Genomic DNA, 1153433 nt, shown 5'->3' with positions numbered 1-1153433 from the left:
TTTTGTCTACCTCTCTCCTCCCTACTAAATGTTCTCAGCCTAATTAGTTCTCAAGCAACATTGTTAGTATACAGACACCTCATCAATCTGATTACCCTCCTCCAGCTTGTTAAAATGTTCCATAAAATATAGCAATTAGTATGAACTGCAATAATCCAGACTGATTCTAAATCAAGTAAAATACAATGGAACCATTACTTTTTATCCTCCATAATGCTATGCCTCACTCCTTCTCTAAACTTGCCTCTTTGCAACTCCTACACACTGTTCCTAGTTCTGCTCTCAGAAGCCAAAAGGAACAAGTCTATACCATTTCCCACAAGACTGACTTTAAAATAATAAGAGCTATCATGTCCCTCAGGCAAAATTTACTTTCTGCAAGTTAAACATCCTCAATTCTTTTAGGTGATCATCATATGGCATGAACTCAAGACCCTTCACAATCCCAACTGTGTTCCTCTGGATATTCTCCAACAAAACAATATTCTTCTGAAACGGTGCAACTAAGATCTGCTTATTTATGTCTGTGCAAGTGAGATCAGAAAATGCTTCATGGAGATGATGCCTAAAATGAACCTAAAAGAAATGAAGATTCACCTCAAAAGATTACAGAAAAATTCCATGTGAGTCAAGAAGGAAACCATATGCTAGGAATTAGTACTGGGGTGCTTTGACTATTTCTAAATCTGATAATCAAAATTTTGACAATCAAGTATATAACTGTAACACAGGCTCTTAGTTAACAGATGTCTTAGGGTACATTATAATGAGCACTGGATTCAGAGCCGAATTTTGACCCTTACTATGGGATGTGCAAATCATTTTAGCCTGATAATCTTCAGTCTATAAAATGGGAGTAATGCACTACCTACACAGAAATTTGCAGAAAACACCTTGTTAAACCTTAAGGTGCTACATAAATATGAATTATCATAATGTTTTATTCTCTTTCAATCCAATTATTGACTTCTTTATTGAAAAATAAATAAAAGAAATAAGTCAAAATATCAGTAATAACTTTTAAAATCAGCACTTATCTAACTCTTATTCTACAAAGATAGCATTCATTCATCCAAATCAGGGAAGCAGTGAAATGAATAATCTGAAAATTAATGATAGCTACCTATATGTTTCATATTTTGGGAATATTCGGTAACATAAATCAAATAATGAAGATTTAACTCAAGGACAGGTGCCCAGTTTTTCCAACTTTACTCTGGATATTTCTTTCATGTCCATTCCTTGCAAAAAGGATGGTGGAGCATACCATCTCTCACCATGATGAAAAGCACAATTGTCTTCTCTCTCTCTAAACATACAGCCTCTATGGTTTGAAGAGAATTAAAGGTATAACTCTGATTGTTTTGTTTAAAAGACTTTCCCTTTCAGCTCTTGCTGGACTGCAGACTGAATTTTGGCAATGTCAGTGAACATAAACGTTGCCTCTTGCTCACTTTTTTTTTTATTAAATTACTGAAAGACTAAAGCGCTAACTGTTCAAATATTCAAATTAAGCTTCGAGTATTAGTCATTTGATGTTTTGCTTGGATTCACATGCATAACCGATATACCGCTTGCCTTCCCAATAGGTGGGGGAAGATAGATAGAGGGAGGGAGGGGATTTGGAAATGAAAATTTCTAAATGAATGCTAAAGTCAAATGTAATTATATTATCATTGATCTTAGGAAGGATTCTATTTGAAATGTTTTAATTAATCGTCATAGTCTCGCAACTATTTTCTAAGAAATGATGACTGATCACAGTCCACAAAAAAATGTCCCGCGAAAGTTAAGGCGTGTTTTCTCTGGGTGCCTGGCGAATGTTGGGGGGCGTCCAGACAGAGCAGGAGGCGGGCGGCGGCGGCGGGGAGGCTCCACACTGACCTGTTCCAGGACATCCAGCTTTAACTCGAGCTTGCTGAGAACCACGTCTCCTCCCCAGAGCGAGAGCTGCAGGTCCGAGGGCTTCAGGTTCTTGATGTAGCGGTTCACGTAGCTCATTAGGATGGGGGTCACGTACGACTCCAGCATCGTGGCAGGCCCCGCGCGGCCCGGCCGCGGCCGAGGGGCAGAAGCGGAGGGGCCGCCGCCAGCGGGCCCGGCCCCGAGGCCTCCGCGCTCGGCTCCCCGCGCCGGGTCGGCTGAGCCGGACCTCGGAGCCGGAACCAGGCCCGCTCGCCGCGGCCTCTCCCCCCGAGGCTCCGCCCCCCGGCTGACACTCACGCACGTGGGGCGACGCGACACGAACTTGAACTCCGCCGCCTGGCACCTCCCGCGGGCCCCCGGCGGCGGCGGCGGCGGTTTCCACTTTAGCCTCCTTTCACCACCCCCCCACTTCCGGGTCTGCTCCGACCGGTGTTGCACCAGAACCCTTCCGCCCGGCCCCGCTCCTCCCTCTGGGCTTCCGGCCGCGCCAAGCCGGCGCGCGTGCGCGAGGCGCGTCCCCGTACCTTCGCGGCCGGAGGAGAACGCCGGGACGGCTCCCAGGCCGGGGGTCGGACGGGCTTCCCGGAGGCACCTCGGGGCCGGAAGTGGGGCCGCTCTTTGGCAGGGCCGGGGGCGGGGAGGGCGGCCAGGCCTCTGGCGGCCGCTTGGGTTGGACCCTCACGGGGCGCCGCCGAGAAGGAGGAGAGGGCCCGAGGGCGAATGCGGCCCGGGGGCCTGGCACGCATCGCTCCCCCAAGCAGACCCAGGACGGCTTGGAAGAGTCCAGGACCCCCCGAGGAGGAGGACGTGCTCAGGGCTGGGGATGACAGGGGCCCTTCTTGGCATGTGCGTTTCTTGACTATATGCCTTTATCTCTTTTCTTTCCATTCAGTTCAGTTGGAAGAAGGGCGATTGAGAAAAAAAATAATGGTTGCTCATTAAAATAAAAAAAAATTACCTCAGACACTTCATATACCCAGATGTGTGGCCTTGTGTGGCCACTTAACCCCATTGCCTTGCAAAAACCTAAAATAAAGAGTTGAGGAAACAGACAAGTCTCTTCATATCTTTGTGCTTAAATGAGAAGTAGGCCAAATTAAATATAGCTCAACAGGCATTGGATTCCACCAGAAATTGTGTGGTGTACTTAACTTTTTTTATATTTACTATTTGACCCTGACATTTTCGAAAAATTGAAATAATGGCTTATAAATGTATTGGGAAACTACTCAACAATGCTGTTACAATAAACTTTTGAAAGTGTATGATGAGGGGCAGCTGGGTGGTGTAGTGGATAAAGCACCGGCCCTGGAGTCAGGAGTACCTGGGTTCAAATCCAGTCCAAGATACTTAATAATTGCCTAGCTGTGTGGCCTTGGGCAAGCCACTTAACCCCGTTTGCCTTGCAAAAAAAAAAGTGCATGATGAAGAATAAATGAAGAAGACTATAGGTTCTATGGGAGATAACAAACAGTATGGAAAGTGCCCTGAATCTGAAATCAAAGGATTCGAATGCTGTTATCTGCTTACTGAGGGAGGTAACATAACCTCTAGATCTCAATTTCCTTGTCATGTGACCTCTTGAGATCCTTCCCACCTCTCCAACCATGATCTTTACAGGAATTCTGCTTCTGATCTCCTAAAAATCTTGAATCACTACAGGAGATATGAAAAAGTATCCAGGGTGGCTAGGTAGCGCAGTGGATAGAACACCAGCCCTGGAGTCAGGAGTACCTGAGTTCAGATCCCACCTCAGACAATTTCTAATTACCTAGCTATGTGGCCTTGGGCAAGCCACTTAACCCCATTGCATTACAAAAACCTTAAAAAAATGTAAAAAAAAAATGTATCCTCATAAGATGCAAAAAAAAATTAGATTTCTGTTGCTGGCAAAAAAGTGAAAAGACAAAATGAAGAATCATAGTAGTATTTATTGGTGCAATTAAGACATCTTCCACCTCTCCCCAAAGGACCTGCAAAATCCAAGTTTAAACCTAATAAGGTTAATGTTAAGTATGTGTTTCTAGCTTTCCTGTAGCTGTAGAGACCAAAAATTGATATTACTGAAATGTTTTATATTTTTTGGGAAAAAATGGCTTTACTAAATTGTAGAACTATGTCATCCAAAACAGGAGTCTAGGGGTATTTAAAAAAAAAGGTTCATTGCTTTGCTCCTGTGACAATCTAATAGATGGAAACTAGTGTATTAGGATAAATTAGCCAGCCATTTAAAATAAATAGGAGTAGACACATGGCCAAGGTGTATAAACAGAACAACATGTGGTGTACTGACCACCTTTTGTTCCACAAAGCCATTTTCTTTTCAGAGCCCGCAAGATCTTGCCAAATACCTTGCTTTGGGAAAATTTCTGTTCACACCAGTCTGAAGGAAAAAAAAAGAAAAAGGATCATAAATCAATGGTTTTCAACTTGTATACCATGACACCCTTGGGTTCTACAAGCAGTGACCAAAGGTTACATGGAAAAAAGTGGTAATGGCAGGTTTTACTTTTTGAACACTTTTAATTCCTTTGGCTATGCATATTTCATTGAACATATTTTTTGAATCACCTCAAAAATGTCAAATGTGCAACCTTGCCCAAGGTGTTTTTTTTATTATATTTTTTTAAACTGCATGGTTTTTTCCCAAATCACTGTTAATTTTTTTAATATCCTAAATAGCCATTTGGGATATATATGTTAAACAAGTAAAGGTTCAGCAGTCAGGTGGAGGTTTGAAAGATTTGACCAGATTTTTTAAAAGATTAAAAAGCCAGACAGTTCTTCATAAGAAACTTGTTAGCTAAATAAATATCAGAATATACTTAGAACTACAGAAAGCTACCCTTGATTATGGTGTATAATTTTCTCCTTTATTCCTATAAATATTTTTTCTTTTCAATACATAGTTTTATCTAATTTAGAATGTCAATTATCTGAATATTCAATCTGCATATTTAAATATTCACTGTTTGGTCTGGACTTAGAGGTCAGCAAACTTTCTGTAACTTATTTTCAGAGTTACTTAGGACACTAAGAGGTTAAATGACTTGCCATCCATAATCACCGTCATTGTATATCAGAAGCTAGATTTGAACCCCTGGTTTTTTTTGTAGTTTTTGCAAGGCAAATGAGGTTAAGTGGCTTGCCCAAGGCCACACAAGCTAGGTAATTATTAAGTGTCTGAGGACGAATTTGAACTCAGGTACTCCTGACTCCAGGAAGGATGCTCTATCCACTGCACCACCGAGCTGCCCCTGAACCCATTCTCAACTTCAAGGCCAGCTATGTATTCATTATGCCACACTTCCTGTCTTAGACTAAATGCTTGAAATAAATTTGAAATAAAATGTAACAGTGGGTTTTATTTTTGCTAGCTTTTAGTATTACCGAAATCTTTTTGAATTGTCAAGAGAATGGAAAATGCTGCTCAAAGACCATTTAAAAAGTTTTGTTGAATACCTGAAGGCAAATCTTGCATCTAGATTCCAAAATCTAGGCTGCTCCAGTTTAACTAGCTCATTTTACTTTCCATCAGATTGGTATATCCTGGTCCTGTGTATGAGATGCTGTGGGTATTAAAGATCATTTCCCCTTCTATTCCTATGATATTCATGTAATTCCTTGAACCCTAGGATGATTAGCTGCCAAATTATATGAATCTAAAATGGATGCTTTCTCAACGAATCTTTAAAAGGGGGAAAAAACCTACAGGCAAAGCAGTTGCTTTTTAGAGTGCCTGTTTTAATAAAATCATAACATTATGGGTCAGAAGATCAATCTGCATGTACTCTTCCATCTACTTTTTTATAGATACTCTCTTGGGAACTTACCCGAACCCCTCTCCCATATGACCATTCTCATGGCTGTCTACTACTAAGACTTTAGACTTCTAGGCACATGATTATGTAATTTGTTTCTAACATTGTTGACCTAGCTTGGCTAGGTTAAATCCCCATGCTCACAACTTTAACAATTATTTTTAATTTGAACTCCTTTTCTCTTCTGGGAACTCTGTCTTCAGTTTTATCTAGCTAATAGCTGGTACAAGTCTACTATCATCCATGAAGCACCTGCCAGTCTCTCAGCTGCCCTCCAGTGGCCGTTTTCTGTGCAATGCCACCTGTGCCACACATTAACTCTTAATGTCCTGGAGACAGCTTATCAAAAAGAACATATTGCTCAAATGACCCACATAATTATGAGATGTGGAGGAAGAAATTATCCCCCTGCATAAAACAGTAAAAAGAAACTATCACTGTGGTTCTAAGTTGAGCATATGGTAAAGGAGACTATTTCTGCTCACAGTGTTGCAGATACAGCAGGGTGGGGTTGGGGCCAGTTTGCTGGATAAAGATGTTTTGAGAAACCTACTATTTTTTTCAACAATGCCTAATGTTGATCCCTAATGTGCTAAAAACCTTCTTCTAACCTTCACAGCCAGCTTTGGATTGTGTCTTCCCCAACTTCTTAACCCCTTATATTTGTTGCCCTATGAAGTTTGGGTTGACCAAAAACAGCATTCTGTCTTCTCAGGTAACAACTTGAACATATTGTTCTCCCTGCCCCCCCCCCAAGATTCTCTCTTTTATACCCTGTTGATTGTTTCCTTGGGCAGCAAGGTGGTATAGTGAATAGAGTTCTAAGTATTGAAGTCAGAAAGTCATCTTGCATTCAAGTCTGGCTTCACACTTATTAGTTGTGTGACCCTGGACAAGTCACCTAACCCTGTTTGTCTCAATTCCTCATCTGTAAAATGAGCTGGAAAAGGAAATGTCAAACCACTTAAGTATCATTGCCAAGAAAACCCTAAACGGCTTTGAGGAGAGTCAGAAATGACTGACCAACAATGTCCTATAATTAAAAGCATATGTCTGCTCTAGCCTCATGGGAGAAAGAATATGAAGACAGGGAGCCTTCATTACTTATTGACAACCAGCAGTCATGAATCCAGGCCTCCTTGACAACTGGAAAGCCAATGGCAGCTCTAATTCACTGCCTCCTAGGGTGTTTTTTTTTTCATTTTACCCTTTACTCCTTCCTCTTCCCCAATTCTCACCATTATGTTGAAAGTTTAAGGCAGTCACAAAAACCTTGACCTTATTTCTTCCATAATTAGAGTTATTTCTAGATCTTTTGTACGTGGACTTTTTCATAGTGAATTATTAAAATCTAGAATCAGGAGACTTTAAAGACAGAAAACTATATAAAAGATGAAAGATGATTGCCACTACCCATCAGTGTTAATTACTCCTCAGGCTACACAAAAGTATCAAGATGTTCCCTCACCCTTACTGATCATTGTTTATGCTGGCAATCAGAGATTGAATCCCTTGATGTGCAAAGTAGATGGTAGGAGTGACTGTATGTGCAAGTATGTACAAGAGGTAGAGAGAGAATCAGGGAGGTCAATGCACATCAGTAAGGGTGTGTTTTATTTTGGAATTGAGGGGAAGGGGGTTTGACTAATCTGAGATGAGTAAAAACGGAGAACTGGAGTTGGGGAAGGATTCGAGCATTGGAGTCTAATATATATATATTTTTTTTTAGTTTTCAGTTAATATTTTATTTTTTTGAATTACTTGTAAAAATGTTTTTCAACATTCATTTTTATAAGATTTTAAGTTCCAAATTTTTCTCCCTCCCTTCCTTTCCTCCCCTTTCCTAAGCAAGTAATATGATATAGTTTATACATGTACAATCATGTTAAAAATATTTCTACATTAGTCACACTGTGAAAGAAGAATCAGAACAAAAAAGGAAAAACCACAAGAAAGAAAAAACAAATTTTAAAAAGTTTTAATGCTTGAAAAGCATTCAGACTCCATAGTTCTTTCTCTGGATGTGGATGGCATTTTCCATCACAAATCTTTTAGGATTATTATCTTTGATCACTGTATTGCTCAGAATGGCTAAGTCTTTCATAGTTGATCACACAATTTTGCTGTTAATGTGTACAATGTTCTTCCAGTTCTGCTCATTTCACTCAGCATCAGTTCATGTACCTCTTCCCAGGTTTTTCTGAAATCTACCTGTTCATGCTTTCTTATAGAACAGTAATAGTATTCCCATGTGTATGCCACAACTTGTTTAGCCATTCCTTCAATTTCCAATTCTTTGCCACCACAAAAAGAGTTACTATAAATATTTTTGTATATAGTAGGTCTTTTCCCCTTTTTTATGTTCTCTTTGGGATACAGACCTAGTAGAGGTATTGCTGTAATAAAGGGTATTCACAGTTTTATAGATCTTTGAACATTTTTCCAAATTGTTCTCTAAAATGGTAGGATCAATTCACAACTCCACCAACAATGCATTAGTGTCCCAGTTTTCCCACATCCTTTCCAGAGTTTATCACTTTCCTTTTCTGTCATATTAGCCAATCTGACAAATACCCCATAGTCTCTTCATGGGAAGAATACTCAAATACAAGTGGACCTGGAGATTAAGAGTGATTTGAAAAAAAACTTAAATGGGATGGGATCTATAACACTTTAGTGGCAAAGAGTCATTTACTTGGCCAATGCCAAGAGTTTAATGTGTAGTCCAAAAGAGCTCTGAAACTCCCCAGAGGAAAAAGTCTGCTAAATGACAGATATAGAGACTTCAACAGAAACTGTAATGTCAGATTGTTCTGTATGGTGTGTTACTGGCATTGTAGTTGTGTGATATCTATGCATAATTGTCTTGATGCTTGACATACCTTTGGGTTGTAATTACTGTGCTGCATTGTGACAACAATGCTTGTTTCTCTTATATTTGGTATGTAACTGGTATGAGGATTGTGTGGTATTGACATGTGGTTGTTTGCATGATTTTACCTGTAATTAGCTAGGATTGGCGTGCACTTGATGTAGTGTTTGATATTGGTGTGATGCTTGCAGGATATTGGCATGTAATTTCATAATTATTATTTGTAATTGCCATACATCAGAGTGCCATTGTTGGGTGCATTGGCATGTAACTGGGTGGGCCATTAGCATGATGTTTAATATGGCATTGATATGATATTAGTGTAGAATTAATTGATGTGGGCATATAATTGTTTATGTGGTATTAGCCTGTGTAATTGTGTGATTAATGCCTGTGTTTGGCATAATGTTGATGTGACACTGTCCTGCAATTAGCCTGAGGTGTGAGGCTATTTGTAGGTATTTGTATGTTTTGGTGCAACACTGATGAGTAATTGGCATGATGTTGATATGATGGTTTCATTATGTCAATGTGTCATTGGCATGCAATTGGTATGTTTGTGTGATATTGTCATGTGATTAGCATATGTTTTGTGATGTTTTGGATGTCATTTAATATTAAGATATTTTGTGGTTTGGGTGTGTAATGATTTTAATATTTGGCATGTGGTTGACATGATATTGGCATGTAATTGGTGTGGTGTGGTGTGACACTGATATATAATTGATACAACATTGACATGATGTCTAATATTAGGGTGACATTGGTATGCAATTGGTGCAATGCTTGCATTATATTGGAGTATAATCTTTTCATGTTATTGGAAAGGTCATTGGTGTGAGGTTCCTGTGGCTTTGGCATGTAATCTTGTGAGGTTTGCATGACACTGGCATGAGGTTTGATGTTGTCATGTATTTGGTATGATGTTTTGCGATGTTGGGATGACTGTTAATATTGGAGTGATAGTGGGGTGATGTTGGTGCAACAATGGAGTGGTTTTTCCATGACACTGGCATGATGATAATAAGGCAATGTCATGATATTGGCATATTCATAGTATATTCATGGTGTTATCATGTTATTGTCATGAACATGGCATCCTATCTCTGACATTGGTGTTCATATGACAATTACATGAGGTTAGTATGCTGGGTTTTGTGTAACAATCACAAGACATTATCCAGAAAGCAATAAAAAGTCGCTGAAGGATTTTGAATTGAGTTCATAACAGTTTGTTAAGCAGTAGTGTGGAGGATGAATCAGAGAACATTGGGGAGGTGGGGGTGCTATACTATTATGGTATCAGTTAAAGGACCTGGAAATGTTTGATAGAAAGAAAATTCTAGGCATCTAATTTGTGCAATGGATAGAGCTCTGGGCCTGGAATCGGGAAGACTCCTCTTCCCAAGAATAAATCCTGACCTCAGATACTTACTAGCTCTATGATCCTGGACAAGTGACTTAGTCCTATTTTTCTCAGTACCCCATCTGTAAAATGAGCTAGTGAAGAAAATGGCAAACCACTTAATTATCTTTGCTAAGAAATCCCCAGATAGGGTCATAAAGAGTCAAACACAACTGAAAGGATCAAGCAACCACTGGAGACTCTCTTTTATTAGGAAAGAAAGGATGAAAGAAGGAAGGAAGGAAGGAAGGAAGGAAGGAAGGAAGGAAGGAAGGAAGGAAGGAAGGAAGGAAAGAGAGAAAGAAAGAAAGAAAATGAAAGAAAGAGGAAAAAAGGATTTTCTTTTGAGCCCCCAGAATTAAAAGTAATGGGGTGCAATTTCAAAAAAGGAAAACTGAGGCTTGAAGTCACAAAAAATTCACTAATAATTCAAGTTATCCCAAAGTGGGATGAGCTGCTTTGAAAAGTAGTATATTCTACTTCATTGAAGGTCTTTAAAAAAAAAATTATACACTGAATATGTTGTCCAAGAATTCTCAGATGCCCACTGACCTTCTTGAAATTTTGTGATTTTACAAGGCAGAATAACTTAAATGGATCCAGAAACATCTCAGTCCTACCCAAAGAGACTACTAGTTCCAGTTCCAGATTACTTAAAATAATTAATTTTACCCATGGGGTCTTTAAAAATTGGTTTGACCAATCCTTGTTAAAAGAAAAGTTTTCTTCAATAGTACTTTCTATATCTAATAGTCCTTTCTTCAGAAACCTGAAAATCCTACCCTAAGGGTTAATCTCACAGCATAGATAAGCATACAATTTCCTTGAGCAAGAGACTTTGAGAAATGGTAGAGTTTTTTGTGAGAACTTGGGAAACAAATTCCAGTGGTTCGGGTGTGTGTGTGTGTGTGTGTGTGTGTGTGTGTGTGTGTGTCTGTGTCTGTGTGTCTGTGTGTGTGTGTGTGTGTCTGTGTGTCTGTGTGTGTGTTTTAAAGTCTAGATGTGTTTCATCTCTTTTCCCTCCTCTTTCCCAACATCTGACCTGCCGCCTGCCTTTAGACTTCGGGTGGATAGTGTACATTAGATAAAAATGTTTGTTTTCTTATTCATTTCTAGTGTTAATAGGCTCTAAAAGAACTCCCTTGTGTCTATTTTTGCCTCAAAGGTCAAGGTTATGATAACCTTACAATCTGAATTGTATGAGAGTATTCTTCAACTTGTTGGTCATTTGATGTGAGGGTGAGCCATACTAAGTTTTCTTTCAAGTCTAAGCTAGTTACTAGGTACACAAAATCTTTATAACTACTTAAGACCTAGTAATATAATTAAACTTTTACAAAGTCTACATATACAATTATAATAGTTTCTTCTTTTAATCAGTTTCTTTAACATGATGAATTCCAAATAAATTAGATTAGGTAATAAAAATTAGTATTTATATAAGCACTTTAAGATTTGCAAAGAACTTTTCTTGTTATCTCATTTTATCCTTATAATCCACTAAAAGAGGTACTATTATTATTATTCCCATCTTACAGATGAAGAAACTGAGACTGAGACTGACTTAGATAACTCAGCTAATAAGTGTCTGAGGTAGAAGTTGATATCAAATTTTCCTGATTCCAAGTACTACTTAATTGCTTCTAATATCAATTTACCCTTGGAGAAAAAGTGAAAATTTGCTAAAATATTTCATTTAAACTAGAAATTAAATACTCTTCCTTCTTTAGTTCTAATAAAGTGAATTAGAAAGTCCAACTTAATTCTCACCTCTACAAAAAGGAAATTAAATTATACTATTTTATCTCTTAAAAGGTGGCATTTATGTATTTAGTTTGTAAAACCCTTCTATTCTGGAAAAGTTCACTAAAATTCATTCCTAGTATGATCACTAAATATTTTTCTGAAAACTTAGACTATTATTATCTTTCAAATAATTGGTAGTAATTTATTCACTTGTCTTCCACCATATTTTCATCCCTATAGCATATTTGTTTTCTCCTCCATCCTCTAGTAGAATATAAATATCTTGAAGAAGAAGCTGATTTTTGTTTAGTCTTAATAACTGCAATGTGAACATGATAGCTGCTTAATAAATGATTCTTGATTTAAAATTTAATGTAATGAGCAATATTTTGCTGATCTAAAGAGATTCTGGAGTTACTTTTTGTTGTTAAAGCTTGCAGACTTTTTGATACTTTTGTCTATACAAATCCTAGCTAGCTATTACCCTGTGGGAAACTGTGTGGATTGAATAGGGGACTGAAAGACCTGAATTTAATATTTTCTCAGAGACTAGCTTCTAAGCGAGTATTCTCATCTGTAAAATGGGGGTAGAAATAGCATCAATCTCACAGAATTTACTCCTGTGAGTAATAAGAAATAAGGTTATATTTGTAAATGCTGGGGGTGGGGGGTGGGGGGGGAGACAGTTTTAGTAAGGTGTAGAGTTCAAGTCCTGCCTGTGACACCTACTGGTCATGTGAACCAAGGTAAGTCACCTCACCTGTCAGGGCTCCAAGGCTTAAGTTGTAGAGTAGGTAACCATTGGTAAGAAATAGTTTCCTCACTAGAAGATACCTATATTGTTGAAATCATAGGTCCAGTCTAAAAGAAAAGAAAGCATTTTTCCCTTAGATCATGTTTAAATTTTTTTCTCTTAGGGGAAGAAAGAAAAGAAGGAAGGGAGAGAGGAAAGGAACAAAATGAGGGAGGAAAAAAGGAGATGAGAAAGGAAGGAGGGGAGGGAGAAAAGGCTAGAGAAAGGAAAGAATCAAGGAGAAAAAGAAAGGAAGGAAGGGGGAAAACAGATGAAGAGAAGGAAGGAAGCAAAGAGGGAAAGAAAGAGGGAAGGAAGGAAGGAAGAGAGAGAGAGAGGGAGAGGAAGGAAATAAAAGAAATAAATCTATGTGATACTATATTTTTTGACTATCTATTTCCTTAATCTACTTAAGCAAACTTTTGTCATGACAATTATCTAAAATGCAGGTTTACTTAGGGGAAAAAATAGTTGTAAATCAACAGTATCTGACACCCCGCAAATGTACTTTGTACTTTGTTGGTTTAGTGTCAGTTATTGACAGCTTGAGGTAGAGAAAACATTGACCCTATCAGCCAAAACAGCTTAGAACTCTATCACACCTTTAACATAAAAAACCAGTGCCAAGAAGGCTATCACTGTATGATGATGGGAGAGTAGATTACGTGAAGGGATGATGTCCTTCAAGAAGGGGTTTGGCTGATGGAAGGATAATAAAAATTCCAAACACAAATCAATAGCAAAGCTAAAAGCAGTATCTTTCCAAATGATGTTCCCAACTTTCAAAACCCATCATTACAAAATTTGCTCTTCCAAAGTTCAAAAAAACTTCCCTTTTTATTTTTACCTTGAGACAGTAGCCCAACCTGGCTTATTTAAAATGGTTTCATTACCTGTTTCTAGATTTAATATGTCACCTGTATTTGTTTGTTTTGTTTTTTCTTTTAAGATGCACATTCAGCCTCTGGAGTAAAATTCTACCTTTCTCTTTCTGGCACACTAGTGGTAAATAATATAACCCAATAAATTTTAGTATTTTCCCAAATGTATAAGATACAAAAAAAAAAAGTGTTCATTCGTGTGAGATATAAAAATGTACACTCACACTTCTGAAATCAGCAGCCAATCATTTCACACTTGTGCCAAAGGCAAACAAACATAATTCTCCCTGGCAGACGGACAACATTCCAGGCGGCCACCACATTAATTAACTCACCTCAGTCAGATTCCATTTTGACTTGCACAGCTTGCTGTCAGGAAGCCGAGCAATAAATTGTGAGGTGAAATCCTGAACAAGGTAGGGAGGTACCATCTGGTGTGCTGGGAAAGAAGGTGAGATAGTTGTGTTTAACACTAGTAGCAAAGGCTTGTCCAATTTCTTTTTTATTGTTTTCTCTGTTTTCTGATTTGAGAAGATGGTGTGCTATTCCTATGAACAAAGTATCTCACTGTGAAAGTTCACATTTTCATATTGAGGAAAAAGTCCCATGGTAGGTTTCCTTTGCGAATGGTTTCTGGAGTTAATGTTGCCTACATTTCAGAAAGAACAAAACTTAAAACAGCAGTGAATCTAATTTGTGTGAGAGCTCAATAAATTGTAAAAAACTGGTTTTGCCCCATCAGGGGATGATGGGGAACACAGATCACAGAAAGGTTCACCATTTTATTAAATTCTGCTGTGCTTTAACAGATGAATACTAACTATTTACTAACCCACAAACACATGGGATATGAGGATTAGGAAAAGTAAGGAAATAAGCATTGTATATCACCTACTATGTATCATACAGTGAACTAAGTACTTTTTTACATATATATGTATGTATGTGTATCTCTCTATATATGTGTGTAAATATACATTATATATATGTACATACACACACACACACACACACACACACACACACACACACACACACATATATATATATGTAAGACAATAAGTGTTAAATGATTAACAGGAACTCAGGTCCTCCTAACTCCAGTGCCTGTGCTCTATCTACTGCACCACATCTAATGGCTCTTAAATTTCTAAATGTGTTGACTTTGATAGAATATGTTTGTGTATACATACATACATACATACATACATACATACATACACATACAGAATAATACCTAAACTACCTACTTCAGAGGATTGTTATGACATTCAAAAGGATAATTAAAGAAAGTACTACATAATTTTCATTTATTATGAAAGGAGGGGGTAGTTAAAAAAAATAAGACTGAAAAGGTAAACTTGGATCAGATATTAATGGCCTTTTAAAAGTAGTTTATTCTTCAAGCCACTGCAGACTTTTGAGCATAGCAGTGGGTAGAATGATCAAATATGTCCTTTTGGACATGTATGGTAGTAGTACATACCATACATTGAAGGGGAAAGGATTGATGGTTGACATACCAGTTAACTGACTAATTTAATAGGCCAGATAAAAGCAACTAGGGGTCTGATTTAGAGTGCTGGCAGTAGGAATGGGAAAGGAAAAGAACTTGACAAGACTTTTGGTGACTGATTATATTTGCAGAAGCAAAGGAGAGGAAAGAATCAAAAATGACTTTAAGATTTCTAACCCATATGACAAAGAATAGCGATGCTACAAACAGAGGGAAGTCATGAGGAAGGAAAGCTAGTTTAGAGAAAATGACCATCTAATAATTCTTCTTGACTTCTAGGACCTCTGCTCTTCTCCTTTGACCCCTCTGAAGCATTTAGCACTTCTGACCACCCCCTTGAATATTCTCTCTTCCCTATATTTTTGTGATACTATTTCTTTTTTTCTCAACTTTTTTTTTTAAGGCAATGGGGTTAAGTAACTTGCCCAAGGTCAGTCACATAGCTAGACAATTAGTAAGTGTCTGAGACCAGATTTTAACTCAGGTACTCCTGACTCCAGAGCCGGTGCTCTATCCATTGTGCCACCTAGCCACCTGATACAGTTATTTCTTGATTCTCTTCCTACCTATCTAACTAGACTGTCTTTTTTGGATCATTTACCATCATGTCTAGGTGTCCCCCAGATACTTTCTGGGTCTCTCCTATTCTCCTTTATCTTTTGTCTCTGATTCTTGGCACTTGGCAGTTAGAATGCATCCCTACCTCATATCCACCTCTTGGAATCTTATTTCTTTAAAAAATTTGTTCAATTCTTCTACCAAAGAACTTTTACCAAACTTCTACCAAAAACGCAATCCTAATTCCACCCACCCACTCCATGGCAAGTGCCTTCCCTTCCAAATATTACCATGTGCTTATTTTGTATATATTTACTGATTTAAATTTTTGTCTACCCCAAATAAATGTAAACTCTTTCAGGTCTTAGGCTGTTTCATTTTTTCCCCTATATCATCACTGTCTATTGCAATGCATGGCAAGTAGGAAGGATTTAATAAATACTTGGTATTTGCTGTTTTTTGGATAAAAAACATATTACTAATATTACATATTACTATCATTTGGATAAAAAAACATATTACTATCACTGGTATTATTATAACTTTGTTGCTGTTCAATTGTTTCAGTCGTGTCTGACTTTTCTTGACCCCCTTTGGGGTTTTTTTTGGCAAAGATACTGGAGTGGTTTTCCAGTTCCTTTCATTTTAGAGATGAGGGAATTGAGGCAAGTAAGGATAAGTGACTGCCCAAGGTCACACAGCAAATACATGTCTGAATCAAACTTGAACTCAGGTCTTCCTGATTCCAGTATTCTCCCCATTGTGCCACTCAGTTGCCCCTATTATTTCAGTATTCTTTTTATATTATCATCAATATAGGAGCCTTGGAGTCAGGAAGACTTGAATTAAAATCTTGTCTCAGACTTTAGCTGTGTGACCTTGAGTCACTAAACCTCTCTCAGACTCAATTTCCTTTTCTATAAAATAGGAATAATAACAATTACCTCACATGTTGTGAGGATCCAATAAGACAACATGAGTAAAGAGCTTTATAACCACAGTGGAGAGAGCATGGTGGCTTGGACTCAGGAAGACTCATCTTCATGAGTTCAAATCTAGCCTCAGTTACTTACTAGCCATGTGAACCTGGGCAAGCCACTTCATCCTGTTTGTCTCCATTTTTTTTCCAAAGGAAAGGGCAAATCATCCCAGTATCTTTGCCAAGAAAATTCCAAAAGGAGTCACAAAGAGTTGAATACAACTCAACAACAATTTTTAAGAAGTCCCCTAAAACACACCATGTAAATACTAATACAAATAATAATAAATTTATATTATTTTATTTCATAACAAAGTATCCAATAATAAATTATTTTTCATTATTGTTATACTCTTTATATTGTGTTCATTACTTTAATGTCATTCCTTTTATGACAAGCATTTATCCATGGGATTTCTGACTCTGGGTAGTCCATCATTGCGGAACAGAACAAAGTTTTTTGACCTTTTCAGAAAACTAGGATTCAACTGGATCACAAGTCTAAGTATCTTCAGACTATTATTCCACTTTTCTGAATGATACGAAATTATCTTTGTTCTTAATGTCTAAACTTGAGGTATTCCAGTGTTATTCTACTGGTCCAGTTGCTCAAGAGTCCTATTCCTCCTCTTATTCAAAAATATAGGGTGATCAGGCATCAGTTTCTTGCTAAGAGACAAACCCGAAAGCCAATGATCACTCTCACTATTTCACAACTTGAATTTATTAAGCATCTATTATGTGTTAGGAAGGAAGCACCCAAAGGGCTCAGTAGCTGGAGCACTAAGACCTCTATTAAGGAAGAGCTGAGTTCAAATTTGACTTCAGATACTAACTAGTTGTGTGATCCTGGACAAATCCCTTAACCCCTGTTTACCTACACTGTGAAATCACCTTTCTTTTTAGTATCTAAAATTGGAAAATCCAGTGTTTAATAGATTATTCTACTTATCCAGTTGCTCAAAAGAACCCTAATTCTCCTCTTGTCCCTAAATCCACTGGAGAAAGAAATGGCAAACTACTCCCAGTATTTTTGCCAAAAAAAATCCATAGACAGTAATGATCTAGATGATAATAAAGAGTCAGATATGACTGAATAATAACAACATATAACAAGAACCTTGCTGGGCGGTGGTCGAGATAAAGACAAAAAGGAAGCAAAGCCCCACTCTCAAGCAACTTACTACCTTCCAGAGAGACAGAGACAGCATATATACATCCTTAAATATGTAAATGTTCATATTCAAATATAGTTAAACCTTAAATAAAATATCTTTCTTGAGGAGAAGGTACTACTGTCTGGGAGATCAAGCAATAACTCATGGTGGGGGGTGCTATTTGAAGTGAGATTTGAAAAATTTGGTATTGTGAGAGGTAGAGTCCAGACATGAAGGTGACAACCTATATGAAGGCATGGAGACAAGAGATGGAAGGCTGTGTGTGAAGAACCACAGGAAGGGGGTGTGGACATGTTGGGGCACAGAAAAAAAATCCCTGAATCTTTGTGCAGACTTCTTCCTCCCCTGCAGGTGGTGCTGAGAGACAGTTTCCTTATTTACACACTCCTTTTTTATATATTTGTTTAGACATTATGTATGAGGGTGTAAGAATGTATATACAATACTTGGGTTAATATTGGAGTGATCTTCTGATTATTTCTCCTTTGTACCCTGAGAACTGAGACAAGAGTAAATAAAAAAAGCTCATGAAAAGATCTAAGAAGAAAAGATCTAAGTCAAGGGGGTCTAAGCCAAGAAGGAGAGTGTGACAGGGAAATGCTATAGTAGGCATAAAAAGGCCAGTGGGTTCAGCTAGTCCATGACTTTGGTTGCCTTGCATCCCTTTTAAGAACAGTCATTTAAGGTAGCAGGGAAAAGAATCCTTAAAAACCTTCACTTTCCTGAAGAAAAGGAAGTCTAGGCAAAATCCCTATGATATTCCCCACCCATCTCCATCCATATTTCCCAACCATCATAAAAGCCAAGTATCTAATAATATGCCCTTCCTTACTACTGTGGTTGTTGAGTGGAGGGTCATAGTGGTGGATTCAAGGCTGAGGGCAGTCACTGAGGGTCTAAGCAAAAGTAGAGGAAGTAGAGTCACAGAGGGCCATGGGGTTGCCCTGGGGCTAAGTATGGACTTTCCTCCTCTAAAGATCCTATTCTCATCACTTAGTAAATATAGAAATGAGTTTTTTAAGACCAGTCATATGGAAGGATATCAAAAATCTATCTCAGGAGCACAAATTTAGCAGCAGTTGGACCCTGGTCTACCTTTCCAGTCTTTCTCCCCACAGTTTCTCCCTTTGCTTCTTGTTTGGTTCTTTTACCAATCCCTCCACATATATCTCCATTGCTCTTCTAGTCTCTTCCATTTATACTGTTATAGTTATTTACATATTGTCTTTCTCCATTGAATTGTGAATCCTAAGCAGTTCGCTACAAATAACATTTTCTAGTGTCTTTTTATATCATTTAACAAGTGAACTGCTCAATTAATTACCTATTAAATACTATAAAAAGAGACACCAGAAAATAAGTTATTTGTGGTGAACTGCAAGCAGTCTCAGCACCTTTGCTGAACCTTGATGATAGGCTTATAGATTTGAAAGGAGGGGGGTTATTGTTTTGTTGATTTGAGGTTTTCTTGAGAAAGATAATGAAATGGTTTGTTTTCTCCTCCAGCTCATTCTACAAATGAGGAAACAGAGGCAAACAAAGGCAAAGGGATTTGTCCAGGATCACACAGCTAATAAGATTTGACCTCAGGTTTTCCTGACTTCAGACCCAGTTCTGTAACCACTTCACCACCTAGCTAAGAGGGAAAATATCTTTTAAAGTTTCATAGCTATGCTTTTAAAAATGAAATTGCCTTGTGGTGTTCTTTATTTTTTCTCAAAAATTAAAAAAATTACAGATAAATGCGATAAAATGGAGAGTGAAAGACACATTTGCAGTCACAGATATTGGCATCTAGAGTTGGAAAGTATGAGAAGAAAGGTGGCATAGTGTAATACAAAGAACACCTGGTCTGTGAGTCAGGGGGGACCTGCTTCAAATCCTGGCTCTACTACAGAATGAAAAGTATTTAGGGGGAGTGGAATTAGATCTAGGAATAGAAGAAGAAGAATGAAATTAGAAATAATGACCAGAGTGGGTAAAGCAGAGTTTTTTTAAAAAAATTGAATTATGGTTGTGGGACAGCAGAATTTAAAGTTGAATTTTAAAAAAAAGAATTCACTTCATAGATTGATGTTACTAAATAAAGGTATGATGTAACCCAAATGAAGGTGTAGTAATATGGACTGAGGAGAGAAAACAGCCTTACACAAGTCTGGGATGGAACCAGATGCAACTATGTTTCTTGTCAGGAAGATGAAATTCAGGTCATGGGAGGAGAAAGGTAGATTAGGAGAGGCTGAGGTGTGGAGACATAGAGGAGCCTAGTCCTAAATAGAGGGTGTTGAGCATGTCAGTCTAAATATTTGTTTAGGATTTTTTTTCCTTTCTTTCTTTCTTTCTTTCTTTTTTTTTTGATTCAGTATTTCTGCCTGGCCAGATCCTTGAAGTTTGTAAACAAAAGGAACAAGAGAGATGCTCCCTCAGCAACTGTTGAGTAGAAAGAAAAGGTTCTACCAGAAGCTAGGTAGCTTTTTAAAAATTTTCTCTTTAAAACTTTTATTTTTAAAAAGAGAGGGTTAATTTAAGACACTAGGGAAAATTAATACCAACTAATATTGAATACTTATGATTTTGAAGTCTGTCCTGGAGCTAGCCCTCACAGGGCCCCTTCTCCCTCATCCTTTCTATTTCTGGTCTTTTTTTTTTAAAGTTACATTACTGAAGTAAAGACAGAGGTGACATCATCCCTCTCACTGCTTTGCTTTCAGTAACTCACTTAACCTCTGGCCTTGAGTTTCTCTTCTATGTAATAAGGACAATACCAAGAGTTTGATTCTCCTCTAACTTTCTTGAATTTCCATAGCTGGACCAGAAACCTTGAGAAAACAGGTTTTCTTTTTCTCATGAAGATTTTTGGCATTTTATGCCTGCAGCTTTGCCAAGAATGTCTTGAGAACAACCTAGCTCTCAGTATTTTATTTGGCATTTCCACTTGCAATTCCAAACAGAACCTGCATGCCCAGAGGTGCACATCACTGCAAACCTAACATGATTAAGGGAAAAAGTTAATCAAATCTTCAATTGATTTGATTTGAATTTAGGGTGAAGACTTGGGTCAGTTTTTATTTGTTTTTAGATAATTTGTATGTTCCTACTGGCTTTTTTTTTTGGTTCCTACCTTTTTTTTTAAGTCTAAATTTGTTGGGCTATCATCTCTAATAGCAAAGAAAATTCACTATGATTAGCTTGGTAATTGATTCCTCTAAACTTTTGGGGGTTGAAGAAGAGAGGGTTGATAGCAGTTTATGAGCCTAGATTCTTGGAGAACCAATGAAGTGATAGAGAAAATTCTGTAGTACAAACTTTGTGTGGTATGCTTTAACTGGAAACAAAAAGATTTTACACCCATAGAGTGATGAAGAACTGGTTAAAATAGAAAGCAGGTGGTGCTTGGAAGAAACTTTTTTAACTTCACTCTGGCAGAAGCTCTATATGTGGGCTTTGACCACACTCCTGATTTATCCTAGATTCCTCGGACTACCCATTAATCTCACCTTCTTCCCCCAGGTAACAATGACTTCTGGGCGATATTTCATCCTTCACCACTGTTGCCCATCTTCTCTGAACTCTGCCTTGGTGGGATTGTGGTAGAAGCTGGAAACGATTCAGCACACATTGTCTTTAGCTCCACATTTCACAAATTGAATTATCTTGATTTGCCTCAACTCTCCCAGTGCTTTTTTTTTTAACAAATTTTCCTTTTCTTTCCTTCCCTCTAACCCAAATACATATACACTTGTATTTAACAAGGCTGCATGATTTTTGTTTGAAAGCTTCCATAGAACTTATAACTTGGTGGCAATAAGTTGTGGTCTTTATAGAGCCAAAACACTTGGAGATGTTAACTCATTTAGTCAGTACAAAGGAATATACTCTTTTAAAGAATTTGATATTTAACATGACCCACTTCCCAATCTTCCAAAAATTACAACCAGATCCTAGAAATTCTGGATAATTATGCAGGCAGGATAAAAATCTGAACACTTAGAGACAGTGCCAGGTTGTCTGTAATAAAATCATAATACAGGTCAAATACCACTATCTCTTCCCTACCCTGAATTGTAGATTCCTTGGAGAACAAGGGTCATATCTTTTTAAGAAGCCCAAGTTATTCCCTAGTAGTAAGTTAGTCACTGAATGTATTGACTCAGGTTATTAAGGGACTATTTGGTGTGAGAGGCTTAGTCTGGCTTAATGAAGGCAACAAGGACAATGGTGCCCATTATGTATTAACTGCCTGAACCTTGTATACTGCTTTTCTCGTATGTATTAAGTAATTCATTAAAACAGATTTGATGATCCTGATGATACCTTATAGACCTACTGTTTTAGGTCTTAGTCTGAATTAAGATTCAACAAACATTTAACTCAATTCAACAATAATCAATATAATAATTAACCAGCTAGTAATCCATTTGAATGATAACTGAAAAGTAATAATTTATTTCCACTTTGTGATGAAAGTACTAAGAAGCCCATTTTTTTTATTCATTCAACGAAATAGCTGAAGAAGTAGGGCAAAGACAACAATTTAACAAATTAAAATAGAATAAAGGTAATGATCTGGGGTTTCATATGCCTAATGTCTGTAAAATCTAGTTCATTAAATGCTCTTTAAATTCACATACACTATAAGACATTCCTTACTTTCACCCTTGCTCTTAAAAAAATATAATTGACAACTGCATCTGGGCCTGTCAGAGCCCATCTGGGTCTGATTACTGATTAAATAATTTACTCCCTACCATTATTTTAGAGAAATTCTTCCCTAGAATTAAGTGGGGAAAAAAAATTCAACCCTAGGAGAGTGAGTGGGAGTGGATAGTTAACATTCATGTGCTCAACTAAAATGCTTTGAGATTTTTATTATTATCCTCTTGATTTTGCTGGAGGTTAAAAATCTATGTCCCAGAAATGTAAAAATTTGATTTGGTGGGAACAACTTTTTCTCCCACAGTTTCCTTCCTTTTCAAAAATCTATGAACAGTTAATCTACTGCTTGCCAAAATCTTTTGGAGAAAGCATTGGGGCTACTAGGGAACAAGTCATAGGCCACTCTTTTCTTAATATCATTAGCAAAATTTGAAAAATATACTTGAGATATATAGTTCTGATGATTTCTAAAATGACTTGTGAATTTATAATTTAAATACTGTTAGATATAGAAATAGGTATGTATATATTATATATATATATATATAGCCAGATATATAGGTGTATATCTATATGTATATATATTTATATGTACTTTTGCATATATATCTTTGTGTGTTATGTATACATATATACATAAACATGCATGAATACAAGTGTTAAATTATGACTAGAAAGCAAATGAAATTTCATCTATGAAGAGTCATTAGGCAGGGATTTTAGGAGAGTAAGATTGGTAGAACCATAACTGGAAATTCCAACACCTGGGACAAAATAATTTGGGGTTGGGGGGGGAGGGAAACAGAAACTACAAGACAGATCTAGGCCATCATGTGATGCCATCACTGCTAATCTACATCATGATGCATAGCACAGGTTCCCAGGCTGGAGGCCCTACAGTCAATTCACACTGATGAGATGGAAAAAGTTATTTTGGGAAATGGTATGAAAGCTCATAAGGAGTCTTACTCTGTTGCCTCAACACCATTCACTGTCCACCGTGCCTGGAAGATATTTCCTCCTCACCTTTGCCCTTATTAGAATCCATATCTTTTTTTTTGTTTCTTTGTTTTTGCAAGGCAATGAGGTTAAGTGACTTGCCCAAGGTCACACAGCTAGGTAATTATTAAGTGTCTGAAGTCAAATTTGAACTCAGTCTGGTCTCTATCCACCGTGACACCTAGCTGCCCCAGAATCCCTATCTTCTTTCAAATCTCAGCACAGGTCTTTTCTGATCACCCCTAGCTTCTAGCACCTGCCTAGAAATTACTTTGCATTTTCTTACAAATGTATAAATTGTTTCCCCTGATCAAATATAAGTCCTTTGAGGGCAGGAGCTATTTCATGCTAATTTTTTGTCTCTAACATCTAGCACAATTCCTGAGACATAGCATGCACTTAATAAATGCTTGATGCTTGATACCTTGGTTGATAGGATTATGAGGCTAGAAGTGGGGGGCATCTTCCTTCCTTAGGATACCAGGAACAGGGGTAGGAGTATACCTCTTTCACATCTTCTGCTAGCCTTGCATATTGCATCCTGATTGTGCCAGATGAGCAATCAGGGTACCCCTTCCAGATCTGGGTTGATTGTATTTTTGCTAGTGGATCAGTGCTAATGATTTTGGCTGCTGATGTCCTTATTGTGAGTGTGCAAAATGGAGAAATATTTTTTTAAAAAAACTCTATCAGGTAAATGCCCAGCTATCCTCTGAAGCAGACTAACCTATTAAGCTATTATTCAATCTTGTGATCTAAAACTACAAGCATATACAGGGATACTAGAAGTCTTAGCACAGTTTTAAGTTTTAACAGCTTAAAATTGTGCTAAGACTTTTGGCATATCATGTTTTGGCTTTAGTCTTTCTTTGCTCCATCCCACTTCTTGATTGTCTGAAGCTTCTGGACTTTTCCCTTAACTGATCCAGAGAATAGCTTGGCCATAACAGCAACTGCATTATTCTGTGCTGAGAAAAGTCCTCAGCTATGCACAAATGACTCCTGAGGGGTAAAAAGGAATGACCTAGCTAAGCTTCCATTGGATGCTTTTGCTATCTCCACCCTATCTTGAGGAAGGTCCTCACATGGAGTTGGGAAGCTCAGAATGGACTTGGGTAGAGCACAGACTTTCTGGACCAATACAATGGGAACTATTTCCTCTTCAGCAGAAATACATATACATCATGATAATATTTATACCAGCCTTCCAGTCTGTACATAGACATGAAAGTGAGACTTTTTTTCACATTTGTGTTCAGTTGTTTTTAAGAAATGTATGACTGAGATCTTTTTTAGAGTTTTCTTAGTAAAGATTCTCGTGTGGTTTACCATTTCCTTCTCCAACTCATTTTACAAATGAGGAAACTGAGGTAAGCAGTCTCATACCTAGAATCACACAACTAGTAATGTCTGAAGCCAGATTTGAACTAGGGAAGAGGAATCATCCTGACTCCCAGGTCTAGTACTCTATCCACTGGGCCACCTAGCTGTCCTTAGTCATATGGATGAATATAATTGATTCACAATGAATGTGATTTTCTTTCATCTGTGAAATTTTCTCAAAAAGTTTAATTACCAGAAAACTCTGTCAAATCTTGGTCAGGCTACACTACCCAAGCAAAGTTAAATTTATCTGAAAAAACCTGGAATGGGGAATCTAGATGTGTACAAACAGTATACAGTAATTCACTTCCCCAAAATCATGGTGGTAGTGTCTTTCACTTGAATCATCTGGCCTACAACTGCCAACATGATTCTAATTCAATGGATAACTTCTAACTTTCCATTTTCATCTTTCTTATATAGATTTATCCTTAAGAAGTACAAGGGGGGGAATACAAGAAAGGTTTTTTAAAAACAAGAGTTGATAGTAGGCAAAGTTAAAGTTGAGGAACCAGAAGCTACTGATAATAACAGTAACTTAGTAAACAAAAGAAAGGATAGGAGGAAAGGGTGAAATAGAAAGGTCAAAAGTATCAGAAGACAATAAGGTTATTTAAAGAATTCAATCTGTGAAAGTTAAAATGGCAAGAGAAAGGAAAGGAAAACTTAGAAAAGGAAAAAAATCAGGCAAAAAAAAAAGACGAGTATTACCTTCACAATTAGTCTGAACAATCCAGGCATCATGTACCAACCTGTACCAGGGGTACCCTACATACTGTCAAAGATCATCTTTGGTGATACAGAGCTGAGAGCTGTCATGAAATTCTTCTAGCTGAGAAGCACAATGTCAGATGACATAGCAACATAAGGAAGTATAAAAGCAGATTGACTCATTCATTTATTCCACAAACACTCACTATGGGTGTATTAGATGCAAGACACTATGTTGGGGACTGGGGGAATGGCAGAGATAAAGGAGGCAAGGTCTTCTTACAGGAACCCATTTATTCTAGTAGATAGATAGTACAAGAGGAATCTAATGGGAAATGATAAGACTTGTACAGACAAGTAAAATACAAATTAGAATAAGATAAGGGCATAGGAGAAGTATCAAGTGCTAGGAGATAGAATGAAAAAAATGAGTTCTTTAGAAGTTTAGGAAACAGAGGGGCATCTCTGTTTCTCAACCTCAAGGGTCTACTGAAAGTCTGCATTAGCAATAATGTCAAACCTTCTATCAAGCTAAGAAATATTGTGCACCTCAGATCCAGTAAATGATAAAATATAAATCCTCATAAAAAGTCTCCTGTTGGTCAGATTTTTCTTTTTCTTTTCTTAATGAGTAAGTTTGTTTAAACATTCTACAAATTACAACAAACTCAGTCCCCTAGAATATACAATCCCCCTTTATGGTAAAGGAGGAAAGGCAGCTAATAATTTATGCAACCTTAAATTTTAGTAGTTAACCATTTCTTTAAAATGGGAGATGGGTATATGCCTTAGCATTAATGTTAGTATATTAATGGAGTGTAGGGTATGTTGAGGAAGGATTAGCTTCTCTGTTGCAAGGTCTTGTGGAGACCTTTTCAGGGTCTTTCATCCTCCTTTGGGGTCTACCTGTCACCCAATTCTCAACTGTGGTTCCAAGAAGCTATAACATAAGCAGTAACCTTACCCTAGTAAAATACTCTTGGCAAAAGGGCTAAACCAGGTAGAGGGTAAACAGTAGGGAATTAGGGAGATGTCTCCCCAAAGTTAAGTGAAAACTTAACCCAGCAGGCTGTGGAGTTAGACATCTAAGACACCAAGGTCATCCTCTATAGACTGGGCCATAGCCAGTTTCCTGATTTTTTTCTTGCTGTAGAATTTTGATGACTGGAAGAGAGTGAGGCAACTCTACCTTATTTAAAAAACCAATTCACAAGCAAGTTGAGACATTATCCCATGATGTCATTGATCCTCTTTGAAAATGTAAGACAGGGGTGGCTAGGTGGTGCAGTGGATAGAGCACTGGTCCTGGGGTCAGGAGTACCTGGGTTCAAATCTGGCCTCAGACACTTAATAATTACCTAGCTGTGTGGCCTTGGGCAAGCCACTTAACCCCATTTGCCTTGCAAAAACCTTAAAAAAAAGAAAAGAAAATGTAAGACAAACAACTACAGTAAAAACAAGAGTATACTAATGTCTTTAATATTAGTTTTCCTTATTAAATTGTTGAAATTCATAAAACTACAATCATTACATATATGAATTTATATATATATATATATATATATTTGGGTCTTGTATTCTTTTCATTCTGATAGGTAATGGGGGTGGTAGTTTATTGGCTTCAAAAAAACTGAGTTTTTAAAAGTATGATTGTTTTGCTTTCTGAGCTTCAAAACATTCATGATGCCTTCTTCATTGTTGGCTTGGATAGACATTTTCATTGGTTTTGTAGGCATTCCAATGAAATAGCACAACTAAAATTTGTAAGAATTGTTTTAATCAGTTGCTTATCCATCCAAAATGAACAGATTAATGACCAAAAGAATGAAAAGGAAGTGGTGTTGAATGGGAAATCCAACCAACCAATAAAAAGTAATGAGTTAAGAGTTGGAAGCAGGGATGCTTTCCCTCTCCTGCAAAAGCATAGCCAAGAAAACTCAAGTTGTTGTTGGATTGTTATGCACAAACAGTTCCTGAATCAATCACCAAGTCCAACAAAAGTTACAAATGTTTGCCTACCCTTTTTCTAACATTTTACTCCCAAAAAAGCCTCTTAATTAAATCACAAAAACAGGCAATTTTTTCTTATTTCTAAACATGGAAATGTCAATCTTATTTTCAATATTCATAGCTTTCATTTTTAAAAGCATAAATTCTATTTACTAGTAAAAGAAACTGGAATTCAGTCAAAGAAATGGAATTGTTCCAAGTGATAGTTGACTTTTTTTAGTTAGACATGGTAACACTTAATAATAGCTTAAGATAAAATAAAATAAAATAAAATAAAGATTACTGTACCCCACTGGAACTACAGGGAGAATTTAGGCAAGTAAAATGTAATTCCTTTGATCCTCTTTGAAAATGAAGAAAAAACAACTACAATAAAAAACAAGTATATACAACATGTTTAATCTGAGTTTTATTTCTTTCTAATGTAAAATTAAATTTCATCAAAGCAACTGTCATTTCATGGATGATAAATATTAAATAATCCATCAAGACTAACAAGAGATATTCTGAGAAGTCTCTAAAACCCATGATATAATTTAATTCAACAAATGTTCATTACAATGCTCATTATATGTAAGACACTCTACTAGTATGCAGATTTTTTTTAAATTAGTAATTTCTTTCAAGGAGTTTGTGTTCTTTTTAAGTAGATAATATGATACTTATGTGCACATATATTATGTGTATGTTAAATATATATAAATATATATGTTAAATATATATGTATGTTAAATATATATAAATATATATAAATATAATATATTTCTTGCTCTCAAGGAGCTTATATTCTATTTAGGGAAATGGTAATAAAACATGTATACAAATAAATATAACTCTAGGTAGGATGAAATGAGATGAGAGCAAGGATGAGAACTGCATAATGTTCTCTAGGAAAATTTCAATTGGAGAATCAAAGTTTTATGGGAGAGTTTGCTCTTGAGCAGAGTCCCAAAATGATGTACTCAAAATGTATAAGATATATTTTGAGATGGAGTGAAGTCTGTCTATAGTAGGAGATACTGGGGAGAGAGAGTTCCTCTGCAACAGGCTGACCCCCAAGACATTCAATGATTAACATTCTTCAGTACAATCACTAGTGACAGGGACACATGGAAATAAATTAGGAGTTACTATGTCATCTCATCAAAATGAAGGATGTATATATCCTTAGCAAGAAGCTAATATACATGACCAGATTCAGAGCACATGCTCCATTGATGCTTGTCCTTCCTTCATTATGGAAGAAGATCATGATATCAGGGAGGTGATGCCATGGCAAACACATGAATTAATATGAGTGAGGGGTGCTGTGCTAAGTCAGCCTCATTTTCTCCTCTAGATCCATCTGGATCCAGTGGCCAGATATGAATCAAGACTAAAGATAGCCTTGAAGTCAAGGCAATCAGGGTTAATTAAGTGACTTGCCCAAGGTCACATAGCTAGTAAGTGTTCAGGGTCTGAAGTTGGATTGGAACTCCCATCCTCCTGACTCCAAGGTCAGTGTTCTATCCATTCATACACACACACACACACACACACACACACACACACACACACAAATGCATTTAGCCTTTTTTTAAACAGGAACAATTAATTATTTGACTTAGACATACAGAATCTCTAAATAACTTGTAAGAGCAACCAATATCTAGAATTTTAAGGGTAAAGAACATTTTACCAAGAAAAAACAAAATTTGAACTGTGAACTATTCAATGTCATTATTGATAAGAACATCAAACACATGCACCCCAGAGAGGTAGATTGAATGGTCCAAGCAAGCATCTTTAGATTGCCAGAAAAATCAGAAGACAGTGGGAAACTTTAGAGCATACAAAACAAGGTAACTGCAAAAGGTAGAAGTCTTTAGAAAGCATTGTTGGGGTTATGGAAAGTCTTGTTTCATGTCCATACTATCTGAGAAAGTTGGTGATTCCCTTATACTTAAGTTGTGGGAGCCATCAAGCAGTCTAAATTGGTTTCTAGGGTCTAGAGCAAGAGTTAAGCCAAGTCAAGAGTTCTTCTGGATCTGACAGAGATGGAACTATCTGCCTTCTTCTTGTTTATTATTTTAACAATTTCTACAGTTATTTTTTAATATACATTTCTTTTTGGTTTGTATTAAACAAAAAATTAAAATAGCACATAGAAAAAGCAAGAAAGCATATAAAAAATGGCCAAAGATAGCCTTGGAATATACAACTCCAATGGGGTGGGGGGAGAAAGGTAAAGAGAAAATGATTTGGAGAGTATTATATTGCAAGATTAAACAGTGACATTAAAAAAAAAGAAAAAGAAACAGTGACACTATAACCTAAATTTCAATATCTGCAAGTATTAAGTATTTTCACTTCTTCCCAGTTGCTTTTCTTGCTAATTTCTGAGCTCCAACATTACCTTCATCTTTTGAATAAGCAGGTACATAATTCCACTCACCATTCATGTCCTGAGTCATATTATCCAGTTTAGTGAATTGCTCTCTGTGGACAACATCTTTATTTTCACTTGTTTTCCAGTCATTTCCTTTCCAGTTGTCAATACACTCATTCATACCCTTGGTGACAAGTTGGCTATCTGTGCACACTATGATGTTGTCCTTATTTTGGACCTTTGCTTGCTCAACCACTTTGATTGTTGCTTCTAATGATGCACTTTGGTTTGTCTGTCGTCCAGAATACCTATCACTTATGTTTAGATCATGCCCTGATCTCCAGGGGACACCAATACCTCCTTGTGCCCCTTCTCTTCCATTATTTTTGCAGGTACCCTTGACACAGACAATGTTAGAGCCTGACCCTGGATGTGATTGCCCACTATGGCTTCCATGGAAGCTAGTCTGCCAACCATAGTCACAGCTCCAGTGATTGGGTTTCCGACTCATGTCTAATCTCAAGTGATCACCTTCAGAAAAAGTGCCATTTAGCCTTTTCAAAGGAATTTCATATTTAGCATTCCATTTAATCATCAAAATATTATAATAATAATAATAATAATAATAATAATTCACTCTCACTCTCAATATCTTGAAAATGGATGTCCTGAAGACACCTCAAACTTAAGATATCCACTACAGAATTTATCTTTTCCCACAAGCCCATCTCTCTCAAACTTCTCTTTTTCTGTCCAAAATACTATGATCTCAGTTTTGCCAAATCTTGCCATTTCTAACTCTAAAACATTTCTCCCATTTAACCATTTTTTTTCTATTCACATAATCTACATCTTAGTTACAGGACCTAACTACCTTTTGTTTACATTATCACAATAGCCTCATTGGTTTTAGTGTCTCAAGTTGCTTCAGTCCAGCTTATATACATCTGTGGAAATGATTTGCCTTAAGTATAGATCTGAATACCAACCAACCAACCAACTTCGGTAGTATCCCGTTACTTCTAGGACAAATTATAAATTTTTTTGTTTAACATTGAAAATCCTTCACAGTCTGACCCCTTCACAGTCCACCCTTATTACTACCCTATCTGTACTCTACAATTCAGTCAAAATGGCCTTCATCTTTTTTCTACTTTACATTGTCTGAAATGTATCCATTTTTCAACTCTGCCTCATACAATTCCTTTCTACCTTCAAGTCTCAGTTAAAGCAACTCCTTCTATGGGAAAACTTGCTATAATTGCTAATGTCCTTCCTCCCAAACTAGCTTGTATTTAATAATATTATTATATGTATTTATATTTATCCTCTTTATGTCTAGTCAGCATGCACAAAAAGAGAAGTAAAATAGACCCAGCCTTCAAAGTTCCCCACCAATGACGGAAATCCCATGCACACAAGTAAGAAAAGACAAAGCATGTTGTAAGTTATAAAACACAAAATAATTTTATGATAGTGCCAATTAATGGGGGATTTAGGCAAGGTCTTGAATTTGGAGTTGGCCTAGGATCTGTGCTTTGAAAGAACCAAGGGATTCTGCAAGGTGGAAGTGAGGAGGGAGTGCATTCCAGACATGGATTATTTGTGCAAAAACAGAGACAGGAGATGGAATGTTGTCCACAGGGAATAGCTAGCTAGCCAGTTTGACCTGAATGGAGAGTGTTGGTAAAAACATGAAAGATCTGCTGGAGCCAGAATGTGGAAGAATTTAAATGTCAGGCTGAGTATTTATTTTATCCAAAAGAAAATAGGAGGCCTCTAAAGACTGCTAAGTAGGAGAGTAATGTGCTCAAACTAATGCTTTAAGAAGATTGTTTTGGCAACTCTGTGGTGAATGGATTGGAGAGAGAGACTGAGTGAAAATAGATTAATTAAGAGGATCTTGCATAAGTCTAGGTAAGAGGTGATGAGAGGCTGACCTAGCATGATGGCTGTGTGAATGGAGAAAAGGGAATGGATTCTGGAGAGCTAGAAATAGAATTAGCAAGACTTGGGGAAATACAAAGAAAGGACTAAGGATGCTTTCAAAGGCATGAATCTGGATGTCTTTGAAGCATCAGCAAGTCCAAAGTGGAAATCGTTAGCTTCCTCCCCGCCCCCAAACTACACCTCCTCTGAATTGTGATATTAAAGTTGAAGGCAGTGCCATCCTTCCTATCATCCAAGATCACACATTCGGTGTCATACTTGCCTCCCTCATTCTTTTTTTTTTTAATTTTATTTATTTATGGCAATGGGGATAAGAGTGGCTTGCCCAAGGTCATATAGCTAGGCAATTGTTAAGTTTCTGAGGTTGGAGTTGAACTCAGGTCCTCCTAACTCCAAGGTCAGTGCTCTATTCACTGTGCCACCTAACTGCCCCCTCCCTCATTCTTCCTCATTCCATATATTCAATCAGTTGTCAAATCTAGTTGTTTCTATCTCTAAAACATCTCTCACATCTATCTGCTTTTCTCTATCCACACAGCTACCCTTCCATCCACCCCAGTTGGACCCAGTTGAGGTCCTCATCATCTCTTGCCTTTATGTATTATAAGAGATTCCTAACTAACCTCCTTATCTCCTTTTTCCCACTCCAATCCATCTTTCACCTTATTGCCAAAGTGATTTTCCTAAAGAATAAATTTGATCATGTTGCTCCTCTATTCAATAAAGTTCAGTGGTTCCCTATTATCATCAGTATTAAATATAAAGCCCTTTCCCACCTGTCCCAAATTGCTTTTCTAGTCTTGCTGTACTTTCCCTCCAAGAACATTGTCAAATGTCTGACCAAACTGACCTTCTTAGTATTCCTCATATGTGGCATTCCATCTCCTAACTCCATGTCTTTTCATGGACTGATACCTGGCTTCCTTCAAGACTCAGTTCAAACACCACATTCTACATGATGACTTTCCAGATTCCCCCCATCTACTAGTGCTCAACCCCAACTAAAGTTCACTGAAATCCAGAGGAAAAATAACTATATCAGAATTCTAGGAATAATATAAAGTTGTTGGGATTTCTAATAGCATCACTCACAAACCTCCCATCTGATGTGCTTTACAATAACAACCAATTGGCATGAATTAGCTTTTACTAAAGGACATTTATTAAGAAGGTAAATCAAGGACAGAAGTTTTAAAAACATCTGCTGAATTGGAGATGTATTCTACTTTTGAATGCATAAAGTCCCTAGGGAAATATGAATCTTAAGGACATCAATTTAAATCTGGAAGGGATCTGAGAAGCCATCAAGTCCTACAACACATTTAAGGAAACTAAGGCACAAAGGAGTTATGACTTTTCCAGAGTCACATTGCTGATAAGTATTTCAGTTAAGATTTGAACTGAGGTCTTCACTATTTATTCCATACTGCCTTTCTGTAAGTAGGTTCAATTTAAATTATTAAGTACCAAATATTTCCTTAATCACAAGAGAGTTCTCTTCCCTCTGCACACAGAAGAGTAGGGGTCAAACTTAAAGGATAAGATACACATGAGGTTGAGAGACCCTGTACATCTTGGTCCTGAGAGTCCCTTTCATCTCTATGGATTCATCACCAAATTTACTTCTGGTGAATAGTACTGGGCCAAATTGACTGCTCTTCTCAATGGACTCAGACACTGTGGCTACTGGTTCTAGTTGTCAATGGGACCTCTGATAGATTTTCTGGTCTCACTAGAATCCTCGATATTTTTGTGTCCAGATTCTCATTCACCTAATATCAAGAAAGAATACATTTCTTTTCTCTTCTTATTTTGAGTTTTACAAGGCAATAGAGTTAAAGTGTCTTGCTCAAGGTCACACAGCTAAATATACATTAAATGTCTGAGGTTGGACTTGAACTCAGATTCTTCTGATTCCAGGGCTGGTGCTCTATCCACTATACCACCTAGCTACCCCAGGGAAGAATAAATTTCAAAGAAACAAAGGCTGAAAGGAAAGTATCCTCCTGGAAGTTTTAAGCAACTTTCATCCTGAAAATCTACCATCTCAAGTCATCTGATCTTCCAGTTCTTCAGGCAATAATCAAAAGGCTTTGTTATACCAAAATACCAACTCTTCAGTCATTCATAGCTAAAAAGTGCCTTATTGAGCATATTACACATACACTAGAGAAGTCTACCAGGAAGGACAAATCTGAGCGTGCTCTAAGAATGGACCCTCACTAATTTGTCCCTCCTTTCATTGAATATAGTTGGTCTATATTTCTATATGTACCATCTGTTTCCCTTCATAGAACATAAGCTTGTTAAGGGCAAGAATTGTTTCTGTTATGTTTTCCTAGTGTCTAGCGCTTTGCCAACAAGCTTAATGTATTATTTTGGAATAATTAATACTCTCAACAGAAGTAAGGAAATTTGGAAGAACATTGAGTTGAGAGAACCAGATCATGAGTTTCCTCCTGGGCATGTCAAAGATTTCTAAGCTGGAAGATGACATGGTCAGAAATTTGGATTAACTTGTCATTTTGATAGTTGTGTGGAGGTTGGATTGGATAGACAGGGAGCTCAATTTGGAGATAATTTCAATAGACTAGGTGAGAGGTGATGAGAACTTGAACTGAAGGATATGTGGGTGGAAAGAAAAGGACAAATGCAAGAGATGTTGTGGAGGGAAGAGCAACAAGATTTGATAAGAGAATTGGCCTGTTATTCCCAGTCTACAGATAACAAATTTAGGTGTAGAGAAATTAAGTGACTGCCCTAAGATAACACTGTTAGTTACTGATATAATCCAGTTCTTTCTGAGTTCTAGGACCAAGAATTATCAATGGAATCTTATAAGAAAACTAATGAATCTAAATAATTTTAGGGTATTTAAGAAATAACTTAGATTAGAAATAGCTTTGAAAGCATTGAATGTAGAGCACAGTAGTAGTCCTATAGGGGTTACAAAAGAAATAAAGGATCAAGTCATCCTCAAAGAATGAACAACTGGAAAGACACTATTTCAAAATCTAGAATACTCTAATAGGGACAGCTAGGTGGCGCAATCGATAGAGCTCTGGACTTGGAAACAGAATCATCTTTCTGATTTCAAATCTGGCCACAGATACTAAGATGTAAGACCCTGGACAATTCACTTAAAATTGTTTGCCTCAGCTCTTCTACCTGTAAAATGAACTGGAGGAGGAAATGACAATCTATTCTACTATCTCTGCCAAGAAATCCTCAAATGGGGTCACAAAGAGTCGGATACTACTGAACAACTATTTGAGTTACTCTTTCCAAAGATGTGAATGATAGGCCACCTACACTTTCTCATCCCATGAAATTCTTGTCCATATTTTCCAACAAATCTTCTAGGGGTAGTGTTGAATATGGTGGGATCCTTCCTTTAAATCTTTCAACTTTTTAAGACTACCAGTTTAGAACTCAAACTTGATATCTTTTGCATTAAAGAAATTTTTGTTAATATCTTTTGTTTTATCACCTACATTTTCTCCTGTTTTTCTTTTTCCCTTCTCCCTCTCCATTCCAGAAAGCAATCTTTTATGATAAATAAATAAATAAGCTTTTTAGAAGAGAGGAAGAACAAAAGTTCAATCATATCAATATTTTGAAAAAAATCTGATATTATATGCAATGTTTCACATTAGCAAACACTACTTTTCCAAATTCTCTTCTTTGGAGCTAAACTTATATGAACATTTTATGCATATATATGTATATATACATATATATTATATTGTATTATAAACATTAATTTTCAAGTATTTTATAGTTATTATTTTTTCCATTTACATTGCTATAGTAATTCTATGTTGTTTTCTTCTATCTGTATATTTCATTTTTCATCAGTTCATGTATTTCCATGTTTCTCTCTATCATATTCACTATTTCTTTTAGCACAATAATATCCCATTATCTTTACATACCACAATTTGTTTAAGTCATTTTCTAATTGATGGGCATCTACTTTGTTCTTTTGCTATCATAAATGTGTTACCTTAAATATTTTGGTTAAGTGGAACCTTTCTCTTTGTTACTTAATCAGCCAATAAGCATTCTTTAAGCACATAATATTAAATGCCAGATAACTTTATTAAGAGATAGGGATACAAAGAAAGATAAAAGAGATTCCTTGCACTTAAGGAATTTACAGTCTAATGGAGGACCCAACATACAAACAAATATGTACAAAACAGGTTACATATAGGATAAAGTGGAGATAACCAATAAAGGAAAAATCACTATATAAGGATATAAGGATATATATAAGGATAAGGTCAAATTTTTGTTGGGGCTTGAAGGAAGCCAGGGCAGAGCCAAGATGGCAGTGCAAAGTTAGGAAGCTCCCAGAGCTTTTCCCCAAACAACTATACTTTAAATCTTAAAGAACCTACAAAAAAAAAGAGTGAAACAAATTCTCAACTCAAGATATGATGGAGGAACTTCCTTTCTGAGGAAAAGAAAAATATAGCTCAGCATAGGTGGGAGGACTGGAAAGTCAATGGGAGGCTTTTAGCTACAGTGCAGCTCAGGTCAAGGCTGAGCAAGTCAATGTGACAGAAGGCCAGGACTTAGAATCCCAAACCCAGCTCAGGAGACAAAGTTCAAGCCCTGGAAACACTGATACAACAGACAGGACTGGGTTGGGCTACCCTAACACAAGGACAAAGCGCTAAAAACCATGGCATAAAGGAGAGACCAAACTTTTGCAAAGAAAACACCTTGACAAGAGATAACTCAAGGACCAGAACCCGGCCCCAGCACAAAAACCTTGGCACTATACTCCCAGGAATAGAACTCAACTATCAAAATGAGCAAAAAACAAAAAAAGCAGTAATCATCCCTATTCTGATAGGGATGATAAAAATGCCATCTTAGAAGAGGAAAGCAGTGAGCAAATGACTATATGTGAAACCTCAAAGGAGTTTATGAATTGACCTCAAATCCAAAGAGACCACTTAGAAGAACTTGAAAAGAATTTTAAAAATCAAAGAAAAGAAGAAGAAGAAAACTGCAGAACATAAAGAGCCATGCAGGAGAATTAGGAAAAATTGACCAAAGAAATCAATTCCTTAAGAAATAAAAATGATCAATTGAAGAAAAGAATATAACTCGTCAAAAAGTAAAATCAATCAACTGGAAAAGGAATACAACCCATCAAAAAGTAAAATTTACCAACTGGAAAAGGAAATACAAAAACTAACTAAAGATTAGAGTTAGACAAATGGAAATTAAAGATTTTTGTCACACCAAGATTCCATCAATCAAAATCAAAAGACTGAAAAAAATAGAAGAAAATGTAAAGTACCTCTTAGGGAAAATGACCAATCTGGAAAATAAATCCAAGAGAGATAATTTACAAATTATTGGCCTATCTGAAATCCTCATTAAAAAAGGAGCCAGGAAATTATCATAAAAATTGTCTTAATATCCTAGAACAAAAATATAAACTAGTACTTGATAGAATCCATCAATCACAATCAGAAAGATATCTCAGAATAAAACCTTCAAATAATATTATAGTCAAATTTCAAAATTCTCAGCTAAAGGAGCAAATACTGTAAGCAACCAAAAAAGAAGCAATTGAAATATCAGGACTTATCAGCTTCACCATTAAGGGTTTGGAGGACCTGAAATATTCCAGAGGACAAAGGACCTTGGATTACAACCAAGCAAAATTTAATATATACTTACAGGATAAAAGATGGATTTTCATTGAAATAGAGGATTTTCAAAATTTTCCAATAAAAAGACTAGAACTAAACAGAAAATTTGATCTCAATTGATGCATGAAAAGATTAACAGAAAAGGAAAAAAATGCTAGTTGATAACAATAAACTACATACACTCCTTTCCAGTAAGACAATACTAGTAACTCTTGATAATTATATTTCCCTTAGGATAATTGAATGAAGCATATTTAGAGAGAAGGTATGGCTATAGATTGATCATGAAAGTGGTAATGCTTTAGCTGATACTTAAGCTCTTGAAGGTTGAATATGGTTGGAGGGAATTATACTTAGAGGATGTGGGTATGCATGGATCATGAAGTGATAACTTGTGAGGTTTGTATTTCTGTTGGAACAGAGGGAGGGCATGTACTTAGAAGGTCTGGACATATATATAGATCATGAAGAGATTTTGATTTACTTTATATTTTAGCTACAATTACAGGGAGTATATTTAGAGGAGGAAGGTATAATTGGATCATGAAGTAATTTTGTTTTACATAATACTTTAGCTCAGAGGGATTATATTTCTATTGAGGGTGCTTGGGAAAAGGATGTGGTATAAATTGATTATAATTTGATATTGTTTATGACTCTTGAGAAGTATATTTCTAATAGGGCAGATGAAAGGAGTACACTTGAACAGAGACTGTGAGTATGAAGTGTTTATAAATCAGTCAATTAACCCTTGAGACATACTTCTATCAGGACAGATAAAAGGAATATGTTTTGACAGAGGAGTTATGGGTACACGATAGGGTTAAGCAATCAAGATATGAAAAGAAGAATTATACTTGGAGAAGGCTAGGCATTAGATGATAAATAACACTATGAAAAGAGGCACAAAGACTTATTATAGTAGAGGGAAAGAAGGGGGGAGGGAGCACTGAGTAAATTTTACTCTCAATTGGGTTTAAAAATTTATCTTACCCTATAGGAAAGTAGGGGGGGAGGAGGCATCATGGAGAAGGGAAAAGAAAGGGGAAGATGGGACTAATTAAAGGGAGGGTGAAAGTAAAAATAAAAACTAAAGTTAAAGTTAAAAAGAAAAATTAAAGGGGAAAAGGAAAAGGAAAAGAAAAGGGCTGATTGAGAGACAACAGTCAGAAGCAAGAAAGGTGAGGAGAGATAAGAGGAAAGAAAAAAGAAAAGTATTAATGGGGGAAAATAGCATGGAGGAAAATACAGAGTTGATTACTATCATAACTGTAAATGTGAATGGGATAAACTCTTCCATAAAAAGAAAGCAGATAGCAGAGTAGATTAAAAAAACCAGAATCCTACAATTTGTTTTTAACAAGAAAAACATTTGAAGCAAATATATTCACATAGGATAAAGATAAAAAGTTGGAGCAGAATATATTATGCTTCAGAAGAAGTTAGGGGAAAAAAGGATGAGAAGCAATCCTGATCTCAGATAAGGCAAAAGCAAAAATAAATCTCATTAAAAGGAATAAGAAAGGAAATTATATTTTCTTAAAAGGTAACATAGGGAGGCGGCTAGGTGGCATAGTGGATAAAGCACTGACCTTGGAGTCAGGAGTACCTGGGTTCAAATCCTGTCTCAGACACTTCATAATTACCTAGCTGTGTGGCCTTGGGCAAGCCACTTAACCCCATTTGCCTTGCAAAAAACCTAAAATAAAAACACAAAAAGGTAACATAGGCAATGAGGTAATATCATTATCAAACATATGCACCAAGAGGTATAGCATGCAAATTCTTAGAGGAGAAGTTAAATGAATTATTGGGAGACATAGAAAGAAAAACTATAATAGTAAGGAACTTAAACCTCCCCTTCTCAGAATTAGATGAATCTAACACAAAATAAACAAGAAGAAAGTTTAAAAGATGAATAGAATTTTAGAAAACTTAGATATAATAGATAACTGGGGAAATTGAATGGGGATAGAAAGTAATATATCTTTTTCTCTGCAATACTTGGCACCAAACAAAAATTGATCATATCCTAGAGCACAAATCCTCACAGTCAAATGCAGAAAGGCAGAAATATTAAATACCTGCTTTTCTGGTCATGATGTAGTAAAAAATACGTGTAATTAAGGGCTATGGAAAGATAAACTAAAAATTTGTTGGAAATTAAATAACTTCATTTTAAAGAATGAATAGATCAAACCACAAATCATAGAAATAATCATCAATTTCATCCAAGACAATGACAACAATAAGACATCAAATGCATTATGGGGAGAAATTTTATATCTCTAAATGCTTATATGAATAAAATAGAGAAAGGGGAAATCAAATGAATTGGGCATGCAGCTGAAAAAAAAAGTAGAAAAAGAACAAATTAAAAATGTCCAATTAAATACCAAAAATCAAAAGAGAAATTAATAAAACTGAAAGTAAGAAAATCAATGAACTAATAAAACTTAGAGTTGATTTTATGAAAAAAAATCTAATAAAATAGATAAATCTTTAGTTGAGTTAAAAAAAGAAAGAAGAAAACCTAATTACCAGTATCAGAAATCAAAAGGGTGAACTTACCACTAATGAGAAGGAAATTAAAGAAGGAAGCCTGGGAAAGCCAGGAGGTAGCGATAGGAATGGGAGACAAGTGAAAATACCTTGAGTCAGAATAATAGAGCCTTCTGTGAACAATTGTCATTAGATTTCAGGTTGGTATAAGAAGATATAGAGATATCAAAAAACCAGACTAGAAAATGGGGGTATGAAGAGCTCTGAATTCCAGAGTTTATATTTGATCCTGGAGATGATAGAGAACAACTGGAGTATTTTGAAAATGGAGATGCCATGGTCAGACGTGTACTTTAGGAATATCACTCAGACAGCTGAGTAGAGGATAGACTAGAGTAAGGAGAGATTTAATGGGAGATCAATCATCAGGCTATTTCAATATCCCAGATCTGAGGTGATAAAGGCTTGATCCAAGGTGGTAGCAGTCTCAGAGAAGAGGAAGAAGTATATGAGGAAATGTTTTAAAAGTAGAAGTAACAGAATTTGAAAACAAATTTAATATGATAGATAAAAGAGACTGACTGAGAGGGTAGTATAATTTTTTTTTCTCTTACCTTCTTATAGTTTGACCTAGCTTTGGAATATCTAGATCAAAGGCTATGGACTTTTGACTACTTTATTTGCATAATTCTAAGTTACTTTCCAGAATAGTTGTAATACTTCACAATTACATCAATTATGTATTGATATGCCTGCCTTGCCACAATCCTTCCAGCATTGCTTATTCTCATCTTTTGGCATCTTTGATATCTTTTACAATAGTGCTTAAAAGTAAGTTGCTATTAATTGTATCCCGGAAACCTATTTATACTCACCATGCATCTCTCCATTACTCTTTTGGTGACTTACGATTTTGATTTTTCAGATACTATATTGTTCTACTGATGGGGGTCAGGGGGGTAGAGGTAAGGATGAGATTTTGTTTTAGGGGAAGCTTAGAGTCATTAAAAATATTTCACAAGTTCCAAAATCTAAAGTAACCTACTCTCTTCCTTCTATTTATGTCTTAGTCCCTCTCATTGACTATCTATAATTTCTTTAAAGGGCAGCTAGTGGCCTTAGAGTCAGGAGGATGGAAGTTCAAAACTCATCCCAGGTACTTGATATTTACTAACTGTGTGACCTTGGGCAAGTCACTAAATCTTGATTGCCTACCATCCAGGGCCATCTCCAGTATCCTGATTCATATCTGACCTCTAGAACCAGATGACTTTGGAGGAGAAAATGAGGCTGGTGACTTAGTACAGCACCCCCCCCACTCAAATCCAATTTACATGCTTGTCATGGCATATGTTGTCATGGCATATGTTGTCATGGTCTTCTTCAAGAAGGAAGAACAAAACATGATTATTATAGTGTCATTATGAAGATGCACTGATGAATCAGTTCAATGAACTTTTTAATTGCATAACTTAGCCTGAATATGGGCATTTTCATCCATTTGACTTATTTTACAGAGGATAATGATGGAAACTGTTCTCTTAAAATTATCTGCAAATCTCATTTAGAAGGTTTTGTTATGCTTGGCTTTTAATGCAATCAGCAAAATATCATACACATAGGAATCCATTTGAATTTGAACTCTGTACTCCATATCCTCTATGGTAGTGGTGAACACCCGTGGAGAACATATGTTTTCTTGTTTTACACTTCAACTAATATTAATAAATCAGAAGTTTATGTTATTGTTAACTTTGTTGTTACAGCTAACATGGACTCTTGTATAATCCTAACATATGAGTAGGAGATAATTTCTTGTAATAAGGTTTTAAGACATTTTATATTACTGCATCAATAAACACATATATCCTTTATAACTTTCAGTCAGTTATATGACTAGAAATGTACTCTGCTATACAATATCATTTGTGAATGCTTATTGGTTCTCTTCTCATATTTTCATTAAGATACCTTCAATCCACTTGCAGATCATTCTTATAAATGTACGTAGAGATGAGAAAGTAGACATATAATTTAGTAGTTACTCATATCCTTTTAGATGCCTTTTTTAGATTTATAGGTCAATCAATCAACTAGCACTTTTTTAATATAGTTTGACTTTCCAGTAGTAGTCTTGTAAGTTTTTTGTATCATTTGGTACTCTTTCAGTCTTCAGAATCATACCCTTGATATCCTGAAAATTGTGTTGGCTTTAGCATGAAACTCTTTTGTATATAATACTACTTATCCAGCTAGTCTGTAAAATTTTTATTTTCCTTAGGGCTATTTCCACATCCTTATCTTCCTCGGGGACCATTCTATTAGAGTCCAAATATAACAATACCACTGTCATTAAGGAATAAAATAGTTTGTCAAGTGTAATCTTAACAGATTTTTCCCATCTTTCCTCTGTATATTGCCTTTTCAGTTTCATTCTTCAGTTCTCCTTGTGGATTCATTGATACTCACCTATATTCCTGCAAATGTTTTTCCTTTCATTATTTCATCAATACATAAACAACTAATCCTCATAATTTTCCATCATTGTCCAAAACATTTTGCAAATAAATGTATATTCTAAGCTACTGTTGACCTCTGTTTTGATATCTCTCTATGTGACAAGATCAAGTGTTTGCCAGCTATGATAGTTTATAGTATGCTTTTGCACTCCCTACCCCCTTAAGGCAATTGTTTACCAATTATTCAACAACTGTAGGAAATGGTGATAATGTGTGTCAATATCTTCCCTGTTTTTTCCCATCAATAGCTCTCTTGACTATATTTTAATTGTATATCATATCTTTTTGTCTTTATCATTCTGATTTGCTGTTGATTTTTATTTTGGTGCTAACAAGTGATGGTCTGACTATATTCAGAGAGCTGTAAGAAATGATTTTCATAGTATTAACTTGTTTTCCTCTCTGTTAAAATATAACTGATTTCTTTTTTTGTTATATTGTTCAGTGTTTGCCATATCTTACACCTTCTGACTGTTTTTGAGTAAAATATTCATGTTGTATTAGCATGAAGCTTCTATGTAACCTACAAGTCTTTGAACTCTTTTGTTTCTTGATCCTGAGCCATTTTTTCAATGTTTTTTCATTATGCTCCCCTAACATCACCTTTGCATTGAATTAATATACATTGATTTCATTTGAAGAACATTATCAGATACTTTTTAAAACATTCTCTGCAACAGATATTGGCATATAATCTATAATTATCATCATGGTGGCCTATTTGCTTATCTTATTCAATGCAAGGCAAGATGACCAAATGTGCCATGAAATGATCTTTTTCTTAGTTTTAGAAAAAAAATGAAACCAACTACATGAACTCAGTTATTTGTCTCTTCAAGGATAAATCTGTGATTCATCCTTCAATTTAGCTGCAATTTCTTTATATCTTTTGCTTTTATTACAAGAATGTCAATACTGATGTGATCTCACATTTAAAGTATTTATAGTTAATATTTATAAAATGCCTTAAAATAGAGGCAGCTAGATATCTCAGTGGTTAAAGCACTGGGCTGGAGTCAGGCAAACCTGAATTCAGATCTGGTCTCTGATACCCACTAACTGAGGGGCTTTGGACAAAGCCTCTATTTGCCTTAATCTACTGGAGAAGGAAATGGCAAACCACTTCACTCTCTTTGCAAAGGAAGATCCATATAGGGTTACAAAGAATCAGACATGACTGAATAGCAACACCTTAAAAATGTGATACTTAGAGACCTCCTTTCCTTTATGTGCCTCAATCACTATCATTGAGGAAGTCACATAGAACTAAAAGGTATTTATATATATTTATTAATGGATTGTGAGGTAGAAAGCATTCATTTTCTAGGACCACCCTATTGGTGATGAGGCTCTCTATCCTTAGCAAAGATGTCATCTTGACAAATTTTTGTGGAGATTACACTTAAAACCCTTACCATAGTGGTAAAACCTTCCAATGTGCATTCTTTGCTAAAAGGGCCTTTGAGAACCCAGAGTTCCCTCTATGTTATAATGGAACATCTGAGTAAGATTTTTTTTTTGGAAGGGAAATAAAAACATATATGAAATTATTTTAGAACAATTATGCTCAAATACTGTAATGATTCTGTGGTCTCATTAGTGGGAGTACTCCTTCCAATCACAGAGTACAACCTATCCAGGCTTACTCTTCCTGAATGACTTTAGTTCATGCTATTCCACACCACAAAGTGTCTATCCAATATGCTGGAGGCCTTCCATGATTGCACTTGACATTGTAAATATACTAACAGGCACACAAACTATCCCTTACCATTCAATCTCAAACACAGCCAGTCCATTGTTTTTGCTCATACCATATATTTCTTTGATGGTATCTTTTATACCACTTCTCCTTCATAATTCCTTGTTTGCAAAATTTTGTGGACTGCTCAAACCCACCATGAACTTCTGTATTCCCCTTTAGTTGAACCTTTATTTCAATTCTTTGGAGACTGTAGTGACTCACAACCATACAATAATACTGGAAGAATATTGGAATTGAAAAGATGTCTTTGTTTCAGAGAGGTTTGGGTTCATTAAAAAAATTCTGAGATTTTTCTTTTTATATTTATTTTTCCAACTAAATGTAAAGATAATTTTCAACACTCATTTTTGTAAAGTTTTCTCCCACCCATCCCTTCCCTCCCCCTCCCCCCAGGATAGCAAGCAATCTGATATAGGTTATACATGTACAATCCTGTTACATATATTTCCATATTAGTCACACTGTGAAAGAAAAGTCAGAATAAAAAGGGGAAAAACCACAAGAAGGAAAAAAAAAGCAAAAAATTAAATTTAAAAGGTGAAAATAGTGTGCTTTGAGGTACATTCAAATTCCATAGTTCTTCATCTGGATGTGGATGACATTTTCCATCCCAAGTCTTTTAGAATTATCTTTGATCACTGTATTACTGAGAAGAGCTAAGTCTATCATGGCTGATCTGATTATCACACAGTGTCGTTGCTCACTTCACTAAGTATCAGTTCATGTAAGTCTAAGAATCCTATAACTTTTTTGATTTTTTTTGCAAGACAAAATCACTTTCCCAAGGTCACATGACTAATAAATATCAGGTGTCTGAGACTAGATTTGAATTCAGTTCTTCCTGACTACAGAATTGGTGCTCTATCCACTGCATCACCAAGTTGCACCTTCCCTGGAATTTAAATCCTCCCCCTATCCAGTTTTAGGTACAAATCATTGTTCATTTATAGTCTCCCAAATAAATAAATATATGTGTATATTATATAAATATGTATTTATTGCATAAATACATGTATGCATATTTCTGAGCTCTGTAAATTGCCTTTTTTTACTACTACTATTGTCTAGAGACAATAGGTTTTCTTCATTCACAGTTTGTGTGTGTGTATGTGTGTAGATAAGTAGGAAAAATTCTTTAGAGTAAGAATGGCTGTTACTCAGGAAGACCTCAAAGCTCTGTGACCTGATGCAATCAGAACAATATCATTCCAAAAGAGGAACATCTAAGCAACTTTTCCATCCCTGGATTTCCTTTATGAGAGAGGGGAACATATTTGGCGAACAATTATCAAACAAGTTTCTTTCTTTTGTTTTATTTTTCAAGGAAATTTGTATATGCTGCCTGCAACCTGAATGATGGGGGGGGTACTTCTCATTGACAGGTCCCTTCTTTGGGTTGAGGAAGGTGAGGTTCAATCTTGGAGAAGTCTGATCTCACAACAAGGTAGCTTAAGTTTTTTCACATTTCCTGACTAATTAGGAACCCATTCAAGACTTCTTAGAAACAATCTTTTAAATAAAGCTCCAAGAGGAATTAAAAGAATTTCCCTTATAGGAAAAAGTATTCAATGTAGAAAATGGTAGATATTAGGTATATAACAACTATTTTTTCTTCTACCTCAAAATAAATGATTAAAACATAAAGGTCATAAGCACACATTGACAAATATTTATTTGGCAAATACTAATTATATCACTTAAACTCTCCCAGGAGGTGAAGGCTTCCAGGAGACTTATGGAATCGCAGAATAGATATTTCACATTCACCTTAGATGAGTACTATCTGAGCAAATCATAAAGTATGAACTTGCTATCAAGCTAGGGAATGACTTGGATTCTAGCTTTTGGCTAGTGGGTCCTCCTAGTGGTAGAGCTTGTTTCTTCCTAGAAGTGATGTAGTTGTAGGAATCACTTTCTTTGCAGATGTATAGAATTCATGAAGTAGCTGCAAAGCCTGGAAATATCTGAGAGACGAAATTCTCCCCATCCCTTGCTGGAAGTCTAAGGGGAAGTTAGCATTAGTTTTTCAAAAAATGGGCTGCCTAGAAAGAGGATGGAAGCCTTTTAATCTTACTTCTCATGATCCATAGAGGGAGCCACTCTTCCTGGCCTAATAGCCTATTCTTAACCTAGCCCCTGCCATAACAGGAATCAAGAGATCAATCAGGAGCCTTTGGTTATATTTGGTTCTTCAGTAAACGGCCAGAGCATATATCTCTCTCTCCTCATGGAGTCAGCATACTTTACTTAGCATTTTCATGAGAACTATAATCCATATAAGTTACATTCCATATATATGACATATACATTGGGGGGGAAAAATCTTCCTGGAGGAGAACCTTGAAAATGGCATTTTGCTGATCCAACTATTTTGGAGAGCAATCTGGAATTATAACCAAAGAGTTATAAAACTGTATATACTCTTTGACCCATCATTACCAATACTAGGTTTAGTTCTAAAGATGATTAGGGGAAAAAGGAAAAGAATTTATATGTTCTGAGATATTTTTAACAACTCTGTGGTGACAAAAAAAATGGAAATTGAAGGGATACCCATCAACTGGAGAATGACTAAAATAAGTTGTAGTGTATTATTATTATGAAATACTATTGTGCTTTAAGAAATGATGAGCTGATTGATTTTAGAAAAAATATAGAAAGACACATGAATTAATGAAGAGTAAAATGAGAAGAACAGCAATATTGTTCTAAGAGCAATGTGAATGCCTAAGGTGTTTTGAGGATTAGAAATACTCAGATCAACTAAAAAGGATCTTTGAAGATGCTATCTACATGCAGAGAAAGAATTGATAAATAGAAGTACATATATATATATATATATATATATATATATATATATATAGCATGGTTTTATATGTATAGAGAATACATTTATTCCCTAGGGGAGGGTGCAGAGGGAAGGAAGGGGAAAAGTAAAGAGCAGAGAACAAAAGAAAATTTTGAAGCACAGAAAAACAGGGTGGCTTTTCAAATGATGTGCAGTGTTTATTATATAATTTTAAAATTATATTTTAAAATATTTAATTTTAAATTTAATTTTTAATAATTTTGTTTAATTTAAATTTTAATAAAATTTAATATTTAAATATTTAAAAAGTAAAAACAGTGAAATAGATGTTCATGATTTTGTATTGAATCTTTTTATAATGTGTTGAATGCATAAGAATGTACTTTTTTAGTCTTTTTGAATTGAAGTTCAAAATTAATAAAAAAAATTTAAATTACATTTTGCTCTACTGAAGCAAATGCTTTTTCGGCAACAAACAATAAACAAAACCATCTTATATACTTTACATATTTCAGTCAATTCTAAAATAATAAATATGTTCTCTACTGGAAAGTGTCACTAAGAAACATTTTCCTCTTCTTCACTGATTTATCAAGGAGACTTCTAGTCTTTGTAGATTATTCACATAAAAGATTTTTTGTAAATTCTTACCTAGATTAAAAGGTAGGAATGGTTTTATAGAATGTGATGGCCAATGTACTATTCAAAGAAAAACACTAATCTAATTCTATTTCCAGTTATTCTATAGTCTTACTAATGTATTAATCATACAGAGTAATTAGTAAATTTAGTTCTAAATTCTGGGGTTTAACAACTACTCCTGGAGTAGTATACAATTATCAGAAATTTGGGGGAGCTGGCCACATTATGTGTCCACCTTTACCGGTGTTCTGATGTCATTCAAGATTTCCTTTATCCCAGAGCATCCCATCTCTCATAATTTCTATTTTTTAGTGTTCTACCAAGCAGAGGAAATTTAAACCTCACTTACTCTATTAACAGTTAATGATTTTTTTTGCCTCATTTAAGCAAATCAAATCCTTTAGCAATGAGCTCAAAAGTTCTTTCCTCTATTGAAATTGTTTTGTATTACTTGAAAAGGCAATCAAGTATGACTTGTTTAGAATCTTTTTATTATACAGCTAGGTTTGTTTTATTAGGATTTAATATGAATAAAATTTCTAAAATTATACTGAGTTCTCAAAGATAAGAATTGGGTTAGTAAATCAGATAAAAATTAAAATGAGTCAGTGTTTTCAAGATTATTACTAGATCAAAGGTTAATTTCAGTTCATTTCCTTGTCTCTAAAATAACCAGATAATCCAAAAGGACTCTTCCCACTATAACATTCTAGGATCATATGATTATAAAATTATAAACACTCTTGCACCCTGAGGAGATAAAACAGAAAATTCAGTATTATATGATTTTTTTAATGTAATTTTTTTCTTTTGCTAAGTGTTTCTTTTTTCTTCTTCCCATTATACCACCATTGAACTAAAAAAGGAAAAAACTTTTATAAAAATATTTACAGTCAAACCAAGCAACTTCTTTAGTTAAGCCCATTAAAAAAATCATTCTACATTTTGAATCTATCATCTCTCTGTCAGGAGAAGAACAACATGGTTCACCTCTTTATCTTCTGAAACTATGATTTGTCTTGTCATTGATCAGATTTCTTGAATCTTCCAAAACTATTTTTTTTATTAATGTTATATAACTTGTGTTCTTCTTTTCTTGGTTCTGCTCATTTCACAGTGCATCAGTTCACATAGGTCTTGCAAGTCTTCTCTGAAACCATCCATTTTGTCATGTTTGATGATGCACTAATATTCCATTGTTTGTATTTGTGTATATATGTGTGTGTGTGTGGTGTGTTTATACTATGTATCTATATTCATTCCTTAACTGATTGGTACCACCTTAATTTCAGGGTTTGTGGTTTTTTTTTCCTACAAAGAGAGTTTCTATAAATACTTTTGTACATATGGATCCTTTTTCTTTTTCTTTGATCTCTTTGGGGTTTAGGTCTACTTGTGATATAGATAGGTCAAAGATTATGCACGGTCTAGCGACTTTTGGGGGATGGTTGTAAATTGCTTTCCAGAATGACTGAACCAATAAGCTTTAATGTATCTGTTTCCCTGCATGCACTCCAACAATCATCATTATTCCCTTTTTGTCACCATTCTCATTCTTATAGGCATAACATGAAATTACAAAGCTGTTTTAATCTCTAGTTTTATAATTTATTAGTGATTTGGAACATTTTTCAAATAGTTGTTGATAGTTTGAATTTTTTCTTTTCAAAACTGGATGATCATATCTTATGATCATTTATTGTTGGAAGAATAACTCTTATTTTTTTAAATTTGAATGTTTTCATTTATCTTAGACATCGGACTTTTATCAAATAAATGTATTATAATTTTTTCCTGTTTCCCTTCTAATTTAACTGAATTGATTTTATTTGTATAAAAATTCTACAATTTTGTATAATTGTCCATTTTTATCTTCTGTGAGACTCTCCAATCTTTTTTTAATTATAAACTCTTCCCTTTTCCATAGATCTGAAAGGTAATTTTTCCTTTGCTCCTCTAATTTTCTTATTATGATAACTTTTATATCAAAATCATGGAAAGCATCCATTTAGAATTTTTCTTGATATACATTGGGAAATGTTGGTCTTTTCCTAATTTCTGTCAGACTATTTTTCAGTTTTTCCAGTAATTTTTGTCTAATAGTGAGTATTTAATCTAGTAGCTGAAGTTCTTTGTAATTTCTACACACATACTTTTTAACTTAGAATAATGCATTCACATGTAAGTAAAATTATGAAATCTTACTTAAGTAAGCAAGCCTTAAGAATGTAAATTTATTTTGTACAATAACGCAAAATATAATCAAACCTCACAGAAGTCCAAAACTAAAGTACATCTATAACTCTCAAACATACATATACACACACACACACACACAAATACATTCTGAAACAAAATCATTATAGAGTAGTAGGGTGATGCTTCTAGATATACTAACAGAGGAGCTGGTTTTGAGTTTAGAATTCATAAAAAATATTTTTATTTTTTTTCAGCATACAAGTTAATTCTGAGTATATACTACCTTCCATTCAATAATATATTATGTTATTCCTCAACAATAAACTAACTTTTGTCTTATCCGATATATATGTATTTATATATTATTGTTTTTAATCCAATATTATTATATTGCTGATCAGTCATTTTTCAGATGTGTCAGACACTTCATGATTCCATATGTGGGGTTTTTTTGGGCAATAATACTGGAGTGGTTTGCCATTTCCATCTACAATTCATTTTATAGACTGGGGAAACTGAGGCAAATTAAAATGACTTACCTGGGGTCACCCAGCTAATAAATATTTGAGGCCAGATTTGAACTCTCAAAGAGGAAGGAGTCTTCCTGACTCTAGGCCCAGCACTCTATCTACTGTGCCACCTAACAGCCCTGAATATCATATTAATGTATTACAAACAATAATAACTGAAACTTGCAAAACTCTTCAAAGTTTGCAAAACAATCTATATAAATTATCTTGTTTGAACCTCAGGACAATCCTGTGACTACTATTGTTATCATCATCATCATTATTATTATTATTATTGTCATTGTCATCATCATCTTCATCATCATCATCATCATCACATCTTACAGATAAAGAAACTAAGGTTCAGAGAAGGTAAATAATTTGCCCATCGATGTACTAGTAAATATGAGAGACAGAATTAAACCCAGGTTTCTCTGACTCAAAGTCCTGCGTTTTTTCAGTTTGGTAGAGTGTATGAAGGATGTTAATATAAAATAATGTTGGAGATGTGTGTAGAAATAATGCAGGTGCTTTTAAATGCAAAGCAGAGGAGTTTGCAATTTACCCTAGAGAGACAAGGGAGAGTCACTGAGTGGGTTAGGAATGGGGAGTTTTTATTTTGTTTGGTTTAAAGTAAATATGGTCAGACAAGAGCTTCAAGAAAATTATTTTGACTCCTCCCAGGAGGAAGGTCAATTAGTTGGTTTCTTTTCCAATTATCTCTCTCTATTGTCTCTATTAGTCTTTCTAGAAAATTTCATGGATGCAGTAGAATAGAATCTCTGAGATTGGATTAAGGGCAGTCAAAAGACCATGACTTCAAGAAAAGGGTTAAGATAAATAAGGTCTAACAAAGAAAGGATTCTCACCAATTCACTCTTCCTATAGTGAGGGACACACACTGGCAACTTCAAATACTCCCTTCTACGGTAACTGACAAGTCTGAATAAATGCCTCACCGAACAGGTAATCAAGCACCAGCAGCGTCTTTCTTTTTTTTTTTTAATGTTATCTCTATTTGGATCTCCTTTATTAGAATGTTCACCAGTCAATCATAATGCTGAGCTGTTCCAACCAAATACTTTTGCCATTAGTCAATATGACATAAAGTAAAATAGATGTGAGACCGTTGGCATACTTAGGGACTCAAGGGAAGAGGGACTTGAGGGTGATGGACAAGGGCTGGTCTGGGAAACACCATTCCATCATTCCTGGTAACATGGTCTTAAATTCTATACTCAGCTTTGCTCTGGAAAGTTCCAGATCCCCTCCCACCATGTGAATCACTCTCGGACTAGGTGGTAAGTACACCTGAAATGTTACAAATGTTTATATTATGAAACACTAAGAGATTTAGCTGCCCCAACAAGATGTTGAATAGCCAGTCATACCATGCTTTTAGAAGCTGATTCATGCCAGTGAAACATAACTGAGCTTTCTGGATCTAAACATTAATGTGTGAAGCAATGTTCATGTTGTTGAAACACATATGCATTCATACACATGGATATTCACATGTATACACATATACTCATATATTTTTATGCATGATTTTTATATAAAGACTTTTATTTTGTTTGTGTATATATTCATATATACACAAATACAAATATATACACACATATATAATATATATGATGAAATGAAGTGGAAACTGTATAGTATGCAATTTATCCCTTAAAATCAATAATTGAAGTGACCTACATCATATCTATCTATCTATCTATCTATCTATCTATCTATCTATCTATCTGTCTGTCTGTCTATCTATCTATATTAGTTTTATAGAGCAAGATAAGACTTTGGAAATTATCTGTTCCAGTTGCCTTCTTTTTTTGTCATGCATCTCTATCACAAATTTATATATACAGAAATAGGTGCTATATGTTATCTATAGATAGAGCTTATGCCCCAATATTTGAATATCTTTTGATTGTAAATTATATATTCTATGGTGCTAATAATAATGTACATTGCAAATCTTGCACCAAAAAAATAGAAATGAAAAGGATTAAAGTCTAAGAATGCCTACAACCCCAACTATCTAGAAGGCTGAACCTGGCTGAACCTCTTGAGTTTAGGAATTCTAAGCTTTGGTTCTCTAATATTTGTACTAAGTGCAAATAGTGATTCTTAGAAGCTTGGGGACAACAGGTTGCCTAAGGGGGGAATGCTCAGAAAATAGAGTAGATCAAAGGTTCTATGTCAGTAATGAAATCAGGAACATCTATTTACAGTCTGGCCTAGAGAGAGATCTAGGTTTTTGTTTATTTTTAAGGATAAGAGAAAGATGAAATAATATTTGATCCTAGAGTTAATGGGTGCCACTAGAGTTTAGTGAATAAAGTATTTATATGTTCAGATCTGAGCTTAAGGAAAATCATTTTCAAAGTTATGTGGAAAATAGATTGAAAAGGAGAGAACATGGGGGGGAAGGAGACCAGTGAGGAAGCTATTATTATATTCCAGGTGAGAGAGGGAAAAAGGAATAAATTGAGGTGGTGACTGTAAATACAAAAGAGACAAAATGATTATAGCTAGCTCCCAAACTGGTAGCATACCCTCCTCTACTACCATTGAGTCCTTGGTGATTGATAGTGGGCTCAAAATTAAAGGGGTAATTACTGGACATCCCCTCTAACAGATGCATTTCTGGGTGTGGCACAGCTGATGAAGGCTTTCAGGATGGAGAGCCTATGCTGTTGAGTCAGTCTATTGATAGACTAGGTCAAACAGATTGGTCCTCAAGGCAGGCTCCTTGTAGAGTGTTGTTGCTACAACCAACAGCTTTTCCTCTGGACTCTCATTGCTGGCTTCTCCAACCTTTCAAAGCTTGCAGATCAGGATCTGATCTATTCTGTCTCTGAAACTCATTCCCTCAAATTATGAAAGAATAAATATAGAGGCTTATAAGTTTCCTTCCTCATTACTCAAAAGTCTCCTGAGAATTTTTGACTGAACCTTTTTTCACGCACAGTCAATACTGCCTCAGCAGACAATTGAAAAGTTTTTCATCACCAACTGGTAGGTTAACAGGAAACAGTATTTTGCATACTCTGAATCATGTGCCCATTTTGATCTTATCTGATGTGTGCAGTGTGAGACATTGTTCTACACCTAGTTTCTGTCATACTATTTTCTACTTTTCCTAGTAGTTTTTGTCAAATAGTGAGTTCTTGTCCCCAAAACTTGGATCTTTGGTTTTATCAAACACTAAATTACTAAGGACATTTGCTGCTAAGCACTATGTACTTAATCTATTCCACTGATCCACTACTCTATTTTTTAGCCAATACTAGATACATTTGATGATTATCACTTTATATTACAGTTTGAGATCTATATGGCTAAGTCACATTCCTTCACTTTTTTTTCATCGATTTCCTTGATCCTTGATTTAGGTAAAGCTATCACTTTCTTATATTAGCTTGGCCTATCCATGAATAATTAACATTTTCCTAATCATTTAGACCTAACTTTATTTGTGTGAAAAGTGTTTTATAATTGTATTCAGAGTTCCTGCGTTTGTTTAGGTAGAAAAATTTCTATATTGTCTGAAGTTATTGTAAATAGAATTTCTCTCTCTCTTGCTGCTGAACTTTGTTGGTATTCTATAGAAATGCTGATGATTTATTTGGGTTTATTTTATTTTCTCCAACTCAACTAGTACTTTAGTTGATTCTTGGGGATTCTCTGAGTCTACCATCTTCATAGTCTTTGGAGTCTTTTTAGCAGGATATAGTTTCTTTCCCTTAATATTAGGTCTATTTTTGCTTTTATTTTGTTTAAGTTCATAACTGTTACCCAAGCTTTTTTTTTCTTCAGTTGAAGCATAATAAATTCTATTTTAACCCCTTACCTTTACTCTATGGTGTATTTCTTGTAAATATATATTATAGAATATATATATATATATATATATATAGAGAGAGAGAGAGAGAGAGAGAGAGAGAGAGAGAGAGAGAATATATATTATAGAATTCTAGTTTTTAATCCATTCTGGTATCCCTATTTTATGTTTCAGTTCATCCCATTCACATATAGAGTTATAATTACTAATTGTATATTTCTCTCAATCCTATTTTCCCGTTTATCCTATTTCTCTCTTTCCCCTTTCCCCTTGTCCCTCCTCACAATTATTTTGTTTTTAACTGCTGCCTCCCCTAATCTTCCCTCCCTTCTGTCAGTCCCCCCCCCCCTTCTTTTATTCCCCTTCTCTCCAACTTCCCCATAGTATTCCCAAAATTCTTAATGATACCTAAGAGTTTTTGTTTACATTTTGGTAAAATCTCAACATTATTTTTCTTATTACTCTTGCTCTGTTCAGGAGTAATAAGGGCATGTTGCTCCTAACAGTCTTCTAGTATATTCTCCTGCTATTATTCTGCTTTCTATGTATGGTCTCTGTTTTATTTTGTTTTGGAGTTTTATCCAGGCATTTTTCCTCTACTTGCCCTCTAATTTCAGTTTAAAATCCTACTGATCAGATTGGTGAGCCTTTAGTCAAACACATTCTTCCCAGTCCTAGGGAGACATACTCCATCCCTAGCCAGGACCCCTTCATTTCAGTATCATAAACTATGTTCCATAAAAGAATATTGTCCTTTACACTATCAGTGTAGACAGATGTTCCCTCCTTATAGTTTCTTTCTTTTCCAAAGTCTCAAGTTTCAGTTGGAAGAAGAGATTAAAAACATCACCTGTGGCTCAATTCCAACAGTTCCTTATTCTGAACTGGAGATATTTTCCAGGTGTTTTGGTGTTACTATTATTTCCACATGATTTTGAAATAGTGGGTAGAAGTGACCAGGTCTAATGAGTCTTGGTACTCTCTCCATATTATCCTAGAAACACTTTCTATGTCAGATCTACACAGAACTGTCTCTGTGTCTCCTCAGCAGAGAATCACTGATTATTAAGACGTATCCTTTCCTCCTAGGCCAATATGATTTTCCCTATACCATTTGCTATCTTTGGATCTTTTTTACCATTCCTTTGAGCATGGGATGTTCTTTGTTTGTGAGAAGGTCCAGACCCAATGCTCATACCTAGTAAGTTGCTCCATTGTTTCTTCTCCCATGTGCCATTTTTAGTATTTGTCAACCTGTTGACTCAGGTTTTTGATTTTCCTTCACTTTGTCAAAATACTTTTCTTCCTAGATTTTTTCTTAGAGGGTTTCTTCCATTCTGGGCAAGAATTTTTCATGTTTTCTAATAAACTGAAATAAACACATTCCTCTTGTCCTCATGAGTAAAATATACATACATAAAAGTTATGCAATTATGTAAATTATGATTAAATAACAAAATGAATGAGACAAATAACAAAGGAGATCAGAATAGTGGGTTATCAACGTAAGTGGGAAAAGTGACCTTGTAAGAATATCTTGGAATTGCCCGAAATAACATAGTAATGTGTAACTTGGATAGGAATTAGTGTATAATTTGTTACCTGGATCCTAATAGGAATAATAGATTGCATTGCACAACTCTGATAACTGTTTCTGTTGACTCTTATATATAACTTTCTAGTTATAACAACTGAGAGTTCTAGTTCTGTAGCCTACCAAAGTCTCAGATTCATTAATATTTAATGGAAACTCCTGGATTTAGCAAATCTATAGAAGTTCCACTGCTTCTGTCTCTGTACTACAAATACATTTTTGTAACTTGCCTTACTATCATATTGCACTTCAGGAACACCCAAGAATTCCTGAATTCACTTACCTTTGCATTCTACCACATCTCTTATCATTCCCCCTTTCAGCTTCTTCATCTTTCATCTTTCTTTTCCAAGTGTACTCCTAAAAGAACAAAATCAAAAAACAACCCATGTATTCCTCTTGATACAATCTAAGTCACCTCATCCTAATCTCAGTCCCAATCACTATGATTGTTTCTATCAAGTGACTTAGGCCTTTTTTTGACTGATTTAAGCAGTAAAGTGAATTTTAAAAAACTCACCCTGATTTGTACTTAATAATAATAATAAAGTAGGGATTTTTATAGCCATTGAAGTTTTTTCAAAGTATTTTATATGTTAATTTATTTGATCCTTACAACAGACTGTGAAATGGATGCTATTTTAAATTCTTTTTTTATACATGAGGAATTAGAGATAAGTTCCTTTACCCAAAATCACATAGCCTGTAAGTATGTCTGAGGCAGAATTTGAACTCAGAGCTTACTGACTTCCTATACAGTATTCAATTCCCAGAGTCGTGTAGCTAAGGCATGTAGACTTTATCATAAGTGTGATTGCCAGGTCTCAAATTCCCTTGCAACAGGGACTAAGAACATAAAATGTGATTTCAAATTATAAGGCAGAGGGGAAAATCCATTCTGGTTTTCTTTGTCTCATTTTCCTAAGCATTAATGTTTTCTCCTGATTTCACTGGCTAAAAATTATCATTAGTTTTGACAAGATCCTTGATTATGCTTCTGCAAGATGATCTTTGCAATTTGATGCCTCTGAAGAGGCTGCAGTACAGCCCCAGATGTAGTGTGGGTTGACAGGCATTGTCAGAAGAATTATTTTATTACCTTATATCAGAAATGGAAGACTTTTTTAATCAGTTGAGTTCTTTTTTTTAAAAAAAGGCAGGGGTGGAGTGTGGGGGGTATAGCACAGCTGTTTAAAGGGGAAGAACAACCTGGCAAAAACTATTACTGCAAGAGATGAAAGGAAACATGTAAGTGATATCAGATGATGTCTACTCTAAGGGTAACTTGATGAATATGGTCTGCAATGTGTGAGTGTGAAGTTTTCTTAATAAGAGGATGAAGAAGTTGTGCTGAAGGAGACTTACATATAATATTGTTGTCTAAAGAGCATATGGATGAAGAGAAACTAGAGAAATGTAAGTATTACTCTTAAATTACTAAATGAAGGTTAAACATAAGCAGCTGGTTCCGAGGACAATGAGAAAGAAACAACAGTACACTATATATATTTCAGTCTAAAAAGAAACCTTATCCCTTTTTCTTTTTTCTCAATTGAACAAATTATTAAGTATTCCAATGATCAAGAAAATCAGCTTTAAAAATTTATTTCATTTAATTTGATAGTCATTAAGTGGGCAAATATTTAATTAGCACCTCCTATGGGCCAGTTACTGTGTTAATTGCTGTGTTTCTAAGGAAAGACAAAAACACTCTCTACCTAGAGGAGCTCACATTCTAATGTTATATGCAACTAAACCGTGTGCTTTTAAGATAATACAGAATAGATGGAAGATAGTTTCAAAGAAAAGTCACTGTCATGGAGGACTAAGAAACCAGGAAAGCAGAAAGTGGGGTTTGATCTGAGTCTTGAAGGGAACCAAGAGGCTGAGGTCAGGATGGAAAGCATTCTGTTCATGGGAAATAGCCATTGAAAAGGTATGAAGTTGGGAAATGAAGAATCATCTAGCTAAGGTATGGCCAGGAAAAGCAAGAAGGCTGATGTTGATAGATCTTAATGCATGTAGAAGGGAATAAAATATAAAAAGACAGGAAAGATTGGAAGGGACAAGGTTGTGAACAGTTATGAATGTCAAACCGAGCAGTTCATATTTGATCCTGGAGATTACAAGAAGCCACTGAAGTTATTTAGTATTCTGGATGTAGTATGCAAGCAGAATTATTTAAGCCATATTTCAATTGTAACAATGCTTTTTAATCAACCATGTTTGTTCTTTGTCATACAAAACCTTTCACTAAAATTGTACCTCAACCTAAGCACCTGCTTATTCCTTCCCCTCCCAAACCTTGAACTTTGCCTTATTAGTCACTAAATCAAAATCCATAATCTATTGGTTCAGGGACAGGGAGTACTTTAGGGAATTTGAGAAATGTGTGACCATCCCCATTTACTAAATTTTGAAGTTGTATGCCTGAATTAATAGCAAGATAGCATTGGATAAACTCATAGTCAATTTACTATTGAGAGTGCCACTGGAAAGTCTTATATCCAGTAGAAGTATGGAATAAATTTCTGTTGATAGATTTATCCCTTCTTCCCTTCTCCCAAATGATTGTACTGTATACTATATAAATGACTAAAGAAGACAAAAAATTCCTACTGGGTAAGAGCAAACCATGCTCAACTTTGGGACTTTTAAGAATATATGAAATAAAGGGCTCTGAGGTGACTAGGTGGCACAGTGGATAGAGCACCAGCCCTGGAGTCAGGAGTACCTGAGTTCAAATCTGGTCTCAGACACTTAATAATTACCTAGCTTGTGTGGCTTTGGGCAAACCACTTAACCCTGTTGCCTTGCAAAAAAACTTTTAAAAAAAAAGAGATAAAGGGGCTTTTTTTTTGTTTTTTCCAGATTTCCTTAGTCCTTAGTAGGGACCCCTTCCTAAAAATTACTTTGAAAATATTGTATATGTATTCGTAGGATGTTGATATTGGTCAGTTGTATCTAGCACTTCATGAACTCATTTTGGATATTCTAGGCAAAGTTAGTGGCCATTTCCTTCTCCAGTTAATTTTACAGATAATAAAATTGAGGCAAATAGGGTTAAATGATTGCCCAGAGTCACATGGTTAGAAAGTGTTTAAATTCAAAGTTGAACTCAGGAAAAATGAATCTTCCTGGCTCCAAGCCCAGTGCTCTATCCACTGTTATGCTAGAAGTAAAGTGTAAACTCCATAACGGAAAGAACCACCTCACTTTTGTAGTTTTGGACTTATATTGCCAGTACCTAGAGCAGTACCTGGAATTTGAGGTCCATAATAAATGCTTCTGAAATGGGATTGAAATTTTTTGATGAGGGGGTGGCTAGGTGGCACAGTGGATAAAGCACTGGCCCTGGAGTCAGGAGTACCTGGGTTCAAATCCAATCTCAGACACTTAATAATTACCTTGGGCCTTGGGCAAGCCACTTAACCCCATTTGCCTTGCAAAAACCTAAAAAAAAATTTTATGATGATTAATCATTTTTCCCAAAAGCATCACCAAAGATCTCTGCCCTTGAGCAAGCCATTGACCTTTTATCTTCTTGTTTCTGATCTGAAAAATAGGTATAATTCTCCCACCTTTACAATTTTGTGAAAATTAGTTCTTTTAAAAGATTATCATAAAATTAGGTTTTTGGGGCAGTGGATAGAGCACCAGTCCTGGAGTCAGGAGTACCTGAGTTCAAATTTGGCCTCAGACACTTAATAATTACCTAGCTGTGTGGCCTTGGGAAAGCCACTTAACCCCATTGCCTTGCAAAAACCATCAGACTATAAACTGACAAGTTTCAATTCACAACACAATCAAGAGTTCAATTTTAGTATAATTTTTCCTCTTTGTACCACATACCAAAAAATGTATTGAGTTAAATAAAAAGACATTTTACATATGAAAATGTGTATATCTATGGATATATATATATATACATATATAGATATATATATAGATATAGATATAGATATAGATATAGATATAGATATATATAATATGCATGTTCAGGTAAGTGGTGCAGTGGATAGGGTACTGTTCCTGGAGTCAAGAAGATCAGTCTTGGTCTCTTACTAGCTATGCTGACCTTGAGCAAGCTACTTAATCCTATGTCTCGGTTCTTTATCTATAAAATGACCCAGATAAGGAGATGACAACTGGCCACTCCAGTATCTTTGATAAGAAAACCCCACATAGGGTCATGAAGAGTCAAATATGACTAAAATGACTGAATAATATATGTGTAATGTATATGTATATAAAAGTATAAGACATACTTCTAAGTCATAGATATCTTTTCTTTTGAACTAAAGAACTGTGAATCTTGCCATTCTAGGATTGTTAGTAACAATGTTAGAAAACAAATTCCTCAACATGATTGCTAATTTCCCCAGTCCAACCACCAAACTGTCACCCACATGTTGTTGCAGGGAGGCAGTATGTTTTTTTTGTCAATTAAAATATTGTCAATTAAATTGTCAATTAATTGTCAATTAAAATATTGACTAAATGGTTGGTTCTCAAAGAAGATCAATATGGCATCACTATACTTAAGACAAATCACAGTGACTGCAGCTGATAAGACCAATACAAGCTTGGAATGCTCTACCACAGGTCAGGCACAAATAGTCCATGTGAGCATCTGGAGTGGGTACTCTAAGCCCACAAATGTCATATTTCTTTTGAGCTTCTTCATTTCTGCCTTTCTCATAGAGTATCAGGGCACTCCATGCTGGGTGATCCTGTGCCAGTGTCTCCCAAGCTATACAGTCAATTCTAAAGTTCTTAAGAGATACCTTCAGGGTGTCCTGGTATCCTTCTGGCCCCTCATGAGTGCTTACTCTGTCTGAATTCTTCATAAAATAGTCTTTTTTAGCAAGTATATTTCTGACATTTTAACAATGTGCTCAGCCCATCGTAGTTGCCTCTCTGTTGGAATGTTGGAATGTTTGGCAGTTTAGGTTGAGTGTCTGGTATTTTCTCCTGACAGGTGATCTTCAGAATCTTCTTAAGACAAAATAAATGGAATATTGGCTAAATATTGAGCATCATTACAACTGATTAAGCTAAATTATCCTTCAATATAGATGAGTTCATTTCAGTGCATAATATTTTATAATTTTCCTGTCCCTGTAAGTCTCTATCAAGACAAGGTAGGTGGCACAGTGAATAGAGTCAGGAAAATCTGAGTTTAAATATGGCCTCAGATAATACTGATCCTTGGCAAATCATTTTTAACTCCATCTCAGTTTATTGTTGGTTTTTCTAGTGTATCAGTTTCCTCATGTATAATGGGTTGGACAAGGAAGTGGCAAACCACTCCCCATCTCTGCCAAAAAACCCAAAAAAATCTCAAATGGAGTGATGAAAAGTAGAATGTGACTAAAACAACTGAACAACCAAATTCTCTATAAAAGAGCTTTGTCTATTACTGCTCATTGAATCTTTTCATTAATGTGGATATAATTAGTGTATTCTATGTTTTTCTGTTTTGACTTCTGTGATTTCAGAATATTTCATATATGGATTCTAAATTTCTTTATATTCTTCATAGTGGTCTGCCTTAACTGAGGCAACTAGGCGGCAAAATGGATAGAGCACAATGTCTGGAGTCAGGAAGAACTGAGTTCAAATCTAGTCTCAGACACTAGTTTGGTGATCCTGTGCAAATCACTTAGCCTCTGTTAATCTCAGTTTTCTTACCTTAAAATGGAGAAAAAAGCCCCTGCCTCTCAGGATTGTTGTGAGGATCAAATGAGATCATATTTGCAAATTTCTTAATATACTACCTGGTGATAATATAAATACTTATTTCCTTCTCCTCCTTTCCCTTAATTGAATCCCATCAATCAATTTGTCAAAATTTATTTATAGGTTGCTTATATTTTTATTCATTGGTACATCAAATATTATTAAATACCTTCTTTGTGCAAGACTGAGTTTGGTGCTTTTGGTACTGAAAATAATAAATAAAACACTGTCCTCAAGGAACTTGCAGTAATTCTACATGCATTTATTAATTTTTTTATTTTTAGATTTTTCAAGGCAATGGAGTTAAATGGCTTGCCCAAGGTCATATGGCTAGGTAATTATTAAGTGTCTGAGGTCAGATTTGAACCCAGGTACTCCTGACTCCAAGGCCGGTGCTCTATCCCCTGTGCCACCTAGCTGCCCTTCTACATGCAGTTATATAACATTTTAAGGTTTGTAAAGAGCTTTTATCACCCCCCCCAAGAAAATCTCTATGACATAAGTAGTAAAAATGTCATATTACAGATAAAGAAACTGAAGCTAGCACCTATTTTTAAAAAAATTTATTTAAGGCAATGAGGTTAAGTGACTTGCCCAAGATCACACAGCTAGGCAATTATTAAGCGTCTGAGACCAAATTTGAACTCAGGTCCTCTTGACTCCAAGGCAAGTGCTCTAACCACTGCACTACCTAGCTGCTCCATAACATCTATTTTCACAAAGCTAATAAGTGGCACAGGCTTTTTTCCAACAAACCAGGCCACCTTTCTATCTAGTAAGTCTTGTACAAAATTAATGCAAATTAGATAGAACATGTTAGGTGCAATAAAATAAAGGTAAACAGTGAGTCAAGGCAACTCAGAGAAAATAGAGAAAAGCACAGGATGGCAAAGGCACTAGCTTTGCTTCCAAAGGACCTACCTTCAAAACTTAATAATGCTACTTTTTATTCAGTTGCCCTGAGGCAAATCATTTAACCTCTCTGAGTCCTGTAGACTTTTTTTGTAAAATGAGGGGGTTTCCAAAGAGATAACAAAAAATTAATTGAAATAATAATCTCAGCAAATGTGTAAATGATAGAATAAACCCACATAAGTCATCAGTATTTCTCTATATCACCAACAAAACCCAGCAGGAAAAAGTAGAGAAACTTGATTCAAAAGAACTACAAAATATTTAGGAGTCTATCCAACAAGATACACAGGAACTTTATGAAAACAACTATAAACAGTCTTTACAGAAATAAGGGCACAGCTAAATAATTGGATAAATATTAGTTGTCCATGGTTCCTCCATTTCAGAATAACAAAAATGGCAATATTACTGAAATTAATTGACTTATATGTAGTAATAAAACTATCCAGGGATTACTTTATTGTGATAGAAAGGACACTAGCAAAACTAATCTGAGTAGCAAAAGGTCAAGAATCTAAAGGAAAATAATTTTTTTTAAAGAAGGAAGGAACATGTCCTAGCAATACTAAATTTCAAAGTATTACTTCAAAGCAGTAATCATCAAAACTATTTGGCACTGGTTAAAAAAAATAGAAAAGTCAACCAATAGAATGATTACGCATACAGCATACCAAAGCAAACCCTGATACTCTATAAATGCAAAGACTCGGTTACTTCAATAAGGGCTTACTATTCAACAAAAATTACTGGAAAAGTTGGGTGTATGGGATGTACAAGGAAGACACGTACCTGTGGTATTAGGGGCTTGCTAAACCCTTTTCAGGGCTGCCCACCCATTTTTGATGTCCACCTTCCACCCAACTCTTACTTGTGGCTCCAAGAAACTGTTGTATGTGTAGTAGTCACAGTCTGCTAAAACCATTTTGGTAGATGGGCTAAACAAATTTGAGAGTAGCCAAGAGGCTTTAAACAAGTTGGTGAGTAGGTGGCAGAAGCAAACACTATGGAACACTTAGAGCTTGGTAAGCTATCCAAGACACCAAAATCATCCATTGATTCCAGCCTTTGCCATTGGATTTTGATGACTGGGAGAAAGAGAAATGCTGACAACTTATGCAACTTTATCTCACTTAAATTCAATTTATATACAAGTCAAGATGTCATTCAAACTTTATGTAATTAGGAAGCTAGGTTGCACAGTGGTTAGAGAACTGGCCTTGTAATCAGGAAGACAGGAATTCAAATTTGATCTTAGACCCTTGACATTTACTAGTTGTGTGAACCTGGGCAAGTCACTTAACCCTGATTGTCTTATATCCAGGGTCATTTCCAGTCTTCCTGATTCTGAACCCAGACAGTTCTAAGGAGAAAGTGAGGCTGGTGACATAGCATAGCACCCCCTCACTCAAATCCAATTCCTGTGCTTGTCATGGCATCACTTCCCTGATGTCATGGTCTTCTTTGATAACAAAGGGCAAACATTATTATTAATTAGTCTTCTTCAAAAATGAAGTATGAACAAGAAGTAGGGAAAACTGGAAAGTAATTTGGTATAAATGCTGATACTTACCAAGTAAATTCCAAATGAATACATAAGTTTGAAATAAAAAGTTATATCACAAACAAATCAGAGAAGCAAGAAAAAAATGTCTTTAACAATTATGAAAATAGGAAGAATTTGACTAAGTGACCAAAAAGTGCTAGAAAGGATCAAAAGACATAAAATGAAAAACTTCAATTAGCTAAAAATTCAAAAGCTATCACTAAAAACAAACTTAATATAGTTAAAATTAGAAGCAAAGTAGTTAATCAGGTGGAAAAACCTATGCAAGAAGTTTCTCTCACATATCCAAAATATAAAGAATTGATTCAAATACATAAAAACAAGAGTCATTCCCTAAAAGATAAATGCTCAGAGGGTAAGACTGATGGCTGTGCATTTTACACTAATAATTAGAGAAATTAAAATTAAAATCTGAAGTTTTATTTCATGAGTTTGGCAAAGATGACAAAAATGGAAAATAATAGTTGTTGAAAGGGTTGTAAGAAAAGACAGGCTAAGGGGCGGCTAGGTGGCATAGTGGATAAAGACTGGCCCTGGAGTCAGGAGTACCTGGGTTCAAATCCGGTCTCAGACATTTAATAATTACCTAGCTGTGTGGCCTTGGGCAAGCCACTTAACCCCGTTTGCCTTGCAAAAACCTAAAACAGAAAGAAAGAAAGAAAGAAAGAAAGAAAGAAAGAAAGAAAGAAAGAAAGAAAGAAAGAAAGAAAGAAAGAAAGAAAAAGAAAGAAAGAAAGAAAGAAAAGACAGGCTAATACACTGTTGGCAAAAAATAAAAACAAAAACAAACCGAACCTGTAGGGGCAGCTAGGTGGCACAGTGGATAAAGCACCAGCCCTGGAGTCAGGAGTACCTGGGTTCAAATCCGATCTCAAACACTTAATAATTATCTAGCCGTGTGGCCTTGGGCAAGTCACTTAACTCCATTTGCCTTGCAAAAACCTAAAAAAAAACCCCAAACCTGTGAATTGGTCCAAACATTCTGGAAAGTAGTTTGGAAACTATGACCAAAACAACAAAAAAAAATCATCATATTTTCCATAACCTTTGACCAGCTACTATTAAATGGTAATACCACAAAGAGAGGGAAAAAATTAGAGGAAATATTTGTACAAAAAAGTGTTGTACAGTTGTACAAAAATGTTTTTAATACATTTTTAATTTTTTGTTTTTTACCCAAAAAGAGGTGGATTGGGGGTTGTGCAAAAATATTTATAGCAATAAGAAGAAGGATTAGCAATAAGATTGTCAAGAAAAAGAAAACAGGATCTTTGAAGGATTTTTTTTATTATACAGAAGAGAATAGAAGAAAGGCCAGAAACACAAAAAAGCATGACAGTTTTGAAAGTTACATGATAAATTTATTTCATATTTCAAAGATAAAGCAAGTTGAACATAAAATGCTTATTTTTCTGGTATTTGTTAAGTTCAAGTGTTTTTAATTAAAAATAAGTAAATAAAAGGAGGGGTTTCCATTCATTGACCTTTAAGATCCCTTACCAGCTCTAAATCTTATATCTCTATAACTTCCAGCAGGGAAGATCAGGGTAGGTTTCTAGGAAAAGTCAGGATTTGAGTTAAGTCCCCCAAAATGGATAGTATATCCTATATACTTGATCCCCAGAAAATGTCATTCTTACTGAAACAAGGTCAAGACCCCTTAAAATCCATGAGGGAAACATATGTAGCATTAGGAGAGAATTAGATATTTTATCTAAGTCTCCCTTAAATGAAAGAGTGAATGAAAATCATTTATTAAGCTTTCATTATACTTCATACACTGATTTAAGCATTGAGATCCAAATACTAAACCAAGACAGTATGTGCTCTTGAAGAGACTGTATTTTATTGGGAGGGAGATTACATGTAATAGAGAATGGTGTTTTCCACACTTGGAATGCTCTTCCTTCTCTGCTCTGAGTGCTGACCTTCCATAAGTTTCAACTAAAATCCCACTTTCTAAAGGAAGTTTTCCCAACCCCTCCTAATTCTAGTACTTTCTCCCTTTTAATTATTCCCTATTTATTCTGCATATTATTGACTTTGTATATTATATATATAATATATATATATATTTATATATTTGTGTGTTGTCACCTCACATTGAACTGTGAGACTCTCATTGGGGCAGAGACTGTCTTTTACCTCTTTTTGAATTCCCAGGGCTTAGTACAGTACCTCAGCTTTAGTGGGTGCTGAAATATCTATTGAATTGAATTGGATTTAAGGGAATGAAGGTCTATGAAGTCATCAAGAGAGATGAAACAAGGGCAGACCATTCATTAACATGCCCTTTCCAGAGGTGCAATGACTGAATTTGATCAGTTGACAGAGAAAGAAGCAGAAGAGAGGAGAGCTTGTGGAGATTGGATGAAAATGGCCAGAATGGAGATGAACTATGTATGCAAAGTCCCTCCAAAGCAGAGTTCAGTGGCTTCCAGTTTAAAAGATGCAGGATTGGAAATAGCATGGAGAAAACAAATGACAGCTTTATTGAGTTACAATAAAGGATTCTTAATCTAGGGTCTGTGATTTCAAGGGGTCTCTGAACTTGGATGGGAAAAATAATTACATCTTTATTTCAATTTAATGTTTCCTTTGTAGTCCTATGCATTATACTGTGTGCATCTAAAATATTTTGAGAAGACAGCTATGATACAAGAAGATTAAAAACTCCTGGGGACAGCTAGATGGTGCAGGGGATAGAGCACTGGACCTGAAGTCAGGAGTACCTGAGTTCAAATGCAGTCTCAGACACTTAATAATTGCCTAGCTGTGTGACTTTGGGTAAGTCACTTAACTCCCTTGCCTTAAATAAATAAAAAAAATTTAAAAAGATTAAGAATGCCTATAGATATTGCAAACCCCCCCCAAAAAACATCCTAAAACTCATTAAATATTTCATACATTGCTTTTCATAGACAATGCTCCTCAGTTTGAATATGTCCAGAGGAGGAAAAAGGTAGATATTACAAATCAGATAATTAAAAAAGAACTCTGAAATTGAAATTCCAAAACATATAAGACCATGGCAAGCACTATTTAAAAGACAAATGTAAAAATTTAGATTTTTACCCATACTTGTCATTTTACTCATAGCTCTGTTCAGCAAAACAGTAGTTTGTCCGTGAGAAAAAAGTGCCCTGCCTTCTAACCCAATCGTTTAAACTCCTACTTAAGGAAGTGTATTGTATTTGAAAGAATGTCTTTAGCTTGGCCAGGATATAATACACACCTGCATTTGGAGTTCAATGCTTTTCAAAGAAAGGGCAGTATAGTGCTGTCAGAAACTTCTAACCCTGCAGAACATGTCATTCTGATGCTTTGTACTTGAAAACAATTGAGAAGGAATGTCCAATCCAGTGCACATCCAAGCACAAACTCTCCATTATCCTCAGTTGATTCAAGTCTAAGAAATAATCACTAACAACCCTAAATATAATTGTTGGATACATGGAAATGGCATCATTGCAGGCTCTCCATAGACTGAAGAAAAAATTTGCTTTGAGATACAAGCTTATGTTGCTTTAAAAAATTTTAATCCTATATTATTTTAGGTAGAATATTAATATAACATAAAATATTTCTTTAAGAATTGAAAATTTCTATATAACACTGTCTATTCTACATTTATAATGGGTTCCATGTGATTTTTTTTTTCCCTAAGTGATGCATAGTTCATCTGGAAAGAAAAAAACCCACCCCAAACCCAAGAATGCCAACCTTTACCACAATCCTAATCTCTGAGGCTAGTGATTGGTGACTGACAGACCACAGATAGAGTTCAGATCTAGCTAACCCCTCAGAACGACAGTCATTGATGCCAAACTCAAAAGTTCCATTGTCCAATTGAATAGCAAATTCAGCCCAACTCAGAGATTTTCCCCTGATTTTTGAACAGCATTTTCAGCAGAATCTTCATTGGTATGATTTAGTACCCACTTAAGCATACAAATACTGTAAATGATAACTTTCATTTCTGCATGGCTCCTTTATTCCCAGTGGATCCTGCAGTGATTCTTAGGCTGCCACAGATTCACAAATTATAGGATGGTTTCTCCCCCACTAAGCACAATGAGGTAGTCTGATAAAAACTGTCATAAAGGCAATATTATCCTGATTATATCCTGGAATCATAGCATACACTGAAATCACTTCACCCTAATTCTGTCAGTGAAATGTAGTCTTCACCAAAATGATATAAAGCAGAAGTAGCTCTATGTAGAACTCATTTCCATAAAGGAATCTGAACCCTAAACCTTAGTAATGATGCCTTGGGAAGTCAGTATGGGGGGGGGGGTTAGGGGAAAGGAGAGAGAGAACAGAGACATAGGATCTTTAATAAATGACAGTGATAGGTGCTTTATACTGAAGATTCAGAATTTCTACCATCTTCATTCAAATTCAAGGAAAGATATATTTATGAAAAGGAAATTGTTTTACACTGTTTGCTACAGGGAGGATTTCTAAGAGGAAAAGGAGCTAAGTTAATGAATATAGATAGAAATGCAAAAAAAGAAAGAAAGAAAAAAAGGAAATGAATATCCATAAAGCTTTAAATTAACAAAGCATTAAAGCAAATAAAGCATAAGCATTAAAAATTCACAGAAGAAAATGAAAAACTTAGAAGGTGACTCAAGTGGGAGAAATTTGTTATTACCTTATTAAATTTAATTTTAAAAAGCAAACCATATGTAGGTAGTAATACTCTTTTTTCTGCTTTGTATATTGAAATGTTTATTTATTGGTGATTGTTAAATTCACAATAAAAAATTTTTAATAAATAGTTTTTATATAGAGCTTTAAGGTTTGTAAAATATCATAATAAAAAGTAATAGCTAACATTTATATAGCCCTTATTATGTGTTAGGCACTATGCTGAGGACTTTAAAATTATTGTGTTATTTGCCTGGGAGATAGGTGCTACTATTTTAAGGGAAAGAAAACTTAGTCAAGATGGATGTAAAGTGACTTGTGCAGGGTCACATAGTAAATTAAGTGCCTAGGGCTAGATTTGAACTCAGGTCTTCCTGCCTCCCAGTTCATTGCTCTTATCTACCGTTGTATAAAACATTTATGTAAATTAAAGCTGTTGCTATCATTGTTGTTTCTTAGATTGCCTTCAACATTGGATAGTTCATGTGCAGAGGATTCATAGCTGAGATGGGATGAGAATCATACAGGATGAGGAAATAGTTTGCAGTCTATATAGCACTGAAGAGTACCCATCTTAATGAGATGATGAACCCTTCAAAAATATCATTTTAGCTGCATTTCCTACAAAACACAAAATTGTAAAAAGTCATATATGAAAATGATTTAAAAATCTCTTTGAGGACTAGTGAGTTTTAATATATTCAACCAAGAGAGCAATTTGATGAGATCTACAGATGGAAGTGACCTGTTGGTCATTTAGAGTCCAGATTCTTCTAGACCTAGCATCTAGTTGTAGTGGCTAGAATGCCACAATTGGATTCAAAAAGGCCTTAGTTTAAATTTGGCCTGAGATATTTAACTAGCTGTATAACCCTGGGCAAACAACTTATCTCAGTTTACCTCAGTTTCCTCCATTATAAAATGAGCTGGAGAATGAAATGATAACTACTCTAGTATCTTTATTCAGAAAACCCCCAAAATAGGGCCACAAAGAGCTTAAATGAAGTTGTGAGTTTTGATAGCTTAAAACTTCACTAAGAACCTATACATGTTCAAACAAGTAAATACAAGATATATATATATATATATATATATATATATATGTATATATATATATATATATTGAATAGTATTTCTATAGGGAGGGCAACTGCAACTTGGTTAATCAAAATAAGATAATTTGGAGGAAGAGTAACAGAAATCAAGTTCCTTCTTGAGCAGGAAATGTGGTAGCAAAGATAAAGATATATGAATGCCCATCCCCCATCCCCATCCCAATTTAAGTAACTGGATCAACCTAAATGTGTTTCAGCCTTGGTTTTCAATTTCAAAAGGGGAACTTCTCCAAGGGGCTCCAAGAGGGACACCAGCTACACTCCTTGGGCTGGACTCCACCATACTATCTGCCCATTTTTAAAATCCCCAGTGTTAATTATATAGTAGGGACTTAATAAATGTTTATTAACTGAATATAGGAGCAAAAGTTGCAACATTCTTGAATCTCTGCCCACCCTCTGTAGAATTGTCTCTCCTTGCTTCAGTTTTTCCTTCAAATGAGATTTCCTTCTTTCCTCTATAGTAGTGTCTGCAGATTGAACATTTAGAAGCCCTGAAAAAGGTTTTGAGGAAGACTGGTAAAGAGACCTTTTTGTAAACTGTGAAGCATTACAAGTATGAAGGTATTCTTTTATTATTCAGGGTATCAACTCCACTACAAAAGAGAATGAGCAGATGGTCCCTGTGCAATCCAAAGACCAAATCTATTTTACAGATTCTAAACATACCCTGTTAATAACTTTGCACTATAAGTTTAGTTTACTAGTTTCAGTAGTAAATTTGTAGATATTGTTGTTCAAAAGTGTCTGACTCTTTATGACCACATTTGGAGTTTTCTTGCAAATATGCAGTGCTTTGCCATTTCCTTCTCCAGCTCGAGTTTACAGATAAGAAAACTGGGACAAATAGAGTTAAGAGACTTGCCCAAGGTCACATAGCCAGTAAGTGTCCAAGACTGGATCTGAGCCCCAGGTCTTCCTGACTCCAAGCCTGGCATTCTATCCATTGTGCCATTTAGCTGCCCATCTCTAGGAAACTGTACTAATTTACTAGCAAATCACTACTACCAATTTACTGGTAAATTTCTAGTTTAGTTAAGCTAAATTAAATTTACTAATCTAAATTAGTTTACTGACATTTTAATTTATATTAATTACAATTACATTTTATTACATATTTATTTATATATTATATATAAATTACAATTAGTTTACATTAATTACAATAACATCATATAGAAGCTGAGATTAATTCTCAGGCTTTGCAGATTATCAGAAGACAAATTGTAACTCAGACCGCTCTTATATATCTGGAATAGAGAGAATCTAAAGGACCAGAAAGTCATTCTACCTTCTCAGTCTGCTGCTGGAGCAGCTGTGGTGGGGAAATCTGAGAGGGATACCTGTAATTCATTTTGGGTGATGAAATCACCAAACTTTATGACTTTGGGAGGTAAGAAAGTTATAGATTTTAATTCACAGGTTGCACAAAAGATATACTTACTACAAGTTACTACAAAAATTTCACAAGTACGATTATTTGGAGAAGCAGAAAGATGTTTCAGTATTCAGTGAGGCTAAAGTGAAGACAGGAAAACACTGATCCCTAATGAAAGAGAATAATGATGTAGATCACAACTTGGTTCTTTAACAAAATAAAGCAGGTGAGTTTCTTAGAAGACAGTAACGTTAAGCAAAAAGAAACAGTTATAAGCTAGGCTGGAGCAGAATAGCATAGTTAAGAAAGGGGAAAAGGGGAAAGAGGAAAAGGAAGGGGAAAAGGAAACAGTCACAAGATAGTGAATGTGTTTAGACCAACAAGAATCCAAGTGCCTTGGGCTGGGACCACATGGGTCCAGCAGCATGGGGCTGGGATCATATGGATCCAGCTTGGAGAAAGGAAGGAGAAAGGGAACAGGACAGCCAGCTGCCTGGGAGTCATGTAGGAAGATAAAAAAAGGGCCAGAGGCCTGGGCCCTCTTTTAAATACACTAAGGTGGTGGGAGTAATGGGGCGGTCCTTGAGGTGCGGCTAATATTTGAAGCAAGGTAATATCCACTACACATTAGCAGCATCTACCCTGTGTTGTGAATGTCATTGCCCCAAGGGTGTGACCAAGGTCAAACATGTGAGCAACCACCAAGTCCAGATATAGGGATTCCCAGAGGGGTGTCTGCTGCTGGATTCCCTGCCAAATAGTATTTCTAAAGGCCAATACAGAATTGAGAACACTTTAATGGTACCAAAATTACAAGATTTGTTTCCAGTACAAAAAGGGAATTACAATATTTCTCTATGACCCGAACTTCCTTACCTTAAGTCCAGTGAAGACCCTGACACTTTCAACTTATTTATATGGGGAAAAGGAAAGCAGCATTTTCCAGTGGTTTCAAATCCAGTAGGATGATATGGTTATAGGATGATATTTAAAAAATAAAAAGATAGTCTTTCTAATGCAGTTGGGCTGAATGTCTCCATTTAATATTAATATCCTTATGTTTTTGTCAGAGAAGGTTCTGCCACATTTATTCAACAATTATTTACTAAGTAAAGGCACCAAAATATTGTTTTCTCTCCAATTGCAACTATAAGAGGAGCTAATATGCTTTGTAAATCTGTAGACTTTAATTTTTAGCTTTTAAAAAATAGGAATTTAATCAATTGATAAACACTCATTAAGTGCTATGTGCTAGGCCCTATGCTAGATGCTAGAGATTCAAAGACAAAGATGACACAATCCCTGCCTTCAAGAAGTTATCATTCTATCAGAGGAGACAACATGTACACAAATAAATGCAGAATTCCCTCTGGCTTAAATTCCCAGCTCCTAGTTGCATCAGTGGTCATGTTCTCCAGAAAGTAACTGAATTTGTCTCCCTTCAAATCTTTAGGTGTGGTCCTAAAATGTTGGAATTTCAAGTACTACTTCTCCAGAGCCTCTATCAGGGTTCTTCCCATTCATTATCAGGTAGTATATTCATTTAGCTTTTTAGCAACTGTATTTACTAAGATGATATAGCTTGAACAACAGTTATAAAAACATTTCTCCCAAATTGTGAGGAGTACATTCTTCTTGAATATATACTTCCTAGTAAGATTGGGCTCAAACCTTAAAAGTAGAATGATACTGAGGCACATCAGAGAGAAACTATGTGACAAAAGGACACCTTAGAGCTTCTTGGAAATTCTTTTATTTCTTCATAGAGTCAGTAGTTTCCCCTTAAGTGGAGTTCTCTGTTGAACTGCAAAGGTCAGTGCCTCTATAGAGTCCTCAGATGGCACTTTTCTAGTGTAAGGAGTTGGACTCACTGAAGCTGCTTCTTCTCTCAGGGGAACTATTTCTGTACCCATTTGTATCTATCTTTTTTCCTCTTTGTGTTTTTCTCTTCTTCCAGGGATATTCAGCTCTCAGACACTTGCCACTTACTGTATGACCTTGGGCAAGTCACTTAAGCCTAATTGCCTCACATCCAAAGCCATCTCCAGTCATCCTGATTCATATCTAGTCACTGAATCCAGACTTTGGAGGAGAAAGTGAGGTTGGTGACTTAGCACAGAACCCGCCCCCCCCCCCACACACACACTAAAATCCAATTCATGTGCTTGTCATGACATTACCTCCCTGATTTCATGGTAGTCTTCGAGAATTAAGGACTAACATCATCATTATCTGCTACTGGTTTAGTCCCTCCCATAAAAGAAATCTCCTTGGTCAATGAGATTGAGGAGGGAGAGTAACGTTCTGAGATAAATCTTCCCTTGTCCCCTTTGCTGCCGTCTAGGATAGACACAATTCTGTCTGTGTGAGGAGACACATCTCAAAGTGAGTCTCACACTTCTACTGCTTGACTGATTCACAGCTGTAGCTGCCTTTTCCAGCCTTTTCTATCTACCCCAGAGGTGTATTTAAGCAATCATCATCCAATCAAAGAGGTTCACATCTTATAACAAAGTCACCAGGAAAGAATATGCCTAAAATTTTATTTATTCTTACGCTAATTACATTATATTAATTAAAGTAGGGATATGTAGAACATCCCTTTACATTGTTTAGATTTTGATGGCTTAGAATGAATGTAAATAGCAATTATTTTCTGTTTTGGCCAGAAACTTTGAGGATCTTCACCTCCAAGATTTATATTTTTGTGCGTAAATTATCTCAATTCTAGTTTCTAGTTATTGAATGGATATTTTCTCAGATAAATTAAAACCTGGGAAAGATCTTAATTCAGAAAGACCAAGGTCACCTACTATACCTTGAAACATTGCCAGTCATACTGTCCCTGAACTTGAATGACACTGAAGGAGAGAGCAAGACTGATGACTTTTCATAGCTCTAACTGATTTAAATCAAGTTCACTCAAAAGTCAAGATCTCATCCTCACAGTATCATTGATCTTCAAGACTGAAAGATAAACAACAATAGCACAATAGTATTTCGTTGTACTCCTACATAGGTACATATTGTTTTACTTCACTTCACCTTTTTTCGGACTGAAGGTTTGTGGCAACTCTGAGTCAAGTAAATCTATTGTCACCATTTTTTCAATGACATTGCTCACATCATGTCTGAGTCATATTTTAGTAATTCTTGTTATATTTCAAACTTTTTCATTATTATTATTATTATACCATTATTGTGATTTATGATCATGATCTTTGATGTCACTTTTGTAATTGTTTTGGGGTGCCCCAAACCACACCCATATAAGGTGAAAAATTTAATTGATAAATGGTGTGTTTCCTGACTCTACTAGCCAGTCATTCCATTTCCATTCCCTGAGACCAAACAGTATTGAAATCTGGTCAATTAATAACCCTGCAATGACCTCTAAGCGTTCAAGTGAAAGGAAGAGTTAATCCATGAATTAACTTTTGGTGTTGTCTTATTTTAAGAAATTTCCACAGCCACCCCAACTTTCTGCACTTACCATTCTAATCAGATAGCAACCATTAAAATTGAGGCAGGATCTTCCACCAGCAAAAAGATGCCAACTCACTGAAGGCTCAGATGAAAGCATTTTTAGCAATAAAATATTTTTAAATTAAGGTATTGCCTTGGGGATATTTTAGACATAATACTAGGGTCATTTAATGGACATAGTATAGTATAAACACAACTTTTATATGCACTGGGAAACCAAAAAAAATGTATGACTCTATTGATATTTATTTTATTGCAGTGGTCTGGAACTAAACCCTCAATATTACTGCAGTATGCCTGTATCATAATTTATTTATCCATTACTAAATTGATGGGAACACCTTTAGTTTCAAGTTCTTTACCACCACAAAAAGAACTGTCCTAAATATTTTTGTATATAAAGAAGCTTTTTCTCTTTCTTCCCATTCCTTTGGTTTAGTGGTGGTAATTGGCTCAACTTTACAAGTAAGAAAGCTAAAGCACAGAACAGTTAAATGACTTGTTAAAAGTTCCTAGTAAAACTTTTAAGTACAACTAATAAGAGCTGGGATTCAGACTTAGCTTTTCAAAATACGAATAAGGAATGATACGTGTTAGGTGCTGAGAATATAAAGACTAAGATGAAGCTACACCTGCTCTTGTGAAGTTTATTTCTTACCAGGGGAAGCAATGAATAATTAACTGCAAGATCTTTTGCTTTTTTTCTATTGTGGTATCACAAGATAGTTTTATACATTTACTCTGTACCTGATTGATCCTGAGCAAATTACTTCACCTCTTTGGAATTTTCCCATCTGCAAAATGAAAATTTCATACTGAATTGATCCCAGGATCCTGTCTAACCCTAGATTCTACAAGTAATTAAGAGAAAGTGGGGAAAGGAAGGAGAAGAATGGAATGGTAGCCATGTTGTAGCTTCTTTTGAGGGAGCTGGGTATGGCCTTGGCATTTTATATTCAAGTGAACTATATTTGGTATCTCCCCAAATCCAAATAACCATAGACCCTGGGAATAGAGAGGACAGAGCAGTGTGATATGAAAAGAGAGAGCACACAGTTTTCAGACATCAGAAAGCATTAACTTTGCAAGTTAACACAGGGAAATGGGAAGGGAGTGTATTTTTTGTTTTGTTTTGTTTTGTTTTCCTTAAGAGAAAACTGTCTAGTGATGAGTCTGATGAAGCTGATGAAGCTGACAGAGGTGATGAAAACCTGGCTGTCACAAATTAGGTTTGGAGAAGAAATAAGGAAAATTTTTTACAACCCTTGAAAGAAAAGAAAATAGAGTCTTTCCAGAACTAATAGACTTCCCTGTCTCCATTTTAAAAAGGTGATTAATCACTCTTCATGTAAGAGGAAAGAATTCTGGATTTAGAGAGAGGAGTCCTATATATTTGAATCTCAATTCTATCACTTAAAGCTGTTGTGATCTTGGGCAAGTTATTTAAACTCTATAAGCTTCTGTTTCCTTACCTGTAAATTTTGAGGATTGAGCTAGATTCTCTAGGGTTCTTTCTGATTCTAAATCTATTATCCATTAATCACTGGATTGATACATAAGGAACAAAAAGAAACACAAAGCATATACCCAAGAGATAAAAAGTGGGGAATGGAATAGGAAAAAAAACTAAATCACCCTTTTTCCCCCCAAGGGTTTTTCTTATTTTAACTGCCTCTTCAGCCTCCAAAGTTTTATTCTCTTCAAGGTCCTCCACAATCTGGTTGCAATCTACCTGATAAGGATATTACTCTTCCACCATTTGAATGTACTATTAGTCTCCAACTCCCTTCTAACTCATGATCATTTCTTTGCTCCTTTCATTCTTCAAGTTTAGAATAGATTCCCCTTCTTCTTTACCCATCTCTGTTGAAGTCCTTGGCTCCCTTCAAGGCTTGTCTCAGAGGCCACGGTCTCCTGGAAGATTTTCCTGCCTTCCTTCCCTCAAATTCCTATTCCCCTTAAGCTGAGTAGTGCCTTCCATTTACAAGCTCTTTACCAAAGTTTGTGGAATTGAATTTGATTGATGTATTAACTGTGTCACAGTATCCATGTGATCTTAGATTACAAGCTCTTTGAGCCTCAATTTCTCCATCTGAAAGATAGGGAAAGTGTTATTTCCAATGTCTACTTCACAGTATGATGGGAAAAGAAAATAAGATATTGTATGTCATGCACTTATAAAATCATAAATCATAACAATAAACAAGAATAATTTCTCATTTGTTTAGTACTTTAAGGCTTACAGAGTACTTTGCCCACAACATTGCTATGAAAGAAAGTAATATAAGTGTTAATATTCCAAATTTGCAGATGAAACAAATTGAATCCCAAAGAGATTAAATGATTTGCCTTTGTGGTCAAACAGCTTGTTAAGTCTCAGAGCTGAGACTAGAATCCAGATCCTCCTTCTAACTCCAGTTTTAGCTTTCTACTTTTACACTATTAAACCTTAGGACAGAGTGTTTGTAACACCCACAAGACATAGCATTTAAGCAGAACTTCCCATTCATTTTCTGGTAGAAAAAAAAAAAGGAAAAGAAATATCTAGAAACATTGAGGATCTAAGAAACTCCAAAGGACCTTCTAAGTAGAAGCATGCATGCCACCCAGATAATTATAATTCTTTTTTGCTCCAGATCTTGTCCTAATTTTCTTAATGGATAGCTTTGACTGTGGTTACTCTTAAATCCCTTCAATGGCTCCCTGTTATGTCCAGGATAAACTACAAACTCTTCAATCCCATCTCAGTCTGTCTTGCTAGTCACAATACTATGTGTTCAGGATAACAAGGTAACTGAGGTGTTGGCTAGATAAAATATTATCAATTATCTTTTTGGGGGTTGGGGAGAGTACACTATTATATTAAATATAATACATTGTATCCTCCCTCAAGGAGAATATAAGCAGGGCCCTCCATGCTGTTGATATTTGATGAATATTTGTCAAATTAAATTTAGTTGATATTTCCCATCAATTATGGAGCAGGATAGAATAAATTGTTAATGGTGAACTGTGGTGATTCTTCTCAGTTTTTTTAAAATAGTTTCATGGTTTGAGCTTGTACAGATAAAATTGTATAAGACAAAATTAAAGACCTGAAGTTTTCTCAGAAGCAAAGCAACTCTTGATTTAGGTACCTGTTTCTTTTTCCTTGACAAACAAAATAAAGAAAAAATTTATTAGGAAATGCAATTCTTTTACCGTTGACTTCCAACCTGCCTCTTCTTCCTTCCTCTCCTCTTCTTTTCTCTCTCCCCTCTTTTCCCATTCCCTTCTTCTCTCCCTTCCTATCCTCCTCAATCTCTCTTTTTTCCCCTCTCCTCTCTTTTTCTTTTTTCTTTCTTCCCCTCTCTTCTCCCTTCTTTTCTCTCCCCAAGAAAAAAAGGAAAAGAAAGTCAGAAGTGGAGAAATAGGAAAGAATATGGGAATTCAGTAGTTCAATTAAACACTGTTGTTAATCCTTTTCAAAAAGGACCAAAGATACAAAAAGGATGGTGAATTGAATATGAGTGGGGCAGAGCCTTGAAAATCCAAAGACATTGGCTTCACTCTCTTTTCCAAAGTATTCTAAGTCCAACAGCAAGATAAAGATCAAGATCACTGGTGATGGCCCAAGATGCCACAATTCAATGTACTTTTATTTCAGGGTCTATTGTGTTCTGGAGATTGTTGGGGGTGGGGGCTGGGGGTTGGAGGTAGTGATTAGCCCCATATGGGAGATACAAACTTTAGTTTATAGCAGGGAAATATGATACTATCAAATATAGCTATGATACTCTATTTTACACTGCAAATGAATTAGAGAAATGTAAAACTGATTGTTAATGTGACTGTTAAAAGGTGAGGTTGTTACCATAGGGAAAATTGTAGAGTGGGGGTGGGTAGCAGATAGAGAAGAATTCTTAAAATCAGCAGCTTTTAAATCAGAATTTTAAGGAATTTCAATGTCAGAATTCAATGGTGAAGAGTAAAGGAAAATACATCCAGGCACAAGGAACATTTTAAACAAAGGCATAGAAGCAAGAAAGCACAGGAGAAATCTGGGGACTGAGGTATTCTAGTTTGAAAAGAGCATAGAATACAAGGAGAGGAATGATAGGTAATAAATAAGATTAGAAAGGTAGGGGGATTTCAGATTATAGAAAGTCTTGGATGATAGCCAAAGGAATTTGACCTTTGTTGGCTAGGCAGCAGTTCGCCACTGAAGATTTTTGAGTAGAGGAACAATATGACCAGATCTGTGGATAAGGAAGATTTGTTTTGACAAGGGTGTGAAGGTTATATTAGAGGGTGGAGCAACTGGAGGTAGGAAGACCTGCTAGGAACCTATTTCTATAGTGCAGATGAATAGTATAATCAAGGGTTGTACTAAGTGGTGGATGTGGGAATAAAAGAGTAGATGCAAGAGATGTTGTAGAAGCAGAATAAATATAATTTAATAACAGTGGATGTGAGAAACCAAGCAGAAGGAAGTGTAATAGATAACACAAGATTTCTAACATGGGAGACTGGATAAATAGTGGTACCACTGACAGAAACAGTGAAGACAGAGGGAGGAACAGATTTAAGAAGAAAGATAACAGACTCAGGTTTTGACATGTCAAGGCTGAGATGCCTGCCAATGATACATTTGAGTAGCCTTGTCCATGGGCAGTTGGGAATTTGGGTCTGAAGCTTTGAAGAGAGGGAAATTAAAATTTGGAGTCATCAGTAGATTTGAGAGTTGTTTAACACCCCCACCCCAGCATGTATGAAAAACTTATATATCTGACTCTGTTGAACTCTAGGATCTCTAATACAAAAAAAAAGTAGTTCCTACTTTCTAGGAGCTTACCTTTTCTTTTTTTTAAGGAGCTTGCCTTCTAATAAGGAAACTATATCTCTAGGGAAGTGGTGGCCAGAGAAAGGAGTTCTAGTCTGGGGAGTCACAGAAAAGTTGAATTGATTAATAAAACAACCAATTGACATATTTTCTTAAGAAGCAATAGTTGTTTTTATTTGATTATTATGCTCTTAGCAATATTAGAAAGTTGAAGACAGGGTATATAAGCATCATGACTAGGAGATATCAGTGAGGTATAGTAAGTGACTGGGTCCAGCTAGATATGATGAACTCCCATTAATAAGGACCTTATAGTCCCTAGTAGGAGCTGCAGTAGGAACTAGAAGAACGCAGAGTCTACAGTGTCAGAGTGACTTGGCACAAAGACAGTGGTAAAGTAAGGGTAATAAGGGTAGAGATGAGAAAAGATCCAAGCATAGAGCCTTGGGGAACACTTCTTAAGGAATCAAGAAGAGGATAAGGAGCTAGTAGCTAGTTAAAGAATTAGGAAGACCAGGAGAACAAGATCTAAAAACCAAAGGTTTTAGTATGCAATAATAAGAATGATTTTTAGCAAATATTGTAAAAAGTTCAAGGAAGATGAGAAATGAAAGAAAGGTCACTAGATAGACCAACCAAGAGGTCATTAATGATGTTTGAGAGAACGGTTCAACTAAAATGATGAGGGAGAAGCCAGATTACAAGAGTTTTAGGAGAGGGGAAGGAAGGTGAGGGAATAAAGTCATTTGGTATAGTCATCCACTTAAAGAAATTTAGTAGTGGGGGGCGGCTAGGGGGCGCAGTGGATAAAGCACCAGCCCTGGAGTCAGTAGTACCTGGGTTCAATTTTGGTCTCAGATACTTAATAATCACCTAGCTGTGTGGACTTGGGCAAGCCACTTAACCCCACTGCCTAGCAAAAAACTAAAAAAAAAAAAAAAAAAAAAAAAAAAAAAGAAAAAAAAAAGAAATTCAGTAGTGAAAGAAGAAAGATGAAATAGACATTGAATTGGATAGAAAGTTGAGGGAAGTTTTTGTTAGGAACTGAGCCTATGTATTAGGAAAGATCTTGAGTAGGAGAGATTGAATAAAATTTAAACTCATATAATTATTAGAGCAAAAGTGCAGAAGATATGAGGGAACTCAATCAAGAGTTTGAGTACAGATGTTTAGTAGCAGTTCCTTCACTTCTGTAAAAGGAAGGAAGAAAGGAGGGAAAGATGCTGATAATCTTTTAGAAATGGAGGAGGAGATTCAAAGGCACTTTATGCTGAATGACCTCAACCTTTCCAGTGAAGTATGAGGCTAATTAACAGTCATCTGCTGTAAGTGTGAGTGGGGGGGGGGGGGGGAGCGGGAATCAGGCAGTATGGGGGAAGACAGAAAAGTTTTGACATTATAGTGAGAAGTAAGATAGATTGTGAAAAAGATTTAAGCAGAAGGCTGGCCAAGGAGCTGAGGTTATGTATTGTGAGAAAGTAGCAACTGATGAAGAAGAGATGAGAAAGTAAAAACAAAAATTAGATTCCTCCAGAGGGAATAAATTTGGACCAAATGATGACCCAAATGTGCTACTAGCATTGACCTAAATATGTAACTAGAACCCTATCATTGGAATTTTAAAAAGATGGGGTAGGTGTCCTTGATGTTAAGTCCTAATCACTCCCATTTCATCTCCTACTGCCAGATGGAACTCACTCCTTGTCTATTGCTTATTCTTCTGGGTGTGCCCCAAAGCTGTTCTATCTTAATGCTTCTAGGGTGTTGTAACTTAGCAATAGAACTGTGAAAGAGGGAGTGGGTAAGAGAAAACTGAGGTTTAAGGAGGCTTCCAACCCCTAGCAACGTACTATGGCCCCTTTGGCAAAACTCCTCCCTGTCCTGTAGTTTATCATTTCCATTTATAGATAGGCGGACTAGTGTGTGATCTTCTGAGATCAACCTATAAGCCAACTTTCCCACTCCCTCATTTTTCCAGCTCTTAACATAGTGTTTGGCATGTAGTAGGAGCTTAATAGATGCTAGTTGACTGATATGGATAGAAAATGCAGAGATAAGGATTCTTTGAATTCTATCTGTGACTGCTAACAGTCTCAGGAATGCAGAACAGTTGAGCTGTAGGGATGAGAAGGCAGCAATTGCTGCAAATAGCCCAGACAACAACACTAATCTCTCTTATGATTCTGGAATAACTTTCAAGCAAGTACCCAGAATTTGGAAGAAGCAGGATTTCTTTATTCTGATTTAAAGGTCAGTCAATTATACTGCTGTGTCCAAGTTGTATTCCATAGAAGGATGGAGGATAGATACCAGATAATCACTTTGAGGTAGAGTAATCTGGTTGCAGAAGTTTGTTGCTCTTAACATATTCATGTTACTGGTTTTAAGCATATTCCAGGGAAAGTCAGGTATGCTGGCTGGACTGCAAGCTGCCTGAAGGTCTTGGACACAAACATCATCATAGTGTTTAATAATGATGAATCTGTGTCAAAAGGTCAGTGATAACAATGTCCTTGAGGTTTTCTGAGCCCTTCCCCACTCTTTCAGTCAATGTCAGAAATAAAGTTTCTCTGAAATATTATATTATTTATACATTTAAAAGAACAAAACATTACTATAAATTATGACAGCAATAGGAGGTAGTATAGATGTCACCCTGGAATCTCCAGGCAAAGCTAGTGTAGTGGAGGTCTTGGCAGGTCAGGACCAAATGAAACAAGGAATTCCTGACAAAAGCTTATGTTGCCTATTCTATTTCCTTTAATTGTTTCCCCTAAATTTTAGTATGTAGTCTAATTATTATAATTTATTTTGATATAATTATTTATTTTCCTTCAAGATGTTCTTTGGTCACTCATTCTTTAGTTATATATTATTTAGTTTCCATTTAAGTAAATTCTTTCTTCAAATTTATCTTGTTGATTATTATTTCTATTGTGTTATCTAGAAAGTATGTTTAATAGATTTTTCTTCCTTTCTTCCTTTATTTATGAATTCTTCATATTCTTCTCATTGAGCAATTTTTATAAAGATACTTGAAAAGCTAAAAGATATGCATATTCTTTATGATTCCCATTCAATAATTGCCAATGGTCTATCTAATTTTTCTAAAATTGCATTCAGGTCTAATTTTTTTTGTATATCTTTGTCAGATTTGTCTAGTTTTTAAAATTATTGTCTCCAAAATTATTGCTTTACTCTATATTCTCATAGTAGTACAATTTTCCCTTTAAGTACTAAGTCCTTAATTACTTAATTGATAAGTCATTTAGTATATATTTCATATTTATTTTAAATTTATTTTTGTATAATATTTTATTTTCTACCAATTACATGTTAAAACAATTTTAAACATTTTTATAAGTTTAACATTCCAAATTCTATGTATCCATCCTCTCTTCTCTTCCACCCTCCCTGAAATGGTAAGCAATCTGATATAATTTATACTTGTTCAATCATGTAAAACATTTCCATATTAGTCATTTCATACAAAAAGACTCAAAGAAAAAAAGAATGAAAGTGAAAAATGGCATTATCCTGGTTCTGCTCATTTCACTTTGTATCTGTTCATATAAGTTTTCCAGGTTAGCAAAATACTTTCTTTTAGAATGTCACTTTATTTTATGCAAAGATAGTTTTCAAAATTCATCTTTTTCCCAAGTTTTGAGTTCCACATTTTCCATAGTTCCATCCATAGTTTCCATAGTTCATCCATAGATGATATTTTCTATCACCTTTAGAATTGTCTTCAATTATAGTTGATCATCACACAATATTACTATTAATGTGTACAGTGTTCTGTTTCTGTTCACCTCATTCAAGCTTTAATTTATGCAAGTCTTTCGAAGTTTTTGTGAAGTCCTGCCCCTCATGATTTTTTACCGAACAATAGTACTTCATCATATTCATATACCATAATTTGTTCATCCATCCCTCAAATGATGGTCAACCCTTCAATTTCTAATTCTTTACCACCTCAGAAAGAGTTGCTATAAATATTTTTGTACAAGTGGGTGTTTTTCTGTTTTTATGAACTCTTTGGGATACAAACTTAGTAGTGATATTGCTGGATCAGAGTATGCACAATGTGATTACTAATTCCAAATTGCTCTCCAGAATGGTGAGATCAGTTCACAGCTCCACCAATTGTACTTTAGTGTTGCAGTTTTCCCACATCCCTTTCAACATTGACCACTTTTCTTTTGTTATGTATTTAGCAGTTTTATTGTTTCACTATCTTAAGTGTCTGTAGGTACCATGTAGTTTCTTTATTTATTTTTCTTAAATATAATTATTTTTAATTTTGTATTGTCTAAGATTCTCAATACCTTCCCTGCTTTTTATCTTTGTGTTTCTTGTAGCACCTTGCTGTGTTTTCCTCTCTGAGCTATTCTATCTTCTCTCTCTCTCTCTCTCTCTCTCTCTCTCTCTCTCTCTCTCTCTCTCTGTCTTTGTGTTTGTGTGTGTGTCTGTGTCTCTCTGTCTCTGTCTCTGTCTCTGTCTCTGTCTCTGTCTCTCTCTCTCTCTCTCTCTCTCCCCCCTTCTTTCTCTCTGTTTCTCATCTCTGTCTCTCTGTCTGTCTCTGTCTATGTCTCCTGAGCATGATATCTTAGCACATAGTGGGCATTTGGGGTAAGTACCTTCCAGCTCCAGATAAGGAAAAATGTTCTAACATTTAAGGACTGTTCAAAAATAGAATGAGCTGCCTTGTTTAAACAGAGATTGAATAACCACTTATCAGGAATATTGTAGATGAAATTCATACTTTGGGCAAAGCTTGAGCTTTAGAAGTATTTTGAGGACCCAGGCTTACCATTTTATGTTTCTAGACTCTCCTTACTCTTTGACTCAGAAATCATCTTTGTTTATCCTTTGTCCATATGAAACATTTCAAATTTCGTAACCTAGTACTCAAGAGGTACAATCTGATTTTGGTGTTCTTTATGGCACAATACTCCCCTTTTTATTTCAATATTCCTACCAAACTAAATTCCCCATTTCATGAATATATTCTGCCCTTTGCCTATACCATTCTCTATATCTGAAATGGTCTACCATATACAAACTCCTTATTGAAAATCTGCAGTTAGACTTTGAAATGTAATGGCAAAAGCCTGACCCTTGGATCAAGTTCTCTTACTATTTGACTATGAGCATCATTCATTTCAGACTCAGTTTCCTAATTTGTAAAAATAAAATTATATATCTTCTTTATAGAGTTTTTGTAAGGAAAATCATTTATAAGCACAAATGTGTAGAGAAACATTTTAATATTATTACCCATTCTTAAATCCTACTTCAAAATCTAATTTCTTTCATGAAACCTCTGATTCAGCTAGGTAACATAGTGCTACTCCTGGAGTCAGGAAGACCCAAGTTCAAATTTGACCTCAGATACTTATTAGCTGTGTGACCCTGGGGCAAGTTATTCAATCTGTTTGCTTCATTTTCCACAACTGTAAAATGGTGAGAATAATAACATTAACCTTCCAGAGTTATTGTGAGGATAAAATGAGAAAATAATCACACAAGATGTGACATAGTACCTGGCTCATAGTTGGTTGTTGACCTTTATTCTTAAAGAAAACCAAATAGAGTACCTTAATCTCAAATAATGATGTCATTTTAATGCTATATTATTATTATTGTATTATTTATTGCTATTATTATCCCCATTTTACTGAGGAAGCTGAGGCAGGCAGAAAATAATTTATTTATCCAGGGTCACATAGCTAGTAAGTGTCTCAGTCTGGATTTGAGTTCTTCCTGAATTTTGCAGTGTTCTCTCACTGAACTATTTAGGCTAGCTATCTCTACTTCCTATTTGTATAGTAATTTACATACACATATGTGTTTGGGTGAGTATGTGTTTGTGTATGTGTGAGTAAAGCATAGAAAAAGCAAATGAATCCTCTTGGAAATTAAAATGCATTATGAGGACCCATAAATATATAATTTATGCTTGAAATCAGTTTATTTCTTTTTCCAATTGAATTTAATTTTTGTTACTTTGCAAATAATTTTTCTCTTTTTCTCACCTCTGCCACCATCAAGGGGGGAAAAATTCCTTGTAACAAATTCCAGGATTGTCCATGTCATATGTAAATATAATACACATATACCACACACACACACACACACACACACACACACACACACACACACACAAAGTCTCATTCTATATCCTGATTACATCACATCTCTTTCAGGAAGTGAATATCATGTTTCATTGTCAGCCCTCTAGAACTGTAGTTGGTTATTACATTGATCAAAACTCTTAAATCTTTTTAAAGTTGACAAATATATTTCTAACTTGAAGAAATTCAATGACATATACCACTTCAATTTGTCACCACGAAGAAAATCTATCTTCTCCCTCTTCTATCTCTACATCATCTCTCTTACTCCCTACTCCCAACCCCTTAATAACAAGGGATGGTGTTGAATGGAAATCACCAGGTTGTAGTGGAGGGGGAAAAAAAAGAAATGACCAGGGACAGCTAGGTGGCATAGTGGATAAAGCACCAGCCCAGGAGTCAGGAGTACCTGGGTTCAAATCCGGTCTCAGACACTTAATAATTACCTAGCTGTGTGGCCTTGGGCAAGCCACTTAACCCCATTTGCCTTGCAAAAAAAAAAAAATCTAAAAAAAAAAAAAAGAAATGACCAAGGAGCCTTCTCCATTTAAAAAAAAAATTATTGTCTTAGACAACGTCCAGTCAAACTTTATCATTACAAAGAGCTTTAGTGAGTGGAACAGTAACTGTATAATTCTTTTGAATTGTTTCCATTAGGTTTTAGTTCAAAATATCAGGGGAAAAGGAATACTTAATTAAATCATCACATTATGATCTAAAGTAACATTTTAGTAAAGTGTTTTCCAGGAAGAAATGAATATGACACGTGGTATAAAAATAAATTTTTCTATATCTCACTATATTTGATCAAAGCTATTATGTGTTATCTAGGGTACGGTTTCAGAATTTTTTTGTTTCAAATATTTTAATTTATTTTTTATCATGATTATTTGAAGAAGTTAATATGGAGATGAGAAAGCCTCAAAGGAAGAGTGCAGAAAGGGTTCATTTGTCAGATCAAGAGATAGATGGATGTAGACAGTCTTTGTATATGAACTATGACCATTTTCATTCTTTTTATTTTTTGTTTATTTTGGGGTTTTTTTAAAATTACATCCAATCCAGAGAATACCATCTGTATCCAGAGAAACAACTGTGGAGTTTGAACAAAGACCAAGGACTATTATCTTAAATTTGGGGGGGAAAACTGATATCTTATTGTCTGATCTTGCTATCTCTTATACTTTATGTTTCTTCCTTAAGGATGTGATTTCTCTCTCATCACACTCAATTTGGATCAATGTATGCCATGGAAACAATGTAAAGACTGACAAATTGCCTTCTGTGGGGGAGGGAAGTAAGAATGGGGGGAAAATTGTAAAACTCAAAATAAATAAAGTCTTTAATAAAAAAAAAAGCACGTTTTGTTCTGTGGGCACTCAAAGTCCTAATATGTGACACATGGCTTTCTAATCAAGATGGGAGCATTGTATGTTGGGACCTGAGGGAAGAGAACTCCATATGAAAAGTAGAGGAAACTGCAAACATAATCCCTTCTCATTATGCAAAGAGCATGATAGCTAGCTATACTTTGTGGACACAGAATTAGATTCAATTGATCTGGCTGGATATGCAAGGGACCAGTAGTCAACAAAACCTTCACCTCTATACCCTGTGAATCCTCCTTGTTACCACATCACTAGATCAGGAAATAGAACTGTGAAAACTCAAGCTTTTAATTCCTTCTTCAAGGTGTGTGATCAATGATTCATTGGTAGTACTTGGCAGAACTTTGGGAAAACTGAACTTAAGCCAAACTCACTTGCAAATTACACAGCAGTTGAAATCTTCCTGGAGATTGGAGTGGATAAAGTGCAAGGTGTGTATTTCTTTGAGACTGTGTCAAATTCCACCACTAAAGGGAATACTTAATTTAAAAGCTGCAGCTTAACTTAATTTGCAGTATTTTACCTATCTCCCCTTTGTTTTTTGAAGAAGAAAGTTCCTCTCTTCGCCTCCCCCATCATAAAGATGAGAAAAGGAGAGAGTAGAATCAGTGGAAATTATAGGGGGTCTGATTTTGGTTCAATAGAAGAGATAATTATCTAATACTTGGTACTACAAATGCTTTGAAACAGTCTTAGAAAGTGGTAGTAGTAGTAATAGTATCAGTAGTAGTAATAACTTTTAGTGGTAGTGAAGATAATAGTAGTAGTACTGGTAATAATGATAGTGGTAGTAGTAATGGTAGTAGTGGTTGTTGTAGTAATGATAATGATGATGGTGATAATTGACATTTATACAGAGTTTTAAGGTTTGCAAAGCACTGTTCATGCATTTTCATTCATTCATTAATTTGATTCTCATAACCCTGTGAAATTAGTACTTTTATTATCTTCATTTTACAAATCAAATAACTGCAGCCAAGCACTTAACTGACTTGTTCAAGGAGACACATCCAATAGAAATGGGCATGGAGGGGGTGGGATCTGAGCCACATTCTTCCTGATCTGATGCTGTCTAGCAAGCTATATCTTATTGGACACTACCTCTTCCTATGGCTTTAAGTGCTATAGCAGACTTTATGACCATTTACCAGGAATGCTCTAGAAGAGAACCTCCATTGGGTTGGAGGTTGAACTAGATCATGTCTCTGGACCTTTCTAACTCTGTGATTCTGTAACTGAAGTAATCCAAAGAAGAAGCAGCTTGCTCACAGTTAAACAAGTCTGGGGTAGAGTCAGAAAGAAAACCTAGATCTCTTGATTAGTAATCAATCCAGTGCTCTATCAGCCTTATCAGGTATCCACTCTGAGCCTCACCTTTTTTTCAACTGGCCCCAAGAAGCTGGGAGGGAGGGAGGGTAGAGGACTAGAAAAAAACAAACAAACAAACTTTTACTGAAATGAAACCTCTTCAGAAACTAAAGCATATCTTGGAGATTCATCTCCCAGAATTATAGCCACATTTTTACTCTAGTCTATTTTTATCAAAAATAGAAAGCTATCTCTTATCTTGTGTGGAAAATGCACTAGAACATTTCTCTGTAACATGCCATGGTTTGCTCGTCAAGGCTAAAAGGCCATTGTGGCAGGAGTTGGTAATGAATCAGTGTAAGCACAACAGTTTTACATTCCTATTCCTTAAAGTTCCTCTTAGAACAGCTACAAAGAAAGAAGTTTTTTTTCTCATCAATCTGATCAGTTTCCTTCTTGAAAAATTTTCATCTGCCTTCTCACATTTACCAATGCCAAAACATTATTACATCTTATGTCAAAGAGTAAATATAGTACCAACATCCTGTATATTTAAAATCATTACTTAGCCTGCTCCAATTTATTTTAAGCCTAGACTATTTTCTTTGAGACATCTGGGCCACTCTAATTCATGTACATCTCCTTCTAAGCCACCTGTATTAGATCTTAATAATGCATTACCTAAACAGTTTATTACAGTGAGGCTAGTCAATAATGTAATGTAAATAATGTAATTTCCAACAGTGTAATTAATAATAATAATAATATAAATAATGAGATTCAATCTTTAAAGCAGAAAGGTTCACTCTACAAGTAATAATAAACACTTGTACAGTACTATATAGTTTACATACACACAAACACACACATCATATTTTAAAAATATGTAGATATATGTAAATATATATATAAACCCCATATAGTTGTGTGTGTGTGTATAAATACACATAATGTGCATGTATATTTTTTCTCATTTGTTCCCCCAAAGCAATCTTGCTTCAGGATGATAAAAATGAAAATAATAATAATATCCATCATTTATATCAGTTTTAATGTTTGCAGAATATTCTATATACATTATCATATTTAATTTTAGAAACAACCCTGTGAGGTTGACACCTATCTCATTACCCTCATTTTACAAGTGGGAAAACTGAAGTGGAGAGAGGTTAAGTTGACTTGCCCAAGGTCATACAGACAGTAAATATCAGAGACAGGACTGCAAGAAAGAGATTTGGTTGAAGCTTGGGAGATAATGGGACCTTGAACAAGTTCCCCAGAGAAATGATCTACTTTTTACTGGTATAGTCCTCTGAGAAAGTTTTTGAGAGTTAGATGTGGGGGGAGGGGGAAGAAAGAAATCAGTGTGAGAGTTAGCAAGGAGTCCAAATACCAGAGGGGTTTGAGAAGATGGTAGCTTTAAAGCATAATGAAGAGCACAAAAGAGAAAGGTTGGTGATATGTCAGAAGACAGTAAAAACAAAATGGAAATTATTTGTTCAAGTTTGGTGAACATCAAGAGTTTAGGTGATCTGGAAGTGGATGGGGAAGACAGGGAAAATAGCCAAAAATCAGATGGATAAGAGTACAGAGGAAAGATGGAAGGAGCTGCCTATGAGCAAAAGCAACTGGAAGAGGACAATGGAAAAAGCAAGGCCAAATTAAAGTTTGAAGTTTAACTCAAAGAATAACCCGAACATATTACAAAGGTGAATGGCAGATAAACCTATTAATGAAAGATTCATGGTAGGTTTCTGGATTTTATGTTTTGATGCTAATCTTAAGTTGATGATTCACCAAAAAACTTCAATGAATATATATTTACTCAACATATAGAAAATTAATCTTTTTGAACTCAATGAAAACATTTTCCTTTTCAAAGTTGACTTTTCATCATTTGCAGCAGGTAAATTGCTATTTCCTATAGCTATTTTTGATTTGATATATGATATTTTAAGTTTTGCAAAATGGTCCTAATGCAGGGTGAGCAAGGAAAATGAATAAGCATTTAAATAATGCTTACTATGTGCACTTACTGTGCAAAACATTATTTCATTTGATCCTCACAACAATCTTGTGAGGTAGGTGTTATTATTATCACCATTTTACAGTGACTTATCTAGGGTCACACAGCTAGCTAGAGACCGAGACCAAGTTTGAACTCAGGTGTTTTTGGACTTCAGGGCTGGCTCTTTATCCATTATACCTCCTAGCTACCTATAGTGATATTTAATGTCATAATGATTACCTTGAATTATTTCATTGAATTGTTTAAATTCTTTCAATTTTATTTCTCATTCTTTTCTAATAAATTGCATTCAAATCAAGGTGGATTTGAAAGACTAAACAAACTAATCCATACTAGTATACCATAGTTACACCATAATTATTTAACTGAATAAATAAAGCATTTCCCATTGTTAACTAAAATGCAATACAAAATTCTCAACACCTCCTCACCCTTCATCTCTCAGGACATTATGTCATTATAACTTCAAAGTTACACTTTTTTTCCAACAAGATAGCTATTTTAAAAATATTATCCCCCCCCTTCTGAATTGATTTTTTAAAAAATTGTTGAACAGCTTAAAACTGTCAAAAATCCCTCCTCATTTGTTCCCATTAAAAGATACATAGTCTATGTAATTATGTTTTAAACTATGTTTCCATGTTTTAAAAAGTCATATTCTGAACTGATTTTTAAATTCTAGATCCTAAGCAATTTTTTGTGATAACTGAGCAAGTAAGAAATTGAACTCAAATGTTCTTCTCCCCACCCCAGCTGACTATATGAAAAAATTGTACCTGTCATTTGAAATTTCTAGTATTTAAGTTCATTCTTCTTGGGTGGATCTCCCAAAGGATCTTGGCTCAGGTGCTTCTCCTGAAATGAAGACCCTGATGTAACATCAATTCCTTTGGGTCAAACTCCCAAATTTTGGTGTTCTGACTTTCTTTGCTTGATAGCAATGGACACTTTAATGAAATCCAACTGGATGAAATTCCACAGTCCAATTTGATGACTCTTTCCAGGTGTTCTTAATAAGGATAGTGAAGAAGGCGCTGGAAACCTACTTCTACATATCAACTGGGTGAGGGAAGAAAGAATCTCCTGGAAGGCAACAAAAACAAGAACCTTTCAGTGTCCTTACTCTAACTGTATGATTTTTGTGATTCCCAATTAGGGGTAGAGTTGACTAGTTAAGGTCTTTTGAACACTATAACATAGACTCCTGATTAAGCTTACTAAACAGAGGGATGAGGATTAACTGCTTCTGAGGTCCTAGATAGGACCACTACTAAAACAATTATTTTGTTGTTATTGTTCTGTCCAGGATTGTACCCACATCCAATCCCAATAGAGCTTTTCTCTCACATCTTATAACATTTATTTGACATTCAGGTTTTCTTTTGTCTTGATGGTACCAGAGAGAAGGACCCACTTCATCTAGCATGTTGTCAGTGTGTCAAAAACTGAATAACCTTAATAGAGGGTCTATGAAGTAGCATAGATGTGATTGCTATGAGTGACCACTATGGAGTGTATTTGGTCACTGGAATCATTTATTCTCCCTTTTCCCCAGATAAAATTAGATTCTATTTTGCTAGACTCTACTCTCCAATCTCTCTCTCTCTCTCTCTCTCTTTTTTTTTAAGGTTTTTGCAAGGCAAATGGGGTTAAGTGGCTTGCCCAAGGCCACACAGCTAGGTAATTATTAAGTGTCTGAGACCATATTTGAACCCAGGTACTCCTGACTCCAAGGCCGGTGCTTTATCCACTACACCACCTAGCCGCCCCTCTTTCTTTTTTTTTTGCATCTCAAAAAAATTTTTAATGAGTCCAAATATATGCAAGGATAGTTACCAGTAATTATCCTTTTGCAAACTTTTGAATTCCACATTTTTCTACCTCCTTCCCTTCCCTCCCCCCTTCCCATGGCAGCAAACAATCTGTTATAGGTTATACATATACAATTGTGTTTAACATATTTCTATATTAGTCATGTTGTAAAAAAAAAGAATTAGAGGTAAGAGGAAAAACTTGAGAAAGAAAGAAAAATTATAAAAGAAAATTTTAAAAAGTGAACACAGTATGCTTTGCTTGGTATTCAGAACCCATAGTTTTTTCTCTGGATGTGGATAGCATTTTCCATAATAGGTCTCAGGATTGTCCTTGATCACTGAACTGCTGAGATGAGCTTCATCCATCATAGTGGCATAGTGGATCATTTCACAGTGTTGTTGTTAATATGAGTAGTGTTCTCCTGGTTCTGCTCACTTTACTCATCATTAATTCATGCAAGTCCAAGTCTTTCTAGGCTTTTCTGAATTCTGGTTGCTCATTATTTCTTTCTCTCTCTCTCTCTCTCTCTCTCTCTCTCTCTCTCTCTCTCTCTCTCTCTTTTTAGGTTTTTGCAGGGCAAATGGGGTTAAGTGGCTTGCCCAAGGCCACACAGCTAGGAGATTATTAAGTGTCTGAGACCGGATTTGAACCCAGGTACTCCTGACTCCAGGGCCAGTGCTTTATCCACTGTGTCACCTAGCTGCCCCTGCTCATTATCTCTTACAGAAAAATAGTACTCTATCATATCAATATACCAAAAATTGTTCAGCCATTTTGCAATTGATAGGCATTACCTTAATTTCCAAATCTTAGCCACTACAAAAAAAGTTACTATAAATATTTTTGTACTTGGGGGGGGTGGCTTTTCTCCTTTTTTATGATCTCTTTCCTCTAATCTCTTTCGATGGACATCATTTCTTCTCATCTGGATTTAAGAGCTGCTTCATGAAATCTTCCTTGATTCCCTAGCTTGAAACGACTTTACCCTTCTCATATTTCTTAGTACTTTGGACCTTTCTTTTAACTTTTTTTTTTGTTTTTTTGGTTTTTGCAAGGCAAATGGGGTTAAGTGATTGGCCCAAGATCACACAGCTAGGTAATTATTACCTAGGCTGGATTTGAACTCAGGTCCTCCTGACTCAGGGGCCTGTGCTCTCTCTACTGCACCATCTAGCTGTCTTCCCTTTTAACTTATTCTAATTGGAATTATATTCATTGTATTAAATTGTAGACTTTTTAAGAGAATGTTTTGTCTTTTTATCTCCAGTGCCAGGTCAGTGCAGTAGACATAAGTGGTGATTAATAAATGCTTCTAGCAATCTATTGAATTGAATTCTGTTCTAAACTTAACATTTACCTTCAGGCTGTATTTAGACCAGGGAGCTATCTTTGTTTAAACTCTGGGAAGGAATATAACCTCCCTCTAACCTGCAGTAATGCTTAATTTCAATAGGGCATCCTTTGCACACTTAAATGGGCACATCTGCTTACATCAAACATTTATCAATGTATTTACAACTTTGAAGCTCAAAGCATACTGGGCTTGCTTGACAGGATATCAATGCCCAGAGGCCCCCTCTGCCATAATTTTCAAGGGAAAAGAGGGTGTTAGATTCTAGGAATGTGCAGAAGAGGAACACACTAAACTGAGAGGAAAGATCTGTGAGAAGGTAATCAAGATTCTCCATTAGATTAGTCAAAAGTTCTGAATTCTGACCCAAGTCCTGTCACTCTTACTCCTGAAGTACCCTTGGGCGGTTTACTTGATCTATGTGTCTCTTTCTTCTCTTATAGAATTAAAATAATATTGATCTCCCTTACTAGGAGGTTATGTAGATTGGATAAATCATATTTAGAAATTGTCTCAGGGGTTCAAAAATACATTTGTTTATTCTTAAAGGATTTGAACCTCACATATCAGACCACTGTCACTCATCATATATCATAAGAAACTCATTGAACTAGTTTGTATAAATGTTTGTATATGAATCTAAATGTAGATTCTAGTTCATGCCTAGGTTCTATAACATGAACTAGATGTGAAATCTCAAGCAAGTCATTCAACCTCTCTGTTTCCTAATCTATAAAATGAGGGGGCTGGATTAAAGGATCAAAAAAGTCCCTTCCAGCTCTAACATTCACCAAGTCTTTGAGTTCTTTTACTTATACTCATAGTTAACGAAATGACAGGGTAAAGATCATTCCCTTCCCCTTTACTACTTAGGAAGAAGAGATGTTGAATAAATTGGCTATAGGTTCAGAGAATGTAGAGCCCAAAGGAACTTTAGAGATCCTCTTTTCAACTCCATTTTACAACTAAAAAGATGGGGACCAAAAGAGTTTAGGATACTTGTCCAGGTCATGTAGCTAGGAAGTGGCAGAGTTGGTTTCAAAATTTAGGCTTCTTTCCACCACCCATATCATTAAATTTCCACTTCTAAGTAGAAAAAGGTAGGACAAGGATGGATAAAAAGTCTATATTTCCTTTTAATGTTAATAAAAATTCTTAAGTAACTTTAAGGAGAAGAGGTTTTAAATGACTCCCCAAAGGACAAACATAAAATATGGCAGATTGGTCATTTCATCATCCTATTGCATCAATATGGGTTGTTTCAAAAACAGGGCCACATGGCATATATCACAGAGGCATGTGAGAATGTCCTTCTGTGATCTTATGACTCTTTGTGACTCCATCTATAATGAATGAGCTTTCAAGATTGAGGACTACTGACCTTTGGGTCACAGTGAAAGAATGAGAAATGTACAATTCTTAACAGTAATCCCAACTGAACTACTGTTTCACAGAGGTCTTTGTAGAGGTAAAATGCCTATTAATTCATTTAGTATTTGGATATCACACAAAACTTGTAGGGTTAGGGACTCATTGTGTACAAGCTTGAGAAATTCATTTGTTTTCATATCTCGAGCAATCCATTTGGAAAGCTAATTTAAGGGAAAAGTTTTTCAGTCTTAGTGAAAACTCAAGTATCATATTCCAAAGGAGTATTTCCTACTTGAATAAATGACAAAAGAATAGCTAAATGAAATAACTTTGAATTATCTATTAAATATAAATTCTTTTTCATACATTTATAGTTTTGTTCAGGTAAAAAAAGAAATGTAGGAGAAAATAGAATTTTGTGGACAAGTTCACTGTGGTTAAAAAAAAAGACAAGCATGATTGCATTCTATCATGTCAGTGATCCATGCATAATGGGTCACTGGGGGATTTAAGAACTGTATCTTTCAGTTCATGCCAGAGAGGTATATCAGTGTGCAATGATGTGAGTTAGGTTATGACACACCTTGAAGCACCCTCCAAACCTTCAGGCAATCTACAGACAGATGGTTTTGAGACTAAAGGTTGTCAGTTGACAATGATAGCATCTTGTAAACAATTTTAGTAACAGAATTATTTCCCGATTTTTCTCATCAATTAATCCTTAGAGACATTAAATTAATATTTTTCTTTTTTATTTTAGTAATACACATGGCGGTGAGTGAGAATAGGGGTGAGTGAAGGCTGGAAATATATTGGTCTTTTATGATGAGAACAATAGTTAACTCACATTCTTCTAGAGATTCCTTAAAATTTCAATTATCTTTGAACCACAGATGATTTGGATGGTTATTAATTTGTTATTAATTTGCATTGAGTTAACGTATCTTTATTTTATAAGAAATAAGAAAAGAGATACCTAACTTCTAATTTATTAATTAAATCAGATATTATTAAAAGCATAAATATGATACCAAAGGAAAAAGTTATACTTGCTTATATTCTCTGCTATATTTACAATAAAAAGCAAAAGTAAAATTATAGTAGAAATACCCTATTTAAAAAGTCATAGTATACTTACATTCTTTAAACCAAATAACATTGTGCATACATTCTTCCTTATTCTTTCTGAATACTCTTGCCGCAGAATTCTACTTAAAGAATCTCTTGTTGACAAACATTTCAAATAACAAACAGCTATGAGATTTTTTTAAGCTTCTGGTGATTTTCTTACCTTAAATCTTCACATTCCTATTCTCTTGCTGCTTTAAATTAATGAATGGTGTGGTATCAATATAGGAACAAAGAAAGAAGTTTAAAGATATTTGCAGTTAGTGTGAGAAAAATTAAAATTCAGGAGAATGTACTGCCAGAAAGAGAATTTTCTTGGGAGAAATAAAGGAAAGAAAGTAGGGACAGAATTGAGATCAGTTTCACAGTTTCAAAAAGAGTGAGTATTTGTACATAAAAACATATATATATATATATATATATATATATATATATACACACACACACACACATAAATAGATGATTGAGGTAAAGTGGATCTAGACTTCTTTTGGATACATAATGGTGCATAATATGTGATAAATAGTGAATGAACAAATAAATAGAAAAATGGCAAAGGCTAGAGACTTATTGAAACATGGAAGGAAGAGAAAAATAGAATCAGAATAATATTGATGGTATGAATTTAGAAAATGACAAGAAAACACAACTTGAGGAGAGAGAGAATTTAAATGAAGACTAAGACAAAAAAGGACACTTAGACAAGATGAAAATAAAGGACATATATGCAAAGAAGCAGGGGAAAAGAGAAGAAATAGAATAAGAGAAGACTAGATGTAGAAGACTAGGAAATAAAAAGAGTAGAGCAAGCCTGGGTATTGTATATTTTAAAAAAAATGGTTTGGGAGGGGCAGCTAGGTGGCATAGTGGATAGGGCCCCGGCCTTGGAGTCAGGAGTACCTGGGTTCAAATCCAGTCTCAGATGCTTAGTAATTGCCTAGCTGTGTGGCCTTGGGCAAGCCACTTAACCCCATTTGCCTTACAAAAAAAAAACCTAGAAAAAAATGGTTTGGGAGAATAAGTCTTTTTAAGTAGGGTAAAAGATAAATAATCAAATGATCAATAAGGAGAAGCAGAAAAAAAAATTAGAGAGGTGTCAGATCACCAAAGTTGCATCACTCTGATTCTCCACATCCTTCATTATTTCCCAATGTTTGCAGATATGACAATAAGAAACAAGAAACACTTCTGAAGGGAAAGTTAGAAAATACACTGAACTCTCCTTCATACCCACCAATTAATAATATAAATAGTGGTATAAAAATGCTAAATACAAAATAATAAAAACACTATTCATGTACTTGCATTATATAATTTTGTCAATTAATCTCTTCTTCCCCAATTATGCTTTGTTAATGCTGACGGTAAAACTAGTTTCTATTCCTGACCCTTAGTAACTTAATATGTTTAAAAGTTTGTAGATGTATGGCCTAGAAACAGGACATAAGTCAAATGCAGCTAGCTTAGAGCTGATTTTATTCAGTAACAAGCAATTTGAGGAGTTTGCTGCAGCTCAAGACAAAGTTTGGTCTTTCTTAATTGTGTGTCCATTAAGGAAGGAAGAGATTTTCCACAAGTTTATGATAATATTCATCAGAGGAATTACAAAAGGCACTCTTAATAAGTGCCCTGGATTTTTGTCCACGATGAGAGTTTAGTCATTCATCAACTGTGCTGGGTTTTAGTTTAGGTAGGGTTGTTCAGTTGGTTGACTGGTTGTTTCTATTTTTTCTAGAATGAAATATTTGCTACTTGTACTTTAGTATTCCTAAAATCATTAATTCTCCTTAATTCTGGGTGTCAGATTTTGCAAAATGTTTCTGCAAACCAGTCAATTATTGAGCATGAATTAATGCTTACTATCTGCCAGGCAATAGGATATATATATATAGATAGATAGATAGATAGATAGATAGATAGATAGATAGATAGATAGATAGATATAAAGAATGGGACAATCTACTTGCATGGTACTTACATTCAAATGGGAGAAACAGAATGCACATATAAGCTTATAAAGAATAAAAATAAAAGAGAGTAATTACTGATAAATACAAGGTAGTTAGGGGGAAGGAGTCAAGAAAGGTTTCATGTAGAAAGTAGTACTTGAGCTACATCCTGAAAGAAGGATTTGTATCCCATTAGTTATAATGTATAATCTTTGTAATATATTGTTATAATCTTTTAGTTAGTACATTATTTAGGATTTTATATCCATATTCATTAATGAAATTGATCTCTTACTCTTCCTGATTTAAGTATCAGTTTAATATCATTTTTGTTTCATAAAAGGAATTTGTTAGGATCCCTTCTTTGCCTATTATCTAAATAATTTATTTACAATCATCTCCCCCCCCCATATTCTACTCTTTCATGAAATGCCTTTTTTGGTTCTTAAATTCAGAATAAAAGAAATTAAATTAAATTGACAAAAAAAAGAGGGGGATTATATGAGGTAGGGATGAGGAGGGAATTGCAGGCAAGATACAGAGATGGGAGATGGAGAACCCTGTATGAGCAATAGAAAGAAAGCCATTTTGGTTGGATAATTTATAATAGAAGTAATTATTGCATTCACCACAAGGAGGCAAAACAGCATGTTGACCAGAAAATTGGCCTTGAAATCAGGAAGATATGAGTTCAAGTCCTGTTGCTAGTATACATTGATGATGTGACCCCTTGACCAATTACTTAATTGTCCATCATCAGGCAAATCTGTAAATTGGAAAGATGATACTCCACCTTGATAAAAGGATTTTTTTTAATTTAGAAATCTCTAGGGCAAAGAAATCATAGGTAAGACCCAAAAGGGGCCTGAAAGATATCCCATTAACTCTTCTTTTAAAAGTGGTACCTAATAAATGCATTTAAGTATATTAAAATGACATATTAGCAGCATTTGTGTAATCAAGTAAGTAGCATCTTTTGAAATGACATCATTTGCAATCACATCAAATAAAATTTGAATTCACAGGGCAGGAATGTCAACATACCTCTTGAACACTGTGATGTAAATAGAGTATAACCCGTTGACAATTACCACAATGGCAAAAGAATTGATTCATAACTTGACAATAAAACAATCCAATCTGCACAAATTCAAAATTTGGAGTTATCTATAGCTCTTCCTTTTCTTCCACATTTTATCAATTACCTAGTTTCGTTGATTCTATTTCCACAGCAATTTTCTCATTAGTCCTCTACTCTCCTTTCACCTTAGTTCAAGTCTTCATATATTCTTGCTTGGACAATTGTGAAAATTTCCTAATCAATCTCTTTGTTTCCAAATTCTCTTTTTTTCCAACACCCAGATAAGAAAATAATCTTCTTAAGGCATAGTTGCTTTAAAAAAAGATAGTGTAAAATGGATTATTTTTATTATTTTCAATTAAAATGTTCTGGCATAAATAAAACCAATGTAGCTAAAAATAGAAAGAATGAAGAAATTGGTGGAAAACTTTCATAGATAGGACATGATTGGGTTGAAATATTGCTTTGGTTTGGGAGTGGCTAGGTGGCATAGTGGATAAAGCACTGGCCTTGGAGTCAGGAGTACCTGGGTTCAAATCCTGTCTCAGACACTTAATAATTACCTAGCTGTGTGGCCTTGGGCAAGCCACTTAACCCCACTTGCCTTGCAAAAACCTAAAAAAAATATTTCTTTGGTTTACAAAATGATGAACTGGTTGGTTTAGAAAAACATGGAAAGACTAGAACTTATGAAGGAAGATGCTATCCATCTTCAGAGAAAGACAAATGGAAAAATGCTTAGTACAGTTTATATGTATAAATGAGTATATATATATATATATATATATATATATATATATATATACACACATATACATATATAATGTATATTTTCCTTCAAGACTTGACAGGTGTCATCCTTTCCATGAAACCTACCTTGACCTTCCTCTTTGCTTCCTCCAGTTACTTCCTTCTCTCCTTCTTCCTCTCCCTCCTCAATTTCCCCTGTGAAATTCTTTCTGTAGATACAAATCCTATAAAAAAAATTATCTCCTTCAGGGTAAGGCTTGTTTCAGTTTTGTCTTAGCCTAGCCCTAGCTATCCATGTAGTGCATACTGAATAAATTTGACTTTTCATTGAATTGAACTGTATTAAGTTGTATATTAGTCTAATGACTTTTTTTTCTATTGAGCTCTGCAAAAAAAAGGCAGGAAGCTTTTTTCTCTTCATTGAAAGAAGAAAGTCAATAATTTCATTTTCCATAGATGAAACCTATAGGAAAGGATTTCAGAGTACATTTATCTCAAACTCCTTATTCAGCAAAGGAAACAGGATCAGAAATGTTTCTTTTTAAGATTTTTCTCAAGGCCAAGGACATAGTAGGAGAACTGGGACTAGAAATTGGATTACTTATCTCCCTATCCATTGTGATTTTCTCTATAATATTTTACTATCCCTATGCTATATTATTTCAAGGGTCTTATGAAGTATTATTTTTCCATACTCTTGATGATTAAGGAAGAAGATCATTAAAATAATAACTAGAATTGGGGAGGGAATCTATGGTAGAAAGGCCATGGAATACTCAGGTATATTTATAAGACCAAACACAGGGTACAGCAGAGGTGGGCTTGAATATCAGCCAACATAAAAAATTTATTTTAAAATACAATTTTTAGAGAGAGATTTTCTGAGATGCTAGGAGATGGATGGAGCTTGAGATGTTGAGAACTGTGACTGTCAGAGGAATTCAATCTGTCTCAGGAATATTTAACTAGATGCTCCCCAAGTCCCCATGAAATATCACTGGACCTAGAAAGGCAGGAAAAAAGTCATGGAAAGGGAAATTGGTTTTTGCTGGAAATGTTCACCTTAAACTAAGGGTTATAGGACTATTTATTTCCTTAACTTTTCTTGCTGGTTTCCCTTCTCCTTTCACTTCCACTTCCTGTCTCTACTGTTGTGCTGAATGAAAAGGAAGGGCTCTTTTGACTATCTACATATCCTTGAGCTGGGACAGAGACTTAGGGAATCTGCCTGTTGTTGATAAAGGTCAAGGGACATTCTCTGCTAATCAGTCAGGATCCTGTGCAGTGGAGTTGTGCACCCGGGGCCAGAGTCAGGGATGGGTGGGGCAGTGGACCCTGGGAGAAGAGTAGAAGAGGAGTGCAACAGTCGTGTTCCCAGCATTCCTTAAACTTTGTTCTTCTGTTCACCAAGGGGGAGCAGTTTTTATATTCAGGAGAGCACAAACAAAACCAACCAAACTTCTGTTCCACTAAATGGTTTCAAACACAAATGGCAGAGACTGTCTAAATAATGGAACTTTTTATGCATGCCCTATACTAGAATTTGTATATCTTGTGTGTGAGTATATCTATGCATTCTATGGAATAGAGGTGGAATTAATATTCAATAAATAGTATAGCTTTTCTGCAGAAGAAAGGGTCAGCTCCAATTCCATTATCTTCCAGTCCCACAAAACAAAACAAAAAGAATGACCTAGCATTTAGGGCACCCACTATCTCATCTACTGTGCACAGTCCTTATTCTCACCAAAAGAATACCATCAGATGGAAGAGAAAGTAGAGAATGTTTATTTCGCCATCTCTCTTAAGCAGCTGCTCATTTCTCAGATTTAAGAACTACATCAAATCCAGCCCCTGAAGCCAGAATATAACTGCCATATACCTCTGGTGTTTCCTCTCATAGATGCTAGTCATTTCCCTATGGCACCTTCTTCTCTCTCCACCTGATGCTCTCCACCCAAAGTCATACCTTGTGCTTCAGGGTTGTCATCATCCTAATATCTCCTCAAGAACCCTAGAGGAAGGAATGAACTAGAAGAATGAACAGGAGACAATCAGGCAAGTTGCTTGTGGTTTATATGGTGTAACCCCAGTAATGTTCAGTATTTTTCCAGTTGTTTAGGAGGAAACAAGAACAGCTTGCCACTCTTAGAGTCTCTATCTACTGACTTGGCACCTTGTATATGTACCCAGTTTTCTTTGTGGAGACAGGCCAAACTTATATTGGAGACAAGGTTGTACCCAATTTGGAAAGGACTGTTAAAAGTTTGGCTAAGTCATTTCTTTTCCTCCTTGACCTTCCTCACCTTTCTAGAGGCTGCATGCCATTTCTTTGGCAGTTGATTTGAGAGGAAGGACTTCTTCATTAAGGGCAGAATAAAGTCCCTGTCTGTGGTGATAAATGTCAGCAAGCGTTCAAAGTCTAGTCTTTCAGAGAGGCTGCCCCATCAGAGGCTTTGACTTTGGGCCAAGGACTTTTGGAAGAGCTTGGTACTCACCTCCTGTTTTATTTTTTCCCCCTTCTCTGCTCTCCTCCCCTGCAAATCTCAAAACAAAAGACTTGCTGGGAAAGGTAGAAGAGTTGGTTCTTGTGGAAGGAGCCTCAGCTGAAAAGTGTCTCTTTTCCTGGGGCTTAGGGCCAGGCCCCAGAATCAACTGCCTGTCATCATTAACAAGAATAACAATATTGCCATGGGAAAAAAAAAACATGCTAAGTGCAGTTAGGTCCAAAATGTGCATATATTTGGAGGGAAGGGAAGGGAAGGGAAACCCAGGGCCTTTTTCCTTTTAATATCTTCAAATAAACAAAATCAAAATACAATACATTCACATTCTTTCCCAAAGCCAAAGTCTAGGTAAAAAGAGAAGATCTGCTTCCAATAGGGGATGGAGAGGGTTAATCTATCCAAGAGTTAGAGCGGCAATGGGTTCATTCTCTTCTTTATGGAAACACTTGGGTTGTGACCATCACTAACACTAACAACATCCCTAGCTCACAAGGAAGCATAAGAGAAATAACAAGGCATACTACAGAATTGGAAAAAAAAGGTTGTTTTATTTTGAAATACACTTCTTAAAGATAAATTTGACTTCTATTTTCCTTGTCCAGGTGCATTTGACAAGATACCACCAATAAAAACAAAACAAAACCAAAAACACAACTGCACAAACAAAAACCCCACAAAACAACAAAACAGCCCCCCTCACAACATTATGTACAGAGCTCTAAAATGAGCTGTGAATATCTACAAGAGACTAGCATACGCTCTTTGTGTGTGTGTGTGTGTGTTGTGTGTGTGTGTATGTGTGTATGTGTGTGTGTGTGTGTGTGTGTGTGTGTGTGTGTGGCTTTCTAATGTTTGAGTCCGCCAAAAGAATTATTAGCTCCTTGGAGCTGCAGGTGCAGCTGCAGGGGGCAAGTTGGGGTCGGTCTGGGACAGGTCGGCCCGAGGAGGAGGGCCAGGCGGGGGAAGGCAGGCAAGGGTGGGGAGGTGAGGGGGGTGGGCAGATGCTTGGCTTCTCTAGAAGTCTTGCCGCGGGGTGTGGGTCAGACTGTGCCGCCGCAGATCACAGTTTCGCCTGAACACTTTGCCGCACTGCTCGCAGTTGTAGGGCTTGATGTCTGTATGGGTGAGAAGGTGAGTTTTCAGATTACTTCTCTGATTAAAGGTTCTTCCACATGTGGGGCATTTGTGTGGAGATTCCTGTTCAGATGTGAAGCAAGCAAAGGATTAATCCTTCACACCACCATTGTGCCCTTCTCTTATCTGTAGTACTAACATTACCCAACCCCACACAGCAAAAATGCCCTCCCATTCACCCCCTCCCGGTTCTACCTCCCACCTTCCGGCAATTGTGGTGGCTTAGGGGGAGCCTGCATAGACAGATCTGCTCTAACCCATGCTCCAGCGGACCCCCCACAAGCGCCCTCCCAATACACTGTTGATACACTGGCAGCGGTGATAAGTGCACCGGCACATCCCTGAAAGTTCGACTTCGTGATTTCCAACTCCTTTTGTGTCATCGCTGTGTCAAACCCAGAAAGAAAAGGGCTAGGGTGGGGCTGTATGTGTGTGTCTGTGTGTGTGTGTGTGTGTGTGTGTGTGTGTGTGTTCTAATGTTCCATTGAGATATTCCCCTCTTGGAGCTAGCAAGGATCCGTTGTGCTACACAGATCAATCACTACTGGTGGTCGGGGCAAGAGGTTCTTCAAGAGAAATGGGGACAGGGAGAGCTTAGTGTAGACAATTTTTCTGCTGCTGCTTTATCAGAAATTACTTTGCCTTATTTTTTAAAAATAAAAGTCTTAAATTCAAAATAGAGATGGAAAAGGGATGTGGAGAATGAATAGTGAGTGGGGTTTACTGTGATAATTGGGAGGAATTAAATTATGAACAGGACTTCTACGGCTGTTTCCTAGAACCACAAAATATTTCGAATATAAAAAGAGGAAAGACAATCATTCTCCTTATTGAAAACCAGATGAGAAAAATATAGCACCTCTCCAGTCAAACAGAGAACAAATGTAAATTCAGGTTTTAAGAGCAGGCAGACCCTTGGCTACTTTTTGGGAAATGGGCATGAGAAAATGAAATAAAAGTTTCTTAGATTGGGAAACGAGCTTACCTGCATGTGTAAAGTTTTGTGAACCGCCAGAGTTCTAGACTGACAAAATCCTTTCCCACATTCCTGACATTTGAAGGGTTTTTCTTTGGAATGGATATACCTGAAAATTGATAGAAGGATTCAGTTAAATGTCATGGATGAATGTTATCACCTCCCAGAAGCATTTGTGGATAATTACTTAAAGGAAAGCAGGGAGAGGACAAAAGGAAATTGGCTCTTCTTTCTTGCTTTAGATTTTTTTTCTCCCCTTGTGTAATTCTGTTTATGGTTAACCTCATGTAACAGACTCTTCAAATCAGGCACAGCCTCGGCTTATCTACCCTTGATCGCCCTCTCTGGTGGTGCTTTGGTTCAAGATCTCGAAGAAACCAGAGTAAGCACTTCTCTGATCTCTACTATTCGGGTTTCCCCCCCTTTTACCAAGAACTCAAACCGGTCAAATCAGAATGTAAGGCAAGGCTGTGTTAGCGAGGAACAGACCTCCCAGCTGTGGGTTTGGAGAATCCTCAAGGAATTCTGATCTTTATTCCGGGGGACGATGGAGGCAAGGAGGTAGGGCAAGAACCTTGAGCCGGGCTCACACCCGGCAGAGTCTATTATGAGGTAGACCCATAAAAGTTGTAATGCGGGATTTGATGCTGGGGTGCAGGGTGACCAGCTCTTTCTATCCTCGCTGGCCTCATTCCTTGAATAGAAAGGTCCGGGAAACAAAGGCTACTGCCTACAGCAGCCAGGGAGGTGTTGGGGCCCCGGCATGAAAACTTCTTTGCCTCCGGAACGGGTGATGAGTGGGAGTAGTGAGGAATTTAGGGACCCTGGGGCTGACAAGCAGAGATGCCCTGGAAGCCCGGGTTCAGAGTCTAAGGAAAGAGAAAGGTAGCTCTGGGAAGACGAGACTCGGGCAGCTGAGCATAGGAAAAGGTGCCCAAGTCCCTCCACCCAGACCGGAGTTGAAAACCGGAGAGCAGGGAAAAACCTCAGAACACCTGGCTCTCCGTACACTGGGATGAGGAACTTGCTTTGGTTTTCCCCGAGGAATAATGCTGTACTTCTTTAGACCGTAGAGGTTTAAATTTGAGGGGAATTGTTTGTAATTTCTTCAGCCTTCTTTGGTTGGGGGCAAGCCTACAGTCACACGGTCTCCTACAACAACATTTGGAGCAAGGAATCCAGTCTGGGTTGGTGAAGGGGGCACAGAGGTTTCAGGCATTTCCTCTGTCTTTTCCTGGGTCACTTTCCTGCCCACCCTCTAACCTACCCAAGACGGGTTAGGAAGCTCACCTGTGATCCCTCAGGTGATCTTGCCTTCGGAAGGCCTTGTGGCAGATATCGCAAGTGTAAGGCCTCTCGTCTGTGTGGGTTCTCTCGTGAATGAGCAAATTGTAGGATTTGGTAAAGTGCCTGCCACAGAACTTGCAGATAAACTCTTTTTTCGTTTTGGAAGGCAACCTTCCTCGAGAGGGTTTTCTGTCCGGAGTCAATTTGCTGATGCCTGAGATGGGGCTGCCCAGGCCCGGGCTCAGCTTGGTCAAGTCCATTTTGGGGGGGTCCTCCTGCGTGGCGGCCACGGCCAGGTTGGCAAAGTCAAATCGGGGCCGGTCCTTGTGCAGAGCCGGGAGGACGTGGGCAATGGCCCCCTGCTTGGGGTGGAAGAGGTGGGTGGCGAAGGGCAGGGCCGGAAAGGGGAAACGAGCGTCCACCAGACCCTGCGCCGCAGCCATCTCCGTGATGGTGGAACGGGTGATCTCGTGCATATTGGGGTAACCCAGCGTCCAGTGGTTCATGTGCATTGTCTGCACTGCGCTGAGCCCGTACAGGCCCTGTAAGTGGTCCACGGCGGCCGGAAAGGTGTTCACAGCCTGGAGGAAGGAGTAGTTGGTGAGCTGCAGCGAGGGGTGGAGAGGGATGGGCGCGGGCAGAGCCTTGCTCCCCATCTTCCGGACTCGGTGGGTGCAGAGGGTTCTGCCCCTTTCTTCCAGGACTGGGGGCTCAGGGGAATGAATACTCGCAGGCAAATCCAGAGGCTGACCTCTAAGGAGGTAAGACCCTACAAGGGGAGGGAGAAGAGAAGGAAGGGAATAGAGAGAACTCATGAATGTTCAACCGGACGGGTTTGGGGCGCACGTGAAGCTCGGTGCTGGCTCTGTCTAGAGTCTAGATCCTTCCCTCGGTTCACTGTTCCCCACTAACCTCCCAAGGAGTGAGCCCTGGGGAAATGTGCACAACCCAAGCTCAGTTACTGAGTTCGATTCCCAAACCAATTCGTCTGGGAAAAACAAAAACAAAGACACCATCAAGAAAATGAGGAAGGGGGAGAGGGATCCAAGCAACCTAGAAAAAGGATAGACCTTCGTTCTGGGAGGCAAAAGCACACCAACCCAGAGAAAAAAAGAGCCCTTACCCAAACTGCCCCCGCCCACCGACCCCCTTGGATTAGCAAAGCCCTGCAGGTCAAACGATATTTTCTTGTCAACAAAACCCATCACTTTGTGAACCAGGGTGCTTGCCCTTATGAGCTCTGGACCCGGGTTCCTCACAGCGCGAGGTGGGGGAAGTCTTTGCCCACCGTTGCGGTATCTTCTGTGGGCCCAGGTCAAGACTGGGGTCCAGCAGATGAGGTCGCTGGACCGATAGTGCCTTAGGGTCTTCCTCTTCCCTCCCCCCCAACTCGCACCCACCTCAGTGAATTCCTCGGCCCCAGGAGGAGGCCACCACCGCTTTCCAGCCAGCCCCAGAGAGCACTGCTACAAGTGGGAAGGGCGGGTGGAGCAAGGTGTGGCAAATATGGGAGCAACAATCCAGATTTTTCGGGTAGGTGGTGGGGCCTTTTCTCCTTTTCCCTCTGTCAGAAGCTTAGGACACTTCCCCTCTGATCTCGGAGCCTTTTCCCTTCACCTTAACCCGGTTCATCAGGGGTGTGAGGTGTTGAACGAAGGAAGAGTGACACCTCGCCCCGAGCTTCTGAATTTGGCCCCCAACTTTTCCCCTTCCCCCGCTGCCATCTTCCACAACTCATTTCTCCCTCCCCCACCTAAGATCCCTTCCAGATGGTCGAGTAGTAACCGGGAAGAGAAGAGAGTAGTCTAACAGTCTTCTGCCTTCCCCCAGATGGGACAGCCGACCTCCCAGCTTTCCTTAAGGCTTGAGGGATTCCCTCATCTAACATCTATGCTTCCTAGTCCTTCGGAAGAAACCTCATTCTAGGTGGCCTTAGAGCTCGACACTTGGGAAGAAGACTCTTTTCATATCTTCCCCTTCCGAGTCCCCATCTTTTTTGACCACCTCCAGGAGAGAAAAAGTCTGTTCACAGGGGAGGAAAACTAGAAAATAGTTGTAGAAGATATCTCAAAAGCACAGAGGATGCATTGAACAGGTAGGGAAAGAGGTTTAATGTATTTATTCGCTTCAAGCCTGGTTGCCTTAAGACTAAAACAAGAAAGTGTCTATCAGCTGTCCAGGTCTGAAGACTGCCAAGATGGGGGGTTCAGAGAATTTTATCTCTTCCTTTCTCCGAACTGCCACACTTTCCCCTCACTCCACTAACTTTCTCTTCGGTTTTTCAAAAAAGGTTAGTGAAGGTCAAATGGCTTTTTTAGACTCATTCTCCCAAGGGCATCTCTCAAAGTCTCATTTGTCATTTGTGTGATATATATCCTTTTATACCATTTGTATCCAGCAAGGATTTTCTAATTCCAATAACTAAATCACTAGCCCGCGTTAGAATCAGAGATGAGGTTGTTCTCTCTCTCTCTCTCTCTCTCTCTCTCTCTCTCTCTCTCTCTCTCTCTCTCTCTGTGTGTGTGTGTGTGTGTGTGGTCATAAGCAGCTGGGAGATTTTCTTCATTAGAAATAGGCCTGAAAAATCAACACCCATAATACTCTCCACTTCACTTTGAGTTTCTACTTTCCCCAAGAAACTAGGAATATTCTCCTATTATGTTGCCTTTTCCTCCTCCCTCTTATTGGGGGTTTGATTTTTCATCCTTCCAATCTGTGAACAGTTACCCTTTGGCATGTATTTGAGTGCAAAGTGTGTAGGGGTGGGGGGAGAGTTAATATATAAAAATAAAACCCTCTCAGGGGAGGAGGATTTGGCTCCCTCATCTAGGCCCACACTTTCTCTGCCCCCTTTCCCTTCCCTGAGACAGGGATTTATTAATGAACCAGCGTCTGCCTAGTGGTATGTGAACTGGGAGTGCAGGCAGGGAGTTAATGAGAGGTGTGTGACAGTCAGAGGATTTCACTCAGACCATTCAACCGAAACTATAAACCTCCCTTTATAATAAACTTTCCCACCACTAATCACTCTCCATTTTTGATCAGGGACAATCCTTGAGCCCACCCCCATAGCTCTAGGAGTATTTCTCCTGCAAAATCTATTCCTTATGTAGTCCCTGTGCGTGGTTTATTTTTTTGTCTTTCGGTCATCGAAAATTTTACACTTCAATCCCTTTAATAACTGAGGATTTCATTGCTTGAAGATTAATTAAAGTGATTTCCTCTCTATTATTAGGGAATCACTGACATTTTTATCCGAAGAGAGGGAACAGAAATTGGGTCTTTCAGTTAATTTCCTGACTTCTTTTCTTAGAAATAAACACAGGAGGCAAAGTACAACCACCACTATATCCCAGGATTGGGGGCGAAGGGCGAGGAAGAGAAATTCAGGACCCAGGATCTCATTTCCTAAAGCGAGAAACTAACGTCTGCCTTAAAGGTTAAATGTTAATTCTCCAGTCAAAAAGCTAAGTGTTCCGTTCCTCCCGGTTCTCCTAAGGGCTTAGAATGCAGAAATTCCCGATAGTGAAGTTACAGTTAAACCTAAAATTCACACAAAAGGATCTGCCTTTTCCGAATCATGTATATGCTCTCGACTGCATCAAAGAGCCGCTTTCTTTACAGGGGAAAAGCCATAGTCGATACCTTGTGGAAGACCTTTTGGGAAACACAAAACAAAATCCTTCCAAATATCTAACCAACTCTTGTCTCCATAAATAGCTGGAGAATTTGGGCTTCCCCTAGCCAGCAGAGCTTCTGGATATTTTGTTTTCGTTCAATACCCAGATCTGAAGGTGGTTTCGTTTTGTCTTGTCTCTTTCACGGTATTTACAGCTATTTACCCCTGCCTTGGTCAAGACCACCAGCTAGCCAAGTCATCCTGTTGTCTGCTCCACCCAGCTCTGGATAAAGCTGCTACTTGAGTATTTACAGTTGTAGTGAAAAATTATGGAAGAGAGGGGAAACATAGTCCTGACAACTTTAGTGACAAGGGGACCATTCCTCTCTCACCAGCCTACTTTACAGGAATTTCCAGTTATGTCTAGAAGTTTTTAAAACTTCGTTCTGTGTCTGTCACCAAGTGAAATGTTTACTTATTAATTGAAGTTTCAGTGAAGCTTTCGCAACATTTGAGTAAGCCCCTCTCCCCAACCACAACAAACATCTCAACAAAACAAAGCAAAAAAAAAAAAAAAAGCTAAAGTAACCAGAGGTAACTTGAAGAGTTTGTGTTCTCTAAGATCGATAATCTTAAATCGGATATACAGGCAGCCCCCATTTCCACCTAAAAAAGGCAGCATTTCCATCAGAGGCTGAAATTCAGCCCAACGGGGTCAGTTGGCTGTTGTCGAATTGCACCTGATAACGGTTGTTTTGTTTGAAATTAAAAACAGCCTGAGCAGACCCGGTGAAAAGCAGACTAAATCAGATGAAAGTTGGATTTTTGTTTGTAAAGTCGCCTCCTCCCAAGCAGGTGGGAATCACGGGCCAGCCACGCTGTAGCTCCCGCTGCCACTTCTAACCGCCTCTCCTTCCCGAGGAGTTAATTAAATTAAGATGCTTGCCGCATACTCCGTGTTCTGTTACTCCCTGCTCTCACTCGCTGGCCCTGTTCCTGAACGAGAAGAGTAACTTTCTTGTTCATGTTCGGGTGGCAGTTACTTTCGTGGGGTTGGGGGGTGGGGGGGGTGGAGGATAAGAGAAAGAGAACTAGGTAGTTGCCAGTGATCTTTCACATGGGTAAGTGGCAGTTGTCTTCTGATCTCCGAAAAACAGGTAGGAAGACTCATCCTATCTTGAACTTTCTGCACTGACATTCCCCCCCCCCCCACCTCCCATCCTTCCTCTGGAAACTCATTTCACGTCCTTCGCGGTGGCGGTTTATTGCTTATCCAGACACTTTACAACACTCTGGGTTTCTTTCCTCCTTTCCCCCACCCCCACCACGGGCACTTGCAGGCATCAAGCACATGGTTGTAGATTTGACTAAGGTTTGACTAACATCATTATTACATCCTTAAAACATTCCTCGCCGGTAGGCAAAGAGAGCGGCTATTTTGTATCAAAACCTCTACTCCGCGCTCTATTACTGGCTCTGGAAGTGGAAGATGATTTAGCATTTCACAACCCTGGGGCAAAAAGCACTTGGGCATTTAGGATGAAGAGAAACAGACAGCGGAAAGTAAAGAACAAGAAAGGGAGAGATAGAGGAAGAGAAAAAAGAAGAAAACAAGGAAGGAGAAAAGAGAATGGGACACAACCCCCCCCCCCCCCCAAGGAGAACGCCAGAGAGAGAGGGAGAGGAAGAAGCAAGAGAAAAACAGAGGAAGAAGAAAAACGAAAGAGATGAGAGAAACGGAAAGAAAGAGAGAAAATAGAGGAAAGGCATCATTGAAGGGCACAAGAGAGCCTCTCCTCACTGCTCAAGTTACTGAACCCGTTTAAGAAACTACAATGCTGAGACCTTGGGTACCTCGTGGTTGAGATAAAATGCCCGGAAACAAATTTCAAAAACATTTCAAAGTGAGGGAGTGAGTGAGGTGTGTGTGTGTGTGTGTGTGTGTGTGTGTGTGTGTGTGTGTGTGTGTGTGTGTAACTAGGGTTTGGGGGAAAGGGTGTCCTAGGGAGCAGAGCATGCAAGAAACCCACCATCCGGTCACAGAAAATACTTCTAATTCATCGATTTTCATTTCTTTTCAAAGGAGGTACGCTCCTGAGAGGATAATTCAAGGTATTAAACAGTGGCACGCTGGACAGAGAATCGCTCCTTTTATTACCACCCCGGCCGACCCCCTGGAATCGAGACTATTTTATGAAGGCGGCGGCTGCAACCTATCCCCAGGCTAGACACTTACCTCGGCCTAAAGGGTCTCTCCAGAAAGGGCCGCCCCTCCTAATACAGAGTTCCAGCCGCGATCCGCGCGTCTCTTTGCGTTGTCATTAGATCCACACCGGACTGGCCGAGCAGTTCGACCGTCAAAAGTTCAGCAAGCTCTTTCCCAGCCGAGTCCCGGTAGCCTCGGACATGATCTGGGGGAAGAAGAGCCGCGCCGAGGGGTGGCCGGGCAAGGAAGAGCTTTGTCTCTGGGTCTCCCGAAGCGAAAGCGTAAAAAAAAGGGGGGGAGAGGAAAAAAAAAGTGCTGGTTGGCTTTGGTCACTCGGAGGAGATCTTGCTTCAATCAGGCTCCTCTTCGGAGCCTCTGCGCCTTCAACTCTGGCGAAGTGGGATGAAGTCTGAGCCTTCCCCTCCCAGGTCCATCACATTTCAGCAGTTAAGTGGCGTAGAACTCGCAGTCCCCGCCCGCTGTCCCACCCAGAGCTGCACACACTCGAATGTTCACTGCCTGGTCCCTCCGCCCCGCCTCCCCCCGAAACGTTCTGGGGTTGTCAAGTTCGGAGTCCGCCTCCAGCTCCTCCTCCTCCTCCCTTTTCTCGCTAATGGTCCGCTCTGTTTACTTGTGTTTGGATAGCAACTGCATCTTAAAGGCACAGGTCTTCTTGACGTTTTCCTAGTTTCATTACCTAAGGTGACTCGGTTAAAAAAAAAATAAACATAACCTTCCTTCCTTCCTTCCTTCCCACCCCTCACCCTCCTCTTTTGTGCCACTGACTCCTTTGATTGTAAGAAATTCAAAAACTGCTTCCGTACCACGCCAATGACCCTATATAGCACTAAAAAGGGCACGGGTACTAGTTCCAACGTAGGGCTTAAGTCTACTTTATTTTCAGTCCCTAACTCAGAAGCCTTTCCTTTGTGATAGACAGATGGCAGAAACTACCGATTCTGGTCATTTCGAAGATATATAATCAAACCTACCAACAATGACTGTCTCATCTACTCCTCCTCCCCCACCTCCCTAATTAAAAATACAACATTTGTACCTTAAGGTTGCCAAATCTATAAATGTCTGCAGCTAAATGTGTGTTCCCTCTTCGGCTACCATTTCCCCCTAAATGTTACTTGCTTGTGGATGTTTGCTATAGTGGTGATATTGTGGACGGTTCTTTGGTTATGACGAAATTATGTTTAGAAAATGGCATTAAATGTTTTCTTTCCCACATTTACAGCTGCACTTTCCACCTTCAGAAGAGTTTGCTTAAGTTAGCAGAGTCACTGGATCAAAGGTATGGCAATCTGTAATCGCCCCCACAAACTTCCAACCGACCCTTCAGGAGTAATCCCATAATTTGGGGAGAAACACTATTAAGAAAGTTTTATTTCGCAAACGCCTTCACCTCCCTACCGGGCCGAGCATGGATTTCATTTGTCCGCTGCAGTCGTCAGTAACTGAATCGAATTCAAGATGTAGTGATAAATTTGAAAAATGTTTTTCTCCTCCCCACAGTTTTTGGGGCTCTTTTAGTGTAATTACTGGATAGAATTTTGAAGTCGATAATGAAGAAGCCGGGGTTGATAATGAAGAAGCCAGTGACAATGTTTTAGTGTCCATCTTTTTGGACTGACAGCATCAGTGAGAAAATAATAGAGCCAAAACATTCAGTCTGAAACGACCCTAATGAAGAGGAGCTGCTTTTTGCCAGGTTCTATTTCTCCAACTAAAGGCTGAATGATTCTTCCATCCCACCCACCCCTAAAAAGTTGCTTTGAAATGAACAATGCTAGCAACACTGAAAATAATCTGTACCGAGCTACTGGCCGTGAAAATGCAAGCAGGACTGACAGGAGTAGACGTTTGGAAAGGTCAAGGTTAGGGTGGAGGGTCAGGCAAAGCTTTTTTTCCCTTCCTAGATTTGTATAAGATGAACTATCTCTTACTTTGGCCGAGAGAAAGCGAAGTTTTCGTTTTCTTTTGGAAGGTATAGCAGATTACTTTTCCATTTCCATTTTATATTCAGGATGATACTAAATGATCTTAGAACAGAATAGAACTTTTGCTAATTCTGTATTTAGTGCTACATATAAAAGGCGTATTGAATTGCTACTGCACAATTTTGCAGCAACTTGGGAGAGAAAGGATGCTTGTAGGCTGAAGGGTTTCGAGGGAAAAATACTTCCAAATGTTGAGTTAAATAAGATGCTTTTTTTTTCGTGCTGCTCGGAGTGCTCGGAGATCATTATGTCCCGCTTATTTGCCTCCTTTTTCACAGCAAGTTTTTCAGATGCTCTTCTCCCCACTACCTCTGCTCCCTGACTGACCGGTAATTATCCATCCCTAAGGATATATCTGGATCATCTAGTCATTTCTGTCCGCAGTAAGGTAAACTCCTTCCCCGTGCTGCTTTAGATTGTTCTATGGGGTGAATGGGTATAGGTGTTTCCCTACATCCTCCTCGAATGTTTTTCCCCACTGTAGTGGCAGGTCTGAGAACAATTCCAGGAGATGAGCTTTCTCTCTGCAAGCAAATTGAACACTGGGTGTTTTATATTTAACGGAATTAAACGTTGTGAGAAATTAAGCATCCCCTTCCCCCGCATCATGCACGTTCCTCATGCATTGCTGCGGCCCGAAAAGTAGGAACAAGTTTCGTATTTTGGGGGTGGCGGGCAGCCTGGGGTCGTTTGTCCATTCTTCCGGAGACTTGAGGCATTCAAATGTTGCAGGTGTTTGAGATCCGCTAGGAGGTGTGGAAAGAGCTGAGAAGAGCTCTGAACCAGCAACCACGGTTCAGGGGTCGCTGCTCTCTCTCAGGTCCTCGGTGGGCTCTTTGAATTCACACTACAGCTCAACTTCACAGTGTTGTTGCGGAAATGTGATTTTGGGTGCTTGGCGGGGGGCACCAAGGTCGTATGTACAAGCACTCTCACACCCTCCAACACACACACACACACACACACACACACACACCACACACACACACACACCCCAGAGCAGCCAAGTCCACTCAGTGTCCCCCCCCCCCCCACCTCAGGGATATATGGTGCAAGAGATTGTCAGCATGGTGCAGAAAAGCATCTGGAACCTCTGGGTGGGTGGCAGGGAGCCCTGGGGGTGCAGAGAGAGGGAGGTCTGGCAGGGCTCAGAGACCCTTAATGGTCCTCTAACTCAGGCAGCTGGGAACTGAACCCCTTCCCTCCCTCGTTTCCTTTTCACTACTTCTGGTCTTTGGGGAACATCGAAGTGCAATTCAGTCTGACACTTCCGCCGAGGGGGTTTATCTGCTGTCCTCGCCAGCTTTAGGTTTTCGACACCAAGGACACTTCCAACGAAATTCCGAACAGGAGAAAAGGAGGGACGGTTACAGCTTTAAGCACTCAAAGCTCCGTCAAGGTGAGGGAGGAAGGAAACAGGGAAGGAGGAAAGAGGGGAGAGCAGCTTGGGTGGAAGGCCCCCTTTCCCCGGGGCCCACCCAGGCTGCTGCTTCTGCAGGTCTAAGCGCCGATCGGGTGTCAGGCTGGGGGGCCTCCCCTCTCCCACCCCCCTCTCAGGATGGAAATTGGCTTTTTGTCTTGAAAATTACCACTCAAATAAATCATGAAAATTCCACCTGTCTCCAGGGATTCGGGGATTTCTCCCCCTCGCCTCTCAACCTTGGCCCTCCTCTGTCTCCAGTCCCTTTCCCAGCCCATCTCCGGGCTTGAGTTTTCCTGGAAACACCACGCTTGGGTTCACGGCTTTACTTTTGAGCTCCAAGGCTGACCTCGGGGGTGGGGGTGGGGGCTGCCCTTCAGCCCTCCGAGCCCCCCCTCAGAGTTAACCCAGTTAACCCAGCAGCATTACGGGGGAAGATGGGGGGGGGGTTGTTACACCGAGGGGAAGGCACCGAGGTCCGGAATGAGACTCCCATATTTCAAAGAGGGGCGCGCGGGGGAGGAAGGTGGGAGGAAACGAGCGAGGCTCCTCTCGGTCCGGGGATGGCCCAGAGCCGGGGTGAGGAGAAGCGGAGCGCGGGACCCCGAGACGCAGCGGGCGGGCCGGCCGCTGGAAGAGCTGCAGCGCCCCCTGGAGGCCCGGGCCGGCCACGGCAGGCGGCGGGGCGCGTCTCCCTGGCTCGCGGCTCCGGGACGCCAAAACCACCCGCAAACGGGTTTCTGGGGTTTGGCGTTCGCGAGTTCGTGGAGCAACGTACGCGTGCTCTCCGAGTCTGCGCGTGCGGGCGGTGGCAGAGAGAGTGCCGCTTCACCCCCTCCCCTTTCCCCTTCCCCAACCCATCCCCAACAGCCATGAGCCAAGATGGCCAAGGAGCATCTCTCCTCCGTGTCCTAATTTTCCAGCTTTCTCGGTGTCAGTGTGTATCTTCGAGGTGAAGGCGTTTGCATCCTCTCCCCTTTCCCTTCTCCTTCCCCAACCCGTCCCCAATAGAAATGACCCAAGAGTGGCCAAGGCGCATCTCTCCCCCGTGTGTCCTGGTTCTCAAACTCTTGTCGGAGGAGAACCGTTGTCTACAAAGTTCTGGCCTAGCAGGTTTTTTCCTCTCTCCATTCTGGGCTTCTCCTAGGCTATCTGGACCGACCCCAGGCCTGGCTTTTGGAGTTCTCTCGGAGCCGAGCTCGGGGAGCCAGGTGGCAGGCGCAGTTCGGGGGAAGGCGAATGACCCCAGTTGGCATCAACTGGCACCTGCGCAGCAGGACCCGAGGGAGTCACGTTTAGAAAGAACCGTCCCAGACCCTCGGCCCCGCATTGTCTTTTCCCGCTCTCCTCCACTTCATTTGAGGACAGACGACCGCTTGTAAGAAGAGGGGGTTTGCGCCCAGGTGCGACCCTCTGAAAGTCCAGAGTCAGAGCTTAGCGTCCCGGCCTGGAACCCACACAGAATACTTGGCGACACTGGCTTCTCGAAGGCGTGAGGGTGCACGGACCGCTGGCCCCCTTAGCCCAGGACCCCATGGGAACAGAAGCTAAAATACCCTGCCCTTCAACCTCGAACGCCTTAGTCTTCCTTGTTCCAGTAGAGAACTTCGTTTTGACCTCTCTAAAGCCCAGGTCCGCCTCTCCCAGTGTTCAGAGTGAAGACCAAGAAAGGAAGTATTTGGAAGTTTCCTCATCCCTTCCCTCCCGGTCACTGGCTGCTCGTCACTTGAGCTACTTCAGCTTTCCCAAGCACCCTAGCCGAACTCAGTCCCTTTCCCACCCGGGAGGTTTCACTGCGAGGAGCACAGGGAGACGACTACTTCTGGGAAGAGCTAGTGTTGTCTGGCCTTCTGGGAGCATTAACTGCCACGAGGCACAGAAGGCTCGAGAATACTAGATTCTTTCTCTAGGGAGGCTTGACCCTTATGAAAAACAGGCAGGAATGAGCCACATTCGGATTTTCCGGGGTGGGCGGGGGGGGGGGGGCTACTGGTGCTTGGGCAACCGTTGAAGCTCCAAGTGACCTAAAAGCAACCTCCAGACTAAGCACTTCGGCCTTGGGGACCAGTTGGCAATCAGCTGGAGGACTCGGGCTGTTTCCTGGTCAGAGAAGTTCAGCCACTGCTCGGTCCTGGCTTGGGAGTAGCCCTGCGACCCCGGCAGTGCGGGTCAGCTCCGGCTGCAGCTGCCCGGCACTGAACGAAAGAAGGGACTGGCCCCAAGGGTGAAGAGAGGTGGCAAGTGGGCCGAGGGTGGGGTGCTGAGCCGAGGACAGGCCCCAGGCAGCTCCTCGGGCTTATTTCATCTGCTCGGCGCCCGGCGGCCCGCGTGAGGGTGTGGGGTGCGTGCATGCAGAGGCAGCAAGTCTCTGTCCTCAGATACACCCAGACACACATCCGTACACCAACACACATGTGCACAGTTTGTACAATGTGCCCCCGCGGCAAGCCCTGAGGAGAACTTTCTGGCTTTCAATCAAGTCGAAGAGGAGTGCTGCTTCAGATGTTCCCCAAGAGAGGAACAGCTTCGACTTCTTGGTGACTTTCTTCTTTTTCCTTCCTAGAGCCTGATTCTGGGAAGACAAGAAGGGGACAGAAAAGGAGCAGATCTCAAGCTAGCACAGTTAGAAAAAGAAATGAGGAACGCCCCCCCACACACACACACTCATACACACTCATACACGCGGTACCAGGTGTGGAGAGAGAGAGACTTGTGAAGATCCTTCCCTGTACACCCCCCCCACACACACACACAAACACACACACACACACACCCTCAGCTGATAATACTGTAAAACAAATGCACCCACCAAGTCTTCCAGATGACAAAATACTAGTGGAAAGAAAGTTTTTACTCAGCACCTTGCTCGCACGGTTTGGGGCTAGGTGCTGGGGGAGGGGGTTGTTTAAAGAAAAAGATAAATAAGACAAGGTCTTCGGTCTACAGACTTACTTTCATGGCGGAGATAAGACATGTACATTAGTGGGGCATGGATAAGACAAAGTAGAATGTTCTAAGGTCCCCAACAGGGGCGCAAGCAAAGATCTCGGGTATGCTAGTCCCATCATCTTCCATTAGATTTATGAGGTTGTGTGTGTATTGTGTACACACACACACACACACACACACACACACAACACGACAGCACCAGCACCAACCCTTGCAGCACCACAACGATCTTATTTTTTTCTCCTCCTAGTCTTCCATAGGGTAGTTGAATTTGTTTCTCCCGATTCCTGGTGAATTCCCTTAAAGCCCTCATTCATCCCCTGACTTGCTTTTTCCTTTTCCATGTGATCCTGGAAGTCTGCCCGGTGTGAATAGCCCTCCTCTCTCCCACCCCAGCCAATTAATATAACTCTGTTCCCCTGAGAGGACCTGAAGACTCTCTCTTTCACACCTCCAGTCTGCCCTACTCTTGTTTTTCGATACCTCCCTTCATTAACCCTTCATGCTCAACCACTCTGGCAATTTGGGGGGGGGGGGATAGAGGGGATAGAGGAAGAAAGGAAGAAAGAGAGGAAGAAGAATCCTCTCTCCTGGTAGAAGAGCTTTCCCTTCCTCACTGACTCCAGAGCCACATCTGAAGAAAGCTTTTGTCAGTTTGGAACAGCGGGATTTTGTTTAAAAATTATTTCAACTCTGGATTTGATTTAGCGAAATTCCCGGGTTAGGAACTGATACTTCCCGCGCCCCCCCCCCCCGTTTCCCCGTCTCATTCCCTTCACCCCAGCTAGTCCCCTGGCTTCTGAGGTGCTCTGTGTGCATATGTGTACGGGTCTATATCCTCCGAAGGACTGACCTGGCTAAGCCAACTCCGAAAACGGCCTCTTTTGTCTCTTCCGAGGACCAGCCTCTGCCTCTTCCAAGTCTAATGGAGTAGCTCCCTAAGCTCAAGATCTCGGGGAGCCGCTCTGCAGCCGGCCTTGGCTGCGGAGCATGGGGCTACCCGAAGCGCCCTGGGCTATTCCAGACCGGAATCGTTGCCTTCGGGGCTCCAGGTGGGAAGTTCACTTCCCACTTCTAACTCCCCTTCCCCCCTCCAGTTTCTGAACCGCAGATCCCCTTAACCCTGCCGTGCCTCGGGGCGTCATTCACATTGCGTTTCTGTCCCTCAGATGACACGTTTGCCTAGAAAATAGACCCAGGACCAAGTGTGGTCTCCAAAGGCTTTTGGTTCCGAGACTAAAGGACTATCGGGATCTAATGGCTTCCACCCAAGGGATTGCAGCTTCCCTTTTACATGTGTTTTCGCTTTAAGCCCTCGGCTAGAACTTGGGGCTGGGGGTTGGGGGGCTTTGGGCGGAGAGGTGCTCAGATCCTGTTGGATGAGCGCACCCCGGGGTCCTGGGGACAGTTGAGATAACAGTTGAGCAACATGAAGCGTCTGGAACAGACCGGCGGCTCTTCTGAGTTCGACGTTTGCTCAGCTTTGTAGTTAGAGTATTTCGGAGGCACTAAACTGTAGTTGGGGCCCACGCGTTAGCCGTGCCTTGCAGACAGTAGACCTTAGGTGTTTGTTCTTGAGATCACGTAGTTGAGATTGGGGAGGAATGAAATGAGCAGAACTGCCAGGTAACGTTGAAGGAAAACAGGAAGCAGAAGACGTCAGAACTCAGGTCCACGGAAAAAACCAATCTGGACTATGGAACTCTTGAGGTTGAAACCTAGTCTCCCGAGTAGACACGTGGGCTACTGGTGTAGATATCAATCAATATTAAGTTCCTACAAGGTGGCAGACCTCTACTGTTAGATAGAACGATAGAGCCGTTTGCTAAACCGTATTATTATTTTTATTATTAGAAGTGAGGATTTTGGTGGCAGGGATCAATCATTGAGAAGTGACAGCGACGAGTTTTTTTGTTTAGTGCGTCGACAGAATATTTTAAAAAATGTTTATTTTATGTGAAATTGAATTAATTCCATTTAGAATATACTCAATAAAAGAAAAACTATTGGAGGTGGGTGTTATGCACTCACCTAAATTGTTCCAAAGATTCATTCATTCATTCAGAAAACTTTTATTAAATCCCCAAATCTATCATTTCCATAGCCATTTAAGGTTTGTGAAGTATTCTTCATATGTTGTCTCCTTTGGTCAACAACCCTGTGAGATAGTTGTGGTTCTTTTCTCCATTTTACAAATGTAGAAACAGAATGAGGTAGGGAAAATGATTTGCTGTAAGGTCACAGAGCTAGATGGCTGAGCCCAGCTCTTCCTAACTCCAAGCCCAACATCATATTCATTGCACCATTTGCCTATTGTGTGCTTGGCTGTGGAGGATATACAGTGTTTAGAAAATACCTAATCACTGCCTTCATAGAACTGAAAGTCTAGTCGTGACAACTCTTTCCATCATAGGGACAGACAAGCCAGCTAAGCTAAAGCTGCAAGGTACCCTGAAGGCATGAATGGAAGCAGGATGGTGTTAAACAAGTCAAACTGCTTCTGTACTTCTACCCTTTATACCTTGACTGGGACATCCCAGGGACCCTGAACCCAAGAGTCTTGGGCCCATGGACCTTGCTTTCAACCACTAAGGGAACAAAACTGCTTCTACTGCTGCTTCCAATCAGTGCTGAGAAGAAATGAGAACTTTAGCTATTTTCAGAGACCTTTTCTTATGGAGATGTTCAAAATGTGCAACACTTGATAGACCTTAATCCTTTATGAACAATGATTACAGGTTGACCAGGCTGGTAAAATGGAAACTGGATGAGACTTCAAGAGAAGTGGATTCTTTTTCTGACCACAACACTTAACTGTGGGACTTTGTTCACTTTTCTGGGACTCATTTTCTCATTTATCAAAGGAGAAAGTTGGTCAAAATGATTTCTAAGGACTCTTCCAGTTCTGGCATTTTATGATCTGTAAACTAAATATTTACCTTTCCAGAACAGATAATTAATTTGACATAGTAGTATTCGAATTAGGCTGTGTATTAATAAAAAGATAGGCTCCAACATTTAGAGTCACAGGTTTCAATAGGGGAAATTGTGCCTCCCTGTTAACCTGTGAACATTCTACAGGTGATTCTCTATCCCTGAATCTAATCTAAATAAGTGAGTTTCTAAAAGTGTCATTCACTCATTTAACAAATATCTATGATCACCTATTGTAATGTTGAATCTGATTCCTCATGACCCTATTTTGGGTTTGTCTTATAGAAGGTACTGGAGTACATTGCCATTTCTTTCTTCAATGCATTTTATCTGCAAAATAAGGTGAACAGGGTTAAATGACAGGCCCAGGGTTTCACAGCTATTAAGTGTCTGAGGTCAGATTTGAACTCAAGAAGACCAATCTCCCTAGATCCGAGCCTAGTGTGACACCAGCTGTCCATATAAATAACTATTAGTATTATTTCTATATCTTTCAAAGAATACTTTCTTTTGAAAAATTTTAAAACATCTGTACCTATTTACTTTTTATTCTTGTAGGGGATGCAAGATTCCCATTAATGCAAGAACTGGACACAAAGAGACTGAAGTTTGACCTAATGTCTTTAATGTAATTTAAAGATCAAAACAGGAAGACAAGGGCTCAAAGGCTATCTCAGATGCTATCAACCCTAAGTAAGTTACTTAATCTTTCTGAGCCTCAGTTTTCCATGTGAAAAATGGGAATGAATACCCACTGTGAAAAGATGAAGTCTAAATACTTCATGAATACTACCTTATACATCTTAAAGCACTATACAAATATATTGTTGTAGTGCCCTCCCTATTCTGTATTGTGAAAATATTTCATATATTTTTGTAATTCCTTATTTGCAGATATATACAGACACACATATGGAATACATATATACATACCTACACAAATATATGTATGTTCACATATTTGTATACATATATTCATATATATACATCTATCTATCTATCTATCTATCTATCTATCTATCTATCTATCTATCTGTCTATCTATCTATCTATCAACCTTCTCCTACTGGAATATAAGTTCCTTGAAGGCAGAAAATGTCTCATTTTTATTTTTGTTTCACCAATGGCTAGTACAGTGCCTGGTAAATAGTACTTAAAAATGCTTGTTGAATGGGGGCTAATAATAATAATAAAGATCTGAGTTCCCTTAAATTACAAGTGGATTTACACTTAATGGTAATTATTAATTGAAGTTTCTAACTTTAAAAAAAATTTTTTTTACAACTTGAAAAGAGAAAACTGGCATTTGAACTAATTCATTTATTGGAAAATAAATGCCAGGATAGAACTTACATTTTCTGTTTCTACTTGGTATGCACTATTATCCTGACAACACACAAATGCTTCTCCTATCAAGCCAAGTGATAATTTGCAGTATTGGTGATGTATTGATGCCAATATGAGATTATTCCTCACTTAATCCAGTTCTATTTTTTTGACTGTAGGAGGCAGGATAGGGTAAGGAAGGGGAGAGAGAGAGAGAGAGAGAGAGAGAGAGAGAGAGAGAGAGAGAGAGAGAGAGAGAGAGAGAGAGAGAGAGAGAGAGAGAGAGAGAAACAGAGAGACAGAGAGACAGAGAGACAGAGATAGACAGACAGACAGACAGACAGGAGAGAGATGCCCCTTAGAACCTTGGAATCAGGGAGAAAAGACATTTCTCCTGGCATTCTGTCAACAGGGAAAGAGCCAAGGGAGTAAATAGAAGATAACAAGATTTAACCAGTCTAAAATAAAGACCCCTTAAAACTCTTCCTTGCCCGGTTTATAGAATTTAAGGTTGGAGGATTAGATTCAAGGGCATAATGGGATCAGTTCCTATCAGCTCCTCAAAATTCACAGTTCCTACAAATTTATTGTTTTGTTGATTCCTACTCTTAAGAAAGTCATAAAGAAAATGTTACTAATGCAGATTAAATTTAACAGCCCAAAGTTTTTAGGGATCTGGTTGTTAAATTTTCACTAAAATATTCTGGACTGGACTACATCATTTCACAAAGAACCAATGATCCTATGGAAGCCCCTTGGTCTACATTCGCAGTGCACAGAGATGACCCCTCTCTTCTCCAGTGTGATCAAACTGATGGCTGACTAGGTTAGTTGATGACTCAGCTACTTTCATCCACATTCCCCATCTTATAGATTTCAGTTCAGCCATTTTTCAGTCACGGCTGACTCTTCATGACTCCATTTGAGATTTTTTTTTTTTTTGGCAGAGATACTAGAGTGGTATGCTAGGTCACCCAACTGAGTTCAGATTTGAACTCAGGAACATGAATCTTCCTGACTCCAAACCCAGAACTCTAGGCACTGTGGTGCCACCTAGCTGATCCATCTTATACCTTTCACATTCACAAAAACACACATATTCCTGAAAAGTGTCTGCTTGTTTGGCAGGTCAGACTACTACCATAAAGCATTCTGTGAAAATTTCTAGGTTAATGGAATGGTAAGCTCTGTTTCTTTCACTTAGAAAAATTTAAAAAGTGCAGGTAATTCTACACAACACCAGAGAAATCCCTTAATATTCATTGGCCAAGTGTGTCACAGATATATAAATAAGGGATGAAGTGTCATGGCATCAATATATATCATATCACCATTACTTGAAGGTGTTCTTATGACACCTTATTCCATAGTTTCTTTTTAGTGGGTTTCTTGGTATCAAGTGGTGGAGGAGGAAATTGGGGAGGAAACTGGACTCAGTGACAAACATTTAATTGTGTGATGGACTTCAGCTGCAACTTTGATGGACTAAATAACCTCTACAAGAATTTATATAGGAGAAGATACACAGTGCCCCCCCACTTCTCACTAACTTCTCTTAACAGTTAGCCTCTTCTCTTTTCTTTCTTCTCTTCTCTCCTCTTCTCTTTTCTCCTCTCTTCCTCTTTTCTCCTCTCCCTTGTCTGCCCTTTCTTCTCACCCTTCTCTTCTCTTTTTTCCTATTCTCTCCCTTCCCCTCTTCTTCTCTTCCCTCTTTTCCCCTCTCCTTTCCTTTCCTTTCCTTTCCTTTCCTTTCCTTTCCTTTCCTTTCCTTTCCTTTCCTTTCCTTTCCTTTTCCTTTCCTTTCCTTTCCTTTCCTTTCCTTTCCTTTCCTTTTCCTTTCCTTTCCTTTCCCTTTCCTTTCCTTTCCTTTCCTTTTCCTTTCCTTTCCTTTTCCTTTCCTTTCCTTTCCTTTCCTTTTCCTTTCCTTCCTTTCCTTTCCTTTCCTTTCCTTTCCTTTCCTTTCCTTTCCTTTCCTTTCCTTTCCTTTCCTTTCCTTTCCTTTCCTTTCCTTTCCTTTCCTTTCCTTTCCTTTCTTCCTTTCCTTTCCTTTTCTCTGCTTTCTCTTCCTCTCTCTTCTCTTTTTTTTCTTTTTTTGGTTGGGGGAGGGAAGAGGAAAAAGATTAAGTATTGTTTCCATTGTCATAATCTACTGAAAAGTAGGGAACTTGTGTTGTGCATTACATTTCATTGTACTCAGTTAAAAAAAAAAAAAAAGAAAGCTTCTTTCCTCTCCCATTTTATAAGAATCAGGGAAAGGCATACAATGATCCTGCAATGCATGGATGTTGTAACAGCCAATTACCCTCCCAAGTGTTTACTTTGGGTGTTACTCTCTCACAAAGATGATGAATGGTGTCCATATGTCAGCTGCTCAGTTAATATTCACGAGAGGACTATAGATAGCTTCAGGGTGGGCAGTGCCTCTACTCACAGGGATTGGGCTCCTGCAGGTTTTAAGTAGTCCCTCTGCAGTTCTTAGTGGGAGTTAAGTATCACACAGGGTGGCAGGATTGGGCTTACTACTTGGAACCTGACTGCTACTAGAAAGGCAACTATTTTTAAAACAAAAGGCATAACAAGCCCTTTGCTTCTGGGGAAAAATGGGCTCTTCCAGACATACAGTGGGAAATCCTCTCTTCCTCTATTCTCATTCTCCATGAAGCTATCCTCTCTAGTGACTACTGTTTTTGTAGCTTCCTTACATAGTGTCTGAAAGAGGTTAAGGCAATGTCTGATTGTAAAAAGAGAAATAGGAATGGGAATATATTCAGGAGAATCCCAAATACATTCAGGAAAGTTGCCAGTTAGGGGCATAATCACCCTTCCCCCAAACCTAGGCTAGCTGCCATGCTGCTTCTCCTGATTTTAGATGTTCCAAAGAGATTAAGTAACTTGTCCAATCAGTAAGTGTCTGAGTATAAATTTGAAGTTTATGACTCTAAGCCCTGTTCTCTATCCACTGCACCACCTAGTTACCCCATGATTGGAAACCAAAGAACAGTCTTTGGAAAGGACTGCTATCTTTCTGTCAAAACTGCCATTGGTCAAGACCTTTCAAGATTGAAAGAGTCTAGAAAAGACCGAGCAGCACATTGTTCCTGGTTCCCTGTAGATATACAAGGAGAGGCTATAGTGGAAAAAGAACTGGACTGTGAGCAAGGGGACTTAGATTTGAATCTCAGTTGGGTTTTTTTGGTTAACATTTTATTTGTTTTCCAATTACATACAATAGTATCTACCTATCATTTTTTGAAAGGTTTTAAATTTTACAATTCCCCTCCCTTCCCTCTTCCCCTCAGAAGGCTATCTGATAAGTCTTTACATTGTTTCCATGCTATACCTTGATGTAAGTTGAATGTGTTATAACAGTAAACATAAGAGTAAACATAACCCGCCCCCCAGAAGATGAAAAACCTCAAGAACAGAGAGAGAAAAAATTACTTCAGTCTGTGTTCAGATTCCAATGACTCTGTCTCTGGAGTGAATTGTTTTCTTTATCATAAGTCCACCAGAGAAGTTGCTTTAATATTTTCCCCACAGTTGCTCTTACTAGCTGTACCTCTACTCTATTTCTTTCCACTCTCACTTATTCTATTCTCTTTCCTTTCATCCTGGCCATGTCCAAAAGTATGTTGAATCTGAGTACCCTCTCCCTCAATCTTCCTTCTCTTTTATCACCTATTCCCCCCCCCTTATCCCATCCCTTTCTTCTCATTTTTCTCTAGGGTAAGATAGATTTCCTTACTCTGTGTATGTTATTTCCTCTCTGAGCCATCTCTGATGTGAATGAAGCCTCACTCATCCCCCCTTGCCTTCCCCCTTTCCACTCCATTGAAAATGTTTTTTCTTGACTAAATTTCTTAGCTTCTTCATCATTTCTTTTCCCTTCCTCCCAGTACTTTCCTTTAAAAAGCCATTGACTCCATCTTTTTACTATATTATACCATTATATGCTGCTCTTTCCTATGTCCTGTCTATAAATGCTTCTTTTTTTCTTTTCTTTAGGATTTTGCAAGGCAAATGGGGTTAAGTGGCATGCCCAAGGCCACACAGCTAGGTAATTATTAAGTGTCTGAGGCTGGATTTGAACTCAGTTACTTCTGACTCCAGGGTCAGTGCTCTATCCACTGTGCCACCTAGCTGCCCCTATAAATACTCCTTCTAACAGCTCTTATAAATGAAAAAGTTCATATGAGTTATCAATATCATCTTCCCATGCAGGAATACAAACAGTTCAATATCATTAAGTTCCTCATAGTTAGTCCTTCTCTTCCACCCCCTTTATGGTGGAACGCCACCAGAGTCCTTTACTTGGAGATCAACTTTCTGCTCAGCTCTGGTTGTTTCAATAGGAAAGTTTGAAAGTCCCCTGTTTCATTGAAAGTCCATCTTTTTCCCTGAAAGAGGATGTTAAGTTTTGCTGGGTAGTTGATTCTTGGTTGTAAACCAAGATCTTTTGCCTTTCAGAATATCATATTCCAATCCCTATGAGCCCTTAATGTAGATGCTGCCAGATCCTGTGTAATCCTGACTATGGAGCCTCGACAGTTGAATTGTTTGTTTCTGGCAGCTTTTAGAATTTTCCCTTTGATTTGGGAGTTTTGGAATTTGGCTATAATATTCCTGGAAGTTTTTCTTATGGGATCTCTTTCAGGCATTGACTGGTGAATTCTCTCCATTTCTATTTTATCCTCTGCTTCTAGCATCTCAGGGCAATTTTATTGTATTATTGCTTGAAAAATGAAGTCTAGGATCTTCTCCTGATTGAGGCTTTCAGATAGCCCAATAATTTTTAAATTATTTCTTCTGGATCTGCTTTCGAGTTTGGTTGTCTTTCCCATGAGATATTTCACATTTTCTTCTAATTTTTGACTTTTATGGAAGAGTTTTATTTCTTCCTGATTTCTTGCAAAGTCATCTGCTTCCTTTAGTTCCATTCTGCATTTGAAGAAGTTATTTTCTTTTTGTTTTTTTTTTGCAAGGCAAATGGGGTTAAGTGGCTTGCCCAAGGCCACACAGCTAGGTAATTATTAAGTGTCTGAGACCGGATTTGAACCCAGGTACTCCTGACTCCAGGGCTGGTGCTTTTATCCACTTCGCCACCTAGCTGCCCCAGAAGTGATTTTCTTCAGAGAGCTTTTTTAATCTCCTTTTTCCAGCTGGTCAATTTTCCTTTTTAAGGCATTCTTCTCCTCATTTGCCTCTTGTTTTGCTTTTTCCATTAGGGCTGAACTGGATTTTAATGTATTATTTTCTTCAGTAGTTTTTTTGTATATCTTTCACCAAGCCATTGTTTGGTTTTCATGATTTTCCTGTATCTCTCATTTTTCCTCCCAATTTTTCCTCCATCTCCCTTAATTGTTTTTCAAAGTCTTTTCTGAGCTCATCCATAGTCTGAGTCCATTTTCTATTTCTGTTGGAGGTTTTGGATATGGAAGCTTTGATTTTGTAATCATCTGAATATGTGTTTTGATCTTCCATGGGACTAAAGTAATTCTCTATGGTCATATTCTTCTTTTTCTGTTGTTTACTCATTTCCTCAGCCTAAGACAGCACTTCCAAGGCTTTGGGGTTTTTTTGGGGGGGGGGGAATACCCCACTGGGATCTTTATTCCTCCAAGGTCTTATGCTCTCTTGTCTATGCTTTGATATGTAGATGGGCCCATACTTCCCTCTGTCCTGGAACTATAAGGAGGATCCTCCTATCTTAGTATGGAAGCCCAAACTGCAGCCTGGATCTGAGTGTAGGCAAACAGCAGAGTCCTACCCCAAGGGAGAGCAAAAAAATCTCTGCAGTCTTCCCTGACCCCTTACCATCTCTGGGGTCTGCTTTCTCCAGATTCTCACTGCAGATTCTATGGTGGGTGCTCCTCAGTCCACACTCACTCTGGTGTACCAGAGTTCTCCCCGACTCCTTTAAGTGTTGCAGGTAATCACTGGACTAGGCTGTAATGTGCTGCAACTGCGGCTTTTTTCCAACCTCTGGTCCTGGTGAAACACACCTTTCCTGTGGAACTTCTAAGTTATCTTGGACTGGGAAAATGTATCACTCAGTCTTTCTGTGGGTTCTGCCCCTCTATATTTTAGCTAGAGTCATAATTTTTTTTGGCTTTTGGAGTTTGGGGGGAGGGAGTTCCCAGGAAATGCTGTCTTTACACCTCCATCTTGCCTCCGCCCCTGAATCCTAGTTTTGACATTTTATTATCTATGTGAACTTAAGCAAGACACATAACCTTTCTGAGATTCAGGTTCCTTCTCTATATATAACATGGGTGTGATAATAATACTTATACTATAAATCTCATTGTCTTAGGAAAATGCCTTGGAAACTGTAGTAATTAAAGCTAGGTGATATGAACCATATGATCCAATGATACGGGCCATTCCTTAAACACAATTCTCCATCTCTCTTCTCCTCATATTTGCACTGACTATTTCTCATACCTATCCTCCTCACTTCTGTTTCATATTTTCTCTGGTTCCTTTAAGATTCAACTCAAATTTCATCATCTATAGGATGTTCCTCCAGCAGATTTCTACCCATCTATTCTCTAGGCTCTTATATATATGCCTAGTTATTTTCATGTAGTTACCTCTTTGGGAAGGAACACTCTTCTCCCATTCTTTGAGGGTAGAGACTGTGGGTTTTGACCTTTCTTTGTATCACAAGTCTATGGAACAGTAGTATGCAGAAAATGCCATAGGAAAGATAACTAGATATAATTAAAAGAGCATTAAATTTGGAGAGAACCTCAGTTTGAATCCTGACTCTGTAATTTAATAGTTGTGTAACCTTGGTTATGATACCTAAGTTTTTTTTTTACTCTATATAATGAAAAAGTTGGTTATAGATCAGTGGTTGTCAGAGATCATTCCCCATATGAATGTGCTTAAGTTCTCACTAGGACTTCTGGGAACTTTGTGGAATATCTATTTGCCATTCTATACTGTAATCTTTGAATTCTTCTTATAGCTTACTGGCATTTCTCACAGCAAAAGAAAAAAGAGTACCACTGGCTTCAGTGATCTTGAAGGTCTCCTCCAGCTATAAATCTATGATCCTAGCAGAGTTCTGGCAATAGATCTTTCTAAGGATGGAAAAGCTCACCTTTCCATTTTTTTTCTCTGTTATTCTCACCAAGGCCATGTTCTCTTGAAGATGTTTATTGTGTTAACATACAACTGAGAAATGATTACTCATGAGTAGAGTTATTCTCTCCTTGCATAGACTTAAATGACAAAGACATGGACTGTGTACATCCATACCAACCAGATCTGTTTTGCTGCCTAGGAAAGCAGGGGCCCATGAATCCTCTTATAAGTTTGTTTCCTAAAGGAGTGCTTGTATATTCTCCCATGTAACTTAATTCCTTTGGCTCTCCATTCTACAAAAAATGAAAAGAACATATAGTCCAAACAATTAAAAGAAAACAAACCATGTATCATCCAAACCTACTCTCACAGATTTCACACACATCTGTAAGCTATGATTTGTTTATACCAGCTCTTATGATATTTTCAAAAATCAGATATTGTTTTTCAATATGTGTACAATATAATTTCCTTTTATCAACCCCCCCCATGGTCCCTCTTCTTAGAGTGTGATTACATGTCTAAATATGAATACTCAATCTATGAATATCAGTTAAGTTTTGTAGCAAAAATTCTCACACTTATTCAAATAAAATAATATAAATAAAGCATTATTAAAGTGTTAGCTATTTTTAATGAATAAATTTGCTTCTCAGTATGCCAACACTTAGGCTCCAAGCATGTGAAATCATGAAGTATATTTAGTAGCAGCTTAACCCAGCTTTTTTTTTGTAAAGAAAGGAAATGGAAGTCTAGGAAAGCTAAATGATTGTATTCTAAATAGTGCAAGAGCTGAGATTAGAACCTGTCTCTTAATTCCTTGCTCAACACTCTGTCTACTATACTATACTGCCTAATATAGTCATATTAATCCAAGAATGCTGCTTCAGGACAGAACAGTGGGAAAATTAATTACTTAGATTTGAAGAGAATTTTCTATGGGGAAGTTGAATTCTATGTCCACCACCCAATGATTCCAATAAATTTCAAAGAGTGTAGAGCACTACGCCCGGAATTAAGGAGACCTATATTCAAATCCAACCTCAGTACTTACTAGCTGTGTGACCCTGGGAAAGTCACTTAACCTCTATCTGCCTCAGTTATCTCAACTGTAACATGTGGCACTTCTTTTCCAGAGTGATTATAAAACTCAATGAGGTATTTTAAAAGTACTTGGCCCATTATTGTTTGGTCCTTTTCAGTTGTGTATGACTCTTTTTGTCCCTATTTGGGATTTTCTTGGCAAAGATACTGGTTTGCCATTCCTTCTCCTGTTCACTTTACAGATGAGGAAACTGAGGCAAACAGGGTTAAGTGACTTGCCCAGAGTCATAAAGCTAGTGTCTGAGGTTACATGTGAACTCAGGAAAATGAACCTGATTCCATACCGGACACTCTATACTCTGTAACCACTACATACCAATTTACTCTGTGTGGCATGTAGTAGATGCTTTTAAAAATATTTATTCTCTTTCTTTCCCCTCTTTACAAAAACTGGAATCATGGTCTCAGAATAACTATTACTAATTTATAACTTTTCAAAAAACTGATTGCTGTTTTCTCATTTGTGATTTAAATTTTTTTTAATTTTAAAACTTTATTTTAATTTCAGTTTTCATTCTGCTTGTGATTTTTATTTGTTTGTTTGTTTTTACAAGGCAATGGGGTTAAGTGGCTTGCCCAACATCACACAGCTAGGTAATTATTAAGTATCTGAGGACAGATTTGAACTTAGGTCTTCCTGACTCCAGGGCCAGTACTCTATTCCCCCTAATAAAGCAAAATGCAATCTAAGATGCTAGAGACAACATGATGCAACAGAACAGTCTTGGAAAAGTATATGTGCTCTGTGATATCCCTCACAACTGCTGCAGTGTTTATTAACTCAATTGCTTTTGTTTTTCTTCATAATTTCTTGGTCAATTAACATATATTTATTAAGTACCTACTCTGTGCCAGATACTGTGATTGATGCTGGGGTTGCAAATACAAACAATTTCTACTTACAAGAAGGTTTGCAATCTTGTATTTCTCTTCTTTTCTATCCAGAATATAAAGAAGATTTCCTCTGCCTAATGTTCTTCTTTTGGGTTGGGAGAAAGAATGGGACATGGTGAAATTTGGTTAGCAACAAAAGTTCAACCTAAAGGCTTGACTAGAACATTTAAAGAGCTAACAACTCTTTTGAAAAATTGTGGGTTTTTTTAATCAATAAAAATCAACCTTCTCTCCCTCACACTCCAATGTTCTTCCATACCTGAACTGGAAAAGAGTGAAAATAAAATCTCTCTTTTATGGTCACTCAGAACAAATTTTCACATTGTTCAAATCAAAGGAAAAATCTCATTCTATAATTGTAGTCTTTCATCTTTCTATAAAGACTTGGTTAGCATGTTTCATCACTAGTTTTCTGAAATCCTACCTGATCATTATGGTAACCAGAAATCCCAAGTTTGATTTTATGCTGTTATTTTTATATACATTGTTCTTTTGGTACTGCTCACTTCACCCTGGATCAGTTCATACAAGTCTTCCAAAATTTCTCATAAACTATCATCTTCATCAATGTATTCCATCACATTTAATATATCATAAATTTTATAACATTCCCCACTTGAGAGGTACCCTTTCAGTTAATAATCCTTTATCACCTCAAAAAGAGCTATAAACTAATAGTTTTTTTTCATAGGGCTGATCCTTCTCTTAATCTACTCTCCACATAATTCACCCTTAATCCTTCTCTCTTTTCTTTCCTATTTCCTTGATGAGTGAAAAAGCATTTCTGTACCCAGTTCTGTTTGTGTGTGCTTATTTTTTTCCTTATTTAACCTGTTCAGATGGGAATGAGATTCAATTTCTCATGGTTCTCCCTACCACTTCCTCATTGCCTGTATAGGCTTTTACTTACACACTTCAAATATGTAAAATAATTCCCCCTTAGCTTTTTTTCCTTTCCTCCTAATATATTTCTTTCCATTGTATCTTTTAAGATCATCAAGAAATAACAAAACTATTATCAAAACTTCTGTCTTCCTCCATGACCCCTAATGATAATAACATTTGAGAGAACATATGGTTTATCTTCCCATATTAGAGTGTGAGTTGTTCAACTTTGTCAAATATCTTATGATTATTCATTCATTACCTTCTGTGTTGCATTTCAGAGTTTCTACATAGCTCTGATCTTCCCACTAGGAAAGTTTGAATGTCCTATTTCATTAAAAGCCTGTTTTTTATGTTTAAAATAGATTGTCATTTTTGAATTTTACAATTTTCCCCAAAATCTTGCTTCACTCCCCCATCCCCCACAGAAGGCAGTCTGTTAGTCTTTACATTGTTTCCATGCTAGACATTGATCTACACTGAATGTGTTGAGAGAGAAGTCATATCCTTAAGGAAAAAAAAATAAAATATAAGAGATAGCAGGATTACATAGTAAGATAATTTTTTTAAAAAATTAAAGGTAATAGTCTTTGGTCTTTGTTCAAATTCCCCACTTCTTTCTCTGAATACAGATGGTATTCTCCATTTGCTGATACCCCAAAATTGCCCCGATTATTGCACTTATGAACTGAGCAAGTCTATTAAGGTTGATCATCACCCCCTATGTTGCTGTTAGGGTGTATAATGTTATTCTGGTTCTGTTCATCTTGCTCAGCATCAGTTCATGCAAATCCCTCCAGGCTTCTCTGAATTTCCATCCCTCCTGGTTTCTAATAGAACAAAAGTGTTCCATAATGTACATACCACAATTTGTTCAGCTATTCTCCAATTGATGGATATTCACTCATTTTCCCATTCTTTGTTACCACGAATAGAGCTGCTATGAGTATTTTTGCACAAGTGATATAAATTTTTACCCTTTTTCATGATCTCTTCAGAGTATAGACCCAGTAGTGGTATTGCTGAATCAAAGGGTATGCACTTTTTTATTGCCCTTTGGGCATAATTCCATAAAGGTTGGATGAGTTCACAGTTCCATGAAGAATACATTAGTGTCCCAGATTTCCCACATCCCTTCCAACAATGATTATTGTCCTTTCTGGTCATATTGGTCAGTCTGAGAAGTGTGAGATGATACTCAGAGATGCTTTAATTTTCATTTCTCTAATAATTAATGATTTAGAGCAATTTTTCATATGAATATGGATAGCTTTGATTTCCTCATCTGTAAATTGTCTCTGCATATACTTTGACCATTTGTCAATTGGGGGATGGCTTTTTTTTAAATAAATTTGACTCAGTTCTCTCTATATTTTAGAAATGAGTCCTTTGTCAGAAATGCTAGTTGTAAAAATTGTTTTCCAATTTACTATATTTCTTTTGATTTTGGTTTCAGTGGTTTTGTCTGTGTAAAAGCTTTTTAATTTAATGTAATCAAAATTATCTAGTTTGTTTTTAATGATGTTCTCCATCTCTTCCTTGGTCATAAACTGCTTCCCTTTCCATAGATCTGATAGGTAAACTATTTCTTTATCTCCTAGTTTGCTTATTTTCTTTTTGTCTAAATTCTGTATTCATTTTGATCTTATCTTGGTATAAGGTGTGAGACATTGGTCTAATCAGAATTTCTGACATTCTAACTTTCAATTTTCCCAATAGGTTTTATCAAAGAGAGAGTTTTTATCCCCAAAATTGGACTCTTTGGGTCTATCAAACAGCAGATTATCATAATCATTTCCTGCTATTGCACCTAGTCTATTCCACGGATCCACCACTCTATTTCTTACCCAATACCAGACATAAAATCCTGTTCTCAATTTTTCTGGATAAATTAGTTTTGTTGCAAGTTTTTATCATTCACCTTCTGGAATACCATTCGAGGCTCTCCAGAACTTCCTAATGGTGGCTGCTAATTCTTGTGTGATGCTGACTAACTGTGACTTCTTGGTTCTTTCTTTCCTTCCTCCCTTCCTCCCTCCCTCCCTCCCTCCCTTCCTTCCTTCCTTCCTTCCTTCCTTCCTTCCTTCCTTCCTTCCTTCCTTCCTTCCTTCCTTCCTTCCTCCCTTTCTTTCTTTCTTTCTTTCTTTCTTTCTTTCTTTCTTTCTTTCTTTCTTTCTTTCTTTCTTGTTTGCAGTACTTTTTCCTTCAACTTGAAAGTTCTGGATTTTGGTTATAATATTTCCAGGAATTTTGAGGATTTCTTTCAGGAGGGGGCTAGTAGATTCTTTCTATTTTCATTATGCCCACTGGTTCTAAGAGGTCTATTCAGTTATTTTCTTTTTTAATGATTTCTTGAAATATGATGTCTTAGGTAGGGTCTTTCTCCTCACCCCCCCCCCCCAAAAAAAGGTCTGTTCGTTCAGAATAACAAAATTGTAAGCTTCCCTGTGGTCTGAGAATTTTGCCTTAGTAATTCCTCTACAGGTTTTAAACTGGGCTAGAGACCCTGCTTTAGTAACTGAGACCCTGCTCTATTTGGAGTTTGAGCCACATGGCTATTGCTGAATTTGCTCCTATCTCAGTTTCAGAATACACCTTACCCTGGAATATCACCCTTGGGCATGGGCTGCCTCCTCAGTCTGCCTTGGATCTATGACCTGCATCTGAGTGGTGAACAAAGAAAGATGCCAACTGGACCTTATTACATAACATTACATGAGTTCTTGGAGCCACACTTCTCTCCTCTCCCCTCAAACCCTCATTATGGTTCTGGGATCTCCTCTTGCTAGGGTGTTAATCCTTACAGGCACTATGTGCTTTGTGTTTGTATCCTTGTTTTCTGTTTTCTCCTAGCCTGCTATTGTTCTGTTTATTTGGCTCTCTTTGGTTTCATCCAAGCATTTGTTCCAACCAGAGCATTTGTTCTGCCAGATTCAGAGATTTCCAGACAAAATCCTGCCCAGGGACCCTTGTTTGAAGCAAAACCCCTCTATGGTCCCCTTGATGCTCTTTCCAAGGACAAGGAGGGACCTCTTGGGAGCTAACTGGATTCATCTCAAGCTTTGGCTCAGGTTTCTTTGAGCATCTCTTCTATCTCTGTAGCAAAGCAGGTCCAAAGGAAAAGGCTGGGAGGCACTCGGATCTAATCAACAACGGAAACATGGATGGAGCAGAAGGCCAGTGAGAGCCAAATGTAGGTTAAGAATCTTATCTGGGTGTTGAGGAAGGAAGTATAGACATGTGCCCATCAATTCCATTCTCATTGGGCTAGACTTGTTCCTCCAGGCACTATATGACCATATTCTCCCTAGCATGAAATTCCAATTCCACTAGGGTCTGACTTTTTCCATTTCCTGACAGTGGGTGAGTATAGAGGTCAGACAATTAAGTTTTAAAGTTAATCCTCAGGGTGGCTAGGTGGCGTGGTGGATAAAGCACTGGCCCTGGAGTCAGGAGTACCTGGGTTCAAATCTGGTCTCAGACACTTAATAATTACCTAGTTGTGTGGCCTTGGGCAAGCCACTTAACCCTGTTTGCCTTGGAAAAAACCTAGAAAAAATAAAGTTAATCCTCAAGTAAACAGGGCAAATCTACACTCCTTTGGTTTTTCTGGATTTTTATACTCAAAAGGCTATCCATTGATTAGCTCTTGTGAGCCAACCCTTCCAAGTTTCAGAAACTGGGCATTTGATTTGTCCTTTCTTAGGAAAAATTTTGTAAAGTCAGAAACAACTGAATCTACATAAAGGCCTTAACTCCACAGTTCATCTAAATCTTTAGAAAGACAGAGGATCATTGTTCCACTTGTAATCATGTAAGTAGTGGTTTCTTTCTGAACTGGAGTGATAAAGGGCTGTAATCTTTTCAATTCAGATGTGCCACAGAAATGTTGGGATTACTTGGTACACTATGATATTTAGTAACTTCCCCCTGCATTGAGCTATGAAAGTAAATATCTGAAATGTACAAATTATAATTACAACTAGGGGGAAAAAGGTGAAGTTGTAGCCCAAGAATGGAGTTCAGTGGTTTGGGGTCCCAGCTAGGAACGTCTAGCTGTGGCCTTTCAATATGATATCAAGGAGCTGCAAAGGGCAGATTGAACAGAGGTAGGTGGGGTAGTAGAGAAGGAACCATGTGGTAGTTTCCTTGTTCTTTATTCAGAGTTTTAAGTACGTATAAGACACCAGGAACAAGAAAAGCTTAGGGGGATCTGAAAACATGATCAAGGACCCTGAGCTAAATTTTGTATCAGTCCAGTAGAGTGATAGATATATAATAGCAAATACTTTAAAAATTATTTTATTTTTAATTTATGGAATAAAGCAGGCATTTCTACTACATAGAATAATAAAAAAGATGATTGCTTATGAAACCGTGAATCTACTGTGTATAACTTGCTGTTCTTTTAAGTATACAACAAAGTTATGTAACTTTTAAATTTTTTTCCTTTTCTCTCTCCCCCTCCTCCCCAGAGATGGCCACTATTAGACGCAAATAGGGATATATATGTAAAATTATTCTATACATATTTCTATTTATCATTTCTTTCTTGGGATGCAGGAAGTGTCTTTATTCATATGTCCTCTATAATTAATTTGCATATTTACAATACTCAAAATAACTTATTTGTTCAGTCATTTTAAAAACAATATTGCTGTTATAGCATATACTTTCAAATAACTAGCATTTCTATAGAAATTTAAGTTATGCAAAGGGCTTTATATATATATATTATCTTATTTGATTTTTACAACAACCCCATGGAGGAGGCTCTATTATTGTCTCTATTTATTTGTAAAAACTGAGACTGAGTCACAGTGTTAATTATCCGAGGTAGGATTTATACTCAAGTCTTTCTGAGTCCAACTACAGCACTCTATTTCCTATATCGCTTTTTATTATTTTTTCAGTCCTTTCCAGATCTTTATGGTCTCTTTTTTGGGGGGGTTTTCTTGGCAAAGACACTAGAATGGTTTTCTATTTTCTTCTTTAGTAGTTGAGAAAACTGAGGCATGCAGGGTTAAATGACTTGCCCAGGGTCACACAGCTAATAAATGTCAAGTTGGATTTAAACTTGGTTATTCCTAACTTCAGGTCTGGTGCTCTATCCACTAAGTCACTTAGCTGCCCCAAATCAAATCATTCTTGGAAAGAAATGAAAAATGATATCCCATTTTTATATGTTACTCAAAGTCTAAATAAATAATTGCTGTGTCATTTTATTAGGATTAGTTATCAGAAACATAAGTAGAATATAACTAGAATGGCTATGGACATTAGAGATTATTTTGCTGGGGATGGGGTGGGAGGGGGTTTATTAACTTTTTTCTTTTTTTTGCTTCATGGAATCCTTTGTCAGTCTGAGGAAGCCTATTCCATTCTCAGGAGAATATTTTTTAAGAATTTATTTATTTATTTTTTCATCCATATGCACATGTTTATTTTTAAGTTACAAAATTTCCTTCCATCCTCCCTTCCAACCCACCCCCTCCCCTCAGCAGCTAATAGTTAAGTTAGCATTGTACATATATTTTTTTGATAAACATATTTACAGATTAGTCATTTTCGGTATGAGGAATTAGGATTAAGGAAAGAGATACATAAGAGATGATTTTTATAAAGTGTTCATCAGATTCTGAAAATTGTTTTTTTTTGGTTTTGTTTTTCTTCCTCTGGATGGGGATAACATTGTCCATAGCCTACAGTTGTCCCAGCTCTCTGAACTGCTGAGAGAAGCTGCTTCCATCAAGGTTGATCATCTCACAGTGTTGTAAATGTTTGTTCTCTTGGCTTGGCTCCCTCTGCTCAGCACCAGTTCCTTAAAGTCATTCCTTGCTTCTCTAGAGTCCAACTTTTTATAGTTTCTTATAGGACAATAATATTCCATAGTATTCATGTACCATAACTTATTTATTCATTTCCCCAATTGATGGGCATCAGGAGAATATTTTTATAATAAAAACAAATCAGATTACAAAAAACTCATATACTGAAATACAATCATCAAAAATATATTTTTTAAAAAGTTTGTGGACCCTAGGTTAAACACTCCAATCTAGTCCTCCTCATATTATAGATGAGAAAATGAAGATTAGAGAGATTTAAATGACCTGTCTGAGGTCACACAGGTAGTTTGTATCAAAGCCCTGATTCAAAAATTGGTCTCCACTATACAATGCTGTCTCTTCACCATCATATCTTCCAGATGATTACATTGAGGTTCCTAGAAGAAAAGAAATTTGCTCAAAGTTACATAGATGATTAATGGCAGAACTGTCACTAAGACCCAGTTTCCTGACTCCTGGGTATATTTTACATCACAACACAACAGCACCAAACTGAAAAAGGTTAAAAAAAAAGTAAGAGGGTACAGTTCAATCTAATAAAATTCATGGGGTCACTACCATATACCAGGTACTATACTAGATAATGAGGATGCAAAGACAAATATGAAGCAAAGAATTTTATATAAATGATTCACGGAGGTGGCTAGGTGGCACAGTGGATAAAGCACCAGCCCTGGAGTCAGGAGTACCTGGGTTCAAATCAGGCCTCAGACACTTAATTCCCTAGCTGTGTGGCCTTGGGCAAGTCACTTAACCCAATTTGCCTTGCAAAAACCTAAAAAAAATATAAATGATTCACAAAACTAAAATCCTATATAAATACTACTTTTTGTTATCATTATACCATTATTGATATTTGCATTCTACAAAGGGCTGCTGGAGACTGAAATGAAACCTAACTCACAGGTTATTAGTTCCCTGTGCAGATAAAAGCACTTTGTATAAACTTATATAATAAAACATTATTCTTATTATTCCAATTCTTCAAGGATCTTTGATTTCATTGTTATGTTACTCCCTTCACAAATGCAGATTGTGACACTATTGTTGTTTAGGAGTGTCCATCTCTTCAAAAACACTTTTGGGATTTTCTTGGCAGAGATTCTGGATTGGTTTACCATTTCCTTCTCCAGTTCACCTTATAGAAGAGAAAACTGAGACAAATAGAGTTACTTGCTTAGGGTAACACTACACAACACAACTACTAAGTGTCTAGGGTCAGATTTGACTCAGGAAGATGAGTCAACTTGACCCTCTTCTCTATCCACTGTGCCATGTAACACATCTACCACTTATTAAGAGCTGGACATATGGTAAGCATTAAGAGGTGGTCATGAGTTACTCCAGAAAAATTATTCTCCCTTATACTCCAAAATTTTTCTCCATTATTGATCATCCTGGTGATGAATTTAGCTAGGCTTATACTATTATAGGTCCAACAGACATATTACAAGTCTAAAGTCTTTTTTGTTTCAAAAAATTACAAAAATAGTTCAAAGAAATGAATCTATAATGACAGAAAAAGTGCTGGGCAAGGATAGAAGGAAGATAAGCTTGTAAGTTAAGCCAATACCGTTCACGGAGCAAAAAAAAAAATAGGCACAAGGGGAAAGAGGGCACAAGAGGCTCAAGAGACAACTGAATGATAAGCCTCCATTACCCTAAACAGGACAGAGTTGGTAGAGAGTGCTTCAGAAAAGATAAAATCAACACTGGTTTGGATGAATGCTTTAGTTTCTCATCTTAGAAGAAGGTATTGGTTTCTGGCTAGATAACAGACATTTATTCCACAATATCTCAGAACCTCAGAGGCCATTCCAAACTCTCCCACAACACCTGATAACAACCTTTGCATGAAAACTACTGTTGTTCAGTCATGTCTGACTCTTTGTGACTCCATTTGGGGTTTTCTTGGCAAAAGTCATTTCTTGGAGTAGTTTGCCTTCAGTTCATTTTATAGATGAGGAAACTGAGGCAAAGAAGGTTAAGTGACTTACCTAAGGTCATATAGCAAATAAGTGACTGAGGCCAAATTTGAACACTGCTGATTCCTAGTCCAGTGCTCTATCCAGTCTGCCATCTAGTTGATCCATGAAGACCCTATGAAGACGGGCATATTTCTGAGTCAATCCATTCTAATATTGAATAGTTCTTTTTTTTTTAGGGATTTTTTCTTTCTTTCTGATTTCTTTTTTATTTCTCTTAGGAACTATGAAGAACTTCCTTCCCAGGGCATTTGAGGCTTGAAAATGCTTTCACTGAAAGAGATTTAGGAGGAGGGCAGGAGTGGGGAGGAGATCTATATAGTAGAAGCTCTTCCTCTGCCTGTGTGTTAAAACTATCCTTTTCTTCTTCCTTCTACCATTGTGAAAGTAAATCCATTTTGTCAAGTTTGTTAATAACTCATTGAAAATTTGATACAGGGTGAAAAAATTTAATAAAAAATAAATTTTAATGATTCACAAGAAGAGAAAAGAAAAGGTATAAATTTTCTTTAAAGAATTGAGGGGATTATGGGTGTGGAAGTCTATGTTGATATTTTGGTTAGTTCTGCTGAATTGTTTCCTTCCCCATGCTCCACCCCTCCCCCCTTCCTAGACCATTCTTTATTACAAGGAATTGTTCTCTGATCAGGGGCTGGGGAAAGATATATTTAGGAAGAAGGGTTATATAAAAACAAAGGATATAAAAAACATTTAAGATGCTAGAAAAGAAAGTTTAACCACTGCTCAGAATAACTGGTTCAGGATTCATTCCAAGGTAGTAGACAATTTTTTTTTAGTTTTTTTAGTTTTAGTTTTGGGTTTTTTTGGGTTTTTTTGCAAGGCAGTGGGGTTAAGTGGCTTGCCCAAGGCCACACAGCTAGGTAATTATTAAGTGTCTGAGACTCAGGTCCTCCTGACTCCAGGGCTTGTGCTCTATCCACTACACCACCTAGCCACCCCTGACAATTAATTTTAATCCTTACATTCCAAGGCTAAGAAATCCTTATGGCAACACAAGGTAAGACCTAAAGTGGACATTGTAAAAAGTCATAAGAGAGAGGAAGAAGAATGTAAAAGGAGGACAGAAAATACAGAAAGAGAAAAGAAAGGGAAAGCATTTTTCTTTTGGAGGATCCCCATGGGGAATATAGAACTCACTGACAATAGGTGATCTGTTGAAGGAACCTCATGCCATAGTTTTCCTTGTTCTGCCTTAGAGCAAGATCCAAATATCAGTGAAATGCTCTTTCATCTACAGTTGTGCTCACTGTCTCTGCATATTCTTTATTTTTTTTTTTAGTTTTTTGCAAGACAATGGAGTTAAGTGACTTGCCCAAGACCACAGATCTAAGTAATTGTTAAGTGTCAGAGGTCGGATTTGAACTCAGGTACTCCTGATTCCAGGGCTATGCTCTCTATCCACTGCACCACCTAGCAGCTCCATCTGCATATCCTTAAAGAGAGTCCTGATTGTTATTCTATAGACCCTTCTCTGATTCACTCAGTTACTTGTAATTTTGATGGAGAGAGACAGACAGACCAACAGAGAAAAATAGAAAGATATACAATCAGACAGATGGATCACCAGGCCCTAAGCTGAGAACTGGGGATATAAGTACAAGAAAGCAAGATGGCCTTTTGCCTTCATGGAGCTTACCTTCCTTCTAAAGGTAGAAAACAATACATGGAGAAAAAAAGGAAAAGGAACTAGAGATTGCATTGTGACATAGAGAAGGTGGTGGGCAAGATGGTGGCAAGACAATGGTTGTTCTGGGTAAGATAAGGTAAAAAAAAAACCACCTATCAAAACTCAGAATCCCGAGGTCAGAGTTCTGAGTACCAATGGAAGTGGAAAAAGAAGAACAGACATAGAGTCAACCTATCAATAAATCTTTTTAATCCCTTATTATTGCCAGGCCCTGTGCTAGGTCCTAGTGATATAAAGATTAAAAAAAAAGTTCTTGTCCTCAAGGAGATTAGATTCAGCCAGAGAACAGAACATGTACATGCATAAATTATAAATAGCTAAAGTTGTGCCAAAGAAATGGGAAAAAGAGTAAGTAACTTTGCTCCCTCTTCTAGGAAGAGGGTACTATTTCTGTAAGGGTTTTGTGAGAAGGGGGTTTTGAGACAATAGGTTTGTAGATAACCCAAATTAAAATAGAGCTGTAATGTCCAAACTTGGGTAGAGGGGATACTGAACTGTTCCCAAATCAAGACCTGCACATTAAGAGACATCTGGTGCAGCAACAGGCTAATAAACGACTTTTCTTGTCAGCAAGTAGGTATTTTATTTTACATTTAATGATTCACCTCTCCACCCTCCACCCCCAGCCCCCAACTATCCCCAGGAACTTCTAGAAGAGAGATAAAAGCAGCTGCAAATGTGATCTAGGAATAAACAACAAGCTTGGGCTCACGCAGCAACCCAAGTTCCAGCTGCTCTCCACTTAGCTCTTATCAGCATTCTTTGTAATCAAGCACATTCTGAAGTCAAAGGCATCCTTCCAACAGCTCTCATCCTTATGCATGTCCCTTGAAATATTGCAGAAGTTCTGTTTTGTATCAAAATAGTAGTCACGGTCACCAAAGCTATTAATTTCCTTCTCATCCCATTTTCTTTCTCCAGGCCCCTCGTTGGCCTCTAGCTTCCCGGTACTGGTTCCCAAGATGACAAATTCTGATAACCATGACATTGGGCCAGGACAGAGTCTGACACAGCAAAGCTGAGCCAAGGTTAGCCATTGATTTATGTGGTGCATTCTCTCCTAGGCGCAAACAGGCTTTTGTGAGCCCCTTACCTTTCATCCTTGCCTCCTCCAAACTAGTTGAATTTCCATCTTATTGTTGCAGCTGCAGTTTCCTTGAAATCAGACTGGAGTTTTCCAGCCGGGGTAACTCCATCTTCTTGAGTTGATTCAAAGATTAAACACTCAGAGTACTTTGGAGATTGCATTCTCAGCAAGTAGTGAGCACCACATAGCCCAAAGATCCGTCACTGAGCCAACAACAATACAAGATGTAGAGATTATACTGAAAAAAATTTAAAAAGTAGAGATTTTTAGAAGGGTTCAGCTTTTTAACATGAGAACTGTCTGTTGCCTCCTAGTCTGCAGTGGCTACAATTTTTAAAGAGGAGGGGATGTTAGAGGCAGCATGGTATAGTTGATAGAGAATTGACCTCAGACCAGAAAGACCTGGGTTCAAATTCTCCTTCTAACATACTGGCTATATGACCAAGCAACTCTATAAGGGGGAGTGGTTTTAAAATATTAGTCCTCATTTTCTTACACAGGAGTTCCCTATCTTTTGACAAATGGTTATTATATACTCATGTCAATGAAATAATGGGTTCATGTCCTATCCCCTTTTCTTAATATCTGGGTTCCTTTATTGACCTGAATTCAACTTCTTGTTCTGTCACTTATTAACTGTGTGATCTTAGGTAAGTCATTTAACTTCCTTGGATCTCATTCATACAATTATACCATTGGATTTCTAGACCTAAAGCTATGCTTCCATGACTGATCACTATATATAGCACTATATATGTATGTATATATATATATATATATATATACACACACACACATATATATATATACACATATTGTAGTGGATAGGAGATGAGCCTGTTGTTACTAAACTACCATATAGGAGAAAACTAGCTTCTATACAAACTTCTAGTGTCTCAGTGAAGATAAAGGTCCTTTCTAGGCTTAAGATACCCTAAGTTAGAATTCTTTCTCACATACTCTGTTTTCATAGTTCTTTTTCAGAATGAAAGACAACCACCATTAACCCCAACTTAGATTATTTTTGCCTGAGGAAGAATGACAAGTTTGTTTCATTCCAGACAGAGATCTTTTAAAACTGATGGGCTAAATTGTACTTTTTTTTTTAACACCCAAGAACTAGAAGCAAAATAGATGTCCATTTGTTAATAAATTACTAAACAAATGAATATAAAATTTTAGTATGCTGTAAGAAATGTTGAATGATTATAGAGAAGCAGGGGAAGATGTATATAATGGACTAAATTACATTAAAAGAAGTACAGCATGTCTTTGAGATCTTTTGATCTCATCTGATTCAGTCCAATTAAGTCTTTGCTTTCTGTAGCTATATTTCCAATTAGTAGCAGTGTGAGAGGGACCCAGCTCCAATAATCAATTAATAAGTCAGTATTTATTAAGTATTTTCTATGTTCCAGGCAATATGCTATAAGTTTAATGAAATATACTCTGTTCTCAAGGAACTTACTTTGGTGAGAAAGGGGACAGGGAGGATAAAATATGGTTAAAAGATATACATGTACAGGTTATGGGGTAGCTGGCCTTAGAGGCAGGAAACTCTGACTTCATAACCTGTCTCAGGTAAATACCTGATACAATTCACTTAACCTTTCTCAGCTTTAGTTTTCTCACAAGTGAAATGAGGATAATAGGACCTATCTTACAAGGATGTTATGAGAATGAAATGTGTGTGTTATGTATATGTAGTGAGTACCCTCTGACCTTCTTTCTCAGAATCAGGTCTGCTATATTACCCCATCTGGGTTCCAGAGTACCTTGAATGTTTTGGGTGGGCTTTCTTGTTTCTGCCATCGCTTGTGCCCCCATCAAATGTTCTCTCTATTACTGGAGAGCCAGTGACAATTTAACCACTAAACATGAGTTGGATTTTACAAAGCAATGTTTATTTCAAAGAAATAGCAGGGATAAATATTCAAACATTTTCCCCAGTACCAGTATAATCACCACCTTTGTCTCTGGAGGTTTAGAGTTAAAACTTAGCTCTGTTCCTATATAGTATTTAGTTCCACCAAATTCATGTTCATATTCAGTATGACTGCTAGACAAGTCCTCATTAAGTTTTTTTCCAGCATAGGTCCAAAAGGTGAAGATTGATTTAATGGGGCATGGATCCTGGGCTGGCTATAACATCTGGTCTAGATTCTGATTCCCAAATTCCTATGACACTCTCTTGTTCTTTGAAACTTTCTTCATCCAGAAAGGAAAATGATGGACCAAAAAAAACCCTAAGGATTTCCTGTTTTGGGGAGGTCATATGACCTCAGAGAAGGAAGATCCTAAGGTTCTTCTCCTTACTTCATGGTCTCTCTTACTTATGAGAGAAAAGTCCTCAATCTCCTCTAGTTGAATGGAACAAAGAGGAGGCCAAAGCTAAGTTAAACCTTTTTGAAGATGATGATAGTTCTAACTAAAATTCTATTGTCAAAGTCTCCTCCCAACCATATGTTTAACTAACTTGAATCAGTTATACAATGTCTGCTCATGCTCCACATTCTCTCTGGGGCACTTCTATTACATGTCAATATAACTATCCCAGAAGCAAGATCCTCAGGGAGTAGAAAGGAAGGGAACAAGAGTTACTAAGCACCTACTATGTGACAAGTACTCTGCTAAGCACTTTACAAATATATCTTCTAAGCAGAGAGATTGCTAATGGAACTTGAGCATGTACCAGATCCCCATATCATATGTATGTATATGAGCATATAAGTAGTGCTTTGCAAACTTTCAAGTTCTCTATGTTTTTATTATTATTACTATACAAAGTAAATGTGGTGAGATCCTAAAAATGGGAGGACTGAGAAAGGCTTCCTGAAGGAAGTTGTTTTGAGGTTGAAAGTTAAGAAAGCTAGAAGAATTCAAAAGGTAAAAGTGATGAGGGAAGGCAATGCAACCATGGTATCTACAGGTAGTCAGCAAAAGGAAGAGAATATATAATGAGCTCAGAAAGATAGGTGAAACCAGATTGATAAGGGCTATAAATGCCAACACAGGAGGAATTTTTATTATTCTCATATATTTTAGGTTGATATAACCTTTGTTATTTGTTCTAAGATGTCACAGGGAGGAAGAGTTCTGTCTGATTTTGCTTATACCTTTAAGTTAAGGGAATGGATGTATATCCTTTCCATCTTTTGGGATATCCACAGTTTATAGGCAGATTTCAATTGGATATAAGAAAGAACTTTTAAATTTTAAGATGTTCATAAATGGATGAGTTTTGGTAGATTTTCCATCACTTTGGTAGAGTTTTCCATCACTTGAGACCTTCTGACAAAGAATTGGGTAACCAATTCTCCTCGATGTTGGGAAGGGAGTTCATATTTCAGAGAAGTATTGAATTAAATAATTTTTTTTAAGTTTTTGCAAGGCAAATGGGGTTAAGTAGCTTGCCCAAGGCCACACAGCTAGGTAATTATTAGTTAAGGGTCTGAGGCTGGATTTGAACTTAGGTACTACTGACTCCAGGGCTGGTGCTCTATCCACTGCACCACCTAGCCCCCCAAATTAATTTGATATACTACTCACCTCTGAGATTCTATAACAGGTTTGTGGAACATCCAGATATGGCCTTTGAAGTCATTTGGTCTGCCACAACTATGGTGGGACTTGAAATTTAGTAAATCTAGGAACCACGGAACTAGGGAACATATAGGAAAGGTAGATGGTAAGACCTGTCTCTCACCAGAAAGATTGCAGATTCCCAGATCATCCAAATGATGTCAAGAATCATATCACTCTTCCTCATTTTTGTCTTATGAAGTCTGGAGGGGACCTTAAGGAGAAAGCTGACTCTCCTCAAGAGAGAATTGAAAGAAAGGAAAAGGGGAAAGGAACTTGGAGATCATTTTGTCCAACTTTCTCATATTAGAGACCAAAAAAACTGAGACCAAAAGAAGTAAGATGAATGATCCCAAGTCCTCCTGCCAGTTGGTGATAGGGCATTGATTTAGAACACAGGTTCTTAGATTTAATAGTTCAGGGCTGTTTTTTTCTATAGTGACTGGTAGCTATGAATTCATTTTATTCTTTGCTTAATACAAAGTAAAAAAAAAGAGTTGCAGCAAAATTCTAAGATGTGAGAAATGGTTTCTATAAGTCATAAATCTGTAAGTCTGACTTACAAGTCAGAAAACACAGGTCATAGTTTATTTAGCTTGCATTTAGAAAGGTTTTGATGTAATTCAATTTGTTGTTTTGTTGTTTCAGTTCTGTCCCATTCTTCACGATCCCATTTGGTATTTTGATTTGTCATATTTTCCCCTAATTTATTTTTACAGATGAGGAGCTGAGGTAAACAGGGTTAAGTGCCTTGTCCAAAGTCACACAACTAGTAAGTGGTCTGAGACCAGATTTGAACTCAGGAAGATGAATTTTTCTGACTACAGGTCAGATCTATCCACCATAACATCTAGCTACCTCCTAAAGGAGTTGGGGAGGGATGCATTTGGATACATTTCACATATAATCTTGCCTGAAATTTGTTATGATTAGCTCATTTGTGTTAATTTTCTAAGGAACTCTGAACCTAAGCAAGAAAAGCAGTCAAAGAAGAAAGGAAACAGTACCTCTTCCTATGTGCCAGGTATTTCACATACAGCATTAAGCACTTGACAATTATTTCATTTGATCCTTTCAACAACCCTGAGAGGTGGATACTATTATTATTATCTCCATTTTATAGTTGAACATTGAGGCAGACAGAGGTTTAGTAATTTGCCTAAGGTCACACAACTCATATTTGAGTTCAGTTTTTCTGACTCCTGGCCTAATGCTCTATCTATGGTGTCACCCAACTGCTTCTAGGCAAAGCATTGAATTTGGAGTCAAGATCAGGGAATTCAAATCCTGACTCTGCTGCTTAGTATGGAACTTACTCAGTTTACTTATTTAACCTCTGGGCAAGTCGCTTAAATTCCTCAGTTTTCTGATCTGTAAAATTTATGGATTGGACAATATGATTTCTAATGCTCTGTCTATTCTAAATCCCATAACTCCTGATTCATAGCAGTCAGGGAGTACATTAAATGAAAATGCCTGCAGATTCTGGATGCTACTGACATAGTAGAGAGAAGGCAAGGAGGTAAAAAGAGATTTGGCAGCAGACTGCATGGGAGTTGCATGTTGGCTGAGTTGGACTAATAGCACTGAAAATTTTTTTTATTTTTTTTTTTAATGCACAGGAGTAGCTCTTCTTTAATACCTTCTTATGGATAAATTTATCAGTTATTTTCCTTCGTATTAAAGTTTCGAGCTTCCAAAGAGCACTGGACTCTAGCAAAGGAAGGACTGAAGAGGAGAGTTAACATAGAGTAGTCCTTTATTTGGAGTCTAGGGAGACATGGGTTCAAAGCCCACCTTGCTGAGCCTTATTTTTCTCATCAGTGAAACGAGGACAATAATACTTAGAAACACCTTATTGAGTTGTAATAAAGCTCGAATGATATAATGTAACCAAAGAGTTCAGCAAACCCTGAAAGACTCTATAAATGTCATTATTATTATTATTATTATTATTATTGAGAATGTGAGGGATCTGGAAGGCAAGCTTATCTAATTGTCCCAATTTTGCCCTGGGCTGATCCTCGTGCATTGTTGATCCCTTCCCCATGTATGTGTAGTCTTTAAACCCCAGCTGTGGTCAATCGAAACAATGTACCAGAGGAACAGAAACAGTTTGTGTTTATCAACATGGGAAACCACCAGCTTTTGTTCACAAAATTAATAGTCAGGCTTTTCAGTTACTCTAAAGTACTGAACTAATTGTATCATAAAGCCTTCTTAGAGGAAAAGTAGAGAGAGCAGACTCACTGAAAGGGGTCAGGCTATCTGTAAAGCTTCCAGGGACAGAAGGTTATTTTTTCTCCTCCATGCCCCGTTGCCATCTGAGATGGGTCAATCTATCCTCAGATCTCCAAGACCTGGACTCTCTCCAGGGCTTGAGGATTTTAGGGGCTTAAGTCAGTATGTTAATTCTTCTCAAGGTTTTTCAAATAATCTTTCTGGAGAACCATAGAGTGGATGGAGGATTATTGGACTTCTGTGGAACTCTCTTTATTGAGGAAGAGATGAGACTTAATACATTTCACATGTATCCCCAAAATCTTTTAAGTGGAGTCAAACTTTAGGATTTGGGGGGGAAATAATAGACCTTTCCCAACCACTAATGAATTAGTTTACCAAAGTTCAATTGTAAATTTGTTGTTTGGAACTGGGAATGCATTCCCCCCATCCCCTTTAGAAACAGAGCTATAGATAGTATTTAGGTTCCTAAGCTGGTCCATGAAAACCTCTTAAAGCCAATGATAATAGTAATAATAATCATAATCATAAATGTCATTTATATAGTGCTCTAAGATTTGAAAATTGCTTTACATATGTATATTTTTGAGTTTCCCAACAACCCTGTGAAGTGGGTGTTATTATACTCATTTTAATAATATAACTAAAGATATTATTTTATTGATATACTAATATATTAATATGTTGGCAAAGCTGGATGGCATAGTGCACAGAACACTGGATTTGGAATCAGGAAGATTCATCTTTATGATTTCAAATCTTTCCTCAGACACTTATTAGTTATGTGACCCTGGACAAGTAACTTTTTTTCCCATTGTATTTTATTTTTAATTGAAATTTTATTTTAGTTTTCCAATTACATGCTATGGCAATTTTCAGCATTTTTCTATTTGCAAATTTATGAGTTACACATTTTGCTGCTACCCTCCCCCTCCCCATGGCAGCAAACAGTCTGATAAAAGTTGTACATGTACCTTTTTAAAAAAATATTTACATATTAGTCATTTTGTAAGAGGAATTAAGACAAGGGGGGGGGAAAGAAATAAAATCATGATGGAAGGAAAAACACAGGAAAAGTTTTTTAAAAAATGAAAGTAGAATGCATTCAGATTCTGCGGTTGTTTCCTCTGGTTGTGGATGACATTGTCCATAGCAGATCTCTCAGGATTATCCTTGATCTCTGAATTGTTGAGATTAGCTGCATCAGTCATAGTTGCTCATCTCATCCTGTTGCTCCTGGGCAAGTAACTTAACCCTGTTTGCCTCAGTTTGTTCATCTGAAAAATAAACTGGAGAAGGAAATAGAAAACCATTCCAGTATCTTTGCCAAGAAGATCCCAAATAGGATCACAAAAAAGTCAAACTCAATTGAAATGAATCAATAACAACAAAATATTAAGATATTAGTATAGTAATAGCCTGCTAGTGAGTCTGCCTTTCTCTCTTCCCAGTTTTCCCCACTCAAATCCATCTTCTATTTAGCCACTAAAGTCATAAAGTCTTTTTAAAATTTATTTTTATTAAAGATATTATTTGAGTTTTACAATTTTCCCACAATCTTGCTTCCCCCCCACCAAAGTACTCTGTCAGTCTTTACTTTGTTTCCATGTTGTACATTGATCCAAATTGGGTGTGATGAGAAATCATATCCTTAAAGAAGAGAAGAGAAGTCTGAGAGGTAACAAGATCAGACAATTAAAATCATAAAGTCTTAAAGTTAATTTCCAATCCTGTCATTTCCACCTACTCAATAAACTTCACCAGCTCCTTATTGCCTCTAAGAACAAATACAAAATGGTCTGTTTGGCATTCAAAGCCCTTTATAACCTCATTCCCTTCAGTCTTCTTATACATTACTTTCCAACATGTAGGGACATTATCTTCTGGCTATCATTCAAACAAGTCATTCCATCTTAGACCAGGGTACTTTCTCTGGATATCCCCCACCCCGGAACCTAATCTCTCCTCCACTTTTAAACCTGAAGTCTCAGACTTTCTTGAAGCCCTCCTCAAGTCCTCTTAATTTCACTGCTTTCCCTCTTTCAATTGTTTCCTATTTACTCACTATATACCTTGCTTTTTAAATTCATTTATTTATTGTCTCATTAGATTTTAAGCTCCTTATGGGCAGGAACTATCTTTCACCTCTTTTTGTATCTCAGCAATGCTTAGCACTTAGTAGGTACTTAATAAATGTTGATTGAGTTTGTTTTCTGTATACCAGTTTTGTGCTGCAGGCAGGACATGGCTTCAAGGGCTAAGATGAAACAAGAGAATATTGGGAAATTGATAATCAATTACCCTCATCTTCCCCAACTGTCTTGTTAATCTATTTCTCTTTGTCAAAAAACTCTAAGAGAGGTCAGAAAAATCCAGGACATCTACTACATTAGTATTACAAAATCTCACAGATGGAAAGATCTTAAGAAACTATCTAGTACAATTGGCATAATATCCAACCTAGGCCATGTCATTGATAGGTGGTTCTTCAATTTTTATTTGAAGACCAGAATTGAAGAAATTATCTCTATTTCCTTTTTTTCTCCTTTAGAAGTGTACACACACACACACACACACACACACACACACACACACACAGACAAATTTTGAATTTCAAATTCTCTCCCTCTCATTTCTTAACACCCCCCCAAAGCAAACAATTTGATATAGAGCATCCATGTACAATCAGGAAAAACATATTTACTTATTAGCCATACTGCAAAATAGAACACAGACCAAAAAATATACAGAAAAATAAGGTTTAAAAAAATGCTTCAATCGGCATTTAGTTTTCATCACTTTTTCTCTGGAGATGGATAGCATTTTTCCATCCATAAGTCCTTTAAAATTGACTTGGATCACTGTATCACTGCGAATAGCTAAATCCATCACAGTTGATCATCCTGACAATATTGCTGGTACTGTGCACATTCTTCTGTTCACTTTACTTTATACCAGTTCATATATGTCTCCTCAGATTTTTATGAAAGCATTCTGATCACAATTTCTTATAGCATATTAGTATTTATCTTAATCATATACCTCCAACTTGTTCAGTCACTATTTCCTGAGTAGGCTTGTTCTATTAGTATTACTACTAATTAGTATTATTAGTACTAATTAGTAGTAATACTAATAATAGTAGATCTGAGAATCAAAATTCCTGAAACATCTAAATAGTGAATCTCAGCCTCCCTGTGTCTCAGACCTGAGCACTGAGCCCTTTTCTGAGAGAGCTGGCAAATGGAGTAAGGGGAGTAGGTGCTGAATGACTTTAGCAATATGGGAGGAGGCAAAGAATTAAGGGTCAGGTGGCCTAGTGAATTGAGTGCTGGGTCTGGAGTCAGGAGAACTTGAGTTCAAAACTGACCTCAGATACTTACTAGACAAGTCACTTAACTCCCAGTTTCCCTCAGTTTCTTCATCTGTAAAATGAGCTGGAGAAGAAAATGGTAAATCACTCCAAGAGAACCCCAACTGGGAACACAAAGAACCAAACATGACTAGATTAATCACCAACAACAAAGAAATAGGGAGGGAAAAGTATTGAACTTCCAGCAATAAAAAAGATACTTCTAAGAAAAGTAAAGTTTTACTTCGGTAAATGAGAGGGGGGAGATCTTTTAGGGTAGAAGGGTGGATCTCTCAATCTCTCTCTCTCTCTCTCTCTCTCTCTCTCTCACACACACACACACACACACACACACACATACACACTTTTTTTCCTATAGATATATAGATAGGTCTTTATATGGAGATTTATTTATAGATAGCTATCTAGATATGATCACTATATATATATGTCTCATAAAGATAATATCACTTTATGTAGAGATTTTGTATAGAAATATTGTATATAACTATATAGATGAGGAAGTGGTTTTCCAGCCCCAGCTTAGTTATTCTAATCACAGAAAGAAAAGGGCAGATAGCAGAGGTAATTTAGTGTTAATATATTACTGGATCATAGACTCTATTCCCTGTTATCCTTTCAAAAAGTGTGGGAAAGTTTCTTGGATTGAATTTTATGAGGAATTTGGCACTGGTATTAGTGTTGATGTGTGATAGCTCCAATATCCTTGATGGAGAAAACATTTTCTTAAAATTTTTTATTTTTTCTACAAATTTTGCTGCTTAAACAAACCTTTACTTTTTCCTTAAAAAAGTAAAGATTTCATGACTTCAGAAAGTTTGAAACCCCTGATCTGGCATATAAATTGGATAATCCACTAAATGGTATACTTCTGAGCAGAAGTAATTAATATTTAACAGTTCTACAGTATAACTCACTTCAGCAATTGAAAAAAAAAGAGAAAGTAATCCTTTCCTCTATTGAATGCAAAAGACCTCATTAAGAAAAATCTGTGTTACAGTTTGTTCTTCAGGTTAAAGGACATAAGAGTATGAAGCCAGAACATCGATTATAGTTAACATGAAAATTATTTCTATTATTATGGGAAATGGTTTATACAAATCAATGAATAAATCTTTGAGAGCAGGGGTCAAGTTTTAAGTCATTAATACCTGCATAGTGGAAAAAGCACTGGATAGAGAATAATAGATCTTCAGTGTAATCTTGATTGTCTTGGCTCGTTAATTATTTTTTAGACTTCTAATATTGAAAGGAGCAAGTACCTTCCCAAGGTGCCTGGTATTCAGTAAGTACTTAATGAATGCTTGTTGACTGATTGATTGACATTCATTTATAAAATCCCCTAAATATTTATTTATTGGGAACTCAAAAGAATATGATATGTATGCATAAATATTCATATGTATGTATATGTATAAAATATATATATTTCTCAAACCCTAAAAGGGGATTCAATGTATTCTACTTTAAGGGCTAAATACTAGAGACTTGAGAATTATAAACATACATTCTCCAATAATATATGTATGTATTATATACATATGAGAATGCATGTATGGAGATGGACCTGTGATTACATTGGTTTAGGCAGAACTATGATTGTAAATGTTTAACAATTGATTCTGAGGGAGGGGATAGTCTCATAACACATTTTGAAGTTTAATCTGCATTATTAACATTTTCTCCATCGCTTTTTTAAGTCTAGGAAATCAACAAAACAACATTTCAGGTCTGATTTATAGAACTGATGATTCGTGAGGTGTAAATGTTCATACAGAAAATTTAATAATCTATTGCTAAGATCGTCCTGGGTGTTCAGTACTCTTAATGAGAAAACTACATACACCAATGCACTTCAGGAATTATATCTAACAAGCATTCTAACTTCACTCTCCCAGAGTGGTCTGCTATATTTATCCTTCAGGGTTCTACGGGCACCCCTGTGGGATTGGGATAGCTCTTCTCTAATGCTCTTGCAGTCTGAGAAAAGAGGCCGGTTTTATAATAGCAGCTGAGCTAATAGAAATAAGTGGAACAGGGCAGGGAACTATTAACAGGAGGTCATGTATGCTTGGCTACTTTGTGAGATGTGCACCAGGGGTAGAAGACTTTTCTGGAAAGGTAAATAATGGAAGAGTGTCTTTCTCCTCCCTATCTTTCTTCCCTCTCTTTTTCCATATGGAGATTTAACTTGATACTTTTTTACTCTGTCCATTGACTGTTAAAATGGTATTTTTAAAGCCTGTTTCATTTTTAGATAAAATATTTCCCCATTGCTCCCCCTCCCCCATTGCTGAGTATGTTTTTAATTTGGGGTGTGTGTGTGTGTGTGTGTGTGTGTGTGTGTGTGTGTGTATGTGTGTGTATTTGGGTGGATTGGGAGGGAGAGGTTGATGGGATGATATCTTATAGAATACAAAAATTGGAGCCCTTTTATTTTGGCCTGGCAAACAAGAAAATGCCTGGGAGCAAATTTGATTATAACTTTTATAACCCTTTAAACTCCCTAAAAGAAGAGAGGATTCCATTAAAATATGAAACCATTTCCTCCCCCTGTTACCAAAGAAATTAAAACTTCCATTATTGTAGCTGAGGGTAGAGATAATGAGCAGAGTTGGTAGTGTAGGATGGGTCAGTCCTGAGACTAAACTATCTTCAACTATTAAGGTTACAGAAAAAAAGGAAGATTTTAGGCTGACTTTGAAGAATAGCCTCACCCAAGATTTGCCCCACCCAACTGAGATGGCAGCCTAATAGCTATATGTTGCCTATTTGGTTTAGGAGAAAGGTAAGGTATACAAGACAATCTCTCCACATGCAAAATCACATACACACAAGCACACATTTTATATATATTTTTTTGTGTGTGGACCCATGATTTCACCAATATAGGGAAATCCTGATGAGGAAATCTCTCCATTTTGGCAGATTGGTAATTACAATCTTAAAGGATTGCTTAGGGGAATGAGAGGTTAAGTGATTTGTTCAAGATCACAATTATTTATCAAATGTATAAATTGAACCCAGTTCTTTCTATTTTGTACATCATTTCTCTTGCTTTTGGGAGACTGTCAGTAAAACAAGGTTTATTTATTATAGTAAAAAGACAAAAATATTATCCATGTGCAGTTGGAAAAGATATAGCTTGTGTAATTCTGTAAGTTGAGTGTTCTCAAGTCCATACTATTGTTGGTCCTCAAGCTGGAATTACTTAAGCCAACTTGGACTTCAATTTGCCTACCTCTGGAGGCACAGTCAGCTTCAGGACAATCAAGTCTCAAGCCAGGTGGTACAGAGTTTAGTTAGATCAGTAGTTGAATTTCCTCACTGGGTTATTAGGAAGTTCAGTTCTTACAGTTCTCCTGAAGGTCTTGAAAACACACAATTGGTCTTTTCAAATATATGCTTTACTCATTTGTTGTATTTTACCCCAGTTTTTTGTGGGGTGAGGTGGGAAAAAGGATCTTCCACAACCAAGACTATGTTGTTACTACTAATTCTAAGGACTTTAGGGATAACCCAAATATGGAGATATTCATCCAACTATTATCACCTATAGCTACTGAGCCCCCAGTGGTGTGTTTCCCATCCAAAGACTAGTCACAAAGACATCACTAACTCTAAAGTGAAAAACATTTACTGAAAAGGCAAAAGAAGGATAACAATGTTTATTTAGTAGAAGGCAAAAAAAGGTAATAATCAAAATGTAAGAGTTTATCTGTAAAACTGAGTCACACTCTTCCATTAATGCAAGCTAATGAGAAAGAGTAGATACAGATTAACAGAAATCTAGCAGTGAAACAAAATGAATAGGCCATGATGACCTTGGACATTTCACTGAACAATTGGCATCTTGAATCACCTTAGGCAGTTCCACTCCCTTTCTGGATCTGTGCACTTTCCTGGTTCTCTACTCCTTTTAAAATACTTAAATAGAATTAAACTCTTTTAAAAAAGAGTTTTAAGCATCATATTGTTAAGCAGTAGCCCCAAGCCAGGATCTATGGCTTCCATATATGTTCCCTTGGCTGGAGACTGAAGCAATGCTAAGCTTCAGGGACAAGCAGCTCCTTTAAGCTGGAGAACTACAAAGCTCAGATCTGTTTTTCTCATCTCTGAAGACCTTTCCCCTCTCAAACTGTAGATGGTGCCAAAGAGCAATACAGACAAGCCCAGCTAGCTCTTGCCATAGCCGGAGGATTTTGCTTAATCCAATGAGTTTCAGTAGTTATCAAAAGAAGTCCAGATTAGCCTCCACTGGTTTATTCTTAGTCTCAAGCTGTAGATAGTAACAAAGATTAATACAACAAGCCCAATCAACCCTTCATATAATAGGATTCTGCTTTCTCCAATCAGCTCCCAGCAACTATATAGCTCTCTTCATAACAACTCCCAGAGGCAACTCCCAGAGCCAGTTTGGTTTGAGTAACCTCTCTCATAGCTTAAGCAGCCAAAAGCAGTGACTCTTTTCTTCTGATTCTGCCTCATTCTGCTTCTCTCAAGAAGCAAAGTGTGAACTCTTTTTCTTTTGTCTCTCTTAAGTTTGAATGGACTCTTCTCTCCTGTACACTTCTGATTTGCCTCCAGGCTTGTGATGTGTCCTATCAGAATATCTTCATGAGTTGTGACCCATTTCTAACCTAGGGTGGGAAACCCCATTCACATTTCTACCATGTATAAAACAAATGGTTACTATAAATCATTCCTAAATAGTTCTTTGACTTATAATTTCTCAATTTTAACTTTCAAACTTCTTAAAATAATAAGAGTAGTACTTCTCCTTTGAGTATAGGATTTCACTCTGATTCTCACAAGCAGTCTGTCTCTCTTCAAACACATTTTTTCCCCAAGCTGATTTCTCAGGGGTCATATATGTTGAGTTTCCCATTTATATCTCTTTCCTTTTTAACCTGTTTTCAAAACTCATTAATCAACTGAAACTCTCCAAGGTTAGTACTGATCTCTTAATAGATATAGTCATTGTTCTTTTCTCAGCTCTCATTCTAATTGACTTTTTGTAGTTTTAGACACTGTTGACCAGCACTTATACCTGGATATTCTCTCTTCCTTTGGCTTATGTAATATTGCTCCTTTTTATTTTTCTTCCAACCAATCTTAGTTTTTCATTCTCCTTTTTGGGATCATCATTCTTTTGGCCACCAAGGATAAGTAGTATTCCTCTCCCCATATTTCTGGTTTGGACCTTCTTTTTTTTTCCCCTGTTCTCTGACACTTGGTAATCATATTCCTCTCCCAAACCTATCTATCCATCCTGAATCCACCCCAATGAGTCTGTTTTCTGTTACTATTTGTCTATCTAGCATCTACATCTGGATGTCCCATCAAATATCTAAAATCAAATTATGTCCAAAATAGAATTTGATATATTTCATTTCAAAAGGCACAAGTTTGAATCCTTGAAGTCATTTGAATCTTGACTCTCATCTATTGTCAACTCTTGCTGACCCTATCTTCCCTAGCCTCTTACATCTTTCACCTCCTTTCCACTCACACAACTTCTGCCCTAGTTCTGGCCCTTTTCATTTCACCCAGATTATTTCAATCACCATCTGATATGTCTCTGCATTTAGTCTTTCCCCTCTCCAACCTATACTCCACTTAGCTAGCAAACTGACAAAGTCATTTCATCAATTCAAAAAATTTCAGAAATTCAAGTTAGGATATAAGAAGTTCTATGGGATATAATACAAAACCCTGAACCTAGTATTTAAAACCCTCCAAAATCTGATTCCTCCCTAACTTTTTCTGTTATTTTTATTTTACTTCATACACCAATCTAACTGACTGGTTCCCTGGACTCTGCATTCTATCTTTTATTTCCATGTCTTAACACATTGTTTGCTCACCTCTGTTCTCCTTGAGAAGAAAATTCAGATGCTGCCTCCTACATGACATCCTTCAGTTTTCTTCCTAAAATTCTTTTATATTGCTTTGTGCAAATGAGGGTTAGATTTGATTGTTTGTAAGGTTCCTTTAAATGTAATATCCTACAAACAGAACCTGAACTTTTGGAGGGTAGGGGCTATAGTGATTTTCTATTTGTAACACTTAATGTGGTATCAATACTTAGTAATAGAGTTTCTTTGAATCCTAAGTTTTGGCCACTCAAGTTTAGAGGGATCTGTCCCAGTTAAATAGATCTTTGCAAAAGAAAATTTATTCAGTACATCAAGGCAGCTAGCAGTTGGAATACAGCCTACCCAATTCAAACCATGCCCTGTTGTTTTTTTTAATAATCAAGAAGAAACAATTTCCACGTAAGTGCAAAAGTACTTTGATTTTTGTTGTTGTTCAAACATTTTTAGTCATGTATGACTTTTTGTGATTCCATTTGAGGTTTTCCTGGCACAGATTCTGGAGTGCTTTGCCATTTCCTTCTCTAATTCATTTTATAGATGATAAACTGAAGCAAAGTTAAGTGACTTGTCTAGGGCTGCACACTAGTATCAGAGGCCAGATTTGAACTTATAAGATGAAACACCAGGCCTGGCACTCTATCCATTGTCCTACCTAGCTACCCACTTAGTTCTAAACATTCCCTTCTTTTTCTGCATTACTTTGTTCTCCCCTACAATCTCCTGACATAGATGTACTTCTGCCATTTCATATAATTTCTTTTTCTTTCTTTTCTTTCCTCCTTGCTGACCCCGGATCTGGCATTCTATCCATTGCATCACTTAACTGCCAAAAATATTTTGATTGGTACACCTAATTATGAGAATATTAGTGCCACCTTAGCTCTTCCCCATTACATTATAGGGAGGGAAGATTAACACTAGACACAATGAGTGCACATTTTTACATCCTTTCCTGAAAGTTGGCTACCTTTCATCCAAACATCAATCAAGGATAAAACCAAGGTCACTCAGAGTGATTCTGCAATCAGTAATTGACTTTACACATACTTCCTTCTTCAAGGGCAGGTTTACTCTGGGAGAGTTTAAAATGAAAGGCATCTCTGTTTACTCAGAGTAAGCCAGCCAATTCAATGAAAAGGAAGGTATATTCTTTGTATATAGTATGTGTTTAATAAAGGTTTGTTGAAGTATATCTTGGTGATCAAATTCCTTCATATTCTTCACTCCTGTTAGGAGCTAGGTGGTACCATCAGGAAGACTTTAGTTTCAATCTGACCCCAGACACTTACTGTTTGACCCTGGGCAAGTAACTTATCCCTGTTCATTTCCTCATCCCTAAAATGAGTTGGAGAAGGAAATGGCAAACCACCTAGTATCTTTGCCAAGAAAACCTCAAATGGGATTATGAAGAGTCTGACATAACTGAAACAAGTGAACAACAATAAAATTACTCTTGTGACTCCTGTTCATTGGAATATAGGATTTATAACTGAAAAGGGATTTTAGAGATCATTTCATTCAATCCTTTATTTTAGAAATGATAAAATTAAATTCAGGAGAAGTTAAGTGACTTGCCTGAGGTAATGAATATAAGAGGTGGCAGGACTAATAAACTATTAATAATTACAAACTCAGGTCATCTGACCTGAAGTATAGTCACTAAACTGTAAATGTATCTTGTGATACAATTTATCTTTCCTACTTACTACAGAATTCATGCTTTAAAAAGAATAGTATTTTATTTTCCCCAATTATGCATAAAAGCAATTTTTAAAATTGAGTGAGTTCCAAATTTTCCCCTCTTCTTCTTTCATCTCCCCCCACCTCTGATGGTAGGAAATTTGATATGTTAAATATGTGCTATTCATGTAAAACATTTCCTAATAGTCAAGCTGTGAAAGAAGAAACAGAGCAAAAGAAAAACATGCACACAAATAAAGCGAAAAATAGTATGCTTCCATCAATTCTTTCTCTGAGTGTGGATAAAATTTTTATCTCTTTGGGATACAGACCTAATAGTGATATTGCTAGATTCAGCTATGCTCAATTTGACTGCTCTTTGGGTATAGTTCCAAATTGCTCTCTAGAATGGTTCGATCAGTTCACAAGTCCACCAACAATATATTTTTGTCTCAATTTTCCCACATCCCCTCCAACATTATTTTTTGCCATGTTAGCCAATCTGATAGGTGTGAAGTGATACCTCAGAGTTGTTTTTATTTACATTTTCCCTAATCAATAGTGATTTAGAGCATTTTTCCCCATATAACTGTAGGTAGCTCTGATTTCTTTATCTGAAAACTTTTTGTTCATATCTTTTAACCATTTATCAATTAAGGAATAACCCGTATTCTGTATAATACTGTTATTCTAATCTATTCTCTATCCCACGGATATACCCTCAGGCTCTGCCTAGAGTGAAAAAGAAAGAAAGAGAAGAGGGAAAGAAGGAAAGAAAGAAGGAAGAGAAGGGGGAGTGAGAGAGTGGAGAGGGATGGAGAAAGGAGGAAGGAAAGAAAGAAAAAGGAAGTAAATGAGAAAAGGAGAGAGAGAGAGAGAGAGAGAGAGAGAGAGAGAGAGAGAGAGAGAGAGAGAGAGAGAGAGAGAGAGAGAGAGAAGAAAAAAGAAAAAGAGGGAGGAAGAAGAAAGGAAGAAAAAAGGAAGAAAGAACATTAAGTTCTCATTATATGTCAGACAGTGAATCTTTAACAATGATGAAACACATGTGGAATAGAGACAGTTTCTGCCCTCAAGGAATCCACATTATAAAAGGGAGGAAATAATAGAAGTAGGGTGACCAGAAAGCAGAACTTTGATTGGAGGTCACAGGAATAGTGAATAGAATAATAAGACAGTTATTACACCTTTTTTTCTTTTCTTTTTGAAATTATTGTAATGGTATTTGATGTGTGGGGTGGTTTTGTTGTACCTGCATAGGTTATGTGTGACCACTTGGGTCTGCTTAGATGTGACTCTTAGTGAGGTAAGAATAGATAACTCTAGAATCACCTCCCCCACCTTCTCCAAAGGAGACATTGATTACTGTTAGCAGGGAGAACAGGAAGTTTGGATCAGAGCTTGGCACTCTCCTCTCCTCAGAGAAAGGGGATATCAGACTAGAATTATATCTATCTATTCCCTGAATGTTGTTAGTCTAGGGAAAGTAATTTTTATTCTTCCTTAATAGGAAAGGACTTTAAATGTAACTCCCTTAAATGCCAGTTCCTCAATAACACATAGTAAATAGTATGGCTGCCTTGTATGTATTTTTGTGATTCTCATTCAATTACTACCAGAAAACTATCATATTTAACTTTTCCAAAAGCCTCCCAAAATTGGTAGGACCAATATCTACCAGATTGATCCCTTTTCCCCTTTCAAACATGAGTTAGGCAATAGTGTTTTTCTTTCTCCCTCCCTTTTGTTTCTTCTTTTAAAACAAAATGCAACAAAAACACTCCTAAACCCCATTTTCTTTACTCCTGTTATCCTCAGTGACACAGAGACACTGATCTGTATTTAAATGAAACCATCTCATTATCATTTGTTTCAATTTATTCCAATGTCTTCAAATTCAAATGACAAATTCTCCCAATAGTTCAAATGTACTTAACCTTTTAAGTTTTTCTTGTCTTTTATGTTTGCATTTCAAAAATTTTCCTGGCATGGCATTGGTATATTCCATTAGGAATGTTTGAAAGTCCTCTATTCTATCAAATATGCATTTCTTTCTCTTTAGGAATATGTCTTGCAGGGGAAATTGTTCTTGTTTTAGAATATTGCACTGGGAAATGCAAGATTATCTTGTATGGTCCTAACTATGGTTCTTGGCAATTGACCTCTTTATTTATGGGTACTTTTCATAACAAAGAGGCTATAAATTTTGACCATGATATTTCTTTTTTTTTTTTTGACCATGATATTTCTATTTGGGTTTTCCTTCAGGAGATAGATCCTTCCTTCCTTCCTTCCTTCCTTCCTTCCTTCCTTCCTTCCTTCCTTCCTTCCTTCCTTCCTTCCTTCCTTTGCCTCTAGTTATAGTATCTAGGAAACCTCCTTTTATGCTTTTTTGAGATGTGATGTCTAGTGTTTTTATGTAGTCATAGTTTTCAGAAAATCTTATGATTCTTAATTATCTCTCCCCAAGTCAGTTTTTTTAAAATTGTAGATAACTTGTATGTTCTTGTTTTTCAGTCTTTTGTCTAACGTAATATTTTTTGTCTCATGGTCACCTGCATGATGTCTACTTCTTTGAACTATTTTTTGACTTAGTACAGTGCCTGGAACCTGGGGTAGGTGCTTTTAAAATAAATGGCTATCAATTATTGTTGCATTTTCTTTTCTTTCTTTTTCTTTTTTTGGCAAGACCATGGGGTTAAATGATTTGCCCAAAGTCACACAGCTAGATAATTATTAAGTGTCTGAAGTCAAATTTGAACTCAGGTCCTCCTGATTCCAGGGCTGGTGCTCTATCCACTATGCCACTTAGCTGTCCCATTCATTTTTCAATTTATATTCTAAGCTATATTATTCTCCTAATATTTTTTTCTCACAAACTCCAATTTCATTTTTTAATCTCTTGCTTTATTTCTTCTGGCAACCTCTGGAATCCTAGTGATTGAGCCATTATTTTCTCTGAGTTTCTATTTGTAATTGTCATAGATTGACTCTCTTCTGGGTTTTCCTCAGAGTATATCTGGAGTATTTCTTCATTTTATTCAATTTCTTTCTTTCTTTCTTTCTTTCTTTCTTTCTTTCTTTCTTTCTTTCTTTCTTTCTTTCTTTCTTTCTTTCTTTCTTTCTTCCTTTCTTCCTTTCTTTTTTCTTCCTTCTTTTTCTTTCTTTCTTTCTTTCTTTCTTTCTTTCTTTCTTCCTTTCTTCCTTCTTTTTCTTTCTTTCTTTCTTTCTTTCTTTCTTTCTTTCTTTCTTTCTTTCTTTCTTTCTTTCTTTCTTTCTTTCAGGTTTTTGCAAGGCAAATGGGTTTAAGTGGCTTGCCCAAGGCCACACAGCTAGGTAATTAAGTGTCTGAGGCCTGATTTGAACTCAGGTACTCCTGACTCCAAGGCTGGTACCACTGCGCCACCTAGCCGCCCCCATTTTATTCAGTTTCTTCTGTTTACTCATTTCTACAATGAAGATACTCTTAACTGTAAACTTACTTGTTAGATTAGTATTTTGTTTCCAGGCCAGACCCTACCAATTCAACTTTCTTAGATGGAGTGGCAAGCTCCCTATGGTCCTATCTCCTCTGCGATCTGGATAATATTGCTATTGTAATGATGAATGGTGAGGCTGGTTCTAGACTCTATCCTCTCTCACTATCCTTAACTTCTACCTTTGTGTCCTGGTAGCCCAAATTAGGTACTGGTCTTGGTCCCATAACTGTCTCTTTTATTTTTGCAGAATTCCCAGTTGGGAGTTAATTCCTTCCCTTGCGACCTTGACAGGCCTCAATAAGTGCTCAGAAATTATACTAGTTTCATTTCTCCTAGAAGACCTCAGTATGTACATCTGATTGCTAATCTGTCTCTTTTTTCTGGTTTTCATCAGTGCACTGGCATCAGGACTCTTATGCTCTCCAGAAACAATGGAAGTATTGCTTTAATTATAGTTCCCAGAATAAGAAGTAGAAGAGCAAGAATAAGCATGTGTGGTGGTGGGTCAGAAAATGGGCAGTATGATATGGTTTGACTAGAGCGCCCTCCTCCTTTTCAGCTGTCTAATTCATACCTATCCTTTAAAGACTATCTCAGATGCCACCTTCTTTGGGGAATCTTCTTCTGACTTCACAGAGTTGGCTTATGACTCTATAGGCATTTATCATATTATGAAAGAATGGATTTAGAATTGGAGGAAACCTTGATAGTGTCCCATCTAACCTCTTCATTTTACCAATGAGGAACTGAAGTCAAAGAAGGGATGTGACTTGTCCAAATTCACCCAGGTATTGTGTGTATGTATGTGCGTGTGCGTGTGTGTTTGTGTGTATATGTATTTATTGTTTTATGCCCTTATTAGACAATAAGCTATATTAGAGCAGAGACTGTGCTGTGTTTTCCAAGTGCCTATACACAGTAAACAGTTAATAAAATAATGTCAGACACCTGATAAAATACATTTTCTGCTAATGAAGTCAAATTTTAACTGCTCTAAGTCCCTGGGAAGGTCTGAAGCAGCCAGCACCTGCTCTATTCTATATACAATGTCTTATCCTCAGTCTCCTTGGTTTGATGCCCTGCTGCTGGTTGCCTGGCTACTGACCAGATCATGGATCCTCAGATTCTCCAGTCTTGACTAATGGTAACGTAGGGATCTGTCAAACGTTGGAAAATCACCCTAGGGAACTGGAGGTCACTGAAAAGCTGTCAGTGGGCTCAGCAACACTCCCAAATAACGCCCCGGATGCTTGTGGCAACATAAAAGGCAAACTTTCTAGCTGTGAGTAATGTTCTATTGGCAGAGGTTGAAAGCACCCCAAACCCCCAGTGACTGCCTGTGACAGCAGTCAAGGCCAGGTGCTGTCTGACAGGAGGGCAGTGTTGATGCTAAAGGCCAGGGATGTTATTTTGAGGTTTGACTGTTTATGTCTCATTACTACTTATTTCCATGAGTTTAGAGGACTAATTCTATCAACCACATCTCCCTCCTCTCCCATCCCCACCCTCACCCCCACCCCCAAATGTCAATCTAAAGGCAAAGGAACTTTTTTCTTCTTTGTCAATTTTTGTTCCACAAGGTTTGTTTCTTTCTGGAAATACAAAAGTTTACATGGAACTCTTTTAAATGATGTTGGCTTCATTTTGTGAAGTTGTTCTGAAGTGTTTCATCTTGCCAAGAACAGAGCTGGCTCTGGACAAAATCGTTAAGCAAAGACATTTACTTTTAGTGCCCTTCCCCTGCTCTTGGCTTTGGCCCCCATCTAAAGAACCTGGTGCTTTCCCTCATGTTTCTTTCTGGTGCCAACTACCTCCCACCCCTACCATCTCCTCCATGGACTTGGCAGCAGTGGTTCGCTGAATCTGGAGGCAGAATACCAGGCCTGCTCCTTATTTTTTATTTTTATTTATTTTTTCAACCATATGCATGTGTATATTTTTAAGTTACAAAATTTCCTTCCATCCTCCCTTCCCACTTCCCTCCCCTCAGTGGCAAACAGTGAGTATAACATTTTGCATACATATTTTTGATAAACATGTTTACTAATCTTTTATTTTTGGTATGAGGAATTAGGAAAGGGGAAGAGATACATAAGAGATACTTTTTATAAAGTGTTCAGATTTTGACAGGCTTTTTTTTTGTTTGTTTTTCTACCTCTGGATGGAGATAGCATTGTCTATAGCCAGTCTAATAAGGTTGTCCTAGCTCTCTGAATTGCTGAAAGGAGCTGCTTCCATCAAGGTTGAACATCTCATAATGTTGTTGTTGATGTGTACATTGCTCTCTTGGTTCTACTCCCTTCACTCAGCATCAGATCCTGTAACTCATTCCATGCTTGTCTAGAGTTTGACCATTTATGGTTTCTTATAGAACAATAGTATTCCATAGTTTTCATCTACCATAACTTGTTCAGCCATTTTCCAACTGATGGGCAGTCCCTCAATTTCGAATTCTTTGCCTCTACTAAAAGAGCTGCTATGAATATTTTAGAACATGTGGGATTTTTTCCTATTTTTTATGATTTCTTCTGGATATAGGACTAGAATTGGAATTGCTGGTCAAAGGGAATGAACATTTTTATTGCTCTTTGGGCATAGTTCCATTTGGCTCTCTAGAATGGTTGGATTCATTCACAACACCACCAGCAATACATTAATAAATTTATCCCCTTTCCATAGATCTGATAGAGTATTTCATGGTCTATTGATTTATCTATGGTGTTGCCCTTTATGTCTAAATCCTGTACCCATTTTGACCTTATTTTGGTATAGGGTGTGAGAAGTGGGTCTATACCTAGTTTTTGCCATACTATTTTCCAGTTTCCCCAACAATTTTTGTCAAGTAGGGAGTTCTTATCCCAGAATCTGATGTCTTTGTGTTTGTTAAAAAGTAGATTGCTGTAGTCATTTACTCTATTTCTTACATTACTCTATTTCTTAACCAGTACCAGCCAATTTTGATGACTGCCACTTTATGGTATAGTTGTAGATCTGGTAGAGCTAGGTCACCTTTCTTTATATTTTTTTTTTTGTCAGGGCCTTACTATGCTTGATCTTTTGTTGGTCCAGATGAATTTTGTCACTATTTTTTCTAGCTTGGTAAAATAGTTATTTTGTAGTTTGATTGGTATGGCACTGAACAAGTAATTTAATTTGGGTAGATTGTCATTTTTATTATTAGCTTGAACTAACCATGAGCAATTGACATTTCCCCAATTATTTAGATCTGATTTTATTTGGGTGAGAAGTGCTTTATAATTGTGTTCATATAGTTTCTGGGTTTGTCTTGGGAATAGATTCCCAACCATTTAATGTTGTCCAGGAAATGGAATTTTCCTTTCTAACTCTTGCTCTTGGACTTTGTTGTTCATATATATAGAAATGCTAATAATTTGTAAGGGTTTATTTTATATCCTGCCAGTTTTTTAGACGATTTTTCTCAGGTTCTCTAAGTATACCATCATATCATCTGCAAAGAGTAAAAGCTTTGTTTCCTCATTGTCAATTCTGATTCCTTCAGTTTCTTTTTCTTCTCTTATTACTATAGCTCACATTTCTAATACTATATTGAATAGTAATGGTGATAACAGGCATCTTTGTTTCACCCCTGATTTTATTGGAAATGCTCTGAGTTTATTCCCATTACATATAATATTTGTTGATAGTTTTAGATAGATATCATTTATTACTTTACAGGAAAAATCCATTTATTCCTAAACTTTGTAATGTTTTTTAATAGAAATAGATGTATTTTATCAAAGATGTATTTTTTCAGCATTTATTGAGATAATCATATTATTTCTGTTGGTTTTGCTATTGATATGTTCAATTATGTTGAGTGTTTTCCTAATATTGAACCATCCCTGACTACCTGGTATAAGTTCTAACTGATCATGGTGTATTATCCTAGTAATAACTTGCTGTAGTCTCGTTGCTAAAATTTTATTTAAGATTTTTTTGCATGAATATTCATTAGGAAGATTGGTCTATAATTTTCTTTGTTTTAGTTCTTCCTGGTTTAGGTATCAGCACTATGTTGGTGTCATAAAAGGAGTTTGGCAGAACTCCTTCTTCTATTTTTAAAATAGTTTATGTAGAATAGTAATTAATTGTTCTTTAAATGTTTGGTAGGCTCTGCTCCTTATTCCTTGTGTGACCTCAGGCATTTCCCTCAGTTTCTTCTGCTATTAAGTTGAAGGGGATACCATTTTAATGTTCTATGCAGTCCTTCTTTCCCTGACTGATGTCCCATGCCTTAGATATTTCTTTTCACTGTTTTATGGCTGATAGGAAGTTAAAACAAAAATAATTAAGAAAATAAGAAAGAACCTAGCTGTCCTTTTCTGAATTTAAGTCATCTGGCCCAGAAGACAGTATCCTGGCAATAATGGAGGAACTTGCTGATGTGATACATTATGAGAAATTTTGGGAAGATTGTGGAAAATGGGAGAGTTATTATGGGCAATTGTATTAAGGGTAATTAAGAGTACATGTGCTGATTTTCAAAAAAGGGAAGCAAAAGTGTCTACAGATTGTAGATCATAGAGTTTGAGTTTAAGTTCTGACAAAAGCTGAAGTGTTATTAAGGAATATTAGTGAAGATTTAGGAAAGTAAGCATTGATTTTAAAGAGCTAATATAGCTTCATCAAAAACAGATCATGCAAGGCTAACCTTTTTTGGTCACTTGATTAAAGCATAGACTAGAGAATGCTAAAATTATGCTTTACTTAGACTTTAGCTAAGTATTTGACAAAGTTAGGGGCAACTAGATGGTTCAGTGGATAAAGCACTGGACCTGGTGTCAGGAAGATCTGAGTTCAAATCCAGCCTCAGACACTTAGAAGCTGTGTAATCCTGGGCAAATCACTTAACTCCTTTATGCCTCAGTTCTTCATCAATAAAACAGGAACAATATCACCTAACTCCCAGAGTTGTTGCAAGAATAAAATGAGATAATATGTGCAAAGCACTCAGCTTTATAGCACCTGGCACCTAATAAGCACTATGTAAATGTTAAACCAAACCAAACCAAAAAACAATACCACTAAAATCTTTTTGGCTATTCTTGTGGAAGAGATGGAGACATATGGATTAGATATCAATACAAATATGTGAATTATTTTACTGACTAGATCCAAGGAATTGTCATGAATAGCACAGATCATGGATTTAGAGTTGGAAGGATCTTAGAAATCATTTAATCCAATATGGAAATATGTTTAACAGGATTGTACATGTATAACCAATATCAGATTATTTATTGTCTTGGGGGAGTGAAATAAGGGAAAGAAAAGCTTGGAACACAAAAATCTTACAAAAATGAAAGTTGAAAACTATTTTCACAGGTAATTGGAAAAAATGCTATTAACTAAAATGAACAAATAAAAACTTTTAGAAAAGGATTAAAAAAAGATATCATTTAGTTCAATTGAAGGACCTGAAGTCTGGAGGTTAAGTGACTTACCCAGGATTACCCAGATAGTAAATGCCAAAGTTGGAATACAAAACCAGACAACTTTGATTTGTGGAATTCAAAACCACACTAACTCCTCTAGAGTGGTACCCTTGGAATCTATATCTATCACTTAGTTGTCAAATATTTTTATATGAAAACTTGAATAAAAGTACACAAAGCATGTTTATTAAATTTATAGATAAGATGAAGGTGAGAGGAGAGCTGACACAATGAATGACAGGATTTTAAAAGATCTCAGAAGCTTAGAAATTTGGGCCAGGACTAATGACATGGAATTTCTTAAGAGTTAAATGAAAAAATCTCAAAACTGGGCTAAAAATAAATGAACTTCTCATCTATAAGACAGGGAGAGATGTGGTTAAATAGAAATTCTTCTAAAATGATGGAACTTTTGCTGACCTGTAGTCTCAATAAGTGTTAATTTATTGAGAGCAGATAATAAAAACTTAAGGTAGTGATAGGCTGTATTCAGAAGCATAGTGTCCAGGATTGCAGAGGTCATAATCCCATTATACTCTGTCCTGATTAGATCATACTTAGAGTAATGTGTTTAATCCTAGGTGCCACACTTTAGGAAGAACATTAATAAAAATTAGTGTTCAGAGTTGGGTCACCAGAATGATGAAGTACCTTAAATTCATAACAATTAAAGATTAGAAGAAAGACTGGGGGGGGTGTTTAGCATATAGAAGAGAAAACTCAGGGGAGCTATAATAACTGTCTTTAAATATCAGAAGCATTGACATACTGAAAATTGATTTGATTTGTTCTTCTTTTCCTCAAAGAGCAGAACTAGAAGTAATGGGTTAAAATTGTCAAGAGAGAAATTTGGGGTTAATATCAGGAGAAACTTTCTAACTACTAGAGCTGTCCATTAGTGGAACAGGCTGTCTCTGTGAAGTAGAGGGATAAACCTCCTTTAAGAGCTTCAGGCAGAAGTTGGACGAACACTTGACATTTATGTTGTTGATAGACTTCTCATTCTGATGCAAGTGTATTAGAGGATCTCTGGGGTTTCTTCTTACTCTGCTGCTATTTTGTTTGACGTTCTTGTCACTAGCTGTCTGACTATTGTATGAGTGTGTGAATACACATGTTGTTTGTACACATTCATGTGCTTGAATATTCATACACAGATATGTGTGTATATATGTGTATATAAATATATGTGATTTTGTGGATTTTTGAAGGTATCCAATCATCTTTTATAACATTAGTTCTAATTATTTGGAGAATATTAATTGCAAACAAATTTGGTAGGATTAAGAAGGTGGTTATGGTCAGAAAGAACTGGGAAGAAATTCAGTCAACCCAGCAAACCTGCATTCCCATATGATGCCTTGTTCAAGAAAACTTGAAATTACTTGTATTTTATAATTAAATGTTAAGGTGACATTTTATATTGAGAAATCAATCAATCATCAAGCATTTATTAAATCTCTATTCTATGCCAGGTAGGATACTGGGTTGCAAATACAATGTTGAGACCATTCCTGCTCTCAAAAACTAAAATTCTCTTGAAGAAACACAATCCATTTTGGGGAGTTTTAGCCAGAGAAGGGAGTTTTGATTTAAGTAGTAATAGGAAATTGTGAATACATAGGACAATAGATTATGATTCCCTTTCCAGTAAGAATGATGGTATGGAAGGGGGGAAACCATTTATTTTGACTCAGTGAATAGAGCACTGGCCTTGGAGTCAGGAGGATGAGAATTTGAATACCATCTCAGGCACTTGACACTTATTAGGCTGTGTGACCCCGGGCAAGTCACTTAACCCTGATTGCCTCACATTCAGGATATCTCCAGTCATTCTGATTCACATCTGGCTACTGGATCCAGATGGCTCTGGAGGAGAAAGTGAGGCTGGTGACTTAGCACAATATCCTCTCACTTCAATTCCAATTCATGTGCTTGTTATGGCATTCCCTCCCTTCTTCAAAAATCAAGGACAAAAACACTATTTAAAAAAGTACCTACTAGGTGCTTGGTACTGTGCTAAGTACTTAACAATTACCAATTCATTTGAATATTACAAGAACCCTGTGAGCTAGGGGATATTATCACCCCCATTTTACATTTGAAGAAACTAAAGTTGATATTCTTTTAGATGAGTAAAGGGGAAGGACCAAGGCCTGTGGTCTAGCTAGCTAGAAAACTTCCTACAGATTAAACATGAATATGGAGACCATGACAAATGCAGAATCTAAAGGAAGAAAGGATTACAAAGAAAAATAAAAGATTCTGTGAAGAAAGACTTCAGAACTCAGTTTATTTTCATTTCTATAATATTTTAGTTATGTAGTATAAGCCACCCATGGAAATGACTCATTGTTCCATCCCAAAAGTGGTTTTTTTGATGGATAAATTTTGAGGGAATTGCTTTTTTCCATTTGCCTTTCATGTCACCTTCTAATACATTTATTCTTAACACCACTATATGAGACATAACTGGAAATATTAACTCTATTTATATGTCAATGGTTCCTAACTTATGGGTGGGGGATCCTATGATCTCAAGTAATTATTGCAAAGAGTCTTTACATATATATGACTACCAGTCATCTTTCCATTAAATGGTTCATCATAAGAAATAAGCAAACTTTTTTTGTAGATTGAATAAATAATAGCTATGCTATTATTATCCCATGTGTTTATTGTATTATCATTGAAGAAATAATACAAAATATATCATTTTTTTTTCCTTTGATGGGATCATAGATATAGGACTGGAAAGCTCATTATTCAACCACATTTTTTTTTATAAATGAGGAAATTAAGCCCCCGGAAATCAGCTGACTTGCCCTTAAGTCTGAGAGGATCACAGAGATAGCAAGCATCAGAATGAGATCTAGGGGCAGCTAGGTGGCACAGTGGATAGAGCACTGGCCCTGGAGTCAGGAGTACCTGAGTTCAAATCCAACCTCAGACACTTAATTACCTAGCTATGTGGCCTTGGGCAAGCCACTTAATCCTATTGCCCAGCAAAAAAAACTAAAAAAAAAAAAGGAATGAGATCTAAACCCATGTCTTTTTACTCCAGAGCCAGTTGCATCATACTTCAGATTATGTAGATGTTGTTAGTGTTAATCCAATACAAATTTACTTTAAAGTGTTTTGAAAATCATAGTAGAATTTTTTCCTCATATTTTCTACCTCTACTTGGCTTCAGAAGTTCAAAATTAGGAATAGTGGGCAGAAATTGTGGAGACAGACTTAGGTTTGATATTACAAAAAACTTCCTAACAATTAACCCTATCCATAAATGCAATGGAGGTGGTGAATGGGTTCCCTTTCTCTGGAGGTCTTTAAGCAGAGGCTGGATGAGCATTGTTCAGCAGTACTGCAAGGAGAATTTTGTTCGGAAATGGATTGAATGAATAGTCCCTGAGTACCCTTCCAATTCTGAAATTCTTTGTTTAATAATTAGATACTAATACTGTATGTGTGAAATCTATGAAATTTGTGAAAGTTAGGGTTCTCATACTCTAAAATGTTAGAAACTAACTTTTCTCAATCATATTTGATTACATACATCCCCCCCCAAGAAGTTTCAATATCATGACAAAGAAAACAACCTCTTGATGACATCTCAAAAGTAAATATGGACCTTCCAGGCTGTGATGAAGTTTTAGGATGTGCTCTGCTCAATGCTTGAAGTGCTTGGGATAGTAGAGTTGCTACTGTACTCAGTTAACTAGTTTGAAGGTTTTTCTTCTTGGCAGTTCAGGCAAGATTGGGGATTTCATGGTCTATCCCTAGATACTTGTGGCACTACTCTTAAGAGGAGATATGTAGCAGCTTTAAGGGAACAGAATCATTGTTCTACAGTGGTTCTTGATCATGGTACTGCAAATAAAAAAAAATCATTTACTAGATAACCTCCATGGTTCCTTCCAGCTCTATGATTCTACCAAGCCTACCCAGATGTTTTCTATAATCCTCTAAGAGGTGTCAGTCTTTGAGGATGTGTAGTTCACATTCTCTAGCAGATAAAGGGTCAAACAATAAAGAAAGCTTTCAAAGAAGAGATATTTTATCCACAACATTTGAAAACTGCTCTAAATGGTTAAAAATCACAACGTTCAGTTTTTTTTAACTGGATGCTCATAAATTGGCAATTATGGCAAAAGACAGAAAAATTCATTATGTTAGATATGTCAGAAACAGACATGCTAATCCATTGACTATGCCGCTTTGAATTGGTCCAAAAATTTTTGAAAAGTAAATTGAGGATTATACAAGAAAAGTTACAAAGTTGTCATACCTTTTGACTCAGTTTTCTCACTGCTAGATTTATAACCTAAGGAGGCAGGGTGGAAGTTCAACTGACAGTAGGAAAAGACTTCTTTATGAAAATGTTCATAGCAGCATTATTTGTAATTGCAAAACATTGAAGATAACCTATATATACCAATGAGCGGAGAACGACTGAACACATCATGGTAAAGTAATTCAATGGAATTCTTGGTAATTGATACCAATTGACTTGGTAAGGGACAAGTATGAAGAATTCCAAGAAATATGAGAAGTCTTGTATGAAGTAATGCAAAGTGAAGGGAGCAGAACCAAAAGAAAAATATGTGCCCCATGAATGAATATGTACATGAAAACGTCAAGTGGTTAAAAAAACACAAAGAAAAGAAACAATGAACTACAAAGGAGCTTTTGTATTTACATCACAGTATCTACCTATCCCTTCCTTTAACAAAATGAACAGCAAACTACCAAAGCACAATGGGAACATGTACAATCAGTCATAATCACACTTTGATTCTGCTTTGCTGAACTAATTTGGGGAGATTTCATTTTGGGGGGAGGTTGATTATGAATTTATTGGGGGTTAGGTGCCATATGCCAAAATATATCATCAATATTTTTTTGAAAGCTGTGCAGTCCAGTCCCTAAGGCTACCTCATTGATTCTCAGGGACTCAGTATTGGGTCAGATTAGATTAGTAGTTAAAGTAAACCTGAAAGGCTAAGTAAGTCAGATAGATAGGAGAGGGTGAAAATCTTCACGAATATGACTTCTGTACCCCATCTTGCTTTGCATCTTTTTCAAGTTTGCTTACGTTGTGTGAGTGATCCAAAAACCAATGTTTAAAATTCATCAGGAAGTTGACAGATAAGACCCCCTCTCCAAAGAGAAATACTCTATAAATATCACAATTTCTTACTTTATTGGCTAGGCTAACATAAGATACTCTTCCCCCTTCTCCAAAATTACTTTTTTTTTTTGAATTTGTATATGTGTGTAATTACTTATCTATCATATTCAAGAGCTCCTTGAGAATAACTAGTCTTTTGATTTTCTGTTTGCATTTCTAGTTTTTTCACATGCTCTTTAAAATTTTCAAAACATTTCCTTCATAATATCCTCTGACATAGGTTACAGAAGAATGATCTCCATTTTTCAGATGCAAAAACTGAGGCTTGATGAAATGATGAGACTTGCCCAAGCTGGTAGAACTGGCAGTCTGAGTTATAACTCAGGACTTCTGACTCTGTGCCCAGTTCCTTTATTACCACAACACTCCTACTATGTGTAAAAGCATGAAGTGGGTGCATAGAAATGTGAGCATTTAGGTAGGACTTTAAAAAATGGGTTTCAACATTGAATTAATTGTTTGCTAACAAGGTCATATTATTGATGCTAGTTTAAAAGATGAATACATCAAACTAGATGCCATAGAATTTTTAATAAGTATTTGAGAAAATATTTTCTGGTGTTGGCAAGTTTGTTTTATGTCTTGTGAAATATAAAGTCAGAGAAGGTCAACTGCAATAAAAACTTGAGTAGTATTTACTAATTTCACAGTCTGGTAGTACTTAACACAATGCCTGTACATAATTGATGCCTCACAATTGTTTATTGCCTCTCCTTTCCCTTTGCCACTGGAATGTGATTTTATCCTTTGGAAGGCTCTAGAGAAACTGAAATCTTACTAGAGTTGAACAGGTGTCTAGGATAAAATGCAAATCCTAGCATTTAAATCCCTGCAACCTACCTTTTCAACTTTTGGGACCTTTATGATCTAGAAAGACTGAACTCCAAGTTGCTCTGATCTGACATGCCATTCCTACCTCTGTGCATTTGAGAGAACTATCACTATCATCACTCTTTTTCTATCTCTGGTTCCTCTGAGAGTTCAGCTCAGATGTCACCTCTTGCTAATGCCCTTTCTTTCCTCAACTTACCACATATTTCCATATCTGTTTATAACATCCTCAAGTAGAAAGGAAGTTCTTTTATGACAAGAAGTATTTTATTTTGTTTTTATATCCCTTACACAACACCATAGTGCTTAGCAGTTTCTCAAAGGAAATGTGACATATGTAGGTTTAGAGTACCCACCCCAGGTGTTCATATGGACTATTTCTGCCCCACCTGTGGTAGAACATTCCAAATTCGTATTGGTCTAACCAGACACAGTTGGACACACTGTAATTTGTCTTGAGCATAGTGATGTCATTTTGGTCTTCTTTGATAACAAAGGACAAGAACCAAACCAGAACACAGTAGTAGCTTAATAATATTTACTAAATTGTTTAAATGATTTTTCCATTCTAAAATTAATTCAATATTGAATTCTTTTAACTTAAAACTTGTCTCATGCATTTAAAATAATTCCATTTACAATAATTTGATCTCTGCACAGATTCCAGGAATGCATCTATTGTTTTTTCTTTTTTTAATTCATATATTTATTTCTTCAACTTCATATAAAGAAAGTCTTCAACATTCATTTTTTTCTGTAAGGTTTAGAGTTCTATATTTTTCTCCTGCCTCCCTTTCCCTCCTCTTCTAGAATAATTAGATATGGGTTATACATGTACAACTAGGAATACATCTAATGTCCTGTGAAAAATTCAGAGCCTTATGTTGTATAAAGCCATTACTTTGGCTGAATAAAGCCATTATACTCTGTGCAAAGTATTAGCTGGTTTGATTCCAGCACAACTGACCTATATTCAAGATCTACGTTTGGAAACCTATTGCCCTTGAGAAGAGATAAGGATAGCTAGAAAGAATTTCAAAGAACAAGTGTGAATAGCTCATGCCAATATCAGCAAAGGGCAATGGACAGTTGAGCAATATGAGGCTGTGGAGACAAGTAGTAGGAATAATTCAAGCCCTAATTTGCTATGAGTGTGTGTGTGTGTGTGTGTGTGTGTGTGTGTGTGTGTGTGTGTGTGTGAATTCTCTGTATAAGTCTCACTTTTTACTTCACTGGATAGGACAGCAAAAGATGCTCTCCCATTTCCCAAAATTATGTTAGACTTTATATGTTTTGCATTTTCTTATCTGGGCATTATAGCTCCTTGAGATCATGGTCTCATAATTTTCTCTTTGTATTTCTGGGATGGCAAATAGAATAGGATAGAATAGAATAGTATAGCATAGCATAGCATAGCATAGCATAGGATATGAATGATATGCTATGCAACACTATATTATGAAATAGTATCATAATACATCCTAATCTAATAAAATAATGTGAAATAACATAGCAATATACTATATTTTAATATGTGTTTAATCATTGCTTTCTCATGAATCAATCAACTAATTAATGCATATTTATTATTTCTCCTCAGAAGAATGCAAACTTCTTGAGGGAAATTTTCATTTTACATCCTCATCACCCAACCTAATATCTGACCCATAATAGATGTTAAATAAATATTTATCAATTTAGATTGAGTGAGAGCCAGAGGCAGACAGTAGGTGGGTAACAATACAGAATAGAACAAAATAGAAGCAAACATAACATCATAGGCTGTCAGAGCTGGGAAACAATCTAGAGATCATCTAGACCGAGCCTCTCCTTTACAGGTTAGGAAACTGAGGCCAAATCAGGGAAATGATCTATCCAAGATCCCCCACTTAGGACTCCTGATTACAGGGTTCCTTCTTGATATTGATATTAATGAATTAGAGGATGAAGGCTAAAGATGTACTCTGCTCACTTTAGTGGAATTTCTCTAATCCTGAAGCAAGTCTTGGGTTTGAACCTTCAGAGGTTATTTTCCTGTAGGTGGAAGTGGGGTGCATTACCCCCACCTAAAGAAATGTGATGTGGTATCTGAGTGAAGAGATATACCACAAAGTTTCTTGAATTTTCCAGTCCTGAAATGCTTATTTAAAGGTACTCCTTTCTTGGCATCAAGTCTGAGAAGGAGAAGCATACATGGATGTGGGCACCATCTCCTAAGAAGTTGATCTGCAGCCAAGAGAGTCCTTCAAGCAAGTAGTGGGTGTTGAATCAACATTTCTGGTCAGGATTCTCTGATGATCCTCCCTTTGAAGATTATGCAATTCTCTTAAATTCCCTTCCCAGTTATGTGCTCAGGTTTAACTTACAAACAACAACAACCCTATGGTTTCTCTTTTCACTTACAGAAAAATTTTAATTTCTTAGATCATTCTGATGGTATTTAGGAAGAAGAGCAGATTCTCTAATTCTAATTTAACAAGCACCTACAATAAATCAGGCATTGGAGATACAAAGAGAAAAACCCTAAAACAGTTCCTGACCTCAAGGAGTTTATAATCTTATTTTTTACTAGATTAAAAAAAAACAGTTTAGATTTAAATTAGAAGCATGATTTTCTTTTGCAGGAAAGAATTATAATAAAGATAAAGTCAGGGTAAAATATAAGGATGAAGAGAAACATTAAAAAACTACATTTTTTTTCAAAAATAGAAATTTGATTACATTTTGATAATCCTTTGGCATTTATATAATTTAGGCTTCATCTATATGATACCAAGAAATTCAGCGAATTCAGTGGGAAAAGTTGACAAAACTCTTGTTTGGGATTTGGGCAGGATAACTGGATGATTGAATGCTTACCTATTTGTTTTGGCAATGATGTTTGTAGGATATTTGTATCTTGGACACAATCAGTCAGACAGTAAGCATTTAATGTGTACCTACTACATAACCAGCCTTTTTGCTAAGTGCTACGGTTACAAAGAAAGGCAAAAGACAGTCTTTGTCCTCAAGGAGCTCATAGACTAATGTGGGAAGAAAACATAAAAAGAAGCTGAAAGGGGAGAGAAAGGATAAGAAAGGGGACCCTATATAGGAGTATGCTGAAGACCAAAGGAGTGAAGGATGGATATGAAATGGATACTATGGGCTTTGTTATTGTTTAGTGGATGAGTTGCACTTGTGTCTTTGGGATTTTATTTGTAAATATTCTGGAGTAGTTTGTGATTTCCTTCTCTAGTTCATTTTACAAATAGGGAAAGTGAGGTAAATAGGGTTAAAAGACTTGCCCAGGAACACCCAGCTAATAAGTCTCTATGACTAGATTTGAAATCAGGTTTTACTGACTCCAGTGCCAGCACTCTATCTATTATTCTACCTAGCACCCTCTTTAAATGAAGGATCTAGGGGAAGCTCTCCAATGTCTACTTTCATCCTCTCCAACTAAATGAAGGGAAGAGTCCCAGAAATACTAAGAAGTTTTGCATTTCAGAGTTGATGTGGCCTTGTAGGAGGATGAATTTTTGAAGACTAACAATGAAGACCAGGAGGCCTTCAGAGCACATACTCTAGATGAACAAATGAACTAAGCCAAAAACTCAGCAGGAAGACATTGGGCTGAAATATATTTGAAAAATTGTGCAGTTCATTGTCCCTAAATTGTTCCCTGCTATGAGAGGCTATCTCTTGAATATTGAATGATGATCAAGGCAGAATCTAAATTGTGGACCAAGAAAAAGACACCAAAAAAACCCTGCAGGGTAAAAGTAGACTGAGATACCAAGAGAAATGTATTGCATAAAATGTGTTATGAAAGATAACCTCAAAAATAGCATGATTAGAAAAGGAAGTGGGTTGTATAGGTTATGTAGCAAGGATAAGAGATTGACTGATGGATAGGTTGAGTGCAACACTGAAGAATGGAAAAAACCCCAAAGAAGTCATCTCAGGTCAGACTGAATCTTAACAATTAATGGGAAACATAGGTAGTTATACTGCAAAATAAAATGTGATAGGAATGAGGAAGAGTAATTTGGCATATCAGTGGAGAAAGTATTCACACTGGTGAAAACACATATTAGTTGGTATATTGACATATTTGATATATTTCATGGATACATAAGGTTACCTATAGTGAGATAGAGAAATTTGGGATAGAAGATTCCTAAATCCATCTCTCCCAAATATTTTCTTTTTTAGAAATCTGAGAAGTCAGTTATTGTCTTTGATGGGAACTGTTATTTGCCCTCCTTTTTGAAGAAAACCCAAGACATTGCAGGGGTTTGACTTGTGAGTGAATGGGATTTAAGTGAAACAGAGATGCACAAAGTTATCATATTCACTTTTGCAGAGGAAGCAAAGTCCAGTGACAAGAAAAAAAGTCAAGATGACTGTCAATGGCCCAAGGAGCAGTGAATGACCTTGGTATCTATGGTATCTTAACAAGCTTCAAACCTTCATCAAAATTGTTTAAGCCACCTTTATGGCCATTGGGACAAATTATTCTCATCCTCCCATTCTGCCAAGGAAGACACTCTCCTAACTTTCCAGTGTTGGTTGCCTTCAGCCTGGGTTAGTCCATTTGCTGGCCATTGTACTTGTTACAACTTCTTGGAGTCACAGGTGAGAGTTAGGTTACAGGTGCCAAAAGCAGATGAGCCACTCAGAAAAGGGCTCTTATGTATAAGGTAATACTCCTCTCTGAACACCCCATGTGCCCTATGATAGGAACTAGTATATAATGAGGTATCCAGTCAGTCAATCAATAAGAATTTATTAAGTATCTGCTTTGCAAGCATTAGAACTAAGTGTTAGGGATACATAGAAAGGTAAAAGGCAATTCCTGACCTCAAGAAGCTCAGTTTAATGGAGGAAACAAAATTTGTAAAAGGAAGATATGTACTTGTAAATATGTGTGTATGTGGGCACATATATATGCATATATATTACATATATGTATAATAAATTGGAGTTAATTAAGTCATAGAAGCCACCAGTATTCAGAGTCATGATGGACAAGGTGGATACATTCATCTGTAACCAATTCTGCCTTTTGAAACCTGCAAGTTTCAGAAACAATCTGCTATTTTCAGTTACTCCAGGATCACAGATAGACAAATGAACACACACACACACACACACACACACACACACACACACACACACAAACACATACTTGTCTTAATATTGAAGGCATCTTGGAGTAATGGGTAGAATGCTGGTCTTGGAGTTAGAAAGATTTGGATTCAATCTCATTTCTAATGAGATTCTTATTTCTAACTGTGTGAACAGGAGTAGGTCACCTCATTTTCCTAATCTATAAAGGGAATCATAAATTCAGTGTTGAAAGGGAACTTAGAATCCATCTAGTATAGGGTACTCAACCTTTTTTGTGTTATCACAGTATATATACATATATATATATATCACAAAATATACTTTAGTGAAAGGTCCAGAGATGAAATCGTTGACTCAAGGTCATACAAAGTTTTCAAATTCAATGCTCTTTTCTACTCAGCCACAATTGTTTCCTTTTCTTGTTTTCCTACTTGACAATATTGTTGTGAGATTAAAACTGGAACATCTATATATAATCTTTGTAAAACCTTATAATGCTAAATAAATAGTAACTATCATTATTGTATTTACCTCATTCTATCTTCTTGACTGTTTTTCTTAGGAACATTATCTGTAAATATCATTTTGCTGAAAATATTGGAAAACTGAAATTTAAGGTAAGGAGGATTTGGATAGTGGAGAGTTTCCTGTAGAATACTTTGTGAATGTAGAGTTTTTGTCTCTAATGTTGAAATCATGGTTGAAAAACTATGTTTTTTTTCTATTTATAAAAGTGTCCTTTGCCAAGGGCCTTAGGCATATGGGCAACAAACAAGTATTTTGTATATATTCATGTGTTTATATGTGTAACTATAGATTCATGGATATATATACCCACACAAACTTTTCTGGAAGCATTATCCCCATAAGAATGGAGGATTTACTGATTGAGCCATCAAAATATGTCTGCAGTCCATCAGACACTGGAAAGTGGGGATGGGGAAGGAGGTAGAGAAGGTTTCAGGTTGCTGCTGGAAGCTGAGCATAAGGGCAAGAAGTTTTTTGTCCTTCAGTTCCAGGCTGTTGTTGAGCATAGCCCTGCAGGCCATGTTTGAATTATATGCTACTATGTCAAAATATTCTGAAATATTTTTGTCTACTGTTGCCTCTAAAGATTTTTTCTTTATTTACTGAGTGCAAACAGCATTATGCTTGTGATTTTCTATGTATCTACTCCTAGTCTGCTAGTTGTGTCTCTTTTACTGTGCAGAAAGATTAAATTACTATAATGTATCTGATATAACAATTTAATCTCCAATGCTTGTTAACAGCAATAACAACAATTGGCAGTACAGGCTTTTTATATCCACATTAAACAATGACATGGCATGTTGGGGAGCTGGCATAAATATATGAACATGTTTAGGAAAGGTGAAAGACCCAGAAGAAATAGACACAAGATCTACCCTTCAGAAGTTTATAATCTGAGGAGACTAGACAGAGTAGCAAGAAGAACATCAGACCTGGTGTTAAAGGACTAGAGTTCAGAATCTATTTGTTATCTGGACATAACCCCTCTGTTGATCAGTAATGGGTAATTTATCCTGAAGGGTAGCACAACTTACTGGGGTATGTCTGCTGTTCTGACTACTTCTTCCTTTTGGCCATTCAAAGATTGCACTTCCTTCAATCATTTGAGGAAGTCCCTCATCTACTCATGTAGAGTTCATGCTGAGTTCAACATTCTCTCAATCAGGAGCTTCATATTCTCTTTGCTAATCAGGAGTTACATTTCTCTCTGCTTCCCCCCTCTCCTAACCACACCACCCCAGCTAAAGTTTTCAGGACAAACTCCCCAATCCATTTGGATGAAGGTGATATGTCTCCATGTAGTTTCCCCATCTAGAATGCAAGCTATTTGAAGGCAGGGATACTTTTTATTTTTGTCTTTGTATTCCCATTCTTTAGAACTGTGTCTGCCATACATAAATTAAAAATAAATTTGTTGGATTGACATTCTAGACACTCTCATTCTATACATGATTACCTAAAGCCTGGAGTGAAGTGACTTATCTAAAGTCATACAGTCTATCGATAAGAATTCATTATGCTTACTAAGGGATAAAAAAGGGGCAGAAACTTTCTTTGCTCTAAGAGTCCTCTTTTTGTAGAATCTAAAGGAGACTCTAATGGAGGGAAAAATTTTTATAAATAAGAGTACATGATATATACAAAGTTCATGAAAGGCAACTTTAGAGTCAATGGTAACTTTAGAGGAATTGATAGAAGATAGCTTGCTTACATATAATTGTTTACATGTTGTCTCCCCCATTAGATTATAAGCTTCTTCAGGGAGGGAACAGTCTTTCACTTTTCTTTTTGAATCCACTCTGTCTGGCACAGAGTAGGCATTTAATTAAAGTTTACTGATAGAGTGATAGTAGCACCTGGGGTGATGCCTCTTGTGGGAAGCCACTTTAAGCTTAACAAGGCTTTGTTGCTTAATAAATGCTTGTTGATTGATTAATGTCCTTAGTTCAATTTGGGTTGGGAGGATGCTAATATGGTTCAATTGAGTGAGACAACCAAAAGGCCTCATGTAATAAGTAGGAGTAAAATTGAACCTTGAAATAAGGGTAGGATCTGGCTGGGCAGAGAGGAGAGGAAAAAAGCATTTCAGATAAGAAAAGCAGAGTAATTGTTATTCAAAGACAAGCAAGAAGGATGAATTGACAGAAATGTAAGAAATGTAGTGCGTCTCTTAGAGAACAGTTCCAGAAAATGTTGGATAGGTAGGATGGAGAGAGATTTCAGAAGATATTAAATAAGATCAAGATACTTGAACTTTATACAGCAGCAATCATTGGTAATGGAATCTTTTGAGCAAGGGATGAAATTAATATTTTTGAAGGATAAACTTAGTGCCAGTACATAAGATAGATTGAAGGAAAGAAAAGACTGGGAGAGCTTTTAGGAAGCTGTTGTAATTATCCACAAAAGGATCTAACCAAGAACTGATATAATCAAAATATATTTAAAGGATTGACTGGCTATGAAGGATGAAAGAAAGAGAGGCATTAAAGATGACTGAGATTTTAACTTGGGTAGTTCTGGAAATGATTCTAAACAAAGGTGGGGGGAATTGGGATGGGAGCAGTGCAGGGAGAAGACTATGATGGGTTCAGTTTTTAGTTTAATCTTGTTCACTGCAATAAACATTTGAGTACCTACTACACATAGTACTAATATAATCACTAGATAAAGGCACAAAGATATCAGTGACAGATCCTTTTCTTTCCTGGCTGGAGATGGGAAGAATTGTTCCTGCCTTTGAAGAAAATCAGCTAGCAGCACATCTGGGGATGAAACATTTCAGAAGGTTTCTAGAACTACAATATTCCAAATTCTATTTTTTTTTCCTAGAGTGGATTAACTTGGCATGTCTTTTTCTGATGGAATATGCCACAACATGTTCCTACTCTTAAGCTAACCTGATTAGTCCTGCTCCTGCCAACTCAGTTCATTCATCTCATGGCTCATTTCACTGTGTTTTCTGGAACACCTGCTCTGTCATCATCTAATGCCCTTATAGCCTTAATCTTCAACTGATATTCCTTCCACTTCCCTTTACTACCCTTACATCCCAGTAATAGGAAGGGGGGGGAGGCACAGCCAATAGCCCTGACACTTCATTATTTTATTTTTTGACCTCTCCATCACTCTGCCAACTTTTTAGTGACTTTGGTTTGCTCATGTTTTTTTTTTTTTCTGTTTCCTCTTTCCTACCATAACATGCAGGAGCTTTATGGCTCCTTTAATAACCTGATCTCAGAGTTTTTTAAAGTTCTTTAATTCCATAGGTCTCTATTCCTCATTAACCACACAATATCATGGTTACAGATCAGGCTTCATCAAATTTTGGAATCTACCACTTCCTGTCCCTGGAACTTTGAAATCCCATTCTCCATTCAGTTTCCTATCATCCCCATTCTCCCATTCCCTCACTCACACTAAACCTTCCTTTTGCTTTATTCCAGTTTCTAGTATTTGATCCTTCCTTATTCTTCAAATCCATCTCACATACTCTGCTTTCATTAGCCATGACCATATATTCAGCTACTTCAGTGTTTCCCCTAGATGACAACCCTAAATCTCTTGCTCTCTAACCTTTCCTTTTTCATCTCTCTGATCTATGAATTTTTATCTCAAGGTGACTCCAACTCTCCAGTTCCCATACTTCTTTCCCAGAGATTCTGACAAAAACTAAACAGCCCCTAATCTTTTTAAATTTTAAAATTCACAGAATTTTGTCTTGTAGGTGAACTCAGTGTTCTTTTAATCCAATCTAAACAGAAGAAGAATCCCCACTGGTGATTAGTCATTTCACCTTTACTCAAAGATCTCTATTGAGAAGGAATCTACTACTTCTCCATGTAGTCTATTCCACTTTTGAATAGAGCTAATTGTTAGAGAATTTACCTTAGAAGCTTAAATTTGCCTCTTCTCACCTTTAACTCTTTGTTCCTTCTTCTGCCCTCTGGAGCAAATCAGAAAATATTTAATCCCTCTTTTATGTGAGAGCCTTTCAAATACTTGAAGCCGGATTTCATGGAACTCCTGTTTTCCATTCTCCAGAAAAATATCTCTTCAGTTGTTCCTTATATAGCATCTTCATGTCTAGATTCTGTTCCATTCAAGTTGCTCTCTTCTGGATTTGTATAGCTATTCAACTTCCTTTTGATGATGTGATGCTCAGTTGGACTTTTCTTGATGCTTGAACATTTTCTATTATATTATTGATTCCTTTTCTCATTTTTTCTAGATAAAGTTCCAGGAATTCTCTTCTCTTATCTCCCCCAACACCAATACAATGGGGAGGGTGTTTGATTTAAAAGATCTGAGTTTAAATCCTGGCTCTATTACTTAGGACTTGTAGGCTTATCACTTAAATCTCTGCAGGGCTCAATTTCCTCATCTATAAATGAGGAGGTTGAATTTAGCAATTTCTAAGATTCCTTTCTGCACTATATCTGTTACAATGAGGGGATTGGCCAATGAAAATCTTATACTTAGTGGATACATAACATATTCTACCTGCTGCCAATTCCTCTTGTAGCTTGGTGAGCCAGCTTAAGAAAATTTTTCCTTTCTCAATTCAAAACAAACACAAGTATTTTTTGTCTCCTTGGCTTATTTTTTAAAAAGTTTTTAACTTTTGAGCAAGATTAAGTATGTATTTAAAAGGTTTGAAATGACAAAATTCCTACTCTTTCCTCCCTGATTATGGGGCAAAAGCTGCTATTGACATCTTGCTTTTGTGTACATTTTTCTTTGTTGTAGATGAATGAATATCTCTGAACCATTTCTGATGAAACAGGTCATGACTTATCAGCTTTGAAAAGGTAGAAGAGACATGAGAGGTCCAGTAATGATAGTTTATAACAGTCCATTGATAACCTCAGGAACCAAGTCTAGGAAGAAGCCAGAATGAAGGAGAAGCCTGCTTGACTGGATCCAACAGTAATCAACCCAGGGGCTGAGATACCATGGCTTACAAGCAAGGGAACAACAACTCATCCACTGTGTTATAATAGTCAAAGATGAATTTCGTGGGGATAATGCTATATTGTTGTCATTGTTCAATTATGTCTAACTCTTCATGGTTCTTTTTTAAAGCAAAATTGCTAGAGTGGTTTGCCATTTTCTTCTCCGGTTCATTTTATAGATGAGGAAATTGAGGCAAACAAGGTTAAGTATTGCCCAGGTCATACAACTAGTAAATGTCTGAAGTTGGATTTGAATTCAGGACAATGAGTCTTTTTGATTCGAAACCCAGTGCTCTATCCTCTGCACCACCTAATCACTTTGAGTTTGAGCCTACTCTCCCCAGGATTAAGGTAGTGGAAGAGAATGTCCTTTCAGTATGGGAAGTTATTATATCTCATTCCTTGCTATACTAAGTAAATATTCTGTTGTGAAAACTGATTGATGTTAATGGGTTAAATGATACCAAGGAGTTTATTAAATGATTAGAGATATCAGGAGGGAAAACATAGGATGGGAATTTATGATTAAGAGTATTAGAAAACCACCATCATTTCCTCATATTTACTCCTCTATTCTTAAGAATGCAGCAGCTGGAGCATTATTCTTCTCTAAGAAAACAGCCCAGTCTTTAGAAAAGCAAGGAAAGATTTACATGTACTGATGCTGAGTGAAGTGAGCAGAACCAGGAGAACATTGTACACATTAATGGTAGCATTGTGAGAAGGATCAACTATGATGGACACAGCTCCTCTCAGCAGTTCAGTGATCAAAGACAATCCTGAGAGACCTGCTATGGAACATGACATCCACATCCAGGAAAAAAAAAACAAAACTACACCAACAAACAAAAAACAAACAAACAAACAACCTTGGACCCTGACTGCAGAGCCAAAGCATACTATATTTACCTTAATTTCTTTCTTGTTTTTCCTTTCTTTCTCATCATTCCCCCCACTTACTTCTAATTCCTCTTTCACAATGTGATCAATATGGAAATATGTTAAATACAATTGTACACATACAACTTATACTAAATTGTTTGCTACCATGCTGGGAGAGGGGCAAAGGAGAGTGATAGAAAAATGTGGAACTCATAAACTTGCAAAAGGATGAAAGTTGAAAACTGTCTTTGCACATATTTTAAAAAAATCTTTAAAAAAAGAGTAGAGGTCCAACTTCTAGTTAGAGTGTGGATTGGGAAAATGAACCTAGATTCTATGAACTTACTCCATCATGATTTTGTGATTGTAAGAACCTAAACTCTTTCCTCATATACCAGATGACCTATAGTCTCACTTTAATGACTTTGAGAGGTCATTCTTCAGAATTTCCTTATCTTTCTTTCTCCATTCATCAAAATTTCTTAGCACCCTCATACAGCTTCTCTTCCTTTCCTCTGAGCTTAGAAAAAGAGGTATTCCCTGCTCCTCCTTAAGGCTAATCTTTTTCTGTCTGAAGCCTTGATGTAGTTCTCTCCTATCTATGCCAGTGTAAATGAATGATTGAATAAATAAATGAATGAAAAAAACAGTTATTAAGGCTTTACAATGTGTTGGTCTATGTGCTAAGTGTCAATGTATACAGTTTTAGACCAAGAGTCAAGAAGTCCTAACTTAAAATCTGACCTGATACTCACTTGCTATATGATCCTGTACAAGTCACTTAACCTCTGATTTCCTCAGTTTCTTCATCTATAAAATAGGGATAATAATAATAATAATAATAATAATAATAATAATAGCACTTGGGGAATGGTGGCTAGAAAAAATGAATTTTGATCTGGGGAGTAGCAAAAATGCTAAGTTTATGGGGCAGTGAATTGACAATATTTTTCCAGAAATAATGATACTATTTATTTGATAACTGTGCCCAGATGGCTCAGATAAATAGATGGCAAGATAGCCTGGAAGGAAGATGAGACATGAAGGGCTGAAGGCAGGGTTTGATGTTTGATGATAGTAGACTTCTTGGGTTAAATCACCTAATTTGACTTCTGTCACCAACTGTTTAGCCTAGACCCCCAAGTTGGATAGGGGAAACTCCAAAGATGGTTGTAATAATTTCCCCAATGACTGGGACTATGTATTCTGGAAATACAGGGTACTGAAGTCAAAGTTCTGAGGTGCATGAAGTGTGGAGAGTGCTGGTACAGGTATGGAGAAACAAGGCATTAGCATCAAAAAGATGGCAAGATAATGGGGATAAAGATAGATGAGAAGTGATGTAAAGACAAAGCATGGTAAGGTGTCTAGAGCCAGCTAGTAGATATATAGTGGAGTAAGTGGACCCATGCCCCAAGAGTCATCCCTTATTTCATGGATATTCAGCTTCTTTTTGTACCAGTTTCTTTTCATCTACCTATAAATACACTCAGGGGGTTACATTCCAATAAAATTCCTATTCCTATTTATTAATCTAGCTAGTTCTTCTCATCCCTTTTGTTAAATTTATTAAAAAATTTGACCACGCCTGATGCCCCGCACTTACTCTCCTCTCCTCGTATTCTGCCTTTTCATTCTCACCCATTTACTGAAGTTGCTTTCTCAAAGATCAGAAAGAACAGTGACCTTTTCTTCAAGTTTCCTCCTCCTCTGTGATCTCTACCATATACATTTGATTCCCTGTTCCTGTTCTCCTCTATCAACTTTAGAGACATTTTCTCATGCTGCTTTTTTTCTAAGGGTCCATCTCTTAATCCTTTCTTGGCTCTTTATTCTTTTCCTGATTCCATGATATGAGTGTCCCTGAAAGCTTTGTCATTCTGCCTCCTCTAATTTTATGCTTTCTCTTTCTTTGCAATCTTGTTCACTCTCTCTCTCTCTCATGGCTTAGGAGTACCAGCTCTAGGAAGCAACTTTCAAATCTCTATGTACATTCTGATTTCTCTTTTGAGTAGCAGACTCATATCTCTTGTTCCCTTCTGGAATCTCTCCCTGAGGTGTTCTGCCAGTACCTCAAATATAACAAGATCTTATTATTTTTCCTTGTAATCCAGCGGTGTCAAGTATTCTGTGGGCCAGTCACAATTGCAGCCAGGATTATTCTAAAAGTTCAAGTCCAAATCAGATTTAAATATAACTAGGAAGTATATAACAAAATAAATAAAAATTCAAGAGAACATGATGTTAATATGTGGTTTTCTAAGTCAGTATATCAACAACAATTTTATGACTTAGTGTCTCTCCTCCCCTTTTTTATTTCCACCCCACTACTGTAAAACTACTTCTTTTGACTTATACGTCTATGGATGGCATTCTTTCAGTCTCCCCTGTTGGAAACTTTGGGGTTCTCTTTGATTCTTCTTTCTCCTTTATCTCTAACATATAATCATTTATGAAGTCCTAATTTCTTATTTCCTCACATCCCATCCTCTGCACTACTTTGTTTTCATTGCTTCTTGTGAACATTGCTACAGCAGTTTCCTACAGCAGTGTTCTTTAGCAAAGCTCATGGCTCATATTTATTGTTATTTGTTCTTTATTCTTGAAGGAGACTATGAAATCAGGGAGGTTGATGCCTTGACTTGCAAATGAATTGGATTTAAATGAGGGAGGACTGAAAGTCACCAGCCTCACTCTCTCCTCCAGAGCCATCTGGGTCCACTGGCCAGATATGAATTGGGATAACTGAAGAAGTCCTCAGATGCAGTAGGAGATCTTGGTCTTTCTAACCTAAGGTCTTTCCTGGGTTTTAATATGACAGAATAGTAGTATGGAAACTGGAACTGGCTAGTTGGGCAACACATCAATATACTTGTACATGTCCTGTCCTTCCCTGTTGCATTACCTATGTTAAGAACATTTGCTAAGTTTATAATATCCTTCACTCATCTGTTGTAGAGCCCATTGTTTTTCAAATGAGCACATTTCACTTTTTTGAAAGTGTTAATTGTACGCAGTTTTTTTTAAGACAGAATTAAAATTGACCTTTCTTTGGTATCCACCCTTTGCCCCTGCTTCAGTCCTCTTAAGTCCAGAAGAACAAGTCAAATCATCTTCTTCATATCAGACTTTCAAATACTTGAAGACTCCCTCTGTACCTCTTCTATTCTTCAGGTTTAATATCCACAGTTCCTGCAGCCAATTCTCTTTAGGTCCTATTTATCTTGCTTCCTTCTGAGAAACCTATTTTACCATTTTTTCTATGTCTTTCCTAAAATGGTGCAACATGCAGCATTATACCCTCGAAAAAGTTCATTAAAAAATAGCAGCTTCATCTCATACTAAATTATAGGTACATTTTTTGAGAGTGGCAATCTGCTGTGAAATCCATTTTATTTCATATCTGTCTTCTTTGAGAAAATGCCAAATATAGTACTGCTCCTCCTCTCTACCCTGCCTCCCCTTGTTCAGAAAAAAAAAATAGCCCTAAGAAGATGCAACTAAAAGCTTGTTAATGTAAACTTAAACGGGTTTTGTTTATTGCTGCCCTTGTCAATAGACTTTCTATTGAACTGAGAATTCACATTAGGTATTTAGTAATTATTTTTCCCTCCCTGTGTCCCTTTCTCTATTTTATTCCCATCTGCCTTCATATACTGCAAGAATCATTCTTATGTACAAATGTCATCACATCATTCCTCTGCTCAATAATTTTTCAAGGTTTTCTGTCACCTCCTGAATAGAAAGAACTCCTCTGTCTGGGATTCAGATTCTTTCACAGTCTAAAGACTTTCCAGACTTCTCATATATATATCTAATCTTCACACATACTGCACTCTTGTTGAATCAGTCTACTTTGTCCCATGAACATGCCTCCTGTTTTTGTAGTTTTGTTCACATGTTTCTTGTTCATCCTTTAAAGCCGAATTCAAGTGACACCTTTCTAAAGAAGCATTCCATGATCAATACTAGTAGCTGGTCAGTAAAGACCTCTCCCTTTGGATAGACTTTTACTATGAAAGTCTTCAATACAATCTTCTGGAGATATAGCATGTCAATGTTCTGGGAGGTACGCTGATGTTGAGTTGACATAAAACATAGGTTCTCCAGAGATTATTAAACCCCATCAAGAGTTAATCTGTGGGGCAGCTAGGTGGCACAGTGGATAGAGCACCAGCCCTGGAGTCAGGAGAACCTGAGTTCAAATTTGACCTCAGTCACTTAATAATTACCTAGCTGTGGCCTTGGGTAAGCCACTTAACCCCATTGTCTTGCAAAAAACCTAAAAAAAAGAAAAAAAAGAGTTAATCTGTAAGAATTACAGAAGGACACAAAATGATTAGTGTGGTACATTATATATATATATATATTATATATATATATAATATATATATATATATATACATATAATATATATATATATAAACATTATCTGGGTCTGTGTCTTAACTGTAAGTGTGGATAGCAACCAAATCGTATATAAACAATTGTCCTTGAAGTCTAGCACAATGCTCTGAATACAAAAGAAACTTTAAAAATGTTTGTTGAATGAATGAATGAGGCACTGCCTTTGAACACATGAAACCTCTAATCAATAGGTATTTTGAGTTCAGATGACAGTGGGAAATATGAATGGATCAAACTAAGGTCTATTTCAGAGAATGTATATAGATTTGGCAAAGAAGGAACCATCTTAACCTGCTGGGAAAAAATTGTTAAACTTTCAGTCTATACATTTATATCTAAAAAATTGAGTAAATAGCATAAATCAGGACTGGACTATTTTATTAATTGTATCAACTAAAAAAAGTGATGAAAAAAATGTTAATGCAAATTAAGCTTAAAAGTATCTCCTGTGCATTTCACACCTCCTACAAAGCTAAATATTAAACATTTACCAGCACATCCCTTCATAGAGGTAATAATTGAAGCCATGAGACAATGTTAGTTTATGGGGGGAAAGAGTGTTCAGAAAACAGAGCAGAGGGCCAAGGACCAAGTCTTGGGTAATACAATTGGAGCTAGGAGGAGAAAGAGGAGCCAGAGAAATTATATTTCAAGGCTAGGACAATAAAGTAGAAGAGGTTGAAGAATTTATTTATTTTCCTTCCTGTAAAGAAAGTCTACTTCCATGTTGTGGAAAGAATCAAGAAAATGTAGGCTGGTAAGATTTTTGGGTTGAGGAGCTGATCAGTAGGATATTAGAAGGGGCAGCTAGGTGGCACAGTGGATAAAGCACTGGCCTTGGAGTCATGAGTACCTGGGTTCAAATCCGGTCTCAGACACTTAATAATTACCTAGCTGCGTGGCCTTGGGCAAGCCGCTTAACCCCATTTGCCTTGCAAAAAAAAAAAACCCTAAAAAAAAAGTAGGATATTAGAGATACTTCTCACTCTTTGGATGTGTCTATACAAGTTCAGTCAAATCAGACAGGACCAAAACAGTCCATCTATAAGGCTTGCAAGGGCAAGTGTCTCCATGTGGTATGGTTTGAAAATATCAGTCCTGTGGCTCTTAGCCACTATGACAACTTTAGGAAAATTGTATGGACTTGGATTTTTAAGTTCTATGACCAATTAGTTCAAGCTATCCAAATTTAAAGTTTCCATTAGGTGGATAGCAAACATAAGGGTTAAATACTAGCTAAAATTTCAAAATATGTTCATTTCTTTTTCTTTACCTGAATATTCCTCTCTCCTTATATTACCCCTTTTTTCATTCCTTCATAGTATCCTCACCCAAGTCAGTCTGACTGTTTTACCAAGGCAGTTCTGGACTCCATGGGCCAAAACTGTCTTCAATTCACAACTTAAAAGATGTTGATAAGTCAATCCTCAATAAGAAGAAAACTGATACTGCTTAATGGGTTATTTTAACAAGAAACCTCTTAATTTAGGATTGTAATTTCAGGCTGCAGTGAAAACTTGGTGAGAGAGATATTTGGGATGCTTACCTTGCTTCTTAAACATCTGCAAATGCTTATTCCTCCTATGTATTTCTGTAAGGATGACTTGGATTGTGGATAGAAGGAAAGGGTTATCCCATATCAACTTGGGAGGCTTTGTTTTTTGAGCCTTTAAGAGCCAATTGAGAAGGATCAGATTCAATTTCTATATATTTCACCATCAGTGAAAGTTATTGTAATATTTGAGTGATACAATGTGGTTCAGCCTTTCCCTGAGTTCCATTTCTTTCTTCCCTATGTAGTGTGACAACTCTGCCAACTAGAAGTCTTTTTAATAGTATAGCATATCATTCTGTCCCTGCTTACTTTTACTACTGTTTATGTTTAAAGCTCTTGGGGAATAGGGAAAAATACATTATGAATGCATATATATATATATATATATGTATATATCTCGCAACCTTTCATGAAAAACCAAGCAAGTCAAAAAACAGAGAGAAGAGTCACAATATTCCAATGCTCTGGCCAGAGTGTGTTAATGTTGAGCTGCACATAAAACATAGGCTCTCCAGAGACTATTAAACCTCATCAAGAGTTAATCTGTAAGAAATACAGAGGGACACAAAATGGTTTGTGTGGTACATGTGGAATATTATGGGTATAGACTAGAAGTTAGTGCCATAACATTTAAAAAAACCCAGCAAGTAAGGACACCTGGTTTTTCTTAAACCTTTTTTTTTCTTTTTCTTTTCTTTTCAAGGAATTCTTCTGACGTGAATTTGATCTCTGTTTCTCCTGAGGGCTTCATGTTTTCTGGCAGGGACAACTGCATTATGTGGTGATGAGTTGAAAAAAAGCTCCAGACAGCACGTGTATGTGATGGCTGTCCCAACTTTGGATGAGAGTCAGCAGCCATTCAAAGATGACACCTTTAAGAACAGACTTGATCCAAGTCTCAGACTTGATGCTTTATAAGCATCCCTTCGAGGAAACAAAACCACTATCAACTGGTTTCCTATCTTTATATATAGGTAAGATGATGCTGAAGACAATAATAATAATAATAATAATAATAATAATAATAATAATAATAATAAGCATTTATATAGTGCTTTAAGGTTTGCAAAAACTTTTACATGTAATCAGTTGATAAAATGAAAGGCCCTGGGTGAAATTACTTGCTAAATAAGCTGGGGGGAAGGCAAATTAGTAGAGTAAATAACTCAAAATCAAGGCTAAAACCATATAGCTAGATAATTTTGGGGTTCAAATACAAAATAAATACAGACTTGGCTTAAGTTGGAAAGACATTGAAGTATGACACATATTCACCAAGATGATGTCCTAAAAAAGTATTGTGAATCCTACTTTGTCCATATTGAAAAAGAGCACTGATCATATTATAAAGGGTACCCCCCCACCTTTTCCATTGATTCTAGCCACTGGTTTAGGGACTTCATTAGGAAAAGCCAAAGCCATAAGACAGGATCATTGTTTTAAAAGGTGGAGTAAGTGTATTGGAAAGGAGCCATTATAGTAAACATGGTATTCAAAGCTTACTTTCCCAAACCCCAACTGAGTAGATAGAATTCAATTCAATTCAATATTCAGTCTTTAAATCTCCAAATTTACATAGGGGAAAACGAGGCTTTGAGAGTCAATTAAGCTAACAGTATTTGTGAAATATCTACTATATGTCAGATATGGGGAATAAAATAGCAAACATGAAACAACCATGGTCCTCAAAGAGCTTTTATTCTTAAAGGGGCAAAATCCCCTTTGACAGAGAGAAGCTAGTGCTATTGCAGGAGCCCAGGCAACAGATGATAAGGACTTGGACCAAGTATATTAGTGGAAAGGAGAGAATAGAAGTAGAAATCACAATGAGGGGAATCCAGGATGACACTGAAGTGGCCACAATAAGTATAGGAGCTCAGGAAGGAGACAACATTTATTAACGGTCTCACATGCTATTTGCCTCAGGGACACACTGGAGAACAAAATGACAAACCACTCCAGTATCTTAGCCAAGAAAACCGAAGAACAAGGTCCAGGTGGTCATGTAGAGATAGACAAGACTGACCAACAGTACGACAACTTGTACTAGGAATTGTACCTACAGATTCTTAAAATAACTTTGATGCCATTATTGTCCCCTTTTTACAGTTGAGGAAACTGAGGCTGAGAAAAGTTAGGTGGCATGCTAGTAAGAACCTAAAGCAGTGTTTGAACTTAGATCTGTACTACAGGTCTAGCACCTTATTCATTATACCTCCTAATATTAGTAAAAATTTTATGAAAATGTTTTAAATAGAAAAGGAATATATAGATGCATCTGGGCATGGCTGGTGACTTTTGAACAGCAGAAGTTCATTTTGAGTATTTTGCAACAATCTGTCCTCACTTGCTGCTATATATATAAAATAACAGTAAAACATGTGGAACTATAGGTAACAAGTCAACCTGAGGCCTTTGGCCATCCTCCAGTCTTACAGGCTAATTTTCACCATCAGCTAAAGGAGGAAGCCAAGGGTGGTCAACCAAGGAGGTGAAAATCTGAGATTAAATTTGAAAAGAGGAAATGCAAAGGAAAGAGACAGGGAAATGAGCAAACATCATCTACATGAATCAAAAGTAAGTAGGAACTCCTGATTCTCTTCAGTTTAAATTCCTGAAAGAGGTAGTAGAATTTCAAAAGAACAGGGAGTCTGGGATTGGTGGAACAGAATACACATCCTCTCTACTACATATTAGCTGGATGACTTTAAGAAAGTTACTTTTCCTTTCTTAATCTCAGTGTCCTGATCTATAAAATTAGGGAGAGGGGGTGAATTCAAATCCCTTGTTTCCTTCAAAATGTAGTCTTTCCTGACCCTGACCTGGTGATGTGCCACTTTAATCTGTTGTTGTTGTTATTCAATCCTTCATGACCTCAAGGGCCCGTAACATGTCAGTATTGTCTATGGGGTTGTCTTGGCAAAGATACTGGAGTAGTTGGTCATTTCCTTCTTCAATGGATTAAGGCAAAAAGTGATTGCAGTTAGGAAGTGTCTAAGGTCATATATGAAGTCATCTAGTTGCTTAGCTGCTTCAATTACTATGTATTTATTTGGATATAATTAAAGCTGTACTTGTCTGCCCCTCTCCATTTTCCTAAAGAATGTTAACTCCTAAAAGGCAAGGATTGTTCGATTTTTTTTTCTTTGTATCCTCAGTGCCTAGCCCAGAGTTTGATGCAAAGAAGATAGCTAATCATTACTTGTTGATTAACTGATAAATACTCCTTAAGGTACCTTCAATTCAACAATCATCTACTATATAAGGCCCCTGCCAACCCCAAATAGTGATTGTTGTCACTTTGTTCTCCAACTATTTGGAGTCTAAACATCTTAAAGGTTTCTTTTGAGGTGGGTTAGGTGGAGAGAAAGAAAGGGTTGAGAGGAGGATACCAACTTAGATGAGAGGAAACTACCAATATAAATCAACAACTATTCCAAAATTTGAAGAGTTTTAGAGAGTTGTCTGGGAGTCCTATGTTTTATGTCAACTCAACATCAGCGTACCTCCCAGAACATTGACATGCTATGTCTCCAGAAGATTGTATTGAAGACTTTCATAGTAAAAGTCTATCCAAAGGGAGAGGTCTTTACTGACCAGCTACTAGTATTGATCATGGAATGCTTCTTTAGAAAGGTGTCACTTGAATTCGGCTTTAAAGGATGAACAAGAAACATGTGAACAAAACTACAAAAACAGGAGGCATGCTCATGGGACAAAGTAGACTGATTCAACAAGAGTGCAGTATGTGTGAAGATTAGATATATATATATATGAGAAGTCTGGAAAGTCTTTAGACTGTGAAAGAATCTGAATCCCAGACAGAGGAGTTCTTTCTATTCAGGAGGTGACAGAAAAACTTGAAAAATTATTGAGCAGAGGAATGATGTGATGACATTTGTACATAAGAATGATTCTTGGAGTATATGAAGGCAGATGGGAATAAAATAGAGAAAGGGATACAGGGAGAGAAAAAATAATTACTAAACACCTAATGTGAATTCTCAGTCCAATAGAAAGGTTATTGATAAGGGTAGCAGTAAACAAAACCCATTTAAGTTTACATTAACAAGCTTTTAGTTGCATCTTCCTGGGGCTCTTTTTTTCAAAGAAGGGGAGGCAAGGTAGAGAGAAGGAACAGTACTACATTTGGCATTTTCTCAAAGAAGATAGATATGAAACAAAATGAAGTTCACAGCAGATTGCCACTCTCAAAAAATGTACTTATAATTTAGTATGAGATAAAGCTGCTATTTTTTAAATGAACCTTTTCTAAGGGTATAATGCTGCATGTTGCACCATTTTAGGAAAGACATTGACAAAATAGGGGGCGGCTAGGTGGTACAGTAGATAGAACACTGGCCCTGGAGTCAGGAGTACCCAAGTTCAATTCTGGCCTCAGACACTTACTAATTACCTAGCTGTGTGGCCTTGGGCAAGCCACTTAACCCCATTTGTCTTGTAAAAACCTAAAAAGAAAAAAAAAGAATGAAGGACAAACAACAATGTGAGGCCAGATTTTGAACTTGGAAATATGTCTTCCTGACTTCAGATCCAGTACTCTATCCACTGTACCACTTGGTAGCCCACCTGTCATATAATCGATAGATACTGATTTCTTTCCTTTTCCTTTATCTTGCTGGAACAATGTAGTGGACTCTGAGTGTTTTATATGTTACTGAATTTAATCATGGGTTTGTCCTTTGCATTTTATGAACTTCCTGGGTGAGTAATATAAAGGCTGTTTCATATATGCTTTGAGGCTTGAGAATTGGGGATCCTCTTACCTATATCTGGAGAAATCTAGATACAAACTATACCTAAGTTTTAGTTTGGAGATTTGAAATCTGGGAAGAGCTAAAAAAGGGAAATAGACTCTTGCGGGATTCCCAAGACAGAATCTGGTCTCTCTGAATCAGTTGTTGGAAGTAAGGGAAAAATAGATTAGTTAGAAGCATAAACAAGACATTTTCTTCCTCTCAGTTTCATCAGGAGCCACAGAGATTGGTAATAAAAAATGTGAAAGACACTTTTTAAAAACTCGTTTTATGTTTTTCCTTCCTATCTCATAGTTTTCTTAGTTCTAATTCCTCTTACATGAAATGACTAGTATATAAATATATTAAACAGAAATATACATATACAACTTCTATCAGACTCTTCATTGCTAAGTAGAAGGGGAGGGAAGGGAGGGTGATAGAAAAATGTGTAACTTATAAATTTGCAAATGAATGATTATTAAAGACTACCAAAGCATAATTGGAAAAAATAAAATAAAAATATCAATTTAAAAAATATAAAATGTGAAAATGAACTTCATGTATGCCTTCCTGATACACATAATCATAACCCAAGAGTTTGGTGTAGATACCAAAGGCAATTCCAAACTCACTGATAATGGACATAGATGCAGGAATTTGAAATTAAGCTGAGGGTGTGTGTGGGAGGTGGGGAAGAGAGAAGGGAGGTTGTTGGTGGTGGTGGTAGGAGTGGTGATGGTAATCTTCATTTCTATCTCCAGCATTTATCCCAGTGCCTCTCACATAATAGGCATTTAATATTTATTGAGTGATTTATTTGTCAACATTTGTAAAACAGTGTTAAACTTCTAATTTCATTGAAAGCTTGATTTCATTTTAAAATTGTACTCCAATAAAGGGCATTTTGGGAAATGTAGTCGTCCCCCCCCCCCCCTTATAGAAATGCTTTAAGAGAGGAGGGCATTCTGGGAACTGTCTGCCCAGAGGGGGCTGAAGTTTTCCAGGGCTCCCTGTGTCTTGGCGTGACTGCTGAAAGGGAGCTGTTCATGCCATAGCCAGGAGCAGGGGCTCTGTCTGAACAGCTGAAGGCTGCTGCTGTTGTTGCTTCTGCGTTTTATCTCCGTTTGTTTGTTTGTTCTACTTGCTGAGCCCTGGCTTTCAAAGGCTCTTGTTCTCTAATTCGAGACTGACTTTATAATTAGACCTGAAAAGGAGCCATTCCCAGGCAATCAATCCCTTTATGTAACTGTGACAGATTATGCCGTGCTCACGTCCTGTTTGGGTGAATGCATCTGAGAGCGCCGCCACACTCAGGCTCTGTTTTCAGTTATGTGGGGCTGGTCTTTCTCAGGGTAGGGGTAAAGACAGACTGAATTCTGTCCTGGGAATCATGTGTAGATGAGCAGAAGATGCTGGCAGATCACTCTTCTCCAGCAGTAAAACTCCAGGCTGGTTTATGTGGTTAAACCCACCTGGCCCAAGTTTTCCTGGGAAAAGGTTTAAGCAGTGGCATAAGGCATATGGTGGACCCCAAAGGCTCTGTATGGTGATCACATTAAAAAAATTTGTTTTTTATTGTGTTAATGTATAATTCTCCCTTTTGGATTCTGTATAATGAATGTCTCTGAAATTCCAGCTCATATAGAAAAGTTAGCATCAGAAAAAAAAATTCATTTTAATTAGGAAGTTAATCACTTCATTTCCAACCTGCTTTAGTCAGAATGTTCCCAAGAGACTCTAGGGTTTAGAGATAAAAGAGACTATAGAGATTATGCTGAAACAGTCTAAAAATTGGAGTAAACATTTGAAATCAGATCCTCTGACTATAAGCCCAGTACATTTTCCCTCTATAATATTCTGTTGTTGAGTTGTTTGTTTGGTTTTTTTTTTTTTGATTCACTAATGGAGGAATCATGAAGGTGCTTAACAAGGATATTACTTAGAGGGACTCTGTAAAATCTTGCTTAGAGACCCAGTATGTGAACTAGTCAGGATAAACTGAGGTATTACCTTAGAATCTAATAATTAGAGCCAAAAGTAGAATAGGTTACCTCAAAATGTGATGGGTTCCTTGATCACTAGTTGGATATTTTATAGTGAGAATTCCTTTGAATTATGGCTAGATGGCCATTGAAGTCCCTTTTAATTTTCAGATGATCTAAAACTAAATGCAGGAAACAAGGGAGGATTAAATAGCTTATATAACTTTTGTTAACTCTTTGTTCCTTAGCAATAAAACTTGAGATAAAGAAATTCATTAAATTTGATATTTATTTAACATCTACTATATATACAAAATATAAAAATTATAACTGACAAGAGATTTAAGTTAACACTGTCTTGGAACTCAATGGTAAATGATGATTTTTGAATGTGAACTTTTGAATTTGTGGTTTATTTGGAAGAGGTGGTTGAGATTTCTGGAAAAGGAAAGCTAGAAGGAGAAAAATTCATGAACAGAATATTCCTTTACCTTGAGACTATGTATCTGGGTACATGCTAATTAATTACTCTTTCCCTCTGAGACTTTGACAGGCTATCATTGCTGATGTTGCTGTGCTAGATATGTCTAAGTGAGGCAGAGACTAGAATGATGACTGGTAACATGAAGCAAGTGCCTCTCCTGGATATCTTTCTTTTCTCTTGCTTCTTCATTGGGCAAGAAATTAATTAACTGACTTAGTCTTCTGACTTAGTCTCCCCTTCCTTCTGTAGATTATTTCCTATTTTGTCCCGAGCATAGTATCTGACTGAAAGTATCAGACAACCATACTAAAAATCATGGGAACAAGCAAACAGCCCTGCTTCACTCCATTGGTGCTTGGGAAAGTGAAAAAGTATCATCCTTATCTGGAGTCCATGAAAGCCTGCTATCATAAAACTGTGTGTGCAATACTGATGAACTCCAGGCAACCAAATTTTGCCATGGTCTTCCACAAGCCATCCTGACTGACTCTGTAAAATCCTGCTTAAAGCCTAGTTTTTGAATTAGTGACTTGTCCCACAAGACTATTACATTTTTGTTTTATAGCTCAGGCAAATTGAAGCATTATCTTAGAATCTAGTAACTAGAGCCTTAGTTAAAAAGCCTTGGTTAGATTGATGAACATTGTGTACAAACCTCTGTCTTGTTTCTGGCATTTCTCCTGCTATTGTCAGGCAGCAAATACCATATTGACTGTTCCTTGACCTCTCTGAATTGACTCTCAAGAAGATGACCATCTTTTTTGTCTACCCAATACTGATATTTGTGAATATTCTGGCCCAGATGAGTTAATGTGGTGCTGAATACCAAATCACTGAAGATTTCCTGCTCTTTTTCTGTTTCACTGTTATCAGCCAAATATTGCATCAGCTTTCCCTCCAAGGTAGCAACAAACTGCTTATGCATACCTATAGATAACTTGGTAGTAGTTAGTCGTGCATTGGGGCTGCTTCTTTTGTTGAATAGATATGTTGGAGAAGATTAGTCTATGATTGGTCCAGCACTCTGAGCCACACATCCTCCTCTCTCACTATCGCATTGTCTCTTCTTATAATGACATTGTTTGCCAATGTATGCTGGGAGAGTGCAATCATAAAGTTTTATTGTATCTAGTTAAATGGAAGACAGTTGATGATGAGAAGATCATGAGATACACTAATCAAGTGACCTTTGCTGTTACTATTTCTCACTCTATTCCTCTGAGAGAACTAATTCATTTGGACTCCCACTCTATTCCAATCAGTATCAATAAATCTGATATGATTCCATCAGGGTAGTGGTTATAAGCTCTGTATATTAGATCTCAGAGTTATGAACAGCAGATGTAAGATCACTTAAGTAATCATGGGAAGCTAGTAAGAGGCCCTCCACGCTTGTTTTTTCTTGTCTTGGTGACAAAGTCCAGTGCGGTAGAGGTGACTCAACTACATGGAAAGTCCTTCAATTCATTTGTACTTCCAGACATAGAATGTATGGTTCATATCATTTCTTCCTGCCTAACCTAAGAAGGAGCCCATCCATCTTATGACCATCTAGTAACAAAGATTTATGCATTACCCAAATAATGACATATTGTTTTGTCTGTTCTAGACTATGATCATGTCAATCAATGAAATGTTTCTGTATTTGAGATATCCTTTCTTGACTATTAAGATATCAGAACATATAAAAATAGGGTCCTGAAAGGAGAGGGCATCTCACATAATGAGGAAGATGTAAAATCACTTCAGTAGAGGGCACCATGGAGCCCTTAATAAAGTGCCATTGACTCGGAGCTCTGCCTCAGTCTCTTTTATTGTAGGTGGGACAGTTTTAGTTGCCACACCTCCCAAGGACTCCCTGCAATGTCTGAGAATCTATGCCTACTCTGGTGTTAAAGTCACTCAGATTTACAAACCTGTCCTTTTTCAGCATACTGATTTTGAGAATCCCCAGATATTCAATAATTTTTTCTTTGACCTCATCAAGGTTCATCATGGTGGGAGCATATACACTAATGATGGTGGCATTGTGCTTTTTTTGCAAATAGCAATTACATTGTCGTGAACATGTCCACCATTACTGCATCTACTCCAGAAAAATGTATATCCAACTCAGATTTCAATAATAATAAGCTGACCTTCATTTGCCAGCCTTGTTTCATTCAGGACTGCTATTTGTTTGTAATACTTGCTAAGTTCTTTTGCAACAAGAGCTCTTTGTTTCTCAGATCTACTAGGTTTCATATTTCCACATGTGTGCACACATTCCATTTACCAACGATGAGTAAATCTTCATAAAAGTTTTTGTACATTTTTTTTGTTTCAACTGTAAGCTCAGATTCTTGCCTGCCACTCTAAGCAGGCCAGGGGTGTGTGAAACACATAATTTTCAGGGCATTTTTTCTAACCTTCCTCATACCAGAAAATTTGTAGTGAAGTCCTTAAGAAGGCTCCCAGAGACCCAGGTTGCTACTAAATACCACTGTTGATTCAATCCAATGAGAAGATAACTATGGCCTGGGCTTCTTATACTGTGATTGTAGCCCCAGTGTATCTGCACCTGCTGCTTCATCACTTGCCACTGCTACAGGATTTTGAATTAGGTAAAAACAGTGAAATGGTAATGATATTTTTGACTGTGTATAAATTGAATTTAAGTGAGGTAGAGTTGTGGGAAGTGGTCAGTCACATTCTTTCTTGCAGTCATCAGAGTCTGACCAATGTCTGACCAATCTCTCCATAGTGTCTGCTTCAGGTGCCTTCATGACCAGTTGGAAGAAATTATTCACAACCACCTCTTCCCACTGAGGGAAGTCTTCACACACTTGGGGTAGATACTACCTCTAACACACCAACAACTTTGAGGTCCCTTGGTTACTCTTGACCTGGTGTAGCCCTTCTACCAAAAATGGTATACCTGGCCACTGCACATGCCACAGTTTCTTGGATTCACAAGTAAGAGTTGGGTGGCAGGTGGATACCAAAGGTAGATGAGCAACCCCAAAAGGGTTTTGCAAGTCCTCATACCACAGGTATTAGTTTTCTCCAAACACACCCTACACTCCAGATAACTAGGTACAGACAAGAGACATGGTTTGTTCTTGAAGAGGACCAAAATAACATCACCATGTTAGACTCAAGTTACAGTGTGTCTAACTGTGGTTGATCAGACCAATATGAGCTCAGAATGCTCACCACAGGCCAGACAAAAATAGTCCATGTGAACATTTGAGTGGATTCTCTAAATTTTTGCACTTTGAGTTTCTTTTGAGCAACTTCAATTTTATTTTCTTAATAGAGTATAGCACCTTTTCTGATAAGGGCATGTCATTCTGGATGAACCTATGCCAGTGTTTTCCAAGCTAAACAATAAATTCCAAATTTCTTAAGAAAGACTTTGAGAATATCCTTGCCCTATATAAGTTCTCCATAAAATAAGTCTTTTTTGCAAACATATATTTGACATTTAAACAATGTGGCCAACCCATCAGAATTATGCTTGCTATAGTAGAATTTGAAAACTTGGCAGATTAGTTCAAGAAAGAACATTGGTGTTTGATATCTTATCCTGCCAGGTGATCTTCAGAATTTTCCTAAGTCATTTCAAATGGAAGCAATTCATTTTCCTGTCATGGCATTGGTAGAGCCCCAGTTTCAGAGACATATGGCAGAGATCAGTAAAATGGCTCAGTAGACCTGGTGACTAGCAAAGCCGGAGAGCATCGTCTATCGTCCAGAACCTGGGCAAAGCTTCTTTTGTGAAATTGACTTGCAATACTGTTGAACTTCTCTGGATAAACAAATTTTGACACAATTTTCCAAAAGCCTTCACAACAGACAGTATCAAAGGCCAAGACCTATATCAGATGAACAGACCTCTTTGTCAGGCAGCAAACCCCATATTGACCCTTCCTTGGACCTTTCTGGGTTTTTTTTTTTGTTTTTTTTTGTTTTAGGTTTTTTTGCAAGGCAATGGGGTTAAGTGGCTTGCCAAAGGCCATACAGCTAGGCAATTATTAAGTGTCTGAGGCTGGATTTAAACTCAGGTACTCCTGACTCCAGGGCCAGTACTCTATCTACTGTGCCACCTAGATGCCCTCCTTGGCCCTTTCTGAAGCCATTCTAGTTTCAGGTAAATGATCATTTTCCAAGTGAAGGATCAGCCTATTAAGGAGAACTCTGAAAAGAATCCCATCATCAGTGACTAAGAGAAAGACCCCCTTGTGACTGTCACAGGACGATCTATTCCTTTTACCTTTATAGAGATGGATAATCCCCTACTTGAATTTCTAGGGGGAATACTCTTCTCTTGCCATTTAAGCTGGAAAATTTCAATCAGCTTTTGGATAAACAATGGAACTCCTACTTTGTTGTAAATCTCATTCGGAATAGAATCAGCACCAGGTGCTTTGCCACATTAAAGGAAACTCCTTTTCAATTGGAACTTCAACTAGGGAGGGATAGACTTCAGCTTGGTGTGAATGGTCAATGATTTCAGCATTAATTGATGATTGTCTGTTGAGAATACTAGGGAAGCATTCAGTCCAGCTCTCTAGGATCATGTCCTTATCACTAATCAATGTGGCTCCATCACCAATGGGTAGATGAGATGCCCCATATACCTTTGATTCTTAAATAGCCTTCAGGACATCATGAAAATATTTTGGATTATTACTATCAACATAAAACTGAATTTTAACTGTCTTCTTATTGAGCCAGGAATCTGCATCTCTCTTGCTTGTATTTTACTTTTGATGAAATTAAATGCTGCCTTCTTTGAAATAGTTGAACTACACTGCTGATAAACTTTGTGGAGTTCTTGTTTTTCATTTGGCAACTTCAGAATTTCCCTATCATTTTCATCAAACCAGTTTTACTGTTTGGGAATGCTTTGACCTGGATGAGCAAATGCAATTCTGTCCAAATCTCTGAAAGCTGACTACTCTTTTTTTGATGCACTATTGCCAAATGTGTTTTAGTTCAACTTTTTCTCCAAGTTAGTGACAAACTGTTCCTACTCAGAGAAGTGCTCTGATCTTTTGACATTAATTCTTCTGATAGTCATTTTTTTCTTTGGTTTGTTCTTTTGTTGAATGTGAATAATTAGCTTGGAGAGGAAAAGTCTGTGATCAGTTCAGCACTATGTACCATACATTGCCTTCATCACTGTTTGTCTTTTCCCCTTCCAATCCATTTCATACCTGCATTGACCAATTTGCATATTAAAGGATCAGAACTTAGAACTGACAATAACAATGGAACTACCCCCCCCCCCCCTTGGACAAAGACTCAGCTAACAACTGAGTTGCAGGGATTGAGACACATTGAAGAGAGGGCTGTACCAGAGTGCAGTGAATTATCATTGTTGCTGCTGCTATTACTGTCATTATCATCATCCTTGCTGTTGTTATATTTTTCAGCTCTTTGGAATATTTTAAAATATTACATGAAATCACAACATATTGTTCCTTGACTTCACTCATAATAAAAGTTTGAAGGCAGATTCCTCTTGCTTTTTCAAATTCTATGGCTATTTCCCTTTCTTTAAAAAAAAAACACATTTTTACAATGAAAATAGGAAAATGCTCCTCAAATTGGATTGAAAGAGTCTTGACTTGTTCTCTAAGCAGTTTCATTTCTTTTAACAACCTAGGGTTTTAAAAAGTATACTTTCTTGCCTCCAATTTGGGTCACCAATGTTATACAAAGTTTGGGTCTGACTCTACCCAGTGCATTATAATGCATTGCAGGGACCATCCTCAGTCTTTCTCACTGCAGGACTGCCTTTCAGCATTTGACCAAACAGTAAACTATTGCTTGATCTACTTATCTTTCATTTTTATTGATTTATGTAAAGTTATTTGCCCAGATCCAATAGGAAATAATCATCAGAAGAAAGGCATAAGAATTAAGAGCAATTGGGAATAGCTTCCTGTCAAGGTGAACTTTGAGGGAAGCCAGAGAAGGCAGTAGGTAGAGATGATGAACAACATTCCAAGTATGAAGGATAACCAGCAAAAATTTTTGCCTGGAGCCAAGAGATGAAGGGTCTTCATGGAATAATTACCTTAGTTTGCAGCAGAGAAAATTGTGTTACATTTGAACAACAATTGTTAAATACCTAGCTATGACTGAGTTCATGAAATTAATAATTGAGTAGGATACTCTTCCTGACCTTTTGGCAAAGATACCAGAGGGGTTTGCCATTTCCTTCTCCAGCTCATTTTATAGATAAGGAAATGGAGGTAAACAGGTTTAAGTGACCTGTTCATGGTCACACAGCTAGTAAATGCCTAAGGCCAGATTTATACTCAAAGAATCTTTCTGACCCCAGGCTGGCTCTCTATCCACTATTGTACCAATCTAGCTTCCCTATACATGTAAGTAGCTGTGATGCAAACTAGAACATAGTTTGTGTATACAAAATAGGAAGGTCATGGTTACATACCTTCTCAGTAGGGGACCCGCTTGGCAAGTTATTATTGAGCAACTTCAGTATACAAGATAAAGCTTTTTTGAACTTACTCCTCTTTCCATTTGGCTTTTCCATCTGGAAAATCTACAGTCTGGCAGACAGTGAGTAATCAAATGGTAATATCTTACTCTTATTCCCTGACAATTCTCATGCTCCTCCTCCCCCCGCCCCAACCTTCTTTCTCTATTGTTCATGTCTTAGGTCTCTGCTTGGCTTCCCTGTTTTTGGTTTTTGTTTTTACTTTGCCTTACACAACTGTGCTGGTAGTGTTAGGCCTATGCAATTTTATGCTAGAGGCAATTGCTATTGTCATAAAAATCTTTGAAAAATAACAGATCTTTTGGTAGCTGGTACCAATTCTGAATGTCAAGGAGAGGGGAAGGATGGGGGAAAAAAGACTAAAGGATTCAATGATGAAGAGCTATATTTTTGGGGGGGAAGCATCCTGATGGTAGCTAGAGCCCTGAACCTGGAGTGATAAGAGTTGAGTAGTGATTAGATATGTATTAACTGTGTGACCTTGGGCAAATCAGCTAACTTCTCTGTACCTAGAGTTCTACATTTGTTAAATGTGGGTAATAATGGCACTTACCTCAGGAACAAATGAGATAATATATGTAGAATACTTTGCAAATTGTAAAGTGTTATATAAAGGTAAGCTGTTATTATTCTTGGGTTTGCAGAGCTTGGGTAACAAAATGTTAATGATAAAACTGAGTGAGTCATCAATTAAGTTTTGAAGGACCCTTTTATTCACATCCTGTAGAACTCAGTCTTTGAAGTCTCTGGGAAGCTGCAGAGGGGCCTGGAGCAATGAGAAACTTGCCCAGGCCCTGAGCCATACACAGGGTGTTTTATGTCATGAGCCACTCAGAGGAAGTGGTAGTAGAATTGCAGAAAAATAGCTAATTATCTGTCTACCCAGGCCCCAGAGTTTGGATGACAGAGCTGAAATTTGCTAGGTTCTACCAACCAATCAGCCAATATTTCTAGGAATTGACTTTAGTTGAAGGTATTTAATTGGTTTTCAAAAAATCAATTTTAAACATCTGCTATTACTTGTTGTGCCCAAGATGGTGAAAGGCAGAAATGAAGAGATGACGTGGAGAAAGAAAGAGACAGAATGACCTATTTAATAGAGAACAGGTTTCAATACTAGGAAGACCCAGATTCAACTCCTGCTTCTGATGCAGCCTAGCTATATGACTCTAGGAGAGTCGGTTAACCTCTTGATGTTCTAGATAACTTTTTAAGATATTGGCTTGTATTGGTAGGGAGACGGTTCCCTCTACCAATGAAAGCACAAGATCGGTCCCTAGCTTCATCTGCTTCACAATAACTGATTAATGTTGTTGCTGTTGTACCAATGGCATCATAGAGATGATGTCTTTACTTTCAAATGAATTGGATTAAAGTGAGGCAAAGTTGCACAATCACAGTTTCTCTCTTTCAGGGTCATTGAAGTCCTGTGGCATGACACAAGTCAAGATGTTTGGGAATGGCTTGGGATGCATTGTCTTACCAAGCTCCTAAATGCTTCAGCTACCTCCATGATCAATGGAACATATTATTTTCATCCTTCCATTCTGGCAAGAGAGGTTGTCATAAAGTTGGGCTCGATATACCCCTAACTTACCAACAATTTTGAGATCTATCAGGACCTCCATCTGGTTTAACCCATCAGCCAAGGTGGTTTATTGGCATGTGATCACTGTATATGCTACTTGGAGTCACAGGTGAGAATTGGGTGAATCATTTGGACACCAAAGGTAGATGAGCTCTAAGAAGTCATTTAACCTCTCACCAGAAATGATAGTCCTCCTTAATACTCCATATATCCAGTTCACTCCAATTATACACCAAGTAAGTGATTAATAAATGCTTTTTGACTGATTAATAGCATCCACTCACAGAGTTGTTAGGATCAAATGAAGTGATCCATGTAAACTATATTTCAAAACTTATAGTGCTACATGAATGTTACCTATAATCATTATTTATTATCCTATGAATCTAACATTTCCAGGGAATAATATACCATTCCAAACACCGTATTTACTGCCCTTGGGTACTTAACACAGCTCACTCTCATTTACAGGTCTGGGAACATTAAGTGCTGGGAGCCACTGACCCCAAATAAATATGAGAATCAGAAAAGTAAAATGTTTCTAGGAACCAATGAACTCTGAAAGCTAATGTAGACATTGGTTTTAAGAATTTTAAAGCATGAGAAAATTTAAAACCATTTATTGCAAGAATTTTAGTAGTAGTCGTCACTCAAGCATGGTTCTAATGGTGGAAATTTTAGACAGTGTGTCAGACTGGTTAATCTCTACCTTTTATCTTAAGTCTTTTGTGTTGACATCACACAAATCAAACCATGTCGACTGTTGTCCTATGCATAAGAAGTAGCCCCATCTAGTTACTAGTCGATGCTGCTGTTTAGAAAGTCTAGAAGTCTTGAAACAAAGATTGGGTGACCACTTCTCTAGTATGTTGAAGGGAAAATTCTTTTTGGGCAGAAGTCTTTCACCCACCACAAGCATCAGAACAATGAATTATAACCCTTTACATGACTGCAAACTAATGTGAAAAATAGTTCTGATTTATGCAATTAGATTTGACAGTCAAATTTCCTAGACTATGTATATCCTCAGTGTTTTAAGGGAGAGTTGGATGTTTTCATCTATTGCATTCAAAATGAACTTACATTCTATGGGTACATTCAGTCATTTTGGAATAGAGACAAGAAAGAATCATTTTGAAGTGTTTTGAACACAGTGAATTGAAGTTCAAAATGAAATTGCTCTGATTTCCAATGATATTAACTTTGGAAAAAGTTAAAAAGATGTTCTGCATAATTATTAGCACTAATACAAGAGATAAATTAGTGTATATCTGTCATACTGTTATAAAAATAATTTATGTACATGCACAAGCAAATGTGTCCTTTTATGTATAGGAAATTCCTTGTATGGAAGGTCCACCTATCAATGCAAATTGCAATTCATCATTTATTTGCAATCTTAGAGAGTTGTGTTGAGGCCCTGAGAGATTAAACAATTTACCTTTTGCACACAACTAATATAGTAGAGTAGTATATGATACTATTAGGTTCTACAGACAGCAAAACAAAACCATAAATCTTATACAATCAAAATTATCTTTAAAAATCCTTTACATCACCCATAATATTATAATATCTTTAAATAATTGTAACTAACAAAGGACAGAGGCCTTTTTAAAGGAAGAGGGAAATCTATATTAGAGGATAGACAGATCTAAAATAGTTGCTGTGATAATAAATTGGGTTTGATTTTTTTTTCATTACACCCAGCTCAACTATTGATCAGAAGAAAGGGGGGAAATGAAAAAGAAAGCAAAAGCAAATCAGGACTTAACTAGCAGAAAAACTGATGATTAAGGAATTTAAACTAAAGGAATTCACAAAAAAATATGATTCTATTCAAACTTAGCTATTATGTCTTGTTTCACCATCAAAAAAGGACATAAAGAAATAAAAAGGAAAATTGCAGGACCCTTTGAGCTCACAGAAATGCTGGGAAGGCCAACTTTCTCATAAGCACTATAAGCTTGATGATGATGATGATATATAATCTGTACATAAAAAAAGTTACATAATAATTTTCAGATATTAGTTCATTTGAGACTTAAAACTACCCTATGAAGCACATGCTATCATTACCCTCATTTTAGAGATATTAGATGTTAGAGAGTTAAATAACTTACCTAGATTACACAGCTAATATTGAAGGTAGGATTTGAATCCAAGTCTTCCTGACTCCAAGTCACTTTCTATGTACTATGCCACATAGGTGCCTAGAATGAATAGGATATCTGTGGGTAGGATGAAGAGGAAAGGAAAAAAATACCATCCAGTGTGGTACTCAGAAATACACTGAGAAAACAGTAGATGCACATCTTTCAGCTCATGCTCACTATGGATCATCTTTGAATGAATTGGATGGAGTTTAGATGGTTATAATTTCTGTCTCTGTCTCTCAACAAACATAAATAGTTGAGTTCCAGTAAGATCTATGACGTGACTCCATTATATATTTCTGAATTTCTGGACTCAGAACCAGGTCTTCTAACTCTAGGTCCAGTGCTCTATTCTCTGTACTACTTAACTACATATAGGAGATTATTTCTGATGTTTTATGTTTGTCCACCTATTTATCTTTCTCCCTGTGGTTAGATATATATAAGCACATGGAATGTGTACTTCATAAAATATCTATGACTTTAAAAATGATTGAGAGATACTTGTATTGAAAGCATCCTGAGTAGTACAATTTGCCTTCTCATCTGTGCTTTAGGACAGCTTCAGTATGTTCTCAAATCAATCTCATTAGAAATGATAAAAGTAGAAGAGTTAGGTAGGAAAATTTCTTGGATTCCAACAGATAGGGAAAAGGTCTATGATAGAACACTTAAAATTTTTTTTTTTTTTAGGTTTTTTACAAGGCAATGGGGTTAAGTAGCTTGCCCAAGGTTACACAGCTAGGTAATTATTAAGTGTCTGAGTCTGGATATGAACTCAGGTCCTCCTGACTCCAGGGCCAGTGCTCTATCCACTGCGCCACCTAGCTGCCCTCAAATACTTAAAATTTTTTAAAACAATTTTATTTAAAGTTTTGAGTTCCAAATTCTATCCCTTTTCTCTTCTCCCCTCCTGCCCCTAGATGGTAAGCAATCAGATATGGGTTACAAATGTGCAATTATATTAAACATTTCCATATTAATCATTTTGAATCTTCAAATGAAAGAGAAAAGAATTAAAGAAAAATAGCATGCTTCAGTTTGTATTCAATCAGTATCTGTTCTTTCTCTGGAGGCAGATAGTATGTTTCAACATTAGTCCTTTGGGATTGATTGTCTTGCATCATTGTGTTGCTGAGAATGACTAAGTCATTCATAATTCTTTATCTAACAATATTGCTGTTGCTGTGTACACTTTACTCCTAATTCTGCTTACTTCACTATGCTTCCATTCATGTAAGTGATAAAATAGTTTTAAACAATATTTTTATTACACTCTTTATGGGAAGCAATGAAGGATAGTGGTAAGTATAGTTAATTGTTCATTTGTATAATATTGATTAATTCAACATTCTTTCAAGTATCCCATGCTGTTCCATTAATAATCAAACATGATTTCAGAGGACTGATAAAAAGGAACATTCCCTCCCTCATAACAGAGAGATGATTGACTAATATAAAGAATAAGAGATTTATTTTTGGACTTGACAAATATGGGAATTGTTTTGCTTGACTATGATAATGTGATACTGGGTTCCTTTCCTCTCCTCTTCTCCTCCCCTTCCTACCTCTCCCCTCCCCTCCCTTCTCCTCCCTTCCTTTCTCCTCTTCTCTCCTTCCTTTCCTCCCTCTCTCCTTCTTTCCTTCCTTCCTTCCTTCCTTCCTTCCTTCCTTCCTTCCTTCCTTCCTTCCTTCCTTATTTTTCTTTTCCCCTCTGTGGAAAGGAAGAGGAGTGGGAGAAAAAAAGAATGCTTGATATTAAAATTTTTTAAAGAAAACATACTGAACTTAATTTGAAATGCATTAGAATCAGACCTATCATTGTGTGACCTCAAGGGAGCAATCTTTACCATTCAAAATCACAGAATCTGTCAGTTGGAAAGAATCTCATCTATCAGCTATTCCAACTTCTACCTGAAAAAGTATCTCCACTAAGACATACCTGAGAAATTAGCCTTTGCTTGAAGATATCTAAGGGACCCATTTCCTCCTCAGGCAGCCCATTCCACTTTTGGACAGCTCTGCTTGTTAGGAAGTTTTTCCTGATTAGTCCAAATTGGTCTACTTAAAATGTTCTCTTTGCTTCTGGTTCTGTGCTGTGGAACTAAGATGGACTACTTAATGTCTGTTGGACTGATGGGCATCTGAGTGACCCTGAAAGGGATTGGACTTCAAGGAATGAAAGGAAATAGGCATTTATGAGCCAGACACAGTGGTATGTGTATTTGATCTTCATAATGTGAAGATTAAATGAGAGAATATTTGTTTAATATAAAAAGTGCTGGCCCATATTGGGAACTATATAAATGTTTATTTCCCCCTTCACAACAATCATGTGAAGTAGGAGCTATTATTATTATTATTATCTTTATTTTATAGATGAAGAAATTGGAGTAGACAAAGTGACTTGTTCAGAGTCCTATAGGTCTTTCTGTCTCTGGTTTTGGCATCGTATGCATTGTCACCTAACAATCTTCAGAGTTTTAGGTTTCTTTCACCCACTACCATCTTCCTTTCCTACTTAGATCTGTTTAAACACTCATTTTCACCCACAGGGAGGCAGGCACTCTCCCCAAAGAATATTACCATATATGATGAAACTATACCTCCAAGACATAATATTGAGGAAGGAGGAAGGGAGGATATTTTATAGACCTAGATTAGGCTGAAAATAGCATCATAGGAACTGTCAACATTTTCTTAGACACTGTCTCTCACCCAGATCATCCCTTTGAACTATCCAAAGGATCACAGGATCATAGATTTACAACTGGAAGTGACCTTAGAGGCCCTTTGAGTCCAATAATAGAGCATACTTTATCCTTTTTTCTATATTTTTCATATATTGTCTTATGAGCAAGCAACTAGTTAGTATAAAAGCTAGATACTGGTATTCTCTATTTAATGGACTTTTTCCAATTACATGTAAAAACAAATTTTAACACTGATTTTTAAAATTTTTGAGTTCCACATTCTCTCCCTCCTCTCCCTGAGACAACAAGCAATTTGATATGTTATACATGTGCAGTCATGCAAAACATATTTCCATATTAGTCATGTTGTGAGAGAAAACACAGACCAAAAAAATTCCTTGAACAAAATAGGAATGTAAAAAAAAAATTGTATGCTTTGATCTGCATTCAGACTCCATCAGTTTTTTCTCTGGAGGCAAATAACATTTTTGATCATGAATCATTTAGAATTTTCTTGGATCATTATATATCATAATATAATATTTCTGTTACTGTATACAATGTTCTGGTTCTGCTCATTTCATTTTGCATCAATCCATGTGAGTCTTTCTAGGTTTTTCGGAAAGCATTCATTTTGTTATTTCTTATACCACAATTGAATAGTTCGTTTTAGAGTCAGAAAGACCCAATTCTGTACCTTCCTCAGATTTTTACCAGCTAGGTTATTCTGCACAAATCACTTAACCTCCTTAAGACTCAATTTCCTTATCCATTAATCTACAAGAAGTCATCAAATGATGACTATGTGCTAGATAGGGTTTGAGGAGTTAGAGATACAGGTATAAAGAATAAAACTATTCCTATTTAAAATTAATCTTGAAGAATGGGGATGATAGGGGTGGCTAGGTGGTGCAGGGGATAGAGCACTGGCCCTGGAGTCAGGAGTACTTGAGTTCAAATCCAGCCTCAGACACTTAATAGTTACCTAGCTGTGTGGCCTTGGGCAAGCCTCTTAAACCCCATTGCCTTGCAAAAGCCTAAAAAAAACAACAACCCAAGAATGGGGATGATAATAGAGATAAAATCTCTTCATTAAAGTGTTTTTTGTTTATTTTTTTAGGATTTTTGCAAGGCAAATGGGGTTAAGTGGCTTGCCCAAGGCCACACAGCTAGGTAACTATTAAGTGTCTGAAGCAGGATTTGAACCCAGGTACTCCTGACTCCAGGGCCAGTGCTTTATCCACTATGCCACCTAGCCGCCCCCATTAAAGTGTTTTTGAAGCACAAATAATGCAGGTTATATAAAAGTTTTTTGCAAATCTTAAGGAACAACATGAATGTTTGCTATTATTATTATTAGGTTTATAATTATGTTTATTTGTATTCATGTCTCAATAGATTAAAAACTTCTTGGGGAGGGGATCTATTCTTCATTATCTATCCTCTTTAGTTCCTACTTTAAAACACATTCACTGAATGAATGAACGAGTCAGTTACTAAACTCTATTTTTGTGTGCCAACTCTATTTTTGTAATGACTCTGAAATTTGCCACTTTCCATTTCCTCGCCCTCATCTTAATCCAGGCCCTCATCATTTCACACCTGTTTTACTACAGCAGTTTCCTGGTTCCAGTCTCCCTTTGCTTCAATCCAAACTATCCAGTTGCCAGGATAGTTTCCTCAAATGTTATTTCCATCTTACCACTTCCTGTTCCAGATTTTACAGTAGTTTGTGTAGAGATTCAAGCACTTCCATAATAACAATAATAATCCTGACATGATTTTCATGTATATATATGTATAGTATTTTGAAATTTACAAAATTCTTTCCTCACAATCACTCCATGAATGAAACAAGAATAAAACTATATATCGAAGTGGATATCCAACAAAAGTAGAAAAATTATAAAGGAGCCCTGAGTTGCTCCTATTGAGTTAAAGTTACCAGGAAGATATGAGCTCTACAATATCATTTTATTATTTCATCTCTCTGAATGTTAATTTTCCTGTTTGTAAAATTTAAGGATTGAACTTGAAAACCTCTAAGCTTCCTGTTAAACCCATGGTTCTATGATGTGTTTGCTGAGATATGGTAGGTCATCTTTTGAAGATTGGGGTAAATGGTGGAAATCTTGAAAGAGTGGAGTTGGCAAAATTTGCCCCAGTTTTCAAAAAAAAAAAGAAAAGTAGATTCTACATCTTATCCATGTTGTTGTTTTTCCTTTGTTTTTGAAGACCAGTGACATCATGGGATGATATCTTGACTTTGAAATGAATTGGATTTAAGTGAAGCAGAATTGCACAAAGTTGTCAACCTCCTGTCTTCCAGAATGATTGAAATTCAAGATAAAAGTTAAGACCTCTGGTGATAACTGGGATGCAGTGGATGATTGGTGTCTTTGATGCCTGACCAAGTTCTGAGCACTTCACAGCACGAGTTTCAGCTGCCTTAATGACAGTTGGAGCAAATTGTCCTCATTCACCCATTCCACCAAGGAAATGCTTAGAACATGCTTAGAACAGACAGCCCCATAACTCACTGATGGTGTGAAGCCTGTTGATTATCTTCAACCAGGTTTAGTCCATTTGCTGATACAGTTTTACTGGAGTGGAGTCACTGAGCATGCCATAGTTTCTTTGAGGCACAGATGAGAGTTGGAGGGGAGGGGAATGCTAATGGTGAATGTCTTGAAAATGACTTATCAAGTCTAGAAGTGTTGGTCCTCCCTGAACATCCCACATACCCCACCTATATTAGAACAAAATCAAATGTAAAGTTTCTACCTATCCACATACAACAATCTTGACTTTGATTCCTGTAAAAATTCTACAGTAGAGGACAGCTAGGTGGTGCAGTGGATAGAGCACTGGCCTTGGAGTCTTGAGTACCTGAGTTCAAATCCGGCCTCGGACACTTAATAATTACCTAGCCGTGTGGCCTTGGGCAAGCCACTTAACCCCATTGCCTTGAAAAATCTAAAAAAAAAAAATTCTACAGTAGAAGGATGAATAGCTAGAAAAGGGAACAGTGATCACAAAATGCCATTAAGATTTTATCATGAGGGGCAGCTAGGTGGCACAGTGGATAGAGCACAGGCCCTGGAGTCAGGAGAACCTGAGTTCATATCCAGACTTGGACACTTAATATTTGCCTAGCTGTGTGACCCTGGGCAAGTTACTTAGCCCCATTGCCTTAAAGAAATAAAATTAAAAAAAAATTTCATCATGCACAAATCTTATCAGAGTAACCTCAATTGCATTTTTGACAAAGTTATCAGACTAGTAGATGTAGATTGTAGCAAAGCATTTAGCATGGTTGTTTATGTCATTCTTATTGATGAGATGGAGTGGTCAACTATATAATTAGCCTATTTTAGAACTAGTTGGATAGACAAATACCCAAAGAAGTCACTGATAGTTTAGTGTCACATGGGAAGAAGAGGATCTTCTCTCTCTGACTGGCAGCTTTGGTACAGTGGGAAGAATACTAGACTGGATTCAGTAATATCTGAGACTGAAATCCTGCCTCAGACATTCCTGGGTGCCCTTGAGTAAGTTCCTTTAAACTCTTTTAGGTAATATAGTAGAGTCCTGACTTCGGAGTTTGGAAGATCTTAGGCCAAATCCAAGCACTTATTAACTATATAGCCCTGGATAACTATCTAAATCTCCATTTGCTGCAATTTCCTCAATTGTAAAATGGGGATAATTATAACAGGGTTGTGGGGAGCATCAAGTGAGCGAATATTTGCAAAGCTCTTAACACAGTGCCTGTGTTCTTAATAAATGTAGTAGGTTCTTAATAAATGCTTGCTCCCTCTCCTCTCTCTTCCTCTCTCAGTCTCAATTTCCTCATATATAATACAAAAATAATAGCAGCTATTTCACAAGGTTGTTGTGAAGATCAAATGAGATGACATTTGGTCTGCTCAGCCACAGTTAGTCACACTCTTAACTCTAGCATAGTGAAGCCATTTTGATCCTCCCATTAGAATGAAAGTTAGATTTGAAGTTAGACTCTGTCTCCTTTTTGTCTTAATATTCCTATTGCCTAATACAGCGCATGGGAATAGAGTAGATATTTAATATGTTTTGTGTGAAATAAATTCAATTTTCAGAAAACGTCACTCGGAATCCCCAGGTTAATGGGCAACATGTAAATTACTTCCAAGGGGATCTGGCCTCTGGGCAATTCAAACTGAGCAGTTACCTGAAGGCTCACCAGGCTAGCCTTGTTTTAATTTTTAAAAGATTTATACCTGAAGTTCTAAAAATCTTACTTGAAGCTTTGATTCAGCTGTTAAAAACATTGGCCTCTGTGAGAATGATTTTAGTTCCTAGATTACTATCTCCATGACATGAGCATTCTCATTTCTGCCTTCTCCTTTCCTTAAATCTTTAATATCCATAAAAAGTGATTGAACCTGAACAACATTGTCTGTGACTAGCTATATTTGTTGGTTCTAATTCCCCCCAAGAGCCCAGTTCTGTTTGGCATCACTCCATCCCCAAATGGGAACCCAGGTTAAAGCCGATTTTCCTGGCAAGAAATGGTGAGTGTGAGCTTAGACAGAGACATTAAAGAGGCCTCTGAATTTGTACAGCTGAAGAATGTTTGCTATAATCTGAAGCCAGGCTGCATAAAAACTGGGTGAGTTTTTTTTTTTCCCCTCTTTGGCTGAGCTGAGGATTCGCCTGAGGTTAACTTAGTTTCAACTCTGGCAAATGGGGCTGGTGGTTCTTTTGTTTGGATTTTGTTACCAAAATCCCCACAATAAATGATTTTAAGTTCTCTCATGCTTTAACACCCTTAAAACCAATGTCTATATTAGCTCCCAGAGTTAGGGAAGAGAAACTTGTGTTAAGTTAGTGGTTCCAGTTTTTCTACCCAGAACCCCCTGAAGCTGAAGAAAAGATTTTGCTTTTTTTTTAAACCAATTTTTCCTTCATCCAGCACCAAAGAAAAAGTCTTACTTTTAAAGGGGATTCAGTTTGGTGCCATCCTACTTTCTCATTTAGGCCTCTCCTATTGTCTGGTAGCCCTATAATCCTGGTCTGCATTTTTCAGGGACCTCAGTAGAGTCTCCCACTTAAATATGCCTCTTATTCTGAATCTATTCCTTCACATTTCTTCTATCATTCTTAGGAGTCCTGTTTTATTCTCAGTTAGCTACTAGCTAACTGAAGTGCCAACAGGCAATAAAAAGTTCAATATAAGTGGATTTTTTATAGTAATTAAAAAAAAACTCTCAAAGCATTTTATCTACCTAAAGATAGAAGTTCTAATAAAAAGGATTTCCAGGTTGTCCTTAAGCAAACTTGTAAAATGGACAGTTTTTTTCAAAATGGACAGTTTTTGTTCAGTGTCTTACTAACTCTCATTTCAGTATCTTTTTTTTTCTGTTTTGATCTGATCTTCTTTCATCACTCAAATTGTCCTAATATTCTTTGTTGTTGTTGTTTCCAATATGAAACTATGAAATTTTATTATTGTTTTTAATATGAAACTTCAATTATATATATTTTGTTTTTTAAAAAATGTCATGTGTGTTATAGAATTAAGATCCCCTAGGACTCCCTTCCTCTTGTATTCCTTAGGCAAGGTATATTCAGCAGCTAGAGACAGGGCTCTGGGATTTTAAGAACCAAGATAATGAAAGTTGAGGTTCAGCTAATGGGGTTGGTAACAACAGAAATTTTAGGAACATTTGATGATGAACTTACATGCCTTAGGCAGAAATTGTCTCTGACCCAGAGGTTCTGCTGGTAATTATGCTGTATCCCAACTGAGATCAGGGTCATAAAATATAAGATGGAAAGATGACTCTTGGTAATGAATGATAAGAAAATCCCAGGCTTATCCTATTACTGTTTCCCTCCCCTTGGGGGATTTTCTTCACAGAGGGAGCACAGGGTGGGCGGGCTTTCATCACCAAGGAATTGGGGAAGTTTGCAAGACAAGTCTAAACAGCATCAGCCCGATGAGATACTAGTGTAATTGCTGCTGAGGACACAGTCCAATAGAGTCAATGCAGCAGAGATTTGTTGACTTGGGGAGCTCTGGGGGCCTTAGTTTCACAGAGTCAGTTGAATCAGATTCCACATGAATTCTTTTTCCCTTTTAAGGTGGCTATGATGAGGATCATTGTTTGCCTAGTCTCATAGAGATGAATTCCTTTTGCTGTTGGTTCCCAGTGGGGATTTGCAAGGGAAACAATGAGTCTGTTAGATTGGATCTATATATAGGGTAGGGTTGGGGTCTCCAAGGCCTGCCTCATCCAATGATCAGCCTGCACCACAGTAACCAGAGCCTGCCTTATAGTTGGAGCCTTGCCCAAATGGGTTCTGGTTTTAGACATGGATCTCCTTCCCTATTCCTTCAACTCCAGCAAAAAACAAGACAAAACAAAACAATTGTGGGCAATTGATTAGTAAAATTTAAGAGGAAGTTTGGAACTGTGTCTAGGGAACTGAAGTTAGTATACATATATATATATATATATATATATATATATATATATATATATATTCTGAAAATGGAGGAAGGAGGCATTTCAGGATGTTATCCCACTGAGAGTGAGACTTAGGCATGGTTCCTAAAACCCAGGAGTTATCAAACGTAACTGGGTCAACCTGTGTGGGTGCTGGTGGGAGAAATCCTCCATGGGGCAGTAAGGATCTTTTAGTTCTCACCCAAGGATAAGTCATTCCCTAAAGGACTTGTTCCATTTGGATATAAGGGGGTTGTTGGACAATGACAGCCAGCTGCTATCAGATTGGGTGACTTTCTTTTTTCCCCTTTTGTCTGTGTTGTGGATTGGGACCTACAAAGGTTCATGAGACATTCTAGTTTCCAGTGGGATGGTGTGGATATTGAGGGCAAACAAAGATGTCTTAGCTGCCATACTAGGAAACACTGAGGGGGAAGATGGTATGGAAAAATTTGGTTTTGGCACCGGATCCAGGTCAGGCTCTCTGCTGGCCATTGATTTGTGAAGTAGAATGTGCCAGAGATAGCATAGAATCTGTGCTATCTACCTGATGTTTCCAGTACTATTCCTACTTTCATCAGAAGATCCACTGTGAACTGGAAAGATTTGGCATCATTCATCACATGAACCAGATCACTGAGATCCTATATTTGGTCCCTCAAAAGTTAGTAAAAGTCTAGGATTTCTTGTCTCAGTTGATTGCAATCAAAACTAATCTAGTCAACAAACTAGTATGTCTACCAAAAGGAGTGGACAGACAGGCTCATGACAATGAGATTTCCATGTTCCATGAAAACATTGTGCTACCATTATCAGAGCCTATACTCCTACCATAATGAACCTTGATGAAGTTAAAGAAAAATTTTATGAAGACCTAGAGAGCCTTTTCAAAGAAGACAATTCTTGTTGACTTTAAAGCTAGAGTAAACTCAGATCTGAGTTTACCAGATATGGCAGGGAATCCTTGGGAGGAATGAAATTGGAAACAGAACAGCAATGGTCACCTACTACTGAAGACTTGTTCATCTCATGACCTCATGGTTTACCTAAATGCAATAAAACTTCCTGGATGCACCCTCATAGCAAACACTGGCATCTAAAAGACTATGTGATTGTAAGGAGAAGAGACAAGACAGGATGTGAGAGTGACAAAGGTAATGTATGGAGCTTGGGCAAACTTTGGTCTTACAATTAATACCAAGAAAACCCAGGTGCCCCAACAGCCAGCACCACACCATCCATATGTGGAACCATCGATTACAGTGAATGGAGAAGTTTTGTATACTGTGGATGAGTTCACTTTGGCAGTGTACTTTCCAGGGTGGTTCACATTGACAATGAGGTTGATACATGCATTACCAGAGCTAGCTCAGTATTTAGGTGGGTCTGAAAGAAATTGTAGGAGAGAAGAGGTTGACTATCAAACTGAAGTTCTACAAAGCTTTTGTGCTGTCCTCATTGTTGTATGCCCATGAAACCTGGACAGTCTACCAGAACCATGCTAGAAAACTGAATTGATTTCATTTAAATTGCCTTAGAAAAAGTGTGAAGATCACCTGGCAGAAGACGATATTAGACACTGAGATCCTCTCTTTTCTTTTTTTTATTGACATTTTATTTTTCCAGTTACATGTTATGAAAGTTTTTCAAAATACATTCACATATATATGCATATTTATAAATTACCTAATTTCCTTCCACCTTTCCTTTCCACCCTGCTCCCCTCAAAGGCAAATGAAGTCTTTGCTTGAACAAAAGTGCCAAGAATTTAAATGTTACTTCAGAGAGTGCAACTATGAAGAACTGATCATGTTAAAATGCCAAATATATACTTGCCAAAAAGACTTTTATGGAGAACTCGTATAAGGCAAACAGTGAAAAGGAGGTCTCTTAAGAACTTTAGAACTGAATGTACAGGGAAGCTAGGTGGCACAATGGATAGAGCACTGGCCCTGGAGTCAGGAGGATCTGAGTTCAAATGTGACCTCAGACACTTAATAGTTCCCTTGCTGTGTGACCTTAGGCAAGTCACTTAACCTCATTGTCTTGCAAAAACCAAAAAAAAATTGATTGTGTAGTAGTACAGGACCATCCAGCTTGACATGCCCTCATCAGAGAGGGTGCTGTGCTCTGTGAGCACAGAACTGAAGCAGCTCAAAGGAAAAAATGAGTTATATAAGTTTAGAGTAAACAACCCAGATGTTCACATAGACTATTTTTGCCCAACCTGTAGCAAAGCATGCCAAGCTCATATAGGTCTGATCAGCCACAGTCAGACATACTGAAATTTGTCTCTAACCTAGTGATATTATTTTCGTCTTCTTCGATAATGAAGGACAAGAACCACCACCAATACAATAGCATGTGAGCTCCCACTTGTGTGTTTCCTATTAGCAGTCAGCCAATCGATATAATCCATTCTTATTAAAGACATTTACTCAAATGGCACAGCAACACTAGTTATTACAAAACATTCCTCCCAAAAGCTAGGGCACCCAGGGTCTCTTACAGATATACACTGTATTCATGGGAAGAGTGGATAAAATGTAGAGTGCAAGGATAATAAGGGCACATGTAGGCTATGTAGGTGTCAAAAACAACACACAACTCCTGCTATTCCAGAGTCTGGAAGTCCCTTCTGTCTGTTGGGATCTTTTCCATAGCCTTTCCTCCCTTGGGTGACTATTTTACTGTATTTGCTTCCAAATGGAATATGTTCTGGTCCCCAGTGGATGATATTGCTCCCACTGAACCAGAAATTCCATGAGAGGAGAGTAAAATATCCTTTTCCTCCCTGCTTCCTATCCTTTGGTATAAACACAAAGGTCTCCTCCTCAAATGACTTCAATTCTTAAGTTCTGGGAATCATTCAGGTTCCAGAAGTTTAAAGCTCACAGAGGTCTGGGTAGCCTACTTGTTTAGAAAATGTCACTGTTCCCTTTTTGATTCAACCAGAGAAGTGTCCAAATGTCATAAAGTTATGAGGGAATAAAAGCAAATTGTTAATACATTAAAACCTCACAATGTATAATTACATTCTATAATTGTTTCAATTGAGAGAAGGAATGCTTTTCTTATAAGTGGAAAAGGTTCAACTGGGGAAGACTGCAGCTATTATTCTTCTTCCACAATATGCCTGTGTATTTGAGCTCTCCACTTTGATATCCTTTGAAAATGGATTTGCTATTTGTACTTCTGAAGCAAGTTTGACTATCACTGTGCATGACTGGAGTACTATTATTTATCTGCCTCTGTAGCAACCATATCCTATTGAATTTCCAAGTTTGATGAGATTGTCACTACCTTCGAGTGACCTATTTTATGTCTATGACTGAAGGACTTTCATCTTTCTCAGTTTAACCTGAATGTGTTACCACTCTCACAGATATTTGCACTTTAATAAAGTCAAAACCTTAAATAAGGAGAACAAAGGTCGAATAGTGCTATTTCAGGCATCAATTATGTTGAATGATTTGCTTTTATCCATGTAATTATTTACTTTTCAAAGAATACTAGTAGACTTGCTCTCCATAAATCATGTTGTCTTTCATCTTAGAGATTATGTTTGCTTATAGATTCAGGGACTTCATTCTTTATTACTATAATCCTTATTGCAGAGATTCCTATATAAAAAGATCCAGGACTAAGTTTTAGGAAAAGGTGTGTCAACTTTAGTTAGAAATCTCAGAAAATCTTTCCACTGGACAGCTCCCATAATTGGTACCAGTTACCTACTTGACCCCCAAGAGAAAGATTTTCTTAAAAGAAATGGAAACCAACAAGGACATTCTGCAATGATTTAATATACAGCAACCAAAAACTCCTTAGATTCCATAAGGTTCATTTCTCACTTTTACTTACGTATACTGGGGTATATGCCATCTGTTATCAGGCAATTGAAAGGTTTGCTGCTTTAGCTATTGTCTTCTTTCCAATGTTCTCTATCCACTGTTACCTTGCTACCCATAGTTCTTTTGGTGCACTATAGATACTAGAAGTGGAAGCCTAAAATTCTTAACTGGTGGCTGTAGCTGTAACAAAGTTAGACCCAGAGTAGAGATTTCTCTTATTTCTTTTTTTTCCCCTGTAGCTCACTGTTCTACATCCACAGAGCTGCTTACTCAGGAGCAGGATTTTTGTAGTGCTTCAGAATAAAACCTGTGGAGATACGATGCTCTCCTTTGCCACTGATGAGAATTGTATATTGTTAGGGATATTAGTAGCATATATGGGCTACACATTGGAAGAGGCAAATACTTCCCTTGTGAAGAATGTGAATCATAGATTTAGTTTGAATTTGAGGACTTCATAGGGTCTCAGAGGGATGCCAACTTGAAATTGAAATGGAAGAGAAATTTTGAGTGCTAGGCCAGAAAGAAGATTCTGGGTTTACTCCAGGGTAACATATTGGCAGGTCAAGTTATAGGACTAAAAGCATATGGTGGTATGATTAAGCAGAGTGATATGCTCCATTAGTTAAGAATCACTTCAATTCTTCCTCCTTCTCTCCCCATAACTCTTTGGATGACCATAAAGCTTATCCTATAGATTCTATTGTCTTTAGAAGTTCTCATTTTATTTTTGCTGTGATCTTCATAATATAGACAGGAATAGGATCAGTTACCTCTTAGAAGTTAATGCCAATCTCTTTGGCTAGATTAGGGCACATATAAAATTCCATTACTTAAAATAAATTGCAGAATATAGCATTGCAACTTTACCTCTTTCCCTTAAATGTTAATAAAAGTCTTTTGGAAAAACCCAACTTCTGTCTCTGATGAACTAAGGGAAAGAAAGGGAGTTTCCACATTTAGAGTAGGAGAAATCTAGAAAAACAAGAATATTCTGGGGGGACTTGACATTTATTGGGGGCAGTAATAGAGACACGCATAAGACAGTACCACTCCAGGAGCTTTGTAATCTTGTGAATGGCTAAAAGAATCAGACATACCTCTTGGCGTCAATTTTTGAGTGAGTTCATCAGTGGATGATTCCAAACTTTGGAACCGGAATCCTCGACACCAGAATTTGGAGTTCTCCACTTCTAGATTAATTCACCACTTAATGGATTGACTAATGAACTGACTGCTATTTTTATTTATTGTCTACTCTGGTCAGTATTTTTCTCTGCTGTGAATCATCATTTTCTCTGAGATTTGCTTTCCTCTAGTGATATGTTTTTTTTCTGTCCTTTGTTTCCATTACCATTGGAGTAGCTGCCAAAACCTCTATCACTTTGGTAGTCACTGCTATTACTGCTAATGGAAGTGGTTCTTTTTGATAGTGGAATCTCTGATTCTCCTGAATTCACAAGAGCTCATGTGTGTTTCCATCTTATTTGTCTATGAACAGAAAAGAACAAATGTAAGAGATCAAGGTGACCACATAGTTCCACATGCTGCTGTGGCTGGGTGGACTTTGTGGCTTTTGGCAGTAGCTCAAAGCAGTGCTATATCCTTCCAATGAAAAAGAAACAAAAGAGATGAGAAGATAGGTCACTGCATTTGTATACTCACAATTCAGGCTCAACAAACTTGAGTTATCAGTGCTTCTTGTAGTCTGCTTCCCTCAAATTTTCACATATTGGTTAAACTCCATAGACTCAGTTGGGAAATATCTCTACATGCTCAAGGACTTCCTCTACTCCAAGAGTCCATTCAACCTCCATTACACATAAGTGCACAAGAAAAGCAAACAACATAGGGATGTTGTAAATTTTGAGGAGCTGCTTCTAAGACTTTAATATGTAGCTTTCTCTTGTATGTTTGTTTTTTCTCTTTTAACAAATTACCACTGGTATTTAAAAGTTTTTCCAATGAAAAGCATGTTTTTTACTGAATTTTATTTCCTTTCTTTTGGTTATAAACATTATTAAAAATCCAAAGCAAAAAAAAAAATTCTCGATAATCCCAGTTTCCTCTTTCCATGACATCTGATTGGGCTCAGCATTTTCTGACACAGTTTGCTGGTTGAGAAGCATAAAAAAGTCCCACTGCTTGTAGTCTGGACCTCTCAGATTTACTGCTGTCTCAGACCATGTGCTGCTTTACTGTTGATTTCCTAACCAGATTTCTTTCCAGATGGAGATGAAAGGAGCCATATCCAGAGAAACTAAGTACCACTTTATCCTTGTTGCATACTCTTGCTATGTTAGGGCAAAGTAAACCTCCTTGGTTAATAAATGTTCAGTGACTTGTGAGTGCCTGACTTTATTCCAACACTGAAGTTGAACTAAGAAGGTGTTGGCTGGTGTTAGAACTGGGCCTCCAATGAGTGTCATAGCCTTTGTGCTAATGCAGGCCCTCATCACATCAAACTTCCATTATTATTGCTGGTTGGTTTCCCTGCCATAAACCTCTCCCCACTCCAATTGATTCTTTACTCAGTAGCTAAAGTGATCTTCCTTAAGCTTGGGGCTGACCACGCCACTGCTCCTTTCTCCTACCCTCACCCTTCAATAAATTCCAGAGACTTCCTATCACTTCCAGGATCAAATATAACTATTTTATGTTCAAATTCTTTCATAATCTGCATGCTCTGCCCCACCTTCTCCATCTTTTCAACCCTCACTGAGATTCAGCAGCATTGACCTCCTTGCTGATCCTCAAACACACTCCATCTTTAGAATATTGACACTTTCTCTGGCTTGTTCCTAATGCCTCCTTCTCCTTCTTCACCTCTACCTCTTGGATTCTTTCAAATCTCAACTAAAATGCTACCTCATACAAGAAGCCTTTCCCAATTCTCACTTCCAGTTTTTTCCTTCTATTGATTAGCTCCAATTTATCCAATATAGCTTGTTTGTACAATGATTGTTTGTGGTTTTATCCCCTCCTTGATTTTTGTCTTTCTTTGTATCCTTATTATTGACAATGTAGACACATAGACACTGTAGACACATTCAATAATTTTCTACTGACTGTCACAGTACTTATTATACCATACATTATACTCTACCCCCAGTTCTCCAAAGAATAAAACCTTCTTGAGGGCACAGACTGCTTCATTTTTCTATTTCTATCCCCTGGGCCTGGCACATATCAAACATTTACTGTTTGTTGAATTGATTATGCTAATTCCTGCCTTTGTGAATTTTATTAGAGGTTTTCCTCAAGAATGCCCTCTCTCTTCATTTCTGCCTTTTAGAATGCTTTTCTTTCTTCAAAACTCAGAAATATAGACAGCTTCTTCCTAAAGTCATCCCTAACTCTTAGACCCTTCAGAAAGTATGCTTTCAGACTATCCTAGAACACTTTTGGATTATGAGAGTTATCCTATAATACAATTATATCCTCCAGAAGACTGTAAGGTCCTTGAAGCCAGGGCCTCTTATTGTTTTTTATAACCCTGGAACTTAGCACTGTTGTTATCAAGTTTTTTCAATCATGTCCAACTCTTTGTAAACTCATTTGGGATTTTCTTGACAAAGATTTTCTTGGCATTTCCTTTTTTTAGCTCATTTTACAAATGAGAAAGTGAGGCAAACAGGGTTAAGTGGCTTGCCCAGGGTCACACAGCTATTAAGTGTCTAAGGTTCAATTTGAACTCAGGGAGATGAGTTCTCCTGACTCCAAACTAGGCAATATACCATCCAGCTTGGCACATTCATGCAATAAGTGATCAAAAATGTCACAGTAAAATTTCACTTACCATTAGGTAATAACTACATGTAAAATTTTTTAAGAGGTAAATTATTTAATCAACCAAAACATATTCTTCATTACCCATGACATATTCTTGTTTCCTTTCATCTAACTTCCAGTTTGGTCTCCTAATTAATCTTTGCTTCAGTTCTCCTTCCTAATATGTTTATAGACTCTCTTCCTTAGTCTTTTTAGTTCTTTTTTCCCCTTTCATTTCCCCCTTCCCCCAATTTAATTATACGAGATTCTGTTTCATTAAATTTTAACTTAGTTCATTTTAAACTGAAAAACTCAGACTCTACTTCAAGTATAACTATTGTAATGTCACTCCTATAAATTATAACTGGAATTAAAACACTCATGATTCCTTTTCTAAAGAACTTCAAATATTAATAATCTTCCAAGAAGCTTGAGTACATTCTATTATCCATTAGTATACTTAAGCAAACAGTCTGATCAAATAAAGTATTTAATTTTTTTACTTCATTGTTTAGAATTCTTTTCACCTCTGCCCTCCCTGGTAGAAACTCACCCCTCTTGATTTGCTAATAGTGTAAATCAATCCTACCTTAAAAGAAGGGGTGGAAGTTATATTCTGTTCCCAGAGGCATAGTTAGAAATTCTGGGCCAAAACTTCAGAAAGTGCCCCTTTATTCTTTGTTAATTACAAAATAAACATATCTGTAGCCTCTTTCAATATAGAGTTTGTGGAGGAGAGTAGCTTATGACTGGAAAAGAAAAAGGAAGCAATTAGTTGGGACTGGCATCCTTTCTTGGCTCTAGTATTCTATTGCCTTTTGCACATTCCTCATGCAGATGAGAGGCGGGAGAGAAGAGAAAGACAGAGACAGAGACAAAGAGACAGACAGATATACGAAGACAAAGAGACAGAGAGAGATTGAGTTATAAACTCAACTATTAATCTTTAGTTGGACAGGGGTGGGAAATCTCTGCCAAGGGCCCTTTGGATATTTATAACATCATTCGAGGGTCATACAAATTATCATCTTAAAATTCACCTGTTAAATTTGGTCATTTAATTAATTCACCCCTAAAAAGTTTCTAGACTTACTGAGTTTCAAGTCCTGTCTGCGATTGGCAGTGCCAGACCAAATGATTTCCCAGGTGTATGTAAGATTTATGGGCCCAAGGTTCTCCATCCCTGTGTTAGAGGGTACCCAAAGGGTTTAGTTACAATAACTACTATGTGTTATGGAAATAGCTGTCTTTGAGAACAGCATGCAAAATCTAAGGTTATTGACAATCTAGTTGGTCTCTTGGATCCCCAAATCTTGTAAGGGATCTTTGCAAGTAGCTATATCCAAGTTTATCCTTCATTTTCCTTAAAAGGAAAGTATTATGGGGCAGCTAGATGGCGCAGTGGATAGAGCACTGGCCCTGGAGTCAGGAGTACCTGAGTTCAAATCTGGCCTCAGACACTTAATAATTACCTAGCTGTGTGGCCCTGGGAAAGCCACTTAACCCCATTGCCTTGCCAAAAAAACCCAAAACAAAACCTAAAAGGAAAGTACTGGAATAAATGCAATTTGTGTTGTTAGTAAGTCATGTTTGATTCCTTGTGACTACATTTGGGATTTTCTTGGCAAGGAAACTGAGGTAATTTCCTTCTCCACTCATTTTTATAGATGAGGAAACTGAGGCAAATGGAATTAAGTAATTTGCCCAGGGTCATACAACTATTAAGTGTCTGAGGCCAAATTTGAACTCCTGAAGATGAGTCTTCTTGACTCCAAGACCAGTACTCTATGCATTGCACCACCTAGTTTCCCATGGACACATTTTTTGAAGGATAAAAAGTCATTAAAGATTTATTGGATATTTATGATGGACAGAGCTGTGAGGATGTTAGAATATTACCAGATGGGAGGCAAGAGAGGATACAAATACTCCTGAACCTGGCTTCTTCCAGAATTTTTCCTCCAATGATCCCAGGGAATCCCTGAAAAAAGGAATTGCACATACCTATATTTCCATCCAGTTGTTGAAAGCAGTGGTGGTCAAAGGCAAATAGAAATGTGGAATTCAAATAGAAATTGAACCAGACCTAAGGATCTCTGAGGGCCACATATTAACTTGGAAATGCACACGTTTATATATTTCATTTTGTATCAAAACATTAATACATTAAAATCACAGAGTAACTACTTTTAATCCAGCTACATTCAGGATTATTGTGGGTTGCATACAGCCTAGACAATTGTATGTTTGACACCACTGGTTTAGATATAACTTGGTATAAGAAGAAACCTGGTATGTGAGTTATTTGCAGAGATTGTTATTTCGTGATGTGGTCCAGATGGAGTAGACTCTTGGTTTGTAGCTGACTGTACTACTTTAGGACTTCTCTCTCATATCCCAGGAAGCTCATAATTAGGGGAACCTCATCACCTTGCAGATTCCATCAGCTTTGGTAGTTCTACCTCAACTTTCTGTTCCTATGGAGGGTAGATTCATGAAAAACAAAACTTCCATTTAAGGACGGAACTCAGCTTGAAATATTCCATTTCTCACCTGGCAGTTTAGGACTTCCATGTGCCCCAACATAGAATTTCCCGAGGCAGCCCCTGTTCTTGTTTTTCAGCTTCCCTTTGTGTGTTGCCTTTCCCCTTTAGATTGATGGCAAGGATTGTCTTTTTTATCCCCAGTGTTTAGCAACAGTGACTGGCACATTGTAAACTCTGAATAAATGTTTATTGACTGAACTGGTAAGAGTGTGGTTTGAGTTAGAAGGTTTCTGAGAGCAAAGGTGAGTCTGGGAGTCAAAGAGCAGCAACAATTATAATATTTTGTTCTGAGTCTCCTTTCTTTGTGCAGGCATTTGTAAAGACCCAACATAGGGATTTTGACACTTAGGACAAATTCACTTGAAAGAAGAAGAGAGGGGGCAGCTAGGTGGTGCAGTGGATAGAGAACTGGTCCTGGAGTCAGGAGTATCTGAGTTCAAATCTGGCCTCAGACACTTAATAATTACCTAGCTGTGTGGCCTTGGGCAAGCCATTTAACTCCATTTACCTTGCAAAAATCTTTAAAAGAAGAAGAAGAAGAAGAGATAGTCTAGAGAGTCTAAAGTGTGATTCTTCTTATATGAATGAAAAGAGTAGCGATCAAATCAAGTAAATTGAAATTAAATAACTGAGAGACTAGGGTATTTGGAGGGAGTAGGAGTTGGGGAATAGAAGATTATGAACACCAATGAACTTACTGGGGAGAAGGGAAAGTGAGAGTTTTCTTCCCTGTCATTCTTCATGATTCCATTTGAGAGTTTCTTGGCAAAGATACTGGAATAGGCTGCCCTTTCTTTTGCCAGTTCATTTTACATATGTGGAAACTGAGGTAAAAAGTATTAAATGACTTGCCCACAAGTCACATAGTTAGTCTGAGTCTTCTTGACTGCTGGCCTGGAGTTCTGTCCACCATGATGCCACCTAGTTGGTCTGGAATGCATTAGATGACAGTAACAAAGATTTATATAGACAGATTTTCCTATCAATTTCTTTCTTCCATTCTATACTTTTCTTCTCCCCATTTTCTTTAGTTTCATTCTCCACTCACTTCTACAAATCCTTTTGCTAACATAGCACAAGACTTATCCTTTTCTTTACACTAATAGCACTGTCATATACTGACTTGAATTGCACTTGATTGTGAAACAATGGCAATAGGTTGCTAAGGGAGACCATGGAGTCTCTCTCTCTCCCTGTGTTCTTTATAGTTAAAATAAACATCTGTCTGAGAGGAACAGTTTAAATTTCCATCTGCTCTGAGGTAAGAAATAGTTAATTATTTCAAAAGGACCTATTAACCTCATGGATTCTAGATTATTAAAATCAGATGCTCCTTCTAATAATTGTGGGGGGGGGGTCCATCCTTGAAATATTTCTAGTTTGCACAGTTTGGCAGAGAGTAGGCATAGACCAATACTTTACACCTTATATGAAAATAAGGTACAAATGGGCACATGATAGACATAAAGGGTAATATTATAAACACATTATGGGAGTGAGGAAAAACTTATTTGTAGGCTCTATGGATAAGGAAAGAATTTATGACCAAATAAAAGATAGAGAATATCATGTAAAACAAAATAAATAATCTTAATTACATGAAATTTAAGTTTTCTCTACAAACCCAATGCAGTCAAAATTTAGAAGATAAGTAAGAAACTGGGGAAAAATTTTACAAGTTTCACTGATAAAAGAATATTTGAATATGCTATGTATATGATTGTGATGAAACCCTAATAAAGGGGGGGAAAGGGGGACAGTTTTAGAAAAAGCTGAAAAGATTTATTTGAACTGATTCAAAGTAAACAGAATTAGGAGAACCCTATGCACAGAACAGCAATATTAAAATGATAATCAATTTGTCATTTTCTGTATTAATACTAGCCAATCTAATTGGCTAATAATATGGTTCTGAGGGGCTCATCAGCAGTTAGACTGCAGAATTTTGAAAATTTTGTTTTCTGGGGGTTTTTTTTAGCTATAACTCCACTCAAAGACGAGTTAGTGGTGGGGAGCTGTAATAGGAATCACAATAATAGATCCTTGAAGCATCAAAGCAAATATCCTAGTGTAAGAAGAGAGCAAGGTTTTTCCCTGGCCAAAATAGCAGCACCAAGACAAGTGAGTTTTTTGAGGAATTTTCATTCATTCAATCAATCATAGAATTTGACAGTTGGAAAGCACTTCAGTAGTCATGTAGTCCAATTAACACAGAAAAGGAATCCTGTTTGTCCTTCATTCTCATTCTTATTAATACATCTCAAAGTTGCATTAACTCTTTTAGCTTTTGCATCAGATTACTTATTCATATTTAATTTTCAGTTAAAATCACATCTTTTGACTCTCCCATTTTATTCAATGTTCTTGGTTTTGAAGATTGGAGGACAATGACTTAATCCCTAGTTCAATTAAGGTTTTGAGGGACTAAGGAAAACCAAGATGCTTCATACTCACACAACTTCATTTGAACTGATTCAAAGAGAAGTTCACAGAACCAGAACATTGTACACAGTAATAGCAATATTGTAATGATGATCAATTACGAAAGACTTAGTTACTCAAATCAGTTCAGTGATCTGAGATAATTCCAAAGGACTAATGAAGAAAAATACTATCTACATCCAGAGAAAGAACTGATCAGGGAGATCAAGCCATGACAAGCAAATGTATTGGATTTGAGTGGGGGAGTGCATTGTGCCAAGGTGCACCAACCTCACTTTCTCCTCCAGAGCCATTTGGATATAATGGACAGATATGAATCAGGATGACCAGAGATAGTCCTGAAAGTGAGGCAATCAGGGTTAAATGACGTGCCCAACATCATACAGCTAGTAAGTTTCAAGTATCTGAGGCTAGATTTGAACTCAGATTCTCCTGACTCAAAGGTTAGTCCTCTATCAACTGTACCATCTAGCTGCCTATGTATGTTATATCATTATAATAAACTTAACAAGTGGTCATCACGACTTTGCTGGAACCTCTTCAGTGATGGGAAACACCCCTCAAGGTAACCCATTTCACTTTTGTACCCTTCTCCTTATTAGGATATTTATCCTGACTTCATTTAACTTTGCATCTTTGCAACTTCCACTCATTGCTCCTGGTTCAAGCTCCCTCTGGGGACAATTAAAACAAGTCTAATCCCTGTGTGACTGTCCTTCAAATACTAGAAGACAATTACTATGTCTTCTTTTCTCCAGGCTAAATTTTCCAAATAACTTAAACCAATCCTTTCATTTTGTAAATTTAAGGTCTCTCATTACTCTGGTTACTCTCCTCTGGACACTCTTTCACTTATCATTTTCCTCCTTAAACTTTTGTAGCTAGAATTTAACACAATATTCTGGATGAGGTTTGACCAGGGCAGAGTATAGTGGAGCTATCATCTCTCTATTACTGAAAGCTAGGTTCTTATTAATACATCTCAAAGTTGCATTAACTTTTTTGACTTCTGTATCAGATTACTGATTTATATTTAATTTTCAGTTAAAATCACCAGATCTTTTGACTCCCCCATTTTATTCAATGTTTTTGGTTTTGAAGATTGGAGGACAATGACTTAATCTCTTTTGTTTAGTTTTTGCCCTAGTTCAATTAAGGTTTTGAGGGACTAAGGAAAACCAAGATGCTTCATACTCACACAACTTCATTTGGGGTTTCTTTGACTAAACCTATTATGGAATAGCATCTTCATAAAGGAATTGATGATGTTTGTTCTTGAATTGATAGTGTTTGCCCTTGGTTCTCAAAGAAGACCATGACATTAGGAGATGATACCTTGACAAGCAAGTGAATTGGATTTGAGTGAGGGTGGAGCTGTTCTAAGGCATCAACCTCACTTTGTCCTCCAGAGCCATCTGGGTCCAGTGGGATATCAATCAGGATGACTGGAGATGATTCTGGATGTGAGGCATTCAGGGTTAAGTGACTTACCCCCTCTAACACACCTAGTAACCCTCAACATAAAGGAATCAAAAGAGAGTTGTAAGGATTTCTAATTTTGATTCAGATAACTGAACTTCAATTCAAAACCACAAAACCTGAGGATATTATGACTGTCTTTTTCCTGGATTTTTATCTGGGTATGATGGTTTATAACCTCAGTACTGACTAAAGATCATAAAGGCATTGTGCTAAGAGGTAGAGGTACAAATGTTGACAAAAATAAGAAACTCTAAATTTAGTAGGATAGACATAAGGAGAAGTGTCCCATAATAGATAGGAGCCAAAAATGGTCATAGAACACCTTATGAAAGCTAGGTGGTACAGTATCTGGAGCATGAGCCCGGGACTCAAGAAGTTCTGAGTTCTGTTCTGACCTGAGACACTTGACATTTCCTAGCTGGGTGATCCTGGGAAGTCATTTAATCCCATTGTCTTGGGAAAAAAAAAGAACAGCCTGAAGAGATGAAGCTCAAAAGTTGGCAGCTAAAAAAATGTTTGATAATCACACAGCCAGGGAAGATGTGCAGCATTAGAGTAATATTCAGTAGAGAGCAACTTGAAGGCACAGTGGATAGAAGGCTGGACTTGGCATCAAGAACAACATAGTTCATGTGTCCTTGTGCAAGTCATTTAACTAGTTTACCTCAGTTTCTGCAGCAATAAAATGGAAATAATAAAGCACTTCCCTCCAAGGGCTATTGTGAACATCAAATGAGATAATATTTATAAGGTACTTTAGCATACTGCCTAATCTATACATATATAAATGTTGTTGTTACTATTATTATTAATGACTTTACCAAACGACATCAATATCTCTGCAGTGTCAGAAGTCTGAATAGGCTTGGCCAGATGTGTTCCCTCTCTGTGTGTCTGTGCATGCTTGGATCACATGGATTCCCGGTCTTTGTCTCTTCTTGCATGTTCCCTGTCCACAAATATTCCCTATGTGCATTCAACTTGTGTATACTCCATAGTCACACATAATTTTCTCGATAGGTGCCTTCCCTCTCTGATGGTGTGGTGTCTGATCCCCATGTGTCCATGTGGGGAATCTTCTATTGTCACTTTATTCCTTCTATTTGAATAAGTGTCTTTTGTTTGAACTAATGTGTTTGCTAGCTGGTTGATAAAAGAAATTGTGCTTTGGAGGATATGTGAACTATGGATTTAAGTGAGTTCTGATGCACAGAATGCCTTAAATTTGGGATCACTTTTTGGGAAGGATTGCTTCAGAGACTACACTTCTAATAAGGCCATCATCATTTCCTATTATTCATTAACAGAAATGTAGTTTTCTGTTCTCAAGTCCCAGGGATGATCACAGTTTCAATTAAGCATGATGAAATAATAATAATAATTAAAAATAAGGAAACATGTTTTCCAGCTCAAAGGAGACTCTGGTCAACTCTAAACCTGAAGGAGAATGCCTCTCTTAATGAGGGTTTTCTGATGAAAAGCAGAAGAGACCACAGTAAAGAGTTGCCAATTCCATTCTACATTTATTACAATAACTGGTGGAAACAGTGGTCACATCTATGCCAAAATCAATTTCTCTCCCAGTAATAGTGGGAGGAGAACCTTTTATCTTACACTGTTTCCAAACAATAAAGATGTAAATATGGGGAGAGCAATTAAAGGAGTTACGGAGTCTGACTGAAAGATTTTGGTTCTATAACAATGACTAGAGCAGGAAGAATTGATACTTATCCATATGAGCTTCTCCATAGCAGACTGGATTCCCATTGTCCAGAGATTGCAGGAGATCTCTGAGACTTACTAGTTGTGCATAATGTTGGGAAATTCACACTCTGAACCTTAGTTTTGTTATCTATAAAATGAGATTATAAGGGACACTAGGGACTCTAATCTTCTTTGTGTACTTTTTTTATTTTTAGATTTTTCAAGGCAATGGGGTTAAGTGACTTGCCCAAGGCCACACGGCTAGGTAATTTAAGTGTCTGAGGTCAGATTTGAACCCAGGTACTCCTTACTCCAAGGCTGGTGTTCTATTCACTGTGCCACCTAGCCGCCCCTTCTTTGTGTACTTTAAAAAAAATACTGTCTCATCCCTAAAGTTTTTCATCTAGAAAGGCATAAGTAACTTGCATTTGAGAAAGTGGGAAGGACTTCCTTTGATGGAGAAAAGAATCCCTGGCCAAGGTTCTATCAATATTTCGTAGTGGAACTCTTTATTATGCTGAGGTACTTGCATAGGATTTAGGATACTGCCGTTTCAAAATGAGTATTAGTCACAGGCTGAACTCTCTCTTGAATACATTTATGAATTCTGTTGCTTAAGATTCATTTTGAGGGGGAAGAGGGCATCCTCTTGAGATTTTTAAAAGAAACCTTAAAACAACTTTAACAGGGCAGCCTGAACAAGATGAGTTTGTGCTCTGACTCTATCAGGTATGTTCAGCCCATTAGCAAAGATCTGTCCTTTTGTATGAATGGGAACTATATTGAAGATGATTGGTGCCCCCTCGGTAGGATGTAAGTTATGAAAAGGCTCTTGCCTCAAACAGTATATTATGGAAATTCAAATATTCATAAATAATCCTCTTTTTAATTTAATTTTTTGGCTATTTTGCTGTTCTGTTGAAATACTATTTTATTTAAGTACAGAATAAAACTAATTTTTTAAAAAAGAGAAAGAAAAACTCTCCCCTTCCTTTTTTGGGAGAGACACATCTGAGTTAACTCTATATTTCCAGCAAGAGAAGGAATAAGCAGTGAGTGAGTGAGAATATAGCAATAGTGATCAACATACTGACAGTGTGGCAAAACTGTGGTGCTTAAGCCACTGGGTGCCACTAGTAATGGCAAGATTCTTAGGGAGATAAGAACGTATTTGTCAGTCACCCGACTTTTAGCCTATCCAACTGAACTACTGAACAGCCCACATTCCACCACCTTTTATACGTGAATAGTATGTGAGAGTTCATTAACTACTAAAATCTAGATAAACTATATAACATCACTCTCTTCTACCAGTTTAATAATCTTGACAAAAAAAGGAAGTGATGTTAGCCTGGCATAATATGTTCCAGATAAAGTTATCTTGATTCTTGTGATCTCTGTTTCCTGGACTTGATATTACTAATCATTCCTTTAATAATACATTTTAGAGTTTTTCTAAGAATTGAAGCTAAATCCACGGAACTGCAGATTTCCATTATGTTTTACACTCCCCCCCCCCCCGCCCATCTACACATTTGACCTTCTCTAGAGGACCTCTCTCATTTTCTAACATCTTTATAAGATCTCTGACACTGACTTGGGAAATGATAGCTTCCAGTTTCTTCAATACCTGCTGATTATTTGGGCCATGAATTCATCCAGGAAAGTAAAGTGCTGTCTTTCTAAGTCATTACTTGGTAGTATTATCAACTCCATGCTAGCCACTTTTATTTTGTCCTTTCTAGGACAAAGATCATTTTCAATGATAAGAGAAAATAGCTGAAAAAGAACAATGGAGCGGTTCTACCGTCTTTATGGCTAAGGGATTGTTTGGCCTGAGGAATTGTTAGCTGCAGTGATATTAGCAGTTAGTAGAGTTAACTGTTGGTCCCACTAAGACTGGTACCATATATATTGAGGTTCCAGAAATAGAGGGTCATCAAAATGCCTAAGGATTGGTGAACCAATTCAGATTGGCTGTGAGTATGTCAAAGATTTCATGTGAATCAACAGTGGGATTGAACCTATAAGTGACTTGTTAGTTACGCTTTCAGTCTGAGAGAGAGACTGAAGAAAAGAGAAAAGAAAAGAAAGGAGAAAAAAGAAGCAGATACAGAGAAAAGAGAAGAAAAGGAAAGAAACAGAAAGGAGGAAAAGAAATGGAAGGGAAAGAAATGGAAAGAAAAGAAGAAATTAAAAAAGTAAAATTAAATACTGAGACTACTTTTTTGCCTTATTCCATCAATTTTTATATGGCACTGTGGATAAAGCACTGGCCTTGGAGTCAGGAGAACAGGAGTTCGAATCTAGACTTAGTCACTTGATACGCACTAGTTGTGTTACCTTGGGTAAGTCATTTAACCCTGACTGCCTTGAATCCATGACCATCTCCAGTCATCCTGATTCATATCTGGCCATTGGATCCAGATGGCTCTGGAGGAGAAAGTGAGACTGGTGATTTAACACAGTACTCCCTCACTCAAATCCTATTCATATGCTTGTCACGACATCACTTCCCTAATGTCATGGTCTTATTCAAGAAGAAGGACATGTCATAGAACACTATTGTTCTATTAGAAACAGGAGGGACGGGAATTCAGGGAAGCTTGGAGGGATTTGCATGAACTGATGCTGAGTGAGATGAGCAGAAGCAGAAAAACACTGTACACCCTAACAGCAACATGGGGGTAATGATTAACTTTGATGGACTTGCTCGTTCCATCACTGTGACAATCAGGGACAATTTGGGGCTGTCTGCAATGAAGAATACCATATATATCCAGATAAAGAGCTGTGGAGTTTGAACAAAGTTTAATTTAGAAAAGAAAAAAACAGATATCTTATTGTCTGATCTTGTTATCTCTTATACTTTTTGTTTCTTCCTTAAGGATATGATTTCTCTCTCATCACACTCAATTTGGATCAATGTACAACGTGGAAACAAAGTAAAGACTGACAGATTGCTTTCTGTGGGGGTGTGGGGAGGGACATAAGATTGGGGGAAAAATTATAAAACTCAAATAAAATCTTTAATAAAAAATAAAAAAGAATGAAGGACAAATATCATTATATGTTCCTTGAAAAGGCAAGAGTCATTCCCTAAATTTTATTTCGCTTGGGCTTGTAAATGAAGATAAGTGAAAACACCTGGTTCTAGAAGGTCAATGGGAAGAACATTGTCTTTAGGGTCAAACACTGTCTTTAGAGTTCAGTTCCTATCTCTGAAGCTTATTTCCTATGTGACCTTCAGCAAGTTGTTTAATATGTTTGTGCCTTCATTTCCTCATCTGGAAAATGAAAAGATTGTTCTACAAGGCATGTAGGGTCTTTCAGTTCTCCCTATGATCCTATGAGAAACTAAACAATTTCTTCAAGATATAACTCAAAATCTTCTCAAAAGGAAAATCACAAAGAGGAAAGTTTACTTTAAGTATACTTTTAAAATAATCACATACTATTAAAAATTAGTTCTTGAGCTATAACCATGCCATATCCTGTATAAATAGATTAAAATTTCATAAGCCAGAAGACCAAGAAATTATTGTCTCATTTTTCATTGCCTTTACTTCAAATTTGTCTCCTTTCAGAAAAGACTGTGTAATATGAATCCATTAAATAAATAAAAGAACTGAAATGGAAAATATTTTTGATCACATATTTGATTAAAATATTTATTATGCAAAATACCATTATGTGTATATGGAAAAAGATTTCCTTGAGGAAATATAAATTCCAAGTAAGATGGGATTTATTTTAAAGGGAGAAAGCCACAACTATGTTAATAATCCCTTTTAAGATTCTGAGGATAACAAGCAATCCTCAATAGTATCTAGCATAAAAATGTAAGGAAATTTAAGCAGAACAACAAAAATAAACTCTAATTGAAATGCATTACTAATACTGTTTTTTTAAAAAATGTTTTTCTGAATCTTTAAACATCTAAGAGAAAAAAAAGGAGGGAAAAAAAGCCAAAGGAAATAGGAAAAGATAAGGAACCTAGGGAAGTGAACTCATTTTATAAACTATTTCCTTTAAGAAAGAAACGTTAGCAGAAATATTGAGAAGAAATTAAGTATCTGATTTGTTATTTTCTAGGCAACAGTAATAATCACCATGATTTTCACTGACTTTGCCCAATAAATTAATTCCTATCACCACTTTCCCCTCTCAGACATATGCTTTGTTGAGTGTACAGATAGCAAAATACTATTCTTCAAATGTCCTAATATGTTCATCTGCTTTGGTATTTTGTATGAATTTGATACATGTCAATTCTGACTGTGCTACTGTATAATCTTGGATAGAATACTTAAACTCCCTGAGCTTTAGCTTTTTTTAAATCTACAAAATGAAGGGGTTGAACTACATGGCTTTTGGGGTACAGACTCATCTTAATAGAGTACATTCTCAAGATTCACTAGACCAAAAAATAAAGTCAAGTTGAAAAGCAGACCACCTAGAAACATCCATTAAAGCTTAGCATGATGGGCAATTATTGGCATCAGTCTGTAGAGCTTCTGTGATTTATCTGTACAATTTAGAGGGGTTGAAGGGCAGCCTGCTTGTTGCAAAATATCTCCCCACCAGTTGCCATGATACCCCAAATTTCACCAATAGTTCTATTTTTTAAGATTAAGCATTGGTATCAATGTGCCAAACTTTGAAAACTCAAATCTCTCTATGAAGGATAATGTCTGGGCTTGTGACTTCAGTGGGATAAAGGAATTCCCCTAGCAATCAAATGCAACTTAATTGTCCTAGAGAGTTGTCCAGAGCAACTGACTTGCTCAGGATCAAATGTGTTTGTTGCAAAAGCAGGATTTAAACACCAGTCTTCCAGAATTGAAGACCAGCTCTCCACCCAATAGGTCATCTTGCTGCTTTCCATTAGCTTGTACTTCTTAAGAAGGAATACTTTTTGAGTGGGTATATTGGGAGAACTAGCACCTCTGATGTGGGCTACTGAGCCACTTTTGGTGTCCACTTACTATTCAACTTTTACCTGTGGCTCCAAGAAACTGTAGAATTCACATAGGTCACATACATAAACTATCCTGGAAAATAGGCTAAACCAAGTTGAGGATAACTGACAGGTCTTAAATCAGTCAATGAATTAGGGGGATGTTTACCCAAACATGTGAAGACTTCCCCATGGCAAATGGGCAGATGGGAACAATTTGTTCCAATGGCCATGAAGGTTGTTGAAGTAGGTTTTGTGGAATGCTTAGAGCTTGGTCAGATATTGAAGATGCCAGAGAACTGCATCCTGGACATCATCAGTTGTCTTGACATCTGTTTTATCTCTGGAATTCATTGAATCTGGAGCAAATAGTGAGGCTGATGACTTTGTGCAATTCTGCCTCATTTAAATTCAATTCATATATGAGCCAAGACATCACTCTGTGATGTCATTGGTCCTCTTTGAAAATGAGGAAATGGAACAACTTTATGGGTTTGTTTTTAGGTCAGCTTCCCTTCAACAGTGAGGATCTATAAAAACATAAGTGTACTGGGCACCTGGATAGGCTGGGGCACTAAAAGAAGAGAAAAATACAAATTTTGACTACTTTGAAAATTTCTCCTAAGACTATACCTGAGTCAAGATCCCAGGTAGTTTACCGATTTTCTTAAGTAGTTTTCTGTCTGAAGGGTAATGGTAATAATAATAATAATAATAATAATAATAATAATAAATAATTAATAATTAATAATAACAACAATAACAATAGTACTAATACTAGTTTGACACTCTGGGCAAATGACTTAATCTTTCTTTGCCTTAATTCTCTGAAGAAGGAAAAGGTAAAAAATTGCTCTGTCATTGCCAACAAAACTCCATGGACAGTATTGGCATATTATCGTCCACAAGGTCATGAAGAGTTAGATATGACTACACAACAATAACAACAGTGATGATGATGATGATGAGGGTGAGGGAGCTGATAATGATATTAGAACTGCATAGCTCCATAACATTTATGGAGAAACAACAATAGGAGTTAGAGTTTGAAATCAGGAAAATCTAGATTCTGGGTTCAAGCTCTCCTAATAGTTGCATGACATTGGACAATTTGAGTTAAGGAAGTTTTCTAAGACTAATTTTTGTGCAATTTCCAGCCAGAAGAGGATCCTTCCAGATGGAATCCATGATTCATACTCCTATATAGCACTTGAAGGTTTGTAAAATGTTTTCCTCACAGCAACTCTCTGAGGTAGGTAGTGTGAGAATAATTATTTCCTTTATCCAGACAAGAAAAATGAAGACCAAAGAGATGAAAAAACCTGTAGGGAGTCACATCATTTAAGTTAAGATTAAGAATTAAAATTTTCTTGGTTACAAAAAGAATACTTCTTGGTCCTGGTCTGCTTTTCCCATAATACCAAGATTCCAGGCCTTTATACCACCAAACTGGTAAAAATGACTAAAGGGAATATTTTATGCTCCAAAGGACATGACGAAATGCAAAGAAATCTAGGCTAAAGTGACATTATTAGGCTCCAAAATACAATTTTTCTTATTTCTTGGACTCCCTTCAGATACAGATTGGGCATTGGGTTTGTCCCTGGCAAAATTGAGAAGTGTGGCTATTTTATGATTGCCTTTTAACTTCCCTTTTCATTTTGCTTCTTCTGAAAACCACCCCAGTCCCTTTTCTTGAAGGTCTTGCTCTCAGCTATCTCTAGACCAGTAAACACTAAGGAGTTAGTTAATAATGCCCTAAGATATTATACCTCCAAAGGTCTTTTTTAATTTTACTACAGAATGTTTAAAAATTTATTTTTTTATTTTTTGAAAAATCAATAAATTAATAGCATTAGATAGATAGATAGGAAATTCTTGATAGTGGCCAAATAATAATTAGTATGTTTGTTCAATAGAGTTTTAGCCAAAGCAATTTTCTTTGTTATTTTAAAAATAAAATTTTTATTTATGCCTTTTGTTTCTTAAATCATTATAGTTTTCTCAAATATTCTTCTTTTCTCCACCTCCCAGAGAGTCATCTCATAAAAGAATATTTTTTGTTAAAGTGAGGGAAAAAATCAGCATAATTGGTAGATACATTGAAAACGTTTGAAAACTTGTGCAATGTGCAACATCTGTGGACCTTCCATCTTCACTAAAAGTAGTGGGGGGGGGAATATTTTTATATCTTATAGCTTCATTTGAATCTTTCTTGATCTTTATAATTTTATTATAATCAAACATTTTTGTGCATAGTTGATCACTTCATTTATATTTGTTACAGTAATTGCATGTGTTGTTTCCTTGTCTCTACTTCATTCTGATTTCATTTCATAGCAATCAATAAACATTTATTAAAGGGAGCAAGACTTTGGTGAGGAGAAATAAGAATAAAGGAAAGAGAAAAGTACAAATGGGGAAAGATAGTATGGAGGGAAATAAAAATTTAGTAGTCTTAACTGTAAATGTGAATGAGAGTAACTCTTCCATAAAATGGAAATGAATAGCAGAATGGATTAAAAACCAGAATTCTGCAATATGTTTTTTACAAGAAACACATTTGCAGCATAGATATACATACAGGATAGAGATCAAAGACTGAAGGAAAATATATTATGCTTCAGTGGAAGTAAAAAAAATCAGAAGTAGCTATTCTGACCTCAGATGAAGCAAAAGTAGATCTCATTGTAAGGAATAAGGAAGGAAACATCTTAAAAGGCACTGTAGGTCCTTGCTGGGGGAGCTCAAAGAATTTTATATATTCTAACTTTGTAATTTCCACAATAAGCTACACTTGGAGATTGGTTAGTGCAGCAAATGCAGTAGAAATCAAGAGCCCTGGGCTCTATCCCTACAGATTCATTAAATATTCCTTGTTTGCATGATTGAAAAGGGATATGGTTTTCTATTAGAATATTGAAAGAACAGTGCTATATAATATAAAACAAATACAAGTGATGTCATGTATATAATTCTAGTTTATTGAAATAAAGATAATTTTCTGTGAAACATGAAAAAAAAGGCACTGTAGGCAATGAAGTTATATCTTTATTAAACATACATGCACCTAGAGGTGTGTCCAAATTCTTAGAGAAGAAACTGAATGTATTACAAGGAGACATAGACAATGAAACTGTAATAGTGGGGGGAGCATAACCTCCCTCTCTCAGAACTAGATAAATCTAACCACAAAATAAACAAGAAGGCTGTTAAAAGCGTGAATAAAATGTTAGAAAACTTAGATACAATAGATGTCTGGAGAAGACTAAATGGGAATAGAAAAGAATATCCCTTTTTCTCTTCAATACATGGCATTTATACCAAAATTGACCTTGCAGTAGGTCATTAAAACATTACAATCAAATGAGGAAAGCAGAAACAATAAATGATACTTTTCAGATCATGATTTAATAAAAGTTCCATGTAATAAAGGGCCATGGAGGATAAAACAAAAATTAAATGGAAACTAATTAATTTGATTTTGAAGACTGAGTGGATCAAACAACAAATGATAGAAATAATCATTTCATCAAAGCAAATGATGAGACAGCATACCAAAGAAGTTTTTAGGGGAAATTTTATATCTCTAAATGCTTATATAAATAAAATAGAAAAAGAAGAGATCAATGAATTTAATATGCAACTAAAAAAAGCTAAGAATAATTAAAGATCCCCAAATAAATACCAAATTAGAAATTCTGAAAATCAAAAGTGAGATGAATAAAATTGAAATCAAGAAAACAATTGATTTAATAAATTAAGTTTTATGAAAATAAAATAGATAAATCTTTTAAATCAGTTTAACAAAAAAGAAAGAAAAATACCTATCAATATCATGTTTGAAAAGTGTGAACTCACCACCAATGGGGAAAAAATTAAAGAGATAATTCAGAACTATTTTGCCCATCTTTTGCTAATAAATTTGATAACCTCAGTAAAATGAATGAATACAAATATAAATATACAAATATAAAAATACAAACTACCCAGATTAGCAGAAGAGGAAATAAAATACTTAAATAACCACACTTTAGAAAAAATCTTCAGGTGCAGTTGTATTTACAAGTGAATTCTATCAAACATTTAAGGAACAATTGATTCTAATTCTATATAATATTTTTTAAAAAACAGAAGTTCTACCAAATTCCTTTTATGACAACAGTATAGTGCTGATAACTAAACCAGGAAGAGTAAAAACAAATAAAATTATAGACCAATATATCTAATGAATATTGATATAAAAATCTTAAATAAAATTTTAACAAAGAGATTACAGCAAATTATTACTAAGATAATACATGTTGATCAGGTCAGATTTATACCAGGTAGGCAGAGATGCTTCAATATTAGGAAAACACTAAACATCATAGAACATATCAATAGTAAACCAACAGAAACCATATGATTATCTCAATAGATGCTAAAAAAGCCTTTGACAAAATACAACATCAATTTCTATTAAAAACACGAGTATAGAAATAAATGGAATTTTATCTAAAGCCATCAACAAATATTATATGCAATGTGAATAAATTTGGCATATTTCCAATATGATCAGGGGTGAAACAAAGATACCCATTATCACTGTTACTATTCAATATAGTATTAGAAATGTTAGCTTTAGCAATAAGAGAAGAAAAAGAAATTGAAGGAATTAGAATTGGCAAAACTTCCACTCTTTGCAAATGATATGATGGTATATTTAGAGAATCCCAGAAAATATCTAAAAGAACCACTTGAAGCAATCAACATTCAGCAAAGTAGCAGGATATAAAATAAACCCATGTAAATCATCAACATTTTTATATATGAACAACAAAGTCCAAGAATAAGAGATAGAAAGAGAAATTCCATTTAAAATTAACTGCAGACAACATAAAATACTTGGGAATCTGCCTCCCAAAACATGAAACTAAGAACACAATTATAAAACATTTTTCACACAAAGTCAGATCTAAACAATTGGAAAATGTCAATTTCTCATGGTTAGGTCAAGGTAATATAATAAAAATGACAATTCTACCCAAATTACATTACTTATTTAGTGCCATACCAATCAAACTACCAAAAAACTATTTTACAGAGCTAGAAATTAATAACATAATTCACCGGGAGCAACAAAAGTCCAAGAATATCAAGGGACCTGATGAAAAAAAGTGTAAAGGAAGGTGACCTAGCTCTACCAGATCTAAAACTATATTATAAAGCATCAAAACTGTCTGGTACTAGTTCAGAAATAGAGTAATGAACCAGTGAATTCAGATAGATTCAAAAGAACCAGTAGTAAATGATTATAGTAATCTATTGTTTGACATACCCAAAGACATTAGCTTCTTGGATCAGAACTCACTATTTGACAAAAAATGTTGGGAAAACTGGACAATAGTATGGCAAAATGAGCATAGATCTACATAAAGTCAAAATGGGTACAGGATTTAGACATAAAGGGCTACACCATAAACCAATTAACATATTAAGGAACATTCTATCTATCAGATCTATGGAAAGGGGAGAAATTTATGACCAAACAAGAAATAGAGTATAAATTGCGAAATGGGTGATTTTGACTATATTAACTTAAAATTTTTTCCACTAATAAAACCAATGCTGCCAAGATTAGAAGGAAAACAGAAATCTGAGAAGCAATTTTTCCAGATAGGGAATCTGATAAAGATCTCATTTCTAAACTATAGAGAGAATTGCATCAAATTTATAAGGTTATAAGTCATTCCCCAATTGATAAATGGTCCAAGGATGTGAACAGGCAGTTTTCAAACAAAGAAATTAAAGCTATATATAATCATATGAAAAAATGCACCAAATCATTAGATTAGAGAAATGCAAATTAAAACAACTATGAGGTACCACCTCACACCTATCAGATTGGCTAAGATGACAAAAAAGGGAAAAATTATCAATGTTGGATAAGTTGTGGGAGGATTGGAACATTAATGTACTATTGGTGGAACTAATCTAAACATTCTGGAGAACAATTTGTATCTATGCCCAAAGAGCAATAAAAATGGATCTCATACCCTTTGACCTAGAAATTCCAATAAAAGACCTATATTCAGAAGCAATCATAAAAAATGGGAAAAGTCCCACATGTTCTAAAATATTCGTAACTACTCTTTTTGTAGAGTCAAAGAATTGGAAATTAAGGGGATGTCCATTAATTGGGGAATGTTATGGGAAACTTTTTTTTATAAAAACTAAGAATGGTCAGACTCTAAAGAAGCATGGAAAGAATTACATGACCTGATGCTGAGCAAAGGGAGCGAACCAAGAGAACATTGTACACATTAACAACAACATTATGAGTTGATCAACTTTGATGGAAGCAGCTCTTCTCAGCAGTTCAGAGAGCTAGGACAACCCTGGGAGACAGGGTCATTAATAGGTCTCTGAACGAACTGCTGAGTGGAGCTGTTTCCATCAAAGTTGTTGAAGAAAAAAGACAAAACAAAATAAAATAAAAACAAACTAGTGAATTTGGATGAATACTAGATTTACTTTAAAATTTTTTTTCTCTTATGTTTTCCTTCCTATCTCTGATTTTCTTTCTTTTCCTTTAGTCTTAATACCTTGTACAGAAAATGACCAATATATAAACACGTACAGTATTCACTAGATTGTTCACTGCAAAGGGAAGTGGGGTGGAAAGGGAAGGTAGAAGAAAATTGTGTAATGTATAAATATGCATGTGGATAAATATTGAAAAACTTTCCTAACATGTAATTGGAAGAATAAAATAAATTATCGATTAAAAAAAGAAAAAGAAAAATGCTGTTAATTAAATTTTGGTGGAATTAAAAAAAATTAAGCAGTTGTTACCATGTTTCCCTGAAAATAAGACCTTGCATGATTTTTCAGGATGCTTGCAACATAAGCCCCATCCCAAAATAAGCTCCAGTTAAAACTGTCAGCTAGATGGACATATTTAGTAGTATCTATTGCCACATGACAAATGTATTATAAAACAATATGAGTATATAATTAAATATGAATAAACAATGTTATTGACATTACTACTTAAAATAAATAACAAATTATAATTATTTGCAAATACCCAAAGCAGCACCTTTGAATCAGAACCCCTGAAAATAAACCTTAATACATCTTTTAGAGCAAAAATTAATATAATACCCTGCTTTATTTTTTGGGAACTATAGTATGGAGGCATTGTATTCTTGATTTACTTTTCTGTATTCATCATGTATATCATTTCCTATACCACAGTAATATTCCATTTAGTATTTGTTTAGTAATTCCTTAATTGATGGACATCTACTTTGTTTCTAATTCTTTGCTATCATAGTGTTACTATATTTTGATGTGTATGAGAATTTCTTACTGATAACTTTCATGAGGTCTAAGCCCCATCAGAAGTCTCTGGTTCAAAGGGTATGGACATTTTAGTCACTTTATGTGCCTAATTCCAAATTGCTTTCCAAAATGGTTATGCCATTTCATAACTCCATTAACAACATATTAGTGTGCCTATCATGCCAAAGCTCTTTCAATATTGATTATTGCCATTTTGGGGTTATTTTTGCCAATTTTTATAAAGGCCTGTTTTGATTTTCATTTCTCTTACTATTAGTAATTTGGAGTATTCTTTCAATTGATTGTGAATTTTGAGAACTGTTTGTTTACTTCCTTTGACCAATTATTTACAGGGGAATGGTTATTAGTTTTATATATACAGCCAATTCTCAACTTTCACTGGGGTAACATTACCAGCAAATGATGTAAAAGTCAAAAGCCAGAATGTTAATACATTAAACCTCTGGGAAATTGGAGGCTAGATTCCCATGAACATTTCCATGAACATTCCCAAAAACTAATCTTTCACTAGAAACTTTTGAAAACACACCTTTTACAATTTACAGATGAGGAGATCAAAGCAATCCATAGCCATATGAAAAAATGCTCTAAATCATTAATTATTAGAGTAATGCAAATTAAAATTTCTCTGAGGTACCACCTCATACCTCTCAGACTGGCCAACATGACCAGAAAGGATAATGATCATTGTTGGAAGGGTTGTGGGAAATCTGGGACACTATTACACTGTTGGTGGAGCTGTGAACTCATCCAACCTTTCTGGAGAGAAATTTGAAACTATGCCCAAAGGGCAACAAAAATGAGCATACCCTTTGATCCAGCAATACCACTACTAGGTCTATACCCTGAAGAGATGATGAAAAAGGGTAAAAACATCACTTGTACAAAAATATTCATAGCAGCCCTGTTTGTGGTGGCAAAGAATTGGAAATCAAGTAAATGTCCTTCAATTGGGGAATGGCTTAGCAAACTGTGGTATATGTATGTCATAGAACACTATTGTTCTATTAGAAACCAGGAGAGATGGGAATTCAGGGAAGCCTGGAGGGATTTGCATGAACTGATGCTGAGTGAGATGAGCAGAACCAGAAAAACACTGTACACACCAACAGCAACATGGGGGTGATGATCAACCTTGATGGACTTGCTCATTCCATCAGTGCAACAATCAGGGACAATTTTGGGCTGTCTGCAATGGAGAATACCATCTGTATCCAGATAAAGAGCCGTGGAGTTTGAACAAAGTTTGAGGACTATTCCCTTTAATTTAGGGAAAAAAAACCAGATATCTTATTGTCTGATCTTATTATCTCTTATACTTTTTGTTTCTTCCTTAAGTATATGATTTCTCTCTCATCACACTCAATTTGGATCAATGTACAACATGGAAACAAAGAAAAGACTGACAGATTGCTTTCCATGGTGGGGGGGAGGGAAGTAAGATTGGGGGAAAAATTGTAAAACTCAAATAAAATCTTTAATAAAAGAAAAAACCCTAAAAAAAGAAAATACACCTTTTTGTATACAAGTCTTTATAACAAAACATTAATTCTGATAATATTTGCTTTTCCTCATTTCCATGAAATGACCCATAAAATGCAGGGGAGAGGAAAGACAATGCAGAATGGCATGGGGAGTGGAGGAGGCAATATTGTTAGAAGAATTCTAAGGTAAAAAGGGAAAGGTCTCTCTTTCCATTTCATGGTTGAACTGTTCCCAGTTAAGATCACATGTCTCAGAGTGAGTCTTCCTGTCCCTGAATGGAAATTTAGAGCTTGGACAGGGGCTGATCCAAGCACACTGCTGGTCAGCCAGGCAGCCAGGAAGGATTCTCAACTTTCATCATAGCACTAGAGAGTGGGGAGGACCATCATCTCATTAACCACTTTTCCATTTTTTTCAAGTTCCTCATGGTACACTTGAGAGGTTACTTTAATACTCTGAAGCAGATTTCATGGCAAAGATACTGGAGTGGTTTGACATTTTCTCCTCTAGCTCATTTTACAGATGATGAAATTGAGGCAAACAGGGTTAAGTGAATTTTCCCAGGGTCACATAGATCCTAAGTGTCTGAGATCAGATTTGAACCCAGAAACATGTCTTCCTTACCCCAGCCATAGCACTTTATGCACTGCATCCCCCTAGATGCCCCTATTTCTTGGATACCAAACTTTTATCATCAGAACTGGATGGGATTTCCCCCCATTTGACCATTTCTTTTTTTGTCCTAGTTGCATCAATTTATCTCTGTCTAAACTTTTCTGTTTCATGTAAATAAAGTTATCCCTTTTATCTTCTGTAATTGTTTCAAACTCTTGTTTGGTTAAGAATACATCTCTGTGAGAGGTATAAGTTCTGCTTTCTCTTCTAATTAAGCTTTAGTATCATCTTTAATGTTTTTTAGTATTTTTTAAAATTTTATTTATTTGTTTTTGGCAAGGCAATGGGGTTAAGTGATTTGCCCAAGGTCAAAGAGCTAGATAATTATTGTGTTTGAGCATGGATTTGAACTCAAGTCCATCTGACTCCAGGGCCAGTGCTCTATCCATTGTACCACCTAGCTGCCCCCATATCATCTTTAATGTTAAAGGTCATATATCCACTTGAAATATTTTATGGAATATGCTGACTGTTACCAGACTGTTTTCCAGTTTTTTAGTAAGGAGTTTTCCCCTAGTTAACTTATCTACTTTATCAAATATTGAATTATTGGATTCTATTGTTTCTTATTCTCATTTGTCTGGCATATATCTATTTTTCAACCGAAGCCTGATAGTTCTGATGACTGCTGCTTTATAATATGATTTGAAGTCTGGAATTGCTATTCCCCCTTTATACCTACTCCCTTTCATCATTTCCCTTGATGTTCTAGATCTTTTGCTTTTCCAAGTGAATTTTATCATTCTATAAAGTCAACCTTTAAAATTGATTAGTATAGCTTTAAATGTAAACTAATTTTGATAGTATTATCATTCTTACACTATTGGCAGAGGCTACTCATGAGAACTAAATATTCCTTTGGTTATTTAAATTGTATCTTTTTTCTTTAAGGAGCCCTTAATATGACAGTCTTTTGTATTCTTACGCAGGACAAGATATTTTATGCATTTTGTAATTGTTTTGAATGGAATTTTCTTTCTATTATTTCTTCTTGGGTTTCATTGTTATTATAATAGAAATCTATTGATTTTTGAGGATTTATTTTGTAGTCTGCTATTTTGCTGAAGCTATTAATAGTCTGTACTTTACTGATTCCCCCAAGGTTTTTCAAGTTTGCTGATATGTCATCAGCAAACAGGGATCATTTTATTTCATCTTCGTCTGTCTTAATGCCTTTACCTTTGAATATCAGCGACCATTTGTCAATTGGGGAATGGCTTGTCTATTTTTTTTGAATTTGACTCAGTTCTCTGTATATTTTAGAAATGAATCCTTTTGTCAGAAATGCTAGTTGTAAAAATTGTTTCCTAATTTACTACATTTCTTTTAATTTTGGTTACAGTGGGGTTTGTCTGTGCAATTCTTAATTTAATGTAATCAAAATTATCTAGTTTATTTTTAATGGTATTCTTCATCTCTTCCTTGGTCATTAACTGCTTCCTTTTCCATAGATCTGTCAGGTAAACTTTTCTTTGATTTCCTAACTTGCTTATAATATTGTTTTTATGTCTAGATCCTTTATCCATTTTGATCTTATCTTGGTATAGGGGGTGAGAGGTATTGGTCTAATCTAAGTTTCTTCCATACTAACTTCCAATTTTCCCAACAATTTTTTATCAGAGAGAGAGTTTTTATCCCAATAGGTGGACTCTTTGGGTTTATCAAACAGCAGATTACTATTATCAATTCCTGTTGTTGCACCTAGTCTATTCCACTGATCCACCACTCTGTTTCTTAGCCAGTACCAGACAGTTTTGATGACTGATGCTTTATAATATGATTTTAGGTCTGGTAAGGCTAAGCCACCTTCTTTTGTACTTTTTTTTCATTTAATCCCTATTCTTGACTTTTTATTTCTCCATATGAATTTACTTACAATTTTTCTAACTTATTAAAGTAATTTTTTGGAAGTTTGATTGGTAGGGCACTAAACGAGTAGTTTAATTTTAGTAGAATTGTCATTTTTATTATATTTGCTTCATCTATCCATGAACAGTTGATAATTGCCCAGTTATTTAAATCTGATTTTATTTATGTAATTGCTTTCAAAAAGTTTCTGAGTCTGCCTTGGGAGGTAGATTCTCAAGTATTTTATATTGTCTGAAGTTACTTTGAATGGGATTTCTCTTTCTAGCTCTTTCTGCTGCAACTTGCTAGTCATATATAGAAATGTTGAGGATTTGTGAGAGTTTATTTTATATCCTGCAACCTTGATAAAGTTGCTAATTATTTCTAGTAGTTTTTTAGATTTTGGGGGGGATTCTCTTGTTATACCATCATGTCATCTGCAAAGAGTGAGAGTTTTGTCTCTTCTTTCCCTATTCTAATTCCTTTGATTTGTTTTTCTTCTCTTATTGCTGAAGCTAACATTTCTAATATGATATTGAATAGTAATGGTGATAATGGGTGATAATAATAATTCTTGTTTCACCCCTGATCTTATTGGGAATGCCTTTAGCTTTTCCTCATTGCATATGATGCTTGTTAGTGGTTTCAGATAGATATGGCTTATTATTCTAAGGAACAATCCATTCATTCCTATGCTCTCTAGTGTTTTTTAGTAGGAATGGGTGCTGTATTTTGTCAAAACCATTTTCAGCTATTGATTTAATCATGATTTCTGATAGGTTTCTTATGGATATAATTAATTATACTGACAGCTTTCCTAAAATTGAAACAACCCTGTATTCCTGGGATAACTCTTATTTGGTCATAAAGCATTATCTTAGTGATAACTTGTTGTAGTCATTTTGCTAAGATTTTATTTAGGATTTTTGTATCTATATTCTTCAAGGAGATGGGTCTATGGTTTTTTTTTCCTGTTTTAACTCTTCCTGGTTTAGGTATTGGCACCATATTGGTGTCATAGAAAGAATTAGGCAGAGTTATTTCTTCACCAATTTTTTCAAAGAGTTTATATAGAATTGGAACCAGTTGTTCCTTAAATGTTTGATAGAATTCACTTGTGAATCCTTCTGGCCCTGGAGACTTTTTTTTTCTGAGATAGAATTATTTAGGTATTTAATTTCCTCTTCATTCATTCATTCATTCATTCATTCATTTAATTTTTTAAATTTTTACTTAAGGCAATAGGGTTAAGTAATTTGCCCAAGTTCACACAGCAAGACGATTATTAAGTGTCTGAGGCTGGATTTGAACTCAGGTCCTCCTGTCTTCAGGGCCAGTGCTCTAAGCACTGCGCCACCTAGCTGCCCCAATTTCCTCTTCATTTAACCTGAGCAACTTACATTCCTGTAAATATTCATCCATTTCATTTAGATTATCAAATATATTCACATAGAGCTGGGCAAAATGATTCTGAATTATTACTTTAATTTTGTCCTCATTGGTGGTGAGCTCACCTTTTTCATTTATGATACTAGCAATTTGGTTTTCTTCTTTCTTTTTTTTAATCAAATTGACCAGTGGTTTATCAATTTTATTGGATTTTTTTGATAAGTCCAGCTCTTGGTTTTATTTATTAGTTTGTTTTCTGGCTTTTAATTTTATTAATTTCTCCTTTTAGTATTAGAATTTATAATTTGCATTTAACTGTGGGGTTTTAATTTGTTCTTTCTCTAATTTTTTAGTTGCATATTTAGTTCATTGATTTCCTCTTCCTCTAATTTATTCATATAAGCATTTGAAGATATAATACATCCCCAACAGCTGCCTTGAGTGTATCCCATAGATTTTGGTATGTTGTTTCATTATTGTCATTATCTAGGATAAAATCATTAATTCTTTCTATAATTTGTTGTTTGATTCACTCATTCTTTAAAATGAGGTTATGTAGTTTCCAATTAGTTTTGGGTCTATATCTCCCTGGCCCAATATTGAATGTGATTTTCATTGAATTATGATCTGAGAAAGATGTTTTCACTATTTCTGCCTTTCTGCAACTGATTATTAGGTTTTTAATGCCCTAGTACATGGTCATTTTTTTGTGTAAGCACCATGTACTCTAGAAAAGAAAGTATATTCCTTTCTATGCCTATTCAGTTTCCTCCACAAGTCTATCATGTCTAGGTTTTCTAATAATCTATTTACCTCCTTAACTTCCTTCTTGTTTATTTTATGGTTAGATTTATCTAAATCTGAGAGTGGGAGGTTCAGGTCTCCTAATTGTAGAGTTTTGCTCTCTATGTCTTCCTGTAACTCCTTCAACTTCTCCTCTAAGATTTTGGATACTATACCATTGAGTGCATACATATTTAGTATTGAAATTACTTTATTGTCTGTGGTACCTTTTAGGAGGATATAATTTCTTTCCTTATCTCCTTTAATGCTATCTATTTTTGCAGCTGCTTTGTCTGAGATAAGGATTGCTAGCCCTGTTTATTTTTCAGTTGAAGAAAAATGTATTTTGCTCCAACCTTTTACCTTGACTCTATATCTTTCTGCTTAAATGAATTTCTTGTAAGCAGTATATTGTAGGATTCTGATATTTAATCCACTCTGCTATACTCTTATATTTTAAGGGAGAATTCATCCCATTCATATTCAAAGTTATAATTACTAAATCATTATTGTTCTCCATATTATCTTCTCTCTGTTTGTATTTTCCCCGTTTTTCCCCTTTTCCCATATTCCCTGGTATTTTGCTTCCGAATATCACCATCTCAGTGTGTTTTCTCTCTTATATCCAGCCCTCCCCTTTTTCACCCCTTTCCCTTTGCCCCTCCTTCCTTCCCTTCCTTCTGTTGGTTCCCCCTTTCCTCCCCCTCCCCTTTTCCCATTTTAACACTTTAAAGGCAAGATAAGTTTCTTAACTGAGTGTATGTATCATATGTATGTTATCATATGTATGTTAATTTTAAGACACTCTAATGAGAGTAAGATTCAGGAAGTTCTCACCTCCTCCCTTCTTTCCCTCTATTGCAATAGGTCCTTTGTACCTCTTAATATAATGAGATTTACCCCATTCAATCTCCTCCATCCTACCATCTCTTTACTGTCCCCCCTTTTAAAGAGGCATTGTTTTTAAATCATTCTATCTGCATCACAGAAAGGTCATGAGTGTCCATCACTTATGGCTAAGTTCATTCTCTCTACTAGAATTACAATTATTTAGAGTTTACTAGAGTCTTTCTCCCAACTAAGGATATAGCTAGTTTCATTTTATTGCTTAGCAATTTCTTAAATAAGTCATGAATGTCCATCACTTCTGGTTAAATAAATTCTCTCTAATAGAGTAAAATTCTCAGGACTTAGAGTTTTTCTCCCAGGTAGGGATATAGCCAGTTTCATCTTATTGGCTAATAGTTTTTTTTTCCTTTTTCTTGCCCCCCTTTTTTATTTTTTATTTTAATTTTTCATGTGTCTCTTGAGTCTCCTATTTGAAGTCCCAATTTTCTATTAAGCTTTGGTCTTTGCATCAGGAAAAGCTGGAAATCTCCTGTTTCATTAAATGTCCATCTTTTGCCCTGGAAGAAAAGGCTCAGTTTTGCTGGATAATGGATTCTTGGCTGCATTCCAAGCTCCCTTACTTTTCATAATATCAAATTCCAGGCCCTTCTATCCCTTAATGTTGATGCAGCCAGGTCCTGTGTAATCCTTACTGTGGTTCCTTGGTATCTAAATTGTTTCTTTATGGCTGCTTGCAGGATTTTTTCTTTATCTGATAATTCTGGAATTTGGCTACAATATTCCTTGGTGTTTTCATTTTAGGATCCCTTTCTGGAGGGGATCTATGTATTCTTTCAATAACTATTTTGCCCTCTGGTTCCATGATATCAGGGCAGTTTCCCATCACTAAATCCTGTAATATAGAGTCCAGGCTTTCTTTCCCCTTCAATGTTTTCTGGAAGACCAATAATTTTTAGGTTATCTCTCTTCAGTCTGTTCTCAAGGTCAGTGGTTTTGCTGATGAGGTATTTTACATTTTCTTCTATTTTCTTCAATTTTTTGGTTTTGTTTAACAGATTCTTGTCTCATGAAGTCATTAATTTCCACAGACTCCATTCTTTTTTTTAGAGAAGAGTTTTCTTCATTTACCTTTTGCAACTCCTTTTCCAATCAATCAATTCTATTTTTTAAAGAGCTTTCCTTTTGACAATTGAAGTTTTGAGAGAATTATTTTCTTTTTTCATTTGCCCAATTGAGGATATTAGAGAATTATTCTCATTTTGCATTTTGTCCAATTGTATTTTCCAAGGATTTTTTCTTATTGCAAGTTGGTAACCTTCTCTTGGGTTTCTTTTCCCAAAGTTTCCAAATTTTCCAGTTGATTTATTTTAGGTTTTTGCAAGGAAAATGGGGTTAAGTGGCTTGCCCAAAGTCACACAGCTAGGTAATTATTAAGTGTCTGAGGCCAGATTTGAACCCAGGTACTCCTGACTCCAGGGTCAGTGCTCTTTCCACTGTGCCACTTAGTTGCCCCTCCAATTGATTTTTAAAATCCTTCCTGATTTCTTCAAAGAAGTCTTTTTGTGCTGGAGACCAAATCATGTTCTCCTCAGAGGTTCTATGTCTCTCTGAGTTAGGGTCTTTTCCTTCTAGGAATTTTTCTATGGACCCCCCTTTTCTGTTGGCCTTTCTTCATTTTCCTAAGATCTTGTGCTTGGGGAGGGGCTGGTTCACAGACCTTTGGTGTTGGGTTCCATAGAGGCTTTAATAACTTTACTTTGGGGAGCCAGTAGGGGGGGTGTGATAGAGCCTTTGCTCCCTGAGTGTAATATCTCCTCCTGGCCAGTAGGGGGTGCTAGAGACTGGAACTCACCTTCCAGCCCTTCTGGCAAAGTCCCAGATCACCAATCCCACCCACAGGCCTCCACTTTGTGGTTGTTTCCTCAGAGCCAATGTCCCTGAGGCTGATCTTAGGTTAGTCTGGCTCTCACCCTGCCCCCCACTGGCTATCTGCACTCTGTGCTCAGCACACCCACAATCTCCAAAGACAGACCTTGAGGTAAGTGTTCTTCTCCTAACTTTTCTTTCTTGGTTTTGTTGATTGGATTTCCATTAAGAGGTTTGTTTCATGTTATTTATAAGGGAAGATTAGGAGACCTTAGCACAGGACCTTCCTTCTCTCTGCCATCTTGGCCAGAAGACCCCATCTGACTTTCATATGAAAATCTCAAGTTAGGGTATTCTGTCAGATACTTGTTAGAATCCTGTGTTGTTTAATTTATTTTTTTACATCTACCTTTCAACTTTCAATCCATGGGTCCTAATTATTCTTCCAGGCTCGGTCAGAACAAGTCTAATAATCTTCAAACTGGTATTAAGAGTAGGGAGAATTTTGCAGTAACCTGTAGATGGCATGCAATGTTTATGTTTTTGCCAGTACCAAATAACACACTCACATGCATAAAATATGACCTGATCTCCTCTCCTAGATTAAAAAATAAAAATGTTTTAGGAAGGAACATGTCTCTATTCTCTAAGGAAAATTATTTGTTTTTGAAAGGAAAAAGTACTTCAAAGAGGAATAAAAGGAAGAAAAAAGATATGAAGATGTAGAAGAGACTATAACAGGAGGTTGTAGGAAGAAGAATATGGTGCAGAAAAAGAAGGGAATATTTGGAACTAAGTAGATAGCTATGTAGCACATTGGATAAGAGGGCTGAACCTGGAGTCAGGAAGACTAATCTTCTTGAATTCAAATATGACCTCAGACATTTACTAGCTGTGTGACTCTAGGCATATTATTCCACATTACCTCAGTTTCCTTATTTGTAAGATGAACTGGAGAAGGAAATGGCAAACTACTTTGGTATCTTTGCCAAGAAAACTCCAAAAGATGTCAAGGAGAGTGAGACATGACTGAAAAATGACTCAACAACAATAAATTGGAACTAAGTATAGTTATGAATCTGTTATCCTATGAAGTTGAATTATCTCAAGGGAGAGGTAGCTTCTTTTTTTTACCAAGAAATGATATTTTCCTCAGTTACCTGTAGATGAGAAGTCAATCATTAATGGGTTGAGGAAGAAGAGACATAGAATGTTGATGGGTAACTCCTTCTGCCTACTAAGACAATTAATTATTTATCCAACAAAAATAATGGAAAAATTTCCCTTCTTTGTAGAACATAAACCTGGGTCCTGAAAGAGAGCCTCCTGAGACTTGTGAAGCCTCAACCAAGCTTGACACCATCACAATTCTAGTTAAAAAAGAAATGCTAGAAAAAATTTAGTAAGACTGAGAATGATGAGAAGAAAGGTAGATTTAGGAAATAAGCTTGTTAAGAAGAAAGGAGCTAAGAATAGGAAATGGATTTTGGATCACAAGTTTGTGTTGTCCAAAAGGCACTTGGAGCTATAGAACTGGAGCTCAGGAGAAAGAGTGTGAGGTTGGATATATTGATGTGAGACTCATTAGCATAGATATTATAGTTGAACCTATGAGACCTATTGTTACCAAATAAGATGATATAGAGGCAGAATAGAAATGGACCAAGGACAGAACCTTGGGAGACACCCAAGGTTATTGACTGTGACCTTGAAGAATATCCAGAAAGGAAGCTGAAAAGGAACAGTCAGACAATTAGAGAAAGAATCAGGTGAGAACAGTTTCAAAAACATTCTAGAGAAGAGAATGTAGCTGGAAAAAGAGAATGACTGATAGATAGTTCCAAACGCTGCAGAGAGATCAAGAAGGATACAAGTTTAGAAGAAGCTTTTACATTTGGCAATTAAAAAGTAATTTTGGAGAGTGCAGTTCCAGTTGAATGATGAAGATGGAAGACAGATTCTAGAAGGTCTTGAAAGGGAGTAAGATGAGAAGAAATGTAGTTATCTCATATAGATGGCTTTCTCAAGGAATTTAGCTGATAGGAGAGATAAAACTATAGTTAATGGAGATAACTCAATTAAATGGAAACTTTTTTAAGGCTGGAAGAAATATGGGAATGTTTGTAGAAAGCATGAAAGCTTCTAGTAGACACATGGGGAGAAATTAAAGACCAATAATAGTAGGGTTGATATATTGGGTATAGTTTGACTGAGGTTTTCTGAACACTTTAAAATTTATTTTTCTTCTGAATATTAAAAAACACTTGATTAGAACAATTTCTTTAAAAATGTTTAACATTCATATTTTTACTTTGAGCTCCACATTCTTTCTCTTTCTCCATCTTCTTCCCCAACACATTGAGAAGGCAAATAATAGAATGTAAATTATCCATGTGAGGTCATGCAAAATATATTTTCCTATTAGCCTTTATTCTAAAAAGAAATAAAAGTAAAGAAAATGAAAAAAGTTTCCATATGCACTCAGAGTTCATCAGTTCTCTCTCTTTCTGGAGTCCTTTGTAATTGTCATGGATCAGGATCACTGAGTTGTTCATAGTTGCCCATCATACAATATTGCTGTTAAAATATTCTTTCAGTTCTATTCATTTTAGTTTGGGTCAGTTCATATAACTCTTTTCATGTTTTTCCAAAACCATCCCCTTGTCACTTCTTATAAAATAATCATAAATCATAACTTGTTAAATTATTCCTCAATTGATGGGCATCTCCTCAATTCCCAAATCCTTGCCATCACTGCAAGAGGTACATATAGTTCCTTTTCTTTTGATCTCTCTGGGATACAGACTTAGAAGCTGTATTGCTAGGTCAAACAGTATACACAGTTTTATTACCCTTTGGGCATAGTTCCAAATTGTTCTCTAGAATGGATGGACCAGTTTCACAACTTCACCAAAGTGCATTAGTGTACCTATTTTTTCCACATTCCCTTCAGCATTCTATCATATTAGCTAATCTCATAAGTATAAAATAACACCACAGAATTCTAAATTGCACATCTCTAATTATTAGTGACTTAGAGCATTTTTTCATGATTCTTGATAATTTTAATTTCTCCTGAAAATGGACTTGAACAGAACAATTCTAAATATATCTATTTCCTAAAACTATATATTTTCATTTTATAAACTTCAATTTTATCCATTTTGTCTTTCTCTTTTCAAAGTACAGCTTACCCAAATCTCTATATCACAAGCATAATTTTTATTCCACTTTTTAGACCTTTTCCATATTTTCTTTTAGGTTTTTGCAAAGCAATAGGGTTAAGTGACTTGCCCAAGGTTACACAGTTAGGTAATTATTAAGTGTCTGTGACTGGATTTGAACTTAGGTACTCCTGACTCTGTTGAGTCCCTATTCCGACTCCTATGTTGAGTCCCATTTCTGGACTCCCTCAGTCTTCCCAGGCGAGTGTTGGAGGGGTGAGAGACAAGGATGACAAAGGAGACAAGTACTCCATCAAGATCTCCAAGTGCTCCATTTATTCACCAAAACACCAATGCCTAAATACCTTTCCAGTCTCTAATCCACTCCCACTCCTGTGACACTTATTAGAACAAGGTTCTGATGTTCAAGGGCACCAAGTGAAGATAATTTCAATGTTCCCATACACAACAGTTCCCAACATGACTCCAGGGCTGGTGTTCTATCCACTGTGCCACCTAGTTGCCCTGTGTTTCAGTTATTTTCAAATGAATTAATATTTTTAATTTATAGTAAAGTTTGATAGCTGTAACAGATACAAGTTCTCTGGACCTTTCAATAATTGATTTTTAAAAGAAAATTACTATTGTTTCATCATAATTTTGGTAAAACATAAAAGCAACCTAAATGTTCCGTCCAGAATAAATTACATTACTGAATTGAAACTTACTCATTTATTACACCTTCTTGCTGAGAAAAATAAATTGATGGTAGAGAAAGGTATGAGGGAGAAATTTTATAACAAGGTCAAGACAGCAAAAATGAATTGTTGAAATTCTTGCTTTCCTCATGTCACTTTGTAGCCTAAAATTTAATCTACTATCCTATGTGAAAGTTGTGGCATGTTTACCGGTATCAATCACATTTATTAATGACTGATCAGTCAATAACCACTGAACAGACACTTTACAGGCTAAGTTAGGTACTGTGCTAAGTATCTTCTCAAAGAGTTCAGTGCCTGTAAAATTAGGGGATTTTAAAAGGCAGGAGAAGTGAGCATGGGAGGATAGCCTGCCCAAAGACATGGGGATGGGAGGTACAAAATAGAGAGCTGTATATGGAGGACAGGAAGCAGGCCAGTTTGCCGGGGACGTGTGAAGCCTTCCAAAGGGAAGGATTCAGTTTGGGTAGGGAGGGATGGAGTGGGCAAAGTCCACTAAGATTATAAACTATAGAGCAGTTGTTGATCTGCTTTGGTTGGAGATTCCTTAATGGAAGCTCCTTACATAATGAAAGCAGAGATCCAGGCTTAAAGAAAATGCATTTACTTATAAGTATGTATGCATATTGTTTCTTTCCCTAAAGGACACAAGATGTTTCCTGAAGGAACTTCGTGGTTTTGGTCTCATCCCTCCTGATTCTGCTTTTGACTTTCTGGATTTTGTCACCATGCCTCATCTTAATTTCGACACTGACACTTCCCTCCGTGCTTGGGGCCTTATTACTCTAGAAGATTATTCTACCATGCCATTTCCCTTATTCCAATGGTGAGTTTCTCCAGGGGTCTTCTTTTTGGGGAAGGGACTAGACCTTTTATCCTTTATTACCCTCTGGGCTCTGATTTTTCAGATTTCCAAATCACTTTCCTGTCTGATCCACCTCCCACTTTCTCCCTATTGTATGCTGTTTCACCCAATTAGAAGATAAGCCCCTTGAGGGCAAAGACTATCTTCTTAACTACTATTTGTAAGCACTTTGAAAATTGCCTTGCCTTTGTAGCCCAGCTGTAATAATGAACTTGATACATTGTTATCAATGCTTTTTGAATAACTGACTTCATAGCTAGACTCCTAGAAAAAATCTCTCTGTGCCCCTTACTTCCACATCACTGTAAGCTGGCATCTGTTCCCACCCCTGAACCGAAACTGCTTTCTCTAAGGTTATTTCTGATCTCTTGCTGACTCCTATGACCATTTCTCAGTTCTTATTCTAAGTCTCTTTACTAGTACTCCATCAACCAGAAATTTTTTTTGAATTATAAAGATTTTATTTATTTTGAGTTTTACAATTTTCCCCCAATCTTACTTCCCTCCCTCCACAGAAGGCAATTTGTCAGTCTTTACATTGTTTCTATTGGATACATCGATCCAAATAGAATGTGATGAGAGAGAAATCATATCCTTAAGGAAGAAACATAAAGTATAAGAGATAGCAAGATCAGACAATAAGATATCAGGTTTTTTCCTAAATTAAAGGTAATAGTCCTTGGTCTTTGTTCAAACTCCACAGTTCTTTCTCTGGATACAGAAGGTATTCTCCATTGCAGAGCCCCAAATTGTCCCTGATTGTTGCACTGATGGAATGAGCAAGTCCATCAAGGTTGATCATCGCCCCCATGTTGCTATTAGGGTGTACAATATTTTTCTTCAACCAGAAATATTTTGCATAAATCAAGCATCTCCTTATCTGTTTTAATGTTGTTTCTGTAGAAAATAAGCTCCTTAATGTTGGATTTTGCTTTTAATCTTTGTACATTTCAGATTTAAGCACAAGGCCTGGCAGGAGTTGTTCAATCATGTCCTGCTCTTCATGACCCTATGGACCTTATCAGACCAAAAGTGTCCATGGGGTTTTCTAGGTTTGCCATTTCATTCTTCAGTTGGATTAAAGAAAAACAGAGGTTAAGTGACTTGACAGAACCACACAGCTAGAAAATGTCTCAGGTCAGATTTGAACTAATTTTCCTGATTTCAATTTCACTGTATCCATTGGGTCACCTAGCTCACAAAGGGTCAGTAGCTCTCTATTGTCTCTAAGAAAAAACATAAGCTTCTAAATTTGGCGTTTAAGGACCTTATCAATGTACCTCCACCCTTCTGTTCCAGATTAACTTCATGTTAGTTCCCCTCCATGATTTCCTGACTTATTAGCTTACTTGCTGTCTCTTAAAAATGACAATATTCCATTGCCCACTTGTATGCTTTTGAATAGTCTATTTTTCTATGTCCCTCTCTTCCTGACTCTTCTTGCTTCCTGCAAGGTTTAGCCCATGTGCCAAATTCTATTCTCTATGAGGCTTTTTCCTGACTTCCCCCCTGCCCCGCCCCCCCAGCCACCAAGTTGTTAATACTCATCATGTGCTTGGGAAGGAAATTTCTATATCTGGACATCTTACATTTCTTAAATAGATTGTAAGCTCCTTAACCACAGGAACTGACTCTAGGTCTATATGGTCTAGTACAAGGCCTTGCACCTAGCAGCTGCTTAATGAATGCATATTGAGTTGACTCTCACAGGATCTATATATATATTTTTTTACCACATTTTCTTTGTCTGGTAGGAAATAGAGCCTCACTGATTTGTTGAATTGTCTTTGAGACTCACAAAATCTCTTTTAGAGGTTTTTAACTGAGTAGAAGCAGGGATATACTAGTAAATGTTTACTGGCTCTCTAGGAAAAAATATGTTTGACACAATTTAATCTGCATTATTCACATTTCTCTAAGAGAGCCTATCACTTCGTTAAAACTCAACAATCACCAGAATAGCATATCAAGCCCTGATTTATAGCATCTATTGATTTCCAAAGTATAAATACTCCTACTGAAAATGACATTGTTTCACGGAGCTGGTTTGAGCTCAAAGTTTGACTACAAGTCAACTTAGTCATCCACTATTATTTTGGCAGTAGCCATTTATAATAAGTGATTATATAGTTGGCTAGCTGTTCCACAATTTCACCCTTGAATTCTTCCAGTACTCTTGGGTGGTTGCCATTGAATTGTAGTGATTTATTAACGTTTAGTTTTTCAAAAAGGTATAAAAACATTCCATGTCCTTATTACAACTTGATCTAATGTTTTTGACTCATCTGTTTAAAAAGAAAACTTAGAAAAATCTCGTTATAATTTTTAAGGAAAGATAAAAACAAGGGATCATTAATAGTTACATTCATATAATATAAATATTAATTAAATCTTACTGAAAATTTATCTCTTTATATTAATCTTGTTTTCTGAGTTTGTTGAGAGGCATGATTTTTTTGGTCATGGTGCATTTTACTTTCTAAGATGTATGTATATGCCAGGATAAGAAAAAATTGTCCACATGAGTTATTGAAATATATAGACTAAAATTGAAGACAGCATAGATAGATATTGTCAGAGCAATGACTTGTCTTTTGCATAGAAGAGAGCACTGGGTAATGCTTGCACCAACCACTAGCACACTAGTTGGTAAACAGCCCCTAGGAATACCTTTAAGCTTGGCACTGTTTTTTTTCCAGATTATGTCTAATTAGACTATGATTATGTCTATCTGCCTCCTCAAAATCTTTCTGGTTTGAGGGTATGATTTTTAGGAATTCAAAATTAAAATGTTTCCCTGGTTACTTGTGAGGAGGAAGATAGCCCTAAGCTTATATTGTTGCCCTAAGTTTATATTATCCATTAAGCTCTTCCTACCAAAGGTTGATTATACAACATCCCATCACAAATAGTGAATAGTGATTAAATCTATTTTTCCAAGCAAACAGAGATTGGAGATGTTATAGATTAGACTGTCAGAAAATACATATGAGATTGAGCTTTTTTAGTTAGGAATGATAAGATCTTAAACAGTTTAAGTAGGAGAAAAGCTCAATCTTAGCCAAGGAAAGTTCAGAGTCAGGGATTTGAGGAACTAGCTTTCTCTATCTATTTGCAGTTTCCAAAGTCTTTCCATGTATTTTTCTCAAAGAGTATCTGGAACTATGCATGGAACTATCCCCAAACATCTCTGTACCAGTTCTATATATGTAGTCACATAACACTTACATTCTTTCTGTCCATGAGGCACTATCTCTTCTTCCATGTTTGGCACCCAGCAAGAACTGCCTCCCTGCCCCCTTCACCCCACCCCCTCCCCCTCCAACCTATTTTGGTGAGATCCAGGGCTACAACTTTGAAATATAATTTGGATTTGGCGTCTTAAATTCTCTGAGTTTTTCTCATATGGATCAAGAGATTTTAAAGGATAAAAAATTAAATTATGATGTGCTAAACAAGATAAAAAATTCTAGTTAAATAGTTATATGTAAACTGCTCTGAGAGGACAGAGAAAGAGAAAAGGGGAGACTGCTTTTAACAGTCATATTTTAAAAACACCATATTTTCTCTGTTAATGCAGTGTGTTTGATCATGGCTTGCCACCTGCCAATAGCTTTGCTTAGAAACAGTAGAGAGAGCAAAGATTAACCAACACCTGTTGGAAAAAAAAATAAAAAAACAAATATAAAAATAACTTTAAATGCTAGCTACATTATTCAAGAAAAATGTAGCAAGTGCATTATGTATTTCTTTTTTCTTCTTCTTACAGTCAAACAATAGTAATTTCTTACAGTGGCAAATATACCACCCGTTTTTGTTACCTAAAGAAGTAGGCCCCAAATTACAAGATTCTTTCATATTTGTGTGTGTCTATTTTAAGCTATGGTTGAGCTGGGAATGCTAGTCAGCTGACTGTCAGCATAACTGAAGTTAAACTGAAGTTTAACCTTAACCCCAAATGGAACAATTGGAAGCAGATTATCTTCTTACTGTTTACATGCATAAATGAAACTGAATGAACCCTATCTCAGTCTCATACTTTCCTTTGGGTTTCATCTTGCTTCTTACTTGGAGGTCAAATGCTATATTTCCATGTTCTCTATTGTAGAACTACTTTCAGTCCAGTTTTTCCACAGTCAAAGAGATACAGAGAATTGAGGCATTCAAAAAAATAATTTAGGCATAAGCACAGGCACAAAACAAATACCCCGTATTTTTGTTTTAACTGAGGGATGGCCTCTTGTTATTCCCAAATAATTCCAAAGTTTCCAAGAATTCTGAGTATGACCATGTCAAGGTCCATATTCAGAAAGAAGTCCATTTGGAAATGGACTTGTCCAACTGCTGATTCAGGGTTTCAAAAATGAAGTGAATATGAAACATAAAACCACACTCTTTCATTCAAGAACACGGAAGTCAAAAAAGGTCTTGGCTTGAGATTAAAAAAAGTAAAAATATTTCAAGGAGTTAAAAAAATTCTCTCTTTCCAATACAGTAAGTTTTACTTTTATATTACTTTCAATTTAAAAAAAAATGAGTTCTCACAATTAAAGTCAAAAGACCAATGGCTTTTGGTAATGGTACTGGTAATGATGATCTTTGTACTTTGTACATATTCTCCAATCTATACTTTAGCCAAACTGGCCTCCTTGTGGTTTTTCATTACACAAGACTCCATTTCCTACTTTCACACCTTGGCACTGGCTATCCCCCATTCCTGGAATACACTCCTCTTTTCCACCACTTCTTAGAATCCTTAGCTTCCTTCAAAGCTCAGCTTGTCTTACCTCCTAGGAAGTCTCTCTTCTGATGCCTGAGTTGCTAGTGCTATTCCCCTGGAAATGACTACTTACTCCTCAAACCAGTAAATTTTCAAAAGAAGTTCAAAATTAAATGGTCTAAAGGGAAAAACATGGTTATGAAGGGAAGCCCCACACCATTCATGTGAAGAGTTATGCTGGGCAGTTAGTAGCTATTCTGAATAGTCATTTCGAAGTATTGTAAATCTAGAAGGAAAAAAATAAGTGGATTGGATAAGATGCTGTCAGCTCTTGAAATCTTTCATTCTATTCAATGTCAAAAGTTCTTATTTAACTCTACATAATCTCTAGAATATTCTATGTCTTCTGTGCAATTTCTGAAATGTAGATTAAGGAACAAGATATTTTCTATAAATAGGATATACAACTTAAAAGTCTAATGTTCAAATTTCATGTTCTCTAGACCCATCTTCATATAACTTCCAGCAACAGCAACATTTATAAAAGGTTTTCATTTAATCTTCACATTGAGATGTGGCAGACAGGGAAATCCAGCTAAGTATCTGGGGCTGGATTTGAATTCTGGTCTTCCTGACTCCAGGTCTAGTGTTTTTGTCTACTGCTCCACCTAGCTGAGCAAATAACACATTAAAAACTCATAGGCTGCCCAAGAAGAAAGTTTTAAACCATTAAGTTGAAGGAAAAAGTCACAGTCTGAAAACAAATTTTATATCATTAAACAAGTTCCTAATTAACATGGAAGAGCAAAATTGGAAATGAAACTGAAAATATCTATATATGAATTTGTTAGTTTTCTATATGAATCTATGTTAATTTTCTTTTGACTTTAATCTGTTTAGTTCATAAGTCCTTCAGATTCAATTCTACCCCAAACCTATATAAATATATATATTTCGTATCCAACACAAACCAGGAAACTTAGTTCCATGAGAGGCATTGTGGTGCTGTGGCTAGAAAGTCCAGGAAGCTTGTGATGATGGACAAGACATGGATGTAAACTCTTCTATTTTCTCTGATGCCAAAACTAGAAACTCAGAGAAAGTATGCAGATTTGCCTTGAAGTTTTCTAAATCAGTGAAATCACAGGTGGGTTCTCCCAATTGCAATACAAATCAGGAAATTTGGTTACATTTTCCAAGGTAACTGTAACCTGGTAACAAGAATAATACCTATAAATTGAGAACTTGATGTTAAAATATTGTACACATAGAATCACAGAACCTCTACAAGGAATGGGAAAGGCCAAATGACTCTGAAATAAATCTTGTATGTTAGAGGCTTCTTATTTTAGTTCTCTGCTCTGACAAGCTCTCCCAATACTAAATTAATGATTCTCCCAAAAGCAAAAAGAGTTGTCATTAAGAATCACAAGACCCATGTGGTGGCTCAGTGGATAAAGCACTGGCCCTGGAGTCAGGAGTACCTGGGTTTAAATCCCGTCTCAGACACTTAATAATTACCTAGCTGTGTGGCCTTGGGCAAGCCACTTAACCCCATTTGCCTTGCAAAAACCTAAAAAAAAAAGATCAACTAGTTTAAGCTGCCTCATTTTAGACAGAGTAACTGAAACCTTGAGAATTTAAATGATTTGCTCCAGTTTTTTTTTTGATGTTTGTCTTTCATTCTTTGTTTTAGACTTAAAGATTTTATTTATTTTGAGTTTACAATTTTTCCTTAATCTTACTCCCCCCCCCCCACAGAAGGCAATTTGCCAGTCTTTACATTGTTTCCATGGTATACATTGTTCCAAATTGAATGTGATGAGAGAGAAATCATAACCTTAAGGGAAGAAACATAAAGTATAAGAGATAACAAGATCAGACAATAAGGTATAAGTTTTTTTTCTAAATTAAAGTTAGTTAAAGTTATGGTCCTTAGTCTTTGTTGAAACTCCACAGTTGTTTCTCTGGATACAGATGGTATTCTCCATTGCAGAGAGCCCCAAATTATCCATGGTTGTTGCACTGATGGAATGAGTGAGTCCATCAAGGTTGATCATCGCCCCCATGTTGCTGTTAGGGTGTACAGTGTTTTTCTGGTTCTGCTCATCTGGCTCAGCATCAGTTGATGCAAATCCCTCCAGGCTTCCCTGAATTCCCATCCCTCCTGGTTTCTAATAGAATAACAGCATTCCATGACATACATGTACCACAGTTTGCTAAGCCATTCCCCAATTGAAGGTCTGGCCTTCATTCTTGAAGAAGACCGAGAAAGACATCAGGGAGCTGACACCGAGACAAGCATGTGAGCTGGATTTGAGAGAGGTGGGGTTGTGCAAAGTCACCAGTCTCACTTTCTCCTCCAGAGCCATCTGGGTCCAGTGGTCAGATGGGAATCAGGCCGCCTAGAGATGCGAAGCAGTTAGAGTGAAGGGACTGTAAGGCCACACCACTAAGTGTCAGTTGTCTGACGCTGGATTTGAACTGCCATCCTCCTGACTCCAAGGCCAGTGCTCTATGCACCGTGCTGCCCGCTGCCCGCTGCCCAGATCAAGCAGACGGTACGCTCCAGAATCGGATGAACCCCAATCAGGAGTTCTTTCTGGGACACCACTCTATTGGGAAGTCCAAGACAGTAAAAAACAAGAATTTCCGTGAAAGCATGAAAAGAGCATCAGATAACTAAGGCTAGAAGCCCAAGTGTGGATCCTCACCCGCTCTTCCCAGCTCCACTGGCCGGCCGCAGGGCCCCCACAGGTGGGTGTCCCCTCTGAGGCCGCCCGCCTGGCCCAGGCTCGAGTCTGAGCCTTTGGAGCCGGGATGGCTTCACTCTGTACCGCTGCCCCGCCTGAAGCTGGAGGAAGCCTCCCGGGCGCGCAGCGCTGCGGGGCGCTGCGGCGTGCCAGCCCCGGCGTGCCAGCCCCGGCCCACCCGGGCCCGGCAGCCCCCCGCGAGCGCCGCGCCCGGCGGCCGCAGCCTGGCCTCTCCGTCCTGCCATCGGCCCATCTGCGGACCGGGAGACTGAGGCCGCCCGGCGCGGCTGCGGACTCGCGGGCCCGGCCTCCCCGCGTCCCGAGCCCCGCCGCCGCCGGGCCCGGCTCTGCGCGTCCCGGGCCTGGGCCTGGGCCGGGGCGGCCCCGGGGGCGGGGCGGGGGGCGGGGCGGGGGCCGGAGCCGCCCGCGGGGCAGGAGGAGGCGGAGGATCGGCCGCGGAGCCACGGCAAAGTTGGGCCGAGTTTCCCGGAGTTTCCCCGCAGAGGTTCCCGGAGCCCCGGGACGGCCAGCGGCCCCGCGCGCCCCGCGCCCCCCGCGCCCCCGCGCCCCGGGCCATGGAGCAGCCGCCGGCGCCCAGGAGGTGAGGAGCGGCGCGGCCGGGAGGGAGGGCCGGGGCCGGCTAGGCCTGGCGCCGGGGCCCGGCCGGAGCGCGCGACCCCGGAGTGTGTGTGAGTGCGTGCGCGCGCGCGGGGGGCAGGGCGGGCCCCGGGGCCGCGCGCCTGGCCGCGTGCGCGCGCGCTGACTCAGTTTCCCCGCCTTCCCGCCAGCTGCCGCTCCCCTCTCCGCGCCGCCGACGCGCGGGATGGTGGGCGCCCCGGGCCGGGGGCTGATGGCCCGGGCTGCGGGGAAAGGTCCCCTGAGCCAGGGGAGGCTTCTCCTGCCTGGCGCTTACTCCAGGCACGACACATTAATAGCGCCGGCCCTCCGGAGGCCCTCCTGGGGAAGGCTTCATTGACAGGTGTTCCCGGCCAGCTCCCGGGCTGTCCTGGCTTCAAGACAGAAACACTCCAAAATTAGAAGCAACATTTTTCCCCCCTCTAATCTCCCTCTCTTTCTAGGTTTTGCCTTTTCCTTTGAGCCTGTCCAATCAACTGCCTTTTATTTATGGCCAGTTCTTGGAATATACTCTGGTACTTGTATTGCACCTATAGAGATGTATATTGTAAGTGGTTTTTGAATTGGTGTGTGATCAAAGCAGATCCACTGCTGCAAAGTATCGATTTCAAAGGAGAATAAAGGAAACTTGTTAGTGGGGTTAGATAAAACTTGTAACCCAAGGTCTTCATTTTGGGGGGAAAAGTGTAAAATAATAAAGATTCCAATCTCCCTCAGGTCAGAAGAGTTCATTTCTTTAGATACTCAAGAGATCTTTGAGATAAGAAAAGGTGTTTAATTCAAGAGCATGTGCTAATTAAAAAAGGTTGAAGTTTTAGAAGCTGTTATGACTTGTTTACATTAAGACAAGTGAGCCTTGAGGCCTGGAAACCATCTGTTCAGGTAAAAAAAAAAAGTGGTCCCCAAAAGGGAGTTAATGTCATCAGTTCACTTGAAACAGAAGCCTTTAGATAGGTTTCCTTCTAGCATTTTGAAAAGCGCAAGCTTTATAGTTCTTTATGCAGTTGGATTTTAATATTAACTGGAGAGAAATAATCTTTAAAATTTGGGATATATTTCACACTTAGGAAATAATCTGATGAGCTCATCCTGAAAAACTGAATAGAAGGAGAGATTTTCTATTTCTGGTTTCCTTTTCTTAAATAAAGGCTGTTATTCCAGATAACAGTAGACTATGATATCAGAAGCACACAGATGTTAATAGGCAGTGAGAAAGATGAAGCACCCTGTCTGGTGGATTTTTATACTAAATTACAGAAAGACTCCCAGGAGGAAACAGTTTATTTTGGGGAAATGGGGGAATAGAGATAGTATAAATGTGGTGATTTTTATCATGGTTTCTACTTTTCATAGTAGTCTTTGCATTTGTTTAACAATCTCTGTATTTATCTTTCGACAAACTGGTCTGAAAGAACTTCTTGAGGGAAAAAATGATAATAATGCACATTTTCCCCATCATGATATCCGTTGTAAAGCAATCTTTCATTATCTCATTTGGATGTTATACAAGTCTTTTGAGGAAAGGAAGATAAGTGGTACATTTTTCATTTGACAGAAGAGGACATTGAGGCTGAGAGACTATCATTTAGGATTATGCAGAATTGCAACTGGAACCCAAATCCATAGACCTTTAAATTAAAATTTCTGTTAGACCTTGTCAACAATGTCTGATTGTACTGAGGAAATTCTTGGTTATCTATAGGTTGGGCTGTATGGCTGGCTATTAGATCACTTTCCGACGCCTGGATTCCATGATGGCAGGTGTATAGGGGCAGACTGTGACTAATAAAGGAACAAATGCACATTCTCTCACATGAATCAGAATAGGAAGAAACAAATGTTTAGAATGAAGAGCAAGTGAAGGATGATGGAAAGGAGAGAAATAACTAGAGCACAAATGTACTTAATTTGAAGTTGATTTTGGAAGAACAAAATAACTTTTGAGTTCTTTGAAGGTGAGTGGTAGTAACATAACTAATAATAGTTTGCAAAAATAATATTGACAAGAAGTATCAGTGACTATGAAGAAATGGAAAGTGCTGTGGAAACAAGTATTGGTCCTGGATTTAAGTGACTGTGATATCAGGAAATACTTCCTGTTCCACTGATATAGAGCTCATCCTCTCTGAGTCAAAATCTACATCACCAGGTATCCAGCATTTTTGGGATAAGGTCCAAATTTAACTAAGCTATCTAAAAAGGCCCATATTTCTGAAAATTTTCTAATTTGGTAAGACCTGCCAAAGTTTACCCTGCACTGGCATAACTTTTGAGACCCTGTTGTCACTTTTACATCAGAGTTTGGTACCTGAATGAGATTTTAGTTTTTGCTGATTTTTATTTGCTGTTTTTGAATGATTTTTTTTTATACTTAAAGAGCATCTTGAAGAGAAGTATTGTGGACAGAGATGAAGTTTTCACCCTGTATATGACAGGTAAAGATGTATAGAATTATGTGGAAAGAAGTCAAGATGTAGAGCTGGAAGAGGACTTTGATGAGCTTGTTTTACAGATGTCGCAACTGAGGCTCATAATTGCAAGTTAAACATAGGTAGTATATGAAATCTTGGATAACTATTAAATGGTTATAAAGTAAGCAAGGCCGTGGAATTAGGAATGGAAAACCCTAAACTAATGTTGATGAGGGAGTGTGAAGACACTGGATTTTACCAGATACGGTTTGTCAGTTTTATGTTTTACAGTGTTAGGTTATTATATCTCGATATATTTGGCATTGTTGTTCACTTCTTTGAAATTCTTCTTTTCAATTTATTTTAGTTCGTGACATTGTGATTTCATGATTCTCCTTAGTATTTTCAGCTCCTTTGATTTCTTATCTTTCAGATTCCTAATTGTCATAGCAGTCATCCCCTCATATACAAGTCAGTGATTTGCTCATGATTTCTAAAACTACAACTCTAGTCTTGGTCTGGTATTTAGTATATGTGGACCCTTGAATCTTTCATTCTCTGTGGCCACAGCATCACCAAGTTCTTCTTTAAAGATCTACTAAGCACGAGATGGTGGTGCTTGAAATGGATTTCTTTCTTTCCATCCAGATCATCCTACTCCAGCCCAGTTATCCTTATAAAGTTTACTTCAGTGGCTTCCCTGTCAAATGTACCAACTTAGAGAAGGAAACCAGGTACTAGTCCTGGTTATAGACCTTGTCAGCACTTCCATTCTCTGGACTAGTTTCCTCATCTGTAAAACTGAAGAGGTTAGATTAGCTATTCTCTAATCTAAGGGTCTTTCTTGTTTTCACATTCTGTGATTTTATTCACTTCCTCTTCTAATACAGTAAAATTAAATGAACATTTATTAAGTGTCTCCTACTTGTAAGGCACTGTGTTAGACTCTGGATATGCAAAGACAAAGGTGAAATAGTCCTGCCTTTAAGGAACTTAGGTTTTATAACCCTGGAAGACCTGTTACGGACCATGCTATCCACATCCAGAGGAAGAAAAACAAAACAAAACAAAACCACAGAATCTGAATGAAGAGTATGTTCACTTTTTAAAAATTTCTCTTATGTTTTTCCTTCCTATCTCATGGTTCTTTCTTTCGCCTTAGTTCTAATTCCTCATAACAAATAACTAATCTGTAAACATGTTAAATACAAATGTACATGTACAACATTCACCAGACTGTTTGGGAGAGGGAGGTAGGAAGGGAGGGTAAACAAGAAATTATGTACCTTAGAAATATGCATATGCATGTGGATGAATGTTGAAAAATTTTTATAACATGTAATTGGAAAAATAAATTATCAATTTGGGGGGGGGACTTTAAATTTTATTGAAAGCCTCCAATAAGTCAGATGTAGGGTGAAAAGATGATGGAGAGCAGGAGATAGCAGGAAAGGCTTCACATAGGAAGTAATACCTGAACTAAGTCCTCTGATTCAGCTTCTTCAAGTTGTTTTCCTCCAAAACTAGTTTTTAATCAGCTTGAATTCCATTTCTGACTCTGCTCTGATATACTTGTAGTAACTTCTTGAAATAATTGCTTTTTGCTTGTTCTTTAGTTTAGGTTGCTTAATGAAGTAGTAGATTATTTTTTGATTTCCCTTACAGCTCTAGCATTCTGAGATTTGGAACATACTGTAGGAACATACTCTGTTACTTTATGGCCTTTGATAATTTTTTTCTCACAGGTCTTTGTGAATAAAAAATTTCTCACTGTATTGCCAAGTGGCAGTGAGCTCCATTGAAATTATCAGGGTTGGTTCTAGAACACAAATCTTCAGAACATGAATCACAGAGCCTGTTCTTGAAGATTTTGCAGCTCAATAGAACCTACCAGAGCTGATACAATTTTTGAAAACTCAAGTTAACTTCTGTGGTATTCAAATAAGAGGCAGACTGACAAGCAGATTATTACAATAGTTCAGGCATAGGGGGATGAGGGCCTGCACTAGAGTGGAGGCAATTTCAGGGGAGAAAAGAAGGTATATATGAGAGATATCGCACAGGTGGAACTAACAGACCTTGGCAACAGACTAGATATAGGGGTGGTAAGAGAAAATGAGGAATCTTTAGGATGCCAGCATTGCCCTCAACAGCAATAATGAAGTTAGGAGGGGACAGGGATTAGAGGGAAAGGTAATGACTTCAGTTCTGAGGTTTAAAATTTCTTTTGAATAACTAGTTTGAGGTACGAAAAGGAGAAAAGCAGCTAGAGATGTGAGATTGGCTATCTATAGAGAGGTAAGATGGGATAGGTAAGTTTTGAGATCATCAGCATGAGAGACCATAGAGATCACCAAGTGAAGTTGTATAGCGGGAGAAGAGTGTCTAAAACAGAACCTTGAGAACCTTTGATTAGAGGGCATGATCTGGATTTGAATCCAGCAGTGGTAACTGAGAAGTCATTGGATAGCTAGGAGGAGAACCAAGAGAGAATGGTCCCTGAAAATCTAGAAAGGAGAGTAATCAAAAAAGGAAGTAGTGACCAACAGTGTTAAAGGTTACAGAGACATGGAGGAGAATGAGAATTGAGAAAAGACTATTGAAAATGGCAATCTATCCCAAAAGTAATTGATTCATCTATTTTTCACGAGGTGATTGAGATTTTTAAGTGGTAAATGTTGAATGGTTGAATATTATAATTATCTGTTAAATTATTTTCCCATCACTCATTTTAGATAGTCATATGAACTACTAGTAAAAGTTAAATTATTAAGGCTTAAATCAATGATTCATAAATGGGAGCCAGGGGGGGAAGCAAACAATAAAAAAGCTGACTATAATTATGAAGACTAGTATTTCCTAGTTCTCTATTAGTTGTTTGGACTGCAAATTTAAGTAATGGTTCTTTTACTTCATGTCACCAGATTTAATATTTTCTTGTGCATGGAGTATTGAGAATCAGGAAACTTAGGCTTTCTGTTTTGAGGTTCTTTTTCAGCTGTTATTATTTGAATTAAAGCAATTCATTTAAACTTTTCTACTCTAAATATCACCTTAAATACCTGTATTTTATAGTTAAATTTATTATAAAAAAAGTAATAACAGAACTAACTGCTGAAAGAGCCAGTGTTGCTACTCTAAAATTTGCATTTGATGTGGGCCTGGATTGCCTCCTAGAAGGGAGCAGAACAAATTTATTCGTTGACAGGGTAGAGTTTATAAGTCAAAATATATTAAGTGCAGATTATTTTGTGGGTTACTAGGCAAATTCGCTTCCCAGGACAGTCTGACCTTGGAGTTCTGGAAGCAACTAAGGGATTAGCTTCATCTTCTGCTGCCTCCTTGCTTGGTCTATTCTACCTTTTAACCATGGAAGATGAAAATTGACAGTAGTTTGATAGGAACTCCCTTATTAATTTTTTTTCTCTTCTAAAAATCCATTGTTTCTCCTTTTTCTTTTGAACTATTTTTTTGTATAGTTCACCTTTTCGTTAAGGGATTGAAGGCAGAATCAGTGAAATCACATCTTTGGAAAGAATATTGAATCTTAAGGGCAGATACATACAGATGGTTTGCTTTCCTCTTAGAATCAGCATGATGCCAGGAAGACTGCATCCATTTTTGTGTATTATGTGTGTCTATAATAATAATAATAATAATAATAATAATAATAATAATAATAATACAAACAAACAAAAAGTTTACTGTATCCATTCTATGAATATTCAAGTCTGTATTATGTCCATCTTTTCTAAATTGTATCAAAGAAAAGAGCAGTTTATCAGACTACTTTGCAGAATGGAAGTTAACAGAGAGTACTTTACAATAATGGTTTTTATTTTTTAGGGTGCAAACATCAAAGAGGGAAGGCTTCAGGTAAATTGTTTGAGTTTATGATATCAAATATGTGAATGAAGGGTGAAAGACTGAATTGATCATCTAGATTTTATTTTTTTTTGCTACAGAAACGTGTGCAGTTACATAGAAACAAATTATTTTCCCCTTAGGCAGCAGTGCAGCACATATTTATCACTAAAATTTGGGAAATTGATAGTCTACCATTTCTGTGGATTTTTTAAATCTCAGACTAGAGCATTTGCTATGTTTGGGATACAATTTCCCATTCCCTACCCTAATATTTAATTTTTTTTTTTGCAGGCTTGGGGAAGAGCTCTAGGGATGATAGGGCTGGTATTTTAGCTTCACATCAACCCATATCATTTTATCATCATCTTGCCACTTCAGAGTTCTTCCTTTTCCCATTTGGATCAGCATCCCAAAACTGAATCTGAGTCTTGAACCCTCATATCTCAGTCTTCCTGAATTCATGTCCCCTAGTCCTTGGGAAAGTTAATCCATTCACCCTTGGAGAGCTTACCCTAGGATTCCATTTTGAGCACACTTGCATTGAATCTAGCTATCTCACCAACTGCCTACCAACTTTCTTGTAACCCACTCCTGCTTCTGTTTTTCCCAGAGCAAAATTTCTTTTCCTGGTCTTTCCCTCTCTTTTATAATGCAAATTCCTTGAAGGTAGGCATTTCTCTCTTTGATTGGTATTGTGCTTGGCACTTGATAAGGTATCTCTCTTTATTACTTACTTTTTCTGTGTGTTATTTTGTATATATTTACTTATTGTTGCCCCTTTAGATTATAAACTACTTGAGGGGAGGAATTGTTTTTGATCTTTCTGTATCCTCAGTATCAGAAAAGTACCTGACACCTAGTGGGTGCTTAATAAATGTTTATTGACTGATTGAAATTCATTCATTTACACACACACACACACACACATATATATATACATACATACACACACAAATATATATATGTGTATATTTGGTAGTTTAACCATATATTTTTGTGCTTGAAAACATTTAAACTTAATGTAGCAAGTGGTTATTCATTTAGTATAGTGGGAAGAGAACTGGTTCTGGAGTCTGAACATTTGGGTTCAAATTCTGGCTTTGCTACTTAGTACAGTATAATCTTGGATAAACCACTCGCTTTTACTGGGCTTTTCTTTTCTTAATTTGCAGAATGAGGGAGTGGACTAGATCAGGGATTCTCAACAACAATTTTCTTTTTAAAAATACTTTGATAATTATATTCCAATAGAATTTGTTTTCTTTATTATCCCATGTATTTTATTTTATGAATTTAAAAACAGTGTTCTGAGAAGGGGTTCATAAGCTTTATCAGGATTCTATGGCACCAAAAATGGTTAAGAATCCCTGGAGTAGATGAGGTTCTTTCTAGCTCTAAATTTAGGATCCCAAACTAATTTTCTTTGAGATGATCTTTTTTGTTATAAAATTTAGGCATTTGAATTTTTTGGAAGTCATCATCTGAAAAGAAAAGGATTGACAAAAGAAAGAACAATCAGGAATTCAGGCTGTGAGTTATTAGGGGGATTTGATGTTCACAGAATAATTTATATTGTTAATTTGACACCTACAAAATAATTTATAATGGTAAACATTGTTAGAAAGTATTTTGGTCTCTCCCTTTTCATCTGTCAGGGACAGTATACTTAATTTCATGGCAAAATTCTTCTTGTGAAGCTTAAATTTTGTGTTGTGATATGGCTGACTGTCTATCCTGCACCTCATCTTGGGGGAGGGGGAGATGAGGCAGGAAGAATGGACATTGTTCTCCATTTGTGTTCTTAATGTAAAGGAGAATGAAGAGTATTTATTGGTTTACAAAGCTGTATATTTTAAAAATGCTTTATTCGTGCCTTCCAAGTAAGTTTTACAAATTTGTCTGTTGGGCCTCTGATATAGAGATTTCCAGGTAGTGATCTTTATATATTCTTCCAATATTGAGGGAGGCCAAGCAATACTGGTTTATGGTAGCTGAAGTTGAGATGGGTTTACCTAGTGAAGAATGCTCATGGGTTACAGAAGCTGAAATGTTTTTCTGGTTTATTTTCCAACATAGATGGCTGCAAGTTGGTAGTGGGTTGGTTGGTAGGGGAAGGAAGGGCAAAATAAGCTAGTCTGTACATCTGCAGGGGACTGTTTTCAGAAATTGCCAATGGATTTATGTAGACAGATGTCTTATTTTCAGTCTTTATTTATAAATGGAAAAGTCAATGAAATCCTTGGGATTGTATCACTTTTTTATGGCTAACACAACACAAAGGAAGATAACTACCTTAAAATTTTGAACTTCTTGTAGTAACCTTTTTTTCCCCCTTTATAATAAATGTTCCTTGCTTCCCATATCTTTTGCTCTTTTCTCACACTACATTTCCAGTTTTAGGCCAGAGTTTGAATATGAATAACTTACGAATTGGGTAATAGAACTAATTAAGCATTCACTGGAATGGCTTTTGTTTCAACAGGAACTTATTCTTGATGTCCTTTGACAACCCTCTAGTTAACCTGTCATTCTTTTTGTTTTCCTTTCTCTTTAAATTTCTGAATTAACCTGGTTTCTGGTTTCATTAAACTAGAAAGATATAAGAAAGGAAAGAATCTGGGATAGGTAACACTACAGTGACAAAATGTTGAGCTATTAGATTTCAGACCTTTTTTCCTCTCTCATTTACCTTTTGCCTGTCTTGTCTTACATACTTAAAAACAACTGATTTAAAAGATCAAATTCTTAGTACTGACATAATTCTATTTGCTGAAGGTTTCTTTATAGCACTTACTCCAGATAACCATAGAATGATGTACTCGTGTACTCATGTATTTTAAATGTACTTATGTATTTTAGATGAAGTAATGGTTTTCTAAAAAGTTCTATATTCAAACAGTGACTGCCTTGGACTTGAATATAAGTTGCATCTTTCATTTATTTCCTTTGTCAATATAAAAAAAAAAGGAAACATAGGATCCATCTCATATTCCATTTGGTCCAAAGGAAGAGAAATTGGGGAAAAAAAATGAAAGACTTTAAGTGTGAGAAAAGATGAGAAAAATTCCAGTTTCCTTTCTGTGAAGGCATTTTGCCAGGAAATTACAATCTTAGTGAATTTCTGGGCAAAAGGCCCATCCTTAGAAAAAAGGATTATGACAGAATGGAAAAGACAAGACTTTCATTATTTCTGAAAGAACCCTTAGTGTTTGTTTTCTTAGATGGATTCTCTGCATATTGCTGTACTAACAATTAAATGGATCTGGCAAATTTTGAAGTTAACTGATTACAGCAAATGAAAGATAGGGTGATCAGGTTATTTTTCTATTTACCACTTGAGACTTGACAGGAGATAAAAATAGCAGAAGGACAAAGAGAGCAATAAAAGACATGGTTGGAGGAGACAGTTTACTTGGTGATTTGGATAGAGATAGTGGTATGGAGAAAAATTTTCATTTTCTTTTATCTTTTAACATTCAGAATAAAAATTTCTTTTTCATTTTCTAAGTTTTTATCATGACGGTGAATAAAATGAGTGGGCAATTCATTTTGTGCTTTTATTTATTCATTTACCAGTAATTTGTTGGATAAGTGGCAGGAAGGTCCAGTTTTTTGTCACACTTAGATTGGCTTGAATTCCCATTTAGAAACTCAAGAATTGCATAGGGATCAGAGGATTAGGAGATTGAAGGGTAATTCATTTTGTCAAAAGCAACAACAGTAACAACTAAGACCTACATAAAATGAGAAAATTTTTCCAAGATTATCTATGTCATATGTAGCAGAGCTGGGATTGGAATGCATGACTTCAGGATTTCAAATTCTGTACTTAATGTTATTGTAAAGTCCAGAACTTTTCCTCTTGGCTCCCAAATATCAGAAAGGAAGTTAACTATATGTTAGGTGGACAATGTTTAATTTCAGACAAAATTAGTAGGACAAGTATCAAAAAAAAGGCGCCAAAAGCATAATAAATGCTTTCAGAGTTTATTATGTAGCAGGTTTTGAGCTTGGCTGTATAGAGATGACCAAATAAAATAGACCCTTATCTAAAGTAGCTAATGTTTTTTTTTTTTTGAAATCTATTTTTTTCCCCCAATTGGCTGGGAAAGATAGTTTTCAACATCCATCTTTTTGTAAGCTTTTGAGTTAAACATTTTACTATCTCCTTCACTTGTATCCTCTTCTCCATGGCAGTGAGTAATCTGATATAGGTTCTATATGTACAGTGGTGTTTAATATATTTCCATATTAGTCATATTGTGAAAATAGAATCAGAACTAAAGGGGAAAAACTCATCAGAAAGAAAAAACCATAAAAAATTGATTTTTTGGTTTATTTTATATTATTACAATAATCTTGTTGTGAGAGTGAACATAACCCCCCCCCCCAAAAAAAAAGATAGAGAAACCGCAAGAATATTGAAGGAGAAAGAAAAGTATACTTCAGTCTGTGTTCAGATTCCAATGGCTGTCTCTAGGATGAGTCCACTAGAGAAATTGCTTCACTATTTTTTCCACAGTTGCTATTACTAGCTGTATTTCCCTCCACTCATTACTTTCCACTCTCATTTATTCCATTCTCTCTCTCCTTTCACTCTGTTCCTGCTCAGAAGTGTGTTTTGAGTACCCTCTCTCATGGTATTCCCTCTCTTCTATTAGCTACTCCCCCCCCCCTTTTCCCTTTCCCCTTCTCATTTTTCTCTATGGTAAGATAGATTTTGATACACTATTAAGTGTGTTTGTTATTTCCTCTCTCAACCATTTCTGATGAGAATGAAGGCTCACTCTTTCCCCCTCACCTTCCCCTGTTCCACTGCATTGCAAAAGCTTTATCTTGACTCTTATGTGAAATATCTTAGCCCCCTTCTTCCTCTTCTATCTCTTCCTCCTGGTACTTTCCTTTATCACCCATTGACAACATCTTTTTATTGTATTATACCATTATATTCAGCTCCTTCCTGTGCCTTGTCTGTATATGTATCTTCTAATGGCTCTTATGAATGAGCAAGTTCATATGAGTTATCAGTATCTTCTTCCCATGTAGGAATGCAAACAATTGAACATCATTAAGTTCCTCATAATTAGTCCTTCTCGTTCTCCCCCTCTATAGTTTATTTGAGTCCTGTACTTGGAAATCAGATAACCAGAGATCAGCTCTAGGTGTTTTAATAGGAAAGTTTGAAAGTCCCCTGTTTCATTGAAAGTCCATTCTTTTCCCCTGAAAGAGGATGTTCAGTTTTCCTGGGTAGTTGATTCCTGGTTGTAAACCAAAATCTTTTGCTTTCCAGAATATCATATTCCAAGCCCTATGAGCCCTCAATGTAGACACTGCCAAATCCTGTGTAATCCTGACTATAGAGCCACAGTAGTTGAATTGTTTGTTTTTTGGCAGTTTTTAGTATTTTATTTTTTTTAATGTTTTTGCAAGGCAAATAGGGTTAAGTGACTTGCCTAAGGCCACACAGCTAGGTAATTATTAAGTGTCTGAGGTTGGATTTGAACTCAGGTACTCCTGACTCCAGGGCTGGTGCTCTATCCATTGTGCCACCTAGATGCCCCATATTTTTAGTATTTTCTCTTTGACTTGGGAGTTTTGGAATTTGGCTATAATGTTCCTGGGAATTTTTTCTTTTGGGATCTCTTTCAGGAGGTGACCAATGAATTCCCTCAATTTCTATTTTACCCTCTGCTTCTAAGATCTCAGGGCAATTTTTCTGTATTATTTCTTTTAGATTTTTGCAAGGCAAATGGGGTTAAGTGGCTTGCCCAAGGCCACACAGCTAGGTAATTATTAACTGTCTGAGACCGGATTTGAACCCAGGTACTCCTGACTCCAAGGCCGGTGCTTTATCCACTACACCACCTAGCCTCCCCAACGCCACCTAGCTGCCCCTGTATTTATTTCTTGAAAAATGAAGTCTAGACTCTTTTCCTGGTTGTGATTTTCAGGTAGCTAATAATTCTTAAATTATCTCTCCTGGAGATCTCTTTTTGAGGTCAGTTGTTTTTCCTATGAGATATTTCATATTTTCTTCTAATTTTTGGTTCTTTTGGTTTAGTTTTATTTCTTCCTGATTTCTCACAAAGTCATCAGCTTCCTTTAGTTCTATTCTACATTTGAAGGAGTTATTTTCTTCAGACAGCTTTGTTAGCTCCTTTTCCAGCTGGCCAATTCTGCTTTTTAAGGCATTCTTCTCCTCTTTTACCTTTTGTGTTGCTTTTTCCATTTGGCCTAAACTGGTTTTTAACATTTTATTTTCTTCAGTATTTCTTTCACCAAGCTTTTGACTTGGTTCTCATGATTTATCTGCATTGCTCTCATTTCTCCTCCCTACTTTTCCTCTACCTCCCTTAATTCCTTTTCAAAGTCTTTTTTGAGCTTATCCATAGCCTGAACCCATTTTCTATTTCTCTTGGAGGTTTTGGATACAGGAAGCTTTGACTTTGATATCTTCTGAGTATTTATTTTGATCCTCCACAGGACTAAAGTAATTTTCTATGGTCAGATTCTTCTTTTTCTGTTGTTTATTCATTTTCTCAGCCTATGACTGATTTAACGCACTTCCATGTCTTTGGGATTTTTTTTTTGGGACACCCTACTGAGATCTTAATTCCTTCCAAGGTCTTGCCTGTGCTCTGGTATGTGGATGACCATAGGCCCTCCCCCTGCCATGGAACTGTGAGGAGGGTCCCTGCTCGGATATGGTGGTATGGAAGCCCAAACTGCAACCTGGATCTGAGAGTGGACATACAGCAGAGTTCTGCCCCAGGGAGAGCAGAGAGACCTCTGCAGTCTCTCTTGACCCCCTTACATCTGTGGGCTGGGAGCTCTGGAAGTGCTGGGTGGCTTCCCCATTCCCACTGCAAGTTCTCACCATGGGGCTGTTCTGAGGCCAGCACTCCCCTCCACACTCATTCTGGTGCAGCAGAGTTCTCTTACTACCCTTCAGGCTGTCCTCGGTGATCCCTGGGCCAAGAGGTCTGGAAACTGCCTCCTTTGCCACAGACTCGGGTTCCTTAGGCTCCGCATAGGGCTGTTCCTGGAAGGCTGGAGCTGGGATGCTCTGTGTTTGCACTGCGGTTCTTTCCAACTCCCAGTCCCGGTGAAACAGACCTTTCCTGCAGAACTTCTATGTTGTCTTGGACTGGGAAATTGTATCACTCAGTCTTTCTGTGGGTTCTTCCCCTCTAAATTTTGGTAGAGCCATAATTTGATGGCTTTTGGAGATTTTGGGGGAATGAGTTTCCTGGTATTCTTGCCTTCATGCTGCCATCTTGGCTTGCCCACCTCCCCCAATTTTTTTTAAAGTGAATATAGTGGGGCAGCTAGGTGGCGCAGTGGATAAAGCACTGGCCCTGGAGTCAGGAGTACCGGGGTTCAAATCTGGTCTCAGACACTTAATAATTACCTAGCTGTGTGTCCTTGGGCAAGCCACTTAACCTCATTTGCCTTGCAAAAACCCTAAAAAAAAAAAGTGAATATAGCATGCTTTGGTCTGCATTCAGACTACATAATTTTTTTCCTCTGGATGTGGATAGCATTTTCCATCACAAATCTTTTAGAATTGTCTTTGATAATATTTTCTCCTTGTGTGTTGTTAATGTGTACAATGTTCTCCTGGTTCTGCTCACTTCACTTAGCATCAATTCATGCAAGTCTGAAGTCTACTGAATTATGATTTCTTATAGAACAATAGCACTCTATAACATTCATATACCATACTTGTTCAGCCATTCCCCAAATGATGGGCATTCCTTCAATTTCCAATTTGTTGCCAAGACAAAAAGAGCTGCTATAAATATTTTTGTTCATAAGGATTTTTTCTCTTTGGAATATAGACCTAGTAATAGTATTGGTGGATCAAAGGGAATGCACAGTTTTATAGCCATTTGGGTATAGCTCTAAATTGTTCTCCAAAAATGGTTGGATGGGTTCACAACTTCACCAACCATGCATTAGAGTCCAAGTTTTCCTGCATTCCCTCCAACATTGATCATTTCCCTTTTCTGTCAATTTTAACCGATTTGACAGATATGAGGGGAGATATGAGTTGTTTTTAGTTTGCATTTCTATAATCAATAATGATTTGAAGTATTTTTTCATATGACTATATGTAATTTTAGTTTCTTCATCTGAAAGCTCCCTGTTCTTCTCTTTTGGCCATTTATCAATTGGACAATGACTTGTATTCTTATAAATTTGACTCAGTTTTCTACATATTTTAGAAATGAGTCCTTCATCAGAAACCATAGCTCTAAAAATTGTTTCCTAGTTTTCTGTGTTCTTTCTAATCTTGGTTGGTTCCATTGGTTTTATTTGTGCAAAAACTTTTTAATTTAATGTATTCAAAATCATCCATTTTGCAGTGTGTAATGTTCTTTATTTCTTGTTTGATCATAAGCTCCTCCTCTCTATAGTTCTGACAGATTTACTATTCCTTGTTGTCCTAATTATCTTATGGTATCACCCTTTAAGTCTCAGTCCTGTACTTTTTCTACCATATATTGGTTATAGGGTGTGAGATGTTGGTCTGTGCCTAGTTTTTGCCAGTCTTTTCTGGTTTTTTTTTTTTAGAAGTTTTCCAGTGAATTCTTATCCCAGAATCTAGAGTCTTTGGGTTTATCAAGGAGTAGATTACAATAGTCATTTACTACTATTTCCTTTATGTCTAATATGCCAAATCTATTCCACAGATCCACAACTTTATTTCTTAGGCAGTATCAGGCAGTTTTGATGACTGCTGCTTTTTAATATAGTTTTAGATCTGGTATTGCTAGATCGCTTTCTTTGCATTTTTTTTGTATATGTACAATATACTAATTAATTCCCTTGATATTCTTATTCCTCCAGATGAATTTTTTTTACTATTTTTTCTAGCTATATAAAACAATATTTTGGTAGTTTGATAAGACAACTGAATTTAATTTAGGTAGAATTGTCATTTTTATTATTTTATTGTATTATATTTTTCATTATATTATCTGGGACTACCCATGAACAATTGACATTTTTCCTGTTGTTTAGATCTGACTTTATGAAAATGTGAATAATGTTTGTCTTGGCAGGTAGAGTCCCAAGTATTTTATATTGTCTATAGTTGCTTTAAATGGAATTTCTCTTTCTATCTCTTGCTGCTGATTATTGTTGATAAAAATAAAAATTCTCAGGATTTATGTTGATTTAGTTTATATCCTGTAGCTTTGCTAAAATTGTTAATTGTTTAAAGTAGTTTTTTAGTTGATTTTCTAATATTCTCTAAGTATATATGATATCATCTGCAAAAAGTGTAAGTTTGTTTCCTCTTTGTCTAGTCTAATTATTTCAATTCTTTTTATCCTCTTTCTGCTCAAGTTAACATTTCTAATACAATATTGAAAAACAATAGCGCTAATGGCCCTGGTTTCACCCCTGATCTTATTGGAAATATTTCTGGCTTATCTAGATAAACAATATTTACTGATGGTTTTAGATATGTAGTGCTTATCATTTTAAGGAAAACTCCATTTCTATGCTCTCTAGTGCATAGAAATGGGTACTATATTTTGTCAAAGGCTTTTTTTAGCATCGATTGAGATAATCATATGATTTCTCTTAGTTTTCTTATTGATTATGGTCAATTATGCTGATTACTGAACCATCTCTGAATTCCTGATACAAATCCTACCTGATTATAATATGTTATCCTAATGATAACTTGCTGTAATCTCTTTGCTAATATTAAAAAATTTTGCATCAATATTCATTAGGGAAATTAATCTATAATTTTCTTTGTCTATTTTAGATTTTTCTAGTTTAGTTATCAGCATTTTTGTGGTGTCATAAAAGAAATTTAGCAGAGCTTCTTTGTTTATTTTTTCAAATAGTCTATATAGAATTTGAATGAATTGTTCTTTAAATCTTTGGTAAAATTCAATTGTAAATCTATTTGGCTTTAGAGATTTTTCCTTAGGAAGTTCATTGATGGCTTGATCAGTTTCTTTTTCTGAAATGGGGTTATCTAAGTATTTTATTTCACCTTCTGTTAATCTGGGTGATAGGAATACAGTTGGGCAAAATAGCTTCAAATCATTGTTTTATTTTCCTCCTCATTGGTGGTGTGTTCACCCTTTATGTTTTTGATAATAGTAATTTAGTTTTTGTCTTTCTTTCTTTTTTAAATCAAATTAAGCAAAGTTAATTTATTGCTTTTTTTTCATAAAACCAACCATTAGTTTTATTTATTAGTTCAATAGTTTTCTTACTTTCACTTTTATTAATTTCTCCTTTGATTTTCAGACTATGTAATTGGTATTTAATTGAGGATTTTAAATTTGTTCTTTTCATAGCTTTTTTAGTTTCTCAATTTATTCATTAAGTCTTTAGAATAAAATTTCCCATAATAATTGCTTTTCTTGCATCCTATAGATTTTGGTATGATGTCTCATTATTGTCATTGTCTTGGATGAAGCTATTCATTATTTCTATATTTTTTGATTCACTCATTCTTTAAAATTAGGTTACTTAGTTTTCAATTAATTTTTATTCTGTCTTTCCATGACCCTTTACTGAATGTAATTTTTCTTGCATCATTCTTCAGTTAGCTTTTGTGTCTCCTTTTCCATTTGGTCAATTTAACTTTTAAAGGAGTTATTTTCCTTTTGTAGTAGGTCAGTTTTATATTAAATGGTTTTTTTCTTTTTCCATTTGGCCTATTCTACTTTTAAAGGTTTAGTTTTCTTCAGTCAATTTTTGTGTTTACTTTTCCAATTTTTCTTAATTCTCTTGCATGACTCAATTCTTTTCTTAATTTTTCTTCTTCCTCCTTTTGGTTTTTAAAATCCTTTTTGAGCTTTTCCAAAAGGACTTTTTGGATTTTAGACATATTTATAATTACCTTTGAGGTTTTACATGTAGGCATTTTGTCACTTTCTTCTTCTGAGATGGTGTTTTATCTTCTCTGTCATCATAGTAGCTTTCTATGATTAACATTCTTTTTGGTAATTTTTTTGCTCATTTTGAAAATTGAGTTCTGTTCTTAGGACACAGGTGGCAGTGTCCCAAGTTTCTTGTGCTGGAAGTCTAGTTCCTGGCTTTCTGCACTGGAGTCTCCGATGCTCTGGCTTACTCCCTGTATTTGGATAGCCAGACCCATTCTCATTTGTTGCACCTACCTTCAGGGTTCTTGGAGTATGCCTTCCACTCTGGGGCTGGGGCCTTCACTACTGGCTTGCTTTACAGCTGGGCTGCTGATCAGGACCCTGGTGATTTGGTTCCTAAGTAGGCTGTGGCTAGGAACCTTCTGCTGACCTTCTAGTTCCCCTGTCTACTCTTGGCTTCATTCCCCTTTTAACCTGAATTTCCTTCAAGCTTTCTCAAGCTAAAAAAAGTTATGTCACTGCCTTTTTGGGGGTTCTGCCACTTTAGGGTCTGTTCAGAGGCTTCACTTAAAGTTGTTTCAGGTGAAGTTTGGGAAAAGCTCCGGGAACTTTCTAACTTCTTTTCACCCTCTTGGCTCTGCCCAGAAAGTCAGTAACTTATATTCTATTGGAGAAAATATGGTGTCTGCCTATGTGAGTAGTCAGTAGTCAGTAGAAAATTAAATATAAACTATGTACAAAGACAGTATAAAGTATTTTTTGGTGGGGGGGAGTGGTAGAGGCACTACAATAAGGGAAGTGGATTATTTCTAGACTTTCTGTAGGAGTTAGTATTGGCAATAACCTTTGAAGGAAACTAGGAATTAACTGAAATATGAAAGTGAAGAAAGGGGGACATTTCAGGAACATGGGGAAGCATGTCAAAGGCAGAGAAAATTGAGAATATATTCTGTCAGGTACATAGAGAGGGTCATTTTGGTAAGTAGAATAATGTACACATTATAGCATTTATTAGAGTCAGACTGTGAAGGGCATTAAATAACAAGGAAATTTTTATCTTGGAGTCAAGAGGAAGCCCTTGGAATACAAGACCACTGAAGTCTCTTCTTTCTTTTTCCTTCCTTCCTTATTATTTTCTTCTTCTTCTTCTTCTTCTTCTTCTTCTTCTTCTTCTTCTGTTTTTTTTAACAAAGCAGGCACATAGTTTATTTATTGACAACAAAAAATAGCAAAGATAAACAACATGGTGACTACAGTAAGTAGTATTTACAACATTTTGCACCCATAGTCTACTACCTCTCAAAGGAAAGGAGGAAGGTATATTTTGTCTCTCATCTCTTCCCTAGTGCCAGTATTACTCATTACAATTGCCTGGACTTAGACTTCACTATAGTGCCTTCTTTTATATTGTAAGTCATTGTGGATCTTTGTTCTTGGTTCCATTAGCTTCACTACCCATTAATTCTTATGAATCTTCCTATACCTCCCTGAATGCCTAATAATCATTACATTTTTTAAAGGTGTAATAATATATAGTCACATATATATATATATATATATATATATATATATGGTGCAGTAATATAGTCATATTTACATCTTTGTCAACGTAACACTTGTTCAATCATTTCCAAAGGTTACTCACTTTTTTGTTGTCTAGCACTAAAAATGCTTCTCTCAAGCCTTCATTCCATTAAAATTTTTTTTTATTTATTTAAGGCAAGGGGGTTAAGTGACTTGCCCAAGGTCACACAGCTAAGCAATTATTGTCTGAGGCTGGATTTGAACTTGGGTTCTCCTGACTCTAGGTGCTCTATCTATCCATTGTGCCACCTAGCTGCCCCGCTCATTCCATTTTTACTCAGTTAACTTTCTTGAGAGGTAGAATGACTTGGTGGATAGAGCTGGCAATATATTCAGAAAGACCTGAGTACAAGTCCCTCTTCTGACATAGAAGATATGACCCTGGCTAAGTCACCTTACCTGTCTTGAGTAGCTTTCTACATCAGAGAAAAAGTGCTAAGCTGCATTGGGAGAGATTAGTTCTTCATCTGGAAGGTCTCTTTGCTAATAAAATCACAGCTCCTATCCATATGCTTTTTTTTCTTTTTGATGGATAAAAACATTTAATACACTTATTCAAACCAAGAGGAGCAAGGAGAATGTGATGAAAAGGTGGAAGGGGAGCAAGTATTTACTGAGCACCCACTATGTGCAAGTGATTTGCAGATATTTCATTTGATGCCAAGCACAAAGGAAAAGAGGTAGTGTGGGGGTAGTAGAAAGAACATGAGGGGCAGCTTGGTGATGCAGTCGATAGAGCATGGGCCTTGGAGTCAGGAGGAGTTTGAATCCAACCTCAGAGACTTGCTACTTACTAGCTGTGTGACCTTGGGCAAGTCACTTAACCCCAATTGAACTCATATCCAGGGCTATCTCCTCGTGTCCTGATTCATATCTGGCTACTGGACCCAGATGGCTCTGGAAGAGAAAGTGAAACTGCTGCTGTAACACAGCACCACCTCACTCAAATCCAATTCATGCGCTTGGCATCACCTCTCTGATGCTGTAGTCTTCTTTGAAAATGAAGGACAAACATTAGAAAGAGCATGTACCTGAGAGGCAAGAGAATAGGATTTGAGTTTCAGCTCTACCACTAGCTCTGTGTAATCTCTGGCTTATCATCTAAATCTTTACTGGTATAGGTTTCTGCATCAATTAAAAACAATGAGGGAGTTGAACTAGATGTTTTTGAAGGTTACTTATTGAGCTAGTAGCATGTAGGTCTATGGATGAGTTGTACAAGGTAGAATTTCAGCGAAGGGGGAGACAGATGGATATTGGAATAGATGAAGGAAGTGAAAGCATGGAAAGAAAACTTCTATTGATCTCTAAAATTTCATTACCTACTCCAGAAGCCTTTTCCAGAAATATAGAAAGAATGGTTCCTCTTCAAATAGAAGGAGGTTAAACCAGAGGTATGCAGGTAAATGTTTACTAGTCAATTCTCTGGTCCCCATGATACACTTTCAAATTTAATCTGAATTATAGCATTTTCTTCACTAAGTAAATTTAGGCAATCCACAAAATATTAGATCAAATCCTGGTTTGCTGATTTCAGTGGTAAATATTTTTATATTGAAAGTTTGACAAGCTCTTAGGTTAGTTCAAGATAACTCAGGTAACACCCTTGAGCAAGACCCATTATTGAGATGAAAAAAATTTTTTTTCCCTCTCCATTACCAGGGCTATATCAAGGATGCAGAGAACAGCAGAGAGGACCTGCTCAAAGTGAGTCCTCTCAATTCCTTTTGGATGAATTGTGTGTGTGTGTGTGTGTGTGTGTGTGTGTTTGGAGAGCAAGATGTCTTTTAAGGTTCCTTTCTTGAAGGATTATCTTTAAACATCTTCAAGTTTATGTTGGAAAATACCTTAAGGCATTGGGGCTTCTCAAATAGGAGAGTGATAAGGGGAGACCTCTGCTTTAGAAATATTAATTTGACAACTGGAGGAGGATTTGGGGAGAGAGAGACTTTAGGGAGATGTGTGGGGAAGGAAGGAAGGAAACCCTCCTTTCTTGGAGAAAGTGAAGAAAACTGAGGCAGAGAAAAGTACAGTGACTTGCCCAGACTTAGACAAAAAGTAAGTGGCTAAGGCCAGATCTGAACTCAGGTCTACATCTTTAGATCTAGAGCTATATACACTGGGCTACTCCATCTCAAGGCCTAAGAGGGTGTTTTCTTCAACTATGTGAAGTGTGATAATTATCTGAATGAAGGTGGGGCCTTGTGAGTGGAGAGAAAAGGATCATTTGCAAAGGATGTGGTGATAGAATCTACAATATTTTGACTTTGAGATTGTGAATCTAGTGTTTGAAAGAATTGTACTACTTTTAGCAGAAACAATTTAGGAAGAGGAGTTGTTTAAGGGGGAAAGATACTGAGTTTTGTATGTTTTGAGTATGAGATGCCTATGGAATATCCTGATGGACTAGACAGTTGGTGAGGGTGCAATTGTCCTTCCCAGACAAGACTGGCACTAGATGTTACATAGTTGTTAATTTAAAGTTTTACCCATGGGAGCTGCTGAGATCACTGATTTAGCTCAGAGAGAGAATAGGAAAGAAGTTCTAAGGCACATCTACCTCTGCTGTGGGATGTGCATGATGCAAGGTTTCTCTTGGCACCAGCCTCAACTGACCCTACAACTCTGGTATTTGCGCAGTTCTTTTGTTTATCCAGTTGCAGTGTAGCTCCACTTCAGGGTCCTTAGGGAGTAAGCCCCATGGTATGTGTATGTGTATGGGTGGGAAGAGAGAGAGAAAGAGAGAGAGCGAGAGCGAGAGCGAGAGCGAGAGCGAGAGAGAGAGAGAGAGAGAGAGAGAGAACGAGAACAGGAGAGAGAGAGAGAAAGATTGGGGTAGTATTAGAGTGGTTCACTCAGTAGAGTGAAGTAGGAGAAACTAGAAGAGAGAAAAAAGAAATAGAATATGTTGAGGTCAAGATAAGAAGATTTAAGATTTCTATCACATTGACTCAGTCTTTTTTGTAAAGCATATGATCCTTCTTCTGAAAGTAAGAATATGGATGTGAGTTATGATAAAGAATTAGTGTTTAGAAGAAACTGCATCTATAGAAAGAGAGCTACTATTAGACAAAACTGACAAAACGGAGGCTTGCACTTCCCGAGCTCACTGTGGCTACCTGATTATAGACTATTAACTTCTGGAGCTGTTAAATTTCTCTCTTCTTTTTTACAATTAAAATGCACCTCCTGGAAAATATCTTAGTATTTGAACCTTTGCCCCTGGTGCGAAGATGTCTTTCTTAGTCTATGTTTTGATCCTCATTGTCAGTGTAGTGTGAACATTAGGGAACTATAGGATGCAGCAATGAAAAGGACATAGTCTAGTAGATCTTGTGTTGCATGTTTTCCTGATGAAGTCTATATTATGAGAAAACTGCCTGTTTTAAAGGTATTTCATGCCATCAGAATTTCTGACTAAAAATTTAAGGGAACCAAGTGTTAGAAAACACTGATTAAATATCTGTTTGTATAAGGTATTTTTCTAGGCTTTGGGGATAGGTGTCTTTGTTATGGTGTGGGGAGGGTTATGACTCTTGCTGCTTCTGTATCTCCACATACAGCACATAGCAGAACTGCTTTGTTTCTGATGAAGTTGAATGCTCATTTTCTGGATTATATAAATTGATTTTCTTTTTCCCAAGGTAGGTTTTCCATCTCTAGAGAATGATGTCTCATGATATATTTTGGGCTTCATGTTTGACACCTATGTAAAGAGATTAAGGCTGGATTCAGGTTTCCAGTGACCTTTCAATATTCCTGATATGTGGTTGAACTTTCTTAAGAAATTATAACTGTCTAGTTGCTGCCTTCCTAATTACGTTCTAGTTTACTACTCCCATTCTTGTTGATATTCTGCTTAAGAATGCATGTTCTGAGTTTTATTACTATCACTTTTTTTATTTCCTGGGGTTCTCATCTTACACGTGGGGAAACTCAATTACACAGACTGTCGAATGTGATTTACCTAAAAATTATATGGTTACACAAGAACCTAGCACTTATCTGACTTTCCCAATCCTTATCTCCCAGTTAAGGGCCACTACTTATACATAAATAAAACTCTGCTATAAATATTTTTGTTATATATATATATATATATATATATATATATATATATATATATATATATATTTGCTATAAATATTTCCTCTTTGATCTTTTTTATTGATTATACATACAATCATATTAAACATATTTTCATATTATGTTATGAAAAGAAGAATCAGAACAAAAGGGAAAAATCAAGAGAATGAAAAACAAAAGAAATTTAAAAAAAATCAAAAATACTATGCTTTGATCTGCATTTATATCCCATAGTTTTTCCTCTGGATTTGGATGGCATTTTCCATCACAAGACATTTAGAATTGTCTTTAGCATTTTTTTTTGTATGGCTATTGATAGCTTGAATTTCTGCCTGAAAACTGAAAACTGCCTATTTATATCCTTTGATTATTTATTAATTGGGGAATGTTTCTCCCAAAATATTTGATTCTACTAAATACTGATCTCAGTATTGCTGAGAAGAGTGAAGTCTATCATAGCTTAATATTGTTGTTACTAGTTTTCTATATGAATATAATGAAATATTATTGTTCCATTAAGAAATGATAAGCTGATTTCAGAAAAACTTGGAAAGACTTAACTTAGTCCACAATTGATGGGTATCCTGTCCATTTCCAATTCTTTGATCTCTTTGGGATATAGATCTAGCAGTGATATTGTTGGATCACAGTTTGGGCATAGTTCCAAATTGCTTTCTAGTTTATAATTCCAGTTTATAATCCAACCATAGTGCATTAATGTTTGTTTTCCCACACCCTTTCAACATTTACCAATTTCCTTTTCTTTAATATTAGCCAGTTTGAAAGTTGTGAGCTGTGTTGTTTTAATTTGCATTTCTCTAATCAATAGTGATTTAGAGCATTTTTCATATAAGTATAGATAGCTTTAATTTCTTCATCTGAAAATTGCCTGTTCATATCCTTTGACTGTTTATCATTTTGGGGAATGTCTGGAATTCTTATAAATTTGTCTCAATTTTCTATATGTTTTAGAAATGAGGCCTTTATCAGAAGCACTGACTCTAAAAATGATTTCTCAGCTTTCTGCCTTCCTTCTGAATATTGGTTGTATTAGTTTTATTTGTGCAAAAGCTTTTTAACTTAATGTAATAAAATATCCATTTTGCATTTTGTAATATCATTTCTCTCATGAAATCTATTCAAGATTTCTTGTTCTTCTAATGGATTTTTTGTATTAAGTATTATGTCTAAATCATGTACCATTTCTACCTTGTTTTGGAATAGGATGTGAGATGTTGTTCTGTCACTAGTTTCTGCATGCTATTTTCCAGTTTTCCCAGCAGATTTTGCCAAATAGTGAGTTCTTATCCCAGAAACAGGAGTCTTTAGGTTTGTCAAACAGTAAATTACTATAGTTATTTACTTCTGTTCCTTGTATACACCAACTTGTTCCACCACTCTTATTTCTTTGACAGTACCAAATAGTTTTAATCATTGCTACTTCATATTTTAGATCTAATATGGATAGACCACCTTCTCTTGTATTCATTTTTCATTCATACATTTTTCTTGCATTGAATTTTTATTCATTGATATGTTCTTCCAGATGAATTTTATTTTTTCCTAGCTCCAAAAGATAACTTGATAGTTTGATTGATACAACAATGAATAAATAGACTTATTTAGGTAGAATTGTTATTTTTACAGTTATTTAGAGCTGACTTTATTTGTGTTAAAAGTGTTTTGTAATTGTTTTCATATAATTACAGGGTTTGTCTTGGCAGGTAGACTCCCAAGTGTTTTATATTGTCTACAGTGATTTTAAATGGAATTTCTCTTTCTGTCTCTTGCTACTGGGCTTTGTTGGTACCAAAAAAAAGCAGATGATTTAGTCCCTTTGTTAAAGTTAATTTTTTCAAGTAGTTTTTTAGGTAATTATCTAGGAATCTCCAAGTATACAATCATTTCATCTGCAGAATGATGGTTTTGTTTGCTCATTGCCTATTCTAATGCCTTCAATTTCTTTTTCTTCTCTTATTACTAAAGCTAACATTTCTAGTGCAGTTTTGAATAATAGAGGTGATAATGGGCATCCTTCTTTCACCTATGATCTTATGGGGAAGTTATCATTTTGAGGAAAACTCCATTTATGTTCTTGTGTTTTTAACAGGAATGGGTTTAGTATTCTTTTCTAATTTTTTTGGGGGGTATTGCAGTATTGGTATTGCAGGGTCAAAGGGTATACACTATTTATTTATTAAATTTTATTTTATTTAAGGCAATGGGGTTAAGGTCACACAGCTAGCTAGACACAGCTCGGCCTAAGGTCACACAGCTAGGCAATTATTAATTGTCTGAGGCCAGATTTGAACTCAGGTTCTCCTGACTCCAGGGCTGGTGCTCTATCTACTGCATTACCTAGCTGCCCCCGGTTATACACAATTTAGTAGATTTACCTTTTTTTTTTTTTGAAGAGGCCCAAGTGCTAGAGTGAATAGAGCTCTGAATTTGGAATCAGGAAGACCAAGTTCAAATCCTGTTTGAAGCACTTATGTGTGTTACCTTGGGCAAGTCAGGAAACCTTTTTCTGCCTCAGTTTTTTCAAACATTTAATGGAGATCATAATAACACCTCTCTGCCAGGATGATTGTTAGGCACTTATCACTGTGCTTGGTCACTTCATAAATACTTGTTCCCTTCACGCTTTTCTTTTTGAACGTAGTTCTAAATTGCTTTTCCAAAATGGTTGGATAAGTTCACAGCTCTCATTGATGTTTTGATTTGTCTTCCTCTCAATTATTCTTATCCAGTTATTTCAGTCAGGTCCAACTCTTTGGGACTCCATGGGTTTTCTGTTTTTGGAGCCATTTGCCATTTCCTTCTCCAGTTCATTTTTTAGATGAGGAAACTCAGGCAAACAGAGTTAGATCATACAGCTAGTGCATGTCTGAAACTGGATTTGAGCTTCCTGACTCTAGACATGGTATTCTATTCATTGTGCCACCTAGAGATTTGGAATGTTTTTTATATGGATATTGATAGCTTGAATTTCTTCCTCTGAAAACTGCCTATTTATATCCTTTGATCATTTATTAATTGGGGAATGTTTCTTCCAAATATTTCTACCAAAATATTTGATTCTACTAAAGCATTTGATAGTGTCATTCCAGTCTTAGGGAAAAGATGAAGTCCTTTGGGGTAGGCAGAAACACAGGAAAGTACGGAAGTCCTTCTTTTTGCGTAGAGACCTCATGATACTTTAATGATAGGGCTTAGAGTGGTGGTTATTAGTGACCTGAAGTACCACAAGGATCTGTGTTTGATCCTTTTCTTTTAAAAAGTTTTTTTCAGTAACTGGTATGAATGCATAGATGTAAGAAAACTGGGAGGAGCAGTTAACTTAATAGGTAGCAGAAAGATGATCCAAGATCTTAGTAGAGACTATTGGATTGAATATTTGATTAAATAAGATATTTGTATAATAGACATTTGTATAATTTGTATAATATTAATAGATATTTGCATAAAATTGTATGCTTGGGTTAAAAAAGTTATAAGGTGGAGGAGACATGGCTAGGCATGGGTTTTAATTAACTACATGTTCAATATAAAATCAACAAACAGCTAATGTGATCTTTGATCATACTAAGAGCTTCCAGGAATAAAGAATAGTCCCATTGTACTCTTCACATAAACTATAACTTCAACATTATATTTGGTTCTGGGCACTGCATTTTAGGAAGGACATTGGTTAAGCCAGAGGGTATCAGGAGAATGACAATTGGATCATGCCATATGGGGATCAGTTGAGAAAATTTGGGAAGAGGAGATAGGATGTGATAGATTTCTAAAGGTGTGAAGGACAGTTATATGAAAGCAGGATTGGACTTTTTTCTGTTTTGCCTTAGAGGACTAGGAGTGCTGTGTGAAAGTTGTGAATTTGGTGCTCTAAATCATTACTTATTAGAGAAATGCAAATTAAAGCTTCTCTGAGGTTACCACCTCATACCTCTCAGACTGGCCAATATGACCAGAAAGGATAATGATCATTGTTGGAAGGGATGTGGGAAACCTGGGACACTATTACATTGTTGGTGGAGCTGTGAACTCATCCAACCTTTCTGGAGAGAAATTTGGAACTATGCCCAAAGGGCAACAAAAATGTGCATACCCTTTGATCCAGCATTACGGCTACTGGGTCTATACCCTGAAGAGATAATGAAAAAGGGTAAAAGCAGCACTTGTACAAAAATATTCATAGTAGCCTTGTTTGTAGTGGCAAAGAATTGGAAATCAAGTAAATGTCCTTCAATTGGGGAATGGCTTAGCAAACTGTGGTATATGTATGTATGTCATGGAAAACTATTGTTCTATTAGAAACCAGGAGGGATGGGAATTCAAGGAAGCCTGGAGGGATTTGCATGAACTGGTGCTGAGTGAGATGAGCAGAACCAGAAAAACACTGTATACCCTAACAGCAACATGGGAGTGATGATCAACCTTGATGGACTCGCTCATTTTATCAGTGCAACAATCGGGAACAATTTTGGGCTGTCTGCAAAATGGAGAATACCTTCTGTATCCAGAGAAAGACCAAGGACTATTAACTTTAATTTAGAAAAAAAAAAACTTATATCTTATTGTCTAATCTTGCTATCTCTTATACTTTATGTTTCTTCCTTAAGGATATGATTTCTCTCTCATCCCATTCAATTTGGATCAATGTATACCATGGAAACAATGTAAAGACTGGCAGATTGCCTTCTGTGGGAGGTGGGCGAGGGAGTAAGATTAGGGGGAAAAAGTTGTAAAACTCAAAAGAAATACAATCTTTAAAAAAAAAGAAAGCTGTAAATTTGGGCTGCATCAGAAGGTGGTGAGTTAACCTTCACTGAGGTCTTCAAGTAGAAATTGAATGATCACTTGCCAGATTTGTCATATGGGATGTTCCTTGGTTTATGTCGATGATTTCTAAGTATCCTTTCTTTGTGATATACTTTCTTTTATCTTATTTTTCCTCAGTTATATGTAACAGCAAGTTTTAACATTCATTTTTAAAACTTTTGAGTTCAAAATTCTTGTCCTTTTCCCCACCCTACTCCCCCTCATTAAGAAAGCAAGTTATTTGATATAGGTTAAAAAATGTGTGGTCATGTAAAACATTACTGTAATAGTCATTTTGCAAAAGAAAACAACCCCCCCCCCCCAAATAAAGAAGAAGCTTCAAGAAAAATAAAGTTTCTTTATCATAAATTTAGGAGTCTTTCAAATCTGGAATTGTATGCTTCTATGAAGCTGGTGGCTATATTAACTTTATTCTTAACTGTGAAATTACTTCAGCATAGTGAATTTGTTAGCTCAGCCTAGCCAGCTCACTGAAACTAGGGATTGTTTCATTCTTTGCCCTTGTGTCTTCAGAGAATAGCCTAGTGCCTGGTTAGTAGGTACTTAATAAATCAATGAATGTTGTTTGATTGTTTGATTGAAATGACTATTCTAGTCACTGTTCTTTTGCCTTGCTTGGGAGAATCAAGGGAAAGAGAAGTTTTGAACTTGAGGATGGCTCCTTTGCAGAAGGACTATTTTTAATAATGGTAGTGGGATGAAACTTTAATTTAAAATTCTTTTGTATCCCCAGGAACTGTCTCTAATTGTGGGACTCTCCACTTCCCTGAGGAGACTTTTTTTTTTTTTTTTAGGTCAAGAATTTGTCTGATCCTAGGGTAGCAAGTCTCTTTGGCAGTACTTTAAGGATCTACAGGAATGGAAGGAAAAGATAACTCCTTTGTTTGGGCAGTACTGGGCTTCCTTCCTCATGTTGCCATTTGGTGTTCTGCTTACATTGTTGAAAAGTTACAGTTTTTTTTTTTTTGTGTTGTGTTCCCCCGCACATTCAAATTTGGATTTCTTTCATTTTCTTGATCCATTTGCTTTCCTTGTAGGGAGGACTACTATGGCCACAGAACTGTGCCATCTAGATATATTCCATCTGACATCAGTGTCCCTGGAATGAAGGACTTGCTTTATGGGGAGGCAACTAGGACACAGTAGATGCCCATTCTTGCCAGTAGCAACTTAATCTGTACCTTTTCTAGACTCTCTGAATTAGATTGAATCTGAACTCTGTCCATTGATACCTGACCATGTCGTCATTCATTTACAATTACATATTTAATGCCATTCTTCCTTCTTTTTAATTACTGTAGTATTAACTTTATTTATATGCTGGGTTGCTCTTAGCACATAGTATTATTTACACTCAAGGTTAAACTCTTCTCTTCCCATGCTAAACTGTGATCACTAGTGTCAAAGTAATATTTTAATGCTATCCAAAGGGTCGAGAATTTTTGACCCATAGTGAGGAGAATTGTTGACCCACAATTTTTGACCCACACATAGAAGCATCTTTCTAATGTTATCTTACACAGGTATCTGCTTTTCCATTTCTTACCTTGCTAAGGTGTGAAATTGTGTAGTGTAGCCTCAAAAGATTTTCATATAGTGGCATTGGAATGCTTAAGTCATTGAAAACTATATATTTTTTGATGAACCTGACAGTCATTTCTGGAAAAAAAAATCCCCACCTCCCATTATAATAACATTATAGCCAACTATGCATACAGTATTCTGCTATACCTGAAAGATTTTAAAAGTAAACTTATTAAGAAATAGACCAGCAATGACTGGAGAATTTTCTGATTATTTATATTAATTTGATTGAATGTTTGCAGAACCATATATAAAAAAAATCACTTTTTTGTTTAAAACACTAAAAAAGAAAGTAAAAATACATACACATTTGTACCTATTTATAAATTTTGAATAGATCACTAGAATAAATTTATTTTTTTAGACAAGAAAAGATAGTAAAAATTAATTATTTGTAATCATTTTTAAAATTTTAATCATTTAATTAATCTTTTTTCTAGAACAGAAACTCAGAATATCAATTTTTTAAAATTGACTTTTTAAATGACTTTAAAAATTTTCCACAATTTCATGCACAGATAGATAGTTGCTAATATTTATTCTTTTGCAAACTTTTGAGTTCCATATTTTTCTACTACTATCCCTTCCAATCCCTCTCTCCATGGGTAGCAAACAGTCTGATACAGGTTATTAGTCATGTTGTGAAAGAAAAATTAGAACTGAGGAGGAAAAAAACATGAGAAAGAAAGGAAAAACATAAGCTTTAAAAAAGTGAAAGAAGTATGCTCTGCTCTACATTCGGACTCTAGTTTTTTTCTCTATGGGTGGCATTGTCTATAACATGTCTTTCAAAGTTATCTTTGATGTCTCTGTTATTGAGAAGGGGCTACATCCATTGTAGTTGTTCATTTCACAATATGGTTGTTAACATGTAAGATGTTCTCTTGGTTCTGCTCACTTCATTCAGCATCAGTTCATGCAAATCTTTCCATTTTCTCTAAAGTCTAACCACTTATAATTTTCTTCTTTTTTTTTTTTGGCAAGGCAGTGAGGTTAAGTGACTTGCCCAAGGTCACAAAGCTAGGTAATTATTAAGTGTCTGAGGCTGGATTTGAACTCAGGTCTTCCTGACTCCAGGGCTGATGCTCTATCCTCTTCGCCATCAAGCTGCCCCACACTTACAATTTTCTAATAGAACAGTAGTACTCCATACCATTCATATACCATAATTTGTTAGGCCAGCATCCCCTCAATTTCCAATTTTTTGCCATTACAAAAGGGGCTGCTATATTTTTGAACATGTGAGACTTTTCCCATTTTTTTTTTATGATTTCTCTGGGAAGTAGACCTAGTATTGGTATTGCTGGATCAAAGGGTATGATCAGATTATTGCTCTTTATTGAAATCCACAGTTTCAAATTGCTCTCCAAAATTGTTGGATCAGTTCTCAATTTCACCTTAGTGCCTCAGTGCCCTGGCTTTCCCACATCCTCTCCAACATTGTGCATTTTCCTTTTTTGTCATTTTTAACTAATCTAATAGGTATGGAGTGATACTTCAGAGTTGTTTTAATTTGTATTTGTTTAAGCAGTTATTATTTGGAGCATTTTTTTTTTTTTTAGTTTTTGCAAGGCAAATGGGGTGAAGTGGCTTGCCCAAGGCCACACAGCTAGGTAATTATTAAGTGTCTGAGACTCCTGACTCCAGGGCTGGTGCTTTATCCACTGCGCCACCTAGCTGCCCTATTTGGAGCATTTTTTTGATATGTCTATATATAGTTTTAATTACTTCATAAGAAAGTTCTTTTGACCATTGATAAATTAGAAAAATGACTTGTTCAGAATATTAATCTTTTTGCCTCAATTCAATTGGTTAAAGCAGTACCTTAGTTATTTAACCTGTTGGAGGCAGGGGGTATTTTGGCTTACAGAATTTTCCATTTAATTTGGAGTTGTCTTAGAGGTGATACACAGTTCTTTAAGGATTTCTCACTGTCTGTTAGTGTTGGAAAGCCAGAAAGGCTAAATGCAGACAAGGGGACAGATTATTTCTATTTCTACAGAACTACTTATCCTTATATAATTTTTAACTTTTAAATTTATTTATTTATTTATTTTGAAGTTTACAATTTTTCCCCTAATCTCATTTCACTCCTCCCACTCCCCACAGAAGGCAGTCTGTTAGTCTTTACATTTTTCCATGGTACACATTGATCTAAGTTGAATGTGATGAGAGAGAAATCATATCCTTATGGAAGAAAAATAAAGTTTAAGAGATAGTAAAATTACATAATAAGATAATGTTTTGTTTTTTCTTAAAAATTATATGTAACAGTCTTTGGTCTTTGTTCAAACTCCACAATTCTTTCTCTGGACACAGATGGTATTCTCCATTGCAAACAGCCCCCAAATTATGCCTGATTGTTGCACTGATAGAATGAGCAAGTCCATTAAGATTGATCATCACTCTCGCATAGCTGTTAGGGTACACAATGTTCTTCTGGTTCTGCTCATCTTGCTCAGCATCAGTTCATGTAGATCCTTCCAGGGTTCCCTGAATTCCCATCTCTCCTGGTTTCTAATAAAACAGTAGTGTTCTATGACATACATATACCACAGTTTGCTAAGCCATTCCCCAATTGAAGGATATTTACTTGATTTCCAATTCTTTGCCACCACAAACAGGGCTGCTATGAATATTTTTGTACACCTGATGCTTTTACACTTTTTTATAATCTCTTCAGAGTATGGACCCAGTAGTGGTATTGCTGGATCAAAGGGTATGCACATTTTTGTTGCCCTTCTGGCGAAATTCCAGATGGCTCTCCAGAAAGGTTGGATGAGTTCACAGCTCCACCAACAACGTGTTGTTGTCCCAGATTTCCCATATCCCATCCAACATTGATCCTTGTCCTTTCTGGTCATACTGGTCAGTCTGAGAGGTGTGAGGTGGTACTTCAGATATGCTTTAATTTGCATTTCTCTAATAAGCAATGATTTAGAGCAATTTTTCATATGACTGGATTGCTTTGATTTCCCCATCTGTACATTGCCTCTGCATATCCTTTGACCATTTGTCAATTGGGGAATAGCTTGTTTTTTTTTTTAATTTGACTCAGTTCTCTGTATATTTTAGAAATGGGTCCTTTGTCAGAAGTACTATTTGTAAAAATTGTTTCGCAATTTACTACATTTCTTTTGATCTTGGTTATAGTGGGTTTTATTTTTACAAAAGCTTTCTAATTTGATGTAATCGAAATTTAGTTTGTTTTTAATGATTTCTCCATCTCTTCCTTGGTCATAACTGCTTCCTTTTCCATAGATCTTACAGGTAAACTAGTCCTTGATCTCCTATTTATAATATTGTTTTTTTTATGTCTAAATTCTGTATCCATATTGATCTTATCTTGGTATAGGGTATAAGGTGATGGTCTAATCTGCCATACTAACTTCCAATTTTCCTCAACAGTTTTTATTGAAGAGAGAGTTTTTATCCCAATAGCTGAACTCTTTGGGTTTATCAAACAGCAGATTACTATAATCATTTCCTGCTATTGCATCTAGACTATTCCACTGATTCACCACTCTATTTCTTAGCCAATACCAGACAGTTTTGATGACTGATACTTTATAATATAACTTTAGATTTGGTAGGGCTAAGCTACCTTCTTTTGCACTTTTTTTTTCATTAAATCCCTGTAAATTCTCCACTTTTTGTTTTTCCATATGAATTTACTTATAATTTTTTTAACTCATTAAAGTAACTTTTTGGAGTTTTGATTGGTGAGGATCAAATGAGATAATATTTGTAAAGTGCTTAGCATGTGCTTGGCTTATAATAGGCACTTAATATTTTATCTTTTCTCTTTTCCCCTTCCTTTTGACTTAGTATTCAGTTCATTTAGAAACTCATAGAAATTGATTTTGGGGGGGATAATTTAAAAAAGCCTGGAGAGATTGTTTTTCAAGAAAAAAGAAAGAGGAAGAAACAAAAAAAAATGGAACAAGTAATGTATTATTACTAAAAAAAAAAGATTATTGGGCAAACTTCTTAGACCCAACTCATATTCTACTTTTTCACCAAATGTGAACTGATCTTGAAGATATATTGCTTTAATTTTATTTCACTCTATTGAAAATTTTTTTTGCTTTCCTATCATATATGATTTCATGATTCTTGCATTTTACACACTCTAATGTCTGACTTCAGGCTACCTTTCTAGTATATTCTTTTTTTTTTTTTAAGGTTTTTGAAAGGCAAATGGTGTTAAGTGGCTTGCCCAAAGCCACACAGCTAGGTAATTGTCAAGTATCTGAGACTAGATTTGAACCCAGGTACTCCTGACTCCAGAGCCAGTGCTTTATCCACTGCGCCACCTAGCTGCCCCTCTAGTATATTCTTATACTATTCTACATGCTCTATATTTTAGACAAATAGTACTATTCTGTACTATTTACTTTTGTGGGATATATTCCTCATCTTTTCAGCTGTTGAAGGGCCCAAGACAGATGTCAAATAGTCTTTCCTTTCCTGCTCAGGTTGAAAATTATATGACTGCTTCATAGCACATTTTCTGTTCTTCCTATGTCGTAATTGCTTTCTGTTTATATCTTTCATCCCATTATATTATAGACTCCTTAGGAAACACCATTTCTTGTAATCTGTATTTCCAACATTTAGCACAATGTGTCATATACTATAAATGTTGAACTGGCCCTGTGATTTTTCAAACAGGAAATCAGTATAAATTATACAATTTATAATCTCAGAAAATTTCCTGAGATGCTGAGGAACTCAGTGATTTGCCTTTGGTCACACAGATCCAGAACTTGAACCCTGGTCTTCTCATTCAAAAGTTGACTGTTTTATCAACTATGGCAAACTCCTTTTTTTCCTTGTACATAATGGATACTTGATAGATATTTGTTTTCAAGCACTGATTGTAAAGGCTTTCCTTTTCTTTAAATTTTCTTAGAATAGTTTGCCTGTACATTTTACTATTCATTGAAGACAGAGACTGTATTATCTTTATCTTTAGATCCCCAGTGCTTAGTACAGTGTATTATAGATACTTAATATTTTTTAATTCAATTTTTATTGAATTTTAAGGTACCATGGTGTTTAGGGATTGGATTAGAGGGAGTCATCCTTCAGTTTTCCTTCAATCCTTTGTCTACTTTTGTTCCTTTATCCCAAGAATCCTAAATGAGGAGGGCAAGATTAGGGAAGTGGAGCCTATAGTTCATTCTCAGTGTGCCTTTTCACCTTTCCTATGCGACCATTTCTAGTCTGATTCTCCCTCAAATTCTTCCAAAATGTAGTGATCATCTTTCTGTGTCCAGTCCCCCTAGATCCAAGATAGACTTTGAACCTTCATAGTTTGAAAGTTTAGCTTTTTGTAGTCCCTCTAGAACTCAGAGGAGTGATCTGCTTAGGCATAGCAAGATCCTCAAGTTATGATTAGGTTGTATATACCTGAAGACCAATTAGAATTGTAAAACTAAGATTTAATATAGGGAATCTTATTGGAGCATATGTAAGGAAAGTGGGTAATGGCTGATTTGTAAGTGAGCCCTAGCTATTGGAGACTCAAGTCAACTTTGTTATAACTTTTTGTTGATTAGAATAATAAACCATTTATATACAAAGTCATAGAGTTGCAGAGTTGAAAGAGACCTCAGAGGTTATGTATTTGAACTCATGCCTGAGATTGAAACCTTGTTGCCTATGGATACTGATTGCTCCTTAAAATAATAGCTGGAATGTAATTTTGTGTAAATGTTTTGGTCAAATATAAAAGAAAACACTAATAAACTTAAAATTTAAAAAAATTAGATTTGGTTTAAAATGAAAATTGTAATTTTCTCTCCTTGTTTTCTAACTACAGAGCACTTTGTAGGGTACATAGACTTACTTTTGGCATTCAAAATTTTTGCTTTTTTACTCACTAAATTACTTTCATTTGGCATTTAGAATAATATAAATTTTAAAAGTGATTTTAAATAAAATATTCTTTCTCATTTTATTAGCAAACTAAAAAAGCTGAGCGAAGACAGTTTGACTAAGCAGCCTGAAGAAGTCTTTGATGTCTTAGAGAAGCTTGGTGAGGGGTAAGTACACACAACTGTAAAAATTATTTTCAGGAAAAGAACAAGATGAGTATTGAGAAATAGGCATCCAATATTAATATTTATACAGTTGTACATTGCTTGAATTGAAAATGTATTAAAGTTAAGATATTATGTTAACACCCATGCAAATAGTGGATGGGGAATGACTAAATAGGCAAAAGATGGGGGGAAAAAACCTGTGGCAGGCAGAGGGGTGAGGTTAAATTTTACCACAACTTGAATATGAGTCAGCAATGTCCTGTTTTATGAAAATGCCAAGCAAAATAATCCTTCTACTCTACTCTGCTTCCACTAGACTTTTAACATCCTTAATAAAATTTTTCTAAATACATTTTAAATGGGATATGGAGAAAGTTAAGCAGGATATCAGAATAATGACAAAGATAATTAAAATGGAAAATAGGTCTTAAGAATATAGTTTAAAGAAACTGGTATTGTTTAAGTCTTGGGAAGAGAATGCTAAGATTTGGCATTGATCAAAGAATGTAAGGTTTTGTTGTTTCTAAAACATAGGAATGCTGATCTGGTGTTTTCTATGTCTTTGGAAAACAAAATTAAGTGGAAATTGACTTAAAATGACAAAGATTTTGACCATACATATAATAAGGAAACAAATAGATTATCAGGGTAGTAAAATCCTGGAATCTCTCTTGAAAGGTTGAGCTATCCTGGATATTCTAAAGGATGAAATATGAAAAAAAATATTTTTTTAATACTTGCTATTCATCTTTTTCATTTATGATACTGATAATTTGATTTTCTACTTTCTTTTTTTAATCAAATTAGCCAGAGGGTTTTCAGTTTTATTGCTTTTTTCATAAAACCAACTCTTGGTTTTATTTATTAGTTCAATAGTTTTCTTGCTTTGGATTTTATTAATTTCTCCTTTTATTTTTATAATTTCTATTTAGTATTTAATGGGGGTTTTTAAATTATTCTTTCTCTATTTTTTATTTGTATGTTTAGTTCATTGATTTTCTCTTTCTCTAATTTATTCATGGAAACATTTAAAGATATAATATATCCCCTGATAACCACCTTGGCTGTGTCCCATAAGTTTTGTTATGCTGTCTCATTATTGTCTTTATCTAGGATGAAATAATTAATTTTTTCTATAATTTGGTGTTTGATTCAGTCATTCATTAAAATGAAGTTATTTAGTTTCCAATCAGTTTTAGGTCTGCCTCTCCCTGGCCCATTATTGCATATGAATTTTATTGCATTATGATCTGAGAAGGATCACTATTTCTGCCTTTCTACATTTGATTATTAGGTTTTTATGCTCTAGTTCATGGTCAGTTTTTGTGTAAGTCCCATATACTGAAGAAAAAAGTATATTCCTTTCTATACCCATTCAACTTTCTCCAATTGTCTATCTTGTCTAGTTTTCTAACATTCTGTTTACTTCCTGGTCTACTACTGGTAGAGTTTTGCTGTCTATGTCTTCCTGTAACTCCTTCAACTTCTCCTCTAAAAATTTGGATGCTATCCCACTTGTTGCATACATATTTAGTATTGAAATTGCTTCATTGTCTATGGTACCTTTTAGAAGGATATAATTTCCTTCCTTTTCTCTTTTAATAAGATATATTTTTGAAGCTGCTTTGTCTGAGATAAGGATTGCTAGCCCTGCTTCTTTCACTTCAACTGAAGCAAAATATGTTTTCTCCAACCTTTTATTTTTATACTCTGCATGTATCTCTCAGATTCAACTTAGTTTCTTTTAAGCAGCATATTGTAGGATTCTGGTTTTTAATCCACTCTACTATTTGCTTACGCTTTAAGAGAGAGTTCATCCCATTCACATTCAAAGTTATAATTACTAACTCTTTATTGCCCTCTCTGATATCTTCCCTCTGTGCTGGGTTTTTATTTACAACGCCGGCTTCTTTATGCTAGTCCGTCCTCTTACTCACCAGTCCAACGCGTGATGAGTCTTCGGGGTACCCCCGGCCCCCACTCTTTGATGGGGGAAGAACCAGACAGAGCGCCTGAGGTGGGTAATCAGTCTTTATTCTTCTGTGATCACATTCCCGCCCCCCCCCCCACCTCTCAGCAGACCCTTTTATCCCCTCTGTCCTCCCTCCCATGAACTCTTACTCAATGAGGGGCCGAGTTCTGTAACATTCCCTTATAAGGTGATTATGTTTCCCCCTCTAAGCGACCGCCAAGCCTCTTCCCCCCGCCCCCAACATCTCCCCCTTTCTGTTTTACAAGGTTATCACTTGGTGTGACCTTAAGCGGTGCTGAGGTTAGCCTTAAGCGGTGTCATTTCTACTGGCCTCTGATAGCCGGGGGCGAGGAACCCTGTCTTAGGTCATCTCCTTCAACCCAGGACCTTGCCCGTCCTAGGCGCCCGACACCCTCAGGGCCTGTCTTAGGTGGCTGGGTGAGGAGAAGTTGCCCGTCTTGGGGTTTACCTCGTCTTACCCCTAGGTGTCACATGTCATGCATGGCGGCTAGCCAGACTTGGGGATCCTCCCCCGTCTCCATGGCCATGAAGGCTTTCTGAGTAAGAAGCATATAGCCCCTCTGTCGCCTAGCTAGGCGGCAGAAACAGACAACAAGTAGGGTGATTCCCAGAATCAGCGTCCTTGTTCACCCTCAAGGGGGTATCCTCCCGCCATCTGGCAATCCCTCCATGGTATGGGATCCTCGATGTCTTCCCCTGTGGCCACACATGAGGGGCCCCCACCGAGGCAGAAGGGAGCCCCATCGATGTATTGGTCACTAGCAGGCGAGGGTAGATCGGGGAGTTCCGTGCTACCGGAAGGGGAGAGGGAATAACTCGGAGTATTCCCCATGTCGGATTTCCTTCAGATGGAGCACCTCCAAGGATCCCTACGATGATCAGAAGGCCTGAAAAAGAAATTCCTCTCACCCCGTAGGGTTGGGCATTAATCAAGGTCTCTTATCTTGTAAACAGGGAGCCATCTTTCTGGCTCTTCTATCTTATCCTCGGGATGAAATGACAGGTGGCCCTGTCTTCTGTTCTTTACCGTTACAGGGCCATGCCAACCTCCCTCTTCATCTCTCCACATGACTTTAGAGCCTGGTAGGGCCTTGGTGGGAGAGGGCAGGAGCGTTGGTTCTTTCTTAGCATGTCCTTTTGGGGAGAAAAATCTCTGGGCGGCTGTAGTGCCGTCATCCCTGACTTGTAGGAAATTCATGGTAAATAGTACCTGAGACAGGTCTGAATGGGTCAGTGACCTGCCAACTCCCCCTTTCTGTTTAAAAGATAGGATGTAGCAGAGTATCCATGTAAAGCTGGCACAGGGTGGGGCTATTGGCCATTCCCTGCGGTAGGACGGTGAACTGATAACGTTTACTGGGGGCTTGGAAATTGATCGCGGGGAGGGAAAAGGCAAATTTTTCTTTGTCCTCCGGGTGGAGGGGAATGCTATAGAAGCAGTCTTTAACATCAATCACTATAATAGTCCACCCTTGCGGGACTGCAGTGGGCATAGGGAGACCAGGTTGGAGGGTACCCATGGGTACCATGTTGGCATTTACTGCCCGAAGATCAATCAACATTCTCCAACTCCCCCCTTTCTTTTTTATGACAAAGACGGGGGAGTTATACGGGCTAAGGGACGGTTCCACTTTGTTCTCGTGCAGGAGGGTCATTACTATGTCTGTGAGGGCGATGAGCTTTTCTTTTGTCAGGGGCCACTGCTCAACCCAAATAGGTTTCTTATTAATCCATGTTATTCTGGGGGAAAAGCTCATCTCTAGAGTGGCCCCAATTAATTTCCCCGCAGGCTATCAGGGGTGGCAAGTGTCAGGTTAAGCTGGCTCAAGATATCTCTACCCCATAATGCATAAGGGAGGTCGGGTAGGCACAGTGGGGTGAAGAGTCCAGATTCTTCCAAAGCTGACCACCGTAAGGCGTGTGCTGCTTTCATGGCAGATCTATTGCCCCCCACCCCGGTCACTGCTTGAGGGCTCTGTAGGAGTGGCCACTCGCGCCTCCACTGTCCCCTATTTATGACAGAGCAATCGGCTCCAGTGTCAATTATCCCTTCGAGCTTCTGATTTTCCACCGTGACGGTTAACAGTGGTCGCCCAGAGCTGACCGGGTGGACCCAGTTCACATGAGCGGGAGGGGCCCGCAAGGGCAGCGCCTTTCCTACCTCTTGGCCCTGTTTTACCAAGGTGGGAAAGGGGTGGGGGTTTGTGACCCTTACGGATGTGGGACTTCCGGGACCAAAAATGACCTGGGTATGGGTGACTAAGTCCACACATCTCTCAGCCCCTGTGATGAGCGCTGGGAAAATATTTAGCTCGATGGGAATCATCGAGGTTTCCCAAGGCCCGATCTCTCTCTGCTGTGTCCCTTCTCTATAGTCAACCCTCACGGGGATAGTCACAGTAATGGGGCCGCTGTCTTCGAGCACGGGGGGGGGGCCCCGCGGCCGGGCCCCTCCCTTTCCCTTTTCCCGACTTCCCTTTGGATCGGCAGAACCTGGCTATGTGACCTGGCTTTCCACAGGAATAACAGGTCGGAACTGAAGTGGAGGGGGGCCGCTGCCTGCACTGTGCTTTGAGGTGCCCTGGCTTTCCGCACCCAAAACAGGTGGGTCTCACCTGCATACCATGAAGGGCGGTCAGGAGGCTATCCTCCCGGTTCTCCATGGCAGTCACTAAGGCTTGAATTGAATCCTCGCTGGGCATGTCCAGCAATTTGTCAACAATTCCTTCTAATGGAGCGTCGGGGGGAAGGCTGCTAATGGCTGCGATCCCTTTGGGGCGAAGACCCTCTTTAATCAATTGTCTCATAAGTAGATCAGATCCCGGGGTGTCTCCCATTATACGAGTCACTGTCTCTTTAACCTCGTTCACAAATGAGAGGGGTGTCTGATCTGCTCTCTGCTTCAGCCCAACCAACTTCTGTGTGGCTCTCCCCCCTTTCATGGCTCCAATCTTATCCCAAGCTGCAACATGTGTTTCTTTAACAGTCTCTAGCTCAAACTGGCCATACTGGGCCTGAACAGCAGGGTCAGAATAGGCTCCAGTTCCACACAGGAGGTCAATGGCTAAATCCAGGGGGGTATAACCCCGGGATTTTGCCAGCTTAGAGGCCTCTCTGCGGGCCTGAGCCTTAAAAGCTAAATATAAGGAGGCATCTAGGCACGCGGCTGCAATTTCGTCAAAGTCAGCAGGGGTCCAAGGGTGCGTAGCAAAGAGGTTTTGCATCAGTCTTTTTACATAAGGGGAGCTTGGGGCCGTATTTAGTCACGGCCTCCTTAAGTTCCTTAAGCATCTTAAAAGGGACAGGGCGGTAGTCTCGGGCTCCGGTAAGGGGGTCCGTAAATACCGGGTAGAGGCCCCAGTCATCCCAGTCCACCTCCTCCCCTTTCTCTATTGCTATGGAGGCACTGGTGGCAAGTAGGCCGGATGGGCGGAGCCCTTGAGGGGGATCTCTGAAGGGCGGACAAGGAACACGGGGGATTTTTTGCCTCTGTTTCCTGGCTGGGCCGCCAAGCCTGGGGCGCGGCAGCTGTCCAATCAGCGCGGACTTCTCCCTCCTCGTCAGCAGCCTCCCGGTCCCACCTACTCACGCTCCCTCTTCCTGCCACCCCTGAGGGCTGTTTGCACCCCTCCCTTCCCGCGCTCGGAAAACTTCCGGCCCTGAATCTCTAAGTGTGCCACATTCATCGCCCTCCCCCTTTCCTTTCTGTCTCGGCAAGGAGGGGCATGCGGCATTTTCTTCTCCCTGGGGGCCCCTTGTTCCCCCATTGTTTCTTCTAAGTTCCTCCCACGGATACAGGGGAGGGGGTGGCCTTCCCTCTTCCTCTGAGCCCTCTGAATCCGATCCCGCCAACGAGCTACCCACCTGAGTGCTGATTGTTCGTGCCAAAGTCACCTTCTGGGGATGCAGGGCTGCATCCACTATCTTATACACTGTAAAATCCTTGGGGGTCAGTTTTCCCGGGCAGGTGTCATTATAGGAGGCCATCTGCTGCCCTACCACCTTCCATTTATCTGGTTGGATCCCACTATGTTGCACCCAAGGGCAGATGTTCCAGATATTCTCAACAAAAGCACGGCACGTCTTGATAGGTAATTTACGGCCATGCTTAGCGCAGAGTTTATAAAGCTGCACTGCAACGGCCTCTTTTTTCCTCCCGGCTCAAAGGCGGGAATACTATTCCGGCCCCCCATGCTGTCTACTAGCCGAGGGCTGCAATCCTAACAGGTGGCAGAACTGGAAAGTTCCCGTTCGGCAAAAGAGAAGGAGGCAGCAGGGCACAATCAGACAGGCCAGCACGGCAAGGAGCGTGATTAGAGCAGAAGGAGAAAGGGGAGAGAAAGAAAGCATAGTCAACACAATAGGGATATGTCCCTCAGGCAATATCTGAGAGTAAACGCCCTCTCCTTCCTCCCGGTCAGAAACGACCGAGGCTGTCTGGAGAATCCGACCAGCGGATTTCAGACGTTCCCTAGCAAAATCAGGTCCCTGTTCCGGGGGCCACTTGCCGGGTTTTTATTTACAACGCCGGCTTCTTTATGCTAGTCCGTCCTCTTACTCACCAGTCCAACGCGTGATGAGTCTTCGGGGTACCCCCGGCCCCCACTCTTTGATGGGGGAAGAACCAGACAGAGCGCCTGAGGTGGGTAATCAGTCTTTATTCTTCTGTGATCACATTCCCGCCCCCCCCCACCTCTCAGCAGACCCTTTTATCCCCTCTGTCCTCCCTCCCATGAACTCTTACTCAATGAGGGGCCCGAGTTCTGTAACATTCCCTTATAAGGTGATTATGTTTCCCCCTCTAAGCGACCGCCAAGCCTCTTCCCCCCGCCCCCAACACCTCTGTTTATATTTTTCCCCTTTTTTCACTTTATCCATATTTCCCAGTATTTTGTTTTTGAATATTACCCCCTTCAGTGTGTTCCCCCCCTTGTATCCAATCCTCTCCTGTTTCTTTCCCCTTTCCCTTTGTCCCTTTTTTCTTGTGTTAGTTCGTCTTTTCCTCCCCCTCCCCCTTTCCCTTTTTAGTACTTGAAAGGTAAGATAAGTTTCTCAACTTAACTAAGTGTGCATGTTAACTTTAAGCGTAATCTGATGAGAGTAAGATTCAGATAGTTCTCATCCTTTCTTCACCTTTATTGGAATAGGTCCTTTGTACATTTTTAAGTAAATGATTCACTCCATTCATCTCCTCAATCCTCCTGTCTCTTTACTGTCTAGCCCCCCTCCCCCTGCTTTTTAAGGAGATATGATTTTTAAATCATTTTATCTGAGTCAAGGATCAGTCATGAGTGTCCATCACTTATGGCTAAGTATATTCTCTTTAATACAGTTACAATTCTTGAGAGTTATGAGAATCTTTCTCCCAGGTGGGGATATAGTTAGTTTCATCTTACTGGATAGCAGTTTTTTCCTTTACCCTTTTTTTTTAACCTTTTTCATGTATCCCTTGGTCTCCTGTTTTATGTCCAGATTTTCTGTTTAGCTCTGGTCTTTTCATCAGTAAAAAGTTGAAAGTCTCCTATTTCATTAAATGTCCATCTTTTCTCCTACAATAGAAGTCTCAGTTTTTTCAGATAGTAGATTCTTGGCTGCATTCCAAGCTCCTTTGCTCTTCAGAATATTTCATTCCAAGTCCTTCAATCTCTTAATGTTGATGCAGCGAGGTCCTGTGTAATCTTTAATGTGGTTCTTTGGTATCTAAATCGTTTCTTTCTGGCTGCTTACAGAATTTTCTCTTTCATCTGTTAGTTCTGGATTGGTCGCAATATTCCTTGGTGTTTTCATTTTGGGATCCCTTTCTGGAGGGGATCAATGTATTCTTTCAATAACTATTTTGCCCTCTGTTCCATGATATCAGGGCAGTTTTCCATCACTGAATCCTGTAATGTTAATTACAGACTTTTTTTCCCTATTCAATGTTTTTAGGACACTCTATGATTCTTAGGTTGTCTCGCCTGGTTCTATTCTGAAGGTCATTGGTTTTGCTGATGAGATATTTTACATTTTCTTCTGTTTTTTTCAATTTTTTGTTTTTGTTGAACAGATTCTTGTTGTTTCTTGAAGTCATAAGTTTTCCACAGATTCCAGTCTATTTTTTAGAGAAGAATTTTCTTCATTTACCTTTTACAACTCCTTTTTCAATTGTTCAATTTTACTTTTGACTAATTGTGGGTTTGAGATAATTATTTTCTATTTGTATTTGTCCATTTTTATTTTCCAAGGATTTTTTTTCTTGTTTCGAGATGTTAATTTTTCTCTTGCAAGGTGTTAATTTTCTCTTGAGTTTATTTATTCATTTTTTGTTTTTGCAAGGCAATGGGGTTAAGTGGCTTGCCCAAGGCTGCACAGCTAGGTAATTATTAAGTGTTTGAGGCTGAGTTTGAACTCAGGTACTCCTGACTCCAGGACTGGTGCTCTATCCACTGCGTCACCTAATCGCCCCTATCTACTGTGCCACCTAGCTGCCCCCTCTTGAGTTTCTTTTCCCAATTTTTCCAATTGATTTTTAAACTCCTTCCTGATTTCTTCTACGAAGTCTTTCTGGACTTCAGACCACCAATTCAGATTCCCCTCAGATGTTTTAGATCTTTCTGAGTTAGGATCTGTTAGTTCAAAGTAATTTTCATTGGACCCCGTTTACACTGGCCTTCCTTCATTTCCCTAGGGTCTTGAGTTGGGGGAGGGGCTGACTCACAGAGGTTTGGTGTTGAAAACCCTAGAGGCTTTGCTCACTGGGTTTAGTAACTTCCAGTGGACTGGCCAGTAGTGAGCATTGGTTGCTTTCTTTGGAGTGTTTGAGGCCCTTTCCCTAGGCCTAGAGGAGGTGGGAGGAGCAGCAGGGTCTGAATTATCTTGGAACAAAGTGGGCTGGGCCCTGGGGCAAGTATGTTAATCTCCCCATTCAGTTGAGGGAGCTCTGCTGCCCACATCTGAACCTGGTGGGGCAAGGCTGTTACTGTATTTGTTCTGGGGAGTAGGCTCCACTGAAAGTATGGAGCTCAGGGCCAGCTAGGTGGCGCAGTGGATAGAACACCAGCCTTGGAGTCAGGAGTACCTGAGTTCAAATCCAGCCTCAGACATTTAATAATTACCTAGCAGTGTGGCCTTGGGCAAGTCACTTAACCCCATTGTCTTGAAAAAACCTAAAAAATCCCTCTCCCCCAAAAACAAACAATCAAAAGTATGGAGCTCAGGGCCTGGAGCTTAGGGCTCTGAGCCCAGGGATTGATGTCGAGTCATCCTCTGCAACTCTCTTTGCTCAAGCTTGTCTTATAGCCCCGTTAGGGCTCCCCAGACTGCTGCCTCTATGGCAGAAGCCTCTGTGGCTAAGGCCAGTCTTCTCTTTTCTCCCCATCACTGCCCCTGGGATGACTCTTCTCTCTGCTCCCACTTCACCCATGGTCCCCTGAAACAGTCCTTGTTTGTAGATGTTCTTCTGTCTTTTCTTTCTGGGTTTTGTCAATCAAATTTCTATTAAGAGGTTTCTTTCATATTATTTTTGAGGGGGAAACCAGTAGACCTTAGCACAGTGCCTGTTTTCTCTCCACCATCTTGGCTGGAAGTCATTTTGTGAATACTTTCAAGAAAATAATTGACAGGTCCTGGACAATGGACTCTCTGTAGAATACAAGCTGATTTGTAAAATTTTACATAAAGTAAGGTTGAAGAGTACTGTCTTATAAAACAGAGAAGCAGTGGAGAGAAATTTTAAAAAAGTATGGCAAAGCGACTCAAATAGGAAAGATCATTTCAAAGAGTAAAATATAAGATAAATATTGAAGGATGACAATATATGTGGAAATAGGAAGAGATCTGCTGAGATTTTTCTGAGTAGTCATTTTTATCATCAAAGATTGTACACCACACTTGTACTTTAACGTCTTGTTTTGAAATGATGTCAATAAAATATTTTAAAAGTAAGAGATAGGAATTTGGTAGTCAAATAAGGGAAAGGAAATAAGAAAATGTAGCTGGATTAAATCAAATGTAGGAAGATGTATTCTATGTTATAGGTGACTTTATTATGAGGGTATAGAGGGACTGATTGACAAGTCATTTGAAATAAGTGAGATATGAAAGTTTTTGGAAAATCCTCAGACTTCAGTATACTAGAATATGTGACTTAAGAGAACACCAACAACTTTTGACTCAAATACTTTTCATTTCTATAGAATTTTTATGGGAGTCATCTGCACATGCATTGAGGGTGTTAGGAAAAGGCAGATTTTCACAAATTATAGGCCACAGAAGATTGCTTCTTTACCATCACATAATCTACTGCACAATGGAGAGAGGGCAGAGTTCCACTGTTTATTGTTGATCATTGAAAAGCATCTGAGTCAGGAGAGCATAAAAAACGTAATTTTTTAAAAATGAATTTCCCATATAATCAAAACTTTTCAAGATTCTTTGAAAGATTAAGGCATAAAATAGGAATGTATATATTTATGTATATACACATCTATCTATCTATCTGTTAAAGGTATGAAAGCATAGATCTGGGGCCCCAAAAAAGAAGAAAAAAGAAATAAAAATCATTCTTTTAATTATTTTAAAGATAAAATTCCCTAAAGTCCTATTTGACACTATATTTAAAGATATTGAAAGAGCACTTAAACTGAAGCATTTTTACAACTTTCCAAATAAGTAGCACAATGATCTTTTAGATAATTAATAAATTTTAGTGAGATTTTTTTGAATATTCATGAATTAAAAGCTATGCTTTGACCAAGTTCAGTTAAATAGATTTAATGGAAGACCCCTGACCAAACTGACAGTCCTAAGAATTTCATAAATATATTCACTTGATTCATATTTATCAAATTTTTATTTCTAGACATTTCATATACATATTGGTATAATTATATTAGTATCTATTACACAGATAAAGACTAAAAAGAGGCAACTTTCCTGTTACTTTCAAGCAAAATTACCTCTAAATAGTTTTTAAAAATCTTGTTTATGAAACCTTAAAAAATTTATTTCCTGCATTTAACTTAGGGCACTAAAAAACTATTAATATGTTCACTTACATAATTTTTTGCTAGCATCTATTTTCCCTCCTCCCTAATTTTGAGGAAAATATAAACATTTTGTCTTCTCTACCATCTTTGTTTCCATATTTTCTCAACCCTCTGTACTTCATACATCATCAAGCTGCTATTGGACCAAATAAAGATTCCAAAGGAGATGACTACCACACCTGCTTTATTCTGTTACATCTATACTTCTTCCTTGGGCTTATACTCCCTTTCCTACAACTTCCACACTCATTTGTTTGTTTTTAATCACCAATTATTTCTGTCCCCCATGTTTATGGCTTTCCCCTTTACACTCCATTTTACAAATAGTCTTACTGGAATTCTTTGGCAAATGAAATTATTAGGCTATTCCATTGCACTGCAATCCCAAAAGGCCTTAATAGAATTCTTTGGCAAATAAAATTAGTAGGCAAATCAATTATTTCCTCTCTTAATAATTCCATTACAAATAGCCCTAGATCCTTGAAAAGAGAATCAAGTGTAAATTAGTTGCTATCCGTTTTTATATAGAGGTTTTTTTCTATACTCGCCAAATTTAAAGATCATTGAATTGAAGAAGTCCTTGTTGAACTCAGTTTTATATTTTAAATGTTTAATTCATGCCAGATCTTCTAATGAGACCATGTGTATTCCAATTCCTTGTTTTGAATGGATGTGAGAAATGCCTTCCTCAATAAAGCAGATAATGGTCAGGTTCTCACCATCCCAATCAATTATTTCAATACGATTTGCTTATTCAACAAACTTTCTCAGTAAACAATATTCAGAATTTGTACTAAGTACTGGAGAATATACTCAAATGGATTATCTCATCAACTTGAAAATTATGTTCAAGAATTCAGATGATGGGGGCAGCTAGGTGGCACAATGGATAGAGTACCAGTCCTGGAGTTAGGAGGGCATGTGTTCAAATCCAGCCTCGGACTCTTAATAATTGCCTAGCTGTGTGACCTTGAGCAAGTCACTTAACCTCATTGCCTTAAATAAAATTTTAAAAAAGAATTCAGATCATAATCTATCCATGTCTGCCCATATGGTATGACTCTTGTTCACTTAACCCCATTGCCTTAAATAAAATTTAAAAAACAAATTCAGATCATACACTATTCATGACAGCCCATACTTTCTAACTCTTATTCACATCCTCCATATATGATTAACCAATATGCAGGGAACCTTCTTCTCTATCTTCTGATTGTCAGGTGAACAGTTCAATGTCTTATGTTTTACATATAGTTTTTTCATTAACATTTTTAACTCATTCATCCTTTACTTTAGATCTTCTTTGAAGTTCCTTATTTTTTATATACAGCAACCTAATCCATGTATCTATTACTCTATTTGATACCTATCTTTAACTTTTTGAAGGATTTCATGACTTGCAGTACTAAAAGAATATTGCTATTAAAAAAGACAGACCTTTTAAATTTTTTGAGATCATTAAAGGATCTCTAAGATTTCTCTGTGGCAATCAAATTGGCCATCCTCTTCCTCCAGTATAATTCCAAGTCTAATATATATATATATATATATATATATGTATATATATATATATATATATATACATATATACATACATATATACATACACACACACACACTGATGAACATGCACTATGGGTTGTCTTTTGAATTGTATATAATAATGTCATAACAGATATGCTTAATGTACTTGTTTTTTCCAGTATAGATGGTTAAACTCTTTTGAATAGTCATGGATTTCTTCATGGTCTCATTATCAAGTTCAATCCTCTTTACAGATGGAGAAACTGAGGTCCAGAGAAGTGATATAGTCAGAGTTACAGAGCTAGTTAATATCAAACAACAGGTTATAAACTGAGACCTTCCTGACTCAAAGTCTAATTCTCTATCAGCTATACCATCTGCAATGTTCTGGAGTTCAGTGATACCAGCCTAAGATCTTTCCCAACCATAAACACCCAGGGGACCTCACTATACACAGGGAATTACTCTTCAGTATAGAATCTACACAAGATCTCCTCCACTATGACTAGTCCTTTTTCATGCCATATCTTCATTTGTTTTTACTATTGTTTTAATTACCTCAGATCTTTATTTCATGGAGTTTGATTTAAAAAGAAAAGAAACTTCTCAAACAGTCACCCAGTTGATATTAGTTTAATACAGTAGGAACAAAACCACTTCTTCCACATCTATCTTCTTGCTGGATTTTAGTTTGTTGAATTTTTAAAAGTTGACATGAGCTTATGTGGGCATAGACCAGGCATAGGAGCAATGGCAGAGATAGTTCCAGAAATCATATGAGCTGAGATTTTGATGATTAAAAGTTCTTGGAGAATGGATCCTTTGCTATATTTGATAGATAGTCCATATCTGATATCAGCAAGATAGGATGGGACCCTTTTTGCTATCATCTGACCAGAGTGTTTGCTAACAGGCCAGGGGAAGGGACCCAAGATTGGACGAATAAAAAATAACTGCAAACCGACATAGAGTTTAAGAAAACTTAAATCTTGATACTTCAAGTATAACAGCAACTGCTTTGGATATGTATATGTATGTATGTATGTATGTAATACTATATTTGTTTGAACTGAAATCTATGCTTCATAAAAATGTATGAGAAAGTGTCATTTTTAACTTGTTTATTCAATTTAACTTAAACTAATTAAAGCAGTAATACCAAGAAGGCATATACTTCATAGTCTTACAAATTCTCATTTTTATGAAGTTAATATAATTGTTTCCTGTTCTTTAAATTGTGTTCATCTGCTGAGCATAAACAATTGAAAAATTCCAATGAAATAAGCATACAGAAGATAGAAATTTTATTTCTGATAAATATAATTACTATAAGGGAGAAAGCATAATCTTGAAAACATTTTTATTTTCTTTTTAGATCTTATGGAAGTGTATTTAAAGCAATACATAAGGAATCTGGTCAAGTGGTGGCAATTAAACAAGTTCCTGTTGAATCAGATCTTCAGGAAATCATCAAAGAAATTTCTATAATGCAGCAATGTGACAGGTATGAATATTCTCCTGACTGATACCATACATGTATTATTGCACATATAAACATGTATGTATAATTTTCCTAGATTCCTTACTTTTTTATTGTTTAGAAATAGAAGTTAAAATCATCAAAGAAGACAGGTTTGCAAAACTGGTTTTGGAACATTGAGCTTCTTTTATATATATAAATGGTATATCACATAAAGGTCATCCTTAATAGCAAATTTTTTATTGTTTGCTAAGTTCATTTATTTTTGGGATCTGCATTTTATGTTACTTTTGTCTGTAAGGTTATGGAAATGAGAGACTTACTGGAAAGAGTGTTACATTTGACAGAAATAGGAAAGTTTGGAAGATGGATGGGTTTGGGAGGGGGAAAGATAATTTGTTCAGTTCTAAACATGTCAAAAATGTCTTTCGGACACCTAGTTTAAAATATCCAATAGGCAGGTGGTATGTCTGAAACTCAGAGGGAGTATTGGATATATTCACTCCTATTATTCCCTCAGACATTTAATGTAGCTCTGTGAATCACTTGCATAGAGATATCTAAACCCTTCTATCTGAAGAAAACCCCAATAGATGATAGCCCCAGGATAGATCTTTTGGGCTGTGAGGATCTATGAGCACATAGTTAGCAGCATGATACTGATGATGAGTTATCAAAGGAAACTTAGAAGGTGAGCCAGAAGAGAGCAAAATCATGATAATTCCAGAGGGAAGAATATACATAGGAAGAGAGAATGAGTTAGCAGTGTCAAATGTAGCAGGGAGATCATGTAGTATGAGGACTGAGAAAAAACCATTAGATTTGGCTATTAAGACATCATTGGTAACTGGCAAAAGCATTTCAGTTGATTGCACAGGATTAAGAAGTAATTAAGAGGGAAGTGGAGCTAATGAATGTATGAAATTTTTCCCTAGGATTTTAATGGAAAACGGAGGGGAGAGAGTGTTGGTTTGAGAGTTTTGTAGGTGAAAGTTTTTTTTTCCCTCTGGATGGAGAAAGACATGGACTTATTTAAAGGCAGAATAGAAAGAACCAGTAGAGATGAAAAAGTTGAAGATTAGAGAGCATGCCAGAGAATTTAGAAAAGAAAAACTGAAATTGAGGCTATATAAAGGAGTTGACCTTGGCAAAGAAAATGCTACTTTACTAACAAACACTGGGCAAAAGAGAAGAGAATGGGAGATGTCAAGATGTTTTGAAATGAAGAGAAGTGGAGAAGAGGGAACTTATTGCAAACTTTTATTCTGAAGAAAATAAGGAGGGAAGCTCCTTTCATTGTGGACCTGATTTTTCCTAGTAAGAAAAAACTGATTCTTAAATCAGAAATGGGGAGAACTTTTGGAGGAAGTGATAATTTCCTTTGGAGTTCATGACATTTAGGTTATATAATGATAAAGAGGGGAATCTTTATAGCCCTGATTATAGGAAAACAAATTTCAGTGAATTCAGAGAAAGGAGAAGCAGAAAATTGTAACTTTTGAAGTCAATAGAAAAAAAAAAGATTTGCTATCCTCCACATTAATAATTCTGGTGAAGAAGAAAATTCTGGGAAGTGGTGTATAGTACTACCAAGGTTAAAAACCATGTGCAGTAGTTGGAAGTTAGTATGACTAAAATAAATGCAAAAGATTGGGTAAATCCTATGTAAATAATCCTAAAAAGAATAAAAATACTGATGTATAGATGTTAGTGTTGAATGCAAAGGCCACAGAGGGCTTTTTAGAGCAGTGTTAAGAGGAAAATAAAAATTCATGACTATTGTTTAGGTTGGAGAGTAGTTCAGTAATGGACAATAGATAGTTTACTTCATTTTTCTTTGTTGAGCAGTAGTGTGGTATAGTGAGTAGAAATTTGTTCTTAGAAACAGAACACCTGGGTTCAGTTAATTTCATTTACTGGGTGAGTTTCAGGAAGGTACTTCACCTCAATCCTTCAGGCATCCCTCAAAGATTCTAAGGTGCAGATAAGATCCTGGTGTGTATTGATGGAGGAAGTTTCCTTATCAGATATTTTCTTATACTAGTTAAGCCATAGATAGGTCCCGACCCTTTTCTTATACATTCCTTCAGATAAGTAAGGAGAGAACAATATATAGTTAACATGAAGTCAAAATATTTGATAAATGAGGATTGTAGGATTTTGGATTTGGATCTGGCAGTGATCTTAGAGTCTATCAAGTTCAATTTCCTGATTTACTTTGAATGAGAAAATGAGGTATAGAGAATTTAAGTGACTTGTCTAGGATTACACATCTAGTAATGTCTTAAGACTCAGATCTTACTGATTCTTTGTTCAGCATTCTCTTATTCTTAACTACCCTTTATTATTCATTAATTCATTCATTCATTTGGTTTTTGCAAGGCAAATGGGGTTAAGTGGCTTGCCCAAGGCCACATAGCTAGGTAATTAATAAGTGTCTGAGGCCCGATTTGAACTCAGGTACTCCTGACTCCAGGGCCAGTGCTCCATCCACTACATCACCTAGCTGCTCCTCAACTGCCTTTTAAGAAAGAGGTAATAGCAACTTTAAAAAAGATTCTATGACCTATAGCAGGAATGCAGAATTGGTTTATTATTAGGAAAAGTAGGATGAAACCTATAAAAATCACCTTTTTATCAGGAGGTGCTGAAAATAATTCTAGCAAAATACAACACCCATTTAAAATATATAAATTAATGAGTATTTGATAACTGGCATCTACCTAACTTCAACAGTGAGGATAAGATTAAGGATACTGCTAAGGTTGTCCACTGTCATCACTATTATTTTGCTCTGGAAATGTTAGCTGTTGTAATAAGATTAAACAGTTAAATTGAAGGCATAAGAATAGGGTAAGAAGAAATAAAATTAAGTTTTTACAAATGATATAATGGTTTACTTAAAAAATCCTAGAAATTCAACTAAAATTAATTATAACAATTCATAAATTCAGTAAAGTGGCATGATTTAAAACAAATTCATAAAAGTATCATCTACAACAAATCCATGAAGAAAAAATAAATTCAATTCAAAATAATTATAGAATGTATATAATATCCAGGAGTGTTATCTACTAGGACACATGCAGAAATTATGTGACCATAACTATAAAATACTCTGATGATGAAGTTGACTGCCCTCAATGAGTTCAAGGTGGCACCATGCCTAGAAAGAATTGATGAATGTATTGCTAGTGTTAGATAAAATGTTTATTTAGCATTTATTATATACTGGGTACTGGGGATTCAAATGCTAATAAATAAGGCAATCTTTGTGGAAAAGGGAACAGTACTTATTTAGCAACCTGGTTAGAAGTAGACCAAAAATCACATAAAGAAACCTGAACTCTGGCAAGATATGGCAAAAGCTGACCTATTAGAACCAAAGAACCCAGTAACAGTCTAGATTATCATTGGGAAAGTGATGATCCAAGTAGAGATAAGAAACCGACCAAATGTGAATTGTTTATTTATTTTTTTATATTTTGAAGCAATAGGATTAAGAGTGACTTGCCCAAGGTCACACAGCTAGGCAATTATTAAGTGCCTGAGATTGGACTTGAACTCAGGTCTTCCTGACTCCAGGGCTGGTGCTGTATCCACTGCGCCACCTAACTGCCCTCCCCCCCATCCCCCAAATGTGATCTTTAAAAAACTTACCTGGTAACAGTTCCATAGGACTCATGAAAAATGCTATTCACTTTCAGAGAAAGAACAAATGAACTTTGAGTAAGAAGGAAACATATTTTCTTTCCCCTTTTTTTTTTCTGCCCCATTCTCAACATGACAAATGTGGAAATTTTTTTAAAGGTGACTTATGAAGTCCCTTCCAACTTTGAGATTCTATAATTATGGCTGTTCCAATTTGACATATAAATTGGACTAGATTGACCAAAGAAATATGTTAATCCACTTTATGAACCACATTAAAGCGTTTAAATATATTTTTAATATGGACTATAGGTATTTTTTGTCTTCCCAATGGATAGGGGAGGGAGGGAAGGAGGGAGGGTGGGAGGGGGAGAGAGAGAGAGAGAGAGAGAGAGAGAGAGAGAGAGAGAGAGAGAGAGAGAGAGAGAGAGAGAGAGAGAGAGAGAGAGAGAGAGAGAGAGAGAGAAAGAGAGAGAGAGAGAAAATCGAAAACTGAAAATAATTTTTTTTAAATTAAAAAAAAAATGATTGTAGGGAGGTGTAGTACCAAGACTGGAAAAAGACAAATATTTTCCTAATTTTATATCAAGGAAAGGGAGTAGAAACTTTAACCTTTAGACCAGTTCTCTTCACATTTAATATTCATCAAATTCTAGGACATCTTTTTAAAAGGGTGATCAGTTGTTACTTAGAAAGGGAAGCAGTAATCACTAAGGTTAAACATGAGTTAACCAGGAATAGGCTATGATAGACTGACATGGATTCCTTTATTTCTTTTTTTCTCTCTTTTTTTTTAATTTTTCAAATTGGTAGAGCATAGTATAATTAAAAGAATACTGCTCTTGGAATCAGAGAATTGATGCCATGTAATCCTTATGTGACTTTTGGCAAGTCTCTTTCCTCCTTTCCTGGCTGTTTCTGATTCTCTGGGCTTTGCTGCCCCCACATTCTATTGGCCAGTTCTTCCTGGGAACTTTATTTTGGGGAGAGATCCGTGTGAGCTATCTTCACTACTTTCTTGACTTTATTTCTAACTCTTTAAATTTTGCCAGCTTGCCCCAGTTTCGGCACAACTCCATCCCTTTTTTCATCTGCCTTCTATGGTTTGACTTCCTTTATTAGAATATAAGTTTCTTGGGGGCAGTAACTATCTTTTTCTTATATCAGTATCCTCAGTATTTAGTAATATACCTAGTTTATAGTAAGTTCTTAATAAATGAAAGTTAACTAATTGATTCTCTGGCCTACTTATTGTTCATGCTGTTGTAGGAATTCTTGTTCAAAAACTGGTTGGACCAGGTGACTTACGAGGTCCCTTCCAACTTTGAGATTCTATAATTATGATCTTCCAATCTGACCTGTAAATTGGACTAGATTGACCAAGGAGATATTTTAGTCTGCTTTATGAACCACCACGAAAAGGATTAGTTTGAAGTTAATCTAGATTTCAAAGACAGTATATCAATTTATAAAATAGGGATTGCAAGTTCTTTTCTATGGTTTATTATTGCTTTTAAAAGATTTTAAAGATAATTCCTTTTTTTTTTTTAGATTTCTTTTTCAAGGCAATGGGGTTAAGTGTCTTGCCCAAGGTCACACAGCTAGGTAATTATTAAGTATCTGAGGCCGTATTTGAACTCAGGTACTCCTGATTCCAAGGCCGGTGCTCTATCCACTGTGCCACCTAGCCGCTCCTAAACATAATTCTTAACTAGAATCTTGGAATCCTCTCTTAAGAAATTTTACGTTAGATCTGGAATTTTATTGCTAGTAGTTACTTGATAGTGATGATTAACTAGTCAGGAAATTCAAATCAGACACTGAACATTAGTAACAAATCATTATGAAGTGCTTTGTAAACAGCTTTAAAGGATGATACAAATGCAACCTGTTATTTATAATGAGTAAAAAATTTATATCAACTATGTAATAGTGAACAAACATTAAAATACATTTATAAAAATCTTTTGCCTAACTTTAATTTTATTTGCTTAATTAATGCTATTATATTAGGAATGTCTTTGATGATGATGATGATAATGATAGTAATTACTATATGTTCCAGGCACCTTGAAAAGTGCTTTACAATTATTATCTTATTTAATCCTCACTAAAAATCCTGGGAAATGGCCATTGTTAGCCCCGTTTTACAACTGAAGTATACAGAAGTTAAATAACTTGCCTAGGCTCCCCTAGCTAGGTAAGTATGACATTTGAACTTCTTCCTACTCCAAGCCCAGCATTCTATCCACAGTGTCACCTAGAGGCAAACGTGCATTTTGCTAGGTTAATCTATGATTTTTTACTCAGAACACTTCTATTGAGTTCTATTTATTATTTTCATCTATACTTTTTAATCTCTTGATTCTTGCTTTCATTAGCTTAGTTATATTTAGAGATAATCTAATGCAGGACTTTTAGCGGGAAAGCCTTTCTTGTATTCTCTTTCTGACTACTTTATCTTTCAGCTTTACCCAATTAATGGTTACACCAATTCCTTTTAAACTGGTAAGTTTTTATCAGGCTGTCTCAGGAATATCCCTTCCCTCTTGGAATTATCATTGTATAAATCAGCTGTTTTCATGAACAGTTTTTTTTAAAAGCTTAATTAGAGGTTCCTTTAGTATAATCCAAGATTAAAGGGAGTGTGTTATATGAAAAAAGAATGCAGAACTTAGATTTTAGTCAGGATTTAGCCACTACTTTTCTGCATGGCATTAAGCAAGTACTTTAATTCCTCTAAATCCTGGTGTCACATCTGTAAAATAAAAGGATTAGTCTAGATAATCTCCAAGGTTTCTTCAGGCTATGACTTTTGTGAATGAATCAACTATCTGTGTTTTGTCCATTCTATTGTGAGCTCTTGCAAGGCAGTTTGTCTTTTGTCTCCTTTTGCATTTCCAGTGAAGAGCATATTGCCTGACATGTAGTAAATGCTTAATAAATACTTAGTGATCAACATTTCCATTTTTTTGGGGAGTCAGGATATGTTATGCTTTAAAATGAAAAATCTTTTTTTTTTCTTTTTGCAGCATCTTCATTTCTGAATATGTTGCCTTCCTTTCCCCTACCCTATTAGCAAGTTTGGAACAAAAAATTTAAAAAGGAAGGGGAAAATTCTGTCAATATAAATCAACCTTTCAACTGAGCTAAATAATGTAGAATACTGATTTTTTTTAAAGAGAAGTTTGATTGATACCCAGTTACCATGACCAAAGACTTATTGAACTGCTTATAAACTTTGACCCAGCAATATCTCTTTTAGATCTATTTTCAGAGATGATTATAGAAAAAGGAAAATATATATTCTGAAACATTTGTAGCAACTCTCTTTATGGTGACAAAGTACTGGAAATTGAGGAAATTCTTGTTCAGGAATGATTGAACAAGTTGTAGTATATGATTGTGGTAGAATACTACTGTGCTATAAGAAATGAGGAGCTCAGTGAGAGTAGAAAAACATGGATAGACTTGGATAAATAATGAAGACTGAAATGAGCAGAACAAGAGAACATCTTATACAGTAACCACAATATTGTTTTAAGAGAACATGTTATACAGTAACTACAATATTGTTTTAAGAACACCTTTGAGTGAAAATTCATTTTGACTATTATAAATACCCTGATTACTTACAAAGGACATATGAAAGGAGATGCTATCTTCATCCAGAGAAAGAAATGATAAATAGAAGTATGTATATAATGATTTTGCATATATATATTTATTTTTGCATAAATGTGTATTTATATATATTATATATATATGTATATGTATATTTGTATCTGATGGTAACTATCTTTACCACAGAGGGTTGGGGAGGGAAGAAAAAAAAGAAACTTTATGTGATGACTCTATTATATGCTTAGAAGGAAGAACAAGCACATAATAGATTAGGAGTTTTGTGTGCAGTCGTTTTTCTAAAAATTATACTGTTATAGAAATGATTATTTTAGTCTATAAATTAAAAATAAAAGAAAGAATTATGATGCCATTAGATTACATTACTTGGATATTAATGTAGAAATACATTAAATAGCTGTGTCATTGTATTGGAAATCAATCTTTGCTGAATTCTGTTGATTTCTTTTATTATTGAATTTTATAATTTTCATATTTGTATAATTTATTGTTTACTTAATCCTGCTTCTTCATGGTACAGATGAGGGAAATTACTTTCAGCAAGGTAGTATCACTTGACTGCGCTCTTAGACCCTATTGATTCTAGCCAGCCCAGTGACTTTTACTGCTTCTTGATTTGGAGACAAAGGAGAATATTGGTAGTTCTTTGAGTTTCTTTCTTCCCTCAAGCACAGGAAGAGGCAGCTGAGGCAGCTGAGGCTGACAGCTTGTGACTTGACCACAGTGCAAAGATATTAGCCAAAATTTAAAACTCTTTGTGCTCTGCAATATTCTCCTGTTTCCTCGACATTCCCTTTTGGCTCAGGAACTGGTAGTCATGGTCATATTTCTTGCTACTTTAATTTGATTCTTTTTAATAAAGTAAGAGGTCAGTGACCTATTTGATTTTTAAAGGAGAACTAAACTTTTGCCAAAAAAATGATTGACTTCCTCTTACTATTCATGTGACTAAAGTGTTTGTTTTGGAGTCAGAACTGAGTTTAAATTTGGGGTTTTATGCACCTTGTGGGGCCATTTTGACCTCTTGGAACTTCAGTTTCAACTTTAAAATGGAGCTAAGATACTTATATTACTTAGTTGTGAATAAAGTATGAATAGTGTGAATAAAATGAATTATTATCCTCTATCTTCCATATCTCACTCAGATATTAAATGATTGTTGACTAGAATATTACCCAGAAAATTTTGACTTCTCATAATTTTCGACAGGAATTTGATATCTTACAAAATTATTTTTAAAACCTTTAATTTTCACAAAGTCATCATCAAAACTGTGAAGTAGAAATTTAGCTATAGATTATCTGAATAGTACCTGTCAACCAGGAAATTGAGTAATAAAATGCCTGAATCCGCAAATAGATATCTACAGAAAACTTTTGAAAATTAACTGAAATGTTAAATTTCTTCATATTTGTAGTTTTAATGATGTATAGCATCTTTTATTGCATTGTTTACTCAACCATTAAAAACTTCTTGGGTGTTACTGAAAAGCAAAAAAAATACTTGCGGAGAGTAGTATGAAAGTAAGTAATTTAATAGGTTACCTAATCACTGAATCACTGGAAATGAATAAATACTTTGAGAAAAATCCAAGATCAAGAAGTTGATCCATTAGAGTAGAAAAGTTTTAATCCTTCCTTTAGCTGTGAAAGTACTGTGAAGAATTTTGATAAGGAAAAAATTGTAATTGTCCTTAGGAGGCAAGGTTTCAGGAGTAGGTTATGCCAGTCCATCTCTTTAAGAGCTTTTAATTTTTTTATTGGCAACTGCCACCAGGTTATGTTTTATATATACATACATATATATATATATATATATACATACACATGTATATTATATAGAATAGGACATAGAAGAGTAGACAAACTGGGGAGACTTTCCCCAGGTTGTAAAGGACATAGCACGTGATTTGGTCGGTGATGATTTTTCTAAATAAAACAATTAGTATGACTATTCTACTGATCAGTAATTATAGACAGCATCATTGAATTTGAAAGTTAGAAGGGAACTCATCCTTCATCTAATATAACTTGTACATCAAAGGAATTCTTCCTATGATTCACTTGACAATTTGTCATCTAGCATCTCCTGGAAGACAAATTTATTTATTATTAAAGGATTATACTAGAGAGCATAATTTAAAGAAATGTAACAAGGTAACCATTTATGGTGTCTCAGTAAAGTTTTTATTAATTCAACTAACATTTATTTCTTACATAAAGTATAGAGAGAACACTGTGCTGGGTGATCAGGTAGATGCAGAGTCTTATTTTTTTTATTTTAGGTGTTTTTTTTTTCTTTTTGCAAGGCAAATGGGTTTAAGTGGCTTGCTCAAGGCCACACAGCTAGGTAATTATTAAGTGTCTGAGGCTGGATTTGAACTCAGGTACTCCTGACTCCAGGGCCAGTGCTCTATCCACTGTGCCACCTAGCCGCCCCAGATGCAGTTTTGACAAGTACTTTGTTTTCATAAAACAGTTCAGCAAATTCCTAGTGGTATTTGCTTAATCTGACTCACATTCTTATTAGATATGATGTTTAAAAAGTTAGACATAATTTCTGAGTAGTCATTAAATGTTATTATTTTAATAAAAGAGGTCAGTAACTCTCTCAAATAACAAAGACCCTTATGGAAGCAGGCTTAAGGCTTATATGTTCTTGGAAAAGTGGGTGTTCCAGAGTGTGGCAATCAATTCTGATTGGTTACCAAGTAAGAGAATGATTATTATAATGAGGGACTGGATCTATTCTAATGAACTTTGATTATATTATTTACTTATAACTTGCCCCCAGATTGGGATCAACTATTCAAAGAAGTTATCACCACTAAAATCTGAGTATAACACAGTGGGATTAAAGTCCTTATAAGATTGGGTGGAGTCTGACCAAAATTGAGGAGAGTGAATTCAATCTCATGTCCTTCAGAAGATTGATCTTTGAAATGGGGACTATAGAAAAAGGGGAAACTCTTGATTTCCCCAAATCATTAGTTACTAATGATTTTGTCTTCCATTTCTCCATTTGATTCTATTGAGAGATGCAATCTCCTTAATGAATCACTAATTTATATGAAACTTCATCTAACTGTGGGGCTTTTAAGGGGAAACAATGTGAGGAGAAAAGGGAAAAAATGACCAGCATTTTGACAAAATCAAAGCAGACAATCCCCTTTGATAAACAGACCTTACAGAGAAAAGGTGCAAAGGGAAAAGCAAATGGTAAAAATGATTAAATACTAACAACAATAATTAAATAAATAGAATTAACTATTTCTTAGAAGTTTCATCTCATATAGTCATCTTGTTCTCTGGAAATATTCCAATGTTGCCCTCTGGTTGGGTGTAGTTTTTTTTAAGCAGTTTTTCAATAGACTGACTTCTGTGCTTCAAATTTTTTGTTAAAAAGTCTTCTATAGAGTTGATCTAAACACAATTTTAATTTTACTTTGCCATAACCAGATCAAATAGTGAAAGTTAGCTCATATTGATACGTATATATGTACACACATATATACTTATATATGTACATATATTCATACATGCATATGCACATATATAAACATACACATTTATATCTATTATATATGAAACTCAGATACATATAGATTCTCCCCCTTTTTTTTCATAAGCTTCCTTCCCTTTATCTTTGGTTCCTTAGGGGACAGTAAAGCTGGTGACTTTGCACAGCCCTTCCTCCTGTAAATCCAATTCAATTGCAAGTCATGGTATCAACCTTCCTGATGTCATGATACTCTTTAAGAATAGGATAAACATCAACTCATATCACAATAACAGTTTACCAGGCCTTAAAAATTTATTTAATATTTTATTCTTTCTTTTGTCTTCTTCTCAAATATAATAAATTCATCCTGGTATAAAATTTATTGTTAGAAATCAAGAAAGTAATTATATTCTGGAATCTCACAGATAGTGAAGGTGTGTGATAGTCCGTATAAAGCCCTAGAAAATCAGCACTGGCCAATTGCTGAAAACTCCAGATTAACATATATATGTATATGTGTATATATATATATATATATACATATATATATATGTATATATATACACACATATGTATGTTATATATTTATGTATATGTATGTGTATATACACACATATATGAGTGTGTGTTTGTTCTTGTCCTTATCAAAAAAGCCCAAAATGACATCACTAAGTTAAGAGACAAGTGCCGTATATCGTACTGTGACGGATCAGACTTATACTTTACCACAGTTTGGGCACAAATTGTCCTTGTGAACACCTGAGGGGTTTACTCTAAACCTGAGTATCTACTTTTATTTTGAGCTGTGCCTGTGTCTCCCATTTTGAACAATCAATTCCAAAGCTTTTTAGAGACCTTGGTGTCATCCTTAGACTATTTTTCTGTGCCCCCCCCCCCCGCCTTCTGTGGTTTCTCCATAAAACAGTCTTTTGGCAAGCAAATGTCTGGCATTCTAACAATGTGTCCAGTCCATTGAAATTGTGTTCTCTGAGGTAATGTTTGAATTCTTGGCAATTTATCTTCTGTCAAATGATCTACAGAATCTTGCTGAAACAATTTAAATGGAAATGATTCATTTTCTTGGCATGGGACTGGTAGCCTGTCCAGGTTTCACAGGTATATACCAGTGAGGTCAGCACAATGGCTCTGTAGACCTTCAATTTGGTAGTCAGTCTAATACCTCTTCTTTTTCCACACATCCTTTTGGAACTTTACAAATACTGTGCTAACTCTGGCAATGTGTATGTCAACCTTATTATCAGTGTTTACATCCCTGGAAAGGTAAGTGAACTTGTCCACAGTACTCAGAACTTCTCCATTTGTTGTTATAATGTAGTGTTGGCTATTGGAGCACCTGTGTTTTTTTTTTTTTTTTTTGTTTTTGGTATTAATTGTTAGACCAAAGTTAGCACAAAGAGCAGAGAATGGATCCATACTTTGTTGTATCTCAGCTTCAGAGGTTGCATTGAGTGCACAATCATCTGCAACAGAATATCATACACCAACACTTCTTCACTTTGGTCTTGATTGTAGCCTTTCAAATTGAAGAATTAACCATCCAGTATTCATTCACTGTCCTGAACCTGGGCAAGCATGCCATCATGACATTGATATATACAATTCTGATGAACATCTCTGGGTAACCAAATTTTGACATAGTTTTCCATAAGCCCTCACAGGACTGATGATGTGAGAGGTCTTGTGTTGTATGCTCCTGGCATTTTTCTTCCAATTGTTGGGCAGCAAACACCTTATCCACTGTTTTTCACCCTTTTCTGAAGTCACACTAGCTCTTCCAGGTGAAGGATCAGCCTATTAAGGAGGACTCTGGCAAGAATCTTACCATCCATGACTGAGAGAATTCCTCCCTTCTCCCCACACTGATTGTCACAGAACAGTCTATTTTCTTTATCTTTATAGAGATGGACAATGGTGGCATCCTTGAATTCCTGGGAGATAATCTCATGCCATATAAACTGAGAAATTTCAGTCAACTTTTATATGAGCAGTGAAACTCCCATCTTGTAAATCCAACTGGAATAGAATCAGTACCCAGGTGTTTGCCACATTAGTGGAGCCTAGTGTCATTAAAAATTTCATCTTCAGTTGGAACATCAACTAGGAAGGTATTGATTTCAACATGAGGTAAATGGTCAGTGTCATCAACATTGATTGATGACTAATGTTAGAACACTATAGAAGTGATCAGTCTACTTCTCTAGGAACATGTCTCTGCCACTCATAAATTTAACTATATCAGCACTGAGTGGTTGAGATGCACCATAGAACTTTTAACCTTCAGGCCATCATAAAAGTTCTTTGGATTTATATATGTGTATACACATATTCTTAGATGAAAGTCACTCTTCCTCATAGACAGGCTTGAAAATAACACCACCATTTTTCATAAGATTTTCTTATCATTTACTCAGAATTCCATACACAGTAAGGTCTTGCACAGGATTGATAAGAATTTACGACTAGAGTTCCAGGTATCATTGTAAATTTTTACAAAGAAAATTTTTATAGAGTCTTTTTGTACCTTTTCCCATACATTAATCAATTATCAATTTTCCTTTTCAAAAATCCTAAGCAAATATTTTATAGAATTTAACATTTTGACAATAACTTCAAATAATTTAGTTAATGATCTCAAAGTTTTCCTAAAAGATAGCCAAATAATTTTTACATGAAATTGCCTCTTAAATTAACTCCAGTATGGGCGGCTAGGTGGCACAGTGGATAGAGCACCACCCCTGGAGTCAGGAGTACCTGAGTTCAAATCTGGCCTCAGACACTTAATAATTACTTAGCTATGTGGCCTTGGGAAAGTCACTTAACCCCATTGCCTTGCCAAAAAAAAAAAAACCTGAAAAAAATAAACTTCATTACATAGTATGGTATGTGGTCAGCAGGGTGATAAAATGACTTAATAGCTTTCTAACCCATTTTTTCCTTCTTTTAGCAGTATAATTCTTAATCTAACAGCTAGATTGTAAGAGACATTGTTTTTCAAACAATATAACTGATAGTTAACCAAATTATACAATATAAAAAATTTTGAAACTTAGCAATACTATAAATAGTATCATGTATTTGAAACTTGAAACAAAACTTTGAAAAAAATATCAAATAGCCTCAATTCAGGTGAATGAGTCTCCAAATGACCTTACATAGAAAATCATTCATCTCATTACTATTGACATTGTATACAGATCACCTCTGAAAACCTTTATAAAGTTAAGTATGAAGCAATTACATTTAATTAAAGAAATAATAAAAACAGTTAATAGAAGTTTGCCCTATGTCAAGCACTATATTAATCAATTTATTATAATGTGATGCTCAACAGTAATCTGAGAGATGGGTGCTAGCATTATCCCTTCGAACAGACATTAAGTAACTTTCTTGCAGTCATACAGCTAATAAATTTCCTAATGCCAAATAACAAATGTCTTTTATATTTGGTTCTAATTTATCATAATTTTCCTAATAGGAAAACACATTTAGATCACATTCTGACTTCCTTCAGGTCAGATTTTGACTTAAATTAAATCAAATTCAGATTTATAATCTCTAGTAGTAACACTTTAATTTTCATTGCCCAGTATTCTTAGTGCTTCAAAAGAAAAAAATTATCCATAAATTCATGTGTATATATATATATATATATATAAACATTTTAATTTCCAACACCAAGTACTTCTTTAATTTATATGTAATTTTTTACATCTGCATACAATAGATGGTAGTTTTTACCAATAAATATTTTGTTTTTCATTTACATACAACAGTAGTTTTTACTAATCATTGTTTTCCCAAGATTTTGAGTTTTGCAATTTTTCTCCCTTCCCCTCCCCCTTTTCCTCTAACAGAAAGCAATCCAATATTGATTCTACATTTTGTAACCATGCTAAACATAAATAAAAATCGAGAGTGTTATGAGAGAAGAATCAGATCCAAAAGGAAGGAAGAAAATAGTAGAGATAACAAAATGACATAGTACGTAGGACAACTTTTAAAAATTGAAGATAGTAAGCTTTGGTCTTCATTTAAAGTCCATTTAAACTAGATATGGATGGTATTTTCCATCACAAGTCCCTCAAAATTGTCTTTATTATTGTACTGCTGAAATGAACAAGTCCATCATATTGAAGATCATCCTGTATTGTGTTTAGTGTGTATAATGTTATTCTGGTTCTGCTAATTTCACTCCCCATCAAAGCATGCAAGTCTTTCCAGGCTTTTCTGAAATCCTGTCTCTCCTGATTTCTTATCAAACAGTAGTATGCCATCACACACACACACACACATACACACACACACACACACACACACACACACACATATACACCATAATCTGTTCAGCCATTTTCCAATTGATGTGTATCCCCTTGATTTACAATTCTTTGCCATTACAGAGCTACTATGAATATTTTTGTACATGTAGGATTTTTACCCCTTTTCATGATCTCTTCAGGATACAGACCCAGTAGTGATATTACTGTATCAAAGAATACCCAGTACACTTAGCACTTAAAGAAAAAAAATTATTTTCCATAAATTCATACATATGTTAAGGTAGGTGGTGATAATTCCCCACTCCATCCAACCTTGCCCCCTATTTCCTTAAAGGGATGGACCAATTCTCAATCCTTTGCCTCTTTTATCCATCATTGAGACTTATCAGATAAGGGGCTGACTTAAGTAGTCAGCTCCTAATTCCTAATATAGTTATATAATTAGGAATAAATATAAAGTTTAACAAACAGTTTAAATTCACATCTGTTATCATTAAGTTATCTTAAAGTATGCTTGACTATATATATATTTATTTATAAATATATATGTATATATGTTTTATTGTTTTTCCAACTCCATACAGTGGTAGTTTTTACCAGTCATTTTTTTTTTGCTAAAATTCTTTTTGGCTAAAACATTATATGATTCTAGGCTGATTTTGATCTAGGCATATAATTTTAGGGTTTTCTGGTGGGGTGTGACTAGTTTCCTGCAAAGAAGCCTTTGAGAACTTTCATAGAGGGATGTAATTAAATAATTCTCAGTTTGGCAGTACCAAGAACACCTGAGATTCTATTTAATAATAACAAATTACAGTAACCATTTTTTTTATTATATCCAGTATCTCTGTATGTTAGATTTAATATGACCTTTCTACAGATTTGTCCTGAAGAGTGAGTAGACATGATTAACTAGATATTTATCAGACCTTAATCTTAGATTGAAGCTAGTTAAACTCTTTATTTTTTTCTTTATACCATATTTACCTTAACCTTTTAACAATTAAATACATAACTCCAAGGACTTAAATAAGAGCAAAACTTTTCTAACATTTTTAAAATGGCAAATTATCAAATTAATATTAGGCCCTTTATCTTAATACATTACAAATCACATAACTGGGGTGACTCAAGTTTGCTAATAAACTTCTTGATTCATATAAATAATAATAATGATGATAATAATATAATAATAATAAAAAATTTCATTTAAAATGAGACCAGAACAAATTCTATCACATTTGGATCTATTTTCCTAATGGTACCATATAGAATCTTTAATTTAATTGCAGTTTTTTAGTATTTTGATTTTTTTAAACAAACATTGTCTTTTTTTCTTTTTAAATTTTATTTAAGACAATAGCTAGGCAATTATTAAGTGTATGAGATAGGATTTGAATTTAGGTCCTCCTAACTCCTGAACTCGTGCTCTATCCGCTGCACTACTCAGCTGACCCCTATTTTTAATTTTTTACATTGTATTTTTCACAAGAATTTTTTTATTTCTAGCATTTTGTGGTGTGAAATTTGCTATATCCAGCTAATCTAATGCACTGTCAAAGATTTTAGAAGTGGCAGTATAGAAAACATTTTAATTTTCATTCTTTAGAACATGTTGATTGTTAGATTTCTTCTAATTCCCTTCAATAGTTTGTATTATTTTTATTTTTTTAATTTTTTTCCTTTTTTCTTTAATATTTATTTATTCTCATTTTGTACAAATAATGTTTTTTATACATTAATAAAATATTCTTGTTTAAGAGTAAACAAAATACCCCCTCCTCCCAAAAAATATAGACTTGCTTGAGCAATAAAGTAAAGGGGAGAGAAAAAATTAAAATTAAAAAATAATAGTAATAATTATAGGTATGGCCAGGTGGTGCAGTGGTTGGAGTACTAGCTCTGGAGCCAGGAGCACCCAAGCCTATATCCGGCCCCGTCCACCCAACAATCACCCAGCTGTGTGGCATGCACACCACCCCAACCCCACTGCCCTGCAAAAACCTATAAAAGAAAAAAAAGACCCAAAATAAAATAAAATAGTAATAATAGTAGGGGTGGCTGGGTGGTGGACAAAGCACTGGCTCTTGACCCAGGAGCACCCAGGTCCAAATCCGGCTTCAGACACCTAATGATCACCCTGCTATACAGCCCTAGGCAGGCCACTCAGCCCCATTTGCCCTGCACCCCCTCCCAAAATAATAATAATAATGATGATAATAAAAAATGTGCTTCAGTTTGTGTTCCAATACCACCAACTCTGTCGCAGGTGGATCACATTCTTTATGATAAGTCCATCGCAAAAGTTACTTCCATATTATTCCACCACTGCCATTGCTGATCGCAACTCCCTCCTTTCGTATTTCTCCACTACCATGAACTATATTTTTTCTCTCCTTTCACTCTGACTCTGCTGTAGGGTAGCTAAGTGGTGCAGCAGACAGACCCCTGGTTCTGGGGCCAAGAGGCCCTTAGGCCCCTACCACCCCCTTAGGCCCAGAATCCACCTGGCCCTATGGTCCTAGACAGGCCTTCCAATCCCAGCCCCTTGCAAGAAGTAAAAAAGAAAATGTGTTATATATGACCATTCTCCCCCATGGTCCATCCTCTCCTCCATCACTCACATCCCCCCCCCTTCCCCCATCCCCCCTTCTCTCCTTCTTATTCCACATGTCTATACCCCATTGAGTATATATGCTGTTTCCTCTCCTAGCCACCTCTCATGAGAGCAAAAATTTTCTCATTCCCCCTTGCCTTCCCCCCTTCCATATCATTGCAATAGCTCATTGTAATAAAATAAATCTTTTTATATGAAATATCTTAGCCTATTACCCCTCTCCTTTTTCTTTCTCCCATTACATTTCCCTTTTTTCTATTGACTCTATTTTTACACCATATTTTATCTTCAGATTCAGCTTTCTCCTGTGCTTCATCTATAAAATCTCCTTTTACCTGTCTGTTAATTGAGAAGGTTCATATGAGTATTATCAGTGTCATTTTTCTATACAGAAATACATGCAGTTCATCCTCATTAAGTCCCTCATATTTCCCCCCTCTCCTCTAATCTCTATGCTTCACCTGAGTCCTGTATTTGAAGATCAAACCTTCTGTTCAGCTCTGGCTATTCCAACAGGAATATTTGAAATTCCTCTGGTTCATTGAAAGTCTATCTTTTTCCCTGGAAGAGGACATTCCATTTTTTGCTGGGTAGTTGATTCTCGGTTGCATTCCAAGCTCTTTTGCCTTCTGGTATATTATATTCCAAGCCCTATGAGCTTTTAATGTTGCTACTAAGTCCTGTGAGATCCTGATTGCAGCTCCACGGTATTTGAATTGTGTCCTTCTGGCTGCTTGTAATATTTTCTCTTTGACTTGGTAGTTCTGGAACTTGGATATAATATTCCTGGGGGTTGGGTTTTTGGGATCTCTTTCTTGGGGGGATTGGTGAATTCTCTCCATTTCTATTTTGCCCTCTGCTTCTAGGATATCAGGGCAATTTTCCTGTAGTAATTCTTTGAAAATGATATCAAGGCTCTTTTCTTGATCATGACTTTCAGGTTTTCCAATAATTTTTAAATTATCTTTCCTAAATCTGTTTTCCTTATCAATGAGATGTTTCACATTTTCTTCTAATTTTTCACTGTTTTGAAGTATTGAGTCCTGATTTCTTGTAAATTTAGCAATCTCCTTGAGTTCTGTTCTTTGTCTGAAGGATTTCTTTTCCTCAGAGAACTTTCCTTCTGACCAATTCTGCTTTTTAAAGCATTCTTCTGCTTAATAACTTTTTGAACTGTTTTATCCATTTGACCTAAGCTGGTTTTTAGCATGCTATTTTTCTTCAGCATTTTTTTTTATTTCCTTGACTAGGCTGCTGACTTAATTTTCATGTTTTTCCTGCATCTCTCTCCTTTCTTTTCCCAGTTTTTCTTCTAACTCCCTCATTTGATTTTCAAAGTCTTTTTTGAGCTCTGTCATAGCCTGAGCCCAATTTTCTGTTTTTCTTGGAGTCTTTAGATGCAGGATCTTGTGCTTCCTCACTTTCAGACTGAGCATTTTGATCCTTCTTGGGCTCACAGGCAAAATATTTCTCAATGGTGTTCCTCTTTTTTCTCTGCTTGCTCATTTTCCCAGACTAAGACTGTTTTGGGCATGCTTCCTTAGCTTTTGGGACACTCTCACAAGTATCTCAGTGTGTGAGACTCTGTCCTCCCTCCTGGTCTGTGAATGACCATAAGTGCCCCCCTCTGCCACGGGGCTGAGGTAGGGGGGGCCCCTGTTGTCCTATCGGGGGGCTAGACTGCGATCAGGATCTGATTGTGGTCAGAGCCCCAGAGTCCTGTTCCAGGGGCAGAGGACAGAGCTCTGCAGTCTCTCTCTCTTCACTCCCCTCCCTAGGTTCAATGGGCTCATGCCCTGGGGGCTCCTGCTTACAGGCTCTCCCTGCTTCTGTTTCCTGGATCTGGACTTCCTTGGCCATGATGCTCACTGTGTGCTCTGAGGGCTGGGCTTTGCGTGCTTGCCCTGGCAGAGGTCCCCCACTGTTTCCCCAAGCTGTGCCCGGTGCTCCCTGTGGCATATATCAGGAACCCCCCCCACCCCCACCCCGCTCCTGTGAGCCGGCTCCCAGCACCCTGGGGCTGCCTCCAGGAGGCTGAAGTTCTTTCGATCTGGTGGGCCACCCCTCTGGCTGGCCGCCCCTCCGACCCCAGGGAGCAGAGCCTTTCTGCTCTTTTCCAGGTTACCTTGAGTAGGAGACCTCTGTGGGTTATGTCTCTCAAAAATTTAGTTAGAGAGTCCTTAGTTTATAATTTTTATGAGAGAACACCTAAGAGAGGATCCTCTCTTGTTGCCATCTTGGCTCCGCCCTATATTATCTATAAAATCAAGTTAAAAAATTTTTCATTCTGTATCTACAATATAGATTGCCTCATCAATTGACTTCCTTTTCACTTGAGTACTTAGAGGTCATTGTAGGGTTATTGATTGACAGAAAACTGAACAAAAAAGGAAGATAAGATATGCAAACTTCTGGCTTCTAATCATAGTTTCCTTTGACCCTTAATTTAGATATCATTTTATTTTCCTCACAATAGCCAATATTAAAATAAAATAGGTATCCTTACTTCCCTATGTACTTTATGCCTGGTAATGTCCCTAAAACTCTGATTTTTAACATTGGCCTTCCACTTCCTTCTCTCTCCTTCTATGCCTTCACTAACATGTGAATATATGAGTTTTTTTTAAAAAAGCATTCCATTCTTTCCTTGTTTTATTGTTCTTTGCTTTATTGTATTTTACAGATATTGCTTTATTTTAAATGGAAAGTTTGTGGTAGGTTGAGCAAATCTATTGGTAACAATAGAACATGTGTTCACATTATTACTTTGTCACTTTTTGATAATTCTTGCAATATTTCATACTTTTCATTATTATCTTCATTATTTTAACTATTTTATCTATTCTGGTGATGTGAGATCAGTGAACTTTGATGTCACTACTATAGTAACTTTGAATATGATCTTAGCAAAAGATATATCAACCCATGAGACAAAGAGCAGTACAAATTGACTCTTAGTCCTTTGTGACCTGCTGCTTCTGTAGTGATGATGGGCAGAATGGGGAAAAAAGGGACAGAGAGTGAACAAGAATGTATTATGACCATAAGTATTTATTAAGTTCTTTACTTTGCAAAGTACCCGGGGGATATGCAAAAACAAAGTACCAGGGTTATATGCAGTCCTGCCTTTAAGGATTTTACATTCTCATGGCAGAAGACAATACTGTAAGTGAACTGAAGGGGGAGTTACCTACTTGGGGACATGATGGCTTGACTGGGATCTTCCTCAAAATGGAAATTCCCAGGGAATTCACCAATTGGAGAGAATAGGGTTGAGGTGGTAGAGGAGGGAGAAGACAATTGAAGCAAAATGACAGTCTGAAGAAGGAAGCTTGACTTGATTTGGGCCCTTTCTCAAAATTGAGTTTCTTGAATGAAGTCAGTGGAAGAACCCAGTGGGGGGAAGGGGATAGCAGGAACAAAGGGGAGAAGAAGCATGAAGATATTTTATAAGAAGCTAATTTTTTTATTATTTGTAGCTTTTTTTCAAGTATAGATTTTTATTGGTATGCTTTTTTTTACATTGCATTCCTTTCCCCTGTACCTTCCACTACTCTCAGCTCTCTTTCCTGAAAGCCATTATTTATTACATAGAGTATAAAAAAAATGAAGAAAGGAAAAAATTGGATCAGCACATTAAAAACATTTGATATATTCAATTGTGGGGAGGCCCCACATATTGCAGCCCAGTTGTAATGAGAACTGTCCCTGTCATTTAATATAGAGATCTCTCTGTGTCTTGAAGGGAGGCAAAATATATCTCTAGCCTTCTTCCCCACTCCCACCCCTTCCCAAAAGGGAAACAGGAAGCCTGGGAAGTAGGCCACTTTGCTCTCTCAAAGAGATGGAGTACTGGGCTAGAATTATATCCATCTTCTCCCTTAAATTAGTTTAAGGGATATGATCGAATAACTTCTGATTATTTTTTTTTTAACATTGGGTGGTGACTTTTCTCATCAAATACTAACTAGTTCAATGAATACACAGAGTATTTAGCCAAGAAAATCCATAAATCCAAATCAGTAGCAAAATAGCAACCAGAGAAAGAATACATAAGACAACAAATAATAGAAAATACAAAGTGAAGGAACATTGGGAGGTAACTCAGTTAAGCTAAAAGAGTATTGTAGCTCTTATTGAAGGAGCTGTGCCCTGAAGTCTCTGAGTGACATTGATCTTTTCTATCTTTTGTCTTGTAAAGAGGAAGCACTGGAAAAAACTAGGCAACTTGCAGAAAGCTCAAAGAAATTTGAAAGAGTGAAGTTCTCTGACTGTCTCTGTCCCTTTCTGTCCCCCCCGCTCTGAGCTGTGCTTTGCTTCTCTTGCAGAGCAGGGCATTTCAATTCCATCAATGAAGAGAGTCCCATACCAATGAGTTATGAGACTGGAATTGCAAGTTGTTCTATTTATGCAGACCTCCTCTTTCGAGAGCAAGAGATATAGTATCTTCTTATGTCTTCCTTTGGACCAAAGTTTGCTCTCTTTAACTTAGCAACACTAATTTAGATTGTTTGGTGGATATTTTTCTTTCCATTTAAATTTTTTGTAACTATTGCTTTCCTAGCTGTACTTATTTCATTTTGTATCAGTTAATGTAAGTCTTTCCATGTCTTTTCATATTCATCATGTTTGTTGTTTCCCTCTGCTCAAGTAATACTATTTCATTACATTCTTGTATCACATGGACAGTTTTCAGTTCTTTACCACTACAAATATCACTACTATAAATATTTATATAAATATATATGTATATGTATATATGTCTAGTGATGAGGAACTCTGGTTCAAAAGATCTACAGATATTTTAGTCAAGTTATTTGCATAATTCTAAATTGCATTCCAGTAAGGTTTTTGCATTTTACAATTTCAGCTGTACATCAGTGTTTCTGTCTTTCCATTATCCTTCCAACATTGACATCTTTTATCATCTTTGCCAACTTGATAGGTGAAACCTTTTTGAAAATCAAAATAAATTACACACAAAAGCACACATTGCAAGGAGTGAGTGTGACATATACAGAGATAAATGTAGCACAAAGGAAAGAGTAATGGGATCCCATTACTTTTTTGTTATTTAACTCTTCTGATGTATACCTATCAGCTTTGTTTTATTTTTCAAAATACATCGTAAATTCTTTGAGTACAGATGATCTCATTTAATATCTCTTTATTATTAGTGATTTGGAATATTCATGTGGTTGCTAATACTTTACAATTCATTTTCAGAATTTCATATTCACAGAATTCAGCACTGTTCATAACTTTTGATCACTATTCTGTTGGATGACTTTTGAGAAAATAACATTTTTATGTACATGATTATTGGTTCTAAAAACTAACTAGTGATGCATAGTGTAGTTTTTTGAAAGTACATTTCAAATGTGATTTGAGTTCATATAGTTGAATTTACTTGTAACTCTTTTAGCTAAATTAATCTATAGGTTATTCTCAAGGAGAATGCTTAGCAGTAAGTGATTTTCTTTGGAATGGAGAAGCTTTATCTTTTTTATATATACTAACTTTAATGAATGCTAGAGTTCTAGTTAAAAATATGATTATTCTGAAATATCTAGAAGCAGTTTGATATATAATAGGGAAACTTACAGGAAAAAAGACATCACGAATAAAGTAAAATATAATTTAATTTCATTTTAGAGTTTATTGTTTTAAGAGAGAGAAAAGTACTTCACTTCTCTAATTTTAAAATTAAAAATAAAGGAAGTAATCAGTAAATAAAATAAATAGAAAATACTTGATATAGATTTTTGCCATTTAAAGGTAATGAGAGGAGGACAAATAGAAGGATGTAGACAGCACTATGTAGAGACAGATGTGGGATTGGTATGTAGACTAAGGTTCTGAGATTACTATTGTAGTTAAACAACTGTTGTTGTACCCTACCATTCACTTGGGGTGTGGGCATGAAAGTTAAGTATCATGCTGTTATTGTTCTTTGAAATGAAATCATTAACTGTATAGTAGATTGAAACAGTTCCTTCTTTATGTGTCTGCTTTTATATTTAGACTTCAAAAGTTTAGTTTTGATGTAGAGTTGTATTTTCCCATGAATCATATGATCTTATTTAGAATTTGCAGGTCACTAAGTCCCTCTTATGTTATACATGAAGAAAATGAAAAATTCAGTGATTTGCCTCATGTAACATAAGAATCAGAACCGGGATTCTAGCCTAACTTCTTTGACTCAAAATCCATTGTTCTTTCCCATTTTGTTGAAGAGAAACCAATTTTTTGTGGACCCGCTACCCCAGAAATTTTTTTTTTGTCTTGGCAATCAAATTCATAAAGCACCCTATATTTTAAATCCTTCAGTTTAGGTTTTGCTTCCTCACAAACCTTGCTTCATTTCTTCCCTCAGCTAAAATAGTTCTCATACTCTTAATATACTTTGGATCTTTCTCTATTTTCATCCCATTACTCTTTACTTTGTGTTATACTTATATCTGTACATGTCATACTCTCTCCCTGCAGGACTGTTTTATTTTGATTTTCATATTCACAGAATTCAGCACTGTTCTTTGAACATAATAGGTGCTTACTAAATGTCTGTTGAATTGGTTGGATTCTTCTACCTACCTATTTATCTTGTCTTGTTTGCTCTCTTGGAGTCTGTCACTGTTGCATATTTCCTAGGAAATTAAAAGAATTAATTAATTTTAGAAAATTAATTTAGATTTTGTGTCTCATCTTCACATTTTTCTAAGTATATAAATTCTGTTTGCCCTTCTCTTTCCTCTTGAAATCACAAATATTTATTAATTACCTGCTCTGTGTGAGAGTTACATGACAATTCTATACAACTATTCAGTAGCAAGTTTTTTAATGATAGTTCTAAATGTCTGATCTCTGTAGTGATTATTATTTATGATCCTCTTGTCTACTTAAAAGCTGCATTTGCCTTTTTGTTTACTCATGATAATGAGAATTTCTTTACACCTGTAATGTGAAGGTTTCTAATATTTCTAGATGCAATTTAAATTTTTGACTTTAATCTGCAAAGTTGTTTTGTGGTTTGGATTATAGTCATCTCTGAGCTGGTGCCTGTCACAGCAGTTGAAATCAGATGATTGGTTTTTGCTGACAGTTTCAGAGACTTAATCTCAAGAGACTGTGGGCAGACTGTTCTCAAAAGGAAAGTCTTTTGTTCTGGAGTGTGCTTCTGTTCTGCTGAGATAGTAAAAATCTGTTTATTTTTAGGTTTTTTATATTAGGCCCATATGTTATAAGTATTGGGTAGCAAAGTGACTGAATAGTCTTAAGGTACCAAAGAACAAACTTGATTCTTGGTTTTGTCTAACTTGTGTTTGTCTTTGGAAGAGAATTCTGAGAAATTATAAAATTCTAAATTCTAAAAGTAGTTTTCCCTAAAACTTGCTTCATTTTATCCCCAAATAGTTGTTTATGATTAAAAAAACCCATGCAAAAGAAATTTCTTTTTCTCTTTATATTGATATTGAATATTGAAATATTCACATTTGCTGATGTTTAAATTCACAGTAAAAAAAATCAATAAATTCAGTGACATTTTACTTGTAATCAGATTTGGAAAACTACTCACTTTGTATTCTCCCAAGCAGTTATTAATTTTGTGCTATAATGAGAATTTAGTGTCAATATTATAATTAACTGAGGTCTTTCTTAATGGCTCTTTAAGATTTTACAAAATATTTTATTATATCATTTGATTTATATTGTTATTATAGGAGAAAACTAGACTTGATATAGGTTAAGATACTTAATTATGGTCAATATAGCTATGATATCAGGCACAGAAATTGAACCCTTGTCTTTTCTGGCTCTATATTGTAGCCATTACATTGTGGTGCATAATTTAAATAGTAGAAATTAAAGGAACAACATTTCTTTATTCAGTCAATGAAGACGTGTCAGATAATGAATGTCTGTGTGTGTGTGTGTGTGTGTGTGTGTGTGTGTGTAAATCAATCAAATACTTTTTCTTTGTAAAATACAAAAAGTTCTCTCTCTTTCTCTCTCTCTCTCTCTCTCTCTCTCTCTCTCTCTCACACACACACACACACACACACACACACACTTTCCCCCATTTGCTTATACATCTTTCTATTTCCCTACATTCTTAGTTTTTATATTGTTACTATTTTGATTTTTGGGCAGGGAGTATAGAGTTAAAGAAATATGACATGAAGGTGGGAACTAAAGAATGAGAATTGATATTAGGCTTGAGGTAAGAGGTAGAATTAGTATATAAATGGGATATAAAAGTGGGTAATGTAGATACAAATAATATATATATGTTTTGGATTAAGGGTGTTCTACAGGTGAGAGGAATTAGAAGGGAAAAGGAGGATGGAAGGAAGAGACTGGAGGAGTAGTGGGAAAAGGTAGTGTGATAAAACAGTAGAAGAAGAGATATTGGGAGAGAGAAAAATGAATGGCTAAAACAAGGTTTACCCTAGACAAACCTCAGGAAAACTTATCCACCTGTTTTCTAGGCCTAATTAACTAAGAGTAATTCATTGTAGATGGCAGTACATTAGAACCAGAAGCTCTCACCATGTACTAGTGTCTTTCTTCACCCATTCCTCTATGCAGTGGGAATTTTCAAAGTTGCTATCACTGCCTTCAGGACAAACTATGCAATGGAAATGAACGCCACTTCTCTGATCAACTTTGGGCTGTGTGTCCTTGGAATGACTTTGTGCACTCAACATTTTTAGGCACTGTGGGAAATCAGTGAAGAACATTTTTATGCAGATGCTTAAGATAGTATGAATAATCTAGGGCTACCACTTGTTGATATTTATCTTTTTTATAAAGAAAGAGTAGAAAGCAGATAAGAGGATAACTGACGTTTTAAAGATATTTGACTTGGGGACAACTAGGTGGCACAGTGGATAGAGTACCGGCCCTGGAGACAGGAGGACCTGAGTTCAAATGTGGCCTCAGTAACTTAATAATTACCTAACGGTATGACCTTGGGCAAGTCACTATTATTAACCCCATTGCTTTAAATAAATAAATAAATATTAAAAAAGATTAAAAAAATTGCTTCGATCATGTAACATTGGTTTTATTGGGTATTTCTATTTATCAAAAGCCCTGTGATACTCTTCTGCTTGAAATGCTCACTTCGTCTCTTTTTGTTATTCTAATGTTTCTTAAAGACCTATTTTAAGTACCATCTCCCTTAAAAAGTCTTTCTTCTCTTTATTCCAAAATGCAGTTTTGATGTTAAATAAATATTTGTTCAATGAATCAGTGACTTTTGGGTGAGAAGATCAAAAAAGGGTGACTTGTGTTTAACTTCAGGTGAATAAGGAAATTTACTTCATTAAGAATATATACTTATAAGAAAAACTCAAGGCTAGCATTTGAATCAGGTCTCTACCAACCTGCCACATCACTTTTTTGGTCCTTAGTTCTCTCATACATCATATGGAGTTAAAATACTTGTTCTTCCTGATCCATGGAATTATTCAGAGGATAATATAAGACTATAGAAAATTTTGAATCTGAAAATCTCTGCTACTTACTTAATTAACTATGTAACATTGAGCAAGTCATTTATTTTCTGTCTCAGGTTTCTTCCTTTATAAAAGGAGCAGAATCTATGGTCCTTTGTGGAAACAGTTTGAAAATTAAAAATACTTCACAGCTATGTTATAATTCAGTAAAGCAACAAAGTCTGCTGTCCTTTGAGTTAGGAATATCTGAATTCAAATCCTGCCTTGGAATAGACTAGCTATGTGAATCTTGACAAGTCGTTTAAACCTCAGGTAGCTCTCTGTGTCTAACTGAGGCTCTCATGATCTGAGTAGGTAGTGGGAGTTCCCATATGTAATCACAGATCCTTGAAGAATTTGACATAATTTACTGTCTCCTGGGTTGTACTGATCCTGATCCTTTTATAATGTTTTCCTAGTCGATTACCAAAAGAACTATAATAAAAATGCCTTGTGCATCAGAGAGGTATAAAGTCTAATCCAAGAAGCATTTGTTATATTCCAAATAATGAGCAGCAGCACTCTATACTATACTCTCATATGTTCTTGCATTATAACAAGAAAACCAGTTAAATAACCCAAATTACAGATGAATGCATCTGACTTTGCAATATTCTTCATATATAGTCTTAGCAACTTTACTGAAAGGACTTTGTATAGGGTATTTGGGCAGGACTAGTACCTCTGTTGTTACATGAGCTGCCAAGTCTTTCTCAGGGTTGCTCATCCACCTTTGGTGTCCACCTTCAATCAACTCTCACCTGTGATTTTGAGAAACTTTAACATGGTGAACTACCTTGAGCAGACAGGCTAAATTTGATTAAGGGTCACTGTTAGATCTTGAGCCTTTTGGGGGAATGTCTTTCCTAAGCATGTGAAGATTTTCCCCAGTGGAATGGATGGATGAGAACAATTTGTTCAAGTGGTTGTGAAGATAGCTGAAGTAGGTCATGTGGAGCACTTTGAGCTTGGTAAGACCTTGAAGTTGCCAAAATGCATTCTGGCCCATCACCAGTCATCCTTACCACTGGACTTTAGTGAAACTCTGCCTCATTTAAAAATCAGTTCAAGGCATTGACCTGTGATGTCATTTGACCTTTTAGAAAATAAAGAATGAAACAACAACAGCTGGGTGGAGGGGAACTGTGTTTCAGACATCATTATTCTGGAAGCAGGAGTGAGCATTGAATTTAGTTTTAGGTGTTTTGTGTTATTTTTGTAATGGAGGTCTGGACAATAAGCCCTGTCCTTGTTAGCTTGGGCAGAATGCATTAGCCTGCTTGCTGCCTAAAAAGAGCTGAGAAGCCTGCTTCTAAGTAGAGTTGGGATGATGTGTAATGAAAGTACCTTGGAGAGACCTTGGAGCTTGCAGAGACACTGTACTGGGTTCTCGTTTAGTATTTGTAGAATTCTATTCATACTATATATTGAATACCAGTCTCATCAGAAGTAGAGCTTGAGGCTTCTTCAAAAAACCTTCATCAGCTTTTTCCCCTCTCTCTTGGTTGGACCTCTGTTTTCTTTACTCCTTTGCTGATGGTGTCCTGTGAGACAGTGTAAGATGAGACCTCTCCCTTTGAGACTAATGTGTGACTGGTAAGTTTGGGTCTTATGTTTTTGGTCATCTTGGCATTCATTCTTTTTTTTTGAATGAAAGGACTAGAGGTACAGTCTTGTGAATTTTGAAATATCTGGAGAGAACCATCTGAGACCTGAAAGTCATAATAGTGTCATAGGAGCCTGGGATTGGAATATATGCCAGGTTTTGCAGGTAATTTAGCATTGATGCCCTGATTAACAACCAGAGAGAGAGAGGGAGGGAGGAAGGGAAGGAGGGAGGGAGAGAGGGAGAGAGAGAGAGAGAGAGAGAGAGAGAGAAATCTTGAAAGCTTCCTGCGGAACGTGGGATTTGAGTGGAGTCTTGAAGAAAATTAAGGAAGTCAGGTGGTAGGAAAGACATGGGGGAGCAGCCAGTGAAGAAGGCATAAAACAAAGGATGGAGATTATATTTGGAACTAGCTTTTTGTACCTCTCTATTGTTCCTCAAAAATCCTAGTTACTGTTTTTTTAGATGATAAAATCTATATTCCTAAGCCATTCATTTAAGGCTTTTTATAGTCTGGATTTATGTGTTTCTCCTATTTCATCTCCTACAACACCCATTTCAGCTTACTAGTTTACTACATAGCTTACTACATATCTTCCAACATATTTTATCTAGCACTCCATGTTTTTCCTTGTCTGAAAAGCCTTCTAATTTTCCACATTTAGAAATCTGGCCCTTCCTTTAGTTTTGATTTGATCCTAGCTACTCCATGTAGTCTTCCTAGGCTACTTTGCTATGATCATTTTCTTCCCTGAACTACTCTATATCATTTACTGGATATGTCACTCAACATCTTGTACCTTACTTTGTAATAATTGTTTCAGGTATACACAGTTTATTTGCTTAACCCATGGCTCAGGGCTCTAAGACTTTAGGCTTACTTGAACCATATACATTTCTGGGGCTTTCTGCAAGATAGTTTTTTCCTTTGGCTTGATAACCACACCCAAGGTTGTTCTAGGAAAATCTTCTAATAAACTTTTTGGCATAGCATAACTCCTCTTTAAAAAGTGGGTAAGAGTGTCTTGAGCTCTTTAAAAGCATTCAAGGTGCTAAAAAACTTTAGGTATGAGATAATCTTTATTACAAAAAAATCAGATTCACAAGAGCTCAGACACCTAAACCAAATAAGGCATTAAAATGTCTTTCAGTTTCTGAAAAGGGACTTAAGACTGTTTTTAGGGCAGCTTTTTAATATTCCAGTGCATCCCTCTTAGCCACTTAGCTGGCTAAGAGTCCTATACAACTTTTACTTTCTTTCCCCCCAAACTCATAGTATCACCTTTGATTTCTTTGTATCTTTCCAACCTTTTTACCCCTTATTCTCTTTCATGTACTCTTTAATTCAGTGACCCTGACCTCTTAATTATTTCTTGCATAAGAAATTTTATCTTCTGACTCCCAGCATTGTTGCTGGAATTCTGTGCCTTCTAACTTCTCTGGTTTCCTTCAAGTCCCTTATATAGTCTCACTTTTTCCAAGAAGTCTTTTCCTAACTGTAATCTTACCTCTGAGACAAATTCCAATTTACCCTTTATATATCTTCTTTGTACAATTGTTTTACATGTCTTTTCCCTAAGATTTGTGATCTCCTTGAGAGCAGGTATTTTTTTAATCCATTTCTTTGTATCTTAAGCTTCATTACTTGCTTCATACTACGTTCATAATCAATGCAAGTTACGTTGACTTTTGAGTACATTAATATAACAACTTAAAACATTTTGGAAGAGTTTATAATTTTGAATTTTGTTTGGAAATGTTTAGACATTTTTTGTACTTGATAACAGTTTGTGTTCAGTGAGTCTGATCACATTCATTTTATACCCTCTCATCCTGTACCACTGTTGTTCATTTTCTACCATAAAAATTCCATAAAACATATACACAGTTCACTTGAGTTTACAGTCCTTGTGATTTTTTCCCCATCTCCAGGGTACCAGGGCATTGTCCATCTCTTGCTGAGTTTTATCCTTGAAGCCTATTTTATCTCTCTCTCTCTCTCTCTCTCTCTCTCTCTCTCTCTCTCTCTCTCTCTCTCTCTTTTATTGGTAGCACATACTGTTTGTTCCTTTCATCATTGAAGACACTTTTGGTAACTGTTATAAGCTACTTTTGCATTCTATGTGCCTTTCTTATGTCTTGGGAATTGTTTATGACTTTAATTCTTTGGAAATTGTTCTATTCCATGAAGCTCATTCATGTGGCACCACTAGGAGAATGCTGGTGTTCAAGACGGATTTTTTTCCCAGTTCAGGATTATTGAAAATACTTGAAAGTACTGTGTAATTTCCCAAAATGCATTAAGACCCAGTATTTTCAAAGGATAAACCAGGAGAGAGTATTTTTTTTTTATTGGTAGCAATCTTGAAATAGCATCTTTTTTTATTTGAATGTTAATATTTCATTGAAACCATATGGTTTGTAGAGGGCCTATACTCCAGAGGTAGTGGTTATAAAATGTGTCTTTAGGTGCTTTATGTTAAATTATGTTAAATATTATCTGGAACACTATTGTCATAATGTGTATTTGATTAGTAGAATATAGAATTTATATAAATTAAGTCTATATTATCTTGGGAATGACGTAAACAACTGGAAATTTGTTCCTATGGTTTATGATCTTATTTAATTCCATTCATGGATTAAAGCCTAACTGTGCAGAATTGATGTAATTCAGATAATGACATTCACTTGTAACATCATGATGTGTTTAAAATACCATTTATTGGGGGAAATCTCTACTTCTGGAATTTATAAAGTTTTAATCGTTTTTTTGTTTCTCTTTAGCCCCTATGTTGTAAAGTACTATGGCAGTTACTTTAAGAACACTGACCTTTGGATTGTTATGGAATACTGTGGAGCTGGTTCTGTTTCAGACATAATTCGGTTACGGAATAAGACAGTAAGTGATTTTTCAATGCTGTATTTTAATTTAAAATTAATTTCCTAATCTTTTTTTCCTACAGAGAGATTGAGAATATGGCATAATGGATAGTGGGTTGTCTGAAGTTGGTGTTCCCTCTGTGATGGTGGCTAGAGCTGGCATTTATATATCACTTTAAGGTTTATAACTCACTCAACAAATAGCTCATTTGATCCTTCATAGGAACCCTAGGAAGTGGGTTCTGGTATATCCCCATTTTTTTTAAAAGATTGAGGCAAACAGCAGATAAGTGACTTGCCCAGGGTTACACAGATAGTTCATGTTTGAGGCAGGATTTGAGTACATAGTCCAGGTCCAATGCTCTCTACTGCACCACCTAGTGGCTGTGTCTCTGGACCCTAGAGAAATCAGAGGTCCATACTTTAAAAAAGAATTTTAAAGGATCTATATTCAGAAGCATTTTTGGGAAAGAAATATTTGGTGAAAAAGAACAATTGAATAAGTCAATGAATGAGGGAAAGAATGATGTGATGGAGCTAGGTTCAAATACTGCCCCAGACTAAATCAAATGATTAACTTCACTGTATATCATTTTCCTCATTAGTTAAATGAGTGTTCCTTTTAGTTCTAAATTTATGATCCTATGACCCTTGGAGGAGCTAAGTACTAGAGATATAAATATAATCTAGACATACAATTCTTGCTATCAAGGAACTTAGTTTAAGAGAAGGTAACAACCTATTTTGGGGAGTAGTGTGGAGAAGGAAAGAAGTTATGATGCAGGAAGTCATAAAGATGGTGATTTGATTATAGTTATTAGAAAAAAAAGATGGAAATTGGCATGATATGGGTTGAGGTGAGGGTGGCAAGGGAAGATGTATGGAAAATGGCCAAGATGAAGTTGAGGACATCAAGGTTCTAGGAGGTACTGAGCTAGAATTTTCTTAGAACCAGTCTAAATTCTCACCTTACAAGATATTTGCAGGCTAATTTATTAATGTAGAATGATGTTGGATATGTCTAATTATCTCATAAAGTATAGCATTTATTCTCTCATTTTTGCACATCAATGTAGTGTGGATTAATGTGTCTTCTGAAAAACACTCAAAAATTAGAAAATACACAGTGCTTAGTTTTAAAAATATATATAGTAAATTGGTTTGGATTTTACTTAATAATTTAATGTTATTTAATGGCTGAAAGGGCTGGGGAAAAAAGGCAAGTTTATTTTATATTTGGGGTATTCTAAATACTATAGCCATCCCAGGTAAAAAAAAATGTTAAAAACCTCAGTTAATCTAATATGCTTCTGAATTTTCAGAGTCTATTGAAAAGTATATTTTTTTGTTAATCATTTCAGGATGTTTAAAAGAAATGTTGGCAGGTTGTAACTTTATGGATTTATATGATGCAATTTAGTAAAATGTAATTAACAAAGTCTTTTTATGGTTGTGTTTTAGTCCTAAGTAAAAGATTTATTTACAGAATAGCTACTTTAAACTAAAAATATATCAAGTTAGTTTTGGATATAATTTATAGTGGGGAAAAGCTGCCCTATTTATCTGTGAAATGACTGTAAAGGCTAATCAGTGGAATAATTTATAATTCTATAGAACAGTTATATAATTACTATATGACATTATTATATATTTTTAGAAGTGTTCCAGTAAAATACATTCAGAAAAATGCTTAAATACTTGAATCAATTTGTGGTTAACCAAAATCATTTCAAAGTTTGATTAAGGAAGTAACTTGAAAGTTTACTATACTGATTTTTTTTCCCCTGTTAGGAAAAGTAAAGTAAATATAATTTTTTTTAAAAAAGGAAGTGAAGCAAGAGTTAAATGTTCTCTGTTTTGACAGAATAGGTTAAATGATCTGTGACATTTTAATTATGTATTTTAAAATTTCCATAGTTCTTTACTAGAAATTATGTAAATCAAATGACCCTGGCATGGTTGGAGGAAAATTACTTTATCATAAAGAAGTTAGAAAATGTTTACAAGCCATACCAGGGATGAAACCTTTATAAATTGATGGAAAGAATCATTTTGCTAAACTCTGATCTTATATTTAAAATTTAGGATGGTGATAGTGAGATTGTATGAAACTGACAAATGTAACTTTCCTTCTTACTCCTATTTATATATTTTAATGGTACCCTTTGTGGATTAAATGTAGCATAAATTTTTTTATGCTAACAAATAAAAACCACAGACCTTAAAAGATATTTTTATTTCTATTGTTTGAGAAAATAAATAATATTCTAAAAGACTTCTTGTCTCATTTGCCCATAAACAGGAGTAATTTATTCATTCAGTATACCATAATTAAGTACCTACTATGTACCAGGCTCTATTAGATGCTGGAGATTTTTGAGTTGTTTTTTTTTTGCAAGGCAGTGGGGTTAATTGACCTGCCAAAGGTCACACAGCTAGGTAATTATTAAGTGTCTGAGGCTGGATTTGAACACAGGTCCTCCAGACTCCAGGGCTGGTGCTCTATCCACTAAGCCACCTAGCTGCCTCTTTTCTGGGGATTTTCATTCAATATTCAAATGAGTTCCATCCACTGAGGCAGATTTCAACTCATCTGTGCCTAGTCATACTGTCCATATCCTCCCACAGATTTATTTGAAGAGCAATGGAATGACAATGGGTTGATCTGTACTACAGGAATATTGGTTTGGCAAATGTGTGAAGGATGGATTAGAGAGGGAAAGAAACTTATGATAAATAGAACTTTTGAGGGGTTTTTATAGTAGTCTTGGTGGAATATACTGAGGACTTGAACTTAGAGGTATCTGACAAACTTTTAAAACATTTATTCCATGTCATAATGGAAAAAAATGTACAAAGACAGGGTGTCCCAAAGTTCTTAATATAGTTTTAAGTTTTCGAATACCCTGTATAGCAGGATAATATTTTGTCACTAAAGGACACAGGCTAGCAATTTAAAGTAAAATAAATAGAAAAATATTGTGTTTTTCAGATTGAAGCACTATATATTATTATGAGATCAATTTTTTTCTTTGAAAAATATTATTGCTTCATACTTCTTTTAAAAATAAAAGTGATACACTCATTCATTAAACAAACATTTTTTAAATGCCTGCTTTATCCAAAGTACTGTTATAAGTATTAATGGAGATACAGAATTTAAATAAAACATCATCCAAATCTATTTTTCTTGAATCTGGAAAAATCAGATAACTATAGTGTATAATGTTACAAGATGATCATGGTTGCAAAACAATGTGTCATATGAGGTTTAAGGAAAAAGAGTGTTACTAGCAGAGTATCTGAGAAGGCTTCATGTAAGACAAGACATTTGGCTTGTAATTCAGTAAACAAAAAGGGAAAGAGATGGTACTTAGGCGTAAGGAAACATTTCAGAAAAATCATGGAGGCAGGAAAATGCTCGCTTTACTTGGGGACAGAAAATAGTCCAATTTACCTTTATATGGAAGGTAGAGAATATGAAATAAGATTGGAAAGGGTGAGTCTGGGTTTTGGAGACCTTTGAAAGCCAGGCAGTAGTTTTAAGATTTGACTCAATAGGCAATTAGAAGTCAATGAACATTTTTGAACCAAGAATTGACATGATTAGATCCAAGCATGGGAAAGATTAGAATGGTAGCACTATGAACAATCAAATAGAGTGAAGAGAATGGATGCTGGAAGACTTTCTAAAATAATCTTTTTTTTTTTTTTGGACTTTTTGCAAGGCATTGGGGTTAAGTGACTTGTCCAAGGACCCACAAGTAGGTAATTATTGAGTGTCTGAGACCAAATTTAAAGGTCCTCCTAACTCTAGGGCTGATGTTCTATTCACTGTGCCACCTAGCTGCCCCCTTCTACAATAATTTCAACAGGTATTAACTAATACTTTTTGAGTACCTCAAATAATTTTTTTGTATGGGTTATTTCTACTAGTATACATACCACATTAAAAATTAAAATTACTTTGAAAATAATTTAAATTTTGAAATCCCTGAAAGGGTCACTAGACTAGTTTTAGAATCAGTGATATAGATTCAATGTTAGAACAAGGAGTATTCCATATTCTATCATTGAAGGTCAAGGGGAATGAGAGGAGTAACCTTTCAAAGAGAGAATTGCAAGGAATGTGATCTCTCAGGGAAAGGCCACGATTCAGTTAAAGGGAGGAGGAGGGAGGAATGTTGGTTCAAAAGTTTGAGGATGTGAGAGAGTTTGTTTAGAACAGAGTGGGTGCTCCAAGGAGTGTAGTCATGATTTCAGTGGCAGGCTTAATTGAAGTAGTGCTAATCAGAAGAGGATTAAAAGTTTGTGAGAAGTATTATGGCTATGCAGTTTGCCACTAAGGATGAATTAATGGAATTGGGAAAACAATTTAATGGAATGTAGCTTGATATGACAATTTAAATGATAAAGGATTTTGAGATTTAATCTATTTCAGTTGGAAAATTTGCTTTTTAAAATTACTTTCTGAAAAATTAACAGATGTTTAGCATTTATATTCTCTTCCTCTATTCTCATCCCAAACTCCCATGGTTGGAATGAAGAAAAAAGAAAAGAAAACTAAATCCTTTATAAGCAATATGCATAATTAAGCAAAGCAAATTCTCATATTAATCATGTCTAAAAATGTATCTGTCTACAAATTTTGTCTGTCATCTCTCAGAAGTTGGGTAGCATACTTCATCAGCAATCCTTTGGCATTATTATTGATCATTGATTGATTACAGTTTTTATGCCTTTCATAATTATTCATTTTTACAATGTTGATGTATAAATTATTTTTCTAATTCTGTTCATTTCACTTTGCATTGAGGTCTTTCCATCTTTTGAACTATCAATTTTTCCTTTCTTATAGTTTAATAGTATTCTAATACATTCATATACCATAATTTGTTCAAACATTCCTCAGTTGAGGACATCCCCTTTATTTGAATTCTTTGTCACCACAAAAAAACTGCTATAAATATTTTTCTACATTTAAAACATTTTCTTCTTTCTTTGTTCTTTTTCAAAAGCCCTTGTTATGGTATCCCTGAGACAGAGATACAAATTTGTAACCTTTGGAGTTTACAGCCAAATTTCTTTCCAGAGACCTAAATAGTTCACATCTCCACCAATGGTTCATTGATGTGGAACTTTGGTGTTTTAGAATGTGCTAGTGTGAATTAACACCACTAAGCTGTTTCCCAATAGTGACAATAGGACTAATGGCAGTGGTGGATAGAATAGTAAGACTTTTATGAAGTCTTGTCCCTAGAGAGTATTCTGACCTTTAAAGATGATTATACAACTTCTAGACCTATTGAAAAAAACATTGATGGGATATAATAAGGATAGTGAAAAGATTACTTGATTAAAAATTAAGAGATCAAGATTCTGTTCCTAACTTTGTCACCAGCTTCAGGGCCATAACCATCTTATTTAAATCCTTTAGATCCTATTTCTTTATCTGTAAAATGAGTGGATGGGGCTAGATAATTTTTAGAACTCAAAGTTCATGATTCTAAGATAAACTTTGAATGAACACAGGAAATAAATAGATAAATAATACAGAGCTAAATTTTTCTTGGATATATAAAAATGATGAAGATTTGGTTATCAGTTTTTAGGTTTATAAAAAGTCAGAGGGAAGCAAAAATTGTTCTTGTACATTATGGGGAATTCATGACCTTTTTTAAAGATGAATGTCATGGTTATGATAAAGCAGGATCTGGATCATTTACCATCATAATCTGTCCAAAAATTAGAAAACATTGTGTAGTCTAGCTATTCAGGGAGCCAGCTTGAATTGATAGTAAAAATAGCAAAAAAAAATAGTAAATAGAAAATAGTAAAAATAGTAAATAGTAAAAAATTCTTTGATTTAGAGATCACATGTCTAAGCTTGCTTGTTTATATTACTTGTACCACTTTATTTGCTAATGAAAAGTAAGACTTTTAACTATTCTTGATTTCCTAGAAAATGCCATTTGTTCAAAGGCAATATTATCTCATCAGTTTCCAAACTACACTTAAAAATACTAGACAGAGTAAAGAATATAGTAGGAAAAAAATGCAGGACTTGTAGTCATAGAACCAGGGTTAAAAGCTCTCTTTCCTTCTTAGCATCTTATGCCTTAGGCAAGTCACTGAATTTCTCATCTGTAAAATGAGGAGGCTGGATTAGATGACCTCTCAAGACACTACTAGTTCTAAATCTCTGATTACTTCTGATTAATTTAGAAACTATCATGGTAAACTCTTCCTCCTTTCCTCAAATCAGACAATTGTTTTTGTTAAAATTTTTCTTGTAACAGATACTTTCTAAAGTGAAAGTTGACTTATTTTAACTTAATTTTTTCTTCATTTAAATTATCCTCTGAAGTTATGAACACATTTTTCAAAAGAAAAATTGTAAAGTATTTACAAGCACATGAAAAGTTGCTCCAAATTACTACTAATAAGAAAATCAAATCAAAACAGCCTTGAGATTTTATCTCACACCCTATAAATGTGCAAAAAATGATAAAAATGGCAATAATACATTGTTGCATCTATGAAGTGGTACAACTGTTTTGGAAAGCAATTGGAATTATGCAAATAAAGTGACTAAAATGTTCATCCTTTTGAATGAGAGACTATTTCTGGGCTTTTACTCCAAGGAAACCATCAGTAAGAAAAAAGTCCCCACATACTCCAAAAATGTGTATTGAAGCACTTTTTTTGTGTTAGCTAAGAATTGGAAATAAAATAATTTGCCATCATTTGGAGAAAGGATAAGCAAGTTTTCTGTATGAATTTATCACTACTGTATTATATGAAATGATGTGTGAGGAGATGAATACATAAAAAAGCAAGGTAAAGATCTATATATACTGATGCAGATTGAAGATAGAAAGATAGCACTATACACAGGGACTACAGCAATGTAAATGGAAAGAATGCCCACACACTCAAAAAAAATAGTAAATGTAACAAATTTAGAAAGATCAAGTGACACTCAAATTAAGAGATAGAACATTGTACATGTTACATTTTCCATGTTTTGATCAGTTGTATTGATTTTTGATTTTTTTCTTACCTAAAAAGTTAGTATTTGTCATAGGTGATTGCTTTGGGCTGGGAATAGATACTTGCAACACAGTAATTGAGGAAACAGAAAACATCAATAAAAACTTTTAAAAAATGATATCCTTTGAGACCATAGCTTTTTTTTTTCAACCTTTGTTTTACTTCATAGACCTTAGATTTTTCTGTATTTTTGCTTTTGCTTATGCCATTCAGGATCTTCACCTTCCCATCTATCAAAATCATATCTATTTTTCAAATTCCAGTTGAACTGATCAGTCAACAAACATTCAGTGACAAGCTGTTTTATGCCAATGAAGAGTGCTAGTCATACAAAGAAAGACAAAGCAACAGCTATCTTCAAGGAGCTTAAATCCTATGGAGGAGTCAATGTACCTAAATAAATAGGTATATACAGGAAACATACAGAGTAGTTGGAAGATGACCTTATAGGGAAAGGCTCTACTAACTGAGGACACTGGGAAAATATTCTGTGGAAGTTGCCATGTGAGCTGAGTACTGAAAGAAGCCAGGGGCTGTAAGAGACAGAAATGAGGAGGAGTGCATTCCAGGTGTGGGCCCCAAACAGTGCTGAAGGGAGCTGAATTTTAAATGTTTCTTTCATGAAACTCTCTTTGGCTGCCTCAGACAGAAGTATTTTCTCTCAAGTAAGGGATTATGATTCTATTATCCTTGGATATTATTATTTACATTTTAAGATTGAAATCCTAAGGCCATTAATACTGCCATTTTTCTTTTTTAAGAGCATGACGATTTGAAAAGTTGTAAGAAGTTGAAAAAATTTTCATATACAGTATGTATCAGCTTAAATGGTAATTATTGAAAATAGAGAATCCTAGAAAATAGCAAGTCATCTAAATACTTGTTGGCATTTTCTATGTAAAAAAACCAGAAAATGATACAAATATTTCCTTTTTGGTTTTTTGGATTAAGATCTCTTTAACTATATCACTAGTTATGATCAATATTTAGATCCACAGCGATTATTAAGCCCTAATCATGGTCAAAGTAGCTATTTACCATTCATGCATAGGTATGTGCCAACAAGATAAGATGAAGTTTAATTAAGGTATTCTATAAGCTTTTGGAAACAAATCCAGTATTAAGGGTTATAAGTGATTATACTGACTTCAGATCCATTAACAGAATAAATGAGCATGATTAGGAGAAGAATGCACTGTACTGAGGAATATATCACACAACATGCTCTGTTCCAGGTGCTGTGTTAAGTAATACACACACACACACACACACACACACACACACACACACATATACAAAGAGAGAAGTAAAACAAAGCATTCTCTTAAGGTGCTTATGTTCTATTGTGGAGAACTTAGGTCCATATATAGGTATACATGAAAATAAGTAGGAGATAATTAATTGTTTTGGGCGGGGACAAAGTATTAACAGTTAAATGGTGGAGAATCACAGAAGGCATCACAAGTTCTTCATAGTTTACTTGGCTTGTATCTGCCTAGGTTCATTTATTCTCCATAGTACTACTATGTTGGACTTTTGCATCTGAGGCCCTTCAAAATATGGGCTTTTGGAGTTGGAATTGGTGGTGGAAGACTCAAATATAATGACTGAGAAAACTACAAATTACCATTATTCTTGTTGAATATTTATTTATTTTGTTAAACAAATTATAGTTTTGGCCACATTGGGAATTTTTGCAGGCTGAGATAACCTCTGCTCTGGGACATGTCTACATATGATATATGTATAATAATGTACAAACAGCAATTTGAAACTTCCATTCAGGATGGGTGTAGTAGGTTGGTCATGTGCCTAACAAGCTATTTTTTTTTCTGTTTCTCCTTAACTTATAAAACTCATTTTTCCACTCTTGTGACATTTTTCTCATACTGACTTGTATTATATGCCTAATCCTTTTTCTTATATTGTAAGTTCTTATGAACTTTGTGTTAATGTATCTGAATCTCTGAGCTGTCTTCCACATGAAAATTACCCAATATGTATGATGAATAAACTTTAATATATGAATGGGTTCCCTTCATAAGGAATTGCAAAAAAAAATACAGTTCTATACTTAAATTCTTTTGCAGATTCCTGCTTTTAAATGCAATATAAAGAAATGCATGAAGGAGAATCATACACAACTTAAAAAATTATCTGTAGGAAAAACTTCCAAATCTTCAATCTCATTACTTCTGTTTTCAATGAGGAAATCTTTATCAAATATTTCTTTCAAAATTTATCTCTGTCAATTATGGATTCTGTTTTAGCATTTTATAAACATATTATCAATAACTGTTTAGATAAGTCAGATGTTTTTCCTTGTCATAGTTTTAACTTCACAATTGTTTGTAACTTGGAGGGAGGTAGAAACATAACGTTTTGTTTGTGGTAGTCTATATAATCCCAGTATTATATTGTTACTGTGTACATACTTTTCTGAGTACAGTTTAATGTAAACTCCACGTTGCCATTTTTATATTTAAAGTTCCCAAACGGCTTCAGTCCACATATGGTCTGTATTTTATTACCAACAATTCTTTTGAAGTAAGTTTTTTGTGCTGATGGAACTTCTTGTTTTAATTTTTCTGAGTAGAGTTTGACATTGGTATATAAAGTAATTGTAATTCTATTTAAAAAATAAATTTCATTTGAGTAACTAACTCAAGTTAGTTTCTGAAGTTATCTGTCCTGAATCCTTCTTTTATTTTCCCCAAAATTCAAGGAATCTTTTATTGGTTATTTTTTAAGTTATTTAAGCCATGAATTCATAGGGAATTGGTTCCAACAGCTCAGGTTCGTTGCCATTGGTTCTCACAAAGTGTGCTTCTCTGGGTGGAGCAGGCTGATGTTTTAGTTGAACCCAAGTGCCTTTTTCTTTGGCTTCTTTCTTCTTCTGATAATTTTCCTTTACCTGCTTCAGGAAGCTATCTCTGCTCTTAGAGTGCTTAATATGCTCAATACGCACATTAATTCTCTTGGCTAGAATCTTGCCCTTAACCTGTTTGTTTACAACACTGCCTACAGCATGCTGTGTAACATTATAGACTCGTCCAGTTTTGCCATGGTAGCATATGTGGGGCATTCCTTGCTGAACTGTGCCCATACCCTTGATATCTACATTATCACCTTTCTTGTATATGCGCGTATATGTAGCTAGAGGGATGATGCCATGTTTCCGAAAGGGCCTAGAAAACATGTATTGAGTCTCTCTCCTTTTTCCTTTTGTGTTTGTCATTTTGGCAGCTCACTGGAATATGGCGGAGCCGACGGAAAGGCCTTCTTTCTTTTTTGATGTCACTTAACACCCACCTGAAGTTTTAACTTTACCTCAGACTCTGAGATTGCTCTCTTGCCTATGTTAGTAGTTTAGTGACTTTACAGACAGAATGACATAGTGGGTAGTGTGCTGGACTTGTAGTTGGGAAGAAGTAGACTTAAGTTTCTATTTCAGAAACTTAGTTCTTAATGTATGTGATCTAGCCTATCAGTTTCAGCTTCTTCATCTATAAAATGAGAATAAGAAGCCTACCTGGGAGGATTGTTGTCAAATATCTATAAAATGTTGTACCAAACTACAAGTATATTATTAGTATCATATCTTATTATCATTGTTCTTATATTTGAAGTTCAAATAAAAACAATTTTGGATCAACTTTTGTTTTCTATTTAATGTCTTCTGGATTATTACACAAGTAGATGAAGTGAATGATTGCCTTTTATAATTCAGTAAAAGTGTTGGAATGTAAGCTCCTCTTTTTTAGATATGCTGACAGCATCTTTGGGATAATTTCAGTAGCAAACAGGATGGAAGACTAGAATATGTTTTTCATCTTATTCTCATATGGTTTTGACTTATTTCACTGTCTATAATTAGAGAGTTTATTAGTCAGTTGACAAGTTGAGAGATATAAAAGTAAAAGTGAAACATTTCTTGCCTTCAGTGAACTTATATCTTAAAGGATGAAATGATAGGCTTGTATGTCCACATATATTTATGTTGTATATATATATATCTGTATATATATATATATATATATATATATATATATAAGCATATTCATAATATATATGAAATGAATATAATGTGGTTTTGGGAAAGGAGTGTGCTAACAGTTGGAAGAATCAAGAAAAATTTGAAGTAAAAGATGTTTTAGCTTAACTTTGAAGTAAACCAGAAATTTCAAGAGGTGGAAGTGAGGAAGAGATTTTAGGAAAGGGGGATAACTAGTGGAAAGATGGAGTTTCTTTTCTTTGGACTTTGGACTAGGAAGTAGACAGCATACCTTGGTTGCAGGGTAACTGCAAGGAAACAAAGTATTAGAAGACTGGAAAGATAGGAGATGCTCTGGTTATGAAGAAATTTATATGCCTTTGGAACTTATATTTGATAACAAAAGTAATAAGGAATCACTTAGATTTATTGGATAAAAGAGTAATGTGACATTTTTTATGAAGATCACTTTGGTGGTTATATAGAGAATGGAATGGGATAGGAAGAGGCTTGAGGTAGAGATATCAAATAGGAGACCATTACAGTAGTCCAGGTAAGAGATAATGAAGGCTGAAACTAGTTAATAGTTCTTGTAGCCCTGAATTACTGTGGAAGAAGAGTGAAGGGGATGTATGTGAAAGATTTTGTACAGATAAAAATGAAAAGATTAAGCAGCAGATTGGGTATATAGATTGAGAGAGTGAAGAGCTTGAGGACAGCACTGAGTTGGGGAATCTGAGAAGACTTTGTGATACACTTGTTGATAACAGAAAAGTATAGAAGAGAAGTAGACTTTTGGGGAAAGCTAATGAATTCTGTTTGAGTTATGTTGAGTGCACATTCCATTTAGTTTGGAAGTTATGAGGAATATACTGAAGCCAGCTTGTATAGGTTTATTTGTTAAATTTTCAGTGTTGACACCTTGAAATTGGTAAGCATTACAAATCCACGCTTGATTTATTGTTTGTTGATTTTCTAGATTACATTGATGGAGAAAATGATAAAAATACAGATTAAACTTAAAAAATACTATACTTTTCATATTACTGGTTGTTAAGCATTACTAGTTATACTCCCCTGGTTATACATTGTCGATATAGCAATATTTATGAAAGTATTCTTAAAAGTTTGTGAATTGGTGTTTATGTCCAGGTATATTGTGAGCAATAATTGTGTTTGTGATGATGTTCCATTTCCAGCACAACTTATTTGTCAATTTTTTAATATTTTTTTCTTGCTTTTTTTTATCCTTTCTCTTTGATTGCTGTTTCTCTGATATTGGACTTCAAAGTCATCTCAAATTATTTCTGTGCTGACCAATTCATATTTCATCGACTTTAGCCTCTGTCCTAAGTGACTTCTGTGGCACATGACTGTCCCCAGCTGGATGTGGTCCTCTTTCCACAGAGTTCTGCATAGGTGCCTCCCACCCCCACCCTGGAATTTTCCCCATTTTTCAGTTCTCTGGCTGATATCTGGGGCAGTAGAAAGTGTTATTATACTGGTCTCCCAGTCAGAGTAAGTTTTTGCATTTTAATTTTAACTACACTGGAAAGAGGAGTGTTGAGTTGACTGTTAACTGAAGTCTCTTGAATATAGTGGGGAGGGGATGGAGGGAGATGCTAAGTGAATTTATTAAAAGTTAAGGGATTAGCCTTCTCTGCTTTGGTTCATGAGGTGTTTCTTTTAAATGCCTCATTTTAGGGTTCTTGGTGCCTGTCTTTTCTATATAATCCTCATGGGACGTTTGTAAGAATCAGAGAAAATATCTAGTCTTCCATCTTGTTGGTCATATGACCTGGAACAAATTGTGGAATTCTCAAGGATATTTTGAGGGAATTGAATCTGTAGTATGGGTATTTGACTATTTTTAATTTATTTAAAATGTTATGAACTTAACAAACATGAACATTTTAATAAAGAAAGAAGGTAACTAGGTAACATGGTGAGTAGATGCTGGACCTATAATCAGAAAGACTTAATTCGGTTGTGGCATTAAATTTCATCTTTTCCTGCTTCAAGTTTAATCAATTGTAAAATGATAGCACCTATTTTATGGGGTTGTTGTGAGGTTCAATTGAAATAATATTTGTAAAGCACAGTGCCTGGCACAGAGAAGACATTTCATAAATGCTTGCTCCCTAATTTTCTCTTTCCTTTCCTCTTACCATGAAAAACAGAAAAGAGGATTATATAGGAAATTTAGTATTTCACTAACATAGTTTCAAAATGTTGATTAAATTTAATATGATCTGTCAAAAATGTTCTGCTTATCTCTGTCCCCTTACGAACTTCCTTTTATTCTTTTCTCTGTATTTTAAAAAATATTTCATTAACTTTTCCCCCATCGTCATCATTATCCCCTTCCCAAAGAGTAAATCTAAACCTTTCCTATAAATATACTGTGGTAAAAAGAAATTGACACATTTTCTGGGTCTATAAATTTTTATTTTTCTTTACTTCCCTTTCACGGTTTCTCTGTTAAGATGTGGTAAACATATTTCTATATGTTATAGAGGATAGTGGACTGCTTATTATTCTGGTTACTTTTTCTAAGTAGTTAATTGGATAGGTGCTAATTTTTTTTTTTTGCAAGGCAATGGGGTTAAGTGGCTTGCCAAAGGCCACACAGCTAGCTAAGTATTACGTGTCTGAGACCGGATTTGAACCCAGGTACTCCCGACTCCAGGGCTGGTGCTCTATCCACTGTGCAACCTAGCCTCCCCAGTGCTAATTTTTTTAACCTGCAGTTAGATGTTGCATAGTTTTTCTGTTTCCTTGAAAAATCTGTATCAATCAATTATTTGAACTTCTTAAGAATAATCTTTGTGTAATTTAGTATATATCTATGATATATGGTTAACATATAGTCAATAGCAATATTTGGTCTTATTTGATAAAATCCTCCCTTTCTGTTGAACAGTTCCTAGTAAACCAAGCTTATTGTTTCCTTCTTGTTCTAATATTGTTGCTTTAGTTTATGCCAGCTATAGTTCTTGGAGAGACATTTGATTTAGTTCTTGGATTTTAGCTATTTCATTGACTTTGGTTAGTTAAATAGTTTTGTTCTCATTTGTGTTATCCAGTGGTATATAATAATTTACAATCCTTTAGTTTTATGTTTATAATCATAATAGTTAGCCTTTATGTACTACAAATGTTATCTCACTTTATCCTTATAATGTTGGGGTGTTGGTGCTATTATCACCATGTTTTTTTACAGTTGAGGGAATTGAGGCAGAGGTTAACTGACTTGTAAAAGAACATATAGCTAGTAAGAACCTGAGGCTGTAGTTGCATTCAGGTTTTTCTGACTCTAATTCCATCAGTCTATCCACAAACCTGTTTAATTGCTTTTGAGGTCCCATCTGTTTTTTTTCCTGCAATTTTTAATCTGTTCAGCAAGTGCTCTAAGAATATCAATCAATTTTCTTTCTTTTTGATGAAAAAGTGTTCCAGTAGTGACTGATTGTTAAGAATTGTATTGTAGGGGCAGCTTGGTGGCACAGTGGATAGAGCACCGGCCCTGGAGTCAGGAGTACCTGGGTTCAAATCCAGCTTCAGACACTTAATAATAACTAGCTGTGTGGCCTTGGGCAAGCCACTTAACTCCGTCTGCCTTGCAAAAAAAAAAACTCTAAAAAAAAAAAAAGAATTGTATTGTATAGTTGCTCTCTCTCTCTCTCTCTCTCTCTCTCTCTCTCTGTATATATATATATATATATATATATGTATATATATATATATATATATATATATATATATATATATATATACCATTCAGCTTAGTCTCAGGCTGTTTTAACTATTTTTTTTAGCTTCAACCATGTCAATGATAACTTTTTGCTTGATATGTCTTATCTGAAGGAAATCAATGTATTTGTAGATGTTGCCTTCTTCCATTGGTTTATTGTGATCTTCAAATTCAGGCTTGAAGCTTTCAGCCTCTATACTTGGCATACATTAAGAATTTTACACTTATAAAAACTAAATGACATATCAACATTCCTGAAGAAGATTCCATTAGAAGGAGTTAAATGTTGTGGGATTTTTTTTTTTTAGGTTTTTGCAAGGCAAACGGGGTTAAGTGGCTTGCCCAAGGCCACACAACTAGGCAATCATTAAGTGTCCGAGACCAGATTTAAACCCAGGTACTCCTGACTCCAGCACCGTTGCTCTATCCACTGTGCCACCTAGCCGCCCCAGGAGTTAAATGTTTTTTATGGAGTCAGATAGCATGATAAATTCCAGATATATTAAATGATCTATGAAAATGTTTTGATTTTACTCCTTTAATTTTGAAGCCATATTTAATTCTGATTATGCTTGATAATAGATTTAAGTCTAGACAGAACTATAATGGGCTTAAACTGTCTCTCTGAACAATGCTATATTTGATATCAGTTTTTCATGACATTATTGTTTTGGTAATATGTTCCAATGGACAGTTTTCTATGTGAACATTAAGTAATCTATCATTCTTGTGATTTCTTGGGTTAATTTTATTTATGTAAATAAGCCATAGCTATGGAATTGAACCAAAGATATTGCTGAAATCAATAAAGGCAGTATAAATGTTTGTACCAGCATTTCAATTATTGTCCAGTTGATAGTAAGTTGTTCTTTATACCCTTGGGACCTTCTGATTTATCCTTCTTGTCTCTCAGCCTATGTCTTTTAGCTGATTGTAAATTCTTTTTGTTGATTATTCATGCTTTGTTTTTAGAATATACATATATATATATATATATATATATATATATATATACACACACACACACACACACACACACACAGTATTTGGAAGGAACATCAGTGTTCTCATCTTGTGGTAATATCTTAGGATCTTTCATTAAAAAAGATGGAATTCATCAGGCTTAGATATGAGATAACTGGTAAGGCCCTTGCTACAAATTCATCCTTTACTGTCATGCTTTTAGCCAATAATCATAGTTTCTTTCACCTACCATGTCATTTTGCTGTCATTCATTATATTAAGAGTATGCAGGTTATTTGATCCAATTTGCCTTTTTATTATATTAGAATTTTTAGATGAATTTTTCATTGCCTTTTAAATTAAAACTTCTCTTGTCCTCTTGGATTTCTTTACTTTGCAAGCTTCTATATTAGTTTTTGATTGATGTTGAATTGCTTATTTTTTCCATTGTGCTACTTTTATTCCTAGTATATAACCTTAAATTTTTGACTTTGACTTAATCACTGATTAAAGGTATCTCTGTAATTTCAGAATCATTTATTTTATTGATTTGTTTTTGCATTTTTAAAAAATAAGCTTTTAATTTGATCAAATGGGTTTAAGTTTCCTACCATGCGTACACACTAGATATTCTAATTTCCTTTCTGAAGATCTTTAATATCTCTATCAAATTGCTTCTGTTATGATAGTGTTTGATTCTTGTCTTTAGTTATTTACTGATAGTTTCACCTTTCCTCTTATGGTTCTTATCATGCAGTGACCACTATATATATACTTCTGAGAACAGGACATGAAATATTGTTTTTACTATTCTGTCAAATATTGTGGGAGAAGACTTTGGTTTTATGGTAGCTATATCATATAACAACTTATAAAGATTACTCTCTTTTGGTATAATTGATCTCTGACCTGGATTACTGCAATAATTTTACAACTGGTCACCTTGTCTTAAAGCTCTTCTCATTCCAATCCATGCTCTGCTCAGCTGAAAAGATGATTTCTTTAAAGTGTACATTGGTCTAAGATGTCCTTATTTCTCTCACCCCTCAAGGGGCTCTTTATGACTTCTAGGATCAATTTTAGAGTCCTCTGGCATTTAATTTTTTTTATAACCTGACTTCTTCCTACCTTCCAGCTTTCTTACAAGAGCTAACATATATAAAATCCCTCTACAAACCTTAAAGATCTGTATTTGTTGTTGTTTATCATGTTTGACTCTTCGTCTTATTGGCAAGGATGTTAGATTGGTTTGCCATTTCCTTTAGCTCATTTTACAGATGAGGAAAACAAGGCAAACAGGGTTAAATGACTTGCCCAGGATCACACAGCTAGTAAGTGTCTGAGGCCAAATTTGAACTTGTGAAGATGAGTCTTGCTTGATTACAAGCCTATTGCTCTTTCCGCTGTTTCACCTAGATGCCCAGCTAACTGTTACGATTACCCTATTCCTACATATTCTGTGATTGGGAAGATTTGCCTTTTAGTTTCCCTGTCTTCCTTTAAGATTCAGCTCAAATTTGACTTTCTGCAGGAAACCTTTCTCAGTCTTTCCAGCTGTGCTAATATTTTCATTTTTCAGATTACTTGCATCTCTCTCTCTCTCTCTCTCTCTCTCTCTCTCTATATATATATATATATATATATATATGTATATATATATATATAATTTGTATTATGTAATGATTTGCATGCTGCTTCTCCATTAAAAAGGAACTGATCTTTTGTCTTTTTGTTTTTTCCCCTTACTTTGTATCCACAATACTTATTACAGTATCTGTATTTGTTGATTGCTAATGACCCCTACTGTCAAATTTAAAAAGACTTTTGGGTTTTCAGTTTGATTTTCCCCATCTCCCTTTTTCTTTGAGATATTTGTTATTTTTGCCATACATTTCATTATTAAGTATTATTTCAGGAAAACACCACAGGTTAGAATTTTCAGTGATCCTGGGTTCTTCAGCTTCCCCCCTTTTTAATTTATAGTGACTCCTTGTTTTCAACTTTTATTTCATCTAATCTAGGCTTAGGGATGAAGCTACAATTTTTTAAAATGATGGCCTCAGGGCTAGTCAGTACCATTGAAAAAGCAATTTTATTATGATATAATAATTTTTTCATGTAGAAAGGAAATTAATTTTCCAGTGCAGTTCATTCATACTTATAGTTACTTGCTTTAGTTGTCATTGCCATTTGCCCTGGAGGATTTTCATTAGGTAGGATATTTCTAATTTCTTCCAATATATTTTTGATTTTTGCACCAGCACATGAAGGGAGTGACATTTGCTCCTGTACTCCTTGTCAAGATGGTCATTATGATTTTGAGTTGGGCTGGCCTGCAACTTTATGTTGCCTTGTCTGTTTTTTGGGGGTTTTAGGACCAGTTACACCAGACTGATCCAGTTGTCCCAGACAGTGGGTATTCAGAACCCACTGGCCATTGTTTCCTAGTTCCCGCCAATCTTAATAGCTTTGTAAGTAGTTTCAAAGTGTACTAGAGTCCTGGCTATGTGTCATTCTGGCTGTATGTCATCCTGGCTGTCATTCTTCTCCTTTTCTTTCAATGCCTTCCCCTTCTTCCTCCATGACATGGATGATACGTTGGACTTTGAGGGGTTTGCTGTTAATAGTAAACTTCTGCTTCTAGTCCTTGTGATGTGGACCTCAACCGTATTCCCTGTGTTTAATCCCTTGTTCCAGTAATTAAGTGATTATTTTCAATTTAATTTAATAAACTTAACTGTCTTTTATGGGTTCAGTTGTGCTGAACAGCTAGGTTCGGTGGCTAGAGTGCCTGGACTCGGAGTCATGAAAACCTGGATTCAGATCCAGCTTCAGACACTATCTGTGTGGGTCACTCAGCCTCTGCTTCATTTTCCTCAGCTGTAAAATGAGGATAATTATAGCACCTATTTCACAAGCTTGTTTTGAGGATAAAATGAGACATTTTAAAAAAACTCAAGACAGTTTACTTAAGACAGTAGGTACTTAATAAATGTTTCCTTCCTTTCTGAGCACTGGGAATGGAATTCTTTGGTCCTTGAGTATGGGTTTTAGTCAGTTATTGCTGGGAAACTTTTTAGGTTAGGTTCTACTGACAGTAGTAGCATAGTGGATAGAGTGCCAGAACTGGAGTTTGGAAGACCTATGTTCAAATTTGACCTAAATAGTTGTGTGACCCTGGGAAAGTCACTTTATCTCTGTCAGTTTTCTTAAAATGAAGATAATAATAGCATTTACCTCTCAGGGTTGTGGTGACTATTCAGTGAGATATTTGTAAAGTGCTTAGGACAATGACTAGGATATAGTAAGTGCTATATAAGTATTAGTTATTATTATTATTATTATTATTATTATTAATTTATTTTCCCAATTTTCCAGATTAGGAACCTGAGGTTGGGAGATAAAGTGCTTTGCCTACTGTCACCTGGTTAGTAAGTTCAGGAAGTGGGTTTGAATCTTAGGTCTTTTTCTGTCTTCAAATCTAGCAGTCTTTCAACTGTGCTGCACTACCTCTCAAGTGTATCTACATCTAGTTTGCCAAAAAAAGAAAAGAAAAACAGAAAGAAAAATGACCTAAATGCTCATATAACTAATAATTTGGAGGTGGTTTTGGAAAGCTAAAATTCAAGCAAAAATTATTCTATTCCATGCTGTAAGTGCAAAAACTTATGGGCATACATGTGTAATGTGATGTTAGAAATGATGTTTGGGCTTGAACTGTCCTCAGTGTATTTCTCTGTGCTATTGAATTTCCCTAAGGCTTAATTCCCAGCGTTTTGAACCTAACCTATTAATTGCCTGCTATGACAATCTTGATTGGTATCATCCTGTCTTTTAGTAATATCTTTTAGTAAGATCAAATCTTTGTTTATTGATGGCTTTCACTTTTCCCTAAACAGTCTAACTGACCCTCTTCTTCACTACTATTTGTAGTTCTCCTGGCTTTCTGTTCTCTCCTTGTCCCTGTGGTTCTATTAATCTCTTAAACCATTAACTATGCTCCAGTTTTGACAGGTCCTGGGATTTTTACCCGAAATAAATCCAGGAACCACATAAAATGTGGTTAAGCATATATTTAACTGTGGTAAACCAATGTAATATTGTAAAAATAATCAATAAAAGCCTTTTTCTTTAAGGTTATATTTAATTTGATGATTAATACAAGCTATGAAAACCCTACATAAAGAAACTTGTTTGAAAAATGTTGTAGAAGGTAGAATCAATGGATGAGCCCTGGGTTTTTAAGTCTGTGGACCTGGATTCAAGTCTCATATTTTCTGCTTACAACCTTTGGAATCTTTGTCAAGACTCTTAATAAGGCACTACTTTTTTCATTTTTAAAATGATGGATTTGGCTAAGTAATTTCTCACATTCCTTACAGCTCTTAATTCTGATATCTTTCAGAATAGTCTTCCAGCATATGATAACCCCATAGGACTTAGGAATTCATATTACTGGTTTTTACATTTACATTGATCTGTACTTACGTACATTCCTTTTTTTTAATTAATGGATACAGATTGGACAAATCAGAATTATCTTATTACAAGCACTAAGTAGGTATTGATTATCTAGTTTATATAATATTTTATTCTCTATGAAAATTCATCCCTTTTTTAGTGATGTGTCTTAAAGGAAAGCATTATGTCAGAAAATCATATAAACAGCAGTTCTTTCTCAAGAATATCTTCCTGTTTGAAAACATGCCAACTATTGTCACGTTGTCTGGTCAATCATATGTTTCCTATGACATTCCTTTGTTGATGGCATAGGATATACTGTAATTTTAAAGTAACCATTCAAAAAAAATCACAGTTTTGAATGCTTGTTCAAGGATAATAGGACTATTAAGAGCACTAAATATTATGTTTTAATTTTTTTAATTCATAAAAGGGAAAAATGGGAGGTACTATATTTTTTGAGCATTTGTATAAATGTAGTCTGAGAAATATAAGATGCATTTCTTTATAGAGAAAGCATTAATTACATTAAACAAACACATTATTGATGATATCTTATTGTTGATTAAGAACCCATGATAGTCAACTTTGATTGCGAGTTCCTTGAGGACTGGAACCATGAATTATTTTACCTTTTTTTTTTTTTTAACTCTTTGAGCAGATGTTTGATACATGTTGATTGAATTGAACTTTTAAATTGAGTTCCTTCACAGAAACAGATAATGGGGGTCATTGCTTTCCAACTTCCTTTAAGTTTTCACTTTTGCTGTAACTAATAAGCACTAATAAGACTGAGAGAATGAAGTATATATATATATATATATATATATATATATATATATATATTAATAACTGAATTTTGAATAAGGCCAATTTATCTCTACTATTTTTTGCTATGATTTGTTTTTTTCAAGGCAAAGGGGTTAAGTGACTTTCCTAAAGTCACAAAGTTAGGTACTTTAAGTGTCTGAGGTTGAATTTGAACTCAGGTCCCACTGAACTCCAGGGCCAGATTTCTATCCACTGTGCCACCTAACTGCCCCCTAGCTGTATGATTTTGTCCATATCATTTAATCTCTGTGATCCTCATTTTTCTTATCTAAAATTTGAGAGTAAGGTATTTGAAAGTACTACCTACCTGCTAAAATTCTTGTGCCCATTCATTGAGGCATAAGGCATGTTAAGTACTTTTAAACTGAGCATTTTTATTAGTGATAACTTTTACTATAGTAAACAACATCCATTAAAGTATTCCACTGATTTCTCTTTCTAGAATGGACTTTGGAGGTTTACAATACCCAAGTCTGGTATAGGTAAAGGTATTATCTCCTTTATCTTTCAATTTTATTGCTGGGGGGAGGGGAGGAACAAGGAGACTTAGGGATTGAATCAGATTGCCCTAGTATAGACAAACCAACTTCAACCCTTTTTTGTCTACATTTCATAAGTCGAAGACTTAGAAATTAAGTAAGACTGAATTGTTAGTCATATCTTGTAGACAACTTATTCTTCTAAGATGAGAATTGACCAGCACCTGGGTCAAACTCAAAATGTAGCAAGTGAAGGGAATGGTCACAAAGTGTAACAAATCCATTTTATGAAGGAAGATACACAGTGCATGGGTGGTCATGGAGAATGAGTACACAAAGGCAACATCTAGGGTCTTAGAGTGTTATTAGGTGCCTGTTGTAGGGGAAATGAGGTGGGTTTTTATAGGGTTCTTATCTGGATCAAGCAGAACCCAGATTAAGGGCTGGGGTCAAGGGAGCTTGTACTTAGTCTGGAGGTCAAGGTTTAGCACTGGCCTTGACTCATGTTAGTGGCAAATTCCATGGGGAAAGTGGTGGTTCAAATTCTGCTCTCCCTGCTCCCCTTACTGCTGCTAGTTTCATTTTTGACATGACAGCAAGCCATGGAGGCCTTTTTTTTTTTTATCTTGTTAGGGAGGCTATTGTATTCCTTACAGAAAGAACTCTCTGCTAACCTGGAAAGTTTTGAATATGGATTTGGTAAAAGATTGTTTGTAGGGGCAGCTAGGTGGTGCAGTGGATAGAGCATCTGGCCCTGGAGTCAGGAGTACCTGAGTTCAAATCTGGCCTCAGACACTTAATAATTACCTAGCCACTTAATGCCATTTGCCTTGCAAAAGCTTAAAAAAAAGATTGTTTCTATTATCTGAAGACCATTCTAGCTAAGTTCAGAAAATTTGCTACTGAATTGGCTACAGGATAATACATTTTCCACAATTCAAAATCCATAAATTCACACAATTGTGTGACAATTTATGGAAACCAGTTCCTGAAGCATCGTGTTCTCTGTGTAGTTGGATAAAGGATCCACACCAATGAAATCTGAGATCCTTCAAATATAGAAGTGATGTACAGAGCCTAGAAAGAAAAGTCCTATTTCTGTTGACTATTTGCTTCAATCAGTTGATTCCCAGAAGAAATATGAGAAGGATGTAGGTGACATAATTTCTTTTTTTTAATCTTAATAGTAATTTATTTTTTTAATTACAGGTAATGATAATTTTCTACATTCATTGTAAAATTTTTGAGTTCCAAATTTTTCTCCCTCTTTTCTTTCCCTCCTCTCTCCCCAAGACAGTAGGCAATATGATATAGGTCATATGTGTACAATCATTGAACGCATTTCCACATTAGTCATATTGTGAAAGAAGAATCAGAACAGAGGAGGAAAACGAGAAAGAAAAAGTAAACTTAAAGAAGTGAAAATTGTGTGCTTTGATCTGCATTCAGACCCCATGGTTCTTTCTCTGGAGATGGATCGTATTTTCCATCACAAGTCTTTTAGAATTATCTTTGATCATGGTACTGTTGATAAGAGCTAAGCCTATTGTAGTTGATCATCACGTAATATTGCTGTTACTGTATACAATGTACTCTGATTCTGTTCACTTCATTCAGCATCAGTTCATGTGAGTCCAGGTTTTTCTGAAATCCATCAGCTCATCATTTCTGATGGAACAATACCATTACATTCATATGCTACAACTTGGTCATTCCTAATTGAAGGTCAACCCCTCAGTTTCCAATTCTTTGTATGACATGGACATGGGTTCATGAGGTTGTGAATGGGAGAGCATAAACTTTGGATTTGGTAAGAGAGAATACTACGATTTATAGAGCACCTATTTTATGCTAGGCACAGTTCTAAGTACTTTGAAAATACTCCATTTGATCCTCAGAACAATCCTGGAAGATAGGTACTATTATTACCCTCATTTTACAGGTAAGGAAACTGAGGCCTAGAGAGATGAAATGACCTGCCCAGAGTCAAAAGCTATTAAGTGTCTGAGGCCAAATTTGAACTATGATCTTCATGACTCCGGAGCACCTATTTTATGCTAGGCACAGTTCTAAGTACTTTGAAAATACTCCATTTGATCCTCAGAACAATCCTGGAAGATAGGTACTATTATTACCCTCATTTTACAGGTAAGGAAACTGAGGCCTAGAGAGATGAAATGACCTGCCCAGAGTCAACAGCTATTAAGTGTCTGAGGCCAAATTTGAACTATGATCTTCATGACTCCAGGCCCGGATTCCATCTGCTTTGCCACCTATTTGCCCTTGAATGTGTTTGTCTTTTTGAGAATCAGCCTAACCATGTTTGGAGACATTTCTCTCAAAAGCATGAGCCACCAGGCATGTTTTTCCTTTTCCTTTTTTTTTTCTAAATCACAGCAACTAATGGAGACCATTGTTTGAGATTACCTGCATTGGTGAAGTGTACTGATAAAATCAGTGATGCTTGAATTAGGTATTGAAGTATTCCTTGACATAGGAAATGTTAACAAAAATTGTCAAAAGAATGAAATTCTGTTTCTAAAAGTCTATTCAGGATTGGGGTCGTAGGTTTAGAGCTGCCATTTCCTATTATTTTCATTAAATATATGGTATAAGTGTTTTGTTTTGTTTTTGGCAAACTGGATTTGGACTACCTAGAATTAATTCTTTTCTCATTTTTTCTGTCCACTGATTTTTTTGACTATTTGCTTCAATCAGTTGATTTCAGAAGAAATATGAGAAGGCTGTGTTATGATTCTTTGGATTAAGTCTCATTTGGGAACTGAATATTTGGGAATATACATGGTACATTGTACATTCCTTCTCATTGAAAGTTGGAACATAAGAATTTCATGGAAGATTAGAGATTGAAAGGGACTTTGAGAGATCATCTGGTCTTAGATCTTTTTTTACACATGATAAAACTCTGAGGATTCCAGTGGTAGAGGGACTGATCAAGATTACACAGCAAATAAATGGAAGAGGTAGAAGGCTTTAGAAGCTGTTGATCATTTGTCCTTCCTTGTCTTTTATGTTGTTCCCTTCCAAGTATCAGGTCTTGTCACTTCTCTCATAGCAGCGCCTCTTATCTTCTTTTTGTTCACACTATCACTATCCTAATTCAGACCCCTCATTACCATATTGTTAGGTTACTATACATTTTTATAGCTTCCTACTGCACTTCCCACTTTTCTCCATTTTATACTTCATATCACTGACAGAATAATCTCTCTCTCTCTCTCTCTCTCTCTCTCTCTCTCTTAACATAGATCTGGTTATGTCAGTCTTCTGCTCAGAAATTTTCTGTAGTTCCCTCATGTACTCTTAGTAAAGTTTAAGCTCTTTTGCATAGATTGCAAGAGATCTTCATAGTCTGCCACCCTCTTACCTTTCCAATCCCATCTCATATTTCCTTTTGGATCCTCAATACTTGAACCAACCTGGGTGTTTTTTCTGCCCTGTGAACAGGCATTGAAATATAATGCTTCTGTGCCTTCAATGTGGAGGTTTCCTTGTTTTCCTTATGAACTCTTGTCTTTAAAGTCCAATGTGAATGCATCTTACTCTTAGAAATGTATTTCCTACTAATTTGAATGTATTTCCTAATAATTTTTTCCTACTAATTATTAGTGACCTTCCCCTTTAGACCAAATATAATAGTTTAGTTGGGAACTCCTTAATGGACTTATAATTATTGGTATTTTTTGTTAGTGTCTTATCCATGTACTTAATTTTAAGCTCTGTGAGGATAGGAAACTGTTGATTGGTTGAAATTTTGTATCTCCTAAATTCTATTAAAGAGTACTTTCCAAAGTATGGTCTGTGGACTCCTGGGAATCCTTAAGACCCTTTCTGGGAATCTGTAAAGTCCCAGCTAGTTTTCATAATTCTAAGATGTTTGGCTATTAAATCAACTACATATCTGTACAAGGCCAGATTTTTCCAATCACAGTGGATTTAATGCAGAAGCAAAAGTGAAAGAATTCAGCTATCTTCTCTTAAGCCACATTTACTTAAATATATAAGAGATATTTAATATATCTGTATAAAAATGTAAAACAATGCCATTCTCATTAAATTTTTTTTTTGGAAAAATGATGTTATTTTTAATAAAAGATATTATATGTAATGAGTTTACTATTTTTAAATTAGTACAAATTTAAAATTTGTTTTAACTTCTAATAGAGTAGATGTAGATAGATATAACCCACATAAATTCTTTTGGAGGTTTTCAATAACTTTTATTTGTTAGTGAAATTGTTAGGTTTAATCCATCCCTATGTATATTTGAGTTTGCAGCATAGAGGAATTGTTGCTTTTATTGTACTGATCTATGGATTCTTTTGGTTGGCATTTTGTTTTTTTATGTTCAGATGTCATCTGTTATTTCTTACATTATGGTGGCTAGATTTATTTTTTTTTGCCTTGTGTACCTTCTGAGAGACCTGTGATCCTTATAGTGTCTCTCTGTATTCTGTCTTCAAGATCAATATTTTCATTTAATGTTATTTCTATTTTGATTCTCTTCTTCCAAATTGTACTCCATTTGTATGTATTAATATACCTCAAAAGGTTCTTCTTTCTTTTGTTTCTTTGGTGAGACTTGACAGCATTCAAGTTTTTCTATTTTGCTAGTTATTTGTGCTATACAAGCCCTAAATTCTATTTTCTCAAATCTTAATTCTCTTTTAAACAATTCAAGAACATTCTGTTGTGGTTCCATGCCCTTCTGGGAAAACACAGGGTCCTCTAAACTCATCAGGTGTTGACTCATTTTCCTTTGTCTTTCAATATTTATTCAGATTTCTGTACTGACTGATCTGGAGGCCATATTTTTTGCTATTAATAACAAATGTTGGCTTAACTATGTGTGCTCAAGTTCTTTTAGAGTTTTTTTCTTATTGAGACCTTTGGTAATTTCAGTCTTTCTCCCCTCTTTATTTTTCCCTAGTGTCCACCTTCTTATTTCCTTCCTTTGGTGGTTTCCTTGAGGGCTGGATTTCAAAGCCTTCTCAGCTTCCTCTCATGATGGGTAATACATGGTTTAGCAGACTTAATATCTGCCCCAGATGACTTTTGTAGGGGCAGAATTGCTTCTGCCTGGAGGCTGAACTTTTCCTCTCAGGCTTAGTAGAGCACCCCATTATTTGCAGTTCTTTGGTAAGCTGTCTTGTAGCCAAGAGCATGGTGTGTTGTTTTTAAAGCCTGAGCAAGTTTCTACCCTGTGTTTCTACAACATTTGGGGGTATTTTATCCCCAATCTTGTGGGTTGTCTTGTGCAGTCCTACTGCAGTAGCAGTGTAGGCAATGGAGAGGGAAATGTAAAGTGAGTATATAAGGTTAGAGATAATTAGCTTTTTTATTGTTTGTTCATTGAATTTTTAACCTTCTTTGGGGTTTTTGGAGCCCTAGATCATGAAGATAGCTAAAATTACTCTATCTCTAGTACTGTGTTCCTATTTTGAAGAGTTTTTAGAGGTCAGTAGGATCAGATACAATGTCTAGTGCTCTTTCTTCTGGTCTCACCAAACTGAATGCATTCCTCAGTAATTTTTTTGGGGGGGGGGGATGGTGTTGTTTGTGAGGCAATGGAGTCAAGTGACTTGCCCAGGGTCACATAGCTAGTAAGTATCAAATGTTTAATGTCAAATTTGAACTCAGGTCTTGACTCCAGGGCCAGTGCTCTATCTACTGCACCACCTAGCTGCCAGTCTCCCAGTAATTTTTAAGAGTATAAGAGGTCCCTGAAACCAAGAAGTTTGAGAACCATTGCTCTAAAGCAAGACTGTCTCCAAAATAAATAGTGATATTTGTTGAAATGTTCATGGTTTCAACAAAAGGGATTTAGTTTTCTGGTCTGTGACTTGAGATGAGCTTCTGCCCAGGAATGATTTAGATCTCATGAATACTGACATATTTCTCCAGAGATGTATCAGTTTGATCAGGAGAAATTTTAACTTAAAACAGAGGAGAAAAAATATATCTATAACTTAAAATTTGGGTACTAAATGCTATATTAAAAAGAGAGAAACATTAGAAGAGGTGCACATTAATTCACAGGAGGAAATAACTGAGGAAAGAGTCAGGAATACTCCCCTATGTTAGGATGAACTTTGCTGTTTAACCTATAAAATATTCCTTACTCTTTCACCCTATCACCCCAGTCTTTTCTTCATCACAGTAAATGACCCAGTTCCTTCAACCTTTCTTCATATGACGTGATTTCAAGTCTTTTCCCCATACTCTTGACTTTCTTGGTTATGATCCAACTTGTCATTAACCCTTTTAAAATGTGGTGTCTTGACATGAACAAAGTACTCCAGATGTGCTCTGACCAGCCCAGAGCACCCTGGGACTATTACTTCTCTATTCTAGATAGTATACTTATCTAAATGCAGTTTAAGATCCAATTACCTTTTTTTGGCAGCCACATCACAGTATGGGCTCATATTGGATTTGTTACCAATGAAAAAAATCTGTAGAAATGATGGAAAGAAAACTTCCTTGCTGATGTAGAGCCAGTAAGGGTAAGAAATAATAGGACTTAGTCAGTACATGAAGACATGAGAGCTGTCTTTGAATATTTGAAGGGCTGTGTTATGCCAAAAAGTAAGAAAAATTAGTTTTTATTCTATGTGAATCCTGAGGGCAAAGCTAGGAGACTGAATTTAAAGAGAGACATATTTTAATTCAGCATAAGGAAGAACTTCCTAACAATTAGAGATATTTGATAATACTTTCCTTGTGAGCTAGTTCCCTGCCATGTGAGTGTTCATATAGAAGTTGGGTGATCACTTATTGGGAATGTTGAGAAAATTCTTCCATTGAAAAAGATGATTTTAAGGCCTGTTCACTCATAGATTATGATGTGATTCACTGATGTATGTGGAGATAACCACTCAAGAGGGACTCATATACCTTGATGACTTGCCTTTAATATAGTTTTATTTTCTCTCCTGTCTCTTCAGGATTGGAAAATAATTAAGATATCACTGTGAAGTTTCACAGATTTAGTCTGTGTATTGTTTGCAAGGAAATTTATAAAAATTTTCTCCTTTGAGTATTTACTGTTAATCACTAAACTGACTATTTTATGCACATTAATACCCGTTTGCTAGTAACTTACATGTAATATACAGATTCATTTGTAGGAACATTTATGTAATCTTCTACTGGCAACCTGTATAAATTGCATTACATGTGATCTAAATTTCTGAAAGATAACTCCTTTTGAAAATTTGAAGTGTACTTTAAAAACAATATAGTGACCCTACTCAGGTAGACTTATTACTGCTAATTGACTTTAATTGTAAACTCTTATATTATTGATAACCTCAGAGCTAATGTATATTTGATATAATATAACCCCTTGTTTGTAAACTTTGAATAAAAATTTGTGGATTTGTTTTGTCATGATATTTTAATAATAATATCTAGTATGTATGAGGGTTTGCAAAATGTTTTTTACCTGTGCTATCTCATTTAATCCCCACAACAATTGCATGAAGTAGATGCTGTTTTTCTCATTTTACAGATGAAGAAATTGAGATTCAGAGATTAAGTAACTTGTCCAGAATCATGTAGCTATTAAATATTTGAGATAAGATTTAAATTCAGTTCTTCATAATTCCAACTCCAGCACTTCTATACTTCTAGTTGCCTTAGACAGATAGAAGGAATCATAGACCTAGAATGGATTTGAGAGCTTATCTAGTTGCCTTTATTTTGCCAATTGTTCAATTGAGGCCAACATAGGAACACACAACACAGGTCTCTTGACAACAGCCAGTAAACTTTATCTGATAACCCCACAGTAATTACCTTTTACAGTAAAGATAAACCTTTTTTTCTTGTGCTCTACCTGAAGATTCCATTGGGATTTGTAAGTTTGGTATATATTTATTGTTTCTTTGATACTATGATACCTCTTTTGGTATGGGTGGATTCATAACTTCTATTTTAAGTACAGGAATTTTCAGGGTCTGTATTTTTTCTACATTTTTAGTCTAATTCACATTTGATTTTACCAATCACTGCATCGCATGTTTCTCCTTTGTGTAATGGATACTGGTTCATACAGAAGATTTTATGACTCCATATATATATTGAGTGTTTTTCTGTTGCCTTCTGATCTTTTGTAGAAATCTTTTAATGTGGGCAAAGATTTTAGATGTCGATCCATTGACCATTTTCACAGTATAGTATCAGTTCCCTTTCTTTTCAGATCAAGGGATTATAGTTAGTGTGTGTGTATATATTTCTCTTTCTCTATATTTACATATGGTTTAAGCAGTGGAAGCTTTCATTTTAAATCACTGAGTTGAGGGATTTTGTGATAGATTATTAATCTTATTTTTTTTTTTTTTAGCCAGACATGTGCAATCCAGATTTCACAAAACAGAACCTTCTTCTGCTGTCTTTCATATTATGGTGGTTAGACTACTCTGGTCAAGTTTCCTAATGTATGTACATTCTGTTGAAAAGAGGATTTGCATTTTTATGGAAAGTTCCCATAACTTTTTAAAAAAATTTGTTTGAAAAATTGTAAAACTCAAAACTCAAATAAAATCTTAAAAAAATTGTTTGAAAGCTAGAATATTTTCTAATTAATTTGGTTTTATGGGACAGAATGAAGTTTTTTCCACTTACAGAAAACATAACTAACTTCTTACACCCCAAATAATTGTGTGACTAGTTTTCTTAGGACAGTTTTTAAAGAGACAGCAAAACAAGCAAGCAAACCAAAAAAAAGCCCCACTGTACTTTAGCTTTTAAAATAAATGTAAAGGATAGCTGTTCAGTATTTCACTAATGTTTTTATTCAGTAAATGGAAATAGCACTTTCAGATACTTAATATTTCTTAATCTTACTCTTTGGGTCAGGTTTCCCTAGGTTGGGGATTCACAACAGACTTTTGGTCACCAAGGTACATATTTTTCCTAACTGAAGCTGCTCTCTTCCAAATTACCTGTGTCTTCATTTTGAAAAAAATATTTTTTCTTATTTTTAACATTCTTTTCTTTTTAAATTTTGAGTTCCAAAATTTCTCTCTCCCTTCCATCCTTTACTGCCCCTCCCCCATCTGAGAAGGCAAGCAGGATATTAGTTATGCATGTGAAATCCTGCAAAAGCTATTTCCATATTATATGTGTGTATACACACACACACACACACATATATTAAACAAAAAAAATAAAGTGAGAAAACTATACTTCAATTTTCATTCAGAGTTTATTAGGTGTTTCTCTGGAAGTGAATAGCATTTTTTTCTTCCTTAGTTCTTTAGAATTTTCTTAGATCATAATATTGATCACAGCTGCAAATCTTTCACAGTTGATTATCATTACAACATTGCTGCTAAGTGTACAGTGATACTCCAGTTCTTCTCATTCACTTTATTTCAGTTCTTATAATTTGCCACCCCCCTTCTCATGTCCCACAGCAAAATAGTTTTGCATCACCAATCATAAGCTACAACTTCTTCAACTATTTCCTAATTGATGAGTACCCCCTGATTTCCAATTCTTTGCTACTATAAAAAAGTGTCTCTCTGTGTGTGTATGTATATGGTCTTTTCTTTTTTTCTTTAATCTATTTGTGATAAGACCTACTAGGAGTATGCTTGGTCAGAGGGCCAGTACAATTTTAAAGCTCTTTAGGCCTACTTCCAAATTCCAGAATGTTTGGATAAATTCACTTCTTCAACAGACGCTCATTGGGTACCTATTTGTCCTTCATCTACTTCAGCAGTTGTCATTTCTAATGGATCGTACTCAGAGTTGTTTTAGTTTGTTTTACTCTAATCAGTAGTGATTTAGAGCATTTTTTTACATATGACTAGAGATAAATTTGATTTCTTCTTCTGTAAACTGCCCATTTATCTTTTGATCATTTATCAACTGGGGAATGGCTCTTATTTTTATAAATTTAACTCAGTTCTATTCTCATATATTTGAGAAATGAGGTCTTTAGCAGCAGGTTTAAAAATTTTTGATATTATTTCATTGTCTATGGTACCTTTTAGCAAAATGTTTTCCCCTAATTTTTCCTTTTAATTAGTTCTGTTTTTGATTTTGCTTGTGTAAGATCATGATTATTTCCCCATATTAGATTGTGCTCAAGCCCTTTATTTTAACTTTACTTTTCTGTTTCAAATGCATCTGCTGTGAATAACATGTTGTTGGATTGTGATTTCTAATCCATTCTGCTCTCTGCTTCCATTTTATGGTTTATCTCTTCATATTCATATTAACAGTTATGATTACTGTATTTTTCCCCATCCCATTTTCTTCTGTTTCTTTTTACTTGCTCTCTCTTTATCCTATCCCTCTTCAAAAGTCTGTTTTGACTTCTTACCATTGCCTCCTTTAATCTTTCTTCCCTTTTATCATCCCTAATCCTTTCTCTTAGCCCCCTTTCCTTCTATTTTCCTTATTGCACAAGTTATATTTCAGTAGCCAACTCTGTATGTATTTATTTCTCTGTCTGTTTCTCTTTTTCTCCTTCCTTGTATCCCTCCCTGCCTATCTATACATTCCCCTGTTTGAGGCAGTTCCAATGAAAGTAGTGTTCAAACCTTGCCCTTGCGTTCCCCTCTACTGCAAAAACCCTTCCTTGTATGCCTCTCTTTGGTGAGAAAATTTTCCTTATTCTATCTCTCTCTTCCTTTTTCATCTATTGCATTCCTCATGGCTATCCCTTCATATTTTTTAGTGTCCATTTTAGCATTATAGACTCACATCCATATCCTCTGTCTATGTAAATTTTAACTGTTCTAATAATGATAAAATTATTAGATATTAAATATTCCAATTTAGGAATAAGACAATTTAACTTTATCGAGACCCTTGATTACTTTCTCATGTTTACTTTTTTATAATTCTCTTGAGTCTTATGTTTGAATGTCAGATTTTTTTTTGTTCAGCTAATGTTCTTTTAATAACTAATGCCTAAAAGACTTCTACTTAATTATATATCAATTTCCCCCCTGAAGGATTATATACTTAGTATTGTTATTCTTGGTTGTAGTCCTAATTCCTTTGCCTTCTGGAAAATCATATTTTAAGTTCTCTGCTTCTTTAACATGGAAGCCACTAAATCTTGGGTGATACTGACTGGTTTTATAATATTTGAATCCTTTTTTCCTGGCCACTTGAAGGATTTACTCACTGACCTGGGAGTTTTGAAATTTGACTGTAATATTCCTTGTTGTTTTCATTTTTGGAATCTCTTTCAGGAGGTGATCAGTATATTTTTTTCAATTTCTATTTTATCCTCTGACTCTAGACTAGAAGAACAGTTTTTCTTGATAATATCTTGAAAGATAATGTCTAGACTTTTTCTTTGATCATGGATTTCACAGTGTTCCCATAATTCTTAAATTATCTTTCCAAGGTTTTGCCTTAGAATCTCTCCTTGTAGAATCATCAAATCCCATGGATTTAACTATCACCTTCCTGCAGATGACTCACATTTCTCTGTCTCCATCACATGTATATACATATACACACAACACATTTATACATAAATAAATACACACATACACATATGTGTACATGTATGTGGCAAATGGATAGAAAAACTTGGGAGACTAATAGAAGACTTCAATAGAAGTAGTGAGGTTTAGAAGAGGGAAGAGTTTGAAGGGAAAGATAAAAGTGGATTTATATTTTATGTCAGGATGAATTTGAGATGTCTAATATCTAATTTGAAATGTACAATAGACAATTGGTGACTAAGGACCAAAGCTTGTGGATAGATTTCTTTGTCTCTGTCATACACATATACTTATGTACACTTATATGTATATTCCTGTATATAAAACTTATCTTTCCCCTCAAATCTTCCTTTCTTCTTCACATCTACTTCTGTTGAAGGAACTACCATCCTTTCAGACTCTCAGGTTTGTATTTTCCTTGATTTCCTCACTCTTCTTAACCCTACATAGCTAATCAGATTGCTTGTTGTTTTTTCTTTTTTTAAAAAACAAAGCACTTTTGAATAAGGCCTATATTTATATGTGTAGAGTCAACTCTCCTTATTCTTAAGTCATCTTTTTTTTATTCCAGGTCTCTGGCTTCTATACTTCTGTAAGAATAAGACATGAAGAGTCATTTTCTGCCCCCTCAAGGGTCCTCTCTCCCCTCCACAATCTCTCCCCCACCCTCCAAGCTCATGAGGTTATTTGGAATTAATGATTCCCTCAGTCACTGTTGATGCTTTTATCTTCTTCCCACATAGAATAGACTTGATACAATTCTTCAACAAGGTTGGCAACATACACTCTTACATTGATTACTTTGTTTTTCAAAGAATGCACACAAGCTCTACTCAAAGAATTGCAATGTGCTACTTACATTATAGTTCAGGCTGATTGTGAGGAGTTTTAAATGCTGAACAGAGTTTATATTTGATTCTTGAAGTAATAAATAGTTTTTGAACTTTATTGAGTAAAAGGATGATATCTATCTATAAAGTCAGACATTTAACTTCAATTTCCTTGATTCATGGGATTCAGATAATATTAAAACTGTAGTAAGTGTCTTTATAATAATTTTCCATGAAGGCCTTAACAGAAGAAATTGAAAAGAGAAATATTATTTTTAAAGGTACTTATTATTCTGCCATAGTGGTATGGTAGAGAGCTAGACAGAATGTCAGGAAGATCTGGGTTTAGTTCCCATCTCTGAATCATGCTGACTCTGTGACTGGGGAAGTCATAAGACCTCATCAGCATTCTAGGCATCTCTCTGACTTTAAGGTGCAGATAGGTTGCTGACCTGCATTGTTAGAGGGAGTTTCTTTGGCCTCTGTATTACTTTTCCCTGTTCTGTTGAAATCACAAATATAGTCCCTAGTCTTATTTTTGTTCTCATTCAGTTGTTTTCAGTTGTATATGACTCTTTGTAACCCCCTTTGGGGTTTTCTTGGTGGAAATACTAGAGGGGTTTGCCATTTTCTTTTCTAGCTTATTTTACAGATGAGGAAACTAAGGCAAACAGGGTTAGCAACTTGCCCGGGTCATATAGCTAGTAAGTGTTTGAGGCCAGATTTGAACTCAGGAAGATGAACTTTCTGACTCCAGACCTAGCACTCTTATCTACTGGTGCTACCTAATTGTATGTAGGGTCAATTCTCCCTACTGAAGTTCTTTTCTTGTGGTATTCATTATTTTTATTAGGTTAGCTATGTAGTTTTCTTTAGATCTTCTTATATTTCTTTGAAACTGTTTAACACTTGGGCACAGTTGCATACATCCTTGACTAGTTTTTAGAGCCTGAATGTATGTTATAGGTAATCCATTGTATTCCTCTCCTTTTGTAGATGAGGAAATTAGAGGCAGGGATTGAATTTAAGTTATTCCCGTTATCTGTGTTCTTTCCATTATATTATGAGTTGGGATGTATGTATGTTTTTTTAATTGACAATTTAAAATGATTGTAAGTTTTCATTCTTTTTGACCTTGTTTAATTGGATTTTGTTTTTAAAGTAGATTTTTAAATGATAAGGTTTAAAATCATTTTTACATGAAATGGGGAAAGTATAAAGGTAATTTAGAATTTTAAATGGTTTTTATATTATCTTTGTAAATAGAACAACTTACTCCAGATACACTGAAATATTAATCAGTTGATTGCATCAAATTGGTGTGGTTTATTTAAACTGATCAAAGATTCATTTATAGAAAATTTTAAAATTTTAATGTTATGTGAATAAAAAGAACTGCATTTGAGCTCATTTTCTCTGACATTTTAAGTAATAAAAACATTAAAGTAGTATATGTATTTACAAAAACATTTTATACATGTGCCCCTGAGACAAGTTGGTGGGTGTGTTTTTATCAAAACCATGCATGCAGTGACATATTAAATGTATCATATTATTACAATAATCATATGACTCTAGAAACAAAAGTAACCAAAAGACCAAATCCTATCAAAACCATCTTTTTGTTTTTGAACAATGAGATCCTTTTTAAATTTGCCAATGCCTTCATACCAATATTGAAACCAGATGTAGACTTCCGTCTTTTAATATATCTTGCTTAGCTACAAGTCATTTCCATTCCTGATAGCTGTAGTATTTCATTCATAGTTCATTCTACTTTTTATAGACTATCAAATGTGATTCAAATGATTTTTAAAAGACATTGCCCTCCATATGTAATTATAGAAATAAAATTGAGTCTATTATAAAAATGAGAGTCTGAATTAAATCTATAGAGTATGAACATATTCATTACATTTTTGATTTGAAGGGATTCTTAAGTTCTTTACAAATATCTCTAAAAGAGCATTGTGGTTTGAGGAAAAAAGTAACAATCTGCTTCTTAAATTCTAAGTCATATGTGAATTCTTTCTTGGTTCTCTGTAAATACATAACTTGGCTTTTTACATTTTCCTTCTTAAAAAAATTGTAGTAAAGACAGAAAAATTTCAGAAAGTTGGTAGGGGAAGCCAATGTAAATTAGTGCAAAATCCAAAAGATAGAGGAAAACCAAAATAAAATAAAACAGTATATTTGTTAACTCATTTGATCCTCACAACAAACGTGTGAGATAGGGGCTATAATTATCTTCAGTTTATAGTTAAGGAAACTGAATCTGAGAGAGACTGACTTGCCCAGGATTACACAATTACTAATTGTCTGAGGCAGGATTCAAACTCAGGTTTTCTTGATTCCAAGGTGTTAAACTACAACTCCTAGAATATAATTACATTCTAATGACTTGATGTTAAAGTTTTTAAAAAGAGCTTATAATAAATAATTTTCTTTTTATTTTACATGTAAGTTGGTTTAAATTTTTTTCTTCAATTTTTAATCATGTTTCTCTTCACTTGAAACAAGAAAAATCTCATAGGACAAAAAAAGTCAGATTCCCACATTAGCCATATCTAAAAATTCATGTCTCATTTTGCCTCTTGTTTAAAATCATCTCTCCAATGGGAGTGGAGCATATTTGTAATATGTTGCTCTTTGTTAATATTTTGTTTACTGTTCTTATATATTTATTTGGGACTTTGTATTGTAGTTTTCCTCCCTCTGTTTTGATTTTCCTTGGTTGAGAGAACAAAATCTTATTTTATATTTGAAGGAATTTGGTAGGAAACCTTTTGTTACTTTTGCTAACAAGCTTGATTTTTCTGTGATTGATAAAATTTACTTGTAAGTCCATTTTGTTTCAGGATGTTTTGAAGGGGGCTGGTTTAAATTATGGTTTGTTCAGTTTCCTTTTTCTGAGAGTGGGTTGTTTAACATTTTTATTACTTATATTAATATGATATTTTATATTTTATGAAATTATTTTGTTTAAATTATTGAGTTTATTGCCATTTAGTTGGACAGCACAGTTGCAAATGATAATATAGCTTCATTTGATGTGAATCCTCAATTTTTTTTGTTTTTTAATGTCAGTAATTTAGTTTTCCAGTTTCTTCTTTTGAAATAAATTAGTGGTTTATCTTTTATGTATTTAAAAAAACTCCTAGTTTCCTTAATTCCATTTGTTGAAGTTAATTTCTGCCTTGATTTTCAGGATTTTCATCTTGGTGTTCAGTTTTCTTGGATTCCAAGTTAGGTAATCTCTCTCTCTCTCTCTCTCTCTCTCTCTCTCTCTCTCTCTCATAAAAGAGTTTAGTGTTAGACATCATTGCTTAGGGACTCCATTTCCACATCCCTCAAATTTTGGTTTGTTGTTTTTTTTCATTATTTTGAATGAAATTAGCTGTCATTTCTATATTTTAATATAGAATTTTTAAGACTTACTGTTTAATTTCTAATTAATTTCCTAATTTTTCATGGTCCTTTATCAAATAATTTTATTGCGTAGTAGAAAGTATTTAATATTGTTACTTTTTATATTTGTTTGTAAATTTTTATGCCCTATTGTGTCACCAGCTTTTGTAAATGTCATTCACAGCTAAGAAATAATTTGTATTTCTTTTTATTCCAATTCAGTCATTACCAGTGATCTGTTATATCTAACTTTTTTCTAAAATTCTTCTTTCTTGTTTACTTTTTGTTAGATTTGTCTTTTTTTGAAAGGAGTACATTGGGATCCTCCACTATTGCAATTTTATTATATTTCTCCCCATAACTCATTTAGCTTTTCTTTTAGATATTTAGATTCTATGCTATTCAATATATATATATATATATATATATATATAAAGTATAGAAATTAATTATTGTCTATAATTTTCAGCAAAATAGTTTCCTTATTTATTTCAGGTAAGTTTATTTTTGCCTTTCCCTTATCTGAATGATTGCTACCTTTTTTTTGTTTTCCTTAATTCTTCTGGGACAGGATAGATTTTGTTTTAATCCCTTCTTTAACTCTGTGAATTCTTTCAAGTGTGCTTCTTGTAAACAGCTTATTCTTGGATAGAACAATCCATTAGGCTTTGCTCTTTATTTATTGGTGACTTCATCTCATTCACCTTCCATTCTGTTTTTTTTTTTTTTTATCTTTTTGTTTCTTTGCTCCCTGCTTCCTAATAGATTCTTTCTTTTTCTTTCTTTCCTTTTAAACCCCTACTGGTTGATTATTTCTTTGAGCATAGGGTTTTTGTTTGTTTTTTTGTTTTTGCTTTTGATGACTTTCTCTGAATCTATCCTTCATATTCCCCTTTCTCCTCTCACTGTTCATTTCTGTGTTTCTCTGTTGAGTTTCCTTACCAAATTCTACTCTCCTTTTTCCTTTATCTCTCAATACTTTCTTTGTATGGGCTTCTACTAGTACACATTATTTTTTATTTTATTTTTTTTAGGATTTTCAAGGCAAATGGGGTTAAGTGACTTGCCCAAGGCCACACAGCTATGTAATTATTAAATGTCTGAGGTTGTATTTGAACTCAGGTACTCCTGACTCCACTGCTGCCACGTAGCCTTCCCCACACTATTATTTCCAACATCCTCTTTTGTTGTTTAGAGACCTTGTGGATCTTTTTTTTCTCCTGGGGGACTGGCTCAGAGATTCTGAGTCACTTCTATCCCACAGTTCCTGCTTTGGTCATTTGGTTGAATTTGAAATCTTGTGATGAAAAAAGACAGCCCACTGTGATTTCTTTTTTTATTTCTGTTGACTATTTGGTATGGCACTATGAGTTGTTGAGGGGTCAGAGTAGAGAAGGTGGGCTTCAAGGCATCTTTCTATTCTGCCATTTTAGCTTGTCTGTCCATTTTTTTGTTTTGTTTTGCTTTTTGCAAGGCAGTGGGGTTAAGTGACTTGCCCCCAAGGTCACATAGCTAGGCAATTATTAAGTGTCTGAGTCTAGATTTGAACTCAGGTACTCCTGACTCCAGGACCAGTGCTTTATCCACCATACCACTTAGCCACTCCCTATCTGTTTTCTTAAATAGGTCAAATATTACTAAAGGAAATCTTTTAAAATATTATTGGGCACCTATAGGTGTTTTCATCAAATCTTATTTTTATATAAATAAAAGTCATAAGGCAACTGCTTGCTCAGCCCTTGTGTACTTTTCTAAACCTTAATTTTTGTTGTTGTTGGTTAATTATATGGCATCTTTTCTATTTTGTGCCTTAAGTTGAGTGATTTAGAGAATTGGGAAGTTTAGCTTGTGGCAGGGAAGATTTGTGGTGATAAGTGTTGGAGAAGAGCAATTTGATAGTCATTTTTAAGCATTTGGAAGGTTGTCTCCTGGAAGAAGGATCAGCATTGTTCTGCAGGATGTTTCTCTCACTAGTTCTAGTTAAGTCACATTTCTATAAAGTTGTCCAGAAATGAACTGGGATCCTTTAGGAAGTAGTGAGTTTCCGTTATTAGAGGTATTCAAGCTTGATGGACATTTGTTTTGAGTGTTTTGTACAGGAAATTCTTTGAGGGAGGATTTATATTGGAGGGTGGCTGGTTCCCTTTAAATGATGAAATTGTGTGATTCCAGGACACAATACCTTGCACATTCTAAAAATTATTAACAAATATAGCCTCTCTGAGAAAATAAAGAAGCTAAAAAAGATATTTTGTTTTCCTTATTCTGATGTCTTTTAAAAGCTATTTTTAAAAATGGCCTTTATAAAGATTGTTTTGTATTAAAGGTGACTAATGCCTATTCATCTGGTGTAGGACCTCATAGCCTCATGCCTGGACTATCACGAAGCCTACTAGTTGATCTCCCTCCTTCAGATCTCTCTGTACTCCAATTCATCCTCCATTTAATTCCTAGTGTAGTCTCCCAGCACTAGTCTGCTTATGTCATGCTTGCTGCTTATTTAATCAACTTCTTATAACTGTTATGATCAAATATAAAATCTTTCAGTGGCTTTTGCAACTTGACATTTGTTGCATGGTCCTTTCCTGCCTTTCCAGTTGTCTTCTACTTTACTCTCCTCCATGTACTTTAGGATTCAGCTACCTACCCTACTCTTTGCACATGCTTCTCTCTCTTCTTATTCCTTGCCTTTTTTTTGTGGCTTCTCTGCTAGGAATATTCTCCCTCCTACCCTCTGCCCAATTGCTTCCTTTATTTTCTTTAAGAAGTGCATTACCTCAGAAATTAGCTTTCAGTTGCTATGTATATATATTTTGTATGGATATGATTGTTTACATGCCACCTTCTGCATTGGTAAGTGAGTTCATTGTTTGTGGGAATCGTATTTTTGCTTTTCTTTGTATCACCTAGCACTCAGCACAGGAACTCAATGCTTCTTGATTGTTGTTAGCTTTTTGTGTCTGTCCAACTTTGAGGATGACTTTCTCAATGAAAGTGCAGATTCAATTTGATCAGAACAGGACTAAGAGTGAATATGCCTGCCTCTCCCTTTACTTTTTTTTTTTTTGTCCTTATCACTTGTCAATTAACTGACCCTAAGAAGACTTCTTTGCGCCTATTGTGCATATTGTGTTCTCAGGTCATCTTTTATGGAAGTTGCAATTCCTTTTATTTCTTCTGGACTATTTCATCATTTTGAGATTGCTTGCTTTCTCTCTATATGGAATGTGCACAACTGTGAAGAAGATTGGAGGAGTATGTGAAAGGCACAGAAAAATATTGTAATCCTAAGAGATTAGTAACCGCAGAATGAGGGCAAGTTATCAGATAACTAGGGCTAGTATCAGAGTTCAAGATCAGTGAACTGAGTTTAATTGTTGCAATGAATCCAGTTGTCAGTAATAAGGCAGATATAAAAGCCAATATTAAAAGACAGAGTTAGGACTAAACAAGTAATCTGTGATGCTGGGGCAGCAGAGTAGAAAGGTGGTCAAGATGGGTAAAATCCAGAATTTAGGAAGTTTATTTATATCAACATAATTGATATAAATTGATAAGGGCATGAAAGCAAGCTATTTATAAAGCATCTATTTATAAACAGATGATCATTTATTTGATTTGTTGTAGGGAGTATTATTAATTTGGACATTGGTTTGGTTAGATAATAATAAGATGGCTAGCATTTCTATAGTGCTTACTTTGTGCTAAACTCTTTACACTTGAGCCTCATAACAATCCTGGTGAAGCAGGCGCTGTTACTTTCAAGCTTGATCTTTCAAGCTGAGTCAAGTTGCAGTTAAATGCCTTTCCTAAGGTCATATAGCTAGGAAGTAGATCCAGTGCTCTATCCATTATGTCACCTAGCTACCCTGTAGACAAACACATATAGTTGACTTTGTGTATGTAACTGTACAAGTTAATAATGGATTTTGGTTGTGAATTTTTCCTATTTTATTTATCTAGTGTTAAAGTACAACTTCAAATTGGCATGGTGGAGGGAAAACTATTAATTTTTGAATTGTCATCTTGTTTCTTTCCCTAAACTTGGTACAATAATTTTAAACTGACTACTTGCTGATTTGTTTTTTATTTGCCTTCATGTCATCACTCACTAAATCTTATTGCTTCTTTCTTCAAATTATCAGATGGGTTTATTGGCTCTCTCTGTTTTTCTCAGCAAATCCTTAATTCAAATATTGTCCATTTAGCAAACAAACTAGTTTTCTTTCTTAGCTTTTTTTTGTACTGAGCTACTTTGAATAAAGGAATGAATAAAAATTGCTTATTACATATGACATTGAATCTTTCTACACTTAATATCTCTTGTAGGATGATTCATAGTAGTTCTCTAAATATCAAAGAAAAAAACCCTAAAAAGCCATCTTCTACCAAATTATCTGCTTTTCTTTCTTTTTATTATCCATGCTTTCCATTTGAATTAACAAACATTTTATCCTATGAGGTCTCCTGAATTTCAAAGGTTTTGTTCCAGACATCTTATTTCATCTCTATTTTGTAGCTAGGGACAGAAGAAGCATAAAGTGGCATGCCTGCCTTCAAGGAGATTATAATCTCAGAGAAAAATTATACAAACATTAAATATTTAATCACTTACTACTATAAAAATAACAAATGATAAGACAACTGCTCTGAAGAGAAGTCTCCACAACTGTTTTGCTTTGAATGGAGCACCATGACTTGACCTCAAGAACTGGTGTGATTGAAAGATGGCAAGATAGAATAAATCCTACTACATTTGTGTGAGCCAGTCATAAGGACTTGTTTCCAACACAATTCCAAATACCTTTATCTTCTAGTATTCTCTCACCCTTTCTGCTTCCTTTGTGCAGATTCCCACTGTTTTGCTTCAGGTGGGCTAGGAAACACAGTACACTTGTTTGTGGAAATTTGTTGGGAGTGTTCAAAAATGTCTCAAAGTTCTGAGAATATGGGTGGGAAATCCAAGAGACATCTTTGGGAACCAGAAGGTCATAGTATTCTTATCAGAGATGTTCTAGAAAGACCTGAATATTGTAGTACTAGGTTAAAAAAAGAGTCGAGGTATTTTTTAAAAATTTTTAAAAATTTATTTAAGGCAATGGGGTTAACTTGCCCAAAGTCACACAGCTAGGCAAATATTAAGTGTCTGAGGTTGAATTTGAACTCTGGTCCTCCTGACTTCAGGGCTGGTACTCTATCTACTGTACCAGCTAGATGTTCCAGGAGTTGAAGTATTAAAGAATAAGAGACAACCAGATCATAAGACTTTGGCAGTAACTAACTACTTAATAGGGAAAAAATCTTAGAATATGATAAACCTAAAAGGTTACCCTTTAAGACTGAGTGTAATCTTACAGGGAAATAATAGTATTGAGGTATCTCTGATGAAAAGATTGGAGCAAGTAGAATTTTGAAATGCAAGTGTGATAGGAGGAAAAGAAAAATTAAGGAAACAGCTAAACAATGATAGTGTTAATATTTTAATGGGGGAGAAGAAACATATGTTTCTTTAGATTATACTATTTCCAAAGGTCATAGGGAAAGGTAAATAAGATAAAGAGGGACCCTTTATCTTTTGTTCTTTTTGATGATCTTGAGAGAAAAAAACCCACTAAGAAGAAAAGAGGAGAGTATAAAACTTCCTACTTCTAATAATGGATTGTAAAGAACTATATATATATATATATATATATATATATATATATAGAGAGAGAGAGAGAGAGAGAGAGCGAGAGAGAGAGAGAGAGAGCGAGAGAGAGAGAGAGAGAGAGAGAGAAGAATGAAGGGCACAGGAATCACATGAAACAATATCTAAACCAAAAAAGAGGGTTGAAAATATAAACATGTGAACACATGGAAATACACTCATTTTGTATGTTATCATTTCATGTTACATTCAAAGGCCCTGAACAGAATTTTAGAGTAGTTAGGTACCATAGATCACTGGTGATTTCTGAGTGGAATATCTTTATTTCCCAACTGTTCCTTTATAAAAAATTGATTCTCAACTAGGGCATAATGTTTGGCCTTCATTTTCTTTTTTTTTTTAAATTTTTTTTTTTTTTTGCAAGGCAAGGGGGTTAAGTGGCTTGCCCAAGGCCACACAGCTAGGTAATTATTAAGTGTCTGAGGCCGGATTTGAACTCAGGTACTCCTGACTCCAGGGCTGGTGCTCTATCCACTGCACCACCTAGCCTCCCTTTTTAAAAATTTTTGCAAGGCAATGGGGTTAAGTGACTTGCCCAAGGTCACACAGCTAGGTAATTGTTAAGTGTCTGAGGTCAGATTTGAATGCAAATCTTCCTGACCCCAGGGCCAGTGCTCCACTGTGCCACCTAGCTGCCCTCTTGTCCTTCATTTTCAAAGAAGACCACAACATCATGGAGGTGATGCTATGACTAGCACGTGAATTGAATTTGAGTGAGGGGAGGCTGTGCCAAATCACCAGGCTCACTTTCTCCTCCAGAATCACCTGGATCCAGTGGCCAGATATGAATCAGGACAACTGGAGATGATCTTGTATGTGAGACAATCAGGGTTAAGTGACTTGTCCAAAGTCACACACAACTAGTATGGGTCAAGTATCTGAGGCTGGATTTGAACCTCTGTCCTCCTGGGCCAAGAGAACAGCATATTGATCCCTTTGTATGAAAACTCACTTCTGCTTAGCTCCTCAGTTATGAACTTCTCTGGCCCCACAGCCAACCAGAAGGCTCCCTAAAATCAGAAAGCAGCAGTCTCCTAGTCACTCTTACCCAGAAGTAGGCTCACTAAGCCTCTCTATTTCATTAGAAGGGAAGCAGGTTGAGAATTAATTTCACATAAAAGATGAAATCTGACCATCTTGTAAGTATTAGACTTTCATTGGGCAAAGAGGAAGAATCACTCTTTGGATTGTGGAATTGCACATAGAAATTAAAAACTTCACACTCATACTAAAACTTAAAAAATGCACCAAGCTAAGCCTATATATATATATATATATATATATATATATATATATATACATATATATATATATATATATATGACCCCTACCCAAAGCAAGACTTTTTAGTCTTTCCCTTTTATCCCCATCAGCTTCTTGGAATAGAATATAGGAATTTTTTAAGTTATAGTTCACAGGTAGCAAGATCAACAGTTTCTGGATGAAATCTTCATTCTTCTTTCAGGAGTACAGTAATCTGATAATTCTGATTTGCTCCTTTTTATCAAAACTTAATTTTTTGCCCTTCCATTATGGCCTGCTGTCTACAGATAAGGAAGATGACAGATAGCAAAGGAAATAAAGAATATAAGTTCATTAAAAGCTATACTGTAAAATGAGGAAAGTTGCACTACAGCTACCTTTTGTATTTGATAACAGGTGAACAGTCTAAGAGAAATTTTGTAACTTATTAATATAATTGATAAGGCAAGTATTTGTTGTGCTTACTTTTCAAAACAAGGCAGATTAATCCATCTATTTGATGGAAAATTATGTTTTGATAATGGTGAAGAATAAGAGAATAGTGAGGGAAAGGGAAAGATTTGGGGATTATTTTTTTTCCTATAATCTTCATGATTAAAAGAAAAAAATTATAAATCAAGTTCTCTAATTAGAGTTTATCTGACTTTGTGGTTATATTAAAATTTTTCCAGCATTAAAAATTTAACCTATTTTTACTGCTTTCCAGTTAACTGAAGATGAAATTGCAACTATTCTTAAATCCACTTTGAAAGGACTTGAATATTTGCACTTCATGAGAAAAATACATCGAGATATAAAGGCAGGAAACATTCTCCTCAACACAGAAGGGCATGCAAAATTAGCAGATTTTGGAGTTGCTGGGCAATTAACAGTAAGTATAATAGGAACTGTTTGGGAGAAGGCATTTTATACTGCTATTATGACAATAACTCATTTCTTTAACTTTTTGAAGAGGAAAATGTAAGTATTGTCTCCATTTTATGGAGGAAGAAACAGTCTCAGCAAGACTAAGTCTTGGTCAGGCCAGTAGTAAATACCATAACTGAGATTTAAATCCAGGGTTTTTTGATCCCCAATTCAGCCTTCTTTTCATTATATCACTCACCCCTTAGTTTTTTTTCTTAAAGGATAAAAGAAAGTGTATCTTAGGAAGGGCTTGATATTTTTTTTTAAATTTTCAAAAACTACCATGTTAAAGAGTGATTAAACTTGATTTTGGAGACACCATGAAGCCATTTTACTTATAGGAGGAAGGCAGATGGAGATAGTTTTCAACTTAATTAAAAGAATAATTGCCTGAATTACCTACTACCTGAAGTTAGTTTGTTGTTCTTACAAATGTTCAAGGAGAGGCTTTCCTGACCAGTTATTGAGACTATTCTAGACATGATTCATGAATTGGATAGAGGTTTAAGTTAAATAACCTCTGAGTTTACTTGTAACTCTCTTTTTCATCCTGTTAATACAGGATTTTAGAATTTCTTAAATTAAACATTTTGTTTTAAATAGATATAAAATGATATTTACAGGAGTTAGAAACTAAAGTAATGATGACTTGCTTCAGTGCCTATAAATCTCAGGCAAAGAAATATTGACAAAGATTTATCATAACTTTTTATGAAACAAATGGACACTAAGTTTAATGTTTTCAAAGGGAAAAAACCCAGAATCTTGGTGTTGCTGCTGCTTTTATTTTGCTCTTTTTACTTTTTTCTTTCTTTTTCTTTTTTTCATGTATTTTTTTCCATATACTCCTCGATATGATATCATTATTTTGTCATTCAGATGCTAAATTGTCCAGAAAATAGACACATATAGTTATCATTTCCTTAGTCTTTATTACTGTTATATTATAATCATGTAGGGTTATAATGTAGCTTAACTTCTAAAACAATCACATGTATGGAGAGGTGCTTTATTTCAGGATTAACATTTTAGGTTATCATTAGAAGATGTGGAAGGAACACTGGCTTTAGAGTAGTGTTTGAATTCTGATTTTTACTCTAGTTATTTATTTGTCCTTGGGCAAGTGATTTTATCTCTGTAGGTCTTCATTTTTATTCATCAATAAATTGAGGGCTTGGCGAAGATGACTTCAGAAGTCTCTTCTAGCTCTAAATCTTATGTTTTGAAATAGTTGTAAAAATCAGTATGGTGATGTTTAACTTCAGGCATAAGCTATGGCACTTAAATGAATGTTCTCAGATCCTTATTGAAATGCTCCACTGTATAATTTCGAATTATTTTTATGTAATGCTCTTATAGGATACAATGGCAAAACGCAATACTGTTATTGGAACTCCATTTTGGATGGCTCCTGAAGTAATTCAAGAAATTGGTTATAATTGTGTAGCAGACATCTGGTCCCTTGGTATCACATCTATAGAAATGGCTGAAGGAAAACCACCTTATGCTGATATACATCCAATGAGGGTAAGATAATGGTTTGCTTCGTAAAATGTTAATGTTATGTGTTATCATTTTGTAATGTCTCTCTAAATATGTTTCAGAGAAGAAGAAGCTATAAATTACTCTTAAGTAGTTTGGGAAGAATTTTTAGGGGATTTTGATTCTAGTCAATTAAACTTATGTGTCTAAATTGCTATGATTATTCTTTAATCAGTGGTGAGCTTGATCATGGAGGGAGTAAGACTCTGCATATGCATAGGAGTTAATGTGAATAGTGGATCCAGGTCCTTGATAATTCTAGTAGATACTTCCAAAGTAAGGTAAGATTTTAAAGTGGAGAAAAAAAATGCTAAAATATTTTAAGTTTTTGATTTCTTCTTCTTTTAACCTGGGAAGCTTATATTTTTGTAAATTTTTATCCATTTCATGTAGATTGTAAAATTTATTTGTTTGCAAGTTGAGCAGAATAGTTCTGAAGTATTACTTTAATTTCCTCCTCATTTGTAGAGAATTTACCTTTGTGAATTTTTGAAACTGGTAATTTGGTTTTTTTTTTTTTAAGATCAAATTAACCAAAAGTTTATCTATTTTTTCATAAAACCAATTCTTATTTTTTATTTATTACTAAAATAGTTTTCTTATTTTTGATTTTATTAATTTCTCCTTTGATTTTCAGACTTTCTAATTTTGTATTTAATTGGGAGTTTATAATTTGTTCTGTCTCTAGTTTTTTTAGTTGCATGCTCAATTCCTTGATCTCCCCTTTCTCTTATTTTATTCTTGTAAGCATTGAGAGACATGAAATTTCCCCTAATAATTGCTTTTGCTGTATCCCACAAATTTTAGTGTGTTGTCTCCTTATTGTCATTGGCTTGGATGAAATTAATTATTTTTATGATTTGTGGTTTGATCCACTTGTTCTTTTAAATTATTTAGTTTCCAATTAATTTTAGATATCTTTCTCTAGGGCCCTTTATTTCATGTGATTTTTATTGCATCTTAATCTGAAAAGGATGCATTTAATATTTCTGCCTTTCTGTATTTTTATGCCCTAATACATAGTCAGTTTTTATGTAGGTGTCATGTACCATAGGAAAAATGTACGTTCCTTTCTGTCCCCATTCAGTTTTATCCAGAGGTCTATCATTTTTTCTAACATTCTATTCACTTTTAAATTTTCTTCTGGTTTATTTTATGGTTAGATTTATCTAATTCTGAGAAAGGGAGATTGAGGTCCCTTATCACTATAGTTTTGCTTTCTGTGTCTTCCTGTAACTCATTTAACTTCTCCAAGAATTTGGATACTCTGCTACTTGGTGCATACATGTTTAGTATTGAAATTACTTCATTGTCCTTGGTACCTTTTAAAAGAAAGTAGTTTTCTTGCTTATCCTTTTTAATGAGATCTATTTTTGCAATTACTTTGAGATGAAGATTGCTAAAGATTGCTATTTTTCACTGCAGCTGAAGTATAATATATTCTGCTCTAGTCTTTTATTTTTACTCTCTATATCTCTTAGCTTCAAAAGTGTTTCTTGTAAATAGCATATTGTAGGATTCTGGTTTTTAATTTATTCTGTTATCCACTTTCATTTTATGGGAGAATTTTTCCCATTCACACCTAACTTTATAATTACTCTCTGTTGCCCTTCATACTGTTTCCCTTCTGTTTACTTTTTTCTCTCTTTTACCCTATACCCTATTCAACAGTGTTTTGCTTCTGAATATTGTCTCCCTAATCTGTTCCTCCACTTCTATCAGCCCTCACTCCATTTTCTTTTCCATTTCCTTTTTCCCCTTTCTTTCCCTCCCTTCTATCAGTTCCTCCTCCTCCCTCCCCCCTTCTTTTCCCTCCCAATATCTAAAAGGGTAAGATAAGTTTTTAAACCCAATTAAGTCTATGTATTATTCTCTCTTTGAGCCAAATACGATGAGAGTAAGATTCAAGCAGTTCTCGCCACAAAATAGTTAAAAAAAAAAACCCTATCATAACTAAGCTACTACTAGTCTATGGCTACTGCTTATCAAGAAAACAAGAATTACTTTCTTTATTCTATAAGAAAGTTATATACCCTATTGTCTGAGATTAATTGTAGTATATATATGCCTTGTATTTTTAAGTATGATGAGTGTTACGAAAGTACTAAAACATAAGTGTTGAAATATTTCTTTCATGTATCTGGATATCTTAATTTATATTGAGAACATTTATCCTTGTGAGCTTGTTGCCCTCTAGTGGCTCTAGTTGCTTTAAAAAAAAAGAAAATAGGAAGAAGTTTATATGCTTGGGGTGGGGAGGGTGGCATCAGTTAAGAGGATTATAAGAGATTGGATGGATTAGAAGGAACTCTATGGGAATAGAACAGATAAATGGAATAAAAAAGGACAGAAAATTGTAGAAAAAAGACATGACAAATAGATTGACTTAACAAGAAATGGTTTTATGTGTTTAAATTCTTTCAAAAGTTAGATTTCATTGACTGTAGCCAAGAAAATAGCATAATACAAATCTCCAAGCCCTAGAACAGATGGCTTTATTATGGTCCTTTCATAATTTTACTGGAAATTTCATTTCTACTAATTACTTGGAACTAATTAAGTAACTACCTCAGCTGAGTTTTTTTTTTCAATGAGGTATAATGATGAAATTGTGAGTAGAGATTCTATCTTCTCTTTCCTCCTTCTCCTTCCAAATTCAATGCTACTTGAAGTCTTTCCTGTCTGGCAATCCCTGCAAGATATTTTCAGAAACTCAGAATTAGAAAGGACTATACAGACCATCTCATCCAACATTTTCTTGTTGGGTACGGGGAGAGGGAAACTAGACCTGTGACTTCATTGATGTAAGAAATACCCTGTTATTATAAGGAAACCTACATTTAGCAGATCAGATTGGTAGTCACTCTATGATTTGAAATTTTGGGGAATTGCCTGTGAGAAGCAGTGAGAAGCTCAGTCATATGCCTAGGGTCAGTCAGCTAGCATATATTGGAAATGGTACTTAAGCTCAGATCTTCCTAACTTTAAGACCACCTTTCTGTCTTTCTGTCTGCTATGCTATGATATATCTCAGTTCAACAAATCCCTTAATAAAATTGTCTACAAGTGGACAACTAGTCTCCACCTGACAGTTTAAAAATACTTAAGGTAGTATATTCTACTCTTGGATAGTTTTGATTTTTTTAGGAAATTGTAACTTACAAGTAGAAATCTACCTTTTGCAGCCTTTATCCTTTACTCTAGTTCTGTCTTCAGCAGAAGCAGCCAGTTCAATAAATATTTATTTAGGTACAAGGATACTGTGCTATATAATGGAGACATAAAAGTAAATACAAAATAGTTCCTGCCCTCAGGGAGCTTCTATTCTATTTAGGGATAATATAACATATACACAGATAAATAGAGCACCAGCCCTGGAGTCAGGAGGACCTGAGTTCAAATCTAGCCTCAAACATTTGAACACTTACTAGCTCTATGAGCCCCATCTTCAGTTGTCCTGATTCATATCTGGTCACTGGACTCAGATGGCTCTGGAGAAGAATGGGAGACTGGTAGCATAGCATACCATCCTCTCACTCAAGTCCAATTCATGTGCTTATCTTGGCAACACCTTCCTGATGTCATAGTCTTCTTCAAGAATGAAGGACAAAGATCATCATCATAATAATAAATATAAGACAATCTGAAGAAAAAGAGAGAGAGTAAAATTAACAGTAATAGCCGGAAAGACTGATCAGCAGGTGATATCTGAACTCCCCTGAAGCTAAGGACCTTCTAAGAAAGAGTTGGAAGTGAGAAGATAATATGTTGCAAGGCCTTTTACATATGTTAATAATAACTAGCATTTATATATGGTTTTGAGCATTTTGTAAAATGCTTTATCTCATTGATCCTCATAGCCAACCTGTGAGATAGAGCTTCTTATCATTCCCATTTTACAGGTAATGAACTGAACTTGAGAAAGGGTAAATGACTTGCCCAAGGTTACACTGCTAGGAAGAATCTGAGGTGTGGTTTAAAGTCAGGCCTTCCTGATTCCAAGCTCAGCACTTGAACTACTGTACCATTAGACTCTACCCATTAGACCAAGCTGCTTCATCTGATAGCTAACCTGCCAAATGTGAGAGATGAGTAATAGGCTAGATTGGCTAGAATGATTAAAGAGAGAATAATGTCAATTAAGTCTTGAAAGAAAGGTGTGAAAATAATTTAAAATGGTTTCTGGTAGGTAATTAGATGGTTGACTTAAGAGTTTCTATTTTATTCCAGAAGAAGTAGCAGGCTTTAAAGATTTTTTGAGCAGTGAAATAGTCAGACTTGAACCTTAATAGTGCTAATTTGACAACTCTGAAGACTTGATGGGAGATGAGAGACTAAAAACAGGGAGACTGATTAGAAGCTTATTGAAATAGTCTGCATAAGAGGTGATAATGGTCTCAGCCCTGATAACATTGTGAGTGAAAAGAATCTGAATGAATGGGGAATGTTTGTGGAAGGAGGATCTAATAAACTTTGGACTCTGATTGGGTGAGGGTGTAGAGGCAGGGATAACCAAGGATGCAAATTTGCCAATGAAGAGATGCTTGTACCCTCAACAGAAATAGGTAAGCTTGGAGAAAGAGGGAAGATTTGTGGGAGAAATGTGAAATGAAGCTGGAAGTAAATGGAAGTTGGAATCTGGTAATACTCATTTTCGATATGAACTTGAAAAATAGAATAATTAAACAAAAGTGGTTACATACAAAGCTGTTTGTAGTTCTTATAATATTGTCAGATGGTGACTTTTGGAAAGATCATTCATGCGGGAAGCAACCTTCCCCTGGTAAGTGTGTGCCACTTCCCTCCCCTGTCACATTTTCATGAGGAATTAATCATCAAATCATTTTACCATTGCTACTCTAAAAGGTATGCTGCTTATTGTTCAGTATCTTTACTCAGAATACCTGGTGGTATTTTGAGTATTGACTGCCTAAGCAAGCAGAAAGGTCTTCCCTTTGCCTCCCTATCCTCCTCCTACCCTCTTGTCTTTCCTGTCAACTCTGTCCCTCTCTCCTGCACTTTGCCTCATGAAGTCATACCTCTCTTTTTGTTGTGATCACTTTAAGCCCTATTCTGCTGTCAGCAAATTGCCCTCTGTATGAAACCTGAACCTTTCCTTCAGAAATAATTTTGTATATATTTGTATTTAATTTTATCTTGATATGTTATTTCCCCCAAATAGAATGTGATTTGAGGGCAGGAAGTGTTTCATTTATGATTTATATCCCCATCACATGTGCCTGGCACATAGTAGATACTTAATAAATATTTACTAAATAAATAAAGTAGATACTTAATAAATATTTATTGAAAATGGGACTTGCCTAACCTGGCTTCCCTGCAGTGAATAATTACATATTTTTTGTTCATCTTGGAGGGGTTTTGGGAATATCCAGAATCCTTCAAAACCTTTGACTCTAAAATATATTCAGTATTACATGATTTAGCCCTTAATTTCATGTATAATTTCACATTGTATACTTTGTATATTTTCAATTACTTTGTGAACATGTTTTCTCTGAATTAGAACAATAGTTAACTTTTTAGGACAGAGAAAATTTTTTTTTACTTTTATACTCCAAATATTTAAATGGCATCTTGTACATGATAATCAATAAATGATTGTTGAATGAGTCTGTCTAAAATGATCATCTAAAAGAGAGAAGAGAAAGGTCCTAGGACAGAATTTTAGAGAATATTCTTTGTGAGCAGAAGATAAAGATCCAGGAAAGGAGATTGAGAAGAAACAATCAGATGTGTGGATATACCATGGGAGCTGAGAAAGGGGATGGCCAACAGTATCAAAAGTTTTAAGGATGAACCTAGTAATTTTAACTTTTGAGATTAATTAGAAAGAATTAGAAAGAACAATTTCAGGTGACATAAGTGAGAAAGAATGTTTCAAGAGTTTGAGAACCCAGAAGGATGTGGAAAAATGGAGACAGTTTAAATGATTGTCTAGGTTGGCTGTGAAAGGAAGAAGGGATATATTTTGATGACTTGAGCCAGGATTCCCATGGTAATTACTTATTTGCGAGAAATCAATCAACAAGTATTTATTAAATACTTATTTTGTGCTACTATGCTGTTTGCTGGGGGAAAAGGTAATTTCTGCTCTCACAGAGTTCCCATTCTAATGGAAGAGAAAAAATGCAAACAACTGTGCAGAAATAATAATTTCAGAAGGAAATAACAGAACCTGTTACATATTTTTCTGATTTTAGAATAAGCCTCTTCAGTTCCTTTTAAGTTCCTTGTATGACATTATCTTTAAACTCTTCTCCATTCTAATTTTCTTGTTTTTAATGAGCTCCAGTTTGTCATTCTCTAACTAGAATATGATACCAATAATTGAGTAGAATTGTCAACTTTTAGAAACTTTTTGGGGCTCCTAGCTTTGTCATCCACCTTTATAGTTAACCCTTTTTTTACTTTGTTTTGTTTGCAGACTTGATGCACATTTATTTATGCCTTATGTCAATAATAATTTTGAACACTACCTTTATAAGGATAGATCCCTGAACCAGTTTACTAGACTTCTTTCTAAGGTGACATTGACTTACAAGTTATTACTTTTCAGTTTAGATCTTCCACCAATCCTGAATCCACATAACTGCTGTGACTTATTATACATCATTCTGACCTAACCATAAGGATGGTAGGAGGCACTTTATCAAATACTTTGCTCAAATATATTTGTGTTAATATTACAACATTCTCATGGCTTTACCTGCCAAGCAACTGTTAAAAAAGGAAGTGAAATTAATCTGATAAGATCAGCAATTATGACTCTTAGTGATGACCATTTACCTTTTTATAAACTTAAATATCATTCCTTTAATAATAACACATTCTAGAACTTTCCTAGAAACCAGTACAAGTATGTATTTATCTCTTATTGTTTGCCATGCACTGTGCTAAAGCAAAGTCAGGCATCTTGGTTTAATGATTTTGGATAGTATTTTTTCCCCATTTAAAAAAAAGGGAAACATTTGCATTCTCCATTCTTTTATCATCTCCATCTCTACCATTTTTCCAAATAAGGACTCAACAATCAACCTTGCAACACCCCCCCAGTATTTCAGTATGTAGTTCATTAAGTCATTATGCTCATTAAGTTTCATAGTTAATTAAGTCATAGCTAGGTGCTTTCTTACTATCTCCTTATTTATTTAGACTTTGTTAATCATTTCTAATCCAAAAAAGCATTTTTTTAAAGAAAATAAACAGAAACAGATATAACAATTGATTAGTTGTGCCTTCTGACATCCATTATTATTGTATTACCCATCATGATTAATAGGCTTCTCTTTTTTTGAAATTTGGTTTGCTACCAATAGCTAACACCTCCCCAACCTTCTCCCAGTTTGGTTATCTTTATCATTCATGACTTGCCTTAGCCTCTTCTAAACTAGTGTTTGGAGAATTCTTTTGTATTTGTCCTTGGTTACCTGTCCTAATTTGCTTTATCTTCTTTAATTGTATTTACAATTTGAATTCATTTTTTTTTCAATTTCCTATGGAGTCATATTTGTATACTGCTTTTATTTTCATATTGGAATGATTTTTTTTTCTTTTTCGGGATATTGTCCTTGGAATCTTTCAGCTTCTCTTGGGTCAAATTTCCATGTAGACTTTGGTTTCCCTGAAACCTTTGAAATTTGCTGTTCCCCAAATCAGGATTGTGCTAAGATAAAGTGATTTCTTGCCCCACAGAATTTTTACTTTATTTCAATAAATACTTGCTGCTTTCTCCACTCTTGTAAAAAATGAAATTTTACTCTATTGGACCAGCCTTTGAAAAGCAGCAGTCATGTCTACTTTTCAGTAGTTATCTTTGTTAATAATGTGATAATTATTCTGACACTTCTCAAAAATAGAATGGAAACCAATGATGTCATTCTATACTTTCTCTTAATTATCCATCATGGTTGGTTGGTTGGTAGGTTGACTCTTGTCCCTTCATTATAGAAGACAACCAAAATAACATCACTATGATTGAGACAAATTACATACAGTGTGTCCCATTATGGCTGATCAGATCAATATGAGCAAGCCCAAATAGTTCATGTGAACACCTGAGCTGCTTCAATCCTGCCTTCCTCATAGAGTGCAACACCCTCACTGATGAAAGCACACCATGCTCAGCAGTCATGTGCCAGTGTCTCTCATGCTGTACAATCAATTCTTTTTTAAAAAAAATTATTTAAGGCAATGGGGTTAAGTGACTTGCCCATGGTCACACAGTTAGGCAATTATTAAGTATCTGAGGTCAGATTTGAATTCAGGTCCTCCTGACTCCAGAATCAGTGCTCTATTCACCTGGCTTCCCCTTTACAATCAGTTCTAAAGTTCTTCATTGAGACCTTCAGGGTGTCTTGGTATTGCTTCTTCTGATCCCCTTGAAGTACTCGTCCTGTGTGAGTTCTCCAAAAAACTAGTGTTTTTTGGCATTTAACAAGTGTTCAGCCCATCATTGTTGCACTCTCTGGTAGTTAAGTTGAAATACTAGGCAGTTTTACTTGAGAAAAGGACCTCAGTAGCTGTTATCTTCTTTTGCTAGGTGATCTTCAGAATTATCTAGAATTATCCATAAAAATGAAGCATAGAATGGTAGCAAGTGTAGAGGAAATGTACAGAACCTCAGAATCTTAGAAAGATCAATAATTATCCTTAAGTACAGGTCTGACTCTATGGAACTTCCCTACTTTCCAAACTGAAAAAAACTCCAGTGACTCCCTATTATCTTTAGAATCAAATGCAATTTCCTTTTTGGAATGAAAAATCCTTTACAACCAGATCACAATTAATCTTTTCAGCCTTATTACATATTTAGTTTCCTTTAAACATACTGTGTTCAGACAAGTTAGCTTTCTTAATATTCCTCATTCATGGAACTCTTCTGTCATTGTACATTTATATTCTCTATCTTCCCTGTCTGTAGTATACTTCCTATGTGCCTCTCCTTCTGCCTCATAGATTTCTTGGTTTCCTTCAAGGTTCATCTCTCTTTTTTTTTTTAGGTCTTTTTGCAAGGCAGTGGGGTTAAGTGGCTTGCCCAAGGCCACACAAGTAGGTAATTATTATGTATCTGAGGCTGGATTTGAACTGGGTACTCCTGACTCCAGGGCCGGTGCTCTATCCATTGTGCCACCTAGCCACCCCTTATGAATCACTTTCTATGTGAAACTTTTCTTTATTCCTTCCTTACCCTCTTTCTCCCTTAAGCTAACTTGTATCTTCTCTCCCACTTCCCAAATTGTCTTATATGAACTTTGGATATATACCTATATGTGTATGTTTTGTGTTCTTGACAGTTTTGTAGAACTCCAGGACTTGGACTATTTCAGTTTCTTCTTTTGTTTTCCCTGAACTCACTACATGCTAGGCACATAGCAGATACTTAATAAAGATTGAAGATCTCCAGTTCAAGGAAACCTGTTACCTTGCCAAGGTTGCCCATTCCATTTTGAGAAAGGTGTAGTTGTTGGGAAATTTTTTTCTTTTTCTGTGCAACTTATGCGCATTGGTGCTAATTTTAATCTGTGGGTCAAATGTAAATCTATTCCTTTTTTCCATTTGACAAGTGTTTCAAAATCTTAGAAAGGACAGATTTGCCCTTCTATATCATCTTTTCTTATAAAATTAAAAAAAACTTAATATGTTGTAGGAATTTATTTTTAAAATTCTCTAATTTTACTATGAACTTTACAAAAGTCTACAGGCATGAACTTCTTCATATCCAAAGGAAAAAAAAGGATTACATATGAGTGTTTGAGATTCTCTTTTATAATTTTATTTTTAAGCATGCTATATTTATGTGATAATAACTGCCCTACTTTTTTCTTCTTTGTAAATTAGCTTATGTTCTCTTTTATGTACTTTGAAAGTAATTCATTGGCATTCTTTATATTTTCTTCCTTTGTTCTTGCACCATTCTCACAGCCTACCAATTCATCTTTAATTTACTCCTGTCAAAATTTTTTATCCACAAATATAAGCCTTCCCTATCAAATAAATATAGTAAACAACTAGTCCATCACACCTCTACCTTGAGATGGTGAATAAGTCTCCTGAAGTCATTACTATTGATTGCATTGATAAAAAGTTCTTGCCTTTTAAAGTTTTTTCAATTATTGTAGTCATTGAGTAAGTTCTCCTTGTTTTGCTCTCTTCACTCTGTATTAGTTTATACAAGTCTTTCTGTGTTTCTATGCATTTCTTCCTTTTGCCTTTTCTTAAGGTATGTAATATCTTCTATACTAACTTCCAATTATCCCAGCAGTTTTTATCAAAGAGGGAGTTTTTATCCCAATGGCTGGACTCTTTGGGTTTATCAAACAGCAGATAACTATAATCATCTCCTACTTTTACACCTAGTCTATTCCACTGGTCAACCACTCTATTTCTTAGCCAATACCAAATAGTTTTGATGACTGATGCTTTATAATATAATTTTAGATCAGGTAGGATTAAGCCACCTTCTTTGGCACTTTTTTTCATTAAGCTCCTGGCAATTCTTGACTTTTTATTTCTCCATATGCATTTACTTACAATTTTTTCTAACTCATTAAAGTAATTTTTTGGAATTTTGATTGGTAGGGCACTAAACAGATAGTTTAGTTTTGGTAGAATTGTCATTTTTATTGTTAGCTGTACCTATCCATGAGCAGTTGATATTTGCCCAGTTATTTAAATCTGATTTAATTTGTTTGAGAATTGTTTTATAATTATTTTCAAAAAGATTCTGAGCTGTCTTGGCAAATGGACTCCCAAGTATTTTATATTGTCCGAGGTTAATTTGAATAGGATTTCTCTTTCTAGCTCTTCCTGCTGTATCTTGCTAGATATATATAGAAAAGTTGAGGATTTATGAGGGTTTATTTTATAACCTGCAACTTTGCTAAAATTGCTAATTGTTTGCAGTAGTTTTTTGGATGATTTCTTGGGGTTCTGCAGGTAAACCATCATGTCATCTGCAAAGAGTGAGAGTTTTGTCTCTTCCTTCCCAATTCTAATTCCTTCAATTTATTTTTCTTCTCTAATTGCTGAAGCTAATGTTTCTAATACAATATTGAATAGTAGTGGTGATAAATGGGCACCCTTGTTTCACCCCTGATCTTATTGGGAATGCCTCTAGCCTCTCCCCATTGAATATAATGCTTGTTGATGGTTTCAGATAGATACTGCTAATTATTTTAAGGAACAGTCCATTTATTCCTACATTCTCTAGTGTTTTTAATAGGAATGGATGCTGTATTTTGTCAAAAGCTTTTTCAGCATCTATTAATATGATCATATGATTTCTGATAGGTTTGTTGTTGATATAATTGAGTATACTAACAGTTTTCCTAATATTCCTAATATTGAGCCAACCCTTCATTCCTGGAATAAATCCGACTTGGTCATAATGTATTATCCTGGTGATAACTTGTTGTAATCGTTTTGCTAAGATTTTATTTAAGATTTTTGCATCTATATTCATTAGGGAAATAGGTCTATAATTTTCTTTCTCTGTTTTAACTCTTCCTGGTTTAGGTAACAGCACCATATTGGTTTCATAGAAAGAGTTAGGCAGAGTTCCATCTTTCCCTATTTTTCCAAAGAATTTATATAGAATTGGAACCAATTGTTCCTTAAATGTTTGGTAGAATTCACTTGTGAATCCATCAGGCCCTGGAGATTTTTCTTTTAGGGAGTTCAATGATTGCTTGTTGAATTTATTTTTCTGAAATAGGGTTGTTTAGGTATTTAATCTCTTCTTCATTTAACCTGGGCAACTTATATTTTTGTAAATATTCATCCATTTCACTTAGATTATTAAATTTATTGGCATAGAGTTGGGCAAAATAATTTTGAATTATTACTTTAATTTCCTCCTCATTGGTGGTGAGTTCACCTTTTTCATTTATGATACTAGCAATTAGGTTTTCTTTATTTTTTTAATCAAATTGACCAGAGGTTTATCAATTTTATTAGTTTTTTCATAATACCAACTTTTTTGGTTTTATTTAACTAATCCAATATTTTTTTTTTGCTTTCAATTTGATTAATTTGTCCTTTAACTTTTAGTATTTCTAATTTGGTATTTAATTGGGGATTTTTAATTGTTATTTCTCTAATTTTTTTAGTTACATGTTTAGTTCAATGATTTCCTCTTTCTCCAATTTATTCATGTGAGCATTTAGAGCTATAATATATCCCCTGAGAGTCACTTTGAATGAATCCCATTAGGTTTTGGTATGTTGTTTCATTATTATCATTATCTAGGATAAAATGGTTAATTCTTTCTATAATTTGTTTTTTGGTCCACTCATTTTCAAAAATGAGGTTATTCAGTTTCCAATTTGTTCTGGGTCTATATCTCCTTGGCCCAATATTGCATATGACTTTTATTGCATTGTGATCTGAGAAAGATGCATTCACTATTTCTGCCTTTCTGCGGTTGATCATTAGGTTTTTATGTCCTAGTACACGGTCAATTTTTGTATAAGTTCCACGTACTGCAGAGAAAAAGGTATATTCCTTTCTATCCCCATTCATTTTCCTCCATAAGTTTACCATATCTAATTTTTCTAACAATCTATTTACCTTCTTAACTTCTTTCTTGTTTATTTTATGATTCGATTTATCTAGATCTGATAGCGGGATGTTGAGGTCTCCCACTAGTAGATTTTTGCTGTCTATGTCTTCCTGTAGTTCTTTCAGCTTCTCCTCTAAGAATTTGGGTGCTGTCCCACTGGGTGCATATATATTCAGTATTGAAATGACTTTATTGTCTATGGTACCTTTTAGTAGGATAAAGTTTCCTTCCTTATCTCTTTTAACACTATTTTTGCTGTTGCTTTGTCTGAGATAAGGATTGCTACCCCTACTTTTTTTTACTTCAGCTGAAGCAAAATATATTTTGCTCCAACCTTTTACCTTTACTCTATATGTATCTTTCTCTGCTTCAAATGAGTTTCTTGTAAGCAGCATATTGTAGGATTCTGGTTTTTAATCCACTTTGCTATTTGCTTACATTTTAAGGGAGAGCTCATCCCCTTTACATTCAAAGTTATGATTACTAATTCTTTATTGCCCTCTGTGCTATCTTCCCTCCGTTGGTATTTTTCCCCTTCCCCCCCTTATCTATATTTCCGAGTATTTTGTTTCTGAATACTACCCCCTTCAGTGTGTTTGCCCTCCTATATCACACCCTCCCCTTTCCCTTTTTCCCTTTTCCCTTCCCTTCCTTTTGTTATTTCCCCCCTTTTCCCCCCCACTCCCCTTCCCTTTCTCTGTCCCTCCCCTTTTCCCCTTTTAATACTTGAAAGGTTAGATGTTTTAAAAGTTAACTGAGTATGTGTAGGTTGACTTTAAGCCAAGTCTGTTGAGAAGAAAATTCAGGTGTTTCTCTTCTGCTCCCTTCATCCCCTGTATAACCATAGGGTTTTTGTACCTCTTAGTGTAATGATATTTACCCCATTCAATTCCCCTCCCTCCTCCTGTCTCTTTCCTGCCCCCCCCCTTTTTAAGGAGGTAGTGTTTTTTAGATCATTCTAAGTCATAGAAAATTCTAAATGTGTGTCCCTTCTAGTTCAGTTTATTCTATTGAATAGAGTCAAAATTCCTGAGAGTTATTAGAGTCTTTCTCCCAAGTGGGGTTAAGGCCAGTTACATCTCTTTAGATAACAGTCTAATGGATAGGTCATAAATGTCCATCATTTCTGGCTACGTATATTCTCTCTGGTAGAGTTACAATTCTCAAGATTTATGAGAATCTTTTCCCCCATGCTGGGGTATAGCCAGTTTCAACTTACTGGACAGCATTTTTTTTCCTTTTACCACCCCCCCCCATTTTTTTTAACCTTTTCATGTGTCCCTTGAACCTCCTGTTTGATGTCGAAATTTCTGTTTAGCTCTGGTCTTTTCATCAGAAATTTTTTGAATTCTTCCATTTCATTAAATGTCCATCTTCTTCCCTGGAAAAGAAAGCTTAGCTTTGCAGGAAGGTAGATTCTTGGCTGCATTTCAAGCTCCCCTGCTCTTCGAAATATCTCGTTCCAGGCCCTTCGATCCCTTAATGTTGATGCAGCCAGGTCCTGCGTGATCCTTACTGTGGCTCCTTAATATTTAAATTGTTTCTTTCTGGCTGCTTGCAGAATTTTCTCTTTTATCTGATAGTTCTGGAATTTGTCCACAACATTCCTTGATGTTTTCACTTTAGGATCTTTTTCTGGTGGGGATTGATGTACTCTTTCAATAACTACTTTGCCCTCCAATTCCATGATATCAGGGCAGTTTTCCATCACTAGATCCTGTAATATTAAGTCCAGGCTTTTTTCTCTTTGATATTTTCAGGAAGTCCTATAATTTTCAGGTTGCCCCTCCTCGATCTATTTTCAAGGTCAGTGGTTTTTTTGATGAAGTATTTTACATTTGCTTCTATTTTTTCTATTTTTTTGATTTTGTTTAACTGACTCTTGCTGTCTCATGGAGTCATAGTTTCTGTGGACTCTATTCTTTTTTTGGGGGGGAGGAGTTTTCTTCATTAACCTTTTGCAACTACTTTTCCAGTTGGTCAATTCTACTTTTGAAAGAGCTTTCCATTTGAACAATTGAGGTTTTGAGAGAATTATTTTCTTTTTTGCATTTGCCCATTTGAGGATCTGAGAGAATTACTCTCATTTTGTATTTGTCCAATTGATGATGTGAGAGATTTATTCTCCTTTTGTATTTGTCCAATTGTACTTTCTAAGGTTTTGTTTTCTTGTTGCAAGGTATTAATTGTCTATCCCAGATTTTTAAGCTCCATCCTTATTTCTTCAAGGAAGTCTTTCTGTGCTGAAGACCAGATTGTATTTTCCTCAGTGGTTCCAGGTCTCTCTGAGTTAGGGTCTTTCCCTTCCAAGAATTTTTCTGTGGATCCACCTGGATCCACCCTTCTTCATTTTGCTAAGATCTTGAGTTGGGGAGGGGCTGGTTCACAGGGGCTTGGGATTGCTAGAGGCTTTACTCACTGAGTGCAATTTCACTGGTTGGCCAGTAGGAGGTGTTGGTTGTTTTCTTTGGAATGTTTGTGACCTTGATTGAGGCCTTCTCCCTTTGCTTGAAGGGAGGAGTTGGAGCTATTCTTTTGCCTTCAATCAATGCTGGGCTTTACCCTGGCCTGAGGTTCTTCTGCTCACACACCTGGGCCTGAGGCAGAAGTAGTTTGCATTTGTTTGTTCTGGAAGAGGTCTGAGCTGTAATGGGACTCTGAGTTCCTCAGACCAGAGGAACCCAGGGATGGTGTCCACAGCTCTCCTGCTCCGGAACTCTCCCCCCAGCCCTATCCGCAAGCTCCCCGGGGGACAGCACCAACACCAGTGCCTCTACTCCCTAGTTGACTCAAGCCCCTGCTGTCTAGCCCCACTGCTGATCCAGCAGATCCAGCTCTCAGGCCCTCAGACTCCCAGCTCCAATTCAGTTGTTAATCTGGTTGATCTGGGGCTGATCCTCCCTCTGAGCCCAGACTCACCTGCCCGAATTCGGCCAATGCTGCTGACTGAGACAAATCCTAAGGTAGATGTTCTTTCTCCTGGCTTTTCTTTCTGGGTTTTGTGGATTGGATTTCTTTTAAGAGGTTTGTTTCATGTGATAGATGGGGAAAGATCAGGAGACTTTAGAACTGTGCCTGTCTTCTCTCCGCCATCTTGGCCGGAAGTCTGTAGGATTTCTTTAAAAATGAGGTCAAGGCTCTTTTCCTGATCATGACTTTCAGGTATCCTAATAATTTTAAAATTATCTTTCCTGAATCTGTTTTCCAGATCAGCTTTTTTCTTTTTTTTTAAAAATTTAAGGCAATGGGGTTAAATGGCTTGCCCAAGGTCATACAACTAGGCAATTATTAAGTGTCTGATTTTGGATTTGAACTCAGGTCCCCCTGACTCCAGGGGCAGTGTTCTTTCCACTGCACACCACCCAGCTGCCCCTTGATCAGTTGTCTTTTCAAAGAGATGTTTCACATTTTCTTCTAATTTTTCCTTCTTTTGGTGTTGAAGTATTGTATCTTGACTTCTCGTAAAATCATCAGTTTCCTTTAGCTCCATTCTACATCTGAAGGATGTGTTTTCCTCAAAGAGCTTTCTTATCTCCTTTTCTAGCTGGCCAATTCTGCTTTTTAAAGCATTCTTCTCAAACTTTTTAAACTGTTTTATCCTTTTGATCTATGGTAGTTTTTAACATGTTATTTTCTTCAGCATTTTTTTGGATCTCCTTGATTAAACTGCTGACTTCTTTTCATGTTTTTCCTTCATATCATTCATTTCTTTTCCCAATTTTTCTTCTATCTCCCTTACTTGATTTTCAAAATCTTTTTGAGTTCTGTTAATAGCCTGAGCTCAGCTTCTGTTTTTCATGGAGTCTTTAGATGCAGGAGCTTATACTTCCTCATCTTCAGATCTTAAGCTCATAGACAATGTATTTGTCAATGGTGTTCCTCTTTTTTTTCTCTTTTTTTTCTAATTTCTCCAACCTGTGTCTGGTTTTGGGGTGCTTCCTGAGCTTTTGAGTTTTATTGGAACACCAGTTTTGGGTTTTTTTTTTGTCTATCCCATTACAACCTTTATTCCTCCAAGGGCATATGCTCTCTTGCCTGTGCTTTGATATGTGGATGACCACAGGCACTCCCCTCTGCCCTGGAACTGTGAGGAGGATCCCTGCTATCTTAGCATGGAAGATCAAAGTGCAACCTGGATCTGAGTGTGGGCAAACAGCAGAGTCCTGCCCCAGGGAGAGCAGAGAGATTTCTGCAGTCTCTGGGCTGTGCTCTGGAGGTGCAGGCTGGTTTCCCCCAATTCTCACTCTAGGTTCTTCAGCTGGTGCTCCTCACTCCACACTCATCCTGATGCAGCAGAGTTCTCTCACAGCCCCTTCAAGCTGTTTCTAGTGACCCCTGGGCTGGACTGGGCTGCACTGTGGCCATGACTTTTCTCCAACCCCTGGTCCTGATGAAACACACCCTTCCCACAGAAACTTATAAGTTATCTTGGATTGGGAAAATGTATCACTCAGTCTTTCTGTTGATTTTGCCCCTCTAAATTTTGGCTAGAGTCATAATTTGTTGGCTTTTGGAATTTTGGGTAGAAGGAGTTTCAGGGAAATGCTGCCTTCATATTGCCATCTTGGTTCTGCCCCACCAGTTCCATTTTTAAAAAAAAATTTTTTGGAAAACCAAAATGGAAATCTTATTAGAAGATATGACAAGGAAGTTAAAGCATTTCATGATTACCAAAATGAATCGTACCCACTATATGTAAGTGTATAGAAATGGTCTGTTTTTAAACCTGAAAAATATTTCTAAAACTACACCACCACCACTAACTTTAATTTTTTTTTTTTTTTTTTGCTTAACGAAATTAGTTCTAAAAGTATTTCTTCTAGAAAAAGAAGAGCTTCAAGGGATGCCTGTATACTTCATATAAACACACAATTAACAATAAGGAAGCTGTTTTAATAAGAGTGAAAATCAATATGTCTTATGTTGGTATAGGTATCAATATAATTTTCAAAGCATTTTCAGGTTCTAGATCCCTCCAATATTTTGTCAGGTGGCAGAATAGATGATATAATCTTCTTTTCATGAATGAGCAAAGTATGATTGTAAGAGTTCTGAGAAATTGCCTTTAGAAGAGAGCCTTGGTAATAAAAGGAGTTTTTCTAAGAAGCCCATAACTAAGTAGCAATTAGTACCACAAGAAATTTTTATTCAATGCTGGTCTGAACCCCAGAGCTTCTGAGAAACCTGACAGGGATCTGCAATGGAATTTGCATGAAAATTAGCTTATGGGGATTTTGATGAAATTATTGCATATTTTTGTTTCCTCTGTTTCTTCCAAATGATAGTTCCGAAAAAGGTTTAAGTTTTTATAGAAGAAGTTTAAAAGGAAGAAGCCTGGTAACAATATTTTTTAGTACTAAGTATATAAAATTTAAGCTTTTAAGAGCCATGAGAGATGGAGTAGAATGGAAACAGTTCATATACTGCAGACAGCTTGAACTTTATCTTTTTTTATTCTTTTTTCTACTTTTGATATAAGAAAAGGAAGTATTTAATCAAGAAAAGAGGACAGTTGCTTCATTTGAATCTTTGCCTATGCATATATAGTGATCCTAATCATTTGAGGGAACATCCACATTGATAAAATCACAGTCCAGTGGAATGTTTCAGTATTTTGCATCTATCCTGGTCTCATGGTAGAAATCATCACTAAATTTGGTTTTTCTCTAGAGTTTTCTCTCTTGGGCTCCTTCTGGCTGTTCCATATTTGGGGTTATTCTGCAGTTCATTACTTTGTTTATTTTTGATATTAGAGTCCATTATTATCATTTGAATCTGAGTCCAGGTGTTGTGCATGAATACCTGACATTTATGATACTGCCTTTATTTTGATACTGATAAATTGCATTATTTTTGGAAATTCTTTATCTTTTTTAAAAAAGATTTGCCTTTCCCAAAGACACACTCTTGTATTCCCAGTACTAAATTCTGACAGTTCTTGGTTTCTTGATTAAAAGAAATGGCAAAAGGGAACATTGGGTGGTCAGCTAGTAATGATGATTTTTCTGCAGTAACTATAAATGGTGAAATATGGGAATCTTGGTTTTCAGTGAGTTTCATTGAAATGAAATGACTAAAAAGTTAAAAGTAATTCAGTGCTAATAGTGTATTGTGTTTAGATAATGAATATAATTATTACCTATAACATCTATCATTCCTTACAACCCTGTCTTTTACCCTTCTAGTTAGCATAATGTTTACTTAAATAGAAGCATATAATTTCTTCTCTATTGCCTCAGTCTATTCTCTAATTTAGTGGTCAGAAAGAAGATCAACAAGCATCTTTAGTTTTGACGTCTTAGTAGCAGCTTCAGTCTGCTAGTGGATTTCAAATATAATTTTAAATTCCTGTTGAGATTTATGTCTTTAAAACAAATTCAGAGATTAGCTGTCGATTGCAGTATGTTTTTTACTACCTATGATCACAAAATTAGAAATTAAATAAAATATCTAAATAAATATACTTGTGATTTCAATTACTAGAACATTAAAAGATTTTTTAACTTTTTTTTACCTTTGGACTTTAAAAATGAATGCTGGGCATAAATATTTAAAAAATGAAAATAGACATGACAGATCATGTTTCCCCCCCAAAAAAATAGTTTAATTTGTGCAGCTGTTCTGAAAGACCAAATTGATTAAAGATTAATTATCTTTGATTGTGTTGACTTAGTTTTCTATATAATTTTTTTCAACATCAATAGAATCATCTTCATTACATCTGGGATCATTTAAATAGTATAATTATATATAGTTGTACTAGGTAATTAAAGGTAAGGGATAAATGATCAGAAATGACTTTATAAGCATTGCAGTAACTGCTTATAAACCAAAGGTCACAGTTTTAATTTGAAGGCTTGTGAATCTTTTTAATTCTTGTAATCAAATGAATGATATCAAAGGGAAAAGTAATTTAACATAACAATTCTGGATTACACTGAACATATGTTCTTGTTACTAGGTTGCATTATGGTCTTTAAGGACTTGTATGTAGTTAGTAAATTTTTGTACATTTGATACCTACAGTTTTTCTTAATTTTTATTAGTGAGTTGTTACAGTGGTTAACAAGAAATACACAGATTTAAGTTGCAATAGTTTTCCCAGTGTTATATGATCTAACTTCACAAGGTTCTTGGACATATGTAGATGCTTTTCTATTTTGTTTTAGTTATGACATACAATTGATATAGGCAAGCATGAAAGCTTGGGCAAATTTTCATTGCTTTTTCTGGATCTTGCTCAGGTTCTGTGGTATTTATGTAAAGCACAATTTTGTTACTTGGGAATGCATGTTGAAATTATCATGTGCACTGTTTTGCTGTAGGCCGGTTGGCACTGCCACAAAGGTAATAGGCTGCCAGTAGGCCATTTCCTTGTCGGCTGCATTTACAATTTAATAGAAATATTACATGACTTTTTAAACAAGTGTTTTGGCAGGGAGGAAATGGCAGATTCCATACAAACAAGCATAGCTTCCTGTTCTTCACCGCACTCCAGCTACTCGCAGGATTGTGCTCAGTTTCAGTTTCAGGAGGTTAAGAGGGTGGAATGGAAAAGGCAGGTTGAAACATGAGTGGCATCAACATTTGCTATAGAAGACCTAAAAGTTCTTAAAACACTAACTTTTAGTCCTCTTGTAGCTGTACTGCATGATATTTCACCTACTCCTGTTGTGGATAGACTTAATTTGATACAAGTAATGCATTATTTTTGAAAGTGTCTGCCTTTGTTGATTATAAATGCCCATGCCTACCAGCTAAGACCAAGAAATCTACTTGTGATATTATTTTATAGGAACATGATATTATAGGTTATCATATCTTTTTGTCTTGCCTGCCATTTGATAAACACATCTTATTTGAGCAAGACCATTTCTTTTCAGAGAAGATGGTCCTTTTTCAGCTGACATGTAGTGCCTCCAAAATGAGATTGCAGAATTCATGGGGAGGAAATTTGGTAAGTTTTATTAGCAGTAACATAAAGCATTCAAGATACCCTTTGTATGATTATGTCCAAGCGCTTGAGACATGGGTCATGATATACTAACTTGAACTATTACTTCAATTCACTTTGGGGCATTTATCCAGCCTTCTTTGAAATAAACTGTTGTTTCAGTTAATCTCATGTGGTCCTAAAACTTTCTTAGTTGTCTGTGTTCTATTTTGACTTATCTTAGGAACTTTAGGTATTATTTTCAGAAAAATTTGGGCTTTTAATTAAATGGACTTTTTTAGCCTGAATTTTGTTCAGGTTATATTCACATATAAGAAGGCAGAACTTACTCTTTTCCAAGGAAAGAACATATTTTATGGTTACATTTTCCCCTTTTTTCCTTATTTTCTCTGGCATCTTAGCTCACTTACCTGGAATGTGCACTGAGTTATCCTCCTGTGATGTGGCAGAGACTGGCATGGGGTGTGTTCTTATAGCTAACACAGCAATGACTTTTGTTATTTTCCATGTTGTAGTTTGTTGGTAATGGACATATGGACATCATATGTTCCACAAAGTAATGTATGAAGCCAAATTGAACTGTTTCCATTTGCCTCAAGTCCAATCATGGTATTTATTTTTCCATGGCACTTACCCAGATTATCCATACCTCCTGTTGTACTTGTGTCATTGCCACCATCATCTATACTTCTTCTGATTGCCGTCTTTTTTCACAGTATCTTGTAATTGCCTTCCTCTTTTAGCTATATATAATGATACATGTTATATATATATAAAATCGATTGATATAAAGTCATGAGATTTCTAGATAGCAAACATGTTCATAATTGTATTTAAATCTGGTATGTTTTTGTTTATAAAGAAAGTTATTACATTTTTAGACTGAAGGTAAGAATTCATGTGGAAATTACTTTTGTCAGTGCTAGAAAAATGACAGTATAGTTTTGGGCATAATTACTTGGAGTAGGGAGTTCATTTTTTCAACATGATTAATCAAAGTTTCTTCTACAAACTGAAAGCAAGACTAAAGCTAGTTTCTTCTTCATATTATTTTATTTCACATGTTGAACAATCCTTACTTATATGATTTCATATTTTATCTTATAATAGTACCTGTAATAACCAGTAGATAGCATGTAGTACCATATATGCATAGCCTATATAACTCAGATTTTAAGTATTAATTGATATTGTTTCTTTTAAAAGTAACAGCTGTTAAATAATTATCTCAAGGTGCTTTACAAATAATACATTAAACAACTTTTGAAAAGTAGAATATAATAAACGTTATCCTTAAGGCATAATTTTTTAGGGTGTTTTTTTTTTTTTTTTTTTTTTTTTTTGCGAGGCAGATGGAGTTAAGTGGCTTGCCGAAGGCCACACAGCTAGGCAATTAGTAAGTGTCTGAGACAGGGTTTGAACCCAGGTACTTCTGACTCCAAGGCCCGTGCTTTATCCACTATGCCACCTAGCTGCCCCTGGTGTAATTTTTTAGATAGTTATTTAGGTTTTCAATTTTGTTGGCACATGGTTGAATAGAATAATTACTAACCATTTACTTTACTAGTTCTTTGTTACGATTTTTTCTTTCATTTTAGTTATTAATGCTTAATTTCTTCTTTCAAAAGTCAGTTAACTATTTATTAGTTTAAAGAAATCCCATTTTTATTCACTAGTTCAATTTGGGTTTTTTTTTCTTTTTCAATTTTGTCAATCTCTTCTTTGATTTTTAGAATTTCTTTTTTGTATTTAGTTGGGCTTTTGATTTGTTGCTTTTCACATTTTTAAAGTTTCATGTCCATTTTAGTGATCTGTTCTTTCTTTTGTTGAAGACTACCTTTTAGTGATATAAATTTTTCCAAGTTTGCTTTGGTATACTTTATCTACATAGCAAAAATTTTGGCATATTGTTTCCTTGTTGTCTTTTCTTTGATTAAACTATTTGTTTCTTTAATTTGTTTATTGGACTGTCAATTTTGTAGGATTATTTTATTTAGATTCCATTGAAGTTTGAATACTTTCTATAAAGTATATTTATTTCCTGTAATTTTTATTGTGATAGTGTTGGTAAAGGATGTATTTAATATTTTGCTTTTCTGAATTATGACATTTTAATACTCTAGCATATGATCAATTTTTGTAAAGATGCCATACAAAATTAAATTATATTTTGCTTTCTATTCCTATTAGCTAATTACCAGAAGTCTCTCTTAGCTAGCTTTTCTAAAGTTCTAGTCAGATCCCTATCCTTAATATAATTTTTTTGGTTTATTTTTTGATTAGATTTATCTAGGTCTGAAAGGATACATTGAAGCCCCCAGATAGTATAATTTTGAAATAGTTTGTCCATTTTCTTCTGTATTTCCATGAAATATTCCCTTAATTACTTACCATTTGGGTATGATATTAAATATTGTTATTGTTTCAATATTTATCACACCTTTAAGGGTAATGCAATTTCCCTATATATCTCTTTTAATCAAGAATATTGGTGTTTCAAGTTCATTTGAATGATAATGTTTTCTTTCAGCCACTCTTTATGTGTGTTTTTATGCTTCAAAAATGTCCTAACAAACAACATTTTATTGGATTCTAGTTTCTAATCCAATCTGTTAATTTCTTTCGTTTAATGTGAGATTTCATCTTTGATGTGTTTGTGACTATGATGATGAATTTTGTATTTACTTTCATATTTCTTATGCATTTTAATTTTTTGGATTTTTTTAATAATAAAATAAAGTGAAAAATATTTATTCTGCTCTTAGAGTTCATAAGTTTTCTCTGTCTTTAGAGACTGATATCACTTTTCATCATGAGTCCTTTCGAATTGTTGTAGATCATTGTATTGATCTGAATACTTTAGTCTTTTACAATTGATTATTGTTAAAATATTGCTGTTAACTGTCTATAATGTTCTCTTGACTCTGTTTACTTCACTTTGCATCAGTTCATATATGTCTTCCCTGTTTTTTCTAAAACCATCATCTTCATCATTTCTTATAGCATAATGACATTCCATTCCAATCATATTTTCATGATTTGTTTAGGCATTCCCCTATGAATATCCTTCAATTTTCAGATCTTTCCCACTACAAAAAAAGAATTTCTATAAATATTTTTGTATATCTGAGTCCTTTTCTGCCTTTTTTTTAATTCTCTTTGGGATACAGACCTAGTATGACTGGGTTAAATGGTAGCATAGTTTTATAATCCCTTTAGTGGTGGTGGTGGTGGTTTGGTCATTTTTCATGTCCTATTCTTCCTGATCCCATTTGTAGTTTTCTTGACAAAGATACTGAAGTGGTTTGCTATACTGAGGCAAAGTTTAGTGTTTTGCCCAGGGTCACATAGCTTGTAAATGTTTGAGACTAGAGTTGAACTCAGGAAGATGAATCTTCCTGATGCCAGACCTGATTCTCTATCCACTGTACCAACTATATGCCCTTTGGGAATCCTTCCAAGTTTTTCTTTGGATTAGTTTGACCACTTACCAGCTTCACCAACAGTGCATATTAGAGTATCTGTATTTCTCTATCCCTTCCAGCATTTTTTTATTTTCTTTTTTTTGTCATTTTAACCCATCTGATAGATATGAGGTGCTACCTCAGAATTGTTTTAATTTATATTTATCTGATTACTAATGATCTTTTTAAAGCTTAGATTTTTAAAAAATTCACATTACTGGGGGTGGCTAGGTGGCATAGTAGATAAAGCACCGGCCTTGGAGTCAGGAGTACCTGGGTTCAAATCCGGTCTCAGACACTTACTAATTACCTAGCTGTGTGGCCTTGGGCAAGCCACTTAACCCCATTTGCCTTGCAAAAAAAAAAAAAAAAACCTAAAAAAAATTCACATTACTGAAACGTTCATTACAGGCCTGCATAGCACAAGTAATTCTCAGATCAAACATTTCTGGAGAGACAGTGAGTAGGTTACCTGAAGACAGACTGAATAACAAAGATCTAGGTGAGAATGCTTTGAATGAGTGAGTCCAGCTCTGGGGCTAGGTGAGAAAGAAGTAGTTTCATGGGGGGGGGGGGGGGTGAGAGGGAGGGAGGGAGAGAGAGAGAGAGAGAGAGAGAGAGAGAGAGAGAGAGAGAGAGAGAGAGAGATTGATTAGAAGGTCCAGTAAAGAACTTAGTTGCAAGGTATATTGCTCCAGCAGCATAGGCCAAAGTATGTGGTTCTAGCTTAGAGAGGGAGAAAAATGTGGCCACCCTGCTGGAAATACCAAAAAAAAAACCTGATTATTAATGATTTAAACTTTTTTTTTTAACATTACTATCAATAACTTTGATTTCTTCTTAAAAAGTGCCTGTTCATATCCTTTTGCCATATATCAGTTGGGAAATGGCTCTCATATCTTACAAATGTGGTTCATTTCCCTGTATATTTGAGAAATGAAACTTTTTTCAGAGATACTTACAAGCTCTCACCTTTCTTCCTCCCCCCCCAGTTTCTTTCTTTCCTTCTAATTTTGGCCACATGTTTTTGTTTGTACAAAAGCTTTTAATTTTATGTAATCAAAATTAACCATTTTTGCCTCCTATGATCTTTATCTCTTGTTTGGCCATAACCTCTTCCCTTATCCATAGATCTGACAATAGTTTTTTCCCCATACTCCCCAATTTGCTTATGGCATCATCTTTTATATCTAAATTATGAATCCATTTTGAACTTACCTTGCTATTAATGTGAGTTGTTGATCTGTATCTCATTTTGTTTGGATTACTTTTCAGTTTTCTGTGCAGTTTTTGTCAAATACTGAGTTCTTGCACCAAAAACTTGGATCTTTGAATTTATCCAATGTTAGATTACTGTAGTCATTTACAGCTGTGTTTTGCATAACATATCTATTCTATTGATTCACCACTCTTATTTCTTAGTACCAGATTGTTCTGATGATTGCTACTTCATAGGTCGGTTTGCAATTTGGTGCTACTGATAGGCTTTCTTCCTTCACTTTTTCTGTTTCACTAATATGCTTCATAATCTTGACCTTTTGTTTATCCAGGTGAATTTTAATTTTTTTTCCTAGCTCAAAATAATTCTTTGGAATTTTGATTGGTAATGGCACCGAATAAGTAAATTAACTTGCTTCCCCCCCCCCCATGTATTTTAAACCTTTGTGGTCAAGTCATCCCCAATCTCAACAGTCCCTCCCCTTGGAGCCTCTTTGTAGTGTTGTTAAATTGCATTCTTTGTTTTGGTTTCCTTTTGAACTTTTCTTAATTCCTAATATTTTTATCTTGTTTATTGTCTTTGATATATTAATAATCATAGCTTCAGTTCTTGATATGACACCTAACTTTGTCTGAGAAACAGGTTCCCTTCACTTCTTTGCTATTTAATGGGCTGGTTAGACCTGTGTTGGACCTAATTCTGTTTTCCTGGGTTCTTGACATCAGCTTTATTTCATTAAATAATTAAATAATTAATTAAGGTTTTTGCAAAGCAATGGGGTTAAGTGGCTTACCCAAGGCCACACAGCTAGGTAATTATTAAGTGTCTGAGACCAAATTTGAACTCAGGTCCTCCTGACTCCAGGGCCGGTACTCTATCCACGGTGCCACCTAGCCATCCTTTATTTTATTTTTTTTTAAACTGTCTCTAGAAAGCTTTCAGTATTCCTGGTCAGAGTTCTGCTGTTAGCTGTTTCCATTTATGGAGCTACTGTGGTCTTCTGTCACCACCTAGAACTTTCCTGAATACTGTTGTGTTCTTCTGTCCTTTTATGACCTTTCATATCAAAACTGCTTTGTTCTTCCTTCCCTTAAGAAATATCTTGATTGGAGAACTGCTACAGTTTTCTTTTCTTGAGCTCATTCTGACTACTAACAGGACCTATTTTATAGTGTTAAGCCTTCAAGCTGTCTTTTGCATCGTCTGGGCTATATGAAGGAGCTTCATGCAGGAGTGATAAATTCCTTTGGATCCTTTCATGCTGTAATCTTACCTAGAATCACCCCATTTAACCTTTGGAAGGGCATAACTACGTAGTAATTAAAACCTTAAATATTAATTAAATTGAATTTAAATAATTAATCGATAGTATTTCTTTAAAATATATTCATATTAGGGAAAGCTAGGTGGCACCGTGGATAGAGTACCGGTTCTGGAGTCAGGAGGACCTGAGTTCAAATCCAACCTCAGTCACTTAATAATTGCCTAGATGTGTGACCTTGGGCAAGTTACTTAACCCCATTGTCTTGCAAAAAACACATGCAAAAAATAATCATATTAATTGATTAAAATCTTATATTTTATGACCTAGAAGTACCATATTTCAAACTAAATAACAAAGGAGTATTCATGAAAACAATTTGTACTGGCTAAGAAATAGAATGGTGGACCAGTGGAATAGATTAAATACATGATTGGTTAGTTCTTTTCCTTCATTATCGAAGAGGATCAAAATGATATCACTATGTTTGAGACAAATTACAATGTGTCTGACTATGGCTGATCAGACCAATATGAATTTGGAATTCTCTACCTCAGGTAGATGTCATGTTTCCTTTGAGCTGCTTCAATTCTGCCTTTCTCATATACAGCAGCCCCCTCACTGATGAGAGCACACCATGCTGGGTGGTCCTGTGCCAGTGTCTCCCATATTATACAGTCAGTTTTAAAGTTCTTCAGTGAGACCTTCAGGGTGTCCTGGTATGGCTTCTTCTGACCCCTTGTGAACTCTTGCCCTGTGTGAATTTTCCATAAAATAGTTTTTTTGGCAAGTGTATGTTTGGCATTCTAACAATGTGTCTAGCCCATCATAGTTGCGCTCTCTATAGTAATGTTGGAATGCTGGACAGTTTAGTTTGATAAAGGATCTCAGTGTCTGGTATCTTCTCTTTGTGATCTTCAGAATCTTCCTAAAACAGTTTAAATGGAAGTGATTCAGATTCCTGACATGGTGCTGATTAAGACTGTCCAGGTTTTACAGGCATGTAGCAATGAGGTCAGCATAATGGCTCTGTAGACTTTTAGTTGATGACCATAGCAATTTAGTGTTAAGTAAACCCAAGAATCCAAGCTGTTCAAACAAGTGCTCACTATTTAACAGAAATTGCTGGGAAAACTGGGAAGCAGTTTGACAGAAATCAGGTATAGACCAGCATCTCATATCGTGTACCAAGTAATGTCAAAAATGGGTACATGATTTAGACATAAAGGGAGATAATCACAAGCAAATTTGGGGAGCATGGGAAAAAAACAACTATTTGTCAGATCTCTGGCTAAGGGAAGACTTTATGACAAATAAAAGAGGGTATTATAATTATAGAAAATAAAGTGAATAATTTTGATTACATTAAATTAATTTTTTTTTGCATAAACAAAACCAGTGTGGTCAAGATTAGAAGGAAAGTGGACAAAAATGTTTGTAGCAGGTTTCTCTGATAAAGGTCTCAAATCTATCAAGTGTGTAGAGGACTGAGCCAAATCTATAGAATTAGTCATTCTCTATTTGATAAAGTGAAAGGTTTTGGACAGGAAAAGAAAAATGACAAATGTTGGAGATGTGCAAAAATAGGGATTCAAAGGAATTGTTAATGGGGTTGTGAACTGATCCAAGCATTATGCAGAGCAATTTGAAACTAAGTCCTATATCAGCCTATATCAAATTGCCTGCTTTTTACAGAGGGTTTGAGGAAGGAAGAGGAGAATTTAAATTTTTTTTTGGAAGTCTATTGGAATTAACTAACTTGCCCACTTTACACTGGTGCTCCATCCACTGCACCACGTAGTTGCTCTGGAATTTAAAAAATTTTAAAAAATGAATGTAATCCAGTCTCAGACACTTAATAATTACCTAGCTGTGTGGCCTTGGGCAAGCCACTTAACCCCATTTGCCTTGCAAAAATCCTAAAAAATCCTAAAAAAAAAGTATGTAAAATTATTTTTACATGTCATTGGGAGAAATATATTTAAAAAACCTTTCATCTTAAATTCATGCTCTTTAAGCATTAACTTTTTTAAAAAAAATTAAGATAAGTCAACTCAACATATGAAAAGATGACTTCCATGCCATGTACTAAATAACTAATTTCAGGCTTATCAACTTTGTATCTTTTGTTATGTTGTTTTGGCTTCAGTTATTTTTGATATCTTTGGTTATATGAAAATGTGTGTGTGTTTTTTTTTTTTTAGGTTTTGCAAGGCAAATGGAGTTAAGTGGCTTGCCCAAGGCCACACAGCTAGGTAAATTATTAAGCGTTTGAGACTGGATTTGAACCCAGGTACTCCTGACTGCAGGGTCAGTGCTTTATCCACTGCACCACCTAGCCTCCCCTATTTGAAAATGTTGAAAATAGTAGTTTTGCAAAGAAAAATTGAGAATAAATTAAGGAGATTACCTTTTTTCCACCACAAAGGACATGGTGGACTTAAAAGAGACAAAGTTTAATATGTCACTTTGTCTTTTAAGGAAAATAAATCATTTTCAAGAATTTGAACTTGTCTTAGAATACTGATTGTGAATCAGAATAAGCTTCTAATTCTTTCTCGTTTTATCACTAATTATTTGTCTGACCTCCAAAAATCTCTTAGTACTTTCAGACCTAAGTTTTTTAAAGGGGGGGGTGAGGAAGGAAGAATGGAATTTGAATTTTTTTTTTGCAAGACAATCAGAATTAACTAACTTGCACAGGTTTACACAGTTAATAAGTGTCAAGTGTCTGAGGCTGGAATTGAAATTGGATTCCTGTGATTCCAGGAGACTGGTGCTCTATTTACCGCATTTGTAAAATGAGAAATCTAGTTAATAAACTTTTAAAGTCATTTTGATTCAAAAGTTTGTGATTTTATTATTATACATAATTTCAAATGGGACTAAATTTTTTTCCTATCTTAGAAAAGGCCATACCCCCAAATTACAACCCTTGCCACCTTATTTATAATTGCATGAAGTCTCATTAATTAACACATTACTAATTTGGGAAATGTCAGCTCTATAACCAGCTTGGCCTGTAGTTAACTTTTGTTAATGCTATCATGAAAGATTTGTGAAACAAATGAATTGTCCAAACTTACATAGTTCAAACATAAACATGTAAAGATGCTTAATATCCTTTAAAGAAAATTTTTAAGACCTTTAGTATTTTTTTTTGGCAAGTCAATTTTGACAAGGGGTAAAGTGATTTGTCCAGGGTCACAGAGCTAGTTAGAGAATTAATTATAAAAAAAAGTTTGTTTATTAAGTATATTCAGTTTGAAAATACTTGGTTAGCAATTGTTAAAAAAAAAAAAAAAAGAAGCCAACAACTTATTACTTGTTTGGCTTATTAACTAGAGCTCGCCTTGTAATCAGGAGGACCTGAGTTCAAGTTCTACATCTACATTTAGATGGTATGACTCTTGAGTAAATCACTTAATTTCTCATCTTTTCAGGTAACTCTAAAATTATTAGTTCTAGAACAGGTACTTCTTGTATTTGTCAGAAACAGTTTCATTGTTGAGAATTTATGATATCAATGAAATACAAGTCTGATCCAAAATCCAAAACAAAATTGATATTTATAGTTGATTTTTTTGTACTTTGCATTTCTATTAGTATTCTCAAATCCAGATTACTGCCAGATAATGATGGCTATAAATAGCTTTATTAAATGTTATCATTTCCCTAAGTGTTAATTTGGAACTTTTTAATTTGAGATAATATATGATGACATTTTAAAGAAATTATTCTACTCGTCAGTAAATCAAATATGTATATACAATTTAGAAAAGAAAAAAGAGTTATATGGGAGACCATTAATCTGTTATATTTAGCCAACCTATTCTTTGATGTATATAATAAATTTAACTGTCCTTGTTTATATTTCTTTCTGATTTTCCTTCTGTCCATTTTCACAAAAGAAATGTCTTTAGCAATTCTCCTCCCTCTCTTCCCCTCTTCTTCCCGAATCTTTCTTTTGACAACCTGACTGCTAATCTCCTTTTTTCCCTTATTACTTACTCTTCCCAGTTGAAAAAATAATAATAAAACTTTGTATTTTATATACATATATATATATATATAAAATCAAGCACAAAACAAAATTCCCACAATTCTTTATATTGACTATCTACCTCTGTCAAGAGATGTGTAGTCTTTCATTATTAGTCTTCTTATATCCTGATTGTTCATTACATTGAACAAAGTCAAAAGCAAATTTTTATAGCATCATTGTTATTGTATAAAACTCTATATCAGTTTATACAAATCTCCTCAAGCTTCTCTGAAAGTTTCCCTTTTGTCATTTCATATTATGCAATAATATTCCATTATAGTCAATATTAACCATTTTCCAATAATGGGCACTTCTTTTATTTGCAATTCTTTGCTGTAACAAAAAAATGTACTCTAAGAATTCTTGTATATATGAGTCCCTTTCCCTTCATTTGTTATATTTTGGATATGTGCATAGTAGTGGTATTGTTGGAATAAATGGTATTAGCAATTTATTGATTTTTTGGGGAGGAGCACAGTTATTACTTTATGAAATACTATGCCCTAAAGAAATATTATTTTTTACCATCTTTGTCTATCTAATGGGTATGATGCCTTAAAATTATTTTCCTTTTCTCTAATTTTTAGTCATTTGAAGCATTTGTTTTTCTATGTGGTAACTGATAGTTTGGATATTTTCCCTTGAAATTTTCCTACTCACGTGCTTTGACCATTTATCTATTTAGGAATGACTTTTAATTTTGCATATTTGAATCAGTTCTTTATCCAGTGTGATTCTTAGACCTTTATCAGGGAAATTTGCCAATTTTTTCCTTTAGTTAGCACTCTCCTCCTCCTGTTTTTGCTTCATTGATTTAATTTGTGAAAGGTTTTAAAAAACTTTTATACAATTAAAAAAATTGGCCATTTTATCTCTGCTAGTCTTTTTCCAGCTTTGCATGTTGGTCTTTTGTCTTTTTATCTTTAAATATTTTTATTTAAAGTTTTAAGTTCTAAATTCTATCCTTTCCTCACTCCTTTCTTTCCTGAGATGATGAGCAATCAGATATAGGTTATGCATATTCAATTATATATGAAATTTCCATATTAGTTATTTTGTGTAAGACAACTCAAATAAAAAAAAGAAAGTGAAAAATAGCATTCTTTATTTTGTATTCAGGCAATATCAGTTCTTTTTCTAGAGGCAGGCAGTAAGCTTCATTATTAGTCCTTTGGGATTGTCTTGAATCTTATCTTGCTGAGAATAGCTAAGTCATTTCACAGTTTTTCATTGAACAATATTGATGTTACTGTGTACAACGTTCTCCTGGTTCTGTTCATTTCATCTAGCATCAGTCCATCTAAGTCTTTCTATGTTTCTATATTTTAAAAATCATCCTGCTTCTTATTTCTTGCGGCACAATAATATTCAATTTTAATCATATACTACAGTTTGTTTAGACATTCTCCAATTGATGGACATCACTTTAATTTCTTAGTTGAGTCTTTTCTGTCCCTTTTTTCATCTTCCCCTTTCCATAGTTGTGAAAAGTATTTCCTTCCTTACTCCCTTCTCAAATGTCTGTGATATGATCATTTAGGTTTATGTATCCATTTGGTGCCTATTTTGATATATAGTGTGAGATGTTCTAATTTTGTGCAGATTAATTTTCTCTTTTTCCAGATAATAAGTCATTGCCTCTTTAGTTGAAGCTTTGGTGTTTATTAAATACAGTTTTACTGTATTCATTTATGCTATATATCCAATCTACTCCACTCATTAAATTTTCTGGTTTTTTTAATTGGTCCCAAATAAATTTGATGAATATGTGAGATCCACTACTATTATGCTCTCTTCTTTTTTCAAAAAATTATCTTTCTGGAGATACTCTACTTTTTTTTGTATATCCATCTGATTAGAAAAAAATTAGCTCTTTAAAATGAGGTCATTTTAATAATCTTTTTAACTTTTTTAAAAAATTATTTATTTATTTACTTTGAATTTTATAATTTTTCTCCTAATCACACTTCTCTCCCTCACCCCCCACAGACAGCAGTCTGTTAGTCTTTACACTGATCTAAATTGAATGTAATGAGAGAGAAATAATATCCTTAAGGAAAAAAAATAAATTTATAATCTTCATTATATAATAATTAGTGAATATTTTAAATTGCAGTTTAATCTTTCATCACCATTAACATTCATTCAATATCTGTCACTAAAGTATGTTTTTTAATTTTTATTATAAATTATTTTCTTTGCTTAAAATATCTTAAGCTTCAGTCTCAAATAATTGATCAAATAATTTTGATCCCAGTTGCTAATCTCAAATAGCTAAAAGTATTCTGATGGAAAATTATAAGAATAAAATTAAACTATTGCTTTGATATGCCTACCAACAATTAATATAGAGCAGCATAAAATATTTTTGGAGGGAGAGGGAAATTTTTTAGTTTTAAAAATTTTATAATCCATATGTAGATTTCACAATAACTATATATATATTTTAAACTTTAGATTTCTAAAATATATGTCTATTGTTACATTACTGTTCATCAGATAGATTAGTAGTAGTCTTTTGTTTTATGATGAATTTCTGCAATGGTTTTTGTTATTTTTTTAATAGTTGTAAAAAAGTTTTTCTTGTATAGTAGTAGTAGAAACACTTTGAACTTAGACTCAGGAAATATTTCTCAGTCATTTATTTACCTTGTGATCTGAACATCAGGCATTTTGTTTTTTCTGAAATTTGGTTTCTTCATCTGTAAAATGGGATACTTCTTTTTTTCTACTGATCTCACAGAGTTATATAGATTGCACTTTGGAAATCTTAAAGTCTTTTGACAATAGCTTTGGAAAATTTAGTACCTTTCAATGATTCCAATTCACTTCCTAACAAAAAAGTCATCTTTAAAAAAGTTGTAAATACATAAATAGAGGAAACTATTATCATTTATTCATGACAAAGGAACACAATTATGAGGAGGAAATAATTGCTACTTAAAGTTAATAAAATTTCCATTTTTCTTAAACTAGCAGTCATTATCCACATAAATGTGAGCAGAAATATATTAGTTTTTAAAGAATTAAAATAATTCTGATAATTTTTTTAAACTATTCAATAAAGATAGATATTTATTCTCTGTGGAATTTTTAAATGTTATTTTGTGACAAAAATCATTTCTACACATGTAGCTACTTAGCTCTCTTTCTGAGGAAATGATGGAATTTTTTCTGAGACTTTATATTGTAATTTATATACTTTAGCTATAAGTTTGTATCAGCAAGCAGCCTAACCAGCTGAAAGATTTTATCAAAACTTGAATAATTAGCCATATCAGAAAACATACAATTAATAATGAACAGATTGTTAGGTACTTCCTTCTAGCAGTACAATCATTAAAAAAAGAAAACATTCCAAATGTTTTTTTCATTTAAAATGCATTGCACCTGCCAAGATACACAAATGTGGTTTTCTTAACCTTGAGCACTGATCTATACATGTGCAAGTAAAGGACCTCTTTGCCTGACTGCCTGCTACTTAGTTACTGAGAGAAGTGGAATTGCCTCTAGAGAAGTGAGATGATATATAGTCATGCTGCTTGTGTTCTTGGCTTTCCTCATTTATAAAAACTTCAGAAAAGTTGTTTAAGAGGACCTTCCTATTTAATGTAAAATTAACAGTTTTTCAGTGACGATGGTAGTAATTTCGAAGTAGGTACACGTAATGAGACAAATACGTAGTAAATATTTTCAAAATTAATACCCATGCAATAGACCTTTGTAAAATGACCTCTTAATAGAAACAAAGTTTTTGCCTGCTACTTCACAGTTGTAGTCCTTGGGGATCCATTTATTATTCTCAGGAATGAAATTTGTGTTTGTGATAATTGGATTTTCTTTATTTCTAATTTATTCTTGTTCTTATTGCAATATGAATATACTAGGAATGTCATATTCTAAAATATATGGTTTTCCATTACAAATTATGAAGTTAAGTGTGTTAGGAGGATCTGTGTGATAAGAATGGTTTTAAATCAGTTGTCTGTATTTATTGAGCTTCTCTTGTATACATAGCATTGTATAGGTGCTTGTAGGGAGATATGAGCAAAGTGTTCCTATTTTTATGGAATTTACAGTCTTATTGAGACTATATTGAGAGACTACACACATGATTTTACAAACTAAATATAAATTATGATGAGATAATAATTGGGTTAGATATAGGTGATCAGATAAGACTTCTTGGGGAAAATCAGTTTGGGGGACTTTTAGTTGGTGAGGGCCTTCACAGATTTTATGGCATTGGTGTGAAAATAACTTCACAACTTGAAAATATAACCCGTTTTAATATGTTCGGAAACTAAACATGAAGGACTGTCAGGAAGGATCTAAGAATACAGGACCAAGGGTAGCACAATGGAGTCAGTGAACAGAGATGTGTTTTCACTTGTCAGTGAATGGAGAAACACTTGCACTCAGTATAACCAGGAAGGTGCCTGATATAGAAAAGATGCTTAGTTTATGGAAACTGGATTGGCTTTACAAATAAAAATTACAACTTATTTTCCTGGAAATACAAAATCAGAGTAAAATGACTAAGTAAAAAAAATAGAGATTATGTATAAAAGATAAGCATTTACTTAATTCCTTTGAACCTTAGTTTTCACATCTATAAAAATGGAAATAATATTTCTTTCATTACCCACTTCAAAGGATTGTTGTGAGGAAAGCACTTATAAGTCTCAAAGTACTTTTGTTCAATTCATAATATTTTAATTTATGGCATCAAAAAAAAACATGGGACAAATGGGACCTTGTGATCTCATCTTTTTGTCTCTGGAGGGAATTGTAACTAGAGAGTGTGATGATGATAATGACTGAAGGAGAAGGAGGAGAAGGATGAGGATGAAGGAGGAGGAAGAAGAGGAAGAGAAGTGGGGGAAGAGAAAATAGTAATCATAGTAATCATAGCTAACATTTATATACCACCTGTTATGTGCCAGATACTGTGTTAAATACTTTACACTTGTTATCTCATTTGATCCACACAACAACCTGGAGAGGTAGATGCTAAATCCCCATTTTAAAGATGAGCAAACTGAGTCAAACAGCAGTTGTGCCTTGCCTAGGGCCACACAACTAGTAGGTATCTGAGGCCATATTTGAACTTAGGAAGATGAGTCTTCCTAACTCTAGACCAGATGTTCTATCTCCAGTACCACCTCACTGTCTACATTTACCTTCCATTTAATAGCAAGGACAGCTATTGTGAGACTCTTCAAAACCATAATTTCTTTTTGCTTGTTTTTCTCATTCCCTTCTACTTCCCTATTTTTGTTAGTGATAAAAACTCCTTAGGACATGTAAAGAAAAAAAGAATACTTTCAGAATGGAGACATATAACTAGGTCATGATTAATGCAAAATGAATGAATGTGCATTAATAATGTGAAATTCAAATGAATGAAAATTATAAAATTATAAAAAATACCAAAAATTAACTCAAACCAAAATCAAATTAATGTAACATATGTAAGCTAGTCGAGGGTTTTAACCTGCAATGTCATTAGGCTGCACTTTCTGTTCCTTTTCAAGTTGATGAAAGAATACTTCAAAGAGATACTACCACTGCAAAAAAGTAGAGTCTTGTTATTACATTAGAATGAAAATTTGATCATATTGTTTGTGATATTCAGCACAAACATGGTTGTAATAAAATAGGAGGACGTGTCAGAATATTGATATCTTTATTATGGAATATTATAAAACATGCAGGTGAAATAAGACAGTTGTAGTAACTTTTTGTAGTTTTCAAACAACTGTTAGAAATAGAAATAGAGATAGTGGCAATCAAAAGTGTATTTCTTTTAGAGCGGTCATTCACACAAAAACTTATAGTTTAAAGCAATGAAAAAAAGTGAAAATAAAATGGATTTTGAGGAAATTTTTACTGTAAGCATTGCTTGGTTGGTTTCATCATCAAGTTCAGTTACACAGAACTTCAATTATATTAAAAAACAACCATAGAGGTGGCCAGGGCACATTATGATATGTCAGGTAATGTCATGATATTATGAAGAAAATAATTGAATAATGTGATCTACCAAGTGGCAATTTTTAATGTGGATGAAACTGACTTTTTTTCTGGAAAAGAATGGCATCCAAAACTTATTTTTCTAAGAAAGAAAAAGGTAGACCCAGATTTAAAGCATGGCACTGCAGAAGGGAATTTTAAATTAAAACCAGTGCCCATTTATTGGTGTGGAAATCTTCCAACAATAGTTTGTTGTGAAATTAGAAAGCATGGGTCACTGAAACTAGTCACAAAGACTAGTTTTCAAATTATTTTAGTCTAGTTGCTGAAAAATGTTCCAAGGGCAAAAAAATTATATTTAAAGCATTACTGATTTTAGATAATGTCTATATCATAAAGCAATACTTAGTTTATTATAAGAATGTGAGCATGAAAATTAGCTGAGATATGAATAAAACTTTGAACAAAAACTATATCTCTGAAAATTAAATGAAAGAGAAGATAGTTCAGTTTGCTCTGCTAGGATATTTTAAACTTTCATGATATTTTTACTCTATTAATCAATATAGGTTTATTTTTTAACATGATATTTATTTATTTGTTCATTTATTCATTACTGTCTATTTATTTATATTCATTCATTCATTCATTTATTTATTTGTTTGTTGGTTGGTTGGTTTGGTTTTTGCAAGGATATAGGGTTAAGTGACTTGCCCAAAGTTAAACAGTTAGATAATTATTAAGTGTCTGAGGCTGGATTTGAACTCAGGTTCTACTGACTCCAGGACCAGTGCACTAACCATTGTACAACCTGGCTATTCCTTAGTTAGTAATTGAGTAAGTCAATTTCTCCTTTTAAAATTTTGCAGTCTGTATTATATGTTAAATAAACTTGAATTAGAAATACTTCTTATACTTCACTATCATATTAGTAAGCATTAAAATTCACTTAAAAATTTTTCATTACCTATTTCTGTTGGGCTAGAATAAGTTATCATATTTTATATATAATTATAACTTAAACTCAAAACAACTCCACTTCATGGAATTCAGTGGTGCCTAGTTGTATTCCTAAGGACATAATCACTCAGTTCCTTAACATTTTCACCTCTAGCTATCTAGTTTTATCCTACCTTCATTCACCCTTTGGCATGGTCCTCCTGTTACCAGTCTCATCCTGGCCTTTAGACTTTACCTTCTCAAAGAACTTTGTCACCTTTGAGATTTTTGAATGCCATCATTCCACTTTCGGACCAGAACCTTTTACTTCTCCCCTTTGCTTATCCTAAAAATTATTACTTTTTCTTATTGTTACTTTGAGCCCTTTGTATTCCCGTTATCTATCTTTCCCTCTCAGGCCCCACTTGCCTCTATGACCTTCCACTTGAATCTTTAACCCTAGATAAATCTCATTATTTTATTTTATAGTCTTACTGTGAGAATACTGAATCAGTTGGAGATGTTAATAAAATACAAGTGATTTAATTCATTGTTAATTTTTGGTATCATACTTCATCTGAAACCATATGGCTTCTCCATGATCTTTCCATATCTGTTCTTATTGCCTCCTTGTTTCAGCAGTCACATAGATAATTCTGAACTTTTTAAAAACTCCTCAGATTTTCATTACCTCCTTCTGGTTTGCAATAAATGCCTTAGCCCCCCTTTCAAGGCTATATAATGAGTTTTTTCAGTTCTCTTATTTCCCTTAAAATTGTTTCAGCATTATTACTCATTTTCTTCACCTTTACTCTTGCATCAAGGAAACTGGTATCCTTTTTCCTTGTTGAAGTTAAACTTTTTCTACATATGCTATGCTAAAACTTGAGGATAAAAAAAAAAATTTAAAAAAAAGTTATTTTCTTACTTCAGGTGGTATACAGTGGAAAAACATTACAATAGAAGTCTTAGAGTGGAACAAGTCCTTTATTTAGAGTTAGAGGATGTGGGTCCTAGTCCAATTTTTTTGGGCAAGTCACTTTACCTCTCTGCATCTCAGTTTTCTTCATTGGTCAAATGAGAGTTGAATTTAATGACTTCTAGAGTTTCTTCTAATTATAAGTCCATGATTCTACTATTTCTTGACTTTCTTAGATCCATTGTACACATGCAGTACAGGAGTTATGTTAATTGATTCACAAATTAGTTTTTTTATTCTCAATTTTTCATAAACATTTTGCATTTCTTCTACTATCTTCAGTTCCTATTACAAATTCTATAATATTATATTGGTTTTTAAATGGAAGAAAATGCTAAGTTTAAGATAAATTATATCAATGCTTTATATATTATTTAAAGCCTTAGTTTCACATTAATGCTTATATTTTATTTAATTTTTCCTAGTAAATATAGTTAGAGATTGAGGACATGTCACAGTGGAATAACAAATAGAGAACTGGCCTCAGAACTAGGAAGACTTGGGTTCAAGTTCTACTTCTGACTGTCTATTTAACCCTGGCCAAGTCATAAAACTTCTCAGTGCCATAGGCAAGCTAAGACTATAAGTTGCAGAGAATGAACTGCCCTGAGGGCATTTCTTCAAACCTATCCTAATGAAATTGCTGATCTCTTATTAATTTCTCCAGTTGAAAAAATTTATAGATTATGGGTTGAAAAAGAAAAGAGCTCTTCTTCTTCCCCAAAGTAATGAGAATTGTGCCCATTGTAGCAAATGTTACAGAAGCAAGCAAGTATGGAAAGATCAATATAGTAAGTATTCAACATGTTTTGGAATTTGATTTTTTTTGGTAGAAAAACATAAATTGCAAAATGTTGGTGTTTTTGCTTTCAAAATTTTTAGTAAGAATTATCTTCTCTCATTTATTGTAAAGTACTATAATGCTCTTTAAAGTTAGTCTTCATCAAGAAACTGTGATTCAATTCATTGTAAATCTATACGTATGTATATGTATAAAACTCTTGCTAGACACCTGTAAAGATAAACAAAATGGTTCCTGCTTTTAAAGTACAGCGTAAAGGTACAATGTGATAGTAAAAAAAAGAAAGAATCAGTATAAACTGCCATAGGGAAATCTGAGTAGGGAGAGATCACTTTCAATTAAGGATGATTAGGGCAAGCTTTATGGAAAAGGCAGTACCTGAAATGAACTTTGAAAGAAGAGGAGAATTTTAATAGATGGAGATCAGAAAGGGAATGTATTTCAGCCAGATATGATGGTCATAAAAGGAGAATGTCAAATGAGATGGGGAAATAGGCAGGAATCCTAAAATACAAATATGGCAAGGTCTTAGTAATCTGATATGCTAAAAATTGGCAATATCTCAAGATTCTGAGATGCCTGGACTTTATATTGCTTTCAGAGAAGACAGTCAACATATTTTGAAATTTGTTGATTTTTTTTTTTAGAAAAATAGTAAATTGTAAAAGTGGGTATCTATAAAGTGTTTCTTATGATTTATTAGGTATGTGATAGGTAAAATGCAAAAAATGTGCACCTTTGTCAAGGAGCTTGCACACTAAAAGAAAAGACAAAGCAGAACATAACATCTTAGAGAGCAAGGCTGAAGTGAATGAATAGTGTAGGGAGGAGATTGGGTCAGGCCTCCTGCAGTCCTGAAAGAAGCCAGGGATGCCAAGAATGAGGGAAAGAGTGACCCTTCCAGCCCTGGTGGGCAGGAAGGGCAAAAACATTCTTTTTTTTTTAATTAATTTTTTATTCTCATTTTGTACAAATGTTTTTCTTTACATTAATAAAATATACTTGTTTACAAGTAAACAAAATACCCCTCCCCCCATTGAATATAGATAGACTTGCTTGGGCAAAAAAGTAAAGTGGGAGAAAAAAATTAAAATTAAAAAATAATAGTAATAATTGTAGGTATGGCCAGGTGGTGCAATGGACGAAGCATCAGCCCTGGAGCCACGAGCACCCGAGTCCATATCCAGCCTCGTAAACCCAATAATCACCCAACCATGTGACATGCAAGCCACCCGATCCCCACTGCCCTGCAAAAATCAAAAAGAAGGAAAAAAAAGACCCAAAATAAAATAAAATAGTAATAATAGTACGGGTGGCTGGGTGGCAGACAGAGCATTGGCCCTTGAGCCAGGAGCACCTGGGTCTGAATCCATCCCCAGACACCCAATGATCACCCTGCTATGTGGACCCAGGCAGGCCACCCAGCCCCACTTGCCCTGTACCCTCCCCCAAATAATAATAACAAAAAATGTGTTTCAGTCTTTGTTCCCACACCATCAACTCTGTCGTGAGTGGATCTCATTCTTTATGATAAGTCCATCACAAAAGTTACTTCCATATTTTTCCAACGTTGCCATTGCTGATCGCAACTCCCTCCTTTCTTATTTTTCCACTACCATGTACTATATTTTCTCTCTCCTTTCACTCTGACTCTGTTGTAGGGTCGCTGAGTGGCACAGCAGACAGATCCCTGGCCCTGGGGCCAAGAAGCCCTGAGCCCCCATACCACCCCTTAGGCCCAGAATCCACCTGGCCCTATGGTCCTGGGCAGGCCTTCCAATCCCAGCCCCTTGCAAGAAGTAAAAAAAGAAAATGTTTTATATCTGACCACTGTCCCCCCATGGTCCATCCTCTCCTCCTTTATTCACATCCCCACCCCTTCCCCCTGCTCCCCCCCTCCTTCTTACTCCAGTTGTCTATACCCCATTGAGTATATTTGCCGTTTCCTCTCCTAGCCATCTCTGATGAGAGCAAAGGTTCCCTCATTCCCCTTTGCCTCCCCCCTTCCATATCATTGCAATAGCTCATTGTAATAAAAAAAAAAAATCTTATTATGTGAAATAGCTTGGACTATTCCCCCTCTCCTTTTTCTTTCTCCCATTCCATTTCCCTTTTTTTCTTATTGACTCCATTTTTACATCATATTTTATCTTCGAATTCAGCTTTCTCCTGTGCTTCAACTATAAAAGCTCCCTCTACTTGCTCTATTAACTGAGATGGTTCATATGAATATTATCAGTATCATTTTTCTATACATGCAGTTCATCCTCATTAAGTCCCTCATATTTTCCCCCCTCTCCTCCAATCTCCATGCTTCACCTGAGTCCTGTATCTGAAGATCAAACCTTCTGTTCAGCTCTGGCCATTCCAAAAGGAACATTTGAAATTCCCCTGTTTCATTGAAAGTCCTTCTTTTTCCCTGGAAGAGGACATTCAGCCTTGCTGGGTAGTTCATTCTTGGCTGCATTCTAAGCTCTTTTGCCTTCCGGTATATTGTATTCCAAGCCCTACAAGCTTCCAATGTAGCTGCTGCTAAGTTCTGTGTGATCCTGACTGCAGCTCCACGATATTTGAACTGTGTCCTTCTGGCTGCTTGTAATATTTTCTCTTTGACTTGGGAGTTCTGGAACTTGGCTATAATATTCCTGGGGGTTAGTTTTTTGGGATCTCTTTCTCGGGGGGGATCGGTGGATTCTCTCCATTTCTATTTTGCCCTCTGCTTCTAGAATATCAGGGCAATTTTCCTGTAGTAATTCTTTGAAAATGATGTCAAGGCTCTTCTCCTGATCATGACTTTGAGGTATTCCAATAATTTTTAAATTATCTTTCCTAAGTCTGTTTTCCATATCAGTTGTTTTTTCAATGAGATATTTCACATTTTCTTCTAATTTTTCATTTTTTTTTGGTTTTTAAGTATTGATTCCTGATTTCTGGTAAATTCATCAATCTCCCTGAATTCTATTCTTTGTCTGAAGGATTTATTCTCCTCAGAGTTTTCTTATCTCTTTTTCCATCTAGCCAATTTTGCTTTTTAAAGCATTCTTCTCCTCAATAACTTTTTGAACTGTTTTATCCATTTGACCTAAGCTGGTTTTTTGCATGCTATTTTCTTCAGCATTTTTTTGGATTTCCTTGACTAAGCTGCTGACTTCATTTTCATGTTTTTCCTGCATCTCTCTCCTTTCTTTTCCCAGTTTTTCTTCCAACTCCCTCATTTGATTTTCAAAATCTTTTTTGAGCTCTGTCATAGCCTGAGCCCAATTTCTGTTTTTCTTGGAGTCTTTAGATGCAGGAGCTTGTGCTTCCTCATCTTCAGACTGAGTATTTTGATCCTTCTTGGGCTCATTTGCAAAATATTTCTCAATGGTCTTCCTCTTGTTTCTTTGTTTGTTCATTTTCCCAGCCTAAGCCTGTTTTTGGGGGGTGCTTCCTGAGCTTTTGGGACACTCCCACAAGGGTCTCAGTGTGTGAGGTTCTGTCCTCCCTCCTGGTCTGTGAATGACCATAAGCGCCCCCCTCTGCCACGGGGCTGAGGTGGGCGGGGGCCCTGCTGTTCTATGGGGGGCCTAGACTGCGATCAGGATCTGAATGTGGTCAGAGCCCCAGAGTCCTGTTTCAGGGGCAGAGGACAGAGCTCTGCAGTCTCTCTCTTCACTCTCCTACCTCAGCTCCATGGGCTCATGCCCTGGGGGCTCCTGCTTACAGGCTCCACCTGCTTCTGTTTCCCGGTCTAGGCTGCTGAAAGACCAGGCTGCTGGCTGTGTGCCCTGAGGGCTGGGCTCCACATGTTTGCTCTGGCAGAGGTCCCCCCCCCCCCCCCCCGCTGTTCCCTCACTTTGTGCCGGTGCTCCCCAGGGTGCAGCTCAGGAGACTCCCCCGCTGCTGTGAGCTGAGGCTCCCAGCACCCTGGGGCTGCCTCTGGGAGGCTGAGGTTCTTTGGCTCTGGCGGGCCACCCCTCTGGTGGGCCGCCCCTCCGGCAGAGCCTTTCTGTTCTTTTCCAGGTTACCTTGAGTAGGAGAACTGCCTCACTGGGTCCCTTTGTGGGTTCTGTCTCTCGAAAGTTTAGTTAGAGTCCTTAGCTTATGAGTTTTTATCAGAGAGCTCCTAAGACTTGATCCCTTCATGTCGCCATCTTGACTCCGCCCCTTGGGCAAAAACATTCTTAAAAATGACTTAGATAGTCTTCTTTTTTTTTTTAAGGTTTTTGTAAGGCAAATGGGGTTAAGTGGCTTGCCCAAGGCCACACAGCTAGGTAATTATTAAGTGTCTGAGACCAGATTTGAACCCAGGTACTCCTGACTCCAGGGCCAGTGCTTTATCCACTGCACCACCTAGCGGCCCCTGACTTAGATAGTCTTACTTAGCCCTTCAATTTCAAATTGATTTAGTTAATAGAGAAAACAACCTGTATGTATTGCTTTGAAATTGCTGAGAATCTTTCAGGAATAAATTAAGATTGTAAAAAGCCTTTAACAAAGCCTAAGAGTAAGGAGGTACCCTCCAACCTTTTTCCTTTCTAACTTTTGCTGGGCTGCTATTTGATAAGATTAAAAAGTATGTGTTATGCTGTCGCCTAAGCCTTATGTTACTATAGATGTGTTCCTGAAGTTTTATAAAGAAAATATTTTGATATATTCCTTTTTATTTACTTTATAATTTCATTGATATGCTACTACAGGGGAAAAAAAAGTGTTTTTTACCAAAGTTATTTTTTAAAAATCATGCTTTGGAATTGCAGCATTAACTTTTAGTTGCTTTGGTATTGTCAATATGTGGTGCTACTTGAAAGAATCTAATCAAATAGATAATCAGTTCCCATGAATTTTGTACATTCATTTAAAAAATATGAAGATATAAATATGGAAAACATATAATTCCCTTCTCACATGTAATCTTCATTTATAGCATTTTGATTTTTAAGGATTTATATTAATTATCTCACTGTTTCAGGTATTTTAGTGGAATTTCATATCTTCAAGAGTTTTATATTGATATTTTCGTTTTTGTTTTTGTTTTTTTACAAGGCAGTGGGGTTAAGTGGCTTGCCCAAGGTCACACAGCTAGGTAATTATTAAGTGTCTGAGGTCAGATTTGAACTCAGGTACTCCTGATTCGAGGGCTGGTGCTCTGTCCACTATGCCACCTAGCTGTCCCATATTTTAATGCTATTTAAGACATGGTTCCAACCAGTGAGATTAATTAACCCTTCTTTCAATAAATGCTTTAATTTAATGACTAAATTGTCAACAGATATCTAGTATCTACTACAGAATCTAGTATCTACCTTGAAGAATATAATGTTAACTAAATTTGTTGAAGACTTCTGGAAATTGTTGTCATTTGCCCTTTTTTTTAAGTCGGACCAAAAGGACCTTGTCTAGCCTATTTAATTCAGTATTGTGATTTCTTTGAAAACTTTTATTTACTTGTTGATGTGGAATCTTAATAAAATATATTAAATATACATAATGCATAAATACTCTGAACAAAAAGTATGTTATTTGAGAAGCCCAGTCAAGTATCTATGCATATATATCTTTGCATTTTCACATAGATTTTTTTTTTTAGGTTTTTGCAAGGCAAATGGGGTTAAGTGGCTTGCCCAAGGCCACATAGCTAGGTAATTGTTAAGTGTCTGAGACCGGATTTGAACCCAGGTACTCCTGACTCCAAGGCCAGTGCTTTATCCACTGCACCACCTAGCCTCCCTGCACATAGATTTTTTGGGGGAGTGTAATTACAAATAAAAATTACTAAAATTAATATATTTAATTACATTTTTGAATCTCTTGAACAGCCTTTCTGGTATAGCCTGTGTGCAATTGATTATTGAGACATATAGATTTGGGATGAACTCACTTCTCTGTGGTTGCCTATTATTTTTTTGAATAGTTCTATTAAAAGGGTTTTTTTTTGTCTTTTACATTGAACCTGTATCTAATGCCCTGCAGCCTCCACTTGTTTGTTTTACTTCTGCCTCAAAAAGCTGAATATGAAATTCTGATTTTGTTGTTCAATCATGTACAACTCTTTGTGCCTCCATTTTGAGTTTTCTTGGCAAAGATAATGGAATGGTTTGCCAAATAGGGTAGTGACTTGCCCAGGGTTACACATCTTTGTAAGTGTCTGAGACTAGATTTGAACTCCAGAAGATAAGCCTTCATAACTCCAAGCCTAGTACTCTAACCATATCACCATCTAACAGTTCTACTCATGGGGATATTTTGATTAGGATTCCTATATGGTACTTTAAAAAAGCTGGTTAGATATCCTCTAAGGTCCTCTCCAATCATGAGATTTTGTGAAAACAAGGGGTTCATAAGAAGTTCCCTCAAGGGCTACAGGATATAAAGAATAAACCACAAAGCTAAATTGTCCAGTGGAATTTTACTGTCTCCTAACCATCCTTATAAAAGTGAGCTACCAAGAATTGAAGTCAATTATTTTTGTAATTTAATTCATATACTACATGTTAATAATTTAGACAAAGATCTAAAAAGTCAAGTCTTTTGGAGAGTTGCAGTTGGGGATTACTTCAAGTACAATGAATAGGTACTTATGAGTTGGCTATGTCACTTTACAGGTTAGTTATTCAAAAAAACTAGTTTAAAGGGATGTTATCAGAGAAATGTATAAATGGAAATAATGATTGGGTTGATTGTGTAGTAAGAGTAAGGGATAACCAATGGAAAACTCACTGTTCAATGGATAACCTGCAAGACTAACATAGTGATATTTTTTTGGTCCTTTTCAAGAATGAAGGACAGGAATCACCACCACTGGTAAGCACAGAATATGAAGAAGGTCGTAGTGCATTGAGTATACCCCTAGGATGAATTTTTGGGAGGACATGAAGAAAAGTCACTCATAAGAGAAAGCTGGTAGCTTAGTGAATAGAAGAGTTTGGAGTCAGGAAGACTAGTTTTCAAATCTGTCAGCATTCCACTTTCTTTCTGGCCTTTCTCACTTTCACTGGCCTCTAACACTTTATAGCTGGGATACTGAGCAAGTCACTTTACTTTTGTTTGCCTCATTTTCCTCATCTGCAAAATAGAGACAATAGCACTTACCTTGTAAGGTCCTTGTAAGAATCAAATGAGATAATTTTTGTAAATGTGCTTAACAGTGCCGGACACATATACTATATAGATGCATATTCCTTCCCTTCACACAGGATGGATAGATACACATACATTGTGTACTCACATGTTGAGTACTCACATTGATTAGATCACTGATCCTTTGGATTATTGGTGTAGGATGCAAAGTATTTTTATACCTACTAGAATAGAAAAGCATTTGACAGTCATTGGCTTTTAAGTTTGTTTATGTGAATCAGAAAGAAAGACCATGTATGTGTAATCAAGTAGCAGAAGTAGTGGATACTTGAAATTTGAAAGCTGGACACAATTGAAATGTAATTGGAATTAAATGGAAAACATTTACTTCATACTTCTAAATGAGGTTTTAATTAAAATAAAATTAGCTCATCTTTTTTTTTTAACCTCTCCCTGAGTAGGAAATTTGAAACACACTTCAGTTGATGGTTGGCTTTCTCTGACTTTGATTAATCACTTTCAAAGTAAGCAGAGGATCAGTACAGTAATTTCATAATTATTCACAAGTGAGTTAACTTGAAACTTTACAGTTATTTTAGTTAAAGGAGATTTTACATTGGTCTGTCTTATATAATGCTGTATTTTTTTTTTTTTGTTGTGTGATTCAAATACTTAAAAGTGCTAATCTGAAAAAAAATTACCTGGAGACATTTAAGTTGGAAATAGTTTCTATATATACATATACACATACATTTATTTAAAATCTTTAAGCATTGTTGAAGACTAACTGATGAAACTTTCATTGTGGTTAGCAATTGGAAACTATTCGATAAATGTAACTTTATGTAAATTATGATTCCATACTAATGAACCAGCCTGCCTGTCACAAGGGAAATGTTAAAAATAAAACTTTGAACTGCCTGAAAGAATCAAAAGGGCAACAGGACTTGATTATTTATGATGAAAATAAAAGAAATGTAGATTAAAAAACAAGCAAGCCTAGGTGCCTCTGCAATTTAAAAAAATCTTCCAAGTACCATTTAAAAATGAAATAAGATAAACAAAATGCTGTAGATGTACATCTTTTGATCTGCATAATAAAAATCCTCCATGGAAATGAGCTACATAACATATCCTGAAAAGGAATAAAGAAAGCGTGATATATATATATTATAATATAAAAGTCCTTATCATTTGAGATCTTTAAGCAGAGACCTGAGGACCTTTTTGTCATGAATGTTAAAAAAGAAGCTCTATCCCTTAAGTAGAGTTTGTATAAGATTACACTTTTAAGATCTTCCCTAGCTTTTAAGTTCTTGCTTCTATGAAGTACTTAATGTAGTGTAGTGACACAGTTCTTAGGATTTAAGTTCTAATATAAGTAGAGTTTTTTTATTTCCATTTTATGAAATAAAAGAAACATTTCCATAAGATGGTACAATAAAAAGATGATTTCACGTGAAACCACAAATCTACTATTTTTTAATTGATACTCGAGCAAGTAAAGGGCATTGTAATTTAGATAATGACACAAGATGGTTCAGTAATACTGAAGAACTGAGGTTGAATATTATCTAAAGGACAATGAAGTGGTCTTTTTAAGCAGCCTTTGATGTAATATAAAAAGGTTTTTTAAATTTTTAGATGAAATGACCCCTCTTTGTGTGTCTCTCTTTTTTTGGTAAGAAAATTGTTATTTGCTAATAGAAGTGGCGTACTTAGGTATTTGTATTACTATATTCATTGCTACAACCATTCTTTGTTATATTATTTGCCAACTGACAAAACTTTGTCTTACATGCATATTTCAGTTTTTTCTCACAAAATCAAGATTCTTTAATTGAGGACCTTTCTTCCATTTGAAAATATTTATTTGGGAAAATCTTATAAATACACACTATCCAGAAAATGAGATACATTTAGTAGATTTTGGTTTGAGGGAACATTATTCAATTTTTAATGATAGAAGAGAATACCACAAGGAAATTAATAAGGCAAAGTTAAGGTTTCATTATTATACTATATATATATATATATATTTTCTTTAAAGGTTCACACTAACCATATTTTTTGTTTTGTAATTAAAAATTGCATAAGCTTTTAAAAGGAAGATGAAATTCTTCAGAAAATTCTCTGTGTGCTCAAGTTTTCTAACTTTCAATTACCTTTTAACATACTTTCATTTCATTTTTAAAGATATGCTGCATATATAATATAAGAAATTTATTTTAAAAGGAAGTATTGCCAATCAGTCTAAATTTGTTACACTTAAAATTTGATGGTCTACAGACAATTTATAATCCTTTTCTTGTTATAAAATATTGTCAAATTTGTAGTAGTATCAGTTAGAAAGTTTATGGAAACATTGTTTAAGGTGGTTTAAAATAGAACTAAATCTTTAATTTGAATTTGATGGCACCTGTTTTCATTTTGTTCCCCCGGCAACACCACTGGTACCAAAATTGCCCATAGACCACCCTGGTTTTTGAGAAGAATGAAATCATTCTGGCTTTTACATTTCATCCTTTTACTGACTAAATATTTAAACAGAGTTATAAAACATCTGTCAGAGCTTGTGAACTCTCTGTAGAGTAAAAGAGTTTAGGACACACAATTTGAAGTTTTGCATAAAAAAAATCCCTGACTAATTTTAGTTTGTCTTGTTTACTTATGCTAAATTTTTTTAAAAGTAGAATAGAAAAATTACCAATGGTGACAAGAAATAAAAAAAAATCTGGGCCTTGAAAATTGTGGTTTGGAAAGCTTTGGCTTCTCTTAGTTCACTTACTGACAAGTTCAGTTGAAAGTTGACTTTTTCTTTTCTTTTTTCTTTCTTTTTTAAAAAGGCAGCATGATCTATTTTTTAAGGTCTGAGAAGCCAAGGTTAGTTCCAGATGTGAATTAAAGTTTACACTCTTGGGGCTCCTGTGGGAAAAGGGTAAAGCCAACACAAATGTTACCTTCAGATGTATGCCCTTAATGCCTTTCTAAAAAGATCTGCATGTTTTCACTGCCTGCATGTTGGTTGTTGTGTTTGAGAGTCTGAAACATGTTAAAGCATCATGATTCTATCTATTTTTGGAATGGGGGTAGTTAAGGATTAGAAGGTGTAGAATAAAATTTCTGGAAAATATTATGTTCATATCCAGAAATCAAAATAACACTTTCTAGTATCTCCTAATATGCAAACTGAGTCAGCCATGCTAGATTAAAAAATATTTTTAGTGGTTATTGCTTTCATAAGGAGAGATTTACTCCGGTCTTTTCTAAAAGAATATTCAGATTACAGAATTTTATTTTATGTTCAAAGATTGGGATTGTAGACAGGAAAAATCTTTGTCTTTTGTTTGTATCTAACTCTTTATGGCATTTTTTAGGTTTATATTCTTTTCACTATTTGTATTTGTAGGAGGGTGGGGTTCCTCAACTAGATTTGAATCAATGCAAACCTTTTTGGCTAGCAATAAATGTAACTCATATTTGATATCTGTTAAAAACAACCATTTGTTCTTTACTAAGATTAATTTTTTGTAGTAGATAATTTATATAATTTCCATATTGAGCATTTTCCCAAGTAAATTTGACATTTTCTCAAATAAATTTTTCTTTTTTATGGCCTTATTCTTTATATATTATACATTCACAGAAATAAAATCATAGCCTGAATAAGAATTTGTACCCATTTCATGAAATCCATTCATTACAGGAGAGGTAAATATTTATGTAAATAGTACTATTATTTGTATTTATTAGTTCTAATTATTTGTAAATAGTATAAATAAATAGGGGTGCTATATTATTAGACTTAATAGACTGCTAATCTATGGAAGGAGTCCCTCAGAACAAGAAAATTATAGATCTAAGAACTCTCTATTTTCTTTCTTAAAAAAGAGAGGATTTAAGTTTTTCATATTTCTTCTTCATAGGCTATTATTTTCTCAGGAGCTGTATTAACTATAAGAATCTGAGAATGCTTGCTTCTCTCCTGTGTCCTCTTCTTTTTTCATGAAACTAGGGTAAATGCTTTGTGAATGCCTCTGACTTTGCTGCCCCACAAATGTAGATATCTTTGTGAACTAGTAAACTTTGTAGTAAACAGAGTGTTACAAGTGTTAGTTATGATTCTTAGTTCTGAATTTTCATTATCCCATTTCTACCTATTTACATCTTCTTAGATATGATGCTCCCTTTCTTCTCTGAAGCCCTTATTCCTGCCTCTAGAATTTTGGAGCAGGGAAGAGAATAATAGGGAAAAAGGTAATTGTAAATTCTAGATTTCCACAAACTTTATTGATGTATTTTGATTTTGGTCTATTTGGACTATCGCACTATCACTCATACTTTGAAATTCCTAAGCCAGGAAATTATCTATTATTTATTCTCCTTTATTAATTTTATATGTCAGTAGTTCAAATTATATTTTTCTGTTTTTTTTTCCAGTGGAGTTAGAATGAATCTTCTTGATGGTTCTTTATATCATGAAAGATAAAACCTGTTCAAATATTGCATTTGACCAACTTCTTCAACTAGGCATTGATTCTAAATGAGATAAAGTAATTCCCCTCAAAGATTATAATGTGTCTTTCTGATTTTTTTTTCAGGGAAATTTAAGATATGCCCCTAGGGGAAAGATAAGTAGCATAATTTTAGTCTTTTATATGAAAAGTCATGGAAGAAAGTTAGTATATATAGTTAATAGGTGAAATGGGTGCATTAATAAATTTGTGTTGGACTTTTTCTCTTTGTGGATATCATATAGAGAGTATTGGCATTTTTTTTCTTGAACATTTGCAAAATCCAGTTAAAATCCCTTTGGAGAAGTTTGGGTGGGGAGAGGAAGAAGGGTTCTAAAAAATTCTGCTACCATTTTTTCCTAAGGAAAAAAATTAAATGAACAGAGCCACTGTAGTTATATTGGAAATTTTTTGTGGTTCTAAATGATTTTTGAACACCTTTACCAGTCTGTTGAAGATTAAGTGATGTCTGAACCTTTGCTTTTCAGACTAAGGTAATATCAGTTTCTTTCCTTAATATCCTTAATATTTTATTCAAGATTTTCTCTCTTATTCTATGAAGTGGGTAAGTGATAAGTGATACCAGAAGGTAAAGTAAACTTTATCATTCTTATTTCATACATTCAAGAAAATGATTTACAGACAGATTGTTTTTATATTCTCAAGGTCTCTGGCATTCTGAAGCAGAATGGAAAAGATGCCTCATCTTTTGACTTGTAGATCTTAGAGTCTCTAGTTTTTCACTGGATTATATTCTTTAGGAATCATAGAGAGAAACTTAAAATATGAATTAAGAAAAATAATAACCATACATAATTAAATGTTTTCAATACGCAGGAATTTCAGAGTTTTCATTTTTCATCTGTGAATATCTAATCCAAATTTAACAATAAAAGGCTGGAAAGGTATTGGTTAATGAAGAGTATTATGAAAAGTGAAATATTCCATCATATTGAAGCTAAGTTTAGAGACAGGAACAAGTGTCTGCGTCTGTTATTTTTCTTAATATAAGGAGCTCCCAGATGAAGAATATCCCTCCATCAATGAAGTTGATTTGTTATTTATAGTCTTAGAATTTAAATTAGTTGCCCTTGATCACATGACAAGTATGTGTCAGAAATGAGACTTGAACCCAAATTTTCTTGGCTTCAAGGCCATCTGTTGATCTACTCTTCAAAGAACATAGCTCATAGATAGAATATTTGACTCCAGTTCAGTTTGTTACTATTTTTTTTTTTTAGGTTTTTGCAAGGCAGTGGGGTTAAGTGGCTTGCCCAAGGCCACACAACTAGGTAATTATTAAGTGTCTGAGGCCGGATTTGAAATCAGGTACTCCTGACTCCAGGACCAGTGCTCTACCAGTTTGTTACTTTAAAAAATTTAAATATATATATTCATGGTTTCTCCTCTCCGAAGTTACAGATGATCAATTTCAGGTTATTCTTTAGCATTTTTTATGACTTTCAGAGGCGTATCTGCATTTATTTCATTTTCACTTGCCATTTGACATCTAGGATGGAGACATAGTAAACCTATAAGCCCATTTGTAAGCATTTGCAGTGATTAGATCAGTTTTTTTGATTTAAACTTTGTCCCCAAGGTGATGATATCCAAAATCATGATGTAGGCTGTCAAGCTGCCGAGGTCTTTGTTTGGGTCCACTTAAAAATGAGCATTAAAGCCATCAAAACCTTAATCATTAAATATTCTATGCTCAGTTCTATTTTAGTTGTTGTAAAATTATCTTTTCCCCTTAATTTTTCTTTTTTCAAATTCTGTCTTTTTTTTGAGGGAAACTATTTCTCTCAGTCCGGAAGTACAATGGCCCTCACTGTGCCAGATACCACTACTAATTGACTTGGGAGATTTGACTACTTCAATTTAGATGTAGGCTATTTTTGCCTTTCCTTAGGTATTTCTTGAGTATTTACCATATTTGGGCCAGACTTACTGTAGGTACCTGATCCAGCTTAATCAATTTTATCTCAGGACTCTAGAGTTCAAACAATGAATCCATCAGCCTCCCATCCCTTACCCTTACCCCCAGAGCAGGAATTAATGTTTGTTCCCAATGTGATTGGCATCTCTTAATTTTTCAAAAATGGAAAAAAAGTCTGGCCAAGAAGGCAGAGAGAAGACAGGCCCTGTGCTAAAGTCTCTTGATCTTCCCTCATATATAATATGAAACAAACCTCTTAACAGAAATCCAATTGACAAAACCCAGAAAGAAAAGCTAGGAGAACATCTACCTCAGGGTTTGTCTTCCTGGATCATGGGTGAGCTGAGCACAGAGGGCAGACTCTTCCAGGAACACAGGATGGGGTGAGAGCTTGGTAGTGGGACTGGGCTGATCGGCGGCAGTGGCATGGGCCGACTGGAGAGCAGAGGCATTGGCTGTGACCTGAGTCTGGAGCTTACTGATTGTGCTGAAGGGGAAGTTCCAGCATGGGAGAGATACAGATATTGATCCCTGGGCTCCTCTGGTCTGGAGGAACTCAGAATCCATACCTTCATTTCAGTTGAAGCCTCTTCCCAGGACAAACACAATTACAGGTCATCTCTGCCCCAGGCTCAGTTGTGAGCAGCAGAGATCCCTCAGCTGTGAATAGGGAGAGTGATTACCTTGCCCTAGGGCAAAGCCCACCATTGTTCAAAGATAAAAGTATTCAACAGCTTCAACAACTCCCTCCAGGCCAAGGGATAGGACCTCAAATTAAGGTCACAGAGACATCAATCAACACAGCCTACTGGCCAGCCCACTTGGAGTTACTAAACCCAGTGAGTAAAGCTTCTAGGGATCTCAATACCAAACCACTGTGAACCAGCCCCTCCCCAACACAATGTCTTAGAATAAAGAAGAAAGGCCAGCAGAAAGGAGGGTCCATAGAAAAATTCCTAGATGGAAAAGGCCCTAACTCAGACCTAGAAGCCCTTAGGACAATAGGATCTGGTCTCCAGCACAGAAAGAATTCCTTGAAGAAATCAAGAAGGAGTTTAAAAATCAATTGGAACATTTGGGAGAGAAAATGAACACCTTGCAACAAGAAAAAAATCCTTGGAACATAAAATTGGACAAATGCGAAAAGAAAATAATTCTCTCAAAACCTCAATTGGTCAAATAGATAACTCTTTCAAAAATTGAATTGACCAATTGGAAAAGGAGTTGCAAATGGTAAATGAAGAAAATTCTTCTCTAAAGAAAAATGGTGTCTGTGGAAATTAATGACTTCATGAGACAGCAAGAATCTGTTAAACAAAACCAAAAACATTAAAATAAAATAGAAGAAAATGTAAAATACCTCATCAGGAAAACCACTGACCCTGAGAATAGATTGAGAAGGGACAACTTGAGAATTATAAGCTTTCCTGAAAACATTGATGCGAAAAAAAGGCCTGGACTTAATATTGCAGGATTTAGTGATGGAAAACTGCTCTGATATCATGGAGCCAGAGGGCAAAGTAGTTATTGAAAGAAAACATTAATCCCCTCTGGTAAGAGATCCTAAAATGAAAACAACCAAGGAATGTCATGGCCAAATTCCAGAACGATCAAATAAAAGAGAAAATCCTGCAAGCAGCCAGAAAGAAAACTTTAGATGCCAAGGAGCCACAGTAAGGATTATACAGGACCTGGCTGCATCAACATCAAAGGATTGAAGGGTCTGGAATGAGATATTCCAAAGGGCAAGGGAGCTTGGAATATAGCCAAGAATCCCCTATCAAGCAAAGCTGAGCCTTCTCTTCTGGGGAAAAGATGGACATTTAATGAGATGGGAGACTTCAAACATTTCCTGATGAAAAGACCAGAGCTAAATAGAAAATCTGGACATCAAACAGGAGGCAAAAGAGATGCATGAAAAGGTTAAAAAAAGGGTAAAGAAAAAATAATTGCTATTCAATAAGATGAAACTGTCTATATCCCCACCTGGGAGAAAGATTCTCATAACTCTTGAGAAATGTAAATCTATTAGAGAGAATATATTTAGCCAGAAGTGATGGACACTCATGACTTATCTGTGAGACTGCTATCCAAGAAGATGAAACTGGCTATATCCCTACCTGGGAGAAAGACTCTAATAAATCTTGAGAATTGTAACCATTAGAGAGAATATACTTAGCCAGAAGTGATGGATACTCATGACTTTTCCGTGACTCATATAGAAAGATTTAAAAACAATACCTCTTTAAAAAGGGGGACAGCAAGGAGATGGAGGATGGTGGAGATTGAATGGGGTAAATCTCATTACATTATGAGTTACAAAAGACCTATTGTAATAGAGGGGAAGAAGGGAGGAGGTGAGAATCACCTGAATCTTCATGTCATTAGACTTGGCTTAAAGTTAATTTATACAAACTCAGTTAAGAAATTTATCTTACCTTTCAAATATTAAAAAGGGATAAGGGAAGGGAGATGGGGAGGGGGAGAAAAAGGGGAACTAAGAGAAGGATGGGAAGGAAGAAAGGGAAAAGGGAAAGGGAAAAGAAAGGGGAAGGGAGTTGATATAGGAGAGCAAACACACTAAAGGTGGTGGTATTCAGAAACAAAAGACTGGGGAATATAGATAAAGTGGAAAGGGGAAAATACAAACAGAGGGAAGATAGCATCTAGGGCAATAAAGAGTTAGTAATTATCACTTTGAATGTGAATGGGTTGAACTCTCCTTTAAAACATAGGTGAATACCAGAGTGGATTATAAACCAGAATACTACAATATCCTGCTTAAAAGAAACTCATTTGAAGTAGAGAGATACATATAGAGTAAAGGTAAAAGGTTGGAGCAAAGTATATTTTGCTTTGGTGAAGTCAAAAAAGCAGAGTATCAATCCTTATCTTAGACAAAGCAGCTGCAAAAATAGTGTTAAAAAAGTTACCATAGACAATAAAGAAGTTTCAATACTAAATATGTGTGCATCCAGTGGTTTAGTATCCAGATTCTTAGAGGAGAAGCTGAAAGAGCTACAGGAAGACATAGATAGCAAAACTCTACTAGTGGGAGACCTGAACCTCCCACTCTCAGATTTTAGATAAATCTAATCATAAAATAAACAAGAAAGAAGTTAAGGAGGTAAATAGATTGTTAGAAAACTGATATGATAGACTTATGGAGAAAATTGAATGGGGATAGAAAGGAATATACTTTTTTTTCGCTGTAGTACATGGCACTTACACAAAAATTGACCATGTACTAGGCCATAAAAACCTAATAATAAATTACAGAAAAGCAGAAATAGTGAGTACATCTTTCTCAGATCATAATGCAATAAAAATCATATACAATATTGGGCCAGGGAGATATAGACCTAAAACTAATTGGAAACTAAATAACCTCATTTTAAAGAATGAGTGCATCAAACAACAAATTATAGAAAGAATTATTTATTTCATCCTAGATAATGACAAACCTGTGGGATTCACTCAAAGTGGCTATCAGGGTATATATTTAAGTGCTGATATGAATAGATTAGAGAAAGAGGAAATCAGTGAACTAAATATGCAACTAAAAAATTAGAACAAATTAAAAAACCAATTAAATACCAAATTATAAATTATAAAATTAAAGGAGAAATCAATAGAAAAGCAAGAAAACTATTGAAGTAATAAGTAAAACTAAGAGTTTATTTTATGAAAAGCCAGCAAAATTGATAAACCTCTGGTCAATTTGATTAAAAAAAAGAAAGAAGAATACCAAATTGCTAGTATCATAAATGAAAAAAGTGAACTACAACCAATGAGGAAGGAATTAAGTAATAATTTGGGATTATTTTGCCCAACTCTGTGCCAATAAATTTGACATTCTAAGTGAAATGGACAAATATTTACAAAAATTTAAGTTCTCTAGGTTAAGTGGAGAGGAAATTAAATTCCTAAACAACCCTATCAGAAAAAGAAATTCCACAAGCCATTATTGAATGCCCTAAGAAAAAATCTCCAGGGCCTGATGGATTCACAAGTCAATTCTGTCAAACATTTAAGGAACAATTCTATATAAGCTCATTGGAAAAATAGATGAAGACAATTCTGCCTAAGTGTTTCTATGACATCAATATGGTGCTGATATCTAAACCAGGAAGAGTGAAAACAGAGAAAGAAAATTATAGACCTATGTCCCTGATGAACATAGATGCAAAAATCTTAAATAAAAATCTTAGCAAAATGACTATAACAAGTTATCACTAAGATAATACACTATGACCAAGTAGGATTTATCCCAGGAATGCAGGGTTGGTTCAATATTAGGAAAACTGTTAGGTTTGTTATTGATATAATTAATTATGCTATTAGAAATCATGATTATGTCAATAGATGCTGAAAAAGCTTTTGACAAAATAACAGCACCCATTCCTACTAAAAACCCTAGTGAGTGTAGGAATAAATTATTATTAGATTAATAAGCAGTATCTATCTGAAACCATCAACAAGCATTATAAGCAATGGTTATTGGCTAGAGGTATTCCTAATAAGATTGGGGTGCAACAAAGATGCCCATTATCATCACTACTGTTCAATATTGTATTAGAAATGTTAGCTTCAGTAATAAGAGATGAAAAATAATTGAAGGAATTAGAATTGGGAAGAAAGAGACAAAACTTTCACTCTTTGCAGATGACATAATGGTATACCTAGAGAATCCCCAAAAATCATCTAAAAAACTACTAGAAATAATTAGCAACTTTAGCCAAGTCGCAGGATATAAAATAAATTCTCATAAATCCTCAACATTTCTATTTATGACTAGCAAGGTACAGCAGAAAGAGTTAGAAAGAGCAATCCCATTCAAAGTAACCTCAGACAATATAAAATACCTGGGAATCTACTTGCCAAGGCCGACTCAGAAACTTTTTGAAAACAATTATAAAACACTTCTCACACAAATAAAATCATATTTAAATAACTGGGCAAACATCAACTGTTCATGGATAGGTTGAGCTAATAAAATGACAATTCTCCCAAAACTAAACTATCTGTTTAGTGCCCTTCCAATCAAAATTCCAAAAAATTACTGCTAGTTCATTCCCCCTTTATACTATATTATCTATGAATATAGCTGAAGCTGAAGTCAGATTTTTTATGTGTGTATAAATATATATATGAAAACTTGTGTATACACACACACTATATATATATATATATATATGTGTATATATATATATATACACATATATATATATATATAGTTATTTCTTCCATAGGACTGTTAGGTCCTTGAAAACAGGGACCATTTTGTTATTTTTAATTTCTTTTTTACCTAGTATTTATCACAATGTTTTGCACATAGTATGCATTTAATGCTTACTGATTACACTTTTCTTATCTCAATTATTAGATTGTAAGTTCTTTAAAAAAAGGTTGATGATTGTTTTGTTTTTTTATTCTTTGAATTTTGAACATTTTGTATACAGTGGGAGCTTATTTAATATTTATGGAATTAATGTATAGATAGACATCTTTACTGAGCATAATTACTGGGCATAAAAATTCTCCCATTGAACAAATTATTACCGAAGCAGATAAAACCTAATTTATTTTGACAAGTTTATCAAGATTAGTGTCTAAAAGAAATTCATTTACTACTTTAATGAGTATTTTATCCAGATTATATATACATATTACATATATATGTCTCTCAAAGAAAGTAAAAACTGTCTATGTCAACTACCATTGAAATAATCATTTGAAACCTGTAATCACACACAGTTCTTTCAAATTCTTATCATATTACCAAAATTTCATTAGAAACAGATGTCAGCTGCACAATTTCATTAGAATTATTGAACATTTCTTTCACTTTCATAACAAATTAAAGATTGCTTAGTTGATGTATCTGATAAAGGTTATAATGTCACAGGTCTTTAGGCAAAGTTGTAAGGCACTGTAATTTAAACCATCACAGGGTACAAATCAAATATTTTGGAAAACCAAATTATTATTCTCATTTATTTTGATCATCTTTATCTTCTATGTCAAGGTTATTTTAAAATTTTAAAACACCTAAATATCTAGTGAATCTGATTTAAGATTAGTTTAAAAGAATATTAAAAAAGCTGAGAAAATTTTAAAAAGGCCTTTAATAACATGTAAATGAATAATTATCAGATGCTTGTTTGATACATTTTTTTGAAAGTGCCTAACTCAGAAGACTCATAAATAAGAGAATGATTAAGCGTTAAGTGAACTTTAAAATAGTATCTTACTTTGGAATAAAAAAATCTGACCTTTCTCCTTGCTAAATCTTTGAATATAGGCAAACTACTTTATAATAATGAGCTTTCCCAGAATCACTCATTTATTAAATGTAGTATCTGGGATAGGATCTGAACTCAAAATTTCCAGATTCTAAACACCTAATATTTAATTTGCTGCACTACCTAGTTAACTTCTACTTTATATAGGATACACAAAAAGAGATGCACATCTAGTTGGAGACTTAATGATGACATCTTGATTAATAAATGGATTCTTTTTTTGTCCTTTGTTCTCAAAGAAGACTATGACAACAGGAAGGTGATGCTATGACATACACATGAATTGAATTTGAGTGAGGGGGTTGCTATGCTAAGTCACCAGTCTTTTTCCTCTGGAGCCATTTGGGTCCAGTGGCCAAATATGGATCAGACATGGAATGACCCTGGAAGGGAGGCAATTGGGGTTAAGTGACTTCCTGAGGATCACGTAACTAGTAAATGTATGAGTCTGGATTTGAACTCAGGTCCTCCTGTTTCTCAGAACTAGTGCTCTATCCACCGTACGACCCAGTTGCCCTGTAATAAATGGATTAAATAAAAGTTCATAGAACAATGAATTACTGTGAAAGAGAAACATAATTATTTATCATTTTTTGGGATGCCATGTGAAGCATTACTCAGAGGATAAATCCTATCTCGGAGAATATACATTAATAATAGGAAGAGATTACTTAATATTCAGTTAAAAACTAGAAAATCTATGAATAAACAAGACCAAAATAAGCAAAAAGACCATATAAATAAGAATCAGGGATAGCTAGGTGTCAGTGGCTAGAGCACCATTCCTGGAGTCAGGAGGATCCAACCTCAGACTCACAATATTTACTTAACCATATGACCTTGGGGAAATCACTTAATCCTTAACTTTGCCAAAAGAAAGAAATAAGAAATAAAACTAAAAGTTTGTTATTTGAAGAGTCTAGAACAATCAATAAACTCTTAGCCAATCTGATTCAGGGAAGAAAATCAGATGAAGAAGGTGAAATCACAACAGTTAAATAAGAAATAATAAAGATTATACAAAGGATAGGCCAGCAGAATGGAATATTTAAAAGAAATGGAGTTAGCACCATGAAAACATTCAATTTCCATATTAACAGAGCATTAAGATTGTTTGCCCAGGTATAAGAAATTCACCAAAAGAAAAAGGCCTGCTTCAGATGAACGTACAACTGAATCTTTTCAAATCGTTTTTTGTATTTTATTTTTTTCCAATTACATGTAAAGGTAGTTTTCGGCATTCAACTTTTGTTAGATTTTCTTCTATCTCTTCCTTTCCTCTTCCCTCCTTAAGAGAGCAAGTAATCTGATTTAGGTTGTACATGAGCAATTATGTTTAAAATATTTCCTTTTAAGTCAAGTTGTAAAGAAGAATCAGAGGACAATCAAGAAAACTCTTAAGAAAGAAGAAACAAAAGCAATTTTAAAAAGTGAAAAGAAGGGGCGGCTAGGTGGTGCAGTGGATAAAGCACCAGCCCTGGAGTCAGTAGTACCTGGGTTCAAATCCGGTCTCAGACACTTAATAATTACCTAGCTGTGTGGCCTTGGGCAAGCCACTTAACCCCATTTGCCTTGCAAAAAAAAAAACAACCTTAAAAAAAGTGAAAAGAAAAGTCTGCATCCATACTCCATAATTCTTTCTATATGTGGATGACATTTTTCATCACAAGTTTTTTGGAACTGTATTTGGCCGCTGTATTGTTGAGAAGAGGTAATCTGTTTTAGTTGATCAGCACATAGTGTTGCTCTTCTGGTTCTTCTCATTTCATTCAGCACTTCACTCAGAATCAGTTCATGGAAATTTTTCCAAGTTTTTCTGAAATCCACCTGCTTGTGATTGGTTATAGAACAGTAGAATTTCATTGCATTAATGTACCATGACTTGTTCAATCATTTCCTAGTTGATGGGCAAGGTCTGGTAGTGGTGTTGCTTCATCAAAGGGATCACAATTTTATAGCCCTTTGGGCATAATTTCAAATTGCTCTTCAAAATGACCAATTCACAACTCCATCAAAAATGCATTAGTGTCCCAGTTTTCCCATTTTCCCTCTAATTTTTATCATTTTTCCTAGTATATTAGTCACTCTGATAGGTGTGATGTGGTACCTCACGAGTTGTTTTAATTTGCATTTGTCTAATCAATATTGATTTAAAGTATTTTTTCATATTAATTCTTCCTCTGAAAACTACCTGTTCATGTTCTGTATCCTTTTTTTTTCTTCAGTTCACTCCAACAACTATATCCTGTAGCCATGATCTTAACACCCTTTCAAATTACAGTTGAATTTATTGAGTTAAAGATGGCAGCCTGGTTGTTTTTTATTATTAAATTAGGAGTCAAATATGAGTTCTAGAACTGGCTATACCATTGACTTTTGGAGTGACTTTGGACAAATTGATTCATCTCTTTAGACCTCAGTTTTTCTATCTATAAAAAGAGCAGATTGGACTTAATAACACTTAAAACTTCCAAATCCTATGCTTTTTGTCCAAAGGTGAATAATTTTTACAAGTAATTTACATACAAATTAAAGGTATGGGGCTTCAGCTGGGTATTTTTACAGTTATGATAATTGGGATTTGTATTGAAACAACATCTTAGATTAAATTGAAATCAAAGTGACTGAAAGTGAGTTGTACTCTGTCCTGTGGTAGGTCACCCTTTTATCCCACAGAGCAACTGATTCTCAGTCTTGTTCCCATTATTGTTATATTACTATAACCTTGTCAAAGAGATCCATGACCTGGTAGAATTGGAATCTTAGCTCTTAAATGCAACATAATAGATACACTGCCAGCTTCTATAGGTCAGGAATATTAATCCTAGAGTTCAGGTGTGATTGTAATACAGGCAGCTGCATTTCTGTTTGCTTGCTTTGATTTCTTATTCCCTTTCTTTTTAATAATTTTTTTATTTTTTAAATTTATTTCTTTTACAGTTATAGTAAGCTTGTTTTATATATAACATTATATATTATATTATGTATAAGATAATGTAATATTGTATATTTATGTTTATTTTACATGCAAAAACAAGTTTTCAATGTTCACTTTTAAAACTTTGAGTTCTGAATTTTCTCCCCTCCTCCCACTTCAGTCTGCCTCATTGAGAAATCAAGTTATTTGATGTAGGTTAGAAATGTGTAGAAATAACTTGTATTCTTATAAATTTGGCTCAGTTCTCTATATATTTTAGAAATGAGACCTTTAGTAGAAAAAGTGATAAAATTGTTTCTCAGGTTTTTGCTTTCCTTCTAATCTGGGTTGCATTGGTTTTGTTTGTGCAAAACCTTTTTAATTTAATCTATTAAGAATTATCCATTTTGCATTTTATAAAGTTCTCTACCTCTTGTTTGGTTATAACTATCAAATTCTTAAAGAGGAATAAATATTTAAGCTGAAGTGAGCTCTATATAGGATAAAAAGGAAATATTTAAGAGTGAAGACACTAGAATTAAGAAGGATTTGGAAGGTTTCCAGTAAAAAGAATTATTGTAATAGTTCAGTTTAGGTGATGAGTTGTTTGCATTAAAGTGGTAGCAGTGTCAGAGGAAAAGGGGGCTTATTTGAAAGACTGCAAATATGACATTGGTAGGCCTTAGTAACAGATTGACTATGGTGGGGTGAGAGATAGTGAGGAGTCAAGGATAACACCCAGATTATAAAACTGAAGGACTAGAAGGAGAGTATATAGCCCTTTACAATGATAAGAAAGGCAGGATTTTGGGGAGGGTTTATCCATGGGCAAAGGCAGTGAGTTCCATTCTAAACACAATGAGTTTAAGGATGTCTCCTGGATATCAAAATTTGAGATGTCCGAAAGGCAATTGAAGATACAGGATTAGAGATTAGCAGAGAATTTGGGGCAGGATAGATAGATTTGAGAATCATCAACATAAAGATCTCATTAAATGTAATAGAACTGATTAGATCACCAGTAAAATTGTATAGAGGGAGAAGAGGGTCCATGGTCCCTGAGGGACATCTAGAATTAGAAGGCATATTGTTGCTTAGTGTCCAGCAAAGGAGATAGAAAAGGAACAGTCAGGTGGGGGGAGGAAAACCAGGAAAGATTATTTCCCAAAAATCAAGAGAGAGGAATGTATCAAGGAAGAAAGTGATCAGTAGTGTCAAAGGCTGTAGAGAGATCAAGGAGATTGAGAATTGAGAAAATGCCATTGGAATTGACAGTTGAGAGACCATTAGTAATTTTGGAGAGAGTTGTTATTTTGGTGTAATGATAAAGGTTGGAAACAGATTGTAAGGAGCTAAGAAGATTGAGAGGAGAGCATATGGAAGACTTATTATAGAGGATATTTTTGAGACATTTAGTTACAGAAGAGAGATAAGATGTTAGTGAGGATGATGAGAAGGATCAAGTTGGTGTATGTAGGCAGCACGGAATTAGTTAGTAGACATATGAGATTCCTAAAAAGTGAGAGTGAGCATGACTGGGGAAAATTTCTTGGAGGAGATAGAATGGAATTGAACTTGAATAAATAGATGTTTTAGTCTTGGCAAGGAGTAAGCCCAGTTTCCTTAAGTCAGAATGAATTATTTCTTAACACAATAAGCACTATATTTTAAGTGCTTTATAAATGCTTGTGGATTGATTCCTGTCCTTCTTGAAAAGCCTTATGTATGTGTGAAAAGCCTTTATGTTTGTACTTCTTTACTCTTTTCTCCTTATTTCTGGTCCTATCTTCTGAAACTGGTCTTTTGAAGTTTAATAATAATCTTTTAATAATTAAACCCAGGGATCTTTTCCCCAACTTTATTATCCTTGACCTATGTTTAGTGGTTGTCACTGTTGACCAACCTTTCCTGAATATTCTTTTGATATTGAACTTTGGTCCTGGATACAAGGAGTGTTAGTCTCAAGCTCTTTGTGATGGGATCTGATTCCTGGCTTAATTGCTTGCCTAAGGTGTTGCCTATGTGATTCCAGGAATCCTTTGTCTGGGGTTGGGACCCTCCCCACTGACCTCTTGTCTTTCTGAGCCAGAAGTTGGGCTGCTAGCTGTATCCAGATCTGGGTTGCTATCTATCTGAGCTTGGACCTGGGCTGAACTGTGACTAAGAGCATCCCATTGGCTTTTTCACTCTCCCACCTTTGCTGGGCTAAACTTCCCCTTTATACTCTGGAAGAGACAGATGTTTACTGAAGATCCTCCATGATATCTTGAGTTGAGAACTTGTGTTGCTCTTTTTTTTGGTGGGATTTATAGCTTTTAGGTCTGTGTAGAGACTTCATTTAAAGTTGTGTAGGGAAAAGCTCTGGGAGCATCCTAGCTTCAAGCTGCCATCTTGGCTCTGCCCTGGAAGTCCACTCAGCAAAAATATTAAGCCAGTACAAAATTTAAGCTGGAAAGTGAGATTTATATATTATGTTTACATTAATGGTAGATTAAAAAAAAATTGAGACTGAAAAGAAGCCAGCTTTTTATCTTGTTAATCCCTGAAGAATGAAATAGGTGAGACAATTTGGGCCACCTAATGAAGAGGTCATAATAGAGAATGTCACTATTCCTGGAATTAAAAATTAAATCTATAGTTTAGCTTTTAATAGTTTAAGGTGAAGAAAAACATTAGAGGAAGTGAGGGAATAAAATTGTCTTTTTCTTCAAAGGCCTGTCTTTTTTTTAGTTGGCATATCATAGTACTGTCAGTAAAAGTTGTGGGATGGTTAAAATACTGCTAGAAAATCTGGAATCCTAATACAACATTGGGGGACCCTGAGACATTTAATTTGAAAGGAAAGAATTCATTTTTAATCATACAGAAAACTAGTTAAATGTTAACTCTTCCTAACAAACTTCTGTTGTGTTGAAAATTTATCAGTGCATTAGGTAAATTTTGTCCCTCTTTTGCTATGTAGTATGTGTTCTTTATTGTGTATTTAGAATTAGTACTATTTGGGTGAAAGAAAACTGCTTTTACCTTTTAGAAATCTTGTAAAAACTTTCAGCTTCCACCTTGTCATTTGTCTTTGTATGGAGTGAACACTCTTTTACTATGTATGCCATGAACAAATCAGAGATGGAAGTAAGATTTGGATTAAGTTGTTTTTACTTTATTATGTAAAACTGAATTGTCTGCATTCTAAACTTTGTTGCTATGCTTCATATAGATGGAATCCCTTTCCTTTTTCTTAAATAATTGCTGAGATTGATTGAAGTATTGTATTTACTTATTTTCCATCATAAAGACTTAATCAGGAGAAGTGATCTCATTTCCAAATTTATTGCTATTCTATATTTCATCTAGAAATTAAGAAGCCCTCACATAATTGGTAAATGTTTTAATAAGTGTCAAAAGACAGACTTTTTTGCTACTGAATCTTTAATGCATTAAAATTATTATTGATGGCTTCTAAGAATGTTGACAGGTCTTTGACATAGTAGTAAATCTTATTTAGGATTTAAATTCTTGGGCTAAGAAGTTTTCCCTGACACATTAAATTTTGTAGATTAAGACCCCATTGGGAACATGGTTGTCAAAACCAAGACAAGTTTTGCACTCACCAACTTGTTGGCCTTTGTTACTGTAAAATGACTCCTATCTCTTACATCTAACCACAAAGGAAATTCAGCAAAGTCCCCAAAGGTTTTTAAGAGTGTAATGAAAGATTTCAAGATGAAGTTATTCATTTTTCCAGAATTATTTTTTAAGAATTTTTTTAATAGAAGTTTCCTGTATAGTTGTGAACTTCCTCCAGTCATTCTAAAATGTCAACTTCAGAACTGGCAGTCTATGCCTACAACTGCAGCTTTATAAAATTCTTTTACTTTGTTTCTTATTTTCTATTTTTCTTTATCTTTCCTTGGTTGTTTCTAGTTCTGTTTCCTTTCTTAATGCCCAGTATTTATTTTCTGTTTTAATTCTTTTTCTCCCTGAGTTATTTTGCTTGTATTTCTTTTTTCTGAAACCTTTCCAGGTTCCTAGTTTTTAGTACTCTTTATTGCTCTAAATTTTCAGGATAAATATTTGTGTTCCTGTTATTTCTTTTCAGTAAATGTAAGTTCTTTCAGGGCATTAATTGTTTTGTTGTTGGTGTTTAAAAACTAAACTAAATTATCTTTTTTATTTGTTTGATTTGAGAGACATCAGTCTCTTGAGACTTCTGAGTAGTCTTTTGTTTAGGTTTTTTTTTTTTTTTTTTTTTTTTGGCAAGGCAATGGGGTTAAGTGGCTTGCCCAAGGCCAAACAGCTAGGTAATTAGAAAGCGTCTGAGGTCAGATTTGAACTCAGGTACTCCTGACTCCTAGCTGCTTTGACTTCTGAGTAGTCTTAAGGGATAAGACAATATGTTGGATCTTTGTGTGGATACAAAAAAAGCAGTAAGGTGGTATTAGCCCTCTAGCAACTTATTGTCCAAGAAAGGAAATTAGATAAATTAGCCTAATAGAAGGTATAAGGGTAGATTGTGATAAATGTGTAATCACACACTTATCATGTTAGAATAATTAGTTCATTTTGAGCCATTTGACTCTGCAGGGTCATTTGATTCTCTCCTCTGCTGCTTTAGAGTGTTTATATTAAATAAAAAGTTAGGAGTATTGTCAGGATCACTCTGAATATTCATTTAGGAAAATTCCTAACATTTAGGCAGAGGTTTAACTCTCTTACTTAATTTATATTTATATTTATCTCTACCTAGCTAACCCCTACCTTCTTTACGGTTAAAACAAAATTTAGGTTGCCAGAAATGTTTGGGTAAGCAGCAGAACACATTCTAGCTTTAGCTAGTGTACAGGCACTGGCAGGGGCGGTTGGGGAAAGAGTAGTCCTTTTTATGGAACTTCCCTTAGTCCTTGAAGAGATGGGATGATGATTCTTGGTATCAGTCTTCTGCTCAGAAATTCTTTTTCTTTTAAGTTTTTGCAAGGCAATGGGGTTAAGTGGCTTGCCCAAGGCCACACAGCTAGGTAATTTTTAAGTGTCTGAGGTCGGATTTGAACTCAGGTACTCTTGACTCCAGGACTGGTGCTCTATCCACTGCGCCACCTAGCTCTGCTCTGAAATTCTTAAAGGGCCAATCATAGCTTTTTGTCTCTTCCTTATTTGTATCATCTCAATCTTCTTCTTTGTCCTTTTAAATGTCACTTCTTTCCAGTTCTTTGGGACTCATATTTTGATGTATCTTTCCTTCCCAAAAGCTTGGGATCTAAACTAGGTCCTTCCTGGTTTTAACCAGATTGATTAGGGCATGACCAAGTCCCTTACCCAATAGGGTCAGACTTCCTGTCTCATTGAATTGAAATGTCTTTGTTTCCAGGAGATGTATACCTATTTAGGACTGATTAATTCACTCATATAGTTTTCTTATGCAACAAGTCAGGAAGATTCATCAGTGCGCACCTACTCTTACAAAGAGAAAGTGTGAGTAAAACATTGTTAAGAATTTGAGGATAGGGATTATGTTTGAAAGAATATTGGAAACCTTAATGGAATGCCATTTAAATTGGCTCCTCAAGAGTCAATGGGATTTTGAAGAGAATAAGGGAGGAACATTTATAGATGAAAAGAATAGTGTGAGCAAAAATTATTTAAGTGGGAAAGCATAGGCTGTATTTAGATGATAAATAGCAGCATTCATTCACTGGGAGAGAATGACCATTGAAGGGAAAGAATTGAGTTAAAAGATATTTGGTTCTGGATATTTGAAAGTCTTATTTAGTTTAGAAGGAGGAACTGCATTAATCATAGCTCAAAATAATAAGAGCTCACGTTTTTATAATACTATACTGTGAATTTTGCTTACAACCACCTTGTGTAATAGATAATGTAAGAATTATTTCCATTTTATAATTGTGGAAACTGAGGCTTATCCAGCTAGTATTTAGCAGAGTCATGATTTGTACCTGGTTCATTCTCTCTCAGTTCAAGGCTCTAGCCACTGCATGTCTCTGGATGTTTTATTCCAACCCTCTCATTTTATTGCTCCAGAGAAGCCAAATGATGGTGACCAAGAAGGTAGTATTTGGAAGTAGAATTTTAACTAGAACCAACTCTTATGATTTTTCATTCATGCCCTTTCCATGAACACATTTTGCTTTACAATTAAAGGTTGATTATTCTTGTCATTAAACTTGAATATTAAGAATCATGTAGTCCCATTATGTAAGAGACTGATCTAATTCAACTCCTCTCTGAAATATGAATAGCATCTATGACAAATGATTGAAAATTTCTAGTTCTTTGACATTAATAATCCATGAAACAGTGCATTCTGTTTCTGGAAAGAGGTAATTTTTTAGGAAGTTATTCTTTTTATTGAGCCAAAATATTCTTCTCTATAGCTTCCAGATCCTATTTTTGTTCTTTGGGGCCAGGAAAAATAGGTGAATATTTGCTAAACAGTTCACCCTTCAGATGTTTGGAAACAGTGATCCTATATCCTCCTTCATCCCCTAGTCTTCCTTCTCCTAGCTCAAGATTTTTATTCCTTTAGCTTATCCTTATGTGCATGGCTTAGGGAGTACTCAGTACTTTGGTTCCACTTTTGTGGTGTTTTGTAACTTAATCAATATGATGCCACCACATATGATCTGATTAATACAGAGGTGTCTGCAATGACAGTATTATCACCTCCTACTTTCTCAACCTCTCTACTGTATTAATGTAGCCTAAGAAGTCTTTAGCTCCCAAACCAAAGCATCACTTCACAGGGCTATTTGGAGGATCAAATGAAATCTAATTTTAAAGTCCTCACCACCTTGTAGGCACTTATTATCTAAATGTTTATTAGGTTTTGTTAATGAGCTGACTCTAAAAATTCTTTGTCTTATTACAGTGAACTTCTCACCTTCTACTCTGCTATTAATTCCTAGGTTGTCTCTTGAATTTTTCAGTGACGTAATCTATTTCTCTAATGATGACAGCATCTATAGATCTTTCTGTTGTGTTTCTTTTTTTTTCATTTTTAGTTTTTTTATTCCTTGTTAGGCATTAAACATGTATTGAGTGTCTCCTATATTCAGAACCTATATTCATTGTTTCCCATACTCAGAAAAAACTGCTTTTTCATGTTGCCATAAATGAAATTCAATGTAAACCCTTTGTATTTTCTAAATTAATCTTTCTAATAATTCCATCCTCCTTTCATGTTAGAAAACTCAAGAGTCTTCTTTTACACTCTTCTTTCATTTCACGTTTTGATCTCTCACCATGTTCTATCCTCATTTTCTTATTCAGCATTTGGACTACATTTTTTCTATTGCCTATATCCCTAGTAATTATGCCAGCCTAATTTAATTCAAAGAAACATTTATTAAGTGCTAGAAACACCAGGATATCACAAATAGACCTCACCATTAAGGAGCTTATATTCTAATTAGGTCATAAAATTTACATAAATAAATTTTATCAAAACAGGTGATAGACAAGTGAAAGGAGAGGTCCAAAGTGTCATTAGAAATTTGAGACAGAAAGACCCCAGGCAGAGCTAAATATGTCCTAAGTCCTTGACAGGATCCCAGCATGAAAGAGAAAAAAACTTAAGATGGAGACTAACACAGTGAAAATTCCCAGATACCTGTGGCAATATCAAGGATCCAAGACAGAATTCAAAAGTGGAACTATTATTCTTTTCAGGAGGGTCCTAATCTTGACCATCATACTCAGGATTAGACTTTTCCAGACCACTCAATTGAAGAACCTGGCCCAGTCATATTCAGCCCTCTAGAATTTATTAAGTTCTAGCTATGTGCCTGGTTAGTACTAAGTTTTGCTATTCAGTAAAAGGAAAAATAAAGCAGTTCACTCTCTGAGATCCTGGTCCAATGGGGAGATTACTTAAGACAACTATATACAAAACAAAATTTAAGTTGCTTACTTTGGGAAGGCACTAAGATTAAGGAAGGTTGGGAAAAGCTCTTGAAGAAAGTTTGTGTGTGTGTATGTATGTATATTATGTGTGTATATGTATATGGAAAAGAGAAGAGACCTAGTGTAGCACATTGGCCACTACTTTTAACAGTATGATCTGGATGAAGTTACAGCAAAGGAAAGAGAGAAAGAGTAATCAGATAAGGAAGAGAAGAACCTTTCCCAAGCATAGGTCTTTAAATCAGATACTGAGGTTGTTAGAGGAACAAATGAAAGAAAGTTCCAAATATCTCCCCTAGAATTGTCTTTTATCACAAATTCAGCTGAAGTCTCAAAGGAAAAAAAATGACTTGATTATAGGGATTACAAGCTTATCTGAAAAAAATGAAATCAGATGCAAAATGGAATAGCCTTGGAGGAAAGAATAGTTAAGAGAACTGATGATAGGAAAAATGGTAGAAAATCTCACTCATTCACTAAATGCCCTAAAAATTATAGTGGACCAAACAAAAAAATAATGATTCAAGACCACAAGAGATGCTAAAAGAAAGTCAAAAGATTGACAACGCAAACTGAAGGAAGTCTAAGAAATATATTAAAAAAGAAAATGCTTTGGAAAATAGGTCTAGGAGACATAATCTAAGAATTATTGGGTTATTTGAAAACTGGTCAAAACAGTCAGAATTCCATATTACAAGAAATTATGATTGAAACTGCACAGCACTTTCAGAACCAGAAGGCAAGGTAAAAAACAGAATCTATCAGTAATTTCCTGAAAAGTAAGAAAAAAAAATCAAAACCAAAAACTCCAGAATGTCATAGCCCAAATTCAGAGCTTTGATGTCTTAATCAAAGTAATAATGATAATAATAAAGGTAGTAATATTACTGAGATAATGATAACTAAAATGAAAGAATTCAAGCACTAAAAAGTAGGGATCAAACAAAAGCTGTCAGCTGTTATCAGAAGGATGGGGAGATCTTTTAGTAAAATATCTTAAAAGGCAAAAGATAAAGGCTTAAAAACAGGAATAACCTTTTAGGAAAGTATAATTCTTTTGGGAATACAAAAACCTTTAATATTTTCAAAGATTTCTAAGCATTCCTGTTGAAAAGACCAGAACTGAGTAGACATTTTGAAGTGGAAATACATTCCTGGCATAAGCTTAAACTTGAAATGATTGATAATCTTTTCAATATGTTTTTGTAACTTGCTAATACTTTATTAAAAATGTTACATGAGTGATCTTTTGGATATTGGTTTCTTGCAATAATAAAAAGATAACTTTTCTAATTGTTACTAAAGTTGATGTAATATTGTAATTGATCTTTGAATATTTGAGAGAATTCAGTGGTAATTCCATCTGTCATAGATTTTTTTTTTCCTTTGAGAGTTCGTTTATAATCTATTCATTTTTTTCTTTGGTCAGTCTATTTTTGTTTATGTTAATTTAGATTTTAATATTTTTGTAAATATCCATTTCCTTTTAATTTGTCTGTTTTGTAGTATATAACTAGGCAAAATAGTTTCTGATAATTTTTTCTTTCACCTTCAGTTATGAATTTTCTGCTTTTGTTTTTAGGTTGGAACAATTTGATTTTCCTCTCTCTTTTTAAAAGTTAGATTAGCTATTTATTAGTTTAAGAAAAACCCCTAACTCTCCAGCCTTATGAAAGCCTCTTTAAATCTTACCATTTTTGTAATATTTCTTATGCAAAAACTATCTACCTTTCTTCCCTTCACTTCTTTTCTTCCTCTTTTCTTAATCCTTTAGCTTCTGATTCTGATTTTATCATTTCAACTCTTTATCCAAAGTCATCCATGATCTTTTCATTGCCAATTTAATTTCTGCTCTGTGCTCATTCTACTTGATCTCTTTTTAGCAGGTCTTGAAGAAAGGTTAAAGGATTTATGTGTTAGCTACTAAGAAGGCACAGAAAGTTTCTGAGGAGAAAAAGCAATGTGCCCTGGGCAGTACATATGGAAAATTACTTTCGTGTGAAAGATGAATGAAATATAGAAATACTAATTTTTAGAAATCAATTCTAATAGTTTGACATTGGGGTCAGTTTAAACCAGAGAGATGTTAAGGAAGTAGAATGGACACAGTTTTGCCATTGGAAAAATTAAGAATTCTGTTTTTCCTATTAAAAATGGATGAAATACAGATATATTCATATGCACATGTGCTTTGCATTTGGAATCCGTATTTTCCTCTCTGTATATGAAACGCTCATTAAAAGATCTCTCAGGGTTGTCCTTGATCACAGCCTAAGAGGAGTTGCATGTATCATAGTTGATCATTACACAATGTTGACTTTAATGTATGTAAGTCTCTCCTCATTCTGTTTGCTTCATTCAGCATTAGTTCATGCAAATCTTTACTGAAGTAAGGCTGCTCATGATTTCTTACAGAAAACTAGAATTCTGTAACATTCCTATACTGTATAGCTTGTTCACCCATTCCTCAATTGATGGGCATTATAAGGAGTATTTGACAAAATTTCACAAATACACCTATATTAGTTAGACTTGGCTTTATAATGTCTTTCTCCTTGCTTATGCTTTTGTTTTATCTGAGATCAGAATTGCTGCTCCTGCTTTCTTTTATTTAAGCTGAAGTGTAATATATTCTACTACAGCCTTTTACCTTTATTCTGTGTATGTATGTCTCTACTTCAAATGTGTTTCTTGTTAACAACATATGGTAGGAATCTGGTTTTTAATCCACTCTGCTATCCACTTCTGTTTTATGGGAGAGTTCATCCCATTCACATTCACAGTTAAGGTGATTAATTCTGTATTTCTGTCCATTCTATCTTCTCCTCTTTGTACTTTTCTTTCTCCTTTCCCTTTATCCTTCTTTACCAGTGTTTTGTTTCTAATTGCTGCAGCCCTCAATCTTCCTTCCCTTCTATTAATACTCTGCCCTGTTCTTTCCCTTCCCCATTCTACTTACCTTACTTTAACTTTACCTTTGCCCTTCCCTTTTATTAGCCTCACCTTCTCCTTTTCCTTTCCCCTCATTTTCTTGTAGGGTAGGATTAACTTTTAAACCCATTTGGGGATTATTCCCTCTTTGAGCCAAATCTGTTGAGAGTAAGATTTGCTCAGTGCTCACACCTCCCTTCTTTCCTTTTACTATAATAGGTCCTTTGTGCCTCTTCAAGTGGTGCTATCCTCTCATGCCTCCTTTTCTCAATATAATCTTCTTTTTCATGTCTTCATTGTTTTATTACCTATCTTGTACCTACACCCTCTATCAAAGTATACACCTTTTATTTGTCCTGATAGAAGTACCATTCTCAAGGGTTGATCTTTTTTCTAGAGAAAATCATTGGATTCTTTCAAGGACTTTATCTTCTTATTATAGGATATTAGAGAAATTTTCCATGATAATTTCCTGCAAGATATTGTCCAAGCTCTTTTTATGATCGTGGCTTTTAAGAAGACCAATAATATGCAAATAGATCCAGTAGAGAAAATTTGTAAATTATTGGTCTGCCGAAAAGCCAGATCATTTTTCCTCAGAGGTACTTTATATTTTCTTCTATTTTTTCTAGTCTTTTTATTTTGTTTGATGGAATCTTGATGTCTCCCAGAGTCATTCGTTTCACTTTGTCCAGTTCTAGTTTTTAAGGTTTAATTTTCTTCAGTTAGCTTTTTTGTTTCCTTTTCCAGTTGGTTAATTTTATTTTCTGGCTGATCAGTTTTACTTTTAAAATTGTTTTCTTCAGTTAAGTTTTCATAATTCTCCTGCCTGTGATTCATTTATTTTCCCCATTTTTCTTCTTCCTCTCTTTTTTTGGTTTTTAAAATCCTTTTTGAGCTCTTCCAAGAGGTCTTTTTGGAATTAAGTCCAATTCATCAACCCCTTAAAGGCTTCATTTTTTTTTTAATCACCCTTTTCAGAATAGTTGCTGTCATTGGTTGGCATAACAATCATTTGCCACAATTTTCCTTTCAATTAGCCCATACAAAAAGAACTGCTATAAATATTTTTTTTTTACAAATAGATCTTGGACGGCTAGGTGGTGTAGTGGATAGAGCACTAGCCCTGGAATCAAGAGTACCTGAGTTCAAATCTGGCCTCAGACACTTAATAATTACCTAGCTGTGTGGCCTTGGGCAAGCCACTTAATCCCATTGCCTTGCAAACAAACAAACAAATAGATCTCTTTCCCTTTTTCTAAGATGTTTCTGGGACATAGACCTATTAGTGGTATTGCTGGATCAAGCATTGTTCCAAATTGTGCTCCAGATTGGTTGGATCAGTTCACAACTCCACAAACCATGCATTAATATCCCATTTTCCCACATCTCCAACATCCACCATTTTCCTTTTTTGTCATGTTAGCCAATTTGATAGGTATGGAGTGGTATGGTACCTCAGGGTTATTTTAATTTCCATTTCTCTGATCAGTAATGATTTAGAACATTTTCCCATGTGACTATAGATCCTTTGTTTTCTTTGTCTGAAAACTGCCTGTTTATATCTTTTGATTATTTATCAATTGGGGAATGACTTGTATTTTTATAGATTTGACTCACTTGTATATTTATTTGAGAAATGTCAGAGATATTTGTTGCAATCCCCACCCCACCCCACCCTGCTTTCCTTATTGGTTCCATTGGTTTTGTTTGTGCAAAATATTTTTAATTTTATATCATCAATATTATCTCTTTTTACATTTTTGTAATTCTCTCTATATTTTCTTTGGACTTACATCCTTATCCATAAATCTGACAGATAAACTTTTCTATGTTTTCCTAATTTTCTTATTACCCTTTATGTATAAATAATAAATAATTGATTGCATCTTGGTATTTGTTGTGGGGTGTTGATCTATACCTAGTTTCTACTATACTGTTTTCCAGTTTTCCCAGCAGTTTTTTTTGCCAGATAATGAGTTTATTCTAAATTGAATCTTTGGGTTTATCATATTCTAGATTACTGTGGTCATTTCCTATAATGTAAAGTAAACCTGGGGTAGCTAAGTGGAACAGTGGATAGAACACTGGCCTTGGAATCAGGAGGACAGTAATTCAAATCCACCCTCAGACACTTGACACTTAATTAACTGTGTGACCTTGGGCAAGTCACTTAACCTTGATTACCTCACATCCAGGGCCATCTCCAGTCATCCTGATTCATATCTGGTCACCAAACCCAGATGACTCTGGAGGAGAAAGGAAGACTGATGACTTAGTACAGCACCCCCCTCACTCAAATCCAATTCAAAGACTTGTCATGGCATCACCTCCCTGATGTCACAGTCTTCGAAAATGAAGAACAAAACATTAAGTAAATCTAACAGTACCTAATCTATTTCAGTGATCCACCAATCTTATTTTCTTGGCCAGTATCCAATTGTTTTGATTATTATCACTTCAGCTACAGCACTGATGGCAAATTCTTCAACTTGAAAAGAATAGAAGCCAAGACCAAAGTAGGAGTGATGATTTTCTTGTAGGTGATTGTGCACTTAGTACAGCTTCTGAAGCTGCAATGCAACACTGTATAGATCCATTCTCTGTTGTTGTGCTAATTTTGGCCTAATGTTAACACAAAAAAAGCACAGGCATTCCATCAACCAGCATCACATACTGTATATTCTGCATTTCCCCATGTATAAGACTCACCCTTTTTTGACAAATTTGGGGTCTAAAAACTGAGAGCATCTTATACAGTGGTTTTAGATTTTTTTTACTTGCATTTCCTGCTTTTTCGTGCTTGTCTTTGCACTCATTTTTTCGCATTTGTTACCAGTATATTAGGTTATGTTTTGCCACATTCTGCCGAGAAATGGCTCAGAAAAGATTTTTGTACAGTGTGGAATTCAAGTTCAAAGTGATCTAGTTTGCAAAAGTGAATGGAATGTGTACAACTGAACTTAGGTTTGGTCCTCTTCCAACTGAAAAAGCAATCTGAGACTGGCTACAGGAAGAAGAAACCCAACTGAAAATGCCACAGCAGAAGAAGGTCATGAGAGGCAAGTCAGCCAAATGGCCTGATTTAGAGAGGGAATTGAAGAGATGGATTGAAGAGCAAAGAGCAAGTGGAATTCCTGTGTCCACAAAGATGGTTCAGCGTGAGGTAAGAACTGCTGATGAAAAAGAAGCTCCTTATTTCAAAGGAGGACACATGTCATGCTTTAGGTTAATGAAATGGGGTGGACTGAGCATGCATCCACACACTAGACTTGCCCAGGGAGGCCTTGTGGTCAACCTGAGACCAGAGCACAGGCAGGAGAGCTTTCAGAGCCTCTCCTCAGACAGTGATTCATCATCCATATACAGATGAAGAAAAGCTAATGGATGGGAGTTTTGACAGTGATGAGGAGTTGTATGAATTTTATATTGGATAAAACTTGAGTTCATTAACTTTAATACATTTTTTTTCAAATTTCAGGCCCCCAGATTATGTGCGTTTTATACATGGGGATGTCTTAAACATGGGGAAATACTGTAGGTGGCACCATTGAGTACAGCAGTGTACTTTCCAGAAATATACGCATTGTAAATGAGGCTGACACAAGCATTGCCAGAGCTAGCTCTTTTTGAGAGGCTCCAAAGGAAAGTGTGGGAGAGAAGAGGTATTTGTGTTGACTTCATTGCTGTATGCCTGTGAAACCTGGACAGTCGACCAGTCCCATGCCAGGTAACCAAATTGCTTCCATTTGAACTTTCTTAGAAAGATGATTCTGAAGATCACCTGCAAAGTAAGATACCAGACTCTGAGATCCTTTCTTGAATGATACTGTCAAAAATTCAAACTCTACTACAGAGTTCAACTCTGATGACTGGTCACATTGTTCAAATGCCAAACGTCCACTTGCCAAAAAGATTATTTTATGAAGAACCTACTTGGGACAAGCCACTTACAAGGTGGTTGGAAAATGTGATACAAATATATTCTCAAGATCTCTCTTAAGAACTTTGGAATTGGTTGTAAGACAAGGGAGACCCTGGCACAGGACCACCCAGCATAGCATGCCCTCATCAAGGAAGATGCTATGCTCCGGAAGCAAAGCAGGGTTGTAATAGCTGAAAAGAAATATGAGATGTGCAAATTTAGAGAATTTACCCCAAATGTTCACATTGCTTATTTGTACCTGACCTGTGGTAGGGCATTCTGAGATCATATTGATCTGATCAGTCACCCTCTGACACACTATATCCTGACTGTAACATAGTAATGTCATTTTGGTCCTCTTCGAGAACAAAGGACAACTTTACCGAACCATCCACACTACACTCTACACTACACCACACCATACTGTTTTGAGAATTGTTTCACAATCCAGTTTGAGATCTGGTTCAGCCAAGCCACCTTTCATCACAATTTTTTCACTTGATTCCCTTGCTCTCCTTCACTTTTTGTTCTTCCAGATGAACTTTGTTAGCATTTTTTCCAGCTCTGTAAATTTTTTTTTGATAATTTGAGTGATAAGGCACTGAAGGAATTGATTAATTTAGATAGAATTGTCATTTTATTATCTTGGCTCATCTACCCATGAGTAATTAAATTTTTTCCAATTGTTTAGATTTCATTTTATTTGTGTGTGTTTTCTATTTGTGTTTATATAGTTCCTGGGTTTGTCTTGGCAGGTAGACTCTCTAGTATTTTATATTGTTTACCATCATTTCTATCTCTTGCTGCTGGACTTTGATAATATATAGAAATGCTAATGGTCATTTTTTTGTATCATGCAACTTTGGTAAAGTTATGAATTATTTCAAGTAGTTTTTTTAGTTGATTCCCTAGAATTCTCTAAATCCAAGATCATATCTGCAAAGAGAGATAATTTTATTTCCTTATTGCTTATTCTAATTCCTTTAATTTCTTTTTTCTTAATGCTATTCTATTTGCCTTATATTAAATGAATGCTTATATAACATTGAAGTTTTGACTTATTTCCCCTTCCTTATTATAAGAACTCAGATCCTTTTAAATGTAAGCTCTTTTAATTCACATATTTGACTAAATTTTTTTCTCCTACCCAACTCTTGCCCTATATTGAGGAACTTCAGTTTCTATATCTATTGATCTATAGATCTAGAAACTTTCTTAAATTCACTTCCTCAGTCCACTAATTTCACATGAATTACTCCTCCACTCTACCTCAGCTACATTCAGAAATGGTTATACTTTTGATCTTGCCATCATTCCAAAATGAACAACTTTCATGTTCAAGAACTCTGAAATTTCCTTACCTAATTACACCTATTGGATTTCTCCCTCCCTCTCTGTCTTCCAATACCAATACTTCTTTATCTATATTGTGGCCTCAAATCTGTTGACTTCATTTCTCTCCTATACCTCCAACCCTTCACTGACCATACTCTTCTCCTTTCCTCATTTTGACCCATTGATGAATCTGTCCAACTCTTCACTGAAGCTACACTCTCTTCCCTTGAGCTGTCCTAGGTAATCATTTAAAAAGTGAGGTACTCTCTTGATCCATAGAACCCCACAAAATTATGCAAGTCTCTGGATCGACTTCAAGAAATCTGTGAAGCAGCCCAAGCCATCTATGACATGCATATCTGAAAAGCTACCAAGTATTTGAAAGCTGTCATGTTGAACAAACAATGTGTTCCATTCCATCAATATAATGATGGCATTGGCAGGTATGCACAGGCTGAGCAGTGGGGTGAGACATAGGATGGTTGGCCCCAAAAGAATGCTGAATTTTTTTCTGCATATGCTTAAAAATGCAGAGAGTAATGCTGAACTGAAGGGTATAGATATGGATTCTCTTGTCATTGAGTATATCCAGGTTAACAAGGCTTCCAAAATGAGATGGCATATTTACAGGGCTCATGGTCGAAACAACCCATACGTGAGTTGTTCTTGCCATATTGGAATGATACTTGCTGAAAAGGAGCAAATTGTTCCTAATCCAGAAAAGCAAGTTTCTCAAAAGAAAATGTTATACCAGAAGAAACTGAAGAATCAAAAGTTTATGGTACAGGAGTAAATATGATATGAGAATGCAAATAAAAGTGAAACGAAAATACACAACTCTTCTCTTTAATTCTGTCTGTAATTCACATCACTGATTTTGCCTTGCCACGCCCCAACCTCGGATTACTCTTACTGCTGCCTTTGCTCCTACACATGGACTACTGAATAAAGGTAGATAAAATCATGAGTCATTCTGAATGGATCTGCTACAGATTTATGCTTCAATATATGCTTCAATGGGGTCCTCACTGCTGCTAAGCAATCATTTTATACCTTCCTGATTAACTCACCATTTCACTTATCATACTGTTCTAAACCTTGTCATCTCTTCTCAAACTTCTCATGGGTCTCCCTCCCCCATCTTCTCAAATGAGAAGCTTGGCATTCACTAAAACTTTCTTTTTCTCTTTTTCTTCTTGTGTTATTCAAATACCTTTTGCCACCATATTTTCCTTCACCTCCTTAATCACATAATAAGATAGTCCTTCTTCTTGTCAACACCATTCCCTCTACCAGCACAAGTAATTCCATTCCATCTTGTCTTTTCTAACAGATTGATCCATCTCTGTCATCCCCACTAACTTAGCTTCCATCCCTCTTAACTACTATCTGCTTTCCTACTGCCTACAAACATGATCATATGCCTTATTCCTCAAAAGCTCTTCAACGTGTTTCTTCTATCCCTACTAAATGTCATTCCATATCTCTTCTTCCTTTCATGATCTGCCTCCTAGAGAAGGTCATTTACAATAATTGTTTCCCCTTCCTGTCCTCGCACTATCTTCTAAACTTTCTATAGCCTGTTTTCTGAATTCCTCATTCAATCAAAGCTGCTCTTTCCAAAGTTACCAGTGATCTCTTAATGGCTGAATTCAGTGATCTTTTCTCTTCTTTTAGATATCTCTGAAGTTTTTGACATAGTTAATCACCCTCTCCTCCTTGATGAACTCATTTCTTGCAGGTGTATTATGAGGTTCTCCTTTTTTCCTAGTTCTCCTGACAGTCCTCAGTCTCTTCTGCTAGATCTTTATCCATGTCACCCCAAGTTAATTGTGGATGTCCCATAAGCCACTCTTCTGACTTGGTAATCTCATCATCTGATTTATTGATCATTTCTTTGCTTATGAATTTCAATCTGCTTATTCATCCCTACCCTCTCTGCTCACCTCCATTTCTCTTTTCCATCTGCCTGCTAGGCAACTGATAAGTCCCATTTTGTACAGGAAACTGTTTTAATCTCTCCTGACTCTAATGTATTTCCTCTGTTTATATTTCCTGTTTATCTTGTTTGTAACTTATTTATATGCAGCTGTTTGCATGTTGTTTCCCTTCTTAGTGTCCTTAGTACTTAGCTGAGGGTTTGGCAAATAGTACATGTGCTAATAGAATCCTTGATTTAAGCAATAAAGTTGATAATTTCATCTTTCTGGTAGTTTCTTTCAGCCAAAAGATCTGAGGCACTTGTCAAAACATGCAAATATGACAAAAATTAGAAATAGAAATTTGACATTGACATTAAATATGAATTTAAATTGCACACAAACATGTGTGTGTATGTGTCTCTCATGAGGAAGTTGTATATAATGGAGCCTTATACTTGTTTCTAGCTCATAATATCAAGTACACATTTATATAATTTTCATATTTATATAGAAAGAGCAAATTACTTTCATATCTTTATAAGCCTGCAAAGATAGAACTCTTCCCTAGTCTTGCTACAATCTAACCTACAAAAAACACAGATGCATATGCCTAAACCACAAACAAACAAAAAAGAACTTTTGTAATCAATTTTATGTGACTCAGCACCATTTAGATAGATGATGCATTTAAATTCAACATAGCTTGGTAAATAAATCCAATTTTCATTCTTTATAAAAGTAAAATTAAATTATGCCAAATTAACATAAGTCTCTCACCTATATATTCTGGTCTCAAAAAAAAAAAAAAGCCCTCCAGAAAGCATCAAAAGATGTGGTTGAATTCAAATAGAAATTTCCTCATAGAAGCCTGATAAACATTCTTTTGCCTATGATTTTGATTACATAAATAACCCAGTGCATTAGAGGTCCAACTTTTTTCTGGAAACCATATTTCGATTCTATAAACATGTATTTAGTGTGCTATGTGCTTGGGATTCACAGATAAAATAAAGCCTCTTTCCTTGAAGTTTAAAACCCTCTAAAAGAGGAGCTTGCTGACTAGTGAAGTCCATACATCCTTTCTCATAATAATGTTTTTAAAGCATAAAATAAAATGCTCAAGATTGTAAGGGGAACCAGTTATATTGAATTAAAGTTGTGATTCTTTCCCTCTCTCTCCCTTCCCCACTCATGAAAAAAAAAATGTGTCTTTGTTCATCCTAATTAAAAAAAAACCTTGTTCTAAAATGTATAACTGTGTTTGGATTTTTTTAAAGTCTTAATCTTTTGCCTTATGTTTGCAGCCAAAGATAATTGTAATTTTATTAGTTTTCTTCATTTTAACCTATAGAAGGCCCTACTTTGAGATAGGACAATGAAGGATCTTATTTGATATTGAAGTAATTTGCTTTTTTGTGGGAAAGGATCATCATTTTGTATTTTTTAGTATTTTGCTCTTACAGAGCTGTGTTGCATTTTTGCCCCTAAAAGCCAAAATGTTGTGGTGAACAATAATTTTTTTCTAATGCATATTTGACAAGCTGTTTTTCCTTATTCTTTACTCAGTTTAAGCTAAATATTTTATAAATTTCATTTCTAAAGACATAGTACCTCTCTCTCTCTCTCTCTCTCTCTCTCTCTCTCTCTCTATATATATATATATATATATATATAAAGAAAACTAGTATTTTAATGATAAATTAAGTATGAGATCAATCTTTCTAGGTTCTTCCTGATAGCTCTAGTTATAATGCTTTTTATATATTTAGGAAATATTCTCTATTACAAATATTTTGGTATAGCAGCTTTTTTTTAACTCCTCCCATAATGTTATTCTTGATAAAATATCTGGTACAATCTTATTCATCCAATATTCTTAATTATTTTTCCTGAAATGAATTCCATTTTGAAGTCTCTTTACTATGCACATCCACTACTATGATTTTGTTTTTCTGTCTCTGTGCTTTTTACTTTTGCTTTTATCCTTTCCTCAACTTATCTAGAATACCTTTGCTCTTTTTACTGTTTAGACAAATATTACCTATCTTTTCTCAATTCCTACCTCCTCCATTTATCTTTTTAAAATTAATTATTATTATTTTTTTTACTCTTGCAAGGAAATGGGATTAAGTGACTTGCCCAAGGTCATACAGCTAAGTATTAAGTGTCTGAGGTCAAATTTGGACTCAGGTCCTCTTGACTCCAGGACCAGTGCTCTATCCACTGTGTGACCTAGCCCCTCCTCATTTATCTTAACCATTTGTTTCATCCCAATGGTAATCTTTTCTATTTCTAAATTTTCATAGCATTTGATTTTACTGTAACATAATTTAGCACATTCAGTTTAAAATTTAGTACTTAAAATTTAAAAATAACAAATCCAGTCCCTTCTGCAGACTAGATTTGTTATTAAAAAAAATTAAATACTAAATTTTGTGCAGGATTATAAACTCCTTCAGATGTACTTTGCCAGATAACTTCTGTATCTGTCAAAGAGTCCAAGAAGGTAGTGTATACGCAAATACTTCTTAAACTAAAATATACTGTACTTAAATATATATTATAAATTATTTATCTCCTGACTGTAGAGTTGAAAATTCACCTCTTTTCCAATAATACCTAGTCTTTTAGTTAAAGGAGTTCATCATTTTTAGTGCAAATATGTAAATACTCTACCCAGATTAGTATGAGGGTGAGAACTGTTGAAAGCAGTGATATATAAACAGTGCCAGACCATTGACCCATTCACTTCAACAGTTTCTTTTTGAAAGTGATACCAGTTCATGGAAGGACTAGCATACTTGTCTCCAGGGAATACAGAAACTTTTACATATACATATATATATATATATATATATATATATATATATATATACACACACACACACAGATATAATGCATGTATGTATATATACACACATTATATATGTGTGTATGTATATATGTGTGTATTTGTATTTGTGTATACACACACACACACATATATTTATGAGCTTGTGCAAGTCAGTGTAATAAGAATCAAAGGGAATGCAAAATTGAAGGGGATTTGGCACTTGACCTCAAGGGGCTTATAATGTAGATGGTAGATGGAGAGCTATATACAATACACTGATTAACAATAATAATAATTTGAGATATATGACATATAAATAATATAAAAATTAGCATTATGAGGATTCAGTGATGTGATCACTGAACCGAATTTTGTCAAAGAAGAAAGATGAGAGTGAATTTTGAGCTGCATCTTGAAGGGTTGGTGAGTCAGAATAATAGTAACTATATGAAGTCAACTTTTAAGATTGTTGGGGAGAAGTACATGATATCAATAAGGAGATAGGGAAGTGTAAGACATGTTCCAGGAAAGTAAGGCATGTCCTCAGTAAGAAGAGGTCCAGAATGCCAGAGGGGTCAATGAGACTAAAAAAAAAAATTATACAATCCCACTCTTAAGAAATTTTGCCATGCTTAAAAAGTATACATCATAGTCCCGAAACAAATAAACATTTGTTCAGCCTAATTTTTTTTCCTTTTGTGATTTTATGGATTTCATATTATGTACACTATATTATTTTGACTTTTCAGACCAAAGAGCCCAATTTCTGCTTTGAACTCATTGTGTGACCCTGACAAATTCACTTTCCTTTTAATAGACTTCAATTTCCTCAACCCTGACAATGGGGTTGGATTAGATTCTTTAACCTCTGCAGTGGTAACTCATTGCAGCTTGATGGTATAGTGAATAGAGCATTCTATCTCGAGTCAAAAAGGCCTGAATTAAAATTTGGCCTTAGATACATAATAGCTTCCTCTGTTTCCTCTGTTTTTCTCTGCCTGTTTTCTCATCTATTAAGTGGTGATAATAGTAACACTTCCTTCTCAGGGTTGTTTTGAGGATCAAATGGGATAATATCTATAGATTACTTTGCAAACTTTGTCAAAAATTCTGGCTGTTAAGAAGGACATTTCACTGCCACATATTCCCTCTTTGCATATTGATACAGTATATTTCTGTAGAAGCATGTACAAGCAGTAAACAACCTTAGCAGCATCTATGCATATAAGCAAAAAGACAACATGGTCTTCAGGGTTTTTTTGACATAATTATTAGCATTCTAGAGTCTTATTTACCAATAATAGATTCTTAGAATTCTAATATATATAAAACTTGGATGAATTCCTTCTATAAGTATTTAAAATATAACCAGTCATTTCTTGATTACTTCCCATGATATGGATTTCATCATCTTATGAGACAATCTGTTCAATTTTTTTAAAAATAGTTCTTATTGTACAAATTTTATTTCTTTTGTTGAGTTGAAACCTGACTCTGTTTATTGGGCCCTTTAGTGTTCAGGCACAATCTTAGCCATTCATTAAAATGAATCCCTTAATCAGCAGTTCAAAGGAATATACTATTGGAACATTTTCAGTTGTAATAAAGACTTCATATTAATAAAATTATATTTAAAATATAGCAATATCTACTTTATGTTGGGAATGTTTTAATGATCAACATTATTGTCAGAAACTTTGGTACAAATTAAAAATAATGTTACTTCAGAGTTTTTCTTCCCTCCCTAGCTGTTCCCATCTCTTTTTTCTTGTCTTCTTCACTCCTTGATCTTCATACTCTTTGTGATGTGTTTTCCTGTCTTTATTTATTTATTGATTGACTGATTGCAAGGCAAATGGTGTTAAGTGGCTTGCCCAAGGCCACACAGCTAGGTAATTATTAAGTGTCTGTGGTTGGATTTGAACTCAGGTATTCCTAACTCCAGGATCAGTTCTCTATCCACTGTACCACCTAGCCGTCCTTCCTGTCTTTCTAAAGATAATCACTACCTAGTGTGGAGAGGTTGTGAGAAAGATTGAACCTCTGAAGTATCCAGATCATTTCCTCTGCCTATCAGTCATGGTAATGTGAATCTTCTCTCTGTCAAACTTGAGCTTTGGCCCAACTCTTTGAGTACTGTAACTCAGGCCTGTATCTTTGACTTCTCTTCCACCTCCTTTTTTGTGTTCAAGTTAAATTTGTTAAAAGAGACTTTATACTCAGATTTATCTAGATAATGAATTCTGTATTTCAGTGATCTTTGTCAAAATTAGTGCATAAAGAATTAATGCAGACATAAAAATTAAATTAAAAAGGTTAACATTTTCATTTTAATTGCACATCATTTTTAATAATAAGGTGATAATAATCTCTTGTTTTATGAAATAAGAAGTCACCTCTATTGACCAAATGCTTTCTAGTTCTATTCTGAGTAATGATTTGATTGTTATTGTCACCTCTGTAGTAGTTTACACAACTTCAGAACTTCTCTGCTTCCTTAGGATACAGATCATTTAACAGTGATTTAACAATGATGCAATCAGAGTTCCCAGAGTGAATGATTTCCATTTTCATTACTGTATTTTTTTTTCATAAACACTTCTTTCAGAAATTTTACTGTGGGCAAGACTTTAGGAAGTTTTTTTTTTTTGGTTGTTTTAATTATCAGTCTAGACTAAACATTTTGTGACTACACGTTATGTCTTAATATACTTAAAAGAAATCATCATTCTGGTTTCTTCTTAGATTTCATGTATCTTTCACCTTAGTTTTTAAAAAGTAGTTGTTTACTATCCTAACCATGAATTTAAAAATATAACATATATATATATATATACATTTTAAAATATGATTCTTTTATAATTTGATATGACTTAAAGAAAATGGCTATATCTTTTTTTTGATGATTGAATGTTGATAAAAGTATTGCTTCTTCGATTATGGCTATTTTTTCACTATGTACCTAGTCAGTTCTATGTTATCAGGAAAGCTTATTGTATGCATAATTACATGGTAGTTCAGGTTGATTTATGAGTACAAATGTTATTGTAGAAACTATAGAGGCTTAGATCATTATTATTTTTGGTGTTCACTAAATCACCAGTGTTGTGTTTTTCCTTTGCAAAGCAGTAAGTTCAAATCAACAAATTTTAAAAGGCTAGTTAGCCACTAGGGACATTTTTTTTAAATAGAGATTTCATCTTAGTAGCTTCAGATAATGTATTTGAGTCGAATAAGGAATAAACCAATACTTTACAGAGGTGCTGTCCACATCTATCATCAGAAAAAAAAAGGCATTTAAATTTGAATTTTCAAATGTGAGAAACCTAAAAGGAATGCAGCAGTACTCGTTATTAAATTCAGCCGTATGGTTGGTGTTAGCCAAAATGAAGTTCAGGCAATGATGTCCTGTAGCCACTGTATGACCTACCCAAAGGCAATCAGCTCTTTCTCTCTCTCTTTTTTTTAAAACTAATTGGCCCATGTTTAGTTTACTAAATGTCATCTGGACTCAGTAAAAAGCAAGTGACCTGCATTGAATTAGTGTAATTGTAATACAAACAGAACATCACATAGTTTTGGTCTTATACAGGAAAGGAGAAAGTTGGAAAGATTTTTCTGTTTGATAAATAGAAACTGAAGATATGGGGATCCAGACCTGGTTCATACTTCATTTTACCTTTTATGTCTGAAAAAAAAAATCAATACTTAGATTTTTAGGTATTTTTCTTTTGTAAAAAAAAATTGGTTTTACTCTGTTAAAAAGAAGCTTCTTTATCTTACAAAATGAGGTATACTAAATCATTGTTCTAATTCCTCTTTAATCACAAGAAAAGTTTTTGGGGTCCAAAACGGAAGTATTTTTCTGCAATACTAAAGTTGTCAGGAACTTGGCATATTATTTTACCTTTATCATGACTCTTAATTTTGCAAGGACATTTTTTAAAAGGCCATTATATTAGTTTTGGATGGTTTATATTTATTACATTCTGTTTCAGAGAGGTAATAACTATGTTTGCCAAGAGAACAAAGAGGTTGAAGAATTTAAGTGTCAGTTCCAATAATATGTTTGAATTCAAACCCTAGGACTTTGATCTTGTAATTAGATCATCTGATTTGACTTTGAAAGGGCATTGTTTTAAAATGGAGATTTTATTTGCCATTGTGTATGTAAGTCATACTTCAATTTATATCCTTCTTATTAGGTCGTTTAAAGTGCAGTGACTACATAGGAAAGAAATTATTTGAACTACCATTTAACTTCACCTAGTAACTAAACCTGAGACTAGTTTTAAGTCTTGTAAATGACTGCTAGGATAAAAGTTTCTTGAATACTATTTTTTTATTGTGTTGTTTCTATTCAAGAATTTGAAGTGGGTAGTTATTACCTTTTTTTCTTTTTCTTTTTTTTTTTTGAAACTGTACTTCCTTGTTTTGCCTACACTGGAAGTGCAAAGCCTTTCATGGGTCCATGCCCAGCACTGATTAAGTGAAAGCTTTAACTTGTTCTGTTTTTCTGATCTGGGCCCCTTCACCTTTTTGTAGGCCCTTTTGCCCTCAGGGCTCATTATACTGATATCAGTAATTACTAGACACATTTAATTGTTTTCAATCCCACTACAACTCTAAATTCTCAAATTCAAGTAATCTACCAGTTAGAAGTGGATATTAGAGACTTTTGTCATCTTGCTTGGCACTATTATCTGCTGAATCTAACTTCACTTTCTTAGTCTGACATAGAATGTCCAACGTCTTTGGACAGTATCAGTGACTCAAGATCAGAAATGGATATGTTGATGTGTAGAAATGAAATTAAACAAAAATGCTTTTTTCTTCCACTCTCCTACTATATATATACTCTGAGAACCACAGGACCTATCCATTCCACTTACTGCTGAAAACTGTACATTGTATCTTCCTTTAGACTTGAGTTTCTAGAGGGCCTGGACTGGCTGTCTTTATATTTTTATGCTCCATGATTAGCATAGTGTTTTGCTCATAATAAGTACTTGTAAATATTTTAATTTATTCATTCTCCTATGCATTTATCCAGTGGGTTATCTCAGTATTCTCTCCTGGTCCTGTGGCTCTAGGCAGAGCAGTTCTCTTGTAGCTCTTTTCATGACTTGTTCATTCCTTCTTTTATGATTTCTTGTCCAGGGCTAGAATGTTGTCCTGTCTTTTCTCATGCAATCTATGCATGACCTTGTTCAATACCTCCATGCTATGTTCTACAGCAGTCATTACTTGATTTTGTGCTGGAAGAATTGCAGCAAGTCAGAGTAGATGGAATCATGGAGAACCTCACCAGACTTCCTTACATGATGCCTGGATAAATAAATGAATTATTTGTAAAGTATTTTCAATGTTCACATAAGTACTCTCTGAAGTGTTGAGTGTCTGAATGTCAGCAAGTCTTGTAACCCCTTTTGACCTCAAAACAATGATATTTTAATGGAGGAGACAAACACAAAGGAGAATGCAGAGAGGTCATAGAGTATAGTAGTTGAACTTAGAATTCAAATTTCCTACTCTTACTACTAATTCACCTCCCTTTGGCATGCCCAAACATACACACATACATGCTCTCCCATACTCATTAGTTGGCTATTTCTTTGGGGATCAAGATATATTTTATTTTGTTTGTATTACCTTTAGTGTATTGCTCAATGTAATTAATATTCCTTGAAAGCACAATGTTTCATGGGATAGTATATTTTTTTAACCTTAGAAATAAATGTAATAAATGGGCAGTGAGTCTTAGTGGCCCAGAGGAGATTCATGACTTTACAATGGACATTAGTTATTATGTAATAATAATGTTATTCCATGCTTAAGTTACTGGGCCTATACTGTGCTTTGCACTCTGACTTCTAACTTCATCACTCAGTTGAAACTATTCTCTACAAAAAAAATTTAACTAATTCATTATTGCCAAATCTGATAGTATTCTTTGGGCTTCAGGCTTTGTTCTCTTAGACTTAGCTGCAGAATTTGAAATGATTGACTATTCTCTCTTCCTGGATATACCTTTTTCTCTGGGCTTTCGTGACATTACTCTGTTTTGCTTCCTGTCTGCTTCTTTTCAGTCTCTTTGGCTTATTCATCATCCAGCTTATTTCTTAGAACCGTAACCTCTCTCTCTCTCTCTCTCTCTCTCAGTTCCCATATAATCTCTATATTAATGACTCCTTTGCCTATATATCCATTCCCAATTTATCCCTAGAACTTCAGTCTACATTGCCAGTAGAATTTTGGACATTTCAAACTTGATCTTTTGGAGACATCTCAAATGTAGAATGTCATTAGTAGAACTCATTATCTTTCCCTCCAAATTCCTCTATTTCTTTGAAGGCACAGACTTTTGCTCAGTCTCCTAGTTTTATATCTTTGGCATTGTCTTCAACTTTTCCCTGTCATCCCACTTGTCTAACAATTTGCTTAATCTTGCCATTTATTTATATTTTTAGGTTTTTTGTTTGTTTGTTTTTTGTTTTTGCAAGGCAGTGGGGTTAAGTAGCTTGCCTAAGGCCACAAAGGTAATTATTAAGTGTCTGAGGCCAGATTTGAACTCAGGTACTCCTGACTCCAGGGCTGGTGCTCTATCCACTGTGCCACCTAGCTGCTCTTTGACATTTATTCTTCCAAAACATCTCTTCACTTGACATCTTTTCTTTACTCACAAAGCTGCTTTTCTATTCTTGCAATCCTGAATCAGACCCTCATCACCTCTTGTCTAGATTATTACAATAGCCTCCTAATTATTCTCCTTCCTTAAGTCTGTATCCTCTTCAATTATTCTCCATACTAGAATGCATTTTCTTTAACCTCAGATTTGATTCTCATTTCCCTACTCTGTCAAATTCAGTGGCTTCTTTATACGGCCTCTGGGGTCAAATCTAAACTCCTCTATTTAACTTTTAAAGCCCACTATCATCTAGCCCTAAAGTAAGTATCTTCATTGAACCATTACTCTTTCTTACACACTGAGACTAAATGTCTCCTTGTTTCTCATGTGTAACATTTCACCTCTCATCTCTGTGCTTTTGTATTAACTGTCCCTCATGTTTGCAATGTTTTCCTTCCTTACTTGATCTTATATGATACCTTTCTTCCTTCAAGATGGTGAGCCACACTTTATATTAATCTTTTCCTGATACCCTCAACAACTAGTTCCTTTCCTCTCATACTACCTTGTTTATGGTTGAATTCATTTTTTATATTTATTCCATATGTCCTTGTTTTTTCCTCTATTAGAATGCAAGCTCTAAATAAAACTAGTTATTTCACCTACTGTCTTTTTGTAGTGCTAACCATATCTAGCCCAGTGCCTGACATTCATAACAAGCTTTCAGTAAATACTTGTTAATTGATTTATGTGGATTGGAAACTCAGCAAGTGCTCAGTGAATTAATTAATTGAGTCCAATTGAAGGGGAGCTGAACTGACAGTTTTTGGAAGTCATTTCTTCAAGATGATGGAAATCATTTCTTGAAGTTGATAGAAACAAAAATTTAAACAGACAAGTTTTCAATTTAGAATGCAGCCATTTTCTCTTTATTATAAACAGAATTACTAGCTACTGGAGAAATATAATATTTATCTAGGAAACTTAAATAGTTTTTTATTTCACAATTTAGAAAAGGTCTTTTCCATGAAGTATGGAGGAAGCATTGTGTTACCTGGTAAGGACTAATGGGAGGACATGGATAAGAAATGCATATATTAAAAAGGTTTGAAATGATCAGTACCACACTAATTACATCATAGATCTATTGATAACCTTAACTGTACTCTTACTGCTACATGATAGTCCTTTTATTCATTTCTTATTCTGACATTTTAGTTCAGTCATCGTTTATTAAATGCTTATTTGTGTTCCACTCTCAGTGCTAACTACGTGGTACAAAATTGAAAATGAAACAGTCTCTGACCTAGAGAAACTTAATTTCTTTATGGGATAATCAAAATCTCCTCAAAATAAGATGGGGGAGTAGGGAGGGGGATGCCCTAGAAAGAGAGGAATTGGAAATCACCCTTGGATAGGCCTTATGTTGGAGAAAGCACAAGATATTTTGAGGAATGTCTTGAAGTAAGCTCAAAATTCTACTAGGTGGGGTAAAAATGTAATTCATTCTAGGTATGTGGAATAGCTTGTACAAAGATACTGGGTACAGGAAGTGTAGTGTCATATCCTGAGAATAGCAAGTGGACTGGATTGACGAGGAAGTAGAGTGGATAAAAGGAATTAGTGTGTAGTAAATCTAGAAAATAGTTGTGAACAACATTGACAGATGAGATTCTGTTTTATCCTAGACATAATCAAGAACCACCAGAGCTCCTGTAAGTAATCTATGCTTTAGGAATATTAATTTGGCAACTATGTAGAGAATGGGTTATAGGGGAAGAGACATGATACAAAGGTCAATTATGAATTTTTAACAATACAGGGGAATCACATTTTACACAAGAATTGAATTCAGCACCTAAGTCAAAATTCTCTTCTTTCACTATTCCCTAAAATTATCCATAAAGTGTTTGATCAAAGAGTATGTTTCAGATTTTTAATATAGAGTACTAGAGATGGGAACCATGAGACTTGCAGTGAATTGGGATAAAACAAGTTATTCTGTAGAAGTTATTGGAAGTTGAGGAAAATCTTTTCATTTCTTCCCCTTCTCCTTCCCCTTCTCCTTCCCCTTCCCTCCTTCCCTGACATGGCCTCTGTGGGATTGGTTTGCACCAATAGAATGAGAACCTTCTATTGTAAAAGCAGCATTTTTAAAATGAATAGCCTCTGGCATCTTGAAACAAAGTAGATAAGGAAAGTTTGCTAATTGGTAAGCTGGATCTGTAATTTAGGGATAAAGATTAGTAATATATATATATATGCACAAATGTATTTATGTGCTACATTAGGGAAACATAGTCTTTCCGAAATCCAACAGCTAAATTTTCTTCCAGGGTTAGGTTAGATTGTCTTTTCTTCATTGAGCAACAGGTAAGTAAGTAAGTAGTTGCCCTCTTAAGTTGGATAAAAGATACAAGAGAATTTTTGTCAGTAAGAGAAATTGCTCATTCTAAAAGAAACTCCAAGCGACTGAGGAAATATCTCCAATCTCATTCTTACCTTGAATATACTTATTCAAAGCTACACTATTTTAATGACTTCTTCTCTATTGAGAATGAAATATTTATGGAAACTGATTAGCTCTCCAAGAAGGAGCTAAGAAAAAAGAGAAGAGCCCAGTAGAACCTTGAGGGATATTTCTATGGTTATGGGGTAGAATGGAGCCACCATGATATCTGTGTTTAAGTATCTGGAGGACTGTTGAAGATGGATTAGATTTGTTTGATTTTTCTCTAGAAGGCAAGAATCCTGAGTGGAAGGTCCAAAGAGGCCAATTTAAGTTTGATGTCAGGGAAAAAATTCCCAATAATTTGTCTAATATTTAAATAGCTTTCATAGCTCTTCAAGTAGAGACTGAACAGTCATTTGTTGACCATGTTTTAGTGAGGATTCCTTTGTTGGGTCAAAATAAATGATTGGTGAGATCCCTTCCACTTCTCCCATTCTAATGCTGTTGGAGTCATATGCATAGAAATGATTATTAAATCCAGGGTAGCTGATTTTATCCCAAAGTGAGAGACTGTTATATAAATCTCTTCTTTGACATTCTTGATAATTGGTCATCCAGCCACTGCTCTAAGACCACCAGAGACAGAAACTCACTACTCTTGAGACAGCTCATTAGAACATTAGACAGCTGTAATAGTTTGAAGTTTTTTCTCATATTGAGCTAAGTTCCATTTGTTAGTACTAGTTTTCCCCTCTGGAGTTACACTTAAAAAATTTAATCTCTTTTCTGTGAGATATTCTAAATATTTGAAGACAATGATTACATTTCCCCCTAAGTCTTCACTTATCCAAAATAAACATATTTAATTCCTTCATCCAATTTTCAAATTAGGTGGTTTCAGTTCTCTTTATTATCTTGTAGTACCATCCTCTTGACTGATTTTAGCTTGTCCCAAATATAGTAATCCTGGAATACTTCAGATTTGATCTGATGAGAGGATGAACCTTGTCTAATGTATTAATATAGCTTAAGAATATATGATGTCATAAAAATGAGGTGTCATATTGGGACATGTTGATTAACTTAGCTTCTTAGAGGAAATACTTTGAAAGTTGTAAACTCTTTTTTACAGGGCCTACCTAGTAAGTTGAAAGAAAGATACAGACCTATTGATGGACCATTTGCTGTCCAAATCTCATCTGGTTATCTGAAGGGAGAGAGATTTTTTTTCTTTTGGTCAAAATAACTCTCAAAGACCATCTGCAAAGTTATAGAAGGGTTGTAGTATTTACATTGGTGAAGGTTGTACTGACATCAATGAAATCATAGATCCATAAAATTTTTTTAAAAACTTTTGAAAGGTTGTCAGAGGGAAAGAGATTGGAATCTAGTGTTTAACTTAGTGACAGGACTGGGTTGGAAGCAAAGCAAAAGAGTTTGTTTCTCAGATGGTAGTGGGTTTGAGGAAGAGTAAAATCTGTATTGTGGGGTTCTGAAAGATAGTATAGATATACGAGAACAATATAGAATGTTCAGCCTCTGCAAATTGAAGAATTTGGTCTAGATTTCTAACATCTTTTTTAGCTCCATATCCTAATTGTTCTGTGTTTGCAATCAGTAATTATATGGGACTTTAAAATTTGCAATATGCTATATCATGTAATCCATACAACTACGCTTTGTGGTAAGTGTAAAAACATTATTTTGTAAATGAGGGAACTATATATTACCCAGGGAGTTTAAAGGATTTATCCAGTAATTACACAATTAGTAAGTATTAGAATCAGAATTTATTTCATCTTTGTAACATCTTTTGTGTACATCTCTTTTTCTTTTCTGACCTAAACAGGTACTTAAAGACTGGACCTTTAGGAAACCTTTCCCTCAGAATTAATGGGCGTTTACTCTGTTGTACTTGCTAATTAGCTGTATGGCTCTCCTTTGTCCAGGTGTTTAGATTAGATTAGATTAGAAGTTTCTCAAGGGCTAGGACTCTTTTACCTCTTTTTGTATCCCCAGTGCTTAGCAAAATGCTTGGCATATAGTAGATGCATATTGAATCCTATTGGAATAATTTTTAGGAAATCTTAGAAGAAGGGGTTAGGTGCACCTGCATCTTTCCCATTCTTGGCTGCTTTGTGACTGTCTGGGGACAGGTGGTGCGACAATACAAGAGAGAAAATTCAGACAGGTTACCTTGTATTTTCTTGGGGCTTGTCTCTGCAACAACTCTGCAACACTTGGGACCTGTACTTACAGGAGATTGGCCAGCAGGTGTCACTTTTATAGTCCAGTGAGTATTTGGGTAGGGAGGAAAATGAGGCTCAACTGTCCCCCATTCTTCTTGTTCCTGTCTATGGAAATGCTCTCAAAGGGAGATGTCATTACGAATTGTATTATTCATATTCTTAAGTCTCTATAATACATTGTATTGGATTTGGTAGATCTGGGTTCAAATTTGGACTTAAATTTTGAGAAATCGTCAGGGAAGGAGTCAGGATATGCATAGTGTATAGAAAACAGACTTGTTCAAGAGTCTGTGGAAGTTTAGAGGTCTTGTGATGGAAGTGAGCTCCTAGTAGGCGTAGTAAGCCAGAAGCCATGGAGAATGCTGCTGACTTGGGGTGGGGGAGGGCAGCCCCTGGAAGTGGTAGAGGTGTGATTCTATTTAGCAGACTAGGCTTGAATTTGGAAGTACATCAGAGTTCCAATTGACTGATAGCAGACACTTTTTAGTAGAGTTCTAGGAATTGTTTTTAAATCTGTTTCGGGAGGCAGCCCCAGGGGCCGGGCCGGGCGCTATGGACCGGGCAGCAGTGGCGTGGGTAGATGCCATGACCGGCGCCAGCCTCTGCTCCCTGGTGGCCGGCCTGGTGCTGGCGCAGTACCTGCTCACGGCCAAGGGCCAGAAGACCAGGATCATCTAGATGATGCTGGAATTCCAGAAGAGCACTGTTCACATCAAGAACCCAGCCTAAGTGCAGGAGATTCTCTGTGGCCTGATTAAGGGAGGAGCCACCAAACTGCAGATATTTACAGACTTTGATATGAAATTAGGCAGATTTTCCTACAATGGAAAAAGGTGTCCAACATGCCATAATGTCATTGACAACTGTAAGCTGGTTTCAGATGAATGTCGACAAAAGTTATTCCAACTAAAGGAAAAATACTGTGCCATTGAAATCGATCCAGACCTCACCATAGAAGAGAAATTCCCTTACATGGTAGAATGGTATACAAAATCGCACACTTTGCTGGTGGAACAGGGGTTGCCAAAGAACAAGATTGGAGAAGTCATGGAAGAATCTGATGTGATGCTTAAGGAAGGCTATGAGCACTTTTTTGACAAGCTCAAGGAACACAGCATTCCCGTGTTCATATTTTCCGCTGGTATAGGAGATGTCCTGGAAGAGGTGATCCACCAGGCTGGGGTCTATCATAACAATGTCAAAGTCTTGTCCAACTAAATGGATTTTGATGAAAACGGGGTGAATAAAGGGTTCAAAGGGGAGCTCATCCACGTGTTCAACAAACACGATGCCGCCTTGAAGAGCACCCAGTACTTCAGGCAGCTGAAAGACAACAGCAACATCCTCCTCCTGGGAGACTCCCAGGGAGACTTGAGGATGGCGGACCGCGTGGCCGACATGGACACGTTCTGAAGATTGGCTACCTCAGTGACCTCGTGGAAGAAATCCTAGAAAAATACATGGACTCTTAAGACATTGTTCTGGTCAAAGAGGAGTCCCTGGAACTAGTCAGTTCCATCCTCCAAAAAATCCTCTGAGTGAGGGCTGGGGCGGACCCCCAGGACCCCGGGACTGGCCCTGGGCCCTCTCCCCCAGCGGGGAGGTGCGGGGCTGCCTCCCCTTGCAGGACTGGCTTCTGATCATATTCCAGATAAGAGAGTGACTCCATCAAGTGGATACTTTTTTTCCTACACTCCCCTGCCACAAAATAAAATAATGCCCCAAACCAAAAACCTGGCCCGGCTCAACTCCCAACCCTAACCTGACCCCACCCAGCCGGACTCAACCCGACCCAACCCGACCCAGCCCGCTCCATAGCCAGATGGTGGAAACGTGGCCTCCTCCCCTCCCCCTCCAGAAGCAGATTATATTTTTGTTTTATCATGAATATTTTAAGGAAAAAAATAAATCTGTTTCGATCATTGTATTTATGTATTATTCTTTTTCATAATGCAGTATATATAGTCACTAGGCTTCAGTAGATTGTTATAGAGAGGAGTCCAAAGCCACTTTTCTTTGATCTAGCAGACTTTGGCACCAAGGACAAGCATCTGAATTCACAAACTACATTCTATTCAAAATTTTAATCCTTAATTCCTTCATTAAAATTTGTTGGACAAATGGTTGTGCTGTTCATCTTTTTATTCCTGGACATGGAATCTGCCCTTGCTAGCAGACTGGCCACAAAAGATAAAATCAAAGTTGGAAATTACTACTACAAATTACTTCTAATAGTTTGGACTCACAGATTTGCTTTGGGAATCAGCAGTCTCTAGAGCTTTTCCTCTTGTTTTAAGAAAGCCCTTTCATTTGTCTCCATTCCTCTTCCTCTTTCCAAAATTGCCTTCTTGTCCTATCTGACCAGGTAGTGCAATGCTATGAGATTCTTTATGTACCCATGGGGAAAAGGAGAGAAATATCCAAGACTTGCATGATGTGTTAGAAACAAACAAAAAAAAAAAACAGGAAGTAGATGGTGGTAGAAGGGAGATGTACTTGGGAAAAGCATCTTGTTTTCTAATATGCTGTGAGTTCTGAGGAAAAGAACATAGCTTAATGCCTCCCGAGATGCTTTTGGGCCTTATTACAGATAAAGCTTGGGTCTTAGGTTTTTTTGTTCTGCTACCGTTTCACCCTCATTGTAGAAAAATAATAATAACAAGGGGGGGGGGTTAGAATTGACTGAAACTTTGTTTAAAGTTTATGGGGGGTAGCTAGGTGGCACAGTGGATGGAGCACTGGTCCTGGAGTTAGGAGGACCTGAGTTCAAATTCAACCTCAGATACTTAATGGCCTGTGTGACCTTGGGCAAATCACTTAACCCCATTGCCTTAATTTTTTAAAATGTTAATAGAATATGGATAACCAGATAAAACATCTTGGTAAAAAGATATATGACTTTTTGTTTTTAAGCAATTGGTTAGAGCCTTATGGGAAAATTTTTAGATATTGAAAAGATGTATTGTGTTTTGGGGGAGTTGTTTTGGTTTTGGTTTTTCCAAGGTAATAGAGTTAAGTGACTTGCCCTTGGTCACTCAGCTAGCAAGTATCAAGTATCTGAATCTATATTTGAACTTGGGTCCTCCTCTGTCTACCTGCCCTGATGCATTGTTTTTCAGGTAACTTTTGTAAAACTATTTTGAAGAAGTATCATTATTAGTTCTTGGATATTTTGTTTGTGTCTGATCAAATAAAATCAGTTCTATTGTTTTTTAGATAAGATATGAACATTTCTCAATGCTAAGTATATTCTAGTTCTTCAGTTATTCTTTTACAAACTTAAAAGAGAAATATGTGAAGTAGTTTTTTAAGGGAAAGTTCCTTAAGTTTGCTATTTTAAATTTATACCCATGAGAACATAACTATATTTTAAATAAATTTAGTTTAGCATACTTAGATAAATGAAAGATTGAAAAATGAAAGAACATTCAAGATTACAGTAAAAGACAGATAAATAGCAAGACCATATCTGATGCTGTCAAGAATGTTTTAAGAAAATTTAGAAAAATGCTAAGAAGAATCAGTCACCTTGGTTCCAGCTGCAGACTCATCATCTCAGTCCTGAATATTACCAAGGTTAACTGTGGTGTTAAGAAGAATGATTGGTGGCTAGGTGGCACAGTGGATAGAGCACCAGCCCTGGAGTCAGGAGTACCTGAGTTCAAATGCGTCCTCAGATGCCTAATAATTACCTTTCTGTGTGGCCTTGGGCAAGTCACTTAACCCTATTGCCTTGCAAAAAAAAAATGATTGGTACAGGTGAAAATGATAATACTGTTACTTAGTTTATAGAGTCCTAAAGAGAATGTTACTTTTTAAAAGTCTTTTTTCCCCATTCTATAAATAGTTTAATATTATTTCTTTTTGAATCAAGAAAGACTTAGTAGATAAATCCTAGGGAGGACCTATGGGCCCTAAGTTCAACCCAAGTAAGTGATTTGTTTAGGTCACATAGTTAATAAGTATTAAAAAGTGGATATTAATCCAGGTATTTCAGCATTCTATTTATTAGCTATCTTGCCTCCATTCAAAGTGACAGGAGGAATAAAATAGAGGTATGAGATTGTGTCCTCCCTCAAGAAAATGATTGATTATATAATATTCTTGTTCTGGTTAATACTTTAAAGAATCAGTTTCATATACTTAACCCAATATCTTTTACTCTTAGTCAAGCTTAGTGTTATGAAAAATTTATATAAATTTTTAGTGCATCATCCAAAATTCTGATACTGAACTCTGTCTGATGAGTAGAGTATGGCATGGGTCCAACAGAATCTGTTCAGAATTTTCCTTTGTGTTAAACTTCAGTTGGGGAAGATGAGGTAACTTTAATGTGGAGCCAGATTGTTTTTTAGCCTTTTTCTCCAAAGACTTGCCAGATTCAGAATTCTCTTTGTATTCTGGAATTGGGAAATTGCATTTAATATGGAGAAATGCCAATGAAAGCAATTCTTGGCAAAGTAATCTTGTTCCCTGTGCTTAATTATAAAGCTTTATTATAAACTTTTGTATATGTGCTGTATAGGTTCTTATTACTCTTTTAAGGTGAGTTTCACTTGCCACTCAGTATTTGACTTGAGCTGAAATTTTTCTTTGACAGTTATTGGAAACTCAAATATCTTTTATCAGTTCAGTTTTTAAGACCAACTTTTATATTTTTGTATCCCCCTAAGCAGTTGTCTCATTGCTATCTCTGTAGTTGACCTTAACTAAATATTTACAATGACAGAATTTTAGAGATGGAAAAGAACTAAAATATGGTGTGGCATAGTTGCCTCATTTTACAGATGAGGCCCAGAGAAGTAAGCTATTTTTCCAAGATCATGCTTAATAAATGAATGACTGTTTATCGTCATTGATCATAGATTAATCCTATCAGTAGCAATAGTTGACATTTACAAATACTTTTCAAAGTACTTTATTTTAGCCCTCACAACAATCTGAGGAGGAAAGCATTTACAAGATAAGTTATAACTTCTTTATACATGAGTAAAACCAGGACTCAGAAATTAAGTGATCTGTTCATATTCGAACAAACAATAAATGTTCTAGGTGGGATTTGAATCCATTTTCTTTAACCTCCAAGTCTAGAATTCTTTCAACCACAAAATGTATCTTAATAGTTGAGAAACACTATTATGAGATTAATGTTTAATAATTCCCCTTAAAATCATGAATAAATATTAACACTAGAGCACTTCACATTTTTCATCTATGTTTGTAGATACCTATTTACTTTCTTGTTTAATGCTCTCCCTTCAACCTGTCCTCATACTGAGTGACTCTTTCTGACCCAGTTAACTCAACTCTTTGTGATCTCATTTGGGGTTTTCTTGGCAAAGATACTGAAGCACTTTTTCATTCCCTTACAGTTCATTTTACAAATGAGACCACTAAGGCAAGCAATGTTAAGTGACTTGCCCAGGATCACACAGCTGTGGTCTGAGGTCAGACTTGAATTCCTGACTTCAGGCTATATACTCTATTTTCTGTACCATCCAGCTGCCCCTTTGTATTCATATTCATATTTTTTTTAAAAATGTATTTTTTCATGGGAACATTTGCATGTCATCCTAATTATATAGTCAGAGGAATCATTCAGACTCTTAATTTACAATCTATGGTACTGAGATTCTAACAGTTTTCTTTCTTAAATATTCTGTTATTAATGGGGATTCAGGAGATCTAGAGTTAACCATGAGTTACTCAAATTAGTGCAGGTTTGCTAGGAAGGGATTGCTTAGTCAACAGAGGGAACAAAGTGGTACAGTTGATATAGAACAAGGTCTGAGCTCAAATTTGGCTTCAGTCATTTGATTTGTGTGTCCCTGGGCAAGTCACCTAATCTCTTTTTGCCTCATTGTGTTCAGCTATAAAATGAGTTCAATAATAGCACCTACCTTGGGGGGGGATTGTTGAGATATTTGTGAAGGACTTAGCACAGTGCCTGGCATGAGTGGATGCTACATAAGTGCTAACTACTATAACCATTAATTGTTATAATTTAATTATTATTGTTATAGTTCTTTTTATTATCATCATGGACCTGGTTTATATTTACTTTCAAGGAAATCTAAACTACAGGCTTATTTATATGAGACTTGGATGGGAATGGGAGAAATGGAATTTGCAGGACTCTGGAAAAGAGAAGTTACTAGAATATTAAAACAAAGTCACTGATATGTAAATAGCAGCCACCCCAATGGTCTAATTGAGAGCTCATTGGATATGGGAACCGTGATGCTTTCCAATTGGGGAGGATGCATTCAAATGTGACCATGCCATTTTACAATGAAAAGAGACAGGTTGGCTTTACTCTAATGTCTAAAGTTGTCACCATAAATTAGACATTGTGAGACAGTTTAGCTTTAGCTTACTGTTGAAAGGGGATTGCCATAAAATTACCTTATTGATGATTAGAACTTTGAGAGATGATGCTGTATTGCTGGAGAGCCTTGGTGATATGGAAAAGTCTTGACTCTGAAAGGTCAAGGTTTCTCATTGACCACTAATCATCGTGATTTAACTATGTTAGGCCACTAGGCTTGCATAGGAGAAACATCCCCTCAGTAATAAATATTATCTGTGAGTCATGGCATCACTTCCCTGATATCATGGCCTTCTTGGATACTGAAAGACAGCTACTACTAGTAGTTTGCTAATTTAGTTACTTTTAAAGGAGAGACAATGGACTATTTGAGCACTTTTTTTTGTTTTCTCTATTTGTATATGGCTTCCTGTAAGTTCTTTGAATTTTCTGTAGAGTAAAATAAAGATGTCCCATACTTACATAACCATACTTTTAAGTTTATTTTATTATTATATGCAAGACCCTTCCTGTTATACTTTTCTAATTGTTTCATCAGATATGCTCTCAGTTAATTCTTTGACATTTTATGTAGATGAGAAAGTATTCATATGAGTTGATAGTTACTGATTTTCTTTCATTTGCCTTTTAATGACAAAAATAAGAATAAAATGATCTGCTTATCAATCAATCAACTTTCTGAGAATAGTATTTCTATCAGGTCAGATAAAAGAAGTATATTTTGACAAAGGGGATGTAAGTACATGACAGGGTTAAAACAATAAAAACTAAAAAGGACTATATTAGGAGAAGACTGGGGATAAATAACAACATGTATAATGGCATAAAAGACCTATTATAATAGAGAAAAATAAGGGAGTGTATGAACACTGAGTACAGAGAGAGAGAATAACATACATTCCCAACTGAGTTTGAAAATCTATCCTATCCTACAGGTAAGTGGGGGGGGGGGGTAAGGGAAAGAAAAGGGAAGAAGGAACTTATAAAAAGGGAAGGTGAAGGATTAAGTGAAAGTAAATTTGAAGTTTAAAAGAAAAGTTAAAGGGGGAAAGGGAGCAAAACCTTAGTGAGGAGGAATAAGAGGTAAGGAAAAAGTACAAATGGGGAAAGATAACATGGAGGGAAATACAGAATTAGTAATCTTAACTGTAAATATGAATGGGATGAATTCTGCCATAAAGCAGAAGTAGATAGCAATCGATTAAAAACCAGAATCCTATGATGTTGTTTACAAGAAATGTAATTGAAACAAAGAGATACACATAGGTTAAAGGTAAAAGGCTGGAGCAAAATATATTATGCTTCAACAGAAGTAAAAATATCAAGGGTAGCATTCCTGATCTCAGACAAAAAAAAGTGATAAGGAAGGAAATTGCATCTTCTTAAAAGATTCCATAGGCATTGAAGTTATATCATAATTAAGTATACCTAGTGTTATAGCATCCAAATTCTTAGAGGGGAAAGTGGATGAAATGCAAGGAGGCATAGACAGCAAAACTATTATAGTGGAGGAGCTCAACCTCCCACTCAAAGAACTAGATAAGGATGTTAAGGAGGTGAATAAAATCTTAGAAATAAAATCTTAGAAAAATTTGAAATAATGGACCTCTGGAGAAAACTGAATGGGGATAGGAAAAAAATAAACCTTTTTCTCTGCAGTACATGGCAACTATACCAAAAATGATCATATACTAGGGAATAAAAACCTTGTAAACAAATGCAAAAAGACATAAATAATGAACGCATACTTTTCAGGTCATGATACAATTAAAAATTTTATGTACTAAAGGCTATGAAATGATACACCAAAAATTAATTGGAAATTAACTTAGTTTTAAAGGAGTGGATCAAACAATAAATCATAGAAATAATTGATCATTTCATCCATGAAAATAAGTGAGCCAACATACCAAAATATATGGGATGCAGCCAAAGCAGTTTTAAGGGTTAATTCTGTCTTTTAATACTTATGTGAACAAAATAGAGAAAGCAGAGATCGATGAATTAGGTATGCATCTAAAAAAAGCTAGGAAAAAGAACAAGTTAAAGATCCCCAATTAAATAACAAATTAGAAATTCTGAAAATCAAAGGAGAGATTAATAAAATTGAAAACAAGAAAATCATTGATTTAATAAATAAAATTTGATTTGGTTTTTAAAAAAATAGTTAAACTTGTGGTTAATTTTATTTTAAAAAGAAAGAATAATACCATATTGTTAGTATCAAAAATGAAAATCTGAACTCACCACCAATGAGGAAGAAATTAAAGAAATAATTAAGATATGTTTTTCCCAACTATGTGCTAATTTGATAACCTGAGCAAAATGCATGTTTACAAAAATATAAACTACCCAGATTAACAGAAGAGGAAATAAAATACTTAAATAACCCCAAGAAATTGAATAAACCATCAATAAACTTGCCCAGAAAAGGCTCCAGGTCCAGATGGATTTACAAATGAATCTTTTTTTTTTGGTAAGGAATGGGGCTAAGTGACTTGCCCAAGGTCACACAGCTGGGTAATTATTAAGTGTCTGAGGTTGGATTTGAACTCAGGTTCTCCAGACTCCAGGACCAGTGCTCTATCCACTGCGTCACCTAGCTACTCCTTTTACAAGTGATTTCTACTAAACATTTAAGGATCAATTAATTCCAATTCTTCATAAACTATTACAGAAAAAGTAGCTCTGGTGCGGCTAGGTGGCATAGTGGATAAAGCACTGGCCTTGGAGTCAGGAGTACCTGGGTTCAAATCCGGTCTCAGACACTTAATAATTAGCCAGCTGTGTGGCCTTGGGCAAGCCACTTAACCCCATTTGCCTTGCAAAAAACCCACAAAAAACAAAAAAAAACAAAAAAAAAAGTAGCTCTGCCAAATTTCTTTTATGACACCAATATGGTACTGATTCCCAAACAAAGAAAAGACAAAGAAAATTATAAACCAATCTCCCTAATGAATATTGATGCAAAAATCTTAAATAAAATTTTAGCAAAGAGATTACAGCAAGATTATTATTAGGATAATATACTGTGATATATATATATATATATATATGTAGGATTCATACCAGATAGGGCGGTGTACACTTAGCATAATTGAGCATATCAATAACAAAACCAACAGAAATTAGAGTTAGGGTGCTAAAAATACCTTTGACATAATAATAACATCCATTACTGTTAAAAACACTAAAGATTACAGGAATAAATGGAATTTTCCTTAAAATAATTAATATCTATCTAAAACCATCAAAAATATTTATGTAATAGGAATATAAACTAGGAGCATTTCCAATAAGATCAGGGGTGAAACAAGGATGACCATTGTCACCATTACTATTCAATACAGTATTAGAAATGTTAGCTTTAGCAATGAGAAGAAAAAGAAATGGAAGGAATTAGAATTGGCAATGAAGAAGCAAAACTCACTTTTTACAGATGATATGATGGTATAACGCTAGAAAATCATCTAAAAAACTACTTGTAACAGTTAAAAAATTCAGCAAAGTAGCAGGATATAAAATAAACCCACATAAACATCAGCATTTCTATATATGAGCAACAAAGCCCAAGACAAGAGATAGAGAAATTCCATTTAAAGGAAGTCCAGACAGCATAATATACTTGGGAATCAGCTTCCCAAGACAACAGAAACTGTATGAACATAACTATAAAACAATTTTCACACAAAGTCAGATCAAAACACATGGAAAAATGTCAATTGCTCCTGGTTAGGTCGAACTAATATAGCAAAAATGAGAATTCTACTCAAATTAAATTGCTTATTTAGTGCCTTACCAATCAAACTACCAAAAATTATTTTATGGAGCTAGAAAAAATAGTAACAATTCATTTGGAGCAATAAAAGGTCAAGAATATCAAGGGAACTGATAGGGAAAAAAACTATAAAGGGAGGTGGCCTGTCTCTACTAGATCTAAAATTATACTTTAAGGCGGCAGTCATCAAAACTGCCTGATACTGGTTAAGAAATAGAATAATGGGGGCATCTAGGCAGTGCAGTGGATAGAGTACCAGCCCTAGAAACAGGAGTACCTGAGTTCAAATCTGGCTTCAGACATTTAATAATTACCTAGCTGTGTGGCCTTGGGCAAGTCTCTTAACCCTATTTGCCTTGCAAAAACCTAAAAAACAAAAATAGAATAATGAATTTATTGGATTAGGATAGGTACAAAAGAAACAGTAGCAAATGACTATAGTAATCTTTTGTTTGACTTCTGGGAAAAGAACTCATTATTTAACAAAAATTGTTGGGAAAATAGTGTGGCAAACACTGGGCATAGATCTACATCTCCCACCCTAGACTACAATAAGGTCAAAATGGGTATAGGATTTAGATAATAAGGGTTGATACCATAGACCAATTAACAGATCAAGAAATACTCTGTCAGATCTATGGAAAGGAGAGAAATTTATGACCAAACAAGAAATAGAATACATTATAAATTGCAAAATGGATGATTTTTAGCTATATTAAATTAGAAATGTTTTTGAACTTATAAAACCAATGCTGCTAAGATTAGAAGGAAAACTGAAAACTGAGAAACAATTTTCACAGCTAAGGTTTCTTATAAAGGTCTCATTTCTAAAATATATAGAGAATTGAATCAAATTCGTAAGGTTACAGGTCATTTCCCAGTTTATAAATGGTCAAAGGATTATGAACAGATTGTTTTCAAATAAAGAAATTAAAACAATATAATCATATGGAAAAATGTTCCAGTCATTACTGATTAGAGAAATGTAAATAAAAATAGCTACGAGGTACCACCTCACACCTATCATATTGCCTAAGATGACACAAAAGGAAAATGAACATTGTTGGAGAGGTTTGGGGAGAATTGGATCATTCATGTATTATTAGTGAAATTGTGATGTAATCTAGTGCTCTGGAGAACAATATGGAATTATGTCCAAAAAGCAGTAAGATACCCAGGCAATAACAACACTAGGCCATTATCTAGAAGAATTCATAAAAAATGGGGAAAATTCCTTATGTTCCAAAATATTCATAATAGCAGTCTGTAGTGGCAAAGAATTGGAAATTGAGGGGATGCCCATCATTTGGGGAATCACTGAACAAATTATGGTATATCAATGTTATGGAGCATTGTTGTTCTATAAAAAACCATGAATGGTCAGACTGTAGAGAAGCATAAAAAGAATTATACGCACTGATCCTGAACAAAGGGAGCAGAACCAAGAGAACACTGTACACATTAACAACAACATTTTGAGTTGATCAATATTGATGGATGCAGCCCCTCTCAGTAATTCAGAGAGGTAGGACAACCCTGGGAGACCTGTTATGGACAATGTCATCCACATTCAGATGAAGAAAACAAAACAAAACAAAACAAAAGCTCTACAGGATCTGAATGAGCACTTCATTCTTTTGTTTTTTTAATTTCTCTTATGTTTTTCATACCTATCCCAAAGTTCTCTGTCTTTTCCCTTAGTTCTAATTCCTCATCCAGAAAATGTCTAATTTGTAAATATGTTAAACATAAATGCATATATACAGTGTTCAGTAGACTATTAACTACTGAGGGAAGGTGGGGTGGGGAGGGTGGGGAGAAGAAAAATTGTGTAACTTATAAATATGCATGTTGATGAATGTTGAACATATAATTGGAAAAATAAAATATCAATCAAAAACAAAAAGACCTTCATTAAATAAGCATGCCCAGTGAAGATATTCGGTCATAGGGAATTCTCTGAGCCTCAAGACATCTTTGCATTTTTTAAGAAAGGTAACAATTTAAGGAAAATTTTACTTATGTCAAGCTGAAATCTACTTCTTTTATTTCTATCCATTGAATCCATGTTGCATTCTGCCTTATAATGCCAAGCAGGAAAATTCTAATTTGTCTTCCACATGAAAATTCATTCAGCAGCTGAAGACAGAGGTCATGGACATTCTAATTCTAATTTTCCCTGAGCCAAAATTGTTCAGTACTTTCAGGTGATCCTCAGAAGCCATGACTGATTCCCTTTGCCTTCTTTATTGTTTTTTTGATGTGCTTCATCTTGTCTCTTCACTATACATATTGTCTTATTTTTATTTATATCTAATGTTATGCAAATTTTCAGTATTTAAGAAAGGTTTGTTTCAGAAGGGATGAATGATTTCAAATCATCCATATAGAATGGATGGATAATCTATAATCTGTGTCTTCATATTTTTATTTTAATTTTTAAAATTTTGTTTTAAATTTTTTTATTTTGTTTTGGATTCAATTTTTAAGCAAAGCAAGAATTTTCTTGACATATCATTTGTCAAACTTATTTGTGTTTGTTTCTAGATAGCAACTTGTTACTTGCAATAAGGTTGACTAGGCTATACCAAAGTGTAACCAATACTTACTCAACTTATCTGAGACTAGTGTTTTTGCTTGAAAGGGTTCTGTTATTTTATAGTGATAATTTTGGTCAGTAATATAGTATTTGAATACCTTTGACAAGGTGCTTTCTCGATATTATTGTCCTGGTAAGGATGCAAAATTATATTTTAATCAATTTTTTATATTTTCAGAGGACTTTCATTTATAGTGTCTTAGTCAATAATCACTGCAATACTGTCAGCTGATAAAGATTGATCCTTATATAATAAATAAATTTTAAAATTGAGGCTAATAATCATAATCATATATAATATTTGTATTTAATTTTTCTTTGAAAAGTGTTTTCCCATTTAGTCTAATAAGGAAATTGTGCCTCAGAGAGGTTAAATGACTTGCTTAATATCTCATAGCTTGTAAATGAATATTAAATTTAGGATTAGAGCTGAGACAGGACTTCTTTAGTTCTTTTTCCTTCATATCCTAGAACTAAATTCTTGGTAGTGAACTTAAGTAGAAAAACCAAATCTAAATAATGAGTTTCTGAATGAATTATGTTCTAAAAGATTCTGTGTAGGTTGGTTGCCTAAAAATTAGAATGTCTCTTATAAAAATATATATAATAAAGGATATTTATATAGGTCTGTATGCATAAATTTATTTGTTTCTAAGGTTGATTTTATTATTATCCCCATTTAATGGATGAGAAAGATAAGGCACAAAAGAAAAAGGGTAAGGAACTTGCTCAAAGTGTTTATCATCAGATCTGGGTTTTGAACCAAGGTGTTCTAGTTAAATATAGCAAACATCTGTTCCATGCCTACTCTGGGATAGTGAAGTGAGCTCCAACCAGCTAGGGAGAAATTGTTATTCAATTTTCCATGTGAGCATTTATACTGCAGAAATCAGCAAGAAATATCCAAAAGGGTATAAGTGAAGAGACTGAAATAAATTGCTTCTGTGGTCCATTCTAGCCTTAGACTGGGGCAGATAGGTGACCCAGTGGATAGGGTACCAAGTCTGGAGTCGGAAAAACTTATCTCAGTCTGACTTGTGTGATCTTGGAAAAATGATTGAACTCTGTTTGCCTCAGTTTCCTCATCTGCAAAATGAGTTGGAGAAGGAAATGGTAAATTACTCCAGGATCTTTACAAAGAAAACCCCAAATGGGATAGTGAAGAGTCAGACATGACCAAAATGTCTGGACAACTACATCAGCATAGACTTAGAGTCTATCAAACATTTCATTCCCAGGAAGAAATTAGAACTGGATATTTAGAATTTGAAGTTATTTTGTATATCATTGATAAATGGACCCTGGGAACAAGAGACTATAGAGAGAAGAGAATAAGGGTTTAGAAGAGAATATTAAGGAATACCATAATAGAAGTTATTGGTGGGTCTCCAACCTTTTAGCTCTTCTGGGTGGCATCGCCCAACCAAAAACTTGTCAAAGGCCTCATATAGAATTTAATATTTATTTATCACTACAATATAATCCATATTACCAATGGATACAATAAAATGTAATATTTTAATAAAATAGAATAATAAAACATTTACTTTTTAATAAATATTTTATTTTCCAGTTATATACAATAGTAGTTTCTACCTATTATTGTTTATAATGTTTTGAATTTTACAATTTTTCCCTCCTCTCCCTTCCCTCCCCCCCACTGAAGGAAATCTGATAATCTTTACATTGTCTTCATGCTGTACATTGATCAAAATTGAGTGTGTTGAGAGAAAAATCATGTCCTTAAGGAAAAAATAAAGTATTAGAGACAGCAAAATTAAAAACATTTACTTTTTAACCAAAAAAATGCCATTTTTAATGTTAACATTGTGTCTGCTTTTTTTTAGTTTTTTTTTTTTTTTGCAAGGCAATGGGGATAAGTGGCTTGCCCAAGGCCACACAGCTAGGTAATTATTAATTGACCAAGGCTGGATTTGAACTTAGGTATTCCTGATTCCAGGGCTGGTGCTTTATCCACTGTGCCACCTAGCCACCCCTGTGTTTGCTTTTTTTGATACCAGTGTGCATTTGTATCTGATTTGATAGAGATTATAGTGTTACAAAGAATATTTTCAAGATGCTTGTCTGGAATTTTTGTCCCTTTACTTTTTGTATGCTTCATACAGGAAAAAAATTGCTCAGAAATATGCATACTCCCCCCCAAAGAGACACCATAAACAAGGCATATTTGTGAAATACCAGATATTTTTCTTTAATCAGATACAATTTTATAGAAGTACAATAAAGGCAATTGATTAAAATTTTAAGTTGCATATCTGATTGCAACTCTATACATTATATTTACAGTTTTGCAGGCTACATGTTGTCAACTGAGAATGGAGTAGCAAATAGATTGAAATGCAGTTAGTGTTTTCTAAAATCTTGAAATCTATTCTCAAAGTTCTATGGCTAAATAGCAATTAATGCTGCATATAGTAAAATTACTGTTCCAGTTACGATGAATCATATAACATTTTAAAATAAAGATTTTAATTCTTTTATACATATCTTTTGTAGCAATAACAACAACAGGAAACAAAAATCTCCGGCAGTCTGCGAAACACTCAATGTTAGTTAAGTGAAAAAGTCAACCTGTGTTTTAGTTAAGAGTTAAGTTAGTTTGTGATGTTGCAACACTGGCATGTGTGCACTTACCCAATCCTTCATTTTCTGGTTATATGTGGGCTGCATGAATGGGCTTTGAGGGCTGCATGCATCCAGTAAACCAATGATTAGATATACCTGCTATAATGCATGAAGGAGAGCTAAGGTGGTAGAAAAATACCCATGGGAGGAGAGAGTTAATAATTTGACTCTATATTGCCTCAATTCCAGGATAGCATTGCATTTCCTGGGATATCTAGCCATGCTGTGTCTATTCAGGCCATTACTTCTACTCTCATACCTGAAAATTGGAACCTCCCAGGTTCCTCCCTGGTACACCTTCCCATGTATTCAATTCCCTTTTGATCATCTTTTAAGTATTGTGTTCTTCCAGTGGAATGCCAGCCTCTAATATTTGCATCCTAAGCCTTTAGTTATAGTGCCTGGCACCTTATACATGCTTAATGAGTGCTATATCTCTCCCTGTAAGATGGGAGTATCAATAATATTAAATACTGCAGAAAAGTCCAAAAGTATAAGTTCTTTTTAATTTGGCAATTGGTTAATTAGTGGCCCTGGAGAGAATACTTTCACCTTCAAAAGAATCAGTTTATTGGGTATTGAGGACTGAGTCTGTGTGACAGTAAAGTTAATGGAATATAGTCTTGTTTGTAAAAATTTACCAGTGAATGAGCAGAGAGCAAGAGCTTGAAGGATGTGTTAGGGCCAAGGGAAGAGAAGATTTTTATTATTTGTTTCCTTTTTTGTAAAAAAAAAATAATATTACATTTTATTTGTTAGGATGAACCTAAGCATGATTATAGGCAATAGGAATAGAGAGGAAAATAAAGGTGAAAGACTCAACATGAACAGATGATTGATTTAACAAAGTAGTTATGGAGATTATGTGATCTGCCTAACGGGAGAGATCCTAGGATTGTAGACCTAGACCTGGAAGAGACTGAGACTCAGAGAGAGATGAAATGACTTACCCAATGAGAATACTTTTTGAGATAGGATTTGAATCTCTTTTTTCTGTCTCTAGAACCAGAATTCTTTCCACAGTATCAGTATGCTTTCTGATACCCCATACAATTTATATAATCAAGTTCTGTAATCACATTACATAAATATAGAAAAATGCATGGTGTTTTCATTGTGGATGAACTTTTGGGGTGGTAATTAATTATGAATTAGTTGTTAGAATCTATGAATGAAGGAACAAAAATTCATTTTAAGAGCTTCTTATCTGCTGAATTCTTTATTAAGAGAATTATAGTTAGTAAATATGACAGTACTATCTTGAATACAAGTCTTCCAGGGGTTAGGTTCTGTCCTTTACTGACAATGCTGGATGACCACTATAGATTACTTCAGAACTGTTCTTATATAGTTTGTCCCCAAAATTTTGGCACAGTTTCAGGTTAAGTCCTTGGACTCACACGGTACTGTGAGCTATATAAGCTCTGGTGGCATGGTATGACATTATTTCTATGGAAAAATATTTTTTTAGTTCACACTTAAAACAATTTTTGAAATATCATTTACTGGTAAATTGTAGGGTACTTCCTCTCTAAAGCCAAAAAAAGGGTAAGAATTTTACATCATTTGAATCATTGGAAATAACTGAACATAACCAATTGTCTTTGAACTTAAGATGCACATATACTTGAATAAAATTCTTAGCACTGCATTTTTGGCTATTATTTCTGCATGTTGTACTGTATCAAGTGAGAAATTTGCAAAGTAGCTGGTATACTACGTGACCCATTCTGTGGTGTGTTCTCATCCCTCCCCTTCTTTCCTTGGTATTGCTCCACTCCAAAGCATAGTAGCTTTTTTGGTCGGTCTCCTTTCTAATTTCATAAGTGTTTCTGGATTCTTCACTTTAGAAGTTGCAGTTAAGTTTAAAAGTTCCAAGGGGGAGAATAGGAAGTATTTTTATTCAGTCCCATAAATTTATTTTTTTCCCTTTTTTTGATTATCAACCTATGATGAGGGAAATTCTTTTTAAAGCTTAATCAAAGATTTAAGGTAGTTAAGCAACAGAGTAGAGAAAAACAAAATGAGAAGGTTATCATTTTCAGTAATAACATTCTTCAATCAAAATGATGTTTGAGATAAGATAAAGTCATATGACATGTTTATTCATATTATTTTTTTAATCTTGAGGTAGATTTGTCTAAGTTTCTGATTGTTTTATGTTCAAAGATACCTTCTATTTAATCTGACTTTCAGTACTTGGCCTTTTAAAGGAAAAGGCCCCTGTAGCCGAAAAGCTGAAGTGTTTCTGGGAGTGCTTATAATGGTTGGGGGGGAACCCTTTTGCAAAATTTTGCATTTATTTAGAATTTAAACTTGCTCTGCCAGTCTTCCCAGTTCTCTATATCCTCTGATAATAAAACATGTTAAACATTTTCCCCAATTTTAGTTTACATTTACTTGATACCTCCAAGCCGCTCAAAGACTCTGAACATATAAAAGAATATTTGAATTTTTGCTAATATAGATAGACTGATAGGTATATTAGTTTTTATGCCTCAGCTCTTGTTTCTCTTTTAGACTTATTTTTTTATTTCTTGTAATTATTGACTGAGAAATAAATTATTTGAAATAATGTTTTGTGGCTAGTTTTAGGTGAAAATAAAGGGAAGGCAAATCAGCTTTTGGGAACATATTTGAATGCTGTAGCATTTTGATGACTAACCAAGACTTATTTTACCATATACTGTGAAGTTAAATGTTTATTAGTTAAATAAGGATGGATATTTTAGACTCAATTTATGTTAATACTGTGCCAACAACAGTTAAAGTTAGTCTTTTATCTCAGGGTTTCTAATAGCTACTGGAGAGGGGAGCCTGATATGTTAAGATTATCTATAGATAAAGTTGCAACTAAGCAGCTCAAAGTTCATAGGAGATAATTACCTTCAAGGACAGAAGTAACTGAGTTTGTTATCCATCAATATGTAACAGAAGTTCAGAGGAATGGTATTTATATAGACAATGTAATCTATCACTTTCCATCCATTAGAGGTAACCCTAGCTTAGAGCTAATGGTACCATTATTGTTTGTCTTTCCCTCAAGAGGCCCATGACATCAAGAAGATGATGTCATGATTTGCAAGTGAGTTGGATTTTACTGAGGTAGAACCCTAGAAAGTCACCAGGACAGTTCAGAATGTTCATTCCTTTACTTAGTAACCTGATAAAAATAGTTTTGTGTCATTTATCATGATGCATTTTCACTAGTCTTTCATTTATTTAACTAGCATTTATTGAATACTTACTGTATTCTAGACACTGGAGATACAGATAGAAAAGTGATGTAGTCCCAGTCCTCAAAGAGCTTACATTCAAATGGAGGGACATAGAAAGTATAGATAAAAGTAGATATGAGGTAATTTCTCAGGGGTACTGAAATAAAATACTAACTACAGGGTAGATCAAGATAGACAGCATTGGAACTGAGCTTGAAGGAAGCTAAGAATTCTCTGAAATGGAGGCAAGGACAGAATGCATGCCAGGCATCTAGTACAGTGAGTAGAACAAATCTGATGAAACATAAGGTGATCATTGCAGACCATGATATCAGGAGATCATGACTTGTACAGGAGATTGATTACAGTGGAGGGGGCCTGTGAGTTTAGGGACCTGTCATCGTTTGTTTTGTCCTTTTTGAAGATCATGACATCAGGGAGGTGATATCATGACAAGCACATGAATTGGATTGGGGGGGGGGGGGCTGTGCTAAGTCACCAGCCTCACTTTCTCCTCCAAAGCCACCTGGTTCCAGAGATGGCGCAGGATGAGAGGGAATCAGGGTTAAGTGACTTGCCCAAGGTCACATAGTAAGTGGCTAGTGTTGAGACCTGAATCAAACTTCTGTACGTCTTCAAGGACAGAGCTCTATCCACTATAGTTGGTGATCAATGGGAGACTTTGACTATTTAGAATCAAGTCTTTCCTATATCTCCCATGCTCTTTGGTAATAAGGTGTTGTCAGAAAACAACCTTTCGATTGTAGGGTAAAGCTAATGTATCTCTTGAGGGTTTAATCATCAGGATGGTAATTTTATGGTGACAAACTTTAGACATTTTGGTAAACCTATCATGTCTCTTGATGATCTAATCATCATTAGTTTTATGGTGCTAAATTTTTCACAGAAGAGTAAAGCAAGTCTGTTATGAGATGGTCTAAGCAAGAGTTCACTAAACTCACCAGAACCACAATGCTTTCCAAATCATGGTCCCCTTGCTTGACATGAGCCCATTCCAAAGCAGCCCTGCTCTTCACAAAGAAGAGAGAACTCTCCTTGGTACTACTGGCTTCTCTTGAATCAGTTGCATTGCCATACTTCATGGAGAAAAAGTAATGCATAGTTAGCCACAAATGATAGTCTGGAGCAAGATTGTAAAAGATTTTTATAAATCAATCTGAGGGGGCAGCCAGGTGATAGTAGATAGAGCACCCTGAAGTCAGGAGAACTTGTGTTCAAGTTTGGCCTCAGGCACATATTAACTATATGACCTTGGGCAAATCACTTAATCCCATTGCCTTGCAAAAAAACAAAAAAACCACAAACAATCTTAGAAGTTTGTATTTGGTCCTGGAAGCATTTAGACTCTATCTTGGTAATGTAGTATGATGGGCAGACTCAGTTCTGTGACTGTGTGGAGGATGATTTGGACAGGGAAAAGGCAAGAAAGAGACTTCAGTTAGACAATTATTGCAGTCATTGAGGTAGAGGTAAACAGTCTTAGCTCAAGTATTGTCTGTGAGTGAATATAGAAGGACACTTATGAAGGTGGATTCTACCTGGGAAGTTGGAATCAATAAAACTTGGTAATTGATTTGATAGGGATGAATGGAAGTAATGTATCAAATATAATTCTTAGGTTACAAACTTGGGTGACTGAAAGGGTAGAGTGACTTCAAAAGGAAAAGAGTTTTTTTTTTTAGGTTTTTGCAAGACAGTGGAGTTAAGTGACTTGCCCAAGGCCACACAGCTAGGTAATTATTAAGTTTCTGAGGTCATATACTCAGGTCCTCCTGACTCCATGACCAGTGCTCTATCCACTGCACCACCTAGCTGCCCCAGGAAAAGAGATGTTAGGAAAAGAAGTTTTATTTTGGGGATAAGGGATCCTTTCTTTGTCTTTTAAAGTCTTTTACAATCTTACTCCATCTAAAATGAGGGCATTGAAACTGTTAGCTCAAGTTGTTTATTGTTTTCTATTTTTCCTGAGGGTGGTCAGTTATCAAGGTTGATTTGTTGATTCCAATAAATGGAAGGCAATGTGATGTAGGAAGAGCAATGGATTTGGAAGCTGAAGATCTAGATATTCATCCTGGTTCTGCCATTCCACTAGGTGTACTAGTTCACAAGTTGACCTCTGGTAAATTATTTCATCTTTCAGAACCAGACTTGTAGATTGAGGGAAGGTCCAGTCACCAAGCATTTATTGAGCTTGTTATATGCTCAGGGTACAAAGGAAACCACAAATAACTATAAATGGGAGCTGTTATTATTTGTGTATTGCAAAAATTATTTCAGAAACCTAATTAAAATATTCTAAATTTATAGTGTGCAAATAATATTTGCAGATGATTATGTGGGTATATGAAAGTATCCATGAAAATTCACTGTATTTACTGATTTTCCCTTATATTCTTTTTGTATATAATCTGAAAATTTCTTTAAAGGATAGGTGGTTAACCTCCTTCAACTGGAGAATACTTGGTTATGACCTAGTGTTCTTATGATATTATTATTGTTATCTGTGTGAAAATATTAATTTGCATTACATTTTATTATTATTAGTAGTAGTATCATTATTATTTAGGCTTTATTTGCATTAAATTTGTTTATAAACTACACTTGCTTCCTGAAACTGTTATATGTTCTCAGGCAATTTTTAAGTTTTCTTAAATATTCTCTTAAGTTTATTCTTTTCTGATTTTCCTTTTCCTGTTGCTTGGAGTCTACTTTTGTCATTTAGTCAAATATTCTGCACCAGAATTTGTGTGTGTGCATGTGTATGAAAGGAGGAAGGGATACTAAGAATTTGATGAAAGACAAGGGAGAAAAGGAACAGACATCTCCACCTATTCTTAGGAAACTCTTAGACATTTCTAGTCTAACCACAGCTGTTGTAGAAGTGCTCAAACCATGTGCAGTCCTGTTTTATTCAACCAAGTCTCTAAGAAGCCTTTGTTTGCATTCCACTTGACTTGGGTGTGTTTGTACACATACCTGTAGACCCAAAAACATTTTCCCTGCCTTTCCATCCACCCACTGCTTATGACCACTAGATTAGATGTTATATCAAGTAAAACTTGAAAGCCCAGTTTATGTATCCCATGCAATTGATCTCTTATATGTATAGAAACACTGTCTATAAAGAAAGGGTTTGCTAAGCAAATTATTAGAATAAAAAATATTACCAGATGGTAAGTAAATTACCAAGAGAACAGACTTTTCAAATGTATTAATTCCTCATTTACATTTCACTTATTAAATTGATTGCTGATTATTCTTAGTCATTGTAGTAGGTTATCTTTAGATTTTTGCTATATAGCTTTGTTCATTAATTATTCTGTATTAAATGAAAATTTTGACTGAAAGCAAAAAAGATTCTTCTTTCAAAAATTATATAAACTTTTATCATGTCTTTAAAATCTGATTTGCATTTATAAAACTGTAAACCAAAATTCTTTCAACAATACATCTATTCTATGCAACAAATTATGTTATTACCTTCAATTTTAAAATTGTACTCAAAGATATAAGATACATGCACTATACATATTCACAGTACTTTGGAAGAAAGGTATTTTTTTCTAGTAAGAATAATAACTAGTTCTATCAATTCAGAAAAGTGAATAGAATACTAGATTTGAGGAGTAAAAGGGACATGAGATAGTTATAAAAGTAGTATCTATATCGAATTGTTTTCTGCCAGAGAAGGGGGAGGGAAGGGTGGGAAGGAGAAAAATGTAATACTCAAAACTTTGCAAAAAAAAAATGATTGGTAAAAACTACCCTTGCATGTAGTTGGAAAAACAAATAAACAAATATTAAAAAAGAAAGCATGCTATGTAAATGAAAGCCCTTATTATGTTTTATAAAGGAGTGATTTTTTTTAAAAAGAGACATGAAAGATTATCTAACATAATCTTTCATTTTGCTGACAGGGAAAATGAGACCCACAAATGTTCTATATTTAACTAGGTAGACTCCTACTAATTCACTATGCTGCATGTAGGAAAAAAACCATTGGGAAAAAAATGGAAAAATTCTACATGAAGTTACTGATTTGGCAGTTATTCCTAATTCTTAATTTTTTTAAAAAAATTACTGCTGGAATTTGATATATAAATCAGAATGTTTACAAAATGATTTCTTTCACCTTTTCCTTTTTCTTCATTCAGTTAATCTTTTTGTACATGTCCCCCCATTATTTCAAGGCATATGTATATTGTATGTGAAACAAAATATTTATAATTTGTTAAAATGCTAATTTATGACTTTTAGCAACAGAAATTTGTTGCATACCTACTAGAACATTATTCTAAGTTCTAGGGAGGGACAAAGTTTATATATCTTATCTACTACTATAGAACTTATAGACTAATAAGGTATTTGTCACAAACACAGATCACCATAATGTACAACATTTCATGATATATGTATATTGGATATTGCAAAACAGAGCTCTACTTGAGATACAAAGGTGAATCAGATGAGAAGAGCAATCCAGAGAAGTCTTTGTAGGAAAAAAAGTCAGCATTTAAGTTGTGTTTTAAAGGGTAGACATTCAATGATGAAGAAAAGAAAAGCTATTCTAGATATAAAGAGAAAAGACATTCAGGAAAGTAAGCATAGGGTCATGTCTCAGGTTAGAAAATCTACCTTGGCAAGATTGTAGAAGATTTGAAAAGAAACAATATAAAATGTGAGTGAGTAGTATGGTGCCAGGTTGAAAAGTTTGCACTTAAGGATTCCCTAAATACATTTGAGCAGAAGATTAACACATGCTCAGGACAGACTATTCTTGCTACATTGGGAAGGATGTATTAGAGAAATCAAAAGTCATCTATTCCATATCAAAATATGGAATGAATTGAAAGTTTTGAAAAGATTTTCTGGTCAATTTTTATTTCACATTTTAGCAATAATGTCTTAATTACTTTGGAATATTTGTGATCATTGAGGAAAATAATTAAACTGCTATAGACTTTTTAGGCTGCTTTGCTTGCATATAACTGATATATATATATATATATATATATATATACATATACATATGTATATATATATATATATATATATAAAATTAAGAATAAAATATCTGAATTTCAGTGGGATATTCAGAGGAATATGTTTAACCAGGAAATGCCCTTGGTTGTTAAGAGGGTCAGAAATGAAAAATCTTCTCTGGAGACTGATCAATAGTAATAGATAAAATAAAGAATGATGTGCTCAATGAGGTGCAGTTTAAATAGAGGAAATTTAATGGGAAGTGGCTACATTGGTAGCAGATGGACTTGCTTCCTGAATCTAAATCTTACTGGAAATCTTAGACCAGTTAAAATTTGTTCTTCAGATTTTGAGTCTGATAGCAGTGGTGGATAAGAAGATTTGTTTATTTGACTGTACTCTTGTGTTTTTTGCAGTTTTTTTCACCTGTTGATTTGCAATTTTTATTTTTTTACTAGGCTATTTTTATGATTCCCACAAATCCTCCACCGACATTCCGGAAACCAGAACTTTGGTCTGATGAGTTCACGGATTTTGTCAAGAAGTGTTTAGTGAAGAATCCCGAGCAGAGAGCCACAGCAACACAGCTTTTGCAGGTCAGTACATTCACTGCTCAAGGAGGTCACTTTGTTCCTGCCCCTCAGTTTCCTGGCTTTCAGCCATGGTTGCTGTAAGTTTCATAATTCAGGAAACTTTAGTATGACTCAATACCTCCCTCGATATTCAGATTATAACAGCTTCTCCTCTTAAATCTTTTTTAGTCTTCTACCTTTTGTCTTTTACCCCAATTTCCTTCCCATCCCAGTTTTTACCATTAAAAAAAGTTAGTTTCCAACTTTAATGTTATTTTAAACAAAATTTTCAAAGAATCCTGTGTTCAGAAACTGAGATCTTGGACTTTGGCCACATAATGCCCATATTGTTACTGTTTCTAACATTTTCCTTCTAATAAGCTCTGTCACTTTATTCGCTTCAGTTTTTAAAATTCCGTATAATGTATATAGAAGAGATCTTTGAACTCTGAAAATAATGAGATGATACAAAAATTAAGTCTTAAGATTACCTAAAGAAGAATCAGTAGTTTTGCCAGAAATAAACTTTGCTTCTAAAGAAGCAAGAATTTTTTTTGTTGAAAAGTATCTGAATTATCCCCAGAGGTTATTCAGACCATGTTAGTTAGTCACATGGGACCTAGGTAATATTGTTTCTTTTTTATTTTCCTAACATGTATCAAGGGCCATTGAACATATAATAGATGTTCACATTAAAACAAAATCCACATTAAAACAAAAACAAAGAAAATCAAGAATTTTATTTTGCTCATAATTTTAAAACTTTTCTAGACTCTTATATAAACTTTCTTATGAATCCTCCCATCTCTAATTCCTACCCATTTATGTTCAGTTCATCCAGGATATCAGAATAATTTTTCATAATACAACTCTGACCCTATTGCTATTCTTCTCAGAAATCTTTAGTGATTTCCTATTTTCCTATCTGGTAAAGTTCATACTTCTTTGACTGGTATTCAGATCCTTCTACGGCTCAATGGGACCTAATCTTCAAAATTTTTTTCTATTTGATAACTTATTCCCTTTCTTGTTGCATTGTGTTCTAATCTTTGTCTTTTGAAAATGTCTTGTGCTTTCATATTCTTTGTCTTTTGAATATGCTTTGTGCTTTCATGTTCTATGGTGAACATTGTCTTCATATCCCCATTGCCTAGCACAGTTAATTCTTTGGCCATGAAATAATCAAAAGTAAAAGATTCTTCTTAGTCTTGTGCAATCCTCTTCCCTGTCCACAAAGGACTTTGGCAGTCAAAGAGACAGAAGTTGTTCAAAATATTGAAAGGAAGCAATAACATAACTCTATGAGATATCTATCCTCTCCAGTGTTGGACATGTTCTCCTTGAAGAAGTAAACTATGTCAAAATTGGATTTGTATTATACATGAAATCATATGACTTAAAAAGATGTTGCAACTGAATAGAAGGGTAGCTCACAGTTCTTCCTTGAACAGAAAATAAATAAATTGATAGAATTGACTTAATTATTAGAGGTGACATGATATAGTGGAAAGAGTGCTGATATAAGAGTTGGAACACCTGAGTTTAAATCCTAGGCCTATTACTTATTGTTCATATAATATAAAGCATTTAGTTCTTCTTAACCTTCAATTCATCTATATAAATGGAGACATTAAATTTTTTACTACATACCCACAACATTATTTCATACAAGTGAGCTTTTACTGAGCTCTGCCTTGTCTCTCTGCTTATTGTAACTGGCTTTGTGGAGCCTTTCTAGATTTCCTACTATCATTAGTGTTCTCTCCAGATCCTCTTATATTCATTTATTTGGGTCTGTCGATACATAGACTTATATAATTTCCATGAGTGTAGGGACAATTTTGGTTTTGCTTATTTATTGTTTAGCACAGTGCTTTCCAAATAGTGGCTGCTTACTGTTTGTTGAAATGAATTAAATCAAATGAAATTATGTAACCAAGGGAATGAGAAACATTTTATTAGATATTTAAGAACCTAGCCTTGAAGGATAACCAGAAAAAATTTCATTGAGTTGTTTACCCTCTTTGCATCAAAAGTAGTTGCAGAGGATTGAGAAATTCTACAAGGAACTTGACAAGATTTTCCAAAACAAGTAAGGTGTTTGGAGACCACTATTAAAGTGGGGGAGGATTGTAAAAAAATTGTTGAAAATGTCATTCATGATTAAGGATTCAAATGAACAATTTGTAGCCTATTCAGATTCTTTCTGCCTATTTATCATTATTAATTTTTTTTTTCATGGAGAGAGAAGGAAGTCCTTGGATACATAATGATCATTATATAGTGTCACATAAAATGAAATAAAATTTGTATTGTTAGGAACAAGTGGTTGCTACTTGATTAATTTCAGAAATAGCCTACCATGAACAGTTAAGTCGTCTTTTTGTCATCATTATAAGTAGAACCACTACATTTGAACTGCAGTAACCTCAGGGATCCTATTTGTACTGTGGGAGTAAGCAGATATGCCATCTGAGAATCTGATTTTATGTTTAGTGGCTAGAATTTAAGAAATTTAATCTAGAGGTAGCACAATTATTAACCAAAAAGTTGACTAAGAAGACAAACTAGTAGATCATATTGTCTACATTTGCATCTTTCTCTAATAAACTCCTCTCTTCTCTTTTTTCACATATGCATATACACACATATGTGCCATTTAAATTTATCATATATATCATACATGTATACATGATATATACATTTATCAAAGAAGTATATACATTAAATTTCCTTTATGAAAATTTGACTGCTACAGGTTCTCACAACTGATTCTCTATAAATTTCCTCTGCATAGTTGTATAAATAACTGAATATGCAATGAATATAAAGCTTGTGACTTAATCAAGAAAACTCTAACCTTAATGGATCCCCACTATAATCATACAAGATTCTTTTATAGATGCAGCTTCAGAAATAGTTTTTATTCATCAGCATTCTTATTGTCAATATCAAGCTAGGCATAAAACAGGGAGATATGCTTACCAAAACTGTTCAATACTATTAGGTGAATGAGGTCCCCCAGTAATGTTCTCTTTGTGAATGAATTCTTTAAAGTCATCTCATTGAGATTTGTGGTCACTCAAAAGAAGTTTATAGAAAAAAACCATATCTAAAAAAGAAATAGATAAAGAATGCCTATTCCATACATTTGGATGGATAGTCAATCAGATTATATATCCTAGATAGACACTGCAGATGGTCTCAGAATTAAGTAGAAGGAAGAGAATAGGCTGCTTTCCAAATAGGAAGCTTCAGAATTTTCAACAGTATTAGCTTCTCTGTGACTTCTAAAATGTATCTTTTAAATAGTTTTATTTTTCCAGTATAGCTGTGAATTATGGATCATTATGATCTCATAGTAACCAAGTTGTGAATTATCCAAAAGGGAATGGAGAAATGTATTGTGGGTAAAAGTAGCTTGATATACATTTGAAATTATGATTTACATGGGTGAGGGGCATAAAAGACATCCTCAAGGCAGTTAGGATCTGAAAAGTAGATGTGTGTGTGTGTGTGTGTGTGTGTGTGTGTGTGTGTGAGAGAGAGAGAGAGAGAGAGAGAGAGAGAGAGAGAGAGAGAGAGAGAGAGAGAGAAATAACAGACAAATAGCTTGAATTATTCACTGGTACCAGAATCAAAAGTCACCTTCCAATGTCAAAAGATTTCCAAAGACCTAGAATGAAGCCTCCAGTGAATTATTTATAACATGTATAGAGAATTTATGGAAGTACATTGACAAAAATCACAAAGAATGGGAAGATGTTTTTGATCTGTACCACAGTAATTGCTAGCATTCATAGACTAGTACTTTAAGGTTTTCAGAGAACTTTGTATATGTTATTTCATTTGTGTTCATGATAAGATCACATTTAATTAAATATTGAATTAAGTATGGAAATTTGAACTTTTAAAAATATGTCAGAAGCATTATCATAATAATACTAATAATTATATTAGCTAGAATTTATATTATATTTTGAAGTTTTCAAAGTACTCTCCATATTTTATTTCATTGTAACTTCCTAACAGGCCTGTGTGGTAGATGCTGTGTGGTAGATACTAAAGGTCACAGATCTCTGTGTCATCTAACCATCCTGGTCTCACTCAACATCCTCATTTGTCAAATAAAGGAGTGGACTTCATGGTCTCTGAGATCCTTTCTAACTCAAGCTCTGTCTTCCTATCAATAAGTAATGTGAATATAGTCATTTAGCTAGTTAGAATCAGAGGTACAATTTGAGTCAGTCTTCTTACCCCAAATACAGCATTTTATTCATTCAGCAGACATTTATTTTATTGGATGTTGTATGCCAGATATTGACTATACTGGGTACTTAGCCAAAATAGTCCCTATCCTCAGGGAGATAATGAGGGCAAGACAGCTAAGTAAATAATTTTCTAGAAATTGGATTACAAATAAGACTAGAAAAGGAATAGAAGAGAACTAGAAATAGGGTAGTTCTCCTATAGAGGTGACTCTTGAACTGAGTCTTAAAGAAAGTTAAGGGTTCTTAGAGACAGAGGCGATAAGGAAAACGTTTTAGACATGAGTTATAAGACGTTTAAGGCATAGAGACAAGAGAGACAGTATTTCATTTAGGAAATATCAACTAGGTCAGTGATGTGCCTGAAGAAGTTAATGTTTATAAGTTCTAAATTAAAAAATGATTTTAACTTTATAAATGAATTTCCTTCCAAATACTCTTGTGATTTTCCATTGTATATTTTTAAAAAAAAAAAAAAGAACCAAGAACATACTCTAAGAATTTGTCATGGTGCTAAACCTGGCTATGCCATTAGGGATGACAAGCTCTATCAGTTTTGCTTTCTGATTTCAAGTCTAGTGTAGGTTCCACATTATATCTTCTGCTGGTATACTAGCTTTACTAAGGGCAAAGAAACCAGTCACTAGAAAATTGATCCCTGAGTAAATGCATTTTTGGGCCATAGTAACTCTTGAAATTGAATGAATTTAGATCTGTGAAGGGGGGCATCTATACCAGTTATAATACTGATCCTATCTCTTATCTCTTCATTTTTTAAAGTATTTAACATACATTATCTCATTTGTTCTTCATAGCATCCCCATGAAATAAAGACTATAGATATTATTATTGTCTTATTCCTTATCCCTGTTATATATATATAGAACATAGCCCCATTTCCAAGACCAAAACTTGGCCTCATGTTCCAGGCATCTTGACTAATATACTAAGCTGAATAGCTAGACTATTCTGGGTATTTCCAAGGTCATCATGGCTCTAACTTCAAGGTCCTGTGAGGATCACCTCTTCTGCCTGAAACTTAGGAGGACAAAGCAGCAAGAACAGAAACAAACACCTCTTGCCCCATTTTTTTTAGAAGCAGGGTAAAAGAGGGAGCACAAGGAAAGAAAATCTTTCCCCTCTCAACAATTCATTTCATATTTTCCATGCTGTGGGTGAACTGTGATTTTCACCCTCTGTATATAGCATGTGAGAGAGATTCCAGAATGAGTAAAATACTATCAAAGTTAGCTTTGCTATGTGATATAAATTACATTTTATAATTATATAAATATATAACTTGTAAATAATTATATATAATATAAAAGGAATTGGCAGATTTTCACAAATGATTTTCCTGCAGCAGATCATATCTTTATGGTCTTTTAGTTCACTAAAAGGTGCAGAAAATAAAACATTGTGATTACTACTTGCTGATAATTTTTTAAAAAAATAGTGGTGCACCAAAATATTTCCATAAAGGCTCTCCTCCAAGAGTTGTCTGCCATGAATGTATTAAGATCACAAAACAAGATATTTAATTAGAAGTAACAATAGCAATAATAAATCTTCCTCCAATGTAATTTTCACTAAGAGTTTCATACTTTGGGATATTAATGTTGCATTCAGTCATTTGATTATTCTCTTGCTCATATTACTTGACCAGACTGTCATTTTATGATAATTCTTGCATTATTGATAAGGCATCTGAATTCTTTTTCTTTGGAAATTTTGGTGTTATATGGCAACAAATCAAGAAATATTACCAAAGAGAACTTGGTGCTAAAAAAGGTAGTATTGGTGTAAAGCAACCACTTGGACAACTTATGCGATAAGAAGGCATGAAAACATAATACAAGAAAGAGAATAAAGGGGTCAAAGGAGAGTAGACTAAGTGGTCTAGGAAAATTTGAGAAGGGAGATATATCACTAACAACTCATGGGATCAAATAAGACTTTAACTACTTAGTTTCCACATTGACATTTTCAGGCTAATAAAATTTAACTTGATTTAGACTTTATTTATATAAGAGCATCTGATTAGGATTAAGACAAAAATGTGGACAGATTCATTGATTGCAGCTTATGGGTTGTATTAAGGGTGGAGAGATAGTATTGATAAATAGATGTATTGCTAGTTCAAGTTTTTCCTGGCAAAAATATGTTGAGAGTCTGCAGATATTTTTTTTCTCTACACCAAATTAATATGATACTTACCTAATTTGAAATTTCTTTTTGTCTTTAAAATATTTTATTAATTATTAAGCTTTATGTTGATGCTACTATTTGCATTTGCATTTGGAAACATATTATCCACTGACATTAACTTTTGGAATAACTTGTTGACCTCAATTTTCCTGTTTCAGGTTTGCTAGATGATAGGTAGGAACTTTTTTCTTAATATTTAGAAACATTTATATTCCGAGTATAGAGATCCCTTGCTTTAAGAAGATGTAACCTTTATAATTAAGAATGCTTTTGTTTAAAATTTAAAACTCTTCATAATCTGATCCCAGATATTCTCTTCCCAGGCTTATTTATTCCTCCTTGATGTTCCATAACTTGTCCTTCATGCCTGTAATGCACTTCTTCCTAAATTTTATCTTTTGGAATCTCCCTTCAACTATTAGCTGAAGTGTCACATCCTTCATGAAATCTTTTTTTATCCCCTCCATTGCTTTCCATTACACTGTCCATTATTATGCCTGTAGAAGTAAGCTCTTTGTATTTGTATCCTTAGTTCTTAATAACACTGGCTCTTAATAAATGTTTGTTTATAATTCTTATAATATAACTTGATAAAGAATTTTAACTAAGAATGATTTTCTTTATAAAATGTTTCTTTTTATGTTCAGAAAATTCCTTGCATGTTTCCTTTTAAACAACAGATATTCTTCAGTACATTTAAACTTACTTGATTTATGAAAATTCAGTTTATGCACAACTTTTTTTTACATTCTGTAAAAATGAGGTCTTCTGGAATTCTAGATTCTGCATGTGCCAAGCAGTTAGCAAATATTCATTAAGTTTATGTAACTGATTCAAAAAAATTTCTCTTACTTTTGTCCTTTGGAAAATAGACTAAATATAAGATTGATAATTTTCACTGTCAATCATATAGCAAAGAGCATCATGTAAATGACTGATGTCTTCCTTCTTCTCCCTACCTCTTGTCTATGTACCTCCCTACCTCTTGTCTATGTACTCAGAGACTAGTGTTAAAAACCCTCTTAGCACCTTAGCTGCACAATTCTTTGAATTCCATTGACAGTTCATCTGTACCCAATTTCAGTACATCAGTAGAGAAAACTTAGATTTTCTGAGAGTTAAACCACCTTTAATGGCCTAAAACTTTGAAATTCTACTCTCTAGCCATGGTCAGCTATCCTTTCACCTTTTCTTCACACATCTTAACCTTTGGTTTCTTGATTCACCTTTATTCTCCTAGTCTATCTTCCCCATTGGCTTTACTTAACTTTCCAACCTTTCCTTTATTACAGAGCCTAATGCTTTTAATATTTCATTAAGTATTACCTTAAAAATTCTGCCATTTTGCTATTGCTAAATTATTTGTATAAAGATAGTGCTTTCAGATATGATTTTAGACGCTTTTGGTGAGAAAATTAACTGTGGTATAAATTTGGGGACTTGTATGTCTTTATTGTTAACAAAATGTGAAGTGATGCTCTCTTTTTGTGAGAACAATTTAATATTATAGGGTTTTTTTTGCAAGGCAATGGGATTAAGTGGCTTGCCCAAGGCCACACAGCTAGGTAATTATTAAGTGTCTGAGGCCGGATTTGAACTCAGGTATGGCTCCAGGGATGGTGCTCTATCCATTGTGCCACCTAGCCACACCACAATTTAATATTATAAATAGGCAGAGAAATTTTTACTCATTAAAAATTAGAGAAAAGTTAGTGAGAAGAAGCTAAGTAGATCAAGGAGAATGGCTAACAGGTTGAGAACTTAAGAACTGGCAGAGCCTGATGTTATGTCAATTAATTTGCATGTTAACTGATTTATGAGTAAAGAAGATAAGACAATAAGAAATCATATACATTTTGGATACTAAGGTGTTTGATTGGTAAAGGATTTTCAATTTGATGGGAGAAATTTGGAGAAAGGTGACTTTTTAGGTGAAAGTTGAGTCAGAGAGTCAGGTGCCCTTTTAAGTCATTGAGAAGGGCAAAAGGCATCACAGAAGCAACAGACAATGAAGATTTAATCAGGAATTCTGAATGCTGCTTCATTGAAACTGTGGTAGTTTGGAGTCCATTGAGGAAAGGCTTTAGCCGAGGGATCCCTAATAGGTTGGAAAGAAACCATATTTTATTAGACAAGAGCACCAGTAATTACTTATTGCCCTTTTTCTTCCTACCAGAGTTGGAGAAAGTTACGTTTGTTTCTTCTGCCCTTTTTAGTTGAGAAAGAAAAGCAGAAGAGTTTTTGCAACTGTTTTGTTATCCTGAGAATAGAATCTGTGTGGATGTAAGCTCCATTCTGGTTGAACATCTGTAAATAACTCTCTGGTTAGATCTGTATAGCTCTGAGATGATTTCTTGCAGAATAGTATTCTATTGCATTCATGTACTATAATTTGTTCAGCTATTCCCCAATTGATAGTCATCCCTTCAGTTGCAATACTTTGCCATCCCCAAAACAACTTCTATGAATACTTTTATACAAGTGGGTCCCCCTCTCTTTTTATGATCTCTGGGACATAAACCTAGTAGTGGTATTGTTGGATGAAATAATATACACAAATTTATAGTTCTTTGGGCATAAGGGAACTTTCATTTTACTGAAGGAAGGCACATATAAAAGTAAGGAGAATGGGATGAAGTTACCCTGCTTGAGGGTGGAGGGGCGTGCATAGTAGAGAAAATATAAAGCTTAGGGGATGTCCTCCTTAAAGTGAAGGTTCTGACAAGAACCATTGAAGGAGCAGAAGATGCTTCCAATGCATGAAGTCCAGGGGTAGAGTGACCTTCCAGAGTCAAGATTTTTGTGACATTTTAGAAAAAGTATGGTGAGTTGGTTATGTAGCCTACAGAGGAAAAGAGAGGCACAAATAGTAAACTTCAGCAAACTTGGTTGCTTGAATGCTTTAAAGTCTCAGTGGGCTCTCCCTTTCAGGGCTTCCATCCTGAAAGTCTTAATGTTGAGAAGATTTTTTAGGGCTAAATAATGTTGCAAGTACTTTGAGGGAGAAAACTGGAGATTGATTAGCTCAGGAGCCTAGAGGCTCCTCCTCAGTCTCACTCAGGATGATGATTAATTGAAAGGACTTTTAAAGGCTATGCCTAAGTAGAGGAGAAAATTTCGTAAGCTGAAGAATGGTTAAGACGCACCAGTTAGGCAGCAAGCAGAAAAAGTTTTATCTAATACAAATGAACTCAATTGGTCCAGTAACATTGAAATTCACATTCTAGAGTTGTGAGTTTCCCTAAGCACATTAGTTTTCAAACTCACTCTTGTGTTTCACTGCCAAGTTGCTATTATTGTGTGCCCATTCATCAACATGGTTGCATTTGTGGAAGAGTGATATGGGTTTCTATATGAATTATGATTTATTATTTATATATTTATTTTAAGATTTTAGTAGCCATAATATTATTTTTCCTTCTTAAGTAAATGGTTTTGTTTAAGATTGAAAAGTTAAAAAGGAAAAGAATGGTTGCCTTACTATAATGAGGGCTGAATTGAGATTAAATAATCTAAATTTGTAGAGATCCAATTCACATTTTTTTTATTTCTTCTAGCTCTTTTCAGCAGCATATGAATATGAAGAAAGCAGTGCATGGTGGGAATAAATCCAGAGTTGAGATTTATATAGGAAGACATGATTGGTAGTAGAGCCGATGGCAAGAGATTCAAAGATGGAGTATAATGGAAAGTTGAGTTAGTCCACCATGGAGTCTTCTCTAATATTCAAATCCATCTCCACTTCATAGTCACACCTTAGTATGGAGCCACATGATTCTCACCTGGAGTATTCCAATAGCTTTCTAATTGATCTCACCTGTCTGTGCCCAGGCTAATACAGCTACCTATCAAAGTTATTTTCTTTTGTTTTTTCTTTAATCTTTTTTTTCCATTTGCCAAATACATTTTCTTTCCCATGCACACCCTCCCACTGAAAAAACAAAGCACATATGCAATATATATTTCTGCATTGGCCACTAAAAATTATGTCTCATTCTCTTGAGTTTATCACTTCTTTCAGAAGGTGGGTCTCCTCATTTGGTCCCCTGGAATGAGTTCTCATTTAGACCAAATATGCATTTACCTTCCATCTACTCTATGTATATCTTCTTTATACATGGTTATTTACAAATCATTTGCCTCCATTAGATTAGTTTGAGGAGCGTAGTACTATATCTACCTTTATTTTCTAAGCACAGTGCCTGGCACTTAACACTTAATAAATACTTCTTGTTTGACTAATTTACTGGGAAGTCCCCAATTATCAAGTCAGTACATTTTTCTTTTGAATAATAATAAACATTCAGGGAATAATTTCTTATATGCAGTTGAAATCTTCCTTTCTGTAATCTGTTGCTTCTAGTTTTGCCTTCTGAGGCCAAGCAAAACAAGTCTGGTCTGTCTTCCACATGTAACTCTTCATATACTTGAAGATAAATACACCCCCACTAAGTCTTACCCTTTTTCAGTCTAAATATCTCTATTTTCTCCTACTGATTTTTATGTGGCATGGGTTTTTGTGACCCTTCACCATCTTAGTTGCTTTTTTCCAGATATTTTCTATCTTTTCTTTGACCTTCTTAAAATGTAGTACCCAGAAATAAACCCAGTACCCTAGATGGAAATCTGACAATACAGTTTATAGTGAGACTATCATTCCCTTTTCAGTGAATACACTCTTCTGTTTTGATATCGAACATTCCACACTTTAATGGAATTCTTTTCTGCAACTGCTCTTCAGTTTCTTTTACTGGCTCACTGTCCTCTTTCAGACTCCTAGAGGTAGGTGTTCCCCAGTGGTTTGACCTGGGTTGTCTTTTTCTTTTTTCTCTATCTCTTTTGAATTTAGATTCATGACATTATCTTTATGCAAATGACTTTTAAAACTTTATCCACAATCCTTATCTCTCCTCTGAACTCTAGAATTATCTTGCCTCCTGTTTAAAAGACATTTTCCTCCTTGTCTCATGGGCACTTGAAACTTGTCATGTCTAAAACTTGGTACATTATCTTTCCTTCCATATTTTCTCATCTTTTTTATCTTCTCCTGTTATTAGTATTCCAATTTGTCCGTTTCCCCTTGTTTATAACTTTAGAGATGACTTTTCGACTTTCTTATTTGCCATTTCTCATGACTATATTCATTGACTAAGTTCTGTCACTTCCAATATCTCTATCATCTGTCCCTTCCTTTCTGCTTCTTATGCCAACACCCTAGTAAGTAGATTCATTACTCTATTACCCATCTTTTATCTGGCAGTAGTTTACCAATGGATCTTCCTGCCTCTATTGCCTTTTTTGAACCATCTTTCATATTGCTACCTGAATCTGTTTTTTTATACATGGTCATGTCACTATGTCCCCAAATTCTGAATGGCTACCTCTTAATTATTAAGTAAACTTCAAATCCCTCCAAATTCTCATACTATCTTAATTTCATGTTATTCTTTTTCATGTAATATATGTTTCTGCCAAACCAACTTGCTCTACACTCCCTATCTTAAACTTGTTGTAGGTTCATGAGAACTGGGTCTAGTTCTGGGTCTTTACCCAAGCTAAATCTTTAGTACTTTTCTTTTTTATCCTTGATTACTGGATTTCTACCTCCTTTTTAAAGTTCACCTCAGCCTTTGGTGATTTTTTTCCCTAGGCAGTTAAATTCAATGTTCTCAGACTTCATATAGTACTTTAAAAATCAACTGTCTAGAATGTACCTATGTAATAATATGCTCTTGAGGTTTTTATTGTTTCTTATTTCCCTATTAGACTGTGTGTTCTAAGAAGACAGAGACTTTATCTAAATTTTGCATCATATTCCTCTCATCTGCCACAATCTTCTATAAAAGTAATTGCTAATTAATGTTTTTTGTGGTTTTACAATTAGAATGAACTTTGACTTCAACAAAGCTGGTAAAGTTCTAATATATTGAGTCATAAGAAAAAAGAACATAACTTTTCTTTTGAATAACTTCTCATATAAAATTGGAACCACTCATAATGATATACAGCATTAAGTGATTAAAAAAACTATTAAACCTGTTGAAAGCTCATCTAGCATTTCCAGTGACTCTACTCAGAGTAAATTCTCTGCTGATCATCTCTTTCTCCACTAGTACATAACCATATTCTAGGTAAATTGAATACAAGTGACTTTCTATTGATAATTTTGCCCTTATTGCTAATTTGAACAATATTATTATTTCAGACTTTTAAAAATATCATCTTGGTTTTTATATGTTTGAAAATAATCATCCATTCCCCAATTGGTGGGCATTCAGTAAATTTCTAATTCTTTGCCACCACAAACAGAACTGCTATGATTATTTTTGTACAAAGGATATTTTTACCCCTTTTTCATGATCTCTTCAGGGTATAGGCCCACTAATGGTATTGCTGGATCAAAGGGTATGCACATTTTTATTGCCCTTTGGGCAAAATTCCAGATTACTCTCTAGAAAGGTTGGATGAGTTCACAACTCCACCTACAATGTATTAGTGCCCCAGATTTTCCACATCCCTTTCAACATTGATTATTGTCCTTTCTGATCATATTGGCTAGTCTGAGAGGTGTGAGATGGTACCTCAAAGATGCTTTAATTTGAACTTCTCTAATCCCAGCAATGATTTAGAGCAATTTTTCATATGACTATGGATCACTTTGTTTCCTCATCTGTAAATTGCCTCTACATATCCTTTGATATTTGTCAATTGGTGAATGACTTTTTTTTTTTTATAAATTTGACTTAGTTCTCTATATATTTTAGAAATGAGTCCTTTGTCAGAAATACTGGTTGGAAAAATTGTTTCCCAATTTACTACATTTATTTAGATCTTGGTTACAGTGGTTTTGTCTGTGCAAAGGCTCTTTAATTTAATGTAATCAGAATTATCTAGTTTGTTTTTAATGATGTTCTCCATCTCTTCCTTGGTCATAAACTGCTTCCCTTTCCATGGATCTTATAGGCAAACTATTCCTTGAGCTCCTATTGCTTATAATATTGTCTTTTATATCTAAACCCTGTATCCATTTTGATCTTTTCTTGGTAAAGGGTGTGAGGTGTTGGTCCAAACCAAGTTTCTGCCATACTAACATCCAATTTTCCCAACAATTTTTATCTAAGAGAGAGTTTTTATCCCAAACACTGGATTCTTTGAGTTTATCAAACAGCAGATTGCTGTAATCATTTCCTGCTTTTGCACCTAATCTATTCCACTGATCCACCACTCTATTTCTTAGCCAATACCAGACAGTTTTGATGATTGATGTTTTATGATATAATTTTAGGTCTGGTAGGGCTAAACCACCTTCTTTTGCCCTTTTTTCCATTAAATCCCTGGAAATTCTTGACTTTTTATTTCTCTCTATGAATTTACTTACTTAACTCATTGAAGTAATTTATTGAAAGTTTGATTGGTAGGGCCCTAAATAAATAGTTAATTTTAGGTGGAATTGTCATTTTTATTATATTAGCTCATCCTATCCATGAATAGTTAATATTTGCCCAGTTTTTCAAATCTGGTTTTATTTGTGAGAGAAGTGTTTTGTAGTTGTTTTCATAGTTTCTGAGTCTACCTTGGCAGGAAGACTCCCAAGTATTTTATGTTGTCTGAAGTTATTTTGAATTGGATTTCTTTTTCTAGCTCTTGCTGCTGTATCTTGCTAGTAATATATAAAAGTGCTGAGGATTTATGAGTGTTTATTTTATTTCCTGTGACTTTGCTAAAGTTGCTAATTGTTTCTAGTAGTTTTTTTGATGATGATTTTTTTTAGGGTTCTCTTGGTATATCATCATGTCATCTGCAAAGAGTAGTGAGAGTTTTGTTTCTTCCTTCCCAATTCTAATTCCTTTGATTTCTTTTCTTCTCTTATTGCTGAAGCTAACATTTCTAACACAATATTGAATAGTAGTGGTAATAAATGGGCATCCTTGTTTCACCCCTATTCCTATTGGGAATGCCTCTAGCTTATATAATGCTTGTTGGTAGTTTCAGATAGATACTATTTATCACGCTGAGGAGCAATCCATTTATTCCTATGCTCCACGGAAGGTGGTAAAATTATCATGCCGCTCCTGTTTGGCTATGATGGAACTTAATATGATAGAACCCATCTCTGAATCTTCAGAGGGCCATCCTGATGACATGAACAAATTAGGTTTTTCTATCCTTGCCACCTCAGTACCTATTCACTTCTTGACCTCCTGCAGGTTGGCTTCTTGTCCTATCTTTGTCCTACTGAAATTATTCTCTCTATTATCTTTTCTGTTCTCTTAAATCCTGTATACAATGACTTCCTGCCCACCCTAAATGTGGGTTTCTGTCTTCTACCCTCTGGGATATTTCATTAATTCTCATGTGATAAAGTACCACTTGGACAAGAAGGCACTTAAATGTGGAATTGAATTGCATTTGAGTCATTCCTTGTTAGATAAATCCTGGCATTCAAGAAATTTGCTTTGCTGTTGATATGCTCTTGTGGAAAAAAAACACTGGGATTAGCCTCAGTTGGAGATTTGTCCGTGACATGCCTCATTGCTATGACTATGGGCCTTTCTGAGTCTCAGGTTTCTTGTTTGTAAAATGGGTAAACTCTGACTGTGAGTAAAAATATTTGTAAAATATAAATCACTTATATAAATATGGTTGTTATTGTTATTATTCCTTGTTCTAGTTGTAACAAATATTTCATCATTTAAGTGCCTAATATATACAATTAGAGAGGATACCAATAATCTCATTGCTCTTGCCAAACTGATCTGTAAAGTGTTCTCTAGTATGCATCCTATATTTTCATGCTAATAGCACTTCTTTATTCTGCCTCTCCATAAGTTTATGTCCATCATATCTTTCTTGAGATGATGGTTCAACACCTATGGTCTTTTGCTTTTCTGTCCAAAATCACTAGATTTTTTACCTTCATTTCATTCTTTACTCTGATTGTGTGGTCTTTGATTTTATATATGAGTGCTGCATGTATATATCTGTGTATGCATGTATTTGTGTACTTTAAAGGTTTATCAGGTGTTTTACCTGATATGGTATCACATATAATCCTTATTGCAATTGTATGAATTAAGTACTCTTAAACCCAGAGACTGTAGCTCAGAGAGTGTAAAAAGTCATCTACCTAGGCATTTCAGAGATTCTTACAATTTGTTCAGCTATTCTTGACTATATAGTATTACAATTACTGTGTATTTGACCAGAGTTTTGTTGCCTCTTATATTAGCATTCTTTACATTGTTGTTATTATTGTATATATTGTACAAATAATTTAACTGGTTGACACACTGAATGTGCAGCCTTTGCCCAATAATTCTTTTGGGAATAAACATGTACTTCTTTTGCAAATCTATGTTTTGGTTTTTCCAACTCATTTGTAAATTGCTAAAGGAAAAAGACACATTTTCTATTTTCTATATCTGTATAAGTATATATGTCCCCCATAGTATCAACCATAGTTTTGTAGACAATGAGTTCAACTTATTAAAAATAGTTCTTTGAACAAAAGAACATAAAGAACTCTTCACAGGGGTGGCTAGGTCGCTCAGTGGATAGAGCACTGGCCCTGGAATCAGGAGTTCAAATCCAGCCTCAGACACTTAATAATTACCTAGCTGTGTGGCCTTGGGCAAGCCACTTTAACCCCATTTGCCTTGCAAAAGCATAAAACAAACAAACAAAAAACTCTTCACAGTAGAACCAACTATATTACAAAGGAATCTGGTTTGTGGATTTCACCATCTCAGAACAAGCTTTTGTTGGTTTTACAAAGTCAGACAGAAAGTCTTTAAATGCATGCCAGTCACAGACTGTATCAGTTGCTTGAGGAGCTGACTAGTTAAGTTCAGAAAAGTATGTCACCAGAATGTTGACCACCATATGATAAATCTTTTGTTCCTTATGACTAATGAAATTTAAAAAACATAAGATGGCCAAAGATCTTCTGCTGCCTACCTCTATTCCTATGGTAATATTGGTAGAGGACAAGAGATATTCTAGAATCACATAGTGTTTAATTTATATATAAGCATTTATTTATGATATACTTTGTTTTGAACAACAGTAGACACTCAAACTATTCATAGAGTATGTACCCTAGAAGAACTTTCTTGATTGTTAACAAATATGTCCTTTGTTTACAAATATGTCCTTTAACTTTGATGATAGTTTTTTTTAATTTAACTATTTTATTCATTTGTTTTTCCAATTATGTGAAGTAGTAGTTTTCATCATTATTTTTTTTGCAGGTTTTGAGGTTGCATTTTCTCCCTTCCTTCCCTCCCCTCTCTACCTGACAGGAATCTTCTATAGGCTTTACATGTATAACCATGTAAAACACAGATCTGTATTAATAAGATTGTGAAAAAAAGAATCAAATCCAAATGGAAGAAAAAAACAGAAAGTTGTCTTATGTATTGTATCATTTTTCTCTCTCTAATGTTTTCTTCTGTTTGGATCTGATTCTTCTCTCACAACATGTTCAATATCGATCTATATTTAGTTAGCATGATTATAAATATAGACCTTATATCAGATTGTTTTTTGTCAGGGGAAGGGGAGGGAAGAGTGGCAAGGAGAAAATTATAAAACTCAAAACCTTGCAAAAGATGATTTGGTATAAACTACTTTGCATGAAGTTGGGAAAACAAATAAAATCCTTAATATTTAAATAAAATTAATAATGATGATGATGAATTTTTTTAAAAATTTAAATAAAAATTTATTATTTTTTTAAAAAATGTTTTATTTATTTAAGGCAGTGGGTTTAAGTGACTTGCCCAGGTCACACAGCTAGGTAATTATTCACTGTATGAGACTGGAGTTGAACTCAGGTCCTCCTTTCTCCAGTATGCTATCCACTACACCATCTAGCTGCCCCCAAAATTTAATTTAAAAAAAAAAGAACTTAATAAAGCTTTGATCTTCCTTTAAACTTCACAATCCCTTCTCTGGATGTGGATGGTATTTTCCATCACAAGTCTTTTAGAATTGTCTTTGATTATTGTAATGCTGAAATGAACAGGTCCTTCATAGTTAATCATCACTCACTACTGTTAGTGTGTATAATCTTCTGGTTCTTCTCATTTCATTCAGGATCAATTCATGCAAGTCTTTCCAGACTTTTCTGAAATCCTATCCCTCGTGATTTCTTATTGAATAGAATATTCCATCACATTCATATACCACAATTTGTTCAGCTATTCTTGACTATATAGCATTAACAATTACTGTGTATTTAACCAGTTTTGTTGCCTCTTGTATTAGCATTCTTTACATTGTTGTTATCATTGTATATACTGTACAAATATTTAACTGGTTGACACTCTGAATGTATAGCCTTTGACAAACAACCATTGAGTTAATTCTTTTGGGATTAAACATAATATCCAATCAATTTAGCAATCAAGCCTCAGTCACTCTTTTAGGCAGAGGCAGTACAGAAATAAAACTGGAATTGTATGGGCCCTTGAGGAGCTTATATTTTAGTTATTGGGAAGAGCATTGAATTTAAATCTGAGAACTTGAATTCAAATGCTAATTCTGACACATTATCTGTGTGACTTTATATAAATTACTTCTTTCTGGGCTTTATTTTTCTCATCTGTATAATGAAGTAATGGGCTAGATAGATGCCTTTCAACTTAAAAATCTGCATTAAATTACCATTTCACTGAAAAAAAGAATCTCTAATGACGTTTTCTCAGTCCTCAACTATCATGGCAATCAAATGTTGAATATATCCTTTGAGTGTTTATATTTTCTTTTGCTCGCTTTGCAAATGTTTTCATCTTTGAGAGGATTTTAATACTGTAGTTAATTCTTTAAGTGGTATCTTAAAAAGATTTTGTTGATATACATATATAAACATAGAAATTAAAAATTCAAAGCTAGATTATTCACCTCCCTTTTCCCCAAAGTACTGTTGCTTTCCCATACCATCACTAGAACTATCTGATATCTCCTAATGATTTTTCTGTTTTTCAGAGGGATGGGAGATACATACCAAAATTACTATACATTCAGTTTAATGGGTTCTATTTATGGGTGCTATGAAAAGGAATAAAATTTTTTTTCCTAGTTTGAAATGAGTATAGTATCTTTTGCAAAAACATATAGTTGTTTCTTTTTTAACTGTTTCACATTTCACTATTGGAATTGGATAAATTACTGAAGACATTAAAACCAAAATCTGCAAGAGGCAACAAAATTGGTTGCTCTTTTGACGGCTAATTTGTGCTGTCAGCTTGTTAAGATTAAATACTGTAATTGAATATTAAAATAGGTTTATTTTTGCATGTCACAATCACTAGTCTGTTTTATTTACTACCCAGTGCCTACTTCCTTTGGACAATTAGGCCCTTAAAGAATAATGCAATTGTTAGTTACATGGTTGCATTTTCCTTTATTTGAATTTTTTTTAAATATACAAACAAAAAAGCAAAATCTTTAGCTCCAGGGCAGCTGAAATATTATCTGTTCTGTTAACCTACACTTTTAATTATTTTTCTACAAGAAATACCCCAAAATGTTTACAATTGAGGCATTTAATCCTGACTTACATTTGCATGTTGCATTAACATCTGTTGGATAGAATTAAGAGGAATCTGTCATATTAATGCTATACAATTTTATCTTCCTAGCATCCTTTTATTAAGAACGCCAAACCAGTGTCAATTTTAAGGGACCTGATCACAGATGCTATGGAAATAAAGGCCAAAAGACATGAAGAACAGCAAAGAGAACTGGAAGATGAAGAAGAAAATTCGGTTTGTAACTATTCATTATTTCTCTTATTCTTATAAATGTTGATTTTACTTAACAGGGCCCTTTCCTATTCAAAATAGAATTCAGCTTGCCAGAATCAATCTAAGCACAATTTTTCTGAAATTCACTAAAATAATTGCCACTTGATGTAAATTATTACTTGACATGTTTTATACATATATGTGTGTGTATTTGTGTTGCTATTATATAAATTTATGATTTGTTCAAATAATTATATCTCATTTACTGTCATGATTACTTTCAGTAGTGGAAATTTAGCACTGTTCCATAGTCATAGTATTATAGATTATATCAAATACATTAATTGTTAATGAAGCTAATGCATGAAGATAGCACTCTTCTCAGGGGCAGAATATAACTTTATAACATAATTGTCAGCAATTTCTACTATCAATGAGCTGGATTATTAGTGCCTTTACTTTCATCTGAAGTTCTTATTATCTCCATATTTTAGTTTAATTAGTCACTGGCTGAATTATTGTTCAGTCTTTTCAATAATGTCAGATTTTTTGTGATTCCGTTTGGGGTTTTCTTGAAAAAGATATTAGAGCGATTTGCCATTTTCTTCTCTAGCTCATTTTATAGATAAGAGATTGAGGCAAATAGGGTTAAGTGAATTGCCCAAGGTCAAGAAGTATCTGAGACTGTATTTTTGGATTCAGGTCTTCTTGACTCCAGGTGTGATATATCTCTACTATACCTTCTAGCTGCCTTTTGTGTAGTAGAAATTATTTTATAAAGGAATTTGTTCTGTTTTGGCCTACTTAATTTTGCTTGACTACCCTGTGCATTCTATATTCTATTCCTTCAACCTCTCATGGAAAATGAGTCTTAGAGTACTTTTATCAATTTTTAATACTTGCTTTATCTAGAAATGATTGAACATTAAGAGTACTGGATGTAGAGTTAGGAGACTAGCATTCATATTGTACATTGGTTACTAATGTGTATTGATGGGCAAGATACTTAATCTTTCAGTTTCAACATTTATAAAATAGACATAATATTTTACTACCTATTTCATAGGACTATTATTAATTGTTAAGCACTATGTAAATGTGCATTATTATTATACCCATAATTATAAATATTAGAGATTCTGATTATCCTTTGTACAGTTGTGTTGAAATCATGAAATGATTATGTTATGATAAGGAAATAATGAATTTGGGGTCTCTATTAAGAAGATAAAAATCAATATGGATCAATGCAGAATCATGTGCTTGTATTTAAGAAGTTGATTGCACAAGAACTAGACAGAGAAAAGAAATAGTTTGCCTGAAAAAGATGTGGGAATTTTTAATAAACTCCAGATTTATTAGGCTTCCATATTATGATGTTACATTTAAAAAATTGTGATATGGAATGCATTAAGAGCAATGTAGCTTGGGAGCAGCTAGGTGGTGCAGTGGATAGAGCACCGGCCCTGGAGTCAGGAGTACCTGAGTTCAAATCCGGCCTCAGACACTTAATAATTACCTAGCTGTGTGGCCTTGGGCAAGCCACTTAACCCCCATTGCCTTGCAAAAACTTAAAAAAAACAAAACAACAACAAAAAAGAGCAATGTAGCTTCCAGAAATAAGTAGGTAATAGTCTTGCTGTACTCTGTAATGCTCTAACTACATTTGGAGAATTAAGTTCAGTTCTGGGCACTATATTTTAGAAGAATGTTGGTAAACTTAATATTTATTCAGAGTAGACCTACTGGAATTCACAGTGGAACATAATTTATTCCTTTTTCATACTTTCATCAATTATATTCTCAGTGCATATATAGAACATTCTGATCTATAGAACACTCTAAAATATGTATGCTAAAGATCCGAAAGTGAATGCATGAGACAGTAATTCTTGATAGCTTCACAGTCACAGATTCAAAGTTTAAAGGGACTTTTTAGTCCTATATTAATCCAAATGTTCCTTAAAAAAAGATCTTTATGATATAATTTGTGACAATTCAATTTTTGCTTAAAGACATCTCGTACTAGGGAAAGTCTTTTCAACTATTATTGTTATGGACAACTTTAATTAATAGAAATGTCTTCCCCGTATTTAGCCCAAATTTCCTTCTTTGTATTTTCCACTGATAGCTGCAACTTTTGTTTTGTATGGGACCCAGGAGAAACATAGAGAAGAGAAGGAACTAAGTTCATTTTAGTTTTAATTCAAATTGTAGAAGGCCTTGAATATCAGGGCCAGAAATCTAACCTTTATGTCTCAGAAAATTTGGAGTCACTGAAAATCCTGAAGTACTGGAAGGACCTGATAAAGGCACTGAATTAGATTGTTTTCTTAAAAAAATAAAGTATAAAATTAAGTTGAATAATGGGATCTTTGATCAAATTCGATTTTGGAGACAAAAAAAACCTCTTTTGGAGGTTATTGTAATAGTGAAAGAAGAAAATAGTGAGAAGAAATGAACTTAGGTGGTTGTAGCCTGTATGGTCAATTAAAGAAATTGTACGTGAGAAAAAGTAAAGTCAACAAAATTTTGGTAACAGTTCATAAGGAATAATGGATAAGGAAGATATTTATAATATGACTATATGGCAGTGGTTATTACTGTTCAGCAGTCTGTTAAGGATCAGCATCAGTTAATCAATAAACATATATTAAGTTTGTAAGCCAGAGTGATTAGGGCAATAGTAGTGCCATTTACAGAGCTGTCACAGTTAGGTATCACAAAGTAAGGATATTAGAAGGTAAAAAAGAGGTAAAAGTCACAGATAATACCAGATTTCAAATTTGGAAGAATGTGTGTTTGATGATTTCATTGATAAATGAACTAAGCAGGAGAATCAGGTTTTAGATGGGAAGGGGAGACTGGAAAGCATTATATGCTTGATTTGGACATGTCAAGTTTGTGTGGTACTCTAGTGGGTGGAGATATTTAGTGGTAAAGAAAGTAGGAAGGAAGGAAAGAATATCTTTTTGTTCTTTTTCTTATGTCTTTTCAAAGAGGCCACATTCTATTCTGTATAATATATTTAAAGTAGAAAGATATATACTAGCATGAATAACTTTGAATATTTTCTCTTTTGGTTAGCAGATTAATTTGGTAATCCTATAGATTGAAGAAATGTGACCATATCATTTTTTTTGAACAGCAGTTCTTTGTTGCAGAGCTATAATTCTGTAACATGGAATCCCCATTTGGTTCTTATTGCCTGATAAAGCTAGAGTTAAACTTTTAGACTGAAAACATTGTTGATGCAGCAATTTATATTTTTATTTGTTCATTTTTGAGTTAACCCTTCACTAAATTATTTTTAGAATTATCTTCGATAAGAAAAATGTCTTTTAATATGATGAAGCCTATGGAAAAGGAAATTCACTTCTCAAAATTCTATCTATCCTAACTTAGATGCATATTGGTGAACTAGGTTCTAAAGTAGTATGTGCTAATAGCAGTGAAACTTGCTTCAACAGACTCTCACAATTAACTCTTTCAATCTTGAATTTTTTTTCCTTTTATCTATTCCAGTGCTGAATATTTTATGCCAAATTTGGGCCAAAATACAAATTACACAAAGAATCAATAATATAAGTAATTAATGATAGTTTCTTCCTAACTATCCTATAAAACAAGTAAATAATGGCAAAAATTATTCCAAACAATGCTTATACTGTTGCAGTGTATAGGAGCACTCAAAGCCAGCATTTGCATGCATTGGTCCATTATACTTTTTACAATATGTTGTACACTGTTGTCTCTCATGTTTTGTTCTTTTACTACATGCTTCACTGTTGGGTTTGTAAGACTTGTTAGAATTTAATACTGAAAAATGCCAGTCAGTCAGCATATTAGGAAAAAAGATTAGTTGATGATATACTGTGTGTTCTGTATGTAACTGCTACTGTATTCTGCAAGAGGTCATCAGCAGCACTTTCTCTGAGCTTTGCAGCATCCAATAGAGCTGTTGAAATTAATGTGAGTAGATAATATAATCATTGACCAGAGTAATTTCAGAACTCAGATTTGTGATTATATGCATATGATGCCAAGAGTTGATCAAAGAGGTCGTCTACTCCTTTTTTCATGTTATATTCCTTTAACATAACAGGCTTTTCTATCTGTCTACCATTGGAATTGCCACACTCACAAATTACTTTGTCACAAGAATTGTATGTATGCACAGTCAAGATGATTGTGATGTGCTTCATATCCCACCAGCAGCAAGGAATCAAATTGTTATATCACTTGAACACAGGACAATCACCATATTTTAGTGCTATTGGCATGTGTTATTTGCCTTCTCTGATGGTACCACAAGCACTAATAACCTTAGATTCAAGCATTACAAACAGGTCAGGAGAGGAATAGAAGTTGTCTGTGTACATGATATATAAAAATATAATACATATATATATATACACACACACACACACACACACACACACACACACACACACACACACATATATATATATATATACATATACATATGTATATAAAATCTAAAGGTCAGTTCGGTGGTTCAGAGTGGTTAGAGTGCTAGGCCTAAAGGTAGGAGTGACATGAGTTCACATTGAGTCTCAGATGATTACTTTGTGACCCTGTGCCAATTACTCGACTTTATTTGCCTTGGTTTCCATATTGTGAGCTGCAGAAGGAAATGACAAATTACCCTAATATCCCTTCCAAAAACAAACAAACCCAAATGGGGTCACAAAGAGTTGGACATGACTGAAATAACTGAACAACAACAAACTATCTTGACAATAACATTTTTTTGAAAACACAAATAATATTGTTTTGTGGGTGGGGGGAAGATTGAGAACTGCTGACAGATCCAGTTGACTGAGTTTTGGGGTAGAAGGAGGAAAAGGATGGGTCTTGGGTCTTGATTTCACTAAATAGAAAACTCCTGAAAGAGGAAAAACCCTCTGCTAATGCAGGTTGGTGCCTTCTCTACAATAGTTGCAGGGAGTTATCTAAAAGGTTCTAAGAATCTAAGTCAGACCACACAATCACTGTATGTCAGAGGCAAACTTGAACCTTGGTTCAAGGTCTTCTCTCTGTCCATTACAACACATTGTTTAGAATGTATCTTTAAACTTTTAAAAATTATAAATTCAATAATTATCAGCTAAAATCGTAAGCCAATTAAATAATACAAGTATCTTGACCTTTACAAGGAAGACAAAATAATAAACAGCAAATAAAAAATAGTGTTTAGTTTTTTCTTCCAAGCCCATATAATATTCTTCCAATTTTACTTTGTTTTCCTTCCCTTCAATAATGGGGTATATACAGTTCCACTCTTGCTTATATATTCTTCCACATTTCCTCATGTATTTCATACTTATTTTTCCCTGGGAGATTTTTTTTAAATTTTCCCTTTCATACCTCATAGGTGAAATGGTTGTAATTTAATAAGAATTTGAATATTGAGAACCTCCTCCATGTATAAGATGCAACACTTCAGACACTTTGTAGATATGTTATAAGAAACAAAAGTCTTGAATGACTGGGTCAGGGTCACATAACTAGTGTCAGAGGCAAGATGGAACATAGGTTTACACTATCATTTATATGGAATAGAAACCATAATAATGATGATGATAATAATAATAATAAATAATAATAATAAAATAGTAACTCACAATTATATGGTACTTTGTTTTCATTAGAGAAGGACCTTAAAGGCCATCTAATTCTTTTTTCTTTATTTTTGAGCATAAATTTATTAAATTCTTCTAAAAAGAGTCTTTTGAATGGGTTATAAAGGCATTTAATAATTTGTTTTCTGTAGGAAATATATGTAATGTCAAAAGACAAATATATGTTTATTCAAAGTAAAAAAGGTATACTAAAAAAACTCTACTTAAATTTGACAAATATTAATTCAAACTAGAAACTATTAATGTCATAAGCAACTTATGTCAATCATGCTTACCAAGAATGTTAGTTTAACTTTTTAAGGAAAAGTTTTTAAAAATATTTTAACATTTTATTTGTTTTCCAATTATATACAATAGTAATATGTACCCATCATTTTTTTTTTAGATTTTTTTCAAGGCAATGGGGTTAAGTGGTTTGCCCAAGGCCACACAGCTAGGTAATTATTAAGTGTCTGAGGCCGGATTTGAACCCAGGTACTCCTGACTCCAAGGCTGGTGCTCTATTCACTGCGCCACCTAGCCGTGCCCATACCCGTCATTTTTTGCAAGACTCTGAATTCTATAATTTTCCCCCCTTTCCTCCCCCCCACCCCCACAGAAGGCTGTCTGATAATTTCTGCATTTTTTTCCATGCCATACATTGATGTAAATTGAATGTTATAAGAGTAGACATAAGAATAAACATAAACCCCCTCCCCCCCCCCCCAGAAGATGAGAAACCTCAAGAAGAGAGATAGAGTCTGTGTTCAGATATCAATGGCTTTCTCTCTGGGGTGAGTTGCTTTCTTTATCATAAGTCCACCAGAGAAGTTGCTTCAATATTTTTCCCTCAGTTGCTATTCCTAGCTGTATCTCCACTCTATTCCTCCCCACTCTCATTTATTCTATTCTCTCTCTCCTTTCATCCTGGCCCTGTCCAAAAGTGTATTGAATCTGAGTACCCTCTCCCTTGATCTTCCCTCTCTTCTTTCACTTATTCCCCCCCTTCCCTTCAGCCATTCCCTGTCATCCCTTCCCTTTCCTCCCATCCTTCTCCAGGGCAAGATAGATTTCCTCACCCTATTAAGTGTGTATGTCATTTCCTCCCTGAGCCATTTCTTATGAGAATGAAGGCTCACTCACCCCTTCTTCACTCCATTAAAAAAGCTTTTTCTTGACTCTTATGTGAAATCTCTCAGCTTCTTCTTCATTTCCTTTTCCTTCCTCCCAGTACTTTCCCCCATCATCCATTGACTCCATCCCTTTACCACATCATACCATTATATTCCACTCCTTCCAATGTCCTGTCTATATTTTCTCCTAACAGCTCCTATAAATGATAAAGTTCATATGAGTTATCAATATTGTCTTCCCATGCAAGAATACAAACAGTTCAACATCATCAAGTTCCTCATAGTTAGTCCATCTCTTCCACTCCCTCTATGGTTCACCAGAGTCCTGTACTTGGACCAGAGTCCTGTACTTGGAGATCAAACTTTTTGTTCAGCTCTGGTTGTCTCAATAGGAAAGTTTGAAAGTCCCCTGTTTCATTGAAATTCCATCTTTTTTCCCTGAAAGAGGATGTTCAGTTTTGCTGGGTAGTTGATTCTCAGTTGTAAACCAAGATCTTTTGCCTTCCAGAATATCATATTCCAATCCCTATGAGCCCTTAATGTAGATGCTGCTAGATCCTGTGTAATCCTGGCTATAGAGCCTCAGTAGTTGAATTGTTTGTTTCTAGCAGCTTTTAGAATTTTGTCTTTGATTTGGGAATTTTGGAATTTGGCTATAATATTCCTGGAAGTTTTTCTTTTGGGATCTCTTTCAGGAGGTAACTGGTGAATTCTCTCAATTTCTATTTTACCCTCAGCTTCTAGGATCTCAGGGCAATTCTGATGTATTATTTCTTGAAAAATGAAGTCTAGGCTCTTCTCCTGGTTGTGGCTTTCAGATAGCCCAATAATTTTTAAATTATTTCTTCTGGATCTGTTTTCAAGGTTGGTTGTCTTTCCTATGAGATAATTTACTATTTCTTCTAATTTTTGACTTTTTTTTGGCAGAGTTTTATTTCTTCCTGCTTTCTTTCAAAGTCATCAGCTTCCTTTAGTTCCATTCAGCATTTGAAGGAGTTATTTTCTTCAGAGAGCTTTTTTATCTCCCTTTCCAGCTGGCCAATTCTGCTTTTAAAGGCATTCTTCTCTTCATTTGCCTTTTGTTTTGCTTTTTCCATTAGGTCTAAACTGGTTTTTAATATATTATATTCTTCAGTATTTTTTTGTGTGTCTTTCACCAAGCTTTTTCACCAAGGTTTTCATGATTTTTCTGCATTGCTCTCATTTCTCCTCCCACCTCCCTTAATTGTTTTTCAAAGTCTTTTTTGAGCTCATCCATAGTCTGAGCCCATTTTCTATTTCTCTTGGAGGTTTTGGATATGGAAGCCTTGATTTTGTCATCATCTGAGTATGTGTTTTGATCTTCCATGGGACTAAAATAATTCTCTATGGTCACATTCTTCTTTTTTCGGTTGTTTAATCATTTCCTCAGCCCAAAACTAATTTATAGTACTTTCAAGGCTTTGGGGTTTTTTTGGGGGGGGGGGGACACCCCACTGGAACCTTCATTCCTCCAAGGTCTTATGCTCTCTTGCCTGTGCTTTGATTTGTAGATGACCACAGCACTTCCCTCTGCCCTGGAGCTATAGGGAGGGATCCAACTATCTTAGTATGGAGGTCCAAACTGCAACCTGGCTCTGAGTGTAGGCAGACAGCAGAATTCTACCCCAGGGAGAGCAGAGAAATCTCTGCAGACTTCCCTTACCATCTCTGGGGGGTGTAGGCTGCTTTTTCCCTATTCTCGCTGCAAGTTCTACGGCTGTGCTCCTCACCCCACACTCTACCCAGGTACAGCAGAGTTCTCTCCCTGCTCCTTAAAGCTGTTCCCCAGTCATCCCTGGGCTGGGCTGGGCTGGGCTGCACTTCAGCCCTGGCTTTTTTTCCCAACCCCTGGGCCTGGTGAAACACACATTTCCTGTGGAACTTCTAAGTTATCTTGGACTGGGAAAATGTATCACACAGTCTTTCTGCGTGTTCTGCCCTGCTAAATTTTGGCTAGAGCCATCCTTTGTTTTTTGGGGTCAGTTCTCAGGAAATGCTGCCTTCATGCTGCCATCTTGGCTCCGCCCCCAAGGCCATCTATTTCAATTCCCAGTTTTGCATATGAGAAAATGAGATTCTGAAAGTAGTTATTCATAGCACATAGAAACAGATTATATCTTAAAACAAAATCAGGTAACATCAGATAAAATTCCTTTGAAACACAAGAATTTTAGAAGATAAAATGATTTCCATATTCTGGAGGTATCTCCTTTATGTCATCAATTCCTAGTTATTGCAAAGTGCTTAATAATGCCCTGTCAGCATATTTCCTGTACTTATGTGATTATAATTTTTAAAATTATATAGTAGAAAATCTTTATGAATTGTTGTGACCAAAATTATGTTCACTTAGTGGCCAACTTTTAGTCCTTGAATGATAGATATAGTCTGTTACCAGATCCTTATTCCAAGCCACTTCATTTTGACTCCTAACAAACTTTATTTTATACTACTCCTCTTTATGAACTGTTTTCAGCCAAATTGAGCCACTAGCCTTTCTCCAAAAAAGTATACTGTTTCTTCTGCTTCCATTCCCTGTCTAAAACCATTTTAATGTCCAGAATGTACTCTTTCTTCATCTTCACCTCTTAGAATCTTGTTTTTGCTTCAAGGCTCAACTTAGGTGCCCCTTTTCTATGAAACCTTCTTGGCATCCCCCAGTGCTTTATCCCTCCTAAATTTTCTGTTTGCCTTTTCTGTATGAGTATGTGCCTTTTGCATGTGTTGGTCTCTCAGAATTTTTTTTGTCCTTATATATTGAAGTACCTTATATATTGAAGACACATTGTTTATTGAATTGTAGTGAATGGCCAGGGATTGCATTCTGCTATATTTAATCTCTGGGAATTCCTACTAGAGAGACATTAGAGTAGGATTTTGTAAATGTGAGAAATTTGTTGACTAAAATGTATTGTAGGTAAGGAGAGGAAAGCTGAGCTGATTCTAAATATACTCTTTTTTGAAACTACCACAGAATTACAAACCTTCTGTCTATCTCCACCTCTTACTTTCTAACAATTAAATAAAATAAATAAAAACAACTAAAACTCCCTACCCAAACCATATATCTCAAGATCTAGGAATTTAAGTGAGGATTACATTTGCTATAGAGAATTATATGTTCATTTTAACAAAATTCCAAATAGTAAATTTGAATGTTACTTGGAATTTGTTGTGACTAGATTTTGCCTTTATGTAATAACTTTTTATCTCAGAAAATATTTCAACTCAGAAAATACAATAAGCTTCTTAGGCTCATAAATTTATAATGAGAAAGGAACCTCATAGATAAACAAATTCAAGCCCTTTCATTTTACATATCAGAAAACTGAGGTCCAGAGAGATCAAGTATAGTGCCTTGCCCAAGGTCATTCAAGGGAGGAAATAAGTACCTGAGCCAGGATTTAAATCCAGCGACTCTGACTCCAAATTTTTTTATACCACATATCAGTTAGACAAATGTATTCCTTTAAATTCCCTTATAGGCATCACATACATAGTTTATTTTTAAGTACCAAATATAAGCATTTCTTATTGCTTTTTTTTTGGATATATGTTAGAGTAGAGTCTAAAGCTCATTAGAAAACCTTTATAGTAGAACTTTAAGAAAACAAAGCAACCAAACTTCCATTCATTGCTTGCACTCAATCCAAACAATTTTCAACACACTTTTATAATCTTAACCTGTTTGTGAGAACATGTTAACTTAATCATCTTTGGTTGGCCAACCACCATAGCACTTCTAGCCAGTATCTTTCATTAAAAGTTGAAATAAAAAAGATCATGTGTTGCTTTAAAAAAAAAAGAATTTATTCTTTACTTATTGACATATTTTACCTTAGTGATGGTATCTGAGGTTAAAGTAGGAGAGTATTAGGGACAGAAGAATTTTTATTTTAAATAAACAATAACCCATTTTCACCTTTTATTAGGATAGGATAGTATTGGAGCTTAAGCTATAGGAAGGCAATGATTAAGAGAATATTATTGATGAGTCTAGGGCAAAAAAGTAATTTTGAATGTACTGTGGAAAGAACCATTTGAATTCAGTTAAGCATATATTAAAATACCTAATGTGAACAAGATATGGTGCTAGGGTTTTTGGCATACTAGGACAAAAATAAAATACTACCATCCTGCAAGGGAAATACCTTGAGCCTGCAGGTAGGAGAGGAGCCACAGCATAGAAACAGTAAATAAATTCCAAGGAATTTTTGGAGCATTAATTTTAGTTGTATTAAAAACTTTGTGAAGCCAAGGTGAGGATCATGAAACACCTTAGGGAGAGGGGAGGAGGAGTGGTACCTGAGTTGAATTGAACCTGACAAGACTTTGGATTTTAAACCACAGAGGAGAGGAGGTAGTACTTTGCTAGTATGTCGCAAAGAATAGGAATGGCTTATTCATTTTGGGAAACAATTACCTTGCCAATTTGACTGGAAAACATAATACCCAAAGGTAAGTTGTATGGAATAAGAAAGGTAGAGGAAACCAGAACTAAAGGGCTTTATATGCCAGGTTAATGATTTGTTTTCCTTTGCTAGAAATAATAGGGGACTAAGAGATTTTGAATTTGGAGGTTTACATGGTGAGATCTTGTTTTAGTAATATCAGCAGAGGAGCTCTGTGGAAGAAATATGGTAAAAGGAAAGATTCTGAAAGTAGAGAGATAAGTTAGATTATTGTAATGGGTTAGATGAGAAGTGTTCTCACAGTAATGAAATGTGAAAGTTGGAATCAATAGAATTTAGTGAATAATTGGATACAAAATATGGAAGGGTACAAAAGAATCTATGGATGATTGCAAGGTTACAGACCTGCTGTGAGGAGAGTTGTGTCCTCCACAGTTATAAATTGTGTGGAAAATATGAGCAGTTAAGTCTTAGGCCTCACAAAAATATTGTCAAATGCAGAACTTAAATTCATGTTCTTTAAAACCATTTCTCTTTCCACTGTACCATGCTTCCTATAAGACAATAGTTTGAGGGGATTGCAAGGTCAAGTGAAAATTTTAAAGGAGAGATATGGGTATGTTTATGAAAAGCAGGAAAGGAGTCAGTGAATAAAAATAGTTTGAACCTGAGAGAAAGAAGGGCATTATTATTAGTGGAGCAAGCTTTTGAGTAGAAATGAAAGGATAGATAGGAGCAAGGCTCAACTTAGGTGCCCCTTGTCTATGAAACCTTCTTGGAATCCCTCAGTGCTTTATCCCTCCAAAATTTTGTTTGCCTTTTCTGTATGAGTATGTGCCTTTTGTATGTGTTGGTCCCTCAATAGAATATTAACCTTTTCTCAGAGACTGTATTTAGCAGAGATGGAGATAACAAAATGGGGATGATAATGAACAAGGTATTTTTAGTTATGTGGTAGGAGAGAAAAGGGGAGTAATAATGTCTCTCTGTCATATAGTTTCTGGGTTTGTCTTGGGAGGTAAATTCCCAAGTATTTTATGTTGTCTGCAGTTCCTTTAAATGGAATTTCTTTTATTATCTCTTGCCTTTGGGCTTTGTTTTTCATATATAGAAATGCTGGTAATTTGTGGGGGTTTATTTTATATACTGCTATTTTGTGGAATTTATTAATTGTTTCAAGTAGTGTTTTAGATGATTTTCTCAGTATACCTTTAAGTATACCATCATATCATCTGCAAAGCATGAAAGTTTTGCTTCCTCATTGCCAATTCTAATTTCTTTAATTTCTTTTTCTTCTCCTATTGCTAAAGCTAGCATTTCTAATACTGTATTATTGAATCATAATGGTGATAATGGGCATCCTTGTTTCACCCCTGATCTTAATGGAAATGCTCCTCTTTTATTCCCATGACAATAATATTTGTTAATGGTTTTAGATACAACTTAGTATTTTAAGGAAAATATCATTTATTCTCTAGTGTTTTTTAATAGGAATGGATGTTGAATTTTGTCAGGTTTTTTTCAGCATCTGTTGAGAAGATCATATGATTTCTGATGGTTTTGTTATTGATATGTTCAATTACGATTATTGGTTTCCTAATATTGAACCATTTCTGATTACCTGATATAAATCCTACCTGATCAATGTGTAATATTTTAGTAATAATTTGCTGTAATTTCTTTGTGAAAATTTTATTTTACATTTTTTTTTCAGGTTTTTTGCAAGGCAAATGGGGTTAAGTGGTTTGCTCAAGGCCACACAGCTAGCTATTATTAAGTGTCTGAGGCTGGATTTGAACTCTGGTACTCCTGACTCCAGGGCTGGTGCTCTATCCACTGTGCCACCTAGCTGTCTGAAAATTTTATTTTACATTTTTGCATCAATGTTCATTAGGAATATTGGTCTGTAATTTTTTTTGTCTTTTTTGACTCTGCCTAGTTTAGATATCAGCCTCATTGGTGTCATAAAAGGAATTTGGTAGAACTCTTTCTTCTGCTATTTTTAAAAAATAGTTTATGTAGAATTGGAATTAATTGTTCTTTAAATGTTTGTTAGAATTTATTTATAAATCCATCTGGACCTGGAGACTTTTTTTGGGAAATTTACTGATAGTTTCTTCAGTTTCTTTTACTGAAATGGGGTTATTCAAGTATTTTATTTCCTCTTCTGTTAATTGTATTTTTGTAAATATGTATCCATTTTGCCCAGATTATCAAATTTATTGGCTTGGAGTTAAGCAAAATAGCTCTGAATTATCCCTTTAGTTTTCTCCTCATTGGTGGTGAATTCACCATTTTCATTTTTGATACTGACAATATGCTATTATTCTTTTTTTAAAAAATAAAATCAGCCAAATGTTTATCTATTTTATAATTTTTTTTTTCACAAAACCAACTTTTGGTTAGTGCAATGCATAGAGCACCGACCCTGGAGTCAGGAGGACCCAAGTTCAAGTCCAGCCTCAGACACTTAATACTTAGCTGACTTATCTTGGCAAGTCACTGAACCTCATTGCCTTGCCAAAAAAAAGAAAGAAAGAAAGAAAAAGAAAAACCTAACTCTTAGTTTTATTTATTAGATTAATAGTTTTCTTGCTTTCAATTTTAATAATATCTCCTTTGATTGTCAGAATTTCTAGTGTATTATTTAATTGGAGATCTTTACTTTGTTCTTTTTCTAGTTTTTTTAGTTGCATTGATCTCTTTCTCTATTTTATTCATGTAAGCATTTAGAGATATAAAATTTACCCTAGTAGAAACTACTTTTGCTGCATCCTATAAATTTTGAAATGATGTCTCATTGTTATTTTCTTGTATGAAATGATTGATTATTTCTATGATTTGTTGTTTGATCCACTCCTTTAAAATTAAGTTATTTAGTTTCCAGTTAAGTTTGGTTTATTTTTCCATCATGACCCTTTATTACATGTTAATCTTTTTTTTTTGCATCATGATCTAAAAGGTATGCATTTATTGTTTCTGCCTTTTTTGCATTTGTTTGTAAAGTTTTTACCTTAGTATGTGCTGCAGAGAAAAAGGCATATTCTTTTCTATCCCCATTCAGTTTTCTCCAGAGCTTTATCATATCCAAGTTTTCTAAGATTTTATTCAATTCTTAATGTCCTTCTTGTTTATTTTGTGGTTAGATTTATCTACTTCTGAGAGAAGGAGGTTGAGGTCCCCCGACTATTATAATTTTGCTGTTCATGTCTCTTTGTAACTTATTCAACTTCTCCTCTAAGAATTTGGATGCTGTACCACTAGATGCATTTATATTTAATAATAATATACCTTCATTGCCTATGATCCCTTTTAAGAAGATGCAGGTTTCCTTCCTTATCCCTTTTAATGAGGTCTGTGTTTGCTTTTGTTTTGTCTGAGATCAGGATTGCCACCTCTGATTTTTTTCTTAATGCTGAAGCATAATAAATTTTACTTCAGCCTTTTACCTTTACCTTGCATGTTTCTTTCTGTTTCAGTTGTGTTTCTTGTAAACAACATCTTGTAGGATTCTGGTTTTTAATCCATTCTGTTAACTGCTTCTGGTTTGTGGTAGAGTTCATTCCATTCATATTTACAGTTAAGATTTCTGATTACTAATTACTAAGATATTATTTTCCTCCATACAATCTTTCCCCATTTGTGCTTTTCTCTTTCCTTTCCTCATATTCCTCCTTACCAATGTTTTGCTTCCTTTTCCCTTTAATTTTTTTTTAATTTAAATTTTATTTTCACTTCAGCTTCCCTTTTATCAGTTCCTTCTTCCCTTTTCTTCACCCCCCTCCCCACAACTTCCTTGTAGGATAGGATAGATTTTTAAACCCAATTGGGAATGTATGTTATTACTTATCTGGGCCAAATCTATTGAGTAGGATTTGCTCAGTATTCACACTCTACCTTCTTTCCCTCTACTTATAATAGATCTTTGTGCCCCTTCATTTGGTATTATTTATCTACTAATGCCTAGCCTCCTGGTCTAGTCCTCCTTTTCATATTTTTATTATTTTAACTCTGTTATGTACTTACATCCCCCTTGTCAAAATATACTTCTTTTATCTGACTTGATAGAAATACTCTTCTCAAAGCTTGATACCCTCCCTTCTTCTGTCTCATTAGAAATACTCTTCTCAGAATCATGAATCTCATCAAATTATAATCACTTTATACCTTATCTCCTTTTCAGGTACCCTTCATGGACACACAGTCCTCTTGAGTCAAAGCATCATGCAAAGCCAAATCATTTTATGAATCATTTATAACCCTCCTCCCCCCAAGTATATTCCTTCCAATTGTAGTCAAAGGGTCAGGCAATGCAAAAATCTCTTCATGATTTCTTCATTTTTCATGTCTAGTCCTAAGTATACACACTCCCTAAAGCCTTCCCTAAGCAAAAGTATGGGGGTACACTCTCCACTGTCCTTTTATTACCCCAACCATGATACTTAAACCCTTATTAATTAAAGTATGATTTAAGGTAAAATCACTTCCTAATCTCATTTGTGCTCAACCCTTCTAAGTGTGCTCCCTCCCTCTGTCCCTATTGTAAGACAGATTCTAAGTATCTAGTAAAGTAAAATCACTTCAGAGAGCCTCTAAGTACTCTCTAAGTCCTGGGACACTCTGAAGGTCTCTCTCTTAAGAATGTCAGAATTGCTTGTAAGGCATGGCACTGGCACAGGACCTCCAAAGAATACCCTCATCAAAGAAAGTGTTAAATTGTATGAGCAAGGCAGAATTAAAGTAGCTCAATGGAAAAGTGAGATACATAAGTTTACAGTAAACACCCCAGGTGTTCACCTGGACTATTTGTACCTGAACTGTGGTAGAGCATTTTGAGCTCTTATTGCTCTGATCAGCAGTGGTTTGACTGTAGTCAAAGGTACTATAAATTGTCTCAAACATAGTGATGTCATTTTGGTCTTCTCCATAGGTTGGTTTCCAGTTGTTTCTTATCCGAACCAACCATACCCATATCCTTTAAGTACAATCTCTTCAAATATATTCAACCCTTTTACTATCCTAAGAGAAATATAATTCTCAAGATTACAAGTGTGTAGTTGTGTACAATTTAATGTTCTTGACTAACCTTTATTTTTTCCCCTTTCCATTTACCTTTTTATGCATCTCTTGAGTATTGTATTTGAAGGTCAAATTCTTTGTTCATTTCTTGCCTTTTTATCAGTAAAGTTTGGAAGGCTTCTATTTCATTGAAAATCCATCTTTTCCCCTGACAGAATATGTTGAATCTTGCAGTAAGCTCTTTTCCTTCTGAAGTATCATATTCCAAGTCCACCAGTCCTTTAATGTTGAAGCTAATAAATCCTATTTAATTCTGATCATGCTTCCTTTCTATTTAAATGGTTTCTCTTTGACTGTTTGCCATATTCCTTTATTTAAGAAGTCTGGAATCTGACTGTGCTAGTTCTTTTTTGGTTTTTGCAAGGCAGTGGCATTAAGTGACTTAGCCAAGGTCACACAGCTAAGTAATAATTAAGTGTCTGAGGTTGGATTTGAACTCAAGTCCTCCCGACTCTAGGACTGGTGTTCTAACCACTGCATAACCTAGCCACTTATCTTGGGATCTCCTTCTGGAGGTGTTCCCTGTATTCTTTCAAGGGCTACTTTGTCTTCTTGATCTAATATATAGGGACAGTTTTCCCTGATAATTTCATGCAAGATATTTTCCAGGTTTTTTTTTTGTTCTAGGTTTTCTGATAGACCAATAATTCATAAATTTTCTTACCTGGAACTATTTTCCAGGTCATTTGTTTTTCCTAAAAGATATTTCATGTTTTCTTCAATTTTTTCAGCCTTTTTTGTTTTTATGGAATATTGGTTTCTTGTAAATTCATTAGTTTCTATTTGTCCAATTCTAATTTTAGGGTTTAATCCAGTTGGTTAATTTTACTTTTTGCTGAATTGCATTCCCTTTTTAGTTGGGCAATTGAATTGTCGATGAATTGCATTCCTTTTCCAGTTGGTCGATTTTATTTTTTAAAGAGTTACCTTCTTTTTCCAGTTGGTTGTTTTTATTTTTAAAGGAGTTGATTTCTTTGGCCAATTTTTCATAATTTTCCTGCATGGATCTCATTTTTTTCTTCTGTTTTTCTTCTTCCTCTCTTCTTTGGTTTTTAAATTCTTTTTTAAACTCTTTTATGAGGTTTTGGATTTGAGTCCAATTCAGAAACTCCTTTTAAGCTTCCCATATAGGTAATTTGTCATTGCTTTCTTCTTTTGAGGTGGTATTTTGATCATCTCAATTAGCATAGTAGCTTTCTGTGGTAAGCGCTCTTCTAGCTCAGTTTGATTGTTGAGTTCTGCTCCTGGGTTTTAGGGAGTACAGTCCCAACCTTTTTGTGCTGGGACTGGAGTCTAATCCTTGGCCTATCACTGGCCAAGATGCTGCCTGTTCAGCACAGGCATTGCCTATGAAAGGATTGTTTCCTCCTTTATGTCCAGGCTCTACCTATACAGTGTTTCCCTCCCCCCCCCCACCCCAACCAAGTCCTGTCTTTTGCCCATTTGCTGGGTTTGCAATCCTCCCTGCTGGCTTGCTATGTAGGTGCCAGGATCTAGGCTGCACTGAGGCTAAAATCCTCCTCTTGGATTTCCAGCTCTCTTGCCTAGCTGGACTTTATTTCCCCTTTTTCCAAAAGAGACAGACCTTCACTGAAGATTTATTTTGTATTCTGCAGCTTTACTAAAGATGTCTACAGTTGAAAATTCATTTCAATCTTGTGTGTGTGTGTGTGTGTATGTGTGTGTGTGTGAGAGAGAGAGAGAGAGACAGACAGACAGACAGACAGACAGACAGACACTAGCTTTATTTTCTGTGTTGAGGCTTCATTTAACATTGCATAGAGAAAAGCTCTGGGAGTATACTTAGCTTCATGTTGCTATCTTGGCTCCACCCCAGAAGAGTCTCTTTCCATTTCTTCCTAGTCCTTGTTCAATTATCACCAAAATTTCCACTTTCTTATTCTTTTCCAATTTTTGATGTATTTTTATTTAAAGTTTAAGTTTTTATATCCTTTCTTCCCTTCCTTTCCCTTTCTCTTCCTGAGATAGTAAACAATCAATTAGTTTATAAATGTGTAACTATGCAAAATATTTCCATATTTCATTTTTTACAAGATAATTCAAGTAAAAGAAAAAATGAAAGAAAGTAAAAAATAGCATGCTTCAGTCTCTATTCAATAGCAGTTCTTTCTTTGGAAACAGGTGGTAGACTTCATCATTAGTACTTTGGGATTTTATTGGATCATTGTATTGTTGTGAATAGCTAAGTCATTGTTGCACATTGTTAGGGTTCTATTTGCTTTACTATGTATCAGTTCATGTAAATTTTTCTAGATTTTTTTTTGAAATAATCCTGCTTGTCATTTCTTATCACACATTACATTCAAAACTGTAGCTTGTTTAGCCATTCCCCTGTTGTTGGATATTACAACATTGATTTCCAGCTTTTAACCACCACAAAAAAGAGTTGCTTTAAATATTTTTGTACAAATACATCCTTTCCTGTTTTTTTTTATTTGGATGTCTTTGGGATAATGACCTAGCAGTGGTCTTGCTGGATCAAAGATATGCAAAGGTTTTATAGTCCTTTGAGCATAATTCCAAATTGTTTTCCAGAATGTTGAATTAGTTCCCAACTTCACTAATAGTGTTAGTGTCCCAGTTTTTCCATATTCCCTTCAAATTAATCAATTGTTTTTTTATCAATTTTGCTTTTAATAAAGTAACTTATAATTTAATTTATTAGTTCAATAGTTTTCTTAATTTCAATTTTAGTCATTCTCCTTTGATTTTTAGGATTTTCAACTTGGTGTATTAATTGGGATTTTTATTTGTTATTTTTCTAAGTTTTTCTTTTTAGTTGCATGCCCAATTCATTAATCTGCCTTTTCTCTATTTTATTGTTGTATTTTTAGAGTTACAGTTATACAATATACAATTTACAATATATAGATATGAAATTTCCCCTAAATACAGCTTTGACTACATCTCATAAATTTTGATATGTTGTCTCATTGTTGTAATTTTCCTTACTGAAACTATCTATTATTTCTATGATTCCTTCTTTGTCCACTTGCTTTTTAGGATTAGATTATTTAGTGTCCAAATAATTTTCAATTTATTCTTCCCATTGTCCAATGTAATTTTCATTGCAATTTACTATTTTTGCTTTTCTGCATTTGTGAGGTTTTTAATGTCCTAAAATATCAAATTTTGTGTAGGTGCCATGCAATTCTGAGTAAAAAGTATATTCATTTCAATTCCCATTCATTTCATCTAAGATCTTTTCTAATTTTTTCACAATTTTATTCACATTCTTTCTCATTTATAGTTTTGATTGGATTCATCTAGTTCTGAGAGGGGAAAATTGAGATCCCTTACTAGTTTAGTTGTATTATCTATTTCCTCTTGTATCTCATTCAGCTTCTTCAAAAGTTTAGATATACATGCAAAAATGTTTAAAAACCACTGCTTTAACAAACTTAGCATAGTTCCCTTAATGTAATGTATCACAGAATCACCAACACTGCGCCTTGAAAATGAACTCGGAGGCCATCTAGTTCAATCTGTACATGAACAGAAATCCTTGCAACATCCTTGACAGTTATTTTTTCAAAGGCAGCTCTTTCCACTTTTGTATTCATCTAAAATCTCCTTTTTGTTATTGCAATTTCACCCATTGCTTATAGATTTAAAACTTATAAAGAAAATAACATGAAAAAAAGAGGAGAGGTGGTGTGACAAATTGGCTTCAGAGCCAGTACCCTATGGGCACAATACTGGCTTTATGACCCTTGGGAAGTCACTTATGCTTCCTCATCCAAAATTCTTTTATAACAATTAATTATACAGATCTAGTTCCTATCCTCAGTCATGAAAAAGAGAGTCGGGGGGGGGGGGTGCCACGATAGCAGAATGAAGAAATAATCCTCTGAAGGCCTTTTCTAAACAACCAGAAAGTTGCCTCAGAATTGATCTAGGAGCATAAAGCAGCGTACCAGCTGTCAGGAAAGGTCAGTCTCACTTAGGTGAGAGGGGATAAAGGTCCAAAAGCAGCAGTAGCACCCAGGAGTCATGTAGCAAGACTCCAAGCCTGGAGCAGTCAACCACCAAGGCCTCTCATTTGTGGGATCCCAGTGGGTATTAGTGGGTATAGAAGAGATAGTAGCTGATCAAGAGTCCTTGAATGAAGAGAAGGATTTTAATATGTGCAAATATGGAGAGTATGTCCCAGGCAAGGGAGATGGTCTGTGTAAATACAAAGAAGTGATAATTGGGTGAGATTAAAAAAAAACCCCAGATATTGATAGAAAGGTTTTGCTTTCTATACTTGGTTGGTGTTTATCCTTCAATATTAAAGACCAAACTGGCATCATTTTGTTCGATACAAATTACAGTGCCTTTGACTGTGGCTGGTCAAACCAATACAAGCTTTACCACAAGTTGAGCACAATAGTCCATGGGAACACCTGGGGTGGGTACTCTAAACTTACCTGTTTCCCTTGAAATGCTTCAATTCTGCCTTCCTCATAGAGTGCAGCCCCCTCAGTGATGAGGGCATGTCAGGCTGGGTGTTCCTGTGACAGTGTCTCCCATGCTGTATGATCAGTCTAAAGGTCTTCAGAGACCTTCAAGGTGTTTCGTATCACTTCTTCTGACCCCCTTGCGAGCACTTTACCTTTGTGAGTTCTCCATAAAATATTTTTTTTTGACAAGCTTATGTCTTGGCATTCTAATGATGTGTCCAGCCCATTATAGTTGCACTCTCTGGGCAGTTTAGCTCTAGAAAGGACCTCAGTGTCTGGTATCTTCTGCTGCTAGGTGATCTTCAGAATCTTCCTAAGACAATTTAAATGGAAGCAATTCAGCTTCCTGACATGGTGCTGGTAGACTGTCCAGGTTTCACTATTATATATTTTGATGATGCTCCCTTTCAATCCCATGCACTGACTATTAGAATTTGATTAGCAAATTTCCTTCTTTCTCATTGTCATGCAGTCATTCTTTCAAACTCTCTGGAAGGTGTTTTTTTTTAACAAATTAGTTTAAAACTTAATGAAACACTGCAACTTTAGAAGGGATTCTTATTCAATTATTGGTTGACTGTATATCCTAAGTAACACCCTCTAATTACCAAGATTATTTTTTCATAATTTGTGCCATTGTATTTTTAGATTTCTTCCTTTTTTATAATACCAGATATTAGAATTTTATTAGACTATCCATAGAACCAGTTGTTTATATAATCTAAGTAAGAATAATGCAGTTCTTTTGTTGGTCTTCTGACAACTGGTCTTTAGACAGACTAAAGCAGCTTAACATTTTTTTTAGGTTTTTTCAAAAGGCAATGGGGTTAAGTGGCTTTCCCAAGGCCGAACAGCTAGGTAATTATTAAGTGTCTGAGGTCGCATTTGAACTCAGGTACTCTTGACTCCAGGGCTGGTGCTGTGTCCACTGTGCCACCTAGCTGCCCCTAAAGCAGCTTAACATTAAAAGAGCTTAACATTATGGCACATTCTTATTTCACATTATTCCATCTAATAATTCTAAATTCTAGTCATTTTTTTTATTAGCTGTTCCCTATAAATCACATTCTTCCTCTATTCATGCCTGGAATACTCATCACTGCCTTATAGAGTCCCCAGCTTCCACCAGGGCTTAACTTAAATATCACTTCCTACAGTAAGAATTGTTTTTTTTTTTAATTTCCACTTTAGAATTACAGTATATGTAGTTTGATATACTTATATGTGTTCTTAAAATATCTTTTTCCACTCCATCCACCTTCCAGTGGAATGAAGTACCTTGAATTTAGAGATTGTTTTCTTTTTTATCTTTATATCTCTACACAAACTAAGTGCTTGATACATATTTATTAACATTTCCATTTACATGTCAGAACCTCCTGTTTCTTAAGGAATTCATCAACAGAAATCAGATTACTTCAAGGAAAAAAATGGAAGAGAAATATGTTCAAGTTCTATGATACTTTTATATAATCGTTAGTCTCCAGAGAGGAACTGCTGCTTCTTAGGACTAAGTTATGTTTTGTTGTTGTTTTTACAAACTGAAAGAATAAGAAAAGAATTAAAACTACTTGGAAGAATCACACTTAGATTTTTCTCAACACATGCTTCTCTTTAATTTGTCTTCTCAGCCAGTAGCTTCCATACTAAGAGTTCTGTCATTTGCTGGCCTGAATGTAAAAAAAAGTCTCTGTACAACTGTTTGCAAGAGTGATTGACAGAGAGTTAATAGAACTATGGATGTTAAGAGCTGAAAGGAACCATTTTTCATCTTCAGTCCTACCACACTTTGATAAACAGGAAAACTGAATTTTAGTGAAGTTAAGAGATTTTTACTTAGTCACATAATTGAGATGTATGTTGTTTTTCCCCGAGAAGATGTAAACTTATTGAGAGAAGGAATTGTGTCCTTTTGTATTCCCACTGTTTATGATAGTTCTTGGCACATAGTAGCACTTAATAAATGATTGCTAATTGATTTTAAATCATAGAATCAATTTTTTTTGCAATCCATTTGTTGTATGTTTCTTCATTTGCTCTTTTTGAGGTCATTGTTTGATCTATGTTTTTGTTGATATAGAAATCTACATTGAAGGATAAATATTAAAAAATAGTCCTTGGTGACTTTTTTTAAGGATCTTGGTATTTATGCCATTTGCATTCATATGTAACCAAAATACCATAAAATAGAGATCTTGTACAATTTGAGGCCATGAGTTAATCATTTAACTTAGTTAATCAAGATTTTTTGTTTTAGCACATCACATTGATTTATAAAGAGCAAAGATTTTAACAGTTTATTCCTTATGGGATAGAAGTAGTATATGTGTGTTGCTCTTGTTATTTATTAACCTAATTTTTAGTAGAGTAGTTTGTGTCAGAAAATAAGACATTAAAATAATGTATAGCATTTGAATAAATGCATTATTATAGAATGAAAGAGTTACCTCTTATTATTTCCAAATAAAACAACAAAGCAAGTAGAGTGAAAGTATCAACACAGTAGGTATATTAGCTGTAGGAAGGTTGTTATCAGTTGCGGGTATGTAAATGTTAGAGTTGATGAATAGAGGTGAGTGATATTATTTTTGCATTTTGATTTAAGAATATAAATTCAAGAATCAGTATTTTAAATAGATTAAATTTACTTTGTCACTGTAATTTTCTCAAATACAGTTCACTTTTTCTAATATTTATTGAATTTCTACTGTGTAAAAAGTTACTCAGCAGTAAATATACTTGAGTACATCAAAGATGTTTAGTTTCCTGATGGTATAACTCCTTCCATTCTGACTTAGAAGACAGCCTTTGAGAATAGCAGTAGAGACAACTAGAGCACTGACCCTATAATAGAGCAATGACCCTGAAATCAGGATGATCTGAGTTCATATCCAGCCTCAGATACCATTTAGCTGTTACCTTAGGCAAGTCTTTTAACCCTGATTGCCTTTCCTCCCTGACCCCATCTGAAGAAGAGGAAGAGGAAGGAGAAGACAGTACTATAAGAAATTTGAACAGGAAAGGATCATTTTCATTTGTGGAATCTAAGAGGTTTATAGAGGAGATAGTAGCTGACCAAGAACTTGAAGGAAAATCCAACTAGGTACTCTGTAGGTATTCATTTATTGATTGATTGATTTAATTTATTTACTTTTAAACTGCAGCAACTTTAATATATACTATTGGAGTTGGAATTACCATGGCTGCTGGCACCAGACTTACTCTCCAGTGGATCCTCATAAAGGATTTAAAGTGTTCTCGTTCCAGTTACAGGGCCTCAGAAGAGGCTTGTAGTGTTGCTGAGAGTGGGTCATTTGTATACCTGCCTCCTTCCTTGGATGTGGCAGCTGTTTCTCAGAATGGAACTAGTGGTGATCCTGTTTGTTGATGCCCCCTTGATGTTCTTGACTGAACGTCCTATGGGGTCGAGAGTATTGACTTTGGAAAAAAAAAAACAGGTCTGAGTCACCTGGACACCAGAATAATAGAATAGAGCCCCGTTTCTATTTTGTTGATGTTTTAGATAGACTTAAATAAAGGATTAAGGAATTTGTCATTTTTCTAAGAGGTAGTAAAGAGCAGTGAAAATTCTTGAGCAAATAAATGATGTATTCAGATATTTTCTGGAAATTTATTTTGGCAGTTGTGTTACAGATTGGGTGGAGAAGGGAGACACTCAAAGGTTAGGAGAGAATTAGGGAAATATTCCAGGAGAGAGCTGATGTAGTCTTGAATGTGTTGGCAAAATGCAATGGAATATATTTAAAGCAAGACTTGATAATTTGAAGATATAATTATATGGAGATAGAATAAGCAAGACTTAGTAAATGCTTAAATGTCCAAAAGATTGTGAAAGAACAAGGTGGTATCTAAAATTTCTATCTCTAGGGGAGGCTAGGTGGCGCAGTGTATAGAGCACTTGCCTTGGAGTCAGGAGTACCTGAGTTCAAATCCAGCCTCAGACACTTAATAATTACCTAGCCATATGACCTTGGGCAAGCCACTTAACCCCATTGCCTTGAAAAATCTAAAAAAAATAATTCTATCTCAGGGGCAGCTAGGTGGCACAGTGGATAGAGCACCAACCCTGGAGTCAGGAGTACCTGAGTTCAAATCCAGTCTCAGACACGTAATAATTACAGAGCTGTGTGCCTTGGGCAAGCCACTTAACCCCATTTGCCTTGCAAAAAAAACCTAAAAAAAAAAAGAAAAAAATTTCTAGCTCTCTGACTTTTTTTCATACTGTATTTCATTTTTCCAGTTACATGTTATGAAAGTTTTTCAACACAATTTTCTTCCACCTTCCCTTTCTACCTCCCTCCCCTTAGCAGTGAACAGTCTGGTGAACATTATACCTGTTTATTTATGTATAACATGTTTATACATTAATAATGTTCTGTATGAGAAATTTTGACCAAGGGAAAAGAAAGAAAATCAAGGATAGGAAGAAAAAACATAAGAGAAATTTTTAAAAAGTGAACATAGTGATCATTCAGATTCTGTTGTTTGTTTTGTTTTTTCTTCATCTGGTTGTGGATAATGTAATCCATTATAGGTCTCCCAGGATTGTTTTAGCTCTTTGAATTACAGAGAGCAGCTGCATCCATCAAAGTTGATCAACTCACAATGTGTATAGTGTTCTCATGGTTCTGCTCTCTTCACTCAGCATCAGTTCTTGGTACTTTGATCCATGCTTCTCTAGAGTCTGACCATTCATGGTTTCTCATAGAACAGTAGTACTCTATAAACTTTGTTATATCATAATTTGGCCAGTCATTCCCTAGTTGATGGGCATCCCTTCAATTTACAATTCTTTGCCACTACAAAAAGAGCTGCTATGAATATTTTGGAAAATGTGGTTTTTTCCATTTTTTATGATTTCTTCTGTATAGATGCCTATATTGTTATTATTGGGGCAAAGGCTATGGTCAGTTTTTTTTGCTCTTTGAGTATGGTTCCATATTGCTCTCCAGAATTGTTGGATTAGATCAGAACCTCACCAATAGGGCATTAATGTCCTAGTCTTACCACAGCCTCTCTAATATTGATCTTTTTTTCCTTTTTGTCCTTTCAGTTAATCTGATAGGTGTAAGGAGGTATCTCATATTTGTTTCAGTTTGCACTTAAGAGATTTTTTAAACAGAAAGTTGGAAAAAGAAGCAGATCTAGAAGAAAAGATGATCAGGGTTTTTTGGGGGGGGTTCAGATTTTGTTGTTGTTGTTGTTGTTGTTATGTTCTTCTGATGCCTTCCATTGAATCCATCATTATAACAAAAAAAATCTAAACAAACTCAATGTTGTTAATGTCAGATAGAATGTATAACATTCTGTACCTATTGAGATCAACGCCTCCACTGTTAGGATGGAAATGTGTTTTTATCATGTTCTCCCTACTCAAGACAGTGTTGCCATTTTAGTTGAGCTGACTTTTAATGTTTTAATTTTTATTATTATGGTAATTATGAGTGCATTATTTTTCTGATTTCACTTGTGCCATGAGAACTTTGAGAATTCTGATCCCAACTCCCACTTCCATTGATGGACTTTGTTCCCCAAAACTTAACTGTCTTCTTCAACCTACAAATGATTCTGTAGACAATTTTATAATATCAGCTTAAACCCCTATTTACATGCCTCCATTTTCAACTTGTTTGATAATAAATATTTAATTCCTGTAGGTGACTAAAATTGTTCTGCTTTTTAAAATGAATTTCTTGTCTGGCACAATTTCATGTTGTCCAGTGACTTTTTTTGCATTTTCTTAAAATTTTTTTTAAATTATAGTTTTTTCAATAAGCAAAAGTTCACTGTCTTAATCTTAATTCCCTATTTCCAACCCCCCCCCACACCCCAAACTGAGAACTAAGGAAAAAAGAAAAACAAAACCTATTACAACCATATCAGTCAATCAAATCAAGTTTCTACATTGGCCAGGAAAAAAACCCCATCTCATTCTCCTCTTTTGAATTTTTCATTTCTCTAACAGTAGAGCAGTAGCATGTTTTGACCATCTTCTCTTTCTGAATACTTTCTTTTCACTGGGTTTTTAATGACACTATTTTTCACTTTTCTTTTTCTACCTTTTTTTGACTACTCTTTTTTAGTATCTTTTACTGGCTAATCATATCACTTCTACATGTGGGTATTTCCTAATGTTTTGTCCTTTGCACTTGAATGCTTTCTCTCTTTATTTCTTCCCCATAGGATTCCTTTGTTCCTATATACTTCAATCAGTCTTCATCAAACCTTTCTTGATCTCTCCAACTGATAATGCCCTTGTATTTAACTAATTTGTATGCATTAACTTTATATTTATTCTGTATGTGTGTGTATATATTTGTAATTATATAAATATGTATATTTGTATGTGTCATATTTATTCACATTAATTGTGTTTGTTGTTTCCCTGTTAAAAAAATGTTCTTTGTGAGTAGGGATTGGTCATTGGTTGTACTTGTCTGTCCAATTCTTAGTACAGTACCTGACCCGCATGAATGGTACTTAAATGGTTAGTGATAGATTGATTAATTTTCATCTCGGTATTTTGGATCCTATTCTAAAGCCAGCTTCTAGGACCTTGTGTGTGATGAAGATGACCCTGACTTCTCCAAGGACATGGCAGCAAGATGTATTCTCTTATAGGATCTACCAAACTTGAAAGATTTCAGTTACAGGATTGGTGATGGGCTGTATCTCTGTCACCAAGTTTTCCACAGGGGCATGACTTTTGTACTTAAAGGCAATAAATCTGAGGACTAGAAGAGTAATCCTTACTCAAAGAATGAACACTAAGTACTGCTATGGTTTTTAAAATAGGTGAATAATTAAAAAAAAAACTTGGTGTTGGAATGTAATTCAAAAGTCACTTGGGAAAATCTGTACCTGGTTAGGATTCCTATTTATTGTATCTTCCTCAAATAATCACCCACCTTTCATTTAATGCCCTCCAGTGATAGAGTCTTCTACAGACAAAGTTAGGGCAATGTCCTTAATTGTTTATAAATACTTTCTTCCTTTTTTCTTCACCTTTGAAAGAAAGGTAAAGAGTCTCTACAATTTGATAGGGGAAGTTGTTTCGCTCTAATATATGTGCCATATTTATTTTCAGTCTTCTGGAACAATGTTCTTTGGCTGCCTTTTTGACTGCTATTTTTAGCTTGACCCTTGCTGGTCCTGAGCCAGTGGTTGAGCCAATTTGAAATAGAGCCAAATGGCATTAGACCACTGACAGATTCCATAAGTTCAATTTGTCTGATAACATATATCAGATTATTTCTTTAATTTTAAAATTCCATAGCTGAAATACTGTTTATTGAATTGTTGTATCTTGTAGGGATACTTAATTTAACAACTAATTCCTAAACTATCCAAATTCTGTAGCAAGATATATTTCATATACTTTATTTTGAATAAAAGCATTGCTCGACCTATATGTTATATAAATCTAAATTCACAAATTTACTTTATTTTTAAAGTTTAGCTTATTACAGGTGAAGTACAGTTAATAATCTAAAATGAATGTATGAATATACATTTCTATCAGCTATAAATAGGGTTTTTAAAAAATGAAATGGTACATGATAATTACTTCAAGATATGTTCAGTTTTTTTTTCTTAAAACTTCTTCACCTGTGTCATATATAACAAATATTTAAAATCTGTTTTTGAAAAGAGGCATGGAATATTATTAGAAATAGTATACTCTGAATTGATTTTTATACGTATTACAGGAACAGCTTATCTGATGAAAATGCATCTTGACAAACTGACATGTTTTGATAGGAGCTGAGGTAATTGTACAGATTTTTTAAATTAAGCAAGAATTTCAAACAGTATTCTGCAGGTTAATCCTAATATAAAAGTTTAGGATTAAATATTACTAAACATGACCAAGGTCTTCTTTTGACATTTTTTATCATGCGATATGAACTTGATTCTGAGATTGAACAGCTCTCAAATGAAAAGGAATTAATTTTATGGCAGTTTATGGGAATTATGCCCAAATATTCAGTTTAATAGGTTAATAAAATAACAAATATATTTTAGTTTATATTGGCTTTAAATAGTTGAATGATTTATGAAAAGTTATTTCAATTTTTTTTGAAAATTGTTTCAATTTTAGTTGAAAACTGGGCAATTGTTTTTCTTTAGGACTACTTTAAAACACTGTTTTTCATCTTTAGAGAGAATTTAGGTTCTCCCATATATTCGATGCAGTGTCCAAAGTAAGTTAAATTGTTTTTCATGCTCTCTGTGAACCTAAAATTTATAGAATGTCTTTCTAAATTTTCATAAGTTTTAAAACATCTAAGCTTTGAAATAAATAAATATTTGGTTATTAAATATTTGCTGGATATCTCCTAAAAGGAAGCAGCAGGGTTTTCTAAGTAAATATAAAAATTAAGAGATTTGTCATTTGCTACTAATGCAGTTATAGAGATGTAATGACCTTTCTTTGCCTTACTTCTTCTATTTCCTTAGGATTTGTGAAACTTAATGTAATACCTAGACATTCTGGCAAATACTGACACTGGTCTCTGTCCCTCCCCATTTTCTCTTAAAGCATAAATTGGTCTCTCTGCCTCAGATTTCTTCCCATTTCAACCCATCCTCCACTCAGTGATCTTCCTAAAACACTGACATATCACTGTCCCATTCATTATACAATAAATTTCAGTGGCTCCCTATAACTTCCAAGATCAAATTTAAAATCCACTGTTTGACATTCAAATCCCTTAATAATCTGCCCCTCATAAAATACATTTAAACCTATCAATATAGACATGAAAAAATGTTCTAAATCACTATTGAATAGAGAAATTCATATTAAAACAATTCTGAGGGATCACTTTATACTTATCAGATTGGCTAGCCTGACAGAAAGGAAATATGATAAATGCTTGAGGGTATAGGCGAAATGAATATTACACAGGTGTTAAGAGTTGTCAACTGATCCAGTCATTCTTGAAAACAATTTTGAAATTATGCCCAAAGGGCTTTAAAGTCATTGCATACCCTTTGACTCAGCAATACCACCATTGGATCTGTATTCTAAAGAGAACAAAGAAAAAAGAAAAGAATCTATATGTACAAAAATATTTACATCAAGTCTTTTTGTGATAGAAAAGAATTATCAATTGAGGAGTGGCCCATCACTTAGAGAATGGCTGAACAACTTTGTATTTTGATGTATTATTGATGTGTTAGAAGAAATGATAAGCAAGATGATTTCAGAAAAACTTGGAAAGGCATGGATGAGCTGATGCAATAATAGCAGTATTATAGTGGTGATCAACAGTAAAAGACTTAACTGCTCTGATCAATACAATGATCCAAGAATTCCAAAGGACTTGTGATGAAAATATCTACTTCCAAAGAGAGAGCGAACTAATGAATTTTGATTGCAGATTGAAACATTTGTTTACATTTCTTCCTTTTATTGTGTGTGTTTTTTTTTAACATATGAACTTTTCTATTACTTCACATGTATAATGGGTTGAGGAGGGGAAACAGGGAGGGAGAGAATTTGGAACTCAACATTTTTCAAAAAATGAATGCTGAAAATAAGCAGTAAATAGCTTTCTTGCTATTCCTCCCACAGGGCACACATCTCTCCTAACTCTGGCTGTACATTTAACTGCAATTACCTCTTTCTTCTTTTCCTCTCCTTGTCATCCTTTAAGTCTTACCTAAAATTCCACCTTCTTCAAGAAATCTTTATTTTATTTTTTTAGTTTATTTTTTTACAAGGCAGTGGGATTAAGTAGCTTGCCCAAGGCCACACAGCTAGGTAATTATTAAGTGTCTGAGGCCAAAATTGAACTCAGGTACTCCTGACTCCAGGGCCAATGCTCTATCTACTGTGCCACCTAGCTGCCCCCAAGAAACCTTTCTTGATCCCCTTAAATTCTAGTGTAATTCTTCTGTTGGTTTTCACTTTATCCTTTATAGTTTATTTATACATGGATATTTGTATGTTGTCTCCTGTGTTATATTGTGAGTTATTTTGACTTTCTGTCACATTATTAATAAGCACTGAAATAAGACACATTGCTTCCTAATTCCTTAAATATTTTGTTTGTTCTACAATCCCTATAATTTAATTCCATCACAAAGCCTCCCCCCCAGTTCTCCCATTGGTGAATTCTTCCTGGATCCTTTATTTTGCAGAAAGATTGAGAGTAAACTGCTTTCCTTCTTTCCTTTTCTTGGACCTATTCCTTCCTTTTCTAGATTTCAAAATCATTCTTTCTTTACTGCTGGCTCATCTAGAAACTTCCCTCAGTGTCTGGGATCTTTTTGCCCTGGAACAGACTACATCCTTGTGGCCTACTTTTCCTGGTACAAATCTCTACAGAGTCATTTTACCTTTTCCCATTGATGTGTTCCTTCTGCAATCTTCATTTTATGTAATGGCCTGGTCTGTTGAGGAATCATTCAAGTACTTAGTTGTGGTTGTTCAGTCATTTCAATCATGTCTGATCCCATTTAAGATTTTCTTGGTAAAGATACTAGAGAGTGATATGTCATTTCCTTCTCCCGTTAATTTTGCAGATGAAGAAACAGGCATTTGATACAAATTGTTACTATATTGACTATTTGATGCAATATAAGCTTTTTTGCTTTTTATTTTTCAGTATTTTTAAGTATAGATAGACAAATTTTGATTGATTTTATGGATTTGGGGTTCTTTCATAAAAGTAAATGGATAGTTTGATCATCGTTCTTCTGAGAAACAAGTATATTCTTTAAGCATTGAATACTGTACTAGTACTAGTATGTATATATATATACTAGTACTAGTACTAGAAACATAGTGTTTGATTTAAACTGCTATTAAGTTTTGTTCTCTGAACCTACTTTATACATTTTTAAAATTATCTAAGAAAATTGCTTTTTCTTTTGTTTCCCACTACCATGATAACATTTGTATTATCTTTTTTCATTGCAGTCAACCCATATACTTACTTTCTATTGTTTTCCTCTTGATCTGGACAGTGGGAAATAGAGCACTATGTTTTATATCCAGTACATAAGATGCATTCTGCCAAACTCCATGAAAGATAGAACCAGCCTATTAATTTGCATCTGGTGGCAGGGTAACTTTTAAAAAATATCAAGGGACAGCTAGGTGACACAATGGATAGAGTACTAGCCCTGGAGTCAGGAGGACCTGAGTTCAAGTCCAGCCCCATAATTAACCTAGCTGTGTGACTTTGGGCAAGTCACTTAACCCCTTAGGCATAATGGTGTTTTGGGAAAAGTTGTAGACTTGGAATTAGAAGACATGAATTTTAAGTTCTCATTGGGAAACTTAATAGCTATGTGACTTGCAGCGAATCATTCAACTACTCACTCTCATTTTTACATCTATTTAAAGGGGAAATAACAAAATTTATACTGCTGTTTTATAAGATTATAAGTTATTTGTAAACTTAAAAGTGTTACAAAAATGAAAGTTAATATATAGTAGTAGTAGTGCTAGGCAACTTCAGAGGCTGCTACCTTTATATCTTATGATCCTTTAATCATTTTGTTTTTAAACCAAATCATAACCAACTGTTTCCCCAACAGAAGGACATTTAAAAATTTTTTAAATAATTTTTTATTGATATCTTATTTGTCATGTCATCAATAGTTATTCTCAATATCTTTTCACCTCTTAATTCTCTTTTCATTGAATGTGTAGTACTTTCAGCAGTTTTCAAAAATGTGAACATGTCTAAATTAAATATTTTCTCTGTTGATTAGGCACAGTTTTATGTATATCAGGGCTCTAGGCTTCACGCATCATAGCCTTCTTAGTTTTGAGGATGGTGATGACACAGGACATGAATGGTTAGATAACAATGGTCTGTCCATCAGGTTGTTTTGTTTGTCAACTTGTTTGTTTTATTTGCCACCTTGTAGGCAAAAGCTGATGGGAATAGAAAGAGGCCCATACACACAAGCAGCAGACAAAGGAATAAATAATCTCAAAGAGACTGCCTTCTAATACCCCATAGAGGTAAGGGGAGGGTTTCTAGATTCTTGAGTTAGCCTCTTGATGACTCATCTACAAGGCAAAGTTTTCTCCAGGGGTAAGAACAGATTGTGAGCAACAGCCTGTCTTAAGGGCATTTAAAAATAGTGAAAGACCACAAATGTATTCTTTTAAAAATAGAAAAATAATCAACATAACTGATAGATACTTTGAAAAAATCTTAAAGTATATGCTTTGTATAACAACTATAGACCACTCACCTCCACAAAGCAGTGGATTAGGGCTGTCTTCTCTTATCTCTTCATTTGAGTCATGCTTGATCTTTATAATTCAAGTCCAGCCTCAGACACTTAATAATTAATTTAGCTGTGTGACCTTGGGTCAGTCACTTTACTCCCTAGGCATAGTTTTGTGGGAAAAGCTGTAGACTTGGAATTAGAAGACAGGAATTTTAAGTTTATTGGTAGAGAACAAAATTAGAAACCTAAAAGGTTTTTAGAAATAACCTAATTATATCACTTTGGCAGAATGTAGACCCACTAAATGGTGTGTCCAGTTCCACCTGAATCTCTCTAAGTCTTACATTATAGAGTGAATTATAGGCTGAATGTTCAGCAGGAAATTTCCAAAAAGGGCAATCTCCTTGCTTGAGATGTACATCAGCAGGTAAGTATACATATTTAATGAAATTTGGGTAAAGTCAAAAACACAAGCTACTGGTCTAATCTAAAAACATAAGAATTGGGTGAGATCCCAACCATTCCTTACAATAGTCTCTGCTTCTTCTGAAGGTCTCTGGGGTCAACATAGTCTATGCATAAACCTTTAAATAAACAATGTCTACCATACAAAGCAAGGTTCAAACAATTTAAAAATGTTTCTCAAATGATATAATAAAGTTTTCCCCACATATTCACTTTTTATTTGGGGGTTGTTCTTTCTATTTACATTATTGTAATTATTGTATGCATCAAGTATTGGCTCTAATTACATCAATATTTCCATATTTATTTGTATTCACCACACATTTTTTTGTATTCTTATAGCCAGTACATGTACTGCATTTGGGATAGCCATTCTCCAGTAGATGGGCATCTCTTCCTTAGGGTATAAATTCAGTAAGAGTCTCTAACTCAAAGGGTCTGGACATTTTGGGCAATTTATTTGTATAATTCCAAATTTCTTTCCATAGTGTGATATCATTTCACATCTCCACAATAACATAAGTCACTTATTCCATAACCCTTTCAATTTGGAATATGGCTATTTTTTAATCGTGTTTGCCAATTTTCAAGATGTGACATAAAGTCAAAGCTCAGGATTATTTTAATTTTTATTCTTATTATTAATAATTTGAAGTATTCTTTTATGTATTTGGAAATACTTTTCAGTTCTTCCAAGAATTATTTGATATCCTTTGAGCTCTTATTTATTGGAAATTGGCCATTGGTATTAATATGTGGGTATACACTGTGTATACCCACATATGTAATTAGTGTGATATGAAATCATTTATAAACATCACATGCAAAAATATTCATAGAAGAATTGGAAATTAAGTGAATGTCCATCACTTGGGGAATGACTGAACAAATTGTGGTATATGTGCATTATGGAACACTATTATTCTAGTAGAAACCAGGAGGGATGGGAATTCAGAGAAGCCTGGAAGGATTTGCGTGAACTGATGCTAAGTTGAGATGAGCAGAATCAGAACACTGTACACCATAACAGCTACATGTAGTCAATGATCAACCTTAATGGACTTGCTCATTTCATCAGCGCAATAATAAGGGATAATTTTAGGGTATCTGTGATGGAAAATACCATCTGTATCCAAAGAAAGAAATATGGAGTTTAAACAGACCAAATTTTTAAAAATTTTAAATTTTTTTTAAAAAGTTATCTTATGTATTACTTATATTTTATTTTTTTCCTTATGGATATGATTTTTCTCTCAAATTTTGATTTGAAGTTCAATTTTGATCAATGTATAGCATGGAATCAATGTAAAGACTATCAGACTACCTTCTGTGGGGGTGGGGTGGGGGAAGAGAAGCAAGGTCGAGGGAAAAATTGTAAAATTCAAAACATTACAAAAATATGATAGGATGTTATGAATCCCTTGCCAGAGAAATTTGATACAAAGATTTCCCTTCTTAACCTGGATAAATTAATGATAATTTTAAGTTTCCTGTAATCAAAGTTATCTATTTTATCTTTTGTAATAACTACAAAATTAAAACTATAATCTCATTTGGTTAAGAATACATCTCTTATCCATAGCTGGAAAAAAGTAAGTCATCTGTTTCTCTTAATTTTAATAGTCTGATCGTTAATATTAAAGTTGTATATAAATTTAGTGGAATATGGTTTAAAGTATTGTCATATATCTAACTTATATCAGATTATTTTCCAGTTTTCCCAGATATTTTTATCAAATAAATTTTTTTACTAGCTAATTTAAGTTTTCTACTTTTTCAAACACTGAACTATTAGGTTCCATTGTTTCTGATTCTGATACTGAATCTGTTCCATAGATCTAATTCTCTCTGTTTTTAAATGAGTTTTTTAGTTAAATAACAAATTAGAAATTCTGAGAAGAAAATCCTGAAATTTAAAGAAAACTATTGATCTAATAAATAAAACCAAGAGTTGATTTTTATGAAAAAAATAAAATACAAGAATACCAAATTACCAGTATCAAAACTGAAAAGGATAAACTCATCACTAATGAGGAAATTTAAAATTAATTCATAACTTTTGCCCAGCTGTATGCTAATAAAAAAATTATAAAACCTGATTGAAATAGATGAAGAGTAAATATAAATTATCTGATGAACAGATGAAGAAATAAAATACTTGAATAACCCCATTTCAGAAAAAGAAATTGAAGAAACTATCAATAAACTCTCCAAAAAAACCTCTCCAGGTCCAGATGGATTTACAAATTAATTTTTTAAACATTTAAGGAACAACTAATTTCAATTCTCCATAAACTGTTTTTAAAAATAAGAGACAAGAGTTCTGCCAAATTCTTTTTACGATACCAATTTGGTGCTGATACCTAAATTGGAAGAGCCAAAACAACGAAAATTATAGACCAATTTCCCTAATGAATATTAATGCAAAAATCTTAAATAAAATTTTAGCAAAAAAATTACAAGAAATTATTACTAGGATAATATGACATAATCAGGTAAAATTTATGCCAGGTAGGCAAGGATGGTTCAATATTAAGCATTCAGCATAATTGAACATATCATTAACAAAACCAACTGAAATCATGTGATTATCTCAATAGATACTGAAAGAGCCTTTAACAAAATACAACATCCATTCTTATTAAACACACTAGAGAGTATAGGAATAAATGGAGTTTTCCTTAACATAATAAGCAGTAACTATCTAAAACTGTCAAGAAACATTTTATGTAATGGGGATAAACTAGGAGCATTTCCAAAAGATCAAGAATGCCCATTATCATCTCTACTATTCAGTATAGTATTAGAATTCTAGCTTTAGCAATAAGAAAAGAAAAAGAAATTGAAGGAATTAGAATTGGCAATGAGGGAGCAAAACTTTAACTCTTTGCAGATGATATTGTGATATATTTACAGTAACCTAAAAAATCAACTAAAAACTACTTGAAACAATTAACATGCAGCAGAGTAGCAGGATATAAAATAAACCCACATAAATCATCAAGCATTCCTATATATGATCAATAAATCCCAAGGACAAAAGATAGAGAAATTCCATTCAAAGTAATTGTAGGCAACATAAAATACTTGGGAATCTACCTACCAATACAAATCCAGAAACTAAATGAACACAATTACAAAATACTTTTCATACTAATAAAGTCATATCTAAGCCATACCAATTAGACTATCAAAAAACTATTTTGTAGAGCTAAGAAATATAGTAGCAAAATTCATCTGGAGAAATAAAAGGTCAATAATGTCAAGGAATTTGGTGACAAAAATGCAGAGGAAGGTAACCTAGTTGTACCAGACTTAATGCTTTACTATAAAGTGGCTGTCATCAAAATTGCCTGGGACTGGTTAAAAAATAGAGTAATGGACCAGTGGTTTAGAATAGGTACAAAAAACAGTAAGAAATGATGATAGTAATCTACTATTTGACAAACCAAAGGCATTAGCTTCTGGAATAAAAACTGCTGGAAAAATTGGAAAATAGTATGGCAGAAACTAGGCATAGACCCACATCTCACATCCTATACCAAAATAAAATCAAAATGGGTGCAGAATTTTGACCTAAAAGGTGGTACCATAGACCAATTAAGAGCTTAAGATCAGATATATGGAAAGGAGAGAAATTTATGACCAAACAAGAACATTTTAAATTACAAAATGGATGATTTTCACTACATTAAATTAAAAAAGTTTTGCACCAATATAACCAATGCAGCCAAGATTAGAAAGAAAAGAGAAACCTAGGAAACAATGTTTATAACTAATGGTTCTGATAAAGGTCTCATTTCTAAAATACATAGAGAACTGAATCAAATTTGTAAGATTACAAGCCATTCCCCAGTTGATAGATGGTCAAAGGATATGAAAAGTCTATTTTCAAATGATTAATTTAAAGCTATACTTAGTCATATAAAAAATGCTCCAAAACATTATTGGTTAGAGAAATGCACATTAAAACAATTATGAGGTACCACCTCACACCTATCAGATTGATTAACATGATAAAAAGGGGAAATTATCAATGTTGGATAGGTTATAGGAAGATTGGGGCATTAATAATGCACCATTGGTGGCGTTATGAACTGATGCAACCATTCTGGAGAGCAAACTGGAACTGCACCCAAAGAGCAATAAATCTGATCAGACTCTGACCCAACAATAGCCAATTCTAGGCCTATATCTAAAAGATATCAGAAAAAAAAGGGAAAAGCCCCATATGTTCAAAAATATTTATAGTGGCTCTTTTTGGGCAGGTGGCAAGGAATTGGAAGCCCGTAAGTTGGGAAATGGCTGGACAAGTTATGGTATATAACTATACACTTAGAGTACTATTTTAGAGTACTCTTCTTCTATTGTACCACACTGTTGTTCCATAAGATGCTATGAATGGTCAGACTTTAGAGAAGCTTGGAAAGAATTACATGAGCGTGTGCTGGGTGAAAAGAGAAGATCCAAGAGAATGTTGTACACATAAACAACAATGTGAATTGATCAACTATGACGGATACAGCTCCTTTCAGCAGTTCAAAGATCTTAGACAACCCTGGGAGATCTATTATGGATAATGTCATCAATATCCAGAGGAAAAAAAACACACACCCCCATCTAAATGGATACCATGTTCACTTATTAAAAATCTCTCTTTTTCCTTCCTATCCCATGGTTTTCTTTCTTTTCCCTTAGTCTTAATTCCTCATACAGAAAATGCCTAATATGTAAATATGTTAAGCACAAAAGTACTCATACAACTTTTACCAAATTGTTTGATGCTGAGGGGAAGGGAAGGGAGGTAGGAAGGAAAGGTGGTTGAAAAAAATATGTAATTTATATGCAAATGGATGAATGTTGAAAAACTTCAGTAGCATATCATTGGAAGAATAAGATAAAATATCAGTTAATTTAAAAAGTTGAAATATTTTTGATGATTGCTCCATTATATAATATTATTATTATAATTTGAGTGCTATTCCTCCAACTTTACTTCTTTTCATTTCTCCTAATGTTCTAGATAGTTTGTTTTCCTCAAATGATTTTTTTAAAATCAAATTCTTGTATTAGTCATGTTTAAAAATACACACCCACATAAACAAGTACATACACACATATATGTGTGTGTAAATAATGTTTTTTTCTTTTAAATTTATTTTTATTGAAGATATTATTTGAGTTTTACAATTTCCCTTCCATCTCACTTCCCTACCCCCATCTCCCCATGGAAAGCAATCTGCCAGTCTTTACTTTGTTTCCATGTTGTACCTTGATCCAAATTAGGTGTGATGAGAAAGAAATCATATCCTTAAAGAAGAGATGAGAAGTCTAAGGTAGCAAGATCAGACAATAAGATATCTGTTTTTTTCTAAATTAAAGGGAATAGTCCTTGAATTTTGTTCAAACTCCACAGCTCCTTATCTGGATACAGATGGCATTCTCCTTTGCAGACAGCCCAAAATTGCTCCCGATTGTTGCACTGATGGAATGAGCGAGTCCTTCAAGGTTGAACATCACTCCCATGTTGCTGTTAGGGTATACAGTGTTTTTCTGGTTTCAAATGAATTTTTTTAAACAAAACATCCTCCTGGTAATTTGATTCTGATAGAATACAAAATGTAAAGTAATTTTGGAAGCACTATCATTTTTATTACATTGTCATGGCCTTGCTATTGGTACTGAATATTCCTCTAGCTATTTTAAATTGTTCTTTAGGCAGCACTTTGTAATTGAATTTATGCAAGTCTTTGGTGTGCTTTCTTAGGTTAAACTCCAGATAATTTTTTGTATTTTTTAATTATGTGGAATGGAATTTCCCTTTCTCTTATTGCTATTTTTGGGGGGAGGGGAGGGCTGTTGGTATATAGAAATGCTGTTGATTTTTGAGGGTTGATAGTCTAAAAAGAAACTAGGTTTTTAGACTTCAATTTTGCTAAAGCTTTTTTTTTAAATTTATTATTTTTATTCTCATTTTGTACAAATTTTTTTTACATTAATAAAATATTCTTTACAAGTAAACAAAATACCCCTCCCCCCCTCCATGAATATAGATAGACTTGTTTGGGTGAAAAAAGTAAAGGGGAGAGGAAAAAAATTAAAATAAAAAAAATAGTAATAATTGTAGGTATGGCCAGGTGGCGCAATGGACGAAGCAACAGCCCTGGAGCCACGAGCACCCAAGTCCACATCCAGCCTCGTAAACCCAACAATCACCCAGCCGTGTGACATGCAAGCCACCCAATCCCCACTGCCCTGCAAAAAACAAAAAAAAAAAAAGAAAAAACACCCAAAATGAAATAAAATAGTAATAATAGTAGGGGTGGCTGGGTGACAGACAGAGCATTGGCCCTTGAGCCAGAAGCACCTGGGTCCAAATCCGGCCCCAGACACCCAAAGATCACCCTGCTATGTGGCCCCAGGCAGGCCATCCAACCCTACTTGCCCTGCACCCTCCCCCAAATAATCATAACAAAAAATGTGCTTGAGTCTTTGTTCCAACACCAACAACTCTGTCATGGGTGGATCTCATTCTTTATGATAAGTCCATCACAAAAGTTATTTCCATATTTTTCCACCATTGCCATTGCTGATCGCATCTCCCGCCTTTCTTATTTCTCCACTACCATGTACTCTATTTTCTCTCTCCTTTCACTATGACTCTGCTGTAGGGTAGCTGAGTGGCGCAGCAGACAGATCCCTGGTCCCGGGGCCAAGAAGCCCTGAGCCCCCATACCACCCCTTAGGCTCAGAATCCACCTGGCCCTGTGGTCCTGGGCAGGCCTTTCATTCCCAGCCCCTTGCAAGAAGTAAGAAAGAAAATGTGTTATATCTGGCCACTCTCTCCCCATGGTCCATCCTCTCCTCCTTTATTCACATCCCCACCCCTTCCCCCTGCTCCCCCCTCCTTCTTACTCCAGATGTCTTTACCCCATTGAGTATATTTGCTGTTTCTTCTCCTAGCCATCTCTGATGAGAGCAAAGTTTCCCTCATTCCCCCTTGCCTCCCCCCTTCCATATCATTGCAATAGCTCATTGTAATAAAAAAAAAATCTTATGTGAAATATCTTGGACTATTCCCCCTCTCCTTTTTCTTTCTCCCATTCCATTTCCCTTTTTTTTCTATTGACTCCATTGTTACACCATATTTTATCTTTGAATTCAGCTTTCTCCTGTGCTTCAACTATAAAAGCTCTCTCTACCTGCTCTATTAACTGAGAAGGTTCATATGAGTATTATCAGTGTCATTTTTCTATGCAGGAATACATGCAGTTCATCCTCATTAAGTCCCTCATATTTCCCCCCTCTCCTCCAATCTCCATGCTTCACCTGAGTCCTGTATCTGAAGATCAAACCTTCTGTTCAGCTCTGGCCATTCCAAAAGGAACCTTTGAAATTCCCCTGGTTCATTGAAAGTCCATCTTTTTCCCTGGAAGAGGACATTCAGCCTTGCTGGGTAGTTCATTCTTGGCTGCATTCTAAGCTCTCTTGCCTTCCGGTATATTGTATTCCAAGCCCTACGAGCTTCCAATGTAGTTGCTGCTAAGTCCTGTGTGATCCTGACTGCAGCTCTACGATATTTGAACTGTGTCCTTCTGGCTGCTTGTAATATTTTCTCTTTGACTTGGGAGTTCTGGAACTTGGATATAATATTCCTGGGGGTTGGGTTTTTGGGATCTCTTTCTCTGGGGGATCGGTGGATTCTCTCCATTTCTATTTTGCCCTCTGCTTCTAGAATATCAGGGCAATTTTCCTGTAGTAATGCTTTGAAAATGATGTCAAGGCTCTTTTCCTGATCATGACTCAGGTATTCCAATAATTTTTAAATTATCTTTCCTAAGTCTGTTTTCCATATCAGTTGTTTTTTCAATGAGATATTTCACATTTTCTTCTAATTTTTCATTTTTTTGGTTTTTAAGTATTGATTCCTGATTTCTGGTAAATTCATCAATCTCCCTGAATTCTATTCTTTGTCTGAAGGATTTGTTCTCCTCAGAGAGTTTTCTTATCTCTTTTTCCATCTGGCCAATTTTGCTTTTTAAAGCATTCTTCTCCTCAATAACTTTTTGAACTGTTCTATCCATTTGACCTAAGCTGGGTTTTAGCATGCTATTGTCTTCAGCATTTTTTTGGATTTCCTTGATTAAGCTGCTGACTTCATTTTCATGTTTTTCCTGCATCTCTCTCCTTTCTTTTCCAAGTTTTTCTTCCAACCCCCTCATTTGGTTTTCAAAGTCTTTTTTGAGCTCTATCATAGCCTGAGCCCAATTTCTGTTTTTCTTGGAGTCTTTAGATGCAGGAGCTTGCGCTTCCTCATCTTCAGACTGAGTATTTTGGTCCTTCTTGGGCTCATTTGCAAAATATTTCTCAATAGTCTTCTTTTTGTTTCTCTGCTTGCTCATTTTCCCAGCCTGGGCCTGGTTTGGGGTGTTTCTTGAGCTTTTGGGACACTCCCACAAGGGTCTCAGTGTGTGAGGTTCTGTCCTCCCTCCTGGTCTGTGAATGACCATAAGCGCCCCCCTCTGCCAAGGGGCTGATGTGGGGGGGAGGGCTGCTGTTCCATAGGGGGGCCTAGACTATGGTCAGGATCTGAATGTGGTCAGAGCCTCAGAGTCCTGTTTCACAGCAGAGGACAGAGCTCTGCAGTCTCTCTTCACTCCCCTCCCTCAGCTCAATGGGCTCATGCCCTGGGGGTGCCTGCTTCTGCTTCTGTTTCCTGGATCAGGGCTGGGGAAAGAAGATGCTGCTTGCTGTGTGCCCTGAGGGCTGGGCTCCATGTGCTTACTCTGGCAGAGGTCCCCCGCTGTTCCCCCACTTTGTGCCCAGTGCTCCTCGGGGTGCAGCTCAGGAGACTCCCCCGCTGCTGTGAGCTGAGACCCCCAGCGCCCTGGGGCTACCTCCACGAGGCTGAGGTTCTTTGGCTCTGGTGGGCCACCCCTCTGTTGGGCTGCCTCTCCAACCCCGGGGAGCAGAGCCTTTCTGCTCTTTTACAGGTTACCTTGAGTAGGAGAACTGCCTCACTGGGTCCCTTTGTGGGTTCTGTCTCTCGAAAGTTTAGTTAGAGTCCTTAGCTGATGAATTTTATCAGAGAGCTCCTAAGACTCGATCCCTTCTTGTCGCCATCTTGGCTCCGCCCCCTTGCTAAAGCTTTTAATTGACACAATATCTTTGCTGACTCCCTGGGATTTTCTAAGTATACTAACATATTATCATTAGCAAATAGGAACGCAGCTAAAGCAGTCCTCAAGGGAAAGATCATATCTCTATAAACCTACATTTTCTTTCTTTATTTTATTCCTTTTAATTAATTTCTTGTTTTCTTTCTGTTGCTGGCATTTTTAGAACTATATCCAATCAGGGGAAGAACAGATATCTTTACCTCACTTCTGAATTTATTGGGAAAGGTCCTAGTATATTGTCATTCCTTATTATCCTTGCTTTTGGTTTGAGATAGATGGTTTTTATGATATTTAAAAATGTTCATCTATGCCTCTATTTTGTAAGGTTTTTAGTATAAAAGAGCACTATTCTTTATCAAAGTCTTTTTCTGCATCTATTGATAGGATCATGAGACTTGGAATGTTTTGGTTTTCAATTTGATTAGTTTTTTTTTAATATTCTCTAATGTTCAGTCATCTTTGCATTGATGGTATAAAGCCCACTTGATCATCATGAATGATTCCTTGAATAAATCACTGTATTAGCTTGTTTGATAGAATGTGTTTTAAATTTTTGAGTTTATGTTCATTTAATGGTTCATTAATGGTTTGTACTTTGTAGTTTTATAGTTTTCCTTTTGTGTTTTATCCTTTCCTCGCTTTAGTATTGGCACAATTATTGTCTAATAAAAGAATTCTAGTCGGGTTCTTTGTTGCTCAGTTTTTGAGAATAATTTATGAAATATTGGTCCTAATTGTTCCTTAAAAATTTGGTAGAAGTTTTCTGTGAATTTCTCAGAACCAGAAGTATTTTCCTACCTTTAGATGGTTCTTTTACAGTCAGATCTTTTTCTTTCTTCCTTCCTTCCTTCCTTCCTTCCTTCCTTCCTTCCTTCCTTCCTTCCTTCCTTCCTTCCTTCCTTCCTTCCTTCCTTTCTTTCTTTCTTTCTTTCTTTCTTTCTTTCTTTCTTTCTTTCTTTCTTTCTTTCTTTCTTCTCTCTCTCTCTCTCCCTCTCCTCTCTCCTCTCTCTCTCTCTCTCTCTCTCTCTCTCTTTCTTCTTTCCTTCTTTTGTTCTTTTTGGTTTTGCAAGGCAATAGGATTAAGTGACTTATCCAGGGTCATACAGCTACATAATTATTAAGTGTCTGAGGCTGGATTTGAAATCAGGTCCTTCTGAATCCAGGGTGGGTGCTCTTATCCACTGCACCACCTAGCTGCCCCTCTTTTTCCTTTTCCAAGATTTTTTTTTAAAGATTTCTGTCTTACCTTCAGATAGTTTTATATTTTTAAGACATTCTTCTTTTTGTCTTGTACTTTTAGTTTTGTTGGCACATGACTGCATAATGTTTTGATTTTAAAAAATCCTTATGGTTCTGTTGTGATTCTCTCATATTCATGTTTTTCTTGATTTGATTTCCTGCCCTTTTTAAAATCAGATTAACTAAAGGTTTATCAATTATATCTTTTCAGAGAACTATCTTCTAGTTTTATCATTTCTTTAGGTTTTTTAAAGTTCTAATTTATCTGTTTCTCTTCTTATTTTTAAAATCTCCTCTTTTGTGCATATTTTAAATTTATTTGTTGGATTTTTTATTCATAAAAAATGCATATTTAGTTCATTAATCCTCATTTTTTTCTATTTTGTTAATGTATGTTTATAGAGATATGATCTTTCCCCTGAGGACTGCTTTATCTACATTCCAGAACTTTTGGTATGTTTTTTCATCATTGTCATTTTAATTCACATAAGTTTTATTTCTATGATTTGTTCCTTAATCTACTCATTATTTAATATTTCATTATTTTCTGTTTGTGTCTATATCTTTTGTCTGTCCTTGAACTAGTGACTTTTTATTGCATTGTGTTTTGTAAAGGACAAATTAACTATTTCTACATTTTTACATAAGCTTGCAATATTCCAGTGCCCTAATATATTTTTAGTTTTTATAAAAATTGGACATGGTGTTGAGAAATATGTAATTCTTTTGTAGTCCCATTTAGAAGATACCATCAATCTTTTATTTCTAGCTTTTCCAACAATTTGTTCAGTTTCATATTTTCTTTTTTTTTAATCTTTGCTAGACTTAGTCAAAATAAAAGTATTGAAATCTCTTGTGACTATTATGCTACCCTCTGCCCTCTTGTGACTCAGAAGGTGTTTCCTTTATGAATTTCAATGCTAAGGCATTTGGGAAATGCAAATTTATTACTGATACTGGTTGGTTGTCTATGATTCCTTTCACGATGATGTGATTTTCTTATTTATTATCTCTTTTTAGTATTGGTGTGTTTGTTTTTGCTTTGAAAGATTATATGATTATAACTCCTGCAATTTTATTCACTTGATACATCTTGATTTTTTCATCTCAGTTTTATTATGACTTTGTTTTTAAATATATTTCTTATAAGCAACAAATTTTACATTTTGTTTTTTTATCCAATCTCACTCTTTTTTGTTGTATTGAATTATGTTTAAATTTTCCTTCAGTTGTCTCACAGATTTTTTTCAGATTATGATTTTTCTTCATTTTATGTTGTAAACATAGTACTATGTTTTTTCATTTATTTCAACTTTATCTTTTTAAACATGGCTTTATTTCCAGTTGTTCCTTTTCTTTTACCCCCAATTCCTTTCTCCTAATTACCTTATTCTCTTTTGGGTTTTGATTATTAATTCTTTGTTCTTTTCTACTTTGGTTATTTAAGTCTTCTTTTACCCATCTCAGTCAAGTACATTCTTCCTTCTTTTCTTTAGCCAATCTTGTTCATCAGTTTTTAAATTTTAATTTTTTGTGATCCTTTCCAGAGGGAATTTTCCTCTCCATTTTCTCTTTCTGTCTACTTTATGCCCTCATTCTCTAGTTTCTGGGCCCTATAATTAACTATTTCCTTTCTTCTCTGAGTTCTTCAAGGAATCATAAATTTAAAGGTATCCTCTTTGAGTTATCTCATGGAATTTTCTGCCTTTGCCTTTTGGAACTTATCCTGAGAATGGAAAAGGCATGTTCCCACTTCCAGAACAATTCCTGCAGACGATAAGAAAATAATGCCTCATTTTAGCACTTTCTTGTCCTTATAATTGTTGTTACATTATGAAGTCCACTACAGAACTGAACTATACTCTCCTTTTGATTGTCTTCTTTTCTCCATTTGCCTCAAAGTTTCCTCCCTTGGTACATGACTTCCCACTCTCTCAGGTGCTTTAATATAATAAAGGTGCTCCTTTAATATAATAAAGGTGTTCCTTTAATATGCAGCATCCTCCCTCCCAAGTTAAACCAGTGTTCTTTTCAAGAAGCATATCCCCCAGACTCCAAGGTTCCCATCTTCTTTCATAGAAATTTCTCTCTTCAGTCATAAGACTCTTAATCACTGGGAACCCGTCCCCACTTTTAAAGCAAGGCTTCCCTTCCTTCCTTTCCCCTTTCCAATACTTCTCCCCACCTCCTAATCCTCTCTACTGAAGTTTATTTCTAAAATAAATTGTTAAATTCAGCTACTGTGTGTTTTGGAGTTTGCAACCTGGGCTTTTTTTTTAAATACTCTGAATTTTTTTTGATTAATATTTAATTCTCTATATTTAGAAGTTCTGGGCATTTCTCATGTATTATTTATTACATTATGGTATTAAGGTGTTTAGACCTGTTGTATTTTGGGAGACCTAATGATGGTGTTGATGTTGTTGCATCTTCAAGACCATTATATTTTGCTTGCATAGTGAGCATATTTTCTTTTAATGTCATTGTCTTTGGCTTTATTTCTAAATTATCTCTCACTTCTTTGTATTTGCATTTTCTATCTGTGTTCTCTCTTTTCTTTCTTGGGTGAGACTTGCCATTGCAATTCTAGTCTTTCCACTCTTGCCATTATTCTTGCGAGCAGGTTTTAAATTCTGTTCTCATAACTACTTTTTTCTCTTTTTACTAGATCTGGAGATCATAATTTCTTTCTGTTATTCATATTTTGCCTCTTTATCTGATAATTTTCATTTCAAAATATTTATAACATTCTTGAACTTTCTGGCCAAGATGGTGGAGAGAAGACAGGCACACACTGATCTTTCCTCATCTATGATATGAAACAAACCTCTTAACAGAAATCTGATCCACAAAACCCAGAAAGAAAAATCAGTAGAAAGAACATCTATCTCCAGATTTGTTTTCCACAGACCTAGGTGATTCCCAGTGTAGAGGGCGGAGCACCTGGGGCTCAGCCTGATTAGCTGCAGGGTTGGAGCCCCGGGAGCCTGAGGGCCCCAAGAACCAGACCTTCTTGATCAGCAGCAGGGCTAGAGCCTGATTGACCACGGGGGCTTGGGTCAACTAGGGAGCAGAGGCATTGGTGCTGGCGCTGATCCTCTGGAGCTTGCCAACAGGGCGGGGGTGGGGGGCAGTTCCGTTGCAGGAGAGCTGCGAACACCATCCCTGGGCTCTTCTGGTCTGAGGAACTCCAAGTCCATGACTCCATTACTGGTGAGCCCTCTTCCCAGAACAAACACAATTACAGACCTTCTGCCCCAGGCACAGGTATGTGAGCAGAACCAGCCCAGCTAACAATAGGGAGAGGGATGACCTCACCCCAGGGTGAAGGCCACCTTTGATTAAGACAAAAGTCCCTTCAGGCTAAGGGAGAAGACTTCAATCAAGGTCACAGGCACTCCAGAGAAAGCAACCAGCACCTCCTACTGGCCAGCTGGAGAAATTGCACTCAGTGAGTAAAGCCCCTAGGGATCCTAACACCAAACCTCTGTGAACCAGCACCTCCCTAACTCAAGGTCTTAGTAAAAATGAAGAAAGGTCAGTGGAAAGGTAGATCCATAAAATTCTTGGAAGGAAAAGACCCTAACTCAGAAAGACCTAGAACCTCTGAGGAGAATATGACCTGCCCTCCAGCACAGAGACTTCCTTGAAGAAATAAGGAAGGAGTTTAAAAATCAATTGGATCTGGAATCAGGAGTACCTGGGTTCAAATCCGGCCTCAGACACTTAATAATTACCTAGCTGTGTGGCCTTGGGCAAGCCACTTAACCCCAATGCCTTGCAAAAACTAAAAAAAAAAATCAATTGGAAAATTTGGGAAAAGAAGCCCAAGAAAAAATTAACACCTAGCAGGGGTGGCTAGGTGGCATAGTAGATAAAGCACCAGCCCTGGAGTCAGGAGTACCTGGGTTCAAATCTGGTCTCAGACACTTAATAATTACCTAGCTGTGTGGCCTTAGGCAAGCCACTTAACGCTGTTTGCCTTGAAAAACCTAAAAAAAAAAATTAACACTTTGCAATGAGAAAACAAATCATTGGAAAATACAATTGGACAAATGCAAAATGAGAATAATTCTCTCAGATCGTCAATTGGACAAATGCAAAAAGAAAATAATTCTCTCAAAACCTCAGTTGGTCAAATGGAAAGCTCTTTCAAAAGTAGAATTGACCAACTAGAAAAGGAATTGCAAAAGGTAAATGAAGAAAACTACTCTCTAAAAAAAAGAATGGAGTGGAAACTAATGACTTCATGAGATAGCAAGAGGCTGTTAAACAAAATCAAAAAATAGAAAAAAATAGAAGAAAATGTAAAATTCCTCATCAGCAAAATCATTGACCTCCAGAATAGATCAAGGAGGAGCAACCTGAGAATTATTGGACTTTCTGAAAACATTGAAGAGAAAAAAAAAAGCCTGGACTTAATATTACAGGATCTAGTGATGGAAAATTCCCCTGATATCATGGAACCAGAGGGCAAAGTAGTTATTGAAAGAATACATCAGTCTACTCCAGAAAGAGATCCTAAAATGAAAACACCAAGGAATGTTGTGGCCAAATTCCAGAACTATCAGATAAAAGAGAAAATCCTGTAAGCAGGCAGAAAGAAACATTTTAAATAACAAGGAGCCACAGTAAGGATTACACAGGACCTGGCTGTATCAACATTAAGGTATCAAAGGGCCTGGAATGCAATATTCCAAAGTGCAAGGGAGCTTGGAATGTAGCCAAGAATCCACTATCCTGCAAAACTGAGCCTTCTTTTTCAGGGGAAAAGATGAACATTTAACGAAATGGAAGAATTCCAAAAATTGCTGATGAAAAGACCAGAGCTAAATAGAAAATTTTGACATCAAACAGGAGGGTCAAGAGACACATGAAAAGGTTAAAAAATGGGGGGGGGGGTAAAGAAAAATATTTATAACATTCTTTTCTTTTAAAATTTAAGTTACAGATTCTCTCTCTCACCTCTCCCCCATCCATTGAGAAGACAAACAACATGCTATCAAATAAACATGTGAAATGATACAAAACATTTCCATGTTAACCATGTCACAACAAAAAAAGGCAGAGAAAAAAAAAGAAAGGAAGAAAATTTTACTTACATTTGAATTCAGAATTATCAATGTTCTTTCTGGAGGTGGATAGTATATTTTTTATTATGAGTCCTTTGGAAATGTCTTGTATTATCATATTAATCAGAATAGCCAATCCCTTTATAGTTCATCATCATTGCAACATTTCTGTTACTGTGCAGAAAGATCTCCTGATTCATTTTATGATCTCCTGTTTTATTTTGCTTTAGTTCATATAGGTCTTACTGTGTTTTTCCTGAAGCATCCATGATCATTGCTAAATGGTACTCCATCACGTAGGGCAGCTGGTTGGCACAAGTATAGAACACTGAAGCTAAAGTTAGGAAGACTCATCTTCTTGAGTTCAAATCTGGCCACAGGTGGTTACTAGCTGGGTGACCTTGGCAAATCCCTTAATCCTGTGTTGCTCAGTTTCCTCATCTAGAGGAAATGCCAAACTACTTTAGTATCTCTATCAAGAAAATCCCAAATGGGATCACAAAGAGTCAGTCATGACTGAAACAGCTGAACACCACTACATCACAATTATATGCTACATCTTTTTCATCTACTCTCCAGTTGATTAGAATTCTTTTAAATTCCAATTCTTTGCCATCAATAAAAGTATCTGCTTATTTTCAAACTTTCTGAGTTTTCTTTTTTCTGTAATCTTTGATAATTTCATTTATTTTCCCTTATTTTTCTCTCTCCCTCCCTCTCATGGTGGTTTCCTTAGGCTAAACGCAGAGCAACTCAGCTTCTTTAAACACTGGGCAGGCAGTTCATGGTATACCAGTCTAGGCCTCTTCTCCAAGGGACTTTTGGATTGATAGAAATGGGCCCAACTAGATGTCAAGTACTCCCTCTGTTCCCAACTGCTCTAGTCTGGCACAGCTTTTTCTTTGCATTGATTTTTGTAGTCCAAGTCCTTGGGAACATTGGGAATGTGCTATATTGTTGAGCTGTGTTTATAACCAGAATCCATGTCTTGCCCATTTCCTCCTGTTTCTGACTCAACAGCAGAGGTCTTTTGCAACACACAGTGCTACCTGCCAAGATAGTGACTCTGTGGCTTCAGTCTAGAACATAGCAGAGAAGCTGGTCCTGGCCCAAGCCAACTCTGAAACCTGCAGCCAGGATCTCCACAGTCCTAGAAGGAGAGAGGGAAGAGCAGAGTGTAGGGTTTTCATTGGCTTTTTTTTTTTTACTTATTTATTTTTAGTTTGAATGTCCTAAGTTCTGAATGTCCTAAATCATGGTAACACATGAGGTTTCTTTTTCATTGGTTTATAATTTCTGTTTTTGAGGGATTGAGTGGATCAGTGGAAATATCTGGTTCCCCATCTTGTTTATCAGGGGACCCAGAAATCAATTGCCCTGTTTCAAAGATGTCTAGGAAAGAGATTTCCAATCCAGTCCATCAAACAGTTATTACTGAGCAACTAAGGATATGAAGACACAATAGAAAAGAGCCCTTTCCCTCACAGAATTTATAAATCAATTCATGACAAATACAGTTGTCATAACAATAGAAAGTATTTTTATAATTCATTTTTATATTTTTGTTTTATTTTCTCCTTTATGGTTAGAATTTTGTTGTATTTTGTAAAGGGTTTGTGCTTAATATTTCTTTATCAGTTCTTTATACTCTGGCTGGGAATATTTGTAAAAGTATTCCAAAAGTGTTCTAAGCTAGTATTTGCTAAAGACACTGGGAATACAAAGACTTAATGGAAAATAGTCCTTGCCTTCACAGGGCAATTTTTGCATTTAATATTTAGTATTATTATAGTCTAGTCAGAATCTTAATTTATTTTTAAAAATGAAACTTTTTTTGATTTGTCTAACTCTACAAGAGGCACATTGAGTCTCTAATTTTTTTTGTTATCTAGGTCTTATAATTCAGTTAACTTTTCCTTTCAGTACTTAGAAACTATCCAGTTCAATGTATTGATATTTAATATTGTTATTGTTTCATTATCTGTGGTCTTTTAAGCAAGTTATAATTTCCTTGGGCAGCTAGATATTGTACTGGATAGAGTCAGGTCTATTTGAGTTAAACTTCAGCCTCAGCCTCTCTTTAAAAAAAAATTAAAGCAGTAGGGTTAAGTGACTTGCCCAAGGTCATACAGCTAGGCAATTATTACACATCTGAGGTTGGATTTGAACTCAGATCCTCCTGACTCCAGGACCAGTGTGCTATCTACTGGGACATCTAGCTTCCCCCAGCCTCAGACTCTCAATTTGTTGTATGACCTTAGGCAAGTCACTTAAACCCTAATCTCTCACTTAAAACCTAACCTCATCCTGTAAAATGGCAACACAAAGGAGAAGGAAATGGTAAACTCTTTTAGTATCTTTGTCAAGAAAATTCCATGGATAATGGCCCATGAATAATGACTGAACAACAACAAAAGAATTCCCTTTGTCTTTCTTAACTTTTATCTTTTTATTGTTTCCTTGCCCAAGATGATGCTTATCACTCTTACTTTTTTTTAGATTCAGTTGAGAAATTGATTCTATGCCAATCCTTCCTTTATGAGCTCTTTATGAATCTTTATATTCTAAGTGTTTCTTCTACTCAGCATATTGTTTTATTTTCTTTCTAATTTATTCTGCCCCATTTTATTTATGAGTTCATATCTCATCAGTATTCAAAGTTATATCTTAAAGTTGTTTTATTGTCTATTAGATCCTGTTATATTTCCCTTTTGCTTTGAAAATAGGAAGAAAGACACCTTAGGTACTTGTAATTTATAGTACTTAGTCTTAGTCTCCTCCTTTCCCTTCTTTTAGTCTTCCCTTATATAATTCCATTTACATTCTCCTCCACTTTATTGCAATTCATTGCCCTTCTTACATTGATATACTACTAGGACTATGAACTCCCCCTTTAAAAAATAACAACAAAGCAATCTTCTTTTTACTTCACCTAGTTAAAAATTTCATTCATTGGATCTAAGTAAGCACTTTTGACTAAAAAAGTTGGTTAAATTAGACTGGTAGAGATTGGGACTTAGAATTTGCAACAGATGCTGAAGTGGCTTTTAAAGGACCCCTTGATTGGAAACTATTATACATATTGATAATCCCAGGAACCTTGGTTATTTTAGTTACTGTAGACACTCTTACTTGGAGACCAGATTGGGAAAGAGGCAACAATAACTATTATTGTTGTTATCATCATCATTATTATCATTATTATTATTATAAATTAACATTTATATGACCCTTTAATATTTCAAAGTATTTTACAAATATTATTTTATCCTTCTAATATAATTTTATCCTCATATCCTCCCAGGAATGGAGGTCTTATTATTCCCTTCTTACAGATGAGGTATGTGAGCCTGAGAAAGTGACTTGCCTAGGATCATATAGTTAGTAAGGTTCTGAACTCAATTTTTACTGATTCTATGTATAACTCTCTATCCACTGGTGTACAGTTAAAAACAGAGTAGAAAGTTTTGGGCTGAAAGCATAGAATCGTAGAGTATCATAGAAATTCTCTGCTAATAATAATGTTGATAATAATAGCTAGAATTTATATAGCATGTTAAGGCTTGCACATTGCTTTTTTTACATTTGTTAACTTACTTGATCCTCACAACAACCCTTTGAAAGTGGTTGCTATTTTTTCACCATTTTGTCAATGAGGTAATAAACTAAGACACAGAGAGATTGGGACTTGATCACAGTCACATATCAGTGTTGTAGGAAGATTTTGAAATCTAGTCTTCAAGACTCAAGTCATATATACTCTTTATACATTGTGCTGCAGAATCAGTTTTCCTATGGAGATTCTTTCTTCTGTGATTGTCTTTGTGTCTTTATTTCTTTCTGTTTTAAGGTGGTGAAAGGGAATCAGGCTTACATGTAATGTATTACCTGATCTTCTTACCAGAAATTGTATCCAATTTAATTTAAGGCAAGCTATGGGTATTAACTTTTGATTCTGTCAGTTTAACTTGTTTTAAAAGCTCCATGACTCTGTTTGATGTCACTTTAGAAAAGAATAGCATTGCAGACCAAATTTGCATTTGCATGTACAAATGTATAAATGCTTTACTTATATGTTAGTTTTCCTTCTTTAATCTTGTAAATAAAATGAAATTTTCTTAGGATGGTTAAGATTTCTCCATACTTCACTGCAACTGCAGAGTTGTGTCTGCCTGAAAACTTTTGGGAAAAGAGTATAACAGTTCTTTATTTAGTGTCTATTATTGTCCAGGCATTATATTAAACACTACAAATATTATCTTGATTCTCTATGAGGTAGGGTTCTTATGATTCCCATTATAGTTGGAGAAATCATAACAGACAGATATTATTAAGTGACTTGTTGAGAGTTACACCGTTCGTCATTGTTTGAGGCAATATTTAAATTCAGGTCCAGTGTTCTTTCCCTGGTGCCTAGCTAGTGATGATGTAAAGAAAATTACTCTCAGGAATTGTTAAATTAATTCATAAGCTCACTCTACCTGCCTATCCGTCATTACTTTCTATACCTTTATTTCTCTAATATATATAGCTTTTGCAAGAAACAGTAGCCAACTGGATGAATGATCTTTGTGCATTCTTTGAAAATGCACTTTTAAAAAAATATCCAAGTTTGTTAACTTTCTGTTGTTTGATTTAATTTTTCTTGATATCTTTTCATTTTATATTAACTATTTCAAATGCATCCATACCCCCCTTTCCTTACCCTGAGAACCATTTCATGTAGTAAAGGATAAAAACCAGAACATTAAAAACAAAGCTATTGAATATATCGACTGAGTCTGACAATATGAGTAGTGATATGTGCCTATCACACCCATCACTACAAAGAATAAAGGGAGGTTCATTTTCTCATTTCTCTTTTGAGTTATATTTAGTTATGATAACTTTATAGCATTCAGGATTTTTTCATTTTGTTGTGCTTTCCTAAGTATTATTGTATTCATTGTATATTTTGCATTCCTAGTTTTGCATTAGTTCATATAAGCTTTCCAGTTCTTTTTTGTATTCTTTAAACTTTGGGGGGGGGGTATGATAATATATTGCATTTGTGTCCCTTCATTAATTTAACCATTTCCCAATTGATGACCAATTTTTTTTTGCTGTTATATAAAGGATTTCTTTAAATATTTGTAAATTTATGAGTTCTTTATTTTTAACTTTTACCTCCCTGGGATTTTTGCCTAACAGTGGAAAAAGGTAGGGAGTATTTTAATCTCTTTCTTAATAAAATACCAAATTGCTTTCCAGAATGGTTGAATCATTTCATGATTCCAACAATCTCTACACTACTAGTCTTTATACCATTTTAAACCAGAATTGAATATTAAAGCAGTTTTATTTCTGCTTACTTTATTAATAAAACTAGAATAATATATGAAAGTGTTCGCATACTGTATTCATATATGTCATTCAGGAAAACTCATTGATTACAGAAATCAAAAGGAGATAGTTTTATATATAGTACACTAATTCATTGTAAATGGAATTTATTAAATATCACCTATAAAGTATTAAATTGCTCTCACAAACAACTGCAAAATTTTATTTTTAAAAATTAAAATTAATTTTCAATAAAAATGAAGAATAAATAGTTTCATGATAAGGTTTTTGTTATAGAATGAATTTATAGTTATTTAATGAATATTGCTTATGCTTTAGATTGTCATCAGCAGGTTCCAAATATGGATTTAAAAATTAATGAAGATATATGAATTTTGCATATAAGCTTTAGCAATACAGTAACCAAGTGATACTAAATGCCTTTCTCTCTGACTATGTTAGGAAGTGACATGGTTACACATGTTTATTAGGAAAATCACTTTGTTTGCCATGTGAAGGATATATTGGAAAAAAGAAATTTAATTTGATAGATCAATTTGAAAGTTATTGCAGTGATTCAGTTAATAAATGATGAGTCTGAATCAGAATGTACCTATGTGGTTAAGAAAGACATGTATGTGAAGTCTGTCATAAAAATATATGAAGTGAGAGAAAATGAGGAGCCTATGATGGATGACACTCAAGTTTGAACCTAGGTGACTGGAAATATTGTATTTGTTTTCCAATTACATACAAATGGTAGTTTCTACCAATCATTTTTTGCAAGCTTTTGAATTTTACAATTTTTTCCCCTTCCTTCCCTCCCCCTTTCCCTCAACAGAAGGCACTATGATATAATCTTTATGTTTGCTTCCATGATGTGAAATTGAATGTGTTGAGAGAAGAAACATCCAAAAAGAAGAAAGAAAATGTTAGCAAAATCATGCAATACATGAAACAACTTTTAAAAATTGAAGATAGTCCTCTTTGGTCTTCATTTAAACTCCACAGTTCCTGATGCTGAGATGAGCAGAACCAGAAAAACACTGTACACCCTAACAGCAGCATGGGGGTGATGATCAACCCTGATGGACACACTCGTTTCATCAGTGCAACAATCAGGGACAATTTGGGGCTGTCTTCAATGGAAAATACCATCTGTATCCAGAGAAAGAAGCATGGAGTTTGAACAAAGTTCAAGGACTATTCCCTTTAATTTAGGGGGGGAAAAAAACCTTCTTGTCTGATCCTGTTATCTCTTATACTTTATGTTTCTTCCTTTAGGATGTGATTTCACTCTCATCACACTCAATTTGGATCAATATACAACATGAAAACAATGTAAAGACTGACAAATTTCTTTCTGTGGGGGTGGGGGTAGGGAAGTAAGATTGGGGGAAAAATGGTAAAACTCAAAATAAATAAAATCTTTAATTAAAAAAAAATAAACTCCACAGTTCCTTCTCTGTATACAGATGGTATTCTGCATCACAGATCCCCTAAAATTGCCACTGATTGTTGCACTGGTGGAGTGAACAAGGCCATCATAGTTGATCATCAGCCATGTTGTTGTTAGGGTGTACAATATTCTTCTGGTTCTACTCATCTCACTCAGCATCAATTCATGCAAGTCTTTCTGAAATCCTGTCCCTCACAATTTCTTAGAACAGTAGTGTTCCATCACATACATATAAAACAATTTGTTCAACCATTCCCTAATTGATGGGCATGCCCTTGATTTCTAGTTCTTTGTCATTTACAAACAGAGCTGCTATGAATAGTTTTGTATGTGTGGGTATTTTACCCCTTTTCATGATCTTTTCAGGATACAGACCAAGTAGTGGTATTGCTGGGTCAAAGGGTGTGCAGTTTTATTACCCTTTGGGCATAATTCAAATTGGTCTCTAGAAAGGTTGGATCTGTTCATCAGCATTCCAGATTTTGCACTTCCCCTCCAACATGGATCATTTTCCTTTCTGGTCATATTGGTCAATCTGAGAGGTGGGAGGTGATTTCTCAGAAATGCTTTAATTTGTATTTCTCTAATCAATAATAATTTAGAGCAATTTTTCATATGCTTACAGAGAGCTTTGATTTCTTTTGTCTCAGAACTGCCTTTGTATATCTTTTGAGCATTTGTCAATTGAGGAATAACATATATATATATATATATATATATATATATATTTGACTAGGCTTTCTATATATTTTTAGAAATGTCAGAAAAACTAACTGTAAAAATTGTTTCACAATTTACTATATTGGGAGCCATAATTTTAGAGTAAAATGTTGGATATGTTGAATTTGGGTTCAACCAGTTGGAAATAGATCACAGATCACAGTGTGGCTTGTTGCTCAGGAGAGAGATTCTGGAAGGAATCTACATAAGGAGGTAGCTTTACTATAGTAGAAAGACTATTATATTTTCAATCTTAGGCCTTGGATTCTGAATCTGCTGCTAGCTATCTGTAAGAACATGACTGATGTTAATCTTTCTGAACTTTAACTTTCTGAACAGTTAAATGAGGATAATAACCCTTTTATCACTTCACATAGTTATTGAGAATATCAAATTATATTGCAAAGCACTTAAAAAATTAGAGTTTTTTAAGTGTATTATTTGTTGTTATATAAGGTTTTATAAAAGACACTGTAGGGGATAAAGGACTTTAAAATATGGTCCTTAACTTCCAAAAGATGACAATTTATTTTGTAACAGTTTATTTTGGGTCATAAAAAGATGGCTAACTATATATGTCAAGGATTATTGTATCTTAAATTATTCAGTTGTTTTTTTTTTAAATTAATTATGGCCACTGGTATGTTTCTAAGAATTACATATGGGGAAACATATCTATTCACATTTGTGTAGTGGAATTTATTCTAGTCTTCTGTCTTTGGTGCCCTCTTGTGGTTTTTTTAATAAATTCATTGTAGCCAAAAAAGGTTTATTCTAAAATACTTTTCTCTTTTGTAAGCCTTTTTATCTTTGCAAATACTTTGACATACTTTTAGTTGTGAGAGAAAGAAATTAGTGGTTAAGATTGTTTTTACTATTTAATTCACTTTCTTATGCATCCATTCTGTGCAATGAGAATGTTTATTGTGTGGAAAAGCTTTTAATATAATGTCATAAATTTGTTCAGTCTTGCATCATGGATTCTCTGAAGTATTGTTCATACCCTGTGCCACAGTTTTAGGCTTGGATTCACTAATGAATAAATACTTCCTGACTGTTTTTCTGATTTAGAAAGCTTTGATACAACTTTAAACCTTGCCTATGAATCTGCAAAAATTATAATACCAGTTTGTCCTCATTAAAGGTGGGAATGACAAAGTCAGCAGTAAAATAGAAAGACCACCTATTAATTGAAATAGAAAAGAAGTTCATTCTTTGTATAAATTTCCAGATACTTCAAACTTTTATAAAAATTTCACCTAATGACCTACTAGTAAATATTTGTTCCTTTATCAGTATATCCAAGGGCAGCTAGGTGATGGAGTGGTTAGAATGTCGGTCTTGAAATCAGGAGGACAGGAGTTGGAATCCAACCTCTGACACTTATTAACTGTGTGACCTTGGGAAATTTTGGACCCAGATGGTTCCAGAGGAGAAAGTAAGGCAAGTGATTTATCCAGAACCTTCTCACTCAAATCTAATTCATGTGTTTGTCATGGTATCACTTCCCCTGATGTCATGGTCTTCTTTGAGAATGAAGGTCAGGGTGAGTTAGGTGGCACAGTGCATACAGGACAGGTCTTGTAATCAGGAGGACCTGAGTTCAAGTGTGGCCTCAGACATTTAATAATGAGAGAGAGAGAGGGAGAGAGAGAGGGAGAGGGAGAGGGAGAGAAAGGCAAGCATCATTAGCAAATTTGTGGGCAGCTAGGGCGCAATGGATAGGGCACTGGTCTTGGCCTCAGGAGGATGGGAGTTTGAATCCAGTCTCAGACATTTGCCATTTCCTAGCTCTGTGACCTTGGGCAAGTCACTTAACCCTGATTGCCTTGCTTCCAGGGCTATTTCCAGTCATGCTGATTCATATCTGACCACTGGACTCAGATATAATGGTTCTGGAGGGGAAAGTGAGGCCCCTCACTCAAATCCAATTCATGTGCTTATCATGACATCACCTCCCCTGATGTTACAGTCTTCTTCAAGAGTGAAGGACAAACATCATCAGTATATACAAAAAAGGAACCAAGTTGTTCCTCTGATCATTTGAAGTAGTATATTTCTAATATTGTCTAATCTGCTTTGTCAAACTATTTGTATAGAAAATGATGCTTAGGAGGCCAGGATTCCCCATTTAATCCTTCTGAACCATTCAGTCTTAAATAGAAAAAAAACAGAAATAAAACTTACAAATTAACTCAAGAGCCAGTCTTCCTGTGTATACATACAGTCATTGAGAAGAGAGAAGATAAATTGAAAATGCTACCTATTACCAATAATGGAAAAATATATGAATAATTAAAATTATTCTGTTTATGCCATTCTATTATAGTGAGTCATAGAGTTTTGTACCATGCTAATCTATTAGTATCTCCCATATCAACCAGTCAGTAAGCATTTATTGATCATTTGCTCTGTGCCAGCTACTGTTTTAGGTTTTGGGAATTCAGAGACAAAAGTGAAACAGTTTTCTGTCCTTGAGAAGGGTACAGTCCAGTATTTAACATTAAGTATATTAAAAAAAATAGGGTAAATTTATTTGAGAGAGAATGCACTAGCTCTTATTAGTTGGATTAGGAAAGGCTTTACAAAGAAAGTTGTAGTTGATTTCAGCCATGAAGGAAACCACTTATTTTGAGGGATGGAGGTAATGTGGGAGTGAATTTCTGACTACTGCAAAGATAAGCTGTGGGAAATGGAGTATCTTGTAAGACAACTGGTAAGGAGGCCAGTTTGGTTGAACTCTGATGATATGGGAACGGGAGTAATGTCTAACGAGGCTAACAAGATAGATTACGGCTAGGTTGTAAGGATCTTTAAACAGCAAATAAAGGAGTTTACAGTTGATTCTGAAAGTAAGAGGGAATCACTGGGTTTGTTGAGTAGGGGAGTAATGAATTCAGACTTACCATTCAAGAAAATCAGTTTGATAGCTGTGTGGGGAATAGATTGAAATGGGGAGAGACTCAAGGCAAGTAAACTAATTGAAAGGCTATTAAAGTATTCCAGATGAGAGATGATCAGGGCCTAAGTTAGTGTAGTTAACTATTTGAGTAGAGAGAAAAGAACAGATAAGAGGAATGTTGAGTAGGTAGAAACAGTAAGATTTGGCAACTGTTTGGATATGTGTACCAAATGAAGGAAATTTAGATAATAATGACTAGAAATATGTTTATTTGGAAGAGAAATGGATTTGATGATAAAGATAATAAATTTACTTTGAAACAAGCTGAATTTGAGATGTCTTTGAGCACCTAGCATGAAATGCAGTTTTGTTGCTGTTCAAGAGATAGATAGATAGATGGATAGACAGACAGATAGAAACATACTAGTTTCTTTATAAAAATTCCACAAATAATACTTCTTGATATTCACTGCCATAATTAAAAGTTCTCCCTCTCTGTCCATCTGTCTGCCCTTCCTTCCTTCCTACCCTTTTTTTCCTTGAAACTGGGACAGGGAGAGGTGTATTCACCAACATTAAAGCTTCATTACCCTTCAGAGTTTTAGGTGATGATAGATAGTCCTATACTGTCCAGTTTATCACCTATAAACAATTCATTTGTAGCTGATGCCTCATCCTTCTGTTCCCCAGTACATGGCTCAAGTTGGGTTTTTATTTTCTTTTGTGATAAAGGAACAACAGCCATCATTTTAGTCACAAGTGAGGGATAGAATGCAGACATAAATATAAACTATATATAAATATAAAAGTCATATTCTTTTACAGATTCATCATCATTAATTGTATAGTATTTTACCTGTTTTGAAAGTTTGGAATTATGTTTGACATGTTTTTTTTTCCTTTTTTTCCCTCTCCTTTCTTCCCCATTCCCCCCCCCCATCCAGTTTAGTCAGTCACCAAGACCTGTTATGTCTTCTTCTTCCACAGTGTTTTTCAGATTATGCTCTTTCTGTTTCTGTAATAACTGATATTGTCCAGGTCCTCATCACCTCACATCTGGATTGCTGTAACAGCTTCCTGGCTGATCTCCTGTCTTGAGTCTCTCTCTATTCTAACCTCCCTCTTACTACAATTTGTACTGCACACAGCTGTGAAGGTAGACTTTCTTAAATAATATTTTCTTTGTATCAGCACTCCTTGTTCTACTCCGCAACTCAAGAACCCCTAGTAGCTATTAGTGCCCAGTGGATCCCATCTAAACTTTCTTAAGTTTTAAATCTTTCATAAACTATGCCCTATCCCATACTCATTCAAACTTATCTTACATTTCTCTAAACAGGATATACTTAACTTTGTGACATTTTTCTCTTTCTGGAGAATTCTCTTGCTTCTTATGTTACAATTTATATTCTTCAAGACCCAGTTAAAACTTGTTTTTTGGTCTGAACTTGTGATTTTATCTACATAGAGAACACATGGTAAGAAAACTTTTTCTACCATTGCAGATGAGTAACTGTTCTGCAATTCATAGTATTAGAGAGATTACATTGAGTCGCTAAGAATGGGTATTTGCCCACAATCACTTAGCTAGTATTTGTACAACTTTGAATCCAGTCATCCTAACTTTGAGACCTCTATCAAATCAAGTCTGATATGCTCTACTGTGCTTTACCCTCAGTTAAAACTTACCTTTTCCAAAAACTTTTCCCTAATGACTCTAATTCCTTAATCTGAATTGCTTTAGCAGTTATACATAATTTAAACTATGTTCTCATGTGCTTATTTATGTTCTTTAATTGTCTTGATTGTATTTTTTCTTTCCCTGACTAAATTGTGAGTTTCTCAAGGATAGAAGGACTAGACTATGTTTTCCACTTTTTGTTATAACATTTACAGCTTCTTACATAATACTGTGAAAGCTTTAGCTATCTGGTATGTATTTACTAACATGATTATAATAAAGTTTATTGATGTAGTAATTCATGGTCACAATGAAGAAGACTACTTTGTTTAATCCTTACAACGAACTTGGGAGGTCAGTAGTACCATCAGTTATATTTTATAAATGAGAAATAAGTTAAAATGACATGTTCAGTCACATAGCTAATATATGGTTAAGTGGTACTCTGAATCATATATATATATATACACACACAAACATATATATCCCACAGTTTCATGTTATCTAAGCAACTGGATCTGTGTGCACAGTGTCACATTCACAAGAGATATTCATTGATACATATGTTTAAATGTAGTTATATAATCATACAACAGAGGTATCTGTAGTTAAAAGCATATATAATAATAATGCAAAGATGTTTACAAATCCATTTTAATATACAAATATCCTTGTATATGTTGATACCTCAGGTTTTAGAAAAGTTAGGCAAGTATATATATACATACATACATATATATATATATATATATATACATATAGTTTGTTCAATAGTAGATAGGAGAAAATTGAATTTGGGTAGAAAAATGAATAAGTAGGCTAAACAGTTGGGTACTATGTTTTAACTTTTCTTTTTTAAAAAAATCTTTTAAAATCATTATTTTTGTTGATATTTTGACATTTTATTGGATTTAGAATAGATGCTTTGCCCCTTCTTTAACCAGTGAGCCTTCCATAGTAAAAATGATTAAATAAGGAAAAGGAAAAAAAGCACTTACAGAAAACAACCAATACATGACTACACTTGATAGAACAGCAGGAGTACTACACGGTTGGCAGTGATGATAAATGGCACATTTTCTTTACTCTTTTACAGGAACAGACCTGGGTCATTATGATTAAAAAGTATTCATTAACTTTGTTTTTATTGTACTTCATATGTTCTTTTTATTTCACAAACTACACAAGTGTTGTTATGTAGCATAAAAGCTATCTAGCTATATCTCAGCTATGATATGAATTTATTTAAAACCAAGCCAAAGCTTATTTTAATGGTAAAAAGTCCTTTAGAGCATAGGTTTTCAAAATATAAAGAAATTTAATGCAAAGGACACACTGATTTTATTGTTCTTCAAATTGCTACAATCTCAATGTGACTTAAGAAAGGGATAGGATTTCCTAATAATGTTTTCAAATATTTTTATTCCGTGTGGATTTTGTGATTCATAAGCTGGATTATCATCAGTTCTCTGTTTTGCATTCCTGGCACATTACTACCACTTATTGAAAATGCTATTGTATTCCTTACTGGAATTAGCTGTCTTTTACAGTGGTGAAGCATCTGCTTAACAGATCTCATTCTATAAAGTATCAACATGTTTTCCTCTTTTGAGAAGGAGAAAAAATGGTCTATATACAAATGAGGCATGACTTTGAATAAAATATTACAAAATTCTGTACCTTGTATGACAAAGTTATTAATGTGTCAAATTAGGGTCAGAATTTAATTCTGAAATTGTAATAACTTCAAAATTATTATCTTAAACATATAAGGTATAATTGAAAAACATTTCATCAATACTAACAAATTATTAAACTTTGAGATGAAAATGGTTTTTGAATACTCAGTAATAATTATTCACAAGTATAGCATTTTAAGATTTTTAAAAGTTTTCCTTCACAACAATTTTTTAAAATAGTGAAAATATCTCTGATTATAATAAAGGTAAACAAGAATTCTTCAAGAAAATCAGAACTGGATCATTGATATCTATTTTTACTACTTCTGTTTGATATCAAACTATAAATTCATGTTATAGCAGTAAGATTAGAAAAAGGAATGGGGGGAAAACCAAAGGTAAAGAATCAAAATTGGTACATTTTTTGCAGAAGATGGTATACTTAAGTAACCCTAAAGAGTTAACTAAACATTAATTGTATGATAACTTAAGTAAATATATCGTATATAAAATGAAATCTATACAAATCATCAGCAATGCTGTTATATACTATCATTTCCAGCAGGAAACAATAGAAATTTAAAATGACTATAGACAATATAAAATATGAGAATATGCATATCAAGATCCACACAAGAATTACACAAATGTGGCTATATACAACTGTTTACAGAAATACAAACCTAAATAATATCAAAAGCATTAATTACTTATGAGTACGATGAGTCATATAATAACAATGACAGTATTGCCTGACTTAATTTGCTACCATAAAAATCAAAATATCAAAAGACAAAATAATAATGAACTTCAAAACAAAACAAAAAAGGTTGAGAATCTCAAGAAATAATAAAGAAGTACACCCATCAGATAGAACTCAAACTATACTACAGAGTAGTAAGTCTCAAAACAAATTGGTACTGGTTAAAAGCTAGATGGTCACTGGAACAAATATAGCCATGCAACACAAAAGCAAAAAAAAAAATCTCATTCTGCAATATTGTGTAAGCACAAAGACCCCAGTTTCTCTGATAAGGACATACTATTTCACAAAAATTTTTGGAAAAATTAGATAACAGTATAAAAGAAATTAGACTTAGAACAACACTTCACATGGTATACCGAAATAAGCTGACCTAGATATGTAACAAAACACTATAAAAAATTAGAATAACATGGAAAAATTATCTGTGTGATTTAGGAATAGAAGTTTGATAAAATAGGAATAGAAGATAAAAATGGATAAATTTGATTTCATAAAATTTGAGAAGTTTTGCATTAAGAAATTCAATAAAACTAAAAAGGGAAACATAACAAAAAAATCTTTGTGGTAAGTTTTTCTGATAATAAATACCTTTCTAAGATACATACTGGTTTGAATTTATAAGCAAAGAACCAATACAAGAGAGTGTGCATGGAAAGTTCTCAGGATATCCTGGGAATAAATTTAGGTGATATCTAGCAATATGAAAAATAATGCTTGAAATCATTACTAATTGGTGAAATGCAAATTAAAGCAATTCTGAGATTCTGTCTTATATCTAATAGATTGGATAGGCTGCAGAAAATTGGCATATTGATACATTATTGGTGAACTTGTGAATAGATGCCACTATTCTGGGAAACAATTTGTAATTATACATAAATTTACTAAAACATTTATATTTTGTGGTCCAGCTATACCACGCTAGATCAATTCTCAAAAGAGACTAAAGAAATTGGGAAAAGATCATTTATGTTCAGAAATTTTTGTAACAACTCTTTTCTTTGGTGGCCAGAAATGATTGAATAAATTGAATGTGATGGAATACTACTATTCTGTGAGAAATGAGAAAATAGTTTCAAAGAGATAAAAACATATGAACTGATACAGAATGAAATAAGCAGATTCAGAATACTTTATACTATAATGTCAATACTGTCTAAAAGAAGTTTTCAAAATTTTTATAAACTTATAAAGAATAAGACATGTAGAACTTGGAAAACAATTTATGCAGTAACAACACTGTACAGACAACTATGACAGAAATAAGAATTTTGATCTATACAAAAACCATTCATAATTTTCAGAGGACAGTTGGTATACTTACAGTATAGAATGCATTTCATATATATATATATATATATATATACATACACACATATATGTATGCAGCCAATGAAGGAATTTGTTTGACTATGAATATTTGTTCTGAGGAATTGTTTTTCTTTTCCTTTTTTCCATGAGGTAATGGGAGAGATTAAAAAAAGATTTGTTAATTTTTTAAAATTAGGTGTAGATTATCCTATTGATGTAGAATGTTGCATGGAATTTCAGGTGAGGTCACTGTGTTTATATTGTTGATTTTACTTAATTGCTGTATTTATTATAAGAGATTACTCATGGAATTGGAGTAATACCTAAATGTTTTTACCATAGAATCAAAATGCTTCAAAAAACTAAAAACAATAATAAAAATTTAGCCAATAGAAGAAGAAAAGACAATTATATTGGACTAGTATTCTAATGCTGGCTCTGCCATTTAAAAATAGCTTTATGCCTTATTTTAGATGACTTTTGGTAAAAAGAATGTTCTATTTCAATGAAATGGGAATAATAAAACTAGACTTTTATGTTTCTCATGAATAATGAGAATAAAATTAGATTTTTTGGTGAAATTCCTTTAAATTAGCAAAAAAGTACTGTGCAAATATGAAACATTGCATTTTAAAGCCATTGCTCAACAAGTCCTAATTTGTACACAGAAATATAAAGTTAATGAATATGTGGCATATGGTCCCTATTTTCCCAAGCTTATAGCAAAATCAAAAATATAGAGAAATGTCTATTTATATATGTGAGTGTATATATACAGATAAATCACTAGTTAGTTATATATGTTTGCGTGTATATTACCCTAAATACCAACTATCATGTAACAAACTATTAATGTTATACTAGTTTAACGAAAAGGAGTAGCTTAGTAAATATTTGTCAGATTGAATTAAAAGTATTTCATAGGGGGCGGCTAGGTGGTTCAGTGGATAGAGCACGGGCCCTGGAGGCAGGAGTACCTGAATTCAAATTCAGTCTCAGAGACATAATTACCTAGCTGTGTGGCCTTGGGCAAGCCACTTAACCCCATTTGCCTTGCAAAAAAAAAAGAAGGTTAACTTAGTCAAGGTTTCAGTGTACCTTTTTTTTTTTAGTTTTTTTGGATTCTGAAGGTTCAGTAGAATTTAAATAGGATGAAAGGATAGTTAGTAGGCATTAGAGATTCAGGATGGGGTTGGGGTCCAAGGCAAGGTACTATTAAGAGTTACCTCATAATCAAAGATAAAAACAAATGGAATGTAGGAATAGTCCACAGGGAATATCAGAAATGGTAAGATCAGCCTGACTTTGGAGTAATAGAGGGGATGATGGGGGCGGCTAGGTGGCTCTCGGGGCGGCTAGGTGGTGCAGTTGATAAAGCACCGGCCTTGGAGTCAGGAGTACCTGGGTTCAAATCCGGTCTCAGATACTTAATAATTACCTAGCTGTGTGGCCTTGGGCAAGCCGCTTAACCCCATTTGCCTTGAAAAAAAAAACCTAAAAAAAATAGAGGGGATGATGATGATGATGATGATGATGATGTTGATGTTGTCTCCTCCCTTCTTTCTCAAAGAAGATCATGACATTAGGTAGGTGATGCCATGACAAAAAGTAACTTGGATTTGAGTAAAGAGGTACTGTGTTAAATCACCAGCCTCACTTTCTCCTCTGGAGCCATCTAGGTCTGGTGATGAGGACCACTGGAAATGGCCCTGAATGTGAGGCACTCTCAGGATCAAGGGACTTGACCAAGGTCAGACTCATATATCTGAGACCAGATATGCACTCAGGTCCTTCTGACTCTAGGGCTCCAGATTATGTAGGCTTTTGTAATCCAGACAGAAGAATTTAGATGATTTAAGGGACAATCAAGAGATTCTTAAAAGAATGTTGCAGTAAGTGGAGGAGAAGTCTAGACCCAAAGTCTCTGTCTAATACTACCTCAGATCTTCAGTCCTCATTTTCTTCTTCTCTATATTGAAGGAAATGAACTCCATGCTTTCTTGGAACTCTAGATATATGCGCCTGTTTTCCTGAGATTAGGATTACAGTATAGTAATCTATAATGGTTTCAAGGGAATTGTAGAATCAGGCAGACTAATTCAGTAGTTATTACAGTAATTCAGAAAAGAAGGTGTGGAGGGACTGCAGTGGAGGTGGCAATGAGAGGTAGAAGTGACTGAATATGGAGATGGAATAAGGTTATAGGCTGGGAAATGAGCAAACAACAGAAGGAAAAAATCCAACCATAGAGAATTATCTTGGTCCTATGGAGGATCAAAATACAAATTCAGAATATAACAAAGTTAAAGTTTCTGAATCCAAAGCCTCCAAGAAAAATATTAATTGGTCTCGGACTAAAGAAGAGCTCAAAAAAAGATTTGAAAATAAAGTGAGGGAGGTAGAGGAAAAACTGGGAAGATAAATGAGAGCAATGCAGGTAAATCATGAAAACCAATTTAGCAGCTTGGTGATAGAATTTCAAAAAAATACCGAAGAAAATATCATCTTAAAAATCAGTTTGGGTCAAATGGAAAAAGCAGTCCAACAAATGATCAAAGGATATGCAAAGGCAATTTGCAGATGAGGAGATCAAAGCAATCCATAGTCATATAAAAATTGCTCTAAATCATTACTTGTTAGAGAAATGCAAATTAAAGTTTCTCTGAGGTACCATCTCATACCTCTCAGACTGGCCAATATGACCGGAAAGGATAATGATCATTGTTGGGAGGGTTGTGGGAAATCTGGGACACTAATACATTGTCGATGGAGCTGTGAAGTCATCGAACCTTTCTGGGGAGAAATTTTGAACTTCTTCATCATCATCATCATCATCATCATCATCCGCTCTATTACTCCAGAGTCGGCTGATCTTACTATTTCTGATATTCCCTGTGGACTTTTCCTACATTCCATTTGTTTTTATCTTTGATTTTGAAGTAACTTTTAATAGTACCTTTCCTTGGACCCCAACCCCATCCTGAATCTCTGATGCCTACTAACTATCCTTTCATCCTATTTAAATTCTACTGAACCTTTAGAATCCAATTTCAATGCACATTTCCTGATCTATGAAATACTTTTTTTTTTTAGTTTTTTTTTTTTGCAAGGCAAATGGGGTTAAGTGGCTTGCCCAAGGCCACACAGCTAGGTAATTATATGTCTGAGGCCAGATTTGAATTCAGGTACTCCTGCCTCCAGGGCCAGTGCTCTATCCACTGAGCCACCTAGCTGCCCCCTATGAAATACTTTTAATTCAATTTGACAGATATTTACTAAGCTACTCCTTTTTTTGCTAAATTAGTATAACATTAATAGTTTGTTACATGATATTTGGTATTTAGGGTAATACACAAACATATATATATATATATTACTAACTAGTGATTTATATGTATATATACTCATATATAAAATATACATCTCTCTATATTTTTGATTTTGCTATAAGCTTGGGAAAATAGGGACCATATGCCACATAGTCATTAACTTCATGTTTCTGTGTACAAATTAGGACTTGTTGAGCAATGGCTTTAAAATGCAATGTTTCATATTTGCACAGTACTTTTTTGCTAATTTAAAGGAATTTCACCAAAAAATCTAATTTTATTCTCATTATTCATGAGAAACATAAAAAGTCTAGTTTTATTATTCCCATTTCATTGAAATAGAATGTTCTTTTTACCAAAAGTCATCTAAAATAAGGCATAAAGCTATTTTTAAATGGCAGGGCCAGCATTAGAATACTAGTCCAATATAATTGTCTTTTCTTTTTCTATTGGCTAAATTTTTATTATTGTTTTTAGTTTTTTGAAGTATTTTGATTCTATGGTAAAAACATTTAAATATTACTCCAATTCCATGAGTAGTCTCTTATAATAAATAAAGCAATTAAGTAAAATTTGAACTTCACCCAAAGGGCAACAAAAATGTGCATACCCTTTGATCCAGCAGTACTACTACTGGGTCTGTACCCTGAAGAGATGATGAAAAAGGGTAAAAACATCACCTGCACAAAAATATTCATAGCAGCCTTGTTTGTGGTTGCAAAGAATTGAAAATCAAGTAAATGTCCTGCAGTTGGGGAATGGCTTAGCAAACTGTGGTTTATATAGGTCATGGAACACTCTTGTTCTGTTAGAAACCAGGAAAGATGGGAATTCAGGAAAGCCTGGAGGGATTTGCTTCAACTGATGCTGAGTGAGATGAGCAGAACCAGAAAAACACTGTATACCCTAACAGCACAAGGGGGCGATGATCAAACTTGATGGACTTGCTCATTCCATCAGTGCAACAATCAGGAACAATTTGGGACTATCTGCAATGGAGAATACTATCTGTATCCAGAGAAAGAACTGTGGAGTTTGAACAAAGACCAAGGGCTATTACTTTTAATTTAGGGAAAAAACCCTGATATCTTATTGTCTGATCTTGCTATTTCTTATACTTTATGTTTCTTCCTTAAGGATATGATTTCTCTGTCATCACATTCAATTTGGATCAATGGAAACAATGTAAAGAATGGCAAATTGCCTTCTGTTGGGGGTGGGGGGAGGGAAGCAAGATTGGGGGGGAAATTGTAAAACTCAAAATAAATAAAATCTTTTTTTAAAAAAAATTCTAAAAAAAGCAATCCAAAAGGCCAATGAGGGGAAGAATGCTTTAAACAGCAGAATTGCCCAGATGGAAAAGGAGATTTAGATCTCTGAAGAAAATAATTCCTTCTTGAGGCAGTTGGGTGGTGCAGTGGGTAGAGCATCATCCCTGGAGACAGGAGGACTTGAGTTCAAATGTGACCTCAGACACTTACCTAGCTGTATGATCTTGGGCAAGTCACTTAAACCCCCAATTGCCTTGCAAAAAAAAAAGAAAAGAAAAAGAAAATCTTCAAATATAGAATGGTGCTAAGGGAAACATTGTGAGAAATCAAGAAACGATAAAACAAAACCAAAAGAATGAAAACCTAGGAAATGTGAAATATCTCATTGGAAAAAACACCTGACCTAAAAAAATAAGTCCAGGAAAGATAATTTTAAAAAATTGTTGAAGGGGCAGCTAGGTGGCTTAGTGGATAAAGCACCAGCCCTGGAGTCAAGAGTACCTGGGTTCAAATCTGGTCTCAGACACTTAATAATTACCTAGCTGTGTGACCTTGGGCAAGCCACTTAACCCCATTTGCCTTGCAAAAAACCTAAAAAAAATTATTGGATTACATTTGGATTACAAGTAGAGTCTACACTATATTTTTCAAGAAATTCTCTAGGAAAACTGCCCTGATATTCTAGAAGCAGAGGGTTAAAATATTGAAAGAATCCACCTATTACCCCCTGAAAGAGATCCCAAAATAAAAACTGCCAGGAATATCATAGCCAAATTCCAGAATTTTTAAGTCAAGGAGAAAATATTGCAAGTAGCCATAAAGAAACAATTCCAATATTGTGGAGCTACAGTAAGAATTACACAGAATTTAGTAGCTTCTACATTAAGGGATCATAGGGCTTGGAATATGATCCTCTGGAAGGCAAAGGAGCCTAATCAGCAAAACAGAACATCCTTTTTTCAGGGGAAAAGATGAATGTTCAATGAAAGGGAACTTTCAAAGTTTCCTGATGAAATGACCAGAGCTGAATAGAAATTTTGATCTTCAAGCACAGGACTCAGGTGAAGCATAGAGAAGGTGGACAGGAAGGACAAATTATGAGGGATTTAAGATGCTGAACTGCATATATTCCTGCATGGGAGGAAAATACTGATAACTCATGTTAACCTCATTTATTAGGGCAGTTAGGAGCATATATAAACATGACACAAGAGGGAGTGAATTTGAAGGAAAAATATATTATAAAGATGGAGTTAATGGGGGGTGGGGGGCATGTCCTGGAAGAAAGGGAAAGGAGATATAGAATGGGGTAAATTATTTCATATAAAAGAGACAAGAAAAAGCTTTCACGATGGAGTGAAGAAGGGAAGGATGAGGGGGAGTGAGTGAGCCTTACTCTCATCAGATTTGTCTCAGAGAGGGAATAACATACACACTCAATTGGGTATAGAAATCTATCTTACCCCAGAGGAAAATTGCAGAGAAAATGGATTGGAGAAAAGGGACAGGAGGAAGGGAGAGGGAGTATAGATGATAGAAGAGAGGGAAGATGGTGAGAGAGGTACAGGGAGAAAGGAGTGGAAGAATAGAACAAGTTTGTAATTTTCCTATTCTGTCATATTAGTCTATTAGATGTTTTGGGGTACATCAGAGTTGTTTTCACTTCTCTAATCCATAATTAAATACAACATTTTTCATTTGACTATAAATAGCTTTGGTTTCTTTATCTGAAAATTGGCTTTTCATATCATTTGACCATGTAACAATTGCAAAATGACTTGAATTCCTAAACATTTGACTCCATTCTGAGAAAAGAGGCCTTTATCAAAGAAATTTACTATTAATTTTTTTCCTGTTTTCTACTTTCTTTATAATTTTGACTTCATTGGTTTTATTTGTGCCAAACAGTTTTAATCTAACATTAATCAAAATTATCTTTTTTTTAATCTCATAATTTTCTCATTCTCTTGTTTGGTTAAAAAATTCTTCCCTTCCCATGGATCTCATAGGTAAACTATTCCATCCTTCCTTTTTTAAAAATTTATTTATTTTGAATTTTACAATTTTCCTCCTAATCTCACTTGCCTCCCTCCACCCCCCACAGAAGATAGTCTATTAGTCTTTACGTTGTTTTCATGGTATACATTGATCTAAGTTGAATGTGATGAGAGAGAAATTATATCCTTAAGGGGGGGAAAGTATAAGAGATAGCAAAATTACATAAAAGATAATCCTTTTTTTAAAATTAAAGGTAATAATCTGTAAAAGTCTTTGTTCAACTCCACAATTCTTTCTCTGGATACAGATGGTATTCGACAATTCAGATAGCCCAAAATTGTGCCTGATGGTTGCACTGATAGAATGAGCAAGTTCATTAAAGTTGATCATCACCCCCATGTTGCTGTTAGGGTATACAGTGTTATTCTGGCTCTGCTCATCTTGCTCAGCATCAGTTCATGCAGATCCTTCCAGGCCTCCGTGAATTCCCATCCCTCCTGGTTTCATTTCATGATATACATATACCACAGTTTAAGCCATTCCCCAATTGAAGGACATTCACTTGATTTCCAATTCTTTGCCACCACAAACAGGGCTGCTATGAATATTTTTATACAAGTAATTTTTTACCCTTTTTCATGATCTCTTCAGGGTATAGATCCAGTAATGGTATTGCTGAATCAAAGGGTATGCACATTTTTGTTGTCCTTTGGGCATAATTCCAGACTGCCCTCCAGAAAGGTTGGATGAGTTCACAGCTCCACCAACAATGTATTAATGTCCCAGATTTCCCACATCCCTCCAACATTGATCATTATCCTTTCTGGTCATATTGGTCAGTCTGACAGTTGTGGTACCTCAGGTATGCCTTAATTTGAATTTTTCTAATAAGTAGTGATTTAGAGCAATTTTTCATATGATTATGGATCGCTTTGACTTACCCATCTGTAAACTGCCTTTGCATATCCTTTGACTATTTGGGGAATAGCTTGTTTTTTTGAAAATTTGACTCAGTTTTCTGAATATTTTAGAAATGAGTCCTTTCATTTCAGCTTCATCTTATTGCATAGCAGGTTTTGTTTTTCATTACCTTTTTTTTTAACCTTTTCATGTGTCTCTTGAGTCTTCTGTTTGAAGTCCAAATTTTCTATTAGCTCTGGCCTTTTCATCCAGAAAAGCTGGAGGTCTCCTGTTCCATTAAATAAATGTCCATCTTTTCCCTTGGAAGAGAGGGCTCAGTTTTGCCAGATAGTGAATTCTTGGCTTCATTCCAAGCTCCCTTGCTTTTGGGAATATCACATTCCAGGCCCTTTGATCCCTTAATGTTGATGCAGTCAGGTCCTGTGTAATCCTTACTGTGGTTCCTTGATATCTAAATTGTTTCTTTCTGGCTGCTTGCAGGATTTTCTCATTTATCTGATACTTCTGGAATTTGGCCACATTTCTTGGTATTTTCATTTTGTATTCCCTTTCTGGAGGGGATCGATATATTCTTTCAATAACTGTTTTGCCCTCTGGTTCCATGATGTCAGGGCAGTTTTCCATCACTGAATCCTGTAATATTAGGACCACATTTTTTTTAATCTTCAATATTTTCAGGGAGCCCAATGATTCTTTTTTTTAAAAAGATTTTATTTATTGTTATACAATTTTTCCCCTAATCTCACTTCCCTCCCCCACCCACCACAAAAGACAGTTTATTAGTCTTTACATTGTTTCCATGGTATATATTGATCTAAGTTGAATGTGATGAGAGAGAAATCATATCCTTAAGGAAGAAGCAAAGTATAAGAAATAGCAAGATCAGACAATAAGATAGTTTCTTTTTCTAAATTAAAGGTAATAGTTCTTGGTCTTTGTTCAAACTCCACAGTTCTTTCTCTGGATATAGATGGTATTCTCCATCACAGACAGCCCCAAATTGTCTCTGATTGTTGCACTGATGGAATGAGGAAGTCCATCAAGGTTGATCAGCACCCCCCATTGCTGTTAGGGAGTACAATGCATTTCTGCTTCTGCTTATCTTGCTCTGCATCAGTTCATGCAAATCCCTCCAGGCTTCCCTGAATTCCCAACCCCCCCTGGTTTCTAATAGAACAATAAATGTTCCATGACATACATATACCACAGTTTGATAAGCCATTCCCCAATTGAAGGACATTTAATTGATTTCCAATTCTTTACTACCACAAACAGGGCTGCTATGAATTTTGTTTATACAAGTGATGTTTTTACCCTTTCTCATCATCTCTTCAGGGTATAGACATAATAGTGGTATTGCTGGATCAAAGGGTATGCACATTTTTGTTGCCCTTTGGGCGAAGTTCAAAATTTCTCCCCAGAAAGGTTGGATGACACAGTAGTGGTATTGGTGGATCAAAGGTATGCACATTTTTGTTGCCCTTTGGGTGTAGTTCCAGACTGTTCTCCAGATAGGTTGGATGAGTTCACAGCTCCACCAACAATATATTAGTGTCCCAGATTTCCCACAACTCTTCCAACAATAATCATTGTCCTTTCTGATCACATTGACCAATCTGATAGGTGTGAGGTGGTACCTCAGAGATCTTTAATTTGCATTTCTTTAATAAGTAATGATTTAGAGCAGTTTTTCATATGATTATGGATCGCTTTGATCTCCTCACCTGAAAATTGCCTTTTCATATCCTTTGACCATTTTGGAATGAGATTGATGATTCTTAAATTGTCTCTTCAGAGTTCTTTTCTTGAGGTCATTGGTTTTGCTGATGAGGTATTTTACATTTCCTTCTATTTTTTCAGTTCTTTGGTTTTGTTTAACAGATTCTTGTTGTCTCATGAAATCATTAATTTCCACAGACTCCATTCTTTTTTTTTAGAGAAGAATTTTCTTCATTTACCTTTTGCAACTCCTTTTCCAATTGGTCAAGTCTATTTTTGAAAGAATTTTCCATTTGCTCAATTGAGGGTTTGAGAGAATTGTTTTCCTTTTGCATTCGTCCAAATGTATTTTCTAAGGATTTGTTTTCTTGTTGCAAGGTATTAATTTTTTTCTCCCAAATTTTCCAATTGATTTTTAAACTCCTTTCTGATTTTTTCTAGGAAGTCTTTCTGGACTAGAGACCAAATCATATTCTCCTCCTAGGTTCTAGATCTCTCTGTGTTAGGTTCTTTAACTTTTATGTGGTGTTTTATGCCCCCCCCTTCCACTGGCCATTCTTCCTTTTCCTAAGATCGTGTGTTGGGGAGGGGCTGGTTCACAGAGATTTGGTGTTTAGATCCTAGTGGTTTTACTCAGTGAGTTTAGCAACTCCAAGTGGGCCGGCCAGTAGGGGGTGCTGATTACTTTCTCTGTAGTATCTGTGACCTTGATTTGAAGTCCTCTCCCTTGGCCTGGAGGTGGTGGGTGCTACTGCTGGATACTTTTATCTTTGAACAATGTGGACCGTGCCCTGGGGCAAAGTAATTATTGCTATTCAGCTGAGGGAGCTCTGCTGCCCCCCAGGGTGGGGGTTTAAGGTGCAGGGTGGCTGTTACTGTGTTTATTCTGGGAAGAGGGTTCTGGAATGTATGGAGTCTGAGGTCCTCCAGACCAGAGGAGCCCAGCAGATCGATATCTAGCCATACTCCACAACTCTCCACTCTGGAACTCACCCTCCAGCCCTGTTGGAGTGCCCCAGACTGTCAATCTTATAGCCAAAGCCTCTCTAACCCAGTTGGCTCTTGGACTGTGACTCCCCCAGTCAACACTTCTGTGGCTAATCCTAGGTTAGTCCAACTCTCACCCCAGCTGCCCTCACAGGCTTTCTGCTCTCTTCCCTGGCTCACTCATGATCCCGGAAGATGGAGATTGAGGTAGATGTTCTTCTAGCTTCTTTTTCTGTGTTTTTTCGATCAAATTTCTGTTGAGGTTTGTTTCTTATACACGAGGGAAGATCAGGAGACCTTCGCACAGTGCCTGTCTTCTCTCCGCCATCTTCTATTCCATGCTTCCTTAATTTGTTTATGGTATCACTATTTATGTTTAAAATCATATGTTCATTTTGATCTTTTCTTGTGCTAGATGTTGGTCTGTATCTAGTTTCTGTCCAAGTTTTGGGGTTAAGAACTCCTTATGACAAAAACTACTACAAAACTAGCCTCATAATGAGAAGATGGACTCATGTAAAAGACCTTTATGTTGGGAAAGACTACAAGGCAAAAGGAAAAGGGGATGGAAGAGCAAGAGGGAGATAGAAATCTATCATGGAAATAATGAACATGAACTTGCATAGACTTTGAGAGATAGCAGAGAACATAAAGGTCTTTTACATGAGTCCATCTTCTCATTATGAGGCTAGTTTTGTAGTAGTTTTTGTCATAAGGAGTTCTTAACCCCAAAACTTGGATCTTTGCATTTATCAAACACTATACTATGATCATTTACTACTCTGTTATGTATGTAATCTATTCCACGTATCCACCATTCTAGTCTTAGCCAGTACCAGATTCTTTTGAGGATGATCACTTTTTATTACAGTTTGAGATCTGGTATGGCTAAGTTACCTTCCTCCACATTTTCCCGCCATTAATTCCCTTGATAATCTTGACTTTTTTGCTCATCCAGATGAATTTTGTAAGAATTTTTTGATCCCTATAAAATAAATTTGGTAGTTTGGTATGGCATTGGTTAATTTGTCATTTTTATTATATCAACCTGGCCTCCCAAGGACCAATTAATATTTTTTCCAATTCTTTATATTTGACTTATTTGTGTCGAAAGTGTTTTATAATTATTTTTATATATAGTTCCTTAATGATTTGAATTGTCAAGTAGCCTCCCAAGTATTTTATCCATTTATTTTAAATGGAACTTCTCTTTCTATCTCTTGCTGTAAGTCTTTGTTGATAATATGTAGAATTGCTAATAATTTATGTGAATTTATTATATATCCTGCAGTTTGTCCTAAAGTTGTTAATTATTTCAACTAGTTTTTAATTGATTATCTAGGATTCTCCAAGTGTACCCTATCATCTGTGAAGAGTAATAGTTTTGTTTCCTCATTGCCTTAGTTCCTTCAATTACTTTTTTCTTCTCATTGCTATAGCAAGCATTTCTTGCTTCATCCTTGATTTTATTGGAAAGGCTTCTTGCTTATTCCTACATTACTAGTAATACTTGCTGATAGTTTTAAATACGGGTTGTGGTTGATCAGTCATTCAGTCATGTTCAACTTTTTTTGATCCCCGCAGACCATAGTCTGCCAAGCATTTCTTATTCTCTGCTATCTCTCAAAGTCTATGCAAGTTCATGTTCATTATTTCCATGATAGATTTCTATCTCCCTCTTGCTCTTCCATCCCCTTTTCCTTTTGCCTTGTAGTCTTTCCCAACATAAAGGTCTTTTACATGAGTCCATCTTCTCATTATGAGGCTAAAGTATTTAAGCTTCAACTTCAGTATTTGATCTTCCAATGAATAACAAGAATTAATTTCTTTAAGTATTGACTGGTTTAATTTTATTGCTGTCAAAGTGTATTTTCAAACATCCTCAAACACCACAATTTGCAAGTTTTGATTCTGCAGTGTTCAATTTTCTGGATAGTCCAACCCTTATAACCATACATGGTAACTGGAAAAAAAAATATAGCTTTGATTATATGGACCTTTGTTGGCAAGGTTATACATCTGCTTTTTAGTATGCTGTCCAGATTTGTTATAACTTTCCTCCCAAAGAGCAACCATCTTTTAATTTTATGGCTATAATCTCCATCTGCAGTGATCTTTGAGCCCAAAAATGTAAACTGCTTCCATTTCTTTACCCTCTTATTTGTCAGGAAATGATAGGACTAGTTGCCAAGTTCCTAGTTTTTTTAGTGTTAACCTTCAAAATAGCTTCCTTCTTTCAAGCCTCTTCAAGAGGCTTTTTAATTCTGCTTCACATTTCTGCTGCCACAATTGCCTACATATCTGAGATTGTGAATATTTCTCCCGGTGTCTCTCAGTCAGTATTATAGATATAGCTTCTCATTTTGAGGGATAGTTTCATTTATCTTCCTATGCTTTCTAGTGTTTTTAACAGGAATGAATGCTATATTTTGTCAAATCATGATTTTTGTTGGTTTTCTTGTCGATATGGTCAGTTGTGCTGATACTTGTCCAAAATATCAAACCATTTCCATAATAAATTCCATTTAGTTATAGTGTATGATATTTATGATATATTGTTGAAATCCATTTGCTAGTATTTTATTAAAAAATTTTATTTCAATATTCATTAAAGAAATTGGTTTTTAGTGTTCTCTGTTTTTTTTTTTTTTTTGCTTTTCCTGGTTTAGGTATCAGTGCCATATTTGTTTTATAAAAAGAATTTGGTAGGATTTCTTATTTGCTTCTTTTCCCAAATATATATATATATATATATATATATATATATATATATATATATATATATATATATAGTATTGAAATTAATTGTTTTTTAAATGTTTGATAGAATTTACTTGTGAATTAATCTGGTCTTGATGTTTTTTTTTCTTAGGGAACTCATTGATGGCTTACTCAATTTTGTTTTTTTCTTTTTAAAAAATTATTTAATATTTATTTTCCCTAGATATATGTAAAAACATTTTTAACGAATTCCAGATTCTCTCCTTTCCCCTTCCCACAATCCCTCACTGAGAAGAAAAGAAATTCAATGTAGTCTTTGCATATATAATCAATCATACACAACAATTCCCGTAATAGTCATGTTGTGATAGAAAGTATAGACCAAAAAACAGAAAAAAAATTAAAAAGAAAGTAAATTTAAAATATGCTTCAAACTGTATTCAGACACCATTAGTTATCTCTTTGGGAATGGATAGTGTTTTTCATCATAGGTCCTTCATAGTTAAGAAAACTGTCTTTCATAGTTGATTATTCTATAATATTGCTATTACGTTGTACACAGAACAGTTCACTTTGCATCAGCACAGGTTAAGTATTTGCCTAAGTTAGCAGCATTTTTTTTAGCAGAATAGTATTCCATCATAGTCCCACAGCACATTCTCTAATTAATAGGCATCCCCTCAATCCCCAATTCTTTGCCCCCAGAAAAGAGCTACCATAAATATTTTTGTATATATTTTCCTTTTTGTTTTTTTGTCTTTTGGGATACAGACCTAGTAGTGGCGTTGCTGCCTAGGTCAAAAGATTTGCATAGTTTTATAACCCTTTAGGCATAATTCCAAATTCTTCCACAGAATGGTTGAATTATTTCACAATTCTGCCAACAATGCATCAGTGTCTCATTTTTCCTGCCTCTCCTCCAACATTTATCATTTTCCCCTTCCTATTAGCCAGTCTAATAGTTGTGAAGTAGTACCTCAGTATTATTTTAATTTACATCTCTGCAATCAACAGTGAATTAGAAAATTTTTCATATGACTATGGATTACTTTGATAATTTTATCAGAGAACTGTTCAAAATATTTTTTATCATTTGTCAATTGGGGAATGGCTTTTTTTTTAATTTGACTTCTCTTTATATTTGAGAAATGAGATCTTCATAAGAGATACTTGCTTCAAATTTTTTTCACAGTATTACTAACTGTATTCACCTCCATCCTATTTCTCCCAGTTTATTCTATTCTTTTTCCTTTTACCTTGTCCTTCCTCAGATGTTTTGCTCCTAACTACCCCCTCCCCCATCTATCTCCCCACCCTTTTCTTATCCTTTTCCCTCCTACTTTCTTATAGGATAAAATAGATTTCTATAGCCAATTGAATGTGTATGTTATTCTCTCTTTGAACCAGTTCTAACCAGAATGAGGTTCACCCAATCACCTTTACTTCCTTCTCCCTTCTGTCCCAACATTTTCCTTAATTCTTATGTTAGATAATTTACCCATTTTACTTCTCCCTTTTCCCCAGTATATTCCTCTCTCACCCATTAATTTTATGTTTTTAGATATTCTCCCTTCATATTCAACTCACAACTGTTTTATCTATATATGTATCATCTTCTTATTCTGGAATGTAAACAGTCTAACCTTATTAAGTCCCTTATGTTTTCCCTTTCCTGTTTACCTTTTTATGCTTTTCTTGAGTCTTATATTTAATTTTTTGTTCAGCTCTGACCTTTTCATTAGGAAAATTTGAAAGTTTCCTAATGCATTGAATGCTCATCTTTTCCCCTGAAAGTGTATACTCAATTTTGCTGGCTAGTTGATGGTTGGTTGTATCCAAGGTTTTTTGCTTTCTGGAATATCATATTCCAAACCTTCTGATTCCTTAATGTACAGATGGATAAATCTTAAGTTATTTTGACTGTGGCTCCACAATAATTTATTTTTTAAATTTTAATTTAATTTTTATTTTTAAAAATATTTTATTTGTTTTTACAAATATATACAACAGTAGTTTTACCAATAATTTTTGTAAGGTTTTTATTTTTACCTTTTTTCTCCCTCCCTTCTCTCCCCACTTCACCTATAGAAAGCAATCTGATATAGGCTCTACATTTATAACCATGCTAAAAACAGGTCCATATTGCCCATGTTGTGAGAGAAAAATCAGATCCAAAAGGAAGAAAGAAAACATAATACATAATATAACTTCTAAAAATTGAGGATAATAAATTTTAATCTTCATTTAAACTCTACAGAGTCTTCTCTGGATATGGATGGTATTTTAAAATTGTCTTTGGTTATTGTAACTGTTGAACAAGTTGGACTTCATCATGGTTGATCACCATTCCATGTCATTGTTAATATGTACAATGTTCTTCTGGTTCTGCTCATTTCATTCAGAATCAATTCCTGCAAGTCTTTCCAGGCTTTTCTGAAATCCTGTCCCTCATGATTTCTTTTAGCACATCCACAATTGTGTCTTTCTAACAGCTTGCAGTGTTTTCTCCTTGACCTAAGAGTTTTGGAATTAGACTACAATATTCCTGAAAGTTTTTCATTTAAGGATTTCTTTTAGGAGATGATTGATGGAGTCTATAAATTTCTATTTTGTCCTGTGGTTCTAGAAAATCAGAGCATTTTTCCTAGATAATTTCTTGAAAGATGATGTCTAGGCTCTTCTTCTGATCATGGTTTCTAGGTAATCCAACAAGTTTTAAATCATCTCTCCTAGATCACTTTTCCAAGTCAGTTGTTTTCCAGTAAGATAATTCACACTGTCTTCAATTTTTTTTTCTTCTTTTGGTTTTGTGTTATTGTTTCTTGATTTCTTTTAAAGTTATTAGCTTCCATTTGCTCAATCCTAATTTTTAAGCAGTTAATCTTTTCAGGTTGTGTTTGTACCTCATTTTTATTCCATTTCTATTTGTAAGACATTTTTCTCATTGTTGACTTTTTTTGGTACCTCTTTTACCATTTGGCCTTGTTTTTTTATGATGTTATTTTCTTTGGTACTTTTTGTGTCACCTTCACCAAGCTATTGACTCATTTTTCATGATTTTCCCTCGTGATTTTCATTTCTCTTCCCAATTTATGCTTTTTCCAATTTAGTTTTATTTTTCTTAGTTACAAGCAAAAACACATTTTTACACTCATTTTGAAAACTTTGAGTTCTGAAGTCTCTCCCCTTCCCACTCTGTCCTCTCTCCTTAAGAAAACAAGTAATTTGATATAAATTTAAAAAAAATGTAGTCATGCAAAACATTTCCATAATAGTCATGTTGAGAAAAAAAACATAGATACCTCCCCCTAAGAAAAAAAGAAAAATAAATTTTTAAAGAAGTATAGTTTAGTTCAGACATTATCAGTTCTCTTTCTGGGGATGCATAGCATTATACATTTTAAGTCCTTCAGAGTTGTCTTGAGTCACAGCACTGCTCAGTCAGAAAAGTGAAGTCATTCACAGCTGATCATCTTACTGAATTGCTTTGAGTTTGAATATAGTACACTTCACATTGCATCTGTTAATATAAATCTTTCCAGGTTGTACTGAGAGCATCCTGTTCATCATTTCTTATAGCCAAATAGTATTTCTCCTTAATAACATACCACAATTTGTTTAGCCATTTCCCAATTGATGGGCATCCCTTTAATTTCCAATTCCTTGCCACAAGAAAAGAGTTGCTATAAATATCCTTATACATATAGGTCCTTTTCCATCTCTAAAGCAATACAGACCTAGTACTGGCATTGCTAGGACAAAGGGTTTGCTTGCTTTCATAGCCCTTTGGGCAAAGATCCATAGAATGCTTGAACCATTTTGCAGCTCCTCCCAAAGTGCATTAATGTTTCATTTTCCCTACATCCCCTTTTGTCATTTTCCCTTTCTGTTATATTAGCCAATATATAACAGGTATAAGTAAGTTCCTCAGAGTTGTTCTAATTTGCATTTCTCTAATCAATATTGAGTTAAAACATTTTTAATATGACCATATATCACTCAGATGAAAACTGTTCATATCTTTTGATGATTTATAAATTAGGGAATGGCTCTTTTTTTTTTATAAATTTGACGTTTGAGAAATGAAACCTTTATCAGAGAAACTTGTTTCTCTATTTTCCCCCCACAGTTACTCTTGCTGTTTTTCCTTCCATTCTGTTCCCCCACCCACCCATTCTCATTTATTCCATTCTCTCTATCTCCTGTGCTCTTGTGCTCTTTCCTTTCACCCTGGCCCTTCTCAAAAGTGTTTTGGTTCCAGAATTGGCCTTCCCTTCTATTACCCACTCCTTTCTCTTATCCCCTTCTCCTACTTTCTTGTAGGGTAAGCTAGTTTCTTATATTCAATTGAGTACGTATATGTTATTCCCTTTCTGAACCAAATGTGATGAGAGTAAGGCTTGCTCATGCCCCCCAGGCTCTCCTTTCTTCCATTCCTTTGCAAAACTTTTTTTTCTTCCTCCTTATATGTGAAATAATTTAACCCATTCTACCTCATCCTTTCCCTCAGTATAGTCCTCTCTCACCCCTTAATTCCATATTTTTATTATATTATCCCTTTCTATTCAATTCCTACCTGTATCATATCTATATATGATACTCTGACTTAATATATGAGAAAGTTTATGTTAGTTATCAATATCATCTTCCCATGCAGGAATATAAAGAGTTCAATAACATTAAGTCCCTTATGATTTCCCTTTCTTGTTTACCTTTTTATGCTTTATTTGACTCTCATGTTTGAATATCAGATTTTCTGTTCATCTCTGGTCTTTTCATTAGGAAAGTTTGAAAAGTCCCCCAATATATTGAATGCCCATCTTTCCCCCCTGAAAGAATATGCTCAATCTCGCTGGGTAGTTGATTCTTGCTTATAATCCAAGAATCTTTTACCTTCCAGTGTATCATATTCCAAGCCCTATGATCTGTTAATATGGAAGCTGTTAAGTTTTGTAATATGCTGACTTTGGCTTGAATTGTATTTTCTCCTTGACCTAGGAGCTTTGGAATTTCGCTATAATATTCCTAGGAATTTTCATTTGGGGATTTCTTTTAGGAAGAGATAACTGGATTCTTTAAATCAGATTTTACTTTCTGGTTCCAAAAGATCAGGACAGTTTTCCTTAATAATTTCTTTAAAAATGATGTCTAGGCTTTTTTTTTGATCATGGCTTTCAAGTAGTCCAGTAATTTTTAAATTCTCTCTCCTGGAGCTATTATCCAAGTCAGTTATTTTTTTTTCAGTGAGATCATTCACATTGTCTTCAATTTTTTTTGTTCTTTTGGTTTTGTTATATTGTTTGATTTCTCAAAAAGTCATCTGCTTCCCTTTGCCTCCATTCTATAGTTTAAGGAATTATTTTCCCCAGGAAGTTTTTGTACTTCATTTTCCATTTGACCAATTCTTCTTTTTAAGTCTTTCTTCTCCTCATTGACTTTTTGTACCTTTCCATTGGACTCATTTCTAATTTTTAAGCTGATATTTTCTTCAGCATTTTTTTTGTCTCGCCAAGTTTTTGACTCATTTTTCATGATTTTCCCACATTACTCCAATTTCTCTTCCCAATTTTTCTTCCTTTCTTTATTTTCAAAATTGTTTTTGAGCTTTCCCAAGGCCTGAGGCCAATTTATACTGTGATTGGAGACTTTGGGTGTAGGAATTTTGACTTTGTTATCTTGTGAGTATCTGTTTTGATTGTCCTTATCACCATAGTGATTTTCTTTGATTAGATTTTTTTCTTCTTTGGTTTCTTCAAGTTCCCAGCCTATGATTTGATTTTGACTCTTCCTTAAGTTATAGCTCTGCTCTCAGGGTGGAGGGTACACTGTCCCAAGCCTCAGGGGTTTTGTGCAACTTTCCCCACCCCCCAGAGATACTCCTAGGGACCTGCAAGTTTTCAGTTCTTCCAAGGTGGTATGATCTAAGGTGAGATTTTTACAACTCTCCTGGCCTGTCCTGACTTGTGGGTGACCACAAGCTCTCTTTAATGCTCCCAAATTGTGAGAAGGGTCCTGCTTCCCTGGGACAGCAAACTCAGTTGTGCTACTGCTTCTCCTCCTAGAACTGCGACCCAGAGCTGAGTATGGGCAAAGTAATAGAGTATTGCTTCAGTGATAGCAAAGGAGAGACCCTTCACCTAATCTGCTTTGGACCCCCTTCCTGGCTGTGGACTGAGAGCTCATTCCTGCTCAGCTCCTTCTCCACTGATTCAGTGGCTCACGAGGGCTGCTCCTGGCCTTCTGGGGTCAGGCCTGTCCTGAACTCCACTCTCTTTGGTGTGACAGATTTTTCCTGCTGACCTTCCAAGTTGTCTTTGGCAATCTCCAGACTGAGAGATCTGGAAACTATCACCGCTGCCACTGACCCAGTCATGCAGTTTTTGTTTCCGGATTGCTGGGGTCATTTGAGCCTCCACAGACCTTTCCTAGGCATTCTTCCAATTTGGTTTGGGCTGGAAAATTATTTTACTCCTTCCTTTTGTGGGTAATATCACTCTAGAATTTGTTTGGAGTCATTACTTAATTCTATTTCATTACTATTTCAAGGGGATAGGTTCAGGATGCCCTGCCTTTATTCCATCATCTTTGCACACCCTCATTTTTATCTTTTTAATAATGTTATTCTAATAGAATACACTTAATAGAAAATCCATAACTCTTAGTAATGACATCCTTCTCAGTGTTCTGGATATAGATATAAAGTTTGGATTCTCATTGTTTATTTGCAGGATGAAGATGAGTTGGATTCCCATACCATGGTGAAGACTGGTTTGGAAAGTGTGAGCACCATGAGGGCTGTCAGCACAATGAGTGAAGGAGCTCAGACTATGATTGAACATAATAGCACCATGTTAGAATCTGACTTGGGAACGATGGTCATAAACAGCGAAGATGAAGAAGAAGTAGATGGAACTATGAAAAGTATGTCCTACCCCTCCCTTTTAATTTTTCTTATCCTGAAGAGCATTTTGTTATAGAAATTACCATATTAATTGAGTGTCATGCAATTTTAGGGAAAGATGTACCAAAAATTGCTCTTTATGATCCAAAACAAACACAAGAATCAAGTATGCTATAAAGTTAAATAGACTACTACAATTTAATGAGTCACAATATAAAACAATCAGGGAAAAGAAGGGCAGGAGACTTTGATATTTTCCTTCGTATTCTTCTTCTTATAAAGAGCAACTGGACAAATCAATGTTAATTTTTAGGATTTTTAAGAGAAATTGTTAAATGTTACATTTGACAGCTTTTTAAAATTAAGAATATAATACATAAAATTCTGAGAAATAAAGAAAAAGAAGAAGGCAGAGGCAACTGGAGAAAGATAGCAGCAACAGAAGGAAGGACATATACGGAGAAGAACTCAAGTGGCCCAAAAAGAACTTTTTGTGAAATAAAATCTCCATTTTGTTCTGACTCTTATTCCTTAGTCCTGTGGCATTTTTGCTAGTACAGATATAACAAGTAGTACACACACACACACACACACACAGACAGATATGTCTTTTAAAAATGGCTAAATACTCAATTAAATTAACTTTAGGGGCATAAAGTTTCTCTCTTTTAACATATAACAAATTCTCATCCCCAAAGCAAGCAATTCTTTTCATTAAAATTACATTTTATAAAATAATTTTCTGTTTTAGTAATAGACCATGTAGTTTCATATTCTAGCTTCATAGATTTTGGAAAGATATTTACTAAAGCTGATTAAAAGCTTAGCTGCAAAGAAAGATTTAGTCTGTAATTTGATTACAGTGAAATATTCTAGCCACCTTTATGAGGAATAAAAAGGCTAATGTGCATTGCTCCATAAAATTTACTGAATTGCCATCTAGTGTCTTCATTTCAGCCATATAAAGTACAATACTGCTATATCTGGAATTATAAAAGACTGGACATGGAGGAGAGAGGGAAGGAGGAAAAAGAGAGCAAAGAAGGGGGAGAAAATGAATTACATATAAATGTTATAGTTGATTGTTTTATCAGACAGGGAATTTAAAACAAAAATTTCTCCCCCCCCACCATGTACATACATAGTTGAGATTTCCCACATAACTGCTACCTTCTAATATCTGTAGACAGCCTCATGTCTCTTCTCTGCTTTTCTTTCTATTAGGAAACAGATAATGACTACTGGGCTGCTCTTTGAACACTTCACATTCAAGTCTTTCTACTAAAGGCTATACAGAGTCACTGACCCTCTTCACAGGCAATTAAGAGACAAATCTCTTGCTGCCAGTCTAATCTCTGGCTATTTTTCATTATCTGACTATCTATTCAAGGGCATAGCCCTCTTCCTTTGGCTTTTATTTACTGCCTTTCATGGAGCAACAATCTTAACTGATTCTCTGCTCTCATTATCCTTTTATCAGCTCACTTGACGCACCTGTTCTCCTGTTCAGCAAGAAACTTTGATTCACCTTATATTCTTGAATTTTAAAGTTTTATTATTGAATGCAGAATACCTCAGTAACTTTCAGAAACAAGAGGGAACTAGCTGTAAACTGTGAACTAGGAAGGGGAAGAATCACAGAGTTGCAAAATTTTAGTTGGAAGTCATCTCAGTAGCCACCTAGTACAACCCATGCATGAAAGAAATCCCTAATATCCAACAAAAGGGTACAGACTAAGCTTGAATTTAATGACCCTACCATTTGTGGCCTATTCCACTATTGAGCACATTTGATTACTAGAATATTTTTTATAACATCAAAAGTCTGAATTTGTCTCTTTACAACTTCCACATATTGCTCCTGTTTTGCCCCTGGTCCCAAATAGAACAAGTCTAATCTTTTCAAATATCTGAAGATGACTAGCATATCTTTCTTTGTATTATTTTCTTCTACTTACACATACTCAGTCCCTCCAATTCTTCCTCACATGAAATGAACTCAAGATCTCTAACCATCCTATCTTTAAAACCAAATATAAATGAAGTATGACAAAAGAAAAAAAGGATTTAATCATTTTCATAGTACTGAAAGCTATGCAACAAAGATTGTGTTGGTTTTCTGACTGCTTTTAGTCCACTAAAACTATCCATGCCCTCCTCATTCTTAAAATTAAAAAATAGAAACTTGCTTGATCATTCTGTCCATGCTTACTGGTCATCCTATGTCTTTGTTCACAGTCATATTTTCCTTGTAAGGTTGGGTTTTTTAATACTCTAGTGTAAGACTGCATATAACTATGATTTACTCCTAATCATTGATCAAAATGCAGGACCAAGCATAGATACTGGGGTACATAACTCTAGGAGTCCAGTCATTTAAACAAACCAGTTCTGAATTTTTCTTATTTTAATATTCTGTAATCTATTTCTTTTTATCTCTATCAAATCTTTGCTAAAATCTAGGAAAGCAAAGTTTATTAATCTTGTAAAGAAGAAAGTGTGACTAAAAAGTCTTAACCTGAACTTGATAAAGTCATACTGACTTTTTGTAATTTTCCCAAGCTAGAGGTTTGTCAATTCTTTTTAATCATCTGTTCTAGAAGTTTCCCAGAAATTCATGTCTGACTTATGGACTTATGATTTTAAAATACAGTTCTCTTTTTTCCCTCTTAAGAAATTAGGAACTTTTGCTCTTTTCTAATTTTGTTTTATCCCTCCTATTTTCTGTGGTATTTCAAACAGTAGAAAAGTAGCAAAAAGTATGGAGCCCTGTTTGTACTTTTTCTTCTTTATGAGTCATCATAAATCTTACTCATCTCTCCCTCACTGCATCCCCCCACCCCCAAGTTGTTTCTCAGTGGATATCTGTCAAGTATGCAAATGTCCCTGAAGATTCTTTTCTTATTTAGCATTCTTAGAAGGACAGTGGCAGGTACTGTCTGATCAGTTCCCTTTTATACATTCACATTTTCTCTATTCCCCATCAACTTCTTGCAAAATAAAAGATTTTAAAATACTAAGGCTTTTCTTGTGTCAGATACACAAAATCAGTTATTGCCCATCCTTAAAAAAAAAAAGACTAAATTAGTCCAGCGCCACTTCGCTCCTCCAACCTCTCTCCTTATTTCTCCCTGGTTTTTTTTCTTTTATAAATATCATACAATCTGTTGTGTTGCTCTATTACTCTGAAAATGGTATAAATAAATACATAGGGGCGGCTAGGTGGCGTAGTGGATAAAGCACCAGCCTTGGAGACAGGAGTACCTGGGTTCAAATCTGATCTCAGACACTTAATAATGACCTAGCTGTGTGGCCTTGGGCAAGCCACTTAAACCCCATTTGCCTTGCAAAAACCTAAATATATATAATCTTTAGGTACAGTACTCATAAACTATGAAGAGAATTCCCAGTTAATTCTGGACATAACAAATTGTCTTGTCTGTCTTCCCATGGAGCATGGAAAATTGTCAGGCAAAACAATGAATTCCTTTAAACCAAAAATGAGAAAACTGAGCCCATTGCAATTTGTTTTAATGGGAGCTGAAATAAAATTTATATTGAGCACATTTTATGATTAATAAAGATACAGGAGGGAGTACAAAATGAACATCAATACATTGCAGAAATGATATTGGGTTTATAGTATGAGATCATTGGTGAAATTATATTATGGTTAGGTTTTTTGAAAAGCATTGGACCAGAATCAAGACCCACTACTTAAGAGTTTTTCAGTGTTTTGGATTACATTTTGAGGAGACATTAGAAGCAAATTTAAGATATATGAAATATTACTGACAAAAGTATTTTCAAAGAGCTTAAAGCAACAATGTACTTTTGTTTGTATACATAAGTTATATATATATATTCATTCACATGCTATTCTTATTTTCATAGTATTACTCTGATATAGAGGGCGAAATGTTATACCTAGAAATACTTGGAATTGGATAAGTAGCTCAAGGCAGAGGTAAAAGCAAAAGATATATAGGCCAGATCTGTCCTCAGAGTATTTTCTGTTTGATACTCTGCTGCTAAATGTCATGGAAGTAATAATATGTAATCTCTTGAACTGTACAGGGCCTAAAATTTTATATTTGGGGGTTGTACAAGTTGACTTATAAAGTCTTCCCATCCCGTAATTAGTGACCCTATGATATGCTGACTTGATTTAGCTCAACAAATACACAAACATGTATCTGTATATTCATACATACATATATATATATATATATGTATATATATATATATATATATATATATAAAACACAGCACTCTATCCTCTGAGCTGCCTTGATAATCATCTGCCTTGAGACCAGTCATTTCTAATTGATTGTATTGTTTTTTAAAAGTTTTCTCTTCTTTTAACCATTTTATAATAAAATGATAGTGTCTGGGAAATTATTTGAATCCGCTTAAAAGTCAGAATGGCTTAATACATAGAAAATTAACCTAGGAGTGTCAAGCTTATTTAATAATCAGATGAAAAAAGTTATTAATAAATAAAGTAAGGCATTTATTCAGGGTCAAAGAATTACAATTAAGAAGAATTCATTGTCTTACTGAGACGGGGAAATTCAGTGAGGGGAAATACAAAGAGATTATATATGAAGTGTGGGTAGATAGAATAGCAGCCACAAGTAATTTATTGCAAGATGATAGCACTTAAATAGAAAAACCAGAGGATCAGTTTAGGCCATTTCTAGCCCATAGAGACAAGTAACCGACTGTACCACAAGCCGGGGTTACTTGTAGGTGGTTATCAGAATAGTCAAACTGCAAGAAGTAACCTTAAATTTATCTCAGTCAATGTTTGGGGGCAATTAAAAACTATTGATCACAGCAGAGAATCCTGGGAGTTTACTGTGGGAATAGGGGATGATTAGAAATTGCCAATTAGAACAGGGTAGGGGATCCCAGAATTTTCCAGGGATTGACAGGAGCAATGGAAATGTACACTCAAATCCTCCCTTGCCATCATTTCACTTTACAAACCTGTCTCTTAATGCACAGTTCTCTGTGCAACTCCTTTAAAATCTTAAATTCCAGAAAAGGTGCCAATCTTAATTGTTAGTGTTTCCTTAACTAGGAGTTCCATCTATCATTGAAAAGACAACTCCAGACCCTGTTCCTATGCCCTGACCAGTCAATAAACAGTTAATTAGGACCAAGTACTGTGTTAAACCCTAGGGATATAAATAAAGGCATAAAATGGGCCCAGCCCTCAAGGGATTCACAATTTGATAGGAAGGGCAGCACTGAAAAAGAAGCTACAAAGGGGAAGAGAGGAAGAAGTTACCTGGATTCAGGGACATGAGGAAGTCCTGCAGCTTGTTGAGAGTTTCCACATAGGTTTCATCTTGCAGAAGGATGAGATTCTGGAGAAAATGAGGACTAGAAAAGTCCAGGTACATCTACCTGTTTCTTATAATCACAAGTAGCCCTGGGCAAAAAAGGAAATAGGGAAATTTGTCTTTGATTTCTTTCTCTCTGTGTGTGGTTCCACTTTGTGGAACTCTTCTCTACTTCTGCTTCAGTATTCTCTTATTGTCATCACATTCATTCCCTTCAAATAGCTTCTCTAAGGAAAGAACTAAATAATGATTTGCTAAGGCTTAATGCTTCAAGGACCTTTGCATTCTTATAGAATGACAAAGCCAAATAAATAAAGCCAGTGCTAGGATTTTAGATTTTGTTAAATCAGTAGGACCCTTCCTAGTGACACTGAAATCAAGTCATTCAAAATTTCCTTGACTCATTCCATGATTGAATGGTATCTCATAGAATGCCAACTGTTCATATACTTCCTAGCTGAAGTGGTGATAAAAACTACAGGCTTCTATAACTTAACAAAAAAGATGTAATTTGGCTACCTCCTAATTTTGAGCAACTCTTAGTGGGGAATTAGAGATCTGTGATATATCATATGGACTCATTTGTTCATAGAACATTATGAATGAATGAATGAGAAAATGTTAAACCCTCACTCTGTGCCACTGTTTTAATACAAAAAGGAGCAAGAGCTTTCATGAAGCTCTCATTATTGAGGGAGACAATAACATAGAAGAAAGTTCAGTCTGTGTGGGACAAATGCCACTTAAATAAATTTCGGAGATCTCTCAAGATATGAAGAGAAGGCTTTATTTGTTTCTCGAAATGGGCCACAATCAATTAGAGAGATTGAGGCAAAAGAAAAAGGCCCAAGAATCACATTTATCCTAACTAGATTCCTGCCCCCCCACTGACCCACCCTCCTTAATGGGGAATGTAGTTTTACAATCTAGACAGGCAAGCTAATCTATGGAAAAGAGCATAGAATTCAAAGAGAAACCAGATTATCTCTTTAGCCCTAGGAATTGAATGATTCTCTGGACATCCACAGATAAGGAGGTCAGTTAACTCTTCAACAATATCCCAGAAGTTTGCTTTGTAAAGGGAGGAGTGGCACATAGTTAACCAAATTCAATCTATAATATTTTACTGAAGAATTCTCAAACTTTATCCCACTCAAGTCACAGGAAAAATGTAAAGGGGAAGAAGTCCTAAGAATGTTGCAATGGGGGTTAGATGGCAAGGCTGAGATCCCCATGTCACAAAAGTAATTAGATGTTGCTGAGGATATAGAGGCAGGCAGATTTAAATGTCAATAATACTTAAAAGAACTTGGAGAAATGAAGAAGTATTTCTTCCTTTATTTCAAAGGACATGTGCACTCTTTAGCAGTACATTTTTATACAGAATACCAAATTGCTTTCCAGAATGATTGTACCTATCCATAGGCCCACTACCTATGCATCTAGATGTCTGTTTTCCCACATTTCTTCCAACATTTGGAAATGGTATAATTGTGAAGTATTCTGACAAATGGAAAGTACTACATAAATACTAGTTGTTATTGTTATTGCTAGGCAATTTACCTTTTTTTTACTATTTATCAGTTTGAAAATTATTCTTATTCTTTAAGTTGTTTCCCTTTTAATCTTAACTTTATTGGCCTTATTTATGTAAAACTTTTTTATAATTATCCATTCTTGTCTTCTATGGCTCACCCTATCCCTTGTTCATTCATAAACTTTTATTCTATCCATAGATCTGATAGGCAACTTTTCCCAATTCTCTTTTAATATGTTTGTGGTGTAACCATTTATCTATTTGCAGCTTTATCTTAATATAAGGTATAAGGTATTAATTGAAATATAATTTCTTCTATGCTGCCACATCCAATTTTCTCAATTTTTTTTTATCAAATAATTCTTCTAGGAGCAGGAGTCTTTATATTTATTGAGCACTAAGCTCATCAAATTTTGTTTCCTGACTTAGTGGATAGATTATTGGTCCTGGAGACAGGAAGACCTGAGTTGAAATCAAGCCTCAAGATACTTATTTAGACCCTGATAAATCATCTAACCTGTTTCCTCATATCCTAATGTGTAATATGTGCTTAACAGTTGTACTTACCTCTCCAGGTTTCTTTGTAAGAAAAAAATGAGATAATATTTGTAACGCACTTGGTGAACTTAAAGCACTTTCTAAATGATAAATATTGCATCCTACTGTATTCTACTCATCAATCTATTTTTTAACTACTATAATGAGAAACTAGAGTTTCAGATCTGGTACTACTAAGCCTCCTTTCACCTCACTTAAAAAAAAATTATTCTCCTTGATATTCCTGTCCTTTTTTGATGCTATATGAAATTGATTTTCAGAAAGGAGAAAACAAAATATAAGTCAGTGAATTTGACTTCAGTTCCTATAAAATTCTAGAACAGGTTATTAAAACAAGTTATGGTTAATGAGCATTTCAGAAAAAAATTGATTATAAAGAACCATTATGAGTGTGTCATGTTCCCTTAAATTTTATATTCTTTTTTGACTTGATTACTAAACTGAAAGCTCAAAGGAATGCCATACATAGCTATAGTTTGTCTTGATTTTATGAAAGTGCTTGATAAAGTCTTTCATTCTATCCTTAGAGGGGAAAAAAATGAGGATTAGACAATACAACATAATTATGTTGATTTGAAACTAGTTTAATTGCTAGCAGCTCTCACTGGAAGCAAGGAAGGGAGAAAAATAGAAGGAACCCTTATACCTGACTTTAAAAAATTTATTTCACAATTAAAAAATTTCAAAGGGATGGTATGAAAAAAAATCTCATTTTTTTTCATCTCAACAACCCTGAGAAGTTAAGTATAACTGTTAAACTCATTTTACAGATTAAGATATGAGGGAACAGGTTAGGTGATTTGCCTAACAAATTTGCCCAACAAATCTTGTAGCCTATTGAGCCTAGTGCTAAATAAATATAAAGACTCATGCTCATAAAAATAAAAATAAAAGTTGATCTGGCAGATGTTTGGAGTTGAATTGAACTACAATCCCAATATGAGTCATCAATATAGGATAGCAGATAAAACTATTAATGCAGTTTTGGACAGCATTAAGAGAGACCTTCCAGGAAAGTCCTATCATTTTGGCTAGTACTGTGCCCTGAGGGCCATAGCATATTTGGAGCATGTGTTTAGTTCTAGTCATTGCAATTTAAGAAGGGTATCAATAAGATAGCATCCAGAAGAGGGCAACAGGGATGATGAAGAGCTTGGAATTCATACCATGAGATTCAGCTAAAGGGAGTAGAGAAGACTCAGGGAGACTATCACTGTCTTCAAATATTTGAAAGGTAATCATGTGTAAGAGGGATTAGATTTGTCATATTTAAAACTACAAACAAGAGGCAAAAATCAGAAGAATCCACTGATTGGTAGTTTCAAAGTGGGCAAATTTATGATGTCAAGAAAATCTTTCTATTAATTCTGGAAGTAGAATAGTATGGATGGGACAGAGTCCTACACTTTGACTGGGATTGGAATTAGAGCAGAGTGTCCTCATTTCCCTTTATTATCTGTAGCCCTCTTGGGTCAGCTTTCTAAATTGACAATTTCCCTATCCTACCCATCGAACAATGCACCTTGACTGCATGCAGTATTTCTTATGGAATAAGAAAGGCTTGAAGACTCAGATACACAAAGCAAAAGTATAATTGAATGCTTAAGGGAGTATAAGATTCCTTCTCATTAAGGGTCTTCAAGAAGAGTGTGAGTAATGATATACTGAATTTTGTTACACTAAAGATTATTTTTCAGTTTGGTTTTAATTTGATAGCAATTAATAGTAATAGTAATTAATAGTAATTAATGACAACGTACCATAAACTGTCATGGGTTGTATAATGAAATAGCTTACAGAATCACAGAATATTAAAATAGGAAGAAACTTGAAATATCTACTCTTCTTTATCTGAATAGAATTAATAGTAATAGTAATTAATAGTAATTAATAGAATAGAACTCTAAATTAATAGAATAGAACTCTAAAATTCTGTATGAATCTGTGCATACCATTTTCAGAGAATAACTAGACCCTGCCTTTAGGGAATGTCCAGTTTAATTTGAGAAAGAAGACAAGTTTATATTCAGATGACAAAAAGTACAAAATGAAATATAAACATGAAAAGAATTACAAATGACTTATATTGTCTAGTAAAACTACTCTTTCTTAGATAACAAACTTCTGACAACTTTAGCCATTCAAAATATGACTATACATTGCAAGTAACCAGATTCAGTATATCATTACTCACACTCTTCTTGAAGACCCTTAATGAGAAGGAATCTTATACTCCCTTAAGCATTCAATTATACTTTTGCTTTGTGTATCTGAGTCTTCAAGACTTTACATTACATTACAAGTAAACAGACATTACTTGCCTCGAGAAATATCTAAAATTATATGATTCTTTGACTAGACTTGAATTTTTATAGTAGAACAGTTGCCCTAATATTTGTCTCTATTTTATATGACCCCAGAGCACTAATAGAAAACCTATAGTTTTACTCACAGGAATAGAGCAGTGTGCTTAAGACCTCAATCAGATATATAAAATAAACATTAAATCAGAAATGACAACCATTAGAGAAGATAAAAGTACTATTAAAAACCTGTCAGAGCTAGAAAGGAATAGTCATGTGGTGCCACCTAATGTAGATCCAAAAACTTTTAATAGTCTCAGAGAACATTACTCTTTTTAGGTTTTTGCAAGGCAAATGGGGTTAAGTGGCTTGCCTAAGGCCACACAGCTAGGTAATTATTAAGTGTCTGAGGCTGCATTTGAACCCAGGTACTCCTGACTCCAAGGCCGGTGCTTTACCCACTATGCCACCTAGCCGCCCCCTGAGAACATTACTCTTAATGGCACATGGAATACCCTTTCTTTCCCGTAAAGCCTCAGAAGATCTCTAATAGAGGCAGCGAGATGGCTCAGTAGATAAAGCACTGGCCCTGGAGTTAGGACTTGAGTTCAAATCCAGCCTCAGATACTTAATAATTACCTAGCTTGGGCAAGTCACTTAACCCCATTGCCTTGCAAAAAACAAAAATAAAGATCTCTAATAGTTCATGGTTGACCCTCTGGTTTTCCATATCCTTTGAAAACCATAGCTTATAACCCTTACTAAAGTGTTTCCTTTTTCTTTAGTCAGCTAACAAATAAAATTAATTCAATTAAAGGTTAATAAAGAGGATACTAAGAAAAGTCTTAGAAGAATATTCTTGGGGCGGCTAGGTGGCACAGTGGATAGAGCCCCAGCCCTGGAGTCAGGAGTACTTGAGTTCAAATCCAACCTCAGACACTTAATAGTTACCTAGCTGTGTGGCCTTGGGCAAACCACTTAGCCCCATTTGCCTTGCAAAAACATAAAAAAAAAAAGAATATTCTTCTTTCTCTTCCTCTACATACATAGGACACATACTCCCACAAACTAGATGAAAGGTACAAATATAAAGAGCACATATTATTTATTTCTTCTTCATTCTTTATCAATGTATATAAACACAGAAGTTGCAATTCTTCCTGGTAGTCTATTGCTTTGCATGAGCTTTGAGGGACAAGATGACAATGTACCATAAACTGCCATGGGTTGTATAATGAAATAGCTTACAGAATCACAGAATATTAAAATAGGAAGAAACTTGAAATATCTACTCTTCTTTATCTGAATAAAATACAACCTAAACCTGAACCAGAATCCTTGAAAAACTTTTGCTATATCTCCCAATGATGAAGAGTCTAGTTCCTCCTGAATCTGCTTGTTCTATTTTTGAACAGCTCCAATTGTTGGAAGTTTTTCTTTATATAAAGCCAAATTTACCTCTAAAACTTCTGCCTATTACTTTTAGTTCTATTCATTAATACAGAACCAAGGCAAATTACAAGTAAACCCTTTCATCAAGTCTTTTAAATACTTGAAAATGGATCTCTTATCTCCACCTGAAATCTTCTTCATGTTAGATGTCTCTATTTCCTTCATCTAGTTTTGGTAATGATGATACTAAGCCTAAGATGATATTAGTTCATGACTACAAATTCTTTATCTACTGCTCCAAGAAAAATTTATGGATTGTCCTTTTGTTTAATTGCAATTTCTTCACATTTTATAGTTTAATTTTAGTAATATTGTCACTATGAATGTGTTTTAATTTTTCTAGTATTCGTTTCATTGATTAATCAGTCAGTCAGTAAATATTAAGTGCCTACTGTGTACCAGACCCTATTCTGAATACTTGGGATACAAAGGCAAAAGACAATCGTCCTGCCCTTGAGGAACTCACAGTCTAATGTGAATGACAATTTTCCAACAACTATGTACAAATAAGTTGATTGTTGAGCAGATAATTCATATAAAATAGATTAATAGTTAAATAATGCTTGTTGACTCCTTCAGAATTTATTGTCATTTTCTATGTAATTTCCCACCATTCTTAACCTCCTTACTATTCTTTACACATGGATGACATACTATTCTCTTATTTCCATGGTTTAGCATGGGCTCTCTGTCATGCTTATTATAACCCTTCTTACCTCTGCCTTCTAGAATCGATATTTCATTTCTTTCAAAGCTCAATTTAAGCACTACTTGTTTTATGAGGTCTTCCTTGATCCCAGCAGTTAGTACTTCTATATATTTTTGTGGTTGTCTTATATGTATACTGCATGTTTTAAAAATAAGTTTTATAGCTTAAAGACCTTTATAACACCTTTGAATAATTGGAAATGAATCAACACAAAGCTGAAAGTACTAAAAATTGATGTAAATTACCTGTAAATTCTAGGCAATTTTACCAACATAAATATATACACATATATACATGTGTATATGTTATTTATTTTTACTAACCATGTTAGTTTCAAAATGTTACCAGAATTTCTTAAAAGTTCTGAATGCCCTTCAAAGTCTTGAGTTCAGTGTAACTTAAATTACATGGATCAGATAATGATAAACACACAGTGAACAATTGTTTAATTTACTCAAACTCCTGAGTAGAGAAACATAAGTAATCATAATGGCAACAAAATGATCATTTAAAATCTAATTTAAAAGATGAATCAAAAGTATAATTTTTTTGTCTATGAATACCAAGACAAAAGTTAATCAGTGAATACAATACCTTGCCTTGTCAAAATCAGAAAGAACCCAGAATGTTAGTTGATAGGAAATCAATAACCATCAACTATGTAATGCACAGCTACAAAGAGCATACTGGTAATGATGAATGAAAACTACTGACAGTCTATCTGATTGGCAGGCCAGCTGAACAGTATGAATAGTTTTCAAGGCACATAAATAATCTTCAGTCTGTACACAGTTAAAAGATAACACAAGTTGCTGTCTTTAACAAAGAAACCAAAGATTGAGCTAAGAGGTGGAGAAGCAAAAAACAAGCAACCCCCCCCCATAATAATCCTTAACATCAAGGAGCTCATAATCTAATGGGGAGAGGAAGGAAGGAAGACAATATGCAAACAAGTTTGTACAGACAGTACATTATATATATATACATATATATGAATATATATATATATATATATATATATATATATAATAAATTGGAGATAATCTCAGCAGGAAATCACCAGCATGAAGGAAAAACTTCTTGAAAAAAGATGGAAGATGGAATTTTTAGCTGAGACTTGAAGGAAGTCAGGGAAGTCAGGTAGCGAAATGAGGAGTAAAGAATGCCAAGCAAGGGAGACAGTTAATAAATATGGATAAAAGGGGGTGAGTTTGTTTTTTTTTCTTGCAAAGAGTAGCAAGAATGCCATTGTCAATGGATTGCAGAATATGTGGAGGAGAGAAAGATATGCCAAGGAGCTAGAAGGGTAGGAAGTGACCAGATTATGAAAGGCTTTAAATGATAACAGGGGATTTTAGATTTCATCCTGGAGACCACAGGGAACCACTAGAGTTCTGATATGTTCAGACACTCAGCTGTCAAAAGTGAACTTCCTAAAATTCAGTTCTGAAATTTCCATATTTGACAAGCCAGGGCATTGTATTGACTGATTAACTTTTGTCTTGGTATTCATAGATAAAAAATTATACTTCTGATTCATCTTTTGAATTAGATTTTAAATGATCATTTTATTGCCATTACGATTACTTATTTTTCTCCACTCAGGAGTTGGAGTAAATTAAACAATTGTTCATTGTATGTTTATCATTATCTAGTCCATATAACTTAAATTACATAGAACTCAAGACTTTGAGGGCATTCAGAACTTTTAGGAAATTCTGGTAACATTTTGAAACTATCATGTTTAGTAAAAAATGTAATATGTATTTGTATGTATTTATGTGTGCATTTATGTTGGTAATAAAATTGCCTAGAATTTACAAATAATTTACATAAGTTTTTAGTATTTTCAGCTTTGTGTTGACTCATTTCCAAAGTATTCAAAACAGCTTTTTTAATTTTAAAAAAATGCAGTAATAAAAATGAATACTTCTTACCCTTTGAAATATTTTCACAGTTTAAAATGTTATATAATTTTAGAACTCTTTTCCATAACACTAATTGAATTTTAGTTAGTGTTTTTTCTGTTTTAGATTGAGTAAAGTAATTATTGATTTATTTCTGGACAATTCAAAACTAGATGCTGGAGAGTAGATATCAATCTTTGAATAGATGACATTTGAGTTTCATTTTAGTTCTAAGATTCTGTATTTTCTCTTAAGTTTTTGAGTTAAGCATCTAAATGTAAGACTCAGACAAATCATAATTTTACTTTATTTGTAAAATATTTTATTTTGTTTTGTTTCCTTGTTAAAGATAGCAGCTTCTGCATAGTTAATAGATCTTAGACTCAAATATTGATTCTGCCACTCGCAAACCAGAATAGTAGATGAATTCACCAAAATATGACTTATCACAGCCTCACTTTTCTTAACAGTAGTATAGCAATAATAATACAGTGATATAATGAGGAAAATGTTTTATAAAGCAAAAAGTAAAATATACATATATTTTGTTTTTAATACTAATACTTATACCTTCCTTATTTTCTTTTTCACTAAGGAAATACAGCCTCATCACAAGTGCAACGACCATCTTTCATGGATTATTTTGACAAACAAGATTTCAAAAATAAGGGTCATGAAAACTGTAATCAGAACATGCATGAGCCATTCCCAATGTCAAAAAATGTTTTCCCTGACAACTGGAAAGTTCCTCAAGATGGAGATTTTGATTTCGTAAGTACATTTTTTTTATTTTCATTACTAACTTTCCCTTTTCTTTTTATAGTCATTCACAAATCTCTATGTAGACAGATTTTTGTATAAACAATTCATCTATCTAAATATGATATATATTTATATATTTTGGAAAGACATAGATACCGATACATATGTATATGTATAAAACAAAATAAGAACTCCATTTGCAGTGAGAATGATGTCTGAGTATATTCATGTGAACTCCATTCAAATTTACATAATTTTTAAATGTAATCAAGTCCAGTGCAGTGTCAACTTTAACTGAAGGGATTTAAAAAATGCAATTTTTATTTTTGACTGAGAAAAAAATATGAAACATTAATAAATACTTTTTATTTTTTCAGTAATCAAGATTTCAGACCCATCAGAAGGTCCTTGAAAGATACATTTTAAAAAGTTTGCTTGATAATTTTGAAAAACAGCAATAATTCTCACTTGAATTTGTTTCTTTTGCAGCTTCCCTCAGAATCAATACATCTAATTCTTTTCTGTGGCCCTAAAAGACTTTTTAGTTTTTGCAACAGGCTTCTAGTCATTTACAGACACACTTATAAATTATTTTATATTCATAAAAGTGGAATTAATGTGTGGGTGTAAACTCTTGCATGCTTCATCATGGCTAAATAATAGTTGGTCTGAAAAAAATCTGAGACACATAGTGATCTCTAATGAGTTAACAATTCAGTAAAGTGAATGCAGTAAATTTAGACTACCTTCAGAGATCTAGTGTGCAGAAAGAGGGAAATTATAAACTTACTCTATTCTACACTTGTCAGATGACATTAAGTATGAAATGACACACTTTAAGAACAATATTGATAAACTGAAGCAGGTCCATAAAAGGACAATCAGGATGGTGAAAAGACAGGAAACTACCATACAAAGATCAGTTGCTTTACCTAGGGTTGCTTTACCTAGAAAACAAAAGACTTAGTGATTAAATTGGTTTTTTCTGCATTTAACAGACAAGTCAACAAACATTAATCTAGTGTTTTCTGTATTCAGGCACTCTGCTAAGGACCAGGGATGCAAAGAAAAGAAAAAAGCAATCCTTGATCTCCATGACTTCACAACCTTATTAGACTGGGTGAAGGACAAATAGCTAGGTGCAAACAGGATATGTACAGGATAAATTGGAGATAATCTCAAAGGGAAAGCACTAGCATGAAGGAGAACTAGGAAGAACTTATTGCAGAAGATGAGGTTTTAGTGGAGACTTGAAAGAAGTCAGGAAAGTCACGAGAAAGGAAAGAATATCAAACTTGAGAGACAACCAAAAAAACACACATGCAGTCAAGGAGATGCAGGTTTTTGTTTTGTTTTGTTTTGCAAAAAAAAAAAAATAGCAAGAAGGCTATTGTCACTGGATTGCAGAGTAAGTGGAGAAAGTAGGAAGGATCAGAACAGGCTAGATTATGAAGGGTTTTAAATATATCAGAGGATTTTAGATTTGATCCCAAAAACAATAGGCACCCTTGGAGTTTCTGACATGATCAAAATTGACGGAGATCACTTTGACAGCTGAGTAGAGGATAGAATGAAATGGGGGAAACTTGATATAGGGAAACCAATCAAAAGTGCAAGAATTGATAATGAATGTTTCGGAGAGAAACAAATGGTGGCTCAATGTAAAGGAGTATTTCTTAGTAATTATAGCTGTTCATAAAGGGAATAAGCCACCTCCAGATATAACAGGTTCTCCATCCCTCTAGGTCAGGTAGATAACAGATGCTGGAGAGTAGATACCAATCCTGGAATAGATGACATTTGAGTTTCATTTTAGTTCTGAGATTCTGTATTTTCTCTTAAGTTTTTGAGTTAAGCACCTAATTGTTAGACTCAGTCAAATTGTAATTTTATTTTATTTGTAAAATATTTTATTTTGTTTTAATATCAAAGTCATTTCTGGCTATCTTGCCTCTATTCTGTCCCCAGGGTTGAACATACTTTAGTAACAAGGAACAACTAATTCAGTGACTTTGACAGAGTATGCAAAAGTTTTTCTTTGTTCCCTACTTACTTTGTTCATTGGAACTATGATTTTTCAGTTTTTCAAAGTTTGGCTTCATTTTGGTTATTAAATTGGATCAGACTTATAATTTTGTCAGTGTAGGGAGGTTAACTACCAGTGTAGATTGGCACTTGTTCTGAATTTATATCTCTGACAATGAAACTGATAGAAGACCACTGATGGGCCCAGGAATTCACCTGGAGTCACATTAGTCTCTGTAGGTCAGAGAGTTGAACCATCTGAGCCTAAGGATATCTCTCTGTCCATCCTTTGCTGCCTCTCCAGTAATTTTTAATAGTTTATGTTTTTATTATTATTTGATTATTTGATTGATTGTATTCAGTCTGACCACTAACTATTAATCATAAACATTTACTAAATACAACCCAAAACAAAAGTAGTTAAAACATAACATTCCATCAGTAAACATAGGATACACTTTCCCATTAGTGAGGCATGTATGTGAGTGATTCATATGCCTGGGGCAATTTTGCCCTTTGGGCTTTAATGACCAGAGTTTCCATCTGGAACAGTGTATGCCCCAAAGTCTTATGGGCAGAGTGGCTCTACTTCTTGGTCTCTCCCTCTTCTGCTTGGCAGGGCCCATTCTGTCCTGGTGGTTATCCTCAGATCACTTCTCTTCTGGGCTGTTCAAACACTATTAAACATTTTTTACATGTAATAAAGTTCTCCAGGGCAAGATAGCTAAGGATGGAAAAGATGATTTTAAGGTTTTAATTCAGAAAACATAAAAAAGAAACAATTCCAGTGACTAACACATAGGAGAGTTATCTAAAACAATTCTTATGAATGCATAGGGATTTTACTATCTTAAGATATGTAAAAAAAAATCAGTTAAAAAAGAAGGAAGCATAAGCAAGTATTAGAGGAGAAATATAAAAGTATGGCATGATTCTGTAAAAGTAGTATCAGAAGTACTAATGTTAAGGAGCTGAAATGGGTGAGAAAATCTAAAGTAAACAAATTAGTTTTTTTAAGTTACAGAAATGAAAAGAGGATTGGAGAAAGACTCATTTTTATGTGAAGGTAATAATATTTGATGAGAAGGAAGAATGGAATGTCTCTAATCTTAAATTATTCCTATATTTTTCCTACTAAGGAGAATATTCTTAGAGAGGAAAGGGCAAAACAAAAATGATGAGTAGTTGTGGTTATCCATGGTCAAATCCATAAACATTCAAGTGATGGACCCCCTTGTTGTAATCACACACAGTCTGCCTTCAAGATGTTTTCCATTCTAATGGGAAAAGAAGCACCAGAAAGGGCATTTTTAAAAGTATGGGGAAGGGGAGAAGTTGCCATTCTGGGACTTGATTGCAGTGTCTTAAGAGGAATCATAAATAAGGAATAATAAAACAGGCACAAAACTTAATTTTGCTGAGTTCATTGTACCTGACTCAAATAAACTATAGTCTATTCACTGGTAAAAGAAATTAACAGATATGATTGTTAAATCATTTTCAGAGATCTTTGAAAGACTGTGAAGGACTGGAAATCAATTTTGAAAGGCATTTATTAAATACCTTAGAGTTATTCAAGGATAAATAGTATGGAGATTGTTTTTATTATGATAAGAAAGAATAGTTTTCTGATGATTCTTACAGTGTACTATTATGAATGTCCTTTATCTATGACTACTCCTTTTCTGTCTCCTTATTCATTCCTTTTCCATTTCCTACATCTGTCTTAGAGGGCTTTTAAAAGATTTCTATTTAAATGGAAATTTTCATCTCAAACCCAACATATCTAAAATTAAACTCAGCAACTTCCCAAAAAACTGTTCTTCTTGGTGATTTCCCAGTTTCTGTTAGTGTGTGACATTGTTGTATATACCCAGGTATTAAACCCTAGAATTATCACTGATCTCCATACTCTTCCTTTCGTATAAAATCAGTCTGCATATTCTGTTAATTTTTTTGCATTTCATCTCTAAGTTTTATTGCTGTGTTTTGTTTCTATGTTACAAATATTTACAAATGACCCAACTCCTAGAGAGGTCTCATAAAAAAAAAATAAAAATAATTAAGTAAAGCTAACAATATTAAGACCCCATCTAAAAGTACAGGCAAAAAATTCCTCATCCTTTAAAAAAATTTAATTATATCTTTTTTTCTCTCTCTTTCCCACCTCCATCACATTGGGGGATAAAAGAAAAAAGAAAAGCACATTCTTTGTAATAAATATGCATCAGCAACTTCCATCAGTATCTCTTTTCTGACTATAAGGATCCATTGACTTTTTAACATCTCATGCCTGTACTACTCCACTACCATTTTTATCTGGTCTTCCCCCTCGGTCACTTTTATCTCTTCAATATCTTCAAGTTGATTTTCAGGAGTAGGAAAAACCCAACTTACAGTTGTGGATTGCCATATTTAGTAGGGTGGGAAATTGAAAAATTGAAGGGCTCCAGCAAAAACATCACTAAAATAGTTGACTGGCCAAAATTGGTTAGGAAAGCAAATGAAGGCAGCTACAGAATGATGAAGTAGGAGAATGGTGAGTGGGAGAAGGGAAGGATTTAAGGACTATAGTCCACTTTAAGATTGGAAAAAATATTGAATAGAACTCAGGGGAAAGAAGTGGAAAGATAAAAAGGGAAAGGTCCATAAGAAATTTCAGAGTTTTAGATGTTGGAGAAAAGTATTTCTATTGATCACAAAGTTTGCCTGAAGTAGAAGATTCATCAGAATTGGGGATATAGAGAAATTTTAACCCAGGGTATTGAAAAAGTAATCTGCACAACTTTTAAAGTCACTGAAGATAGCAGGAGATAGAGTCACCCCTGTGGGGAAGGCAGAAGCGGCGCCATGACGGGCAGGCTGGGCCAGTTCCTGAAGGAGGCCTGGGCCAAGGAGCCCGTGGTGACCATGTCCTTCATTATCGGCACCATGGCTCTGCTCTTACCCCCCCCCCCTTAAGCCCCTATACCAAGTACGCAAGCATGATCAACTGGGCCACACCTTACAACTACCCTGTTCCCGTTCGAGATGATGGCAACATGCCCGACATACCCAGCCATCCTCAGGATCCTGAGGGTCCTTCCCTCCAGTGGCTGAAGAATCTGTGAATCCTCCATCTGTTCCCCCCCCCCATAAACGTCCTTGTCTTAAAAAAAAAGATAGCAGGAGATAGGGAGAATTTTGAGCCTACTGCTAAGTCACCAAGAAAGATAATATTGTCCTGAAGGGCCAGGAAATGAATAGTGCTTATAATGAGAAGACTTCATTGCAAATAGTCTTCTGAAGAGGAGCAGTTGATGCTTTGAGATCATTTTTGGGCTCTCCTCACTCATCTATGGAGGGCAAGGAGTTCACTGTGCTTTCATTCAGTCTCCAAAAGGACAATTAACTTTCTCCCATTTCAAATTTCTGATAAACACTTTGCTTGGATGCCTCATTTCCACATACCCCTCTCCCCATAATGTCCCCATTATTTGTGTACCTGTCAGTGTCCCATAAATTATATTTTCTTTCAGAGCAGGGGCTATAGTTTTACTCTCTTTGTATTGCTAGTACCTAAGGAGTACCTTGCTCATAGTTTAAGAAATCTGTTGAATTAAATGAGTAGGGGCAGTCAGAGAAACAATGGTTTTCATTTGAGAGAAGGGTAAATTCAAAAGGGTCAGGTTTTAATTATCTCCAAAAAATAGAAGTATTGGTGGAAGAGAGTAGTTTCTTTGCTTTTTAAAATAGGCAGTTCTCCATAGGGGACCACATAATTATACACAATGTATGCACTTTAAGTTTGGTTCCCAGAAGTAAATGTTTATCAGATAAAAATCGTTTGTCACTAATTTAACCAGAGTATGAAATGGGGAAGAAAATAAACTCAACTGATATTTCTTCTTTTGACCTCAACTATTTCCTATCATATTTATATCTATCACCAACTCTACTCTCTGTTGCCTTCGTTCATTGGAGAGAAAAGAGAAAAGAGAGTAGGGAAGAAAAAGGAAGAAGTAAGAGGGGAAAAGTAATTAAGGGGCTATGATAGGGAAGCTATCTACTTAAGTTGGAAAATGGAATGAAAGCCACCAACATAAAAATTGACTTTCCTTTGATTCTTTCCCTTCTAAGCCCTGATCTTATTTTATACCCAAATCATTATTCTCTTAATAACATGGCTTATTTTTTTAAAGAAAGCATTCTCATGTTTTTAGTTAGTTTGAAAGTAGAATGTGTCTTTCTAGTGGTTAATTTAGCTACATAGATATTTGCATCAAAATTGAGAATCAAACAGGATTTTCATTATGGTGATTGCTTGTAATTTTTTTTACCATGGTTATTAAGTAAAGATTAGAGTATTTGAATTAAGAACAAGTAAAACCTTATTCTAGCATTATAGTTCAGAGCATTTTGTTCTTATTGCCTTAAATTATCTAATCAGAATGGAAGAAATCATCAAATAAGGTGACAGTTATAGTGGTCTCTACCCAATGCAGAAGTAAAAATTCCTATTTGGGGTGACAATGATAAGAGGAAAACAGTTTTTATTTAGAATGTGTGACTCATGGAAGTATGGAAAAGAACAAGTTTGTACATATCTATCTTTTTTATGGGCAATAGGAGATATTAAGGTCTAGAAAAAGATTACCTAATTGGGGGCAGCTAGGTGGCGCAGTGGATAGAGTGTCAGCCTTGGAGTCATGAGAAACTGAGTTTAAATCCAGCTTCAGACACTTAATAATTACCTAGCTGTGTGATCTTGGGCACGTCACTTAACCCCATTGCCTTGGAAAAAGAAAAAAGAAAAAGAAATGGGCAGAATTGGTCCTATATCTGTGTGTCAGCAAAACTTGTTAAAAAGAAAGCTTAGGGTTTTCTCTGCCTTCTCTCAAGGTTTGAAAGGAATGAGCCCCTGCCTGGAGGAAGGTAACTTTCAAGAATGAAAAATGAAAGGGAACACTTCATTGTCTTTACTAGTAGTTAAAGCAGTTCCCCAAGCACAAAACACTTTCAGGATTTTTTGGGCACCTGCTGAACAGATGTCCAGGGTAGGAGGCATTCATCATCATGATATTCTACCTAACAATTTGTATATTTTCTCAATCTTTAACATTTGCCTTTGGTTTTGCTGTGAACTGTTCCATGTTAAAAAGCATTGTGAAAAACGTATTTTTCTTTGTTCTGCAAAAAGACTAATGACTCTGGCCTTAATATAAATAGATGATGAATGAGTCTAATCACTAATTCTACAAATTATTAGCTATTATGAAGATAGTTGATAAAATTTAGTGTAGATTGATTAAATCAATAGCCTTTAATTGATTATACTATTTAAGGTCTGTTTAGATTATATCTATGAAGATACAATTTGAAAGTAAAAATTTAAAAGGCAAAATTGTTTATTTTAACACTAGTGTAATGTTTCAGTCTTTGACAGAATTATTTCCAAACATCTCTGGTATCCAGATTGTTTAGTATTAAATAGAAAACGTGTAGATCATGTTTTGCTGCCACTATAGTATTATATTTAAATAGATACATTTTCAGCGGCTTAAAGGTTCTGAAATAAGAACAGGATTTTAAAGAACCATCTGTTAATCCACCATCAGCTGGTTCCAAGTCAAACAAAAATAAAAATTTGATTCATAATTGTTATGAGATAATGACAAAAGAAATGGGTCAATCTAGCTTTCCCCCACTTTGCCCGAAAGCCCAAATTTCTACCATTAACATTTTTTTAAAAACCTAATTACTGATTATTTATATAGCCTGTTTGTCCCTTTCTGGTTCTGAAATGGACCATATAATTTTGTAAATAGACCCTCCCTGCAGGAGGAGTAGGGATAGCCTTTCACTCTTGACTCATTTCTTATGAACCTTCTTTAGTGTTCATCAGACATACATCTAGTAGGACTGGATAGGTTTTTTATTTAGAGATTCACTTCTACCCTTAATAGGTAATTTTGCAGATAGTAGGAAACTGAAGTGGAGAAATTTGAGTCTCTTGCTTCTAAAGCTCCCATTTCCACTGTAGGTCATCATGATTTCTTCCCCAAGTTTCTCATAGGACATTTTATATTTGATCCCATGCCAAGTGGCACAACAGATAAACACAGGACTTAGAGTTAGTAAAACCTAAATTTTAATCCTAATCTCATGTTTATTAGTTGTAAAGAAAAACTTTATAAAAGATTTTATAAAGGAAATTTTTTATTTTTTAGTAAAAAAATGATGTTCAGAATTGGGGTATTTTGGGAGCAAGTCATTTAACATCTTCAGTGAACATTGTATACCTACTGTGTCCCAGACATTATGCTAAACCCTGGAGATGCAAAGAGGCAAAATACAGTCTTCTGCCTTCAAGGAGCTTACAATTTAAACAAACTATATTCAGGATAAATAGAAAAATAAATTTTTTAAATGAAAAGCAATATATTTAAGAATGGTTAGCTAAGAAAGACTTTCTGTAGAAGAGGGGATGTGAGACTTAAAGGAAGCCAAGAGAGGTCAGTTTGGTCAGAGCAGAGGAGGCAGAGTTTAGGCATAGGGGACAGATAGCCCGAGAAAATGCCTGCAACCAAGAAATGGAGTATCTTGTTTGTAGAACAGCCAGACCAATGCCACTAGAGCAGAGAGTATGTATTAGTAAATAAAATGTATGAAGACTAAAAAAGTAGGAGAGAGATAAGTTATGAAGGGATTTGGATGTCAACAGAACATTTTTATTTGCTCCTGGAGGCAATAGGAAGCCTCTGATGTTAATGATAATGTTTTGATCTTCATTCTCGAAGAAGACCTTGACATTAGGGAGGTGATGCCATGATAAGCATATGAGTTGGATTTGAATGGGGGGGGGGGGGTGCGCTAAGTCACCAGTCTCACTTTCTCCTCCAGAGCCATATGAGTCCAGTGGCCAGATCTGAATCAGGATGACTGGAGATGGCCCTGGATGAGAGGCAATCAGGGGTAAGTGACTTGTCCAAGATCATACAGCTAGTTAAATGGCAAGTATCTGAGGCTGGATTCAGATTCCTATCCTCTTGACTCTTAAGGTCTAGATACTCTCTGTACTGTCCCAAGATGCCACTGGAGTTTGTTGAATAATGAGGTGTCATGATTCAGATCTGTGTTTTAGGAAAATTTTGCTAGTGGCTGAAGGGAGAATGAGCTGGGAATACTTCAGGCAGGTAACCCACAAGGACACTATTGCAGTAACCAAAGTGTGAGGTGATGAGGGCCTGCAGTAGAGTGGTGACAATATCTGGGGGGGGGGGGTTGCTGCTTCAGTTTCTTCATCTGTAAAATGAAAAAAGTAATAGCATCTACTTTCTGGGGTTATTTTGAAGATCAAATGAGACAATATTTTAAAATTTTTCTTCAAACCTTAAAGCACTATATAAAAGCTAGCTTTATAGGTTTAGCAAAAGCATTTGAAGTTAATGATCAGAATAGCATAATTATGAGCTAGTACAATTCGTATAACACTGAATAGTTGTAGAGATAAACAGAGAATGAAGAAACAGAAAATAATATGTTTTTCAAATATATCTCTCTGTTTCCCTGCTACTTCTGCCTTGTAATACAGTTCTCTGCCAGGCAATTTAAAAGAAGCACTGAATTGGCTACTAAGAAGGAAGCTGAAGATTTTCCCATGTGGGAGCTGTAGAGGTCCTATAACAAGGAACTTCTCTCATTCTCTTCTATCCACAGCTGTGTGGACTAGGACACAGTATTTTAGTATAGAGAAGCTTCTGAGCATGTTGCTATGGCTTGACTTTGATTTGATTGTGATCAAGTATTTCCAGATACTTGTAACAAAAATATTAAAGAAAAAAAAAAATATATATATATATATAAAGATTTTTTTTTTGTTTTGGGGTGAGAGAAAAGAAAGGCTATTTCCAATCTTCCAATGAGGCAACTCCTAAAGTTTAGTCCATTGAAATTACAGGTGCACACATGGCATGAGTTTGAGTATACATAGCATAATTCCTCATAATCCAGTAGTAAATTAAAATGAACAAAACAGCAACACTCTGAAATAACTTCATGTAGTATTCTTGACTTTTTCAACCCTCTGCCTAATCTATGCTGGCAGTGGAAGACCCCAGATGGTGTGACATGAACATGTTTGTGTGATATTCATATCTTTGTCTGTAATGAATTCTTAGGAGAAGACTACCCATCTTGCACTAAGAGAATTAAAATTGTCATAGTTCTTATTTTAGAGTATTTGTGATCTCTTAAATTATGATAGAAGTTCCTTGTTTGTTTATGCAAGAGATCATATTATTTAGCTAAAAACCATATTTTTATGGCTAATAATACTTGATGAGTCCCCATGTTATTGTGTTAGGTTTAGGCTGATTTTGTTCTCAGGAAATACTAAAAAAAAATTTCTCTCCTAAATGAATTACAAATATAGCAGTTTTAGGCATTTTTTCTTAATCCATGTTTTTTTGAGAGCAGTTGTGCATTCATTCAGTTGTGTTCTACTCTTTGTGATCTCAAGGATCATAGAATGCCATTGTTATTTATGGAGTTTTCTTTAGATTTCTTGGCAAAGATATTGGAGTGTTTGTGATTTCCTTCTCCAGCAGATTAAAACAAACAGAGATCAAGTGACTTGCTCAGGATCACACAGCTAGTAAGTGTCTGGGTCTGGATTTGAACTCAACTCAAATCATCCTGACTCCATTAGTACATTGAGCCACCTACCCAGAGGAGTAGGATCATCAAAAACGCTGGAATGGATGCCTATTATTTAATAATAGGACTTTGACTTCTTCTATCAGTTCAATATTATGCGTAGAACAGATAGTTGGTATTTAATAAATGGTTGATGGTTCAATGAAAAAATGAATTTAATATTGCTAGTTATGATGCCATAATCAATTAATAAATAGGCTTAAAACTTACAATGCTATCATTTCTTGTATAATTTAGAATGAGCAGACCTACTGGGATTTAAGCTTATTAGAACGTAAGATATAATTTCTTGCCATTATGTTGTTGTAGCTTGCTAATATTTAAAACACCAAGTAGCAAGAAAACTAATAAAAATTTTTAGATCTGGGGTCCACATTTTAGGAGACATTGATCAGTTAGAGACTGTAAAAAGAAACCAACCAGGGTAGTGGGGAAACTTTAATTCATGCCACCTGAGGAAAAGTTAAATTAATTGGAGACATTTAGCATGCAAAACAGAAGACTTGGGAATATTATCTGTCTTCAAAAAAGTACTAAGAACTATGATGGCAGGAACTTTCCCTTCTTGCTCTTCAGTAGCTGTGGCTTGTAGAATCTCCAGAAGCAGTTGCCAGACTGCATCTCTGCATAGTTACTTCCCAGAAAGATATCTGTGGACACTGGAATGGAAGGAAGCATTACTATTCCCAGAACTCTTAGTTTCAGGGTTGAAGGAGGAGTTTATGGTCAATGTAGTGACAGGTCTGGCACATTCTGCTGCCTCTCATCTCTCCCTGAGTAATGTACCATTGCTTCATTGAGACTGGCTTGCCTGTCCTGTGGGTGAGAGAGTGAAAGATAGGAATGACTGTCCTTTTCTCCAAAGAAATTCTTTCCCTAGATTAATGACATGTGAGAAATAAGAAAGGTACACGAAAGATTATGACACAAAGCAGAATCAAACAAAAGAGATGTCCATTTCAGAAACAAAGATTAATGAATCGTTTTTACCTGAAGTAATCAGGAAAGTTCATGGAGATGATAATTCAGTTTGATATTGAAAAAATATATAAGCCATAGATGTGAAGAGGAAGCCTATTTCAGTGTGGGCAATTGAGAATCCAATTAATTTGGAACACAGTATATATCAAGGGGACTTAATGTGTCCCTAAGAAGAATAAGGTATATGAGGAATTGTGGACATGAAATATCACATATCCTATCAGATTGGCTTGATGTTTTGGTAAATTTTGCTGAGCTACTTTTTTTAAGCCTGTTACAAGATTTGATGTTGGGCTGAGGACAGAATTATTCAGAAATAAATGTGATATAAAAATAAAATGAATAAATATTAAATATAGGGGCAACTAGGTGGCACAGTAGATAGAGCATCAACCCTAGAGTCAGGAAGACCTGAGTTCAAATCTGAGCTTAAACACTTAATAATTACCTAGCTGTGTGCCCTTTGGCAAGTCACTTAACCCCATTGCCTTAAATAAATGAAAAAATAAGAAAATATTTTTAAAAATCTGTCCTCGATACTTAATAATTACCTTGTGACCTTGGTCAAGTCACAACCCCATTGCTTAGCAAAAACCACAAAAAAACCAATATTTGATATAGTTTTTAATTTTTTGGGTTGCTATATGATCTTTTTGCAGTCACATGATCTTTTTAGTCATCTTATTTTCTTCCTCAGAAGAAACTGAGTGATAACTAAAACAATTTTATTGAGGATTTCTCTTCTTTTCTGAAGTGGCATCTCTTGAGAATATGACTGTCCTATCTTTGAAGGCTTTGAGAGTTATTATCAGTCTCCTCAAGAAAAGATTACATATGAGATCTAGTATTGGCCTCCTTATGAGAGTCATAATAGTAAGAAATACTATTCTTTATTGTGCTTTAAAATATTCAGTGTGTTCCTTACAATAGTGTTGTAGGATGGTTGATACAACTATTATCCCTACTTTAGGAAACAAAGGGTCACAGCTAGTTAGTAACAGTACATTATATAAAATTTAAAAAATTTTAAGGTGCTTATCTCTAACCATTCTTATTTTCATCATTTCACAAATGAGGAAACAGGTTCATTCATTACTTCTTCTTGGTTTCACTGTTAGCAAGAGGCAAAGCCAGGGCTAAAAGCCAGGCCTCTCAGCTCTTATGCTTAATAATCTTTCCTCTACAATAGATTACTTGCCTATGGTCACAAATTCTCAAATAACATGATCAGTACCTCCCAGGTATCTTTTTCTGTAATTAATCATCCTTTTTTATCCTAATTGGATATAGGATTGTCTTGTTCCCTTATCTTCTAAAAGATAAAAATCAACAATAACTGGATGAGAGATCAGAAACATTGAGAATCAACAACAGCATGTTGCAAACATCCTTTGATAAGGTATCAAAGATACAAAAACCTTGGTAAGGATGAGGCTATAGTCAGGGGGAACAATGGAACTGAATATTTTTTGAGAATTCATTTCTCAGATTATTATGTAATAATTGTGAAACTCTGTGTGTGGATTTATCTAGATGTACAGTTGTAGTTATCCAAGAGAAATTACAAAGAAGGCACAAAAATAAAGAAAAATCAATTAATACAAAGCTATTTTTCAAACAGTTCTGTGAGTCAGAAAAAACTTATTTTAGAATTTAACAAATCTAGAACTAGCAAAATTTTTTAACTCCTCTTGGGGAAATACAGTATTTCCCCATGTATAAAATGCACTCTTTTTTGAAAAAATTTGGGATCTAAAAACTGGGAGCATCTTACAATGGCTGTAGATTCTTTTTTTATTATTATTTTTGTTAGATTTTTGCAAGGCAAATGGGGTTAAGTGGCTTGCCCAAGGCCACACAGCTAGGTAATTATTAAATGTCTGAGACCAGATTTGAACCCAGGTACTCCTGACTCCAGGGCCAGTGCTTTATCCACTGCGCCATCTAGCCACCCCTTATATAGATTCTTTTTTACTTGCATTTCCTGCTTTTTCGTGCTTGTTGTCTTTACGCTCATTGTTTTGCATTTGTTACTGGTATATTAGGTTACATTTTGCCACCTTCTACCCAGAAATGGCTCAGAAAAGATTTTCATACAGTGCTGATTTTGAATTCAGAGTGATCTAGTGTGCAAAAATGACTGAAAATCATGCTGCTGAATGTCACTTTGAGCCTCCTCCAACTGAGAAAACAATCTGAGACCGTCTGTGGGAAAAAGAAACCTTCTGAAAATGCCCAGGTAGAAGAAGGCCATGAGAGGCAAGTCAGCAAAATGACCTGAGTTAGAGAGGGAATTAATGAGAAGGATTGAAGAGCAAAGAGTAAGTGGAATTCCTGTGTCCACAAAAATGGCTCAGTAGGAGGCAAGAAGAATTGCTGATGAAAAAGAAGTTATTGATTTCAAAGGAGGACACATGTGATGCTTTAGGTTCATGAAACAGAAGGGACTAAGCATGCATCCACACACCAGACTGCCCAAAAGATGCCATCATTCATGAATAAAATTTAAATTCAATAACTTTATGTAATACATGTTTTTTCAAATTTTGGGCCCCAAAATTAAGGTGCATCTTATAGATGGGGAAATATAGTACATCCTATTGTGGATATTAGAAAAAATTCTTATTTTAAATGATGTCATTGATTTTGGTGAATGTACACATGAACCCATTGAAGAACTAATGAATATATTAAACATTATATATAATAGAGCATTGTGTGTAATGATGAAATGTAGATATATGTATGTGTGTGTGTACATAGATACTTGAGGAATTTTTAGAACTACACATCTTACAGTTCAGCCTAAAGATCTTTAGAACTCAGTCAACAGAAGACCTCTACAGACTCAAAATAGCAATGCAAAAAGGTAATGAACTTTAATATGAATTGTCAGACTAAAAAAAATGGATATTTAGAATCTATACTATCATGTTGCAAAATGCTAGCGATTTTATATTTATTAACTTAAGACAGTTAGCATAGGCAGTCATATTATTGTTCTACATTTACCATCCCCTTATTCATGGTAAGCATGCTCTTCACTCTCCTGTTCTTCCTAGCCTTTCTCCATTCCCTATTCTTCCATTTCCCTCATTTTAGCGGCACTTACCTCAACCAAATTTTGATCCCAGAGTCAACTACTTCAAGTCATTCATTAACCTAAAATTCCTAAAATCTTTCCACTGTTTCAGCTCTTCTGATATTTAACCTAGGTAAGCACCTATTTGATTTCTCAGACTTTGTTTCCTGATAATTCAGTGTTGCTGGAGAAAATCTCAAAATCAAGCTGAGTCTACTGACTATAAATATATTCTGTATAGCCTCAACTAAACTCTCATATATGCTTGTCAGTTCTTCCTTCTTCAATGATTGATTGATTGATTCTTCATGTCATTTCGCCACAATGACTGTTTCAATTTTTTCTTCTCTCCAAAAGCATCCAGCTCTAACTCTGTTCATAGCAGATGGGCTCACCACCTACTCATCTAAGAAAATCCAGACTATCCATTGTGACTTCCCTTAACTTGCTGCCTCCACAATCAAAACTTTTAATTTTCTTCACATTCTCTCTTGATTTCCTATTTAAATAGAAAGACTAGCCACCAAATCTATAGCCTCAATCTTATGTACTACTGTGTTCTCTAAGACCTTGTTTACATCAGTCATTTGCTTGTTCAGATCTTCCCTTTCCTTTTACCCTTTACTCATCTACTTACCATATCGTTTTTTCTTATTAAATAACTTCTAATTAGTCTAAATTATCCTCTATTTTCTTATCATCCACTTATTCAAACTTCTGGAAATCAAATATCTATCTCAACTGATCATAAAACTGTTCTTTTAAAGAACACTAATGACCTTGTCACAAAATTCAGTGAGGTTTTTTTTTTGTCTTCATCTTCCTCGACTCTCTTCAGGATGTGACGTTGTTGTTCACCTCCTACTCCTTGACAGTCTTTTCTCATTTGACCTTTCTTTTGTGATTCTCCTTCTACTTGCCAGTGTTCTTGCTCTGATTCCTCTGACAACTCTTATTCTTGTTGATTCTTTCTATTTATCAATTAAAGTTCAATTCAGATGCTACTATCCTCATGAAAACTTCTCTAATCATCCTTGTTAGTAATTACCTTCTTCCCTGGACTTCACACAACAATTTTTTCTGTCCCTCTCAAAAGCAATTATCATTTAAAATTATATATTATAAGTATCATTATTTTTATCTTCTCCCCTTATTAGACTGCAAGATACATAATTTCAGAATTTTTTTGTATCCAAGCTGTGATTAAATTGTTTAAAAATAAAACCCAAACTCATAGGCAGTGGCCTCTACCAATGTCTCTACTATTTACACAGACAACTTCAAGTTTTAGAGAAGTGACAGTGTCTTTGAGTACTTGATTTACTCAGAGTTGAAACGTAACTAAGACTTCCTAATTTCAAAGTTAGTACCCTCTATTTTGTTGCATCCTATTGTGTCTATCTAGGTCATTGAGATCAAAAGATTATTTATAACTCCCAATGAATAAAATTATTTGAGCATTTCTATTGCATGGTGTAAGAGAAGTAATGGTATTGTAGAAGGAACTTAAGCTAAGGAGCCAGGTAGACATAGATTCAAGTCCTGATAGACACAAAATGACTTAGGTGATCAAAAAGGTGCTAACCTACATTGATAGAGAAAGTTCACTTCTCAGCTAATTCCCTGTGCCAGTGATATCACTCTTTATCCCTGTACTTATATCTGAAAATTATGTACATGTATAACTGTATTAATAATTATATACATTATAAATTCTGTCTAAAGAGAAATTAAAATTAATGCTATAAAGATAAAATAAGATTTATTAATATACTTTGCAATTATTTTGGTAACTTTATATTTATTAAACTTATATATGAAATATTTTATTTTTAATTTGTTTTGCAGTTCTTTATTTGGGAATTATTTGTATCCATTTGTTTGTTGAGGGAATAAATATAATTTTCACTTATTTCTCTTAGTTTTCTATATATCTTGGCTATCAGATCTTTATCAATGATATTTGATACAAAGATTTTCCCCTAATTGACCACTTCCCTTCATATCCTAGTTGTATTAATTTAATCTATTCAACAACTTTTCAATTTAATGGAATTAAGTTACCTATTTTATCTTTTGTGATAAACTTTTTCCTTTGTTTAATTAATAATTGTTCCCCTCCACCTGATCCTGAGCTATAAGGTAGTATCAAATCTGTTTCTCTTCTAATGCTTTTAATGTTATTTACCTTTAATAATCATGCCACATATACATTTTAAGTTTGTTTTTTGTTGTTTTTGTAGATAAACATTGGGAGACCAAGTTAATTATTTAATTTCTACTGTGTACCGGGCACTGTGTTGAGTTCTTTACAAATATTATCTCATCTGATCTTCACAGTGACCCTGTGTGGAAGGGACTATTGTTATCTCCATTTTACTCTGAACAAATTGACTTAGTGGGTTGAACGTAATTTTTACCAGTTGCTTTTTAATTCTTTTCAAAAATTATTTTTATCAATTTTTGTCAGTTAAGAAACATTCATTTTCTGCCCCACCTTCTCTATCACTGAAAAAAGCAATATTGCATTACATGATTTACTCCTACTTTGTGAAAAGGAATCTTTTTTAAAAGTAAAAAAGTTAAAAGTAATTATTATTACAACCTTGTCTGATATGTCTAGCTGCTAATCCTCCCAAAGTTAGAAATTGCTTTCTCCAATCTTATGCTGTGCTCTGTATTTACTGCACTGAAAAGCAAAAAATGTTCAGAACAATTTTGAAGCTTTAAATTTAAGGTATTTTTTAACCTTGATAATAGAAAATATTTTTCCTAGCTTTTTTCAGTTTCAAAAATTCATATATGAAAAATACTTTTAAATTTCCACTTAGGTAATATCAACCAATTAATTTTAAATGAGTACTACACGAAACTCATAAATTTTTAGAATTAATGAAAATGTATTTTAGAAAAATGTTCTAAGAACCTCCAAATAATAGAAAAATACTTATAAGACAAAGAAAATAATTCTGTGAACTCCCAACTTACCCACTATATTCAAACAGTTATCTTTATATTCTTATTTCTCTGTCTTCTAGGTTTATATTGTTTTTATTCTGAAGTAATTTGATAGATGGTATATATGCACTCAGACATTTTCTCTTTTGAATCATTTGTAAGACTATTATTTTTGTTCATGACAAAGAACAGCATATCTAATTGTATAACAAAAATTTACACTTGTTGGCAGTTACATTGTGTATTTTTACACACACACACACACACACACACACACACACACACACACACAAACCTCTTCTTCAATAAATTTAGATCACTTTAGAGGGGAAGAACACTATTACATTAAGATGAATAAAAAGGTTAGTGGTAAAATCTGTTCTCATAGGATATATATTCCATAAGAAAATAATCATGATAATACAATAAAAGAAATTTTTAAAACTACCATTCAGTTGGTCTGGAATGAGAAAGAAGTGTACAAATAGCATTCTAGGAAAGCTAGAACAATCTGGAAATCAAAAAAGTTTTGATAATTAAATTGATCAGGAACCATCAGTCCTGTTACAAGCTGATTGTTATTTAAGCATTAGTCATATAAGAATATGACAAAAAATAAGACATAGGCAATTTACTTTCATTCTTTAGGAAGCTCTAAGTTATCCCGAGCTTTAAAAAAAGTCATATAAATCTTAATCATCAGCCAGGTTGGCTACTTGGTATGTAAAGTGTAATAATCACTTTCATTTTTGGCATCAGTTAAAGAGACTGTACACCATGACTTCATATCTCTGTTTCAGATGGAAGGCATAGTTGTTGTAGTCAAAAAAGGAAGTAGTGAAAATACAGAGTACTTTCCTAATAGTGATAGCACTGGCCACACAGAAACACTGGGGAAGGTAGAATTTTTGAAAGATGAGACAGGAAAGAAGGAAATAATTTTGGAGGAAGTTTTTTTCAGATACAATTTAAAATCTAGTGATTTCTAGTTGCCTTCAGGCTGTTCAGAGCATACAGGGATCCTTTTCGTTAGTTTAGGCTGCAGAATGCACAGATATAAATCATATAGGCAAAAATATCTTAATAGATATTGGGTTTTCATAATCTTATCTGGGTGCCTCCTTGTGTCATTGAAGCAAACCCTGGGTTGTCAGTAGCTGTGCCAACAAGGCAGATGCTGTTGTGGAACCTGGCATGCCATGCTGGAAAGCTTGAAGAGCAGTCCTCACAGCAAATTGGCTCTGTTCTCTAAGGACCAGCCCACTAAATCTGGAGAAGCTTACCCGCAGGAGATTTGGCCCATAAGGATCTTTTGGTCATAGTAATCTGTAAAACAAAGGAAAATGCAAAAAAAAATACTTCTGTGGTGATGGAGGAGAGTGATATAAATGAGTTCAGAGATTGCTAATAATCACATTGTTTTTAGACTGTCTATTAATTTTAATTGGGCTATTGATGCACCAAATGTCAAGTCCTTGCCTAGGGGAAATTTAGTGGAAATACCAATGAAAGAACTGAGTCCTGACAATGTTGGCACTATTGCTTATATAAACAATGAAGCTAGGAAGATATCCTATAAGATAGAAGGTGCCACAGGTTTTCCTTGAAGCACCAAATAAAGAAATTGAGAAAGCAGACTTTATTGTGAAATGTGACTTTTGAGGAATTAAACTAAAGATTGTAAAAGTAAATCAAACTAGGTTACAAACTCACATCTTCTAAGCCCACATTGAATACTATTTCCATTATTCTGTTGTCATCTTTATTAATCTCCAATCACCTAATAGTTTTGGCACTAAAGACAATAGCTACTTGTTGGTTGGTGAACATACATTTCAATAGAGATTTAATCTTTTTACTTGGGAAAAAAAGGTTTAATGCAAATAAAAGTAAATATTGAATTACTGCATATTGAGTTTGAAGTTGTTTAACAAGTATGAATTAGCAGTTGTCTCTGTAAATTCCATTTATTTATTTAATCTGAATGATTTTTTTTTGTTTTGATTAAGGCTTCCAGGACATTTCACAGTCTTCTATTTATTGCAGATGTTCAGAAGACTTAGCAAGACCAGAATATGTTCCTTTTGCTTTTTGAGGCTTCCTTGCTTTTTACTCTGAAATGTTATTTAGTGTTCCAATCTTAACATTTTCCAGCTCAGTGTAATACACATTAAGCAACCAAACCTTCTGTGTTTTTAATTTAACAAATACTTAGCACCTTCTGTATACTTTTTCACTTTCTTATAAATGCCTGGACATGTAAAATTTAACCCTGCAGAACTGTAAATCTTATTTTTTTGTTCACTTGCTGTTTTATTGGGGTCTACATGAATTATGAAATCTTAACTTCAAACTGAATCTAATGAGATGAAATTTAGTCCTAGGAATGGATGTAAATTTTACTCTTGAGTTCAAAGTCAGTTTTAGAATTACATGGTAAAAGAAATGTGAATGAGTACTCAGCAGTTTACCAGGGGTTATCCATGGACTCTGCATTCATTATGTGGATAGTAATAGTATATAATTTACTACATTGTCAGTAAGTTGCTTTAGAAGAAACACAGAGTCAGATCCAGAAAGTGATAGACCCACTGTATTCTGCACCCAGATATCTGGAGAATTTCGTTTAGTTCTGGGAACCATATTTTAGGAAAGATGTTGTAACACTTGAAATACAGGATAGTATGACCAGGATAGTAATAGAACCTTGAAGAGTTATTCAGAAGTAAGTCCCTTTCTTGACTTTGGATGGGTATGTTATAGTGATACTTCCTTTGAGGTATGTATTGGACCATACAGGTACTGAAGTCCCTACTCTGAAATTCTGTGATTTTGTATGAAGAAACTTGGAATGTTGCACCTGAACAAAATGAGAAAAAAATGAGAAAAAAATGAGAACATGACCATATCTATAAATGTATGAGGGGCTTTATGTAATAGGGAGTTGAGCTTTGTTCTTTTTGGCAGAATTAGAAGCAGTAAGTAGACATTGCAAAGAAATAGATTTATAAGGGAAAACTTCCCTAACCATTAGAGAAAATGATTGCCTTGAAAATTAGTAGATTCTTCCTCACTGGAGGTCCTCAAGCTAGGTTATATTAGAATATTTCTATAAAAGATGTCTTTTAAGGCAGCCTTACAAATAATTGTAATTGATCTCAAGAGATAATAATACAGGTTTAGTAACACCTATTAAAAAGAGTGAGGTTGGGGGTGGCTAGGTGACACAGTGGTTAGAACACCAGCCCTGGAGTCAAAAGTACCTGAATTCAAATCCAGCCTCAGACACTTAATAATTACATAGCTGTGTGGCTTTGGGCAGGTCATTTAACCCCATTGCCTTGCAAAAAAACCTAAAAAAAAAAAGAGAGTGAGGTTGTATAACAAAAGTTGGCCTGATAAAATTTTGCAATTATGAGCTAAAGTGCATTAAGAAATTAGGAGGAAAGAAAAGTGAAAATTGTTCTCTCTTGAATTAGACAGAAATTGGACTTGTATCATTAAATTGAAATTCAATTGTCAAAGCATAAATAGCATTACAAGAAAATAGCTTCTGGTAAGCCTGTATTTCTTCATTGAAATGTGTTATGTATTAGAAAGAGTGCTGAGACAAGCCTTTTATTTTTCTTGTTGCTCCTTCATTTTATACCACTAGTAAGACCAGAGTACATCATTTTATAGGAATCTAATTTTTGGCCATTTTCAAATCAGTATTTTCTTTTGGTAATCTTTCTTTTGAATTCATTTTACATACTTTTTGTAATGGGTGAACAAAAGCCTACCATCAGATTTTAGAATATTTTTAATTATAAAAAATTTTCATGAAAGATTGAGTAATTTGACTCAGATTTTAATGAATATAAGAAATTGTCTGAGAAGAATGCAAGAAAATAAGCATTTATTAAATGAATATTTTGTGCCAAATATTGTGCCAAACACTTCACAAATATCACCCCATCTGATCTGACAGTTTTAAAATATTAGAATTCTATGATATGTGTTGTGCCAGATTTCAGGTCAATAATTTTGCTGTTGACTTTCTTTAGGAGAGTTCTCATAGATTCATTTTAATAAATTATAAAACTAATTCTTTAATAATGTTACCTACTTTCATAGTTTCAAATGAGATTAATTTGAACTTATTTCATAAAATTATTTCTTTTAATTGTACTTTTTCTATTGAATTAGTTTTATTCCTTAATCTGTATTTTAATTTATGCTTAGTTTTCTTCTTAGAAGTTTAAAAAGACAAATACATAAATTTACATATATATATGTGACAAAAGTACCCTTCACTTTGGAGGTGAAAGTTGCCCCTTCATATATATATATATATATATATCTCCTATATTGTCAGCAAACAATGGGGTCCAAGATAAGGCAAATGAAAATATATAAATTAGTTTGCTCTGATAGTTATCCATCCATAATACTTTTATTAGTTCAAATACAGGAATATATGATTGTTATAAACACATCTAAGAAATGGAACATTTCCAGAGAAGGCCACATTCTTACACATGTAACTACTTAGCCATGGTGCTGCATGAGGATTAGCTATCACCACTGTTCATAAACTATTAAATGGAACAGGTCTTCACCAAATACTCCAGATAATAATAAGTGAACAATTTTTTATTGTAATAAACAAGGGAAATGCTATGATCCCAAGACTATATAAATTCATTCTTTGAAGAGAAGACCCACAGTAAAAGAAAGATTCTTGTTTGTCCCCTGAGCCACTTTCCAACTGTGAGAATGTTTAATATTTATTAAAGAGCAGCTATAAGCTATTAAAAAGTAGAATACGTTTCTGGTTTTTTTTTACCATGTTTTATATAGCCTTTATCATAGAACCATGTCTTCAAGTGCAGAGGAATTTCTCCTCTTCTATGCTTGACCTCATTATCTTTTACAGAGAAAGTATAACATTACAGAATTGAACACAGAAGCTAGTTCATAGGTTCTTTTCTCAGCAACTATATTCGTTTTTCTTGGAGCATCCTGATGGGACTGGTACCAAAAAAAATGAGATTCTTTGCTTCTTCGCTGTTTTGACCTTGATCTCTTCCTGAAAACTTCAATTCAGAGTTCCCCACAAGGAAAGGAGTTGGAGAAGGATGAACCCCAGGGAGGGAAGGGTTAAAGAAGAGACTAGGAAGGGGTGGGGGGAAGGATTCTACTTTATTACTTATCCCTTCCCAAGAGAATAGTAGTTTTTTTACCTCACCACTTGAACATCCTAACAAGAATGAAACTAAAACTCAAGACCTTTGATTTTCCCACCTCTGAAAAGAATCAAAATGGTGGCTTTTTTCTCACTTTTCACTAGGATTAAATTTGGTCATTATTCAACATTCAATTTCATTCTTTTGTTCTTTCTCATTATACAAGTGTTGCAAAAGACCAAGTCTTTTGAAACATCATTTCTCATTATGTTTAATGTTTTCTTGTTTTTGCTTTCAGAATTGTACATTAATTAGCTTGAATAAATACTTAATGTCATAGATCCAGAGCTAGAAGATAACTTAGAAACCATCTAGCCCAATCTCTCATTTTACAAATAAGGAAACCGATATCCATTGTCTTGCTAATGGTCATACAAGTATTGAGTATCATAGGCAGGATTGAAGCCCAGTTCTGCTGACTCCAAAGTCAGTATTCTTTCCATTGTATCAAGTCATTCTGTGTTTCTCTGAATTCTACATAATTATCATTTGTTAAAATAAAGTAACATTCAATTACTTTCATATACTCCAATTTGTTTAGGTACTCCACAATAGATAAATATAATTTGTTTTCAAGTCTTTGCTACTTTCAAAGGCTAAACTTACTTTGATAGGTAAAGAGTCTTTCTTTTGAATCTGCTAAAATAGTCTTTGAATTCTTTGAACTATATGCCTAAGAGTAGGATTTCTGGTCAAGGGGTACGTAGACATTTTCCAAATTACTTTCTAGAGTGATTGGACTAATTTACTGTTCTAACAGGAGCTGTATTAGTATATATTTGTATTTTCACCTTTTATTATCCTGCCTGTTGCTGTGTGTGAGGCAAAACTTCACAATTTTTTTTATTTGAATTTCTCATTATTTAGTGATTTGAAGTAAGATTTGTTATGGTTGTTAATTGTATGAAATTCTTTTAAAGCTGTTGACTCTTTTTCTTTGATCCCTTATCCACTTGGGGCATGACTCTTGTTTTTTTGTTTTGCTTTTTTTTAATATTTCTCTTAGTTCCATATTTATCTTTGGATAACTGACTCATAGAGATATTTGATGTAAAACTTCCCCAATAGATGTTTCTCTTTTTATCTATCTATATTGGTTTTATCTGCACAAAAGATTTTCAGTTTCCTAAAATCAAAATTAGCTCATTTTATTGCTTGTGTGATCTGTTCATTATTGACAAGACTTATATATAATTTAAACTAATGTGGGTTTGCATGGCCCTAGACATATTCTTAACTCTCCTGCCAACTCCCCTGTGATCTATAGTTAAATAACCTAGGGGTATTCATGGAATTTTTTTGGCACTTAAGGAGACAAGTAAATTGTAACTAGTAACCTATCATGAAAAAAGAAAGTAACTTTTATGTGTGAAAATATTACATTACTTTTTAGTTTTATTTTGTATTGTTTTCATGTTTCACTGGGATTGAATTATCTGTCATTTAATAATCTATTCACTATTTGCATATACTTGTAAACAATTTATAAAATTATTAACTACACTAAGAATAAATCAGCACCTTTTGAAGTTTTAAATATTCTGGAATTCTGCAATTTTTTGTGTGGGATGAACTTCATCTTTAAAATGTTTTAGTTCTATTACAATCTAAAAGGATTTACATTAATAATAAGACAACCCACAGAGTTTTTGAAAGTATACACAGATGTTTGATAATGTAGTAAATCTGTTTCTATAAAGGCATATGATCACATTTGGAAAATTGCTATTGCATGTCTTGGCAGTTTGTTAAGAACTGAAAACTTTAAAACTAACTGGTGTTTTGATAGATTAAGTTCAAGGTCACCTTTTGTTTAAATGATGTTTTGTTTTCAGTAATTAGACCATGCTAGGTGAATTAAGTATATAATTAAAAGCAGAAGGTTTGGCTAATTCAGAGTAAATGAGTACAAAATACAAGGTCATTATCCATTTCTAGTTAGACTCCAGATGAACAGTGCACATGGAACTATTTATGAAATATTTTGCATGGTCAAGAGCTTCTTTAGGTTGCTGTCCATGACTTTTAAATTAAACTATTCACAGACTTTTTTAAATGTACTTATAATATAGAAGTATGACTAGAAAACTAAAAGAGTTTAGCATATAATCTCACATCTAGAATAAAAAAGGAAGATTATATTCCTTCCTTTAATTAATAACTTTTGAGTACCAGTTAATAACTGAGTACTTCTCTGTCTCCATGGTTAAGTTCTTAGATAACTTGGTCTAACTTCTGCTAAATCATAAGCTATTCACTGTCAGTTTTAGATATCCTGGAGTTTAATGAGAAGAATGTCTTTTTTATTTTAAATCTTGGAAAATCTATTTGATCTTTTCTGCATTCCCACCATCCTAGTTACTCTTTGAAAGCCAATCCTTCCTGAGATGATGGTATATTCTCAATGTACTGAGCTGAGCTAGTTTATCTGCAGCTCTAACTGGTATAGCTACAGCAACCTTCTAAGACACAGATTTCTCCAGGGCTACTCAAGTCCTCTCTGTAATCTTTGGCTTTAATAATTTACCTGAATTCATATTTTTGAATAATTTACCTTTGTTTACAACTGGGGCATCACCTTTTGATCCTAATAGATATATAACTGATAGATTTTACTTCTCTGAAACCAAGGAAAGAGATGTTATTGTAGAAGTTTTGAGAAATTTCTTTAGGATGAGGCTTAAGAGATTAAAATAAAACTACCTTTCATTTTGGTAATTGAAATCTTCAAAGAAGATTTATCTCTTAACACAGAGTTCAAAGACAGAGATTTTCAAGTAGATAAAATGATCTGGTAGTTTTATCTACTGGAGATCTTCATTTTTGCCAACTTAAAATCAGACTGAAAATTTTCTTGAGGGAGATGCTTACTTGGGGGGCTTATTAAGCTGGGATGATAGTGCAACATATTGACACCAGCTAATTTGAGAATGCAAAAAAAGTACTATAATTTCTTAGACATGTGATTCATCAAATGGCCTTGAACATCTATTACAATTTCTATAAGCTTTAAAAGTACATCTGTAAAATTAAGACAATAATGCCTGCTTTGACCCATCTACCTATCTCATCAGAATAACATAAAGATGAACCAGAAAATATCACATATTTTCAGCTCTTCAAACTGAGTTGCTACATAAATAGGATTTGCATAAAGAAATCTTTACAATTTATGATGAACTAAATTCTCCCATGGTGTACTCACTTACCTGAGAAAAACTTATTAAAACTTCATATTTGGGATGGCTAGGTGGCGCAGTGAATAGGGCACTGACCCTGGAGTCAGGAGGACCCGAGTTCAAATTCGGCCTCAGACACCTAATAATTACCTAGCTGTATGGCTTTGGGCAAGCCACTTAACCTCATTGCCTTGCCAAAAAAAAAACCCCTAAAAAAACTCTTCATAAACGTCTAAAAATAATTTGTTATTATGAAGCAATAATTTGCAGTAGTTTCATAGAGCTAATATAATGCATGGGTTATACCCATAATTTATGAAATGATAAATTTTTTAAAAATTTTTTATTTAAGACAATTAAGTGACTTGCCCAAGGTCACACAGCTAGGTAATTATTAAGTGTCTGAGGCCGAATTTGAACTCAGGTCCTCCTCACTCCAAGACCAGTGCTCCATCCACTATGCCACCTAGCTGCCTCCTAAAGTCACCAGTCATTGTTTCATTTATACTGATAAGGTAAGAACACTATTAAAAGAGTTTTGAAATATATTAAGAGGTGTGGAGACTTGGTCACTACAAATCTAATTTAAGAATGGTGCATTTCGGGGATGGCTAGGTGGCATACTGGGGGCGGCTAGGTGGCGTAGTGGATAAAGCACTGGCCTTGGAATCAGGAGTACCTGGGTTCAAATCCAAGTAGCAGACACTTAATAATTACCTAGCTGTGTGGCCTTGGGCAAGCAACTTAACCCCATTGCCTTGCAAAAAAAAAAACCTAAAAAAAAAAGAATGGTGCATTTTGCTCGTTCAAATGATAAATCCTTTGATCACCTTTTTGGTGTCATGGAAATTCTTATTGTCAAAGACATTTAACCCAACTTAGATTGTAGTGAACTGGAGAGATGCTTTGTTACCATTTGCCCCTTTTTCTGTATCACTTTTCATTTCTTTTATCACTTCTTGTCATTCTATTGACCTTGACAAATTTTACTTTTGATTCTTGGTAATAAAAACAGGATTATCTTTTATCTGCAGCAAATCTGATAAGCAATCATCAATTCTTCCCCCAATCCATTCTATTTTGGAGGATTATACTGTTACTTTTTTTGATAGCTCAGACTACTACAAAACTTTTCATCCATCCTTACTAAATCCATTTCTAGATCTGATTTCTAAAGTCTACTGTTTCATCTTTGTTAATTATCATGAAATATTGGGTTTTGGATTATATCTAAGAGTTCTATCCCACTCTATAATCTAAAATATTTGGGTTTTTTTTTTCATTTTCATGGCTAAACCCTTAGCAATTTAACCTTATCTTAGAACAATTATTCATCTGCTAGCTCATTTTTCTTTTCTCTTGAAATTTTTCTCAAATCACCAATTAAAAGGATTCTATCCTGAATGAATCTATATAGTATTAGTGAGTGAAATTATATCTTGTGTCAGCTCTAGATTCTGTTTTTTTGTTCTTTCCTCATTCATCTCATTCTTCCTATTATTCATAGTTCTTAATTTTATTTGTGATTTTCATCATTAGATTTCAAAAATTCATCAAATTTTATTTGTACAAAATGCTTTGTTCTTTCTGAAACAGAAGCAATATTGAAATTTAATAAGTAAATGATCAATCAAGTGATTTCATTAAATTCATGATTTAGTAGAGAATTTTGGATAGAATGGGGTTGCCCATACCTTTTGTTTTAGTAAAGAATACACATACTTTCCTTTTATTAACAATTCTATTTTAGAAATATTATTTTAAGCTTACATATGAATTCCAACTTTTATCTTATGTTAAAGTAAGCTAAATAAAGTCTTAATTTTGCTGGAGTAATAAAAATAGCCTAGATCTGGATGAGTAATAGTTATGTATAAAAGAACATCTATAATAGATTTTCTTTTTAATGACATTTAATCTTTTTATTTTTATAGGAAATAAGAGCTTCATATATCATTACTAATCTTCCTGTAGAACAGTATCATTATTTATTTCTTTTAATTTTTTTAATTTACAAATGAATTATTTAGCATACAATTCCCCCCATGTTTTCAGAAATTATTAGATTTCTTAAAAATATTTGTACATTATTCATGTCAGACTAACTTTGCTTACTTATTAATAGGAATACTCAACTGGTATATCAGGATAATGTTGTGAATATTGTCTAGTTAGATATTAACAGAGCATTTTGACAAATTTTCTCATTTTATCCTTGTAGATAAAGTAGCATGTAATTTATAAGGTCCTGGAAGATAGAAACTATTTTAATTTTCATCTTTGTATTCCAAACCCAGCATAGAGTAAATCAGAATAACCCACTATGTGGAATTTTCTTCTTCTTCAACTGTGCCTTTTTGAAGCCCCCCCCCCAAGATGTTGCCCATGTGCTAGTTCCTTCACCATACCTTTCCTGACCAATTTATATTATGTAGTCTTCATGTATCTGAGTTCATGTTATATCCCCTTAGGAGCATCTAAGCTTTTTGAGGATAGTCTGTGGGGTTTTTTTTTGGGGGGGAGGTTTTAGTCATGCCATCCTAGTGCTTTGGTGTATAATACTCAATATGTGCTTATAGACTGATTGATTATTAAATTGCAAGGCTAGAGGGCATAGATAATATGCTAAATAACAGAGTCAAGATGAAAAAAGATCCTGACAGTCTGAAACATTGGGATAAATTTAAAAAGATGAAATTTCTTAAGTATGACTCTAAAGTCTTACATGTAAGTTCTTTATATATGTACATTGAATTGAATGTAGGGTTAGGGAAGCTAGGCTAGACAGTAGTTCATCTGAAAACAATCTGGAGACTTCAGTGGACTACAAGCTCAATAATTTACAAGTATGATATAGCAGCTAAAAAAGTTAACATGATTTTAGTCCACATTTCAGGAGATATAGCTCCTAGAAATAAAGGGATGATAATCCTACTGAATTTGAACACATCTAGCACATTACATTCAGATAAGTCAAAATGTCCTGAGGAAGGTGACAAGGATATTGAAGAGCACTGAGACCATATCATAGTTATTTAAATTGACAGAAGAAATGGATCTTGAAGAAATGAAGAAGTAAACTTTAATAATCATATGAACTTTTAGAGGAAACTTCTAACCAAACACCAACATACAAATTTTTTGAAAATATTTTCTGTAATTTGAGAATATCATCCTTAGTAGTAATTCTTGGGTTGCAGAAGAAAAAGAGAAAATGAGAATGAGTTTTAGAACACACATGGTTATATCTCTGTATATACATTAAGAATAAGAACATTCAAAATTGTTCATCATGTAAAGGGAATTTTTTCTATTAAAAGGAATAGATAAATTGATGTTAATCAAATATAATGTACAACTAAAAAGCTTGAATTTAATTGAACAGTTGTTTACGGTAACAATTTAAAAATAGTAAGTATACTAGGTTGTGACATTTATTTTAAAAACTAACGCTGTAACTGCTAAAGATTTAGCCCCTCCCCTCAAAAAAGAAAGAAATGAGAACACAAATTTCATTTGGGCAATGAACATCTGTACATAATACATTCTGATTTGTTGCATGGCTGTTTTTTTTTTGAGGAGTTGGTTCAGGGGCAGGGGGTAGGAGTTTTAGAGTCTTCAAGAGAGGAGTATTATAGGAAAAAGATAAGAAACAGAATTACAGATAAAGAAGGCAAAGGGGAACTGTAGCTGTAGTTTCTTGTAGCAGGAAAAAAAGAGGGAATTAGATAGAAATGGAAGAATAAAGGGGTGAGCACACTAAGGTTAGAAAATGGTAAGAATTGCCTGCTTGCCCTTCCTAATCCTGGTCACCATTGCTTCCTCCATTGATTCCCTCTAAACAAAGATCTCTATCTCATTCTACCTTAGACTTAGCTGAGGAGAACCTTAGAGATCCTCTTGTTCAAATCCTTCATTTTATAAAGGTTGAGAGACTTGCCCATATTAGATGGTTGACTTTAGGGCTCTAAATCTTTAATCCTATAATCCTAGCTAGTAACAGAATCACTTCATTCACTCTAGAGTGTTTGCTGCCACGCAACACAATCTCTAAGACCAGTATAAAAAAAATAATCTCAAGTACATGTTTTAGAAGTGCTATAAAAGTTGTCATGAACTTTTTTCAGTCTTAGAAAAGATTATTTTATAGGTATGGATTATATCTTTTACTGATGCAAGTTGCAATCACTTTGTGTCTTAAAAGATTATCATGATTTGCCATGATTTAAAAAACCCTCAAAGGAAAGGAAAGGAAAGGAAAGGCAGAAGACAAGACAGAGAGACTTCCAGGGTGGAGCCAAGATGATGGTAGGAAAGAAAATAGGCCTGGGGGAGGGGCACAAATAGTTCAAGAAATGATATAGCTTTGGATGATAATCCTGATTAATAATAATATTAGAGCACCAAGGGAAGAGGCACAAAGATTTATAATTTTAGAGGGGATAAAAGGGAGAATGTGAATGCTGAGTAAATTCTATTCAATATATTTAACCTATTAAGGGCATGTTACATTCCCACTTGGGTTTAAAAATCTAAATTAATCTACGGGGTGGGGCAGGGAATGGGAAAGATAAGGGAAAAGGGACTGATAAAAGGGAAGGGAAGGTATAAGTGAAAATAAGCAAAGTTAAATTTTTAAAAGAAAAGTCAAAGGGGAAATGTAATAAAACTTTGGGGAGGAGAAATAGGAGAAAAGGAAAGATAAATATAAGTGAAGAAAGATAGCATGGAGGAAAATACAGAATTAGTAATCTTAACTGTAAATGTGAATGGGATGAATGTCCCATAAAATGGAAAGAGACAGCAGAATGATTTAAAAACCAAATTCCTACCATATGTTGTTTACAAGAAACACATTTGAAGCAGAGAGATACACACAGGGTAAAGGTAAAAAATTGGAGTGAAATATATTATGCCTCAGCAGAAGTAAAAAAAATCTGGGGGGGAGCAATCCTAATCTCAGAGAAAGGAAAAGCAAAAATCAATCTCATTACAAAGGATAAGTAAGGAAACTTCATCTTCTTAAAAGGCATCACTGGTAATGAAGCTATTTAATTACTAAACATGTGTGCACCTAGTGGAATAGCATCCAGATTCCTAGAGGAAAAGCTGAGTGAGTTACAAGGAGAAATAGACAGCAAAATCTTTGATGGTGGGAGACCTCAATCTCTCTCTCACAGAACTAGATTAAATCTAACAACAAAATAAGTAGGAAGTTAAGAAGGTGAACGAAATCTTAGAAAATTTAGAGAAGATAACCAAATTACCAGTATAAAAAAATGAAAAGAGTGAGCTAACCACCAATGAGAAGGAAATAAAAGAGAAAATTCAGAGCTGCTTTTCCTAACTATATGCCAATAAATTAGATGAATATTTATAAAAATATAAACTGCCCAGATTAACAGAAGAGGAAATAAATTATTTAACCCCATTTCAGAAAAAGAAATTGAAGAAATCATCAATAAACTCCTTAAGAAAACATCTCCAGGGGATGGCTAGGTGGCACAGTGGATAGAGCACTGGCCCTGGAGTCAGAAGGACTTGAGTTCAAATCCAGCCTCAAACACTTAATAATTACCTAGCTGTGTGACCTTGGGCAAGCCACTTAACCCCATTGCCTTGCAAAAAAATCTAAAAAAAAGAAAGAAAGAAAAAAAGAAAATGTCTCCAGTCCAGATGGATTTACAAGTGGATTCTACCAAACATTTAAGGAAAAATTAATCCTATTCTACATAAACTATTTTTAAAAATAAGAGAGGAAGGAGTTCTTCCAAACTCCTTTTTATGACACCAACATGGTGCTGCTACCTAAACCAGGAAGAACCAAAATAGACAAAAAAAATACAGATCAATCTCCCCAATGAAAATTGATGGGAAAAATCTTAAATAAAATTTTAGCAATGAGACTATAGCAAGTTATTACCAGGATAATACACCATGATCAGGTTGAATTTATTCCAGGCAGGCAGGGATGGTTCAACATTAGGAAAACACTCAACCTAATTAAACATATCAATAGTAAAACCAACAGAAATCATATGATTATCTCAATAGATGCTGAAAAAGCCTTTGATAAAATATAACATCCATTCCTAATTAAAAACACTAGAGAGTTTAGGAATAAATGGAGTTTTTCCTTAAAATAATAAATAGTTTCTATCTAAAATATCAACAAATATTATATTTAATGGGAATAAACTAAGAGCATTTCCAATAAATTCATGGGTGAAAACAAGAATGCTAATTATAATCATTACTATTCAATATAGTATTGGAAATTCTAGCAGTAGCAATAAGAGAAGAAAAAAGAAATTGAAGAAATCAGAATTGGCAATGAAAAAGAAAAAGTTTAACTCTTTGCAAATGATATGATGGTATATTCAGAGAACCTGAGAAAATAATCTAAAAACTCCTTGAAATAATTAAGAAATTCAGCAAAGTAGCACATAAACCCACATAAATCATCAGCATGTCTATATATAAATAACAAAGCACAAGAACAAGATATAGAAAGAGAAATTCCATTTAAAATAACTGTAGACAACAATAAATACTTGGCAACTACCTCCCAAGACAAACACAGAAACCATATGAACACAATTTATAAAGCTCTCTTCTCACAAATAAATTCAGATATAAATTATTGGAAAAATGTCAAATACTCAGGGTTAGGTCGAACTAATATAATAAAAATGATGATTCTACCCAAATTAAATTACTTATTCAGTGCCATGCCAATCAAACTACCAAAAACTACTTAACTGAGCTAGAAAAAATAGTAACAAAATTCATCTGGTGCAACAAAAGGGCAAGAATAGCAGGAGAACTGATAAAAAAAAAATGTAAAGGAAGGTGGTCTAGCTTTATAAGATCTCAAACTATACTATAATGTAGCAATCATCAAAACTGCCTGGTACTGGTTAAGAAATAAGGTAATGGATCAGTGGATTATGATAGGTTCAAAAGAACTGCAGTAAATGACTATAGCAAACTACTATTTGACAAGCCCAAATACATCAGCCTCTGGGATAAGAACTCACTATTTGACAAAAATTGTTGGGAAAACTGGAAAATAGTATGGCAAAAACTAGGTACAGAGCCACATCTCACACCCTATACCAAAATAAGGTCAAAATGGGTAATGGATTTAGTCATAAAAAGCAATATCATAGATAAACTAATAGACCAAAAAATACTCTTATCTATCTGATCTGTGGGAAAGGTATAAATTTATGATCAAACAAGAATTAGAGTACACTGTAAACTACAAAATGAATGATTTTGAGTATATTAAATTTAGAAGGTTTTGCACTAATCAATGCTGCCAAAATTAGAAGAAAAGCAGAAAGCTGGGAAACAATCTTCCCAACCAGGTATTCTGATAAAGGTCTCATTTCTAAAATATATAGAGAATTGCATCATATTTATAAGGTCACAAGTCATTCCCCAGTTGATAAATAGTCAAAGGATATGAACAATTTTCAAATGAAGAAATTAAAACTATATATAATCACATGAAAAAATGCTCCAAAAAAATGCTCTAAATCACTCTTAGAGAAATGCAAATTAAAACAACAATGAGGTATCATCTCACACTTGTTAGATTAGCCCAGATGAGAAAAAGGGAAGATGATCAATGTTGGAGAAGTTGTGGGAGGACTGGGACATTGATTCATTGCTGGTGGAGTTGTGAACAGATCCAAGCTTTCTGGAGAGCAATATGGAACTATTTCTGAAGAGCAATAAAACTGTTCATACCCTTTGACTCAGCAATTCCAATTCTAGGACTATATCCAGAAGAAATTGTAAAAAAAGTGAGGAAAGTCCTACATGTTCCAAAATATCCATAGTAACTCTTTTTGTGTGGCAAAGAATTGGAAATTGAGGGGATGTTCATCAGTTGGGGAATGGCTTAACAAGTTATGGTCCATGAATTTTTTTTTAAGGTTTTTGCAAGGCAATTGGGGTTAAGTGGCTTGCCCAAGGCCACACGGCTAGATAATTATTAGGTGTCTGAGACTGGATTTGAACCCAGGTACTCCTGAATCCAGGGCTGGTGCTTTATCCACTGTGCCACCTAGCCACCCCTTGGTACATGAATACTACAGAATATTATTGTTCTATAAGAAACCATAAATGCTTGGATTCTAGAGTAGCATGGAATGACTTACAGGACCTGGTGCTGAGCGAAGGAAGTAGAGTCAAGAGAACAATATACACCTCAACATCATTATGAGATGAACAACCCTGATGGAAGTAGCTCCTCTCAACAGTCCAGACAACTTGGACAACTGTATTAGACTGGTTATGGTCTATATACTATTCCCAACCAGAGGAAGAAAAACAAAACAAAACAAAAGACACAGGAAAAAAAAACACCCCTATCAAATCTGAAGAACACTTTATAAAAAAGTATCTCTTATGTATCTTTCCCTTAATCCTAATTTCTTGTGCCAAAAATTACTAATTTGCAAATACGTTTAACAAAATATGTATGTAAAATGCTAACTTGACTGTTCCCCACTGAGGGGAGAGTGGTGGGAAGGAGAGTTGGAGGGAAATTGTATAACTTGGAAAATGCATGTATAAATGGATGAAAATTTTTAAAAAATCCTCATTATCGTATTCTGTACTATATTTTATGATTTTTCTTTTCTTTTCTAAACTCATTTATTTAATTCAGTGTGATTCTGTTATGGGAACATTGATGTTGCCAATTTAAAATTTGAGGGAGCTTAAAGGTGAAAGAATTAACATATAGCCCTGCTGTTTTTAAAACCACTTAGGATTTATTATACAAGTCTGCAAAGTTTACACACTGAAACCTTTTCTCCTCCTAGAGGTACAGCCTGTCCTTCAGGACAGGTTAAGTAATAAAAGGCTAATCAAGGTTTGAGTGAAAGACAGACAGACAGACAGGATAACTGACTGGGCTGAGACTCAGGCAAGTGTGTACCCCACGAGGTGAGCCCAGGCCAGGCTTTATAGTCTAGCTCACTCCCTGAGTAAAGAAGTGTCAGGTGAATATGGGCAAAGGAGGAAATCCCTCTCCCTCTGGAATCGGGTAAAAGACTGGAAGCTGGGGTGGGGGTAGAAATGAGGTGAGGTTGTGAATTTATCTTTAACTATGGAACAATAGGAGTCAATTTACACCACAGGTGCAGATAACATTCCTTACTAGACAGATATTTCTTCTATATCTCTTCTCCTACATATTCAGCACTCAGAAAATATTTAGCAGTATAAAAGATTACAAAATTTGTTTCCAATTATAATATTCCTTATGCCCATAACTCCATGCATCAGTACAGTGCAAGGAACTGCAATAAATTCAGTTGGTCCATGGATGAATAATATTTCTAGACAACTGATACTTGAAGTAGCAGACACTTTAAATTCAATTTTATAGTTCAACAGCCATTTGTGAGGCCTTGCCATGTGCTATGCACTGTGGGAGGCTGAATATGAATAAAATACCTTTTTTTTGCCCTTTCAGAACTTATAGAAATCTACTAAAGCTGTCTTTCTTTTTGTTCCCCTGTTGCAAAACTCTAATTTGGCAACTACAGCAATGATTAAAAAGAGTCTTTCTGAAAGTGTCTGATAAAAATATAAAGTTAGAATTGCCCCTGGTGGTTTTAGTTAACCAGAACTAACCTGGAAGGAAAAATAACATTTTTTTTCCTTAACTTCATATGGAACAGAGATGTTCAAAATACCATGGGAAATGAAAGATTAAAAAAAAAGGAAGTTTGATTAGAAATGTAAGAACCCATCATTAGTCTGAAAAAAGTGTGGGCAAGTGGAAATTGCTTAATGGAGTCAGATTTAGAAAGGAAGTAATAACAGTATAAATTTGGGATTATTAGGAAAAAAAATAGATGATATACTGACACTTCTTTAGACTGACAAAAGGAAGAAGCAGAAAATTTTAGCTGTTTGTTGAAAATAAAAGGTAAATTAATTAAAAGCCCTCAAATTCTAGTTTTGTTTCCTCGTTTCCTTATTTCACTGACCACTGTGTAAAACTCAATAATTTAGAGTTAAAATGACAGAAAATATAAATTAGATATGATGTTTATTCCTTTAAGATATACCACAAAAACTATTGAGGGAGGTCATCAATCCAAGATAATCACTCTGACCTATAGATAGAAACCAGTTATCACTCTGAGCAGAGGGAAAATGGTATATTTTTATATAAATATAGATAAGGAAGACTTCCTTGGAGGCTTGTCTATTGTGTTGCATAATTTCAGATTGAACATTGTTCATCAAAGAAGATCATCCTTATACAATGATGTCTGATCTGCAGGAGGATCCATAGTTATTCTCTTCTTGGATTAACACAGAGAAGGAGGGCTAGGCTTCCTAATCATTTGTCTTTCTGGGTTAGTAATTATCCTATGGGGAGATAAACAGAAAGAAATCAGACTTTGTTTTTAAACAGGATTATAGTTTGAAATACTTATTAAACTTTCTTAATTGATGATAGTTTCCATGAATTGCCAGATCTCTAGAGCTTTACTGTTCTTTCAGTCAACCAATTAGTAAACATTCAAGCTCTACTAGGAGGCAGGCACTGTGCTAAGTTCTGAAGATACAAAAAGAGGCAAAAGACAGTCCCTGCCCTCAAGAAACTTACAGTCAAATGGGGGAGACAACATACAAATAACTATTTAATGTCAAGTCCTGAACAAAACAAAGTCATGACCTGAGGAATGAGATAGCAGGGTAGCAAAATTGGCACCCTGGGGATGTCTCAAGAGTGCAGGGCAGAATGGATTTTCCCAACTCCAAGACCCATGCAAAAACTTGTAATACCTTTAGGAACAAATGGAGAGGTAAAAAGGGCTGGTCAAATGGTGCTTTGCAATCAGTCTGGACAAACAAAAGCACTTTCATTCTGGTCTTTTACCCTTTATGCCATGAATCCCAGCAGAAGTGGGCAAGGACATTAGCTTCTTTGCAGGGCAAGATCTCTTGATGTGATTTAAGCTCTGACTCTGCTCAACCTGAGTCTGCTCAACCTAATCCACATTGTTTTACTAGAAAGGCTAGGCTCATTCAGGATGTGTCAGGGAATCATTTCTGTCATATTAGCAATTGTTCTGACAGTACAAATAAACTATAAACAGGATAAATAAGAGATCATTAACAAGGCTTCCTAAAGAAAAAGAGATTTTTAATTGAGACTTAAAGAAACCAGGAGACAAAGAGGAGGAAGGAACATGTTTCAGGCATAATGGACAGCTAGAGAAAATTCACAGAGCCAAGAGATGGAATGTCTTAATCCTGAAAACAACCAAGTGTCAGACTGGATCCAAGAGTATTCAGCAGGGAGTAGAGTAGAAAAAGATTGGAAAGAAAGATGAGGACTAGATTGTCCTTCATTTTCAAAGACTACAACATCAGGGAGGTGATGCATGACAAGCAGGTGAATGAGATTTTTGACTGAGGTTGCTAAGTCAACAGCCTCACACTCTCCTCCAGAGTTATCTGGGTTCATTGACCAGATATGAATCAGGATGACTGAAGATGACTCTGGGTGAGAGGTAGTCAGGGTAAAGTGAGTTGACCAAGGTCACAGGACTAGTAAATGTCAAGTGTCTGAGACTGGATTCAAACTTCTGTCCTCCTGCCTCCAAGGTCAGTATCTCTCCACTGTGCCATCCAGCTGTCCTATGAAGATTATGAAAAGCTTTGAATGCTTAATAGAACATTGTGGAGGCAATAGGGAGCCACTGGAATTTATGAAGGGGATAGGAGGGGTATATATGATGGACTAGTGCTTTAAGGCTGAATAAAATAAGTATTGGAGACTGATGGACACAGCAAGAAACTATCACAGTTGTCTAGGCATAAAGAGAAGAGGACCTGCACTAGAATGGCTCTGGTATCAGAGGAAAGAAGGGGGCTTATTCAAGAGATATTCTGAAGGTGAAAGTGATAGGCTGTGACAAAAAATTGGACATGGGGATGAGAAGTAGTGAGGCCTCTAGGAACTGGGGATGAGGTTGCCTTTTAGCTAAAGGGAGCTGGAGACAATTTTCAATGGACTTATTTCTATCAATGCTCTCTTTAGTGCCTAAGTATTCCAAAAAGTACTTTGCAATTTACCAAAAGAAAATTCAAACTATAGTATATTTAAATTAAAATCATAAAATTTAAATGTTAATATAACTTTTCATTAGCTTAACTAGTATCCAAATCCTAAATAAAAGCTTTTGCTTTATTGGCCAGTTGGCCTAAATTAAACATTAGAGCCAAATTTGATTGAATTATAGGGTCACCATACCTGTTCCAAGAAAAAAATTTCACTCTTAGGTTTCTTTGCCTTATTTTTTTTTCATTCACTGCTTTGGCTATTTTGTATATTGCTGTGTTTTCAATCAAATCATTATATCTCTTCCCTTGTGTAAATACTTTTTGATGCCCTGGAGCTACTGCTATTATATATGCTTTTAAATGTCACATTCTTTGTCAATATGCCATTCTTAGTAAAATGATGAATATTCTCCACAAAAGTGTAGGAAATTAGTTACAGTCCCCTAAGAGATGAAACTACTGTTGTGTAGTCACTAAATAGTACCAGCTGGTTTATACTACAATTTTGAATCAAGAAAAGTATTAACATGAACTCTTCACTACCTCTAACCACAAAAGCAAAATGATTTGAAATATAATCAGTTCTATTCCATATTTGTAGAAGAGAATTTGGACAAAGAAGGACGTAATCTTATCTTTTTTTGTAAGTTTGTGCAAAATAAAGATTTGCACAAATACAGTCTCTACCCATGAGAAGCTTTTGGTCTAGTTAAAGAAAAATTGAAAATATATTTTTTCCAAGAAGCTAGAGGTAGAAATAACAAATTTGTGATGTTTAAATGAAAACATATTTGTGCCCAATATGATTGGAAATTTTTCAAGAACACCTTATCCTTACAAAAATATTACCACTGTATTTGCCAAAGACTGTCTTCATAAGTTATCTACTGAATAAATGTCAGCTATCAGTTGCATTTTTTACAGCATTTTTGACGTCAGTCATATTCAATGGTCTCTGCTAATGAACTTTATTGTTTTTGCAATCTTTTCAGCTTACATGACTTTTCTTCATAATTAACACTATGCCAGTTTAATCCATGTAGAACAATGCTAAATTCTTGAAAGATGTGCCAAAAGTTAAATAAAATTTATCAGTAGAATTATGAATATTTTTAAAATCCCAGTAATTTTTCTTTTGCTTTCCCTATATAAGATGGATACTGAACCATGAAGTACCTCCAGAGCCTTCACCTATTAGGCTATGGCCAAGAGAGGTTATAAAAGTTGTATGCTAATTTAGTTATAGTGTCTTATCTCTTAACTGTGGAGGATTTAGGGGAGAAGACACTCTAACAATTCTTATCTTTTTCATGTTCCTTCCTCCTCTCTGTCTCCTGATTTCCTTAAATTCCAATTAAAATATCTTTTTCTTTAGGAAGCCTTGTTAATGATCTCTTATTTATCCTGTTTATAGCTTATTTGTATTGTCAGAACAATTGCTAATATAATGACAAATTATTCAAACCAAGAGTATTCCTTTCATACAGCTTTAACTTGAATGCTGTGACATTAATGAATAAATGAATATTATCCTATACATGAAGGAGCTTGAAATCAAGTGACAGAACTTTGATGTGTCATTGAATCCATGATTGTATCAATGTAGGTGCTTCCTCTATCAGCATAGGGTATATTACTTCATAACACCTATTTATCCTTTGGAACTCTTTTCCGTGTCTGTCCATGTCTACTCCAAAGAGAGAAAACCAATTCAGTCATAAATGTATACTTCTTTCTCTCCCCATTTGGTAATCATCAAAGATCTATCATATATATATATATAACTTTTCTAAAATCTCTATTTTGCTTTTTAACTTCTTTCTTGTTTATTCTTTAATTTAGTTTTGTCTAAGTCTGAGAAGGAGACATTAACTTTTCATTAAGTATTTGGATATATACCATTTAGTGTGTATAAAGTACTGAAGTTGATTTATTATCTCTGGTACCATGTTTACCTCTTTTAATCAAGTTGATTATGATTTTTGCCTTGTCTGAAATTATATTTGCTACCCTTAATTGTTTTAGTCCACCAGAAAGATAATAAGAATTTGATCCTATCCTTGCCTTAATTGTATGAATCTTTTAATTTCAAGTATGCACCAAGTATTGCACTCATCTGATGAGAATGAGGTATGGGTGGTCTGGGTGGACCTAGAGGGCCTGAGAATAGTGGAAAATGTTTAGAATGAACTATTTCTGGAAACCATGATAATACATCTACAAGAGATGAATAAAAGGATTAATAGCTCATCAGTTCAATCAATCAACATTTATTTAACCCTTACTTTGTGTGCCTGGCATTGTGCTAAGAGCTAAGACTACAAAAAGAAACAAAGACAATCTCTTCAAAGAGTTTACAATCTAATGGGGGGACAACATACAAGATATAAATAGGATATAAAAAAGAGGGAAGATTTGGGAAAGACTTTCTTTAAAAGATAGAAGTTTAGTTGGGACTTGAAACAAGGAAAGTTAGTAGACAGAATTAAGAAGGAACACTCTTCCAGGTCTATGCTTGTTGAACAGCCAGGAAATTAGTATCACTGGATCAAAGAGTATGTATTGGAGAATAAGATGTAAGAAGAGTGGAAAAATAGGAGGGGGCTAGGTTATGGAGGACTTTGAAAACATGTTGTATTTGGTCCTGGAGGCAATAGGGAACTACTGGAGTTTATCAACAAAGAATCTTCCCCAATAAAAATAGCTCTCATTTACATAGTCTTTGAAGGTTTTCAAAGTGTTTTCCTCACAATTCTGATATAAGTAGAGTAAGTATTAATATCACCATCACCTCAGCCTCAGCCAGGTGAAGTGACTTAACCAATCAGCTAATAAATGCCAGAGTGAGCTTTAAAGTTTTGAAATCTTCTAACTTCAAAATAAGTCCTACATCCAACATCAAGGAATAACTTTTACTCTGGGTGCTCTATTGATATCCATGTTAAGTCAAAGTCATCTCAAGAAGATTCCTTAGCATATTGTTTTCTTCCCTCATGGAAGATTAGAATAGAACAAAAAAATAAGAGTCACATAGAATGTATCTATGTGGATAAGTCCTGAATCTCTGCCTTGAAAGATCTGTGATCTAATCAGAGTATTAAATATTCTATCTTCATCAAAGGACAAAAGATTGGGTAATGGAGAGAAGAATTACAGGATTCAAAATACTTGGACATAAAATAGTTCACTATTATAGTCTCTTGGCTAGGTAACTAAACTAGCATGGATTTGGAAACCATTGGAATTATGGAGGTCAAGAACCAATGAGACTATTTTACTACAAAATTTATCAACATGGATATTGAAGTTACCGAGGTAAAATTGCAAGTGACTTATTACTATATACTTTGCTGTGCTCATTAGAATAATGACCAGGGTGGAGAAAACATATTATTAGAGAGTGGTAGAGGGGTGAATGTATCAATCAGATTGTAACCCTGACTAATGACTGGCCTTTCAAACTGCACATAAGACTGGACATTGTTGTAATTTGCTGTCTTTTTTCACCTAGTTTATTAATGAAAGCTAGTCTAATCATTCTGGACTAAGTATTTCTAATTACAAGCCATTTAAATGTTTTTGTTATGTTTCTTTCCCCCCTAGTTTCTTTATATTGGGTTTGAAAAGATTTGTAAGCAATACTATGGATTTTCCTTGGAGTATTAAAAAGATTTCCATGAGAAAATATCAATTCTAGTTACAATTTTCTGAGGCCAAGAAAAAAACTCTTCCTTGAGCCTGGGTCAAAGATTAGTTATAGTTAAGGTATAATATTAGTGGAAATTAAAGCAGAGCATAAGAATGACTTTGGCTTCAGCTAAAATTTCCAGATTAATGGTTAAAAATTATACCTTCTGCATTCCAGATAAGGGTTTAAGTCACCAACATACTTTCTGCTTGCCAAAGTCTACAAGACTAAAAATTAGTGGAAGTATCTTTTTGTTTTATAATTTTGGTTTTTTCCTGAACTTCAAACACCAAATAAAATGAGCATTACCATATAAAAGATATATTCTGTAGTTATTTTGAATGGAATAGCTCTTATTGGTAATATAATGAAATGCAGATTGTTTGGATGGGTTCACTTTTGCTGAAATTATTGTTTCAGTTAATTATTGGACAATATTTTGGAATTCTAGAGCCTGACTATCATGTAATCTACCAAAAAAAATAAGAGTTTTGTTTCTTCTTTTCCTATGCTAATTGCCTCAATTTCTTCTGTGATTATCAAAATTTATAAATTGGTACTTAGAGTTTTTACATGTCTTATTTTTCTGGTTGTTGGTTTTAGTTGTATCTCTATACCATTCATCTGTTCTTTTTCCCTTTTGTTGCTGAAAAAGCTAATATTAGATATAGATTTTCCCCCTCAGTATTAAATCAAATTTATCCCAAAAGGTTTGTTATATTCTCTTATTGTTACTTTTTTTGACAAAATTTCCCATCATTTCTATGCATTTTTCTTTAACCCATTAATTCTTTAGGATTAGTTTTCAATTAATTTTAATCCTTTTATTAAATATTCTTTTATTATAATTTTACTACATTGTCAGTAAAGGGCATGTTTAATATTTTTGCCTTTCCATATTTGCTTGTGAACTTTTTAGCTCTAATACATGATCAGTTTTTATAAAGATCCCTTTCCCAGTTGAGAAATGGATATCTTCCTTTGTGTTCCCATTATAATTTTTAGAGATAAATACTATAACTTTTCTAAAGATCTGTTCAGTTCCTTAACTTCCCAATTATATTTTGATTAGATTTAAATCCAAAAAGGATTCATTGTTATACTCATTTATTATAATTTATTGTCTGCTTTATTCCTGTAAATTGATTTCTCCTTTAAATATTTAAATATTGTGCCCATTTAGTGCATACATTACAAGTATTGTTATGCATTAATTATTTGTGGTAACTTTAACTGTTTTTCCTTTTAAACAAGGATGTTGCCTTGTCAGAGATCATGATTGCTAACTTTGCTTTTTTGAGTTTACTTAAAACATAATATATTTTGCTTCAACTTTTTATTTTAACTTTATGTGAATCTTATAGTTTCACTTGTGTTTCTTTTTGTTGGATATTGTTGGATTCTTCTTTCTAAAGAGTTTTAGTATCATATCTTATTTTATATGTGAATTGATTACATCAATCTTTCAATTATGCCTGCTAATATAGATTTTTCTCCATCCTATTCTCTAATATTTTCACCTCTCTGTGCCCCCTTTTGCCCTTTTTAACAAAAAAGAAGGTAAAAAGAATGTGCTTAAGACTAGTAGTCTATAATTAAAGCATTTTCTTTTTGCCCTCTGTTCCCTCTTTTCTCTTCCCCTTGCTCAGTCCCTAATAATATTTTTACTGTTTCTTTCTTTCCTTGTAATCCTCCCTCATGCTCCAGCGGAGTTAGTTTTACTTATGATTAATCCTTCACTGATCCTACCTTCCTGCTTAAAGCCTCTTCCCCTCAATCTGCCCCAAGTATTTTGCTGTTGAATTTAATATCTTTCTATACCACACTCTTTTTAAGTTAAATGTACATGTGAAGATGTTCAGCCAGTTCAAATTTTTCCAGTTAAAATCAGAGTGAAGGCAACAAACATTTATTAAAGGCCTTATGTATTCCAGGCACTAAACTAAGTTATTACCAATCAAAAGAAGCAAAAAATAGGCCTTCCACTCAGGGCGCTCACAGTCAATTGGTTGAAATAACATGCAAATAAGGGATGTACAAATAAGTTATATATAGAATTAATTGAGGGAAATTAAAAGAGGGAAGGCAGAAAGTTAAGGAGGATTAGGAGAGGCTTTTTGTAAAAGAATTTTAGGTGGGACTTGAGCAAGGCAAGAAATCCAGGAAATAGATTTAAGAGCAGAGTATTCTAACCTAAGGGATAGTAAGTGAATCCTGCATGAATTTAGGAAATGGAGCATTTTGTATTAGGATGCCAGTGTCAGTGAGAGGGTGGTGGTATCCTTAACAGAAAGTAGGGAAAAAGAAAGCACTTGGAGAGAAAGATAATAACTTCAGTTTTAGACATATTTTGTTAAAGATGTTTATAAGAAATCCAGTTTGAGATGTCCATTAGACAATTAAGAATGTGAAACTGAAATTCTGGAGAGAAGTTATTACTTCCTAAGTAGATCTGAGAATCATCAGCATAGAGGTTAGAATCTATTCCATAGGAGCTGATGAGAATAGTAGGAATAATGAATCTATCCCATCTCAGCTATACAGAAATATTTAGACCCTTGATCTTGCCACCCACAATGTTCTATTTCTGTGTTCATAAACCCTCATTAATTGATCAAAGTTTGTTATCATTTACCTCTTCATTTGCAATCCCTGTTTTTCATCCTAATCATGACCTCCAAGCCTTCTGCCCTCAGTTCTTTCTGAGGCCAACACTCTGGCACTAACTATTCCCTTCCCTTCCCTATCTTGATTTCTTGGTAAATCAGTACAGTCCTACATTGTGCCCCTCTCAAATCCCTTAACCCTGTTCTACCAAAGAATTTTCCCTGCAAAGCCTCAGCTTCAAATTACTACTGTAACTTCCTTCGCCCTTGATATAAATGGCTCATGAATATTTAGTACAGAGCGATTAAAATGATTTTTTAAGACATTGTAATAAAGGGCACATCTCTTTTCAAAGGGAGAGGGGCACTGAAATCAGGTGTTATATGCACTTTGAAAGGCTTTGTTCCTCCCTCTTTTGTCAATCATTGGCTGAGGTCACAATCTAATTGATACATTGATCTTCTTAAGTTTTCCCCACCCTGCTCATTATACTAATGGGCAAGAACAGCTACCTCCTTAAGCATGTGCAAAGGAGAAGAATGGTTAACTCAGAACTGGGTGGGGCAGATCTGACCTAATCTCAGTTTTTGGCTAAATCTTGTCTAAACTCACTTAACTGTCCATAGGCAACAATATAGACTGACCTTCAGTGTTGGTAATGTAAACTAACAATTCTCCCTTCACTTCTTGTGGAACCCTAACACCTCATATTCCTCAGAATTCTCCCATTTTTTTTTTTAGGTTTTTGCAAGGCAAATGGGGTAAAGTGGCTTGCCCAAGGCCACACAGCTAGGTAATCATTAAGTGTCTGAGGCCAGATTTGAACTCAGGTCCTCCTGACTCCAGGGCCAGTGCTCTATCCACTATGCCACCTACCCTCCCCCATTTTTGTTTTTAATAAGAATTTGAGTTCCACACCTTATTAGTGATTTCTTTCCAAAATCACAATCCTTGTTATTGGCATGGCTTACTGACTTTTTCTGTCAAGATTTTTCCTTTCTCATTATAAGGCATGGACCCATTTTATTTGCCAGGTTTGCCAACTTTCTGTTGTCCCCTCTTATTTCCTTTACTACTTGCCTATTGTCATCTGTCTTTAGGTAGCAACTTGATAGATTCAATTTACCACAAATACCTCCTTCCCCAATCAACAGATTGGAATCTAGTACAATTCTGTGTTGAAGAATCTTCTCTTGTTTGCATGGCTTGCTCAGTCAGCAAGTTCAAGTCCTTAGCTGTCTAATTGGTAATTGTTTGGGGTTCCATAGCCCTAAATCCCATCCTGTGCCCAGGTAGCAGTCCCAGAAGTCTCGATAACAACTCCCTGACCAACCCTTGGCAGATGGTTATATGCAGTTGTGATCACAATTTTTTTTACCATATGTATCCTGACAAGAGATCTGGTACCATCATTACATCTCACATGAGTCTCATTCCACCTATCTGTAAATTGTACAGTCCAGAATATATACCCTGCTTTTTTGCTACTTTTTGCTACTCCCTAGGAGAATATCATGGCCAGACTGGTATAAACAATAGGCATCCTGGGGTGGCTAGGTGGCGCAGTGGATAGAGCATCGGCCCTGGAGTCAGGAGTATCTGAATTCAAGTCCGGCCTCAGACACTTAATGATTCCCTAGCTGTGTGGCCTTGGGCAAACCACTTAACCCCACTGCCTTGCAAAAATCTAAAATTAAAAAAAAACCCAATAGGCATCCTGAACTGACTCAGTCATATGCCACTGCTGTTTCTTCTCCTGTGGACCAGAATCTTGTGCCACAGTGCATCTTTGACCAGGAAATGAGAATCTACACCAACATCAGGGGGACTGGCACTCAAGACCAGCTCTCAAACTGTTGAGGACCACCGCAATTCCAACAGTTAGCCACACCAAAAGACTGGGCAATGACTTCTGTCACCTAGATTCTCCTTCCACCATTACTAATACTCATTTCAGAGATAAGTCTCTCCCTAGAAAGGATATACAGACTCATGTAGGATATAATCTTGCCACCCAATAATCTTGACCTCCTTTTTTTTTCCAATGGAATATATCTTCACCCTGCCTCTCCTCCATAAGGAGAGGGTCATAAATAGGGGTGTCACACTTACAGAATCAAAGGGAAGTTACACGTATCAAAAGGGGCAAATTCCCTGACCTCACAATGCACACATAGGTGAGAGATGGTGAACATGTCTCCCCTGGAGACATCCAGTATACTTCTGCATCTTCTGAATTGGTTCCAAAAAGTCCTCTCCAGCTCAGGTGACTTTCTCTTGTGGTGAAGAAACTGCTTAACATTTTACTCGGATCAAAATACGTTTTCATCACAAAACAATGAGATTCTAGAGCTTATTACAATTTACATTTTGCCTTACTCATTGTCATATTGACATACATACTTCACTTCAACACAGTAAACTTCCATAACTGCTTCACTACATGAGTAAACTCCATGGAGGATTACTACATTTTAAGCTTGTAACATATACATTTCTTAACCTTTTGCTCTCATTACAACTCAAACTTCCTTAACCTAAATGAATTTTTTCCCAAAATATTCCCAAATATACCTTAGATTTTCCTTTTCCTGATATACTTATCTCACTCACATTCCTTTCTTGAAAATAGACCTTGAAACTGTAATTATCCTAAAAATTTCCGATTCTTCTTCTTCTTACCTAAATATACCCTCTAATACAAAAATTAAGGAATCTTAATTCCCTATATAAACATATGGCTGACAGCAGGTGTCAGAACCATACACCTAACCTATCAGGCTATTAAATCCAATTGACCTAAAACTTCTTTTTCTGGTTTGCTTAGTTACAATAAAGATCCAGGGCATCAAAGGAAAATTCCTTTATAGATATAATTTTTGAATATCAGTGTCCAGACAGAGGTCATGTGGGTAGTCAGATGTCTTAGACCAGATTTATTCTACCAGGTGAGACATTATTCCAATGTCAAGGGTCCAGCTTCAGATTGTACTGAAAAGCTGCTGCCTCAACTGTATATCCCTGTCACCTGAAATTTTCAGCCTATTAGCTTCCTTGGCTCCAAGAATACATTGACACAGTAACACTTCCTTTTTGCTTACTATCCTGGTATCAGACATAAAAAGAGAAAATTGGTTAAAAGTCCCATGATCCAAAGTAATTGTTTTACCTAATTAGAACTTTGAGTGAGTCCAATTCACTAAATTCCAATTGTACTCTTAATGGGGTCCAAATTAATGGTTCTTGCTGAAACCAGGAATTCAAACTATGATTTGGCTCTACATGCCTTATCTCCTACCTCTTACTGGAGGCTTTTGATCACCAGACCCATAGCTTTTTGTCTGAAATCAAATCTACTCTATTTCTATTTAAAAATGGTGTATCAGACTCCCCTTGACTAGAGAACCCTCCTTCTAGCCTGTTGTATTATACAATAACGAAACACCCCCTTTGGCTAGGAGATTGCCTATCATCTCCTAAATTCTCACATGACAATCATCTAAATATTGTCGCAGAAAAATCTCAAATTATCTTTCTTGTGTTTATCTTTCTCATATTGCAAAGGTGCTTTTACTTCAAAGTAAACAACTAGTTTGGGAATATATATCTATCTCTAGCTGTGTGTGTGTGTGTGTGTGTGTGTGTGTGTGTGTGTGTGTATACCCCAAATAGTCCCAGTTTAGAAAATTTAGAAATTTTAGAATTTTAGAAAATTTAGAAAATTTAAAGACATAAACTTGTTTAACTACCAGCCATCCTTAACATACAAATCATTATTTTCAAAGTTCTTTCAAACCAGTGACTCTAAATTTCCCAACATGTGTTATTAGTTCCAATAGAACAAAACAGCAGTAAGACTACTACATGAATTACTAGATTATATAAAACAGTTTTTCTATTATTACATGATGCGTGAACCCACAGATCTATCCCAGAAGGGGTAATAATTTTTAATATTTCCCTTATTACCCCTATCAAAGCAATCACATGTTAATTCCAGGCTTTAACATTACAGTATTCAAATAGCTTATATACTCAAAAGAGGTAACCAAATAATTATGAATTTATCAATAAGTTACCTTACAGTGGAACCACACAATTGTTATTTGTTCAGTCATCAGTCACAGTCCCCCAACATGAGTTGTGCCCAGATCCTTCAAAATTTAATCTCATACATATGATACATTTAAAAGCCCAATGAAATTCTTATTTATGTCATAATTAATCTGATGTCGAAGAACTAAATCATTAGATGAAACCTCAGTTCATTTAGTTGCCTATCAGCTATACAACTAAACTTCCCAACAGTTTAGTTCCATAAAAGCTTTAGAGTATCTTGTACAGAGAATCCAGCAATCACATTCCAGAAACTCTATCAAAACTAAAACTACAGTTATTATCATTATTATGTTTAACTTTAAAATGAATTAGAGCTTTTTCCCAAAAGAAATCAGTAAATATTGCTGATAACATAATTATGTATTTTTCTTTTTAATAACACAGTACCACTTTCCTTTAACTCAAAGGTGTTACAATATAGTTTAAAATTCCAAACCACTTTAACAATCTAGACTATTGAGCTACTCCCATTCTGTACAAATTTTTTCAGAATGTAACAACACTAATTCTCCCCTCTTTTAAAACCCTCAGAGTTATTCCTAAAAGTCTAGTTCAGAAATGGGTTAACCTTAAAAATGGCGAGTCACATCACACTCAATTTGGATCAGTGTACAACATGGAAACAAAGTAAAGATTGACCAATTGCTTTCTGTGGGGGGGGGGGGAATGGGAGGGAGGGATATAAGATTGGGGGGGGGGGATTGTAAAACTCAAAATCTTTAATTAAAAAAAATGGAGAGTCAGCACTTTTAAGCCACCTGGCCAGAGCAGTCATTCATTAAACATGATCTCCTTTCAATAAATGTGTCTCTTGGTGGTGGTCTCTTAATACCTGAATTTTATGTTTTCTTCATTTCTCAGCCAGACACCACTTACCTGTGACTGGGTCTTTCCTTTTAAGGCTTAAGCGCTTGAAGTCTTCCTTGCCCCTCAGGTGAGGCACTCAGCTGAACTCAGTTTAGAGTTCAAGTCTTAACAAGATGGCAGATGGGATCAAGTCTACCACATGTCCAACCCACCACCAGGGAGAAAATATACGGTCTTTCGAAGACAATCATAAGAATAAGAAATCTTCCCTCCTATAACTTCTCAGTCTTTCTTGTAAAAAGTTCTGTCTCTCCTAAACTCTCCCTGAACCTCAGCTTTTTCTGAGTTCCCCCCCTTTCTCCACTCCACACACCACACACCAGTGCTCAAGGAAGGGGCTGACACTGCAGATCTACTTCCTCTTCCCCCCCCCTTCCAAAACTCCTTGGCCCAACTCCCAGCTCCCCAGTTTAAAACTTAGACTGAGTCCCCAGACCCACACATAACTAAACCAGACCCCTTACACAAGACAGAACACATGAAACAAGCACATGCCCATAGAAGCATTCGAACTCACTCATATGCCACATTGGATACAATCAGTTTCTTTCCGGTTTCTGGGTACTGGCCACAAGGGTCCCTTGTCCCCTCCAAGTCCGCCAACATTCTTTTCCCTTGGTGGGCTTGGACCTTGTGGAAATTTCTAGAGGGAGATCCTAAAATCCCCCTTTCCCTTCTAGTCTCCCAATTATCCTCTAGCCTCTCCTTCAGTATATATCTCCTGCCTGGAGGACTTCTCAATCAGCCAAGGTGGTTCTGGCCACCACCCCACCTCTCTGGAGATTGCCTCTTACCCCCAGACATTATAATCACTTTTAGCTCCAAACCCAGCCCAGTCTTCCCAGGAATCTCTGAGATATTTCCCCTGCAGAGAATAGTAAGAAAGTGTGCTTGAATCAAGCCACTTGCGTACATTATTTTCTTGTGTTCTTCTGGGAAAAGAATGTAAAGATTTACATTATATCCCAGTTGAGCCCCCAAATTGTTATAAATGACTCGTGAATACTTAGTCCAGAGTGATTAAAATGTTTTTTTATTAAGACATCTTAATAAATAGCACACCTCTTTCAAGGGGAGGGGGCACCTAAATCCAGAACTGCTGGGTGTTGTATGCACTTTGATCAGCTTTGTTCCTATCCCTTCATGCCAACCATTGTCTGGGGTCAAGATCTAATTGATACATTGGTCTTCTTAAATTTTCCCCTCCTGCTCATTATATTAATAAGCAAGAACAGCTACCTCCTTGAGGATGTGTAAAGGAGAAGGATGTAGACCCTAGGTTAACTCAGAACTGGGTGGGGCAGACCTGAGCTAATCTTAGGTTTTGATTAGATTGAGGCTAAATCTTTTGTCTTAACTCATATACCTGCTGATAGGCAACAATACAGTCAGACCCCAGTCTTTGTAATGTAAGCTAGCCATTCTCCCTTCGCTTTCTTTTTTTTAAATTTATTTTTATTAAAGATATTATTTGAGTTTTACAATTTCCCCCCAATCTTGCTTTCCCCCCACCCCCGAAAGCACTCTGTCAGTCTTTACTTTGTTTCCATGTTGTACATTGATCTAAATTGGGTGTGATAAGAGAGACTCCCTAAACTTTCTTGTGGAACCCAAACACCCCATATTTCTCAGAGCCCTTTTTTATATGCTGTTGAACAAAGCTGGGGAAATCACAAAATCTTCTGACTGGGTCCACTATAATGTTTTTTACATAATCTTTTTTTTTTTTAGGTTTTTACAAGGCAAATGGGGTTAAGTGGCTTGCCCAAGGCCAAACAGTTAGGTAATTAAGTGTCTGAGACCAGATTTGAACCTAGGTACTCCAGACTCCAGGGCCCTTGCTTTATGCACTGTGCCACCTAGCTGCCCCTTTTTACATAATTTTAACAGAGCCTTCATGGCAACAAAGCGATGCTTTTGCATTTCCCTCACAGATTCACTGTCCTACTCACCATAATAGCTTTTATAAATATTTTTATCCCTTCTCAGGCCTCCCATGCCTCTTCCTTCCCCTAGCTTCTCAGCAGAGAACTATACCTAATATTTTATTTAAAAAATGAGACCATTCAGAAAAAACTCCCATCTTCCTTCTTTCTCACAACACTCAGATGCCTTTTATTACCGTCCCCTATCTCATTAAAAATAAGTTGAGGACTTAACCCCATTTGCATTGGAAAAAAAAAATAAAAACAAAACTAAGTTGAGGAACTGGGAAGTGTTTGAAGGAGTAATTATATATATATATATATATATATGTTGACGTCCCCTAAGTGAGGGCATGAGTTGAGGAGAGAAAGATTATGGACAAGGCACTGAAACTGAGAAGGAAAGAGGATGTCTGGAGTAGATACATCACCAGATTCTTGATTGGATGATGAATATAGATTGAGTGAAACCGAAAGGAGAAATCACTGAGTGATTATGGTAGAGAGCCTAGAACTGGTAGTGGGGAGCAAAGAGTGAGGTTTACGAAAGGTCCATATTCTTTGTCTTGCATTTCTTTTTTATTTATTTTCTTTTTTTAAGTTCCCTTTTTTTCCCTCTTTCTTCTCTAAGAAATTCCCTTTTCTCTTCCTTTCCATAAGAGCTGAATAAAATTAGCTCAGGCCCTATTTTTTTCATTATCTCTATCTGTGACTTTTGAAGACACTTTGTTTCTTCTCTCTCAATGTAATGTAGGTACTTCATTGTAGAACCCTTTTCAAATGAAGAAATGTTTTAGTTTTCTCAAGACTTCTGTTTGCATTTCATAGTTCTACTTATTTCTGGATTTTTCTTCAGGAATGTGTGAAAATTCTAGGAAAATTATTTTTTATTATAAACCGTTATCATTCATCTTTTGGAATATTCTACTCCAAGATCTTCATTCTTTTGTAAATGATAGCTGCTGGGTTTTATGTGATCTGAACTGTGATTCTTCTGTTTTAATCACTGGTTATTTTCAGCACTTTTTCTTTGACCTCAGTGCTCTGGGTTTTGACTAGGACATTATTGGCAGTTTTTATTTTGAAGTTTCTTTCACAAAATGACTGAATATGTATTTTCTGTTCCCCTGATTCTTATAAATCTGTGTAATTTTCATTTAAGATTCAGACTTTTTTATTCATAATTTTCAGGTAATCTGATACTTCTTAGATTTACTCTCCATCATGTATTTTACTATTTGTTGTTTTGATAGTTAAATACCTTATATTTTCTCCTTTTTTTCAGTCTTGTGATTTTAATATTTCTTACCTCATGGAGTAATTTATTTGTATCTCACCCATTCTAATTTTCAGAGTTTTAAATTCTTAGGTATCACTTGCTTCTTACTCTTCTTATGTATTAATTTTCCATCCTATTCTTTTTTTCTTTCCTATCCTTTCCTTTAACATTATGTTACATTTTTTAAAATCTCTTGTGACCAGGTCATTCCTTTCTCTGAGATTCTGCTTCAACTTATGGAGTTGCTCTTTTTTCTGGGTTTATATATGGACTTTTCTTAGTCCATAGTATTTCTATGAAAATAATTTTCTTCTGTTTATTCATAACTCCAGTCATTTTCTAGGTTTAGCTTTATGCTATTTTGTTTCTCATGATAAAGCAACTTAGATTTTTGCTTGACACTTTGTCTCTTCCTTGCCCATAATTGGTCCTATCCCTTGTTCTGAATCTGGTAGATTAAGTCAAATATTGCTGATTATCCTAGTAGCAGGCTACCTGCAAGACTTCAAATGCTTTGCTTCCTATAGCATGCCTTGGCAGTTTTTCCTACTGTGCCTCAGAAACTAGATAATTGGACTCTAAACTGGGCATTAGGTATGGGACTGGAAGGAATAAATCTGAGTGTTGATCTAGCTCTGACTTAGGTCTGGCAACTGCTTGGGTCTTGCTCTGGGTACTTCTCTCACTTCTTCTTCTTCTGTGACTAAGGAATGACAACATGAACGATGTATTGCTTGGGCCTTTCAGTTGACCCTATCTCTGACTATGTTTATTTGGGACTGCCCGGACCTGCTGCTGGGTGGTATTCTGGTCCTGTCTCCTCCTATGAGTCTGAGTTTCTTGCATAATGTGCCTTCTCTACTTTCACTGACTTTATCTCCACTCTGAGTCCTTCACAAGTCACTAACAGTGCTCTTATGCAGTCCTGGAGTAGAGAGAGAGAGAAACAGAGCTATATACCTTCAGTTTTCTTGAGTTTTGCTGTTTCTTGTAAAAATTTATTGGGATTTTGAGGATTGTAACATGTCATCATCTTAACTGAAAGGCTAGAAATGTCATTTTTCAAGGAACAAATCAATTTTGGATCAAAAGAGTAGAAGATAAACAGAAGGGAAGGGAGCAATGGAAAGGAGGAATTGAGGAAAGGGAAAGAAAGGGGAAAGGAAAGGGAAAAGGAAAAAGGAAAAGGAAGAACAAGCTAGCTTGAAGATAAGATGGCCTGAGCCATCATCCAGCCTGCACTGCCAGACAAAGGTTGATACTGAAAATGTTTTCTAAACATAGTGATTTTTCATCATTAAATGATCTTCATTAATTTTAATTTTAAGAAACTATCCCTTTGTTTTCAGGTTGTTATTCCATACCTCTAGAACCTTCAGACCACCTTTTATGAGTTCTGTCAGTATATTTCAAGCTTAAAACTATTCCATGGCTAAAATGATTTATAAAACTGCTTTTCACTGTTCTGTCTAATGAATGTATATAAATTAGCATATCATACCATTGATGGTTAAAAGTTGCTCCTCTACCTCTTTACTAGTATAACTGTTACCCATCCTTCCTACCCCTAATTTTTCTTCTCATTTTATGCTTTCTTTAAACAACTTTCTACCTCTGCCTTGCCTTTCTTCAACCATTTGTCTGCCTTGAGAAATTTGGCTGACTATATTTGCCTTTTATACAGATTTTAAGCTCTAAGCAGTAATTCTCGCCCTTTTGGAAAATTTTCAAGAGAATATTTTCTTGTGCCATTGTGATTTTCCATTCCTTTTATCTAAAAATGGATAAATTATATAGTCTATGAACCATCTTGTCAGTTTTCAAATTATGCAAATCATTTTTCATTTCTTGTAAAAGATAACAGAATTCCAGGAACACATAGTATCAAGTCATCTTGTCCATGTAGTTCTGTTCTCTGGGGAAGAACAAAAGCCAGTTTGTACTTAGTATATTTGTGTAGCAATTGAAGGAAGAAAACTGTTGTCTAAATGTTCTAAGTTATACTGATACTTAAATAACTTCCAGTAAGTTTTATGTTACCACCATAAAGTCATGAGCTTTGTAGATAGGCAAATAGGTAAATTTTTTTGATTCATAATGTTTAAATACACTAAACTTAAAAAATAATGTTTTTTGTTTTGTGTTTATTTTGATTTTCAGGATTATATAATATGTTAAAATTATTCACAAGAGATATGCATTGAAATAAGCACTGGATTTGAAGTCAGAGCACCTGGATTAATATCCAGGCTCTTTCTATATGACCCTAAGCAAGTAATACATTGATAGATAGTTCAATAGATAGGCAGATGGATAGGCGAATGAACAGATGGATGGATAGTTAGATAGACATATACCTGCATATATGCATTCATTCATTCATATATACCTACATACATTGATTAGAAAAAGGAAAGGGAGAAATATATTTATTATAAAGTACAATATTAGAGCAGGCAAGAAAAAAACATTTTAATTACCAGGTAATATGTTAAAAGGGACATCTGTCAAGTTCAAACCCTTTTTTGAATAGAATAGGACACTAGAGATTAGAGTGATAAATTGACTTGTACCGGGTCCTAAAGACACTAAGTAGTAGAGCTGGAACCCTAAGTCCAGGGCTATTTCTGTTATACATATCTATCTATCTGTCTGTTTATCTATCTATCTATCTATCTATCTATCTATCTATCCTGTCTTCATCTCTTAAACCTCGATATAAATAATTCTAATTTTCACCTATATTTTCTATGAAGTTGACTCTTTGGGGGGTATCTTAATACAACTTTGAGCTTAATTCACATATCTCTTTCCCCCACATACATCTGTATTCCAGTGAAACAAGCCTATTCACCAAAACTCTATGCATCCTGTACATTCCATCTATTTAGGCCCTTAAATACATTGGACTTTATACCTCTGCTGCCTTTTTCCTCTCTTCTTCCTCCTGATGACGCCCATCTCTCCATCAGCATCCATCTCCTCCAAGAAGCCTTCCTTATTCCCATTTGCCAGAAATAATCATATACTTCTCAAACCTCACCTTGTATATCTTTGTACTTACCTAGTTTTCCTTTGCACTTTATCTTTTTATGGAATTTCCAGATTTCTCAGTAATACCATGAACTTAATAAATGTTTATTAAGATGAACTGGCTTGTCCTTCCACTGACACAACTAAACAGGCTAAATAAGAAATAATTAACAGAGGGAAGGCACTAGAATTGAAAGCTCCAGTTTAGGCATATTAAATATAAGGTGTCTACTGGACATCCAGTTCAAGATAGAAGAAAGGCAGTTAGAAATGCAAGATCAGAGCTAAGAATAGGGTAGGATAGATTTCTTTAAGAATAATCTAACTCAGTGGTGGTAATTAAAATGGAAGCTGTTAAGATTATCAAGTAACAAAGTATAGAGGAGAAAAAGAAGAGAACTCGAGATAGAATCCTGAGAGACATCTAAGTTTAGAAGGTCTGATCTAGAAGAGGACCCAGCAAAGGAGACAGAGAAGGCTTCTATGCCACACTGAAGGGAGGAAAGATGGGTTATTTATAGGTATATTGTTATACTAGGGAGTAGGCAGAAATAGCACAATGGAAAAAGTGTTGTGTCTGGAGTCAAAAAGAACCAAGTTCAAATCCGACCCCAGACGGTTACTAGTTGTATGACCCTGGCCAAGTCATGTAACCCTATTTACCTCAGTTTCCTCATCTGTAAAATGATCTGGAAAAGAAATTGGCAAACCACTCCAGCATCTGTGCCAATAAAACCACAAGTGAGATCATTAAGAATAGGACATAACTGAAACAAGTGAACAACAAAAAGGAGTATGGATATGTGGAATATAAAGTAAATGACTTGGAACAATGTAATAATAATAATAATAATAATAATAATAATATAATATGTTTGCCCTTCATTTTTGAAGAAGACCATGACAATGTTGTTATTAATTTTTCACACTTTGTAATGAAGTTTGGCTAAGGTTTTCTTGAAGATTGACATTTAGTGATGATGCAAAGTCATAAAAAGTTTAAACTACTAAAGAATATAAAAATGATTAAATATTAGTTCTATTTGTTTCTTTGTAGTTCCATTGATTTAGAATTAGTAACAGACGTCACTTTTGACATATTACCTGGTAATCAAATAACTTCCACCTTAACCTGATTGTCAACTTCCCTGGACCTTAATGGAAATACCCTAGGACCCTGAATCCAAGAATCTTGGGAATAGCCAGGACCCTCAGACCCCCAAACCTGCTTCCATAGTGTCTAAAGCAATCATTAGTGGGGAAATTAATATGGAAAGGGGCCTAACTTCCTCATCACTGCCAGCAGCAACTGCTGACCAAGTATCACCTACAGGTAGAGAGTCATAGGAATCCTGGAAATGGCAGCAACCTCCAGACCACTAGTTACATTTTCAACTCTAGCCTTCATTGTCCTCATGGGAAGTAGCTTGTAAAGAAAAGACCAGGTACTCCCACTAACCATTGTTATAGACAGGACAGGCAAGCCAACCTGACTGAGGCAGCCAGAGAGAAACAGGAAGCAGAGTGTACAGGCAGGCCATCATCTTCCCTCAGACTGATGGAGGATTATATTTTACCAGATATATGACTCACCCTTTTTTTGAAAAATTTGGGGACTAAAAACTGGGAGCATCTTATACAGTGGTTGTAGATTTATTATTTGCATTTCCCACTTTTTTGTACTTGTCTTTGCACTCATTATTTTGCATTTGTTACCAGTATATTAGGTTATATTTTGCCATGTTCTGCATAGAAATAGCTCAGAAAAGATTTTTGTACAGTGCTGAATTTAAGTTCAAAGTGATCCAGTTTGCAAAAGTGAATGGAAATCCTGCTGCTGAATGTCAATTTGGTCCTCCTCCAACTGAGAAAACAATCTGAGACTGACTATGAGAAGAAGAAACCCTCCTGAAAATGCCATGGCAGAAGAAGGCAATAAGAGGCAAGTCAGCAAAATGGCCTGAGTTAGAGAGGGAATGGAAAAGATGGATTGAAGAGCAAAGGGCAGTTGAAATTCCTGTGTCCACATAGATGGTTTAACAGGAAGCAAGAAGAACTGCTGATGAAAAAGAAGTAACTGATTTCAAAGGAGGATACAAATGAGGCTTCAAGTTCATGAAACAGAATGGTCTAAGCTTTCATCCATGTACCAGACTTACCCAGGGAGTACTTGTGGTCAACCCCAGACCAGGGCTCAGGCAGGAGAGAAGTCAGTCTCTCCTAAGACAGAGATTTGTCATCAAACAGTGATGAGGAGTTGTATGAATTTTATGATGAATAAAAGATGAGTTCAGTAACTTTATATAATACAATTTTTTTCAAATTTTGTGCCCCAAAATTAAGGTGTGTCTTATACATGGGGAAATATAGTAGTTCAGAATGCTGAACTCAAGAACCTTTCTTTGTAGAGGCAATGCAGAGTTTTTAATTCAGAGTATTTAGCCATCATCCTGCAATGATGTGAGATGATGATCTGTAGAGATGTAAACTAACAGTTACTTATACAATGCTGTAAGCCACATCTCCTGAAAAAACAAAAAAGAAAAATGTTTTTTATGAAAATCAATTGGTTTAGTATGAAAAACCAATATGATTTCATCAGTGGAAATAATGATAAGGAAGTTAAAGATAATAATAATTGTCATTTGCCTTGCTGTTCCATCCTCATGACCACAAGACCTTTCCATCTGATTTCCTGCTCAAACTCCCAAGAGAACTATCTACCTTATTAGAATTTGTGCATCTTGAAAGCAGAAAGTGCTTAATAAATGCTTTATTCATTCATTTACTATGAAACAGAATTGACTCATGTATCCTGAAATTCTTGCTTTGTCAACAGAATTTTGAAGTTGGAAGGAATGTCAATGGCTCTTTGATCTAATTCATGCCTGAAAAAACTTTCTCCAATATATTGGATAGCTAGCCTTTGCTTGAAAGCTTCTAAAGAAGAGAAATAAACCAAAACTACCACATTTCTGGAGAACTCTCATTCAACATCCTTTATCCTTTTTTTTCTCCTCTCCTCACAGATTCCTTTGACAGTCTGGTGAAACCTTTGGATCCTTTTCAGCATAATGTATTTAAATGTATAAATCAAAGTGAATAGTAAAGAATAACAATTATATTGAACTAAAGTTGCCAAAACTTTTAAAATTAAATTTGCAAACCCCAGATTATGAACCTCAGCTTTAATTGATACTTCAATCAAACCTAAATTTGCTTTTTTGCATCTTCTACTTACTCCTAGTTTGGTCCTAGAGCAAAACAGTAACAAGTTTAATCTGTTATCCACTTGACTACCCTTCAAATACTTGAAATTTTTTATGTTCCTTTTAAGTCTTGCCTTTGACTTTTTTGGGTAAACCATTCTGATTCTCATATTGTTTGAACTTGAGCCTCTTCACCAATGTGGGTGCCCTTTTCTGGCTATTTTCCTGAACTATATTAAGTTCATAAAGTTGGTTTTATACATATCAGAGAGGAACATCAAATACTTGAATCATTGGTTGATTCATCTTTATTAGGATATCCAGAGCATTTTTAAGGACTTAGTCATCATTCATTATGGCAGACTATTACCTCATCTGAATAAAGTTTGAGTACCATTTTCTGTATACTTTGATAAAAAAGAGAACAAAAGAAATGAATAAGACATACTCTTGAGGTTACCATTATAAAAGTTATACACATGAATATTATATTAGATTCCAATATAATTTGTGGTAAAAATATTTGTGCCCCAAATTTCAGTAATGAAGCTACCTGAACTTTTGTAAATAAAAATAAATCTACCTTTTCTTTGTATTTTATATGACCAAGGTTTTCCCATGGTTTAAAATCACTTCCCTCCCTATACTGGAAAGTTATGAAAGTTAGAATCAAATTTAAACATACCAGTCTCATAAATCATGACTACTGCTACATTGAGCATAAAAGAGGGTATATCCCACTACCCTCTCCATCAAGGCCAAATTAATGGACGTGAGTTTTTAAAACTTATTCAGTGCTGCATAAGTGGGTGCCCCATTGACCCCACAAAGTGACTACTTAGTAGCCTAGTGAGTTACTATGAGACTTTTTAATTCCCAGTTTTCCAAACAGCCTAGATTCTTTTTTAATTTTTTTATTGTTTTTTGAATTTTACAATTTTTTCCCCAATCTCACTTCCCTCCCCCACCCCACAGAAGGCAGTCTGATAGTCTTTACATTGTTTCTGTGCTATATGTTGATCAAAATTGAATGTGTTGAGAGAGAAATTATATCCTTAAAGAAAAAAAATATGAGATAGCAAAATTACATACTAAGATACCTTTTTAAAAAAAATTTAAATTAAAGGTAATAGGCTTTGTTTTTTGTTTAAACTCCACAGTTGGGGCGGCTAGGTGGCAGAGGTGGCAGGGGTAGCTAGGTGGTGCAGTGGATAAAGCACCGGCCCTGGAGTCAGGAGTACCTGGGTTCAAATCCGTTCTCAGACACTTAATGATTACCTAGCTGTGTGGCCTTTGGCAAGCCACTTCACCCCATTGCCTTGCAAAAAAAATCTGAAAAAAAAAACCCAAAAAAACTCCACAGTTATTTTTTTTGGCTATAGATGGTATTCTTCATTGCAGATACCCTAAAATTGTCCCTGATTGTTGCCCAAATCCATTGATCATCACTTCCATGTAGCTGTTAGGGTGTACAAAAACAGCTCAGATTCTTTTTTTTTTTTTTAGGCTTTTGCAAGGCAAACGGGGTGAAGTGGCTTGCCCAAGGCCACACAGCTAGGTAATCATTAAGTGTCTGAGACTGGATTTGAACCCAGGTACTCCTGACTCCAGGGCCGGTGCTTTATCCACTACACCACCAAGCCACCCCTTCAGATTCTTAATAGTCAAGATCAGTAACTTCTGCTGAGTCCAATCTCAAATAAAAGAACTGTCAATATAAGGAATCTACTATATTCAGTTAAAATGTTGTCCTTCATCAACTTCTCATGTGTCTTTTTGTCTAGCTTTTGTAAGCTAGGAAAATGACTTGTGATACTCTTATAGTAACAATATATGAGAGATAATATGGCATCATTGCAATAAGCTTTCAGGCTCAAAAACTCTGAATTACTTAAAGTAGTTTTTAAGGTTTTTCAAATTATACAGATGCCAAAGATATTAGTCATCAATTTCCTGCTGCTTTTGGCAGGTCTGTGAATTTACTGTCCTAAAATCATTTGAATTTATTGATTTTGAAATTTCTGATTACTTTCTAAAGGGCCCCCCCCCAAATTTACTTTGGGCAAAGAAAAAAAAACTGCACCAGAATACATTGGCCTATTCTTGTGCCAAGACTTTCAGGGAAATATTTTATATGATTAATTCTGTGTGGTTAATCTAGTGTAAAAAATCAATTTTATACATTTTATATTATGAGAGCATGACCATCCTGTGTAGACTATTTAAAGAGTCTTTGAATTTCATAATCTAAATTTAAATGTTCATTGTTGTACTTTTTTTATAATTATGTAAACTGAATAATAAGTTACATTCCCATGTAGGCTGAAGCATATTTCATCAGCAATTCAGTATCATTTCTTAATAGAGCAGGATCCTGTCCTTGCCCTGGGCAAACTTAGAATTATGGTAGTCTGAATAAATTTAGAATTTCTGGACTTAATTCCATAAAATATATAGGTCATGACCCAAGCTATTTGTAGTAGGTCTGGATTTAGTTAATTACCTTCCTCCTTATCCAATGGGTGCTATTGTTTTATTAGATTGTCCTCCTGTTTGCTGTTAGAGGAAAGAGCATTGGATTTGTAATCATAGGATCTTTATCCAAAATAGTTTATCTGCTTCTTACAAGCTGTAGCAAGTCACCTCATCTTTTAGGCCATCTGCAAGATGAAGACTACTTCAGCTCTAAGCCCTATGAGACTATGATTATTTCCCTTTCTTCTTAGTTTCTGTCTAAGAACTAGGCAGAAAAGCAATGAAAAAGAGTAAATCTACATAGCAACTTCTTTCCTATTGATCTCAAAGAGCTCTAAACCATGAGACCTGCACTTATAAAATAAATAAATTATTCTGAGAATTTAATGTAAACACCTTAGGGCATGCTAATTAGCCTTTTGGACCATGGAAAATAACCATTCTGATGTCTTCATGGTCCTTCATTAATTGTTAGAATTATTGTACATGATTTCCACACAGGGAATCATTTATACACTATAGAGCTTTGGCTCCCTATCTCATAAAATCCTCCAAGATTGCTGAGAGGTATCTAACAATTTGTGCTCTTTTTCTCTTTGACATATGGGAAAAGTTAAATACAAAGCAGTTAAAACTCTTGTACAGCCTCTGAGGGAGTGCTGAGTCAAGGCCCCACCCTGAGGGAGCCCTAGTTGAAGACTTAACTCTTGCATTCAGGGAGAGGGGCCAGCAAAGTAATCCTCCTTAGTTCATCTATAATATTTGTGCATATGCTATTCTTATTTATGAACTCTCTTTTGCACTATATACTAATGACTGCCCTTATCATTCTGTTTTCACAAGATTTAAATAAACATTCATCTTGGTCTTGTTCCTATGTAAAATTCAGTAAAGTCTTGAAAAAAGTAATGAAAAATGATTGAGTGATTCTGTGTTAACCTTTTTACTGATGACTTTAGTTTTGACTTATGCAACTCTTAAGATCTAAATATTAAGAATTTATTTTTATTTAGGGAGAAATTAATATATTAAAGGTATTTAGTTGGTGGATAGGAATGCTGGTTTATTAAGCCCGCATGACTTGCTTGTCAAACAAAATTCCAGCTGCAGAGTGTTATTTCTTAAAGGTCTTTGGAAAGGTGAATGAGATGAAGTGATATTATTCCATGTTACATCTATTGTATAGTACAGTAATGGCATAGGCAGGTAAAAAGCCCTGACTGAATTCCTTTATAACATTCTAAGGCAATTTTTGATTCTACCTCAAGGAAATTGTAGAGAAATATATAGAACTAGCATTAGGAAAATAATTGTTCAATCTTCAAGAGTTTTCATTTTTTATGGAATGGTTAAGTTACCGACAAATTGCAAGAGAAGCTTATTTGTCAGAACTTCATTACATTATGTAATATTGCTAATTTCTTACTGTTAACAGTAAAACCAGATAAAACAATTCTTATGTTTACAAATTATATTAAAGATAAATGGATAGTTTTTAAATGTGTCTGGCATTGTGCTAAGCACTAGCAATACAAATTTAAGCAAAAAGGAAATCCTGTCTTTTTAGGAATTTATATTCTAATGGAAGAAAAAAATACGCAAAAGAGAACTGGCAAGCAAAAATATGGAGCAGTGACATTAGAAACTAAACTGTCTGGGCTACTAGGTGGCACAGTGGATAAAGCACTGGCCCTGGAGTCAGGAGTACCTGAGTTCAAATCCAGCCTTAGACACTTAATTACCTAGCTGTATGGCCTTAGGCAAGCCACTTAACCTCATTGTCTTGCAAAAAAAAAAAGAAATAATAATAAAAAAGAAAGAAACTAAACTGTCTCCAGGGTCCTCTCCACTTCTAAATACTGTTGTACTTTCTGCTCTGACAGTTACACAAAGAGCAATGGTGACTTATTGGATAGAAAGCATCCTTCAGAATCAGGAGGACTCAGATTCAAGCCCTGCAACTGACAAACTGGCACCCCCCCCACATTCCTTGGGCACCTCATGAAACCTCTGACAACTCTCTCCAGATTTCTCTCTAAGTGTCTTAAGTTTTAGAGAAAGTTTTCAGCATTGGTGGAGGAAGTCCCTTATTAAAAGATCCAGTCCCACTCCACCAAATAATGATAGTAAAGCTAACATTGATATAGCATTTACTATCTGCTTTGATTCTCAAAATACCAATGAGAAGTATGTGGTAGTATCATCCTCTTCATTTTACAAAAGAGGGTCACATCTAGTGAGGATGGATTTGAATTTAGGTCTTCCTAACTATAGATCTGGAACTTTATTTACTGTACCACCTGGCAGCTGAAATGCACATTATTATGTCATACATGTTTCATTTACATCATAATATATTTTATATAATTCTATTTATATATTATTTTATGTGTTTTGTAGCATTACAACACCAGTTCTGTCTTCAATGACTCTGTAGTATTATATAATTAAATGAAAGAGAATGTTAACTCTTAGAATCAGCTTAATTTTTATCATTTTTAAAGTAGTGAAAATGAAATCTAAAAAAATTTACCTGTAACTTGGTTAGCTATAAAAGTTACACAGACAGTTTATCTATAGAACATTAAGGTAAATTACTGCAAAAATAAAAAACATATTCCTCATGTATTTGCTTAAAAATCAGTATCTTTTTGACTTTTTTAATAGCTCTAACCATTTCCAATGATCCTTTCACCTTAACTGGCTAAAAAGTTTATGCTAGAAATTATAGTCTAGATAATAAATATTTCAGTACTGCAGTATTTCATCTCTTTTAATACTCTTTCAGTGGAGATCAAAGCCTATCTTCATCTCATCATCTTGCACAATCTTTGTTCATATTCTTCCATAAATGCATCATAGAAGATCCTCACAATCTACGGGAACATTTCATGTAGGGCCTTTTGAATGCCACTTTAGTATTGTTACTGATATATTTTCTGATAAATTTTCATGTATTTTTGAAGGTAGTTTTTAATTTGTTTTTTATGATTTATGTTGTCGACCCATTAATAATGCTTATAATGGGTGCGGCTAGGTGGCACAGTGGATAAAGCACGGGACCTGGAGTCAGGAGTACCTGGGTTCAAATCTGATCTCAGACACTTAATAATTACCTAGCTGTGTGGCCTTGGGCAAGCCACTTAACCCCATTTGACTTGCAAAAAAACCTAAAAAAAATAATAATTCTTATAACATTAAGACTGTCATAGTTAAATGAGTATTTACAAGGTCCCACCATGATTACAGAACCTTTTAAATATTGAAAAAATTATAAAAATTAAATTTCCTTAAGGATTTTATATTTGACTATCTAAACTTAGAAACCCTGAATAAAATACAAACACTTATTCCTTTATACTACTGTTAGTTTTCTAACAGTAGTATGGCAAACCTACATACTTCCTTGGAATGCTGAAAAGTCTTATTGTTTGACTATTCTGTGACCCCCACTACAATGACTTCATTTCTATTGCAGCAATACCACTTTGCAAGTTTCCCTCACTACCTAAATCCCATAAATATGACTTTGAGCAAGTTAGTTTCCTTATGTAAAAAATGAGGGGAGTGTACTAGATTGCCTCTGAGATCTCTTCCAGCTCAAGATCTATGATCCCATGATCCAATATTAGCAATAAATATCTACTTTGACTTGAATAAATTTGTAATAACACAACTAAAACATTTTAAAGATTTGATTGTGTTGAAAATAATCAGATCTGATTTCCCCTACCTCCAATATCATGAGATCTATATGTCATATTTTATCCAAAAGAGATTTGTTTTGTTGCTGGTAGCTGGAACGATGTATTAATTATAGCCATTTATATTTTCTTTCTTGAGATTGAGCTAGGTCCATCACAGGCAAAAAAGAAAATAAATTTCTGTGGTAGGACACACATTATATTTTCTTCAGCAATAATCACTATTGACTCACCTATTTGCATAATTTTCTTACATTTAATTTCAGTTTTCCAAATTCTTTATCTACATATAAAGATTTTTGGATCAAATAATCATATGCTGTATCTTAGATCATGCTTTCCAATACTTTCTTAAATGACAAATCTGTTTAGAAAGATTCTAAGACTTGTGACCATTTCAATTCAGACTTCCTTTTTTGTATTTTCATATCGTATTTGCATGTTATTTTATGAATTTAATTTAATTTCATAAAATAGGGTTTACTGTCATAGTTTGCTTTTTTTTTACTTTTTAAGAAGTAGCCAGTCTTCTGAACAAAGTTGGCAAGAAGACTGTTGAAGACTTCAGTGCAAAAATCTCAATTTAGATCAAGCTTGAAAAGATTAAAGTACTCAATTAGTGGTGGTCTGTATCAGAGAAAAGTAATTTTTCTCTGCCATGCTTGCCTCCTCTGCTCAGACTTTAAAACAACAAACAAAACAAAATAAAAAAGAGATGTTCTAGTATTAAGGTTGCTCCAAAAGGAAAAAAAAAATGAGTGCTACTTAAGCATTTTTTTAAATGCATTAAAAAGAATGACTCAAAACACAGAAAAGAAATATAGCCTTAAAATTTACATATTAAATTTGTCATATATCTAAAAGGAAAAACAAGTGGAACATAATAAAGATTCCCAGTTTATTATGTTATACTTTTTATATGGAAAGTTCTAAATTTTTAAAATTTTAATAATATCTTTTCTGTTATATTGCCTTTCCTTGGTACCTTTGACTGGTGATATTATATACCATATTATATGTTATATAATATGGTAATATATTATTATTACCCTTCCTGTATTGGTTGATGAAGTTATTTCTTATTACTCTGTTTAAGATTGAATTTTCCGTTGTAGTATACTTTTTGTTGTTGTTCAGTCATTTCAGTCACATCCAAATTCTGTGACTTCATTTGGATTTTTTTTTTTTTGGTAAAGATGCTGGCGTGGTATGCCACTTCCTTCTCCAACTCATTTTACAGATGAGGAAAATGAGAAATATAGTTAAATGGCTTGCCCAAGGACACAGCTAGTAAGTTTTGAAAACAGATATGAAATCAGGAAAAAAGAGTCAATCTAGTAAATTGCTTTCCAAGACTCTAAAGTTGCAGAGAGGCTGCTAAGTCATAACTAAAAATCCAGGGAAGTAGATAGATCAAGAAAATATATAAAATCTTCCTTAAATTTAGATTGTGTCCATTATCTTAAAATCATAGAATCTTATATTTGGAAGAGACATTGTTGTCATGTTTTTGAGTTTTTGTGTCCCCATTTAGGGTTTTCTTGGCCAAGATACTGGACTGGTTTGCTATTTCTTTTTTCAGTTCATTTTACAGTTGAACAAACTGAAAACTAGTTAAATGACTTGCCCAGGGTCACATAGCTAGTAAATGTCTGAGGCCAATTTTAAGCTCAGGAAGATGAATATTCTTGACTCCAGATCTGGCAGTCTATGCACTGTATAGGTCAGTAAATATGTAAAATACTTTATAAACTATAAAGTGCTATATATATATATATATATATATATATATATATATATATATATATATATATGAGCTATTGTTCTTATTGTTAGTGTAGTGGAAGAATATTGATTGGAGTCAGAGGATGTAGGGTCAAATTTGTCTGTTACCACTTGTGTGACCTTTATCTTCAAAATGAAAAGATTGGTCCTGCCCAACATTAAGTATTATTATTGAGCCCACTTTTCTGAAGAATAACAAAAAGTTACTTTGTTTCCCAGTAAATATCCTTTCTTTACTTGAAAACCACCAATGATAAGCTTTAGCTCATTGCAGTTTTAGATAACTCTAATTGTTAGGAATTTTTTTTATTCTTGATCTGAAATCTCTCTGTACTTTTAACCATAAGTCTGACTTCCTTCCTCACTGGTGAAAAGCAAAACAATCTTTGTTCTAAAAGAAGACTCAAACAAAAACAAAATCCAAAACTATAAAAAAAAAACTAAAAGAAGACTCAAAATCTGGAAAGTCCTAGAAAGAGGAAATTAACAGATTCATGAAATATATAGATTTTGAAGAGAAAGATGAGTTTAACTTAGATAGGAAGTGATATGTAGAAAGGAAGATTGCTTAGAATAACATGAGGACACCAGACTTTGGGAGGGATATATCACTGAGGAATAGGCCTTATGGTCCCAAGTCTCATGTTCTTCTGAGAATATTGGATCCAGGTGTGACTCTATAGCAGAAAGTAGTAAAAACTAACTTTTCAACAAAGGACAAATCTGGCTATTTCAACCAGCTAGTAAATGTGATTGCAACAAACCAGTGAGTACAGACAGAATGAGTCAAGGGCAGGAGCAAACTTTTAAGGATCAGAATCCTTAGAGTTAAATTTTCATGCAGGTAAGTGAAGTGATGAATACTGTTTAAGTCCTGGAATTCACACCTCATCAAGTATCCTCTACCTCCTTCTGATTTAAAGGTGGAGAGTTCCTCACTATCTCATATTTAAGGATACTCACACCAGCCATCTCTTTATTTCCCACAAGACCAACATTAAGTAGGCTTCTTTGTCACATACCTTGATGAAATACTTTCTCTTTCCCTTACCCCTTTGGGCTTCCTTTTTATGTATCTTTTCCCATTAGAAAATATTCTCCCTGAGGATAAAAATTGCCCTTGTTTTAATGTTCCTAATGCTTAGTACAGGAGTGTCTAGCTTATTCTTAATAAATGCTTGTTGATTTGTGTTACCATCCTTTGACCTAAATTTCAGGAAAGAAACCTATGGAAGTCAAATAGGTAAGGATTTTCTCATGTAAGGAAGGTAGTACCATAATCCAGACTATCCAAGTGGTGAGTAGGGTAAAGAATGAGGGATGAATACAGGATACCTGCAGTCTTTTTTTTTTAGGTTTTTGTAAGGCAAATGGGATTAAGTGGCTTGCCCAAGGCCACACAACTAGGTAATTATTAAGTGTCTGGGGCCGGATTTGAACTCAGGTACTCCTGGCTCCAGGGCCGGTGCTCTATTCACTGTGCCACCCAGCCGCCCCCTGATACCTGCAGTCTTAAAGAAGATTTGTTAGATAGAGAGGCAGAGGAAGAGAGTGAGTGTATGCTACAACTCTGACTTCCATACTGGATCTTAGCTATAGAAATTATGTAGAAGTGTTGACACTTCTTGAAGCCTTATCAATCTGAATTTGCCTCAGCTTACTAAAACCAGAGATAGATTGTATGATAGTGTTCTTAAAGAAATCTAAAGAGTAAACTAAAATTTTAATTTAAAAATTAATAACTTCAGCAAACTTTTAGGATATAAAATCATCATTTCTTTATATCAATAAAACTCAGTAAGTAATTGTTTATAGAAATGAAGATAGTCCTGAATAAATGGAATAATAATAATTGCTCATGGTGAAATATGAATCAAAACAGTAAAAATGGCAGTACTATCCAAATCAATTTATACATTCATTTCTCTACCAGTCAAGATATCAACTTTATAGAATTGGAAAAAAAGTAACAAAATTTCATATGGAAGGAAAAAAGGTCCAGAAAGAAGTAATGAAAAGAAATGGAACTGAAAGAGATTTGGTAGTGCCAGATCTCAAACTATGCTACAAACCAGTACAAATTAAAACAATTTAGCACTGATTAAAAAAATAGATTGATAACAGATTAGGTATATAACATGTTGAAGCAAATATAATCTAATATCCTATCCTCATTTTCAGTCAGCACAAAAGAACTAAGCACTGGAATAAGGAGTCACGATTTGATTTAAAAAAAAACTCTGGGAAAATTGGGCAACAGTATAGAAGAAATTAGTTTTAGATTAGGATTTCATACTTTATGCAAAGATAAACTTCAAATGAGTACATTATCTAGATATGATCACATCATAAACAGATTAGAGAAACAAAAAATTAGCTTATCTGATCTACAGTTAGGAGAAAAGTTCATTATCAAACAAGGAATATCAAGGATCACAGAAGATAAAATTAAGAAATATTTACACAAATAGTAAAAGAATTTATTTGTATGAAAATATAGGACTCAGTTGTACAAAAATATTTATGGCAGCTCTTATTATGAACTAAGAACTGGAAATCAAAAGATGCCCACCAATTGGGAAATGTTGAAACAAACTATGGCATATGATACAATAGAATATTACTGTGCTGTAAGAAATGATAAGCAAGATGATTTCCAAAAAATCTAGACTTACATGAACTGCTTAGTGAAGTAAACAGAACCAAAGGAATGTTGTACTCAGTAACAGCAATTTTGTTCAATGGAAAACTGTGAATTACTTAGCTATTCTTAGCAATATAATGATCCAAGACAATCCCAAAGGACTAATGATTAAGCATACTATCTGCCTCCATAGGAAGAAATAATTGATAATTGAATTAATACATTTTGGAACACATTATTTTTCACTTTCTTTCATTTTTCTTTTATTTCAATCTTCCTGTACAAAATGACTAATATGGAAATGATTTACATAAAAGCACATGTATAACCTATATCTGAGTACTTACCATGTCATGGAGGGAAAGGGAGGGATAGAATTTGAAAGTCAAAACTTTAACAAAAGATTAAGAAAGAAATTCTTGCACTAACAAATCTAATAAAGATTAAAAGGGAGACAACTTGGGAAAAATCTTTGTATGAAGTTTCTCTAATAGAGGTCTCATTGACATATATATATATATATATATATATATATATATATATATATAACTGATTCATATTTCTGAAGAAAAAAGCCACTTTTGTAACTCGAAGCTTAGACTTTCTAATGAAGTAAAAGGGAGTCAAATAGTTCACTAGACATGTACCCTGAAAAATGGACCTTTTTTCCTTTATATAATATGCAGTCTAAACCAAAGAATCTTCAATTCTTATCAAAACAATGTTAATAATGATAATAATAATAATAGACAATATATATGTGTGTGTGTGTGTGTGTGTGTGTATATATATATATAGTGCTTTATAAACATTATCTAGTTGATCCTCACAACAACTGTGGCAGGTAAGTGATATTTTCCCCATTTTTACAGTTAAAAAAACTGAAGTAGAAAAGAGTGTGATCAGCTCAGGATCACGTGTCTAAGGTGGGATTTGAACCCAGGTTTTCTTGAGAAGGATTTTATCACTATACTATCTAGCTAGGGGCAGCTAGGTGGCACAGTAGATAAAGCACCGGTCCTGGAGTCAGGAGTACCTGGGTTCAAATCCAGTCTCAGACACTTAATAATTACCTAGCTGTGTGGCCTTAGGCAAGCCACTTAACCCCATTTGCCTTGCAAAAAAAAAAAAACCTAAAAAAAAACTTCTTGGGCGGCTATGTGGCATAGTGGATAAAGCATCGGCCTTGGAGTCAGGAGTACCCGGGTTCAAATCCGGTCTCAGACACTTAATAATTACCTAGCTGTGTGGCCTTGGGCAAGCCACTTAACCACATTTGCCTTGCAAAAAAACCCTAAATAATAATAATAATGAGTACTATACTATCTAGCTGCCTATAAAAGTACTGTGCTGGCAAATGAATTAATATTCATTTCAACAAATTTTGCAAAGGTATTTTTCCCACAAGTTAAATTTTGAATGTTTATTAGAGAATTGTTATGGTGAGGTCCTTTTTTTAAAATCTTAAATAATATATTTTTCTAATTACATATAAAGATAATTTTCAACATTTATTTTTATAACATTTTGAGTTCAAATTTTTTATCCCTTCCTTTTTGTCTCCCCACCCCAATACATCAAGCAGTCTGATATGGGTTTTACATGAACAGCTATGTTAAACGTATTTCCATATTAGTCATGTTGATAAAGAAGAATAGGAACAAAAGGGGAAAATCACAAGAAAGAAAAAAATTTTATATGTAAAAATAGTATGCTTCAATCTTCATTTAAGCTTCATGCTTCTTTCTATGAATGTGGTTATGATTTTCCATCACAGGTCTTTCAGAATTGTCTTTGATCACTGAATTGCTGGGAAGAACTATATAACTATTACTGTGTGGTTCTACTCACTTCACTCAGCATCACTTTATATAAATCCCAGTTTTTCTGAAATCTGCCTGCCCATCATTTCTTATAGAACAATAGTATTCCCTTACCACAACTTGTTCAGCCATTTCTCAATTTATGGACATCCCCTCAAATTCCAATTCTTTGCCACCACACAAAAAAAAACTGCTACAAATATTTTTGTACATATGGATCATTTTCTCTTTTTTGTGATCTCTTTGGGATACTCACCTAGCAGTGGCATTGGTAGATCAGAGAGTATGTACAGCTTTTTAGCCCTTTTGGCATAGTTATGAGGTTCCTTTTATTCTAATTATGTTACATAATATGAAATCCTTTAAGATTTCTTATGCAATGTCAAATCAATCTTACCATAAGTATTTCCATCTTTCCTTGATAAATGTGTAGTCACTATTCTGCCCTCAAAGCAGTTACATTGCACAGGGAATACTGGGCCTAGAATCACAAAGGTCATAATAACAGCACCGCCTTACAGGATTGAAATAAGATTATATTTGTAAAATGCTTGCCCAGTACCTGGTATATAATAAGAACTGTGTAAATCCTATTCCCTTCCCCATTTGCTTCTCTGAAGTTCCATTTTAATCAAACATTCATTCTTAAGAATTTGTGCTATCCCAGTGTCTGGCCAAGACAAAATGCTGGCTCAAAATTAGTTTGCTTAAACTAAATCCAGATGAACCAAAGTGTCACTTGTAGATAGAGAAAAGCATTTTAAAAAATCTCTGAGATTGCAACAGCTTTTGGATCATAGAGTTCTTCAGTTTTCTTCAATTCCATTTTTTAAAAAAATTTATCAAGGATAGTGTGCAGTGCACTATATTGTATACTGTAAGGTATACAAAGACAAATGAAACATGGTGACAGTCCTCAAGAAGTTTACAATTAGATTTTGTTGTTGTTTGTTTGTTTTTTCAAACCTGTGAATTTCTCATTGAGAATACACCATCAGAACAATTTGGAACTATGCCCAAAGGGCTATCAAACTATGTTTGATTCAACAATTCCACAGCTAGCTCTGTACCCAAAAAGATCAAAGGAAAAGGATGTTTACAAAAAATATTTATGGCAACTTTTTTTTGTGATAGCAAAGATTTGGAAACTTGAGAGGATGTCTCTCAATTGGGAATGGCTGAACAGGTTGTATGTGGCATATGACTGTGATGGAATACTATTGTACTATAAGGAATGACTAGGAAGGTGGTTTCAGAAAAATATGGCAAGACATATATGAGCACATAGAAAATGAAGTAGGAAGAACCAGGAGATCATTGTGTACAATAACAGCAATATTGTAATGATGTTCAACTGTGAAAGATTTGGCTACTCTGATCAATATAGTAATCCAAAAAAATTGAAAAAGACTCATGATTTTTTCTTTTTTGTTTTTTGCAAGGCAATGGGGTTAAGTGACTTGCCCAAGGTCATACAACTAGGTAATTATTATGTATCTGAGGTCAAATTTGAACTCAAGTCCTCCTGACTCCAGGACCAATGCTCTATCTACTGTGCTACCTAGCTGCCCCCTGGACTCATGATTTTTTAAAAAAAATACCATCCACCCCCAGATGAACCAACTTTCTCCAGAAAGAGAACTGTTGAACTCTGGGCTCAAATTGAAATTTAATTTAACCTTGGTGAGTTGACTGAGACACTGATAGGTTATGTGACTTGCCTGAGTTCAACTAGCAGGTATATATGTCATAGGTAGTACCTGAATACACATCTTCTTGACCCCAAAGCTGACTCTCTAGTTATCCATCCTTTACTGCTGCTGCTGCTGCTGCTGCTGCTGCTGCTGCTATTACTGCTACTTCTGCAGTTTTGAAGAAGGGATAGCAGTGAAATATTCTCCTTGAATTTTTCCTCTCCTTGAATTCTTAAGTAATTATGATTGAAGTGCACTTTGTTACCTGTTGTTTTCCCAGAGGCTCAATTTCCCTTTTTCTTATGATCTAAAGGGAAACTAACTATATAGTTTCATCTCCCCTAAATTGAGTTCTCAAAATATTTATTTTGAGTAATCCTTACTTATTATTTAAACATTTTTTGCTTTTCTACTCTCGGAATGAATTACCCACTTTATAGAAATATTGTAAGAAAAGTTCTTTTACTCTGTAAGTAAATTTATATATGTGAGCAATTATTATTAGTAATGATAATGCTAAAAATAGGTTATTCTTATAAATCCATTTATTGGCACATCTCCAAATTGTAATTTTACCTTTAATGAAAAAGTGTTAATGACATATTTTTTGTTTGAACTGTCACATTTTTTATTTTTCAGCACTTTTTAAAAAATTATTAACCTCAGAAGTAAAAGACAGTTTTTACTAATTTATTTATATTTTTTCCATTTAATTCTTTAGAAGCTAGGATAACAGAATTAGATAGTTTTCCATGGTGTCAAATTTGAGTTAACAAGACTCTAGCCATTACCAGATTAAAATATTATTGGAAAATATTTAACAATAGCAACAAAAGAAATAAAAATACAATATACCATAGATAATGTTAATATGTGGTTTTCTAAGTAAAATGTGACCTACAAGGATCCTTTATTTACAGTTTAGTGTCCCCCAATTCTGTTTGAGTTTGACTTCACTGCCCCATAGCATCCTCAAAGACTGCTAAGATTTTTCTCTTATCCAGTAAATAGATTACATTATTTACCATTTAGCTTCCACAGGTAGTGGAAATCTGATAACCATACTTTTTTTTTTGCAAATGTTAATTATACTAGCATTTGGATATATATTAGAAATATGTTTCAAAATAGGTAGCTCATAGTTCAACAATATCTAGTATTTGTTCATGATGAAAATGGAAGTTACTCTCAATTTCCTACCTTCTCTTCTGAAATAAGTAGGAAATTATATTACATGTTTTATAATATAATTCCTAGAAGGTATAAAAGACATAATTAATTGTTAAAAGTATTTTACATAATAAAACTATTATGGAAATGCTAATGAGTATATCATATGCTATCATTTGGTCTCACTTAATTTTTCAAAGGATTTTGCATTTTTGAGTACTCTACCTGTTCTCATGTTTCTGTGATTCTTTAAAAAAAATGTTAATACTTGGTATTACTTTTTGTGCATGTAATTAATTCCTCCACACCTTGGTGAGTTATATAGTTTTTTTGATACCTATGAAAAATCTTTTTTGTGTAGTTTTTTTTGATACCTATGAAAAATCATAATGTTTGAAGATCTACATTTCCAGGTGATACTCTCGTTCTAGATTTGTGGAATAATTTTATTGTGACTTAGGGCAGAAACAATGTAAGAACAAGATATAGCTGATAATCTTTTGATCTTTAATTTATCTTGAAAGTTCCTAATTTAATCATCTATACAGCAAAGTTATAAACAAAAGTTATTTAGTCATCTTTATAGTCACTAAAAATGTTAGGATTAAATAAAATCTTGTAATATTGTGCATGTGTTTATCAGGTGTTATGTTCTAAATCTCTAGGTTTTGAATATGGAAAGATTTCCCTCGGATCTCAAGTTCAGCACTGCATAGTGAATAGTGTCTTACTGAGTCTATCTTCAAAATCTTTGTCTGATACCTGCTAGCTCTGTGACCATGAACAAGTCCCTTCATTTATAAAATGAGAATAATATTTGTCTTTCATATCAGTTAAGGTTATACTTTTCAGACTTTTATTGCTCCCCTATTCATTGGGAGAAAAAATATTTAATCTTAAAAACAAAATTTATCATTTATAACACTTTAAAAGTTTCAAAACTCTCTTTATAATGCAATAACTCATTGTGAAAGACCCCAGTGATAGGTGCTATTAGGGTATGCAGAAGTGAATACCCATATTGTGTGTCATGAAGAGCTTGGAGAAGCTGACATGTAAGTTAATAAGAAAATAATAATGCAAGATCTAATATGACAAATGTCACAAGAAAACTTGGGCATTGAAAGGAAGGAGCCAGTCCTTCTGGCAAATGTTTTAAAGAAAGAAAATAAAAGGAAGCAATCAGATAAAGCTTCCCACAGTAGGTAGTTAGCATAAGCAGAGAGACAGACAAGTCTAAAATATTTTTGAGGAATGGCAAGTGGTCTAGTCTGGTCAGCTTTGAAAAGTCATTGGATTGGGAGTGAAAAGTAAGGAAAAAGGATACAGGTGATAAAATGACTTGGGTTTTGAGTCTGTGTGATTGAATGAATGAATGGTGTCACCATCTTATAGAAATAAGATAGTCAGAAAGAAGGAGCAGGTTCTGGAGAGAAAATAGTGAGTTCATAGAATCTTAAAATCAGAGATCTGGTTCCATAAGTAGTCATCTAGTCCAATCCCTCCAGAGACTCCAATAGTAGAGGTGAGCAAAGGTCCTTCGACTCCAAATCCCTGTACCGCCTTCAAGTTTTATTCATAGCATCTGAGGTACCAGAAAGACATTCAGCATTCAAGTAGGCAGTTCAGAATACAAGTCCCGAAGCTGGAGAGATATGTGAGGGTTAGAGATACAGGTATGAGAGTAATATTGTTTTCCTCTGGTTTAATTCAACAAATATTAAGTGCTTATTAGGTAAAGTACTAGAGGAAGCATAAAGTGAGAAGAAAAATAAGATGTTATTCTTGTGCCAAAGGAACTTACATCCTAATTTAAAAGATAATATATTCAAAAGTACAAAAAAAAAAGCTAGGGCATGATACAGGAACTAGATGATCTCTACCCTCTTTTCCAACTTCAATATTCTATCATAAATGCTAGGAAAAATATAAATTTATGTTCTAAGGGCATTAAAAGTACAAATAAAATACAAGTTCCAAACAAGTTGAAAATTGATAAAGTAGATAAAGTGCTAAGATTTAAAAGCAAGAGGAATAGGCTTTGCTATTATACATCCTAAAATACTTTCCTCTGATACTTTGTATCTTTGGGAGCAAGAACAAGCCACTTAAATTTTCTGAGCTCAACTGTTAAATTGGGAAAAATAATACTTGTAGACCTACTTTGCATCGTATTGTAAAATGAGATCATGAAAATGAAGCAATTAAAATCCTTTAATATAAAATGTTATTCCCAGGAAAGAAAGAGCAATTCTGCCTGGCCAGATTAAGAAAGATTCCATGTAAGCTTTAGTCCTCATAAGAATTATAGTTAAAGCTTCCTTAGTGAATAAGATCACTGAGGGGAAACAAATCAAGACAGTCAAGGATAGAAACTTAAGTAACTCCTGCTTTAGAAAGCAGGAAAAGAGAATGTATGAAGCTAGGTAAGAGTAGTTTGAAAAGATCTAAGCAATGTACATTGTCATGAAAGTAAAGGAGAAAAACAACCTAAGGAAAAACTGGTCACTTGTGTGGCTACAAAGGTCATTATCCAAGAGGAAGAAGTCTGAGGAGGAGAAATTGAATATGGTCGGTAGAATTTCAGTGATGACCTTGGAGAGAGTAGTAGTCAACAGAAAATAGGATGGAAATTGGATTGCAGTGGTTCTTAAGAAGACATTGGGGCGACTAGGTGGCGCAGTGGATAAAGAACCGGCCCTGGAGTCAGGAGTACCTGGGTTCAAATCTGGTCTCAGACACTTAACAATTACTTAGCTGTGTGGCCTTGGGCAAGCCACTTAACCCCATTGCCTTGTGAAAACCTAAAAAAAAAAGACATTAACGATACAAGTAGAAGAAAGTCTATATAGATATTTCCCAGTAAAAAAAAAAATTGAATCACTACACTAAAAATTAGCCTAGTTTTTAAGGTACCCTGTATTATGCCCAAATTAAGTTGAGGAATTAATTTCCTACTTTGAGTCAGGGCAGGGCTACAGGGGCATGGTTTTTGGTTTTGATAAGTAAGCTGGCAATCAGTAAATATTAAGCACCTACTATGTACCAGGTACTAGGGGAGAAAGAAAGGCAAAAAGATGATCTCTGCCCCCCAAGGAGTCCAACTCAAATGAGGAAGACAATATGCAAACAACTCTGTACAATAATAATTTACACGAGGTAAATAGGAATCAATCAACAGAGAGAAGTCACTAGAATTAAGAGATTACCAAAGGTTTCCTGGAGGAACTTTGAAGTTTATGAAATAAATTTTGAAGGACTTGTGATATTATTGGTAGTATTGCTTTTTCACCACAAATCATCTTCCTTCCACATCATCTAAACCTGTACAGTTCTTGTCCATGTTTTTTTCCATGATATTTTTCATTTATTTTTGTTCTGAAAGGGCAAGTTTCTGCTATTACAATGTAAAAAGAAAAAAATCATCAGAGACAAATTCAAGCCACCAGAGGGCATTATGTAGTTAAATACCTCTACCTTAAAATTCTCCTTGAATGGGGAAAGTGGTACCCAATGTGCCCCTGTTCTTGACCACCAGAACTCTAGTTAAGAATGAAAAAAACTACCCGTAACATTCTTGATTTTGTTAATTTCAGCTTAACCCTACCAAGAAAGTGGCTTTTTCCTTAAGCTACAAAATCATAAAGTCTAAGGAAGGAAAGGAGTTGACCAAGTTCTTAATCCTACTCTTTACTGAGGCCAGTGCTCTAGATATGGACAGCCCATTGAGTTCCCCAAGATTAGACAGCAATGGCTCCACTTTTCCACTTTTCTTTCCTGCCATTTTCTTCTACATACTGCAAAAACATACATATTCACTTAATCTATTAATTAACCAACCTTCTTTAATTTCATTATTAAACAGTTTTACTGGTGATGCTATTTTCCCTCAGGTAGTTTATTTGTTAAATGCTCATTCAGAAACAACAAATTTCTTCTACCTTATTTATCTTCAAGATCAGTTGTCCCCAAACTCTTCTCTACCCTACTGTCTTTTTTATTCATTTATCATGGTAAGAATATCATTTCCTAGCTCCAAATCTTATAGAAGAACCATCAAAAGGCCAGACAAGGACAGTTGCTTGTTGTCAACTAGAAATGGTAGGTTTTTAAATTGAATCCCTTGGTGTCTGGACTTTATACTCAGTAGCCCAGGAAGATATCATAGATCAAAGCCTAATCTTTTTAAGTCAGTGTCTTCTTTGGATGTATTTTAGTCACCTCTGTGCCAGATACTGTGCCTAGGTACTTTATAAATAATTTCTCATTCCATCCTCACTACAACCCTTTAAAGAGAGGTGTCAAATATCTTTGGGAAGTATTTTGAATTTCTATAGCTTCACTTTCCCAGTCTGGCCAATCCCTGCTTGATCCAGGATATATTCCCTGCCAGACATTCATTCCCTCTTCACAGGTTAACAAATTGCTTAACTCTCTACAAGCAGGGTCAGTACAGTCTCTTAAGATTCAGGTATCAAAATAGTGTCTTCAATTCCATCTTGACAAAGATATGATAGGGAACTGGGAAACCTCCACTATTTTTAACTTACAAATAAAGAAATGAGTGACAGAATTGCCTAGTAGCAAATATACTAGCTATATCTTTATTTTTTCATTTTACCTAGATAACATGGATTAACAGTCATCAGAATACAGTGGAGGGAGGGGGGGAATGGCTTCTGACAAATGAAAATTGAGTGGCAGGGATTAAACTTGTAAACAAGACTTCTGACATCATTCTTCCACTGAAGATACTGATGGGGAATAATTTTATAACAATATTCCTCTTTACCTCAACCATTCTAACTTAGACATGGGAGGTCTTGATGAGAGCACAAGGGCATACTATAGATGAAGGGACTTGTTTTGATTATATGTAAAGTGAGGGAGTGAGAGTACAAAAAGAAGCAGGACAATCCTAATCCACTCTAATTAGGATTAATTAAGAGAAGTAAAGAGGGTTAATTTAGGGGCGGCTAGGTGGCGCAGTGGACAAAGCACAGGCCCTGGAGTCAGGAGTACCTGGATTCAAATCTGGTCTCAGACACTTAATTACCTAGCTGGGTGGCCTTGGGCAAGCCACTTAACCCCATTTGCCTTGCAAAAAAAAAAAAGAGGGTTAACTTAGTCAAGGTTTCAGTGTATCATGTAGTAACCTAGAGAGTAAAGAGCCTCAAATTGGTATTAAGGGAAAGCTAACTTAAAAATAAAAATATTAGATGGAAATAAATGTTTTCTAGATGCATAAGTACATTCAGAAATGTTTTCAAGGTTGCCTATATCAATTTGTTATATTTGAATTGATTTGAAGGTGATGCAGTACTTTAAACTTAAGTGAATCTTGCTGGGACTACATCACTACCCTGAAGCTAGCAAATGGAAATGTCCTGCTGGTTCATTTAATTTTTTTTGAGCGGTTCTGGTATCTGGCTTAACTCAGAAAACCTTTGTTTTTTGGATCTTTTGTCTAGATTTAGAATATCATAGTATTATTGTGGAGTACTAATACTACACCATTCCAAAGTGATTCTCTAAGGGTTAAGGTATTTTTAGAATAATACATTAGCTTCCAAGCTATACATACATGACATATTTCAGTCACTTGCTAACAGTATTTTATATAAAATGCTTTCAGAATGCATATTATATGTGACAGCAACATTGCTTGTTCCATGAAACATAAACCAACAGTATGTCTTTCATTTTTGCCAGTTATTAAAGATGTGTTTTTTCCTTTTGATCCTTACAAAAATAGGCTATTTTAGGCAGATGAAATTTCATACTGAAAAATAAATATGTAAAGACTTCATAGTAACTACTTCATATTCATGTATATTATTTCAACAAGAGTTCAAATAACTGCTCCCCAGGTTTGTACCACTGACAAGAAAAAAAAAGCAATTCTAAACAAAAAAAAATCTCTCTTCTGTTCGCTGCTCAACAGAAGCAAACTAGGACCAGGCATTTGTTAATAAATTTCCATCCTCAACTGTTATGCCTAGATAGTATAACTACTATGAAAGTTGGAATCTGGTTGAAGAGGAAGTAGTTTGTTGCTTGAAGAACCTGGCTGTATGCATTGAGCACAGCAGCAGAGATGAATTTAATAGTATAGGTATGTTGAAGTATGAACATACACTAAAGAGGTTAATGATTTCTGTGATTGATTGCTTTCCATGTTTTTTACATTAGCTGTTTAATCTTCATAAATTAATTGATTATGAAAGAGTGCTTTGAAATCAAATTTGTAGAGATCAAGCCTTTTTTAGAGAAATTTGTTTATTTTAATCTTTAGGAAAACTTGTAATTTGCATTATTGTCTTTATTCAAAACTAGAATTCTTAACATTCATTTTTTTTCAATTTTGAGTTCCAAATTCTCTCCCTCTCACCTCTCTCTATCCCACTGAGAAGTTAGGAAGTATATTAAGAATACTTGTAAAGTCATGTTAAACATATTTCCATATTAGCCATGTTGCTAAAAAGAAAACTAATTTTAAAAAAGCAAAAGAAAAACAGTGAAAAATATGCTTTAATTTGCACTTTGATTCGTAAGTTCTCCTTCTGGGGGTGGATAGAAGTTTTTATCAAGAGCTCTTTGGAATTGTGTTAGATCATCTTAATGATCAGAGTAGCTAAGTCTTTGACAGTTGATCATCATCACAATATTGCTTTTATTGTGCACTGCCTTCTCTGAGTTCCCCAGCCTCATATAGCATCAGTTCTTTTAAGTCTTGCCCCAAACCAGACTTCTTAATACTCAAATTCATTACTTCAAAAATAATTAGAATTAATCATTGCATCATTTTTTCTTTACCATTTTTAAAATCTGGGTAACTATAAGTTCCTTTTCACCTCCAAATAAATTTATGATCCCATTATCTTTATTTAAGGGTTAACTTAGGAGAATCATAAGTTAGGATAATTTTCTTTGATGAAACTTTAATGTCACCAACTGGTTAGCTTCAATATTACTTGATTTTCTTGGAAAAAATGTAGTTATTCTGTTCAATATAGGTTAAAAATACAATTTTGAGATATGACATTAATTTTATTTAATCATTTACATAGAATGTTATCTTTTTTCCTTAAAACTTTTCATGGATTCTTAATTTAATCTGTTGTATCTATTAATAACTGAGCAAAACTAAACTCCAAATCATACCATTTAAAAATTAACAAACATGTTAAAATAATTTTTACTAAAACTCATTTTTTAATGCTTATCTAGTAAATTAGACCGAAGAACTTTGTTCAGAATTGATTGCTTTTAAGCATGGGTTGGACTTGATGTTACTGTTTGTTCATTGTTGTTTTCCATAATGTTTTCAATGAATGTGTTTTTAAAATGTCCAAGAAGTCATAACTGTTTTCTGGGATATTCATTTTGTTTTGAAATAGCTGCAAATTGGTGCCCCTAAACTCAAGTTTAGAGTAATCCTGTTTATCTGTAGGTATTGCTTCACTATTTAAAAAACATGCTTTTTTTTTTAAAGAAAAAAGGTTTAACTGTTACAGCCTGGACTTTTGTGATTTATATTTTTCAGCTGACCATTAATTGTTTTCTTTTATGACTATTTTTGAGTAGATTTGGCATAGTAAATTATAACATTTTAATGATGTGAAGACAGGCATAATTTAATCTGTGTCAGAGGATATCTTAAGATGTCACTGGTGTAGAAAATTGTATAAATAGTTGTGCTCAGTTTTCTTTTAGTAAGTCTTTAGCCCACCCAAAGTATTTCATTTCCAGCATGTGTGTCTGCTATGGGGATAAAATTTAATGTTTGTTATCATTTGAATGACCTTAACAGAAGACAGCTTTCCTAAGAAAAGGATGAGAAGAAATCAAGATAAATGTATGATTTGAAATGCAAAATAAGCTTAAAATGAAGCAGTGGATAATATTTAAATTTAATTTTTTTAAAAAAGATTAACTACTCTTGCAGTTCATTCTAAGTTTTCCACTATACTTTATGTGAATTACTGATCTCAACACTCTCATCCATTTAGCTTCATATATTGCCCTTAAGGTTAGCAGAATATGTTTCTTAAAATATATTTGTATTATCAGCTTTTGTTTGTATATGACTTTAATTTTCCCCTATATCCTCTTCTCTTCTCTCAAAGAGTCATTTCATATAACAGTATTTTTAAAGAATAAAAGAAAAAGAGGGGGAAAAATCAGCAAAATGAGTAAATACATAAAAAATCTGAAAATATTCAATATTTCATTCCTGTAAATCCTTCCAGCTCTGCAAAGGAGTGAGGGGAGGTGTCTTCTCATATCTTTTTTGAAGCTATGCTTGTTCTTTATGATTTTATAAGACTCATATTATTTTGTGGTAGTTGTTCTTTTCATTCACATTGTTGTGTTGATTGTGTAAATTGTTTCCTTATCTCAGCTTCATTCAGCATCAGTTCATGTACATCTTTATGGCAAACTAGTAGTACAATTCATTCATGTTCTACAATTTGTTTAGTTTCCCCAGTTACTGGGATTCTTTGTTTTAGTTCTTTCCTACCACATACACATGCACACATACAAATGCACACAAATGCTGCTATAAATATTTTGCTACCAAGAAAATTTATAGGGACTTCCTTCTTGTCAGTGATATCTTTGGGAGTATATGGCTAAGTAGTGAAATTTCTGAGTCAGTGGATATGGATATTTTTAATGACTTGAAGTAATTTATAATTCCATCAACAGTAACCTGGTATGCCTACCTTCCTACAATCCCTCCAAAATTAACTATTCCTATCATTTGTAATTATTATTCATTTGCTGGATGTGAGGTAAAATATCAATTATTTTGATTTGTATTTAGTGATTTGGAGCACTCTTTCATATGTTTGTTAATAGTTTGCAATTCTTCTTTTGAAGATTGTCCACATCTTTTGACCATTTAGCTATTGGAAAATGACTCTGGGGGTGGCTAGGTGGCACGGTGGATAAAGCACCCACCTTGGAGTCAGGAGTACCTGGGTTCAAATCCGGTCTCAATAATTACCTAGCCGTGTGGCCTTGGGCAAGCCACTTAACCCCATTTGCCTTGCAAAAAACCTAAAAAAAAAAAAAAAAAAAAGAAAAGAAAATGACTCTGAATTCGTGGTCTCAATCACTCAGATGTCAAAATGCCATATCTAAGAATTTAATGTAAAGATTTTTTTTCCCATTTGCTTCCCTTCTTATCCTAAAATCATTGATTTTGTGTATCTTTTCAATTTCATATAATCAGTTATATATTTTAATCTTTTATAATTATCTTTGTCTCCTATCTAGTAAAGAATAAATTTCTTACCCATAGTGATGAAAGATATATGATCTGCTGCTTTTCTAACCAAATAACTTTTTAAATAATCACCAAAAAACTTAACTTTAATAATCTCAGTTTTATCTGTGAAATGCAGATAATGACACCTACCTCATAAGGTTGTTATAAAGATCAAATGATCTGACATATGTAAAATATCTTGTAATGTTAAAGCATAATATAAAATCTAGTTATTATTATTGTTGAACCATATGTCTAAATCTTATACTTCATTTACATTAACATACCAGCTTGCCTCCTGCCATTGTCTTCCATTTCACTACTCTCTCATATAATGAAATGATCCTTCTCCTTGTTAAGGCAAACTCCTTATATGTCTTCTTCAGCTGATTGGTTTTGCTAATAACCCCACTTTCTTACTTGCCTTCAGTCTCTCCCTCTCTACTGACTGCTTCTCTGCTACTTACAAATTTGCCTATAACTCCCCCATCATCAGAAGATCCTCACTTGGTCCATCTGTCCCACTCCTGTTGTCCTATCTCTCCCCTTCCCCTTGTCACTGAACTCCTTGAAAAGGCCATCTATAATAGGATCCTCTACTTCCTTTTCACTCACTCTCAACTCCATGGTCTGGCTTCCAATTTCGTCATTCAATCAAAAGTGCTCTCTTCAAAGTTACTTTCTTAATTGCCAAATCCAATGGCCTCTCTTCTCTAAGTTTTCAAGACATTATCCTCTTCTGACCTCTCCTGATTCTCCTACCTGTATGACTACTCTTGTATCTCCTTTGCTGAATTTCTATCCAGATCACAACTTCCAACCATAGGAGTCCCATAGAATTCTTGTCTGGGCCCTCTTCTCTTTGCCCTCTATATGATTTCTTGTGGTGATCTTATCAGTCCCCATGGCTTCAATTATCTCTGTGTAAATCAGATCTGTTATCCAGCCCAAACCTCTCTACTGACCTCCAGTCTCTCATCTCACATTTTCAGCTTTCTATCAGACATCTTGACCTGGATGTCCTATTGACATCTTGAACTGAACATGTCCAAAACTGAACTCATTATCTTTCTCTCCAAATCCTACCATTTTCCTAAGATACTACCAAATCTTCCCAATGTTATCCTCGAATATTAACTCTCACTACTACCCCCCTTTTTCCAATCTAATGCCAAAATTTGTTGATTTTAGTTTTTTAATGTTTCTTTCATGCCCCCTTTAATTCTCTGGCATTGCCGCAATCTCCAGGGTGGAGACCCTCTTCAGTCTTTTTCTGTACTATTTCAATAACCTTCTAATTACTCTCCCTACCACAAGGCTATTCATTCCAATCTATCCCCCACTCATCTATCACAGATATCTTTCTAAAATGTATAGTTAACTCACTGACTTAATAAACGTCAATGACTTTTTGTCACCTCCAGGACCAGAGCCTTTGTTCAGTATTCAAAACTTTTCATTACCTGAATCTTTCTTTAGTCTTATTATACCTTATATCTTGTCCATGTATTCTGCAAACCAACAAACTTGGCTCCTGGCAGTTCCTAAAACAAGACATTCTATCCCTTTGCAATAGGCATTCCACATTTCTGGAATGCTCTCCCTCCTCATCTCTGCCTTCTCATTTCTCAGGTCTCTTTCACTTTCCATAGTTGGGTTATCCAAATGCCACCTGTGGCATGATTATATGTGCCCCCCCATGGTTTACTAAATGGTTTAGTAAATGAAGATGAGCTACTGCAGAGCTCTCATTAAAATGGCAAACCAAACATATTGTCTGTTGTTTCAATAAAAACTTAAAGTAAGGTTGGACAGCTCTGTTCCACAGGAAGCATTTTCCAATCCCACTTAGTTTTAATGCTTTCCCTCTGTTGATTAGTTCCAGTTAATCATGGATATGGCATACTTGTACCAAGTTAAGACTGTCTTTTGCCTTTTCTTTTATCCCCATCCTTTAGCATATAGGAGGCATTTAATGTTTATTGACTAATGATCAGTTTCATATGCTCAGATTGGGGTAAATAAGTCATAATTAAAATATGGTCTAGGAATGGCCAGAACTATAGTACTTTGATACTGTAGTTCTCCAGATATTGTAAATTATCACACCTAGAAGGTACCCAAGGTGTTATATAGTTCATCTTCTTTTTGTATGTAGTTGAGGAAACAGAACTAGCAGAAATGAGACTTGAACTTAGGACTCCTAATTCCTAGTCCAGGACTCTTTTCCCTACCAGAAATTTTAATTGCTGTCTGTGACAAAACAGGCTCTTTGCTTTTGGCAGAATTCTATACCTCTTATTTTCTAGATAGAGTTGGGCATGAAATTTCTTTCCTGCTATTACTCTAGAGTCCTAATCCAGTTTCTTTCCAGAGTTTGGAGATGATTCAGTATTTTCAAAGTGTTACCAGTAGAGTACCTCTGATATGTCCTATCAAATTGAAAAGGCTTCAGGTACAATTTTAACAGAAGATGAATTGTCATTTGAGGAACTGCTTAACTAAGTTCAATACCTAGTGCTCATTGCCAGGGCTTACTAGATACTGAATATTTCTGGCCACAACTCACACAGCCATTTCCTAAGGCATGGAGAGTAGAGTGGAAGACATGATCACAGTAATGAAATTGAAACAATAATTGTGTGTGTGTGTGTATAGATTTATCTATGTAATATATATATATATTACATCTCACAGGAACTCACAGTAATCTCTGGGGGAAGTTATGTGATTTTGTTTTGAAGGAAAGGGGATTAAGCCTTTCATTCATAGCCAAAAATGGCATGACTTCCTGAGCTGTACTTTAGTTTGATATTTCCAGGAAATTATGTTGAACTACACATGATCTTTTTTCCTTTATCTCAACAACACACTTAAAACAATTAGAAAGGAAGGCAACTAAGAGTAGTGGCATGGATAGAAAACCAGCTTAGCAGTCAAGATAATTTGGTTTCAAGACCTGCCTCTGACACATGCTGTTTATAAGTCTGAGCAAGTAATTTAACCTAGACAACTCTTCAACTTAATTTTGAAGAATAGCTGCCCATTGATATAGGACATTTCCTCTCTAAGAGTTCTCCATTATAATTAAGTTGCAGTTTCATTCTTCTACAAAAACAAAGAAGCTGATATCCAGGATAAACAGAGAGATTGTAAGAATAGAGAGTACTCATTAAATATCTCTGTAAATTTAAATCACCTATTCCAGATGAATTACAACTATTCCAGGTTACTTAAATGTTGGCAAATGTGGTTTTAAAGAATGAAATAGGTACTAAAAAGTTGGAGAGGAATAAATTTTATCCCACTTTTCAAAAGATTGGAGGATAAGGTAGGGTCAGAATGAGAATGAGGCCTGCAATTTATAAAATTTATAAACCAATGAACTTGAATTTAGTTCCTAGCAAAATTCCATAATATATTATCTGCCTGCCTCAAGTGTCTCTCCACTCTACTCTATCCTCCATTCAGCCACTGTCGCCAATCATCTTGACTTGCCTTACGATTGGACTTCAGTGTCTCTGAAAGAAAAAAAGTGAGGATGATGACTTTGCTCCATTCTGCCTCACTTAAATCTAGTTCTTGTACAAGTCAAGACATCACCCTCATGATGTAATTGGTTCTTTTCTAGAACAAGGATTCACAACACCAACAAAATTTTCCTAAAGTATTGTTCTTTCATGTCACACACATACCCACAATTCAATAAAATCAAGTGATTTCTTTTATCATACTCCCTCTCCCTCACTTTTCAGCTTCCTTTTGTTTATTGGCCATTAATTGTAAGTTCCTTGAGGGGAGAGACTGTCTTTCTTTTTCTTATTTGTATCCCCAACACTTAACAGTGTCTGATACATAGTTATTGTTATAATATTTGTTGTATCATAAGATCATAGATTTATACCTAAAGGGATGTTATAGATCATGTAATTTAACCTCATCATTTCACAAATGAGAAAACTGGAACTCAGCGAAAACCAGTGACTTGTTCCATTGGTAAGCAGATCCAGGTTTCAACTCCAGATCCTCTGTCCATCATGATACCCCACTGCCCCTTCCTTAGGGGAGATGATGAAGACTGTAGCCATGAGACTTCACAGACATTAGAAGTATTCTAAAGGAAGACTTTACAGGAGCTCTGTTAAGTAGTAGTGCTATCCATGGATGCCCTTTTTACTATGAGAATTATTAATTCTAGAGAGCCACAGATGTTGTTCTAGAACTCTACCATCAATACATAGCCCTTGTTTCTCACTATTCTCTTTTGGTCGCTGCTTTCTTTCATTTAATAATGAAATGCCTTGTTCAGAGTAAGCACTTAATAAATATTTGTTTATAAGTTAAATAATTTAAATAGCTAGACTACTTGGTAGCACATTATACACCATGTGGAAAGTATTTTTACTACCTAACACAGTGATTAAGGACAGATGTTACATGTCCTTAAATTCATTTTAAGGAAATTTTTGTATAATTTAATCACATAGACAAAGAACCACTTTGTGCCACAAAGCTGGCCACATAATTCTTTTCCATGACAAATATAAATGGTAATAGTGTTAACTAATAAGTTGGTGCCCTTCAGATATTATAGTTAAAATATAGCCAGTAGAATTGCTAAAGAAACTTGTGTTTAGAATCTGTGACTATGTCAGCTATTGTCAAGTCAGTAAAAGGTTGGATGAGAATACCACAGTGTAGAGTTGGTCTGGAACTTGATGCTGTGTTGGTGTTAAATTCTTCCAAAAAGTATTCCAAGAAACATGCTGGCTGCCCTAATTTATTTTTATTAGTCATTGGCACATCATTTTGTCAGCATATTAGCAGAATTTAGCAAAAGCTTTCACAGCTGTATTACCATTAAAAATCTTTGGCTTTGTAAAGTGTTTCACTGGTTCCAACCTGGTCTGACACCTCAGTCTTCTCCAAGTAGCATCACTCTATAACACTGCATTGATTGGGGCAATTAGCTTATAATCTTTGAGTATCTTCTAATACTCATGCTTTGTGGATGCTAGCTTAAAAACAATGTTTGATAACATTCCTCGACTTTAGAATGGTAAGAATTTTTGTAAAGAGCAGCCGCATATTAAGACATTATCATATTAAGACCCTTACAGGGTACTCAGTATTCCAATGAATAGCACATTATTGGTGATAAGCATTGAGTAAGATGAGAAACCATCAACTGGGTTATGACTAGTAACTGTTGAATAGTTTTATTGTTAAAATGAATTTTACTATGTTAAGCCTAATAATTGCTTATAAGCAGCCCTGTCGATAGTACTCGTGTTTTTTGTTTGTTTGTTTTTTGCAAGGATATGGGGTTAAGTGGCTTGCCCAGGGCCACATAGCTAGGTAATCATTAAGCGTCCGAGACTGGATTTGAACCCAGGTACTCCTGATCAAGGCCAGTGCTTTATCCACTACGCCACCTAGTTGCCCCTAGTACTCATTTTTTAATATTACTGACTTGAATTGTAGTCTAAAACCATATTGTTAACCTGGGCAGTGTTATATAGGATGAGGGCCAAGATTTTATAGGATGGACAAAAGTATGCCACAAATTTAAGCATAGTAAAATAATATTTTTATTTTGAGATCATAGGATCGTAATTTTTGATCTGATGGAAAGAATTTAGAGGTCATGTAGTCCTAGCCCCTCATTTTCAGATGATGCTGAAACTGAGACCTGTAGAGGTTAAGCAACTTTAGTGCTCAAAGTCATCCAGGGTTTAAATATGACACAGCTCAGTTTGGAAGTCTAAGTGTTCCACATCAAAATCTATATTTTGTAAAGTGCATCATCCTGCCACTAAAGAAACCCATATTTTTTTTCTGCTTTCTTCCTGAAAACTACAATCCTATGGCATTGGGGATAAAAGAGATACATTTCATGAAGAAAAAAATATGCAGATATTTGAACAATCCTTTTTTCCTTAACAAATATTTTCAGATGTACTTTTTGAGTTACTTGCTAGTAATGATTTCTCAAGGAGAATTGGGGAACCTGTAACTAATGCAGCCCTTTAGGTCCTTACAGCATTAAAACAATAGGATTTTTGAAAAGACTATCTCATTGAAACCAAAAGGCATGAAAGAAACAAGCTATTGTAGAGGAACATGAGGCTAGAATTCTGTGATCTTGCCCAAGCTACATGTCCAAGAAGCTTTTTAGCTCGGGTTTCTTTAGGGTGAAGTAATAGTCTATAATAAGGTGAATCAGCTTGCAGTTATGAGGTAAATGCAGGATGATCAGCAGTGCCAAATGGGCCATGGAACTGGTCTGGGCAAAAGCAAGGAGACATAGAATTGCTTGAAAGAACATTCAGTCCTTAAGCTTACTGGCCTCTATTTTATAAGACACATCTTCAGAGGATTCTGCTATCTGTCCATTTTTTTCCTCTTTTTTTAATTGAAAAACTAATATTGTCTCATTCTGTTGCTTGAACCAAGATTAACCAGACTTTATTCATATTCATTTCATGAAATGAATCTACCAAATGAGATAGCATTCAAATATTCTGTGCCATCAGACATCAAATAACATTTTACATGGGCTTTTTTGAGTCTTAAAATATAAACTAGATTATATATTAAATAACAGAAGTATGAGATAGTTTTTCACAAAACATACTTCAATTGAAGATTAGATACATATCTAAAAATTGATTGTCATACAAATTCCTAGAGGTTGAATCCTATTTTTTCTAATTGATTTATACTACAAACATTAGACTCTACTACTGAGAGAGCTAAAAAAAAAAGATTGATCTTAAGTTAGTGAAAACCAAACTTCAGAATGGAATAAACTCATTAAAATAACACATTATGTTCAAATCCGGTCTCAGACGCTTAATGATTACCTAGCTGTGTGGCCTTGGGCAAGCCACTTAACCCCATTTGCCTTGCAAAAACCTAAAAACCTAAAATAAAAAAATATAATAACACATTATGGAGAAGCTAGGTGGCACAGTGGATAGAGCACCAGTCTTAGAGTCAGGAGGACCTGAGTTCAAACGTGGCCCCAGACATTTAATAATTACCTAGCTGTGTGACTTTGGCCAAGTCAGTTAACCCCATTGCCTTGCAAAAATAATAATAATAATGATGTGTGATTTTAAAAATTCTATTATTATTATTATTATGTGGAAAAAATGTTTTTCATATACTCAAAAATAAAGCACACTGTACAAATTACACATCAAAATGTCAAGATTTTTCCACCATCAAGATCTGTTTCTAAGTGAATTTTGTGCTCTTGTATCCTTTTATAAGATAAATTAGAAAAAAATTATTCAGAGACAGGGTAGTAAAATTTCTCTTATTCCAATTTTACACTTATAATTGTACTTATATATGTACAAGCCTGGTAAAAGATTGTATATCCAGCCACATGGAGCCATTCCTCATCAGACTGATCATGCAGTGATTAACTTTTTGTGAAAAAGTAAATTCCAAAGACCTTATATTATGGCATAGAAAGAAAAGTTGCAATCTGTGTTGGTGGACTAAGCACCTACCCTGAGGAAATTACAGGTCATTGAAGTTGTAATCTACAGTCTAATATCAATTGACAAATTTCAGCACAGTTTTTGCACTTGAGGAAGCTTACAATCTTAAAATAATTGATAAAAATATGTAGGCAAATATGTATTATGAAAAGCAGAATGTGATAAGTGAAGACAAGTGCTCCAAGAAATTTGAAGAGTGAGAAATCACTTTTAGCTGGAAAAATCAGAGAAAATATAATAAAGTAGTACCTGAACTAACTTATTCTTTGTTGAAAAAAGATTTCATTTGTCTTGATTACTTAATATACCATTCAGATTTAGGAATTACTCTTGAAATGCTCCCCTTGGCTATACCCAAATTTTGCTTGAAACATCTTTAAAATTCAGATACCACTTGTCACTTTCAGACAAAATAAAATTTATTTTCTAAGCTGCAGAATATAATAAGCATTTATTTATCACTACTCTATGCCAGAAACTGTACCAGTAACTTTATTTAGTCTTTTATTTGATCACCATAACCACCTGGAAATTTAGGGTTATTTTGTGGTAAGCATAGTAATAAAGACAGAAAATTTTAAGAGTTTTCCTGAAATTCAGGCCAGTAAAAGTTCAAAAAATTCCAACTCTTGCAAAGTACTTAACAAAAAATATTTTTGAAAAAGAAGCATTCTTCAGAGGCACATTCTAAAAAATATCCTTTAAAAGGATAAATGTGATAAGCCAGAACATGAGGGGACAGTGACTTGATGATAAGTAGACTTGAAATTAAGGAAAGACCAGGAGTATTATATGTGCACTCTGCTAAAAGCTAGTGAAACAAATAAAAGGATAAAAAGATGAAAAAAAGGGCTGAGAGGTAGGGCAAGAGAAGGTACCTGCCAGATGAAATTGTGGTATCCAAATCTGGAGATTTAGATATTCCAGGGTGAGATGACTAGAGCCAAAGAATAATCTAGAGTAAGGAATATCCAGACTCTGAAGCATCTAAGGCATGCCATCAAATTTTGAAAAGTCAAGAGGCAATGCTGAGAAGGAACAAAAAAGGATGGCCTACTTGGGCCCCTCAAAATGAAGACCTCAGGAAGAATTTAGCAAAGGAAAAAGGGGGCCAGTGTGAGGAGAGTTAAGTATAGAAGATGACGGGAGATCTGGACGATCAGCAAACTTGAAATTAAGCTTTATGAGAATCAATTGAAGGAACTGGGGTTGTTTGGCAGGGAGAAGGGAAGGACACAGTCATTATCTTCAAGAATATGAGAGTCTGTCATATAGAAAAGGGTTAGCTTGCCCATTGAACATATTCAGAACAATGAGTAAAGTAAAGGTATCCAGTTAGCCAAAAAACCTTATTAAGCAATCACTACATATCAAACATTGTACTAAGTGCTGGGAATTCAAAGAAAGGCAAAAAGAATCTTTGCCCTCAAAAGAACCTATATTCTAATGACAGAGTTAACATTTAAACAACTAGGTTATATACATATATAAAGTAAATGAAAAATAATCTGAGAGTGGAAAGCATTAGCAGCTTAGGGGACCAGGACAGATCTCTTGTAGAAGGTAGGTTTTTGAGCTGAGCCTTAAAGGAAAACAGGGAAATCAAAAGGAAGGAGTGAGAGGATTGAGCATTCCAGGTTTGGGTATCAGTGAAAAGACACAGGTGTGAGGCATGGAATGTCAGCCTTGTTTTCTTTTATAACTACAAACCAGGACAAAAATTCAGGGTTTAGGGTGGTAAATTTTTTTTACTCTATTTTTCTTGCCTTCAGTTGCATTTGTACATGTGCAGATCTGGAGATGGATTTAATAACCAACCAGATTTGCAGAGGCTCATTATCAGATTGGCTACCTAGGAATTAATTTTTACTAAGCATACACAACAAATTGTAATGGAAGAATTACAATTAGGTTAATATTGCTGGATTCACAAAGTTTGCAGAGAAAGCAAGATATGAGTCTCAGAAAGGGTGAAAGAATCCATCTTATAAGAGGTTTTAAATGTCCAACAGTTTTTATTTGATCCTGAAGGTAATAGGGAGCCACTGGAGTTTGTTGAGGAGGGCTCAGGCCAACACTAGAAAAATCTTGACCCCTGGATGGAGAATGGATTAGAATGAGAGAATACTTGAGGCAGACTATTAAGGGCCTATGCAGTAGTCTACATGTGAAATGACAAAGCCCCTGCTAGAGGTAAGTCTGTGTGAGTGAAGAGAAGGGTATATTTGAGAAATGTTATACAGGTATAAACAAAAAGACTTGTAGGGAGTCAAAAGTATGTTCACTATAGTTGTGAGCTGGAGCAACTAGGGGGAGATCAGTATATTTAACATTTATTGAGAAATTCAGAAAAAGAGTTTAGGGGGAAAGAATATTAGGTTTTGTTTTAGATATGTTTAACAATTATACATGTACAAACTATGTGAGATTGTTTGCTGCCATGGGGGGGAGGGTGTTAGAAAAAAATAAGGAACTCAGAAGTGCACAAAAAAAGATGAATATAGAAAAGTACTTTTGTATGTTAATTGAAAAAATAAATTATAGATATGAGTTTAAAAATTCTATGGGGTATCTAATTTGAAATGTGGGATTGGAACTCAAGAGACTAGGGCTAGATGTATAGATATAGTAATAATTATCTGTGTAGATGTATAGGATCTTGATGAAGTGGAGTTGTCCATCAGTTGGGGAATGGCTAAATACGTATATGATTGTGATGGAATACTACTGTGCTGTAAGAAATGGTGAGCTCAAGAGTCTTTGAAAAATATAAACTTGCACAAAATAATGAAGAGTGAAATGTGCAAAATTAAAGCATTGTATAGAATAATAGCAGTATTGTTTTAAGAACAACTTTGGGCAACTTAAGTCATTTTGGCCATTATAAATACCCAAATTAACTACAAAGGACCTATGAAGAAAGAAAATATTTGTATCCAGGAAAAGAACTGATAAATAGAAGTATGTAAAGAATGATTTTACATAAGTATATACATATTTGTGTCTGATGGTAGCCATCTCTAAAACAGAAGGGGGAGGGAAGAAAAAGAAAACTATATGACAATTGTGATATATATTTGGAGGGAATACCAAGTTGTATGTAATAGATTTGCAGTTTCATGTTTGGCCATCTTTTTTTCCCCCTATGTTGTGGAATTGCTTGTTTTGTTAAGTAAAAATAAATAATGTGAAGAGAACCCAGAACAGACAACTGGGGGACTCCCATAGTTGGTGGGCATGACATACATGATGATCTAGCAAAGACAACTGAGACAAAGTGGTCAGAAACATAGGAGGAGAATCACAAAAAAGAGAATTTCACAAAAATCTAAAGAGGAGAAAATACCTAGGAGATGGTGATCAGCAATATGAAATATTATAAAGATGTCAAGGATGAAGATTGAAAAGAGTACCATTTGTTTGGGTGATTTAGAGATTACATCATTGGTTATTTTGCAGAGGGCAATTTCAGTAGAACATGAGATCACAAGTAAAATTACAGAAAATTTATAAAAGAGGAGGAGAAGTAGAGGTACCAAGTATAAATTGACTCAAGGAATATAACCATAAATGTGAGAAATTGAGTACTGATTTCAGGTCCATATAAAGTAAAACTTCCAAATGTAGGATAGGCTGCCTAAATTGGATGTGAATTCCCTGTTAAGAAACCTTAAAATGGTATAACTATTTCATAGAGATATTGTAAGAATTCTTATTAAGTTATATTTAGCTAGGCTGAAATCACTTCTTTTGTCAGTATTCTAGTTGACGATTTTCTTGCTTTTGTGGAGAGAAGAAAAAGGAAGAGAATTCTGTTTGTATCTTATGAAGCAATCAATGGTTGGATTTTGTGTTTTAGGACTTTGGTTTATTTCTTGTTTTCCCTGTTAATAAAATGAGGCCAGCATTAGAAGTATTTTGTGAACTTAAACCATAGCCTGTTCAACAAAAAGGATTAGGCAAAAAATGGGACTTAAGGGTAGAGAGTCACTCAAGACTACAAAAAAATGCCAAATAACCTGAGGCATGCACTAGTAAAAATCTTAGAAAATGCTATAGGCAATTCAAAATCACAAATGTAAGAGAAAATTGTTGTTAGCCATTCTGTTGATAGAATGTTCATATTGTAAGAATTGCTAGCAGATGGGAAAATAGATGACTCAGAATACAGTATTAGCAATCCATATTTTTTTAATCATAGACCACTAATAAGGTCTGTAGCATCTGCAAGATTCATTTAAACAGTTGCTAGGAAGAATTTGTTTTCCCAGTAAACACAGCAAACTTGTACAGGCTTTTCTTGATTGAATATATTTGACTATAACTTTATTATGTTAGTATTAATATATACAACCATTAATTTTCCTTGTCTTCATGTCTCACCATATATTTTAATAGGTTGAATGATTACCCTTAGTAGGGACCTGTTAAATCCTGACATTATGTTACATTTAGGCATTTTTAAGACCTTCTGTTTATCCTTTTTCTAGAATTTGAAAATTGAAGGTCTTTTAAGGTCTCACAATAAAACAGGACCACTTTTGATAAAGAGATAACAGTATTCCTGTGGGATTGATTTTACTAAATTTTTTATTTCCATTTTACAGATGAGGTACCTAGACCCAGAGAAGTTATAAGATTTTGAACCTATGTCTGTGACTTCCAAGTCCTGTACTCAATCCACCCTACCATAAAGCAGCATGACATCTAGCCTCAAAACCAGGAAGACTGAGTTTCAAGTACTACCTCTAACCATTTAGCTTTGTGACCTTGGACAAATCATTTAATATAATCCCTTAGTACACTAGTTAGTTCCCTAACCCATAGATTGCAGAGAAAGTGCCAATTGTCATTGGTAGAAGAAATTTTCTCACTTTGGAGTCCTTCTGAATATGTAATCATGAATACATTCCCTATCTCTGTTTCCCCAAATGTCCTTAAAACTTAATTATGCATTTAATTACTTCTTGTCATTGGAAATAATAGTCTAGGTTATTACTATGGATTTTGGTATGTTATCTTAAGGAAAATTGAAATATAATTGACAGTTACACTTTATTCTACAAATTACATTGGTTTGCATTTATTTACATATGAATAGATATTCTGGAATAATATGAATGAAAAAGGCATTTATAAACATCTGAAAATGGCTTAATCTCACTTAGCAGGTTTTAAAAACATAGCACATTGGGGTTAGCATTTTATAGAATGTCCTCAGTTGTTGTTCACCTCTTTCAGTTATGCCCAACTCTTCATGACTCCATTTGGGATTTTTTTTTTAGGTTTTGTAAGGCAAATGGGGTTAAGTGGCTTGCCCAAGGCCACACAGCTAGGTAATAATATTAAGTGTCTGATACCGGATTTGAACCCAGGTACTCCTGACTCCAGGGCCGGTGCGCTATCCAATGCGCCACCTAGCCACCCCTCATTTGGGATTTTCTTGACAAAGATACTAAGGTGGTTTATCCATTTCCAGCTCACTTTACAGAAGAGGAAACCAAGATAAACAGGTTTAAATGACTTGCCCAGGATCATACAGCTTAATAGGTGTCTTAGACTAGATTTGAATTCAGATCTTCTATAGTCTAGACCTCTATAGACTTTGGAGTCAGGAGGGCAGGATTTCAAATCTGGCCCTAGACACTTGATTCTAATTGTGTTGCCTCACATCCTGATTGCCCCACATCCAGGGCCATCTCCAGTCATTTTGATTCATATCTGGCCACTGGATCCAGATAGCTCTGGGGGAAAAGATGAGGCTAATGACTTAGCACAGCATCCCCTCACTCAAATTCAATTAACATGCTTGTCATGGCATCACCTCCCTGATGTCATGGTCTTCTTCAAGAATGAAGGACAAACATTATTATTAGCTTAAGCTCAGTTGCTTAGGCTTTTAAAGGTAAAAACATCAATCTAAACACCTCATATTCATGATTTTTATAAAGAATGCACATATAAATTAGAGAAATTTACTTTAGAATTCCCTTTCTCCTTTTGTTTAATGTGAAAATCAGTGCTTTCATTAACAAAATAGGATGCTTGTTCCAGCTGTCATTTACATACCACATTGCACCAATTTTCATCAGAAATTTTGGCTCCTGTTGGAAATTGGCCCTTTCTTCCTTATGTCTAACACATGAATAATATATCTACTATTAAAGGGAGTTTGAGGTTGGGTTTTTTGTATGTTTCTTGTTCCCAATAATTTTTATTTAAACCCTATGTAAGAGCTGGCATTTCTTAGATTATCTACTGGCCTGAAGCTTAGGGGAGATCTTATACACTTCTGTCTTGATTCCTGAATTTCCACTGTTTATCCATTTTAAAAAGCCACCTTTATAAAAAATGTCATTTGTAGGTTATTAAGAATCCTGTGGGCTTAGGCTGAAGGCTTAAAGTTTCTTTCCTTTCCTCCTTGGATTGGTGGTCCCTGGGAATTTCTCAGCAGAAGGTCATCAGAGTTAGATGAAGAATATGGAATGTTTTAACTTTAGAACTTTAACAACTTTACACAGAATAGTGAGTTTCCCTTATATTATTGCCAAATTGGAATTACAGACATAAAGATTAAGTTTATCAGAGAGACAGTTTAGTGTATAGGAAAAAGCAAAGATTTGGGGTCAGATGACCTAGGTTCAGATCTTGTTGCTGCTATGAATTTGCCTGTGAATTGCCTTCACAGCATCTTGGGTGACTTCTCAACTTGAGTTTCTTCATTTGTAAAGTTAGAAGGTTGGTTTAGGTCTTCTCTCTCAAAAATCTATGATTCTATGATCCAGTGATAGAAATAACAACAATAAAAATAGTAGTCAATAGTTATATAGTGCTTTACATATATTATTATCCTATTTAATCTTCACAGCAAACCTGGGATGGAGGAGCTAAAATGATTTCTTTATAGTTTCCCATGTGATGTATCTCTTTCTCTCTGAAATTACCCCCAGAAAAATGTTTGTTTTAAACAATTTTAAAATTTAGACTCTAGTGAACAGAAAATGGGATTTCTAGGGGTATTGGGCAAGAATAGATCTTAGACTGGATGATAAAACCCCAGTCTTTCCTTTTTTACAACTAAAAAGAAAAAAATAAGATATGTAGTAGACTGGGAGTCAGAAAGTCTGATTCCTCATCTAATGTTTTGACACTAATCAAATCAATGAGCAGCCTATCAGTGGATAGAACACTGGACTTTCAGGCTGAAAAAAGTTGAGTTCAAATCTGGCCTTCAGGCACTAGCCAAGCAAGTTATTTCACTTATACTTGACTCAATTGTAAAACGGGAATAATAAGATCATCTACTTCCCAGAGTTGGAATGGGAAGCTGCTGAGATAAGAACTGTAAAGCCTGGCACTTGATAAATACTACATCAGTGCTGTCTGTGAGGATCATTTCAGCTCTGGGATCTTCTTTCTGAAAGAAGGGGGCATGTCCTCGAGATTTCTAAGCCCCCTTTCAGTTCTCACCTCAGTCAGTGTTTACTTAAAACAGACATGGTACTTTATAATCACATCTTGTAAATCCCTCCCTGGGGTGAGTACTTGTCTTTGATATCAGCCATGAGCCTCTGAGGTCTAGTGCCAGTAGTTAACTGTCCTGAAGTTTGCTCAACAGGTATTTATTAAATGTCTAAGGAATACAAATATAAGCAGAAATTACAGTTCATATCTTACTTAGCTTATATTCCAATGGGGAAGATGACTCATAAAAGGAAACTGAAAGGGAAGGGGAAAGGAAGGTGTGAGGGAGGGAGAAGGTAATTTGTCCAGGTTTGGGAGCTAGGAAAGGAAGTTCAAGGAAATCTAGTCTGTATATTGTTTTTAAAATGGAAGTTCTAGGAAGAACTAGACAACAAGAGGAATGGGTCTCCAGGGCCACATGTTCTTCCACTTATGATGTTTGGTGGTGGTGAAGGGTGAAGAGGCTTCTGTGTGGCATGCTAAAATCCAGAGAGTCTGGAGAGGAACCTCTAGAGGTATAAACAATCACCCAATCTATTTCAGCATCATTTATCTTTTATTTAGCATTTATTAAGTATGTAAGACCCAGCATTTAGCATAGTATTCTGCAAAAAACAATTTTCAGTCATTTTTATTTCTTTTCAATAATGCAAATCCAGCTGCTCTTCTTTCTTCCCTCACCCCTTAATAAAAAAGCATGAAAAATAAAACCCTCAAAACAAATATGTATAGGGCAGCTAGGTGATGCAGTGAATAGAGCACCAGCCCTGGAGTCAGGAGGATCTGAGTTCAAATCCAGCCTCAGCTGTGTGACCTTGGGAAGTCACTTAAACCCATGGCCTTGTCAAAAAAAAATAAGTATGGTCAAGAAAAATTGATTAAGGCCTTGGCTGTGTTCTCCCCACCCCAATCCCCCAAAGTATATCTCAATCTGTACTCTGCCATGGTTGTTCATTGTGATTATTTGAGTTTTTAAAACTTTAAAAATTGGGATTTTTTAAACAGTATCTTTGTATATAAATTGTTTTCCTAGTTCTGCTCACTTTACTCTGTATCAATTCACCAAAGTCTTCCCAGGTTTGTTGTTGGTTTTTTTTTTTTTGGAGTCATCTCTTTCATCATTTCTTTTAAATACTACAGTATTTCATCACATTTATATGTAATGATTTGTTTAGTCATTCCGTAACTAATGAGCATCACCTCAGTATACTCTTCATCACTATAAAAAGTGCTTCTATACATTTTTTTATTATTGGTCCAGTCCCTCTTCCTTTGCTTTCATTATCATTATTATTATTATTATTATTATTATTATTATTATTATTATTATTATTTGTCCAAGGTCACAGAGCTAGGCAATTAATAAGTACCTGAGGTCAGATTTGAATTGAGGTCCTCCTGACTCCAGGGCTGGTGCTCTATCCACTGTGCCACCTAACCAACCCCCTTTGCTTTCTTAGACCCTAGAAGTAGTATCTTTAGTTTGAAGGTATGTATCCATAGTTTAGTAACTTTTTAAAAATTTTATTTTTGGGGTTTTTTTTGGCAAGGCAATGGAGTTAAGTGACTTGCCCAAAGTCATACAGCTAGGTAATTATTAAGTGTCTGAGGTCAGATTTGAACTCAGGTCCTCCTGACTCCAGGGCTGGTGCTCTATCCAGTGCGACACCTAGCTGCCCTCATTTAGTAACTTTTGAAGCATAGTTCCAAATTACTTTTCAGAATGGCTGGACCATTTCTACAACTCTGCCGGCAGTGCATTAATATACCTGTTTTCCCAAAGCTTTGCTAGCATTTGTCATTTCCCCTTTTCTTTAGTTTTGCTAATCTGATAAACATGAGATTAAACCTCAGAGTTGTTTTCATTTCATTTCTCTATTAGTGATTTGGATCATTTTTCTTGAGTCAGTTGTTTGTGATATGCTATTGTCAATATTTCATTTTCAGCCATTTTACTTTGTTTCAATATTTATTGTCTCACAGTTTATTAACATTAATTTATTTTTCCAACAACATGCAGAAATAGTTTTCAACAATAATTTTTGTTATGTTTTCAGTTTCACATTTTTCTTCCCTTCCTTCTCCCCCCTCCCTGATAGAAAAAAATATAATATATATTATATCTCTATAACCATGTTAAACATATTTCCATATTAACATGTTGTGAAGACAAGAATTAGAACAAGAAGGAAAAAACATAAAACAAATTTTAAAGATTAAAAATGGTAATAAATTTTGGTCTGCATTCAGACACTAAGTCCTTTAGGATTGTCTTTGTCTATTGTACTGCTGAGATAACACAGAATATTGCTGTTAGTATGTGCAGTGTTCTGCTTCTGCTCACTTCACATTCACAGAAGTTTTTCTGGACTTTTCTGAAGTCCTTTCCCTTATTATTACAGAATAATAGTATGCCATCACATTCATATACCACAATTTGTTCAGCCATTCCCCAAATAATGAGCATCCCCTCAATTTATAATTCTTTACTATTAAGAAAAGAGCTGCTGGGGGGGGTGGTGGAGCCAAGATGGCGACAGGAGAAGATGTCTCTTAGGTGCTCTCTCTCAAAACTTATAATCTAAGGACTCTAACTAAATGTTCAAGAGACAGAACCCACAGAGGGATCCAGTGAAGCAATTCTCCAACTCAAGGTAACCTGGAAAAGAGCCGAAAGGCTCTGCTCCATGAGGTTGGAGGGGTGGCCTGCCAGAGCCAAGGAACTACAGCCTCCCAGAGGTGGCCCCAGGGCACTGGAAGCTGCAGCTCACGGCAGCAGGGGCAGTTACCTGACCTACACTCGGGGAGCACCAGGCACAACTTAGAAGATCAGCAGGGGGTCCTCTGCCAGAACAAGCATGTGAAGCCCAGCCCTCAGGGTACTCAGTGAGCAGTGGCAGCCCAAATCAAGGAACTGGAAGCAGAAGCCAGTAAACAGGAGCTCCCAGGGCATGAGTACTGAGCCCAGGTAGGAAAGTGGAGAGAGACTGCCGAGCTCTGTTCTCTGTCCCTGGAATAGGACTCTGGGGCTCTGACTACATTCAGATCCTGATCTCAGTCTGGGACCCCCCATCGAACAGCAGGGCCTCCCCCACCTCAGCCCCGTGGCAGAGGGGTGCGTTTGTAGTCATTCACAGACCAGGAGGGAAGACAGAGCTTCACACACAGAGATCCTTGGGGGGGGGTGTCCCAATAATACTTAAAAGCTCAGGAAACACCCCCAAAACCAGGCACAGGCTGGAGAAATGAGTAAGCAGAGAAAAAAAGAGGAACACCATGAGAAATTCTTTGCCTATGATCCTAAGAAGGATCAAAACACTTAATATGAAGATGAGGAAGTACAAGCTCCTGCATCTAAAGACTCCAAGAAAAAACAGAAATTGGGCTCAGGCTATGACAGAGGTCAAAAAAGACTTTGAAAATCAAGTGAGGGAGATAGAAGAAAAATTGGAAAAAAGAAGTGAGAGAGATGCAGGAAAAACATGAAAAATGAAGTCAGCAGTTTAGTCAAGGAGATCCAAAAAATGCTGAAGAAAATAATATGTTAAAAACCAGCATAGGTCAAATGGATAAAACAGTTCAAAAAGTTATTGAGGAGAAGAATGGTTTAAAAAGCAGAATTGGCCAGATAGAAAAGGAGATAAGAAAGCTCTCTGAGGAAAAGAAATCCTTCAGATGTAGAATGGAACTGAGGGAGGCTGCTGATTTTACAAGAACTCAGGACACAATACTTCAAAACCAAAAGAATGAAAAATTAGAAGAAAATGTGAAATATCTCATTGAAAAAAACAACTGATATGGAAAACAGATTTAGGAAAGATAATCTAAAAATTATTGGAATACCTGAAAGTCATGATCAGGAAAAGAGCCTTGATATCATTTTCAAAGAATCACTACAGAAAAATTGCCCTGATATCCTAGAAGCAGAGGGCAAAATAGAAATGGAGAGAATCCACAGATCTCCCTGAGAAAGAGATCCAAAAAAAAAACCCAACCGGCAGGAATATTATAGCCAAGTTCCAGAACTTCCAAGTCAAAGAGAAAATATTACAAACAGCCAGGACACAATTCAAAGATCATGGAGCTACAGTCAGGATCACACAGGACTTAGCAACAACTACATTAAAAGCTCATAGGGCTTGGAATATAACACTCTGGAAGGCAAAAGAGCTTGGAATGCAACCGAGAATCAACTACCCAGCAAAACTGAACATCCTCTTCCAGGGAAAAAGATGGACTTTCAGTGAACCAGGGGAATTTCAAATGTTCCTGTTGGAATGGCCAGAACCGAACAGAAGGTTTGATCTTCAAATAATAGGACTCAGGTGAAGCATAGAGAGTGTAGAGGAGAAGGGGAAAATATGAGGGACTCAATGATGATAAACTGCATGTACTCCTGCATAGAAAAATGATACTGATAATACTCATATGAACCTTCTTATTTAGTAGAGCAGGTAGAAGGAGCTTTAATAGATAAACACAGGAGAAAGCTGAATTTGAAGATATGTGATTTAAAAATGGAGTCAGCAGCTAAAAGAGAAATGTAATGTGAGAAAGAAAAAGGAGAGGTGGAGTAAGCTAAGATATTTCATATAATAAGATTTTTTTTATTACAGTGAGCTATCACAATGATATGGAAGGGGGAAGGCGAGGGGGGGATGAGGGAATCTTCTCTCTCATCAAAGGTGGCTAGGAGAGGAAACAACATATATACTCAATGGGGTATAGACATCTGGAGTAAGGAGAGGAGGGGGGATGGGAGAAGGGGGGTGTGAGTTATGGAGGAGAGGATGGACCATGGGGGGAGATTGGTCAGATCTAACACATTTTCTTTTTTACTTCTTGCAAGTGACTGAGATTAGATGGCCTGTCCAGGACCATAGGGCCAGGTGGATTCTGGGCCTAAAGGGATGGTAGGGGGGCTCGGGGCCTCTTGGCCCCAGGATCAGGGATCTGTCTGTCTGCTGCACCACTCAGCTACCCTAAAGCAGAGTCAGAGTGAAAGGAGAGAGGAAAAGATAGTATATGGTAGTGAAGTATGAATGGAGGGAGTTGCGATCAGCAATGGCAATGGTGGGAAAATATGGAAGTAACTTTTGTGATGGACATCATAAAGAATGTGATTCACCTGTGACAGAGAAAGCACATTTATCATCATTATTATTATTATTAATATTATTATTATTTTGGGGGGGTTGCAGGGCAAATGGGGCTGGGTGGCTTGCCTGGAGCCACACAGCTGGATGATTGTTGGGTGTCTGAGGCCAGATTTGGACCTGGGTGCTTCTGGATCCAGGGCTGGTGCTCGGTCCACCACCTGGCCACCCCTACTATTATTATTACTATTTTATTTTATTTTGGGTCTTTGTTTTGTTTTTTTTTGCAGGGCAATGGGGTTGGGGTGGCTTGCCCAGAGCCTCACAGCTGGGTGATTGTTGGGTGTCTGGGGCCAGATTTGGGCTTGGGTGCTCCTGGCTCCAGGGCCGGTGCTCCATCCACTGCACCACCTGGCCACACCTACTATTATTATTTTTTAATTTTAATTTTTTTCTCTATCCTTTACATTATTGCTCATATGAGTCTATATATGGGGGGTATTATGTTTACTCTTAAACAAGAATATTTTAGTAATGTTTAAGAAACATTATTTGTATAAAATAAGAATAAATTAAAAAACAACAAAAAAAAGAAAGAAAAGAGCTGCTATAAATATTTTTGTACATGTGGCTTTTTTTTCCCTTCCTTGTGATCTCTTTGGGATATAGAGCTAGCAGTGATATTGATGGAACAAGGGTATGAACAATTTTACAGCTCTTTGGGCTCAGTTCCAAATTGTTTCCCCAGAAAAGTAGGATCTGTTCTCAACTGCACATTGCTTATGTTCCTTTTTTGTCTATTGGCCAGTCTGTTGGTACCTCAGAGTTGCTCTAATTTGCATTTCTCTAGTAATGATTTAGAGCTTTTTTATATGACTATAGATTGTTTTAATATCTTCATCTGAGAACTGCCTATTCATATCCTTTGGCCATTTATCGTTTGGGGAATGACTTGTATTCTTATAAATTTGATTCAGTTCTCTGTATATGTAAGAATATACATGTTAGTTTATCAGATACTCAAGTTGTAAAAATTGTTTCCCAACTTACTGCATTCCTTTTAATCTTGGTTGCATTGGTTTTATTTGTGCAAAAATGTTTTAATTTAATGTAATCAAAATTAATCCATTTTGCATTCTGTAATGTTCTCTATCTCTTCTTTGGTCATAAATTGCTCCCCTTTTTGTAGATCTGACAGATAAACTATTCCTTACTCTCCTAACTGGCTTATGGTATCACCTTTTATTTCTAAATCCTGTACCAAGTTGTTGGTTTCTGCCTAGTTTATGCCATATCATAGTTTTTTATTAAAAGAGTGTGTTCTTGTCCCAGAAGTTGGAGTCTTTGGGTCTATCTATTACAGCAAGGAGTCTTTGGGTCTATCTATTACAGCAGATTGCTGTAATCTATTACTGTTTTTTATATCTTATCTATTCCACTGATCTATCCCTATTTCCTAGCCAATATCAAGTAGTTTTTATAACTGCTGCTTTATAATAAAATTTTGTATCTGACACAACTAGATCATCATTCTAATTTTTTGTCATATAGACAATGTGAAATTTTATTTTAAATAAAATGTTTTTTAATTTTCAAATATTATATTTTATTCTAATTACATGAAAAATATTTTTAGCATTTGTTTTTCAAAATTTGGAGTTCTAGATTCTCTGTTGTCTTTCCCTCCTTCCTCAATGAGAAGGCAAGTAAACATATTTTCATAATTTGTCATGTTGTGACTCATTAACAAAAAAGAAGAAAAGATTTTTTTAAACATCCTTTGAATTGCATTCTGACTCCCATCAGTTCTTTCTCTGGAGTGGGTTAGCATTTTTCATCATAAGTCCTTTGGAATTATTTTGGATTGCATTTTAATTTTTAAGGAATCTCTTGATTGTATATGATACCAAGCTTTTAATTCACTTTCCAATTCTTTTTTACAAAATGTTTTTACCTCATTGTTTTTTTAAAAAAAAAATTTATGGCAATGAGGTTAAGTGATTTGCCCAAGGTCACACTGCTAGGCAATTATTAAGTGTCTGGGGCTGGATTTGAATTCAGGTTGATGCTCTATCCACTGCCACCTAGCTGCCCCCTCACCTCATTGTTTCAGCCACTCTGAATTTATGTTTGATCCAAGTTCTCTGCACTTCTGGAGGGAATGTCTAAGGTATGTTTGCATCCTCTTTGGTCCTGCTAGTATAAAATATTGTGTTTTTTCAGTATCTCATAGACAGCTCAGGCTAGCCTACCAACTTACAATGGTCCCAAAGCAATTTGATCCATGAAAAAAAAATCTGATCACTGCTCTACAAGTTCCTTACCTGGATTTGAGTCTGACTAGCAGACTGCCCTGTGGCATTCCATTAGACTGCTGTTGGACTTGACCATGATGAGACAGATCTGTAGGCTTGGCCTGAGATCACTGCCCTGGTTTGTAACTGGGCTGGAAACTGGAACCAAGACCCCATTCACCTCCTGGATTTCACCCAGATAACTACTGCTTGCTTGGTCCTGTGACTGTTCCTCACCCTGAAGAGCCATCTTGAGGCCCAAGTTCACTCCTCTTGTCTATCCTGGATCCCTAACCCAGAAATGGGTAGTGAACAAGAGAGCTGCCAGCTGACAATTGTTCCTGAACCCTGTGCTTGCCCTCTCTGGGATGTCCTGATGCTGTGCCTCTCCAGGTGGGAGCCTGCTCAAAACTTGTCCTCCAAACTCTGGCTCCTTTTTCTAAACCTGGGTTGAAAATACAACTTAATTGTGCTTTTGTTTCTCTTATGTTTCTTGATCAAGATATTATCTGTAAGATATTATCTGTTGTATTTTCTTGATCTGTTTGGAGAAATTGTTTGAGGGTTGGGGGACAGTAAACAAATACTCGCTATAGGTCTTTCTGCTCCTTTGGCATCTTCAGCCTCCCAGATTGGTGTAATTTTTCAGAACTTTCTCTATGCTGGCATGGCTTTTCAAAACTCTAGGCTTCTCCTGCCTTGGTTATTTCAATGCATTCCAAGATCCCACAAATACAGTCTCAAACTGATGAGTACAAGGCAGGCTTCACTGGGGTCAGTCCAATTCTGCACAGCAAGTACTAGTTCAGACCCTGTCTCAAGACTTTGCAGGCCATGCTGCCAGTTTTTTTTTATACCAAACAGGAAAATTAGCATTAACTACCTGTGGCTTTTGCTTTTATTTTCCAGCAGTACTCTTTCCTGGGTAGTTTCTAGATCTTTGTGGAATAGTTGGCAAGAGTTCAGTACTTTTTCTTGGATGTCATCTTGCCTGGTCCTCTTATTTGGAGTTAATTGTTTAATTGAATTGTTTTAATGAATTCAAAGATAGCAGTCATTTTTCTTCTAAGATTTCTTTTCTTCAAACTAAACATCCTCATTTTCTTCATCTGATCCTAATGTATAGTTGTCTCCAGGCTCCTAACCATCTTGGTTACCTTTTAATGTATATTCTCTGTGGGCTGTCAATGTCCCTTTTAAAATCTAATACCACCTTCTCCTTACTTTATTTCAGAAATGAGGGACTGTATTTGGGAATATTGCTTGTTATTGACGGGTATAGCTTATTTTTTGCTTTGTATTGCTGAATTTTTCTTTTTCTTACCTTTTTTAAGTTTAATGTTACAAAAAAAAAAAGACTTCCTTGGAAGGAGGGAGGAGGAGAGGAACATGGTTGAAAATGAATTTTGTTTTTTAAAAACCTTTATCAAGAAAGTTGATAGAAAAATATATAAAATAGAATAAATTGTCTAGAATTGAACATATTGTACTTCCATATGAGCTCATCTCCCCTAATTGTCATGTGAATGGTTAATTTTTTTGAATCCAGGTTCAAAAAACTTTAAACTTATCCTTTTTAAATTTCACATTAACTTTTTCCTAGCATTGAAAACTGTTAAGATCTTTTAAAAAATAATGATTCTTTGATCCTAACTGGGATACCCTTCTCACTTTGTTCCATTCAAAAATTTAGTTGCTTTCCCAAGTTGTTGATAAAGATGTTGAATATAAAAGCACCAAGTACAGAAATCAATAGCCCTTTGCTAGCAATCGACCCTTTAAACTGATATAAATATATTGATGAACACTGGATTTAATCTATTAATCCCCTTGTTTGAAAGTCACCTGACTACCATAACCTATTCTATAGCTTACTCAAATGGCTCATAGGTTATTTGTGACATTACCTTGTCAAAATAATGAATGAGGCTGGTCTGACATGACTTGTTCTTAATGAAGCCATGTTATCAGGGAATGACTTTTTTTATCTTAATTTCTCATAATGACAAATCCAAAGATTTCTCAAGACTCAGCATCCATATCATTGACATGTGATTTGAAGAAGCATATTTCTTTCCCTTTCTAATGTTTGGAACTACATTTTTTCTTTTTGAGGTTCCTTTAGCCCTTGGGATAAAGTTATGCCAGGTCGTCTAACTGCTAAAGAGTGAAATAAATATTTGGTCTGTCCCAAGACACAACCTCGATTTTTTTGCATTGTTTTTATTTTCTTATTAAATCGTCATTGTCAGGGCGGCTAGGTGGCACAGTGGATAAAGCACCGGCCCTGAAGTCAGGAGTACCTGAGTTCAAATCCGGTCTCAGACACTTAATAATTACCTAGCTGTGTGGCCTTGGGCAAGCCACTTAACCCCATTTGCCTTGCAAAAACCTAAAAAAAAAAAATCCTCATTGTTGGTTTGGATTCTTGCAATGACTAGCAGGGGAGAGCTGAAAATATTTTATGTGACTGAAGTTTTTTTGGTTGAATGTAGCTTCACTGTATTTGAAAATTTTATTTTTATAATGAAATACCTTTAGTTAGAGGCCTTTGGATTGTAAATATTTTGAAATAAAAATTTGCTGATATAGTCGTGCTAAAGATTTTGTATGTATCAGGGATAATTTTACTAAATATTTTAAACTTTTCTACTTCCAGCTGAAAAATCTGAGTTTAGAAGAATTACAAATGCGGTTAAAAGCACTGGACCCAATGATGGAAAGAGAAATTGAAGAGCTCCGTCAAAGCTATAATGCAAAAAGACAACCAATTCTGGATGCAATGGATGCAAAGAAACGAAGACAACAAAACTTTTGAGCTTACTATCTTCTCAGACAGCATGTGTAGTTAGTCTAGATGCCAGTAAACAATTAATAGTTGATGAAATCATAGTGTTATGATTATTTCTGTTATTTTTGAGCCACGAGATTTGTGCTTCACAGCCCAATAATGTTTAAATTCTGAAGGAGCCCCCATTCCAAACTTACAATAGAGGGCCTAAATTTAGCAGTGCAAGCACAGTAATTTTATTTTTGAACAATGAAAGCAACAGAAATTTTCATTATTTTTCTAAAAGCCCATCAGTTATATCAGTACCAAATCTTTGTTGTACAATTAAAATTATACTCATGGGAACTTAAAGACCCAAAGCTATTGTTCATTTGTGCAACACTGCCCAGCTTTATGTTACAATAGTTCTTATTCCCATCTACTAGTCTATTTATTATATCCCCTTATATAAATTTATTTATTTATGCCATTTTGCTTTTGTTTGTTTTCAGAGATTAGATGTTTTTGTGAAGGCAGAGCCTGATCGGCAGCTGATAAATTATCTCTAAGTTACTCCATAGCAAAACAGGGAGATAAGTAGTACAATCACTTGGAAATCATGGTAGAACTTATTTCCGAAGAATTTTGCAACTTAAAGAAAGCAGTAATAGCTGCAATATACAAGGTATGACTGCCTAATTAGGCCAGCTTCTTTTTAATACAGAAAAGAAAACTCCGTTTCTACCTTAATGGCCACTGAGTTTTCATATTTTTATTTGCTTGTTTTTTTTTAACTCATTTTCATGTTTGGTACAAGTAGAACATTGTATTTTGGTCAGTCAAAGGACATAAGTTTCAAAACCAAAGAATCAATGAATAATTTGTATAAAAATTAGTATATAGTAAATACTAAAAAGAAAATGAAACCCTATCATACCTTTAATGTGTTAATATTGTTGCATTTGTATATCTGGAAGGTGAAATGTGTCACACATTACATTAAGCTTATCACATTATTTCTTTGAAAATGTGTTCCATTGTCTAAGGACTTTTTTGGTTATTCATTATTTTTGGGAAATTGGTAAGCATTCTGTACCTTATGATAACAGAACAGCAAAACAGTTTATACTCAACTTTGCATATCCTGAAGACTGCAAAAAAATATTAAAAGTTGAGCAGAAATTTAGTTCTAAACAGTATGAACATTTGTGCAATTGAATTGGGACCAATTGTTTTCCTAAATAGTGTATGATCATCTTGATGGTATTTGTTCTTATGTTTTTAATTCTATTATATAAATCATAAAGACAAATAAATTTTACTATACTAGTTAGAACACTTTTGCATCTTTCTCAAACTTTTTAAAATTTAGGATATAAGTCAGTTGTGTTTATTAATATTCAAAGTAGAAAAAGTTAATCAACTTTAAGTGATTTCAGGAATATTAACACTTTTAAAATTAAATTAACTTTGAACTTACTGCCATTTCTTCAGTATTTTTTTACTTCAATATTTCAGATCTAGAATTGGCAGGGACCTTAGAAATTATCTAGTCCAATGCTCTGAATGCAAATTAGGAAACTGAGGCATGTTAAGAATGAAATGACTTGCCCAAGATCATATAGGCAAGATTCAAACCTAGGTTCACTAACTCTAGATCCAGATCCAGATCCAGCATACAATCAACTGTATCATACTCACTCTTCTTTGTTTCAAATACACCTTTATTTTTTACTAATTGGAACTATTAGACTACTTGGTTATTTCATTCAGAAAAATTGATTTGACCATTCTGCTGTTTCTTGAATGTGGTCATCAATTTGGAGCTAGAAAGGACTTTAGAGGCCTCTTATTTAATCTTATTATAAGTAAAAAAGCAAAAGCTTAAAGATTAGCCCAAGATCAGACAGTACATGAAAAAAACTGAATTTAAATCCAGGTCAGTTTAATAATTCACTATAACAAACCTTTTTAATGAGTTAAGACCTTAAGGATATTTGTACAAGACAATCCCTGTATTTTAGGAACTTACATTCTGTCAGTCTTCCTTCTCCAAAGCCATATTCTTTTCACTGACCCATGTGACTGATTTCTAGACTTAACCTAGGTAAAATTAAATAAGTCACAAGACTTATTTACCCACAATTAAATAAATCGATAAACTTAGCCTGGGTAGAATTAACTCTACTCCATAGGCTTCTCCATGGGAGATGTATACCTTACTGAAATACTCTAACTCTATAGAATCACTGAATCTCAAAGCCGGAAAAGATCTCTGAAGCAATCCAGTCCAAAATGCATCTGATTAAACATATCCTCTGTATCAATGATAAATGATCATACATCTATCATCAGAAAAACTCCAATGATTGGGGATCTCCCTATCACTGTTAACACTTCTCCCTAGATCACTTTCCCCCCTCTTCAACTGCCATTTCTTTTGCCATCATTTCTTCTCCCCTCCTAGTCAAGGACAATATATCTATTTACAATTTATATGCCATAGTCCTTCAAACACTTGAAAACAATGATCCTGCTCACCCAAGTCTTCACATCACTTAGTTATATTTCTGCAGTTCTTTCAATCAGTCTGCATATGGCACAACATTATTCACTATTCTGGATGCATTCCTTTGAACAGTCTTGAGCTTATCGTTGTTCTTCCTAAAAAAAAAAATTAGTGCCAAGAACTAAGCACTATACTGGAATATGGTCTAACCAGGGATGATAATACAGTAGGGCTGTTACTTGCCTTCTAAACACTAGGCTTTTCTTAAAGCCATCTCAGATAGACTAATTTCTTTTTGCTTGCTGTAAGGAATAGAATCTGTGCTTATGAAGTTAATTGTTTGAATTTATTTCTATCCAAAATAATCTATTTGGATCTATCACAACAATATAAATTTATTGAAATATTTTTGGAACCCCCCCCACCCAACCAATTTGTTTGGTCTGTTGTCTGAAAAAAGAACATTTACTATTGCAGAAGCAAGGACAGATCCATGTGATACTCCATCAGGGACTTTTTCCCATAAATGACTACTTTTTCACTCCCATATTTTCAAACAGTTCTGATTCTGTCTTACTCTTCAGGCCCACATTTCTCCATCTTGCCCCCAAGAACAGGATAAAAGACTTGTGCCAAATTTTACTAAACATTCCATATATGCATTTTTCTATCAATATGGTAATCCTAAAATATATATATATAAATTAGACTAGGACTTCTGGGGAGATCCAAGATGGTAACATGAAGCTAATATGCTCTTGAAGCCTTTCCCTACAAAAAGATAAATGAAGCCTCTAGTCTGACATTCACACTACAGATCTCACCAAGAAAAAAGAAGATTCAAAGAAATTTTCAACTGTGGACATTGTGGAGGATCTTCTATGAAGGTCTGTCTCTTTGGGGGGAAAGGGGAAGTAAAGTCCAGGAGGTGGGAGAGCAGGGAAAGCTAGCGGGGGGGGGGGGTACCAATGCTAAACAAAGTCTGAACCCTGAAAACAGTGGGGTAAAAGACAGGACTGGGGGGGGCAAGCCAAGATGGTGACAAGAAAGGATCATGTCTTAGGCGCTCTCTCATAAAACTCATAAGCTAAGGACTCTAATTTTTGAGAGACAGAACCCACAGAGGGACCCAGTGAGGCAGTTCTCCTACTCAAGGTAACCTGGAAAAGAACAGAAAGGCTCTGCTCCCCAGGGTTGGAGGGGCGGCCAGTCAGATGGGTGGCCCGCCAGAGCAAAAGAACTTCAGCCTCCCGGAGGCAGCCCCAGGGAACCACGGCTCACAGCAGCAGGGGAGTTTCCTGAGCTACACTCCAGGGAGCACTGGGCACAAATTGGGGGAACAGCGGGGGACCTCTGCCAGAGCGAACATGTGAAGCCCAGCCTTCAGAGCACACAGAGAGCAGCTTGGCCACTGCATTCCAGATCCAGGAACAGAAGCAGGCAGAGCTGGTAAGCAGGAGTCCCCAGGGCATGAACCCATTGAACCTAGGGAGGGGAGTGAAGAGAGAGACAGCAGAGCTCTGTCCTTGGAACAGGACTCTGGGGTTCTGACCACATTCAGATCCTGATCCCAGTCTAGGCCCCCCCATAGAACAGGCCCCCCCCACCTCAGCCTTGTGGCAGAGGGGGGTGCTTATGGTCATTCACAGACCAGGAGGGAGGACAGAGCCTCACACACTGAGACCCTTGTGGGAGTGTCCCAAAAGCTCAGCAAGCACCCCAAAAACAGGCTTAGGCTGGGAAAATGAGCAAGCAGAGAAATAAGAGGAAGACTATTGAGAAATATTTTGCAAATGAGCCCAAGAAGAATCAAAATACTCAGTCTGAAGATAAGGAAGCACAAGCTCCTGCATCTAAAGACTCCAAGAAAAACAGAAATTGGGCTCAGGCTACAACAGAGCTCAAAAAAGACTTTGAAAATCAAATGAGGGAGTTGGAAGAAAAACTGGGAAAAGAAAGGAGAGAGATACAGGAAAAACATGAAAATGAAGTCAGCAGCCTAGTCAAGGAAATCCAAAAACAATGCTGAAGAAAATATGTTAAAAACCAGCTTAGGTCAAATGGATAAAACAGTTCAAAAAGTTATTGAGGAGAAGAATGCTTTTAAAAGCAAAATTGGCCAGATGGAAAAATAGATAAGAAAACTCTCTGAGGAGAACAAATCCTTCAGACAAAGAATAGAACTCAGGGAGATTGATGAATTTACTAAAAATCAGGAATCAATACTTCAAAATCAAAAAAATGAAATGGAAAACAGACTTAGGAAAGATAATTTAAAAATTATTGGAATACTTGAAAGTCATGATCAGGAAAAGAGCCTTGACATGATTTTCAGAGAATTACTACAGGAAAATTGCCCTGATATTCTAGAAGCAGAGGGCAAAATAGAAATGGAGAGAATCCACCAATCTCCCCGAGAAAGAGATCCAAAAAAAAACAACCCCCAGGAATATTATAGTCAAGTTCCAGAACTCCCAAGTCAAAGAGAAAATATTACAAGCAGCCAGAAGGACACAGTTCAAATATCATGGAGCTGCAGTCAGGATCACACAGGACTTAGCAGCAACTACATTGGAAGCTCATAGAGCTTGGAATACAATATACTGGAAGGCAAAAGAGCTTAGAATGCAGCCAAGAATGAACTACCCAGCAAGGTTGAATGTCCTCTTCCAGGGAAGAAGATGGACTTTCAATGAACCAGGGGAATTTCAAATGTTCCTGTTGGAATGGCCAGAACTGAACAGAAGGTTTGATCTTCAGATACAGGACTCAGGTGAAGCATAGACATTGGAGGAGAAGGGGAAAATATGAGGGACTTGATGATGAACTGCATGTATTCCTGCATAGAAAAATGACACTAATAATACTCATATGAACCCTCAGTTAATAGAGCAGGTAGAGGGAGCCTTTATAGTTGAAGCACAGGAGAAAGCTGAACTTGAAGATAAAATATGGTGTAAAAATGGAGTCAATAGTAAAAAGGGAAATGTAATGGGAGAAAGAAAAAGGAGAGGGAGAATAGGCCAAGATATTTCATATAATAAGATTTTTCTTTATTACAATGAGCTATTGCAATGATATGGAGGGGGAATGCAAGGGGGAATGAGGGAATCTTCGCTCTCATCAGAGGTGGCTAGGAGAGGAAACAGCATATATACTCAATGGGGTATAGATATCTGGAGTAAGAAGGAGAGAAGGGGGATGGGAGAAGGGGGGGATGTGAGTGATGGAGGAGAGGATGGACCATGGTGGGAGAGTGGTCAGATATAACACATTTTTCTTTTGTACTTCTTGCAAGGGGCTAGGATTGGATGGCCTGTCCGGGACCATAGGGCCAGGTGGGTGCTGGGCCTAAGGAGTGGTAGGGGGGCTTGGGGTCTCTTGGCCCTAGGACCAGGGATCTGTCTGCTGTGCCACTCAGCTACCCTACAGCAGAGTCAGAGTGAAAGGAGAGAGAAAATATAGTACATGGTAGTGGAAATACCAAAGGAGGGAGTTGCGATCAGCAATGGCAATGGTGGAAAAATATGGAAGTAACTTTTTCCATGGACTTATCATAAAGAATGTGATCCACCTGCAACAGAGTTGTTGGTGTTGGAACAAAGACTCAAGCACATTTTTTATTATTATTTTTGGGGGGGGGGGGTGCAGGGCACATGGGTCTGGGTGGCCTGCCTGGGGCCACATAGCAGGATAATCATTGGGTGTCTGAGGCCGGATTTGGACCCGGGTGCTCCTGGCTCAAGGGCCAATGCTCTGTCTGCCACTCAGCCACGCCTACTATTATTACTAGTTTATTTTATTTTTGGTCTTTTTTTTTTTTTTTTTTGCAGGGCAGTGGGGTTCGGGTGGCTTGCATGACACACAGCTGGGTGATTGTTTGGTGTACAGGGCCAGAGGTGGGCTCGGGTGCTCATGGCTCCAGGGCTGGTGCTCCGTCCATTGCGCCACCTGGCCATACCTACAATTATTACTATTATTTTTTTTTAATTTTAATTTTTTTCACTCCCTTTTACTTTATTGCTCAAGCAAGTCTATATTTATGGGGAGGGGGTATTTCATTTACTCTTAAACAAGAATATTTTATTAATGTAAAAAAACATTCGTACAAATTGAGAATACATATTAAAAAAAGAACAGAAAAAATAAATTAAAATATAAAAAAAATAAAATACTTAATAGCTTTGTGACCTAGAGAAGTCATTTCATCACTCTCAGCCTCAATTTCCTTATCTGTAAAATGTAAAAAAAAAATAACAAAATAATAATAATAATAGCAACTACCTCCCAGGATAGTTACAAGGATTAAAAGAGATAATATTTGTAAAGTGTTTTTACAAAATCTTAAAGAACCATATTTAGCTAATGCTATTATTACCTTAAATAAGGTCTATTTTAGCAAATCCAAAATAATCTCATTAAGAGACTACCTTTCAATATCAAGTGGGGATAATACTACTACAAATTCATATAACATAGATAAACTTTGTATTCTATTATACTATATATTTTAAAAAAAAACTAGGGAAAGAAAGGAGAATAATTAAATTAAAAGTCTTGATTGTCAAATAAGCTCTTTTGAGATCCCTTGACAAAACAACAGCTAACTTCCCTGATAACCTCCTCAGATCAAAAACCTATGAAAGATGTTTGAACCATAGTTAAACCTTGATTTAACTATAATACTCAGAGAATGAAGTTGTCAGGTAATGTTCTGCTCAACTAGGGTCAAGGGTCAAGACAAAAACCTTTTATTTCAATCTAAAATGTATTAGAACACTTTCCTAGCATGTTGAACATAGTTGAAGCTTTATGATTCAGTATTTCACAGTATCACTGATGATGTACAAAGATAATGATTTAGCATCATAAATCTTGAGCTGAAAGAAACCTGTGTCCATCTAATCCAGTCCATTTTATAGAATAAGGAAACTGAGGGAAGATTAGATGACTTGCCAAGGTCACATGTAAAAAAAACATTAGAGACAGTATTTGAATCCAGCACCTCTGAGTCTAGAGGCAGTGTTCTTTCCAGTGTACCACATATAGATGTAAGAAAATAGTATAAGAGTTTGACTAGACTCTGTATTGACCCCCAGAGCTGCCCTAAAATCTCTTTTTTTCTAAATTTCTACTACATTCCTTATATCATTTGGTCTCTATGTCTTTGACCTCTTCTGAAAATGAAATGCAGAAAAAAAATCCAGTTAATTGAGAATGCCATGTAGTTGAATTGTAGTTAATTGAGGTTCTCCTTTTTGATATATCAGGGGGAAATAAGAAAGTTATGAATAAGGAGGTTATATCCATAAACATACCAAAATGTACAAAATGAAGTTTATTTTGATGCAAATTGTTTTTCTGTCCAAAATTTGAAATAGCACAGCCATACAAATTATTCCTATGCAGAAGGAAAATATTCAAATAGGTTTCATATGAGAAATGCCTTAATGTTTTCTCTTCTGCTCATTTACTGAATCATTTCACCCAAATTTATAATCACATTCTCTGCACTGAAACACATGCACCTTCTATAACAGAAATCATAATCCAATAAAATTACTGACACATTAGCATTCAGTAGGAGTTCTATTTTCATTTCCCATCTTGTGTGTTAATGATTGATGATTAAAATAAATCTGGTGAATACTAATGACTACATATTCTCAATAAAATATTTTTATTTGTAAGGCTGCTACATTGCCTTTTTTTTAGCATATGTGAAATTATGTTGTCACTTATTGACTTCTAAGTATTGGACCAAAAGATCACTCAAAATGCTTTCTCATAAACTTTGACACAAAAATAGAGGGATCTTGGGTGTAAATCACAATTCATTTCTCCACATTGAAATTATCAGCCAAGATAGTTTAGGATAAATGTGAGGGGCCTATTGGAGGAGGAGATAGCATCCCTTAAAAATATAAGGTAACTAGAAGAATGGGCAGGCAACAAACATGGTCTATCTATGGGGAGTGGGGGTTGGGCACAAGATGGATGATACATTTTCAGAATTCAAGGGGCAAGTTACAGAGATCAAAAGGGGGCAGTCCCCTTTGCTTATATAACCCACATAAATAAATGCAAGAGAGAGAAAGTAAACAATAACATAAACTTCTGGTCCATTTCTTTAAAGAATTCACTTTTGAAGAGGAATCTTCATTTTTATGAAATTTTATTTTGTTAAAGAAAATAGCATCCTCCAAATAGGGGAATGAATGAATGAATAAATAAATGATTAAGATAATGTCAAAACCAAAACAATTTTCTCAAAATTTTCTATTTCTAATTAAGTTCTTTGTGTGACAATGGACAAATCAAAGAGGTTCCAAATAAAACAGTTTTGACCTTTTGATAATATTTAAAAATAAATCAAAAATCCATAAATGAAAATGTAGTTTATCTTTAAAATATTTAAAATAGACTATAACAACATGTGACTGATAACAGGTGCCAAAGCTACACATTAGCCTAGTTAGTATTAAAATTTTTCATATTTGATATTAATATTAATCACTGACATGATTATAGAAATTACCATAAAGATCAGGGACAGAAGAAAAGGCAAAATTCCTTCATCTATTTAGCTGTCTGTTTCCAGGCAGAGGCCAGGTAGATGGCCAAATGACTTAAGCCAAACTTTAAGTCTGACATTTCCAAATGACATATCTAGGAAATCAAATAAAAAGAATCCAAATTCAGAATGTGCTGAACAGTCACTCTTAACCTTGTTCCTGTCACCTGCAGTGTCATAATCAAAACCCATAAGGTTACTGGCATCAATAGCACTTTGATCCAACAGCATTTCCATTGCTGATAATATCTTTAGTTAGATAGAATAATGTCAGTTTAACAATCCCATAAGATCTTAAATAGCAAATACCAAATTATCAGAACTCCAGTTCAGTTCACAAGGATCAAATATTTATTTTAATCTCTCACTGACTCAACAAGAGAGCATATCACAAATTATTGTAAATAAACATGAGCAATAAATCATTCTTTCCATATTTCTTTCAAAACTAATTAGGATATCTGTAGATGACTTTCAAATTAATTGCATATAGTTCTCCATGTGTTTTAAATTACAGATGTAACAAACAACATAAAATACATTTTATTCCAAATAAGATGATATATGAATTATTATCCTTCGCTAAATATAATGTTTCCATACTGCAAAATCTTACTTATGCCATGGATTGGCAACAAACTTAGTCAAAATAGCAAGAACCTTACTACTTGTCAAACTCCCAAATGTTTAGTTTATTAAGAGTTTTTATCCTTACTTGTAATCATAGCTGATACAATTAGAGACCAATATTTCTCAGTAATAAAACCTTTAGAAACATCACAATATCAATGAAAAAAACCTTGAAAACTCCTTACATTAGTGTTTTCAGATAGTTATCTATCTAAAAGTGATCATATAACTTAAACTTTATTTCTTAAATTAGGTAGTACTGTTCGTTTTTTCTTCAGAACTACAATTTGGATTAATCAAACCAAATCTGGATTTAGAAGTCCTTTAATTCCTGATATTTAGATTCCTTTCTTTTCATTTTTTTCTGAAATTAAAGAATTTGCTTTGCTGTTAAAATAATGTGTGGCTGGCTTCAAAAAGCTTCCAACAGAAAGTTTTCTTGAATACAGTTTATTAACTTGATTTCTAAAGGAAAAATTTATCTTTGTAGTTTCTATCTGAAGTCAAGTTACCCATACCATAAAAAAAGCTCTACAGGGAATTAGGCTCTGAAATCTTAGAAAACAACAGTTAAAACCAGAATAGGATTTTCAGCTTCCATCTTTTATTCTGAGTCCAAACACTTGATTATTTCATAAGATTTCAACAAACCAGCACTGTTAACTTTCACAATACGAGGATTCAATCTATCCCACACTTGAGCACATCCTACACCATTTCAAATCGGAGTTCCATACTCCCAGAAAGACTTCATAGCATCTTTTGATTTATAGTTCTTATACATACACATACACATACACATACACATACACATACACATACACATACACATACACATACACATACACATACACATATCATTTTTTTACCAGAAGAGGTTTTATTTCACTGGAAAATCTATACAAAGAACTGAAACTGGGACCCATGAAGAAAATATTTATTGCATCTTAAATAAAATTCAACAGTTTGTGGTGCTGTGGGGGGAAAAAGAAAAGGGAAGAAAATTGACTGCCTCTGCCTACTCTCCAGTTTCCTACATTAACTTCATATCCCCTTAATACTCATAAAGGGCTCAAGGTGTCCAGAGGGGCCTGTGCATAACTTATAAGCAAGGCCTTACTTGCTATTGGCTGAACTGTCTGCTTGGGTCCCTACCTTCTAGGACTTTCACTGGAGAGTCTGAGAAATTATCACAGTAGTTAATTTTTTAAAAAAAATGTACATATAGAGAATGCCAAAGACTGTCAGTTCTGCATTTTAAAACCACACTTACAGGTAGTGCCATTTCAGATAAGGACAAAATACACATATCAAAAAATATTTGTTATATAAAAAAATTTCATCCCCTTGATATTCAAGACCTGCCACCTTGTTTACAGTCAGAAGTGAATCTCAGTGAAGTCAGGAATAACTGGGCAATAGTGAGGCTAGGGTATCTAAAATTAAAGGAGCAAATGAGTGGTCTTTGCTTATTTACTTCAGTCAAAGAATTAGGAGAGATGACTAAATATGGAAAAAGGCAGGCCAAGAAATCAAGGCTGTGTTCTGATTAGCTCAAGCTCTTCCTCAGAGTATGGATGGAGCTTTGTATGGGCTTTGACCAGTATCCTATGACCATTGTTGGAGGAGATGGGATAGTTTCTGTGCAGTCCAAGGACTACTAGCCTCAGCCTGATTGGTGCATGGCTGCCATGGAACTAAAAGAGCATATATTCTACAACTTTTCCCCCCATCCAAACAAAATCCAAGTAACCAGGGTGTAAAAGAAGAAAAGTATCAAGTAAATGGGATGAAAGGAAAGGGGGTTGTACAGGAAATAACTTTACACCAGCTTTTTGGCCTCAAAGAAACTTTTGAGGTGCCGCCTCTGCCAAATGCCAGTGAGGATGAGGATGACAGTCTGAGCAATGGACCACCACAACACTCTCTGATTGGTGCTCTCAGTGGTCATATGAAAGCATTCCTCATGATACCACTGGTAGTTTTGTTCCTTTTGGATCTGTTCCATCAGATCAAGCAACTGGAGGGCATGGAGTTGTAATTCTGTTAATTTATCTTTGGCAGCAATTTCAGGGTAATGGTATGTTCACCCACCTGTATATCCAGATGTACCATTAGTTTGCCATCCGCAGAGATGGTCATTCAAGTAGAACTGGAGTGAAAGCAGATCTGGTGATCACCTGGGGTATGGGAGGTAAAGGTGAATCGACCTTCTGAACCATATTGCCATGATAGTACCACCATTCCATCGAGATCCTTCACTTCTATGTGCATCCCCAGCCCTGGGGTGGAAGGTAGGAAGGTCTCCATCTGCTTGTCCTATAGCTGGGTGCAGTAATTCCCCATAACTATGGTCTCCTCAGGGATTTCTTCGATGAAACAGCATTTTTCCATCTCTCCGATATGAGAGTAAAGCTCCTGCATTGAAGCCAAGGCCAGCCAGAACAGGAGCAACAACACCTGGTGCCACATCACAGCCCGCACCTGCCATAGCTGATGGTCCACATATCATATTTTAAACTTACTCATCCTTTCTTCACATGCTTAAAACCATTTTCTCTGTTTCCATATGGTTCAGAAAACCCAACCTGCCATATTTCCCATTTTCCTTTTAATCTTTTTTAATTATCTTCCCAAGTCTTTCATTTTGTTTCCTTTTTTATTATTTTTAATATACTGTCTGCTTAACCATACTTCAGACTATTTCTTCTAATGAACATTCCTTTTTTATGTTTTTAGCACATGTGGTTATTAACAGTTCTTACTCTTACAGTTTTCAGTGATCCAATATACAGCACTGCATTTACTCATCTGGGCCAGAACACTCGAAGACTGATTTGATGAAAATGAAGAAAAAATACAGAAACTAGGGATTTCTGGCCAAGATGGCAGAGAGAAGACAGGCACTGTGCTAAGATTTCCTGGTTTCCCCTCAGAAATAATATGAAAGAAACCAACAGAAATCCTATCAACAAAACCCAGAAAGAGAAGCTAGGAGAAGAACATTTATCAAAAGTTCTGTCTCCTGGCATCATGCATGAACTGGGGGCAGAAAGCCAAAAGCCATTGGGGGTGGGGCGAGAGCCAGACTAGCCTAAGATCAGCCATGAAGGCTTTGACCAGGCAGAGAGGTCTGGGGAGCCCCAGCAGAGAGTAACAGAGGGCAGCTGGACAATGATCCACTCAGGGTGGGACCATTAGCTCCATATTTTCAGCAGAGTCCTCTTCCCAGAACAAACAGTAATAGCCCACCCCTCCCCCATGCCTCCAGCCTCAGGTGTGGGTAGCAGAGCTCCCTCAGCTGAAAGGGAGGTTAACATTCTTGCCCCAGGGCCCAGCCCATATTGTTCAAGGATAATTCAGACCATGCTACTCCCCCCACCCCCTCCAGGCCTAGGGAGAAGACCTCAAAAACTCCAGAGAAAGCAACCAGAACTCTCTACTGGCCAGCCCACTTGGAGTTACTAAATCCATTGAGAAAAGCCTCTAGGATTTTCAACACCAAACCTCTGTGAACCAACCCCTCCCACAACACAAGATCCTAGGAAATGAAGAAAGGCCATTGGAAGGGGGGCCAATTGAAAACTAACTAGAAGGTAAAGACTCTGACTCAGAGGGATCTAGAACTTCTGAGGAGAATATCAATTGGTCTCCAGCCCAGAAAGACTTCCTAGAAGAAATTAAGAAGGAGTTTAAAAATCAAATGGAAAAATTGGAAAAAAGAAACTCAAGAGAAAATTAACACCTTACAAGAGAAAATAAACATTTCTCAACAAGAAAACAAATCCTTGGAAAACACAATTGGAAAATTACAAAAAGAAACTAATTCTCTCAAAACTTCACTTGGGAAAATGCAAAAAGAAAATAATTCTCTTAAAATCTCAATTGGACAAATGGAAAACTCCCTCAAAAATAATTGGAATTGGAGTAGCAAAAGGCAAATGAAGAAAATTCCACTCAAAAAAAAAGAGTGAAGTCTGTGGAAACTAATTACTTCATGAGACAACAAGAGGCTATTAAACAAAACCCCCCCAAACCCTAAAAAAAAAACAGAAGAAAATGTAAAATATCTCATCCACCAAACCACTGACCTCAAGAATAGATCCAGGAGAGACAACTTAAGAATCACTGGGCTTCCTGAAGACATTGAAGAGGAAAAAAAGCCTGGACTTAATATGATAGGATATAGTGATAGAAAACTGCCCTGATATCATGGAATCAGAGAGCAAAATAGTTATTGAAAGAATACATCAATCCCCTCTAGGAAGGAATCCCAAAATGAAAACATGAAGGAATAATGTGCTCAAATTCCAGAACTATCAGATAAAAAGAGAAAATCCTGCAAGCAGCCAGAAAGAAACAATTTGGATACCAAGGAGCCACAGTAATGATTACACAGGACCTGGTCACATCAACATTAAGGGATTGAAGTGCCTGGGATGAGATATTCTGAAAAAAGCAAGGGATTGTGGAATATAGCCAAGAATCTACTATCCAAGGGGTGGCTAGGTGGCACAGTGGATAAAGCACTGGCCCTGGAGTCAGGAGTACCTGGGTTCAAATCTGGTCTCAGACACTTAATAATTACCTAGCTGTGTGGCCTTGGGAAAGCCACTTAACCCCATTTGCCTTGCAAAAACCTAAAAAAAAAACCCCACTGTCCAGCAAAACTGAGCCTTCTCTTCCAGGGGAAAAGATGGACATTTAACAAAATAGGAGACTTCCATCTTTTCCTGATGAAAAGCCCAAAGCTAAATAGAAAATATGGGCAACAAACAGGAGACTCAAGAGACATATGAAAAGGTAAAAAAAAAAAAGGTAAGGAAAAAAATCTTATATCCAATAAGATACTCTAAGTAACTCTATTAGAGAGATTGTATTTAGCCAGAAGTGATGGACACTCATGACTTATCTGTGACTCTGATAGAATGATTTTAAAACAATATCTCCTTAAAAGCATGGACAGTAAAGAGACAGGAGGTTGGAGGAGATTGTATGGGGTGAATCACATTACATAAAGAGGTACAGAGGAACTATTATAATAGAGGGGAAGAAAGGAAGAGTTAAGAACCACCTGAATCGTACTCTCATCAGATTAGGTCTAAAGATCTCACACACACACACTCATTTAAGTTGAGAAACTTATCTTACCTTTCAAATACAAAAAGGGGAAAGAGGGAGGGGGTAAGAAGAGAGGAACTAACAGAAGGAAGAAGGGGCAAAGAGGAAGGGGATTGGATGCAAGTAGGCAAATATACTGAAGATGGTGGTATTCAGAAACAAAATACTGGGGAATATGGATAAAGTGAAAAAAGGGGGGAAATATAACAAGAGGGAAGATAGCATGGAGGGCAATAAAGAGTTATCAATTATAACTTTGAATGTGAATGGGATGAACTCTCCCTTAAAACGTAAGCAGATAGCAAAATAGATTAAAAACCAGAATCCTACAATATGCTGCTTATAAGAAATTCAGTTGAAACAGAGAGATACATACAGAGTAAAGGTAAAAGGTTAGAGCAAAATATGTTTTGCTTCAGCTGAAAGGAAAAAAGCAGGGGGTAGCAATCCTTATCTCAGACAAAGCAGCTGCAAAAATAGATCTAATTAAAAGAGATAAGGAAGGAAACTATATCCTTCCAAAAGATATCATAAATAATGAAAATATTTCAAAACTAAATATGTATGCACCAAGTGGCATAGCATCCAAATTTTTAGAGGAGAAGTTGAATGAGTTATAGACAGCAAAACTCTACTAGTAAGAAACTTCAACCCCCTGCTTTCAGATTTAGATAAATCTAAGCATAAAATAAACAAGAAGGAAGTTAATGAGATAAATAGAATGTTAGAAAACCTAGACGTAATAGACCTTTGGAGAAAGCTGAATGGGGATAGAAAGGAACATTTTTTTTCCTGCATTACATGGCACTTACACAAAAAATGACCATGTACAGGCCATAAGAATCTAATAATCAAATGCAGAAAGGCAGAAATAGTGAATGTGTCCTTCTCAGATCATAATGCAACATCATATGCCATAATGGGCCAGGGAGAGATAGTACTAAAACTAATTGTAAACTACATAACCTCATTTTAAAGAATGAGTGGATGAAACAAAAAATCATAGAAAGAATTAATGATTTCATCCTAGATAATGACAATAACAAGACAACATACCAAAACTTATGGGATACAGTCAAGGCAGTGGTCAGGGTATATATTATATCTTTAAATGCTTACAAAAATAAATTAGAGAAAGAGGAAATCAATGAACTAAACATGCAACTAAAAAAATTAGAGAAAGAACAAATAAAAACCCCAATTAAATATAAAATTAGAAATTCTAAAAATTAAAGGAGAAATGAATAAAATCGACAGCAAGAAAACTATACAATTAATAAATAAAACCAAGAGTTGGTTTTATGAAAAAACCAATAAAATTGATAAACCTCTGGCTAATTTGATTTAAAAAAGAAAGTAGAAAACTACATTACCAGTATCATAAATGAAAAAGGTGAACTCACCACCAAAGAAGAGGAAATTAAAGTAATAATGTGGATTTATTTTGCCCAATTGTATGCTAATAAATTTGATAATCTAAGTGAAATGGATGAATATTTATAAAAATATGAGTTGCCCAGGTTAAATGAAGAGGAAATTAAATAAATAACCCTGTCTCAGAAAAAGAAATTCAACAAACCATTATTAAAAACTTCCTAAGAAAAAATTTCCAGGGTCAAATGTATTCACAAGTGAATTCTATCAGACATTTAAGGAGCAAGTGTTTCCAATTCTATTTAAAAAATTTTAATTTATTTAAAAATAAATAAATAAAATTCATTTAAATTTTAAATAATTTATTTAAAAATAGGTGAGGAAGGAACTCTGCCTAACTCTTTCTATGGCACCAATATGGTACTGATACCTAAACCAGAAAGAGTCAAAACAAAGAAAGAAAATTATAGACCTATCTCCCTAATGAATAAAGATGCAAAAATCTTAAATCAAATCTTAGTAAAGAGATTACAGCAAGTTATTATAGGATAATACACTATGACCAAGCAGGATTTTTCCCAAGAATGCAGGATTTTTTCAATATTAGGACAACTGTTAATTTAATTAACTATATCAACCTATCAGAAATTATATGATTATATCATTAGATGCTGAAAAAGCCTTTGACAAAATACAATATCCATTCCTACTAAAAACACTAGAAGGCATAGGAATAAATGTATTGTTCTTAGAATGATAAGCAGTATCTATCTGAAACAATCAATAAGTATTATATGCAATGGAGATAAGCTAGAGGCATTCCCACTAAGATAGGGGTGAAACAAGGATACCCATTATCACCACTACTATTACTATTGTGCCAGAAATGTTAGCTTCAGCAGTAAGAGAAGAGAAAGAAACTGAAGGAATTAGAATTGGGAAGGAAGAAACAAAACTCTCATTCTTTGCAGATGACATGACATGACCTAGAGAATCCTAAAAAATCATCTAAAAATTATTAGAAACAATTAACAACTTTAGTAGAGTTGAAGGATATAAAATAAATCCTCAGCATTTCTATATATTAATAGCAAGATACAGCAGCAAGAGCTAGAAAAAGAAATCTCATTTAAAATAACTTTAGGCAATACAAAATACTTGGGAGTCTACCTGCCAAGGAAGAATCAGAAACTCTATGAAAACAACTACAAAACACTTCTCTCACAAATAAAATTAGATTTAAAAAAGTGGACAAATATCAACTGCTCATGGATAGACTGAGTTAATATAATAAAAATGACAATTCTACCTAAATTAAACTACTTATTTAGTTCCCTACCAATCAAAATCCAAAAAAACTACTTTAATGAGTTAGAAAAATTTGTAAGTAAATTCATATGTAGAAATAAAGTCAAGAATTTCCAGGGATTTAATGAAAAATTGCAAAAGAAGGTGGCCTAGTCCTACCAGATTTAAAATTCTATTATAAAGCATCAGTCATCAAAACTGTCTGGTATTGGCTAAGCAAGAGTGGTGGATCAGTGGAATGGCATAGGTGCAATAGCAGGAAATGATTATAGTAATCTGCTGTTTGATAAACCCCAAGAGTCCAGCTTTGGGGATAAAAACTCTCTCTTTGATAAAAACTGTTGGGAAAATTGGAAGTTAGTAAGGCAGAAACTCAGAGGAGACCAACACCTCACACCCTATACCAAGATAAGATCAAAATGGACATAGGATTTAGACATAAAAGACATTATTATAAGCAAACTAGGAAATCAAGGAATAGTTTACCTGTCAGATATATGGAAAGGGAAGCAGTTTATGACCAAGGAAGGGATAGAGAGCATCATTTGTAAAAACAAATTAGATAATTTTGATTACAATAAATTATAAAGCTTTTGAACAGCAAAACCACTGTAACCAAGATCAAAAGAAATGTATTAAATTGGGAAATATTTTTTACAACTAGTATTTCTGACAAAGGACTCATTTCTTCTTTTTTTTATTAAAGATTTTATTTGAGTTTTACAATTTTCCCCCCAATCTTACTTCCCTACCCCCATGGAAAAAGCAATCTGCCAGTCTTTATTTTGTTTCCATGTTATACATTGATCCAAACTGAGTGTGATGAGAGAGAAATCACATCCTTAAGGAAGAAACAAAAAGTATAAGAGTTAACAAGATCAGACAATAAGATATCTGTTTTTTTCTAAATTAGAGGGAATAGTCCTTGAATTTTGTTCAAACTCCATGGCTTTTTATCTGGATACAGATGGCATTCTCCATTGCAGAAAGCCCAAAATTGTTCCTGGTTGTTGCACTGATGGAATGAGGAAGTCCATCAAGGTTGAACATCACACCCCCATATTGCTGTTAGGGTATATGGTGTTTTTCTGGTTCTGCTCATCTCACTCAGTATCAGTTCATGCAAATCCTTCCAGGCTTCCCTGAATTCTCATCCCTCCTGGTTTCTAATAGAACAATCGTGTTCCATGATATACATATACCACAGTTTGCTAAGCCATTTCCCCAATTGAAGGACATTTACTTGATTTCCAATTCTTTGCCACCACAAACAGGGCTGTTATGAATATCTTTGTATAAGTGATGTTTTTATCCTTTTTCATCATCTCTTCAGGGTATAGACCCAGTAGTGGTATTGCTGGATCAAAGGGTATGCACATTTTTGTTGCCCTTTGGGCATAGTTCCAAAGTTCTCTCCAGAAAGGTTGGATGAGTTCACAGCTCCACCAACAGTGTAATAGTGTCCTAGATTTCCCACAACCCTTCCAACAATGATCATTATTCTTTCTGCTCATATTAGCCAGTCTGAGAGGTGTGAGTTGGTACCTCAGAGAAACTTTAATTTGCATTTCTCTAATAAGTAATGATTTAGGGCAATTTTTCATATGGCTATGGATCACTTTGATCTCCTATTGAGAAATGAAAAATTGCCCTAAATCATTACTAATTAGAGAAATGCAAATTATTGCAGAGGTACCACCTCACACCTCTCAGACTGGTCAATAGGACTAGAAAGGACAATGATCAATATTGGAATGGATATGGGAAATCTGAGACACTAATGCATTGTTGGTGGAGCAGTGAACTCATCCAACCTTTCTGGAGAGCAATTTAGAATTACAACCAAAGGGCATTAAAGATGTACATACCCTTTGATCCAGCAATATCACTACTGGGTCTGTACCCTGAAGAGATGATGACAAAGGGTAAAAACATCACTTGTACAAAAATATTCATAGCAGCTCTGTGGTGGCAAAGAATTAGAAATTGAATGAATGTCCATCAATGTATATATACATTATGGAACACTATTGTTCTATTAGAAATCAGGAGGGATGGGAATTCAGAGAAGCCTGGAGGGATTTGCATGAGCTGATGCTGAGCAAGATGAGCAGAACCTGAAGAACATTGTACACTATAACAGCAACATGGGGTTGATGATCACCCTTAATGGACTTGCTCATGTCATAAGTGCAACAATTAGGGTCAATTTGGGGGTATCTGTGATGGAAAATATCATCTGTATCCAGAGAAAGGATTGTGGAATTTGAACAAAAATGAAAGACTATTATGTTTAATCTAAAAAAAGTTATCTTATTATGCAATCTTGCTATCTCTTATATTTTATTTTTTTCCTTAAAGATAAGATTTCTCTCTCAACACATTCAATTTAGACCAATGTATAGCATGGAAACAATGTTAAGACTAACAAACTGCCTTCTGTTGGGGGGGGTGAAGGGAGGGAAGTGAGATTTGAGGAAAATTGTAAAATTCAAAAATAAATAAATAAATTTATTTTTTTTAAAAAAGAAATACAGAAGCTGCTAAATGGAAAACAAGAACTCCACAAGATTTGCCAGCAGAATAGTTCATCCATTTTTAAGAAGGCAGCATTTAATTCCATCAAAAGTAAAGTACAATGAAGTTTAGAGAGATGCAGATCTTGGCTCAGTAAGAAGGCAGATGAAATTCAATTTTATGCAAATGGGAACAAACCAAAATGCTTTTATGATGCCCTGAAGGGTATTTATGGGCTAAAGACATACAGTGCATCTCAAGTACTCAGTGCTGATGGATCCACATTGATTAATGTTAGGGATATGGTCCATAGAGAGATGGGCTGCACACTTTCATAGTGTTCACAATAGACCATCATCTATCATTGTAGAAGCCATTGACTGTTTACCTCAAGTTGAAGTCAATCTATCCCTAGCTGAAGTTCCAACTGAAAAAGAGGTTTTGAATGCTATTAGACTCCTTTCAAGTGGCAAAGTACCTAGTGCTGATTCTATTCCAGCTGAGATCTACTTGGGGGGGAAGGGTGCATTGCTCATCCAATTTTCCAGGTTATATGGCATGAAGAGATTATCCACCAAGGATTCAAGGATGCCTCCATTGTCCATCTTTATAAAGGCAAAGTGAATAGATTGTCCTGTGACAATCACAGGATATTTCTCTTACATCTTACCAGTCACAGCTGATAAGATTCTTGTTAAAACCCTTCTCAATAGACTGATTCTTCACCTAGAAATTGTTTTCCTCCCTGAGAGCCTGTGTGGCTTCAGAAAGGGTCAAGGAACAGTCAGTATGGTGCTTGCTGCCCAACAACTCCAGGAAAAATTCTACGAACAGAGCAGAGGTCTATACACACCATTTGTAGATCAGACCAAGCCCTTTGACACTGTCAATCATGAGGGCTTATGGAAAATTATGTCAAAATTTGGTTGCCTAGAGAGAAGTTCATCAGTATTGAATGTCAATCTCATGACAGCTCAGGTTATGGATAGTGAATGCTGCTCTCAAGATTTCCCAGTCACTAATGGAGTAAAACAAGGCTGTGTCCTTGCTCCCATACTTTTTTAGCATGATGTTTTCAGCTGTGTTATCAAACACCTTCACTAAAGATAAACATGACTTCATGATCAGCCACCACAATGATTGCAAAGTCTTCAACTTTAAAAGACTACAAGCCAAGACCAAAGTGGAGGGATTGCTGATCTTCCATTTGCAGATGATGGTGTACTTCATGCAGCCTCTGAGGCTGAGATGCAACAGAACATGAATCGATTCTCTGCTATTTGTGCTCATTTTGGTCTAACAATTAACATCAAGAAAATCCAGGTACTCCATCAGACAGCACCACACTGTCATCAATTACAGCAAATAGGGCAGTTTTGAGTCCTGTGGACAAGTTCACTTATCTTGCTGGTATCCTTTCCAAGGAGGGACACATTGACAATGAATTAGACACCTGAATTTCCAGAGCTAGCTCAGTATTTGGGAGGCTCTGAAAGAAAGTGTGGGAGAGAAGAGCTATTAGACTATCAAAGTGAAGTTCTACAGAGCCATTGTGTTCACCTTATTGCTGTCTGTGAAACCTGACAGTCTACTAGTGCCATGTCAAGAAACCAAATTGCTTCCATTTAAATTGTCTTAGGAAGATTCTGAAGATCACCTGGCAGGAGAAGATACTGGACACTGAGGTCTCAAGCTAAACTGCCCAGCATTCCAACATTACTACAGAGGGTGCAACTACAATGGACTGGATGTTGTTAGAATGCCAGACATACGCTTGCCAAAAAAAATATTTTATGGAGAACTCACACAGGACAAGCACTTACAAGGGGGTCAGAAGAAGCAATATTGAGATACCCTGAAGGTCTCATTGAAGAACTTTAGAATTGACTGTACAGCAGGGGAGACACAGGCGCAGGACCGCCCAGCATGGTGTGCCCTCATCAGTGAGGGGGCTGCCCTCTATGAGGAAGGTAGAATTGAAGCAGCTCAAGGGAAATCCTTAAGTTTAGAATACCACCCCAGGTGTTCACATGGACTATTTGTGCCCAAACTGTGGTAGAGCATTCTGAACTCATATTGGTCTGATCAGCCACAGTCACACACTGTAATTTATCTCAAACATAGTGATATCATTTTGGTCTTCTTTGGTAACAAAAGACAAGATCTAACTCTTACAACCAAATAATAATTAAATATTTAAGTTTATCTATCACACTAAATTTTTCATAATTTAGATATCCCTTAAAAGATAAAAATATCAACAAAATTCTCTTGAATATTTTTTAAACATTTTTATTTGTTTTCCAATTATATACAATAGTAAATTATACCCATCATTTTTTTCAAGGCTCTGAATTCTACAATTTCCCCCCCCTTCCCTCCCCCGTCTGACAGTCTCTACATTGTTTCCATGCCATACATTGATGTAAATTGAATGTTATAAGTGTAAACATAAGAATAAACATGAACCCTCTCCCCACCCAAGAAGATGGGAAACCTCAAGAAAAAAATTGTACTTCAGTCTGTGTTCAGATTCCAATGGCTTTCTCTCTGGGGTGAGTTCCTTTCTTTATCATAAGTCCACCAGAGTAGTTGCTTCTATATTTTCCCCACAGTTGCTATCACTAGCTGTACCTCCACTCTATTCCTCCCCACTCTCATTTATTCTATTCTTTCTCTCCTTTCATCCTGGCCCTGTCCAAAAGCATGTTGCATCTGAGTACCTTCTCCCTTGATCTTTCCTCTCTTCTGTCACCTATTCCCCCCCTTCCCTCCCCCCATTTCCCCTCATCCTGTCCCTTTCCTCCCATCCTTCTCCAGGGCAAGACAGATTTCCTCATCCTATTAAGTGTGTATGCCATTTCCTCCCTGAGCCATTTCTGATGAGAATGAAAGCTCACTCATTCCCCCTTGCATTCCCCCTCTCCCCTCCATTGAAAAAGCTTTTTTTTGACTCTTATGTGAAATCTCTCAGCTTCTTCTTCATCTCTTTTTCCTTCCTTCCAGTACTTTCCCCCATCACCCATTGACTCCATCCTTTTACCACATCATACCATTATATTCCGCTCCTTCCTATGTCCTATCTATATATGCTCCTTCTAAACACTCTTATAAATGAGAAAGTTCATGTGAATTATCAATATCTTCTTCCCATGCAGGAATACAAACAGTTCAACATCATCAAGTTCCTCATAGTTAGTCCCTCTCTTCTACTCCCTCTATGGTTCACCAGAGTCCTGTACTTGGAGATCAAACTTTCTGTTCAGCTCTGGTTGTCTCATTAAGAAAGTTTGAAAGTCCCCTGTTTCATTGAAAATCCATCTTTTCCCCTGAAAGAGGATGTTCAGTTTTGCTGGGTAATTGATTCTCGGTCGTAAACCAAGATCTTTTGAAGAGCAGAGAGATCTCTGCAGACTTCCCTTACCTTCTCTGGGGGTACAGGATGCTTTCTCCCGATTCTCGCTGCAGGTTCTGTGGCCGGTGCTCCTCGCTCCACACTCACCCAGGTACCTCAGAGTTCTCTCCTCTACCCTTCAAGCTGTTGTGGGTGACCTCTGGGCTGGACTGGGCTTTGCTGAACTGGGCTGGGCTGTGCAGTGGCTTTTTTTCCCCACCCCAGGTCCTGGTGAAGCACACTTTTTCTGTAGTGGTTCTAAGTTATCTTGGACTAGGAAAATGTATCACTCAGTCTTTCTGTAGGTTCTGCTCCTCTAAATTTTGTCTAGAGCCCTCATTTGTTTTTTTGGGGGGGGGTTGGGGGGTCAGAGTTGTTGTCAGGGAATGCTGCCTTCACACTGCCATCTTGGCTCCGTCCCCTTGAATATGTTTTTAACTCTTTAAACTATCCCAACCAGCAAGAAAACATTTTCAAATTATTTTATTAACTTAAGGAGAGGAATAAAACATTTCTTTTAAAATTTAAAATGCATATCTTTAAAATATTTGTTTCAATTATATTTTTCATCCAAATTCTAAATGTCCACAATATCTTTCAAATAACAAGAACATTTTACATAAAGTAACCCTTAATTTGTAACCTTTAAAATATCTGATTAGACCTAAATATCTCCCTAAGATTTTGAGTCCTATTTTCTTGAAACAAACTTTGAGTTCAAATAGCAGGTAGTCTATGCTATCTTCTTTTTTAGATTCACAAAGAAACAGAATTTGAGGCATCCAGGAGGAGAACCTCCAGTGTGAATTAGCTAGAGAGAGAGAGAGAGAGAGAGAGAGAGAGAGAGAGAGAGAGAGAGAGAGAGAGAGAGAGAGGGAGAGAGAGAGAGGAAGAAGGGAAAGAGAAAAAAACTACAACTGGTCAATTCAAAAAACAGGTTAGTAATCATTTAACTGGGAAACTCACCATCATTCATTTGGGAGATTCACTTTTACCATTTAGAAAGGAAAGGGAACTTTAGACACAGGAATGGAAAGACCATAGCCAGTCAATCCAAATAACAGCCCTTGCTTTTTTCTCTCTTCTCATAGTGAATGGGAAAGAGGTAAGGGGAGAGACACAGAGAGAGAGAGAGAGAGAGAGAGAGAGAGAGAGAGAGAGAGAGAGAGAGAAAAGGAGATGGAGACAGAAACAGAGACAGAGAAGGAAAGCGAGAGACACAGAAAGAAACCCCTTCTAGTCAGTCAGTACTACAGAAATATAAAAGGCAGATGGAAATAACCAATAAAGTCACAGAAACACCAGAATTTGATGAAAGAAGAGAGAAAGAGAAATCTTTTCTCTTTCAAAAACATCACAATTTTCAGGAAAATCTGGTGAATTGTGAGGTTTTGGAAAAGGGGAGAAAAATCCAATTTCCCCTATTTCCTTGCTGTGAAACAGAGAGAAGGGGAAAGAAAGACAGGGAGATCTGCTGGTCCAGCAGGGGAGGGGAGTGACCCTCAGGAGCAGAGTTTGGTCAATCAGAAACAGAGATATCTCAGCAAACCTACCAGGCAGAGACAGGGGAGACTTTAATTCTGCCTGCACACAATTTAAACAAATACCTCTAAAACACATAAACCAAGATAAATCACCTTGAAACAAATTCTCATACCAGAGAGATGCCAGAGGCTCCGAGGAAAACTCACTTTACTCTCACACTAGAGGGTCCTGAACACAAAGACAGACAATAGAATTACAGACAATATCCCTTATTACAAGACCCTCCTGAGGTGCCAAAAACAGAACTAAAATACCAGGCCACCTTCTAAAACAAAAGTGGCACAAGTCCTGGCAATTATCCTCAAAACCAGAGAAAGAATCCAGAGAATATTTAATTTCAAAATAAAGCAATTGAGTTGGAAAAAAGTGGTAGCCTCACCTTATTTCAAGGCCAGTTTTGGTTAGGCTCAAAATTTGTCCAGGTTTTTTTTTTAGGATTCCTTAGCCAACATTGTCCTGAGTTGGTAATTAGCATAGGGGGAAATACCTAGGAGTTCTAATTTCTTGCTAAGTTTGGCAAGTGACTTGATATGAAGGCTGAGTACTTACTAAACTCATTTTTACCAGAAATATAGTTTTGAGAATTGTATATTTTGACAATATACAAATATATATATGGAGTGTGAGTGTGCTTATATTCATTATTATCCCCCCATTTTACAGATGAGGAAACTGTGCATACTTAGTAATTGACTGAGGCAAGATTTGAACTCATGTATTCATGACTCCAAGTCCAGTGATCTATCAACAGTAGCACTTAGCTGCCCACAAATAAAGTTTCTTTTTGCTCTGATGTAGCATTTTAAAAAATTACTTTTCTCCTCTACCCATTTTTCTTTGATAATTAAGTATTGTGGAAGTCACATCAATTCTTGGAGGAGGGGTTGAGACAGCATTTAGTATATTAGTTTAAAAAAATTTAACAAAAGGTAATAATCTAATATTATTTACCAAACAAATACATTGGAATTTTCATTCATGAAATGACTCCTTGTGAAGTTAATATTCCTATTTTTTTATTTTACAAAGCAGTGGGGTTAAGTGTCTTGCCCATGGTCACACAGCTAGGTAATTATTACGTGTCTAAGTCCACATTTGAACTCAGGTCCTCCTGACTCCAGGGCCAGTGCTCTATTCACTGTACCACCTAGCTGCTCCAAAACATTATTCTTTAAAATTATTCACAATTGGAATACTATTGTTCTGAAAGAAATCATGAGCAGGTGGATTTCAGAAAAACCTGGAAATACTTATATGAATTGATGCTGGGTGAAATGAGCAGAACCATGAAAATATCATGTGCATTGATAGCAATATTGTGAGAAAATCAACTATGATAAACTTAGCTCTTCTCAGCAATACAATGACTAAAGACAATTCCAAAAGACTTTTTTTCTTCACTAATACATGAATTCACTTACAAACGTTTTTCTGAAAGAAAATATGATAGAAGACAGGATTGAATCCACATAGCTTGTGTGGTCTATAAAGAAATTAATCAATCAACCAACAAAATTAATAAACTGAGGCTTATACATGCTCAATAAAAGCATATCTCATTTTATTGAATTTTACTTTTTTTGTGCTTTGCAGATATTGCTTTTTTTCTTGAAAATTGAAGACTCATGGCAAAATCTATGTTGAAGAACCATTTTTCACATCAACCCTCTTGTCACATTTTGGTAATTCTTGCAGTATTTCAAACGTTTTCATCATATATCTGTTATAGTGATCTGTGATTAGTGTTCTTTATTATTACTGTTATAATTGTTTGGAGCATCATGAATTTAACAGTGAACTAAATAAAAAAAAGTATGTATTCTGACTGCTCCATTGACTAACTATTCCATCTTTCTTCCTCTCCTTTGATCTCCCTGTTTCCCAGGACGCAACAATATTTGAAGAAAACTACATAAACTTAGTTGACAAAGTAGCAGAAGAGTTTGGGAGTACTGATATCAGTTTTGAAAGAAGTTCTACTGTGAGCAAAATGCTATTAAACAGGATAACATGCTAGAGAGAAATCTTTCATGAAAGGAAAAATCAATAGATGCAGCAAGCTTTATTTTATTTTAAGAAATTGCGACAGTCACTTCAGCCTTCAGCAACCACCATCCTGCTCAGTCAGCATTCATTAATATCAAGACATGCCCTTTATCAACAAAAAAATCATAACTTGCTGAAGATTCAGATGATGGCTAAGATTTTTTTTAGCAATAAAGTATTTTAAATTAAGATTTGTACATTTTTAGGCAAAATACTATTGCATACTTAATAGATTATATTAAGCAAATTTTATATGTCCTAGAAAATAAAAAATTCATGTGGTTTGCTTTATTGCAATATTCTCTATATTGAAATGATCTGGAATCAAACTTGCAATATTTGACACTAAGAGAAATTTTCCATTCAAAGATTTCTGTGGCACAGCACTGGAGATAGCCATTTTAAGCTGATCCTATTATGTTATTGACCCACAGTAGTTAACCTTTTTAGATTTTGAGGGTATGTTAATTTATTTACCATTACATAGCACATTAGGGTATAAGTTTAATTTCCCACATAACACAGAATCAATAAATCTAGTTTAATATAAAATTTTAACCAAATTCTCATAATTAATTCATTCTTAATTTGGTAAATGTGCTTGTTTAGCAGGTACTGCCTTTTTTTATGCTTGTCATAATCAAGATATTATGCTGTCTTCAAGACCCTCATCCAAAGCAAAACAAAAATTCCTTTCCATAGTGACAATTTTAGACTTACCTAGAATATAAAACAACCTTGTCAGAAAAGATTGTGTTCCTTTCAATGTCCAAATAAGCAGAAACATGTTCATTTCTTATACTCTCTGTTTTGTTTCTTGGTAATGTTAGAGGAATAAAGATAAAGATAATTCTTTTTTATTTCTAATTTTTACCTTGTAATTTATGAAGTTTTGAGTATTAATTTTTCTCTATGCACTACATTGTATGCTTCCAGGTAAAATTGAGTCTCCCCCACCAAAAAAAAAGAGAGCTTAACTCCTCTCAAAAGCCTTACTTACCTCTCTCACAAGTAAATATGTTAACTTCTAGTCTTCTGTTTCCCAGGTCTATGAAAAGAAAGAATGGAATGAGGATTCCGGTTTGCAGAAGCAGGTTGAATGTGGGGGGAAGGATATAAAAAATAGAGAGGGAAGGAGAAATCATATATTTATGCCTTCAGAAAACATTTAAATTTAATTTCTCCAATCCCAGGTTTACTGGCCAAGTGCACAGTTCTTATTTTATGTGTGTGTGTGTGTGTGTGTGTGTGTGTGTGTGTGTGTGTGTGTTGTTTTTATTTTTTCTGCTAAATTTTAGCCTTAATTGATGCTCTTAGCAAAATCAAGCTTTAAAAACTTAAATGATTTGATGTGAAGCTTTGAGACAAAGAAATTATCCCCTATCCCCAGCATTTAGATATTATGTCATTGAACTCTTCTGAACCAAAGTTGATGTCCTACTCTCCTGGGCCTGAGGAGACTATGCAGGGTATGAGCCACAAAGACCACCAACTATGAAAAAAATTTTAATAAAATATAAATACTCTCTCTGAATATGCTTACCCAAGATTCTTCACCATTACTTCTGTAATGTAATGCACATGGTAATACATCTTCATTTCTAAAAGTGAATGATGTTCTTTTTCTATTAGCATTATGATCATCATCATCATCATCATCATCATCTTTTTTAGTCCAAGTCTATGATTTCACTCACTAAGAGAAAACTCCCTCCACCAAGGCAGATTAGTGACTATTATGCATCTTATAGTCTCATGATCCCCAGCATTATTGTGTCTTGTACCTAGGAGGCACTTAACAAATACTTGTAGATGATCCAAGACAATTCCAAAAGGATTCATGAAGGAAAATATATTCACACCCAGAAGAAGAATGGTTGGAGTCTGAATGCAGATCAAAGCAAACTATGTTTATTTTTTTCATGATTTTTTTCCCCTTTTGGTCTATTTCTTCTCTTAAAACATATGGAAATACGTTTTACATGATTGCACGTATATAAGTTGTATTAAATTGCTTATCCTTTTAAGGAGATAGGAGGGAGAAAATTTGGAAAATAAATTAATGTTAAAGTTCATCTTTAAATATAATTGGGGAAAATAGTATTTTAAAAATAAGTAAAAAATTTAAATAAAAATTAAAAATAAATAAGTAAATACTTGTAGAATCAAATATAAAATAAGTCCACTCAGCTTGTCAGATACAAGAAAAAACTGAAAGACGTCTTTGAAAATTTAATATTGCTGGGAGTAGAAAGTCCTGTCTCCTTGTCTTGGCTGTACCCCTAAGCATATGCTTTTGGGCAAGATTTGGTTTCTTTGAATGTTAGTTTAGTTTCCTCAATCTACAGTGATTAAGTCTAGGTAAGAAAAAATGGAGAAAATGACCTTTTTACTCAGTCCAAAAAATAAAATCAATTTGGGAGGGGAAGACCCTCAGGGGTTTCAGGTCAAAACAGAAACAAATGCTATTTACATTCACTCAGAGTCTTGCACAGATCTCCTTCCCTTAAATCCAATTTATTTGCAAGTCTGTCCTCTTCAGGAACAAGGACATACAACAACTTCACCATATAAAAGAAGGAAGTTAGATTAGTTGATTCTTAAGGTTCTTTGCAGTTCCCTTTGTTTAAGGAGCAAAGCCATTAACTGGTATGCTAATATTTTTATCTGACTTGGATAAAGGTTATGCTTCTCAAATTTATAGATGATAAAAATCTGGCAGAGAAGGCTGACACATTGGATGAGCAAGATCCAAAAAGATCTCAACAAACTAGAATCTAATTGGGCTGAATCCAATAAGATGAAATTTAATAAGAATAAATGTAAAACCTTATAAAAGTTGAACAATAAATTTTAATGTGGGAGGCCCAGCTAGACAGCAGTTCATCAGAAAGAGATATGGCAGTTTTAGTGGACTGCAAGGTCAATTTGAGTCCACAATGCACTAGGGTAACCAAAAACCCTAACATGATTGTAAACTATATTAAGAGAGGTATGTTGTCCAGAGGAGAGGAGGTAAAAGCCCTTTTTGTTTAAATAAGGATAAATAATTGTATTCACTGTCAGAACAGGGGTAGTATAGACCTTTGTCATCTTGGTCCCTTGTTTCTGCCCATTCTATTGTCCAAGGGATTTAAGAAAACCACTCATGGTTGAAATGCTTCCCAGTGTACAATTTTTACTAAATAGGACTCCATTTGAAGTAATTTCTCTGTCTTGTTGCCCTCTAGGGTCTACTACTGAGCCATAAAGGAAATCTTGATAGAGACTAAAGCTTCCATTGGAGAGGTATTACTTTTTCTTTTTAAGACTGGATCTTGGGGCAGCTAGGTAGTGCAGTGGGAAAGAGCACCGGTCCTGGAATCAGGAGTATCTGAGTTCAAATCCAACCTCAGACACTTAATTATTACCTAGCTGTGTGGCCTTGGGCAAGCCACTTAACCCCTTTGCCTCGAAAAAAACCCAAAACAAAACAACAACAACAACAAAACTGGATTTCTCCATTTTGTCTGGGCTGAAAGCACAGGGGCAACTCAGGGGTTCAATGCTGCTACTCTGACTTGATGTTTCCGATCTTATCTGATTTGCCCTACTTTAGGTAGACTGATGACTCACTATCAGGGGTAATGATGGCTAATATAGTGCAGATACCTAATTGACCTAATTCATGCAACTCCTCAGAACTCTTGAGGTTAAGAGATCCAACAGACTCAAACTCTTCCGGGACCTGGGATTTCAAGTATGTACTACTATCCTCACCTATAGAGACATTCATAATTTGACTAAATGGGTACATTTTTGAGGGGTAAATTTCAGTTAAACTTGATGATTTCTAAGATCCCTCCCAACCCTCAAACCTGTGTGGTTTGATCAGCTGTAGTCTCTGGTTTTCAATCTGGTCTTCAGTTTTTGTTCACAGACTACCGAGACCCTGGAATATTGACTTCATCCAGATGAAGTGTTTTCATATTTAAAATTTTTAAGTTCATTTTTAACTTTTAATGAGTTTTCTTTTAGAAAATATGCTTGAATAAAATTATCTTCAAATCTTTCCAACTGCTGTTTACCCAAACTGAAGATGTTTGTCCTTCTTTCTTGAAGAAGATCATGACATCAGGGAGGTGATGCCATGACAAGCACATGAATTGGATTTTAGTGGGGGGGGTGCTAAGTCACCAGCCTCACTTTCTTTTTCAGAGCCATCTAAATCCAATGGCAACATATGAATTGGGAATGAGAAACCAATTGGGGTTAAGTGACTTGCCCAAGGTAACACAACTAGTAAGGCTCAAGTGCCTGAAGTGGGATTTGATTCCCAACCTCCTGACTCCAAGACCAGTGCTCTATTTAATGAGCCACCTAATTGCCCATGTTAAGTTTATTAATAAAAGCTATATCACAACCTTGTGTATTATGCCATACTAAGCTAATATATGCTTATATAGTCATGTTTCAACAATTTAGAATATTTTAATTAAATGAGATTGAGAGAGCCTTGTGGCCATTTATGTCATGTAATTTACTTGTATTATTATTATTATTGCTAATAATGATTGTTACGACTGAGTGGTTTTAACATTATAGCAAGAAAAGAAAAGCTAAAAAACACTTGGTTTTCATGTGGAAAAATTAACAACTTATCACTAACAAGGTTAAAGCAATAGATGTTTATGATACCAGTTTATAACATTTATTAATGTTATAAAATGGTTATATGTAAACCTAGAGTTCATTGTACACAAAATGCAAATGTTAATAAAAATACCATATGTACTTCCTGAAAACTGAAATTAATAATCTCACCAGAACCTAAAGAAATTTCAAAAGGAATAATTGTGCCCAAATTATAAAATGTAGGGATTATTAGTAAATCAAGGATTTGTATGTATATTTTTGGTTTGATTGATTCCTTTAATTTTTTAATTATATAATCATTTCCGCAGTATCTCACTTCCTTGCCCTACCACAAGGAACTTTCTCTTATAACCAGAGGAAAAACAACTAAGTAAAATGGACCAGCCTGGTAGTCATGTATAGCAATGCAACATATTATATTAAGAGCAAAGAACGATATTTCATAGAATCTCAGAGGTCATTTAGTTCAATTATGAAGAAGAACCTACTCAAAAACATCCCTGAGAAGTGATTACCCAACCTTTGCTTGACAGACTGTATCCTAGTGAATCTCATTCCACTTTTAGGCAGCTCTCAATGTCAAGAGGTTTTTCTTTTTCTTTTCTTTTTTTTTTTAAGGTTTTTGCAAGGCAAATGTGGTTAAGTGGCTTGTCCAAGGCCAAACAGCTGGGTAATTATTAAGTGTCTGAGGCTGGATTTGAACTCATGTACTCCTGACTCCAGGGCCGGTGGGTGCTCTATCTACTGCACCACCTAGCCTCCCTGGGGAAGTTTTTCTTTACAAAAAGTCTAACTCTGATGTTCTGCAACTTCCATCCACCACCCCTAGTTTTGTCCCTCTGGATCCAGAGAGAACATATCTAATCTCTTCTTCCCCTGGATTCTCTTTAGTCAGCTAAGTCAAATAGCTCATGAATCTTACAAACATGTTCTCTGGATTCTCAGTTCCTTGAAATGGTTCTCAATTGCAATTATCTAAAAGTCTGTCATCATTTTGGATATCATTCTCAAGACCTTCTCAATGTCTTTCCAAAGTAGAATGTCTATATTTGAACAAAATGCCCCAGAAATGTTCTTACCAAGGTTCACTTCCCTCCTGGATTCTCCTCTTAATGAATTCTAAAGAAGGGACAGAGACAAGATGGTGGTGTGAGGGTGTCATCCCCCAAAAACTCCAGAAGCACTCAAATTATGATTCTAGTCAAAATTTAGAGGGAAAGACCCATGAAAGACCAAGCAATACAATTATCCAGTTCAAGGCAACTTAGAAAATCCACAGGGAAGGTCTATTTCCCTGGGACCGGGGGTTGGAAAGAGCTGCAATGCAGCTGGACCAGAGTAAACCAGCTCCAGCCTTCTAGCAAGAGCCCACAGGGCACCTGAGTGTGGAACCTGAGTGTGGAGCCAGCACCAGCCTCAGAGCAGCCCTCAGCAGGAGGGCTCTCCCTGGGGCAGTACTTTGCTGTTTGCCCAAATTCAGATCCAGGTTGCAGTCTGGGGACTCTACTACCACAGAGGAACAAGGACCCCTTCACAGCTCCAAGACAGAGGGGAGGGCTTGTGGTCATCCAGAGATCACAGCACAGGCCAGGAGAACAGACAGTACTTCTCATAAGATACTGGAGGAATTAAGGTCCCTGTAGGGTATCGCCAAAAGCCCCCAAAGCCTTGGAAGTGTGGTGAATCAGTCATAGGCTGAGGAAATGAGAAAACAACAGAAAAAGAAGAACCATAGAAAATTACTTTGGTCCCATGGAGGATCAAAACACACACTTAGAAGATGACAAAATCAAAGCTTCTATATCCAAAGCCTCCAAGAGAAATAGGAAATGTGCTCAGACTATGGATGCACTCAGAAAATACTTTGAAAAACTTGTAAAGGGGGTAGAAAAATTGGGAAGAGAAATGAGAGTGATGCGGGAAAATCATGAAAACCAAGTCAGCAGCTTGATGAAAGAGACACACACACACACACACACACACACACACACACACACACACACACACACACACAAATACTGAAGAAAATAACATGCCAAAAACCAGTTTAGGCTAAATGGAAAAGGAAACCCAAAAGGCAACTGAGGAAAAGAATGTCTTAAAAAAACAGAATTGGCCAACTGGAAAAGGAGATAAAGCTCTCTAAAAGAAAATAACTCCTTCAAAAGTAGAATGGAGTGAAAGGAAACTGATTATTTTACCAGAAATCAAGAAATAATAAAACAATACCACCACCCCCAAAAAATTAGTAGAAAATGTGAAATATCTCACTGGAAAAACAACTGACCTATAAAACAGATCCAGAAGAGATAATTTAAAAATTATTGAATTTCCTGAAATCATGACCAAGAAAAGAGCCTAGGGCTTCATTTTTCAAGAAATAATGCAACAAATTGCCCTGAGATCCTAGAGCAGAAGGTAAAATAGTAAATGAGAGAATCCACTGGTCATCTTCTGAAAGAGATCACCTCCCCACAACAACAACAACAAAAAACAATCCCCAGGAATATTATAGTCAAATTCCAAAACTTGCAAGTCAAAGAGAAAATGCTACAAGCTGCCAGAAACAAACAATTCTACTATTGTGGCTCTATAATTAGGATTTCACAGGATTTTGCAGAGTCTACTAAGGGCTCATAGAGATTGGAATATGATATTCTGGAAGGCAAAAACTTAGATTACAACTAAGAATCAACTACCTAGCAAAAATGAGCATCCTCTTTCAGGGGAAAAGATGGACATTCAATGAATTAAGAGAATTTTAAACTTTCCTGTTGAAACAACCAGAGCTCAACAGAAAGTTTGATCTCCAAGTACAGGACTCAGGTGAAGTATAGACAGGGTGGATGAAAAGGGTAAATTATGTTGATGCTGAACTGCATGTATTCCCTGAATAGGAAGAAGATATGATAACTCATATGAATATTCTCATGTATAAGAGCAGTTAGAAGGAGCATATATATATATATATATATATATATTAGCACAGGAGGGAATTGAATATAATGGTATAATATAGTATAAAGATGGAGTCAATGGGTGATAAAGGAAAGTACTGGGAGAAAGGGAAAGGGGAGGTAGAATGGGCTAAAATATTTTATATAAAAGAGTCAAGAAAAAAGCTTTTGCAATGGAGTGGAAAGAGGGAAGGTGAAGGTGGATAAGTGAGCCCTCATTCTCATCATAAATGGCTCAGTGCACCGGTCCTGGAGTCAGGAGTACCTGTGTTCAACTCCTGCCTCAGACACTTAAAAATTACCTAGCTGTGTGGCCTTGGGAAAGCCACTTAACCCCATTGCCTTGCAAAAACCTAAAAAAAAAAAGAATAAATGACTCAGGTGAAGGAATAATATACACACTCAATGGTGTATAGAAATCTACCTTATCCTAGAGAAAAATGAGGGGAAAGGGATGAAATAAGGGGAACAGGGAAGGGGAAGGGGTGTAGGTGATAAAAGAGAGGGAAGATCATGAGAGAGGATACTCAGATACAACACACTTCTGAGCAGGGACAGGGTAAAAAGAGAGAGAGAACAGAATAAATGGAAGGGGGAGGAATAAAATGGAGGGAAATATATACAGATAGTAATAGTGACTGTGGGGAAAGATATTGAAGCAACTTTTCTGAGGGACTTATGAAAAAGAAGGCGACTCATCCCAGAGATAGAGCCAATGGAATCTGAACATGAACTGAAGTATACTTTTCTTTCCTCTCTCTTGATTCCTTTTGAGTTTTCTCTATCTTTTGGAGGGAGGGGAGTTTATGTTTACTTTCACAACAAGATTAATGAAAATAAAGTATAAAAAATAAAAGATGGAATGAGGTTTAAAAAAATGTATCCTAAAGTCACTTAAACTTATTTTAGCTACTATAGCTCCTTGTTGATTCCAATTGTAGTTCAGATTTTTAGCCATTCCTCCTTACCAAAATTAGCTTTTTAAACTTTTGTTTTAGAATTTGAATTTATTCTTATCAAATTTCTTCATATTGGATTCAATCCTCAGTTTTCTAGCTTATCAAGATCATTTGGATCCCAACTTTATCATACAGTACATCAGCTAATCCTGAAAGATCTGCTTCATCTACAAATTTGAGAAATATACCATTCGTATCTTTCTCCAAGTCAGACAAAAAGGTGAGCATGAAAATCAAAGCTCCTCCAGTGAGTTCATTGGATACTTCTTTCTAAGATGACATTGAGTCTTTAGTACCTATTCTTTTGGTTCCATCATTTTAACCAGTTCTGAATCATTTATTGTAGAAGACCAAGGCTAAACTTGTAAAAATTGACCATGAAAACTTAGGTAAATGGCATCAAGATGAAAAAAATGGTAAGCATTTTTTTCTGAGCTCTCCCAACTCAATCCTCTAAAGATCTTTTAAAGAACATAACAAACTGTATTGTGAGTAGGATAATCAACAAAAAGTCACAGTGAGTCATTTTTCCAGTCCAGGATAGCTTAGAAAGACAAAAAAGATTGACCTATAGAAACTGGAGTGGGGACTGGCCAGGATCCTGAAGGGATGAGAATGTGTCACAGCCTTGGACTTTGAGGCAATGGCAAAGGCACCCAATACCCAGGGATCAAAAGGGACCTGAACATCTAGTCAGAGAGAGATTGCAAGGGGACTCCTGTGCTAATATTGGGTAGAGGACACAACTATTTGGTGATTCCTTTTCCCATTAGTCAGTTTGGGGTCACAGTTGCAAGGTGGAACACATCAGTTGTAGTTGCAAGGGAGCAAAGGCCATACCCAAATAAAGACTTGAATACAAAGAAGGCAGACAATGACCAGAACTCTCTCCACAATCATGCCTTGGAAACACCAAAAACCTACAAACTTCCAAATCAAGCTAAAGAAGGACAAGTTAGCCATCCCTTCTAGAAAGTGAGCAGAGTCCAACTATAACAAGTTCAAAATCAAGAATTAGGCTAAAAAATGAACAAATAATAAAAAAGAAACTAATAATTAAAAAAAGTTTCTATAGTGTCAGGGAAGGTCAAGACACAAACTCAAAAGATAACAACTTCAAATCTCTATGAACAGAGCCTCAAAGAAAAAAAAATGAAGATTTGACATGAATCCAACAAAAATTCCTAGATCTAAAGAAAGATTTTTTAAAAGAGCAATTTTCAAAAATTGAGTATTGGAGGAAAAGTGGGGTAAATGAGAATAATGCAAGAAAATTATGAAAAGAGTTAACAACTTAGCTTTTCTTAAGGCACAAAAATACTGAAGAAATAACTCCTTAAATATCAGAACTGGCCAAATTGTAAGAGTTACACAATTTCTGATTAAAGAAAATAACTCCTTTAATATTATAACTTTTTAGCAAGTTGAAGCTAATGACTCCATGAAACATCAAGGACCAATAAAACAAAATCAAAAGAAAGAAAAAAATAGAAGTAAATATGAAATATCTCAGAAGAAAAACAGCTGTCCTGGCAAACAGATCAAACAGAGATAATTTAAGAATTAGTGAATCATTTGAAATTCCAGATGGGGTCACAAAGAGTCAGACACAACTGAAATGAATGAACAACAAAAACTTCATTGGAAGTCTTCAAACATAGGCTGCATAACTAGCCACCAAGCACATTTTATTGGGGATTTCTTGGTAGGGATGAATTTGACAAAATACCCATTGAAGTCCCTTCCAATTTTAGAAATGTTATTCTGATATCATTTTAGCTAAATATGTAGGGGACATCTGTGGAGATATCACTGGCTTTAAAGTCAGAGGACCTGGGTTAAAATTTCATCTCTAGGGGTGGCTAGGTGGCGCAGTGAATAGAGCACCAGCCTTGGAGTCAGGAGTACCTGGGTTCAAATCTGACCTCAGACATTTAATAATTACCTAGCTGTGTGGCCTTGGGCAAGCCATTTAACCCCATTGCCTTGAAAAATCTAAAAAAAAAAGAAATTCCATCTCTAATCCACACTGTGTTCCTGGGCAAGTCATTTTACTTCTCTAGGCCTCAGTTTCCTCATCTATAAAATAAAGGCAGCTCCCAAAGCCCCATCCAACTTTGATTCTATGATAAAAGCATATCTAATTTAGAGCTGAAGTAAAAAATACTTTTATAAGACCAGTGAGACAAAGGAAAATGGCATTAAAAGTATTTATAACCATGACAGATGGGCACCTACTTGTTTTTTATATTATTTTTATTTTTATTGAGTTTTACAATTTCCCCCCAATATTGCTTCCCTCCCCACCCCCACAGAAGGCAGTCTGATAGTCTTTACATTGTTTCCATGCTATACATTGTTCAAAATTGAATGTGTTGAGAGAAAAATCATATCCTAAAGGAAAAAATAAAATATAAGCGATAGCAAAATTACATAATAAGATAAAGTTTTTAAAATTAAAGGTCATAGTCTTTGGTCTTTGTTTAAACTCCACAATTCTTTCTTTGGATACAATTGATATTCTCCATCGCAGGTACCCCGAAATTGTCCCTGATTTTTGCATTGATGCAATGAGCAAATCCATCAAGGTTGATCATCACCCCTGTGTTGCTGTTAGGGTGTACACTGTTTTTTTTTTTTTTGGGGTTTTGCTCATCTCACTCAGCATCAGTTCATGTAAATCCTTCTAGGCTTCTCTGAATTCCCATCCCTCCTGGTTTCTAATAGAACAATAGTGTTCCAAAATGTACATAGACCACATTTTGTTCAGCCATTCCCCAAATGATGGACATTCACTCAATTTCCAATTCTTTGCCACCACAAACAGCTGCTATGAATCTTTTTGTACAACTGATGTTTTTACCCTTTTCCATGATTTCTTCATGGTATGGGCACAGTACTGGTACTGCTGGATCAAAGGGTATTCACATTTTTATTACCTTTTGGGTGTAATTCCAAATTGTTCTCCAGAAAGGCTGGGTGAGTACACAGCTCCACCAACAATGCATTAGTGTCCCAGATTTCCCACAACCCTTCCAACAATGATCATTGTCCTTTCTGGTCATATTGGCTAGTCTGAGAGGTATGAAGTGGTACCTCAGAGAAGCTTTAATTTGCATTTCTTTAATAAATAATGATTTAGAGCAATTTTTCATATGACTATGGATCACTTTGATTTCCTCAACTGTAAATTGCCTCTGAATATCCTTCAATCATTTGTCAATTGGGGAATGGCTTGGGTTTTTTTTTTTTATAAATTTGACTCAGTTCTCTATACATTTTAGAATGAGTACTAGTTGTAAAAATTGTTTCCACATTTACTACATTTCTTTTGATCTTGGTTACAGTGATTTTGTATGTGCAAAAGCTTTTTAATTTACTGTAATCAAAGTTATCTAATTTGTTTTTAATGATGCTCTCCATCTCTTCCTTGGTTCATAAATTGCTTCCCTTTCTGACAGGTAAACTATTCCTTGATCTCCTAGTTTGCTTATAATATTGGTTTTTTTATGTCTAGATCCTGTATCCCTTTTGATCTTATCTTGGTATAAGGTGTGAGGTATTGGTCTCCTCTGAGTTTCTGCCATACTAACTTCCAATTTTCCCAACAGTTTTTATCGAAGAGAGAGTTTTTATCCCAAACTATGGACTCTTATCAAACAGCAGATTACTATAATCATTTCCTGCTCTCTCTTTTGCAGCCAGTTGGGAGCCTACTTGTTAACAGACACAGGCAGTAGTGGCTAATAAGACAAAAGAACAAGTAACATAAAGATATTTTTACCTTGAATTTTATAGTTTATTCCAGTAGAATGAAAGTACAACTAAGTTTGGGCATCGAGTTAGCTCTTAAAAATGAGTTGGTAAATGAATTAATACCTTATTTTGAGCACAAACCCCATGATATGTGAGAAACCAGAACTTCTGGCCTAGCTAATAGATCAAATAGTCTACTGTTTACTAACTTTTGATTTTGCTATTTTATTAAGTAAAAATGCCCTATGGATATAAAAGGGAAACTTTTTAAAGAAATATTTTAATAAGTTAGTTGAAATCAAGGTAAAGATTAAGGTTTATTAAGGTAAGTTTTCTGAGTTAAGAATCTCACCTCAACTATGACCACAAGTCATATCATAGAACAATCCATGAAAAATTTAAAAATGAGTATCCTGGGGGCAGCTAGGCATAGTGGAAAGAGCACCAGCACTGGATTCAGGAGAGCCTGAGTTCAAATTCAGCCTCAGACACTTAATAGCTGTGTGACCCTGGGCAAGTCACTTAACCCCATTGCCTTAAAAAAAATTTAAAATGAGTATACTGCTGAAGGCAGAGGTACATGGTGAGTATAAGTAGGCTGAAAAAAGTGCAAACATGAAGTTAAGGAAGGAGAACTAGAGTAAAAAATTCTCTTCAAAATGCAAGAGCCACCAGCATGGTGGGGTATATCTAGAATCTCTGGGGAGGTGGAACCTAGTGAATCACTTGAGGGCAGGAATTCTGAGTTTCAGGTAGACTAAGCTACTTAGTGTGTTCACACTAAGTCTACTACAATATGGTAAGTCCCTAGGATGGGGTGGGGAGTCCCAAACTGCCTAAAGTGTGGGGATTGATCCAGGTTGGATAAACAGAACAGGTTAAAATTTCTGAGCAGATTGGTAAAGGGATCAGATCTGTGAATTAGCTGTGCAAGTCAAGTCTGGGTGAGATAAAAAAATTCTCTCTCTCTCTCTCTCTCTCTCTCTCTCTCTCTCTTTCTGTCTCTGTCTCTCTGACAGAATAGATGGGTTGCAATCTGCACCAAAGGAAGGAATAGTCATATCACTGAAATAAGAATGGGTCGCAATATGTGCAAGGAAATAAGGCATTAGCAGATTGTCATACTCAGAATTTACCATGTATCCAAGAGTTTTCACTCCACTATAGATGACAGTTATACAATTTGATAATGATCATTATTATTGTAACTGGATCAGGCTCAGAAATAAAAAGTGAAATAGCAGTAATAGACTTTGAATTTCAAATTGCTAAGGATATACCTATATGGTTTGATAGCATCATAAGTAGATAATTCCAGAAAGACTAAATGCAAGCAATCATCTGAACTGCCTTTTTATAACAAGGCTTTCTTTGGTACATTATAATTCTGAGATATGTACCATTGTTTATTTTAACTGACTGAGAAGGAAGAGACTGACCACTTGAGGTCCTCCTGACAGTCTGACTCATACCTGGACACCTTTGACCATCACTATCCATTCTCCCTGCCTAGACCTCTGCGGTTGTCTTTCTGTATTGCCATCATCAGATTGATGTTGAGTTGTATCTGATTCTTTGTGATCCCATTTTCTTCACAAAGATATTGAAATGTTTTGCATTTCTTTCTCCAGCTCATTTACAGATGAGGAAATTAAGGCAAATAGCATTAAGTGACTTGTCCAGGGTCAGACAGCTAATAAGTATCTGAGACCATATTTGAACTCAGGAAAAGGAGTCTTTCTGACTTCTGGCCCAGGACTCTATCCATTGTGCCAACTAGCTACCATCAGAGACACTCAATTATTGACTCATTCTTCCCCCACTTATCCTCATCTCTGTTCAGACACCAAGGGCAAATGAATAACTTGTCTGTCTCCTAACAAACCTAGTTTAGCCTAGGATATATTGGCATGCTGCTGATATTAAAATATTAATGATATACATAGTTAACTTTATTTCATCTTTCCTAAATTCCATCCCTCAACCAACATTTGTTGAGTCCTCTAGATGGGCAGCTCTGCAACTGAACAACAACAATAACAAGGAATTGAGCCAGGCCAAGGGAATGAAGGGTAATCCAGAAAGATAGAATGAAGAAGATAGAATGTGAGCTGGTTTTGAAGAGTGGGTAATATTTCAAGAGGCAGAAAAAAAGGAGAAAGGATAGTATACTCAAAATATATATAAAAAAGTACAAAGACAAGATAAATTCAGGGAATGGTGAGGAGTCCTTTTTATCTGGGTCATACAGTAGATGAAGGGGAATAATTTGAATTAAAATTGGAAAGGCTGTTTGATGCTGGACTGTGGAAAGCTAAAGACAAGCTAAAAATTTAGATTTTTATTAGGTAGACAAAAAGGAGTTACAGGAAATTTTTGAACTTTTCAGTCTAAGGAAGCAAGTTTTTGTTAAGTTCTTTTAATTTGTAGAGTACTCTACTCAGCCCTAGGATCAGGGGCCTCTCTCTACTCATGAAGTATATTCACTACAATTTATAACCTTAGAAAGTCACTTAAAACACTGAGAGGACTGGAAGTGACTTACTCAGGGCAAACCAACCAGTTTGAGGCAGAGGCAGGACCTGATGTCAGATCTTCCTGATTTCAAGGCAGGCTCTCTAATCTATTATATTATCCTGCTTTGAGCTGGGGCTGTGCATAACCAGAAAAAATAATAAACAATCCCTATCTTCAAGGAGCAATGAAGTGAAATGTTCAGACCCATGCATTAGGAAGGTCACTCTACCAGCAGTATGAAGGATTTATTGGAGAAGAGAAACTGAGGGGGATGGGAGTCTGGTCAGGAGACTGCTGCAAGAATCCAGGCTTTGTTGGAATGTTTTTGTAGATCAACTCATGTTTTTCTTGGTCCCACAAGAGCTTATGGGCAAACCAACTGACATTGAGAGTAATATTGGCACACATCAGCACTTGTCTTTCCTGGCATTATGGATTTTTCACCAGATGCATCAGTATGCAAGAAATGCTTGGGGTTAGCCATCCATGCAGAAGGCATACTTCTCAGTAAAGAATTTCCACTGGTCTATTATTTAGCAGAAACACATCAGTGGATACCTGCTTAACATTAAGTGCTGTGCTCATCACTGGGCTGAAGTGGCACACCTTATATCGAGAGCTTTCTTTGATGGACAAGTTGTTCCTGAAGGTTTGAAAAGGGAGTGATCTTTCGCACTGAGATTTCTCATTACCGATTCATATCAAGATAGAAATGCTGTATTTTTTTATATTACCCAAATACGATAATGGATCATATTTATTTAGTACTTTAAGGTTTTCATAGCGCTGTCTTCATAACAACCATGCAAGTTAGCTCATTGTTATTGTTCAATCATTTTAGTTGTGCTTGACTTTTCATGACTTCCGGGGTTTGTTTTTTATTTTTTTGAGATAAAAGATAAATTAAAGATAAAGATGTTGGAGTGACTTGACATTTCCTTCTCCAGTCTATTTTATAGAAGAGGAAACTGAGGCAACCAAAGTTGCTCAGGGTCCCACAGCTAGCAAATCAAATTGGGCAAGCATTATCCTTGATTTTCAAATGGGAAAAGCTAGACTCTGTGTCCAAGGTCACTGTGGAGGTATCCTTCCTCCAGATCTTGTGTTCTTCCCCCAGGATGCTGTGCTGGTTCTCTCTACCTGATTCCTACATTAGTTACCTCTCAATAGGAGGGTACATGAGCAGACCCATGCGATTTCCTCTACCATCAATCTAGAGAAAGCTTTCTTCTTAAATAGCTTGGTGTGATTTGCTATGCAGCATTTCTCTTGGGGGATTTGCTAGTTATCAAGAAGGTAGAGCTACTTCATGGTATGCCTCCCTCACTTTCACACAATTCCCGAGTTGTCATATTGTTCCTACAAGTCCTGAAGTCAGAGGACCTGGCTTCAGAACCCATCTCTGATACTTATTACCTGTGTCACCATGGGTAAGACTTAGCCTTTCTGGACCCCAGTGTTCTCAGTTGTAGGAACTAAAGGGCCTGAGAGGTCTCTCTAACTCTAGAGGCATAATTCCATTAATCTAAGAGGAAAGGAAACTTTGCTGCTGACATCTGGGCAATGATTCAGAGAAGATACCAGTGGGTTTTACAGGGCATCTGGTGCTATTCTAGGTAGGCAAGTGGTAGATTGGATAGAGCACTGGACCTGGAGACAAGAAGACTTGAATTCAAATCTAGTTCAAATATTTACTGGCTGTATGATTCTGGGCAAATCACTTAACTTCCATTGACCTCAGTTTCCTCATACAAACATACATACATATACACAAACACATACACACACACACACACACACACACAGAGAGGGAGAGAGAGAGAGAGAGAGATGCTGACAGCATCTATCTCACAAGTTCATTGTATCAAATGAAATAATATTTGTAAAGGGCATGGCACAATCTTTAGCTCCCAATAGCCATTTAATATTAAAGACATATTCCCTTCTTTCCTTCTAAAATAGAGCCATTGTATTCATCCCTTTCCATCACAAAAGCAAAGGGGTTTGCTTCCTTCTGATAGCCCCCTCCCAAATTCAGCTCTTCTGAATTATTTTTTGCTATTGCTGGAAAGCAAATAGGACTTTTAACCTGGTTCCATTTGTGTCAAAATGCTTGTGGAGAGGGGAAACACCCTATTTAAGTTAACCCTGGCTGCAGTCCTCCAGGGCTGGTGCTATATTTTGTTATGTTGAGTCATTTATTTCAATCGTGTGTGACTCTTTGAGACCCCATTTGGGATTTTCTTGGCAAAGATAATGGAATAGTTTATCATGTCTTTCTCTAGCTCATTTTATAGATGAGGAAATTGGGGTAAAAGGGGTTAAGTGAAAATATATGATTATACTAAACTTAAAAACAGATGCATTTCTTTAAGCCCCCCCAAAACAAATGTTTACAGATATTCTAGTTACTTCATCTAAAGGTCAGGAACAAATATCTATACTTAGTTCCATTTCCATAATGGCTAATATAGTACCTTAGATAGTGGTTAGGACATAACATTTTTAAAAAATGCTTATGCATTTGTTCAAGGTATGATGATCATAGAATTTTCTAAAGATCTTGGGTTTAAATTCTAACTTTGCTATTTAAATATAAGTAAGTCAGGTAGGTAGATGGAATACCAGCTTAGAGTCAAGGAAGATTCATTTTTAGGAGTCCAAATCCAAACTCTGACATTTACTAGTTATGTGACTCTGGGCAAGTCACTTAAGATGATTTGCAAAGTTTCTTTTCCTTTTCAATTCATGAAATTATACCTCAGTTTCCTTATATGTAAAATAAGCTGAAGAAGAAAATGACAAATCAGTCATTTGATTTATCATTATGTTTGTTAAGAAAACTCTAAGTGGATTCAGAAAGAATTGGACAAGACTGAAAATACTGTTACTACAATGACAACAGGAAGCAACCGACAATATTATTGTGAGAAATATTGGTTCTCAACATGGCAAAGTAGAAAAAGTATTAAGTTTGGTATCAAATAATTTGGATTCAAGTTTCAGTTCCATTATTTAATACTTGGGTGACCTTGGGTAACACTTTCCCTCTAAGCCTCAGTTTCCTCTTCTATAAAAGGAGCTGGAGAAGGAAATGATAAGCCACTCCAATGTCTTTGCTCAGAAAAACACTGAATGGGGTCATGTAGAGTTGGACACGACTGAAATGACTGAATAAGGGTAAAAGTCATCTTTGAAATTTAAGAGGTTGACAATAATGTAGCAAAGAATAGATGACACTATATACCTCCTTCCTCCCCATAGAGAACTGAAGCACTACTAGAACTGAATGTTCTCTATATGTATGGATTGCAAATATAGCAGAGACTGTTTTTTTCCTTTATATTTTTAGTGCCTTGCACTATTTAGCATGTATGTAACCAAAACTTGATTTGTCAGATGAGCTCATTGAATTCTGGGGGTTTTTGCTTAGCAATTTGTGTGTGAGGGGAGGAGTCATAAAGGAGGATTTAATTAGTAGAAGGACAGGAAGGATGAAAGAGAGGGAGAAGGAATATATTCCCAAGAATTGATTTTATCTTGTCTCATTTCTATTTATTTAATTATCAATTTATAGAATAAACCAAGTGTTCTTTTAATTTTTTTTTGCCAGGCAATGGGGTTAAGTAGCTTGCCTAAGGCCACACAGTTAGGTAATTATTAAGTGTCTGAAGCCAGATTTGAACTCAGGTACTCCTGACTCCAGGGCCAGTGTTCTATCCACTGCTCCACCAAACCTCCCCCCCCCCCAAACCAAGTATTCTTATAGCACATTATAATAAAAAAAAGATTGCACATAAAACTGCAAATCTATTATAAATAACTTGCTATTCCTTTTAAATATATAATGAAATTATCATGTAAAAATTTCCCCCCTTCTCTCCCCTTATTTCCTATGTGGTTTGTTAAGCTGAAGACCTTTATGCAAGGTCTTAGTCTGTTCCAAGTACATGGTACCTAGCACTTTTATAGAATATCTGTATGTGACACTCCCAGTTGCCATGATTCAAAGCCAACCTAGGCTTTTTTACTTTTAGCATAAATGCTTATGATACATATTTAGCAATATGGTTCCTCCTTCAGTGTTTATGCTTGAATAGCATTTCCTGATTTATTTCTTAATGGGATAGTGCTTTAAAAAGATGGAAAGAGCTACTGAACATCCATGATCTCATGCTTTAAAATTGGATGATCACATAGCAATATATTTTAAATACTGTGCTTTTATGTCATACTTCCCTTCTGAGTCTGTCAAATACTTGGCAAACAGTTGAGCTCCACAACTCCCATGGAATCCACATTATTATTCCCAGATTATCCAGGACAGCAAGGCCTGGCATAGGGTTATATGTGACTTACCACAGACCATGTTGTGAGTCAGTGACAGAAGAGAACCCAGAGATAGACTGCAGTAGCTCCATGGTTCTCAACAGGAGACTTATTCCAGAAGCAGCCTTGAAGTCACAGATCAGACAACAGCAGGGAGAGGAGAATTCGCTTTGGGGTTCATCAGAAGCAGGCAATAAGAAAACCCAAAGAATCCCTGTGGCTTGGTGTGGTCTGTGGTTTCCATCACCTCTTCCTTCCTGCCTCTCCTCATAGAAAGAAATGCAGAGAAGGAAACCTAGTTCACAGCCTTTGGGTAATTGGCTCTGAACACATCCGATTACAATTCAACCCCTTCACCTTACACAGTAGTGGCAGCCCTGGCAGCCCTGCTGGGACTGAAGAAAAAAATCGATAGGCTGACGGATCAAAAGTGAGTCATGCCAACTCGCCTGTTGGAAAATGGCTTGATCATTGTCTGGCTGTTAACACTTCTGTTCTTTTCATAGTAGGTCTGAAAATAGCTCAGAACTCTTTAAATGTCTGGAAATGTAGGCAATGGAGAGAGTTTATAATGGGGATGGAGGTGGGAAATGCCCTGAAAAAAAAATCTGTTTTCTCTTTTCCATCTCCCCCCCAGGAAAGCAAGCATGATCTGGGAGTCAAATTAGTAATCTCATAAACCTGGTTAAAATAAGGACCAGATAAGAATTATTCAAAAAGTGGCCACATAAGGTTTTTAGTCTTTGAAAACAATAACATAACCAAGTTATAATCTCTAAATAGATGCCATCACCCACCCCACCATGCCTCCCCAATAAGTAAATAATTTATTCTTACTTTTCCCCCAATATTTTATGCTAAACTCCTATTCTTTCCAATTTCATTCCCTCTCAAAATAGTTCTCTTTCATACCTACCTCTTCTATAGGTATGCCTAGATTTATGATGTGGATTAACCAGATTAAGAAAAGGGTGCTGCCTAAGGCAAAGGCAAAGAGGAGAAGACAAAAAGAATCCTGACCATGTAGCCCTTTGAGAAAAGGGATTATTTTACTAGGTATTTGTATATCCAATGCCTAGTAAAGTGCCTGGCATTTGGTAGGTGCTTAATGACAAATGTATTGAATTGATTAATCTGACAGCAGTACTATAGGATGAGTTAGGGGAAAGTAGAGGCAGGTAGTCAGAGTTACACCTTGGAGATCACTGGACACCTGATCTAGAGCAAATCAGACTCCTTGTTTGATGGATGAGGCAAGTGAGATCATTGACCTTGAAAATATCCAAATAGGAGGACTTGGTATATACTAGGCATATAATACCTGCTTGTTGATTGATCAGTATACAATAATGGCAACCTTGGCAGTGACTGGTCCAAGAGAGATGAAGGGTCTTGTCCAAAGTAATCAAATGCCAGAGCCTCTACCTTTAAATCCAATAATTCTTCCACTACATCATGTTGCCATGGGATAGACCAAAAACAAAGGAATAAATTCCCAAATAATAATAATTCACATTTTCACAGTACTTTAAAGCTTACAGAGTATTCTACTCAGAATAGTCCCATGAGAAATGAAGTGCACACACATGTTATACACATATACATATGTAGGTGTGTAAATGCACTGTCCATATATGACAAATATATAGGGCATGTTTGTGTGCATGTATATAAACATGCACATATACCCATACATGTTTGTGTGTATATATAGACTTATTGACTTATAAAGCTGTTGAGTAAAATTCTGTGTAAGTTTTAAGCATGATGCAAGTGTGAATTACTATTTTACATATATACCTGTATTTTTGTTGTAGCTGTGTGTATATAGACACATGTGTATGTAAACATAGATTTACATGATTTGCTGTTTAATCATTTTTGTGACCCATTTTGGGGATTTTCTTGGCAGCTCATTTTACAATTGAGAGAACCAAGGCAAACAAAGTTAAGTGATTTGCCCAGGGTCATACAGTTAGTAAACGTCTGAGGTCAGATATATTCTTTTGTATAAACATACATATTCTCCTTATAATATAAATGTATGATATATATGTATACCCATTTTACATGTAAGGAAAAGATTAATTACCTATAGTCACATAGATGGTGACACAGCAGGGGTTTGAACCCAAATCTCTTCTTTTTCCAGTTTTCTTTCTAGTACTCTAAGCTGGCTCCAAAATTAGAGCAATGGAAATGGGAAGCTATAGATATAAGATTATGAAAGAAGAATGCTTAAGACTAGATAGATAGAGAGATAGATAGATGGATAGCTAGATGGATGGACAGGTAGATTAGTTGGTTAAATGAAGGGTCTGAGGGACAGTAAAATGATTAGGAAGGTTAAGATTGGTACTAACAACAAAACTAGAGAAATCAAGAGGAAGAACCAATCAAGGAATCAAAATGATGAGTTATGTCTTCAAAACATCGAGTTTGAGGTGCCAGTGGGGCATTCAGGTAGATACCTCCTTTAAGAAGGAGTCTAGGGTAGTGGGAGGAGAGATATAGATGTAGAGAAACAGAGACAGAAAGAAGCAGAAAGGCAGAGATATAGGAGGAATAGAGGGAAAGACAGAGAAAGACTGAGAGACAGAAAAGACAGAAGTAGAGAGAGAGACACATACACACATATACACAGGAAGGATGAGAGAGAGAGAGAGAGAGAGAGAGAGAGAGAGAGAGAGAGAGAGAGAGAGAGAGAGAGAGAGAGAGAAGATATAGATTAGGGAGTCTTCTGCAGAGAAGTGACAGCTGAAGCTGTGGGAGGAGAATATATTTCTGAGGAAAAGTGGTACAGAGAACAGAGATCTGAGGACAGAACATTGGGGAACATCCATATTTAGAGGGTGGGAGGAAGATGAGGAGACAGCAAGCGATGCAGAGTCAGAGTCATCAGAGAGGTCGAAGGGAATGTACTGAGTCACAGAAGTTGAGAAAGCAAAGACTTGGTAACAGTGCCAAAGGAAGTCAAGGATGAAGACTGAGAAAACCCCACAGAATTTAATAGTGAACATTTTTGTAGTTCTTTAAAGTTTCCAAAGTCTTATCTCATTTGACTATCAACAAATCTGTGAGATAGATACTACTTTACTTTCAGCATTTATTAAATGTTTATGGTGAGTGAGAACTGGGTTCAATGATGGGCTACAGAGAAAAGCTAACAGAGATTATGCCCATTTTATAGTAGAAGAAATTGAGTCAGAAATGTTCATTGACTTGACCATGATTACTTAGCTATTAAGTGTTAGAGGCCAGTCTTCTTGACTCTAAGGCCAGTACTCCATCATAGTTTTCTTCAGTTTAGCTAGATGCTAAAATGAATCAGTCCAGTGAGGCAATGTATAGAATGCTGGTCCTGTAGTGTGGAAGATTCATCCATTCAAATCTGACCTCAGACACTTTACCAGTTGTGTGATCCCGGGAAAGTCACTTGACCCTATTTTTTTCAGTTTCCTCATCTGCAAAATAAGCTAGAAAAGGACAAACCACTCTAGAATCTTTAACAAGAAAACCCAAGTGGGGTCATAAAGAGTTGGACATAACTAGAAAACAGAATGAGTTAAATGGTGAATTAATTGAGAGTGATTTAAGTGAAACACACTTAAGCATGGATTAAAAAAGGCACTAAATATAAATTTATCAGTTATGTACTTTGTGTGAGCCAATTAAGTGTCTGAGGCCGGATTTGAACTCAGGTTCTCCTGACTCCAGTGCCAGTGCTCTAGCCACTGTGCCATCTAGCTGCCCCCATACAACCTCTTAAAGTAACAGATGAACATGTAGGAGAAGGTCTCGAAAGAAGATTTCACTAGATGGAAATGCAGAAGGGGTACAATTCAGGTAGGAGGAACGACCTGTATAAATGTATAGAGGTGAGACAAAGAAGTCTAAGAATATAACCAACTCAGTTTGGTTGGAGCTTGACATGGAAAGAATGAATGGCAGTAATGTGAGTTTATATTGAAAGGGAAGATTGTTGATATATTCTGGAGGAATGTGACAAAAGAGGAAGTGGAGGCAATGGTGTAGATTATACACTCCAGGAGTTTGGCATCAAAAAAGAAGGAAGAGGGGCAGCTAGATGGTACAGTGGATAGAGCACTGGCCCTGGAGTCAGGAGTACCTGAGTTCAAATCCGGCCTCAGATACTTAATAATTACCTAGCTGTGTGGCCTTGGGCAAGCCACTTAACCCCATTGCCTTGCAAAAAAAAACCCTAAAAAAAAAAAGAAGGAAGAATAATAGAATGGTAGCAAAAGATCAAGAGACAAGAAAGAGGAGATTGAAGCTGCTACAAAGGGATTATATTAATTTTGAACTCAAGGCTGGTGAAGAATTGGGAAGACAGGGCATAGGTGCAACAGTATAGACATTCTCTAAACAAGTCTGAATTATGAGGTCACTGTTAACCTCGAAAAGTGTTATATGGGTTTTTATATAATAAGCACAAAAGAATTTTGTTGCAAGGTCAAAAACAAAGTGAGGAGAGTGACTTTGCCCAGCCCTCTCTCATTTAAATCCAATTCACTTGCATGTCATGGCATTACCTCCATGATGTCATGGTCTTCTTCAAGAAGGAAGATCAAGCAAGAACAAACTCATAGACCCAGGCAAATATCTCAGATTAGAAATTGCTGAATAGTTGCAGATCTGTATTAGTAAAAAGGTGTTTCCTATACTGATAAAACCACACTCCCAGACAAAAGAAAATAAAACTTATTATCTAGTGTCTCTCTAAATGCTTTTGGGGAGCTGAGGACCTTTGAGAATTGAGAGTCAAATTTTAATGATCCCAAGGGAGACTAGATGTTGACAAAAGGAGCCATGGAGATTTTTATTGAGAGAGACCCCAAAGGTGAATTTCTTAATTACATCAGAGTCTGGGACCCAGTGACACAAGGATTACAAATGCTATTAAATACTTATTCTTTTACTTCTCTAAATTTGCAGTCTTCTCATTCCACTTTTTTCTTTTCTTCCTTCTCTATTTGACCTTTTCTTTTCCAATTTTTACTTATCTTGGCAGGAGGTGTGGCCAAGATGTTGCCACACATTCTTCTTTTCTCTTCCTAAATTTTGCCTCCCTTCTTTATGTGGCAAAACCATAGCTTGCTCTGCCATTTTGAAGTGCACTTCATCTCCTGCTTCATGCCCCTCTACCCAACAATCAATAAACATTTATTAAACTCCTACTAAGTCATAGGCACTGTGCTAAGGACATCTCTACTTCTGCTTTGTCTCTGCATTTTGCTAGATTCCAGAGATATCTGAAGGACCGTAAGTGACCCTGGGACTATGGGTTGAAGGCTAAGGAAACATAGTAGAATTGGGGAATCTGTGGGACAATCTAGAGTTAATCAGGAATAAACCTAGAAAGGAGGGACTTGGCAGGTGGACATTTTGCAGGCACCTCATGCAAACTACCAGCTCAATATTCTTAAAACCTGGATCTGACCAAGTTAATTTTCTATTCCAAGGGTTAACTACCATCCCTTGGAACATAAATAAATTCTCCAGGCAGTCATAGCCCTTCATAGTTTATCTCCAGCCTGCCCTCTCAGGCTTATGACAAATCATTCTCCTTCATTCCCTCTATCCTCCAGACAAAATTAACCTATTTGCTGTTCTTTGTGCATAATGTTCTATCTTCCGTCTCCATTCTGGTCCCCCATGCTTAGAATGTATTCCCTCATTACTGCCATTTTGGAGAATTCCTAGTTTCCTTCAAACTCAGCTCAGGGGCAACCAGCTATAAGAAGCCTTCCCTAATGTTTTCTGCATCCAGTGTCTACTATCCAGAATTATCTTTTCCTTACTTGGTATATAGCTTGTATTTACTCTTATGTATTTGTTCATTTGTATGTATACATTTTCCCCCAGTAGAATGTTAAACATCTTGAGGGCAGGAATCATTTTTTTCTCTTTGTATCCCCAATATGCACACCTGACCAGTGATTGGTACATAAAAGGCAAAAAGAAATACTTAACTGAATTTTTCCAGTATGATTTCATACGTCCAGCTGACTGATAGATCTGATGATAAAACCTTTGACATGGGTTGAAACTCTTCTTAATTGATGGGATCATGAGTGGGCTTATAGGCTTCTTTCTAAAGAGGAAGTTTTGGTGGCTTTTTTTTTGGTTTCTTTGTTTTTTATTCTAAGATGCAAGACATTCTGGCCCAAAATATTCCTGAACAACCATTTATATCCCTGCTAGAATGACAAGCTAGAAGGAACACAGAAACTCTACAGATAGTAGTTAAAATGCAAGAATCTTCTTAAACTGAAATAACTCAGTGTTATCTGCTTGGAGTCGGAAAGACTCAGGTGAAATCTAGTTTTAGACACTTACTAATTGTGTGTGACCCTGGATAAGGCACTTCACCTCTCTCAGTTTTAGTTTTTCTCATATGTAAAATGGGGGTAATAACATCTACCTCTCAGGGCTATAGTAAGGATTAAATGAGCTTATATGTACTTTGGAAGACAAAGCACTGTAGAGATATTTTATAGTACTCTTAAAGCACTATTATTATTATTACCTTTCTCCAGCCTCTCATGTTTACAAAATAATTTTTTAGATTCTGGTTGTGAAGGGAAGAAAGAAATGAAGAGTTCAGGCATTCTCCATTTGATTTAAATTATGGGAGTACAAGAGGCAATATAGCTACCTCTGGATAAAAGGGAGAGTGGTTCCTCATACTAAATACCAATGATCCATAATAATCTTATGAAAATACAGGTAGAGGGGAAAGGGGTTTACTACCAAGTTTCCAAAAAGGGAGAAAATGTAAATTGGGAAGGAGCTGACCTCAGAACTTTACCCAGAGTGTATTTTATTTTCTTTAAAACATTAGACAGGGTTTTCAAAGTGCAGAACAGTGGAATTCAGATAGTTTTTTCCCCAAATAGTTCCTCTGTCTGCCAGAAACTTAAGGACAACTTAAATGTTTATTGGCAAGTGCTTAGTGATTAAATCTCTATTCAGTTCTACCTGAAATGTTAGAAGCAAAAGTCAGAAGCAAAAACTCCTTAAGAGTTGTAATGTTTCATTTTTATTTTGAATCTCCAGTGCTAAGCATATAATAGTCTTTAATAAATTTTTGTTGAGAGAAGTAGAAATACAAATGGATGGGTTTCCAGTGCCCTTTCTCCTTTAAGCACATGTGGAAGGGAACAGGGTCAATTTGAAATGAAATCTTATTGCACAGGGTAAACTATAATGCTTTTTTTTCCCTTTAAAAAAGTTCCAGAGTTCTCCTCATCCCCACCCTCCACCACAGGGTTAAGATGAAAACTTATCAACCTTCAAAACTATATAATCACTGCTACCTACCTCAGATGAGTTAATGAATTTAATGAGTTAATTTGTTATCTGGGAGGGATGTTAGCACAGAGAAATGGAGTCCATTAATGTTATATAATGCCCTATAATTGAAAGTCCCAGCAGAGAAGTTGAAGGGAACACTGAATGAGGAAGAAGTGAGTTTTGTGGGAGAAGAGAGCTCTCTCAAAGAGAATCTACACCTTTGGAGGCTTAAACAAAGATATTGATCCCAAGGAATTTCACTTTTTTGTCTCTATTGGCAATTTGGACCCTACCCAGGCAACTCTATAGAGAAAAAGAACTTAGCTTCATTTTAACACTTGGTACTCTGGGAATATTTTTAAAAAATCATTTCCTCCCCATTTATTTTTAAAAACATAGAGCTTTCTTTGATCAAGAATTCTGGTCCAGAACATTGTATTTCCTTTTAATGTTTGTCACTCTGTGTGCAATTGGAAATTTTTGAAAAAAGAAAAACAAATATTTTTCTCTTTCTCTAATTTGCTTACTGTTCAAGGCTGAATTCCTAAGCATGTCAGTATTATTGCTCATTATAGAGACCAGGCAAGAGGATTAAAGTGTAGCAATCAGACATAATAGTTCACTTGAAGTCTCAGTAAATACTTGCACAGTAGTGTGTTAATGAGTGTTAAAACTGACATCATAAATACAACGTTCTCAATTTTTAAAATTACAACTCTGTAACAGGTCATGCTGGTAAAACACACAAGAAATACAAGTTGAGCCTTCAGAAGAGATAACAAACAGCCAGCACAAATAATCACTAACCTAAAGTGGATACAAATAATTTTTTAAAATGAGAAGAGAATTAGCAGGTGGTTAAATTGAGTAATAAAATAAATAGAAATAAATTCAAATATTAAGTACCAATTACCACCGTCCAGGTTTTAAACCTTCTACAATTTGACATTACAACATGATGCTGTCTTGTGGCAAACCTAAGAAACTTGGGAATGTTATTGTTGGGTTTTGTTTTTGTTGACTTTTTTAAAAAAGAAAAGCTCAAGTTTGCAACCATTTAATCCATATCAACCAAATAATTTGATCAGACACTTTGCCAATATAAAACTTTTAAAGCCCCCTTCATATACTGTGTAATAAAAGAAATGGGCCCCTGTATTTTCTCCAAAACTGACCTTTAAGCAATTTAAAGGTTTGTGATCTCAAGGAAAATCTTTCTTTGCCCACAGAGCACCCATAAATCAACAGTTTTGTGTATAGCTCTTCCTCTAGATAAATATTTTTAAAGGGAATTAAAAACCAGGTTTGTGAGACAGATTGGCAGGACTAGTGTCTAAAGAGATCCTTCATGCTAGCACTCTTGAATGAAATAGAAAATAGTCCTGATGAAATTTTCCCTTTCTATTCTGAAAAGTAACTAATATTTAGTAACTGAAGATGATTTCTACCTAAAATGTCATTTTATAGTTGAATTGAGAAACCCAAGTCAGGATCACATGTTGACATTAACAATTTGATGGTGCTGTTTCAGAGAGGAAAAACATTTTTTTCTCTAAGTCTCAGATCAATTTGTCATGTAACTCTTTAAAATGAAGTCTGATGTCAAAATCACATAGCTTAGTCTTCCCTTCCTTTTGAATCTGCTAAAGACTTACTTTAGGTTATTAAACATGTAGAGCTATTATACTTGTTCTCCTAGATTTACCACTGCTTTAGGAAGGAGCAAGAGCCATTTCTGCATAAGTATATATACAAGAGAAGTTAAAAACAGTTTCTAAAGCACTTTGGGTTTCTCTGCCTGATGAAAGGCACCATATGAATGCAAACTATTTCCAAAATGAATTGTGAACCTCCCAGATGACTTATCTAAAATGAGTGCAATCATCAGACACACATCATCATTTATAATGAAATACTGTTTAGAAAAAACAATTCTATCTAGAGCAACTGAGTACTGTCCAATCTCCCTGCAAATAAACTTGCAATAAGGAATTAATAAACACTTTACAACATAACCAATATGGGACCCAATAAAATTGGTTTGAGCAAGTAAAAACATTCTCAGGTTCACCTGGTAAGTTAACTGACTTCACTTGCCTTCATAACAAGCAGGAGGTGATTTTGTAATCTGTTGATTTTCCATCTCTGAAAATACTTCCTAAAGTCAGGTATTTTGCCTAAAAAAAATCTATGAAATAGCTGTGAACTTCTCAGTCTGTTGCTTCTTAGACTTTTCAGGTTTTCATCTGTGTGTATATATGTATCTGTTAAAGAGGGAGAAAGAAAAAGAAGAGGAGGAAGAGGCAGAGGTGAAGAGGAGAGGAAGAAGGGGAGATTGTCCATTAGATATTGGGAGATGTCCTACCACAAATCTCCAATTAGATGAGAGGATTTAAACCCACATCTACTATCAGAAGTGGCTAGTGCATTCAAAGAACCATTCAGTTCTCTTAGTAAGAGCAGTAACTCAGCCCTCAAACATCTTGTGAATACTTTTCAAATACTAAAGCTTTCTAACAGCACCCCTGTAAAGTTAGTGTGGACCCCATCTAATAACAAGAAAATCAAGACACACATAAAATTCAATAACTTAAGTTAAACCTACATAAAAAGAAAGGATCTGAGCCTTAATGCAAATCCTAGCTAACTCCATGCTTAGATCATTTGAATCTACAATCTTTTCAAAGACATACAATAGAAATCTATTTAGAAACAATACATAATACTACTATGATGGATACAAAGGAGCTCAGGATTCCATCCACATTTTTATGTGATAGCCAGGGCTTCTATAATCAGGGAGCAAAAAGTAGGTGGGAATTTCTGAGAAAGAAGTAAGATATATGTACCCCATAACCTTTTTTCAACAAGCTTCGAAATTTGAAGATACTTTATGCAGCATTGAACTCCTTAAAAGTTTGTGATTAGTTGTGATATTTTATAATACCATTTCCTTTTCAATTTTCTCATTCCTCTCCCTTCCCCACACAATCCTACCTTGTTCCCAGGAGAAAGACAGTTAATTCAAAAAATAAATGTAATATTTCCCTGCAGTCTACTCCATGCACATATCATCTGTGTTCTGAATACATGCTTATAATGTTCCATGAGTTCCTCATTTCAAAGAATGAAGCCCCTTTACAAGGTAATTATAGCATCATATAAAATATTATGTATCCTAGAAGCAAAATTATTGGAGTAAATTTTGCTCAGAAATAAACATGCACTCATTTTTAATGAGATTTCAGAGAAGGATATTGAAAGACAGTTTCCAAGATACTGTCTTTCATATCAAATATGAAATATTTAGTTTCATAAGACAGTAAACTTCTTAGTAATTGGAAGAGGCAGAATAACCTAATCCATACTTTTTTTTTAAAAAAAATGGCAAATAGGGGCAGCTAGGTGGTGCAGTGGATAGAGCACCGACCCTAGAGTCAGGAGGACCTAAGTTCAAATCCAGGCTCAGACACTTAATAATTACCTAGCTGTGTGACCTTGGGTAAGTCACTTAACCCTATTGCTTTACAAAACAAAAAATAGCAAATAAAAAACTGCTAATTTCTATAACCCAGCAGAATTTGACAAAATTGTTTAGAATATGAAATACAACTTGAAAAAAATCTATTCATCCCAAGTTTATGCATACTTGTCCTATTGCAGGATCCCCATTAGGAAGACTCAGGAAAAGCAGAGAACCTTCTTCATGAGCATGAGTCTTAATTCTCATGAAGAAATCCTAGGGATCATTCTATTCAACCCATTCTAGAGGCAGAAATCCCTCTCTATAACATTCCCAACAAGTGGATATTCAGTCTCCACTTGCAATCCTCCAGTAACGAGAAACTCACTACTCCTATTTCCAATACCAAGAAGCCTAAAAAGGACTTCATACGTGTCAGGTCTATGCCTGATTTTTGGACTAACACTAACTTTCCAATGCTTTTTGCTCTTGCAGTAGGATCAATTTTCACTGCATGTGTAAACTAAGTAAATTAAATTTCCAGGGAGGTAATATTTGCATAAATAACAGTAGTATGATATGCACCCATGCAAGCCACAGCACTACAGGTTAAGTTCTTAAGAAAAACAGTTGCATTGGTGATATGTGCTTAATTTCACATTTTCTGTTTTGAGCATTGAAGCAAATTGAGAAATGAATGCATGACTGAGAATTTTTTTCACATTCTTGTGAGTTGAATCTGAGTTTTCATTGATGACTTCACAAGTGTTCCCACTGGAGAGACACTTTTTATCCAGTCCTCACATGATAACTTGGAAACAAAAGTGCAAACTGACAGTACTTCACCAGGAACACCAGGGTTGGGTACATGATGAGCAATTTGTATAGAAAACTGGCATTCAGGATACTCATCAAGCACAAAGTTTAGAATTTTTCTCAGTGCAAAGTTGATCTAGTGATCACCCCACCCCATATCAAGGATTCTACATGCTGTAGAAGCAATTTTGGGTGTACACTGGTCAGGCATCTCCTTCTGGTTAGAATAGTAAGGTACTGAAGGGGAAGCACTCTGTCTTCTCCTTACTTTGTTACCCTATGGAGCCTGGAGACATGCCAGGAGCACAAAAGGCAGCTCACCCAACAGGATGGTCTTGATGATTATGATGGAGCCAGACTTTCAGGCTAATGTAGGGAATCATTTAAGCTTAGTTCACTTGGTGAGCTCCTGCTCATGTTGGTAAGACTTGCCATCAGTGACTTAACTTTGTGGGCATAGTAGTCCCTTAGGTTGACCGAAGGAACCTCTTTCATTCCATCTCCAAAATCACAGCTGCGCATGGCACTTTCAAGTTGTTTTTGTCGCCTATAAAAATGTGAAAATTTATTGAAGATCAAAGTTATTGGCAGCACCACCACAAGAATGCCAGCAAGGATACAAGCTGAGGCTGTCAGCTTTCCAGCGGTGGTCCCTGGAACAACATCACCATAGCCTACAGTTGTCATGCTTACAGTTGCCCACCACCAGCAGGCAGGGATTGTAGTCAGACCCTCATTTTCTTCTTTCTCAATGGTGTAAGCCACTACAGAGAATATTGATATGCCCACTGAAAGATAAAGCAAGAGGAGCCCAACCTCTTTGTAGCTATATTTTAAGGTTGCCCCCAGAGACCGAAGACCAGTTGAATGTCTGGCCAGTTTTAGGATGCGGAAAATCCTCATGAGCCTGAGGACTTGAGCTACCCTGCCTAAATTGGCCAAGGTGGGAGAGCTCTCCACCACCAGATTGACCACCAGGGTGATGTAGAAGGGGATGATGGACATGAGATCAATTAAGTTCAGCGCATTCTTAAAAAATTTGAAGAACTCTGGGGCCACAGCAAACCTGGCCACTAGCTCAAAGGTAAACCAGGCAATCCCAAAGTGTTCCACAATTTCAAATCTGGGATCTTCCTCTGGGTTGCCTTGGCTATCGGGGATCAGAAAGTCAGGAAGGCTGTTGAGGCACATGGTGACAATGGAGCCTAGTACCACCATGATGGAAAGAATGCTGAATACCCTGCTCAGAATGGAATAGCCTGGGTTATCCAGGGCCAACCATAGCTGTCTTCGGAGGTTGCCCAAAGGCTGTCCATCAAACTTGGACGCATCGTTGTAGAAAGCCAAGATCTCATCGAAGGAGGAGGTAGTGCTCTCCTGGTCACTTTGCTCATCCCACTTCTCTTGGTCAGGCTCCATCTTTCTTCCGTGATAGCTGTAACTGCAGCAGGAGTCGATGAAGAACTCATTGATCCCCCAGTACTCTATCTCTTGGCTAAAGGAAAAAACGCAGAGCTCCCCCATCACGTGTAGTTTGCCTGTGTTATAGAAGTGCAGGACGTAGGGAAAGAGCTCCGGGTTCCTGTCAAAGTAGAACTCGTTCTGCGCGTCGTCATAGTCATCACACAACTCCAGAATGGACTCCTTGGAGCGGCAGTGCAGGAGTCGCCCTAACCGAGTCTCAGGGAAGCGCATCAGCGTGTGGGAGCGCAGCTTTTTCTTGAAACCCCCAACGTTGACGCTGATCTCACTATCCTCGAAGTTGGCTTCGGACAAATCCGACAGGCTCTGGCCAGTCATCGTGGGGAGACCCGGGACACTGACGGGGGCTACACCTAAAATTTGAGGGAACAGGGAGGAGGCGATGAGCGGCGGTGGGAAAGGGACACACATCCCTAGCTGGGATTTCCCTATCCTCTCCTCTCCACCCCCCCCCCCCCAACCTCCGGCGGCAAGATTTCAGGATCACATCGTGCATTCTAACGTAACGGTTCCTGGGGATGGATCAGGCTTTTGCTAGTTTCTGTTCGGTGATTTTTTTTTTCTGGTTTCGTCGGGGGTGAAATGGAGTGGGGTGGGGATTGACCTCCTTGTAAATGTTGGAAGTGGACCCGTCCATCCCTTGGTACGATATTGTCTCGGAGTGTTTCTGTGGGGTGTGGCAGTGGCTAACCACATCTTCCACCCCTCTTCCCTCAGGTCCCCTCACTCCATTGACACTTGGGCAATTTTTTTTTTGCTTATGTTGGACAGCTCAGTGAACTATCCTTTGCATCTCTGATTCTGACAGCAGTCGCATTGGAGGTAAATGTAAGCTGCTAAAGGGTCACAGTAGGCTTAAGATACCCCTCTTTTCCCCAACCTACCCAATCCAACACGGTCCCTGAGAACTGGACGATTTGATTAAGAGAAAGTAGGCTTTAGATGGCTATGTAGAAGGTGTGAAACAAAAATAATTGTTGTCTTATCTTTTCAAATAAGGAAATGGTCATTTAATGCCCACCACTCTTTTCCCCGCCTAGAGTGTTCTACCTCGCCAGCGCTTCTTCATGGGCAGCTGAAGAGCCGTGTCTGCGTGTGTGTGTGTGTGTGTGTGTGTGTGTGTGTGTGTGTGTGTGTCCCTCCTGTTACCTCCCTTAGTTCTCCATCCTTCTTGTCAGCTAATCAGGAACCGGTTCTACCCTGGCCCTCTTTTCTTTCCTGGCTCCGCGCCCCAGAGCCTCGTGCGCTGCGCGCTGAGCTCCCTGAATTTTTTCATCTCTCCCCCCCCCACCCCAGCAAAGCTGATTCTCGGAGAAGAGGGAGTCAGCTCTTACCTGCAGTCTCGGGGATCGGTTGGAGATCCAAGTGCGAAACTTCACAGACCACCTTCTTAGCATTGCTGCTCCTGCTGTTGCTGATGCTGCCCACTGGATGTTCGTGTGTGTCTGTTTGCGCGTGTCTGTGTGTGTGTGTGTCTGTCAGTGTGTGTGTGTGTGTGTGTCTGTCTGTCTGTCTCTAGCAGGAGGGATTCGGGGCGATGTCTCCTGTTTGTCTTCCAAGCTTGGGTGATCAGAGAACTGCCAGCTGCTCGTGCCCAGAGTTGAGAGGCTGCTCCTTGGCCTTGGATTTGGGGGAGTTACCCCCGACCCCAGACCCACCTCCCTCTCTCTGCAGCACCAGCCGCTCCCTCAGTGGGGGCTGCAGCTGCCCGCTCGGTCAGGGAGCCTCTGAGGGTGTGGGCTGCTGCGGGAGCTTAGAAGATGCCATCTCCCGGGGCTGGAGGAGCCCGACCGCCAGGCCGGGCTAGGCGGCTGGTGCTGAAGGGACAGCTCCCGGGTCCCGGCGGACCCTGGCAGCAGCCGCCTCTGTCGTTGTTGCTGCTGCGGCAGCCGCCGCGGCTCCTGCACTCAGCCTGGGCGTCATGGCGACCACCGCCTATGCCCCCACCTCAGCGCTCAACTGACTCTCCCCCAAGGAGTCCGCTCCAGTCTACCGTGAACCCCACAGGTGCCTCAGCCCACTTCCCCTGGCCGTGGCCCCTCCCACCAAAACAATATTCTCCAGAACCCGGGGTAGCCCCAGGTGGCCTAATCCTCCAAGATCCCGGGGGGCGGAGGGGGGGGGCAGCTAGCTTTTACTCTTTCCCAGAAGACTGGCCTGATGATGTAGGGACATGGAGATTAGGGTAGGGGTGGGTTCAGGTTGGGGGAGAGGCACACAATTTGAGAAGAATTCGTGTTTTTCCCTGGCTGTGCCAGAACCGGACAGCTCTGAGGGGTTGGAGATGTCAAACCTTTTTCCCGCCTGAAGAAAGTTTCTGGAGGCTTCCTAAGCAGCATGGGGGAAGGGGAGTGGGAAGGAGGAAAGAACGGAAAATGGTAGCCCCCCCCCCCCCCAACAGCTTTTCGGAGTAGAGATGGTGGGGAAATCGGAAGCCCTATCTATATACGTGTGTTGTCTTCAACATGGAGCTATTTCTCTGCACAAAATGGGAATTGTGTTTACGTGCAGGTGCTATTTGTAGAAGTTGCGTTGTGTAGGTACAGAGTAGGAGCTATGTGCTGTGGGTGCCACATGTACTGAGTGTGCACGGTGTGAGAACTGTGTGTGCATAATATAGGAAGTGTGTGTGACCTTGTCAGGTGCTTATGTAAGTGGATGAGATGGCTGCTATGTATGGACATGGGAGATGTATGGAAGTTTATTTACTCTGTGTTCATCAAGGGAAATCTGTGTGTATAGATAGTAAGATAGCTCGGTGAGGGTATATGATTGTGGTGTAGCAGTTGTGTTTGTACACTTGTTCAGGCTGTTCACAATGCCTAGAATTCTTCCTTGTCACCACTTGAAACCTTCCCCCACTCCTTTAATTGGTAACAACTTTCATTTTCAGATTTCATATAGCACTTTGTTTTAACCATGCTATAGTGTGTTGCAGCAATCTTTGAGAGTGTCTTAGCTCCCTAATTTCTTGTTTGTATTATGTTTTCTCCAATACCTAGAACAGTCCTCTACATGCGGTAGGCATTTAGTTTTATTGCACAGTATGTATATACAGTGAACTGTTCTAAGTGTAGAATATGGGATGCATGTGTATGTGTTAAGGGAGTCATCTGTATGCGGATGCCATGTGGGAGCTTAGTTTGTAAGTGCTAAGTTTGGAGTCATATGATCTACTCTTAAATCCTGGCTCAGTCATAATTCTACCTGTGTGACCTTGAAAGTCATCTAATCTCTCTGAGCCTCCATTTATTTAATCTGTAAAATGAAAAAACTGGACTAGATCAGTGGTGTCAAACTCAAAATAGACACAATTCCCTACAGCTTGCAGATAATCTTAAAAAAACACAAATTAACATTAATTATGTTGCATTGTATGGTTTTCTTTTATTAACCATTTCCCAATCACATTTTAATCTGGTTCAGGCAGTAGCAAGGTTTGTGACACTTCTTGATTAGATGGCCACTAAGATCTCATTAAGAGCTAAAAAAAATCAACCTGGGCACAGCCTATTCTCAAGGAATATACCTGCCTGAATCTTGATGGCTTTATTCTAGGGTCATGTTTTTCCAGTGATCTTCATCTTCAAGATGGTGGGTCCAGGTTGAGTTGTAATTATCCTGGAGAATTGGTCTCCAGTTCCTATCTTCCCTTGGTCATACTGCCTGTTTCTCCTTTCTTTTTCACTAGGACCACCTCTATAGCAGGGAATGATGGCAGCAGTCATTCTATACAGCAAGCAATAATCAAAAAATGGATTTGCTACATTGGATCAAAAGGTTTGGGAAAAATACAAACCTAAAAAGCAAATGCATAGACAGTGCTGGGATCTGCACAAGTCCACTGCAGCTGCAAATTCAAAGACAGCCTTTCTCTCCATGTGCACAGTACATAATGCAGGCTGTTGGCTCTGCACTGATCTTCTTAGCCTCACCCACTAGGTTGGAAATCATCATCAATAGCATTACCTTTAAACATGGAACACAGTTCTAGGGCAGAATCTGTTTCTACAACACTGACCTTTATTCAGTGTTCTCCTCTCTCCAGGAATGACTTAACATGATTGGTTATCTCAGACACCTGCCTACCGTCAGAAACACCTTGAGTCTCTATTCTTGTAGGTGGTGCTCCTCTCAGTATATGTTATTGAAAGATTGTTTATCTTTATGATTTTCATGTCCAGGGAATGTGAGGATGAGAGAGCATATATCCTCTCTTATCAGACTTTTAATGTTTGTCGTTTCTTCAGAGAGCTTTATATGTGTGAATGTGTTTTTTCCCCCAAATATTCCACATGCTCTGGTTTAAGTATGTCTGATACACAAATGTTTCTGGCATCATGTAAGTTCTCTGTGTGTGCCCATATGCACCCCCCCCGAATCCTTTTTTGCTGTTTTTTGGCTTTAAATTTTCCTCTCCTTTATCTCCTGTATTTTGGTTGCATATATTTTCCTCTTCCCTTTTGGTCTATGTGTGTCTACTAAATATGTCGCACACCCCCAATTGGTTTTCTTTGTCTATGTCTTTCCCTTAATATTTTTCTAACCTATGTATGTCATATCTATGACAGATTTCCTGGTGTGTGTCTGCTGAGTGTCTAACAGCCCCTCACTATGTGTGTATTCTGTTCTTTGTGTTAGCTCTTCCCTTTGTGCTTATCTATTAACTATATTGCTGTCTCTTTCTCCACTGTTATATCACTCCCACCCCCTGCTTTGTGCAGCTCTCTGCTTCATTTTATATTTGTTTTTCCCTGCTGTGTGTCACCCTCAGTTCTTTGCTTATTGTGAGTTCTATGTGGTAGGCTGTCTCTGTTTTTCCTTCCCTCTCTCAGCATAAGCCTCATCTTCTTTCTCTGTGGTTCACAGTACTCTTATCTATTCACTGTTTCTCCATATTTCGGTTTTTATATATTATGTCTGTGTGCATATGTGTATCATCTTCTCTCACCTTTCTTTCTTCCTTTATTTTAGTCCTTCTTCTCTCTAGGTTAAAAAAAATCTTGATGTCATTTCTTTTTTGTTTGAAGGTCCCTGAATTTCCCAACTCTGCTTATCTACTTGCCTCCTCCCATTCAGGTTTGGTTTTTGTTCTTTCTCACCCTCATTTTGCCTTGTGTATGCAGCAGGATTTCCCCACCTAACTCCACCCCCGATATAACTTCTCCCCACTCTCTCATGGAATACAATTTGGCTTCTGCCTTTCTCTTTGTTTTTCACAATTCCACACCCATACAATCTGCTACTGGGGTACTGCTGGGATCGTTGCTGTCCTCCTCCATTTGACATTATCAGTGGGCATTTTCTTTTTTTTCCTATTTACCTTTCTTTCTCTCTGCCCTCTACTCCCATTAGCCCCAAACTGTCACCCTGCTCTCTCCTCTGATGCTAGCACTTCCAACCTGCCCCGTTCCATGCCTGGCAGAGAGAGCCTCATGTGAACTCAGAAGCTGAGCTGTGTTACTCACACCAGACAGCCATGATACGTGGCTGGGTTGCTGCCAGGTTACTTGAGCTGTCTCTTTTTTGATCTTCCTTATAAGGACTGAAGAGCAAAATTCCTGACCTTCCCTATACAGGTGGAATTGATTGTGAGTCTTCAGGCCCAGTGGGAAAGGGGTTATTTCAGCACATCATTTATTTATTGGAAAGGACAAGAAAGAAACACTGTGTTCCTGACAGCTGCGTTTGTGTAGGGTTAAGTGTATGTGACAGGCAGAGTCACTTGTTTATTTCCCAGTGACTACAGCCAGAAGAGAAATGGAAATGCCTTCCTCCTTTTCTTTCCAGAGGGAATCTGCTTTTGTCTATTGTTTGTTTATAGGTCTATGTCCTGTTCTTAAAACACAGTGCCCTTTTGTGGGTGCAGAATCTCAACTGTGTTTCTGTGAAGAAGTAGGCTGAGACAGTAATAGAGTCCAGTAATAGAGTTCATGTAAGGGGATGGTGAGGAGAAAGGAGAGCATTCAGGGAAGCTGGGGAACCCAGGTCTGCAGGGGTTAATGAACCCCAGGCATGGCTTACAGCCTAAATCCTCCGCACCTGGGTGCCTATTATTTCTCTTCCACTCCTGCCAGATCACTGATCTCTCTGCTGCATCCCACACCTCTTGGGCTCAGCTTCTTCAGTGATAGGCGAGAAGGTTGCATTGGTGGTAGTGGCAGCTAAACAGACTGTATCTGCCTGACCTATATTTTCCCACTGCAGAAAAAAGCTCAAGTCTTTACTGCTTCTTCCAGGTATTCAAAAGGCGTGTGCACCTGCAACACATCCCTCTTGTAGCCTGATCACTGGTTCCCCAACCCAGGATATCAGCCAACTTTCCTTCCTCTACTGCTCTCTGTCACAAGCCAATTACTTTGTTTGCCTAAGGCTGAAACTGGTTCTATGTGTTCACTCTATAAGATCATTAAGTTATCCTTTCACCCTTCTCCATTTTCCATTTCACTCTTCTCCATGAGAACAAAGGGATTGGAGAAAGTTGTTGGTCCTGAAGGAAACTACTTACCCCATACCTGGCTACTTACCTGAGAATTTGAGATTCTCAGCACTATTGAAGCTATGTACTATGCCTTGTTCAGATTGTATCCCACTCTATACTTATTAAAGTAGATACTGGATAGGTATTATTGGTTGATGAGGAAAAAAAACAGGAGAAATTCCATTGTGGAGAAAGGAATTAATAAAGATTATATCATAATAACTAACCTTGATAAAAGATTTAAAGTGCTTTATATAAACTCTCATTTGAAACTCACAATAAATTTAAGAGGTAAATGGAATTATTTCCATTTTATAGATGGAAACTGAGGCCTAGAGATGTTAAATGGTGTGCTTAGTTTCCACCACTTATTAAATGTCCAAAGCAGAGTTCAAAATTAGGTTTTCCTCCAACTTCTACCATTTCCTCTCTCATACTCTATCTTCTGACTCATTGATTCCTGACTCTCTCTTGACCACATTGTATCTTTGACTGCTCTTTTCAGTACTAGTTATACTTTCAATCCTTTCCCCTGGCTCATTGGTCTTGAGTGGTGTCAGAATAATATATATACTGTGCTGCTTATTGCAATTATCCTTCCTCCATTATCACTCAGTGCCTTTCCTCCTTTAACATAAATGCAATCCAAATTTATTGCCCAATCCTGATTCCTGTAACTTATCTGCTACTCCCAGAATATTCTTCTTCCCTTCTCAATTAATTTAATCTGACTCATTGTTTTACTTCACCTGAACTCCTGTCTTCCTTCTAAGGGATTTCAGCATGCATGTTGATTATCCCTCAAACCAGTAAGTTCCTCAAGCTACTCAATACTCATGATCTCCTCTTCCACTTCAATGGGATGGTCCAGTAGATAAATCACTAGACTTGAACTTGAGAACATCTAAGTTCAAATTTTGCCTCTGACCCCGGAACAAGCCACTTAAATGTTATCTGCCTCAGCTTCCTCATCTGTAAGGTGGAGAGAATAGCAGTGGTTGTGAGGATCAAATGAGAGACTATTATTGAAGTGTTATGTGAGCCATAAAGCACTACATAAATTCTAGCTATTATCATACCCTTTATCTTACTATCTACATCAAGTATTCTACTTTAATGTTCAAAAATTCTGAGTTTCTTTTATCTGAATATAATCTTTTATCTTCCTTCTTTCCTTGGGCCTGATTCATTCTAAATCTATCCTTGCTTATGACATTTAGTCCCTCCATTTGACAGTATTAACCCAAAGCATTGTCCCTGCACTAGCTATGCCCTCCTCTCTTCTCAATCTCACCATATAGTGAATCAATACTATTCTATGTAGACTCTTTACTACTCTCAAATGCCCTGTTCCCTTGTCCTATCTCTAGTTATGCCTTGCCAACCCAATCCTTGATTATTCTTACCACCTGCCTCTTTCACTACAGAAGCTGAGCAGAACTGGAGAAAATCACAAACCAAGTAAACCATGCTTTCAAAATTTAGACTAGGTAATTTCAACTGGGACCACACTAGAGTAGAAAGGAAATCTTACTGTTACCCCCAACTGACTGATCATTGAATCACCAACAGTGGCTTTTCCAAATCTTTTTTTCTCTCTCAAGAATTTCATGATTCCCTCCTCCCCACACTGAGCTGGTCATCACTTCATACTGTGTTGAGTTGCACTTCTGGATTCCCTCAATCTTCCCCAGGTGATCATTAGAGGGGTGGGAGACAAGGATGACAAAGGAGACAGGTATTCCCTCAAAATCTCCAAGTGCTCCATTTATTTACCAAAACATCTATGCTTAAATACCTTTCCAGTCTCTAATCCACTCCCACTCCTGTGGCACTTAGTAAGATAAGACTCTGGTGTTCAAGACACAAGTAAAGATAATTTATAATTCTCCCATACACAATGGTTCCCAACAATACTGCACTAAAAAAAAAAGACCATTTGCTGAGAAGTCCCTCAATCTTCTCTCACATCCCTCTGATGTTGCCTCTCACCATATTCTTCACTGTAGTGTCTAAAGATGAGCTAGTCCATGAGGTTTCCAAGTTCAAACTTTCTACCTATACCCTTGATCTCATTCCTTCCTGTCTTGCCAAAAAACTTTTTCATGGAGAACTCACACAAGGCAAGTATTCATAAGGGGGTGAGAAGAAGCAATACTGAGACACACTGAAGGGTCATTGAAGAACTTTAGAATTAATTGTACAGCAGTGGAGATAGTGGCACAGGACCACCAGCATGGCATGCCCTCATCACTGAGCATGCTGCACTCTATGAGGAAGGCAGAATTGAAGCAGTTCAAAAGAAACATGACATGTAAGTTCAGAGTATCCACCCAAGTGTTCACATGGACTATTTGTGCCCAACCTGTGATAGAGCATTCTGAGCTTGTATTGGGCTGATCAACCAGTCTGACACACTGTAATTTGTCTCAAAAATAGTGCTGTCATTTTGGTCTTCTTTGATAACAAAGGACAAGAAACAAGCTGTACTATCATTCACACTATCTCTCTTATCTTCAATCTCTCCCTAGATAGTGGTTACATCCTTGTTGCAATATTAAACACTCTTCTTCCATTCTTTAAAAAATGCTCACTATATTCTTCCATTTCTCCCCTTTGGGTTTTTGGGATTATTATCTTGGTTCCCTTCCTATCTATCAAACCAATTTTTCCTGGTTCCTTTTTGATGAGTCTTCATTCATGCCATGTTCATTAATTGTGAACTTCCCCCTACACTTGGTATTTGAACTTATTCCCTTTTCTCTCTAGAATCTTTCATGGTGTTCTCATTAGCTCCAGTGGGTTCAATTATCACTACTATAAAAATGATTCCCACATATATTTATCTGGCTCCAGTCTTTCTCTAGAGTTTCATTCCTGTATCACAAACACCCTATGGAACATTTTGAAATGAATGACTAGTAGGAATCTCATACCTAACATGACCAAAATAGAACTCATTATAAACAGACTAAAAAATCTATCCCCTAGTTAAAACTTCCCTATCATTGTTGAGGTACCATTCTCCATCCTTCTACCCAGATTTGAAAATTTGGTATCATCTTGACTCCTCTCTTGTCTTCTTGACTCTCACTCATAATCAGTTGCCATCTCTACTTTCTTCTGCACATATTTTCATCACCATTTTAGTTCAGGCACTCATCACTATTCCTATATCTGAGATGAAAGGTGATGAACTAAAATAATGATAAAATATGTTCATAAAGACAAGTAGAGATTGGAGAGATTTTCCATAATATGAGATATTTTGTGAAAGAATAAATTACAAAATTTGGCAACTGATTATGAGTGAGAGTGAGGAGTCAAGATGACACCAAGTTTTCAAATCAACAACAACATCCTACACACAGAAGCTTAAGTGATTTTTCTAGAACATAAGTCTGATCATGTCACCTTTCTTTCTATTCAATAAACTCTGTTGGCTTCATTGGCCTAGAATCAGACATAACCTCCTTCAGCTTCTAAAGCTCTTTAAAACTTGACTCCTTTTTAGCCTTTTAATAAATTGCTCTCTTCCAGCCATACTGGTGGACTTTGCTGTTCTTCACATGGGAGGCTCCATCTCTATTCTCCATAGGAAGCTCTTTCTCCTAACTTTGCCTCTCGGAATTCTTGGCTTCCTTTAAAACTCAGTTCCAGAGTCATGAGGCTTCTTCCCTTCCTCCATTATCAGAGCCAATTCTTCTCTTCTGTATTTATCTGGCATGGACAGATTTATGTATATGTTTTCTTCCCCATTTGAAAATAAACTCCTTGAGGGCAGGGAATGAGTTTTTTTTTTCTTACTGTTTGTATCTTAATTGTTACAGTGTCTATCAAATACCAAGTACCTAGTAAATGCTTTTTAATTGGTTAGCTACTACACCACAGTGCCAGCATCTGCTTATTAGAAGGAATCATCAGCTTTGTCACCTATCTTGACCTCAGTTTTCTCATCTGTAATATGAAAAGATTGGAGATGATGTCCTCTCCAACTCTGAATGTTTTCTCATTAAAAAAGCCATCTGTAATTGTGGCTTCCACTTCCTCACTTCCCACTCACTCCTCAGTCCCTAGTAATCTGGATTCTGACATCACCACTCAACTGAAACTGCTCTTTCCAAGGTTACCAACCACTTTTCAATAACTAAATCAATTGGCATTTTCTTCTTATCATTTATGACAACTCTGTAACACTCAATACTATTGGCCACTCCTTCCCCCTGAAAACTCTCCTCTGTAAGCTCTCCTAATGCCATTCTTTTTTTTCTCCTTTCTGCCTGACTCTTCCTTCTCAGTTTTCTTTGCTGGAGCAAAGTCAGAGCACTCTTCTCTCTCTCTCCTCTCATAGTCTCTTTCCATCTATCATTTCTTTGTCACTGTCTCTTTCTCTGATCTGTGTTCAGTGATCACCTCTCTGTGAATAATGACCTCTCTCTCTCTCTCTCTCTCTCTCTCTCTCTCTCTCTCTCTCTCCTCAGTTTCAGTCCAATTGACTGCTAAATTTCTCTCCCTCTTGAAATCCCTCTGCCCTCTCAAACATTACTTGCAAAACACATGCCTTTTTCTGTTGAGGGTTCCATCTTAATTAGACTATGAACTCATAGGAAATTAGGTTGAGCCTCTGGTGACTTAAAGAAATTTACTGTGAGTTTTAAGTCAGTTTTTGGGAACACAAAGAGAAACAAACAGGCAAGATTGCATTGCATTAATGTGTAGAGTACCCAGAGAAGCAGGTTCTATAACTTCAAGACAGATCCTGGTTCAAAACTTAGGGTCATCCTCAACTCTGTCTGCCTACTCAACTCCTCACCCCCTACTATGCATTTGTGACTACTGTCTTGATTTTACCTGCACCGTATCTGTTCCTTTGTTTCCACTTCTGTAGCCCCATCCTAATTCAGGTCCTCAACACTTCTCTCACTTGGACCATTGCAATAGCTTCTTATCTGACCCTGCCTTCAAATTCTTTCCTTCTCCAATCTCCTTGACAAAGAGAGTTAATGTATTGGACTGGGAAGCTTTATGAAATTGGACTCTAGGTTTTGAAACTTGCTCTGTCCCTTAACTATGAGCAAGTCACTTAAACTTTGGCTGTTTCCTCAACTGCAAAATGGGTATATTAACACCAACTTCATAGGATTGTGGTGAGGATCAAATAAAATAACATTTCATTATATAGATGAGGAACTGAGGCAAATTGGGTTGTGATTTACTCAGGGTCATACAGCTAGTGAATGTCTGAGGTCAGATTGGATTCAGGAAGATGAGTCTTCTTGATTGTGGACCCTGTACTATTCACTATGGTACCACCTAGTTTCCCTATTACTCTATTTCATTCTAAAAACATATATTGTGGGTCTTCATCATGCTGCTGCTGCTGCTGATGATGATGATATAGCTAACACTTATCTGGCACTTTTAAGATTCAGAAAGCACTTTTGGCAACGAATATGTCTGAAGTGCTTTATAGCATGAAGGGCACGAGACTCTAGGACTACAAGTAGAAAGGCAAGAATCTACTCACAAGACGTTTATATTCTAATGAGGAAAAAACATGTAAAAAGGAACTAAAAGGATGAGGGAGTACCTACATTTATGGTCACAGTTTCTGGAAGGGTCACCAGCACAGCCAGGAGGGAAATGAAGCTTGGCCAGTGTGGGAACCTTCCATAAAACCAAGTCCTTAGAAGGAACTCACCAGTGAGAGAAGGAAGCTAGCGTGACAGAGAAAGATCCCAGTTGAGCAACCCCCAGGAGCTAAGGAAAGGTTCATGATAAATAGGTAGCTGTGGCATGATGAAAAGTATGGAGAGTCAGAAGCAGATCCTGGAGAGGGAATTTTGTATAATGTGAGGACAACAATGCTGTAATGCTCTGATGCTGTACATTTTACCAAAGAGACCAGGAGAAGATAAGTTACTTCCTTAGGGTCACATGAATAATATTTAAGGCAGAATTTGAACTCAGTTCTACCTGACTATGAATCCAGTACTTACCCTCCCATTAAGAATATAGGAGCCCTAAACCAGTGCAAGGAAAGTTATGTTGTTTTTCTTTATTAGAAAGCAAGTTCCTTGAAGGTAGAGATTGTTTTGCTTTCTTGTATTCATCTAACCAGTTAGCTTAATATTTTATCTACCTATTTATTTTTGTTATTGTTCAGTTGCCTTTAGGTGTGTGTGTGCGTTTCTCTGTGATCCTGTCTGGGATTTTCTTGGCAAAGATAGTGGAGTGAGTCTGGAGACTAGATTTGAACTAAGGTCTTTCTGACTTCAGGCCCACTACTTTATCCATTGTGCCACTGAGCATCTATTTATCTTTTTACCTAACTATCCATCTGTCCACCAACCATCTGTCGCTGCTAGCCAGGCACCCTGTGTGGGTGTGGCTTCAAACTACAGATAACAAATATTCCAAGGCTGGGCACACTTAAAATTGTCCCTTTGCTTACTGAGCCTGTGTTTCCTCCTTTGCCTTGTGGATTTGGGACTGATCTGAAAGTTTTGCTTTGACAAAAACCACCCTTGTCCTTTGTCTGTCTACCCGTAAGGTATTCCAACAGCCTCAAATCTTTAAATGTTTTGAGGCAGGATGTGCAGGAATAAGCCTGTCAGATCTGCTGCAGAAGAAAGACAAGAGAGGCGGGGTGTTCCCCACAAGTGAGAAAACTCCAATTCACGCTCTTCCCCCAAGCCAAGAACATGGGGCTAATTTTTCATTCCTCTGCTTCGATGGGACCCAGGCATCTCAAGCTAAACATAGGCATCGAGGAATGTAAATAATGATGTGTTTTTCTTAATTTAGGGAAGTTTCAATTAAATCTTGCTAAAATGGAAAAAAAAAGCCCAGCTATTTTTACCAGAGTAGGGAACTACTCGATTAGGCAAGATAGGGAGGTGGGAGGATAAGAATGCCAGGGATAGAAATGCCACCTACCAGGGTCTGTCCAACTGGCCAACAGCACAGAATTAGCCTTTTGTATTATCTCTCCTGACAGAGAAGATAAACCCTCCTTAACTGGATGTTTCCTTCCTTTGTTTGCCATCATCCTTTTTAAGGAAATAATTCTAACCAGCTGGAGGAAAAGCCAGACTGACTTTCTGAAAAGTCTAACTTAATAACACAAAGGCAATACTCATAGAATATTGGAAGAGTAGAGTTGGAAATGTTAACAATTCTAAATCTACTCTGGCTTCCAAATAGCCACCTCTCCCAAATTCAAGTTCGTCTGATATTTAATATCTTACCCAATTTGACACTATCCTGTCACCAGTTTTATCTCCTTCTACTCCATAGGACCAAAGATGTAGAGTTGGAAGAGATCATGGTGTACCATCTAGTTAAATCACCTCATTTTTACAGATGAGTAAATGAAGGCTCAGAGATGTTGTCCAACATTACATAGTATGAGACACTCAGGCCTGAGTCCCAAGTTCTCTAACTCCAAAAGCAACATACTCACTACCATAACACCAACCTCATACCCAACCAAATTCTTTGTCATTCTCAAGAATATACCTGAAGTTGTTCCTCTGTGCCTGGAATGTTCTCTCTCCCCTATTTTGCTTCTTAACTTTTCTTCTCCTTTAAATGCCCCCTTTTCCAGGAGATCTTATCTCAAAAATGGTTAAAGATTTTTCCCTCCCCAAATTCCATGCAATATTTTGTTTAGCACTTCTCTAATGGATTATTTTGTATTATAGCTATTTGCATATTTTATCTGCTTAATAGACCACAAGCTCCAGAAGGAGCACAGGAATTCCTCGTTCTTTGGATGATTCTGTCTTTTCTAAATTTTGTATCTTTATGATGAAACTTGATTTGTATTTGAATGGAACAAAAATTGAATTTATTTTTACAGGTGTTCTAATTTAGTCTTGTTGCCAATCTGAAATGGAAGACCATCTGGCCTAGGGGTTCTTAATTTTTTTTTTTGCATAATGTGTCCCTTTTGCAATCTGGCAAAAACAATGAATCCTTCTTAGAATAATGCTTTTAAATGAATAAAATAAAGTGCAAATGGCTACAAAAGAAACCAAATATAATGAAAGAGTAACCTGTCTGTCCATCTATCTATCCACCTGTCCATCTGTCTGTATATATAGATATTAATATATTTATATATATGAATATATGTATGTATACCAAGTTTATGGGTCCTAGGTTAAGAGACTCTGGCCAAGTCTAAGCTATTGATGAGCAAGAGCCCCACTCTCCCTACAATTACAATCCCTATAATCCAGATTCTGCTAGAAGACTTCTAAGTGAAGAGGAACAACACATTTCAGGGCTGCTAGGTGGCACAGTGGATAAAGCACCGGCCTTGGAGTCAGGAGTACCTGGGTTCAAATCCGGTCTCAGACATTTAATAATTACCTAGCTGTGTGGCCTTGGGCAAGCCACTTAACCCTATTTGCCTTGCAAAAACCTAAAAAAAAAAGAACAACACATTTCACTGAAAATGGTCCTAATTGTTAGAAAGTTTTCCTTGTAGTGAGTCTGAAACTCCCACCTATTGCTCCTAATTCTGCCCTCTGAAGTCATCAAGACACTTCCACATATTCAAATAGATTTTGCATCTGGGGACATCACCATCTTCGTCCATATCTAGCCGCCAGAGTCAAATGGCTCCAGAGGAGAAAGTGAGGTTGATGACTTGGTAGGTCTGCCCCTTCACTTCAATTCACTTTGAATGTCATGGCATCACCACCTTGGTATCCTCTTTAAGTGTAAAGGACAAACAACAAATAGACCTATCCTAACCCCCTCTTCTTCCTCCCTCACCCAACCTCAGACTCTCCTCTCCTCTAATTGAGTTATAAAGACTGTATTTTCTTCTCTATTGTGCTAATGCTATTTATGGCTTGATAGCACTTAGCATATTATCTTACAGATAATAGGTACTTAATATATGTTTCTTCATGACTTAAAATTCCTACAGGTGTCAAGCCATACAAAATATAATCAAAAAAATATCCAAAAATAAAGTTTTGCTAGTTATAATTAGTGGTATATCGTACGTATGAGGGTGTCCAAATTCAAAGAATCATAGATCTGGAGCTGGAAGGGACCACAGAGTCCTTCTAGTTCAGCCTTTTTATAAATGAGAAAACACAGGCTTAGATGGTTTAAATGACTGCTTTTCTAAACTCACATAGTTGTGGGCAGGATTTGAATTCAGGTCCTCCAATTACAGAGCAGTAGACTTTCTATTGTACCTATTGAAATGAGCTTTTGTCCATGATATTGACCTTATAAAACAAAGACCCAGACAGAACTTAAATATCCAAAAAAAAAGTATTAAAATTTTCACCTTGGGGGGAGAGATATGCATTTATCCTAATGAAGTTGTGATGAAGTTTCAGTCACTTTTCAATTGTGTCTAACTTTTCATGACCTCATTTGAGATTTTCTTGGCAAAGATACTAGGGTGGTTTGCTATTTCCTTCTCCAACTCATTTTACAAATGAGGAAACCAAAGCAAACAGGGTTAAGTGACTGGCCCAGGGTCACATAGCTAAAAAGTGTCTGAGGCCATATTTGAACACAGGAAGATGAATCTAACTTTAGGCCCAGATCTTTCTTCCCTGCTCCACCTAACTACCCAAAGATATTGCTTTAGCTCAATGTATTTCTGGATGTCTTCTGGAATTACTTTTAGTAACTGAATATTATTTGGAGAATTTTCCCTGATAATATGTGCTAGCTATTAAGAGCTATTATATATTTGCATGTATAAATTCTTATTTATTTGTGAAATATTAGTTTCCTTTCTACTCATTCTTGCATGTCAGTATACATTAGCCCAGAATATTTACTCTCACAATGTCTAGTGCAGTGTAAGAGCTAACTTTGGAACTTGCCTGTGGAAATTCAATAGCTGTGTGACTTTTGACAAGTGACTTTCTCAACCTCAATTTCATTATCTGTAAAATGGGGGGAATAATTGTACCCACTCATTGTTGTGAATGCCAAATGAGAAAATAAATGGGCTTAAGGTGCTATATAATAGCAAATCATCATTTTTAACATACATTAGTTAAACATCTATGTGATTTAACACTTAGACTAAGATCTCCATTGTGGCTCCCTTTTAAGAACTTTAAAAGGACCTGAAAAGATGACTCAATCCTAAACAAAAACTTCCCTCTATTCCATCTCCCATCCATCTCTATTTTTCTCATTGAATTGAAGAGCACTAAGGGGGCATTCCCTGAGGCAGTCCTCCTCATGTAGGGCAGCTCTCATTGTTAGGAAGTTTTTCTTTAATCATTTCCCTTTCATCCCTCTCAGCCCTAAAATTGTTACTGTGATCCTTAGGTCTTGGCTTGATGCCTTTCTGTCCCTCTCTAAGCATTTGTAATAATCATACCTCACTAGATATCCATACTCTATTCTCATATATCTTACCTCAAAAGAAAGGAAATGGTGGTTTTGTGGGCTAATTGGTGCCTGGGAGAAGTGGCCACCTTACCTGGGAAAGGCATCACCAACTCTTAGATGTAACCACAATGGGGTAGGAGATTGAATGTAATGGGTTTGTTTTTTGAAGCTGATGGTCTCTGGAGGTGGATTATAGCTTTAGGGAGGAGAATGTCAATAAAAGAGGTAATGAAGAATATACTGGTTTCAAGAAAAGAGGAAAAAAGTGCCTGCTAGCTTTGGTTGCTGCCAACCTCAGAAGGTGGTGTGGGGTAAAAGGAGGTGGAGGAAATCACTCGTACTTATTCATAGGCTCCAAGCGGAAACAGAATGATCCTTCTCAGGAATTATCTGCCATTCCATTTATGGTAGGCTTTCCCTGTTTTTAGTTTTATAGGATTTGAATCAGAGATTGTCTGTTTAAAATGCTTTAAACTCACTTTAGCATGCTGGTTTAAAATGTTAGTAACCACCAAAATATATCATCTATGTATCAATGTTTTTCTTCTAACACTCTAGATTAGAATTGATATGGGAAACATAGAAACAGAAAATAAATAAGAATAATCTAATAAGCTTGTAACCAAAACAGTAACTGATTGTGGAGGCCCCAGAGGGCCAAATTCGGCACTGAATTTCACTCCCAGACTTGTCAAACTGTCTCTTTTGTGGAAAGGGGCCATTGAAAGGGTTTGGGAACTAACTACATTTCTTACAATCTAAGCTCAACCTTGGCTTCTTGGCACTTTAGAGAGGAGCCAGAGACATAGTTGAGCCCCAAGGGGCAAATGAGAATGAGCCTGGCTTCTGACCTCATCAGTCAACTGAAATTCTCTCTCCAAACTGCTCTCTCCAAAAATTGCCAATGATCTCCTAATTGCTAAAACTAATGTCTGTTTCCCAGTCCTTATCCTTCTCGACCTTTCGCAACTTTGACATTGTCAATCACCTTTTTCCTCCTTAATATTCTCTTTTCTCAGTTTTCTTGACATTACTCTCTCCTGGTCCTCCTCTAAAAAAAAACACTCCTCAGTCTGGATTTTCACGTTTTCTAGCTGTGGTTGTCTCACAGGACTTTGTCCTGGTTCCTCTACTCTTCTCTATACTATTTCATTTGGTGATCTTATCAGCTCCCAAGAATTCAATTAGGATTCTTGGATCTACAAGTTCAACCCTAACCTCTCTACTGACCTCAGTCTCAGATTTCCAACTATTAGTCATCTCTAACTGGATTACAGTAGATACCTTAAACTCAACCAGTCTAAAACTCACATTTCTCCCCAGACTAACTGTTGACCATATCACCATCCTCCCAGGATGGTAACTCAGCCTCACAACCTATAGCCTTGACTTCTCATTTTCTCTCATTCCCAGATCCTGTTGTCAAATCTTGTCATTTCCATATTAGTAATATTTATTGTGTACAACTCCTTCTCTCCTCTGACACTACTGCTACCAACCTGGTGTGGGTCCTTATCACTTCATATCTGGACTATTGAAGTAGCTTTCTAGTGGGTCCCCTTGCCTGCAGCCTTCCCCCACCCCACTTCAGTCCATCTTGCACTCAGCATCCAAAATGATCTTTCTAAAAGGAGGTCTGGGGGCAGCTAGGTGGTGCAGTGGATAGAGCACGGGCCCTGGAAGCAGGAGGACCTGAGTTCAAATCTGACCTCAGACACTTAATAATTACCTAGCTGTGTGGCCTTGGGCAAGCCACTTAACCCCGTTTGCCTTGAAAAAAACCTAAAAAGAAAACCCTAAAAGGAGGTCTGATCATGTCCTTCTCTCCCACTCCCAGCCCTTGTGACTCCAGTGACTCCCTGTTACCTCTAGGATTAAGTTTTAAATTCTCTGTTTGACATTCAAAGACCTTTGTAACTTGGCTCCTTCCTATCTTCTCAGTCTTCTTACACTTTACTTCCTACTATATACTCTTTGATTTAACAAAACCTTGTCTCTTGTCTGTTCCTTGCAAAAGATGTTCCATTGCCCAACTCTATGCACATTCTTTGGCTGTCCCCCATTCCTGGAATTCACCCCATTCTCATTCCCATGTCCCCATTTCCCTGGCTTCCCTTAAGTCCTAAGTAAAATACAATCTTTTTATAAGAAGCCTTTCCTGTTCTACCTTAATTCTAATGGCTTCTCTGATGATCATTTTCAATTTATCCTGTATATACTATGTGTAGATATGATTGTTTGCATTTTTGTCTCTCCCATTAGACTAACTTCTCAAGGTCAGGGTCATTCTTTTGACTTTTTTTGTAACTCTATCACTTAGGCTGGTATATAATAGGGACTTTATAAATGTTTATTGACTCACTGACTGGCAATATTATCACCCTAGGCATTTGATAAATGATACTTGATTGACTAAATGATTAATTTATGGGAATTAGAGGCAAGAAACTCAGTAGTTAGCACAACATGGATAGGATTTTGAGTCCAGGAAGTTTCTGTAAAACTTTCTTCACATCACCAAAGCCAGGATAGATACATAGAAACCAAATTCCATTACAACAAATTACTAGATTAAGAGGCAGAAAAAACTTTGTTATGACCTGGGTCTGAATCTACTTCTGACTTTGAGTAATGTGAACAACAATGTAGAGGGCTAGACCTTTTCTCCAATCCCCATGACACCCTCAAACCTTTCCAAAAGAGAAATGATGAGTCAATGATAAAGCAACTTCTGCTGTCTATAGTCTAGGACACCCAGGATCCAAAATAAGGTTGGAAAAAACCAAAATTGATCATTATAGATCCTGAGCTCACTCAATGCCACCCCCCCCCATGCTACAGGTAGTGAAATTACACTAGCAGACCCAAGGATGCAACAAAGACTGACATCAAAAAATCATCCCTACACTCTGATCCCTTTTCCCCTCCTTCCAGTACTGTAAAGACCTTGGGTCCAAACTGTTGGAGTTTGTTCAGGCTTCAACAGCCAGCTTGGTCAGAGTCCTTTAGGAACAAAAGCCTGCTGAAGGTTAGAAGCACCAGCCCTGCAAAGCTCTCAAGTACTGGTGTTCCAGAAAACTCCAGACTGGAAACAGCTGGAACAAGACCAAAAAACTGAGGCATAGAGGGAGTGGGACAGGCCACCAAGATAGGTACATAATGAATATAAGGGGTTGTACAACACTCCACCAAGACTGAGGGAAAAATAACAATTGGAATAGAGGCTTAAACTGCTAAGGTGGGAGGAGGCTGAGATGTGTTGAGATCCAATACCCAAGAAAACCACAATCAGAGGGAAGGGGGTCAGAAATTGAGTGATAGGGAAAAATATGAGGGAGAAGAAGACTGAAAGTACCAAAGAGTTTAAGAAGAAGAAAACTCAAAGACCCTGAAAATAAATTGCTACATCAACAGGGAAAATTGTTACAACAGAAGAAAATATAGGCTACAGATCTAGTAAATTAGTTTCGGCATCTTTGACTAAACATTGGAAAATAAAGAAAAATGGCCCAATGTTTGATGAGACAGAGGACTCTGTGAAATTTGAGAACATGGAACCACAAAACCCCATTCCTGAGACGTTTAAATAAATGAAAATTATAAGATCAGAATTCATATCCTCCACAACAAAAATAAACAGAATTAAAAAACTTGTATCTTCCATGGCAACTCTCATCAAAGAAATGAGAGAGAACAGTAGACTGGAAATGCAAGTGCACAGAAATGAAGGACAAGAAGTGAAGCAAAAAATAGTAACATTAAAATAAAATTTTCTTACTATACAAGCAAAACATATTGATCCCAATTATAGGACAAATAGAGACAACCTAAGGGTCACAGACCTTCTAGAAACCCATGTTAGGACCAAAAAAACCCTTAGCACCATAATAAAATAAAACTGTTCAGAACTTCTAAACATAGGAAATGAAATTCCAATTGAAAGAATTTACAGGGGTGGCTAGGTGGCACAGTGGATAGAGCACTGGCCCTGGAATCAGGAGGACCTGAGTTCAAATCCAACCTCAGACACTTAATAATTACCTAGCTGTGTAGCCTTGGGCAAGTCACTTAACCCCATTGCCTTGCAAAAAAATGAAAAAAAAAGAATTTACAGGAAAAAATTCGGGGCTCATCTGCCTTTGATGTTTATTTCACCAGTGTCCTTGGGCAAGTCACTTGATTTCCTTGGGATCCAATTTCCACAACTACAAAATGGGGGGTTTGGACTAGATGACATCTGAAGACATTTCCTGTTCTAGAAATGGGATCTTAGGGGAATATTTTTCTATGTCTCTCTCTCTGCCTTTTTCTATTCCTCTTAATTTTAGTGTCTTTTCTCTGCTAATCATTTCCTATTTATCCTAAATATAGTTTGCTTTTTATGTATTTGTATGTTGTCTCCTCCTTAAGGGCAGGGAATGTCATTTGCCTCTGTTTTTGTGTCTCTACAGCTTAGCACAGTGACTGGCACTTAATAAAATATTGATTATTGATTGATTATCTCTGTCTTTGTCTCTTCTTTCTCCTTCTCTTATATAAAACATATGAAACATATGTACATTGGTATATGTACCCATCCAATATTCCACACATTTCCAATATTATAGGGTAAAGTCAAGTCTTGAATGGTTCAATAAAGGAATATAGAATTTATATATCTACTTAAATTTTTTATAAGGGAAATGAATTATAGGAAATTTCAGACTACTCTATAATCAATTGACAGTAGTATTCCCTAAGGGCCAAGGACAGCACCAGTGCAAAATAGTAATTTAAGTGACCAAAGTTTTTAAATTCTGCCTATTTTGTGTGAAATATTCCTGCTAAGCATATTTCCCCCTAAGGTACTTAGGGGTTCAATTGAGCATGAAAAAAAAATCTTCTGGAGATATGTCTATCTGCTGTGCACAACTACTCCTAGGCTTAGTCCTGATTTATATTCCCTGGGTTTTGTGTGGCATTACCCTTACTCTTTTTGTTTTTCTCTTCCTTTTTTTGTAAAAATAATTGTATTAAAAATAAGAACTTCAACAAAAGGAATCAGATACACAAAAGAGGAAGAAAATCATATGCAAAATCATAGACTCTAAGCTATTTATAATTTATTTACCAGAAAGAAAACTATATGGAGTGCTTTGTAAATATATTTTAGCAAAATATGAATAATGATGTCTAATTTGCCCATTGCCTATATCTGCTTCTGATCTCTTTGCCACCTGGGCACTTATCAGATTATGTTGCTGTCATTTAAACATAGTCTAATTCATTATGGCTGTTATTATTTTAATTCTAGTTTGTTGGTCTGAAATACAGGGAATGGCTTTCTATATTTCTTTATATTCTTCATACTTATCATTCATGGCACAAAAATATTCCATACCATTGACAAATCACAAGTACAACATTTGGCATTTCCCACATTCAATAGTCAATTCATTGACGATTTACTCAATTGTAGGTCCACTGCTTCTCCTCAGCCCAAAAGCAGTGTGATGTAAGGACACAGGAAGAGAGTAACAAGAATCCAAAGGCATCAATGTGTCCTATGAGAGTAGAGAAGGAAACAAAATTTGCCTTGAGAAAATTGTCCCAATCTCCACTTCTGTCTGAAAAGCAGACAGAAATGGTGAAGAAGAAAGGGGACTAGCCCAGGAATCTGGACAGATGTGGATTTGAATTCTAGTTCTGTAGTCCACTAACTACAATTTTGGGCATTTGACTTAAGATCTTAGTTTCAGTTTACTCATCTATAAAATGGTTATGATAATATTGACAATATACTTTCTTGAGGATAACTTGAAGGAGCTAGGGATATTTAGTCAAGAAGAAAGATTAAGAGAGGATGTGGTAGCAGTCTTCAAGGACAGTTTTACAGAAGGTGGAATATACTTTTTCTGCCTTACCCAAGGTCACGCTGCTAGGAAGTATCTGAAACAAAATTTGAACTCAGTTCTTTCCTAATTCCAACATTATGTCCTCTGTGTTACCAGAAGGCTCTCAAGCAAAAATTGAATAACTACATGTTGGGAGGATATTATAAAAGGATTTTTTTCCAGATATGGACTAGACAGACCCAACAAGTTAGGGGATAGCTACCTTCAAGCATATGACATCTTTCCCCAAAAGAATAGGTGGATGAGAAGGACTGAAGCAGGTACTGTAGAGCACTTAAAGCTTGGTTAGATTGAACACACCATCTCTAGTGGTTCTGACCTTTGTCTTGCCACTGGACTTTAAAGACTATAGAAGAAACTGAGGCTGAGAACTTTGTGCAACTCTACCTCTTTTTTTTTTTAGGTTTTTGCAAGGCAAAAGGAGTTAAGTGGCTTGCCCAAGGCCACACAGTTAGGTAAACAACTCTACCTCTTAAACCCAATTTAAACCCAATTCCCATGCAAGTCTTTGGTCCTCTTTGAAAATAAAGGACACAGGGGTGGCTAGGTGGTGCAGTGGATAGAGTATCATCCCTGGAGTCAGGAGTACCTAAGTTCAAATCTAGATTCAGACACTTAATAACTACCTAGCTGTGTGGCCTTGGGCAAGTCACTTAACCCCATTTGCCTTGCAAAAAAAAAAAGAAAATAAAGGACACAAACAATAGACATGTCCTGAAGTTTTTCCCCATAACTTAGGAAAAATATAAAAATATTCTAGGAAACCTCCAAGGCATATTGAAAGGAAAGACCTCTAAACACAAAATTGATATGACCTCTTGTGGTTGTTCAGTCTCCTCTGATTACTTCTCCCAGGAAATCAAAGTCCTTGAATTTTCCTTTGACTGTCTATGTCCTAGCAAATGGACACTCTCCCTCCAAGGGCTCCCTGATCATAATTTTCCATGTGCCTCCCAGAATCTCAAAATTTCCCATTCCCATGAATGATAACCTCATTTTCTATTCTCCAAGTGTTTGTTCTTTACTGACACAAATGATTCTTTAAATGGTAGAATTTCATGCAGTGTTGGGGAGAAGGAACACTTTAATTATTGCGATTCTAATCTCAATTGTTTAAATGACATCATCTCTAAAAATGGGAAATGTAGAAAAATATTGATTCTTATCTCTATTTCTTAAAGAAATTTAACTATTGCAAAATACCATAATGAGGGGCCCAAGAAAGTCCCTAAATAGCCTAAAACAAAATGTTTGATCTCCTTGCCAAGTGAAGCAGCATAGTAACCAAGGACAACCATTTCAGAGTCAGAGTTCATTGTGTACTTATAAAAGTATCTTGTAAACATTATGCATCAATTGAAAAACATTTTAAATGTAAAAACAATTATGGGGAAGGATGAAATATTATTGCCTCACCAAAAAAAGCAAAACTCTGGGAGGGAAATGATCACAGATTTACAATTTGAAGGGACCTTAGAAAAAAATTATTCCAACCATTTCATTTTACCAATGAAGAGACAGAGTCCCAGAGAGATCAGGGGTCACAAAGACACTTAATGACAGAACTAGAATTTAAGCCCAAGTCTGACTCCAAAACCACTGCTGTTTCCATGACACTACTCTAAATAGTTGAACCCTAATTTTGATGTTTATGTTACACTGGTTGTGTAACCTTATGTAAAACACTAGTGTTATTCAATGCATCTGTAAAATAGGGGTAATAGTCCTTGGTCCAGTCATGAGGATCATTTGAAAGAATTGCACATATTTAGAATAGAGAAGAGAAAACTCATTAGAGCCAGAATAGCTGAGTTCAATTTTTGAAGGGCTATTTCTTTGAAGTGGGTTTAGCTTCATTTTGCTTGATTGAGGGAAAAAGTGAAAATAATAGGTAGAAACTTTTTGAGAAGCAGATTTTTGGCTTTGTTTGGACATTTTTTAAAGTGTACAGTTCAGATTATTTTATCCATGCCTTAAACTGATTTTAGAAAGGGAGGGGGAGAAGGAGAATTTGTAAATCTGGAAATGACAATAAGCCCATATAGAAAATAAGAGTTATATAACATATATGTGTTGCAGCTTGTGTCACCTTGGGGCCCTATCAGTGACAACCTCCCTCCCAGAGGGGAGCTGAGAATAAGGAGTCAAGCCACACTGCCTTATGCCTCCAACTCAAATTTTTTACTGCTTAGCTTCTACATATATACTGTTAGGTCTTCTGAGGTAGAACAAAGGAAAATGAGGGAATGGGGGATACAAGCAGGTCTACGTGCAGCACTTGGCATTACAGGATAAGGGGGTACGTTAGGGGAGAGGTGGTAAAATACAGTTGTGTCCTGTGTCCTTGGGCCGTGGGCAGAAAGACCAGCTCCCAAGGACTCCAGCTCACCTTATCTCTCAGAGCGGCATGCCAGCTCCTGAGACTGAATCCAGGTGGCGGGGCCATTAGAATAGCCTGTGTTCCCACATATATGCTACTGACTTTGAAGTGAAATAATACTTTTGTTAGTTGATCAGTCATGGCTGACTCTTTGTGTACCCACTGGGATTTTCTTGGCAAAGACACCAGAGTAGTTTGCCATTTCCTTCTTCAGCTCATTTTATAGATGAAGAAACTGAGACAACAGGGTTAATGGGTTTGTCTAGGGTCACACATATAGTAATTAAGGTCACATTTGAACCCAAGTCCTTCTGATTTCAGGACCTGCACTATATCTACTATGCCACCTAGTTACTCACTATTTGTGGAACAAACTATTTTACCCTTTTAGTTCTCAACTTCTTGATCTGTAAAATAAGAAGGTTCCTGGACTAATTGGCTATAAAACCATTGAAAGATACACACACACATACACACACACACACACACACACACACACACACACATACATACACGTGTATGTGTGTGTATACATATATCTGTATATATAAATATATCTGTCAACATTTCTGTAGCAATTCATTTGCATTCTCATTAACAGTGGAACAGACAAATTAGTACTCTACTAGAAATGCTGGCTATAGAAATAAGGCAAGAATACTAGATTGAGGGAATAACAAAAGTAAAGGAGAAATAAAAGTATCACTTTTGCAGATTACATGATTGTATACTTAAAGAGTTGATTTAAAAATTAATTGAAATAATAACTTCAGCCAACTTTCAGGAAATGAATTGAATCCACACAAATCAAAAGCATTTCTAATGTCAATTAATCCAACAGAAAGAGATAGAAAAAGAAAGTCCCTTTAATATTACTATATAATGCATAAAGTACTTGGAAGTCTACCTTCCAAGGTTCAGACATTAAGGCAACTATAAGTAACTGCTTCAGAAATAGACTTGAAAAATATTAATTGCTCATGGGTAGGATGCGTTATAATAAAATGACAAAGCTACTTAAATTAATTTACTAATTCAAAGTCATACTAATCAAGCTACTAAAGGATTATTTTAGAAAACTGGAAAAAATAATAATGAAGTTACCTAGAGGAAATAAGGGTCAAGAATCTCAAGAAAAATAATGAAAAGAAATAAGAAGGTAGAAAACTAGCAGTATCAGATATCAAACAAAACTTGTTCTTGTAAAACTTTAAAAACTTAAATAACAACATAAAATAAATTGGTCTCTTGATTCTGCTCATTTCATTCTTTTTTTAGGTTTGTTTTGGGGGGGAGGCAAGGTAATGGGGCTAAGTGGCTTGCCCAAGGCCACACAGCATCTGAGGTTGGATTTGAACTCAGGTCCTCCTGACTCCAGGGTTGGTGCTTTATCCACTGCACTAACTGCCTCCCTCTCTGCAGGAATATTTATGAGAAACAATTTGGTATTTATTTGATTAAGAAACAGAGAGCTAGATTCATGAAACAGATCAAATACACAATTTATAGGGGAAAAAATCTATAAATAATAACTAATATTCAGTAAATACAAAAACCCCAGTACTGAGATAAAGATTTCTTATTTGACAAAAACTTATGGAAAAAGTGGACAACAGTAAAAAGAAATTGGATTTAGACCAACATTTCACACCTTATGCCAAGATCAGCTTGAAATGAGTATGTAATGTAGATATAAAAGGTCATATCACTAAACAAATTAGAGAAACATGGAAAAATTTGCCTATCAGATTTATACATAGGAAAAAAGTTTCTCATCAAACAAAGAATAAAGAGAATCACAGAAGATTAATTTTGACTACATTATTTTTAGTTTTTACAAGAATAAATTCAATAAAGATTAAAAATGAAACAAACAGGAAAATACATCTTTGCAATAAGTTGCTCTTATAAGTTCTTACTTCCAAGACTTATAAGGAATTGATTTATATTTATAAGAAAAATAATGATTCTTCAAATAGCAAGTGATCTAAGGATATGAACAGACAGCTCTCCAGGGGAACAGATAGGCTATAGTCATGAAAAAAAAATGCTCTAAATCACTACTAATTAGGGAGATTCAAATTAAAATAATTCTGAGATTCTGCCTCATACTCATCAGGTTGGCAAAGATGACTAAAATAGAAAATGATGATTGAGAGACTGTGGGAAAACAGGCACATTGATGCATTATTATTTGGAAATATATAAGGAAAGAAATTTGGAATGATATACAAAACGTCACTAAATAGTGACCCAGGAATACTACTCTTAAGTCTATACCCCAAAGAGATAAAAGAAAGGGCAAAAGATCCTCTATGTACAAAAATACTTATAACAGCACTTTTCTGTAGTAGTTTTTTAAAACCCTAGAAATTAGGGGAATTATCATCAATTGGGGAATGACTGAATAAATTGATGCTGTACTATTATTATAGTATAAGAAATGAAGAAATAAATTATTTTAAAAAGACATGGAAAATGTTTATATAAACTAATACAGAATGAAGTGAGAAGATCCAGAAGATAGTGTTAATATCAATATTATAAAAATGAACAATTTTGAGGACTTCTCCAAATTGATAAAGAATGAAATGAAGCAGAATCAAGAGATCAATTTATTTGATGTCATTATTTAAGTTTTTAAAGTTTTTACAAGAACAAATTTATTAAAGCTAATATTAAAAGTGAAATAAACAACATCACTATAAAAACAAATGATTTTGAAAGTTTGTAAGTAACACAATGACTATCTGCAAGGACTGGCGATAAGCAAGCTGAACAGATGGACTTAGAATGTGGAGTGACATATACTGTCTATAGGCATTGAGAGAATCAATTTTGCTTGACTATGCATATTTTTACAAGAAATGTGTATTTCTTTTCTCCCCCCCCCCAATGGGTTGGGAGTGTGTGGAAGGGAGACAAAATAAATTTCTATTATTTAAAAGAATAATAATAAAGGGGGGAGGGTTGGACTACTAATACAAATTGTTGCATGAACTTCAAGATAAGGTCACTGTATGGTTAGTTCTTAACTGTTAAAAAAACCTTTCATGAAGTAAGAGTTATCTATAAGTGTTTGTTATGTAAAAACAAAGCATGTCAATATAACTTTTAAAAAAGGGGCAGCTAGATTGCACAGAAGATGGAACACCAGGCCTGGAGTCAGGAGATCCTGAATTCAAATCTGGTCTCAGACACTTATTAACTGTCCTGGACGAGTCACTTAATCCTGATTAACAACAACAACAACAAAAAAAGATAAAGTAGAACTTAAAAAAATGTGAAAGGTGCTCAAGAATTATTTTTTTCAAGAGATCTAAAAAGGAGAAATATACAAAAGAATGGAAAAGATGCTATGTTTACTCCCCTCTCCCCAAAACAAAGGCATCTGGGGAGATATCAACTACTAAGTCATATGCTACATTCTCATCCCTTTAAAATATTCATGAAAACGTCTTTACAAACATTGAAGGTACCTTTGATGAAAATATGACAGGGAAATAGGCAGGACTTTTACCAAGAATTTTCTAAGCATAATCTCACAAATGATTGAGATACAGAGAATTTCAGATTTCTTGATTTCATGTATCAGAATGAAGTATTAAAGTCTCTCTTTAAATAAGTGTCTCCCACAAAGTAGCATATATTGATATCATCCAGGAATCTATGAGAAATGCAGCCATTGAAAATCAATTTTGTTCAAAGATAGGCTGAAGCAAACCACACTGAATGACTGGGTTTGTCAATCTCATGGTCCCAAGGCAGAGCAAATATAAAAAATAAGCAGCTCAGGAAAACCTGGGTTCAAATCCAGTCTCCGATATATAAGCAAGTCACTTAAACCTCTGTCTGCCTGAGTTTCCTTATCTGTAAAATGGATATAATGACAGCATTGATCTCATTGATTTGCTGTGAAGTTCAAATGAGATAACATATTTAAAATGTGTTAGAAACATTAAGTTCTATCTATTATAATTCTTTTTGTTGTTGTTCTTACTACTTATCAATGGTGGGATTTTCTGGATGCTTTTATTTAATAAAAACTAATACTGTTAATTGTGTTGCATTCTCAAATACTACATAGCCTCCAAAATTACTTCTGAGGTCCCTCAAAGGAGATTGGCCTCACCAGCTGTACCAGCAAAACAAAGAAAATTAAAAATGCATATTACCCAGATTATAACATGCAGTTGGCAGGCACTCTATTGAGTTATCCTGTTAGTATATATGTCTTGGGCAGACACTACAGGTAGACCAGGATGTGGAACCAAAACTGATTTTACAAGTAGAAGAGTGGGATAGATTTCATCTGGGAAATGTCACTGTGCTTTCAATGATCCCAAACTCCTTGTGCTGCAGTGATGATAGATGACTGTGAATCATCAAATGCCATACTCTCAGAAGACTCAAGAATAAAGATGACACAAGGATCAATGGAAAAATACAGGGTGTACTGTGAGTGTAAAAACCATGAAAATGACAATTAGATCTCATATGTGAGTTGGGTCCTGGAGACAGGACAAATGAGAAAAAAATATATAGTCAGAATTGTGTAGTCAATAGTAGAGTCCCTGAATCCTTTAAATCATCCAGGAATAATATGTAATTTGGCCTTCCCAACTCCAGTGTCACATTTCCCCCTTTAGGGAGGAAGAGAGGTCTGAGGAATAGAAGTAGCAGGGGAAGAGCTTATTCACCTAGAGCTTATATAGCTCATGCCCAACTCCATTTGGCATCCAGACTTTAGGGCCAATCTTAAAACTGAAATTATGAATCTGAGCTGCTAATTGCCTATCTGTAGATTGATCCACATGTTGTTCACCTTGGAGACTTGCTACCTATGTAAGAAGGGAGGGGTAGGAGGGAGGACAGTAAAACCATGTTGGAAGGGCCTGATATAGTGAGCTCTGTACTCCTTGCTGCTAGATAGTTATTCTCTTCTCTCTCTCTTCATTAAATACTTTTGTGATGTTATTGCCCTGTATTATCAACCATGACTTTTGTGCAAAACTGACATGAGTCATCATTAGAAATACGCATGACCAGAAAAGTAGGCGGGCAATGAAAGGGAATGAAGGACAACAGAGGAAACTCCAAGTATTGGCCCATGTATTGCTCTGATAAATTTAATGAACCTTTGAAACCTTTGATTGTTCAGACCTCTCCCTCCAGTTCAGCTTAACTTTTTTTGTTTATCAAGCACCCCTCTGGTAGTCTGGCGAAGTCTATGGACCCCCTATTCAGAATAATGATTTTAAGCTTCAATCTGTATTCAGACACCATCAGTTCTTTCACTGCGGATGCTTATTATTTTTCATCATAAGTCCTTCAAAGTTGTATTGGGTCATTGCAATGCTGAGAATAGCTAAGTCACAGAATAATGTTTTTAAATGAACTAAATTAAATACATGGGACTATAAAGGATACTAATTCTTTTGAAATGCAGTTGCAAAAATATTTTTTTTTGAACTACCAAGTTCCTAGACCTCAGGTTGAGAATCTCTGAATAGAGTGTGCACTATCAGCACCTTTCTAAAAAGACCAAAGAAAATTCCTGACTAATTTCAATCATTTCAACTGCCCCCAAGATGATTTGGTTGGTCCAGAGCCTCAAGGGGATAGATACTTTTGGAAGGATTCATTCTCTCTGCTGGTCTAGACAAATGAGACAAATAGACTTGCCCAGAATCCTTTCTTGGTCTTCTTTCTGCCATTCCTCTTGTGCCTTTTTTCCAACTTCATTCTCTATTCAGCTCACCTTTCTCCTCCCTCCAAAGGCTCCCCCCACCCTGCTTGCCACATGTCCTTTGCCTTGACAAGCATAATAGCAATCTCAGTCATTCACAAACCATTTACTAATTACTGTATCCCAACAATCATGATTATGCATACCATTAAGTCAGATTGTCTCTACTGTAAGTTGTATTTGACTCCCGCACAAAGCCCTATTCATATTTCCACTGTCTTTGTAGTTTTTTGCTCATGTAGCATGACTGTCCACTCAAAAATCTGAAAAGAAAAAAAAGCACAATTACAGGAAATATTGCCAGCAAGTAGATTGGGATTTTTTTCTGATTTCTCTTTTTAAGATTTTGTCAGTGTTCTTAGAACAAAAATGATCATTTAAAGGTCTTATGAAAGCTATAGTTTTTTTGTAACTATCCTTTGATCATTGATTCTTCCCTTTCATACAGCAAAGTAATTGAGGAAGAAATCAGGAGGTTGATTTGATGGGAAGGGAGGAGACTTCCTGAATTAACTAGCTTTGCTCTTGTTTCACCCCATCTCCAATTTGCAGCTAATGTGTGTTTGTAATGTACTCCAGAAGGGCAATTTATCCCAAAGGTCAGACTGTTTTAGGGGATGATTTAATTTCAGCTCTTTACATTTGCTGGAGTAAAATTTAGCTTCTTGAGATTGTGGCTGTAGACTAAGCTGCATTATTGTCGGAGTCATTGAAGATATAGCTTAATTCTATTGGGACCCCCCCAAAAAAACTTATCACTTTTCTCACATTATGCCAAGAGAGTATCTTCCCTACAATGTTTTCCAGTTATGCTGGTCCCTGCAGGGGATGCCTTGTTTGGGAGTGGTGGCTGTGTCTAAATTAGTCATGGTGGGGCAGGTTCAGGATGAGGTCCCCTTCTTCCCATTTGTGGCTGTCCTGGACTTCAAAACTTACACCATCATAACCATGGCAACCCACATTTTAACTCTTTGCTTTATAGCCCATTAAAGTTAGTGGCTTTTCATTTCTAATTAAGTTTATGGAGTAGTCTGATATTTTATGAATCAAAGCCACTGCACCTCCAACATGGTTGAGCCTGATCTGGGGCTCCCCTCAACACTCCTTACCAATTGTCAGGAAATAACCATTGTTGTAAAGCTTAAGACAGCTCAATAGAAAGATGCTCTAGTTTTCCCCTCAAGAGCATAGCCTAGGACAAGGATCAGTTTAGGACTGACACATTCTCTATTAGCAACATGGATTTCAACACAGAGAGACCCCAAAGAATAGGACTTATCAAAATCTGATTTCCATGATTTACTACTATTTCTAGAGGCTGATGGGTTGGAGATCTTCAGTCCCTTGGTGATCCTTCAATCTACTCTCCTTATCTTACAGGTAAGGAACCTGTGGCTCAGAGAAGTCAATGACTGAACATGTTGATTTTCTTAACTTTCACAAAAGTAAAAGCAAAATGTGAACTTTAGAGAAAGAAGGAATCCCATAGCTCATCTAACTTAACTACTACCTAAATTATCTTCAATTCAATTTAGAAATATTTATCAAACACGCTTTATATGATGAATATTGTACAAAGAACAAAAAATAAAAATAAAACAGTTCCTGACCTAAAGGGGCTTACACATTATTGGACAAATAGCAGCCATATAGAAAACTAAAAACCAAAATGTTTACCAAGTAACTTTTGAAAGGACACAGCTTTAATATGAAGGAGAATTTGTTAATGATGGAAAGAGGGTTTCAGAAGATATAATGAAGGATAGATAGTTCAGAGTGGGATAGGTTCAAGGGAGTGCCATAGATTACTATGAAGTGGTAGAGTATGGTGACCAGAAAGGACAACTTCTATCTTGTTTTTCAGAGATTCTCAATGAGACTATTAAGCAGTAGATTTTCATCAATCAATCAAGAAATCTTTATTAAACATCTACTATGCAGCAAGTCTTGCACTGGATCTTAGGAGTACAGATACAAAAAAGAATTTCTCTACTCTGAAGAAACTACATTCTTTTGGATAACACACACACACACACACACACACACACACACACACACACATGCGCGCGCGTGCGCGCGTGCGTACATTCAAAATAAATAAAAATAAATCCAAAGTAATTAGGGAGTCAGCAATCAAAGAGATGAAAAAACTTCCAGTAGAAAGTGGAATATGAGTTGATGCTTGAAAAAAGTTAGAGACTCTTTGGTCTGATATGAGGAGGGATTGCATTTTTTTGGGGGGGGTCAAGCAGCAAAAAAAGCACAGAGAGGAAAGACAGAGTGTTAAAATTAAGAAAAAGTGAAAAGGTCAAATTGGCTAAACCTAATAAGATTATTATTATTGTTATTGTTGTAGGTTGGGCCAGGTTGTAAAGAGTTCTAAAAATCAAATAGAGAAGGTATAGAATATATTTTATACTAAAGATAATGTGTAGTGACTACAGAGTCAGCCTCATTCCCAGGAATGGGAACCACAGACTGGTTGTCTGAAAGCAAATCACTTATCCTTGTGTCAACCTGCATTAATAGTTTCCTTGGAGTTGTCTCCAACAAAGGAAATCATGGGTCAAGTTCCTATCTCTAGAAGCTTTAAGGAATCATTGGAGTGTATTGAATAATCAAATGAAATAGTTAACTTATTCTGTAAGAAAATCACTCCAGTCCCTTTGTTTGGAGTGGGGAAAGACTTGAGGCAGAGATACCAGTTAGAAGATCATTGAAATAGTCCAGTCCAGAGATGAGGAGAATTTCAATTAAAGTGATGGCAGAAATATGTAAGAGAGCATAGTGCCTGGTATATGAGTGGGTTTTTAATAAATGTTGATTGTTGACTAACTGAGATACCATGGAAATATAGTAGAAATTATAAAATGCCATACTTATATAGGGATGATGATGATGTTGATGATAATGATGTTGATAATGATAATGATGATGATAGCAAGCACTTTAAAAATCCTTTTGTACAGTTAGATGGCACAATAGATAGAACGCTGGATTTGGAGTTAGGAAAACCTGAGTTCAAATACAGTCTCAGATACTTACTAACTGTGTGACCCTGGGTAAGTCATTTAATTCTGTTAGCCTCAATTTTCTCATCTGTAAAATGAACTGGAGAAGGAAATGGCAAACCACTCCAATGTCTCTGCCAAGAAAACCCCAAATGAAGTCATAGAGTTAAACACTTTTGAAATGTTTGAACAGCAACAACAAATCCAACACTTTCAAGATTTGCAAAGTGCCTTATAAATCTTATTCCCTGAGGTTGCTGTAAGGATCAGATGAGATATTTGCAAAGTGCACAGTATCTAAGATATAGTAACAATTATTTCCTTCCTTCCTTCTTCTCACAACAATCCTTGGAGGTTATGTTTATTTTTCTCCAATGTATAGTTGAAAAAAAATTGAAGTAAACTGAACTTAAGTGACTTGCCCAGCTCCACAAAGCTAATAAGTGTCTAAGGCTGGGTTCGAATTCAGAATTTCCTGATTCCAAGCCCAGTGCTCTAAGGCATCATCTAGTTGTCATATTGTTGGTTTGTTCATCAAACCTTAAGAAAAAGGTTGAAAGTGAACCAGTGGCATATAGATATATATTCAATGTCAGGGCTGATGCCCAGTTTCTAGTCCTGCCTTTTTTTTGGTTAAGGTAGGGGTTGGTGGAGTCCTGCAGCCTGGATAATTATAGAGGGATGAGACATAAACCAGGTAAATCTTCTACTGAGTCCCTGATGAATTTCCTTTTGAAGTCCTCCAAAGATGCAGAGCCTAATAACATGGGGGGCAAACTGTACCACTTTTAGATACTTTAACTGTTTTTCCTTGTATAGAACTAAAATCTGCCTTTACCACTTTGCTGCCTTCCTCCCCATTGTTTGCTGTCTTGTTTCTAGACTACCCCTTGGACCCTATGGGAACCCTATTTCTACATGATAAAGACCTTCAGATATCTAAGCACTAGGAGACAGTTGCCCAGCCCACTGATGGCTTTTTCAAGGTAAGCATTCCTAGTTCTCTTAACCATCCAAGCATGGTCTCCAATCCTCTTGCCATCCTGGTCCCTCTCCTCTGGCTAAAATAGATTTTGTTAATGTCTTTTTAAAAAAGTGATATCAGAACTAAATACAACATTCTTGATGCGGTCTGACCAAAGCAGGGTATACTAGAGACCATGACCTTCTATATTCTGGATGCTATGTCTCTCTTAATGCAGTCTAAATTATATTAACTTTTTTTGGCTGCCATGTCACAAAATTGACTTATATTAGCTTTTCAGGGCATTAAATTTCCCAGAGTCCCCCCACCACCACCACAAGCTGCTGTCCAGCCCTGCCTCCCTCATCCTGTAGCTATGAAGTTGGTTTTTTGAACCCAAGTATAAGAATTTACATATTTCAGTCTGAAGTCATTTTGGATCCTGAGTCATATATAACACTCTATTTTTGACCTTACAACTTTTTGTCATCTACATGTTAGATCTATATTTCATCTATGCTTTCATTTAAATTATTGGTGAAAATGTTGAACAGGAGAGGAGAAGGAAGGGAACAAGAGTTTATTAAATACCTACTATTTGTCAGGCCATGTGCTAAATACTAACAAAGATGATCTCCTTTGAGAGAGCCATGGGCAGATCCCTTGGGCTTTCCACAAGAGACATCTTTCTAGGTCAGTGACCCCCATTGTTTTTGAGCAGTTATAATATCAAAATATTTCACAGATATCTACTGGAATCATAGACTGAAAAAGAAAAATTCATCTAACTACCCCCCCATTTTACAGAAGAGGAAACTGAGGCTCAAAGGAATTAGACCATACAATGGCCTATTGGTTGGTCTCTCAGGTCTCTCCCCATTCCAATTCATCCTCCACTCATTTGCCAAATCAGTTTTGCTAAAGCACAGGTCTGACTATGTCATACCACTAACTCAATAAACTCCAAGACTCTGTAATTAAATTACCTTCAGGATCAGATACAATAGAAGTTTTGTAAGTGTGGCCTACATTCCATGGGGAGTCCATGGGACTCTTTTAGAGGGGACCTCAAGGTCAAAATGATTTTCATAATAGTACTTAGAGACTTAATCTCTAATGCAGTAAATTTAACTCACATAAAGAAAAACTTTTTAAGGAACCCTCAAAAATGTTTAAGCATACCAAAGGGGTTCTGAGATCAAAGAGTTTGAGAACCACTGAAATAAAAAATGTTCTGTTTGTCATTTAAAGCCATTCACAATCTATTCCCTTCCTATTTTAATGATACCCCATGTGTGGCAAGGGTTGTCCCCAACATGTAGCATTGTGTATGTGGGGGGGTGAGGTGGTTATCATTTGACTTAGATACTGAATCTATATATACATATATATTTATATAGAAAGATAATATGACATATGTGTCTTACAAATATATATATATACATTAATATATATATATATATATGTATATATATTCTCTTCTCTCCCTCCGGCAAAGGGAGTCATTAATTCCTTCTAGGAGAGGAAGCAGGGTTTGAGGTTGGAAGTTAACACTCTGCTCTCATCAGAGATAGGAGTTATAGAATTATATCTGTGTGCTCTTTTTAATATTATTAGTCTAAGGAATATGATTTTCAGTGTCAAACTAACTTCTGATTGGGAAATAAGTACAAACTTTACATCCAAGACTTACTTCCCTTTTCACCAAAAATCAGTTCCAAAATGAACACAAAAAAATAGCAACCAAGAAAACATTTATCCATATTGGCAGTAAAATACCAAAAAACAAACAGAAATCAGAGAGAGTATATATAGATCTAGGGTGAAGAGGAACAGCCATGAGTCAGTAGGGGTCTAACTGTATTCAACACAGAACATGTTCTATAAATGTAGTGTCTCTGAGTCTAGGAACAGAATGACAACACAATTCTAGTCTTTTTGCCAATATATAAGCCTAAAATTTATTACCAGGGCAGTAGTGACCTAGACTAAGAAGAATCTATCAGTTCAGCCACTCTGAACTCATAGGATGTCCCAATTAGCTAACAGAAATTGAGACGAACAGAAATCTACTAAAACTCAACAAACCAATAGATACAACTTATAGAACTCAGTCTAGGAGGGCAGTGAACAGACTTCTTCCTAAATCACACCACTTTGGAAGCACTAAAAACTTCCAGGCTCCCAGACTGAGCTGTGAAAACAACAAAATGACATAAAAAGACAGAAGTGCAGGCCTGGCATCCTCCTGAGAGACAAACAGAACTCAACACTAACAGGTCAAAATCAAGAAACAGGGTGTAAAGATGAGCAAGAAATTAAAAAACTACTATGGTAACAGGGAAGTTAATTGAAAACATCTACAAGCAAAGCCTCAAAGAAAAATGCAGATTGGACAGAAATCCAAAAGAACTCCTAGGAGAGTTAAAGAAAGTTATTTTTAAAAGAGTAAAAATTATTTTAAAAAACTAAAAAAAAAATAGTAGTTGAGAAAAATGGGGAAAGAAATAAATATATAAGAAAAAATAAAAAGGAAAGCAACACCTTGATAAAAGAAGCATAAAACCTTACTGAAGAAAATAGATCCTTAAAAATTAGAATTGGCCAATTGGAAGCTAATAATTCCAAGAGGCAACAAGAAATAATATAAAACGTCAAAAAACTTAAAAAAATCAGTAGTTCAGATGAAATGTCATTAACAAAGTATGAGTAGGGAAGAAGGAATAGATATGAGAGATGATTCAGAGGCAAAAATAGCAAAATATGAGGCCCTAGGGAATATCAATGGAAAGAGAGCTGAATTTAGAATCAAAGGACCTGGGTTTGAATCTCTATTCTATCACTGACTATGCATAATTATAAAAGTCCCAAACTTTCAGAGTCTCAGTCTCCTACTATAAGCATGTTTCTATCTATGATCCGTTTCTCTTCTGATCCTATGATCAGTTCTTAACTAAACTTTGTTTCTACCCTAGTCCTTTCACAGTGTCTTGGTACACAGTAGAAGGTTTAATAAATGTTTTTTCACTAATTAGTTATTATTCTGCCATATAAAATGCTAATTTTCTAAAAGAATGCTGAAGGGATAAAGTTTTCCCCTGTAATATTAATCTGTTTTTCCTCTCATGATTTTTAATTTTCTTTACATTTGCTTTTTTATTCATTAGCCTATGAATACTCTTAACATCTCAGATTGGAAGATTTTTGTTTTTTTTTAAAGAAAATGAAAACACAAAAAGAACCACCTCTTTCTCCCCACCACCTCCAAAACACAACCTTGGTCTTTTCTAATAAAATAAACATCTTATTTCTTAGTGTTGCATTTTTATCTGGTCATTTTAAGTATTCAATACCCAGTTGACTTCTGGCTACTTTTGAATGACTTAAAGTCTTCCCTTTGCCTGAAAGCCCAACTATTTTCTTTGTTGCTTAGGTTTAGCTAGCAGGAGGCATAATTATCATTTGCCAATCAGTCTTTTTTGTTTTTCAGGATATTATAGGGAAACTTTTCCTTCAATTTCTCATAAACAAGGAGTCATCTGCTTCTTAATATATTCCCTAATGATAATTGCAATGGATTATTATGACTAGAATAGGGTTAGGGATTCATCAAAACAATTTAGTTTAGTTTGGGTTTTTTCATTTAAAGTTTTTTGATCGATCAACTATATACTACAGGTATTGAATGCCTGTATCTCAGCAAATCATTTGACAAAATCTAAAGTCTCACATTAGCTAGGTGATTCAGTAAATACCAGTCCATGAATCAGGAAAACCTGAGTTCAAATTCAGCCTCGGTCCCTTATTAAATATGTGACACTGGGCAAGTCACTTGACCCAGTTTACCTAAGCTCCTCATCTGTAAAATAAGTTGGTGAAGGAAATGGCAAACCACTCCAGGATCCCTGCCAAGAAAACCCCCAATGGTCACAGAGAGTTGGGCATAACTGAACCAATTGAATAACTGAGCAACTATCAAGCGGTACAGTGGATAGTTCTGGACCTTGAGACAGAAAGACCTTAGAGCAAATTCAGCCTCAAACACTTATTAGCTATATGTGACCCTGGATATCAATTCCATCTGCTTCCTCAACTGTAAAATGGAGATAATAATAATCCTTACCTTGCAGAATTGTTGTGAAGATCAAATGAGATAATATTTGTAAAAGCACTTAGCACAGTATCCAACACAGACTAGGCATTACATAAAAACTGGCTATTATTGGGGTTGTTTTTATTATTAGAAATGATATTCAAGAAGATCAAAACCTATCTGAGTCCTGAAGCTAGCAAAACTAAATCAAATAAGTACAAATATAAAGTCCTCTGCTTCAAAAGCAAGTGACAAAAGAAAGAGAAAATGTGTCTGAAAGAAATTTTATGTGAAAAAGATCTTGGAGTCCTAGTAAACTATATATTCTTTTACCCTAGAAGACAGGACTCTGTCTTCTCAAATCCTCTTAGTCTCTTTCTACACATCTTTTCTTGGATTTCTCATAAGTTGAAAGTTGAACGATGACTTTTATGCACATTATCTCCCTGGTAGTCTTTAAGCAGATGGTACATGATTTAAAGGACCTGAGGAAGAATAAGATTTAAGGCTGGAAGGGTACTGAAAAGTCATTATACCCAAACCACTTATTTTTACGGAATCTGAGATATAGAGAGGTTATTACTTGCCTAAAGACCTATGGTAAGTAACTGAGTCAACCCTCATTCTCTCACTCCTGCTAAGATTTTGTGATTCTTGTTTTCACATATTAACTATGATCTAGATTATATTTCTCAGAACCTCTCTGGATCTAAGTTTTCTCCTTTATTAACTGGCCATGAAAATAGCTGTCCTACCTGAAAGGCAATGTGATAGAGCTTAGAGTTAGGAGAAACAGTTTAAGTCCTGCCTCCAATACTTGCTAACTGCATAATAAAGGGCATTACTGACCTGAAGTCAGAGAGACTTATCTTCATGAGTTCAAATCTGTTTCCAGACACTAACTGGCTGTTTGACCCTGGGCAAGTCATTTAACCTTGTTTGACTCAATTATTCACCTGTAAAATGAGGTTGAGAAGGAAATGGCAAACAACCAAAGTATCTTTGCCAAGAAAACCCCAAATAGGGTCACAAAGAGTTGGGCACTATTGAAATGAGTAAACCTCAACAACAAAAATAATACCTGCTAAATTTAGGTCTTAGGGTGTATATGAGATTCAGATGAATTATTATTAGGCAAACTGGGGCAGCCAGATGGACAATGGATAGACTGTCAGATCTGAAGTCAAGAAGACATCTTCATGAGGGTAGATCAGACCTGAGATACTTGGTAGCTATGACCCTAGACAAGTCACTTAATCCTGTTTGCTTCAGTTCCTTTATCTGCAAAATGAGCTGGAGAAAGAAACGGCAAACTACTCCAGTATCTTTGCCCAGAAAACCCCAAATAGGTCATGAAGAGCTGAACAACAAGAAAAAAAGATTTAAAAATGCAATATAATATCAGCTATTATTATATATTTCACAATCCTATTTTCAAATAAAATCAGATCATGTGGATGAAAATCCTTTGTAAACTGTAAATACAAATGTAAGGAATTTCTATTATAACAGTCAGACACAGCAGACATATAATCAAATGCTAATAGTTTTTGTCCTAAGGATAGAGAGAGCATTTGGTATCAGTATCAAACAAGAAGGGGAAGGTGGGAAGAAAAAGTAACAAAACCCACAATTCCTGGTGAACTCAGGGGCCCATTTTCACTTCAGAGGAAAAAAGCTGAGTTCATTAGAGAACCTGACCTGATCTGACTCCAAAAGTTGGTTAAAGGTACACATGTTGCAAAGTGCCTCAATTTAGAAAGGACAATGATAAGCTTAGACATATCCTTAGGAGCATGACCAGTATGGTAAGGAAACTAGAGAACATTGCCATCCAGGGATCACTTGAAAGAAATGGAAACTTTGGAGCTAGAGAAGAAAAGATTTAGAGTGAATATAGTGGTGTTTTTTTAAGTTGTCTTTAAGCTATTAAAGTTTTAAAACTGCACAAAGACTTTAGTGATACTCTGCATTTGAAAGGTTATCATATGGAAGAGGGATTATGTGGGGGGGGGCAATAACTGGAAGCAATGGGTGGAAATTAGACTAGTAAGGAGCTTCCTAATAATGAGAGCTATCTCCAAGTAGAATGAGCTGCTTTATAATATAATAATCAGTTTTCTGACACCAGAAGGCTTTATACCAGAAGAGCATGGAAAACCATTTGTTTGGGAATGTTGAGGGGGAGGGGAGATTTCTGTTCAAGAACAGATTGAACTGGATGATATCTGAGGTCCCTCCCAACTCTGAACTTGAATGATTGAGTGATCTTCATTTCATCAAATGAGTTACAGATCAATTCATTTTTCAAATATTTACCAATAATGGACCCAGCAGTCATGTCCTCTTATTGGTGCCATATTAACTTCACAACAGGAATCATCCCCTGATACTGACAAGGGTCTCAGATTTTTCACTGTCTTTGTATTCCCTAAGCCATGAATTTTAGGTTTTTTTCCAATGGAAAGCTTCCATTGGTGTTTTAATTGACACAGAATCCTAAAATCCTGGAGCTGAGAGGAGCTGAGAATCATCTCTTAGATCAGCTGCTAAGCCTCAGACAAGAATAGATTTAAACCATTCAAGATCAATGATTATCCATCCTCTTCTCCATCATCTGAAAGCTTAGAAATTCCAGGTCTGGTTCCAGTGGCCTGCCACTGTCATCATTATTGATTGTCTAGGAATTCCAGACTATGTAAAAGACTGTATCCCCAACTATGGCCAGAAATTTTTCTCTGATGTTATTCATTTATTGGGCTAATATTTTATAAAGATGGCCCAGACCCACTTTGTAAAGATCCTTGGGAGGAAGTCAGGCCAAGTAAGCATGGCCAGAGCCCCTTCTGAAATAACAGTCACAAGCAGGGTGTGCTAAAAAGTATTTCACAACTGGCTTTCCAAAAAAGAAAAAAAAGAGCATGTGACACAATTTTAAGTTTACTCTGTGTTATTAGCATTTTCTTTGTCACTTACTTAAGTCTAAATAATCAAACAAAACAATAAATCAAACCCTGATTTGCAGTATTTGCCAGATTTCTGAGGTGTAAATACTCACACTGAAAATTGAACTGAACAACCAGTTCTTGCTAGCTGACTCAAGTTAGCTACAGCATGCCCTTGAAAGCACAATAGACTTAAAGGATCATGATACTATTTTTAAGTCCTGGCAGACTTCATATAGGTAGGAAAAATAAAATAAATAGCAAAGCACTATATTCAGAACACATAGGTCCAAGGATAGCATGATTCTATGTTATCTTCCTATTTGTCTATATGCCACAACTTCCTTTTGGGAGGTGGGGTAGGAAAGTCATAGTTTTTAATTTTTATTTATATATTTGGTTTTCATGGCAACTTTCTTTCTAAATACATCTGTTTCTCTGCTTTACCCCAAGACTTCAATCCAATAAAAATTTATTAAGCACCTTGGGGCTAAGTACTGAGAATTCAATTAATAAAAAGAAACCTTGCCTTCTAGGAGCTCACAATCTAATGTATTCGAGGAGAGACAACATACAAAAGAAGGCAGGAATGTGGAGAAAAGAGGAGGTGACTAGGGTGTATCTGTTGTGGGAAGCTTGTTCAGTGGAGTTGAAATCAGGCAAAAGAGTAGATGGAGTGTGGAATGATCAAAAGTTCAGTTTCTACCCTCAATAAAAAATATATTAGGAGGGGATTAGTACTCCAATCTACCAATCAGAAAAGAGAGGAGGCTGAGAGAGGTACTGTCAGTTAAGACTTGGGTTAACCAGCAAGGTGGTGAGATTGGAGGCGATGAGCTTAACCTGGGAGGGGCATCTTGTTTGGTGGTGTTAAAATGAGGCAGAGCCACAGATACAGAATACATTGATATTATTGTTGTTTGCCCTTCATTCTTGAAGAGGACCATGGCATCAGGGAGGTGATGCCAGGACTTGAAAGTGAATAGGATTTAAGTGTGTGTGTGTGGGGGGGGGGGAGTTATGCTCTGCAAAGTTGTTATCCTCATTTTCTCCTCTGGAGTCATCTGGGTCCAGTAAATGCTAAAGAAAAACAAAAGAGGGAAAAAGCAGGTTAGCAAAACTATGAGAGAGGCAAGTGTAGTTCCCTTGAAAGTCCACTGGCTCTGAAATGAAAGAATATAGAATCAACTTTCCCCTCTGATGTTTACTATTTGTGGAACTTTAGGCAATTCACAATCTCCCTGGACTTCAAGTTCCTCATTTCTATAATGAGGAGGTTGGATCAGAAAGCTTCTGAGAGAATATGCATGATTTCATCTCCAGTGACTCCCACCTTAGCAAAGAAGGAAGGGAAATATTTCTACCTTCCTTCCCTTTACCAATCTTTCCCCTTATAGCCTCATAATCTATTGTGCTTTGGCAGACTTCCTTTTTCCAGCTCATGTATGAGCTGGAAAAGATGAGTAGAAGGAGAACAGAAGCAGGACATCCAACCTCGAGGTACCATCAGCAAAGACCTAGAAATCAATTGCCTACAGATTTCTGGTTGCCAGTATTTTTTACAGCAATTTTGAACCATTTTTTCTCATTCTGCTTCTTAGAGCATCATGATCTCAGAAGAATCAAACTTGCAGATGACTCAAAGGACAATTTAACAATGCCTGTTGGGGATGAATAAACTGAAGCTATGACTTGGAATGAGAAGTGAGATTAAAAACTTCAACAAGGAGGAGGGTTGATCATGGAGCAAAAGAAATAGTATCTCTATCAGATGGTATGGACATCAGAGGCCAATCTCCTCATTTTATAGATAAGGAAACTGAGGGAAGGAAATTAAGTGACTTATCCAAGATCATAGGGATAGAAATGATGACAACTGAATTTGACAGAGTTTTATAATAGAGCCTTGAAAAGTCATTTTTGTCTAACTTCTCTCATCTGAGCCTCAACAATACTAAAAGGTAGGTGGGATTTGGGGGGGGAGAGGAGCAAGTTACTAGCAGTGTGATTTCTTTAGTAGAGTACTTTCTCTTAGGAACTCAATCAATTCCTATCAACAAATGTTCAGCGAGCTAGAGAACTGTCAGAAAAGTTAAGTGACTTGTCCATGGTACTAATAATAGGTAAGCACAAAGAGGTGAGCTATAAATCTGTTTTCCTTCCTCTGAATCCAGAATTGATTCATTTTAATAAAAGACAAACAGATCTATTAGTATCCAGAGCAGAGAATTTGTGAGCAGGAATATTTGATTTCAAAACCTACTTCAGAAATTTTTCTAATTGTGTGACCCTGAGCAAGTCACCTAATCAGCCTCAATTTCCTCATCTATAAAAAATAATAATATCACCTATCTTCAAGGATTATTATGAAGATTAGATGAGATAATAATATAAAATACTATTCAACCTTTAAAGCTTTATATAAAGTTAGTTATTATGAGTTATATAATTATTTAATGTGATAGTAATTATGCTATATATCTTTACTAATTGACTGTTGGATTATAAAGAATTAATAATAGATAATAATAATAATAGGTAGCATTTATATATCATTTTAGGGTTTGTAGAGTGCTTTATTCATATTACTTCATTGATCCTCATAACTGTTGGGGATAGGTACCATTGTTCTCTCCATTTTACAGATGAGGAGGGGTCATGTGACTTGCTCAATCATTATTGAATGTCTATGGTAAGTTTTGAACTCAGAATTTCCTAACTGCAGATCTGATACTCTACCTACTGCACCAACTAGCTGCTAATTAACTAATTCTTTGGGGTATTTTGTAGATACTTTATAAAGTATTTGTAGAAGGAAACTGAAGGAAGCACATCAGATGAGAAAGTATGGATAAGTTGCTATCTAAATGGAAAAGAGAGTAACAATCAAGAAAATCATAGATCTATGGAAGTCTTGCCAAACCAAAGTATTTCTCTTATATATAGAGTAAAAAAAATCAACACCTTCATGAAACTAGGCTCAGATACTTCCCATCTGTGCAACCTTGTCTCAGTTTCTTCAGCTATATGTAGCTAAACTCTGGACTCACTCTTCTAGAATGAAGCTGATTACATTTCCACCCTCAGCTAGGTGGTGCAGTGGATTGAGCACTGACCTTGGAGTCAGGAGGACAGGAGTTTGAATTCAGTCTTGAACTCTTGCCACTTACTAGCTGTATCACATTAGGTAGCTCACTTAACCCCGATTGCCTCACTTCCAGAGCCATCTCTAGCTGTTCTGATTCACATCTGACCACTGGATCCAGATGACTCTGGAGGAGAAAGTGAGGCTGATGATTTAGCACATCCCCTCCTCAATCAAATCCAAATCAAATGTTTGTCATGGCATTGCCTCCCTGATTGACCTTCTTTGAGAATGAAAGACAAACATGATCATCCCAACCTCAGAATTCTAGAGGTACCCTGAGAGTTTTAGGATGTCTTTCTCCAAAACTATTGGCTCAAGACCCCTTTCTGAGATGTTTTCCCCAGCTGTTAACTGCCATTGACTAGTACCTCAGGTTCATTTAACCAATTAACATTAATTAGCATTTACAGAGGGATATTTATTATGAAGACATGACAAGATCAGAAATACACACATACACATTTGAGGTCACACAATCCATTAAATTATGTCAGTTCTTGGAGAGACTTCACCCTACCAAGTTCGTTTCCAGTTGCAGTATGACTTCTGGAAGAGTTTTAGAGATAGCTGCACTGGGTCCCACAGACCATTCACTCCTCAGAGCCCTAATGCTGGCAAGATTGGCTCATCTCAACAATCTGGCTGGACTCTGACTTTTGGACCTCTGGTGGCTTGATATCCTGACATCCTAACGTTTTGAAGCTCACGAGATCATTGTTATTTAGTCATTTAGTTATATTCAACTAAATGGGATTTTCTTGGAAAAGAGACTGTTGTGGTTTGCCATTTCCTTTTCTAGTGGGTAAAGCAAAGAGGTTTGATGACTTGCCCAGGGTCCCACAGCTGGTAAGTTTCTGAGGTTGAATGTGAACTCAGGTCTTCCTGACTCTGGATCCAGATCTCTATCCACTGAGGCAGCTGAATGCTTCACCTAAAACAAGAAAGAACAAATGCAAACAAGTTCATATTTAAAGATTATAGGTTGGCCTCAGATGTAGTTCTCACCTCTTAAAGCATGATTTCTTTGCAAATGCAGCCGTGGGAAAAAAGTTAGAACAAGAACAAGAATCTCATTTTTGTTAAGTTACAGGGAGTGTATCCATGCTCCAAATTCTGAAGCAGCATCCTTCCATCAAGACTTTCTGCAAGCAGGCTCTCCAGCCTCTTCCAGGTAGGGATTACCCCCTGAATGTAATACCTTTACCAGCAAAATGGTGGAGTGGGATGAGATGGCCTCTGAACTCTCCTCTAACAACTGCTATGTGATGAGTTTGATTTTTTTAAATGGAAAGTTGGAAAGATCATTGATTTAAATGGGGGGGCAGGGAAGAGTATATAAGCAGTACTGCACTTTACCAAGGTGCTTCCCCAAAGGCCTGTGTTCAGACTTGATCTCTGTTCCATACTGACCATAGAACCTTAGAGAAATCTCTTCCCCTCTGGAACATCAGTTTCCTTTTCTGTAAAATGAAAAAACCATCTAGATAATCTCTAAGACCCCTTCTAGTTCTCAATTCTTACAATCCCCTAAGCCTCTTCCCATAATCTTCTTTTTCCTCTTGAGTCCTATTTCCTATGCCTTTAATCATTTTAGGTGGTTGGTCTCTGGACATCTTCCAACAACCAAGATGAAGCTTGAAGCCAGACTCTGACCAAGGCCAGGAGCTTCCCTCTCCCTCTAGGGCCTTGACTCGTTCCTGCTCAGTGGCAGAGCCAGGACAGGGACAGTGCCAGCGGGTGTCAAGGGAGAAAAAAAAACCTAAACATCTCATGAAATACAACGTGCACAAGTGGGCAGGCCTCTGAAGACCCCAGCAATGTGGCTTGTGCTGAGCCCAACAAACAGTAACCCAGAAACATATGTGGTGAGCAATAACAGTCATAAATTTTATGAGATTATGTGTTCCTAATGTGAGATTTCAGGCTGATCTGTTTGTTGAGACTTGCCAAGCTTCAGCATGATCCAATCAAGTTTTGCTTAATCTTCATTTATTTACTCTGGGTGCTGGTGATTCATCGAGCATGTCTCTGGTCCAGTCTGCTGAACTAATTTACCAAGTATTTTGATGGACTGGTGATTTGTTTTCTCTGAGTGCTTGGAGTTTATTTACTTATATCATCAGATGGAGTCTGGATTATATAGAACAAGAGCCTGTGGCTCTGCTAAGGATTAAACCTCCTTGGTGATTCCATCAGTGACAGTAAACACCTTGGAGAAGGAATCGTGTTCTCTTTGGGGACTCCAATGGGCCAAGCTGGGTTATGTATCAGGTTACCAATGAATCAGATTAGAGTCATTTCACAGGATTCAATAACATAAGCCTAAGTATCCTTAAATCACAGGAGAGGGCATTCTGGCCCCATCTATACTTCTGATAGGCATATCTGGAGCGAAATGACAACACAGCACTTACTTGCCTAAGGAAGTAAAATGCATGTGACAGTACTGGAGGGTTGCCTCAGGTTGGAAAACTTTGGCCACCAAGCTTTGACTTCCCTGGGGGTAATTCAATTTTTCACAGGCCATCAGGGAGTTGGGAGCAGCTAATTTGAAGGATGAATCTTCCCTTTTAACTTCCAGGACTCATGGGAGAATGTGTCTTAAATATCTTAGCTGACAGAGACAGAGACAGAGAGAGAGAGAGAGAGAGAGAGAGAGAGAGAGAGAGAGAGAGAGAGAGAGAGAGAGAGAGAGAGAGAGAGAGAGAGAGAGAGAGAGAGAGAGAGAGAGAGAGAGAGAGAGAGAGAGAGAGAGCGAGCAAGAGCCATATAGACAGAGAGAGACCAGCTAAGCCCTTGGATCTTCTGAAGCCTGGGCTTTGACTTTGAGCTAAACTTGGAGCCTGTTATAATCCCCTATCCCTAAACCTCTAGCCTGGGATCATTCAGGATATTTAAGATGAAAGATTGCAGGATTGGGGAGAGGGGAATCAAGAAGAGACTAGGAGAAGGGAGGAAAAAGTGCCTAAAGGTGAAATAACCTGCCAAGCAGTCCAGATAGTGTCTAGAGAAGACCCAGTCTTTCTCTCAAGCCATAGAGTATGATTTTGTATCTGAAAGTCATATTTTCTAGCTGTGTGATCCTCCCTAAATCATTTAACCTCTCTGAATTCAAGCCATTCTTTTGTAAAAACGTGATAATACTTCTATGACTAAATAATCATGAATGTAATGGCAGTAATCTGGGAATTTCCCACCTCCCCACCCCAATCTGCTGGACCCTGGGCCACTCCCAGAGAGGCATGTTCTCTGGCTCTCACTGATGGACTTCTACGATAATCTCTGACTATGTGGACTTGAGATCTGGATGGTGACCAAGACCCCATATAGGCCCCTTCATGCTCTATCTCAAGGACTGCAGGACAGATGAGGGAGATCTGCTTTATCATCCCAAAGCTTCAGTCAGTCATTGTTTAATCATAACACAAAGGATTTTAGGCTTATGCATTGAGAAAAGGAATCTAAGCAGCCATCCATTCTAATCTCTTCTATTGGTAGATGAGGAAACTGAGACAAAGAGAAGTTAAATGACTTACCCAGAGTCACAGAGCTTGATGGGTCTGAGGCAGGGATATGGTTTTTCTGAAAATGGTCACTCATTTTTCAAATGAGGGAAAGTGGGGGACAGAGAACTTATGTGACTTCTCCAGGGTCACACAGCTAGTAAATGTCAGAAGAACATGCCTCTAAGGAAATGGTCCAATATCTCACAGAATGCGGGGGAGGAGGGGTTCCTGATTATTCTGTAACAGTGACATGCTCTGCAAATTCTAAAGGTATTCTACAAATATAGCGTTATTGTTGTTTAGCTGTTTTTCAGTCATCTGACTTTTGGGAGTTTCTTGGCAAAACTACTAGAATGATTGGCCATTTCCTTCTCCAGCTCATTTTACAAATGAGAAAACTGAGGCAAATAAGGTTAAATGACTTGCTGAGGGTCACATAGTCATTCTGAAGCTGAATTTGAACTCAGGAAGATGACTCTTCCTGACTCCAGGCCCAATACTCCATCCACTGGACCACCTAGCTTACTTACTTGGATGAAGAAGACTATGACATCAGGGAAGTAGAGATGAGGGAGAGGGATGTTGTGCTAAGTCACCAGCTTCACTTTCTTCTCTGGAGCCATCTGGGTCTAGTTGTCAGATGTGAATTAGGATGACTGGATGCATGGCAATTAATGTTAAGATAGCCCTTGGACTCCAATATTCTTGTCATATATTAATGTCTATTATAATAAGTGGGCAGCTAAGAGGCACAATAGAGTGCTAACCCTAGAATCATCTTCCTGAACTCAAAACTAACCTCAGATATTGTCTAGCTGGGTGACCCTGGACAAGAGATTTTTGCATCAGAAAGAGATTACATTTAAAATTTTAACACATCGATTGGTTGATTGATTGTAATGGAGGTGTACCCTACCCTTACAAATAGATGAGGAAAATAAATTGCCCAAATTTAGTAAATTCCTTTTCTCCAAAAAAGTATTAGAATTGGGATTTGAACCCAGGGCTTCTCCAGATGGGGAAATGTGAAGTGAAAAGGTAAATTAACAAGTTTGTGTGTGTGTGTGTGTGTGTGTGTGTGTGTGTTTAGAGTTTTCAAGTTCTGAAAAAAAAATGAAGGCATCTCTAGCCTACCTACTTGAGTTTAAAAGTACATTAATATGGGGTCAAGGATAATTCTGTTGTGATTCACAGCTCATGGATGGTCAAGACTCTTCAGGAATCTGCTAAAAATAGTTTCTCTTCCCAAACTCATGACCAAGCTCAAGGCTGCCATTCCTGCGACCAACCCTCTGGAGAAGCAAAGAAACTGTAGACTGTATTTAATCAAGCTGTTCCTTTTTCAATAGTTTCTTCCACTCTTTTTTATTTCCCTCTTTCTTACTCTCCCCTCTTCTCCCTCCTCATCTTCCTGTCCCTCTTCCTTTTCTTTCCCTCCCTTCTTTTTTTCTTCCCCTTTCTTCCCTTCTATCTTTTTCCTCTTTCCCTCCCTCTCTCCCCTTCTCCTTGTTTTCCTTTCTCCCTTTCTTCCTTTCCTCTCTCTCTCTCCCCAATCTTTCTTTGATCCAGGATTTAAATAGTGAAAAGGGTCAGATCATGCTCTAAATGTGCTAGCTTGGGGAGGGGTGCATTTCCCTGCCCTACATTTTGATGCTATCCAATGAGAGACTGGCAAGGCATCTCCCTGTATGATTCTGCCTACATATCTCTATTCTTAGTGTCATAACTACTTTCCAGGCCACCCTGGAGACCTGTCCTGAAAATGACCTCTCTGGCAACACTTAGCTCTTCACCACTAGGTGAAACACTGGCAAATGTCCAGTTCCTTTATACCTTCCCATTTGTAAGGACCCTTTCCAGGTTGGAAAGGGAGCAAAAAAAGGATATTAGTCCAGTCTTGAGGGCAGTTGGTAGGCATTCCGCATCCTCTCACAGAGGAAACCAGCACCCCAAATGAAACAGGAGCTGTGGCAGCTGGTTGGGGAAACTTGGTTTCTGATCCATCTTGAAGCTGGGCTTGATAAGATTTCTTCCTCAGGGGTAGAGGGAAGAAGGAATTTGTATTGGAAAAGTAGTGTTCAAGGCTTTCATCTACCTCCAACCACTCCAACCACCCCAACTACTACCAGGAGGGTGGTTAAGTCACATATGAAACATTATAGGAAAAGAAAAAGCACTGGGACTGCTTAGGGCTCAGAGATAACCAGGGAATGGAGAGCAGAAGTATTGAATCCATATCTTTAATTTCAGTTGATTTTTTTTCCCATTTTTAAAGAGCACATTTTATTATCTGGCAAATACATTGTACATGTAGAGAACAGTCCCCCCCCCCCCCACCAATTCTGTTTCCCCAACCTCCCAGTGCTAAACTTACATCATTTCATTATATTGCAGTGACAGCTCAGGAAATTTTTCCCCCCCAAACTTTCATTTAATTCTAATAGTTTATAAAGAGTACATGGGACCAAGCAGAGCATTTGGGATGGAAATCCCTTTGGGGACTACTCTCTCTGTGTATCTCCATCACATTGACTTCCTGTGTATATTTGTATTCCTTTGCGTGTTAGAGAGTTGATCTTTGACCAAGACCCCGTCCCACCCCTAATATAATCACAAGGTGTTAATGAGGTGTTAAACTAACTGTAAAGATTCTGCTACACCCCACTCCCTCTGGGATGTGTGAATAGCTCACTGAGTCCAGGAAGGAAAAACCATTGGATGAGCAATCAAACTAGCTATGCCCCTGAGGGCTTTAAATAGTTAAACCTTGGCTGAATTTCAGAATTTTGAGAGTTTTCTGGTTGAAATAAGTTCTTTGCCTGGAGCCAGAAGTAAAGGAAAATATCAGAGCTCTGAAAGGCAATCATTCTTTGTCAGATGGAGTGAGTTTCTCTCTCCTCTCCCCCTCCTCTGTGGGCCATGTTGCTTTGAAGTAGAGCTACTCACAGAGCTACATCCAGACACAGAAACAGATAAGACAGGAAGGCGGTCATTAGAGAGAGGAAGCAACTTTGAGAAATGGGACCCTTGACAGCAAAAACTGAGAAGTCCACTCAGGAGAGACACTATAGCAAAGGGAGGTTGCATGAGGACTGTACAAAGAAAGAGTGTTTTCAGGTCCTGAAGCACCAGGAATTAGGGACTGTCTTCACCACATGTGTACTTACCACTACTGTACTCTAAGTTTAAACCCACACTTCCTGTGGTAACTGTATATATTTGTGGGAGAATGTGACCCATTTTATGGGTGGTATGTTTTTAACCACAATTTTTACTTTGACATTTTAGTGAATGTGTTGCAAAGATCTAGTTGGGGCAGTTAGGTGGCACAGTCAATAGAGTGTTGGGTCTGGAATCAAAAAGAACTATTTCAAATCCAGTCTTAGAATTTACTAACTGTATGACCTGGGCAAGTCACTTATTCCTGTTTGCCTCAGTTTCCTCTTCTGTAAAATGAGTTGGAGAAGGAAATGGCAAACCATTCCATCATCTTTTCCAAGGAAGCCCTAAATAAGGTCCCAAAGGGGCAAACAAGACCGAACAACAAGAAGAACTAATTCAGTCTATTGGCTAATTGTTATAAGAAACACACAAGTAGGGGCACATGAATTAAATAGTGTTAGGAGAGTAGACTCATCAAGTTACCCCTAGAACCTGAAAGAGAAATAGTCATCCTTTGAGTACCCAGTCCACAAGATTAAATGGAAGTTACTCTAGACAGAATGCTACACATTAATTCCAAAAACATTTATTAAATATCAACTCTATATTCTAACTACTGTGTTAGGTGTTCAGGGTAAAGAAACAGTACCTTTCTTCACAGAGTTTTCATTCTATTTGAAGTAAACAACATGAGTAGATATAAGTAAATGAGATCAATCTGCAAAAATAAATACAAATTAAGAGGGAGGGTCAGGAAAGGATCCTTGTGTAGGAAGAGGCACTTGAGATGAATTTCAAAAGAAGCTAGGGAATCCCCCACATGTACAAAAATATTCATAGCAGCTCTTTTGAATTAGAAATTGAGGAGATATCCATCAATTGAGGAATGACTGAAAAATTGTGGTTACATATGTGATGTGATACTATTGTTCTATAAGAAATCATAAGGGATGGGATTTCAGAGAAGCCTGGAAAGTCGTGCATGAATTGATGCTGAGTGAAATGAGTAGAACCAGAAGAACATTATACACACACTAACAAAACATAGGGTGATGATCAATCATGATGGACTTGTTCATTTCAGCAGTACAATAATCAAAGACAATTTTAAAAGACTTGTGATGGAAAATACCATTCATATCAAGAGAATGAACTATGGAGTTTAAATGAAGATCAAAGCTTATTATCTTTAATTCTTAAAAATTGTCTTATGTATTATGCCATTTTTTTCCTTTAATGTTTTTTCCCTTCCATTTGGATCTGAGTCTTTTCTCACAACATGATCAATATGGATCTATGTTTAGCATGGTTATAAATGTAGAGCCTATTAAATTAGTTTTTGTCAGGGAGTGGGGGAGGGAAGGGAGGGAGGAAAATGTAAAATTCAAAACTTTGCCAAAAAAATGATTGGCAAAAACAAGCATTGAATGCAGTTGGAAAAACAAACAAATAAAATATTTAAATTATATTAAATTTAATAAAGAAATTAGGATTCCAAAAAACAGAGGTGAGAAAAGTCTAGGCATGCATAGGGGACAGGCTATGCAAAGGCAAACTTCTCAGATGCAGTAAGGATGTGGACTCAGATACACATATAAGTTATCACCACTATCATTTAAAGTGTGATTCAGTTAATAAAGGAGTCCATCTGCATATTTCAGCAGCAATGAGTTATCTACTGTGTAAAGCATGACATCATTCTATATCAGAAAGGACATTCAATCTAGCATCAGAGTCCTGGGTTCAAGTCTCATCTCTGGCATTTGCTAACTGGGTAATATTAGACAAGTAACAACACCTCTTTGCATATTGGTTTTCTCTAATATCAGGATATTAGACTTGCTGATGGAAAAGTTTTCTTTCAATTCTAAATCCTATGAGCAAGGGGTATCTGTACATCCAGAATCAGCTGTAGGCATCTTGAGGGCAAGGACAGTGTGTCAGAAATTTCTACTGAAAGGTCAGTTAGGTGGCACAGTAGATAAAGCACTGGCCCTGGAGTCAGGGGTACCTAGTTCAAATCCAGCCTCAGACACTTAATAATTACCTAGCTGTGTGACCTTGGGCAAGTCACTTAATCCCGTTGCTTTAAATTAAAAAAAATATATTTAAAAAAACAAACAAAAGAAATTCCTACTGAAAATGAAAAGTATTGCCTGATCCTCAAGACAAATGAGGAGTTGGACAAGCATGACTGAACAACAATAAAATTTTCTGTTAAAGTGAGAGACTTGAGCAATATCTATAATAATACATTATGCTTCTTTTCTAGGAGCTAGAGTAGTGCTGACTAACCAGATCTCACCAAAAGCCTGAGGATACAAATAGAGTCAGTTTTGACAGATGTGTCTTCCTAGCAGAGTTAGGGAAGCATGAGTCAAGCAAATCCCCATGGAAGACAAGTATGGAGGTGCTTTATTTCAAACTCCCAAAAGTTAAAAAAAATGTTATAAGGTTAGTTAGCATTATGTAGCACCTAAAGATTCTTAAAATACTTCACAAATAATCTCTCATTGAATCCTCACCAAAACTCTGGAAGGTAGGTCCTTTTATTATCACCATTTTATAGATGAGGAAACTGAGGCAGACAAATGAAGGATTTTGTTACGTAGCTTCTAAGTTTTTGAGGCTTGATTTAACTTGCCTGTTCCTGATTCCAGGGCCAGAGTTCCATCCATTAAGGCACTTCAGAAACTCTTCAAAGTTTCCTACAGGACTATGGGCTCAGGAACTAGATGGCATTTTAGAGAGCATTTAATCCCAACTTCTTTATTTTATTGATGTAGAAACTGAAATAGGATATTAAGGAGCTAGAATGTTAGCTTCCTTGAAGATAAGAACTTTCATTTTTGTCTTTGTAATCCTAATACAGATTCTAGTACTGGCTATGTCACAAAATAGTCCCTTATTAGTATTTGTTGACTGATTCTTCAAGGTCTAACAGTAAAGCATAACTATATTGTTCTCTATGCAAAAAAAGTGGCAGGATTGGCTCAGAGGATCTCTGGCTGTAAATAATCCTTGCACAGTATGGTGATAAGTATTGTAGAAAAAGTTGGAAAGGGATCAGATTGTTGAGGGCCTAGAATGCTAAATAGTTTGATTATCTGTACCAATAAATGTAGGGAAGGCGATAAGTAAAGTAGAACTTCAAGAAGATTATTATAGCTGAGTTCTGAAGCTACCAGCAGCAACAACAACCAAAAACCCAATTTGATTGCTGTGGAACTACAGTCAGGTTAACACAAGATCTGTTTGCTTCTATAATAAAGAACCAAAGGAATTAGAACTCTATATTTCAAAGAGCAAAGGAATTGGATTCATCACCAAGAAAAACTTACCCAATAAAGCTGGATTTAATTCTAAATTTTTAAAAAATGGATATTTAATGAATTAAAAGACTTTCAAGTATCATGCAGAGGATGGAATGAATGAAAAAATGAGTGATTGAATATAGTAAAATGAATTTTTTACTATATGCCAAGTACCTTGCTAAGCATTGGTATGCTATTACAGGAACGACAGTGGAAAAACTTTAAGAACTTTCATTCTAATAGGAGGAATCAACATAGATTGTGGAGGGGGGCGGTAGGGGTGGTAGCTAGAGGGGTTTGGAAAGTTCCTGGAATGAGTGGTAGAGTTATTTGGGAAGTAGATTGACAGACCTACAAAGGGAATTTGACATTACGACATTATAATACACAATAAAATACTAACATAAGGTCAAAAAATGAAAAAATAGAAGAGAATATGAAGCATTTTATTGGAAAAATAACTGATCTGGAGAACAGATCAAGGAGAATAAAATAAGAATTGCTGAACTACCTGAAAATTGTAATAAAAAAAGAGTTAACCATATTACATATTGCTCTAAAAGTTCTAAGATTGCTTTTAAGTTCTAAAATGAGAAAATAAAATAGAAATATAAAAAAATCCACTGATCACCACATGAAAGATGAAAATTCACAGGAACATCACACACAAGTTTTAAAACTCCCAGGTCAAGGAGAAAATACTACCACCAGCAACAACAAAAATTTGAATCCTGAGCTACAGTCAGGTAACAAAATGTATTAGCTTCTACTATAAAGAATCAAAGGAGTTGGAACATTATATTTCAAAGAGCAAAAGGACATGGGTTTGCAACCAAGAAAAACTAACCAACAAAACTGAATTCAATCCAAAATTTAAAAAAAAGATATTCAATGAATTGAAAGATTTTTCAACAAATAAAAACAGGACTTAATGGAAAATTTGGCATATAAGATCCAGAAGAAACATCAGGTAAACATTAAAGAACAATAATAAGAGACTCAATAAGGTCACACTGTTTACTTCTTAAATGGGACAATGTTATCTATACTCTTGGAATGTTATCATTACATGGGTAGTTTGAAAGAACATTACATAGAAGACAGAGTTGGTTGAATATGATAGGATGTTTCTGAAACAATAAAATTGGGTAGGGAAAGGTAAAATGGAGCAATTACTTCATATAAATGAGGAGTGGATGGAAGAACTGTTACAGTGGAAGCAGGTGTGGGTATAAGTCTGGTAGTGTTGGAACTTTATTCTTATCAGAACTGATTAAAAGAGGGAATGGCATAGATAGGGATAGATGATAGCTAATTAGATGGCTGGCTGGCTGGAGAAAGGAGAGAGGGAGAGAGAGAGAGAGAGAGACAGAGAGACAGAGAGACAGAGAGACAGAGAGAGAGAGAAGGGGGAATGCATGTGTCTAGTTATATATCTAGAAGAGTTAAGTCGTTTAGAGCTTGGTTTCTGGTCTAGGTAGCATTGAGGCTGATGAGATAGATAGCAAGTTTATGATTGGAACTATGATTGGAGAGTGAAAGAGGCAAATGTATATAATACAGCTGTCATCATACTGCCTTGGGACGTGGAAGGGAGATATTGGAAATGGAGAGAAGGCTTATGAAATTGTCAAAGAATAAACTAGACTTGGAAACTAGTTAAAGAAGGAGAGGGATGAGTCAAACACCAGTGCAAAGTTTTAACAACTTACTACTACTAATAAGAGAAGTCATAGAAAAATTAGAATAGAAGGGGGAGGTTTCTTTTTCCACAACTTGTTCCAGGGGAAAATTCCTAACCAAAAAAGTATAGAGGAGATCTAGAAGACTTAATAATAATTTAAGGTTTTGCATGAATAAAATAAATGATAATTGACTAAAAAGACAAACAGGGTAATATTTGCATCAAGTATCACTGACAAAAGTCTGACATTTAAGATATGTAGGGAACTGACATATACATATATATATATATTTATTTATCACTGAGAACCATTCTCTTTTACATTAGTAAATTATAGAATTATGTCTAAAATGAGGTTAGTTCAGAGTAGATCGATCAATCGATAGATAGATAGATAGAATGTCCAATATGTAACTAAAATAAGGAGCTCAAGAGTGAGGTCAAGGCTAGGTATATAGTTTGGAGAGCTATTCATATAGAGATGATAGCTGAAGCAATTGGAGTAGATGAGGAGATCTTAGAAAGTTTAGAGATATATAAACAGAGGGTGAAGCGATGGAAAGAGATAATAGAGCCAGTGTAAGGAGATCAAAATAATCACGTGAGAGGCAAGAAAAATAAGACAATGCAGTGGCACAATGGTATAGCTATATAAATTTGTGCTCATCCTATTCTAAATACAGTGTCAGATAATATGGTTTAAAATATGCAGTATTCATATATTTTGCTTTAAATTATTGTAATTTTTATTGTCCCCCCCTCCAAATTGAAGCCTCATTTAAAAAATAAACCAATTAAGCAAAAACATCTGATACAGTAATACATATGACAATGTTTACACCATTCTTCCCAAGTAGTCCTCTGGCCTCTGTGCAAAAAAAAAAAAAAAAAAAAAAAAAGAGAAAGATATTTCATTATCTCTTCTTCGGGACCATCATTGGCTAATCAGTTCCTCAGTTTGGCATTCTTTTTAGTGGCATTTTTCAATTACATAGTTATGATTGTTGAGTGATTTTTCTTTTGGTTCCACATGGGGATCATAAAATATTCTGTATTCTTCTTATTCATCATTTTTTGTAGCAGAGTAATATTACATTATATTTTTATGGTTTTTTTTCAGATATTCCTTAGACAATGGGTAATAACTTTGTTTCTAGTTTTTTACTACCACAAAGAACACATTTATAAATAGTGTATATTGGACTTTTCTTTCCGTCTAACTTCCTTGTATATATCTAGTAGTGACATTGTTGAGTTCAAGAGCATGGACAGTTTAATCTTTTTTTTCACAATCAGAAACTGATATTCAAAATAGTTGAATCAATTTATAGTTCCACCAATAGTGTATTGTTATTCTTGTCTTTCCACAGCATTTCCAATATTGATTGTTAGCATTTTTGTTTTCTTCATCAATTTGTAGTATGTGAGGTAAAATTTGCATTTCTCAAACTACTATAAAATTTGGAGCATGCTTCCCTATAATAATTTGTAATTTGTAATTCTTTGTTTGAAAAATTCATACCATTTGACCACTAATGTGAAAGGGAATGGTTCTTAGAACCATATGTATGTGAGATCCCCACATATCTTGGATGTTAGGCTTTTGTTAGTGATAATTGATACAAATCTTACCCTAAATTTGTCTTCTTAGTCGATTATCATTTATTTTATTCATGCAAAGTTTTTTAATTTTATGTAACCTAAATTGTTATTTTGCCTTCCAGATCTCCTCTATACTTTTTTGATTTGGAATTCTCCCCCAGTACTAGTTGAGGAAAAATAAACTCTCCCCTTCCTTCCATTCTAATTTTTGTGTGGCTTCTCTCCTTTTATTAAGTCAAGAACTAATCTGGGGTTTATTGTGACATCCAGGATAAGATGTTGGTCTAAACTACTTTCCAATTTCCCCAGAAATAGGTGGTGCAATGGATAGAGCACCAGCCCTGGAGTCAGGAGTACATGAGTTCAATCCAACCTCAGACACCTAATAATTACCTAGCTGTGTGGCCTTGGGCAAGCCACTTAACCCCATTTGCCTTGGAAAAACCTAAAAAAAAAAAAAAGAAGAGAGAGAGAGAGAGAGAGAGAGAGAGAGAGAGAGAGAGAGAGAGAGAGAGAGAGAGAGAGAATTCTTTCTCTTGTAATTTATATTCTTAGGCTTATCAAACATTGAACTTTTGTTTCTTGCTTGTTGAATCTACTCTACTGATCAATTTTTCTGGGTTTTTTTTAAAGCAAGTATCAAATAATTTCAGTAACTATTACTTCAAAATTTAATTTGAGATCTGATAATGATATACCCCTTCATACATTTTTCTCATTCTTTTCTTTGATGTTCCTTGATAATTGTTTCTTCAAATAAATTTTATTGCTTTATTTAATTCTAGAAAACATTCCCTTAGCAATTTGATTGGAATAATACAAAACCTATAAATTAATTTAAGGTAATGTCATTTTTTGGTTATATTAGCATAGTCAAAATCTGGGTGGAGTTGAATTCTTGTGCCAAGCTAGCTGAGTCTTTTTTTTTGTTTGTTTCTGTAGAATGTTTTGTAGTTGTGTTTATGACTTAGCAGATTAATTTCTAAATATTTGACATTCTTTTTAGTGCAGTTTTAATGCACTTTCTTTTATTATTTATTCTTGTATTTTGTTAGTAAAATATAGAAATGCTGATTATTTTATTTTTTAGGGAGGTAAAGTTGCCTTCAGACCAAAATGTTTGAGAATTGCAGCTATAAATGTCATGTCACATCATTTCAGAGCAGAATCATATACAAGGGCACAGGGGACTTTGCCAATATGAACATCCCTATCTATACAAACTAGAAATGACTTGGCTATAGTTTAAATTAAATTTTAAAATTTTCTAACAGACTTAAATCTAAATAGCAGATTATATTATTTTTTCCTCTACAGTACCAAGATGGATAATCTCAATTTGGAAAAGTTGATCTCCTAAAACACACCCCACTATTACTCCCAATTCATTGCAAGAATCATGTATTTCACACATAAATATCTTTGAGGAGTCACTTTAAAATACATTCCCCGTCTTCCACTCATTGATAGACCCAATTGCCTACTCTTCTCTCTCTCTGATCTGCCTCCAACCCTTACAATATTCTATCTTTATTCTACTTCTGCATCAAAGACAAGAGGGAAAATTGAACGCATCTTATCTACCTTTCCTTTAAAGCCCTAATCATCCTTTTTCTGGGATGGCCCAGACAAGAATAGTTTGCCAGCAACATTGAGTACAATTCTATGAGGGGGGGAGAAATTTTTTTGAAAAAAGATGATCTTCAAACATTTCTGATGAAAAGACAAACTACAGTGAAACTTTGAGATATAAACACTGAAGTGAAGAAAAACATAAAAATATAAACATGAATAAGCAGTGATAAAAGTTTAAATAAGGACAAATTGTGCCCACTTTCCCTTCTCTCTGCCAAAGAAGAATTCCTGTCTATCCTATCTCCTGTCCTTATACTAAAGAATTTCAACATACATCTTGAATTCCCTCAAACACCCCAATCTCTTAAGAGTTCAGCAAAATAGTATTCATATTTGTCTACCAAAAATTATTCATTCATTCCCCAGTTTATGGGCACCTCTTCAAAAAGAGCTAGAAATATTTTGGTGCATTTTTAGAATTTGTTTTGCTTGGAACTAATCTCTTAAAGTAGCCTCCTTTTAATATCTCTCTCCAACTTTCCCCCTTTCACTCCTAATACATTATTGAGTGAGGTATGTTTCTTTATGCATTTCTATTGTGTCTATTCTTCCTTCTTTTGATCAGTTCAAATGAGAAAGAGTTTCAAGTGTCAATCACTCCTCCCATTGCCTTTGTCTTATTTGCATCTATACCTTCTGGTGTACTCTGTTATGTGAGATAATTTCCCTTTTCCCTTCTCTTTCCATTTTTTCCCTTAAGATCATCAAGATATAACAACAACCAACCCTTGTCTAATTGGACTCCTTTGTGAACTCTGATGATGATATGATCAAAGGAGACACATGACATCTCCTTGTATTTGAATATAAGCAGTTTGTCCTTATTTAAACTTTTATCACTGCTTATTCATGTTTATATTTTTATGTTTTTCTTCACTCCAATGTTTGCATCTCAAAGTTTCACTGTAGTTTGTCTTTTCATCAGAAATATTTGAAGATCATCTTTTTTCCAATAAAATTTCATTCCCCCCCCCCCCCAGAATTATACTCAATGTTGCTGGCAAGCTATTCTTGTCTGTAAACCCATATTCTTCTGGATTGTCATATTCCAAAGTAATTATTTTTTATTATGTTAATAATCAATTATTAAATTAGGATTAAAGATTTTTTTTAATTTCCTCACTCAGGAACCAGTCCTTGTAGGTCAATCTGCCAGTCTCTGAAGGATATAACTAATAGATGATATTGCCCTAACACTTGGGGAGCATACTTCTAGATCTTGGGCAGGACCCTACCCAACTAGGATACTTCACTTCTGCTTCAGGTATAAATAGAATCTAATATAAATTCCTGCTTCAAATGAATGAGTCCATGCCCTTGCACACTTTCATTGGAGTTTACATAGCTCATGAAGGAGAAAGTCAACCAGATTTATCTGAGTGGAGATGAATTCTTCTGCCAAGGTAGCTGAGTCTCATGATCAAACTTTGTTTTCAGTAGGCGGAACCAAAGACTTTTAGCCCACCTCCTTATAAATTGTCAATTAAACAGGATTGATTTTCATTTGTCAGAGGCATCCTCTTTTCCAAAGGTATTTAAACTATGTCTCCATGATTTTGTCTTTGATTACCAAAAGAAATTCTTGATCACTAATTTATTATCAGTTAATCTAATAAATTGATTATTAATTACCCAGAAATTCTGTTGTTTTTTCATTCATCACATCTACTGCTTTATAATGATAATTGCTAAGTTGTTTCTTATACTGACTGTAGTTCCTTGGTACTAGAATTCTTTCTAGCTCCTTTGTTCTTTGACCTAGGTGCTCTGGATTTGGTTATAAGGTTCCTGAGAATTTTCATTTTGGGGCATCTTCCAGAAAGTGATCAGGGTATTCTTTCTCTTTCTACTTTATCTTCTGATTCTAAGATATCTGGGCAGTTTTCTTTTAAGATGAAACATAATGTCCAGGCTCTCATTTGGATAATAGTGTTCAGATAGTTCAAAGATTCTTTTTTTAAAAATTTAATCAGTTTTCTAGGTCAATTTTTTTCTTTGACACCTTATCTTTTCTTCTATTTTTTCAGTCTTTTGGTTTTGTTTTAATAATTCTTGGTGCCTCATTGAGTCATTTGCATCTATTTGGTTGATTCTAATTTTTAAGGAGGTTTGTTTGGACAAGGTTTTATATCACTTGTGCCAAGCTTTTAATTCCCCTTCTACTTTCTTCAAAAGCTTTCATTTATTTTCCAAAATTTCCCTCAAGTGCTCTCATTCCATTTATAAAAACAGTTTAAACTTTTTTTAACCTTTTGCTTCATTTTGTCTAGAAAGTCTAGTTGTGTTTGTGCTCAAGTGGTATTTTTCTTTGAATTAATATCTGTCTGTGCTTTAGAATCTGCATTTGTGTTTTCAGTATCTCTGAGTCTAATTTTGCTGGGGTTCTTTTTACCTCAAATCTTCTATATTGCTTCTTGACACAAACTTCATATTAGATCTGAACTCAGTGGCACTGGTAGAGGGAAGGTCTGGGTGGGTTTCTTTGTATATTGAGCATTATGTTATTCCAGGATCTCAGAACCAAGATAGGGAACTTCAAGTTTTCAGTGCTCCCAAAATGGGATCCTTCACAATCTAACTTCCATCTTTCTAATCTTATACAGTGCCCCCGTTAATGCATTATTTGGTGCAGTCAAACCTGCTCTCTTAGAAATCCTAGTTTCCTTCAAAGCTTAGCTCAAATGCTACCTTCTACAAGAAACCTTTCCTTATATATCTGTATATTTTCTTCCTTATAGACTATAAGGTTTTGAAGTCAGAGACTTTCATTTTTGTTTCTGTATCCTCAAGCACTTAGCCTAGTGGGTACTTCCCAAATAATTGGTTATTAGCTGATTATTATTCCCTCATCTAAATATTTATTTACTAATAAGGAGAAAAGAACTTTCCCCCTACAATATTTATTTACTTCTTCTCCCATTCTACTAATTTTCCCCATATCATTTGCTTTTTAGATTCTTTAGCCCATGGATATTCTCTTTGCTTTCTCAATGTCTCTCAGAAAATGTGTGAAATTTTGCTGTCGCTGTTTTGAGAAAATTAAAAAATGAAAAAAAAAAAGCCTTTTCTCAACCTCATTCCCAGTCTTATCTATCCATAATCACATGGAAACATTTTTTTTCTTAGCTTTTCATTACTTCCTGGAACTGTTTAACTCTCTCTCTCTCTCTCTCTCTCTCTCTCTCTCTCTCTCTCTCTCTTTTTGATCATTTTGTATATTCAATACCTTACTTACCTCTGGGAAGTTCTGAAAGAATGACTTAATTCTGCCCTTTTACTGAAAGTTCAATTACTTTCTTTGAAGCTAAATTCAGCTTTGCATGATGTGTTATTTTGGAAGACAATCAATTTTTTTCCTTTTAAAAATATCACATTCCAATTTAAAAAGAAATCCTATAAATAATGAGTAGTCTAACTTATACTTTGTAGTATGAAATTTTTCCCCCCTCTGGGGCATAAAACATTTGTTTAATGTTGAGATATAAAGTGGGAATATGCCTCAGGCAAAGTAAATTTAATGTTTCTTTTAGTTGGTTTTCTGTGGATTCTTGATACTTACTTTGCTATCACTTTTGGTATTTCTGGGAAATCTTCCTATTTGTTTTTCTGGTTTTTTTTTTTCTTTTTTTCCCCTAATCATTTCTGAATGTACAGTTTGTCAGTATTTTTTCACTGTTTTCCTCTCAAAGACTTATAGTCTTGAATCGTTTCTTCACATCCTATCATTTAGTTTAGTTTTCTTATCTTGTATAACTCTCATATGCTCTTCCAGTCTTGTTGCTTTTTGATTTTGTTCAATTAATTTTCATTCTGTCTCTTTATTTTGCATTACATTTCTATTGTTCTCTTTCTCAGTGAATCTACTGTTTTGATAATCATATGTATATTTTGTTCAAAATTCTTGACTATCAGACTTGTTTGTTTCTTCCTTAAGAAATTTATTTTCTATCTTTATTCCTCTGATATTTTCACTGAATTCTTGGATTATTCTTCTAAACCAATGGTTCTTAGCCTTTTTGTTCATGGGGACGCTTTAGCAGTCTGGTAAAACCGATAAACCTCTTCCCAGAACAATATTTTTAAATGCATAAAATAAAACACATGTAATCACAAAGGAAAATAATTTTATTGAAATAGTCATCAAATTTTTTTAAAGTTTCTAGACCTCAGGTTATTAACATATTCTTTTTTAAAAATTATTTTTAGTTAACAAAAATTTATTCTCTTTCAGTCTCCTCTCCTCTCCCTCCACTTCCCAAGTGGGGAAAAAGAAAAACAAAACCCTTGTAGCAAATATATATATATTGTCAAATAGAACAAATTCCTATGTTGACCATGTCCAAAAATATGTCTCATTCTACAACATTACAACCATTTTTCTGTCAGAAGATGGGTAGCACACTTTATCCTCAATTCTCGGTAATCTTCTTTTCTTACAGCTGTTCCATTGTTATTTCAGGGAAACCTCACAGAATTTGTTGAAATACTTTTGTCTTTCTCAGGCAGTTTTGCTTCTTTCCTTTGTTGTGAAACACTCATTCATTGAGTTGGTTCCTTTTTTCCATTATTTGCTGATTTCCTCATGTTGTAAGAGAAGAATCAGAGAAAAAAAGAGAGGAAAATGCAATGAAACAAATTTTTTAGATTTGCTTTGTTCTGCATTCAGAATTTCAGAATTTCTCTGGATATGGATAGCATTTTCCATCACAAGTCCTTTATATTTGCTAATTTCCTTACTCAGGCACTAGGACCAGATAAGATCTTTAGCACTCAAGGGATAAGTGTGATCTGTTGGGACTTTGCAGGGACAATCTGAGAGGCCATCATAATTTGAGCATCTTCTACAGCTTTCCTAGTATTACTTTTCTGAACTTTAACAACCAGTGTTTGTGAATGAGTGAGAGGATAGTGTTTGGAATACTGTAGTGGAGAAATGTCAATAGATCCTTGCAGTTAGGTCTCTTACTTTTCTCTCACTCACTTTTCTGCTGGTTGCCTCTTTCCTCCTGTTCAGTATCAGATAGAAGTAACCAGTTCTCTGCTTTTGGACAACTCCTCCATAAACTGTTCTCTCAAACTCTATACTACTCCATTTCCTTCCTCTTTAATCTCATGTTTGATCTGATTCACAGATTTCAACCTATCCTTAGAGTAGGACTTCTGCAGGATACTGTCAACTAGTTAACTCCAAAAATTCAGCCTAAACTGTATGTCCTTCCAGAGTAACAGTTGTCCAGGAAAGGTGAGGGTGGGAAAAATAAACTGGGAACTGGCCTAAAAATGGTGGATTTCTTTCATTGGTGGGTTGGTGAATTCTTTCAATCTCATGGTGGATGCTTTCAATTTTTCTCTTCTTGCCATCATTATTTCTGCTCCACTGGAGGAGCCTTTTTCTCAATTATTTGAGGTTATGAGGTAAGAACTAGACTACCTGTCTATTATCTTGCCAATATTTAAACTTACTGGTTTTTTTAAGGTTACATCTGTACCAGGTTTGTGTGACCATCCTGTCTATCTGTTGTCCCTATATTGTCAGAGCTATGCTGCATCATTTGAAGTGTTTTTTTCAGGGTGCTCTTTTTTTTATAAAGGCAATGGGTTAAGTGATTTGCACAAGGTCACACAGCTGGACAATTATTAAGTGTCTAAGTTGGATTTGAACTCAGGCCCTCTGTCTCTTTGGGCCAGTGCTCTGTACACTGTAGCACCTAACTGCCCCTCAGGGTGCTTTTAAAGAATTTCTTTGAAGATTGATAATCAGTTATTTTGGGGGCAGCAACTCCTGCCCTAAAGCTGGCATCTTCTCTTAATTGTTGTAGTAAAGCTGGTGACCAGAATGTCAGACCCTATTTAAACCTTGCAACCCACCACCTTAAGAAGAGACCGTGTTACTGAGTCTTGGAATATCTCTTTGCCAATAAGCTCACTGTACCAGAAATTCACTTACATCAGTTAGGAATAGTTTCAGTTTTCATGGTCATCTCTCCCTACCCCACCAGACCAACCACATGGTAGAAGGCAAAATACAAACAAAATGGGATTAACTTTCAAGTTACCTTTCAAATTCCTGAGGATAGGACAGTACTAGAATGTGAAATGGGAGTTATGATTAGAACCTTGAAGTTCAAGGAAGAACAGGATCTGAGAAGAGATTGCAGGAGATGATCTTCCTCCATAGGTAACTCTTTGTCCTTCCAGCTACTCCAACAGCACGTTCCTACCATTATACTTTTTTCAGTATGCAACAAGCAAAATACACCGGCTTTATTTTTGAGGCAAAATGGATACCTGAGACATGGGTAACTGCCACTTTTCTTTCATTACATGCTTGGGAGTATGATCCCTGGGGTTAGTAAAGAAATGTGTCTTTTAAAAAGAGGGAAACTGCACATTGTTAATAGTAAATGACATCAATAATTGTAGGTAAATTTGATCTCAGATATTTACTATCTGTATGACCCTGGGAAAATTATTCATTCTCTATCTGTCTTACTTTCCTCATCTGTAAAGTGAGAATTAGAATACTTCTTATAGAGTTGTTGTAAGGAACAATTGAGATAATTGTGTAAAGAACTTTGTATACATTAGAGCATTACAGAAATGTTAGCCATATATAAATATTTTTATTGTTATTACTACAACATTCTTTTGGCAACAGGGAACAGAAGGTATTTTACTTAAATGGAGGATAAATTCAACTTATTCCATTTTGATCCCAAAGGGTAGAATGAGGACCAAGCCAAAAAAAATTAGAGCTGGCTCAATATAAGGGAAACTGTCCTAATAATTAGAAGAGTCCAAAAATGGAATTGGCAGTGTAGAAAATTCACTGTCTCTGGCCGTCTTTCAAAGGAGACCACTTACTTGGATGATGTAAAGGGTATTACTGTTCAGGTGGAAACTGGACTAATTAAATTCTCAGATTTCTTACAAATCCCCTGTTTCTAAGATAAAGGAATGACAGAGATACTAAATGAATTATCCAATAACAGAGTGAGTCATTGGTTGATTCACTGAAATAGAATAACAGATTCAAACTCCTGATCTCACCAATAGAAGTCAATTCTTAGTCTCTTTTCTCCCCTAGATAGCCAATATGAATTGGATGTTCAACAAACATTTATTGAATAACTATTATGTGAGGGACAGCCTGCCATAATGGATAGGTCTTTCTGAATCTTAAGTCAGTGTGTGTGCACTATACCACCGAGTTGTTTATCCATGACTCTACTTATCATGCAACCATCCCCAAATTTCACACACACACACACACACACACACACACACACACACACACACACACACACACCTGAACCAAAAATCACAACTACAAAGAGGCAGGAGGGAATCACATACTTGAAAAGGAGGGAGCCATATGACCCAAGGAAACTGAAATTTTCTGGAAGTCTTCTGAGAAGAGTAGGAGGAGTTCCAGAGTAACCCCTTTCAGAAAAAGGGGGATATTTCCTAGACATTAACTCCTGCAGAGATGGAGAAATAACAAAGAACTCAGCTATGGGGTAAAGGAGAAAACTTAGACCTTGATCTATCAATATCATGAGTTATTTGGATTAGCCATTTCAACAGGGAAAGAGTTACTTCTTTGGGAACTCCAGTTGTGTTCTATTCTGGGGGATAGGTGGGCAGAATGAGTGAGTCTCAATCACACGGTTCCTTCTACAGGAAGGCACGAGTCACCACAGGGAAGAAGGAACATCTTTGCATCTTTATGGGATTTTGTGAGTCATGTGTGTTTGTGTGTGTGTGTGTGTTTATTTAATTCTTTCTGTGGAGTGAAATAAAAGCTGTCATATATCTGGTACAAATTGTCATTATGAGTGCTTGCATGGGGAGCAAGCGCCCTTTTATTTACATCAAATGGGATATAGATATGAATTATATACTGACATTCTCAAATGAGCCAAATTCTAAGGTTCCCAAGGGATATCCTTAGTGGAAGCATGAGCCAAAACAGAAATTTTTGAGAAGGCTCCAAAATTGAACTTCATATATGTAGATCCAGAGCATGAGATTTGGAGTTATAGGCTATATTTGTGGACTTTTCAAGAGAAAAACAATCAGCAATTTCCATCAATAAATAAATTACCAAGAAATCTGTCTGTTCCTTTGAATGTTCTATTTGGTATTGTTGTTCAGTCATTTGTGATTCCTTGTGATCCCATAATGGACCATACTGTCTATGAGGTTTTCTTGGCAAAGATACTTAGAGTAGTTTAGGGCACATTTAGAGTGGATTAGGCAAACTGAAGTTAAGTGACTTGCCCAGGATCACATAAATAGTAAGTAGCTAAGGACAGATTTGAACTCAGGTTTTTGTGACTCCAGATCCAGAGTTCTATCCACTAAGCCAGCTAACTACCTCATCTACCTAGGGTACATTCCACTAAAACTCTCTTCCAATGCCACTTTTAGGCACAGAGGTGATTCCAAGTTCTCTAAGGCTATTGATGGACTGTTTGTCTTAAATCTAAAAACCAGCCTAGTTACATCCTTTACCAGGAGGTCAGATACCAAATGGTCATGAAAACCATCAACTAATACCCAGAGGAAAAATGTACATCAATGGAGGATGTACCCACATATATGAAATCATGAATTTTTGAAGTATTGAATTAAATCTGAATCTTCAAATGCCATTTCTTTCTTTTAAGAACCATTTCTTGATTTCTTTTAGTTTACATCACCTTTATTTCTAAATATTTTCTTCCACAAACCTCTGTTTAGCTTTCAAATTAATCTTTCTAAATCAAAAGTCTGACCATTTCATTTCTTTACCCTCCCAATCAATAAAATCCAGTGATTCCAAGGTCAAATGTATAACCTTCTATTTGGTTTTTAAAGTCCTTTATAACCTATACATTTCTACTTGTCCAGACTTCCTATTCCTGACAGCCCCATGTATTATGATCCAGTGGCCTTGCCCTCCTTGCTATTTTTTTTAATTTTTAATTTTTGTTTTTATTGATGTTTTACTTTTCCAAATACATACTATGAAATTTTTTTTAACATTTATCCATATGCCTATGTATATTTCCAAGTTACTAAATGTCCTTCTACCCTATCTTCCCAATCCCCCTCCTCTCAGTGGTGAACAGTCAGTTTAACATTGTATTTACATATTTGTGTTAAGCATGTTTACAGGTTAACCATTTTTGGTATGAGGAATTAGGATTAAGGGAAAGAAACATATAAGAGATACTTTTTAAAATAGTAATTGTTCCTCAGATTCGGAAGGAGTTTTGTTTTGTTTTGCTTTTCTTCCTCTGGATGGGGAAAGATATTGTCCATAGCAGATCTAATAGGGTTGTCCTAGTTCTCTGAACTGCTAAGAGCAGCTGCATACATCAGGGTTAATCATCTCACAGTCCAGTTGTTAATGTGTACATTGTTCTCTTGGTTCTGCTTTCTTTACTCAGCATTAGATTCCATAATTCCTTCCTTGCTTCTGTAGAGTCTGACTCTCCTTGCTATTTTTTTTTGTAAGGCAATGATTTGCCCAAGGCCACACAGCTAGGTTAATTATTAAGTGTCTGAATCTGGATTTGAACTCAGGTCCTCCTGACTCCAGGGTTAGTGCTCTATCCATTGGGCAACCCAGCTGCCCCTCTCCTTGCTACTTCTTGAACAAATTCTCCATCTTTTGACTCCATCCATTTTCACTAGCTGTCTTCTCCATGCTTGAAATCCCTGGAACTCTCCCAGCTCACTTCACTTCCTGATTTACTTGGCCTCCTTCAAATCCCAGCTAAAACTCAGGCTGTCCACAAGAAGGCTTCCCCAACGCCTATTAATGCTAGTGTTGCCTTTCTGTCAATTTTCTCTATTACTCTTGAACATAATTTTCATGTTGCCTCCCCCATTAGACTGGGAGCTCCTTAGGAAAAGGAACTATCTTTAGCCTTGGTGGTTGGCTCATAATAAGTGACTGACTCTTCCCTCCCTTACCCAGAAAGCTATTTCTTGTAATAAAGAAGAAAAAAATAAATAAATCAGTTCAGCAAAACAATCCAAACCTTAGACCAAGTTTGAAAGTAGATTCAGGGGTGGCTAGGTGGTGCAGTGAATAGAGCACCAGCCTTGGAGTCAGGAGTACCTGGGTTCAAATCCGACCTCAGACACTTAATAATTACCTAGCTGTGTGGACTTGGGCAAGCCACTCTAACCCATTGCCTTGCAAAAATCTAAAAAAAAAAAAAGTAGATTCAGTGTCCATGCCCACAGTACCCCCACACCCATCTCTGCAAAGAAGGAAAGAGAGGTGTATATTTTCATCCTGTTTCCAGAACCAAACTGAGTCATTATACATAGGATTCAGGTTTTTTTTTCCATTTACTTTATGAAGTGATTACATATATTTGCCAGTCTATACTTGTTTCACTTTGCATCAATTCATACACATCTTCCTGTGTTTCTCTGAGCTCTTCTTATTCATCATTTCTTATGGCACCATAATAATTCACTGCATTCACAGAAGGAGCATGGTAATACACTGGATAGAGCACTGGGCCTAGAGTAAGGAAGATCTGAGTTCAAATCCACTTCAGACACTCACTAACTGCATGGCCCTAGGAAGTCACTTATTGTTTATCTGCCTTAGCTTCCTCAACTTAACATAGGAATAATCAAAGTCCCTACCTCCCAGGATTGTTGTAAGGATCAAATGAGATAATAATTGAAAAGAGTCTGGCACACAGTCCTTTCAAAATTGATAGGAGGCACAGAATTCACTGTGAGACCTCAGAGATTACCTTGGTTAGAGACCAACTCTGAGAGGACTCTTGAGACCTCTCAGGACCCATACATCTGTGGGACCTGAAAACTTGGCATAACAGAGAAGGGAGGCTTGAGGGAGGGAGCACCCCCTTGTATCAAAAGGCTTTTTAAACAAGACCTTACAATGCTTAGTGATTGAGAAGCTGCCCCATAGGTCAGTCTATTCAAACAGAGAAGGCCACAGAGGTATTCAAGGCATTTCAGGGGCCTGGTGTGTGTTTCTGCAACATTTGGCTGCTTGGAATAAGAATAATAATAGAAAGAGAAGGTTAGGGTGAGTGTGATTACATTATCTAGGGCTACTGAGCCTGAAAAGAAATCTGCTAGTAATTGTTTTAAGCTAATTACTCCCTGGAGGTCAAATAGTGCTTATGTATCTACCGGTGGTGTTTAAGGAAGCTATGAAAACAGATGACTTCTTTGTTCATGGGATGCCAAGTTGACTTTTGAGTTTAGCATATTTTTCTGAGTTTATTTTTCCTTTTTGGAATTTCTGAGGCTGACAGCTCAAACCTTGCCTATAAGGTTAGGAGGCCCCTTTAGTCATTAAGCCCTAAGTTCCATGGCCCACCTGAAAACTACAGTTGATCAACAAATATTTATTACATGCCTACTGTATGCCAGATCCTTGAGCTACAAAGATGAAAACAATTTAGTTCCTATCCTCAAAGAGCTTGTGGGAGAGAAATGTATACGTATTTAGAAAATATGTGCTAAATAAATGCACCGTAATTTTGGTGTGGGAGGCACTAGTAGCAAGGAGGAGGGAATCAGGAAAGACCTTGACTTGGGAAATGCCATTTTAAGCTGTGCTTCAAACTAGGAATTCTAAGAGGCAAGGCATATATATTCTAAGAGAGAAGGAAGTATGTCTGTGCAAAGGCAGTAGGTGACAGGATAGGTAAGGAATAGTGATGAGGCTGATTTGGCTTGACCAAAGATGGGTGAGCTCTCTTCCCTCAGCTTCTTATGTGTCACTGAAAGTAGATCAAGATGCCTACAGAATTTCATCACCATCTTTTGAGCTCAGTGATATGTATCACTCAGAAACCTGTTGGTTAGAATTCCCTGGGACTGTGCTCTTCTCTGACAATCAAATGAGTAATGTATTACATGCAAGGCCAAGCTCTTAGTAGAAGTGCAGAGATGCAGACTTGGAGCCCAAATTCCTCTGTCTGTCTGTCTGTCCAATGGCAGCGATCTGCCTTAAAAAATAGAAAACTTTCAAAGTTAGAAAGGACTTAAAGTCCTTCTGGTTCAATGATTCTCTGAACAGGAATTCACTTAATAAAGGGCACCTGATCTTTGGTCATCTAGTTTCCACCTGAAGACCACCAAAGATGAGAAACTCACTGAGGAAGCCAGAAGCTCAGAGTTCATCTAGTTCTTCCTATACTTGTATGTAAATTTTTTCTAAAAAGAGTCAAGTAGTAACTCATTCTTTACTTGTGGAATTTTAGGGAGAGGAAACTCACTTCTTCCTGATACAATATGTTCCACATTTGGACAATAACAATTGTTAGGAAGATTTTTTAATACAAAAAGATATCTTCCTCCATGAAACATCCTCCAGAGCCAAGCAGAACAAGCCTAGCCTAGCTCCACCATTATAGCCATTGAAATATTTGAAGACAGTTGTCATGTCTCTGCTAAGTCTTCTCTTTCCCAACTTAAGCATGCCCCATTCTTTCAACCTCATATGGCATAGTCTTAGGTACCCTCACCAACCAATTAGATGGTCCACAATTTGGATATGATCGCCAGTGTGCCAAGGACTTTGCTAAAATGTATCCAGAACTGAACATAATATTCTTGATGTATATCCTTTCTCTCATTCTGAGCACTTTGCTTCTAGTAATACACCCTTAAACATCATATTGGGCTGATTTTTTTGTTTGTTTTACTGTTATGTCAGATAGTAAATAATAGACTCATGAGGAGATTGTGGTCCGCTAAAATTCCTAGATCTGTTTTTTCATATGAATTATTATCCAACCAAGCTTCCTCCTTTAAACCTGTACTTAGGCTACAAATTTTAAAAATCCAAGTGAAGGACTTGACACATTTTTACACAAGACTTCTGATTTTCCTTAATTGACACTCTATTGATTTCCCACATCTATTCCAAATCTCTTCTCTCCCATGCCCCCTCCCACAAGCTACCTATACTGTCTCCTCTGCCCTCCCTCACAGCAGAAAACATTGTTTTATATTTTACTGACAAAATTCGGACCATTTATTCAGACCACAAATTCCCTTTCCTCCCCAATTTTATACTTCATATTTACTCTTTTCTTTTGGTCCAATATTTGAAGACATAATCCTCCTGGGCAAGACCCCCCCCCACTATTACTTGTGTCCTTTATTTCTTTTCTTTTTTTATTTTTTAGGAGAGAAGATCCAATATTTATTTTTCAGTAGGGGACAGAAAACCAAGACAGTGCCTTACTTCAAAGGAGGGTCACTCTAGTAATTTTTTAACACTCAAAATCTAAGCAAGGAGTCAGTACTGCCCAGACCTAAACCAGCAAAGTCAGGCTTGGGTGGGACCAAGCACAGAATGGGAAGGAACACATCCTGAGGGCAGACAAAAGGGGGGACCTAGTATGGGGGCTTAAGTAGTCTTGGGGCTGAGAGTGTGTGTGTGGGGGGCACACTCTCACATTCAACCTGGCAATACTTCTATCCAAGGCTAAGTTCAGCTGCTGCTGCATATGCCCATGTATACCACCTCCTGGCAGTAGCCCCCTTTGTGTCCATGTGGGGGAATGGGACCTGGATATCCATTCAAGCAGAGAAAGTCCTCTAGAAGCAAGGAAGAAGCTTCAGTCCAAAAGTGAGGTTTGTGAGTGCCCAAGCTGGATAAATGTCCTATGGGTAAGTAAGAGGGTTACATCTTAACAGTAGCCACAATCTGTTAATCCCAGAGAATGCCTCTGTCCAGAAGTCCAGGGTTCCTTGTAAAATGGTTGAGTCCTTTATTTCAACCTCTCTTGCCGTCTCTGAGAGAATTCTTCAATCACATACTCTCTCCCCCTAAATTTCATTCTCTTTTTATCCCTGCTGAAATCATGCTCAGACCAACTCTATTCATTAAAATACTTCAGTTAACCTACGATCTCCTCAAACTTTCATCCTATATCTCTCCTTTCTTTCACAACCAAATTCCTAGCGGGGGAAACTGTTTGCATTCATCACCTCTATTTTCTCATCTCTAATTCAGGTCACAAAACCCTTGTAAATCTGTGGAACTGAATTCCAATCCCATAACATGACTGAAATTCATCTGTCCAAGGTTGTCAAAGATCTATCTCTTTATTGCTAAATCCAAAAATAACTTTTCACCTCTCATATTTCTTGATTTCTCTGCAATCTTTGATGCTATTGCTCATGCCCTCCTTCTATATACTCCTTCCTCCTTTGTCACTTCTCTATATCCATAACATTTCTCCAATCTTCCCATTCATGTCCATTCACGTGGCCACCACTCTAATTCAAGGGCTCATTATCTCTCTTGTTGATTAGGCTCTTAATTGGTCTCTCTGTTTTTAGCCTCTCCCCTCTCTAATCTATCATCTACTACACAATTGTCACACTTATATTTCCTAAAGCTTAGGTCTGATCATGGTCATTCCCCTGCTCAGGAAACTTTGATTTGCTTCTATATTCTCTAAAATACACAAGACTCTTGACTTCCACTATCCCCTCTCTACAGCTACTCCCTCACATCTGTTTGCTTGTAATTGCTTCCTGCTTTTGCTTTCCACAAGCTCCTTTCATGCCCAAGGTCAGAGACAGTATGCCAGAAACTTGAAGAATCTTGGGTAGGAGCCCACCCTGGCCAGCAGATCACATACCATGGTCCCCAAGTCCCTGGAGTCATTTGCCCTCGGGTAGAGCCAAAGATAGGCTATACCAATACCTTCCATTGTCCCTATACCTGGAATGCTCTCCTCCTTAATATACCTCTTAGAACCCAGCTCCCTTCAAGACTGGATTCCAAGAGACATTTCTTGTTTCCTCCAGATGTTAGTATTTCTCTACACCTGAAAATGACTTTCTATGTATTTTGTATGTATTTTATATTGATTGTCTGTACACGTGTTGTTTCTTCCTTAATAGAATGTAATCTCCTCAAGGGCAAGAACTGTTTCCTTTTCATTGTTGCCTACCCAGCACACACTTGCATATCCTAGGTGCTTTATCAAAGTTTATTGAATTTAATTGGTCACCCAATGACTAGAAGTTTCAGAAGGAGGGGAATTGATTGCTTCAAGCACTCCGGTGGCCCCCTAAGAATGCAGCTGCTGTGTACTTGGGAGGAGATCAAAGGAACAGGGAAGGAGAGGTCAGGGTTGTGGTTATGCTCTCTTGCAGGTGGAGAAGCAAAGTCACTGGATCTGCTGACTGAAGTCATGCCAAAGCCTGGGAACATCTGGTAAGTGTTTTGGTTGGGAAGAGTTGAAAGACTGGATAAAATGTGGTGGGTCCTCTCAGATCTGCCACATTCATTGATGCCCTCTAACCACAATGCTTGTAGGGAACCACCTCTTTTCTCACATGGTCCTTGCACTATCATCCTTGGTCCACTTTGCATTCCTTGTGAAAAGACCATCTCTAAGATTTATTTGGAAGACACCTAAGCACTCAATGTAAAAAGGAATGGAACCTGAGCAAGACAGAGGAGGCTGACCCTACATCTGACAATTCCCAGAATTGAATGGCCAGATGCCCTGCTAAGTGCATCCTCTAGTACCACAGGGATCAGTCCCCTGCCTCCAGACCATAATAACAATAATCAAGGCTCTCTTTCATAGTGAACTAGATCCAGGAGAGCAGCCTCTCTGCCACACTTATCTTTCCATTTTTATTGTCTGAGTTGGATTTTCCTTTCTGGATCCCACTTCTGACACACCTGCTTCTATGAAGTTCAGAAGAGAGTGGTTTGTATCTATTGGCAGGCTGTTAAAAGGATGTCACATATGGAGTACTTCTAATAGCCTCAAGGCTTCTTTCACACCTAAATTATTTTTCTGACAACTCTGATCCATCTTAACTTTGATTTTCTGTATTTTCTAAATCCCACTTCTATCTGTTTACTCCAGTTTCTGACTCAACTTTAGACTTTAAAAACTGTCTTTATTTCACCCTCTGATTTTGGCTTTACTGGTTTTGACCATAGCTTAGTGGTTTACAACTTCCCTTTTTCTCTACCAAGAGTTCTAGTTCCTTGCTAAAAAAAAAAAAAATCCATAAGAACAGGAGCTCCTAACTTGGAATTATGCCCAAATGGCAATAAAACTGTGTATAACCTTTGATCCTGTAATGTGTGATGTTGAGCAAATCACTTAACCCTGATTGCCTGGCATTTAGGGCCATCTCCAGTCACCCTGATTCATATCTGGCCACTGGACCCAGATGGCTATGGAGGAAAAAGTAAGGCTGGTGACTTAGCACAGCACCCCCCTCTCTCTTAAAATTCAATTCATGTGTTTGTCATGACATCGCCTCCCTGATGTCTTAGTCTTCTTCAAGAATGAAGTACAAACATTATTATTATTACCACTACCAAGTCTGTATCCCAAAGAGATCACAAAAAAAGGGTAAAAAACCTACATGTACAAAATTATTCCTAGCAGTTCTTTTCATGGTGGCAAAGAATTGGAAATTGACATCAATTGGGAAATGACTGAATAAATTGTGGTTATATAAATGAGATGGAACACTACTGTTCTAAAAAAATCATGAGGAACAGGATTTCAAAATAGCCTGGAATGACTTGCACGAACTTATACTGAGTGAAAAGAGCAGAATCAGAAGAACATTATACATACTAACAACAGCATTGGATGATGATCAATTAGAACTCTTGGTAGAGATGGACTTGTTCATTTCAACAGTACATTAATCAAAGACAATTCAAGAAGAATTGTGATTGAAAATATCATCCATATCCAGAGAAGGAATTGTGGAGTTTAAATGCAAACCAAAGTTTACTATCTTCAATTTTTAGAAGTTGTCTTACATATTATGTCCTCTAATTTTTTTCTTCTGTTTAGATTTAATTCTTCTTTCACAGCATGATTAATATAGATCTATGTTTAGTATAATTATACATGTAGAGCCTATATTAGATTATTTTCTGTCAGGAGGAGAGGGGAGGGAAGGGAAGGAGGGAGGAAAAAGGTCAAACTAAAAACTTTGCAATAACAATGATTGGTGAAAACTACCATTGCTTGTTGTTGGAAAAACAAATAAATAAAAAAATTTTTTTTTAAAAAAAAGAACAGAAGCTCCTATTCCTATCCATCAAGTGTTCCCATAGCAAATCATCTCAACCCTTTTTTTCATGCTGAGTGAGGACCCACCTAGGAAAGAGCCCAGAATGTAAACTATTTCCTTGAGAGAAAGGAGGTTCCACTTTGTTTGTGATATATCTTCCAAGGACTTACCACAATGCCTTTCACAAAGAAGTTGTTGAACAACAGTTTGTTAAATTGAATTGAATTGAAGTGAATTGAATTGAATTGAATTGAACTGAGAGTTGAGTCAGCAGACCAAGCCAAGGATATATTTTCAGAAAGATGGTGGTAGGGAAGGGTACAGGCACACACACACACACACACACACACACACACACACACACACACACACACACACACATTATTATAATCAGGAAAAAAGAGAAGGAATATTTCTTCAGAGTCCATGATGTGTATAGAGATCTCACTGGTCAATCTAGAGTTTAACCATATAAAAGATAAAAGCAAGATGGAGGATTAATCCAAAGAGTAGGGGGATGAGGGGATTCTAAGAATGCTTAGGTTCCCTGAAGTTCTGATGGACTAAAGTTTTCAATGAATGCTTTGGTCAATAAAAAGAGTTTTAAAATTTGCAAGGGTAAGAGAGTGATCAAAGAAGGAATAAGATTGCTGTTAAGTGGATGAGAAAATGACAATGGAAAACAGAGAAGAAGGAAGAACTGCTCAGTTTTTTTGTTCCTGCTAAAGAGGATGATCTTTGTTCTGAGAAAGATAGATATGATAAAAAAAAACAAAATAAATGAAGACATAGCAAGGGAGTACCTAGTTCCTCTTAATGAGTTCAAGTCACAGGGCTCAGATGAGGTACATCTATTAGAGTTCAATAAGTTTGTTGATCTTGAAAAAAATGACAACATATTTAAACAATGGTTGATTTATGGGCCTTTGCTGATCACTAAAAGTCATCGTTTTATCAAAAACAGGTTATTTCCCAGGGATGGCCATGGAGACGACCACATGTACATAATGGAAGCAGAAAGAGGGAACAAAGGATTAATGTGGAAGGCCATCTCATACATCATCTCCATCAGGACTCTATTTTTTTTGAAGGGAATGTATTTCTTAAGGCATTAAAAACCTATGCCTTTAGGCATTAGAAAACATAGTTTCTGTGAGATTTCTCTGGGCTAACACCATCCCCTCCTCCCAGTGGCATTTTGGGATCATTTTGGTTAAGCAGTAATTTCAAGGAATTTATAACTCTAAGTCACAGAGTTGTGTGAGATAAGACTTGAGTTCAACCTCAAACAACAATAAAATATCAAAGATAGATTAAATGTCTTTGAGCTATTATTTGTATCCTGGAGGTCAATACTCGTATGTAGAGAAAAGTCAATCAGTGTTGGCTCTCAAAACAGACAGATTTTATTTTTTTATGGAGAAAAGGCAGCTGATAGCTTTTCCTTTGATAATAATCTGATGCCTCAAGAGTATGAATCTTCTCCACTCCATGTTTAAAAAAGAGATGGTAGATCATATTCTTCCCTTTATGCAGAAGAGTACAAGAAGTAGTGAGATGCTCTGCAATCATGTGTCCAGTTGAGCAAGGCCTAGAAGCATACAGCAGAATAAGCCTAACATTGATAATGAGATCAAGTAAGGATCACCCGACCAAAGACCCTAACCAATGAGAGGCTATCAGGAAGAAAGCTCAGAGGAAAGGGAATTACTTTCTGTCTCCAAGGCATTGATGATTTCACAACATCTAATGCATGAGTGTTTTCCTCACCATGTGCTTGTCCTAATTGAATATACTCTTTTTTTGCTTGCCCATTCTTTTAGTCTACTTCCTGCCATAGGTCTTTATATAGACCAGACTCTATGCAATTTAAGGAGAAATGTCTTGGCTGACCTCATATCCTCTTGCCTTGTGTTGCTGCTTTCTTGGAGAACTGAAGGATATGTAATTCAGAGACAGCTCATGCTAGGGATTTGCAAGCTTTCAGTGTTCCCAAAATGATTGAATTTAAGCAAAGGGCTGAGCTCTACTGACTTTGTCTGAGCTCTGCAAGACCCTGATGTGGATTTGGATCTGATCAACATTTTTCTGGGCTCATCTCTGATTGAAGTTAGTTAAATACTTCTGGACTCAGCTACCTCCATTCTGCAGGTTCAGAGCAACAGAATTGCAGATTGTTTTCCTCTGAGATTCCTGACCTGGTTATTACTCTGCTGGAGGCTAGGACTGAGACACTATTTTACTCCTAGGTCAGAGCCCTACAATTACTGCTTGCTTCAGAACTTAATCCTTTCTCAATATCCAGTCTTGGGTATTGGACCACCAGCTGTAGGCACAGGTCTCCTCCTCAGATTGCCCTGGATCTTCCATCTGGAACTAGGTAGTATGCAACATACTTATCAGTTAGTGATCAGATCCTGCTGGGTGGATCTGGAAAGCCCTCAAAGTCTATCACATTGGCCCCTGTACTGAATGCTTAGCATTGTGAATTCCTAGCCAGACCCCACACTCAATGTCCACAGAATTGTCTATCTTCTAATAGCAACTTGGCTGAAAAATTGGTTCATGATGAAGTTTTTCTTAGATTTGCTCATCAGTAGATCTTTGTGAGGAGTTGTTAAGGAGAGCTTGGAGGTTTTTCTTCCTACCACTTTGCCATCTTGACATTGCAAACATGTTCTCGATATGGATGACTCCCCACATTTGTTTGCTAATTGTATGGTCCCTGGTCACAGGTGTTTCTCTTTCCATTGATGGTGTGTATTTATGAGAGATTGTGCCTTAGGTTTACTTTTCTTTCTGTATTATTTCACTGAATACCTTTGCTTTGAATTATCTTCTCTAGTACACTAATCATAATCAGAGTAGGTTCCTGAGCTATGCATTTTAAATTTTAAATTTAAATTTAAATTTTAAATCATGAAGTACCTGGAATCTGGAGCAATTTGGTGGGGGGGGGGGGGGAGAAAGGAAAATCTCAAATTTGAAAGGAGTCCAGGTATTACACTGGAAAAAAAAAATCATAGTCAAGTCTGATAGGTCAGCTTATCTTGGAAAAAGAAACTAGACTTGTAGTCCGGCAGAGTCCTAGCTAGCCCCAAGATGCCAGCATCCTCTCTGGGTAAGCAAACTTCCTTCTGTCAGTAGCCTCTATCTCCATATCTTACCTCCTGGTCTTCTAGTGACATCAATACAACTTACCCTATCCCATCCTTCACTCCCTCACCTCCACCCACCCAGTATTCTCTCACTATGGCATCCTCTTCCAAGGCCCAGTTTATTCTCCTAATCAATTGAATTTGCCTCAGGTAAAGTTCTAGCAAGTTACAGCTTTAAAGAGAGGCTACTAGAATCTCAGTTCCTGCACCAACACTTGCTAGCTTTTAGACCTTGGACAAATCATGCTTCTTTTGAAGGGTTCTTTTTCCTCATCTGAAAAGAAGAGATAATATTTGCACCACATACCTCACAAGGCTGCTGGTTTTCAAGGACAAAGGAAACTAATCCTGGCTGGGAGGCCTGCCATTCCAAGGCACATGACTCTAGGGTTCAACTTTATAGACCCAGTATTACTTTAAAAGACCATGGCTTACAGACTTTTGAAAGGCTTTTAAACCATGTGGAATTGCAAAGAATTCTGAAACTTATGCTGCCCTGGACATATCATGCATGCAGAGGTCAGTGCTTACTTAGATATTTGAATTTCCAGAGAGCTGATGGTGTTTTTTCCAGGGCTGGCTGTGAAAGCCAAACAAGGACCCTTGCCCCTTCTCATGCTCTTTCTAATGCTAATTTGCTTCTTCTCCTTGCTATTTAATCACTGACTCAAAGCACAGAAAGCCTAGGGCAAAACTGTGACATTCAATGAATTTGTTTCCTGAGGTTCCCAGCTCTATATATTTCTGTGTCCTTTCCCTTTCTCAGATTCCCAGAACCCCATGATCAGCACCTCTTCTTTCAATTAAAACCTGTCTTTAGGAGAAGATCTGGTCCAGCCACGTTGGAGTCAGAATTCTTAGGCTCAAATCCAAAGAGCAGAATAACATAACAATATTGTACTTATCCAGTCAGAAGGAGAAGAATTCAAATCCTGATAGGTATTTTTTAGCTATATGACTATGAGCAGTCACTTAATCTCCTTTGGTCTTAGTTTCCTCATCTGTAAAACAGGGAATGGACTTGATAATTTCTGAGGTCCCTTCTAATTATAGAGCCTGATTGTTGTTCAGTCATTTTCAGTAGTGTCTGACTCTTTGTGACCCCATTTAGGGTTTTCTTGGCTTGGATTTCCATTTATTTCTTCAGTTAATTTTACAGATGAGGAAAATGAAGCAAATGGGATGAAGTGATTTGTCCAGGGTCACACAACTAGTAAGTATCTGAGGTCATATTTAAATTCAGATCTTCCTGATTTTATCTACTGTGCCATTTAGTTGTCCTTTAGAACCTGATAAACTCACTTACACTGAAGTAGAGAAAGGTCACAGAAAGACAGGGTCAAGACCTCTGAAAATTCATAAAATCACAGAACTTCAGAATAGAAAGGAATCTCAGACATCATTTGAAAGCCATAATGAGACTGGGTTCAACTGGAATGTAGACTTAGAGGGATTCAAACCAGTCAAACAATATTATATTTCTTAATTCATCGAATGATTGTGCACTTTATAAGATAGACTGTACATTATTAAATAGCCCACTCTTTACCGGAACAATAATTCCCTCCATAATATCCCCAGCATTTACCTGGAAAACTTTCAAAGAAAGGAAATTTATTAACCACTAAAGTAGTCCATTCTCTTTTGGAAAGCTCTAATTGGAACTTTTTCTGTACATGAAGCCTAAATCTGCCTATAACTTCTCTTTGCCTATTATCCTAAGCTCTGCCCTTTGAAGCCAAGCAGAATCTTCTCATACAAGATAGTCCTTTAAATATTCCCCAGAAGTCATGATGCCCTGTGAAATCTCTTCTCTAGGCTATTTTCAGCTCCTTCAATCTATCTTAACATGACTTGTTCGAGGTAGAGCAGTGAATAGAGCATTGAGTTTGGAATCATGAATTCAAATCCATATACTTATTAGTTGTGGGCAAATCACTTAACCCTATTTACCTCAATGCTTAATCTGTAGGGTTATGAAGAGTCAGACATGGCTGAAACAATTCAATAACAACAGCAACAGGTTCCCTCAGCATCCCGAGTACTCTTTCTGGACTTGCTCTAGTTTCTCAATCTCCTTCCTAAAATGTGATACCAAAACACAAGACTCCAGAGTTGGTCTAAATTATCTTAGAGTACTTTACTCTCCCTTGCTCTCAACACATAGATACTTGTTTTGTACTTCTCTGTGTATCCTTCATGTTGTTCAATAATTTCAATCATATCTAACTCTTCATGACCAAATCTGGGATTTTTTTTTTTTTTAGTAAAGATACTTGGAATGGTTTTGCTATTTCCTTCTCTAGCTCATTTTGTAGAGGAGAAAACTAAGGCAAACAGGCTTAAGTGACTTTCCCAGGGTCACACAGCTAGTCAGTGTCTGAGGCTGAATTTGAATTTAAGTTTTCCTGACTTCAGGGCCAGTGCTCTGAGTCACCAACTGCCTCCTTTACCAACCTACCCCTAAATAGAAATATATTGTCATTGAGGATGTTTTCTGTCATGTCATACTGTTGACATATTAAACAAGTGTCTAGCCACGCCTTCCTCATCTCATCTTTTTGCAGTTGATTTTTTGAATCATAGAGTATTATTTACATTTGTTCCTTTTAAATTTCACTTTATTAGATCTGGCCCACCTTTTTCTTCCATGTGTTGAGATCTTTTGGAATTTTAACTCAATTTTCCAACATGTTCCTATCCATCTCAGTATTATATCATCTGAAAAATTGGTCACCATGTCATCTATGCCTTCATCCAAGTCCAAATTAGCCTAAATCTTACAACTTTGTCTCCTTAGGCATTCCTTCATAGCTATTTCTTCCACACTTCAGACAAAGATGGTTTCCAAGGCAACTTGAGAATTAACATGGTGGAAGGGAGGAAGGTTGTCGCCCTAGAATTGATGATGTCTTCTCAAAGCTATCTACTTGGTTTCCTAATTTTTCTCACCTCTTTCCTCAAAGAGGACGGGGAGGCCAGAAGCTCTGGCCTCTCAGGTATACAGAACAGTCAGTCCTGGTTATTGGAAATGACCTGTCCATTCAGAATCAGTAGTATTCAGAAAAATCTCGTTAACAGTAAGTGGATATAGAGAGTGATATAAGCCAGGCAGCAGGGTCCCTGGCCTGCCAAGTATGGTAGATTGTGGACATATTCATATTTTTCCCTAAGTACCTCAGATTGATTACTCTCTTCCTTTCGGGATCTAACAAATTGTAATGTTGGGCTTCAGAACTGAATAGGAAGCTTCCAAGTTAAACAAGGGGGAGAAAAAAAGCACCTTCCCTTCTGCTTTTGCTGTTCTTGGTAATCTTGACCTCTCTTGAGTATACTATAGACCAGGCATAGCTGTCAATGACATAACACAGATGTGGGGCTCCAAGTCAAAGACAGCCAGGGAAGTGATCGTGCAATAATGCTACTTTTGAAATAAAACCAACATGGCAAAATATATATATATATATATATATATATATATATATATATATATATATATATATATATATATATATATATATATATGTTTTCTTTTCCTATGGAAATGTCAATTAACAAGAAAATTTTAAGTGACCATAATCCCCCAGCAAACAGTTCATCTGCCTCCTGTAACTGGCCTTTTAAGTAAATCAGCTACCATCATCAATGTTTTTACCATTAACTGGAATGGTTCCTACTGTCACTGACAGATTGTGGCAAGAAAGAAGCAACTGCCTTCTTCTCTCATTCAGAGGATACATTGTCTTGCTCTGAGAGTGGGAACCAAGGTCACTTCTATCACAAAAGGGATATATAGCATTAAGCACCATGTGATCCTAGTCACCAAAAAAAAAGTATCATACTCTGGGAAGTCTCACAATTAACCTGGCAATCCATGCTAATCAGGAGCATTCAGAGAGTGGATTACTTTCTATCTACTGTCTCTTCCCCTTTCTGAAAGGCCATGCTCAGTTCAATCTAAGAGGTGATTTGTATAGATCTGCCAAATCAAAATAGCTCCAAGTTCCCATCTATTGAAAAATCTCACATCTTCCCTGAATTTTTATATTTCACCAAATCACTGTAATATGACTTTGGAATAATGAAATCATCCTCTAATGACAAGAATGTTTAGATATTGTTTAGAAGCTTTTCAGAGAATTAATAAAAAGAACGTTATATGCAATAGAATGCCTTCTGAATGGCGATGTGCCCATTACTTCCTTTGTCTCAATAACTTGTTGGGTTAACCAAGGTGGGGAATGTCCAGTCCACAGGCTGAATAAGACCCACAGCAACCACAGGTGGGACTCAAAAATTCAATAAATCTAGGAGTTTTTTAAGGAGTGAATTAATAAAGTCTTTGACCAAACAGCAGGCAACTGATATTTCTGCCAAGGGGCCTTGGCAGAAAAAAAGTTCCCCTTCCCTGGTATAAACTAATTCTAAGAATTGTAAGAAAGACATAATTCAATAAGACATCATGGCTGCATGTGATGGGAAGAGACAAAAGCAATGTGAGAAATAGAACTCAGTTCCTAAATATTCTCTTCACTTCCCACTGGGTTGCTCTCCTTTAGAATCTCTGTCATGGCCCTAGTTATTTGATTATTTAATGTCTCAGATTCATACTTTTATTGTCTGTTAAATAATTACTTATACTTCCTAATTCACAGGATGATTATGAGGAAAGAGTTCCATACAATAAAGCATTGTAGAAATGTACCTTATTATTTAATCCAATACTTAGCTGAACAGCATTTACCCCTCAATATGCCCAACTTTCACTTAAGAGAAGGGGGACCTCTCTTCATCCCTTTCAGTTGCCTTTTGAAAGTTATTTTACACTATTAGATTGTAAGATCCCTGAGAACAGGCACTAGCTTATTTTTTTTGTATTTGTATACCCAGAACTTAGAATAATATCTGGTTCATTTAATAAATTCCTATAGACTGATTGGCTATTGTTTAAATAACAGTCCTGTGCTCAGGAGGGTAATTAAAGTTAACATCTGTATTCACAGTTCCGTCACCATCAGGAATTCTAATACTTTATCTACTTTCTGCTTTGATGATTTTTGGCTCACCTGACTCCAATTACTCTTCCTAGCTTGTTCATGGCTAGTGGAACAACTAGACAGCAAGAACAGAAGAATAAGACTCTTCCCCTTTCTGATCACCCAGGGAAGTTAAGTAACTTGACCAAAGTCACCCAGGTAGTAGAGAGGCAAGATTTAAACCCAGATCCTCTGACTCCAGGGTCAGTTCTTTTCCCTCCTTACTGTAGCTGAATCTTCTGTCAAGGCCCCAAATCATAGTAACAGTTTTTCATGAATTCTGTCTATCAGAAGTCCTAGAGAAATGTCATATCTTTCTTCAAGGAAGTCTCCTCCGCCCCCCCCCCCCCAGCAGCCTTGTCTGAAGAAATATCACTTCCCAGAGGTTTTCTAGGCATTGAAATATTAAAAAACAAGAAGCACAGCTGGTTATTGGTAGGAGTCACATGGAAATGTACATCTCCCTTTTTTAAAAAAATCCAAACCCACAGTTAGTGAAATAATGAAATTAAAACTAGAGGGAGGCAGTTATAAAATGAATAAGCAATTGCTACACAGCTGGTTTGGGAAGATAAAAGGAGAACCCATCAATCTAGTCTATGATACTCAAGGGATCTCTGAAGAACAGTTATGAATAGAGCAGGGAAGGGACAAGGAAAGTAAGAGCTCTGAAAATGAAGCTACTGCAGAAGTCCCTTGGAAGAGGCAGCTTTCTGGGACTATCTCCTGGTTCCAGAATCCATGTGAGAGGCATGAAAGGTGGGGCTGACTCCTGAGAGGAATTTAGGGTTGGCACAGCCAGAGGCAGCAGACTGCAAGTGTTCCCTCAAACCTCTAAATAAGAACTTTGGAGAGAACAATTGGAACTGATCCCATAGATGCCAGAGTGAGCGAGCTGATGATGGAAAACAGGTGGGAGAGAGTGGGGGACTGAGTGTGGAGAGGAAGAGAGACAGAGACAGCCAGAGAGACAGAGAAATGAAAAGACAGTCAGAAGCAGAAAGAGACAGAGAAAGAATTAAAGAGAGGAGAGAACAAGAGGGAGAGAAGAAGGGGGGGACAGAGAGAGAGAGAGAGAGAGAGAGAGAGAGAGAGAGAGAGAGAGAGAGAGAGAGAGAGATGCATTGCATGTCCCAACCTGCTTCCCCCCATTCCCAAGCATTCATAGGATCATTCATAGATCTGTTACCATGACCTTGGGTTGCCTCTTAAGTTAAAGCTTTAGAAGGGGCAGTTGGCACATGATGATGGTGTCCATTGGAATACTGAATTCAGTTGCAACTGGGCTCCAATATTTCCAGTGGGTAGATGCTGAGTGAGCCAAGGATGAGCGAACCATCTTCCTGGGCATGGTTGGGCAGGAGCATTAGACTTTTCTGCTCCCAGAATTATCTTTTTTTGAGGATGGAAATCTTCCCTTTTGTCCAGACTAAATCAGAGAGAGATCTAATCCAGATCCGACCAGACCCAAATCTGGCTCTGCCTCTCAGAGAACAAATTATTCTTCTTTCCTTTTGAGTTCATGTTTCAGAATTATTTATCACTCATGTGGAGTGGGAGAGGAAGAAAGGAAGTGATAAGTTCCCCTAGGGATTCCATTATTTTTCTGGCATTGACAGCTCCTGCTGCTCTTCCACCCCATTTCCTCTTGGGGGTTCTGAGTCAAAATAGCCAGGATCTCCAATGTCCCTTTCCCACTCTTGAATGTGGTCTACAATCATAGAATTTTCTTTTGTGAAGTGATTTCAGTTGGGTCACTTTATTTTATATGTTAACATGCCTAGGTCAGGAGCCCTTTGTGTTACTCCATAAACTGAGCCCCAGAGTAATCAGATTTGCCCTCGTCCCATGACCCAGGACTAGTGGGGGGGGGGGAACTTTGACCAGAGTCAGTTCTTGGGTTCAAATTCTACCTCTGATCCTCACTATCTCTGTGACCTTGGACAAATCTCTTAATTTCCTTGGGCCTCAGTTTCTTTATCTGTAAATAGAATGCATTGATCTATGTGGTCTCTGAAATCCTAGGTCTAGAACCCAGGTTTTTAGGGCTCTTCTACAATGCCCAGTTACTTTCTTCTCATTTCTTGGCATGATTGGAACAAGCATTTCCAGGATACACTTGGCCCTACATCCCCCATCACCTCATCCCTGAAGGATACAGATGGATTCTTCCCAGAACAGAGTTGGGTGCCATAGGGAGCTCTGAACACTGTATTATTTTAGAAAAAAACAAAAATGTGTTCTGTAGAGAAAGGCTCCCCAGGGGACATTTTAGCTTCATGACTCACTGGGCCCGAACAGACCCTGTACCACTTAAGGGTGATCTATTTACAAGCCTGGGTAGGTTTTAGGATTTTACAGTGGGTTAGAAGAAGGGCGGGAAATGAATACAGAAGATGAGAGCCTTTTTCTGGAATGTGCACAGGGCAAGTGTATGTGAGTATGTCTCTAAATGACTTGAGGTGTTACTTTAGAAATAGGGTTTGTCAAAGCTGAACTGCCCCCCCCTCCCTCAGAATGATTCCTGGACCCTGAGCTTGGCTACCATGCCTGCTCCCCTTCCCAGGGTTCTATTCTGGACTTCTGGAACTCCCTGGGCTTGTGGTTCTAAAAGGGGATCCACCACTATGGGAACTGCCCACTCCTCCCATTTCTATGTGGTCAGTGGAAGGGACCTAGTTAGCATGCCCAAGGGCCAAGGTTACTCCCTTACAGCCCCCCACTTCTCATACTCATTTCCAGCAAACTCTCCAGGGGCAGGAAGGGTTGACACTCACCCTCCTGTAGGCAGCGCCTTCACTCTGGGCCTGTGAAATTTGACCAGCTCCATGGGGTTGGGCTGGAAGCCCAGGGCTTTTATTTTAAACTGTTTTATCCAAATCCAGGTTTAGATGGATGCAGATTTGCCTCCAGGGAGAAATGCAACAAAGCCCTCCTCCCACCAACCCTTCCCTTTACTTTGGTCCCTCCAAAGCCTGTCAAAAGCCTCTGAAGGAGCATTCTTTGAATAGAGGCATAAGAACAGGGATAGGGCGGGAGAGGGAGGGTGGAGAGAAGGGGTTGGTTTGCAATCCATCATCTTGGCAATATTCTGGGACCAAGCTCAAAGTTTATTTCCTGCCTTAATCCTAGTACCCTACCCTGAAAGAAATGACCCAGCTGGAGAAGGAAGCAAGGGACAGTAGAAAAGCCCATTAAGCAAATAGTTTAATAGGGTAGCTGGGTGGGGTGATAAGGATCAGGTAAGACACAGGAGAGTCTTTGTATGGAGAGAAGTAACACCACTGCTTATCCAGGAGGAAAAAAATAGCTAGTAATCCTGTTGAATAGACACTTCCACTGTTTCCCAATGACAAGTTCTTATGTTCTCTGACTTAGGTGTCAGATGGTTCAATCTAGGGTCTTCCATTCATTCATGTCCCATTCTCACCATGAGAGTTCTAGGTAGTTCAAAGATACCAGGGCAGGTGGGTTGACTGTCTCCAAACATCAGTCTGGGCAAATCAATGACAACTGACAAATGTGGTTTCAGGAGAGTCCTAGACCTGGCTGTGAATCCTGACTTGGCTGCTTAGCTGTGTAATCTTGAGAAAAGATTTCCACTTTCAATGCCTCAGTTGCCTCATTGATAAAATCTAGGAGTTAGTCTAGAAAAAAATAGAAGGTTCTTTTTTAAAGAATTATTCACATGCATTTTCCTCAGAGCTCTGTCTAGGAATAGACAAAGAAGACTGTAATCTGAGGTACAGAATTCTGAGGAATGAGGAATACTTTTTCATTTTGCTTTTTATAAATGTATACATTTTTAATGCCTGACAATTTCACTCTGGTGTGCTAGAATTATTATCAGAAGATTGAGGTTCAAATTAAAGCTCTACCACTTCCTAAAGCTGTGTGACTTTGGGGAGGTCACTTGTTCTCTTAGGTTCTGTTAGGTGACACTGAAGGTCAAGAAGACATGAGTTCAAATCTCACTTCAGAAACATATTAGATGTTTGGTTCTGGGTAAGTCAACCTCTTTTTGTCTCAATTTCCTCAAATGCAGAATAGAGATAATAATACCACCTAATTCCCAGAGTTGGTGTGAGAATCAGTTAAGATATCTTTAAAATGCTTAGCACATTATCTGAATTAGACATCGAATAAATCCTCATTCTTCTCCCTTCCAGAGACAGTTTTCCCATATGTAAAACCAGAGAGTTGGACTAGAAATCTTCTAAGGTATCTTCCAGCTCATAATCCAACATCCCTTTATACTTTGTAGCTATTTATTTCATGATATCAAATTCTCTCCACTGAAGACCTGCTCTGGTGCCAGTTTGTGCTATGGATTTGACTCTGTTCTATATGGCTACACCAGTCAAGCACAACTCTGATAGCTGGAGAGGCTTTGAAGCTAATCCAATGAATCTACTATCCATCTCCAGAGACCAGTCTAGCCAAGTTTAGGGACTCATCACCAGAACCAGCTACAGCAGCTCTCAGATATCATTTACTATGGTAAATTACAGACAGATTATGGCCTTGATCAATGCTGGGACCAACCAGCTCTTAGAGGCAGAGTAGGAATATGGATAAATTGGTGAACTTGTTCAACTCCCCTCTGACAATGCTGGCCAAGTTGCTTAACCTCACTTTCTCTATCTAAAATGAGGAGGTTGGACTAAATGACTCTTAATGTTCTAAATCCATGAGCCTCTGATAAAGCTCAAAGTCTCTCAGAGACAGTATAATACTCAAAGGGGGCAAATTTTAGGATTTGTTTGGAAAACACAAATGCCTTATCCTGCCTCTGATTCTCTCAATTGGGTCAACCTAGTCCAACAATTGTGTCAGCATCACACTCTGAGTTAAGGATAAATGAATGAAATAAGACAATCTTTGCCCTCAAGAAGTTTATATTTGGGGCAGCTAGGTGGTGCAGTGGATAGAGCACCGGCCCTGGAGTCAGGAGTACCTGAGTTCAAATTGAACCTCAGACACTTAATAATTACCTAGCTGTGTGGCCTTGGCCAAGCCACTTAACCCCATTGCCTTGCAAAAAAAAAAAAAAAACCAACCTAAAAAATAAAATAAAAAAAAGAAACTTATAATCTATCTTTATAACAGGTGGGATAGCTAGGGCTGGGCTCATCTTCTTCCTTTGACAGATGATAAAACTGCAACCTGAGAGGTTAAGCAATTGGTTCTTGCCTAGTAGGGAGAAGAGAGAGCTTTCTCTATTTTCCACACTGCACTGCCCTAGGGTATGTAAGAGGAAGAGCCAACTTTATAATTAAGCAAAAGAACCTTTGTAACTCTCATTTCTATAGCTCAATATTTTATGTCTATCATTTTAAGAAATGAGGAACCTAAGATTCGGAAGGTTAGACTACTGGGCTTGAAGTTGGAGGATCTGGATTTGGATCCTCACTTGACTACTTACTTCAAGTGTGACTCTGGACAAGCTCGGTTTCCTCATCTATAAAATGGAGGAGTTTAACAAATTGCCTCCTTTCTAGCTTTTAAAATTAAAATTCTATGTCCTTTGAAGTGATTTGGCTCAGGTCATGAGGCTAGCAGTAATTTCTTTCCACTACATCATGAGAGAAACTTTGTGATGTGATTATAGGGGATATTGAAAAGATCACCCACAGCAAAACGATATCCCCTACTCACCCTGGCAATGTCAGAAATTCTCTTGATAAAATAAAGATGCGTTCCTGCTTTTTAAAAACTTTTCTCTGGCCAAAATGAAAATGCCCTTAACTGAAACATCCTATCCTCTTATTAGTGAGATAGTCCATGCTCCTTAAGAATGGATTGATCAGGGAGTGGAGTTATTGGTGATTTTTAAAAAGATATCTATTTTTCTAAATTTTTAATCAATTTAGAGAGGAAAAAGAGTGGATGGATCTGATGTTTTCCTGAGATTAGGATTCTCAATCATAAATTTAGTGCTGAAAGAGAATTTGGGGGTCTTCTAGATCACCCCTTTCATTTCAAAATTGAGGAAACTGAGCCACACTTCCTGGATTTTTGACAGGGAAACAAGAAGATAGTGTGGAAGAGGAGGAGGCATTATACTCAAGGATTGGCCCCATGTCCATCTAATCTAGTCCTTTCTGGATGGAATGGAGCTATCCATTGGCTTCCACTGAACTTTACCCCAAAATACCCTGAAAATTCATAAGGAACTCTGGAGCGTGTGAAGAAGGTGTGAGTACATACCAGCTTCAGTCCCTGACTGTGGGTAGAAGGAACTGCCAAGATTCCTTTTCTCCATGGTCTTGCCTCTGGCTATTGAGTTCAAAATGAGCCAAACAAGGCTTGCTTAGAATCCCTCTGGAAACCCCTCCTAGGAAACTGTTAATTATTCTGAGTTTCTTTAATCCACCTCAAACCACCATTATTTGGTTTCTTTTTAGTGAACCAGAAAAGTCCTTCTCTCCTAGAAAGCAGACAGAACTGAAGAATAGCAACTGGCCTCAAATCTCCCCTCTGCCATTGGCTACCTTTCTGACCTTGAGCAAGAGATTTTATCTTTATGGACCTCTGCTTTTTTGTTGTTTCATTTGTGTCTGACTCTGTGACAATTGAGGGGTTTCCTTGGCAAATGTACTAGAGTGATTTTGCCATTTTTCCCCAGTTCATTTTACAGAAGAGAAAACTGAGGCAAATAGGCTTAAGTGATTTGCTCAAGGTCGTATAGCTAGAAAGTGCCTAAGGCTAGATTTGATCTCAGGAAGATGAGTCTTCCTGACTGCAGACCCCAGACTCTATTCACTATACCACCTAACTGCCCAGAGCTTCTGTTTCCTCCTCTGATGTTCTTGTTGTATTGTTTTTTTTTGTCCCTCCTTCTTGTCTCATCAGGGAGGTGATGTCATGAAATGCAAGTGAATTGGATTTAAGAAGGAGGGGGGACCCAACAAGGTCATCTGCCTCACTTTCTCCCCCAGAGTCTCTAGGTACAGTGCCCAGATATGGATCAGGACAACTAGAGATGACCCTGGATGACCAGATGGCACCTAAGGTCCTTTTCCAACTATGATCCTCTTTCAGGAATCATCAAATAGCACAAGAAAATTGCCTTCAAGTAAAGGAACCTTTTTAGATACACTTGGGAAGGATCAGACTTTAGTTTAAATAGGACCACTGAATAAAGAAACAACTTGGGAATGTCTCCATCACTTACCAGCTGGGTAGCTTTAGGCAGATTCTTTCATCTTTCTTTTTTATTTAATTTTTATTATATTTTCCCAATTACATGTAAACAAAAAAATTTTTTAACATTTGTCATTTAAAATTTAGAGTTTTAAATCTCTCCTTTCCTTTCTCCTCTCCCTGCCCTTGAGAAGGCAAGCAATTTGACATAGATTATACATGTGCAATCATGCAAAACATTTTCATATTAACCATGTTGCAAAAGAAAATGCAGAAAAAATAAGAAAAATAAAGGAGTTTTAAAAAGTATGCTTCATGATTAATATGGATATGTGTATAACATAGTTATACATGTATAATGTAAATTAGATTGCTTTCTGTCTCAGAAAGTGGGGAAGGAAGGGAGGGAGAAAAATGTGAAACTCAAAACCTTATAAAAATGATTGGTGAAAACTATCTTTACATGTAATTGAAAAATAAATAAATAAAATATATATTTAAAACTATGCTTCAATCTTCATTCAGACTCTTAGTTCTTTCTCTAGAGGTAGAAAGCATTTTTCATCACGAGTCCTTTGGGAATTTCTTGAATTTTTGAATTACTGAAAATAACTAAATTATTCACAGCTGATTACAATACTGCTATTACTGTGTACAATGTTTTTCTGGTTCTGTTCATTTCACTTTGTATCAGTTCATGAAAGGCTTCCCAGTTTTTCCTTAAAGCATTCTATTCATCATATCATATAGCATAATAATATACCATCACAATCATATACCAAAGCTTGTTTAGCTACTCCCCATTTGAAGGCATCCCTTTACTGTCCAATTCTTTGCCACAAAAAAAGAACTACTATAAGATTATTTGTACATATAGGTTCTTTTCATTTTTCTTTGATCTCTGGAGTAAGATCTAGCTGTGGTATTGGCACCTCAAAGAATGTACAGTTTAATAATCCTTTCAGTATTGTTCTAAATTGATCTCCAGAATAGTGGGATCAGTTCACAACTTTACCATCAATGACATGAGTTCTTATTTTTCTACATGCCCTCTAACATCTTGCCATTTTCTCTTTTTTAAATATTAACCAAGCTCAGTGATGTGTACCTCAGAGTTGTTTTGATCTGTATTTCTCTAATCAATAGTGATTTATAGCATTTTTTTCATATGTTTACAGTTAATTTTCATTTCTTTTTTTGAAAACTTCCTCTTCATACCCTTTGACCATTTATTAATTGAGTAATGGCATGTATTCTTACAAAATTGATTCCATACTGATATATTTGAGAAATGAGACCCATATAGAGAAACTTGCTATAAAAATTTTTCTGTTTCCTGCTTTTTTTTTGAGGAATCTACATAACTTTTATCCCTAAATAAAGAATTAAACTATATGTGTTAACCTCCAAGGTTGGTCTTAAGAAAAACCAAACAGAAATTAAAAGTTACATATATGTTTAATAGTTCCTTTAAAGCCCCAAATGAATATACATAGAGGGGAGGGGTCTGGCTTTTAGGAAAGGGCTCTCATAATGAGATTGTAGGACATATATCTTTATAGGAATTATACAAAGGACCATAGGATGATTAGCTAATGAAGTCACAGAATTTTCTTCCCCAATTTTCAGGGGGTCTGCCTCATGTCATATAGTCAACCATTAGGAGGGAAAGAATGCTTCTATATTAAATCAGGATATCTGGACCTTAGGTGCCACAGATTTCCAATACACATGACATGCTCCTCTCCAGAATGTCTGTGCCATCCTGTCACAGTAAGGGATTTTCAGTTGCTATCAGAAAGATAATTCAGAGAAGCCTCTTGTTTTCTAAAAAGGAACTGATATTTTTACATTCAGATATTAGAGAGAGAAAAGCAGACTCTAACAATAACTATGTTTAACACTTCACTTTTGAAAGTTTTTAATCTTGGATGCATTGATTTGGTTTGGGCAAAATCTTTTGAATTTGATATAATCAAAACTACTCATTTTAAGTCTTGAAAGGTTCTCTATCTCTTATTTGATCATGAATTCTTCTCTTATCCATAAATCTTACAGGTAAATATTCCATGCTCTCCTAATTAGGTCATCCTTTATATCTAAATCATATAATCACTTTCATCTTATCTTGGTATGTAAAAGTGAGATATTGGTCTATACTTAGTTTCTTTCCAGTTTGCCAGCAGTTTTGTTAAGTGATTTCTCATCTCTAAATCTTGAATCTTTGAGTTTTTCAAACACTAGAAGATTACAGTCATCTACTGCTGTGTATTGTATACCTAATCTGTTCCATTGATCTACCACTCTGTTTCTTAACCAGTACCAGATTATTTTGATGATTACTGCTTTGTAAAACAGTTTAAGATCTGATACTGCTAAGCCACCTTTCTTTGCATTGTTTTCATTGATTTCCCTTGATATTCTTGACCTTTTGTTCTTCTATATGAATTTTTAAATTACTTTTTTAGCTCTATAAAATAATATTTTGGTAATTTAATTTGTGTGGCACTGAATAAGGATTAAAAATAACACTTTAATTGTATTGGCTCAGCCTATACATGAATAATTAATATTTCTTCATTAGTTTAGCTCTAACTTTATTTGTCTGAAGTGTTTTATATCCTCTGCAGTTATTTTAAATGGAATTTCCTTTTCTATCTCTTCCCACTGCTAATGATTAATATGGGTTTATTTTATGTTCCACAACTTTGCTAAAATTGTTAATTATTTCACTTGGGTTTTTAGTTGGTCCTCTAGGATTCTTGAAGTATACCACAATATCATCTGCAAAGAGCAATAGTTTTGTTTTCTCATAGCCTATTCTAATTTCTTCAATTTCTTTTCTTGTCTTATTGAGAAAGCTAGAATTACTAGAACAATATTGAATAATAGTGGTGGTAGACACCCTTGCTTTACCCATGAACTTATTGGAAAGACTTCTAGCTTATTTCCATTACAATATTTTTACAATATATTCTTATTAAGTATCTGATCTCAGAAACTTACTGACTGTGTGAACCTGGATAAATCTCTTAACCTAGGTCTAGGTAATGTAGACAGTAATCCAAGTTAGAGGAGACAGTAAAATACAATGAGGATGTTTTAAACCATTTTTATAAATATATATTTTTATGTACATTTTATAGTTTTCTGATCTGTAAAATGATGATAATAATAATATCAACCTTCCAGGGTGTTATGATTATAAAATGAGATTAATGTTTGTAAAGTGCTAAGCATAGTGCCTGATACATAGTAGGCACTTAATAAATACTTGTTAAAAGTTACTTTTTAAAGCACTGAGCTAAGTGCTGGGAATACAAAGAACAACAAAGAACACTTCCTGCTGTCAAGGAGCTCATGCTTTAGTGCTAGATAACATATAAATACAAAGAAGATCTATAAAGAGTAAATTGTAGATAATCAACAGAAGAAAGGTACTCTACCTATTTCAAATACTGTAAAGTCCTCTCACTCCCAACCTCTCTTTCACACACTCTCTCCCTTTCCCCATATATATGGATGGATATAATGAATATATTTTTTAACTAAATTAATTTTTGGAATTATAAAAATCTACTTTCTCTTCTTCCTTCCTCTGCCATTCAAAAAAGAAAACAAAACATTTATAACAAATACACAGTCTAGCAAAACAAACTCTCACATTGTCCATATCTAAAAATCATATATGTATATACGTATTTGTCTAAATATTATTTTTATACAATCTATGAACTGAGCATGAATGGTCTCATTGATGACTGGATTGATGAGTGAACCTCCTAGTTCAAATAAATGCCACTCACAAAAGATCCCATTGGGTTTCCTTTAGCCAAATAAAAATAATGAAGGAAATGTATCTTCAGTTTGATTTCTAAAACTAAACTCTCAGTCACAACCCTCCTTGCTGTGGTAGCTGACCCAGAATCCATAGCCTACAACCCACAAGTTCCATTAGTGTAGAAGAATGTGTATTCACAGACACCCGGCCCTGGAGGGTCTCTCAAGCTAAGGTATCATGAATATTCCATTTAAACTAAGGGAGCAAACTTAGTGTTAACCAGTGTCAGGAGCATTGAGTTCTATTTAATCTAATATTCTGGTTATGGATTTGAATTGGCAGGGTACCATTTCTCCAAGAACTGGACTACGAAAAAAAGAAAATGCATCTAATATTTATCTTACTTTAATCCTTTTTTGATGATTCAGAAGTCATTTCAGGGCCTAGAGTCCTCCCCCCTGCAATTTCTTAAACTGCTTTATTCATTAAATTCTAATTTGTATTCTAGTTATTTGTAGACAATCTTATTAGATTGTAAATTTGTCAAGAGTAAAGATCTTTATATCCCTACCATCTCATTTAGAAATAGTTAGATCTCAATGAATAGAGTTGGATATGGGGGTCAGGAAAATCTAATTTGAATCTTTCCTCAGATCTGACCCCAGCTGAATAACCTTCCAACCCTAGGCAAATAACTTAACCATTCTCTACCTCAGTTTCTTTTTTTTTTTAGGTTTTTGCAAGGCAAATGGGGTTAAGTGGCTTGCCCAAGGCCACACAGCTAGGTAATTATTAAGTGTCTGAGACCTGATTTGAACCCAGGTACTCCTGACTCCAGGGCCAGTGCTCTATCCACTATGCCACCTAGCTTCCCCTTTTACCTCAGTTTCTTCCCTTGTAATATGGGGATATTAGTAGCACCCTCTTCCAAAGGATTCTTGTGAGGTTCAAATGTGATAACATATACTAAGCTTTTGATATTCTTAAAAAACTACATAAATATTAGCTATTATTACCAAGTGACCTAAATCTGTTTACTTGAATTAAATTGTCCCAGGAAACTGAGTCTGACCTTATCAATAATTATTATCCTATTGAACATGAACTAGAAGTCTAGGTTGAATTTTATTGCCTCCATGACTCATACTTTGAAGTGATATAAAAAGAGAAATATAACTGGAGTATCAGCTTATATGTAATTGCTCACTTTTTCATCAAAGTAGAATTCAGAAGATGTAACAACATAACCTTTACCGAAGGTGACAATTAGGATTTGCCATCAGGGGCGGCTAGGTGGAGCAGTGGATAGAGCACTGACCCTGGAGTCAGGAGGACCTGAGTTCAAAACCAGCCTCAGACACTTAATAATTACCTAGCTGTGTGGCCTTGGGCAAGCTACTTAGCTGTGTGGCCTTGGGCAAGCTACTTAGCTGTGTGGCCTTGGGCAAGCCACTTAACTCCATTTGCCTTGCAGAAACCTAAAAAAAATAAAAATAAAAATAAAAAGATTTGCCATCAAAGTAATTCCAGGCAAGTGGACTCTAATTGATTTGCTGCAAGATAACTATATGATTTAGTGTGGCAGTTAAGTGTCAGAGTGCATAGAGGGATGGACTGGAATCAGAAAGTTGTTGTTGATGTTGTTCAACCATTTCAATTGTGTCTGACTCTTTGGGACCCCATTTGTGATTTTCTTGGTAGAGATTCTAGAGTGTCTTACCATTTCCTTCCCTAGCTCATTTTGCAGATGAGGAAGCTGAGGCAAAGTAACTTGGCCAGATTCCCATATTCCCACAGAATGTCTGAGGTCACATTTGAATTCAGGTTCTTCCTGACTCCAGGCCCAGTGCTCTATCTACTGTGCCACCTAGAGGAGTTCAAATCCAGCCTTAGACACTCACTAACTAGCTATGTGACTGTAGACTAATCACAACTACAATTAGATTTAATTTCCTCATCTTTAAAATGGGGTCATGGTATCTCCCAGGATTTCTGTGAGAATAAAATGAGGTAACATTTGTAAACTGCTTTGCAAACTTTAACCCAGAAGCCCTGGGGTCAAATCCTGACTTTTCTATTTAGATGAGGACCAAATTTGTTCACCTATAGAATAAGGCTGTTGAGGTAGGTGATACTAAAGTCCCTTTCAAATCTACATCCTGTTGCCCAAATTTCTTAGCATTTTGTTTTCAACTTTCTTATGATCAAAGATTTAGTTCTAGAAATCACCTAGAAATATCACTGGCTCTGGACTCAGAAGAGGTTGAAATCCTACTCAACCAGTCCAATCTTGGAAAAGTAAATGCAAGACTTATTGGTCTAGTTCCTACAAATGATTGGGTTAAATAATCTCTCCAGGATTTAGGACCATAGGACCATAGGACCATTGATCTAGAGTCCAAAGGAACCTCAGAAATCATCTAATCCAATGTTTTCTATTTTACAGATGAGAAAACTGAGGCTCAGGGAGACTATGGGACTTACCATGGCCACATGGCTAGTAAGCTTCACTGGTGGGAATTGAAACCATGTCCTCTGAGTCCAGACCCAGTGATCTTTCTAGGCGATTTCTGTACACCACTAGGGTTTTCATAAGGCTATCTGTGAATGTGTCTTATGTCCCCTACAAAATTATAAACACTCTGAGATTAAGAATGATAATTTATCCATCTTTATCTTCTCCCCTCCTGCTTGTCATGGTGAATGGCAAAGCTGGAAACCAGTAAATATTAAATGAATGAATATGAATGGATTGATTAAATAATAACAGTTGGTATTTATATCCCCCTTTAATGGACTAGTCACTGTGCTTAACACTCCAAATATCTCTTTTGATCTTTACAACTTCAACAAACATGGGAGGTAGGTGCTATGTTATGCAGATTTTACAGCTGAGCAAACTGAGGCTGATAGAGGTTAGCTGAGCTGCCCAAGGACACACATCTATAAGTGTCTGAGGGTCAGTATAGACTCAGATCTTCCTGACTCCACATCCAGTGCTCCAACCACTTCTCCATCTAGTTGCCATTGATTTAAAAATATACATTCTTTAAGAGTTCCAAACTACCTGGAACTTTAAAAAAAATAGGTAGAAATTAAATGTTTGAGGAAGAGAAGAGTCTTCATCCTAGGAGCAATTATCTCCTACCTCCTTGTTTAATATTCTATTTCCTGTTGCCTGACAATCTCAGGTTTACCTGAGGCTGCAGAAGTAATTCCTGTCCCTTACATTGCCTATTCCTTCCAGTGAGCTCTGACAAGGAGTTTGCTTTTTAGTTTTTACTGTTCATAGGGAAGCATTCACTAAGGCCCTGCTGCCACATGGTTCTGGACAAAGTAAGTTAACTAGACATGGGCCAGCAGAGCTTACATCACTTCATCAGAATGTGGTGCCCTTAACTGTTCCCATAGCATCTGAGGGAGGAAAATACATTTTCCTTTAGTTCTTTAGAGGAGACATTTGCTATTTGTCCTCTTTGAGAGGGTGGTATCTGGACAGTGTTTGAATCCAGGGATATGTGTTATAATGTAGCTCAGAGGGAGTTTGTAGCTCTGTTTTTCTTTATTCTCTGGGTTCTAGGAGGCTTGAATGTGCTGTCCTAACTGATACTTATCTCCAGATCCTTTCTCAGTATTTCCTGCCCATTAAGTTTCTAACAGCACCATTTTCTTTGCCAAGAAGCTTGTTTTAAAGGGTTGGAGTCCCATTGAATCATAAAAATGATACTATCTGAGTCCTTCCCTCCCCCACTCCCCCCACATTTCCCCCACCTCCCATTCCACCCCCAACCACACACACACACACACACACACACACACACACACACACAAACCCTGGAAAATGCCCCTAAGAAGGAGATGTTCCTGAGCTGAAAACCCCTCACTCTGTGGTTGGAAAGTGATTTGTAGATGGGTTTTAAAAAGGGAATCTAAAAACCACAGAAAACAAAATGGGTCCTCTTATCAATCCTTCAAGAAAGGACTGAACAAGTGAGATGAGGTGGCTCTGGACAAGAAAAACTGATAAGGAGGGGGTGAATGGGTGGGGTTCATCCTCAGCATCTTTGTGTTCAAAGGACCCCACTTGTTTCCTTTGGAAATGAGATTGTCAGGTGAATAGGCTACTGGCCAGGTTCAAAGGCAGCCCTTCAAACCAAGGGAAGATCTCCCCCCTCTGGTGGGCAGGCCCACTGCTCCTTATTTCAAATGTCTCATATGTAACAATCTCTCTAAAAATAAACCGTAGGATCTTAGATCTAGAGCTGGAAGGAACCTGGGGTTTATCTTTTGGGGGTTGCTGAAGAAACTGAGACTTAAATAGCTTTCCCAAGGTCATGAAACATCAGAGATAGAATTTCAGCTTAGGAATTTTCAATTATAATTGTAATTCAGTTGTTCAGTTGTTCCCATCTTATCTAATTGTGGCTCCTTTTAAAGTTTTCTTGGTAAAAAATATGGAACTGGTTTACCATTTCCTCCTCCAGTTCTTTTTACAGGGAAGGAAATTGAGGCAAACAGGGTTACATGACATATCACTAGTAAGTATCTGAGACCGAATTTGAATTCAGGTCATTCTGAACTCTATCCACTGAGCTGCCTAACACAGTATCAGTGCTTTTTTCCCTCACTAGAAATTTAGATAGATATAACTGAGTCATATATTAAAGACTTGTAGGGATTGGAAGTCAAGAAGTCAGGCTCACTTTTAAGAGAAGTGTCAAATTTTTTGACAAAAATTTAAAAAAATCCTTTTGTAGGAGGAAAAAAATCATACCTAATAATTCTATGATTCAAGGTTTCTTAACCATTTTTGTATTATGGTCTCATTTCTCAATCTAGTGAAGTCTATGGATCTCTCTCAGGATATTTTTCAACATTTGAAGGGAATTCTAAATTTCAGTTGGAAATCAGTGAAAACCAAAGTATAATTTTTTTTTATCATCCAAGTTCAAAGAGCCACTGAAACCTGGATCATTTAGAGATTTATGGATCCCAGATTAAGAATTCCTGTTCTGAGTGGAAAAAAAGGGATGGATTTCAAGTTTGAATCTGAACCATTGCACTGTCCCTATCTGTATGACTATAGATAAAATTATTTAGATTTCATGGATCTCAGTTTCCTAATCTGTAAAATGAGGTGATTGAACTAGATGTCTTCTTCCAGTTCTAAATGGATAAGCCTAAAATATATGATCTATGTAGATTATAAGGGACTAACTAGAATTCAGTGATATTACCTATAAACTCTACTCATACACACATCATTCTTCTACTGAAACTCGATTATTGTCCAAAGTGTTGCCATTTCTTGGGTTGCGCAAGGTCATTATCAGGTATCCAATCTCTGGTCCATGGTAAGAAGGCAGTTCACACATGCTCCTACTCCAAGGCCACCATAATAAATTCCAAAGGAAAGAAGACTCTGCATGCACAGTCCTTCCTCCATCCCTTCATACCTTATAACACAGGTTTACTCTGCCATGCTAACCTATCTTCAGCTTTGGGAAAATGCAGAGAGGAAAGGTCAAATAAGTTTGTAGACTCGTTTTTATAGTCCAGCAGAGAAGCATTTCCTTTGACCAGTCTGTACCCCTGAATCAATCACCTTTGAGGATAGTCCTAGTCACTGAAAACTAGCCTTTTTTAATAGCAAGGGCATGCTTATCATCTCCATAGGGAGGAGCTTTCCTTACTCTAGACAGAGCCTCATGCTCTAATCACATTCATCAGAGGAATACCCTAATGCTCATTTCTCTGACATTCGATAGGGTTTTCTTAAAGCAGGGAGCTCCCAAACTTTGATCTCTGATTTTGGCTGTTAAGGATTTCTTCAGGTTTCAGACAACATCTACTCACAAGATGATACTCAAACTCTCTGATCCTGATCAACCCAACAGGAGGTTTATTGAAGTTCTTCTGAACCTCTTAGTACCTCTTCCCAAGTATGAAAGTACCTCCAAAAGCAACTTCATGTCTTCTCTGCTGGCAGATTCAATTCAATGCACATTTTTGGAAAGCTATCAGCTCTTCCTGTGGGTCTTGATATTCAGCAGCCCCAGAGAGGAATGGTTCAAGGTTGAGTTTGAGGAGAGAGGGAGTACAAATATGAACACCATCATTGCTGCCAATTAAAGAAGTAGGTACCAACAACAATACTACTCAAAGGGATCATGCCTATCTCTATTAGTGTTATCCCCCTCCCAATGTTGTGTGTTACAGAAACCTTTACTGGTAAACACACATATAGCAGCCTACCCAAAAGACCATGCCAAAAGACCAAGCCTGGGACAATGGGACCAAGAGAGTGATTGCAATTGGCCATGAAGTCCATTGTGCCGTGCAGTTAAGTTAGTTTTATTTCTATAGTTGTATTCCCCTTTCCCATGTGGATTCACTAAAATTCAGAGACTTAGTTATTTGTCATTTGACACAAGGATACATGCATTAGGAAAGGGAGCTTCAGGCCAGGAAAAAATGGAGATAGGATATTGGATTCTATTTTGGACTGACTGGTGTGATAAAGTAAGATATCCAAGAGGCTCCTAGGAAATGCTTTAAAATCCATCTTCCAAGAGAGAAGACCTGTACTAGCAAGCCCAGAAAAACCTGGCTATCCCTGGTACTTTGACCTTGTTTGTTATTGTTTTAGGAAAAGGCAGGATATCTGAGAGAGGCCCTCTTTGTTATATATTTCTTCACTAGCTACTCCCAGAGTTATCTCTCCTCTTTTTTATTGAATCTCATACCATATAGGTATGGAAGGCAAGGACAAGAGACCTTTGCAAATGAAATTATTCCTCTTTGGTTTTCTGACGCAGCACTTGCCAAGGCACCCATTCTTATGTGGAGATCTCTCTTTCATAAAGCAGTCTAGGAATGGCCAAGAACCACTGGACTTAAAAATCTCATGCATTATACCATGAGTGGGTCATGGAGGAAACCCAAGATAGAAAGCCTAAAGGTGAAACCAAGTGGCTTCACTTCAGTGGAGGGGGCAGGCAGGCTATGTTCATTTTCGAGTGCTTATGAATACCAGACCAGCTCACTACAATTTAGGAGGTCTTATGTGTAATCTGCCCAGTCCCAGATATTTTAATTCTATGTTTCAGAAATGTATGTGCCAGCTGGCCTCAAACTAAGTATACGCAGGGTTCAGTTCTAAACAGTAATGTTTGGGGAAAGTACAATCTAAAACAGACAGCTCTGGATGTGTTTAGATTTTGCTTTCTTTCCACTTTTAAATATTAAAAATTGACTCCAGCTGTGGGGTAGAAAGTAACGCCTAACCTATAAAAACATTGACAAATAAATCACAATGCAATTTGCCCCGCATTTTTGTGAGGTCTAAACACCAGTTCTTGAAAGGAATTTTCCATTATTACATCTTGGGAAGATAACTTCTTCATGAAAAATTCATTTGACTTTTATATTTCATAAAATCATCACATACCATTCCCACATTGGGGATCTCATTGTGCTTTGCAGCAATGCCACTGGGCTCAGACTTTCCAGTGAAGCTTTACAGCTCTCTTACATGGCACTGTGGGTAAATGGAATAGGGGCCAGGTGAACAGAACAGCTCTCTCCCCAGTTTGACTTTACATTGCCATCCAGACTTTTGATTCGGATGCCCTTCTGAGGAAAGAATCAAGTGAGACCCATTCCTCACACAACCTTTATAAAGCCTTGGCCTTTTCTATGAGTCAGAGGTTCATTGTGGCCTCTTCCCTAAACTCTGTCTTTGTAATCCACAGTTCTGTGTTCTGCCTAGCTAAAGCAATGGCTCATAATTCTTTCTTGATAGTGGGAAAGGATGTTTTGGTGGCAGCTAGGTGAGACAGGGCATAAAACACAGCATCTGGAATCAGAAAGATGCTATTTATTTAACTCTGATCCCCCCACCCCCAGCTGCCCCTAAGATAATTTTTATAGCACTTTGATATTTGCAAAGAACTTTAAATGTTATCTATCTCATTAGACCCTGGTTGACGATGAGGCACAGAGAACTTGAGTTCAAATTCTTCCAGAGACAATCACTATCTGATTAACTATGGGTAAGGCACAAAATCTGTCTGCCTCAGTTTTCTTATCTAGAAAATAGAGATAATAATAATTCCACTTACTTCCCAGGGTTGCAGATAGAGAACTGGACTGAGTCAGACTAATCTAGGTTCAAATCTTACCTCAAACTCTTCTGGGCTATGTGACTTGGACAAGTCACTTAGCCCCTCGGTGCTTCAGTTTCCTCATTTGTAAAACGGGTAATAGCACCTACCTTGATGGTATTGTTGTAAGGATCAAATAACTTAACATATATGGTGATATATAAAAATAAACTATTATCACAGTTTGGGAAGTAGGAATGCCTTTGAGGGGTTCCTCATATACCCTGGCAGCCTAAGCAGTGCCAAGAATAGGAACCCTTTTTAAAGAATGTGGGGGCTCTGAGGTAAAGCACACTGCCACCTACCCAGAACCATTTTTGTCCCTGCGAAATCAGATGAAAAATAAGTATCATGGAAAACCTTGAAGGGTGAAAGAAGTCACAAAATAAAGAGCCCAGACAATGTGGTGGAGAACTGGCAGGGGAAGAACTTCCTGTCTTCTAGTTGAGAGTGCTGAACTCAGAAAGACCCAGGTTTGAATCCTGCCTCAGATACTTATTAGCTATATAACCGGGGACAAGTACTTCACATCTCGGTCTCAGTTTCCTCATCTGTAAAATAAGGGGGTTGAACTAGATGATCTCTAAGATCCCTTCTAGGTCTAAATTAATGATCTGCTTGACTGATTGCACATATGTACATGTCCTTCAGATTATTTAAGTATCTCACCCTCTGAAGTCATTGCAGTAGTTAGGGGGACAGGAAGAAAAGGAAACAAGTTTCTATTAAGTACCTACTATGTATCAGGCACTGTTCTAAGCATTTTACAAATATTATCTCATCTGATCCTTATAATAGCACTGGGAGGTCGGCAATACTATTATCCACCCTTTATATTATTACATTTGAGGAAACTAAGGCAGGTAGAGGTCAAGTTACTTGTCCAGTGTCTGAGACAGGATTTAAATTCAGGTCCCTAACCATTCTGCCTCCTAACTAACTCCAGTAGGGTCAGAAGGAAAGTAGCTGCTGCCTCCCAGGAATAGCTCTGCCTCACTCAATAGCATAACAGTACAAACATCAAAGTCATTATCTGGTTCCTTTTCTCCAATTCAGAGAACCCCAGGAAGGGTATATCTTCCAAGATGAGTCTTTTAACCACTCAGGAAATGACACCTTTCTTAATAGGAAAAAAAAATGATAATGCAGAATTTCAGTCAAAAACAAAAAGGTCTTTTTTTTTAAACTGCAAACTTGAAGCTCAATTCAATGAAATCCAACCTACTCTTAAGGGCCTACCATACACCAGACTCTGAAAATACAAAACTCCAAACCAAATGGTCCCTTCCCTTGAAGTATTTGAAGTCATGGACACAATATATACATAAGTAAGTAAATGCAGAATATGTACAAGGTAAATCCAAAGACATTATGGGGGGAAATGGAATAATTAATAATGATTATGATGATGATGATGATGATATCATAAAAAGAGCACTTTACATCTATTATCTCATTTGATCCTCATAACAAACTTGTGAGATAGATATTATTATTGAACCAAATTTACAAAGAAGGAAACTAAGGTGGAAAGAGATTAAATGACTTGCCCTAAATCATATAGCTAGTGTCTGAGGTGGGATTTGAACTTGGATCTACCTGTCTCCAAATCCAACACTATTTAGTATACCATAGATAAAAGAGGGTACTTGGGCAGGACTTGCAAAGAAGGAAGAGAATAGTGTTTCCAATCAACTAACTGAACAAAAAGTACTTTTGAGTGACTATAACATAACTGGCACTGTGAAGAGGGAGAGCAGCCCAGGTATGGTAGTGTGCCATGGGCAAAGGCATGTAGAAAAGAGGAGTAATGCCATTGACTCCAACGGTAAGGAACACAATTTGGCTGGGAAAGTTCATTAAGAAAATTAATGTCTATAGTAAGTCTGGAAAGGGAGGGTGGATAGGGATTGTGAAAGTTTTAAGTGCCTAATGAAGAAGTTAGTGCTTTATCTTGGAGGCAAGAAGGTGTCATTGAAAATTTTGGAGAACAGTAGTGAAATGGCTGGTCCTGGGATTTAGAAATACCAAGTAAGTAAGTCCATTGAGAATGAATTGTAAGGGAAGGAAGGTAGAAGCAAGGAACTCAAAGGAGATCATCACAAGAACCAAGAGATGGGTGATGGGGACCTAAGCTAGTATACTTGGAAAGAAGTGAATGGATCCAAAAGACACTGTAGAAGTAGAATGGAGAGGTGGCTAGGTGGCACAGTGGATAGAACACTGGCCCTGGAGTCAGGAGTACCTGAGTTCAAATCCAGCCTCAGACACTTAATAATTACCTAGCTGTGTGGCCTTGGGCAAGCCACTTAAACCCATTTGTCTTGCAAAAACACTAAAAAGAAGAAAGAAGAAGAAGAAGAAAGTAGAATGGAGATTGGATTATCTATTTTGGATATTTATGAGGAAATTCAGGCCCATAGACTTGCCTAAGACCACACAGACTAAAGTAACAGAGACAGGATTTGAACCCAGGACCTTTGACTCCAAAGTCACCTGCTTTTGAACCACTATGACTCCTTCCTGTCCTATTCTGCCTCTTTATTCAAAAGTGAATTACAGGGAGTGGGTTCTGCCTCATGGAAGATCTTCAAGCAGAAACTACTAAATGACTGCTTGACAGGTATATTTATAGTGGTGATTATTCTTATCAGATGTGGATTGGTCTAGAATACTGGAGATAGTATCTGAAGCTCCTTTCTAATCAAAAATTTGGTGATCCTGTGATCTTTTTAGTTCTTTTCTCTTGCTTTTCTTAGTCTGCTCAGTGATGGAGAAAGACCTTCAAGTGACCTCCCCTGGACAGACAAGTTGGTGGTGCTGAAGAACATCTGTGGTTCTGGGGGTTTGTCCTTCCAGCCCCCTGGTGACCATCTGGATGGGAAAAGAGCAATCAGAGTGGGCAGTAGCCCATGGGAAGTGTTTTGAGGGAAAACACAAAAAAACATACTCCTACCACCCACCCCTAAAAGAATCTCTCCCTTTTACCTAGAACAGTTTCTGAAACTCCCCTTTCTAAATTTTATTCCTGAGAATTGAAAGGCATTGTGGTGTAGTGATTTGATTTACTTGAAGTCAGTCAGTAAGGTCTCAGTCTGAATCTTGCTTCAGATAACTATTGGCTATGTCACTGAGCAAGTCACTTGACCCCTTAAAAATTATGAAAAATAATAGTACCTATTCACATTTGTTTGGTGGCACAAGTGAGTTGATATAAGATGTAAGCTCAAGGGATTATCTCACCTTGCATTTACTCAATTAACTGACAAGAATTTATAAAACCTTTACTATGTGCTAAGCAAAAAGAAATCTAGTTCTTGCCTTCAAGGAACTTAGATTCCAGTGGTAGGGGTGGTGTAGGGAAAAATAATATACAAAAGGGGAAACAAAAAGGGATGGGAAGCATGGTGGTTAAATCAGAGAATCAAAGATGACTGGTGAATTTCTCCAAAATGGAGGTTTGGGGAAGAATTTACCAGTGGGAAAAGGAAGCCACTTTAGGAGAAACAGAAAGCACCTGAAGCAGGTACAATGACCAGTATATTGCGGAACCCATTTAGAATCAGAGGACAGAGGGAAATCCAAAATGGGAGTGTATTTCTAGGGTTAATCTACAAGGGATTTGTGCCTTGATTTCTAAGCCTAAGGAAGATGTCATTTCCTATATTGGACTAGCCTGACAGCTGAAATTCTCTAACAATTTTATCATTCTAAAAGTTTTTGTACCCTTTCTATCATTTATCAAAATATCTAAAACTGGATAAATCCCTTACAGATGATTAATTTCATAGCACCCCCCCCCCCCAACAGAGTGGGACAGGACAGACACCTGGAGTGGAGCAGGTAAAGGGATGAAGAAAAAAGGGATGGGGACAAATAAAGAAAACTCTTTCTCTCTGGGACTGCTAAAGGGCAAAGCAGGGAACCTGTTTATAGTTTGAAAGTTTGCTCAGGCCAATATCAAAAGCAGAAAAGAAGGTATGTGTAAAATTATCCTCCACCACCCCCCCCTAAACAATAAAATGGAAAATGAAATTTAGAAGGCAATGGAGTTACAATATCAAACTCTTCTGGGAGTGATGAGACTGGCTAAAGGGTTGCCTCATATTCATGGGGCTCAGAAGGGACTTGGGTGTCGTGCCACAAAAGTTCTATGTGGGCTGAGTAAAAAGAATGTTTATCCAAACTACTCTTAGTCCTATCAGGTCCCAGGAGAACAAGAGGACAGGGTCAGCCCTTAGGCAAATTCTGTCCTTGGCACCATCCCATCTCCTTTTCTGAACCCCTTCCCACCATTTAGGTTCCTTCTCCACAGGTCCTGGGTGTGCCTTCTTGATGCCTCAGGGACCGTCCAGTCTTGGAGGAAATATAAAACATAATGAAAATGTTCTCATTAAGATCCCCATTTTAAAAGACAGGGTAACATTTAGTGTTTCTTTGCCTCTTAAAATGGTGACTACCTTATTTGTATATTCCAAATGCTTTCCTAGGGTATTGACTCCTCAGCTGCAAAATGGTGATGATTCCTAAGGTACTCTCCAGCTTTAAAATTTTGTTTTTCTAATGAGTTAAGTTAAAAAATCTTATAGGTCTTTGATTGTATAGAGCACCTGGCATGGAATAAGGAATGCCTGAATTCAAACCTAGCCTCAGATATTAAATAAGTCATTTAACTCTGCCTGCCTCAGTTTCTTCAACTGTAAAATAGGCATAATAATAGCACCAATTTCCCAGAACTATTATGAGAATCAAATGAGATATTATTTATTAAAAAAACACAGTTCCTAGCACCTATAAGTGTTAATTCCCTTCCTCCTATAGTAGAAATGACCAAATTGCAGGGGAAATAGAAGTTAAAAGTAGGGTGTACATGTGAGAACTCCATCTAAATTATTATCTACCTAAAGACTTTTGAAAATGATTTGCAAAGCAAGCACATTTTCTTGGACATTCATGGAATCAGAAAATTTTAGAGTTAGTGGGTACCTTGTGTTGGAGCATTTTTGATAAGTGGTCAATTCAATAAGCATTCATTAATTGCTTACTGTTTGCAAGATGCTGTGCTAGGGGAGTAGTAGTATAGCTAGGTGACCAGTGGATAGTATGCTGGACTTCAAATTAGGAAGTTGAGTTCAAATCAGACACTTACTAGCTATATGACCTGGTTAAGTCACTTAAATTCTGATTACCTCAATTTCCTCAACTATAAAATAGTGCTTGCCAAGCAGTAGGCACTTAATAAATGTTTCCTTCCAACAAAGACAACAAAGAAAACTATGCCATGCTGCCTTCCAAAGCATCCTAAAATCAATTATCTGCTTTGACTTCCCTTGGTCTTTTTCTCACAAGTTACTGCCTGGACACATTTCCCCTATTTTGTACTTAGGTCATTTTTTTTTAAATGTTTAAGTGGAGTATTTTACACCCCCCCCCCCAATCAAATTTCATCTGTAAGATATCACCTATTTTTTCCAGTCTGTTGGGATTTTTTTTTCAGATCCCAATTCTGTCATGTAAAATATTAGCTCTCTTGAGTGGGAGGATGGACTAAAATCACTCTAAAACCTCTTCCAACTCTTATACTGAGTCACTCAAGTTATTGCTCCCAGCTTTTTGTTATCTGTATATCTAATAAGAATGTTCTTAGAGGTGAACCTGACTCAAGCTTGTCATCCTCATCTCCTGTTAGTTCAGGTTCCATATTGGAATCAGATGAAGTACTAGAAGGTCAATGAACCAAAAAACAAATGAACAAAAGTAAGCTCACTTAGCCCTAATACAGAAAGGATATTTGACAAGAATACAGTGACCCCTAACTCAGGTAGGTGTTTCCTCTACTCCCAGTCTTCACATGAAAACCATCTGGTCTGCTGTGGTGAGTCAGGGAGACTTAGAACATCCAGATCCCATGGTGGGTGGGCCTTTTCATGCCCTAAGGTGACCAGAAAGGCATCCTTAATACAACCAGAGTCTGCCAGGAAGCTGCATCTACACAGGCACAACATGAACCTTGACCAATCAAGCCCTGAGTATAGCCTTGTCACCCTTAGGAAAAAATTACCCTAATCTATTTTTCAAGGAGAGAGGAAAACCCTCATTTGTCCAATATGCTCTCTAATATCACAGAAGTCACTGGTAAAAATATTGAACAGAACAAGGTCAGGCACACAGTCCCAACCCACACAGTAAGATAGTGTTGGATAGAACTATGTTCATTTGGGATATTTTATTTCAGATTAATGAGGGGAAATATTTTCATATTATCCTCTGAAAGTCTGTCTAGAATTGGAAGTAGCTAGGTGGCACAGTGATTAGAGTGCTGGGCCTGCTGGTCCCAAAGTCAGAAAGACTTGAGTTCAAATTCTATCCTAGCTACTTATTAGATGTATGACCATAGTCAAGTCAATTAACCACTGCCTGTCTCACTTTCCTAAACTGTAAAATGAGTATGATAATTACACCTGTCTCCCAAGGTTGTTGTGAGGATCAAAAGAGAAACTATTTGCAATTATTAGCTTGTACATAGTAGGAACTTAAATAAATGTTTCTTTCTATCTTTCCACTTTTGCCTATAAGAATTCAGTCATCAGGGGTGGCTAGGTGGCACAGTGGATAGAGAGCATGGCCTTGAAGTCAGGAGTACCTGGGTTAAAATCCGACCTCAGACACTTAATAATTACCTAGCTGTGTGGCCTTGGGCAAGCCACTTAAACCCATTACCTTGAAAAATCTTAAAAAAAAAAAAGAATTCAGCCATCCTTCAAGGCCCAGGTTCAATGCTACCCATTTCTAGAAGCTTCTTCATTCCATCCCTGAGTCAAAGCAATCTCTCCATTGTCTAAACTGTCATAACAATTCTTCTGTATCTTTCTTATATGCATATGTATTATGCATTCAGTATACTTCCTTATTTAACACATTTGCATCTTGAAAAGCACCTAAAGCATGCTAAATTTGGTTGGATGAATAGGAATTAATTTGTTCAGATACACCATTAATAAATCACCCAGAAGAAAGTTATACGCTGAGAGAATGGGATCAGTTCTGAGGAAGGTTGAAAGGGAAGTGACTTGGACTGGTGAAGAATCTTATCCATCATCATCATCATCATCATCATCATTATCATCATCATCATAGGGAGGGCCCTTAAGGCTTCTAGAAAGCAATATTATGAGAATTCCAGTCACCTGGACAGGAGTATAAGAAAGGCAGATTTTTGAATCATTTTCATGACCCCATTTGGGGTTTTCTTGGCAAAGATACTGGAGTGGTCTGCCATTTCCTTCTTTGGCTCATTTTACAGATGAGGGAACTGAGGCAGAAAGGGTTGATTTGCTCGGTGCCACACAGCTAGTAAATGTCTGAAGTCAGACCTAAACTCAAGGAGGTGAGTCTTCCTGATTCCAAGCCCAGTGGTCTTTAAAGCATGCCATCTAATTGCCCAGAAAGAGCATTGCCAAAGACAAACTTTATGACCTGAGTTCAACTCCTCCACTTAGGAATATGTGACCTTGAACAAGTCTCTTAAATTCTCAGCATCTCTTTATCTTCATCTTAAAATGATGGGAGATTGAACTAGGTGATCTATAATATCCTTCTAACTCCAAACCCATAGTCCCATTTCATAATTTTGTCTTTACCCCTGATGATAGATTCTGATATCTATTTGATTGGCCTGGGGAAAAAGAACCAGTTAGCTGTGTCTTGATGACTGCTATTGTGGGGAAAGAGAGCTAAAAGGCTCTTTCTTCAGACTAGAACTGAGTCATCAGAAAGAAGAGTCCAGTATTCTCTCCATCCTCCTTACAGCTATAACATAGTTTTCCTAAATAACAGGTCTGATCATTCTGTTTAAAAACTTTAAATGATTCCCTAATGCTCCTAGGATAAACTACAAATTCTTCTTCCCATATGCACTCATCCCTGAAGTTAGGAATTCTTTCCCTGAAGCATCCCAACAATGGATACTGGAGGTAGAGGGGAAGTTCCAAGAGACTTGGCTCATCAGCTCTAGTGGTGAGCAACTCTGTGAAGGACAGAGGGGTAGTTTGGATTGGTTAAGAGATTGGAGTCGAAGGAGGTGCAAGGGGTCACATTTGACATTCAAAGCCTTCATAATCTGGCTCCAGACTATATTACCAGATTTATTTTACATTAGTTCCTTCCTATACAATCTTTTTGTATCAGTTATAGTGGCTTACCTGCTCTTCCTAATACTCAACATTCTATTTACCACCTCCATGTCTTTGTACAAGTCTGGAATTCACTTCCTCCTCACCTCCAAGTCTTAGAAAACAGGTGATTTGACTAAGCTCCAGGAAGTTAAGTGATTTGCCTAAAGCCATCATTAGCCAACACTAGAGTAAAGATGTGAACTTTAATATTTTCCAACCCTAAAGCTGGAGTCAGTGGGGGGGGGGAGGAAATGAACTCCTGTAGGCAGACAGACAGTAGAGTCACTACCCATGATAACTATTGTAAGCCTGCTGTAGCTGACTTTTTATCCAGGCTGGCTGCTCCCAGTTCAAAAAGCTTGACCCAGCAGGTATTCCTGCCTAAGCTCTAAGTGACCCCTGCACCTCCTGCAACTCCAGTGCCTTAACCAATCCCAAATACCTCTCTGTCCTTCACAGAGTTGTTCACCACTAGAGCTGATGAGCCAAGTCTCTTGGAACTTCCCCTCTACCTCCAGTACCCCATTGTTGGGACGCTTCAGAGAAAGAATTCCTAACTTCAGGGATGAGTGCATATGGGAAGGAGTCAACTTCAATATTCCTCTAAAAGTGGATTTTTCTTGTTATCTTTTATTTTTATATCACTTAGCTTTCCCCTGCAGACTTTCCCTCTTTTCCCTCCCAGAGAGTCATTCCTTATAACAGAGAATTTTAAAAAAAAAGGAAGTGGAAAAAGTGTGTGTGGGGGGTGGGGCAGGGAAATCAATAAAACCGATATTGAAAAAAATCCAGTGTTTCAAACAGTGTTCCACAGCCATGGACCTCAACCTCTGCAAAAGAATTGAGGAGATGTCTTCTCATATCTCAACTTTAAAACCAAGTTTGGGCTTTACAATTTCCCAACATTCAGATTCAATTTTTTCTTGATTATTGTTCTATTTACATTGTTATGGTCATTGCATGTATTTTTTTCCTTTGTGAACCAATGTTGTATCAGTTCATACAAGTCTTTTTAAGTGTCTATCCCTGTATTCATCATGTTCATTGTTTCTTTCAGCTGAGTGATATTCCATTACACTCATGGGCTATACTTTGTTTAGCTGTCCCCAATCAATAAGTATTATCCTTGTTTCCAGTTCTTGGCTATCACAAGATGTGCTCCACTGAGTGTTGGTTTCAGTGGAGACTTGCCTTTTGCTCATGACCTCCTTATGCTGTATGTCAATCTTTGGTTGACTTTTAAGAAAGGGACAAACTTCTTTTCTTTCACATCCTTTCAGCAAGTATCCTGAACCAAGGAACTGTGTGGAAGAGCATTTGGGAAGTGGGGGTCAGCCTCTCATTAGCAGCATTTGCTCTTCAGCTCAGAAAGCAGCCACCCCACAAAGCAGAATTATCTGTTTGTTCCCTGCTGTCTGCCAGCTGTTGGAGAGGAATGAAACAGTCGTCTGAGACTGTGATGAAACATTTTAGAGGGGGAATGAGGCAGAAGGATGTAAGAGCAGAACGTGACCCCCACATTTTTTAGGCTTAGGTTAAAGTCGCTCTTCTGTATCTGTGAAGTCCCTTTTATTCTGCTTTGTATGTCAAACGATGAAATTAATGCCTGCCAAGTAAGCAGGTCATCCCAGTCCATGTCTGGACCTTAGAGGCTTTTGTAAAAGAGCCAGACAGGCCGTTGATGAGAAAAGCAACAGGCCTTTATTATGGGTATGTTTTACCTCATTCAAGGGAAGGAAAGCTTAAGATTTAGAGTACACTGTGGAATAGAAAAAGTAGGCTCAACTGACCACAAAAGTGACAATTAATTTTCAGGCTATGGTAGGAAAAGGAATGTGGGTTTCATAAGGGTCCTATACTTAAACTGCTCCTTAAGACGCCCAGATTCAGCTCTCCAGTTCCAATCAATGTGAGTTATAGCTGGAAACCTATCTTCTATACCGGATAGCAATTGACCTTCCACATTAGCCTATCAAAAATGAATAAGTTTTAATGTAAAGACTGGCAAATTGCCTTCTGTGGGGGTTGGGGGAGGGGAGTAAAATTAGGGGAAAAATTGTAAAACATCTTATAATTCAAAAAAATTGAAAGGTGGTATGTGCTACTGCTGAGAAATACCACATACACTTTCAAATGGGATCATTGCATTATCATTTTTACTGAACTAATTTAACCATTAGTAAGATATTGCTAATGAAGAGGGAGTAATCTGTACGTTTTGTAATGAAAAAAATAAAACATGCCAAAAATGAATAAGCTTTTTTTTAGATTTTTTTTTTGCAAGGCATATGGGGTTAAGTGGCTTGCCCAAGGCCACACAGCTAGATATTATTAAGTGTCTGAGACCAGATTTGAACCCAGGTACTCCTGACTCCAGGGGCAGTGCTTTATCCACTGCACTACCTAGCTGCCAAAAAATGAATAAGTTTTAAACATATTTCTGTAACAAGTGACTGGAAAATCCCCTATTTCAAAAAGCCTTCTTTTGATAAGATCAGAATACTGATGGGTAAATAAGGCTCCTTTCACTTAAATACCTAATCAAGTTAATTAACAATTGAAAAAAGGTGCTTAGAGATGACTCCCTTAATTGCACAACAGAGACTGTTTCCCCCCTCTTCTGAACCTTGCTCCCTTCTCATCCTTTACTGGGGTCATAGCCTTCTTTTATTGGGCAAGTCAAAAGTGATGTTTCAGATCACATCTCCTGATGCTATTTAAGACAATGACCAACCATGGGGGATCTAGCTCTTTGGCTAATCCCTTCCTCACCCAGGCATACTTAACTTCATAACTTAGAAAAATATTAATTCATTTTTGGTTAACCTAATTCTATTTTGCTTCTCCTTAAGAACAAAATGTTGTTAGAACAAAATTTAGAAAGCTAACATATATTTATTTCAATTAACCAGAACTGCCTATGAGGATCACTCTTGGTAGTGGTGGTAATCTTTTACAAGACCTACAAAACCATTCCACATACTCTGTCTGGCTGACAGGCCACATGCTAGAAAACCCCAGGTGGGTCACTTCATGAAATTAAGGAAGAGTAAAGTCACATAAAGAAGAGTAGGGTCTTGTTTGTGCTGTCATAGGCAGAGAAATGCCAGTTTATAAGATGTCATGGGAAATGTAAGTTTGTGACATGGAGGGTCTTTATAAGCAGTGTTAGACAAGAAGAGGTCAAATCAAGAACCGAGAGAGTCTGTCATGAGAAAGACCAGGCCCCCCAAACTTAGAGGATATTTTTTTCAAATTACAACACAGGTGAAAACCAAGGCAGAGATTGAAGTGGGAGGAAGAAAGAAAGAAGGGGGAAAGAGGATGAACTTATTTAGGTTGATGTTCTCAGCTATTTCAAAAAGTAAAACTCCTCAAATTGCCCTGAGGGAGAGGTGATGGGAAGTCTTTACCCCAGTCTAAAAAAGAGTAGAGTAATATTGCATTGTCCTGTATCATTGAGAATGAAGGAATTCTAGATAAGTATGTATTACAGACCAGGGTCAAGTTTTGAAAAACTATTAAACCTTTTTTCATGGAAGTTTTTCTAAAATAATTGCTTTTTGATGACTTGGGTTCATCATTTAGAACAACAGTTATATCACTGAGCTGATAAATATATCCTCAGGAAAATAAAATTATTTGCTCCAATACTAATGATCCCTGACTACTGTGCCTCTCTATTTGGTGAGCATTCTGTCTGGTATTTGCTGTTGATTGTTCCTTTGGGTAAGTCTTCTAGTGTGTAATCTTTTGTTTCATTCAGAGATAAGGCGAATTCAACCTAGAAAAAAAACTGAATCACATAAACAATTGAGCATATAGTCAGGAAACATCTATTAAGTATTTTCTGTGTACAAAGCATCATGCTAAGTGCAGGAGGAGATACAGTTTAAAGTTTAAATAAGACCCAGTCTGACCTCAGTAGGCTTTTAGTCTCAGCAACTTTGATTTTCTGCATAACTTTACTACCTTCTTAAAAGACCAAAGGTTTTATGATAGTTTTTTATCACTAAGGGGAGAAAGTGAAGGTAGAGAGAAGAAGCTTTTGGGTTTAAATCTGTGGTCCATAGGATTAAGGTTTCTGGAAGTTGATTGTCATATAAAACAATCAATCAATTGTAATGACTACCCTAGTCTACATTCCCAAAGGTCAGATATGTTGTAATTCACTTCTCTTCCTGTATACTCTGGAAGCTTTAAGAGGGTTTTTCTCTGTCAATGACACATCTCCCACCAAATATATTCCTAAATTGTAGGGGGAGAGTTCCATGTAACTAGCAATAGTCAGAGTAGTTTTTAACTAAGGAATATTTACTTCAAAAGCATAACAAATATCCAAACATACTCCTCCACCATGTGGGGTTTAATTCCCTTAACTTCATACAATATCAATCCCTGAGGAAAGGAGGGGAGAAGATTAAATTTATAGCTTTGCTCAGTTTCAATAGAACATAGTCCCAAATTCCAAGTCCAGGTTCTCCAAGAACACTGACTTTTCTAGGTTTCCCAGGAAACAACATCCCCAATACAATCCTGGCTTCAAGGTCATCATGGCTCAAACTCTAAGGTCCAATGGTCATCATCCTTTGAACCTGAAACTAGGAAGATCAAATAGCACAGAACAGGGAAAAAACCACCTCCAGTCCAAGAGAAACTTCAGAGGACCACCAATTCAGTTAATGATGACTTGTGATGTAGGCAAACTATAAAATGAGAGAGAATGAGAGAGAGAGAGAGAGAGAGAGAGAGAGAGAGAGAGAGAGAGAGAGAGAGAGAGAGAGAGAGAAACAGTCTAGGAATTTGTATTCTATTTGAAGCAGTTAAGTGGCACAATGGATAGAACATTTTGGCTGGAGTCTGGAAAATCAATGTCCAAATCTTGCTTTAGATACAAACTTTGTGAGCCTAGTCAAGGCCCTTCATTTTTTTTTTTTTAAGCCTGGCTCCTTATTTGCAAAGTAGGGATAATAATAGGCCCTACCTTCCAGAGTTTTTATGAGGACCAAACGAGACACAATTTGTAAGGTTCTTTGCAACCCTTAAAGTATTATATATAGCATTTTTATTATTTGGTATACACAGTATGCACATAGCTAAGCATACACAAAATAAATGAAATTCAGTTAGGCAGAGGGGACTATAGCAGTTGAGAGTATGAAGAAACATTTCATATTGAAGGTGGAGCTAGAACTATGACTTGAGGAAAGGGAGGAATTCTATGAGGTAGAGGTGAGGTGGGAGCACATTCCAGTCAGAAGGCATGGCCTTGTTCAAAAGCTCAGGGACAGGAGATTGAATATCCTGTATGAGAAAAAGCAAAGTAGTCCAGTTTGGCTAGAGCCCTGAGTGTGTGAGAAGTAATGTGAAATCAATCTGTATATAACAGGATGTCCTTTGGAAAAAGAGTGCCTTTTGATATCTTGAGTATGGAAATGTTTTGATTATTAACTTGCCAGAGGAGCCCAAGTTGTACTTCATGTTTTCTTTGGCAGGCTTTCTTTGCCCTGAAGGGAGGGCCAAGGAAATCAAGGAAAGACAAAGCATCATAAGGCAAGGTGTATTTTCAGTAGGGAAAAGGAAACTGAGAGAAACAAGGAATTTTAGACCCCAAACATGGAGACCTGGAGTTTATCCCTTTCTTTGAAAACCAGAACAGTTCCTGAGATATTGAATCCCTGAGAGAGGCTCTGTTGAACATACTGAGATCAAGGGTGGTAAATTCCTTGTTCTTCCTCTCTGGGAAGGATTGAGACTGGGCCAGAACCAAAACAGAACCGCAGCTTCCAAAGGCCAACGTGGTTTTCTGGTGGCCACAAGTTGGCTCCATGGCTGGCTGTGACTCAACCATCGGAGAGGCAGCTCTGGCTGTGACAGAAGCAAGAATTAATGGCTCCTTCCAAGAACAGATGATCCGAATGATTTTTATGCTAAAATTAACTTTTAAACATGCTCATCCTCCCCCTTTGGAATTTCTTTTTTAAAAAAGAAAAAAGAAATAAACAAGGGAACAAAAAAAAATACCCTCTCATTTATGTCATTGTTTTTCTGTTTTCTTTGCTTTTGAATATAACTGAGGAAGAAAAAAATATCATGCAAAGACTGCTACAGATTAGCAGTAAGAAGTCCAAGTGTTCAGAGACAATCCTTACCTCTGCTCACAGGAGCCCTCCCAGCTCCACCCCTACAACAGCTGATGGAATGCATTCATCTTAACTTGCTAATTGCCCTCACCCTATTGCAGTCATCTCTTGGTTATTTTAAACACAGTGAACATAACGTTTGATCTTGAAGTAAGGGTATCCCTGCCCATATTGTTTTGCTTTCCCCTTAGAGGGTCAGGTTGCCTCTGTCAGTAACAAGGGCTCAGGTCTCCTTGGGCCCCAAATTACACTTCCTTGTTGAATAGAAAATATCACCATTTCTTTGAGATTTTTATTCCACATGACTCCTATAATGCCTCAAATGAGGCTGAGAAGCTCTTGGAAAAAGAAAAACTTCCCCCTCCATCCGGCTTAGTAAACAAAGAAGAATAAAAACAATTTCAAGGTCTCAAGAAGAAAATCTTTGGCTTGATTTCGAACCAGCAAGGGGATTTATGGATCTAGAGTGGGAAGAGATTGGAGAGGTCATTCGGTATCACCCCCTGCTTTCACACATAAAGGAAGTGAGGTCTAGGACATTTAAGTGACTTGTCTAAAGTCCCACAGTAATGAGAAGGGGCAGCAAGATGACACAGTGGATAGAGCATTGGGTCTGGCATCAGGAAGACCTGGGTTCAAATTTTACCTTAGACACTGTGTAACCTAGGGCAAATCATTTAAACCTGTGTGCCTCAGTTTCCTCACTGTAAATGAGTTGCAGAAGGAAATGGCAAACTACTCCAGTATCTCTGCCAAGAAAACCCCGAAAGAAGTACAAAGAGTTGGAAATGATTAAATCAACTGAACAAGAACAACTAGATGAAAGCTGAGGATTGATTTCTCCTAACAGAGATGTGAAAGAAAGACTGAAGGTGCAGGAGAAGACATACCTTTTTGGACAGGGCCAATGTGGAAATGTGTTTCACTTGAATATACATGTTTTTCCACAAGAGTTTTCTTTCTCTCTCTCTTTTTTTTCCAGCAGGGCTGGGGAAGAGAGAAGGGGTGGGCAGTATTGGGAGGGAGACTAGGGATGGGGTTGCCAAAAAAGAAAAGAAAGAAAAACAAAAGAGAGGGCCATTGAAGTAATTTTAAATGCAGGAAATGGAAGATCAGAAGAAATCAGACAAGCAGGACAGTTTTGAAAGTTACATGTAGAAATTATTATATACTTTCAAAGAAAACAAGCTGTACATAATAGAAATTCTGAATTTCATATGCTATCTTTTTTGTACTATAATGCATATGGAAATCCTCATTTCATTTGGTGTTTATTAGGCTCTGAATTTTTAGAAATAAAATAAAAGCAATAGAACACTGGGGATCTGAAGTGGGTCTTTTCCATTTATTTCAGTAACAGGCAGAAAACTGTCCTGTCATCCTTACAAGCTGTAGTAAAATCCAACTCCCCCTCCCCCCAACAATTTGTTACAGCTGGTCTTATCCTCTGTTCTGTTGCAGACAAAGATCTAACTGTAACTGGAGGGGTTAGGGCTATGCTATTGTTTCTGCTGAATAAGGATGAATTAAAAGAATTTTTGGGGGGTGGCTAGGTGGCTCTAGATAGAGCACTGGCCCTGGAGTCAGGAGTACTTGAGTTCAAATCCAGCCTCAGACACTTAATAATTACCTAGCTGTGTGGCCTTGGGCAAGCCACTTAACCCTATTTGCCTTGAAAAAACCTAAAAAAAAAAAATTTTTTTGAAAAAGATAGCAGAGGGGCAGCTTTGTGGCACAGTGGATAGAGCATCAGGTGTGGTGTTTGAATATGAGTTCAAATGTGATCTTAAGCACACACTAGCTGTGTGACCCTGGGCAAGTCACTTAACCATGATTACTTCAGTAGAAGGAAGGAAGGAAGAAGGGAGGGAGGAAAGAAAGAAAAAAGGAAGGAAGGAAGGAAGAAAAAGTTAGCAAGAAAGAGATCCCAAAAATCATTGGCTGCAGGCTATCCCTTTTTTCTTGCACTTAAGATCTCATACTAGGCCTTGATCCTAAGATCCTAGTCTGAGGTGCGTATGTTGGGGGGGTCCCCCTCCTTTTACCCCCCACCAGTGAAGGAGAGGGTGGGGGGGGGGTTGAAAATAATAAAATTTAATAAAAAAATTTCAAAGGGAAAAGTGGAGACACATTATGTGACTGTTATATCTTCAGATGTGAGGCTGTGATTACCAAAAAAAAAAAAACCCCAAAACCCTAAATCAGAGCTCACATATTGAAAATGTTTGGCAGATGCTAAAATCCTTTGCTTGATGAAGAAAACTGTTTAACTTAGACAGGGAGCACTAAAGGTGCAAAACTTCACAAAAGGAGTCTCCACCAAGATCACTAGACTGCCGGAATATATCATTTTTATTATATAGTGTATTCAAGTTTTACTTAGCCTTCCTGAAACCAAGATGTAATAATAATCTCATCTGGAATTTATATAACACTTCAAAATTTGCAAAGCATTCCACATACATTATCTCATTTGAGCTCACAACTCAGGGAGGAAGGCAGTACAGTAGATGAGCATATTTAGTATCTGTGGATTGATAGACTCAAGATACACTTAACTTCTGTCTGACTCAGTTTCCTCATCTGTAAAATGGAGATAACAATAGTACTTCCCTCCCAGGATTATTGTGAGGGTCAAATGAGTTAGCATATATAAAGCTCTCAGCACTTTATGCACTATATATATATATATATATATATATACATACATACATAAAGTTCTATGTAAATGAAAATAGAGATAATTCCCTACCTTCCAAGATTGTCTTGAGGATTTTAAAGTGCTTTGTAAACCTATAAAATCACTAATTAAATACTGGCTATCAATGTCATTTCATGATGCTGTTATTATCCTCCTCTTTTTGCAGATAAGAAAATTAAAACTCAAAAGTGATAAATGATTTGCCCAGGTTCTGTTGTTAATTTTTATTGTTTCTTCTCTGTATGAAGAAACCCATTTATTTAAAATTGATAGGAGGTGGCATGATACAGGAGAAAGATTGCTAGCTGTCAGAGGACTTAGGTTCAAGTTACATTTCTGACACTATTTTTGTGATATTGAGCAAATCACTTAATTCCACCAAAGCTGAGATTTCTTTTTCCTTTTTTTGAGGCAGTTGGAGTTAAGTGACTTGCCCAAGGTCACAGAGCTAGTAAATGCCCTCAGGCATGAATCTTGGAGAACCAGGGAGTCTAATCCGAAAGGATTAGACTCCCTGGTTCTCCAAGGTTCATTCCTTCTATAGATTTATGGTCCTATGGAAAACAAGGATACCCCTCTCTACATTTGTAACTTTCTCTTACAAAATCTCCAACTTTGCAACCCTACAGAAATCTCAAGTGAGCAAGGAGGGGGATTCTGGCCATTATTTGGGACTTTTAACAGTGGAAGGGGAAGACAGTCTAAAGAAACACTCCCCCTGCACAGAATATTCTCAGTCAGAATAATTGTATGTGTTTCTACTTTAGGAGAGCAGCTGGACTTTTTATGAGACCAACTTCAAGATTATAGCCAGCCAAAACATTGAATACCCCCCAGAGGAGAGGCTGACTGGCAATCACCCTGACCAAGATGGTCTCTTAAATTCAATGAACTTTCCCAGCGAGCAGCAAAAAATTAGTAAAACTTATGTAATTCTATAAACTCACATTCTTGAAAAATCCTTCATTTGAACATGTATTCAGGGTACCCTCGATCAAAATTGCAGGAGTTGAGTCAGAAGAATTTCTTCAAGAATTATAGGGCACTTATCTTTTTTTTTTTGCTAGGCAATGGGGTTAAGTGACTTGCCCAAGGCCACACAGCTAGATAAACATTATGTGTCTGAGGCTGGATTTGAACCCAGGTACTCCTGACTCCAGGGCCACTGCTCTATCCACTGCACCACCTAGCTGCCCCCTTAGGGCACTTATCTTTAGCCATCCTCAAGAGACTGAATTCTCTGAGATCCTTTAGAGACATAACTACACTGGTTATTTACCCAATAAACTAGTGATAGGGGAAAGCAACTTGGGTCTCTGATTTTACTGGCACTGGGAACTCTCTCTACCAGAGCAGGTCAACACTTCCCCCACAACTTATAGGCTTAGCACTAAGAGGCTTAAGGATGTATCCTGGGTCACAGAGCCAGTATTTGTCTGAAGAAAGACTTGAACTCACATCTTGACTTCCAGTTAATTCTTTACTAACTGTACCATGTCTATCATTTTTTTTAAAAAGCTGGAAATGATCTTAGATTCATTTAGTCACTCACATACTAAGACTTTTGGGTTACAGGTTAAATGACTGCTCAAAATCAAAATCACAGTTAGTGTTGGTGATGGGATATTGTTTATGATTATAAAAGTTGTCTTAAACAATTAGACAAAACCAAAACTAAATGAATCATAGGATTATCAAGCTAGAGCAGGGAGGGACTTCTGTGGTCATGAAGCCTAACCCCTTCTGTTTAGAGAAAAGGAAATGAGCCCCTGAGATGCTCGGGGTGTCTTGCTCAGGGTTACACAGGTAGTCCCATGTTGATGGACTCCAGAATCATCAATTATGATGTCTGTGAAAAGAGACAGAAGTCCTGAGTTAAATCTTATCTCTGTGCTGACATGGGGCAAGCCATTCATCTTCAAATAGAAACTGCAGCTATTAGACAACTTGAGTTATTCCTACAAGTAGAACTCTGCTTAAAGGCATTGCCTGCCCCCACCCCAAGCTGCTCAACATATAACCAGGGTAAGCAACATGAAATGTTGAGGATCAAAGGGAAGGCAGGGGATTCAGGATACATCAGCAATCTACCTGGCAGGAGCTAGGGAGAGTTTCACTTGGGGTAGGGCAATAAGGAAGCATGCATCATCTAGTAGCTTCCAAATAAATCATCAGGTTGATGATGCAGCTAAGCTGAAATGTTCCTAAAATGCTGGAAAAGTTTAAGTTCTGTTAGTATAAATGCCCTCTAAGCAATAAAACTGACCATACCCTTTGACCCAGCAATACCAATACTAGGTCTATATCCAGAAGCAATAAAAAAATGGGGTAAGTCTCGCGTATTCCAGAATATTCATAGCAGCTCTTTTTGAAACAGCAAAAAATTGGAAATTAAGGGGATGTCCAACAATTGGGGAGTGGCCGAACAAGTTATGGTGTACGAATGTTATGGGATGCTACTGTTCTATAAGAAACCATGAGTGGTAGGACTCTAGAGAAGCATGGAATGAATTACAGGAACTGATGCTGAGTTAAGGGAGACAAACCAGAACATTGTATGAACCATGAATGACCTTGTGAGTTGATCAACTTTGACAGATGCAGCTCCTTTTAGCAGTTCAGAGAGCTTAGATAACTCTAGGAGACCTACAAGGCCATCTACATCCAGAGAAAGAAAACAAAACCAAAAAAACCCTATAGTATCTGAATGAACACGTTCACTTTTAAAAATTTTCTCTTATGTTTTTCTTTCTTATCTCATGGTTTTCTTTCTTTTCCCTTAATCCAAATTCCTCATACAGAAAATAACTAATCTGTATACATGTTAAACATAAATGTGTACAATATTTACCAGACTGCTGGTGGTGGTGGGGGAAGAGTGGAAGGAAATCATGTAACTTTAAAATATACATATGCACATAGATGAATGTTAAAATATTTTCATAACATGTATTTGGAAAAAATAAAATAAAACATCAATTGGAAAACAAAATAAAAAATAAGAAATGCCCTCTAAATGTCACTGCCTTGGACTGAAGCTCTCATCATCCTGCCCTAGTTACAACTCTGCCTTCCACTTCCAAAGTTCAATGACTCTAAGATGATAAAAGCTTTAGTTCTTACAGCATTCATTTGAGTGATATCTGTTTTTTTTTGTTTGTTTTTAGTTTTGCAAGGCAATGGGATTAAAGTGGCTTGCCCAAGGCCACACAGCTAGGTAATTATTAAGTGTCTGAGAGGCTGGATTTGAACTCAGGTACTCCTGACTCCAGGGCAGGTGCTCTATCCACTGTGCCACCTAACCACCCTGAGTGATATCTATTTTAAGAATCTTATATGTCTCACTGTCTAGTGGCAGTTTTGAATAGGTCGTAGCCTCCTATAATGGAGAAAACACTGATCTTTCATTCAGAATACTTTTTCTGAGTTATTTGAGTTCTATTTCTTACCTTTAAAAGCTTCAGATTCCTTATCTGTATACTACAAATAATAATCCCTGTTTACCTACATTACAGGGTTGTTATGAAGATAGAGATTACCTCAATATCCTGCAGCAATATGAGTTCCTATTATTATGGTCAATTAGTGCATAAATTAGTGCACTGAATCACTGTGATGTAGAGAAAGGAGATTTGACTTGGAGTCAGAAGACCAGGATTCCTGACTCTCCCACTTGCCTTAAGTCAATTTACCTGAGAAAAATAAATCTCTCTTTTTTTTTTAAATCTATAAAATGGAGGTAGGGCTGACTTTTGAAATCCTGAATTAAAGAATCTCAGACTTGGCTATAACCTCAGAGGTCACCTAGTTAGGGATAACTGAAACATGAATCAATTCTCTTTAAAATACCCCAAATAAAAATCTTCCAGCTACAGGTTACACAAATCCAGAGCTGAATCATTAACTACCTACCAAGTTATCTCCTTGCCTCTTAAGTTTATAGCATAATATCAATATCTGTAGTTTTTAATGTTCCTTTTGTATTTGATTTCCAAATGTAGGAAGTCCTATTTTCTCTGTGCCGCATTTCTTTTCCTTTTCTTTTCTGCTTATGCAGTTTATATTTGGATAAGAAGAGGTCCACAGACTAACATGCAATCAGTTTGCTCCCATACACAGAGAATTCAGAGTCTGTCACTAATTCCTCTAAATAAGGGGTCCTAAATCTGTTTTTTTGTTTCCTGAATCCTTTTGGAAATGTGGCAAAATCTGTGCAACCCTACTCAGGATAATATTTTTAAATGTAGGATATAAAATGCATACAATTACAAAGGAAACCATTTACGTTAAAATACAGTTATCAAAACATTAATAAACACAATTTACAGACTCCTGAAATCTATTTATAGACTCTGAGGGGGGGGGCAGATTATGGACCCTAGTTAAGAACCCTACTCTAAATCTTCATGACTCATGGAAATTCATAGATACTTCAGAATAAAGTGAAATATTTAATTTAGTTAGGAAGCTAAATTAATAGCATTAATCCAAAGAGCTCTTTTTAGAATTACAAAATATTAGAGATAAATGGGGCACCTATTAGTGCTTTGACTTTGCATTGTTGCACATTACTGTTATCATCTAAATCCAGATTAGTTGTACAGAACACTAGGCTTTCTCCTAATATATGTAATCTTGAATAAGTAACTTCTCTGGCTCATTTCCCCCAGCTCTGACAGATGGATAATACTTGTTCCTGTATCAAAGACAGATTCTTATTTAAGGATTATTTAGTTAGCAAGTATGAATGCCTCAAATGAAGATATTAGATAACTAAACTAAACTTTCAGCAATGAAGACTCCCTAGTGCTTTTATCTAATTTTAGTAATGGTAATAAACAGAACTAGTCAATAATAAGCATTTCTTAAGCACTTGCTTAAGTGGCAGATACTGGCTAAGTAACAAGAATCAAACAATCCCTGCTCTCAAGAAACTTAGCTATTCACCTGTTCACTTGATGAGGGTCCCATCTAGTATTTTTAAAATGAGATGACTGCATATAGATATAATAAAAATGCCCCTTTGGGTTTGGATTCATTAAGGATTTGTCTATCACTGAGTTTAAAAATTTACTAGCATCATCACCCCCAACCCCATCATTTCATATCTGCTTGAGCTATCTCAGACTGCTTCTGTAGGAATCATGTGTGTGTCTGTAATTTGAAGCTGTTGCCAGAGAAAGTCATAAATATTATGATCTCAGTTAAAATTATGTCACAAAGAAAAATTCAAAGATGCATTTTCTCAACTAAAGTTAAAAGGATCTGAGTGTTTTTTTGCATTGCAAGTATACATAGTTTTGTTAAACTCTTCCTCCTTTATTCTCATTGGATTTAGTCTCAGAGGGCAGAATTTAACAACAGAAGTTAACAAGCAAAAAATTTAGACTTGATATTAGGTAAAACTGCGCAACTGGAGCCATCCAAGAGTGGAATAGACTACCTCTGTAAGGAGTCAACTTCTCACCATTCTGGAGGTCTTTGAAAAAAGCTTGGGTGATCATTGGTTGGGTATGACACAGGACATTCATGTTCAGGTACTAGTTGCCTCCAGAAGATCTTCCAACTTGAGATTCTAAAAAAAAATACTAATCCAGTCAAATTTTCTTTCATAAAATAAATACTTTTTTACAAGACAGCATTTTGTAATTTGAGAAACTAGATGGCCCCATAAATGGATAGAATGTTGGACCTGGAGTCAGGAAGACTCATCTTTGTAGGATCAAATTTAGTCTCAGTTACTTCCCAGCTGTGTGACTCTGAGCAAGTCACTTAGCCCTGTTTGCCTCAGTTTCCTGAGGAGCTGAAGGAGAAAATTACCTACTACTCCAATATCTTTGCCAAGAAAACTCTGAATGGGGTCATGAAGAGTTAGTCCCAACTGAAATGACTCAACAGCAATAACATAATGTAGTTTTAGGATTCTTGTCTTTGTGTGTGTGTGTGTGTGTGTGTGTGTGTGAGAGAGAGAGAGAGAGAGAGAGAGAGAGAGAGAGAGAGAGAGAGAGATGGACCCTTTGACAGTCTGATGATGCCCATAGAACCCTTCCCAGAATCATATTTTTAAATGAGTAAAATAATACATAGGACTAAAAAGAAAATCCGCCCCCAACAACTTTGGAGTCAGAGAACCTGGCTTCAGTTTCTGGTCCTTTACTGCCTATATGATTTGGTTTGTTGTTCATTTGTTTCAGTCCTGTCCAACTCTTTGTGACCCCATTTGGGGTTTTCTTGGCAAAGATACTACAGTGGTTTGCTGTTTTCTTCTCCAGATAATTTTACAGATGAGAAAACTGAGAAAAACTGGGTTAAGTGATTTGTCCAAGTTCACATAGTTGGTATGTACTATGAGGCCAGATTTGAATTCATTGAGATGAGTCTTCCTGATTTCAAGCCCAAAGTTCCATTAACTATACCACTTCACCTTAGTTTATTTATCTATACAATGAGGGATTTGGCTTAAATGATTTGTGCAATAGTGACTAGAGAGCTGGCCTTGAAATCAGGAAGATCTGTATTCAAGTCCTTTCTCTGTCATATTACCTATGTGACCACAGGCAAGTCCCCTATCTCTGAATGCCTTAGACAATTCTCTAAGACTAAGAGCTGCCAGTATTTTAAGAGAGAGAGAGTTTCCACATTAGGAATTTTCCAACTGAGAAAAATCACATGTCCTGATCTCCTACTCCCCAAAATAAATTTCTCAAATAGATCAACTTAAAGGATAGAATGTTTCTTTCTTTTTTTTTTTTTTTAGGTTTTTGCAAGGCAAACAGGGTTAAGGGGCTTGCCAAAGGCCACACAGCTAGGTAATTATTAAGTGTCTGAGACCGGATTTGAACGCAGGTAGTCCTGACTCCAGGGCCCATGCTTTATCCACTATGCCACCTAGCTGCCCCCTAGAATGATTCTTAAAGGAAACTTTGGAAGCTAAATTGGCACATTTTTTCCTAGTATATGTACCCTGGATTTGCCTTTCTGGATCATGCCTAGGAATACTCTATATTAATAAGTGAGTTCACTTTATAATTAGATAAATAAACCTCCTAATGGAACTCAAGTATTAACTTAATAATTAACTTAGTTAATACAAGATTCATTTTTAGACCAAATGGTTTAGCTCCTGTACCCGATAAATGTATTTGGATTTTGTATTTATTGCTATCATTATCCAATGATATCAATGATTAAAAATAACATTTATGTGGCAAGGTTTTACGAAGTGCTTTCCTCTGAAGACTGAGTGAGACAGGAAATTTAAGAATGATTATCCCATTTTACAGATAAAGTAAAACAGAGAATTTAAGATCAGAGCATTTAGCTAATAATCTAGCTAGAATTTACATAAACTTTAAGGTTTGCAAAGTGATTTACATATGATGCTATTACATATGATGCTATTTTTATTTCCATTTTATAAATAAGAAGCTTGAGGCTTAAGTGTTTAAGTGGTTAAGTGACTTGCTAGCCATCGCACAGAGCCATCGCACAGCTAACAAATGCCTGAGATGATTTGAACTCTTCTTCCTAACTTTTATCCCAACTCTATCTAAAAAGCTACCTCCTTATCTTAGTAGCAACAAATGATAATCATAGATCTAGAAGTAAAAAGGACCTCAGAAGCTATGTCATCTTATAGATAAGGAAATGAAATCTTAGAAAAGGTAGAAGGAAGAAATGAATCCAAGTCTTCTGACTCTAACTGCTCTTTCTATTGTATTAAGGGCTTCAACCCTGTTGAATTCCAGTTCCAACATCATATGTTAAGTCCCTTTCTGGACTCCCTCAATCTTCCCCAGGCAAGTGTTGAAGGGGTGGGAGATAAGAGAGACAAGTTCTCCCTGTACACCAAGATCTCCCAGGTCTCCAATGTCTCCATTTATTGAACCAAATACCAGTGCTTAAACACCTCCCTAGTCTCTAATCCACTCCCACTCCCATGACACTTAGTAAAATAAGGCTCTTGTGCTCAAGGACACCAGGTGATGATAGTTTATAGTGCTCCCATGTGCAACAGTCCCTAACATATCACCCTCCTTGTCTTTTTTTAGAAGCAAAATTATTACATAATGAATGCCACATAAGTTGTAAACAAAAGTTCAAAAATAGTATAAACAAATGTCAATTAAATAATATTCCCAAATTCCTTGAAATAGATATTAACCCCAACTTACAAACAGACAAAGATTACTAAGTTTTTTCTTTTACCAACAAAAAAACCTTTCAAAGCAATTAAATTCAAAACCCAAACCAAAAGGAGTAACATTTAACTTTACCTAACTATTTCAGGTCTGAATTACACACACACACACACACACACACACACACACACACACACACACACACAGGAGTTTAGACACTAACATAAAACAGAAACAACTCTCTTGGATCATATTTACCAAGCTGAGACTGATACCCTGGCCAGTACCAGATCTCAGAATATAGAAACATTTTCCCACCTCTCCAGGCCAGTGGAGAGATGTAAAATGTCCTATAGATGTTCAAATACACACATACATACATAACCAATCAAGACCGGTCAACAGAAATATAAGCCATAGGCACAGACTTCATTTGAAAGACAAAATCCAAATAAAAATCTTCTTCCCCTTTATTCTTAACTAATTAACCATGAAGCTTCCCAATCAACAACCTATTGAAAAACATAGTCATTGTCCAATCCCTTTCTCCTCCCCAAACCAGAAAGAAGGCATGGGGGTCCCTTGATTTCTAAAATAAATTTTTTGAGACATGGTTTTGAGTTCTGAAGTTCCAAAAAGCAAGCTTCCCCCACCACCACACGGCAGAGTGCGGGAATGGCAGAGAATGAGAGAGCATTTGAAATTACTTGAGTTAACAACAGTACAATTTGGAGTTGTTGCATTTTGTGAACAGTAGCCATCACCATAACAAACTGTCCACTAGCATATGACACCTTCCCTCTCCACATAGGAAGCCCAGCTAGTATTCAATTCACAGTCCTCTGCTGCTGGAGCAATGGTTGCAGTATGCCCAACTGTAGGCTGGAAAGTGAAACTCCTTGCAAGCATCAGGGTCTGCATCACTGTCTGCATCGGGGTCTTTGGCAACTATGAGAAGTCTCTAAAGTTGGATCAAACTTAGCACAGCCAGGCTGGCAGCAGTGGGAGACAAGAAGGACAAGTTTCTCCCTATCCACCAAGGTCTCCCAGGTCTCCAAGGTCTCCATTTATTGAACCAAATACCAGTACTTAAACACCTCCCTAGTCTCTAATCCACTCCCACTCCCATGGCACTTAGTAAAATAAGGTTCTGGTGCTCAAGGACACTCAAGGTGATGATAGTTTACAGTGCTCCCACATGCAACAGTCCCTAACACAACCCAAGTCTCTTAACTTTAAGATGTATTTTATTTCTATTTCTCCCTGCACTTCCTCTCACCTAGACTATATTTGTTTCAATTTTTTTAAATTAAAATTTAAACTATCACCAATGATATCCTTAACTATTTACTTTATGTTGTCTTGTTTTTCAGTTGTGTTCAACACATTGTGACCCCATTTGGGGTTTTCTTGGCAAAGTTACTGGAGTGGTTTGTCATTTTTCCAGCTTCATTTGCAGATAAGGAAATTAAAGCAAACAAGGTAAAGTGACTTGCCCAGAGTCACATAGCTAGTAAGTGTCTGAGTTCAGATTTGACCCCAGGAAAAGAAATCTTTCTGACTCTTGGTCTACTGCTCTATTCACTGTGCCATTTAGCTGCCCCCTTAATTTTATATAGTCATAGATTTAGGATAGGAGAAGATCATAGAAACCATCAAGTATAGCATCTAAGTTATATGATATGCCTATTCACAAAGGGGCAGAGTCAGAATCTGATTCTAAATCCAGTTGGTTTTCTACTTCTACCATTTAATCCTTTTAGAGACATACATGGGTCATTGCCACTAAAGATCAAAATAAATGTCACAATTCCTGAAAGGAGCCACAGAGTGAAATAAAGAAGATATTTAAAATTCTTCCTTGCTCAGTTTTCAGTACAAAATCCTCCTGATGTTGAGTATACCTTCTTTGGTTCATGTACTTTTCTCTTCTCTGGAAAAGTCAACACATTCCTCCAATGCAGAAGACAGACCTCTCAGAAACTGATGGGCTTGACAGACAAAAGAAGGGAAGACGTGGCATGTCATGGGTCAAAGATTCTTCAACACAATGTTAATCCTCCAAAATAGGGTAGCATGTTCAGAAGCTACAAGAATATATCTGTTTATGATCAATGTCATGACCCCCATGGAAAAGGAAGAAATATATTTGCATAAAACACAGAGGATATATAGTCCCTCAAGGACCCTTAATTATTGAGCCACTGCATCATTTTCATTAGCTGGAAACTGGTTTTCCTACTTTCCAGAAGATCCCAAGTACCTCATATGTTAATCATATAGGATATAGTGACATCTGGTGGCACTGAGCAGCCAAATGCATACAAATGAACAATGTCAATGAATAACAAAAATAATAATGATTTTCTGAATCATCAGAATTGTGCCTCATTTCTTCTAACTTGTGCTTTAAAAAGACTTTGATTTTTCTTTCCTGTAGCATTCCTCAACTGCATTAGTGAATAAAACATTCCTTTGTTTAAATCTCTCAGAGAAATGACATTTCAGTTGAATGTAAATAAATATTAGCTTCAAGTTCTATTCGTTAAGTAAACTGTTAATTAATTTGGAAGTCTAATTTAATTATCAATTTTTAGAGATAAGTTTTTCATCATTTTAATTAAAAAGTTTTGTTTTATTGTGTTTTTTTAAAATCTGGATTTCTACTTTTGTCAGTGAGAAACTTCCAGTGTGAAAGAGCTAATTAGTATTCGTGAGCCCAGCATTGTACTCAATTAGTTGGCATTCAAAATCAAGAATGAAACAGTCCTTGTTCTCAAGTAACTTACTTTCCAGCCAGGAAATTCTAATATCATATGACAATGGAGATCAGAGGACTTCAGTTCAAATTCCACCTTTACCACTTGGATGACCTTGGGTACATCATTTAACTTTTCTGACCATTTTCTCAACTGTAAACTGAAGATTTTGGACTAAGGTCCCTTCCCAGATGCACATGAATGTTCCTATGTTCATAAATCAGTATATGCAAAGAAAATACTGCATAGTTGTGGTGTCAATATGGCACTTATCACTGGGGAGGATAAGAATATATCTCATGTAGATGGCAAGATCAGAATAGCAATTCAGGTACAATTTATCATTCTAGAGATTTAATCAATGAATAAACATGTATTACATACCAACTCAGAATTCTGGATAAAAAGACAAAAATGCTAAGGGTCTTTGCCCTCAAGGAGTTAACATTCTTATCTTTCAGGGTCATGTAGGACTTGTCTGAGGCAAGACCTGAAGCAAAATTTCCTGACTCTATGTCTGGCCTTCTAACTTCCTGAGCAGCTAGGTGGCTTAGTGGGTAGAGTACCAGCTCTAGACTCAGGAGGACTTAAGTTCAAATCTCACCTGAGACACTTGACACTTACTACCTGTGTGACTTTGGGCAAGTCACTTACCCCTGATTGCCTCATATCCAGGGTCATCTCCAGTCATCCTGATTATTATGTGACTATTGGACCCAGATGGCTCTGGGAGAGTGAGGCTGTTGACTTAGCACAGTACTCCTTCACTGAAATCCAATTCATGTGCACCTCCCTGATGTCAGATTTTTCTACAAGAACAAACGATCAAAAACAAAAATAAAACAAAACCAACAAACAAATAACAACTCCTGAGCTAAATTTACAGTTTTTGAAAAATGAATAAAGATGATTTTTCCAATATTTTTGCTAAGTAGCTAAGATTGTATAAATGGGATATGGTGTAGTCACACATTCAGTACCAACATATTATTACATTATTTGACTTCTCAAAAATATATTTAGATTAGTAAAGCAGAGATTAAGTATGAGAACCCTAATGAAAAAAATCAGGATAACATAATAGTCAGGGGATTGGATTTGGAAGTCAAGAATTCTGCCTCAAACACCTGTCTAGTTGTATGACATCAGATGGACCAGGTGCCCTCTCTTATTCTGTTGTTACTGTTTGTTGTTTGTTGTTGCTCTTTCTGATGAAATGAAAATATGGAAATAGATGATCTCAAAAATCCCCTCCAGCATTAACATTCCAAGGATCTAGGTACAATCTGCTAATCAAACTAATTTATCTTCAGAGCAGCTGTGCATTAAAGTAAAAAAAAATGTGGGGTATTTACAAGGCAATGGATTTAAGTGATTTGCCCAAGGTCACACAACTAGGTAGTTGTTAAATGTCTGAGGCTGAATTTGAACTTAGGTCCTCCTGATTCCAGGGCCAGTGCTCTATCCACTGCCCCACCTAGCTACCCCTAAAGTAAAAGATTTAACATCAATTTCCTCATTTATATGAGATTGAAATAGGGGATCTTTTTAGCTCTAATATTCTATGATGCTAACATTATAAACTCTGGTTTTCAGAGGGAGAAATCAAGGTATAAAGAATTTATCAAACTTGTTAAGAGTCATTGTTGAGTCCATGAATGCTATGGGAATTTCTGGCTTGAGTCTTTGCCACCTTTTTTTTTTGTATGTTTCCATTTAAGATGAGTGACATGCAGTCAGTTGTCATGGTTTTCAAAAGATCTCTTATAAGTCTGGTTTTTGCCTCAAATTTTGGAATAAAATCATGTTTAAATCTTGTTTCCTCTCATCTTCTCCTGGTTTTGATTATTTCTAAAAGTAGTTGATGGTCTCATGACATGAGCCCAACATTTTGTATTTTTGTGTACCATGTTTTGAATTTTATGTGAAATTGTGGGTTTGATCTTTGACCTCTGTTTACTAGAATACTGATTTGCCACTAATTTGATAGCAAGCCATAGGGATCTATCGTAAACAAGCCGCTCACTTTACATAGCCATGTTTTGCTCTTAAGTGATGGGGTATGTACTGAGTATAATTGAGAATCTCTTGCAGAAGTAATAAAAACCACATAACTCTGTAACTTCCCAGGTAGCATTGAGACTAATCTAATCATCATCAATGACAGAAAGACAGGTCTAGTAGATTGAGAAGAAGGGATAGATATAAATGGGGGGTAACCTGGAGTTTTATTTTATCTCTCTTAGGAAAGGACATTGTGGTAAAGTGGAACAACAGATGGATTTGGAGTCAGAGGACCTGGACTTGCAATCCTGTCTGTCTCTTCTTGCTTCCTAGACTTTGGGCATGTTACTTTAAACTCTCTAGATCTCAGTTTCCTCAACTACAAAATGGGAGGGTTAGACTAGACCAAGGTTCCTTCTAGCTCTGAATCCAAGATACTACAAAGTTGTTCATACGCTGAGAAAATAAGAGTATAAACCCTTATACTATTTATGTTGCCTAGCATTACGATATTTGTATATCAAGAATTCTGTAGGCCAGGTTTGTTTCTTTTCCTTTTCTTTTAACACTTTTTGTCAATCATCTACATAGTAGAATCAAGAAATAGTTCAGAGGACAAACCAATGGTAGTGCATCTTAGCGAAGAAATCCAGTAGAACAAAATTTTCCCCACTTCAGACCAACCTCCACTCAGCTGTCAAAAACAAACCATGTCATCCCCATACTCAGTAAACTCCAGTGACTCCCTGTTACCTCCAGAATCAGATAGAAAATCCTGTTTGGCTTTTAAGAATCTTTAAAATTTGGACCTTCCTTGAGAACAAGGACACTATTTTTGCCTTTCTTTGAATCCCCACATTTAACAAGTATCATAGTGGGTGTTTAATTGATGCTTGTTGATTCATTTTACCACTTCAACTCTTCTACTTTCCAGTGACTTTGGAGGCTTTCTTGAAGTCCCTCTAACAGAATTCTTTTTCACTTTATCTTTTCTATTCTTTAAGCTTGGAATGCTTTCCCTCCTGACCTGTCTCACTTCCTTCAAGTTTCACTTCGCATCAAACCTTCTGCAAAAAGCCTTTCTGAAACTCTATTCCCAAACCCCTCCTATTATTAGTGCCTTCTAAGATTATAGTTTTATCTGTTCTATATGTATCTTGAATGTTGGACAGCTAGGTGGTTCAAAGGATAGAACCCTAAGTCTGGAGTCAAGAAGAATCATTTTGATGAGTTCAAATTCAGCCTCAGGCCTTTACTTGCTGTGTAAGGGAAGTCACTTATACCAGTTTGCCTCAGCTTTCTCATCCGTAAAATGAGCTGGAGAAGGAAATGGTAAACCAGTATTTTTGCCAAGATGGTCACAAAAAGTTGGATACAACTGAAAAATAACTTAACAATATCTTGTATGTACATAGCTGTTTGCAAGTTGTCTCCCCCCTTTACAATGGAAGCTCCTTTGAGAGTTGGGGTTGGTTTTGTTACTGTTTTGTTTTTTTCTATGTGGCCCTAGGTTTTTAGCATAGCACCTGGTATACAACACATGTCTAATGAAATGGATGAAGATGATAATACTACATGCCAGGTGCCATACTGTACTAATATTATGTTATCTGATCCTCACCACCAAGCTCTAGGAGACAGGTGTTCTTATTATCTCCATTTTAATTGAGGAAACTGAGGTAAATGACTTGTCGAGGGTTTTACAGCTAGTTGGTGAACTCATTTTCCTGCCTCCAATCTCATCAAACTGTCCACTTTGCCACCCAGCTGTCTCTCATTAGACAGACGAGCACTGTAGAGGGAGGGGTACAGAAGTAGCACAGGAGGTGTGATAGAAGTAGCTGCCAATCTTGAAGCTTTCTCACCTGGAGCTGCCCACCTCCAAAAGGAAGCATCTGGCTGCCCTGCCTAACTCATGGCCTCTAAGAACTCTCCCAGGGCAGCAATTACCAGTCATACTACTGTGCTTAGCCAAATTCGAGAAATAATTACTGAGTAGTCCCAATGTGTGCAGCATTATTCTAAGTGCTGTGGGGAATGCAAAGAAGAAAAAGAAATGGCCCCTTTCCACCAAATATGGTTGTGGATGAGAGAGAGTCAGACAGAAAGACAGAGACAGAAAGAGAAGAGAGGGATGGAATAAATAATGAAAAAGATAATAGGTAAAAAGAAATAGAAAAATAGATACATGAATAGTACAGAGAAAACTACATGCAAATTGTCCTTTTCTGAAAAGCATTTTTTTTTAGCAATTCTCCTAAAGCACTAAGAGACTCAGAAACTTGCTTAGTATTATAGAGCCAGTGGGCTTAAGAAGTAAAACTTGAACCCAGGTCTTCCTGGTTCCAAGAGCATCTCTCCATCACAAGGCTATACCACAAAAAAATTAAATAGCTGGTTGGTTCTTGTCCTTTGTTATCAAAGAAAAACAAAATGACATTACTCTGTTAGAGACAAGTTACAGTGGTTGATCAAACCGATATGAGCTTGGACTCTTCTACCACAGGTGGGGCACAAATAGTTCATGTGGGCATCTGGGATGGGTTCTCTAAGCTTATATATCTTTTGCTTCCTTTGAGCTGCTTCTATTATGCCTTGCTCAAAGACCTCTCTCTGCTGAGGGCATGCCTGGGCAGTCCTATGCCACTGTGTCCAATACTTAACAATCCATTCCAAGGTAAGAGATACCTTGAGAGTGTCTGCTTATCACTTTTTCTGACTCCCCTATAAGCATTTGTCCTGTATGAATTCTCCATAAAATAGTCCTTTTGGCAAGTGAGCGCTTGCCAGCCCATCATTATTGTGCTTTCTATAGTAATGTGTAAATGCTAAGCAGTTTCACTCAAGAAAGTACCTCAGTGTCTGGTATCTTCTCCTGCCAGGTGATGTTTGGAATCTTCCTAAGACAATTTAAATAGAACCAATTAAGTTTTCTGGCATGGCTCTGGTAGACTGTCCAAGTTTCACAGGCATATATAACAATAAGATCAGCACAATAACTCTAGACTTTCAATTTGGTAGTCAGTTTTAACACCTCTTTTCTCTCACACTTTCTTTTGGAGTCTCCCAAATACTGAGATAGTTCTGGGCAATGTGTCAATCTCATTATCAATGTCTAACCCTGGAAAGTGTAACTTCCAAGGTAAGTGCCTCAACTGAGAATAAAAATGTTTGATTTGTAGTCCAAATAAAAAATAATTAAATAATGCCAGAAGAATCACACAATGGTTTATGATCAGGCACCAAATAAATGGTCTAAACAGTAAACCAAATGAGTTTAGTGGAGATAAAGAGATATTTATCTCTCTTTCTCCCTCCACTTCACTTCATCCATAGCTACCAAAGTAGTTAACTACTGATTCAACTTTTGAATAACTCTCCTTGTTAGATTTCTTTTTCATCTGCAAGAAGGGATTGGTTCATTCTTTGTACTTGTAATACCACTCACTAGCAAAGAAAAATAAAGGCAGATAAGATTGTTGAGGGAGAATAGAAAATTAGAAGAGGGAAAAATTTTATTTGAAACATTTAAAATAAGTTAAAATATAATTGAGAAATAATAAAATAATACACAAAATATTTATATAGTAATATGTAAAATATAATAAAACATTTTAATATCTAATCATTTGACATTAAAAAAATTTCCAAGTAAATGCTTATTGATTGACTGATTGATTTTCAATTTTTACTGTCTTCCAGTAGAACTGCCACAGTCAAGTAGAACAGATTTAATTCCTCTTCCAGAATAATCTTTCAAATATTTGAAGACCATTTTCAAGTTCACTGAGTCTTCTCTTTTCCAGGTTAAACAAACCCCATTCCTTCACCTCATGTTTATATGTATATTTACCATGAACTTGATACCTTTGTCATCTTGGTTGCCGTCCTCTGGACACTCTCCTCTTTATAAAGGTCATTCTTATGCTGTGTTGTCCAGAATGAAACACAATACTCAACTGAGTCTCTCTTAAGATGCCTCAAAATCTTGTTACTAAAACTAAACCTGATAACTTATTTTTTAGAGAAACATTCAGGTGGTGTAGTAGGTAGAATTATTAGATGATGTTCATTCTAAGTCTAAATTTAAAGAATATGATGTCTGGAATAGGATTTAGACTTTTTTTTTTTTTTTTACTCTTAGATATCATGTTCTTAGCCTACTGTTTACTCTCAAAATGAGTTTTTCTCTTCTGTATCTCTTGCATTTCCTGGGCAGTGGTGATGAAACAGCAACACCAACAAACCTCCATGCTTACTGTGTCTTCAATTTCTTGCACAAGACTTTATGATCCTTGGAGGTATCTTCTAGATTCTTTCTGGCATTTGTGCCATCTGTATCACCACAAAAAGGAGAGTCATTATGTGATTCCACAAGTCATTCTTTGTCATGTTCTGCATTGTGTCCTGAGGAGACAGTAGACTTCTCCGTTGTTATCACCTCAAAAAGTAGCTTCATCAATATTCCTAAGTGGGAATTAATCATTAACCAGCTTTACTTATTCCTCTACCTTTGACTCTACTTGGAAAATATTTTACTTCATACAGCAAGTACAATGTGTAAATCTTTCAGATCATTATGAAATGGAAGACTAGCCAATGGTATGTCTTCTGAATATCAAATTCCCTTTTACTTTGGTGAGGGTTTTATAACAATTCCTTAGTTCCAAGAGTCCAGTGCTCCTTCTTCATCCTTTTCTCTGTGACAGTCTTCTACTCTTCAATCTCTTGTTTATAGGTAGAGATTTTCCTATGTCTTCTCATATCCTTTTTCCTCCTATTTTCAGTGTATTTGTGTTTGTGTGTGTCTTTTTAAGTAGCATTTCATCTTTCCTGATAACATGGACAACAGAGAGGTATTTCTATCTACTCTAATGTCTCATCAGAGTAGTTGCCTCCTTCTAGACATCTTGATTTCCTGTCCTTTGTGCGTATCAAATTCAACATATCCTGAATGGAATATATTATATCTCCTGATTTACCTGTCCATCCTCTAAACTTTGTTCCTTCCTTTGAGAGTGCCATACTCCTTTCAGTCATCCTGATTTGAATCAAAATTATTCCATCTCTTTCTCTCTCTCCTCCATAGTTTATCAGTTGCTGATTCCTACTGATTCTTCCTCTCCAATATCTTTCACATTTGTTCCCTTCTTTCCATTCACAGGATCATCATCTGAGTTTATATGTTCATCTACTCACATCTACACTATTATGGTTTCTGTGCCTTTAATGTCTCTTCCCTGTCTAATCCTTCATCCACACAGCTTCCAAACTGATATATTCCTAAGACACAGATCTGGACAAATCCCTCCCTACCTAAATATTTACTGCCTCTGTGAATCCTTCCATTTGGCTTTAATCTACCTTTATCACCTTAGTTCATATTACTTTCCTCTATGTTACAACTAGAGTACTGGCTATTTCCCAAACTCACTATGGCATGGTCCATGCCTGAAATTACTATCTCCTTGATTCTACTTCTCTGAATCCTTTTATTCTTTTTTTTTTTTTTTAGATTTTTCAAGGCAATGGGGTTAAGTGGCTTGCCCAAGTCCACACGGCTAGGTAATTATTAAGTGTCTGAGGTTGGATTTGAACCCAGGTACTCCTGACTCCAAGGCCCGTGCTCTATCCACTGTACCACCTAGATGCCCGAATCCTTATTATTTCTTGAGAAAGCCATGTGGTATGTATAGTGGATAGCTTGTTGACTTTGGAATCAGGAAGACCTGGGTTCAAAATCCTACCTCAGACATCTACTACATATTTGACTTTGAGCATGTTATTAAAGTTTTCCGAGCCTCAGTTTCCCCAGCTGTAAAATGAAAGATTTGGATTTAGATGGAGTCTGGGATGCTTTCCAACTCAAGAGATATGATTATTTGCTGCTTCCTAAATGAGATCTCCTTGATTTCCCCCAACCCATTAATGATGTTCTCTCACTCCCCAAATTAACTTGTTTTTCTTATATGTCTATATGAACCCTTTTACCTCAGCAGGAGATTGATAATAATAATGATGATGACGATGATGTTGATGGTGAGAATGTTTGTCCTTAGTTTTCAAAGAAGACCATAACATCAGGGAAGTGTTGCAATGACATGCACATGAATCGGATTTGAGTGATGGAGGTTGCTGCGCTAAGTTACTAGCCTTACTTTCTCCTTTAGAGTCATCTGGGTCCAGATATGGATCAAGATGACTGGAGATGACCCTCAATGAAGGCAATCAGGATTAAGTGACTTCCCCAACATCAAACAGCTGTTGTCAAGTTCTGAGACCAGATTTGAACTCAGGTCTTCTGACTCCAGGACTGATGCTTTATCTACTGTACCACCTCCCTGTCTCTGCCCCTTGAAGGAAGATGCTACTTTTTTTAGTCTTGTTTCTCCAGTTCCTAGCATAATGTCTGGTTCATTATAAGTCAGTACTTAGTAAATGTTGGTTAAATGAATTACTGTTAGTTGGAATGGTCAGGGAAGACTTTTTGGAAGAGGTAGGTCAGGTCCTAAAAAATGGGTCAATGTGGAACAAGTTAAGGGATAAAAAGAGTTGAATAAATAAATAGGAAAGCATTCAAGGAAGGGGGAACAGCACAACCAAAGGCACAAAGGTGGGGATGTTCATAGTTTGTTTATGCAATAAATAGTTCAGCCTGGTTGGAGTAAGGGATTTGAATGAAAGGAAAACGAGGTATGAAGGTCAGAAAAGTAATAAGAGACAGATTGTAGAAATTATTGAATGCCAGACTAATGAGCTGCACTTTTTTCCTGTAGGTAAATGAAAGATATGAAAGAATAGGGGAATGATGAACAAGGTGTAATGAAGCCAATTGTCTTCTCAAACCTCTTCCTTCCCACCCTCCCCACATCCCCTAGTTTCCTTTTCCTGCTGACAGTTCTCTTTGATGTCAGTTCAATCTCTTCTGTATGAAATGGGATCAAAATCAGGCTAAGGACTCGTGAAGGGTTATGAGATCCCTGAAAAAAAAATCACATGTAAATCAAATTGCTATCATTGCTGCTCAGTCCTCCCCCGCCCTTTGGCATATCTTTTCTTTTTGGAATTTCTTCCAATTTATTCCCATTTCAAGATGCTCCATGCTGCGTACAGAACTTACTTGAAGCCGGATCTCCAGAGCACTCAAGAGATGATTGCCTCCTTGTTTTACGATGTGTTGGTTTTGGATAAGCAGCCGAAAAGGTCATTAACAATTTTTTTCTGCTTTGCAGCCTTACTGAAATGCAAGCACATATCTAATTCCTGCAACCTTTGAATTCTGTTGACTTCTTGAAGGATAGTTTATTTTGCCTTCTTGTTGCTTTTTCAAATCTTTTTTTCATACTATTTACTATCCTTTCTTCAAAATGAACATGTCATTAGTACTATAACTATAAAAGTCAGGTTCTAGATTAAATAGGTAACTTGGTCAAAAGTTTCTACAACAGTTTGGATGGTGCTCTGGTTTCCCAGATTTTACCATATGTAGTTTACGTAATCCTTTTTTAATATTCCAGCTAGTTGAATTTTACCTTCCTTCGGTGGAAAGAATTAAAAATTTCTTGAATAGTGATGAAATTAACGATCAACCAAAATTCAATAAAAAAGTATAGGCTGGCCATGAGTAAGCATATGTTGATCATGATATAACATGAATTCCAAAAGATAATAAGCATAAAGGATGTCAACAAAGAAGAACACAAGCTGAAAAAATTGGACTGCTCACAGAGAGTACAAGAGACAATTGATGGCTTGTCCATCTGTCCACTGGTTTCTTGTCAAGAAATCAAGTCAGCTAACATATTAGAGAGACCTCCTTGGTGAAGTTATGGGAGGACATGGAAAAGAGTTCTTCAATATGGAACAGGCACAGAGGAGTTGCAATCGGTATATTGGAGAGAACAACCCACATTATGCAATCACAGATCTATTTGATTATTTGAATATCAAAACCACCAAATATAGTGAAGTGAGTTTATTTTATCTTTCTTTGATGTCTTCCAATAACTATACCCTCCAAATTGTTGCTTTAAACAGAGACAGGGATAAATAGTACTTTGTGGTGGGGAATTTGTTCCAAAGATGAAAACTTTGACCAGCAAAGTCAGACTATTTTGAAGCTAGAAAACCATCAAAGTCATCATATGTATTTCCAGAAATTTCAGAGCTCACAGTGTTGCACTGTGATTCTAACAGGTCTCAGTTTCTATAACCCATCTATCTAGAAATTGGTACATGAAGTAAATCAGAGAACATACCATCTGTGATGCCTATACTTTTTGTGACTTAGACTAAGAGTATATAAACTGACTTTAAATAACTCAAATTCATTCAAACAGAACAATCAGCTTTTCGGTCTATAAAAGTATTCTATTGTAACTATTATTATTAAAAAGAACTTAATAATAAAAGCTTCATCATACATAAAACATCCCATTGTTTTAGAAAAACATCAGTGAATACTTCATAAACTTGGATCCAAACTTTTTTTTCAAAGCCTGTTGAAAGCTACTCAGCAAAGCAACTGAGAGGATAGAAAAGAAGATTTTTCCATATAGAAAGTGAGAGAAAGCATGGGCTCCACCCTGTGCAAAGGCATTTCGCATACAAAGGAAAGACATTGAAATTATAAACAGATGGGCAATCACATGGCAACCAATTAAAATATATCAGGTGAGGTCTTGTTCCAAATTTAAATTCCATTCTTGTTGGCTAACCTAACAGTTTCCTTAACAGCAGGACAAGCTGCTACGTGGAACTCCAACCTCAAAACCCTGTTCTATCCTTCCTCCTTTGGATGGTAAGGGTTCAGTTTGCCGAATAAGCCAAGAACTTGGCATTGGGAAAGCCATGCATCACTCCACCGAGAAGTGATGGATTACAGAATGAAGTACAGTCTTTCTTGGCTAGTGGGGGGAGTTTCCATTTAGTGCTCTTTTATTATTTAACTCAACACTAATAATTTTTTATTTTACTTTATTATCCTTGTTATATTCCCTGAATAGCACACTGCTGCCTGGCTTAGCACATGAATTCAGGCCTTCATGAAACATATATGCACTCTCACATATATAGACACACACACACACACACATACAAGCTTGAACTTCCAAATTGTTGCATAGTTAAAAAAGTCCTGGATTTGTCTTTGGAAGATCTAGGTTTGAATCCTGGCTCTGTTATTTATTACATATATGAACCTGAATAATTCATTTTTCTTCTCCAGGGCCTCAGTTTCCTCCTTTGTAAAATGATAGGGGTAGACTTCAGATGCTATGGCTGCAAAAAGAGAATTATCTGATAATTCTTAAAATCCTTTTATAATCATTAGTGATGCAAATATGTGCTAATGTGCAAATGATTCCAGATTTTAATGTGTGTATAATTAAGAAATGATTTTTATATTTTCATGTGGCCAATATAAACTAACTTATAAGAGCCTAATAATACAACATTTCTATGTATGTCCCAATCCTCTTAAAACACTATGGACTCTTTCCCAATGATGACATATTTAGTACTCCCTGGATTTTGTTTTGAAAATCTGCTAATTCTCAACTTGTCTTCACTATCATTAAGCATGTAATGGAACAGTTATCTCACCGGTTTCATTAAAAACAAGGTGGACCAAACCTCGACCACTTAGGAAGCTTTGCATGAAGACTGACTGGCAACTCTCTGCAAGGGATTAGCTCTAAACACCACCAGGAGATAGTAAAGGGGGGGAAAAAAGATGAATTTGCTCCTTTTGTTTCCTGATTTTGCATGAGAAATACAGATGAAAATATTCTGGTATAGTTTCTGATATAATTACATGACTGCTGTGTTTTCCCCAGGGATAAGAACAAAAGGAGGAAAAGGTTGCACAACAACAACAACAATTCCTTTGGGATTTTTTTTTCCAAATGAACCAGTTACACTTATCAAGGCACTAGAATATTTATTTATATTCTGTCTACAAAAAACATTGTCTCACTATCAGGAAAAGTGCCCTTTCTCTTGTGCTCTATCAATTCCATCTAACTGACCCCATTAAGAAAGACTCTTATATGAATTCTGGTGCCCACATGCTTCCAAACTTTAAATTGCTTTAATTTCTCTACCCAGCTCATCTTTGGTCTCCAAACTGATATGATATCTTGAACTCACTTTGTATTTATCTTGTACATTCTGATTAATAATTGTTGTCTACCCCATTAGAATGTAAGCTTCTTGAGAACAGAGACTTTTTTCTTTATATCTCCAGTAACTGGAAAATATTAAGTACTTAATAAATTTTTTTGATCAATTTAATTATTAGTCATTGAATCTTATAACTGTCTATCATATGAATGTATTTAAAAATAGACACTGCTTCATTGGTATGGTACCAAGCAACCTACTTAGCAACACAGAGACTACCCTTAATGAAAGCAACCTACCTTAATCTTTGTGATTTAGGAGAGCTTGAAATTAACATGATATGAAACCAAACATAATAAAATGAGATGATTAAAAAGTCTAAAAATATAAATAAATAAAATTTTCTCACTCTAAAGAGAAGCTTCTCATTAATAAGAAGTAACTCCCCAAATGCATTTTTCATGGTTTTTTCCCCCCCTCTTCATCAGTTATCAAATAATACTAGTAAGAACCTTAAGACATTAAGGAGAGTATTTGGCCAAAATGAAGTGAGGAAAGATATAACAATCCTAAACTTTAAGAATAATTTCTTCTGTGTTCTCTTCAGAAGTAGGACCACTATTCTAAGTCAAATATTCTTCTTACTATTGGCCAATCCAAAGACTACAGGACTAAGTAGTTCTATCTCTTCTATTATGCCATTTCTAATTATTCCAACCATTAATTATTTCCTCCTTCTCTGAAACCCTGGGGGCATTTGTTAGGGTAAAACATTTAATGCTTTTTAAAATTAGTTTATGTGCAGACATTTTGTCTCTCCAACTAGATTGTATTACCTCATTCACAGGATTATTATCAAAAAAGTACTTTATAAAATTTTAAGTGATATGAATACATGTGTGTGCACATATATGCATATGTATATTCACATACATATATACTATGTCTGGCTGAATGTGGAAGAAAGCTCCCATCCAGTACAGACAGACAGGGCAGATAAATAGAAATCATATGATAAAGCATTTAAGTTGAAGCACAGATGCAAAACATAGCTAGAAAACCAAAATAATAAAGTGTTCTTAATTCTATGTAAACCAATAGAAAGGAATCTTTCCTCCCTCTCTTCTCTCCTCCCTTCCCCAGCTTCCCAGACTCTTAGGAAAAAGGAATAAATTTCTTATGTTGGGGGATAGGGTTGAGGAAAGGTGGGTTCTCCTACTCCAAAAACACTGGAAGGAAGGTGGTTTTTTTTTTTAAATTTATTTTTATTAAAGATATATTTGAGTTTTACAATTTTCCCCCCAGTCTTGCTTCCCCCCCACACGGAAAGCGCTCTGTCAGTCTTTACTTTGTTTCCATGTTGTACCTTGATCCAAATTGGGTGTGATGAGAGAGAAATCATATCCTTAAAGAAGAGAAGTCTAAGAGGTAACAAGATCAGACAATAAGATATCTGTTATTTTCTAAATTAAAGGGAATAGTCCTTGTACTTTGTTCAAACTCCACAGCTCCTTATCTGGATACAGATGGCACTCTTTTGCAGACAGCCCAAAATGGTTCCTGATTGTTGCACTGATGGAAGGAGCAAGTCTTTCAAGCTTGAACATCACTCCCAAGTTGCTGTTAGGGTGTACAGTGTTTTTTCTGGTTCTGCTCATCTCACTCAGCATCAGTTCATGCAAATCCCTCCAGGCTTCCCTGAAATCCTGTCCCTCCTGGTTTCTAATAGAATAGTGTTCCATGACATACATATATACCACAGTTTGCTAAGCCATTTCCCAATTGAAGGATATTTACTTGATTTCCAATTCTTTGCCACCACAAACAGGGCTGCTATAAATATTTTTGTGCAAGTAATGTTTTTACCCTTTTTCATCATCTCTTCAGGGTATAGACCCAGTAGTGGTATTGCTGGGTCAAAGGGTATGCACATTTTTATTGCCCTTTGGGCATAGTTCCAAATAGCTCTCCAGAAGGGTTGGATGAGTTCACAGCTCCACCAACAGTGTAATAGCATCCCAGATTTCCCACAACCCTTCCAACAATGATCATTATCCTTCCTGGTCATATTGGCCAATCTGAGAGGTGTGAGGTGGTACCTCAGAGAAGCTTTAATTTGCATTTCTCTAATAATTAATGATTTAGAACATTTTTTCATATGGCTATGGATTACTTTGATCTCATCTGTAAATTGCCTTTGCATATCCTTTGACCATTTGTCAATTGGAGAATGGCTTTTTGTTTTAAAAATATGACTCAGTTCTCTGTATATTTTAGAAATGAGTCCTTTGTCAGAATCATTAGTTGTAAAGATTGTTTCCCAATTTACTACATTTCTTTTGATCTTGGTTACATTGGTTTTATCTGTGCAAAAGCTTTTTAATTTAATGTAATTGAAATCATCTAATTGGTTTTTGGTGATGTTCTCCAACTCTTCCTTAGTCATAAACTGCTCCCCAGGAAGATTTTTTAATGCTACTTTTCCTCTAAGGATCTTGGAAACTAAGCTACCTTGAATAGTAGAATAACCATCCCAGAGGCAGTTTATCTTCTTTGCTATTACTGAATGAGATTTGTCTCCATTGCAGTTTATTACAGGAAGCTCCTCTGCCATTGTCAATCGAAGCACAGTCAGAACTGACTCCACCAAACTAGCTCCTCTACTATCAAACAGGCAAAGTTCCACCTCCGAAGCTCTACCTTTGGCTCTTTATATTATCAGCACTACTTCAAATTTCTTTCTTTTATCTGGAGAAATCTCATGCCATTTCTTTCTGGAACTTCAGAGTCTATACTGTTCATGCTCTTCCTCATTTACACATGGGGACTTTCCATGTCATTCTTTAGTTAATTTTTTTCCCCTTTATTTTTAGTTCCACTAGTTAACATCCAACAAGAGTCTTTAGAAAGTTGCTGTGAGATACTTCACCCCTCTCCACATGGGATCTCTAGCCCTGATTCCTCTTTGGATTAGGTGGAATCATTTGCACAACCTTCTCTCACTAAAACCAATTCTCTTACAAAGTCATGATATCACCTTCCTGATGTTATGGCCCTCTTTGAGAAATATAACCTCTAACTCTTCTCTGCTTTGAGAGCAAGAAGCAAGAGTTTCCACAGTCCAAAACTTCCACTGTGTATATTTAGTCTTTTGAGGCTAAGAATATACAAACCTACTCCTATTTATTGGTTGTCAGCCTTTCACCTTGTTAATGCTCTTGAAGTTTTAATAAACCTCAAAGAAATTAAAAAAAAAAACTAATGTGAGAAGGAGGTAGTGGAAGATATAAGCAATATCTCCTCTTCTGAAATTTCCCATCATGTGGGAAGATCAGACTTGTTCTGATTGGTCCCAAAAGAACTCATGGGTAAAAGCTGCAAAAAATCAAATTTAGTCTTGACCTTGTGAAAATATTCTTAACAATTAGAACAATCTGGAGGGGGAATGGCTTCTCCTAGAACTGAAGAGGTAGTATGTTTGTACTCCTTGGAATTGTGAAAGCAAAGGTTAGATGACCACTTGATGGTTACTTCATGAAAGAGATTCTTACTGGGGCAAGGGTTAGACTAGATGATTTATGAGGTACCCTACAACTCTAAAATTCTATGAGTCTGATTTTTTTCTTCTTTTTGGGTTTATGAAATGACTTAAGTTTTGGGGGAAAGGATTCTAGGTTCACTTTCCTCTACCAATCACTCATGGAAACAAATGACATAAAGAATATTCTCAGAATCAGAGCTAATAGAATTATGGCAACCTGAAGGCATCCCAGTGAGAATAATTTTGGAGATCTGGGGTGAAGTGCATGAAAACATGCAGGTGTTTAAGATACAGAAATCCTATTAATTAGGGGGAAAGAGGACTCTATTTGTTTGGAGTATTGCCAGTATTTTCTCAAACTGTTAAGTTGGTGGGATTTATAGAGGACAAACTCTGCCAAGTTAACTGAAATGCTATTGGTAATATATCTCTCTTCCTACTGTGATGCCACAAAAATTTAAGCACCTCCTTCTTCACCATCCTTCACAAAAGGTTAATTCTAGGTCAAATTTTATTACAGGTTTATATTAGGTTTTGATTTACATTGTGGGTAGAATTTGGCTCTGGACCCCAAAACACATTCATTAGAATCTAGAGAATTCCATGTAGTAAGATTGAAGTACTTACTTGGGTTTTAACCAATCAGCACTTCCAAGATTTAAGATCAGCTTCTTTTGAGTGGGTATGAGTTGGGATGTGGACAAGGTGGGACACTAAAAATTAATGTCTATTTACAAGAGGAAGGTATTATATGGTGCCTTTTAGATCATTCAAGTCACATGAATCCATGTTTCTATTACTGTTAATTTATAAGTTCTAATTTCAATTTTTCTTAGTTTTTGCAAGGCAATGGGGTTAAGTGATTTGCCCAAGATCAAACAGCTAGGTAATTATTAAGTATCTGAGGTTGGATTTGAACTCAGATTCTCATGACTCCAAGGCATGTGCTTTTTCCACTATGCCACTCAGCTGCCCTTAATTTCAATTTTTTAAAAATGCATATATCAACTTAAAAGTTAAAATGTAAGGGTCAAGATTCTATTTTCTCCCATGCAATCACCTGCACTTAATGTTTGTCCTTCATTTTTGAAGACCATGACAACAGGGAGGTAATGCCATGATCAGCATATGAATTGGATTTGAGTGAGGGGGATACTGGGCTAAATCATCACTTTTTCCTGGGCCAGATATGAATCAGGATGACTGGAGATGGCCCTGGATGTGAGGCGATCAGGGTTAAGTGGAGTGCCCAAGGTCACACAGCTAGTGAGTGGCAAGTGTATGAGGCTGGATTCGAACTCCTAGTTCTCCTGAATCCAATGCCAGTGCTCTAATCACTGCACAACCTAGCTGCCTCTTAGTATAGTAAATCAATGCAGAATTAAGCGGTATGCAGACTTGATGCCCTGGAGCATAATAAATCTTTCCACTGGATGTGACTCTGGAGGAGAGATCAAGGCTGACCACTTTGCACAGCTTTGCCTCACTCAAGTCCAATTCACACACAAGTTAAGACAATACTCTTGTATGCCATTAAACCCTCTTAGAGAATGAAGGATAAACAACAAATAATTGTTATGAGGACCTCAATTATTGGGCCACAACTCTTAGCAAAATCTCCATTACCTAGGAAATTTTTGTGTGATAGAAATAGCAATAGTTATAGAATCAGAAGGTATAGGTTCAAATTATGACTTTACCACAAATTACCTTAAACAACTCACTTAATCTCCCTGGGACTCAGTTCCCTCATCTCTTTAAAGATTGGACAAAATTTTTAATTAATTGAAAGAAATTCTAAATTTCACCTAGAGATTAGTGAGACTAAAGACTTTCTTAGCAAGTTTACAAATTCCATGAATCTATCCAAGCATGCCTTGAAGATTCTGTGGACCCCAGTTCAAGAACCAGATGGAAGAGTGAAAAAAAAATTTATAGAATATTTTTTTGTGTGTCAAAGACTGTATAAGACAGTCCTTGTTCTCAAGGGGTTCACATTCTAATTGGATTAGATAATACATAATATAATGACCAGACTATAATTTCTTAACTCCCTTATATGCTTATCTGAGTTGCTCATCATGAGCAGAAAGAAAAGGACAATGTGTTTTAAATGTCATTAACATAATCCTCCAAGTACTTACAAGAGAATTGAAGCATTTCAGATCCAACAGGTATTTCAAGCCAGACTAGAAAGATTTCATCCTTTAAACAAAGTTTTGTCATTTGACATTTCTTCTAACTGATCTGGCAGTGAATCAAAGACTGAATAATCCGCTCTTAAATACTTGAGAGGACAAATAACTTTATCTGAATCACTTCATAATAATAGAAATAATAATGATAAGCTTTTATTTAAGGTTTGAAATACCCTTAACATTAGAGCCTAACTAAAGACAGTGGTAAAAGGAACTCGCCAAAAATTAAGATTATCATTTTACTGATGGAGAATTGGGCCTATGAACACACAAGTAGTAAAATGTCAGAGGTAAGATTATAGGATCATGGATTTTAGAGCTGTAAGGGACCTCGGAGGCCATCTCATCCAGCTCCCTCATTTTCCACTTGATGAAACAGACCTAGAAAGGTACAGTGAATTCCTAAAGTCATCCAGATAGTAAGTGGTAAAACCAAGATTTCAGTTTCCTTCCTGACTCAAATTTCAGTTCTCTAGCCACTATACCACTCTTGTTACCAAATTAAACCATATTTACTTAGGGTGATTATTTTTCCCTGATTAAATCTAAAAGAATACATGTAAAATCAAATTATAATTTTATGCATTGTTTTTCCTAGGACTGAATACTTATTTTAAAAGGACACTTAGTGAGTCTTTTCCCCAGGACACTAATTGACTATTTTGTAGTCCACAGGTCCAATTACTCTCCCCCACAAAATGTCAAAACATTAATGTTCTGTCTCAAATGCTACCTAATCTAACCTCTGTTTTTATCACATTACTGCCAACCTAGTACAGTTAATCAATCAATATTTGTTAACCTGGCACTATGCTGGTGATGCAATAACAAAGAATGAAATATTTTAATAACAATTCTAATAGGAAAGTCAACAAGTATATACTTAAAAATAAATTTATGTGAATATAAAGTAAATACAAATATATACAAGGAAGTTCAATAAAATGCAATTTGAGAGCAAGGGCAATAGCACTTTGGGATATTCTGTAAGGATTCATGCAGTAGACTAGATTTCACTGAAGAGAATACATTACAAGGCTTGGAAATGACCAGTATAAAAGCACAGAGAGTGTCTGTGTTTGGTGTACCTTTGGAGTCAGAGGATCTGGGTTCAAATCTCATCAGTGATGCCACCTGTGTAGTTGTAGGACAAATGATTTAGAGAATGGATTAGATGACCTCTGAAATCTATTACATGGGACAGTTGGAAGGCTAGGACAGAATGTTGAGCCTAAAGTTAGGAAGACTCATTTTTCTGAGTTCAAATCTGGCCTCAGACACCCTGGGCAAGTTACTTAGCTCTGTTTGCCTCAGTCTCATCTGTAAAATGAGTGGAGAAGGAAATGGCAAACTACTAGAGTATCTCTGCCTAGAAAACCCTAAATGGGGGTCTAGAACAGTTAGGCACAATTTTTAAAAACTACTGAAAACAATGAAGATGAAATCCTTTCCAGTTCTAATTCTATGATCTATGTGAGGCAATATGATATGGGGAGTAGCAAATCGGCCTTTGAGTAAGAATACTTGGACTCTAATCTTGACTCGTAAATCCTGGTTGCATAAACCAGGGCATGTCTCTTAATCCCAGTGAGCTTTCTCAGACTCTAAGAGCAGTTACTGGTTGGCATTAATAGAAATTGTCTCCTTGCTGGGATTAGCTTACCCTGATGACTGAACAGCAGCGACAAAATGAATTACATTCAAAGCAAAGCTCAGTTAATAGGCTTGAGTTAAGGGACAGAAGTCCTTCTTGGATATAAAAATTGCTTCTATAAAGGTATACTGGGGGGGGGGTCAGGAGGTATGGGGTGAATTTTTAGATACTAACAAATTTAATCATGAAATATTCACCATCAGTTGCATTCACAGAAGTCAATTAATGAAACTCCCCCCTCCAAAACGATTCCAAAAATTATATTTCTAACCTGATAATGAAAGCTCTTATTCAGCACATAGTACATTCTCCTTCTTTCAAACATCCATCAGGAAGCTCTCCTTTCAGGAAGAATCACTAGCTTGCAATTGAAGTCATGTGAAATTAGTCTGAATTAATGAGATTCATCACATTTCTAGACCCAATTCTGTGCCAAAGACACATAGTATTTGCAATTTATTTTTGCAGACATTAACTAATTAGTATGTACACCATCCCTATGAAATGATATGTGAGCTGGTAACCCAATTATCCCTAATTATTCACAAGGTTTCCTTTTCTAAGTGTCTTTTATTGCCAGTTCAGACATGTATGCTTGGTTCATCTGATCTCAGGATGCAGGTAGCTAAAGAATCCTCTGCTGTTCAAGAGTCTCTTGTTTCAAGACACCCACATTTTCCCAGAGGAACAGTTCAACCTGTACTCTCCCACATTAGGAAAGAAAATATGTTCTCTGAGAAGTGTGCTCTCTGCTCTGTTCTTGCTCTGCTCTTGACCTTGCTGTCTTTCTTCCTGCCTGGCTCTTCTATGGGTAGCTGCTTTTTTTGGTTCCTCCTCCATACCTTCCTCATAGAAGGACCTTAGAGGTCAATTTGATGTGTTTTGACTTTACTTCTTCAGTTTCTCTTCAAATGCATTTATTTCCCTCCTTCAGTTTTAAAATGCTCATGCAGATTATTCCCTTGGCCTAATTTTTCAAATTCAATAATTACAGAAGTGCAAGACAGCAAGCATCCCACCAACTGGCCTTTGATAATACTGCCCAGCTTTAATTCTGTGGTTGCCTCATCTCTCCAGGGGGCTCTAGATTTGGAGTGAGAGTTTCCCATCAATATAAGGGGCAGAATCAAAAGTCTATTCTTTTTGACCCTTTAGTAGGTCCCTACCCAACTCTCCCTTGTGTTCCCCCATTTTTTTAAACTATTCTTTCACTCATTTTAGGAAAATAATATTTCATTTGATAATCTTACCCCAGATTTAAATTATTTTAGTTTAGTTTAGTTTAGATTTTAGGGATGAACTCGGATGGGGGAAAATTGCATTCTTTTTTTAAACTAACTTTTGGTTTCCTTTGCAATCAATTTTTAAATTTTATGCATTTAAATACATAATTTCATATTATACCTTTTTATTTTTATAATTTTAAAATTAATTTTACTTATTCATAACTGTATATTGATAAAATGAATGCATAATTTAAGTGCTTATTTTACCTTATGCATTTAAAATATCATTCTAGTAAGAGGTTCATTAGACTGCAAAAAGGGTCCAAAACACACACAAAAGAACTCCTGTTCTAGCAGGGTGCAACTTGTACCTAGGAACTGAAGAATCAAAAGAGAATTTTGCCATGATGAGGACAGCCAATCAAAGGATAACAGGTCAGCAACTGTCCTCTTATCAAGAGCACCGATCCTGGAGTCAGAAGTACCTGAGTTCAAATCCAACCTCACACACTTAATAATTACCTAGCTGTGTGGCCTTGGGCAAGCCACTTAACCCTATTTGCCTAACAAAAAAAAAAAAACAACTAAAAAAAAATTCTTAACAAGAGCCTTCTACCAAGGAATGACTGGTGTCAGGAAAGAGAGTAACAAGAGGCATCTTGAAAGAGCAGGCAAAACATTAGCAAAGGAGTCAGGAAGACCTGTATTTAAATACTGCTTCAGATACTTCCACACTAGCTCCGCAACCATACCAGTCACTTATGCTATGCGATTCTTAGTTTTCTCTTTTCTAAAATGAGAATAATGCCTTTAAGCCTCTACCCCACAGGGTTATTGTAGGGCTAGAATAAGATAATGAATGTAAAGCAGTTTGAAACCTTAAAATACTATGTAAACCTAAATTATTATTAATGTGCTGGGGGGCTGGCAAAAAATGCATAGTGTCTTTGGTGTATGAAGTCCCCATGTGGAAGAGGCATTGTGGGAGAGGAGGGGGTGCTTACAGAAAAGTATAATGGTATGTAATGGCAGTGTCCTCTCTAATATGCAGAATACTTAGATATTTGGTAACTTCTAGTATGCTATGTGATGAAGAAACATACTACTGATTGATGATATAGGTGGAACTGAGATCTCATCAAAGATATGAAACAAAAACCTGAGGTGGTATATGCCATTCCTTGCCTGGGTATGGAAAGACAAGAACTATTGACTATTCTGTGGTAGAGAGAGAGAGCTCTAGGTCTTTATCCAGGCTACTTTATGTGGCCTCTGAATATATAACTCTAGTTGTTCCTTTCCCTGATTTGTTTCTGATTTCCTGTGCTAGTTAAAGGAGATTGGAGATGGCTGTGAACTTGTAAGCTTAAAAACTAAAAGCCAGAAGAATGAGCCTTCAGAATTCTGGGAGCCCTAACCAGATGATAAGGAGCAAAGTATTAACTCACCTATTTGACCCACACTCATCTGGCAGTTGTTTGGTGGTGAATTCAATGGGAATAACATTATGTTCAAATAATTTGAGCCCACTCTCTACAGGGACCAAGATAGTTTTAAGGGAGTGTGGTCCCAGGTGTAGGAAAATGTACTTCTGATTTGACAAATTTTTACAGTAAATATCCCTTTGGGAAGGGATTGATGGGGAGATGACTTGCAAAGAGGAGTTCTCAAAAATTTCTTTTTGTTCCAGGCAAATTATTCTTTGTCATGAGAAATCAGGATCCAAGATTTAAGATGGTTATAAATAGGGATTCCTGGGCACAAGTTGACCTCTGGATCCACTACACAGACCTTAAGATGACTCTTTTTCTTTTTATCCCTATTTCCTCACTGTGTTCTTTCCTTGCTTCCCCTATAATGGCATCTCCCCAAATAGAGCTGTTCTTATGATCTTTCCCCAGAGTCAAAGCCAGAAGAGCAAGAAGCATATGGCAGTTGAACTGAGGACGACCTGAGGAATGTGGAAGTACCAAATTATGGAGAGGAGGAAAGCAGGGGAGAGGGGTGAGATGACACTTGGAAACAGACAAAAATTGGTGACATCAGGGCAGCTAGGTGGCACAGTGGATAAAGCACCAGCCCTGGAGTCAGGAGTACCTGGGTTCAAATCCAGTCTCAGACACTTAATAATTACCTAGCTGTGTGGCTTTGGGCAAGCCACTTAACCCCATTTGCCTTGCAAAAACCTAAAAAAAAATTGGTGACATCTTGCTTTCCATTAGGACAAAGCTTTTTAGCATATTCTTTGAGAATCATGGCCATTATAAATATTAAAATGAATGTTCAAGAGAGACAGCTATTCTATTCAGTAAAACAAATAATTATACCACCTATCTCGCAGTGTTATCCTGAAGATCAAATGGAGACACCGAAAATCTTAAAAGGCTGTGTAAATGGGCAGCTAGGTGAGGCAATGGATAGAGTGTCCTGGCTTGGAATCAGGAAGATTAACCTTCCTGAGTTAAAATAAAGTCTCAGACACTTACTAGCTGAGTGACCCGGGGCAAGTCACTGCTTGTCTTAGTTTTCTAATCTGTGAAATTAGCTGGAAAAGGAAATGGGAAATTGCTCCAGGATCTTTTTCCAAGAAATTCCAAATAGGGTCATGAAGTCCGATACTAATGAACAAGAACAAAAACTTTTATTATTGTTTTAATTATAATGTTAATAAGATAAAACCCTGCCCCTCATGGAAAGCATTCTTCTTGGGGCAAAATTATTCCAGACTTTGGCAGAGATATCGACTAGTTTTGGTTGATAAAGTGAATTGGGGATGGTAGATCTTGAAAGCAAAAATAGAGGTAGAAAAACAGAGGTCATGTTTAGAAAACAGAAAAGTACATAGTTTAACTGAAGTATAGAATAAATGAAAAGGAAGAAAAAAGGATAGGTTAGAGTCTTGGATGACAAGTTAAAGAATTTGGACTTGATTCTCATGGTAATTGGAAGCCACTAAAAATTTTGAGCCTGGAATTTAAAGTATCATGTTATACAGATGTAAGATACTGTTATGCCCCTATAGTCATGTAATTAAAAAAATAGTTACCAGGAGTAGCTAGGTGGTACAGTGGCTAGAGTACTTTCCCTGGAAGACCTGAGTTCAAATTTGACCTCAGACACCTAATGAGCTGTGTGACCTTGGGCAAGTCACTTAACCCCATGGTCTTAAATTTAAGGAAAAAGTAGTTACCAGATACAAGAGAAGATCTGACATAAATCTTTACCTAGAATAGGTAGCTAGATGGTATAGTGGTTAGATAGATGTTTGTCCTTTGTTCTTGAAGAAGACCATGGCATCAGCCAAGTAAGTGAATTGGATTTGAGTGAGGGGGCCACATTTTATCCACTGGAGCAATCTGTGACCAGATATTAATCAGAATAACTGGAATGGTCCTGGATGGAAGCAATGACTAGCCCAAGTAAATGTTGAGTGTCTAGGGCTGGATTTGAATTCAGGTCCTCCTCCTTTCCAGACTGATGCTCCATCCTCTGTTCTACTAGGGTGGGAATCAGGAAGATCTAAGTTGAAATTCAGCCTTAGATACTTAAAAGCTGTGTCATTTGACCTCAATATCCTCAACTGTAAATTGGAGATAAGAACAGCTACCACCTCTGAGGATTGTTGTGAGGTTCCAATGAGATAATATTTATAAAGCACTTTAACATAGGGCTTGGCAAATAGTAAATGTTTGCTATTACCTTACCACTGTGAAGATATGTTACCTTGTATAGTTTTTTAAGAAAAAATTTACCTGGTTCCTTCTGCTACTTATGTATGAAAAAAAAATCAATGAATGTCTCCCATTTGCAAGGCATAGACAAAAATATGAATGAGACAATATTTCTGCCCTCATGCTAAATTCAAGAGAGGTTCAAAACAAATATTCTTCAAGGTCCAAGGGAGGGAAGAATGATGGACAATCCTTACTGAGGGAATCAAGCATGGGTGACTAAGTGAATGGAAGCTTCACTAACAGAAATAAGCAGATCAGAAGAGTAAGCACCAGTGCTAAGTGGACTCAGATGAGGACTGATTGTTAAATTTTCAACATGAGCATTTATACCTTGGAAATCAGTAGATACCAGGAATCAGAGCTTATTCTATTGATTATGCTTTAGAAAATGATGGGGGGAAGGTATGGCTAGGTGGCACAGTGGATAGAGCCCCAGCCCTGGAGTCATGAGTACCTGAGTTCAAATCCAGCCTCAGACACTTAATAATTACCTAGCTGTGTGGCCTTGGGTAAACCATTTAACCCAATTCCCTGAAAAAAAAAAAAACTTGAAAGAAAGAAAAAGAAAATTATGGGGGAAATGTTAACTGGTAATATTTTGTTATATTATTAAATATTAATGATGTGCATTAAATTTAAAAGTAAGTCATTCCTATATTTTTTTTCTGAAAGAGTCAGTTGTTAAACATTTACCAGATATCTCTGGCCAGTCGGTTTTAGGGGAAAGATGTTTGATTTTGGACATGTAGAGTTTGAAGAAGTATTTGAAATATTTGAAATGTTCTAAGTATAGTTGGAACTTGGAAAAAAAAGTCAAGACTGGAGAAAAAGATTCAGCAATCAGATGAAGAAGCCATGAGATCAATGAGATTGCTAAAGGAAAAAAATGAAGTGGGAGAAGCAAAATCATGCAAATTGGTTAAATTTTCCACATTTCTCCTTCCAGTCCTTATTAAGAGGGAAGACAAAACAGTTATATAAGAACTGAACTTTTAAAAAATGAAAAGCTGAAATCCATTGGTTCAGTCAGTTAGTCAAACATTTATTAATTACCTTCTCTATTTTAGTCATTGTGATAAGTCCTAGGAGGATACAAAAAAAAAGGCAAAAAATACTACCTACTCTTAAGGAACTCACAATCTAAAGAAGATGAAAACTATGTTTAAACAAGATAATACTGTATTTCCCCCAAAATAAGACTTAGCATGACTTTTTTTTAAGGCTGTTCATAATATAAATCCTACCCGAAAAATAAACTCCAGTTAAGATTGTCAAATAGATTCATTTAGCACATCCATTGCAAAATACAACAGATGTATTGAATTATAGAATAATAATATTAATATATAATTAAATGTAAATAAGTAAAACTATTGACATTAATACTTAAAATAAATGATAATATAAATTATAATTAAGTGTTTGTAAATACCTAAGCAGACACCTTTGGAGCTAGAAACTTATTTCGGGATGACCAAATGGAGTATTAACAAAGCACATGAATCACTCATTTGATTAAGTCTGGATGGAAAGAAAGTCCCACCTCTAATCATCACTAAGGGCTAACAAAATAAGATTGAGTATGTTTCAGGCATTTATGTTTTTCGAACTGAAAACGCTATGGGGAAAACAATCCATTATAAGGAAGAGAGTCAATTTAATGCTGCCATTTGTTTTGTGAGATGGCCAAAGAGGTCTGCTGGTCTGGGACTCAGCCAGCATTCACACTAAAGACTTGAAGAGGATCCTTGCCGAGAGAGGAATAGGTCAAATAATGATTCCCACAGGAATAAATACCTATCTCCAGACTCTTGATTTTGCAATAAAAAAAGTCATTTGAGGACCATTTGCAGATGGAAATCAATGACAACATTGAAAGTAGAAACTCTGTGAAGCCAACTATAAGAGGTCACGACTTGGGTGAAGAATTCATGGGATAAAATCACTGACAATTGTGTTGCCAATGCACTTTGAGCAGGAGACATGATCATTTAAGGAGAGCTCTGTTCCTGAGCATGAGAGATTTGGGGCAATGGTTCTATAGGAAATAGTCACAAAAATATTCAAATGTAGATTTTTGTACATGGATAAGTGAATAAATGTAGATTATTGTATATAAAAAGACAACCTCTGAAAATCCTAATGCATCGTTTAGAGCAAAAATTAGTATAAGACCTGATCTTTTTTTCAGGGAAATATTGTAGACAGAGCAAATGGAAAGTGGTAATCTCTTGGGCTACTAGGTGACAGTGGATAAGAGTACTGGGTCTAGACTCGGGAGGAACTGAGATCAAATTCAGTCTCAGACCCTTACCAAATCATTTACTCCTATTTGTCTCAGTTTCTTTATCTGTAAAATGAGTTGATGAAGAAAATGGCAAACCACTCTGGTATCTTTGCCAAGAAAATCCCAAAAATGGAGTCATAAAGAGTCTGGAATAATTCAGCAACAATAACAATCTGGGAGGGAAGGTTTTTGGTTTGCCTAAATGTCTTTCTGTCAGCTCTAAACATTTTCTCTAAAACTACATGGATTCCAGATGAAATAATTTACCCTGTTTTTCAGTATCAAATATGAATTAACTAATTTTGTTATGCTGCATCAGATTTTGGGATAGGAAAATAATTTCAAGAATCCAGAAAAGCTTCAAGTATTTTTTTATTAAGAAAAATAAATTAGGGGTGGCTAGGTGGCTAGGTGGCACAGTGGATAAAGCACCGGCCCTGGAGTCAGGAGTACCTGGGTTCAAATCCGGTCTCAAACACTCAAACACTTAAACCTAGCTGTGTGGCCTTGGGCAAGCCACTTAACCCCATTTGCCTTGCAAACCCCCCCTCCCAAATAAATAAATAAATAATAAATTATACACAATTCTAAAAATTATGCTTCTATGTTTGTTTCTGTCGCCCTTCTATACAGTTAGAACCATGGTATACAATATTCCTTCAAAGTCAGCAGGTTTATTACCTGCAAGAGCCTTCAGAATGAAGTTTGCTGTTTGTCTAATTGCATCACTCCCTTTCCATACAAGCCCTGCCCTGGATAAATTACCTGAATATTGACTCACCCTAAAATAAAAGCTCTACACTGTGCACTGCTTAAACCTGCCCTTGGTAAGTTGGTCTATTTATTACTTCATAATGATTCAGTTATTCATCCTAACCACACCCTAACAAGCTGAACATGGGAAGTTTCATACAAAGAATAATAAGCACATTTCATTTAGTTTTACAGAAATAAAGAGAAAGATTTTCTTTTCCTTACCAAAGTCTGTCATTTTTTAACAAAATATGCAAATATGGCAATAGTAATTAATAATATGTTTATGTATATGTAAAAATAGTTATTTCTGGGCCTACAAATTGAACTTCTTGCCCTTTCTCAATTCATTAAAGGTACTTTTAGTTCTGTATCTACACATGGAGACCAGGTTCAATCTTGAAGAAGTCTCACCCCTAAAGAGAGAGGTCTTTCTGGAACATTCTCTGGTTCTGAAACCCCAGGTGAAGCATGTTTACCTTTGCTCTGAACTGTCCCAACAAGTCCCTACCAGGGCCAATGCCATGAGCAAGCCAAGTTAAGTTTAGGATGCTCCTCCTGTCAGTGGTCATCTCCAAGAACCAGAGGAGTGACCTTCCTGAAGCAAAGTTGATACCAACTGAGGAGCCAATCAAACTTAACCTCATAGGACCCTTTGAAATAATCTTCAACTTATTTTTGTATTTATTTTGTTTTTTACAATGTTTAAATGTTGTCTCCCTTCTTGGGCTGTGGGTTCCTGGAGCAGTTCAGTGCCTCACTCATATTAAATGTTTAATAAATGACTACTTACCTACTTTCCTGAAACACCCATCCAATTGTTCAGTTACCTATATTGAGGAAAGAAAAAGAAAGCAGAAGTGATATCGAGGCCTTTCAGATCCAATTTCAAGTTGCCTTAGTCAACACTTGTATTTCAGTGGCCAAATGTCCCTACAAACCATGGAAATCTTCCCCTATGCCTCTGGGTAAAGACTAGAACAGTTCTAATACACTTAGCAGATGTGAAGGGAGAGAGCCAGATGAGAAAGTCCTCTCTTTAAGGAATACTGAGGGGCCACTCCTCCTGGCTTAGTGGTCAGTCCTTTCGTGTGTAGACATCTCTTGTCTATCTATCTTAGGATAGAGAGGATTTTATTTCATCATCTCAAACCACTCAAATTCTTCAGCAGTGAGCCATAGGTGAACTGTCAACATCAGCCATAGTAACTCAGCAGTGCAACGTACTCTAAACCAGGAGACATACTTTATAACAAGAGTTCTTAACTTGCTATCTATAGACTTCCAGTGAATCCATAGATTTGACTGGATCTAAGATCCTGGATGTAAAAAAAAAATTACATCTTTGTTTTCACTAACCTCCAAATGATATTTGTCATTTTCTTCAATTATTTAAAAAAAAATTGAAAAGAAGTCATGGGCTAATTGTGCAAACTGTCCAACACACACACACACACACACACACACACACACACACACACACACAGAACTTTCTGATATGATGCAACCTATTCTATTTCAATCAATGAGTATATGTTGAACCTAAGTGGAGAGGATGTGTTCTTTGTTGCACAAATTCAGAATTTTAAAGGTAGAAGGGACCTCAGAGGTTATTTAGTCTAATCTGATGGTAAACAATTCCTACAGTATCTCTGACAGATGCTCACTTGGCTTCTGCAGGAAGGTCTTCTGGGGCAGGGAATTCACTACCTTTAAAGACTACACATTTCCCTTTGTCAGAGTGTGTTAGGAAAAGTTTCCTTTCATGAAACAAATCTGCCAGATAATTAGAAACCAAAGAATATTAAAAGCAAAATTAGTACTCACTGGGGGGGGGGCTTCCCTCTCCTACTAGCATCATCAAAGGACCTGAAAGTTTGTCTGGGTTCCTAGATTAGAGTTTTAGAAGAGATCTTATTTTACAGATAAAGATGATGAAGGGGATGAAGAGGGAAGAGCTCTGGATTCCTCAGAATCAAATAGCTAGTTAATAGCAGAGCTGGACCCAGGTCCCTTGACTTGAGTATAGTGTCCATCTGTCATAAAGAACTATCTTCCTGATTCCTGAAAAGCACTGAGGACAAATTTGGGGAGTGGACTGGAAAGGGCAAAGAAAGTTCTGATTACAAACAGCCTACCTCACTCCTGTGCAAAGATTTAAAACTTTACATCCTCTTTGAAAGTATGCCAGTGTTGTGTGGCATTGTGCAAGAGGTTGTTGGGGACTTTCTTTTTATATTTATTTCCTCAGTGCTTAGTTTAATGGTTGGCCTAGAAGGTCTTCATATTCTTTTATTCATACACTCACTTGGAGTTTGAATTATCATCTATATAGAGATGAATCCCTGTTCTATCTTCAACTCAGACAAGCTGTCTACTACAGGATTTCTTGTTTCACATACTTAGATATGAAACCTAGGATTTCTCCTGAGATCATCTAAAATTAAATCTTCCATTTCCAAAACTAAGGACATTACCCACCTTTACTCACAATCCCCATTGCCAAAATTATACCATTATGTTCTTTTTATTTTTAGAACCAGTCTTAAAAACATAAAAAATAGGTAATCACTTAGTTGACATGACTTGAGGGACATTGAAAGGTCCCTGGTGCTCCACAGGTCTTCCCACAGTGCTTGTGTTTCTCGCTATCAGAAGCCCTTTAGATTAAGAAATCAGTTCTTAAAGTGTCATCTGGGGACCTTTGGGAGTCCCTGAGATCCTTTCAGGGAGTCCAAAAAAAAATCAAAATTCTTTTCATAATTATATTAAAGGATTTTAGATTCTAATGACTATAATCCACATAAACAATAGCTTAGGGGATATCCTCAATAATTTTTAAGAATGTAAAGGGGTCCTAAAACCATAAAGTTTAAGAAACATGAAACTAAGGTTTTATTATCTCAGGAAATTTTCTATTATAAAATAAATATAGGAGCGGTCAGGTGGCATAGTGGATAGAACACTAACCTAGTGGAGAGAGCACTGGCCCAGGAGTCAGGAAAACCTGGGATCAAATTCAGCCTCAGACACTTAATTACCTAGCTGTGTGACCTTGGGCAAGTCACTTAATCCCATTGCCTTGCAAAACAGACAAACCAAAAAAAAGTAGATATAGAATCCTCAAGATAGATAAATGATTACTACCTTATTAAGACAAAATTAATCCCTTAGCATGGATTAGATAATTTTAGAAAGGTTTTCTGTTGTTGTTCAGTTGCATATGACTCTTTGTAATACCATTTGAGGTTTTAAAGGCAAAGATACTGGAGTAGCTTGCCATTTCCTTTTCCAGTTCATTTTTACAAACAGGGTTAAATGACATGCCCAGGATCACACAGCTAGTAAGTATCTGAGGCTGGATTTGAATTCATGAAGATGAATCTTCCAGATTCCAAGCCCAGGGTTCTATCCCTTCAATACTTAACTACCCTATTCTTATGTACACTAGGAGCAAACAGGGTTAAGTGATATGCCCAGGGTCACACAGCTAGTAAGTATCTGAGGCTGGATTTGAACTCTTCCTTATTCTAAGCCCAGGGCTCTATCCACTTCCACCCCTAGCTGCCCCTATTCTCATGTAAATCTAAACTCAAAATGTTTTCTCTCTTTGTTCATTATAGCTACATGTAAAAAGTCAGAAATGTGATTAGGCAGATTAAAAGAAAATTATTTTGTACTTCAAGCTTAGGTTTTTCTCTAGTCTTTTCCCTGCCTACTCATTCATTTACATGGAAGAGTAGAAGAGATTTGGAATGTAAAAAAAACAAAAACTCTGAACCCCAGAGGAGTGTGGTTAAAGATCACTTTAATTTAGCCTTAAGTGATTGAATGCACACCATAAGCATGAGGGAGTTCTCAAAGAGACACCCTAAGGACAGAGACCAAGAAATTTAGTCCAAAGCAGAGTTGAGTCTGAGGACATGTCCACTTAACTCATTATTCTGTGTATCTTTTTCAGAGTCCAGAGCTGCAGAGTCCTTCAAAGTGTGATTTGTGATTCAATAAACTATAATATTAACACTATTAGACGGCCCAGCCTGAATTCCTACAATGAGGACCCCTAGATAAAAGTCTAAACATCCTATGGGGATTAGTTTTATCCTGGGTTTAGAGCTGGAAGGGTACTTAGAAGTCAAGCAGTATAACCTCATTTTTACACCTGAGGAAACTGAGACCTGGAAAGGAAAAGTAATTTGCTCCAGATCATATTTGTAGGTACTAAATAAAGGCATAGTCTAGATTTAGGCCACGTCATCTAACAGTAGATCCAGTGTTCTTTCCAAACACTGTTGCCTTTGCCCTACTTTGTACGACATGGGCAAAAAGCAAATCACTTAATGTTTACCTTCTTCTTCATATTTACCTTCTTCTTCATATGAACTGTGCGGGAAGGAATGATGACCATAAATTTGTCATTTCAGTCAAATGCAAACATTTGGATAGCAACACAAACAGCAGTGTCCTCCTAGAATATGGAGAATATATTACAGAGCATAAAATCAGTTGTCTTCTATTAAATATGAGGTTTGGCTCTTCTGAAATAAATGGTTTTAATACAGTGCAAAAGGCAAAAAGAAAAAAAAAAACCCTGTAAAGTGAGAACAAGTCCAGGACTCAAAAGGCATAACTAAATATATTCAGTTTTGTATCAGGAATAGTAATTTCTTCCCTGTTCCTGGCTTCAGGAACCCTTAAATCACTATAATCCAATTAAACTCCTCTTCTCTCCTGTAAAATAAGGATGGGAGATTTATGCAATGTTAGAGCTGGAAGAGAATACAACAGTGTTGTTGGCAGGATGATTATGAAGAATCATTAATAAAAATATATGGAACAAGCAATAATTGCCATTTAAAATATCCAGATGTGGAAGTGAACTACAGAGTGATCAAGTTTGTGACTACTTGATGCCATTTTGAAAGATATTTATTTTTTTAATTCTATTATACTTTGGGACTGGGAAGGTTTCTCAGCAGGAAGCAAAGGCAATATTGCCTTTTGCAATATCATTGCAAAAAATTAAAACCAGTTCCAATCATAAAGTCCCAGAGTTCATTTTCTACTGATGTAATTTTCATAGAATTTTGAGATGAAAGCAACCTCAGAGACCATCTAGTCCAATTCCCTTATTTTACAGAGAGGAAATTAAGGCCCAGAGAGGTGATAGAGAATTTGCCCAATCACAAAGATAGTAAGAATACAGCAAGGCTGTCATGTGAACCCTAGCACTTTGGCTCCAATTCCATGGGACTTACCATTTTCTATTTAATGTTTCAAACAAGAAACTAATACCTCTGAGGTCACTTTTCATCTCTTTTCACTACTTCCAATGGCAACATCCTGCTTTCTCCACATAGAGACTCTCACACTAGTTCACAGAAAAAAAAAAGAGCAAGCTTGTTACCCCCTTCACTCCTTGGGGGCAATCCCTGGAAGGAAGCTAAATGGAAAAACATTCTGGATTCAGAGTCAGAATACCCTGATTCTGCTATCTGTGTACCTTGGGGTAAAACACTCACCCTCCTTGGGCTTTGGTTTCTTTATCTATAAAATGAGGGGTTTGAAATATATAACCTAGATTCCTTCTAATTCTGTTTTGTAAAAAGCTATTGATGAGGTGCAGCTAGGTGGGGCAGTGGATAGAGCATTGGCCCTGGAGTCAGGAGGACCTAAGTTCAAATTCGACCTCAGACACTTAATAATTACCTATGTGATCATGGGCAAGTCACTTAACTCCATTGCCTTGCAAAAAAAAAACACGGAAAAAAAAGCTATTGATTAAAAAAATCCCAGAGACCCAATCAGAGGCAGCTGGTAATAAAATGAATCTGGAGTCTGAAAGACCTGAATTCAAATCCAGCCTCACTTACTGGCTATGTTTCTTAATTGATTTTTATTTCAGTTTCCTCAACTGTAAAATGGGGGTAATGACAACACCTACCTCCCAGAGGGAATTGAAAATGAGATAACAGCTCAGTGCCTACCACAAGAGGAGTTCAATAAGTTAATGCTTACTTCCTTCCTTTCCCCTTTATAACTATCTGTGCTGTATAACCAACCAAAAGCAGTGTATAGAGACACAGAATTTTAGAGATGGAATGGAAGGACCATTGAGATCGTCTGCTATCACACAGCAATACTCTAGTACAGATCCAGGCTGAATTTGGGCAAATCCCTTTCACTACTATACCTATTCCTGTTTCCCTAGCAACAGTTACAGCTCTACCTAAATTTCCTTCTCCAAGGATATGAAAGAAATGAACAAATGAAGGCAACTTCTTTTCTTTCCAGGTCTCATTCAGCCTGGCATCTTCTCCCTCTTTTCTTTTGCTTCATAGAAATCATTCCTTCTTCAAGTCTAAGTTCAAACCTAGATTTTTCCAGTGCCCTCCCTATCCCCACTCCCAATCTTAGAGCCTTTTCCTCTTAAGATTTTCTCTATTCCTCTTATTTACATAGTGTCTCCCACTTTGAAATGTAAACTCCTTAAGGGCTGAGGGGATTTTTTTTGGGGGGGAGGGGGGAACAACACTATATTTGACAAAATAGTGGCCACTTAATAAATGTCCTGTACTTCAACCCAGAGTGTTACTAAATTGTTCTAGGTTCTGTGTTAGGCTTAAAAACAAAAACAAAAACAAAACTGCACTTAAAAAGTATCCATCAACTCTGCTCTTGAAAGTGCAGAATGGGAAGGCAAGCTTGTTACATCAGAAACTTTACCACAGTATAGGTACAAATAGATTTGTGGGGGCAATCGTTGGCTTGTTTTCATTGGTTTTTTTTCCTCTTGGAAGTCTTCTTAGGGTTTCCAAAGGGCCAGAACTTTGTAAACCTTAAAATAGTTCGGCTAGTCTCATTAGGACATCGCCAGGGAAGACCACAGCTCTTTTCCTGCTTTCCCCAAACAAGTTCCTTCAGACTGGTAGCCACTGGAGACAGCCCTTCTTCCTTCATGGCTCGGGCTTAGAATTAGAAGGCTGCAAGGCCACCTAGCCCAAACCCTTCACTTCAGAGGTGAGGGAACTGGGACACAATAAGAGGGCAGCAGGGAGCAGGGCTCAGGTCTCCAGGCTCATGCCAAAGCCAGGTGAGCCTCCCAGGCCCCTTCCCCAACTTCATGGGGGGGTTCCTCGGAGCGAGCGGGTGCGGTGGCCGCCTCTCCCCCCAGACTCATCCTCCGCCTCTTCGGGAGGTGACTGCATGACAGGGAAGGTGGCTTTCCCGCCCCACCCCGAAGGTGCGGGTGCCAGCGCAGGAAGTGTGCGCAGCCCTGCCAGGCTCTCCCCAGGGGCAGCGCCGCCTCCGCCGCGCCCCCCTCCCCCTCCCGCGGCCAGCGGAGGGTGCAGGAGGGCCGGCAGCGGGCACCGCGACCAGGCGGGGTGGGGGAGAGAGGAGAGGGCGGCGGGCTTCTCGCCCCCGCGGCGCCCCACCAGGGCACCTCATGGCGTCCTTGCAGCCAGGGGGCTCGGGGGCGGTGGGTTTCTCCGAGACCCTGGACGAGCTGGTGTGGAACTTCACCTACGGGGCTCAGGGCTCCGGCAACGGCTCCCTCTCCGGCTTTTGGTACAATAAGAACCAGGTAAGGAGGGTCCCCACCTGGGCAGCCCTCACCTGAGCGGTTCCCACCTGGGCAGCCCCCGCCCGCTGTCGCCTGGGCAACCTGCGCTACTCCTGCTCCCGCATTCCCTCGGCTGCGTCCCTCTCACCTGTGACGCCCCCCCCCCCAGCTGGGCTGTCACCTGGGCAATCCCCTCCCCCCACCCGCGCTGCTCTCGCTTCCTGGCATCTCCCTAACCTCCATCCCTCTCCTCTGAGCTGCCCTCACCGGCTCAATTCCCTTACCCCCACCTGCACCCTTCCCATGGATCAGCCTCGACCTGTGCCCGCCCACCCTCAGGCCGGAGCTTGCCACGAATCACTCCCTCCCACCCAACTACGCACCCCTAAGCATCCCACACCCTTTGAGAGGCAAACCGCATCACGCTGTCTCCTCCCAGGGGCCCCCTCCCCCCTTCTCCCCAGCCAACCAGCTTACGCTGCTGAGGCTGGTTGTCAGATTTCAAAGGAGAAGTGGTGAGCTTGGGATGCAGCAAGAGGTCTTAGAATTTAGGACTGGGAAGGACAGGAGATTATTTATTGTAGAGTCCTCATTTTGCGGATGAGGAAATAGAAACCCAAAGAAATAAAATGACTCGTCCAAGGACACAAAGGAAGGGGCAGAGCTTAGACTGGAACCTAGTTCTCCTAACTCCAGATTCAGCTCTGTTTCCATTACAGGACACTCTGTTTTAGTTCTACATATATATATATATATATATGTATATATATAATATATATGTATATATATACATATATATATATACACACACATATAGACATGTACATATGTGCTTTTTAGTGTATAAAACTCAGAGAAACATGACTGTTTCCTTCTTAAAATCAATCAGAAACAGGTAGAGCAGTGGATAGAGTTGCTAGGCCTGGAGTCAGGAAGACCCAAGGTCAAATTCAGCCTCAAATGTGCACTTAGATAGGCAAGTCGCCTAACCTCTGTTTTCTCAATGCCCCTTCCTTTAAAATGAGGATAAATAAAAGAACCTACCTGGCCAGGATTGTTGTGAGAATCAGAGGAGATATTTGTAAATCCCTTAGCACCATGTCTCTTGTATAATAAGGTGCCTAATACATGGTTATTGATTGCCTTCGAAAGGCTTATATCTCCTTCCTCAGTCAGTCAATAAGAATTAACAATAATTAAGTAATGCTTATTTTTTAATCACATACCTCGGAGGAATTTAATAAATGCTCATTGATCAACTGTGAAAGGCTTATTCCCTTCCTCAGTCAGCCACTAAGATTTAATTATAATTAATAGGTGCTTATTTTTAATCACGTGCCTTATAGGAGTTTAATAAATGCTTATTGACTGACTGGGGAAAGGAATAAGTATTTCCCAGTCTATCAATTAAGCACCTATGTTATCGAAGATGATCTGCTAAGCACTGAAGATACAAAGAAAGGCAAGACAGTCCCTCCCCACAAGAGCTCACAATGTAATGGGCGGGGGAGGAGAAGGGGAGAGACAACAAGTAACCAAAAATGTTCAAACAAGCTCTAAACCAGATAAATAGGAAAAGAAAAGAAAGTAAACACCAGAAAAAAATGGATATGGAAAAAGTCTCCTTCTCTTCTAATGGAGGTTAACCACTTATCATTTCTGAAATGTAACTGATCTGTGGAAGCTCTTTACTCATTTTCCCCTGTGGCCTTACTTTCCTTGCAAACACAAGAGTACTTCCATACCCAACCTGAACTTGGCCCTAAACAACTGAATAAATTACTTTCCTCCTATCAAGCAAGTGGGAGGCAAATAGGACTATTTTGGGGGAGTCATCTCCATTCCCAGAATGTTAACACTTGAAGTTCTAGAAATCAAATAGTCCAGGTCTCTACAGAGCAGAAATGCCAAACTGTAAATTCAGAAAAATTCAAAAAATAAAATATAGGTGACCAGGGATAAACTGAAGCCAACTTGAAGGGGAGCTGGTTAAATTTTTAGCATGAACATTTCCACCTCCATATCAATCAGGGCTTGATTTATTGTTTTGCTAATTGTCTAGCCTCGAGCAAGTATTGATAATGCAGATTAAACTTAGAAGTTTAATGCATTTAATACATTTTTATGGAGGAAAAAGTTATTAAATATTTGCCAACAACCCCCCCCCCGCATGTGAGCAAAGGAAAAAAACTGACTTTTTATAGGATCATAGTATCTAGGTAGAAGGGACTCTAGAGGCTATCTAGTTTAACATCCTCATTTTATAGATGAAAAAATTGAATTCTAGAAAATGAAGAATTGAATTTCCATATCAAGTTCTTGCCTTCCATTCCTACCATTTCTTTCAAAATGTTGGCAGCAAAGTCATTGAGAGAAGCCCCATGTGAAAATGCTGTTGCTAATGTGGCATTTTCCTAAGTTATCTCCCAGCACATTACTTCCTTTTCTCTAAGTGGAAACCTTCTCCTCTCACATAACAGTGATGCAGCTCTTTCAGGCTTTGTCACCATCTTTCCTTTGGAAGGTATTATCAGCTTTAGCAACGATCTTTAAGCAGGATTCTATCAGAAAAGAAGGGCTTAGAGATTCCCATTTACTATTTTTTTAAAGACTTTTGCAAGGCAATGGGGTTAAGTGACTTGCCCAAAGTCACACAGCTAGGGTATTATTAAGTGTCTGAGGCTGGATTTGAATTCAGGTTCTTCTGACTCCAGGGTCACCCCTCTATTCACTGTGCCACTTAGCTGCCCCTCCCATTTACTCTTGTACTCAGAATGCTGACAAGTCTCAGTCTCATTTATAGGGCAGTTTTTTTGTTTTATTTTGTTTTGTTTTGTTTTGTTTTGCATGGCAATGGGGTTAAGTGGCTTGTTGCTAAACTTATAGGGCAGTTCTTAATGCTACCAAAAGGAGTCACAGAGAATAGGATCTTAGTTTTGGAACTTAGAGACATCTAGGCCAATTTCTTCATTTGACATTTGAAGAAATTGCTGTTTTTAGAGAGGCTAAGTCATAAAGTCAATAAGCATTTATTAATGCACCAAACATTACCAAGGAATTAAGTACTTATTAGTATTTACTATGTGTCAATCACTTCCTTAGGTATATTATTTGTCCATGTTAGCATAGCTAGTAAATGTAAGAGGCAGGATTTGAACATGGGTCTTCCTGATTCCAAGTCCATTATGCTATACTCAGCTGATCTTGATGAGTTTTTTCCTTGACTTCTTACCTTAACCAAAGAATAAGAAACAAAAAAAAAAGATAATAATGGTTATTATTATTATAGCTAGAATATATATAATACTTTAAGTTTACAAAGTTTACAAATATTATCTCATTTTGTTCTTATAATAGCCCTGGAAAGTATATACTCTTCATTACTTCCACTTTACAGAGGAAGACAGTGAGGTAGGGAAAAGTTAAGTGACTTGCTCAGGATCTCTCATCTGATTAAGTGCCTGAGACAGAATTTGAACTGAGAACTTTCTGACCTCCAAGTCTAATACTATTTACCAGTTGAGTTTTCCAGTATAAGCTTTCACTGCTCTAGGAAATTGTAACAAAAGAATATATAATTCTTTCTATTTTTCCCAGAGTCCCCATTCAGAGAAAGTTCTAATCTGGAAGAATACTTTAGCCTTAAATTTCTTTCTTAATCCTCTCCATCTCAATTGTCTCCTTCCCACAATATTTCCATTAAATAGGCTCAGACTAGCAAATGGCTGTACAAAGCAAAGTTAAAATCCAAAACAAATAAAAATAAGAGTAAGGGGCAGCTAAGTGGTGCAGTGGATAGAGCACCAGCCCTGGTGTCAGGAGGACCTGAGTTCAAATCCAGCCTCAGACACTTAAAAACCACCTAGCTGTGTGAATTTGGGCAAGATACTTAACTCCATTGCCTTGCAAAAAAAAATAATAATAACATAAAAGTAAACATTTTTTCCTGAGTCCTGAAAGAAAATGTTTCAAACTTCCATGACTAAGGGGGGAAAAAACTAAAACTTAATGACCTTGAGGTCCAAGGTCTAGGATGACTACAACAATACAGTATCAGTCCTGATACTACATACCTGATAGGCCCTTGATCCTTGAGTATTTGGTCCTTATGATGACTAACATTTCTGCTCTCCCAGCTCTATGTGACTCCTAGCAGTCTTCGCTTTTCTTGCTAAGTGCATTTTCTACATGTCTCATCAAAAACTAGTTTTATTCTCAAACCTTGCTTCTGCATGGACTCACTTAAAACACCTGTCTCCAGAACTGACCTGCTGTCTTTATGGATACTTTTGCATACAAGGGTGACCAATAACTGATTTCAACAATGGTATTACTTCCTTTTAAATTTTCTTGCTTTGAGGAATGGATTGCTCTGAATCCTATATAGTACTTCTTAGCAAGTAGCTGATAATTTTCCTAAGGATTTGGTCTGCTTGCCTTTTTTTTTTTTACAGTTAGTTTAATAACCCATTCTAAGTCCCCTCTTCTAAATGCGGCCTGAGATTGTATTAATCTTTTTTGGCTGTCAAATTGATTCATCTTAAGCTTGTAGTATATTAAAAATCTCAGATTTTTTTCTCTTTCCCCCATACTGCACCTGTAAGGATTTATTCTTAAGTTACTCCTATCCTTATTAAATGTTACACCAACTAATTTATCATGGTGTTCTTGACTGTTGAGATATTTTAGGTCTTTTATCTGTCATCTGTGAGGCAACTTGGTATGCTGAGAGAGAGAGAGAGAGAGAGAGAGAGAGAGAGAGAGAGAGAGATTGGTTAATTGATCTTGGGCAAGTCAATTAATCTCTAAATGTCCCAAGTGACTCTCTGAGACTAGAAATTATAGAGAAGGTTCAGATCTTCATTGATGAAGACAATTTCCTCATGAGGAGGTTCCCTTATAGGACAAGACCCAAACCCCAAAACTGTGATCTATTGTCTTCCAATAACTACAAGCACTTAGGTCATCTGACAAGTCAATAAGCATGTTAACTGTACTTTTATTCAAGTCATTGATGAAACTATTATTCAGATTCAGGTATAAATTTCTGAGGGAATCCATTGCTATCTGTTTCTGATCATCAGTCCCCATTCTTTGGATAAATCTATTCATTTGTGGAGGATGAAGAATTAGAGATTATATATCATAGATTTAGAGTTAGTGTCTAATCCAACCTTCCCATCCTCATTTTCTACAAGGAACTTGACAGAATGCTTCAAAATAGTTAAACATATATTCTGATACTTTGTGCATTCAGTTGAATAGAATGGAAGCTCCTTGAGGGCAGGGACTGTTTTTCAATTCCTAGGACAATATTTTATACAATCAGTGTTTAATAAATGTTTGTTGGCTTGGCTCAGATTGGAGAGTGGGTTTAAGGGGAACCCACAAGGAGTTGTGGTTAGATATTGCACCTCAAATCAGCAAGACTGAAGTTGCAATCCAGCCTTAGGTAGCCTGTGTGATCCTGTGTCATTTAACCTTTGCCTCAGTTTCTTCAACTAAACAAAAGAATATAATAAATTGCCTCACAGATTTGTTTGTTGGGAGAAGTAAAATGAGATGATTTTTGTAAAGTGCTTGGCACAGTGTCCAGCACAGAATAGGTGCTTGAAAAATGCTTATTTCCTTATTCCTTTATAAGAAAATATAGTTTAGAATTAGGGAATAAAAAAAGCTTTGGGGCTACACAGTATATTCTGTATATAAGAAGATAGAAAGAACTTAATAATCAATTACCCAGCATTATCAACTGATCAATGAAGAAACTGAAGTCTATCATGGATATCAGACTTGTCCAAGGTCAATCAGATAATAAACAACAGAATTAGGGTTTGAACCTAGATTTTTTTTTTTGCAAGGCAAATGGGGTTAAGTGGTTTGCCCAAGGCCACACAGCTAGGTAATTATTAAGTGTCTGAGATCAGATTTGAACCCAGGTACTCCTGACTCCAGGGCCGGTGCTTTATCTACTGCGCCACCTAGCCACCCCCTGAACCTAGATTTTTGATCTTAGATTCAGTGATATTTCTAGGCTACTGCCCATAAGACTTTCTTCAAGATAAGAGGAGAATCAGTTCCAAAGGCCTCATGATGAAAAATGCTATCCACTTCCAAAGAGAGAATTGATTGCCTGTGATTGCAGATTGAAGTACATTTTTTTCACTTTATATATTTTTATTATATTTTTTGCAAACATGGCTAATATGGCAATATGTTTTGCATGATTTCATATCTATAATTAATATAGAAGGGGAGGGGCTAGAGGAAGGGAGAGAATTTGGAAATCAAAAATTTTAAAATTATTGTTAAAAATAAATAATAAATTTAAAAATTTTTTAAAAGAGGAGAAAAGGGTGATTATTGGCAAGACTGTGGAGTGAGAAGTCATAAATTAGTCAGTAAATATCTATTAAGTGCCAACCATATATATTGAACTTTGGGAATGCAAAGATAAGTAGAAGATAGTCCCTGATCTCAAGAAGCTCCCTCACAAATGGCAACCCATCTGTCAAAATAAAAAAATAAACAAAAAGGAATTGTTGTATGAGTCCTCTTCCAAAAGAGAGAGACAAAAAGACAGAGAGAGGAAGAATGATTTTTTTCCATGGAGACCTTGGTAGGGTGGTCTTTGTTTTCTTGGCTCTTTCCTGGCATTCTTGATTAACTCTGGATTTTTTTTTTACAGTCTCTCCCACATTCTTTGCCATTATGTTGTGAATATTGTTCTGAGAAAGGTTTCTTCCCCAGACACAATTCTTAGAACTCTTTAGCAAGTGGCTGATAGAATGCTGTGTTAACCACATCTCATGAATAAAAGGATCTATTAGATATCTGCAGTTTTTCTAATACTCTGCTAGATATTGAAAATATAATACACAAAAGTAAGATAGTTCTTGCCCTCAAGAAACTTACAGTTTTTTTTAGGTTTTTGCAAGGCAAATGGGGTTAAGTGGCTTGCCCAAGGCCACACAGCCAGGTGTCAGTATCTGAAGCTGGATTTGAACTCAGGTACTACTGACTCCAGGGCCTGTGCTCTATCCACTGCACCACCTAGCTGTCCCAAGAAACTTACATTTCTAATAAGGAAAAATAAGACACATAGAAGGATGGTGGCCAGGGAAGGAAGTTTTGGGGTGAAGGATCACAGGTATGATAAGGAGAATCATAGAGCAGTTAATTGCTAGGACTTTTTCAGAAAAGGAAGATATATATGGTTTGGGGTAGAAAGTGGGGGCAAGGGAGATTATCTGGGATGAATGGGTGTGAAACTCACCTTATTCCTTTATAAGGAATTATAAGGCTTAGTAAAGTGGACTAAGTGAGCTGACTCACTTGCTAGTCAAGACAGTTCAGCCTCAGGATAGAATTTGGAAACTGGGCAGATGAATGACCAGGGGGAGGAGTTGGCAAGATGTCCAGGCTGCCTAGATGGGGAAAATAGTCTAGAAATAGTAATTGGGGAAAATTTCTAGCTCAATGTGAGTATGAAATCTATAAAAATTAAAATGGCATGTCAATAAAAAAATGAACAGGAAACCTGCTATTGATATTCAAAGCAGAAGATTACTCTTTATTTGACAGAAAGATGAATAAGGTGAAGCAGGTGAAGGCTAGTTGTTGATCAGGATAGAATGATCTGGCATCAGAATTACCAAATCAAAGTGACTTAGTTCCTCCAGGACATAGTCTGGAGGTCATAGAATCAAAGACTTAGAGATGGATTATTGAGGACATGGATTCCAACGCCCTCACTTTGAAAATAAGGAAACAGAGTAACATAGCACTTAAAAGAGTTACCTAGTTTCTCAGGTAGAATTTGAACCTAGCTCTTCCTGATTCCTAGTCCAAATCCTAAAGTCACAGCTACTAATGCTTTCCCTTCTTTGATTACTTACCATCTATTCTGCATTGATCTTTTATAGCTAGTAGTCTCCTCCTTTAGAATGTGAGCTCCTTGAAGGTTTTTTGGTTTGTTTTTGTCTTTTTTATTTCGTATCCTTAGAGCTTAGCATGTTGCCCACCACAGAATAAGCACTGACTGACCGACATTAACAATAGCAGATATCCAGCCACATGGAATGACATGACAAAAAGATCATTTTTGAATTTCTAAAGTATTATTGGTTTGGGAATAACATTACCCAGTATTATACAAATTTGAACCATAAATAAACATGTTTTCATTTTTCATTAATATCCCTAGAACCTATATAGATCAAAGAGGTTGGTTTTTTGTTTGTTTTTCAATTTTTATAGCTACCAAAAACTTAACTTTATCTAGCTGGAGAATACCTGAACATAGACTTCTATAGATGGGATTTACTCTAAAACAATATGGTGACTGAGTTGAAATTCATTTGTTAAAAAAAAAAGAAATTCATTTGTTGCCCTTTTCTCTTATGTAGCATAGCCCAGCAGATCTGGTGCTTCAGAAAGTCCACTGGAGACCTTCCCTTCCTCTGCCCCAGCCCTCTCTCAGTTGACAGCAGATTTCTGTGCTCACCAGTCAGAGAATGTTGGAAGCTTTTCTCCTATTGTACCTCAGTCCCCATTGCCCAATTCCCTCTGGCATTACTTGTCTCTTGCCAGGCCCACTCTAACCTCCTAGTCTCCATATTGAAACAGTCTGTTCAGTAGGTTCAAGTCTTATGAATCTTATGGTCTTAGGACATCTAATCCCAAAAGACCCAGACTTCATGGGAGTGAAACTTTCATGCCTTAGGGGACCAGGAAGACATCCCAATAAGGCTAGCCTTGACCAGGAAGCCCCTGGGCTAATCAAGACCCAGAATCATCTTTCAGGGAAAATTTTGCCTAACTTATGGGGAATGGGGGCAGGGAGAAGAATACCAGTAGATAATGGTCCTTTCACAGATTATATTTGGTCTTATATTTGTAAGTTGAATATTTTGCAGTTCAATACTTTGTGAATACTTAATAGCTCTTGTTGGAATGGAATATTGGAATATGATAAAAACCTACATGGGGCAAGGGTGAAGAAAGAGAATTCTCAAAGACTGAATTTTTTAAAACAAAAACAAAATGGTACCAACTTTTTAGAAGTTACAGTGCACAGAAAAGGAAGCTTAAAAGTAATGTCCTACTTAAGTAAAACAAAGGATTTTTTTTGCATTTATTTTTTCATTTTCTATGCCAAGTTTGATATTTTCCCTTTACCCAATTTTTTCCCCCAAAAGATTCCTGAATACATTTTGGGCAGCTAGGAAAAGAAACAAAAGATTATCTAGAAGCAACCAAATCCAAGCTTCTGTTGATCATTAGAATCCCACAATACTTGTTACAGAAATAGAACAGGCAGCCTCCAGTGCATTGGCCAGATTCCAGACTAGCATTTTTATTTCTGCCTACCTGTTAGTTTCTTTGTAGTGTGGTACAGGCTTCTTTACCTTGAATTCTAAATAACTTCTTTGTAGGCCTGCTTATGTGCTGAATTCCAATGATGGATAGTAGTGGTGTTTTTATTCATTTAGTTTCCTTCTGAAATGTCAACTCTTCATTCCAGTAACTGATTCTTAAAAGGAGAACCATGGACTCTTTTCGTAAAGAACTTGTCTCCTGAAAGAATGCAGTTTGTTGGGAGATTCAGGTGAGGAAAGAAAGGTCCAAAACAAACCATCACAGAATCATGAGATCTTTAAGCAAAATGGGAAATTCAGAAGACATGTAAACCAACCAGTTCTTAGAAGCTGAATCAAAGAAGTCAAGAATTTCAAAAACCAGGGGAATTTGGAGGTCATCTAGTCCAGTTCTCTTATAGTTCAAAGAAAATAACTCTGACAAAGTAAAGTCACTTGTCCAAAGTCTACACAGTTCATTAGCAGGAGAACCAGCAATGAGGTTCGGTGATCCCAACACTCAGCCCAATATTCATTATTTTACATGGTAACAGTCAATCAGCAGATGGATATATTATGCACCTACCATTTACCAAGAATTGTCCTTGTCACTGCTTTAAAAAATGGTACATTAGAGAAAGCAGCTACATGACACAGTGTATAGAGCACCAGCCCTGAAGTCAGGAGGACTTGAATTCAAATTTGATCTCAGACACTTGATATTTACCAGCTATGTGACCCCATTCCCACCAAAAGAAAGAAAAACAGAAAAAAAATTAGGGATTAGGAGTTCTCAATGGTAGTCTTGTCTTTACCATTAATTCTATTCCTTTTAAAATCTCAATGCAGCAAAATATCGTCTTGGGACAATGCCTTTTAGTTTCTTTTTCCAGGGTGGTAAAGACCACCATGATAATAATAAAATAGATTCTTATTCAAGGTAGTAGAGCAAAATGGGGTAGAGGATGAAAAGTTGACTTTGGAGGCAGAAAGTCTTGGATTGAATGAATGAAAGAACAAATAACCATTTATATTAAGTATTGACTGTTTGATAAGTAATGTGCTACATTCTGTGGATGCACCAGAAAAAAATATATAGTCCCTGTCTCAAAGGAGATCAATGCCCAATTGAGGGAGACAATACATAAAAGAAATTTCAGTTTCAGGGAAAATTAAAAGAACCAGAGGATATATGTAGATAGTTAATATGATAATGGTGGGGGGCTATGGGGAATGAAGGTCAGTCAGATGACTTAGAGGATCCTAGGAGACATTATGTTCCTGAGGTCTAATAGTCTCCCTTCTCATCAGAAAGAATGTGATCAGTCATGAAGCTTGAGCAAAGGAACAAAGGCAAAAGAAGAGTGCCCTTAGCGGTGGTAGCTCTACCTGGGTCTTACCATGAGTTTGGGGACAACCGCAGAATGAGGAAAAAGAAGAGGGCAGTATGATGTTGGAAGGAGGGGTGCACTGGGGGTGGCATGGGGGCACAATCACACATACTAGCTGTGTGATTCTGGACAAGATGTTTAAGCTTTCAATGCCCTAGGCAAAACTTTTAAAACTATATTTGGCAAAGAAATTGCTGATCTGTATCAGCAAAGAGATTTTCCACACTGGAAGGCAACTCCTTATGCTGATAGAATGGCAAATGTGGGCTAAAATAAAGTTTTTTTTCCCAAAATTATTATGGAAATTCAAGTAAACTAGCTAGTACCAAAAATGCTTTCCTCTAAAGCAGGGCTACATTTCAACAAAATTGGATGTAAACATCTTTCTATAAAACAAATCTCATTTTCTCAGGTCCTTCTGTTACAAAATCATAGTTGTATTTCATATAGAAAAAAAGTGTCAATATTCTTATTTGTAGAAAAAAAGGCTGTCAATATTCTTATTTGAAACTTTTGATGAGAAAGGGGATCATGTTGCTAGCCTGAGGCATTCTAACAATGCCATGGCTCTGAAAATTTTTGTCTACACATCATTTCCACCCCCCCCTTCTATTTCTTTCTCCACAAAAGTCCCACCTTGATGCCTTATCAAAGTATAGATGACCTTTCATTTGCATAGTATACAAACTACATGTACAACTAGTTGCTTACATTATTGTCTCTCCACTAGAGTGTGTGGGCAGGGACTATGTAGAATTGTGTTTGGCATGTGATACTTTATTTTGGCTAACCGGTAGTGACTAAAGTAATCTAGCTAGTACTGAAAGTACTTTCTCTAGAGTAAAGCTTGGTAAACTACCTATTGTGTAGAAGTAGCTTCCTCTTCCCTCCTGGATAAAATATAAGCTTTTCCATTTGATTTTTAAAGCCCTCCAACCTAACCAACCTATCCTTCCAACCTTGTTATACTAAGCTATTCCACACACCTACTTTATCTGTTCTTCATACAGAGTATCCCATCTTCCATTTCTTTGCCTTTGCACTAATGTCCTCTTTGTCTGGAATATACTTCCTCCTCCCATGGAATCTTTTCAGGTTACAATTTAAAAACCTTCTCATACATATTTCCTAATCCTTCCTACTTTTGAAGTCCTTCCTCCCTAACTCCCTTGAGTTATGTATATATGTATATATCTTCTACTGTCCCGCCCCCATAAAATGTAAATTCTTTGAGAATAGGGATTGTTTACTTTTTTTTCCCTATCTGAATCCCTAGTGGCTTATGTCTACTACCTGATACATAGTAGGCATTTTAAAAAATGCTTGATGATCAACTGAAGAAATCCATAATCACATAAAAGAGTTTGATCTAACTATCCACAAAAGAAACAATTCAATGAGAAAAGCCTATTGTCTAAATTACAAGGGATAATTAGGACAACCTAGAGACCCTGTCCATTAGTCTATATATATAAATTTAAAATATGTAAAGCATATGTGTACATAGTTTTATGTATGTATAATATGGTATATTCACTATCATAAAAATTATATATAATGTTTAGCACTTGTATGACATATAGATACTATTATATATATGTATGTATATATGATAGATGGTACAAATGAATAATGTTGGAATCAGAATTAAACAGAAGGTATTAGGCTTATTTATTCTGTTTGGACACAAAGGGCTAAGCCAGGGAATAGTAGGTAGGCATTACAAAGAGACAACTTTAGACTTGATATCATACAAAATTTCTTACCTCAAGATAAGGTAAATTCCTTATTGTTGGAAGTCTTCAAGCAAAGGCCACTTGTCAGGTCCATTAAAATGGGGATGGATTCTTTTGGTATGAAGGTTTTGGATTAGATGGCTACTGAGGATTCACAACAATTCTATGGTTCTTTGAGAGGAGTAGACTGATTGTCCAGGAAATTGCAGATTTTTTTTAATGACCCCAAACTTTTCTTTTCATTTCTTCTTTTGTTTTTTGGTTTTTGCAAGACAATGGGTTTAAGTGACTTGCCCAAGATCACACAGCTAGGCAATCATTAAGTGTCTGAGGTCGCATTTGAACTCAGGACCTCCTGACTCCAGGGCCATTGCTCTATCCATTGCGCCACCTAGCTGCCCCGGCCCCAAAATTTTCTAGAAACATCAGCCTAAGTTTGATATCAGTATCCTATCATGTTTTTATATGGCTACAATACATGGAGCACAAAAGTCTGTGGAGATTTTAAAATGAGAATCACACAGAAGGCAAGGTCAAAGCTGAGGGTCGATATGAGCAGATTGAAATATATAACAAATTTAAACTTTCCAAGAAGAACAGAAAGAAAGCATGTTATCTTTATTATTGGCTAGTCATATGGGGAAAATAAATATTAAAAAAGGGGACAGCCCAAGTGTCCACTGACATTTTTGTGGTAGCAGGAAAAAATGAAGGCTTGTAATGCCATCAAGTGAACTTCTTTCCTCTGCCAAATGGCAAACTTTTGATGAGAACATGAGCAAGAGTCTCAGAATGGGCATGTATCATTAAAGAAAATATTCACATCATTGAGATCATAGATCATTTTACTCTTTGCTTGTGGTAGCAAATTCAGTTAGTTTGGGTGATGCGAGGTACTCATGAATCAATTATTCATCCAACATTCATTGAGTACCCATGTTCCATGTGCATTATGTCAAGCACTTATTCAAAATTACTGAGATTCTCCATTGTATTTTTTGATACAACTGGACAAGCACATACACACACACACACACACACACACATATAGTGGGGATTCATTTTGTGTGTGGATTGGAATGAATCATCTTGAATTAGAACCTTCTCATACTCATTGACCCTGCAATATCCTCAGTGTAATTAAGAGAGGGGAAAACTTGTAAAGGCTATGATATTTCTCTTATAAAATAAATATTTGTTGACAAAATGTAATGGGGAAAACTCCATGTGAGTATAAAAGGAACCTAGCTAATTGTATCCTAGATTTCAAATGAGAAAGATAACTTTTCCAAAGACTATCCTTTAAAAAATTAAGGAAGATGAAGTTAAAGACTCAATTGCTTGCTAACTCAGGTTTTACGCAGTTAGGAGATGTATTAGAAATAGGATCTAAAAAGTCTTCCATTCCTGGATTTCCAGCCTTATCTCCCATTATTCTCCTCCATATTGTCTTGTCCTACTTGACACTGATGGGGAGAGAAACCAATGAGCTCCAGAGGTAGCGACTGGGAGATTCTTGAGGGCGTGGTGCTGCAACTGGCATCAGAATGTAGAAAGAGTTTTCTCAGAGTCAGTGGGATGGAGGCAGAAAAATTATTCATACAGAGACAGGAGCCCAAATCACTGAAGTTTAACCAATACCTCCAGAATGTATGAGGAGTCTGTCCCTCTGGCTCACCAAGAGTTTTTTTTTTCCATGAAGAAATACCCATGTGGGCTTAAACTAAGTCTCAGTTCAAGCAAAAGATCAGTATCATGAAAATAAACAATACAGAATCACAAAACCAGGGCTTGCTGAGGTTGGTGACCAAGGATACTGGAAGGTTTTTATGATTTGTATAACTTCACCCCAAAGAACAGGGATTAGTTTTGAAGATATCAAGGAAAAAGCTATTTCTAACCTTTTGGCAGAATCACTCTGCCAAACTCCTCTGTATTCATTGTACCCCAATGTGTTGGATAAGATCACAGCTTAGCTCTTACCCAGAGACCCATGAGGGAACACATTACCACATGAGAGAGGTCTCCTATAATAGGAAAGATAAATCTTCCAAACTGCATCATCCTGATGCAAGAAGCTTTCATTTGCCTTGATATCTCTGTTTCTTTCCAAGTGAATCAGCTCTATAGTCACAGTAGAGGCAAACAAACAACAGATAAGATGCTTTCTCCTTATTCTCCATAGCTCTGCTGCCCTGAATTTCTTATGCAGTAATGTAGTAATAAGTAGTAATAAGTCCTATGTTTCTCTTATCTTCTGGTTAGCTAGTTACTCTTTTGATGAGCCATCACTATTATTGCAAATGTTGGTAGACATGTACCACATTTCAGCCAAACCAGACAATGTGCCAACCCTTGTAAATGTTCGAGGAATTACCAAGATCCATGCCTTTGCTTAGTCTGTTGTGTAACTCTGGAACATTTCTTTCTCATCTTCTTCCTCCCCCCTTTGAGATCCATATGCAAGTGATTTGCCCATATTCTCTAGTTAGAATTGATCATGTTTTCCTCTAGAAGCACTTTGTCCCTCTCTTATCAAAACGTATTTTGTATCTCTCATGTAGTGTTTTACTGCACAAAAATTTTCCCTTAGTGTCTAATGGGCCATGACAATCATGTTGGAATCATAGAGGCATTATCATAACCTCTGATAGATCCTAGCAAGACCAAAAATCTAAGTAGAGTCCAATGATGGATTCTATGTCTGCTAAGCACCAGTCTCACTAAGCTCAGAGAGACTCCTTGTAAGGTTAACTACAGTATCTTTTGGCCACTGCATCTCTTAAAGGCCATCTCCTAAGTCATAAAGGAATTGTGATCTGTCTAGTGAGGTACAAAAATCAACAGTTGCTTGAAGTTTTGTAGAAATTACATTATGTATGAACAGTTCTATATTCTCCCTGCTAGACTGGAAGCTCCAAGAGGGCAGGGACTATAGGATCATCATAGAATGAAGGCTATGAAGGGACATAAGAGATCAAATATGATCTCTACCCTGGGAGAAATAACAATGCTTCTTTGGAACGAGTTCTGGTACAAATTTCAGTTCACTTGGTTCAGGATAAATAACTCAAATATTCCTTGCTCTCTATTATTAGGTTGACCCCAGGTATCCTTACAATGCCCACTAAGCAGAACAAAGGACTAAATATGTTGAAATCAAATCAACTTTACCTCTCCTTTTGTGAAAGGCCCCTAACAATGATGGCTTCACTCAATACCCCTGAATTTTTTAAGTGAGTAGGGAACCCTTCTGCATAGATGCTTCAGCAGCACATCTATATAGCCATCATAGATAGAATTATTCCTTTGTAAAGAGTTCTTGGGTTGGGTGAAAATGAAATTTAAGGAGACTTTTTGCCTAGAAAGGAACACCAGGCTCTAGTCATTTCATTGTTACCCTGTAGTTCACATTGATAAATGTATTTTCCAAGTCTTGTAACAGTTACAAATTTTGATTTGATCTAAATAAAGTCCATCACCATAAAATGAGAATTTATAAGAGCATTGGTGCATTTTTGGAAGATCTATGAGGAGGTACAATCATTTTGGAAAGCAATATGGAATTATGTAAAACAAGTGATTAAAATGTCTATAACCTTTTCATCAGAGACTCCAATACTAGGTTTGAACCCCAAGGAGGCTCTTAATAAGAAGTCCCATCTAACCAAAATTTTTACCAGCACTTTTGGGATACCAAAGAACTGGAAGCAAAACAGAGGCCAATCAGTTGGGAACTGGCTGAAAAAACTATCATTCAAGTATGTAATGGAATAGTAAGTGACTGTGTTATAAGAATTAATGAATGTGATGAATATGGAGTAACATAAAAAGACCTACATAAACTATGCTGAGTGAAGTAAGCAAGTGAAAGAAAACAATATGCAAAATGATTAAAACAATATAAAAGGAAATAACAATCAAAAAATAAAAATAAATGTTGCAAAATTATTTTTAAACATAAGCCTGACTGAAAAGAAGAGATATGAGAAGACATTGTCAGACTTTATGGAGATAGGATGTTCACGGGTATTGTACATTTCATATATTTTCTGGATTTTTTGAGGTCATTGATTATGCTGATTTCTCACTTCTTTTTTGTTATCTTCTTTGATCTTTAACAATATTATTTGTAATATGGAATTGCTTTCTTGGAGGAAGAAGGGGAAGGATACTAGGAAAAATTATAGTTATTAAAAAGACATTTAAAAACATATTTAAATTAAAAAAAACCAACCACCCACAATTCAACCAGAATGAATATTTCTAGGTAGATTAGAAATTTCTGAAAATTTCTAGCTAGACCTGGAATCAGGAAGACCTGATTTCCAATCTGATTTTAGAAACATTAGCTTTGTGACCATAGACAAGTCACTTCACCTCTGACTACCTCCATTTCCTCCTATGTAAAAATGGAGATCTCCCAGGGTTATTGTGAGGATAAAATTATTTAATATTTGTAAACCTTAAAAAGCTATATAATTACTAGCTATTATTATTAATTATTATTATTATTATGGCCAACATTAGTGATATCTCTGGTTTTAGAACTTCTGTATAGATTGCCAGTTTCTTTACAACTGAGAAGTGTCTAAGGGACTGAGAAATTAATTGCCTAGTCTAGGATCATCCAGTCAATATGTTTCAAAAAAAGGGAGTAAACCCAGGCTAACTCTCTACCCATCAGATCTACCTACTTCTCTTACCCCTGGATATGAAAATTGATCCTTCAATATTCTAACTCTGTGGATGCTCCTATGTCATCCATGAGGATTATAAATGCAAATTTCTTTTATGACCTTGATGAGTTGCTGTGGTTGGAAAAAAAATTATCTGGTAGTCAAACTTTGGGTGATGAGCATCTCTGAAGACTTCTAAGCTGTTCTGTGGACTCCGTCCACTGCTGTGTCATACCCAGAACCTTTCAAACTTTGAAAGTTCATGACCTTGCATTCTGTGGAACAAACTTTCAAGAACCCAGGGTATTTTTAAACCACACTAAGACAACTCACAAAATTGCTGTAATCAAAACACAGGCTTACTTCAAAGGCACTCTAGTTTCCTAAAGAGAACATATATCTTCTGTGATATAAAAAGTCAAGCATCATAGTAGATTATATGGGAGGCAGAGAAATGGGCACATTTATGATTGTTAGCCAATATAAGGAAGTTCTGTCTTTGACCTTCCTTCTCATTGTCTTCCCCTCAAAACTTGATCCTCTCTAGTTCTTTTGCTGGCATCACCATGCTGTGAGGCGGTCTCAAGGCTTCAAAGACATCTTTGATCCTTTCCCTTTCCTTTACTACTCATCTTCAACCATTTGCTCAGCAGACATTTCTTACATACTTACTAGGTATCTATCTCCTTTTAATTTATATCAACCTTCCCTTTTCAATTCTCACTTCAGTCACCTTGCTCAGATCCTCACCTTTTCTCATATTTTCGTTAACAGTCTGATCTCCTTGTTCCCAGTCTCTACCATCTCCAATTTATCCTTAACTGTTAAGCAGACCATTTTTCCTAATGTACTGTTTGGATTGTATTATTTCTTTATACACAAAAGCTTTTATGTGACTTCTTTTTACCTTCTAATAAAATTTAAGATATTTATATTATGATTCAAAAAATATTCTTCTGCTAGCTTCTGGTATCTCTTCATGGCAACCCCCCACCTTCCAGTTCTATAAATTCCCAGACTATACTTTGCATCTAATAGATGCTGAAGAAAAGCTTGTTCAATTGGATAGGATTCAAGGTCCTTCCCAATCTGACTCTAACCTACTATTTCATTTCACATAACAATGTTCCAGCCAAACTGTTATCTGCTATCTGTCTCGTTATCCTGTACTCTTCCACTTCAGAGTCTTTGCTTGTACATTTCCTCAACTCTGGAACAGAAACTTCTGTCCAATAAACTCTCTGTTCCCATCTGTTTTCATTCACCCTTTAATTAAGCATCTTGTCCTTCTTTCTGTCTCTAGTTATCATCTTTTTATCTAACCCATTAGCAGTTTTATTCTTCCTTTGAGAGGCAGCCAGATGGCAGAGTGGACAGAGTATTTGACTTGGAGTCAGGAAGACCTAAGTTCTAATGTGACCTCAGACAGACATCTACAAGCTGTGTGACACAAGGAAAAATTACTTAACCTGCCTCAGTTTCTTCATCTATAAAATGGGGATAATGATAGTCCCTACCTCCCAAGGGATGTTGGGAGATCCAGTGAAACAACATTTGTAAAGTATTTAGCAGAGTGTCTGTCAGATAGTAGACACTTAATAAATGCGTATTCCTTTCCCATTGTGTCCTCAGATTTATGTAGCACATCTGGAAGTTAGGTGCTTGTGACTTGCTAGGCACTAGGGAGACAAACACAAAACAGCTTATGTTGTTTTTATTAAAAAAAAAATTATTAACTTTAGAATGAAGTCTGTTTAGACCAGCCTGATTGTTTAGTCACCTAGGTTGTTAAGTGGATAGAGGGCTTCAAAGTCAGGAAGACCTGATACAAATTCTACCTTAGACATTTTATGGCTGTGTGACCCTAGGCAAGTCACTTGACATCTCTCAGCTCATTTGTAAAACAGGGCTTATAAGAATACCTTTTTCACAGGGGTGTTGTAATTGAGATAACTTATGTAAAATACTTCAAAAAGTTTAAGGCACTGTATACATTCTAACTGCTATCATTATTATTAAAGAGCTTAAGTTATTTCAAACAAAAAAAACCCAGCTTATTCCTGGATCAGAACTTTTGCAAAGGATTATTTCTAGTATTAGTGGAAAGCCATTAAGCTCCAAATTCACTGCCATTATTCTCAATTATCCACTAGCATTGGAGTATAGGTATGGAACAGAATCTGGCCAGAGAATATAGGGGATCAAAGGACAATCTTCTCCTCTTTTGCCACCATGTACAAGTTATGAAAGAAGGGACATCGAGTGCTTTGTAACTGCTCCTTCTTGGAGCTTGTGTCCTTTATGTAATCTACACATTCATATTACCCACAGGCACCTAATCTGCTTGAAATAAACTATTTAAAATTAAAGCTGGTCTTTAAATATGCATGAAGTGAATGGGTGACCAGATCTGATCCTTTGTGCCTAGAACTTAAGGGTCTCAATAAATTATACTATTTCATCCTTCTATTCCATTGAATGTGAATTATGGTGAGCTGTAGAAAAGGCAAAAATTACATATGCATTTGTTCTTTCAACATTTTTGAGCCCTGTTATATTGAAAGCACTGTGGAAGATACAAAGATATATAGGACACTATTCCTGATCTCAAGATTCTCCTAATAATAAGATAAGGAATGAGATAGATGGCAAATGTAAATTACAGCATCTTGCAGGAAAACAGTTTAAGCCTCCTATGGTTCTGCCTAGATTTAAACCTGTTATCATCACCTCTTAATGGAACTGCATATTGCTTTCAAGTCAAAGAAATTATAGCATCAAGTTATGTGATTTCACCAAAAATCAGATTAAAAAGCTACTTCATCTTAGAAACTTTGTGCAATGATATCAAGATGTTAGAATGTAATAAGTATAAATATATAGCATAAGTATATAATAAGTATATTCCTACAAGACCCAAGGAGGAATAGAGACTAAAGATTCTGAGTTTTAATCTGGAGAACAATTTGAACTAAAGGATGAAGGTGATACTTATAAAAACTTTGATCTTCTCCAGACAGGTCTATTAAGGAGAAAGCTAAATTTATGTGTATGAATCTTAATAGATTGACTTCTTGAAGCCAAAGCTTATTAGGAAGAACACATTAAAAGCAATTAACACCTACAGTATCATTCTTAATGTAAACATTTAGTAAAAATGGATGATAATGGGGGCGGCTAGGTGGCACAGTGAATGGAGCACCTGCTTTGGAGTCAGGAGTACCTGGGTTCAAATCCGACCTCAGACACTTAATAATTACCTAGCCGTGTGGCCTTGGGCAAGCCACTTAAACCCATTGCCTTGAAAAATCTAAAAAAAAAAAATGGATGATAATGGTTCTATACTACATCTAGATGACAAAATAGTCTAGAATCAAGAAGACTCAACTTTCTGAGTTCAAATCCAACTTCAGACACTTACTAGTTGTATGACCCTGGGCAGGTCACAATGCTATTTGCTAAAGTTTCCTCATTTGTAAAATGAACTGGAGAAGGAAATGGTCTAATAATCCAGTATATTTGGTAAGAAATTCCCAAACAAAGTCACAAAGAGTTGGAAAAGATTGAACAAGTATAAGTAATTTATCTCCAAAAGGAGTCTATGTAACTTTTATGACATAAAAGGAGAATTGAAAGGTTCTCCATGGGTAACATTCACATAAACTCATACAACAACACAGTGACAAAGAACCATTACAAAAGATTGAATCAGACTGATTTCTTCATAGAAATGAATGGATTTTCAATAGTGATTAAAAATCAGATTATTGTCACTTAAAATATAAAGGTTATTCTTAAGAGCCTGTATTTATTGAATATAGATTTTCATGAAATGGGGGAAACTATGCAACATATCACTAGACTGAAAAATTTTAGAACTTACTGGATATTTCTTTTAACATACAATTAAAGCTTAGACCAACATCTTACACTACCCTCCACAATACATACTCAAAATTAATATTAAAGACCATACGCTTAAAAATTTAATGAGAAATAGCACATATAACTCTCACAGTATAATTAGGAGTTGCATTCTTTTTTAAAAATTTATTTAAGACAATGGGGTTAAGTGACTTGCCCAAGGTCACACGGCTAGGTAATTATTAAATGTCTGAGGCAAGATTTGAACTCAGGTCCTTCTGACTTCAGGACCGGTCCTCCAGGAGTTAACATTCTTAACCAAAAAAAAGGTAGATGACGTTGCAAAAAGATAAGATAAGATAGATAATTTTGATTACTTAAAATTGAAAAGCTTCTGTACTTGACAACATTAATTCTTCTTGTTTGTTCTTCATCTTCAAAGAGGATCAATGTCATTATGAAATGATGTCTTGACTTTCAGGTGAATTGAATTTAAGTAAGGTAGAACTGTACAAAGTCTCCAGTCTCACTCTTTTCTCCAGATTCATCAAAGTCCAAAGGCAAGATAAAAGTCAAGACAACTGGCGATGGTCCAGGATGCAGTGGGTGACCTTGATCTTTCTCAATTAAGGTCTTTCTCAGGTTTCAGTTTGTTTGAGGCAATTTTTAACATTCAATTACTAAGGACTAGGGAAGAATTAAGATAAAAGATGACTTAATTTACTATCACAAAAACATTAATCACTTTGATAGTTTAAAATTAGTTGTAATCAACCAGGATAAGGAGGGAAGTGGTTATTGGGGGAGAAAAGTCAAATCTGTATCAAATATCTCTGATAAGGATTTGGTATCCAAGTGATATAAACAATTAATAAGTACATATATATGTGTATATATATATATATATGACTAATAGCCATTTCCCAATAGATAAATGGTCAAAAGATATGAATAAACTGTTCTCAAAAGAAGAACCACAAAGTATTCACAACTACATGAAAAAAAATGTTCCTTATTACTAGTAAGAGAATCAAAATAATCTTGAAGTCTAATCTCTGAAAATCAGCAAATTTGACAAAAATGTCCAAAAAATATCAACAGTCTAATGTATAGGTTGAAGACCAGTGCCCTAGGACCCTAAAAAGACATTATCAGGTGACTAGAATTATATGTCAATTAGCATGTTTGTACAACAAATACAAATGTCAAAATATCCTTGAAAAGTTAACAAATAAACCAGGGTACTATCTGAGATGAAACTGTTGCCCAGAATTGGCCAGATATAACATTGACCCATAAAAATTCAAGAACATTGTTAACTATGCTGAATGCTCATGACATCAAAATTATGCAGAAGGAAAAGCATTCAAAATATATTTAGCGGAGTCAATTAAAACCATGTGGGAACAGGACAAGGTATATATTATCCCTATCATCTTATCTACTTCTGGAATTGTCCTAAAGATAATTTCACTGAATCTCCAAAAGATGAATTTATTTCCCAATACTCTCATTTAATTACAAAAAGCAGGCATTTTATCTACCTGTGCTACGGTCTAACATTAAATATCACAGAAAAATAGTGAAAGATACTTGTCCTCAGACTTCCTAATGAACTCCGCCAAAAGAGAAAGAAAATGAAATAACAGTGATAAAAAAATGAGATGAGTATCATCAGAAGAAATTTACCACCTACTGTATGCCTAGAAAGACACAGTGAAGTGGCCAGAATTATATACCAGAATCTTTCTATTCTTCACAAACTAACAGGAAACAAACTCCATGTTACAAATATAGATTCCAAAAATGTCCTTGAGGATTTAACAAATTAACTCTTACAACCAGCTCATCATTACAGGCAAAACTATTGCTCACAATTGCTGGGACATATATCATTGATCCATAACAATTTAAGAATAATATTTTTAATAAATATCATCATTCCAAATGCTCATAATATCCAAACTATGAGGGATGAGAAATTGTTAGACTATAGAGACTAGATTAGAGGAAGAAATCAAAGCCATGTGGGAACAAAATGATATAATTCCTGTCATCATGTCTATTATTGCTATTGTCCCAAGATGCTTTTCAGGGAGCCTTCAGAAGATGAGTCTACATCCCAACCCTTTTATCCAGTTAAAAAAATCATTTTATTAATGTGCACAATATTTTGACATGATACCATTAAGCATTAAAAAATACCAGGATAGTGACTTGTCCCAGAATCATTTTAATTGAATTTTATCAAATATGTGAAAGGAATGAGAAAAATTAGCGAATAATAAAAGCAATCATGTATATAACACTTTAAAGTTTATAAAGTCCATTATATGCATTTTGATTGTATGACATAACCGAATATGAGCAGTCCAAACAAAATACCATTAAGCAAAGAGAAACATCAAAAATGTTACTATTAGTCATTGCTAATTATCCCGTTCCAGTTGTTGATAAAATGAATCCTCTGTGTGCAGATTAATTGTATTCTCTGGAGACCCTAGTTATTTTTATTCCTAGGTTTCCTGATTGGAGCAGTTAGGGTCTTAGATTTCTTTTCTAGTGTATCCTGGCTCCCAGCCATTTACAGAAGTTTGGTAGGGAAACTGGATGGGCTACAGTGTGAGCAGCTAGCAAAGGAAACGGTGTTAATATATCTTCTATACAAAATATACAGAGAGAGATTGAGAGACGGATTCAGGGAGGAAAAGACGGAGGAGGAAAAAAAGAAATCTAGGCTTGGTCTAGAGAGGAAATATAACATCTTGTAGGAAACACCTTAGTGATCGATCATAAGATCGCTTTCAAAGGGAACTTAGTAGGGGCAACTAGGTGACACAGTGGATAGAGTACCAGCCCTGGAGTCAGGAGTACTTGAGTTCAAATCTGGCCTTAGACACTTAATAATTACCTAGCTGTGTGGCCTTGGGCAAGTCACTTAACCCCATTGCCTTGCAAAAATCTAAAAAAAACAAAACAAAACAAACAAAAAAGGAACTTGGAGGCCATCTAGTACAACCCTTCATTATATAAATGAGGAAACTGAGGCTCAGAGAGGTAAACCACTGATCTATAGCCTCATAAGTAAATGCTAGAAGATTTTCTTTCTTTTCCTTGTAGAACCAGTATCTGAACTATCAAGGCAAGTCAACAAAAATTGTTAAATGTATTTTTATTTATTTCATTAAATATTTAAATATAAAAAAGAGATGATTACATCAGAAAAAATTTATCCCTACTGTATGCCTAGAAAGATATAATGAAATGGCCAGAATTATGCACCAGAAGTTTTCTAGCCTTCACAAACTGAGAAGGAAAAAGCTCCATATTATAAATATAGACTCCAAAAATATCCTTGAGAATTCAACAAATAAAAATCTTGGAACCAGTTTATCATCACAGACAAAATTGTGGCACATGATTACCTGGTCATATCATTGATCTATAACAATTTAAGAATAATATTTTAATAAATTTCATCATTCCAAATGCTCATAATATCCCAGCTATGAGGAAAAAGAAGAGAGACTTAGAAGAAATTAATGAAATTAAATATTTTAAGTATTTAAAATATTTTAACATGTATTTTTTTACAAAGGAATTGACTTGAGAAAGCAAACAATATAATATTGATTATACATGTGAAGTCATACAAAATATATTTCCATATTTGACTTCAACAAACATTTATTACACATTTAGTACAAAGTTATGCTAAGTTCTGAGAATTTAAATAGTGAGCAGAATAATTCTTTTTTATATATATAATATAAACCCCTGCCCTTAGGGGATTTATATTCTCTTGGGGGAAAACATAAAAGGAAACTGGAAAGGAAGAAGAGAAATTGGGAGTACCATTTTGGGATCATGGTACTAAAAGTCACTGAGAACTAAAAGTCCCTGCGAAGTAAAGTCTTCACTGGTGGCCTAGAGATTTACTGTCTTGTTTTTATGTAAGATTGATATCATGTATCTGTGTGATTACTTAAGCTGGATTTTGGTCAGGAAATGACTTGAACTGTTATTTTCGTCTTGTGTTGTTACTTGACTCTTAGCATGTTTATGTTTTGTCTCTATAAGCTAGACTATATGTGCACCACAAAATCAGGGATACTGTCTTACACGTATTTATATATTCATAGCTACTACCACAGTGCTTTGTACATAATGGATATTCAATTTATATTATTTTGCTTAAGATAATGAGCAGCTTCCTGACCAAATAAAATAAAAAGCACCTTGACAGAGGAATTCCAAGAGCACATCCCCTGGGATTTCAATTCTTATGTTTTTAGATCTCATTAATTTTTTTTAAGTTGACCTTTCTTGGTGTGATATAGAGAAAATGGTTCCTTTTTTAAAAACATGTCAGTTGATTATTTGGGACTGTAACAAGAAAACGCCAACAGCATTCTGTGCTGGGAAAAGGGATGAAGAGGACTTAAGACTCTATCCCCTTCTCAGAGTCTGTAAATAAGGGATCTGCAAATGATGCTAGGAGGCAAAGGGACTAAGTGGATAGACTTGGATTCAGAAGACCTGATTTCAAGCTCCTCTGATACTTTCTGGCTACATGACCTGGGATAGTATCAGAGTCAACTCCCTAAGACCATATGTTGCAGAATTAGGCAATTTTTCACATTGGTAGGGGGAATTTTTCATATAATCCTGAGCAAGGATATAAAGAATCCAAAAATTCAGTCCATATTCAAGATCAATCTATTTAATAGGATCACAGTTTTAGAGCTGGAAGCAACCTTAAAGGTCATTGAGTCTCTCTTGCCTTTCATTTCATAAATCAGGAAACTGAGGCTTAGAGAGGTTAGAGAAGTGACTTGTCCAGGGCCACATAGTCAATAAACATTCGAGGTGGGGTTTGAACCCTGGGTTTTTCTGACTTTGTTAACCATACATTTGTAAAAAAGTTTAGGAACACTTGAGAAACATTGAGAAGAATGGGCTCAAGTTAGGCTTGCTCATATACACGATCCCATGGAAATTCACTTAATAATTATAAATAGACCTGAGTATAGTTGTTACATAGTGAAGCATTGAAAAATACTGCAGCCCAACAAGTAGCAAAGAGAGATCAATTCAACCCATGGCATGTAAGAGTTGTCATAATTCTTTGTGATCAAAGTTATTGTGCAAATTTTAAATTAAACAGGCAAGAGGTACAGTAATTACAGTCTGGAAGCAGAGGATAACATTATTCAATCAAACTTTCCTGCCAGTTCCAGACTAGTCTTTTAAACCATATTTGTGTATTCATCTGAGATGATTACTATTTTTTTAGGGGTTTTTGCAAGGCAAATGGGGTTAATTGGCTTGCCTAAGGCCACACAGCTAGGTAATTATTAAGTGTCTGAGACCGGATTTGAACCCAGGTATTCCTGACTCCAGGACCGGTGCTTTATCTACTGTGCCACCTAGCCACCCTGAGATGATTACTATTACTCACAAACTGGAAACAAGGACCAATATCAGACAAAAAATGGCAGATGTATGTGTATAAATATTATATATTTGGTGATTGTTTCATCTTCATTCTTATCTCTATGTGTCAATCAACCAACAAGTTTTTATTAAATGCCTACTATGTTGTAAGCCCTGGTTTTCATACAGGAGATTCAAAAATAAAAACAAAATAATATTTGTACTCAAGAAACTTACATTCTTATCAAAAAAATATTTACCCGAGGCAGCTAAGTGGTTCAGTAGATGGAGCCCCAGACCTGGAGTCAGGAAGATCTGAGTTAAAATCTAGCCTCAAATACTTCTTATCTTTGTGACAAGTCATTTAATTTCTATTTACCTTGGAGGCAGCTAAAAGGCTCAGTGGATGGAATGCTAGGCCTAAAGTTAGGAGGACATGAGGACATGAATTCAAATCTGACCTTAGACACTTTCTAACTGTATGACACTGACTAGTTACTTAACCTCTATTAATCTACTGAAGAAGGAAATGGAAAACCATTGCAGTATCTTTGCCATGAAAACTTCATGGACAGTATAGTCCATGGGATCAAGAAGACACAGACATGACTGAGACATTACTTATATGCTTACAAGCACAGAAATAAATAATCTTAAAATATACATGTTGCCTTTCTCCTACAAACTCAGTTTATCTGTTTTATATACCAGTCAATCTACTGGTCTATTTATCTATTTAACTTTGATTTTCTTGGTGTAGGGAGCTCTTAGCAGGTAAATTCCTTCCACTGAGGGAGAATGGCAAATTGCCTCTAGCCTATAGTCTTGGAGAACTGTCTGGATACTCAGAGGTATCCATAGTTCCATGGATTCCATAGCCAGAGTTATGGCAGAGGCTAGTCTTAGGTTTTCCTTTCAACCCTACCACACTGCCCCTCACTGACCATCTGTTGAATGGATATGCTTATACAAAATATAGAATGAAAAGATTTAAAGTTATTAAGAAAATTTAGATCTTATCTAGGCCAACTGTTTGATTTTACCATTGATTTTACCATTAGAGAATGTCTAGTCCAACATACCTACACCACTTATGAAGGCAGAAATTGAGACCTCAGAAAGTTAAAGGATTTGACTAGAGGGTCATGGGTAATAAACAGTGGAGTCATAATTTGAACTCAAGGCCTTTGACACCAACTCCATTGCTTTTTATACTTCGCTAAGCTTTTTATCAAGTCAGATAATGTCAAGGACCCAAAGAATAGCCTGACTTTCTAGTACAACTGGATATACCCCAGTTTTCAAGCCCTTATATAGGATCAACTTGCTTGGTGACAGAAGGTTTAATGAAAACTTCTTTGACTGGAAACTCTCTGCTTATCTTGGCTATGGTTCTTCCTTTAACTTTACTTAAGAAAAAAATTAAAAGCTTCAAAATATCTGTTGCATGATTTATTCTTATTTCCTAAATTTAGTGTGCTGAAACATAATGTTTCAAAATCAAATCCATGGTGACTATTTAGTGAAAGCAAATCTTTGATGAATTTCGCATTTTTTAAAAAATAAAAATAGAACATGTATACAAATGTGACCCTTAGGAAAGGACATTTGGCAGCAATTGCTTGTGTGGGTAGGTCATATGTTGGGGGAAAATGAGGTGTTTTTTTTTTCCTGCCTAAGCTCTAAGGTTGATTAAAAACTGGCATAGAAAGACCTCCTTGTGGAGTAATAATGATGTTATATAACTGTGATTTCTTGCTTTTTGAAACTACCTGAATTGCTTCTATGTCTCAGGACATTGAATGGAATGCTAAAGCTGACAGAGACCTTGGAATTGATCTAATCCAATTAGTGACCATATAATTCATAGCAACTCAGATAACAAATAACAGGTCTTTTCCTGTTTGTTTTCCCCCCTTTCTCAAATTTACGGGATTATAGTTTTTTTTTAAGGTTTTTTTTTTCCCCCAGGCAGTGGGGTTAAGTGGCTTGCCCAAGGCCACACAGCTAGGTAATTATTAAGTGTCTGAGACTGGATTTGAACTCAGGTACTCCTGACTCCAGGGCTGGTGCTCTGTCCACTGTGCCACCTAGCCACCCCGATTATAGTTTTTTTAGCACATTGACATCACTGTCAATTCTGTTAATTTGTTAATTACAGAAATGAAGGGGACTTAGTGGGATGGATAACTAAACAGAAAATAGTCTTTCTTTCTTTTTTGTAAGACTCTCTTTATCTTGTCCAGGATGAAAGTGCAGTTCCCACTTAGGGAATATGATCCCATCACTGAACATCTTGGTAGCTTTGATTTGCTCCATTTGGGAGTCAATTTACCCCTCCTTAAATAGTCCAGTAACCTCACTCCTTGGGGGTCACCCATTGAGCCACCTAGATTTCCCTCAAAGATTTTACAGGACCCCTCCTCAGTCATACAAGGTCAGAGCTAATTTTGGAGGCCATGTCTTCCTGATTTCAAATCGAGTAAATGAGGTTCTATGCCTGTCTGTCTAGGCAAAATGAGTTTTCTCTATTGACAAAGACAAGTGCCACATAAGTGGCAAACTTTAGTGCAGATACCTATTTGCTTTAGCCCACTGCAGTTCAGAACTCCCAAACTCAAGCAGTGCATTATTCTCAACCTCCCTCCCTAACAGGGATTTTAAATGTTCTCCACAATATTCATCCAATGGCAAATAAAATAAAACTTTTAATATTTTTTGTTCAGTTATTTTTTGTCATGTCTGACTCTTCATGACCCCCTTGGGGTTTTCATGACAAATATATTGAAATTATTTGTTGTTTCCTTCTCCAGTTCATTTACAGATGAGGAAATTGAGGCAAACAGGGTTAAGTGACTTGCTCAGGGTCACACAGTTAATGACTGAGGACAAATTAGAATTCAGAAAGTTGAGAAACCCCTAAATTTTGCTGTTTCATAAATCACCCTGCCTTGATTAACAGTTACAGAGGGGTTTCAAATTTGTAGAGTACTATATAAACAGTACATTGGTTTTTTTGGAGCCTTATATTAATTCTATGAAAGAGGAACTAGAACAGGGATGGAGATTCTTTTTTTCAGTCAAGGGTCATTTGGATATTCAAAATATCATTTGTAGGTCATACAAAATTATCAAGTTAAAAATTAGCCCACTAGATTTGGTCAAACATTTAATTAATTTATTCCTAAAAACCTCCTAGATTTATTGAATTTCGAGTCCTGCCTGTGCTTGTCTTGGCAGTGACAGAACAAATGATCTTTCAGGCTCTATATTGCCCTTGGGCTAGACGTTCCCAGCCCCTTAACCAGAGGATTATCATCCCCATTTTCTTTCTTTTTTAATTTCCCCACCCCTTGCAGTAGGGAAGTGGGGGTGGGGGAAAGTGTTAAATGACTTGTTCAGGGTCACACAGCTGGTGAGTATCAAGGGTCTAAGGCTGGATCTAGCCACTGGACCACCTAGAAGACTCTCAAACATTTTTAAAAGACCTATTCTGAGTCATACAAAGCTAATATTGGAAACCATGTCTTCCAGACTCCAAATCCAGTACATGAAGTGCTATGCTACTCTATCTAAATACCTATTGACAAAGACCAATCTTTGGGTAGCCAGGATTCTCTGTAGCAAAATGAAGGGAGGAATATTTTGAAGCTTCTTTTTGAAAGTCCTTGTTAATGAACTGGTAACTGTTTTTATGGCTTTTCAGTAAAGTGTAATGTCCAATCAGTAACTCAGACCATCTGCTTTTTTCCTACTTCTACCCCGGGGCTATCATTGCCAGAGAAAGTCATAAAATTACAGTAATTGGTTCCTCTATGAATTCTTCTAATACAGCTGCATTTGGGCCCTCAGAGGTATATACTGAGCAGTCCTTTTGTGATGCCTTGCTGAATCCCTGGGGCATTTCCTCCCAGCAGCTGCTCCAAACCTTTCCCAACATTCTCAATTCCCCACCCCATGCTGACCCACTCCATCCTCCTCACTTCTGGCAGATGACCTTCCTTCCAGCTGTGCAACAAGTCTTCCAAAAACTTTCCTCTTCTCTACCATAAAAAATGTCCCTTTCTCTTCACCCATCCTGTAAGAAGGCAAATGAGATTGTTGTTATTTAAATGTTTTAAGTATACTGAAGGGATATTCATTTTCATTTAAGATTCAATAGAGTTGTATTTTTATGAATTTCCTGCTTGTTAGGGTGTCCTGCATAAGAAATGTGTTATAGTATCTTGATGCCCATCTTATAGGTTTTGAAGCATCTTCTATTATCATATAAAATCTTTATGTTCATCTTATAGGTTTTTGAAGCATCTTTTATTATTTCAAATTATTATGGAGACAGTTTTTTTTTGTTACTCACATCTATGTTATATGTTAAGTCAAATCTGGTTAGAGGTACAATCTGTAATTATAACTTTTTTCTATGGGAAAATATAATCAGTTTCATGATGCAGTTTACTGGAATGAGTTGTGGTTTAAAAAATATTGGGTACTGCCTGTACAGTAAGAACTCTGCCCTCTTGTACTTTGTTAATAAAACATCATACCAGCATTTCATAGGGTCATAGATTTAGAGATGGAAGGGACCTTAGAGGTCACTGAAAATTCTAAAATCTTCTCATCTAAATCTTTTAGTCCAGGTCTTTTTGGTAATGAACTACAGGACTTTTTGACCTGAATTATACTTACGTATTATATGAACCCTGGGGCGAGCTAGGATAGTAAAAGACTTGTTATTTACTGTTCCTGGTGGGACTGAGGTGAGAGCAGAAAGTAGATGCCTGCCCCTTGGGTCTTTCGCAAACAATGGTCTTTCTATGTGTAATTCACTGGTCTTTGATTCTTTAAAAGTTTTAGGGGAGCCAAGAAAGTAATAAAATGAGGATGGAGAGGGGAAAATAAAATTAACTTTTAATTAAGTGTTATTTCCCCCCAACTCCTACCTCACATTGCTTTGGGAGGTATGGATCTATGAAATTCAAAATTCACTTGAAATAAATGAATCAAACTTAATTTAAAGATGCATATACTTTCCCCACCTTGCTTTCCTACTACCTATTCATTCCTTGCCAGAAAGATATCTAGATATAGATCAAGGGTTCTTAATTTGGGGGTCAGTAAACTTATTAAAATATATATATATATATGACAACTATGCTTCAGTATAATTTGTTTTCTTTGTAATCATATGTATTTTTCATTTTATGCATTTAAAAACATTATTTTCTGCATTTATAAAGGGGTGCTTAGGTTTTCCCAGATAGCAAAGGACTTCATGACCCACACAAAAAAGATAAAAATTCTTGACCTAGGTTTATGTTTGCCATGAAAGGTAACTATGCTTCATGTAATATATTACCTTAGTGTATGTCTGTATCCGTAACAAGAGAGATATAGATACATTGAGAGAATATATATATGTGTATATATGTATATATGTATATGTATATGTGTATATATATATATATATATATATATATATATATACACACTTTCACACACATTTCATTTATTTATCACCTCTCAAATTGACTCAAAGGAAGACTGAGTTTGTAGCCCTCCTTGGAATAGAAAAGTAATTAACTTGATGTTTCACACTTTCCCTGGAGCAGGGAGGTAATTATTTGCATCTTAAAAGTCCTTCTCCTTATGATCCTAAGGGTCTATTTATTCTATTTAAAAGGACTCTGTTTATAAAAAATTTCAAAGAAGAATTTGAAGTGGAGAATGGCCTCTGATATGGCTTGTGAAGTCAAAGATTGATGGATTAATTTTTTCTGTTAATCGTAATAGACCAGAACCCTTTTAATTTCACCTGGTACCATCTTGCAGGGACACATAAGTCGAATAACTTCCTGTGTGGAGAAAGGCATTTGTTATGTATTAATAATCAAATCCAGACTGTTATGGCTTTTGATGAGACATTTCATTGCCCTTTACCATTCCCTCCCACATCTAACTCCCAAGATTCTTTCTGTGTTCTCAGTCACAAGTCTCAATAAGTGCAGCTCACCCTGGACCTCTTCATCAAGTTCTCTGTTTACTCCCCTAGGCTGACTTCAGGGCGAAGTGAATCAGAATGTTGGAGGGGACGGGAGAGGTCACCTTGTCTAATATTTATACCACATAAGAAACTTCCATCTCTGACAGGTGGCCCCGCATTGTGCTCTTCCTCCTCCACTTACTTTTCATACTTACACTATTTTGTGTCTTCCTGTTTTCAGTTTTTGTTTCTCTGGCAGATGTTCACAGTGCCTTGTACATGATGAATATGTATTGAACTGAACTGAACTTAAAGTATACTGATCACATTTATTCCCAAAATAGTATTGGATGGTAGAATATTTTTCTGGAGCTAATAGGAATCTATTCAGCCCTGTGGTAGAATAAAGGGATTTTGCTCCAGGGTGGGAGATGGGGGGAGTGGGGAGGAGTAGAGAGTGGGAGGTGTGAAAGGTGGGAAGAGGGAGGAGAGACACCTCCTCTGGCCTTCCAGCAGCAGCATTTCAGGATCCAGCAGTCCTTATTTTCTCCACTAATGAGTCAGTTCAAAGGAGGTCTCTTAATAAATATCTTGACTCACCCCCTCCACCCATTACTGCTTGCCCAGGATGTGATAATTTGAACCGACTAAGCTAAAGTTGACCTATGCTAGGCATGACCTATAATGACATGATTAGTTGTGATAGTAATATAAACAACTGCATGTCTAATCACAAGTCTAAATAGCTAAATTTTTGTTTTATTGTTAGCTTGTGTTTCTTGAATTGTAATCAGTTCTCAACATACCCCTTATTCTCAATATACTTCTAATCATTACCCTTAAAATAAACCCATCAAATAAAGACTGTCAGATGGCATGGTGAATAGAGGGCTGGGCATGGAGGAAGACCTGAGTTCAAATTCAGTCCCAGATACTTATTAGCTATGTGATCTTAGACAAGTCACTTAATCTCCCACAGTTTCTTTTATCTGTAAAATGGAGATGAGAATAATGGTACCTATTATTTTGAGGATTAAGTGACATAAAATTGGTGAGACTACTTTTTGGCAATCATGTAAAATTTTTCCATAATAGTCATTTGGTGCAGAAAAACTAAAACCAGAAAGAAGGAAAGAAAGAAGCAAAGAGAAAGAAAGGAAAAGGAAAGAAAGAGAAAAGTAGTATGCTTTGTTCTGATTTCTAATACACCATCAATTCTTTCTTTGGAGGCAGAGCTCATTTTTTTTTCACCTTGAGTCCTTTGGAACTGTCTTTGATCACTGTATTGCTAAGAATAACTGAATCATTCACAGTTGTTCATCAAACAATATTGTTGTTATTGTGTAAGATGTTCTCCTAGTTCTGCACACTTCATTGTATTAGCTCATTCACATTTATAAATTAATTTTTATTGTGTTTTAGATCAAATGAATGCTAAGTGTCATTATATATGAAAGCTCATACTGGGTTGAGGACTAGAGTTGAGTCCTTGTTGAGTCCTTGTTGAGAGAATGAAAGTTATTTTACCTGTTTTTAAGAACTGTTTTTAGATAAATCAAGATAATGCTCATTCATTATATTTAAGATGAAATTGCTAATTAAAGATAGAGCTTATAAAAATGATAGAGCTTATATTTGCAATAAATTAGAATGTCTTTATTGAATATTAATACACTCAGAGAGGTTAGGAATAATACCATCATTTAGTACAAGGGCAACACTAGATTCTTCCTTATCTGCTATTTATATTTTCAGAGGAAAAGCTTCAAGGGGCATCAGGTTGGGGGACAGAGCCCTTAGTCATAGCCCTGTTGAGGAAAGAGAGATAGGTCTTGGCCCTGAAATCTGTTCCCTGAGTCAGCAATCTGGGATGTAGGCAAAACTGTCAAATCACTGTAGTCAGTGGCTGATGCCTCTAAGTATTAAACTGTCTGGTCTGGGGAACAGAAAATCACCTGTCACTAGACAGCCAGGCAGAGAAAAGTGAAATTCAAAGGAGAGACTCAAATAAAGGTCCTGAATGGATTTAGACATCCAATTTTTTTCAGAGTTCTTATATGGATCAAACAAGGACTAGATATTATGGATAGGCATTCAAGTGATGAAGGTCAAGATTCAAGACTGGTGCTAGCAACTTATAAAATTCAGCCTCTCCCTGTCCAGAAAATGGAGTGTCTGCTGGTACTACACGTATTACAGGGTGAGTATAGGCAGTTTTGAGCTTCTCTGGGATGTCTTCCTTTAGTGGTTCCACAGGCCACTGTCTTCCCTTACAAAGGTCTAGAAGGATCTTTGAGAAGAAACTTTTTTTTTTGCTGTCAATTATTTTACTGTATTTCTTTAAAAGTAGTAAGATTGTATTTCTTGCCAAATAGTCTAGAATTTAGACTTTTCACTGATTCTGGATGACTTTCTTAACCATTAGTCAGAATTATTTAGGTTTCTCTGTATTTTTTTAAAGGGAACTAAAAGTTAAATGGCGACTCAGATGTTTTAGACTAATTGACTCATGAGATCCCTTAGAAACATTAGATAAAAAAATTTCAGAATAAGTGAAGCATAAGATATGTCAGCCTACACTAGATGTCACATGGAAACTCTGACACCTGTCATATATATACATATATATATATATATATATGTATATATTCATTCTTCCATTACAAGAAGAATACATTTCATTTAGTAGTCAACCCTTCAATAGATAACTGTGAAACCATTAGTTTGAAATCTACTTTCCAGTTCTGGCTTTTGGTCTTTTCATCTCATTTTGTTTTGTTGGGTTTTGAGTTTTTTAATTTTTAATAATATTATTTCTTTCTATTGCACCTTCCTTTCCAAATATATCTCTTTCCATTATCTTGCCCCAGAGACTTTTATCCCTTGTAATAGAGAATAAGAAAACCAAACCAACCCCCCCCAAAAAAAACACCAGTTCAGTAAAACTAACCAACCCATCAACCAAATCTAACATTATATGTATAATTCCCTGCATAGCCCCCAACTTCTGTAAGCAGTGGAGGTTTTAGTTTATAGAAACCAATTACCTTGAAGTCAATTTTGTTCTATTCCAAGTCCCAGTAGCTTGTAATAAAGTAATAATCCCTTAGGGATTTTCCTATGATCAAGAATCATAATTTACCATCATGAAACAGTTTTACAAATTGATGTTAACAAATGATTAATATCCTTCCATGATGCCTTGCTAATTGATGGATCATAGATATCTTAAAATCAGCTCCTTAGTAACATTTTTGGGGTATTCCTCATTTATTTTAGTAGAAAGGCAGATGCCTGACAACTGCCAGTTTGATGTTAGAATTAGAGTCTGATTTGGGCTGTCTCTCTATTAACCAACAAATTCAAAGGTCAGTATGACACTTTATTTAAATTCAATGAGCAATTATTAAGCACTTGCTGCATATCAGGTCCTTGGGGGTGACCAAAATGTCCCTGTCCTTAGGAAACATAATCCACTTAATAGAAGAGTCTCCAGGGGGTTACATACATTTTCATGATTCTTCATAGTCCATAGTATGAGATGCTATTTATTTCTTTTACATATTTCTTTTGTGTGAATATAAAATAAATATAATATAAAACTCACAAGCATGAATCGACAAGAAGGTCTAAAAAAGGATGCAGTAACTTATAAACCTTTGTTCTACTCTCCCAGGAGATTGAGACTTAAACAAAATAAGAACATAATGTTTTACATTTCCCCTTTTAGAGATAAGTATCCTCAAAGTTCATTTCTACTGGCCAGTAAGGCTGGGACTTGAGTTCCTCTTGTTACAAGTAGTTATCTTCTCTAACACACAACTTCCTCTACTGCCAATCATCTCTACCCAACTGACTTCTCCACCCTCAAGCCTCAACATGTCTTTCCAGAAATTAATCCTCCCTTATCTGCACTCAGGAAAGATAATACAAGACAGAAAAGACAGTCAGAGGACCCAACTCAACTTCTCCTTGTTGAGTCTCCTGTTTTTAACTAACAAAAGACAGCAATCACTGTATCTGGCTAGTATTCAGTTGTTTGGAAGGTAGGCTCAGAGGGTTCTCATGTGTTTGCAACTGGGAAGAAAAAGAGGCAGTTAAGGGTGGGTCAATCCCTTTTAAAGATCCACTGAGTCATTTGTTTCTTCTGGTCCAGTGGCCAATAAAGAGGTTGCTTTGTTAAACCCAAAGCTTTGGATGCCTTCAGTAGTGAGTCATACATGACTAGTTAGAAGCAGCCAAGGGCTTCATCATCCCCATAACACCCAAACTTTGAGCGAGTACAAATGGTTGGTGGGAACTGGGCAGGGAAACTCTGAAAATGATGTGTGCATCCACTGGTTCAGATAAGCACCATGTCATCAACCATCAGTTACGATTTAGGGAGATCTCTAATCTGTCACTGTTTGCAGAATCTCCATCAGGTATCTCTAGAATGAATTTGTTTTCTGCCTTTGTAATACATATTTATAATGTGTGTGTATACATATAGACATGTATATATAATATGTATGTATGTATACCTATATATATGTATATATACATATATACATATATATATATATGTATATATATATATACATATATGAGGAAGGTAAAGGTAAAATCTACACAGTGTAGATTTACCTTTACCTTCCTCTTGACTAGCAAAGTTTAAAGTTTGGATGGAAAACAGCCATGCAAAATAAATTCCTCTGTTACCAACACCCTCTGAAAACACTAAAGAACCCCCCCCCCAAAAAAAAAGGTTATATGGCAGAACTGAGTTCAAGTAACCCTAGGAAAATCCCTTAATCTCTCAGTGGCCCAGGTAAGTTTCTAAATTTCTAAGTATCTTAGAAGGTACTAACCTGAATTGACTGAGGGAATTTCTTCACCTGGGATTCTCCATACCAATGAAGAAACAGATACAATCTCTATGCTAATTATTTTGTATCTTTATGCAAACAATCGATAAATCTGAAAGCCTTCATTAAATGTCTACTCGGTGACCAAAAAAAGTTATAATATTAAAACCAGGTTGGTTTTAGGCATAGATTTAGCACTTGAAAAGTCTTAAAATCATCTAATCCCATTTTACAGATGAAGAAACTAAGGCCCTGAGAGGAGAAGTCACACAGACATTGAATAGTAGAGCTGGGATTTGAACTCAAATTCTCAGGCTCCAAAACTATCCATCTTCCCATTGTACCAATGTTGCCTACTAAATATAAAACCTCCTCTTGTCTCCTAATTTTAAACATTCTTAATTGTACCTATTTCATTTTAAAATCATACTGGGATAATTATAAGTCTTCAGTTGAGTTGAAACTTGTAGAATTTAACACAGCTGATCATTTAAAAAACTTAATTGTACTGAATGAAAGTTTAATTTCACACTTCAAAGTCTAACTGAATATCACCAAATAGAAGACTTATGGGGACTGTGACACTGGAAGGATTGTGGAGCTGTATGTGGTAGCCCAGGAAAAGGAAGATGGGTATGAGTCTAGAAAACCTTCAAAAGTAGTAGAGGAAAAAGACATAGCAGAATTGGCCTTCTAGTAGAAATATAAAAAAAATGAAGAGAGGAGAACAGCATGTGTTGAGAACAAGATAGCATCAGATCAAGGAAAGGACCTTCTCAACCAACTGAGTCAGAGAAAAGACAGGAAGCATAGTGAGTCCTAGGGAGAAAAGTTGGTGTAGAGGCAGAATTTCCTAGTGCCAGAGCAAATTAGTGTTCAAATAGTGTTGTGACTTCATAAATATTGCCGTTTCAACCAGGAGTGGCTGTAAGATTCAAATAGAAAAGTTTTTCTTCTCCATAGGCTACAAGGTCCAAAAAGAAGAAAACTGAACCCAGATTAACTGGGGTAGGGGGGTTAGAAAGAAGACATTAGTTTGGAGCAGGGTTTCTTAACCTTTTTAGTATCATGGGTCCTTTTGGAATCTGATGCAACCTAAGGATCCCTTCCTCAATAAGGTTTCTAAATGAATAAAAGGAAATAAAGGGTCACCACAAAAATCAGAAATTAGTGAAAATAAGTAACTAGTATTTTCCCCCATTCAAGCTTATATAGTTTCCCTAAAATCTATCCACAGAGCCTAAGATAAAAATCCTTGGTTTATTGGTAGTATTCTCAGGAATCCCCAGAATTCAGGCACCCAGGGGCTACTATAAATTTGGTTTGACTGTTTTTAAGGGGAACTTCCAAAGGCAATTACAAAGGACTACAATTCTATGTGACATTTAGGAGGTTACAAAGACTGGGGTACTTATTTTATGGATCTGTGAGATTTTTGCATTTTAGAGATAATTCTTAAACATGTAGTATGTAAATGGAAGATTATCAAGTCCCTTCCTGAAAGGAAAGTGAAAAGGCTTGGGGATTGGAGATTTTATGTTTTGGATTATCAAAGAATTATTATGTTCTAGATTATTGAGGAAGTATTATATTCTAGATTATTAAACAATTATTCAAGAAAGGAAAAAGAAGAAAGACTAAAAGGATTAAACTGCTGCTGGGCTGGATGAAAAATAATAATTGTGAGCAGAAAGATGAGAGTGCTTAGTTCTTATTTTGTTTAATAATAATAATAATAATAATAATAATACTATAATTACTTTGTATAAGGCACTGCACTGAATACTTTACAAATATTAGTTCACTTGATCTTCATAATAGTCCTGGGGAGTAGGTGCTATCATTATCCTCATTTTATCGATGAGAAAACTGAGTCATTTAACCTCGGCAACCATAGTGCTCTTTGATGGGTTGTGGAAGAAAAAAGAACTGCGTGGAAACTGGAGATGAACAGATATCCCCATATTTTTATAAGGGGAAAGGATAGGGTCTTCAAACTGCAAATTTACAAATCAAGGAGAGAATGGAAGATATATACCAATAACTGCAAAGAAAATGGAGCATAGTAAATGCATATAGAGGTACAAAAGATGACATGGTGGAGTAGATAACTGATGGACTTGAAGTTAGAAAGACCTGGGGTTCAAATTTTATCTTCCACACTTACTAGCTATATGAATCTGATCAAGCCCCTATTTCCTCATCTAAAAAATAAATGACCTCTAAGGTCCCTTCCAGCTCTAAAACTATGATCCTAAACTTTTTAATCTCTCTGAGCCTGTTTCCTCATCTGTAATAATAATAATAACTAGCATTCATGTAGCATTTTAATGTATATAAAGTACTTTATAAATAGTATCTCATTTTATACTCACAACTCTGAAAGGTAGGTGCTATCGTTAAAACCATTTTACAGATGAGAAAACTAAAGCTGTAAGAGGTCGTAAGGTCTCAGGTTCACACAACTAAGTCTGATGAGGGATTTGAATGCAGATTTTCTTGACTCCAAGGATGTCTCATGGATTCCAGTGAAACACAGAAGCTATCTTTTTGTGATTTCAAATCTGGCATCAGAAACTTTAACCCTGGGCAAGTCACTTAACCTCTACTTGCCTGATTCCTCACTAATAATAGCACCTATTTTCCAAGGTTGTTATGAGAAGTACATGAGATAATATTTTTAAACCATTTAACCTAGAACATAATAGGAGCTTTAGAAAATGTTAACTATTGTTATTTACATGATTGATAGCCTCCGTTTATCACATACGCGATTATAGCAACATGAGATCATAGATTTAAATCTGCAAAGGATCCTGGAAGCCATCAAGTCTAACCCCATCCCAAACAGGTTATATAACTTGCCTGAGGTCACACAGGTAGTAGATCGCATGTCTACAATCCCCAAATCACTTCCTTTGATTCAAATTCAGCATGTCTTACCATTGTATTATGCTAATTTCCTAATTAATGATTTTTGCTCTGCTTCCTCTGCTCAGGTCCTCCTTGAGAATATGCTATAGGCTTCCAGTGGCCTGGGAAAGCTAGGTGGCCCAGTGGGTAAAGTACTGGACCTGGAGTTAGGAAGACTCATCTTCATGAGTTCAAATCCAGCCTCAGATATTTATTAGCTGTGTGACTCTGGGCAAATCACTTAATCCTGTTTGCCTCAATTTCCTCTTCTATAAAATGAATTGGAGAAGAAAATGACAAATCACTCCAGTATCTTTGCCAAGAAAACTCAATATAGGGTCACAATGAGTCAGCATGACTGAAGTAACTGAACAGTAGCAGTCCTTATGGCCAGCAAGCAAATAAGCATTCACACTATAAGCATATGTATACCCTCGCCTCTGTAAAATCTTTACAAGAAGAATCTACACAAATCTCTAGATTAGGCTTAATGATGACCCTGACAAGGCCTTCTCAAACAATCCCACTGGTTTATTATTAAAAACTGCTACTGTATTTTTCCTCACTAGTTCTGGGATTGAATTGCATATGAATGTGATTTCATTAGCTACAGTACATGATTGAATTAGCTTTTTGCTTGTTTTTAATAAATATAATAAACAACTCTAGATTATGATGGCTATTTTCTAACTGGAGAAGCATCATAGGATGACTCTTCTTTGCCTGCTCTGGGGCTTTTTTCTTAGTGAGTCCCCTTCCTTTTGCTTATGGGCTGACTGAATTTTTATCCTATTCTGAGCTGAATGAAGTGACTTACTGAAATTTCTCATTGGATATCTTGAGCATTATTTTATCTGCTTCTAATTTTAGCTATTTGCTGAAGTAGGTATAGCAGCAGCTAGTGGTATAGTGGCTAGAACTCTGGACCTGGAATCGGCAAAGACCTGGGCAAGTCACTTGACCTCTGTTTGCCAGTTCTTTCCCTTCTAAAATAAGGATATTAATAGGATCTTTTTTTAGTTCTGTTATGAGTTTCCTCATTTATATAATGAAAGGGTTGACTCTGATAGCATTTAAGGTCTCTTTTAACTTTAAATGTATGATCCTAAGACATTAAACTTTTCTAGACCTGTTTCCTTATCTGTAAGAATAACTGCTAGTATTCATATAGCCTTTTAAGTTGGTAAAACAAATTTAATTAAAATGCAGTAAGATTTATAAAAAAAATAAACTAAAATACACACCACTTAAAATAATGTCTGGCATATAGTAGGCATTATAAGTACTTATTCCCTTCCCTAGGTATGTGGGAACTGGAATGCCTGCCTCTGTTCAAGTCTCAAGTCTGAATTATGTCCTATTGATTTTAAATAAGAGACAGCAAAGTCTATAACCTTATGACCAGTGAACCTGACTTTAATTAACTCTTTGGAAAAAAATATCAAAATATCAAAAACAAAATATCAAAATATCAAAAACAATGTTATTAAAGATTTATAAATGGGAACAGTGATTGCATAGTGAAAGGTCATACTAGATCAATCTTATACCTTTTTATATATTGTCACTGGATTGATCTCTCTATATATGTATACATATATATCATTTATTAAGATTTAATTAAATATCTAATAATATTTCATTTAATTAAAATATAGTTTACTAAGATTTTAGCAAAATGCTTGCAAAAGCAAATGATTGATGTTGATGCACAGGGCGTACACCAAACAAATTAGCTTTTTTTTAATGTATAAAAAAATATGGAGGAAAGGCCATGTAAAAAAAGCAAGACTATAGGAGTATGAATGCCATGATCTTATATAAATAGGATAAAAAATGTTAAAGCTCAGAATGAGTTGAGTATGTCAAGGGAAAACTAAGGACAACAAAAAGGGTTTGTTAAGGTATAATGAAATAAAGAGGATCAAAGAAGAATTGAACATCTACCTGGGATGAATGGGACATTCCTTTCCTCTTCTGTTTCTCTTTTCTCTGCAAAGAAGTATGAACTTGATACTGAAAATGATAGAATAAAAGTGACTAATAGAATTCATAATGAGGAGCAATAAGAAGATAGTATTGGTAAATTTGTTGTTCATATCCTTTGTTTTTGTTTTTTAGATTTTTCGAGGCAGTGGGGTTAAGTGGCTTGCCCAAGGCCACATGGCTGGGTAATTATTAAGTGTCTGAGGTTGGATTTGAACCCAGGTACTCCTGACTCCAAGGCCGGTGCTCTGTGCACTGTGCTACCTAGCCACCCCCAATCTCCTTTGTTTTTAAAGAGGACCAATGATATCATAGGGTGCCTTTTTGACTTACCCATGTATTGGAGCAAAGTCATCAGCCTCTCTCTATCCAAAGTCGACAGCAAGGCAAAAACCAAGACTTACAATGACCAAGGATGCAGTGGATGACCTTGGCATCATCTTCAATGTCTGGTCTAGCTCTAAGTGCTCCACAAATCCTGCTTCAACTGAACTTCATGGCCACTGGAACAAATTATTTCTGCCAATGCCATGGAGAAGTCTTCACATGCCTGGGATGGACATCCCCCTAACTTACTGACAGGTTTAAAAACTGTTGGCTACCTTGGTTTAGTCTGTCTTCTGAGAGAGTTTTAACAGGATGTAGTGCTTTGCATGCTATGGCTTCTTGGAGCCACAGGTGTTCTGTGGATATATAGTGCTTTAATGGCAAAGCTTGGCCCTAGACTAAATATGATTAGTAAAAGTAAGAGATTAAGTAGGTCCTAAAAAAAATTGTACTTTTTAAAATAATCACTGATAACAATTGAGTTGTTTATGAATCTGTTAACTAGTAAAATAAATTTGATCAAATCTAGGCTTAAACATTATGATAAAGTGATATAGTCAGTGGGTTTGGAATTGTAAGACTTGGGTTCAAATTTGGATTCTACTCCTTACTGCCTATTGTGACTTTAGATAAGATATTTACTGTCTCTAGATCTCAGTTTCCTCATCTATAAAATGACCTTTATGGTTCTAGAGCTCACCAGTCAGCAGACGTGATGATTACTGAAGGAGGCAGTAATATTAAAAAGAACATGGAAATTGAGACACCTCAATAAACAAATGGTCTGATTTAAAAAAAAAAAAAGAGAGAGACCGCAAATTATAGGTCAGTGCAATTAACTCTGATTCTTAGAAAATTCTAGAATAGATCATTAAAAGATGGTTGTCAGATATCTGGAAAGGGAAGCAGGGATCACAAAGAGCATTCATGGCTTCATTAAGCAAAGGTTATGCCAGACCTCTTTTGCTTTTTTTTTTAAAAGATTACTAAAGAAGTAGATGAGGGGAATGCTGTAGATATAGTTTATTCAGACTTTAGGAGAATGTTCAAAAAAGAATCTCATAGTATTCTTATAGAGAAAGTGGAGAAGTATTACTTAGACAATAATATAATCAGATAGATTCGGAAGTCATTGAATAGCTAGACTCAAAGACAAGTCTCTAATATTTAAATGTAAATGGGCAGGATGTCTCCAGTGCAGTACTCTAGGCGTCTTTGTTTGCTGGCTCTGGTATAGTTAACAATTTTATCCATTATTTGGATGAAGACGTTGGTTCAACAGATAAAAAGGATGACCCAGAGATGGATGAGATAGTTATTACAGTGAATGATAGAAGCAGACTCCAGAAAAACCTTTATAAAAGAATCAGTTGACTTTAATAAGATAAAATTTTATATGGAAAAAGCTTTGCATTTGAATTGAAAAAAAAACTTCACAACATAAGATGAAAGAGGCATGGTGAGAGAGGAGTAGTTCTGAAAAAAGATACAGTGGATTTAGGGACTGAGAGCTCAATTTGCAGTGATGAAGCAGCCAAAAAAATGAATCTGGTGTTTGGCTGCATTAAGAGAGGGAGAACTTTTATTTTTAAGAATAGGGACGTGTGGGGCAGCTAGGTGGCACAGTGGATAGAGCACTGACCCTGGAGTCAGAGTACCTGAGTTCAAATCTGGTCTCAGGCACTTAATAATTACCTAGCTGTGTGGTCTTGGGCAAGCCACTTAACCCCATTGCCTTGCAAAAAAAAAAAAAATAGAATAGGGAGGTGAATGTCCTCTTGTGCTATACTTTCATCAGACCTCATAAGGAGCATTGCATACATTTCTGACTGCCCTGATTTAATATCATTGATAAGTTAGACATTGTCCAGAAGTGGGGCAAGAAGGATCATGAAGGACATTGAGTCTATGACCTAAGGAACTTGGCAGGTTGGGTCAGATGAAGAAGAGACTCAGTAGAGTATTAGAGCTATCTTAAAATATTTGAAGGTTTTTCATATGGGAGAGGGATAAACTGTTTTGCTTGGCTCTAACAGGCCAAATCTGCAACAGTGGGTAGAAGTTGTAAGAGGTCAATTTGATATCAGGAAATTCATCCTAACAATTAGAACAATTCCAGAAATGGAATGACCTGCCTTGAGGAGTTGTGGGCTCACCCTCCTTGAAGGTACATAAATAGAGACTATGGGACCACTTGTTAGGTAGGTCACAGTAGGGACTTCTTTTACATCTGTATTGGGCCAGATGGCAGCTTCTGATTCTCTGAAGCCTATTATATTGTCCTAGTAGAAATTATGGAGAAATATGATCTGTGACAGTATATTTAAGTGGATTTATACTAGGTAGAATGCTGGGCTCAATGGATAGTCATTAATTGTTCAGTGTCAACTTGGGAAAAGGTCCCTTCAGAGAGCTTCAGAGATTTGTTTTGAACTCATGCTATTTAATATTTTAATTAGTGACTTCCAGAGAATGTACTGAAATATAGAAGTATATGTATAGAATAATTATATATGTGAAAAATATATATGCGTGTGTGTGTGTATGTGTATGTGTCTAATGGTAGCCATCTCTAGGGTGAGGGGGGAAGACATTTAAATGATAACAATCATGTATTTAAAAGAAATAGCGGGGTGGCTAGGTGCGCAGTGGATAGAGCACCGGCCCTGGAATCAGTAGTACTTGAGTTCAAATTCTGCCTCAGACACTTAATAATTACCTAGCTGTGTGGCCTTGGGCAAACTACTTAACCCCACTGCGTTGCAAAAACTAAAAAAAAAAAAGCAAGGTGTACATAATTGATATGTAGTTTCACAGGCAATCATTTTTTATTATGAAAATCCTTTATTCCATAAATTTTTAAAAATTAATTTTAATTCAATTTAAAATTATATTGGTAACATGCATATCAAATTTGTAGATGCTATAAAGCTGAGAGGGGATAATACAGAGGAAAATAGAGTCAGTATCCAAAAAAAACCTAATTACTGAATTTGAATTAGACTGAATCTATTAAGATAATAGGAGACAGCTAAGTGGTTCAGTGTATAAAGTGCTAATCCTGTAGTCAGGAAGATCTGAGTTCAAGTGTGATCTCAGATTTACTAGCTGTTTGACCCTGGGCAAGTCACTTAACCTCTGTTTGCCTTCATCTAGTGGAGCAGGAAATGGAAAACCACTCTAGTATCTTTGCCAGGAAAACTCCATTGATAGTATGGTGTGCTATGAGGGTCAGAACAACATTTAAGACATTACTTAATAGGGTTAAATGCAGATTACATTTGAGTCCAAAAAATCAGCTTCACAAGTATAGTTTGAGACATGTCTTGGTAATCATTTATCCAAAAGGAATTAAGACTTTTTAGGTCCAAAGAAAGAGTAGCCAAAAATTTTAATGTAATTTGGGGCTACATTAAGAGAAAATACAGACCTTGGATTAGGGAGGTGGTAGCTCTGCTGTATTTTAACCAGCTGGAGTTTTATCTTCAGATTTGGGTATATTTCAGGAAGAATATTGATAAACTAGAGAGTATTCAGAGGAAGGAAACTAAGATGCTGAAGGGACTTGAGACCATGCTGTATCAGGACCAGTTGAAGATATTGGGAGTGTTTTGCATGGGTAAGAAAAACATGCAGACAGAATTGATATGACAGCTGTGTACATGTATTTGAAAGGTTGTCTTACAGAAAACTTGTTCTGCTTGGCTCCCAAGGGAAGTAATATATAAAATTACAGAAAGATAGATTGAAGTTGGAAATAATAAAAGACTTCTCAATATTTAAAGTAAAAAATAAGCACAATGAGCTGCCTTGTGAGAGAGTGGATTCTCTCTCAGAACAGATCAAAGCAAAGATTAAGATATTGTAGCAGTGATTCTGATCAGATAGGATTTGACTTGATGGATCCTGAGGTCCCTTTCATGTGTTTAGATCTATGTTCACAAGTATACTACCTTTGGAATCAAAGCCTTCTTGAATAGGAGGCTGGACTCTTAAAGTCCTTTCCTAATTCTAATTATGGGCATGAAGATTTTGATTAGAAGTTAATAACACTTTGAAATTGAACATGATTAAAGAAGCCATTTCTATGAAGAACAAATAGAGTCATCATTTCCTAATTAGCCTAGCAAATTCCCTAAGTGTTTATAATTATCTGGTATTATATTAAGCAGGATGGAACTGGAATGCAATTCAAATACTTAAATGGATCTGTGATCTCAATGACTTGGATGTTTCTTCCAGTTATACTGAACATAACCTATCCCTATCTGCCCATCCTCTGCAACTCTTGTCTATGTTTTAAATTTAAAAGAAACAGCAATTTGCACATAATAGATTTGCGGTTTCATAGACAATCTTTTTATTATACTATGTTATGGAAATGCTTTAGCCCATAAATTAAAAAAATTTAATTTAAATTTGACACTTAGGGCTTACCAGTATATTTTATATTTTCCTCTTTTTCTCTTAGTATTTCTGAGGATGCCAGTGCAGCACTTGACTATCCACTGGAAAATTTTACTTTTGTTCGGTTGTGCTATATAAAGGTTGTCCTATATTCACTGTCAACTTAGCCTGAATGCTTATATGGGAACTGGAAGTTCTCTTCCTCTTCTGTAGAGATCCAGGCATGTGCCCAATTTTAATATTTCCAGGGGAAGCTCTGGGTGAGAGTCAAGCAAGCCAGATTCTGTTATTCCCAGGAAAAAACTGGATGGGAGCATAAGCCAGAGATTTTTGAGAGGTGCCCCCAAGATTAAGCACTATGCATGTGAGTCCAACTCTTCTGCTTTAGGTAAAGGATTAGAGCAGTTTAAAAATATATCCTCTGATTCAATGATAGTTTATGGCAACACCCACTACTTTTCATTGTTTTATAGTATTCAGAAACTGACTGCAGGAGGTCTTCCTTCTCCAGTTTCTTATAGAATTAAAATGACACACCCACATGATTTTGACAACAATGCTCTAATTGTGGGTGAGACTTTATGTGTAATTTTAAATCTGCATATTTTTGCCTGATGTGGGTACCTAGGAAAAATAAATTATTTATATTTAATTCCTACTTCAGGAAAGAAAGACTAATTAAATGATTGTGGTATAGTAGAAAGAGCATTAGGCTTAGAACAGAAGATCTATGTTCAAGTCTTGACTTCAGTCTTTATTATATGATTAACGTATGTTGGTACCCTAGAAAAGCTATGTATTCTGTGGTTCTGGAGACCTGCTTCAAGTCCCAAGTTTGCCGCTAACTAGTTGTTAACAGATATCTTAACCTTTCTGGGTCTCACTTTCTTCTAAAATATTAGGAATGATAAAATAATAATAAAATGGGGAATAGTAGTATCTATATCCTTGCCTTACAGAGGTGTTTTAAGAAAAGTGCCTATAAGACAAATAATGGTGCTAAATGCACTACATTTTTGTATATTTTGAATACTATATAAGTGTCAGCTGCTGTATATCAGGAAAAGTGTTTTAGTAATCAGGTTAAATCATGTAGGAAGATAAGGTAAACAGAGATTATGGTAAAATTAGGATAGAGACTAAACCAGTGTGCTAATTATAGGGAACTCCCTTGTAAAAAAAAAAAAAAAAACTTTCTCTACCAATACAATTTGGCACCTTCCCTGCAAAGTTTCCCAGAGTATCAAGGGGTTAATCAGTTCACCCAGGTCACACAGCCAGCATATTGTCAGAGGTAGAATTTGAACCCACAACTTCCTGGCCAGCTATCTACTCCACTACACAGTGACATTAAAAGGAAATCAACTTTTGACAGTACCTTTTTAAAATTACTGATTTACAAGTTCCAAATAGCCTCTTCTACCCTCACATGCACCAATCTTGCAATGATTCCATGAATAAGAAAAGTGATGAAATGGCAAAGAATTATATCTGCAATCCAACAAGAATATTCTTCCCATCTTTTTTTGGTTATCATATGTAAATTCCAAGATGATCACTCTTGGAAACTGAAGAGTATAAAAGGGATTTTCCCCCCCTCACACCTCCAATATATTTTTATGAAGTACATAGAGATTTGGCAACACTCTACCTATGAAGAGGGAGGGGGAGGTATTGTTTGCAGCCATATGTCACGAGGTGGAGCATACAGGAGGCCAAGCAGGCATTTCAGTAATTCAGTGGAAAAAAAAGATAGTGAGACCAGTTGTTTGATACTGGCCTGTCAACACTAGTTGATAAGAATCCTTAGATATTTGAAACAGTTGCTCTATCATTTCCACCCAGTCAAGGTCTGTTGAAATTCTTTTTTATTTTAAGTTCTTTATATATATTTAAAGATAGATCCAGTCCCTGACAACAGAATAAAATAGTGATTCTTTATCCCCTTTCATTCTCTTCTTCTCTCTCCTAGCCATGGACCCTCTTTGTTGCTGCTGCTCAGTTGTTGTATTTGTGTCTGACACTACCCCCCCCCATTGGGGGGTTTTCTTGGCAAACATACTGGAGTAGTTTGCCATTTCCTTCTCCAACTCATTTTACAGATGAGGAAACTGAGGCAAACAAGGTTAAGTGACTTGGCCAGGATCACATAGCTAGAAAATGTTTGAAGTTGGATTTGAACTCAGGTAGATGAGTCTTCCTAACTCTGGTCCGGGTACTCTATCCACTGCATCACCTAGCTGCCCATCTGAACTCTCTAATTAGAGCCATAACTGATCACTTTTATACTTCAAAGCAGATGCAAAAAAATGCAACATCAAATCAACCTTTTATGATAAATTAAGCTGAAGATCTGACAGGGTGTGACTACTAGGGTTAGCCATTTACAGTGTAGCTGAAATACTACCTGGCACAATGATAGAGTGTATAGAACCTGAAATCAGAAAAAAGAAGATTCCTCTTCTTGGGGTCAAATTCAGTCTCAAAAACTTACTATCTGTGTCACCCTGGGGGCAGATTGGTGCAGGCAGATCCAGTAGGACAGGAGTTCAAATCTATCCTCAGACACTTGTCACTTACTATGTGACTTCAGGCAAGTCACTTAACCCTGATTGCCTCATATCCTGGGCCATCTCCAGTCATCCTGTTTCATATCTGGCCATTGGACCCAGATGGCTCTGGAGTGGAAAGTGAGGCTGGTGACTTAGCATAGCACCCCCTCAGTCAAAATCCAATTCACATGCATGACATCACCTCCCTGATGTTGTGATCTTTTTCCAAAATGAAGGCCAGATAAACCCCATAAACATTATCTGTGACACCATGGACAAGTCACTTAACCCTATTTGCCTTGGTTTTCTCATCTGAAAAATGAGTTGGAGAAGGAAATGACAAATCACTCCAGTGTCTTTGTCAAGAAAACCCCAGATGTGGTCACAAGCACCACTGAACAACAAAAAAGTTAAAATCTTCCTGGAGCTGACCCTCTAAATTTCTGTGTTTTTAGACAGACATTCCTTATTTTGAATTAAAAACTGGAAGAGATCTTTGTGATTCTCTACATAATATCCTCATTTTACAAGTGGGAATACTGTGACCCACAGAGTTTAATTGACTTACTCAAGGTTCCTTAGGGAATCATCAGTGGAACTGACTAGACCAAAGATATACAAACTGACTCACAGACAAGTGCTTTTTTTTATTATTTAGGACTGCTGATTCAATGTGTCATCCCCCATCAAAAACATCTATCTGAGGTCTTAAAGAAAACCTATGGAGAGGATGTTGTTCAACTCAAAAGGATGAATATCTAGTGCTAAAAAATATCCTTTCCCACAGCATCTGAGTATGAAAATGCTTGGGAGCAAGAAGGCTCTCTTTCATCTTCAAAAAGAAGACCTATGGAGAGGATACTATTCAACTCAAAAGAATGAATCTCTAGAGCTAAAAAAATATCATGTCCCACAGCATCTGAGTATGGAGATGATTGGGAGCAAGGAAACACTCCTTCATCATCAAATAAAAGAGTTGACTACCCCTTCCATCTATTAAGTAAGGACAACCCTGCCTAATACCATTTCAACTGCCTGTTGAGTGAGTTACAGGATTTTTTAAAGTAAATTTTTTCCACTCATCATTTTAATTTTATAATTATACAAGATCTCCATAATTATCCTTTCAATATTATGTACTTTTGTGTTCAATACAAATCCCTTCATCATTGAGACTTTAATTTTTAAAAAAAATATTCCTGGCAAATGCACTGGGCTGGAAATAGAAAACATGCAAATAACATATGCAAATTATATTTTGGTTTGCAATGTTGTCTGATACAATAGTACCCAGTGAGAAATAAAATAGTCAAAATTAATGCCAAGAATCTCCATTAGGAAAAGGAATTTTCAGCTGTAGGTATTATATATCTGCTAACAAAGGGGTCCTCATTTTTCTACTTTTCCCTATTTTTAATATCTATGTAACAAAGCCTTAAAATCTTCCAAGTTGTGCTGCATTGTGGAAAGAATTTGCTGTAGTTTTAATCCACCTTTGAAACTCAACAAGCTCTTAAATATTTCAAGAAAATATGTTCTGTGGAAGGGAGAAATCAGAAAGATTATATCCACGGGCATTTATACAAGTAGAATGTCGATCACTCTCCTAATGATTCTACCATAGAGTCATTAAGAAGAGCAACAAATTTGCTCTTCTGAAGTAGGAAGAGTCCATAACTCCCTCTAAATGTGTTCTCTATTATTCAGTTTGTGGTAAAATGTAAGTTGTTTTTAAAGACTTTCTTCCTACAGAGCATCTCATTTGTGCATCTATGTTTTCTCCAGCTCTGTACTGGGGATTATGGGGAGAAAAGACAAATAAATGCCCTTGGCACTGCCTCCAAAAAGCTTTAGTCAAGAAGGAAACATTAATGACAGTCTGTAGTATGGGATGAAGGAAAGGAAAAAAAGAAAAGAAAAAAAAGAAATTTACATGATAATTTTATTATTTATTTTAAAAGAATAGCAAGTTGTATAATTATCTTTTTTCTTATACCATTATGGAAGTGCTTGTTTTATTTCATAAGTTAAAAATAAAATAATTAAGTTTTCAAAAAATTTTAAATAAAGATAAGGAAACATAACCAAAAAAAATGAAACCATAAAGAGAACAAGTGAGGCAGGAATGCATTTTGTTATTGGAAAGTAGGGTAGGAATAATAATAATAATAACCAATTATACTAGCCAACATTTATATAGCACATATTATATACCCAGCCCTGTTCTAAGTTCTTTATAATTATTATTATTACATTTGATCTTCACAATAATCCTGAGAGATAAATGCTATTTTTATTCTCATTTTACAGATGAGGAAACTGAGGTAGAGGTTAAATGACTTGTCCAGGGTCATATAGAGAATGTTGGATATTGGATTTTAATTCAGGTCATCCTGATTCCAGGCTCAGCACCCAAAAATGCTAGCCCTTGGGACATTTAGGTAGGGTAGTAAGGGACAGAGCATAAGGCCTTGGAGTCAGGAGGACCTAAGTTCAAATCCAGACTATAACCCTGGGCAAGTCAGTTAATCCTGATTGCTTCCAAATGAAAAGAAAAAACATAATAATTTTGATAATTTACGTGTTTAAAAAGTTGTCATACAGATGAGAGATTAGACTTGTTCTGCCTGGCTACAAAGGGTGGAAGCTGAATAGATGTAAATTTGCAAATAATGGAAGAAAAAACTTCTTAAACAACAAAAATCCAATTTCAGAAAGTGGTATATTTCTCTTCTCCTGAAAATCTTCAAGGCAGAGGTCAGAAGGCCACTTTTCTGGCATGGCCTAGAAGCTATTGTTCATGCAAAGGTTGGCCTAGATAGTCTTTACATCTAAATTTTACAATTCATCAGAGAAAATGGGAATAAACACTAGACTTGGAGTTGGGAAGATGTGGGGTCAAATTCAGTCTGGGACACTTCTAGTTGAATAATCTCAGACAGATCATTTAAACTCTGGAGCATCACTTGAACTAAGACTTGAAGGAAGCTCAGGAATCCCAGAGTGAGCAGTGAGGAGAGAAAACCCCAATTGGTATGGAGGTGTGGAATTGGATGCTATATGACCTAGAACTCAGAATAGAGTTTAGGGCTTATTTTATGGCTTCATTAAATGAGACACAAAGATCTTGAAACTTCAATATATATGACTTGGCTCATCCTATTTTTTTTTAAACTAAATGACGACAGCAGAACCTACATTCATATTTGAAGCCTGAATTGATTAACCTTTTTCAGAAGAACTCTTACAAGGATTATCCTGTTTTTTAAAACTATTTTACAGATTCACCTCTTTGGTGTATTGCTGGCAGTTACAGGAAACTTAATCATCAGCATTTCACTCAACATACAGGTATGAAAAATATTCTTGTAATTTAATGGTTTTATTTCCTTTAAGTTTTTGCTTCAGTTTCTTTCCCCTACTTTCCTTCTGGGAGTTTATACAGGATATGAAGACTCTGCAAAGTATTCATTTGCAGACCACATGGGTTTTCATTTTTCCTTTTTTTTTAACACTTAAGAAAACTAGGCTAGAACCATATGTTTTTCAATTTTTTTTAGGTAAAATTTATGGAAGGAAAAACAGGGACTTGAATCCAAGCATGAATCAGTTTCTGCATTGAGACCTTGGGCAAGTCAAATGTTCTCTAGGAGGGCTCTCAGTTTTCTCAACTGTAAAGTGAGGCTTGACTGGGATCTTTAAGGTTCCTTCTGGCTCCAACTTTCTGTCCTTCCTGGGACCTCAGTTGCTCAACTTTGAACTAAATATAAAAAAAAAATTACAGACCCATTTAGTGTGCCAGTGTTAACTTGATCCATTCAGTCAATCAAGAACATTTTACCAAACGTCTATTTTGTGTCAGAAATCTGTTAGAGGAAGCAAGGAGGGGGAGAGAACAAATATTTCTAAAGCACCAAATATGTCCAGGAATGGACAATATCTCATTTTGTATCAAAGATTATACAAAGACTAAAAATAGAGCCCCCCAAATCCCTGCTCATAAGAAACTTATTTATATTCAAGCAGAGAAGACAACATACAATGGGAGCATGCCATAGTAAATAGGGTACCAAACTTGAAGTTTCAAATAATTGGTTCTAGCCCCTAGCTCAGATATTGACCCACTGTGTAATGCTGGCCAGGTCACTTAACCTTTTAGTGTCTCAGATTCCACATGTATAAAATGCAGGGGTTGGACTTAGAGGCCTCTAATGACTTTCCTAACTCCTTTCTACACATAAAGATATCCACAAAATAAATACACTACCCATATGAGGCATTTAAATAGAAGATAATTAGGAATGAAAAGGAAGAGACAAGGAGGTGGAGTCTGGGCTTGAAGGAGGGGAGAGATTTCTTGAGATGGTGGCTGCTATATGCTGGTAAATATTTAACAACCAGCTCTCCCACACAAGTTTAAATTTCATCTGCATTATTACCATTTTCTCCATCACTTTTCTAAGTCTAGGAAACTTAGGGGACAATAAAAATAATTTTAAAAAAACCTGATTTGTAGCAATTTTCTGTGCCAGTGTTAACTTGATCCATTCAGTCAATCAAGAACATTTTACCAAGTGCCTATTATGTGTCAGAAATCTTCTAAAGGAGGCAAGGAAGGGGAGAGAACAAGTATTTCTAAAGCACCTAATATGTCCCATGAACTGTGATAAGTACATTACAAATATTATCTCATTTTGTATCTAAGATTATACAAAGACTAAAAAAAAGAGCCCCAAACAATCCCTGCTCACAAGAAACTTACATTCAATCAGGGAAGACAACATGTAATGGGAGCATATTTTAGTAAATAGGGCACCAAACTTGAAGTCTAATTGATTATGGCCAATTTCCAAGGTGGACATGTTCATACTAAAATTTGACAATTGACTCTCAAGATAGTTGGAGCTGGCTCCAGCATACCCTTGAGCCTAGATGAAAAGTGACTGCAATCCAGGCAAGGGGAATGGACACTAAATGGCACAGAAATGGACACTAAAAAGGCACAGAAACAATAGGTGAGAGAGTATTGCAGAATAGATAGAAAGTCAAATTAGCCAAACTGAGGTCAAATTTGCCTTCCTGACTTCTACTTCTTGGACTCTCCCTTTCTTCAGAATGGTATCCTCCCAGCTTCTAGATTTTTGATGTCATTGAATTGTTTCAGTTGTGTCTGGCTTTTCCTATATGGAGTTTCTTTGATAAAGATGATGAAGTGGTTTGCCATTATCTTCTCCAGTTCATTTTACAGATTAGGAAACTGAGAAAAACAGGATTAAGAGATTTATCCAGGGTCACACAATTAGTAAATGTCTGAGGCTGGATTTAAACCCATGACATTGAGTCTCCTTAGCTCCTGGTCTAGAACCCCTATCCATTGCACTACTTGGCTATCCCATATAGCTATTAGATACTTGACCCTCCCTCTATACTGTATATATCATATAGGTACCTAATTTTTTTACATATTGTCATTTTACATATTGTCAGATATAAGCATCTTTAAGGGATGATTTTTGTCTTTCTTTCTACTTCCAGTATTTGGCATTTTGACTAACATAGAGTAAGTTTATTTATATGTTTGTTGACCATATAGTGAAATAAGAAGTAACTTATGGTGAGGGTGAAAAGATAGATTGTGAAAGTGCTTTAAAAGTCAAATAAAGGAGTTCAAATTTTTATCATAATCAGGAGCTCCCTAATATTGAGTAGGTTGGTAATATATATATATATATATATATATATATATATATATATATATACTTAAGGAAAATAATAATTTTGGTAGAAATGTGGAGAATGAATTGAAGTAGGGAGAAACTTAAAGGCAGGGAAATCAGGAAACCATTGATAGTTGAGAAGTGATGAGGGTCTAATGGAAAGAGCCCTAGGCTTGAAATCAAGAAAGATCTCACGTCTAACCCTATTTTTCACGCTTCCTAGTTGAGTGATCATAGGAAAGTAATCACCTCTCAGAGCCTCAGCATCTTCATGCGTAAAATTATACCTATCTCATGGAATTGTTGTGGAGCAAGCACTCTGGAAAACTCCTAAAAAGCTTGAGAAATTTCAGTTGTTACCATTCAAGAAATAGTAAACATGTAAAATATTCCTTTTTTCCATAATCACATCTACAGCCACCTTTTAAAAAATTGATGGAAGATGTTTTCTATTTGTGACAAGTGTTTTTATTTATATTCCTAATTCTATCCAGAAATATTCTCACCTTAAATCAGCACATCAAGGAAGCCAAAAGCCCTATTTCCGAAGTATCTTGTGGTGGTGTGGGAGTCTCCTGATGGCAATTGGGGAGACAGGAAACTTTGCAGGCTATGGATTGGCACCTATTACCCTTATTGCACCATTGGGTTGTGTGGCTGTTGCAGGTAAGACTTTTTTTTTATATTTTGAAAGAAAAGTTTTCTCTGGCAGAAATCATCCCTGTTCAGGAGGATCATAGCCTTTGATTTCTGGGTTAATGGTGTTTACCTTTGAATTGATTGATGATGTTGAATTATGATTGCACATTGAGTGACCAGTTATAGATGAATTTATTTCTCATAGAATCCCTGAGTCAACTTATAAAGGACCTTTGGGGTCATCTAGTTAGATCAGAAGAACATAAAATAGAGCTGAAAATAATTTAATCTAACTCCCTTATTTTCTAGATGAAGAAACTGAAACCCAGAAAGGTGAACAAGGAAATGTCAGAGGCAGAATTTGAATGCAAGACCTATAACTCCATAGCATTCATGATAACCAGATAGACCTCCAGTCTATACCCAAAGACCTTTAGTGTTACAGATCTGATTGTGTTATGAAGAAGTCTGCTCTTCTGGGGGCAGCTAGGTGACTCAGTAGATACATGCTGGACCTAGAGTCAGGAAGACCTGAATTTAAATTCAACCTCAAAAACTTACTTTGTGACTTAGGGTAAGTCACTTAACCTGTTTGCTTCTATTTCCTCAGCTATAAAATGGGAATAATATTAGCACTAACTTCCCAGGCTTGTTATGAAGATCATACAAGTTAATAAAGTTTCTAGCAGCCTTTAAATAGCACATAGTAAGTGCTATCTATCTATCTATTTATTTATCTATACACACACACCATATATATATATATATATATATATATATATATATATATACATTTATTAGCTATTTTTATTGTTATGGCAACTAAATGGCACAGTGGATAGAGCACTAACCAAAAGTCAGCAAGACCTGAGTTCAAATGTGACCTCAGATGCTGAGTAGTTATATGACTCTGGGCAAGTCACTTAACCCTGTTTGCCTTAGTTTCTTCATCTGTAAAATGAGCTGGAGAAGGAAATAGTAAATCATTTCAGTATCTTTGCCAAGAAAACTCCAAATGGATCACAAAGAATACACAACTGAAATGGTTGAACAAAACCAACAGTAATTATTATTATTATTGGAATAATTCAGGAAAATTCTTCTTTTATATTTAGTTTGCTTTCCTGGGAAGCACAGGAGCTAATTAGAATAAATTTATTGGCTCTTTATTTTTAAATTAAATGTTTTATTTAAAAGTTAACATTGAACATCAATGTAATCAATACTATTTGAGAAACAGCATGATAACATAAAAAGAGTACTGAACGTGAAGCCATAGGATGTAACCTCAAACCTGGTTCTGCCAGGTGCTTCAGTTAGAACATCAGACCTGGAGTCAGGAAGACTTGAGTCCAAATCCAATCTCAGAAACATACTGATGTGTAATCCTAGACAAGTCACTTAACCCCAATTGCCTCACAAAAAAAGATTACCCCTTTCTCCTACCATCCCAAGTCTTTATAAAATCATGGTCTTAGAGAGGAAGGAACTTCACAAATCAACTGATCTAACTCCCTCATCTCACATGTAACAAAACTAGAGAAACTAAAATTATTCAGGTGGAAAGTGAAAGCCCTAGGATTTGAACACCAGACTTCTGATTCAGAAGCCATAAGATTTCCGTACTATACCAGAGATACCCAGGAAAGGGAGGTAGAAAAAAGCAGACTAAACATCCGCAGTTCCTAAAATTTATGAGGTTTCAAGTCTCCTTATCATTGTTTTTTTTTCATAGTCACCCTTCTTATCCATCATTATTCATGAAACATAATAGAATTTTTAATTGAACTTTCTGGTGTTACATTTAAAATTCAAATTTAATTTTTTCCATCCGTTATGTCCCTGGTTTATTTTCTGTCAGTGAAACTAAATAGGTTGGTTTCATGGTCTGATTTTCAGTTTCTGATTCTTGGAAATTAACATCAGCATCATTCGTGAAATAGTTACAAAAATCCCTTGCATCAAAATTAAGCAATTATTTCACTTCATGTTAGGTTTTGTTAAACCAGGTTTAAATTTTAAACATATTGGAACCGTACTGCTTGAACATTCAAAACTATTCCTCCCTGCGTATATCTTGATGTCACTTTTTATTAGGTCAGGAAAATTTGAAATTGGCCATGTTGTGATGGTTATAGTGTAGTTTCTAAATCCTTTTCTTTCAAAGAGTTTCATCTGTGATCATTTGAAGTGATTTTCCAAGCACCCTAATAAGGGAAAATGAAATGTCTCTAAATGTCAAAAGAGAAAATTTGTTCCCTAAGCCCACTTCAAGTCAACAACTTCTTCTGAGGTTTCTCTGCATCTGCTGCCATGGAAACCTTGTATTTCTAAATCTCTATAAAATTTACAGCCTTCTTTGATATGGTAACAAACCAAGAGAAATGGCTTCTGCCTTCTGTTAAGAAAGAAATGAAAAAATGTGGCAATGCATCTTGATTTTAAAATCTTTAAAATGTTTTTTATATACTATTGTATTGCTGGTGAAGAGAATTTCATTCGACTCTCTAAAGCAAAATTCAATCCAGACTTGAATCACTTGGATAAATACACAGCTTACCTAATAAGTTATTATTTATGAGCATTCTGATTGAAAGAATAAATTAGGGCATTTCTCACTTGCTCTATCCTTTTGCTCCTAGGCAACCGAATACCCTTGACATTTTTTTTTTTCATTCAAAGAACCTCAGAAACGAGAAATGAAAAAATGTTTTATTGTCAGCCTTGGTGCTTCTCCAAACTACATCTCTTCTTGAAATGTTGTGTGGGGGCTTTCAGTGATAGAATTCTTTTTGCTTGTTAGGAGCAGCTTATTGTGGTGGAGTGCCAGCCTCAGAACTAGGAAAATATGAGCTCTAGTTCAATGTGTGACTCATACTAGTTGGGTTACCCTGGACAACTTATCACACCTCTCACAGATCTGGGAAACTCTAAAACTAAATGAATGATGAACAAGATGTGGAACTACATTGGCAGAAGTTTCCTCAAATTAAAAATATATGTGTATATATATATATATATGCTTGTGTATTACATATATGTGAATATATGCCAAAGTATATTACATGTACACATGCATATAAAACATATAAAGATGTAATACATACATACATACATACATACATACATGTGTGTGTGTGCTATAGCTAGATGGTATAGTGGACAGTGTCCTAGACCTGGAGTCGGGAAGACTCATTTTCCTGAGTTCATATATGGCCTCAGACTCTTACTATCTGTGTGACCCTGGGTAAGTCACTTAAACCTATTTGCCTCAGTTTTCTCATCTCTGAAAATGAGCTGGAGAAGAAAATGATACACTACTCCAATATCATTGCCAAGAAAACCAATTAGGGTCACGAAGATGCAACCAAACAGTTACTGAACAACAAATCACACATATATGTGTCCATATTAATAAAACAATATATAATTCCCTGTGCTTAATGTGAGGAAGAAATATGGTATGGTGGCGAAAGCTTCAGATTTAAAGTCAGACAATCTAGATTTAAATCTTAGATCATGTACATTCTGTAACCTATATGACCTTGGACAAGTATTTTAACCTCTCTGACATTTCTTTAGTTACCTCTTTCTAAAGAGAAGGGATTGGGTGACTAGATGAGAGTTATCAGATGCTTCAAGGCTGTTTGCCACTTACACCACTCCCTAGGACTACCTGAACCAGATTAAAATGTAATTGAAAAGAATTTAATAAAATAAATAAAAATGAACTTAAACTTAAATCACAATACTTTTCAAACCTGTCAATATGCCCCCTGCAAGGATCATTATAATCAGCTTAATATACTCCATTTTTATTTGAGTTTGATAACCATTGGACTAGATAATTTCATATACTGAGTGTTTTAATTAATTTTGGTTTGCTCAGTTGGATATTTGTGACCAAGGAAAGGCATGCATTTTGATAAGTCAAGGGTAGGACTGCAAAAAGAGTCAAAGAATGTTACAGATGAGGAAACGAGGCATAGAAAAATGAAATGACTTGCCCAAAGTCACAATGGCAAAGACAGGAGTAGAATAGGTAGCACTAAAACCCAGATGCATATCAACAAACATTAAAATTCTCCAAAAGTAGGATTAATTTCCCTTGGAAACCGAGTGTCCTCCATTTAGGAACTATTTAAACAAAGGCTGGATAACAGATTATTGGAAACATTGTAGAAGGGGGTTTTGGTCAGAATAGATGGCCTCTGAGATCTCTTCCAGATTTCAGATTCTTTGATTGTCACAATTTAAAGAGGACTATTTAAGAGTTAGGAAGCAGGTCTTTTCCAAAAAGGGACACCTCATTTCTCTAGGAGCATCGCATTTCTAGGTTAGGAGGATTATATGGAGAAAGAAAAAAGGCAGATCAGCTTGAGAATGCAGACTAAATGGTAGTAGTAGTGACTGTCCAGTGTGTTGGGGACAGGCCAGAAAGAAAAGATTAGGCAGCTAGTTGGCACCATGGATAGTTGTGGGGTTTTTTTTGACACATATCTTAATGTGTCATTATGAAGCCACTTATATAATTAAATTTGGTATTAAGTATATCTTTAATGAATAGTATAGTTTTCAAAGTCTAGCCTTGATTATGTTTTCCAAAGTTTTTCTTTTTTATTTTATTTTAAAAAATTTAATATAATTTTTAGTTTTAGTCTTGAATTCTCTCTCTCTCTCTCTCTCTCTCTCTCTCTCTCTCTCTCTCTCTCTCTCTCTCTCTCTCTCTCTCTCTCCCTACTGTCCCTCCCTTATCCATTGAGAAGGCAAGAAATACAATAGCCATTATACATGTGAAATTGCACAAAACGTATTTAGTGGAGAATCCTGGATTTAGGGTCAGAAAGACCTAAATTCAAATACCTAATTTTCCTAATTTTTAACCTTGATCTGCCTCAGTCTCCTCATAAATGAGGATACTAATAGAACCTATCTCATAGGTTTGTTGTGAATATCAAATGAGATATATTATTAAAGCCCTTATTATACCTGTATTTAATAGATTCATGTTTCCTTCTTTCCACATCCACATGAATAAAGATTCTGGGGACTGGTTTTCCTGGGGAAGGATGTATTTCAAGAAGTATTATGTTAGGGCAGCTAGGCGGCACAGTGGATACAGTACTGGTCCTAGAAGTCAGGAGGACCTGAGTTCAAATTTGATCTCAGACACTCAATAATTACCTAGCTGTGTGACCTTGGGCAAGTCACTTAACCCCATTTCCTTGCAGAAACTTAAAAAAAAAGAAGTATTATGTTGTTTCAACATGGATAATGTATTTAAACCATAGTCATGGAGATACTGTCCCACAAATGTACAGTCCCCAGGAATAATGGATAAAGTACAGTAGAGATTCTAGAGACATGGTCTCTAAGCTAGAAATAAAGATAATCATAGGTAAGATAAGCACAGAGACAAGACATATAATTGGAGGGGAGAACACTTTACTGGTTTTAAGCTAATATTACACCCTTGTTCTTCATGAATGTGTTCAGGAAGACCTGAAGTTGGGTTTAAATTCAAATCTTCCTGACTCTAGGCTGGGCACTCAATTCATTGTGTCTTCTTAGCTGCCCATGATTTTATCACCTGAGCAAATAATAGACGTGATTTCTTTATACAAGATGTCCCAAAAGTCTAAGTGCAATTTTAAGCTTTAATAGATTTAATTTCTTGAAACTGAGCACAAACTTTTGGGACAATGTATATGTGATGATAGAATGCATTGGGAAATGCTATTGTAGAAATGTTGTACAGAGCTGCAGTTCAGCTACTTTGTCTCTTCTTCATGTTAGAGAGTTTCCTGAGGCACTGAGCATTTTAATGACTTGCTCCTATATATCAACATTTTAATGACTTGCTCCTATATATTCAAACCTGAACCCAGGTCTTCCCAATTCCAAGTCATCTCTCTATCTACTATGCTATATTGCCCCCCAGAGGAAAGAAGAATAATAACCAACACTTACATGATGTTTTGAAGTTTGCAAACAAAATATAAGCTAAACATTTTTCTTATTTAAGCCTTCTATCAATCCTACAAGGTAGGCACTATTATACCAGTTTTATAGTTGAGGAAACTGAGTCTTGGGGAGGTTCAGCAACTTATCTGTTGTCACATAGCTAGTCAAGTCTTAGAGGAGGTTTTCTTGAATTTGGTCCAGCATGTCATTTACTACCATTCTATTAAAAAAAATTCTCCAGCAAATGCTAGGTCACTTTTTATAGATACCTAAAGTGTATATATAATTTAATCCTGAGAGATTCATTCATAAAAATTCATATTACATGAAATACATTAATTAAACTACTTTTCTAGGGATTGAATTATTTTCTTGAAACAAACCCCTATTCTAATTCACCATAACAGTATGTAGTCTTTATTAGCAGTAGTACTGAAAATCAAATGTATTTTAGATTCCCAATAGCACCTACCTCCCAGGATTGTTGTGAGCATCAGATGAAAGATATTTCTAAAGTGTACCATTTCTGACACATAATAGAAACTTTTATAAATGCTCACTCTCTTCTCTCTCTTCCCTTTCTCTTCTCCCACTATTTTGCTATTAAAATAAGAAAGCAGTATAATATAGTAGAGGCAGCCAGCAACCTCAATAGGTAGAGCATTGGACCTGGATTTAAGAAGACCTGAATTCAAATCCATCCTTAGAATTTTCCTAGCTATGTGACCCCAGGCAAGTCATTTAACATCTTCCTGACAAAACTGATCCACTGGAAAAGGAAATGGGAAACTACTACTGTATCTTTGCCAAGAAAAATCCCAAATGGTGCCATAAAGTGTTGGTCACAACTGGAACAGCCAAACTACAAAATAATATATAATGGACAGTAAGAAAACTTGGATTCAAATTTGACCCTGGTATTTTTCAGCTATGTTATTTATTAGTCAAGTGATTTCACCTATCCCAGTCCTGCTTTCCTCCTCTTTAAAAATGAAGATGCCATCTCCTGTACAAGGTCTTTGGACCAAATGAGATTGAATATATGAGAGTACTTTGCAATCCTATTGCTTACATTTAAGTTTTTATTAATGAGAAAGCACTGGTTATCATGTGAAATCTCATTCTAACCAACTCTCTAGAGGCATCCCCATTCTTTGTGGTAGAATTCTCTTAAGTCACTGGACTGATTCGGAATATGATTGGATTGAGTTAAACATAAGGGAATGGGCTTCCTCGACAAGGAGATGAGAAGGGGAGGAGAAGGGACAGATGCCTAACAGGTCTTTTCCATCTCTTTATTTCTGCAGCATTATGGTTTTTGCCCAAATTGGAAATCATGATGTGGAATATATGTTGTTTTATGTATTTCTCCTGGTTGGTTGTTCCGTGGTGGAGCTGTAAACTAAAATGGGCCTGTAATCCATTAGATGATGGTCACAGGACAGCCAAAAAGCCCTTGTGAGACCTTTTTCAGAATTCCAGAGATGCTGTCTCAAGCTGAAACTTTCTTCTCCAAGATTTTTATTAGAAACAAATGAAAGCAAACATAAACAGACCAATGAATGGGTGACCTGTAAAGTTACATGATCCTGGATGCAGGCTAATTATCCATGTCCTTTGAGAACACCATGCTTGGTGCCAGCCTGGATGCGTTCTTTAGAACTCTCAAAACCTCACCGGATGCTTGTTCCAGGGACACTTGACATGGAAGCTTAATTTAATGTTGGAAATATGCAGTTCCCCTCCCTTTCCTCGGTGGTTTGCCATGCTGTCTGGTTTAGCACATTTGTCCCCAAACCAGCTTAAGTTAAATGTCCAGGATAAAATTTTTATTCTGCAGTTAATCACGCACACCCAGCATGAGGCATTCTTTAGTTGTGGAGTTAGTTGCCGAAAATAGCAAAACTTCTGAAAAGCTTTATCTAGGACTCCATATTTTGGCTGACTTTTTTTAAGCTCCTGAAAAGTGCTTTCTATAGAAGTTACAATGAATAAATAGAATGCTGTCAATTTAGTAGAATGGTGACAAGGACTTGGTTCTTTACTTTTATTCCAAGATAAAAGATGAATTGTTTGCAAAGTTTTTGCAGAAAAGTCGACTAAATATATAGTCCATGCCATAGAGAGAGTAGTTTGAAGGGACTGGAAATGTTTAACTTGCAGAAGAGAAGCCTCAGAGGGAACATGGGAACTATCTTCAAATATCTGAAAGACTGTCATGTGGAAGAGGGATTTGGCTTATTCCATTGTGTTTCAGAATGAAGAAGTGGGAGCAATGGGTAATATCCTCCTAATTTCCTTCTGTTGATTATTTACGATTTATTCTGTATATAGCATATTGTATTAGATATCTGCATATTGTTCCACCCATTGGACTGCGAGCTCCTTGAGAACAGGAACTTTATTTTATCTTTCTTTGTTAACACAGTGCCTTATACAATAAATGTTTATTGACTGACTGATATAAGGAAGAACTTCCAAGCAATCAGAGCTATCCAAAAATAGAATAAGTTGCCTTGGAAAGTAGTGGGATTCTCCTCCCTGGAACTCTTCAAGCAAAGACAAGATTTTTGTTTGTCCTTCATTTAAAAAAAAAATTATCTAAGGCAATGGGATTAAGTGACTTGCCCAAGGCAATTATTAAATGTCTGAGGCCAGGTTTGAACGGAGGTTTTACTGACTCCAGGGCCAGTGCTCTAATCACTGCACCATCTACCTGTCCCATGTGCTTCATTTTTAAATCATGGTCCCAGTTCCAAAATAACAACAAAATAGAACTGGGGTCCAATTTCATTATTCCTAGTATCCAGGTGACTTAGACTTGCTTTGAACATACTATGCCAGACTAGAATCACATTCTACAGGGTTTTCTTTCCCCACTGATCCACCAAACCTGTTCTCTTGGCTGTGCTTTCTCTAGGTAGTAGGTGGCAACAGTGATAATCTTATTCATGCATTCATATGTATTATTAATTAGATGATGAGATATTTGGTTACCAATGACATCACAGGCAATGTTTTGACTTGCTGTGAATTGAATTTAAGTGAGGCAGAATTGTATAAATTTATTGACTTCAGTTTGTCCTCCAGAGCCAAAGACCAGTGACAAGACAAAGTCAGGACAACTGGTGATGACCTGGAGTATGGTGGATGACCTTGATGTCTTCCATGTCCGACCAAGCTCTAAGCACTACAGTGCCTGCTTCTGCCATCTTCATGGCCATTAGAAGAAATTGTTCTCCTTGTTTCTTTTACTTAATATGGATTGAATCCCTTCCAACTCTGAAATTCTGTGAATCTGTATAGGAGGTCGTATTTTATTTTGATAGGTAAATTACCAAAGAATAGTGGTAAATCTCAGCTCCTTCAGTGAATGATTAGTGGTCCTAGTTTTCCATGATTTTTTGCCATGAATTCCATGGCATTTTCATTTCTGCCCATTTGGGTGGCACAGGCAATCTCTGTGTGTGCATGACTACATTTTCTAAAGCTGCATTACGCCCAAAAAATCCTAACTTGATTAAAATGTATTCTCATTTTAGAATGCATTTTAATTGACTTCATTTCTTCCTAACGGCCTAAATTTGAAACAAGGGAATGAATGATATTTATGGAGCAGTACATAAATAAAATTAAAGTTGATTGGGCCTGTAAGTATGTTCAGTGTGCTAGAGTATTTGAAGTTTGATTGTGGTTGACATGAAAGTGTTTCGTGGTTAACTTCTCAGCAGCACACTGAAGTCCCTATTATAAGTGGTCAGAAACCGCAAGCGAGATATTTACATGTAGGAGCTATTTGTAGCATCATTACATAAATATGTTCTTTTCGTTTCAGGGGGTATTTTTTCAAAAGAAGGTTTTTTTGGCTTTCACAATTCAGCTTTGTCTTTTGCTTTCTCAGATTCTAAACAATAAACTGAAATAGCATTAAATGAACATCAATGAGATTTTCATCAAAACTCTTAGCAAAATGGACTCTAAGCCCCTTGTTTCTTAACATTCTTTAATATCTTTAATATCTGAGTTAAAATAAGTGAACATGTTTAAAATTTAGGTAAAAATTTCCCTTCTAAACAGACTTGCACCAAATGCATGAAAACAGTTGCTAAAATCACATTATAGATATGATAGAGAGAAAAAGAGAGTAAGATAGAGATAGATAGATAGATAGATAGATAGATAGATAGATAGATTTTAAATTTTGGATATCTGTAATTAGAGGTACATGAACTGTATCTTGTCACCTGAAAATTCCCAGAAAAAAAAACTTCCTATTACAGTCTTAATCCCACCTATCTCAATTGAGAACTTTAATCTCTCCCTTTAACCAAAAAGATTGAAGCTATTTATTGAGAATACCCCCTTTCTCTTCATCTCACATCACTCTAATATCATCCCCAACTATGATTTCCTTCATTCCAGTCTCTCATCAGGACTAGATGATCTTTTTGCTTGCCTGAGTTTCTCTCTCTCTCTCTCTCTCTCTCTCTCTCTCTCCATATACATATATATATATACATATATATATATATATATATATATATATATATATATACCTTTGATCCTATCCTCTCCTATCTTCCTCAGCAAACTATCTCCTCTCTCTCTTTTCAATCTTTACTTTCTCTGATTTTCTCTTTCTCTGCCACCTACAAGTACAACCATGCATCTGCCATCTAAACTACTAATCCTTCTGAATCAAAGAAGACCACACCAACCAACCAACTAACCAAGTGATTAGTGGTGTGAGTTGCCCAATTAGGTTTCTTACAGTGAGGGGTATGCCATACAAGACAGCCTTCTCAATTGCCTTTACCAGAGTCATTCCACCCCATAGCCTGATTAATAGGAAACAGGACTACTGGAGACAACAGACTACTAGAAGTCTGGCTGCTGTAGGAGTCTCTTGACCTTAAATTGGTTTCACTTCCTCCCATGTCATTGAGGTACCATGGTGCATCATTGATGCCAAGCAAGAACTAGCATGTGATATCTGGCAACAGAATGTGGGCAACCCAGTAAATCCTAATTTGTCACTCAATGGACTAATCATTAGAATAACTTGACTACCTTAAGAGAGTTTCCCATCTAAAACAAACAAAAACCCTCACTCCATCTGACCTTTCCCACTGGCTATCATCTTTTATCTCTCCCCATTTCTCAGTTAAACTCCTGGAAAAATCCATCTTTACATAGTGTCTCCACTTTTCCTTTTTTCACTCTCCTCTAAACTCTCTGCAGTCTGGTTTTCTACTTATCCAATGAACTCCTCTCTCCAAATTTACCAAGGATCTCTTAATGAATTGTCCAATCTAATGGTCTCTTCTCAATCCTTATCTTTTTAAAAAATTAATTATTTTCAATTATATATAAATACAATTTTAACGTTAGTTTTAAAAAAATTTTGGCTTTCAAACTCTCTCTTTCTCTTATTACTCTCCTCCCCCCTTCTTTGAGAAGGCAAGCAATTTGCTATAGATTACACACAGGCAGTCATGCAAACATATTTCCATATTAGTCATGTTGCAAAAGAAAACAGAAAAAATAAAGTAAAAAAATATGCTTTGATCTTAATTCAGACTCCATCAGTCCTTTCTCTAGAGGTGGATCTCATTTTTAATCATAAATCCTTCAGAATTGTCTTGGATCATTGTACTGCTGAGAACAGCTAAGAATCCTCATCTTTCTTGACCTCTCTGTAGCATTTGACATTATAGATCCCCTTCAATTTGGGCTCTATACTCAAAGTTTTTCCAACTTGGCAGAACTTGCTAAACAAAACTGGCTTTCTACTGACTTAGGCTTTGGGAACCCAAAGTCACCTCACCTCCCATGTTAGAATGAAATATTACAGTAACATTATAAAGGAGCATGAGAATTAAGCAGCTATTTTCTTCATGTCCAAGGTCTTTCAGATGTTTCTGATCATGTCCTCAATAGGGGTGTCAGAGGAGAGATTAGGTATGTTTGGTACAAACTAGGGGAGTAAGTTGGACATAAACCAGGAAAAACCACTATTTCAAAAGTGGAAGGATGAAACATGAATTCAAGGATGAGACTTTTTTAGAATAGGAAATTTGTTTTACTTGACTCTGATATTTGTTATAAGTTTTGTTTTCTTTTTTAATTAGGAAAGGGAAAGAAAAGGAAATACAATTATATAACACCACCTATGTCAATAATCAATATACATTTATTAAGCACCTGTTATATGCTAGACACTGTGCTAAGTCCTGGGGATTCAAATACAGAAAAAAGAAAAATAGTCCCTACCCTCAAGGAACTTACATTCTAATGAGTAAAGACAAAACACAAAAGGAAAAGAGGAGAGGAAGTACTATAAAATTCAGTCAGAGAAGTATCAAAGTAGTAAAGGCAGGTAAAAGTATGAAAATATCTGAGTTGAGTTCTCTCCTTAAATTGAGGTTTGGATTTCATGGCCCCACCCTCCAATCAGAGAGATCAAAGGTAGAATTACCAGGGCAAGACTGATGACATCTGGGTTATCACAATAATGAGATATAGGAAATTTCAACCTTCAGAAGCTAGGATAGAACACTTTGAGATGTCCAGAACTTGCTCTCTCTCATGTATCCTGATTTTGCTTGTTTGACTTTTGTTTAGGTTATCGTTTGAAAATCTGAGCCTGACTCCAGATTAAGTGCTGTTGGTCTTGATTTCTATCCTCAGATTGCTAATGGGAACTCCTTGAAGGAAGAGGCCAGATCATTTTTATCTTTGAATCCTTGGTGCTAACCACTGAGTGTCAAGTCTTTATGCACATGGATGGATGGATGGATGGATGGATGGATGGATGGATGGATGGTTCAGTGAAGTGCCTCTTTAAAGTGAGCACCTGACTCTGAAGGGAAGAGACTCTTTACTATAGGATCTAATTACATTATGTTTACTAAAGTTGATCTCTCTGTGAAATACAGCAAGAGGGTAGTTAAATACCATTTAATAAATAACTCCATGGGAGTCTAGTTTTGCCCTGGAGAAAATATCAGAGGATTGTTGTTTGTTGATGTTAATTATTTCTTTTGTCCCCTTTCCTTAAGGAGATTAGTAGCACATTCCTTCCCATTGCCATGTGGTATGGTGTAATGGAACAACCGACTCTAAAGAAAAAGATATCTTTTAATAAATCTCCTTTAAGTACCTAAGTCTTTATTTTCCTTTTCCACTCCTTGGTGCAGAGTCAGAGTGTCTATGTAATAATCCCTCATTTGGAGACATATGTGTCACCAATTGAAGGATCAAGGTAGGCCAGGGGAGACTAACCAAGGTTTCTTTCACATTCAAGGAGCCTTCATTCTAAGGGTTATTGCAAAATGACCCTCATCGAGATGATGAATGAAAATGCTTTGTAGATAGTAAAGGATTGGATAAATGAAAGTTGTTCCTTCTTGGTATAAGGCAGTTAGTTCCTAAATTAATTTGCTCACAGAACAAAATGTAAAGTGTTAAAGATCCATTTGAAAACTTTTTAAATTAGCATTTATCCCCTAAAAGGTTTACGATTTTCTCATGTGTATTTTGTCAAATAAATTTGAAGAGGAAAGTCAAAGATAGAAACAGAGAGGAAAAAGAGACAGAGAAAGATCATGAAATTCTCAAGTTTTTCATTTTGTCATTTATGTTCTCATACTTTGAGAAGAGCATAAAGGAAAGTATTTTCCTTGAATAATTTCTCCATACACACATGCTCCCTACCCTTTCCCCTCCCCCCCAACAAAAACCTCTTCTTTGAAAATTATCTTTCAGTCTTCTCCAACTGGACTGGTTTTTGTCTCTTCAAAGCAGATCAGTTTAAATTGAAGGAGCATCCAAATGGCTGGGTTGCAAGGCTCAAAGCGTGCCTTAAGCTTAGTTCCTTTGTCCAGCCTGGTCCAATTCTTTCTCATAACCTTCCTTTTTGATCCATTTTCCCTTCTGCTTCTTCTGAGTTACAATTGCAGTGCTGAAGATTCCTCCAAAAAACTGCAGATAGCCTATCAAGGAGAGACAAAGGAGCATTTAGATGGGACTGTATGTAACATTGCACCTTCCCCCAAAGTCATTTTTTCCACTTACGTCTTTTGGATAAAAACAAGAAGCATAGATCTAGATAGATCCTTAGAGGCCAATTTGTCCAACCCTCTCATTTTATATATGAATGACATGATGCCCAGAGAGGTGACTTATCCAAGGTCAAAGAAGTAGAAAGTCAGAGAAGCAGGATTTAAACCCAGGTCTTTTCATTCCAAATCTAGTAGCCTTTCCATTATAACATGCAGCCCAAGTTTCATCTTTGATTAGAATCATTAATGAAGAAAGGAAAGTAAAATTTTAAGGACTTTAGAATCCAATTATACTTACAGAGGGTTCTATCTTAAAATTTGATGTCCAACAAAGTCTTCCCAAACTAATCAACTTTCATGAACCAGACCCATGTGAAAACTAGATACTACTAAGCCTTGGGTATTTTAGCTGGGAATTTCTTCTGGTATTGTTATCCTTTTAGAATTTAATCCAATCTCCTATAAGTTCCTTTTGTCTAGCACAACCAGTACAATGGCTTGTTCCTAGTAAGTACTTATGCAAGGTAACCCAAAGTCTTAATATGAGTTTCAAGTTTTTTTAAACAGTTTAAAACTGAGACTTTGGGGACATCCTGTGTGTATTCATTGAATTTACTTGACCATGTCTTTTATCTCATTGTGTAACATCTACTAGGAAGCCAGCAAACATTTGGTAATGATGACTGCTAAAGTCACTCTGAATGTGCATCACCATTCTGGTTCTTTAGTATATTAATATTGATTGATATTTATGAAATGTTCTTAAGTTTGCTAAGTTCTTTATACATATGTATGCTTTATCTCATTGGAGCCTCCTAACACCCCATTAAGAAAGGTAATGTGGAGGCCCTAGAGTCAGGAGGACCTGAGTTCAAATTCTGCCTCAGACACGTAATAATTACCCAGCTGTGTGACCTTGGGCCCCATTGCCTTGCAGTGGTTGTAGAGAGGGTGCCTAACTACATAGATGGAAGGGAATTTCCTTTGCTGATGAAATCCTCATCCCTGACAGGTCATTACAAAAGTATTTGTGACCATTTTACAAAAGGCCAAGTAGTTAAGTGACATGGCCAGCATCATATAATAAGTAAAGCATCCTAGGCAATATTTGAACTCAGACCTTCGTGATTCTATGTCTTATCTCTCTCTGTTATAACATTGCCTCTCATTAATATGAATAAATAAGAATTTCAAGATAAAAGATTAGGGGTCTTAACCTGCATTCTGTGAACTTGTTTTATTTAATAAAAGGTATCCTAGGGATGGCTAGATAGAGCACTGGCCCTGGAGTCAGGAGGACTTGAGTTCAAATCCAACTTCAGAGACTTGATAATTATCTAGCTGTGTGACCTTAGGCAAGTCACTTAACCCCAATTGCATTGCAAAATTTTTTTTAAAAGTTTCCTTTTTAGTGCCATTTTCCACCACTAAAGCTTGAATGTTTTGATTCAATTCACTTACTTTGGTAGGACACTTTCCTGGGATGTCCACATAGATGATGAGGTGGATGCAGTGTTTGAGAGGCTCCCAGTGAAAGTGTGGAAGAGAAGATGTATTAGTTGCCTTCTACCCTGAAGTTCTGCAGAGCTGTTGTGCTGACCTAATTATTGTATGCCTATGAAACCTGTACTGTCTACCAGCACCATGCCAGGAAACTAAATTGCTTCCATTTGAATTGTCCTAAGAAGAGTTTGAAGATCACCTGCAAGATAAGGTAACAGACACTGAGGTCCTTTTTCAAGCTGAACCACCAAGAATTCAAACTCTATTACAGAGAGTTCAACTCCAGCGTTCTAGGCACTTTGTTCAAATGCCAAACATACGTTTGCCTAAAAGACGATTTTATTTAGCTCATGCAAGGCAAGTGCTCACCCGGAAGCCAGAAGAAGCAATATAAGGATGCTCTCATGGTCTGTCTGAAGAACTTTGAAATAGATTTTCAGAAATGGGAGACAATGAGAAAGGACTAACTAGTATGGTATGCCCACATCAAAGAAGGTGCAGTGCTCTTTGAGGAAAGCAGAATTGCAATAATTCAAAAAATTTAGAACCATCTCCATTCCAAATGTTCATGTGGATTATTTGGGCTTGATCCATGGAAGATGGATTCCCAAACTAGTATAGGTCTGATCAGTCACAGTGTACCTTAACCCCAACATTGTGACATCATTTTGGTCCTCTTCCAGAACAAACGACAGCAATCAACCAACCAATCTTAAACTGCACTAAGACGTTTGGCATAGCTAATATTTTGATCATTCTATTTCAATAGAATTGATTTCTTTGCATTCTTATGTATTTTATTTTATTCTATATATTTTAAAACAGTATTCTAAGGAATCCATAACTTCACCTGACTGCCAAAGGGATTCATTTCAATCACAAATAAACACATAAATGCATACATTAAGACCCCCTAAGACTAGAAGTTTACTTAATCTCTCTGATTCTCTGACATGCTTAAACACGAGAATATCAAGAAAGGAATAGAAAGATAAAGTAAATATGGTAATTATTCTTTTTTTATCTTTAATCAATGAGGGGGCAAAAACAAATAAATAGAGAGTTAGTAAGTTGTTAGAGTCACTGTCAAAGAACAGTTAATCATAAATGAAGATAGAGTATCTGAGAACTCATGATGTCAGAGGATGAGACCAATGGGATTTGATTGACAAGAACTGGCTAAACAGGCAACTTTTCAGAAGGGACTATATTTAAGAAGTGACTACTTGATTTAGCCACTGGAGATCATACCTTTCCACAAGACAAGCAAGATAGTTCTCTGATTATTGTTGCTGATGACAGGGACGATGATGATAATGATGGTGGTGATGGTGATGATGATGATGATAATTTCCCATATTTTGCAGTAAGAATATTTCACACGCAATAATTCATTCACTGCCCTGTGAGGATAGATTTTCATAGAAAATAAAATATTCCAGGGTTCAGCATATATTATCTCCTAGCTGGTCAGAGTCTCTAGGCATGACCTCAGTACCATTACAAAGACAAAGTGTTCTGTTATTGGAGTGTGAGGGGAGAAATGGACATTAATTTATTTATCAATTGACATTTATTATTTATAACAGTATAAGATGTTTAAGGAAACTGTGTTTTTGCCAAACATCTAAAGTTTGATGTGGTTTCCAATAGAAGCAAGAACAAGAATGATGTCTTCTTAGGAGTCAGGGGAATTACTTTCCATGCACTAGAGGGGGGAAGAAAAGGCAGATGGAAGAAGATAGGAAATGACTTGATCTGCTCTGTAAAGAAAGAAACAGTGCTTTCTTTTTGTCTGCTTTTTAAAATTTAGAACCAGAGGACTTGGATTCAAATTATGGTTCTGCTATCTTCTACTTCTGTGAAACCGTGGACAAGTAACTTAACTTTTCTGGGATTCTATAAAATGAGAGGTTTAGATTATATGATTTCTAAACTTCTTTTCAAATCTAGGTCCTGAATTAGGAAGAGGATGGACTCTGGAATGAGTTAAGAAGGCCTCCTGAAGTTAATAGGGAAGCTAGGTGGTACAATGGCTAGATTGTTGGTTCTTAGAATTAGGAGGACCTGATTTCAAATGTGGCCTCAGATACATACTAGCTGTGTGACCCTGGGCAAGTCACTTCACCCTGTTTACCTCAATTCCTCATTTACAAATAAGTTAGAAATAGAAATAGTAAAGTACCCCAGTATTTCTGCCAAGAAAATCCCCAAAGAAGTCACAGATAGTTGGGCATGACTGAAAGATCCCTCTGGCAGTCTGGTGAAGACTATAAACCCCTTTTCAGAAAAAATATTTTAAATATTTAAAATAAAAGATATAGAATTATCAGGGAAAATAATTCTTTTAAAATAAAGATGTAATTTTCCCCCATTCAAGTTCATAGACCCAGCCACACTTGGACTATGCAGTATATAAGAAGTTGTTTCAGAATATAAACATGAATTTAGATTATTCAATACATACTTTTATTATTATAGACTTCAATTGCAAAATGTCAAGCAGAAACTACATCATGAATTTGAAGACCATCTGTCAATCATTTATATTTTTTGGTTGAAATAATAAGTAGTGTATGAAGCAAGATTTCCACAGCTCATGTAGTTCCAGGATATAATCACAAGATGATGAAATGTTTTCACTTGAGAATAATGAGGCATTAATGTGTTAATAATGTGCTATCGTGTTAATAGTTTAGAAAGTAGGATTGAATTAGAACAGCTCCCCATTGGTTAATAGAAGATGGTCAGACTCATAAAGACACTGTCATTTCCAAATAATTATAGTAGGAGGCTCAATTCAAGACGAATCTAGCTTTTAGTGGATATTCCCTACCCCCACTGCCAATCAGTCATGGCTAATGGAAGAACTATCCCCCTGAAGGAGACTCCACATTCAGCAGTTAAAAAGTCAATTGGAGAGAGTTCAAAAATATAATTGATGGAGCAGAGATAAAAACAGAGAGGGAGTCACTTGAAGTTGAAAGTACCTTCAAGGAATATTTATTTGGAATTGAACTTTAGAAAAGAGTGGACTCTAGAAGCCCAGATGAACAACCTATCCAGCAGATCACCTAACCCCAGTAGAGAAGTTTACAGGACTCCACAAGAAGACAAAGGACAGACATAAGTGGTGTAGTTGTGAGTTCCTTGTCTAATTCTGTTTCCTCTGTGTGTGCCTCACTTCCATTGTACTCTGTGCCTACTCTTCCCATAGATATGTGTTTTGAATGGAGAATATATCCTAGATTTATAAGGAGAATGTTTTGTAGCTGCTTTTATTTCTATGCTGTTTTCCCCAAGAATGCATTGTATCAACTGACAAATTGATAAGGAAAAGTATGCCAATAGGGGTTCATTTGCCATACAACAACCAAAGTGGTTATCCACAAGATTATCCATTTAAACCTTAATTCGGTCATCTTTCTGAGATTCCTGCAAACCTCCAAGTGTAATTTGAGAGAATAGACCAGAGCGGATATTACAATAAGTGTAATAATATTTAACATTAGTAGTAATGGGTATTGTACTTATTGAATAAAACAAACAAAATGGGTGAAGTATTTCTGTTCCTTTATCTTCTTACTGCCATCACACCAGTTTAGACTGTGACTGGAGATACCACAGCAACCTTCTGCTTAGTGTGTTTCTATGACTAGTTTCTTGCCCTCTTTAATATTTAATCTATTCTACACATTGAGGATAAATGTCTTCTTAAAATACTCCTTTTATCTTATCCCTCTAATGCTGAAGACCTTTTAGTGGTTCCTGATTGCCCACATCAATACAAAATGTAAACTCATCCATCAACTTCTTAAGGAAAGGGATATTTCACTGTTGAATTTGTATTCAAGAGTATACTGGAGCCAGCTCGGCCAGGCTCTTGAGAGACAATTATTAAATTTTCAGTATGAGCATTTACACCTCAGAAAAGGATGCTACAAATCAGGCCTTGATTTGTGTTTTGTTGACAAGTTTGAGCAACTCTCCTCCTTACGTCCAACTCACACACATCAGTCCTATTGATTGTCTAGACTTAAGAAATGATGAAGAAAATGGTAATAATGCAAACTAAATTTAAAATTGTATTGTGTATATCTGCCCCCCCTCCTTCAAGAAAGGTATTGTTGAACATTTATGAGTACTTCTCTGGTTGTGCTCCTAATGGTTAGTATAGTATCTGACATATAGTGGGCACTTAATAATTGTCGTTGTTGTACTGATAATAGCAATCTAAGTGCTACAGACAACTAGATTTGGGAAGGGCATAAATCTGTTGTAAAAGATACATAAATAGCCATAAAATTGTGAATTTAGCCTCTTAAAGCATTCAGAGTTTATCTACTCTGTTTTTCAGCCTTCTGATTGTTTTTTGTTGTTGTTGTTGAGTCATTTCAGTCCTGTCTGACTCATAATAATCCCATCTGGGTTTTTTTTTTTGGCAAAACTATAAGAGTGATTTACCATTTCCTTCTCCAGTTCATTTTACAGATGAGGAAACAGGGGCAAATAAGACTTGTTCAGGATCATATAGCTAGTTAGGATCTGAGTCCAGATTTGAACTTAGGGACATGTTCTTCCTTACTCTAGGACCCAGCACTCCATTCACTTGTACTACTTAAATGCCCTTTCACCTAATACAAGCTCTTTATTTTAAAGATGAGGAAACTGAGTCCCAGAGAAATTATGTATCTTATCCAAGGTCACACAAGTAGAAAGCAAAAGTATTGAAGCTCAAATTCATGCCTCTACTCAGATCATTACCCTTTTCATTTTTTCTACCTGTCCAAATCCCATCAACTCTTTTTAAAGCCTATCTCTTTCATAAAGCCTTTTCATACTGGCAAAGATAGCAGTGAACTCTCCTGCTTATTTTCTTATTCAATTTATTAAATTATGCAGTTTGTCAGAAATTATTGCTGACCTCTCTTTTTTAGAACTTCTTGTCTTAGGCTTCAAAATAAATAAAAAACTGCTTAGGGCTGGACTTTATCTTTTACTCTCCCCCTGCAAATAGAACCTTGAATATAGGAGATCTCAAAGACATTTGTGGATTGATTTATGTTACCTCATTAGGCAGTATGGAGAAAAAAAGAAAAATGTGAAGTCATTATTTACAAAAGGTTTACAATCTAGTTAGGAACATAAGGCATTGTATGCTGGAGATAGATAGATAGAGAGATAAATGGATGGATGGATGGATGGGTGATAGATAACAGATGGATAGATGGATTGATAGGTAGTAGGTAGGTAGATAGATAAATGAGTAAGTAGATGAATAAATGGAAGGATGGATAAATAGAAATGTTAGTGTATAGATGATGGATAATATAGACAGACAGATACATACATACACAAGTAAATAGATAGATAAGCAGATGGATAACTGGATGATAGATAAATGGATAGGTGAATAGATAGACAGAGATAGACAGATAGATGGAGAGAGAGATAATTAAATCATTTATTAAGTCCTTACTGTGCCAGGCACAGGGATCTCCTTGTCCCCCAAGCAGTGAATTCTGTCTCACTGCATACCCAAATATATTTGTTTTTAAAGGTTAATTTCAGGGTATGTAGGCTTATTTTGTTGGGTGTCAAGATTGCTAATTATGGCAATGGCTAAAAGGGATCTCTTAGGCTAACTTCATTTTACAGATGAACAAAGTGACTTAACATTCCTCTAATAAGAGGGTAGAAGGCTCCCCACCTATATGAAAAAAATCATAGATGGTATTCCATTCTTCTAGAAATTTAACAATCAAAGAAAAATATTTTGGATTGTTGTATTGGTTTTACAAGCATGCAAGTTCCTTGAGAATGCTTGTCTTGGGCTCTGAGCAGACCTTAAATTGTAAATGTCTAAGTAATGTTGAATAAATAAGAATAGTAGCCAGTATAATTTCTTTTCAGTTTCAACACTATTTCTAATCTTAAACTCTTGAACTTTAACATCATTTTCTATCCAATATTTTTAAATTAAGTTACATTGTAGAATTCTAGAGGCACAATGATCATTTCTCCCCTCTAGCTGTATATTAGTCAATGGTTATTTATTGTGATAGCACCTGCCTAGCTAGATGGACTGGTGAAATTTAATAGATCCTTGATTGCAGAGATCCAAGGTAATACTTTATCTTATGAATCTCTTCCTTGTTGTTTTCAAATTTACAACTCAGCTCAGATGTCTGATTTCATTAGGTGTTGTTCAGAATACTTCTATTTTTTTTTTGCTCAGCAGACCTGTCATATTAACCTTGTCACATGAGCTAAACAACCATATTACACAAGATAAATTTAATTACAAGTAACTGTTTCAGAACCATTTCTTCTTTTAAAAAAAGACAGATTAGACTTCAGTAACTTACTCTTATATCAAAAGTTTTGAGAAAAAGTATTATGTTTTCCTATCATTGTGAAGCAACAACATTGTAAAGAAAAAAACCTTGAGACATAAAAATTCTGATCAAAGCAGTGACCAACCATGATTCCAAAAAAAAAAAAAATAAGGAATCATGCTGATCAACTTTAACATAGAGCTGATAGATTCAGACCAAAGAATGAGAAATTTGTTTTCTTTTCATTTTTGTGTGTGTGTGTGTGTGTGTGTGTGTGTGTGTGTGTGTGTGTATGTGTGAGTGTGAATGTGGATGTGGGTGGGTGTGGATGTGGGGGGGCATGTTTGGCACAAGGTAGAATTAGCAATAGGGGAAGAAAAGAACCAAGAGAATTATCAAAGCATTTTTAAATGCCTAGATGAGATCAGAAAGAAAGCCAAAAGGAAACATAGACAATCAGTTTAGCTTTGAAAATTCGATGTTAAAATTATTAAATAATAGGGAAAAACCAAGCTATCTTCAAGAAAGATTTGTGATTTCATGAACATTTCTAAAATTCTTTTTCTCTCTTTTCTATTTTGTATATGAAAATGCTTATTTTAGTTGGTATTTGGTAAGTTCAGAATTTTAAAAAAGAATTTTTGGGGAGCCAAGATGGCATAGTAAAGGCAAGGACTCCCACAAGATCCCCCCCTCCCGGACCACTCTAAATAATGACTAAATTCTAGAGTGGCAGAACCCACAAAATGATTGAGTGAAACAATTTTCCAGCCTAAGACAACTTGGAAGATCCATGGGAAAGGTCTGTTGCACTGGGGTTAGAAAGGGCCTCAGCTCAGCCTGGGCTGCCTCAGAGCAAATCAGCTTCAGTCATCCAGGAACAAACCTCAGGGCACCAGGGTCTGTGGGGTCACCTGGGCCCATGGCAATGGTGAGGGTTTCCAGACTTCTCAGCCCAGGGATTGCCAAGGTCTTTGGAAGGCCAGCAGTAACTCTACCAAAGTGAGAGCCGAGCCCAATCTTGCAAAGGCCTCAGCACAGACCTGGCCCCAGGAGTTAAAATCAACTCATAAGTTGGGGAAATGAGCAAACAACAGAAGAAAAAAATTTAACCATAGACAATTACTTTGGTCCTTTCGAGGATCAAAATATACACTCAGAAGGTAACAAAATCAAAGCTTCTGCATCCAAAACCTCCAAGAAAAATATGAATTTGTCTCGGGCTTTGAAATAGCTCAAAAAAGATTTTGAAAATAAAGTAAAAGAGGTAGAGGAAAAATTGGGAAGAGAAATGAGAGTGATGAAGGAATATCATGAAAACCAAATCAGCACTTGGTAAAGAATATACAAAAAAATACTGAAGGAAATAATACCTTAAGAATAATTTGGGTCAAATGGGAAAAAAAACAGTTCAAAAAGTCAATGAAGAGAAGAATGCCTTAAAAAATAGAATTTACCAGATGGAAAAGGAGATAGAAAAGCTATTTGAAGAAAATATTTCCTTCAAAATGTAGCATAGAGCTAAGGGAAACTGACTTTGCGTGAAATCAAGAAACAATAAAACAAAGCCAAAAGAATGCAAAACTAGAAGAAAATGTGAAAAATGTCATTGGAAAAATAATTGACCAGATCCAGGAGAGATAATTTAAAAATTATTGTACTACCTGAAAGTCACAATCAAAAAAGACCCTAGATTTCATTTTTCAAAATATTTTCCAGGAAAACTGTCTTGATATCCTAGAAGCAGAGAGTAAAATAGAAATTGAAAGAATCCATCGATCACCTCCTGAAGGAGATTCCAAAATGAAAACTGCCAGGAATATTATATCAAAATTTCAGATCTCCAAAGTGAAAAAGAAAATATTACAAGTAGCCAGAAAGAAATAATTTAAATATTGTGGAACTACAGTCAGGATAACACAAGATGTTTGTGTTTGGAATAGGATATTCCAGAAGGCAAAAGAACTTGGATTACAACCAAGACTCAACTACACAGCAAAACTGAATATACTCTTTCAGGGGGAAAAGATGCACATTTGATGAAATATGGGATTTTAAACTTTCCTGATGAAATGACCAGAGATGAGCAGAAACTTTGATCTTCAAGTAGAGGACTCAGGGGAAGCATAGAGAGGGTAGACGAGAAGGGTAATTTATGAGGGACTTATTAATGTTGAACTGCATTGATGTGGTATTCCTGCATGGGAAGATGATACTGATAACTCATATGAACCCTCTCTTTTGTTAAAGCAATTAGAAGGAGCAAGGCACAGGAGGGAGTTGAATTTGAAGGAATAAGATATTAAAAAGATGGAGTTAATGGGGGGAAGAAATGCAGTGGGAGAAAGGGAAAGGAGAGGTGGAATGGGATCTATTATTTCACATAAAAGAGGCAAGAAAAAGTTTTTGCAATGGAGCAGAAGAATGGAAAGGTAAGGGGGAGGAAAACAGGAGAGAAAAGGAATGGAAGAAAGGGGGAGGGGAGGTCCAGTTGATAGAAAAAAGGGAAGTTTGTGGGAGAGGGTAGTCAGAGACAACATACTTCTGATGAGGGACAGGGCAAAAGGAAAGAGAAAATAGAATAAATGGGGATGGGGGTAATAGGACTGAGAGGAATACAGCTAGCAATACCAACTGTGGGGAAAAAATGCTAATGCAATTTCTCTGATGGATTTATGATAAAGAATGCTATCCATCCCAAAGATAGAACTGATGATGTCTGAATACAGCCTGAAGCATATAGTTTTTTTTTCACTTTATTTTTCTTGTAGTTCTTTTTCTTTGTGTGTGGGGTGTTTATGTTTACTTTTATCACATGACATTGTAATAATGTTTTTCATGGCTATACATTTTTAACCTACACCATTTTAAACCTACTTTCATAATGTGGGGAGTAGGATGGAAGGGAGGGAGAGAATTTGGAATTCAAGCTTTTGGAAGTAAATATTGAAACTTGCTTTTGCTTGTAGCTGGGGGGCAGGGGGGTATTTATAAAATAAAATAAATAAAAAATAAATTTTAACAAACAAGATACTGATTGTTTTTTCCTATCTAGAGCAGTCAATGTAAGGTAATCTTCCCTTCCCTTCCCTTAATGCACCTATTCCTCAAATCCCTCTGGGGGCTGGAAGATCCAAGCCAGAGCAGACACTATTGGGGAGTTCTTCCCTTTCAATCTTGCTGCTAATATTCCTTTCCCCTTTCTCCTCTCTGACTGAATGCTGACCATTGTTTCATTCCCACCTTCCTCTACCCCTCAGATTTGCTTCTCCTTCCCAAATATTGGTGACATGGTTTCTAACCCACTTCACCACTTTGAGGAAGCCAAGAGGACCCCATGGTCCATGTCACCACTGAAGGAGTCACAAACTACAACCCTTTTAGTAAAATGGAAACCACCAAACTTTACCATATGGCCTGATAAGCAATTATACCTTCAGGACTCCTAGGCATTTCTGCCATTTTACTGTTCCCTAAGGATCACTGAGACTTGCCATCTGCCTTGTTAAACTCTAATCTTTTTCTACCTTTCAGCTAGATCTTCCTATATATTGTCTATATGACCCTCTTGAAAGAAGACATTATTTGACTAGCACTTAGCAAAGGGTTTTAAACATAGTTGGTGTTTCACAAATGCTTTTTTAAAAAATTCATTTATATATTCAATCAGTTGCTTTTCACAGACAGGTCCTAATGCCTGAAATATACTTTTTCCTCATCTCCATCCCTTAGAATTCCTTTTTTTCCAACAAGGTTCAACTCAAAACCATGTCCAACATGATCTTTTTTCTTATCTCCTAGCTATGAGGGCATTTTCTATGCAAATTATCTTGAATTTACTTTATTGACTTGTAAATATATATTATATATATATATATTTGTGTACATATACACTTATATAGGTATGTATGTATGCATGTATTTATATATATGTATATATACCTTTACCTATAGCTATACCTATACATATATACCCATACTTATACTCATATCCATACCTACACATACACACACACACACACACACACATACACATACACACACACACACACACACACACACACACATATATATATATATATATATATATATATGTATATAGTCTCCCCCATAAAATATAAGCTTCTTAAGGACAAAGTCTGCATTTTTGGTTTTGTATTGCCAGAAATTTGCACAGAACTTAATACATAGTGAGTTGGTGAGATGTTAATAAATACTATTTGACTGATTAATTGATTAATTAAATCAATAGGAACTATGGGATGCTAATTTTCCCCCAAAAAACTTTGATATTTTTGTATATTAGTCAGTAATGTGCTTGTGAGTTTTTAAAAACTGGGTTTCTAGGGTAAGGGGAGGGAGAAGTATAGCAAGTTGACGTACTTTTCAATTTAATCCAAATTATTAACATTTTCTCCATTATTTTCTTCTAGATTATCAAAAAAATCAATCCTGGATTTATAGCATTTGCAGATTTCTGAGGAATAAATGCTCACACTGAAATTTTATTTTTAAATATTTTATTCTTCCCAATTTAATGTAAAAAACAATTTTTAACATTTGTTTTAATTTTTTTTAATTCCAAAGTCTCTTCCTCCCTTCCCTGTTCCTTCCTTAAGACAAGGAAGCAATTTGATATAGGTTATACATCATACTAAAAATATAACCATCAGTTTTTACCTGGCTTTAACTTATTCCTGAATCCTTAATAAATGTTAACTGATATTAAACTCTCATATTTTTTGCTTGTGGCACTAGTTGATCATTTTTCTTTGTCTCCACGTTTAAAACATTCTCTCTTTTTTTACAATTAAAATTTTATTTCTTCCACTAAAAAAGGCAACCTAGAATCTAGATCTTAGTCCTGACTTTACTGGTAATCAGTTATGTGACTTTGAGGAAATCAAATAGCTTCTTCAAGATTTAGGTTCCTCATCTGTAAAATGAAAGGAACAAATGTGATGATTTCCAATGTCCTTTTGGATTCAAAAATTCTGTGAAAGTAACATCTTCCTTCTTGTCAAGACTATTTTGTGCATGTCAACAGAGGGGAAGAATATGACTCTGGTATAACTATTTCTTTCAAACTGGGTCATGCACTGTGAACCAAAGTCCATAAGCATCTTGTCTCTCATTCTCCATAATACCCTCCATCCTTCAGGGATAGGCACTGAGCTATCCACAGAAAAGGGATTAGGGTTGTTTTTCCTGCATCCAGAGGGTTCTAAGACCTAGGACCAATGAAGGGTTGTTTTTCCTGCATCTAAAGGGTTCTAGACCCAGGACCAATGATTTAGATGTTATACAGGACAAATTCAGGCTCAATGCTAGAGAACAGAGGATGGAATCATTATTTTAGAGCCTCAAGTGACCTCAGTCTATCAATCTGTCCTTCATTTTACCAACAAAGAACCTGGACAATTTGTTCACAATGAACACCTTTCCAAAAGCAGAATGAACTGCCTTTAGAAGATGAGAGAGCCAACTCCATCACCATTTGTTGATTTTGTTGTAAGGTATCACTTGAATGGGACAATTGCTTATGACTCTGAATGTCTATTGTTCTGAGTAGGGAGTAGTAAAGGAGATCTTTCCAGAGGTTTTTTTACCTCTAACCATTGGAAATCGTATTGTAATGTTATATTTGATCTTAAGTTCTCTCAGAGTGTATTGGGAAGAGGGCAAAGAGAAAGGAGAGGGAGGAGAAATAGATACAGAGAAAGAAGAGAGATACAGAAAACTAGAGAGAGGAAGAAAAATAAATGAGGAAGAGAGAGGGGAGAGAGAGTGCGAGAGGAAGAAGGAAAAGAAAGAATGAAGAGAGATATAGAGAAGGGAGAGAGAAATACATAAGAAAGAGAGCCAGAGGGGAAAGAGAAACAGAAGTGGGGAAGAGAAATAGAAGGGGGGAAAAGAGAAAAAGGAGACAGAAAGAAAAGGAAGAGAAAGAGAAAGGAGAGAGAGAGAGAGAGAGAGAGAGAGAGAGAGAGAGAGAGAGAGAGAGAGAGAGAGAGAGAGAGAGAGAAGGAAAGGTCAGGAAGAAAAGGAAAACAGAAGGAAGACAGTACATTAGAGTTTTAATTTATACCTGCTCCAAGCTGGCCTGGATGATTTCTAAATTCCCTTACAGCTCTAACAATCTATGAAGTTTGAAGTTAGAGTCTTAATTTATTAAGAAAGTTCTTCAAAGGTCAGCTTCTCCAATACAAATCTCATTTTCAAGTTTAACAGTTAACACCTCCTCCAATTAAATACTACCTTTGTTGACAACTCCCATTCCCCTTATTTATTTTTTACTTAGTAAGAGACCTAGTCTTAAGGGAGCCTGGTGTAGGGGAGATTTATAAAAAGGCAGTTCTACTTAATGCTTAGAATGGAGTTGAAATGGACAAAATAAAAGAAAACTGGACAGGTTTCCAGCTTATTTCAAATCAAAACTGCACAAAATTCATTTTTCTGGTCAAATGGAATTCTTAGCACATCTGATGTATCCATATTCACATGAAATTATTATTCAATCATTTTCAGTCCTATCTCACTCTCTGTAACCTCATTTGGGGTTTTCTTGGCAAAGATACTGGACTAGTTTGCCATTTCTTTCTCTAGTTCATTTTATAGATGAGGACATTGAGGCATTTAAGGTTAAATGACTTGCTCAGGGTCACACAGTAAGAGCATGAGATTTTAACTCAGGAAGATGTCTTTTTGACTCCAGACCATTCACTCTATTCATTGTGTTACCCAGCTGTTCATTCAAAGAGAAACACAAAAACAAATTTCAAAATTAAGTACAAAAAAAAATTCTTTTAGTCACCTACCCTTTTAAGTGGTTCATATCTCTGTTTCCCTGGATTCATTGAGCATGTATTAATATAAATAGTATCCAATTAATGAATGACTGATGTAGCAAAAGTTACAGTAATTTGTAATTCAGTAGATAGAACTCTGGAGCACATTTTTCTACAAAAATAGTGTTCTGGATGATATTTGAGTCCCTGATCAATGCACAAAGACCTACTTAATCCACATTGTAGTTGAAATGTGGTACCTATGGTACCATAGAACATAACCTTATTTGGAATACTGGTTTTATAGAAAAACTCATTTTAAATTTTAGCTTGGGACACCAGAAATATGTATCTCCATACTCTTTTTTTTTTTATAAGAATGAAAGTGGGGAAAGGAAATAGGTCCTGGGCATCACTTATATCAGCCCAGGGTAGGTCGGAGTAGGAATCCCAGGTTTTCCCAGAATCAGAAAGGAAAGAACAGGATTCCAGGGTGTTCCCCATAGGATCAGGAAGAGAAAGTTCTGGACGTCTCAAAGGTGATAAACACCTAGATAAACAAAGCAGAGTCAGAATCTGGAAATTTTTGTGCTGGGGAAAAAGAGTGGAAAGAGAAGAAGGAAGTGGTGGGGGGCAATCAACAGGGGAACTGACAGCTTTTGGGGATGAAAGGAAGAATGCCCTACAACTTAAAGCTGCTAAAATACTGAAGAACTGTTCTTTTGGGAGTGGGAAATTAAGGATCCCAACTGAAAAAAGAGAATTATCCCAGGATGGTGCTATTGGCACCTCGAAATTTGGGGAAAGCTCAAGTCACTGTATCCTACTTAAAGCTATTTTTATTTATAAGGAAATTTCATAAATTAGACCTTTATAAGTTGGAAACTGCTTGTACTTCTTTGGGTAATTGACTATTTGTAGAGTAAATGTCCTAAGGTTTGCCATTAATCATCACTTTCTTTTTTAGGTAGTGCTCTTATGTCTGCTACATTTCTAAAAGAAAATTTGAGATCCTCAGATTTACTTGGTAAGTAATTATTGAGCATCCATAGTATGCATATCACTTGACCTAGGGTTACTGAAACTCTGAAGTAAAAATAAAATTTGTAAGGAAGCAGATTTAGAAATTGAGAACAAATGACAAAATTTGGCGTTATCTCATTTAGAATTGAAAAATGAGTAGTGGTGTGAAGTTATTTAATCTTGGAGCTGTCAAGGGGCATTTCATGTTTAATGGTGAATCTGTCATTTTTGACCACTGCCCGTGCTTCTGACTGTGGAAAAATACTCTTTTACAATATTACTTTTATGAATGTTATGAAAGTTTTATGAGCATAATAAAATTCAATGAAAACAGCTGTGTAACCTAATAGACTGCTCCACATAAAAGCATGTATTTGTGTTAGATTGCCACACAAAAATGAGAACCGCAAAGCAATTAGACACACCAACTAACTACCTAATTTGTAATACTTTAGGCCTATTCAAAAGAGTAACAAACAGAGTCCATCTTCAAGGTTTTATTTGGAAAGATGGCAGCTGGTGCAACATTTAACAGTAGCTTTTCTGGCTTCCTGAGGGACCTCTGCTGTGCATCAAAGCCATCTTTCTCCCAGTGGATTGTTTATATTCTTAATACAAGTGTCTTTACCCTTGTTAAAAGCAAATCGAGGCAGGAGGGCAGATTTTGATTATTTTTGAGAATTATCGCTGATTGGGACAGCTAGGTGGCGCAGTGGATAGAGCACCAGCCCTGGAGTCAGGAGTACCTGAGTTCAAATCCAGCTTCAAACACTTAATAATTACCTAGCTGTGTGGCCTTGGGCAAGCCATTTAACCCCATTGTCTTGCACCCCCCCCCAAAACCCTATGAAAAAAAAACAACCTATAAAGAGGAATTATCTCTGATTCTTTTCTGAAGCAGAACATAATGTGATTGTCTTTTCAGCTTAAATAAAGCAGTGTCTTCAGAAAGACTGTAAGATGCAAGGTGCAGAGGACTTCGGGAGTCAGAGGACCTGTTGGCCTACATCTCACCTCTCTTTCTAAATCCCTGTGGGAGACTGAGTTACTTCATCTGCCTGGATCACAGTTTCCTCAGTTGTAAAATGAACTTTGAACAGTCCTAGTTTATGTTCCATTCTCTTGAGAGAACCCAATTCTTTAAAAATTGAATTTTATAGTCAATGGGCTCTAGAGTTATTTTGTTCAATCATTTTTTTCAGTTGTGTTAAACTCCTTGTAATCACATTATGGGTTTTCTTGACAGAGATACTAGAGTAGTTTGCTATTTCCTTCTTCAGTTCATTTTACAGATAAGGAAAGTGAGGTGGAATTAAATGACTTGCCTAAGGTCACACAGCTAAGCTATTAAGTATCTGAGACCAAATTGGAACTCAGGAAGATGAGTCTTCCTAATTCCTAACTTCTTACCTCCCAGCACTCTATCCACTTAGCTTCCCCAGAGTTAATTTCCTCTCCTTGATAATTGTTTTCTTAAGCATGATATCTTGGAAAGTATTTTTCACTTCCCCTCAAATTATATTATATTATATTATATATATATGTTTTATTCATACACACACATTTATATATATATATATATATATTGTACATGTCTACTCTGGTAGAATATAAGTTCCTAGAGGTTACAAAAGATGGAGTTTTTTGGTCCTTTGTATTTGTAGTGCTGAGTACAGTATCTAGGATACAGTATATACTTAATAAATACCTGTTGATTTATATGATCAAGTTCCCCTTAGTTTGGGTCTGTTTTTAAAGTGTCTGGCTTATTTCTACATGAGTAGATAAGGTGTTTTTCTAAATATATAGGATCATAAAATTTATAGATTAAATGGACCTAATAGTTCATCTAATCTAATTCCCTCATTTTACCAATGAGAAACTTAGTTCTTCAAGGGAAATGATTTGTATAAGGTCACAAAATAGTAAATAAAGAGACAAAGATCTTAACTTAGGTAATCTGACTCCAAGTCTAGTTTAGTTTACATTCCACCATGTCATCTTTGTCTTTCGTAAGTGTATGGACCCTTTTTTCTGAACAAGCTCAATTTTTCTTTATCCTTTTATATACTATGATTCATAGATTACTGATACAACTGTGCTATGTTATAGCAGCATGAGGAATGGTCTCTGCATTCAATTGCTTTTTTAATATTTAAAGTTCAAGTCTTACAATGGATTTTATTCCAATTTGGCAGATGTTTCCAAGGCAACTCAAAAGTGGATTGATTGATGAATAAGTTTTCCCCAGTATCATTCTTATGAAATTAACAGCTGGTTCCTATTAAATTGAAGTAAATTTACGATACAATACAAATAGACAGCAGGAGGAGGGGTGTGGTGACTACAGAATGCAGTAATTCCCAAGTCCATAAGGGATGGGAATGAGATAGAGAGTCAGAGAGAGACAGAGAGAGAACCAGTTGGATAGATGGAGAGGGATGGATATAAACAGAAAGATGTGTGGCTAGAAATAGATAAAGGCAGATAGATGGATAAACATATAGATGATATTATGTAGATAGATTTAGATAAATAGAAATAGATGAAGGGATAGATAGAAATAGATAATGCAGATAGATGAATAGATAGACAGTCAATAGGTAGAGAGAGATGTAGATAAACAGAAACAAATGAAGGAATAGATAGCAAGATAGAAGGATTACATTATAATCAAGTAGTGATAGCTAGTAAAACTATGGGATATCATTTATCATATTCTATCCTTGTTCTGGGGAAATTGTAGTGATCAAATTACTTTTTTAGTTACTAAAATTAGAAAACACTCGATTTTCAGGTACTAGCAGTAGTTGCAGATATAAAACCTTCAACGGAGGTTAGAATGATATCTAGGTGATATAAAATGATTGCGTATATCATTTTTTTAATACAAAAAGAAATGAGCTTGAGCTAAATTTACCATTCGTGAGGACTTCGGGAAGAATGACTAAAGCTCATATCAAAGTAACTTTACAGAATCTATCAGAAGTCACAAAAACAAGAATTGACATTTATCCAAAATGTTAATGTTTGCAGAGTGTTTTTCCACATTTCATCTCATTGCATGCTCACAATGACTCTGTAAGGTAAACACTGCAGGTATGCTTATCCTCATTTTACAGATCAGGAAATCAAAGATCCAAGAGGCTCAAAGTGACTGGTCAGTTCATGGTCCCCATGCTAATATGTTGAGTTACCTTGGCAATATCTGCCTCTGGAAAAAAAAAATCAGCCAATCAACAAGTATTTATTCAGTGTCTACAATATGTGAAGCAAAAGAGGCTATATGCCAGCATTGGCCTTAGAGCCAGGAAGAAGTGGATTCAAGCTCTATCTTTGGCCCTTGTGTGGCTGTCTGACCTGGTCAGGTTTTTTAACCTCTCCAAAAAAGTTAGGCAACCTTTTGAAGTCTCTAAGTTGCAGAGTAGGTGCTGACCTGGATTGGTAGAGGGTATCCTCTCATCTAGTAATTTATTTCTGCAGTGAAATGACAGGTTTCTGTGCTTGTTCTCTTGACATCAATATCATAACTCTGAAGGTTGCCTTCAGGTCCTAATTGTTCCACTACTGGAGATGTCAGGACTTTTTCTTTCCCCTAATAACACCCAATAGCATTAGACATTAACTTTCAGAGACAGGATAGTTCAACTTCTGAAGATGACAGGGGGTAGGGATTGCTTCATCTACCAGGCACTGTGGTAGATGATCCCTGCTCACAAAAATCTTATATTCTAATGGGGAAGTAAGTCTATATAAATGTATACAGAATAAATCTAAAGACTCCTCAGTAGTTAAATGCAAAGCAGTTTAAGAGGGAGAATACTACTCCTTGGAAGTAGGTGAAGGCTTCATATAGAAAGTGTGTTTATGCTGCCTTCTGAAGGAAAGAAGGGATTTTCCGAGGCCAAGGTGAGAAGGGAGCATATTCCAGACTTGAAAGCAGGGCAAAAGCTGAGAGTTGGAGTCTTTTATATGAGAGAAGGACTCGTATACAATGAGACTAGAAAGATAGATTGGGGACAAGTTATGAAGAGCTTTAAAGACTAAACCTGAGGGGCAGCTAGGTGGTGCAGTGACTCAAGCACTGGCTCTAGAGTCAGGAGGAACTGTGTTCAAATATATTCTCAGACACTTAATAATTACCTAGCTGTGTGACCTTGGGCAAGTCACTTAGCCACATTGACTTGCAAAAAAACCCTAAAAAACAAGTCTAAACCTGAGAGTTTGGGTTTCCTTTTGAATGGAATACAGAACCACTAGAGGGTATTGAGGGTTGAGTGGAAGGGGTGACATGATCATATCTGTGCTTAAGGAAAATCATTTTGACTGTAGTGTATAGGATTGACTAGACTGGGAAAGAACAAGCTGCAGGGAAATTTGAGCTTTAATCAAAACAAGTGAATGTAGAGGCCAATTCTCATGCTGCTATGCCACAGCATAATCAGAAGCAGGATTTGAATGCAGGTTCTTCTAATTCTAGCACTTGAAGCACTACACAACCCTATACAACTCAGTTGCCATGACAAGTGGATATTCATTTGACACTATAGTACTAGGTCTGGTTGCTAAAGAAGAAGCAGAGGTCACAGTGTATCTCCCTTATCCAGACTTTGAGACAGTATAGACAGTATACAGACGATCATTTCTATAAGGATGTGAAGGTTGACATCAAGCAGCAAACATTTATTAAATGTCTCCTGGGTGTTAGGCACTGTGATGAGTGCTAGAGACATAACAGAGGCTAACCTCGTGCTAGAGACATAACGGAGGCTAACCTCATGCTGGAGACACAACAGAGGCTAACCTCAGGGTAGCCCAAGGAGCCCAGGAACCTTCAGAGATAGCTGCCACGGTTCTTCTCATGTACATGTAAATGTACTCTCCTTAGTACAAAAGTCAGGGTAGCAGTGGGGCAGTGTTATAATGTTCCTCTTTGCAAAGCAGGGAACCCCATCATACAAAAAATGAACAGGCAAAAATTGGTTTAATGGGGAGAAAGGGACTAAACATCTAGAGAGCAACTACAAACTTATTGGATCCTCATAACAATCCTGTGAGGTAAATGGTGTTATTATTCCCATTTTACAGTAGACAAAACTGAGGCAGACAGTGGTTACCCAGGATCGCAAAACCAGTAAGCACCTAAAGCAGTATTTGAATTCAACTCTTTCTGACTCCAGGTCTGGTACTTTTTCTACTGTACCATATAGTTGATCCAATATATTCTTTTTTTTTTTAGGTTTTTGCAAGGCAGATGGGTTTAAGTGGCTTGCCCATGGCCACACAGCTAGGTAATTATTAAGTGTCTGAGACCAGATTTGAACCCAGGTACTCCTGACTCCAGGGCCAATGCTCTATCCACTATACCACCTAGCCGCCCTCGACCCAATATATTCTTGATGATTTCACAAGAAGATATTTTTCACAATCTTTTATCTTCTCTCGTAAAATCAAATAAAACAGAAGGTAATTTTTAGAGATACAATATTCTAGCTTCTAGAGTGATAGCTATAGCTATAAATTCTTATTAATAACCACTTTTTTTTTTGCGGGACCTATGTTTTCCTCAATGTAGGGGAAAGGTTTCCTTTGCCACTGTTTATTGGAACCCACTCAGTTTTAAGACACTGAGAGGTTAAGGGATTTATCTTGGTTCTACAACCTGGAGATCTGAATCTGGATTATTTTTTACCACAAGGCTAGCTCTCAATCACCATAGTGTTTTCCACTATGCCCCACTTTAAATTTGTGAAATACTTTACATACATTTGAGCCTCTTCTCAACCTGTGAGGTAGGTATTGCAGGTAATAACATGCCTATTTTACATATGGCAAAATTCCCAAATACATTAAGTTGTTGACCCATAACTAGGCAAGATTTGAACTCAGGTCTTCCTGATTATGCTTGGCAGATAGTGGTACAATGGATAGAACACAGGGCTTGGACTCAAGAAGACTCATCTTCTTGAGTTCAAATCTGACAGACTCTTAATAGCTTTGAGACCCTAGGCTAGTCATTTAACCCTATTTTATTTCAGTTTCTTCATCTGTAAAATGAACTGGAGAAAGAAATGGCAAAACACTCTAATATCTCTGCCAAGAATGCCCAAAAGGAGTCACAGAGTCTGAAATGATGGAATAACAAAAAGCTTCCTTTTTTTGCAAGGAAATGGGGTTAAGTAACTTGCCCAAGGCCACATAGCTAGGTAATTATTAAGTGTCTGAGGTTGGATTTGAACTCAGGTACTCCTGACTCCAGGGCTGGTGTCCTATCCACTATGCCACCTAGCCACCCCAACAAAAAGCTTACTAATCATAATTCCACTTCTTGAAAACTCTATACAATACTGTCTCTCAAGTGATTCTTTAGGCTATATTCTCCCCAACTGACAACTATTTTTCCAACAGATCAAAGGAAAATTTTTCTTAGTTTTTGCTAAACTTTTATCAACGAAACTTCTGTGCCATTCCCAATAACATCTGATTTCTTCTTAGTTCTGGTTACTTTGATAGGCACTTTGCAATGATCAGTTGACAAAGCCATCATTTCAGCCCCACAACTATGTGCCAGCCACTGACCTGGGTGCTGAAGATATGAAAACAAAAGTGACCCAACCTCTGTCCTCAAGGACATTACATTCTATCAGAGGAGACAAGATGAGCAAATAGAAGTAGATGTATGGAAAAGTGTACTAGCAGCTGGGGAATCCAGAAAGACTTTATGTAGAAGGTGCTATAGTGGAAAAGAACTAGGAGATAACTGCTACTAGTATTCCCATTTTGCAGTTGAGGAAACTGAGGCAGAAAGACGTTAAAATAACTTACCCGGGATTCACACAGCTAGTAAGGCCCACTCTAGGTCTGGGTAGAGTAAAGAGGACCAGCATTCAAGTTCTATCATTGATGCTTATTGACTTGTGTGACCTTGGACAAGACACTTAAGTCATTCATCTATCAAAGTACTGGAGTTGAGAGGCCTAAATTCAGATCCTAACTTAAACACTAAGTAGCCCTGTGACCCTGAACAAATAATTTCACAGCTTAGAATCTCAGTTTTCTCATTTGTAAAATGGGAATAATAAAACTTGCTTGACCTATTTCACCTGGTTATTAAACAGAAACCACCTTGTAGCACTTGAAGTGCTATATAAATTTGATATGTTATTAAAGAATGATTTTTTTGTACTTTCAGTTACAAGTCTTTATAAAGATTGTTCTTCCCTGGAGGAATCGATCAAGTTAATGAATGATATTTTTATCTTTTATGATTTCTAATTAAAAGTCACATATTTAGCTTTATTCCTAGAATCATACAACTAGGAAAGGGAGGAATCTCAGAGGTCATCTAGTCCAGTGCCTTCCTTTTACATTTAGGCCAGGTAAGGTCACATAGTGGTAGAATTTGAACTCCAATCCTCAGACTCCTTCCAAACCCAGTATTTACTCCACGTACTATGTTGCCTCTAGAGTTATAAGAATGGGCTTTGTTAAGTATTACATTTAGGTTGCATTCTGAATGAGCCTAGAGTCAGTAAGATCTGAGTACAAATGTGACTTGGTGATCCCAGGCAATTACTTAATTTCTATTTAATGCAGTTTTGTCAATAGAAAGAAAGAGGAAAGAAGGAAGGAAGGCTAGGAAGGAAGGAGTGAAGGAGGAAAGGATAGAGGAAAGGAGAAAGGGAAGGAAGGTGGGAGGGAGGAAGGCAAGAAGAAGGAAAGGAAAGAGGTAGGAAATGAGAAATGAAGAAGGGGAGGGAGAGAAGGAGGAGAGGAAGAAAGAAGGAAGAAAAGAAGGAATCAAGGAAGGGAGAGAAGGAAGGAAAGGGGATAATTTATAAAGCACCTGCCTCCCATGTTTATTCTAAGGGTCATAGAAGATATTTGCCAAGCTCTTAGCTTGGCAGACAGTTAGTATGTAATAAATGCTTACTTTCTTCCTTTTTAATTCTAACCAATAGTATTATATGTCAATTGAATTCAGTTCAACAACCATTTACTAAAGTCCTTCTATATGAGACTTTCCTTACCACCCAGAGCCTTTTCCTGAAGGAAGTATACACTCCTTTCTGCCTTGAAGCACCTCTTTTTCCCAGAAGTTGAAATGGAAAAATAGCTTGTCCAAAAAAATTACATTCATACGTGTGATTACATGAACAATTAAATGGGCAAAATGGACAAGGGAAGAGTATGGGGTTTTTTTTCCTCATGAAAGAGAGAGGTTTCTTTTTTTTGACACAACAAAGAAAATGAGAGTTCCCCTATCTTGTCAAAGCAAGCTGGATTCACTTATAGTTTAGTGTTGCTTTGTGGCTATTGAGCTTTTCCTTGCAAATCTCGAAAATGACCCCACAGAAGTTGACTAAAAAGTACATCCAGCTGTTATTAGTTCAGTGGCAGTTTGGAGGCCTTACTTTGATTTTCAATGAATTGATGGTTAAAGTGATTTCTTTTCCTTAAAAAACAAAACAAAACCCCCCCTAAAATATCAGAGTTCCCCACCCCCTTTTCTCACATCAGCCACCAGCACATCATTTTTTCCCCTTCTTCCCATTTCACCAAAAGTACTGTGGTGAGATTCTCACAGATCTTATTTGATTTAAGCCCACATGTTTCCATCAGGGGAATCACAATTACTGTCAGTTCGTTGACACTTTCCAGGGGCTGGTAACGTAATTATACTGAGGTCTTGATAAATAATTGCTTAGATGAGAACCATCAGCTAACTTTGGCTTGAAGGCCAAGAGGAAAATGGGGAGGTGAAGAACATCTTCTGCCTTTGTGGCTATGCCCAAGGGCCATTTTGGTTTGGGGCCAAATGTCAGTGATGAAAATTGAGACCAGCTGCAAATGATTCCTGGTTGAGAATTGATGGGACAGTTTGAGTCCGGGGCTGCCCAGAGAATCTGAGACTTTTCTAAGATTCTGACTCATTTCACTCTCCCTCAAGGGCTTGGATTGTCATCAGTGACCTGGAAGTATCCATACTCTGGAGGATCCTAGGGAAATTCGACTGATTCTCTGGCTCCTCCAAGAGTCTGAATTAGAGGAGTGGATTCATTTAAGAGCTCCCTGTATCATACCTGAGCCTGAGCATCAGGGAGGCAGGACTGTGAAGAACATGGTGACAATAAAGCTAAAAGGCCATCCAGTACAACCTCTTCTTGGGGAAGAGGTGGAAACTTGAATATAAAGTTCAAAAGTATTCACTCAATCAATCATCAAACTTTTACTGAGTATGTATTATATATCAAGCAGTTGATCACAGTACTGGGTGCTGAGCCCTGTGCTAAATGCTAGGGGAACATTAAGGAAAAATAAAAGACAGTCCTTCCTCTCAAGGAGCTAAAAGTCTAAGGGATGGGTAGGGGTGGGGAGGGAAGATAGGCACCAGGCACAAAACTATATACAAATGAGATATATGGGGCAAAAACACATACTTACACATACAGAGGGAGAAATAGGAAAAAAGAGAGATAAAGAGAGAGATAAAAAGAGGCAGTGAGAGATGGAAAGAAAGACAGAAAGAGATAGTGAAAGACAAAGAGGGATGAGAGAGGGAAAGACAGAGATAGGGAGAGAGACAGAGAGAGAGATGAAAAGAAAGAGACAGAGAGATGGAAAGAGAGAGAAAGGATAGAGAGAGATGGAGAGAGAGAAAAGACAAAGAGGGGTGAAGACAGACAGAGATGAAAGAGACAAAAAGAGATGGAGAGAGAATGAAAAACAGGGAGGGAGAGCGAAAGACAGAGGGAGAGAGAGAAAGAGATTCAGAGAAAGAGAGAGAAAGATGGAAAGAAAAAGGGATGAAGAGAGAATGAAAGACAGAAAGAGATGGAGAGAGTGAAAGACAGAGAGGGATGGAGAAAAAGAGACAGAAAGAGCTGGAGAGAGAGAGAGAGGCAGACAGACAGAGAGAAATTCAGAGTCAGAGAGATGGAAAGAGAGAGATGGAGAGAGAAACAGACAGACAGATGGGGAGAGAAAGACAGAGAGAAAAATCAGAGAAAGAGATAGACTGCTAAGTCCCAAAAACTGGGGGGGGGGAAGCAAAAAAAAAGGCTTTGCTTTAAACTCATAATCTAATGGTGATGGGTCAACAAACAAACACCTATATACAAACAAAATATTTATAGGGGTAATCTCAAAGGAAGGCATTAAAATTTAGGAGAATTAGGAAAGGCTTCATGAAGAAAGTAGTCTTTGAAAGTTTTATAGCCTAAAAATTCATCCCTTTGTGGCCAAATTGGTAGTGGACTTCTCTAAAGTTAGACTAGTTCTTGGATTGTAGATTTAATATTTGATCCCCATGCCAGATGATATTATATTTATAATAATATCTCAAATGAGATAATGTTTGTACAATACTTAACACAGTGCCTAGCTGGAATTTAGTAAATCACTGTTCTCCATTTCCATCCCCCCCCCCCCACCACCAACCCATCTCACCTTTCTAGTTTGGTAGAGCCTGCCTAAGCCTGTGCTTTCCAGGCCTAGCTTTTGAGGAGATTTAGAGCTGAAGAGGTCCTTAGAGGTAATCCCTCTGTTTTACAGAAGTCTACAAACATTCAGTGACTTTCCCAAGGTCACCCAACTGGTGAGTGGCAGAGCCAGGATTTGAACCCAGGATCTGAACTCTTGACTTCAAATCCTGTACTCCTACTGTACCTCACTAACCTGTTGCTAGAGTGAAAATAATAAAAGCTTACATTTATATAGCACTTTGCAGTTATAAAGAGAGATAGAAAGATCTTTAACTGCTATTAGAATAATATATGTATAATGTATATATTTATTTGTGTATATATGTATGGCACATATATGCACATGCACATACATCTTTAACATTTGAAAAGAGCTTTATATATCTTACTTCACTTGGTCCTCACAATATCCTGGTTGCGTTATTATGTCCATTTAACCAATAAAAAATCAGTAAAAAAGAGGTTAAATGACTTGGCTAGGGTTTGAATTTGAACTTGAGCCTTCCTGATTCCAAGACCAGTGGTCAATCTACTATTCTACCTAGTATCTTCAATACCTCATTTTAAAAACATGGACAAAGACTGAGAGATACTGAATAAATGACTTAAAATAACCTAGCTAGTACATGGTGACCCAGACCTCAAGTTCAGTTATTTTGAGCTCACACCTAATGTTCTTTACACTTAGGCTGTTCTTTTGAAACCTTTGAAAATTATTATTATTCAAATGTTCTTTTTGGAAGAATTAATTGAACAATGTATTTGTATTTATTCATGAATCTAAGTATGCATATTTTTCATTTTATTTTAAAACATCTTTTTTTTTCTTTTTTGTTCTTTGTACATGAAGGTGTGACACTGGCATCTGCAGGAACATATTTATTGGTGGCCTTTGCTCCAAATATAAGTCAGGATACCACAGCAAGAAAAATACAGTATTACTTTGTTAGTTGGCAATTCCTGGCCTATGTGGTAAGAAATCTATGTTTCCTATCTCAGACTAGATATAATAATAACCTCTATAGCACATAAACATTAAAAACTTAGTGATTCTATCCATCTCCGTTACCACTTATTTCAGTTCTTCTTGTTTTTTGTTTCTATCCCCAGTGCTTAGCACAGGGAATTCATTTTTTAAAATTTATTTTATTTTTGATTTATGGAATAAAACAATTATTTCCATAACAAAGTACAATTAAAAAGGTACCACATGAAACTGCAACTCTGCTATGTACAACTTACTGCTCTTTAAAATAAATAAAATTATCATGTAAATTTCTTTTTCCCCCTTCTCTACCCCTCCTACCCTAGAGATGGCTATAAGTAGATATAAATATGTAAAATTATTCTATGCATACTTCTATTTATCAGTTTTGTACATAGCTCATGCTCAATAAATGCTTTTTTTGATTCACTCATCAAAATGTAGATGAACATATTTGACAAATGTCAAAAGTGGTTTCACCTCCTAAAGCACCATAATGCCCAGCTGACACATGGTAGGTATTTAGCAAATGTTTGCTCCCCACCTCCATCAGGTCCATCCTGACTTTTTAGCTTGTTGGGTCCCCTCCAAGAGGGAGCGGAATTGAGGTCGTTCTCCCAACTTTAGATCTACCCAAGACCATATCATATGGTCCAAAAACAAATTGGGCTTTGGCCCAAACTGCAGGAGTAAAATCTTGACTCTTAAGCAATATTTCCTTCCCTTATCTGCCAGGATGGATACAATACAATCAAATTGGCTACAACAGAGCAGAGCAAGGAGGCATTTTAGAGAATATATAAAAAATATTTAAAATGGTTAAATTACAAATTTGTTGATTTAGAAGAAATAGGAACATGTACATTGTAAGTGAAACTGACAGAATTATACAGGAAGACCTGTAAAATTGTTCCTAATCTTTGATCTAGTAACTTCACTCCCAGGAATATATCCTTGAGAAATTACTATTAGAGAAATAGATTTATCTGTATGAAAATATTCATAGAAGTTTAATAAATGCTAAGAAAAAATGGAAATAATTTGTGTTCTGCTATTGAGAGTTAGCTAAAAAAATTGTGACTAATAAACATGACTTTAATATCAGTATGTCATAAGATATTTCAAATATAAAAAATACAAGGAAATGTGAAGCCATGAAGGCAAATGAAAAAAATAACAGTAATCTGAAATCTAAAAATAAACTAAGCCACTACCTTCCATATAGATGTTGAATTAAATTGAACAAAATCCTCCCCCAAAATAGTTGCTGAAGCATTTTTTAAGTCATATCTGATTTTTCCATGTATTTGTGGAGTTTTTTTGGCAAAGATATTGCCATTTCATTCTCTAGTTCATTTTGCAGACTGAGGAACTGAGACAAATTAGGTTAAGTGATTTGCCCAGGGTTACACAGCCAGTAAGTGTCTGAGGCCAAATTTGACCTCAGGAAGATGATCTTCCTCACTCCAGGCTTGGCATTGTTATGTACTGTACCACCTCAAAAAAAGTTGCACTATAGGTTTAAAAGGTGCTTTGAGGCCTTTGAATTCATTCCCTCTGTTTTATAGCTGGGGAAACTAAGGCCCAGGGAGATTAAATGGTTTATTCAGGACCCTATACCTGGTAAGTATCTGAGGTAGTATTTGAACTTGGGTCTTCACAACATCACAATCCCATCTGTTAACTATGATTTAAGAGCAGGTATTGGGGGGGGGGGGCAGCTAAGTGGCACAGTGGATAGAGCACTGCCCTGGAGTCAGGAGTACCTGAGTTCAAATCCGGCCTCAGACACTTAATAATTACCTAGCTGTGTGGCCTTGGGCAAGTCACTTAACCCCATTGCCTTAAATAAATATAGTTTTTTTAAAAAAGCAGGTGTGTTGACTCCAAAGAATGAGGAGGGGGAGGATGATGATGATGATGATGATAATTATATTATCCTATTATATCTTAACAATAAGCTCTTTAGGTATGCATTAATCTTGTTCTGCCCCTAGAAAAAATTTTTGTTAGAGTCAAAAATTATAGGTGTAGACCTCAGGATCCCAAAACAAGACTGTATTTCCTGTCATGCTGGACCATACTCCTATTACCTTATTTGCATGAAGAAGAGTTTATATGTATGTTTTTTTTCAAGTTGAGTTGGTGTGCTTAAAAAGCAGAGTGTCTTATTCAGTTCTCTAGAAGAATGCCGATATTTCTTCATTCAATAATAAACATTTGTGAATATCATTTGCTAAGGAACATGAAAGGGCACCTAGGTGGTACAGCTGAAAGAGTGCCATACTAGAGTGAGGAGGACCTGAGTTCCAATTTAAGTTCTGACACTTACTAGCTCTGTGCTAAATCACTTGATCCTGTTTGCCTCAGTTTCCTCATTCATAAAATGAGCCAGAGAAGGAAATGGAAAACCACTCCAGTATCTTTGCTAAGAAAGCCCCAAATAGGGTCCCAACTGAACAACAACTACCATAGAAAATGAAATCAGTATAAATGGAAAGTAATCTCAGAGGGAAGGCACTGGAGGCTGAAAGGTAGTACTGAGAAAGGCAGAAAGTAGAATTTGAGCTAATTCAGTGAAACTAAGAGGTGGAGGGGAGGGAGTAACTGAGGAGATGAGTACTGAAAGAAGTTAAGGCAGAAGCAAGGAGGAAAAGAGGACATTCCAGGTAAGGGGGCACCTTTTTGCAGAAAACAGAAGGACAAGTTTGGGGAAATAGAAAATAGGTCAATTTATCTACAAAGAAAAATGTATGAAAGGGGCAATGCATAGAAAGCTAGAAAGGTAGATTAGAGTCAGACTGGGAAGAAATTTATCATCTGAAAAGAATTGTACTTTTCCCATTTTTCAGAGTCAGTTCTATTATAAGGTCCATCTCCACAAATAAGGCATGACTAACTTTAAGCTCTTAAGTGCCTATGAAGATAAGGAGAGCAAATGGAATTGAATTCAATTCAATTCTACAAGACTTAATTGAATGGAAGGACATAATTGCCATATTATCAAAAAATAATTAGATCTCAGACACAAGTGAGAGGAAATGAACTGGAACTGAGACATGATTGATCACTTTAGAAAAGTATGATATTGATAGTAACAATAATAACTGACATTTCTACAGCATTTTATAAAGGGTTTTAAGGTTGCATTGAATCTTCCTAGCTGTGAAGGCAGAGCTATATTAATTCCCATTTTACAGATGAGAAACAGAGACCCTATGAGACAAGTGATTTTCCTGGAATCATCCAGGTAGTGTCTAAAACAGGACTAGACCCCAAGAGTGCCTTCTCAGATCCAGCACCCACTCCACTAAACCCACTGGCTTTCTGACACTGTGTACCAAGTTATCGCAGTGATCTTCATTTGATACCAGTTTTTATGGTTTAATGCCAGTTCTAGAATAAAATTCCTATCTCCAAAAGCTATAAATTATAGATTAAGTTCCTGGACTGAAATTTAGATTCAGCCTTCACATAAATCTATTAGTCATGTGAATAATTCATATTTAATCCTGGTCATGGCAGAAGCCTCACTTTTTTTTTCTATGCAGTCTGAATGCAAAGAGCATAATTACAGTCACTGAGATTGTTCATTGAAGCAAACAGGCATCATCTGTGTTCTTTGAACTATATGGAGAGTACTGAGTTAAATACAATATAGCATCTTTGTTACCTTCCAAGCCCTTTCCAGCAATAAAGTAGAAGAAAAGACTTAGAAGTCTGGGATTACTTTTAAGTTTAAATTTTAAAGTGATATTTTGGATATGTCTTTTAGTGTGGCTGATCTCATTTGGGGATCATCCAGACTTTTAATGACCTAAAGATTTTGAAGCATAGAGGTTCTTTAATCTTTGTTATATCATATATGATCTTGACAGTATGGAGAAGTCTATGGATCTGTCTTCAGAATGTTTTTAAATCCATTAAAATAAAAGGCAGCTAGGTAGGGTATGGAGTCAGAAAGATCTGAGTTCAAATCCAACCTCTGACACTAAAAATGTGACTCTGGGAAAGCCACTTACCCTCAGTTTCCTATCTGTAAAATAGGGATAATAGTATCCTCTACTTTCCAAGGTTTCTGTGAGGACCAAATGAAATAATGTTTATAAAATTGCTTAGCACAGTACCTGACTCATAGTCGGTGCTACTTAAATGTTGGTGATTATTGCTATTACTAGTTGTATGCTCCTGGGCAAATCTCTTAGCCTCAGTTTTCTCATCTATAAAACAGAGCTATAAAAATTTCCTCTCGGGGCTGTCCTGAGTATGAAATGAAATTATATATATATATATATATATATATATATATATATATATATATATATATATATATATATATAATCTTGCAAAGTGCTTAGAAAACTTTAAAGTGCCATATAGATACTATCATCATCATTAAAATGAATATTATAAAATAAAATGAATAAAACCAATGATGTTGAAATACATATTTTTTAAAAGTTCCTGGGTCCTAAGGTAAGAATACTTTTTCAAAGGTAACCCAGAAAACTTAAATGTAGCATTTACTACCATATACCAGTATGCAAAGACCCATTTGTTATTAGGGCAGCTCCCTCTCCCAAAGAAATCTACACAACCATTTATATTTTTTGGTCTTAGAAAGTGCCTGCAGCTCAGAGAATTCATGATTTGTTCATGGTTACACAATGGTAAATAATTTGAATCTGGATCTTCCTGCTACCAGCTGGATCTAGCACTATAGCTATTATAACAAACTGTTGTTCTTTTGTCATTTTCATTCATAAAAGTTTAACTCTTCATGACCCCATTTGGGGTTTTCTTAGCAATGATACTGGAATGATTTGCCATTTCCTTCTCCATTCATTTTAGATATGAGGAAACTGAGACAAATAGGGTTAAATAACTTGTCCAGGGTTATACAGTTTTAGTAAGTGCCTGAGGCTGAATCTGAACTCAGGTCTTGCTGATTCCACACCCAGTGCTCTATTCACTGTACCATCCAGCTGTCCATATACTAAACTACTGCCTACCTATTTATGCTGCATTATATTGTTATGAAAACAATGTATAATTTCACCTGATTTCTTCATCACTAAGATTAAGTTGAGTTGCAATTGAGATTCAACTTGTTTTTCCTCCAAATTTTAAATATCTTAGCTACTTCTGGCACAGGAGAAAGAAAATGTCCTTTTCTTATTCACTAAAATCTCAAGTCTTCTTTCATATTATAACAAACATGTTGAAAGTTTCATAAGATTTATCTTAGATTTTTTCAAAATTAGTAAAAAACCATCCTGGATCAATCCTACTGTTAGATTAACTGTTGTGTTCAGACTCACACTATGAATATGGGTAAGAAGCAATACCTGAACCCCAGTCTATCTGCCTTCAAACCTGCTCTCTCTTCAGTAGGCACCCTGCCTCTCATCAGAGACACTCAAGTGAAATCTCTATTTATTACAGTGTAGTCAGGAAATCTAAAAGAAGTTCACCTACAGCATCATGCAGTGAGTGACATAGAAAGACATTCTGGATTCTTGTAAGGTAAAAGTGCAAATTCTGCCTGGGCTAGTTACTTAACCCTTTTTGCTAGGTGGTGTAGTGAATAGAGCACCAGCCCTGGAGTTAGAATTCAAATCCGACCTCAGATAACTAATAATTACCTAGCTGTGTGACCTTGGGCAAGTCACTTGACCCCATTGCCTTGCAAAAATAAAAAAAAAAGAATAAAAGCTTCCAATAGTTCCAAAACCGACTGTATGATTGACTACCTCCCTAGACCAGCCAGCAAAGTTGGAGAAGCTCCCCTCTATGTTGACTGAGTTCTCTTCAAAATGAGATGATATTTGTAAGTGCTTTGTAAACCTTAAAGCACTTTTAAATATTATTTCTATTGTTTTTATTTTACCTGTCTATATTAACTGATTTCCTCATTATGAAAAAACTTTTTTCTTTTCCAGTGCTGACTCATTTATAAAGGTCTTTTGTTCTCAAAGGATCCATTAAAGTTCCACTTGCCAATAAATAATGGCCAGGAGCTATGGACATGTTAAATTGCCAAAGGAGAACTTGGGACTGGGCACTGAAATAAGTTCTATTTATTTAGGCCATAAGTTACTGAAATGGTTTAACAAGAAAAGATTTAGGAATACCTTCTCCTGACATTTTAAACATGAGAGAGAGAATATGTGCTCCTCTCTCAAGTAGCTTAGTCTACTTGAACAACCTTCAGTATCTCATAGGATCATAGATTTATTGCTGAGAGAGACCTTAAAGCTATTCCCCCTCACTTTACAGTTGAGAAAACTTCAGTTTTAGCTTAGAATGATTAGATGATTCTCTCAGGGTCATATAGTTAGTAAGCACCCGAGGCAGAATTTGAATGCAGTTTTTTGGACTTTATGCCTCTACAACAAACACTTAGACTCCTATGATTCTGCTTATTTGGGGTGGAGGAGAGAAAAGGGGGTCAGGGAAGGAATGGGATTATAAACAAGGTAGCAAAAAAGTTCATTCATTCACTAAAGTTATTAAATTGAAGCAGCTAGATGGCACAGTGGATAAAGTGCTGGCCTTAGAGTCAGAAAAACTTGAATTAAAATCCAGTATCAGACACTAGCTGTGTGACCCTGGGCTAGTTACTTAGCCCTGTTTGCCTCAGTTTCCTCACCTGTAAAATGAGCTGGAGAAGAAAATGGTAAACCACAGCAGTATTTCACCAAGAAAACCCAAGTCAAGAAGAGTCAGACACAACTGAAACGGCAACAACAATTTTAACAAATTAAAAATCTATTAACATACATATAACATCATAGGGAAGTTAAAAGATTCATCTTGTGTGTGAATGCTAGATTGGAGGATAGTTAAGGGAATCCCTGATTTGCTGAAAGGATCAGAATGTATGTCTGGCTCTATGGGAGGTGCTCAGTCCAGTAAAGCAGAGCTTTCCCTGATTATCTCCCACCCTGACTTCAGGGACTGGGCATATTAGAAAAAAACTTTTCAGATGGGCTTTAAAAGCTGGATAGAATTTTAAGCAGAAAAAGTGGGAGAAGAAGGTGTTGCAAGAAATCATCAATGCAGAGGTACAAAAGAAAAGAAAACATCATTTTTATATAGGCAATGACAAATAGTTCCAGTTTGGCCTTGGCAGGGAATAGTAGACTGGGACAAAGTAGGGTGATGCCACATTGTGAATATGCTTGACTTCTAGGCTTCTAGGCTAACTCTATTCAGTGTCCAAGTTAGCCATTAAAGATTCTTGAGTTGAGAACAATTCTTTGGTTTTAGGGGAGGAGCGAAAAAATTGTTAGGAGGCTAATTCAATTGTTCTAGTCATTATTACTGAAGGGTTCAAAAATAGAGTGGGAAGAATATATGAGATTTATCACAAAGGTAGAATTGATTGAACTTGGTAACTGGTGAACTGCATAGAATGCTGGTTCAGGATTGGAGGACCTGGGAAACTGTCTTTTCCTACCTCTCTGACAATAGGATACCCTCTCTGGGACTCAGTTACCCCAACTGTAAAATGAAGAACTGGATTAAATGACTTCTAAGGTCCCTCCCAGCTCTAAATTTGCATGTGATCTTTTAAATTAAAGTGATGGAGGTGAGGGGATAATGGATAATTCCAAGATTTTGAACCTGGAACACTGGGTCAATAATAATGCCCTTGTCGGAAATAGAAAACTCAGAGGAAGAAGTCAACAAGGACAACTAGGGACATGTAAAGTCAACGTCTATTTTTGTTGTTTTTCAATTCTGTTGGCATCTAACTCTAACAAACTGCTATTTTAAAAGTTCATGAAAATTACTTTTAGTTTTTCTTTCTGCAAAAGAATTCTATGGGTCACTGATTTATTTTTAGATTGAGTCTATATTCATTCATCAAATATTAAATACCAACTAATAGAGCACTGGGTTTTGTGCTTTATATACAAGGTCAAAATTAGTACTGGGGAAATAGAGACAGAGACAGAGACAGAAACTGAGATACACAAATAGAGAAAGAGAAAGACAGAGACAGAGTGAGTCAGAGATAGGGTCAGAGACAGAGACAGTGAAACAGAGAGACAGAGACAGAGAGAGAGAGAAGAGAGAGAGAGAGAGAGACAGAAACAGAGAGAAACAGAGAGAAAGAAAGAAAGAAAGAAAGAAAGAAAGAAAGAAAGAAAGGAAGGAAGAAAGAAAGAAAGGAAGGAAGGAAGGAAGGAAGGAAGGAAGGAAGGAAGGAAGGAAGGAAGGAAGGAAGAAAGAAAGAAAGATAGAAAGAAAGAAAGAAAGAAAGGAAGGAAGGAAGGAAGAAAGAAAAGAAAGAAAGAAAGAAAGAAAGAAAGAAAGAAAGAAAGAAAGAAAGAAAGAAAGAAAGAAAGAAAGAAAAAAGAAGGGACAAGGGAATAAGGAAGGAAGGAAAAATGAAGGGAGAAAGAAAGAAAGAAAAAAGAAGGGAGGGAGGGAAGAAGGAAGGAAGGAAGGAAGGAAGGAAGAAAAATGAAGGAAGGGAGAAAGAAAGAAAGAAAGAAAAAAGAAGAGAGGGAGAAAGAAAGAAAGAAAGAAAGAAAGAAAGAAAGAAAGAAGGAGGGAGGGAAGAAGGAAGGAAGGAAGGGAAGAAGGAAGGAAGGAAGGAAGGAAGGAAGGAAGGAAGGAAGGAAGGAAGGAAGGAAGGAAGGAAGATTCCCTGATTCATGAAATTTACATGGGGGACTGAGAAAGGAGTAGAAGATGGTTTGAAGAGGGTTAGATCACCAACAACTAGGCAGCCAGAAATGGTCCTTAGGAGGTGGCATGTAAAGCTGAACAGCCATGAAGGAAGTTAGGTATTCTAAGAGGTGGAGTAAGGACAGAAAATGTATTCCAGATAAAGAGTACAGTCTAGGCTAAGACACAGTGGTAGGATATGGTATGCCAGATTCAAAGAACAGCAAGTATTCTACCTGATTAGAATATAAAGAATGCAAAGAATAATAATGTTATCTAAGAGCAATAATAATTCTAATAACATAAAGGAGATGGAATAGCCAGTTTCTGGAAACCAGCAAGTATTCTAGTTTGGAATAAAATTGCATAAATAATGACAATAGCTAATAAGTACAATAATAATGGGAGATGGAATGCCAATTTTCAAGAAACACCAAGTTGTCTAATTTGACTGGAACACAGAGGATGAGAGAGAGAGAGAGAGAGAGAGAGAGAGAGAGAGAGAGAGAGAGAGAGAGAGAGAGAGAGAGAGAGAAGGGCAGCTAGGTGGCACCGTGTATGGAGCACTGGCCTTGGAGTCAGGAGTTCGCCTCATATCCAGGGCCATCTCCAATTGTCCTGATTCAGATTTGGCCACTAGACTCAGATGGCTTTGGAGGAGAAAAGTGAGGCTGGTGAATTAACACAACACCCACTCACTCAAATCCAATACATGTGCTTTTTATGGCATCACCTCCTTGATGTTGTGGTCTTCTTTGAAAATGAAAGACAGGGGTGGCTAGGTGGCACATTGTGGACAGAGCACTGGCCCTGGAGTCAGGAGTACCTAGGTTCAAATCCAACCTCAGACACTTAATAATTACCTAGCCGTGTGGCCTTAGGCAAGCCACTTAACCCCATTGCCTTGAAAAATCTAAAAAAAAAATGAAGGACAAATATTATTAATAACCTTAAATTCCATTATGTGCTACTTGAACATTAGTGCTTCTTATCATTAGAATAGAACTATGTTGCTAGGATTCTCTAATACTTAAATATATATGTGTGTGTGTGTGTGTGTGTGTGTGTGTGTGTTGGCACATGTGTGTATAAAAGAGGGGGGAAAGAGGAAAGAGTGACAATCCAAGAGAAACAGAAAAAGAAAGGGAACTGAAGATGTGATGGAGAGGGGAGGGGAGGGGAGGGACACAGAGAGGAGACAAAGACACAGAGAGAGACACAGAGGAGAGCGACAATCAGAGACAGAGAGATTTCAATAGACAAAAGGGGCAAAGGAAGAATATTCCAAGGAATAATGTGAATAAAGTCAACAGCGAAGAAGAAATCACAATATGTGGTGACTAGCCCAACTTGGATGCAACAAAGAACATGTGAAGAGTTGGTAGAAAGACTACAAATCTCATTTTAGAGTAGGAATAGGTGATCTGTGGTTCAGACTTGGACCTTAAAAAGAGACAATGCATTCTTATGTCCATTAGACCAGGAAGCTGCATCAAAATATATCATCATCAAAGACTTTGAGAGGAAACAGAATCTGTGAATGTAGGCTCATTGAAAAGCAGGTCTGTGATATCTAATTTTACCTCCTTAGTATCTTCCTCAGTTGCTAATAATTGATACTTGATACATGTTGATTGTGGTTTTTATAATTACTGATTATCCTTTTAGATTTCTAAGATGGAGCAAAACAATCCATCACAAAATGTTTTAAAATTTTTTTCTAGACTTAGAAACTACAGGAATCCAATGCCTCTTTGATATTAAAACATTTTTTAAGAAAAAACATCTTAGCCTTGTTGGGGGGGAGAGAACCATTGGCATTACTAGTCATGCTTAGAGTCAAATGCTTCCAGAAGCCTTTTTGCTGAGAGTTATGTGACCTCATCTTATAAGTCAGTATCTAACCAAGTTCCAGGATTCACAGGGAACTCATGTTTTATTTATATGAAACCACAGTGGGGACACAGCAGGACAAGTGATGTATGGAGAGTTGATAACAACTACCCTCCAGAAAAAAAATGGAAAAAAGTCCATCACAGAAGAACTCACTAATCTACATGCCATATACACTCAACTGTCACCCCCAAGTGAAGTTGTAAAGAGAGTTGGTCTCAGAACCATATGCAATGGTGATGACTGATGTCTGTGGCTATCCTGAGGGGCTGATGCCTGAGTGGTGTTTGTTTGCAGCCTCAGAAGAGGAAAGCCAGTACATTATGGAAAATGACACAATTTAAAAGAAGCTCTGTATTAATGATTGATGAGCTATAGAGAGATGGGGACATCTAATGTTTTCATGACAGCATGAACTAAAAGACAAAGAGGTAGGAGGTTAACTAATGGTTTCCTGTAGTACTGCTCTAATACATTAAATTAAAAGGTTACAAAATAAGCCCTTATAAGGAAAAGTTAAAAGATTTGGGGTCATCTGTTTGGAAGAAAGGAAGAGTCAAACGTAATCTGATTACTGTCTTCAACATATCATACTGAAATAAAAAAGAAAAAGATTGACCTATTGTTTTCCAAACCCATGACTATCCAAGCAAAAGAAAAGAAATAAATAAGACAGAATAATTTAGGTTGAACCTAAGAAAAAGAAAAACACCAGGGTTAAAAACATTGCAGGTTTAATTATTTTTAAGTACCTATCCCCTTCAACATCTTTTTTTAAACAGAAGAATATGATCATTTCTACTAAATGGTTTAGATATCGTGTATAATGAGGGCTAGATTTGGATTTAAAAGACTGACATTTGGGCAAGTGGTTTGCAAAACCTTTGTGGATCTCCATTTCTCATTTGTAAAATGAGAGGGTTAGACTAGATCAAAGATTCTTAACCTGAGGTCATAGCATGAACAGGAAAAAATTCACACCTTTATTTTCACTAATCTCTAAGTGAAACCTGAAATTTCCTTCAATTATTTACAATTGGTATTATGAGAAAAGATCCATGGGCTTCAGTAGACTGACAAAAGGAGTCCATGACATAAAAAAGGTTAAGGGTTCCTGGATTATATGATCTGTAAAATTGCTTCCTGCTTATAATACTATAATCCTTTGAATTCTGTTTTTCTAAACATCTAATTCCTGATCACTCTATCCAATGTGTCTTGATGATTTTTTCCCCCCAAGGTTAGCAGCATCTTTTTCCTCCTCCTACACCCCCCCCCCAATGAAATAAGTTGCTCTCATTTTTAAAGGTCAACAAAAGAGGGAGGGAATTAGAGCCAAAAAAAACACAAATCAAGAGAGAAACACTTCAAAAAGGTGAGAAAATGTATGGTAATATTTAATAGTTTGGTTTATTAGGAATCTAATTTTTCTTTTATTTTTTAATTTAATCTTTTCTTTCATCTTTTCTTTTAATTTTAGTTAACTGTTTTTTAGCTCAAAACATCCTCAATAAATCAATCACTTCCTCTTTGGACTGAAATAGGGGGGGGATAATATGACAGGTGTTACACAACTAAAAAAGAGAGATTTGACATTTCAAAGACTTTGAGTGAAACACACATTTTTCTTGAGTGGCATAACCTTTCCCTTTAATTTCCAGATCTTAGAAATAATAATATTCTGCATCCTGCTGTATTTCTATAAAAGAAAGGATATGAAACACATTGTCATTTTGTTGACACTTGTGGCACTTCTGGGTAAGAACTTTTCATTCATTTTCTTATTCTGTCTTTCAACCATACTGGGAAGTCACATATTAGGTTTTATTGATGTTTCTGTAGAATATACCTTAAGGAAAATTCTCAGCCATGCTAAAATGCTTCAAACCATTCCATTTTTAACTTTTGAGATAATTCAAAAGTTTATCTATTATAGTAGCTGTTTATTTTTTTAAAAAAAGATTTTACTATTTCTCCTTGAATGATATTTCTGATTGTATTTGAGTAATTTTTGGTCTTTTTTTTGGAGAACTAAATTATTTTTTAAAGCTACCATACCTTATGCAAGTAGCATAATCAAAACTTTACATGATAAGAAAAGTTAGCTACAACATGGAAGGAGCTATGAATTGGTCCAATGATTCTGGATAATGGTTTGGAATTGTAGAAGGAACCCAACAATCCATTAAAGGGCAACAAAAAAAGTGAAAGAAAAATAAAGATCCCATAGTAAAATATTCATAACATCCCTTTTTAAGGAGATGTATTTATTTTGAATTTTGCAATTTTTCCCCTAATCTCGCTTCCCTCCCCCCCCACCCCCCCCCACAGAAGGCAGTCTGTTAGTCTTTATATTGTTTCCATGATATACATGGATCTAAGTTGAATGTGATGAGAGAGAAATCATAACCTTAAGGAAAAATATAAAGTATAAGAGATAGCAAAATTACGTAATAAGATAACTTTTTTAAATTAAAGGTAATAGTCTTTGATCTTTGTTCAAACTCCACAATTCTATCTCTAGATACAGATGGTTTTCTCCATGGCAGATGGAGATGCACCTGATTGATAACAGTCCTTTTTATAGTAGCAAAATATTATTTTAAAAAATGTCCATCGACTGGAAGCCCCTTTAAATTAGAAGTTGCTTTATTCTTTATATGTGAATCACTGGTACCTTCTATGGTATCTTTCACATAGTATACACTTTAATAAATGTTTATAATTGAATGAGAATGACAGAACAAACTGGGCAAATGATGAATGTAATGCTATTAGCACTGTCACAGTAAGAAATAATTAATATGAAGAATTCAGAGAAACATGGGGAGATGACAAGAACTGATACAGAATGAAACTAGCAGAACCAAAACAATATAATAGGGATTTCATCCCTGTGAATAAAGTGCTTTAGCACAGCCTCTGGTATGGAATGGTCACTTAATAAATACTTTTTCCTTTCCCTTTCCCTTCCTTCCCCATTCACCTCTTCTCTTCATGTATTTTATCACCTTTTTTAAACATAGGCTTTTTAGAGGAAGGAAGTGTCTCATTTTCTGAATCTGAATAGCTGAGAATACCCAAAGGGGCAGCTAACTGGCACAGTAGATAGAGCACTAGTCCTGGAGTCAGGAGAAGGAAATGATAAATCCCTTTAGAATCTTTGACAAGAAAATCTCAAATGGAGTCAGGAAATGTTGTACACAACTGAAATGACTCAACACAACTGCCACATAAGAACTTAATATATTTTGTAATTCAGTCTAACATTGAAAATATAACTAAATGGAGTCTAAACTAAACATGCGTCCTTCCTCACAGAAGAGAGGTGGGACACTACAAGGGCAGAATGCTTTATGGATTGTCAGACATGATTTCTACTGATATTTCCATTCCTTTTCTTTGTTACAAGAAAAGGGTTCAGATTTGAGGGGATTAGGGTAAGAGGTATATTTAAAAATGACAGGAATATAAAAACAAAAGGAATGAATAATTTTTTTTCTTTTTAGAAAAAAGCTAACAAACACTGATAAATAAGGTGGGTGGAGGAACAACCCAAACTTTACCTGATATCAAATTAGCAAAAGGCAAAACTATAGCAAATAGGTAGTTACAGTGCTGGGCTTAGAATCAGGAAAACTTCCTGAGTTCAAATCTAGCCTCAGACATTTTCTAGCCCTGTGCCCCTGGGCAAGTCACTATCCCCTGGTCAACTGCAGTTTCATCCTCTGTAAAATGAGCTGGAGAAGGACATGGAAAACTGTTCCAGTATCTTTGTCTCAAATGGGAAGAATCAGACACTGCTAAAAATGATTCAACAACAAGCATTCTATTGGGACCTTGAGCAGATAGCAGCTCTTCAGATCAAGAGCTCAGTGTTGGTTTGTCTTGGTTGCTATGGAAACAATCGAGTGGAATTTTATTCAGCACTACGCCCAGTTAAGCTAGTGATCAGGAGGAAGAGGGAGAAATTTAGAACAATTTTCTTCCCCAAATCAAAAATTGCAAAAATGAGAAACTTGATTCGTGGTAAAAAGGATAGTGTAGGACCTTGAATCAAAATAAACCTGAGTTCAAACCCAGCCCCAGTCTCATAATAGTTTTGTGATCTTGGACAAGTCACTTAACCTCTAGTTGCCTCAGTTTCAGCTGTAAAGTGAGGACAATAATAGCACTATATAAATACAAGCAATCATTATGAATGTTATTATTAGGTGGGTGAAAGAAGTATTATAAGCATTATTTTCTTTTAAGATTAGGTGGGGGTAGAACAAAGAATGAGAAAACAAGGACTTTTTAATAGCATCAAAAATTCTACAAAGACCAACAAAAGATAGCCTCCTCATTAAACTCAAATATTCTCAATCTAATGAGATGTAGTAGTCACTGGCAAGTGAGAGTAGTATCTCAGTTCTTTCCTTGCCAAATTGTTTTAAAATACTAAAGTCAGAGACAAATATGGAGGGCATAAATGCCAAAAAGTTATGGGTTAATTGTGGGACTTAAGAGCATGGAGGGAATGTGTTCTACTACATCTAAGGGGAAATAAGACTATATAAAATTATGATTGCCACTCTCAAGAACTGGTAAGAAAAATTCAACAAATATTTCTTAAATATTTGCCTTACACTGGGTGTTATGTTAGACGCTGGGAATTCAAAGACAAAAATGAAGCCTTGTCTGCCCAAAGAGGTTACATTCTCCTGGGGGTGGGGAGGAATTGTTTCTCCTCTCTGTCAGCTCTTTTGCTGTAATTACAGAAAGTAAGAGGGAGATAATGGCTAATGACTGGAGGAACAAAAGACCTAGCATATCAAGAGAAATAATGAAAAAAGGTAGGAATGTAGGAGGGATAGCACTTCCAGACCTCAAATATATTATAAAGCAGCTATCATCAAAACCATTTGGTACTAGTTTAAAAAAAAGAAAGTAGATCAACAGTGCAGACAAGACATGGAAGAATCTGAAATAATTGAACTCAATAACTCCAGTGTTCAATAAACCTAAAAACATAAATTACCTAGGAAAGAACTCCTTATTTGATAAGAACTACTAGGAAAACTGGAAAGCATTCTGGCAGAATTTAGGCTTAGGCAAACATCTTACAGCATATTCCACAATAAATTCAAAATGGAAACGTGACCTGAATATTAAAGATCATGTCATAAAAAAGAAAGAGAGAAGCATATCATATATCTTTCACAGCTCTGGAGAGGGAATGAATTTTTAGCCAAATAAAGAATAGAGGCAATTATAGGAGAGAAAGATAATTTTGATTGTATGAAATTATCCTCTCTTAGACACCTATTGGCTATATGAGTGATCATCAACCCTAGAAAGTATCTTCAGCTCTGACCCTAATAAAGAAGAAAATAAGCCCAATCTGGAAGTTGCAAGAACCAAATGCTGTATTTTTATCCCTTATGTATAAGGATTTATCTTTCAAAGAACAAACCTAATTCATTTATGGATCACTGTGCCCATCTAGGTAGAATAGGTTAGAAACAGACTTGTCAGTGACTTTAGGAAGGGAAAAGTATGAGTCCTTCTGAGTGGGCAGTACAGAATTTTCTATTACCCATTCTCCCTTTTCATATAAAGTGAAAAATAATTATCTTTTCTGAAGCAGAAAAAGAGTAAAACTGTGAAACACTGTGGAATGAATGCAAGCTTGGTTTCTAACTCAGCCAAAAATGACTATGAAGGCAGTATTTTCTTCTCCTCAGTCCCTTTGATTTATAATTAAAAATTTAAGTCTCAATAAAAAAGGTGATTATTTTTTCAACTCACTGTGGGTGACAGCCAAATTGTCATCGGGTGCTATTATTTGCCACAGGAACTTCCCAGAACCTAAGATCACAAAGAAAAGGAAAAAAAACCCACATCTTTTGCCTTCCTTCAGGGACACACTGCAGCGGGAAGAGCTCCCTCACTTTAATATTAAATTTTGATGTAAGATTTGTCATGCTTGATGAGTCATTACTTTCTCATCTCCATTAATGTTTGAAACTTATGAAATATTTGTTCCCAGGAAGAGAGGTCCTACTCTTGCTAGCAGAGAAGACAGCCATTATTGAGCTAGCCCAGGGATTTACTTATTTAGATGCCTGGAATGGGCCAGTTTCATTTAGCTGTTTGTTACCTTAGTGATATCTTCACAATAACATCTTGGTATTTACCAACAGAATAGATGACAATCTGTTGCAGCTGCTTTTGGTAAACTTTGGTAAGCTTTCTCCTCATTAGTGGAGATGAACCCTGTCCTCTGTGAGGGCTGGGGAGGAGTTGCCAAGATCTCTTTAAAATCTTAAAGTCAGAGACAAATATGGAGGGTATAAAGTATTTATTGAGTCACTGTGCTAAGTGCTGATTTAAATCACAGTTTAGAAATTTTAAATGACTCTGAGGTCTGGAGATGCAAAGAAAGATAAGCAACTCAAGGAGCTCATGATCTATTGGAAAGGAAACATATAAGCAGATGAGTGTCTTTAACCTTTTAGATGATATTTGTCATTCATTCTTGAAGAAGCCCAGGACATCAGGGAGGTGATGCCATGACATGCATGTGAATTGAATTTGAATGAGAGGATGCTTTGCTAAGTCACCAGCCTTGCTTCCTCCTCCAGAGCCATCTGGGTCCAGGGGCTAGATATGAATCAGGATAATTGGCAATACTGGATGTGAGGTATTCAGGGTTTAGTGACTTGCCCAAGGTCATATAAGTAGTAAGTGTCAAGTGTCTGAGATCAAATTTGAACTTGAATCCTCTTGAGTAAAAGGGTTGGTACTCTATCCATTGCACCAGCTATAATGATAAAACAAGATATGTATTTATATGTAAATCAAGAAATATACCTATAGATATATATATGGGATAGGGTCTACATCTATACACATGATATGTATGTTTAGATATGTGTATGAATGTAAACCTTATCATATATATATGTATATATAAATATATGTGTATATAAATGAATGTGTATGTGTGAATGTAAAACCTTTCTCAAAGCCCACTGGTACTAAACACTGTCCTTAAACCCATTAGGATAGGACTCTCTCTTCTCATTGATGGAGATGAAGGATGAATATATTAACCCAATCCCAAAGTCCATTGGTATGGGACTGTCTCCTCATTAGTAGAGATGAATGATTATTCACAAGAATATAAATGTACATGCATAAATATGTGAATGATGAATTTGAGAAAATGAGAGACTTTACATACACACTACATATGAAGGCTAGCCCTGTTCCAAATCTCATTGGTAAACTTTCTCCTTATTGGTGGGGATGAGCCCTGTCCTCTGTGAAGAGTGGGGAGGAGTTGCTAAGAGCAGGAGAACTCCAGTCTTCTTCAGTCTTCTTAAGGCGGTCATCCAACTCACTCCCATGTCATGATTTCACCTCCCTGTTGTCACATGGTCCTCTTTGAGAATGGAGGACATACAACAACAACAATAAGGAGGTCATAAGGGGCCATATTTCCCCAGAAGAACAAAGAATGCTTAAAAATATATATTTTAAAAATTATACTAAGAACATTTTATTTATACAAGAAAAAAATGATTAATTTGAAACATTGAAGAAAGCATGAAGAAAGCCAGGTAAGGGAAGAGAGGAAAGGGAAGACTGCTAGGTGATGTATGGCTAGAGTGTTGGACTTGAAGGCCGGAAGAGCTGAGTTTAGAGCCTGCCTCAGATATTTTCCATTGACAAACCATTTAGTGTCTTGTTGACCATTTCCTCCTCTATAAAAATAGCACCGACCTCACAGGATTGTTGGAAGGATCAAATGAGATAACACAAATATAAAGTATGTTAGAAATTTTACAGTTCTATATAATGTTATTATTAATTATTATATTATTAGTTGATTGGATATCAAACAAGAATTCATAAGGGTCTAGCCTTTAAATCACAAAAATCACACAGCCCTGGCTGGGTTCCCAATGAGTTACTTCAACATCCCTAAAGTGGTACCTCAGTCTTTTAGTTCTGGGAAGAAGAGGGAGGGGAGCGTGATCCAAGAGAAAGGTACCATCTTGCCCTGGCACTGAACTTATATCATGCTCTGAGTCTCTCTTGACTCACCTGAACTGTCCCACAATGGGAGGGCTATTCCTAGATATCAAACTGAACCAGGAAATATGGGATGCGGGAAGACAAGCTCTAAGTCACCTACTATACCTTTGCTGTAGTAAGCAGATTGGTACCAGTAAGTTGAGGCTAAAAGTTTCTAACAAGAAAAATGACAAATTTAAGGGAGTGCTTGAGAAGAAGAGCTAGGGCAGGAGCACTAGACAGGAGAAGATATCCTTAGATTGGAGGCAATTTGTTGCAAGAATGACTAGCTTTCTCCCCAACCCTCTCTTCTAATTTCCTTAAGCCAGAGGTTTCTGGCCAACCATCAGATGTGAATACTGTGATGCATTCAGATTCAGAAGTTTATAGCTGGCTTTCAGTATCTTATGCACTTTTCTTATTTATTTCACTGCTTAGTTTTTCAGTGCAGGCTTATGGCTATTTGTTCATTAACTTCACTTGGACAACCCTACTTTTCTCATCTCCTTTTTTCATTGTTTTTCTCCTTCCCTGTCTTCTTATAATTATAGCTTCAGTATTGGTCTTTCATCATTAAGGCTGGTAAATTAGCATGTTGCACATGAATTTTTTTTTTTAAATCACACAGCCCTGTCTGGGTTCCCTAGTGAGTTGCTTCAACATTCCTAAAACTCGGCCACAATACAAAGGCTACCAACCATTTTCTCTGATTCATGCCCTAAAACAAATAATTTAAAAATATAACAGATATCTTGAATTCAACAAACATGAAGCAGAACTCAACATCTTTCTCCCCAATTCCCACCCATCCCTCTCTTCCTCACTTTTCCATTTCTACATTGGACACCCCAATTCTTTTAAGCCACAGGTTTAATTGTTTAATTTAATTTAAGCTGCAATTCAACTTTGAAGCCATATTCACTCTTTTATCTCCTTCATCTCCAGTGCTTATCTCAAATACTGCCTCAGGAGGACTTGCCCTCTCCCTCCATTCCCTTGACTCTTTTCTTCTAAAAGCACCTTCCCTTTCCTCTCTCTGTCTTGGATGTACCTATTCATTTACATTCTGTTGCCCCTATTCGTATGTAAGATTCTTGAGGAAAAAGATTGGTTTTGTACTTTGCCTTTACTGGTATTTCTAGTGCTTAATGAAGTGCCTGGAATATAGGAAGTCCTTAATAAATGCTTGTTGGCTGTTTGATAAATTGATTGATGATTGATTCATTTTCTACAAGATTTATCTATCCCCTTCTCTCTTTCACACAGCCACCACCCTAGATCAAGTCCTCATCACCTCTTGTCTGAACTATTTGAATAGTCTCCTAACTGGTAGTCAATCAGAAAACAATGCCCACTCTGCACCAAGCATTCAGGATATAAAGAAAGGCAAAACCAATCTCCTCACCTCCATTCCCTTCTCTCTCCACCCAATCTCCACATAGCTACCAAAAGCACAGGGTTGACCATGGCTCTCCCTTATGTCCCTTAGGCATTTCAAATCCTTCCAAGTCTGATTTCAGTCTACCGTTGCTCACCTTCAGTACTTTTTCTTCTAGTCTGGGCAAATCACTTCACTGCTATCTACTTCCTCAAATGTAAACTGAAGGTAATAAAAGCAACTACCTCTAGAGGTGCTTGTGAGGATCAAAATGTGATAATATTTATAAAGCACTTAGCACAGTGCTTAGCACACAATAATTGACAATAATAGCAATTATTGACATTGTTTAACATGTATTTACATTTGTATAATTTATTTACAGAATGCTTGCTATGTTCTTAATACTGTGGTAAGCCCTAGGGATATAAAGAAAGGTGAAAACAATCCCTCATTATATGTGTGTACAATGTGTGTACATTTGCACACATGTATATATGCATATGTATCTATATGTATATGTACATTTTAGGTGGATATATGTGTGGATATAAGAAATTGAGAGTAGTCTTAGAGGGAACACTAAGAGCAAGGAGGACTGGGAAGTGCTTCTTACAAAAGTGAAACTTTAGCTAAGACTTAAAGGAAGCCAGGAGGAGAAATGAGGACTGAAAACCAGTAAAAATACTCAGAAATTGGTAAATAAAGTATCAGGTGTGAGGAACAGTGAGGAGGCCAAAGTCAATTGATCTGATGTGGAGGAGAATCAAGTATAAGCAAGCTGGAAAGTTCAGAAGGAACCAGGTTATGAAGAGCTTTACAAGCCAAATAGAGGGTTTTGATATTAGATTGTGGAGGTAATAGGGAGCCGCTAGAGTTTTTGAATGGGGGGAAAGGATGACATGGTCATTCCTGTACTTTAAAAAGATCAGTTGGACAGTTGAGTGGAGAATGGAATGAAGTGGGGAGAGACTTGAGACAGGGTGATGACCTATATCAAGATAGTCGCAGTTTCTGTGTCAGAAAAGAGAAGGTGAAGTACACAGAGATAGAAAGAGATGTTACAGAGATAGGAATGACATGACTTGAAAATTGATTGGCTATGGGAAGTGCAGAGTGGGAAAGTAATGATGACATGACACCTGGTTTGTGAGCCTGGGGGAATGGGCTGGTAAAAGGGAAATTTGGGGAAAATACAATACAATGAATTTCATTTAGGTCATGTTGAGTGAATGGATGAATGAACTAAATCTAAGTGAATTTGACTAGTTTATCATCCTAAAATACCAAGAGTTTGAGATAATTGTTTATAATGCTTATAACCGCTAAATATTAAAATATTTTTCTTTTCTCTTTTTTTAGCCTCCATGACTGTTATTTCAGTGAAGGCAGTCTCAAGCATGATCATTCTCTCTGTGAAGGGAATAATGCAACTAACTTACCCTATCTTTTATATCATGTTTATCATCATGATGGCGTCTTGTATTTTTCAGGTCAAGTAAGTCAGATCCTACTTCCATCCCTACAATTTTTTCAGTGTTCTTCTCTGTTACTTTAGGTATTTATGCATGTTGACTACACATGATGATTAAAGTGAGGTATAGCCAGCCTTTTTCCATGTTTGTTGAGCTCACAGCCTGCCATTTTGTCTTGCTTTGTCATTCTCATCTAGTCATAAGGGGCTTTTTTTCTCTCTTTCTAAACAAAACCTTAATGTCTTGTGATTTTTAAAGTGCTACATAATCCAGTTAAGTGCACTTTGATGCTTTCCTGATGCTCTCTTACTTGTAATTAATATCCATGTAACATATATTGTCATTAGCAATAAATCACAGGAGTAAGTCTACATCCAGGGATTTCATTCTAAATATAGGATATTCATGAACCTTTCACCTTCATCTCTTAACTCATGTTCATTAATTGCCCAGAGATGGACGAAACCAGACATTTGGCTAGGAGGGAAGTCCTTTCCTAAAAACTCTTCCACTGGAACTAACCTTGTGCTTGTCAGTCTCTAAGTGATTATTACATTATGACTAGTAGTGGCAGCATTGTACATTTAAAATCTCTTCCTCTCTCTCTCTCTCTCTCTCTCTCTCTCTCTCTCTCTCTCTCTCTCTCTCTCTCTCTCTCTCTCTCCCCCACCCCATATCTTCCTTCCTTCTCTTGCCTTTCCCTCAATTGCTTTGATCCATTCCCTCCCCTCCCAACCCTTTCAAAGCGTGATTACTCCTCTGCCTGCTACGCTCCCTTGAATCAGCCATATGGTCTTTAAAAGAAGTTTTATGTTCCCCCAAAAATGTCACACAAAAATAACTTCTCAGTGGTCTAGCATCAGCAAATTCCTATGCCAGCTGGGGAATATCAGGCCTTGGAGAGAGAGAGAGAGAGAGAGAGAGAGAGAGAGAGAGAGAGAGAGAGAATAGCCTTGTTCCACGCTACATTGTCCCAGCTGCTCATTCAGTAGATGTCCCTTCTAAACAAGGGATATTCTCCTAAGATGACTATTAAACATCCGTAGGAGGAATGTGGAGAAACCTTTTGTCACTGTTGTTTTGTTTTTCATTTCCTTACCAAAAGAAAAAAAAGAAGTCAGTATTTAAACTGTATGTAGAATTTCTAATGAACACAGTCAACTAAAAAGCCTGTCCCTGTATTTTGTTATTTTCTGTCCTATTCATCTTTTCTTCTCAGTAAATCAATTTTTCTGCCCTGAAACAAAGTAGTATATTGGGTAAGAAAGCTGCCCCCTCTAATTCCAATTCTATTCCCCCACTGCTGCCCCCCAGTCTCAATCCTTTGGAAACTCTAAAGGAGGGCATCTCCATTTCCAGAGTGCCACAGAAACCAAGCAAGAACTGAAACTTGTGTTAGTGGCTGAAGCCAGTGGGAGGCGGAGTTATTCACATATGCTCTACAGCTGGAGCACCGATCATTGTTTTTGAAACCCTAGACAAGTCTTTGACTTCTCCATCTTCTTCTTGGCATGAGGCATGTCAATGGGCAGTTCGGCTATTCCCAGAATCTGATGTCTAACAGATCCCAGTGCCTATCCTGATGTGATACTAGCTTGAAATACTTCCAACTGAAACTTCTTGTGGCCTCTGAACATGATTAATTACTTTTCATTATTACTGTTGTTGGTTTAAACAGACCATAAAAACTGACATCTGATCTCATACATCAAATGCATATAGGCTGTGACCGCTGGTTTGGAATGCTCTTTTGGTCTATTTCTCTTTGTAGTTATGGCTGAACTCCACAGACTCCTTATAGTTCTTGCTAATATGGAATGTATCTTCTCTCGGAATCTGTAATTGCCTTCTGTTCTAGGTTTCTGAACCAAGCCATGCAGCTCTACAATACAACAACAGTTGTTCCATTGAATTACATGTTCTTCACCATCAGTGCCATTATTGCAGGTAGGTGTTTGGGTTTTGGACATTGGAAATAATTCAGCATTTATTCCAATCCATTCAGTTTCACTGACACTGTGTTAAGCATTACAGATATAATGACCAAAGAGGAACAACCCCTGCCCTCAGGAAAATTATATTTTTTCTAGAGGTCATTTACCATGTTCTAAGAAAAGTCACTAAAAAGTATATAGAAAGTCATGGTACAAAATTCCAAGAGTTAGTGGGTGAGTAAAGAGGGGACCTTGAGTTGTTAGGAAAATTAGTAGTCTATGTCTAATGGTTGAACATTGCATTTAGATTCCAATACTTCAAATGATCAGTTTGAGTCCTCTCTCCACTGTTGCTGATCACAACCCCTTTATAACTTAATGGAAGATCTTCGAGAGTATAAGGTTTCCTTGAGGCAGAGGTAGGAGGAAGCACTTTCCAGAGAGGGGCTATGATCTAAGGTAAGAGATGGAATGTCACAAACAGCTAGCCAGCCAGCTTGACTAGAAGAGAAAGTACATGAAAGGGAATAGCATCCAATAAGCCTAAAAAGGTAGGTGGGAGCCAGATTGTGAGGGTTTCTAATGCCAGGCTGAGGATTTTGATTAAACATGATTAAATAATTTCTCCAAGCACAAATTTCTTTTGCTCTTGACTGAAAAGTGTTGGGTATTTGTTTTTCATGACTAAAATAATAATATGAAAAAATAATATAGAGTTAAGAAACTTAGTCCAAACCAAAATACCATATATTCATTCAGCTGTAGTTTTTCTAAGTTTGACAATAGTGGCTTGTCCTATTTTTTTTGGCCAGCAGTGTACCTGCCACATCTGTGTTTCAAGGGGATTCGTCTCCCAATGCAAAGTTCATGCATTTTCTTTGTGCATTGTGAATTTTTCATTTTTGAATAGGTATAATCATTTTTGTAGTGTGGCAGACAAGGTGGCTTGCCAATAAACTACAGGAATAATTAATTAATAGTGTGCTTCTATGGGTCGAACTTTGCACTTCAATTCTAATGCTTCAAGGATCTGTGATTAATTTCAATCCTCTCTTCATTGATGCTGATCACAATCCCTCTATAATTTAGTGGATGCTCTTCAAGAATTTCTGTAGTTAGAACATTAAACTCCTTAAGGTCAACCAAATTTATCAAGGTTAGTCTTCAGTCAGCAGATAACCATACAACCTTTAAACAGGGCTCATGTTGAAAACCATTTCAGTTTAGTTGGATTTTCCCAGAGCTCATATTATTGTTGCCTACCATTTAAGAACCACCTCCACAATAGAAGGGGGTATGATGGTAGAATTTTTGTGACGAATCTGTATGCCAAATGAAGGAAATAAAATAAAGGTCTAGGATACTTAAAACTTTAGCATGACAAAGTGACCTTGTACTGAGGTAGACCTGAGTTTAAGTCTCACTGAGACAATACTGATGGTGGGATATGGGAAAGTCATTTAAGTCCTCAGATCTCTGGGCAATCCTCTGTACTGTAGAAAAGGTATTGACCTACATTGGTACATTGGTAGAGGGAGTTTCTTCATTTGGGACTTCCTTATGCCAATGAAATCACAGAACTAGTCCTTCTCCTATAACATTTTGTTCTAATCGAGAATTTAAAACTCAAAGAATAGAACCAAAAAGTCTGTCTGTCTGTCTCTCTCTGTAAATTTATGTGTGCAATATTTCTGTATATATTTACATGTATATAAATATACATACATGTATAAACAGAGACCTCTAAGTTCTCTTCTAGCTCTGAGAGAGGAATAAATATATCATTGTTTACATGTATATTACAAAATTTAATAATTATTGTTCATAATAAATAATAATGCAAAATAAGTTTACTTTAATTTTTTTGTTAGAGAAAGCATTTAATTAGAAAGCTTAGTTTACATTAGCAGAAAAAAGCCTTCCATATATTCAAGGACTGGACTATCTCCTCTCAGCAAATTGGTCAATCCACAAGTATTCACTAAAGGCTTACCTTTTAACTGTGTTAAATTTGGGAGGATTCAAAGAAAAGCAAGAAACTCCACAATTCCTGCTCTCAAGGAGCTCACTTTCTAACAGGGAAGACAATATTTAAACAACTCTGTAAGTACAAAATAGATGCAGATTAGTCAGAAGATCATCTCAGAGGGAAGGTACCACTAGCAGTTGTGGGGAGAGATGGGAGAGGGATGGGATTTGAGCTGAATCTTAAAAGAAGCCAAGAATTAGAAGTCTAGAGAGTGTGCATTCCAGGCTTGGGGAATGGCCAGTGAAAAGGCAAGAAGGCCGATATTGTTGAATTCTAGAGTACATGGAAAGATATAAAGTACATGACTGAAAATGTTGGAAGGAACCAAGTTATAAAGGGTTTTAAAATGCCAAACTGAGGCTTTAAAATTTAATCCTGGAGGTAATAGGGAGCCACTGGTATTTACTGAGGATGATAGGGATCCAGCACTTTAGTAAAGTCATGTTGTAGCTTTTTTATACCAATCAATTGCAAGGTATTATCAATAGCTAAAATTTCCTAGAATTAGTAGCAACTAGCATGATTTCACTAGAATGGAATAAAGAGTAAACTCTGTTGACTAGCTTCCGATCCCTCAAATCAGATTTCTTTGAAGTATATCAGCTTTCTGTTATATTTTATTTAAATTCTATCTAGTTCCTACCTTATACTTAGCACTGGGTTAGGTAATGTGGAGGGTACAAAAGGAATCTAGGACTTGGTACCTGCCTGCCAAAAAGCTTATCATCTAATTTAGGCTGATACACATGAAATTAACAAACAGCATAAAATCTTTCATATCTATATCATTCAGTGTTAAATTGTGTGGTCTAAGAGTTTGGTAGACATTCAAAATATAGTAAGATATTCTCTAAACACTTATTAAACTTCTAAAAAAATCAAAAGCCAGTATTTGCCTTGAAGAAGTTTAAAATCCCACAGGGAAGACCTTTTATTATTGTTTGGTAATTTCAGTTGTACATGATTCTTCATGACCCTATTTAGGGTTTTCTTGACAAAGATTCTGGAGTAGTTTGTCATTTCCTTCCCCAGTTCATTTCACAGATGAGGAAATGGAAGTAGACAGGCTTAAGTGACTTACCCAGCGTTACACAGCTAGTAAGTACCCAAGGTCAGATTTGAACTCAGAAGATGAATCTTCCTGATGTTCTATCCACTGTGCCACCTAGCTTCCCCAAATGGGGGTTGTTATTGTTTGTCCTTGGTTCTCAAAGAAGACCATGACATCAGGGAGATGATGCTATGCCATGCAAGGGCACTAGATTTAAATGAAGGAGAGCTGTGCAAAGTCACCAACTTCATTATCTTCTCCAGAGACATCTGAATCCAGTAGCAAGATTTGGATCAGGATGACTAGGGAGACAACAAAAGAACAAACAGACTATGTATGATTTATAGGAAGTAATTAAAAGGGAAATTAAAGGGGTTAGGAAAGACTTTCTATAAAAGCTGTGATTTTAATTGAGACTTAAAGGAAGCCAGAAATGATTAAGGACTAGACAAGTCAGAGGATTCATAAAGAAGGTAGTCCTTGAAATGGACCTTGAAGAAAGGGTAGTATGTGAATACACAGAAGGGGACATTTCAGGTTAGGGGAGCAACATAAGGGAGAAAGTGGTCGTGAGCAATGAGGCAATTGGTTTTATTAGGTCAAACAATACATACTGAAGATTGCTGGAAAATAATGTTGGATGGAGATAAGACTTTTGAAATGAAATTCAATTTAATTCACTTCAGTTGAAAGTGCCTGCTTTGTACACTATACTTCCTAGGGGATATATAGAAACAAACTCAAAACCCTTTTCCTCAAGGAGCTTCCATGCAGCAGAATTTTAGATATAAATACAAGAAGATGCAGAGGCACATACATTGAAAGGCTTTGAACAGAGAAGTCAATTGATGAAAGTAACTTTTAAGAAAGATCAGTCTGGCAGCAATATGCAGGGTGGATCTTTGGAAGGAGAGACAAGGACAGAGACTATGAAGTATTTTAGGCATGAAGTAGACTTGGTCTAGGGTTTGGGCAGGGACAAAGGAGAGGAAGGAATGGTTTTTAAAAGCAAAAATAAGCAGATGTTGATGACTAATTGAAAGAGAAGTGTAAACTAGAGAGAGACTCTGAAATATTTGAAGACAAAACCTCCAGCCAGATCAAGACATTCCTATTTGTATGCATTCACATGAGTTATGCATAATGAATAACAATTGTAATGTGATAGGATGTGTATGTACAGCTGAAAACTCTTCGATGTGTTTCCTCTTCAATTCAAAAATGAGCTCCTTTGGAAAATGGAATGTCTTACTTTTCAATCATTTAGAAAGTACTTGGCCCATGGCATGCATCTTATAAATGCTTTTTCATTCATTCATATGTGTATATGTCCATCTATATGGTGAAATTTTGTCTTCCATTTTTAGAATAGGTACAGGGGGGAAAGAGAAGAATGACTCAAGAATCATGTAGAGATTTAGAGTTTCTGTGTCTTTTATCAATATAGACGGCTAGTGAGTGGTACAGTGGACAGAGTATTGGAGTTGGGAGTTATTTCAGACACTAACTAGGTAACCCAGGGCATCTCTCTCATGGTAATTAGTAAGAACATATACCTACCAAGATTATTGTGAAGATAAAATGAGATAATATTTATAAAGCACTTTTGTTAGCTGTAATCATTATTACAGCTATACCAAACTTGTATGACAAAGCCTTAAAATTATTTATTTAGTGATCATCAGGGCTGCTCAGTGACTGCTCAGGATGGAGTGTAGGGCCTGAAGTCAGGAAGAACTGAGTTCAAACTGAGTACTTTCTAGCTAGGACAAGTCACTTAATCCTCTTTGCCTCTGTTTCCTCATTTGTCAAATGAGCTAGAGAAGGAAATGGCAAACCACTCTAATATCTCTGCCAAGAAAATCTCAGATGAGGTCACAAAAAGTCAGACCCAGCTGAAACAACTAAGCAACAATATTCATTTAAAACTTATTCTGTCACAGTGTCATTTTTTAGAAATGAATCTTGTACAGCTGATGGCATGTCAAATATGTAATTCTTTTTATCTTTGATCCCATTCTAGGAATCATATTTTATCAGGAATTTCTTGGAGTAGCCTTGCTTAATGCATTCATGTACCTTTTTGGGTGAGTATTTCAAAGACTGGCTAGAGTGTTAACAAATTGAGAGAATAATTCCTTTTTGAAATACTTGAGTGTAGAATCATATTCCTTTAATTTAATATTCTAGAGTACCGTGTTTGTAAAATAGGTGCTATTTATGTAGTTTATGTAGATATAGAAAATATATCCGGAATCTTAGCTCTTAATGGAAAGATTTTTTTAAGTCAGAATCCAAGACATTGTTCTTTGTCTTTGACTAGATGACATGTCATTAAAGTGTTAGTCTCTCTGAGGATTCTAAGAGAGTCAGATATTTTCTGTTTTACCATAAGCTAGAAAATCACTCTTTGATGCAGTCCATGGTCCACTATTACAATCTATATCAGACCCACACAAATCCACAGGCATCCACAGGTACCTCCCTCTCAGGGTCATCCAGACAGAGGGGAGCAATTGCATTGGGGAAGGTTCAAGGTTAAGATTTATTAATATTCTTTATTGGTATAGTTCTACAGTTTTCAAAGTCATTTGATATGACTACTATGGTGGTTTAATGATATTCACCTCCACCTAAGAGGAATGGAAGTCCTAAAAAAAAGCCCTACATTTTCATTGTCATTGAGCTCTTGGAAATAATCAGCTAACTAACAAGCATTTATTAGGCACTTTCAGTGTCTGGCAAGCACTGAGGATATGGACATAAATCAAAGTGATCAATGTATAGGACTTATTCCCTCATCCATGACAATGACAGCTTTCTGACCTTGTACTCACTTGATCTTAATTACTCCACAAAATTCCAACTCAAGTTTTGTTTGGTTATTTGATTTTTTTTAACTACTCTGAACAAAATTCTACTTGAAGTGTAATTTCAAAAAATATTGAGTGAGGCTAAACTTCTGGATCTGAATTCTGTGACTGATCTTGTGGCCAAGTACAATGAAATGTCCTAGAAAATTAGAGAATCATTTAAAAAATAACTGTTGAGTATCAGTAATAGGAATGGGCATTCAGAGCAATAGATAACACATCATCTCTGCCCAAAGAGGCTAGGGTTTGATTTCGCCAACCAGATGGAGAAAACATGGGACAAAGATTTATGGGAAGTCACCCAGGCCCAAGCTTTGGGTGCAAGCATCATCCACCACAACAAGAACAAGCTCACTATGAATGAGAAACAGAATGAACAAAGTCATTGGAATCTGTATTGCTACTGTATGAGGTTCCAGTGACTTATTTGTTTAAATGATGATAGCTCCATTTTTCTTAACAGTCACTATTCTTGCAGGTGTTTTCTGTCTTTCTTTGGAGTGGTTTTGGTCACAAGAAACAGAGAAAAGGAACATTTGCAACAATCATATATTGATTTTGGACAGATTCCTGGTAAGATTTCAGATTCTTTAACTCATTCAGAGAAGTTTCTGTCAACATAAATCAATCTTTTTAATGGGTCAGGCTTTGGAGATATAAAAGTGAAATATCCCTATCCTCAAAAAGTTCCTATTCTATTGGAGGAAATAACATTTTCATAGATTAAATAAATAAATATAGGATATATTAATAATAAAAAAGTGTAATGGAAAGAGATGCAGAAGGAGAGGGAGACATTACTATTTCTGGATGACAAATGCTCCATTATCAGCTACGCTATCTCAGGTTGCTGATTGTTAAATTTTTAGTATGAACATTTACATCCAGAAAAATCAACAAGCACTATACATCAAGGTTTAGATTATTGCTTTTGTGATTGTCAAGTCTTAATAAAATGATAGAGAAAATGGTTAATAATGCAAATTAAATTTAAAATTGCACTATGAATACTTTTTTTTCCCCTAGAGAGACAATTGTTAAACATTTAACAGTACATCCCTGGACCATGTGTGGTTTTCCAGGAACTTTTGCTCCATTAGGCCTAGTTCTGCACTCTGAGGCCCAATACAACAAGCTTAATTCAGATCACTGTCTAAAGTGAGATCCCCATAATTCCCCTGATCACCACCTCACCAACTTGTCACCATCTTAGTGTGCTCCAAAAACCCATCGTACTCTATTTATGTCTGGTCAGTCCCCCTCTCACTGCTCACTTAGGGCTGTGATCTCCAAGAGAAAAGAAGACCATTTCATAGTCTTACACACTGAAAATATAGTCAATTTTTTTAATAGTGTACCATTGGGCAACAGATATAATCCATGTAAAGGCAGAGTGTTCATAGCAAATACTGGCTTCCATGGCAAAAACTCATTAACTATTTAACATTTAGTAAATACTTTTTTTTTAGGTTTTTTGCAAGGCAAATGGGGTTAAGTGGCTTGCCCAAGGCCACACAGCTAGGTCTGAGTGTCTGAAACCAGATTTGAACCCAGGTACTCCTGACTCCAGGGCCGGCGCTCTATCCACTACACCACCTAGCCACCCCTAGTAAATACTTTTGGGGAGATATGCTCACATGACATAACCAGAAGTCTGGGGAAAGTAATAAATTTAGGGGACCAATAACAAAAATTGCCTTGTTTTACTACATGTATAGTGTGATGTATGTAATCTGCACAGGGAAAAGAAGAAACAGTAAGCTAGAAGATGTTTATATGCGTTTACTATGCTTTATCAACAAGTGGAACAATGGGGCCGCTAGGTGGTGCAGTGGATAGAGCGCTGGCCCTGGAGTCAGGAGTACCTGACTTCAAATCTGATCTCAGACACTTAATAATTACCTAGCTGTGTGGCCTTGGGCCACTTAACCCCATTGTCTTGCAAAAAAAAAAAAAAAAAGTGGAGCACTGGAAAAACTGTGGTTAAAGGAAAGAAAACAAAACTTTGAATTCTTTACCCTGAATCTGATTTTTTAAAAAAGATTTCTTAATACCTATTATGTGCTAGGGACTATGTTGAATGTTTTACAAATATCTCATTTGATCCTCACAACAACAACAACCCTGGAAGGTAGGTGCTATTATATTTGAGGAAACTGAGGCAAGCAGAGATTAAGTGACTTGCCCAGATCACACAGTAGTAACTTTGTGGTCAAATTTGAACTCAGGTCTTCCTTAGCTAGTTGCCTCCAATCTTATATGTACCTAGTTATTTATTCATTATCTCCGCCACTGAAATTTGAGCTCCTTGAGAGTAGGGGGCTGTTTTTTGTTTTTCTTTGTTTCCTCAACACTTGTGACTTGCCTAGCTATATGACCTTGAATCAGTCACTAAAACTAGAAGGGAACTCATAAGTCATCTAGTCCCAACCTTCCACTATAGACCTACAGAGGTAAATGATTGGCCCAAGTTCATATAGATATTATCGGAAGTAGAATTTGAATCTAGCTTCCAATTCTTTTTAGTCCAGAGATAATTTAGTTTCTAGTGTATCACATGGCTTCTTTTTTGAGTTTCAGTTACCTCACCCATGAAATGGTGATATTTCCATTACCTATCTTATGAGATCATTGTGATGGAAGCATTTTTAAACCATTAAAATGATATGTGCATTTGCTTAATATGTCCAGGCAGTGTCATATAGTAGATTAGAAAGCTGAATTTAATTTAGAAGACCTGGATTCAAGACCCACCTTTTACAAATACTGACTCTGTGACACTGAGCAAGCTCTAATTTTCCCAGGCAACTCTCTAAGACTGTAAACCACTAATAATTTCTGATCAGCTTTGGTAGAGGGAAGGTTTCTCTATCCAAAAAACACAAGCTCCTACCACTGATGAAATCACTTGTCTGGACCAAAAAAGGGGGGGAAATGATTTGAAGGATTTTTTTAAAATTCTTTTTATCCCCACAGGGAAACAAATGTTGGACAAAATCCAGCCAGAGGTCAATGGCCAAACCTATGGAACCTTGCCTGATGAAAGCAATTCCACAAAGAGCCCAGGCGGAGAGAAGAAAGACATCTGAATGCCAAGAGGAACATTTGTTGGCCGGTTATTCAATACCACCTTTAAAGCAAACTGCACATGTCCTATTTGTGGCAAAATTATTTTATGGTGACATTTGTTCATATTGTCTCAGTATTTCCTGCCCCCTCTCCTCTTGGGACAATCATGTGCCTGCTCAGCTTTGAGAAACTAATGCTTTCTGAAAACCGAAAAGTCTAGAAATGTAATCTGAAATTACTTCTATGCTCCAGACCTCTGACTAGTCATCATTTATTTGTTCTTGTAAAGTTTAAATACTTCATAGATGAGTGCTTGTGTGTGTTCGGATATGTGTGTGTACACATATGCAGGTGCATCATATTTCACATTCAAACTAAGTATGTTTGGAAGAATCGGTTTCCCTACTTTATAATCATTTCTTCTTACCTGATCCTGATACTCTTGTATGAAAGAGAAGCTTTATACCATTTCTTTTTTTTATGAGGGAGAATTATTTAAAGCATACTAATAAAGAACTAATCCTTGGAGTCCTAGATTAGTTCAGTGAATCATCTTTTCTAAAAATCAAAGCTTTTGCAGTCATCCTTTGAAAATTAAGGCCTTTTGTAGATTGGAAATTTTTTCAACAGTACACTCTAATTATGGACCTCAAAGCTTAATATCCTTGGCTGGTGTATTAAAAAAATTTTGCCTTATTTAAGATAGGAAATTTTTCAAAGGAAAGCATACTTTATAATGTTGAATAATGATGATAACTTATATTTATATAGTGCTTTCAACTTTGCAATTCACTTTCCATAAATTATGTCATTTTAATCTCATAAGAACCTTGTGAGTTAGGTAGGTACCTATTTTATAGATGAGGAAGCTGAAGCTCAGAGAGGTCAAGTGTCAGTCAAGATCTGAATCCTGGGATTTCTGAGTCAAAGTTTAGTTCTCCATTTATTATACCACACTGCTGAATTTTCCTATAAAAATTAGGAATTTAAAGGTGTAGATCCTTTTAGCTCTGATATAGTAATTGAGTTTGAATAAATTTTCATATGCTATATACATACATTTGCCTTTCATTATGATGCCTTTGACAAATAGATTGTGCAACTTGGTTTTTTTTATCAGCACAGATGTCAGAATTTCTTATTAAAATTATTAGTGATAGTCTCAGCTGTCATGCTGTTTTTATTGAAGGTAATTAGTTCAGAGATTTAAAATGCCATTCTAGGTAAAGAAAGAGACTTATACTGCTGAAGAGCTGAATTTCAACTGAATTTTAACCTGTACTTAATTATGGTAAGAGCTTATACGTGAGTGGTAACTTTCCAAAGTTCACAAGCTCAAAACATATTGAGGTGGGCATGACAGAAGATCACCTTTGATCACATCTACTTCCATGCAAAATTGATTCATAGTATGTCACACATGACTTGAATTGAACAACTATTTCTATTTCTTACTATGCACAAAACATCATGCCTAGTTCTGCAGTGAGGATACAATGATGAGCATGACCATCTGGACCCTCAAGCAACTCAAGTCCAGTAGATAAGGAATAAATTGTTGTTTCAATTCAGTTATGCTGACTTTTCATGACCCCATTTGGAATTTTCTCAGCAAAGATACCAGAGTGGTTTGTCATTTCTTTCTCCAGCTCATTTTTACAGATGAGGAAACTGAGGAAAATAAAGTTAAATGATTTGCCCAGGATCACACATCTAATATGTATCTGAACTCAGGAAGATGATTCCATACCTAGTGCTCTCTATCCACTGAGCCACCCAGATGCAAGGAATAAGTATTCAAATTTCTATAGTACAAAGTTGAATGTTGACTGATCTCAATTGAATAAATATTTTTAAGCATTTATTATGTACAAGTTACCATGTTAAAAGCCAAGGATTTAAAGACCAATGGTAACACAGTCCCTTTCCATACTCTCCATTGTTTGGTCCCTTCTTTAAATACCTCTCTTGAAGAATTCCTTCCTCTTCTCTGCCTTTTGGAAGCCTTGGCTTCCTCTCAAGCTCAGCTTCTAACCCTACTTCAGCTTTAGCAGTTTATTTTAGATGAAAATAAATCTACAAAGAGAAGAAAACAGCCCAGGCTGACCCAGACCATTCTGCTGTTAATGTTGACTCTGGACTTGCAGTTCACTGACTGTCAAACCAAGTCATTGTTTTGGTACTCCAACTCATGCTTTATAGGGTAACTCATCAGTCCCTGGTAGTGTCTTCAATCAGTGCTAGACACTGTGCTCTGGGATCATGGAAAAAAGTGTCCCTGACCTCAAGGAAGTCATTTAATTCTAGGCAAGAAAGGAAGAATGTATATATATGATATAAATGAAATAGGAATCTAGTACATGTATATATTCCATTGGCTTTCCAAGATGTCCCAACATCTGGAAGATAGTGAGATAACTCTGGGAGAGTTGTTATGATGAATAAGGGAAGTGCTTAAGGAGATGAACTGTGGAGATGTATTCTTAACTTATACTTGTTGGCAAACCACATGTGTGAAGAAGACGCTAGGACTTTAAAAAAAAGTCTGGCAAGTTCAGCTATGATCTCTTGGTCTCACTTGCTTCTGTGGGATTTCAAGAACTTCTTTCCATATAGAATCCAGTGAAAGGAATATAGTCTCCAATCTTGGGTATTTCAATAGGAAAGCATGTAGTTTAATGGAACTGGGATGCTAGTCATTGGCCCTATAAATGAAGGGAATGCAGTCAATGGCAGTAGAGAAAATGCCATCCACAATCTGCTTCAGGATACCCTAGAACCCTGAAGGGCAAACATAACTTGCTTTGGCTTTGAGGCAATAAAGCCAGAGCAACCATTTAATATTGACTAGTTTTTTCAAAGGAATATTTCCTTCAAAGGTATAATAAAAACAAACATACATTTTCCCCAATATCTCTGAGCTATACTCCAGCTTGGAGAGACATCTTTGATATGTGATGATACATGACCAATATGCTAGAACCTCATGCATAATATATAATATAGACATAATATTATACAGCTAGGTGACTTAGTGGATAAAACACTGAGCCTGAAGTCAGGAAGACCTGAATTCAAATTCAACCTCAGACACTTACTAGCTATGTGATCCTGGATAAGTCAACTCAACCTTTGCTTACCTGGAGAAGGAAATGGCAAAATGCTCCAGTACCTTTGCCAAGAAAACCCCACAGATGGTATGATCCACATGGTCATGAAGAGTTTGGTATGCAAAACAAATACAGGGTAGCCTGGGGAGGAGGATAACTGGTGTTTGGTTGGAATATCAGAACATCTACACTAGGAAACAAAGTAAATTTTTCAGAATATTATATACATGTTACTGTTCAGTCATATCCATCTCTTCCTGACCCCATGGATGGTTCATGGAGTTTTCTCAGCATGGATACTGAAACAGTTTGCCATTTCTTTCTCCAGTGGATTAAGGCAAACGAGGTTAAAAGGCTATCCAGGATGACACACAGCTCGTGAGTGTCTGAGGTTGAATTTGAACTCAGGTCTTCCTGACTCCAATCCACTACTCTTTCCACTGAGCTGCCTAGGTGCCTATTTAGAATATAGGACCATATAATTATGGAAATATGTTTTTCATGACTTTATGTGTATAAGTCATATGTATTATGTGTATAATCAATATCATATTGCTTGTCTTCTCAAGGAGTAAAGGAGGGATGGAAGGGAATGAAGAGAATTTAGACCTCAAAATTTAAAAAAAAAGTTAAAAATATTTTATATGTGATTGGGAAGTATTTAACAAAACAAATAGTATTTAAAAAAATATATGGGGGGGCAGAGCCAAGATGGTGACAAGAAGGGATCGAGTCTTAGGAGCTCTCTGATAAAACTCATAAGCTAAGGACTCTAACTAAACTTTTGAGAGACAGAACCCACAGAGGGACCCAGTGAGGCAGTTCTCCTACTCAAGGTAATCTGGAAAAGAGCAGAAAGGCTCTGCTCCCTGGGGTTGGAGGGGCAGCCCACCAGAGGGGTGGCCCACCAGAGTGAAAGAACTTCAGCCTCCCGGAGGCAGCCCCAGGGCGCTGGGAGCCACGGCTCACAGCAGCGGGGGAGTCTCCTGAGTTGCACCCCGGGGAGCACCGAGCACAAAGTGGGGGAACAGCGGGGGACCTCTGCCAGAGCGAGCATGTGGAGTCCAGCCCTCAGGGCACACAGCAAGCAGCTTGGTCTTTCCCCAGCCCTGATCCAGAAAACAGAAGCAGGCAGAGCCGTAAGCAGGAGCCCCCAGGGCATGAGCCCATTGAGCTGAGGAAGGGGAGTGAAGAGAAACTGTGAGCTGGGTCCTCTGCCCCTGGAACAGGACTCTGGGGCTCTGACCACATTCAGATACTGATCGAAGTCTAGCCCCCCCCACATAGAACAGCAGGGCCCCCCCCACCTCAGCCCCGTGGCAGAGGGGAGCACTTATGGTCATTCACAGACCAGGAGGGAGGACAGAGCCTCACACACTAAGACCCTTGTGGGAGTGTCCCAAAAGCTCAGGAAGCACCCCAAAACCAGGCACAGGCTGGGAAAATGAGCAAGCAGAGAAACAAGAGGAACACCACTGAGAAATATTTTGCAAATGAGCCCAAGAAGGATCAAAATACTCAGTCTGAAGATGAGGAAGCACAAGCTCCTGCATCTAAAGACTCCAAGAAAAAACAGAAATTGGGCTCAGGCTATGACAGAGCTCAAAAAGGACTTTGAAAATCAAATGAGGGAGTTGGAAGAAAAACTGGGAAAAGAAAGGAGAGAGATGCAGGAAAAACATGAAAATGAAGTCAGCAGCTTAGTCAAGGAAATCCAAAAAAATGCTGAAGAAAATAGCATGCTAAAAACCAGCTTAGGTCAAATGGATAAAACAGTTCAAAAAGTTACTGAGGAGAAGAATGCTTTAAAAAGCAAAATTGGCCAGATGGAAAAAAGAGATATTGAAAACTCTCTGAGGAGAACAAATCCTTCAGACAAAGAATAGAATTCAGGGAGATTGATGAATCTACCAGAAATCAGGAATCAATACTTCAAAACCAAAAAAATGAAAAAGTAGAAGAAAATGTGAAATATCTCTCATTGAAAAAACAACTGATATGGAAAACTGACTTAGGAAAGATAATTTAAAAATTATTGGAATACCTGAAAGTCGTGATCAGGAAAAGAGCCTTGACATCATTTTCAAAGAATTACTACAGGAAAATTTCCCTGATATTCTAGAAGCAGAGGGCAAAATAGAAATGGAGAGAATCCACCGATCACCCCCCAAGAAAGAGATCCCAAAAAACCAACCCCTAGGAATATTATAGCCAAGTTCCAGAACTCCCAAGTCAAAGAGAAAATATTACAAGCAGTCAGAAGGACACAGTTCAAATATTGTGGAGCTGCAGTCAGGATCACACAGGACTTAGCAGCAACTACATTGGAAGCTCGTAGGGCTTGGAATATAATATACCGGAAAGCAAAAGAGTTTAGAATGCAGCCAAGAATGAACTACCCAGCAAGGCTGAATGTCCTCTTCCAAGGAAAAAGATGGACTTTCAATGAACCAGGGGAATTTCAAATGTTCCTTTTGGAAAAGCCAAAGCTGAATAGAAGGTTTGATCTTCAGATACAGGACTCAGGTGAAGCATGGAGATTGGAGGAGAGGGGAGAAATATGAGGGACTTAATGAGGATGAAGTGCATGTATAGAAAAATGATACTGATAATATTCATATGAACTTTCTCAGTTAATAGAGCAGGTAGAGGGAGCTTTTATAGTTGAAGCACAGGAGAAAGCTGAATTCAAAGATAAAATATGGTGTAAAAATGGAGTCAATAGAAAAAAAAGGGAAATGGAATGAGAGAAAGAAAAAGGAGAGGGGGGAATAGTCCAAGATATTTCACGTAATAAGATTTTTTTATTACAATGAGCTATTGCAATGATATGGAAGGGGGAGGCAAGGGGGAATGAGGGACCCTTTGCTCTCATCAGAAATGGCTAGGAGAGGAAACAGCAAATATACTCAATGAGGTATAGACATCTGGAGTAAGAAGGAGGGGGGGGCAGAGGGAAGGGGTGGGGATGTGAATAAAGGTGGAGAGGATGGACCATGGGGGGAGAGTGGTCAGATATAACACATTTTCTTTTTTACTTCTTGCAAGGGGCTGGGATTGGAAGGCCTGTCCAGGACCATAGAGCCAGGTGGATTCTGGGCCTAAGGGGTGGTATGGGGGCTCAGGGCCTCTTGGCCCCAGGGCCAGGGATCTGTCTGCTGCGCCACTCAGCTACCCTACAGCAGAGTCAGAGTGAAAGGAGAGAGAAAATATAGTACATGGTAGTGGAGAAATAAGAAAGGAAGGAGTTGCGATCAGCAATGGCAACGGTGGAAAAACATGGAAGTAACTTTTGTGATGGACTTATCATAAAGAATGTGATCCACCTGTGACAGAGTTGTTGGTGTTGGAACAAAGACTGAAGCACATTTTTTTTTATTATTATTTGGGGGAGGGTGAAGGGCAAGTAGGGCTGGGTGGCCTGCCTGGGGCCACATAGCAGGGTGATCTTTGGGTGTCTGGGGCCAGATTCGGACCCAGGTGCTCCTGGCTCAAGGGCCAATGCTCTGTTTGCCACCCAGCCACCCCTACTATTATTACTATTTTATTTTATTTTGGGTCCTTTTTTTTCTTCTTTTTGGTTTTTGCAGGGCAGTGGGGATCGGGTGGCTTGCATGTCATATGGCTGCGTGATTATTGGGTTTACAAGGCTGGATATGGACTCGGGTGCTCGTGGCTCCAGGGCTGGTGCTTTGTCCATTGCGCCACCTGGCCATACCTACAGTTATTACTATTTTTTTTCATTTTAATTTTTTTCTCTCCCCTTTACTTTTTTTGCCCAAGCAAGTCTATCTATATTCATGGGGGGAGGGGTATTTCATTTACTTGTAAACAAGAATATTTTATTAATGTAAAAAAATTTGTAAAAAATGAGAATAAAAATAAAAAAATTGAATTAAAAAATATATATATAGGATCCAAATAGCTCATATCTTTCTATTAAAAAGGAAATGAAAATAGAAAATACGGAATCTTTATCATTGCTTAAATTCCTCACTCCTTTTGGTAGTTTCCATTTAGATTACCACCTAGCTAGAAAGGTCCTTATTGAACCCACACTCCAGGTTGATAACAGTGTTGGGGATGACTAATAAGGCACCTCCCATCCAGCAGATTAAAATAGAGGCCTTTACCTTCTGCTTATGTCTCAGTTTACATGCCTGCTCACCCTATAATTTGTAATACTTATGTGAACAGGATCACTCGAAAAAGAAAATAAAGGAAAATTTTCCTAAAGTGGTGACTCAGAATGTGGGCTCCAACTTTTTTACCCCCTCTAGATCCTGGGGAGTCTATTCCATAACTAAGAAAGCAAAAAAAGTGAGACATATATAATAAATAATCTTTATCTCTGGACTCTTGAAGAGAAATGTCGATTGTTAGAATTTGAGATGGAGACATATGCAACAAGACAGGCAAACAGTAACACATAGCTAAAATGTTCAAATAGATTTAAGGAAGCATAATTCCTGAAGGCAGATGCACCTCTGATTGACAGGCTGTCACTTACAGAGGCAATCTTATCTAGGCAGGCAGCACCTGCTGGTGCCACACTCAGCTGTCTCCTGGAAATGTGTGTGACAGTTCCAAAGATCAGCCCTTGCAGAAGCCACCAAGGATGGGTTTATTGACACTAAAATTGATTATCAAGTCTTTTACCTGAGAGGGGCAGGTGAGCTTGTGTGTGTGTGTGTGTGTGTGTGTGTGTGTGTGTGTGTGTAACTACCAGAAGATTCAAGTATCTTCATGGCAATAGTGGGCATATGTGCTAAGCCAGCAAGGTTTTGATGTATTCTAAGTTGGTCAATGACCCAATCCTTGAGTCAAATCCAACACTATTATTTGGAGAATTGTATTCTGGCTTCAAATTGTCTGGCTCATCAATGTCCTGATTTTCATTACCTTCATGTCTCTTCGAAAGAAAAAAAAAATTAAGAAATCTGCATTACAGAATTTTCATTAAAAAAATATAGACCAGTCTGAGAATATTAAATTTAGGTTGAAATGTTTTAGTCCTTGCTGTCTCTTATTACCTAGCACTTGGAACTTGTGAGACCCAGGGGACAAAGTTCCCACCCAAGAATTCTTGGGTCATCCCTTTTCTTTCTCATCAGCCTTGGGGTGTAGGTCAACTTGCTTCCTACCATGCCAAGAGAGTTTTTCATTTTCTGGAGACACTGCTGAACACAAAGAATATTTTTTTTTCCCTAATAAGGGATAACATCCATTCTCCCATGTCAGGGCTTGTTGAGCTTTAAAGAACACCAATTCCAACATAAAGGACAAGTGGCAGTTCTGAAATCCAATAAATGTAATGATTCTGGGGTGGAATCTACTAAGCCGAGCCCCTGCCAGAAATTTCACTGAATTCTAGGCAAAATGGTGTCCATGCTCCAAGAAAGAATCTCCTAACCAGAGAGCTGGCAAGGAGATATATGTTTGGTGACTTAACTAAGTCAATCAGTTCCTAATGTGGCCTAGCACTAATGGACCAAAGCCACTTTGCACATTTGAGAAGTTAATATACAGACACATGGGATAATCCCTTCAGTATGCATGAGTCCTACCTTCTGATCCTTTCTCCAAGGTTCTAATTTGAAAAACAATCTCAGTAATTTTGTGGTGCCTTGGGCTATAGCCCTCCATCCAAAGCACCTCACCTAAGCCTTCTAAATACTAACACTGCCAAGAAGACTAATCCCTTCAAGAGCTTTAGCCAAGGAACTCAAGGTTTGAGGCCTTTTTCTTCTGGAAATTTTCTCAATAATTATCAATAGTTTAAAAAATATCAACAATTTCCTCTCCAGGGGAGGACAACCTAAGAGCACTGTGTTCTTTTGAAGATGTCTCTACCATCTCTTGAAGACATTTTAACATAGAAAAAATAATGACCTTCCCTCACTCCTCCCATTTCAAAAATGCAAAGGCAATAGTTCACATTTTCCCAATTGGATCTGATCTGCAAACCCCACCAAAAACTATTCACAGCATTGTTATTTATCTTTTTTTCTTCTTTTTTTTTTTTTGGCAAGGCAATGGGATTAAGTGACTTGCCCAAGGTCACACAGCTAGGCAATTATTAAGTGTCTGAGGTTAGATTTGAACTCAGATACTCCTGACTCCAGGGCCGGTACTCTATCCACTGTGCCACCTGGCTGCCCCCCTGTTATTTATCTTTGAAAGAACTGTCTGTGCTAAATAGATGCTTAGATGCTTGGTCTTATGACTCTAGTCCTCCTCATGGCAGGATGGCAGATCTTAGTGATATAGAAGAACAAAAGTGAGAGAAATGGGTGGCTTCAGAGTAAAACATTTAAACATGCTGCAAGAAGAAACTTTCTAACAATTAGATCAAGTGTTCTGAATTTTTTGTGTGTCATGAACCCAGAGGTGTGTTGGAGCCAGCTCAAACTGGGTTGTGAAAGATAATTATTAAATATTTCAAGTGACAACTTACACCCCCAAAATCAGCAAATGCTACAAAGAAGAGCTTGATTTTAATGTTTTGTTGGTTGTCTAGACTTAAAGTGTTGGGAAAAGATGTTAATCATGCATATTAAACTTTAATGTCTTATGTACCTTATTTTTTTAAACAATCTATTGTTAAACATTTACCTATACAATTCTGCATGGGCAATTTTAGCATTCTGGGGAAGCCTATGGACACCTCTTCAGAATAATGTCTTTAAATGCATAAATTAAAATACATAATACTTAAAATTACCATGGAAACCAACTATATTGAAATAGAGTTGTCAAAACTTTTTTTAATAAACCCAATTCACAGATCCAAGGCTAAGAAGTCCTGAATAAACATAATTTCAAAATGGACTGGACTGCCTTGGAAAGTAGTGGGATTCTCCTCCCTAATGTTCATCAAGCAGACTGGATGTTGTCACCCAGTGGTGTCCAACTCAAGTAGATATGGGGGCCACTAAACTATACAAGGATCTCTGTTGGCTGTGTATTGAATTAGAAAATCACACATTACCATTACCTATATTCTATTGGATTTTTATTTATCTTACTAAACATTTCCCAATTACATTTTCATCTGGTTTGTGCCTTTCTTGGAAAGGTTTCATCTGCAAGGCCAAGGTTTTACAATCTCTTTTATAAAGGGTTCTTGGTCTATATGTTGGACCATTTTATCTCTGGGCTCTTTTCCAACTCTGAAATACTATTTGGAAATAAAGAAGCTGACTCTCCTCTAACTGTTACATGTTTGTGACTATTATGATCAAATAGCTATTCTATGCTCAGCCCTTTTTATCTTGAAGATTCCCTCAGTTCTTTCCTAATAAGGACTTAACATTGCAGATTTCCAGTTTGAGAAACACCAATCAATCAATCTGGTAGATGTGGATGATTAAGGAGGGCCAATAACACTGAATTCATAGAAAAATCTCATGGGACCAAAGATTTATACTTTAGTAATCCAATCCCCTCCTTTTACTTATGGGGAAACTGAGGCATGGAGAATTGAAGTGACTTGTTCAGTATCACACAGGTTATAATTAGCAGATCTGGGTTTCAAATCCAATTCTTAGACTATAAATCCTACCCACTTCTCACTGTGCCCTGTTGTCTTACTTGTCAACCATGTCATACTGATCCTGCTTCATCATTCCATAAATTTTTTACTTTTTCCATGTGGGTACTCCTTCCATGGATGCCTCCCTTGGTTCTATGTAGAAGCAGAAATATGAGTTGTCCTGTCATTACTCGGAGGCTATAAAGAGTCTGATTTCACAATCAATTTGTAAAGAGAATCTTTTTTAAAAGTTTGCTTTGAGAGCTCAGCCTAACTAAACACACAAGAGTCAACCCTGGAGGTAATTTATTTACTATCACTGGGGGCTTGAAAAAGATATTAGGAATGTACTTTCAAGTTTTTAAGAGAAGTCACTTAAAATAATGTTGACATCTCTGTAAAGATCAAAATGGATGAATTTAGAAGCAGTCCATGAGAAACAGGATGAAGTTCTTTAAAGCAGTATAAACAACTTGAAATAGTAGTGAAATGATTAGACCTGGAGTCAGAAGACCAAGATAACCATCCCACCCTTGACTTTGTGAGTCTGACATGTCATTAGTTTCCTTAAACTCCATTATCTTCATATGTAACATAAGGATAATAACACGTTGTTATTGAGGCCTGTCTGATTCTTCCTGACCCCCGGGCCAGAGCATGCCAATATGGTCCTAAAGGCTTTCTTGGTAGAGATACTGGATTAGGTTGCCATTTCCTCCTCCACTGGATTAAGATAAGCAGAGGTTAATCATCTTGCCCAGTAAGTCACACAACCAATAAATGATTGAGGCTGAATTTGAACTCATCTTCCTGACTCCGAGTGTAGTGCTCTACCCTCTGTAACACCTAGCTGTCTCAATAATACTAGTAGCATGTACATATTAGAGTTGTGAAAAAAGAGACTATATATGTAAAATGTCTTGAAAATCTCAACATCTCATATGAATTTTGTTAGAAATATTACTATTATTGCAGGGTAGTATAATATGGGATAGTTAATGAATTACAAAGATGTAGTAAAGTATATACCAGAATGGGATAAAGCAATCTGGAGGTCAGAGTGGATCCCAAGCTTAATTTAAATAAACAATCTAATACACTTATTTTTAAAAAGTCAACAATAATAATAATTGCTGATACTAAGCACTTTAAGGTTTACAAAGTATTTTACAAATAATATCTAATTTGAGCCTCACAATGGCCCTGGAAGATTGGTGCTTTTATTACCCCCATTTTACATAGGATGAGGAAACTGAAGCAAAACTTAAAAGATACGCTCAGAGTCTCATAGCTAGTAAGCTGAAGCACAAATTTGAACTCAGGTTTTCACAATTCCAAATCATTCTCTTCATTGTATTATCTAGCTACTAATTCTTGGGAGTAGGGATAGAAGTATCTTGTTCAAGAAAAGCTGTTTAGCTGAGGCTTTCTAATCACAATGGGAGAGAACATTGTTGTTGTTGAGTCATGTTTGACTCTTCAAAAGCCCATTTGGGGTTTTTCTTGGCAAAGATTCAAGAGTGATTTGCCATTTCCTTCTCCAGCTCATTTTACCGATGAAGAAAGTAAGGCAAATTAAGTTAAGTGACTTGCCCAGGGTCACACAAATAGCATTTAAGGCCAGATTTGAACTCAAGAAGATGAGTAGTTCTGATTCTAAGCCCAATGTTCTATCCACTGCACCACCAAGCATGAAGCAAAATTAACCTTTTTTTATGGAGAAGGGAGAATTCATCATCCTGAGACAATACAACACGAAAGAATAGCCAAGAGCAAAAAGAGCAGTTGAATAAAGAACATTTTTCAAGACATACACAATTGAAAAGATGAATTTTGCCATAGAATTTGAAACATGATGCTGTTCTTTTGGAGCAGAGCAAACTCCATGGGACCTAAAACCTACAAGATATCAAAAGTCATTAAGACTCCCTTGTTTTACGGAAAAGGAACTGAGGCCCAGGGGAGGTTAGTGATTTGTTCTAGGTCCACAGGCAGTAAGTAGCAGCCTGAGGATTTGAAGCCAAGTCTTCTGACCCCAAATTTAAGCACACTAATCATTGAACCTTATCGAAAATCTTTACTTCAGTTCCCTAACATGTTATGTTTTCTGCATCCTCTCACTCATCTCTTCATTTGTGTGAAGCAAAGGAAGCAGGGATGACAAGAATTCTCTAATCCATTGCATAATGAAAGCCCCTAAGAATCCAACATTGGGATCCCTGGGGTCCTAAGGGAACAGTACTGAAGGGGAAAAATGTAAAAATATCCTTGTGTCAACATAGGGCTCTGGTGGACCCTTAGCTGATAAGTGAAGAGATGAAGTCATCTGAAGGAGAGGCTGTTAACAATGATGTAATGGAAAGATCCCTGAGCCACTAAAGGGGGGGGGTAGGATGATGTAGTGGACAGAGTGCTAAAATTGTAGGCAGGAAAGGCTGGGTTCGAATCTTGCTTCTGCACTTAATAACTGTATAACCCCTTTACATCGTATAGCTCTTGGTTGAAGGGATTTATACTGACACAGCACATTAGTTTCCTTTGTGAGAATGTGCATTACTTGTGAGCAAGGACTGTGTTTTTGCTGTCTTTGTTGTAACCCAAGCAATTAACATCCCTGTCACATAATAGGCATTTAATAAATGTTTATTTGACTGACTAATTGATCCTGCATTTGTTTCAGTTGTATACAACTCTTCATGACCCCCTTTGGATTTTTCTTTGTAAAGATACTGTAGTGCTCTTCCATTTCCTTCTCCAGCTCATTTTACAGACGAGGAAACTGAGACAAACAAGGTTAGGTAGCTTGCTAAGTGTCACATAGTGGTGTCTGAGGCCAGATTTGAACTTAGATCTTCCTGACTCTAGGCCTGGTGTTCTGTCCACTACATCACCTTGACACTGGGCAGATTGATTACCTTCTCTCAGCTTCAGTATCAGCATCTTTAATATGGGAATAATAATAATAATAATAATAATAACAGCACCTACTTCACTGAGTTGCTGCATGACTCCAGTGAAATATAATGTGGATATAGTACATTAAAACCTTAAAATACTAAGTAAACATTAATATTCCTATAAGAGTCTGGAGTCCCAGGTTCCATCCCACCCACTTGGTTTCAGTTCTCCCACTAACTACCTGTGTGACTTCAGGTAAGAGGCAACACAGGGGATTTGATTATCTTTCCTTTTCCTTTCAGCTCTAAAAGTTCAAGTGCTCCCTGGGTGTAGGGTACTGAGTTGGTCATCTTCCCAGACTTTTCATGCAGGTTCTAGGTTGGGGTCCTGAATTTTGCCTTCATTTGGTTCTGCAGGTAAAAAGCCAGGACCCAGTGCTCACTTTTCTGCTCTCAGCCCCCCAAAACAAAGCAGCCTCTTACAAAGACAAGAACAATGGAAAGCCCTGGGCCTGTTCACATGCTCTTTCTTGGCCTGGTGCATAGCTCACTCTCCTCACTTGCCATTACACAGGCCTCCCACTAAAGAAAAACACCTGTTTCCTGCCCAACTTTAAGCCTCAAGCATTTCCAAAGTTTCTCTAAAGAAAAAAACCCAATCCAAACCACCACTGGGGAATGACAGTCTTGGCACTGATATAGGCTGCATTGGTTGTTCGCTAAGAAGCCCTGTGGAATCCGGACTCATTTTCCACTGAAACAAGGGTGAGTAACAACAGCACCAAATAAAAATAGATTCCTCAGTGTTTCCGAGTGAGTCGGCACCCCTGGCTCTCAGCATAGCCAACTGACTCCACCGGACATCTGGGCCCAAAGTACCTTCTTTTCTGAGGAGAAAGGGAGAGTGATGATGTGTTGAAGTGTTGTATTTCTTTTCTTTTTTTCTTCTCCCCAAGTGGATTCAGGCCTTTCTGGGTCTGCTGTATTAATAGTTATGAGCCCTAAATAATGAGGGGTCTTATACTGACACAGTACATTAGAGCTTACAAAGAAAGTAGTATTACCCCAACTAATAGGTGAAGAAGAGAGTCCAATGATTATTAACCTCATTTCACAAATAAGAAAATAGGCTCAAAATGGGAACATTGAAGAAAATGTCAGAGCTGAAATTCAAGCCCAGAGTCTTTTGAATTCACTGTTTTCACCAGTGTAGGAGAGAAGTTGTTTGGATTTAGAATTAGAAGACCTGAGTTCAAATTCCAACACTGTCATCTTTGGGTCCATCATATTGCTGATTCAGTTTCTTCTTCTGTAAAATGAGTGTATTGGATTAGATGCTTTCATAGTCCCTCCTAACTCTAAATCTAGAACCCTTTGTGGGAAGAATGGGAACGAGCAATGACTCTATCTGGTCCTGATTCTGTCTGGTGACCTTGTGCAAATTATGCCTCAGTCATAAACGAGAGGGATGGACTAGATGTTTTCTAAGGTCTCTTCTAGCTCTGCATTTATGATTCTATAACTAAAAGTCCTTTCTACTCCAAATCTCTGAACTTAGACCTGGGTTCTAGAGCTGTCCCAATACTGAATCTGGGTTAAATCACCTCATCAAACTCTACACCAATGTCAACATCTGAAAAATGAGGCTAATGATTCCTGCTCCTCTCTAACTCAAGGGCTGACTGGGAAGCAATTTGGAATAGTGAATAAGGTGCTGAGTTTGATATTAAATAGTCCTTTTTGGCTACAAATCTATAACCTTTTGTGAAAAATATGATTCCTCAGAGAACACTTTGAATTTAAAGTTAAACAATCTGGTTTTAAATCCCCTTCCTAAAATTTTCTACTTGCATGACCTTGGGAACATCACTTCCTTGGCCTCAATTTCCTCACCTGTAAAATAAGAAGGTTGAATCAGATAAACCAATCATGTTCCTTCCAACTTTAAATCTATGATCTCTCTGAGGATATTGTTTAAGGATAAGAAAGGTGCTGCATTCTTACATAAATGGATCATGACCTTAAAGGATAGAATATGACCATGTCTGATTTCAGTAGCAAGATTCATAGATACCTGGAGACTGAAAAGAAATTTAGAGTTCATATAGGCCATCTTGTCCTTTGTTTTTGAGGAAAAAAACAATAAGGCTCCTAAAGGTAAGAGGGATTTGCTTGTGGCCAAACTCTGAGGTCCCTTCCAACTCTAGCTTCTATGATGCTAAGAACATTTGTTTCCCATCTGTATCTCTGTGTTAAATAGTAGCAACAGGTGTTTAATAAACTCATGTGCCAAGCACTGCAGAGGAAGGACTTGGGAACCCAGGCATTCTGATACTCAGTCCCATGTGCATCCCCCTACTCAGTGTCCATGAGAACAATCTACAAAGTGGAACAAAACTGACAGCAGGGTCCCAGTGGTATGTTTCAGGAAAAGCCCATCACATACATTCTCAGCCAACCTCCAAATCAACACTTCTGTGGCCCATTAAGAGCCCTGAGCTCCAGAGACAGATAACCCCAGGCCAGTATTCCTAATGAAAAACCCATGAGCTTATGTCACTCTCCTTAGATCACAGGAAAATACAATATGTTTGAGGACAAGATCTAGCTGATGAGCTGACTACTGGGTGTGATGAGACTTGATAGTGGTTTGTACAACATTGATACTTGGAACCTTTGCACATCACACACATGCCAGACCTGCATTTTCTTCAGTCCAATGGCAATAGTGGGATTGGCCTCTTTTTTCAGGCTGTTATTGGTGCCACATCAATAAAGTTAATAATGAAAAAAATATTTGTTTTGTGGTCAGGGGACACTCATAGCTACCAAAGAATTTGGTTCCCTAATCTATCAACAAAGATTGTTGGAAATAGACCATGGCTTGTTAAATAACTTTTATGAATGGTCTAAGCAACAAAAGAGGGTTTAATTTCCATAATAAAAAATAAGGAGTGATGGAAATGTATTTCCCAAATGACCAGGGTAGAAACCATCATGTTTCTTTAGATGAGAAGGGATGTAGTAACTAAAAAAAATCCAAACTGACAAAATTATACTGAAAGAAATGTACTTCTAAAAAAATATTTTACTAGTCATCATGAGAATATTTTACATTTTAATAGACCATGGCTAGACATTCTCTAATTGACACATGGAAAGGGCAGGTCTTCTGCCCCAAATTTTTCAGATAAAGGAAAAAAAAAGCACAAAGAGATTCTTTGTTCTCCAAGGTCACAGTCTACATGTAAAAGAAATCAGACTTGCTTTACTTGGCACCAGAGGTCAAAACTAGGGTAGGGGGGGAAAGTTATACAAGTTTCAGCCTGATGTGGGGAATATTTTCATCACCAATTGAACTGTCCTCCCAAAAAGAGGAGAAGCTGACTCAGAGAATGGTATATTGGCCCTTTCTATCTTTGGAGACCTTCCGATAGAGGCTGGATGCCCACCTGTCAGGGACATTGAAGAAAGATTTCCTACTCCGTGTATATATTGAAGTAAGGTCTCTTCCAGTTCTAGAGTCTATGATTCTAACAACATGAGCTTTCTGTTTCCCTCTGTGGACATCAGATTGTTTTCAGCTGTTCTCACATGCTGTTATTAAAAATACTTATATTAAAAATATTCCTGTTTACATGGGATGGCTTGCTGGGAAAGGGAGAGAAAAAAGAAAGAAATTTAGGTGATGTTAAAAAAAATCAATAAGTTTTATTTTTTTAAGTACATTCTTTGCTTGATAAGGAATGATTTAGAAAACATTGTAAACACACAATACTCATATAGATGCTTCTTTCAGCAGCCAGAGCTGTAAAAAACTGAGGTTTTCTAAAATTCTAAGTTGTTTACAGAATGTGGTGCTTTGATGCTAAGCAAATGGGCTAGATCATCAACTAAGAAGTGACAGAAGAAAAATGGCAATCTATTCCCACCATCCTACTCAAGATTGTGGTTCCTAGTCAGTCACTGAATTCCTACAGTGTGGGGAGTTCTGTGTTCTATTTACTATTTTTTTTTAACAGAGAGGAGATGTATAAGAAACAGAAAACAGTCCTGCACTAGAGAGCTCTTTAGGAGACAGAACAACTGAATACATGAAAGATATAAAACTACGTACAAGCATAACAGATAAATAAGCACTAATCAATAGATGGCCAACTAGAGATTATAAGCAGCAAGAAGATTTAGAATAATGGAATATTTAGACATAGATCTGTCCATCATGAATGTGGTTTTGTGTACCAGTGGAAGAATTTCTTTGTTCTTTCCTATAACTCTTAAATGATTTTCCCCCAAAAGGATGAAGTAAGAAGAAGAAAGACAGTGTTCCTAAGGTCCTTTCTGTCTTTTAAGCTAAGCGGTTCATAGCCACTGTTGCCTGGCACTGTCATGGAAACAAGATGGTTCCCTTACTCAGCTGCCATGGAAACAAGATGGCTCCCTCATATGGCAGCCATGGAAACTTGTTAGCCATTTCATCAGGTCAGCTCAACAAGTTTTTTTTCATTGAGTCAGTAAGACTTCATTAGATAACCATAAATCACATTGACTTGTAATGACACCATCCACCCTGGAGAACAGGAATTAAATAGTCAACAAATTATTTTTTTTGAGAGTGGATGATTTTGTAAAGAATAAATACAACCCTTGGACTCTACTTATGAAACATAGCTTTTAAAACAGTCCAGGGAGGCCACAACCATTTCCTTATTGCTCAGATTCTAAGGGTCGATAATGTTTTTTCATGTCAATTAGATGTAATCATACATATCCCATCTGCAAGGGTGTCATTCCTTAATTTTTTCCCTCTCTGCTCTTGTTTTATTCACATTCACTGAAATCAACCCAGATCTCTTATACCCCCCCAAAAAAAACAGCAGAAAAAAAGAATGAAGGAGAGGGGAAGGGGCAGTATTGGAGGGAAAAGGCAAACAGGAAGGAAAATGGAAAGCAGAAAGCTTTTGTTATTGTTTGAGAAAAATAAGAATGTTCATATCACATACACACACACACACACACACATACACAAATCAGCTCTTTACTTTACATACTCTTTAAACTAGTGAGGATTGTTATAGATTAGTATAGATGACTAAGGCAAGCTGTGTATGTTTTTCTCTAGAGGTCTTTAACTATTACAACAAAAAAAAGATGGAGATTTTCATCTATTTGAAATGACTTAGGTGTGGTCTTGCCTAAAAGCAAAGGCGAGATGATTCCTAATGGTGCTGTTTAGCTTTATGACTATGATAAACGGTTATTGGATGAAAGCGAGTGCATCTGGACCAAAGACTTAAACATTACCCAATGTGTTTTTAATAAAAAAGCAGTCCCAATCCCAAATCTATCAAAACAGCTGCAATAAAGGTCCATCTCCACTGAGGGGCTAGCACTGGGTGGGGAGAGGGCTACAGTGGAAGAAATGAGAATTGCTGGTCATTTCCATTCCTAGTGATGGAGTCTCACTGAGCCATCCTGTTGCCAAGAGAATGGTATATCGGCTTTGGAGAACTCTAGCACAGGAGTGATAAGGAATGAAGAAGAGAAAGGCTGGGAAATGACTACTTTCAAAAATACCAGTAATGGTGTTTCAACTTGGAATCAAACTGCCTAAGACTAGAAAAGTTAGTCATTTAGATTTACTTATGAGATAAAGGAGAACAGAAAGACAGAGACCCAAAAAAGAGACAAAGAGAGAAAAATATCAGAATGATAGATTTGGTGGAAGTGATCTTAGAGGTCATACAGTCCAATCCCCCTCAATTTGCAGATAAGGAACTGAAACCCCAAAATGCAGACTTGCCCACGATCATGTCAAGAGTAAGTAGCAGAGCCAGGATTTGAATCCAGACCCTCTGACTACAAACAAGGTGATCTTTCTATGTTCTGTTCTCACATGCACTCACAGTCCCCTCAATAAAGAACCATTGGGAATAATTTTACTTAATATGAATTCTCTCATACTAAATTCTCTCAATTCTCTCATACTAAATTTGGTAAATTCAATGAGCTTTTAGATTTCTATTCTGTGCAAAATATATATACAATTGACATTTATCAGATATCTATCATGTGTTCTTCAAATGATAAATAATCAAAGGCTATAAACAGTTTTCAGATAAAGAAATCAATTCTATCTATATTCATATGAAAAATTACTTCAAAACACTAAATTAGAGAAATGCAAATTAAAACAACTCTGAGGTACCACCTTACACTTACTTATCAGATTGGTAAGATGACAGAAAAGGAAAATGACAAATATTGGAGGGGATGTGGGAAAACTGGAGCACTAATGCTCTATTATTAGAATTGTCAGCTGATTCAACAATTCTATCGTTTGATTTGGAACTATACCCAAGGAACTATAAAACTGTTCATATCCTTTGGTCTAGCAGTATCTCTACTAGGTTTGTATACTGAAGAGATCAAAGAAAAAGGGAAAAGACCTGTATGTACAAAAATGTTTATAGTTCTTTTTGTGGAAACAAAGAACTGAAATTTGAGGGGATGTCCATCAAGTAGGGAAAGGCTAAAAAATTTGTGGTATATGCTTGTGATAGAATCCTATTGTTATATAAGAAAAGATGAACAGGATGCTTTCAGAAAAATCTCGGAAAACTTACATGAACTCATGCAAAGTGGAGTGAACAAAACCTGGAGAACATGATGCATAGTAACAGCAATAGTGTATTATGATCAACTGTGAATCAGCAATACAAAGATCCAAGACTTTGAGCACTTATGATGAAAAATCCTCTCCACCCCCAAAGAAAGAACTGATGGAGTCTGAATGCAGATCAAATACTGGGGGTTTTTTTCACTTTTTTTTGTCTATGCTTTCTTTGGCTGCATGACTAATATTATGTTTTGCATAATCAAACATGTATAACCTTTATAAATTTGCTTGTTTTCTTAATGAGGTGGGAAAAGAGAGGAAGAGAATTTTTATTTCAGAATTTTTAAAAATGAAGGCTAAGATGGTTTTTCATATAATTGGAAAAAAGGAAATATTAAAACTTTAAAAATACCTACTATGGAGTAGGCCCTATGAAAATCATGGAAGAATAAGATACATTCCCTATCCTTAAGAAGAGAGACAAAAGATGTGAATATTCACTCATTTATTCATTCAGAAAACACTTATTATATATTTATTATGTTGAAAAAACTTTTCTGAGCATTAAACAGGTAGGTGACACAGTGAATAGAATATGGGGCTAGAGTTAGGAAGACCTGAGTTCAAATCACCCTCAGATTCTTACTCATTGTGAACCAGTGTCAGACACTTACTAGACAAAAAAAAAAAATCCCAAGGAAGAATCAGACTGAAAATAACCTAACAACAATATTTTAAACATTAAAGACCTACTGTAAGGTAACCCTGATCCAAGCATCTACTTTCTTAGTGTCCCAGGCAACTTTTTAAATCTGTAAATTATAGAATGACTATCTGCATTGGTAGAGGGAATTTTCTCCCAGTGATTTAGCTACTTGAAGCCATGAAACCACTCCTTAACTCAAAAAAGTGTGAATCTTATTAACTTTATTTTTACAGAAAAAGAAACTAAGGCATTTAGAGATGAAAGAATTTGCTCGAAGTCATTTCAATCATGTCCAACTCTCTATGACCCCATTCAGGGTTTTCTTGGCAAATATACTGATATGATTTGCTTTTTCCTTCTCCAGGTCATTTTACAGATGAGGAAACTGAGGCACCCAAGGTTAAATGACTTGTCCAAAGTCACACAGCTAGTAAGTATTTAAGGCTGGCTTTGAACACTTCCTATCCACTATGCCACCATATCAGAGTCAATATTTCACAGAATTTCATAGTGGAGCTCAAAGACTATTTTGATTCACCCATTCCTGAACAACATAACTCTGCAATGCTCCCTATCATATCAAAGGTAGTCTTTGTTTTTAGGCAATTGGGTTAAGTGACTTGCAATTACATACAATTAGTGTTTTGAACTCATATACTGCTACCTGTCGAGTCAATGCTCTATCCACTGAGTAGCCTTATATTATTTTTTTAAACCCTCTAGTGAGGGGACTGTCAAGTATGTCCCCAAGTAGCCCATTCTAACTTTTGGACACCTAAATAATAAGGATTTTTTGTGCATTAAATTTGAGTTTGCCCCTTTGCAACATCCACCCATACTATTTTTATTCAGGGGCGAATAGAATAAATCTAATTTTTCTTCCACATGACAATCTTTCAAATTGGTTTTCAGTCTGCCCCTTCTTCTTTCCCACCTCGAAGCTTTCTCTTTTCCTGGCTAACCATCCTCAGTTCCTTTAAATAAGTTTCTTCACCCTAATTCCGATGTCCTTCACTGGCCTACTTGTCCTACTCTCTACACTCTCTGTAGTTTATTATTCTTCCTAACAATACCTAGCACTGGTGTAGGCAGGGAGGTAACAGGCAATTAGGTTTCTCAGTGAATGCAACATTGGACCTAGAATCAGGAAGATCAGAGTTCAAATATGGCCATCAACAAGAGCTGTGTGACCCCAAGTAAGTCACTTAACCTAAGCTCCCTCATCTGTAAAACAGGGTAAAATAATAGCTTTTCATTGTAAGGATCACATCAGATTTTTGAAGTGTTTTAGAAACCTTAAAGCACTAAATAGCTATTATGTAATAGTAGCAACCCCTTTCATTTCTATAATGTTTCAATCTTCTTAAAAAGTAACTTCCTCTCGGGTGAAGAAGCAATTTCATAGGATGATATTCAGAGGGTCTTCTAGTCAAACCCCCCTAATTTTATGGATAATTATGATTAAAAATAGTAATAATAGGGGCAGCTAGGTGGCGCAGTAGATAAAGCACCGGCCCTGGAGTCAGGAGTGCCTGGGTTCAAATCCGGTCTCAGAAACTTAATAATTACCTAGCTGTGTGGCCTTGGGCAAGCCACTTAACCCCATTGCCTTGCAAAAAAAATAGTAATAAGAAATAGCTAACATGCAGATAGTACTTGGACATGTGATGTATATACATTGTTTCATTTTATCCCCATAACAACCCTGAAAGGTAGGTGCTACAATTATCCACATTTTTCATTAGAAGAAACAGGTTAAGTGTGACTGGGGACACACAGAAAGTCTACCAAAGTCAGCAATCACTTAATTATTTTGTGCTTAATATGTTCAAGTTTCAGAGATCTAAAGAACAGCAAACAGTCCTTGTCCTCAAGAAGTTTTCATTCCAATCAGAGGTACCACATGCAAACAACTCTTGGGAATTGGAGAAAAATAGAGGGCAAATCACTAGTATTAAGACGGGGGTGGGGCTGGGGGGGAAAGTATCTTGCAAAACATAGAATTTTAGCTGAAACCCAAAGGAAATCAGGAAAAGAATCTTCCCAATTCCAATTCCAATACTTTATCCTTTCTACAACCATGCAGCAGGATACTAAGAAAGTCAATCAATTACAAGAGGCAGGATTTGAATCCAGTCCCCCAAATTCGAATTTAGCTCATTTTTCCATTATTCTACATTTCTTCAAGCACCAAGGCAATCTGGAGAGTAAGTTGGTTTCTCAAGTCTTGATTTAAGGCTATTATGGAAGTCAACATTTGGTATGTACTGAGGAGGATGCTTCAGGGTTTTTGTTTTTGTTTTTGTTTTTTAAAGAATTTCCATGTTTGCAGCATGTCAAGATCCCCACAGATCCCAAACAGAAAGACTATTCCAGTCCAAATATTCATTTAAAAAAGCAACAGCCCATGGCTGGGAATTTGAAGGCAAATTGAGGAGGGATTGGGAAGAGGGGGAGAGCATCTGTCATTTTTGTGGTCCTTCCCCAAGCCAATATGGGTCCCCCTCATTGTTGGCCTCATTGCAGCTGGAGGGTGGGAGGCACCATCCCTTGAGTGGAGTGGTGCTGACAGAGCCTGGTGCTGTGGCAGACACCGAGGAATGACTGGAATGCGCAGGGCTGGTTTCAGCGATATGGGAAACAAGGATCAAAAGTAAGGGTTGCTGAAGCAAAAAAGGACCCAAGCAGCGTGGAAATAACACTAAGCACATGTCTCTCAGCAAGCTGGTTTTCAAATGGGTCTCCTCCCATCATCTTAGCAGTAAAATGCTGACAAAAGGGCAAGACTGGTCTGATCTTGAGTGAAATGGCCAACCCTATCCTTTGCCCAAGAATCACAGAACTGTAGAGATAGCTGTAAGAGACTTGAGAGTTTATCTTAATCAACCCTAACCCCTTCACTATCCCTTTGAAAAAACTGAGGTTAAAGCCTTAGGTACAGGAAATATTCCAACCCAATTCTCCTAATTCCAAGTACAATACTCTTTTTTAATTATTCAATTTTATTTTATTGTCAGGTCCCCTTCCTGTTTCTCCAAGCCCTTAACAAGAAAGCAAGAAAAACTAACTCTTCTAATTTTAGTTGAATCAGTTTTATTTGTGAAAAAAATTTATGTAAATAAAATTGTTAATTTTACATTCTGAGATCCTTTGTTTCCTTTTTTTGATCATAAACTCTTCCACTATCCCAAATTATGACAGATAATGTCTTCCAAGCTCCTCTAATTTGTTTATGATGTTACCCTTTATGTATAAATCATGTATCCATTTAGAGCTGGCCTTGATATGAGGTCTTCGAGGTCTATGCCTAGTCCCTGACAGACTGTTTTCCAGTTTTACCAAGAATTTTTATTTAATAGTGAGTTCTTGCCATGACAGCTGGGATCTTTAGGTTTATCAAACACCAGGCTATTGTCCTATTTCTTTCTGTATATAATATATATGTAATCTAGTCCATTGAATAACTTCTCTTTTTCTTACCTAATTTCTTTTTTTTTTAAGGGTTTTTTTTTTGCAAGGCAAATGGGGTTAAGTGGCTTGCCCAAGGCCACACAGATAGGTAATTATTAAGTGTCTGAGACCAGATTTGAACTCAGGTACTCCTGACTCCAGGGCCGGTGCTTTATCCACTGCACCACCTAGCCGCCCCCTTTTCTTTCCTAATTTCAAACTATTTTGTAGTATAATTTGGGATCTGGTATTGCTCAGTCTCCTTTGTTTACATTATTTCCTTGATATTCTTGACCTTTTGTTCCTCCTCATTAATTTTGTTTTTTTTCCCCTTAATTCAATAAAGTAATCCTTTGGTAGTCTAATTGGTATGACACTGAATAAATTACTTTAGATAGTATTGCAATTTTCAATATGTCCACCCACCCATGGACAATGAATATTCTTCCAATTACTTAGATCTCTGTGTAAAGAATGTGTTATAATTGTGCTCATATATTTCCTATGTATGTCTTGATGATAGACTTCCAAGTATTTTATAGTTTCCGTGGTAATTTTGGGTGGAATCTCTTTTTCTATCTCTTTCTGCTACATTTGGTATATATACAGAAATGCTGATGATTTTATGTGAATGTTTCATATTCTCAATTTTGCTTAATATCTCTAATTGCTTTAAATAGTTTTTTAGTCAACTCTAGAGTTTTCTAAGTAAATCAACCATATCATCAGCAAGAGACACTTTTGTTTCCTGTTTGCTTGTTTTTAATTTCTTTTTGGGAGTTGCTATATCAACTATTTCTAGCACTATATTGAATAATAAAGGTGATAACAGACATCTTCACTTCATCTCTGATCTTACTAGAGAAACTTCTAGTTTATTCCCATCACAGAAAATATTGACTCTTGTTTTTAGATAAATAATACATATGGTATTAAGTGAAACTCTTTTAGTTCCCTGCTTTTCAATGGTTTGTTTTTTGTTGCTATGATTTAATGCCCAAAGTCACACAGTATCAAGTATCTGAGGTCAGATTTGAACTCAGCTTCTCCTGACTCCAGGGTGGGTGTTCTATCCACTGCACTGCCTAGCTGTTGCTCCAGTGTTTTTTTAATGTTATCTTATTTTTTTCAATTACACACAAAGATAGTTTTCAACATTCATCTTTTTTGTAAGCTTTTGAGGTCCCCATTTTTCTACCTACCCCAATCCCCATGACAGTGAATAATCTGATATAGATTATACATGTGTAATCATGCTAAATGTATTTCCATAGAAGTCACATGAAAGAAGGAGAATTAAAAAAAACAAATATTTAAAAAGTGGAAATAGTATGTTTTGGCCCATATGTAGCCTCTATAGTTTTTCCCTGCTCTGATTTGGATGGCATTTTCCATCCCAAGACTTTAGAATTGTCCTTGATCACTGAACTGCTAAGAGGGGTTAAGTCCATCACCAGTGGGGGTGTTTTTTAAAACAAGAATGAATTTTTCAATTTACCAAAAGATTTTTCTGAAATGAATTATATAATCATATAATATTTATTGTTCTTATTTTTAATAGGGTCAATTTTGTTTGTAGTTTTCCTCATATTGAATCAGTCCTGTATTCCTGGCATAAATCCAGACTGGTTTGTGATTTGTTACTGTAGTCTCTTTCTAATTTTTTTATTTAAAAGTTTTAATTAATACTCATTAGGGATATTGGTCTATAATTGTTTTTTTAACTGTCTTTGATTTATGTACCAAGACCATTTTTGTATCATAGAAGAAATTTGGTAAGATCCATTTTTTCCTGTTTTTTTATATAGTTTATGTAAGATTTAATTGTTCTTTAAATATTTGTTAGAATTCACTTGTAAATTCATCTGGTCTTAAGCCTCTTATTCCTTTTGTGGTTCATTAATGGATTGTTTATTTTTCAGTGATAGCATTATTGAAATCCTCTGTTTCTTAGGCATTTTATATATTTGAAATATTTATCTGTTTTACTCAGGGCATCAATTTTATTGGCATATGAGTGGGCAAACTAATTCTTAATAATTTATTCTTTCATTACATATGTTCAACTTTCAACTTTTGATACTAATTAGATTTTATTCTTTTTAAAAATCAAAATAATTAATCATTTGCCTTTTATTAAGTTGGGTTTTTTTAATAGCTTCATTTTTAACTATTTACTGGCTTTTTGCTTTCAATTTTGTTCATCTTTTTTATTTTCATCATTTATGTTTTAATATTTAATAGAGGCATTAATTTGATATTTTTTAAATTTTTCCTAGTTACATAATCAATTTATTGGGTGATATTTATTTTATTTTATTTTTATTTTTATTTTAGTTTTTTTTTTTGCAAGGCAAATGGGGTTAAGTGGCTTGCCCAAGGCCACACAGCTAGGTAATTATTAAGTGTCTGAGACCGGATTTGAACCCAGGTACTCCTGACTTCAAGGCCTGTGCTTTATCCACTATGCCACCTAGCCACCTCGATATTTATTTTATTGATGAAATTGTTTATAACTATAAATTTTCCCTAAGGAATTTTTGACTGCATTCTTAAAATTTTGGCATGTTGCCTCATTGTTGTCATTATCTTTAATGAAATTATTGATGACTTCTATAATTTTCTCTCTGATCCACTTATACCTTAAGATTAAACTATTAGTCTTCAATTAATTTTTAATCCTTATGAAAATTATATTCATAAAAAGGGCTTCAAAAACCCTTTAATGAATATTGTCTATTACATTATGACCCACAAAAAGATAAATTTAATATTTCTACTTTTTTTGTATTTGTTTAAGGTTTTTTATGCCAATGAACAATTTTTAAAGGTGCTATGCATAGCTAATAATATATATGCATATACATATATATTTTCTTTCAATTACTTTTCAACAATTTCCAGAGCTCTATCATATCCATCTTTTCTAAAATTCTACTCTAGACCAATTCTTTTTTGTTTTTTTGTTTAGATTTATTTGTCAGAGTAGAGGTAGATTTTTTTTTAGGTTTTTTGCAAGGCAAATGGGGTTAAGTGGCTTGCCCAAGGCCACACAGCTAGGTAATTATTAAGTGTCTGAGACCGGATTTGAACCCAGGTACTCCTGACTCCAAGGCCGGTTGCTTTATTCACTCTGCCACCTAGCCGCCCCAAGAGTGGAGTTAGATTGAGGTTCCCCAGTGGTGTTGTTTAACTATTCATTTCTCTGTAAGTCATTTAATATTTTAAGAAAGAATTTAGATACTTTGCTATTGGGCACATATATGTCTGGTATTGTTATTAATTTGTTAGCTATGATACCTTTCAGCCAAATGTAATTTCTGTTTATATCTTTTAGTTAAGCCTATTTTTGCCATAACTTTGAGAGTATGATTGTTGCCTCTGTCTTTTTTTTTTACTTCAACTGAAAGGAAATTTTTAAAACTTTTTTTCTTTATTTTAGCTACATATTTCTGTTTCATATATTTCTTGTAAACAATATATTGTTGGATGCTGATTTCTAATGCATTCTACTATCTTATTTTATGATTGAGTTCACACCATTCACATCTATAGTTATAATTGTTAATTGTGTGTTTCCTTTATATTTTCCTTTCACTTTGTTCATTCTTCCTGTTTAACAGTTTCTTTTCCTTAAGACTAATTCCTTAACTAGTCCATCCATTCTGGAGAACAAATTCGGCACTGATTCCAAAGGGCCATAAAACTGTGCATACTCTTTGACCCAGAAATAATAACACTAGGTCTGGACCCCAAGAGATCAAAGGGAAAGAGAAATATGTACAAAATTATTTAAAGCAGCTTTTTTGTGGTGACAAAGAATCGGGAATTGGTGCTCATCAATTGGAGAACGGCTAAGTAAGTTGTAGGTATATGATTGTGATGGAATACTTTTGTGCTATAAGAAAAGATGAGGAGGTTTGTTTTAGAAAATCATGGCAAGGGGCGGCTAGGTGGCTTAGTGGATAAAGCAACCGGCCTTGGAGTCAGGAGTACCTGGGTTCAAATCCGGTCTCAGACACTTAATAATTACCTAGCTGTGTGGCCTTGGGCAAGCCACTTAACCCCATTTGCCTTGCAAAAACCTAAAAAAAAAAAGAAAAGAAAAAAAAGAAAATCATGGCAAGACCTATATGAATTGATGTGAAAGTTGAGAGGAACCAGAAGATCATCGTACACAATAATGTACACAGCAACATTGTAATGATGATCAGCTGTGAAAGATTTGGTAATTCTGATCAGTACAATGATCTAAGACAATTCCAAATGTCTCATGATAAAAAATGTTATGTAACTACAGAGGGACAAGTTATGAACTCTGAGTGCAGGTTGGGGTATAGTTTTTTGACTTTTTTTTGAGATATGGCTAATATGGAAATATGTTTGCATGATTTCACATGTATAATTAAGTAATATCATTCTGTGTATCTTCTCAGTGGGTGAGGAGGAGGGAGGAAGAGTTTGGAACTCAAAATTTAAAAACAAAAGAATGTTTATTGTGTTGTGTATCTGTGGGTGTTTTCTCTCCTATGATCATTTCAGATAAGTGTGGCTTCCCTTACCCGCTTCCTCTGTATTCATGTAGACATCTACTTGTGCACTACAATTATGTGAGATATTTTACCCTGCTCTTTCTTTTTCTTCCTCCACCAAGTGTTTTTTCTTCTTTTCACTTTCCAGTCTTCTTTCAATATCAACAAAATAAAAGTATACCTAGACCCTCATTCTAATTAGACTCTAACCTTTGATGATGATAGAATTCTGAGGGGATGCTAGAATCTGGATGTTAGGATGTAGATAGCTTATCCTATTTTAGGCCCTTAGGATTGTTTACTCATGTTTAACTTTGAATGTTTCTCTTGACTTGACAAAAGACCAAAGACTATTACTTTTGATTTTAAAAAACTATCTTATTATGTAATTTTGCTATCTCTTATACTCTATTTTTTCCTTAAGGATAGGTTTTCTCTCTGAAAGTGTCTGAGGCCAGATTTGAACTCAGGTACTCCTGACTCCAGGGCCGGTGCTCTATCTACTGCACCACCTAGCCGCCTCATTGCAAATTTTTTCAACATTTCTCTGTCAGAACTTGTTCTGATTCATTTTCTAGATTGTGTAGAGGAGTTGTATTGGTGAGCTGAGTTATACATCTTCCTGCTATTCCACCACCTTGACTCTTACCACTAATCTATCCTACATGGCAAAAGTCTTTCTGCCCTAAAACAGATTCCTACAATCAGCAAATAACTGATGCTTGAAATTCTATCAGAATCACAGTATCACCTTGATAGCCATTTACCATCTCTTGTGCTTAAAGAGTAATATTCTCTATAATTTATCTGATAAGTATTCATCTAGTTCTTCATCTTTGTTTGAAGATATAGGAACTCAATACCTGCTGAAGCAATCTTTTCCATTTTTGAATAGTTTCTTAATTGTTAGAAATCTTTTTTTCTTACTACAAACCTATTTAAGGTTAGATTTAGACTTCCACTCAAGTGCCAAGTTCTGTCCTCTGAGAGTATGGCTTCTAGCCTGGGAAAAATAAGGAGACAATCTTAAAATATACTTGCACACAAACACACACACACACACACAACATACATAGTATAAAACATAGTCACGTAATTTCATGATTGAAAAAGCTCTCAGTAGTCATCTAGTCCAATTTAAACCTATAAAAGTGATAATCCAGGCTTTGTTTAATGACTTTCAGTGAGAGAAAACTTACAACCCAGCATGGTAAATGGCAATCACAGTCTTGCTTCCCATGGTACTACTGAAAACTACAGGGATGCCTGATAAGTTTAGTAGTCATTTTCTTTGGCAAGTTTCTATAATCAATGAATTAAAAAGAATTTATAAAGTACTTTATCTGTGTGCCAAGCACTGTGAGTGAGGATATGAATTTATAAGCCAAGAGACACTTCCTATCCTCAAGGACATTATATTCTTTTTAAAAAATGTTTATTTTTACACCATCACAGCAACATGGGGTTGATGATCAATCTTAATGGACTTGCTCATTTCATCAGTGCAACAATCAGGGTCAATTTGGGGGTATCTGAGATGGAGAATACCGTCTGTATCCAGAGAAAGAATTGTGGAATTTGAACAAAGACCAAAGACTATTACTTTTGATTTAAAAAAAACTATCTTATTATGTAATTTTGCTATCTCTTATACTCTATTTTTTCTTTAAGGATAGGTTTTCTCTCTCAACATATTCAATTTGGATCAATGTATAGCATGGAAACAATGTAAAGACTATCAGACTTCTTTCTGTGGGGGATGGGGAAGGAAACAAGATTGGGGGGAAAATGTAAAAATCAAAAATAAATAGATTTTTAAAAACATTTATTTTATTCTGAATTTAAAAAACATCAAATTAAAGTGAGCATTTCTAAAACCACTGTAGACTAGGAAGGATTGTACTTGATAACCATGAGTCTCTGTTGGTCTGAGTAAATTCAACCTATAACTATTATGATTGTCTATGATTCCTTTTGGCTTTCCTTCTGTTCTCTTTTGTGGAGGAGAGGAGAGGTAGAGGGAAGGATATGGAGGGACGCTATTCCTAATTCCTCTCTCCTTCCCATCCTCCTTTCAATTAAAAGAGAAAAGAAAAAAAATAATCTTTGTAATAAACATACATCCTTAAGTTGGACAAATTAGAAACTTGCCTTCTAATTGGAGAGACAGGACAGACAGGAAATAGCAGCTAGGGAAAGAGTATTTTGGTAGGAATTCCAGTAGATGGTAAATGAGACAGCAGAGTAGTCAAATGACAAGACCTTTTCCAGAGGCAATGGTTGAGTAGGTTTGATTATACTTCCCAGAGGAAGAAGTGGTTTGGAACATTGCATATGATGACAGGATTTCTTTTACTATTTTGATGAATTTTTTCTTTTCTTCCTCCTTTTCAAAATTTTTTTTTTAGTTTTAGGGATTGTTATTTGAGAGAAGTAAAGAAGAAGGAGGTAGGAGGAAAATTGGAAAATGTAAAACCTAAGTATTTCCTTAATAAGTAAGTATGAGTTAATCTGATCATTCCCAGCTTGAGAGCTAGCCGTGGATATTTCCTTACAAAATGAAAAAAAAATCTGTATTTGGGAGGTGAAGAAATGATGCTAGAGTCTAGAATATAGTCTGCAGAAACTAGGAGTGGTAAGAAGTGGAGCCATGGACACCTGGAGGATGGGGTGAGAAGGGAAAGAAGTTAATATAAGGAAAAGTGAGAAGTCCTAATGATAAACTGTAGCAAGGCCTGTAGGGGATGTCATGGAAAGAGGTCCAGGGACTCCCCAAAATGAGAAGGGGTAGTAAAAGGTAGAACTCATGGCAAAGGAAACTTCCTCTATCAATGCAGGTCACGTGAGGTTGCTCTGGCTCCCTCTCCCAGAGCCAGGTCTGCTAAAGGTACCCTGAGGGGTTTGGGGATTTGCTTCTTCTCCGTTACTATCTGCTTAAGCTCCAACTAGTTGTCCTCTTTCCATTTGTTCGAGACCAGTAAATAGCACCCTAGTTCCATAACCACTTAATATCGAATAGCTATTACAAAGACAAATTTACTTCAAAATTTTAACAAAGCAACAAAGTAAAAACATTTCCCTGAATACCCTGGGCCATAATCTCCTCCTTGGTCTTTGGAGGGGAGGGTGAAATTGGCTCATAATTTAGTTCAGTTCTTACATAGCAAGTTCACATCCACATATTGCTGCTGAGTGCTAACTGCTAAGTGATTCCTTCTGTTGGGTTGGATCCCCAAAGTAACTCCTGAAGATAAAAGATAACCTCTTGGTCCTTGGGGCATTGATGCCAAGCTGGCTACAAAACTCGGTTTGAATTCCAGTTTCTGAATTCCTGTGGCTCATTTTCCTGACCTTAGAAATATTCATGGTCCAAAACTTCACTCTTTTCACCTAATTTGGGAAGGAACAAAGTAGCCATAGACCAAATCCTATTTCTTAGTGTCACATAACCTAAAACTGTTCCTTGTCATATTGTCTCTTTCCAGACACTCTGGTTGAAGTAGTCACATCTCTAGGAACAAAGCAGCCAAGAAGACTGAGGCAAGATTCTTGGGGGAAGTCAGCTAAGGTTTTTTGAATGCCTCTGAAACCAATCAAAATGCTTCCCATTACCACCTATAAGATCAGAACTGATTAATGTTCATAGAATATCTTATGCATGCTCCACAGTCTCTCCAAGGTACTTCCTTACCATCATCATCTCTTCCCCAAAGCAAGTTCCTCAGAGTCCTTCACATGAAGGGGTTGCATCAGTTGAATAAACTAATGCATCAGTGCACACACCAGGATCCCACTTTCATCTGTTATTTACAGTTTTAGAGTGCTACTTAGAGGACTGAGAGACTAAGTTACTTAGCCATTATGTGTCAAAAAAAAAAAAAAGACTTTCTATCCTGGCTTTGAGGTATGCTCTCTATTCCCTGCATCATGTTACTTCTCAGTTTTAATAACAGTTCCTTTCCTTTGATGAGCCTTCACTGGATTTGTGAACTAAATTTCCAGCCCAGGAAAGAAAATGAAAAAGCTAATGTTAACACAACTAGAATACCAATGAGAGAGAAATAGCAAACTTTCAGATGTGGGTTGCAACTTTCTCTGATTTAGGATAATAGATTTAAAGCTGGAAAGGACCTTCAAGCTCTCCAGTTCATCCCTCTCATCTTGCAAATAAGAAAATTGAGGCCCAGATATATTAAATGACATGCCCAAGATGAAGCATATCAAACAATCAATAAACATTTATTAAAGCACCTACCATGTTCCATGACCTAAATGAAGGAACCCCAAAAAAGAGGCAAAGACAGCCCTTGTCTTCAAAAAGCTTACAATCTAATGAGGAACACAACATGCAAACACATATATAAAAAAGCAAGCTATGTACAAGATAAATAGGAAATCATTAACAGAGGGAAGACAATACAATTGACAGGGGGTTGAAAAAGGTTTCTTCTACAAAGAAAAAACCCTTTTTGGAACTGAAAGCAAATCAGGGGAGTCAACAGGTAGAGTGGAGGAAGGAGACATTCCAGATATGGGAGAAAGCCAGAGAAAATGTCAGGAGACAAGAGGTGGCATGTCTGGTTCATAGAATAGCCAATAAACCAATGCCACTGGATTAAAGACAATATGTTGGAAAGTAAAGTATAAGAGGACTAGAGGCAGACCATTGCAAAATATCAAGGGTAAGATGATGAGGGTCTGAACCATAGTGATGGCAGTTTCAGAAGAGAGAAGGGGGCACATTCAAGAGATTTTGCAACGATAAAATCAAATAGACCTTGGCAATAAAAGGGATGGGGGTGTGAGAAATAGGGGGAATGACTCTTAGTTTGCAAGCCCAAGGGATTGGAAGAAAGAGGAAGCATTCTGTTCTAGATATAACATATTTAAGATATCCATAGGACATTCAGTTCAAAATGTATGAAAGGCAGTTGGAGATTTGATATTGGGCATCAACAAAGAGCTTAAGGCAGATATGTGGTAAAACAGGATTTAAATCCAAAATCTCTATGTTTTCCACTGAGTAACACTGATTGCTTCTCTTCTGTCATAGATAGTTTAGCAGGGCTTGTCAAGAGTTCAAAAATATCACCAGAAACTTTCCATTCATCAGAAGTTCATTTCAGTAAAGATGATGTCTTAAAATACAAGGATCCCTGGGAGAATTGATTGAACCTCATTCCATTCTTAGTCTGAATTATTTTAATCAGATTATCTGATTGCTTTTCTTTTAACAGCTACCTGAGCTCAACCCCATTAGAGAAACTCAAGTTTTGATTGGGAAAAGAGGAGGGGTAGGAGTAATTCTGGAACAAGGAGCATTCTAGGAAAGAGTAAATCTAGGAAGGGTACCATAGTGGTGATGGGGGAGGGGGGAATTGGAAAGCAGGTGGTGGATGGAGTACATTAGTCACCTCAGAGATGGAGGAAAGGACCTTGAGAAAAATGGTCTTTAGGAAATGAAGAAGAGTAGGTACAAAAAGGGACACAAGAAATAAACAAATCACAAAATTTAGCTTTAATCAATCAGTAAATATTTATTAGCAACATCTACTATGTCCCAAGCACTAATCCAGGATGTGTCCATACAAAGACACAAATCAAACTTCCCTTTCCGTCAAGGAGCTTATATTCTATGGAAATAAGAACATAAAATTTATAGTGTAATCAAAATAAAAACAAATTTTTTGTAAAAAATGCACTCACACCCAAGGAAATCGTGATAGACCTCCTTAAGAAGTGGCATTTGAAATAAGCTTTTTTAGAAAATTAAAGGTTCTTGAAAACTACACCACATAGTACTTGGAACAGTTGCTAGTACATAGTAACAATAATAAATTATAATATTAATTGACTGGCTGACACTGTCTGAGGCCACACCTGAATAGGTCAGATCTCCAGTGAGGGTTCTTTGGAACGGTAGAAGCCACACTGCCATTTGTTTTTCTTCTGTGCTTTTTCTGGAGGTGGCTAAACAGTGCAGTGGATAGAACACTGGGTGTAGAGTCAGGAAGATTTGAGATCAAATCTAGCCTCAGATATTTATTAGCGTGTAACCCTGGGCAAGTCAACCAACCTCTGTTTGCTCCAGTTTCTTCATCTATAAATGGGTATGGTGATAGTACCCACTTCCCAGGGTTGTTGTAAGGACCAAATGAGATAATATGTAAAGTGCTTAGTATACAGTAAGTGTTATATAAATGTTTCTTTCCTCCCCATTCCCATTTCATGTAGGTCTTCATCAGCAAAGATTGGATGATCACTCAGGTATGTTAAAAGTATTATTTTCAAGGATGGGGTAGACCAGATTCCAACTCTGAAATGCTATGATTCATTGAAGAAGGAAAAAAACAGGGAGGGCCACCAGTTGAGAGAAAAAATAAAACCTGTGCTTTCCTCCTGAAGAAAAGTTTCCAGTTATAATTGGCCCACAGTAACTGAATACCCAGGAAAGCCTTGTCAAGTCTCTTCTTCATCATGTCAAAATGTCAGTGAGGATAACCTTTGCAAAGGCTTTTTTAAATTCAAAGGCAGTCATCAACACCTACCCAGCCTTGAAGACAGCTTCCAAAAACCAGGCACAGGAGGTGGTTGGTATAGTAATCACTGTTGTTCTCCCTCTCTGTCTCCCCTTTTTCTTGTTCTCTTTCTCTCTCTCTATGTAAAACAGATCTATGAAATAAAACAATTGTCTCTGTTGCAGCTGAGCAGGCTAAATGTAGCAAAGATTAGGTCTTGCTGCTCTCTGTATAAACCACCCAAGAATTGCTTGTCTCTAGAAATTCTATTATCTCAAAAAACATAGAAGGAACATTATTATCTCTGCTGTGTCATCATCACTGCTGGGGACGGCTTACTCTTCAAGTTTTCTCACAAAATATCATTTTTGGAAAGTGCTAAGTAGCATATGCTGCTAAGTACTAAGTAGCATTTAAAAAAAACAAATCCATCCTACTGTGGGAAATAGTTTTGAAATAGGGAAATTTTTACACTTATAAAATGATATCTACAGACATAGGCCAAGAATCATTTTAGTTAATATGGTCAATTATGTGAATGAATAAAAAAAAATTTTAAAATGCCTATGCTATGCATTAGGAATGTTGTTCTGTCATTTTAGTCATGTCTGACTTTTCATGAATCCATTTGAGGTTTTCTTGGTAAAGATCCTAGAGTGGTTTGCACTTCCTTCTCCAGTTCATTTTACAAATAAGAAGACTGAGGCTAGCAGGGTGAAGTGACTTGACTAAGGTCACACAGCTAATAAGTGTCTGAGGCCAGACATTTGGAATTTAGGGAAATGTGTTTTCCTGACACCAGACCCAGTATGTGATCTACTGCACCATCTAGTTGCCCTGATTGATTTATTACAGATTAATCTATAGGAATGTCCTATTAGATATCTTGGGTGCTGAGAATTTGCAGAGACCAATATATTGTTAGTGAAGACGTTAGCATCATCAAATGATGATGATGTTTGTCCATCATTCTCAAAGCACATGAATTAAATTTGAGTGAGGGGGTACTATTTTAAGTCACCAGCCTCACTTTCTCTTCAGGCATCATCTGGGTCTAGGGGCCAGATGTGAATCAGGATGACTGGAGATGGCCCTGAATGTGAGACAATCAGGATTAAGTGACTTGCCCAAGGTCACACAGCTAGTAAGTGATAAAGAACTGAGGTCAGGTTTGAACTCTTGTCCTCCTGTCTGCTGGATTGATGCTTTATCCACTACATCACCTAGCTCCTCTCACTCTGGTAACATAGCAGAGATTTATTCCCTCCCTCAATAAGGAGATGATCAGCTTAGCTGCTCTCTGAAAGTCTACAAAGTTGACCACAAGATATTTTTTAACCCTTTCCAAAATGTAGAAAAGTTCTTGTGCTTTTATCATTTGTTATTATTTTGGCCCTAGACTACAGGGGGAGGAAAGAAACATGCATTTATTAAGTTCCTGTCGTGTACCAGACACACACACACACACACACACACATACCAATAAATACCAGGCACTCTGCAAAGTGTTTTATCTCATTTGATCCTCACAACAACCCTGGGGTGGGGGGGCTGAGGGTAGGTGCTATTATTACTCCCACTTTACAGTTGTTGTACAGTTGAGTCAAATAAAAATTAAGTGATTTGCCCAGGATCATGGAGCTGGTCAGTGTCTTGAGGTCCCATTTGAATTCGGAGCACTATGATTCCAGCACTATTTTCTGCACCACCTACCTGTCTGTCTTTCTGGCAATTCTGACTTAAACATCATGCCCCTCCCCAGCACCTTCTCTCCCAGCCCCTTTTCAGTTCCCCTTTTATAAATTGTCTTTCCCCAATTGTACGAAAGTTCTTCGAGGGCAGATTTTCAAGATTGGTTTTGGGGGGCCAGTTCTTACCTGCTAAAAATGTAATTGTTAAGTTTTTAGTGTGAACATTTTCACCTAGAAATGAGCAAATACTACAGAACTGGACGATTTATTATTTTATTGATTGTTTAGATTTAAGGAAGTGATGAAGGAAATGTTACTCTGTCAATGAAACCTAAAAGTCTGTTGGACTTACATTTATTTTTTCCTTGAGAGCCAGCACCCCAGGAAGGAACTCTTTTTAAATTGGCTTGTATTTGTAGCCTCTGTATTTAGCACAATATCTGGTGTATAATAGGCATTTAATAAATGCTGTTTGTTTGATTTACTGATGTACTGTGGGATACATGGATTTACTTCTTCTACTTTTCTTCTTTCCTTCAGAGTATAACAGCTATTGGATGCACTTTGAAGACAAAGTATAATTCTAAACTCTCATGGGTTTACAGGATTGGGAGTTGGAAGGGACCTTATAGGTCAACCAGTCTGGCCCCACCTTATTTTAAAGATAAAGAAACTAAGGTCCAAAAGGGTTAAATGATTTACACAAAGTTACATGAGTTGTAAATAGCAATCCCAGGATTACAATCCAGGTACTCTGACTCTAAATCCAGTTCCCTTTCCATTTCACGAAAAGATTCCGATTTTCCAGTGTTTTTCTTATTTGTTATTTGAGGGGAAGAAGAAGAGGAAATACTTTTTTTGACAAAGCAATTATGGCTAAGCAACTTAGTGTCTGAGAGCAGATTTGAACTCAATCCTCCTGACTCCAGGTCAATGCTCCATCTACTGTACCACCTACCTGCCTGAGTCACCTTTAAAAAAAATAATTTTCTTTACTGAATGACTTTTTGTTTCAAGAAATTTGGGGTGAAACATCTAATTTCTATAACCTGTGGATAAGATTTTGTTCCTACCTCTATACTTTGCTTTTATTTTCTGTAAATTCTGAGTGGAACACTATGTTATTTTGTGTATAGATTTCTCTCATTATCCCTATTGTAGCAGGAAGACTTGTTAATTCTACTGATTTCATGACATTGAATCCAAATCATGACTATGCTTTTCTCAAACCAATGAATGGACCTGGATGATAAATGTTAACTTTCTAGGTAGCTAGGTGGTGCAAAACCCTGAACCTTGGAAGATCTGAGTTAAAATCCTGTCTCAAATAAATTCTAGCCATGTGATCCTGGACAAGTTGCCTCAGTTTCCTTATCTGTAAAGGGGGATATGCCTCATATGCCTCACAGAGTTGTTATGAGGAAAAAATGAAAAAGTATCTTTGAAACCTTAAAGTTCTATATAAATATGATAATTATATAATACATGATTATATAATGCATATTAAATATAGCGCATATAATATAATTACACAATATATTTAATGCATAATAGCCAATTTTATAATTTCATATACTTAATATGTGGTATATAATTTGTGTTTAGATATGTAATACATTGTTTTGTTATATATCATATAATTGTTTTGTTGTTGCTGCTGCTCCTATTGCTTTTAGCCATCTTTCTTTCTTCCTTTCTTTCTTTCTTCCTTCCTTCCTTTCTTTCTTTCTTTCTTTCTTTCTTTCTTTCTTTCTTTCTTTCTTTCTTTCTTTCTTTCTTTCTCTTACCTACTGGTGCTGTGCCCTAAAGAATATAAATTTTAATTGCTGAAACCTGATAAGATATCTTGGAGCAAATAAACTCCAAATCACTCTCACTTTCCCTAATATGTCCAACTCTTCATGACCTCTTCTGAAGCTTTCTTCACAAAGATACTGGAGGGGTTTGCCATTTCTTTCTCTAATATAATATAATTATGCATTATTTAATATATTATATTTTATACATTTATAATATATAATAAAAGAATTATCTGTTTTATCTCTATTAATAAGATAATAATCATTATTCTTCCTGTTGATTCCTCAGAAGCTTTTCCCAGAAAATGTATCCAGTGAAATGAGTCTTGAATTTGGAGCTAGAGGACCAGAATTGTGGTCCTGCTACTTACTATAGCATGCATTCTTGGAGAATTTGATCATTCTATTCAAAATATTGGTTACTTCTGAGAGTTGAATCAAGTCAATCCACATTTATTAAGTTCTAACTATGAGCTAAGCCTGGTGCCAGGGAAAACAAAGAAAGGCAAAAGACACATCCCCTTCCCAGGGAGCTCACCATATAGATACTGTGTAAACAATGATGTACAAAAAAATATATAAAGAAAATAAATTGAAAGTAGTCTAGAGGGAAGGCACTAAGATTAAGATGGACTGGAGGAGTGGCTAGGTGGCACTAGAGAGCATCCATCTTGAAATCAGGAGAATTTAACCTCAGATACTTATTATCTGTGCGACCCTTGGCAAGTCATTTAACCCCAATTGCCTTATTCATAAAGAAAGAATGGGAAAGATTTCTTGTTGAAAGTGTGACTTTAGCTGACACTTAAAGGAAGTCAGGGAAGATGGGAAATGAACATGAGAAGAGAAAGCATTCCTAATCCAGTGATTAACCTGAGGTCCATGGACTAGTAAGTGTTGTGTTTAATAAATGGTTATTGCTTGATTAGTAGGCTCCCTTCCTCTCTTTGGGAACAGAGGTGTTATTGTACTTTCCCCATGGTCTTACATGTATGACTTGCTTTTCTCTGTATCATTTCTCCCTGTTCTTGTTCTGCCCTCATCTAAGTATTGCCTCAGTCAAACTGAGATCTGAGAAAGACCTTAGTTTAAAAAGGAGGGCCATCTCTAGTCGCCCTAATCCATATCTGTCCACTGGACCCAGATGGCTCTGGAAGAGAAAACGAGGTTGGTGACTTTGCACAGAACCTTTTTTTCTCACTTAAATCCAATTCATTTTTATCACCTCCCTGATGTCATGATCTTTTTTGAGAATGAAAGACCAACAACATCTCATAGTACACAGTGTCACAGGGCTGCCTTTGAGGGGATCTTTCAGTCTTCCTAGGGGTACTTGAGGGTTTTTCAGTGTGGGCCCTTCTTCCAATATCTAACTATGGGCAAGGCGTAACTCTCTGGATCTCTTCATAAGAAAGGTCACATTTATAATAACTACCTCATGAAGTTGTGTAAAAAAAAAGTCAAATATGATCATGACAAAAAAGTGCTTTGATGCTAGAAAACATCCTCCAATGCTTTTTGTAAGAACAGGTCCATTTGATTCTGCAAAAAGTAATACCCAGAAAAATAAAACCAATTATGAATCACAATCATCCCCATTTTCTCATCCTGTTTCTTGTCCATAAATCCAACATATGGAATTCATTCAAATTTTCCTTTTGGGTACCTGAGTAATTCATTGGAGCCTCAAGTCAAAAAAACATGAGTTCAAATCACACCTCAGACGCTTCCTGTCTGTGTGATCTTGGGCAAATCACTTAACCTCTTTCTGCCTCAGTTTTGTTATCTGTAAAATGAGGATTATAATGACACCTATCTCCCAGAATTGTTGCAAGAATAAAATGAGATAGCATTTGTTAGGTGCTTAATCAATTTTAAAGACCTATACTAATGTTAGCTATTGCTAAATCTCTGAATGTCTTCTGATTCTTTTAATATTTCAGAGCAATTAGCAGCATTTGGGCTGCCATCTTATGTCCCATACTACATAATAATGAAGCTCATCTGTACAGCATTTCAAGATTTGTTAAATAAAAGAAAGATTTTATTTATTTTGAGTTTTACAATTTCTCCCCATTCTTGCTTCCCTCCCCCCACCCCCACAGAAGACATTCTGTTAGTCTTTACATTGTTTCCGTGGTATACATTGATCTCAGCTTAATGTGATGAGAGAAAAATCCTATTCTTAAGGAAGAAAAATAAAGTATAAGAGATAACAAAATTATATAATAAGATAACAGGTTTTTTTTTAAATTAAAGGTAATAGTCTTTAGTCTTTGTTCAAACTCCACAGTTCTTTCTCTGGATACAGATGGTATTCTCCATCACCCCAAAATTGTGCCTGATTGTTGCACTGATGGAATGAGCAAGTCCATTAAGGTTGATCATCACCCCCATGATGCTGTTAGAATGTACAATGTTTTTCTGGTTCTGCTCATCTCACTCAGCATCAGTTCATTCAAATCCTTCCGGGCTTCCCTGAATTCCCATCCCTCCTAGTTTCTAATAGAACAATAGTGTTCCATGACATAGATATACCACAGTTTGTTAAGCCATTCCCCAACTGAAGGACATTCACTTAACTTCAAATTCTTTCCCACAACAAACAGGGCTGCTATGAATATTTTTGTACAAGTGATGTTTTTACCCTTTTTCATAATCTCTTCAGGGTATAAACCCAGTAGTGGTATTGCTGGATCAAAGGGTATGACATTTTTGTTGCCCTTTTGGGGTAATTCAAAACTGTGGAAAGCATTTTTCTTTTTTTTAAGAAAGATTTTATTTATTTTGAGTTTTACAATTTTTTCCCCATTCTTGCTTCCCTCCCCCCACCCCCCACCCCCCACAGAAGGCATTCTGTTAGTCTTTTTTTTTTTTTAGGTTTTTACAAGGCAAACAGGGTTAAGTGGCTTGCCCAAGGCCTCACAGCTAGGTAATTATTAAGTGTCTGAGACCAGATTTGGACCCAGGTACTCCTGACTCCAGGGCTGGTGCTTTATCCACTGCGCCACCTAGCTGCCCCTCTGTTAGTCTTTATATTAATTTCATGGTATACATTGATCTCAGCTGAATGTGATGACAGAGACATTATATCCTTAAGGAAGAAAAATAAAGTCTGAGATAGTAAAATTACATAATAATATAACAGGTTTTTTTCCTAATTTGACAGTAATAGTCTTTGGTCTTTGTTAAAAGTCCATAATTCTTTCTCTGGATACAAATGGTATTCTCCATTGCAGATAGCCCAAAACTGTCCCTGGTTGTTGCACTGAAGGGACGAGCAAGTCCATCAAGGTTGATCATCACCCCCATGTTGCTGTTAGGGTGTACAATGTTTTTCTGCTTCTGTTCATCTTGCTCAGCATCAGTTCATGCAAATCCCTCCAGGCTTCCCTGAATTCCCATCCCTACTGGTTTCTAATAGAACAATGGTGTTCCATGACATACATATACCACAGTTGGCTAAGCCATTCCCCAAATGAAAGGCATTTACTTGATTTCCAATTCTTTGACACCACAAACAGGGCTGCTATAAATATTTTCGTAAAAGTGATGTTTTTACCCTTTTTCATAATCTCTTCAGGGTATAGACCCAGTAGTGGTATTGCTGAGTCAAAGATATGCACATTTTTGTTGCCCTTTGGGCATAATCCCAAATTGCTCTCCAGAAAGGTTGGATGAGTTCACAGCTCCACTAACAACGTATTAGTGTCCCAGATTTCCCACATCCCTTCCAACATTGATCATTGTCCTTTTGGTCATATTGACCAATCTGAGAGGTGTGAGGTGGTATCTCAGAGATGCTTTAATTTGCATTTCTCTAATAAATAATGATTTGGAGCAATTTTTCATATGACTATGGATTGTTTTGATCACCTCATCTGTAAATTGTCTTTGCATATCCTTTGACCATTTGTCAATTTGGGAATGGCTTGTTTTTTTTGAAAATTTGGCTCACTTTTCTGTATATTTTAGAAATGAGTCCTTTGTCAGAAATACTAGTTGCAAAAATTGTTTCCCAATTTACTATATTTCTTTTGATCTTGGTTACAGTGGTTTTTGTCTGTGCAAAAGCTTTTTAATTTAATGTAGTCAAAATTATCTAGTTTGTTTTGAATGATGTTCTCTATCTCTTCCTTGGTCATAAACTGTTTCCCTTTCCATAGATCTGACAGGTAAACTACTCCTTGATCTTCTAGTTTGCTTATGAAAGCACTTTTCTCACAGCAACCCTGCAAAAGAGATAAGTATAATTATCCCCATTTTACAGAAAAAGGAACTGAGGCTCTGAGAGCTGAAGTGACTCACCTATGATCACTTGGCTAATATGTGAAAGTGAGATTTAAACTCATCTTCTGACTTGAAGCATCCTTCCCACAACTCTACCTTGCCTGTCATAACCAACATATCTTCTTTTCCATTGAGGATTCCTTTGAACATGTCTCTCTTACTTCACAAACAAGGGTCATCACTAATGACATACTACATCCTGATGATGCCTTTCACTTGACCCTAGGGTTGGCATTTTAATAAGAGGCATCATGTTCTAATGGTAAGAGTGCTGGACACAACATCAGAAGACCTTGATCTGAAACTCTAATTTATAGTTCTCTATCTGTGGAGAGAGTAGTGGTAAGTCACACAACTACTCTGGACTGCAGTTTCTTAGATAAGATTACCATCCATGCATCTTTCAGTTATAAATCTATGATTCTGTTTAGATAAGGGTGTTGTATCATAGTTTTGTAGTATGACCTATAGAATACTCATGGATGGTATTTTGTCAACACCAAAAACCTGGGATCATTTTAAATCACCACACCCAATTTCTTATGGTTTTCCATAGAATAAAAAATGCAGCAGAAGAGAGAAGGGATTAGCAATCCCTCTCTGGTACCATTCTACAAAGCTATATTTCTTTGGACTCACCATTTGCCTTCCAATTCTATTTGTTCTTAGGAATACCATGGAAAGGGGAAGGCAAGACAATGCTCAGTTCTTGGGGAGGTGGCAGATGGAAAAAATAACTTCAGTATTTGGGAGGACTCTGTCTTATTCATATGAATGAAAGATTAACATTAATCTTCAGTTGTGACAAAATAACAAAGTCGACTAAAGCATTGAACAATGGGCCAAGTGGCAAAAACTAAGCAAGGAGCAATGGTATGGTTGGGGTGGGGGCAGGATGAGGCAATGATTTATAGGCAAGATTATCAGAATTAAGTAGGTGGAGAATTCGCGGAAAAACACTGGGCAGGGAGTAGAGCAAACTTCTTTATTAGAATTTCTCAAAGCCCAGGGGCTGGAATGTCACCGGAGAAAGGAGCCCACTGCCTTCTGGGGGATGGGTTGTTTTGGCAGGTTCTTCAAAAATGAGCAGGACATTTGGGAGATATAATAATGGGCCTTTCAAATACTCCTAACAGGGACAAGATTAATAGGCTGGGGTGGTGCTGCGGCTGCAAATAAGTGATTTATCAGGGCAAAATTAAGGGATGGAAAATATTAGCTGGACAGTCAGCAAAATAAATCTATCAGAGCTTGAAGACCATCTTCTCCCCCTTGGAAATCATCACTGTTAGGGTAACTGGATTATGATGCCAGAGGAAGGACTGAGGACCAAAGATCTGATGATTGTTGGAATGGGACACCAAAGCAAGTGGCTATAATCACTCCTGCTGAGTTGTAAAGCAGTCCTTTTTGCCTAGGTTATTGTCAGACATATAGTCAACACATATTTGGTGAGCCTACTATGTGCGGGTGTTGTGCTAAGCCCAGGAATGCCAAAGCAGGTGCCAGGGAACAGTCACAAAATAAGAAAAGTGTTGAAAAGTGACGAATTCAGTTCACAAGACAAACAATCAGCTTAATTTTTTCTAAATTTGTTTTTCCTAGCTCCATTGTGTAAGTGGTTCAATTTGGACTTCTCAGGGTGCAGCCTGAAGGGAAGTTTGAGGTTTTAAGGAGACCAGACATGTGATTTTCTTGGTATTGGGAATTCCTGATGTAGAAATCTACTTTAACCCATGCCAATCAACACCTGCTCTTCAACTTGAGATTATAAAGAGCTGACTGTGAAACAGGGAGTAAATTAGGTGCCAGTAAGTTTTCCTGGCCTGACTTGAACCTAGGTCATCTACTATACCACATTATCACCTGAAAAGTAGTTTTTTTTTAAAAAATTAACTGTAAATTAACCTTGATAGTATTGTCATTTTAAATATCATATTTGCATGACTCATTTGGAAGCACTGAACAATTCTCCTATTTGTTGTTCTTTACTTTTAAAGGATCACTCTGTAATTGACTTTAAGTATTTTGTGTTCTTTGGTAGATAGATTCAAAATATTTTATTTTTAATTGCATTTCTCTTTTTTTTGGTCTTTTGCATTTTGCTATTATTACATAAAAACATTGCTTATATCAAAACATTTGTATCCTGCCACTTTGCTGAAGCTATTAATTATGTCAATTTCTATCTATGCTACTTCTCCAGAATTTTCTAATCTGATGATCTGATGATCCTATCATCAGAAAAATAAATAAATAAATAAATATTTGTTGCAACTTTAATATTATCAGTGCTATCTATCTATCTCTGACCCAGAATTGTAGAATTCCATGCAGAATGAAAGGTAGTTTTAAAATAACTTCCAATGCCATAAAAGAGCAAGACCATCTAGATTGTAAACTCCTTGAGGGCAGGAACTGTTTCTTAAATCTTTTTGTTCACCTAACATTTAATATACTGCCTGGAAGAAAGTAGGTATAAATAAAGTGTTGATTGACTGATTGGTAGGGAACCCTGCTGAGGCCAGCCTGGAGGAGATGATTCTCCAGGGGGCTCACACAGGCTGCTTGTGACATTTGAGTGAAGAAGCAGATAACTCTTCCCTTATAACTTATCGCTCCAAGAGGATTAAAAGATTGCTTTGGCACAACAACAGACACATTTTCATAGACAACTCTTTCCTTAAAACTTGGGCATCTGATTCTCACTTATTTGTTTATACGCAAAGTATTCCCCACACTCTACTCAGTAAGTCCCCCAGGTAAACAACCTGCTCTGCTAGGGTCAAGGGCAAAGGACAAGGGGACAAGGGGTCAAGGAGACAAGGGCAGGCTATATTTCTTCTCAGAGGATCTCAAGTAGAATTTCATCTCTGCTACTTGAGCAAGTGATGACCTATTCCAAACTTGTTTTCCTTTTCTATAAATGGAGATAATACCACTTCTACCAGCTACCTATCTCACATGGCAGTAGCAAAAATCAAAAGAGTAGATCAAGGCTATACAATGTTTTGCAATTGTAAAATGCTACCTAAATGCATGATAGCTAAATCATTGAGTACAGTTTAGCAAGGCTGAGTCTCTTTGTTTGTGCAAATAGTTGGACCAAAAAAATAAAACAAAAAAAAAAAAAAGCAAAACCCTGAGGCCAAAAAACCCACCCTCCTCTCAGTGCTTGGGGAGAAATAGGAATTCACCCCATGCAGAGTGCTCTGATTTTTCTTGGCAAGCCCCTAAGGATCACTTCTTTCTTCCTGGTGGTCAGTAATTCACATAGGCCCCCTGTGCATGTTAGCAGTGACGCACTTCGATGAATGATAAGCTTTTCTTGGAGCAAAATCCCTAGGTTTGGCAAGTGGTAATCTCTACCTTCCCGGTTCCCCTCCCTCCTTCCGGTATATTCCTCCCTCAACCTCTCCCTGCCTACGCAGACAGAATGAAGAGAAGAATATAGGGCCCTAAACAAACGGAAAGTGTTTAGAGATCCAAAACAGGGAGTTTCCATAATCAAGAGTCCGCCATCTGGGGACTCCTCCGGATTTCTAAGAGATTCAATTAATGAAAATGTTTCTTGTGGTTACAGAACCATTCTGATCTCTTTGTCAATCTCCTTTTCCTTTCCTCCACTTGTCAAGGTCAAGATTTACAAAGCAACATTTTCCGAATAACCATGTAAGCTAGAGAGTGAAATGATGATTATTATCCCTGTTTTACTAAAGAGCAAGGTTCAAAGAGGACACAACTTGTTCAGTGAGTGGAGACCTCCATGGTATTTTGCATTTGTCCAGTTTTACCAGTTTACAAAGGATTTCCTCATAACATTCTCACAAGAATCTTATCCTCCCTGTGAAGGAGGTAATGGTACTGGACTGAAAGCATCTCTTTCTCATACCCCATTCACAGAATCCCTCCTTTGCTTAAAGATTCAACCTTAAGCCTTTCGGGATCTCCCTGATGCTTAGTGCTCTCTCCTTCAAAATTACCCTGTGTCTATTTTGTATATATTTGAAAGGTGATCTGCTATGTGAATAAAAGCTAGCTTCAGAGCTGAGATAATATGACATCAAGTCTTGCCTCTGATTCATTATATGACCCTGGAGAATCTCTTCAGACTCCAGCAACTCTCCAACCCTTTGATTTACATAGAAAGTACAAATCACCATTGGTAGTTTCCTTACTTGGACATTCCCAATACCATGAAATCATGAATCCAATTCCTAGCCCTTGATACATACATGCCTATATATATTCATACCTATATGTCTCCCCTCCCAGTAGAATATAAGTTCTTAGAGGGCAGTGACTGATCCACTTTTGTCTTTGTATCCCTGATACTTAGCATATAGCAAATGTTTGTTGACTAATTTTTTGCCCTCATTTGATAGGAGAGGAAGTTGAAGCTCAGAAGAGCTAAGTGAACCATCTAAGGTCTCACATGATTCTGAAGGAGAAAGTGAAGCTCTACTTTGTACAAGTCTGCCTCATTTAAATCCAGTTTCCTTAAAAGTCAAGACATCACCATCATGGTGTCATCAGTCCTCTTCAAGAATGAAGGATGAACAGCAAAGCTACAATTAGTAAATGGTAGAAGCAATGAGGGTATTTAGGTTTTCATTCTTCTCAAGACATTCTGTCTCTCAAAACTGATTTTTCACTAGTTTTCCCCTCTTCCTGAAATGTTCTTTTTTTCCTCTTTAGTTCCTAGCTTCTTTCAAGCCTCAGCTAAAATCTTACTTTTCCCAGTACTCCTTAATGTTAGTGACTTCCCTCTGAAATTAGCTCCAGTTTATCCTGTATGTATCTTTTTTTTTTTTGCACATCATTAACTCCATTAGATTGAGAGCTCTTTGAGGTGAGGAATTGGTTTTGCTTTTTTTTTTGTATCCCCCATTTCTTAGTTCCTATAATACAATAAGGTGTTAATAAATTGGTTGAGGCTATTTAACATCCAGTACCAAGTCTAGTGCTTTCTCTTCTAATGACCTTCCACTAATAACTACCTTCTTGTGATATTTTGTGCTCCCTACTCTCCCTAGTTATCACAGAATAACAGAATTCCAGTCAGAAGAGACTTCAGACCCAAGCTGTCCCTGATTAATGTAATGTCTCCATCTCCAACAAGTGGTCATCCAACCTTTGATTGATGTCATCTAGTGAGGATACAAGGTTAGATCCTCCCAAAAATCATCTAAAGGGATTCACCCAATGTGCTTTTTTTCTTTCTTTTAATATCTTATAGACAATAACAACAAGTATTGTTATCTGTTACTCTCTTTACATGACCAGCCCACCACCTCTCCCCTCCATTTATCACTTTGAAGAAACTTTTGCATCATATTTTGGACATTATTCAACTCTGGTAATAAACTGCAACATTTTTGTGTTTCTCCATTACCTTTTGGTAATACATAATTTTGGTACTTTGAAGACTGGGCTGTTCCATGATTTATTACCACATGAATGACATTACTGAAAGAAATTTGGTTTTAAAAAGAATTGTTTTTTGTTTCAGGGAATAAAGGTGTGGCTGGGTAATTGCCTGAACATTCCCCCCCCCCCCCTTTTTCTAAGCTCTGAAAAATAAAAATGTTGTCTCAGACACAGGATGTCCCAAAAGCTTTGATATAGGTTAAAATTTTTATAGTGTAAAACTGCACTAAGATTTCTTTGTACATCCACATTTGCACTAATATATAGAATTTCAGAGAAATGGTTTTGATTTTGTTTTTATGATTTTTAGACATATACAGTAACTTGGTAAGCTGACCAACAAACTATCACTTGATAAAATAATAATTGAAGACATGTTCAAATCCTGGTAAAGTCACTTACTTTCTTAATGACCTCAGGCAAGCTGGATAACTAGATAGGATGGGAAGAACAGTCCCATCTGATATTCTGAGGCCTGCTAGATGTAGTAGGTTATTGGAGTTTGAATTCATTCATGTACCATTAAGATGGATCCACCCAGGTCAGGAGTTCCAATAAGGAGTGGTTTAATTCCCCCAGGACCTGTTGCATTTTTTTCCCTGGTGGTCAAGACTGAATGGAAAGATCTAGGTAGGGAAAAGTAGAGAAATAGCAGGTACCAGGCAAGATGGTCCAGTATGGATGACATTACACCAACCACAGCTCTGTAAGGGAGATAGTATAAGCATAATTAACCCTATTCTCTAGATATTCAAACTGAGTCTCCAAAAAATTAAATGGCATGCCCACAGTCACACTGTTAACAAGTACAAAAACCACTACTTGAACCTAGGATTTCTGACTCCAAGTTGAAAATTTACAGAATTAGAATCACAAAACTAAAAATCAAAGCAGCCATCTAGGGCAAGCCATTTCAATAGGAATCCTATGAAGTAGTCAGCCTCTGACTGAAGACCTCAAGCAATAAGGAACCCATTATCCCATGAAGGAGCACAATCCTCTTTTGGACAACACAAACGGTTAGCAAATTTTTCCTTACATCAAAAGTCTATTTTTCTCTTTGCTGAGAGAGACAAAGGGGAGGAAAAAGGTAGAGAGAGAGAAAAAAAAAGAGGAGAGAAAGCAGGAGGGGGAAATGGAGGGGAGAGAAAGGGGAAGAGAGAATAAAAAAAAGGGCGAGGGTACAAACACCCATAAGAATTGAACATTTAAAGGAAACTATCCAATTTTATTAGCTGTGTCTTGCTTAGTGATACATAATACAGAGTGTTGTATACCAATGTTTAGTCAAAATTTCTCAGAACAGATTTTCCATTTAATGTATGCCTTGGTTAAAAGGACTTTCATTTTACCCTTCCATCTATCTCACTTGTTGTATAAATCACTTGTCTAAGAACAGCCAGTTACTAAGAAGTCTCAGACCAAGTTAGAGATGTTAGAAAGTTAAGGTTGCATACACAGTGTTCCCTGTGTGTGGAGATTTATGTGATGGAAAAAATGATGACACGAAAAGTGACCTTTTCACCAAATTTGGCTATTAGAATTAGAGACAGAGGACTCAAGATTCTTCATCAAGAAGAGGATTACCATAGTAACATAGTTCTTATGGTTCAATTGTTTTTCATCTTAACCCCACTTGGGATTTTCTTGGCAAAGATACTGGAGTGGTTTGTCATTTTCTTCTCCATCTCATTTTATAAATGAGGAAACTGAGTCAAGCAGGGTTAAGTTATCTGCTTAGGGTCACATAATTATCAAGTTTCTAAATAGGATTTGAACTTAGGAAGATGAGTCTTCCTGACTCACTCCAAGCGTCTTATCCACTGTGTCACCTAGCCTCTCCATAGTATCAAAGACTGAGATCTAGAAGGGTCTTCAGAGGACACTTAATGTTCTATTTTTACAAATGAAGAAACTGATATTCAAAGTGATTCAGTGACTTATTCAACATTACATAGATTTAGTTTCAGAGCAAGGATTAAAACCAACCCAGCCTCACAGCATCAGAAGTACTGGAAGAAGCTGGGTTTGATAACAAATAAGCTCTGTGCAGAAAGATAAAAGAACAGGGAGACAAATACTTTCCCAAATTATAACTACAACCCAATGCCAGGCAAACAATTTACATATAAATGAGAGCCTAGTCCAAGTTAGCAACAAGATAACAAAGACAGGTTATCTTGGAATCAACTGGTTTCTCACGTTATCTCCCGGGCAGTTAAGGACCAAGACCAATTCCCTAGGTCAAAGCAGGTGGTCCAGGAAGCAGGAAGGACTCTAGCCAAGAGTCCATAAATACCTTCAGACCTCCAGGTCAGGCAATGAACCTAGATGTCCCAATCGGGAAGTATAGGGGTCAGACAAATAGATAAATGGATAAATCTTTATAAACAAGAGCTATCCCTTTGAATCTTCATCAAGTCAGTGTTTTTGGTTTTGGTTTTGATTTTAGTTTTGGTTTTGGTTTATTATTCATTCTTCAGAAGTTATCTGGGAAACTTGCTGTTTTCTCTTTCATTTTCCTGAGATTTGCTGCCAACATTTCCAATTCCCTTGTACCCAACTATAAAAGCCCTGAGATATAAAAGTATGGTAAGCAAAGTCTCTCTGCAATTATATAGTTGATAAAGCTTACTCATTACTCTGGTAACAGAGCCTGAGATACAACTTAATTAGTCCAAAACCCCTTCTCTCCTAGTGTTACTTATTCTTTTTAGTTCCATGTTCTCTGGTTACCATGTATGAAACTCATCCTTACTTAGATTATCAGTGACATGAGTATAGACTAAGACTAGGAAAAGGTAGTCATCTAGAATGCCATCTGCAAGAAACACAAACAGGACACATTTTATACATGCCCATGTTTTCAACGTCATCATGGTACACAGATATTTGTTTCTGGCACATCAAATTTCATATGGCTTACAATAAAACCTAACACACCAAGTACAAATTTCAAGCCTCCCCAGTCACAGAAAAAAATTTCACCTTATGTCCAGTCACTGAGTGACTGCAAAATGTAACACAAATTCTTTGAGGTGAAAAACAACGGCTTTAAAAATAGTACATAAATAGCACACCCAGGAATTTTGTCTAAGTTACTGACCTCCTTGAGAATGACATTCCCTGGGAAATTCCAAGAACACTGAGCAACCCCACACCAGTTCTGGGATCTAACATAAAGAACATTGGATAGAGAGAAATATTTCACTCAGAAGTAAAGGAGAAAAACAAGTTGAGTTGGGGGACTATAAAAGAGATTGGCATGAAATAAAATGAAACTTGGAAACTACTTGTGAAAATGAATAACAAAAGGCAAAATTGCAACACTTCTATAGCAAAGAGGTAACAGTCCTCAGGTCTGAGTCAATAGCACCCCAGTATTTGGAGAGGGGTAAGGAGATGGTGATGGGTTAAGAGGATCTGGCCTCTATCTCTGCATCCCTTTTCCTCCCAGAATTCTAAATGGTTTATGGCCCCTATAAATTTGTTTTTTGAAGACCGTTGCCAAAATATTATGATAAAATATACAGATCCATGTCAGATAACACACATGAAATATTAAAATACATCTTCTTTCTATCCCATGGACTGCTGACAGCCATCTGGTCCATTGTAATGTAAAACAGAAAGGACAGCTAATGAGTTTCCTCTGAAGGTCTATAAGAGTTTCTTTAAATATCTCACAGTTCTTTATGGTTTGCTACCCATTCCAGTCATTCTGGAGAGATAGAAAGTATGTACTCCAGAACCAAGCAGGTTTCAATTTTGAACCTGAGATTATAAGGTAGCAATAACTTTTCTAGAACTAAGCTGGCTATTTCTCCTCTTCAGGTTCTAGAGTACCCCTAAGGATTTGGTGAAAGGAGTAGCTTTTAATGCTCTCAGCTCATATCTCTATTCTGGTTTGTTTCTCCTTCTCCCCAAACTGTTCACTAATTAATAATTAATAATTAATGACCCAATTCAATATTGACCAGTCTATTAGGTTCTTTTGGGGGTTTTTTGCTTGTTTTTTTTTAAACAAAGGGGATATTTATTTGAAGATATAGCAAGAATAGAAGTATAAACATTTCCCTTTCCCACCAAAATCTGACAGGGCACATATCCCCTATATCATTCTCTCCAAGGAAAGGATATTCCCCAGGGGAAATGACTGGGGGAAGTGTTTCTGTTCTTGCTATTTTGTTGTTGTTCTGTTGCTTCTGTCACATCTGACTCTTTGTGGACCCATTTAGGGGTTGTTGTTTTTTTTGGCAAAGATATTTCCTTCTCCAGCTCATTTTACAGATGAAGAACCTGAGGCAAACAGGGTTAAGTGACATGTAAAGGGTCACACGGCTAGTAAGTATCTGAGGTTATATTTGAATTCAGGTCTTCCTGACTCCAGGCTCTGTGCTCTAGCTACTGCTGTCTCCTCAATTAAATATCTCCTCTTTGAAAGCTAAGCAAAATTGGTTAAATTGAACTAGGGGGTGGGGTGGCTAGGTGGCGCAGTGGTTAAAGCACCAGCCCTGGAGTCAGGAGTACCTGGGTTCAAATCTGGCCTCAGACACTTAATAATTACCTAGCTGTGTGGCCTTGGGCAAGCCACTTAACCCCATTTGCCTTTAAAAAAATAAAAATAAAAAAATAAATTGAACTAGGATATTGATCACCAGCAGTTTACAGTCTAGGGAGTGAGAATGGAAGCCGGAGCTGATAGCATTAAAGATATCCCTTAGGTAGCTCTAGAAGCCTATAGTTGAGCTTGTATTTCTATTCTTGCTCTATTTGTGGAATGAATATCCCTTTTGTAATCCCACCTAGATGTTCTCAACATAACCCTTGCCCCTACTCCTTTTTGCCAGACTGAACCTTGACCAAAGGTCACAGAATCCTAGACGTGGAGCTGGAAAAACCTCAGCTGTCTGGTTCAAACCCCTCGTTTGACATGGGAAAAGTAAGACCAAGAGGTTAAGTAACTATCCCCCCACCCCTGTTATATAAGCTTCAGAGGTTTCATGTGAACTATCATCTTCTGACTGTTCTGTGAATCCTGCTACAAGAAAGTCAGATTCCCCTTTTTCTTGATTCCTCAAGCAATTGAAACTGCCCATCAGTGTTCCTGAAATGTAGGATGGAGAGCTTGACTAGTAATAACAGGCTTCATGGCCAAATCAGGACATGGTCTGAGCTCTCTGCCTCCCTTGAAACCCTGGGAGATCTTGGCTGTCTTGGTGCCTTCGTTTCCTGAGAAGCAGTATCATTCGTTTGTCCAACAAACATATTGTCTGCTCCATGTAATGAACTGAGTATTCTGAGAATGAATTAGCTTGTTGGCAAAAATACTTCCAAGATCCTCCATTTAAGGAAAGACCAAGAATGATTTAATGAGTTTTCATAAATCTGAAAAGTGACTATTTACAGGATGGTTTTCTATCATCAATAAGAGAAAAAAGACTTAAAATGCAGTATGAGGGATGAGAGAGGGAGCATTGTCTGAGATGAAGACTTTTGTCATATTGATACAAGTTACTTTTAAGGATGGCTTTCATTCTAACACACACACACACACACACACACACACACACACACACACACACACAAACATATTTATTTCCCTTTTAGTAACTCAGTGTATAAAGTTCCTGACAGAATCCCAAGGTCTGATTTTTCCTGAGGGCATGGTGTCATCTAGTGGCCATTGCTGCCAATGACAACTTATGCCCTCTCCAAGTTAAAAAATCCTATGCAAACAGCCACCTCCTCCTCCTTTTCCCTTCTTTCCCACCTCCTCAAACCTGCATGTGTCCCCTTAATATGCCCAAATATGGCAGTGCTAGTGTTCTCTTCCCCTGAGAATACGTACCAAGGTTATGAGCCATTCAGAATGAAAATTCATTGCTTTTCCTTGCCCAGCAAAACAATGAAGCAGACTGTTTTCTTGGACTTTAAAGTGTACCTTTTCCTAAGGTGATGACACCCACCGTCAACACAATGCCCACTTGGCAATCTTCTGGATACTGTGCAAAACAGTGTAACTTGAAGAGATTTTTGCTTACATAGTAGCTGGGATTTTAGTTAATTCCGACAAACAGATCTGTTAAAAGCATCCAGGATAAACCTTTGCCTTCCCCCCATTGGACTTTTTTAGGATCAGAGGTCTCAAAGCTAGAAGGAACCATAGAGATAATCTAACCCAATAGTTCTTCATTTTTTGTCAGTGATCCATCTGGCATTCTAATGGAGCTTGTAAACCCTCCCCCACCCCCGAATCATAATTTTTCAGTGCATAAAATAAAATATGCAGAATAAAAAAGTCAATGATATTGATATAGAATTATTCAAAAATTAAAAACTCATTCACAGATCCCCTGATCAAGAAACCCTGATTTCTAGCCTAACTTTCTCATTTTATAGGTAGGGAAACTGAGGTCTAGAGAAGATGTGTGACTTGGTCAAGGTCATGTGCATGGTAAGCAGTAGAAATAAGGATTTTAACACAAGTATTAGGGGGAAATAACTCAATGTCCACATCATCTTAGAATAAAATATATGACAGAGAGGGGAGAAAGACAGAAATAGAAAGAGACAGACACTCCATGACATCATAGTAGTCTAGTTTCAAGGAGGATTTTGACTGTTGTATATACAAGGGTTTCATGGGTTCATCACAGTGATTTCTTTTTTTAATTTACACTTTTATTTATTTACACATTACTAAAATAGTCTTATTGTAAGAGTAAACATAATCCCCCTCCCCCTTCCCACAAAAATAAAAAACTTCATGAGAAATAAAGTGAGGGAGAAAAAAATGTGCTTCAGTCTCTGTTTAGATACCATGAGCTCTGTCTCTGGGGTGGATCACATTCTTTATCATAAGTCCAAAAGAGAAGTTACTTCCATATTTTCCCCCAGTTGCTATTGCTGTTGTAATTCCCTCCATCCATTCCTCCCCACTCCCATTTATTCTATTTTCTTTCTCTGTTTACTGTCCCTGGGGCCAGGAGGCCCTTAGCCCATATCCCACTCTAGACACACAGCAATCATCCAGCCACATGGTCCCAGGTAGGCCACCCAATCCCACCACCTTGCCAAAAAAAAAAATGTGTTGTATCTGACTACCTTCTCCCATGATCTACCCTTCTCCTTTATCACCTACATTCCCCCTCCCTTCTCACTGTCCCCTTTCTCCAAGGTAAAAAATTTCTATACCCTACTAAGTGTATCACAATGATTTCTAAGCTCACATTGCCTCCCCCCTCAGTTTTGCTGCAGTTATCTGCTAAGCTCGGTGTTTGACTGACCAAGTTTCAATGTTCT

The 1153433-nt window shown here is 36.1% G+C and overlaps 6 protein-coding genes, 3 long non-coding RNA genes, 1 other non-coding gene and 4 pseudogenes across 31 annotated transcripts in view; 7 read left to right on the top strand and 7 right to left on the bottom strand.

Moving 5' to 3' along the window:
- VPS13B (vacuolar protein sorting 13 homolog B) overlaps positions 1-2073 on the bottom strand; it is a 1326809-nt gene extending 1324736 nt beyond the window's left edge. For 6 of the 11 annotated variants that reach the window (XM_074200569.1, XM_074200570.1, XM_074200573.1 and 3 more), the window contains exon 1: positions 1885-2073. In XM_074200569.1, coding sequence (XP_074056670.1) covers positions 1885-2031 — 147 coding nt within the window. In that variant the 5' untranslated portion in view covers positions 2032-2073. The remainder of the gene's footprint in view (positions 1-1884) is intronic. The other 5 variants (XM_074200577.1, XM_074200579.1, XM_074200578.1 and 2 more) reach the window with 2 other exon arrangements.
- A 27706-nt stretch (positions 2074-29779) lies between these two features.
- Positions 29780-30313, bottom strand: LOC141499345 (ribonuclease H1 pseudogene; annotated as a pseudogene).
- A 70252-nt stretch (positions 30314-100565) lies between these two features.
- On the bottom strand, positions 100566-112037 carry OSR2 (odd-skipped related transciption factor 2). Of its 3 annotated transcripts, none has more exons than XM_074200525.1 (4): positions 110065-110134; positions 105709-106474; positions 104428-104527; positions 100566-103505 (listed from the first exon to the last, which is right to left on the bottom strand). In XM_074200525.1, exons 2-4 carry the CDS (start codon positions 106359-106361, stop codon positions 103323-103325), a joined length of 936 nt encoding a protein of 311 aa, XP_074056626.1. In that variant the 5' UTR covers positions 106362-106474; positions 110065-110134; the 3' UTR covers positions 100566-103322. The 3 variants fall into 3 exon arrangements, with proteins under 3 accessions (XP_074056626.1, XP_074056624.1, XP_074056625.1); XM_074200523.1 differs by lacking the exon at positions 110065-110134 and adding an exon at positions 111561-112037 and having other exon boundaries at positions 100568-103505; XM_074200524.1 differs by lacking the exon at positions 110065-110134 and adding an exon at positions 111561-112036 and having other exon boundaries at positions 100568-103423.
- LOC141497747 (uncharacterized) lies at positions 110572-140258 on the top strand. Of its 2 annotated transcripts, XR_012471440.1 has the most exons (4): positions 110572-112830; positions 113815-114935; positions 121398-121532; positions 140196-140258. It is a non-coding gene; the product is annotated as an uncharacterized LOC141497747 (long non-coding RNA). The 2 variants fall into 2 exon arrangements; XR_012471439.1 differs by having other exon boundaries at positions 110572-114935.
- Positions 140259-229932: 89674 nt separating this feature from the next.
- Positions 229933-741674, top strand: STK3 (serine/threonine kinase 3). Of its 4 annotated transcripts, none has more exons than XM_074200516.1 (15): positions 229933-230020; positions 240505-240563; positions 260120-260301; positions 288833-288877; positions 303655-303735; positions 317654-317782; positions 349364-349478; positions 394407-394571; positions 395966-396133; positions 514325-514462; positions 533559-533684; positions 577927-577977; positions 618111-618303; positions 632696-632871; positions 741447-741674. In XM_074200516.1, the coding sequence occupies exons 3-15, from the start codon at positions 260204-260206 to the stop codon at positions 741603-741605; spliced, it is 1644 nt and encodes a 547-aa protein (XP_074056617.1). In that variant the 5' UTR covers positions 229933-230020; positions 240505-240563; positions 260120-260203; the 3' UTR covers positions 741606-741674. The 4 variants fall into 4 exon arrangements, with proteins under 4 accessions (XP_074056617.1, XP_074056614.1, XP_074056615.1 ...); XM_074200513.1 differs by having other exon boundaries at positions 240505-240599; XM_074200514.1 differs by lacking the exon at positions 288833-288877 and having other exon boundaries at positions 240505-240599.
- On the bottom strand, positions 359268-359750 carry LOC141497740 (large ribosomal subunit protein eL21-like). The gene has a single exon (XM_074200517.1). The coding sequence runs from the start codon at positions 359748-359750 to the stop codon at positions 359268-359270; it is 483 nt and encodes a 160-aa protein (XP_074056618.1).
- Positions 483299-491846, top strand: LOC141497739 (cytosolic 5'-nucleotidase 3A pseudogene; annotated as a pseudogene).
- LOC141503823 (small nucleolar RNA SNORA55) lies at positions 490151-490286 on the top strand. Its single transcript, XR_012473125.1, has one exon. It is a non-coding gene; the product is annotated as a small nucleolar RNA SNORA55 (small nucleolar RNA).
- On the top strand, positions 632886-649382 carry LOC141497741 (NADH dehydrogenase [ubiquinone] 1 alpha subcomplex subunit 3 pseudogene; annotated as a pseudogene).
- Positions 741675-753092: 11418 nt separating the features above from the next.
- LOC141502445 (transmembrane emp24 domain-containing protein 4 pseudogene) lies at positions 753093-753742 on the bottom strand (annotated as a pseudogene).
- A 45430-nt stretch (positions 753743-799172) lies between these two features.
- On the bottom strand, positions 799173-801124 carry KCNS2 (potassium voltage-gated channel modifier subfamily S member 2). Its single transcript, XM_074207190.1, has one exon. It carries the CDS (start codon positions 801122-801124, stop codon positions 799691-799693), a length of 1434 nt encoding a protein of 477 aa, XP_074063291.1. The 3' UTR covers positions 799173-799690.
- Positions 801125-802668: 1544 nt separating this feature from the next.
- On the top strand, positions 802669-835657 carry LOC141497725 (uncharacterized). Its single transcript, XR_012471424.1, has 3 exons — positions 802669-802813; positions 833012-833076; positions 835590-835657. It is a non-coding gene; the product is annotated as an uncharacterized LOC141497725 (long non-coding RNA).
- LOC141497724 (uncharacterized) lies at positions 804235-968267 on the bottom strand. Of its 6 annotated transcripts, XR_012471419.1 has the most exons (7): positions 968088-968213; positions 964926-965027; positions 961353-961389; positions 927608-927715; positions 831843-831959; positions 805758-805792; positions 804235-804535 (listed from the first exon to the last, which is right to left on the bottom strand). It is a non-coding gene; the product is annotated as an uncharacterized LOC141497724 (long non-coding RNA). The 6 variants fall into 6 exon arrangements; XR_012471421.1 differs by lacking the exons at positions 804235-804535; positions 805758-805792 and adding an exon at positions 822810-823216 and having other exon boundaries at positions 968192-968267; XR_012471420.1 differs by lacking the exons at positions 804235-804535; positions 805758-805792 and adding an exon at positions 822810-823216 and having other exon boundaries at positions 968177-968219.
- NIPAL2 (NIPA like domain containing 2) lies at positions 967866-1103494 on the top strand. Its single transcript, XM_074200498.1, has 11 exons — positions 967866-968144; positions 1020883-1020951; positions 1023812-1023983; positions 1053580-1053639; positions 1064970-1065091; positions 1077341-1077437; positions 1086484-1086619; positions 1088455-1088543; positions 1093634-1093697; positions 1094962-1095056; positions 1097460-1103494. Exons 1-11 carry the CDS (start codon positions 968007-968009, stop codon positions 1097570-1097572), a joined length of 1155 nt encoding a protein of 384 aa, XP_074056599.1. The 5' UTR covers positions 967866-968006; the 3' UTR covers positions 1097573-1103494.
- The last annotated feature ends 49939 nt before the right edge of the window (positions 1103495-1153433 follow it).

This window comes from Macrotis lagotis, chromosome X, assembly GCF_037893015.1.
Source record: "Macrotis lagotis isolate mMagLag1 chromosome X, bilby.v1.9.chrom.fasta, whole genome shotgun sequence".
NCBI lineage: Eukaryota > Metazoa > Chordata > Mammalia > Peramelemorphia > Peramelidae > Macrotis > Macrotis lagotis.
The sequence above is the reverse complement of the archived record's forward strand: the minus strand, read 5'-3'. Positions and strand labels throughout refer to the sequence as shown.

Coding starts and splice junctions, on each gene's coding strand:
- OSR2 (XM_074200523.1), bottom strand. CDS start 106,361: ATGGGGAGCAAGGCTCTGCCCGCGCCCATCCCTCTCCACCCCTCGCTG. Junction 104,528..105,708: donor GATCACCTGAGGGATCACAG/GTGAGCTTCCTA, acceptor ATCAATTTTCAG/GTATATCCATTCCAAAGAAA. Junction 103,506..104,427: donor ACAAAACTTTACACATGCAG/GTAAGCTCGTTT, acceptor ACATCTGAACAG/GAATCTCCACACAAATGCCC.
- STK3 (XM_074200513.1), top strand. CDS start 240,573: ATGTTTTCCTCACAGCAACTCTCTGAG. Junction 288,878..303,654: donor GCAGAGAGGACCTGCTCAAA/GTGAGTCCTCTC, acceptor TCATTTTATTAG/CAAACTAAAAAAGCTGAGCG. Junction 618,304..632,695: donor AGTAGATGGAACTATGAAAA/GTATGTCCTACC, acceptor TTTTTCACTAAG/GAAATACAGCCTCATCACAA.
- LOC141497740 (XM_074200517.1), bottom strand. CDS start 359,750: ATGACAAACACAAAAGGAAAAAGGAGAGAGACTCAATACATGTTTTCT.
- KCNS2 (XM_074207190.1), bottom strand. CDS start 801,124: ATGACTGGCCAGAGCCTGTCGGATTTGTCCGAAGCCAACTTCGAGGAT.
- NIPAL2 (XM_074200498.1), top strand. CDS start 968,007: ATGGCGTCCTTGCAGCCAGGGGGCTCGGGGGCGGTGGGTTTCTCCGAG. Junction 968,145..1,020,882: donor TTTGGTACAATAAGAACCAG/GTAAGGAGGGTC, acceptor ACTATTTTACAG/ATTCACCTCTTTGGTGTATT. Junction 1,086,620..1,088,454: donor TCTTGTATTTTTCAGGTCAA/GTAAGTCAGATC, acceptor CTTCTGTTCTAG/GTTTCTGAACCAAGCCATGC.